This window comes from Triturus cristatus, chromosome 6 (genome assembly GCF_964204655.1).
Source record: "Triturus cristatus chromosome 6, aTriCri1.1, whole genome shotgun sequence".
Lineage (NCBI taxonomy): Eukaryota > Metazoa > Chordata > Amphibia > Caudata > Salamandridae > Triturus > Triturus cristatus.
In genome coordinates this window covers 498,011,207-499,164,639 of record NC_140589.1, presented here as the reverse complement: position 1 = coordinate 499,164,639, position 1,153,433 = coordinate 498,011,207, and the positions used below count along the sequence as shown (strand labels likewise).

The window sequence follows — 1,153,433 nt, the reverse complement described above, 5'->3', positions numbered from 1 at the left end:
GCCTGCTTGGACTTGGTCAAACGGCAGATCCCATTCGTTTTTGGACTTTACTTTAGGGAGCAGAGAATTACTGCCTTGGATTAAGAGCTATCAAATTGCCCAACAGGGAGATAGTGATCATCGGGCTCAAATAATAACATTATCCATTGGCGACTCATATCATCAGGAATTGGCTCACACCCATTTAGGTAGCCATTCAGAGGATCTTAAGCGGTTAAAGTGGTCAGACTCCATGGCTCCATCTTTGATGGAAAAAAGTAGAGCTTTGTTACATCAATCTCGAGATTCAAACACCCATGTGGTCAGTGGTTGGGCCTCCCTCATAAATCTTCTTCTCAATGAACTTCCCATAAGGAGGGGCCCGAGAAACCAAACCTCTCAATTTTTCATCTCAAAAGCCACAAGGAAATTAAGAACTAAGAGGAACCGAGCACTCCGTCTTTCAAGAAGGTTCCCTAGTAACAAAATCCACTTTAATAATTACAAGTAAACGCAAGTTTCTTTCAGAACCGCCATCCAAAAAGAAAAATTAAAGGCCTCAGATCAATTCTGGCTGAAGCTCATCCATGAAAGTAAAAATCCTAATCCGAAGCATTTCTGGTCCCTTGTGAATAGGAGTAATCAAAGTGTAACTGGGCATGGCAGCGCAAACATCAGTGAAGCAGACTGGAGCAAGTTTTTATCTCTTCATTTTGGAGACACTCATGACAACAAAGTTGGTCTCGACTCCGCCAGCCCAGTAAGCTTTGAGTTCCTTTTCTCAGGTCCAGAGAGCCAGAGGAGGGTTTGGCCCGAAAACACCTCATTAGATGACCCGCCAAAAAAGGACCCTATGGAACGGAATGACATCCTACCAGAGCCTACGGTGTTGCCAGCAGTATTAAAAAATAAGATTTCAAATTACATAAGGAAAGCAAGAGCTGATGGAGCCCCGGGTCCGAATGGCCTCCCCCAAGCAATGTTTAAATATGACATCAATTTATGGTCAGATTATTTGACCCCGCTGTTCTATTATTGCAGATTAAACAACACGGTCTCAGAATCTTGGCGAGGAGCAATCATTCACCCGATCTATAAAGGCGGAAAGAGAAACGAGCCAAAAAATTATCGAATGATTGCACTTCTTGACGTGGAGTCCAAGTATTTTGCAAACATCTTACTAGAGGAGCTACAGGCCTGGGCTGAAACAACTGCGTGTCTCCCCTTCAATCAGACGGGCTTCGTAGCCAACACCGGGACAATAACCAATTTGCTAACATTAACAGTCTTGATGGATAAAGCAGCATGCCAACACATACAGCTGCACTGCTGCTTCGTAGACTTCAAAGCAGCCTTCGACCGTGTGCCCAGAAGCCTGTTATGGCAGAAATTAAAATCATGGGGAATACCACAGTCTCTTCTACAGGCAATAATTCAGCTTCATACCGAAACATGGATTAAAATCAAGCTGGGCGAAGGCCGTCATGTCTCCAGGAAGATCAAAACTGTAACTGGTGTTAAACAGAGATGTGTAATGGCTCCACTCCTGTTTAACCTATTCATATCAGACCTTTCCCCAGCACTTGATAGAGTAAATTGTCACCCTCCTAAACTTGATGGGACCCGCATTACCAACTTACTTTATGTCGATGACCTGGTGCTACTAAGCCACACAAAAGTGGGTCTGCAGAGGTTATTGGACGAATTGTTGTCATACTCGACAAAAAACCATCCTTTGGGAAGCAAAAAAGGACAATAGAAAGGTGGTACTTTAATAAAACAAAGCTGGACTCAACTCCCAGTTATAAATATCTGGGCATCTTTCTGGAGGCAAGTGGCTCCTTTGGTAAGCACAAGGAAGCATTACAAATAATAGCACTTTCATTAGAGGTGGCCGCCGCAAAATTGACAAACCAGCTATTAGGTCCCAGCCTTACACCTATGCTGAGAGTAATGAAAGCCAAAGTAATTAACTCATTGACATATGGTCACGAGATCACCAAGGGCTCAACCAGTACATTAATAAATAAATTAATTACAAAAATCTTCAAACAAGCCTTTCGGCTGCCAAAATCGGCATCGCCAGCCCAGGTGAGACTAGAACTGGGACTTCAAGATCACCTCGGCGTGGAAGCCTACAAGTCAAAAGCACCGACAACTCTTGGATTACAGTTTACAGCTGTTAGGCGTAAAAGACCTATGGGACTCAAATCCCTCTCCATCGGTGTTAAAATCTGTTATAAAGAAATCTGTTAGGTTGTGGTCCTTCCACTCAGACAGGGCAACACTAACAAAGAGGGGACATGCCTGGGCGGTAATTGCAAATTACGAAGTGGGTGTCCAGTTGCCCTACCTGTCTAGCACATATGCACTTTATTGGAAACGTAAGTTTTTAGCCTTGAGGATGGGAGAATGGCCCTTTTTGAAGAATCTCCCGGTATGGCGCCGGTCGGGTAGTAGCATTGCATGCAGGCTGTGCGGCTATCATACTGAATCAATGGAACATATTGTTTGTGCATGCCCAGCATTACTTCAAGCCAGACGGCAGTTGCTGAGAGGCCAATGTATTATGTTGGGTGTACGCTCCTGCCGTCAAGCAATAATGACTGCCAGCAACCCTGTTAACACCAAGTTAAATATTGGGCTTGCGAAATTTGTTCATAAAGCGTCAAGACTTCTTGAAGCCAAACTTTCATTCTAGCCAGAGTAGAGATTTCGAACTAAAAGACGATTTTTCCAAATCAGAAACTACATGAAATCCAGAGGGATGTATTGTATTAGAATATTACCAGACTTTTACGATTATTGAATTTTATCTTATTGATTAATTTTTTAAAAACCTTTATCATAGCTAACTTGATTATTCAATTTTTAGCATGTTGTTGTAAATGGTTTTTTAAACCAAACAATAAAGAGTTATTATTATTATTATTATGTCCTGGCAGTGAAAAACCTCCAAAGTCATTGCTCACAGTGGCATGGCTAGCTTTCCCATAGGCTGACACATGTTTAAACTATTACATTTAAAAAATGCTACATCCAGTTTGGGACTAGTTACAAAAAGGATTCAAAGACAAATAGTTATTTAAAATCCAACTTAATGGTCATGTCAGATTTTAAATTACTATTTTAGAAATGAAACTTTCAGAAAGTTGCTAAAACCAAAAGGCTTTCTTGCCAGTGGCCAGGTGTCATCTCAATCCTGATGGCTCCCCTATGGGGAGGTGCGCACTGCTCCTAGACAGTGGGCAAAGGCCTTTGGTTATTGGGAGGGGGTTCTTCCTTGACAGGATGGCATAGGGGATGTGCCCAGCCCCTTCCGGAGCTTCAAAGAAGGCCTACCTATTTACTGTCATATGAAACTCCTACCTATGCCTGCCTTCATTTTGTCTCTCTAGTCAGGCTGACAACCGAGCCGGAAGGAGGGAAGCAACTGACCAGAACTAGTTCAGGGGCTCAACAAAGTATTGCCCTGCAACACCGGCTGGCACTGGGAATAAGGTTAACTCGTTAGTAAAAGCAAGAAATGTTTTAACAGAGAGGTAGAGGAGAAAGATGTTGGGGGCTTCGATGCTCGTTAATGAAAAATAATGATGTTGGAAATAGGAATTGTATACTTCAAAATTGCCAGAATCACCCAGGCATGAAATGTGACAGTTACAGAATGTTGTTAAGCACAAAGAAGATAAGCACATTATTAGAAACTTTGTTTTTAAAGGGACTTGAAGTGCACTAAAATTTCTATGGTGGATTGTTATATTGTTTCTGATTATGTGGTAATTGTATTCTACTAAAATATGTTTTTCATTGATATTTTTAGTTACCCCTGACGAAGGGCTGAAATTGCACGAAATGCATTGGGTTAATAAAATACTGCCATGATGAAGTTATGCGTCTGTACTTGTTCTTGGAATAAGGTCCGTATGGACAAACCTGAACATGAGAAAACATAGGAAATTAGCATGATGTCAGACGTGTGGAACTAAAACAGAAGGATTTAAGAATTGAGAGAAAAAATACGAAGAGTTTGAAAAAAGAGACGAAAATTGTATATACAGGTTGAGTAGCGCAAGCTGCATTCTGCTGTGCCACTGGTCCTGGGGCAGAACGCTGCCCCAGCAAACATGTAATAAAATTGATAGCTCCAGAACCTCTCATCAGAATACTACTGGATCTGTGAAGAATCAGAAAAAGGACTGTCCTGCTAACTAAAGAACCTGAAGGAAGACTGGAAGTGCTTGCCTTTAACCCAGGACCCCTGAAGTGACTCCAAAGTTCATTTGGCTGACCTCCTGTTTGAGCTACATAGACACAACAACACTGGGCACAACAAGCTTCCAGAGGCACCTCTCCCTGCAACTGCCTAGCGGACCAGTTGCAGCTGGACCTGCACTGGACCCTGCTGCTGGCCTCTGTTGGAGAGTCCTAACCCTCAAATAGTCCCTCCCAGGTCCTGGACCCTTAGCTGGTGTTAGACTCTTTCGGTCCCCAAATTTCAAGAAGTTGGACTGTAGGAAGCGGGCTCTGTATATACTATAACACAGTAAGGTATAGTGTGCACAGAGTCCAGGGAATCCCCGGAGGTGTAGCAGAGTTTAAATTAGGTAAGTACTAGCAGTTCTCTTTCTGGTAGTGTGAGCGAGCAGTTAGGCTAACACAGAGGGTGTGTTAAGCATTTATTGTATTGACTCACTCAAGGACTGATTACACAGACTCACAGAGAGAATCCAGACCAATTGTGTAATTATAAAAAAAGGTATACTTGTATTTTATTTCTAGAACCAAGCAGGTAGGTAAAATATACTTCCAATTGCAAACCTTTATACGGAAATGCAATTGAGGATGGATTTGTAATTGTTACAGGGTGGTATCACTTTAAAAAGCAGTTTGAATAACACCGTAATTACTTTTAGGATACTTTTCGATTACTTTCAGATAACATTGAGTACTGGGAGTGGTATGCCTAGATACTACACCTTAGAATCTTACAATACATGGTAAGTAAGACTTTTTAGACTTTTGCAGTTTAGTTATCTTTTTTCCATACGACCATCAGTTCAACACTTTAGGTCCAAAATCTCAAAACATGGTCTTGTCCATAATCATTTGTCTGGGATAGGACCACTACTATCCCTAGCTCAGACGCATCAGTCTGCACAATGAACTGCTTGGAGTAATCTGGAGCCTTGAGAATAGGTGCTGAGCACATTGCCTCCTTTAGGGTGTTAAACGTCTTTTGGCAGCCAGCTGTCCAGCTCACTTTCTTGGGCATCTTAATGGAGGTGTGTTTTGTGAGGGGATTCACAATGGACCCGTATCCCTTCACAAACTTCCTATACTACCCAGTCAAGTCAAAGAAATCTCAGGCTAGGGTCTGAGTGGTTGGAGCTTTCCAATCCAGAATGGTCTGGATTTTGTTTCGAAGGGGTGGGACTTGGCCTCCACCTACCAGGTGGCCAAAGTACACAACAGTTTCCTGCCCTATCTGGCACTTGGATGCCGTGATAGACCTGCAGCTTGCAGGGCCTGTAAACCTTCCCCATGTGAACCAGTTGATCCTGCCAGGAAGAGTTAAACACAGCAATATCTTCAAGATAAGCTGCACTAAAGCCTTCCAACTCAGTAAGGACTTGATTCACCAACCTTTGGAAGGTGGTAGGTGCATTCTTTAGACCTAAGGGCATCACAGTGAAGTGGAACTGCCCATCAGATGTGAAGAATGCTGTCTTTGCTTTTGCTCTAGAGGCCATGCCAATCTACCAGTACCCTGCATAAGGCAAAGGTACTTAGGTATTTGGCAGCTCCTAACTTATCTAGTTTATCAGCTATGGGGATGGGGTGTGCATCTGTCTTGGTGGCAGCATTGAGGCCTATGTAGTCCACACAAATCCTCATTTCTCTCTTTCCAACCTGTGGATGAGATTTGGGGACTAGGGACACTGGGCTGGCCCAGGGACTCCCAAAAGGCTCAATGACCCCCAATTCCAGCATCTTGATGACTTCAGCCTTGATGGTTTCCTTGCCTTGGTCAGACTGTCGTCAGATTTTTGTTTTGACAGGCAAGCTGTCTCCAGTGTCCACATCCTGGGTACACCAGGGAGTCTGACCAGAGTTTTGCATACTGTCGCAAAACCTGTCTGCAATCAGCTTGCTGTTGGGCAGAAAGGGTGTCCGACTAGACAACCCATTCTACTGACCCATCTTGGGGGATGTAAGAGAGGAGGTCAGGGAGAGGTGTACTCTCTGTCTCTTAATCCTCATCAGTAACCATCAACATGGTTACATCAGCCCTGTCACAATAGTGCTTGAGGCGGTTCACATGTATCACCTTTTTGGGGGACCTGCTAGTGCCCAGGTCTACCAAGTAGGTTAACTTCACTCTTTTTTTAAAATCTAGGATAGGGTAAGGGCCACTCCATGTGTCCTGGAAGGCCCTTGGTGCCACTGGCTCCAAAACTCACACCTGTTGCCCTGGCTGGAATTCTACCAGTGCAGCTTTTTGGTCATTCAGAGCTTCTGGAGCTCCTGGCTGGCCTCAAGAAGTTTGGATGCTTTCTGCATGTACTCTACCATCCTGGAATGAAGGCTTAGTACATAGTCCACCACATCTTGCTTTGGTACATGATGGGGTCCCTCTCATCCTTCCCTCACAAGAGAAATTGGACCCCATACAGGGTGACCATACAGAGGTTCAAAGGGTAAAAACCCTAATCCCTTCTCCGGCACCTCTCTGTAGGCAAAAATCAGGCAAGGCAACAGAACATCCTATCTCCTTTTGAGCTTTTCAGGGAGTCCCATTATCATGCCTTTAAATGTATTGTTAAATCTTTCAACAAGGCCATTGGTTGGTGGGTGGTAAGGTGTTGTGAACTTGTAGATCACTCAACACTCATCCCACATGTGTTTTAAGTATGCAGACATGAAGTTGGTACCTCGGTCTGACAGTACCTCCTTAGGGAACCCTACCCTGGTGTTGTGTTCTTCCTATTAATCCGTAGGATCTGTGCATTGTTTGGACAACATAAACTAGGGGTTTGGTGCCAAGGCTGATTCCAGACAGCCCCGCAGGATATGTTGACCTATGGACCACCTAGCATGACAACTCTGTCCCCTAAGGGATTGTGGAAACAGTACAGAACCTTTCGCTCAGACTCATGCTCACTTATTCTCAGAGAAACAAACAGAGAATACACAGTGGGACGTTTTCAATAAACTTATAGAACCAACATTATTCTTGCATAAAATACGTGTGCTGCAATCATTAATAGACACAAGCAGATAAACAAGCACCAAAAGCGTAAATAGTAGATATAGTTTTACCGTGGTGCTAAAGCAATGTATATATGCAAGCATATAAAACAAGGCGGTAATTGAGCATACTCCTATGATGCAAACCGTGCTCTAAGTTTTTATTTATTTATTTATTTTGAAAGTTTTATATAGCGCGAACAAGACTCTTGCGAGTATCAGAGCGCTTTACAGGAAGGAAGGAGGCAAAGTACAATATACATAGACAACAGACAATAAGAGAAAATCACAGTGAATAGATTTAGAGTTCAAGTGAATTTAGCCATGAGGATCGCTTTCGCTTCTCTTTTGAAGGAAGAAGTGGAAGGGTTCATTCTTGTTTCACTGGGTAAAGCGTTCCATATCTTCGGAGCCATACCTGAGAAGGTACGGTTATAGGTTTTTTTCTTGGCAAAGCGTTGAGGTTGAAGGAGAAACGTTTTGGCACTCCTAGAGGCTCTGTTGCCTGCCGAGAGAACCAGTTTCTGTGCAAGGTATTGTGGGGTTTTGTGGTGGAGGGCCTTGTGTGTCATGCAGGCAATTTTTAGGTGAATTCTGGCTTCAAATGGAAGCCAGTCGAGGGCTCTCAAGTCGGGGGAGATGTGAGCGTTTCTTTTTGAGCCTGTGATGAGTCTCGCTGCTGCATTGATCGTGGCTCTTAACGGTGCTGTTGAGGATCTTGGGAGGCCGCATAGCGTAACTGCTCCATATTCCACTCGGGGAATTACTAGGGCTTGAACTGCTTGTTTGAAATCATGTGCAGGCAGAAAGGGTTTCAGTTTTCTTAGGGTCTTTAGTTGGAAGTTGGCTCCTTTAGTTGCGGTGCTAATGTGTTTCTGCATCTTTAAGTTGCTGTCTAGCGTTATTCCCAAAGATTTCGCTGAGTCGACTATGTGTGTGTGACCATTTAGAGCTGTTAGGTGTTTCATCCTGTCCAGGATAGTGTGGGTTTTGTTAGGGGGGGGCGATTAAAAGGAATTCCGTTTTGAGAGAATTAAGTTTCAGTTGGTTTTCTGCCAACCATGTTTGGGTTTTTTGAAGTGTGGTGTTGAGCGATTTGATGTCCTCTAGTGAGTGTATCTTGATGTAAATTTGTGTGTCATCTGTGTACATGTGAAAGTGAATCTTGGTGAGGCGAAGAAGATCTGTGAGAGGTTCCATGAAGAGGATGAACAAGGTGGGTGAGAGAGAGGAGCCTTGAGGTACTCCTAATGTGACTGGCGTAGGGTTGGACAGGGATTGGTTGATCTTGAATCTTTGGGATCTATTTTGGAGGAAGGAGGTGAACCAGTTCAGAACCTTTCCAGAGATACCCATTCTGTGTTTTAGGAGGTCAAGTAGGTTGTCGTGTTTGACGGTGTCAAAAGCTGATGACAGGTCGAGTAGGATTAGAAGACAGGCTTCATTCTGGTCTAGGATTTTGATCGCGTCGTCTACAACATGCGCCATGGCTGATTCGGTGCTGTGACCTGCTCTGAAGCCTGATTGAAATTGGTTCAGCAAGTTGTATCGATCAATGTGACTGTTCAGCTGGACGTTAACACATTTTTCCAGGAGTTTGGCTAACATAGGTATGTTAGATATCGGGCGATAGTTGTTGGGGTCCGAGGGGTCCGCCGTGGTTTTCTTAAGGATAGGTGAGCACTGATCAATTTTCAGGATGTCGGGGATGGAGCCTTGAAGGAGGGAAGTGTTAATGATCTTAGTCCAACTGGGTAGTAAGAGAGGGATGAAGTCTTTAAGGTTATTCGCAGGGAGCGGGTCCGTGAAGTGATTGGAGGGCTTCAGAGTGTTGAGTGCTTTTAGGATGGAGTCTTCAGAGTAAGTGTCAAAATTGAACCAGTTTGCATTGTTTTTGAGTTTAAATAATGGGCGGATATTAGTTAAATCACCATCCAGGGGGGTTGGGGGGCTCTTAGTCAGATCTGTTAAGGATCTAAGGTTCTTGAGTAAGTCCGATTTAATAGATTCTGTCTTGGATGTGAAGAAGGAGGCAAACTCCTCACAAGTGGGTGGAGAGAGTGGGCTGGTGTTGAGGGCATTAGGTAGGCTTTTAGTTTGGGTTTTGATCAGGTCGAATAGCTTTTTGGGGCGGTTCTTGGCCAGGTCTAATTGAGATCTGAAGAAATCGGTTTTTGATTTTTTGATCTTTTTAAAATAGGCGTTTCTGGCTGTTCTCAGAGTTTGGACGAGGTCCGTTGTGGGAGTATCTCTCCATCGGCGTTCAATTAATCTAAGCGAGCGTCTGTCGTCATTTAGCCTCCCATCGTACCATGGTTTAGAATCTTTTGAGGAGGTTCTTTTCAATTGTAATGGGACCACTTTGTCGAGCAGGGCGTTCATGGAGTGAAAGTAGTGATTTGTCAGTCCCTGTACATCATTCATGTCTTCCGGGGGACGGAGGGGGTTTGCGTTATCTAAGGATGAGAGGTCAAATTCAATGTTTTTCAGGTTTCTCTTCCAGATCTTAGCTCTTAGGGGTTGTGTCGGGAGTCGTTTAAAGGATTCAAGGATTTGGAAGGTAATGATATGATGGTCAGACCAGTCGCATGGGAGTATCGAGTCTAGCTGAGTGGAGTCAGCTTTGGAGATAATTAGGTCGAGCGTTGCACCCTTGTCGTGTGTAGGGCTGTTGCAAATTTGAGTGAGATTGAGATCTGTGAGGAAGGCTTTGAGACTGTTAACCGCAGGGTCGTTCTGGTCGTCCCAGTGAAGGTTAAAGTCCCCTAAGAAAATTTGTTTGACCTGTTTATTGTCATTCGAGGCTAGGATGTCCATGAAGTGTTCAATGAAGTTGAGGTTATCTCCCGGTGGATGGTAGAAGGTGTGGAGAGAACCGATTTGTTTGTTGTTGTTGGCGATGTTTAAGCATAGGTATTCGCAGGATGGTGTAGCGGGGGCAAAGGAGTTGGTCACAGTTAGGTTGGTCTGGTGTATGCAGGCTATCCCACCGCCTGGCCTATCCGTTCTGTCAAGTCTGGAGATGTCATATTTAGGAGGTAACAATATGTCCAGTATGGGAGTAGAAGTTTCATTTAGCCATGTTTCTGTTAAGATCAAAATGTCAGGTTCGTTAGTGATGAGTAAGTCGGCAATATCAGCTGCGTGTCTGGAGGCGGACCTGCAGTTGAGGAGTATGCATCTTAGACGTGGCTGGGTGCTTACAGTGGTAGGTTCAACTGTGATGGGGATTCTAGTGAGGTTATTTTCATCAATGCCTCTGTAGTGGAGTCTCGGGGCTCTGTGTGTGTTGATCGGGATGGCATGAATAAGGGAGTTGGGTTGCGGGCTAGCTGGAGGTCCCGTGTCGAGAGAGGGGTGAGCTAGATCGTAGGATTGGAGGAGGGCCGTTATGTCTAAGTCAGATAGGGGGTTTAACCGCCTGACCGGGCGGGATGAGGCGTTTGGGAGTGGGACTGTGCTCCAGCGTGGAGATCCATGTGTTTGGGAGTTTGCATGGGGATGTTGGCTGTGGTAGAAGGTCGTAGGGTGTGGGGACGGGCTGTATTTTTGTTTAGTACGAGTGGATTTAGGTTGGTGTAGGATAAGGTTTTGAAGGGCTCCTATGTCTGATTTGACTTGTTGAAGGGTTGATAATATCAGGTCAAGTCTCATATCAGGCAAGAGGGGTTCGTTAATGGATGGGGGGACCAAGGGAGTGGGGGTAGTGTTGGGGTTGTTGCAATGAGGGGAGATGTTGGGGGTAGTGGTGAGGGGGCGGGGGGTGTGAAAGTGCAGGGTGAGGGGGGATGGGGAGTGAATTGGCGCGGTTAAGAAGTGGTGTGGCGGTGAGGTAGTAAGTGTCGTTAGGTGGGTTGTCTTCATTGTCTGACGATGAAGTTGTGGTGGGAAGGGTCATCTGGGAGTTCTGGTTTATATCAGATGAAGGATGAGAGTTGTAGGGGACCAGGAGATTTGCGGGGGGGGAGGGCAAGAGTGACTCTGTCCTTAATGAGCGGAAAGATATGATCAATCAGATTAAGGTTGTGGTTGGAGGATTGGATTAGGATGATACCATTATGATAGATAGTGACGGTGGCAGCAGCGTTAAAGAATAGAGAGGGAAGGATAGAGAGGGTGATGCCGTGAGCTGTTTTCTTTAAGTTAGAGACCTTAAAAAGGGCGATAAAGGCTTTCCTCCATTGAGCTCTCCTTTTCGTGTAGAATATGATATCGTTCTTAATGAGCCCGTTGTTCATACAGTAGTAGGGGTCAGAGATGGGGGTTTCAGGGTGGGATTTTAATAGGTTGTGTTTAAAGCCTTTGGCTGCTTTTTTTGAGAGGTTTGGAGGGTAGGTGATGGAGTGGGTGCATTTCCCGGTGCGTTCCATAGTGTGTGTCCTAAGGGGGGAATATTCGGGGGTTAGACGCGCGAAAGATCTAAGGGTGTCCCGGGGTGAGGGAAGTAGTCTTAACGTGGGGCGTTACCGAGGCTAGGAGAGAGCTGCGCTAAATGCGATGAAGGAATAGGGGTTGAGGTAGAAGAGGAGTGGATGAGAAGTTAGAGTGGAGAGGTTATAATGGACAAAGGCTAGTGAAGAGCTAGAGATGAAGTCCTTTGTTATAGTTCAGGCTAAGGATTCTCATGGTGGCGTATCTTTTTCAGTGTTGATTAGTGAAGTCCAAGATGGCTAAGTAGTTAGCTGTCTAGAGCAGAGCAAGAGATGTAGTCCCTTTTCTATTGTAGCTCAATAGACTCTGGGAGAAGACCTTTATCTGTTTTGGTTATGGGGTCCATTATCTGCTTCCATTACCTGTGGGAGCATCCGTGTAGTCCTATTTCACTGTCCATGAGATTGTGGGGGATCTAAGGTAAAGCCTGAGTAGTCCTGTTTCTCTGTCCGTGGACCTAAATGGCAAGATAGTCCTATTTCAGTGGTGACTGATTGAGGGCAGAGGAGGTGTGAGGTAAACAGAAAAAGACGTGACCGGTGTTTGGAGTAAGCCCATTGACAAAGTAATTTATGATCTCGGCCATTTTTAGAGAGAGGAAGCCCTGGCCGTAGCCATCTTAAAAAGTAAAAAAGATGAACATGAGAATGCCCAGCAAAAGATAGTAAAGTTAAATGTCACATAGGTATCTTTACCTTAACACGATGTCTATGCTGGAGTCGTAATTTTCATTTTGGCTTAATAAGGTTAATCTGCTGGCTTCATCCAGGTCGCGTTTGTAGGCGGGTGTGTTGTGGACGCGATGAATAATAACCAGTTCTTTTCCGTTGAGTCTTCCGATAACCATCGGAGCAGACCCGGAACAATGCACACTATCGGCGTTGATTTGTGCTGTTTTGTGAAGCTCCAGAGGGGGAGGGGCTGAGACTCGGTTTCTCCCTGAAGCCTGGGAGTCAGAGTGTCCTCTTTCTGGGGCATCCCAGGGGACTGCTGCCGCTTAGCTCTCTTTGTGTCTGGTGGGACACTTCCGTTGCATCACTGCAGTCTAGCCGCTTCGTTTTTGGGGCTCCGGGGGCCCGCCGCCACAGTGTCGGCAGAGCATTCGTACCGCCTCCTCTCGCGGTCTTGGGAAACTTGCCTTTGAAGCAAGGAATAGAGTCTGCCGTCGCGAGCCGAGGTTTCCCAGTGCCTGAGGCGTCAACACCGGCACTCGAGTGACCCAGTCCCGTGGTGGTCCAGTTGGAAAGGGATCGATCAGCGGAGCAACGGGGATCTGCAGTAAGAGCTTACCGCTTTGAAACGGGGGCTCCAGGGGCTTACCGCTCCCTCGCCTGCTGACTCGGTCGAGGCTTCTTTTCGCGGGTCGTCCAGAGAGTGTCCCGAGCAGCTGAACGTTGTTCTCCTCGATTTGGTCTCGTCGCCCTTCGGAGTTGGTTCCGGCCCGGTTGCCAGGGATGCTCCTAATACGGCACCGTCTTCTCCTCAGCACATCGATGGCCAGAACAGCCCTGCGGGTGGTATCACTACTGTTGTCGACTCCGGGGTCCGTGACTAGGTAAGAAAGGCTGTGCAGTTAAAATACAAAGTTTTCAATTTAGTCCTGTTACTCCTGTTACGCTAACAAGGTCGGATGGCAGCCGCTGATAGGGATATTCCCAAGAAGGGGATCCCAAGCGCATGGAGCTCCTTACGAGTGCTCCTACCAGGCGGCCATCATGACCCCTCGATCCCTCTGCACGTCCGTGTTGTCCCACGCCAGCTGAGCACTTCCATGAAGGATCCCGTCTTAGTTATGAACTGGCCACCCCTCACCAGATATCAGACCGCTGCGTGATAAATTCTCAGCATGCACTGATCTCTGTGTCAGCAGAAGTGCCTCCTCTGCTAATCTATCGGGATACTCATCTTTTATAATAGAAAACAGCCTTGCGATGTGCGTAAAGATTAGTGAATTTATGGATATGTAGACAGCCCTGTCGCCCCGTGGATGATGATAGTGATGAAATTTGTACATAGTGCGAAATGAGACTTTGTACATGATGTTCAGGGCGTTGTGATAATGTTGTGCAAAGCTAAATATGTAAACAAGTTTAGATTCAGGGAAACTAATCCAACATTGTCGTGCACGCAAATATGTGTAAAAGATCACAGCTGAAAATGTTATTTGTGAGAACAATGTAAGAAATAAGCTGATTCGCTACATGGGCCTAACTCGGGAATATCACGCTCACTCCTCATACTAAGGGTTGATATCTAAAAAGCTATGTATAAAGCCAGCAGACAATTTCAAAAACATTGAAAACGAATCTTAAAAGTATCTAAAAAGCGGGCTTTCCTTTAAAATAGTTATTTAAATGTCTTTATATCATTGATATCATTTGAGATCCAAAGCACTCAGAAAGCCATAGTGCCAAGAAAAAGCAAAAGCTGTTTTTGTTCATTTTGTGAATAAAAAAGCAAATTGTTCCCGCACGGAAAAGGCCAATTGTTTAGGAGTTCTGAGTAGTATACTCAACATTGCTGTTGCCCACATCTGCAGACGTTCCCAGAGGCGCACCTCGTAGCATGTTTATGGAGCAGAGGTGATTTCATCCAGTTCCCACAGCAGCTGCTAAGGGAGGCGTTGTATCCCATAAGTTTTCCGTAGAGCCGTTGTTCACTTCACTTGGAGCTGGAACATTCCAGGATGGCTCTAGGAATGTATTCATCATCAATGGAATACGCTGGGGACAACAACACCCATGGGCCTTTAAGGGGTCCATCAGTACTTCAATGTCCGGTGGCACAAACAATTCTGATCCGAGACATATGTCCAGGACATGTTCGTGGCTGCAAAGCAGACAGCAGAAGACAGGTTGTATGCAGTCAAGCCAGAAAGGCCTGAAGGATAAGTACCAATGCTTGTTTAGTTCTTGAAGCCGAATTGTGCGGAAGCAGTGTACCATGTGCTCACGGCAACACAGCACTAGCACTGCTGTCTCCATTCTAATTTGAACTGGGACATCCATTGCGGAGCAGATAAAATAAAATCAGGATTCCCGCCACAAGTAGCAAGACAAGCGGGCGCCCTCCAAAAATGCTTCCCAACACAGCTTGTATGAAAGATAGTGTAACTCTGAAAATCCTCTGAAAGGTGCTCATAAAACCAGAGCTGGTACATTTAAAGAAGTGCACTATTCTTTTCGCATCAGACATGTTAAAGATACGATGGACCAGCTCCCCAAAATGCAGCGGGAAGTTAGTGTGGAGTGGTGTCTGCATCTCAGACGAGGACCTTGCAACCTGGGAATCAAAAGTCTCTTTGGCTGAAAGCCACATCAATTTGCAAAAGCATGGTTTTCAGTTTAAGGAATCAAATTTTATGTTGGAAACATTTATCGAAGGCCATAGTGCTGCCTGCCTAACTGTGAGGCTGGTTGAAACAGTACTTGTTAACAGTGAGTGACTATGGAATTACCCGTCACCAGATAAGCAATACCTAGCTCCATTTCTCAGCAAACTTGATCATTCAGCATCGGATAGCTCCCATTCGAGAGAAGCTTGAACACAGGATGAATCACGGCAGTTGGGGAACCCTTCAGATAACAAGACAAGTTCGCTACTGAAGAATTGTATGCCCCGTGGAGAGATATGGCCTTACAAACTAAGGTGCCGGTTAAAGAATCTTCACATTCAGAGCCACTAAATAAAACATCCATGTCCTCATCCCTGCATCTAAACCTGAACAGTAATTCCCAATACAGGTACACATAGCCTTCCCCTAGCGCTTCATATCTGGCTACTTGGTATTAGAGACAATATTGGAATGGAAAGATCGTGACCAAAAGGGTGATGCAACCATGGATTATCTAGTCAGTGGATGGTGTCTCAGCCACAGTGAAAGGTAATTGGTCTAATTTTTCAATGTGCAACATGGTATGTTTTGCATCTCTATGCGCCATTGCTATCTGTCTTTCTGTTAGATCGTATGCCGAAAACAGACTTGTATTGTTGATGTAACGCAATGGCACGTGGCCAGAACATAAGGTTTGCAATGTCCAGCACAATATCAATATTGATCGTAGTTGTGACTGTCCATGTTGTAATATAGACATGTCTTGCTGTAATATGTCAATTGCAGAAGATGCTATGTTGACCAGTGAATACATTCTGAATGATAATGTGGCCCGACCGTTGTCAATCACAGCCAAAGCATTTTCTAAATCAACACTATTAATCTCGGGTAATCTCTCAGCAGCTTCCTGTTGAGCAATGTTCCATAGCTCATTGTATATTCCGTACAAAAAGCGCTTTCGACATGAATTCCGAGGGCCTAATTAAAAAAAACTGAGATTCACTTCATCAGAAAGAACGGACAAGTGTGCTTCACCTGGGAAAATGTTGAGGTATTTAGCAACTCAAGGCACAACTTCCCAACAATATATAACGTCACCAACCCGAGTGTTCCGTTTGCACATATCGCTGATCAGGACTATTGATCCGAAATCCTTCGGTGTTACCCTGGAATCTAAATTGACACCTGTTTGTGTCTATCAGCTAAACCAACTTTCCCTTCCAATTGTGGTCTGATGAATTGAAAGAATCATTAAGTATCATGATCTCTAGTATATCCTCACTAAAGTGTGTAAAATGCTGCCAATTCTCAAAGCGTGAGAATGCGGGAAAACGTGGTGTGTTCAAATCCTTTATTTTTGCTATATCAAAACATGACGTTTGTTGCACTGTTTTGTTCAGAAAAATCATTTGATGTGGTGTGAGGCATGCTCTAAACAAGACCTCTGTTCCGTTAACCTCCCAATCTTTAGTCCCCCTGACAGATTTTGTGTCTATGGTGTCTTTCCAAAGGTAAAAACCGTGTGCAGACAGTTGGGAAATAAAGAAAGCAGAGTACATCAGCGTGGTGTTTGTTAGCATATTTTTCTTTGCAGGTGTAGGTGCAAGCCTATAATAATATGAGACTGGGTCTGATGTTTCAATCAAAACCTGAAAAATAAGCAAACTACTGTTAGAAATGGGGGTCTCTAGTTGGCAATGGTTTGCACTTTTGTCCAAGTAGGGACCCTTGCTTCGAATCAGTATAAGGGAGTTAGGCCCTTGGACAACGCCTGCTCACCCCTTGGTATCTTGGCACGAGCAAACCGGCTTATCTCTGAGGCAGTGTGTAAAGCATTTGGGCTCACATACAGTAATACAGGTAAAAACACTAAAAACCAACACCACACCAGTTTAGAAAAAAAAGTAATCTTTATCTAAACCAAACAAGACCAAAACAACAACAATCCACAATATATTTATTCAGATACCACCAAAAATATGTTATTCACCCAAATAAAGCTTGTAGCAACAAATAACTCCACCTGGGACCAGAATCGCACAGACCTCAAAGAACAATATCATGGTAAATGGAAAAAAAAAGACGGTGCACGGCATTAGGGAGGTGATGTTTTATTGGCGCCGAGCAGTGCCTGTTCCTTACGACCACAGGGGAGGTGAGGTGTCAGTTCCTTACTGCAATGCACGGAAGGTGAGGCGCCGTTTCCTTACTGTTATCGGAGAGGTGACATCGCAGTGGTGTCAAGGTGTCGGTTCCTTACGATGATGGGGGGTCGATGGATTCGGGAGGTCACCCACGTCAGGTATTGGCTCCATGAGGATGAAGCACCAGTGTCGATGAAGTCGGGGCTGCGGTGCAAACTGGGGCAGTGCGTCGTGATGGCTAAGCAAAAAAATACCCACTTTCTAAAAGTGGTATTTTCAAACACACAATATAAAAATCATCTTTACTAAAAGATGCATTTTTATATCAGAGTTCAGGCATACTAAACTCCATCTTCCTACCTTGTCCCAATGGGAAGTAATACTTATAAGATGTTATAAATTAACTCCCATTCTATCCTATGGGACAGATATCCTTTCAATAGTGAGAAACGAACTACACTGTAGTTCACTATCAGGACATGTCACACACACTAGGACATGTCCTACCTTTCACATGCACTGCACCCTGCCCGCAGGAGTACCTGGGGCCTACCTTAGGGATGACTCACATGTAGTAAAAGGGAAGGTTAGGGCCTGACAAGTGGGTGCACCTGCCAGGTGGCCATGGCAGTAAAATCTTCGCACAGACACTGCAGTGGCAGGTATGAGAACCCTTTGAAAGGCTGCTTGTGTGGGTGGCACAATCAGTGCTGCAGGCCCACTAGCAACATCTGACTTACAGGCCCTGTACACACACAGTGCACACTACTAGGGACTTAGTAGTGGACCAAACAAGCCAATCATGGAAACACCAATCCATATGCACAATTTACATAGGGAGCACTTGCGCTTTGTCACTGATCAGCAGTGGCAAAGTGCCTAAAGCATCTAGACCAGCAAAAAAAATGTGCAGCACACAGCTAATATACATGAGGCAGAGGCAAAAAGACAAGGGAAAACCACACCAAGGATGCCAGGTCTAACAACTACCTTTCGGCGGTGTGGGGCAGTGTTCCCATTGTGTGTCATTATAAACAGCGTACAGGACACTAGCTTTGTGTAAAAAATTGTGACCATGATGTTAGTAACAGAACATGTCTCCATAATTACTTGTACCATCATACAATTCATCATTAGAAAATGCAGCTGATTGCACTAGATCTGCTAGCAAATTATGCACATTTTCAATGTCCCAATCATCAGAGAAAGTGCTAGAGGCGATGATATAATTTAAGGAACAAGTTCATGAGTTGTACTGCGGAGCGATCTGGGAGAAAGTGTCCTTTCAGAAGTAGGAAAAAGACAGTCACTATACCAATGCAATGTACCCCTGAAAAGTCATCTGATTGTAATCCAGAGATGTATCCAGGGAACAACAAAGTAAGTCTTTTTCAGCCAACGATAGAAAGCATACACTCGTAGCTTGGAAGGGAGAGGTGGTGTTGGCAGTTCAGGTTCCCTTGGATTCGATGAGAAATCATCATAATTCACAAAATAGCCAGACGCCGCCCGGTCTATTCTTGGCAGCTGAGCAGGTTTTTTAGAACTGGTAGATAACTCGATCTGTGGCATGTTTACATAGACGTTGTAAATTGTTTTAACTGAAATTTCTGTACTTGTTGACTGTACAGTTGTAGTTATTTCAACAGGGAGAAGTATTATTTCATTGTTATGTACAGCTTCTCTTTGGAAAGTGGAGTCTTCAGTAGTTATTAAAGCTTCTATCTGAACTTCCTGTCCAGTAGCGATAGGAGTGTGGTGTCTATCCAGGAGCCCACGTGACCTACTGTTAAGAATTTGCTACATTGTGTGGTTTGATCAGATCAATTGAGACAAACCTTTGGTCTTGGCTACCAGCAAGGGGCAGTAGAAGTACAGTTCTGATACCCTCAACAGCCAGGACATGTACAGGCGCTTTTTATGATGGCCCAAATTAATTTTTGTCCACTATCTTCTCTCTGACCAGGTCCCAAATCTTCAGGACCTCTGCCGGTCTTACCAGTACTCCCTTCGCTTCCCCAATGGCGGTGCATTTTACTTGGACGTTGCTTTATAAAGCTCTGTATTCTTTAAGGTCCTGTAAAACATCAAATTGATCATTGATGTTAAATAGGGTTTCAGCTGCCACCGTGCTGACACTATCAAGGTTGGGTACCCACATCCTCACCCAAACAGGAGTTCATAAGGTATACGACACCCACAGCGATTTTCTTGGCATGTTGTGAATTGCCCTCTGGACCCCATATAGATGATTGACCCAACTGCCACCTGAGCCAAATACTCTCGATGTCAAGGATTGCTTTTTCCTCTCAACGACTAAATTTCCCTCTGGATGGAACGAGGAGGAGTACCGCAAGTCCACACCCAAACTTCCAATGACTGCTTTGTAAGCCTGAGAGCTAAATGCCGGACCCTGGTGGGCATGTAGTGTGCAAATTGCGTATGTGCCAATAAAAATTCACAAATCCTTTATGACAGTTCGAGCGTCAGCCGAGCGCTCTGGCCAAACCCACAGGAATCTGGAACATGATTCTATTGCCACTAAGATGTACTTGTAAGCCCCATCTGAGTGTAAGGGGCTGCAGTGATCCAAATATACACACGTGAGAGGTTTGTCTGAGATCAATAAAGGTGTTTGTGGTAGACATGCTACGGTGGAGCCCTTCATTTGTTGGCAGATGTAGCATTTGAGGACAAAGCCCTTGGTCTGTTTAGTAAGACCAGGCCACCAATAGAACTGCTTTAGTAGTGAAACTGTAGCAGTAATCCCTTTGTGAGCTGAACCCAGACCCTCATGTGCAGCTAGTATCAATTCCAATTTGCGAACTCCTGGAATCTGAGCATACAGAATGTTTTCTGCATCTAACTTGTAGGAGTACTTGAGTGGAAAGCCTTTCGGCAGGGCTGAGCTGTTGCATGTGGCATTGACAGCTGTCATAGTTGTTCCATCTATCTTCGCACTGGAGCGAGTTATTGCAGCAACGGCAGCAGTACGAAGTGTTGCCTTGGCGGCTTCATCCGCCATTGAATTCTCTTCACCGTCAATGCCAACAAATTAATGGCTCAATGTATGGATGACATGAGCCCATGGCAGGCTTTCTTTCAGGTGTGCCACTTGTTCCCAAAGCAATGCTTTACTGTGCAACCTTTGGAATCTCTAAATCTATTCTGGACCTTATAGTGTAAATATTTGTTATAGAACTGGGCGCAACCAAATGAATCACACACAATTAGTGTGGGGAATTTACTATCCATATTTTGCAGGGCCAGTATCAGAGCTTTTAGTTCTAACAGCTGCACTTTACAGTCCCCTAGGCACTGAGTGAGTATTTTTCCAGGATGGACTTTCCATCATGCATTCACCCTTTTACAATTGTGCATGCCGTGAGTATTGCTGTTTCATTCCTCCGGCTGGCGGGGCAGAACCATCGGTATAAATGATGCCTTCATATCGATCTAGAGGCATCATTTCATTCGGCAGAGGATATTCTTGCTATTACTGAAGAAATGCTTGTGTTTGTAATATAGAATCAAATCTGTAATCTACATTAGTTGCAGTGCGTGAGTTAGCCCATTGAATCCATCGTGGATGTAATGCTTTAGCATTTGGGATGCTTGCTTTTGTAACGGTCTCTAGGTTTGGTACAGCGGTCACGGCAATTATGCGTTTCCCCAGTGCCTGTGCTCTCTCTCTCTCTCTCTCACTACAGCAGTCTGTACCGCTGTGAGTATCTTCTCAGTTGGTGCAAAATGCATTTCAGCGTTCATGGAAAAATGTGATTTGTATGCAATAGAGACTGTATCACCTTCATTGAAAGTGATATATGTGTACCCAGTTGGTCCAGCAACTACATGGATCACTAAGTTAGTTGTGTTAACACATATATAAATGTTTAGAAGCTATCATGTCAGCTTGTACGGAACGTAGGATTCTGTATGTTCTAGTGTTCAATGATGTACTGAAAAATCAGATTAATTAAGTATTAGAAAGGTTTCACCCCCTCTGCACAATCCAAAATATATGTCCTGTCAAAATTCAAAAGTCCTGAAATGGATTTTCAGAGTCGTTGGAGGTTGGAGTAGTGCATATTTTTCTAAAAATTGTGCTGCCAGGCTTTTCCTTTCACTTGACAACTCGTACCCTAGAAATAGGACACTGAGGTCGGCAATAGTTTATTTTTTTTAATTAAATTTGTATCCCAAGTGAGCGAACACAAAAATTATGTGGTTTACCCTAGACAAGTGTTCAATTAATTCATCATCCATCAGATAGATGTCAGCAATATAGGACAATGCCCCCTCATCACAATTTTGAAGTAACTCTGTTACCCTGGCTGAAAACAGCCCAGGGCTATTTTTATACCCCTGTGGTAATCAACAAAATTGGCCCTGGGAGCCTTGCACTGAGAATGTTGTCAAATATCTGCTCACAGGCACTATACTTTGGCAGGAAAATCCATTTCAGATATCTAGTGTTGTTTTATATTTTTTCCGCACAATGTTATTTATTCGTGCAGCACTATGTGCATTTTGAACTGCAACTGTTCTTGGGGATGCGTTTAAATGTCTATGATCTAAGACTAGATGAACAATCGGGTTTTAGTACAGGAAACACTGGATTATTCATAGGTGAGGTGCAATTCTCTACCACACACTGGTACTCAAGTTGATCTAAGATCTGTCTGACTTGCTTGTTTCTTTGCTTCATGCTTAATTGGGTATTGTCTCTGTGGTTGAGGAATCAATTTTAATGGGATTTCATGATGAGGTGTCTTATCATCCCACCCAGCATGATTGCGGTATAGTGCAGGAGCTAGCACTAAAGCTTACTCCTGCACATATTAATTTTTAACTGACTCTGGTACGAGGTTGGAAAAGCAGGTAAAATAACTTCTTCCTCCATTGGGCAATCCATTACAAAATCAGGTGTCCAATCCCTTTCGCCCAAAGGAATGTCGTAACTAAGTCTGGGCGGTGAACTCCGCTCCTCTTGCGGAGTTTGCTGGGATTTCCACACACCGCGTTATACGGAGCTCACGGCGTTCCGAAAAACTCCGCTCCGCGTAGCGGAGTACTTTCCCTGCGTTCACCAACATCAAGTTGGCAAGCGCCAGCAAGGAAAATCAACCTCACAGCTAGATTTTTCAATGCAGGCGGTCAGATTTCTCATCACGAGTGGTTGCGTATGCTCACGACCACTCGCTTTGATAAACTGTCTGCTCGTGTTGAGAAAGCTGCCACTCGAGTAAAAATCTACTTGAGTGCCAGAAAGGAAGCAGCGCCCACTTATGCTGTGCATGGTGCTGTTTGTGATGATTGCACAGTGCAGACAAGCACCTGGCACAGAAATCACTGCGAACAGCATTTATCCAACGCACTGTGCCACTTGCGGAGCTCCGCGTAGTGCGGCGGAGTTTTTTTTGCACATCTCCGTGAACTCCGTCCAGGCTTAGTCATAACCATAGGTCAGGTTCTCTCAAAAGAGACCCTTTAATTGCCTGGGTATGTACACCTCCATTTAGAGCTTTAATTCATATGAATGATGTGGGAACCTTACCCTTGTATATGGTGTTTTACAGCGATATGCTCGATCAGCACTACTACCCCCATATAATCCATCAGGTTCTGGTGAGCTATTGTGACGTCTGTCACCCTGTCCTGCATCGTCCCTGCCCATTCCCCGTTCAGAAGCAGTCCTCAGTAGCCTGGGCATTTCTAATTTTAATCCCTGCTACCTTCTTCTTTTTGAATTGTGGTTTAGACTTTTGTTTATCTTCTTGTTTAATTATGAAGTCTGAAGTGCGATGTATTTCCGTCTTTGGCTTGAGTCGCTCTTCCGATCTGTGCTCTGACTGTCCGTCTCTATCCAAAGTTTTTTTGGATGACTCCTGAAAGGAACTGATACTCGTCAGACTTTCTAATATTGTCAGTGTTTCTCAAATTGTATTTTCTCTCGGTGTGCTCCTGTTGAGGAGATCAACCCCGTGACTGTTTTTTTGTTTGTTTCTTATTTTGTTTATTATCCCATTTCTTCTTTGAAGAATCGGGTGCTTGTTTAGAGTTTTCCTTTTCAGAATTGCTCATAACTATTGGTTTCCCAGGTCTGGCTCCCAGATTATCTCTACCAAGCAAAGTAAATGTATCTTCGATAATTTTAGGTACCTCTCGCTCTTGCTGTGCGGGAGTGAATTCCCTCAGGCATTGGCGTATAGCCACCGCTGCTGCCTCCCCGTTTATGTTACTTAACATAATGGATGATACCTGGGCAAAATTGCCCATCAGTTTCATCCCCAGATCTAGGGGAGGCTCTGCCCCATACTCATTCTGCCTTTGGTTCAGGACATCAGGTATAACTGCTATTGAAGGGGTACCATGTGTTCTGGAATAAAAGGCAGCAATGATTGTACCCCAAATGACACAGTTTACAATTGGGGGGGCCATCCCCATTGGCAATCAAATTGTCAGTATTCTGTGTTTCTCCTGTGGGGCTGTACGGGGAAAAACTGCTTTAAGCTGTGCTGTTTTCTGTGCTATTCAACAAGGGATTTGCTCCTGGCTGGTGGGAATCTTTCCCATAACGGCATTTAGTGTTTGTGGGCTAATACCTGTAGTAACCATATGTGGTTGTGTAGCCTGAGCAGCCCTTGCAGTCTGAACTGTTAATGTGCTCATTATATATTGGGTAAGATTTCTGTAGATTTTTACTAAATCTCTGTAGAGTGCACATATTCCTGCTGCTGTCAAAGCATCAGTGTTTGCATGTGGTAGAAATGATGCTAAGACCGGCCAGGTTGCTCCTTCCCTGCTGAGCGGACCGAGTCTTACGTGTTCAGTGGCATGGAGTAGGGTGCCTTTAAACCAATTAATATGCTCTTGGTAAGTTAATGAGACTTCTAAGTCCACATATAGGAAATCCTCATCAGGTGGTTCAACTTCAATGTATTAGTGAAACAACCATGTTAGCATCTGCAGGTGTGAATTTAACCCAAGAGTAAAATACCTCTGTTCTGAATGCTTCGTGTGCCTCAACCACAAAGGTAACATCTCCACCAATCGCCGGGAGGCCATGTTGTAATAGTTTCATAGTAACTACCTGTCTGCAATTCCCTGTGATATTTAGGATCAAATCTGTTTTATTAAGAAACTTCAGAACAAAAGGAAGCAGAGCACATGCACAGCTAGCCACCTACAACCCTTGTTAGGGCCGGCCACGTGGAATAAGCAACATTAAAAGAACCAGATTGAGAAATTACAACTAGTACAACAATTACAACTAGTAGCATAGTTACATAGCAAGTTGTCTACAACCCAGAGTAGGCCGGCTGCGAATATGGGATAGTGAGTGTGGGAGCCACCTTACGCTTCTTGTGCATTACACCCAACAAGTAATGGCTGAGAAGGCTGTGTCTATGGTGCGGCCACTGTGCAAGAAAACATAAATGAGACTTATCAAAATGTAAAAAGAAAGAAGAAAACCAAACTCCCTGTCTCCCACCCTCAACCCTTCCGACTGAGTCACAGGTATTGTGTAGTATTTTAGAAGGAAAATCAGTGTGGGATGCCAACATTAATTCAATGAAGCCTTTTCATCCCTGTGTCCAGGCGGCAATAACTTTAAAATACATAGGTATGCGGGACATGTTAACTCCCTAAACTCTTTGGACAGGATGGTGATGAGCGGTGCCCAGATTCTCGCATAAAGCGTGGGGTCAGCGTTAGTAGCCATCGAGAGCCGCTCCATTCCTAATAGTGACCAGAGTTGGTGAAGCCATTGCCTATGGTCTGGGATGTTATTAGACCCCTAATTTGCCAGCAGCAACCAATGCATGGCGTTAAGTGCCTGATGGATCGGAGCAGATAAGTGAGAGCGTTCAGGAGTCCCAAAAGTACATAGACCAGGAATCATGGCAGCTCCGTTTTAAGCGCATTATCTATATCGTTCAGGATTGACTCTCAGTATCTTGTGGGTTTGGGACAGTTCCATAGGAGATGTATCAGGGTCCCAGGATTACCACATCCCCTCCAACACAAACCGTCACAGAGCCTATTCCATTTTTGGATACGAGCCGGAGTGTAGTACCAATAAGAGCTAATTTTATAAGCTGTTTCCGTGTGCCCAGCATTGTATGTCGTGTGGTGAGTTTTATAATGTATATACCCCATTCTTTCTAAGAGAGAGACCACCCAAGATCAACCCCCCATCGGAGCTGTCCCAGAGTCTTGTGTAGAGGAGAAGCTCTCATTAGAAAGCTGTAGATGTCTGAGGTAGTTTTCTGATTGTCAGATTTTAAGAACAGCCATTTTTCTAAAGGGGTCATGGGCCTGATTGCCTTAGGGTAAGTATCTGGGTGGAGCAACCAATGAGAGAGTTGAGTGTGTGTGTGAACCTGTCTGTCTCATCAAGAGCGTATTGTAATTTTAACTGATCAAAGGGAATGAAGACAGTGTGGTCAAAAAGGCAGCCATTTCTTTTACAGCTGCCCGCCAGACAACACATTGGCCACACCCAAAGACAGTCCTGGAGGGAAGTCCGGATCTGCGAATAGAGGGGTCATCGGGGAAGGAAACGACGAGAGCCCAGCCACGGCTGGCAGTTTGTCCCAAATTCTCAGTGTGGAGCAAGTAACCGGGGAAGAATAGAGTCCCCAGGATCTGTGTGGTTGGGAAAGCCAGGTCTCCCTCCAGATGTGGGAGCCCGTAACCATTTGGTCCATAAAGACCCAGTGCTTCTCTGTCATGGGACGATTCCATTTAACCATAAATCTCAATTGAGAAGCTTGGAAGTATCGCAAAATGTTCGGGCTCCCAACCCCCCTTCCTGTTTAGTCCGTTGCAGAAGTTGTTTCTGCAGTCTGGGTTTCAGTCCCCCCATATAAAACGGTCTATATCCCGTTGGAGTTGAGTCAGATTCCCGGAGGGTGGCGTCAAAGGGAGCATCCGGAAAATAAAAAGGGCCCCGGGCAACACGTTCATCTTGACTGCTGCAATGCTGCCTAGCCAAGACAGGGGAAAACGTCGCCACCGATCCAAGTCTTCACGGACAGAGGTCTTGAGTTTTGAGTAGTTGGCTTGAACTGTTTTCGGGAGTGTCCGGGAGAGTGCTATTCCCAGGTATGGAAGCTCGTCGTCCACCCATTGGAAGTCATACAGTGTGCGCAGGGTTTGTTCAGAATCAGTTTGGAGGGAGAGTCCTAGATTCTGCGACTTCAGTAGGTTTATCTTAAAACCCAACATGGATCCAAACTCATCCAGCTCCGAGATGATGGCGGGGAGGGAAGTGATAGGCTGTGCGACTGAGAATATAATGTCATCAGCTTATAAGCTGATCAAGTGGTGGTCAGCTCCAAATTTCATGCCTATCCCAGAGGGGTTGTCCCTCAGTTGCTGCGCCAGAGGTTCCATTTATAAGGCGAAGAGGAGCGGAGAAAGTGGGCAGCCCTGCCTTGTTCCCCGCTCCATGCAAAACCCCTCCGAACTCACCCGTTTATCCGGACAGTAGCCCTAGGCACGCTATAAATGCTGTGGATCCAGCTCATGAACCGCTTGCCCAAACCAAAGCATCCAAGGGTCAAAAAAGATAGGCTCAGTGCACCCTATTGAATGCCTTCTCCTCATCGACAGCCGGGAGGAGGGCCTCTTCACGGGAGCGGTGGAGTTTATCGATAAGATGACACACCTATTTGGTATTGTTTCCTCACTGCTGCAAGGGGATAAACTGGACCTGGTCGGGGTCGACCAGTCCTGGCATCAGAGGGCTTAGGCAGTTGGCCAGGATGCCAGCAAAGAGCTTAGCGTCCACATTAAGGAAGGAGATCGGCCTATGTGAACTGCAGTGTTGAGGGTCTTTCCCCGGTTTCGGGATTACCAAGATGGTAGCTTGTAGCATGGAATCCGTCAGTGTCCCAGCTTCTGAAAAAGAGTTAAAGAGGAGGGTCAAGAGGTGCACCAGCTCAGGGCAGAAGGTCCTATAAAAAATGGCACTGAAGCCGTCTGGGCCCGGGGATTTCAAAGGTTTCAGCCTTGCTATTGCTGATATTACTTCCTCTAGTTTGATGGGTTGATCAAGAGCCTCAGAATCCAGCTGAGGGAGCGGTGTTATTGCAGCCAACTGACTATATGGATGGGGAGGTTGAGTGAGTCAAACATCGCCCATGTATCTTCTGTATCTTCTGAGGAGAAGGCAGTGTCTCACCTTCGTGCCTGATCAGAGTGAAGCATATTCGACAGAGAAATTAGCGTTCTTGGTAGTGATTCAGAGCGCTTATGTTTCAAGTACCCAAGTGAGCACAATCCTTTGAGTAGTGTTTCCTTTCAGAGGAAAATTCCTGACTGAGAACTCGCGCCCCAGCAATGCACTGCTGATGACATCACATATTACATCATTCATGACATAGTCATTGACATCGCTGATGACATCACTGAGTTATAGTTAGCTCAACTACCTATAACAGCCGAATTTCTCTGGTTTTGTATGAGTGAAATGTCCAACTAACTAGAACATCCCTGAAACCTGTGGTTTTTTCAGTGAATTTCTAAGGTCTTTTAAATGCAAATTTCTAACTATAGCATCCCTGAAACCTATGGTTTTTTCAGTGAATTTCAAAGTTTTTTAAATTCAAATTTCTAACTATAACGTCCCTGAAGCCTATGGGTGTTTCAGTGAATTTCAAAGGTTTTTTTAAATGCTATTTTCTAAGTATAATGTTCAAAAATATTTCTTTAGTTTTTAAGTTCTTATACAAATATTATGTTTTCTCTTTTCTAAAATATAAATATACATTAATGGATTTGTGTACCGATCATAAACCTGTCTCGATGGGTGTGCAAATCTAAGTATTTCGCCGCCATATTGGTTAAGTCATGTTGGATGCGTGTTTCGTCAGCGATGGGTGCGCAGTTCTGGCCCCGTGTAACGATACATACATGGCTCTGGCAGTCACGCCGGGTGTGCGAATCAACCGCAAATCTTTACGTTTTAAAAGTATATGTATAAAACTTTATTGTATATAACATACCAAGACATGAATTAAGATAATTGTAAATATCATGTATATGTAACTGGAATAAAGATATATTATTGTTAAATGTATTTTACGAAAGTGGCGTCGGGTGAGCGCTGATTGCGCACCCGGTGTGCTAATCCAATGTGCCTTCATAAGAAAGACTTTCATTGGTTTAGAGGCTTTTGATTCTAGAACTTGAAGGACCCCACCCATTTGTTTTCATTCTTTCAGGACCATCTAAGGAGACAGACCTGTCCTCTGGTAGATCTCTTATTTTACATCTTTTTGGTGTTTTTTTGGGAGTTTCTAAAAATGGCAGGTGGACGACCACCACAGCAGCTTGCACCAGAGGATGAGGAAGACCTGGAAGAACCCAGAAAGAAGAGGTACGAGAGCATTGTCTGGGCTTTTTTTAGCATCCCACCTGGCAAAAAAAAAGAATGCCAGGAAGGTGACAGGCACGATTTGCCAGAATGTACTAGCACGCGGGTCTGAAAAAAATGCTCTTGCGGCATGTCGTCCATGCTAAAACAACTGCAGACCATGCACCCTCAACGGCTCGCAAGAGAACAACTGCAACGCCAACAAGAAAAAGAGGCTGCAGATGACAACACTGCTGGACCCAGTACCTCTTCTGGTGCCACAACAACTGTCATAATTAATGTTCACCCAGATTTGGCTCGAGTAGAGTGCAGAAAATCATTGTGTGGTGGGGAGCAATCAGTGAATGCTATCCTGATTGCAATTCAGAACCACAAGTGTTCTTTTTTTTTTTGTTTATGCAATTATTGCATAATTGTTTTAATGTTTTTCTTGTTGGTTCTGTTTTTTTGCCTTTTTTTAACAAAAAAACATCAAAAAAATGTAAAAAAGAGTTTAAAAAATACAAAAATATTATAAAACAAAAAAGAAGAAAAAAATGGCTCTTTTTATAACAATCTATTTGGTATATTTGTAAGTGTTGTATGAATTGTTTTAAGTTGGATACATGAAGATGTGTATGGTTAGTGTATATATGATTGGAGCAGTGTATGGGTAATGCCAGGGTGACTGTAAGAGTGCATAAGAAATGTTTGGTTGATTGTATGAATGTAGAGGTAATCCATGGGTGATTTTATGACTGCATGTATAATGCCTGAGTGATTGCATTAGTGCAAGGGTAGTGCTTGACTAATTGAAGGAATGCATGTGTAATGGCTGTGTGATTGTATAACTGCAATGGTAGTGTCTGGGTGATTGGAAGAGTGCATGGGTAGTGCACGGGTTATTGCATGAGTATATGGGTAGTGCCAGGGTGATTACAGGAGTGCATTGGTAGTGCCTAGGTGATTTTGTAAGTGGATAGGTATTGTGTTGATGATTTTGTTAGTGCATATGTTTTGCCTGGGTGATTGCATGAATTCACGGGTAATGCCTGGATGATTGCATGAGTGCAACATAGTGTCTGCATGATTGCATGAGTGCATGGGTACTTCCTGTGTGACTAGAGGAGTGCAAGGATAGTGCATGGTGATTTTATAAGTGCATGGGTAGTAACTGGGTGATTGGAGGACTGCATGGCTACTGGCTGGGTAAATGAAGGAGTGAATAAGTAGTGTCTGGGTGATTAGAGGAGTGAATGGGTAGTGCATAGGTGATTGGAGCAGTGAATGGCTAGTGCCTGGGTAATCGAAGGAGTGAATGAGTAGTGTCTGGATGATTAGAGGAGTGCATGCGTGATTGGAGCAGTGCATGAGTAGTGCCTGGGTGATTGCAGGAGCTATAGGTATTGGCTGGGTGATTGAAAAAGTGCATGGGTAGTGCTTGGGTGTTTAGATGAGTGCATGAGTAGTGACTGGGTGAATCCTGGAGTGCATGGGTAGTGCCTGGGTAATTGAAGGAGTGAATGAGTGCAAGGATTGTGTATGGTGATTTTATAAGTGTATGAGTAGTGACTGGGTGATTGCTGGAGTGCATGGGTAGTACCTGGGTAAGTGAAGGAGTGAATGAGTAGTGTCTAGGTGATTAGAGGAGTGCATGGGTAGTGCACAGGTGATTGGAGCACTGCATGGGTAGTACCTAGGTTATTGCATAAGTGTATGAGTAGTGCCTGGGTGATTGCAGGAGTACATGTGTAGTGCCTGGATGATTTTGTAAGTGCATGGGTATTGCTTGGGTAACTTTGTGAGTGCACAAGTAATGCCTGGGTAATTACATGAGTTTATAGGTAATGTATGGATGATTGCATGAGTGCATGGTTAGTGTCTGGGTGATTGAATGACTGCATGGGTACTGCTTGGGTGATTGGAGGAGTGCAAGGATTGTGTATGGTGGTTTTATAAGTGTATGAGTAGTGACTGGGTGATTGCTGGAGTGCATGGGTAGTGCCTGGGTAAGTGAAGGAGTGAATGAGTAGTGTCTAGGTGATTATAGGAGTGCATGGGTAGTGCACAGATGATTGTAGCTGTGCATGGGTAGTGTCTGGATTATTGCATAAGTGCATGACTAGTGCCTGGGTGATTGCAGGAGTACATGTGTAGTGCCTGGATGATCTTGTAAATGCATGGGTATTGCTTGGGTGATTTTGTAAGTGCATGGGTAATGCCTGAGTAAGTACATGAGTACTGCCTGGTTGATTGGAGGACTGCAAGGATAGTGCATGGTGATTTCATAAGTGCATGGGTATTCGCAGAGTGATTGGATAAGTGCATGGCTACTGGTTGGGTGATTAGAGGAGTGCATGGGTAGTGCCTGGGTAATCAAAGGAGTGAATGAGTAGTGTATGGATGATTAGAAAACTGCATAGGTAATGCATAGTTGATTGGAGCCTTGCATGGGTTGTACCTGGGTTATTGCATGAGTGGATAAATAGTTACTGGTTGATTGCAGGAGTACATGGGTTGTGCCTGGGTAATTTTGTAAGTGCATGGGTATTGCTTTGGGGATTTTGTAAGTGCATGGGTAATTACATGAGTTTATAGGTAATGCCTGGATAATGGCATGAGTGCATGGTTAGTGTCTGGGTGATTGGAGGTGTGCAGGGATACCACATGGTGATTTTATAAGTGCATGGGAACTGAATGGGTGATTGGAGGAGTACATAGCTACTAGCTGGGTAATCGAAGGAGTGAATGAGTAGTGTCTGGGTGATTAGAGGAGTGCATGGGTAGTGCATGGGTGAATGGAGCAGTGCATGGGTAGTGCCTGGTTTATTCCATCAGTGGATGAGTAGTGCCTGGGTGATTGCAGGAGTGCAGTTGTAATGCCTGTGTGATTTTGTAAGTCCATGGGTATTGCTTGAATGGTTTTGTAAGAGCATGGATAATGCCTGGCTGATTGCATGAGTGCATAGGTAGTGCCTGGCTGATTGCATGGGTGCATCAGTATCCCTGGGTGATTGGAGGAGTGCAAGAATACTGCATGGTGATTTTTTAAATGCATGGGTAGTGCTTGGGTGATTGGAGCAGTGCATGGGTAGTGCCTGGGTTATTCATTAGTGGATAAGTAGTGCCTCAGTGATCGGAGAAGTTTATGAGTAGTGCCTGGGTGATTTTGTAAGGGCTTGGTTACTGCCTGGGTGATTACATGAGTGCTCAGGTAATGTATGGGTGATTGAGGAGTGCATGGTTAATGCTTGACTAATTACATTAGTTTATGGGTAATGCCTGGATGATTGTATGAGTGCATCAGTAGTGGCTGGATGACAGTAAGAGTGCAAGGGTAGTGTGTGGTGATTTTAAAAGTGCTTGGGTATTGGCGGAGCGATTGGGTAAGTACATGGTACTGGCTGTGTGATTGGAGGAGTGCATGGGCAGTTCACGGGTGATTGGAACAGTACATGGGTTGTGCCTGAGTTATTGACTGAGTGGATGATTAGTGCCTGGGTGATTGGAGGAGTGCATGGGTAGTGCTTGGGTGATTTTTTATTTGCATGAGTATTGCTTGGATGATTGCATGAGTACATGGTTACTGCTCAGGTGATTCTATAAGTGGAGGATAAATGTCTGGATGATTGAAGGACTGCATAGGTAATACTTGGGTGATTGCACAATTCTAGAAGTAATGTCTGGATGATTGCAGAAGTGTATGGGTACTACCACAGTGATTAAAGGTGTGGATTGGTAATGCAGAGGTGATTTTGTATGAACATAGGTTATACTTCAGTGATTGAAGAAGGTCATGGGTTCTGCAGAGGTTATTTGATGACTGCAATAAAACTGACTGTAAACATTAATTCAAAACATTATGCTTTTTACATTATGTTATCTTACCATTTTTATTAAAGTAGTTATCAAACTCATTCAAACTATTTTGCAGTTGTTTCAGTATAATCTAAATTTAAAATATTTTCAAACTTTAGTATTACTCTCTGTAAAAGTGAAGAAAAAATACAGTTATTGCAAATAATATTATAGTATTAAGAACACAACATAATTTCACAATTAGATAACATATTCAGTTTCTCTTTTTTGCTGTTCTCAGATTTTGTTGAATTTCACCATACACAGTGATTTCAATTTAGATCATCACATAACAGCGGGGGGAAAAATACAATCAATATGATTGTAAAAAAAACAAATCTGTGTTCAACAAATTCAACTATATGTTTAACTATCTCCAGTTTGTAAATTGCTTTATTCAACTACAATAAATAATATATTACTCTAAAGTAAAATGTGTAAAATATACACTCTCATATACATCGTGTATAATATAAAGATCAAATATATCAACTACTTCTTTCAAACACAACTTTGCAAATGGAATAATAAAAAATAGTAGAAAAAATAATGCTATTACTAATTCTTCACATGTTCCCAATAGGCCGAATTATGTTTCCAAACCCATTTCTATTGAAAATATCCAAAATAAACTTGTGTATTTGTGTTTACATCTTCCCAATAGGCCGAATGATGTTTTCAAAACTTTGGCTTTAAAAATATCAGATATGAATCTCGTAATTCGAAAGGCAATCTACATTTGAATGCCAAATGTGCATCGTTGCAATGTGTCTATCCTTTATTGCACTTTAAGTATACAGTATAGTGTCCAGATATAGTAGTAGGTCCATCACGGAAAATAATAGCCACAGCTTTAAAACTTCTTTCTGAAATTGATAGTAGACTTGCCACAAGAATTCTGATTTTGGTTTCCAATTTTCTTCCATCTAACATTTCTGATTTACAATGAGAACATTTCATATCTTGATTAGCTGATTTTAGTAATTTGGTAAAAGACACTGATTTGCAATCTGGTATTGTTAAATATATGAATCGTTCAGTGTCTATTTCAGTGGTTGCAGAAAATGAACACTCTTCACATTTATGATTCCATCTGTAGCTTATTCCAAAGAAATTTTCAATTTCTATCTCTATTCCTTCATCTTCCAATACTGCAAGCATAAACATAAGAAATTCTTGTGCATCTTGTTGTATATTAAGTGTAAATTGCAAAGAACCAGTACATATATCCAAAAAAAGCCGAATGCCAGAATCAGAATGGATTTTAGTTCTATCAGTTACCAACTTTTGAAAAATATAATGCAGTAAAGAACAGAATCTTTTTTATCGATTTTGCATAATCATTTGATGAAGATCTTCTAGATAAAAGACAACATTCACAAATACATTAGCATAGCAGTTGATACCTGAACTATTTTCTGACTGATATCCTACAATATCATCAGCAGTGTCCATTTTCTTTTTCTTTGCACCTTCATCATTCTCATGAATTGTTTTCTTTTTTTGAATCCCATTAGAATGTGTATCATATTTCCATTTTGGGCATACTACACGTTTTTCATATACAGGATATTCAACTAAGTTAGGAGCATACAGTCTTCTTAACCGATTATACTCTCTCACACAGTTTTTTTTCCAAGCAAAAAATAGACAGCACAACGTCCAATCTGTTTTACCTCTTCAATCTGATCAAATTTAATCTTCAAAAATTAAATTCCATCTCTCTTCTCAAATTTAACAAAATCAACAACTTTTCCCATTGCTCCATTTACTAAACATTCTTCTACATCCAAATTACGCCATAATATTACCCGACAGTTTACACATACACATACACATAGAAAACCCTCATCCTGCGTTTTAAAACTGCATATCGTTATTTGCTGCTCGTGGTTGATCTGGGGGGAATTACTGTTGGAATCGATTCTGTTTGCAATTTGCACATTTGTCAGGTCTCGCATTTGCACTTTCCTGTTTTTAAAAAGATAAACTAAACCTTGCACTTCTCCTCTATTTTAATTGAATTGATGTGTGTTTATTGCTTTTAAAGTATTGTAATGTGGTGATTCTCGCGATTTTATTTTGAACACTTCGTGGGCTTACTGTCTCCGCTTCCTCGGTCCAACGCCGGCTTTGCTGCCGTTCGATTGGAGGGAAGCGGACACACCTTCTTACGCCTCAGCCAACCAGCGTCCGTGTTGGTAGACCCTCCAGGAAGGGCGGTGATTGGGGATTCACGCGCCGGCCAGCTACTTCAATCACGCTGGACCGGACGCGCAGCGTCTTACATGGTGAGAAAACCCTCATCCTGCGTTTTAAAACTGCATATCGTTATTTGCTGCTCGTGGTTGATCTGGGGGGAATTACTGTTGGAATCGATTCTGTTTGCAATTTGCACATTTGTCAGGTCTCGCATTTGCACTTTCCTGTTTTTAAAAAGATAAACTAAACCTTGCACTTCTCCTCTATTTTAATTGAATTGATGTGTGTTTATTGCTTTTAAAGTATTGTAATGTGGTGATTCTCGCGATTTTATTTTGAACACTTCGTGGGCTTACTGTCTCCGCTTCCTCGGTCCAACGCCGGCTTTGCTGCCGTTCGATTGGAGGGAAGCGGACACACCTTCTTACGCCTCAGCCAACCAGCGTCCGTGTTGGTAGACCCTCCAGGAAGGGCGGTGATTGGGGATTCACGCGCCGGCCAGCTACTTCAATCACGCTGGACCGGACGCGCAGCGGACGCGCGCAGCGGGCGCGCCGGCGGCGCGCCGAAGGCGCGCCTAAGGCAAGCCCGTCTGCGCCCCTCCGCGCCAAGGACGGGACAAGGATGGGATGCTTTGACCAACCTATTAGAAGGTACGAGGCTGATGTCTTAAAAAGCCTAAATTCGAAATCGCCCTGTCAACATTTTTCCCCAGACCTCATTTACGGAGCTTGTTCGTGTGGTACATGTTTGTTAGATCTTCCGTTCGTACTCGCGACAGGAGTTTCCACTCAGAAATTAATCTCCAGCTCTGGCAATGTCAAGAATGGAGGTTCACTCATAGGAGGTCTCATTAACGCACGATCCATGGGCAAACACAGTCAGGATATTAGAGATCTCATTTTAGATTCTCAATTGGATATTCTGTTCGTGACAGAGACCTGGCTGAAGGATTGGAGTAGCCCGGATGTTGCGGACGCAGTTCCACCTGGCTATCTGATACATAGGAAGGACCGTTTGGTGGGGAGGGGTGGAGGGTTGGCCATTATCCTGCGTGATTCTCTTGCCTGTACTTTTTTTGAACCAGACACGATGGTAGAAGCCGAATGTTTAGGCTTCTGCCTTTCTCTAAACGCTACCTCATGCTTCTCAGGTGCCCTTATTTACCGGCCCCCTGGTCCAAATACCAAATTTATTGACTCTCTTAGCGACTCTCTGAGTTACTTCATGCCTAAATACGCTAATTTTACTCTTTTAGGTGATTTTAACCTCCACTTAGAGGACAATACCGAGCCTGGGGCAGGTAATTTTCTTCAAGTCCCAGACTTATTCTCGCTGCAACAAATAGTGAATGGTCCTACCCATTTGGCAGGACATACTCTTGACGGGGTCTGTTCTAACTTACCCTGGCTCGTGGCAGACACTCCCTCTCCCTTAATCTGGTCTGACCATTCCTTCATTCCCCTTAGAATCACAGTGCCTCCGAAGACACAGATAGTGAAACATTTTAATAATCCTCAGCAAGGGCCTCCATGGGCACAGATTGCCAAAAATCCGAATCTACTGAGGATGGCTAATGCTCTTGCTCCCATGTTGACAGGCAATACAGAGATAGACTCTCGCCTGTTTCAGTCCTGGCTGACTAATGTCGGCAAGGCACTCATGCCCTCGGACATGAACAACAAGCCGTTAAAATCAAAAAACCTAAATACTCCCTGGTTCACGCCCCAATTGGCCCGAGCACGCCTGCATTGCAGACAACTGGAGCGACAGTGGAGAAGGGGGTATATGGAGAAACAAAAAAAAATTTGCAGGGAAGGTAGGAAAGCGTATTTTTCTCAGGTTAAATTAGCAAAAAAGGAATTTTTCACAAAAAAAATCACCATTGCCAAAGATAACCAAACATTGATTTTCAAAATCGTGGAGTCTTTCACTAAGCCTAGGGCGGAACAAAGGGATCTTTTAGCGTCTCAGTCACTCTGTGATCAGATCTCCCTGTTCTTTGAGGAAAAAATCCTCAAAATTCAGAAAGATTTCCCAGATTGTAATTCCATCTCTGAAACTCCGCTGATGGATACCTCTGCCTCCATCTCTACTTTTGAACCGGTCTCGTTGGATATGACTCTCATAGCCATCGAAAAATGTAAATCAGGGTCTCCATTGGATGCCTGCCCCCCGTCATTTCTACATCAATTATTGGAGGTAGTTAATCCGATAATAAACCAGATTGTCAACTCGTCTCTTAGGACGGGCATTGTACCAACTGATTGGAAGTTGGCTCTGGTCAAACCCTTAAAAAAGAAACAACATATTGACTCGGCAGTACTCTCAAACTTGCGCCCCATTTCACTGCTTCCAATTCTGGGCAAAATTACGGAAACCTTTGTCTTAAAGGAGTTAACTAAATGTTTTGAGGAGCAGCATACCCTCCATCCATGTCAAGCTGGTTTTCGGCCCAAACGCTCCACAGAGTCAGCCCTTATTGAGGTCTCTGAATCCTTGAAAATGATTGCGGATAGGGGCAGGAGGGCCGTTTTGATTCTCTTGGATTTATCAGCTGCATTCGACACGATCTCTCATGACATTCTTTTGAGACGTCTCGAATGCAGCGGTATCTCTGGTATGGTGCTGAGATGGATCAAATCCTTCCTGACCTTCCGGAGACAGGCGGTCACTTTAGGCCCCTTTCTCTCCTCTGAACGATCCATTTCTGCAGGAGTCCCTCAGGGATCTTCCTTGAGCCCATTACTCTTTAATGTCTATATGGCTCCCCTTATTACCCTGATTAATTCTTTTGGGATTGAGGTTATGTCATACGCGGATGACACTCAAATGATTATTTCTTTGGAGAATGATTCTACGCAAGCAGAGATGAACTTTAAATTCTGTTTGACTGCGGTTCTTCAATGGATGTCGATCAACCATTTAAATTGTAATACAGACAAAACAGAGATCCTCCCTATTGGGGTGGATACTCTCTTCCAACTGTCCAATTGGTGGCCCGACGGAGCAACCCCTCCACCAGAGGTTGTGAAAGTTGTTAGGAATCTGGGGGTCCAATTTGATAACTCCCTCTCTTTTCTCCCCCACACCAAAGCAGTTGCAGGGATGTGTTTTAGTTTAATCAAAACTCTAAAAAAAATTCTTCCGGTTTCTTCCTTTGTCTGCAAGAAAGTCTGTTGCTGTGGCCCTGATACTTTCTCGTATTGACTATTGTAATGCACTCTTGGCTGGAGTCAATAAGTCAGTCCTTAAGAAGCTTCAGGTGGTACAGCATGCCGCAGCCCGCCTGGTTCTTAAACTTCCCAGAAAGTCTTCAGCCTCCGCAGCTCTGAACAAACTGCATTGGCTCTCGGTCCCTAAAAGAATCCTCTTCAAGATTCTTCTTATTACGTTTAGGGCAAAGATGAGGGTCGGCCCCAAATTTCTGTCAGCACGCTTCACTCCATATACCACCACCAGAGTGCTCAGATCCTCCTCGGCTAATCTTCTTAAACTTCCCAACTTTAGATATAAACTAAAAGGCGCAAGAACCCTAGCTTTCTTGGGTGCCAAAGCTTGGAACAAACTCCCAGCTCAGATCAAACTGTGCAACACCGAACTTTCATTCAGGAAAGACCTTAAAACCTGGATTTATAGTACACCGGAGGATTGTTGTCTTGCACTAATTTAGTTATTCTCAGGAAACTCACTCACTGTTATCCTCTTCACTGTATGACGCTAGCGCCAAGATACTCCTTGCGGAGTGATAGTAGCGCTCTACAAGTACAATCTCAATCAATCAATGATACATATAAAGTCTTTTCTAAACCAGCAGTCTTAGATACAAACTTTTCTAAAGAATCAAATTTTGACTGTAATTTCTCTGAGCGAAGAATAGTAACTCCTTGGTGTTCCATTTTATCAATGGCTTCCATTTTCACTATTGGTTGTTTCTCCAGTTCCAAAAGTTCCTAATTGAATGTAGAACACTCTTGCAGTGTTGGCATAAGGAAAACTATATACTTCTTTTCTCCAATTTTTTTGTACATTATTTCAGGTGAAATATTTTCTTTTGGAAATAAGTTTGTTAGTAGCCGACTTTCTAAAACTTCTTTACCATGTTTTGTCAAAACACCAATTCTAATATCTTGAAGAATGTTTCCATAGTGTTCATCACTTGTTTGTCGCATATTCTTAATAAGTTCTTTATATTCAAAAAGAAACCAAATCTTCACATTTACAAAACTTCCCAAAGATTTCTTAGTGTCTTCATGGAGAAGTGTTTTCAAAACTAGTTGTCCTTTCACAGGAGTAAGTTGTAGTAGATCGCTGAATACAGTTACATGTTTTCATGTTTACATCATAATCTGTTTTTAAAATCTTTTGCATTCTTAAATGTATAAAAGCAAGCATTAAGTTTGAGACCATGCTCACCTCATCAATGATCAGAAGTTTCATTTTGTTGAGTTCTCTTGAAACTTCATAACACCATTCTCCAGATAGCTTGTGATATTCCAACTTTAATCCCTTTAAACTGTAATCCCTTTAATGTTATGTGCTGCTAACCCAGTTGGAATGGTTACAACACAAGATAAATGTGATTCAGTGTTTTTCTATCGATAACTGGTCTAAACTTAATTAAGAAACGTTTTCCCATACCAGCTTGTCCACTGATATACATTCGAATAGGTTTAAATGATGTGCATTGGCAATCTTTTTTTTCATGCATTAAACCATGCTGTATCTGTTGTTTCACTTGCTGATATATTTCTTTCTGTTCAATATTTAGTTGTTCTAACTTTTCCAGCTCAATAATATCCCGTTGTGCTTGTTGCATTGCCGTTTCTACTTCACTCATGGCTATTGCTGCTTCATTTTCAAGAATTGGTTGCCCTAGTGGATCTTGACTTAGTGGAGCAGAACTCTGACTATCTTGATAACTGTCTCTAGCTATTTCAGCTGCAATAGTAGTTTCTTGTTCAATCTCTTCATTCAAAATTTTTAGATAATTTGGAAAAATTGTACATTCAATGCTATCTTTACATGTATTAAAAGAATCTTCATAGCAGTCAAAATCTTCAATTAGTTACATTTCAGTGCGGCAAGGCTAGAAGAGTTGCAGAAGTGCTAAATAGAAAAATTCCCTTTTATCTGGAGTATCACAACTGAGTTTTCTGTGATTAATAAGATTTCTTTTGGCATGTTTTACCAAACATCCATCACATCCAATTACTGCATATTTTTCTTAGTTTATACTTTCTGTAACATTTCTCTTAAAGCAGTAATGTTGCAGTACTTCATAGAGACATATGTTTTCCATATGTGGACTTCTTTTAGGATAGTACGTATCCAACATATTTGTTTTAACAATATCTGTACTTTCTGGTTCATTCAATGCTAAGTATTCAATTTCTTGTACAGATTTCAATACTCGATTTTGTGTTCCAACAAGACATAGAGTTACCCAAATGATTCCTCTTGACTTTGAATATAAACTTGCAGAGGTCAACCGATCCGAACATTCGTAGGATCCAATTTCTCGATAGGAAAGCATCTTCAAACTAAAGCTGTACAATTTGTTACTAAGAATCTTCTCTTGTGAAATTTCTTGCAACATTTCGTTCAACTCCGTCTTCTCAGATTTGGTTATATATGAGGTAACATAGCGAGCTACAGCAATCGAATTATCTGCAACATACTGGATATCCATATTTGTATTCCACATCATCAAAATCACTTGATTATAGTCATTAATATATTTTGAATTGTCAGTTCTTTTTATGTTGAGATTTCCGAGTTATAGTATGTCTTACTGACGATATGAAACTGTTCACTCCTTCTTCTGAAATTATTGGACGTGGGAATCCAAAACGACATTTTGTATAAAATGTTCCCTTTGAATATATTTTCTTTGACAATATTTACCACATTGATGACTTTGAAACTGTAAAACTTGTTGCCTCAACTTGTTTTGTCCTCCTTCTTTTGGTATGGCACAGGTAACATATTATTCAATGAAAGACAAAACACTTTCATCAGTATCAGTTCCAAACTTTGGTGCATTCTTGATCCATTACAGCATGTGAATATGAGGTGCACCTCTGGCTTGGTACTCCTTTCTCCCCAAAAAATCAATAACTTCTCCAAGAGGTGGATTACTTTTATTGCAGATGAAAGACATCATAGCTTGAAACCCATGATTAAAATATCTGCACACATTTACAGGATCCAAGGAACATAGTTCTCCAGCTGTTTTCAAGTCAATGTTTTTTACATTTGAATTTACTTCTCAAAGAAATTTTTGTAATTCGTCCCATGCGTACTCATCACAGCTAAGCATAGCAAACCATGTAGGGGCTCCTAAGTTCCTCAACATACATTTTAGTTCTCCGTGACAACGATACCAATGCTCATTAGTATCACGTGGACACGCCATCAAATTAATTAATTGAGATTCTAAATGATCGTCTTTTTGTTCAACTTTATCCAAAAATTCTTCTGCAGAAAGATTTCTAAGATGAACTTCTGTTTTTAATATGTGGTTCACTGAATATGAAAGTCCAGACAAGTCACTTTCAAATAGAAGATGAAATAAATATGGAACACACTGTCGAAATCTTGGATCTTCTGAATACAATCTTGTTGAACAGTATTCTGAAGCGAAGACTGTACTGGTCGTTCATCATATCGTCCACCTTTTCCAGTGGGGAAGAGCTGTGGAAAACAATGGGCTTCTAAACTTCTTTCCCAAATACTCATAGGAGTTTGCATGGCTTTCTTCATTTGGAATAATTCATTAGTATATCCAATCACTTATTTTGAATGTAAAGGATTAATACTATAATGTTCATAAATTTCTTCACTCCTAGAGTTATCCACTTTTTCGATTTGGCCAGTTGAATTTTCTGTATCATCTTCTAAAGACATTTCTGTGTCTTCAAGATATACATTTTTATAATAAACATTGTTTTCTATGAGATATAACGTAGCCTTCTTAACTTTGATGGCATCTACTAACTCTTGCCAAATTTTACGACTCTTTGTAGGTACACCATTAACTAAAATAACTACAGGTTCACTTTCCTCTCTCTCTATACCTACAATTTCAATATTTCTCTTAAAATCTAAAGGTAAATACACTACTCTTCCTTTTAAACCTCTTTGTAAATCCGTTGGAGGCAGCTTATCAGTTTTAAGCTCCATATGAACTATAGCCTGAAATGGGTGCACTTATTGAATAAGAATAGATTCTTATGTATTAAATTTACTAGTTCTGGAGGAATAGGTACCCACTCTAGGTTGTTATATACAGCTCTAGCTGGCACTTTGTTCTCTTCTAGTTTGCTGTAACAATATTTACAAATACGTTGATCACTTCCCAACTCAAAACAACCTTCCACCAACAAATAAGCGCCAAATTGCTTCCACTTATCATTGTTTTCCTTTTTACTTTTTAGAAACACATCAACATTCCTAGTTTGATTTCTATAGTGAGTACGTCGACAACATATACAAATATAGCTTGGTTTTTCACAACAAATTACCCTAAACTTCGTAATTTCTTTCACAAACTTCCACCTCTTCTTCAATACCTACACTTATCATACACTCACTTTCTCTACACTCCTCTTCAGGACCAAAGAAACAAAACTGTATGTCATCACACACTTTTTTTTACATCCAACACTGAACCATGCAAAAGGGCAGTGTTTTTATTTCTCAAAAACATAATGCAGGACTTTTTACATAGTACAATCTTCTTACTAACTTGCACATTCCTGAGTGATGTACTACTAACATTCTCAAATGATGAAAACTACTTTGACACAGTTTTCTAGAAAGACAAGCCAAAGAATGACCCTGTAAACCAGTATTTTTTCTCACTTTACAAGGATCTAGTCCTTTAACATCTTAATTTTCTGTTTAATACTTTTCTTTTTACTATACTCTCGTAAGAAATTACCTAAAACATCAATAGATTCCTGTCGTATACTACAAATACTACTATAATCCCACGTATACACTGGAGCTTGTGGACGTCTACCTTGAACTTCTTCAGCTATTACTTCTTCCACATTTCTCGGAACCATCTTTTCATTTTCAATTGCACAACCATTCTCAACTTCATAAGCACGACCAATGGTATCAACTGCGTAAACTAATGTATTGTTTTGAAAGTAGCTCTCTTCATTAAAAAAAAGGTTCTGAACTAGAAGTGCGCTTCCATTTACTCCAAAATGTTTACAAAAGTTAGTTCTATTAATCAGTCTTTTCCTTTTACTTTTGTCCTTCATAGAATGCATTGGTTTATCCAATTATCACATTCTTTTCAAAGCTAATATAAACAATCTTCTTTTCAATTCAAAAGTCTTTTAGACTACATTTTCAATCTTTTCTTTTTTCTTGTAAAATGCAGATCTTCTTTTATATTTCTCACAATCTTTCAACAAATTTTGTAGTACCCTACTTTTGTACATTCGTTTCCAAATGTCCTTATATTGTTTCATCCTTCTTTCATCAGAGGTTGTTTTCCCATAACCGGATTGCCCATTAATTTGTCCTTTTTTCGTTTCACTCTCCTTGATCTTACAACTTTCCTTTCTGTTTTGCTCATTTTCATAATTCTTTCCAGTTCTTAAAAGTCTTTTAACAAATTGTTTAGTTTTCTTACCGGAAGACTTTTTCTTCAATGTCACATGTTGTACTTGATCTAATTTCTGCTCTTCTCTCTCCTTTAAATAGTACTGTTTTTTTTTCCTGTCTTTTCTTTTCAAATTTTCTTGCCATAGTAAATTTTTCTTAATAATAATGGAGAATAGCTAAAAAAAAAGTTGTACAAATTAATTTAATATTATTAAAATAATTATATACAAATATTCTTATCTATTGCGAAAGAAATACCTACTATATAAAAGGTACAAATAAATGCATATATGGTTTTCGGAATATGGTGATACTTACACCTGAAACATGTTATAGGCTTTTATTTATATTTGCCTAGTCCCAACAGTTTGAACATTACTAGAATAGTAAAGCAGAAGGACAAAAGTGATGTTTAAGTCATGTTAGAAAATGGACTGCAACAGATCTGTAGAAAGAAGCAAGAACACTGCAGTAAGAAACAATAGAGGTACAAAATAGGGGAAGGATGGTGAAAAAGGCATGATCAGAACACTACGAAGAAAACAAAGTGCTGACAGAAACAGAGGTACTGAAACAGACATGAAGGGTGCAGAAAGAGGCAAAAGAAGTGCAGAAACAGCAAATAGAGGTACAGAATGAAGGAAGAGAAGTGCAGAAAGAGGCAAAAGAATTGCTAAAAGAAGCAACAGAGGTGTAGAAAGAAGTAAGAGAAGTATTGAAAGAGACAAATGAGGTGTATAAAGAAGCAAGAGCAGTGTAGAAAGAACCAACAGAGGTGCTCCAAGATGCAAGTGAGGTGCAGAAGGAGGCAAGAGATCTGCAGAAAAAAAACAAAGGTGCTGAAAGAGGCAAGTGAGGTGCAGAAAGAAGAAAAACAGATGCAGAAAGAAGGAAAAGAAGTGCAAAAAGAAATAACAGAGATGCAGAAAGAGGCAAAAAGGCAACAGAAAGATGTAAGAGGCATACAGAAAAATGCAAGAGAGGTACAGAAACTGAAAAAAAGGGTGCACAAAGATGCAAGAGGGGTACAACAAGAAGCAAGTGAAGTGCAGAAAGAGTCAACAAACATGTATAAAGAGGGAAGAGGTGCAGAAAGTAGAAGAGATTTGCAGAAAGAGGCAACAGAAGTGCAGCAAAAGGAATGTGCACAAATAAGCAACAGAGATGCAGAAAGATGCAACAAAGATGTAGAAGGAAGTAAGAACGGTCACCTATTACTTATTGCTAAATGTGTGCACCTCTCTCACTTCTTTCTATACCTCACTTGCGTCTTTCAGGAACCTCTCTTGCTTATTTCAGCAGATGTTTTGCCTTTTTCTACACCTCACTTGCCTCTTTCTGCAACTCTGTTGGATCTTTCTACACTGCTCTTGCTTCTTTCTGCACCTCACTTGCCTCTTTCTGCACTTCTCTTGCTTCTTTCTACACCTCTGTTGCTTCTTTCAACAATTCTCTTCCCCCTTTCTGCACTTTTGTTGCTTCTTTCTGCACCCCTCCTACCCCTTTCTGTACCCCTGTTGCCTCTTTGTGCACCCCGTCCTACCTTTTTCTTCACCCCTATTAGCTCTTTTTGCACCTCGGTTGGTTCTTTCTGCACTGCTCTTGCTTGTTTTTGTACCTCCCTTGCCTCTTTCTGCACTTCTTTTGTTTTTTTCGGCACCCCTTCTGCCTCTTTCTGCACTCCTCTTCCCTATTTGTGCAAATCTCTTGCCTCTTTTTACACCTCTTTTCCCTGCATGAGTAGTGGCTACATGACCCAAACAGTGCATGGGCAATACCCTTGTGATTGCATCGGCGCATAGGTAGTGCCTAGATGGTTGCATGATTCAGCAGTAATGCCTGACTGATTACAGTAGTGCATATGTAGTGCCTGGATCATTCAAAGAAGACTGCATGGGTAGTACTTGAGTGTTTTTATAACTACATCACTGTTGGGCCTGGTCGATGGGGTTCCCAGGGAATGGTTACTAGTGCTTTTCCTGTAGAGAGGTGTGCGCCAGGGCTGTGTGATGACAGCCACACTGTTCTCCTTGTTTATCAATGGAATAGTGAATTGCATGGAATCTACTACCACTGATGCTCCGACACTAGCAGGTGAAAAACACCTATATTAATGTTCGCGGGCGACACATTGATTATTTCAAAGACCCCTAGTGGCCTTCAGCGGGCCCTGCTAATGTTTGAGGAGTTTTGTACCGAGCAGGTTCTGGAAGCACAATACCTCACTCAAAAATTAGTCCGGTGCTCCAGTTATATAACATGAAAGTAGTTAGATCAGCCCTCTACGGAGCAGAACTGTGGGGGTGTGAGAACCTGACAAAACTTACCATAGCAGAAAACAGGTTCCTACGTAAGATTACTAACCTCCTTCAAAGTACCCCAGTGTGTCCCCTTCGTTACGATCTAGGGAGAAAGCCCTTGGCTGATATTGCAAAATTACGTCCATTATTATACTGGTGCAGATTGTGGACAACACCAGAATTGATATCATATGTGGCAGGCTTTATGGATATAATAAAGGCTGATAACTTCCATCAAATTAAATGGTTACGAGAGGTTTGAGACTCCCTAATAAGTATTGGCCTGACAACACTATGGTATGATCCAGGCACTGCTCGCTTTCCCCCCAAACAATTCTTAAAAGAAAAATACAGGGAGATGGTAATGCACAAAACCCTGAGAACTAGCGAGTCATCATCGCTTACAGGAATTTTTCTGGAAAGAAAACACGTCCCAAAACTAGAATATTACTGGTACACAATAACTAAGCCACATGATCGTAAGTTATATTTCCAGCTTAGAGTGGGCTCATTGCCTCTAAGAGCTTTTACTGCCAGATGGGCTAAACAAGGCGATAATAACTGTCCAATATGCCAGGTACATGTGGAGACGGTGGCACATCTACTGTTTGCCTGTCCAGCATATACTGCCCGCGACACGCATGGCTGATGCCCATTTGTAAAAGGTTGGGTACTAGAAGGAGTGAAGAAACTGAAAGAATTTTATGTACTGATACGTCAACTCCCATTACTGTAGCAGTAGCATAAAACATAGGTTGGGCATTGGCCATAAGATCGAATTTTTTATCCATATAATAAGGGGGTATTTGGCATCACACGTTCTGCACATGTACCAGGGGATTTATAGCCATACACTACTTTGTAGCTGTTATTAGGTTTAGGGCCAAAGTTTGGTGCTCCTTCTGATGAAAACCTCATAAATGTTCTTGCTATTAACCTTATAGTAACGGTTTTAAAGTTTTTATCGATATTTAGGGCCATATGTAGGAAGCCCAATACCGGTCGGTAACGGCCGATTTTCGGTAAATATTCCGTTACCGACCGGTATTCAGGCTTTTGGTATGTAGGGGGCACATTTCAGGATTCGGTAAAATTACCGATTCGGTAATTTTACCGATTCGGTAAATACCGAATCCTGAAATGATATGTAGGGGGAGTGTGTGGTTGTTGTGGGGATTCGTTATTTACCACCAACTAAAAGTTGGTGGTAAATGACGAATGGCTGTGAAAAAGCATTTTTTTGCACTTTGAAGTGTGCAATGTGGCAGACATACATGCCCTTAGGGCATGTATGTGTGCCACATGTGCACACATGCAGGAATCAGGGGTGCAACAGGGTGTCACTGTGACACCCTGCCACCCTTGATTGTGCTCCCCCCATTACCGAATCGGTATTTACCGATTCGGTAATGGTAACTGGCTTCCCATTGATTCCTATGGGCCTCCTGGCCCATAGGAATCAATGGGAAGCCAGTTACCATTACCGAATCGGTAAATACCGATTCTAAATTACCGACCCATTCCGAATCGGTAAATATTACCGATGGATTACCTACATATCATTTACCACTTCATAAATACCGAATCGGTAAAATTCGGTATTTATGAAGTGGTAAATGTTAGGCTACCTACATATGGCCCTTAGTCTTTTATGATGATCTGATGTAAATTCCACAAGCATATTTTATAATCAAGCCTGGCATTGTGTGTAATGAAATATTTTTGTACTATGCTTTTATGACTGAACTGTCAAATAAAGCTTGTTTGGATTGGATTTGAGTAATACCCAGGTGAATACACAAATGCAAAAGAATGGCCTGGGTGATTCTATGACTGCAAAGATAGTGTGTGGGTTATTACATAACTGCATAGGTACAGACTGCATAATTGCATAACTGTAGGGGTAGTAGATAACTATATCTGATGATTACTGGAATATATAAAAAGTGGGTGATTTTAAAAGTGCATGAGTACTGCCTGGGTCATTACAGAAGTACTAAAGTACTGCCTCAGTGATTACAGGAATGCAAAGGTAGTGCCTGGGTGATTTCATAACAGCATAACTACTGGCTGAGTGATTACATAAGTACAAGGGTAGTGCCTTCATGATTGAAGGAATAGAAAGGTAATCCCTGGGTAATTTTATAAATCCATGAGCAATGGCTGAGTGATTGAAAGAGTGCATGAGTAACGCCTGGGTGATTGCATGAGTGCATAGCTGGTGCCTAGATGATTTTATAAGTGCATGAGTAGTGACTACATGATTAAAACAGTGCATGGGCAATATCTTAGTGATTGCATGAGTGCATACCTACTGCCTGGATGGTTGCATGAGTGCAGCAGTAATGCCCGAGTGATTACATTAGTGTATATGTACTGCCAGGATCATTTAAAGACTGCATGGGTAGTACTTGAGTGCTTTTATAACTACATCACTCTTGGGCCTAGTCAAATATAAAACAGAGACTATTACATAACTCAATCATATGTCTCTCCATATCGTTAAAAGCATGCATACATATGTCTCTACCTTTTCAAATCATCATCAAATCTAAAAGAAATATGTATACAATATTTCTGGAATATAGTGAAACCTAGAAATGCAATCGATTTGCCTGACTCATTGCCTAACTCCATGGGTAGTACTTGGGTGATTGTATGACTGCAAGGGTAGTCACTGGATAATTGCAGGAAAAGATAAAGAGTGACTTGATAATTGCATGACTGCACACATAAAGGTTGAATGCATGGATAAGTGAGTGCAACAGTAGGGTCTAAGGGATTCTATGACTGCAAGGGTAGAGTGTGTGTGTTATTACATGACTGAATAGATACAGCCTGCATGACTGCATGACTGTACGGGTAGTACATAACTAGTGCCTGAGTGATTGCATGCCTGAGGGGTCATATCCTGGGGATTACCGGAAAACAAAAAAAGTGAGTGGGTGATTTTAAAAGTACATGAGTACTGCTTGGGTGTTTACAGAGCTGCAAAGGTAGTGCCTGCGTGATTTTTTTACATGTATGAGCAAGTAGACACATATCTCAGTCACAACACCATACACAGCTCAAAACTTCGCAGACTACACTTCAATTTTCAAACAGACACTGAAAACTATTCAGAATATATGAAATAAAACGTTCTTCACATTATACAAATTACTCTAATAAATACCATCTCTATAAACACCTCAAACCTCACCTTCAGGCTCCTGCTTAACCATTCTACAACTACTTATAATATCACACCTACCCAAATACAAAGTAAGAACCCTTCACAAATCTTAAGTAAAACTCTCACTATATTACTAAAACCATACATGAATATAACTCTACCATAACACTATCCAAACCTTATGAATTCACAGAACAAACTTCCAGTTTCAAGCAAACATCAAAACGTATGCGGCATACTTCAACTGTACCTCTCTAAAAAAAAAATAAAAGAAGCCTAATTAATAACACCTCATGTCAGCATCTTTTACTCCACACTTTTCTGCTACATCTTCGCCACTATACTAGTACTCACACTCTTCAGCCTACCACATATAAAGCAACAACACCTCTTTCTTATATATCATGCACCTTCAAATGTATAAGACGTATGAAAATACATATACAAGTAGAAACATACTTGAGACAGAAGTCCATGCACACCTTAAAACTTGACAGACTCCATCTCCAAATTTAATGCAACAACTAAAATGACGCGGTATACTACAAATGTACATATCTACACACTAAAACAAACTACCATAATCACAACACCATATTCCAATATACACATAATAATATACAGAATCTATTTTAAACAACATTTAACTACTATAAAACATACTACATTAAACCGCTCTACATTTAATGATATATATGAAACATCAAAGTTCTTGATTAATTATTTAACTTGAAAAATAAAACTAACGCATAATACACTTCACAAATTTATAACTCACCTTCCAAATTGATTGTAGAATATGAAATATGAGAAGCTCTGAAAAGATTTTCTTATGCACACAATAAATATAATGCACTGCTCTCAGCAAGGCAAAACCAGTAATGGCAAAGTTTCCCTTTCTTTCTCCACACTAGTAAATGTAAGTAACAAATCACATTGCTTCCGTCAATTATTTCAAATTATAAAACACATTTCTATTGGTTAGACATGTTAACCCTTACCAACTGACTTCTAAAATTGCTCAAACTGATTCTAGAATTTTTGGGAATCGTGATTCCACCGTGCACCAACGCGATGGCACCACTAATCCATACAGGATTTCAAAAATATATTACAAATAAAAATACCACTTTTAAGAACACTCCACTTCTAAAGATAGTACTAAGGGGCCCATTAGGATGGCGGGCGGACTTTAGTCTGCCCGCTACCCTAGCGGTGCTGAAACCAGCCGCCAGCAGTGCAGCAGTCCCGCACTGCCAATTAGGATGCGACCGCCACCCTGGCGGTCGCATTTTGCATCTTTGACATTACGGTGGGTGCTGCTGTAAGCAGCACCCGCCGCAAGTCAAAGAGGCATGGTGTACATTACCATGCACAACGTGGCAGGCACCGCGCGGTGCCTGCCACCTTGTGCATGGCAATTAAATGCAGTCCGCCATCCCCCTGGGGGCTCGCAACAGGCCCCAAAGCATTCCCCGCTAGCCTTTCCATGGCAGCGAATACGCCATGGAAAGGCCTGTGAAACCCGCACTCATGATATGGATGGCGGTGCCCTCTAGGCACCGCCACCATATTATGCCCCAGCTCTGCCCGGCCGGCAATCGTTATGATTGCCGACTGGTGGAAAAGTGGGGGACGCACTCTGCGTGTGAAACCCGCAATCATAATGTGGATGGCGGTGCCTTCTAGGCACCGCCACCATATTATGCCCCAGCTCCACCCGGCCGGCAATCGTTATGATTGCCGACCGGTGGAAAAGTGGGGGACGCACTCTGCGTTCTCCGCAATTCCCCCACCATAATAATATGGCGGGGGTAAATCTAGTTGGGATTGGGGGCAGATCGCCACCGCCGAGCCAACGGTGGCAATCCGCCCACCATCCTAAAGGCCCCCTAAGTTGGGAAATTTCACTTTAATAACATATCACTTATATATAATTTTCTTTTTCACATTTTAAATCCACAGATAAACTTAAACCCTTCCCCCATTTGGTTTAATGCCTGTTTCCATAGTAAAAATTCATGGAACATTCAACTGAACTGACAGGTCACAAGTTCACCATATTTTCAAGTTCACCCCAAAATGTTACAAATACAAACAGCGGGGGGGGTTGACATTTCCAAAATATAACCTTATCCTATCCACTGTACCTTTCAAACATTTTTTACTAACCAATAAGAAACATGCTTTTTAAAGACACTAACAGGCACCCTATTTTTGAATATACAATGTTCTTAAACAGCCAATCAATTCTCTACTTTTTTTAAAACAGCATCTTGTCCACCATTTTACATTCCTCTCATTCTACCAACTGAATACCTCAGCTACAGACATCTTTTCATTACTTCCAGACATCCCTTCAAGATGCTTACAGTGTAGATTGTTGGACACAGCTATGTTTTCTGGTGCAAAAGGTACGCTGAACGCAGAGGTATTGACAAAGACCTAGGGCTGCAAAATGTGGATATTAAATGGATTAAAGTGGCACCAATTGATGCCTTTGGTTAAAACCTTTTTGCATCTCCAACCCCCTGACCTCTTCATTGTGCACAGTAGTCGCAATGACCTAGGCATATTGACTGGGGTAGGTCTGGAAATGCTATTGAAAGACACCTTTGCACAATTGATGTTGCTTTTACCTCAAACCCTCTTTGTATACTTTAACATATGCCAAAGTCAGAAATGGAAGTGGTCAAATCAATTCAGTCCACAGATTGAAAACGCTAGAAAGAGTGTCAATAAAGCTGTTTCTGCTTACCCCAGAGACCATAGGATGGGTTCCATATATAACAACAATCTACGTTTTGATAGGGATGGCATCTACAGAAGTGATGGAGTACATTTCACAGATCAAGGAAACAGAGTCTTTCTCAACATCCTAAAGCTCTGGATCCGCACTTACATGTAGCTACAACAAACTCATAATAAACACAAGGGCTCTTTTTAGAGCCACTCTATAACCCAACAGTGAATCTTACCTATTGAAAACATACACATTTTTTTTCTAAAATTTAGCTTGGAGTCGCAAACCCATCGCTTTTACACTGGGGGCCTCGCTGGACGCGATGGAGTCACGACTCCAAGCACGCACGAGAAAAACAAAAATGCCCCCTATTCTGAACAGTTTAATTCTGCCTCGGGGACCATCCCCTGAGGCATGCCCTTGGGGACCGTGGAGGGAGCCCCAATGCCCCCATGGTCCCTGCCGGCTCCCCACCTCCTGCGGGAGCCGGCATTGCTTTTGGAAAAGGGAAGCTGCTAATATGCAGCTCCCTTTGCCCAAAAGCAATACTGATTTGCTTCTTGAAAGCGAGAGCAGGTTTTCTGCTCTCGCTTCCAAGAACCAAACCAGTATTTGCAGTGACAGGGCGGGAGCCACGCGGCTCCCGCCCTGTCATTGCAAACAACAATGTCCCGGGTGTGGGCACCCTGGCACATTGCAGGAGCAGGTGGCAGTCCCCAGGGCCATCGAGAGCTCCAAGAGGGGGGCTGCACGGCCCCACTCCCTACATTTGAATAGCCCCGGGGAGGTGGCTTGGGGGAGCCTGTGAGGCCCCGCTTATAATTATTCTAAGCCCCGGGAGGTGGCGGTCACTGAGCTGCGGGGGCCTCCACAGGCCCCCGCAACATAATTTTGCATTGCCCCCGGGACCTGGCCCACCGAGGGCCTAAGTACAACGAAGCACTTCATTTTGTTTTATTTTCTTGCCTGGATTCGCACACCCAGAGGATGATTTTCTTTTGGAACCCCCTGACCAGGCCGAGGAGGTCGGGGTGTTTCTACCCTGCCCTCTTTTCTTGTTTTTCATCTTTTTTTCCCTTTTTCTTGTGACTCAGTTACAGACTCACAAGATGGCTGCCAACACATTCTGCTTTGGAGTGTTGGCCGCCAATCAGAATTAGGCTTGTGCTCGGGAGGAGTCAAGACTCCTCCTCGGTGCTCAGATATATACATTTTTATTTTTTGAACTTCTCAGGAACTACTAAATGGATTTACACCATTTTGAATAAAGAGTGCTTTCTGAACCAAGACCTACCTATTTGCCAAATTTGGTGTATTTCCGTTCAGCAGTTCAAGCTGTAGCCGTGTCTAAAGTCCCTATGGAAATTAACTTGGGGAAAACGCGTTTTGGGACCTCTCTTTTTTCTCGGCCCCCGCTTCACGAATCACCCCAAAACGTTCAAGACAGGAGCTGACCAGAGCGCCCTATTAGTTTTGAAAATTTTGCGAAGGTTTTGCGAAGGTTCATCAAACGGCGCCAAAGATATTGGCAAAAGAAAAAACACTTTTTGAATAGAAACGAGATCCTAACTATACCTACCTACATGCGACCGCCAGTAGGTAATATATATAATATATATATATATATATATATATATATATATATATATATATATATTCACTGAAAAAACCATAGGTTTCAGGGGCGTTATAGTTAGCTGAACTTTTCACTCGTACAAAACCATTGAAATTCCCCCGTTATAGTTAGTTCAGCTAACTATAACTCGCGCGCCCGCAATGCACTGCTGATGACGTCACATATTACATCACTCATGACATGGTCAGTGACATCAATCATGAATTCTTTAGGAGTGGGGCTGCCTTTGTTTTTTATTATTTTTGAAAAATATATATTTATAGAAACACCTAGGACATGCTGGACAAACCCTATGTACCTATCACCATGACGATTTGCGTGATATTCATTAAAAGGCGACTATGCATACAATTAATCCACGTGGAATGTATTTACAGCGCTAGTGAAGCTCTGACGTGTCTGACGCCCTACCGTGCCTAATCCCGGGGCCCTCGCCGGTGGGTACTCTCCAAGTAGACACCCTTGTCGTTTATTTATACAAACATGGGTAGCTATTGATGGGCACATTTAATACACACACACACCAAGCCATTCAAAGGGGATTCGACAAAAATTCTACCAAACTATGCAAGAAACCCCCCTCACGGTTAATAAAACACACATCCACCGCCGGATGTGTAATACTTTTTATTTTACTCTCTGGACAGGAGACGAACCTCACTTGAGAGTCACAGCATGCTCCTGGCTGAGCCCAATGCTGTGTTACACCCACCAGTGCCCGCCAATTGCCACACAACTCTGTGTTGTATTCCACCAGCTAGTGCGTATGCTATGACACTCTCTAGCCCATGTGCACTGTAACACCACCCCATGAATATGTCATGCCACACTTGCCTTCGCACGGGTTATATTGCCCCATCTAACATGGCTTCCTCGATGCCTATGTTATAACGCACAGCGCTATGCCATACATATTACAATCTGGGATCCATATCTTTGTCACAAGGCATATGCAACGTTACACTCCCCAGCACATATTTTATATTACAACTTCAGAGACTAGTTAGGTTACACAACACTGCCCTGTGCATATTACACTCCAAGGCGCATATCGCATAGCACGCGCTAGTGCCTGTGCTATCTCGCGCCCTCCAATGAATCTGTCATTGCGCACAATGTATTGCATATTATATTTCACACCCGGTTCATTTTATATCACTCTTTTTGGTGCATAGTTTATACCATATACTATATCTAGTTTTCATTTTCAATCGTGATCTCAGGACTATGTTCTATATAACACTGCGTCCACCGACCCTTTTCACGTGCATTACATTTTGCGATGGGGGTGGAGGGTCAGGGCGTGTTTCTGCCAAGTGAGCCCAGAGTCACAGTCACAAACGTCCTCTTCTTCCTGAATAAAAGTGAGATTATGCTACATACTTGTTCATATTTTAAGTAGTTCGCACAGACACACATTTTAAAAACAATAAAGTTCCTAATACCCACCTTCTCTGAACAGTTAGCTTGCTGCCCCATCCACCTCCTCCCTATCCTCTGTTGTCTGAATCCATGGAGTAGCCCCCTCCCTCCTGCCATGCATGGTCTGATGTGCTGCCACTGCCCTCCATTTAGCATGATGTACCAGTCCACTCCTCCTGCCCTCCATTGCCCAATTCTATGGCCCATCATTGACCTTCTGCTTAGCCTCTGTGCTTAGCTTGCTGCCCCTATTCTCCTTCCCCCTGCTCTCCGATGTCTTTGTGCATGCCCCTGCTCCATCCTTTTTGCCCACCATGTTCCATGGACCTGCCACTCCTAGCTACTCTGAGTGTTCTGTTGAGCTGCCACTCCCCTCCCACCTGCCTAGCATTGTCAGATGACTGTAACCTGTCCCTGCCACCTCCACCCTCCCTGTCCACATGCCATGCCCCTATCCCCTTCCTCCTGTCCTCCATGGTCCATTTTACTGCCACACCCTTCTGCCCTCCCTGGTCTGTTGTGCTGCAACTGCTCCTCCTGCCTGCCCCAAGCGGTCTGTTGTGAGGCCCCTTCCCCTGAACTCTCTTGTCTGTGCCCAGGTGCTGACCCTCCCTTCTATCCTCCATGGTCCTTTGTGCATGCCCCTGCACCCTCCTTCTTGCCCATCATAGCCATTGTGCTGCCACTAACCCTCCCACTTGCCATGCATGGTCTTCTGTGCTGTCATGGCCCCTCCCACCTTCCCTGTGTGGTCAGCTAGCTGCCCCTGACCCCCTCCCACCTTCCCTCCATGGTCTGTGTGTATGCCATCATAGTCTCACTGTTGCTCTCCATAGTATGTCTTGTTTCTAGTGCCCATCCTGCCTGACCTCCATGGTCATCTTGCTGCTCCTGCCCTGCCCCCTTGCCTCCAGCCCTCTGTTTCCATGTACAGACCCCTATTCCCTCCCTCCTGGCTTGTCTGTTCCATTGTAATGCCCCTGATCCGTCCCTCCTGCCCTTTATGGTCTGTTATGCTGCAGCTTTCTCTCCTGCCTGTCCATTATGGTCAGCTAGCTACCATTGCCTCTTCCCCCTCTGTTCTCTGTTGTCCATGTGCATGGTCCTGTCCCCTCCCTATTGCTTTCTTTGGATTGTTGTGCTGCACTCCCGTCCCGCATGCCCTGTGTGGTGTATTGTGCTGCTGCAAACCCTGATGCCTGCCCTGTAGGGTCAGTTTGGTGCACGTCTCCATGTTCCTCCTGTCCTCTGTTATCCGAGTCCATGTCCCTACCCCAATTCCTCCTGCCTACCATGATCCAATGTACCATACTTGCGAACATTTTGAACTTGGTAAGAGGGAGATTTTGAAAAAAAACTGGGGTATTGATTTTCCCCTTTGAGTTACATTGAAAAAGAGGAGATTGTAGACAGGAGACAGATCAAATAAAGCCCATTTGAGCTTAAAAACATTGGACGTTTCCTGGCTGAAACGGGTCTGTTGGCAAGTATAGTTGTACTACCACTGCCTCTTCCTTCTGCCCACAATGTTCTATTATATTGCCACAGCCTCTCTTGCCAGTCCTGTATTGTTGGTTTGTTGCCCCTGCCCCCTTTCCACTGCCCTCCATAGTCTGTTGTGCTGCCACTGCCCTTCCTGCCTGCCCAGTGTGGTGAAATTGTTGCCTCTGCACTCTCCTACCTGCCTTCAATTTTCAGAGTCTGTGCCCCTGGCCTCTGCCTCTCAACAGTATCCAAATGAACAACTAGTTTGCTAACATTCTATATTTATTACAAAAGTGTGGAACACCTGACGTCATCTTGATGTAATCAAAACTGTAACACCTAGAGCATTTCCTTTAGAAATTACATATATGAGAGGGTCTTATTTGCATCAAAATTATGGTTAGTGCTTTAAATAACTAAAATGAGGACACATTTTCTGAGTTTTCAAATAGCGACAAAGAACTTTTAAATTATTTGTAATCTTTATGTTTTTTTATCCAGTTGCCCACTTGATTAAATGTTGCACCTAGGGGAGAGGATGTGGTGTTACTTCCAGAGCTGCAGACTTTGCAACTGTGGAACCAGGTTGGAGTTTCTGCTTCAGCTCATCATTCTGTGATTCTGATCAAATCACTTAATCTCCCCATGTCTACAACCAAAATGAATTTGATCTTGTGTGATGTAACCAATGCTCATGTAAAGCACTCCAATACCTGACATGTCTGCACTATATAAAACTGCAAATACCCAAAAAATAAGTGTTTTGCACACTTCTATCATCGGGCTACATGTGGGCTACATCTGGGTGATATTTGTGCTGCATTTGGGCTCTTTTGTCTCTGGTGGCCATCTTGGGAGATTTATTTGTTATGAAGTTTCCTAATTTCCTCATTTACTGCAGGCTCCTCAGTAGGAAATGCTTTCAGTTTTTTACTTTGATTCCATCAAGAAGGTATTCAGATATGTCACACATTTGCCATAAATTCTGAATTTTAGCACTCTAGTTGCTCATTAGATCACTGTAGTAAAGCTACTGCTCACCACGGAAGTCTGCTGCTGGTATTAAAAGTGCATGTTTCAGTCTGCATATCATAATTGTTTAATGAAATAGAAGAGGATTTGAGAAGTCACTCAAAATGTGCCCTAATTTTTCTTTCTTCAGCACTAATCATAATTTCTATGGCAAAATGAACCCTCTCATTGTGTTCCTTTTTAAATTAAATGTTTTAAGTGTTACCTGTTTATTCTAAACAAGATGGCTTCAGGTGTGCCATACTTTTGTCATTAGTAAGACAGTAAGCGCTCTAGTTGTTCTTAAGAACACTCTGGGACATTCTGTCATTGGGTTATACTTGGGCTATATCTGGGTGATATTTGGGCTACATTTGGGCTCTTTTGTCTCTGGTGGCCATCTTGGGAGATTTATTTGTTATGAAGTGTCCTAATTTCCTCATTTACTGCAGTCTCCTCAGTAGGAAATACTTTCAGTTTTTTACTTTGGTTCAATCAAGAAGGCATTCAGATGTGTCACACATTTGCCATAAATTCTGAATGTGAGCACTCTGGTTGCTCATTAGATCACTGTAGTAAAGCTACTGCTCACCAGGGAAGTCTGCTGCTGGTATTAAAAGTGCATGTTTCAGTCTGCATATCAGAATTGTTTAATGAAATAGAAGAGGATTTGAGAAGTCACTCAAAATGTGCCCTAATTTTTCTTTCTTCAGCACTAATCATAATTTCTATGGCAAAATGAACCCCCTCATTGTGTTCCTTTTTAAATTAAATGTTTTAAGTGTTACCTGTTTATTCCAAACAAGATGGCTTCAGGTGTGCCATACTTTTGTCATTAGTAAGACAGTAAGCGCTCTAGTTGTTCTTAAGAACACTCTGGGACATTCTGTCATTGGGTTATACTTGGGCTACATCTGGGTGATATTTGGGCTACATTTGGGCTCTTTTGTCTCTGGTGGCCATCTTGGGAGATTTATTTGTTATGAAGTGTCCTAATTTCCTCATTTACTGCAGTCTCCTCAGTAGGAAATACTTTCAGTTTTTTACTTTGGTTCCATCAAGAAGGCATTCAGATGTGTCACACATTTGCCATAAATTCTGAATGTGAGCACTCTGGTTGCTCATTAGATCACTGTAGTAAAGCTACTGCTCACCAGGGAAGTCTGCTGCTGGTATTCAAAGTGCATGTTTCAATCTGCATGTCAGAATATTTTTATGAAATATAAGAGGATTTGAGAAGTCAAAATGTGCCCTAATTTTTCTTTCTGCAGCACTAATCATACTTTCTATGGCAAAATGAACCCCCTCATTTTGTTCCTTTTTAAATTAAATGTTTTAAGAGTTACCACTTTATTCCAATCAAGATGGCTTCAGGTGTGCAATACGTTTGTCATAAGTAGGACTGTTAGCGCTCTAGTTGTTCTTTAGAATACTCTGGGAAGCTGCAGTAGAACACAAAGGAATAAACTGACAGTCTCTGCCCTTGTTGGATGTACATGTTTTACTGAGAATTTCAGGCTTCATTCTCACATGACTGAGAAAGATAATGTGAATTTACAGAAAATATGCTCTCAGTTTAGCTTATAGATCACCTTCCAAACCTCTGTGGGAAAAGCATGAGAAAATAGTTTTCTCTCAAACATGATTCATGATATCACAGCAGAAGGCTTTTTCACATGGTAAAATCACCTTAGAACACACCACAATTCCTAAAATGAGTATGGTACCATCAACAAATGATTTATAATGTAACTAAAGTCTTAAAACCTTCTATTAACTGCAATGCTTTTTAATGAGGTGCTATCATGTATATTGGTCCCAAGATGGCTGCCAACACTTCTTGGATGAAGTACTGATAGCCAAGCAGATCTCACGATGAGATGTGTGGTTAGGCTCCGCCCAGATATATCTATCTTTTTAACTCTAATTTTCTCAGGAACTACTGAACGGATTTACACCATTTAAGCAAAAGGCACAAGTCTGAACTGTGGACTACCTCTTTGCCAAATTTGGTGTAATTCCGTTCAGCAGTTCGGGCTGTAGCTGTGTCAACAGGTCCTATGGGAAAATGCGTTTTGGGACCCCCTTTTTTCTCAGCCCCCGCTTGACGAATCACCGTGAAATTTTCAGGATAGGAGTGTACCGGAGCTGGCCAAAAGTTAGGAAAATTTCGCAAAGATTCGTTAATCGGCGCCAACGTTATACCAAATAGAATGTTGCGGATTTCGTATGGAAAATAGGTCCTAACTATAACTACCTACTGGCGACTGCCAGTAGGTAATATATACATATATATATATATATATATATATATACATATATATAATCTTTTGGCCAGCTCTGGTCCACTCCTATCCTGAAAGTCTCGGGATGATTCGTGTAGCGGGGGCCGAGAAAAAAGGGGGGTCCCCCAAAAAAATTTCCCCATGCAATTTCCCGTAGGACCTTTAGCCCAAACTGCTGAACGGAATTCCTTAGTTAGTCCTTAGTTCAGACTCGTGCCTTTTGTTTAAATGGTGTAAATCCGTTCAGTAGTTCCTGAGAAAATGACATTATATCTATGGCCTCGGAGGGTCTGTGTATCCCAAGCGCAGCCTAAGCGCACCCTGCCGTACACAAGCTGTATTCTAATTAGCTGTCAACACTCCAAATCAGGAAGTGTTGGCAGCCATCTTGTGCCTCGGTAGAACCGAGGCACAAGAAATCAGCCAAAGAAACGCGAAAAACGCAAAAAGGGGGCAGGGTAGAAACACCCTGACCCCCTACGCCTGCTCAGGGGGCCCCACAAGGACCCCCAGGGCCAAAAAAAGCATTTTTTTAAAAAACAAATCCGGCGAGATTCGCGCACCTAGCGCGAATTTCGGCCGAAAATAAAAAAAAATTGAAACGCAGGCTCCAGCGCTTCTTTGGTAATTGGCCCCCGGGGGGCCAAATCCCGGGGGCAGTAGTTAATTAAAGGGGGGCCAGAGGGGCCCCTCAGCCCCGGGTACCGCCACCCCCCGGGGCTTTATTTAATTATGTGCGGGGGCTCTCAGGCCCCCAAGACCTGGGGACCGCCACCCCCCGGGGCTTCTTAATATTGGATGGGGGGCTCTCAGGCCACCCCAGCCCCGGGGACAGCCCCCCCTGGGGCTTCTTAATATTTGTTGGAGGGGCTCTCAGGACCCCCCTGCCCCGGGGACCGCCACCCCCCGGGGCTTCAAGTTCTTGGTTGGGGGGCTCTCAGGCCCCCCCAGCCCTGGTGACCGCCACCCCCCGGGCTTAAAAAAATGAATGCCAGGGGGCTCACGGCCCCCCACGTCCCCGGGGACCGCCACCCCCGGGGCTTTATTTTTTATAAAATATACCCTGTGTGGCGAGGCTCAAGCCCCCCACACGCCCCGGGGACTGCCACCTCCCCGGGGCTCTAAATATGTAAATTGGGGGGTCCGTGATGGACCCCTAGCCCTGGGGACCACCACCCCCGGGGCTTTGAAACAGGTGGGAGGGGGCCTCACGGCCCCCCTCCTGGAGCCCTTGATGGCCCTGGGGACCGCCACCCCCCAGGACCGGCTCCTGCAGTGTCCCGGGGGGCCCACCCCCGGGACACTGCTGTTTGCAATGACAGGGTGGGAGCCTCGCGGCTCCCACCCTGTCATTGCACCCCCTGGCGCGTTTGCAGAGGGGGAACAAATTCCCCTTGAATACTGGGGGTCCTTGGGGGCCAACTAGCCCACCAGGTACTTCCAGTATGCCCCGTTGCAGAGAGGTGTTCTGAGGCCACGCCCCTTTTTACACCTCTCTGCAACGCAGCTCTGTGGCACTTACTGGAGGTAGCTGGTGGGCTAATTGCACCCCAGGAACCCTCAGTATTCAAGGGGAGTTATTCCCCCAAATTAAAATACGACACAGGGCGCATTTGCAAAGTGGTGAAGGGAAGGGGCGGGGCCTGAGTTCACATGTGTGCATACACACCCTGTGGCGTGGTTTAAGTTGGGGAATTAATTCCTTGTCAATACTGAGGGTCCCTGGGGGCCAACTAGCCCACCAGGTACCTCCAGTAAGCGTCACAGAGCTGCATTGCAAAGTGTTGTAAAAAGGGGCGTGGCCTCTAAACACCTCTCTGCAACGCAGCCTCCTGGCGCATATTAGAGGTACCTGGTGGGCTAGTTGGCCCCCAGGGACCCACAGGATTGAGGAGGAATTAATTCTCTAACTTAAAACGCGCCACAGGGTGTGTTTGCAGACATATCACCTCAGGCCACACCCCCTTCCTTCACCACTGTGCAAACGCGCCCAGTGGCACGTTTTAAGTTGGGGAATTAATTCTCTTTCAATACTGAGGGTCCCTGAGGGCCAAATAGCCCAACAGGTATCTCCAGTATGCGCCAGGGAGCTGCGTTGCAGACAGGTTTTCACAGGCCACGCCCCTTTTTACACCTCTTTGCATTGCAGCTCTGTGGAGCTTACTGGAGGTACCTAGTGGGCTAGTTTGACCCTAGGGACCTTTAGGATTGAAGGGGACTTAATCTCTCAACTTAGAACAGTGACAGGGTGCGTTTACACAGTGGTGAAGGGAGGGGACGGGGCCTGACGTGATGTGTGCAAACATGCCCTGTGGCGCGTTTTAAGTTGGGGAAAAAATTCCACTTCAAACCTGAGGGACCATGGGGGCCAAGTAGCCCACCATGTGCTTCCAGGAAGCGCCACTGCGGTGCGTTGCAGAGAGGTGGTGCCGGCCATGCCCCTTTTTACATCTCTCTGCTACGCAGCTCTGTGGCGCTTACTGGATGTACTACAAATTCCGATTTACTCACCTGTTATCAGGAGAGACCTCAGTGCTGCATCTTTGAGCCCAGTACTGATCCTGAAAAGTAATTCTAACCATACTTACCAGTAACTTGAATTTCCCTCCATAGGCTAACATTGACTGGTTTCACTTGGAAAATTGTTCTAAGTGTGGAGTTTTGGAACTTTTAAATATTCACCTAAAATCATCCAAACAACGAATTCCGATTTACTCACCTGTTATCAGGAGAGAACCCAGTGCTGCATCTTTTAGCCCAGCACTGATCCTGAAAAGTAATTCTAACCGTACTTACAAGTAACTTGTAGTTCCTTCCATAAGAATCCATTGTCTGGTTTTCACCTGAAAAGTTTCTGTGTCTATTTTCACAAACTAAAAATCTTCCTAAAGGGGGAGGAGCCTAGCGCGCAACCAAGATGGCCGCGTAGGTGCGAGGCTCCCGAGGACCTCCGCGACCTCCTACATTTATCCTGTCTTCATCCTGATTCGGTTGAGGGGACTGTGTTGGTGAACCTGAGCCGAGGTGGTACCCGTTTTCCGTATTTCAATCGGACCCCGTGTGCCGTGATGGGCATCGATTGAAGTTTGCGGCCTGCTCCTCTCCTGACCCCGGACTTGAGTTGGGGTGTGATCCAGTGGAGAAGTGAATAACAACGGCGGGACGAGCCTGGCGAGACGCGTACCCCACACTTTCACTTTCGCTTTTGAGCCCTCTTGCCATTGTTGCGAGTGGGATCACGGCCCTTCTGTGTGTGGTGGTTGCCTCGCTGGGGGACCCTGCCTGCCCTGCGGGGACCTGCTCCGCCTTTCTGAGGCGACCTCTGGGGTCTTTGGCCTCGATTGTTCGCTCTCCGCGGTAGGACTCGTGGGTGTACGGGATACAGGACGATGGCGACGAAGCAGGATGGAGAGAAGCCGAAGGCCAAATCGACCCGGCGTGGCGCTGCAACTCAAGCCAACATTATGGATCGCTACACCCTACCGAAGGGTTCTCCCGGCGGGTCGCATAAGTCTCCTGAGTGCCCCGCGGATGCCCCGGATTTGCCGACGGATCTGACTTTGCAGGACGTCATGGGCGCCATCGCGGAGATGAAGACCTCGGTGGGTCAACAATTTGATACCCTGGCGCACAAACTCGACGCGGTTCTCATCGATGTTAACCTTGTCAGGGCAGATCTTTCCAAGACAAATGACAGGGTGGACTCTTTGGCCCACACCGCGTCGGGCCTCACGACTGAGGTGGCGGCCCTCCAGACGGAGGTACGTCGGCTCCGGCAGGCCAGTGCGCTCACGGATCGGCGACTGGAGGATTCCGAGAGTCGGGCCCGGAGGAACAACGTTCGCATTATCGGGGTGCCAGAGGGACTGGAGGATTCGGCGGCGGATCTCTTTGTGGAGGATCTGATTTCTAATCGTCTGCAGCCTCGAGGTTTGAGTAAATTCTTTGCGGTGGAGAGGGCCCATAGAGTTCCTGGTGGCAAGCCGAAGGTCGGAGCTCCCCCGCGGCCTCTTATTGCCCGTATCTTCAACTTTCGGGACAGGGATGCGATTTTACAAGCTTCTAGAGTGCAGGGGCCGCTTAAGCTGGAGAACGTGGGGGTGAACTTCTATCCTGACTTTACGCAAGCGGTCCAGAAGCAGAGGCTGGGTTTCATGGGCGTCAAGCGGCGGCTCCGAGATATGAACTTGAAATACGCCATGCTTTTCCCGGCCAGGCTGCGTGTGGAGTCTGGGGGTCGCTCTCATTTCTTTGACCGTCCGGAGACGGCCGGGGACTGGTTGGACACTTTGCCTAGGGGACATGATCGAGAGGGTGTGGGGGCCGCGGGAGGAGAGTGCCCACTGGACCGGGCCAGCGGTATTGACACTGCTAATTCCTGATGATGCCACTTTTCGGCTGTGCTCAGGGTTTCTTGACTGTCGTGCTTTGCTCCCCCTCCCGTGGAGGTTGTGGTGTGTCTCGAGGGGGTTCTCTTTCCTCCTCTAGGGGGTCTTTGTAGTTAAGTTCATGCAGGGGCGACAGGCACACTGCAAGTTGGGGGGGCTGTTTGGGCTCATGCAGGGGTGCAGGGAGGGGGGAGTTTTGTTTGGAATGTTGGGTTGGGGTTGGGTATTGTTTGTTTGTACCACAAGGCAGACATATTATTGTGTTCTATTCAAGGTGCTCTCTGGGAGGGGACTGATTGGTTTTGGCTGTGATGGGGGGTAGGGGGCTGAGACTTCTTTCCTGGAATGTTAACGGACTGGGGGACAGGATAAAACGGGGGGTGGTCCTGCAGTTTTTAAAACGGATTTCACCTGATATTGTGTTCTTGCAAGAAACACACCTTATTGGTAATTCCTTCTGTGCTATGAACAGGCGGGGCTATCGCCTTGTGGCCCATTCGGGCTTTACCTCTGGTTCGAGGGGTGTGGGCATTATGGTTAAAACCTCGCTCCCGTTGGAGGTTGACGAGGTGCTCCATGATGACAGGGGGCGATATACGGCTCTGGTGGGTAGATGGGAGGGTAAAGTAGTTGTTTTGGTTTCTGTTTATGTCCCGCCGGGGTTGCAGACGACTACTTTTGCTGATTTGGGGCGCCTTCTTCTTGGGCTGCCGGAGGGGATCCTAGTGGTTGGTGGGGATTTTAATGCTGTGGTCTCCGGAACTGAGGATCGTCACCCACCCAGGGATCTCCCCCGGGCCCAAACTTGGTTGTCTGGCCTCTTAGATACCCTGGGTCTGGTGGATTACTGGCGGCTAAAACATCCTGCGCAGGTACAATACACCTTTCATTCCGGGGCTCATGGTAGTCTTTCGAGACTTGATTATGTTCTGATGCCAGCGGCACAGGCGGGGAGGGTCGGGGAGGTGCGGCATCTTGCTCGGGGTATCTCAGACCACTCCCCGCTCTTGTTGCACTTTGATATTGTCCCGGGGATGGAGGGGAGGGTGGTCCCGATCAACCCTTGGTACCTGCGTAATCCCGCAATTCGCGCAGATTTGATTAAATCCCTTGAGCAATATTTTGGAGATAATGTGGGATCAGTGTCGTCTGCTGTTTCTCTGTGGGAGGCGTTCAAAACGGTACTCCGGGGGGAAGCCCTGTCCCTCATTTCCCATTCCAAGAGGTGTGAGCGGGAGGAGGTGACCCGTATCGAGTCTGAGATAACTGAGTTGGAGGGTGACCTGGATTGTGGTGTCACGGACGACAAACTACATGCTCTGAGGATCAAACAAGCGGACTACAAGGCCCTAGTCACCGAAGCGGCCAGGGGCCTGAGTAGGGAGCAGCAGGGGCGACTGTATGATATGGGTGATAAAGCTGGAAAACTGATCGCGTGGCTGGATAAAAAGGAGAGAGCGAGTCGAGTTGTTCCGCTGGTTGAGAGAGTGGAGGGTGTGTATGTTACTGATCCGGGTGAAATTGTTGATTGCTTCGCAGAGTATTTTCGCGGGGTGTATTCCCCGGTATCTTCTCGCTCGGAAGAGGATTCCCACGACCTGCTTAAAGATATTGCGTTGCCTTCCCTTTCGGAGGAGGATAAATCGTTGATGGACGCGACTCCAACGTCTGAGGAGATCGCCCTGGCTATACGTTCAGTCGCCTCTGGCAAGGCCATGGGTCCTAATGGCCTTCCCATTGAATTGTACAAATTGCGACCGGATACATTGGCGCCGCATCTTCGTGATATGTTCCTCGCGGCCCGGGCGGCGGGTTCCCTCCCGCTAGACCAGCGTCTAGCCACTATTGTGGTTATTCACAAGGAGGGGAGGCCGCGTGATCGGGTCACTTCTTACAGGCCCATTTCGCTTTTGAACGCGGAACCGAAAATTCTGGCCAAGGTGCTGGCTAATCGGCTGGTCAGCGTGGTGTGCGATCTGATCCATCAGGACCAGTCTGGTTTTATCCCTCATCGCAACACCGCGCTTAACCTGCGGCATCTGCATGGGGTGCTCTCGAGGGTTCCGTTCATACGTGAGCCAGCCATTTTGGCGTCCCTAGACGCCACTATGGCATTCGACACACTTGAGTGGCCATATATCTGGGCGACGCTGGAGAAGTTTGGGTTTGGCCCGGGATTCATTGGCTGGGTGAAATTGTTGTATTCCGGACCGCTAGCCCAGGTGGTGGTGAATGGTAGAGTGTCGGCTCCTTTTGAATTGGGTAGGGGCACGCGACAGGGTTGCCCGCTGTCGCCTCTCCTCTTTGCGCTCGCCTTGGAGCCCCTGGCGGAGTGGCTGTGGTGGCACCCTTCGATTCGTGGTCTCCGGTGGACTCCTGAGTATGAGGATCGAGTTTCTCTCTATGCGGACAATATTCTTTTGTATCTCGCTTCCCCGCGTGAATCGTTGATTGTGTTAGTGGATGTGCTGTATTCCTTTGGCCGGAACTCAGGCCTAGTCATTAACTGGGCTAAGTCCTGTGTATATGTCCTCTCAGGGGAGGCTCCTATCCTCCCGCGGGGTTGTCCTATCCAGATTGCTCAACAGGGATTTAAGTACCTGGGTAATTTTATTACCCTGGACTCTGCAGCCCGATACACACAGAACCTACTCCCCCCCCTCCAACGTTTGAAGGCGGATGTGGCGCATTGGAGGCGCTTGCCGCTCTCGCCGCTCGGCCGGGCGGCGCTGTTTAAGATGATGTCGTTGCCACGGTTTTTATATGCCTTACAAAACACGATGGATGTCGTTCCGGCTAGTTACTTTCGGGAGGTGGAGGGGCTGCAACGCCAACTGTTTTGGGATGGGAGGCCGCGGATCGCCCTCGCGAAGCTGACGCTCCCGTGGTACGATGGGGGGGTCGCCCTCCCCGACATCAAACGTTATTACTGGGCCTCCCAGCTGGCTGCGATAAACCACGGGCTTTATGGGCCCGCCCTTAATCCGGCTTTTGAAATGGACAAATTGTTGTTGCCGGGTGGCGACTACAATCGTGCGCTCTACTCTAGATCGCTCGACGCACGTTTGACGGGTCCGACACGGGTCGCTGTACGGGTGTGGCATGCGGCAAACTCGGCGATGGGGTGGAAAGATCGGCTGACCCGGGCGACGCCACTGTATGCCTCTGAGCGACTGGGTTGTTTGTGGACGACGAAAGGCTTCGAGAAGTGGGACACGATTGGCATTAGCAGGGTGGGCGATCTTTGGACGAAGGGGGGATTCAAAACGTTTGATGTGCTGAAAGCGGAATACCAGTTGCATGACAGGGAATACTTCCGGTATGTACAGGTTCGCCACGCGTTGTCTTCCGTGTTCCCGGAGGTCGCGTCCATCCCGGAGTGCTCCCCTTTGGAAGATAGAGTGCTAGACGGGCATGTACCGGATGGCACCATCTCATTGATCTATAAAAAGCTCATCAACGATCGCTCGGGACTGCTGGCTGCCCTCCGTGAGGCATGGGTCTCTGATGGATTGGAGCTGGACGACGAGGATTGGGTATCTGCGGTGGCCTCCCCGAAAGAGGTGGCCATACCGGCCCGCCTTCGTTTCGTCCAGCTCAAAATACTCCACAGGGTTTACGTTACGGGACCGGGCCTGATGCGTATGGGATATGCGGTGGATGGGATGTGTAAGCGTGGGTGTGGCATGTTAGGGACCTTCCTCCACATTTTGTGGGAATGTCCGGAGGTGACTCGATTCTGGCGTGGTGTGCATGCGGTGTTGCAAGCGGTCACGCATGTTGCGCTGTTCCCCGAGGCTAGGAGGTGTCTGTTGAATGAGTGGGAGCCGACTGATTACACGGTGACGCAAACGTGGTGGGTGACATTGGGATATATGGTGGCCAAGCATGACATAGCACAATTATGGGGTTCCCAGAGGTCACCCACGATTTCGGTATGAAGGAAAATATGGATTGGTGTATGTTCCGAGAAAAGGTTGTGTATGTGGCGAGAGGTAAGCCTGGGAAATGGGTGAAGGTGTGGGGCCCCTGGAACTCCTATCGCGGTGGGATCTGTACCCCGCCACTGACGCCCGACTTGGCGGCGCCCCTGTCTCCCTAGTCTGCACATTCTCTTGATTCTGTGTTATCGTGACCACTTTGTTTCTGCCCCTGCCCTTCCCCCCCTCCTATTCTTGTAGATTGGTAGAGCCCTCCCGAGGGGAGCACATACTGTTGCCTAGACTTTTGCCGCCTTGTGGGTTTGTTTTTCGTTTGTCATTTAAAATGAAACCGCCATTTGGGATGTTTGGTCAATGTGGCCGCAAATGATATTTTTTGATCTGTGGGACTTTTTACTGCTTGCTGCTCGTGTTTATGAATGTGTTTCATGGTCTCACTGTCTACTAGCGGCCGGCCTGAAGGTTGTAGGCCCATACTTGTATATCTCTTGAACTCTGTAATAAAGGTTTCCCAAAAAAAAAAAACAATCTTCCTAAAAAATCATCGCCTGTATGACTTAAACGCATTCTTTCAACTATTTTCATGAGATGCACCAGTGCTGGATCCAGGATCCACCACTGAGTAAGAAAAAGTAATGATAACACTACTTACCTGCTAAGTGAATTTCCTCCCATAGGATAACATTGGTGATTCTATGTGAAAAAGTTTCTAAGTGTCAACTTTTAAAATACAATAATATTCCTTAAAAATCACTAGTGTAACCAAAACGCTTTTACTCAACTGTTTACAGGAGATGTCCCAGGACTGAATCTAGGATCCAGTCCTGTGGTTAGAAAAGTAATCCATAAAGTAACTAATTCCATTTAATTAGAAATTCACATTGAGCTCAATGTTGCATTGTGTCTGAAATTGTGTTGTGCATTGCAACAAGTGTAACTACTGTACTTAAAAGTCTATTGCCTATGTGCATAGTATTTAAACTTGAGTAATTCATTCTGAGAAAGTATATTTTGTAATGTAATGTATAATGTAATTATAATGTAATTTAAATAAAAAATCTAAAAATAAATAGTTTAAAAAAATGTGGTAAATCAGTATAAAAGAATATATATAACAATTAATACATTTAAAAATTGTCATTTACAAAACCTTTGAAATTCACTGAAAAAAACATAGGTTTCAGACATGTTATAGTTAGGAATTAGCATTTAAAAAACCTTAGAAATTCACTGAAAAAACCATAGGTTTCAGGGGTGTTTTAGTTAGCAGGACATTTCACTCGTACAAAACCATTGAAATTCCTCCGTTATAGTTAGTTCTACTAACTATAACTCGCGCGCCCGCAATCCACTGCTGATGATGTCACATATTACATCATTCATGACATGGTCAGTGACATCACTGATGACATCACTGATGACATCTCAAATGACATCACTGATGATATCATCCACGTGACAATCTGATACACCTCATCATACACTAGTATAACCTTTCAACACTCATTATAAAATATGGAGTAGCATATTTGAAACCATTGACACATCAATACAAGTTTCTAAAAATCCACTCAGTGATTCCTACATCTACACACACATCTAAACACTTACCTATAGATTCACTCGTACATGCTACCAAAGATCAATAGAACATTATTAAATATACTTATACACCTACATCAACATTACACAACAGCACACATCCTATTCACTTATGCAGTCATCCTACTCACTTATGCAAACAATTGATCATACTTACATTTACTAAGCTACACACTTATACAAACACCACTTCATTTATTCATATAGATAGTAGCTCATACTTAATGTGTTATAAAATCACTATTCAAGTATACAGTTTTCGATACAGTCACTCATACAATCCTTGAGTGTTAAGTATACTTATTTATAAACAACAACTGTCACATACACTGCCTTTTATATTTCTACTTTGTTAGACATGTATCATTGAGAAATATATTTACTCATCACCACACCCATAAAGAGATTCACTCACCCAAACAAGTGTTTCCACGTGCAGTCTTAACTCACATACCTACTAAATCAACTATTTATACGTCTTTGGACAGTCACACACCTCCCATCCAACCACACACACATTCACTATCTGATACAAATACTCACTTAAATAATTAATACTAATATAGACTTTACATAGCTAGTAACCAACTTATGTAGTAGTTTACACAACAAGAGATAAAGTGAAACAGATATTCACACAGTTTAATCACTATCCCATATATTTAGTGAGACACTTTAAATTAGTCACTTACACAATCACAGTGCTACTAAATCCTCCATCCAGACACTTATACATCTAGTCAGTCTTCAATACAGATTGCGAAATATATAATATATATTTAAATATCGAACCAAACCACATTCACTAGATGAGGTCATCAGTGATGTCATTTGAGATGTCATCAGTGATGTCATCAGTGATGTCACTGACCATGTCATGAATGATGTAATATGTGACATCATCAGCAGTGGATTGCGGGCACGCGTGTTATAGTTAGTAGAACTAACTATAACGGAGGAATTTCAATGGTTTTGTACGAGTGAAATGTCCTGCTAACTATAACACCCCTGAAACCTATGGTTTTTTCAGTGAATTTCTAAGGTTTTTAAATGCTAATTCCTAACTATAACATGTCTGAAACCTATGGTTTTTTCAGTGAATTTCAAAGGTTTTTTAAATGCTAATTCCTAACTATAACATGTCTGAAACCTATGGTTTTTTCAGTGAATTTCAAAGGTTTTTTAAATGCTAAGTCCTAACTATAACATGTCTGAAACCTATGTTTTTTTCAGTGAATATATATGTATATATATCCCAAGAAATGCAAATCAGGCTAATCAGTCACTGATGACCGGTGCGTGATTGGCCGTTTATGCAAAATGTAGGGACTAGTGCCCTTTTCCTAAGAGGGGGCTATGTGCTGTAGTGTGACTAGAGGGATGTCCCTCGTGAGTGGGATGAAAGTGGGACCTTGAGTCAAGCATTGTGCTCCATACTCGGTGGTATTGGGGTATAGTACCCACGGCATGCACTTAATAGTGACTAGGAGTAAAGGTGTAAGGTCCGCCGATTTACTCCGGTGCGCATAATCCTCTCTCAGACGTGAAGTTTAAGGTGATTTCCAGCACTGGTCCTGTACAAAATCAGAGTACAATAATGTTAGCAACATAGTATATCATAGTCAGTTTTGCAATTGTTCACGGCACTGATTCACTTTAAACAGTTACATGAGATTTCTAAAAAGTAGAGAGTTGATAATGCGCCTGTATTTGACATAGGGAAAGGTGCAATTAAAATTGAAGAAAGGAGGAAGAGGTCGGGCATGTGTAGTCCACCAAGGCCACGGTGCTTCTATGGGGGGGGGGGTGACTTTACAGCTGAGAATACAATTCCTCGTCCTGATTCAGGCCGTCAGGGAATTTGGTGCCTGCTGGGAGGATGAAACGTGTCTCAAATTTGCATAGAGCTCCTGTGCAGTTGCCCCCTCTCGGGTTGGGTGTGACTGTGTCCAGCCCAAAGAATTTGGCTTTGGTCCAGTCAGCCCCGTGTTCCCTTGAGAAGTGTCTTGCTGTACTGTAACTCTGGTCATGATTTGTGATTGCCCGCCAGTGTTCTAAGATGCGTTTTTTATATATATATAGCAACTCCTAAAGTACTAAGTGGAAAAAACAATGAAAAAAACTGTGAATTTTCTCTCACAAACGAATAAGCATTGAAAAGACTATAATCCAATGTTGGCATATCTTGGTATACTCTAAATGGTTAAATAGAGAAGCAATTCCTCAATGAGTAATAGGTAAATAGTGTTTGAAGTTTAATGTTTAGGAGAGTGAATTGTAGGAGAAGTAAGTCCCTAATAAAATGGTGCTAATTTGTTATAGGTGATTTCCGAAAACCTCCAGAGTGAGAGTAGAAGAGGTGAGCAGGAAGCACCACGAGTGAGGAGTCTCTCTATATTATTCCCCATCCCCTTTCCCCCCGTTAATACTCGAGACTGATAGGTACATATTCAGTCACGGGTAGTTGCGGTGCAGGACTGAGGAATTATCTTCTGCTCCTGAGGAAATCGTCTCCAGGTACCTTCTGACAATAAACAACAAAATACAACATTAAACAAAGAGCCCTTCACTACTTAGAGGTCTGGATACTTGGGGGATGCCAGGGCAGAGCAGACATCCATGGCGCCAGTTGTGTCGACACCTCTGCCCCCGCCCTAGAGCATCCACCCCTCGGCCCACAGACAGTACCTTATGAAAGAGGGTCGCCTTCTTGTTTGTTGACGCTAGAGAGAGAGTGCAGGACCTCTGACCTTTCCTCTGCAATAGTCGCCGGGTCCGGACAGAAGAGTGCAGACTTATATCCCCTCTGATTACCACAAATGTTCCCTTCTCGTGCCTCTCCACCCCAGGGGTATGCAAGGTGGCCAACTCAGTTGCAGTAATCTGAAGTATATTTCATGCCTCTGTGACAGAGCGCAGTAGGTAGGTTTCACCGTTCACGTGAAAGATGAGGAAAAATGGGTGGCCCCATGAGTATGAGATACCTTGGGAGTGGAGATGGCTGGTTACTAAGCGAAATTCCTTCCACTTCAGGAGGGTTGATGCTGCTAGGTCCTGAAAAAGTTGGAGGGTGTGACCGTGAAATTGTGTTTTGGGAGACTGCCTGGCCACCTTCAGGATTGCTTCCTTTTCCGTAAAGTTTGAACGCAGAATAGGATGTCCGCGGGTGGGCGAGGGGGGGCTCTGGGCAGCCCCACTATATGAAATCTGTCCATTTTGATATTACCAGGTGTACCATCTCCAAGGATAGTTTGAAATAAAGCTTGGACATAGCCCTCCAGGTCCGATCCCTCTGCACCTGTAGGAGCACCCCGGATACGAATGCTGTTTCTTCAAGATCTATTTTCAAGATCTTCGGTGTGAGCGTGGAGGTCCAGTTGCTAGTCTTGTAGTCGGAAGATTTCTTGTTGCTGGGACTCAATTTTGGCGTCCCTGGTAAGGGATCCCTCTTCTGGGGCCGCCACTCGTTCCCCCACCTCGTCTATGTCTTGGCGTGCATCTCCAAGCTCCATAGTGAGATACTTTTTAGCTGTTTGGAGGTCATCCCGCAGTGTTACAAATAAAGCTTCTAAGAACTCGCTCGTCACCACACCCTCCACTTTCCCATCCCCGTCCGGTAGTTTAGCATCTTCAGAAATCGGTTTCTCAGGCAGAGAGTCTGTTGCACCCTTGATAAGCATGTCCTTGACGGATCTGTCCTTTTTACCTTTTGGTGGAGCCCATGATTCCCCACCGGAGCGCCATTAGGTGAGGCGGAGTCACAACGTGCAAGCGGCCTCACCGAATCACTTCAAGGCACCTGTGCGGCGCGATGGGCAGCCTCCTATTTTGTGTACTGGGAGCTGTCACACTGGGCGCAACAGGGCACCTCCAAGGCAATGACCGAGTCTCATGCACCGCCTCCTTCAGATCGAACCTGTGGGAGAGGTTACCGTCCCCGCGCCAAAGCAGGCACCCTGGCGCCCAACGCAAACCACGTGGCCCTGCAGGTACTCTGATAAGTCCAAAAAGTCATCTGGGGCAAGCGTGAAGAGCTGCATACAGTGCGGGTCCCGGGTCTCAGAGGGAGTGTGGAGCCAAGGACCATGGCAACGAGTCTTCTAAGGGTTGCAAGAGCTGCAGCAAGGGCCCCTCGAAGACAGGGAACGGCCCAGGCTAGGTTACACTGCTGGCGGGAGCTGAGAGAGGTTATAGCCCACAATTCCGCCTTTCACAATCAAGCGTGGACTAGAAAACTCCAATACCCGGGCCCAAGGTGAGCAGCTGGGTCGTGACGCTGGTCGCAACCAACGACCCCACCAGAGTTCAGGGAGGCCCAGCGTGTCATTGATGGCCAGGGGGAATCCACACACCTCCCTCCTCAGGAGCCAGGAGGCACGGGGGCACTGGGTAGAGGGGCGAAAAGGAAGGCACAGAAACTAGTGGTACCTGAGGGCCAGTCCCGCCGATATCTGCATCCAGCCTGCTGGGCTGCACTCACGGAGCCAACACCCGAGCTGCGGGGGCCGATCACACCCTGTCATCGCCACAGCGTCCCCAGGAGCCGAACGGCAGCTCATGAGGCGAGTGTCGCTCTGTCCAAGACAGGCGCAATCCCACACGCCTGTGGGCTCGGCCTCTATTCACAACAGGCCCGCCCCGGCAGCTCCATCATCCCCAGGGTCGCGGCGGACGCGTACTCGGACCCAGCTAGATCAGGTACCCGCAAGTTACCGCAATCCCCAGGCCCCGGAGGTGCTCGTTCCAGCAGCTCACCAACCAGCAGCTCGCAAATATAGGGCCGGGGTGCCGCTGTGAAGAGTGCTGAAAGAAAGGCGGGGACGGAGTGCCGGTAGAGTGCGTCTGTTCACTCTGCCATCTTGGATACGCCCCCCTCTGAAATATTCTGAGCCGCTACCTGCTCTTCAACGTCCTTAGTTCGTTTGGTCATTGTTAGACAAGTAGTACTTAGTTAAAATTGTATACAGAGATATTTTATGCACAATGTGGGAACTTCTAATCCTTTAAGCTTGAATAACCTTCAGCCAATATATAGCATATGTCTATCCAGCTGAGGCGCATTTGTTTCCCTTCCCACTTCATACGTCTCCAGTTTAAATGTGAGTAGGAGACTCTGAGAAAGCTCGACTGAACTACTCAGATTTGACCGGTAAATAAGAGCCTAACCAACGCTGGTGGCACCATGTTGAGTAGTTCCTACTAATCCATAGGATCTGCGCATTGTTTGGACAACATAAACTTGGGGCTCGGTAGCAAGACTGATTCCCGACACCCTGATTCATATGTTGGCCTAAGGACAAGCTTGCTCACAGTGCCACCGTAAACCCCCCTAATCTCACCAGAAAGCGAATGGTTTCTGTCAACCACTGAACAGGATATGTCTGTCCCCTCAAGGATCATTGAAACAGTACAGAACCTTTCGCTTAGTCACTCGTGCTCACTTATTCTCAGAGAAACATACAGAGAATACACAGTGGGATGTTTTCAATAGTACAGAAAACTCCGCTTCGCAATGTGCACCAGAGTTTTTTCCCTGCTCGCTAGCGCGAACGGTAAGTTCGTGAGTGCGAACGGTAAGTTCGTGAGCGCGAGCTGCCGCTCAGGTAGAATTTCTACCCGAGCGACAGGAATACCAGCACAAACTGAAGTTCGCACTGCACTCCGCCACTCGTGGAACTTTGCAGAGTTTTTTTGTAACTTCGCAGAGTTCCTCGTAGCAAAACTCCGTGAACTACGCCCAGGCCTGCTGAGCAGGATGGAACACTCCCCACACCCACAACCATGTGGCAGCCATTGCATTGCTCTCTTCAAACTTACAGGTAGGTAGCCATCTCAACAGGGAGGGGTGTTTGTGGGTGGGAAGCCAGCACAACAATTCCCACCAGGCCCCCATATCCCACAGCTGAGCGAACTTCCCCCGGGGTCCATGGATTCCTCAATGGGCTCAGCAACCAAGGCCAGTTGGGATACGCAAAGTCACCTAGGTGTGACATGCAGGGAGAAATTTAATTACATAAACAGGAGCTGAGAACAGCATGTCATACATACAGCACACTTCTTGACTCAGCTTACTTACCAACAAGCCACGCACGTTCCGGATGCAGATTTGCCATCAGTTGTGGTATGATGCTGTTATGCAGTATGTAGGAGTCATGTGCTGATCCGGGAAATATGGCACAGACATGGGAGATTATCATATTCACTTGGAATACCACTTGCACATTAATGGAATGGAAATGCTTCCTGTTCCTGTATATGTGCGCACGTGCCTGTGGTGGAACCAAGACAACATGTGTGCAGTCAATGGCGCCCACAACATTAGGGATGTGGCCAAGGTCATAAAAATCACCCTTCACACCTGCCAATTCATGTCTCCTAGGAAAATGGATGTAGCATTCCCTGTATTTCATCATTGTGGACAGGACATCACGTAGCACCACGCTGAACATCGGTTGAGACATCCTACCGGCAATGGCCACCGTGTACTTGAACTAACCAGTTGCAGAGTAATGCAGGGCAGCCATCACCTTAACTGTTGTTGTCAAAGCAGTCGGATAGGTTCTGTGAGACCTCAGATGGGGCTCCAACTGAGCACATAGGCCTTGAAGGGTAAGGCAATCCAGACTGAATTTTCTTATGATGTCCTCATCCTCCATGTTTGCCAGCACTGGGAATGGACTGTAGTGTAGTTCCTATATCCCTGATAGGCTCTGCGCATTGGAATAACATACACTATAGAATTGACATAGGACTAAGGTCAGTATGTCTCTATCGAGTATATTAAACTTAAATACTTGTATGTGCCAGCTAACTCAGAGGTCACTAGAAACTTCTTGAATATACAAGAAGGGATTAGTCTCTGACAACCGCATAAATATGACAACTTTGTTTCCTTTTAGAATCGGAACAGTCTCAGAATCGTGGAAACAATAGATAACAGTTTCACCTAGTCAATCATGCATGCTTCGTTTCTACAGAGTTGCACAGAAATAGAGAGACGGGCGTTTCAATAAAAGGGTTTACTGAACAGTCTTATTTCTCATGGAAGAGATATGAATTGCTACAATCGTAAGACAGACTGCGAAGTACAATATGTACGAGGTTAGCAGTAAGATAAAATAATACTGCAATAGCATGGTTTGTAGCTATGACATATATTAATCAAAATACATACATGAATAACATAAGCTGAAATGTGATACTCATCTGATGTCTCTAAATTGTTCTACTCCAGTGTACCTAACCTAAGGGCAGTATGAGGTTTGAAGTAGGTGCCATTTCTAAAGTATAGCTAGCTATATTTTAGTTCAGCCAAGAGTTGCCAAAAGTTTCTCTAAGTTCTAGTCAGCTCCATACCTTAGAATGAGAGAGGTTGTAATCTCTATTCTGGACTCGATAGTCTAACCCCCCACAAGGGAAGTCAGAGAGCACTGGAGCTGGATTCTCTGCGAGGAGGATGGCAGCGTCAGGTCAGTGCATCAGGCTGGAACTCGATCTCCTTCTGAACTTGGCGTGGCGAACCGCGTAGTCTGGGGTGGATCGAATTCTCCGGGAACCACAATTTGCCAGGGCAAGTGCTGGTATATTTATACCTTGAAGTTGTCTAGGAATGCCAGTATTGACGTAAAAGTCGGGCAGAGGAACGTCATGAATGAACCCCTAAGGTATAGATGTTCATGCACACTTAATGAGTTCTTGGAGAAATCAATATTCAAGCTCAGGGAAATTCCTACAGGCTTAAGGGTCTGTTTTTCCAAAAATTTGTTGTGACGTGGATGGACGGATGTAGGTGGCCATGCCTGTATTTGGTTTGTACGGACAATGTCTAAATAAGGGCCGGATTTCTATATCCAAATAAGGGCAATGTGAATTGTACCTATATAAGGGCATAAATCAGGAAACCTATATACGGAATCTAAATCTGCACACAACACCCACTTCAGTTTCGTATGAACGATGTTACTAAATCCTAAACATTCTAAACATATCTTAAAACAGAGTATCGCATGGGTTTGCTAAAATAAGCTAAAAATATATGTCCCTAAAAATACATTACAAAACCATTGCTATGCATAAAGCATTGTACATATTAAAGACAATGTTCCATTCTAAGCATAGGATCACATTGGAATGCTAAATGAATGAACCAAAATATATACATTTGATGAAATGGCTCGCAAATACAGAAGAAAAAAGGGGCCGAAACCATTTCATATCAGGTTACACAAGTCAAATTGTTATTAATGACAAGGTGGCATACTGTCCCTGGAAGTGTTATCAAAGAATTCTGTTCTCTATGAATAGTTCTACTATAAGCAGATTACTGTGCCAAAAAATGAAAAATACAATTTTGGGACATGAAGAGAAAAAAATATATATAATCATAGAAAAAGTTCCAAAGTCAGTATCACGTTTGAAAAAGAAATTCAGAGTCTCTCCGGAACACTGTGTGCTTGAATCAAAAGTCAGTGTGTGGGGATGGAGAAAACATAACATTTTCTAATCCTGTAGACAACAAGTCGTCTACCGTTGTGGGGGAGAGTTGGAATACCTCGTGTAGAAGATCAACAGCACATAGATGCGAACTATCGCCTTTAGCATGGGAAGCATCAGCAATGTCCGGATTGGATGTTACCTGCGCGCCTGGTGTTTCTTCTCGTACCTCAGCAGTAGCATGTTGCGTCTGTGAGATCTCAATGAATGCCGCCATCTGAATTGGTAGCCGCTGGGGACAACACATAGCATGGGCCGTTATTGGGTCCAGCAGAATATCGATATCTGTAGGCATGACTGATGGGAGGGTCAGACAAATGTCCAGCACGCATTCTTCACCGCATAGCAGGCAGCGTAGAACAGGTAAGATGCAATCTTGCCAAATTGGTCTGAATGACAGAAACCAAGTGGTGTTTAATTCTCGTAGATGAGGTAAACCCAGAATTAGGCCGATGCGCTCTCGACACTTCACCTCCAATAGAGTTCTTTCCATGGTGAACTGGGTGTCGCTGGTGATTTGGCTTGCCATATCGTAGCAATAGGAGCAAAAATAGTATCCCTGCAACAAGTGCTAAAAGGAGCGGCAGTCCGCCAAACACAGAGTGCACGAAGTTTGAAAAAATTCCGAGGACTGCTTGAAAAGGTGGTAACAGTCCTGCACACACGTTCTTAAATACATGTACAATACCGCTCGTATCAGACATGTTTAAGATACGACCTAACATTTCTGAGAAATGCACAGGGCAGTTTGTATACAAAAGGGTATGTATCTCCGCAGAAGTCCTTGTGACTTGGAGATCATAGGTTTCTTTGGCAGAGGTGAAAGGCACAGTTTTTTGTAAAAGAACGGCTTTCATTCTGCTTAGAGTATCAACTCGTATAGAAGAGATATTCAGTGAAAGCCATAAAGGCAACTCCCTGACTATGTCTATCTGGGGAAACAAGACTTGCATACAGCAAGTGACCCTGGATGTAACCGTTACTAGATATGGGATACCTGGCAGCATGCCACAGCAGCTGTGATCATTCAACATAATGTAACTCCCATTTGAAAGTTGACCAAAGATTGGATTATTCACTGCTGCCGGTGAACCGTGCAGGTGGCAGGATAAGTTTGTAGTGGACTCGTCACAGGCCCCGTGTAAGTTAACACCCTGACAAAGGAGAGAACCTCTTAGTGTGTGTTCACAGTTTTCACCGCTAATAAACACTTCACGTACCCCACTCCAACATCTGTATGTGTAAGGTAAATCCTAGGATGTCTTGATGTATTCTTTACCCAACCTTTCATATTTGCCTGCTGGTATATTTTTTAGGCAATACTGAAAATGGAAAGTCGTAACAGGCAGAGTAATCTTACCATGTATAATCCACTCAGTAGCTGGTTTTTCTGCCACTGTGAATGGTAATTTCTCCAGTTTTTCAATGCTCAGCACCGTATAGTCTGCTCCCCTTTGTGCCAGTTTGATCTGTCTACCAGTGAGATTGAATTCTGCAAACAGTGACGTAGTATTGATTAAACGCCAAGGCACATAGCCAGAACGCAGGTTTTGAAGTGTCCAGCCTGAACGTAGCTGTGACTGATCATGTTGCAACATGACCAAGTCTTGTTTCATGATGTCTATGACAGAGGATACAATGCTGTCCAAAGAATATATATCCTGGACGACAAAGTTGTTAACCCATTGTCTACTACAGAGAGAGATTTCTCTAAATTAATACGATCAATTTCTCGTATTTGTTTTGCAGTCTCTGCTTGGGTGACCTTCCATGCTTCATTATAAGCAGCGTAGATACCGGCATATATGAAACGTTTTTGATGCGGTTTTCTTGGTCCTAGCAAGAATTCCCTAAGGTCTGCACCTTCTTGAAGTAAAGTTAAGTGTTGTTTTACATCCTCTAGTGTAGCTTTCCTGTAGCCAATCAAGGCAAAGTTTCCCTACACTGTATGTTGTTACTACCCCCGGATGCTGTCTTTGGACATAACGTGGGTCTGGCCTATGAAAGGTAAAACCTTGTGTTTTGTTTAGGAATCTATCTTGACAGTTGTTTGTGTCTAAGGGCCAGAGCAACCATTTTTTCCATTCAGGATCTGATCTGTTATTATTCAAAATAGTATGTACGTCGACCTTTCCCTTTGTAGCGCTTTCACTTGTAGGTGCAGGTATAGACGGAGTGTTCATGTCTTTTATCTTGGCTATTCCAAGGCATGATGTTTGTTGGAAAGTGTAGTTCAAAAACATAATTTGCTCAGGGATAATACAGCCTCTAAACAAAGCTTCTATCCCCTGTACTTGCCAATCTTTAGTACTCCAGACAGTTTTCGTCTCAATGTTGTCTTTCCAAAAGTCGTAACCCTGTCTAGACAGTTGGGCAATAAAGGCTGTAGAATAAATCTGTTTGGTATTCGTTAACATATTTTTCATTCCTGTCTTGTTGACATTCTTAAAGTAAAGTGTCTCTGAATTCGAGATATTAAGCCCTGAAAAATATGGAAATTTCATTGCAAATGTTTTCGAGCTACCCTTTGGTGGCGTAGGGCAATGTTCCCATTGGTTATACATAAATACATCTCTAGGTGTTGCAGATTTATGCAAAAAATGATGACCATAGTGGTTAAAACAATACAGTTGTTCATAGTCAGATGAACCTTGTAAATATTCATTATTAGTAATGCAGTTGACATCTCTCGGTCAGACATCATATTATTAACAGTCTCGAAGTCCCAATCATCAGAAAAGGTACTGGAGGTAATAAAGTCACTTAATGAAATTTTAAATAAATGTGGAATCTTCAAAAGCTCAGACGGGTCAAAAATGTCATATTCGGTTTTGTCCCAAACTATACCATCAGGTATAGGAATCGCTGTGATGTTCACCGCTGACATGTCTCTTGCTTCACGATGGGATGATTTTTGTGGATGGAGAAGTAAGTTCACTCTTTTACTTGCTGTGTCCATTTGAATATATCTTCCATTAATCAGCATACCCAGAGTTATTACCAGAGCTAACCAAAGTAGAAATAAGAATATTCCCAAAACAATCCATACTTCAATCCAAGGTGAAACCAGATAAGTATTTTCCAGTAGATGAAAAAAGTATGTTGCTTGTTCTTTGAAAGTTATTTGTACTGGCGTCGTTTCAGGCTCGCTGGGATCCTCAGAAAACGTATCAAAGTTAATGTAATAGCCAGAAGCAGTTCTGTCAATGGTTGGAATTGCATCCATATTTGATGAAATTGCTGGAACCAGTTGATCACTTGTTACTTCGTTGTAAATAGGTGTATCTGGACAAACTGTTATTTGGGTCTCAAGAGGTACATGGTTCATAGCATTGTTGCTCAGTCCTCTATTTCTAACTTTCGAATCTTCAAAGGTGATGAGTCTCTCAGTTTGAACCTCTTGGATTGTAGCTAGAGGAGTTTGTCTGCTACATTGGCGGAGTCCACTTGGCCTACTCTTCAGTATCGGCCACATAGTGTGGTTTGATCAGATCGATGGACACAAATCTTTTCTCCTTTTTACCAGCAATGGGCAGCAAAAGTACTGTTCTTGATCCGTGGATTGCTAGGACAGGTACTGGTTGTCTGTATGAAGGCCCAAATTCCTTCTTATCCGCCATCTTTTCTCTGACTAGATCCCCAAGCTTTGGGATCCAGACAAGCCTTGCTGGGGTGGCCGGATTTTTCTCAGTGGTGTTTGGCGTCAGGACCACGTTGCTTTGTTGCTTTCTTAGTTCATTTAAGTCCTGTAAAACAGCCAAATGATCTTTGATATCAAATTGTTTGTTTTCCACCACTGTGCCTTTCAAATCTAAGTCTGGGACCAACATTCTAGTCCCAAACAGGACCTCATATGGTGTGACATGGGGAACAACCTTTACAACGCAACTTTTACAACGCACTACCTTTACAACGCATTTTTTACAACGCATAATCCATTACAACGCATGACATTACAATGCATGACACTACAACGCATTTTTAAAAACTACCTTTACAAAGCATTCCATTACAACGCATACTACCATTACAACACATACCATTACAACGCATAATATTACACTACACTATCCAACACTTACCCTACTGTTGCACCCCCTGGAGTTAGAATAGTAATTTTTACCCCTATACTATCCAACACTTACCCTACTGTTGCACCCCCTGGAGTTAGAATAGTCATTTTTACCCCTATTCTATCCAACACTTACCCTACTGTTGCACCCCCTGGAGTTAGAATAGTAATTTTTACCCCTATACTATCCAACACTTACCCTACTGTTGCACCCCCTGGAGTTAGAATAGTAATTTTTACCCCTATACTATCCAACACTTACCCTACTGTTGCACCCCCTGGAGTTAGAATAGTAATTATTACCCCTATACTATCCAACACTTACCCTACTGTTGCACCCCCTGGAGTTAGAATAGTAATTTTTACCCCTATACTATCCAACACTTACCCTACTGTTGCACCCCCTGGAGTTAGAATAGTAATTTTTACCCCTATACTATCCAACACTTACCCTACTGATGCACCCCCTGGAGTTAGAATAGTAATTTTTACCCCTATACTATCCAACACTTACCCCACTGTTGCACCCCCTGGAGTTAGAATAGTAATTTTTACCCCTATACTATCCAACACTTACCCTACTGTTGCACCCCCTGGAGTTAGAATAGTAATTTTTACCCCTATACTATCCAACACTTACCCTACTGTTGCACCCCCTGGAGTTAGAAAAGTAACTTTTACCCCTATACTATCTAATACTTACCTTAAATGCAATTTAATATTATGCGTTGTAATGGTATGCGTTGTAAAGGTAGTATGCGTTGTAATGGAAATGCGTTGTAAAGGTAGTTTTTAAAAATGCGTTGTAGTGTCATGCGTTGTAATGTCATGCGTTGTAATGGATTATGCGTTGTAAAAAATGCGTTGTAAGTGCATGCGTTGTAAAAGTGTGCGTTGTAACGTCATACATCCTGTGACATCCCCTAGAGAACTTCTTGGCAAGTTGTTTATTGTGTGCTGGACCCCATATAAATGTTTGACCCACCCATCACCCGAACCTAATACCCTAGCTGTTATAGACTGCTTTATGTCCCAGTTTTTTCTTTCCACAACAGAATTTCACTCAGGATGGAATGGAGAAGAATACAGCACTGCTATGCCCAGACTGGCCATGGCTTCTTTGTAAGCCCTAGAACTAAACGCAAGACCCTGGTCAGAATGTAGTTTGCCTATTGCGTATGTGCCAATAAAGACTCGCAAATCTTTCATAACAGTTCGAGCGTCAGCCGAGCACTAAGGATACATCCATAGGAACCTAGAGCACAAATCCACTGCGACCATGATATATTTATAGTTCCTATCCCTTTGTAAGGGATCGCAGTGGTCCAGGTAAATACAAGCTAATGGTTTATCTGAAATTAACAGGGGCGTCTCCGCAGGACGTTTCACAGTAGAGACTTTCATTTTTCGACATATCTCACAGTCCAAAACATAATTTCTAGACTGTTTCCTAATGCCGGGCCACCAGTACCTTTGTTTTAATAAAGCCACTGTGGCTGAAACACTTGCATGGGCAGAGGCGAGCCCTTCATGTGCTGCTAGGATTAGCCCTAGTCTATGTTCCATGTTTGGAATTACTCTATCCCCCACTCCAGGGATTCGAGCAAATGAAACGCCATTCGCATCAATTATATATGAATATTTGAGTGGAAACTTTTTAGGTAATGCCGCACCGCTGCCTTTGCTTGATGCATTGACAGCCAGCATTATTTTGCTGTTTATTTTCGTTTTTGAATGAGTGATTGCAGCTACGGAAGCTGTTTGCACAGCCCCTTTAGCGGCTTCATCAGCCAATGAATTCCCTTCAACGTGAACGCCATCACGTTGGTGACTCAGTGTGTGTATCACGTGTGTGTTCTGCAGTCCGTTTGGCAACTGAACTACTTGTTCCCAAAGCAATTTGTGCTTGATTGTGCCACCTTTTGCATCTTTGAAACCATTTTGAATACAATTCTGTAAATATTCATTGTAAGATTGAACACAGTAAAAAGAATCGCATACTATCAGTGTGGGAAATCCGCGATCTGTATTTTCAAGTGCCATTTTAAATGCTTGTAGTTCAGCTTGCTACGCTGTACAATCTCTTAGAGATTGGGTTTTTGTGACCATTGGTCTGAATTTGCCATCTCACATGCGACCTTTAATGATAGCAAACGCTGCACTGTAAGCTTGTTTACTCCCTGTAGCGGGCTGTGCAGATCTGTCAGTATAAATTATAAATTCGTACTGGTCCAGAGGGAAAATTTCAGAAGGCAGAGGACAGTCGTGTTCATATTGCAGGAATGCTTGTGTTTTTAAATATGGATCAAAAACTTATTCAACATCAGTTTCAGCAAGATAATTAACCCATTGTATCCATCTCGGATGTAAAGCTTTTGCATTTGGAATGCTAGCCTTTGTAACTGCCTCTAGGGCTGGTACAGGAGTCACAACCATAATGCGTTTCCCTCGTGCTAGGGCTCTTTCTTTTGCTATAGCGGTTTGAACTGCTGTCAGATTTTTTTCTGTAGAAGTGAATTTCATTTCTGCTTGTGTATACAAGTGGGATTTGTATGCAATTGGTACTTTTTCGCCTTCGTTAAAAGTTAAGTAGGTGAATCCGCATTGACCCGGAATGATTCGGATCACTAAGTTGCGTACATTCACTCGTGTTTGCAAGTGTTTAGTTGCTAACATGTCTGTTTGGAGTGAACACAAAATTTCAGTGTGTTTTTGTGTCCAATGTGCTATTTTAAAATCAGGTTTGATTAATTCGTAGAGAGGTTTAACCTTTTCTGCGTAATTTAAAATGTAAGTTCTTCCAAAATTCAGGAAACCTAGAATCGGCTGTAAATTTTTCAGCATTTTTGGCGGTTGGAGCAGCACACACTTTTCTAAAAAGTTGGCTGCCAGGCTTTTGCCTTCACTTAATAGTTCATATCCTAGGAAAAGGATGTTGAGGTGTGCAATTCTTGACTTTTTAAAGTTGAATTTATAACCCTCTGAGGCGAAGCACAATATTATGGTGCTCACCCTGTTCAAGTGCCTATCCAGGTCATCGCCTGTCAGATTTATATCATTGACATATGACAATGCCTCGGCATCATAAGTTTGTAGTAACTCTGTTACCCTTGCTGAGAATAATCCCGGGCTGTTTTTGAATCCCTGGGGCAGTCGACAAAATTGACGCTGAGTCCCCATTATTGAGAAAGCGGTCACATATCTGCTTTCTGGTGCAATATTTTGACAAAAGAAACCATTTGAAATGTCTAATGTTGTTTTATATTTTGTATGCACAATGTTATTCATTAATGCTGTACTGTGTGCATTTTGCACTGTAAATGTTTTGCAACATGAATCTAAGTGTCTGTAATCCAAAACTAGATGATATGTATTGTCTGGTTTGGAGACAGGAAACAAAGGATTGTTCATTGATGAGGTACATTTTTCAATCACCCCCTGATATTCAAGTTGATCTAAAATCTCCCTGACCTGTTTTTTATCTTCTTGCTTAACTGGGTACTGCCTTTGTGCAGTCGGTTGATTTTTTAACTGGATTTTATGGATTTTATGGATTTTATGGTGAGGTGAGTCCTCATTCCATCCTACATGATTTTTATATCGTGCTGGGGCTTGGACTACTGCCCATTTCCTGGCTAATGTATATTTTAAATGAACTGGAATATGGTTGGAGAAGGCAGGCATAATGATGGCCTCGCCATGTGGGTACTCCCTGACAAATTCTGGTGGCCAGTCCTGTTCTGCTAGAAGTATATCATAACCCCTTGAAAGATGCTCCCAAAAGAGTGCTTTCACTTTTCTTGGTATGTCTCCCTCCATCCGGAGTGTTATTTCATATAACCTATGTGGAGAACTAACCCTGGTGTTTACAGTCTCAACTTGTATGTCTTCATTCAAGTTCACTGTCTCCAGAAGTCCCTTCAGGTTCTGGCGAGCTATTGTAACTTCTGCTGCACTGTCCAGCATGGTCTGGGCCCATTCTCTTTTCTTGAGTTGGGTTCTCAGTATTCTCGGCATGTCTGATCTCAGACCTGCTACCTTTTTCTTGGTGAATTGAGGTTTTGCTTTATTTTTCTGAACGTGTTGATCACCTTTGGACTTCAAGCGTTCTTCCTTTTTTTGTGACCGTCCTCTTCTTTCAGATGTCCGTGACGATATCTGAAAAGAACTAGAGGAACGCGTATCATTATACTATTCCTGAGGTTGTACCTCCTTTCAGAGGGCTCCGTCTGTGGAGGAGACCTGCCTCGGGAATGAGAACGCTTCTCTTTGGAATTCTGTTTACTATTTTCCCACTTCTTTTTAGAAGAGGTAGGAATGTTTTTAGGAAAGACCTTATCAGGACTTTCAGACAGTTGTGGTTTAACTGTATATTTCTATTAGCTTTTCTATGTTATTAAGTAATTCCTCATCCAACATTGATTCAATGTCAGGGTCAGGTGTGTAGCCGGCTAAAATCGGTCATGTTGCTCCTGGTCTACCTAGTGGACCGAGCCTGGTAATGTGATTGTAATGTTTTAGGGCGCCTTTAAACCAGAGCTCATGCTCCAGGTATGTGAGTGGAATTTCAATATCCTCGAAAGGAATATATTCCTCAGGTGGTCATCTTCTTTGTAGAAGTGAATCATGAGTTACTGGATTTGATTCTGGAAATACTATCCATGAATAGAATACCTCTGCCTGGTGTGATTCATGTGCCTCTATCACAAAAACTGCTCTACCACCTCTTGGTGTCAGACCATGTTTTATACATTTTAGAGTGATGCTCTCCTTAAATTTGGTAGGATTTTTATAACACCCACCTCGTCTTCATTAAGACCTGTAAGGTCAGCCGCAGCTGTACTGTTGTCGACAACATCTCCGGTGTCGGACATTGTTTAATGAAAAATTGCAGAGCAAGTTTCAAGGAAACAAAGATAAGGAGCACAATATTTTGGAACACTGTATCCTTCAACGTTGAACAAAACCAAACAGCTAATACATAGGACTTTCGTCCTACTCAGCTATGGCAGATATTATCCCTACCCACTCCAGACGTCTTATGGAGTTTTGTGAGTAGAGGGTCTCTGAGAAAAGCACGACTGAGTTACTTCAGTATCTAGTGTTAAATTAGTGCCTTACCAAACCGTTGGGCGCCATGTAGTGTAGTTCCTATAACCCCGATAGGCTCTGCGCATTGGAATAACATACACTATAGATTTGACATAGGACTAAGGTCAGTATGTCTCTATCGAGTATATTAAACTTAATTACTTGAATGTGTCAGCTTACTCAGAGGTCACTAGAAACTTCTCGAATATACAAGAAGGGATTAGACTCTGACAACCGCATAAACATGACAACTTTGTTTCCTTTTAGAATCGGAACAGTCTCAGAATCGTGGAAACAATAGATAACAGTTTCACTCAGTCAATCGTGCATGCTTTGTTTCTACAGAGTTGCACAGAAATAGAGAGACGGGCGTTTCAATAAAAGGGTTTATTGAACAGTCGTATTTCTCATGCAAGAGATATGAATTGCTACAATCGTAAGACAGACTGCGAAGTACAATATGTACGAGGTTAGCAGTAAGATAAAATAATACTACTGCAATAGCATGGTTTGAGCTATGACATATATTAATCAAAATACATACATAAATAACATAAGCTAAAATGTGATACTCATCTGATGCTTCTAAATTGTTCTACCCCAGTGTACCTAACCTAAGCGCAGTACGAGGTTTGAAGTAGGTGCCATTTCTAAAGTATAGCTAGATATATTTTAGTTTAGCCAAGAGCTGCCAACAGTTTCTCTAAGTTCTAGTCAGCTCCATGCCTTAGAATGAGAGAGGTTGGAATCTCTTTTCTGGACTCGATAGTCTAACCCCTCGCAAGGGAAGTCAGAGAGCACTGGAGCTGGATTATCTGCGAGGAGGATGGCAGCGTCAGGTCAGTGCATCGATCTCCTTTCGAACTTGCCGTGGCGAACCGCGTAGTCTGGGTTGGATCAAATCCTCCGGGAACCACAATTTGCCAGGACAAGTGCTGGTATATTTATACCTTGAAGGTGACGTTCATGCATACTTAATGAGTTCTTGGAGAAATCAATATTCAAGCTGAGGGAAATTCCTAAAGGCTTATGGGTCTGGTTTTCCAATAATTTTTTGTGACGTGGATGGACGGATGTAGGTGGCCATGCCTGTATTTGGTTTGTATGGACAATGTCTAAATAAGGGACGGATTTCTATGTCCAAATAAGGGCAATGTGAATTGTACCTATATAAGGGCATAAATCTGGAAACCTATATACGGAATCTAAATCTGCACACAACAGGACAATGCACATTTGGTCGCCTCCTACATAAAATGGAAGGGTACACATGTCAATTTCATTACCCTATGAGATGTGTCAAACATCTTACATCTTGACTGACACAGCGCCAACAATGACTGGACTGAAACAACAGCTTAATGCACAAGTCACATGCAGAGACACCTTGATCTCATGTAGTTGTACATGTGGTCAGTATGTACATACTGACTACCTCCAAAACAGAATCTGACTATGTGAATGGAAAATGGTACATTCCTACATCTTGTGTCACCAGCCCTGGGAGTAGTTGACACAGCACATGTTTGAAACAGCAACACTGCTGACTTCTATGTAGCTGCTGTACCGGCCACACCTTCCAGCTTAAGTTGCACAGAGCACAACGTTTCTACACCATGAGCACAGTGTGTGTAAGCTGATCAACTATCAAAATGAATTCAGCAATCTACACAGTGAAATAGGCGCATTATGTAGTCAGTCCATCATTACTGTGGGTTGATTAGCCATCTCACACATTGACATGTTCACAAATATGAGAGTCCATTAGACACCAAATCAGTGTACATGTACACAAATATCATATGTGACATGTGAGAAAGTAGATGCCAATGCATGTAATCATGTGCACTGACAAGGCATGAGTAATCAGTGAGTTCAATGCCACACTAGCATTGAATTTAGCAATCAGGTGGCATAATACATTGTAAGTGTCTGGTGTTCCATGATGAGAATTGGCCATTGCCATTGCTAGAGCATAATGTGTCCATAGGTCCGGTATGCGTTCTCCGCCACCGCAATCACGGTCATTGGCCACAACTGTAAAATACCAAATCGCGGTAGCGACCGCCTGGTCACCGCCAATGCCCATGCCATTGCAGCCAATGGGAATCGCAATCACGGTAGTGAATTTCACATTTGAAAACCGCGGTAGACGTGTTCCATTACCGCGAGCCCGGTCATTGGTTACAATTGAAAGATACAGGATTGCGGTAGCGACCGCCTGGATCCCGCGGTGCGCCACCGCCTGTGCCAATGCCATTGCAGCCAATGGGAACCGTGATCACGGTTGTGAGTTACAAATTTGAAACTTGCGGTAGGCGTGCACCACCACTGCGGTCCTGGTTATTGGGTACATTTGAAAAATGCTGACCAGGAACACCAATTGCAGCAGCTGAGTACAACTGAAACAACCCCAGGGGGCTATATATGTCTGTGAGAGAGCCACGCATTTCAATTGCATCCAGACACTGCTGCCTGCCATTCTTCACCACCAACTGCTACTGTTCCTGTCTCCTGGACCCAGTGATGGCGAGAACTGAGAACATCAGGGCCCGTGCCTTCACCACAGAGGAGCTGGAGGTCCTGGTAGATGAGGTCCTTTCACAGTATGGGAGGCTATACGGTGCACCAGATGTACTGGTAAGTGTTTCAGAGTGCTCACATGATGTTCCTCAGCAGTAGTATGTGCCTGTGAGTGCAAGATAATGTGCATGCATCCTCATTTTTCATATACCATGCTCTATACATGGCCTAGTAAATATTGCACTTGAGTATTTGGGGAGGATGGTAACATGGACATTTCTACAGCCCTTCTTCAGCAAGAAAAATACAAACAATGATCTGAGACTGGATAATGTAAATGAGTGATACACTGCCTAGTATGCTGACTTCATGTCAATAGGGTGTGTAGCCTTATTTCCACAGATCCATGACTGCATTGAAGGATGGGAGGGACATGCAATGTTTTTGCAGCTCTTCAGTATGAAAAAGCATTGCCTGTGCTATGTGATGTCATAGTCCATGAGGTTTTCACATACTCATTTGTGACATTACAAATGTATTTCATCCAGAGGGTACTGAAGAATGTGTGTACAGTTTTCATATTGCTCCCATGGATATGTGTGCATTATGCACAAGAGTAAAATGCCTGAGTGTAACACTCTTGGTGGCAATTCACCCATAACACATCAGATAAATATAATCTGGAGATATCACACGTCCATTGTTTTCCTTATGTGTTCTTTCTCGCATGTGTAGGCACTGTTTGCCCTCTCATATTGTACATGCATGTGAATTTTCTGATGACCCACGTTTAACCTCAATGTGAGTCCCCCTGGCCTGCACAGAAACTGCCCAATTTTAAAAGGACCCATCAGTAAATGGACTGAGTGAAACATGTGTTGTCTGCCACCCTACTTCTCAATGAGCTAGCTTAGGCCTGAGGATTGCACAAGACAGGCCTACACCTTGTGAGAAGAGTGTGAGAATATAAGATCATGGCCCTAAATGTGACCTCCATGACACAGGTAGCCATTCACTGGGCAAGGACATTGAGGGCTTCGTAGTGTTGGACACAGTGAGTCTGCCCCGACACATCATTTCAAATGTATTGTATGTATTACTCACTCAAATACTGCATCACAGATGAGGGTCTTCTTCACATTGGTTTCTGTGCTGGCACTCTGCACGTGTACGAGATGACCAGGTACTGTGTCCATCCTCAAACATGTAAACATTTATATGAGATTATTTGATTCAAGTGTACTACGTGTCATGCTGTATGGCCTCTGCTCAACATTTATGTATTTGTGTGCTATGTTTTTTTCATGCTCCTGTACTGACACACAGTGGTATGTAACACAGTGTCACTGAAACGTCCTCTTCTTGTCTCCCATGCCTGCAGTTTAAGGTCCACCAGCGTAAGGCCATATGGAGGGTCATTGCACGCAAGGTGCAGGCTCTGGGTGTCTCCAACTGACGGCACACACACTGTCAAAAGAGGTGGGATGACATCTGCCGGCTGAGCAAAAATGTGGCAGAGATGACGCTGGGGGTGCTCCCAGGTTGGCGCGCAGGAGCATGACACCACTAATGACCCGCATCTTGGCAGTGACACAGCTAGAGCAGGATGGACGCTTGAAGGCCCATCAGAAGCAAGTTGGGGGTGAGTATTCTGTGAAGTGTGACTTTGGGTGAGAGTGACTGCATGAATCCCAACCCTGAGCCAGTGCGGAGCTCTGTGATGTCTCTAGTGTGATGCAATGGCTTCTAAGTGGCCTCAGTGTTGAGTGCACCTGTTATGCATTTTTACAACATGTGGTTTCTCATGTGTTTAATACAATGACCCTTGACATTGACAGATGAGATGTGGCCTTATGAGATATGCTGCAGTATGAGTGTCATAGACATCACCTGGCAGTGAACAGCAGTGAGCATCATGCTAGTGTGCATTTATAGATGTGTGCTATGCACAGCTTAAAACTTGTGACAACTACACAGCTGACACCAATGTGCAACTGTAGTTATGCTTCAAAGCACAACATGGTGGATAGCAGGAGCTAGTGGCCATTGCAAAATGACATTTGGGAGTCTGTATCTGTGGTGTTCCCTTAAAGTGACTCCATATGTGTAGAGCCAAGGTTAGATTTGGTGTAAACGGAGAATGTACAGACACCTTCAGCGTGGAGTAGGGGTGAGACAGGGGTGCGTCCTGGCCCCCTTCCTGTTCTCCCTATATATAAACAGCGAGGGGGAGGAACTAGTGGTGGTAGTAAAAGATCTTCCGCAAATCAGTTTGCGCCCAGTCACGGCCCTGCTCTACGCTGACGACGCTGTCCTCATGGCCCGTACACCACTTGCCTTGCAATCACTGATTAACAACTTTGTGGATTATATGAAGAATCTGGGGCTTAAAGCCAACCAAGCCAAGACATTTATTATGACGTGTGGTAAAAACAGTAATAAATGTAGATCCACAGTAATAAATGGATCTAAAATAGGGTTTACGGAGATCTTGACCTATGTCAGAGTTCTGTTTGAGGAGTGGCTGTAGTGGAAGGCTATTGAAAATAGAAGGAGCCCATTTATCAAGGCCTACTGGGCCCTGAGATGTTTGCTAAACATCTAGGAACAAACCCTCCGGATATGATGATGAAGATCTACAAAGCAAAATGCACTAGTATAACACTATATGGGCCGGGCATATGGGGACACAAGACATGTGCAGAGCTGCAAGCAGTAGAAAATGAATTTCTAAGATACGTACTGGCAACTCCAAAAATTACATCAGTACATCTATTATACTCGGGGCTTGGCGTACCCTTACTTACAAACACAATTAAAGTCGAACCTATTTTACGCTGGCACAAAATCTGGACATCAGAGTACACAGCTTTTAATAGATCGCTGATAGCGGATTGTCTTAAATCAACTTCACATTTGTCCATTCCATGGATAGTGTATGTTCAACGGTTTCTCAAGGACATGGATCATCTAGAATATTTTGAGAATACGGAGTTCTTGGTGACAATCAGTAGAAAACTGTTGAAAAGGGAGGCAATGACACATTTGGAAAACATTGACCTGATATCCGAACTCCCAAAAATTCCGTTCTTCATAAACAATTGATTTTAACTTCTTTTAACATATAGCCTTATTTTAAAGCTGGCACAATTTGCGGCACAGATTTGTTCTTACACGCCTACGATTAGATATATTCCATCGATTATGCACTTTTCCCATTATGAATGATTGGTCCAGAAAAATGTCAAACTGTCCTTGTGACAGTAGGATGCCCCACAGTACCATGCACCTGGTTCTTTTATGTAAATTCTATTCACTACAAAGGAAGCGGTACATTTTACCTATCATAAAACACCAAGGGCCATATTCTCAAGGAGCTATCGCCGAGTTATCGGCACCTTAACGCAGCCAGATTTGTGATAAACTTACCACCCCATTCACAAGCAGGTGCAAACAGCCCATATCACCGTTTTTCTGGTGATAGCAGCCGCAAAAAACATCGCCATGGATGACCCCGGCAACTATCGCTAATGAAATGCAGAGAAGGCGTTCCCGAGCAAAAAGCCGCGACAACACCACACCACAACATTCGCAACGACCAGCCACATCGGCGATAAGATCACAAAACAGTCGATAAGGTGTGTTAGCACCAGGAAACTAACACCTGCTCCGACCTGGTGCAAAGTCAGACTACAAACTACACCACAAAAGCGAGCCCAGCCCAGAGCCACACCTAAAGAACAACAGATGTCATTATCCAATACAGGCCCAAAAGGACAACCATCCTACGCATCCTGACCATCATTGCCCAACAGGCTGACGGCACCAACACAGCGGACAACCAACATCCCACCCCAAACAAAGCTGCTGGCTGTGCTGCACCTGTTGGCCTCTGGCACCCCCCAACCAACACCCGCCAGAGTCGGAGGAGTCTTTCAGCCAGTCACATCCAAGTCCCTCACAACTGTCCTGGACATCACCATCAGCCTGGTACCCCGGTCCCTATATGTCCAACACAATGCGCAGGATCCGCTGGAGACCAAGCAAGGACCATGCGCCATAGTTGGATGCACGCACGTGTGACACAGCACACAATCACCGCAGCAGAAAGCACACGTCTCACATCAATGTGCAGGCAACATACAGACACCGTGGAATCTCCACCAATGTCGTTGCCAAATACCCAGCCAGTGTGCATGATTCCAACATCCTCCTACAGTCCAACTTCAACCCACAATCCCAGGATGGCACAAAGGGAAATGCACAACCCCTTGGCAAGACCCAAATGAACACCCCACACACCTCAACTCCACAACCATGCAACTCACAACTCTGGCAATGCACACGTCACAAAATCACATACAATGTGCAAATCAACATGCCCACCCACCAGACACGAGAGAACAACTTACTATGGTAACCTGGGGAAGCTGTGAACATGAGCCATCAACGGCATGGCACCTCTGCCACACAATAGCAGAATGAGGGGAGAGGTGGGAACCAGGCATGTGTGAAGGAGGCAGGAGAACCATGAATGGGAAAGCACACAATGACAAGAGTGGCGGAGATGTGCTGGACAGACCGCAGTATGCAGAACACACCCATATCCATGCCGACATACACCGGAGGTGTATGGAGTGTAGTGGACAGTGGACGCAACCATGTCATCCCAGCCAGTGGGAGAGTTCACTGAAATGTTGCCTGTTACATTCCCCCGTAAGCGTGAGCAGAGTGGGATGGCCCGGTGTATGCCAGGCCAGCATAGGGGTGTGAATAAAAAGCACAGGGCGGCACATCTCACCCTGCCAGTAGGCCGACACCGTCCTCGTGAGTGGATTTGCCTGCGATCCTGTGCGCCTGCTGTACCTCGGCCCGCTGGACCCCAAACCTGTCAGGCCCTCTCCTGCGCACACTGATCACCTGCCGACACCGGCGTGTTTTAAGGAGGGCCCAACACGTGTCGGCGCAAGCTCCAAGCCACAGGTCCGTGACCTTGGCAGCCTCCTCAGACCATCACGGCCTACACGACACAGGCCCGCTTTAGTCCTTTCTCATTGACGTACTCTACTGCTGCCTCCGGCCAACACTATGGAGAAGTAGGTCACACATTTGAAACTGAGTCTTGATCATACATTGTCCGTGTACGCACAACAATGAAGATTCTACTTCACTGTACTCCCTACGATCAGGTGACAGCAACCATGTGCATAGCATCCCAACGACAAGTGGCTGTGGGCCCTCGCTGACCGCTGCCTCTGGCCCACACTGCGGTCGAGTAGGTCACACACAATTTTGAATTCAGCCTTGATTTATTTATGGCTGACTTGATGTCATTGTACAGGCCTCATCGCAGACTGCATCCCCTTTCAGCCCTGGTGCCACTAAGTCTGTTCCCCGAGACCCATGGACTGGTTGGACTTTGGTGGCGACTGAGTCCATGGACTTGGGGTTGTCGTCACCATCATGTCGGTGATACTGACTTTGCGGCGAAAACTATGCTGTGGCATTCCACTCCTCCATTTGCTGCTTCCGGACAGCTTCCACCCTCTGCATCATGCCCTGGAGGACAGCTTCCACTGTCTCCCACAACCCTCCGCAACATACACCTCGGACATTGATGAGGACCCGCTCAGGTGGCATGGCCCATCTGACTGCACCGCAAGTCACCGTCCAGTGGCTGGGTGTCTGTGCCGGCCGCAGTGTATCCAGGGCCACTAACTCTGTGCTGGTCAGGTCCGGGACACATTCTTCTGAGATATTGGATGGCCTCTGAGGCGAAGGCCTTGGGGTCAATAACGCCATGTGTCTGTGGCCCTGCACTGTCTGCAGACTTCGGCCTCAACTGCGGCCCACCAGGGCCCACACATCAAATCGAGTCCTGACCGGCCCGGACATCGCATCAGCGCAGGAGGCACACGCCACCACCGCAAGGACCACCTCCAACCGCCATCTGCCAGAGTCGAAATGGTGGTCCAGACAAACTTACAGAGTTGCTCACACCTGTCGTGGATGCCATCATCGGCCTGATACCCTGCTCAGCACTCCAGGTGCCACTAACTCAGTGCACTGAAAGCCATCGTCCGTTACTGATTGAGTTTTGTGCTGTGGAGAGGTTGCACAGCAATGTCATCTCAAGCAGTGTGGAAAACCTGGGACGTTGATGGGTAAGATGATGCAGGTCTATCACACCCCACTGCATCTGCATCAGGAATATCTCGAAGGGACACAATCCGAGACTTTTTCGTCACATGAGCGCGCTCATCTCTAGTGTCCCAACCACGGACACTTCTGTTTGCATGTTGGGTGTCCTCTGGACTTTCTCCGGCACCCTCCATGTTGCTCAGCAGTTGACTCTGTTATGCAGGTGTTTTCAGTTTCCGTTGCACTGGTGTCCACTGTTCAAGTGGTTGCCAGCACCAAGCATTCCGTGCATGCTAGCTTACACTCACCCCACACACATCCAGCACAGGCGTCACTGTACATGTAGCCCTGCCAATAAAGGGGCCGGGCGCACGTGCCCATAGCCAGTTCAACATGATATATGCATGTGTCCCTGTGGTCTTGTTGTATGCATGAGGGTCCTGGGCCCTACTGCATTGTGTTGTGCTGTGTACAGCGGACACAGACATGTCACTGCAGGCAGAGGGTTAGAGCTTGGACATGTAGCTTTGTCATCACCCACTCAATTTGTAAGGAGAGTGGCCTGGGCCGTTGTACGCAGAGCCAACGTGGGTGTGTGGCTTCTATTTGTGTGATCCTGGGCGTGGTTCCGTACTGTGAATGTGCATCTGCAAGTGTCTATAGCAGTGTGGGTCTCCTTTGTGGGGTGTATGTGGTCCCTGAAAGGGTAATAGACACCAACGTATGTGATCTAGTTCGCCTTCCATGGGTTCGGACCCCACCCACACCTGTTCGGCCACCTCCTTTTGGAGTGCTGACACATGGCATTGGGGTGCCATGGGTGGGTGGGTGAAGTGTCATGAGCCAGCTGTGCTTGCAGGTGCTTCCTGCTGTGTGGTCTGTTGCAAGCTCTGTGTTCTCCTCGGAGTAGCTTGGCTGCCCGGGTCCTGGTGATGGGTTGCGTGAGATGTCCATGGGCTGTTTTAGGGCGTCTGTGTCAAAGGTGTGGTGGTCCTCTCCGGCATCACAGATGTGTTGTCTTCTGTGCTCTGCTGGAGGTGTCATGTGCCCCTCTACAATGTGAAGGGGAGATGCATGTTGACATTGTGTTGACATGTATGTTGGCGCTTTGTTCTGGTTTACATGCAGACTGTTTGACAATGTACATTGTGACTGTTTGGGAGGTGCTGAGTACTGCTGCGGGACAGTGTACATTTGGACTACATGGCGGATGTGAGGTTGTAAGCGTACTTTTCCATTGCACAGTTTCCTGCTCTGTCAGATGTAGTAGGCATGTTTCTGTGCATGTGCGGAGCCAGTTGTGTCCTCTGTTCTGCAGTGTCGGCATTGCACATTGTACCACATTGTCGTCAATGTGGGTGTGCTGTTCTTCCTATGTGTGTGTGCTGCTGTGTGCCAAGGGGATCAGGGACATGAGCCTGGGTAATTGTGGGTGTGCAGTGTGCTACTCCTCATCGGGCATGTGTGCCATTGTGCCCATCTCTCCCCGTCCTCCTAGTCCCTGGTTGTTACTCACCCTGTTGATGTTGTGTCCGTCCTCTCGGGCTATGTCCGTACCCCCTACTCCTTGCACCATCTCCACACTGATGACTGTGGCCTAGCTTTCCTCCAGCTCCTCCTGTGGCGCAGGACTATCACCTCCTGTCGTCATTGCAGCCTTCCTGTTTGAGGCGGGTTTGTGCCTGATTTAGGTTGTCACATCTTGCCAGTGCCTCTAGGCCTCCTTGATTGGCCTCCTCGGCACTCCGAGAGCATTCCAGGTGGTCTACTTGTGGGTCGGTTATTGGTAGTGTTCTGTCACCTCCGTGACGCTGATCTGGTTTTGCTGCGGACTGCACCCCGTCTTCCTCTCCCTCTTCTCCCTGGCCTTCCCCAACCCCATTGTACCTTGCTGGTGGTCTGTGGGGCTTGTGGGGTTCGCGTTGGCCTCTACGCTGGGTCAGGGTGCATCCATGGTGCTGCCCACTTTAGATTGTTTCGGGTGCGTTTTTCTTGTTCTGCTTTTATAGTGCATTTTCCCGCCAGACACGTGGGATTACCAGGCCTGTGGCTGGTTTTCCCAGTTTTTTGTATCGCGCTTGGCCTCATCACAGCTTTTTCGGCATTCGTGTTTTGCATTTTTGCGGCATGGCGTTGATTTTAATGCGGCCATCTTGTGCGTTATCTGGGGACTACCGGATGGTACCACCGTGTTGTGAATGCTTGGTTAACACGGCATAAATATCCCGCAATAGACTGCGATGTTGTAGGTTGCGTTAAGTAACTTTTGCGATGGTTATCACACGTTCTTGAGAATATGCCCCCAAGGCTTTACACAATGCCACCCTGCTTACCTGTTTTTACAATCTTTGTCCGCCCTCGAAATTTGCCTTCATGGAGGGGATTCATTCTGACGTGGGTGGCCTACAACTAACTGTCCAGTCTATGTTCTCCACAGTGACGGCAGCCATTCAGCAGTCACAGACTCCCAGTCCAGCTCCTGTCCCTTCAGCAACCACCCTGCCAGTGGCACCACCTGACGAGAGTGCCCACACACCACAGCCCTCAGGCACCAAGTCCTCCACATGCAGCACACAACAGCAGCACTCCAAGCGTACCAGACCGCAGACACCATCCCCACAACACAAAACAGGCACACAGGAGCGCAAAAGACAAAGCTCATCACCTGACACTCATGGGCATCAGGCCAAGAAGCAGGCATCAACACCACATTCATCAAAATCACCCCCATCCAAGGGCACTCCCATCCCCACACCTGCTTCCAAAGACAAACAAACATTTGCCCTGTCTGCTGTGAACCTGGTGCCTGCAACAACTAAGCACAAACACTTCTCTAAGGCAGATTCAACCACAACGTCAACTCTCACCCACATCCCTGTGAAGCTGGGACAGGAGAGCAAATTGGGGGGTTTACCTGGACAACAGGAGATGCAGGGGAAAAGGCAAGGCCACCCCAAGCGTACCACCAGATCCAGCAAAACCCCACAGGGAGAGCCACCTGCACCTGAAACACCTTTGGTGGAGAGTGAGGCTGTTGTGCCCACCTCACTTCCCACTTTGGCCAAGACACTTGTGGGCTACCGAATCCCCAAGAAGTTGAGACCCAGCCCTCAAAATTCACCCTCACACACTGTCTCCCGGCAGCATGTCTCCACCTCCCCGTGCCACCACACCACCTGGTCCAAGCATCCCCCAGGCTCCCACAGCCACTGATGCCTCTACCTCAGCCGGTCCTCTCTCTCCCAGGTCCGGTCCTCCAACTGGCCCCGACAATCAGCTTCTTCCCAGTTCAACTGAAAGCCAAAGTTGAAGCAAAGTCCCCCTCCCCACACCATTTCTACCACAGCGGTGCCTGGACTGCCCATTTGTATCCCCTGAGCTGGGGTGATTCCCATGGCAGTGGATGGTGTTACCCATTCCCTGTGCATTCTCTCATGCACACATGTGCATACTTTGAATTTGTACTGACCAATGGCCTTGCCGTTTGTTACTTTTGATGCCCATTCCCCGTGCAGTTTCTTATGTACACATGTGCGCCCTGGAACTATGGACTGGCCAATGCCCTTGCTCTGTGTCACTTTGGATGCCCATTCCCTGTGCAGTTTCTCATGCACACATGTGCAGACTGGAACTATGGACAGGCCAGTGGCCTTGCTGTTTGTCACTTTGAATGTCCATTCCCTGTGCAGTTTCTCATGCACAAATGTTCATACTTTGAATTTGTACTGGCCAATGGCCTTGCTGTTTTGTACTTTTGATGCCTATCTGGGTATTATGTAATTTAGACTGTTACTCCTGTTGTCTGCTTTGTCAATGTCCTTGCTAAATAAAAGGTTTTATGTATGGGTATTGGTTCATGTGACACATGCTCTGTATGCCAATTTAACATTGCCAATTGCTTGTTTTACTTTTTCAGAGCTTTCCAGAGGTAACAGGCAACAGGTTGTTCGAGCAGTAGTGGACCCCCCCCCCCCCCTAGCGCCTTGAGACCCTCCGGGTGAGTAGTGCGCTTTATAAATGCCTTTGATTGATTGATTGATTGATTGAGTCTGAGGCTTGAGGGTGCAATTATGGTTGTTTGTGATGATCTACTCTTCTCCTAATCATTCTGTGCTCAGGTTTGCAAAATTGTACACATGTCATGTTAGGATGCAATACCAGAACAGAGGTGAATGCTATCCGCAGCATTACTTGCGGGGTGGCCAGAGTTCTGCATTTCTGTGGGCTCTTTCTTGATGTGTGCACAGCAGTGTTGGTGTGTGGGCCTGTCTTCATAGTCACATGGATACAGTTGATGTGTGCTCTTGAGTAGTCATACAGTGTGATTGGCCTATCATTGTCGGTAGTGTTGATGTGTATGTGTCCCTGCACATGCCAACTACACACATGTAAGATCCAGTTAATGAGTGCCTGTTTGTTTACATTGTCAGACATGTGCTTCAGATTGTGGGCACATGTAGAAGTTATAGGTTGACGTGTGTGCAGTGTGTTGACATGTCCTTGCACTCCTGGGGGACACCTACTTGTTGTCGCTGTCAGTTGTGAGTATGCAGAGTGTGTCACTGCAAAGTTTGTGTTGTGTTTTGTTGATCAGCCATGTGTCTTGTTTAAGTTTGTGCTCACTCTGCTGACCTGCTCAGCCACACTGACATTATTTGTGAGTTTTCTCATGCATTGCTGTCACTTGACACATTTTTGGCTCCAGTATGGTATGTGGTATGAGGAGTCATACCATCCCCTATAGGTGTTTCTGATGCCTACACATTGTGAGTTACTCCTCTATGTGTGTGTGGACTGTACACTCCTCCCCTGTCCACTACTGATGTACACATCACTTCAATCACATGTCTTCCACCCAATGGCTTGCCAGTGCTTGAGCCTCCCCAACACTTCATAGTGTGACACTATACTGTGTGAGGATAATCTATGTACAGGACCAATGTGCCACTCAGGACACTTTCACAATTAGTTATTTTTAAAGACCACAGGATACATCCAGATTAGATGAAAGGTGGATTTAATGTGATATAGAGAACAACCCCCAGAAGTATCTTCTCAGCTCCACAGCCAAGCTTCACTGAGGAATCCACAATCCAGAATCCCCAGTGAAACCCGTTGCTAGGAAACCAAGTGTTTACATGCAAGAATGAATAAAGCAGTAGTTCCCAGACAAGAAATAGAACACATCTCCCCTTTTTAAACAAACAAAATTTCAGTCTTAAACAATCTTTTCTCTTTTACCAAAATGTCATAGACATCTATTATAAACCAACAGAAAAGAAATAACAATTGCACAAGATGGAATTTTTAATCACACAAATAGTCTTCCAATTTTTGCGGTTTATATCTAACACGCTCGCTAAAAGTCCTTTCGGGAACTTCACGTGTTTTAATACAATGCGAGTTCTTTTCTAACCATATTTTTTACTTCTACATCATTGCACTTTGTAATTCTGCGTGTATTCCACCATTTACCATCAGATAATTTAACTAAGTTTCCTCTAACACCTATGACTTCCTTTGGTTCAGAAAATTTTGACCCTCCTTTTTTTGACATGTTCCCTGAACAAGATCTTACAAAATCGCCCTTTTCAATAACCATTGAAACTCTGGTTATCTTGTCATTATGTCTTTTCTGGTAAGCATCCTGATGCCTCTCAACTTTGGTACGCACCTCAGTGATCTCAACATTTTTCTTACCACTCCTCCCCATCCACGCCGATACAGACATGGTGCAAGGCACTCTCCCCTTGAGTAAACTAAACGGAGTCTCTCCAGTCACCGAATGAGGAGTGGTTCTGTAATTCCAAAGCAATTTTTTTACTTCAGTTTTCCAACTCTTATTTGTGGACAAACATAATTGAATGCAATCCCCCAACACTCGGTTAAAGCACTCCACTAAACCATTACCCCTGGGATGATATACTGGAGTCGTCAAGTGCTTAATACCCAATCTACCGAGAAAACCACCAAACTCCTCTGAAGTAAATTGTGGTCCATTGTCCGACAATATCTCCGCAGGACATCCCTCTCTCCTAAATATCTCATCACAAAATGCAATTACGCTGCTAGATTTAACCTCTCTAACAAATGCCACTTCCGGCCATTTTGAATGATAATCCATCATGACTATAGCATATCTTTCAGATGCTGCCAAACAATCAAATGGGCCACATATATCTATTCCTAACCTCTTCCATGGTTTTTCTGGTAACCTGATACGAGTGATTGGAGTCTCTTTCAACCCGTGAGATTTATCACTGCATGTACAGGAAATACATTCTCTTACAAACCTCTCAATATCCCTATCCATCCCTGGCCACCAAAAATCCATCCTGGCCTTCCTTTTGACAGCCGACATCCCACCATGACCTTCATGCAATAACTCCATCAACCCTGTTCTTAACGAAGATGGAACAACTAATTTATCACATCTTCTTACAATGTCATTAACAACAGATAATTCCTCCCACACATCTTTATAACATTTTACCGACTCATCTAACTTCCAACCGAAAGAAGTAGGTAACTGTTTAACCACCTTCACCATGACAGTATCCGAAGAAATTGCATCACGCCATTCCTTCTCCGTAATGGCTTGACACACATCCTCAATGTTAGCCACCATCCATTCCTCATCAATGTTACAGTCACCCTCATCACTGGCCACCGGTAAACGGGATAAGCAATCTGCATTGACATTCCTTACACCCGGCATGTACTTCACTTCAAATGAAAACTCTTGCAAACGATATAACCATTTAGCTGTGCGTGGTGTAGCTCTTCCTGCACCAGACGTAGTAAAAATATCTATTAAGGGCTTATGATCCGTATACAGTTCGAACTTAGTTCCCCATACGTAGACCCTAAAATGTTGTACACCCCACCAGCAAGCAAGAGCTTCCTTATCGATGGTGGAATAAGAAGGTTCAGCCCCTTTGAGAATGCGTGACGCAAAAGCTACTACTCTTTCCTTACCATTATTTCTCTGCATTAATACAGCACCCAAACCATATCCACTAGCATCTGTTACAATTAATGTTTCATGTTGTGGATTGAATGAACACAACGCAGTAGCATTAGCCACAGCTCTCTTAATGCTCATGAATGCAGATTGACATTCTGAAGACCATACAAAGGGTACACCTTTTTTCATCAAACAACGCAAAGGATGTACCAGTTCGGAAAAATGATAAACAAATTTGGAATAGTACTCGGCTAAACCGAGAAATGATCTCAATTGTTCCTTATCACGAGGACAAGGAGCTTTCTCCAAATCGGCTACTAAATTTAGTTTTGGTTTAATGCCTTCAAATGATAACGTGTGTCCTAAATATTCAACTGTAGGTTGAGCAAATTTACACTTTTGCAAACTGATGGTTAAACCAGCGGATTCCAACCTTGTCAGAACTTCTAACAAAGTTGCATCATGCTGACTGTTGTCTTCTCCCCATATTAATACATCATCTTGAAACACTAATACTTTTTCTATGCCTTTTAGTATCGTTTGCATTACTCTCTGAAACACTGCAGATGCTGATGCCAATCCAAATGGCATTCTTACAAATTGATATGCGCCTTCGGGTGTTATGAATGATTTAAGATGTTTTGACTCTTTCTTCAAACGCACTTGGTGGTGAGCGCTGGATAAATCCAATGTGGTAAAACAATTTCCACCAGCAAGAATTGACAACATCTCGTTAATGTGGGGTAAGGGATGTCTGTCTACCCATATACACTCATTCAGGTCTCTCAAGTCCACACACATCCGAATATTTCCATTGGGCTTGTCTGCTATTACAATTGGACTTAATCATTCTGAAGCTTCTATAGCCTCAATTACACCCTCTTTACATAATCTTTCCAGCTCATCTTTCAACTTACCCCTCAAAGCAAGAGGTACATTACGAACCTTGTGCACCTTGGGTATGGCATTATTCTTTAAAATGATCTGATGTTCAAACTTCTTGAGACATCCTAAACTATCTTTGAATAAATTTGGAAATGTTCTTACCCACTTGTTGTCCTCAAGTCCTGTTAGCAATACCTGTAAAGGATGATTGGGATCAAGGATGATTCCCAAATTTTTCTGATCCACCCATCCTAATAGACACTTTCCAGTTTCCACAACGTAAACTTTTGCTTCCGTTTCCCTTCCCTTGAAAGACATAGAAGCATTGAAATAACCTATGACTGGTAACTTTGTCCCACAATAGCCTTGAGGTTCTACATTAGTTGCCATCAATTCTTTACCATTCATCTCCTTCCACTTTTGTTTGTCCACTAGGGAAAAAGGGGAACAAGAATCAGCCCACATGGGAACATCAACATTGTTTATACTGATTATGCACTTGGGAGGCACGTACTTATCAGATTTGTCAAGATCATGTGTCTTATTGTCACCTACCACCATCACTTCAATGTCTGAATCTATGTCACTTGATTTTTCAACAACGGGACGAACTGAGATATTATCATTTACCACGTTCACTGATTTCCTTATGTTATGGAAATCCTCCCCTTTACAAACCCTTGAGAAATGGCCAATCCTCCTACACTTATAACAACGGGTCTTTAAAGCTGGACAATGACTTGCCTCCGCTGTATGTTTGTTACTACCACACCTATAACACACCTTCCTTTTGACATTATTCTCTTGTTTCAGATATGGTGCTCTCTTGTCTTCATTGTCTGTCTTGGGATTCTTTTTAGACAAGTGTATGGCACATACTTTACTTATCTCAGGATCAGCTTTTGATTTACTATCTGCTAAATCCTTGACATATTGAGATGTGTTCTCAATGCGTTTTGCAATTTCTAAAGATTTGTCTAAAGAGGGATCTTTTAGATCTAATAGTTTTTCTTGGATCTTAGAATTGTTAGTTCTATTAATTAATTGATCCCTAATAATTTCGTCCCTTAAATCTTTGAATTTACAGGTGATTGCTAATCTCCGCAAAGAAGCAACATACTGTTCAATTTTCTCGCCTTGTTTTTGAACTCGCGAGAAAAACTTGTGTCTCTCAACAACGAGACTTAATCTTTTGCCAAAATTTTCAGACAACGCAGACATTGCGCTTTCATATACATCATGCTGATCATCATCAGAATCAGAGTTAGTATTCTCGACATGCTCAGTGAAATTTGGTAATGTGCTCAGGACTTTCCTGCCCTCAACACCCAAACTCAATTTTAAAATAGCAAACTTTCTCCTGGGCAAAAACACATCTCCACCTATGGCCTCTAAATAAGTAATAAAAGCCTCCTTCCAGTCCTCCCACTCCATACAGGTGGGACCTGGTTCTTGCAAAAAGGTAGGAGGTGGAGGAATGTTTTGTGTGGCCATTACGGAATTATACTTCAAATTTGACCGTTTTCAATTTATAAAACACTAAATCAAATCTAACAAAATAAGCAAAACGAACTACTGTGAGTTAATCTGTATCGCAATACAACAAAATGAGTTCATTCTCTTTAGAGATTCATCAGATAAAAAAAATAGCATTTTTTTCAAAAGTCAACTATTCAAATGAATTACTAGAATAGAAGTTGTAGGTTCACTCAGGACGTCTCCACGCACAGCGCTCGTGCTTGGCTATTAGTGGAAGTGATTTGCGATCCTCCGTTGTTTTCCTGTGAAGATGGCATGACATTTTTCAGTAACTAAGCAACACAGTATGAGAGACATCGATTACATTATCGTCACCTGCACCAATCCCCGAGTCCGTTTCTAACGTGACGGTGCGCGTCAATCCGCACCAATCACAATGTTCATTCCTTCCATGACGTCAGACGTCATTCCGTGTTGCAGGAAAATGAAAATAGAGGCAGAAAACGCTGGAGTTGCTCGTGATCCGGATGTACACGCTCGTGAGGAATTTTTAAAGAATGACAGCCGATGCACGCACGCTTCACAAGTGCTTCGCGGCGGTTCTTTGCGTACTTCGAATGTCAGCCAGTAAGCTCTTCAGTCTCGAGCAACAACAACAGTTTGATCAGCTTAATGTTGTTAATGGCATACTTTGTATTCCTTGAAGAATCGTTTTGATAAGAAAGCTCACATTAGTTCAAGCGTCAGAGTCAAACGTTCCCAAATTGTCCTCAGAAAAAGGTTTCTCCACGAAGAATAATAACAAGCTCAAATTCAAATTATTGTCTCCATTGCCATTCCTCAAGGTGTACAGTCACCACAACGAATCCACTTGTGATTTATGATTTATGATTTTTCCGCTGAATTGGTTTACACAATAACAGTATCTCCTTACTTTTTCAAAGTTAAGCGCGCTTCTGTCTCTCTTTCACACCAAATCCAACGAAAGATCTACTCACGAATGAAGCGGTCCTTATTTCATGAAAGTAGGATAGCAACCACGTAGTTTCCAACCTTACAGCGGTTACTCCACGTAGTTCATCTGCCTTAAGTACATTTCAATACAAACTGGGGGTTTTCTTCAAAATATTCTTCTTACATATCAATTTCCTGTGCAATCTTTTGTTGATGATTACTCCATCCCATCCTCGTAGCCAATTTTAAAGACCACAGGATACATCCAGATTAGATGAAAGGTGGATTTAATGTGATATAGAGAACAACCCCCAGAAGTATCTTCTCAGCTCCACAGCCAAACTTCACTGAGGAATACACAATCCAGAATCCCCAGTGAAACCCCGTTGCTAGGAAACCAAGTGTTTACATGCAAGAATGAATAAAGCAGTAGTTCCCAGACAAGAAATATAACACATATATTTTCTTCTATTAGTTTACAGTCATGGTTGCTCATGTACAGTGCATATGTTTGAGCAGCACAGTCCTCTAGTCATGTTGTTTGCATCTGGGTTTCCCTGTGTTGTGCATCTGTGGGTGATGGATAAGCTGTATGTATGTTTGCTGAGGCACTGCTACCCTAACTGAGTGTGATGTTATCTGTGTGCTGTAATGATATGTGTTGCGGGAGTTCATGGTGGGGCACTCAGATGTGTGTGCTGCTGGTTTGGTTGGTGTGAACACACAGCTTGGTGTGCATGCAGTGCTGTCAGTGAATGTTGCCTTGTACTTGCCTGGTGTGCATCCCCCTGATGTCCAGCTGAGTTTGCTATGTGATGGATTGGTATGTGCATCTGTTGTGTTTTTGTTGTGGATGGAGCGTTTGGCCTGTGTTGGCTCTTTCTACTGACAGGTGCAATGTGTGTGATGTTCTATTTGCATGACATTGTGTGTGAGTAGTTTGTGCATTGTGATACATTCAGATGTGTGTTGCATGTGTAGTGTGCATTTCTTGTGTGTATGTCACATGCAGTAAGGTGGATTCTTGTTCATGAGCTTGTTCATGAGCTTGTTTTGAGTGCACAATGGTGGTTTATCCTCCTATTTTTGACCTGCCACTTGTCAGGATTGTGCATGTGCATGCTTGTGGTACCATGTTCACTTGATGACTGGTGTGGTGTCTATGCCTGTGTTAGCTGATTTGTCCCCTTTATCCCAGTTAGTGTTCATGATTGGCATTTGATGATACAATTCTTATTTGTGTTGGGGTATGGTGTCTGTGCATTGGTCTGGAGTAACAATGTTGTGTATTCCTGTTCTGTATAGGGTCACATTGCCTTTACACTGTTTGGCTGCATATGGCTGGGCTTGTTAGACTTCTGTGGATGTTGTTTGTGAGATTTGTGTTTGGCTATTGTTTTTGGGTCAGCATTGGTTCAGACATCTCTGAGTGTGGGTCTGATATTTGTAGATGCACCCCAGGGTGTGTGATTGGTTGTCAGTAAACTCACAGGACCTTATTTGCACCTTTATGTGTGTTTCTCACAGGTATTGAGTGTTGCAGGTGTGAGATAGGTAGATGAGGGGTATGTGTGAAGGTCCTACTTGGGTTTCACAGTCAGGGAGTGAGACAATGAGCCATGTGTGTTGTGCTGGTGGCATACACATGTCAAGTAAGTTGACACAGATGTGTGGCTGGTCACCGTATGACTTTTAACACTTCCTATCATTCCTGTGCCTATGCATAGCTTGCATTGATGTATCCCTGAGTTGTTGCACAGAGGTCACTGTGGTTTAATTTCACTCACTGTGCTACCCATGTCTGATTTGAGGGCCTAAGGGTAGTGTGATATGTTCCTCCTCTTGCATGTGATGTACACATGCTATGTGGCTTGCTCCATGGTTTTCCAGCACTGTGCACTTCAATTTGGGCTCTCCCATTTATTGTCCTACATTGCTGCTGACCTATGGTATGTGTATGTGGCAGAGTGTCAGTGTGGGATCTTTCTGAGAGACTCGACAAGCAGTGTGAACAGTTATGGGGTTGTTCATATGCAGTGTGAGTCTTAATTTCTTAATTATACTCTGTTTGATTCACATGAGTGGAAGGTAGGTGTGAGGAGGAGGGTTGTCCAGCCCCTGACCTTCTGTGCAGGGTATTAATCTTCACCCACCTTCCCAGTCAATCTACCTTGCCCTTTGATGTGTCAGGTGCGAGGTCTAGCCACACCTGACTGATAAATTGTGCAGGGGGGCACAGGAGGGGCACACAGCCTGTACCCAAATAGGTGTGGGAGGCGTACAGTGGGTAGGGTGAAGGTAGAACCCTGGGAAGCTGCCCAGAATGCCCAGGCCTGGCGGCGGCCCTGCCTACTACATTGTGCGCAGGTTTTCCTACGTCTTCACCACTGCGGTGACTTGCCCGGGAAATTGCAGTGATTTCGTGGTTGATGGGTGACCCGGATGCGGAGGTGTGCATTTCTAGCAGGCAGGACATGTATGAGTACACTGGGGGATATGTTCCTGTCTCCACCAGAGTGTCTGATGTGGACTGGAACCGTATTTCATCACAGGAGTTGTGTGGTTGTATGCGGAGTTCTGTTTTTATGTACCTGCAGTGTTGACCGCGGCAACCTCTTGTTTGCTGGTAGTAGATGAGGTACAGCAGCGGAAGAGCTTGTTGAGCTGGACCTATAGCGGTCACGACTGCGTGGAGGTGACCGGGTTTTTAGTTTTGTTCTCCGCAGTAGTGCTTCCGCCGTCTACGGGTGGCTGGTTTCTCCACTGCGTTGTGATGGGCTGTTTAAGGCATTGTGATTTGTCCGGCAGTTGGGACGTCATTCCGTACAGCGTTGTTTCTCTATTGACTCCCTCTGTCACCGTTGCGGAAGGAAATTTCTGGTGGATCCCGAGACTATGCAGCGGACAGAAAATGGGATATCTTTGCCCATTGTAATATGGCGGACGCGAGGACCACCGATGGAGTGTGGAAAAGGACATTTCCGCCACCACCAGCACCGCGGATGTGCCTACGACCGCCATCCTAATGAGCCCCTAAGCGTAGATTTTTGATTAAAATGGTAATTGCAACCTTGTATTGCTGTGTTTTTTGGGGATAGTAATTATTAGTTTCTTGATTTACTACTGTTAAGAGTTCTACATAGGTAGTGGTTAGATTGTTTGGTAACAGGGCATATATAAAGGGGATGTTGGTATTATGAGTTGTGATACAGTTCATGGATTTTGTATAATTGGTAAAATGGTTTAGGACATATTTTAAATGTTCCGTCCATCATCGATGTCTCACAATTCTGTAGTTGAAGTACGTTTGTGGAAGTTGCATATATTGTAATCCTTTTGTTGTTTGATTTATTGTCATAATGTAGAAATTGCTCTTCATTATGAGTTACAGTAAGTTCAGGTGGTATTTGAATTTCACTGAAAGTTTTGGGGTAAGTGGGGTGATAGCAGTTGATTTTTTTGTTTTAGCTATTAGCCTTTTTACCGTTGAGACAGAGGGTAATAGGCCAGTTACATATTTTGGAACTCTGGGGACTACATCTTTCAGTATTTCAGTAGTAGGTTTTTGACAGCTAGTGCTAGCTTCTTTCAGAGTCTCTAAAGCGTCTCCCACTTCTACTTCAGCTATGTTAGGGGGTGGTTATGTTCCTTAACCTTCAATACAGTAGATTCTTTAGTTGTAGCCCTCCCATAACATGCATCTGAATAATATTTTCTGCATTTCCAATTAATTTTGTCGCCTGTCTGTTTTTCTTGGGTGTTATAGCATAATACATTTTTTATTTTCTGGGAAGTTATGAATTTTCCACCTTCAGTCATTCTTTTTAAGTTTAAATGCTTTATTTGAGGAAATAGCAAAATCACAGAAGAGCAGCATACAAAGAAAGTCATCTTAAAAATGAAATATAAACAACAAAATGGCTGGTATTAAAATCAGAAGAGAAATCTATTTAAATTTTTGAGGAATAGGGGAGTGGGAGGAAGGGAAGGAAGAAGGGGGGGAGAAAGGGAAATCTTATAAAAGGGTAAAGAATAAAATCTTTAGGTATAAAGGTAGCTGGATGTGAGAGGTAATCTTAACAAAACATTCTTTATGAATAAACCAATAAAAAATAGAAACTAAAGAGCAGAGAAGATAAGCATTCAAGGAGGTTTAAAATGTTCAGCATTTAAACAAGACTTATGTGTTAACACCAGATTATCTAAATAAGTGGTAAGAGGCAACCAAAAAATATCTCTATTAATCATTGGTTTGCAGGAGGAGGCAAAAGCAATATCAAGTCAATGAAAATGACAAAGACTATTCCACCAGTGTTGGATAGACAGTTTTGTGAGCGCTTTCCAATTAAGAGTGATATGTTGGAAAGCTAAAGCAAGCATGAGGTCAAAGAGACCATGTTCATGGGGGTAAAGACCTAAAGAATCTGATAGACTTCCAGAGAAAAGAAGAGAGATGGAGTAGGGAATGGCAAAATTAAATAGACGAGAAATATCAGACCAAACTTTTTCCCAAAAAGTAGAAACAGAAGAGCAAAGGAAGAGAAGATGCATAATATCAGCATTAGAGGAGCCACAAGTCCAACAGTTAGCATCAGTAGAAGGAGAAAAGCGAGCCAAGGTAACAGGAGTAAGATAAAGCCTGTGATATAAAAAGAACATAGATTGAGTAAGAGAGGCAGAACGAGAGATTTTGAGAGAACGGGACCAAGGTTTATTCCAAAAGGGAATATCCCACTCACATCCCAGGTCAGATTCCCACGAGAGTTCCACTTTAGTCTTAGCGCATGCTGGATTGGGAGCTGAGAAATATTTATAGATTAAAGAAGCTTTGGGTAGCAGAAGAAGAACATTAAGAAGAGAGTTTGGAAGAGAGGGGGAGGGGGAAGATGGAAGAGAGTAAAAACTATCAAGGATAACCTTCATTAAAATGGAAAATTTCTGTCGGAAGGAACGGGGACAGCCAAAAGTGGCTTGGAATTGGGTAAAGGAACAAGGAGATATGCCATCAAAAAGATGTTTAACCCAAATTATACCCTTCAGTCTCCAAGCTTTTCAGAATATGGTTCTATTAATAAGAGAATTATGCCAAATAGGCGACTCTAAAAAAGATTCCTTGGACATAGGTTTTGGAGAAACAAGAGGACTTAATAAAGAACAAGTGTGTTTAAACAAGGGGAGAGAAGTATGAGAGGACTTGGCGGAAAAAGTGAGGACTTCTTTGAAGGAGAAAGGCAATAATAAGTCGTGTTCAATGGAGAGCCATAGGTGGTAAAAGGTGAGGACTTAGAAAGAAGCCACTTTGAGGCCTGGCGAAGACAAAATGATTTGTGATAAAAGCGAAAGTCAGGAAAATTAACACCTCCAGAGGTTTTGGTCTTACGAAGAGAAGTTAAAGAAATTCTAGCCCTTTTGTTCTTCCAGAGAAAATTAGAGAGGCGGGAGTCAATTTGTTTAAAATGACAAGCAGGAATATGTACAGGGAGCATAGAAAGAGGATAAATCAAAATAGGGGTAATCATCATCTTGATTGAGTCTAATCGACCCCACCATGAAAGAAAAAGAGGATTCTAAGAGGAGTGTAATGTGTCAATCCGCAAGAGGACCACTGACATATTTAATTCAATAGTAGAAAGAATGGAGTTAGAGAACCACATGTCTAAGTATTTGATTTTGGTGCCACTCCAAGCAAAACCCGTGTAGGAAAAAGAATGTGGTAGACAAAATTTGGTAAGAGGGAGGATTTCTGTTTTATCTGAATTGATTTTATAGCCAGAAAGAACGAAAATGAAGTGAATTCACGTAATAGAGAGGGTACAGAGTTTTCAGGATCAGATATAAAAAGTAGAATATCGTCCGCATAAGCGGAAAGTTTTAAATGATGATCACCATAAGAAAAACCAGATATAGTATCATTATTACGGATCGAAGTTAAGAAGGGTTCAAGGGCAAGAACAAAAAGTAGGGGGGAAAGAGGACAGCCTTGACGAACTCCGCGTTTAAGGGAAAAATATGATGAGACAGAACCATTAATTAGTACCGAAGCTTTAGGGGCAGAGTATAGTAAAGAAATAAGTGAAATCAGCTTAGGACCAAAACCATGCCATTTCAAAGCCGCAAAAAGAAAGGAACAATCTACTCTATCGAATGCTTTTTCAGCGTCAACAGAGATGTGCGCTAAACATGAGGAAAGAGAAGGAACCTTGTTGAGGACATTAAAAAAGAGACGAGAGTTATCTGAAGTCAGTCTACCCTTGACAAAACCGCATTGCTCCTTGCCAACTAAGTGAGGCATAAGGGGATCTAAACGTAATGCAAGTGATGTGGCAAATAGCTTATAGTCTACATTGACTAAAGAGATTGGTCAATAATTCTTACAATACATGGGATCCCGTCCTTCCTTGTGAATGAGGCAGATTGTGGCCTCTTGAAAAGTGCTTTCTGTTTTTCCGGATCGGAAAAATGAATGGAAAAGATTTAAAAGTTTGGGAAGCAACAGGTTAGAAAAAATGTAAGTAAAACTCAACTGGAAAACCATCTGGGCCAGGAGATTTCCCTTTTTTTTAAGGCCTTTAGTGCAGAGGACAATTCATTAAGAGATAATTCTGTTTCAAGATCTGATAGATTGAGATGGGAAGTAGACGGAGAGGGAAGATTGTCAAGATAGGATTGGACAAGGGAACTGGAGGGAGGGGACTTTGGGGTGTACAGATCCATATAAAACATTTTGAATGCATTAAGAATATCTTGGTTTTTGTGTAGAAGAGAACCATCTGGAGAATATATAGCACCACTCACTCGTGTTGTGAGGCACTCTGGTGAACTATACAATACGATGTTGCGGTGCTCAGTGCAACGGGGAAGGTGACGTGAGGATTGTTATTAAAAATAGGAGGAGTAGGAATCAGGTTTCGGTGGTAGGGCAACCTCTCCTCCCAACCCACCCTGAGAACCTGTCCCGTACCTGTGTCAGCCACGCTTCTCCGGGAGTGTTGCTCGGCGGCGCGTGGGGACATTGCCTCCTGGCTTCTCCTCGTCTACAGTGGAACTGCTCTCTCGCTTCCCTCCGTCTTCTCCGGGCTTCTCCGCGTAGATCACCAACGTTCCGGCTCCTAACTCGGCTTCCTCCTCTCCGGTGGTGACACACACGCTGTTCCGGAATTCCTCCATTCTTATTGGTGGTGGGACCTCTATGACGTCGGATGTGGGTGGACCGTCCTCCCAGTGGAATCCCCAGTTAAAGCAGCCGTGTTCTTCTTCAGTTTCTGCGGGAGGTAATAAAGGGTCGGAAGTTCGCCAGTTACCCTGCTGAGAGGAAACAAGAGGGAGAGATGGAGGTATGGCCAACCACCATTCGCTAGTGGACTCAGGTAGCGGGTCTGCCCTGTCACATACCTCCCCCCCTGGATTCTCCCGATCAGGGAGAGGGAACACTCTGGAGAGGTAATCCGCATTCCCATTGTCTTTACCCTTTTTATGGCAGATTCGGAAGGCAAAAGGTTGCAGAGACAAGAACCAGCGGAGTACCCTGGGGTTCTAGGCTTTGTTGTGATACATCCATTGTAAGGGGGCATGGTCCATGTACAGGATGAAAGGACGCCCTTCTAGGTAATAGCGTAATTTATCAATGGCCCATTTAATGGCGAGGCATTCTCTCTCTATTGTGGGATATTTGCATTCCCGGGGAAACCCTTTCCTACTGATGTATAACACTGGGTGTTCCAGCCCATCCACCCCTGTCTGGGATAATACTGCCCCTAACCCGATGTCTGAAGCGTCAGTGGACAGCATAAAGTCTTTACTAAAGTCAGGGGACATGAGTACGGGACTTTTGGTAATGAGGTTTTTAAGTTTTCGGAATGCCTCTAGCATGTCAGGAGAGGGATGAAGGAGTTGTTGACGTACCTCTTTTTGAAGAACATCTGTTAAAGGGGCTGCCAGTTCTGAGAATTGGGGAACGAACCTTCGGTAATAGCCGATGAGCCCCAGAAATGCCTGCAGTTCTCTTTTGGTAGTGGGGAAGGGTTTTTTCACAATGGCTTTTATTTTTTCCTCTTGGGGGGCGATTACTCCATCCCCTAGCATGTAGCCGAGATATTTCACTCGCTGATAAGCGGCTCGAGATTTTTTTGAATTTATGTGGAGTCCTGCCCTTACTAGTGCTTGCAGGATGATCTTGAGATGTTGCAAATGTTCTGTCCAGGTCCTACTGAAAACAACAATGTCATCCAGGTAGGCCGAACAAAAGCTGGGGTAGGGTTGGAGAATGGTGTTCATTAGTCTTTGGAAAGTGGCAGGTGCCCCGTGTAGACCGAAAGGGAGCACATTGAACTCAAACAATCCGTCTTCGGTAGCGAATGTAGTCTTCTTTCGGTCTTCTTCTCGGAGGGGCACCTGCCAGTACCCCTTTGTCAAGTCAAATGTGGTAATATATTTGGAGTCTCCAAGTTTCTCAATGAGTTCATCAACCCAGGGAATTGGGTAGGCGTCAAAGGATGATATCTCGTTCAAGGCACGGAAGTCCAAGCAGAACCGGGTTGTTCCGTCTGGTTTTGGAATCATCACAATAGGAGAGGCCCATTCAATATTGGATGGTCGTATGACACCCAGTCTGAGCATTTCCTGTACCTCTTTTCGTACCGTGGCTCTTTTCGCTGCTGGGATCCGATATGACTTCTGTTTCACCGTTTGCCCTTTTTGGGTTTCAATCCTGTGCTCGGCTAGGGCGGTTTCTACTGGAACATCTGAAAACATGCGAGCAAATGGGAGAAATGTCTGGTATATTTCTTCTTTCATAGATGGTATAAGTTCATTGTTGATCACTAGTTGCTCCAACGTGGAATCGTTAGTCGTTGGCAGGGTTAGGTGGGCTGTTTTGGGTAAGGGGCCCAACCATTTCTTCAGCATATTGATGTGATAGCTTTGCCTGCGGTTTGCGGCTATCTGGACTCTGTATGTTGTATTGCCCAATGTTTCCACCACTTGATATGGGCCCAGCCACTTGCTTTAGAATTTCCGGGTGGAGGAGGGGAGGAGGACCAACACCCAATCGCCTACCGACAGTTTTCTCCATCTTTTCCCTCTGTCATAATATTTCTTTTGTTTCATTCTGTTTTCCTCCAAGTTGGAGTATGCCAGGTCTTTTAACTTTCCTAGTTTCGCCCTTGGTTGTTGGGTATATTCCAACAGTGATCGCTGGTCGTTCTCTTCCTCTGCTTCCCAAGCGTCTTTGGTCATCTCGAGAAGAGATCGGGGTTGTCGTCCATACAGCATTTTGAATGGGGAGCAACCCAAACTGCTTTGTACTTGGGAGCGTAGCACATATAGCGCCAAGGGTAGCAAGCGATCCCAGTCCCTCCCCTCGATCGAAAGCATTTTTTTAAGGGTGTTTTTTATGGAGTGGTTATACCTTTCCAGGTCTGTCTGAGGGTGGTACACCGAGGTGCGGAGTTGATGTACATCTAGGGTCTGGCATACCTCCTTCACGAGTCTTGACATGAAGGGTGTTCCTTGGTCTATCAATACTTCTTTGGGAAAACCCACCCTGGAGAAAAGGTCGATGAATTTCTCGGCTATGCTTTTGGAAGTTGGAGCTTGGAGTGGGAAGGTCTCGGGAAACCTAGTAGCATAATCGATGATTACCAGTGCGTAAATGTGGCCTTTATTGGTTTTCGGAAGAGGGCCTATTAAGTCCATGCCGACCCTCTCAAAGGGTGGCCCGGTTATGGGCATAGGTTGTAGGGGGACTGCCAGAGACCGCTGCAAATTTCTCTTTTGGCAGATCTCACAGGATTGACAATATCTTTGAATGCCTTTGTAGATTCCTGGCCGAAAAAAAATGTCGTAGCACGCTCTCAGTTGTTTTCTCTGTCCCCGAATGTCCGGCAGTGAGATGGGCATGGGAGAAAAAAAGTATCTGCTCTCGAAAGGGTGCAGGGACTAATAGTTGTTTGGGTTCATCAGGGGCTGCTTCACGGTACAAGAGGTCCTTATTAATCAAAAAGTGGGGAAATATTGGGGAAGGGTTATCCTGGTTAGCGTGGGCTGATTTCCAGGCGTTAAAAAGAGTGGCATCATTTGCTTGGGAAAACCGAGAACTGCGGTCTAGGAGCCATGGGTCGGGTGTGATGAAGGCTGGGAGGGTGTTTCCCTTGTTGTTTTGTTTTCCACCTAGTCGGTCTTGGAACAAGAAGAGGAAATTTGGATTGTCAACCCCTAATATTATATCCTCGGGTAATGAGTCTACCACTCCCACCCTAACAGTACAGGATTTCCTATCTAGGAGAAACATGGTGACTAGAGCAAGGGGGTAGGGGGTTACATCCCCGTGCACACAGCGAATATGTACTATTGTATGTATTGAGACTGATGGACCAGATCCCTTTGTACCACTGACTGCTTACACCCGGAATCTAACAATGCTCTCACCCACTTCCCGTTCACCTGTACACGTACGTAAAAGGATGATCCCATCTCGGCAGAGTATAGCACGGCCTTCGGGATGTACCCCACCTCCATGGGTTCCTCCGCTGGTTTCTTGCGGGGGCACAGCCGGGCTATATGGCCCCAATCACCACAGTCAAAGCATTGTGGCCCTCGGAAAGTGGGTAGTTCCGTCCTAGTATGTTTGGGTCTTGAAAAGTACATCATGGGTTTTGGTTTCTTCTCTGCTTTAGGGGGTGCACTGTTTTTGTTTTTCTCAGAGTCCCACACCAGAGTTCTGGGCTGTGCTCGTGAATAATTCGCAGCCATCTCAATGGCTTGTTCAGGAGAAAGGTTAGAATGTTGCTTCAGCCATCTCTGGGTGCCATAGGGGAGGGCTTCCATAAATTGTTCTAAATACACCCTATTCATAATTTCTTCTTTGGTGCTGGAGTCTGGCTTAAGCCATTTGTCCGCCGCCATCTTTAGGCGAAAAAACAAGGTTTTCGGGTTTTCGCCCGGCATTCCTCTTTCCTTTCGAAACCTCACTCTATAGGCTTCAGCATCCAAGCCCAAATGGTCTAGTATCACTTCTTTAATCACATGGTATGGGATGGTACCAGTGGAGTTGGCGATCTGGTATGCGAACTGTGCTTCGCCGGTCAATAGCGGTGCCAAAAAGAACGGCCACTTTTCCTCGGGCCAGCCACAGGCTCTGGCAGCCCGCTCGAAATTCAGTAAGAAGGCTTCCGGGTCCTCCCCAGAGACATATTTTTGAAGAGAAATGCCAGAGGGGGTAGGAGCGGGGGTACGTCTTTCTAGGGGCACAGGGTGACCGGGGTCCTGTACCACCTTCTGTAGGCTCTCTATTTGGGCTGCGATTGTATTCTTAAATACTTTGCGGTCTGCCTGTGCAGAGGTCATTTGTCTCTCGATAGCCCATTCCAACTTCTCTTGGCCTTTAAGAAGGTGCTGGATTACTGCCTCCATCATAACAAAAACTGATGGTTTGAGGTGCAATCCCACTTCTGACACCAGTTGTGGCGGGGTACGATTAACAGCTCGGGAAACAGATCTGCTAGAATGGGGTTTTATTTTTATCAAGACACTTTTGCGTCGAGTTGTCACTCTTCCTGAGACAGTTTGGGCGGTATCCGTCGTGGTTAGAGGGATTTGATTCAACCCGGTAGGTTCCAGCTTCACTCTTTCTCTTCTGGGGTCTACTCTCCGTTGTCCTTCCGATTCCAGTCAAAGGAGGAGGGGAGATGCGGCCAACAAAAACAAAAACAAAAGGGTATCAGGACGATGCTCAGTCTTTAAGCCACACTCACTTCGGGCCGGGGGTGAAGAAGGCACCACTCACTCGTGTTGTGAGGCACTCTGGTGAACTATACAATACGATGTTGCGGTGCTCAGTGCAACGGGGAAGGTGACGTGAGGATTGTTATTAAAAATAGGAGGAGTAGGAATCAGGTTTCGGTGGTAAGGCGACCTCTCTCCCAATCCACCCTGAGAACCTGTCCGGTACCTTTGTCAGCCACGCTCCTCCGGGAGCGTGGCTCGGCGGCGCGTGAGGACGTTGGCGTCCTGGCTTCTCCTCGGCTACAGTGGAACTGCTCTCTCGCTTCCCTCCGGGCTTCTCCGCGTAGATCACCAATGTTCCGGCTCCTAACTCGGCTTCCTCGTCTCCGGTGGTGACACACACGCTGTTCCGGAATTCCTCCATTCTTATTGGTGGTGGGACCTCTGTAACGTCGGATGGGGGTGGACCGTCCTCCCAGTGGAATCCCCAGTTAAAGGAGCCGTGTTCTTCTTCAGTTTCTGCGGGAGGTAATAAAGGGTCGGAAGTTCGCCAGTCACCCTGCTGAGAGGAAACAAGAGGGAGAGATGGAGGTATGGCCAAACACCATTCGCTAGTGGACTCGGGTAGCGGGTCCGCCCTGTCACAGACCCCCATAGTAGCGGGCACTGCTGCGAAGAAGAATAGAAGAAGCAGTGTCAGTGGACACTTTGTTAAAAGTTAGTTTGGTATGTATCAAGGCTGGGAGTACAGTATCAGTATCAGTCGATGACGTACAAAATGTATGTTCGAAGGCTTTAATGTACACCAGGGCCAATGATGAAGCCTCTTGCAGTGGATTTAAGAGAACATGGGGGGAAGTGGAGGTGACAATGTTTAGATCAAAGAATTCGTTAGCAAAGGTGATGAAAGAGGAAGAGAAAAGAGGGTCAAGGAGGAGAGAATTATTGAAACGCCAACGGGAGGACATGGGACGCGGTGGGAGTAAATCCAGATCAGTTATAATTGGGGCGTGATCCGAAATAACAATAGGTTCAATAGAGGAAGATAACAGATTTTGAGATAAAGATTGAGAAAGAAAAATATGATCTAAACGAGAAAGGGAGTTATGAGGGGGAGAAAAGAAAGAGAAGTCAAGAAAATCGGGATGAGCAAGTCTCCAAGAATCAACCAGATGAGATTGGGATATAGTGTCAAGAAAGTGTTTGTGTGATTTGTGGGGAGTGAAGCGAACCTGTGATTAGCGGTCAATAAAGGGGTCAACAACTTGATTACAGTCACCTCCTAGTATGAAATAGTCATCTCTAAATTGAATACATTTCTGAGTAATTAAAGGCCAGAAAGAACAATCAGGATGAGTAGGCCCATAAACATTAAAAACTGTTAAAGAAACATTATTAATTAATACCTTAACTAACAACCACCTCCCTTCAGTGTCAATTTCCTGTGATATAATTTTACATTTCAGTTTTTTATGACACAAAATTATGACACCATTTTTCTTGTTTGAAGGAGAGGATAAAACTGAACCCACCCAGCCACGTTTTAATTGTAATGCCTCAGCTTCTGAAAGGTGAGTTTCTTGTAAAAGGACCAGATCTGGGTTGTAAGAGGCAAGATGAGATAATATTCTCTGTCTCTTAATAGGGTTGATAAAACCTTTTACATTCCACGAAATAACTCTGAATGTAAAGTCATCAAAAATTCATACGGAATGAAATTTGTTGGGGCAAGATGGCTGCTGAATGACATCACGGAGGACAAGTGCCGGCTCTCTCTCTCCCCTTCCCTGAGGCTTCTTAAAATGTTTTGTTGGATGGAATAATATGGATGTGTGGACTTACCTGGTAATTTACACGGTAATTTTGCGGGTTGATGCTCGAGCACGGAGATCCGGGAACAGAGGTCACAGAGGTCAGCTCTTCCTGTGGTCAGAACGGATTGACGTGACCCTTCGGTTGATTCCCCTGCTACTTCGCAGGGTGTTTGTGCAGTTACAGAGCAGTATGGCCCCTAAGTCAAGCAAACCAGCTAAAGATTCAAAAGAGACTGCGAAGGATGGCACAATGGACACAGTGCAAGGCTCCAGCCACGTGCGTGGTTGGGGTCACCTGCGGAGGGGGGAAGACAGCACAACGAAGCCAACGAAGCAGAAAGAGGTTGGTGTGGCGGGCAGCACTCGTCTTCGTGCTGCTGCTGCCGTTGGGGAGGGCTCCCTGCGGCAACCAACAGTTGCGGAGGCATTCAGAGCGGTGATGGCTTCGAGTGTTGTCAGTCCCGGTATTCCAGCTGTCCCGGGTGCCCTGGAGGGTCAGAGGGATCAGAGGGGCTCCGGTCTCATCTCGGGTGATCCGGCCGGGATGCGGCTGGCATCAAAGCTATCACGGCTGACGAGATGGATTCTGGTCATTGTAGTCCTCCGCCTCAGTCTATTGCTAATACTGAGGCATGAGACTGGAGTCAGGCGGTGCTCGGGGTCAGGATCAAAATGAGAGGCAAAGGGCTGCAATTTTGTTTAAATCTTTACGCATAGATATTCTCTGTGTCCAAGAAACACATATAGAAGGTATCAGAGCCCGTATCTTGGAACAGTTAGGATATAAGCTTATGGTGAATACCACATAGGGTACCCGCACAAGAGGGGTAGCTATCCTTACTCGTAGGAGTGAAGTAAAGGCTATAAGAAAATCTGCTGATCACCAGGGCCGGTGGGCGATGGTCGAATGTTCCGTGGGAGGTGAAAAATTTACAATATGCTCAGTATATAGATCAACGTTTGACGGCCCGGACATGTTTGAATTATTGGACTCTGAACTTGCAATGTGGCCTACTCCGGTGATCGTGTGTGGGGATTTTAATATTAATAGGCTGGGGGTGCACTAGGGTATCCCAGGAAGTAAATATTCAGGTAGGAAAAGAAGGGTCTGTGTAGCTTTAACAAATCTGATTAGCAATAACAGTCTTACGGATGCATGGGCCTATATGAAACCCACAGACCCCGGCAGCACTTTTTTCTCTGCACCATATAAGGCTATCTCCCGACTTGAATTTTTTTTTTATCACACCAGTTTATTTCTAATTTTAGGATAGAGAAGTATCCTCGGATACTCTCGGATCATATTCCATTAGTTCTTACTGTTACCTTCAATGGGGGGGCAAGCAAATTCGGGGTTGGACTTTTGAACGGAGGCTTTTACATGATTCAGATTATGTGTCTCATATGAAGGAGTGGATTAAGGAATTTTGGGATTTTAATCGCGGGAGTACAAATGCAGGAATAGTCTTGGACGCTTTTAAAGCGGGGGTTAGAGGGGAAACAATGAGCTATAGAATGCACCGCCGAAGGAAGGAGGCACAGCATGAGGATGTGGTCCGAGATAAGATGACTAAATTAGAAGAGGCACTGGCCTCGGCTGTTAATATGGGTAATCCAACTGAAGATATAATGCTACAGTTGGCTGTAAATAAGGCTGAAGCTGGAGAACAGATAGCCGTTAAAGCTGTAGAAACTTTTCTGGCAAAAAGAGAGCACTGTCATGAGTATAGCGAGCAGGTGGGGCATACCCTCGCTGTGAGATTAAGACAAAAAGCTGCTGCAGGAGAGATATCTGAAATTTCTTATGCTAATAGGAGTTTAATAGCTGACTCTCCAGGGATTCAAGAGACGTTTCGTCAATTTTATCAACAGCTTTATACCAAAGAATCTTTAGAGACGCCGATGGCAATGCAAGAGTACTTATATAAGATACCCCTGCAGCGGGTTGATCCAACAGATAGGGGGGCACTCGAGATGGTTTTAACACAAGAGGAAATAATGAGTGCTCTGCAAAATCTGCCATCTTGTAAGGCTGCTGGCCCTGACCAGATCCCTTTAGAGTTCTATAAAACTTTTGTGGATATAATAGGATCTGATTTGGTCGAGGTTATTCGGCAAGCTCAAAGGAGGGGGCCAGCGCCAGATTCATGGGCCGGGGCGGATATAGTGTTTTAAAAAAAAAAAAAGACAAACTATCGAGGGAGCCAAGCTCCTACCAGCCCATAACGCTTTTAAATACGGATGTTGAAACCTTTTCAGAGGCTTTGGCCACACGGTTAAATAATATCATGTGGTAAACAATCCATCCCTGCCAGCATGGGTTTATAATCGGTCGGGGAACAACGCAGTATGTGCGCCGAGTGATAACACTTCTTGATGCAACAAAGATCTCAGGGGACCCTATTTCTGCTTAGCTACTGGATTCTGAGAAAGCATTTGATAGGGTCTCCTAGGATTTCCTGTGGGAAACAATGAAATGGTTTGACCTGGGGAGGGTTTTATTAAAGCCATTCAGGCACTATATATGGCACCCACAGCTCGCTTACCGTTAAACGGTGGCTATACCTCACCTTTTACTATCGAGCGGGGGACACGGCAGGGATGCCCATGCTCTCCCCTGTTACTTGCTATATACATTGATCCTTTAATATGATTATTTGAGGTTAATAATGGAATTCAGCCTATCGTTTGTCAGGGCCTGGAATCTAAAGTTTTGGCCTACGCAGACGATGTTGCTATCGTTACGGCAAATCCTTCTACCGCATTGAGGGTGGTGGAGTCAGTAGCACAAGAATTTGGCAGATTCTCAGGGTACGCACTAAATAGAGTTTAAACTCAAGTTATAAAGAACAGGCACGCCATTATTGTTGATCCTCGAGCAACAGAATCAGCAGTGTATTTAGGAATAACGATTACGCCAGATCTGGGGAGCTTGGTAGCGAGGAATATCGAGCCGGTAATCAGGAAGGCGAGATCTGATTTTGAGAGAATCAACAATTTACACCTATCATTAGTGGGCCGCTGTAATGTGGTGAAGATGATGTTTTTACCAAAAATTCTTTATTTGTTCAGGGCAATACCGATGGAATTTGAGAAATATTGGTTTGTAACGTTGGAGAGTATAGTAAACCGATTCATATGGGCGCATGGGAAAACTAGGAGGGCTCTCAGGTTTATGTCATTACCACGGGAGCGAGGGGGGTTTGCTGTTACTGATTTTAGAATGTATCATTGGGCAGCAGCTCTTCAATATACGAGTGTATTATTTGGTACACCTTTTGGGGACGCTGAAGGGGAAACAGGGCTCCCTGATGTATATAAGTTGTTGCTCGGGGATCATGCGGAGAATTGTTTTATGAAATTTGCTGAGCCCAGTTATTATAAAAGGACAAAATTTAAGACTCTTGCGCACGCTTTTAAAATCTGGGCTGCACTGAAAAAAAAGACTGGTCTTGAAACAAGTAATTATTACACCCAGCTTTATAAAAACCCCATGCTTCCCGAAATCTTTTCGGATGAGACCATGGCAGACTGGCCAGAAAGGGGGGTCCGGAAGTTGGGGGATTTAATACAGAACGAAGGCTTTCGCCAGTTTGGGGATATTCAGTCAGAGTTTGGACTCGATGGAGGTAATTTTTTCAAATTTTTACAGTTGCTCAGTTTTTTTTGTAAGAAGGTGGGGGGGCTTAACGGGTTTAGCAGTAATAAAGCAATAGATATTATCAGAGATAGTACGAAGGGTGTTATTAGGTTATTGTATGCTGAATTCGTTGCATTGAAGCAAGATGATCTGATTAAACATGTGGGAAAATGGATGGAATGGGTGGGTGTCGAACTAGAGAGGTTTTCTGATACTCTAGAATTAGGCCAGACAGTTCTATGCGCGACTGGGCTTCAAGCGCAGCCTTATAAGACTATCTTTGCACTCTACTATACCCCGGTGAGAATTGCACAGTGGGGTGGGTCTACAGGGACTACTTACCCACGATGTGGTGAACTTGCTGCTGATCTTGTACATATGTTCGCATCCTGCCCACGCCTTGAAAATCTGCTAGAATCCATTATGAAATACTTAGATTTGTCACTAGGGCTGAAAGTTATATTACCCCTGCTCTGGTCCTGCTTGGAGTTAGCAGCAGTGAAATACAAGACCCGGCTTATCAATTTCTTTTTCTGGCTATGGCTGCAGTGCGGATAAGTATCACTTCCGCCTGGCTTGATCCGCTGCCCCCTACGTTTCAGCAGTGGTTTTCGCGATTACTCCCATTGTTTACTATGGAAAGATCCATCTATGAGAGGAAGGGTAAAAAGGCGAGACTGTTGGGACGGCGTATCTGGGCTCCTCTAGCAAGGTGGCAGGATCTATAGAAAGTTAAATAACGTAGGCTTATAAGTCGAGTAGGACTGGAAGTAATATCTAGAGGGTCTATAGCCCAAATGTGTGTGTTTTCTTTTTTTTTTTTTTTTTAATCTGGTGGTCGCTCTACGTACGATACATGGCAGCGCCTTTTTTAAACCCAACTTCCGGATTATATTATGGTGGGGAAGTATTATTGTATAGTATTGCATGTGTTAGTATTTGATTTGTAATGGGTGCCAGAGGATAGAAGGCTCATTTTCTTTATGATGCTTTGACTACTAAGAAATTTGGTTGTAACCTCACTGTATAAATATGCCTTATGAGTTTGTGCTGATCTTTAAAAAACTAAAAAACTGAATAAAAACAGTTTTTAAAAAACCATACATACAGAACAAAGGACGCAACAGTGAAAAAGTAAAGTACACAATAAATGAGTGAAGGAGGAAGGAAATAGAAAAACCAGTCAGAAGCAGAAGAGACTGAGGACAATGAGGAGGACAGGGAATTAGAAATAGTAAAGAGGGAAGAAAGGAAGGGAGGGAAGAATAAGAATAATAGAAGACAGTACATGTCGAATGACGACTGTAATACGTACCTTAGGGGAACAAGGAAGGGATGAGAGGCGGCACGGGACAATGAAAACAGCACACCCAACAAGGGGCAACACATCACACCCGGACATCGCTAGATAAGTATAGGTGGGAGCAAGGTATACGGGTAGTGTGTGATAAAATACAATGAACCTGTAGAGAGAAACAAAGAAATATGTGAAGAGAACTAAACGACACAATGGAATCATATAATGCCAAATGAATTAGACAAGGGGGTCAAATATTACAAATAGGACGATTGGTAGAAAACAAGAGGATGAGGTGGGTACACAAAAAGATTAAAACAAAAAATAGTGTACCTGTAAAGGAAACAAGTGGTTATGTAAATTAAAACTAGAAAACACAATGGAGTCTAAATATAGGACATAAGAACAAGAGTATCAATGGAATAGTACAATAAACGAAATACGAAAGTCAAGTTCCAGAGGAAGAAGGAGTCGTCTCCATTGACGAGGAAGAGTGAGATTGGATAAATCTGCGGCGATCTGCTGGATCTTCAAAGGTAGAAGTCTTATTGAGAAAGGTGACTTTGAAGAGACATGGATGGAATAAACCATATCTTGCACCTAAGGAGCGAAGAGCGGGACGAAGATCCAGAAACTCGTTATGACGTTTAGCAGTCAGAGAAGAGACATCCTGAGAAATAAATACCTTGGTGCCATGCCAGGAGAGATTCTTTTTGGTTTTTGCAGCATTGAGTACCAGTAAAAGTTCAGTAAATTGCAGAAATGAAATAATTATTCCACGAGGATTGGAAGGCGCAGATGATGAGGAAAGACATGGAGCCAGTCTATGAGCGCGCTGTATGTTCAATTTGGTGGTAGGAGGGAGATCCAAAAATTGACGCAAAAAAAACGTAAAATATGTGATGGGATCGTCACCTTCAAGTCCCTCAGGAAGGCAATAAATGCGAAGATTATTGCGACGGTTCCTGTTTTCCAAATCCTCAGTCGCTCTTTTCAGTTGTAATACTTCTTTCTCCAATGAGGTCAATTTGGTAGAAGAAGCCTGTGCGTCATTGAGGTGATGTTCCACCACAGTAAGACGGGACTCCATAGAAGACCATTTATCGTCCAACGTTTGCAGGCGTGAATTCGTTTCCTCAATAAATGGTCAGAGGGCACGTAATTCCTCCCAAACCATGTCCAAGGAAACTGGAGAGGAAGACCTTAGGGGAGAAGGAGGATCCTGTTTAAACCTCTTGCCGGTAGTCAAGGGTAATGACCCTTTAGACGCCATGGCAGTGTGACTGACTGTGTAATTAAGACAATCTCCATGTGGAGATAACTGAAATAAACAGGAAAATTTGTTGAACGTAGAAACGTTGGTTCCAGAAGTGGCAGGAGTATTTGCGATCAATTTGGAGTGCTGTAGAAGTCGTCTGCTCCTACCCATGGGGTGAGGTAAAAAATTACTACTCAGAATAAAAGTCAAATTGTTTTGAATGTTCAATAGAAGTGAAGCCTCCCACAATATAACAAGAGTCACATAGAAAAAATGCTTTCAATGTGCTGGAGGTATTAAAAATAGTGCATTTAAAGTCATCTTGAAGAGAGTTAGGAGGAGAAATCCGGTAGAAAAGAGACAAAATGGCGGCTGTCAAACAGCAAAGAAAGTTCACCTGGAAGGTTTCAGCATTCCCTCATGTCAGCGCAGAGTAGAAAAGGCACCATCTGGAAGCCCTCACCTTCCGATTTATTGTGGTGGCACCATGATGGTAGGGAAGGCAGCAAAACCATTGTAGAAAACGTTCTGAGCCCGGTGCGATGCGGAGCTCCTACACTAGGCGGCCATTTTGGGTCGCGGTGCACGCGACTCCGCACCTTCAGTCATTCGGATGTTTCAAATGCTATGATAAATGTATATAAATATATTAAATGTATTGTAATTGTTTTTATTGTAATACAGATTTTTATATACAAAATTATGCTTACATGCTGGAATATGTTGAACTTTTTTGATGCGGTTGTGTTTCTGTTGGTGCTTGGCTTTAGTATTTCTTTTTATTTCCTGCACAAAAAAAATTATAATTTTAATAAATGTGATTAATAGCATTTTTTGTATTTGGGGGTTTGTGTGGTTAGTGGGCATTTTGGGTTGGGATATTTAGTTGTTTTAATAGTTTAATTTAGATTTATACTTACTTTTTTGGCAAGGTGGTTTTTTGATGATGTTTGTAGTCAGTTGAGTGTCTTTTGGAGTTTCTGTTGAGGACATATAATTAAAAAAATATATACATTAATTATTTAATTACTGTAAAAAGTGCTTTATGATTATTTAATACAGTTGTAACATTAAACATATATTTTACTTACTTTGTGAAGTTGAAATCAGAGCTTTTAATGAGGAAGTCCAATGTTGCAGAAGCAATCCGGCAGAGATTCCCCTTATTCTTCGTTTTGTTGTTGGAGCATAAAATAATGTAAAATATTCTTTAGTTTATATAGTGTTTGTTTAATTGTGCTTTCAATCTCATTGGGTTATTTAAGTTGTAGGTGTTTTTCATTGGTTGTTACTAATATTTTCAATTAATTTGGCAGTTGTTTCCTTATATGGGAAACGCAAATTAATGTTCAGTTAAACTTTTTTTTATTCTTACTTTATTTAGAAGTTAAATAGTATATTATTAGTAATTTATATTGTATTGAATGTATAATAAAAAATATTTCTTTTATATACTGTGTTTGTAAGGAGTAATTAATTTGGTGAATTTAATTAAGTTAAAGGTATTTTTTTAATTATAATTTATTCAACTTTTATTTTATTTATTTAATATGTTATGTGTTTTTGTGATATTGTTTATATATTTCTTTAGATATATTGTGTTAATAAAAATATTGTTAAGGTGTCGATATTTTGTTTCTGCCGATAATTGTGTAGTCTGTATTTTTGTTATCGATAATTGGGTAATTTTGTATGTTTATTTATTGGTTTCAATATTAGTTATAACGATATTTTTCTCATCAATATTAGTGATATCGATGTTCATGTTTGATGATATTTTTGTCAAAATGTGTGTAATTTTTTAAATAAGTATAGTATATTGATATTTATGTTATCGATATTTGTGCGTCGATAATTTTGTAGGTTGATATTATGAGTGTCGATGTTATGTCAGTGACCCGGAAATATAGGTATGAAAAATCCATGAGCCTTGACTGATCTCTAAAATGTCCTCTTGAGCTGAATATTTCTGCTCTTTATGATCAAACATCTTCTTAAACTCAGTTAAGAAGGTAGCAAAGATATCAAGGAGCAGACTAGCCTACAAAAACAATGGAATAGCACATATTAAGGCATTTTCATTTGTATTACGATGAACCCCACCTTTGATCTATCACTGGCTAACTGTGGGATTTGAAAGTAAAGTAGATTTGGCAAGTATCCAAAACTCATTTAATTTTCTCGAATTTCCATAGAATCTTAGTTCATCCAGGCCAGCCAAAGGAGGATCCAAGAACCCCAGTTACAAAACTGAAAGAGACTGACATAAGGCAACGTTTTCAGTGGCTAAGCTTTGGACTTGGAGAGTCAAGTTATTAGCTACTGTTCTGAGGTCCTAGTTTCATCCATTTTTGGATTTTGGTGGTGTCGTAATCTGCAAAGAATAGGTCTTCTTGGTGACAGTTGAAGGCCCTTCTTTGTATCCAGATAAGGACTTCTAAAATAATCTTCAGCTGGAAGGGAAAAAACTGGAGTCCAGAAAAAAACTCCTACATCCCAAGTCAAGCAACAAGGCAACGTGTTATTGAGGAATGCACATAAACCATGGGGAGTCTAGATAAATCTAGCAAGCAAGCAGCCAGGCAAAGTACAACGCAAACATACTCAAAATGGATAACTTTAGATAGTGCTGCGACAGGATGCAACCTAGGAGAAAAAACTGGAAATAAAAATGTTCCATCTTGCATTGGGAAGGCTTCAATTAATTAAAAAGAATGGTCTACTAAATACATTTGCAATCCTTTAATCATTTTTAGAAGCAAAAGAGATAGAATAAAAAAACTCGGAACTGCAGATTTACAGAGACGATGCAGGTCTTACCCTAAATTTACTTTTGCATGTGGCGTTACAGAAACACTGCATGCAGGGAACCAGACTGGCTCCAGAATGCTCAGTGCAAGCTTCGGCCGAGAGGCTGAGCCATGCTGGGAAGAAAGAGAACAAGGAGAGAAGATGCTGCATGCGTATGCTTTTGGTGGGAGGGGGGCTGTTGCTACTGTATACTCTGCATGCCCAAACACTGAGGAGAGACTCCTTACACATTCAATCAGAACAAAACATACATTTTCAGTTTCAGAACAGCACCAGGCTCTCGAACAAATGGTAGCCTAGGTTAGTTTAATTACAGTTAGTTATTTAGGGATCCATGGCATCTCAAATATTTCTAAGCTGAATGAACTCAATGATGCACCTTAGATCAGGCACATCAAGAAACAATGTAAATGCTAAGATTGATTGCTACTCATATTTATAAGGAGAATCAATCTCAGAAAATTACTATTTTACTGTTATACCTTTTTTGTTTGAAGCTACCCTGTGCACAACCCCTAAAAAATCCTAAAAGAATTAAATGCAATGCTAACCACTTTCATATGGTCAGATACAAGTGTCGGATTGATAGATAAAAAACTCTGCCGAAGACTGCTACAAAGATGGCTGAGCAGTTCTGGAAACAGGAACAATTCATGTAGCTACCTCGTTAGAAAACAGCCTCATGGAATCTCTGACATGTCACATTGAAATTAAAGATGTTTTAGTTTTTATCTAGTCATCCTAAAAAATAAAAAAAATTAAAGATAGAATTCTACTTACCTGTATCATAATCTTTGATGCTTTTTCCAAGCTACTAAACATTTCTAAATATAACGAGTTGACTTCACTGTACGGAGGCCAGGATTCCTGCAGTTAACCTCGAATATTAAAATTTGGCAGGCAAAAGGGATTTTATTTTGACCGCAGGAGAACTGATGGCAGGAGGAACTATGAAATCTTTTTTCGATCTCCAAGCAAGTTTTAATCGCATGAGTAGTTATTTACGGGTACGAAATTGGCATTTGCCTATCATAGATTCCTATGAATACGTATTAAACATTTAAGATTAATTAATTTATGCAGGCAGGATAAAATGTCTGCTAAATATGAGCTAGCCCAGTTAAGCTATATGGGGTAAGCCCCCTGTATTTAGATACAGGATAAAAAGGCAATTGTGGGAATTGATTTAACCATCCCAGAGATTTCAAAATTCTGTAGAAAAATGTACACTGTTTTCTCGGATCTAACCATATACTCTTTCTAAACTACTTTCCATTTACATTATAGATGGGCATTAATTCATGGAGGGTTCCCCAGTATAAACCCCAAATGCACTAGGTGAAATAACCTATATGGAAGATGGTAACATATGTTTATACACTTGCCAAATTAAATAATTTCTGCAACTGATTTAAATGAACTTGTTGGCCAAAAACGGCACTAATTGATATACCATTAACAGGCACAACGAGTTAGTCCAAAATTGATAATTATGTTGCATTGCAAAAAGTGCTATACTCTCTGCCCGACTTCACAGCTTATAGTAGATATATTTGCTTCTTTAAGGAGTGTGGGATTCTCTAAACATTTCAATGCCACCCATGATCCATCACAGCTCACCTCCTTCATCATTGATTACTCCCTTTACTGAGACTTCTGAGAAAAAAGGTTGTTGCATAAAGACGTCAATGCTCCTCCCGTTTCTTTGGATACCTCACTTACCATCATGAAGGCGCTAAAATCTGGGTCGCCTACGGATCCTTGCCCAGAGAAAATAGGGTTTTAGAACTAATTATAGCACTGAAACGGCCTTATTGGAAGTCACTGAAAGTATCAAAGCCACTGGACCTCTCGGCGGCTTTCGATACCGTGCCCCATGGACGACTCCTACAGAGACTTAGGGAATGTGGTTTCGGAGGTACGGTTCTTAGGTGGTTCTCCTCTTTCTTGAATGACCGTCAGCAATCTGTCTGGTCCCCACCTTTCTCAGCTGATATTCCTTCGCTGAATGTTGGAGTGCCTCAGGGCTCAGTTTTGAGTCCACCTCTTTTTAATATTTATATGGCACCTCTGGCACCTCTAGCGGAGAAACTTGGGGCAAAGGTTATAACCTACACCGATGATTCCCAACTTTTGTTCGCATATGAAAAGGATGAGCCGCTAAATGAAAGCTTAATCCATCAATGCCTGACTAAAGTGTTTGATTGGTTTCGACAGAACCAATTGTCATGCAATTCCGCCCAAACTGAAATTATCTTTTTTGGACACACCCCGGGTGATTGAATGGCGGAATTGGTGGCCCCAGGATCAACCTTTGCCCCCCAGTCCTGTTACCACTGTGAAAAATCTTGGAGTCATGTTGGATTCGGATCTTTCTATGAAGTTGCAGGTTCAATCTGTGGCTGGCACATGTTTCAGGCTCCTAAAAATGATGAAGAACTTTTTATCACTGCTGCCTCTGTCCCATAGGCAGACGGTAGTCCAAGCCTTGATTATGTCAAGGCTGGATTATGCCAATGTATTATATCTGGGCATCCCAAACTATTTATTGGGCCGTCTTCAGATTGTGCAAAATGCGGCAGCCAGAGCGGTCCTGTTGGTTGGGCCTAGGACTCATATGGCAAGTCATTTGAAAACCTTACACTGGCTATCAGTGAAAAATAGGATTGCTTTTAAGTCTCTTGTGCTGACCTTTAAGGCTCTTCATAACAGTGGGGCCCAGTACATTAGAAAGAGAATTATGCCCTATATTCCAACCAGGACGCTGAGGTCATCGGCCCAACGTCTGTTAGTGGTGCCCAAAAAAATTCGGACTAGGAAGGGGGAACGCTCCTTCCAGGTGGTTGTGGGCAGATTATGGAATTCGCTGCCTCTTTCCCTCAGACAAGAACTAGAGCTTCTTAGCTTCAGACGTCAACTTAAGACCTGGCTGTTCCATCAGTAATGTTGTGTAGGACTGGGAATAACCAGGGTCTCTCTTTCCAAGGGGTACTTTCTCAGCGCCAGGACACTCCTCGGAGTAGCCGTGCGTTTTACAAACCCCCATAACATAACATAACATATGTGGAGCTTAAGAAGGAAAAGTGATGATGGCACGTCTGGCCATCAAGGACAGGGATTTAATGTATCAAACATTGAGAAGGCAATTCTATGTCCTATCAAAATGTATCAGTTTGGCATATCAGACATTCAGTATTGGGCTATATTAAATTAGGTCAACAACTAAGAGTCCTGAATATGTCCCTAAGAATCAACAAGTTAAGGACCTAGTCTGGGAGGGTCACTGATGGAATTTCACCTGAGTTTATTAGGAAATATGTTAAGATGCAGGATCTGAGTCTCCTGGAGCTTTATAATAAAAGCTTTACTGCTAGTGCCCTGCTCCCATTTAATGTTTGCGGTAGCGATAACCTTAATGTTACAATCTGCTAAAGACCTCTACTTCCCCGTCCTGATGATTGTAGGTCCTATGCGCGCATTCTCTTCTATATACTGACAAGAAAACACTAAGCAGAATCATAGCTATGATGCTCCTTAGACATGACCCTTGGCTATTAGACAGTGGCCAAACTGGCTTGTCCCGACCCCCACACCACCAGTATGATTGTACAACGTGTCTCCAACAATGTGTTTTGGTCCAACCCAGAAAACTCAAAGTTGTTGTAGTCTTTCCTGACACTCTGTGGCATGGGGTTTCCTATGGGCCACATGTTTGCCAAATGATGAAAAATCGGTAAAGTTAGCCCAATGCTACATTCCTAACCAACTGGATTGTGCCAGGGACGTCTCATATGAGACGTGGCATCAGGCAAGAATGACCTAGTTGTAGACCATTTTTCGTTAAACAGTGATGAGGAGATACAGGTGAGTAGACTCAGGGGTATTCATTTGATTATATGCAGATGATATGTTTCTGTAAATACACAGTACCAGGAATAATGTCAGACACCATAGACTGTGAACAGTTATGTAGCTTTGAAGTAAACTAGAACAAGAAGAAACGACTTCCTCTTACCCGGTACAGCTTTGTCAAACTGTAGCATGTTATGTTATGTTACTGAGTATTTTATATAGTTCAGTACTCGACTCCGAAGAAGCATATTGGCGCGGAGGTTACAGAAAAGTTAGAAGCAACAATTTTAAAAAGCCAGGTTTAAGCTGATTTTTAAAGACTGCAAAATCAGTACAAGCCCTGATGGCATAGGGAGTTTGTTCCAGTGGTGCGGGCCAGATAGGTAAAGGCCAGTCCACCGTATTTAGATGTGCGGATGCCCCAAGGGCGGGGAAGGAGCGGTTTCCTTGAAATGAGGTTTCTATCCGGACAATAAGGTGTTAATTAGTCCTGTAGGTATTTGGGCCCCTTACCTGCCAAAGCTTTATGTTTCAGGCAGAGGAGTTTGAAGATTGCTCTCTTCTTTATGGGAAGCGAATGCAAGGCTCTGAGCAGAGGGACAGAGGAGGTGCTAGGTGGCTGTTTATTAACTAGCCGGCTACTGTGTTTTGAACTACCTGCATCTTTGCATGAAGAGATGCATTTGATGCTACCACAAGCACGTTTCCAAAGTCCAGGCGGCTGATAATATCACATCAGGTGCTTCTCAGGCAAAAGCAGTTTTAGGAATCCACGCAACAGATAGGTAAAATGAAAGTATCTTCTTACCCATTGTAGAAGCAATGGGCAAGAGACTGGAAAGGTGGGACAGGTTCCCATTTTCATTAGATGTGAGATTATTCACAATCACAATTATAGTTCTGCCTGCATTTGTGTATCTGTGCATCAAACATCTCAGCATACTGCATTCATCAATTAAAATATACACATTAATATCAGTCAGTCAGGGGGCACAAAAGGGTAGTGTGAAGTCCTTTGAGTGTGAGCTGAGCCAGTGCTTTTGAATTGCACGCGTAGAAGATGGCAGCTCCACCCCCTAGCAAGTCAGGGATGGCTAATCCTGCCAACTCTCAGACCCTCCTAAGTGATACTGTATAGGAGGAATACACAAAGGCCAACTGACAACTACACCTGGTCATGTGACACAGAAACAGGCTGCAGGCACCAACATTTTTAGGACAAGAAAATTCCAACTTTCTAAAATTGGTATTTTCAGAACTGACTTACAATCCGTTTTTACCATTAAAAAGGGTTTTAAATTACAATTCCTCAGATACTAAACAGGACTTTCCCACTTGCTCCCAATCAAAAGTTACCACTTCTTGAATGTGATAAGGTAATGCAATGTTATCCTAGGGAAGAGGTAGGCCGTGCAATAGTGAAAAAGAAATGTAAGAGTTTTTCACTACCAGGCCATGTAAAACATGAAAGTAAATATCCAACATTTTAAATGCAATGTACCCTGCTCTAAGGGCCGTTTAGGGCCTACCATAGGGGTGACATATGTATTCAAAAAGGAAGGTTTAGGCCTGGCTCAAGCTTAATTTTGCCATGTCGAAGTAGCAGTTTTAAACTGCACACACAGGCTGCAATGGCAGGCCTGAGACATGCTTGACAGGCTATTTCAGCGGGTGGTACAATTAGTGCCGCAGGCCCACTAATAGCATTTAATGTACAGGCCCTAGGTACATCTGGTACCATTTCACCAGGGACTTACAGGTAAAATAGATGTGCCAACTGGGTGTAAGCTAATTTCACCATGTTCAAGGGAGAGAGCACAAGCACTTTAGCACTGGTTTGCAGTGGTAAAGTGCACAAAGTCCTTAAAGCCAACAAAAATGGGCTCAGGAAACAGGAGGGTGAAGGGAAAACGTTTTGGGATGCCCCTGCAGAGAGGGCCAAGTCTAACACTGCCATATGTAAAACAATTTATAAATCGGTGCACATGAAATCTAGTAAGGGATTTATAGCTAAGGAAAGGAAAATGCAGTTGTGAGAGACAAACTACCCACAGATCTAAACAAACAGAATGTTTTTGTTCCCATAAGAAACTAAGCAACAGACCCTGAACCTCTGCTTACAAATGATAATATCCAGCTGGCAATGTCTGATAAGGGACTCAAAGGAAAAAATAGATTTAGAAATAAACATTTCTAAAATTAAGATATTCATTTGTAAGTAAAGGGTCATTCACATTATGACTAACCGAGAAGCACAACAGTTTAAAAGCAATTTACATTTAGTCTCATCTGAGCTAGTGGATAGAAACGCACATTTCAAAATTAAATGTAAACCTCATTGATGTCATTGATTAGATCCCTTGGAGGTTGACCAAAATCCCCAATTATGTATATCCTTTTGCTCTTAAGTTAGGAGCAAAGGTTGAGCAAATTCCCAACTGTCTTGTTTGGGTATAAAAAACAAAAATAGAATAGAATTCTAAAAACAATAATGTAATTATCTTTAGTAAAGGCCACATGTAAGTTTGGAAGTAAGAGCGGAAATTAATGCCAATACATTGACGGCAAACAGTATTCCTGAGGTTATCTAAGTCGTGATTTTTAAAAGTATACCATAAATATTCACAATATGATAGAAAAACTCCAACTACTTTAAAACAGTATACAATGTGACACAAAAGACACATTACTAAATATCCCTTTTACCGCTTAAGTGCAGTGAATGAACAATTTACGTGCACTCACAACCTTGATAGTGCTGTGGAGGTGAACGGTTCCTCCACCACACTGCGGGAGATAATCCTTCTGCTTCAGGCACCAGAAGGACTTTATTTTGAAAAATAATATTGGGACTTGAGAGAAAAGCTTCCCTCATATCCGAAGATTATTTTTGTTTTTCTAATCAGTGTGAAGCACAGTATGGTGGTGATGTCACACTCAATGAAACCAGTTGGTGTTATCAGGCACCTACTGGTTTCACTTTGATCAGTGTTGCGGGGAATATCTCACCCGCAGCACCGGTTCAAATTGGAGGGGCACAGAGGAAAGGGGACAGTGTCTCCTTCCCAGAGGTGTTTCGCCCTTGTTGAACCCTGCCCAAGGCCGAAATCCAAGCAAGGATCCACCCAATAGAGACCAGGATTAATGTTTTTGGGGACCTCTTGGAGAGAGACTTGCAGAACATGGAACAGGCTGTTCAGGATGTGGCCAATAATACCAGGTTTAAATTGTCACATTTGTCTTACTTATAATGTATCCACCTCACATCACTGAGATTTACAAAAATATATCCGACCAGCTCACTGGCCTGTCCGAAACAACGTAATATGGCTGCATCATTTTTACACATGGCCTGAACTTTTTGACTGGTGGCAGACTAATTTATGTTTATAGAGGCTAAACTCTTCCACAGTCAAACATTGCCTATAAAGTATCTATGGAAAAAAAAGCAACACAATCAAAAGTAGATTTTCAGCACTTGGCCTGCTCCTGGCTTGGAGAAGGATAGCCGTACATATGCCTTGCTTGCCCCCAAAGCACACAGAATCAAGATCTGAATAGGTGATTTGTCCGAGTTGGCCATCAGTGAACGCGATGTATGAGAGAAGTGCCGCAGGTGGATCCGAAAGCTGATGTGCATCTGAAAATAGAGTTGAGAATGATTAACCTATTGACAACAAACACAGTAAAGCACAGCCTTTCATAGGCAAGGAATTACACAGACAGACTGTTGGTATCTGGTGCTAACCCAAGATATGTTACTGTAGAGGAGAAATTTAGGAAAGTGAGCACTCCCGGTGATGGAAAGGGCGAAGCTGGCAAGTGGAGAGAAGATGCACATGAAAGCCAAAGGCCTTCAGGTCTCAAGAGAGGAATTCAAGTGTACAGCTCGGTGTAGAATATTATATTTCTGTATTGCTGCATTCAAATGTACTTTTGGAGATACTGTTACAACTTCCGTAAACTGACAAACACAGATGTAAAAAACATTTTATGGAGGAGAAATCCCCATGGACATGGGACAGTACTCCCCTAAAAAAAAATTCAAATAAATTAAGTCAGTATTTCTGCCACCTTAGAGAGGTGATTGGGTAGGAGGTACTGCCAATCTGGGGATTATCACCCAGTATGCTCTAACCTCTGGGGGAAAACAAGCCTACTACACACCTTGGATCATTTTCAAAAGTAAAAAAAAAGGTGAGGGCAGTCTGCACTGGCATTGAACAGTGCCCCCATTCGAAAATGACTCCAACAGTCTTTCTGTATCAGAGGAGCAGGTTGTGGGATTTACCACAATCAGCCCCCACAGGGAGGAGGTAGAAAGCCCACTAGATACTAGAGATACCTTTTTTTTGGGAGATTTATATAGCGCAAACTGGACCCGAAAGTATCAGATCACTTTACATGAGCACCAGTTGCGTTACAGATGGACACATTCATTTTTTTACGCATGGTGAGATTAAGTGATTTGACCAGAATCACACGACATTGAGGGGTGGGGGCAGACTGCCCTGGCATCAGCCTGTGCTCTTACATGAAAACAGCTCCAACAGTCTTTCTGTCCGGATGTATGACGGAACCATGATGGTGTGGTGTTGGGCCCTGGACCCCCATGACGCTAATGACTGACACAGACACTAGGTGGTAGGGTACTGTAACTGGCCACGAGCACGTGCATCCGGGCCCTTTTATTATCTGGCTCACGTCACTCAGGACGCCGGTGATGGATGGGTGTGGGGTGTATGTGTGTCCAGCCCTCGGGGGAGTGGAAGTTCCAGTGCCTGCTGAAACACTAGAACAAGTCCAGCAGGACACTACATTCCTTCCAAACGTTATTGTTGGAGTAAACAAGTCAACTTTATACCACAGGGTTCACCAGCCTCATGAGTCAGGTGGTGGGAGACAGCAGACATGGGACTAGAGACTAGGACTGCAGCAGGACCCTCTTTGTTGGCACTCATAATTTAACCTGAGTGGTTCAGGACACAGATTCTAGCTTGGAGACATCAGCTGCACTCCTGTAGCGGGCCAGTGGGAACATGTCCTTTGGTCAGAAGTTACTACACTACGCTGACGTTGATGAGGGTCTGTGGTTGGTTCTAACAGTTAATTTAGGACAGGGTGCGTCTGGATCACGGATGGAGTCCTTGGTGAAAGGTCACAAAGGTGTTGCCTTGTCGGATCATAAACATCTAATGCGATTTTTGAGTCAAAGCAATAATTATTATTGGCAATCGCTACAAGTGTTGCTACCGCGAACACTTATCTATTGTACTGTGGTCTTTGTCGAAGCCATAACTCCAGTAGGGAAAATTCCCTATTTTCTCTAAACAGAAGTCAATTACAAAAAATAGACACGGAAAACAGACTCATGGGATTTCCTTCAATGAAAGTATGTTGTCTCAGATGAATGGAAAACAGACTGGTTCAGGCATATTATATGAAAACGCAGAACGGAGCAATTCTATTCGTAGTGCTTATAATGTAGGAAATCCAACAAATATTTTTCTTCAAAAGTTAATTATTAATTAATTACTCTTGATAAAGCATTTTCAAATAAGACACTAGTACGCATTATTAATCTCGGGTCAAGTGTTCCCATGCTGCAGACACACCCATTTTCTTTTCAAACATCGGCCAGTGCCGTACTTATGGGAGGTCAAAGTAAAGACACTCACTTCAAAGGAAAGCTACTACTGATTGTGTTCTTTGAATTGGATACTCAGATCACTGTATAGTGACATAAAAAGAATGGTAATAATATTCTGCCCAGTGGCATACCCCAATCCATTAACATTCTACTGAAAGTTAACCCACGCACGACATGGTTCCACAAATCACCTCTCGCAAGAAGAGATTCAGAACGTCCTGAAGGAGAAGGACGGGTGACTTTCCAATATGAAGATTGGATTAAATAAAAAACGAGGTGGAAGTTAATTTGTGATTAGATTGATTATGCGACTGGACATATCTGTAGAGAGCCACTTGGCCTCTACACTACATTGTATACATCCATGCATGCATCCCCCACCCCTCGAGACGGGCTCGCCTCGAGGGTATAAATAAAGATACGGAAGACCGCTCGGGGTCTTTCCGGTTTAACTCACAACTAGCCTACCTGTGCCTCTGTCCGAGCTCCAACACGCGTGGCCTGCACCGGGCCACCACACTGGCGACGAGGCCGGAAGTCCCGCTGCGTGCCACCTGCGAGGTGCAGCTGTTACTGCGGCGTCAGCGGAGCCCACCCGAGACGCTCCATCGCGGCCGGCGCTTATACGGCCTGGCTGCGCATCCCACCAACGGCGCTCCAGCCGTCCTGCTCCTTCGCGCCTGCCCGCGTATCTCTCTCCCTGCCGGAGACACGCTCAGGGGCAGGGCGCATTATTTCCTGGCTCCATGGTGTGCCCGGCGCGCTGCGTCAGCGACACCGGTTGCCTTGCTGAAGCCCCGGGAACCTCGCATGAAGGAGCCTGCCTCACCACGTGGCTGCCTGGGTGCCCCGCCCCCGATGTCAGTGGCGCGGAGGCCGCGTGTTCCAGCGCACTGGGAGGTGACTGACTGGCAGGCAGCCAAGACAGCCTCAGGGAACGTGTGCAGCGTCTCCTTTCAACAAGCATTGGCGAATGCTGGAAACCCTGCTTCCGACAAGCATTGGCAACGGCAAATCCCCCGTCTGCTGCTGTGAGATCCCTCTGGTTGGCTGGACGTCACCGGCCGGGTGTGGGGGTGTTCTACCCTCCCTACCTGCTGCCAGGAGCTGACGGCGTAGAGGGGCTTCGGAACTTCCTAAGACGGAGTGAGTGCAACCAGCCTGTACGCGCCACGCTCGGAAGCCGCCCGCATCTCCTAGCCCAGCCACTCAGCACGTGCGCGGCGCTAGGCGCGCCGCGTGACCCACCAAAGAGCATGAGCAACCCACCAGCAGCGGGCAACAATGCCCCACCGCCCCAGCAAGTGGCCCAAGGAGGAGGGGGAAGGGCGCCCGACCCGCGCCATAATCATGCGACAGTCAACCCACTTCCGCCTTTCAGCGAGATGGCGGACCCAGCCACTGCTGCCCCCGATGGAGAGCGTGGGTCAGCCAGCTCAACAAATATTTCACGGGGACCCGTGAGACGGACGGCACGATGAAGCGCTCCCTGCTAATCTTCTATGGATGACCAGAGATATATGATCTCTTTGAGACTCTTCCGAACACAGGTCCCGCGGATGACTACAACGCGGCAGTGGCGGCGCTCAATCAACACTTCGATCCGCAACTCAACCTGGACTTCGAGAAATTCAAATTTCGACGTTCCCTTCAGTTGGAGGACGAGTCCGTTGATATGTTTCACGCGTGCCTGCGGAAGCTAGCGGCCACGTGCGGATTTGCCGACCAGAGGGAGGAGATAAGAAGCCAGATCATACTGGGATGCAAATCCATACTGCTCAGAAAGCTGATACTGCGTCAGCCCGGCATCACGCTGGATCAGATCCTGGTGCTGGCCAGGTCACATGAACTCTTGGACGTCAAAGCGGAAGAGATGGCCGCGGCCCTCCACAAACCGCCCCCGGCACAGAGTACCACACGGGCTCCTCAGATCAAAGAGGAACGCATCGACGTGCTCCGACGGCGACCGACGTCCGCACCAGTCAGGGCAAGACCGCCACCTGGAGGACCCTGTGGGAATTGCGGAGAAGATCACCCTCCCACGGCCACGTGCGGAGCAAAAGGGCGAGAATGCTCCCGTTGGGGGAAATTGAACCACTACGCCAAGGTGTACCGCAGTGGTCAACAACTGTTTGTCCCAAGACGACCGAGAGGGTTCACACAATGAGTCCGGCAACTGTCGATAGCCGACCCAGGTGACACAGAGAAGGGGGCGACGCACCACCCGATCCTTGACCTAGAAGAAGAAGACGACGAGGTCTACTATGTCTCTTTTGTGGGCCACTCAGGGAGCCGCCGAAGGCCGCCGCCCATGTGCTCAGTCAGGATATTGGGTACTGATCTCCGGGCCCTCATAGACACCGGGGCAACGGTGAACGTCATGGACTCCCAACAGTTCGAAGCACTGGCACACCGACCCCCCCTGCTACCAACCAAAGTGAGAATATACGCCTATGGAGGAGTCGACCCCTTCCACTAAGAGGTACCTTTGAGACAACGGTCACCAGCGGTTCTCTCACCACCGCGGACAGATTTCATGTAACAGAAGGAAGGAAGGGCACCCTCCTGAGCTGCCATACCACCGAGGACTTGGGACTTGTGTTCTTCACGAACGAAGTGCATGAAGCACATGCCGAGGACATGATGAAGGAGTTCCCCGAACTGTTCGTAGGGTTGGGGAAGCTGAAAGGAAAACAATTTCGGCTCCACATCGATCCTACAGTCAAACCGGTAGCCCTGCGGCACCGAAGGGTACCGTACAACTTAAGGCCCCAGGTCGAAGCGGAATTGGCAAAACTCAAAGCGCTGAACGTCATCGAGAAAGTCACGGGTCCCACGCCCTGGGTATCACCGCTTGTGGTCGCCCCTAAGCCAAAACAACCAGGGGCAATTCGACTGTGCGTCGATATGAGGCTACCCAATGCGGCTGTCAAGAGAGAGCGCCATGTAACGCCGACCATGGATGACATCGTAGCGGACCTGAACGGCGCTAAATGGTTTAGGAATTAGACCTTAACGCGGGGTACCACCAGCTGGAGCTGGAACCGAACAGCAGGTACATTACGACCTTCGCCACGCATGTGGGCCTCAGAAGGTATAAGCGACTCAGCTTTAGAGTATCCTCGGCGGCGGAGGTATTTCAGAACGCCATTAAGGAAACCCTGTCGGGCCTGACAGGGGTAATCAATCTAAGCGACGATATCCTGGTATTTTCGTGTACGCTAGAAGACCATCATGCCCAGCTGAGAGCAACACTCCAACGGCTCAGTGACCACGGCCTAACCCTACACAAGGAGAAGTGCGTGTTCTATCAAGAATCGATTGACTTTCTTGGTTACACGTTCACGCGAGAAGGTCTTAAGGTGGATCCGAAGAAGGCACTGGCCCTGCGGTCGGCAAGCATCCCCAAGTCACCTACCGAAGTGAGGAGTTTCCTCGGGATGGCAACTTATTGTGGGAGGTTCATCCCAATCCTAGCCGCCCTGTCTGAACCCCTTCGCGTCCTCACGAGAAGTGACCAGCCCTGGATATGGACGGTGAAAGCCAATGCAGCGTTTGCAAAGATCAAGGCGGCATTGCAAGATAAGACTGTCATGGCGTACTTCCGCCCCGGAAGGCCGACTGAGCTCGTCGTGGACGCCAGTCCGGTGGGCCTTGGAGCAGTGCTGCTACAAGAACACGAAAGAGGGACGTGGAAACCAGGTGCATATGCCAGCCGTGCGCTATCTGATACGGAGACGAGGTACGCACAAATTGAAAGGGAAGCATTAGCAATAAAGTGGGCATGCCAACATTTTCATTTGTACTTGTTTGGACAAGACTTCACTGTGATCACGGACCACAAGCCTCTGGTCCCACTGTTTGGAGGCACCACGCGTCTAGCACCGCCCCGCATTGAATGGTGGGCAGTCCAGCTGCAGCAATACCGACTCACGGTACTGTTTCGCCCGGGGGCACACAACCCTGCAGACTACCTATCCAGGCACCCAGAAGACCTTCCCGGCATGCGTCCCCACAGACGTCAGATACTCCGACGCCTACGTGCAGATGATTGGCCGGGATGCCTGCCCAGATGCGATGACCATGGAAGAAGTTGGTTAAGCCACGGACCAGGACGGGACCCTGACCAAAATCAAGAAGGCTCTGGCATCTCACGACTGGAGGTTCTTGGAAGGTAACCAGGCGCTCACGGGAGAAGAAAAACACGCGCAGCAACAGATGTGGCAAGTTTGTCATGAGCTAAGCATAGGGGAGTGTGACACAGTCCTGAGAGGCCACCTCCTGGTCGTCCCAAGAGCGCTTTAAGAGCGTTTTCTGCACCTGGCACATGAAGGCCATCAGGGCATGGTGAAAACCAAGGTGCGTCTCAGGAACAAGGTCTGGTTCCCAACCATGGACGTAAAAGTAGAAGAGCTAGTACGGCGGTGCCGAGCATGCACGATCACAGGAGGTGACCCACCATCAGCGCCGGTCATCACCGAGGAACCATGCCATCACCCGTGGTCCAATGTGAGTGTGGATTTCGGCAGTTTTCCGGATGGAAGGCAGATGCTAGTACTGGTGGATGCCTAAACAAAATTCCCGGTGGTGGAGGTGGTGGAATCCACGTCATTCCAACACATACGGATGGCTCTGGAAAAGACTTTCACCATGCTGGGGAACCCGAAGGTAATCCGATCGGATAATGGTCCACCTTTCCACGGCCAAGAGTTCAGAGAGTACATGGCGAAGCGAGCGATCAAGCACAGGCGGATAACCCCCCTGTGGCCGCAGGCAAATGGGGACGTCGAGCGGCTGATGCGCACTCTAAACAGAGCCCTGCGCATTGCAGTCGAACAAGGACAAGATGTGGAGCTAGTGTTGACCAAGTTCCTCGATGCCTATCGACACACGCCTCACTGCACGACGAAGTGTGCACCAGCCCATCTCCTTTTCAAAGAAGCCCCGCGAGACGGGATACCGACCGATCCGTCCTGGAGTCCACCGGCACACGACGATGAAGCGGTGCAAGATCGGAGGGTACAGACGAACAACAAGGCCAGTGAATACCGAAGAGCCCGAGAACACCACCTAGTGGCTGGAGACAAGGTGGTAGTAAAAGATCGGCTGGAAGTTCCGTACACCTTTCGAACCAGAGGTGTGGACAGTGCTATCAACGAAGGTTGATGGGGAACCAGCGGAAGAACAGGACAGCGAAGAAGCAGGAATGGAGTACGACGTGGCCCCAGACTGGTCGGCCGCCCCGGAGCGGGGATCCCCAAGGCGAAGCGAAGGCGGACCGCCAGGCGAACCAGAGCCAATCGCTGGCAGCCGCCAGGAAAACCGGTCTCAAGGAGAAGAGTCCGCCTCCCGAAACCTGGAGGACAGCAGAGGAGCAGGCTCCCCGTTGCGAGGTAATCCTGCTCCAAGCCAAAGACTCAGAGACTTTGTGTGCCCCTCGCCCTGAGGGAGAATTTTAATGAGTGACATTTTCTAAAATGTTGGAGGGATGTAGAGAGCCACTCGGCCTCTACACTACATTGTATACATCCATACATGCATCCCCCACCCCTCGAGGCGGGCTCGCCTCGAGGGTATAAATAAAGATACGGAAGACTGCTCGGGCTCTTTCCGGTTTAACTCACAACTAGCCTACCTGTGCCTCTGTCCGAGCTCCAACACGCTTGGCCTGCACCGGGCCACCACAATATCCTGACCGTTGGGAAGAAATATGATGTTGCAAGAAAGTATTTCAGACCACAGGTTCTCTGAGATAACAAGAACTTGCAACAGTCAGAGTCCAGTTCAGATGCCTTATCTGACATAGATGAACGACAAATAAATTCTAATTCGGCTGCAATCCACTTCACTACATTAGAAGAGTACTGTTTTTTTTTTACGTCAGAACCAGGTATCACAAAAGAAATCACCAAAAGGAAGAGGAAGAGGCAGCGAGGGAAAAAGACCAGAAGAGGGGGCACAGGTGAAAGGAAGCAACAAGCTGCATGGGAGAGGAACACGGCAGAGCAAAAGGAACAAATGATGGGTGAGAATAATCTGACAATAGTTTAACCTCTCATGACTTTACCCCTGATGAATGTTCACTCTTGGAATTGGGTGTGTCGTTTCCGTACCTGCATTGACATCTTTCTTTTCATCAGGAAACTAAAACTATTGAAAATCTATGCTCAACGTGGCTTGGCGCCGACAACAATGGCCGCCTAAACCCCCGAAATATCCTTTAAAATCCGGCTGAGCGGGGACAGAGCGGCGCTACACACGGCGGAGGTGGTACAGCACCCTAAAACCCCAGAAAAGGCCGTTAACCCCGAGCAGGGAGCCCAAGAGAGCCGGGAAAGTGCAATGCCGGCGACGCCTCTGAGTGGGCGCGCCCAGGAGGACGGCGCGTGGGCGAGAGACTCGCGCATGGGCCCGGCTGAAGAACGAGAGAGGCCGCAGAGACTGTGGGGATCGTTGGGCTCTCCCGGGTGTCCCCTCCCGCTACTTCAGGCAAGGTGAGCACTGGAGGCCGCTGTGACGGAGGATCCCGGGGAGTGCACGGGCGGCTGATTGGCTGGGTGACCGGCGTGCCCATACCGAGGAGCGGTCCCTGCGCGAGACCGATAGCGGTGCACTGGGCCTTTGAGGGACGGCTGCTGCTGCCCACGCGCTGGCCTGCAGGCCTTCTAAGAGCCGTGGGGAACAACCGGAGCTGCGCCTAAGGAATACGGCGGTGAGCGGACCGTGAGGGGCTCCGGAGATACGCGCACCCGCCCTGTGCCTGACTTGAGATTCTGGCTGCGCGGCGCAGCGGGAGCAGGGACGGTGCCTTGGCTGATTGGTGAAGCGGCGGGGACCGGATCGGGACTGGGTGGCCCACCCCATACACAACCGGGTCCGAGACAGAGGGCGCTGTTGCCGGGGGAGTTGGGGCCTGCTGTGGCGGCTGCTGATCGGTCTGGGGACGGCGCAGGAGCGAGTGGCGAGCTCCCCGCGGCTGCACTGAGGTGCCCACGGCGACTCTCCCAGGAGGGACCTTCCCAACCCGAATTACAGCTCTGGACGAACGTGCACTGTGGGTGCAACTATATGGAGTCTGGGAGGCCTTACTGGGCAAACAGGGGTCAGGATGGACAGCGCCACCTCTAATGGCAATCATTGATCACATCCGAGTCCAGGTGGGAAGCCAAGATTGTCAAAAACACGCCGACACGTGATAGAACTAAAGGGTAACCTACGGTCGTATTGCTACATACTTCTCCCGCCTGGAGCTGCGCTTAGGGACGACGGGTGCGGGCCACTGGAGGCGCAGAGACGACAGACGCACCATAAGTATGAGACCCAATACTCGTACTGGTAGCGGTGTACATTCCTACTGGCCTGCAAGTTCAATCCTACAGAGACCTTGGCGCCTTTTTACTCGGGCTCCCAGAGGGACGCCTCGTGATTGGGGGCGACTTCAATTCCGTCCTTTCGGGAGCGCTGGATAGGCACCCACCCCGAGACATAGGACCGGAACAGCAGTGGCTCCCTACCTTCCTTGATGCCTTCGGCTTTGTCGATCTCTGGAGGAAGCGACATCCTGATGGTAAAGAATATACATTCCTGTCAGGGGCCCACCACACGCTCTCGAGAATTGACTATATCCTATCTCCAGTACAGGCAGACAGGCTCACAGCCGACATCAGGCACTTGCCTAGAGGAATCTCTGATCACTCACCAATATGGGACCACCTTACGATTGGGGACAAAAGAGTCGTAGGTGTCACACCTATTAATCCATGGTATCTGAAAGGTCCAGAAACCAGAGCCGCAATGTGTAAGGTTATTGAACAATACTTCCTCGACAACGAGGGCACTGTGGATTCCCCGGCTACTTTGTGGGAGGCATTTAAGACGGTGCTCAGGGGTCAGGCCATCTCAGTGGTCGCAGGCAGACGAAAAGATAAAGAAAAACAGCTGATAGAGGTCGAACGAGAAATCGCTCGGCTAGAGGAGAGAGCAGGGTGCGGTCTAGATGACGACATCGCCCATAAATTGCAGCTAAGAGCGACGGAATACAAATCAATAGCTACAGACGCGGCAAAAACTTTGGCACGTGACAGGGATGGACGTATCTATAATCAGGGTGACAAGGCGGGCAAGCTGATAGCCTGGCTAGATAAAAAAGAGAGGACGCAGGGGGTTGTTCCCGAACTTAAAAGTGCTTCGGGTGTCGTCCTCACTGAACCACACGATATAGCAAGAGAATTCGCTATACACTTTGAGACGGTGTACCGGAGAGACTCTGAGTTCACGGAGAGCGACTCTTCCGAATTTTTGGCAAATATTAAACTGCGCACTCTCACTGAACAAGATCGCGAAATGATGGAGGAGGACCTCACTACGGAGGAACTGGCTAGGGCAATAGGAGATCTTAAGGTAGGCAAAGCGCTAGGGCCTAACGGCCTTCCTATCGAACTGTACAAGATTAAGCTGGATACAATAGTGCCTCATTTGAAAGCTATGTTGTATGATAGTAAGAAGCTAGGTAAGCTGCCAAGGTATCCGCGCATCTCAACATTGGTCACCATTCCCAAACCCGGGAAACCGAGAGACGAATGTACATCGTACAGGCCAATATCCCTTCGAAATGCAGAGCCTAAAATACTTGCTAAATTATTAGCAAACAGACTCCGACTTATCATAGCTAAGCTAGTACACCCGGACCAATCGGGATTTATACCCCATCGTAATACGGCCCTCAATCTACGGCGCCTTCATGGAGTGCTGGGGCGTTGCCCCGGAATCCGAGAGGATGCAATAGTGGTATCGCTGGACGCCACCATGGCGTTTGACACCCTCGAATGGGCATACCTCTTTGCGGTGCTTCAAAAGATGGGCTTCGGGCCCAACTTTATAGGGTGGATCCGCCTTTTATATGCCGACCCGTTAGCACAAGTAACGGTCAATAATAAGAGGTCGGACGTGTTCGCCCTGGGCAGAGGCACCAGACAAGGGTGCCCTCTATCGCCGCTATTGTTTGCCCTCTCCCTGGAACCGCTCGCGGCGTGGATACGAAGTGATGTCTTTATCCGTGGACTTCGTTGGACCGAGGATTGGGAGGATAGAATTTCGCTGTACGCTGACGATATCCTTCTCTATCTTTCTTCCCCTGCGCGTTCACTGAGAGTAGTTTTAGATATTTTTGCCAGTTTCGGACGAAACTCAGGTTTCCAAATCAACTGGAGCAAATCGACGCTCTATGTGCTCCACGGGGCCGCTCCCTCCTTTCCTAGAGACTGCACGATACAAGTTGCGGTTGATGGATTTCGATATCTGGGCATCTATATAACCGCCGATGCCAGGACTAGATACGAGAGGAATTTGATTCCTCCCCTGCAGAGGTTACGAAGGGATGTAGAAGTCTGGAGAAAGTTGCCCCTGTCCCTGCTCGGGAGAGCAGCACTGTTTAAAATTATGGCTTTGCCTAGATTCCTATATGCCCCCCTGAACTACCTGGACGTGGTACCTCATACATTCTTTCGGGAGGTCGAGTCTCTGCAGAGAGATCTACTATGGGACGGTAGGCCGCGGATAGCACACGGTAAGCTTACGCTCGGATGGTACGATGGGGGTATCGCCCTGCCGGACATTAGGAAGTACTACTGGGCAGCGCATCTGGCTGCAATCAACCAATGCCAACACGGAAATGGGGATGACCCGGCATACGGTATGGATAGGTGGTTATTGCCCGGTGGTGATTTCACAAGAGCACTCTACTCCAAACCAACCAGGTTCACACTCACAGGGCCCACGAAACATGCGGTACAGTTGTGGCACGTAGTCAATAGAGCGCTAGGATGGGCCAATAGACTCACTATGGCCACCCCCCCATGGGATACTGAACAGTTGGGAACTTTGGGGCGAACAAAGGGTTTTGACAAATGGGACCTCATAGGTATCTCACATATAAGGGACCTCTGGGGGAGGAATGGAATGGTACCGTTCCTGACACTACAACAGACATACGAAATGGCTGAATCAGAGCGCTTTCGATACACACAGATTAAACACTCCCTGCAGGCCAACATCCCCATTGGTACGGAGCTGCCTGAGGCATCCCCACTCAAGGACCGACTGCTTGACGGACATGTACCGGAAAAATGCATATCCCTCACATATAAAAAGCTTATTCATCACACCCCTGATCCCCTCACTGCACTTAGAGAGAAATGGGTAAGGGATGGTCTTGAAATGGACGATGAGGAATGGCAGGAGGCACTCTCATCGCCAAAAGAAGTGGCCATATCGGCTAAACTTAAGCTGGTGCAACTCAAGATCCATACATAGGGTTTATCTCTCAGAGAAGCAATTACTGCTTATGGGCAAAAGTGTGGATGGGCAGTGTAGGAGACGGTGTGGGATGGAGGGCGGGTTCCTGCACATTCTTTGGGAATGCCCGTTAATTCAAGACTACTGGCAAAAAATCCTGAAATGTATGAGTACAATTTGGAAAGTCCCTCTTATGCCCGAGGCCAAGAGATGCCTGTTGAACATCTGGGAGCCCACAGATCTAAATGTGAAAGGGAGGATATGGGCCACTCTGGGACAGATGATCGCTAAGCGTAATATAGCGCAGTCATGGGGAGCCGCCGTGCCACCGAAACTGAAGAAATGGAAAGAGGACATGGACTGGTGTATGGTGAGAGAGAAAACAGTCTATGTAGCTCAGGGGTGTCCCAAAAAATGGATTGAAATATGGTCTAAATGGAATGTGTATCGGGGGGACTGTGCGAACCCCCATCTATCCCATCACCCGAGGAGCATTGTATGGTGTAAATCTCACTGCATGCCTGGCAAATTTGCACGCTATGACGACGGCAATGTGCTGATGCCTCTAAAGAACGGAAGCTATTATAATGTACGATACATGTCTCTGTAATGCATAACTCTGTTGTTTAAGTTCAATAAACAGATTTAAAAAAAAAAGAAAATCTATGCTCAAAAGAAAGAAAAATTGAGGGCGTGGGGTGATCTAGACACATCTTTGGATTCGGTAGCTGATGTTCTATCTATTGTTGATATTGACACACGTGCTTTTCTCAGAGAAATGGACTTGGGTTTGAAGGACTGGGAATCTGAAATAGAGCTGCCTTGTAATATGGCTTCTGAAGTTGACAGAAAGAGCAGGAATGACTTCAAACCCAAATCCAGATTCAAACCTGTTATTCTTCATGAAAAAATTGATACCTACCATGAGATCGTCCTGTGCGTCCTCGTGGGTTTGTAGAAACGAGGCAACAATCACTTTGCATAGAATCTGACTAAAGGCCAACAAACAGCTTTAGAATATGTTTAAAAATCTGACTTATTTGTGATCAAACCATCGGATAAGGTTGGTAATATGGTGCTAGAGGGCGGAGGCCATAAGACAGCTGGAGCATACTAGTAAATATGTGAAGTCGAATGTTACCCAATATGGTCAAACCATTCTTTTATACCAAAGCATGCTTACCAACTGGCATCAAATGGGCATTTTAAGCACTGATGAGTTACAATTTTTACTTGTTAAGAAACATGTCAACGCCCTGTTTTTATATGTTTCCCAAAATACACAAGCACCCCACTGACCCCCCCCAGGTAGGCCTATCATATTGGCCAATAATAGTTTGCTGGAGAACACATCCATATACCTTGACCCTCTCTGCTCCCCTATGTTATCAATCTTCCCTCATATTGCAGGGATGGCATGGATTTCATATCCAAAATACAGGAGATACCCCGGAAGCAAACCAACATTTTAGCTACAGTGGAAGTGGTATCACTGTACACTTGCATTGAACAATCCATGGGCTTGCAAGCTTGCAGATATTTTTTCAGGTACAGACCCTTGGCAATGTATGACCACTTCATGCTATTGATTGAGATGCTGAGGTTTTGCTCGGACAAAGCAAACACAAGGAGATAATGGATGGAGTGCTGAAACTTTTCAGACACTCACCCCCGGTCACAGATCTGGGTTGAATCCATCATCGTTCTTTAGCTCACTTCGACAACCCAGTTTGAATCCAGCCATTTGCAAATCAGTCCTGATCCTGTGCCTAATGGGAACAGTCCAGCCCGAACTGCCAGGCCAGGCCCTTCCTGGACTGGAAACAAGCATCGTGGGACTGGTTTCAGGATCCCACCCCATATCAGCCAGACTAGCTTGAGTCCAGTGGCAAAGCGAGCAAGGGTCCCAAGTCTGGGCATACCCTGCCAACTTAGGGTGAACAAAGCAAACACAAGGAGATGATGGATGGAGTGCTGAAACCTTTCAGACGTTCATCCCCAGTCACAGATCCGGGTTGAATCCATCATCGTTCTTTAGCTCGCATTGCCACCCTAGTTTGGACCAACCCATATGCAAATCAGTCCTGACCCTGTGCCTCATGAGAACAGTCCAGCCCGAACTGCCAGGCCAGGTTCTTCCTGGACCGGAAACAATATGGACTGAGAGTCAAGATGAATGGGCACCACATTTGGTCCTTTGGACACCATACATAGAAGAGATCTTATTGATATGGGATGGCCCACAGTGATCTTTGGACGCTTTCCTTACCAGGATAGCCGATAATGATCTCAATCTTAAGTTTACCAGCCAAATCTGATGGTAGAAGTCAAGGGCGACACCATATATACATACCTGTATAGGAAAGCTACAGCTGGATACAGCATTTTTCATGCCCACAGTCATCACCCTCACAAGCTTAAATGGAGTATCCCCTGTGGGGAACTCCTGAGAGCATAAAGGAACTGCAGCACCAGTGACACTTACCAAGCCAAAGAAAAGAGGATGGTTGATATATTTAGAACAAGGTATTACCCAGGGAAGGTAATCAGGGCAGCTAGGAACAAGGTAGCATGCACTCACAGAGATAGCCTTCTGACACCTAAACCGAAGAGAGAGGACAACACGAAGGTGTGACTTATCGCCACCTTCAATTGTGAGTCAACAGCCGTTCACAAGATTATTAAGACATTGGCATTTAGTCAGATCAGATCTGTCTATCAGCAAGCTGGTGAGCCCTAGTCTGCATATCACATATCGAAAGGGCAGTTCACTAAATGGTATGTTGCTGCATAGCCATTTGAACCAAGGGATGGGAAACTCTGGATCCTGGTTGAGGGAATTCCCGGTGTTCTACAAGTGTGGTAAATGCAAGGCGTGTGCTAATAGCACTAATGTGAAAACATATTCTTTACCTACTGGTAGGTAAGCAAAGATACAGAAATTCATGAACTGCAATCGTGATTATGTGGTGTATGTCTTGGTATGTATATATGTGGCTTGCAATATGTGGGGAGCACCATTTTCCCGGTTAAGAAAAGGATACTAGAGCGTTTATGTGCCATTAAGAACTAGGATGTACGCTATGCCATGGCGAAACATTGCAACCTGATACATGGGCCAAGCAAAGATGATTTTTCTAAAGTCTCGGTTTTTGGCATTGACAGGATTCCAGTGCAGGAAAGATGGGAAGATGGAGAGCGAGCTCTGAGGAATTGGAGCCTGAATATATAATCCGGCTAAGTAGCAGATATCCTGGTGGCCTCAACCAGGATGAGGAGCTCCATGTGCACTTAGGGTACCCCTTCCAGGTGGCTTACAATAATCTAGATATTTTCTGTTAGGATATTATGGCCAAGTTTGATGAATATTTGTAGGCTAGCTGCACCTTAATAGTCTCAGTGCGATATATCAGGCCTGCATGCACACCTCAGTCTCTTGTCCCTCTTTGCAGGCTAAGCCGCGTTGTTTACTTGCGTTTGTTCGTGCTGGGCGGCGGATGCATGTTAAACATCCAGTCTCATAGATTGCCTTTTCTTCTGCAGAATCCGCAGCGGCTGCCTCGCATTAGGACAAGGTTCACAGCGCAGTCTTGTGGGGAGTTACGGACATGCATGGTAGCACCCCACTTCAGCAGCAAGGCCTTCTAAAGTGGCTGCAGTCTGGTGCTCGGTGATGGTAGCTGCGGCCTTCGGGCTGAGTTTGCTCTGACGATAATTGCAGAGCTCATCCCTTAGCTCAGTGCTAATTAATACTTATATGTCCCCTTTGATCTCCTCAATTGAATCCTTTGTTTTTTTTGACCACTTGTTATGTGGACGATACCCTGGTGATCTGGGGGCATATGTATCAAACTCCCGTTTAGCGAATCCTAATTTGCGATATTTTGCGATTCGCAAATTGAGATTCGCTAAACGGGATGTAAAAAATTAATCGCAAATGGATTGCGATTTCTTAAAATTTGCAAAATATTCTCAGACACCCGTTTTGCGATTTCTTAATAGCGAAATTCGCTAATTAAGAAATCGCAAAAACGGGAATCTGCTAGCCAGGTGCAGCCTGATGACATCACAAACAGGAAACTGGAGTGATTTCCTGCACCTGCTCACCTGAGCCATACCCAGAGGCTGCTTGGGGAGTGTGAGGAGGCATCCCAGGAGAGTGCAACCAGCAATGGATTCCACCAAACAACAGCAGGGCAAGGATGCAGAGAAAAGGAAGAGAAAACATAAGTTCTCTGAAAAGGAGCAGGAGGTCCTCATTGAGGAGATGGTCTGCAGCCATGAGCTCCTCTTCGGCAAGAAGGCACTGCGTGTTCCAGAGGCGAGGAAGAGGAAAATCTGGCTGGAAATACAGAATAAGGTGAATGCAGTGGGAGTCACCACACGTACCATCGAAGAGCTGCGCAAGCGGTGGTACAACATGCGCCAGAGGTCCAAGGACAGGGTGGCAGCCAGACTGAAGGACGCAAATCAGACTGGAGGAGGACCATCCACTGCAGAGCAGCCAACCCCCCATGAGGAGCTCGTGGAGTCTACTCTCCTGCCTGAGAGCGTTGGTGGTGTGGCTGACATAGACAGCTCCGACCCTGCATCCAGCAGTCAAGGTAAGATGCATGCAAAATCAATCTGCACTCCTCCCCATCCCATGCACACTGCCCCCAAATGTGCATAGTAAACTCCCAAAATGTCAATCCAGGCCAGGTCTTACAGCACACCCAGCAATGCATCATGGGACTCGTGGTACTGTGTCTGACTGTGTGTCCATGAGACTAAGGAAATTAAATGCAACATGTGGGTTGGGGATAAGTGAATGATACAGTGTCAGAGGTTAGCCAAAAAAAACTGTAGGAACTTTATTGATTGCCACATGCAGACAATAACACAAACTCATGTAGTCCCCTTTACATCCACAGCACATGGCATGGCACAGGAAGACAGCGCAGAGGGAGAGGAGCCTGCACACCCTGCGGACTCCAGCGATGACACTGAGCAGCAGCCAATCCAGCGCAGGAAGCGCGCACATGTGCCCCCACTGCCTCTATTTGAGGACGAGGTACCTGCCACAGGGGATGACACCGACAGGAGAGAGGGGAGTCAGGGTGTGTCACACATGCCCATTCGTGACACACAAACGCCAAGGAGTAGACCACAGGAGACATCCAGATCAAGGCCCAGGAGCAGCACTGCGACTGAAGCAGAAGGGTCTGTGTTCTCAGGCCAGGCCTAGAACAGAGCATGCTGCAGGAACAGCGCCTGCAAAGCAAAGCACTGCGGTCAATTAATCGGCAGCTATGCCGCATACACAAGGACCAGAAGAACATGGGGGAGGGCTTCGTGGCCATGGCAGGGGCGATCCATGAGCTATGTGACACTTTGAGGCACACCCAAGCCGCCAATGACAGGGCTGGCCGACGTGCCAATGCACGCCTAAACAATTACACAAAGGCCGTGAACCGCCTCTGCACCACCACCAGCACACTCACACGCAGAAGCGTAACAATGCAGGTCGAGATGGCACACTGCTGCCAGGATATTGCCCGAGGACTTGCGCAGGTGACCACTGCTGTGGAGCAGCTGCAGACAGCCAATGCTGGTGGCAGCGCACTCATGGCCTCTGCCGAGAGTGAGGACACCTCAAGTCGGAACAGCCTCACTCCCACCTTGCCAGGAAAAAGACGCCGCAGTGCCAGACAGGGTGCAGGCCAAGGGAACACCATGGGGGGCACTCAGCCTGGATGTCACCGAAGGAGGTGAACATGTGCGGGGACACTCACTGCAACACGGGTGCATGAACCCGAAAATGCTGTTTGCACAATTACTTGTGCCTTACCTGCACTGTGTGCACAACTTGTGCTGGGGACAGCTAGAATTTCTTCAATGTGAAGTGTGAATAAACACTTAACACATTATCAAGCTTTTTGGTCTCTTTTCATCAATACTCACCTAGAAGTAGTTTTGTGTGATCTCAGTCCGTCTCTGGCATCCAGAAGCTGCCCCAACTCCTGCTGCAGGTCTGGCAGGGGGAGCAGGGCGCTCGTCATCCGATGTGTCTGTATCGGTCACATCAATTGTGGTGCCTTTCCTCATTGCCATGTTATGTAGCATTGCACAGCTTGCCACGATTTTACAGCAGGTCTCAGGGCAGTATTGCAGTGCGCCTCCGCTTTTATGCAGGCACCTGAAGCGGCTCTTCAGGATTCCAAAGGTACGCTCAATGACGCAGCGTGTAGATCTGTGTGCCCTGTTGTAGCTCCTCTCACTCGCATTTGCAGGATCCAGATATGGGGTCAGGATGAAGTCACGCACTGCATAGGCACTGTCACCTGCATGGACAAACACAATAGGTAAGTCAATGACCCCCCCTCAAGTGATGTAGTGTATGTATTGATGTGTGCCATGTATTTACCTAGCAGGTACCCCTCCCCAAACTCTCCAGCACTCAGACGTCTGTGTATTCCGCTGTGTCTAAAGATGAAGGAGTCATGTGTACTGCCGGGGTATTTGAGTACGATGTCAGTGATGATATATTTTGCGTTGCAAACAATCTGTATGTTGAGGGAATGGTAGCATTTCCGATTTCTGTAGACATATTCAGTTGCTAATGGGGGTGTGATGGCCACATGGGTCCCATCGATGCAGCCAATGACGTGGGGGAAACGTGCAATTTGGTAGAAGTCCAGTTTTGTTTGCTGTAATGCCTGTTGGGTGGTGGGGAAGTAAATGTGATGTGAGAGCCTCTGTAGCATTGCATTTAGGAAGGCATGGAAGAAGCGCGAAAGTGCACTCTGTGACACCCCACCAACCTCCGCTATTACCTGTTGAAAACTCCCTGACGCAAGGAGGTGCAGGGAGCACAGGACCTGCACATGTGTGGGAATTGTTTGTGTCCTGCGTGTAGGGTGTTCCAAGTAGGGTTTCAGCTCCTCAATCAGGTCCATTATGGTATGTGGGTGCAGTCTGTACTTGTCATAGATATCGTCTTCAGTGTGCTGGAACAGAGTGATGCGCAGCCTGAATATACGCTCCTGTCTCATTCTCCTCTGTGCAAGAGCCCGAATACGCAGCCTCCTGGCTATCACGAACATTCCTGCCATTGTGGGTGGGTCTGTTGCATTGTGGGGTGGTTTAAGTACCTTGTACCAGTTTACCACCTGCATGCAATTGGTGTTAATAGCGATTTCTTAATTTGCGAATTTCGTGAATTCGCAATTTGCGATTTTTTCTTACATGTGTCAGCGATTTCTTATTTTGCGATATCCTTCTTGCGAATTTCGCAATGTTAGGAAATCGCAATTTAAGAAATTGCAAGGATAATCGCAGAATTTTTGTTTCGCAGACTAAGAAATCGCTAATTTAGCGATTTCTTAATTTTCTCTTAGGATGTGTGTCATACATGTGGTTTAGCGAAAAATCAGTTGCAAACGCTGCTTTTTGCGATTCGCAGCGTTTGCGAATATTTTTTGCTTTCATACATTTGGGCCCTGGTCTCTTAACAAACATTCCTCCAGTTCAGAACAAAATCTTTAGCATTGCCTCACCCGTGTTATGCTTTTGAAGGAATCTAATCATCTGAAGTGTAACACGGATAAAACCAAGATCATTTTATTCTGGAAAAATAACTAATTTCCCCCACAAAACTGGTGGCCAAAGGATCTCATGACACCTTCGAACCCAGTGGAAGTGACCAGGAACGTCGGGGTTAAGTTTGATGGGGCCTTGTCTTTTCGACTTCAGATTTTAGCAGCTTCAGAACTTATTTCTCGCTGATCAAATCTCTTTATTTTTGCCAAGTGTTTTTATTAAGGTTTTTAATGAACAATAACAGGTAGATAAACAGTTGAACGGCAACATGTATGTGTATTGGGTGTCAACATGGCCACAAAGGTGGGGAAGGCAGCAAGGCGCCTAATGTGCGGGTTGGCTGCGTGCAGAGTATATTTAGGGGAACGGTGCGGCCGTGCTTTCTGATCAAATCTCTTAAAAAGTTTTTGGATTTTCTCCCACTTGCTGCAAGGAAAACTGCAGCCCATGCACTCATTACCTCCAGGTTGGACTACTGCAATAGTCTCTATATAGGCTTTGCTAAGCAGCTACTTCCTAAGCTTCAAGTGGTCCAAAATGCAGCTAAAGACTGGTGCTTAAGTTTCCCCACAAAAGTTGTGTTTACCATGGGCGGAGGCTCTTGCAATTGTTATATGTACATAAGCTGGCACTTTTTAAATCCCTCACCATGGTTTTCAGAGTTTTTCAATTAACAGGCCCAAAATATCTTTCAGATCACTTTGTGCACTACAGTAGTCAAAGGACTCTTAGTTATTCTCTGTATTCAAAAGTTCAAGCTCAAAACGAGAGGTGGAAAGTCTTTTACCTCCTTAAGGTCTAAAGCATGGAATCAGCTTCCCTGATCTTTGAGACTAGTGGAAAATGAAGGAGTCATTAGGAAACTCCTAAAAAAAACCTAGCTATTCTCATTGTCAGAGGAGGTGTGTGGCTGATTGATCTAATTATCTTGGGTCTTTATTGGGTTTGTTCCCTATGAAGCTGGATGATTGCGTTGGTGTTTGCTGTGGCCCATTTGGTCTGAAACAGTGCTAGGATGCTCTGATTTCAGTGACAATGCAGTAAGTAATGCTTCATCCATTCATTGATTGTCGGGGAAGTTGAAACCTCTAAACTGATCAGGATTGTCTGCTATAGTTGTTATTGGGGGAAATTCTTCTTGTCAGGGGCAGCAGTAGCTGTCTAAATGCTCTGGTAACGGAGAACACTGGTTTTCTCTTCCTGGGCAATCTCTCCTCCTGCAGGGTCAGGCACACTCCTTTCCTCTCTCCGCAAGCAGGTTTATAGCCAAATTAGGTAGACCTACAGCTTCTACAGCAAAAAGTAATCACTTTAGGTGAAGTCCCCTCACCTCTGGGAGACTGGCTGTCAGACAGAAATCAGCCATGGTTACACAGCAGCTCTTCCAGGACTTCGCAGAGCGCTCCCTTTCTCTGTTGAAAATAACTTGGAAGTGGAACAAAGTTTAGTTGTTAAGGTCCCACTTGTATTCAGATTTTCAAGGCAGGGAATGTTGTTCCACTATCGAATGCTTCAGGGCTGGTTTGTGCTTGTACCCCTTGAAATGTAATTTCCAGGCTGCTCTTCAGACCCAGGTTTTGTGTAAAGTGCTGCACCTGGGCTGGCTCCAAGCAGGCATACTGAAATTATGGGCATAATGAAGTGCAAGTTCTCTGCTCCTGGCAGCCATCATCCTCCCTCAAGCAGTCATAAGAGCTAGGCCAGGATGATAAATTTCCTCGCCTTGAACAACCAAAACAGAAACCTCACTTTTCACCCCTACCATTCACCAAATATCAATGTTCAGACAGAACTAATCAGCCGGCCTTAGCTAATAAGGTCCTCATGAAATGTATAAAGGTAGCCCATTGTCCATCCTAATCACTTCAGTATCAGGGTCTCTATCCTCCAATCACAGGAAATCAGGCAATATATTTATACTGTCTGGAAAACCTATCTTCACCCACCATCTTGAGCCATATTATGACCAATTATAATGATAGTTGAGTTTTCGCAAACAGAAGGACAGTATTGCGCGTTACAGAGACTCAGAGGGGCACAGCTACATTTTGTCAGACAAGGAAACTGTGGAGCGAGGAGAGACATGGAATGCACAGTCACACATTTTGTCCATGTACAGTAGCTATGGTTCGTACTCGGGTCTACTGTCGTACAGCTTATACTTTCCCAAGTAAAACGGTGTGTTTGTTGAACAACATAAACATCAGAACTGTGTGAGACTGACTCCATGCACACCAGCCCAATATGTTGGCCTTGGTCATCCTAGCCCACAGTGCACCTTTGGTACCCTTAACCTTATAGGGTAACAAATGGATTGTGCAACCTCAGAACATGACAACCCTGACTCACCAAGGAAATCATGGTAGCAGATCTAGAAGAACTCTTTCACTTAGTTAGATATGCATACCCAAATAGATACACAAGAAATACACAGTAAAGCGTTTCAATATTTATTGAAGCATTGTGATTCTTGAGTAAAATACTTGCGCTGCAATAATGAACAGAAGCAAACAGAATAATGTGATTAGCATTACGAGAATGGAGATAAAGATAAACATTTCAATCATTTCCCTGTAGGGTGATCTAACCCCCATTACCTGTGGGTAAGTGTCACCGGGCTGCCTGCCAGACTTTGTGGAGAGCTGGACAGCATCCCTCACATGAGGCTGGAATTTTGGCAAGAGGAGGCCTCTAAGTGAGAGCGAAATGCTCCACTATCTAAACAAAAGATCAGTGCCGTACATATATCATTCTTGATATTACCATCTCGAAACCCAAGGTTCGCCGCGATTGTTTATTCTATTTTGATATCTTTGTCACCGAACAGCCAAAACAAATAACAGTTTGCGTGACGAACTTAGCCCTTATACAGAATGTTCAAGGTATTTGATAGTGTACCTATGAAGTAGAAATGTAAGCAAAGCCCAGTTCAGAGAATAATTCTGTTTTTGCATGCAAATGAATGTGTCAAATGCCATCATGTTTAAAGGAGAGAAGGCAACTTAACAAAGTGAGCATGTAAAATGGCGTTTCAAACTGGGCCTAATGTAACCGCGTGACACCCACTCATTGGACGTGAGACGACTAAAAAAGCCTCCTAAAACATTGCTAACAATGTAAGTAAAAGGCATAAAACCCTTACATCATAAAAAGGTGTGTGTTATTTTGAAAATAAAAGCATTCAGAAAGCCACATTTAAAAGAAGGTGAATTTAAAAGTAGGTTAAAAAGTGGTGCGATTTAAAAACAATTTAGGATGCTAAAAACATAGCCGAATTAAAAGTTCCCACAACTCGAGACAGCCAGATTGTTTATGTGTTCCAGGAGTAGACAAAACATTGCTGTTCCCAGCAACCACAGATGATGTTCCCTGAGGGACCCAATGCATTGGGTCCACAGAACAAACATGTTCCAGTCCATCCTCCGCAGTGTCCGCCAAGAGAGGAACAGCCAGGGCTGATTCTGTTAAAGATGAGCCAGGATCCAGGTCACCAGAAGCCAAAGCATCCCAGGAGGGCTCATAGTATGTATATGGGAGCAATGGCAAGTGTGAAGGAAAACAGTACAAGTGAGCCCTTAAAGGACCCACCAGTAGGTCAATGTCTGGAGATTGAACCAGTTGTGTTCCCAAGCATATGTCCAGAACACACTCCAAAGTGCACAGGAGACAGTGGAAAACAGGCTGCATGCAGTTTAGCCAGATAGGTGGAAAGGACAAGAACCAGTGGTAATTTAGTTCCTGAACTAAGGGTGCTACAAAGCACTGTATCATGCGCTCACAGCAAAGGAGTATATGTGGCATTGCTATCGCTATTTGGCCTCGTGATGAGACGTCCATTGCGAAACAGAAAAAATAAGTGCACAGTCCCGAGAACAAGCAACAGGACAAGCGGGAAGCCTCCAAAAATGCTTTTAAGTATGGACTGAATGAATGATGGAATAACTCCGAAGACGTCTGGAAGGTGCTAACCAACCTGGAGTCAATTGTCTTGTGTTTCCCCCGCAGTACTAGACATGTTAAAAATGTGGTACACAAGTTCCCCAAAATGGTGTGGGAAGTTACTCCAGAGTAGCGACTGTATCTCAGAAAAAGACCTTGCAACTTGAAGATCAAACGTCTCCCTTGTGGATATTAAGGCCACATCCTTCTGGAATAATAAGGATTTCAGTCTGCTTAAATCATCAAAGCCCACTTTCGTAAGTTCTATTGAAGGCAAGAGCGTTGCATCCATACCTGTGCGGGCAGGTGGAAATAGTACCTGTGTACAGGTCACAACCGCACAGAATGTTACCAGATAGACAATTCCCGGTCTCATCCCACAGCAGTCTTGATCATTCAGCATCAGGCAACTCCCATTAGAGGGTAATCTGAAAGCTGGACAGATCACAGCAGCCAGATAACCTTTTAAATTAAATGACAAGTTTGCCTTAGATGCATTACATGTGCCATGAAGTGAAACTTCCCTGCAAACTATGGGATGTTCCAAAGTACTCTTGCAGTCCGTCCCGCTAAGAAAATCCTCAGTTTCTCTATACCTACATTGGAATTTGAAAGGTAAGATCCATGGCTCGTGTATATACCTTTCTCCTCGTGCCTCATAGCTTACCACTTGATGGTGGTGTAAGCAGTACTGGAAGTGAAATGTCAAAATTAGCAGAGACAAAAACCCGTGGATTATCCAATCCACGGAAAGTATTTCTGCAGCAGTAAATGGTAGTTTTTCTAACTTCTCTATTATTAACATGGTGTATGCAGCGTCCTTTTTTGCCGTGATGGTCTGTTGTTTACTAAGATTGTATGGTAAAAACAAACTTGAGGCATATTGGTGTTTCCATGGAACGCGATCAGCACAAAGTATCCGTAAGGGCCAAGCTAGGAACATGATAGCCCGAAGCTGCGACTGCCCATGTTGTAAAGAAGACATATCACTCTGTATGATGTTGATTGCAGACAACACAATGTTACCCAGGGAGTAAATCCTGGTGGATAGAGTGGTCATACCATTATCTACTACTGCAAGAGCCCTTTCTAAATTTGCTCTGTCAATTTCGCACAGTCTCTTCAACAGCTTCATGCTGTGAATTCTTCCACACTTCATTGTATACTGCATACAGAAAGCGCTTTTGACATGGTCTTCGAGGACCAAGTAAAAAGTCCTGTACGCCCATGTCATCAGAAAGAAGGGACAAGTGTTGTTTCACCTGAGACAGGTGGATTGTTCAAGCTAATCAAGGCACAAATTCCCAACACTGTAAGTTATTACCACCCCTGACTGTTGTATCTGCACTACATGGGTTCGGCCTACTGATCCTAACCCCTTTAGTGTTGCCTGACATTCGTTAGTAGCTAACGGGCACATTAAGTATCCCTCTTGATTGGTACGAGAAGAACTGTATGTTTGGTTGCAAAGCATGGTGACTAATGTTTACTCCGTGTAATTTGTGAATTGTTGCCAGTTCGCAAATCGTGCAAAAGTGGGAATGTTTGGTGCATTCAAATCCTTTATCTTGGCCAGATCAATACAGGATGTTTGCTGCACAGTTTTGTTCAGGGAAATATTTTGGTGCTCCAAAAAAAGCCTCTTTTACCTGAACCTGCCTATCTTTTGTTCCCAATATAGATTTTTAACGCAATATTGTATTTCCAAAAGTCAAACCCTTGTACAGACAGCTGGGAAATGAAAGATGCAGATTAAATCAACTTGGTGTCAGTGAGCATAGTTTTCTTAGCTCGTGAGAGTGTGAGTATATAAAAACAAGACTCTGGGTCACCTGGATTGGGACCAGAAAAACATGCAAATTTCTGTGTAAATGCTTTTGAGCTACTACGTGTTGGTGTAGGGCAGTGTTCCCATTGTGTGTAATTAAATACTGAACGTGGAGTACTTGCTTTATGCAGGAAATGGTGACTATGATGGTAAAAAGAGAACATTTCATCATAATTAGCCGTGCAATCAGACATTTCCTCGTTGTTAAACACAGTTGAATGCTGCAGATCATCCAGCATTTCATGCACTATATCAATTAACCAATCATCAGAAATAGTACTAGGAGTGATAACATGCAAAGAAATGTTGAATACATATGGGATTTTAATTAATTCATTGGGTCAAAATATATCATGGGATACTTTCTCCCAAACAATTCCATCAGGAACTGGAACAGCAGAAATGTTCACCAGGGAAAGGTCTCTTCGCACTTTGTGTAATGAAGAATGAGACGTCAAAACCAAGTTCACCTGTTCAGCAGCAGAGCGTTCTGGAAGATAGTGTCTGTTCGTAATCAAGAAAAAGACTGTCACAAAACCCATCCAGATGAACAGGAAATAGATGTATTTGTAATCCAAATATATATTCATGGACGGATAAAGTACGTCTTTTTCACCACATGTAATATACACGCAGCCTACCGTAGGTGGTAGTGGCGGTGGTTCAGATAAATCCAACGGGAAATCATCAAAGTCGACGAAGCAGCCGGAGGCTGTTTGATCTAATTTGTCAGCTCTGGAGGCTGTGTAGAACTGGGAGTTGATTTGATTGGTGGTACGTTTCTATAGACACCATCTTTGTTTGTTTGCAGAATTGAAATCTGTGTTTCTGTGCATGTTGTTTGTAAGGAGATTATTGTTGCAACAGGAAGAAGTGAAACTTCAGGGTTAGCAGTCCCCAGCGGGGGAGAAGAAACTTTATCGCTAATCAAAGCTTCCTTCTGGATTTTTTTTATTTTTTATAAGATGCAGAACATAATGTCAGCAATAAATATTTAGTAACAACACATGCATTATTTGTTACATGTGAATACATTTCGTTACAGTCAAATTGTCCATCCTTATAAGTCAAAGATAATCTTATTTAGTCCATACCCATTCAACTGAACCGGTCTATACAAAGCCCCATTGCATTATAGCAGTCCACATTCCATAAATTAGGTACTAGCGTGAGGTGGCTATGGAAATGACGAGATTACGTATGTGCATGCTCCATTCAAGTGAGCGTTAATTTCCAGTGGGATTAGTAAAAGGCCCCTTCAAAGGTCTGCTATAAAGGGTGGCCGGTACACCCACATTTTTGTACAGAGTAGGGGAACCGCTAACTAGGTATGAATGCAATGGATCCCTTGGTCGTTGTTAGAAATGGGGTTTCTGGGGCGTGGTTTGGCCACGGAGTAAGATGGCCACCTAGACGGAGAACTCCGCTTGCTCCGTGGGAGTCTCTGAGCGGGGAAATGCGGCATTCCGGAGGCAACCAAGCATCATCACTTCAGCGGCCCTAGATGTGGGGGCACTGTGGAAAGCTCCAGTTCCACCGCTGCGGCTGAGTATTGCCAGACGGGGACGTAAGATCGACGAGCCGCTGTTTGGCCTGGAGGCGTAACAACAGCCTCGCCCTTGCATAACTGCCTGGCCCTGCCCTACGCAACAGCTCCAAGGTCCTGTCGAACCAAGTCTGTTCCCCGAGTATGGCGGAGCTCCATCGTACCCTGAGGACTGCCCCCCAGGCGTGGAGGGTAAGCGTCATCCACCTTCCCGGAGCCCCGCAGAGAACAGCCTGTATAGGCTCGCTGCAGTCCTTGGCCCCTAACTGACTCAGATCTGGGGGGACCCTCCAGGCGTGGGGTCGAAGCAGCGCGGAAGCAGTGGAGGATCGCATCCTTTGTACACGGGAGCACATCATTGAACTAAGACTGGGGTGCCACGACGGGGGGGCCAGCGGGCAGAACGGTATCACGGCGGCAGGATGGAAAGGCCTAGAGGCTTACCCAAGGCCTCGGACTTGAGTGAACACCCAGGCCGCACATCTTAACATCTGTTCCTGCTGATGCATCGCTGCCTCATTCCTGGTACAAAGCACATCACCGAGCGCCCTGCACATGCCGAGACGATAGCCCGGGTCCAGTAGAGGCCAACAATTCCGCATTTAATGGCCAGGGGCACATAATACGGAGCGTGCAACATTAGTGGGTGGCCCCCCGTCTCTCTCAACTATGGGACCGCGGAGGGTGCAACACAGATTATCCTCCTCACCATCAGGACCTTCTAGAGAGCACCTCAATAATGCAGGGGCTCGGGGTTTGTGCCCCCCACCGGTTGGTGCCGGGACCAGCACAGCAATGCGGCATAAATTACCACGGCAATAACTTGGAGCAAGACTTCCAGGCGGCTCTAATTCACAGAGGTGCCCAAACAACACCATGGCCACGAAACCCGATGGCCCCCCAGTGAGCGGACCCCCAGCATCCTCCACGACCCCGGCAGCAGGCGTCACCATGGACAGCATACTTCAAGAGATCTCCTCAGTCAGTCGTAGGCTGGAGGGGATGGATTCCAACATCTCCAAGCTTGCGGATCAAGCCAATTCAATACTGGCGGACCTAGCTGGGTTCCATAACTGTGCTGAGATGCTGGATTAGAGGCTGACGGTGGTAGAGGGCCGACTGAACACACTGCATGACAGGGAGCAAGAAATCCTCTTCCTCCGCAGCAAGCTCGTCGACTTGGAGGACGGCAGTCACAGGGACAACATCTGCTTCTTTGGATTCCTGGAGTCCATCGAGGGCCCCAACGCAGTCATGTTCCTGAAAGACACCCTCCTGAAACTTATTGGGGCCACCTTCGACCCACCCCTCGAAATCCAACAGGTCCACCGCATGGGTCCTTCACCCAAGGACTCTAATGTGTGCCCACGGCCGCTCATTGCCTGCTTTCTATGACACGACCAGACGAGGCAAATCTTAGCTACAGCGCGAGCCCAAGGATCGTTCACAAAAGATGGCCACAGCATTCGGATGTCCACAGACTTCTCCAAAGAAACAAATGAGCCCTGCAAGGCCTTTCTCTCTCTTAGGTCCAGGCTCTGACAGCTGAACATTAAATATGGCCTATTCGAACCTGAGAGACTCATTATTACTAAGGGCGGCGATTCCAGGGACTTCTACGATCCAGAGGACCTCTGCCAGTTCTTGGACAATGAAGCATAACAGGACATGGATATTCATCCAGGTGATTCAGAACTCTCTCAATCGCATGGTCCCTCTTAGTCGCCGGAGGTCAGGAGACGGATCTCCTGAGGAATGTGGCAATGCAGCAGGGACCAGGACAGAACAACACGCACTCATGAGGACAGAGCCTCTGCACTCCATGGGGTGGCTACTTTCGCTCATGACCCACAGAGGGACAAATCCTGCTCACCCCTGAAGCCTACAACGGAACCTGAACAGGGGAGTGGAGTGTCTGGAGTGGATGGCTCAGGTTGATGACCCTCCCTCTACAGTTGGATATGTGGCTGCATATGGTCGCACCCCTTGCGATCCATCCTAATTGGATACTACACATCTTTACTGCGACGATCTAGCACTCCCTCCCAACCCCTTCTCTGCTGACAGAGAAGTCCTCGCAGCAACCTCTGCTTTACAGGACCCCTTATCGTTCACTGGCAGCCCCACTGACCTAGTAGATTTTATCTTGTCCAGGACGTGGCAGAGGGTCCCCGGGCCCCCGTTCTCCTTCCCCTCCCTTCTCTTTTATTTTTATTTATACTCATTTCATTTTGTTTTCTCTAGAATATTTCTTTTTTCATTATTCCCTTTGGAACTTGGGTTTATTCTTATCCTCCCCGATCCTAGCGATCCAAGCGCCCTCCTGTCCCTCATACTTTCCTGCCACCTGGGCTGGACTTTTTTCTTTCTCTTCTTCTTTAACACACGCTCCTTCCCAGCCCCCAATACAGTCAGCTTTGTAACCCCTCAGGGAGACTGATGTCCCCCACCCCTCATTTAGCTCCACTAACACATCACAACTGTTCCTCTCAAGGCCCATTATCAATCTTACAGCGCTGGTCCCTCTAACCTACATTTGTTGCGCCACGCGTCATGACCTCCCCACGGCCTCTGAGCGTGTTGACATAGAATGTTCATGGTCACACGCATTATATTAAGCGGAAGAAAACTTTTGCATATCTGCAATCTAAACATGCAGATGTGGCTCTACTTCAGGAAACGCACCTTGATGCAGTGGAGTCAGACAAGCTGCGCCGAGACTGGGTAGAGAGGGTGATACACATCAGTGTGCAAACTGAGGTTCCTGGGACCGAGGGACCTACCAGTAAATGTGGGGTAGCAATTCCACTCCGGAAATCTCTTCCGGCGACAGTGACAAGGACCTGGACGGATACTGATGAACGCTATGTCTTTGCAAAGCTGAAAATAGGTTATCACCACATATGCGTGGGGTCGGTCTACGCTCCAATAGGGACAAAAAAATTGTTCTTCTTACAGCTTAATAGGGTCCTGACGGAAATAGGTACCTCCCAAGTCCTCATAGGCGGGGACTAGAACCTAACAAGAGACCCGATTCTGGACAGTACTGGACCCCTGGACAGGAGCAATGCAACCAACAGGGCGTCGCTGGAGGACGTGATGCAAGATAATGGTTTGGTGGATCATTGGCGTTTGAGTCACCCCACAGATACGGAATAACCTTTATCTTCCCAGGTACATAGCACGCTCTCACATCTGGATTACTTTCTCATCTCCCATAGGGTCGCACAGCTTACTCAGAAATCCCAAATACTGGAGGCCACTCCCCTGTAGTCCTCTCCCTGGAATTAGGACTATACGGCCCAGTCGCAAGCCTTGGCAGGGCAATATCCAGAGCTACTGAATACCCACTGGCAAATCCCTATTTCAGGCGCATGTTACGGAATTCCTAGCAGATAATCAGGCCTCAGTCGACTCCAGCCGAACCCTATGGGCGGCCCCAAAGGCCACCTTACGAGGCCGACTAATGAGAGATGCGACCCAGGCTAACAAGCAAAACAAAGATAAGCGAAGAGTGCTGGATGCTGATATCAGGAAGTATACCAGCCTCTACTCTCTGGAGCAGGCAAAGATGGCTTTGAATAGCCTCTTTACAACCAAAGCGGGATATCCATTGCAGAGAATGAAGGAGAGGCATTACGAGCATGGTGAAAAGTCAGGGAGGCTAGCAGCACAACTCCGCCACCGTGAAGCAACCATGGCCACCCCGGCTATTAGTTCAGCGTCAGGCTATACCCTTACCCACCCCCAAGACATAACAAATGAATTTGCCTCCTTTTACAAGACCTTGTACACCCCAGGACCGCCGATAGAGGTGGACAGACTGGCCTCATTTGTGCAGGAGGTGCAACTTCCCTGCCTTTTGGACAAAGGCAGGGAGCTCTTGGATGGGGAGATCAGCAAAGAAGAAATAGCCTCACTGATAGAAAAATTGCCCTATCATAAATCCCCCGGTGAGGATGGCTTCCCGGCAGAGTTTTACACCTGGGCTGGGGAAGAGGTGGTCGCCCCACTGCAAGCTGCATTCTGTGAAGCGGAAAAGACTGCTTCCCTGGGCCTTATCTTCAATAATGAGGTCATAGCTGTACTACCCAAACCCAGGAAGGTTGCCCTGAAGTGCGGAAATTATCGGCCCATTTCGCTTTTAAATTGCGACATAAAAATACTGGCAAGCATCCTAACCGCACACCTTCGCAAAGTTCTGCCATCCCTGGTGCACACCTCGCAGGTGGGTTTTGTGCCGGGCTGGTCCTCCAGGAATCACCTATGTTAACTCGCACATACACTGTGGGAGACACTGCGGATTCCCTTGCCCTTTCCCTTGATGCGGAAAATGCGTTTGACCGCATCGAGTGGGAATACCTATTCCGAGTGATGTAACACTATGGCCTTGTCATTTGTGTGGGGTTCTTCGAAGCCCTGCATAGCCGTGTCCAAGTTACAAGCTCGCCGCACCCATGGGGGACTGGGCCTCCCCTCGGTTGAACTTTACTGTGAGGGAGTCCCCGGGGGTGAACCCGCCAACGATGGGAGAACCCCGCAATATCCATCATCGAGCCCTTACCATAGTGAAGAGGAGAACATCCCCGGCATGACATCGCTAATGGACGCCTCTTCCCTCCTCCTGTAGAACGCCAGAAGTAACCCGGAAGTGATCGGTCATCAGGAAGGCGGGACGGGAAGCCGCATTGACCAATCAGGAATGTCGGCAGAAGGTCAAGATCAGCAGAAAAAGGGAGGAAACACAACGGTAGGCGCGTCAGCAGAGGAGACCCCGGAACCAGAGGATCGAGAGGCCGATATGCTGTCCAGGAGCAACGCCAACGCCGGAGCAGGGGAAACAGAAGAAGAAGCCTTCGAGACATGGACCGAAGAGTGGTGGATCCCGGAGGACGTACGAGCCGCCATAACTCAGAAGAGTTGTGGCTCCTAGCAGTACGTGAACGGGTGCAGGGGAGTTTAGGGAAGGGGAGGGGAGCTGTAAAAGGCGGTAGGGGGTTGACGAGGGTATTGGGGTGGACGAAGGGACACCCTGAGAGTCAAGCCTAAAGAGGTTTAAACACCTTCTGTTGTGCTCCCTGGTTTTGGTCACCAGTACCGCGCCTAGCCTGTTTACCTAATTTTTCACATTTACCCCACGCACTCCCCTTCGCCTGAACTCCTTTATGAACAACTGCACATTCCTATCCCTCCTTTTTTATCACGTGGTATGGTGACGGTATTCCCATCCTTAATAGAACCCGATACTGAACGCTACCTTTCTTTTGTTTTTCTTGGAGTCTATTCCGGGATCCCAGTGGAACTCCAGAAACCCATAATAGGTTTCTTGGCCTTCAAAGAAAAGAAAATCCTTTATCAAGTTCGTTCAAGCCCTGGGAAGACTGCCTACATCCTACCCGTCTACCATTCTGAGCCTTTCAGCTACTTACTGTTTACTCGGACTGTTTTTGTGTTTTCAAACTGTGACCTATACTTATAATAAACCCCCACTATTGAACACATATGGCCTCCTCGCTTCTGCTTCCGACCATCCCTCCGACATTTCGTGTCAGAAGTGGGATTGGAGGAAATGGAGGCCGTAGTTAAAAAGATGGCGGAAGGGCAAGATCGCCTTGAGAAAATCATGGCACGGTTCCAAGAAACCGCAGAGTCTGAGAGGGAAGCTCTACACAAGACTATTACGAGCTAAGGACAGACACAAGAAACCACCATGGGGAAACTGGCCGAGACACTCGGACAGCCCCGAGGGTATGCTGCTCCCCCATCAGTGGTAGTGCAAAAGTATGTTCAAGGAGAAGACCCCGATTTCTTTCTGGCCAATTTCGAGAGAATGGCCCGGGCCGCCCAATGGCCGGAAGATCGGTGGGGACAGTATCTGGGGCCCCTTCTGAGTGGGGATTTACAAGCTGCCTATCAAGCCGCAAACCCCCTTGGAACCACTCCCTATACAGAGATCAAGCGATGTGTTCTAGAAAGAATGGGCATAGATGAAGAAACTTACAGAATGCTCCTTTGCCAGATTAAAGGAGGACCCCAAGAGAACCCCCGGGCCCTTTGTTACCACATCAAAGATGCTGCCGACCGGTGGTTAAAGCCTTTGGTTACCTCCAAAGAGGCCATTATAGCAAAAATATACCTAGAACAGTTTCTTGCCTCCCTACATCCCCCGATTCAGAGATGGGTCCGACAGCATACCGACTTGTCCTTAGACAAAGCAGTAGAAGTCGCAGCAGCATATTTTAGAGCCCGAGAATTACAGAAAGGAAAAGACGAGGGCTCTTGGAAGCACTCCAATCATCCACTACCAAGGCCTCATCGACCATCCTTGCACCCTAAGAAAGTTGAAACTGTAACTATGATACCAAACCCTTTACCAGTCATGCCCGACCCACTGTTCCCTTGGGACCCCAATGCTTCCACTGTGGAGCTTTTGGACATATAGCAAGAGTGTGCCCTCAAAAAGAAGAACCTATGGAGGTTGGTTATACCCGGGTCCTATATTGTGGCCTAAACAATGAACCTCGGTCATTCCATCGACAAATAGCTATAAATGGGGAACCCAGAGATGCCCTAATAGACACAGGGAGTAGACAAACTCTTATGAGGCCCCAAGTTGCCCCTGGAGGAACACCCACTACCACAGGAGTAATAAACATACAATGCATTCACGGGGATTGTAAGATGTACCCCATGACTGATGTCGCTATACAACATCGGCCAGCCCAGACTCCAATAAAAATGCGCGGCGGTCTTCTTCCCCATCTCCCTGAACCCGTGATCCTTGGAACTGACTATCCCCACGTTAATACCTGACTGGTGGACACAGAGAAAGAAAAAACAGAATGGAGAGAAGAAGCGCCATTCTTTTCGGAATCTAATCCCAGCTGGGAACCAGGAAAAGATAGAAAAAGCAAACAACAAAGGAGAAGAGAATAAAAGCAGGGAAAGCCTGTCCTTCTGACAAATACTGAGTCCACTTTATGGGAACATGACAGGAACTTCCGCTCGGCACAAAGGGAGGACAGTACCTTGCAAGAGGCCTGGGAACAAGCCCAAGAACAGGAAGACCCACTTCAAGTAGGGCCCCAATTCTTTACTTCAAAGGGGTTGTTATACAGAGAAGGAGGAAAAACGCTTCCCTCACAACTGTTAGTCCCTGTACCCTTCCGGGAGAAGGTTCTATACCTGGCCCATAGTCACTTGCTGGGTGGTCATTTTGGGGGGGGAGAAAACTGAAAAAGCTATCCTAGAGAGATTTTATTGGCCAGGCATTTATCACAAAGTTAGAAAATAATGTAGAGAATGTGCAGTGTGTCAAAAAACAAGCCACTCTATTCCACCTCGAGTCCCTCTAAAACCATTGCCGGTAATCGATGTTCCTTTCTCAATGGTAGGAATGGATATTATAGGCCCTCTTCTACCCTCCCGAAGTGGGTGCCGCTATGTCCTTGTGTTAGTGGACTATGCCACAAGATTTCCAGAGGCTGTCGCCCTAAGACAACCCAACACTACCCAGGTCGCCAAAGCCATGATAAACATCTTCGCCAGAGTAGGTTTCCCAAAAGAGATCCTAACTGATCAAGGCACTCCCTTTACCTCTAGACTTATGAGACAGGTATGTCAACTGTTACACATCAAACAGATACGTACAGTAGCCTACCACCCTCAAACAGATGGGTTGGTAGAACGTTATAACTCAACCTTAAAAACCACCTTAAGGAAGTTGTTTAACCTCGAAGCCCGTAAATGGGAGGACATGCTTCCCTTAGCTCTTTTTGCTATTAGATGTAGTCAACAAAAAAGTCTGGGGTATTCCCCTTTTGAGCAATTAAATGGGAGACACCCTTAAGTACATGGCCAGGAAGGAATGGGAAGAGGAAACTGATACTTCCAAACCTCTGTTGGATTATGTGGTTGGTCTTAAGTCCCATTTGAATCAGGTGCGGGAGATTGTATGCATCAACCTAGAACAGGCACAAATCGAGCAAAAGAAACAGTATGACAAGTCCACCAAAGACAGGTCTTTAGAAATTGGGGATCAGGTCCTATTGCTATGTCCCTCCTCAGAACGTAAATTGCTCAGTCAATGGCAGGGTCCCTTTAAGGTTATAGACAAAATAACCCCCGTTACCTATAAACTTGAGATGGATCCCAAGAGTAACGCCACTCAAATTTTCCACATCAATTTATTTAAAAAATGGGAAGGAACTACCCCGGTATTGGTAGCTTATCCAACAACTTCTCTGGCAGACCAAAGCATAGATGCCGAGCTGTCAGAAGGACTGAAGCAAGACTTAAGAGAAACCTTGGCCCCGTTACAGGAAATTATTCTCCCTAACACCTGGGAAAACAACCTTAGTAGAACATGAGATACACACGGTCCCCGCAAAAACGGTATGGTTAAAACCCTACCGTGTACCCGAAGCCAGAAGAGAAGCTATTAACCAAGAAATCCTTAAAATGTTACAGATGGAGATTATTGAACCCTCTAAAAGCGAATGGTGTTCGCCAATCGTATTAGTACCCAAACCAGACGGGTCTATACGATTGTGTATAGACTGTAGGCAAGTGAATAAAATTTCGCAGTTCAATACTTATCCCCTCCCTAGAGTCGGTGAGATGGTAGAAAGACTCGGAAAAGCTCAGTATGTCAGCACGCTTGATTTATGCAAGGGATACTGGCAAGTACCATTGAGGCGTCAAGACCAGGAAAAAACTGCCTTTTGCACACCCAAAGGATTATATCACTTCAAAGTGTTACCCTTTGGGCTACATGGCGCCCCTGCGACTTTTCAACGCCTTATGAATAAAGTCCTACAACCCCACCAAAATTACGCCGCCGCCTACTTAGATGACATTATCATCTACAGTAATTCCTGGGAAGAACACCTTCACCATCTGACCCAAGTCATCCGGTCCTTAAGAGAAGCGGGACTAACCAGCAACCCAACCAAAAGTCACTTGGCAGCCAAATCTGTTAAGTACCTAGGGTTCCTCCTGGGAAGGGGTTGCATGAGACCCCAAGAAGAAAAAGTCACCACAATATCCCAATTTCCCTTCCCCAAAACCAAGAGAGACCTTAGGGCCTTTTTAGGCCTGCTCGGTTATTATAGACGGTTCATCCCTTGTTTTTCTGAAATAGCCTCTCCCTTAACAGACCTGTTGAAGAAAAGTAGTCATACTGAAAGATGTTTGAGGAATCCCTCCCCTTTAGCACTAGATGCATTCCAACAATTGAAACGTATCATCACTTCCAAACCTCTGCTTACCAATCCTAACTATGAGAAACCATTCATATTACAAATGGACGCATCTGACCATGGTATAGGCGCCGTGTTATCCCAAGAAGATGAGGCAGGACAAGAACACTCCATTCTCTTTATCAGTCGGAAGTTATTCCCGAGAGAGATCCGATATGCCGTTATTGAAAAAGAGGCCATAGCCCTCAAATGGGCTGTGGAAGCTCTTCGGTATTATTTAGACAGGAGAGAGTTCCAACTGTATACCGATCATGCTCCTCTTAAATGGCTCCGCGGAACAAAGGTCACAATCAAAGAATTCTAAAATGGTTCTTGGCCCTCCAACCTTTTAGATACACTGTGCATCACAGAAAAGGGAAACATGCCAATGCAGATTTTATGTCCAGATATCTCTATGAACCTTTTCTTATACACAAGAAAGTTAGGGAAGGGGGATGTGAGGGAGTCCTCGGGGTGAACCCGCCAACGATGGGAGAACCCCGCAATATCCATCATCGAGACCTTACCATAGTGAAGAGGAGAACATCCCTGGCACGACATCGCTAATGAACGCTTCTTCCCTCCTACCGCAGAACGCTGGAAGTAAACCGGAAGTGATCGGTCATCAGGAAGACGGGACGGGAAGCCGCATTGACCAATCAGGAACATCAGTGGAAGGTTGAGATCAGCAGAAAAAGGGAGGAAACACAACGGTAGGCACGTCAGCAGAGGAGACCCCAGAACCAGAGGATCGAGAGGCAGAGATGCTATCCAGGAGCAACGCTGACGCCGGAGCAGGGGAAACAGAAAAAGAAGCCTTCAAGACGTGGACCGAAGAGTGGTGGATCCTGGAGGACATACGAGTCGCCAAAAGTCAGGAAAGTTGTGGCTCCTAGCGGTACGTTAACGGGGCAGGGGAGCTTAGGGAAGGGGAGGGGAGCTGTAAAAGGTGGTAGGAGGTTGACGAGGGTATTGGGGGATGAAGGTACACCCTGAGAGTCAAGCCTAAAGAGGTTTAAACACCTTCTGTTGTGCTTCCCGGTTTTGGTCACCAATACCGCGCCTAGCCTGTTTTACCTCATTTTTCACGTATACCCCACGCACTCCCCTTCGCTTGAACTCCTTTTTGAACAACCGCACATTCCTATACCTCATTTTTTATCACGTGGTATGGTGACGGTATTCCCATCCTTAATAGAACCCGATACTGACCGCTACCTTTCTTTTGTTTTTCTTGGAGTCTATTCCGGGATCCCAGTGGAACTCCAGAAACCCGTAATAGGTTTCTTGACCTTCAAAGAAGAGAAAAAGCTTCATCAAGTTCGTTCAAGCCCTGGGAGACTGCCTACATCCTACCCGTCTACCATTCTGAGCCTTTCAGCTACTTACTGTTTACTCAGACTGTTTTTTTGTTTACAAACTGTGACCTATACTTATAATAAACTCCCACTATTGAACACATACGACCTCCTCACTTCTGCTTCCGACCATCCATCCGACATTTACTCTCTGGCTTTACATCTCCCCCAGATAGTGTGCTTCTTTCGAGACTCTTCTGACACGCCGCAGTGGGTGCCACTGGAGCGCCATTTGCTCTCAGCAGTTGCAGGACTATCTGTGTTATATATGACAGAGCCCAAGACCCTTAGCATTAAACACCCGATCCTATCCGCCACACGCACGGCCCGGCACAGGGCACACAAGCTACTGGGTGCACACCCCCATTCGCATGGGAAGGCTTCCCTATGGGGGAACAATACCACAACCATACGAGGGAAGGGCTTGATGTGGCACGTATGGCAGGCGGCGGGCATCCTTACAATTGACCAGATTACCTGCAATGGCGCCTTGAAACCGCTGCCGCAACTGGGGGAGGACTTCGGCCTTCCTGCCACACAGTCCTGGAGATACACCCAATTACAACACTGTCTGAGGCAGTGTTTAGGGCCCCTTCCGTGGTCCTTGCCGACATCACCGGTGCTATTATTCCTCCTCACCTGGGGGAGGTAAAAAGGGGTGATGTCCAGCCTCTACGGGGTACCCGTCGCACCGCTTCTCAACCCCTCTATCGCAGATGTTACGTACCAGATGACAAGCACGCCTGGCGATTACATATGAGGATGACGAATGGACGGACATCTTGGAAGCCTTGGACAAGGGCACGAGAGGGGCACGAACGAAATTCTGCCTTTTCAAAGTTCTGCAGGGCTGGTATTGGATACCCATGAAACTCCACAGAGCAGGCCTCCTCCCACATGCTAACTGCTGGAGATGTCCCAAATCTTGTTGCAACATAACACACATTATCTGTGAGTGCCCCTCTGTGCAGGCCTTTTGGGAGTACATGGGCCGGACCCTGAGCGCCTCTATGTCACTCCACCTACCGTTCTCACCCCACGAGGCTATTCTGCATGATTTTCAGCGGTCACCAGACCTATCAAGACCGCAAAGCCGCCTCCTTCATACAGCTTTGGCCATGGCCAAACTTTGCAAGAGTCATGGCTGGCAGCTATGATCCAAACTGCTTCCCATGAGAGGATCATATGCAACTTACAGGATCAATCAGACATCTTTCTAGAGACGTGGACACCATTTTTACGTGCAGAGGTGCCGGACACAGACACGCCATTAGTTGGCTCTGGTGACTGAATGCATGACATGCCAACCCTGCTTTGGACGCCGTCCCCACTCCCCTCAATTTCACACTTTTATTCATCCTTCTTTAGCTCAGTCAGGGCATTATTATTATTATCATTATCACTATTATTATTATTAGTACTAGGTGTTGCTCCCTCTCCCCTCTCCTCCCCCCTCTCCCGGCACACCCACATTGTCTCATCATCACATTCTCATACTGCCATATTGTCAAACTATCATAGACCTCACATATTGTTGCTGTATTCCTGCCAGGCTCCCAGACATATAGCTTTCTCCACCCCCTCGAAATTCCTGTCCTTGTTTTCTGGCTCTCTTCTTTCACAGGGAGCGAGGAACTAAAGAAATAACCCATACCCACACCCAAGCATTCTGGGGTGACGGTGGGCAACAGAGCACGAGCCAGGGTAGGGCAGTAGCCTCATGCAGCACGGTAAGGGAAGAGGCAAAACGTGGAGATATACAGGCATATTCATCCCCCCCATGTCCTTCCCATACCCTTCCTCCCCCACCCCTGCATCAAATTTGTAGTATAAGATTGTTATTCGTAGGAACTAAATGTCAATCCTATGGAGCTATATCCCATTTTGTATCTAGGGGAGACGAACATGTGAATGTAACCCATTTTTGTGTATGCACAATCCTCCTTCGTTCGTTCTCTATGTTCGCTTGTTTGACTATTCAATAAAGAAATACAACACAAAAAAGAAATGGGGTTTCTGGTTGGCTAGGGTAAGCACCTAAGCCATGCAGAACCCACCACTCTAGGGTAAGAGAGTTACACAACAAAGATAAACCCTGCTCACCCCCTTGGTAGCCTAGCAGAGCAGTCACTTATCCCAGAAGCAGTGTGCAAAGCGTTTGCGCAACATGCAAGTTACACACAACATACACCACAAAAGAGACTCCACATCAGGCTATATAAAAATATCTTGTATATTGTATATAAAATACATTAGACTGCAATCACATAAATCACTTTGCCACTAGGCAATTGTCATAACAATACATAGATCAGAAATCACTTTGCCACAAGCCAATTGTCATAACATCATAGGTAGTGCAATAAGAAAAATACTCATAGGTTTCACATGTTATAGACCACCACGAAAACACCATCACAGTGCATATCATACAGTTCCTGAACATGGGATTCGAATGACATGAATCCCAATATCAGGGCATATATTATGTAGCAGTTTGGTTACACATGAATCACCGGATATCATTGTGCACACATCGCTCCTTTGTACCTGCCGAAGCCACAACACTTCTGCGCTACTCTTATAGGCTGCACGGCAATTACAAAGTAGCAGGCGCGCAACACCCATTGGACTCACAGGGCTTCAGCCCCCCCCCCGTCGTTTGTGGCAGCCCCGGATGAGACACCTTCCCGGGCAAAAAAGCAGCCGCACCCGAGCACTTCACAGGTCTTTAAAAGACCATTTGCTTGTTAATGAGGCCTTGCTGTTGTTTCACCCCTTCTAAGAGCCCCTGCAGCTCCACTCTGCCTATTGCTTAAAGTTCAGCCCCCCCCGAAATTTTTGCTCAGCCCCCCCCCAAAATTTGGCTCTAGATGCGCCTCTGCAAAGTAGCATGAGTAGGATCGGGATCTCCGTTGCGGATTGCCACCCTGTTCTGCTATCTGGTTCTACTTATCAAGTGCCCCAAATGTATTCAATGAAGCAGTTGCCCCCGATCGTGCGGTGCAGCTGTGAGTGATCGCCGGCCTTAAGCACGCAAAGGTATGAAACTGAAGAGACCTCGCCGCACCCCCCCCCCCCAAACAGCCCTATGTGGCTTCCCACAAGACTGTAGCACAGCTGGGTCAAAGTCGGGCAGTCTGGCGCCGGGGGCTTTCACCGGCCGAGCCCTCGCAGGCCTCCCGGTCTCACCTCACTGCTGGCAGAGGAGCAGAGACTCTTCTCTGATCTCCTACTCCGCTCAGGCACTTCAACTGCCGCGCCCTCAACAGACCTCGATCTCGGGGCCTCCATGGGGTATGCGGCTGCCATCTCTCATGGCAGCTGCATTGCTGACTCCGCCCTTCTTCCTCGGCTTCGGGGCAGGCAGGGCGGGGCTGGGCTCCCTCCTCAGCCTGTGTGGCAGTTGCTTTGGCAACCCAGGGACACCTCAGGCTCTTCCAGGCACTGGGCTCTCTCTTCAGCAAGACACGGTGGGTTGCCCCAGCAACATGGGGACACCCTTCAGGGTTTTCTTTTGTTTACTCAGCAATAACTCACGCCGGGAAGGCATTTTCCACACAGCTAGTTATCTTTCTAAATAACCAGAGAATTGTGATCCTCTGCTCTACCTGCAGGTCAAAAGTGCTTCACACTCTCTGGGCTGGAAACCCCAGCGCTCCTGCAGGCTGTCTTATTTAGAAGGTCCAGTCCTTCTACTGCTCCATGCAGGGCCAGCCACTGCAGGCCATCCTACCCCACACACATCAGGGGCAGAGCTCCTCACACAGCTTCTCTAGCTCAGCTCCCAGGCAGGTCCTGTTTTAAATCCAGCAAGGATCTTTCTCTGAAGTCTTTAATCTTCCTGAGACTTCCAACAGGAAGCAAGCACACACAAGCCCTCTGCGATTCTCCAAAAGCAGGATTTAACAGCAAGGAAAAAAGAGTCAGTCCTTTCCCTCCACCACAGGGAGAAGCAGCAACTGCAGGCCAAGCCGCCCCTCACACAGAAAAGGTAGCAATCCTCACACAGCTCTTCTTCTTGGCAGAGTTCTCTTGTTTCCAGAAGTAATCTAAAGTCGTGGGGCTTTAGGTCCAATACTTATACCCCATTGTATCATTGTTCTCTTTGATTCAGGGTCCCTGAGCTCAGTCCAAACAAGTTCTGTCCTCCCTGGTCCAGCATGACCACAGGGGGTGGAGACAGCAATGTGCAAAGGAGACACAGCCTATTCAGGTGCTAGTGAAACTCCTCCCACCATTCTAAATGCAGACCAGGTCTATTCAGCCTAGCAATGAGTCACCCAAACAAGGCAGGACACCCCTCAACCTCCTTTGTGACTGTCTAGAGTAAATGCACATCCCCAGTACCTGTCCCTTCAAGACCAGACGCTAAATACACAAACAGTCAGAGGCACACAGAATGGTAAAGCAAGAAAATGCCCACCTTCTAAATGTGGCATTTTCAAACATACAATTTAAAAACCACCTTTACCAAAAGGTGTGTTATTTAATTCTGAGTTCAGAGAGCATAACCTCAATTTTTCTATCTTGTTCCAATGGAACGGTATACCTCTAAGATGTTACAAAGCAACTACCGCGTTAGCCTATAGGACTGATAGGCTTTCAATAGTGAAAAACGAAATTGCAGTATTTTAATATCAGGACATGTCACATATACCAGTGCATGTCCTACCTTTCACATACAGGGCATTCTGCCCATGGGAGTACCTTAGGCATCCCTTAGGGATGCCTTACATGCACGAAAAGGGAAGGTTTGGGCCTGGCAAGTGGGTGCTCTTGCCAGGTCAACATGGCAGTTTACAATTACATGCTCAGACACTGCAGTGGCAGGTCTGACACACATTTATAGGGCAATTCCTGTGGGTGGCACATCCAGTGCTGCAAGCCTTCTAGTAGCATTTGATTTACAAGCCCTGGCACACTCAGTGCACTTTACTAGGGACTTACCAGTAAATAAATTATGCCAATCATGGATAACCAATCATAATGACAATTTACACAGAGAGCATATGCACTTTAGCACTGATCAGCAGCGGTAAAGTGCCCAGATTCCCATAGTCAACAAAAACAGCGTCAGAAAATAGGAGGCAAAAGGCAAAATGTTTGGGGACAAACCTGCAAAAAGGGCCAGGTCTAACAGTCATGAAGACCGAGGTAACAGTTCTACATAAGTTCGCATTTAGTCTCGAAAGCAAGTCAGGTCATGAGACTACTTGTTACATTTTTAGGCTCTTCCCCATCTACACGCCACCTTACGCTTAGCCAATAGCAGCCCGAGGGAGAAACATCTCATTGATGCCTCGATGTCCTCGGTATATCCCAATAGAGCGATTAGTTAGGTGAGAACCGTGTGTAAGCCTATCATTTGTGCCAGAGCATCCGATACCAGTTTCCAGTACATGTTAACCACTTTACATTCCCAGGCCAAAAGGAGAAAGTCAGCCCCCTCTGACCCACACTGATCACATCTGTCAGTTGGTCTCAAGCTGTATTTCTGCAGTCGGGCAGGAGTATAATAGAGTTGATGCAGGAATTTGAAGTGGATGATGCGTAATCGACTACTAGTTGTAATCGGTCCCGTTTGTTGACAGCAGTAGAGTCATTGTTTATCAGTAAGCGGTAGCTCCAGTTCTTCATCCCACCCGCATCGAGCTCCCAAAGGCCGCTCAGCCTGCTCCAGCTGTGCATTGCAGTATAACATATTACAGATTTTTATATAGCGCAAACTTGACCTGAATCAGGTATCAGAGCGCTTTACATAGCAACAGTTGCCTTACATGAGGACACATTCATTTTTTTTCTTTGTTAGGCACGGGGAGATTAGGTGATTTGCCCAGAATCACAGGATGTTCAGTGTCATTGCCGAGACTCAAACCCAGTTCCTCAGATTCAAGGTTGACCGCCCTAGCCGTTAGGCCAACTCCTATCCTCTTGTTTGGAACTTGTAGCCTGTAGCAGTGCATGGAGAGTGTTCAATGTGGGAGGTTCCTGGTGAAATTTGGGGGTGATTTCCTTAACATTATGTCGCAGTCTGATATACCAATAGTAAAGTATGTATAGGCACTCCAATTTAAATCAAGGTAGGTAACTTGATTAATTAGTTAGTGGGTGCTACTGAAGAGTATCGCCCTCTGGTCCCCAGGGCGTAACTTAGAGGCATGATATTACCTTGCACTGACTGGTTTCTTCCGCCTGCTACCTGCACGATTAACATGACACGCAAGCGTGTTTTTTCGCGCACACCGTCTTGGTTAATATTGTTATTCACAGATTCCTGCTTTCACTTTGCCGTGCACATTAGCACTTAGTTCGTCTACCTTCAACGTCGCCCTTCATAAATGGCATTCTTTCACTTTACAAACTTATGGTTTCATTTGCACTAGCAATATTAGTTTATCAATGATTCAAACACATGGATCACTATTTACATGAGCATGACATTTATTTTTAGCATGCTACAAGTCACAATACTTTATTCAGCCATTCTGTGCTCCATATTACTGCCTATGGTTGTTCAACTCTGCTCTTATTTTCATTTTCACAGAATAAAATATTCCCCTGATGAAGGGCTAATTTAGCCCGAAATGCATTAGGTTATGGATTGAAAAAACATGATGTATCTACATAAAAGGAGACATGATTACGAATGCTCTGTTTACATCGAGAAACTGGACAGAATGATGCAATAAATTTTGTCTTGACCGTTCTCAGGATTAAAATCCAGCGTATTTTTATTACTACCTTGAGACCAATACCATCATTGAATACGAATATACTAAGGACCAGTCCAAACTATACGGACCATTGGTGTACACGAAGGGGACATCTCCCTAGCAGGGAGACACATCTTACTTGCCATCTGATATACAAAATGTTCTCTAACGGGGTGGGATCCTTGCAGTTGAAGATGTCTTGGTCTCAAAAGGTTTCCCCCTCGTATAAGTCCCCCCAAGTGGACACACCCAACTTGTGAAGCATATTCCGGTAAGCAGTTTTGTGTGTTATGGGAAGCTGGGGATGATAGGGTAATGAGAGAAGTGGGGAGTATCGGAGAGGTTTATTTAATCTTTTAGCTAACTCTTGCCAGGCAGAAGAAGTAGACGTCACTGTAGACGATAGTTTGTTTCTCTGATGTGATCGTAACACAAAAAGTTGTTGGGACCGGGGGCATGTATCCCTGCTTGAAAGCCAGGTGAGACACGGGGGGAGGCAGTATGCAGCGAAAGGGGCCTACAAATATAGCACCATGTCCAGAGCCTAAAACTCACCCCGGGAAAATGGCTGTGTGAGGATATCCCCGCGCAGTCTGGGCTGTCTCTCGCCCCATGCCAGCCAAATGAGCTGTGTTTTCAGAGTTGTAAAAAAAATGTCGACCATATGTGTATGAGATATTGAGGAAGAGACAGATATGTTTTGGTAATTTGATCATTTTTATTAGAGCAATGTGGACAGCCAATGAGAGGGGCATAGATATCCAACGCGTAATGGAGTCTGTCAGTGTGTCTAAAGTTCTACCATAATTGGCTCTGATTAATTTGTCCTTGTCTGTGGAAAGATATATTCCCCAAATATTTAGGCTCTGTTTCGCACCACATCAAGGGATAATCCATGATGTGCCCCTGATTTGCGGGATTAAAGGGAAAGATCTGGGATTTCTCCCAATTGATGTGAATGCCTGACGGCTCTCCATAGCTAATGAACTCACGCAAGATTGGGTTAAGGCTGGACTGGCTGTAAATCTCAGACATAGAGTGTTAGGTCATCAGCTTAGAGCAACACTAACAGATGTCTAGTAGGATATTGTATTGCATAGTCCCAGTGATGTTGTCAGAGCTTAGCCGCGAGCAGCTCTACGGCAAGCACAAATAGAAAGGGTGACAGTGGACACCCGCCTGGTGCCATGTGAGACTTCCTTCGGGAGTTCCTGTAGGGTACTGAGAGGAGACAGGTAACTACCCAGGTGCCCTCTTGGACTACTGTGTAGAACAGGCCACATAATGTGGTTTGATGAGATCTATTGACATAAATCTCTTGCAAGGGTAGGTAGAAGTACAGTTCTGGTACCTTTAACAGCCAGGACAGGAACAGGTGCTCTTTAGGATGGTCTGAATTCCTTTTTGTTCACTATCTTCCACCAGACAAAATCCCCAATCTTTGCAATCCTTCACTTCTCCAGGTGCATAACGTTTCTGTTGGACATTGCTCTGAGCTTTTCTTAAGTTGTTCAAATCCTGTAAAACCTCTAAACGGTCATATTAGAACTGGGGGTCTCTAGTTGGCTGAGGTAGGTACCTTAGGCAAAATAGGGACCCTTGCTTCTAAGTCAGGATAAGGAAGGACACCTTCTCAGATAGCCCCTGCTCACCCCTTCGGTACCTTGGCACAAGCAGCCAGGCTTATCTCCAAGGCAAATGTGTAAAATATTTGCAACCACGCTCTCAGTAACCCAATGATAACACCACAAATGGACTCCACACGAGTTTCATAAAAAAAGAATTATATGTTTATATAAAAAGATATACGATGAGACCACACGATAAAAGTCCAACATATGCGTATTTGTAATATTTCACCTGGACGGTTATTAGGTCAGCAAGCCCCTGTAGGTTTTTGCAGTATTAATGAGCAATTCTCGATGATCAAACGCAGTCCTAATGCAATGCTTTGCAGTTCGTAGTGCAAGAATCAGGCACTTCGTAGTGTAAAAAAAATGTAATTTGTTATGCAACAAACAGGCAGTTCGTAATGCCAAAATAATGCAATTCGTAATGCAACAATCAGGCAGTTCGTTATGCAAATATAATGCAATGCGTAATGCAACAATCAGGCAGTTCGCTATGCAAAAATAATGCAATGCGTAATGCAACAATCACGCAGTTCGTAATGCAAAAAGAATACAATGCATAATGCAACAATCAGGCAGTTCGTAATGCCAAAATAATGTACTCTGGCACCGATCACGGGGCTCTGGACGGTCTCTATGCCACTCTTACTGACTCGCGTTCAGCTACTGCCAAAATATGCCCCCAACACGGTTTATGATGGAAAACAAAGTGTACCTCCACACTCTGGCCCCGGTACTGCCAGTCCTCGGCAAGTACGGGCCGCAATACAGACTTCATGGGAGGCTCGTGCTGCAAAGTGGGGAAAGGCCAAGAGCGTTTCTCTCTTAGCCCGCACCCAGGACCAGGCGGCGACATATGCATGTTCACTGAGTGTTTCCTAAGGGGTCCGATCTCAGTCTCCTCTCCTCACGGCTTGGGCCTCCGATGCAACTTCGTTGATCTTGGGCAGTGGAACACGACCCGCCCCTCCTCCCCCCCAGACGGCGATGGTTTGAGGTCCTTCCTTGGCAAAGGCAGGCTCGGGCCAGCAGCACAGCTCCTCTGGGGATGCCGGTCCGGGCCGATGGCAATAACCAAGGTCTCAGGCTGCAACAGGGCACATGCACTCAGCTTCGCTGAGACTCACTTAACTCCGGGTGCACACAATCACGGGGCGCTCCTCACGAAGGTCTCAGGCTGCACAAAGCCCACACACAGCGTCGCTGAGACTCACTTGAATTCCGGGTGCCCACGATCACAGGGCAATCCTCACGAAGGTCTCAGGCTACAGGAAGCAAACGCACACCGCGTCGCTGAGACTCACTTGGACTCCGGGTGCACACGATCACAGGACAAGCCTCGCGAAGGTCTCAGGCTGCAAAAAGCACACGCACACAGCGTAGTCCCTTAGCCTCTCCTTGGTTAAATCAGCAAACTGCAGGCCAGCCCCAGAACACATAGCAAGGGTCAGTCCTTTCCTTCAGTCTCTTCAGCTGTTTCTTCCTTGGCAGAGGTTCCTCTTGACCACAAAGTAGTTTCAATCCTGTTCAGTCTTGATCAGTCCAACGTTCAGGGGTTTCAGCTCTCATAGTTATACCCCTAAATGTCTTTGAAGTCTTTGTGTTCAGGGGAGCACTGACACCTGTCCAAACCAGTTCTGGGTGTCTCCCTGCCAGTGACACCTTCTTCCTTTGATAGTGAGGGTCTGGATCCTCAATCACTCAGCAGGATGTCAGTGTTATGGTGGCAGCCCAGGCCTCTTCACCTCCAGGGGCTACTCCTCCCCCTACACTCCAGATGCAGGTCAGCCTGTTACTGTCTCACCTCCTCCCCTGGGTCAAGACATTCTCCAGATCCTATCACTTTCAAATCCAGACAGTCAATCCACAACCAGGCAGAGACACACAGAATTGTTAGAACACAAAAAAAGCCACTTCTAAAAGTGTGGTTTCTAAACACACAATGCAAAAACTACCTTCACAAAAAGATGTGTTATTAAATTGTGAGTTCAGGCACACTAAACGTCACTTCTCCATCTTAAGCCTATGTGAAGATATGTTTCCAGCCTATTACATAGCCTTCCCATTCTGTCCTATGGGCAAGATGGCTTTTCAACAGTGAAAAATGAAATGGAGAGTATTTCTCTGTTAGGACAATGTACACACCTCAGTACATGTCCTACCTTTCACATACACTGCACCCTGCCCAAGGGGTACCCTGGGCCTACCATAGGGGCGTCTGATGTGCATAAAAAGGGAAGGGTAAGGCCTGGCAAGTGGGTGCACTTGTCAGGACATCAAGGCAGTTTAACAAACTGCGCGCAGGCACTGTAGTGGCAGGCCTGAGTTCCATCTTTAAGGCTAATGGTGTGGGTGGCTGTGAGAAGTTGGCCTGGTATATGCTGTTCACTAGTTAAAGTGGACACCTTGCACCAGTACAATTCGACTCTTATGGTAGTAGGTTTAAGACAACCTTTACAGAAAGCTATCCTAGTGGTAGCTGTGGAGAGCAGCCTTCAGGCTAAGTCTTTAAAGGAATGTAAAGCAGCTTGTTTTACCTTATAATCTCTTGAATTACCAAATGAAAGGACACCACACAGGTATATATATCAAATATATATGTATTTATTACTAAACAACTCTCTACTAATCTCTTTATGAGATTAGAAGGCAGGAACATATGCACAATCAACGTTTCACAATAAGTTAAGCACAAATATGGCTGGGGCCCTAGGGGCGTACCAGACCATATACTAAAAAAAGAGACTTAAGAACAACGACTTGCAAAGGGACAAGGCCTAGGGCCTTCAGAAGCGCTGGGGCCTCACAAAACCACCAAAGGCAGGTAAGTCAGGGAAATGAAGGACACCTTCTCAGATAGCCCCCTCGGTAGCTTGGCACGAGCAGCCAGGCTTATCTCCAAGGCAAATGTGTAAAGTATTTGCAACCACGCTCTCAGTAACCCAATGATAACACCACAAATGGACTTCACACGAGTTTCATAAAAAACCAATTATGGGGCCCATTAGTATGGCGGTCCGAAAACCACCCCGACCGCCATGGTAGCGGAAATCAACCGCCCGCCGTTACCACGGAAAAACCAGAGGTACAATTATGATTAACCGCCACAAAAATCAGACCGCGGCGGAACAAGTCAATGAAAAAACGCCCAAAGCAGGCGGAGAAGGCTAAAATCCGTCCGCGGTGGTCAGATTCGCGGCGGAAAATCACCAAATCGCCACCATGACAGCGGAGACACCGCACTGAAAATTAGGATATCCCCGATGTGACCGCGGTACGTTACGCTGTTTCCGACCACCGCGGTCGCTAACAGTGATGAATGGGAGAGCCGGTGGAAGAGCTGTAGCACAGCCACCACTGCGGATGCTCCGTGACAAATATGGCAGACAGACAAAACTCAAAACAAGGCCACAAAGTGCACACAGCAATGTAGCCATGCCCCCAAAAACACATAACACACCCCAATGACACAACCACATGGCAACTACAAAAATACAAATCCCAGAACAACTTACACTACACACCTGACAGCAATACCCCATTTGGACACACCCACATAGCTGAGTATAAAACCAGCCCCTTCCCTGACCAGAATCCTTTGCAATATTCCACAACTAAAGGGCCCAATACCAGGCAAATCAACACACCATCACTACTCACACCACACACAGTACCACCACCACTTCCATACCTGCACCTCTAACCCCTCTGCACATCACACACCATACACATCACCACCACCCCTACCAATTACACCCCTGCACCTATAACCCCTTTGCACATCACACACCATGGCAACACAAGAAATGCCCAAATTCACCGAGAGTGAGTTGACAGTCATGGTAGATGACATATTCAGAGTAGAACCACAAGTGTTTGGTATACTGGTCCAACAGACACCATTAGCCACAAGAGCACAAATGTGGGCAAGGATAGTCAATAAGGTCAATGCAGTAGGTACCACCCCGCGAACAAAAAAGGAAATCATGAAGCGGTGGCATGACTTGAAGAGGGTTGTAAAAGACAAGAGGAGCAAGAACCGTGAGCTGGCTCAGAGGACCGGGTGGCCCTCCCATTGCACCCAAAACATTCACTGCATTGTAGGAGAAGGTGCTTGCCCTACAGCATCCAAAGTGTCTCACAGGAATAGCCGGGGGAGTGCAGGCTGGTAATTACAAACAAATGTATACCATCACACAGCTATGTACTGTCCAGCTAAACTACAAAGCTACATCTCAAAGGCCCAAGTATATCCATATGCACCACAATATCCAACACATGTCCCACAGATGTAATATTCACTCTATCTGAATCCCCCAAAGGGAGCCAACATTTACATGGTTGTATGTGTCCAGGCAAACAGCACTACAACTCCCACCATGCCCCCTGTCCCACCACTGAGCAGGATGGAGCACTCCCCCACCCAGAAGCATGTGCCAGCTATTGTATGGTTCACCCTCACCTAAAAGGTAGGTAGCCATCTTCCCTGGGAGGGCTGTTTGGGGGTGGGAGGCCTGCACAACAACTCCCACCAGGCCCCCTGTCCCACACCTGAGCAGGATGGAGCACTCCCCCTCCCTAAGCAGCTGGAAGCCATTGTATCACTACAAACAAACTTACAGGTAGGTAGTCATCTTCACAGATTGGGGTGTTTGGGGGTGGGAGGCCTGCACTACAACTCCCACCAGGCCCCCTGTCCCACACCTGAGCAGGATGGAGCACTCCCCCCCCCCGAAACAGTTGGAAGCCATTGTATCACTACAAACAAACTTACAGGTAGGTAGCCATCTTCACAGGTTGGCGTGTTTGGGGGTGGGAGGCCTGCACAACAACTCCCACTAGGCCCACTGTCACACACTTGAGCATGATGGAGCACTCCACACCCAGAAGCATTTGGAAGCCATTGTATCACTACAAACAAACTAACAGGTAGGTAGCCATCTTCACAGGGAGGGCTGTTTGGGGATGGGAGGCCTGCACTACTACTCCCACCATGCCCCCTTGTTCCCCAGATCATCAAGATGGAGCACTCCCTCCCACCCAGATGCATGTGGCAGCCATTGCATTGTACACTTACAAATAACAGGTAGGTAGCCATCTTCACAGGTTGGGGTGTTTGGGGTGGAGAAGACTGCACTACAACTCCCACCAGGCCCCCTGTCCCACCCCTGAGCAGGATGGAGCACTCCCCCCACCCAGAAGCATGTGCCAGCCATTGTATGGTTCACCCTTACCTAACAGGTAGGTAGCCATCTTCCCTGAGAGGGCTGTTTGGGGGTGGGAGGCTTGCACAACAACTCCCACTAGGCCCCCTGTCCCACACCTGGGCATGATGGAGCACTCCCCCCCACCCGAAGCAGTTGGAAGCCATTGCATCACTACAAACGTACAGGTAGGTAGCCATCTTCACAGGTTGGCGTGTTTGGGGTGGGAGGCCTGCACAACAACTCCCACCAGGGCCACTGTCACACACCTGAGCAAGATGGAGCACTCCACACCCAGAAGCTTTTGGAAGCCTTTGTATCACTACAAACAAACTAACCGGTAGGTAGCCATCTTCACAGGTTGGGGTGTTTGGGGGTGGGAGGCCTGCACTACAACTCCCACCAGGCCCCCTTCCCACACCTGAGCAGGATGGAGCACTCCCCCAACCCAGAAGCATGTTCCAGCCATTGTATGGTTCACCCTTACCTAACAGGTAGGTAGCCATCTTCTCTGAGAGGGCTGTTTGGGGGTGGGAGGCCTGCACAACAACTCCGATCAGGCCCCCTGTCCCACACCTGAGCAGGATGGAGCACCCCCCCTGGAGCAGTTGGAAGCCATTGTACCACTACAAACAAACTTACAGGTAGGTAGCCATCTTCCCAGGTTGGGGTGTTTGGGGGTGGGAGGCCTACACTACAACTCCCACCAGGCCCCCTGTCCCACACCTGAGCAGGATGGAGCACTCCCCCAACCCAGAAGCATTTGGAAGCCACTGTATCACTACAAACAAACTTACAGGTAGGTAGCCATCTTCACAGGGAGGGGTGTTTTGGGGTGGGAAGACTGCACTACTACTCCCACCATGCCTCCTTGTTCCCCAGATCATCAAGATGGAGCACTCCCTCCCACACAGATGCATGTGGCAGCCATTGCATTGTACACTTGCAAATAAGAGGTAGGTAGCCATCTTCACAGTTTGGGGTGGAAGACTGCACTACAACTCCCACCATGCCCCCTTGTTCCCCAGCTCATCAAGATGGAGCACTCTCCCCCCACCCTGAAGCATGTGCCAGCCATTGTATGGTTCACCCTCACCTAACAGGTAGGTAGCCATCTTCCCTGGGAGGGCTGTTTGGGGTTGGGAGGGCTGTTTGGGGTTGGGAGGCCTGCACTACAACTCCCACCAGGCCCACTGTCCAACACCTGAGCAGGATGGAGCACTCCCCTCCCACCCCCGAGGCATGTGGCAGAGATTGCATTGCTCACATCAAACTAACAGGGACGGGGGTTTGGGTGTGGAAAGACTGCAGTACTACTCCCACCATGCCCCCTTGTTCCCCAGCTCATCAGGACGGAGAACTCCCTTCCACCCAGATGCATGTGTCAGTCATTGCACTGTCCACTTCTAACTAACAGGTAGGTAGACATATTATGTTTTCTTGTACCACCCCTGGGCAGGATGGAAGCCTCCACCACACACACACACAGATGGGTCACAAATCCAAGCCAAATGTGAAAACATAACAGGTAAGTAGCCAGTACATGCACCCAGCCATTCCTCCCAAAAAGCATGGTGACATATGACAACACCAGCACTCTCATTGCACAAATATACACACCGATCCTATTGCCACTCACAGTGTGCAGACAGCTAAGCAAATGAAACTGTCACAGCAACCAAAGTGTGACACATCAATTCACAATGCGAAGAAAGTCTGTGCACAATCATGCACAGCACAGAATGCCATGTGTAAGTGCCATGGGTCCAAAGCAGCAAGGACCATAGGAAAACAAAGCAAGCATGGTCGGTAGTACAAATTGAGATTTGCACATGACCTGACAAACAATGGCCAGTTCATGCTCAGCTGTAACGTCTGCCAGGCAGAGCAATCAACAAAGAGGCTACACATATTTTCGTCGCTGCGCTAGTCGTTAGATGGCAACATGTCCTTGTAATCACAAAATATGCACGTGGCGCATGGTATGTATTAACACGTCACACCATGGACAATTAATGCATGTACCTCAACATCATGTCAGGGTACACAGAAGTGTGCATACAAACAATGTGATAACTAGTTAACTGTGCGGTGTATAAACAGTGAATTAGATACATCGAACACCAAGCTTGAGGGGTGCACCTCAATGACCATTTTCCATCTGTCCCACAGGTGACCAAGAACTGACTGCAGAGGATAACAATAGCAACCTGCAGAGCCAGTCCCCCTCATCCCCCGGAACATAGACTCTCGGATGTTGACTCCCGGGATTCTGAAGACGAGGAACTCGAAGCCAGCCCATCTGGTGCAACAGGTCCCAGGACACCCTCGTCCCCCCCACCACATCTGTAGCAATACCACCTCATCCACAGACCCCTGCTGTAACGGCCTGTGCGTCCACCACCACCACCAGTGATGCCTGCAACACCCTCCCTGTCCCAGAGGATGACCACCCCACACCACCAACTAAGGAGGGCAGGGAGAGGATACGGGTGCCTACAGTGGTGAGGCAACAGGTCCGTGGCAGCAGGGCAGGTGGGAGGGCAAGGTTAAGTCAAAGACAACCGAACACTGGGACCGAAGCCCTGGACATCACCAGAGTCCTTGGGGCCTATGAACAGGCCCAGGGACGAAGGGGCCAGGCTGAATAAGATTCACGCAAGCTCGTCCTGCTGATGAGGTCCATGGACACCCGCATGGGCCAAATTCTGGACCTCTTGGGCCAGCTAGTGGCGGTACTGAGGGACAGGCCTGCGTCACAACCTACACCTCCACCTCCCTCTGGTGGGCCGCAGGAGGACAGTTCATCCTCCCCTGCGGACACAGAGAGGGGCGAGTCCTCAGACCCCACTGCCCCTGCACCCTGCAGCAGAGGCCCCCCCCAGCCAAACATCCAAGGGGCCGTCCTAAGAACTCCCTGGGAGTATCCCGTGGCAAAGCACCTGCCAAACGCCAGTCACGGAGCCAGCCATGATGGCAACCCTCTGCAATACTGCATTGACTGTTTTGGACTGTCCTTACCCACACTGCCTTGTGTATGGCATTTGTCTGTTGGACTGGGTCACCACATCAATGTGGTGACTACTCAATTCTCTCATTTACCATAACTGTCAACTCACTGCTTCACTAATCACCTCAATGCAAATGTCCCCCCTCACATGTCACAATTGTAAATAAATACTCCTTACACACGTCGTTGTTTCTGCTCTGTGTTTATTCCAGGATGTGCAGTCTTCACCATGGTTACATTGTACCAGGAGTATTGAATGTATGTAGGCAAGGAGAGGCTGAGGGACCTAGGAAAACACAACAGAACAATATTCACTAGTCTGGGTGAGACATCGCAGACATCACACAACACTTACCATCAAGCTAATCCATCATACACACATCACAATGAGCAACAGTGCCAACATACACATCCTGTAAATGTTCAAAACTACCCTGTCCCAGAAACATTGTCAGCCACCACTGAGTCAACAACCAGCGGCAGTCACAAAGCTCACATACACCTTGACAACAAATGCAACATCCTCAGATGATGGGTCAGTTGCACATCATCACTCACCTTCAAGTGAAGTAGCGGTTGATGAGCTGTTGACGCAGGTCGACACCTCCCTCCTTTCCACTATCCTCGTCACTGGACACGGGTTGGTTTGCAGGCGGGGGCCTTGGCTGTTCATCAGCATCCAGGAGCAGGGGGGTCTCCTTGCGAATGGCCAGGTTATGGAGCATGCAGCATGCCACTACAATCTGACACACCTTCCTGGGTGAGTACATCAATGCACCTCCGATCTTGTCCAGGCAGCAAAATCGTGACTTCATGAGACCAAAAGTACGCTCCACCACACGACGTGTCTTCCCATGGGCATCATTGTAGCGGACTTCAGCTGGTGTCCTCGGATTCTGCAGTGGGCTCAGCAACCAAGGACGGTTGGGATATTCAGAGTCACCTAGGTGGGAGAAACACAGAGACACCTTGTAATGTTACTGTGACAGAGGACAGCATGTCACACACACAGCACGCTATTTGACTATGCATACTCACCCACAATTCATGCACGCTCAGGAAGCAGATTAGCCATCAGCTATGGTACAATGCTGTTATGCATGATGTATGAGTCATGAGCTGAGCCTGGAAATTTGGCACACACGTGCGAGATGATCATATCCACCTGCCACACCACCTGCACATTTATGGAGTGGAAATGTTTATGATTCCTGTAGATGTGCTCACGTGCCTGTGGTTGAACAAGCCCAACATGGGTGAAATCAATGGCACCAACAACATGGGGGATGTGTCCAAGGGCATAGAAATCTCCCCTCACAGCCGCCAATTCACACCCCCTGGGGAAATGGATAGATCTATCCTTGTAGATCATCATAGCGGACAGGGCATCACACAGCACCATGCTGAACATAGGTTGCGTCTCCCACCTACACTGGACACCATGTGCTGGAATGATCAAGTGGCAAAAAAATGCAGGGCCGCCATCACCTTAGACGTTGGGGTGAAAGCAGTTGGATATGTTCTGCGGGGCTGCAGGTGGGGCTCCAACATAGCACATAGGTTTTGTAGGGTGGCTCTATCCAGATGGAATTTCCGGATGACCCCCTCATTCTCCATGTGTGCCAGCACTGTGAAGGGACGATGCAGATTTGGTCTCCTCCTAGTCGAGATGAAAGTGGACTCATGTCAATGCAATACACCATGAGATGTGTACAACTTCTTGTGTTTTGACTGACACAACGCCAACAATGACTGTCATCACATTTGAGTTACAGACCAGCTTACATGTAGGGGCACCTTCTGCTACACTACTCGTACACTTGTCCCCTTTCACACAGCAAGTACCTCCGAAACAACATCTGACTATGAGAATGCACAAAGGATATGGCCACATCTAGCATGAGCAGGCCTGAGAGTATTTCATACAGCATATGTGTGAAACTGCAACACTACTGTCTCATACCTAGCTGCAGTACCTGCCACACCTTCAGGCGTAAGTTGAACATGGCGCACATCAACAACACAATGACCCAAGACTGTGCATTTATTGACAAGTATGTGCATGAGCCAAGAAAAGTAGACCGTCAAATATGCACATTGTTCATTAAGACGTACATCACTGTGATTTTCCCAGCACTTCACACATTGACATGAGTACACATTTGAGAGTCCATCACAACACTGTTCTGTGTACATGCCCATCAATACCACAAGTGACATATGAGGGAGTACATGCTAATGTCCAAAATCACATACACAAACATGGCATGTGTAGTCAGCATTGGGGTAAATGTTACATTGGCATTGTGTGCACAATGATGTGACATTAATCATGTGGCCACTGTGCACTGTTGATAACTGCCCATTGGCCATTGACACAGCATGATGTGTCCATAGGTGCTGTCAAAGTGCTCCGACACCCAAATCACGGTCACTCAGGTCAATGTATGGCACCCAAATCGCAGTAACTCCCGCCTGGCTCCAGCGGTGTGTCACCATCAATGCCCAAAACACAATTGCGGTAGTGATAGGCACATACACATGCTCAAATGGCGGTTGGTATGCTCCGCCACCCAAATCACGGTCACTCATGTCAATGTATGGTACCCAAATCGCGGTAGCTACCGCCTGGCCCCAGCGGTGTGTCACCATCAATGCCCAAAACACAATTGCGGTAGTGATAAGCATATACCCATGCTCAAATGGCGGTTGGTATGCTCCGCCACCCAAATCACGGTCACTCATGTCAATGTATGGCACCCAAATCGCGGTAGCTACCGCCTAGCCCCAGCGGTGTGTCACCACCAATGCCCAAAACACAATCGCGGTAGTGATAGGCATTAAAATATTGCCAAATGGCGGTGTGCATGCTCCGCCACCCAAATCATGGTCATTCATGTCAATGTATGGCACCCAAATTGCGTTAGCTACCACCTGGCCCCAGCGGTGTGTCACCACCAATGCCCACAACACAATTGCGGTAGTGATAGGCATATACACATGCTCAAATGGCGGTTGGCATGCTCCGCCACCCAAATCACGGACATTCATATCAATGTATGGCACACACATCGCAGTAGCGCCCGCCTGGCCACGGCGGTGTGTCACCGCCATAGACCATGCCCTTACAGCCAATGGGAACCGCAATCGTGGTAGCCTAATGCAATTTTGAAAATTGCGGTGGGCGTGCTCCGCCACCGTGGAGCCGGTCATTGGATGCATTTGAAAAAGGCTGACCTGGAACACCAATTGCAGCAACTAAGAACCACTAAAACTAGTAGAGGGGGCTCTATATGTGTGGTGAAGAGCCTCACATTTCCACAGATCACAGAGCCTGCTGCCTGCCACCCCTCAACACCAACTGCTGCTGCTGCTGTCTCCAGGGACTGCTGCCTGCCACCCCTCAACACCAATTGCTGCTGCTGCTGTCTCCAGGGACTGCTGCCTGCCATCCCTCAACACCAATTGCTGCTGCTGCTGTCTCCATGGACTGCTGCCTTTCCCCCCTCAACACCAACTGCTGCTGTCTCCAGGGACTGCTGCCTGCCACCCCTCAACACCAACTGCTGCTGCTGCTGTCTCCAGGGACTGCTGCCTGCCACCCCTCAACACCAATTGCTGCTGCTGCTGTCTCCAGGGACTGCTGCCTGCCACCCCTCAACACCAATTGCTGCTGCTGCTGTCTCCAGGGACTGCTGCCTGCCATCCCTCAACACCAATTGCTGCTGCTGCTGTCTCCATGGACTGCTGCCTTTTTCCCCTCAACACCAACTGCTGCTGTCTCCAGGGACTGCTGCCTGCCACTCCTCAACACCAACTGCTGCTGTTGCTGTCTCCTGGCCAAAGTGATGGTGAGGACTGAGAAGATCCGGGCCAGCCCCTTCACCAGCGAGGAGCTGGAAGTGCTGGTGGACGAGGTGCTCACACAGTATCCAAGGCTATATGGTGCCCCAAATGTCATGGTAAGTTTTCAACAGTGTGAGTGAAAGTGCAGGGGGGGCACACATGAAGTTGAGCTGCTGCAGTATGTGCCTGAGAGTGTGGGGTTTTGTCATGCACTGCCTAGCATGCTTTCTCCAGGGGAAAGGGGTGTGTAGCCTATTTCATACGTTTCCCTGCCTGCACATCAAGAATCGAGGGACATGTATTGTCTTGTCAGCCATACAGTGACGCAGCAAGTTGGTAATGCAGGAGTCAGGACAGTGATTGCTAGTGTGAATGGCTGTGTGGGTCCCTGTTGTCCTTCTCAGTGTGAGCCCACCTGGCCTGCACAGTCACCGCCCAATCTGACAAGGACGCATCACTGAATGTACAGAGTGTTACATGTGTCTTTTTTTCCTTACTCTCCATCAATGAGCCATCTCAGCCCTGTAGATTGCACACAACAGGCCTTGTGAGAAGGGTGTGGGTTTGTGAGATCATGTCCCTCAATGTGACATCCATGACACAGTGAGCCATTCACAGGGCAAGGACATTGAGGGCTGCGCAGTGTTGGACACAGTGACTCTACCCCCACACATATATTGATATGTGATGTATGTCTTGCTCTACCTAAAAATGGACAGTAGATGTGGGCAGACTACACATGGCTTTCTGTGCTGGCATCCTGCATGTGTATGAGATGTGCAGGTACTGTGTCCACCCTCACACCTGCATGCATTTACATGTGGTTCTCCCATGCTGATGTTCCATGTGAGATGCATTCTTGTCTCTGTTAGACATATCTGTGGATTTGGGATGAGTTAGTATCATGCTACTGTGCTGAGAGATATTGGTACATAACACAGTGTCACTGATGTTTACCCCCTCTTGTCTACCTTGCCTGCAGCTCAAAGTACACCAGCGTAAGGCCGTGTGGAGGGCCATTGCGTGCAAGGTGCGGGCTCTGGGTGTCTCAAACCTACGGTGCACCCACTGTCACAAGAGGTGGGATGACATCTGCCGGCTGATCAAGAACATGGCGGAGATTACGCTGGGGCTGCTCCCTTGGACTGGCAGGTTGGCGCGGCAGAGCATGACACCACTAATGGCCCGTGACACAGCCTGAGCTGGATGCACGCTTGAAGGAGTATCAGCAGCAAGCTTGTGGTGAGTATTCTTGGAAGGGTGACTTTGGCTGTGAGTGGCTACATGTGTTCACAGCCTGGGCCAGCGCTGGGCTATGTGATGTTGGTAGTGTGATGCAGTGGCTTGTAAGTGGTTTCTGTGTTGAGTGCAGCTCTCATGCATTTGCCCTACCTGTACTTTCTAATGTAATTTGAGTAATGTGGTTCAGGTATCGTCTGCATTGGGGTAGTCTGGGAAATCACATGGAAGGGAACGGCAGTGTGCATAATCTGAGTGTGCTTTCATCAATGCGTGCATTGCCTGACCTCAGATTTGTGAGGCTGAGACATCTGACACCAATGTGCAACAGTAGTTGTGCCCCAAAGTACAACATGGTGGATGGCATGAGCTCATGGCCATTGTGGACTGTTATGTTGTAGCCTGTATCTGTGTTGTCCCCTTCTGCTTCATCCAGATATGACAGTGGTAACATGTCGTGGGGTTCATCTTTGCCGCCATCTGGTCCCTAGGTGTGCTCAGAGCTATATGTGTGTCTGGTTGAACGGAGCCACCAGCAGGATATTGTGCTGTGTGGTCATCACATGGCTCACTTATGCCTGGTTTGCTTGTTGACACACAATGTTCTGGTTAAAAATTGAGGTCGCACAATGTTATTGCACAGGGTGGTGTGCAACATGTAGATTTGATTATCTTCAGTGATGCTTTGCTTGCATATGATTGTTCTGTTGATGCCAATGAACTGACCCTACATCTCTCTCTCTCATGCAGCATCTCCCGTGGGCACGGAAGGACAGGGGACGGACACCAGTGGTGAGGCATCAAGCACAAGAGCAGGACACGAGCACAGTGACACAGATGTGACCAGCGCCTCGGAATTGGGACAGGAGTCTGCTTGAGGAATCACAGCCAGAGACGCAAACCACAACATCATCTGACGCCAGCAGTGACGCATCCATGTTGGCGGGCACAGGGAACAGGGACTCTGCCTCCTCTTCCACCACACAGCGTACAGTGCCCACCCTCCCAGCTACTTCCACTAGTGCTGCCCGTGTTCGCACCAGTAAGAAGGGAAAAGTGTCCTTCACCACAGGCACCGCTGCCCCTGCCCCTGTCCCCCCTGCTGCCATCAGTGCGGAGTCTGTGGACCTTTTGCTCCAGCTGTGTGTGGGCCAGACAGCTCTCCTCAATGCCTTCCTAGACCAACGACAAAAAGTTGGCACAGGTGGTTGCTTTCATGGAGGGCATACATTCAGACGTGGGTGGGCTACACCGGACTGTCCAGTCTTTGTCCTCCACAGTGACAACTGACACAATCTCAGAGTCCAGCTCCAGTCCCTTTGTCCACCTCCCTGCCAGTGGCCACATCTGACGATAGTGACCACGCACCATAGACATCAAGGGCAAGATACAGCACACGCAGCACACAGCAGCAGCAGCCCAAGCGGTCCTGAGCGCAGACATGATCCCCACAGAAAACTAAAGCCACCCCAGAGCGCAAAGACAAAAGCCCGTCAGGCGACACCAAGGGCCACAAAGTCAAGAAGCAGACTTCAGGGTCACATGCCTCAGAGGCATCCCCAGCCAAGGACTCTTCTGTCCCAAAAGCGTCTCGCAAAGACAAGCAGACAGTTTCCATGCCTGCTGAGAAGATGGTGCCTGCTAAGAGTACAGATAAGAAGAGCTCCAAGGCAGATTCACCCACAACCTCAACTTCCATCCAAAGCCCTGTGAAGCAGGGACAGGAGGGCACTGTAGGGGGTAAACCTGGTAAACAGGGGATGGAGGGGCAAAGGCAAGGCCAGGCCAAGCGAACAGCTGGATCCAGCATGTCCCCAGAAGGAGGGCCACATCTGCACCTGATGAAGCTTTGGTGGAGAGTGTGCCTGTTGTGCCCGCCCCACTTACCACTACTCCCAAGACAGTGAAGCCATTTTGAATCCCCAAAAAGTGGTAAGGCACCCCTCCACATTCTCCCACCCACACTGTATCTCACAGCAGCATGACTCCACCTCCACGTGCCATCACACCACCCGGTCCAAGCAGCCCTCTGGCTTCCCAAGCCACTGTTGCCTCTACCTCAGCTGGGCCTTTCACTGCCCGGTCAAGTCCTCCAACTGTCCCCAACACACAGTCAGCTCCCAGTCCAACTGATAGCCAAGTCTGAGTGGTAGTCACCATCGCACACCTGTCTCGCCCACAGCGGTGCCTGTACTGCCCATTGTTACCCCCCTGACTGTGTTGCTGACCATGGCAGGGTACAGTCGCACACATTCCCTGTGCAGCTTCTCATGGACTTACTCTGCACATTGAACTGGCCACTGGCCTTGTTGTTCACTGCTGTTTGCCCCTTGCCTGTGCAGCTTCTCATGGACTTACTCTGCACTTTGTGCTGGCCACTGGCCTTGCTATTGTCTGACATTGGTGCCTATCTGTGCAATATGTGAATAAAGACAGTTGCTCCTTTTGTCTGGTGTGTCAGTGTCCTTACTGATTAAAGTGTTTTCTGTGTGGGTATGGTTTACTGTGACACATGCTCTGTATGCCACTTAAACATTGCCAATGGCTTGTCTCACTTTTTCTTTTAGTTTTTACAGGGGTGACAGGGACTTCAGTTCTTCCTGACTGCTTGTGGGTGAAATGATGGTGGTTTTCGATGAAATACCGTTATCATTATCATTCTTTGTTCATGTTAGCTATATTGTACACATGTCAGGTGAGGAGGCACTGCCAGCACAGAGTGGGATTCTATCCCCAGGATTGCAAGCAGGCTGGCCAGGAAAATAATGTATATGTGATCCTCCTTTATGTGTGCCCAGCAGAGTAGGTGTATAGTCATCTTGTGATGGGCAGTCATCAGAGTCACATGGATTACTTTCAATGTGTGCACTTGGGTGGTCAAGAAGTGTGCAGTATGAAGGGGGTGACTTCGTCGGGAGTGTTGATGTGTGTGTGCCCCTGCAATGTCAACTACACATGTGTCACCCAGGAGTAGAATGCCTGTTTGTGTGATTGTTCAGCCCTATGATTGTGATTGTGTGCACGTGTGTGTTGTATGTTGTGCACTGTGCAGTGTGTTGGTGTGTCCTTACAGTTCTGGCTGACTCCTACTTGTTGTTTGTGGCAATTCAGTGTGTGACGAGCAAGTCAGTGTTGTGTTTTGTTTATCAGCCATGTGTCTTGATACTGTTTGTAGTCACTGTGCAGACCTGCTCAGCCACACTGACATTGTGGGTGTGTTTTCTCATGCATTGGTGTCACATGGGGCTTTATTGCCTCCAGTATGGCATGTGGTGTCATACCATCCCATATCTGTGCTTCAGATGCCTACCCATTGTGAGTCTGCACTCCATCTATTTGTGTATGGTACACTCCTGCCATGTCCACTACTGACGTACACAACACTTTACTTTCATGTCAGCTGTCCTCTTGGGATGCCTGTGTGTGTGCCTCCCCATCACTTTATTTGTAACACTGTGCTTTGTGATGCAGATCTGTGCACAGGAGCAATGTGCCACTCAGGACATGTTCCCAATTGGTTGAATGTGATTTTATTGTACCGTTTAGCAGTCATGGTTGCTCATATGCAGTTCAACTGTTTGTGCTGCACAGTCCTCTGGTCATGTTGTTTCCAGTTTGGGGTCCCAGACTTGTGCAACTGTGGGTGTTGGGTTAGCTGTATTTGTGTTTGCTGAGGTACTGCTTCACTTCCTGAGTGTGATGTTGTCTGTGTGCTGTTTTGATTGTTGTAGTGGGTGCTCATGGTGTGTCACTCATATCTGTGTGGAACTGGTATGTTTGGTGTGCACACACTGCTTGGTGTGCATGCAGTGCTGTGAGTGTATGTTGCCTTGTCCTTGCCTAGTGTGCATCCCCTGATGTCCTGCTGTGTTTGCAATGTGATTTATTGACATGTGTATCTGTTGTGTATTTTATGTGGCTGTGTACAATGTTTGGGCTGTGTTGTCTCTTGCAGCTGACAGTTACTCTGTGTGTGGTGTTCTATTTGCATGTCAGTGCGTGTGTTATGTTGGTGTGGTGTGTTTCATTCAGATGTTTGTTGCCAGTGTGGTGTGCCTTACTTGTGTGTCTGTCACATGAACTTAGGTCTATTCTAGTTCCTGTGCTTGTGTTAGGTGTGTCCTTGGTGTTTTCTCCTCTCATATTTGAGCTGTCGCTTGCCATTCTTGTGCATGTGCAGGCATGTTGAACACTGTGACACCATGTTGACTTGATGGGTGGTGTGGTATGTCTGTCTGTGTGTCATTGTAGGCCCATTTCTCCCAGTTTGTGTCCGTGATTGTTTTGTGATGGTGCACTTCTTGTCTGTGTTGTTGTATGTTGTCTGTGCATTGTTCCTGACTTATGTGGTTGTGCACTTCTGTTCTGTCTGTGCTCCCATTACCTTTCCACAGTTTTGCTGCACAGGTCATGGCTGGTCTTGTTGTGGTTCTGTGTGTGTTTTTGTTGAGTTAAGTTTGGCTGTTTATTGTGCAATCATTGGTTCAGGCATCCCTGTGTGTGTGTGTGTGTGGTTTGTGGATACCCCCCCAGGGAGTGTGATTGTTTGTCAGTGTATTGACTGGACATTATTGTCACCCTTCTGTGTGTTCGACACTGCTGTTCTGTGCTGCAGGTGTGATGGGGAGGGGGGTATGTGTGAAGATTCCTACTTGTGTTTGACAGTCATGGAGTGTTGCAATGGGCCCTGTGTGTTGTGTTGTGTTGCGGACATACTCCTATAAGGTAGTTGGATACAAATGTGTGGCTGTTCACTGTTTGACTTCATACCCTTCCTTTCATCCCTGTGCCTTGCTGTCTCGCTGAGTTGTTGTACTGAGGTGACTGTGGTTTGACATCACTCACTGTGCCAGCCATGTGTGATGATTTGATGGGCTGAGGGTGTTGTTATATGTTCCTACTCTTAAATGTGATATACACAAGCTTGGTGGTTAGCTCCTTGGCCTTCCATTTGTGTGCACCTCACTTTAGCTTTCCTATATGTTGTACTCCATTGCTGCTGGCATGTGGTCTGTGTATGTGGCTGTGTGTAAGTGTGGGGGTATGTCTGTGTGACTTGGAAGGCTGTGTGTCCAGTAGAGTGAATGCTCATTATCAGTTTTCTTGCCATGAGTGTGGTGTTGTTGTGGTGTGTGGGTTGCCCTGGCCCTGTGCTTCTGTGCTGTGTGTTCCTCTGCAGCCACACCTGCTGTGGCTGTCTCCCTAGTTGTTTGGTGTGTGGTGCAGGGTGTGGATTCAGCTGGCTTGTTATTGTGCATGGGGGAGCACAGGAGGGGCACATGGCAGGTACTTTCATGTTGGGGGCCCTAGTGTGTAGAGGGTGGAGGTGTGGCCCTGTGGTGTTTGTGCACTGCCCATGCCTTCTGCATTGTACGCATGTTTTCACGCGTCTTCACCGCTGCAGTGACGTGACCGGGACATTACTTCATGATCGCGGTAGATGGGTGACCTGGATGCGGAGGAGTGATTTGGTGACAGGTAGGACATGTGTGGGTACACTTGTGGATGTGTTCCTGTCCCCACCAGGGTGTCTGGTGTGGACAGGAACCCTAGATCAGCCCATGAGCTGTGTGTTGTGGTTGGGTTTGTGTGTTTGCGTACCTGGGGCGTCGTCCGCGATGGACCATGAGTTGCTGGTAATGCATCAGGTACAGCACCGGGAAGAGGTGTAAAGATGGATCCATTGCGGTCGGGACCGGGTGGAAGGGACCGGGACTCTGGTTTTGCGCTCTGCTGTCGTGCTTCTGCCGTCTCTAGTTGGGCGGTTTCTCCCCTGCGGTGCCACTGGATGTTTGGGGCATCCTGATTTGTACAGCGGACGAGATGTCGTTCCCCACGGCGGTGAGTCTCCATAGGCTCCCACCGCCGTGGTGGCGGGTGCACTTTGATGACGGTTCACGTCGCACCGCGGTGGACGGGAAATGGGCTATGTTTGGCCATACCAATAAGAGGACCGCTGCTGGTGTGTGGAAAAAAGCATTTTCCGCCACCGCCAGCACCGCGGTTGTGCCTCCGCCCGCCATACTAATAGACCCCTATATGTTTCTATAAAAAGATATATGGTGAGACCACACAATAAAAATCCAACATATGCGTATTTGTCATATTTCACCTGGCCGGTTATTAGGCCAGCAAGCCCTTGTAGGTTCTTGCAGTATTAATGAGCAATTCTTGATGATCCAACGCAGTCCTAATGCAATGTCATGCAGTTCGTAATTCAAGAATCAGGCAGCTCATAATGCAAAAATAATGCAATTCGTAATGCAACAATCAGGCAGTTCGTTATGCAAAAAGAATGCAATTCATAATGCAACAATCAGGCAGTTCGTTATGCAAAAATAATGAAATGCGTAATAAAACAATTGGGCAGTTCATAATGCAAAAAGAATGCAATTCGTAATGCAACAATCAGGCAGTTCGTTAGGCAAAATAATGCAATGCGTAATGTAACAATCAGGCAGTTCGTAATGCCAAAATAATGTACCCCAGCACCGATCGCGGGGCTCTGGACGGTCTCTACGCCACTCTTACTGACTCGCGGTCAGCTACTGCCAAAATATGCTCCCAACGCGGTTTATGATGGAAAACAAAGTGTAGCTCCACACTCTGGCCCCGGTACTGGCACTCCTCGGCAAGTACGGGCCGCAATACGGACTTCAGCAGAGGCTCGCGCTGCAAAATGGGGAAAGGCCGAGAGAGATTCTCTCGTAGCCCGCACCCCGCCCCAGGCGGCGACACACGCACGCTCGCTGAACGTTACCTGGGGGTACGATCTCACTCTCCTCTCCTCGCGGATTGGGCCCCTGATGCGACTTCGTTGATCTTGGGCAGCGGAACACGGGCCCCTCCCGACGGGGATAGTTCGAGGTCCCTCTTTGGCAAAGGCACAGCTCCTCTGGGGATGCCGGTCCTGGCCAATGGCAATGACGAAGGTCTCAGGCTGCAACAGGGCACACGCACACAGCGTCGCTGAGACTCACTTGAGCTTCAGGTGTACACGATCACAGGGCAATCCTCACAAAGGTCTCTGGCTGCATGAAGCACACGCACACAGCTTCGCTGAGACTCACTTGGATTCCGGGTGCCCACGATCACAGGGAAATCCTCACGAAGGTCTCAGGCTGCACGAAGCACAAGCGCACAGCGTTGCTGAGACTCACTTGGACTCCGGATGCACACGATCACAGGACAATCCTCATGAAGGTCTCAGGCTGCACAAAGCACACAGCGTCACTGAGACTCACATGGACTCCGGGTGTACACAATCACAGTGCAATCCTCACAAAGGTCTCAGGATGCACAAAGCACACAGAGTCGCTGAGACTCAGTTGGATTGCGGGTGCACACGATCACAGGACAATCCTCATGGAGGTCTCAGGCTGCACAGAGCACACGCACACAGCGTAGTCCCTTAGCCTCTCCTTGGTTAAATCAGCAAACTGCAGGCCAGCCCCAGAACACACAGCAAGGGTCAGTTCTTTCCTTCAGTCTCTTCAGCTGTTTCTTCCTTGGCAGAGGTTCCTCTTGACCACAAAGTAGTTTCAATCCTTTTCAGTCTTGATCAGTCCAACGTTCAGGGGTTTCAGCTCTCCTAGTTATACCCCTAAATGTCTATGAAGTCTTTGTGTTAAGGGGGGCACTGACCCCTGTCCAAACCAGTTCTGGGTGTCTCCCTGTCAGTGACACCGTCTTCCTTTGATAGTGGGGGTCTGGATCCTCAATCACTCAGCAGGAGATGGAGCCATTGTTTTATGGCGGCAGCCCAGGCCTCTTCACCTCCAGGGGCTACTTCTCCCCCCTACACTCCAGATGCAGGTCAGCCTGTTGCTGTCTCACCTCCTCCCCTGGGTCAAGACATTCCCCAGATCCTATCACTTTCAAATCCAGACAGTCAATCCACAACCAGGCAGAGACACACAGAATTTTTAGAACACAAAAAACCAGCCACTTCTAAAAGTGTTTCTAAACGCACAATGCAAAAACCACCTCCACAAAAAGATGTGTTTTTAAATTGTGAGTTCAGGCACACTAAACTTCACCTCTCGATCTTAAGCATATGGGAAGATAGGCTGGAAACATATTACACCGCCTCCCCATTCTGTCCTATGGGCAAGATGGCCTTTCAACAGTGAAAAACAAAATAGTGAGTATTTCACTGTCAGGACAAGATACACACCTCAGTACATGTCCTACCTTTCACATACACTGCACTCTGCCCAGGGGAGTACCTTGGAACTACCATAGGGGTGTTTGATGTGCATAAAAAGGGAAGGATAAAGGTCTGGCAAGTGGGTGCACTTGTCAAAACAACAAGGCAGTTTAACAAACTGTGCGCAGGCACGGCAGTGGCAGGCTTGAGTTCCCTCTTTAAGGCTACTGGTGTGGGTGGTACAATTGGTGCTGCAGGCCCACTAGTACCATTTGTGTTACCAGCCCTGGCACACATGGTGCACTTTACTAGGGACTTTACTAATAAAACAAATATCCCAATTATGGACAACCAATTACCATTACACTTTATACAGGGAGCACTTGCACTTTGACACTGATCAGCTGTGGCAAAGTGCCCAAAGCATCGACGTTGGCAACACCATGTCAGAAAAAAGGTCTAAGGGGAAGGCAAAAGGTTTAGGGAACTTTAGCCAAAAAGGGCCAAGTCCAACAGTTCACTGATGTCAAATGGTATTCCTGCCGCCACTGTACTGGGACTGTGGAGGTCTGGAACCCACATTTTAACCCCAAACAGGATCTCGTAGGGAGTCCGGCCATCCAGGTATTTCCTAGGCAGATTATTTAGGGCTCTGAGGACCCCATACAGGTGATGAATCCAACTGCGACCTGAACTTAATACCCTAGCTATTAAAGACTGCTTGAAGTCCCGCTTCTTCTTCTCCACTACTCCCTTTCCCTTTGGATGACAGGGATAGGAGTACTGCACAGTCACACCCAATTTTCCCATGGTGTCTCTCTAAGACTAAGAGGCAAACACAAGGGCCTGGTCAGAATGGAATATGCCTAATGCGTGTGCCCAGATATAGACTTGCAAATCTTTTATAACAGTTTGGGCGTCAGCCAACCGCTGTGGCCAAACCCATAGGAATAGAGAGCAGGAATCCACTGCTACCAAGATGCATTTGTAAGCTCCATTTGATTGTAAAGGGGCGCAGTGGTCCAGATAAACATAAGTAAGAGGCTTGTCTGCGGTGGACACACTAAGATAGAAACCTTCATCTGCTGGTAGATGTCGCATTCAAGGACAAAATACTTAGTCTTTTTGTCTAGACCTAGTCACCAATAGCATTGCTGCAATAAATAAATTGTAGCTGCCACCCCTGCGCATGCAGATGCTAGGAGCTCATGTGCTGCTAGGATTAACCCTAACCTGCAATCGATTTGGTATTACTCGATCTCCCACTCTGGAAATCTGAGCAAATGGAATGTTTTGCTAACTTAATTGGTAGAAGTATTTAGTTGGAAAGCCTTTCGGCAGCTGGGCGCCGTCAAGTGCAGCGTTGACAGCCACCATGATGTCTCGATCTATCTTCGTACTTGAACGAGCAATTGCAGAGACTGTAGCAGTTTGCACTGTTGCTTTTGTGGCTTCATCCGCTATGGAATTCCCTACTATGTGTATTCCTACACGCTGATGACTCAAGGCACAACATATGGTTGCGTCGCGGTCTGCGCTAAACTAGTGATGTACACCTATCACTGTGCGTGAATTTGCAACATGAAACCATCACACAGCAATGAAACTCATAACTCATACATCACCATTTGAGAGCACATCATTCTGGTCAGCTCAACCGGGAAGCCCTTGACTGTCAGCCCAAAGTCTCAATTGGACAGAAAGACTTACTTGTGATGATGCGTCCATCTCACGAGTGAGCTTCTGATTCAGGGCCGAGAGATCCCGTCTTTAATACCTTTTACTAACATGGAGAGTGACTTCTAGAAATCGCCTCTCCTTTCATCTATTTCAAAAACCAAAGCTGATCGTACCGGTCTGCTCCAAGGTCAAGACGGAAGCTGGCCAAACCTTCGTGTTGAACTCAAAGAAAGAGAAGTACATTCCACACATTTCTCTCTCATGCTTTCAAATGCCATCCTGAAGGTTCTGTCCCAAGCAAGGCTGTTTTTCTCTGTAATGAAAATAAAGTAAACAATCCTACTCTGAAGTTGCAAGTAGACACAAAAAGAAATCACAAGTCAAAATGCTAGAGCACAAAAAAATCATGTTGTACTTTTAAAATTAAGAAAGTTAAAACACCCTATCAAAGGTCACCACAGTCTCAATATACATATGAGAGCATATAGCTTTTGGCTTCATTACATACATATATAGAGCAACTTTTTGGGTAAAAGCATGAATATAAAATGATGCACCCCTTAAAAACAGTGACATAATAAAATCAAGAGACATTACAATTACTGTTCCATCTAAAATGACTCATGTATAACTAATAATAACTCCGCTACACAAATAAATGTGTGAGGAATACACAAACAAAATGCAACATGTTAGCCTATTACTGCTCCTTGTGATATAAATGGCTAATCCTGGAACTTCTACTATAAAAGCAGCCTAACTTATATATTCGGTCTTAGACAATAAATGAATCTCAGAATAATAAAACACCATCTTCATCAAGATGACCAGTTTCTCTTGTACTCTGGGTATGCAATGCATCAGTCCTAACTGTGTGAATGTACACGGTGCTCCTGTTATATTTAAATACATTTTCTTGCACGCTTGTGATTTAAAAGTACACTGGACGTATATTTAATTTTCCAAATCAGCCTTATTTGAGCACATTTGAATGTGACCTGCAGAAAACTGTCTGTGCTATATCATTTTGTCGTTTTGGCGAAAGGGCATCAGCAAAGGTGTCAGTCTTCGCTGTTAGGTAGTCACTTCGGAGTTAGGGGCTCCCGCAACTTCACGGCCCCACCCAGACACAGCGCCCACACGCCGGGGGGAAGGACATTCAAAGCAGCAACACTTTGCAGCATTATCTAGAAAAGGAGCAAGTATAACTCTTCTTGCACATAACATTCTTCTGCACCAGCAATGGTCTCTGCTGGTTCTGGGGAATGATTTGAGGATTCTGCCCACACTTTGGTCTCTGGGTTCTTGGTAGTGATGTCAAACCCTCCTCCCTCTCACACAGACACTGGTGAATAAGTACACACGTGATCATTTGACTAAATATGTGCTGGTAATTTTCCTCTCCAACTGGCCCCTCACCTCCTGTGGGACTGGTCTGCATTGTGCATGCTGACAAATAGGAAACACAGTTCGTATTACATCTTGGGGAATATGCATCCCTTTATTCTCTGCCCACCTGTTAGTGGCTTTCTTTCCCAGGTGTCCACATTTTTTGTGTGCCCACTTAGCCATTTCCACCAAATCAGAATCCTGCATCACCACCTCTATTTCTAAGATTTTGGCTTTTGTGTCTGCTAGGAAATTAAACCAGCATTCTAGTGCATTGATGGGACCCCACCGACCTAAAAAATGACAGACCCATCTCCCAGCTCCCGTTCCCAGCGAAAGTCATCGAGAAAGCCATCAACAGACAACTTGCCACATTCATCGAAGAGCATCCTCGACTCCTCCCAATCCGGCTTCAGAAAAAACCACAATATGGAAACCACCCTCCTTGCCGCAACAGACGACATCCGCACCCTACTGGACAAAGGAGAAACAGTAGCCATCATCCTCCTTGACTTCTCAGTGGAGTTTGACACAGTCTCTCACCGCACCCTAATACGCAGACTCCACGAGGCAGGGATCCAGGACAAGGCCCTCGACTGGATCCACTCCTTCCTCTCTGGCAGAACGCAGCAGGTCAGACTCACCCCCCCCTTTCCTCACAGACCCTACACCAACCACCTGCGGAGTCCCCCAGGCCCTCCACTCTTCAATGTCAACATGGCTCCGCTCGCCCCCATCGTCAGAACCTATGGACTCAACATTGTGTCATACGCAGACGACACCAAACTCATCCTCTCCCTATCCAATGAACTCAACACCGCCAGACACAACTTTCGAGAAGGCATGGAAGCCATCGCCAAATGGATGAAAAACAGCTGCCTACAACTAAACACCAACAAAACAGAAGTAATCATCATGGGCCCAAACCACAACACCTGGTGGCCCTTCCACTCAATCTCAGACAGACAACATCGCTCCCCATCTTTGCAAGAAACCTCAAAACCTGGCTCTTCGACAGACCCCCTCCTTGATGGACTGGAACTTGCACCCCTCCCCGCCCCCCCCCCCCCCCTCCACAGCGCCTTGAAACCCTTACGGGTGAGCAGCCGCGCTCAACAAACGCCTGATGATTGATTGATACACGATACACAGTGACTGCCCTTTATGGTAACATTTCCCAAAGCTCTTGCCACAACTCCTTACTCGCTTCACAGGGGTCTCCTGTATCTCAGACACATTATGTAACATCCTTACATTTTCCACTAGGAGCTGCACTACCAGCTCATGCAATGCTGCAGTTTCTGCCTGTATGTACCACTTCCATTTGATAACATTTGCTTTTTGTGCATGCCCTGTTCTGTGTGACTTCAAGTTTCAAAATCATATTGTGCCTTATTATCATCTGCCCAGTGACTATCAGAGTACAGTGAAACACCAGTAACTGTTTTTCAAAGTGAGTAAACCACTCTCCAGCATCTGTCAATGTTTTAGTCCAAAAGCCCAGGAGAACCCTCTTCTTTCCTTGTTTTTTCCACATACTCCAATTAGCATACTGCCCCTGAACTGTCACATGTTACTCAATGTCTCCTTTCTGTACTGGCCACACATCTAAAGCATATTGTATAGCCTCTTTTGAAGATTCAAAAGCATAGTGCGACTACCCTCCCCACTCACAATCATGTTTAACAATAGCATGTTTCATCATTTCTGCCTTAAGTATCTGCATAGCGTCTCTCAATGTAAACCAAAGTTTATAATTTAATGGCCAATCTGACTTGTGACTGCACCCAGCAACCGCTAATTGTAAAAGGCTGATTTGATTATCTTCTCTATAATTCCTAAAATGTTCCTCTACAACAGAGTCAACGCAAAGTACACAAAACTGTGCTGCATTTTCTCAGTTTTACATCACTTCAGAGGCTCCTAAATCAAACAAATGCACTATACAGGTGTAAGAAGGACAGCGTCGGCGACACGGCAGACCGGAAGGAGATAGGGAATGACTCGGACTCTCTCGCACAACCAGAAGTGGGCTGCGGTCTAGTGTATCATGGAGAGTGTGGGGAGGAACACCTGGCAACAGCGGAAGGGGAGGAGAATAAAGACGACTGCGGAAAGAGACAGAAGCGAAAGCCAGAGGAGGAAAGCGAAATCAGGAGCCGGAAGGCGAGACCCGAGGAGAAGAGTGAGAAGGCGGAGGACGCAGGCGAAGAGGAGCAGAGGAGACTGACTCAGCAGAGCGTGATATAGACGGTGTCCAAACACGGTGGGCTGCAGGAGGGATGAGATGCCCCAGGTCCCTACGCCTAAAGTACCCCACTACAGAAACTCTGGTGATGGTAGCACTTATGAGACATAACTTATAGCACTATTGACCCCGGTCTGTTTTTCTGTTTGCTTCCTGCCCGTCCACCGAGAGAGAGAGGAAAACCGGAAGACCCGGACCCAACCCTGACGACTCGGAGCACTTACCGAGGGGAGGAGTTATCCCCTGCACCATGTCTATTGTCTTTTTGTTGCCCTTCGCTCAGGACTTTGAACGTTTACCAGCCCCTACCCATAAAGGAGAGAAAAGATATCCCTTAATGAAAAACACGCGATACGTAGTACGACGTCATGTGGTCCATTCTACCCTCCCAGCACCCCTCATCCCCACAAAGTGGTGTCAGAAGTGGGATGTTATCCTGAAGTGTCGCACTATAACACAGCCCGTGCCCATGGAGAGTATGATCAGTCAGCTGGCGGAGGGGCAAAGACACCTGCAACTGGTGTTTGAGCAACAGGTCCAAGCCGCCCAAATGGACAGAGAAGCCCTGCAGGACACCTTGAGGGAACAAGCCGCCCTACTCACGACAAACCAGCAGGTTCAGGACATAGCGATCCTAAGACTCGCAGACGCCGTAGTGAGTACCAGAGTATGCCCAAACGTCCCAGGGTCCGTTTTGCAAAAGTTTCAAGAAGGGGAAGACCCCGACTATTTCTTCATAAACTTCGAAAGGGTAGCAACCACCACTGCCTGGCCCCAGGAAAGATGGAGTCAATACATCGCCCCTCTCCTGTTAGGAGAACTCCAAGCAGCATACCAGGCCGCCAACCCTGACGGTACCACTGCCTATGAGGAGGTGACAAAGGCTATACTTGAGCGTTTGGGTTGCGACCAGGAGTTTTACAGAACCAAGTTCCGGAAGGAGAAGTGGACGACCGGAGACAACCCGCGCGCTCTTTACTATAGAATCAAGGATCTAGGAAAGCATTGGCTGACACCCCACACCTCCAGTATGGAAGAAGTTACAGAACGGGTGCATCTGGAACAGTTCTTAGAAGCCTTGCCAGCGAATACCCGTTCGTGGGTTAAACAACACCCCAACCTGTCTTCCGCTACAGCAGAGGAGTTGGCCTGGGCCTTTCACAGGTCCCCGGAGTTCAAGGCTGGTATACCACGAGCCCCTTTCATTGCCCTGAGAAGCACCCCCCGACCCGACCCAAAAACCCAGACAGCCACCTGTGTATCTCCCAAACCCGTTTATCCGCCTCCTGGGCCAAGCGGACAGGGGTCACGATGTTACCACTGCGCATAGTGGGGATACATAGCCCAACAGTGTCCCCACCGGGCTCCACCTGCTGAACCCATGGAGGTGGGGTATTCCAGGTGGCGGATATTTGTAACTGGGAGAGGCCCCTACCACTACAGGAAAAACATCCTGGTAAACGGGAGGAAGCAACAAGCGCTATTAGACACCGGGTGTCATGTGACAGTGATAGACCAGACCCTATACCCCGACCACAAATAAGGGACACGGAGCACGTTCATGTTACATGTGTCCACGGGGATACAAAGTCGTACCCGGTAGCAGAAGTCTTGTTGGACGTAGCCAATGACCCCCACCTGCGGAAGGTAGGAGTCATTCTCTCCTTGCCAGAGGCCGTCATCATTGGCACCGACCACCCCAGGTTTGAAGAGTACCTAGAAGAGACCAAAGGGAACCCCACGGGATGGTTACATGAAGCCCCTTTTTGTAACAGTGACTTAGACACCACGAGAGGAAAAGAAAAAAAGAGCAGGAGAGAAAGACGAAGGGAAAGAAAGGACTACAGACAGACACAAGCGACAAACCATGTTTTCCCTCTTTTCCTTGCAGACCCGGGAGGGTCGGCCCCGGTTAGCTTCCGTACAGCCCAGCGGGAAAACAACTCCCTTATCCACACTTGGGGGCAGGTCCAGGAACAAGAGCCAGATCAGGTAGGACCCTATTTTCTTTTAAAGAAGGGTTTGCTGTACAGAGCCGTGAAAGGGGGGGCGCACTCCACTACCCAGTTGATCGTTCCCCTTCTCTATTGGGAGCATGTCCTGTAGGTGGCCCACAACCCAACGGGGGAGGGCACCACGGCAAGGAAAATACCCTCAACTACCTGTTGGCTAGGTCTTACTGGCCGGGGGTTTACAGGGACGTAGCTAAACACTGTGCAGCCTGTGTGCGATGCCAATACACAAACCCCGAAGGAATAAAGAAGGCCCCCCTGTTCCCCTTGCCCATCACTGACGTCCCGTTTAAAAGGGTCGGTTATGGATTTGGTTGTTACCCTACCTCCCTCAGGCCGCGGACACAAATACATCCTGGTTATCGTCGATTATATGAGCAGGTACCCAGAGGCTTTTCCTTTGTCGAGCATGACAACTCCTGCCATAGCCCAGGCCATGATAACTCTGTTTTCCAGAGTGCATTTGGCATCCGAGATACTCACCGATCAAGGGACCCCCTTCATGTCCCATCTAATGGCACAAGCCTGTGAGATACTGGGCATCAAGCAAATCCGGACCTCGGTCTACCACCCCCAAACAGATGGCCTTGTGGAATGTTATAGCAAGACCATCAAACTTATGCTACGTAAAGTCATCTCAGAGACAGGAAGGGACTGGGACCAGAAGCTATCCCTGGTCCTCTTTGCTATAAGAACACACGAACAGAGATCCACAGGCTACTCCCCGTTCAAGCTCTTGTTTGGTAGGAAGCCCAGGACACTACTGGAAATGGCGGCAGAGCAATTGTAGGAGGAGGATGAGGAGGGACAGCCCTTGACGCAACCTGGTAAAAGCACAAAACACACAAAAGACGTACCACGATCGAACCAGCCAATTGAGGGAATTTAAAGCCCGGAGGGAGAAGGTACTCCTTCTGCTCCCATCCACAGAGAACAATTACTGACGAAATGGCAGGGCCTGTATGTTATCGATAGGAAAATAACACCAGTCACTTATAGCGTTCTGTTGCGGGCTGGAGGAAAACAGATCTACCATGTGAATCTCCTGAAAAAGTGGGAAGGGCGCGTAGCGTCTGCTGGGACAGGTACACCGGTACTCCTTGTAAGCACTGAAAAACACCTTGACATTTCCACAGCTAACACTCAGGAAACACAGACCGAAACGATCCCAACCGGGAACATCCTAACCCCAGGACAAAAAGCCCAGCTGTCTGCTCTGTTAGACAGTTTTCCTGGTCTTTTTTCTTCCACGCCCGGGTTGACCACCATGGTACAACATGATATCATATCCCTAGACCAGACTATCATAAAACAGAAGCCGTACCGCATTCCGGCGGCAAGAAGAGAGGCAGTGGAGAAAGAGGTCACTGCCATGCTAAAGGCCGGCATCATAGAACCTTCCCAAAGCAATTGGCGTGCCCTGATTGTGGTCGTGCCAAAACCAGACGGTAGTCTGCGCTTCTATATTGACTTCCGTCAAGTAAGCGGGATCACCAAGTTTGATTCCTACCCTATGCCCAGGATCGATAGGCTAGGAAAAGCCAAATACATGATCTTACCAAGGGGTATTGGCAAATTCCCCTAACCCCACAGGCTAGAGAAAAGACAGCTTTTTCGACCCCCTCGGAACTGTACCAGTTTAGAGTACTCCCTTTCGGTCTCCACAGGGCCCTGGAGACGTTCCAAAGGTTGATCGACCGCTTGTTGAGACCCCACACGGAATACGCCGCGGCCTACTTGGACGACATCGTCATTTTTAGCCCATCCTGGGGGACCATCTTCAAAACCTGGCCGCTGTGTTTTCCGCTATCAAAACAGCTGGCCTCACAATAAATCCAAAGAAATCGTTGTTAGTCACTGATTCCATCCAGTACTTGGGGTACACAATACAGACAGGTTTGATCAAGCTTCAAATGAGCAAGATAGAAGCCATCAAAGCACTCCCTGTTCCCACTACCAAACGCGACATAACCTCCTTCCTTGGGTTCATAGGGTATTATCGGAGATTCATCCTGAACTTTTCCTCCCTAGCCAGTCCCGTGACCAACCTCCGGACAAAAACATATCCCTCTTGTATAACCACCTGGGACACCAAACACGAACGCAGTTTCCAGGCCCTGAAGGATGCCATTTGTACATCCCCTGTGTTACACTGTCCTGATTTCCACAAACAGTTCGTGCTCCAGACGGATGCCTCCGGTCTTGGGCTAGATGCTGTGCTATATCAGCCTGACTCTTATGGTGACCTTAGGCCTCTGCTCTACATCAGCAGGAAACTGTTTTCCAGGGAGGTGCATTATTCCACCATAGAAAAAGAGTGCCTAGCGATTAAATTGGCCATTGAGGCGCTACAGTATTATCTATTGGGATGCCCCTTTATTGTACTCATGGATCATGCCCCCCTTACCTGGCTTGTACGTAACAAAGACACCTACCCCAGCCTCCTTAGATGGTTTTTAGCCTTGCAACCTTTTTTGTTTCAGACAATGCACATACCCGGAGCCCGTCAAGTGAGTGTGGATTATCTATCTCGGCCCCCGTCCACTTAATGACCCCAACGTCCATTCCTGGGAAGGGAGATCTGTAAGAAGGACAGCGTTGGCGACCCGGCGGACCGGATGGAGATAGGGAATGACTCGGACTCTCTCGCACAACCAGAAGCGGGCTGCAGTCTAGTGTATCACGGAGCGTGTGGGGAGGAGCAATTGACAACAGCGGAAGGGGAGGAGAATAAAGACGACTGCGGCAGGAGACAGACGCGAAAGCCGGAGGAGGAAAGCGAAATCGGAAGGAGGCGGATGGCGAGACCCGAGGAGAAGAGTGAGAAGGCGGAGCACGGAGGCGATGAGGAGCGGAGGAGACTGACTCAGCGGAGCGCAATATATACGGTGTCCAAACCCGGTGGGCTGCAGGAGGGAGGAGATGCCCCGGGTCCAGGAGACGGACCGTGGCTCAAGGAGAGTACCGCTTAAGGGAGCATTTTGGTAGGGAGGTACGGGAAGCTAAACACCCGGGTGCGAGCGCCTAAAGTACCCCACTACAGGAACTCTGGTGACGGTAGCACTTACAAGACATAACTCATAGCACTATTGACCCGGTCTGTTTTTCTGTTTGCTTCCTTCCTGCCCTCCGAGAGAGACTTCAACCAACTGCTGTTGTATTTGATTATGTTCTTTTACTAACTGGGCACATTTTTCATACATGCTATGAAAAGCACTCAAAAGAATCCAACATTTTCTCCTTGGAGTGCTAAGCTCTTTTTCCTCTTCAAAGCAAACTTTCTGCAAAATTTAAATATATGTGCTTGCCCCATGTCTGTTAAACATTCAGTGGAGGCATCTTCCCACCCCAATAGCCCAGTTGGCATCTGGGAATCTGCAACTGAAAACATTGTCTTTTTAAAACCTATTTTCCCCTTTCCTTTTTAAAATCGTGTCGTACCCCACTTCTCTAGAGGAGAGGATCTCTGTAAAACAAGAAGAAAGCACGTGAAAAGGAGGCTCAACACTCATAAAATGAGGCACATCAAAAGACCGTTCCAAAATAAAGTGTAGGGTTTTATTAATGCAACACTCTCCAACATAAAGACTTTTCAGATGCCAAATGAATCAGGTAAAACAACATGTCAATGTATATATGTGTATGCACAAGCAAGTCATAATGAAACACTCACAAAATAATCAAATGCATGGGATAAAACACAAACAGATAATAATGATAAAACACATGCAAATAATAATAATGAAACACTTGCAAGTCAGATATTAATGAAACATTCACAAGTGAAATGCAAGAGAGCAAAACCTAACCAGATAATAATGGAACATTCTCAAATAAAATGTAAGAAAATAGAACAATACTGGAATATTCACAAGTAAGATACAAGGGAGCAAATCTTAAACTGATAATAATGGACATCCTATGCAAGAAATGAGCACTGGCAAATGCTAGGAATAAACACTTAAATGAGATTATGAATTATAAATAGCACAACATAAAAACATCATAGAGTAATGAAACTCATACAACACTATTTGAGAGCACATCATTCTGGTCAGCTCAACTGCGAAGCCCTTGACGGTCAGTCAGAAGTCTCATTGGGACAGCAAGACTTTCTCGTGACTATATGTCCATCTCACAAGTGAGCTTCTGATTCACCACTAAGAGATCCTGTCTTCAATACCTTTTACAGACACGGAGAGAGACTTCAGAAATTCCCCCTCCCTTCACCTATTGCAAAAACAGGACGGAAGCCGGCCTAACCTCTGAGTTTTGACTCAGAGACAGAGAAGTACGTTCTGCACATTTCTCTCTCATGCTTTCAAACGCAGATCCCACACGTTGTGTTCCATGCAAGGCTGTTTTGCTCTGTGGTGGAAAGAAAGTAAACATTCCTACTCTGAAGCTGCAAGGAAACACGAAATGAAATCACAAGTCAAAATGCAAGAACACAAAAAATGATGTTGTACATTTAAAATTAAGTAAGTTAAAACACCTTGTCACAGGTCACCACAGTTTCACTATACATATGAGTGCATATATTACAACAATGTGACATAGTTGTACCCTGATGCACCTGCAATTATATGGATCACCAGGTTTGAGGTATTTACAAGTGTGTGTAAGTGTTCTGATGCTAGGATGGCAGATTGTACTGAACGTATCATTTGTGTGTGTTCAGATGCCCAATGTGTACTTGAAACATCTGGACGAATCATGTCGTAGAACGGTGTTACCCGCTCTGCGTAGTCTGGAATGCATGTTCTGCCAAAGTTCTGAACGCCCAATGTTGACTGGAGTTTCTTTAATGTGTTCTGTAGTTGTAGGAGCGCACACCTCTCAAGGAAATGTGTGTCTAGGCTTCTACCTTTCCTTGACAAGTTGTATTCAAAGAATAGGATATTGAGGTGGGCTATTTTTTTTTTATTGAATCTGTAGCCCAAGTGACCAAATCCCAAATATATGAGACTTACTCTAGCCTAGCTTGAACGTTCATCATCCAATATGTATAGGTCATCGACATAGGACAATGCCCAGTAATTAAATTCTTGCCAAAGTTCTGTAACCCGGGCTGAAACAACCCTGTGCATTTCTAAAACCCCTGGTGCAATCAACAGAACTGCTTTTGAGAACCTAGTGCATAGAATGCAGTCAAGTACCTGGTTTCAGGTGCTATATTTTGGCACAAAAATGCATTTGAAACGGCTAAAGTGGCTTTGCATTTTTCCACACTATGTTATTCAGTAGTGCTGCGTGTTTTGTACAGCAAATGTGCGTTTAGCGGTATTCAAGTGTCTGTAAACCAATAATAGATGATATGAATGGCCTTGTTTCATTACAGGAAACAAAGGAATATTCGTAGGGGAGGTGCAACTTTCTATTACACCTTGGTATTCAAGTTGTGTGAGTATTTTTCTAACTTGTTTTTTAGCCCAATGTTTAATGGGGTATCGTCATTGTGGTTGTGGGTTTGACCTTACGGGTATGATGTGAGAAGAGGAACCGTCATCCCACTCTACATGGTCGTGATATAACTCAGGACTGGAGCTTGCGCTAAGGCCCACTCCTTGGCAGATGAATGTTTAACTGCATCTGGGACGAGGTTGGAAAAAGGAGGTAAAATTATTGTTTCTCCCTCAGCGCAGTCCATAACAAATTCAGGTGGTCAATCCCTTTCAGCCAAGAGAATGTCATAGCTGAATTACAAGTTCTTCCAAAAGAGAACATTAATGTATCGTGGTATGTCCCTCTCCATTTCGTATATTCGATGCAAGACACTCACTCTCGTATCCAGTATTTCTACCTCGATATAGTCACTCAATTCTACTACCGCAAGACAATCCATTAGGTTTCCGCAAACTATCGCGACTTTTGCCGCTCTGTCCAGCTTGGTCAGAGGCATCTCTCCGCTCAGAATCAGTGTTCTCCATATACCAGTGGCATGCTTGATTTTAAGGCCAGCCATCTTTTTCTTTTTAAATTTGGGCTTTGACTGCTTAGGTTTATCTTTTTTTTTTATTAGAAAGTCAGAAGAGAGTTGCGAGTCCTTCTTCGGTTTCGCATACTCCTCTGATCTGCGCTCTGATTGTCCACCTCTCTCCAAGCCTTTTTCAGATGACTCCTGAAGGAACGAGATGAACATGTACCTGTCAGGCATTCTAATATTATCATGGTTACGCAGATTGTAGCGCTTTTCAGTGGACTCCTGTTTAGAGGATCCACTCTGCGACTTAGGGGCCGATTAGGATAGTCCGCCCGCCACCCTAGCGGTGCTGGGACCGGCCGCCAGTGGTGCGGCGGTCCCGCACCTGCAATTAGTATGCCACCGCCACGGTGGCGGTGGCATCCTCTAGCCCCAGCATTGTGGCGGGCAGTGCTCACAGCACCGCCCGCCACAATGCTGGGAATGCACTGTGTGTATTGTCATGCACAAGGTGACAGGCACAGCGTGGTGCCTGCCACCTTGTCCATGACAATGTAGGGGGGTATGTGCACCCCCCACCACCCAACGGGCCGCCGACAGCAAAATCCACATGCCTTTCCGTGGCGGCATCGCCGCCTCAGAAAGGCTGCTTCCCGCACCCATGCTAATATGGATGGTGGTGTCTAGCAGACACCGCCACCATATCTAGCCCCTTTTCCACCCGATCGACCGGCGGAAAACTGGCGGACGGTCTTTCCGTCTGCCGGGGTCCCCCCGTCATACTAATGGGTGGCAGGCCGAATAAATGTAGGGCCTACATCGTAATCAGCCCCTTAGTCTTTTCTTTATTTTTCTTACTATCCCACTTCTTCTTAGAAGATTCAGGTGCTTTCTTAAAGTTGGCGTTTTCAAAATTACTCTTAATTTATGTTATACTAGGTGTGGCTTCCAAATTATCTCTACCTACTATTGCATAGGTTTCCTCAATAATTTTGGGAAATTCGTGCTCTTGTTCTCCCGGAGCCAAATTAGTGAGCCACTGGCATATAGCCAAAGCTACAGCTTTCCTTGTAATGTTACTTAACATTATGACAGATACGGCCGCAAGGTTGTACATCAGTTTTATCCCCAAATCCAGGGCAGGGGCTTGCCCGTACTCATTTTGAATCTATTTAAGAACTTCTGGCACAACAGCCAATGAGGGTGTACCATGAGTTCTGTTTTATACTGCACCAAAGACTGTACCGTAAGTGGAGTAGTCGTCCATAGGGGGAGCCATACTCATTGGCAAGCACAGTGTGAGAATGCTGTGTTTTTCCTGAGGTCCCATATGGGTAAAAACTGCTTCAAGGTGTTTTTTTTGTGCAATCCAAAACGGAATTTCCACCTGTCTGATGGGAATTTTACCCATGACTACATTTATAGTGACTGTACTAGTTCCAGGCGTACTCAATAGTGAATGTGCAGCCTGAGCTGCCCTTGCAGGATTTATCTTCATTGTTGGCATGACGAATTGTGTTACATATCCATATGTTTTAACTAGATCTGTATATAGCATATGTGGGTCTGGAGCGGTCAGATTTTCTATTTTTGGGTAAGGTGTGTAACTGGCTAAGACTGGCCATGTTGCTCCCTAATTGCTAAGGGGACCTAGTCTAATGGTGTGTGTGTGTAGTCGGCGCCTTCAAACCAATTTTGGTGTTCTTGTTAAGTTAGTGGTATTTCTAGAGCTTCATAAGCTAAGTAGTTGTTTGGAACCGCAGCCTTAGTGTATGTTTGAAACTGTATGGTTTGTGTGTCTACTGCTGGGAATTTAACTCCTTCAGTGCCCATGACGAGATGGTCTCGTCATGGAGCGCGGTTGCGCTGTGCCCATGACGAGACTATCTCGTCATGAACCCCGCCCGCTAATGCAACGCCCGGCACAGGGCGGGGAAAGGGCGTGGCACTGAAGGGGTTAACCCATGAATAGAATACCTTGGCCCTAAATGCTTTGTGGGCTTTAGCCACGAAGGTAACATCACCACCCATCTGGGGTAGTCCACGTTATAACAGCATCAGTGGAGTTGACACAGGTGAGCTCTGTTAACCTGTAGCTTGCAGGGAGCCCGATCTTTAGGCCTCTTGAAAGAAGGTACATCCAAAGGGCTGTAATCCCCGATAATGCAGCCGGGCAGTCTGTCAGAATGCAGGACCTGATGGTGCAAATCAAGTTTCCAGCTTGGCGTCCCTCTTTATTCCTCTTGAAGCAAGGTACATCTAACGTGCTGTCGTTTCAAATAGAGCAGCAGGCACGGTCTTCAGAGTGCAGGGCCTAGTTGGTGCAAATCAAACTTCCAGCAAGGTTCAAGCAGCAGATCTCAGATACCTATTCAGCTTTCTTGTGGTCAAGTAGGGGGGCACTCCTGTCCAATGAGGTGCAGGAGAACACCCCCAGAGCAGGACCACTTCTTCTAAAGTGTGGCACAATGGTCTCCCAGAAAGCTCTGTTTCTCCAAAATTCAATATGTCAGAATATTTTAGTAGAGGGAGAAGAGCTGGATAAACAAACCTCCAGGATGGTTAATCTCCATTGTCTCTCCCTCTTTCATCTGCTCATTCCTTCTTTAATCCTGCCATCTGGCTGGGTTCAAAGAGTAGGGATGTAAATGAAACTGGCTATCCTGATTGTCTCCTCCTTCTATTGAAGATTATTATTTACCTACCCCCTCCTGCTCTGGCATTCCTATGTAGCAGAACCCTGACCTCCCAGAATGGCTCTCTTACTCCAGGGGCTACTTATCACCTCATCAAAGCAGCCTGGTGAACCCACTTTACTCTGTCCAATCAGGACAGACCACTGGAAGGCTGAATTTTGGCTTACAGACAAGAAAGTCTTATAACTTCTTGTCTGCACATTTATCAATACCATTCTAGGGAGTCATTGAATGATATTTTTATTACATCTTTGATGTTAGTTATTATTTGATAACTTATTGTTATGTTATGTTATGTTAGGCCGCACTTTTTGAGCGCACGGCTGCCCCAGAAGGGTGTCCCGGCGCTTTGGCAAAGAGGCCCAGAGAGCAAGAAACCAAAGGCACAAACCTACTACAGTCACAGCGGGTTACTTAGTGAACAACAGAGTCTTCAACTCCTTCCTGAAAGCCAGGAGGTTGTTCATTTTCCGAAGGGAGAGTGGGAGCTCGTTCCACAAGCAAGCTGTCACGTATTGGAAGGAACGACCTCCCATCCGAACACGTTTGACCACAGGCACCTCCATTTTAGCCCGGTCCGCCGACCTCAGCGGCCTCCGCGGCACATAGAAAACAATACGCTTCCTCAGATAGTTAGGGCCAATCGCATGAAGGGCTTTAAAAGCCAGAGTGAGGAGTTTAAATCGAATTCTCCCCGAAATTGGGAGCCAGTGCAGCCTAGCCAGAAGCGCAGAGGCACTAGCTCTCCTGGGCAGCCCATAGATAGCTCTGGCCGCCGAATTCTGAACGATCTGCAGTCTGGATAACAGATACTTAGGTAGGCCTGCAAAAAGTGCATTCGCATAGTCCAGGCGGGAGCCCACGAGCGCCTGGACTACATTCCTACGGTACTGCAGTGAAAGTAGAGGAAGGAATTTCCTGAGCATCTTAAGGATGCTGAAACATTTCCCTGCTAATCCCAGGATGTGTGGACGGAAAGATAGAACATCGTCAAACACCACTCCGAGATTTTTTACCTGAGAAGATGGCTTCTCTGGGGGGGACATGTCCTGGGGCCACCATGTCTTCCAGCCCGGATCAGGGGCACAGCCGAAAAAAAGCAGCTCAGATTTGTCTGAGTTGCATTTCAGGCTGTGCCGCTGAAACCACGCAAAGACTGCACTCAGACAGTCCTTGATTCTGCCACCGCTAAAGGCCTCTCCCTTCCTGCAGGTGAACAAGAGCTGGGTGTCATCAGCGTATGAGATGACCCGGGCCCCAAACGCCTCCGCTACCTCCGCAAGAGGGGCCATGTATATGTTGAAAATGGTGGGGCTCAGGATAGAACCCTGAGGCACCCCCACCTCCAGCGGATGCATTTCGGCCGAAAACGGCGGAGCCCAGATCACCTGTCGGCGGTCGGCAAGAAAGGATTGAAACCAATCCAACACCGTCCCACGCAGACCAATCTCCCTAAGTCTTGAGAGAAGACCTGCGTCTGGGACGGTGTCGAATGCCGCCGATAGGTCCAACATAACTAGCATAGCCTTTCCCCCATGATCGAGCGTCTCCCTGATGGCGTCGGTAACCTCTACCAGAGCCGTCTCCGTGCTATAATTCGCACGAAAGCCGGACTGGGAATCATGCAGCAGTTTGTTGTTCTCAATAAAGGTGGTCAGAGTATGCTGAACATGTTTCTCCAACACCTTCGCCAGAGCAGGGAGGAGGGAGATTGGTCTATAGTTAGCGCATTGCAGGGGGTCGAGCAGAGGCTTCTTAATCAGCGGCAGAATGAGTGCGTGTTTCCATTGACGTGGAACCACCCCTGAACTCAATGAAAGATTAAGCAGGGGGTTCAGCAAACTATTCAACGCCGAGGCCACCTTGCCCAGGCATTTCGCCGGACAAACATCCAGAGGCGAGCCAGATTGCAGCCTGGATAACAGCTCAAGCGATGTCTCACAGGACAACTGGGGAAAAACCGATAATACGGGCCCAGGTTCGGCCTGTAAGGGAGCTAAACAGGTCAACTTGTCCCCTAACACAACATCAGCCGTTTGGGAATCCACCGTTGGAAAAGTGTCCTGAATCTTTGAGATTTTAGTCACAAAAAACTCGGCGAGCTGTTTGATCCATTCTTCCGTATGAGAATGAACCGGGGTCCCTACTACAGGGTTGACAAACTCCTTCACAATCCTAAAGAGTTCCCGGCTCGTATTATCGGCTTTGTCAATTCTCTGCTCCAGATAATTCTTTTTGGCTGCGGCAATCTGCTTATAATAAGATTTTATCGCGTCCCGGTAATTCATTCGCTCCACAAGATCGTACTTGCGCCGCCACCGCCTTTCCAACTTTTTACAATCTTGTCGAATTGTACGTAAAGTGGAAGAGAACCAAGGAGCAGAATTGAGATGAGGTGCTGTTCTAACAGGCTTCAAAGGGGCCATCTCCTCGAATCTTGCCTGCATCCAGTTCTGGACCAGGATTAGGTCGGTTTCCAGAACCCCTGTCAAATGACACGGATATTGGCAGAGAGCATCGGAGAGCATGTCTGCTGTCACTAGATGGTAGGCTCTAAATTGCCGGGAGCCTTCCTCCCGAGCCCTTTGTCTAAGCTTAGATTCAAGCACTAGGTCAAAGTTTATCAGATAATGATCTGACCAAAGGACCGGGAGTGGAGGGGACACCTCAATAGGTTTGGAGGAAAAAATCACATCTAATGTGTGGCCTTTCTCGTGAGTAGGGCTGTGGATAAAAGGGGCTAGCCCTAACATCTCTGTAATCTCACGGAGTTTGGTAGCCTCAGCATCGGTAAGACAGTCCATATGCAAATTTAAGTCGCCTAATAGCAAGCAGTGCGCCGAGCGCATACAGGGTACTGATAAGGCCGACTGTAGGTCCTCAAAAAAGGACCCAATGGGTCCAGGGGGTCGATAGAGGAGAATTCCAGTACAGGTCTGAGACGCTGCTAGATGGAGTGTAAAGCCTAAAGCTTCACATCCGGCAATGTTGTCCACCACAAAAGAGGAGCAGTCAAAGACCTTGTCCACTATCAGAGCCACCCCACCGCCCCTTCCCTCAGTTCTATCCCTCCGTAAGATGGAAAAATTAGGCGGGACAGCACAGGCAATGTTGGGTTCAGAACCCGCTCCCAGCCACGTCTCAGTTAAGAATAAGCAAGAGATCTTGGAGTGCGCGAGAAGATCCCATATATCCGAGGTATGACGAGGAAGGGACCTAGTGTTAAGCAACGCGCTATGACAGTACTGAGGAGGGGTAGATGGACTATGGGAGGATGATAATGTGGGGAGCCAGTTACACACGGGGCAGCCCTTACCTAAACGGCGACCGCCGGGGAAAAGAGACAGACAGGCCGAGCGAATGGGGCGCAAGGCACACAAGGAAGCAGCGCTGTACGTAATCATCCTGAAACTGCGGGTAATCAGCCTCAGAACCAGCAGACAACAGGAGTCGTAAGCCAGAGTCCGACCTCGTCCGCCTCCGAGACGCTGACGAGCGCAGACGGGCAGGACTCTGGCGCTCGTCAGGCGCAGGGAAGGCGCTCCGCTGCGCGTTACCGCTGCGCGAGACCAGCGAGCATTAAATAGCGTCGTCTCGGCGTCCCAGGTGACCTGGACGCTCCAAGATGGCGCTCGCGCTTCCTCCCCAATGCAAAATGGCGCTGAAAGCCAGAAAAACCCACAACCTCCCGGTAACCCGGACCCGCCAAACAGCGGTGGTGATTCCAGATTATGGTGCAAGGTAGGGGCCAGGAGCGCGTTTTAAAAGCAGGGGGGAAGGCAAAAGTAAAACAAACTAAAATCCACAAAACGGGGTGTTTTAAAAAACTATGCTGAGCAAAGAGAGCGCGCGACCAGCGCGAACAGCAGCGGGGCAACCGATAATATTCTCGCCCTCAAGGGCACTAAGCAGACTCACCTTCCGCTCAGCTCGCCCTAAATAGCGTCGTCTCGGCGTCCCAGGTGACCTGGACGCTCCAAGATGGCGCTCGCGCTTCCTCCCCAATGCAAAATGGCGCTGAAAGCCAGAAAAACCCACAACCTCCCGGTAACCCGGACCCGCCAAACAGCGGTGGTGATTCCAGATTATGGTGCAAGGTAGGGGCCAGGAGCGCGTTTTAAAAGCAGGGGGGAAGGCAAAAGTAAAACAAACTAAAATCCACAAAACGGGGTGTTTTAAAAAACTATGCTGAGCAAAGAGAGCGCGCGACCAGCGCGAACAGCAGCGGGGCAACCGATAATATTCTCGCCCTCAAGGGCACTAAGCAGACTCACCTTCCGCTCAGCTCGCCCTAAATAGCGTCGTCTCGGCGTCCCAGGTGACCTGGGCGCTCCAAGATGGCGCTCGCGCTTCCTCCCCAATGCAAAATGGCGCTGAAAGCCAGAAAAACCCACAACCTCCCGGTAACCCGGACCCGCCAAACAGCGGTGGTGATTCCAGATTATGGTGCAAGGTAGGGGCCAGGAGCGCGTTTTAAAAGCAGGGGGGAAGGCAAAAGTAAAACAAACTAAAATCCACAAAACGGGGTGTTTTAAAAAACTATGCTGAGCAAAGAGAGCGCGCGACCAGCGCGAACAGCAGCGGGGCAACCGATAATATTCTCGCCCTCAAGGGCACTAAGCATTGTTAACCTACGAGTCTGGGGATCTGCAATAGGAAAAATGAACTGGGCAATTTCTCTAACACCAGGGCCTATAAAGCATCTGTTATAAGGACGCTACATAGATTGAGAGGACCTCCCACCCCTGGAACACCTAAGGGAGAATTTAGGAGTTCTGCATATATAAAAATATTGCAGATTTGTCACTTTACGGTGCTCCTAGCACAAAAGTCGATTTTGGGAGGCACTTTACTACAATGTGGGGAGTAAAATGTGCAATTTCACTAAACCTAAAGCATATAAACCTTATTTTAAAAGGGTACTCCTTTTAAATATCTGACCCCCCCCCCCACCACTGGGACACCTAGGGGAGACCATGGGGGTCCCTAATATGCCAAAAACATTGTAGTTCATCAGTTTTTAAGTGCCCCAAACACCAAAGTTGTGTTTGGGTACAATCTGCATTTTAAAAGCAGTCCTGAAACACAGGGCTACTTTAAAACTGACGTCAGGCCTCAGCAGTGCACACATGCAAGTGCAGAAAGGGATGCTTGCCTCTAAACTGCCATGCCCTATTATATACTAGGAACTTAAAGGTAGTTTTGATCCCCCTGCCTTATTATGTACTAGGGCCTTATAGGGGAGTTCATGCCAATAATAGGTGTACCCTAACCCATAGTGTACTCTAGTGTATATAGGTGTTTTCACTGTTTTCAAAGTGTCTTTTCAGCATAGCCCTGGGCCTGTTTAGGCACAGCCCAGGGACAGTCACAGTCAATTACCACAAGTACCTGTCAGCAGACAAATGGGGGTGCCCAGGGAACAAGGATGACTTTGCAAAACCTGCTAAAAAATAAATCAGGCCCAAAGTCTTCATGGAATTTCTAAAAATAGCTGCATTTCCATTCTCCTCACTTCTCTTTTTCGATGTGCCTCTTCCTGTCACCGAAATGCAGGCAATGCACTTTCAGTGTCTGGGAAGCTCGTGTCATCCTCCATCTTGTGGTATGGTAAACCAAGGGCATCCAATATAGATCCCACTGTTTCAGTACTCAGATTAATACACACAGAGTCCTAGGACTATACAGGCTAAATGAATACAGTACATGTATGTATGCATATGGTACTGCCATAACGCAAACCTACCCAAAAGGCAGCGGAGTACTGTACATGATCAAAGAGAAGCTTAAAAGCAACAAGTAAAAAGAGAGGAAGCTGAGTTGTGGGTCGTTAATGCACTGTGATGTAGTGTTATTTAAAGAGGTGAGCCTTCAACTCTTTCCTAAATAGGAGCAGCGTTGAGGCAATCCTCATGGCTACAGGGATGTTGCTACAGATTTTGGGTGAACAGATGGAAAAGGCCTGTCATTTTTTTTTTTACCTGTTAAGACTGCTGTGTGATAGTGTCCTGGCTGCATGTGTGCCGAGGACCACCAGAAATGGTAAGCCTGTCTGCAACATTAAAGACATAAGCAGTGTGCTGTTCATAATGGCTTTGTAAACGATTCAGCTAGTTTGAAGTTGATGCACGCTGGCAAGGGGTGCAGATGGAGTTCCATCAAGATAGGAGTTATGAGTATATATTTCTGCAGGACCTGGATGAGAAGAGCTGTGGCGTGGCGTGTATGATACCCCTAATGGGTGCCAGAACAGAACCTGGGAGGAAATGGAGTATAGCCTGACCAAGATAAAGATGCAAGAATACAAAGGCTTAAAAAGCAGTTCTGAAGTTGCTTTCTGGAAGATCATGCACCCCACAATATAACAGTGCAAGGTTTAGGGTTTTCATATAACAGTAGAACTTTAGACTTGAGAGTCTAATAGGTCATACTCTCACTGACACAGCTAAATAAGCCTGGACAACTAAAAGCCATCATAAAGAATGACACAATGCCACCACCACCTATGCCAAACCTAAGATAGAGACAATAGTCTGCCTGTCCACTGAAAGCATGCTTTGTGCACCCCTACTGGCCATAGGACACATCATGAACTTTGCATTGTCAGAGGCTGGAATTGGCCTCCAACCCACACCCTAGATTAGTGCGACACCAGGGCCAAAATACAAGTCTGGATACCAGATAAATATGCAGTCAGGAAGTCAGAGCAGGGGTACACGCCCTTAAACCGTGCAGGGAACACTCGTATCTCAACAGAAACAAATTCTAGTGGCAGACAGACTGTTAGACCTAGTACCATTGGCGTGAGTCTACCTTCCATTTTTTGCTGATGTCTCCTCTGTTTTTGATATGCTTTGCTGGTTTTAGATGCTTTGGGCACTGTGCCACTGCTATTCAGTGCCACAGTGCAAGTGCTCCCTATTGTAAATTATTGTAATGTATTAGTGACTCCATGATTGGCTTATTTGATTTACCTGTCAGAACCTAGTACAGTGCACCATGTGTGCCCAGGGCCTGTAGAACAAATGCTGCTAGTGGGCTTGCTGCACTGATTGTGCCACCCACAGTAGCAGCTTGTAAAGTGTGTCTCAGGCCTGCCATTGCAGATCCTGTGCAGTCTAGTACTGCCATGTCGACTTAGTAAGTGCACCACCTTACCAGTCTCTAAACCTTCCCTTTTCTACATATTAGCCACCCCTAAGGTAGGCCCAAGGGCAGGGTGCATTGTAAGTAAAAGGTAGGACATGCCCTGGTGTGTGTGGTGTGGCATGTCCTGATTGGGAATTACAGCCAATTTCGTTTTTCACTATTGCAAGGCAACCTGTCCCCATAGGCCAGAATGGGCAGTTTGAATATAACATTTTATAATCCTAACTGACCCAGGGAACATGGAAGAATTTAGTATGCCTGAACTCAGAATGATAAAATACATCTTTTAGTGAAGTTGATTTTAACATTCTGTGTTTCAAAATACCACTTTTAGAAAGTAGGCATTTTCTTACCTAACCATCCAGCATGCCTCTGCTAGGTTGTGTATTGTATGTCTGGTTTGTCAGTGACAGGTGGGCTTGGGCTCCAGCAGTCTGATTAGTCAGAGCTGGGCTGAATAGGACCTTGGCTGCATAGAGAGTGGGGGGGGGGGGGGGGCGGAGAATTCCTTTCAGTGCCCCCAGCCCTCATAGAATACAGAGTAGAGGGAGGAGATTTCTTTCAGCTACCTGGGCCAGGTCTGCTTTCAAGAATGCTGTCTCCACCTCCTGCCAGTAAGCTGCACAGAACTGGTTCTGGCTAGGTACAGGCACCTCCAGAGGACAAAGGATTTACTAGTATAAATATTGGGGCCCAGACCCCAAGACTTTAGATCACTTCTGGGAATCAAGACAGACCCTTTTGCCAAGGAGAAGAACCAGAGAATCTGCAGGAGTTTTTGACTACCCCTGTGCCAGTGTGTTATTTGTTGGGGTTGGCTTGCAGTGGTTTTTTTATTGCCAAGGAAAGGAGAAAGACTTATTGAAACTTTCATAATCTTGAAAAAGAATCTCCAAGGGCTTGAACTGTGCTTGCCTCCTGTTGAAGTCTCAGGGATACAAGACTTCACCACCAGGTCCCCGCTGAATTTCCTTGCTGGGAATTCTGTTTGCAGAAGCCTGCGTTTTGTTGGGAGATGGAAGCGTGGTTCAACGAGAAGAAGCGTGTCGCATCCGCAGCTGTCGCATCATCGGAGAAGCGTGTCGCCACCGCAAGTGTCGCCGTCGCATCACCGGAGAAGCGTGTCGCCATCGCAGCCGTTTGTCGTCGCATCACCGGAGAAGCGTGTCGCCACCGCAAGGGTCGCTGTCGCATCACCGGAGAAGCGTGTCGCAGGGCCTGTTGCGGCTCCAAAATTACAGAATTAGCCGCACGGCCGTCGGGCGTGCACGCATCGACTTCACGTCATCGCATCGCATCAATGACTCCATCTTGTCACATCGCACCGGATCGTCGCCTCGCATCGAGGTGCCATCTTGTCGCATCGCAACCGGGATGCACCACGAGATCGGCGCATCACCTCCACTCCAGCAAGAAACAAACGCATTGCCTACTTTGCGCAAGCACTGAGGAACAGACGCATTGCCTCCCCCGAAGCAAGGAACTGACACATCGTTCTCCCTGTGAACCTTTTGTATATCTTGCATAACGCATCCTAAGGTACTTTGTGAGAAACGTGTCGCATTTACCATCTAAAGTGAACTAAGCTATTTCTACCATCTAAAAGTCATTTTCTTAATACTGTATTGTGGATTTTTGTCGTTTGGGTCTTGTGTTAAGTCTATATAAAGAATACTTATTTTTATAAAACCTGTGTTGTGTCCATCTGTAGTGTTTTCACTGTATTACTGTGTTTACAAATGCTTTACACACTGCCTCTGAGATAAGCCTTCCTGCTCGTGTCAAGCTACCACTGGGTTCAGCAGGGGTTATTTAGGAGTGTAGCCCCCTTACTCTGACTAGAAGCAAGGGTCCCTATTTGGACCCTTGCTTCTAGTCAGGGTAAGGGGGCTACACTCCTAAATAGTTTTACATCTTCAGATTGCAGACTATCCTAAAAAGCCTCCTCCCACTATATGCATATTGTATAGAAATTAAAATTCTGTATGATGTGAAAATTGTTGTCGCTCGGACAAAAGCGCTGGGCATGCGCAAATAATGTGCATGATGGTTTCACTGGCTTGCTAGCACCATCTACAATCTTTATTGTTTCCTTTAATGAGCAGTTTGGGACACATTCCAAGGTTTGGAAATATTCTAAGCACTTGCATTTTATTTTCATAATAAAGGGAATAACAAGTACTGAGGCACGCCTGTTGCACTAAAGTTTCATAGGAAAGCATGATGATCCATGCATGAGCTCCCTTTGCACATGTATTTTCATCATCCAGTAATGACAGCTCCAGCGTATTTCTACTAACCAACGACCTAAATACTTGAAATGACACTGGCTGTTCCCAGAGTCCATCTATTTGCAAGGTATTTAAAATGATCAGTAGGTTATCTCTAAAGGTACAGTTCCCTGTCTCAGCAGATAGTTCTGACCAGAGCCTTTGATCTAACGAACCTTCCATGAAAGCTCTTATTTGTAGCAAAATGTATTAAGGGTACATCCTCTTGCATACGTTTGCTTCACAAGTCCAAATTCTAACCCGAATGGGACCGGCGATGCGTTGCATGGTAAATGAAAAGGCTGCCTGTATGTATTCAGGTTAAGCGCTTCCTGTTCCTGAAGGCTATTTTTGGTTGGAAAGTTGCAAATTTGGGCTGGTATTGGTCTGTGCTGGGCTGAATCACTGGTTATACTTAGATAGAGTTTGTCTTGGAACCGCTCTCAAAATCTGGCAACAATGGTGACATGTCATCTGGATGGTGGTCCTAAACAAGGAAAGTCAGGTGGCAGAGGCTGAAACTGAACAGTCTGGCCAGAGGAAGAAGGTAGAGAAACAGAAAAGCAGCACATATGTAGGATCTGAGAGCGAAGACTTGTGGGTACAGGTATTTATGTAGCCTTTCCCAGTACACATGGTCACTCAAAGGGAGTATTAATGCATGAGAGAATTCATGCAAGAGAAAACTTAAGCTTGTCCACATTTCTTTTGTCTCAGGCTACTTAACTAAGACCACGTGTGCTGAAGATAAATCTTGCACTTCTTAAAAGTGATGTGATGTGCATGTTCACCTTGCGGATGAACAGAAGAGGCTGAATATGTAGAAGTGCAGGCCCCTCTGCTACACCAGCCCGATCGATTAAAAAGTCCACTGCATTTCTAAGGGTTCCAGCTCTTAGTGATTTAGCAGCACAATTGTCCCTTCTAATTTGCCCAACACTGATATGGTGTGCTGTTCATTTGAAATGTCAAGCATTTGCTCCTCTTCAACTCCCCCAATACCCCAGCTCCCATGTCTCTCTCATAGCTGTCAACTGTACTATTGTTGCCAGGACAGTACCCGGCAAGTTGGCGACTGTCCCGGGTAATTCACTATCCCAGGACAGTCCTGGCAATTGCACTTCCAGCTCTGCCAAGCGCGACACATCTTCTTGCGTTAGTAAAAAGTACAGTTCAGAATCCTATATCAACCCTGCTGGTCTGAGGCTAATGTGAGATTAACAACAGTTTCCCATGCAACCTAGCTGCACCATCAAGCACACAAACGTTGCCTCAAACAAAACAGACAGGACGAGGGCAGGGCCCTAACTGCTGCCCACAAAAGGCTAAACCATGAATGGAAGCAGGTACTTTTCCAACCACAAGCAGAGAGTAAAGGAAGCTACGCGTCCCGCCTTCACTCCTCCCCCTGAAGAGCCCTGGGCAAATCAAAACAAGGATGGTCAGCAGCCTTCAATGCTGCAGCACACTCAGAGATCGCATCTGTTGTGATGAAACCTTCATAAAGACCCCTCAGCTGCACAACGCGCCTTGGACAAACTATTATTTGTTTAGTACCTGCTGCCACTTGGCTGTTTCACGGCAGTGCGAAAAGTAACATACAACCCAAGATGGCGACCAGCACAGGCAGTTGTTGACAAACCACACTGTCCTACAAATCCATCCTTGGTAAATTTTCAAGTAAGTAATTGATAGCTGTGCTGCACAGTGTCCCTGGATTTTTCTTTCAAATGTTGGCAAGTATGCTCTCCATTTCCGAATTTTTGACTACAGATGGACGAGTTGCTGAAAGCTGGAGCCTGAAGCCAAGCTCATCTCAAGGTCCTGTTGGAACCTCAAGCCCATAATGAGCAAAGCTTCCATATTGCTTCGCCTGCCAACCTTGCACTGTCTTTAAGCACAAAGAAGTAAAAACAAAGCATTAACATTTAAGGAAAAAAGGAGAGACAAATACATACCAATTTTGGGGATGATTTGTATCAAGTGAAACCAGAAAGCTTGCATTAATCCTGGCTTCCTTGCATACCCAAATGTTGTGACTTTAGGCAAATTTTTCTATAACAAAGTGGTGCTGACACGATGAGAATGAGGTTGAATACTTTATTTCATTTCCGAGTACTCAATTGGAAACAGCTCAGCCACCAAGCTCCTGTAGGGTCAGTCACCACTCAGCCCTTACCGTCCTCTCGTAGAACTCCCAATCCCCCGAGATTCCAGAGGCGTACACGTCTCTAACATAACCGGGCTTGTGGTGAAGCTCAGTTACCACAATATATTTTATCGATCCTCCTTTTTCTTTGCTATTGCATATGAAAGCACCTTTAAATATGTGAGTTTCTTATACCGGCAACAGAAAAACCTATTGGGTTTGATTTAATAGACTATAAGGTTGCTCTATCTATTAAAATCTGAGACACATACAGAGTTGACGCGACATCTGTCTGGTCTCCGAGTACACTAATGGCACTGTTGGCAGGGTGAGGGCGTGATTACAACAGTTCTAAGTTCATGTTTAAAAACTATTGATTATAATAAGTCAGGGCTTTATGTGGGCCAGGTCTCAACGGGTTTGAGCACCTGCAGTTTTTTAAAGGGGACCTTCGAAACGGGTCTCTATCGGGCTCTGTTTTGTGCCCTGGCACAAGCGGTCCAGTTTTTTTCCGGACTGCAGTGACAGCAGGCACATCGATGTGTGCTGCTCACACTGCTCACTTCTCACTAGTGGAGAAGTTGCAGCATGACGTCCTGCCACCTGAGCAGAATTCCCTTAATGGGAAAGGAAATCCTTGCTTCTTACATCTCCCATGTGACGAGGCTGAAGTTAGCTTCTTATTCAGCTAGCTTCTTATTCGCAGGCTGAAGTTAGCTTCTTATTCGGCTAGCATCTTATTCAGCCAGCATTTTATTTGCAGGAAACATTTTATATAAAATGCAATCATAAATAATTCAATTAACTCAATTTTATGGGACTCTGCATTGCCATACAGTGAATATGTTGTTTTTGAAATACAACACATACCACTATTACGTCTATTAAGATTTAGTCTGACACTAGCAACCTTTCCACCAAAATATGGGACAAATTTGCCACCATCACAATTTAAGCAAGGGAGTACCTGTTTGTAAGTTGTCTGAGCTGATCATAATTTGTGGCACCATATGGGTTGCCTTGACCTCAAAGCATTCCCGGGCAGTTATATTCTAATAACTAATCATACTTTCCATATAAGAAATTCACATTGGATTACAATCATTTTAAAAACAACCCATCCTCCTACAAGATCCATAAGGACTTACACTGAGCCAAGCAATGTTACCACCTGTGCCCACTGCGCCACCCTCAAGCCAATGCATTCATATGGAGTTACTGATGAATAATTAACCTACATTTCTCCCATCAAGATACACTTGGCTCATCAATTTTCATATTGATCCTAATAAAGGACGTTCCCCTCTACACTTCTGATATGTAAATTGCTTGAGCCAAGCAAAATTTCTCACAACAGGCGGCACCAAACAGGGTGCCCTCACCTCAATGTATTCCTATGCAGTTATGTCTGATTAGGCCATTGAAGTTCCTTTATAGGAACATTTTATTGGCTCACAAATATGTATTTTGTTTTTCAAGCATACCGCATCACCCTATAAGAGCAATAAGGATTTAGCCTGAGCCAGGCAACCTTTCCACAAAATATGGGACCATTGTGCCACCGACCACCCAAAACATTCCTATTGAGCTATATGCAAATAAGAAACCATCCTTTATCCCATGAAGATAAACTTGGCTCACCAATTTTCATCTTCATCCTAGCAAAGGGAGCACCCGTCTACACTACCGGTATGTGATTTGCCTGAGCCGATCAAAATTTGTCACAACAAGTGGCACCAAACTGGTTGCCCTCGCCTCAATGCATTCCTATATCGTTACATGCAAATAAGTAATTGTGGTTCTCTTATAGGAAAAACACCTTGGCTCACAAACATATATTTTGTTTTTCAACCATACCACATCCCCCTACAAGCTCCATAAGGATTTAGCCTGAGCCAAGCAACGGTTCCACTTGTGCCCACTGTGCCACTTTCAAGCCAATGCATTCCTATGGAGTTATAAACAAATACGTAACCATCCTTTCTCCCATGAAGATCAACTTGGCTCACCCATTTTCATACTGATCCTAATAAAGAGAGCAACCCTCAACACTACCTATATGTAAATTACCTGAGCCGAGCACAATTTGTCACACCAGTGGCACCAAACGGTTGCCCTCGCCTCAATGCATTCCTATACAGTTACATGCAAATACGTAATTGTGGTTCTCTTATAGGAAATACACATTGGCTCACAAATATGTATTTGGTTTTTCAACCATACCACACCCCCCTACAAGCTGCATAAGAATTTTGCCTGAGCCAAGCAATGTTTTCACCTGAGCCCACTGTGCCACTTTCAATCCAATGCGAAACAAATAAGTAACCATCCTCTCTCCCATGAAGATCAACTTGGCTCACCCATTTTCATATTGATTCTAATAAAAAGAACACCCCTTTACACTACCTATATGTCAATTCCCTGAGTCGAGCACAACTTCTCACAATAGGTGGCACCAAACGGGGTGCCTCACCTCAATGTATTCCTATCCAGATATGTCTGAATAGGCCATTGTAGTTCCATTATAGGAAAATCACATTGGTTCACAATATGTATTTTGTTTTTTAAGCAAACCGCATCACCGTATAAGATCCATAAGGATTCAGCCTGAGCCAAGCAACATTTCCACCAAACATGGGACCACTGTGCCACCCACCAGCCAAAACTTTCCTATGGAGCTATAGGTGAATAAGAAACCATTCATCCTCCCATGAAGATCAACTTGCATCACTAATTTACATCTTCAACCTAGCAAAGGGAGCGCCCATCTACATTACCGGTATGTGATTTTCCAGAGCCGATCAAAATTTGTCACAACAGGTGGCACCAAACTGGTTGCCCTCACCTCAATGCATTCCTATATAGTTACATGCTAATAAGTAATTGTGGTTCTCTTATAGGAAAAACACATTGGCTCACAAACATGTATTTTGTTTTTCACCCATACCACATCCCTCAACAAAGCTCCATAAGGATTTAGCTTGAGCCAAGCAATGGTTCCACTTGTGCCCATTGTGCCACTTTCAAGCCAATGCGTTCCTATGGATTTATAAACGAATAAGTAACCATCCTTTCTCCCATGAAGATCAACTTGCCTCACCCATTTTCATACTGATCCTAATAAAGGAAGTTCCCCTCAACACTTCCGATATGTAAACTGCCTGAGCCAAGCAAAATTTGCCACAAGAGGTGGCACCAAACTGGTGGCCCTCACCTCAATGCATTCCTATATAGTTACATGCAAATAAAGCATGTCACCCCTCATACCCATCTGAGCCCACAACATTGGCCCCACTGCACCAAACCTTGTGCGCATTCGCTGCCTCGCACTTGGTGTCCACACTCTATCATACTTTGTATATGGATGCTGCTTATCCCCCATGCGCAGCCCGTGCTAAATGGGCGGCGGAACTAAGTCAGGACCTCACTGACGAACAGTGGTTATTTTGCTGCAAACAGATGGAGCAGGTCTCCTCCAATAGCAGGCTCTGCATTATCCATTATCAATTCCTCCACCGCAGCTATTACACTCTAGTTAGGATCCACAATCTTGGTTTACAGGACACACACAGATGCGATCGATGTAAAGCAGAACATGCTGATTTCCTGCACCTTGCTTGGGGATGCCCTCAGGTACTTACCTATTGGTGATAGGTCCTCACGGCTCTGGACTCTATGACGTCCGCACTTATCTCCCGATCACCACTCATAACTCTCCTTGGGTACACTGAACATATCCCTGCCAAGCATCGGAAATTTGTGTCCTTTTGTCTTGTGCTGGCTAAGCGGCGAGTGGCTTGCAGATGGGGCCGGGGTCGGGCACCTAAATTGAAGGACTGGTTGGGAGACCTGATTTTTTGGCAGGACCAACTCTGTACATATGCTGAATTACTCCCTCACTCCTCACGTCCCCATGATATATGGGGCCCGCTACAGATATACCTGCAGGAACACCCGATCACTGCTATGGACGGGTCCTGAGACCTGCTCACACTGCCCCTCGGACACACTCACAATTGTGTACACTGTGGCCCTTGCTGGTACTGGCCCCGTGGGCTACGCCCTCTCTTCCACTGCCCCCAGGTAAAGTGTGCTCGATCCCCCTGACATCCCGCATATGCTGGGGCGTTTCCTTGAAGACTCTGTGAACTGCTTCTGTACTCTTCCATATGCCTCCTTACTGATCCCTGGCAATGTATATTTGTCCTCACTGACTGCTGTCATTTGTTCTTATTACTCAAGGTGTCTTTTGATTCTTGATATTTTATTACTGTTCGTGATATGGCTGTATATCAACTGCAACTGCTGGAATCTTGATTGTATGACATTCTAGAAAAAACTCAATAAAAAAATAGTTACATGCAAATAAGTAATTGTGGTTCTCTTACAGGAAAAACACATTGGCTCACAAACATGTATTTTATTTTTCACCCATACCACATCCCCCTACAAGCTCCATAAGTATTTAGCCTGAGCCAAGCAACAGTTGCACTTGAGCCCACCATGCCACTTTCAAGCCCATGTGTTCCTATGGAATTACAAACAAATATGTAACCATCCTTTCTCCCATGAAGATCAACTTGGCTCACCCATTTTCATACTGATCCTAATAAAGGAAGTTCCCCTCTACACTTCCGATATGAAAACTGACGGAGCCGAGCAAAATTTGCCACAGCAGGTGGCACCAAACTGTTGCCCCTCACCTCAATGCATTCCTATATAGTTACATGCAAATCAGTTATTGTGGTTCTCTTATAGGAAAAACACATTGGCTCACAAACATGTATTTTGGTCTTCATCTATACCACATCCCCCTACAAGCTGCATAAGAATTTAGCCTGAGCCAAACAATGTTTCCACCTGTGCTCACTGTGCCACTTTCAAGCCAATGAGTTCCTATGGAGTTATAAACGAATAAGTAACCATCCTTTCTCCATGAAGATCAACTTGGCTCACCCATTTTCATACGGATCCTAATAAAAAGAGCCCCCCTCTACACTACCTTTATGTAAATTCCCTGAGCCGAGCAATATTTCTCACAACAGGTGGCACCAAACGGGGTGCCCTCACCTCAATGTATTCATATGCAGTTATTTCTGCATAGGCAATAGCAGGTCCTTTATAGTAAAATCACATTGACACACAAATATGTATTTTCTTTTCGAGCATACTGTATCACCCAATAAGATCCATAAGGATTTAGCCTGAGCCAAGCAATATTTCCACTGAAACATGGGCCCACTGTGCCACCCACCGGTCAAAACATTCCTATGGAGCGATAGGCGAATAAGAAACCATCCTTTCTCCCTTGAAGATCAACTTGGATCACCAATTTTCATCTTCATCCTAGCAGCAAAGGGAGCACCCGTCTACACTACTGGTATGTGATTTGCCCGAGCTGATCAAAATTTGTCACAACAGGTGGCACCAAACTAGTTGCCCTCACGTCAATGTATTCCTATATAGTTACATGCAAATAAGTTATTGTGGTTCTCTTACAGGAAAAACACATTGGCTCACAAATATGTATTTTGTTTTTTAAGCATACCGCATCACCCTATAAGAGCAATAAGGATTTAGCCTGAGCCAGGCAACCTTTCCACAAAATATGGGACCATTGTGCCACCGACCACCCAAAACATTCCTATTGAGCTATATGCAAATAAGAAACCATCCTTTATCCCATGAAGATAAACTTGGCTCACCAATTTTCATCTTCATCCTAGCAAAGGGAGCCCCCGTCTACACTACCGGTATGTGATTTGCCTGAGCCGATCAAAATTTGTCACAACAAGTGGCACCAAACTGGTTGCCCTCGCCTCAATGCATTCCTATATAGTTACATGCAAATAAGTTATTGTGGTTCTCTTACAGGAAAAACACATTGGCTCACAAACATGTATTTTGTTTTTCAACCATACCACATCCCCCTACAAGCTCCATAAGGATTTAGCCTGAGCCAAGCAACGGTTCAACTTGTGCCCACTGTGGGACTAGATATCCTATCATTTCTTTGAAGAAGTTTGGGGGCTGGGGGTCATTGAAGTGATTAGAAGGTTTCAGCGTCGACAGTATGTTGAGGATGGCAGTGTCATTGAGAGGTGTGAATTGACTCCAAAAGGCATTGTTTTTGGGAGATAGACAGGGCGGTGTGTAAGTGGTCATGGGTAAGGAGGAGTCAGGAGATGGTGAGAGTGTGATTAGAGCAAACTTAAGATCACATTTGATCTTGCTCGCCTTTCCTAGGAAGAAGTCAGCAACAGCATCGCAGTTTGGCTGAGGGCAGGCGATGTGCGATGATAGAATAGAGGTGTTATTGGATTGTGTCCTAATTAGCTCAAAAAGCTGTTTCGGGCGATTTTTGGCTTTGTCCAGTTGGGATTTGAAGAAGTTTTCTTTTGCGGTTCTGATGAGTTTGTTGTTTCTACTTCTTTTTAGTCTTAGCGATTTTAGAAGAGCAGTGGATTGAGAGGATCTCCAGGCACGTTCTGCTAATCGCAAGATGCGTCTGTCAGCATTTAGGTTGTCATTGAACCACGGTTTGGAGTCTTTGATGGGTATTCTTTTTAGTTGTAGGGGGGCAGTTGCATTCAGGGCAGAGAACCTGGCATTATTATAATGCTCAGTGAGGTCATGGACATCAAGGATACGGAGGTTGATAAAGTGATGGTCCGACCAGTCACAGGGGAAAATAGATTCGAGATGAATGGAGTTGGGATTGTAGATGATTAGGTTGAGGGTCGAGCCTAAGTTGTACATGGGGCTGTCGCAGAATTGAGTCAAGGAGAGGTCAGTTAGGAATTTTTTGAGTGTTAACCGCCTGATCGTGTGGATCATTCTAATGGAGGTTGAAGTCACCAAGGAAGATCAGGTGGCAGTGTCGGCCAAGGTTGGAGGAGATGGTCTCCATATTTTGTTCAATGAGAGGGTGGTTGTCTCCTGGTGGATGATAAAAGATGTGCAGGGTGCATAGAGGTCTGTGTGTGATAGTGATGTCTATTTTTGTACCGCTTTGTTCGCCATAAGTTGGCAGGGTATGCTCAGACGTGAGTCCCTTGCTCACTTTGCCACTGGATTCAAGCAAGCCTGGCTGAAGACGGCTGAAATGCCAGAAACCGGTCCTAGGAAGCTTGTTTCCGGTCCAGGGAAGGCATGGCTTGGCAGTTCGGGCTGGACTGTTCCCATGAGGCACAGGGTCAGACTGATTTGCATATGGCCATGTCTGAACTGGGGTGGCAGAGTGGGCTAAAGAACGGTGATGGATCAAACCCAGATCTGTTGACTGGGTGTGAGTGTTTGATTGGTTCTGATGCTCCATCCATCACCACCCCCTTTTGTACCGCTATGGATAAATATTGACACAATAAGAGATTAGCTGAGGGGGGCTGTTTTGCTGAGAGAGAATTGTGGTAGATACAGGCTATGCCCCCAGCCGTTTTCTAAGCTCGATCGAGTCTGATAATGTTGTGGCTGGGGGGGACTAGAATGTCAAGGATGGGGCGTGAGGAGTCGGAGAGCCAACTTTCAGTGAGGATAAGGAGATCAAGATCATGAGCAGGGAGGAGATCAGCTAGGTCCGTGGTGTGTTTCACCGCTGTTCTACAGTTGAGTAACATGCATTTCAGGTGTGATTTGTTGTCAGCAATCGAGGGTTGCGTAGTGGGAATCTGCAAGAGGTTATTAATGTTTAAGGCATTGGCGTGGAGTCTGGGCGCTCTATGAGGGTTTGATGTGATGCTTTGGATACCCTCCGAGTTAGGGGCATTTAAAGGGGAGGTTAGTGACGTTCTAGGAGGGACTGGGATGGGCGTAAGAGGGGCGTTGTAGGCTTGGAGGAGGGAGAGAGTATCTGTTTTTGCTAATTGATTTTTGGCTCTTTTGGGTCTAGAAGGGCATTAGGGTAGGGAGTGGTAATCCAAGTCTGGGATGGTGGTTTTGGCCCGGGTTCATTCAGTACCGTACTGGAGGGAGGTGGAAGATTATAATGATTTTGGATCCTATGCTTGATCACCTGCGAGGGCTTGTTGGAAGAGAGATCAAGGGCCAGCTCCTCAGTGGAATTAATGAGATTTTGAATGATAGTTTTGAGATTTAGAAGTTCCTGATTTATTTCCTTGAGCTTAGTGGTGGGATCCAAATGTGGGTCTTGTGGAGGGGATGGGGAGGGTTGTTCCCTAGGGAGGGCGTATGCGAGTGCGAGGCATGTGGACTGAGGGGAGAAGGGACATCATCTGAGGAATAGGAAGAACTCCCATGCCGATGTATGGGGGAGCAAGGTGAGTGGGCGCTGGGAGGGATGTTAGGGGGAACTGAATTCCTGGTGGAGCGTGGTCGAGTCAGTTGTGTGGAGAGGGAGTTATGTAGGCTAGAGCTAGTGAGCGAGGGAGTGGGGGAGGTGATCGGAGTTAGCTCCGGCATATGAGACAAGTGGTCAGTCAGGACGGAGGACGGTGGGTGAGTCTGGGGCAACTAGGTTTGGCAGAGCCAAGGCGGTCGTGTGAGTGATGATCGAGGTGGGTGGGGCAATCATCGGGTGTTTGTGATTCTCTGGGGGAGGATCAGGGTGGGCCTGATTCGGAGTTAGGGGAAGGACGTTTTTATAGCGATTAGGGGTGTCGTTTTGGACCATCGAATTTTGAATGAAGGCGAATCTGTCATCAAAGGTGCCCAGGTTGTGATCTGTGGCCTGAATTAGTATAGTCCCATTGTTATAGATGGATATGGTAGTGTTTGCTCTAAATGTGGGTGACGCCACGGCTGAGAGTTTAAGACCGTGAGGAAAATTCTTAGTCGAGGCGATTCTGAGTAAAGAATGAAGCGCCAATCTCCATTGAACTCTTCTTTTAGTATAGAAGATCAGGTAGCTAGTAATAGCACCTTTTGTTTTGCAGAAATAAGGGTCAGAGATGAGGGTTTCTGGGCTAGCTTTGAGTAGTCTATGTTTCAAAGATTTAGTTGCGTTTTTGGAGAGGGTATTCGGATACTTAATTATGTAGCTGTTAGTCCCTGACCTCTCTAGTCTGGGGTCCATTTTGGACTGAGCGAGGAAGGGCATGATGGAGAGAGAGCAGGTCATGTGGTTAAGATGAGAGGTCATGGTGTACAGGGTTCATGAGTGTAATCCTCACCGATGGTGTGTCAAGTAAGGAAAGGCGGGATCAGAAGAAGGCCGTAGCGTTCAAGATAATGGTAGCAGTGAAGACATTAATCGCAGTAATAGGGCCTCTGAAGGGTGCAGCTATTTAAAGGAGGTGTGGGATTCCAAGAGGGCCAATGATAATCAGCTTCCACAACACCTTCAACTACAGATCTGTGGTCAAACAGGTCACACCGGGGGAGTAGGGGTGAGCTATTGACCTTTATGGCTAGCGGGTGCCTAGATCAAACTGCTTTGAGTGAGGGAGAGAGGGTTTGGGTAATGCCATTACCATGGAGGCCTGGGGGAGCCAAGAGGAGTTTCCAAGAGGCTCTATGTGCATGCGAAAGTACCTTTGATCGGGGTTCGGCCCTTTTGGAGGAATAAGGTTTAAGCGGTAACAGGGGTCATGCTACAATCATGGATCGGCCCTTATGGAGGAATAAGGCATAAGCGGTGACAGGGGTCATGCTACAAACATGTTAACGTGATGTTGGAGCTCCGGGGGAGCTCAGCGGGAGAGGAAGGACTCCCGTGAAGTCGTACAGCCTGCTGAGGCGTCGATGAACAGGGAGCGGCCATTTTTAGACCATGCAGGAAAATGAAATAACGTGGGTTCCTGCAATCCTGATATAATAGTGTTGGGAGCTCGGCAGGAGCTCTGAGGGGGAGGGAGGTCACCGGTGAGGAAATGGGAAGGCACCGTTAATCCGGATATTTCAATGCTGGGCAGGGGGCTGCCATTTTAGGAAAATCAGGGTTGAGATATTATTGTGAAGGCAATGCGCTGGCACTTACCCCATCCTTGTGGCGTGGCAATGCGATATATGTGAACCTCAAATCAGCACGCCTTGAGAGAGCGAGACCAGGCAGCTTGTTGCGTCGGATGTGTGCGCTCTCATATGCTCCCTAAGCAGTCTGAGGCAGAAGCGGCCGCGGGCAGAGTAGTAACCGAGAACGGAGACCGAGAGCTACGATGACCCTCACAGTGGTGGTGGCTGGTTCACAATAGGAGGTTGGGGGGCTCAGAGGACAACAAGAAAAGCAAAGAAGGAGGTTGGGGGGCTCAGAGGTCTGCAAGCAAGGTCCGGGCAACGATTCCGGGCAACGATTCCCATCCTCGGTATAGGGAACGTCAGAGTCCTGTTCATGACAGAGCTGTTCTTTAAAGTTGTCGGCTCGTGGTGGGAGTGAGAGGGGCTAAGAGCCAAAGTCAAAGCAAGCCCGTCGGCAAAGATCAAAAGTGGCAGCTGATGTGAGGCAGGATGGGCCGGAGTCAGTCATCCCCAGCCATCTGGAGATTGTCAGCTGTAGAGTCGAGGTGGTGTGCAGGGGGGGGGGGGGGGGGTTAGCTGGCAGGCGGGAGAGCCGAAGCATACCAAGCCCGAGTACAGCGGGCAGGGGTCAAAGCAGAAGACGGGTGCAGCTGACTACAGGGCTGCGAAGACTAGAGAGGGAGACAGTAGGTGCTAGCTCATCTCCACTCGTCAGCAGGCTAAGCACGGAGTAGTCAACGCAGGCAGGCAGTGCCGGATTTATGGCTGCCCTGTCCCAGTTGCCCCGGGTAATTCCAGTAAGCATTAGGCACCGAGGCGGTCACAGTAGCGCTGGGACGGTCCCAAAGGAAGCGGTCCCAGATGACCGTCTAGGTCAGAAGAGAAGCAAGGTAGGCAACAGAACGACATCCAGACCCCAGATCGACAATGATGGCCCAGAAGGCAGCGGACATCAGTCTTCGGGAGTCAAGTCCAACTCGTCGGGAGGCCACCAGGGGTGAGGCAGAGAGGAATGCCAAAAGCGGGCAGGCAGGCAAAGTTAGCGGTTCGGAGTCGAAGGTCTGGCAGGATAGATCGATACCATCCCTGGGGGGTGCGTCAGCTCTGTGGTGGCTGTGGTCGTCTCAGCCGTGGATCAGTCTCCACTGGGCCCTTCTCAATCTGTGGCTTGTGGATGAGCGGAAGGAGGGCACAACGGCTTTGGGTGTCGAACGTCGGCGAGGATCGTGAAAATAGGGCAGGTCCGTCCCGGACGATCCCTGCTGTCGAGATCAGTGAAGGGTAGCGTGTCGTCGATCCCGGTGGGCAGAGTTTGCCAAGAGCGTCGGAGCAGATGAGTCGTCATGGCTCTACTGATCCTGGGAGAGCAGATTCACAGCAGGTAAGTGGTTTCAAAAGTCAGTATCGCTGTGTTGAGTGTTGCATGCGGATAGTAGGTGAAAATTGCGTTCTGATGGCTGGTCATCAGAGGAATATCTACCGATAAGGTAATCCCTAACCAGGAGCTCTAGGAAAGAGCTCCTACTCAGCGGCCATCTACCTACCAGGGTCATGAATTAAATTTGATCTAGCATTATAACTTTTTAATTTATTATGGGAACTTGTGAGCTGAAATCATATATTGGACCAGTGTGTTTATAAAAGGCACACAACTATGGCCACAGCAAATGTAGATAGCTGAGCAATTTTACTCCCTCAGGGGGCTCTATGTACAAGCCTCGCTGTTGGAGAATTACTTAATTCTTCATCAAGTCCATAGTATGTTCTCCATTTCCCTCAGACCTTGTGAATCATTGCATTTTTGTCTATATTTCATATCATATGACCACAATCCACACCATGTAGCAGTGTATCATCCTTGTTTTCACTAAGATTATGTTTTTTTTCCAAAGGACATCCAATTCTCAAGCTTCTTGCACTCAGACACTTTTAAGGAGTTGACCACATCAGCATTGCCAGAGAGCATACCACTCAGGTGAATTATAAATAAACTAATTTTCCTACATCAAAGATTACCATGTGCTGGAGCACCAAACTCTGTTTCACCTGGTGTGAAATGCGTTTGGTGAAACCACTGAGGCTGAGTCAGGGACGAGAGGTTTAGTGCATCCCCTAGCCAAAGCCCTTCCACAGCATGGGTAAGCTTGTAAATGCTCCCCAGGTACACCATAGTCGGCCCTTCACCTGACACCCTGGCCAACCCACCACCTCATTCATTATTATCTACTATGGTATCTAACTCACATTTATCACATGATCAGGGCAAGTGGTAAATATGAGAGGAAGGTGCCAAAAGCTAGGAATACATTTAGGGGTATATTCACAAGAACGTGTAATAACTACCGCATGAGTAGCGTAATGCAACTTTCAAAATTGCAGCCCATCGCGGGAAAATAACCCTGTCTCAACGTGGAATTCACAACAAGGCGGTACCATGCGATAGTCACCAGATAACGCGCCAATTGGTAGCGTGAAAATCGACACCAGTCAGATAAAATGCGAAATGCGAACGCAAAAAATCCTGCGATGAGGCCAATCGTGGTATAGAAATCAGAGAAGACCAGCCACAGGCGTGCAAATTCAACGCGTCTGGTGGAAAAAATCACCATAAATAAAAGAAAAAAACAAAAAAAGCAATTCAAACTGCGTAGCAACATGGATGCACCCGGACCGAGTGCAGAGGACAAGCCGAACACCACAAGCTCCACGGAGGACCAACCAGGAACCCCGCGATCGGGGAAGGGCAAGGACAAGAGGAAGAAGGGGTTCAGCCCGCAGGAAGACCGGATCCTCGTCACGGAGGTGACCGAACACCATCAACAACTGTTCAGCACCTCCACTGCGGCACCGGCAAAACAAACCAAAATATGGCAGGCCATCGTAACCAACGTCAATGCAGTCAGGGTGTCGAGGAGGTCACTGGCATGATCTGAAAAGGTAGACCAAACATATGCTCGTCACCAACAGGGAGGCAGCAACGGCGACTGGAGGTTGGAGCCCTGCAACACAGGAGGAGCTGGATGAGCTCGAGCAAATGGTGACCCCAGTCAGCAGTGAGGAGACGGTGGCAGGAGGGGGGGCCTGGACACAGCGCGAAATGACCTGACCCAACAGCAACACGGTGAGTAACGACTGGGGGGATGGGGGAAGATGGGCACAATGGTACACATGCACAATTATGTGCAGCACACCCAAAATGACCGTGGAACATGTCCCTGACTGCTGTCACACACTGCAGCACACATAGAAATGCCAAGTAGGCCCCCATCCACAATGTGCACAGAGGGCAGCCCCATCACACATATCACAACCGACCCATGCACATGTGCTGAATCCAGCAAAGCAGCGGCTCTGTGACCCACACTGACTATGCAAGTAACACCGCATGTCCGATAGCATGGCAGCAGCCAAAATAAAATGACATGGCCCACGAATCAACATGGAGGTAGCCCAGTGCAGATCACATCCATATAGGAGCAGGTCACACTGAGATGTCCACGTGCACCCACAACCCATGCCGTACTACACATGCAGCAGACGAACAATGCACCAGGAAACAAAATCTGTCCGAGAGCACACATGACCCAAGTCAAAAGCAAATCAGGCCCCGAAAAGCACACAATTCAAAGGCACCCATCCTCTAAGAGAGATTGCTACACGAACTCAGAGCTGCAGGGGCAACTCACCCACAATGCAGCACACACACATAGCAATCACAGGACATCAGCAACAACGGCAATGTGGTACAATGTGCAACACCAGCACCACAGGACAGAGCTCACAACAGGTTCCGCTCATGCGTAGTAACTGTCCACTCACATCTGGCATTGCCTGACAGAGTGTGATGATAATGAACGGGTACCATCACACATCTGTCATATATTCGGAAAACACACAGACTGCCAGCAAATAGCCAGCTCCCCCAAAACAGTCACAATGTACATTGGCATGCAGTCTGAATGTAAACATCAGCAAATCAACAACATACATGTGTAACTCTGTTAACCTGCATCTCCCCTTCACATTGCAGAGGGACAAACATCACCGCCTGTAGAACACACCACACTTCCCATCATTGATGATGAAGAAGAGAACCTGCACATATGTCAAGACACCCTCCAACGGATAGTGGACAGCATCTTTACCCCACCCCCAGGTGCAGGGCAGGCCAGCTGCCTCAAGGTGACCCCACCACCTGCACAGACCACACAGCAGGGAACACACACCACCACGGCTGTCTCCCAGGACACCCCCCGAACAACACATGGAGTACATACAACGTGTGTGGTCTTCCCAGGTGGAGTTGGCTGAACAGCTGCGTGTGGGTTTCGAGCTAGTGGCAGCAAAATTGGATTCCATACGTGGATGTCTGAGTCCCATCAGGGACCACGTACAGTTCCTATCGGACACCCCCTGTACGCACCATGCTTTACCACAGACCTTGGCTGACCTCGCTGGTGCCATGAATCGTACACAAGAACTATGTGGGCAGACAGGCACCATTCATGACAGCACAGAGTTGGCACCGATGCGGAGGTAAATGGAGACCATGGAGCAGATGCGGGCTGGAAGGATGTCTGCCACGGATTGACACCAGTGAGTAGTAGCTGGGAACTTCAATGCCCTGCAGTACTTCATATTGCCATTGCTGCCACTGAGCCATCCCCAGATGACTACAGCGGGAACATCGACACAAACAGCTTCTACCCCTGATGTGTCCGTGGCACACAGTGATGCTGCCTCATCACCTTCGCAGTCTGATGTGTCAGTGGCACACAGTGATGCAGCCATCACTCCGCCACACACACCGGACACAGAACCCATATCAGGGGAGTAAGAAGGGGATGGGAACTACTGTGTGAGAAAGGAGGCACTAGCATCCGTCACCGCCGTATGGACTGTCCCTGCCTGGTTATGACCTATGCATCATGGCCTGGGACACACCTCCTAGAGACCCCTGGAACACTTTGCAACATCCAGCCGGACCCCGACACGGACTGCCATTTATTCACCGCTGGCCAATCACACAGCTATCCTGCTGCAGACTGCACTCTCCCTCTTCCTAATCACTGTTCACTCCCCAAACGACTCTGGTTGGCCCACCACTGGGCTTCCATGTGATGTGGGCTTGGATGGCCATGTTCAGCCCCAGCTCCGTCAATCACCTGAATGTGAATAAAACATTCTAAATCACACAGATGTGTCATCACTATGTTCACTCACGTATGGAAGTATGGCTGGATGTAGGGACAATGATTGCACATGAAGGTACACCCTGGTAACTGTCATCTATGCGCATGTGTATCCCTGAGACACACGGCCAATAGGTTGACTGTGAAGGTGAGTACTAGCTGTGTCCCCATTGCACACCCACAATCTCACAACCCCCCCAACGTACGCACACGTCCATGTGGTGAATAGGGCTGTGTGTAGGAGTGACCCAAACTGCAGCAGGCCTGGAGTGGTGTCCTTCACCACATGTGGCCACAGAACTTCACGTTCCACACCTACTCAAACACATCTGTGTGGACATTCTGTAGTGAGATATGACATTGCTCCACATGATCAGAGGTTGGACACCATACTCACATTGCTGAAGTCACGTAAGTGCACATGTCGTCCAGCACCTATCCTATTACAATGTCTGGCTCACAGAGGTGGAGCTTGCCAAACGGGCACACCCCTATTGCACATGCGTCAGTCAGTCCCTCCCTGTGTAGGGACAATGCTAATTGTGACACACGAGTGGACAATCTAAACACACCTCACAGACATCAGTGGAGTGGCATAGACTTTATTGACATGTGCGTGTCAGTTCGGACGAGGCAACGGCCACAACAGGCTAGGGACATGCTGAAGCCACTTACACACAGTATGGGTACATGTCGAGGTTCTGAAAATGTTGGGGCTAAAATGGACAACATACATCACGGATGGCAAAGCTCTCAGCCCCCCTTGCCTTGCTGGATGGGTCATGTGTTGTTTGGCGTCTGCACATTGCCCCGTGTGAGGGTGCACGACTCACTGCACATGGGAGCTGCATAGTGCTCTGCCTCCGGAGTGTGCAGATTGTTTGCTCTGCTGACAGTGATCAGGTGTGAGGGTCCGCAAGGTTCACATGTCGTGCTACATTGCCATGTGTGTGCTCTCCCCCAGCAGTGTGTCCGAATTGGCAACGTTCCCAAACGACGCTGTGTTGCTTCAACCATGGACCTGCGTCACCTTGCACAGGTGTGTGTACACACACGTTGTTTAACACACATGCATCCAGAGCGTGAACGATGGCAGACGTGTCCTCTGTTGTGGTGGGATATGTGAGCAATCCCCACGATGCACCAAGTTGTTGGGACATGTGCTGTGGTTGACAATCGGATGTGGTGCAGGAACGTAGTTACTCGTCCATGAATGCCCGTGTAGCTTCTTGTGCGATGTGTTCCAATAGTACATCGTTGTCGTGTTGAAGGAGCACCAGGGTGAGCCAATCCATTAGGTGGTCTGGGCAGGTGTGCTCAGCCCACGCCGTCTCACCAATCTGCAACACAGCCCAATAGGGGAGAGCCTCGATGTGGTCACTGCAGATGAGAAATTGTGCAATCTCCCATGCACAACTACCAATACATACGCAGTATGTCAAGGCATCCCATGCACGGCTGTCTCGGTTACACTCCTGTTCCTGATCCAACAGGGGGCGCAGACACAAGTCATAGTCGAATTCATAAACAGTTGTGTTGGATAGGCAGACATCCATGGCACACTCAAAGATGCATCTTCGCCAGTGGAACCAGGGCTGGACGCAGGTGACGTGGGCAATGCGGAAGCTGAGCCTGTAACTGATCCGCAGCACTGCCAGTGGCACTGTGCCCAGTAAATGCAGCACACATGCACGATACTGTTCCACGTGACGGGGGTTGTGCATGTGCCCGGTATAGCCTGCCATTGCGTTGGTGCGTCTCGTGAACCGACACTCTTCTGAACTGAGGCAGTTGTGTGGAGGTTAGGCCACAGCTCTGAGCACTTATTCGAATATGTGTGCAACGTTGGGGAGAATGGGTTGCTGTTTCCGTGTCAAGGACATCCCATGCGGGGGTACCACAGGCAGGGGCTTCTGTGTGTGGGGTGTGGATTAGTCGGATGGTTCATTTGCGGAATGCGTTGTGTGGGAGTCGTCCCCATCTGCCATGGCATCTCTCTCAGGATGTTCCAGGAGCATTCTGGACCAAGGTCAGAGGTGCAGGTGTCTTCCCGCCTTCTGCATTGGGACAATGGAGCTTTCATCCCTGATGTTTGTCTGACTACTCCTTGCGTTTTCGGAATGTGATGTGACTTTGGCACTGAGATTGGGACACGGCCTTGGGCTCATGGTGTACGGATGGCGATACACACACACACACGTTGGCATGTGGAGCCAAGTGCCCGAGTGGCCTTGCGCTGCTTGTGCATTCTCACTCCGTCTCTCTCCCTCGCTCTCTCCCTCTCTTTCCTTTGTTGGGCGCATGGCACACCTTCTTCTCTTGGCTTTGGTCTTCCAGGCAGTGTGCTATGGATTGTCCAGTGAGGAGCCGCTAGGACTCATCCTAAGGGTTGTTTCGGCTTTTGTTTGTATGGTGTTTTGTGTTGGTGATTGCATTGCTGTTTGACTGTGTCTCCAATTCCTGGCTGCGCATGTGTGTTGATTTTTTGGCTTGTGCAACATCAGGCAAAATTTTCGTTTTGGGATTCGTGGTGTTGGTGGTTAGACCAGCTAATCGCCACCCTCTCCCAGAACCCACCCATCGACCCCACCAACCCAGACGCCGCAGCCCGCAACCTCAGACAGTGGATCGACGACTGCGCCAACACCCTCGCACCGTTCAAGAAACCCTCCAACAGCCACGCCAGCAAGAGAGCCAGCTGGTTCACCAACGAGCACCACACCTCCAAACGCACATGCCGGAAACTGGAGAAGATTTGGCTCCACTAACGCACACTGGAAAACAACGCAGCCCACAAGGACGCCACCCGCAGACATCACCACCTCATCAGATTAGCCAAGAGATCCTCCTTCAAAGACCGCCTGGACAACAACGCATATGACAGCAAAGAGCTCTTCAGCATCGTAAAGGAACTCTCCAACCCCAGCGCCAACGACATCCTGCCCTCACAAGAACTGTGCGACTCACTCGCCATCTTCTTCCACCGCAAGATCGCTGACATCCACGACAGCTTCAACACCACGACCGCCCCAACCACACCAGACTCCACCTCCCCTGCAAACACCACCAGCACCAACCGCCTGACCTCCTGGTCCAGCGTCAATGACGACGAGACATGTAAGGTCATGAACTCCATCCTCTCAGGATCTCCGTCAGACCCGTGCCCACACCACATCTTCAACAAAGCAGACGCACCCAACTACGGAAGGTCATCAACATCACCTTCGAAACAGCGACATTCCCGGAAAGCTGGAAACACGCTGAAATCAACGCCCTCCTCAAGAAGCCCAAGGCGGACCCCAAAGACCTCAAGAACTTCCGGCCCATCTCCCTGCTCCCGTTCCCGGCGAAGGTCATTGAGAAAATCGTCAACATGCAATTGGCCCGCCACCTGGAAGACAACAACGTCCTGGACCCGTCCCAATCCGGATTCAGACGAAACCACAGCACCTTCGACACGGTCTGCCATCACACTCTAAAGACACGCCTCCTACAAGCCGGAATCCAAGAGAAGGCCCTTGACTGGTAGACATCCTTCCTCTCCGGCAGAACCCAGAGCATCCGCCTCCCACTTTTCCGATCCGAAGCCATCGACATCATCTGCGGCGTCCCCCAGGGCTTATCCCTCAGCCAGATGCTGTTCAACGTCTACATGGCCCCCCTCGCACAAGTGGCCCGCCATCACGACCTCAACATCATCTCCTTCGCCAACGACACCCAGCTCATCCTCTCCCTCATCAAGGACCCACACACCGCCAAGACCAACCTCCACGAGGGAATGAAGGCCGTCGCCGACTGGATGAGGAGCAGCCGCCTTAAGCTGAACTCGGACAAGACGGAGGTCCTCATCCTCGGACCCACCCCCTCAGCCTGGGACGACTCTCGGTGGCCGACCACAATGGGAACAGCACCAACACCCACCGACCATGCATGCAACCTAGGATTCATCCTTGACTCCTCCCTCTCCATGTCCAAGCAGATCAACGCTGTTTCCCCCTCCTGCTACAATACCCTCCGCATGCTCCGCAGGATCTACAAGTGGATCCCGACCGAAACAAGAAGAACGGTGACACAGGCCCTCGTCAGAAGTAGACTGGACTATGGCAACGCACTCTACGCAGGAATCCCAGCCAAACACCTACGACGACTACAACACATCTAAAACGCCTCAGCCCGACTAATCGTCAATGTCCCCCGCCGCAGCCACATCACGCCGCTCCTGAAAGACCTACACTGGCTCCCCGTCAACAAGAGGATCACCTTCAAGCTCCTCACCCACGCACACAAAGCACTCCACAATACCGGAGCAGCCTACCTGAACACCAGACTCAGCTTCTACACCCCCACCAGCTCCGCTCCACCAGCCTCGCCCTCGCCGCTGTACCCCGCATCCAACGAACAACCTCCGGCGGCAGATCCTTCTCCTACCTCGCCGCCAAAACCTGGAACACCCCCCCTACCCACCTACGGCAGACCCAAGACCTACTCGCCTTCAGAAGACTCCTCAAGACCTGGCTGTTCGAGCAGTAGCGGCACCCCCCCCCCCCCCCCAGCGCCTTGAGACTCTCACGGTTATGTCGCGCGCTTTACAAGTACTCTGATTGATTGGTGTGCAGTTTCTTGGTCCGGGGTAGGGGGCGGTCCCGGGGGGGGGGGGGGGGGGGGGGTAAGATTTCCGGGCCTGGGTGTGGTGTCAGTGGGTGTTGTGGCCCTCTTGGGTGTCCGTGCTGCATGTTCAGTTGCTCGTGGGCATCTGTTGTTCTTCCTGTGTGGCTCTGGGCTGCGCTCCCTTTTGTGGTGCAGGCTGTGGTCGGACTTTACACCAGGTCTGGGCAGGTGTAGATTTCCTGGTGCTAACGCACCTTATCGCCTGTTTTGTGTTTTTATTGGCGATCTGGCTGTTTGTTGAGAATGTTGAGGTGCGATGTTGTCATGGCTTTTGGCACGGGAACGCCCACTCTGCATCTCATTAGCGATAGTTGCAGGGGGACTCTGTGGCGGTGTTTTTTGCGGCTGCTATCGCGGGTAAACTGGTGCAATGGGATGTTAACACTGGCTTGTGAATGGGGTGGTAAATGTATCACGACTTTGGCTGCGATAAAATGCCGTTAATTCAGCGATGGCTCCTTGTGAATATGCCCCTTATTGTTTATCCCTGCAGCTCATGGTCAAGCAAGCTATTCCTCTTTCTGGGGACTTCAACTCAGAATGCTCAGATCTTGTTTGGCGATACCATGTGGAATTGGCAATTCCAGCCCAGGCATTTTCACGCTTGACTTTGGGCAATTTGGAATGGGACCTTCAGGATGTAAGGCCTTTAAATCTTTTTTTTATCAAATCCTCAAAGATCAGTGGCTACATAGATGGCTTCCTCAATTATTGCCCTCTTCTACCCTGTCATACGTCACTCATGTTGGTTTTTCAAGTACAGTGTTCTGTTAACAATTAAATAAAGATTTATTAATTGATGGTGAATGAGGGTTTATTAGCTGTTTGTTCTGTTAACAAGTTGGTAACACTGTCCTAAAAAATACCAACATAAAGAGTTACAGTATAGCTTACTGTCATGTCAATATCACTATTTCTAAAGGGTGTATTTATGTTTTTTTTAAACTGCGCATCATGTGCCTTAGATTGATTACAAATTTGAATGCATGTTTTCTTCTCAGGAAAGAGATAAAGTGTCCTGGTATGAGGACGTATTCCAACAGAAAGTTTGAGCACGGTCTGCCATGCATATTGATTATCACAGCTTCAGCATCACCAAAAAATAATGCCACATATCGCACCCCAATTCCTGACGATCTTCAAATTATTAGTATACAAGGCTGTAGGTAAGTCAGTTGAATTTTTAAGAGAGGCATGGACTAGCGCCCAGGAACCCACAACCAAAACCCTAAAAGACATACACCCTAAAGCCCCTAAACACATAATAGGCCAACTACCACATATACCTACTTTAAAAATGTTTAATGGCACAAGCAAAAAAAAGGCACCAGCAATACTCCTCCTGCCCCTATGAGATATCTAGACATAGTAATACCTGAACATTTCATAATGACACATAACAAGGAACTTTTCCTGTTATATGACAACATAAACAATGATAAAGGAATCCTAATATCTTCTACAGCAAATAACATACTAATACTATACCATTGTAAAACCTGGATGATGGATGGGAACTTAAGAGGTACTCCTTCAAAATGTGTCTCGATCCATTCACTCAGATATGCAACATACATGGTGAATATCACAACACAAATATTCATTTTATAGGTGCCCTACCACCAAATAAAAAAGCAGCACTTACTATGAACTCTTAGAACACACTAAACATAAAATATATGACTACTACCCACAAAAAATAATCATAGAATTTGAACAAGCAGTGATTTAAATAATTTAAAAAATGTACCCCCACACGGCCATACAAGGTTGTTACTACCATTTCAATCAAAGCATATGGAGATACCTCTAACAATCTGTGGCTAAGTGTAAAATATGTTGCAAACAGTCAATTTGTCTATGAAATAAAAAATGATAGTGCTAGCCTATGTCCCTGTCACAGAGGTAGCTAACCACAAAGGTTTGCTAATAAAAAGTCATTTCTACCGACAAAACGAAGACAAATTAAGCCCCCTAATGGATTATTTCAGAGACACTTGAGTTGACAGACTGCATTGCTCCAGACACAGATTCCAGGCAAAAAATCCAGATACTATAAAGGAATGTCCATGACAGCACATTAGCACAGGAAGCCAAACATGCAATGAAGTGGAAGGATGGCATAATGACTTCCATTCCCCACTAGGCAGAATCCAACATACACTCTATACATTTATAGAAGCATTACAAAAAGAGCAAAGCTACCAACAACAATGTATGGAGCAATCTGCAACCAAAATTGCTCCTAAACTTAGCAAACAAAATAATATACGGCATGCTACAATTTAAAGTAACCCTCTTCATAAACAACAAAGGAGTAGGTTACTAAGAAATAATAGATGAAAGCATATTATAAAATAAATACTAAACATATATCAAACATCCTACAATAAATTACATGCAAAATTTTCTTCATCGATAAACAAAAACGCCACTTAAAAAGATATTCTTACCTATGATATTCCTGTCAATGATACCAGCTTTGACTTCCAGACACAACATGGATAAAATTAGGTTTGGGATATATAAACAGTTCAATTACCTTACTCCATTTCTCTGGTTGTCCATTGTTTAGAAATATGCAAATTTGATAGAGCTTTCGTAGGATACATTCTCTTGAAATGCATACATATTTTTAAAAAAAATTGCTAAAAACTTATATCAAGTCTGTTTTTACCTAAACAAGGTTTAAACCAGTAGCCATCACATACCATGCTGCTGCACATTTTGTGTACTTTCATTGCCTGGATAGTGATAACTACTGGGTGTTTTACGATGGAATGAAAGACATGTACAATGCAGGCAATGGCCAAACAGTTTGCACAACTGAAGCTATGGAACGAGAAATAACATCATCACATACAGTGGGGCATATTGTTTTAGTTCGCTTGGATGAAGCACCATCTGATGCTACAGGGGTAATAAAGAAATGTGTTAATATAAGAGTAAAGAAATGCTAGTTCCACTGGTTTTGATCGCTTACCTAGCAAAGCACCTAACTCCGATGAACAGATTGATTCTAAAGTTGGCATTCTAAAGTTTTGCTATGGTCATTACTTTGTTAAATAACTGGACCTGAAAATGGTAATTCTTTGATGAACATGGACTTCTGCCACTACTGAATTTAGCTCATTATCTCAAATAGTTATTGTTCAGTTTTCTTTAGAATCAAAATACACTTTAGCATCATGCAAGTTATAAATATTTTAGTAACATGTCATATGTTTTTACAGAACACCAAAAGCTTGTGGTATCATGGGCATTTACGACTGCTATTTCAACTACAGAGCATGGTTGGTTTAGGTAACCCAAGATTTATTTTAGACCACTGATAATAAGGCCCTCAATGAATGTATGGTGTTTACTAAATCAGACATCTTCAGTGGAGCAGGGAGAAGGGATAATGTTATGGTGTGGAAAGCAGGATAATAAATATTTTTGGTGTCAAAAGCAACTGTGTAGTGGTACCTGGTCCATTTTGGAACGGATGAGTTATGCTTATTCACTGACATAGTAAAGTTTATGCTTGTCTAACAAAAAGAGCGTTATAATTCTGAAGAGCATGTAGAATGGTTGTAATATTGGCTATGGGTAAAAGAAGTCCTATAACGTAGTGCACTGTAAACCGAGTGATCAGCCTCTTTGTTTTGCCTATTTAATCAGGGTACTTGAGGCCTCCTTAGATGTTTGGTGGGGCCGTAACATATGCAGTTTCTCTATACAGCTAAGTCACTTGCCCTCAATACTTGTACATTGGTAAATAGTATTTTCCGTGTTATCCTTTGTCTCAATAGGACTAGTGTAGCGATTAAACCATGGCTATTATGTGTTATATCTTTTCAATGGCATATTATTTAACATTGTTCTATATTCTACACATTTCTTTCAATTTCTTTCCCCAGTACCCACAGTCACCTTTTTTATTTAGAGTCCTCTATGGCGTCTGATCTTTGTTTTGGGATCAGTGACTGAACATCAGAAACAAAAGAATCATGTGGACAGAATATGGTGTCAAAAATATCGAGGGCCTGGGCCGTGGCCAAGATGGCGTCTGGTTGAGACGGGCCTCTGTGTCTCTCCACTCGCGCATGGGCCAGCCCTGAGTAATGCCCGTAAACTCAAGGGGCCATCGGCGAACCTGCATGGCGTCTGACCACTGGGAGAGCAGTGGACGCTAGTAGGTCGACCTCCGAAGGCTGCGTTGGCAGAGAACATTGAGCTGCTGTGAGCGGCGATAGGGGCCGACTGAACATTGCTGGCGTGGGGAGGCAACAAAGAGCCCGCCGCTAACCGCTGTCTAGGCCGGGAGCGCAGTCACAGCAGGACCCCCCCTTCGGGATATCAAGGTGGTGGAGAAGGGCTGTGTATTGGTGTTGCGGCCTGCCCTGGAGCGGAGAGTGCTGCATGGACCGCGACCCACATTACTTAAGCTGACTGGGACCTAAGCGTAGGCCTTGAATAAGCAGTGCGGCCAACTCCAGACAGCTAATGAACCTGTGAGAGAGCCACCATGAAATGAGACTTTGGAGTGGAGCGGCCTGAGGGGTATCACCGCGACGTGAGATGTATGTGAGGAGAGCGGTGGCCGGGGTGGGGATGGGGATGGGTGCTCCCGGACCGGCAAAGAACATTGGTGTTTGCAGTCAGGAAAAGCTTGTAGCTGGGACTCCAACCCCCCTTCGCCTTTGACAACTGCGGCAGCCCCACAGGAACAATCACCAAGCCCGGCTGGTCGGAGGTCTCAGGTCTCAGGAGAGGCGGAGCTCGTTTCTCCATTCACCACACCAGAGAGCCATATTGGTGCCTTGCTTCAACCCGACCAAGCCTGGACCAACATTCAGACCACTGAAAGTGGTGGGGGGGTGGCACGCCCGTGCCTGAGGTGGTGACTGCTGGCAAAGGGGAGGCTTGGGGGCTCACACTCCCTCCCAGGCGAGGCACAGAGTGCTGGTTGGCAGGCCTTGGGCGAAATAAATAAAGGCCCATATTGAGACTTTAGAATACTGCCTAGAAAACTGGGCAGTCTAAGATCCCACTGGATGGTGAGAGTGGACCTCCCCGGGACTGGGGCTTTGTCCCCCCGCCTCCCTCCCCCACATAGGGCCCAGGGAAGGAGATTGGCTGGCTGAGGCCCCATTGAACTATCGCACTGGAGTTTGCCCCACGATCCATGCATTCTCGAGGATCTACCTACATGGTAGCAGTGTCTAGATGGAGCAGTCCAACCTCTTTTCAGTGCCTCGCGAGCCTTGCCCCACTCGCAAATGAGGGCCCACCCTCCTCCTCTGTTCCTGGAAAGTGCCTCAGAGCTGCTACTGAGGGCATTGGAGACCCCAGGTTCTGGAGGCACCATTTCGGAGTTGTGGGCCACGGCCTCACCTAGAATCGTGGCCCCCACCCCGACGGGCCTACAACTGCTGATCAACCTCGGAATGGGGCCCTGACATCTCACGGAGGCCTGAACACGATGACCACCAGCAAAGGGAGAATAGACAGGTCAGTGAAAGACATGCTTCTCAAAACTCCTAGCCCCTCCTCCAAGTGCCACATCCAACAACAGAACGCGGATGACCCCAGGGAAACAAGCGGACCAGAGGCCACGATCAACTGCACCTACATTGACTCATTGTTCTCGTCCCTACGGGAAGACCTGCAATCGATAAAGAAAGAGCTGTCCAGTGAATTGAGAGAGGTCCGCCGGGATATAGATTCTCTGGGTGACTAGATCAACACCCTGGAAAAACATGAGATCAGTAGAGATGAGGAAATCGAATGCCTTCAACAAGAGGTACTACGACTACGCGAGCAAAATCTGGATCTCCAAGCTCACACAGAAGATTTCGAAAATCGCTCCCGGCGCAACAACATCCACATTAGGGGCATTGTGACCGGAGCGGAGGACACAAACATAGAGGACATCGTCTCTGATCTCTTTCGTGTAATTCTGGGAGAGACACCAGACTTTGAAATTAAATTGGTATTCACACACCGGGTGGGACCCAGAAGAGCAGTCCCAGCCCCACCCGCCGATATTTTGATGTGCATTCACAACTTCCCCCTTAAGGAACGCATTCTTCGCAAAGCTAGGCAAAACCCCACATTTCAGTTCAAGGGCCAAAAACCCAAACTTTAACAGGATTTGGCTCTGTCTAATTTGCAGAAACACAAAGCTTTCTGGCCCATCGCTGTTCACTTGTGGGCCTCTGGGGTCTCCTACTCCTGGGGCCACCCAATCAGATTGTTTTTCCAGTTCCAAGGGGAGTTTCGACAAATACGCTCAGTTACCGAATCAGGGAAATTGCTAGGGGTCGACCCCACCACTACTGACAATGCACAACCAGTTAAGCCAAATCAGAACTGCTGAAGCGGCCATGGCTGGACAACAATCAGACCCTCGATCTCAAGACTATGCCCTGACCATGACAATATGGCTAAAGAAAGACAAGCGGTACTAGCATCAATAGTGGAGGACCTCCCTGGCTACCAGATGCCATGAATCAGATGGGATACAGATCAAAGACATGCTTGGCCTCTTCTTCTCCCATCCACTGCTGAGGGCAGGGAGACACGGCCATTGATATCCTCTGTCCATTTTTGCTTGGAGCACGACGCTCAGGACTTTGACTATTCGTGAGATGCTTATTAGATTGTTTGCAGTTGCCACAGTTGGGGTTTGTTTAGCTTTGTTCACCCCCCCGGAACTATACATGCTCGCCTTCCTATGTGTGTCTTTCAACCTCCCTAAGTCCACACATAAGGTGGCAAGAGTATGCGCATACACCGGGCCCCCAGGTCAACAGCGAACTTACTCCTAGCTTCTCAACCACAACTGAGTCAACATGGTGGCGGATATCAAAATCCTTACTTTAAATGTTAAAGGGCTGAACAACCAGATTAAACAAAGGGCTATCTTCTCCTATTTAGAGAATTTGGGTGCCCACATTTGCCTTCTACAGGAAACCCACCTTCTGGATGTGAATAGGCTCCGATCGAAGCCCTTCCCATTTCAGTATTTTTCCTCCAGCAGGGGTGGCGATTCTGGTCTCACATTCCTTTAGAGGAAAGTGGGTCCCAAACAGACTGAAATCAAAGGAAGACTCTTAGACCACTCTATAACCATAGATACACAAACTCTCACACTGGGCTCAATCTATGCTCCAAATGAGGGACAGGAAGCTTTCCTCGATCGGGTGGTGACAGAATTGACAAGCTCACCAGACAGTCAGGTGCTGATGGGTGGGGACATTAACATGGTCTTGGACAACAACTTGGACCGCTCGGCCCAGCGGCAGGGACAATCAGGGGCCCTCTTGAGAGACGGGCCAAGATGGTTACGGGAGATGTGGCTGGTGGACTTCAGGCGGACCCTACACCCTCATAACTCAATTTATACATTCTATTCACATGAACATAAGACGTACTTTAGACTTGATCATTTTATAGGATCCAGAGAATTGCTTCCCCTTGCCAATCCTCAGATATAGAACCTCGCCCACTCTCGAACCATGCAGCAGTGACCCTTACGTTAGATACCCCGTTCGCGGGCAGACCCTCACACTCATGTCAGCTATGCGACATTACTTCAACTGCCCGCCGTGGTACAGCAGCTCACAAAAACACTAGAAGAGTTCCTGACCCTCAATTACACCCCTATACGTCCATCACCGCCCTGTGGGATACACTCAAGGTAGTGGCACGAGGGGCCCTTATTACAATCTCCTCTGCGGATAACAAAATATGCAGGGACAAAAGAGACAATGTTACTAAACAAGTGCGCAAGCTGGTTTGCATTCACAAGAGGACGGGGGCTCCACGGGTCTGGCGTCAGCTGGAAGCGGTGCGATCACACCTAGCTGGCCTGGACATGGACAGAGCATAGTACGCTGCCTAGCCACAGAGACATTCCTTTTACGTGGGGGGGGGGGGAAACAGATGCGGCCTGCTTCTAGCGAACAAACTACAGGCGCAAAGCCAGGAGGCCACTTTTCAAACGGCGACCCTAGCCAATTGACCTCAGACCAGGCGCTCAGATTGGACAGACCGATCGGTATAGATGAGGTGATTTCTACCATTGCCCCTCTCAAACCTCTTAAAGCTCCAGGCCCAGATGTGTTTTCTGCCACATTTTACAAAACCTTTTGTAATATCATAGCACCAATATTAACTAAACTGTATAACGCAATTGGCAACTCCGCTGACGTCCCACCCATAATGCTCCTGGCTTCCATTGTTGTAATCCCAAAACCTGGCAGGGATAGAAAGCAATGTGCCTCCTACCGACCAATATCACTCCTAAATGTGGATCTGAAGCTCTTCACCAAGATCTTGGCGGCCAGTATAGACCCTATGCTGCCAGGGCTGGTGGACCCAGACCAGGAGGGCTTAGTTGCAACCCGACAAACTAGCGATAACATGCGAAGACTGATTCATCTCATAGATAAGGCCCATAATCAGGATTTGGAATGCACACTGCTATCTATCGATGCTGTGAAGGCGTTCAAAAGGGTACACTGGCGATAATTAGAAGCCACACTCAAACACTTTGGAATGGGGGACCGATTAAGAAAATGGATATTTAGCAGCTATACCCGCCTGTTGGAAACGGCCCTTTTTGCAGGGTTATCCCCAAACTTTTTGCTTCTTCCTCCTTTATTTTGTCTGACCCGTGGTTGTTGGCAATAGGACTCTGGGCACTTTACCACTGCTGATCAGTGCTAAAGTGCATATGCTCTCTGTATAAATTGTTATATTGATTGGTTATCCATGATTGGTATATTTGTTTCACCTGTTAGCCCCTAGTAAAGTGCACTGGGTGTGCCAGGGCTGGTGATTCAAATGCTACTAGTGGGCTGCAGCACTGATTGTGCTACCCACAGGAGTAGCGCTAAAATTATGTCTTAGGCCTGCTTGCAGTGCCTATGTGCAGTCCAGGACTGCCATGTCGACCTGGCCAGTGCACCCACTGACCAGGCCTTATCCTTCCCTTTCTGTACATGTAAGGCATCCCTATGGTGGCCTTAGGTACCCCCCTGGGCTGGGTGCAGTGTATCTGAAAGGTAGGGCATGTACTGAGGTGTGTAACATGCCCTGGTAGTGAATTACAGCCATTTTCGTTTTCCACTGCTGAGAGGCTATCTTGCCCATAGGATAGAATGGGGAAGGCTGTTTACATGCCTATCTTCCCATAAGGGCAAGATAGAAAATCCAAGTTTGGTATCTTTGTGTTCAGAATTTAATTATACTTCTTTTTAGCAAGATGGTTTTTAAATTCACTGTGTGAGAATAGCACTTTTTAGAAAGTAGCTATTCTCCTGTTTAACCTTCCTGTGTGCTGGTTGGCTGACTGGTGTCATGTGATGGGCTAGGTGGCTCCAGGAGCCTGGATGAGTCAGCAGCAGGGTGAATAGGGAGATCTGCTTTAGATGGGTGGGAGGAGTAGTCCCTGGGTTTGAATAGGGCTGCCCCTGCCAGCACAAAGCTGGCTCCAACCCCTGCTGGCCAGGCTGAGGACTCTGCCTCTGCTGGCACAAAGAAGGCTCCACCTCCTGCTGAGCGTCTAACGACCCTGCCCCTCACTCTGAAAGGAACCAGGTGCTCCAGAGCAGAGCACACCCAGGAACCGGTTTGAGCAGGGGAATCCCCCCACTGGAACAAAGAGAGACAAAGACTTGGAGGGGTATAAGAAGAGGACCCCAGACACCTAAACTTTAGATCACTTTGGAACTAAGAAGAAACCTCTGCCAAGGAGAAAGCTGAAAAGGACTGAAGAGGAGAAGACCGCCTGCTTGCTGTCTTGCTTTGCTGCCAAGGAGAGGGGAAGGACTTTGCTGGGTCCCCTTCTTTTGATTCTGATCTCCAAGTGCCTGAGAAGAGCTGGCTCCCTGTTAAGAAGTCCCAGGAACAAAAGGACTTCACCACCAGCTCCCCTGGAACTCTGCTGAAGGAGTTCTGACCTGCCTTGGAGTGCTTGCCCAGTCGTGGGGCCTCAGGAGGTCGTTTTGCTGTGTTTGGGAGCTGGGAAGCAGAAGCGTGAAAAAGAGTAACTGGTACCCAACGCATCATCCGATTGCGTGTCGCAAGAACGAGAGTGCGAGGAAAATTTCATCGCGGCGTCATCGCAGCACCCGGAGTCCCCGCATCGCCGAGTGCATCGAGCATCGTCCCGGTGCGAGAAGATTCCTGACGCTGCGAGGGTCGTCGCAGAACCAGTTGAGAGTCGCACCACTGCCGGTGCGTGAAAGTATCCAGTCGCTGCGTGTGTCGACGCAGAGTCCCGTCCCGTGACGCATCGAGGGTTGCGGCACCCGAAGTCCGCGCTGCGCCGCGCACCGCGCCGCGCCGCGCACCGCGCCGCACCGAAGATCGTCGCATCGTACCTGTGCGTGAAGCTTCCCCCTAAGAAACCTACGCAACGAAAGCCAAAGTCATCGCATCCTCCCCCTACAGATCAGAGCCGGCGCATCCACCTCTGCTGCGTGAAGCAGGGCTGCTGCAAAGCCTCCCCAAGATCTCAGGAGTATCGCATCGCCTTTGCCATCTTCCTTGTTATAGCTTTTGGGAACCTTATCGCAACTACAGGTACTGTTGGGCACGAGAGTGTCGCATTTTGTGCATTGAGAGTCGCATTGTGCAGGACACTGATTTTTACATCCTGGAGTACTTTCTGCAAACTCTTGAACTATCTTTAAAGTAACCTTTTTAATTGTATGTTGGTTTTTCTGTAGTATTTGGTCTTGTGAAGTTTTTAGTAAAGATACCTTATTTTTCTAAAACTGGTGTGGAGTAAATCTGTGGTGTTTTCACTGTGTTACTGTGAGTGTTGGTACAAATACTTTACACATTGCCTTTGATAGCCTAGACTGCTCAGGCCAAGCTACCTAGAGGGTGAGCAGGGGTTATCTTAACAGTGTATCCCCCTTTCCCCGACTAGAAGCAAGGGTCCCTACTTGGACAGTGGTACCTACCCTGCCAACTAGAGACCCCCAGATCTAACACCGCCCATCAGCAGTAGTGCAGGTAAATGGACACACCTCAGCCCCCTTTCCGACCACCAGAGGGATGAGGCCGAGGTGTCCATTATCACCCCTCCTATTCGCTCTTTACATGGAGCCCTCTGTCACGGTTCCAGGTTCTCCTCAGGATCTGGGCGATGCTCAAAGGGGTCCACCTCCCGACATCCCCAAACTCTGACTAAATAAACTCCAGAGTGTTGAGGCGATCAGGCGAGGGAAAGGGTAGGGTAGGTGCAGCGTGGGAAGGGAAACCTGAAATACAAAGGACATGCAATTAACATCCTATAACATGCTAACTACTCTCATATAGTCTCACTATTCCTTTCTCATACCTGCCAAAGTATCTCCCTGACGATGGTTCCTCTATCACGTAAGATCCGGCTCTCACTGACGGCTGAGCAACCATCTATACCAAAACCAAAACATAGAAGATTAACGTCTTATCGCCTGCTCATTCAGTCCCAAGGTATCACACCACTCCCTCGCCCTCATTCGTACCCATCACCACACACCCTGGAAATCATAGAAGAAACGTGAAGAAATGTTGTAAGCTTCAAGGTACTGATGAGAGAGAACCCTTATAGTCAGGGCTCCCACCTATTCTGATGCGGCCTCCCTCCTTCGGAAGATGCACTTTCCTCAAGGTATTACTTGGTCCCAAATAATAACAAACAACGATAATGTCTCGTAAGAGGTATGTTGGGCCAGGCTCCACCTACATGGCTGCCAGACGGCCTGGGAAGTCAAACTAGTAAAATAAGGTTATCGGCCGTCTCCACCCACATGGCTGCCAGATGGCCGTAGAAGTTAAGCAATTATACGAACGTTACACCAGCCAAGTTCCAGGACGCCATGCGGAACACCACGGCTTACCTGTCCTGGTTCGCAAGATTTGCAGCTTCGTTTTCCTGCAGCGGGGTTGCGGTGGCTGGACTCACCGTCTCAATCAGCACGCATGCGCCTGCAAGCTCCTCTGATGCCGGAAGAGAATTGCTCCTCCGGATTATCCCAAGGAATCCTCCCGAAAACCAACAGCAATACCGGGACCGCTCACACAGTCTCGAGGCTCACCACGAACCTCGCAGTAGTGGAGTCGAGCAGCCGCGCTGTTGCCCGGAGCTGCTCCCGAGTTCAGAATCATGAACAACGTCCTTGCGCGTTGTGCGTGCCTATATGGGCGTTAGTCCCTCCCCTCGCCTCGGGTTCCTGGGACTAGTAGTTCCGCCGGGGTTCCTGGCGCAACTACGTAGGCGCCCTGGCCCTCAAACCCGGACACCCACGGCACAAAGGGTATGGAAGAATCCCCTGATTAGAAGGGTGTAGTTTGGAGGGGAAAGGCACACAATTAGCTTATATGTAGTTGATGTCATCACAACTCTGGAAGACCCCCAGGTCTCAATATCGGCATTTGTTCTAGAGCTTGACGCCTTCTCCCAAGCAGTGGGCTTTAAGGTCAATATACAACAACATTTGCAATGCAATAGGTCTCGCATTTGCGAGAGTTTGAGCTATTGACATTGTAAATGACAATGCCTTTAATTTATGTGTTTTGAAAACCTGCAAGCGGTGCGTAAACACGCACTTTGTACTTATAGTCCTTGCTTATGAGAAGAAAGGCGGGCAGTGTTTTCAAAACACATAAGTAAAAGGCATTGCCATTTACAATGCCAATAGCTCAAACGCTCGCAATTGCGAGACCTATTGCATTGCAAATGCGGTTACCCTTAGGATGGAATAAAAAATCTTAACTCTGCAGCAGTACCACCCTTCACTGCTGTCAAGTAAATTTAAAGAGACTCACTATAGTTCTTTCACAGTCTCATAATTTCAGAGCTGAAGCAGTTTAAAAATTCTATACAATGAAGCCATAGTTATTGCTTATTAATCCGACACAACTAACAACCATTGGCAAAGCCAATAGCCCTGGCTACTGGTAGGTGTAGTGTTACTTGTTGTATCATATATCTGTATGTAATGACAGAAGCAGCAAAATCCCAGTCGAGTAGCACACTATGCCAAGCACAGATGTTTTGCTTGTGTATTTGTAAGCCACGCCCTTATTACATCGACTACGCCCCTTTGATAGGCCCTCTAGTTTTTTTCAGTTCACTTAAAGCCCTGCATACATACACGCTTTGAAAAAGACTAGGGAAAATTGTTAATCATTTTCTTGACCTTACAAGTATGGATGTATGACTGATATGGAGACATCAGTATTACAGTTATATACCAGGTTGAGTGCCTTGCCATATGAAACTACTGAAAAGGTCTACTGCTTGCAGTCCGAAATAAAAGGTGGCAGGGTAGAGAGCATAAGACAGAGAGAAACACAAATGTTAGGACAACAGTGCTCGAAGGGGTTGTGAGAAGGTGGAAATGGGATCAAAGGAGAAAGGATGAAAAGTTAAGTAGGAAAGATGCCAGAAGGGAGAAACAAAGGAGTGGAGTGTGTGGCGGAAACAGGGAAAAGCAGAAAAGAATAAAGATGGATACGAGAGGGTGCAAGTAGGTGAGAAGGAAGACTTGTTAGGAGAGTGTGATGAGGGTGATGCTAGAGAGAACAAACAAGAGGACACAAGTGTGCAGAAAAAGTGCGCGAATTAGACATGGACACGGGCATGACAGGAGGAAGAGCAAGCAGGACGTACAGGAAAGCGTGCAAGAGAGACCACACACAAAGATAAGACGTAGAGTGAGCAATGGGATGTTACAGAATAAATAGTAGAAGAGCAGTGGGTAGGGTATGAATCGAATAAAAAAATGGCAGGACTAGAGAGTGAATACCTTTGCAACAAAGGCAATCAAGAGGGAATGTAGAAGATCGAATATGCCGGCAAACAGTGAATGCGGGGCAGAAGAGAGAGACACAGGGTGTAATGGTCTACTTTTATAACAATTTAACTCCAATAAGGGATTCCAAAGTATCCTGGTCTGCGATATTTGCTATATGCCCGTAGAATCGGCCACGCAAGGTTCAACAACTGCGACATGTGCACTAATTCACTGCACTCAAAGAAGAACGCGACGCCGTGGGTTCAGGCAATCTACGTGTTTCCAATGCAGTGCTTCAGCACAGGTGTGGTGGGTCCTGGATGAAGCAGAGACCAGACCACGCAGGCTTATAACTTATAAGGAAACAATGCGCGTTTTTGAAGCTGCAGCTCGGATTGGTATAAATAACGGTTGCACATAAATAATGCGACTATTCGACAAGGAGAGCACCTCCCCAACCTCCTCCACCGCAATCACTGTCTCGTTTTTGAATGCAATAAAAACAAGCATCGCGGCACCGACGCTTTACTTTCAATGTTAAAAGTAAAGCGTGGGTGCCGCGATTATCCCAAAACTAAAGAAATAGATGTTTTTTTCTATTTCTTTACTTTTGGTATAATTGCGGCACCTGCGCTTTACTTATAACATTAAAAGTAAAGCACGGGTGCCGCGATTATACCAAAAGTAAAGAAATAGAAAAAAATATCTATTTCTTTACTTTTGGTATAATGGCGGCACCCGGGCTTTACTCATAACATCAAAAGTAAAGTGCGGGTGCCGCGATTATACCAAAAGTAAAGAAAACAAGTGGCACTGAAAGCGATCGCTATTGTCAACAACTAGTGGTGTGCGCGCACCACAGAGGAGGGGAGGAGTGAGCGCGACAGTTTAGCGAACGCGCGCTGCTGCGCGTGCTAGCCACCGTCGGGAATGGGCGTTACAAAGGCGGGACATGCGCCCGCCTTTGCCCAATCGCGTGTCTTTTTAAAAATAAAAAAAAGACGCGAAAGCCAATGTCTGATGGCGAAAGCCTGATCACACGCACGAGCGTGTGGTCAGCTTTCAAAACCCCAGACAAAAGGGCTCTCGCTCTGCGCGAGCAGTGCTACGCACTGCAACACAGGCGCGAGCCCTAAAAATCACAAGCTCTTGGAGTTTCCCTCCGCTCTTGTACTGTAGAGGCCCTGCAACAGTCATGCCCAATACAGTGAGCGGCAGAGTCAATTCCTTATTTAGGGCTCAAGCTGACAACTTCCACCCAGGACACCGCCTAACTCAATTACAAACGCATACTTCTTCAAACCTGACAGGACTTACGCCGCTAGAGGCCGAGGATTCACAGAGAACTGACTTATAGACACCTGAGGGAAGGGGGCCTGGGAATATCAAATATACACTGCTACAATCAAGCTACCCAAATTCAGGCGCTCCTCCAATGGTCCAGCAATAAAAAAGCACTGGCTTTTCATGGATAGAGCCATAGCTGGCCAGTCACTGTGGAAGATTCCTTTCCTCCACAAGACCCAGCGACCAAAAAGACTATACGGCTCCCCTGTCACAAGCGCTACATTGAAGGCCTGGGACTCGACTGATACTAGTTGCAGGCTTACTTCCTTCCCATCGCCCCTGACACCGACCGTCAACAACCCGGATTTCACTCCAGGTCTCGACACATTAACCTTCCTCCATTGGGACCGAGAGGGTTGTGGATCAATTGGCCACTTCTTTGATGAGGATGGCCATATGTCTTTTGAGAGCTTCTGCACCGACATGGCAATGCCGGAATCTGAATGCTATCATTATCAACAGGTGCGACACTGGGTCATGCATCCCACAATATGACCTAAAGTTCAAAGACCCTTTACCCCCTATGAGAAATGCTTGCTCTCCAACACCTGTAACACACTCCTCATTACCGAGCTATACAACCTCATACGCCCACCGGAATCGATAACTAATTACCCAGGACAAAGGCGCTGGGAGACAGAACAAGGGCACACACTTACTCGTAGGCAGAGGGGTGACATATTTCACCGTGTGTGGCACACAGCCTGTAACATTTCCGACAATGACCAAGATAGCAATTTATTGATACCTCACACCTCCCAGATTCCACAAAAGCAATCCAAACCGCAGCCCTGACTGTTGGCGGAAATGCGGGCCCCTAGGAACATTAACACACATATTGTGGGACTGCCCCACTGTTGTAAATTGCAACTTCGATGTGATTAAGCATTTACTAAAGACATGAATTCTCCTCACTTACACATGTTCCTTTTGTTATGTTGACTGAAGTCTGGACTCCATTTTGTATTGTCATGTCTCCTCGTGCTCAACACGAGGAGAGTCTTATCTTTGTGTTAGTTGCTCTTGTAATCTGCCTAGTAACAGTCTATAAATAGTTCCTTTGTCCGTCTGGCGCATGCCCAGACGTGACCACATCTGTTATCAGTTAGTCCTTGCTTGACCATGTTTTCGCGGGCTCAAGGAGTATGTCAGCTCCGCCCACATATCGATCTTGTATTGCAAATGTCCATAAAAGGTAACATTCCTCGTCTCATGTCGTGCCCTCCCACTTATGAGCCCCTCTGTTGTGTATAAAAGGGGACCGTGTATGCAAGTTCTGTGTGCTACTCTATGCAATACTGAAGGGTATTGTATGGATTGTAGGACCACCCTTAAGGGTTAATAAACCTTGTCTTTGTACTTTGCAGTTTCCGTGCCAACTTCCTTATAGATTCCATTGCAGGAGAGCGAACCCTTGTGTCCTGCGGGCCTAGCTGGGGCCTGTACTCATCAATTGGCGCCCATCACGTGGGGCTCATCGGCGACTCGGATGCTCGAAGGATTGGTCGCGACGAAGGTGAGGAATTTGGCCGGGGATGTGATCACTGCCAGAGGCACTTTAGTCCTGGCATCCCGAGGTTTTTCTTCCTTCCCTTCCGAGCTGACCGTCTGGGTGGCGCCGGTCCTCGACTGAGACCTCTTCTGTCGGTTCTGCCGTGACAGCCGTTTGGGCGAATTTCGGAGCTTGGCAGTTGGAATCTGGACTCTTGATTGGTAAGAACCGTTGTACGGTACTTGCTCCGAGTTTTTGAAGCCTGGGTTGGCTATTTGAGTTTGATTTGTGATGACCGGTCATATCTTGTATTGATTATTGTGAGAATATATGCGTTGCAACACATATAGGCAGGTAATGTGGAGATATTTCTCCGGAATTGTGTAACTTTGAACAGCACAACGTTTAAGTGCCATTTTTTTGATAATACTGCATATTCTGCATTATTTTTGAGCATGCCTGCTTTTAGCGCACTCCGTAAGTGGTGCTGCTGCTTTGGAAACCGGTTAAACCTCGAGGAATCTGCTCCAGCTTCCCCAGAGGGGACTCCTAATAGGGATATGTATGTGAAGCATGGTCTTTCCTCCATAATGTACAGCACAGTATGGAGGAAATATACCAGAAAGGATCCTGAGTTGCGGTGGCCGTTGTATGGGTCGTTTGATATACGTAAGATTGAGTATGTGGAACAGTGTATGTGTAAACGGCGTGCGCGGCAAGATATGTTTGAATGTGTGCGACTATGGGTGAAGGAAGTGCGTGAGCGAGAGAAACGCGAGAAAGCGCTGTTTGATAAAGAGCAACGAAAGAATGATCATGTGAGAGCGCAGGAAGCAAAGCGTCGGGAGGAAAGAGAACAGACGGAGAAACAAGAGAAAGAACATAGGTTACAAGTCTCGGGTCAATATGCTGTTCGTCAGCCACTCTATCCTGTCCTTAATAATCATGACGATGATTTTTATTTATTAGATCGTTCTCCGCCTCCTTATGTCGGCGCGTCTGCCCCGAGGCCGCAAGATTCTGGATCGGGTTCGAGTAAGGTAGACACGCGATCCATGTTATCGGCTGAGCGAATGGGTGAGCTTCGGCAGGTTTCTTATCGTGCATGTAAGGGCAAGTTATCCCTTGATGAACTGTTGGCTTCTTGGGAACCGTGGCAGGATAGAGAAAGGTTGTATTTCTTGGGACACTTTTCTGATGAAGTGATTGCCGCCTTTCGGAAATATTCCAGTGTCTTTGAACCTGCTGATGTGGTATTAGATTCTAAAGCATTGCGTAATGGTGTTTTCTCTCCCTCTAAGGCGCCTGAGGCGGTTCGGCGACTGTTTGCGTTGCGGGATGCGGCAGCAGATCTTAAAGAGAAAGCGCGCCAACATCTTGAGGAGGAAAGGCGGTCGGATTCGCGTACTGGAGGCGGCCATTCATCCATCTCTCAATCAGATAAGAGCGATCCAGTGCATGCTAAACCAATGCGCGAGGCGGCGCCTTTGTATGTTCCTCCTAAAGGAGCGGGGACTAGCTCGGATATTACCTCCGCCGATGCTAAGGGATATTTTGTGTATAATTGGGTTTATACTCCCTGGCACAGGGCTGACGTCATGGCATTAAAGAATGCGTTGCCTGATCCCCGCAAGAATCCAGCGGCCTTTTACGAAGAAGTCGAGGGGGCCTTGAATTCTTGTATTATGACCTTAGCGGATATAGATTTGTTCTTTGGGCTTATTCTACCACCAGATATGTGGCGATCCGTGCGCAAGGTAGATGATGCTGCCACTTTTAAGGCTTGATGGTCTGAACTGGAGGATGAGGATAGGGAGAGAAAGCCCGCGCAGAAACCACCTCAGATTATCTTAGATCTCCCCGCTGCTATTCTGACTAAGTTGAAGACCATCATTCCTCCTAAAAAGATTGACTGGAATATGCTAGCCTCGTGTAAGCAGAAAGCCGATGAATCAGTTGCAGATTTCTTTACGCGCTTTGAGGAGACGTTCCATGATTTTAGCGGTCAGTCCCTTACGGATGATACGGGTCGGCACCTTTTTGCTGACAAATATGTGGCGAATTTATTACCGGCAATTGCGGCTCGCCTCAAAGCGAGTGAAAGTTCTTGGTCCACTACGACCCCGACAGCCCTTCTGACTATAGCTCAGTACTATGAGCGCCAGGAGCTAGAAGCGAAGGGGCAGGAGGAAAAGAAATCGAAGGATTTAAAAACGAAGGTGATGTTAGCACAAGTATATGGTCCGCCCCGACGGGGTGTAAATAGAGGTAGGGGAGGATTTTATGGTCCTCCCTCGGGCCGATCTGATCTGAATAGGAATCAATGTGCGTATTGTAAGCAATCGGGGCACTGGGCCAGAGAGTGCCCAGCGTTGCATGCTTCACGGCAGGGGCACGGTCAGGGACACACTCAGAGTGGCCCAAGAGGTAGAGGGGGTTTCTCGAATTTTAGAGGGAATTCTAATGACCACGCTCGTTTTGACCTTGCTGGGCAGCAGCGAGATAGGTCTAATGTTTTTGATCGACAAAATCAGTATCAAGTGTTGGGGATTGACCGGTCTGGGTATCATGATTCTCAGCATGCATAGGAATGCGTTGGATGGGGGTTAGAATCAGTTGAGGTGCCAGTTGATCAGAGGGGTCCTTACGTATCAGCTGAGGTTTTGGGCTCCACTGATCAGTTTCTAGTGGACACAGGAGCGACTCGTAGTGCGCTGTCTAAACAATTGGTTCCGAGGGCTCCCCCATCTGGCTTAATGGTTACATCGGTAGGGTTTGATGGAACACTCTCCCGAAGCCCTCTTTCGCAGCCCCTTACATTTCGGGTTAATTCCTTTTCTGCACCCTGTCCGTTTTTGTTAGCTCCGAACACGCCGGATAATATTATGGGCCTTGATATGCTGAAGCACTTCAGAGCTACGATCCGGTGTTCCCCTGCTGGAGTGCGGGTGATATTGAATGACAATTACCCCTTGTCTGAACGGATGTGTGTGGCTACAGAAGATGCTGTGTTAGCTGCCCTCCCCCGTGCTCTGTGGGCCACTTCGGATACTGATGTGGGACAGATGGTGATTCCACCTGTTCACATTAGTGTCCAGGAGGGGGCGGTGTTACCACGCCTTCCACAGTATCGTATTTCGCAGGAGGGGGAAGAGGCTCTTATACAGATTGTGCAGGATTTGATTAAGGTGGGAGTGGTGGAAGAAGTTCCCTATAATGTTTGTAATAGCCCGATTCTACCCATTCTGAAAAAGGATACGGATGCCAAAGTCTATCGGTTTATCATTGATTTGAGAGAAGTAAACAAGATCGTGATACCTCAGTACCCAGTGGTTTCGGATATCACGACGTTGCTTACTTTGGTCCCGCCTACGGCGACCACGTTTTCTGTTATTGATTTGAAAAATGCCTTCTTTTCAATTCCCATTCATCCCGATAGTCGATACCTTTTTGGTTTCACTCTCAATAATAGGTCTTACCGATTTAGTAGAATTCCCCAGGGCTATACGGAAAGCCCTAGCATCTAGAGTCAAGCCTTGAAAAGACAATTGGACTCCTTTGTTCTGCCCGAGGGTGTCGCCCTCATTCAATATGTCGATGACATCTTGCTGGCGGCTGACACCCCGGAGTTGTGTGAAACGAGTACGTTGTCTTTGCTTTCCTTTTTGGCATCCCACAATCACAAAGTCTCTCGGAAAAAGTTGCAATTTTGTAGACCAAAGGTGACTTATTTAGGTCACCTTTTGTCTAAGGAGGGACGTGCACTCACACCAGACCGTGTTCAAGTGATTCTGGATACACCGACGCCGTCCACGCAGAAGGACGTGCGCGCATTTTTGGGTCTTGTTTCGTTTTGTAGGCAGTGGATATTAGGGTTTTCGTATATAGCCAAGCCATTGTTAGCCCTTTTGACAAAAGATACACCTATCCCGCTCCCCTGGACGAATGAGTGTGACACGGCCTTTCAGAAACTGCGACAGGCCCTCTGTTCAGCACCAGTATTAGGGACACCTGATTATACCAAGCCTTTTTCGTTGTATGTGCATGAGAAAGATGGATGTGCATTATCAGTTTTAGTGCAGATGCACGGCGATAAGCAGCGCCCTTGTGCATATTTTTCGGCTGTACTTGATCCTGTTGCCCGGGCATTGCCTGGTTGTTTTCGCTCGGTTGCGGCGACAGCTGTGTCAATACGCCAGAGCGAGGGAATTGTGTTTTCTCATAAGCTGTTGGTATTAGTCCCCCATGCTGTTGATGCCCTGCTTAATCAGACAAAGACGCAGCATTTGACCAGTGCCTGTTTAACGGGATATGAGCTGACGCTTTTGGCTCCTCATATCACGCTGAAGAGGTGCGTGACGTTAAATCCTGCCACATTGTTGCCATACCCCGAGACTCGGTCTGAGGCACGAGAAGCACATGATTGTATCCTCATGACCGAGGAACAAACAAAGGGTCGTATTGATCTCCAGGATACGCCCTTTTCAGATGTAGATGGAGAACTGTGGGTGGATGGGTCATGCCTGAAGCTACCAGATGGTACGACTTCGGCAGCGTATGCGATTACCACATTGCAAACAATAGTGGAGACAGCACGCATACCACAGAAATCAGCTCAAGCAGCGGAACTGATAGCATTAACACGAGCATGTGAGCTCAGTACAGGATTGTGTGTGAATGTTTATACAGATAGCCGCTATGCCTTCGGAGTAGCGCACGATTTCGGCCTGCTCTGGAAGGAAAGAGGGTTCTTAACGTCGCATGGAGTACAAATAATGCATGGGGAGTTAGTTCATAATCTTTTAACTGCATTGACATATCCGAAGAAAATTGCTATCATTAAATGTAGCGCCCATAGGAAAGTAGTCGATAAAGTTGGAGAAGGGAATGCGTTAGCAGACCGAGTGGCGCGGGAGACTGCGATGCAGCCCGGTGCTACTGCCATGTATGTAGTAAAGTCGCAAGTAGAAAGATGGCATGATGCGAAGGAAGAAGTGCGAGAAATACAGAGGACCGCTTCTGATAAAGAACGGGAGCAATGGTCCAGTGAGGGAGAATTGGATGATGAGGGTTGCTGGAGAAATAAGCAGATGGATCGATGGAAATTACCCACAGCTTTTGTACAACCTATGGTTCAGATGGCACATGGGCTAGCACATGTTGGAGCTTCCGCAATTGTAAAATTGCTTACCCAAGTCTGGGAGCATCCAGAGATTGCTAGCACGGCAAAGAGGGTGGTACAGACCTGTATGATCTGTTTGCGGTACAACCCAGGAAAGGGGACTCGGACCCCAGCAGGAGGGTTCGTAACGCCTACTGCACCCTTTGAGGTTTTACAGATGGATTACATTCAGCTCGAGCGTTGTAACAATTTGAAGTATGTTCTAGTAGTGGTGTGTGCCTTTAGCAAATGGGTTGAGGCCTACCCTACGAAAGACAATACTGCAATGACTACCGCTAAGATGCTGTTGAAGGAGTTCTTCCCTCGATATGGCGTTTGTAGACTTCTGTGGAGTGATAACGGGCCCCACTTTATAGCGGACGTTATAAAGTATGTTCTGAAGGGTCTAGGCATCACCCAGAAGTTCCATGCAGTATTCCACCCTCAATCTGCAGGACTAGTCGAGAAGTATAATGGTACACTGAAGCTCAAGATCGCTAAAATTCAAGCTTCAACGTCTTTGACTTGGCCAGACGCTTTACCGCTGGCATTGTTGTCAATTAGGTCGGTACCGCACTCTCGAATCGGTCTTACACCGTATGAGATTGTCTTTGGACGTCCAATGAATATTTGGGGTCCACCAAAACCTAAGACTGTGTATGATGTACCTTGTGTAATGATGAATGATTATCTGGCACAGTTAACGGATAACTTGGTTTCCATTCATCAACAGGTCCGGGAGGCGCTCCCTGATCGGTCCACCGGCGAAGGACATAGTCTCCGGCCTGGAGACTATGTCATGTTGAAAATCTTCGACAGGACGAACAGCCTGGAGCCGAGATGGGTGGGCCCTGAGCAAGTCTTGCTGGCAACAAGGACGGCTGTGCGAGTTTCCAACAGAAAGAATTGGATCCATTCCCTGCACTGCCGCAAAGTACCGCCCGGATTGGTGGAGCCCGCTGTACTGACCGATCAACGAGAGATTCTGACCACAGAGAAAGGCCGTGCTGTGGAATCGAACGACGCTGAGGAGCTCTTTCCGGACCACGCGACTCCTGGAGGAAGGCGATATCATCTGAGGCCAAGAAAGTGAATCCTTCAGTATCGGGACATGTTGTCAGAACGGCCCTTGGGTTAGTGAAACGGAGAGCCAGTGAGGCAAGGGGGGGAGAATCAGCCCTGCATTAGTGTAGCGACACCCGTCTTGGCCCGTTGGTGAAGAAATCGACCGCTGCCCAAGGGGAAGAGTTCTGACAAACCTTTAGTTTCAGGAAGATATTGATTTTTTTTATTTTTTGACATGGAGAAGAAGAAGATCCTCTGTGCAACAGGTTTTATGCTCACAGTAACTATTGTTGGGATAACCACATGGTTTGTGGAGAACGTGACTCCTGCCCGAGAGTTGCTTGTGTTGACCACTCCAGTGCCTGCGGAGCACTATTTCTATACCCTTCCGTATCAAGAATTGAAGCATCGTCAGTCCTATTTGAATAACACTTTCATTCAGATGTTACATCATACCCATGTTGCCACCAATGCTACGAACTGTTGGATATGTGGTATGATGCCAGCTCATCAGAAGAAGGGAGGAACGCCATTCATACCTCTTCCTTTCTCTCATAATGGCTCTTGTAGAGCATGGTACACTTTGCTTTTTGCCACTCGGAAACCCACAGTGGGACGATTACTCTTCAGACTCAATAAAGAATGTCATCAGGATAAAGATGGATATCCGCAGGCGAATGGGACAATTTGGGAATGGGAAGAGTATCGACCAGACAATGAATCGATTCCATATGTTTTAACGAACACCAGAGACACTGTGGGAAAAGATAAATTTGTGATTCAAGTGGCACAAGCTCAAGCGGACCTGTGTGTCCAAAGTGTGGGTTATATTCCCGTCGGTGTTAGCGATTGTATTACCATATTAAACATCGATGGATTGAATAACAGTACTTTCTTAGCATCCCATAATACGTACTTCGTGTGTGGAACTAAAGGTTATTATCGTTTGCCAGCCGGTTGGTCTGGAGTATGCTATGTATCATTTTTGTTACCTCCTGTATTTCTGGCACCTGCATCCTATCATAAGGATTTAAAGTTGTTAAATAATGTGACTGTAAATAGGTATAAACGTACTTTATCAATTGATGATGTGGATCAAACTGACACCAGTTTACAGCAGTATATCGACTTCAATCTAGGATTGTTTTTCTTCGTTGGAGCTGCCCTAAATAGTAGGAAAATTCGAAGATTAACACAAGTGGTAGAGGCTGTGACAAACCAAACCGCTGCTGCTCTTGGGAATCTTACGGAAGAATTACAGATTACCAGAATTGTTGCATTGCAGAATCGTATGGTGTTAGATGTTATGTTAGCTGATCGAGGTGGAGCTTGTAAAATTATCGGAAGCAGTTGCTGTGTGTTTATTCCTGACCACACACCTTCAGTCTACAATGCAATCAACAGGTTGCATAAAATTGCAGCTGAAATCCATACAGAAAATGGCACTTGGTCCTTTTCTGGATGGTTTTGGGCATTGATCACTGCTTGGGGTTGGAAGGTTTTGACTGGTCTCTGCATAATTATAGCAGTTCTGTTTTCTTGCTGTATCTGTGTTCAGTGTGGTCCCTTGCTCTGTTCTGTATGTGTATCATTTTGTATCCCCGATAAGAAAGCTATTGCCAATGTCACTTATCAGAAACGTTTAGCTAAGGAAGTAGAAGAAATGATGATAATAGATATATATGATGATTATTCTAACAAGCCGGATGTCTTCAGTAAATTCTGAAAGGGTCGTCTGTTGTAAATTGCAACTTCGATGTGATTAAGCATTTACTAAAGACATGAATTCTCCTCACTTACACATGTTCCTTTTGTTATGTTGACTGAAGTCTGGACTCCATTTTGTATTGTCATGTCTCCTCGTGCTCAACACGAGGAGAGTCTTATCTTTGTGTTAGTTGCTCTTGTAATCTGCCTAGTAACAGTCTATAAATAGTTCCTTTGTCCGTCTGGCGCATGCCCAGACGTGACCACATCTGTTATCAGTTAGTCCTTGCTTGACCATGTTTTCGCGGGCTCAAGGAGTATGTCAGCTCCGCCCACATATCGATCTTGTATTGCAAATGTCCATAAGAGCCCCTCTGTTGTGTATAAAAGGGGACCGTGTATGCAAGTTCTGTGTGCTACTCTATGCAATACTGAAGGGTATTGTATGGATTGTAGGACCACCCTTAAGGGTTAATAAACCTTGTCTTTGTACTTTGCAGTTTCCGTGCCAACTTCCTTATAGATTCCATTGCAGGAGAGCGAACCCTTGTGTCCTGCGGGCCTAGCTGGGGCCTGTACTCATCACCACTATCGCACCTTACTAAACACAAGTCCTCGATGACAGATACACACTTCAACACGCAATTACCTCGCTTTCCAGCATATGTCATCCTCCTCCCAATGCACTTACGTTCCCAATTAAATCATGCAGGGTTAGACAAATAAGCTTAGCCTTAGGCACGGCCTTGAAAAACATACTAGCCCACTGGGACAGAGACCGGATCCCTACATATCAGAGGTAGCTATATAAATTGTGGCACGTGTTGGGGATGTAACGCATATCCTTCTACAGGGTAATGGATCCACTTTCGGAGACCTATGGCACCCATTCCTTCCTTACTGAGCACAGAGCTGAGGGAGCTCACCTGTCCGAGATTCCTACGCCTTTTACTGCTCACAGACCCCCTCCCTAATACAGCATATAACTGCATCGATGAGCCCGAATCAGAACTGAAGAGAGGGCCCAGGCTTCCCCTCCTTCGTTAACAAAGGTTTACCAGGGAAGGATACAGGGAGGGTTGATTAGGGGAGAGGGGAGGGAGGGCTGGGTCTGGAGTTGGGGATGAGTGTTTTATTGTTTTTCAAAATGCACCTATTTATACAACTTATTAACAATTGCTTGGTTTGATATACTCAATAACAAGATTTAAACCTAAAAATATCAAGGGCCAAAATATCGAGAAGGTAAGTGCAAATAGGTAAGTATAAATATTCTATAATTAACTACACATATACGTACAAGCGGATACTCCAGCACCTACGAACCATTACCAATGGAGACGCCGCGTACCCAGTTGCCAGACATTTCAAAGAGGTTCATAATAGAAACCTAGCAGGCCTTAAGTATTATGCCATAGACACAGTCCCGCCGCTAAGAAGAGGTGGTAATCGAGAGTCATTACTGCGCAAATTGGAAACAAGGCATATTATTCTCATGGACTGCAAAACACCAAATGGACTGAACGCTAGTGAAGACTTTTTCACCTGTCTCTAAATAATTATAAAATTCAAACATAGAAGGCTGCCTTCTCCCATGACCTATATGGTCTTTTAATGATTAGACATTTTTATAGTATTTTTATACACACTTGGTTTGCACATATTTATGTTTTATCTTTGCATCTTTGCACATACAGCAATAGGACAGTAATGGAGGGAATGACTGGCATTTGTCTTCTATTACCGATGAAATGTTTATTAACATCTGAGATGTCTTACACAGAACATAAATACATGTAATATCCTTGAGGTAACTAATGATCAATAATTAATCTTTTCAAACAGGTATCCGAATATTTATATATCTATATTTATATAAGCATATTTCGTGTTTTTTATATATTTGAGAATTCACATATGTTTTAAATTTTAATATGTGGAGGATTCTGTAATATATCTGTTTTTATGTATTTATATATAATCTGTGTAGATACTTGTTTCTTACCCCATTTCCCGTATTTTACGGTGATTTTAAATCATGTATTTCACATTGATTTTATCCTCTGATCTATCATGCATAAACCAATACGTTGTGGTGTGATCAGGGAATGTTTTCTATGTCTATTGCTAAACTACACACCTGATGCAATTGATGAGTTGTTTGCACTTTAAATACTTCATTCACGCCCTCAAACGTTGTCATGTGATCAAGGCCCCACGAGGGCTGAAACGCGTAATGGCGGCATTGGTGTTGGGCACTAAATAAACACTGGCACAAATTCAAATTGGGTTCGCTTCGTCTTTGCCAGGGATTTGGTTACCTGAAGGCATTTTCTCTCCATATATACATATATATATATATATATATATTGGTGAGGTACATATATGTGGAGTTATACATCGTAAAACGTTGCTTGCCTATAGAAACTTACCTTCACATTTTTATCCTCTATATTTTGACACAGTATATTGTCGCACACTAGTTTTGTTTCCGATATTCTGTCTGAACTCCTTGTTTTGTTTAGCTTACTCTAAGGTGTAGGAAGCAATCCATAAGTATTTGCAATTTGGAATCCAATGTGCATCTCTAAATTGCAGGGGCCAAATGTTCCTATCATTGTTTTCAAATGACTTCACACTGCACTAATGAGCTGGGTTCATAACCTGTATAAAAGGGTTGGGTGTTGGAAAAACTGCACCCAAGACACACTTCGTTGTCCCCTGCCTTGCATAGTAGAGCTCTAGCGAATTTCTGGATTGTGAACTAGCTGAATTCATACAGCAAGAAAGTAGCTACATGGTTCCAGCATGGGCAGTCGTGCCTTTCAACTTACACACCGACTACTCTGTTGGGTCAAACAACCATCTTGTACCCTTGATACTGTGCATATGTTGATCTGGAGTCAAACGGACCTCAGGTCTAGAGAGCGACATTTTTCAAACAACTGGAAATAATAACCCATAAGTAGGAGATAAGTATATCTTGGCGATTTCCATAACTATGAACAAAGAATCAGAAACGTGTAATTTTAATGCTGTGGGATGTGTTTCGTTCCTTTACAGGTCTCCCTAATTATACTGTGCATATTTGTATTTTTTTTCGTATTTGCAATTGCAACCACAAACAATGTTTGGAAACTTGGCAGGATTGGGGAGGGAGATCAAATCTTGTGTGCTATCTTTGTTCTATGAACAAGGCAGTATTCAGATTCATATATTGCAAACAGATCACAGTGGTCCAGATTCATAAAGGTAAACTTACACATTTGTGTGAGTTTACTCTTCTTTGATATTATCAAAATTGTAATTTAATAGACTCTGCAGAGAACTTAGCACATAAAAAGATAGGCCTGTCCTAACTTTTTATGTGCGGAGTTCTCTGCCCCGATTGTGGAGCGCCCGCAGTCGTAAAGTTCCTATAACCTTCTTGCTTGTGAATACCAAAAAAAGAGTAAACTTACACCAGAATGTAAGTTTACCTTTGTGAATCAGGCCCTCCGTGTGTAAGTTAGTTGTACGGTGTGCAACTGAATTTTATTGCGTTATGTGGTTTAATTATATTTAGATCCTTTTCATCCAAGAAACATCATTTTACCTCACTTTGTCTTGATATTCCGTCATTATTGCAGATACAATCACTGTGTTGTCCTCTACCTCATGTCAACCTTTATACCACCTCCTTTAAGCTATGCATTGACTGCTCAACCAAGCTATCTGGAGAGTCAAGGATGCCTGGCAGTCTCAACCTTACATCACAAACCAAGTACCCAGTATCATAGTTAGTGCGGATCACCAGCAAGGTCAATTTTGAAATTGTAAGGTTGTCTCTATGACTACAAATATCTGTAAATAAGTTTGACAGGGGGAGTTCAGACAGGTTCTGCAGCTGTTAGCAAACTGTAGCGGTGGCCAGGAATCCTCAGGATCGTACGTTGCTCTAAGGGGTCCACCTCTCGACACCCCCACGGTCTGGTTAGATATACACAGACTCCATGGGGTGATCAAGCGGGGGAAGGAAAGGATGGGGACAGCGGGGAGGGAGACCTGTAAAGAAAAGATAACAGTTCTGCTGAGGCAGGTGCACAATGCAGCGTGGGTGGTAGCCCTCAAAACACTGAGCGACAAGAATAGGTATACAACAGGGGAGTATAGGGCTTTCGTCCACCCACTCACGGATCCCCTGTTCGGGAGGACATAATAAACACATAGATCATTCCCAGTTGCTCGCACACCCACTCAGCATACGGTATTGATGGTTCCACTCATATCCACAATACGGCTTGGGAGATGGTCGCACACATCCAGCACACATAAACCAAAATACGCTTGTTGTCCCTTTTCTCAGGGCGCAGGCCGTTTTACTGTGTTGCCTGCTTTGTATATCACGCATCAGCCTGACCGTTTACAATGTCATGCTTCTTGCAATTTAGAAAGTCAGGGTAAAGTCTATTTTTTAGGGAGGGTCCTTCCCCTCCTGTTCAAAGTGTTTCTGGTAAGTTTCTCAAGAACGATAACCCAACCCCCAGCTTACTCATTACGACGAGTGACCGCTAGGAAGTTTACACAGTTAAACGCTGGTCACAGCGTTTCTACCAAATAGAAAGCATAGATCTGACCTGCCACGAAGGAATCCTGCCTTTCTGCAGGTGAAAGGTTGCTCCGCACGGGACCACGGTAGTGGGTTCCCCCAACGGAGCAATGAAGGGGCGGGATCCTGCCCTGCCACCCAGTGCTGTCTCGAAGAACTGCCGGCTTGAGGAAAGATTACCGCCAAACACTGCCACGTCTGTCTCAGCACTGCACCGGTTTCAAAGTAATCGGCACCCGGGCGGCGTCTCTGGAAGCTCTTGAGCGCTTCCTGGGCGGCGCGTCATCACGTTCCCCGGCGTGCTTGGGTAATGTAGTTTCCTAACGTTCACAGCGCATTCTTGCGCGCCGTGGCATTGTTCCTCTGGCTCCCCTCCTATGAGTTGTTACAGGACATCCCCCTCCCGAGGAACACTGACACGGGCAGGGTTGATTAGGAAAGCGCTTGTGGAACATTTTGAGAAATCGAGGCGCGTGCACTCATTCTGCGGGCTCCCAAGAATTCTCTTCCTCCCCGTACCCCTTCCAAGCTATGAGGTACCACAATTTGGTACGATAGATCTTGGAATCGAGGATGCCCCGAACCTCATGCTCCTCTTCCCCATTCACTAGCAATGGTAGGACCCCCTTTTTTCTTGCAGCCCCAGCGGGTTTTAACAGGGAGGTGTGGAATGTGGGATGGATGCAAAGAGAGGAGGGCAGGGCCAATTTCACCACAACAGGGTTTAGAAGCTTCACTATCCTATAAGGGCCTATATACTTGGGGTTAAAGACACTATGTCTTTTGAAACGGATATTCCGAGTGGATAGCCAGACATAATCCCCGATCTTATAAACAGGACCAGGACGTCGGTGTTTATCGGCATAAGCTTTGTATCTTGTCTTTGCCTCCTCTAGCGTCTTCTGCGTGTTGGCCAGTGTTTTCTGTATGTGGAGTATCCTCTCCTTCACCTCGGGTATGTGCGTGGTGTTCTCTGGGTGTATGAACGGTAGGAATATAGGGTGAAAACCGTAGGTACAGAAGAAGGGAGAGTGTCTTGTGGAGCTGTGGGTAGCGTTATTGTATGCTATTTTGGCCAGCCATAGACTGTCAACCCATGCTTCAGTGGTCTGATTTACGTAGCATCTCAAGTATTGTTTTAAGGTTTGGTTGACCCTCTCCGTTTGGCCGTCCGTTTGCGGGTGAAAACTCGTGGACAGATTCGGGGTTATTTTCAAAGCCGCACACCAGACCCTCCAGAATTTAGCGGTAAAATGGGAACCCCGGTCCGAAACGACTCTCTGTGGCAATCCGTGGAGACGTACCACATGTATAAGCAATACATGCGCAAGCTGACCTGCTGTGGGAAGAGTTTTGCATGCGATAAAGTGGGCCACTTTTGTCAGATAATCCACGACCACTAGGATCACCGTGTGCCCTTTATCTGGTGGCATGCCTGTTTTGAAATCTATAGATATATTTTGCCATGGCTTCTCTGGGGTGGGCAAGGGTTGGAGGAGACCTGCTTGACATGAATGTGATGTTTTCATCTGAGCACATACCAAACACTCCTTGACCCATAAACGGAGGTCCCCGTTTATAGTGGGCCACCAAAACGGACGTTGTACTTTCTCCACTGTCTTTTCTACGCCGTTATGCCCGGCGCTGGGGAGGGTATGGCACCAGGAAAAGATACGTTTTCTCAACGACGGAACCGGAACCAGCAGTTGTTTTCCACGAAGGGGTAACCCGTTCTTCAGTTTCCACTCCGGGTGTTGGGTCAACCAGGTTCTCCACTTGTCTGTGTGCATGCCGAGTGCTATGCTCTTCAGGAAGGGTTCCGTGATAGTAGCACCAATGACCTGGAGCGGGCTGATGATGGATGTTTTGGTGCTTTCTATGGGTAAGGGAGCACTAGATTGGCGGGTTAGGGCATCTGCCTTTTTTGTTGTCTTTTCCGGGTCTGTACGAAACTACGAAGTTGTATTCCGCAAAGAACAGGGTCCATCGCAAATGTCGAGGTGAAAGGTGTCGTGCCGCTGTCATGAATTGTAGGTTGCGGTGATTGGTGAACACCGTCACCACATGCTTGGCCCCCATAAGGTAGTGACGCCATTCCTGCAAGGCATCCTTAATAGCCAGAGGCTCCTTTTCCGCGATGGTGTAATTGCATTCCGCGGGGTGCAGTTTATGGGAGCGAAACGCAACCGGGTGCAACTGCCCCGTATCAGGATGTCTTTGTGACAACACTGCTCCCACCGCATGATCCGAGGCGTCCGCCTCGACTACGAACGGTTGTTCGGTATTAGCATGCACCAGGACAGGGGCAGAGGTGAAGGCTTTCTTCAAGGCTTCGAATCCTTTTTGAGTCTCCGTGGTCCATTGGAAAGGGACCTTTTTCTGTAGTAAACGGGTTAGAGGAGTGACCAAGCCAGAGAACCCTCCAATGAACCGGCAGTAAAAATGGGCAAACCCAAGGAAGCACTGGATGTCCCTGACCGACTTGGGGGTGGGCCAATTCTTCACGGCCGCTACCTTTCTTTCGGTCATCTCCTGTCCCCTCGGGGTCAACATCACGCCCAAAAATTCCACTGTGGAGACCCCGAACTCACACTTGCTTATCTTGCAGTAAAGATGGTGTGTCTGCAGGGTATGTAGTATGGTGCGCACATGTGCGACGTGACTCTCTGCCGTGGGGGAGTATATCAAGATGTCATCGATATACACGATGACAAAATGATCCAGATATTGGCGTAACACATCATTAAGAAAAAATTGAAACGCCGCAGGCGCGTTGCACAGGCCAAAGGGCATGAAGAGGTACTCAAATAATCCATAACGTGTTTTAAAAGCTGTTTTCCACTCGTCGCCCTTTCGCATCCTGACTAAGTGGTAGGCCCCCTTGAGATCCAACCGGGTATATATAACGGACCTTTGCACCTGTTCCAATAACACCGGGATCAATGGCAGAGGATAACGGTTCTTGATTGTTATGGCATTTTAAGCTCGGAAGTCAATACAGGCGCGCAATTCGCCATTAGCCTTGGGGATAAAAAACAAAGGAGAAGCCGCAGGAGACATGGAATTACGGATGAACCCCAGCGCCAAGTATTTATCCAAGTAGGCTCGAAGATGGGTGTTCTCAGGTTCGGTGAGCGCGTACACCCTGCTGATGGGTACCACCGCTCCAGGCACAAGATCGATTTGGCAATCGTATTACCGATGAGGAGGAAGCATTTCGGCCTTTTCCTCGTTAAAGACTTCCGCATAATCCTGGAATTCTCTGGGTAACGTAACTGGGTGTTCGGCGGCGGTTTCTACGTGATAGACGACTGCCAAACACTGCGATGGTCGCCGATTCGGAGGTCTACAATGCATGGAGCAATAATCGGAGGTGAATAGAACGGTGTTATCCATCCAATTTGCCTGAGGATTGTATAACCTCAGCCATGGTAACCCCAATGTTATCCCATATTGGGGGGCTTGAATTACATTAAACGTGAGCTTTTCTTCGTGGTCGAGCTCATGACGGACGTCCACAGCTTTCGTCTGAAAACGGATAGGACCCGCAGCTAGACGTTTCCCATCTACTGCAAACACCGTTTCTGGGGTCTCTTTTTCTTGCAGTTCCAGACCTATCAGGGAGGCCTGTCTTTGGTCAATAAAACATCCCGTAGCCTCGGAGTCCAACATTGCCATTACTTGACACCACTTGCCGTTAATCCATAAGGAGAGGGTAAGGAAAAAATGTTGTTGGGAAGTCGGGGTTGTATCGCTCAAGGAAGGGATACAGATTATGCTTGAAGAATTCCCTTCTCCCTTCGTCAAGCATGTTCGTTTCCCGATCCTCCTTCAGAGGTAGCAGCCAGCTGCCTCCGAGTGTCAGTGCGCGGGCCCTTGGTTCGCAGTATACATGCCTTAATGTAATGTCCTTTTTTCCCGCAATAAATGCAGAGACCGTTCTTTCGTCGGAACTCTCTCTCTTCGCTGGTGAGTGTGGACCGGACAGTCCCCACTTCCATTGGCTCGGGTCGGGAAACGCTCGAAGAGGCGGTAGACCGCGGTGGTTCGAAGCGCCAAGAACTTTTGTATCTCCATTTGTTTTCCCCCTTTCTTTCATTAAGGCGATGGTCGAATCGCAGCACTAACGTGATAAGGTCTTCACACGTTGCAGGCTGGGGTTCGATTTGGGCCAACACGTCTTTCATCTCCTCCCTCAAACCATGGTGAAAAATGGCCGCTTGTTTGGCCTCAGGCCATTCAGTTTCGGTGATCAGCCTCCGAAAGTCATTGAGATAAGAGATAAGATGCCGGTTCCCCTGTCGTAGCTCTAATAAGTCTTTATCAGCCGAAAGAGGGGCCGCCCTTCGGTTGAAGGTCCTCTCCAAGTCCCTGAGAAAGGAGTCATCTCGTTTCACTAGAGGAACCGCCCATTGGTCCGCATCCCCTGCCAGATAAGATATCAGGAACGCCACTCTTGCACGATTGGTTGTGAAGGCCTTGGGTTTACAGGAAAAGTGCAGCATGACCTGGGTTAGGAAAACCTGCACCTTGCTGCCTTCCCCATGGAACCGCTCCGGGGTGGCCAAAGGAACGGGAGTGGGTATTTCTACCACCAAGGGAGCCGAGTGAGACGCGACAGGAATGCCTGCACTGAAAGGTTTCCTCTGCATTCTATCGACTGTGGCTTGTAAGGCCGCGGTCTCAGCACGGGAGGCTACTAACTCTGCCTGGACCATGTGCAAAGCAGCAAGTACGTCTTCTAAGGTCGCCATAGCTCAACGTACGACCGGGAGGATAGAATTTGTGGGCCGATTACTTTGTAGTGGTGGCCAGGAATCCTCAGGATCGTATGTTGCTCTTAGGGGTCGACCTCTCGACACCCCCACGGTCTGGTTAGATATACACAGACTCCATGGGGTGATCAAGCGGGGGAAGGAAAGGAAAGGCTGGGGACAGCGGGGAGGGAGACCTGTAAAGAAAAGATAACAGTTCTGCTGAGGAAGGTGCACAATGCAGCATGGGGAGGTAGCCCTCAAAACACTGAGCGACAAGAATAGGTATACAACAGGGGAGCGTAGGGCTTTCGTCCACCCACTCACGGATCCCCTGCTCGGGAAGACGTAAACACATAGATCATTCCCAGTTGCTCGCACACCCACTCAGCATACGGTATTGATGGTTCCACTCATATCCACAATTCGGCTTGGGAGATGGTCGCACACATCCAGCACACATAAACAAAAATACGCTTGTTGTCCCTTTTCTCAGGGCGCAGGCCGTTTTGCTGTGTTGCCTGCTTTGAATATCACGCATCAGCCTGACCGTTTACAATGTCATGCTTCTTGCAATTTAGAAAGTCGGGGTAAAGTCTATTTTTTAGGGAGGGTCCTTCCCCTCCTATTCAAAGTGTCTCTGGTAAGTTTCTCAAGAACGATAACCCAACCCCCAGCTTACTCACTACGACGAGTGACCGCTAGGAAGTTTACACAGTTAAACGCTGGTCGCAGAGTTTCTACCAAATAGAAAGCATAGATCTGACCTGCCACGAAGGAATCCTGCCTTTCTGCAGGTGAAAGGTTGCTCCGCACAGAACCACGGTAGTGGGTTCCCCCAACGGAGCAACAAAGGGGCGGGATCCTGCCCTGCCACCCAGTGCTGTCTCGACAAACTGCCGGCTTGAGGAAAGATTACCGCCAAACACCGCCACGTCTGTCTCAGCACTGCACCGGTTTCAAAGTAATCGGTACCCGGGCGGCGTCTCCGGAAGGTCTTGAACGCTTACTGGGCAGCACGTCATCACGTTCCCCGGCGTGCCGCAGGGGTGCTTGGGTAATGTAGTTTCCTAACGTTCAAAGCGCGTTCTTGCGCGCCGTGGCATTGTTCCTCTGGCTCCCCTCCTATGAGTTGTTACACACACTCAATTAAACAAATGACAAAACTATTTTTCCATAGTAGAGGTCCCAAATATCGGAATTCATCCAACAAATCTTGTGATTTCCTTCATTAATAGTGGAGATAAGGTCTGTTCACATTTGGTCTTAAATTTGCTGATTGGATTTACTCTGTAGAGACTGGCATTAAATAGTTACTCAAAACGCATTCGCAATGAAAAGACACTGAAGTAAAACATTAAATGTGGTCACTTGATATTTAAACTTTTACATAAAATTCTTCATTTTACAGGGGATGAGAATGTTTCATGATACTAAGGCGGCAAACGAGTGGTTTGAAGTGAACATGCACAAAATGAATGGAAGTATATGTACACCAAAGATACTCTGCATGGAAAAAATAGAAGTGGAGAAAACACTTGCAAAGTATGAAGACAATATAAACTCTGATGACATTTATGTTGGTAGCAGCAATCATTTAGAGCCATTTGTTTTTACTTTTTATAATATTTCAGATAGGGATTCATTTTTTATCAGAGACAAGAGACAAACAGCAACTGCGTGTACATGCAACGTATGAGGAAAATGTTTAAAATATCATCACATTTGTATATAGAAACAACACTTCGGGAGTAGCAAAGTGATTGTAAAGTACCTATATTTCATATCTTCATTCAGCACCCTAAAACCCCACATAAAGCAATTGAATACAAAAGTGATTTGTTTAATGGCATTTCTGTTTTTAAATTGTAAAATTATTCGGTTTACATGTATATTAACTAGCCATATCAGTTCAAAAGACAGCAGACACATCAAATGGCAAATTACAAGTATTGTTTCCTCAAATTGACATTTGGACAGTATCTACAAATTTCTAGAAATTCCAACGAAAGCAGCATCAATAGGAATAACTAACATCAATAAGAACATACTCATAATCAATATCTATACCACCTGGGAAAGTGAATCCTTAGTTCTGAAATGCATTTTAATGAAGTTGCTGTGGTCCATCTTTTACGTTGATGCGATGTAGAAGGTGAGTGTTATAGAAGGGCTAAGACTATTTGTATACAAATACCAAGGCAGTATCTTTCTGGATACATATTGGACTGAATTTTGTTGGTTGTTTGTCTCTAGGACAGTGAAGGTGTTAGTCCAGAAGCAGTTGCTGCATTTTAATTGCGTTGGAGTCTGCAACAGAAGTATACTTTGCATATGTACTCTAGACAAACTCTGATGGAAGCTATTCATTTCATGGATATAGCAAACCAGAGAGAAACATTTTCCAATCAACATCTTATTGCCTAATACGAATCCAAGGCTTTATGATAAGAACTTGAGCCTCCCGGTATACAAACATCTTCAGCATGGACATTGTGCATTTGCACTGCCAAGTTTGTTTTCAGGTTTCAAACACACAAGCTATCTTTCAACAATGTTTTTATTTTTTTAGTCTAATTCCTGCTGCTTCTAGATAAAGGCCAGGCTTGCAGGTACATTATTGACAGACGACAGGACATCTTAAATGCCACAGCGCAATTCATCCTTAGTATTTTGAACATATCTATATAAAAATACGTTAAAGTGTGCATGAATCATGTGCAATGCTCCATTTATTATGATCAATAAAAATATTTGTAAGTGAAGTTCATCTTCATGGAAGAAAGGATAGTTACTTATTAGTCTATAACTCCATAGGAACGTATTGGCTTGAGGGTGGCACAGAAGGTTGAGGTGAAAAGGTTGCTTGGCTCAGGCTTAATCCTTATGGGTCGTATAGGGGGTGTGGTGTGCTTGAAAACAAAATATGTATTTGTAAGCAATGTGCTTTTCCTATAAGAGAATGCAATTACCTATTCCGACATAATGCATTGAGGTGAGGGGATCCCGTTTGATGCCACCTGTTGTAACAAATTTTGCTCGGCTCAGGGAATTGACATATAGGTAGTGTCGAGGGGTGCTCTATTTATTAGGATCAGTATGAAAATGGGTGAACCAAGTTGATCTTCATGGGAGAAAGGATGGCTACTTATTTGTTTATAACTCAATAGGAACGCATTGGCTTGAAAGTGGCACAGTGGGCACAAGTGGAACTGTTGCTTGGCTCAGGCTAAATCCTTATGAAGCTTGTAGAGGGGTGTGGTATGGGTGAAAAACAAAATACTTGTTTGTGAGCCAACGTGTTTTTCGTATGAGAGAACCACAATTACTTATTAGCATGTAACTATATAGGAATGCAGTGAGGTGTGGGCAACCAGTTTGGTGCCACCTGTTGTGGCAAATTTTGCTTGGCTCAGGCAGTGTACATATCAGAAGTGTACACGGGCACTTCCTTTATTAGGATCAGTATGAAAATGGGTAAGCCAAGTTGCTCTTCATGGGAGAAAGGATGGTTACTTATTCGTTTGTAACTCCATAGGAACGCATCGGTTTGAAAGTGGCACAGTGGGCACAAGTGGAACCATTGCTTGGCTCAGGGTAAATACATATTGAGCTTGCAGGGGGATGTGGTATGGGTGAAAAACAAAATAAATACATATTTGTGAGCCAATATGCTTTTGCTATAAGAGAACCACAATAACTTATTTGCATGTAAATATATAGGAATGCATTGAGGTGAGGGCAACCAGTTTGGTGCCACCTGTTGTGACAAATTTTGCTCAGCTCAGGCAGTTTACATAACAGAAGTAAACTTCATTTATTATGATCAGTATGAAAATGGGTGAGCCAAGTTGATCTTCATGGGAGAAAGGATGGTTACTTATTCGTTTATAACTCCATAGGAACGCATTGGCTTGAAAGTGGAACAGTGAGCACAGGTGGAAACGTTGTTTGGCTCAGGCTAAATTCTTACGCAGCTTGTAGGAGGATGTGGTATGTTTGAAAAACAAAATACATGTTTCTGAGCCAATGTGTTTTTGCTATAAGAGAACCACAATAACTTATTTGCATGCAACTATATAAGATTGCATTGAGGTGAGGGCAACCAGTTTGGTGCCACCTGTTGTGGCAAATTTTGATCGACTCTGGAAAAATCACATACCGGTAATGTAGACAGGCGATCCCTTTGCTAGGATGAAGATGAAAATTGGTGATCCAAGTTGATCTTAATGGGAGAAAGGATGGTTTCTTATTCACCTATAGCTCCATTGGAATGTTTTGGCTGGTGGGTGGCACAGTGGTCCCATGTTTTTTGGAAATATTGCTTGGCTCAGGCTGAATCCTTATGGATCTTATACCGTGATGCGGTATGCTTAAAAAACAAAATACATAGTTGTGAGCCAATGTGATTTTCCTATAAAGGAACTACAATGTCCTATTCAGACATAACTGGATAGGAATACATTGATGTGAGGGCACCCCGTTTGGTGCCACCTGTTGTGAGAAGTTTTGCTCGGATCAGGGAATTGACATACAGGTAGTGTAAAGGGGTGTTCTTTTTATTAGGATCAGTATGAAAATGGGTGAGCCAAGTTGATCTTCATGGGAGAAAGGATAGTTACTTATTTGTGTAGAACTCCATAGGAACGCATTGGATTGAAAGTGGCACAGTGGGTTCAGGTGAAAACGTTGCTTGGTTCAGGCTAAATTCTCATGCAGCTTGTAGGGGGATGTGGTATGCTTGAAAAACAAAATATGTATTTGTGAGCCAATGTGTTTTTCCTATAAGGGAACCACAATTACTTGTGTGCATGTAACTATATAGGAATGCATTGAGGCAAGGGCAACCAGTTTGGTGCCACCTGTTGTGACAACTTTTGATTGGCTCAGGCGTATCACATACCTGTAGTGTAGACGGGTGCTCCCTTTGCTAGTATGAAGATGAAAATTGTTGAGCAAAGTTGATCTTCATGGGAGAAAGGATGGTTTCTTATTCGCCTATAGCTCAATAGGAATGTTTTGGGTGTTCGGAGGCACAATGGTCCCATATTTTGTGGAAAGGTTGCTTGGCTCAGGCTAAATCCTTTGGATCTTATAGGGTGATGCGGTTTGCTTAAAAAACAAAATACATATTTGTGAGCCAATAAAATGTTCCTATAAAGGAACTGCAATGGCCTAATCAGACATAAATGCATAGGAATACATTGAGGTGAGGGCACCCTGTTTGGTGCCACTTGTAAGAAATTTTGCTCGGCTCATGGAATTTGCATATCAGAAGTATTGTGGGAAACTTCCTTTATTAGGATCAGTATGAAAATGGGTGAGCCAAGTTGATCTTCATGGACGAAAGGATGGTTACTAATTTGTTTATAACTCTATAGGAATGCATTGGCTTGAAAGTGGCACAAGTGGAAACGTTATTTGGCTCAGGCTAAATCCTTATGGCGCTTGTAGGGGAATGTGGTATGTTTGAAAAACAAAATAGATATTTGTGAGCGAATGTGTTTTTCCTATAAGAGAACTGTTAGACTTGGGGGTCTCTAGTTGGCACAGGTATGCACTTGTGACAAATAGGGACCCTCGCCTCTAGTCAGGGTAAGGAGATACACTCCTAAAATAACCCCGGCTCACCCCCTTGGTAGCTTGTAACGAGCAGACAGACTTATCTCAGAGGCAGTGTGTAAAGCATTTGTGAACACATACAGTAACCAAGTGACAACACTACAGATGGACACCACACAGGTTTTATATAGATTTACCACAAGACCATTAAACGACAAAAATACACAATACTGTTACTTTAGATGGTAGAATTTTGCTTAGTTCTCTTTAGTTCTTAAATGCGACACTTTAAGTCAATGTACCTTTTAGATGCGACACTCAGGGCAACAAAAGTGTTGCAACGATGTTGATGCGATGAAGATTTTAGGCGCAAAGAAATAAAGACGTGAAGATCTTCCAGATGCGGCACGCTTCTCCGATGTTGCGAGAAGACTCGACGCTTCAGCTGCAGCGGCGACACACTTTACGCGATGCGACGACAGCTGCCTTGGCAGCGACACTCTTCTCCGACGTTGCGAGACGCTTCCGCTCGATGCGATGTTGCAGCGGCGACACCCCTTTACGCGATGCGACGACAGCAGCTCCAACGGCGGCACGCTTCTTCGTGGATGCGAGGCTCTTATCTTGATGCGGTGCAATGCGACAACTACGATGGCTGCGATGGCGACACGCTTCTTCTTCGATGCTAGACTTTTCTCTTGATGCGGTGCAATGCGTCAGCTACAATGGCTGCGATGGCGACACGCTTCTTCGGCGTTGCGAGACACTTCCTGGATGATGCAAGACACTTCCACTCGATGCGATGCTGCTGCGGCAACACACTTTACGAGATGCGACGACAACAGCTCCAACGGCGGCACGCTTCTCCTTCGTGAGTCGCGCTTCCAGCTCCTTGCGACACGCAGTCCCTCAGAAGGCCCAACAACAGCAGCAGGCACTTCCAAAGAACTCTGGGGAGCTGGGGGGTGAAGTCTGCTGTTCCTGAGACTTCAGCAGGAGGGAAGCTATTTTCCAAGCCCTTGGAGATCCTTCACAAGTTGAGCAAAAGTACACACAAAGTTCCTTTCTCCTCTCTTTGGCAGTAAGGCAACCACTGCAGGCCAATCCCCCAGGTTCAGGGATAGTTTCCTCCTCAGCTTCTTCTGGTTCTTCCCTCAGAAGAGGTTCTTCTTGTTTTCCCAAAGTGATCTAAATTCTTGGGATCAGGGTCCCAATACTTATACCCCAAAATCCTTTGTCCTCTGGAGGCAGAGGGGCCTTTGCCCAGTCCAAACCAGTTCCTGCGCACTCTGTTTACCGGACTTCTCCTTTCCTTTCACAGTGTAGGGCAGAAACATCAGACACCCCACAGGAGGTGGAGCCAGCATTGTGGAAGGCAGGCACAGCCCTATCCAGGTCCCAGGTGCAACTCCTCCCACCCATCTAGATGCCGATCTCTCTATTCACCACTGGGACACCTCACCCTGTCTCCTGTAATTCCCCAGCCCTGTCACTCAAAGAAACCAGACAAAGGAATACACAGCCTAGCAGAGGCAGGTTTGAATGGTTAGACAAGAAAATGCCTACTTTCTAAAAGTGGCATTTTCAAACACAGAATGTAAAAAAAAAGCAACTTCACTAAAAGATGCATTTTATCATCCTGAGTTCAGGCATACTAAATTCGAATTTCCACCATGTTCTCTGAGTCAGTTAAGATTATAAGATGTAATAATCAAACTGCCCATTCTGGCCTATGGAGAACAGGTAGCCTTGCAATAGTTAAAAAACGAAAATGGCTGTAATTCACTATTAGAACATGCCACACACACCATGGCATGTCCTACCTTATCCTTACAATGCACCCTGCCCTTGGGCCTACCATAGGGGTGTCTGATATGAAGAAAAGGGAAGCTTTAGGGACTGGCAAGTGGGTGCACTTGCCCAGTCAGCATGACAGTACCAGACTGCGCGCAGGCTCTGCAATGGCAGACCTTAGACACATGTTTACAGGCTGCTTCTGTGGGTGGCACAACCAGTGCCGCAAGCCCACCAGCAGTGTTTGGATTTACCAGCCCTGGGCACTCCTGGTGCACTGTACTAGGGTCTGACAAGTAAACCAAACCAACCAATCATGGAATCACAAATCATACATCAATTTACCATAGGGAGACTTGCACTGTGGCACTGGACAGCAGTGGGACAGTGCCCTGAGCAACTAACACCAGCAAAAATACATGAGGCAACAGCGAAAAATGGAAGGGAGACCCACGCTAATGTGCCAGGTCTAACAAGAACCACAAATAATTATTTGCACGTAAATATATAGGAATGCATTGAGGTGAGTGCAACCAGTTTGGTGCCACCTGTTGTGACAAGGTTTGCTCGGCTCAGGCAATTTACATATCAGAAGTGTAGAGGGGAGCTTCCTTCATTAAGACCAGTATGAAAATGGGTAAGCCAAGTTGATCTTCATGGGAGAATGGATGGTTACTTATTCGTTTATAACTCCATAGATAAACATTGGCTTGAAAGAGGCACAGATGGCACAAGTGGAACAGTTGCTTGGTGCAGGCTAAATCCTTATGGAGCTTGTAGGGGGATGCGGTATGTTTGAAAAACAAAATACATATTTGTGAGCCAATGTGTTTTTCCTATCAGAGAACCACAATTACTTATTTGTGTGCAACTATATAGGAATGCATTGAGGTGAAGGCAACCAATTTGGTGCCACCTGTTGTGAGAAATTTTGCTTGGCTTAGGCAATTTATATATCAGAAGTGTTGAGGGGAACGTCCTTTATTAGGATCAATATGAAAATTGATGAGCCAAGTTGATCTTGATGGGAGAAATGTAGGTTAATTATTCATCAATAACTCCATATGAACGCTTTGGCTTGAGGGTGGCACAGTGGTAACACAGCTTGGCTCAGTGCAAGTCCTTATGGATCTTGTAGGAGTATGGGTTGTTTTTAAAATGATTGTGATCCAATGTGAATTTCTTATAGGGAAAGTATGATTACTTATTAGAATATAACTGCCCGGGGATGCTTGGAGGTCAAGGCAACCCATATGGTGCCACAAATTATGATCAGCTCAGACAACTTACAAACAGGTACTCCATTGCTTGAATTGTATTGGTGGCCAAGTTGTCCCATATTTTGGTGGAAAGGTTGCTAGAGTCAGACTAAATCCTAATAGACGTAATAGTGGTACGTGTTGTATTTCAGAAGCAACATATTCACTGTATGGCAATGCAGAGTCCCATAAAATTGAGTTAATTGAATTATTTATGATTGCATTTTATATAAAATGATTCCTGCAAATAAAATGCTGGCTGAATAAGATGCTATCTTCAACCAGCTAATAACATGCTGGTCGAATAAGAAGCAAACTTCAGCCTGCGAATAAGAAGCTGGCCGAATAGGAAGCTAACTTAAGCCTCATCCCATGTGTCTGCTTTTTAAAACAAAAGACACTGAGCCCTGTTGCGAGTGAGGGGGTCCTATTGAATAGCACACACTACAAATTGCCACTTCTCTTTTTGAACTCAGGAGCAGCAACATTGTTGTGGTGTCAACAGGGCTTTAAGTGGAAGCTTTTTGAATATTATATACAAGCCATAGTTGCTGCTTATTTATCTTATGCAACTAACAACCATTGACGAAGCCAATAGTCCTGACTTGTAGGTATGATGTTACTTTTGTATCATATCTGGATGCAATGACTGACACAGCTAAATACAAGTAAGGCGGCACACCGTGTTAAACACAGATTTTTAGTTTATGTGTTTTAAGCCATGCCCTTAATTACACTGGCCACGCCCCTTTGAGAGACCCCCCCCACCCCCAGTTTTTTCATCCCACTTAAAGCCCTGTAATAAGTACTTCTCAGTGCAATGCTATAGCGTAATGTATTATAGTCACAGCTTTCCCATGTTGAAGAAATACACTTTTTTGAATGTTGAAGAGACTTCCCATTTTACGTAATGTTTGTTGTGGGATTTACATGGCAAATATTTTCAGGGATCGGCTCGTGCACGGTCTCTAAAAGAGTCGTCCCAGACCATTAGCTCGGCTAGTGAGCCCACTTAAGTTAAATCCTTTGACGCTTCGTCTTTACAGTTGGCTCGCCCACCTCTAGTTTTAACAACGTAACGTGAAACTAAGTTTGAAAGTACTTACCTCCGATAACATGACAAGAACAAAGGTCATCTGATGAGTTAAGATTGACATTGTTGTTTTTCTAACACTTCCGAAACCTGAAGATTCCTACGTCTTTGACCTCACTCAGATTGAGTGTGGACCGAGACATACTGAAGCAAGCTACCTTACATTTATATAGCGATGCCCCTTCTTCCTCAGCACTTAATTTTTCTTCCGTACCGTAACAATTTCCTTACCTTCCGTTTAATCTGTGCTTGAAAAGAAATTCATATCTGGCAGACAAGCAGGAAGAAAATGGCACGAAACACGCGAAGACATCCATTAGAAGCAACACTACATAAATTGTCATCAGCTCCCTCTTCACCCCACCCACCATGACATTATGCGCACGCCCGGGTGACGCATGGATCACGCGCCACCTATCAACGGCACGCAAGCTGTGTTGCAGGAAGTGAGTGAAGATGGCGGAGGCGATGGAGGCGGGCATTGTGCCCTACAATCAGGTGGTGATCGGTTGGTGTATCTTCGGGTTGCTCTTGCTGGTAAGTAGTGGTAGCGTCAGTACTTTAGTTGGGGTCGTTTTTATACGGTCACTCCATCATTCGTCCTGCTGTCGCCTCTATCCTATAGTACACGGGCCAGATAAATGGCAAGTATGTGACTATAAAGCCCTCCTACCACCCCGCCCTCAAGTCAATCTATTTAGAATTGTGGCATATGGTAAATTAAAACTCTTTAAAAGAGGTATTTTAGATTCACCGAAAAGCAGTTTGGCTCGGGTTAGCATCCCGGATAAACTTGCATATTTTCATTTATCTTGAGTCATATTTGCCAACACCAAAGAGGGATCTTAGATAACAGGTCTCGAGGGATTAACTCTCTCTTTAACTGCTGGGACATGTGCCCCAAATCTCCCATGGAGTCCTATGTAAGCGTTTCCAGTCACATTTAATATTGTTGCCGTTCGGTTCTTCCCACTTTTGTTAATTTGTAAGCCTTATGGGGGTCAGTAGGATGCGTTTATATAGTTTGGACACAGTGTGCCAAGTAGTTGTCCGATCCAGTGCTTTAAATGGAAAAAAAAAGTGCAGGTACTCATTCAATTGAGTTAGGGGCGTGGCTAGTGGGTGGGGTGAGATATGATGATAGAAACACTTCTGAGTATTCGTTTTTCCCTTGCATTGCCCGTGACAGTTGTCTCAAACTTTCCATATGTGCAGATTAACAGGTACATATGCTAATAAAGTGGTGTGAAGTACTTCTGAGAGCAATGCACGGAGCTTCTAAACCCTGAATGCAGCCAAGCCATCAACAGTACTATTAGCCCTACCAGGCTAAGAATCGATGTGCACCAGGACGAGAGAGACTGGCATAGCATCATTAATAACAAGTATTAGACGCATTTCTTTTCGAATACCTCCTGGGTGTCCTGATTCTCTCCCTCTCTGATTTAGTTTCTCTCTCACACACAAACATACACACCTCCAGGCAAACGCACATAAACAAGCAGACAAATACTCTCTATCAATCTTCACATCTCTAATCTTGCCATCTCTCCCCACTCACTTCTCTCCCATTTGTATTGATTTCTCTTGCTGCCCCACTCTCTTTACCCCTAAATTATCCTATAATCCTCTACTATCACTTTTTCTATTTCTAATCTGCCATCTCCGTGCCTCTGTTACTCTTTCCATAGCTGTCTAGATCTCTTCCCCATCTGCCTGCACTTACCCCTTCTGTCTCTTTTTTCCCCCCTTTAAACTCTCCTCTGCTCCTTCTATCTCTGGCCCCTCACTCTTTACCTTCTTTCACCCCATTCTCCTTCCTCTTCCCTCAGCAGAAGGCCACATGGACAGATAGCTTGTAGTGGCACACAGTGCGCACTGCAGGGCCGTGAGCATAAGCAGTAGGGCAGAGGTCAGGGGAAGAACAATACTGGCCTCTGATGGGTAGGTCATTAGACATCCTCCCACCTCACCTGGGCGCCAGGCAGGCCGCGTAGGCCATCTCCACCACCTCATCCCTGTCAATGTCCCAGCAGGTGGACAGGGGTGGGGGTGGAATTGCCCATTGGCCCAAAAAATGTCCCTCCACTCTTCTCTTTATCACACAACGCCCTTTATTTTCCCACATCTCCACTCCAACATCATTGATTGACCACACTCCTTAAATAGGCTGCCACACCCTCACCTTTCTCACTCTCCTCATCCCTTTCTCTGTCGCGTATATTCTCCGCTTACCCTTGCATCTAATTTTTTTCTCACACACCCCATCTTTCTCCATTTTTTGACACCCTCTAGCTTCCTTCCTCCACTTCACGGCATACGCATAACTGACTCCCTTCCTCACTATCGTCACCTTCAGACTTTTCTAAAAAATTTCTTTAAATTAATTTTCCACCATTTTTTTTTTTTTACTGCTTTTCACCTCCTTCTAAGGTTCTCCTGTAACCACATCTTCACGTATCAACTTGCTGTCTGTCTCACACATAATCTCACACTGACTTTCTCACACCAGCCCCACACAAAACTTTGCCTACAGACACCCTCTCTTAAATCCAACCTTCCCCTCGTTAATCCTTATCAGACACCTCTTCCTCCTGACTCTCTGAGGCCATAACCTCCCTCAAACTCGTCCTTCTCTCTTTCATGCATCTCTACTTCTTTTTCGCATCTCCTATTTCTCATATGAATTATCACTCCCTCAGTTTATCAGACACACTTTGTTTCTCATGCTGCCTATCACTCCGGCATGTTTTAAATGATAAATTTACAAACATACACAGGCGAAAAATCTGTGCTTCACACTTAGATAAAACTGACCCAGTGGCCTTGCGTTTGATGTCAGTTGAGTAAACCAAGCACATGGCTGAAGATTTAAGTATGTGCAGTGATGATATCAAGCTAAAAATGGCTATTTACTTGTAAAAAAAAAAAAAAGAAGCAAATAAAGATTAATGCCATTTTGAAATTGCTATACGTGTGTATTCTTCCATTTTAGGTATTAAAGGGTTTAACTTATGCAGTTGGGGCCATAGGGGGGGCAGTCTTATCTGGAGCAGCCCAGCCACCTCCTAAGTAAATACCCTCCAGTCAGGTGGACTGGGGTGGGGGTGGAATTGCAGGAGCAAGTGAGTCAGGCGTCAGTGGGAGGCCAAACGTTTAATGGGACAGTCACCAATGCAGGCTCTCTTCCCTCCCACCCATTCAGGCTGCACACCTCACTGTGCCCCTGGCAGCCGATGTTTAAAACACTAAAAAGACACCCAGAATGGAGGCCCGGCAGGGGGCGGTTGAGGACAATGAGAGCTTCGGGAGCAAGGGCCCACTTACCCCTGCGGCAGGCCTCCAGCAGGCACCAAAACGGCAAACATGCTGTCAAATAAAGGAGCCACAGCTGGCCCTCAGGCATCGGCCCAGTATCTGATCAATCCGAGTACCGGTACTCACCTTGGTACTGGAAAAGTGCCGGTACTCAGCTTGGTAAAAACAGGAAGTGCCGGTACTCAGTACCTGCGAGTACCGGCCCATTTAAAGCAATGGTCCGATCATTATGAGAAGTGAGGGACTAACAGATAGCATTGGATGCTTTGTGATCTGTATTCTAAGTTTAAAGAATTTATAAAAGTCCATTTTATCTAGACCTAATTGGGCATGTAGAGTGGACAATGACCACAGTTTACTCTCAGAAATGTCATTGATTAGATTGATGCCTTTGTTTGACCAGTGTGGCCAAATATTAGCTGACCATCAATTTTGAGTTTGTGGTTGGAGTTGTATATTGTGATCTGTGAAAGGTAGTCTATTCTTTAAAGAGATTTTTTAGTATTCTGTATGTTGTACTTTGAGTGAGGGCTGCACGCTGAGGTCGAGCTATACCCCCTGGGCTCTGCTGTCCTAGCACGCAGCTCTGTTCAGCCCGACTGCTAGTGCCCCTGCCTCCCACGCAGCAGTGCACCTTTCGAGTCCCCTGGACTCTCCTCTCTGCCTTCTGGCATCTAGCCTGGCTTCTGCCTGCTCTTCTTCTTCAATTGATTGTGTTTTGCTTTATTCAGTTGGATTTGCTTTATTCAGTTGGATTTCATTATATGCCGTTTTCAGTTGATCCTCCACTCTTCCCAATACGGATTCCACAGCACAGAGACCTCCCTCCTAGCTGCCACGGATGACCTCAGCACCCTCCTCGACCAGGGCCACACAGCAGCCCTCATCCTACTAGACCAGCCTTCGACACCGTCTCCCACCGCACACTAACTGCCAGACTCCACGATGCTGCCATCTGGGGAACTGCATTCGACTATATTCGCTCCTTCCTCACCTGCCAAACCCAAAGAATCACACCCCGTCCCTCCGCTCCAAACCCACAGGGATCAGCTGCGGAGTACCCCAAGGAACCTCACTCAGCCCAACGTTCTTCAACATCTACATGGCCCGTCTCGCCACCATCATCAGAAAACAAGGACTCATCATAGTATCCTACGCCGACGACACCCTGCTCATCCTCTTCCCTCACCAACAAACCCAACATCACCAGACGCAGTTTCCCAGAATGTATGAAAGACGTCACCTCCTGGATGACCAACAGCTGCCTAAAGCTCAACTCGGAGAACACGGAAGTCCTCCTCCTCGGATTCACCCCCTCAGCATGGGACAACTCCTGGTGGCCCAAAACCCTTGACTAACCTCCCACACCCACAGACCACACTTGCAACCTCGGCATAATACTCAATTCCTCCCTCGCCATGCACCAACAGATCAACGCCAGATCCTCCACCTGCTTCAACACCCTCCGCATCCTCCGCAAGACCTTCAAATGGATCCCTGCCGAATCCAGAAGGATTGTCACTCATGTACTCATAACCAGTAGACTGGACTACGGGAACGCCCTCTACGCTGGAATAAACAAATCTCTACTCCTCAAACTCCAGACAATCTAGAACGCCACAGCCGGACTTGTCCTCGGCATCCCACAACACCACATCACCCAACACTTAAGTGAACTCCACTTGCTCCCCGTCCAAAGGAGAGTGGCCTTCAAGCTCCTTATTCATGCCTACAAATCCCTCCACAATATCGGACCCCAGTACCTCAATGAAAGAATCTCCTTCCACAGCAGAGCCAGAGCAGCCAAGACCTGGAACGAAATCCCACTCGGGATCAGACAAACCCCCACCCTGCAAGCCTCCAGGACGAGCCTCAAGACCTGGCTCTTCGGATGAGAAGGAGCTGCGCAAAGCCCCCTCCCCCCAGCACCTTGAGACCCTAGAGGGTGATTAGTGCGCTTCACAAATCCCTGATTGATTGATTGATTGATTGATTGATTGATTGAGGGAGGGAGTTGTGAGGGGAGCATTGTCAAGATTGCAGTACGGGGTATGTGTTTTATTAGAGATTTTTCCACTGCTACCCAAACTGTTTGATATCCCGTGTCATTAACATACCTGTTGGTGCCCTGTTTAAAGAGATAGGCTGTTTGATAGTTTCTGAAGTTGGAGAGGCCTCGTCCACCTCTGTCTTTGGGCAATTTTTTAAGCGAGATTCTAGGCTTCTTCGCTTGCCAAAGAGTTTTCTCAAAGTATTGTCTATCTTTTCAAGAAGTCTTCGGAAAGGAACGTAGGTAGCATGCTGATGAGGTAGTTAACCAGGGTGTAATCATCATTTTTAATGTTTCAGCGCTTCCCCCACAATGAAAGGAATTTGGGCGACTATCCTTTCAGAAGTGTATTAATTTTAAAGTAATGAGATTTAGTTGATCTGCTGGGTGGTTGTAAGATCATTCGTGAACTCTACACTCTGCCATGCCAACCTAGATTTCCTTAGTATGTCTTTGTTACCATGGTTATTAAGAAGTTTAACTTCCGACTTGTCTTTATTAAGAGTGTACCCCGAGATCTCAGAGAATTCCTGGATTGATGATATTAAGGCAGTTATGGCGTAGGGGGCCTTTTCGGAGACAACTGAGATGTTGTCTGCCTAGGCGGCAATTTTTATTGTGGTTTTCCAAGATGTGATGCTAGTTATGTCTTGTTCCTCTCTTAGGTGTAAGAAAGGTTCTAGTGCTTATCGAAATAGAGGTGGCGAAAGTGGGCAACCTTGTCTGGTTCCCTGTTTTAACTGGAGGGAAGAGCAGATAGTGTGACCCGCTCTGACCTTAGTGGTTGGTTTATGGTAGAGCGCCATAACCATGTGAATAAGGGGTTCGCCTAGGTCTAATTTCTCCAAGGCTAGGTTTAAGTATGTCCAGTCAAGCTTACTGAACTCTTTTTCTGCGTTCAGTGTAACCACCATGGTGGGAGATTTTACTATTTTTGCTTTCTCTAGGACATGGCATAAAATTCTAGTATTATCACTGGATAATCTGTTTTTTCAAAAATCCCACTTTGGAGATGTGAATAAGTTTGGATATATATTTTTGCAGTCATGGCATATATTTTATAATCAAGATTGATTAATGAGATTGGCCTATGTTTTTTGGCAGCAGGGGTTCTCTAGCATCTTTTGGTATTAGTGTTATAATAGCCTCAATTGGGCTACCCGTAACTTGACCTGACGTAGTGAAATGTGTGTAGAATCTTGAGAGGTGGTATTAAAGATGTGGGAGAAGTCTTGAAGAGTTATGTGTTATAGCCTTCAGGGCCCAGTGCTTTGCCGGTCTTCTGCTTTTTTTTTAATAGCTCCAATCTCCTCTGGAGTGATCGGACCATTAAAGAAGTTTTATTCCTGTTCTGTCAGCGTAAGCAGCCTAGTTTCTTCTAAGTATCAGTTGCATTTTGTATAGTCTAATGTGTTTCATTTTCATATAGTTTTTCATAGAAATCTTTGAATGTATTCACAATCTTACTCGGATTGGTATGTATGGTGCCTTTTTCGTCTTGATTGTGTTGATTGCATATTTTTGTAGCTTAAATTTAGAAATGACGCTAAGGAATTTCCGGCCTAGTTGGATTTCTATAACCCGATACTTTTTTGTTTATTAATCAAATGCCTGCCCTTGTGCTTACGATTTTATTATACTCTTATTTTTTTGTTCCCGATCTTATTTAGGATAAGGTTGTCTCCACTAGTGATATGTTGTTTTTCTAGCTCTATGATTTCCTTTTCCAAATTCAGAAGTTTGCTCTTAGCTTCTTTATTCATATTTGATCTTATCCTCTTACTGTCGTCTTTTATGCTTCCTATCTCACGAGGTCGGGGAAGCCATTTTCTTTGTCTATAAGGAAGATCTTGATTGAATCCTCAATAAGGTGTTTGTTATTTTGGCATGGTAAGATTTCATCATTAGATATTCAGTGGGGTTGTTTCAGGCTTGGTGCAGGGTCAGTAATAAAGTAATACAGGAGTGGTCTGAAATCACTCTTGGTTCGATTGTAGTTTGATCTACCTTACTTAAATAATTTTGAGATATTAGTAGGTAATCAATGCATGAGTAAGAATTATGGGGGAATGAGTAGAACGTATTTTCACTTTCTGTAGGGTTCTGTGTTCCCTATGCATCAATTAGGTTAATGTTAGTGCAGAGGTTTTTGAGTTTTTATGTGATTTATTAGAGCGGAATATACACTGTGAGTTCCTATCTAGTGAAGGATCAAGGGGTAAGTTGGATTGCCTTGCCAGTATGAGTGTAGCAGAGTCTGGTATTCTCTTGATTTGTGTGGAAAGCTCCTCCCAAAAGTAGGGATTGTCTTTTGTGGGAGCATATATGTTGATCACAAAAAACTCTTATTTTTGGCTAGATTTGAAATAATCCATCTCCCCAGTGTCTCTGAGAGACTTGATACTAACTCTGTTCTGTATTTTTTGGTTACCAGTGTTACAACCTCTTTTTCTTACCAATTGCGGCGAATATGCTCTGTCTAGGAATTGGTTATTCCTGAATTAATTGATCTGTGTGGAATCAACCTTGGTTTCTTAAAGAAGAATGAAATCTCCTTTCTGTTTGTATAAATAGGCAAAGATTTTCAGTTTTTGATTGGGTGATTGATTCATTTTGCATTCTGGGAGATTATTGTAATGTTTTGTGTAGGGTATGTCATCTGAATAATTTTGTACATTGATCCACGTCTGAGTTACCCCCTGCTGACCATGTATTAAGGGTTTTATGATTCAATCTTACTTGTGGTGTCCGGTCTGACAGTAAGTGAGTTATACCATAGGTAACATCATCCCTACCACTGTGAGTATTAAGTCCGCATATGAACCACCTTTTGATTTTGCGGCGGTGAAGAACATTTTCTGTGTCCTGCACCTATATTTGTATGGGAGTACAGTCTATATGTGCTGACAAATAATATACATAGAATAGAGTTAAAAGAACAGCTGAAAATGAATATAATAAAGTAAAATATTGAAACTCACAAGCCCCCCTCCCTTTTGACCTCTCCCCTTTCCCTCCCACCCCCAAGTAAACCACAGGAATGGCAGTAGAAGGAAAAGCCGCTCCTCCAGGGAAACAGAACGCAGAGGCAATGTATATGTAATGGAGGTTGTCGGTTTTAGGAAGAGGCTACAGGCTTGGACCAGGAGCCTGGACGAAGGCGACCAATGGCTGTGCAGGTAAGTTGGATAACTGGGGGATACCTGGGCACCATCGGCTGGGCTCCCCAACGTCGGGGCGGAGGATTCAGGGGTGTCTTTTTTAGGGTCTGATTTACTCAGCTGGTTCCAGTCATGGTCCGGGGACCCTTCAAACAGAACAGAGGCTGCAGGAGTGGAGGAGGGGGTCCTGGAAAGGTCAGCCAACGATCCAGACTAGGTCAGGATCGCCGGATAGACTTCACAGGATAGGGAGGTCACTTGAACTCGAGCCGGGTGCAGAGTGGGCAGGGGTCTCTGCTCCGCGGTCCTGGGAGTTGTTTTTTTTTGTTTGACAAATCCGTGTCCACAGGAGAAAAGAGTCTTTGTTGAAGGCAGGTAAGGTCTACAGGGGTTCTTGGAGTTGGCTGGCTGTAGGTCTGGCCAATTGCTGCATGCAGTGTCTTGAAGCAGGAGACAGACCAATAGGGCTGGGGCCAAAGCAGTTGTTGTCCTTCTTTGCTGCTGCATGGCTCTTCGGTCCTTCTTCGTAGGTCGTCTAATCTGAGGAGCAATGTTCAGGGGTGCCCTTAGGGGTGTTAAAGTGGTGTGTAGGTTGGTACCAATGGGTCTCCAATCTGGTGTGGCAACACCCCCTCTTATGCCACCCTCCAGTGGGAGGGGGCATAGGCCTCGTCCTAATTCTTCAAGATGGAGGGAACTGAGACATGTGCTTCACTTCGCCTCCACCCGATGGGTGAGTTTAGCAAAGGTGGCCACACCTCCCTTTCTTTCTAGGTTTTCCTGCCAACTATCCCACCCAAAGTGGGGATCAGAACAGGAGGGAGCCAGCTGCTGATCGCAGCAGAGGCTGGGGGTAACTAATAAAGGCGGGTAAGCCTTTGAAGTTTTCCCTTTGTGGACCCTGCCCATCCTGGGGGAGGAAGCCTGACACCTCTGCCCAAAATGTGCTTTGTTTCAGGATCCAGAGAGCGGAGGGCTCTCTACCCAGGGGTCCAGAAACCTGTCTGGTGGTGGATGATGGTGGGTAGTGAGGGCTGGAGGTTTTTTCTGGGGGCATCTCTAAGATGACCTTTCAGTGCATTTTACATTAAACCCAACACTGGTATCAGTGTGGGTTTAATGTGCTGAGAAGTTCGGTACCAAACTTCCCAGTGCTCAGTGAAGCCATCATGGCTTGTGGAGTTGGTAATGACAATCTCCCAGCCCCTGTACTTAAAATGGCTTCACCTCACTTACAATGCCTGTGAACGGCACGGACACTGTAGGGGCACATTGCTCATGCAGCTATGCCCTCACCTGTGGAATGGGCTGTAAGGTCTGCTACAGGGTGACTTACCCACACCACAGGCAGTGTTGGTGGACATGGCAGCCATGTCTACTCTTCAGTTTAGTCTGCACCAAAACATGCAGCCTGCAATGGCAGTGTGTGGGTGTTAAAGTGAGGAGTCTCTGAAAGTGGCTTAATGCATGCTGCAGCCCTCAGAGGCCTGCTCTGGTCTCAAGGGCCTTGGTACCAGTTGTACCTTTTACAAGGGACTTACTTGTAGACCAGAGGTGTGCCAATTGTGGAAACAAAGTTTGAAGTTCGGTAAAGAACACAGGTACTGGGGCCTGGTTAGTAGGATCCCAGCACACATTCAGTTAAGTTGGCATCCGGTATCTGTCAAGAGGGGATAAGCATGCAGAAAGGGGCACTTTCCTACAATAATTATTTTCATTAAACAGTTGCTCAGTGCACAGAAGTTGATACAATCATTTACAAATAATGTGACAGTTTATGATTAAAAAAAGGCATAATTTCATTACAGTCTCAGTTAATAATAGGCCATAATACAGATGGTATAGGTGTAATTGAGGATGACAATACTTGTATGTATTTACAATCAGCATTTGGACCCCAAAAATAAATCACCTGATCCGCTTGTTGGCACCAGTCATTTTCCTAATCTTGGATGCTCGTCGGTCATGCCTTTGCGAGGTTGCTTTTTGCCACCCCAGTCACCTACATTAACCAGATCTTCGAGTATCTGGGCCTGGCATCGTCTCCCATTATGCACTCAAAACACAATCTGGTCTCCAATGGGATCGCAATATCTGTAACTTTGGCCATAATTTGCACCACTCCTTTCCAAAACTGCTGGATTACTGGATCTTCCCAGAGGATATGTAAAAAGGAGACCACGATACCACATCCTGTAGCACAGAAGGACATATCGTACTGACCCAGATGGTGTGGCAAAGATCTGGAATAATAGAATCTGTGTAATATCCTCAGCTGTATTAGACGGAAGCGAGTTCTTATGGCAAATTCTCTGGGGCTCTGGAGTGCCTTCACTCAGTCCTATGTCCTCCTCCCACCCTACTCGCAGGGAGCACAGAAGGTCAGGGGAATTGTTTAGTATTTTCTTATATATGATGGAGTATCCCTTGGCTGGCATGGGATCCAGTAGCAAGTGGTCTTCCAGTGGAATGGATTCCTGCAATTGTTCTCCCTCTGGAACGTGGCACCTTGATCATGTCCTAGCTGCAAATAACTAAATAGTTCCATTGCTCCATTTCCTATTCCCGCTGTAGGTCTTCGAAGGCTGGTAGTGCACCCCCTCTCCAAATGTTTCCAATGTATTCTATACCAATCAGTCCCTATTTATGGAAGCCCTTCAGGTTCCCAGCTTCCTGTAATAGCTCACTGTACCAGAGTGGGGTCCTATTTTTCAGCTTGCCTTCCTAGCTCAAATGTTTATTGGCCGCTCTCCACGCCCTAACGACCATCTGAGTATGTATCAGCAGCGATCTCACTCGTGTCCTATTATATAAGATTGACAGATAACCTCAGATTCCTATAGATTCTCGCTCAACCTGATAGGCCGGGTCCTCTGTGTCCCCGAACATATAGTCATAGATTAGGACTAGCTGCGCCACCCAGTAGCAAATGTTGGGGACCGCCAGCCCCCCTCAAACTCTCACCCTTACCGAGGGAGATTTGTGAGCTGCATTCATTCCATAAGAGTTTATGCAGTTCACTGTTCACCTTGCAGAACAAGTCAGGCAGCACCCTGTATGGGGTATGCAGAAGGACATACAGCAGACGAGGGAGAGCCATCATCTTGAAGAGCATAGCCCTTCCTATCAGGGACACCGAAAGTGCCGTCCAATGTGCCACATCATTCCTAAGACGCTCCAGTTTAGGAAACCACTTTCTCCATATAAAGTCCTCTGCATCGCTGGTCATGTAAATGCCTAGGTACTGAAAGCCACGTGCTGCGACCGGGGCCACACATGTGGGTGGAAAGACGAGATGCCCTCCGGCTAGAGGAAAAATAAGTCCCAGTTGATCTGGTAACCAGAATAACTTTCAAAGAGTTGAAAAATATGGAGAATTCTGTCTACCATGAGGCATTGCTGCATAGCATACATTTCTACTGGTAGGTCGTTAGCCCTGCTGCCTTCCAAGATTGTAGTCCTTTGATTGTCCCCTCTGTTTCCTTGATGGTCATTCCTGCTCTAATGCATCCCTATCGTCTGATGAGAGGACTCTGAGAGAGAAATCTTTCAGGAATTCAAGACAATCGTGTCTAGATCATGTAGTTTTGCCATCCATGTGCAGGGTTGAAGGTTGTTGGGGATTTTGTGTGTCTGTGTTACTCAGAAAAGGAGGCCAGCCCAATAGACCTTGGAGTCACTCCGGTAATCCTAGGTTCAAACTGCAAGGTAGGCCTTAAGCAGCAGGGCAGTCCTTTGAGGGTATAAGGCAGAATTCAAGCAGCAGGGCAGTCCTCTGGAATAGAAGGCAGTCCTTCTGAGTGTCCTCCGCAGGTCCAGGAGTGAACGGAGGGTCCAATATTTATACTTGGTACCAGCCTTTGAAGTGGGAGAAACCTCTAAACTATCCGTTCTGGAAAGCAAGAAAGGAAGGGAAGCCTGTGGGAGCTAAACAATTGATAGATTGCAAATGAGTGACTATGAAAACAACTAATGGTATGCTGTGGGTGGGTTGAAAGCCCTCTGAATTTTAAACACTACGCCTTGCAGTACAGCGCATGTGCTGTGTAGGCAAGACCTAAAAAGACGCTGACTATAACACTATCCAGAGATGCAAAAACTGCATTTGCTTTTCACAAATGAAATTAAAGTTTTACTACACTACAATATAAAACCCGGGCAAAGCCATCTCTGTGTCTTGCATGCAATTATTTTAAAAACAACTAAAAGGGGCCATGCAGTAAATGCCCAGGAGAAATGCGTGATCTCAAAGGGAGAACATTCAAAAGTGCCAGTACTCAGTACTGGTGAGCACTGTCCCATTTAAAGCACTAAATACATGTGATGTAGTGAAGAATGTATAACTTTTAAAAATTTTACCCTCTAACTCTATTTTGATTGGGTTATATACCCTGTCATTTGAAAGTCGTCAGCGTTCAGAAATTACACATCCTCCTCATGTAAGCCATAAAGTAAGTTCTCTGACATCCTCAGCCTGACTAAAAGCCTATTTCATTCCTTCGTAGTCTACTTTGCATTTTATTGGGAGGCCAATAGAAGTTACCCTTTACCATTCCAGTCTTTTTATTTCCTTCAAAAACATCTTCCAAGCGGAGACGTTTAGGCAGAGATCAGGTAAAAAGAAGAAAATGGCTGCCCTTCAACACCACTATTGCCTTATGAAACACCTAATTCAATACCTATTCTAGGGAGTGAGTTGAACTGAAGATCACCATCAGCGTTCCTCTAGTGTCTCCATTGGTACTCTTGGTGTTAAAAATACAAATATAAAAACAGTTACATTCCACTGGAATCTACATTTTTAAAAACAATTTATGCCACCCTAAAATTCATAGTAGGTACACAGTCACTTAAGAAATGTAACAATCATGTTATACACAAAACATCATGATTAAAAAGTGCCAGTGCAAAAGCGTCCTAGAACTATATATCAAGGTGCAAAACACGCTCCACTTTTTAAACTCCGTAGTAATCTAAAAAAAAAATATATATAATAGGTACACTATAGAATGACCAGTTTGTTGCCTTTATACCAGATGTGCAATAGGAAGTTGCTGACCACAAAGATAATTAAAGAAGATGTATCACTTTTTAAAATTCTCTGGGCTACATGATAGCTAGTTAACCCCAGGTTCAAACAAATTGGTCTAATCCACTTTCGACGGAACTCAAGATCCTCCAGTAAAAAAAAAACCCCTTAGTCTCCGAATCCAGACCACAAGCAGGGCACAGGCTTGAAGCCAGTACTTATTTGTTTGTAAATGATTTTAGCGGAAGAGTGCCTAGCCGAAAGCGGACATACAAACTCTTGGCTAATGGTGGAGATTTTGTGCCGAAGAATGGCTCAAAACACCGGTAAAGCTTGTTGGTCAAATGACCCAATGCCCCGTTATTTATGTATGGTTCATGGATGTACGCCCAGTAGTGAGATTTCAGACCATTAAGCTCAGCTTTGCAAAGGGAATATGGCTCATCCCACAATCTCTGTAGTCCCAACCTATACAACCAGCCAGAGACAAATTTGACCCAAGATTCTCTTGGCATTAATGATGTTTAATCTCTATAGCGGCTGAGTTTACACGTGGACCAAAGGCGACACTACACAAGAGGTTCAAGTGCAGCAAGGACAATAATTCTCTTAAGTCCTAGGTCAAAAAGGAGGGGAGCAAGAGGGGTGCTAGTCGGTACAGAGACAAGGTTCTGCACAAAAGTTCCTCGGCAGTAACCAGTTGATAAGAAGCAGTGCAACCCCAGACCTCGGCACCATGGAGTGCAGCGCTTTGTACTTTGGCCCGGTATACCTCTTACCCAGTGATGTGGAGTGTGAGCTCGTTCTTTTATACAATGTTATACTATGCTTAATTAGCAACGTGCTCTTAGTAAGTTGTGCAACCCAATTGAATTTTTCCATTAGTTTGACTCCTAAATAATCAAATCTATGTACCTTCTCTAGTGCTTCACCACCAAAACGGATGATCGATTTCTTAACATCACCTATTTACATTAGGCTCCAGACCCCTAGACTTACAAAACCCTACAAACCTGTTTATCAGGAGCTGGAGCCCCATAGGTGTTTTGGAGATAAGAAGTGACTCATCTGTGAACAAAAGAATGATAGCCTTTCTTTTGATCAAGACAGGTGGATCATTTCTGCAATACTTCCGCTACATCATTCATATAGAGGGTAAATTACGTCAGGGCAAGAACACACCCTTGACTCACACTGCACTGAGTAGGGATGCATTCTGTTAATTATCCCGCATTGCCACAACAAACTTGAGCGAAGTTCTTTGTATGAAGTTTTACCATGAGCTGAAGCAAATTCCCAGGGACACCCATGTTTGCCAAGACTCGCCACAGATTATTACGTGGAATAAGATTGAATGTGGTTCTAAAGCCAACATAAGCCACCAAGAACGTTTATTTAGATAATGAAGCATATTTTTAGTAAAGAGTGGCACATCTAAAAATCTTATCAGAGCTGCTAGTCTTTGGGCGAAAACCAGCCTGAAGTGGGACATCATTTTCACATCTTCCACCCAGTCCAAAAGTTTGTTCAGGACTTGCCTGGCAACAATCTTTTGTAGATTGTCAATGAGACTGCTTGGCCTGTAAGTTGAGGAGGCACAAGCATCATCCTTCTTGTAAATCGTGATGGTTACAGCTCCTGTCCAAGAATTGGTAATCTCCTCTCCAGCTGAGATGGCATTAGATAATTGGTTTATGTAGCTTGTCCATACTAGGGGCTCAGTTTTGTCTAAATCACTGGGGATTTTATCTGGCCCAGGGCCCTTGGCTGATTTTAGCGAGTCAATAGCTCTGTGTCTTCAAGGCTAAAAATTACTACAGCATCCTCTGCACAGAATACAAGCGGCACTTCAATAGAGGCTACCTGATCGAGACTCAAAAATGAGTCACTAAGAGTTTCTGCTGCGTATAGCTTGGAAAAATAGGAGACCAAGCTATCAGGCTGAATATGATGATGATAGGTCCCCGCATTTTCTGTACAAGCCTGCACTGCTATACACCAAAAGGTCCTGTTATCCTTCATTTTGACAGCTGTGAGCATATCTTGCCAATTTTTTTTGTTTATTCCGTTTCTTTTTGGCCTCACTCAGGGTAAAGTTGTAGTTATGCATGGCTACTATAATTGTGCCCCTGTTACATCCCTTAACAGCTAATCTTAAAGAATGCTTGGCCAATTTACACTCCTTGTCGTACCACTTACCTTCTTTGCCCTGACATGATTTTTCTGCATCTCATTAAAGAGTGGGTTGCGAATATTAAGTATAGGCATGTCTGAACTGCTGCGCCCTAAGTAGCTGGATAAGAAAGTCACAAACAGGCAATATATCTCTGAATAACAACCTTTGGTTAGGCTTCACATATGGCCAGGAAACATGATGACAATTATTCTCTAAAATTGGTTTAGAGACTGTGGTATAACAAATGTTCCTAAGCCTTCTCAGGGCTTTCCCCAACTAAAGTTAAGACCAAAGAATTATGGTCTCTATCCAAACGTGAATCAACTTTTTTGTCAGCCAGCAATGGTCATAATCTCACATCCATAAGGACATAATGGATGACACTAAAAGGAGAGCCTCTTGTAAATGTGTCCACCCTCTCAGGATCTGAGATAGTACATCAATTGCATGCTCTTAATCGTGTGCCAACCATCATGGATGCTATTTTAAGAGCAGTGGTTGAAAAATTACTCTGAGGTTTCCCTGTCAAAGGAATACTCAACATTTCATCCTCTTTATCTGTTATCTCATTGATGTATAAAGAGGGTTCATAGGAGGTATTGAAGTCTCCTGCTAAGATTATCTTTGTATTCAGGTGGATAGATTCTAGGACCTCATCCAAGAGAGGTAAAATAGGAGACTCTTTACTAACCACGGTTGATCCTATGTAGGTATTTATAAATGCCATTCGAATGCCTTAAGGAATGTAACAGTAATCCTCATTAAATCAGGGTAGTCTACCTGCATTAAAGTGTAGGAGTTAAAAAGACCATCCTTCAAAATCAAAAGCCCACTGATGGCCGTCCCAGATTTCTTTGGGGATTTGGCTTCCACGCTATATATTTAGTGAACCCATTTATGAACACTTTTTTTAGTGGCCCAAGTCTCTTGAAACAAGCAAACGTTACAACCACCAATGTTTGACGTTCACTCAGTGTCTACCAGCTTTATCTTGATGCCAGCCAAATTCCAAGATAGCATGATAATGCTAGCTTGAGGGTCTCTGCCACCCGTGAAAACCATTTTGTTTGGTGGGGCAAGGAGTTATCTCTGTAGGCATAACAACAGTGCTGTCAACTGTGCCTTGCAAATTAACCTTTAGCTGCCACAAGTGGAACTTTTAGCATCACCACCGCTGTTAATAGAGTGCATATTTTCTAGAGTTCTCCGTACCACCCATAAAATCTGCTGTATTCGTGAGGCAAAAAGCTCCCTCTAACGACATGACAACAATACTATCACATGTACCCAGCAAGTTAGTCTTAAGGCTACCACAAATGGGGGTTATAGGAGCACCACTGGTAAAAATGTGAGGTGTTTTTTCTAGGGCTTTGCATATATCAATTACATCATGAGAACTCAGTCCCTCGATTGCATTAAGATTAGAAGCATCAACAACCTCAGGGGAGGAGGAGCCTAGCTCGCAACCAAGATGGCCGCGTAGGCTTGTGGCTCCCGAGGGCCTCCGCAACCTCCCACGTCCATCCTGTCATAATCCTGATTTTTTTCGACGGGCTTTTGTCTATGATCTTGCGCTAAGGTGCCACTCGTTTTCCGAATCGAAATTGGACTCCGGGAACCGGTTTCTTGGCGATCTGAAGTTTGCGGCCTTCTCCGGCCTTGGTCCCGGACTCGGGTTGGTGAGGTGCCCGGCTGCGAAGTGAACAACAGCGGCATGCCAGGCTGGGCCTGCCCCGGACCCCGCACTTTCACTTTCGGTTTCGAGTTGGTCTACTGACACTGATGAGGAGACATTGGGAGAGCTGCGCCGAGTACGGAGTGCAAAGCCTAGTTTTGACCTGTAAACGGGCCTACTTCAGCTAGTGGCCCGGATCTCCTAGCCTTCCTCCGGGTGCTGGAGGGTGCTGACCTTACTGATCGCTGACGATGACGACAAGAGTGGATGGCGACAAACTGAAACCCAAATCTACCCGGAGGGGAGCCTATTCCCAGGCCAACAATATGGACCGCTATGCGCAGCCAAAGGGATCCCCTAGTGGATCACGTAAATCGCCTGAGCCGCCCAAGGAGGCCTTGGGCGCATCACCCGAATTGACTCTGCTGGATGTCATGGGGGCCATTGAGGAGATGAAGCTGACTGTGAACCAACAACTGGATACTCTGGCCAACAAATTGGACTCGGTGCTGATTGATGTCACCTTGGTCAGAGCGGACCTGTCGAAAACCAATGACCGGGTCGACTCGTTGGCCCAAGCGTCATCGAGCCTAGCGGTAGATGTGGCCGCTTTGCAGACGACGGTGCGGAGGTTACAGCTCACTAGTGACCTGACTGAGCGTCGCCTCGAGGACTCTGAAGGCAGGGCCAGGCAGAACAACGTCCGCATTATCGGCGTGCCCGAACGATCGGAGGAGTCTGCTGTGGATCTCTTTGTGGAGGATCTAGTGGTGACTCATCTAGCACCCACAGGGCTGAGCAAGTTCTTCGCTGTTAAACGGGCCCACAGGGTTCCAGGGGGTGTGCCTAAGGTGGGGGCCCCCCCGCGGCCGATCATTGCCCGACTTTTTAATTTTCGAGATAGAGACGCTATCCTGCAAGCGTCGAGGGTGGCTGGGCCATTACGATTTGAGAACTCTAATGTTAGCTTTTACCCAGACTTTACGCAAGCGGTTCAAAAGCAACGGATGGGTTTCTCGGCCATCAAACGGCGCTTGAGAGACACGGACTTCAAGTATGCGATGCTATTCCCGGCTAGGCTGCGGGTCGAGCTAGATGGTCGCTCACACTTCTTCGACCGGCCGGAGGCGGTGGGAGAGTGGCTGGATGCCCTGCCCAAGAGTCGGGAGCCGGAGGGTCGGATGACGGAGAGCGGAGAGGGTCTGACGGAGTAGGAATGGAACAGTGATCTTGGCGCTGGACTGCACCGGTAACGTTTTGCACCTGTGGCTGCACTGGACTCCAGTTTGTGACACTTTGCCCCGTGGTGTTTGGAGGTTGCGAGGGGCTTGCTGGGGCCCTTTCCTCTTTCTGGGGTTTTTTTTTTTGTCCTTTCTGTAGTGAATTTTATATTGGGGCGACAGGCACACTGCAGGTTGGGGGGCCTGTTCGGGCTCACGCAGGGGTGCAGGGAGGGGGGAGTTTTGTTGGGGTTGATGGGGTGGGGTTGGGGCTTCTTTGTTTGTTTCACAAGGCGGGGTAATATTTCATGTTGTGCTACTATGATTGTGCTCCCCGGGAGAGGGATGTTTTGTGTTGGGAGGGATGGGGGGTAGGGGGCTGAAACTTCTTTCCTGGAATGCGAATGGGCTGGGGGACAGGATAAAGCGGGGGGGTAGTCCTGCAGTTCTTGAAACGTATTTCGCCTGACATTGTGTTCCTGCAGGAAACGCACCTCATAGGGAACTCTTTCCATGCCATGAACAGACGAGGGTATCGCCTTCTGGCCCGTTCTGGTTTCACCTCTGGCTCGAGGGGAGTGGGCATTTTAGTCAGGACCTCTCTCCCGTTGGTGGTGGATGAGGTGCTCCACGACGACAGAGGGCGCTACACTGCGCTGGTGGGGAGGTGGGAGGGTAGGTTGATTACGCTGGTCAATGTGCCGCCGGGCCTGCAGGCGGCCACCTATGCCGATTTGGGACGCCTGCTGCTTGGGCTTCCGGGGGGGGTGTTGGTCCTGGGGGGGGACTTTAACGCTGTGGTTTCCGGAGTTGAGGATCGATACCCCCCTAGGGACCTCCCTCGGGCCCAGAACTGGCTGGGGGGCTTTCTGGATACCCTGGGACTGATAGATTGCTGGCGGTTGAAACACCCTGGACAGGCGCAGTATACCTTCCATTCCGGGGCCCATGGTAGTCTTTCGAGGCTTGACTATATGCTAGTGCCTGCGGCCCAAGCTGGGATGATCGGGGAGGTGCGACATTTGGCACGCGGTATATCAGATCACTCCCCCCTCTTGTTACACCTAGATATTCCCCTGGGGGCGGAGGGGAGGGTGGCGCCGATCAACCCCTGGTACCTACGAAACCCCATGATTCGTGCAGACCTTGTTAAGTCTCTGGAACACTACTTTAATGACAACGTGGGGTCGGTGTCTTCCGCCATCTCCCTTTGGGAGGCCTTTAAGACGATGCTCCGGGGCCAGGCCCTATCTCTCATTTCCTACACCAAAAAATGCGCTGCGCAGGAGGTTGTTCGGCTAGAAGATGAGATCACTGAGTTGGAGAGTGATTTGGAGCAAGGTGTTACGGATGATAGATTGCATGTGTTGGAGCTTAAGCAGGCCGACTATAAGGCACTGGTTACTGAATCTGCTAGGAGTATGAGCAGGGAGCAACAGGGGCGTTTGTATGATATGGGTGATAAGGCCGGGAAGTTGATTGCTTGGTTGGATAAGAAGGAGAGAGCGAGTCGAGTGGTACCGGAGGTTGAGAGGGTGGACGGTGTGTGTGTGACGGACCCCGGTGATATAGTTGATTGCTTCGCGGATTATTTTCACGGGGTCTTCTCTCCGGTCTCAGAGCGCTCGGAGGAAGACTCTCGACTGCTGCTTCGAGACATTACTCTGCCTTCCCTATCTGATGAGGATAAAGTATTGATGGATGCGGCCCTGTCGCCAGATGAGATTGCTTTGGCCATTCGCTCTATTGCCTCGGGTAAGGCCATGGGTCCTAACGGACTTCCCATCGAATTATACAAGTTGCGCCCAGATGTGATTGCGCCTTATCTCCGAGACATGTCCCTTGAGGCTAAGGTGGTGGGCTCCCTCCCCACTGACCAACGTCTTGCTACTATTGTGGTTATCCATAAGGAGGGGAAGCCGCGGGATCGGTGTACTTCTTACAGGCCCATCTCCTTGTTAAACGCGGAGCCCAAAATCCTCGCCAAGGTACTGGCCAATCGTCTGATTCGGGTTGTGGGCGACCTGATTCATCAGGATCAATCCGGCTTTATACCCCATTGCAATACCGCTTTGAACCTGCGGCGATTGCATGGCGTCCTTGCTCGCGCTCCATTCATTCGTGAGCCGGCCATTTTGGCGTCCTTGGACGCTACCATGGCGTTTGATACCTTGGAATGGCCGTACATCTGGGCAGCATTGGCGAAGTTTGGTTTTGGCCCGGGTTTTATCGGTTGGGTGAAATTGCTTTATGACAATCCACTGGCACAGGTGGTGGTCAACGGACGTGTGTCAAGAATTCCTGTCATGCGAGGGGAGGAAAACGGTAACCAGCGAAAACGGACTACATCTCCCAGGATGCTTAGCGGTTGAGAGGTTATGTAAACAGGAGAGCTGTTACATAACTCAAGGAAAACACGCCCTTATGTAAACAGGAGAGCTGTTACATAACTCAAGGAAAACACGCCCTTATGTAAACAGGAGAGCTGTTACATAACTCAAGGAAAACACGCCCTTATGTAAACAGGAGAGCTGTTACATAACTCAAGGAAAACACGCCCTTATGTAAACAGGAGAGCTGTTACATAACTCAAGGAAAACACGCCCTATAAAGGGAGGAACCGGGAGGTACAACGCTGTCGGATATTGTGTTTACACCGACGTACCTGCTTAGTGAAGAGCAGTGTTCCGGAGTGGTGCTCCAGTAAGGCAAGAACGGAGGTAGGTCGAGTCGTTACTCCCTGGGCCGTGTCTTGCCCCATCGTCACCTGTGAAGGACCCGCAAGCTCTACCGGATAACCATTGAGCTTCGCTTTTTGACTCGGCTGAGTCAAAGCGCAGTGGCGCTTTTGCTGGTTGGAGTCGTAACTCCCAGCCCGACCAGAGATACAGGGACTGCCAGCTGTAACGCACACCAGGAGGTGTTTGCCACGTTACAGACTCGGAAGTCCACGGGATCGATCGAGCGGCTGCTCTCGGTTCAGTCTTCTTTGCTTGTGATTGGGGTATCAGTGACGCATCACCAGGAGGTGACTCCGCGTCCCGGTGCAGTCTGAGGAAGAGGTTGAGCGGCTGCTCCCTTCAGGTAGAGACCCCGGCTGGGTGTTTCCCTGACTCCTCGATTCTCCCCAACACTCTTCGTGCCCCTCACAGCCTACCGATTGGCATTGTCGGCCATTTCATTTCTGCCCTCTGTTGGCATACGCCGGGATCGGCGTATATGCAGAGGACGGTTAGGACCATCCGTGCTGTGGGCTGGTAACGTACTTAGCCTGGAGGATTCCAGTGACTATAACCTTTGTTTATTCCTTGTATTATTTTTGCATTCATTAAAATAACTAAACCTTCACAAGTGGTTGCGTTCTCCTTATCGTGTCTGTTAAACGATCCTGAGACGTTCAGGGCGTTACAACGTGTCTCGGCTCCCTTTGCTTTGGGTAGGGGCACCCGACAGGGATGTCCACTGTCGCCTCTTCTTTTTGCGCTTTGTCTGGAGCCCCTTGCGGAGTGGTTGCGGTGGGAACCCTCGATGCTTGGCCTTAGATGGACGCCGGAATACGAGGATCGGGTCTCCCTATACGCGGACGATATCCTTTTGTATCTTGCATCACCGCGCAAATCGCTCATTGTGTTGGTGGATGTTTTGAGCTCCTTTGGTCGCAATTCCGGATTGGTCATCAACTGGGCTAAGTCCTGTGTATACGTTCTTTCCGGGGAGGCCCCCCCCCCTTCCGCGGGGGTGCCCTATCCAGATTGCGCCGTCGGGATTTACGTATTTGGGAATTTTTATAACACTGGACCCGGTGGCCCGCTACGAACGGAATCTCCTCCCCCCCCCCCCCCCCCCCCTTCAGCGCCTAAGGGCGGATGTGGCGGGTTGGCGGCAGTTGCCGCTCTCGCCACTTGGCCGGGCAGCACTGTTCAAAATGATGTCGCTGCCACGCTTTTTGTACGCCCTGCAGAACACCATGGACGTAGTGCCGGCCCGTTATTTTCGGGAGGTGGAGTGTCTCCAGCGTCGATTGTTTTGGGATGGGCGGCCGCGGATTGCTCTTGCCAAACTAACTCTACCGTGGTATGATGGGGGGGTCGCCCTCCCTGACATTAAGCGATACTACTGGGCCTCCCAGTTGGTTGCCGTCAATCATGGGATGTATGGCCCTGCTTTGAACCCGGCCTTTGAGATGGACAAATTGCTATTGCCGGGCGGAGACTATAATCGAGCGCTATACTCGGGGTCCCTTGATGCGCGGTTGACGGTCCCGACGCGGTACAGGTGTGGCATGCAGCAAATGCGGCGATGGGGTGGAGGGATCGTTTGACTCGGGCTACGCCATTGTATGCGTCCCAGCGTTTGGGTTACCTGTATACTACAAAAGGCTTTGATAAGTGGGATACGATTGGTATCAGCACGGTAGGGGATCTCTGGACGAAAGGGAAATTTAAGACGTTCGACATGCTGAAAACTGAATACCAGTTGAATGATAGGGAATACTATCGGTATGCTCAGGTCCATCATGCCTTGTGTTCCGTGTTTTCGGACGTGGCGGCTATTCCGGAGCATTCCCCGTTGGAGGACAGGATATTGGACGGCTATGTGCCGGATAGCACCATTTCGCTGATTTATAAGAAGCTTATTAATGATCGGATGGGTTTGCTGGCTTCATTGCGGGAGACATGGATTGCCGACGGTTTAGAACTGGACGACGAGGATTGGGTGTCGGCGGTGGCCTCCCCGAAAGAGGTGGCTATCCCGGCCCGGTTGCGGTTCGTCCAGCTTAAAATACTCCATAGAGTGTACGTCACGGGGCCTGCTCTGATGCGTATGGGGTATTCGGTGGATGGTTTGTGTAAGCGAGGCTGTGGACTCCTGGGGAGTTTCCTCCATATCCTGTGGGAGTGTCCGGAGGTGACTCGGTTTTGGTGCAGAGTGCATGCGGTGTTAGAAAAAGTCACGCATGTTGCCTTGTTGCCGGAGGCACGAAGATGTTTGCTGAATGTCTGGGAGCCGACTGATGACAATGTGACGCAGACGCAATGGGTGACTCTGGGCTATATGTTAGCGAAGCGTGACATTGCACAATTGTGGGGCTCCCAGAGGCCACCCACGGTCTCCGAGTGGAAAGAACACATGGACTGGTGTATGTTCAGAGAGAAAACGGTGTATGTGGCGAGAGGCAAGCCTGGGAAGTGGATTAAGGTGTGGGGTCCCTGGAACTCCTATCGTGGAGGTATATGCGCCCCGCCTCAGATGCGTGAGATAGATGCCGCTCTGTCTCCCTAGCCCGCGCATTCCTGTATGCTCCTGCGACATGCGAATTTGGTTTCTTCGGCCTTGCCCCCCCCCTCCCCCCTCTGTCTACCCGGGTTGGATTACTCCCTCGATACGAGGGGCACATGCTACTGCTATTAATTTCCTCTGCCTTGTGTGTTTGCTGTTTTTCGTTTCCTAAAAATATGAAACCTTTCTTGTTTGTTTATGGACTGCGGTTGCGGCCGACTGCGATGATTAACTCTCCAGTGACCCCTTTTTTGTTGCTTCATCGATGTGAATGTTCAGCTGTGCCTAGGGTTACACTGCATTTTAGCGGCCGGCCTGTTGGTTGTAGGCCCATACTTGTATTTCTCTGAAATTGTAATAAAGGTTTTAAAAAAAAAAAAAAACAACCTCAGGGGAATTCGTTCTCTGATTAATTGAATTAAAGAAGGACATATTGGAATTCACAGTTGGACTAGTAGGTGGGGGGATGCCTTTATTTGTATTACAGACTTGTGTCCCTCTTTGAGGTGGCAGGTTCTAAATTCAAAGTTAATGAGTTTTTCAGCCAACAAATTAGAGCACAACATAACCAAAATGTAATCATAAGAAGATAAATTGATAGCGTACCTCCCCAGATAAATAATGTCTGATCTAATTACAGATAACCAATTGCACTCCCTCCTAAGCCAGTATATGAGTTTGTTTATCAATGCATCCGTGTTCTCAAAAGATCCTGGTTTTTAATTTTGGCACCTCCGTCATATAAAAGGGCACTGAATCTCCAGGTGACGTAATAGAAAACTCAAGTGATTCTGTAAATGTATGTTCCTCCTACCAGCATGTTTTCCCTGAACCGAGGTATGATAAAGGAGCAGTGTATTATTACTTCGGGACAATATATAGGACCGATGATTAACCTGTGGACTGTTGAACTTACTGTTCAGTGATCGCAGAGAATGGATCCTCGGGGTGAGGGGGGGAAAGTGGCATCGAACCAGAAGCTTTTTTAAAGGAGTTGTCCTCCTCCATTTGAACTACTTACTTTGGGACTACTGCATGAAGCCTCTGATTGAAACATTTTAAGATCAGCTGAGAGGATTCTCTTGTAGTAGATTTTGTACTTGTCTGAACCTTTTGTGAAATTCTCAAAGGCACTGCACTACACAAACATCCACAACATCGGCTTTTGCTTTGTAAAATAGCGACCTGATCAATTAAGGAAGTAAATAGCCCTTGAGATAATCCAGTTTACGGTTGAGTCCTTGTGTATCATTAGCACCCAACATCACTTGTTTTGTGTATTTCCTACTAATCTGTAGGATCTGCACGTTTGATGGACAACATTAACCTTTGGGTGAGGTGCCTAGACTGATTCCGGGCACCCCCAAAGGATATGTGTGCCTAGAGACCAGCTAACTCCCAGTGCAACGACAAGCCCCCCTAACCTAACAAATGTTTTCTGGCAACCACTGAACAAGACAACTCTGACCCCTCAGGGATCGTGGCAACAGATCGGAACCTTTCGCTCAGTCGCTTGTGCTTGGTTGCGCTCAGAGAAATATACAGAATACACAGTGGGACGATTTCAATATATTTATTGAACCAGTGTTATTCTTGTATAGAATACATGCGCTGCGATAATCAGTAGACAGAAGCAGATGAAAGTGATTACAAGCACCAAAAGAGTAAATGGTAGACACAGCTCTACCATGGTGCTAAAACACTGTATATATGCAGGCATATAAAACAAGGTAGTACTTAGGCGTTCTCCTACTATGCAAACCCTACTCGGCGTATACCTAGAGAGCTGCCCCCCCCCCCCCCCCCCTTACACCCAGGTGACGATCCAACCCTATTACCTGGCGGGAGAGAATGTTTGAGCCCATCTTGTTCACGGACTGGACTACCCGTCACTGAAAAGTCAGACCTCTGCTTGGTGAAGTCTCATCATGCAGAGACCCTCACTTTCAGCTGAAGGGCCTCTTCTGCTAATCTTTTGGGATGCTCATTATTATAGAAAGCCATGTCGCCCCGTAGATGAAGACAGAACAACATTTATACATAGTGCGTAAAGAGGGCTTGTACATGGTGTTCGAGGCATCGTGATAATGTTATGCGAAACTAGCTGTGTAAACAGTTTTATTCAGACAAACTAATCCAACATAGTTGCGCAGGAACATATGTGCGAAAGGTCACAGCAGAAATGTTATTGTGTAAAATTAGGACAATGTAAGAAATGTGCAGCCTTCCGGGCTCATAACATCCACTCCTCATACTAAGGGTCGATATATAAAAGCTATCTAAAAGCCAGTAGGCCATACTGAATTTAAAACGAAAAGGCCCTAAAACAACTTCCAAAATGAACTAAAAGCAAGCTTTCTTTAAAATATTCATAAAAGCCTTAAAAAGTCATCATACTATTTGGAACCCCCAGCACTCAGAAAGCCATGGTGCCTAGAAAAAGAAAGCAAAATTGTTTTCATTAATTGTGTTTAAAAACAGGCCAAATAGTTCCCACCACACGGAAATGCCAATGGTTTATGTTCCGAGTGGTAGTCACATGCTGTTGCCCACAACAGCAGACGACATACCCAGGGGCGCATCTCGAAGCAGGTTTATGCAGCAAAGGTGATTACATCCAGTTCCCACATTAGCCGCTGAGGGAGGGATTGCACCCTGTAAGTGTATCTTAGAGCCTGTATCCGGTTCACTAGGAGCAGAAGCATCTCAGGGTGGCTCCAAGTACGCATTCATCAGTAATGGAATATGCTGGAGACAACAATACCCATGGGCCTCAGTACTTCAGTGTCCAGTGGCGCAACCGATTGTGATCCAAGGTACAAATCAAATGCGCATTCATGGCTGCAAAGCAGGCAATGGAATACAGTTTGTATGCAGTGAAGCCAAACAGGCCTTAAGTACGAGAACCAGTGCTCGTTCAGTTCTCGAAGCCGAGTTGTGCCGCACCAGTGTATCATGCTCTCACGACATCGGAGCCAGTGCTGTCCCCATTCTGGGTTGAACTGGGACGTCCCATACGGAGCCGAAAAATTGAAATCCGGATTCCAGCCACAAGTCGCAGGACAAGCGCCAGACCTCCAAAATGCTTCCCAACACGGAGTGTATGAAAGATGGTATAACTTTGAAAATCGTCTGAAAGGTGCTAACCAGTCCAGAACCAATACATTAAAAGAAGTGCACTATTCTATTCGTATCACACATATTAAAGATACGGTGGACCAGCTCCCCAAAATGCAGCAGGAAGTTAGTATGGAGTAGCATCTGTATCTCGGATGAGCACCTTGCTGCCTGGAGATCAAACGTCCCTCTGGCTGAAGTTAAGGCTACATCTTTTGGAAAAAGCATGGTTTTCAGTTTTGCTCAGAAAATCAAAGCGTATGTTGGAAACATTTATCGAAGGCCATAGCCTTGCCTCCCTAACTGTGCGGGCAGGTGGAAACAGTAGTTGTGTGCAACAAGGGACTATGGAATTAACTGTCACCAGATAAGCGATGCCCAGTTTAATTTCACAGCAACCTTGATCATTCAGCATCAAATAGCACCCGTTTGAGACCAACTTAAAAACCAGATGAATCATGGCGGCTGGAGAACCCTTCAGATAACAGGACAAGTTTGCAATGGAAGCATTACATGCCCCATGAAGTTAAATGTCTTTGCAAACTAAAGACCCGCTTAAAGCATCCTCACAATCAAAACTACTAAGGAAATCTTCTGTATCCCAATTCCTGCATCTAAACTTGAATGGTAATTCCCAGTATTCATGCATATAACCTTCCCCAGCGCTTCATATCTGCCTACTTGTTGGTACTTTAGACAATATTGTAATTGGTAAGTCGTGACCGGTAGGGTGATATAACCATGTTTTATCCAGTGTGTGGATGGTATCTCAGCCTCCGCAAAAGGTAATTGGTCTAATTTTTCAATGTGCAACATGGTTTATTTTTCAAACCTTCATGCCATTACTATCTGTATTTCCGTTCGATCATATGTGGAAAACAGACTCATGCTGTTGATCTAGCCATACCATAATGTCCAGTTTAATAACACAATGGACCGTAGTTGTGATTGTCCATGTTGTAAGATGGACATATCCTGCTCTATCATATCAATTGCAGAAGATACTATGTTGACCAGTGAATACATTCTGTATGTTAACGTGGTCATACCATTGTCAACCACAACCAAAGCCTTTTCTAAATTAACCTTATCAATCTTGCACAGTCTCTCAGCAGCTTCCTGTTGAGAAACTTTCAACAGCTCGTTACATCTTGCATACAAGAAGCGTTCTTGACGTGGGACCTAACAAAATCCCTGACAACCATGTCATCAGAAAGAAGGGACAAGTGTTATCTCATCAAAACTACCACCTGGTTAAAGGGTCTAAGGGAAAAATGTTTAAAGACCTACCCAAATTCTACTCCCCAAAACAAGACTGTATACACACAACAGAATAGGGGGTCTAATAGTCGACAGCACAAGAATAAAGAAAAGGAAAAATAGTGTGTGAAATATCAAACCCATACAAAGTCAGAGCAGAGCACGGAAAACCATCAAACCGACTCAACCACAGAGACCAATGTTGAGAGCAAAGTCACCTCTCACGATCAGTTTATATCATGTGGTCTCCACCTAGAGCCGAGGTATGCCTCTTGATCATAGACTTCCTCGTTAGTGCAAGGCTCTATTGCTCACTTGGGTTGATAAAGAGAAGTCCGGAAGGCACGTGACAGACTGTGGCCACCAGACAAAGGAAGTGCAGTGCAAAAGAAAAATGTGAATTTTTAAAAAGAGATTGTGTGAAGAGTACGATATAATTCACTCATTCCACACATCTCGATTAAAAAGGTGTGTGAACAGAAAATATACCAAGCAGTGCTAACTAGTCACTGTTGAGTGAGGGTCGACATGTTTCAGCCTTCACGGGATTAAAGCCCACGGCTTTCTTCAGGACCTATAGATTAATGCTACTGCATTCAGTTGATGGATTTCAAATAGTGCATATATAAAGTGTGAAACTTGACATAAAAAGAAGTAATAAATACAACCTTACGTTGTCCTAATCCTCTATATCACGGGGTGCTAACATCACCTGAGTAGAAAGGTCAATTAACACACATAATCAACCAATTCAGAAAAAATGTGCCGTCTACAAACAAGCGAATTTACTTAAATATGCCTGGTTAATTGCTGTGAAAAAAACTACGCAATGCTTACCCAGCGTGCTCAGGGATTTCACCTCACCTACCCTGGAACCTGGCTCAGGTTAAGGAGGCCCCGCTCTAAATCGTGGGTGAAAAAACAAAACATCTTTTTTTATTTTATTTATTTTCTGGTATTTATTTATTTCTAATTTAGAGCAACACAGAGCCAAAATTACTCCCAATTGCTCTCACGCGTTATGTTAGACGCAGAAAACTCCTAACACTCTAATAGTATGCTCTCCCCTTCAGTGCAAATAACCCCTCTCAGTAAATCAACTCTCAGAAGTAGTAGTATCATTAAAACTACAAAGGTGCATAGTTTTGGCATTTGTGAGTATCCCTGACTAGTAAGAGACCGGGTCTCTAACTTGTCATTACCTGTCTCTCTTAGTTTACAAATGCAGGAAATGACTGCCAATCTACCTAGTTATACTAGTCAGGTGTCTCTATTGGAACGAGTAAGGCTAGCTTAGTAAGCATACCAAAATCTGCTAAGAACGAGTAACAGAAAAGAAAAAGCTGAGAGTTAAGCGCTCAGTTCGCAGCGCCTCTCACCTGTCCGTCGTTGCCCCAAGCTTTCCTAAGCAGGGTGGGAGGCAGCGTGCAGGAACTGGAAGTGTGTTCAAATTCTGTCAAACCACGGAGCACGCCTTACGCTACGTAGCAGGAAACTACGGCGGGCGCCGTGTCCAGTTTGACAAGAACTACAGAAAAGTGGCATGCCTCATGGGAGATGTAGTTCGCCACTGTCAGTGCGCATCAGGGTTAACCACGCGCACAGCCGGGAAACAGACAATCCAATATAAGTACAGGGTTGCCGCTTCATTACTTCCTATGAAAACCTTCCAAACAACAGTATTACTCTGTGTCCAATCCATTAACAAACAGACCCGAGAGTCCCAAATCAAAGCCGAAAGTTGTTCGGGTGTCGTATATTATTAAGAATGACCAGGGTCAGTTGTAACGTTGCAGTGGGAAGAGGGCTCTTATGTATTTATGTGCTGTATAGGTAATGTAGTCTATACTGAATCAGCAAGTTCCTCTCTCAATTTAGAAGTGCTTGCAACCATCGCTCTGACCCATATCCAAACATCGATTCTAACTGAGCAGTTATAGATAAGGAAACAACCTTTCAGTTTTACGTTTCAGCGGGTATCAAAAATATCACAATATCCACGTTCTGTGTAATAATCAATGTAAGGACTTAGTGTATTATCAAATGCTCATTTGCATGCTGGTGTACCGCAACGATTAATAATTGGGACGCTCTTCTTTGTTAGTTTATATTTAGTTACAGTGGTTCACATCTAGTGTTCCTATTGTGCCATCTCGAAGTACTAAAAGTCAAGACAGTGGTGAAGCGAAGGGCCTAGGTTAGTTCATCATCCCTTGTCTCAATAAGCAGCAAATGTAATAAACTAAGACCCGATGCCTCAGGATTAAGCTCCGTGCAGTTATAAAAAGCCAATACTTAGTACTGGATGCTAGTCCAGGGAATATCATCATTTAATCCCTGCGTGTCACAACAGAGCCTGTGGACCCATTTTTGTTCTTTGGTGAACAAATACCTGGAGATATCACTAATGTGTTGTGGAATAATCGGTTTCTCCAGTATTGTCCAATGGAACTCATCTGCAGTGTGATTGGCTTCAGTATAGTGCCTGGTGAGTTTCGTGTTGGATTTGCGGCACCTGAAGGTGCTCTTGTGCTCTGACATGCGGAGCCTCACCTTTCGGGTGGTCATACCCACATACCTCGTCTGGCACGGGCATGTGAGTAGATAGATGACATTACTGCTATTGCAGTTTGTAAAGTGGGTCTGTATCCAAGGTCTACTGGTTCCAATATCCACTGAAGAGCTGTGGGTGGTTTGTGAACACACCGAACATCCCCCGCAAGGGTGGTGTCCTGTAACAGCTGGCAGGTCCCATAAAGTACCCAGGGGTCTACTGGGCCCAATTGGTGGTCGTGTGTGGACCAATCTGTCCTTTATATTGCCTGATCTTTTAAAAGCAAAGAGTGGCATCGCTATTCTCTCCTGGCAACTGTTTAATATCCGCCAGTGTTTTTTGATGCTTTTCTTTATATCATTGGAAAGTGTGCAGAAAGTGCTGACCATCGTCAGACGTTCCAATGGTGGCTTCGGTACTGGCGGTTCCAACAGTGCTTCCCGATTGTTATTTGAGGCCCTTTTGAGAGATCGTTTGACCAGCTTGCGGGGATAGTGTCTTTCCATCAGTTGCTCTGATAGCAAATTGGCATGTTTGGCAAAGCCATCTGTTGTAGAGCAGTTTCTACGCACCCTTAAAAACTGGCCGTAGGGTAAATTGTCCTTTAGGGCCTTTGGGTGCTGACTGTCATAACGCAAAAGAGAATTGCGTGCCATGGGCTTGCGGTATAGTTCACTTCCCAGGCCCTCAGGAGTTGCAAAAATAGACAGGTCCAGAAACGCCAAACGGCTCTTGTTCACTTCAACCGTGAACTTCAGATAGTCATTCCGTGAGTTGAGCCACTGATGGAAGAGGCCAATGGACTGTTGATCTCCTCTCCACACCACCAAGACATCATCAATATACCGCTTCCATAAGCGGATTGATGAAAAGAAGGGGTTGGTGGGAGCCAAGACATGTTCCTGCTCGAACGCATGGACATACAGATTCGCTAAGCTGGGCGCGAAAACGCTGCCCATGCTGGTCCCCGACGTTTGCAAGTAGATGGTGTTCTCAAATTTAAAAAAATTCTCTTTCATGGCCATTCTGGCTAAGGTCATGATAAAGGGTACAGGTGTAATAGACTGTAAATCGGTACCCTCAAGAATGGAGCATATTGTATCCAGTGTCTCATCTTGGGGAATGGTTGTATATAGAGATTCGACATCGAAGGAGACCAAGAAGTCTCGCTCCGGGTCGAACTCTACCGTGGGGAGCAAACGCAGGACATCCTTGGTATCCTGTAGATACGTTGGCATCTTCTGAACGATAGGTCTAAGAAAGTGGTCCACAAACATAGACAGAGGTTCCAAAAGGGAACCCTGTCCCGAGATGATTGGTCGCCCAGGTGGAGGTCTCTGGGCCTTGTGTACCTTTGGCAGTACATAGAAGTAGGGGATGACAGGAAACTTGGTCTGTAGGAACTGTGCTTCGTGGTTAGTGATCCAACCTTCACAGAGAGCTTCTTCGGTGATTTCACCGATAGATTGAAGCAGTCTAGCAGTAGGATCATGACTTAGAATCCTATATGACCGCTCATCGCCCAATTGGCGGAGGCATTCTGCTCTATAGTCCGCAGTATCCAGGATCACGATGGAACCACCCTTATCAGCAGGTTTGATGGTAATTTCTTCTGCTTTTGACAAGGAAGTGAGTGCCTGTCTTTCATGTCGTGGTAAGTTACTAAATCTCTCGTTCCTTGTGTTACACAGGGCACTGATCTCACACGTAACCGCTTTTTCGAAAGTCAGAACCTGTGGTGGAACCAGGTGTGTGGGAGGGTTAAATGTTGACTTAACTCTGAGCCCCGTGTTTTGTTCCTTCTCTTCAGGATCAGCTATTGTTTTGTCCCTGAAAAAATGATGAAGCCGAAGTTTTCTGAAAAACTGTGCCAATTCGCATTGAATTTGCAAAGAGTCCCCTGTGGAGGTGGTAACGAAGCCAAGGCCCCTGTTAAGGACAGACTGCTCGTCTGCTGACAGGACACGCTTACTCAGATTCACTACGAGGTTTGATTGGCACTGCCCGTGGGTGGAGCCGAGTTCTTCCTCGTATTGCTCCGTGTCCCAGCATGAGGACCTGAGGGTGGGCCTGACGCTAGATCCCAATGAACTTGGGCTTGCGCGTTTCTTCGCCTGCCTCGCGTTCTTGGGGGGCCATACCCTAAAAAAGACTGGTTGTCAAATTCTGTTTGGTATGCTGTCATAGGTGGTGGAAAAGCTTGTGGTGGAAAACCCCAGGGGGTGGGCGGCCACCACTGTTGAAATTGTGGTGTGCCATAACCCCTTTGGTGGTAGGGTCTCGTGTATCTACCTCTGCCTCTGGAACGTTGTTTAGGTCCTTCAGTGTCGCTAGATGTTTCATCTGAGCTGGAGCCTGAATAGGAAGAACCGTATCTTCTCCCATTACTCTTAAACTCAGGGGGTGTATAATTCTCACTGGTGTAAGGGTAAACCTTTTCATGTTTGAACTTGGCCAAATCTTTTTTAAATTTTTCAATTTTAGAAAGGAGAATAGAATCCTTAAACTCCTTGTTGTTCTTATTCGATTCGTCCAAGTTCTTTTTAAATAAAGTGGCAGTGATGGTAATTTTGATTTGGGCTTCTAGGGCCTGTATCTCTATAAGGATGGAATCAGCCACTCTCTTCGCTGTGCTGATAATTAAAATCAGGTAACAGAGTGCCTTCAAGGGATTTTTTCGAGAAGCAACTTAGTTGTATAATCTACAATTATTCAATCTGAATTCAAAATATAATCGTAGATGAGGTTATTTTCAAATTATTCGTGTCACCCTGTACTTATATTGGATTGTCTGTTTCCCGGCTGTGTGCGTGGTTAACCCTGATGCGCACTGACAGTAGCGAACTACATCTCCCATGAGGCATGCCACTTTTCTGTAGTTCTTGTCAAACTGGACACGGCGCCCGCCGTAGTTTCCTGCTACGTAGCGTAAGGCGTGCTCCGTGGTTTGACAGTATTTGAACACACTTCCAGTTCCTGCACGCTGCCTCCCACCCTGCTTAGGAAAGCTTGGGGCAACGACGGACAGGTGAGAGGCGCTGCGAACTGAGCGCTTAACTCTCGGCTTTTTCTTTTCTGTTACTCGTTCTTAGCAGATTTTGGTATGCTTACTAAGCTAGCCTTACTCGTTCCAATAGAGACACCTGACTAGTATAACTAGGTAGATTGGCAGTCATTTCCTGCATTTGTAAACTGAGAGAGACAGGTAATGACAAGTTAGAGACCCGGTCTCTTACTAGTCAGGGATACTCACAAATGCCAAAACTATGCACCTTTGTAGTTTTAATGATACTACTACTTCTGAGAGTTGATTTACTGAGAGGGGTTATTTGCACTGAAGGGGAGAGCATACTATTAGAGTGTTAGGAGTTTTCTGCGTCTAACATAACGCGTGAGAGCAATTGGGAGTAATTTTGGCTCTGTGTTGCTCTAAATTAGAAATAAATAAAAACCAGAAAATAAATAAAATAAAAAAAGATGTTTTGTTTTTTCACCCACGATTTAGAGCGGGGCCTCCTTAACCTGAGCCAGGTTCCAGGGTAGGTGAGGTGAAATCCCTGAGCATTGCGTAGTTTTTTTCACAGCAATTAACCAGGCATATTTAAGTAAATTCGCTTGTTTGTAGACGGCACATTTTTTCTGAATTGGTTGATTATGTGTGTTAATTGTCCTTTCTACTCAGGTGATGTTAGCACCCCGTGATATAGAGGATTAGGACAACGTAAGGTTGTATTTATTACTTCTTTTTATGTCAAGTTTCACACTTTATATATGCACTATTTGAAATCCATCAACTGAATGCAGTAGCATTAATCTATAGGTCCTGAAGAAAGCCGTGGGCTTTAATCCCGTGAGGGCTGAAACATGTCGACCCTCACTCAACAGTGACTAGTTAGCACTGCTTGGTATATTTTCTGTTCACACACCTTTTTAATTGAGATGTGTGGAATGAGTGAATTATATCGTACTCTTCACACAATCTCTTTTTAAAAATTCACATTTTTCTTTTGCACTGCACTTCCTTTGTCTGGTGGCCACAGTCTGTCACGTGCCTTCCGGACTTCTCTTTATCAACCCAAGTGAGCAATAGAGCCTTGCACTAACGAGGAAGTCTCTATGATCAAGAGGCATACCTCGGCTCTAGGTGGAGACCACATGATATAAACTGATCGTGAGAGGTGACTTTGCTCTCAACATTGGTCTCTGTGGTTGAGTCGGTTTGATGGTTTTCCGTGCTCTGCTCTGACTTTGTATGGGTTTGATATTTCACACACTATTTTTCCTTTTCTTTATTCTTGTGCTGTCGACTATTAGACCCCCTATTCTGTTGTGTGTATACAAGTGTTATCTCAACTGAGAAAGTGTTGAGATTTTTAGCCAATCAAGGCACAACTTCCCAACATTTTATGATGTCACCACCCAGAGTTTTCTGATATTACATATTACTGATCAGGTCTATTGATCTTAAACCCTTCGGTTTTGCTCATGAATCTAGATTGACACCCATTTGTGTCAACCGGCCAAACCAACCATCCCTTCTAATTGGGGTCTGATGAAGAACCATTTTGTATCATGGTATCTAGTGTATCCTCACTGTATTGTGTGAAATGCTGTCAGTTCTCAAAGCATGAGAATGTGGGAATACAAGGTGTGTTCAAATCCTTCATCTTGGCTATTCAGAGACAAGAAGTCTGGTGCACTGTTTTATTCAGGAAAATTATTTGATGTGGTATGAGGCATGCTCTGAACATGACCTCCGTTCCCTGAACCTGCCAGTTTTTTATTCCCCAAACAGATTTTGTGTCTACAGTGTCTTTCCGAAAGGCGAAACCCTGTACAGACAGTTGGGGAAATAAAGGAAACAGACTATATCAGCTTGGTATTTGTTAGCATATTTTTCTTTGCAGGTCTAGGTGCAGGCCTATAATAATATGAGGCTGGGTCTGCTGTGTCAAAGCTAGAAAAATAAGAAAACGTTTGTGCAAATGTTTTCGAACTACCTTTTGGCAGTTTTGGGCAGTGTTCCCATTGAGTATAATTATAAACAGCACGTGAGATACTAGCTTTGTGTAAGAAATGGTGACCATAATGTTGATACCAAAACATATCCACAAAATCAGATGTACCATCATACAGTTCATCAGAAATAAATGCAGTTGATTGCTCTAAGTCTGTAAGCAAATTGTGCACAGTTTCAATGTCCCAATCATCAGAAAAAGTACTAGATGTGATTATAGCATTTCAGGAAATATTAAACAACTATGGTATTTGTAAAAGTCAGTAGGACCATACACATCATACCATACCCTGTCCCACACTACTCATCCGGAACTGGAACTGCTGTAATGTTCACCAGGGACAGGTCCCTTAGTTCACGGTGCGATGATGCATGTGGAGTCAGAACCAAGTTCATAAGTTGTAGTGCAGAGCGTTCTGTGAGATAGTGTCCATTCAGAAGTAGGAAAAGACAGTCACCAAACCAATCCAGAGCACCTGGAATAGTAATCCAATTTTAATCCAGAGATGTAAATACTTTACATCTCCTGGATTACATCTGTTTCAGCCAAAGATAGAAAGCATACACTCGTAGCTTGAAAGTTAGAGGCAGTGATATCTCGAGTTCACTTGAATCCGATGAAAAGTTGTCATAATGCACGAAGTAGCCAGAAGCCGTCCGGTATATTTTTGGCAGCTCAGCAGGTTTTGAAGAACTGGAAGATTACTTGATCTGTGGTATATTCACTTAGACGTCGTTGATTTTCCGAATTGAAATTTGAGTTTCTGTACTTGTTGACTGTACAGGTGTAATTGTTTCATCGGGAAGAAATAATACTTCATTGATGTTTGCAGCTTCTCTTTGGAGCCGATAATCTTCTGTAATTAATAAAGCTTCCATTGCAACTTCCTGAACGGTAGTGAGAGGAGTGTGACGACTACCCAGGAGCCAACGCGGCCGTCTGTTGAGAATCGGCCACATAGTGTGGTTTGATCAGATTAATGGAGACAAACCTTTTGTCTCGGCGGCCGGCACGAGACGGAAGAAGTACAGTTCTGGTACCTTCGACAGCCAGGACAGGCCCAAATTCTTTCTTGTCCACAATTTTTTTCCCTGACCAGGACCCCAATTTTCGGGGTCCCAGACGGTTGTTGCCAGTAAAACCTTCACTTCTCCAGTGGCGGTGCGTTTTACTTGGACGTTGCTTTGAGCGCCCCGGAATTCATTGACTTCTTGTAAAACAGACACACATTCATTGATGTCAAATGGTGTTTCTGCCGCCACTGCGCTGACATTATCAAGGTCTGTGATTGTTAGGGGAAAGCAGCTCGGGCGCCCAGGCAGCAGCCCCGGAAGAGGGAGGCGGCTGAGGGGTCAAGAGGGCGCGCACACCAAGAAACGCAAAGGAAAAACGAGCTCGGTTGCACAGGGCAGCAGCGTCGCTGCATTCTCTCTGCATTCTTCTCTGCAGATCCGGCAGGCGTAGTGGGATGCCAAGCGCCCGAGGTCAAGCCCGGAAGGCATGTGATGGCCGGAGGGGTGATGATCCCCAGCCCATTTCCTCACAGCTGCCTAGGCAGCTCAACCGGGCAACGGCCGTGTCTGAATGGATCCGCAATCAGCAGACTTCCGTTGTTCATCGGAGGTGCGGGAAAGGAGACACAGCGGGGAGGTAAGAAACAGTGTCTGTGTCCGGATGGTAGGTGACAGCCGAGGGGGTGATCCACAGCCAATCTCCTCTACAGCTACTCAGGCAGCTCCACCGGGCAACGGCCATGTTGCTAGGACTCTGCTGTCGGACGACCATCAAGGCTCCTACGAAGTTGCTGTTTAGATTCGAACGCAGGAATTGGTGAGTCGTGGGCCAACAGTCCCTAAATCCCCAGGGGTGTTGAAGGTTGAGGGGGGGGGGTAGATTTCAGGGGTTAGAGCCAAAAAGGCAAACTCCAGCCAGGGAGTTCCCGGCCGGAGCTCCTCACCTGTCGGCCATCTTATGTATAACAGTTTGAGCATCAACAGAGTGCTGCGGCCGACCCCACAAGAATCTGGAGCATGAATCCACTGCCACCAAGATGTACTTGTATGCCCCATCTGAGTGTAAGGGGCTGGAGTGATCCAAATAAACACAAGCCAGAGGCTTGTCTGAGATCAATAGAGTTGTCTGAGGTAAACATGCTACGGTTGAGCCCTTCATGGGCTGGCAGATGTCACATTTGAGGACAAAGGCCATGGTCTGTTTAGTTAGACCTCGCCACCATAGCACGGCTCCATTAGCGAGGCTGTAGCAGTTACCACTGCGTGCGCTGAAAGCAGACCCTCATGTGCAGCTAGTATCAATCCCAATCTGCGACCAGTGTTTGGTATCACTGTATCCCCCACTCCTGAAAACTGAGCATACAGAATATTTTTTGCATCTAACTTGTAGGAGTACTTGAGTGGAAAGCATTTTGGCAGGTGGGTCTCGTTGTGAGCAGCATTGACAGCCAACATGATGTCTCTGTCTAATCTCGTACTAGAACAAATGATTTGAGCAGCGGCTCCGTGTGGCCTGTTGCCTTAGAGGCTTCATCAGCCATGGAATTCCCTTCAACCTGAATGCCAACACGTTGATGACTCAATGTGTGGATAACATGAGCCTGTGGCACGCATTCTTTCAGCTTTACCACCTGTTCCCAAAGCAGCTTGTGTTCGATTGTGCAACCTTTGGAATCTCTAAATCCACTTTGGCCTCAATAGTGAAGCTATTCATTATATGACTGGACACAGTAATATGATTCTCACACTAGAAGTGTTGGGAATTCTTGATCGTTCTCTGTAGTGCCAGAATTAGGGCTTGAGTTCTGCTAGCTGCGCTGTAGAATCCCCTAGGGACTGTGTGTGTTTTTTTTCAGGTCGGAACCTTCCTTCATGCATGAACCCTTTTACTATTGCGCACGCCGCTGAATATTGTTATCTTGTCCCTACGGCAGGCTGAGCAGATCCATCAGTGTAAATGATGTTATCATATCGATCTAGAGGCATTATTTAATTCGGCAGAGGATATTTTTCTTCAGACTGCAGGAATGCTAGTGTTTTTAATTTAGAAATAAATCTGTAATGTAAATCTGTTGCAGTGAGAGAGTTGGCCCATTGTATCCATCTTGGATGTAATGCTTTGGTATTTGGAATGCTTGCTCTGGTGACGGGCTCTAAGGTCGGTGATGAAAATTGTGCGTTTAACTTGAGCTAGTGATCTGTCTCTCACTACAGCAGTCTGTAACGCTGTGAGAATTTTCTCATTGGGTGCAAAACGCATTTCAGCATTTGTGCACAAATGTGAACTGTATGCAATAGGTACTGTATCACCTTTGTTGAAAGTGATATAGGTGTACTCGCTTGGTCCAGCGACTACGTAGATCACCCGGTTAGCTGTGTTTACACGTGTGTGTAAATGCTTGTAAGCTATCATAGCTGGTACGGAACCCAAAATGTTTGTATGTTCCTATGTCCAATGGTTGATTGTAAAATCAGGTCTGATTAAATCATAGAACGGTTTTACTTGTTCTGCATAATCCAAAATGTATGTTCTGCCAAAATCCTAAAATGGATTGTGGTCTTTTCTGTTGTTGGAGGTTGAAGCAATGTGCATTTTTCTAAACAATGTGCTGCCAGGCTTTTGCATTCACCAGTCAACATGTATCCCAGAAACATGACATTGAGATGGCCAATTTAAGATTTTTTTAAAATAAATTTGTAGCCCAAGTGAGAAAACGCCAGGATTATGCGGGCTTCTCTGTTGAAGTGTTCCATTAATTCATTATCCATCAGATAGATAAAATCTACATAGGACGATGCCTCCTCATCTAAATTTTGAAGTAATTCGGTCACCCTGGCTGAAAACAGCCCGGGGCTATTCTTATACCAATTAAAATTGCTGCTGTGAACCTAGCGCTTACAGTGGTGTCAAATACCTGCTTTCAGGCCCTATATGCAGGCGGAAGAATCCATTTGAGATATGTATTGTTGTTTTGTATTTCTTCCGCACAATGTTATTCATCAGAGCGGCACTATGTGCATTTTGTACTGTGAATGTGGATGTGTTTAAATGTTTGTAGTCTAAGAATAGATGGTATGAATTGTCCGGTTTCATTACAGGAAACCAGGGATTATTCATGGACGAGATGCAATTTTCTAATACACCCTGGTATTCAAGTTGTTCTCGGATTTCCCTAACTTGTTTCTCAGTTTCATGCTTTACTGGGTACTTTCCCCGGGGTACAGGAACTGATTTTAATGGAATTTCGTTATGAGGTGACTCATCATCCCACCCAGCATGATAGCGGTAAAGTGCAGGAGCTAGTGCGAACGTCCCCTCCTTTACATAATGAATGTTTAATTGATTCTGGAACTAGGCCAGAGAAAGCAGGTAAAATTACAGTTTCCTCCATTGGGCACTCCATCCGGAATGCAGGTGGCTAATCCTTTTCAGCCAAAAGAATATTGTAACCATATGATAGATTTCCCCCCAAAATTTTCTGGCTATGTCCCCTTCCAACTGAAGCGTTTTTTTTGTTAAACGATGGGGGACACTTACCCTTGTATCATGTGTTTCCACCATGATTTGCTCATTCAGCACCAATATACCACTAGATAATCCATTAGCTTCCGGTGAGCTATCGTGTCTTCTGCCACGCTGTCCAGCATTGTCACTGCCCATTCCCTGTTCAGACACAGAGTCCTCAGTAGCCTGGGCATGTCTTGTTTTAATTCCTGCTACTTTCTTCTTTTTGAATTGAGGCTTAGGAGTCTTTTGTTTGTTAAGGCTGTAGTCTGAAGTGCGATGTGTTTCCTTTTTCTGCTTCACTCGCTCTTCTGATCTGCTCTCTGACCGTCCACCTCTCTCTGAACGTGTATCAAATGAATGCTGAAAGAAACTAGTGTAACGGGTATCATTATCCTGATACCTGTCATGTTTTCTAATGTTATTACGGTTTCTTAAATTATATTTCTTGCCCACAGTTTCCTGCTGGGGAGACCAACCCCATGATTGTGTCTTGTTTAGTTTATTTTTTTTGTTTATTGTCCCATTTCTTCTTTGAAGAATTGGGTGCTTGCTTAGAGTTCTCTGTAAAGATGGTATTCAAAGTTAATTAGTCCAAGCATATTCTTTATTTGGTATGAGATAAAGTAAAACACATCCAGCTTACACTTCAGCTTCACAGCTTTAACCACCCTTCACTTTCAAAGCATAACATTCCACCCATGCAGAAAGTTCTATGTTCTATTACAAAATGAAGACATCTCTACACATCTTCCCCCCCTTATGCACAAAGGAAAACAATTAATAATAACAATTAAAATAATCACCCGCATTTCAATGTACAATGCTACATAGAAAAATAACAGTTTCAACAATTTAGAACAAGATCACATTTAATTATACATTAATCATAGAGAACTGGTTGAGGAGCATTGCATTTACAGACATTTCCTGTACTCTAAGGAGAGCCATCAGCTAAAACAAGAATTTTCTTCTTGACAGCTCTTACTTGAATAGGTTCTGAAAACTTGCTCTCACCCTTGATCACTACTCCACCCTTCCTGGTTACAACCCAATCTCCCTCTTTTATGTCTGGCACTTTAACACCTTTCCTGTCATTATAATGACTAGTGGCCGCCAATTGTATCTGACATACATTACACTCAACAGCAGTGTGATCAACCCACACACACTCTTTATCATTTAGCCTACTAGGTGCTTCCTTCACACCTGGCTTACGACCTTTAAGAGAGACAAATGGTGACAGAATGAGGTGTTACTCTAAATGACCACACCAACTTCTTCAATTATTCCAACCAAGACAATCCATTAGACAGGGATAATTGTATATTATCCATTAGCAATCGATTTATCCTTTCTATTAATCCATTGGCTTGTGGCCTGAACAATGCAACTCTTTCATGTTTGATTCCTAATTTACTCAAGAAATCCACCATCTTCCTCGACACCAACTGTACCCCATTGTCAGACACCAAAATCTTCAGAATTCCCTCTTTCATAAACACTCGCTCCAAAAATCCCACAACTTTGTAAGTGTCTATGCAATCTATTGTTTCAATAACAAACCTTGGAATGGTAGTCCATCAAAACCATCACAAACCTGTTGCGAAAACCAAGTTTGGAAATTGGACCCAAAAAATAATTTGCTACTCTCTCCCAAGGACGTTTGGGGAAAAACATTGCAACTCAAAGGAGGCTGTTTCACTACCTTTGTCTTATAACTGTTCGCACACGCATAACACTCTTTCACTACTCCCTCAATGCCAATGTCCATTCCTGACCACCAGAAAGACTGTCGGATCCTCCTCTTGGTCATGTTCCGTCCCTGGTGACCCTCATGAGCGATGTCAATAATCCTCCTTCTAATCCCCACTGGTGGCACAAATTGACTCCTCCTTAACAACCTTCCATGACACACTCAACTCGTCATGTATGTGATAACCTTTAAAACGAACATCATTCTCATGATCACCATAACCATCGGATAAAAATTTCATAATCTGTTGCAGAATATTATCCTTATACATGCCAAACGCCCATTCCTCTTTATTGAGAGCCAATTCCACCTTCTCACTCCCTACTGCATCAATATCTTCATCAACCACATCTTCATCCAACACCATTTCCACTTCATCAAGAGGCATCCTGGACAAACCTTCAGCAACTACATTTTTTAAGCCCTTCACATATTCTACTTCAAAATTGGATTCTAAGACCGATAACGTCCATCTTGAAAACCTGGGGGTTACTCTACCCTCTAAACCCCTTCCCCCTTAAAACAAATAAATAAGGGGTTTGTGGTCAGTACGGACCTTGAAAGATAGACCCCAAACAAAGTATCTAAAATGATTTATGCCCCATGAACATGCTAGAGCCTCTTTTTCAATAACAGAGTAAGATGTTTCTGCATTTCGAAGTCTACGAGACGCAAATCCTATGACTCTTTCATGGCCATCATAAATCTGAGTCAACACGGCTCCAACTCCAACAGCACTTGCATCAGTGGTAATAAACGTTTTAGCATTCACATCAAAATGACCAAGAGTCGGAGCTCGAGCAATACAACTTTTCACCTTATCAACCGCTTCATCGCAAGCTTCATTCCATTTAAGTAGAACTCCTTCTTTCATCAGTTTCCTCAAGGGTTCCACAATTTCAGTGAAATCTTTCACAAACGTGGAACAATATTCCGCTAAACCAAGAAAATATTTCAACTGATCCTTAGTTAGAGGAATAGGAGCATTCTTTACCGGAGAGACAATACTTTTTTTCGGTTTGATTCCATCTTTAGATATTTCGTGTCCCAAATAAGTCCCACATCTTTTGTTTAATTGACATTTTTCTTTCTTAATTGTCAATCCATTCTCTTCCTTCCTTCTCAACACTTCATCCAAGACATCATCATGATGCGTACCATCTCTTCCTACAATTAACACATCATCTTGAAAGCAAAGAACAATACTCAGCCCTTCAAAGATTTGTTGCATTACTCTCTGGAACACCGCTGAGGCAGATGCCAGTTCAAAAGGCATTCTACAGTAACGAAATGCCCCCAGCGGTGTTACAAAAGACGTGAGATGTCTAGATCCTTCCTGTAAATCTATTTGGTGATTAACAGCTGACATATCAATTGCGCTAAAAACATCTCCTCCGCCCATTGCAGTCAGCATCTCTGAAATGTTAGGTAACCGTTCTCCATCGACCCAAATATTTTTATTCAGGTCGCGTAAGTCCACATGTAAGCGAATTTTAACTTCCTCCTTAGGTGCCATCACAATGGGCGCCAACCACTCAGAGGCCTCAATGGGTTCTATTATCCCTTGCGCTAGACGTTTTTTAAGTTCCTCATGAAGAGGCTCTCTCATAAGATGAGGTACACTCCTCACCTTGTGAACCACTGGCTTAGAATTATTTTTCAAAATGATTTTGTGAGAATAAATGTTTACGTTTTCCTAGCTGATCAGAAACCACCTTGGAATACTTCTCCATCACTCTCCCTTCATACGTATCAATGTTGTGCACAACCCAGGTAGTAACAGGTTCAGTGGCATTAGGATTTAGAATGATGTTGAGATCCTTTTGATGACGCCACCCCAAAAGGTCAGACCCCTGCTTGGTCAAGTAAACATGTCCAAAAACGTTGTTACGATTGAAGGAAATTACCATCCATCTCATCCCCCACAATTTCAATGATTTTTCCACCATATCCAGCTGCTTTAATGTCAGGCTTGTTCCACTCCAACTTCTCCTCTGTCCTTTTTTTAGAAAACGTCTCTCTAGAGAGTAAAGTATATAAAGTCCCCAAATCCACTAGCATTTCAATCCCACATTTGTCTAAGTCTATAACACAATGAGGTTTCTCTAACTTGTTTGTGCTTTCTTTAGGAACATCATCTACCGATTAAATGTGGTTCGACATTGGAATGTTTTTCATAAACTTCTACACTCAACATTAGTTCACGCACACTTTCGCAAGTGTCCTGTACTTCCTGTACTCGAGTGAACTGAGTTTTAGTTCTACAAGCCTTAGCAAGATGACGTTTCCTACCACAAGCTCGACATGTGGCATTCCTCCCCATACACATGGTACTAAAAGCAATATGACCAGGAGCTCCACAGCGGTAACATTTAACTACTCTAGTATCAAATCTAGGAATAAAAGAAAGAGTTTTCCCAGATTCAGTAAATCTGTTAGAAGAAAGGACAGGGTTACCTTTTTTCATTTCATCAACAACAGCGTGTACTGCAGGTGTCTTTGAAGTATTTTCCTTAGCTAAGATTGAGCTATTGCATTTATCCATTTCCTTAATCCACAAATCTGTGTGCTCCAACCCCTTAGCAATTTGAATAGCTTCTTCAAGTGAGGGAACTTTGATTAAAAGTTTCTCTCTAACTCTTTTATTATTAGTGCACCTTACAATTTGGTCACGGATAAGAGAATCAGCTAATTCTCCAAATTTGCATGTTAATGAAAGTCCCCTGAGTGCAACAACATGTTGCAATATCTTCATCAACCTTTTGAGTACGACAGAAAAATGTATGTCTTTCTAAAACAGTGTTAATTTTTGTTTTGAAACAAATCTCAAGCATTTGTAATGTCATTTCATAAACATTATTTGGCTGACCATCCCCCATTCCTATAGATATTTCTGGAAGAAGATCTTCATACAAAAGCCTCCCTTCAACACATAAATGATGGAGTAATATGGTTTGTCTGCGCACAGGACCGTACTTGTCAGCTCCTGTTGCCAATACGCAAGTTAGAAATAATTTCTTCCACTTTTTCCATAGAATAGGGGGTTCAACGGGAGTAGCAAGAAAAGTACGTGGTGCAGACAGACTTTGATCAGCCATAATTACAAATAACTCCACGTAAATAGTACAGAATAACAAATGTTTTGACACAAATACACTTTTCCTTGACTAATGAACACGGTACCTGTAAGAAAATGTTGTTAAATAAAATAACTAATTAATAAAAAAAAAAGAAAATAACAATGAAAATAATAAACCAGTGGTAGTCTGATTTAGTTTTTTGTTTTTTTCTTTTCTTTTTTTTGCCCTTTTAAAGTATGTTCAAGTTCAAGAATCCTTGTGGAGAAATTTGCTTGAATCCATAAAACATTTGGAAACCAATACTGTTGAATCCAACAGATGGCCGCCAGAGAAAACAGTCATGTATTGAAGAAAAATTCCAGCCCAAAGAATTAAAATGGCCACCGCAATGCGTGATTACGTATATTTTTTTAATGGGAAGTGGAAGTCAAGCTTTGACTTGGCAGTGCGCTCGAGCAGGGGCTCGTGAAAAATGAGACCGCGCGGGGACACCACGAGAAAGTGACCGCGACCAGCGGACTCTTAATTAAGGATCTGACAGTCTTTTAAACATTTCGTCGTCAAAATCGTTCCATTCGTGCTTTCTTTCGTTGCAGGAGATGGGTGTCGCACACACTAACCCTCCGATACACACAGAAGTCAAGTGTCGCACTCTCGTACTGCCAGTGTGATTAAAATGGTAGCAGGATATGGAACCACAAGTCAATATCACATGCTCGGCTCACACCAGCAGGCGGCAAAATGATAGTGGTAGTCACTTCATCGTAGTCACTTCAAACTATATGATCACGCAGATTCTTGCGTTCCGTATGGCATTAAATCACCGCGCTCCATCACACATTCAGCGCTTGTGAAAATGTAAACCAAATAAAAGCAGTAGTTCATAAATTTACACTGCTCACTGACAGTAAAGATGCTGCAAATTTATCAGCAAGGCTCCACACGCTCAAAATTTCAAGAGGCTTTATAGGAACACTCACAGTGGTTGTAGAAATCCAATGGTGGAAGTGATGGTAGACTGCCCCCTGCGCAGTATGGGTTCGTCAAATCGTCGCCAATGTAAAGATGGTATTCAAAGTCGATTAGTCCAAGTATATTCTTTATTTGGTATGAGATAAAGTTAAACACCTCCAGCTTACACTTCAGTTTCACAGCTTTAACCACGCTTCACTTTCAAAGCATAACGGTACACCCATGCAGAAAGTTCTATGTTCTATTACAAAATGAAGACATCTCTACATTCTCCTTTTCAGAATTACTCTTAAACTGCGGTTTCCCAGGTCTGACTCCTACATTATCTCTTCCTAGCGTAGCATAGATTTCTTTGATAATTCCAGGCAATCACCTCTCCAGCTGTGCAGGAGTGAACCATCTCCGGTGTTGATGTATAGCCTCCCCCTTAACGTTACCTAACATAATGGCTGATACTGCAGCAAAATTGCCCATCAGTTTCACCCCCAGAGTCTAGGGCAGGTACTGCCCTGTACTCATTCTGTACTTGTTTCAGTAATTTGGGTCAACCTGCTTTTGAAGGGGTACCATGAGTTCTGGTGTAAACTGCAGCGAAGACAGTACCCCAAGTGGCACAATCTTCCACCGTGGAAGGCATCCCCATTGGCAAGCAAATTGTTAATATTCTGTGTTTGTCTTGCGGGCCTGTACGAGGACAAACTGCCTTAAGCTGGTTAGTAATTTCATAGTAACTGCATGTCTGCAATTTTCTGTAATATTCAAGGTAACTACTTGTCCTCCATCATTCTCTCCGTATTCGGACAATGTGTGAAGAGAAAATAAATTTTAGTAAATTTATGGAGATAGGGTTAGCAAAATGTGGGAACGTTTTATTTCACAAGCTTGATTAACCTACAGCCAATACATATACCTACTCAGCTAAGGTGGATTTCCCTTCCCACCATGGACGTCTCCGGTTTGGAGGTTAGCAGGGGTCTCTGAGAAAAGCACAACTGAACTACTCATATAGACCGTTAAATAAGAACCCAAACAACGTTGGCGGCACCATGTTATGTAATTCCTATTAATCCGTAGGATCTGCATGTTTGTTGGACAACATAAACATTGGGTAAGGTTTATTTAATTTATTTGCAGAGTTTTATATAGCTCTGGCTAGACCCGGAGGTATCAGAGCGCTTTACATGAGCATCAGCGAGTTACAAAATTGTATCAGTCACAGGAGCTTAGTCTAACATAGGGGGGAAAAAAGTGTTACACAATAACATGAGTTACTATAGGTTAGCATAACATATACACACGCCCTATGGGGTATAGAAGGTAGAGGGGGAAAAGGAAAAAGGGGAGGAAAGAAGATTGGTCCAGGCAGAACCAGCAAGGGGGGGGGGGGGGGGGGAAGTACTTCAGGGGAACCAAAAGTCAATGTTAAAGTCCAACTGGCTGGGGATCAGCAATCCTAAACATCCTGAGTCGCGGTGACTGTACAAGAAGAGAGGGGAGTAGGAGACCCAAGGGGGGGGTCAAATCGGAGTAAAGGTCAGTCAGGCGACACAGGGCGTAGTCCTGCGGCATGTGAATCGGTCGAAGCTGCCAAGATGGAGGACCCGGGTCACGGGCACTGATAGCATAGTCACAAAATGGCAGGACACGCAAAAAATCAAATCAACAAAACCATAGGGAGCTGGCTCCACGGAGCAGGGCTGAGGTGTGGGGGGCAGTCACCGGAGCAAGGAGGGAGGAGGGCTGGAGATCACCGAGCATAATCGGGTCATTAAACGAGCACCCTCTCAGGGCGGCAGGGGCAGCAGAGGCATCGTTTGGCATGCGGCAAAGTTCGATCAGGAGCGCAGGCAGTAGCCCCGGAAAAGGGAGGCAGCAGCCGGAAAACAGGAGGGCGTTCCTCCCCCGACTCGAGAAGTGAAAACAAGCTTGGGGGCATTGGTCGGTAGTGCCGCGGAACTCCCTCCACTGCACCCCTGCCGCGGGAAACAACAGTTGCGTGTCCCAGTCGCCATTTCGGAAGATGAAGCAAGAGGACAGGCAGAAGCGGTCAAGCCTGGAAGGCAGGAGACAGCCGTAGGAATTGATTCCCATCCCCTCCACAGCCACCCAGGCATCTCCACCAGGCAACGGCCGCGCTGAAATTGGTTTGGCATCGGCAAATCCTTGGTGTGTCGTCCGAAGGCGAGGAAGGAAGGAGACCCAACGGAGATACAAAGGAAAGTGTGCCCAATGTCCGGCTGGGTAGGTGACGGCCAAGGGCATGATCCACAAACATTCTCCCCTATAGCTACCTAGGTAGCTCCACCCGGCATCGGTCACAACGCTGGGTCTCCACGGTTGGCAGAACACTCACGGTTCCTCAGAAGTTGCAGAAGCAGGTCTCGAATATTCAATCACGGGAAATTGGAGAATCAGAGGACCGCAGTCCATATAAGCCCAGGTGATTAAAAAGGTCCAAGGAGGGGGTAGATTCCAGGGGATTAGAGCCAAAAAGGAAATCCCTAGCCAGGGAGCTCCCGGCCAGAGCCCCTCTCCTGTCGGCCATCTTGCACTTGCACTGCCTAGGTTGATTCTGGGCACCCCCACAGGATATGTCTGCCTAGAGATCCGCTAGCTCACTGCCCCCCTAACCTTACTAGAGAGTGAACTGTTTCTGGCAACCACTGAACATGACAACCCTGACCCCTGCGATAATCCGTAGACGGAAGCAGATGAAAGTGATTACAAGCACCAAAAGAGTACATAGTAGATACAGTTCTACCATGTTGCTAAAACAAGGCGGTAATCGGGCATCGTCCTACTATGCAAACCCTACTCTGCGTGTACCTAGAGTGTGTGTAGGTGTGAAGCCAAGAATCCCCCCAAGGGGTGATCCAACTCTATTACCTGGCGGGGGAGAATGTAGATCATAAACTGGATACCCCCTCACTGAGAAGTCAGACTGCTGCATGGTGAAGTCTGAGCATGCAGGATCCCTCGGTGTCATCTGAAGTGCCTCCTCTGCTAATCTTTTGGGATGTTCAATATTTATTATAGAAAGCATCCTTGTGATGTACGTATAGATTAGCAATGTTATGGATATGTATTTAGCCCTGATGCCCCGTGGATGAAGATAGAACGACGTGCTCGTAGTGCGTGAAGAGGCCTTGTACATGGTGTTCGAGTCATTGTGATAATGTTATGCAAAGCTAGATGTGTATACGATGTAGTTTCAGAGAAACTAACCAACATGTCGCCTACAAAAATATGTGCAAGAGGTCACTGCAGAAATGTTATTGTGCAAAATTGGGACAATGTAAGAAATGTGAAGCTTCTTTACTTGGGCCTAACCCGGGCACATAACACGTGGTTAATAACATTTGTTAGTTTGAGCAGTACTATTTGAGTGGTTGGGTTCTATATGAAAAGATGGCTGATCGCTTTCTCTAGTAGTAGCTAGAGATGCAAATCTCTTAAAACACGGTACATTTGAGACCATAGTAATTTTAGGGAATTAAGGTTGTCGCAGTATGTCGGGTAAATCGCTAGGTGTAATTGGCCTTGTTGAAGTAAGTAATCTCAAGATGTTCCGGGGCCTCGGAAGTAACAATTGCTGTTTTACTCACAACTTTGGTGTTAGTGTCAGTAATAGTTATTGTTAAAATCTTGACTTTCTTAGACATATACATATCTGGCACCTTTGTTAATTTTTCATGAAGCTTAGGGGCTTTTGCATTTAGAAGTGACTCTACCTCCTCAATTAAAGTGTCAATATCAGCGAGCTTACAGAAACTGGTGCTAGTCAGTGGAGGATCAGAGTTACTCTTAGTAGACTTTCGTGGTTTCTTTGCATGGGGCGCTAATTTTACCGGATCTCCAGATTTTCTTTCCTCATGTTTGAAAAATTACGAAATGCCAAGTATTATGATATTATGACATGGGTATCAAAAAACGTTTAATCCGAGGAACGTAGACCAGGAAGACAAAAGAAAGAAAGTAGACCCAGCCTCGTCTGGGCTCTGGCGGGCGCAGATGGGCACGCCCTTGTTATAGGCTTAGCCTGGGCATGGCCTGGGCACACCCGCATGCATCTCACGCTGTGGGAGACTCTGGCACTTATGTGGTGTCGGGAGAATTGCCCCTCCTCCGCTAGAGAAGGGCACGCTGGGGGTACAGAGTCCTGCCCCAGCAACACCACACAAGTAGCAAGTGTCTGATGCAGGCTTGAGACAGCCCGGATAGCGCATCATGCTCAGCAGGAGACTTGTGGTGCTTACGTGACGTCAGGAGGATTGCCCCTCTTTGGCTGGCGTAGGGCACGCTGGGGGACAGAGTCCCACCCCTGGGGGACAGTGTCCCAAAAGCAGGCAAGCGTCCGATGCAGGCTTGAGACAGCAATGATAGCGTGTGAACTTCTGTACGTTTGTGGGCAATACCCAGATTCACTTAATCTGGAGAACAGCTTGGAGAAGATGGTTAATATCTTAAAACAATGCCTCAATCACATCCACTGCCTGAAGAAAGGGAGTTTCCTCGATTTAAATAGCATAAAAACCAAAATTCTAAACTTGAGGAGGCAGGGAGCCCAAAAATCACTGGCATTCATGTGGCCTCAGGTCCTCCCTCTGCGTCATCACAGCAATTGAAACCTAGATTTTATGTCTCTCAGTCTCTCCTTTACCCCACAAGTCCACACATTTGACAAGCACGTCAACTTCCAGCTTTGACACTTATAGAAAATACACCCATTACTCCAAACCGATAATCAAATAGAGCTGACGGGGGCCATGATGAAGGCCCCTCTTGGCTACTGTAATGTGGCCTCCCCAAAAATTCACCGGACTGCAAGGACTACAGAACCACATGCCAAATTACTGTGCTTTGGTATCCCCACAGACAATGTAATTTTTGCCGGAGGTCTCATAAAAATCAGTTGTATACAAAGGGTTTCAAAGAAGAAAACTCAATTTCTCAGGTTTCAATGCGTGCAGACACATGACCTCACTTCTGAATTCTTTGCTACGATTGGTAGGCTAAATATAGCATCTCTAAAAAGGGACTCCATCTCCACATTTATCTTGTGTCAGTTAGGTTCCATATAGTCATTGATGCCCTTTGGTAGCTTCTTCCTTCTGAGCTGCAGCATTAAATTGTTATTGGGAATTTGCTATTTTACCATCTTTAATTTCTTCATGATACTCTGGAAAGCACTGGACAGCATCTACCTGTCCTAAAAGACTGGTATCTTGCTTTGTTAATCCAGTTGGAGGGACCATACTCTTCTACATTATTATGTGTCAATTAAGGTTATTTAGTTATTATAAACTTACCATGTTTGCTTATAGTGGTATGTTCCCTGAAGTATCTATCACATCATCTTAGATCTTCTCCTTTCACAAACGTTGCATTTACATTAGTTTTTGTCTTTACATACAACTTCTACATATTTTCTGACTACTGTTATGATATCCTTTCAGTCTTTTCCTATTGGCACAGTTTGAAAGTTGAAACTTGAAGCAGCAGACATAATTTCCGTCACTCATCATCCTCCACGACAGTATTGCCATCTAGATGTAATCAACATTGTTTTTAACATTAAAGGGATCATAACTCTATGCCTAATTGGACTGTCCATTAAAAAGAAGACACATGTAGAACCAAAATGTGCTTGTATTATATCAAGACAGCTCAGAATACTCCTTGTTTGCTTCCAGTGGAATACAGAAAGAAACTGAAGTGTATGCATTATGCACAAAACTTACTTGGGCAAAAGTACAAGCTATTCTCAAAATCAAATCCAATAGGCCGCACCCTGCTCATCACACCAGCAAGTTGACCCAAGGAACTGTGGTCAATGTAGTGGCGACGGCGAGTACGCCTGTGCCACAGTGTTTACAAAAAAGTATGTGTCGCATTAGCCATCCCTGCGCGCCATGAGAGGTACTTTACCTGTTTTAATTACATTTTGGCAGTCCACGCAGCACCCCTTTACACTGACCTGCTCCCTGCTGACGAGAGACAACTACCTCGAAACACGTGTCCAGGGATGGCTAATGCAACACATACTTTTCTACATACATCGTGGAATAGGCGTACTCGCCGTCGCCACTACATCTACCACAGTTCCTTGGGGCAACTTGCTGGTGTGACGAGCAGAGTGCGACCAACCTTTGAATCATTTATTACGGCTCCCTTGAGCCAACGGGCTGACGAGCCTTGGACCTGCACCTGCGCGCCATGAGAGGTACTTTACCTGTTTTAATTACATTTTGGCAGTCCACGCGGCACCCCTTTACACTGACCTGCTCCCTGCTGACGAGAGGCAACTACCTCGAAACACGTGTCCAGGGATGGCTAATGCAACACATACTTTTCTACATACATCGTGGCATAGGCGTACTCGCTGTCGCCACTACATCTACCACAGTTCCTTGGGGCAACTTGCTGGTGTGACGAGCAGAGTGCGACCAACCTTTGAATCATTTATTACGGCTCCCTTGAGCCTACGGGCTGACGAGCCTTGGACCTGCACCTGCGCGCCATGAGAGGTACTTTACCTGTTTTAATTACATTTTGGCAGTCCACGCGGCACCCCTTTACACTGACCTGCTCCCTGCTGACGAGAGGCAACTACCTCGAAACACGTGTCCAGGGATGGCTAATGCAACACATACTTTTCTACATACATCGTGGCATAGGCGTACTCGCCGTCGCCACTACATCTACCACAGTTCCTTGGGGCAACTTGCTGGTCTGACGAGCAGAGTGCGACCAACCTTTGAATCATTTATTACGGCTCCCTTGAGCCAACGGGCTGACGAGCCTTGGACCAGCACCTGCGCACCATGAGAGGTACTTTACCTGTTTTAATTACATTTTGGCAGTCCACGCGGCACCCCTTTACACTGACCTGCTCCCTGCTGACGAGAGGCAACTACCTCGAAACACGTGTCCAGGGATGGCTAATGCAACACATACTTTTCTACATACATCGTGGCATAGGCGTACTCGCCGTCGCCACTACATCTACCACAGTTCCTTGGGGCAACTTGCTGGTGTGACGAGCAGAGTGCGACCAACCTTTGAATCATTAATTACGGCTCCCTTGAGCCAACGGGCTGACAAGCCTTGGACCTGCACCTGCGCGCCATGAGAGGTACTTTACCTGTTTTAATTACATTTTGGCAGTCCACGCGGCACCCCTTTACCCTGACCTGCTCCCTGCTGACGAGAGGCAACTACCTCGAAACACGTGTCCAAGGATGGCTAATGCAACACCTACTTTTCTACATACATCGTGGCATAGGCGTACTCGCCGTCGCCACTACATCTACCACAGTTCCTTGGGGCAACTTGCTGGTGTGACGAGCAGAGTGCGACCAACCTTTGAATCATTTATTCTCAAAATCAGGCACTGCATCACATTTCAACCAGTGACTTAATATTAGCCTTTATTAATCAGCGATCCCTAAAGTGACACCTGTTTGGAGACTGATCTTTGGAGCTCAGACCTGGTGCTGTGGTACTCTGTTAGTTCACAGCCTCGTTCTGTATCTAATCAACTTGCGTTTTGTTAAACAGAGTTCATTCAGCATAGCCATCGACAAGATATTTATCAATCAAAGGGAGAGAAAGATGAATACTTGATTTTATAACTAGTTCCCATAACTGGCAAGACTAATCCTTTTCTTGTTTTCATTATCTTTATTATGTGCAGGTTTTTTTCTTGTGCTCATTTATCGGGTTCACATGTAGCACTACACAAGACCGTCTTTAGTATTTTTTTTTAAATAAAGGTCTAAAAATAGAGATTATTCTTTTCCAATAAAGTGCTTTGTTTCTTTTTGGTGTCTTTTGACTTGACTATCTTGTTCCATAGCCTCCATGGCATTTCCTTAAGCTCAGCCAAGCTATACCTGGTTCACTTCTGTGAGTGACTATACAAGTTGTGGATCAGAGAGGGGTCCTGCATGGTGCTTATCTGGGCAGGTTGTTTATTTCCTTGTGACACTGAAAACATTACACTAATGCAGGGAATGACCTGGTGGTAATAATGAGCAACACTCAGCTAGTCTAATTCAGTAGGCAAAAAGGTTAAAGAGATTGTGATGACAGTTATTGTCATAAAAAAACAAACAACAATCAGAAATATGTAAATGGATGGAAGGACAACATAGAAGTAACCCCTGTTATGCGAAGGATGTAACCAGCTCTATTGGGCATCGAAGTGTCTGTTAGTCACATAAATAGCTTTCCCAGAGCTTCTGTCCATTTGAGGTGGTAATGGAATGGCTTCTGCCACTGTCTGGGATCTGGCAGACAGAATGCATGCACACCAATATCATCAATCCGTGTCACATCACCTCTGTTATTATTCCTTCTGGAGCAGAACAAATCCCAATCGGGTATTTTGTCTAGAAGAACACCAATGCTTTCCCTAAAATATTGCTTTTTATGGATTGTGGCTCTTCCTCTATCCCAGGCGATTAATCCTTTTGGGTGGGAAACCATTGGAAAGGGGAGGGCTTTCTCTTCCAACTGTACTTTTCCCATAACTATTGCTCCCAGGGGTCTTTGGATCTTAGCCTCCATCATTGACGGTGTATCACATCAACGTGTTTCTTGCACCTAGTGTGCTTTCCTTTCCCCTGTGTACTAGGTTGTGTTGCAACTCGTTGACATTTGGGGTGTATTAGAGTTTGGTCCTGTGTCGGGTAGATGCATCTGCCTTTGAAAGTTCTTGTTGTCAAGTGGGAAGAAATTCTACTCCAGGATTATGGTCTTTATGTATTCTGCCTATTGGGATCTTTTTTAGTAAGGACACTGCTAGAAAAGAGAAAAGATAATAGTGCTCTTCCATCTGTCTTTGTGCCTATCCTGCTGTCATTTGGAACCATTGGGTTGCTACAGAAAGCAGCAAACCATTCCTGCAGGCAAATGTATCCCCCCCCCTCAACACACAAACAGATAGAGTGACTGGTAGTAAACCCCTGGTATTGACATTTTTGCCTGGAGAGGTTTGAGATGGGTGCCTGGAAACGATCGGTAAAGAACAGAACCCCTCTGTTAAAAAAGTCTTGAAGTCTATTAAAAAAGATTAAATCCCTGACTAGTAATCCTTTTTTGGAGGGGCATTATTGGAAGTGGTAGACTGTCCACTTCTCACTGTGAGTCATTGTACTCCTGCTTGACAAGCTCCCCTTTTGATACCGAGAATATAATAGGGGAGCACCCCCTCTTCTTGGACAATGCTTGACTGCTGTTAATAACCAATTGGGCACCACCCACTTTTCATCATCGCTGTTGAGGGCAGATGCAGCTAAATGCAGCATTGTGTGACATGCCCTTTGAATGACTGGATTTGTTTTTCTAAAATGCCCAGAAATAGAAAACTGACTGAGCGGTTGATCCCCTGACTCAGAGTGCAGTTACTGCTGACCACCAAGTGCTTTTCAGCACTCTGGTTGTAACCATTCATGGGAGATGCACCTGATTTTTCCCCCCGCCCGACACCTCCTTATGAACCTGAAATGCTTCTCGGAAACAATTAATTGTTTTTTTCTCAAATGAAATGATGAAAACGAAGAGGGGAAACAGATGTCCTGAAACAGGCTTTTCTTCCTTTGGAAGGGATAATGCATTTTTGGTATTTGAATTTTACAAGATCTGTTCCCTGGGTCTTATTGCTATTCTCTGGTACATGTGTCACCCTCCCACAGATTGCGCCGACTCAATTTCCCCCATAAAGACATTCAACACTAAAGGACCGACCAAAAGATCCAGCTGGTTCACAGATGAGCTCAAATCCACCAACGGCATCAGCCGACAGCATAGGAGTCACTGCACTCCTCCTGAAGAGACTTCTGACAATACAAAACACAGTGGCAAAGTCATCCTCGACCTTCCCAGAAGGACCCACCTCATACCCTACCTCAGGCTCCTGATACAGAAGAGATGCCAGTTCAAAATGCTGAAACACGCTTACAAATCCCTACACAACAAAGGACCAGCTTACCTCAACAAATGCCTGACTTTCCACCAGCCGACCAGACACTTACTATCAGTCTTCCCTTTTCCTCGCAGTCACCCCCCCACCCCAAATCCACTTAACCAGCAGCAGAGGATGCTTTTTTTCACTCCTGGCAGCCAGGACCTGGCTCCTTGGTACCACCACATAACTCTAGCAATTTAGGAAAGAACTCAAGACCTGGATGTTCGATTGAAGACCACCATGCACCAGCCACTCCCCCAGCGCCTCAAGACCCTCACGGGTGATTTGCAGCGTTTTATGAATGATTGATTGATTGATCGACCTGTTCCAACACAACCATTCCACGCTTCAGTCTCTGAAAATGAGACCATGTGTGTTCGTGCCTATACCACTCGTAGGAAGATAGTCTAAAAAGGCATCAAAGCAGATTTTCGATGCACGGGTTGTTATTGAAATTTAGCTTATTGTATGTCTACAGTTTTTGGCCGCTGGCTTGTCCAGTATCCGTGGACACCCCGACCCAATGCATTTTTGAAAATCAGAGACCTGAGAGAAGCTACAGAGGTAGCGATTATATCAATTTTGCAAGCACTCCTAACTGGTAATGCATTGCGAACATTAACTTTGTGGATGAAGCCCTATTTATTCATATTTGCACAGCATAATAAAACTGAATTCCTTGCCAGTGGTGAATGTCGATCCATTCCGAATTCCCACTTTGCGCCTGAAAAAAATGATAGTCCATGTGTGTGGATGAGGAAATCACACCTTGTTAAAGGAACTGTCTAGTAGTTTGCATATGTCAACAGCTGGTGAATGAACTTTTAAATAAAAATATTTACTGAAATTTGGAAAGTACAAAGTATATAGATCTTGACCTCTGATTTGTCCAGTATTGTGTAAAACCTACAATTCATGCTTTTGAAAACAGCAGACCCAGGATCTTCTAACGGTATGTGACTTGTCTGAATTAAGCTCTCCTTTCTCTTAGAGCCCAGAAGACAGGCAAACGTCCTGCCATCCTATGTTTTCTCAAAATGATGACCCTCGGTCGTGAGATTGTTTAGCTCCTACGACTCCAAATGAAATGGTGTCTAGTGCACTTCCAATCGCCTCTATATTGTCCGACCGTTTGTGTAAACTCTAGAGGCAGAACACTGTTCTCTGTCATCTGGCTTGGTGGCACCTGTCCCTTCTCACTCATGCCACTTGCTGTGAACGAGGGGAAGAATATTCTGAGGAAACATTCTCTCACCGTTCTAAGATTAGCACATTTTTTGTGTGTGTTTTGGGCTCAGCTGAAATATCTCTATATACCTCTGTTTGAAGATACTTCTGGTACACTCCATTTATTATAGATTGAACCCCGAAATGTGCCTTTTCCTTTTCAGTGTTTTTCAACCACCTGCAATTGTACTAAATAATTTGCGGCGATCACACCAACAGAAACTGCAATCGCTGCCAAGACACGGCTCCAAGTGTGAACTGTTTATTTAGTCCATGAAGTAAATTGTGGTTCCGTCATGTGACCAGTCCGTACTGATGCCGTCTAGCAAATAACATATATGCCGCTGTTGATCAATTTATCTATTTTTCATTGTAACATTTATTTATTATATATTTTAACTTTGCAACGTTGCACCTCTTGGTGATAAATTCACTACATTCGCGCTAGTCTAACATAAAATAATCCTGTGATTTTTGTTGAAGCTATGCTTCTTATATTCCTGAAATGTGTTAGATTAAAAATTGCCATTTCATCTGTTCCAATAACCTCATGGCTTTGCTTGATATGTCTATCAGGAATTTTTTTTCGTTGTAACACATCATTCTTTGTTAACTCATTGCTTCTCAGTCATCTTGGCCTGTGACCCAGAAACATCCAAATAAAATATTTGTTTTGAGGCCATAGTATTTTTGCATCTCATTGTAAAATGTGTTTTTTTTATTTTATTCTTTGTTTTGACCTTTTTCTGTTCTTGTTTTTTCTTGTTTAACAATATCAGTTTTATTTCCTTTTTGTCACGTGCTTTTAGAAATGAGGATGTGTTCATTGGTGGATTACAAATCTACTTGTAGGGTACTGAATGTTAAGAAGCCAAAAATACATATTGGTCCTTGTTTAAGCAGAAAGTTTAATCATAAAGTCTTGCATACAGAAGTAGCTGATACACAACATGCAATGTAACTACCAGGAAATGTGATTTAAATACCACATTCCACAAAGTAGTAGTGGCTGTGTAATCCCTTAAGTCAACTGAATTAAGTGAAAGTGTCCATGGGGAATAATTGTCCAGAACCAGTGTGACATGAATGGGGCTATTTATTTGGTTGTTATGTCAAAAAAGGTTCTGAGACAATCTCTGCTCAAGTCATGGTAGCTATAGCACAATCAGCAAGTAATTCCCATAGAAGTTCTAGCAGTGCCAACAATTTCAAACTAAAGAGCACAGCACAATACAGTTCTCAAACCATTCAATAGAGGAAAATGTAATAAGCAAAAGGACACCAAGATAATCAAAACAGGTTAAATGGAACATGAGATATGATTTTTGAAAAGTTTAAGGCCAAAGGTGCTGTGGTGGTCCAGGACCTAGGAACAATTTCAGGCCCTCCACCATGGAACGGAGGTTTGATACACCATGCTCATTGTTCCAGTCAAAGGTTTTATCTTCAAACTTAGTCTCCAGCTGCTTCTTCTGCTCAGTCCTTCTGCCTGCATCTCCTCGGGTCACACTTCTGCATACCAGCTCTCTCTCCGGCGAGGTCTCCTGCAGGGTCTAGCCCCCTTTAGTTAGGTAGACCCTCTTGGAGTAAGGAGTCCTTTTTAGGTCTCGCCTACGCAGCGCGTATGCGCTGCATAGGAGACCTTTAGCCGTCGTGCAGCTCTTTTTCAAAGCACACACTTGTGCTTGTGGCGGCATACAGCTTGCAGGAGTGCGCAGCAGTGCGCCACAAGCACAAGTATGTGCTTTGAAAAAGAGCTCTCCCCAGCGCGCGCGCACCACTCGCGGGTGCACCCCTCCGCCTCTCTCTCCCGCTGCAGCCAGCATGCCTTTTTTAAACCTTCAGCACGAGGCGCACGCGATTGTCTCTCTGAGCTTCCGTTTCAACCCTCTCACTCTCGTCCTCTTTCACTTTTCCTCTCTATTTCTTTTGTATCGGCGTATGTCTTCTTCATGTCTGTTTCTCTCTGTCTCTGTCTTTCCTCTTATTCTGTCGTTCTCTCCGCCTCTGTCTCTCTCACTTCCTTTTCTCTGCCTACTTTCAAATCCCTCTCTTTTTCTTTCTCTCTCTCTCTCGCTCTCTCTAGCTCACTAGCTCACTTTGCTCGCACTGCCTCTTTTCCTCTCACGCTTGCTCTACTGAAGCTGTTTCCTATGGAAAGACTGTCATGGGACTTGAGGTGTCGGGATAGTAAATCTGACACACTGTGGAAATCTCTACTTATACATTTAAAGGAGGGATCACTAGCCGTCGCTTGTCCCAGATCACTTGGCCCTTTGATAGTAGGAATAGGCAGATGCATAAATCTGAGAGGATTCTGAGTCGTAAGAGATGTATGTGGGCACAGATGGACGAGACAGGTTGTCCTCAGCTATGCACACATTTATTCTCTCGGTTTATTGTTACTGACGTATTTTGCAATCCGTGAGTGGAGGGTGGGAAGTGTCTTGTCACTATGTAGGTATATCTTTCTCCTATGTGAAATGTCATAAAAGCCAGCCACTTAATTTTATTAAATGTTGGGAAAACTTAAAGGAAATAAAACCATATGGCTTTTTTCCCAAAATATATTTGTGCTGTAAAATTCCCCTTTAGAGGTAATGACCTTTAAGCCTGTTTTAAGGCATGGGCGGGCTTCTTGGCCAATTGCCGAAGGCCCCCATCTTTTAAGGCCCACCCTGTTAAAGTGATAAAAACAGAAGACTATCTCTCGCTTTCTTGTTCTCTCTCTTTGTGTGTTACTATCTTCCCCTTACCCCTTCTGACTCGTCCTTTCTCTACCCATCCCACAATTCTCTCTATCCACCTCTTTCTCTACCTCACCTACATCTTTCTCTATCATCTATTTTCCTGTCTTGCTAACCATTCTTTACCTCTCTACTTTCTGTCTGCCTCCCATTAACTTACTCTTAGCTCCTGTTTGTTTTGCTTCTCTACCTCCCACCTCTACTTAAATTTTCCTCCTTCATCTCTCCCTCTTCCTCTCTTGTTGTGAGATAACTCTCTTTATCTGACCAGAGACTAAATCCCTACCCTTCTCTCTAACTTACTTCTCTACATACCACACTCTGTGACTAGCTGTCGCTTCTCTATACCACCCAATACATTTCTTTCTCTGTCGCACCTTTCTGTCCCATGTCTCATTCCTTTACCTAAACACTCCCTTTTTACCTGTCTATTTATACATGGCTACGTACCTACCACACTATTTCTCTACCTTTAAACTCTCTCTGTACGTCACACCTCTCTTTCAATAAACCTCAGTGCCCCACAGCACTTACCGCTCATGGCCTCAACTTGCCACCTCTCTCCGATCCTACCTCTAGATATCTAGCGCTCTCTCTCTCTCTCGCGCGCTCTCTCTCTCTCTCTCTCTCTCTCTCTCTCTCTCTCTCTCTCTCTCTCTCTCTCTCTCTCTCTCTCCCCCTCTCTCACCATTTGCATCTCATTCCCATTCATTACTTCACCTCCCTCTTAATTTCATCTCTTTATCTTACCCTTTCTATCATTTTTGCCATCTATACCTTTCCTTTCTCTACCTCTCGCATGCCTTTCTACCTCACCATTCTTTTCTCTTTCATTTCTCTCTCTGCCTCACAACTCACTGCCTCATCTCTCCCTTCCCCAACTCTCATACACTAGCTAGCCTCTCAATTTACCTCACCTATTGGCCTTCTATGTCTCTCTTTTATTGATGTCCTCTTTCCCTCACCTTTCCCATTATTGTATTTCTTTCTCTCTACAATGCTCTCCCTACCTCTTCCACTCCATCTATCACTCCCTTTGCTTTCATCTCTCTTTCTATCTCCTTCACAGTTTCCATTCACTCTCTCTGCTTCCAATGTCTTGCTCGTTTAATGCATCTGTCTTACCTCTGTCTCTCTCTCCCTGTTTCACCATTCTCTACTTCTCCCTCCCTCTGTATTCGCCTCATCTCTCTACCTCATCTGCACCTCTTTACTCTCTACTTCTCATATCTTTCTATTTTTCATCCCACCGGCTCTACCTGCCTCTCTGTCTCGCTGCTTTGTTTGCCTGATCTGTCACTCTGTGCTTCACCTTTGTATTTGTGCTATCTCATTATAACTCACCTCTCTTACTTTCTTATTTCTCTCTATTCCTTGCCCCTTGGGTTGTCACCTTTCTTACCAGCCTACATTTAAAACTTCATGCCAGGCCTCTAAAAACAAGCATTGGCATAGCCAATAGGTCTCGCCTTTGGAACCTTACAAGTTTTTTGCCATGCAATAGTTGATGGTATTGCACCAAGGATATTCTGCTGCATAACTAAATACGTATAACGTCCCAAAAGCGAGACCTATTGGCTATGCCAATGCTTGTTTTTTTGTGTGCCCCTGAAGCAGGTGAACCGGAGACCAACCACTTGACCCTTAGAGACCTGTTCCAGTTCCTGGATGCCACCAATTTTCAGGGGTCCTTGAATCTTTGTGGTACTCTTCTACTTACAGCCGAAGTCAGAAGTAAGGATTCTTCTTCCAGCAGGGCCTTATTATTCAGAAATTCTACCACTCAATCCTAACGAATATCTGCCAGTCCTCTACACTTCCTTTACCAACATGCCCTCTATGCATTACTGTAGAATAACTCTGGATCCCCTGTTTGAAGATGGTGCGCCCCAGCTGCCACCAGACAGACCTATCTTCAGCTACTTGGCCACTTCCCAGCTGATTGGGTCAAATGTCTTTGTCCCTCTTACTGTGACCGTACAGTAAATGTCTAATGGGGTCCTGAGTATGAATAGGAGAATACCTCCCTGGCATCTTCTCTCACGTCAAAAGAGTAGTGCTAAAACTGCCCTTTGTTCGTTCACCTTTTCCTGTCCACTCCCTGAAAGCTAATCCCTGCTAAATGGTCAGCAGTTAACCCCCATTGGTCTTTTCTGGACCCAGAGAACTATTGTCCTCTGAGCCAGAACTCTTGACTCTAGATGTGGAGGTGTTTTCCAGTTTTGGAGTGTGATAGGTGACAGAATTGGTTTCTCCGCTACTGTCACTGGGCAGGCTGCCTAGGAGAGTCCTGTCAATGGTATCTCAATTCCACAAGTCCATTAATGTGGTGCTAAATAAATCTGGCCTTTTTTTCGCAGTATTATAAAATGGGAACTTGGCCCAAATGCATTAAAGTGCTTTATTTACATGAGCACCAGATTACTATTTCACAAGATCAGACCTTTTTTTCACAGGATGTTAAGCCAATGGCAGAATGCAAACCTGTTTATTTTTTTTAATTGACATTTGTTTTTGTTTTTATTTCAACATGTTTTATTAATTTTATACAAGAACACATTAGCAATTCTGTTACAGGGTTTGCATCGATTAGTCCGCTCGCTTTTAGACCATATAATTCTTTGCAGGCCCTACATGTCATAACAGTGAAGAAGAGAAAGAAGAACAGAAAGGAGCAGGAAAGCAAGGGGTGAAAGAAGAGATGGGGGACAGGCACCTGAGAGTTACATTGCTTATAAAATACGTCTGACATACAGTAGGGCAGTTGTTACGCCTTATGTCATCCCTGCAGGTCCTAGCGGGCCACATTGGTTGGGACCAGTAGGGCCCATTTACATTCCTTGAAAGGGTGGAGCTTCACTTGGGGTGCCAGGATGTGTCTCCCCAGCCTACCACGTTTTCATGGGAGCTCAAAAGAGTCTAGGAATGTGTCCAGGGACTTCCACATCCTTCTGGAGAACGGTTTCCAGGGCGAGTTCTGTAGCGCCATGTTGTCTGCTCCTCTAAGGTGCGTGATCCAGTTGAACCTTCCTTTGTACGATGTCTTACTAGTGTCTTTCCAGTTAGGGAGGACCATTTTCACCGCTGCGGTCAGTAGCAAGTCCAGAAGGTCCCTGTTGTGTAGTGACCTCAGCTCTTGAGCTCATAAATGCCGTGGTGTTAGTGGAGAATTCTTTTGTTAGCGTGCAGTCAAACAGTTTATTTAAAAACATAAAGATTTCCGCCCAGAATGTTTTGAGAGCTGGGCAATAAGGGATAAGATCCCCTTTTTCTTTGTTACAGTTCCAGCATAATGCCTCTTCCCTGAGGCCTAATGAGTATAATCGTGCAGGGGTCCAGAAAGCATTGTGAAGCAACCAAAATGTTTGTGAGAGCACTGGGAAAATCTTATTACGTGAAGCCGATGACCATAGTGTGGCCCATTCTTGATCATTGAGTGTGGTTTAGTTTGATTATTCCAGTAGGCAACTGTCTTGTCGTTAAGTTTAGAGGATTTAGGGCGAAGGAGTTTGTAGAGGTGTGAGACCTGGTGCCCTAATTTATTTATGTTTGATACGAACCGGAAGATTGACGGTTGCGAGGTGGAAAATTTGGCTTTGGACAAGGCCGATCTGATTTTTAGAAAGTTATAAAATTCGATATCATTTAGTTTGTGTCTTTCTTTGAGGGCGGCGAAGGTGACGGGGTAAGCTTCGTTTTCTAATTGATGAGGATAGCAGATCCCTTTCTCGATCCATGATTCGAAGGCTAAACTTTTCCCTTTGTAAAGAATCCTGCTATTGGCCCAGAGTGATACATTTTTCGACCCTTTTATGCTATTTTCTAGCTTCTTATCTACCTTTAGTAGGGCGATTTTAGTGTTTTAAAGATCGGCTTTGAGGTGTGGGGGTATCTGTTTGCTGTTAGTAGAGCGAGAGGGCTTAGGTTGTTTAGGATGGCCTTCTCCACCTCCAGCCATGCCGGCGTGTAGCTGGTCGGTGGCGCTATCCAGTATGAGCCTTGTTTTGCCAGAAAAGCTAACTGGAAAGTTTTGAAGTCTGGTAGATTTACCCCTCCTTGGTTTTTCTCCAGTCTTAGCTTTTTAATGTTTATCCATGCTTTCTTCCCACGCCAAAGGAAATTAGAGGTCAGAATATCAACTTTGCGGTGAAAATCATCTGTGAGGAGTGGGAGCATGCTGATCAGCTAGTTAATCATTGGTGTGATCATCATTTTAATCGTTTCAATTCTTCCCCACCACGTTATGAACTTTGGTGACCATGAGTCTAGGAGTTTCTTAACCTTCTCTAGCATTTTTTTCTCGTTATGATGTAGTGTGTCAATTAGGTCATTACCAAATGTTATCCCGCTTGCCAGGTTAAGCCCGACTCCCCCCCAAGACTGTCACTTGTGCAATTAATATTTAGTGATTTGCATTCAGATTTGTCTTTGTTTAACTTATACCCTGAGAACCCGGAGTATTCTGCTATTGTATGCATCAGGCCATCAATTGAGGTCTTCAGCTGTTCTGTTACTATTAAAATATCGTCAGCATAGGCGGCTATTTTTATATCAACGCCGTTGATATCTATGTCCTTGTTTAGTTTGATATCTTGAATGAGAGGTTCTAGTGCTAGTAGGAATAGCGAGGGGGACAGTGGGCAACCTTGTCTGGTGCCCTGTTGCAAAGTGAATGGTTCAGAGAGTGACCCATTAACGACTACACAAGCTGATGGTTCCCGGTAAAGGGCCATCACCATCCGTATGTATCCTTCACCTAAGTTGAAGGTTTGCATGCAACACTCCAGGAAATCCCAGGAGACTCTGTTGAAGGCCTTCTCGGCGTCCAATGTAATGGCCACTGCTGGTTCTACTTTGGTGGACGCTTGCTCCATGATATGGCGGAGAAGTTGTGTGTTGTCATTGGACATTCGAGTACGTAAGAAGCCCACCTGAGAGTTGCTTATTAGCTTGGGAAGAGCAGAATTTAGTCTTGCTGCCAGTATTTTCGCGTATATCTTGCAGTCCATGTTAAGGGATATGGGTCTGTAGTTTTTTGGTGATAAGTGGTCTTTACCTTCCTTGGGGAAGACTATTATGTTAGCCTTTGACATGGATTGTGGCACCCCCCCTCTAGCTGCAGTGGTTAAAGACCTGTTTCAATTGGTTTAAGAAAGCCTTGTAGAAGGCGGCAGTGAACCCATCCGGCCCCGGGGCTTTGACTGCCATTTCAATTTCGGTAATATTAATTTCTTGACCTAGCCTGAGAATCTTTTCGGTGCTTAGCTGTGGTAGCCCGAGTCTATCGAGGTATCTAGAGCATTCCTCTGTATTGAGGCTCTGGTCTTTCCTGTATAGTTCCTGATAGAACTCTTGGAAGGTCTTAAGGATGTCTTTGTGTTTTGTATGGGTTTTGTTATTTGAGTCTGTGATGGAAGAGACGGCAAATTGGTCACGTTTGTGTTTTGGGTAAGAGGCAAGTAATTTCCCTGCTTTATTGGCCTCGCACAGGTTGAGGGCTTTGTATTTATTAATCCATTGTACCGCTCTCTCACTCAGTATTTTGTTGTAATCGTACTTCAACTGTGTTAATTTAGTTAGGAGCCTGTTATCCATTACGGCCTTAGCATGGGATAATTCAAGGCTTTTAACCTCCTGCTCGAGCTGCTCTAGTCTCAAATTTGTACTTTTGTTTATTTGTGATTTAATCTCAATTATTGTGCCTCTGACCGTCGCCTTCAGGGCATCCCATAGAGTGTTGGGGCTAGTGTCCGGGGAGTCCGATATAGCCTCCTCAATCCTTTTTCTGTCAGCGGGGTCTGACAGCACATCGCTGTTGAACCGCCATCTCCGGGGAATGGCTTCGTTATGACAACCGCTCAACTTTAGACTGATGCATGAGTGGTCTGATACTAGTCTTGGAGCTATGTCTGAGTGTTCGATTAGATGTGTATGGGACCCAGATATTAGTATGTAATCTATCATGGTGTAAGAGTTGTGAGGGTTAGGGTAGAAAGTGTAGTCCCTTGTGTCCGGGTGCTGGAGGAGCCATGCATCATTTAGGTTATATTTGGAGCAGATATTTTAGAGGGTTGCATGCGATTTTGTGGGGTGAAAATGACAGGAGGATTGTCTATCTGTTATGTGATGCAAAGGGATGTTAAAATCTCCAGCCACCACCATGAGGTCATTTTGGGGGAAGCTCTCTAGCGTTCGTGCCACCTCCGCCCAGAATGTTGGGTCGTCTGTGTTGGGGCCGTGTACATTTGCCACGTGGATTAGCTCTTCCCCCCCCCCCCTTCTCAGGTGCGTCACCAGAAGCCTCCCCCCCGCTATCATGGGATTGCAACTCAATTGTTATGTTGGATCTTTTGGATACCAGTGTCATCACCCCTCCTCTTTTTTTGTCGGCAGGTGAACAAGCCGTCTGTGAGATCCAATTACCTCTCACTAGTTTGGCATCCTCCAAGGATAGTTTGGTCTCTTGTAGTAAGATCATGTCTCCTTTAGTTTTAGCCTGGTAGTCTACTATCTTCCTTCGCTTTATGGGGTGGTTAAGACCCTTCATATTGAGGGACACTATGTCAAGGTCTGTTGCCAGATTGAGTGTGATGTTGCCGGCCATCATCTAGGGTGTTGCGTGGCAGATGTATTTGTTCTATCAATCTCATTAACCTTGTTGATGCGAGTCAGAATTATTTGTACAGGCTCCCTACAGCCACGGTATAGTGCATCTGCGCTTCCCCAGTGCTGTGCAAAGAATGTACCTAACCTGTCTGGGTTTGCATCTATGTCAGTTCTCCTAAGACTGTTTGCTAACAGGGCATGCCAGGTTATAGAGAAGAAAGAGGTGAAAAATGACAAGAAAGCCGAGAATATAGATAGCAAAGAGCTGAGAAGCCTTAGTACGGATTCCTCCCCCCCCCGTTCCCCTCTCGTCCCCCCCCCCCCCCCACTATCCAATCTCGTATATCAGACGTGCAACGACAGGGTCATCGTCCCGTCTCTCGGAGCATAATTGTCGTGTGGGTTATATATCTAGTCCCAAGAGAGTTTATAAGAAATCACTAGTCTCTATTCCTTGTAGTCTCCCCCCCCCCCTATGCATTATAAAAAACACATGAGTATCGTTCCCTTCTGCAAATAGCCTGAAAAATGGATACTAGTGGTTGTCTTTAGGCTGTGCACAGGAATCCCGTGTCGTTGTCTTGCCGTTGCCGTGTGCATGCTGGGCTGCGGATGGTGCCTGGATTCTCCAATGAGGTAGACAAGTGTATATAATTGAGGTAGATAGTGGTTACATTACTTATCGTGATCAAGTGGCCCACCGGGGTAGCTGGTGTGCACCGTGTGGTGTTGTCCCCTTGCGGACATCGGAAGGGTGGGTCCTGAAAGTGGTCTAGTAAGATAGCAGTGTTCACACGGCGGCCGGTTCTGGTGACGCTCTCCTTTTGCTGGACCCCACTTGTGCTGTCTCCATTTGTTGAGGTGTTGGGTCTTCCATGTAGGCAACCAGATCCTTAGGGTCGTTGAAGTAGTGTTGTCTTCCGGAGTAGATTATCCTGAATTTGGCCGGGTCTACGGATGAGAACTGTATGTTTTTGGACCTTAGCTTGTCGTGTAGGGCAAGAAACCCTTTCCTGGTGTCGACGGTGGGATTTGAGTAGTCTTGCGTAAAGATGATCTTGTTGCCTTTCCATGTTATATGGTGGTTTTTACGTGCAAAGTCAAATATGGCCTCCGTATGTTGTACCCTCAGTGGTCTGCAAATGATAGGTCGGGCCGCTTGTCTTATTGAGTATCTCAAAGTGGGGACTCTGTGCGCCCTGTCCAACCCAAATTGACGGTCCAGTTTTAGATTTGTGATTTTGGGGATCAGATCCTCAAGAAAGGCTACACACGAACCTGCTGGGTCTTCTGCCCCCTCCGGAAGGCCCAGTATATGAATGTTCCCCCGCCGATTCTGATCTTCAAGTTCAGCTGTCTGTTTCTGGAGTGATGAGGTGATTTTTGTTATTGCCTTCAGCTCCTGAGTTGAGCTGTGGGTTACATCCTCCACATCACTGATTCTCTGTTCGGCTGCGGCGAGCCTATTATTGACTGTGTGTAGGTCAGCTCTGACTGCTGTGATCTCGAGTTGTATAGCATCCGTGGTGTTCTTTGTGGATTTAGCTAGGTCGTGGACCTCTGCTAGCTTCTTTAAGGTCATATCTAGGGTGCTATTCATATCTGGCTTCTGTTTAATGGGGGACTCTGAAATTGCAGGTTCTCCTTTGTTTATTTTTAGCTGTTGCTGTAGCCTTGATTCTCTTTCTGCCATGGCTGCGTCGTATGGGTGCCCCGGATTTATACCAAGATTGTGCTGGGTCCCGGAGACTCTTGAGTTGTTGCGATTGTTGTGTTATGACCCTCCTACTGTTGCTGCACCACTAGCGTCTTCCTATTCTCAGTTTTTAGATGGCTGCTTGCTGTGTCCCCCTGTGGGGTCAGTGGGACTTGTGGTGCCTGGTCTTCTTTTGCTGTCTCTGGGGTTCTAGAGGGTTTCTGTGGCAGCAGGCCCGCCAGCCTATTATTTCTTTTCACTCAGTATTGCGGGTTTATGGCCTTTGTTCACCTCCCTGTTTAGCGGCGGTCACTGCTTTACTGGACGGTGGGTAGGCTGCGGGGACTGCACAGTTGGGGTTCGCACCGTGTACTCTCTATGTTAACAGAGTGTAGTGGCGAAGGCACACGTCACACCCTCGCTGGTGTGAGCGTTATTGTTATGCCGCTCTCTTCTCCCGCTATGGCGCGCCCCTTGTGTATGGCGGTCTCGGTTTCACTTTTGCGACCTTTAGTAAGGCTGGCGGCTCCAGTTTTGCTTTTCACCCCCGACACCCGTGTGGGTGATTCTCCTCTTGCTGCCACACTTGCCTCCCTTTCGAATCCCTTTATAGGCCCCGCACTCTGTGTCGTTTAGCGATCTTTAGTCAGGCTGACGCCATTTTGTTATGGGCGGGTATATGTCGGATTACTCCCCCTTCACTGAAAAGGCCAGCTGGATCTGAAGTACCCGTGCATGTGACCTTTTTCTAATCGCCGCACACCTTCCGATTGGAGCCTTCTCTCAGTTTAATTCACTCTGTCAGATCAGCCTCCCCCTGCTGCCGCTGCCACCTACTTACTGCTGCGCTCCGCGCGCCGCATGTCTTGCTGCTCATAGGTGCAGTTGCCGGCGCCGGGAGTTAGTTTGTTACCGGGGTGTGATCGGGGTATGATCGCTGATGTGTGACGCTGCTATTGTGCCTTCACAAACTGCTTGTAGAACGTTGGTTCCGGCGCCATTTTGGGCTTTTGCAGGTTTTGCTTTCACTCCCTTTTTTTTTTTTTCCTTTATTAGCGGACCGCTGGGCCCCCCGGGCGCTCTCTTCGCTGGTTCGTGCTCAGAATCCCTTGGTCTCGGTCGCATAAGCTCACGCGCACCCATTTTGGGGATTTACCAGACAGAGTCGGGGGTGTCTGTGGTCTCTATTGCGTCACTGCTGCCATGCACTTCCCGCATGCAATCGCTCATTTATGTCAGCATACGTCAGCAAATTCTTTATTTTTTAGGGTTAGGCTGTCTGCTATCTTGTCTTACTTGGCAGGTTATCGGCTGGCACTTTTTCCATCGCTTGCTATCAAGCCTCCCTTCCCCCGTGTTGCGGTTTCAGTTTCGGCTCTGCGTTCTTCTGTTCGCCATCTTGCCGCTCTTCCCAGTACTTCGTCCTCCCTCCGTATTATATTGATTTTCAGACCATTGGTTGTTTCCGGGCTCTTTATTTCGGTGTCTGTGTTTGCTGTTGTGGTTCCAACGCACCGAAATCCTTTAAGAGCACTTTTTCCTCACGTTGATCTCTCGGGACTGCTGTTTTAATCTCCGATCCGACGGAGCAAAGTTCTTAGGCAGCCATCTGCTCTGCCATCCAAGCCACGCCAAACCTGGTTCTAAACTCAGCAGTGACGCCACATCCTATCTCCTTTGTTCTTCCAGCCCCTTGTTCTGCCAACTGTTCCTGTTCCCTCCCAAATAACTAATGTCTGCTAAGTGGTCAGCAGTTAACATCCAGTGTCCTTTCCTGGGCCCAGACACAATCCATTGTTCTCTGAGCCACCGTTGTTAACTCTCCCAGCCCAAAATGTGCAATCCAGCTCTGGAGGTATCATGAGTGGCAAAACTGTTTTTAAGTCATATCTGACAACCAAATACAAATCTACAAAGTTGATATCCTGCTTATGTTATCAAAAATCTTATTTCACTATTAAGTCAGATTTAAAACAACAAGGCCGGAAATAACTTTCAAGTATTTTCAAGCCCTTTTGTATTCGGGAGTGGAAAACAAAGATTTTAGCTTCACCTAGGCTTTAGGGAAAAGTCTAGCCATGCCTTCAGAGTGAAATAACTTTTGGCTTTTATTTTACAGTAAGGGCACATTAACCCATGTATGGAGTGTTTCATTTTTTATATATTAATACCCTGCCCTGTGGGCCTACAATGCACGCTTTGAGGGTAACTTATTATATAAAAGTATGCGTTTTCTACGTGGCAAACAGTTTTCCCTGCCATGTACTGCTGCAGTGCATTTCCATTTTAACCTAGCCAGAGCACAGTGCTCCTGTTAGAGACATGCTTTTGTCACTTATGTGGCTGGTATAAGTATACACTGCAGCCCACATATAACATTTAGCTTTCTATCCCATAGGTGCTCTTTAGGCACTAGTTACAGTGGGCTTATAGTCAAGTTAACTAGGCCACTTAGGGAGTTCCAATGTACAGCATATATTTTAGAAGTATGGCCAAGCAAAGGGCAAAAAATCTGGTGTGTCCATTCAGAAAAGGTGACTTTGCTACACAATTTGTACAAAGTAACAATCAGCCAGCCCATGGTAATCAAACAAACCTCGAGATGAGAGTTCCTCTGACAGCGAAAAACACTTGGATGATGGTTAAAATGAGAACTTAAACCATATACCAGGTTTTCTAGAAAACTCAAACGTATATCTAGACCCACTCCTACACCAAAATTGCAACAGGAATTTTGCAAGAATCCACTAGAATCAGCAAGCATCCATAGACCCCAAAACGCCCAAGACCTAAAGATCTGAAGTAGAGGGCGAAAGGGTAGAGACAGATGATGTAAAAAGATAAACGAGTTTGGGAGAGAAGTAAAGTGAATAGACAAATGTGAGGTAACTAGAGGGAAAGATTAAGAGATGGAAAGATGTAGGTTGAGAAATATGTAAGGATTTGAGTGCAGTAGGGCTATAGAAAGAGGTAATGTAGATATAGATGAGAATCAGAGAGAGGTAAAGGCAGGTAGAAGTAGCCACAGAGACCCGAGGGGAAAAAAAGATGAAAGCGAGAGAAAAATTAAGAGGTATAGAAATGGGTCAGGTAAGGAGTAGCGAGTAAGAGAGAACGGTAAAGAGAGAGTGTTAGAACTGGAGTTTGTGGTTGTCAGAGGTGTGCACCTTGTCCAAGCAATAACCGCTACTCTAGTCACGGTACGCTAGATACTCACTAAAAGATAACCTTAGCTCACCCACTGGTAGTTTGGCATAAAGCAGTCCGGTTTATCTAAAGAGGCAACGTTTAATTTATTTGTATACACACACACACACACTCACCCACCTACACACCTAAACATGTACCCCACCCTACAAACACACATGCCCCACCCTACAGTCACGCACACACACCCCACCCTACCCTACACTCACGCACACACACCCTACCCTACACTCACGCACACACACCCCACCCTACACTCACGCACACACACCCCACCCTACCCTACCCTACACTCACTCACACACACACACCCACCACCCCACACAGGGTTAGGAAAATAGATTATATTTGTATGAGTAAAACAAGACCAGAATGCCAAAAATCCAATTGATAGAACAGGAGTTATGAATTTTTAGAGAATAAATCAAAAAGTAGTGCTTACAAGCAAATGGTGCTTAGGGGTTACTTGAGGTTGTGCTGGACTGGGGTATATCCAAAGTTTACGCCGACTGTGATGGAAGGCAGGCCGGCTACAGGACTCTCGCAAGTTGCGCTGAAAAAGTGGCTTTGACAGAACAAACGTTGACATAGAAGACTCCAGGCATCGGTTCTGATCCGCTCAGGTGATGAAGGCTTAGTCGACAAACCCCTTTACGATGCAGGCAGTGCGTCATCATCGAGCTGTGCTGTCGTTGTCAAGCTGGGCACTGCGTCGATTTTGATGGTTCTGTACAGCAGAAGTCACCTTTCAGGGGACCAGGACTGGATTGGCACCACTTGGCAGGGCAGAACTCGCAGATGGCAGAGTTCAGGTGGTGTTGCAGGGTTGGAGGAAGTTTTCGAAGACCCTGAGACTTAAGAACTGAGGGCAACCAAGTGAACCCTTGGAGTCACTCTGGGCTCAAGTGTGATGGGTCCAGTCCTTGTCCTCAGTAGGGCCGATATCAGCAGGCAGCAGGGGCAACACAGCAAAGCAGAAAAGCAGTTCTTCCAGAGCAGCAGTCAAGCTGAGTGTTAATTCTTGCAGCACAGCAGTCTTTGCTCCTGGCAGAGTTCTTCGCAGGTCCAGTAGTATGCTGTCTTGGTAGTGTCAGAAGCCAACTACTTATGCCCAGTTGTGCCTTTGAAGTAGGGTTGACTTCAAAGAAGGGTCTTTGAAGTGCACACTGGACCTTGCTTCCTAGCCCTGGCTCCAGTAGGGGGTAATCAGCCCTTTGTGTGGGAAACAGAACACTGCTTATTCATGTGTAAGTGTCCGTTGCCCCTCTGTCTTCCTGCTTAGGAAGAGCTATCAGAATGCAGATTGATGCAGATTAGTTCTCTGTCACATCCACCCTTCCTGTGTTTGTGGTAATCTAGAGGGAGTGCACAAAGTGTCGCTTGCACTCACTCCAGATATGTATTGGAGACTGGCTGCAGGCACACAGAGCAGAAAGTTAAGAGAAATGTCCACCTTCTAAAAATGGCATTTCTAAAATTGTAATGTTAAATCCAGCTTTACCATTAAAGAGCAAAATAAAAAATTGATGGACAGAATGCTGGACAATGCAAACAATCACCCCTAGTCACAAGGATCTGGGTTAAATCCATCATTCTTTTGCTCACCACCCCACCCCAGTTTGGACCCAGCCATATGCAAATCAGTCTTGACCCTGTTCCTTGTGGAAACAGTCCAGCCCGAACTGCCGAGCCAGGTCCTCGCTGGAGCGGAAACAAGCATCCTGGGACCTGTTTCAGGGCATCACCCTTCATCAGCCAGGCTAGCTTGAATCTAGTGGTGTAGTGAGCACTGGACCCACGTCTGGGCATACCTTTCCCACTTAGAGCGACATATGCAAAAGAAACAATTAATGGACGGAATGCTGGAAAATGCATGCATTCACCCCCAGTCACAAAGATCTGGGTTAAAGCCATCATTCTTTTGCTCACCACACCACCCCAGTTTTGACCCAGCCATATGCAAATCAGTCCTGACCACGTTCCGTGTGGGAACAGTCCAGCCCGAACTGTACTGGGGTGAATGTATGACATTGTTCTGCATTCCGTCCAGCAATTGTTCTTTTTGCATTTATCACCCCGAGTGGGACGGGTATGCCCATACGTGGGTCCCGTGCTCTCCATGCCCCTGGAGTCAAGCTATCCTGGCTGATGAGGGCTGAAAGCCCGAAAACAGTCCTAGGATGCTTGTTTCCAGTCCAGGGATGACCTAGCCTGACAGTTCGGGCTGGTCTGTTCCTATTGGTTGCAGGGTCAAGACTGATTTGCATATGGCTGGGTCTAAACTGGAATGGCATGGTTAGCAAAAATAATGATGGATTTAAGCCCAGATCTCTGTACTGGGGTTAATGTATGAGATTGTTCTGCATTCCGTCCATCAATTGTTCTTTTTGCATTTACCATTAAAGAGGATTTATCATTACTATTCCAAAGATATAAAACTTAATGCAGCTACTCCTTTCTGAACAGGAATTATAACTCTAAATTTTTTTAAGGAATTGCCAATGCTAGCCTATGAAAGGAATAGGCCTCACAGTAATAAAAAGTGAATTGAGGTGTTTGCCACTACTAGGACATGCAAAACTTAACAGTACATGTCCTACCTATTACTCACACAGCACCCTGCCCTATAGGCTACCTAGGGTCTATTGTAGGGGTGACATGTGGAATAAAAGGTGAGTTTAAGTTTTGCAAGTAGTTTTAAATGCCCAATCGAAGTGGCTGGAAACTACACACAAAGGCCTTGAAATGGTAGTCCTAAGACAGGTTTGAAAGGCTACTTGTGTGTGTGGCACAATGAGTGCTGCAGGCCCACTAGTAGCATTTAGGTTACTGGTCCTAAGTATCTGGTATACCACTTTACAAGGGACTTGCAAGTAAACTAAAACTGTCACTATGTTTAAGGGAGAAGCATATACACTTTAGTACTGGTCAGCAGTGGTAAAGTGCTCAGAGTCCTGAGGCCACCAAAAAGATACAGCAAAAAGAGGAGGTAAGCAAGCAAAATGTTTGGGGGAAGACCACTCTAAGTATGACCGGTCTAACACATGTCCCTCCTAGCTAAAAGTAGGGAGATCTACTCAACCTCCAGGGAGTGCTCATCACTAAGGCAGAAACATCTACATAGACCATGACCATTGACGTGGTCTACCTCTAGTCTGTGTTCTACCCTGAAGTCCATACCCTGAAGGGAAATAGACCACCTCAACATTTTTGGATTTTCATCCCTCATTTGCATGAACCATCTGGGGGGGGGGGCGGGGGGGGGGGTCTGTGGTCAGTCTGAATCAGGAAATATGTGCCAAACGGGCATAGCCTCAACCTCTTCAGTGCTCAAACCACAGCAAATACTTCTGTTTCTATAACACTCTAACTTTGCTCCCTGAGGAGAGACATCCTGGAGATGAGTGCTACAGGTTGGTCTAGGTCCTCTTCATTTAGCTGTGATAAAACTGCCCCTATGCCATTTTGTGAAACATCTGTTTGCACGATAAACTTCTGGGAGAAGTCCGGGACTCTTAGCACAGGGGCTGTGCAGATGGCCTGCATAAGGGAGTCAAATGCTTTTGGTCATGCCTCTGTCCAGATCACATTTCTGGCCTGTTTTTAGAAGTCAGCTCTCTCAAGTGGGCAGCAGTGGTGCGTTAGCCCTTGACAAACCTCCTGCAGTATCCAGTGAGGCCCAATAATTCTTTGACCTCCTTCTGGGTTTTGGGGGGCTCCCATGCTATGATACCTTTTGTCTTGGCCTGGAGGGGCTGCACCACAGACCCCTGCCCTAACTGGCACCTATAGCCATGATTGTCAGGCCTGCCTGTTGCAGAGCCTGAAGCACTTCATGGAGGTGAAAGAGGTGGTCCTTCCAGCTGCTACTATAGACAGCTATATCATCCAAATAGGTAGCAGAGAAGGCCTCCATACCAGCAAGGACCTGGCTCTGGAAGGTGGCAGGGACATTCTTGAGTCCAAAGGGCATCACTGTAAACTGATAGTGGCCCTCTGGAGTGGAGAAGGCTGACCTCTCATTTGTTCCTTCTTTTAGGGTGATCTGTCCGTACCTTTATGTAAGATCAAAGGTACTAAAGTACTGGGGAGCCTCTAACCTTTCAATAAAGCTCATCAGCCCAGGGGTTGGGATGGGTATTTGTCTTTGTCATTGAATTTAGACCTCTATCATCCACACAGAACCTCACTTAAGGTGTGGTGCCTGGTGGGGCATATTTTCGTACCAGAACAACAGGACTGGAGCAGGGGCTACTAGAGGATTCTATCAACCCGAATACCAGCATTTTAGAGACTTCACTCTTAATTCTGGCTCTCACCTTCTTGGAGTCTAAGCGGTCAGGGAGAGGTTCATTCTCTTCCTCCTCTTTTCCTTCTGTCACCGGCAGCATGGTAAGCTCAGACCTCTCAAAGTGGGGTCTGAGGCGATTGATATGGAGTACCCTTTAAGGTTACCTGGGGGCCTTTAGGTCCACCAGGTAGGTGGCCTTACCTTTCCTCTCAATTACCTCATACATCCCAGTCCAATGCTAATGGTAATGGAGGACCCTGGGTTCCACAGATTCCATAACCCATACTATCTGCTCAGGCTGCAATTTCACAGTGGTAGACGGTTGGTCATACCACTCTTTCATCTCAGCCTGACTGGCTTCTAAGTTGTCTGAAGCTGGCTTCCACAACTTAGCTATTTGGCTTCTGAAGGCCAACATTTAGCTCACTATACCCCGCGGAATTTTCCTGGGAGCTTGCTCCCATCCTTCCTTAAATACATTCAGAGGTCCTCTGACAGGGTGCCAATGCAGAATCTCAAAGGAGATGAAGCCCATTATCTTCTGGGGTACCTCCGGGTAGGCAAACAACAGGCATGGCAAAAGGATGTCCCACTTATTCCTCAGAGTCTCCGGTAGGCCTCTAAACATGCCCTTCATGGTCTTGTTGAACCTCTCAACAAACACATTTGTTTGTGGATGGTAAGGAGTGCAGAACTTGTAGGTTGCCCCATACTGCTTCCACATTGACTGCATTTATGTAGACATGAAGTTTGTGCCTCTGTCAGACACAACTACCTTGGGGAAATCCACTCGGGTAAAAATCTATATAAGGGCCTTTGCCACTGCATTTGCAGTCATGCTCCTCTAAGGGATTGCCTCTGGGAAACTAGTGGCATGATTCACTAGAACAAACCTGTTGCCTGATGCAGTCTGGGTGTCAATGTGGATGCCTACCAGCTCGAAGGGTGTGCCAATGACCGGCGTGGGATTAAGGGGAGCTTTCAGCCTCTGCCCGGTCTTCCCAATGGCCTGACAGGTCACACAAGTCCTACAGAATGCATCTGAGGGATTCTTGATCCTAGGCTAATAAAAATGGGGGACAAGCCTTGCAAAGGTCTTGTCTTGGCCCAGGTGTCCCACCAGGGGAGTTTAGTCAGTCCGTTCCAGTAGAAAGGCCCTGCAGCATTTTGGGACCACCATGGCCCTTGTTGTCTCATGCACAGAAGCCTTGGGCTCCCTGTAATGGAGGTTGTCCTCACAATAAATGTGATAACTCCCAAAGGCATCACCTGCTGCTTGGGCTTCTGTCTGTTGCCACAGGCCATCAATGGTTGAACACTCCCTTTGTGCCCTATAGTACTCCTCCTTGGTGGGTCATCCCTCTACATGCCATCCAGCAAGTGTAGGCTGGTCACCAAGGGACGCAATGCCCTCCTCAGTGGATTCCAGGGCGGCCACCAAAGGTCCCCCATCCTTCTCAATGAGAGTACATTCAGTGGCTGGTTTCCCACGCCCTCTGTCCTTCCCCCTTCTTAGCAGCTGGGTGGGCCATTATTTTAGGGTCAAGCCCTTTTTGACTCCCTTCATGGGCAGCCATTGACCGTCTAGTAGCACAGATCCAGTAAGGTAACCACAACATCTCTTCATGAACCTTGAGCTCCACTTCCTTCCAGGTAGTGTGCTGAAGGTCATTACCAAGCAAATAGTCCACAGGCACAGAATGGCTCACCGCAACCTCAAGAGGTCCTGAACTCTCCTAACCCTGCCCCCCCCCCCCACTCAAATGGAACAAGGGCCACAGTATAGTGACCCTCTCTGTTGTCCGTCACCACAACCTGGTGGAATGCATGGGGAATGACCTGCTCTGGGGGCATCAGATGACTTCTTACCATTGTGATGCTGCCACCTGTATCCATCAGAGCCTCAACACCATGCCTATTGATTATGACCCATTGACTAGAATTGATAGTATTTGAGGTTACATGGATCTTAGGAGCCATCTCACTATCACCCAGGGACACTAGGATAACTCCACTAAACTCTCCTTCCATTAACTGGGACAAACTCCTCCCTCAACAGTATGCTAACCACCCCTGGAGCCTTTCCTCCTGTGGGAGGTGGTGCTCTTTTTGGACACTTGGGGTCATCTTTGTAGTTTCCATGCGCAAAGCACTCATAGCACTTGGGAGTCTTTGTCTGCTGACTTTTGTCTGGGTAATTTTTCTTCTGGTGGCCAGATTGGGAATGAGAACCAGACCCTTACCCCTGTGAGCTGAACTGGCTTTTTATCTCCCCCCCCCCCCCCCCTCCATCTGGTGGGAACCCAGACCACCCCTTTGGGAGTTCCCTCTGGATGCCTTCTTGGGCACTCTGGTGCTGCCTCAGATGTCTGCCTCCTCAACAAGTTTCCTGGGGCAATAAGCTTTCTATCAACCAGGTTTTGGCACATCCCTGGGAAGCAAATATCAAGCATGTGCTTCTTCAAATTAGGTTGTACAGCCCTGAGTAATCATCAACCTTAATGCCCCTCACCTAGGCCTTCAGTGCCTTGTTGGCATAGTCTAGGAAATCCGCCTATGTTTGTGATGAGATCTTGTCGCTGCCCTTGAATCTGAGCCTATATCTCTCAGGGGTTAGACCACACCTACTGACTGGGATGATCTTCATAGCAGTATAGCATGTCTGGTCCTCTACCTTTAGTGTAAGGAGTGTGTCCCTTCCCACTGTGGGAATATACCTCCATAAACTACCACCCCAGAAACCCTCTGGGACCTTGTGCACTTTTAGAGCCACTTCACAGTCAGCAAACTATTTGTCTATGTCCTCCCCCATCATATAACTGGCCACCAAACCCTTGGGTATCTCCATTTTAGACTCACCAGTAAACACTGCAGGTATCCTGCCACCATTGCTATTGCTCCACCCCACTTGTAGGGCTCTAATGTCCAGCTCTTTGAGGTTGAGCTCATGGGTCCGTTTCCTATCCTCCATGGCCAGCCTTCTCTCTTCTCGAGCCTCTTCCAATTTAGCAAGCTCCAGCTTTAATTTCCTTCCCTTCCTTCTGTCTGCCGGCTCCTCTGGGGACAGGTTCTTTGAGGTGATACTGCTCCCCGCTCTGGGAATCACCACAGCTTTCAGCACATTGTTGGCCCCTTCTACAGGCAATTCCAGAGACACATCAGACTCCAGAATCAGGTCATACTCCTCCTCAGGAATTTCCTGCTCCTCCTCTGGGATGTCATTCCCTGCAACATGGGTATCTGCCCAGGCTCTCAAGGCTTTCTGCAGTTCCATCTTCCTGGTGAAGCCTCTTGTAGAAACTTGAAAATCCTTGCAGAAATCTCTCACCTAAGGCACAGTGTAGACCTCTTAATCTGGCCAGCTCAAAATCAGTCCTGCAGGTACTGCTTCTCCAGAGTGAGACATAATTTTGAAAAAAATTCGAAATGGTCTTAGTGTAGACTTGTAGTGAACAATGAGTTACAATATGATATTGCACAAACACAAGTCCTATCCTCACCACTTATTAAAAGTGTTAGATCTGGGGTTTCTGGTTGGCAGAAGTATGCACCCTGTCCAAGCAGGAGCCTCCAATCTAGTCAGGGTAAGTTAGATGCGCACTAAAAGATAACCTGTGCTTACCCTCTCGTAGCTTGGCACAGATTAGTCCGGTTTATCTAATGAGGCAATGTGTAAAGTATTTGTGCAACACACACACACACAGTAACACAATGAATACGCCACAAAAATACTCCACACGGGGTTAGAAAAATAGATTGTGAGTAAAACAAGAGCAAAATGACAAACATCTAATAAGTAGAAGCAGAGTTATGAATTTTCAATGACTAAATCAAAAAGTGCTTAGAAGCGAATAACCCTTCGGGGTTACTTGAGGTCGCGTTGGACCGGGGTGAATCGAAGGTTCAAGCCAACCGTGATTGAGGGCAGGTCAGATACAGAACTGACGCAGGTCAGGCTATAAATGTACCTTGGATGGAGCAAGCATCGATGTTGAAGTTTCGAAGCATCGGTTCCGATCCGTGATGGTGATAAAGGGTTCGTCGACTAATACCTTTACGATACAGGCACAGCGTCGTTGCCGAGCTACGTTGTCCGCCGTTGTGCCGTGCTTGGCCGCCGTTGTTCCGTGCTTGCCCGCCGACGTAATGCAAAAAGAACAATTGATGGACAGAATGCAGAACAATATCATACATTCATCCCAGTACAGGGATCTAGGCCTAAATCTATTGTTTTTGGCATTGTCGTGCCACGCTGGCCCTTGTTGTGCCACACTGGCCCTTGTCGTGCTGCGCTGGCCGCTGGCGTGCCACGCTGTCGGCATGCAGCTTTGTCCGTCAGCATGAGGGTCTGTCCGTTAGTGTGCCGTGCTGTCCCTCAGTGTGCCGCGCTGTCTGTCGGCGTGCCGCGCTGTCTGTCGGCGTGCCGCGCTGTCTGTCGGCGTGCCGCGCCGTCTGTCGGCGTGCCGCGCCGTCTGTCGGCGTGCCGCGCCGTCTGTCGGCGTGCCGCGCTGTCCGTCTGCGTGCTGTGCTGTCCGTCTGCGTGCTGTGCTGTCCGTCTGCGTGCTGTGCTGTCCGTCTGCGTGCTGTGCTGTCCGTCGGCGTGCTGTGCTGTCCGTCGGCGTGCTGTGCTGTCCGTTTGTGTTCCGCGCTGGCCGCGCTGTCCCTCGGTTGGCCGCGCTATCCCTCGGTGTGCCACGCTGTCCCTCGGTGTGCCACGCTGTCCCTCGGTGTGCCGCGCTGTCCCTCGGTGTGCCGCGCTGTCCCTCGGTGTGCCGCGCTGTCCCTCGGTGTGCCGCGCTGTCCCTCGGTGTGCCGCGCTGTCCCTCGGTGTGCCGCGCTGTCCCTCGGTGTGCCGCGCTGTCTGTCGTTCTGCCGCGCTGTCTGTCGTTCTGCCGCGCTGTCTGTCGTTCTGCCGCGCTGTCTGTCGTTGTTCCGCGCTGTCTGTTGTTCTGTCGCGCTCGTCATCATGTTGCGTTGTCTGTCATTGTGGAGCCGCACAGTCCGTCGAAGCGATGTTGTCAATAAGCCCCTGCCTCGGCGTCAAAGTGCAATGCGTTGGTTCTGATCGGTACAAAGTCGTCACTGTTCACGAATTGTGGGGGTTTTAGTGTTCTAATAAGTTTCCCGACATTCCCCAGCATGCATATCCCGACTTCTGCCATTTAGATGGTATTTGGAAATTGCCATTCATTCCCAATTCATACCGGGTTTTGTGGAAGCCAGTCTGCTCATGCTTGAACCTCCATTACCTTTAATCCCCTGCTCACTGCTTCTTCTCCACCCCTGCAGGCCAAGTATAGGTGGAGGAATTCAAAACACTTGTGGTTGTTAGCTGCTAGCCTGCTCACACCTAATGCATGTGATTACTGTGAGCTATTTTAAGCCCCAGCTCCCTTCAGTCCAGGATTGGTCATTGTAGCTGTGTTCCTGTGAGACCGATCCTTGTTTCCTGAGCTTTTGCTATCATTGTGTCTAAGAGTTCTTGAGCTATAGTTATTCCTCGAGTCCGGAGCTATAGCTATCCTTGGTCCTGAATTAGAACAGTCTTTGCTGCTACCTAGATATCTTGATTCCTGAGTGTCAGCTCTTCTTTGTTTCTGAACTAGTGCTTCCTTACTGCTACTTGGATTCCTGAGCTGCAGCTATTAGTAGAAAGAAGTCTTCTCTTTACTCGTCAAGTAAAAAGTGACAGTTGTCCCGCCCTGGGAGTGACGCCATGATTGATCGGGACTTCTGCTCCCCTTATTGTCCCTCCTCGGACCTGGTGTAGGTGTGGTGTCACGTACCCTGGAGGTGGGATCAAGTTGGTTGTGACGTCACCTGGTCACGTGTTAGTAACATGTTCATGGACCTACAGTAGGGCTGGGCCTATGAGGCAGCCCTCAGCGAACCAGAACCCTTGGAGATCAGGTGACCACACTGTGATGTAGAGATGTATCCCTCTTTTGGAGTGCTTGGAATACATATAAGGTGCTTCTAAGTAGTCTTGCAACAATCAAGAGCCGCCTAGTAGGAAGAGATCGCTCTGTCATTATAAAGAGATACAGCACCCTCATCAAAAGGATGCCCTTGGCTGACGTCCTGGGCACTATCAAGAGATATTATCATAGCCTGACACCATTGGTATTGGATGAGCACATGCAGTAAAGCGCCCCTAAGGAGGGAGGTCACAACATCACAGGTTTTAACGAAGTCGTCTGCCGTCAGATGGAAACGTTCAGCCTCGATGAACTGCCTCAACTGATATCCCCTGTTAAGGGGTCCGCCAGCTGCACCGAAGCCTTGAGTAACTAAGCAAATGTTGGAAACAATTTCTTTGACATGGAAGATATTGAAGAATCTATAGCACCTCCTTACTCACCTTTCTATGAAGATATGGGGTTTCGTGAGGAAGTGGTTCCCGAGACTGTCGTCGTGAAGCAGCCGTGCGCAAGCTTCGACAATGGTTATGCTTCGATGGACCTTTGTGACTTTCAAGATTTCACTGCTGACACAGAGTTCCTTGAAAATGCAGAAGTTAGTATAAAATCTCTACAGACCATTGACCTATGTACGGTAGTATTTAATTTGAACTAATTGTGTGTCTCTCTTTTTTTTTAACCGTAGTAAGCATCGGCAAAAAGAACCATGGTAGAGGGGTAGCCTTCAGAGATTAACCACGTATATATTCACTGCCTATGCTGTTCTAAACAGTCTGAAAATTTCACAAGTCAAAACAAAAGGCTCATAGAAAATGTGCTTGTATCTATAATAGCGCAGACTTTGAAGAGGTAACTCCAGGCATCCCCTACAATACCATATGGCCTGTTAAAGGTTTTACTGCGACTGTTGTGAACATCTGTGTCAAAAGTGACTATAATAACCTTTGTCAGGGTCATAAAATTAATGACCCGCAGCAGGAGGCTCACAAGTGTCTATAAAACTCATACACATTCAGAACAATCCGTCATGTAGTTTGTTGGACCCTAACAAGGTATATAAACTTATGGATGGTTTATAGGCTGTCCGACGAAAAGAAATATGTCCACTCTGATATGATTAAGACCTTGTCAGCAACACTCTAAGAGATCTGATACTCGGGCAAACCAAGCTTAAAACCCGGGCGTATCCAAGGGTTGTGTACCTATTTTGATAGTAGAATGATTGAAAGCGTCGTAGAAAGACATATGTGTGATATTTATTTTAAAAATAGACAAATGGACTCTTTAGCCCCACGAAGACTGTTTTAAAAATGCTGAGCCCATAGGTAGCGGGGAATCATTGTGTTATTTAACTTTACATACTTACTCACTTTTAGGGCGAGCATGAGAATGTCGCACGCAAGATGCCCGGGATACATATGTATTGCTAGATTGGTATATGGGTTGCTTAAAGAAAGAATAGCTGAAATACACCCTGTAACTCTGTGTTGTCTGAAGCTTTGTGAGCTGACCACGGAGATGCAGTGCGCCAGTCCTGTGCGTATAGCCAAGTAGTGTATCAACACGTGGCTACCTACAACTGCTGAATACTGATGTGTGTACAAATGCCATAAGCAGGAGTCAAAACTATCGCTGACGGCCAGCTTACACAGCGCATTGGAGCTTCTGACCCAAGATTATAGGTTTTGTATTGTCCTGCCTAGAACTGTACGAACGTTTGAATGCCAGCAGTATCCTGAGTGTACAAAGTTATAGGAGGGGTGAGCGGGAAGTCCTGTCTAGAGCCATTCATTGTATATCAATAAACATATCAAAACCTGTGACACTGAAGCAGATTAGCTGCCCGGCTTTTAGTAATGTGTAAAACTTGTCATATTATGTATACATAGTGAAAAGACAGGAAAATGTCCAACAATGACGATAAGACGTTTACTATGAAATTGTAAAATGTGCTGTGTTTGTGTTTCGCCATCAATCTTTATTTCTAATAAAATGTCCTTACAAAAAACAAATGTCATTCATTTCATGGGGAACATGGGATGATAACATGTTGGAGGATGTGTTAAGGAAGCTCTATTATGATACAAAAGGGCTCGGTAGCTTTGTAGTTGAAAATGACCAGATAAACAGACTTGGGGTAAAGACATGGTTATCTGGGGAAGAAGCGTATTCACTCCACAAACCAGCAAAACGTTGTAAGAGGAGACTCACCATCGTTAATGCGCAAATAGATTATCAATGGCAGGCAAACCTAATCAGTCTTCAAGATCTAGCCAGGCATAATTACGGAGCTATATATTAACGGTCATAGATCTATTGTCCAAGTACGCCTTTGCACCAATGCATTGAAAAAAAATCTTCATCAGATGTTGTGCCCCTCAAAAACTACAAACAGATGCTGGAAAAGAATTCTTCAACAAATCCTTTCTCAAATTATTAAAACAGAACGCTGCTCATCATTTTGTAACTCACACAGAAGTAAAAGCAGCTGTTACAGAGCATTTTAACAGCACTTTAAAGTCTAAGATGTGGAGATATTTGGCAGCCTACAACACCTACTGAAACATGGATGTTCCACAGCCTTTTAAAGATGTTTATAAAACCAGTTACCACAGAACCATCCAAATTTCTCCCATAGAGTTAACGCCAGATAATTCATTGTAGGTGTGGAGAACGGTGTACAGGAACCACTTCGCTGCAGGTGTAAAAAATACTGCCTTTTTTAAAAGAAGGTGACCATGTTTGGGTTTCAAAGTTGAAAAAGGGTCTTTACAAATGTTTACCAGCAGACTTTTAGCGACAAGATATTTATAGTGGGAAGTGTGGAGCTTAAGGAGGGTGTATATATTTACAGGTTAAAGGACTATGACGGAGAAACGGTGTTGGATGTCTTTTACATGAAGAGTAACAAAAGGTACCTGACAATTCGCACAGAATGTACAGGGTTGAAAAGATTCTGAAAAGGAAAGGTACTGTGGCTAACAGGCAGGCTTTTGTCAAATGGAGGGTATGCCCCCAAAAAATTAAAAGTTCGGTGCTGGCCAGCTCTCTGCAGGGTGTGTGCGAGTACGGGGAGGTCTCACTGTAGTCATCAAGATGGAGAAAAAGCCATTTTACATTACCCTGACGTCCAACACCTCTAAGGACATGTTCCCCAACAATCAAATTTCTACTGATACAGTGAAATTGGCTAAACCTGTGGACCTGAAAGGGGACTTCGAGGTCGCCTTAACAGAAATCCAATATTCCAGAACATGGAATACATTTACAATGCTCAATGCCAAATTTAGCATAAACCGCAAACGGGACCCCTTGAGTATCCACGGCGGCTTCCCTCAGGGCTATTACCCATCCGTCGCAGCAGTTGTCAAGGCCATTGCCAAATCCATAGCTAAGATCGAAACGTATACGAATATTCAGCTCGTATTAGATAACGTTAGAAGGAAGGTGTTTCTTAAAGCTCCAAATTGTAATACATTCTATAACTGTACGGGTAAATTAGGAAGGGTTTTGGGCACCGTACAACAAATAAAAAACCAGTTTGAATGGATCCTACGTGCTCCGATATTAATGGTGGGTTATATACACTCTCCGTGTATAGTGACATCATAGAGGAGCAGAGGATCGGTGACAGTTATTCACCGTTGCTAAGGTGAGTACAGGAGAGGGAGGAATACAATACAATGGTTATTATGCAATTTATCAAGCCTGCCTATGTAGTAATTTCTAAAAACCACTTTGACACTATTACAATCATGATCTTTGATGATCAGTCTGAGCCGGTGTCCTTTAAATACGTGAACGCTATTATTAAGCTTCATTTAAGGCCGCGACGCAGCATTGACCATTAAGAAGGCATCATGGTGATCATGAAAACATATGGCAACCCCTCTATGTACAGGGACTATTACAGAAACCTGGCCGCATATGAAGAGCGCCATACTTTCAAGGGGCACCTGTTATGTTCAGGGCCAGTTTTTTTGGGGGGTAGGTTTCTTTGATCATTTGTTTAGAAGAGCTATGCCTTTCTTAAGAAGAGGTTATGAAATTGCAAAACCTCATGTTAAACCGGCAGCTACGAATATTGCCCAGGATGTGGTGGGTTCAGTAACGTCTGCTGTTGCAGAGCGCATGAACAAACAACCTCAAAAAGGAGCAGGTCTAGTGTACAAACCCCGTACAAGTATTAAAAGGAAACGCAGGGGACTCTTCAAAAAGCACTCACAAAAGAAGATTCGATAGGCTGAAGAGAGCTTTGAAGTAGAAGAGAACATTCTCTAAAGTAAATATTTTTTTAAAGAGCACCAGCTTGAAACCTAGCCTTCGTACATTGCGCTTCGGGTGAATGCTCCAAATCAGAGTTAGACCGATTTTCTCTAAAACCCACTCAGACCAGCATCGAAAGTAGTTTTTTCATGGAAGTATCACCTCTAGCTGCTTTGACGCCGTTGGTGCCGATAAGTTGTATGTGTCGGGGTGCACAGATATGTATCTGGATCTCAACAACACTCTGCTACATCTTGTATGTAAAATCGAAAAAAGCAGACGGTTCCAACACAGCGAATGATGCTAAAGTAGCGACGATCGCCTACCCCATCGCAACCATGTTTAGTCAGGTGGACATTAACCTGGGCGATAGACTCATCACACAAAATTATCACATGTATGCCTACAGGGCTTACATTGAGGGTATTATAAATCACAACTGTGATGCCCTGGACACCCTGCTTTCAGTGGGGCTCTTCTACAAAGATATTTACGGCCATTTTGAGGACAAAAGAACAGGACGGTGACAATCATGGTTTTGTTAAAAGAGCAAGCTTTGCTGCAGGCAGTTTGACCTCCTAGGGCGCATACATTCAGACTTCTTTTTCCAAGATAAACTGTCTTAGGATCAAATTTAATTGCAACAAGGACTCATTCTGTCTCATCCGCAGGAATGTTGAGCAGTATAACCTGGTCATACCGTCCGCTAGCCTGTTTGTAAAGAGAGTGAAAATGTCACCAAGCATTAGACTAACTCACGCTGATGCTTTAAAACTATTGAACGCCAAGTACGCTGCTGAAAAAGTAGCTCGGAAGATATTCGGCATCCCAACAGGTACCAGATTGACCCAGCAGCAACATTTTTTGGGGGGACAACTACCCAAACTTATTATCATAGGGCTTGTTGACAATACTGCTTTTAACAGCCTCTATACCTCAAACCCTTTCAATTTCAAGCACTAAGATATCAACTACGCTGTGTTGGTCCATGAGGGATCTGTGATTCCTGCAAAACCCTACACACCTAGTTTTGAATCCTCTAAGTTTCAAGTCGTGTCAAGCGACGGATATGGTGCTGCATCTGACTCCGAATATGGAACACTGGGACCATTATACCTTGATCAAAAATGTTAATCTAAAAGCTGAAATACGTTTTAGTCAACGCTTGGCTGCGAATGTCAACATGGTTGTATTCTCTGTATTGGACAGCATCATCCAGGTCAGTCACGCCAGACAGATTTTGTTTGACTAACTCTAAAATATTGTGAAATGGATACGGTTCAGATACTCAAGTTCTTAAGCCGTCATAAACACACTAAGAAAAATGTTTTGGGTGTTTTTCCAAGCGACAAGCTGCCTGGGGGGAAAAAGGGGTAGAAAGACCCTGTACGCTCTTCTTTAATACAGATCTGCATTACAAGGGCAGAACACATTGGGTCGCCCTGTTTTTGGGTATTGATATGGTTACAGTGTTTGGCAGTTCAGCGGCGTTCCCCCGACATAGCATCTGTACAAAGCCTATATTCTAGTATGGGGAAAAAGCGGCTGCTCGGGTAAAGTATAACAATATGCAGGTACAGGATTCTCTAGCCATCACATGCGGAGTACACTGTATATATTTTATTAGTAAAATGTCAGAGGGTATAACGTTAAGAAATTTTTCTTATCGATATTCTAACGACCTTGTTAATGACAGTATTGTTGTGAAATATGTGAAAGAAAACGCCCGGTCTACAGCAAGCGTTGTTAAAACAGAATACACAGTTTGTCAAAATTGTACGGTAGTGTAACATGTATGTGTGAAAGTGACAGAAGCACATTGAAAAGTTAAGTGTTTATTAGAAGCAGCTTTCTTAGTACAAGTATGCCGCTTATAAACTGTCTAAAGAAATAAAAAAGAAGAAAAACACCAAAATGTTGAGGATGTCTAAACTATGCACATCAATCACATCCACAAATATACAGCGGCTCAAAAGTCAGAAGAAACATCAGAAGGTAAGCCAAGTGTGCTGTTTGGGCAAGATAATTTTTTTGATTCCAAAGACCAGGACAGTGTGCTCCAGGAGGGGGCTAACCGTGGAAGGATAGATGTGGCTGGCGACTGGGGGACGCGGGTTTTCAAACTTTCAAGCAAATATCTGGTCTGCATTATCGACTATTGTCGAAAGAATGCTGAGTTCTGCTGAGACACGCAGAAAGCTGGTCCTAGCCCCTAGGTGTATTCTGGGTAAGTCTGGGTGGTGAACCCCGCTCCGCTCGCGGAGTTTGCTAGGATTTCCACACTCAGAGTTTTTTTCCTCGCTCGGCATTCATCAACGTCAAGCTGGCGAGCGAAGAAAATCCACCTCCCGGCGCGATTTTTCCTCGTTTGCGATCGTCAACATTAAGTTGGCAATGGTGCGAGCATGGAAAATCAACCTCCTGGCGAGATTTCTCAATGCAGGCGATCAGATTTCTCATTGCGAGTGGTCGCTTATGCTCGCGTTGAGAAACTGTCCGTTCGCGTCAAGAAAGCTACTACTCAAGTAAAAATCTACTCGAGCAGCAGAAAGGAAGCAGTGCCCACTTGCGCTGTGCATGGAGCCGTTCGCGATGATAGCACAGTGCAGACAAGCACCTGGCACTGACAATCACCCCAAACAACATTTATCCAACGCACTCCGCCGCTTGCGGAAGCCCCACGTAGCGCAGCAGAGGTTTTCTTTGCATTTTGCGGAGTTCCGCGTAGCAGAATTATGCAAACTCCGCCCAGGCTTCATTCTGGGGCGATAGTGTTTTGGCGTGCGGAAGACCTTTGACTAGGTCGTACACGTGTGAGCCAGCAACTGGTTGCCCGTTGTAGAGGAATTCGCCTCTATCGTTCCAAGAGGCCAGATCTTTAGAAGCGGCCATTCTACTCAACAACATGTGCGCTGTCCCTCTGTACCTTTGACTTATATTTTTTAAAAGTTCTTCAACAAAAATGTCTGAGGTTGGTGTTGGTGGTGCTTGAGGCGTTGCCAGGACTGGTGTAGGTGGTTCAAAATCAGGGGTATATAGAGACAGATTTTTTTTCAGTATTCCACTGCTTATAATAATGTCAAAAGTTCAGAAGAGTGATGGAGTAAAGCCCTGCTTTGTGGTATGGTTTTAAACCAGTACAGTTCAAAATGTCTTTAACCTTAGCATCCAGGCATAGCATCTCATTTTTCCTTCTATCCCAGGCATCGCCCGTAGATGGCCCCAACTGTTCCAGCGGTTTGCGAGGAACCAAATACAGCTTTTGGGTGTGATCTATCACTGGCCAATTAGGAGGCTTGTAATTAGCGATATAGCTATGCCCAACAAAGAACCTATACAGCCATCCCACTGCTTTACCAGTTTCTTCTTAGAAATGAGGGAAGCCCTTTTATTACTTAGCTTCTTGATAAAGTGGCGCTTCTTCAGCACCCTGAACTGACGCTCCGATATAGGGACATTGTCGTTTAGGCTGTTTAGGGAGATTTCTGAAAGGGCACTCACTAAATCGTCTGAAGCAGCGCCCAGGATGGCCTTTCTTTGCGGGGGCTAGCTGTGACTGTCATTTTTAGGAGGGCTAAATTACAGCTTAGACGCGCAGGCATGGTCAGCACCTTATAGTATAAGGTTTAGAGTGTAAATGTTGCATTAGGCTTTTTAACAATTGCTTTTATAGGCTTGGGATCTGGTTTTAGGTGTGTAAGTGATGGGAAGATCAGGTGGAAAAATACCAGCATGCAGTCTGTAGTCCTCTAGAGTATTGGGTTTTAAGTCTACCAGTAAGTAGCTGTGTGGTTTCTCTGTAGCGTTGTTAAAGGAGTCAAAGTAAAACTGTGTGTTCACGGGTACATCTGTTTAGCTATAATGGATATCTGTTGTTTGTCATGGGGGTTTTAAATAAAACAAGGTATGAGGTGTTGAGAGCTATAGAGTGAGGTCTTTACCCCTGTAGAACAAGTTCTGCACAGTGTAGCTTATGCTTAGATTGCTGTGGTGGGAATATTGAGTAAAAGCTTTCTCTACCTCAGGGTGATTCCCATCTTCCTGCATAAGGTCATCTACAATAACCATGTTTACAAGTTCCTTATGTACCAAAGCATAGTCTTTTTGAGATTACCAGGTATGCCTTCTATAAATTTAATGTGTATGAGCCTTAGGGATAGTTTGGTATAAAGATAATAAAGCCATACAATATTGTTAGGGGTTTGGGATAAAACCCCTGGAGCATTTTCTAGCAGCTTTTTTATAAAATAACTTTTACCGCAATTTGAGAGACCTGCTAAAACGCAGGAGAATGGATGTTGCAATCTGGTGTCCATAGTGGTGGGGAATTGCGACTCTAATGTACTTAATAAACATACAGCAGTGTTTTGTAGTCCTCAGTCAGGTCCCTTTTATCAAACGCTACGTGTAAGGTTTTATGTAGGTGTTGGGTTGTAATTTCCCACCTTCTTTTAGACTCGACTATGCTTGGCTGATTTACGATTGTTTTATAATTTTCACAGTCGCTTGATGCAGAGTATTTGTCACCTGATCCTTCAGACTTTTAAAATTGATTTTTAGGGTGTTGTTAACATTTTAAAGTGATGCTTTTGACTCTCATACATACTTTGTTGTTCATCATTTTGTAAGACAATGTTTTGGGACCTGAAGAGGTAAATTCAACAATATACTCGTCCTTTTTGAGTTTGTTGGTCAAAGCGCCTAGATAATCACCTAATGGAGGGTCTTCATCTCCTACTTTACTCACAAAAATAACTGAGTTCATATCATGATACAGACACCTAACCTGAAGTTTATCCATCACATTGTAAAGCTCTAAATGAGTGTGAGCAGTTGTGAAACAGGCTATGAAGATGTTTATATTGTTACACGTTGAGGGGTACTCTTTTGTGTATTTCCAACACAGAGCTGTGGTCTCATCGAAAAACTCACAGCTGGACACATTGTAAAAGGGTGCAAAAAGGTACTTCAACAGTTTGTCAGGATCCACGATGATGGTTCGGTTTGACAAGTTTGTACACTGGGTGAATTTACCCTATAAGTATTTGTAACCGACTTTGGCTAACTGACGCCTGGCAGGGTTGACCTCTATGAATGTGGGTCTTGAGTTAAAACCCTCGTGAGCATGGTAATCTTTGATGTACTTTTGCCTAGAGGCCTCATTAATGCACCATTCTGGTTACCCAAATGCCTCCTGCTGGTCTCTGAGAAATAAGTTAATATACTTGGAAAAAAACAGGGTTGTAGTCCTTTCAATGTGCCACATTTCCAGTATTTTACCAAGTCGGTACCCTTTCTGCATGGCCCCTTATACCTTTATGCTACACCATGTCCCCGCCACCACCCTTTGCACGTCAGTGTGTGTTCACTCGTTAGTCTCTTTACTTTCAGTGCATGTTCAACATAGTGGGTACATTAGCTGACCATCGATTCTGTACGGTAGTACGGGGAAGTAAAGCCCCCTGGGCGGATAGATTAGGGATTTAATGAGCCCAAAGTATTCATCTATGGTCTTAAAGTCCCTATATATGATGATGGAATGGCCTAAGGGGTATAAGTTCAGCTTGTTCACAAAAACGATACAGACTCGTGAAATCATCATAATGTATTTCTTCATCCTCACCCATGGCCCTGTACAGTTGAAGAGCGTTTGTACGACCCCCAAATAAGGTATCACGGGGCTCCAAAGGTTCACGTAACTCACAGCTCTTAATGAAATAGTTGAGTTACGCATCAGATGTTAGCATTTCCATCCAATCATGCTCCCAAAGGGTTCTCATAACAAAGCCTTGGTTTTCAATATATTGAGCCTTCAACAGAGTACACCCGTGTAAGTGTTCAAATGTGGCACCCAACAGTCTGTTAAACTTGTGGGGTTTGTAACAAAGCGGACAACCGTGGTAAAAGCAACCTGTTTTATCCAAAGTCCATTGGCACGCCATTAATTATGGCATACCCATCTAGGTATTCACCATCCTGTAAGGCTTGCTGAATGAAGATGTTTTCCTTGGCAGAGACGTACATGAGCTATTGGCTAGATGGGGTTGAATAAAGTTTCTGTTTACCGTTATAGAGGTCGGGCGGTGATGGAGCTATGCTTTCAGATTTAAAAAACATGTATTTGTAGATACAAATACACATGGATGCCAGTGTAATGTGTTGAAAAGTGTGTATATCCTCTATAGATTTTGTCATCTTGGGTGTGTTGGGTTTCAGAACCTTTTCCTGTTTAGTTATCTCCACCAGAACGTCTCTGAAGAGATTGCAGGCTTTTCGCCTGACAGTAAGATTTCAACTCTGTTTGAAAATGAAACTTATTTTCATGATTTTCACCATACCATTGTTAAACGCTCTATTTCTTCGCCAGCATCATATATTCGACACCTTAGCTGTCTGGCGGCGGTATGGGGCCGCATCATTCTGATTCACCCAGGTGTTGAAAAAGTGAGGAAAATAACCTTTACACCCTGGAAAACCAAAGGCTCGAGTTCATGGGCAGAAAATTCAGGGTATCTATGAACCTTCCTGGTAAAGGTCCAGCAGTTAACAACATCAGTTTGGAGCCCTGTGTGATGAGTTCTACGGACATCTTTTCACAAATCATTTTTTTGCAAAATAGAGAACGAGTCCTAAGCTTTAGAGTTATGAGCCATCAGGGTATACCCTTTAAATTTTGCCTGAATGAAAGAACTGAGGAAATCATTCATGTATGAGCGGCCTTCAAACTCCCAGGTGTCATTGAACGTTAGATGAGATTAAATATAGTTAGGGTCGTGTACACCCGTCTCTTGTATACACTCTATATCGAACACTATGTAGTCTTCTGTTTTGGCCTGTGGCCGCACTTTAACCATGTAACACATGTATTTTGTCCCTGCCTAAAAAGACTCCTCAAGCTTGGGCCATTTCATACCTGTGCACTTGTGATCTTCGGCAATGTAGTAACTGCACCCTGCACAATCTGTTTTAAGGATATGCCATAACACCCTGTTGTGTATGCTCAATTAGTTTTGCGAGGGACAAAACCAATTACAGGTGCGACATCTCACCTTCTCATTGGGGACTACGACGCAGCCATCCCTTTGACACATTTTACAGTGCATTTCACACTGGTGATTTGACATCTTGTTGTAGATGTGGTCACAATGGGTGCACAGGTACTTGGCTCCTACAAAGATGCCATAAAAGTAATTTCACCGTAGCTGCAAAATAGTTCTCAAACGGTCCTCAAAGCCTACCAATCTGTTGTGAGGTATTTCAAAAGCAGCATGAGCTTCTGCCACTCGAGACATAATGACCGTGTTGGGGTGCTGTGATCCAACAGTAACTTGGGGATACCAGCTGCCAAACACATGTTGGACGTTCCGTTGTTAAAGTTGAGCAACCTTACGCTGTTTCCAATGATTTTACTGTACAAGATATTCTTTAAAGGTTTGGAAACACCCCCTTTGCAGCCCGAACCAAGAGGGTGATGACTAAGAAGGTCCCATATGCGACTATTTCAGCCTTGCTCTGTAAAAGACTAGAGTGGTTTTCTAAAAGTTCCACAGAGCCTAACACATCGCGGTGTGTTCGCCCAGTGAACAAGAGGCTGTTAATGCCCTGCTTCTGGACGCATAGTTGGAAGAAATCATTAGGCCCCCACCTCGTGTAACAACCGTTCTATGAGCATTTGTATGGCGCATAGCTAAAACACCTTGATCAGAGGAGTTTATGCGATCTAGGTTAACAAACCTGAATTATTTGTAATGCTCTGAACCGTTAAATCTCTCTACAGTACACTTGTACCGCTCTCTAAAAAAACGGACTCTAAATCTTCAGATTGGGGGTTGGTATTGGATGATGAGCTCTCAGGTGAATCATTTTTGGGGTGGCTGACTATGGTTCTGCGCATGTATATTTTTAAGCCTCCATGTAGCACATATTCTGGCTATCTTTAATTTACTCATTAAAAGCCAGCACCGCTTAGCACTAGGAGTCCACTTTTGTTTCTTACAAATCCACCTAGGCAACCTCCCACAGCCTATTTGAATAGTCATGGATGTATTTGTGAGTGGTGTTCTCGACACACCCCCATCTGCTGTACCTTCTGGATGTTTAGGGTATTCTAGTCTCTCAAATTTACCCCGTGACCGCTTCAAACGTCTGGAGCTCGTGAGGTTCTCTTCTAAATTTATGTTTTGAGGCCTAATAGGGTCTGATTTATAAGGTGCTATCAGTGTGTTTGAAACTTTCGGGCTTAGATTGTGGGGTTCTAGCTGCTTTTTGTTCTTGGGCACTCATAAGAACTGAAGAACTTTAGTAAGTATATCTTGGACCTTCTTTTTATATTTTGACCTCTGGGCAGCTTTATTAATAAGTGTGGAACCGCCACTGTTTAAGGAGTGGTGTAGGCCTAGTAATGCTGGTATAACCCCTATGTCTGCAACGGCTGATTCACAAGCTTGTAATAGCTCTCTTCTACATCTTTCCACCCTCTAAATTATTTCCCCCTGGGCATCCGTCATCTGCCTTTTCCACTTTCTGCCTTCCCCAGTTTTAAGGTGTTAGAGTTCATTTTGGATTTTAGCTTTCTGACAGCCTGTTGTATGTCCCTAGTACAGTTTTATGGTCCAAAATATCATATTCGGGGACATTACTAGAGGCCGTTAGGGTGGGGTGTTTATTACCACGAAAACAGGGTCCTAATGCGAGCACCTGGGTGCTCGCTTGGAGGTTTCCCCGGTAGACGTTGATTCAAAACTTTGATTTTGAGACCCACTCTATCCTGTACTACTGTCGGGCATGTTGAGGAGGGAGATGACATATTCATACTTGATGGGGGCTGGTGGGATCGTAAGCCCCAGGAAATGTAAAAGGGGACCTGGGTTATGGGGGGTTTAAATGCTGGTCGTAATAGCTCAGGGCCACAGAGGTGTAGCAAGCTCTGGGAGTGAAAACCAGATTTTTGAGCAGCTGAGTGCGTCGCCTCAGGGTCTACACTAAAGGGACCACTGTGCGCAGCTTCGGTGGTAGTTTCAGAACTCTGTCAGTGCCTTGAGAAACCCTGTACACGCAGAATAAAGGTCATCAATGGGTTGATCATTTTCAAGCCTTGAGTCTACATTAGACACCTCAGACGTTGAACATTTAGAGGCCTGCAGATTATGGGGACATGCTTGAGGTGTAACAGTATTTTTTAAAGATAGCTCTAAAGGATCTGATCGTACCTCAGGGGCCGCCGGCTTCTTCTTCAGATTCTTTAAGCAAAGGCGATTCACTTTTGTTTTTTTGCATAGCTCGAGATCCCCTTCAATGGTTTTACACAACCCCTGCTGCTGTGTGTCGTTGGTGGCAGGGATTGCACTCCCTTTGAGGGCTCCAGCCCTAGGCAGAAATTGAGCTAATGCAGGAGTGATCAATGTACTGATGGTCGGTTTTACTTGTATCACAAAAGCCAGACTGTTAATCTGAGAATAGATCTAAAGGAACTGATTGTACCTCATGGACAGACAGCTTCTTCTTCCGATTCTTCAAGGAAAGGCGATTCACTTTTGGTTTTTTGCATAGCTTGAGATCCCCTTCAATGGTTTTACATAGCTCCTGCTGATGTGTGTCGTCGGCTGGAAGTAAACAACCTTTAGGGTCTCCAACCCTAGGCAAATATAGGGTTTCTGTAGGAGTGATCAATGTACTGGTTGTAGGTTTTACTTGTAAAGCGGTGTGTGGGTTAAAGCCAGTACCTGCTCTAGTATAGTTATTTGCAGAGCGAGCGCTCGGTTTGTCCTGACGCACAGTACCGCTCTCTTCGAAAGTTGACCTCTGGCAGTTTTGAAGGGTCTTGGTTATGTCCTTTAATACCGCTCACGTACAGTTAGCCTTACGCAGGACTTCTCCAGAGATGTTTTGTGACGGCTCTACGATGTAAACATAAAAATATATATTTAAAAAAATAAATCGAAGAATGGGTACAACTGTTTACTGTCCCCCAAGCATGCCCACATGCCTGGCTAACTGCTATAGCTCATTTATACCCCTTACTATATGTTGGAGGAACTAGCTGCTTGAGAGAAAAATACATTAGGGTACTTTTGACTCTGCATTTTGTAAAACACACCTGCTTTGCTCCTTTGTGACGTCCCTTTCTTTGTGGCAGGACCGTCTTTAGAAGTTGCAGACTTCCTTTTTTGGACTGCCTTTTTTACTCGTGGTTCTTCCTTTTGCGACGGTACGCGGTCCTTGTACACCTCCATGGGAAGTGCAAAGAAAAATAATTAAATGTCAGATTTTTACATAATAGTACAAGGACTTGGCCTGCTCTCTGAGGACCCCCTCCGGTAGGCCCTCTATGAGTTTATGGACTGGCAGGGCTTAAAGATTACACAGCATTTACATCAGGGTCCTTTTTGTTTACCTGTAAGAGCAGGATTAGTTTGTATGCTGATCATGATGTCTTGAGCCTCTAGAATTTGCTGTAGCTCTACGACCGTCACTTGAACCTCGACGTCATAACCTGTAAAACAATGCACTTACACAAGAATATAGCTTGAAATACTGAGGTGGTGAGGCAGCGCTGTTAGCAAAGGGCTCTGAAGACTAAATATGTATACCTTGCTGAAAGGTGATGTTTCCTCACGACTCAAAGTTATTTGATGGAGGACCTGTAGGGTAGAACAGGCAGGTTTGCTTGAAAAAATGACTCGAATAATCAAAAGTATTACCATTTGTTACAATTACCTCAGAAAATGCTATTACACGTATAACATAGCTCAGCGTCTACAAACACATTCAGTTTGCAGTAATTGTGCATGGGTAATACATAAAGACACAGTTACAATCACCCAGAGTATCATGAAAATATACGTAATTCAACCACGCCAAATGAATCATCACAAAATAAAAAGCTTTATACAAAATGAACCCTTTTTTACAACCTTACGATAATGCAAGATGGGGGAAAATATCATAATTAGTCCTTACAGTATGCATACAGCTTTTGTGACAGTTAATAGAACCCTGTTCTATGTTAGATTGTTAACCTACAAACTACAAGTAACAAAAGGGTCTCGCTACCAAAAGCAAAACCCAGTGAACTAGCTACATTATTTGCACATTATGAGCTGCACTGTACACCTTCTTAGCAACAGAAACATTAACATCACCTGCGCTACTTTAGATGTATAAAAACTGCCCTAGACAAAAAGCTGACGCTTTACCGCAATTACTTTCACTTTTGCGGCCGTACGGCCGCTTTGATGTTATATCGTGATCACTAGTTCTATAGCGCCACTCATGGCATTGTAGAGTGTCGGAGTGCTGTGCATCACACACATTACTTAGAGAAAAACAAGCATAGGTGTTTAAATCAGCGTATAGGAAATGTTACATAAGCCAGAGGACTACAAGATGTAGTAGACACCTGTCATCCCTACTGTTAGACGTTATAATTAAAAAGTGCTTGGTCTGGAGAGGCACAAACTCAGAATTTAAAACACACCACCCAATTTGGGGGATTCTCTTTACTAATAAGAAAGGATTTGTACCCGAAAGACCCTTTTTGCAACATTAATCTATGCTCATATCTATATTATGCAGTGTGCATGCTGTTCTTTGATGCCCTTTAATAGTTCATGGTTCTATGTTAGGATTTTAACTTATAAACTGGAAGTAACAAAAGGATGTCTCTTAGAAAACAGTAACCCACGGCCCTATTTACATTGTGTGCACTTTATGGTCAGCAATGTACAGATTTTTTGTTGCTTCCATTTGATTTACAGCCTCGGGGCAGCGTTAGTAGAGCCCCCGGGTTGCTAACGCTGCCCTGGGGCTGTAATACAAACACAGCCGCCACCAAACACCATTCCCAGCCACCTGCCGGTTTAGCAGAACCACGGGGTTGCTAACGCAGCCCGAGCTGATACAATAAAATCCACAGACAATAAGGAAACACTGAAGATGCTGTGCTAGCAGAGCCCCTGGGCTGCTAACTTGACCCGGGGCTGTAATACAAGCTCAGCCTCAAGGTTTCCCCGGAGATGCTTGGAACCTCCAGTGAATGGCCTCGGAGCCAGACATCCTAGTCCTAGGCAAAAGCCGTCACAGCCCCCATGACGTCGGTGTCCCACAACACCGATGTCATGAGGGTGAGGTCTGCCATTGCAGAGTATGAGGAAGTCCGGCCTGAAGCCATTTACCCTCTAGCTTCGTCAACGCCGGGGGCCAGGAGGGTTAGATGCCACACCAGCACCCTACCACAGTCTCCAGAGCACCGCATGGCTGCAGCGGTCTCTGGGCGGTAGGTATAGGACACCTGGGTACTGCGGTTCTACATTTACAAGGTCCACAGAGCCTGGGGCTCTGGGATGGAATCGGCCTGCTGGGGACATCAGGTCCCCAACGAGGACCTGCGGTCCACAGCCTCCAAAATACCGTAAGGTTGAAGCGGCCTCTGTGGAAGAACTAGCACGCAGGGGACAGCAGTCCCAGAGGACCTGCCTTCATGCATGCAGCCCACAGCCCCCCAGAGCACCGCATGGGTTAAGCAGGCTCTGGGGGCCTTAATCAACATTTCGGGGACATAGGTCCCCACCCACGACAAGGCAACAGGCGGCCCGCAGTCCCACAGGCCACCACCAGGCTGAAGCAGGGCTCTAGGGAAGAATATCCAGGCAGAGGAAAGCGCTCCACACCCAGAAAAAGGCAGCAACAGGCCCCAACCTAGAGCACCACATGGGTGAAGAGGGTTCTAGGGGGGAGGAGTGGCCAGGCAGAGGACTGCGTTCCCCAAATAGGACAAGGAAGCACCAGGCACCCAGCGCAAGGCACTGCATGGCTGAAGAGGGCTCTAGGGAATTAATAGGATGCTTGGACATGGGGACCCCCGAGGACCTATCATCACGCTCCCTTCAACACCCCTGGGCACCACATATGTAAAGCGGGCTCTGTGGGAGGAAATGTTAAACAGAGGACAAGACCGCACCAGGCCCCCAGCCTAGACCACTGCATGGCCCAGGATCCTGAACATAAAACCACAGTGACCACACACATAGGACGCAATTTGGGTGAGTACATGAAAGCATTGTTTTTTTATTTGTAATTTGTTTAGTATATTTGTAGGATCTGACCCTTTTACAAAACCACAAATCACCTGAAAATGGATTTCTAGGAGCTGTAAAAGCCATATGGTTACAAGAGGGTGTGCCACCCAAAACCTCCAGCAATACGGTGCAGGATTAGTCGCAATTCATACAAACCCATTCTGTTTTAAATACCTATCAAAAAACATTGTAGATTTAAAACAGGCCCCCCAGTTATTTGCCTGAAACAGTTGAGCTGGTTTTCTCCATTTTGGATGATGGTGTCCCAGAGGTTTTCTCCATTTTGGATGATGGTGTCCCAGAGGTTCTCCAAATTAAGATAGAAGGTTTGTGGCTGTTTCTGCGACAGCTTGTGTGTAGACGTGGCTTGGGGAGGCATTTTTATACATGGGTTGGGGGGATATTTGCTAATTATGCATAGGCCACACTTAAATGAGGGGTGGGCGCAGAAGTAGGTGTTGGGTTTTTGGGTTTCACTTAGCATCACCTGTTTGTTACTGTGAAAGTACACACACAAAAAAGCGAATTTGTTAAGGTCATTATTTGAAGCACGCATTAACAAGCAGGACCGCAAACATAATTGGGGTGGTGGTATCAACTCCCCTAGAAAAGGCATATCTGCCTTGGGTGTGCTGTACGTACTTATCTACCTTTTACGCAGTTTTCCCACATCAAGGCCACTATGACTTGCAGTTTTTTAGATGCCTTGCTCTAGGGTGAAATACACCCTCCTTGCTCCAGACTGGTCATGTGCTTCATGAAACCCCCTTGGGCATACCGGACACACTTATTTGACCTTTACACAGGTTTCCCTAATCATGGCCCCTATGACTTGGACTTTTAGATGCCTTGCTCTAAGGCAGGAAACACCCACTCTGCTCCAGTCTGGACATGTGCTGCAAGAAGATTTATTTTCACAAAAATACATATTTGACCAAGCCCTTTGCATTAGGCAGTCGTGGGGCTGAGGACTGGTTGTGTATTTCCACTGCTCCACCCTGTGATAAACCTGACACTGGGCCATGACACATGTCTGAACAAGCCCAGGAATGCCCTCTTAGACTCAGTAGCACTGCGCACCCTGGTTGGGCTACAGTTTTATATATCCCAAACCCCTAGACACTATGGCTAGGCCCCTAGCACGTGACTAATATATGATCAGTTGATGTCACAACCCACGTGACCCACCTACACCAATGTCAGTTCCGCGGAGGGACAACCAGGGGACTGCAGTCTTGGCTTCCAAAATCCTTGTAGGTTTTGTGTCTTCCCTTCTGCCCAAGTGTGCCCTTTGTTTTCCCTTCTTTCCTGTTAAGCACTCCTCCTTGCCCTATTCTTGTCTATTGTGGCTGTGTATTTAGTTCTACACCCTTTACCGCCTTGTGTGTTTCTGTTTGATCGCCAGGATCCGTGGGCACAGCTGACAACAAGGTAGTGTTTCTTGTTCACTGCGAGCATTGTCATTGGGTTACATTTATAACTTCACCTTAGGTATCAGCACCACAGACCCTGCCTTTGCATGTATGTCCTATATGTGGTTATTTGCAGTCAGAATCTGTAACAGCAATTGCGGGTGAGGATCTTACCTTATGGCACTCCTGAGTGCTTTACCCCACATTCCCTTTATTGTTAATGTTATTATATATTTTGATTACACATCTGTCCTGGTTGTTAGTTATTCCAAATGCTAAATTGCCTCTTGAGTGCCTGACCTTTCTGAGTCTTAACTATCTTGCTCCCTTGTGCAGGTTTCCCCTTTGGATCCCTTTTCTCCTCTAACTCCCTGTGTGAACCTGGGCAGCGCTGTACTCCTCTTTCTGCTTACTTTTTCTACCCAGCCACCAGTCATTGCCCAAGTCCTTGACAGTGTCCTGGACAGTCCTGACAGATTGACCAACCCACATTTCCAGGGTCACTTGTGATGTTTCTTTGGATTCAGTTAGCTATCATCTTTTAAAGCTCACCCAGTTATTTCTTGTCAAGATTTGTAGCATCAGATCCAAAACGTCTACATATGTTGGCAGACATCCATTGCCAAGGCAGCAACGTTTCTTACAGTCTGTTAGAAAGTCCTTTGACTCTAGAGGTAGATTCATGGAACAAAACAGACTTTTACATGCTGAATATTATTCCCTCTGGTTGGCTGATCCTTCTATGTTAGATTTTCATTCCATCTGTAACCCTGACCCTCGCCTGATGTCAGCCAGTGACCAGGAAAACAGATTTCTGCAAACTTTGTTAGCGGCAGATATTCGAATGTTATAGCCCAGTCTTGTGACCCAATAAAGATCACAGTCTCTAATACTAAAGAGTCAATGTTTAATACTACATTCAAAGTGCCCAATAATCAGTTTAACAAAAGAGAGAAATGACCTACGAGAGCACGGGCAGCTAATTGCCAGTTTGAACAAGATCCAAGGTTTAGCTCTGTTGCTTGTTATGAAGTCTCCAAGCCTACCACTGATCTACAGTCGTCACAGGATATAATCAAATCTAAGATTCCGAATTGCAACAAGAAAATAAACTTTTTCAGACCCTGTTAAAAAAAACTATACCCTGGAGTTGAAGTGGTAATCTAAAGTCCCTGTACAAGACTACTTTTCTGCATCTATATATAGCCTCCTTAGAAGTGAAGAATGAAACCTTGTGCTCTCTTTTTCGGTCCCCTCAGAGCTGGTCTAGTGAATGTGTGCATAATACCCTGGCTAACCAGACAGATACCACTCAGAATAGCCATGGTACCTTGTCTCAAAGTGTACTTAATGAAAGTATTGTTTTGATTTCTGAATTTTCTAACTCCTATGATGTTTTGTCTTCTAGTGCTAAATTACATCTAGGCCGCTACATCTGGGATGTGTTCCTACATGCCAGGAAAAACTCAAAATATCTCTCTGCTTTCTTTTCCTGCTAGTGATGTCAGTTCTACCCCAGAGGTATTCCATATACAGGCCATTGACGTACAGAAAAAAGCTGAACCAGTGCCCCATATAATCCCTGATGTGACAACATCCGGTGACTCAGTCCACACTATTGATCTTACTGTTGGGACTGAAGCCAATCCCCTCGCTGAAGGGAACAAAAGCCTGACCCCTCCTTTGCTCTCTCATCTCAAGCACACCACATATTGAAAAGTCAGGAAATATCTGTATTGTATGCTCTGACGAATTTGTACCACCTTGTAATGCAGATGAATTTGAGAAAACCTTCCCTGACCCAAGTAATCTCTGACCTATTTCCTCTACCTAAGAGATCTGAACTGCCAATTGGTAAAGGAAGTCTGATCATCAGAGACTTTAAGATGATCTCTTTTCTTAGCCATCTCAAAGAAAGAGCTTCAGTGTGTTTTTATGTTCCAGTGAACTGTGAAAATGTCACTACTGACAACAGGGAATCTAGCGTTTATGAGCTACTACCATTCCCAGAGCTTAAAGTCTGTCAACCTTGTGTCTCTCTGCCTCCAACTTGCCTTCTTGCAGTGTCGTCTGAGATCTCAGCCGGTGTGATGCAGTCAGTGCCATAGTCCTCAGCCGGCCTGCCGCCTTCAGAACCAGCTGCTTTCAGAGCCCGAGTCCTCAGCCGGCCTGCTGCCTCCAGAGCCAGGGTCCCCAGCCGGCCTGCTGCCTCCGGAGCCAGAGTCCCCAGCCGGCCTGCTGCCTCCGGAGCCAGAGTCCCCAGCCGGCCTGCTGCCTCCGGAGCCAGAGTCCCCAGCCGGCCTGCTGCCTCCGGAGCCAGAGTCCCCAGCCGGCCTGCTGCCTCCGGAGCCAGAGTCCCCAGCCGGCCTGCTGCCTCCGGAGCCAGAGTCCCCAGCCGGCCTGCTGCCTCCGGAGCCAGAGTCCCCAGCCGGCCTGCTGCCTCCGGAGCCAGAGTCCCCAGCCGGCCTGCTGCCTCCGGAGCCAGAGTCCCCAGCCGGCCTGCTGCCTCCGGAGCCAGAGTCCCCAGCCGGCCTGCTGCCTCCGGAGCCAGAGTCCCCAGCCGGCCTGCTGCCTCCGGAGCCAGAGTCCCCAGCCGGCCTGCTGCCTCCGGAGCCAGAGTCCCCAGCCGGCCTGCTGCCTCCGGAGCCAGAGTCCCCAGCCGGCCTGCTGCCTCCGGAGCCAGAGTCCCCAGCCGGCCTGCTGCCTCCGGAGCCAGAGTCCCCAGCCGGCCTGCTGCCTCCGGAGCCAGAGTCCCCAGCCGGCCTGCTGCCTCCGGAGCCAGAGTCCCCAGCCGGCCTGCTGCCTCCGGAGCCAGAGTCCCCAGCCGGCCTGCTGCCTCCGGAGCCAGAGTCCCCAGCCGGCCTGCTGCCTCCGGAGCCAGAGTCCCCAGCCGGCCTGCTGCCTCCGGAGCCAGAGTCCCCAGCCGGCCTGCTGCCTCCGGAGCCAGAGTCCCCAGCCGGCCTGCTGCCTCCGGAGCCAGAGTCCCCAGCCGGCCTGCTGCCTCCGGAGCCAGAGTCCCCAGCCGGCCTGCTGCCTCCGGAGCCAGAGTCCCCAGCCGGCCTGCTGCCTCCGGAGCCAGAGTCCCCAGCCGGCCTGCTGCCTCCGGAGCCAGAGTCCCCAGCCGGCCTGCTGCCTCCGGAGCCAGAGTCCCCAGCCGGCCTGCTGCCTCCGGAGCCAGAGTCCCCAGCCGGCCTGCTGCCTCCGGAGCCAGAGTCCCCAGCCGGCCTGCTGCCTCCGGAGCCAGAGTCCCCAGCCGGCCTGCTGCCTCCGGAGCCAGAGTCCCCAGCCGGCCTGCTGCCTCCGGAGCCAGAGTCCCCAGCCGGCCTGCTGCCTCCGGAGCCAGAGTCCCCAGCCGGCCTGCTGCCTCCGGAGCCAGAGTCCCCAGCCGGCCTGCTGCCTCCGGAGCCAGAGTCCCCAGCCGGCCTGCTGCCTCCGGAGCCAGAGTCCCCAGCCGGCCTGCTGCCTCCGGAGCCAGAGTCCCCAGCCGGCCTGCTGCCTCCGGAGCCAGAGTCCCCAGCCGGCCTGCTGCCTCCGGAGCCAGAGTCCCCAGCCGGCCTGCTGCCTCCGGAGCCAGAGTCCCCAGCCGGCCTGCTGCCTCCGGAGCCAGAGTCCCCAGCCGGCCTGCTGCCTCCGGAGCCAGAGTCCCCAGCCGGCCTGCTGCCTCCGGAGCCAGAGTCCCCAGCCGGCCTGCTGCCTCCGGAGCCAGAGTCCCCAGCCGGCCTGCTGCCTCCGGAGCCAGAGTCCCCAGCCGGCCTGCTGCCTCCGGAGCCAGAGTCCCCAGCCGGCCTGCTGCCTCCGGAGCCAGAGTCCCCAGCCGGCCTGCTGCCTCCGGAGCCAGAGTCCCCAGCCGGCCTGCTGCCTCCGGAGCCAGAGTCCCCAGCCGGCCTGCTGCCTCCGGAGCCAGAGTCCCCAGCCGGCCTGCTGCCTCCGGAGCCAGAGTCCCCAGCCGGCCTGCTGCCTCCGGAGCCAGAGTCCCCAGCCGGCCTGCTGCCTCCGGAGCCAGAGTCCCCAGCCGGCCTGCTGCCTCCGGAGCCAGAGTCCCCAGCCGGCCTGCTGCCTCCGGAGCCAGAGTCCCCAGCCGGCCTGCTGCCTCCGGAGCCAGAGTCCCCAGCCGGCCTGCTGCCTCCGGAGCCAGAGTCCCCAGCCGGCCTGCTGCCTCCGGAGCCAGAGTCCCCAGCCGGCCTGCTGCCTCCGGAGCCAGAGTCCCCAGCCGGCCTGCTGCCTCCGGAGCCAGAGTCCCCAGCCGGCCTGCTGCCTCCGGAGCCAGAGTCCCCAGCCGGCCTGCTGCCTCCGGAGCCAGAGTCCCCAGCCGGCCTGCTGCCTCCGGAGCCAGAGTCCCCAGCCGGCCTGCTGCCTCCGGAGCCAGAGTCCCCAGCCGGCCTGCTGCCTCCGGAGCCAGAGTCCCCAGCCGGCCTGCTGCCTCCGGAGCCAGAGTCCCCAGCCGGCCTGCTGCCTCCGGAGCCAGAGTCCCCAGCCGGCCTGCTGCCTCCGGAGCCAGAGTCCCCAGCCGGCCTGCTGCCTCCGGAGCCAGAGTCCCCAGCCGGCCTGCTGCCTCCGGAGCCAGAGTCCCCAGCCGGCCTGCTGCCTCCGGAGCCAGAGTCCCCAGCCGGCCTGCTGCCTCCGGAGCCAGAGTCCCCAGCCGGCCTGCTGCCTCCGGAGCCAGAGTCCCCAGCCGGCCTGCTGCCTCCGGAGCCAGAGTCCCCAGCCGGCCTGCTGCCTCCGGAGCCAGAGTCCCCAGCCGGCCTGCTGCCTCCGGAGCCAGAGTCCCCAGCCGGCCTGCTGCCTCCGGAGCCAGAGTCCCCAGCCGGCCTGCTGCCTCCGGAGCCAGAGTCCCCAGCCGGCCTGCTGCCTCCGGAGCCAGAGTCCCCAGCCGGCCTGCTGCCTCCGGAGCCAGAGTCCCCAGCCGGCCTGCTGCCTCCGGAGCCAGAGTCCCCAGCCGGCCTGCTGCCTCCGGAGCCAGAGTCCCCAGCCGGCCTGCTGCCTCCGGAGCCAGAGTCCCCAGCCGGCCTGCTGCCTCCGGAGCCAGAGTCCCCAGCCGGCCTGCTGCCTCCGGAGCCAGAGTCCCCAGCCGGCCTGCTGCCTCCGGAGCCAGAGTCCCCAGCCGGCCTGCTGCCTCCGGAGCCAGAGTCCCCAGCCGGCCTGCTGCCTCCGGAGCCAGAGTCCCCAGCCGGCCTGCTGCCTCCGGAGCCAGAGTCCCCAGCCGGCCTGCTGCCTCCGGAGCCAGAGTCCCCAGCCGGCCTGCTGCCTCCGGAGCCAGAGTCCCCTGCCGGCCTGCTGCCTCCGGAGCCAGAGTCCCCTGCCGGCCTGCTGCCTCCGGAGCCAGAGTCCCCTGCCGGCCTGCTGCCTCCGGAGCCAGAGTCCCCTGCCGGCCTGCTGCCTCCGGAGCCAGAGTCCCCTGCCGGCCTGCTGCCTCCGGAGCCAGAGTCCCCTGCCGGCCTGCTGCCTCCGGAGCCAGAGTCCCCTGCCGGCCTGCTGCCTCCGGAGCCAGAGTCCCCAGCCGGCCTGCTGCCTCCGGAGCCAGAGTCCCCAGCCGGCCTGCTGCCTCCGGAGCCAGAGTCCCCAGCCGGCCTGCTGCCTCCGGAGCCAGAGTCCCCAGCCGGCCTGCTGCCTCCGGAGCCAGAGTCCCCAGCCGGCCTGCTGCCTCCGGAGCCAGAGTCCCCAGCCGGCCTGCTGCCTCCGGAGCCAGAGTCCCCAGCCGGCCTGCTGCCTCCGGAGCCAGAGTCCCCAGCCGGCCTGCTGCCTCCGGAGCCAGAGTCCCCAGCCGGCCTGCTGCCTCCGGAGCCAGAGTCCCCAGCCGGCCTGCTGCCTCCGGAGCCAGAGTCCCCAGCCGGCCTGCTGCCTCCGGAGCCAGAGTCCCCAGCCGGCCTGCTGCCTCCGGAGCCAGAGTCCCCAGCCGGCCTGCTGCCTCCGGAGCCAGAGTCCCCAGCCGGCCTGCTGCCTCCGGAGCCAGAGTCCCCAGCCGGCCTGCTGCCTCCGGAGCCAGAGTCCCCAGCCGGCCTGCTGCCTCCGGAGCCAGAGCCCCCAGCCGGCCTGCTGCCTCCGGAGCCAGAGCCCCCAGCCGGCCTGCTGCCTCCGGAGCCAGAGCCCCCAGCCGGCCTGCGGCCTCCGGAGCCAGAGCCCCCAGCCGGCCTGCGGCCTCCGGAGCCAGAGCCCCCAGCCGGCCTGCGGCCTCCGGAGCCAGAGCCCCCAGCCGGCCTGCGGCCTCCGGAGCCAGAGCCCCCAGCCGGCCTGCGGCCTCCGGAGCCAGAGCCCCCAGCCGGCCTGCGGCCTCCGGAGCCAGAGCCCCCAGCCGGCCTGCGGCCTCCGGAGCCAGAGCCCCCAGCGGGCCTGCGGCCTCCGGAGCCAGAGCCCCCAGCGGGCCTGCGGCCTCCGGAGCCAGAGCCCCCAGCGGGCCTGCGGCCTCCGGAGCCAGAGCCCCCAGCGGGCCTGCGGCCTCCGGAGCCAGAGCCCCCAGCGGGCCTGCGGCCTCCGGAGCCAGAGCCCCCAGCGGGCCTGCGGCCTCCGGAGCCAGAGCCCCCAGCCGGCCTGCGGCCTCCGGAGCCAGAGCCCCCAGCCGGCCTGCGGCCTCCGGAGCCAGAGCCCCCAGCCGGCCTGCGGCCTCCGGAGCCAGAGCCCCCAGCCGGCCTGCGGCCTCCGGAGCCAGAGCCCCCAGCCGGCCTGCGGCCTCCAGAGTCCTCAACCGGCCTGGGAACTAGCTTGGGTGGCATGTGGGAGTCGCCTCCAGTATAGAGTGGGGAAATATCAACCCCACTAGTTGGTACATAGGGTTCTGCCTTAAGAGGCTGTAGGGATTATTTTGTGCGTTGGTTCTGTGCTTTGTGTGGTCACATTAAAATATCCCTTTTTTTGTAAAATCCAGTATTTGCCTGGACACTCATCTTATTGCTGTTAGTGTGTACTTTGATTCTTGAGCCTGAGCATGCCTCACACCTACCTCACCCTTGAAAAGCCTTGAACTGCTCAAACCGCTCGACCAATGGGAGTCGAGTGAGGAAAGCGGTAGTACTTGACCCATAGTAAGTCTGCCCCCTGGGCATCAGTTGTGCCTTGAAGCTCCTGCTTGCCCTGCGGCCATCTGAAAGGGTTTCTCGCAGACAAGGAGCGAAATGGTGAGGTAAAAACAGAAGTTAGGCTGTGTGAGAAGTGAAGTAGATGGAGTAGAGATCCAGCGTGCCAGATGGAAAAAGAGCGGTGTTCAGAGAGGAATGAGGTGGGGACAGTTGAGGTAAAGGGGGATTGAGAGTGATCTAGATGTAGGCACATAGAGTAATAGAGAGACTGGCAGGGTCATGAGAGAGTGTGAGGGAGATGAGGTTGAGTCAGCGATATTGGGTATATTGAGAGCTTCGAGGTAGACAAAGGTGAGGTAGAACTGAGAGATGGGACGTAGATACACAGACCAGTAGAGACCGAGAAAGGGTGTTAAGGTAGAAGAGGTAGGATAAAGTAAGGAGAAAGACATGACCCAGAAAGATTGTTTTTTTTATTTAATTGCCACCAACTGTCCAAGAGTGCAAGGATTAAGGCTGGGCAGACCAGGTATGCATACTAGTAGATTTATTAGTTTTTAATGCAATGTAGCAAGCAGAGTTGGTGCAATGCGCAAGGGGCAGAATGCAGCATATTTATTACCATATTTATCCTGGTTTTTGCCCGCCCTTCGTTGGTGCATAAAAGGCTAATTAGTGCCACGTGCAAATTTTGAATCCAGGTACAGAGATGTGTGCATGCTGTCTAGAATAGGATTTGTACTTGAAGCATACATTTTCAGTACATAATCCTATGCCTAGACCATTCTTAAACATTCCATTCATTGTAAGTGCGCTATACAGGACAACACAGATTCATTGTGTGAAATGTTTGGAGAAATGTAAACCTCTTTGTTAGCGCCTCTGTTGATGAGGAATTTGTTTATGCAAAGCTTAGTCTGGCTATCTTATAGACCATGGGGGCATGTGCTAACCACCCATGGTACACCCATGTAATGCCCTCTTTAATGAAAATGGGGAAAAGCAGTGCAAACTGATGTTCGCGCTAAGAAAAGGGCACATTCACAGCGCAAAATAAGTTTTGCGCTTGAAAGTAAATACTCTTTCAAAAGTTTGAACTGCTTGGCGTCAATTTGTGTGACTTTGCCCCAGGCAAACCCCTTGCAAATCTGGCCCTAAATTTCTATTAAGCATGGTGGATGGACTGTCTAAGTAGAACAAGCATATGCAGTGCAATAGGTCTTGCATTTACAAGAGTTTGAGCTGTTAGCATTGTAAATGACAATGCCTTTTATTTATGTGTTTTAAAACAGATAAATAAAGGACAATGTCATTTACAATGCCAATAGCTAAAACTCTCACAAATGTGAGAACTATTGTATTGCAAAGGCGTTCGGCACCCGTGCTATAAAAATAAAGAATAAAAACGTTAGGAGTGAGCCTGTCCTGCCTGCAACAGCAGGCAGAACAAAACTATTTGAGTACTCGGAGTGTGTAATTAAAGCCTACTGAGTAACAACACACGTAACGGGATTTCGCCATGGGAAGTTACAAAATGATACATGGGGGTACTAAAGAGGGATACTAAGCCTATTGACCAATGAACAGCCACAGTTTACAGTGGACAATAACACAAGCCAATGAAAAATATGGGCGGACAGTAGGCGGAGCCTCAAGTCCTTGCCCGAATACAGCATGCCTCGCAGAGCAGCGCATGCGCTGCCCAGGCTCGACTTAAAAAAAAGCTGGTATTTATGACTAACATTATTATGGCAGTAATTTTGACTGTTCCATTTACTTTATCAAGGAGCCCCTTGGAATGTGGGTCAACTGTACTCATACCTTAATAAGCCTCGCAGTTATTTACTCAAACTATAGTGGTCTTCATGTTTCATAGGTCTATTGTCGCTACATGTTTAATAGTTTTAAGGGAGCATTAAAAGACGGGACATTTTGAGTAGCGCTTAGCTTTCAGAAGTAGCCCTGTTGGGTCCGGTACTGATTAACTGTCATTTTAAGAAGTCAACTAAGGCGTGATAGATATAACTAAAGGTCACAAACTGTTGATTCTGATTGGTACTGGCTCTTTGCTTCAGAACCAGTCGCCTGTGTAGCTTTATAGTTTTCACATTTCTTACTAGCTTTTCTGCTGTCAAAATGGAAGAAATGAATCAAACTGAAGAATTTTGCGACTGGGTGATTACAATGATGTGAGATTTGATATACTTAACAGCATTTTTGAACATTTAGTAAGTGTAGCTAAAATGACAATCTTGAGGCTACAAAGTAATGTGACAACTGTTTTCTAGCACGTATACAGTTTTGTGATGTCTTTGGAACCTACCAGTTAATGAGATGGTGATCTGCTGATCAATTTCAAAACTAAAATTAGCTTTTTCTCATTTCAGGCTATTCTGGCATTCTGTTGGGTATATATTCGCAAATACCAAAGTCAACGAGAAAGTGAAGTTATTTCTACTATTACATCAATTTCTGCTCTGGCAATTGCACTCATCACCTCCGCCCTTCTTCCAGTAGACATATTTCTGGTTTCGTTTATGAAAAATCAAAATGGCACATTTAAGGTAGGGAATTCTTAAGTCTATTCCTGACTGCCTGTTGACGAGATTGCTTCTTCTTTTTGCCTTGCTTATTTCTTGCTATAAGTGGAAGTTAATGCTCCCTGTGTTTCCCAGATGAATTTGCAAAAGCATTACAGAATTTAAGATAAGGCACAGAAGGAAATAAATATGCGTTTTATTTCACCATGAGAAGAAAAATGCATAAATATGCCTGCACAGATAGTGTTGTGCTTACTGAAAATTGTAAATCTGACTGCCCTCTGACAATGCAGTTTCCAAGAGCTTAGTAATTGTGTTTGAAAAAGGAAGTGACAAAATATTTATTTCTGAAATGTTGTTACCTTTTAGGTCTCGCCTATGGCACCATTCACTGTCTGTTACGAGACATTTTATTAAGAGGTCTCGCCAGTGCTTAATTTGAAGAATGAGTGCCGGTGCCCAAAGCCCTGCTCAGCAGCCCAAGGCCGGTGCTACAAAATAACAGTGCGCCGGATACCAAGGCTGCGTAGTTCTGAATTCAACTGAGGCCTCTTTTATCCAGTTCCAGGCACACTGTGCCCCTTTAACTCATTGTTGGAGGTTCCTGTTTGCTCCCTGGGTAACGTTTTCCCACCCTTTTCTTCCTCCTTTTTATGGTTTGTGCATTTTTCCTTCTCTTGCTCCTGATAATGAAAAGTAAGTTCCCAGTTCTCAAAAATGAATGCCGATGGCCCCCACCGGCAACCACCGGTTCAAAATAAGCAGTGGGTCTCGCCTAAGACAACGAATACGCTGTCTATTGTGAGACATTTTGTTACTTTAAAGTAGTTTAGAGCCCCGCCCATTGGTCCCATCGTCACAGTTTTTTGGGTGTTGCATTTCTTTATTAGCATATCCATAATTACAACAACAAGTACAAATACTGCACAAATCAGTATTATAAAGTGTCATCAAAACCAATCGAGTTAAATGAAGGCAAGGGGAAACCATCTTCGTTGTGATCATTGGGTAACCCCCCTTCCTCAACCAGTAGGTGATGCTGTGAAAACCTTTTCAACCCAGCAGTCTAGAAATTTCCAAGATTTTTAAGGGACAGGGATATAAGGTCTTTCCTTAAACCTCATGCACTCCTTACTATTAGAGTAAAGATGCAAGGAGTAAAAAGGAAAACGCTCATATAACATATTTTCCTATAAAACCTAGGCATCAAAGTGTGGGAAAAGTACAGGTAATAAACCTAAGGCATGGCTGTACAAAAATTGAATGAGCACCCAGTATTCAGGGTTCCACCTCGAAAAAAATATCCTCATATTTATTGAAAAATCAGCATTTCATCGTTAAGCTAGCAAAACATTTATTCAAATTCGACCACTTCGTTTATCTTCTCTAACGAAGTGTGGAATGTATAAATTGCTGTAGTCTTCCAGTGACAGTGGATACCCAATTTTGCAATGCCCCGTGCAGTAGTTAACCATTTGTTTTTATGGGGGGTAAAAGTAGGTAGTTCTGAGATATACAACAACACCAGCCGGGCAGTCTGAACGATGGGTGTGCAGTGTTCAAATTTCAAACAATCCCATACCTGGGGCCAGTATCCATCGAGCTGCTTACAATCCCGCAGGATATGCACAATAGCGCTGTCATGTTCCCTACATCTCCAGCACTGGGTGTTGATGCAAAGTTTAGCTTTAAAAAAATTCACAGGTGACCTATGCCATAGGTGAAGGATCTTCAAAAAGCTATATTTGAGGCAAAATTCCGTAAACCCTTTATTGTAGTCTGCCAATATGGTTTCCCAGTCTTCTTCATGAAATTGAGGGTCAAGTCTCGTTGTCCACCATGTTCACAGAGTGGATAATGTAACCTGCTAGTGTGGCATATAGCCCAGATATGCCCACACCATATCCTTCCCTGTGTGCAAGGAGTGCACAATAGAGCAGCATCCCACGGGGGTTCCGCGGGGCCTACTCGAGGGGTCTGCTACTGTTGCAAAATTAAATAATGTTAAAATTAATACATTGTAATTAGAAAGTATATACATTTAAGAAGCAAAATTGAAATAATGAAAACTTTTTATATATTTGATTATGAATTAAACAAAATGTTTCAATATTTGGGCATTTGTTTGGTGTATACTTGTTTTTGTATGTTTCTGTATTATTTTTATGTTCAAATCCTAGAAATTCCTTAGGCTGGGGGTCTCCAGCTTCCAATAATGACTCAGTGGGAGTACTTCCCGGATTTCAGTAATTATTCATTGGCTGTCAGAAATTGGGCCTCTATTTGGCAGGGGTATGCACCCTGTCCAAGTAGGGGCCACAATCCTAGTCAGGGTAAGTAAACTACACACTTGAATCAGCCTGTGCTCACCCTCTGGTAGCTTGGTGCAGAGCAGTCCGGCTTAACCTTTGAGGCAATGTGTAAAGTGTTTGTGCACACTAAAGGTACAGTAACACTGTGACAACATCACAAAAAGACTCCACACTGAAGTACAAAAATTATGTATTCTTTACTATATAAAACAAAACAATAAAAATTCAATTAGAACTTATTCTCAATCTTAAGGTTATTGGCGGCCACGCTAGATTGGGGGCGGGGAGTGCAACGGCTCAAATGTGAGGAGGGAATGTCAATAGTTATTTATTTGTCATGCTGGTGCCAAAACAGTGCTCAAAGAGGCACTAGACGAACATTTTGCACAGGTCCCTCAGGAACGGGGTATACAAAAAAACTCCGCCGCCTGTGAGCGTGCAGGTCAGCCACGGGGACCTCGCAGGTCCGATTCACAACACAGTACCTTTTGTTCTGGGCCAGAAGACGGTGTGGCAATGGACTGTGCTGGTCTGTCCTGGCATAGTCTAGACAGACTCGGAGGTCCGATGGCAAGAAAAGGAACACAGAGGCGGTGATCTCTGTTTCAGATGGGCCTCTCACCTCAAGGTTGTGGCAAACGGCTGTTGAGGAAACAGTGTGGGTTTCCATTTCCCAAAAGCCTGCTGAGGTGACCCTGACTTTGTCGGTGAACACCAAGTTGCCCAGGCAAAGCGTCTGCAAACAGTAATGCGAGCTTGCTCGGCACCCACTGTCTTGCAGCACGAGGTGGACATGAAGCGCCAATTCCTTAACAAAACGAAGTGCTCGGTCCCTTATAAAGCAAAGCGCTCTATCTTTCGCAAAACATGCTGGCGATCAGGCACGCGCTGATACTTAGCAAAACAGAATGCTTTGTCCTTAATAAAGCAAAGCGCTCGATCTTTCACAAAACATGCTGGTGATCAGTCACACGCTGATCCTTAGCAAAACAGAATGCTCGGTCCTTAATAAAGCAAGGCGCTCGATCCTTCACAAAACAACGCTGGCAATCAGGCACACGCAGATGTTGGTCAAAGATTTCAGCTGCCGGACTCACGGGTTGCAGATTCCTACAGCAGTGGTAGGCAGGTGCAGCCTTTGATGGCCCTGAGACTTCATGAACAGGGAGCAAGCCAGCAAGCCCTTGGTATTACTTAAGATTTGAAAGGTTGTTGAGATTAAGTTCAGTCCTTTTCAGTGGCAGGCACAAGGCAGCAGGCCAACACAGCAGAGCAAGTTACAAAATGTCAGTTCCTCCTGGCAGCACAACAATCAGCAGGCCAACACGTCAAAGCAGTTAGCAAATCTGCAGTCTCTACTAGATCCTCTTCTTGGCAGAGTCTCCTCAGGACCCACAAGCGAACCGATTACATGGTGTCAGAGGCCGAGTACTTGTACCCATTTTAATCTTTGAAGTAGGCAAACTTCAATGAGACCTTTGATCCTCACAAGGTCCCGGCCCTTCCTTCCCTGGCTCTAGATGCACTATACAGGAGTATGCAGCTCTTTGTGTGGGGGCAGTCACAGCTCTATTCAGGTGCATGTGTCAGCTCCCCCCTCTCACTATAGCTCGGGGGTATTCCTGGATCCCTTCAGCTTCCTTTGTATGCAACTGTGGAGAGAATGCACAATGCTCAGCTGTCACCCAACCCAGACGTGTATTCAGAGACCGGCAGAGGCACAGAATGGTTAACTTTTTATTTTTTTATTTTTTTCAATAAAAGACCTTTATTGACACCACACAGATCAGACACAGCTTCGTGCCCACAACCCATCGTGCCGGCACAGCGGTACGGCACATGCTTTTACTTCTGCAGGTGGGGAAAAGAACACAGCAAGCCGCCTACAACCACGTTGGGCCGGCCGCGTCAGGTGGGCAGGTGGTATGGTTGGCATTAAATGCAGGTCTTAACCATTTATAATCCAACAATTAACTCAATCTTGCACAAAGACAACTTCAGCGTACGTCCGTCACATCCAAGCATCTTATGGACGACAGTGTAAAAGTTTCACTAGTTAATTGCAGCCGCATACGAAGTACATTCTATACCCCACGAAGGAACTCTAGTCATTGCTCCCAGGTCTGTTAGGGGGTCCCCATCATTCAATTCTCATCCTCATCCCTTGTGGCTACCCCATCTTGGTGGGGATCGGAGTGATTGTCAGTGGTGGATGTATGTTCCAAGAGGTATGCCTGAAGAGGGGCCCAAATGTCTCGCGGAAAAGAGGAGGGCGGCAAAAGCTCAGCTTAATAGCGCAGCTGTTCCTGGCTGTAAATGAGATCATTCAGCCAGTCCTTAAACTTGGGAGCACGACCTCTGCACCACCTACAGGTGATTTGTCACTTTGCTAGGAGGGGGGCCAGGGAGGTGTATCTCTGTATCTTGGCTGGGAGGGGCAAACTAAATCCCAAAAGAGCAGTGAGGGGATCAGTGGGCACGCGTGTACCGGTCATTTTCTCCAGAGCATAGAGGACCTCTCTCCAATAGTCTTGGACAGGGGTACAGCTCCAGGCCAAATGGCCAAAGTCTGCACCCGCAGCTCCGCACCTATCACACCTGTTATCACGCAAGTGCAGCCGATGTAGGCGAGCCGGTGTATAGTATAATCGGTGAACATATTTGTAATGGATGAGGCGCAGTCTGCTATTGGAGGAGATATCGCCAGTCTGGCGGCAGCAGAAGGACCATTGTTCGTCAATGAGAGGGTGTCCCAGTTCCTCCTCCCATCTGGCCTTGGTTGGGATGGGGACGGTCTCTCGCTCTTTCTGGGTGGTACGATAGAGCATGGATACCACGTGCGCAGGAGCAGTCTGTTGCAAAAGAGCGTGTAAGGGAAGCATGGTGGGGGGTTCAAGTGGGAAGCTTGGGTTAAGAGACCGCATGTCTTGCCTAAGCCGCACATAATAAAATCTCTCCAGGGGGGTGGGGGAGGTGTTGCCGAAAAACTCCTCACTTGTGAGAAACTTCCTGTGAGCGTATAGCTGGCCCCAAGTGAGGCGGTAGAGTTTACGTAGCATACGGCAGCAGCCGCCCTCCTGCGTGACCCGGAGGTCGTGGTGTCCCTGCAGAGGTGCCAAAGGTGAATAGAGCAGGGGACATTGGATTCTGCGTGCCAGTTCTCGCCAGGCGCTGACTGTGCATTGTACTGTGGAGGAAGCCAGGTGCCTAGGGACCACCGGGGTGCTGAGGTACGCCGCATAAGATCTGGGGGTCATGTAGCCATGTTCTATAGCCAAGTGAGGCATATGAGGGGGGTGCATCCAATAAGCCGCGAAATGTGCCTGGGCGCATGCGAAGTATAGCTCCCGGTCAGGGACTTCAAATCCTCCGGCGCCAAAGGGTCGCGTGAGGACATCCCAGGTTAGTCTGGGTTGTTTTCCGCCCCAAACTAACCGGGCAAGCTGTGTTTTAACGCTCTTAAAAAAAAAATGGCGGCTGAGGGCTTGAGGGATGTTGGTGAAAAGATAAAGCAGTTTGGGTAACACAACCATCTTGATCAAGGATACCCTAGCAGCCATGGAGAGGGGCATCGCGATCCATTTGGAGACTTTATCAGTGAGTAGATCTAGTGCTCGACCATAGTTGGAGCGCATCAGCTCATCTCGGTCGCGAGATATGACAATGCCAAGGTATGTGATCGTGTCTGCACTCCACGTCAATGGGTAGTCGGTGTCAAATCGTGGAGTGGAATCTGTCAGCGGATAAACCTGCGACTTCCCCCCCCAGTTTATAGTGATCCCAGAGGGATGACCAAAGAGGATGAGGAGGCAGAGAATGGGATTGAGGCTCACGGCGGGGTCTCGTAGGTACAGCGTGAGGTCATTTGCATACAGTGAGATGAGTATCTGTCTCTCTGGGTAGATCAGTGCATAGTCCCGGAAGTGTTGCCTGACTTTGGCTGCGAGGGGCTCGACTGCTATTGCAAAAAGGAGAGGCGAGATGGGGCATCCCTGCCGGGTGCCCCGAGCTATCGTAAAGGGAGACGATTGGACACCGTTAATCATGACTTTAGCCTGTAACCCAGTGTACAATAAGCTAATCTAGGCCAGGAAGGGAGAGGGGAACCCCATACGTTGTAGAACAAAGGCGTGATAGTCCCATTCCAGGGAGTCGAACGCCTTGGTGGCGTCGAGGAAAATGGCCGCGCCGTTCATGTCCGGGTCGATGTCATGGAGTATGGCGAATAAGGTGCGTAGGTTGTGAGACGTACCTCTGGTAGGCACAAAACCCGATTGGTCGGGGAGGACCAGGGCAGTCATAAGAGTGCTGATGCGGTTGGCGATTAACTTAGCCAAAATTTTGGCATCCACGTTAATTAGTGAGAAGGCCTATAGGAATCAGTGTGTGGGCAGCTTACCAGGCTTAGGCAGGGAAATGATCCACGCCTCCCGCATGGTTGGGGGAGCATGCCTGTTTCACGGGCCTCCTCAAATACGTGTCTCAGTACCGGGATAAGTACGTGATTAAATGTTTTATAGAACTCGGCCGGGAGGCCATCTGGTCCTGGCGCTTTACCCGATTGCAGTTGCATAATGGCCGATATAATCTCTTCATCCTCATGGTGTTCGAAGAGAAACTCTTGTTGCCCATCTCCCAGCCAAGCAATCGCAGTGTCTTCAAAAAAGGGTGTAAAGTCTGTCGGCTGGGTTCTATGAGTCTTATATAAGAGTTTGTAGAACCTGCGGAAGGTCTCCACTATATCTGACGTGTTTGTGTGTTTGGCCGTATTCATCTTCAATTTCGAGGACTATGTTGGAAAATTGTGGGGGGTGAATCAGGGACGTCCGCACCTTCCCTGGTCTGTCTCCCTCCCCATATTGACGCGCCTTGTGGTATTTCCCTCTAAACGCAGCAACAAGTGTCCACAGTTCTATGGTCCTTGTATAGTAACATACACTTGGAGGGAGCTATGTCAGCCACTGATTGGTTCATTGACACATATAATATATCTTGTTCCAAACCATTTATTTTGGCATGCCTCAATATAGTATTAACCGAAAACATCTTTGAATTCAATGAGACCCTGTATCGCCAAACCAAAGGCGTAAGCATGGGTGCATCTGTGGCGCCCTCCATTGCGAATATTTATAGGGCTGCCTTTGAAACCAAATTCATATATAACGGGATTGCCCCATTTTTCGAATCTATGAGTGTGTACAAACTGCACGAACTTGAGAGATTTTGATCAACAAGCCATTACAATGAGAAAGAAGTTTTTAGATAGAGGATACCCTCACCGGTTGGTGAGGGATTCCTAAAAACGTGCTAGGTTTTACGACCGGGACCATTTACTGACCTCTAAAGTTAACAACAGTAATATTCCGCTGGTATGTGTCACCAGACACTCCACGATGGATACTAAAGTCAAACAAATTATCAATAGTAATTGGCACATTCTTAACAGCAATCCAGATAGTTGTAAATTGACCAAACCTTTATTCGCACATCGGCGAAACAGAAATATCAAAGATTTCATTGTTCGTTCACGGTTCACCAATAAGACCAATAGACCTATGTTGATTCAAAAATCCATTAATGGTAATTTACCCATTAAAGGTACTATGAAATGTTCTTCTTGTAAATCTTGTGAGTCGATTATTGAAGGTGAAATTCTGGTCCACAATAGGGTTTCTATTGAAGCCACTGAGATGTGGAACTGTAAAACAAACAATACTATATATTTCATTTGCTGTCCCTGTAACCTGGGCTATGTAGGTGAGACTTCAAGAGCAATTCAAACTCGCATTACTGAACACTGCTCTGCAGTCAGAACAGCCAAAATTACAGCGCCCTTAGTTAAACATTTCATTGACATGAACATTAAACCAGAAGACATCCATTGGAGAATCTTGGCAAGAATCAGGACTCCCGACAATAAAGGGGGTCTCAAAATACGTAAAAAATGAGACGTTTTGTGGATTTTTACTCTTAACACTTTTAGGAATGGCCTGAATAGTGAAATACCCTGGGAGAATGCCATAACCTGAGGGGGGATCGCATCTTATAATAGGATGTTGGATATACTGAATCTAATTCAAGTTGTTTAGGCCACTGCGTTCTTAATCAACATAAACATTTATGGAAATACCAGTCAAATCTGATAGGTTGATACCTTCAAAACATCGTCCGACATTTGATATTATTTTTGAAGCTATCTTTCGTTTAGTTGTGTTGATTTTACAACTCGGACAAAGTTTCGGTTACTATCTTCATAATTCTCAACTTATCATATATCACTCATCGTTACATAATATATATCAGGCCAGTAGGTTTTTGAAATAATACAAGGTTATTATAGTAATTGATATCTATAATACATAACAGTTTGATATGTCTTTGACATTTTTTCAGACAGAACAATAAAGTTTCCATGGTTTTCAATATAGTCTTTTTTCTCTGACCATCTTCATTCCAGTTGTCTTCTCTGACCACCACCAACTCGGTCACATGACACTTTTTAGAATCACATGATTGACATGTGACTAGCCATAGAGTATATAATGTGTAGAATGGCACCAACACATTGGATACTCTTTTCCGAAGGCGTCTTCGGCAGCCATCTGTAGCCTGATCCCACCTGAAGCCTCCTTTTATCAGGTACATACTAGTTTGTAGCTATAGGGACTTTCATTTACTTTGAAGCTGTAGTTTTACACACTCATAGATATATATTGTTACATTCCTTCTTAGATAAGTCCTTTACTGTGTATGCTTATTGAGCTACATATTTGGAACACTATCACATATCCAGTGCTTGTTCCAGTTTCTTCGTTGAATTTCTTCTATTGCAAGGTAATTACGGGGTACATTGTTACTCCGATATATAATGTATCCTTTTTTCTTTTATAAGGTCTCGTTTTTGACAATAGACTGTGTATTGCTTTTTCAGAGGCTTTCCAGAATATCATTTTACTGATTTTAACATTTAGTAGGACCAGGCCGCTTTTCCAATATACCCATACAAAGCTTGTTCGACAACCAGGTATTGACCTTTAAAATTCTCTTTAGATTAAAAGATAATAGAAACCTAGAGTTATTTAATGATAAGTATATCTCTACCTCTTTGTAATCTAATAACTATTAAAAATAGTCGTTTTTTATTCTTCTCTTTAGTAGACATCAGTCCTTTTCGTGAAACCATTGATTTTAAAATTAATAAGACATCGTTGCACATCCGGTGCATTACATTTTAATCAGGTAATCCCTTTCGTCATTGTGGTTTATCTGTTCGTAATGAACATGCATAATATCAGTGAATTAACACAAATTGTGATAGATTAATGCTAGATACTTTGATTTTCATAACCAATCTCAGTTTTCCGGTCCGCTAATATCAGTTCAAATTTTGGAGCATGATGATTGCTCACACTGTTACCGAATAGAGTACAGTCCTTATTTCTTTGTGATCTTATTGAAAGATTAACATTGATTTATTAGTTTTAATTGCATATCTTACGAGCATAAATCTCGCTAAATTTCTTTCCCAAAATGAAATCATATAGATAGCTTATACAAACAGCAGCTACCATGTACATTAATGATGATTAGACCCCATCATACAGGTCTATAATAATGGTAATACATACAAAAACAATTTCAGCCATTTATTAGAATTAAAGCCATCCACCATCTATGCAGTTGCAGGTTTTAATCACTAGGAACTCATCACATTGAAACAGGATCTGTGATATAGCACCATAAATAAATATAAAATTGTAATGTGTGATACATAGGAAGACCGCCAGATTATGTATATAGATTGTTGCTATTGATACATATTGTGCTTTTTATGTTTTATTTTAAAAAAAAGATATGTATTGTTTAAATAGATGTTTGTCATGAGAATACATAACAAGATATGGACCACCACTGATGAAATCTGAGCATGCTTTTTCTTTTTAAGACGATTGTGTGGCTTTCCTATAGAAGGCGTTGTATACGCTGAAACGCGCGTCGAGTTAATAAAGATATTGCCACTTTTTAACCTTTTATGTATACATATTGATTAAATGTAATCTGTTAAACATTGTTTCATTTTTTAAATGTTTTGTATAAATATCATTTGTTTAAATAATATGAGAAGAAATTATTAAAATAGTAACAACTTTGAACATATTTTTTCCGTCTTCCTTGGTCTTCTTATTGTCATAGATATTGTGTAATGTGTTTACTTTATTGACATTGCCTAGGAGTTTTTGTCATTACTATTCAAGTCCCTGTCTTAGTAATTGAACTATCCATTGTTCAGGGGGTCCTTTTTTTCTCATTTCTCAATCACAATAGGGTCAGTTCCTGTGGAAGGACAATACATTTACAAATTGTCTCCCTACATCAGTCATTCTGCTGATATCAGACAAAGACTTCCTATTGGCCCCATATTAGCAGGAATACCTGCATATTCTTTTCCACCTGGCTGATCAAACGTTTCTTTGCTTTGTGGTAGAAGATTTCCATTTCCAGTTCAGCGTCCTGCCATTTGGGCTAAAATCCACTTCTCTGGTCTTCCCAAAATTGTAGGCTACTTTAATAGCCATTCTTCACCAGAAGGAGATTTGTGCCAAACCCTACCTGGACACTTACCTAGTACTTTCATGATCTATGCAGCTGACAAAATCTTGTGTTGAAAGAGTCATTATGGTCCTGAAAGAACATGGAGTTCTAATAAATTTAAATAAGTCTCAGGTAGTAGCCACTTACGATCAAATCTTTATTTGAGCCAGTTTTCATACAGACTAGGGGTTGGTGACTCTGCCAGACAGGAGAGTTGTGAAGATTCAGAGCCGTATCTCAGACCTCCAAGCAATGGACTATCCATCAGCGGCAGCATGGATGTAGGTTCAGGGGTACCTAGCTGCAAAGGCGTTTCCAGTGCCATTAGTGATATTTCATCTGAACAGGCTGATCAAGCATATTCTTCAGCATTGGACTCCTATTTGCCTATTTTTCACTCAAGATTCCTATTCCTCAGGACACGAAAGAGGAACTTTTGCAGAGGATGGACTCGGAGAACGTTCTGAAAGGGGTTGCTTTATGTCTTTAGCCTCCAATAATTGTGACGTAGGATGCCAGCAAAAGAGTTTGGGGTGCGTGGATAGAATCTTATTGAATTTGGGGATTATAGGTCCCCACCCAGAGAGTGAAATCATCCAACAAGAAGGAGCCAGAAACAATCTGTCTGGCTTTTCTAACTTTCTGCACTCTACTGTTGGATAAGTCAGTCGTGGTCAGAACAGACAATGTGACAGTGAAATCTTAACTCAACCAGGAAGGAATGAAGGCTCATTTGCTGTAAATGATTTCAAGTCCGATGTGTGTTGGTTTAGGAGAAGATCAGCTTTCTAAGAGCAATGTACATCACCTGGTGTAGTAGTAGACAAATTGAGCAAGGAGATCACAACATCCCACGAGTTTTGCCTGTCTCTCCAGGTATTTCTTCAACTTTGTCAGAGGTGGGGGCTTCCAGCAATTGATTTATTCACATCAGCCCACACTTCCCTCCTTCCTCAATTTTGCTTGCGGGCATAGAAGACCAACTCTTGGGTCATCAGTGCTTTCTCATGTCCATGGCCAAATGGTCTCTGCTATACCTTCCCTTTGTTTCCTTTGATCCTCCGGTTCCTTGTCTGAGTGAGACGGGGTGGTGCCCAGGTGGTCTTGTTTGCTCCTTCCTGGCTCCCTTCATCTTGGTTTCATTTACTAGAGGAGATGAGGATAGAACAGGAAAGACTCCTGGCGATTGTGCCATCCCTGCTAAACTTTTCTCTCCTCCAGGCTGATTTGTTAGCAAGCCTGGAGATTGAAAGGGCAGGGCTGACAAAGAGGAGTTTGTCTGATTCTGTGGTGAGCTCTGTTCAAGCATCTAGGATAGTTTCATCTCTTTCCTCCTTCTTAAAACATTGGGTAACATTCAGGAGATAGTGCTTTTCTAAGCAGTTGCCTCCATACACTACAGGTTTGATCCAGATGCTGGATTTTGTATAGGATGGCTTCTTGTTTGTTCTCAGTGTTTCTCCCTTTAAAATCCATTGGGCAGCCATCCAAGCCTTCATAGTCTCCTGATATAATGCAGAGGATCATCGGGGTTTAGTGCAGTAATTATTTGAGGGTTTCAGTAATATCTGTCCTCCGGTACAGCCTTCCTGTCTGTCTTGGGATCTCTTGTTAGTCCTGCAAGCTCTGAAAAATCCTCCCTTTGAGCATCTTGAATCTGTGGAAATTAGAATCCTTAACTTGAAGGGGTTCTTTTTAGTGCCCATTTCTTTGGCCATGATTTTAGAGGAACTAGGTTATTTGTCCTGTAGACCGCTTTTCATTGCTGACTAGGAGGACAGAATCGTGCTTTGTCCCAGTTCATCTTATATCCTTAAGGTTAATTTTCCTTTTTATAGAGATCAGGAGGTAATTTTTCTATTTTTTTCCTCCAGTCTAGAGACACCGAAAGAAATTAGCCTTCATTCTTTGGGAGTTAGAAGACCTGTCATGATCTATCTGTAGAAGATGGTGGAGCTTCTTCTTCATTACTCTTTAGCTTTGGACCAGCCAAAGAGGCTGGGAACCCTCAATACAGACCCTCAGTAAATGACTTTGTTCCCTAATTGCCTTAGTTTATAAAAAATTGTGTGTCCTGTTTCCATTGTGAACCTAAGATAGATCAATCAGGGTGATATCTGCTTTGCTGGCAGAGGCACAGGGGGCATCCTTAATTGACATTTGTAGAGCCTTTGTCAAACAATACTAGATAATGCGTCAATTAATTATAGGTGATTCCATTAGTCCCAGTCCATCTCTCGCTCTGATTAATTACTCCCTCTGTCCCGATCTGTTTAACAGGCTAACTGTGCATTCTATAACTTGTTCTAATGAAACTGGCTGTGAGGAAGGGGGGCAGGATCTTTTCAAGGAAAAGTCTTCAGAAGTGGGTGTCTGGAAAGCACGATGGCCTCACTAAGTAATTAGAGATGGACTGTGAGTAATGTAAATACTGGTATTTAATTTAATCATTAAATCTTTCTTTGTCTCTATGAGCACAAATATTAGGTTAATTTACATACTTTTCTGATTTGTTTTTTTTACACCCCTGGTCCGAACGTACCCTTGCGATAACCCTTCCAAACCATGAACTTTCCTCTTATAGTTTCTTTATCATACTTGGGATTGAACAAATGCACGTTGTAGCACTTCAATGCTAGGCACACCAAAAGCTTCTACAATTACTTAATACAGTTTTCTCTAGCATTCTGTAACACAAATGATTAGTTGCATCATATGCCTAAACATTCCGTTCTAAGTTTTATTTTTCACTTGCCTAGACTGTTCTAGAACATGAGCACTTACAAACATTGTCCCAGGGGCAAAAGGTATGAGCGTCAGGGGTAAAGGAGTATATGGTAGGCTGGGGGGTTGGGGAAGAGGGGGTGAAACTGAACATGGTATGGACTTTGAGTCTGGGAGTTATTTTGAGGGTTTCATTCCATTTTGCCATCACAATTAAATCCCTGGTTTCTAAAAGAGTCCTAGATTTTACAATACCTAATTTTGTATCTAAGTGGCTATCCCTCTACTTGGACCTTTGAGTAAGCCTTATCTTCTTCCTATCACTACCACTGGTGACTCAAGTGAACAAAGGAAGTAACTTGATTATTGAATTGGAATGAAACAGAATCTTTGGCCCCACAATTTCCCCATGCCTTTAGTCTCTTATCTGTAAACATTAGGAGTGCTTAGAAATACGCTTAGTTAAATTAGGGAGTTCTTTAAAAACAATCCTTGTTAAAGACTCCCAACAAGGTGCTCAATTCATTGAGGTGGACAAACACCCAACCTCCACCTCTAGATATGTTACACTAGGAAAGTTTTGTCCAAAGCATTGGGACATTTAATGCTGACTTTACTACTTTGCCAAACTATGCTGGTTTTGAGCTCTGTATCAAATGTTTGGGCAAATTCCAAACCTCAGTGGCATTTCTTTAGTATGAGTAGTCCCTGAGTCTCTCCATCAGAACCCCTCACACCCGCCTAGTTCTGTAATGAGCATGATGGAAAATATGGAAACAGAAGACAAGGTTATTTTTTAAGCCCACTTCCGCTTGTGACAAATGTGTGGTCTTGGTCAGCCACTTTTTAACATATTACTCTGCTCCTTTTTTCACAGAGCTAGAAAGAACTTAAATCAAACTAAATATTGGTGGTAAGTATGTGGAAAAGGGACTGTAACCCAACAATCATCAAGTTTTACCCATGGGGAGAGAATACCCTGCCTCGTAGTCCACTCACTAAGATGTGGTGTGGTGAGAAAGTTATGAACCGTGAATGAGCCATGCAATGTAGTGTTGGTAGTCCTGTGTCACAAAATGTTTCGATCATGGTACACCTTCTTCGACTAATTGGGTAACTAGGTCAAACCATACCCTTTATATGCCTTTGTCCTATTATTTACTATTATGTGACGAGGTGAGCGAGCCACTGAAGACTGGAGCCTCATGTCTGGCTCTGGCTGAGGTCCTCTTGGACCGTTGAGCCCAAAATGAACCAAGCCTTTATGTTGCTTCTGTCTCACCTCATGCATCAAGAATTAAATAAAAATCATTAACTTTTGTTGTAAAATAAGAGAGTGAAAGAGATACTCATCTAGCGGCAGAATTGCACAATCTGAAACCAGAAAACCTGGGATCAGTCCCAACTTCTGCGCTTGACCAAATTGTTTAAGCCTAGTCAATTGTTTTATTTCACCTTGCCTCCTTTTTCTTCATTATCACATTTGAGAGCATCTTGAAATACATCATTTCAGGATGTGCGCTGTACAAATTATTTGCTTGTGTTTGATTTAATGGACTATAGTGTTCCATGTATAATATCAATACAGTATTCAAATGGAGACACTGTTCCTAGAGAGATAAAGAGAGATATGAAGCGAAAAAGTCTAGGCTAATATTAGGCCCAACTGCCTAAGGATAGGGGAGGGCATTCCTTAGTTTCTCATGTTGCCCTCACACACCCCGAAGGATGTCATGCTTCATCATTGGGCGTTTGCTCCTCGTCGGGCCGGCGCTGCAATGCCCTACGGGTCCCCCGAAGGGTCACTTTAGCGGAGATCTTTTTGAGAAAACGCCGTTTGGTGCATGCGGGTGTGTGGTTTGGGTCCTAATAACAAAAGAGCTGTGTGGTGGTGGAGTGTGTTAGTGAAGTGGTATCCTAAAAATGTCTAAGGGTTACTGGAATAAAGTTTAATGTGAATAGCACCCTTGACATAATAAAAGACCCGTAGGTCAGGTGTTACCTTATTGAAATTAATGTATCAATGGGTAACTTGTGTGTGGTCAAGCGGTCGACATGTTTCGCGCCCCAATGGTCCAAGAAAAGGATCCCTGGCGCTTCTTCAGGACCAAAAACGAAAAAGTGAAGGTGAATGTGCCCTAAGGGATACTACCCTCAGTTTACTATCCGGGCGAACACTATGAAGTAGCACTGCTCTCTGTATGAGAGTCAGGTCGCACCAGGATAGACAGCCTAGGAGAAAGTGGAAACAAAGAGAGAGGAGAACATCCTACCTATTAAAGATTGTTCACCTTTTCGAGATATTCAAAAACGAGTGCATCATCAAAGTATATACAAATTATATACAACAGGGATATCACCTCCACCCACGGGTGGTGGCGTAATGGGGTCTCGACGGTAAGCTAACAGGTGCCTATGCCAGGAGAAAGACAGCCCGTCGCCGACCGGAGTCACCCATATATGCATGCACTAACCGTGGTAGAGGTTGAACCAAACGTCCACAGACTGAAGTGGCATATACTCTGTAGGTCTTTCATTACGATTCTTACTTAGATATGTTCCAAGCACTCACCTAAAGGCACGGAGAATAATGCTCCATAGGTTAGGGGACGAGCGTACACACCTTCTAGTACTCTGAACAAAGGAATAAATGACAAGCAACTGCTAGTCAATCCAACTTCTATAGATTCCAAACTGGTCTGAGCTGTCTCGTACACTATGTTATAATGAATAGCCAGTTTCCTAAGTACTCATAAGAGCGTTATTACTCACAGTTTTGCTCCGGCGTGGCCTCTGTACCACCTACCCCAGTCGTCCTCCTACCTGGAATGGAGACGAAGACTACTCCGCGTTTCTTAAGTACTGCCCGTGTTAGCTTAATTAGGGCGGGCTCTGTGTCCGGTCTTCAAACGAGGGGCAGCTGTCTTCTCGCTGGTGTCTGTTAGCTGCGCATGCGCAGAGGGTAGACAGCTGAGCTAGGCGCATGCGTGTATCTAGAGAGCGTGGTGCCGGCTCACGTCTTGTTGTTGCCATGGTTATGTGTCTGTGAAGCACTGAATGTTATGTATAATCAGCTGAATAGTGCTCGTAAACTATCAAAAAACGCTTCGAAAAGACCCATCAGGTGTGGTAAACGAGCGGTAATAGTGTGAGTGACTCGTATAATAGTAAGCGCCTCATGGTGCCATCGACGTGCAGTCAGTGGTGAACTCGAGTGAGAGTCATGATTGATTACGTGAGTCTAGGGGGGATGGGGGGAAAAAATGGGGGTCAGAGGGGGGTTTCATTGTGTGGCAAGTGACCCCGGGAAGCCTACTCATAACCCTCTAATTTCATAAAGATGCTTAAAGAGGAGAGGTCTCGTGAGGATAGGGGGACCATGGACATGGATGTTGTGCCGTGGAACCTCGTAGTCAGGTAGTCATGAGTGTATACTACTGATTTCGTTGCCAAACCCTTATGTTAGGTTATAGTTCAGTCCATGGTATATCGTCGTTCAGGCCCACCTCATTGGTCCGGAGGCGATGTACCCAGCGTTGTTCTCTACGTAGAAGGGTGTTATTGTTCCAATGTTGGTTGTTTTCCAATATTGTCCACTTGATGTCGTCACATGTATGTCCTTTTTCCAAGTAGTGATTCGTAAGTCTGGTTGCTGTTCTCCCCCGTCGGATCGTGCTTCTATGTTCGCTTATCCTTAGTTTCACCTGTCTCGTGGTCATCCCCACGTAGCGCAGTGTACAGGGGCAGGTGATGAGGTACACACAGTTTTTTGTGTTGCAATTCGTGTGGCTCCGTTGGTCCCACCTGATTTTGTCCAGCTCCAACTGTGTAGTATGTTTGGTGAAGGGACATGCGCTACAATTGCCGCATGGGTAGTGGCCTCTAACAGCAGGGAGGGACCACAGGGTGGATTCCTGCCGTATGGTCTTCACGCGTGGTCTCGTGTTGATCAGTTGGTCCCGTAGGTTGGTGGTCCTCTTGAACGCAAATCTGGGGCGCTCCAGCATGAGATTACCTGTATTCAGAATTCTCCAGTTATGGTTCACGATGTTCTTAATTTGGTTTGATAGAGGCGTGAAGGTTGTGACACAGGTGATGGTATTGTCGGCTTCCTTGGTCTTACCTTCTAGGAGTGCCTGGCGGTTGTTGTTCCTGGCTCGTTTGTATGCACGTTGTATGACCCTGTTAGGGTAGTGTCTCTCTTTCAGGTTTGATGTGAGGGAGTTAGCTTGAATGTCGTATTCCTGGGTGTCGCTGCAATTCCTGCGGATCCGCAGGAACTGTCCAAAGGGCAGATTTTCCCTGAGTGCTTTGGGGTGATGACTGTGAAAATCAAGAAGGCTGTTGCAATCAGTCATTTTTTTGTAGATGGTAGTGTTGAGTTTACCCCTCTCAAGGGTGATTAGAAGATCCAGGAAAGGGATCTCCTTTACACTCTCCGTTTTGGTAAAACGTAGGTGAGGGTTCAAGTTGTTAATCCATGTGTAGAATTCTTGGCAGGTCTCCGTACCCCCCTTCCATAGGATGAGCACGTCATCGATGTATCGTTTCCACGTGATCATGTTCTCTCTGTAGGGGTTATTCTCAGTGAAGATGTTGATAGCCTCAAAATGCGCCATGTACAGCCCTGCTAAGCTCGGCGCGAATGTGCTCCCCATGCTGGTCCCTTGTATCTGATGGTAAATGGTGGTCTTATACATAAAGAAGTTGTTCTTCAGGGCCAGCATGATCAGTTCCGTGATGAAGCTCGCAGGGGTGTTGGTAGGTAAGTCTGTTTCGTGTAAGAGTTGTTCCACTACTTCGATTGTTGCATCTTGTGGGATGTTTGTGTATAATGCCTCTACGTCTAGAGTTAAGAGGAGGTCAATGGGCTCGGTATTGTTCTCGTTGATCTCTTGTATCAGGTTCAAGACGTCCCTGGTGTCTTTTAGGTATGCCGGAGTTGCTTGTACCATAGGTCGGAGGAAAAAATCACTGAATTTGCTCAGTGGTTCCAACAGCGAGCCTATCCCAGAGACGATTGGTCGTCCTGGAGGTGGAATGATACCCTTGTGATCCCACCGAGAGGCTTCTATCACGGATACGCATCCTGATTAACGAAGCTACAAATGAGGGATGGATCACTGCCCACGAGGCGGCATTCCTCATTAACGAGAACCCCAGGATGCCGTACTTTTACCTACTACCCAAAATACACAAGGGTATCATTCCACCTCCAGGACGACCAATCGTCTCTGGGATAGGCTCGCTGTTGGAACCACTGAGCAAATTCAGTGATTTTTTCCTCCGACCTATGGTACAAGCAACTCCGGCATACCTAAAAGACACCAGGGACGTCTTGAACCTGATACAAGAGATCAACGAGAACAATACCGAGCCCATTGACCTCCTCTTAACTCTAGACGTAGAGGCATTATACACAAACATCCCACAAGATGCAACAATCGAAGTAGTGGAACAACTCTTACACGAAACAGACTTACCTACCAACACCCCTGCGAGCTTCATCACGGAACTGATCATGCTGGCCCTGAAGAACAACTTCTTTATGTATAAGACCACCATTTACCATCAGATACAAGGGACCAGCATGGGGAGCACATTCGCGCCGAGCTTAGCAGGGCTGTACATGGCGCATTTTGAGGCTATCAACATCTTCACTGAGAATAACCCCTACAGAGAGAACATGATCACGTGGAAACGATACATCGATGACGTGCTCATCCTATGGAAGGGGGGTACGGAGACCTGCCAAGAATTCTACACATGGATTAACAACTTGAACCCTCACCTACGTTTTACCAAAACGGAGAGTGTAAAGGAGATCCCTTTCCTGGATCTTCTAATCACCCTTGAGAGGGGTAAACTCAACACTACCATCTACAAAAAAATGACTGATTGCAACAGCCTTCTTGATTTTCACAGTCATCACCCCAAAGCACTCAGGGAAAATCTGCCCTTTGGACAGTTCCTGCGGATCCGCAGGAATTGCAGCGACACCCAGGAATACGACATTCAAGCTAACTCCCTCACATCAAACCTGAAAGAGAGACACTACCCTAACAGGGTCATACAACGTGCATACAAACGAGCCAGGAACAACAACCGCCAGGCACTCCTAGAAGGTAAGACCAAGGAAGCCGACAATACCATCACCTGTGTCACAACCTTCACGCCTCTATCAAACCAAATTAAGAACATCGTGAACCATAACTGGAGAATTCTGAATACAGGTAATCTCATGCTGGAGCGCCCCAGATTTGCGTTCAAGAGGACCACCAACCTACGGGACCAACTGATCAACACGAGACCACGCGTGAAGACCATACGGCAGGAATCCACCCTGTGGTCCCTCCCTGCTGTTAGAGGCCACTACCCATGCGGCAATTGTAGCGCATGTCCCTTCACCAAACATACTACACAGTTGGAGCTGGACAAAATCAGGTGGGACCAACGGAGCCACACGAATTGCAACACAAAAAACTGTGTGTACCTCATCACCTGCCCCTGTACACTGCGCTACGTGGGGATGACCACGAGACAGGTGAAACTAAGGATAAGCGAACATAGAAGCACGATCCGACGGGGGAGAACAGCAACCAGACTTACGAATCACTACTTGGAAAAAGGACATACATGTGACGACATCAAGTGGACAATATTGGAAAACAACCAACATTGGAACAATAACACCCTTCTACGTAGAGAACAACGCTGGGTACATCGCCTCCGGACCAATGAGGTGGGCCTGAACGACGATATACCATGGACTGAACTATAACCTAACATAAGGGTTTGGCAACGAAATCAGTAGTATACACTCATGACTACCTGACTACGAGGTTCCACGGCACAACATCCATGTCCATGGTCCCCCTATCCTCACGAGACCTCTCCTCTTTAAGCATCTTTATGAAATTAGAGGGTTATGAGTAGGCTTCCCGGGGTCACTTGCCACACAATGAAACCCCCCTCTGACCCCCATTTTTTCCCCCCATCCCCCCTAGACTCACGTAATCAATCATGACTCTCACTCGAGTTCACCACTGACTGCACGTCGATGGCACCATGAGGCGCTTACTATTATACGAGTCACTCACACTATTACCGCTCGTTTACCACACCTGATGGGTCTTTTCGAAGCGTTTTTTGATAGTTTACGAGCACTATTCAGCTGATTATACATAACATTCAGTGCTTCACAGACACATAACCATGGCAACAACAAGACGTGAGCCGGCACCACGCTCTCTAGATACACGCATGCGCCTAGCTCAGCTGTCTACCCTCTGCGCATGCGCAGCTAACAGACACCAGCGAGAAGACAGCTGCCCCTCGTTTGAAGACCGGACACAGAGCCCGCCCTAATTAAGCTAACACGGGCAGTACTTAAGAAACGCGGAGTAGTCTTCGTCTCCATTCCAGGTAGGAGGACGACTGGGGTAGGTGGTACAGAGGCCACGCCGGAGCAAAACTGTGAGTAATAACGCTCTTATGAGTACTTAGGAAACTGGCTATTCATTATAACATAGTGTACGAGACAGCTCAGACCAGTTTGGAATCTATAGAAGTTGGATTGACTAGCAGTTGCTTGTCATTTATTCCTTTGTTCAGAGTACTAGAAGGTGTGTACGCTCGTCCCCTAACCTATGGAGCATTATTCTCCGTGCCTTTAGGTGAGTGCTTGGAACATATCTAAGTAAGAATCGTAATGAAAGACCTACAGAGTATATGCCACTTCAGTCTGTGGACGTTTGGTTCAACCTCTACCACGGTTAGTGCATGCATATATGGGTGACTCCGGTCGGCGACGGGCTGTCTTTCTCCTGGCATAGGCACCTGTTAGCTTACCGTCGAGACCCCATTACGCCACCACCCGTGGGTGGAGGTGATATCCCTGTTGTATATAATTTGTATATACTTTGATGATGCACTCGTTTTTGAATATCTCGAAAAGGTGAACAATCTTTAATAGGTAGGATGTTCTCCTCTCTCTTTGTTTCCACTTTCTCCTAGGCTGTCTATCCTGGTGCGACCTGACTCTCATACAGAGAGCAGTGCTACTTCATAGTGTTCGCCCGGATAGTAAACTGAGGGTAGTATCCCTTAGGGCACATTCACCTTCACTTTTTCGTTTTTGGTCCTGAAGAAGCGCCAGGGATCCTTTTCTTGGACCATTGGGGCGCGAAACATGTCGACCGCTTGACCACACACAAGTTACCCATTGATACATTAATTTCAATAAGGTAACACCTGACCTACGGGTCTTTTATTATGTCAAGGGTGCTATTCACATTAAACTTTATTCCAGTAACCCTTAGACATTTTTAGGATACCACTTCACTAACACACTCCACCACCACACAGCTCTTTTGTTATTAGGACCCAAACCACACACCCGCATGCACCAAACGGCGTTTTCTCAAAAAGATCTCCGCTAAAGTGACCCTTCGGGGGACCCGTAGGGCATTGCAGCGCCGGCCCGACGAGGAGCAAACGCCCAATGATGAAGCATGACATCCTTCGGGGTGTGTGAGGGCAACATGAGAAACTAAGGAATGCCCTCCCCTATCCTTAGGCAGTTGGGCCTAATATTAGCCTAGACTTTTTCGCTTCATATCTCTCTTTATCTCTCTAGGAACAGTGTCTCCATTTGAATACTATAGACATAACTCGGAGCACAGACACTGGACCATAACTAGCTCCCGGTCCCCCTCTCCCTCCTTCTTTTTGTACAGATAATATCAATACAGGCCACATAGAGTGTGCAAATGACAACTGTCTTGCTTCTTGGCTCACTAAGGGCATTGTTGTCCGAGATAGGGGAGGATATGATTGTTTTCTTTTCTCAGTATGTGGTTGAAAATTATCACTTCTAACAAAAGCCACAAAATGCGGTGATATAACCTGATTTACTAAGGTGAAACACTTACACGTGTTAGAGAAATAAACTTTTTTTGAAATTTTGAATTCTGAATAGATATCATATTTTTGCATGCTTATGGAACAGTGTCTTTAAACATGGTGTTCCTAAAGATAAGTGGTGCAGGACACCCTTGGTGCTTCTTATCTTTTTTTCCTCAGTTAACATATGCTTGCCCATTTGTTCAAATACTTACTGAATGTTGACAATCAGTCACATAAACATTAGCCCAGTGCTGCTGTTCACCAAGGGGCCACATGTAAAAGTGAGGTTGGTCGCAAGTGGTCTAGGGCCATACCATGAGTATCCCCATTTCAGAATCATATGCTCATTTCAGTCTTTCTAAACTGTTTCTATGATTGTATGCATGCCACAATATTTAGTTGCCGTTGCACTTGCAGCTTCTCTTTCCCTCTACCCCTCCATAAGTAATCTCTTGTCCAATAAGCTACCAACTCACGCTGGCCACCGAAATTGGAACAGGCAGGTAGGTCTCTTCTCTACTTTGATTGCCTAGCAGAGGCAATGGAGAAAGGATGTCCTATTTATATCTCCAACTTGATTCCGATTCTATGATGGCTACTGGGATCCCGGGTACTCTTGTGAAACTTTAGAAACATTCCACTTTTGCAAAAGCATAAGGAGCAAAGTATTGCCACAACTTCTTCTGCTGATTTCATAGTCTTTTTGTGATCAAAGGCAATCTTTCCCTGTTTTTGCTCTTCTTTTTCCATATTGTAGCTTTATATTGACAGCTCACAACACTGTTCTTGAGGTGTGATGTGGCACATTGAGGTGCATGTGAATAAGCAGGAGCAAGTAATAGTTGTTTGCAAGGTGCCTGCCAGTTATGGAAGGCCATATCCTGTCGGCTGTTAGAACAACAGTTGACACCCGTCAATCGGGATGAACCAGTATGCACACCCTCATCCTGGCACACTTTCTGGGCGTTCACGAGTGTTCAGTGCAGTCAACCCAAGAGCTGGGCTGAGCCTGCATTGGAATAAAGCCTCCAATGCAGTGAGTCCTGCACTGCGCAATACTGGTGGATGAGACCCGCCACTTAATGAATGTTTTTTTTTATTGGGAGTGAGATTCCATATGAAGGGAGGCCAGTGGTTGGAGCCCCAGTTTTCTACCCTCAGAGAACAGTAGCTTGCCCAAGTAAAGCCATGGTGTCTCTGAATTTGTTGCTGTCAAATCTTGGGACGCGCTGCAGGATGATAGTCTGCAGTAGTGGTGCTGGGCTGTAAGCATCCATGTTGATTGGTGGCTGGACCACACCCTACTGCCACTATCACTTTATAATGGAAAAGGGTGGATGACACTGCCCGATATTGGAGTTGTACAAACTGTTTGTTCCTCTGTAGAAGTTCAAGAAACAACTTGGACACAACTCTTGGACACTATCCAATGCAATCATTCTATTCAGTGTAAATACATGACGCTTATTTCCATGACATGTTCTTCACTACAGGACAGTGTCATTTGGTCTCAATGCCACCCTCTGGCCTTTTACCAAGACCCTGTTTTGGTCGGTGCCTTTCTGTGGCAGTGGAAAGTATACTGCTGTACCCACTGAGTGACTGTCTCTGACCAACTCCAAGAGAGGATTTCTGGCCCTGCCAAAACTAAAATGAACCTGTATAATCTTGAGTTCTCAATGAAGTACGCCATATGTTCCTTGATGACTTCCAAGAGACCAATCTGAAATTCAGGGTGGCGAAAGCCTTACCTTCACCAATGTGGGTAATGTCCATCAGCCACGCGGTGGACAGCTTTATAAATATGATTGTCTGGTGGTTCCAGAGGCATTTGGCATTACAGGAATCTTACATAGCGGTCATGATCTCCATGCCATTCTTCACAAGCATTCCCTGTGACTCCATCTGGCAGATCGCAAGGAACAGCCCAAGACTGTCCCAACTTAGCATCTCTGGACCCAGCTTTGCAAAGGTGGACCAATACATCCAACCCGTTGGTGAGAAATCCCTTATTCACAAAGCACAGTCTGCATTAACTTACTAGAAAGCAGTTGGTGAGTCACTGTGAGTAACTCGCCAGCAGTGTCTTGTGCGTAAGGTTACATTTATACCTTCACATAAATGTGTTGAAGCTAAAGTCCGTCTTTCTAACATTTAAAACCCTTCCTGCCAGTGGTGTCATGCAGCGTTACAGTGATCTACATGGATAATTCCACGTCCCTCTTCTAATAAGGAAGTAAGGGGTCACAGAACCTAGTATTTGTTCTGACTCACAATAGACCTGTTGGAGTATGTTTTACAGAAAGGCGCGTGTTCCATTAATCTCCTATGCTGTCGTGATTGACAGCACCAGAGGGGACAGCCTGAGCAGACACCTTGACTTCTGATCTCCAGAATCCTTCAGAAGATCAGAAACAGCCTGAGGAGAAGGCAAGATTGCCACCCAGCCAGACCCACCTAAGCACAGGCCCACCACACTGGATTGCTGCACTCGCCGAAACGCTGTCTTTGCCCTTCTTTTTTGGGGAATTGAGGTACCATTTTAAACATAAATGTATTGCAGTTTACCTTTTCATATCAACTAATAGCTGATCTTTCAATGAACCGAAAGTTGAAAAGAAAGTGAACTGGAAAGATAGTAGTTCCTTAATATTTCCTAAAGGACAGCTGATGTTCCTCTAAATGAGCTGTTTTTTCCCAACTCTCGTTGCAAGGCCTGTGGCGTTGCAAGGCCTGTGGCGAATTTATCTATGTATGACCGCGAGTACGAATAGCCCAGCTAGAATGTAGAAAAGAACTTGGGTACAATATTAAAGAACATCACAGACCTCCACACATTTTAAATATGTCCACTTCTTTGAATTGTATTCATCTGTGTATATCTATTCACGATTTACACAAATGATTTCTTTAATAATTTCGGGCACCGTAGGCTAGCAATAGTGAATGAACCTTTCTCTGCTTCTCCTTTACGTTAATCAGCATCAGCGACCAAGCTTGTAATACGCTTCTGGAGATGGTCAGGCCCGTTCCTGCTTTCATTCACAATGCAGAGTTGTCTTTTAAAGTTAAGGGAAGGCTGTGTTTATTTGACATTATTTTCTTCAGGCTGCAGATAGCAGGGCCTGATAATGAGCAGTGCTGGCCTCAGATTTATGATCCAGGGCACGGAGGTGAAGATCTGAAGCACTGATGTATTTTACACAAATAATTCGTTGTCAACTCAATATTGGAGTGTGAAAACAAAATGATGTTTCTGAATGCTTTTTAATGGTAGAAAATGAAAAGTTACCTTAACAAAGTGTCACATTTACAAACAGCAGACCTCTTGCTCCCAGTATCCAGTAGGCACTGTGCCATATCTGTAGCTGAAAAATACAGTCCCCTTTTTAGGTCTCGCCTGGAGTAGGCTGCGCGCATGCGCAGTCTCGCTGGCGAGATTTAGTGTTAATGGGTATTTTCTGTAAGGGCTTTAAGCCCCGCCCCTCTGTTCCATTGGCTGGCGTCACCGTTTATGGTAAACGGTGGCCAGCCATTGGAACAGAGCTGCGCATGATGTATTTGCTTGACTTTTTGAGACGTCCCCCTTGGACGGCCTTGCCTGAATTACGTTGCTCGCAAAAGGTTTCTTATCTTTATGGGGCCAAACACATAGCCCCATAAAGACAAGAAACCTTTTGGCAGACGAGGCCGTCCAAGTGGGACAGCAGAAAATGCCGAACAACTACGTCATGGTGAGCGCTTGTGTAGCAAGGCATGGTCGAGTTTCAGCAACCATTCCCTGATCCCCCTGGCTTTACTCACCACTAATATAACTGGTTCCTTCGCCGCGGTTGGCTGTCGGCCCTGGGTGCAGCAGCTGTGGCCCGGCTCGCCGTAGTTTGTTAATTACGGGACGAGAGCCGCCCGTTCAAGCATCAGTAACAGATAGCGGCTTCCAGTCCCTAATGACAGGGCGTGGGGGGCAGCGGTGGACCGATGGTCACCCGGGAGGGAAAGGGCCCGATATCCACATTACACCCCCCACAGAGACTCTCGCTGTGTAGCCGCCCGGATATCATTCCCGGCCTGCCGACTAGATTATTCCTGTCTCCCCTTCCCACCCCAGCCACCCCCGCCTCGTTCATTTCCAAAAGGGGCAGCGGGGGCTGCGTGTAGCAACACCCTGGGTGCCACAGGCAGCAGTGAGACGACATTTCAGCTACATTATTCTCAGTAATAGTGGGGACGGGAAAACGCCCCGAAATACACATTATTTTTCTGCTCCAGGCAGTCTTTTCCATGGACATCTTAGCGCCATCCTTGGTGGTAAGTGCCCTTTCTTGTATCTGAAATAATTTTAAATCGTTTTTTTTTTTAATTATTTGGGATACATTGATTTATAAAGGGTCGGCCGGGGCCCGAGCACGGTATTTTTTTTATTTTACTCCTGAAGTGTCTCCATATTTCAGTATTGTTAAATGCACCAGATGCCTGTTGTATCACTTTAAATTTCAAAGCTGTGTACAGGAGGCATCTTCTGCTGCCTGTGGACTCTTCCTAACCACTTGACCTCAGGAGCCAATCAGAGTGTCTCTTCATGTTGAGTTAGTTACCAGATACCTAAACTCTGTAGTTTCTTTCCACTACCCAGACCACACTCAATTAGCCTTCGTTTGTTATTAGGTTTGCACATGTTGAACTGCGGGTTGAATAAATACTACATAGCGAGATCTCGGCAGTGTGGCTAAGAATCTTTCTATTTATGTCCAGGGTCATTACCGGGTGCTTAAAGTTCTAAAACATGACGTTAGAAATGCATTTGCAAAATAATATTCCTGGAGAACAGATGCCGGGAACACCCTCTGCCATGGTGTAGGTTTCCTGTCACATATGCCTTTACAACAGATTTTGTTACTTTCAGCACAATGTTTAGGAGCTCGTTTTTTTTTGTAAGTTAGCAAGGGGTTCCTTAAATGTACCCATGCTTTTGTATGGTACGTGCAAAAGGTATGATTTCATTTGCTGTACGAAATAAACATATATTCTTTTGGACAAGGTGTATAATGTTACAGAGTTCAGTTCGGCTTTTGGTCTCTCACTAACAGTACACAAGAAACAAGCATTTGCAATGCAATAGGTCTCGCAGTTACACGAGTTAAAGCTATTGGCATTGTAAATGACAATGCCTTTTATTTATGTTTTTAAAACGAAAACAAATATAAAAGGCATTGTTATTTGCAATGTGAATAGCTCAAACTCACGTAAATGCGAGACCTATTGCATTGCAAATGCTTGTTATATTCAGGAATGCCGAAAATAAACCCCTTAAACCAGCATTTTAAAGTGATGAAATTTTGCTAGATTTTGAAAACAACATATAACATTCATATTTGAGAATGCCAAATTTTATGATTTTTTTCTTAAAGACATTTGCTTTTGTAGTGAAACCCAAAACTTCCCACGTGAGAGAAAATGATCATGTTTTGGGACTGCCTTTTAACTTTGGTTTCCTCTTTAGTTGATCTACACCAATCTTTCAGGGACACAAGAGCACGCCTAAACATTTCTTATACCCAGGGGCCTTTTTGTGGTTTTGAGTAAATAGGGGTACATATACACATTGAATAAAGTTGATCTAAGTGACGAGCCCAGGGGGACACCATATTCAATCAAGTTCTCCTTTGATCTAAAAGACCCCAAGTGATAACTTGCTTCCAGTTTTCTAAAAAAGCCAGGCCAAAGTACGACCACTAATCCTGATCGCTATGAGATGCTGAAGGAGAATATCACGATGAATCATGTCAAAGGCCGCACAGCATTATTTCCACTAACACCTTAAGGAATTTGGTTACTTCAAGGAGTGCAGACTCTGTGGAGTGTCAAGATCTGAAGCCACCTTGAAAACAGTGAAAAAAGTTAAGTGATTCTAAGAAATTGACTGCTTGGGTATTAACCAGTTTTTCTAATATTTTTACTGACTCCACAAGCAAAGAAATGGGCCATGAGTTAGACATGGCCTTTGGCTCAGCAATGGGTTTCTTAAGCAAAGGCTTAACCAAGGGTAACTTACAATTATCCAGCACAAGAGCCATGAGGAGTGATTGATTAAGAAAGGCATTCAAAATTGGATTGATAATTTCAATACCCTTCTTTTGCACCTGCGGGGGCGGGGGGGGGGGGCAGGGTTATAAAGGCAATCAATATTTACATTGAATAATAGCCGGTTAAGACTACTCCAGGGTGATGGTACTAAAATCTGTAATAGAAGCTGTTAAAGGGCATTTAGATAGAACCTAAATTGAATTGATTTTTTCTTTTTAAAACTTTGTGCTTTAAGGAACGTCAAAGCTACCAAAATTGTTGTCAGATCAGAAAATTATTTTCCTGACAGCTATTTGAATTAAGCATAACTGCATATATAATATAATCTTGCCTTTGTGGGGCAGGCGGTGTTTTATGATTAGCTTTCTCTCTTTGAGAATAGGAAAGCGTTGCAAGGATCATATGTGTGTATGAACTTGATGAAAATACCCATTCTGGGAACTGATTTTACATGTAAATAGCTTTCCCTTTTTCATGTTTGCGCTGCAATAATACTATTGTTCCTTTTTGATGATTATACCTTAAATTTGCTCACTAAATTTAATTTTCATGTTCCTATTAGGACTGGGCTGAAAACAATCTTACAAGAATTCAAATTGAGAACACAGTATTGTATGGCTATTACGGTAAGTAGTTTATGTGAATTCACTTGAAAATCAACTTTGACACTTTTCAAATCCGCAAAAATATAATTCTGCAGTTGTTTATAATATTCTCATATTGTCCAAGGGAATGCTGTGTTAGACACCAAGTAAAGAAATATATATACACCAAAGTTTAACCCCTTGCATGCGTCGGATGGCCCCAGGCCTTCCGACGTCACGGTGTGTGTGTGCGTCGGACGGCCGGGAGCCGTCCGATCTGCGCACGCGTGGAATTTTCCCGCACCACGGGAAAATTACGGCTGCGCCCGAAGGGTTAAAGTAACGTTATAGTTAGGTGAATTTCCAGTGACAACATTAATGTTTTGAACATAAAAAACACAGAAATTCACCAGTTATAGTTAGCAGAGTTAACTACAACTTGCGCTCCCACATGCACTGCTTATGATACCGTTCAGAACATGTTCTATGATCTAATTTATGAAATCACTAATGACATCTCAAATGACATTACTGACGTCATCCAAGCTTTTTTGTACAGATTGCTCTATAAACGGGTATACCATTAGAACTATGAAAGTAAGTGGAAAATAGCTCAGAATAATATGAAGTGTCATTACTGCTATTTCACATACATCCCCTATATGTACAGTAAGCCTATGTTATGTGCAACTGTGACCCTATACCATACACATCATGAGTAGCCAAGTTCATGTTGACTATTAATCACATATGAAAGGGTAACCTCCCCTGCACACGGTATTCGAGCTATTTACAACTGTTCAAGGTAAACCAAGTTCCTTCAGATACGGAAGCCCTGTTACAAGACTAATGCTGTACTACAGATAGTCTTTACCTGTATAAAACCCCTGACAGTCACTGAACCTACATTGAGAAAAGAAGTGGATATAAGTTGAAAAGTGGGTACTGTTGACACTGTTAAGTCTTCAGAGAGAGTTTACTCTGTACCAGTTTGTTTGTAGACTGTGGAACTCTCATGAGAAATACGCCAGAGTGTTAGTATCTACTAAGAACAGTATACACTCTTATGCAAAACCTGTCCAAAGCGTAACTATTCACTTAAGGTAACCAATGTTTGAAGGTGTTCAAGATCATACTACCTGCAGCTTTCACACTGTGGTGAAAGCTTTAGCCAGCCCATCTTCTGAAGCAAAACAAGCACATACACATAGGTTAGTACCTGGTGCACACAGTCTTCTACGTTGAGTAGAAATTTGAATGCTTAGAAGAATCTGTGTAATAACTCAAGGCTGCTTACAATACAATACTTAGTGTGTAGTACGTAGAATTATTGCCCTGCTGGAAACTTGTCTGCAGTACCAAAAACCTTGTGTGGGACATAATGAACACAAGTCAACTGTCACCTGCACACAGTGTTACTCTTCAATACAAAGATTTATAACATGTTCTATACCTCTTCACACCTATGGTGCATTAGGAACACATGCTTTTTGTAAACACTTATACTGTTTAGCTGGACACAGGATGTATAAAATTTGGTAGAAAAGTAATATGATAGTTACTCAACACTATGTAAACCATAAGACAAACGTACATGTCATGAGTAATGTCATATGTGATGTCAAGCAGTGCATGGTGGAGGCACTAGTTATATTTAGCTCTGCTAGCTTTAACTGGGGAATTCTTTTTTTGTTTTCTTTAGTTCAAAACGTTATTACAGATTCACCTAACTATAACGTTACTTTAACCTTCGTTCTTTTCAGTGAATTTCTTTTTTTTAACATGAAGTAATATTTAATTACCATATGTAATGCCAACTTCCTTCTTCTGTGCTCAGCGAGGGGTTGTCTGGCCTTTCTGCTAACCCACACACAGGCAGCCAACCCCACACTGTGCATCGCCTTTGGCTGTGCGCAGCAGGTGGTTGGAAACAGGGCCAGGCCTGCGGCCAGCCTTGTGGCGAACCACCCGAAGCTAGCACTGTTGAATACTACTAATGTGAAAGGGACGGAGCTAAACAGGCAGATCTAGTAGGTGATTTGGTGCTTTTGCATACCCAGCAGCAATTAAATGGACAAATGTATTATCAACAATGATGGCATTTCAGATTTGATTAGGTATGTTATGAATGTAGTCAATAAATATGTGATGAGTGATTTAATATGCAAGGGTAAAAACAGTGCATGGCGAGGGTGCAACTTACAGTTGCTTTAGGGCACGAGTTATAGTTACTTGAGATAACTATAACTGGTAAATTTCAGTGGTTTTGTTAGTTTCAAATAGTTCATTTTATGTGACATTTTCACCTAAGTATATTACCCCTTTAACCTTTGTTTTTTGTTCAGCGAATTTCTAAGGGTTTTTGCAATGTAAAGTTGCATGTTCTTACAATTCCTAACTATAACTTCACTTTAACCTTTGTTTTTATTCAGTGAATTGAATTTCTTTTTTAACATAAAGTAAGATGTCCATTGTAATGCGTGGTGGGGGGCTGGACGCAGGGTCTGGCCTGGCATTTTTCGTTGTCCTGCCACCGTCCAGGCCTCCTGCCCCATCTCCCCTCCTCCTTGCCCTCTGAAGTCCAAATCCATACCCCTGCAGCCTTGTCCAGCCCTTTGTGGCCGTTGTTCTACCACTACCCTTCCCGCCTGCCCTGCACAGTTATCTTGCTACCCCTACCCACCTCCTCCTGGCCCTCTGTTGTGCAAGTCTATGCGCCTGCCCACTTCTACCCTGCATGGTTCTATGTGCTGCCACTGCCCTCCAGTTAGCTTGCTATCCCTGCCCTCTCCTCCTGTCCTCAGTAGCCCTAGTCAATGCCCCTGTCAATGCCCTCCTGCTTAGCCTCTGCGCTTTGCTTGCCGCCCATACCCTCCTTCCCCCTGCCCTCCGATGTCAGTGTGCATGCCCCTGCTCCCTTCCTTTTGCCCACCAAGCTCTATGGACCTGACACTGACCTTCCTGTTTACTCTTAGTGTTCAGTTGAGTTGCCACTACGCCTCCCACCAGCCCAGCATGATCAGACGGCTGCCGTCTGTCCCTGCCCCCTCCACCCTGCCTTCCACTGTCAGAGTTCTATGTTCCTAAACTCTCCCTCCTGTCCTCCATGGTCCATTTTACTGCCACTTCCTTCTGCCCTCCATGCTCTGTTGTGCTGCAGCTGTTCCTTCCGCTTGCCATGCATGGTCTTTAGTGCTGCCGCTGCCCCTCCCATCTTTCCAATATAGTCAGCTTGCTGCCCTGACCCCCTCCCACGTTCCATTGTTTCTGTGTATGTAGTCTCCCTGTTGCCCACCACGGTATTGTGCTTCCATTGCCAAACCGGCCTGCCCAATAAGCATACAAAGCTATGATGGCTGGAATGCTTGATTTAATATCAACCCCCGGAAATCACTCTGGCTGCATCCTAAGCATCTTTATTTTACAAACCATGCCACCTCAGTTTGGACCCAGCTATATGCAAATCAGTCTTGACTCTGCTCCAGTAGGAACAGTCCAGCCCGAACTACCAAGCCAGGTCCTCCCTGAATCAGAATACAAGCAACCCAGGACTGGGTTCGCCCTAGTTATGAGCTCATCAGTCGGGTACAGCTTGGTTCCAGTAACATATCGTGCACAAGACCCGTGCCCTGCATGGTCAGCTTGCTGCTCCTGCATCAACCCTGACACCCTGCCCTCCTTTTTCTCCTATCCTCTCCCTCCTGCCTTTCCATGGTTCATTGGCGTGCCATTGCCCCCTCATTCCTGCCATTCATGATTTGTTGTTCAGCAACTGCCCCTCCTATCTGTCCGTTATGGTCACCTTGCTGCCCTTGCCTCTTTCCCCTCTCTTCTTGGTTTTCCATGTCCATTGCTCTGTCGTCCATTGCTTTCCATCAATCAATCAATCAGCATTTGTAGAGCACAACACTGTCACCCCAAGGGGTATCTGGGCGCTGTGTCTCAGTCGAAGAGCCAGGTCTTGAGTCTCTTTCTGAAGTCTGCCAGCGAGGGGCTGTACAGAGCTGGAGGGGAAGGTCGTTCCAAGTCTTGGTAGCGATGTAGGAGAAGAAGCGGCATCCGCTTTGCTGTGGTCGATGCGGGGGTGGTGCGGGAAGGAATAAAGAGGAGCGCAGGAAGCTAGAGGATTGGTGGAAGTTCAGTCAATGGTTGATGTAGGGAGGTCTGAGGTCATGGAGGGCTTTGTAAACCCTAAGACCAGAACCGCCCCCTGGTTTACCGACGATTAAAAACTGCCAAAAGTTTGTGCAGAAGGGCCGAAAGATTATCGCAGAAAAACAGAAGCTCTGCCAATGATGAGGGCTATAAAAAACAGCATCATTCCTACATGAATAAAATAAAACAGGCAAAAAAATCCTATCTGCTGAACCGGATAACTATGGCAGAGAATTCTTCAAGAGAACTCTTTCATATTTTAAAAGATTTCTCTACCTCTACAAATCCGCCTACCATACCCATATCCCAAGGCTGGACCGACTCGCTGTCACATTTTTTCGAGGAAAAAATTATGACTATTCATAAGACCTTTCCCCCTACACCCAATTATAGTCATCTAGTAGAACGGCCCTGTTTTTTATCAAACCCATCGGGTCTCTTAGATAAATTTATCGAATGTGACCATAAATCTGTCACTTCAGCTATGCAAAAAATAAAATCCGGTTCCCCAGCCGACCCTTTCCCCTCTAAATATTTTGCTAAAATGGCCCCCACTGTCCTTGACCGTCTGACTGCACTTTTCAATCAATCACTGTCTGATGCGGTCTTTCATTCTGTCTGGAAAGTAGCTAGTGTTAGACCAATTCTAAAGAAACCAACAGCTGACCCTAAGATGCTTCTGAATTATCGTCTAATTTCACTGCTCCCCTATTTCGGAAAAATATTGGAGTCAATTATAAATCAGCAACTGGTAGGCCATCTGGAAAGGTATGAACTCCTGGACCCCTCTCAATCCGGCTTTAGAGCAGCACACAGTACAGAAACGGCATTGGTTGAGGTTACTGATAATATCAGATTAACCCTAGATAAACACCAATCTGCTATTCTGGTCCTGCTCGACCTGTCTGCTGCTTTTGACATCATCTCCCATAAGATTCTTGAGCAAAGACTATGGGAGGTTGGTGTCAGGGGAAGCGCACTGAAATGGTTTATCAGCTACCTATCCGGACGCACCACTACTGTCCAGTTGGGAAACTTTGTTTCCTGTGCAAGATCAGTAAAAATGGGAGTTCCACAAGGCTCTATTTTGAGCCCCACTCTTTTTAACCTTTATATGACCCCTTTGGCTGAGGTGATCAGATCGCACGGTTTTGATGTCATATCCTACGCAGATGACACGCATATTCTGATCACCCTAGGTCCCGACCAAAGCGATACCAAAAAGCGTTTTAAAGACTGTCTTATTAGTGTTGACGAATGGATGAGATCTAATCATCTCCAGCTAAACGTGGCACAATCAGAGATTATGCTTTTCGGAAAAGCCAGCAACCATTGGTCACAGGACTGGTGGCCTTCTGAGCTTGGACTCTGTCCTGCTCCAAAGAACACTGTCCGAAATTTGGGCTTTCATATGGATGACTGCCTAGCTATGCGTAGCCATGTTAAGCACATCATAGGCACCTGTTTTGGTGTCATGTGTAGCCTCAAAGGTTTTTAGATGGCTCCCTATGGAGGCGCGTAAACCCCTGACACAAGGACTGATAACAAACAGATTGGATTATGGTAACGCTCTACTGTTGTCTATAAATGAAGATCTTATAGACAAACTCCAGGTTTTACAGAACACAGCTGCAAGACTGGTTCTGGACCGTCCATATAGATCTCCTTCTTCAGTCTGTTTGAATACCCTCCATTGGCTCCCGATCAAAAAACAAGCCCGCTTTAAAGTATTATGTCTTACGCATAAGTCCATACATGGAATCGGTCCAAAATACTGGCGCAAAAAGTTGCAGTGGTATCACCCGTCCAGAACACTACGTTCCGGTGATGCGGCATTGCTAACTCCGCTAAGAATCAACACCGTCAGACAAGGAGGACGTTCGTTCTCTTTTCTGGCACCATCGCTTTGGAACAAAATGCCATTCCATCTACGTAGCATAAAAGAACATGGTAAATTCCGCAAAGAGTTGAAAACCTAGCTCTATGTCAACTAGCCTGGTCTTATCCACTTGAGCAGTCTGCAAGCGCCATGAGACTCTTGCTGAGTGATATGTGCGCGATATAAACTCTCCTGATTTGATTTGATTTGATTTAGGCGTGTGTGAGGATCTGGAACTGGCATGTCTTCTGGTTGGTGGGCCAGTGGAGGTTTTTCAGGTTTGGGGGCGATGTGGGTTCGTTTGGGGAGGTCTAGGATGAGTCTGGCTGCGGCATTCTGTATGGTCTGGAGTCTTCAGAGGAACTGGGTGGAGATGCCGGTGTAGAGGATGTTGCCATAGGCGAGGCAGCTGGTGACGAGGGCCTGAGTGACTGTCTTTATGGTGTTAGTTGGATCCATCTGATGATTCTGCAGAGCATGTGAAGTGTGTGGAAGCAGAAGGAGGCAACTGTGTTGGCTTGTCGTTTCATGGTCAGTTGGCTGTTAAGGATGATGCTGAGGTTGCGTGTATGGTCTGTGTGTGTGGGTGTTGGTCCAAATTCTGCAGACTACCAGCTGTTGTCCCATTCAGAGGCGTTCTTCCTGAAGATCAGTACTTCAGTTTTGTCGGAGTTGAGTTGGAGGCAGTTGTCTCTCCTCCATTTGGCTACATTGGTCATGCCGTTGCAGACGTCAGCTTTGGCATTTGAGTTGTTCTTAAGGAGCGAGGGGATCAGTTGAGTATTGGCTGTGTAGAAGGTTATGTTGAGTCCGTGGGATCTGTTGACCTCTGTGAGGGGGGGTCATGTAGATGTTGAACATTTATGTCATTCTACTATGTGTAACTATGGTATTGTATCACGTCATGTTGCCTAAATAGATGGTTGTGTAAAATCAATAAAAAAATGTAGATGTTGAACAGGATGGGGCTGAATTAACGCTATTTCACAGAGCTAACGGCTAGATTTCAACAGTTGAAGTGCACCGATCGTATAGCGCGATCGCGCGTCATGCTGATTGTCTTCCGCACATGCAGCCTAACAACTAGAGCGCTAACTTAAATGACTCCAAGATGGCAGCCGCCATCTCAAAATCACAGGATCGAAGCCCTTGCTAGCCTGCAAGATCAATTGCCAAAGAATATTAGAAACTCTTTCACTGCCCTAATTAACCCAAAGCCTTTCTTTCTGCATGGAGTAAAACAGGCGATGTTTCTGACCTTATTGTCTGTGTAGGAGGTTATGTGGAGTTTGTGGGATTTGATGACGTCTGTGAGGCGGGGTCATGAAGATGTTTAACAGGGTGGGGCTGAGGGATGATCCTTGTGGTACGCCGCATATGATGTCTTTAGGAGCGGAGGTGAAGGGAGGCAGTCAGATGCTCTGTGTACATCCTGTAACGAAGGAGGTGATCCACTTGAGGGTGTCTTGCTATTTGCCTATGTTGCAGAGTATGTTGATGAGGATTTTGTCAAATGTTGCATAGAGTCGAGGAGGATCAGGGTCACAGTTTCTCCGCAGTCGAGGAGTGTTCTGATGTCGTCAATGGCGGCAATCAGTGTGGTCTTAGTGCTGTGGTTTGCATGGAATCCTGATTGTCAGGGATCCAGTAGGTGGTTTTGGTCCAGGAATTCAGTGAGCTGCTGGTTAATGGCTTTCTTGAATACTTTGGCCGGGTAGGAGAGCAGAGAGATCAAATGATTATTTTTCAGATCGCTGGGGTTGGTAGAGGCTTTCTTCTGGGAAGGTTGCTGTGGAGCTGGAGGTGTTGAGGATGCTGGTGAGTTGTGTTTCTGATAGGGTTAGTTGTGAGGTTGTAGTGATGGTAGGGGCAGTTGTCGGTGGGCACACTAGAATGGATCGAAGACATGATGGCTCAGGTGGTCAGGGTGGCGAGCGGAGACTAGGTGGTAATAGTTCGGCTGATGTTCGCTGGTTGGTAGAAGTTGGGTTTGAGGGGGGAGGGTTGGTGATTGAAATTGTTGTAGATGTTGGTGATCTTGCTATGGAAGTAGTCTGAAAGGGTATCACAGAGGTCGTGGGAGAGGTGGATGGTGTTCTCTGTGACTGTTAGGTTGTAGAATTCTTTGGCTATTTTGAAGAGTTCCTTTCTGTGGATGGCCACGGAGTTGATGGTGTGTACCAGCTGGCATGTTTGGAGATTTTGTTGGATTTTTTAGGTTTCAATGTGGCAATTCCGTCAGCGATGTTGGTGATCCAGGCCGAGAAGTTCTGGATGCCTGGTCAAGGTCTGTTGAGGCCTCGGGTTGGGAGATGGTGAGGGCCTGTGACCACTGAGTTTCTGTGTCTTTTCTCCAGAAGCCGAGGGGGAGTGGATCAGTCACCTGACGATGGTGTGCTGGGCGTCCATGATGGTGAAGTGTATGATGGTGTGGCCAGACCAGGTGTGTTATGAGGTGTTGCTGAATTTGAGTCTGTTGCTGGAGGTGAAAATGGGTCGAGTGCTTGTCTGGCTTTTTTGCGTGGGTTGGGTAAACAGTAGGGTGAGGCTGATGTTGTTCAAGTTCTCCAGGAGAGCGATGGAGTTGGCGTTGTCGATGTGGAAGTTGAGGTCGGCGAGTAGGGCGTGGTGTGAATCGATTGCTAGGGGAGGCGATGAGGTTGGGATGGTGTTGCCGAATGTTACTCAGGGTCCAAGGGTCTGAAGGTGAGTGTGCCTCCTATTGTGGTCTTTGTGTCAGTTTGTAGTAGGAAGTTGAGGAAGTTGGTTTGTTGTACTGCACTGCTCTCCTGCATACCCTGTGTGGTCTAGTGTGCTGCTGCAACCCATGGCACCTGTCCCGTTAGGTCAGTTTGGTGCCCCTGCTCACGTCCCTCTTGTCTTCTGTTGTCCGAATCCATATCCCTACCACATTTCTCTTGCCCTCTGTGGTCCAATGTACCATACATGGCAACATTGTTACCTTTGTAAGAGGGAGATTCTTTTTGTGAAACAATTCTGGGAAATGGATTTTTCCTGTTGACTTACATTGTAAAAGAAGAGGTTTTAGGTGGGAGAAAGCTAACATCAGCAGTCTTCTGCCAGAATCGGGTCTGTTGGCATGATTGGTTGTACTGACACTGCCTCTCCCTTCTGCCCTCAACGGTCTGTTGTATTGACACAGCATCTTCTGCTTCATCTTCTTCCCGCATGGTTGATTTGTTGCCCCTGCCCTCCATGGTCCATTTTGCTGCCACTGCCCCTCCCGCTTGCCCAGAATAGTTAACTTGCTGCCTCTACCCCCTTCTCCCTATCCTCATTTGTCCAAGTCCATGCTCCCGACCTCTGCCTCCCCACAGTATTCTAATCAACAACTAAATGGTTAGCATTCTATGTTTATTACAAAAGTGTGGCATGCCTGAAGACATCTTGATGTAATCAAAAATGTAATGCCTAAAGCATTTCCGTTTTATAAATTATAAAAGAAAGAAATTATGGTGAGTGCGCTGAAAAACTTGGGTTCTCAAATAGCGACAAAGTTCTTTTAAATTATTTGCCATCATATTTTTTTATCTAGTTGCTCACTTGATTATTTGTTGCACTGAGGGGAGAGGATGTAGGGTTACTGGCAGAGCTACCGACTTCAAAGCTGGGTAACCAAGTTTGAGTTTCCGTCATGTCTCATCTTCCTGTGATTTTGGGCACATCACTCAGTCTCCCCAAGCCTAAAACCAAAATGAATGTGTCCTTGTATAGTGTAACTGATGCGAATGTAAAGCACTCTAATACCTTCGGATCTAGTCCGCGCTATATAAAACTGCAAATAAATAAATTAATACGCGTTTGGCACACTTCTGTCATTGAGCTATACTTGGGCTACATTTTGGTGATATTTGTGCTACGTTTGTGCTCTTTTGTCTCTGGTGGCCGTCTTGGGAGACTTGTTTGTTAAGAAGCTCCCTAATTTCCTCATTTACTGCAGCATCCTCAGTAGAAAATGCTTTCATTTTTCCACTTCAGTTCCATCAAGATTGTGTTCATATGTGCCACACTTTTGTCATAAATTCAGAATGTTAGCCCACTAGTTTCTCATTAGAACACTGTGGTATAGCTGCTGATCACCAGAGAGTTAAGTGGCAGGCTGGTGTTTGTGTTGAAAGTGCATGTTTCAGTCTGCATGTCAGAATGTTTTAACGAAATAGAAAAGGAAGCCAGTCTCTTTCGGTTCCGTAAACTTCTAAAAACTTTTCTGTTTGCTGTGTAATCCCCTCTTCTTTGCGGTAGCATCATGTGCTGGCAAGCGCTGGGATGCCGATTGGTAACCAGGCGCTATATAAAACTCGGTAATAATAATAATAATAATATAGTTGTGAACCCATTTAAAATGTGTCCTAATTTTGCTTTCTACAGCACAAACAATAATTTCTATGACAAAATAAACCCCCGGCTGTGTCCACCCCAGCTCTGGAGCACAAAAGTGACCACGCCACACACGGAGCTCTGTAACACATGGCATTATTCTTCGGCATGCAACCGTTAACTGTACCCACTATGTCATAAACTTTATTGACCACACCCTTACACACCCAATACCGCTAAACCAGTTCTGTAAAAAGTAGTCCGTCAGGGACCACAAGGGGCCTACTGCGCAATCTCACAAAACACTCCATCAGCCCCTTTGTTGAAAAAAAGTATGGACATTATATATATATATATATATATATATATATTACCTACTGGCGGTCGCCAGTAGGTAGTTATAGTTAGGACCACGTTTCCATAGGAAATCCGCAACATTCTATTTTGAATAACTTTGGCGCCGGTCGACGAATCCTCGCGAATTTTTCAAAATAGGTGGGGCGCTACGCTCCGCTCCTACCCTGAAAGTCTCGGGGGGATTCGTCAAGCGGGGGCTGAGATAAAAGGGGGGTCCCAAAACGCGTTTTTCCCATGCATTTTTCCATAGGACCTTTAGACACAGCTACAGCCCGAACGGCTGAACAGAATTACTTGAAATTTGGCAGAGAGGTAGCCATAAGGTCAAGGAAGTGCCTTTTGCAGGTCTGGTGTAAATCTGTTCAGTATTTCCTGAGAAAATAGCATTTAAAAGCATATATATATGTGGGCGGAGCCTAACCACACATCTCATCCTGAGATCTGATTGGCTGTCAGCACTTCATCCAAGAAGTGTTGGCAGCCATCTTGGGACCAATATACATGATAGCACCTCATTAAAAAGCATTGCAGTTAATAGAAGGTTTTAAGACTTTAGTTACATTATAAATCATTTGTTGATGGTACCATACTCATTTTAGGAATTGTGGTATGTTCTAAGGTGATTTCACCATGTGAAAAAGCCTTCTGCTGGGATATCATGATTGAGAGAAAAATATTTTCTCATGCTTTTACCACAGAGGTTTGGAAGGTGATCTATAAACTAAACTGAGAGCCTATTTTCTGTAAATTCACATTATCTTTCTCAGTCATGTGAGAATGAAGTCTGACATTCTCAGTAAAACATGTACATCCAACAAGGGCAGAGACTGTCAGTTGATTCCTTTGTGTTCTACTGCAGCTTCCCAGAGTGTTCCAAAGAACTACTAGAGCGCTAACAGTCCTACCTATGATAAACGTATGGCACACCTAAAGCCATCTTGCTTGGAATAAAGTGGTAACTCTTAAAACATTTAATTTCAAAAGGAACAACATGAGGGGGTTCATTTTTCCATAAAAAGTATGATTAGTGCTGCAGAAAGAAAAATTAGGGCACATTTTGAGTGACTTCTCAAATCCTCTTCTATTTCGTTAAAAAATTCTGACATGCAGACTGAAACATGCACTTTCAATACCAGCAGCAGTTTTCCCTGGTGAGCAGTAGCTTTACTACAGTGATCTAATGAGCAAAAAGAGTGCTAACATTCTGAATTTATGGCAAATGTGTGACACATCTGAATGCCTTCTTGATGGAATCAAAGTAAAAAACTGAAAGTATTTCCTACTGAGGAGACTGCAGTAAATGAGGAAATTAGGAAACTTCATAACAAATAAGCCTCCCAAGATGGCCACCAGAGACAAAAGAGCCCAAATGTAGCCCAAATATCACCCAGATGTAGCCCAAGTATAGCCCAATGACAGAATGTCCCAGAATGTTCTTAAAAACAACTAGAGCGCTTACTGTCTTCATTAAGACAAAAGTATGGCACACCTGAAGCCATCTTGATTGGAATAAAGTGGTAACACTTAAAACATTTAATTTAAAAAGGAACACAATGAGGGGGTTCATTTTGCCATAGAAATTATCATTAATGCTGAAGAAAGAAAATGAGGGCACATTTTGAGTGACTTCTCAAATCCTCTTCTATTTCATTAAAAAATTCTGACATGCAGACTGAAACATGCACTTTTAATACCAGGAGCAGACTTCCATGGTGAACAGTAGTTTTACTACAGTGATCTAATGAGCAACTAGAGTGCTAACATTCAGAATTTATGGCAAATGTGTGACATATCTGAATACCTTCATGATGGAATCAACGTAAAAAACTGAAAGCATTTCCTACTGAGGAGACTGCAGTACATGAGGAAATTAGGAAACTTCATAACAAATAAATCTCCCAAGATGGCCACCGGAGACAAAAGAGCCCAAATGTAGCCCAAAATCACCCAGATGTAGCCCAAATATAGCCCAATGACAGAAGTGTGCAAAACACTTATTATTTAGTGTTTTTGCAGTGTTATATAGTGCAGACTTGTCAGGTATTGGAGTGCTTTACATGAGCATTGGTTACATCACACAAGCACAAATTCATTTTGGTTGTAGACATGGGGAGACTAAGTGATTTGACCAGAATCACAGAATGTCGAGCTGAAGCAGAAACTTCAACCTGGTTCCCCAGTTGCAAAGTCTGCAGTTCTGGAAGTAACACCACATCCTCTCCCCTAAGTGCAACATTTAATCAAGTGGTCAACCGGATAAAAAAAACATAAAGATAACAAATAATTTAAAAGTGCTTTGTCGCTATTTGAAAACTCAGACAAAATGTCCTTATTTTAGTCTTTTAGAGCACTAACCATAATTTTGATGCCAATAAGACCCTCTCATATATGTTATTTCTAAAGGAAATGCTCTAGGTATTTCAGTTTTGATTACATCAAGATGATGTCAGGCGTTCCACACTTTTGTAATAAATATAGAATGTTAGCAATCTAGTTGTTCATTGGGATACTGTTGAGAGGCAAAGGCCAGGGGCACGGACTCTGAAAATTGAAGGCAGGTAGGAGAGTGCAAAGGCAACAATTTAACCACACTGAGCAGGCAGGAAGGGCCGTGGAAGCACAACAGACTATGGAGGGCAGTGGAAAGGGGGGCAGGGGCAACAAACCAACAATACAGGACTTGCAAGAGAGGCTGTTGGAGGGAAGATCTATTACGGGTCAAGGAAGCTAGAGGCGGTCCCCAGAGCCCCGGGAGCCACCACAGAACTGAGCAGGAGAGTGAGTCAGGGACAAAAGGGGCACCTTAATTTGAGCCGGGGTGCCTAGGAACGCTTGCTCCAAAAATGAAGAAAACAGACATATGAGACATGGAATTGGTGGCAGAATACAATGGCAGTTTAATGAGAAGATACAACTTCAAAGAAACCGCAGAATAGAGACATAAAGTACAAAATACAGAATCCAGATAATCATACAGCTGTCATGATATTCTCTGTATCTTAATTAATGTACTGACAGAGAGAGAGAGAAAACACATCTATAAATGCATCATGAGAAACAAGTTACACCAAGGAAAATGTTACCTAGGAACACTCACGTTTACTCTTAGAGCAAGCATTCCTGCAATTACAAGACAAAATCTTTTAAATGCAAAAGTAAAGAGAACAATGGTTAAACATAACATGACATTTCATATAGGTAAAATAGAATAAGATACTTCAAGCAAAGCAGAGCAAGACATTTTAAGCAAAGGAAGACAAGAGCTCCCAGCTCTTGGGGAAAACCTGCACAGCCTGTTAACCTACATACAGACGGCGAGGTAGTCCGTCGATATCTGTGGGTGCTCCCTTTTTATATCATTTTGTGGGCTCCTTTGCACGCTACATCTACCTGCGTATGCTACCCAAAAGCTTCGTCTGCAGATTTTACCAGACATTTCGTCATTTACCCACTTAATGCTGACAATGGACTGGGTGAAAAGGTCAGTCTCTCAGGCCAATCGCTTATCGTAAGTTCCATAGAGCAAGCAGAAAATAATGGGTATTGTACGGGAATTCAATATATTCATGTACAAAATCTCCTCAGTTCTCCTAACTTGACGCTCTGCGGTTGCCACTTCCTTAAAAGCGGGAAACCTGCCCAGGAAGCAAGTACCAGTCCAGGATGCAGCCTACTGTATGTCGACAGCTTCAGTGGGATGTTGAACTTTGATACCGAGCACGGAGCACTCGGGTAGGGTGGGGGCTACTAGTTTGGAGCAGAAGGCCTCGCAGACCTGCCTTCAGACTGCTATACACTAAAATTGCAGAGCTATGGTCAATTTAACAAAGAGGCCTACATATTGAACAGAAGGGCCTACACAGGGGTTTTATGCTGGCTGAGTGGTAAGGATGTCTCAGGATAATTATATAGCAACACAGGACCCGCTGGTCAATTTAATACGGCCTACAAATGCGGCTGGCAGGGCAAGGACAAGGGTCTCATACTTCAGGTGTGGACAGAACGGGCCAGGGGCCCCCTGTGATACAAAATCTACCCTCCTTCAAGGCTGTGGCAATGTAATAGACCATTGTGGGCAGAAGGAAGAGGCAATGGTAGTACAACCATACATGCCAACAGACCCGATTCAGCCAGGAAACGTCCAATGTTTTTAAGCTCAAATGGGCTTTATTTGATCTGTCTCCTGTCTACAATATCCTCTTTTTCAATGTAACTCAAAGGGGAAAATCAATACCCCAGTTTTTTTTCAAAATCTCCCTCTTACCAAGTTCAAAATGTTCGCAAGTATGATACATTGGATCATGGAAGGAAATGGGATAGGGACATGGACTTGGATAACAGAGGACAAGAGGGGCATGGAGAGGTGCACCAAACTGACCCTGCAGGGCAGGCATCAGGGTTTGCAGCAGCACAATACACCACACAGGGCATGCAGGACGGGAGTGCAGCACAACAATCCATAGAAAGCAAGAGGGAGGGGACAGGACCATGCACATGGACAACAGAGAACAGAGGGGCAAGAGGCAATGGTAGCTAGCTGACCATAATGGACAGACAGGAGAGAAAGCTGCAGCATTACAGACCATAAAGGGCAGTAGGGACGGATCAGGGGCATTTCAATGGAACAGACAAGCCAGGAGGGAGGGAGTAGGGGTCTTCACATGTAAACAGAGGGCTGGGGGCAAGGGGGCAGGGCAGGAGCAGCAAGATAGCCATGGAGGTCAGGCAGGATGGGCACTAGAAGCAAGACACACCATGAAGAGCAACAGTGAGACTGTGATGGCATACACACAGACCATGGAGGGAAGGTGGGAGGGGGTCAGGGGCAGCTAACTGACCACACAGGGAAGGTGGGAGGGGCCATGGCAGCACAGAAGACCAATGGCTATGATGGGCAAGAAGGAGGGTGCAGGGGCATGCACAAAGGACGATGGAGGATAGAAGGGAGGGTCAGGACCTGTGCACAGACAAGAAAGTTCAGGGGAAGGGACCTCACAACAGACCACACGGGGCACGCAGGAGGAGCAGTTGCAGCACAACAGACCAGGGAGGGCAGAAGTGTGTGGCAGTACAATGGACCATGTAGGACAGGAGGAAGAGGATAGGGGCATGGCATGTGGACAGGCAGGGTGGAGGTGGCAGGGACAGGTTACAGTCATCTGACAATGCTAGGCAGGTGGGAGGGGAGTGGCAGCTCAACAGAACACTCAGAGTAGATAGGAGTGGCAGGTCCATGGGACATGGTGGGCAAAAAGGATGGAGCAGGGGCATGCACAAAGACATCGGAGGGCAGGGGGAAGGAGAATAGGGGCAGCAAGCTAAGCACAGAGTTTAAGCAGGAGGTCAATGATGGGGCATAGAATTGGGCAATGGAGGGCAGGAGGAGTGGACTGGTACATCATACTAAATTGAGGGCAGTGGCAGCACATCAGACCATGCATGGCAGGAGGGAGGAGGCTATTCCATGGATTCACACAACAGAGGATAGGGAGGAGGGGGATGGGGCAGCAAGCTAACTGTTCAGAGAAGGCGGGTATTAGGAACTTTATTGTTTTTAAAACATTGAGTCTGTGCGAACTACTTAAAATATGAACAAGTATGCAGCATAATCTCACTTTTATTCAGGAAGAAGAGGACGTTTGTGACTGTGACTCCGGGCTCACTTGGCAGAAACACCCCCTGACCCTCCACCCCCTATCGCAAAATGTAATGCCCGTGAAAAGGGTAGGTGAACACAGTGTTATATAGAACATAGTCCTGAGAGCACGATTGAAAATGAAAACTAGATATAGTGTATGGTATAAACTATGCACCAAAAAGTGTGATATAAGATGAACCGGGCGTGAAATATAATATGCAATACATTGTGCGCAATGACAGATTCATTGGAGAGCGCGAGATAGCACAGGCACTAGCGCGTGCTATGCGATATGCGCCTTGGAGTGTAATATGCACAGGGCAGTGTTGTGTAACCTAACTAGTCTCTAAAGTTGTAATATAAAATATGTGCTGGGGAGTGTAACGTTGCATATGCACTGTGACACAGATATGGATCGCAGATTGTAATATGTATGGCATAGCACTGTGTGTTATAACATAGGCATCGAGGAAGGCACGTTAGATGGGGCAATATAACCCGTGCGAAGACAAGTGTGGCATGACATATTCACGGGGTGGTGTTACAGTGCACATGGGCTAGAGAGTGTCATAGCATATGCACTAGCTAGTGGAATACAACACAGAGGTGTGTGGCACTCGGCAGGCAATGGTGGGTGTAACACAGCATTGGGCTCTGTCAGGAGTGCGCTGTGACTCTCAAGTGATGTTCATCCCCTTTCCAGAGAGTAAAATAAAAAGTATTACACATCCGGCAGTGGATGTGTGTTTTATTAACCGTGAGGGGGGTTTCTTGCATAGTTTTGGTCGAATTTTTGTCGAATCCCCTTTGAATGGCTTGTGTGCATGTGTAATAAATGTGCCCGTCAATAGCTACCCATGTTTGTATAAATAAACGACAAGGGTGTCTACCGGGATTAGGCACGGTAGGGCATCAGACATGTCAGAGCTTCACTAGTAGTGTAAATACATTCCACGTGGATTCATTGCATGCATAGTCGCCTTTTAATGAATATCCCGCAAATCGTCATGGTGATAGGTACGTACGGTTTGTCCAGCATGTCCTAGGTGTGTCTATAAATAAATATTTTTTTAAAATAATAAAAAACAGTGGCCGGCCCTAGGGATTGGGGTCAAAAAAATATAATTAGGAGACAGGCCCTGGGGGATGGGGTCATCAGGGCCAATAAATTAGAATAAGAAGGGGAACCACACAGCCCCCCTTCTTAAAAAATGAAAATAAATAAAGGACTGGCATCGTGCCGGAGGCCATGCCCCCTCCGTGCAGCACTCTGCAAACGCGCCCCCAACAGGCATCTCCAGTATGCGCCAGGGAGCTGCGCTGCAGACAGGTGTTCTGAGGCCAAGCCCCTTTTTACACCTCTCTGCAACGCAGCTCTGTGGCGCTTACTGGAGGTACCTAGTGGTCTAGTTTGACCCTAGGGACCCTTAGGATTCAAGGGGACTTAATCTCTCAACTTAGAACAGCCACAGGGCGCGTTTACACAGTGGTGAAGGGAGGGGACGGGGCCTGAGGTGACGTGTGCAAACACGCACTATGGCACGTTTTAAATTGGGGATATAATTTCCCTTCAATACTGAGGGCCCCTGGGGGCTAACTAGCCCACCAAGTGCTTCCAGTAAGCGCCACTGAGCTGCATTGCAAGGAGGTGGTCCAGGCCGTGCCACTTTTTACACCTCTCTGCAACACAGCTCTGTGGCATTTACTGGAGGTACCTAGTGGGCTAGTTGGACCCTAGGGACCCTCAGGATTCAAATGAACTTAATCTCCCAACTAAAAATGGACACAGGGCGTGTTTACACAGTGGTGAAGGGAGGGGACCGGGCCTGAGTTAACGTGTGCAAAAACGCCCTGTGGCCTGTTTTAAGAGGTAGTTTTAATCCCCATGCCCTATTATGTACTAGGGGCTTACAGAGGAGGTCATGCTAATCACAGGGGGACCCCAACGCATAATGTTCCCTAGTGTATGTAGGTGTTTTCACTGTATTCTAAGTGTCTTTTAACATAGCACTGGCTCTAAGACTGGCTAGTCAGACTCAGTTACCACCAGCATCCGTCTGAAAAAGTTGAGGGTACAGGATGATTTTGCAACAAGGCTTCTTTCTGCTCTTCTTTTTGTTCTTTCTGCACGTTATCCTTCTTCCTGCACTTATCTTCGTATTTGAGGACTTCTGTTGCTTCTTTCTGCACTTCTTTTGTTTCTTTCTGTGCATTTTTTCTTCTTTCTTCACATGTCCTATCTCTGTAGGCATAGTTAGAAATTAGCATTTAAAAAACCTTGCAAATTCACTGAAAAAACCATGGGTTTCACACACGTTATAGTTAGGAATTAGCATTTAAAAAACCTTAGAAATTCAATGAAAAAACCAAAGGTTTCACACATGTTATAGTTAGCTGGACATTTCACTCGTAAAAAACCATTGAAATTCCCCCGTTATAGTTAGTTCAGCTAACTATAACTCGCGCGCCCGCAATGCACTGCTGACGACGTCACATATTACATCACTCATGACATGGTCAGTGACATCACTCATGACATCACTGATGACATCTCAAATGACATCACTGATGACATCACTGATGACATCATCCTTGTGATAGAGTGGCAGACCTCCTCTCACCCTAATATAACCTTTGATACACACATTCAAAAATAGAGACTAAAATTTTCAAAACAATGGACATACCAATACCAGTTACAACAACCTCTTCAGTAATTCTAAGATCCACATACACATCCACTCATTCACCAACAGTCCTATACAGTCACTCATACATGTACTCACTCATCATATGTACTCATGCACCTATACATCCTGTTACACAATGCCACTCATCCATAGAGTTACTCACACACATAGTCACTCATGCTAATAAAGAATCAAACATACATTTACTTGCATATACAGTTATACACACACCACCACACTTACTTCTACGGAAACTTACACATACTTAGTCTTTTAAACAATCACTTATAGAAACACATACTTATTCATACAGGAACTCTTTCAATCTCTCACTCTCACATATACTCACATATATACACCAATAGTCACATATACTAGTTTAAAACATATGTAGTTACTCATAAAGACACTATTGAGACAGTCATTCACTCACTAACACACCCATACACACACTCATCCACCCATACAGTCCTGCACACATGCTGTGTTCAACACATACAAACAGTGAGTCACTCATTCATGCACCTATGCATTACGTAATACCCCCCACCGAACCATGCAGACACTCAGACTGATACTCAAAAAACCAACTAATAACCTATATAGACACCCATGTAGCTACTCACCAACCCATGCAGCCACTTATACACAAAGTGAGAGACTGATACAGATATTTACATATTTAAACATTACTCACTAAGCCATGTATGCACTATGATACACTTAATCAGTCAGTTACACAATCAATTTTTCAAAAACAAATCATCCATTTAGACACTTATATACCCATTTATTCTTCCATCGACCTTGAGATATACATATATAAAACATATTTAATTTTCAGAAAAACACACATTCACTGGATGATGTCATCAGTGATGTCATCAGTGATGTCATTTGAGATGTCATCAGTGATGTCATGAGTGATGTCACTGACCATGTCATGAGTGATGTAATATGTGACGTCATCAGCAGTGCATTGCGGGCGCGCGAGTTATAGTTAGCTGAACTAACTATAACGGGGGAATTTCAATGGTTTTTTACGAGTGAAATGTCCAGCTAACTATAACATGTGTGAAACCTTTGGTTTTTTCATTGAATTTCTAAGGTTTTTTAAATGCTAATTCCTAACTATAACGTGTGTGAAACCCATGGTTTTTTCAGTGAATATATATATATATATATATATATATATATATATATATATATATATATTAGAGTTGCTTAATGAGTCATCAAGGTGCTTGCATCAATCTTCCAGATAGTCGTACGAGGTAAAGGAGTTGCACTGTCATCTGGCATCATAGATGTTGACTCAGAAGCTTGACTTCGGCACTCAGATGACTTGTCTCACTCATGATATCTGGAGCTGACTAACATCGAGGCAGATCCTTGAAATGTGACGTGTCTCTCGTAATGGACTGTTCGAGGCATATGAGCTGCAGATTGTACACTTAGCATAGATCGCCATCTGGTGTTGGGCCCGGATGTTTGCAGTTTGTTTTTCTTCTTGGACAGTCTTTGGAAGTCACGAGTTTGGTGACTCCTCCTTCGGTCCGTACTGCGCATGGGCTTCGGCTCCATCCTCAGATTGTTTTTTTCCGCCATCGGGCTCGGATGTGATACTTCGTGCTCCGGCTTCGAACTTCTACGGTTCCAGCCTCGACGGAAAATCCTCGATTCTTCGAGTTCCTTCATCATCTTCATCTCTCGAAGCGGCACTTTCTCCATCCCGTACATCGACACCGGCCTTCGGGCCCTCCGCGACTCCGGTCCCGGCCGATGGAAAGGACTCCGTTCAAAAAGTGCCCAAAATGTGGGTCTAAATTTCCCCACACCGACCTCCATCAGGTGTGTAACCTTTGCCTCTCTCCGGAACACGAGGCCAGAGACTGCCCCGCCTGCAAGTCTTTTCGATCGAAGAAGACCATCCGAGATCGAAGAGCTCGACGCACCATGGCGCACTCATCCTCTGCAGCTCCACCGGACATCTTCGGAGACGACGCCGAAGCTTCGGGGCAAACACACACCGAGCAGGAGGAAGACGTCGTCAGCGCTTCCGAGGCCGACGACTCCGACGTGGAGGACATTACACCAGCGCAGCGGGCCGTGAGTACTATGCCCCCTCCTACCCCCACGCCGAAAACCAAAGAGACTCAGGTTACTCCCTCGCCTGCCGGCCTGGGCAAAACCAAAACCAAAACTTCGATCACCCCACCTTCGGGCCCGGTGTCGAAGCTCCCAAAGTCTCATGGCAGCTCGGGATCGAGCCAGCCGACACCCGGTGCCGAAAAACAGCATCCGGCACCGAAGACTGCAAAATCCAGCTCGACTCCGAAACCACCGGTGCCGAAGCCTGGACACTCGGTGCCTACCAAACACAAACACAAATCTGTCGGCACCGATGCTCCGGCGCCGAAACATCATTCGACGCCGAAACACCCGGAGACCTCAAAAAAGCATGGCGCACACAGACCATCGAAACCCCCGGTTCCGAAATCACCGGTGCCGACAGACGACTCGACAGCATTGGCTCTGTTTACACCAGACCCTTTACAAAAGACTTTGTCCAAAGATCCAAAGACTGGGCTTTTGACTTTAACTACCAAGAAAAGACGCCTTGATGCTCCGGCTCCTCCTCCTCCACCCAAAAGGAAGGACTCTGCTACTTCTCCCCTCAGAGTGCCCTCCCCACCACCGCCTCCCCTACCCCCTCCACCTCCTCCACCGCCTCCACCTCACAGGTCTCCGCCACCTGTACCTCACTACGATCCGACCCCATCCCCAGATCCGGATGATGGGGATCCGGACAATTACCCGGCGGACGCCCCAATGGATCCCACTCCACCAGGGACCCCAGATCCATGGGAGGATTACAATAACCCTGATATACCCAATGTACCTCAGGACGACTTATACCCATCAAGACCGTCTCCTCCAGAGGACTCCTTAGGGTTTCACCATTTAGTGCAGAGAGCAGCACACTACCATGGGGTGGACATGCACAGTGAACCAGTAGAAGAAGACTTCCTACTGGATACATTTGATATACAAGACAAATCCACTTCCATTTTACCCATGCTTAAGGGTGTCACCAAGCACGCTACAGAGGTGTTCAAAGACCCTGTCCGAGCCAGAGTACTGAACCCTAGAATAGAGAAGAAGTATAAGGCGGCACCCACAGACCCTGCTTACATCAAGGGCCCTGCTCCCCTAAATTCCCTAGTTGTCTCCACAGCTAGAAAGCAGGCTAACTCCCAATCCTCAGGAGATGCCCCACCGCCAGACAAAGAATCTAAACTTCTGGACGCGTCTGGTAAACGCACCGCCTCCCAAGCTGCAAACATGTGGCGCATTGCAAACACACAAGCACTGCTTGCGCGATATGATAGAGCACACTATGACGAACTAGAGGCTCTTATGCAGCACCTTCCAGAAAAATACAAGCACAAGGCTCATGACCTGATACAGGAGGGTAAACTAATTACAAACACCTCCATTAAGTGTGCCCTCGATGCAGCCGACACTGCTTCTAGGGCCATAAATACCAGTGTCCTGCTTCGTCGCCACGCCTGGCTCAGGATCTCAGGTTTCAAGCCTGAAGTCCAGGCATCCATACTCAATCACCCCTTTGACCAGGAAACACTCTTTGGGCCAAAGGTAGACGAAGCGCTCGAAAAGATGAAGAAAGACACAGACACAGCAAAGTCTATGGGGGCACTCCAAACACAAGCCTCCAAACGTTCCTTTCGACGCTCGTCCTTTCGTGGCACAGGCAGAGGCTCCTCCACCGATAACGCCTCTACCTCCTACAAGTCCCCTCCTCAAAATACCTTTTCAAAGGGCAATCAGAGAGGTGGTTACAGGGGTAACAACAATAAGGGCAGGGGCAAAACCAACAACACCCGTTCTGCCACCCCCCCCGCACAATGACTCCCCTCCGCTCCCCCCAGACCATTCCACTCCGGTCGGGGGCAGACTACAAAACTTTATCCACGTATGGGAGTCCATAACATCGGACAAATGGGTAACCCAAATCATTCGGTCAGGGTACTGTCTCGAACTAACATCTACCCCACCCAATATCCCACCAAGGCACCGTCCAATGTCTCAAGAACATTCCACACTGCTCAAACAAGAGGTACTCTCACTCCTCCAAAAACACGCTATAGAGCAGGTCCCCGTCAATCAACAAAATCTAGGGGTCTACTCCCTATATTTCTTAATACCAAAGAAAGACGGGACCCTCAGACCCATTCTCGACCTCCGGCCTCTAAATGCCTACATACACTCAGACCATTTTCACATGGTCACCCTACAGCAAGTCCTCCCACTCCTCTGCCAGGGAGACTTTCTCACAACCTTGGATCTGAAAGACGCATACTTTCACATTCCAATACACCCCTCTCACAGGAAATACCTCAGGTTCGTGGTGGACGGGCAACATTACCAATTCACGGTTCTCCCCTTCGGGGTCACCACCGCACCGCGGGTGTTTACCAAATGCCTAGCAGTAGTAGCAGCACACCTCAGACGTCAACACATTCACGTCTTCCCTTACCTGGACGACTGGCTGATAAAAGCCGCGTCCTACGACCAATGTGTGCAGCATACAAACAGCACCATCCAACTGCTCCACCAGCTAGGCTTCACGGTGAACTACCAAAAGTCCCACCTCATACCATCTCACACAAAGCAATATCTCGGGGCCACTATAGACACCTCCAAAGGTATTGCCTATCCAAACTCAGCCAGAATCACAAGCATTCAAGCCTTACGCAAAACATTCCTTCCTCAACACTCTCTTCCAGCAAGAGTGTTTATGAAGCTCATAGGAATGATGGCGTCTTGCATCTTCATAGTGCCCCATGCAAGACTCCACATGCGTCCACTTCAAGAGTGCCTAGCACAACAGTGGAACCAGGCCCAGGGTCAGCTGACGGATCTGGTGTTGGTGGACGGCCGCACACATCACTCTCTGCAGTGGTGGAACACCACAAACCTTTCCAAAGGGCGGCCGTTCCTGGACCCGGTTCCTCAGGTGATTCTAACAGCGGACGCATCGCTCTCCGGCTGGGGAGCGCACCTCCTACACCTCACCATGCAAGGTCTATGGACGCCACAGCAAAAATCGCTCCACATCAACCACCTGGAGCTCTTGGCGATCTTTCTAGCCCTAAAATCTTTCCAAAAACAGATTTCGGGCAAAGCAGTCCTCATTCGCACAGACAATATGACTGCGATGTATTATATACAAAAACAGGGGGGGACACACTCTCCCCAGCTCTCCCGCTTAGCCCAGAGCATATGGAGATGGGCAATTCCCCAAAACATCTTTCTCCTGGCACAGCACGTTCCAGGCGTACAAAACACCATGGCAGATCTGCTCAGCAGACAAACACAACAACTACACGAATGGGAACTGCATCCACAAGTTCTTCACCCATTCTTCCAACAGTGGGGGCATCCTCAGATAGACCTCTTCGCCACCCACGAAAACAAAAAATGCCCAAGCTTCGCCGCCAGATACCCACACCCATTGTCCAAGGGCAATGCGATATGGATGAACTGGTCAGGCAGATTTGCATACGCCTTTCCACCTCTCCCACTAATTCCATTAGTGGTCAGGAAGCTACAACAGCACTCCCTCACACTCATTCTGGTAGCTCCGACGTGGGCCAGGCAGCCGTGGTACACCACGCTACTACAACTGTCAGTGGTACCACATCAAAAATTGCATCTATCCCCATGCCTCCTAACCCAGAACCATGGAGAAATCAGGCACCCGGACCCAGCTCAGCTCAACCTGGCGATCTGGCTCCTGAAATCCTAGAATTCGGATACCTTAACCTTCCCCCTGATTGCATAAACATCATCATGGAAGCCAGACGTCCTACCACTAGAGCATGCTATGCCGCAAAGTGGAAAAGATTTGTAATTTACTGCCGTAACAATACAATCAACCCTCTAGATGCATCCATACAGCACATAATATGCTATCTGCTCCATCTTCACAGGTGTAACCTGGCATATTCATCCATACGCCTACACCTAGCAGCGATCGCTGCCTATCTACAAAACAGGCAGCATTTATCACTCTTCAGAGTGCCCGCTATTAAAGCCTTCATGGAAGGCCTTAAACGAGTAATTCCTCCCAGGGCACCACCTTCCCCTGTATGGAATCTAAATTTGGTTCTTACACGTCTAATGGGTCCGCCCTTCGAACCAATGCACAAATGTGAGCTACAGTTTCTCACCTGGAAAACAGCTTTCCTTGTAGCTATCACTTCCCTTAGAAGGGTTGGTGAAATACAAGCGTTCACCATACAGGAACCCTACATACAAATGCATCACAGCAAGGTCATACTTCGCACAAATCCGAAGTTTCTGCCCAAAGTCATTTCCCCCTTCCACCTCAATCAATCAGTGGAATTACCTGTCTTCTTTTCGCAACCCCAATCTGTTGCAGAAAGGGCCTTACACACGCTTGATGTAAAAAGGGCGTTACTATACTACATACAAAGAACGCAACCCTTCAGGAAGACTAAACAATTGTTCGTTTCCTTCTCTCCACCACATAAAGGCAACCCCATTTCAAAATCAGGGATAGCTAGGTGGATTGTAAAATGCATACAAATTTGCTATCAAAAGGCAAAGAGAACATTATCTGTTCCCCCTAAAGCCCACTCTACAAGAAAGTTAGGGGCTTCTATGGCTTTTCTAGGGAATATACCCTTAGATGACATCTGCAAGGCAGCCACATGGTCTACACCGCACACCTTCACAAAACACTACTGTGTAGATGTGCATTCCAAGCAGCAAGCTAGGGTGGGCCAGGCTGTACTAAAGACACTTTTTCAAACAGCTGCAACGGATACCGGTGGTCGCCGCTAGGGTTGGGTACTGCTATATAATCTATGCTAAGTGTACAATCTGCAGCTCATATGCCTCGAACGGAATATGCTACTTACCAGTATGCATCTGTTCTTGGCATGTAGAGCTGCAGAGTTGTACACGCCCACCCGCCTCCCCGGCTACCTGTATCCGTTCCAGTACATCTTATTTAGATACAACACATGGGTTTCTCACTGTTATTACTACGCTCCATCATTTCCCTGTTGGCGAAAAACAATCTGAGGATGGAGCCGAAGCCCATGCGCAGTACGGACCGAAGGAGGAGTCACCAAACTCGTGACTTCCAAAGACTGTCCAAGAAGAAAAACAAACTGCAAACATCCGGGCCCAACACCAGATGGCGATCTATGCTAAGTGTACAACTCTGCAGCTCTACATGCCAAGAACAGATGCATACTGGTAAGTAGCATATTCCTTCCTGGTTGTTGAGCGTCACCATATGTCCTTTACTTGTCACGACTCTCAATGGGTCAGTCTTGCATTTCCGTTTTTGTTTGTCTATTACCCGGTCTTCATCTTAGAAAAACTTCCCCCTTAGCACATCTGTGCTTATCTGTGTAGGCCTCCATCTTGCTTTTGCGAGAAGGTGTCCGTGACTCAAATCTCATCAGTGTCTATTACTCTGCTCGTGGTCCATTGTGGTAGCTTTGTCCCAATGGCTCTCCAAAACAGCAAGATGGCAGGGCTTCCACCTGTTGTAGAATGGGGAGTTGACTGATAGGCCCTAAGGGCTGGACATAAGGCTAACAGGAGATCGATTCCATCGAGCGCAGCGTGCTTAACCACTTTCTTTAGGGTGCCCATAAATCATTCAACAACGTCATTTGTGGCCAGAGTGGTGTGCTTTTTTATGCTTGACAATCAAGTGACTAAGAAAGACTTTAAACTCTCTGCTATTGAAGGGTGGACCATTGTCAGATTTGAGAATGGAAGGAACACCCCACTCTGTGTAAAATTCATCCTCTTGATGACTTTGTCATGGGAGGTCAGTGATAGATCTTCCACTAAGGAAAAACGAGAGTACTCATCAATAACTACCATGAGATGATGGCCATTGTTTAAAGGGCCAAAGAAATCAACTGCAATTTTCTCCCATGCTTGTTTAGGAAGGTCAGACATATTTGGTGGATGCTGAGCAGGCCTTAAAATCTACTCGCCCACTCGCTCTGGCGAGTCAGATTTTATCAGGTCGAGCTATATTGAGGAGCTACTCGCCCGTTCTGGCGAGTTGACAAAGAACAGGTGTTCTGTTAAGTAGGAAAGTGAAGGAGCAATAAAGATGCCTTTAAATCTTGTTTTTATCTTGTCACATTTCCAATGTATTCAGAGACAGAGGTCAGAAGTCATTTTACAATTTCTTTTCCTTCTCTGACTGCTGAGTTCCAGGATTTTGTAAAGTGAACTGTCCGACCTACTGTATGAAGTGTGAAATGAAATGATTAAGGGTATCTGGTTTTTCCTAACACACATTTAAATAGCTAATAAGTCGACTGTATAAACATTTCCAAATGTATTTCAGTATAAAATATTTTTGTACTTCTGTATGATAAAACAATATTTTAATAGGATGAAAAACAATCAAAACACTTGGTGATGTGTAAATGATAAATATGTTTTCTGAAACTCAGTTTTCACAGATTATCGTTAATACACTATATAGTTTTATCATTAAAGTTGCAATGTAGTGGAAAGGTTTTTTGCCATTTCTTGGAAAATGTACTATCTGTAAATGACAGTACACTACAATATCATGCTCCCCTCTCTGCCGCTCCCCTCTCTGCCGCTCCCCTCTCTGCTGCTCCTCTCCCTTCTACTCCGCTCCTCTCTTCGCCACTCCGCTCCTCTCTTTGCCGCTCCTCTCCCTTCTTTGTCCCTATACTCCACTCTTGACCACTCCAGTCTTACTCTACTCTTCACCATTCCAATCTACGAAGCTCTCCTCTATGACATTACCTTTATTTTTTGATAGTCAATTTTATTGATTTCAACATCAAACACATTAACAGTACAAGGCATGTGATCGATGTTACAAGCACTTACCACAGTTGTTAGTTTTGAATACATACAAATGAGTGGTGGGAAGCACCACCCTGACGTGTTTGCATTACAATTGCATGCATAAGGGAGCTTTGGTTTGATTAGTCCAATTGATTTAACCATTTGCCCCAGACCCTGTTGTACTTGATTGGGTATCCCCGGGTCGCGAATAAGGGTCTCTCGTGTGGCACACCAGTCCACTCCCCGCCACCATTTTGTGGTGTTTGGGGGTTTAGCTTGCGCCCAGGTAGCTGCAATGTCAAGTTTGGCCACCACATTTCTGTCTTGAGAAATATTCTGTCCGATCGAGAACCGTCCAGGCTGTCCATCACCCCCAGGATAAGACGCAAGGGATCCTGGGGAACAGTAAATCCCAGGACCTGTGTAAGTTCGGACTCTATTGCCGTCCAATATAGGGCAAGGCTAGGGCATGTCCAAATCATGTGATAGAAGTCTGCAGGTTCTTGTCGGCAGCATGTGCAGTTTGGGGAGGGATACAACCCTGCTCTATGTAGGCGTGCTGGGGTGAGATAGGCCGCATGCAGATAGTATAACTGAAAAAGGCGGAGTCTGGCTGAGGCCGTGATGGTTTTGGTGGCCATAAGGGCGTCACGCCAATCCTCCTCCTCCAGTGGACTCACCCTACCCTCCCAATGGGTCTGAAGTGGATCGAGTGTTGCCGGTCCATTGTTAACAAGGGTACGATATATCTGGGACACCCCTCCCCAGGTTCCCCATCATGACCTGAGCTTCTAGTGGGCTCAATTAAGGGAGCGACGTGCCTGTGGAAATGTGCATGTTGCAGATATTTATAAAATTGTGAGGCGTGGAGAGTATAATGCACCAACAGGTCCTGGAATGTCCTAATGTGGTCGCCAACCCAAATGTCACCCAGCAGTGAGACACCTATGGGGTCCCATTGTTTGAACCCCGAGAGTGCCGCCACCTCTTTCAACCATGTGCCTTGCCAGAGAGGTGTGTGTTGGCTCAGTCGTTTGTCCCAACGTGTGTGCCTCAGGGCTGTGCGCCAAGCCACCTGGACCGCTCTGGTTATCGGCGGTATCGCTTTGGGTATTGGGCTCCCGTATAAGTATGCTTGTATTTGGGGGAACTCCATGTCCCCGAGCTCCGTTTTGTAGGCCGGGTCAGACCAATCCCCGGTGAACTAATCATGAATTACAAGGAGCCGGATGGCCAGGTAGTATAGGTGGTGATCCGTCATACCTATGCTTCCGTCAAAGGGTGGGATCCTGCATCGGGCGAGAGAGATACAGATTCTCGCTCCTCCCCATAGAAACCTCGTGGTCACCCCATCTTTCTCATTAAACCAGCTGCGCGGGAAGTGAAAAGTGGTATTCTGAATGATGTATTATCAGCACGGGAGGATCATCATCTTGAACAACGCTATTCTCCCGAGTGAGTTGAGTGGCAAGGTTTGCCAGCACTTGAGTGTGGCTTTGGCTTTTTGGACCTACGGTGTAATGTTCAATGTCCATTCCAACTCTGGAAGCAGAGCGACCCATATCCCTAAATATTTGAATGACTGTCTAATGATGGCGATGGTTGACTGCCAGTCAAAGCACTCCCTAGAAATGGAGTGGCACCAGAGTTAATTTTGCCGGGTTGAGCCGTAGGCCTGAGACTTTCTCAAAGGCCTGAAGAACCTCGAGGCATCTAGGGCCAGAGCTGGCTGGGTCCGGCTTGTAGAGCAGGACATCGTCCGCATACAAGGCAATTTTTTCGGTGTGGTGGTTTCCCCAAGCCCAGCCTTGGATCCAGTGATCGGATCGAATAAGACAGGCCAAGGGCTCCATTGCCAGCGCAAATATGGGAGAAAGGGGACATCCCTCCCTCGTACCTCTCTGAATTGGGAATGCCTTGGAAATGGTTCCGTTGGTCAGCACCCAGGCTCTAGGTTTGGAGTAGAGGACATGGACAAGGCGTCGGAATTGGTATCCAAGACCCATCATCTGCAGGACGCCCTCCAATTAATGCCAGTCCACCGCGTCGAAGGCTTTTTCAAAGTCGACAAGAAGGAGCACGAGATAGGGTGTAAGGATCTGGCGGTTGGCTAGGGCCAGGTGGAGTCGTCTTAGGCAGTGTCTGGTGCTCCGTGCTGGCATGAAGCCGCATTGATCCGAGTGGACCATCTTGTGGAGAAGGGTATGAAGTCGCTGGACTAGGATTGTGGCATTTATTTTTATCTCCGTGTTGATAAGTGAAATTGGGCGGTAGTCCTCGCAAACAGGAGAGGGAGGTTGGGTCTTGGGAATCACGACAGTAGTCGCCATGTCAGTCTTGGGAGGGAAGGAACCGACCTCAGCAACGTGTTGGTAGATGTGTATGAGATGGGGAACCAGCAAGTCCTAGTAGGCCACGTAGTATTATTGTGGGAAGCTGTCGGGCCCTGGTGTTTTCCCGGCCTTCAGCAAGGAGATTGCACTGTGTGTCTCCTCGGGGGTAATGGGGAGGTCCAAGTCGGCCGCCTCATCCTAGGTGAGGCGAGGGAGCTGGACCCCTGCCTGGCAGAGCATGTCCGGGAGGGTAGCCTCCGGTGCTCGAGCAGTGTACAACTGGGCGCAGTAGTCGGCAAACGCCTGTGTGATTGCAGGTGAGGAGTGCTGGGTGTTGCCTGAGGCATCTTGGACTTCAGGGACTATCCTATTGGCTACGGGGTAGGAAATTAACCTGTGTAGCAGTCTCCCATTTTTATCGCCCCATCCGTACACTCTGGTCACGGAGGAGCGCCACAGCATTTTGGCCGACTCCAAGGAGATCTGTTTGATCTCTTCTCGAATGACTGCGAGTTGCCTGTCTTGGTGAACATTGGGGGTTCCAGTTAGGGTTGTTTCCAGCTGTGTTGCTTGTGCCTCGAGAAGGGTCAGGCAATCGTTCTGTGCCAATCGTTTTGCGTGCACTCGACCCCTGGCTACTCCACAGATGGTGGCTTTACTTGCCTCCCAGAGAGTGCTCAGGGAGAGGACGATCTCTGATTAGTAAGGGTCGTGTCTGAGGCTCCACCCAGGTGCAAAGATAGGGCCGAGTGGTCTGAGATTCCCCGGGGAAGGATAGTAATAGTAGATACCATGTGGCAGTCGGGGGCAGGCAGGAGGATCAGGTCAATACGATATAAATTATAGTATATTCTCTTTGTCTGTATCACAGTGTCGTAGTATAGCACAGCGTTTTCAACAGTCTGACCATCAGCTGTTATTTCACTATATCCAAGATTGAACTCAGTGATGCTGCTGTCCTTATTCTGAGTGAGCAGGTTTGACAGGATATTAAAGTTCATTTCATGGTATTTAAAAATGTTCACATTCCTTTTTAATATCAGTAGGTTATTGTCTGTAGTGGGGTTGGAGTGGAAAATATATGAATGAATTTCCTTCCTCTACCACACCCTGTTGTCAAAGACTTTTGTCATGAGGTCTGTAGAAAGTGATATTATGTGGATTGAGGGGTCTAGAAATCAAGCACGTACAGGAGCCTAGAATGTCTTACTCCCATTGCCCATCTGACATTCCTTGTCACCATTTTGAGGGTTCACCTGCGAAGCGCTTGCGAAATCTCATCTAATTAACAAAAAAAATCATCTTAAAAGACACTTCTATCTGCCCATTACTTACCATTCGTAGGCTTCGTGGTCACTCTAATTTTCAGGCTTCTCACTGGTCAGCAGCTTCAGGGTCAGGTCATCAGGTTTCACTTCCTCTTTCCTCAGCTGTTCCCTGGAGCTTGGACCAACTACAGTTTCTGGCTGGCAGCCAGTGTCCTTCAACTGGCTGCATACTTAATACTTTTTCCAGTGTACATTCTAGCATTCCACAAGAGTGCACATGTTTCCAGACGGTCTGCCCCTATCCCTCCCACATATTTTATCTTTTTTAGTATAATTTATTAGCATTTCAGAGAACAATACAACATCCAACAATCTGGAGCCAAATATAAATTTGCAACTCATTAATACATTTCAGTAATCAATCAACTCTCTCCCCCCTCCCCATTCAGGTCTCATAATGAGTGCAATTGACAAAATCTATACAATCTTATGGTGAGATTAGTGCATATGTACCATTTAGGCCGGGGCCCTACGCAACCCCCACCTGGGTGTTGACGGCTTTATGTATCTTTTCCTTGGGTTGCTCTAAGGTCTCACCAGGCGAGTCTGTTAGTTTAATCTATGGAGGTAATTCATCCGGCGGCGTCAATAATTCAGTGAGCATTGCTGCTCACGCCCTAGTGTCATCTTTTAGCTTCTCATCCCTACTTGTTAGTTTCATATGGCATTCCTCAGCAGTAATCCATTCGTCCACTTTTGGGCATCAGGGGAAAGCCACCCTATCTCAATTCTGCATTTAACCAATTATAACCCTATGATTAGAAATGTCCTGCTCAGCTTTTTCCTCTTACATAACGGAATGTGCCCTAAAAGGCACTGGGCAATATCCTTGGGGACCTCCTACCTCGTAACCAGATGGAGCATTTTGCTAATGGACCGCCAATATCCGTCAATATCTGGGTACCTCCAGATCATGTGCAGAGAGTTGGCCCCTTTCTCCCCACAGCTAGGGCACCCTGCTGATCTCTCAGGGTTCATGGCTTTTAGCCATTTTGGTGTCTGGTATACCTGATGGATTATGTTGTATTGAATTAACTTGAACCGTGCATTGGTAGAGTTGAACTTAACCCCTTCGTGAATAAATTCCCAGATGTGTGTGTTAAGGGGCACCTCCACTGGGACTCCCATTTATCCTCCCTGCGGGCCCTTTAGAGGTGTGATATCAGTCTCTGACCTCTGGCTAGTGATAGCAGCGTTTCGAGTGTATGGGAGGCTGGGGGCGGGTCCTCCAGGAACCCCAGCCAAATCGCCAGTGCTGTCGCTGCTATTTTTGCGTAATGCAAGAACTGCCCATGTCCCAGTTCCTCCATAGTTATAAACTGGTTGTTGGGGTAGAGGTCCCCTAGTACCTCACAACCACCTTCCCTCCACCTATGTAAAGACATGGCTTTGTCAATAATTTTGAACAGACGTAATGCCAAAATATTAATTTCTGAAGCGAATGGGGCTTTCTTTACCACCGTCATCCCTCTCGCATAGTTGTTGCTTTCACCAGCCGCTCTCATCCGGTACTTTTATTTTTTGGGGGTTTTCAGCACACACTCTTACAGAGTGCATGCCTCTGCAGTCTCTCTCTTCACCCCTGCCCCCTCCCACTTTCTGGTCTTTTTAGAACACCACCTGCCTTCCTCCTTCTCTTTTACCCACCTCCTTCCGCTACAGTCTTTGTTTCCTGCCCTCCTCCCTCTTGTGTTGTTTTTTCCACATTTATATACCACATACCTAGACAATTCTACTAGAGTGCTTTATATTGGCACTGGTTATGTTACACACGTCACGTTTTGTATGCACAGGGAGATTCAGTGATTTGCCCAAAATCACAGGGTGTTTAGCCAATGCAAAGGCTCAAATCTGGGTCTCCAGTCAGCCGATGTGGCCGATACGCCACATCCTCTCCCCAGAGGAGAGGGATGCTTTCTACTCCCCAAGTCTCCTACTCCCTTTTAAGGCTATTTGCACAGTGGCATGGCTACTATGCAACAAATCCTAAAATAAAGAAAAACAAAGCGCTATGACGGAGTCAACGCTGGCCGTGCCATAGCGCTTTCATTTTCTTTAAGACATGTTACAGAACAGCCTGTGCAGTAGCCTTAAATCAGTGCAGGAGGGTTGGTGGGTGGCAAGCAACCCTCTCCTCTGGGGAAAGGCTGTTTGCCTTATGGCCAGAGCTGCAGAGACACTGCTTTCTATGCAAAACTTTGAATCTATGGACATTTGGAAGAAGGCTGTAGTGTTACTGCAAGAGCTGCCGCGCCACTAATGCTATGCAACGCTTCTAATCTATGGACATGATTTTTATTTCTGGCAGTTTGACTCTTTCGTCAGAAGGTTTCTCCTGTCCGGTGAATCTGTTTCACTGGTATTCACTTCCTTGCCGATTTCCTGAGGATGCTTTCAGTTTTTAATTCAAGCTTAGACAGCATATGCGCTGTCTGGAAGACATGCTGTATTCACTCTGTGGGCTTAGACCACGCCTCCAGCTTTTGTTCGACTTTTATCAGTGTAATTTAAAACAAGCGTTTGCAGTGCAATAGGTCTCACAATGACAATGCCTTTTATTTGTGTTTAAAAAAACCTACAATAATAAAAGGCATTGTCATTTACGAAACCAATAGGTCAAAGTTTCTAAAATGCTTGTTGTTCACAAATGCCCCATGCTGCGCTTTAAAGTTAATAAAGGCCACACCCCTTTTTTTAGATGAGCCTTGTCTAAAGAAAGGTCCACAGCCGCTATTGAAGTAAAAGCGCGGAATGGAGCGCTTTTACCAAAAAATGCATTTATTTGTCAAGTTTTACAAACCAATGCTTTTTGGGTAAAAGTGCCCTGTGAAAGCGTGCTTAGTATGCTGAATGTTGCAGGAAAGCATATTGTGCCTTCAGTATGAGAAACTCATAAAAAAAAAAAGTAGTGCTTACATATTAAATAAGACGCACCGTGTAACAACCGAAGTTAAAAGGGCCAGTCCTCATGGGAGGTTACAAATGAAGACAAGGTGGTACTAAGGACATCAGTCTGTAGGCACAGTTTTCTTGTGTGCCAGGTACCAGAGTACAGGTGATACCTGGCCCTTTTTGGGTCTCGCCTAAGCAGCACTTGTGCTGTCTCTTCGAGACATGCTGTATTCAGGATATGGGCATTCAACATGACCAGAGCTTCTAGTTGGTTTGTTGGCCTGCCTTTCTATATTCCTTTACTCTGGTTGGTCAATACTGTCCCGCCTCAGTGTAACTGGTTCCCTCCCAGCGGACATCATCAATTTTATTTTTTGGTTGGCAGTCTGTTTCCTCTTCTGCTCACACCCTCTCACTCCCGTCATTGCTGACATCCTTCCTGCTATATGCCCTAGCCCCCTGCACAACACTGCATTGACTTTTGTGGCTATGGCGGCGCGGCACGCCACGCTTTAGTTTTAAACATCTAAAGCATGGTGTTCCGCCATTGCTACAAAAGTCAATACATAGAAAAACAAAGGCAGCCAGCTGCCGCATTTCTTTTACATTTGCAAAGCAATAGCTCAGCATTTAATGAATGCGAGACCTATCGCTTTGCATATGGTTGCACACCATTAGTACCAATTTAACTCCCACTTTTAGCAATAAGTAACAGGTGACCATTCCAGCTTTGCAAAGAGCCTTCCAGCACGCTGTAACACGTGTCGCTGCATTTCTGGTAACTTTTGAACCTTTTGAGCTAGAAACAAGTTTTTTTTTTTTTTAAATCGGCAGATTATGCGGCAGATGGATTATGTGGCAGATGCGTAAAATGTATAGTTATGTGAAAATCGGCGTGGCTGAACAGTCGCGTAATTCCAGTGGCGTACCAGATAGAAGATGTTGCCTCATTCCTTCTGAGAGAGTATACCCCCAATTCTGTCTCCCATTGCCGCTGCCGGTTCTGGAGGGCGCAAGAGGTGGTAGAGCTCAGTGATGAGGCATGTGCTTGTAGAATTTGGTGCGCAGCCATTTTTTGTATGGGGGTAAGGGGTCTGTGGGCCCCCGGGCGTACCGAGGGGTGCATGACCATGTGCTGCACTTGTTGAAAGTGGTAGCACTCTGTCTCTGGCAGCGCAAGGTCTGAGCAAAAATCGTCGAAGGTCGGTGGGCATTCCGCGTCAAAGAGATGTCCAATTGATCTGCAACCCTCTTTATCCCAATGCTTAAAAGCCACCAGGTCAAGACCCGGTGTGAAATCCGAATTTCTAGCTATAGGTTTAAGGGGTTACGGGAAGGCGGGAAGGCCACATCTTACAGCAGTTGAATCCCAAGTTTTTAATGTTGCGTGGGTGACTGGGGATCTGTATAGCCCTGTTTTGCGTTGAGTTTTGTGGAGGAAGGGGATATTCCACAGAGACTCGCCGTCAATGGCTCTTTCCATAAAAAGCCAATACTTTTCCGATTCACTAAGGGACCATTCCAGCAAAACTCGAAGCTGGGCAGCCTGGTAGGAATGGCTTATATTGGGAATTCCAAGACCACCTTCCCCCGGGGTCTGTAGCTTACTTCTCTATTCATCCTCGGTTTCTTGAATGCCCAGACAAACAAGAGGAATTCCTGTTGGAGCGATGTAGAGATACCGGGAGGGTGGGGCGGAGGACGGGGAACTTCACGGGGAGTGTCTGAAAGAGGTACAATTTTAGGTATGATATTCATTTTGAGTGCCGCCACGCGACCTAGCCAAGAGAGGCCAAATGGCCTCCAGCTGCGCAAGTCTCATCGAGTTTGGGAAAGTAGGTGATTGTAATTTAATGTGACAGTGGCCTGAGTTGATGTTGCCAATCTATTGCCAAGGTATGGAATCGATTCCATCTCCCATTGAATTGGACATAACTGTCCAAGGGCCTCCTTAGTAGAAGACTGGAGGGAAACCCCTAGGGCTTGCGATTTAGAAACATTGACCTGGAAACTTGAAGCTTTTGTGAAGCTCTTGAGCTCGGCAAAAAAAGCTGGGATGGAGGTACGTGGGTCCTCCAGTGTTGTGACAAGGCTTATGTTATAGTGCTCCCCCCCCCCCCCAAACCGAACCCCTGAGATCAGTGGGTTCTCCCACACTCCCTGGGCCATAGGCTCCATATAAAGAGCGAATACTAGCGGGTAGAGCTGGCACCCCGGTCTCGTGCTGCGGTCAATCGGGAAGGGGTCGGAAGTGTACCTGTTTTCCCATACAATGTCTGTGGGGTGACTGTAGCTCCTAAATACCCATTCGCGAAAGTGGTCCCCTATTCCGAACACCAGATCCACCTCTCGCCATGGATTCGAGGCTGTTCCAGGCCCGCCTGGGGTGCCTCCTCTCCACTCTCACCCTCGTAGCAGAGGATCCACAGGCCGCCCTAGCCCAGCAGCAGGCGCACGTCGACGCAAGCCCACCAGCTCCCTCTCGCTCACCGCTCCTGCAATCGCAGTGGCCAGCCCTCGGAGTGCCGCATCCGCTTCGCTCACCTCTGTCGGGTACAGCTGCCCCCTGTATCCACTCTAGACGTCGCCCTGGGATCACTCGGCTTGCCGCCTCTCTCATTTCGCTTTCTCCATGCCGGCTTTGGTGAGCTCCCTCCACCCAGCCAAAGGGCTCACGTCTGCTCGGCCACCTCTAGCAGCTTGCCGGCCCCGTTCTCTCTGGTCCAATCAGCTGAGCAGCTGGAACTGCTCCTCTGACTTCTCCAGCACTCGGGGGGAGGGGGGGTATTTTGCTGGGGGACGCCATCCCTGATGTCCCCTATTTCGCAGCTGCAGATTGAGGCGTAGCTGGGTGAGAGCGGGGAGACGGAAAAGTACGTCTCACTGAGTCTCCATCTTGGCCATGCCCCCTTTTTATCATTTGAAAGGGAGGGGGGCTGAGCGGCCCCCCTCAGCGGCCATTTTCAGCCCAGGAGACCCCATCCCCCTGGGCATGGCCACCCCCACATCCATGCCGGCTCCCTACCTGCTGTTGGATCCAGCATTACTTTTGGACAAACCTTTGCTCAAAGGCAATTCTGCTTCTCTTCATGGAAGCAAGAGCATTTTCCAAATTGCTGGAGCTGGCCCTGGGGGCATGGAGGGTTCCTGGGGGGGTGGCGTGTGGCCCCTCCTCCCATCATCTCTATAGCCCCGGGGAGGTGGTGGTCCCCGGGGCCGGGGGTCCGCAACGGACTAAAGGCTAGTGAATTCCTATGGGCATTTGAATGTTGAGTTTTAATGTCGAGTTTTAATACTGCTATTTTACTGTTACAGTGGGGCTTCCACCATGACGACGAGGAAAATTCAAGCATGTGAATCTAGAAAAGATAGCAATACTGGAGAACCACAATGTAAAGGTAAGTAACTTGTTTTTTATCTGTAACTAGTTTTCCAGACTTGATTCCCACAGTATTACCTAATACATTGGTTCTTTAATGAGAATATGTATTGGGCATGAGATGGTGGGACTGACCTGTAAAAGAAATCAGTTGACTCCACAACATCTGCCTGTGTGAAGGCAATTTGACGAAAGGTACATGCATGTCTTGACCACTGAAGAAGAATATAAAGTAACGGAATGTTTACAAAATACTTGTTTTTTTAAATGGCTTTTAAAATGAAATGTAATGTGTTTTTTTCCACAGTGCTATATTCCATCATCTTATTTTGCGTATTTTTGTGGATTCCCTTTGTCTACTTTTTCTATGAAGAGAAGGATGAGAATGATAGCAACAATTGCTCTGTAAGTGCAGTGCGTTTTGCTCCATGTTGTTGAATAAATGTAGGTATAGACTACTGCAAAGTGGGTTCAAGTGGATGTGTGCACTCTATCAGTTCTTTTCTCTGCATGCCTGTAGTCTTATTGACCTGTTCCATATAACCTCATTTACTTGGCAATCTTTACCGCAGCTTTTACCAGACAGCTATCTGTCAAACATACCTCCTAAAGTGTCTCTGAAAAAGTTTGTCCAAGTAATGTTATGGTTATTTATTTATAAGAGAAAAAAATGTGTGTTACAAAAACTGATTTTTTTCATAAAATCTTTTAATGAAGGCATGTTCTAAGACAGATGCAAAACCTAAAACCCGCTATATGAAACCATTTATCGTGAACAATGCAATCACAATTCCACCAGTACATTACTCTTACATATGACAAGAACAACATTGATGAGAACTCTACAGGTGTCAACAGAAATCACATCACCATTCACCTCACTGGTGACTCTTAGCGCCTCTGCAACTCAGAATCCACTGAGCTCAACCTCAAATATGCACGTTTCCCCCCCTACGTGCAATGTTACGCTTTGCTACTTCGGCCGCTAGGGCCAGCCAGAGTCCATTATGTCTGGGCCAGGTGGCCTCCCCTTTGATCATCAGTAAAAGCCACTTGACATTCACGGGCACCTCCACTTCCACCACCCTCGACATTATCCCTCCCTGCCAGAATAAGGTAATGTCTGGGCATTTCCATAGAACATGGAAAAAGAATCCCTCTATCTGGCAGCCTCTTATGCATTGTTGCGACTGCGCTTTTCCCCATTTATATAGTAACGTGCGGGGGTAGTATGAGCGGTGCAGGAGCCTGAGCTGTATCAGCCTGAATCTTGATCTGATCGCTATATCTCTCGGGCTCTGTGTCGCTTCAACCCATTCCTATTCTTCAATATTGCCCAGATCGTTGGCCCAGGCGGTCTTGAGGGAGGTCAGTGGGTCTGGCGCGTTATTTAATATTTTTTTGTATATCGTGGATGTCCCTTTTTCAAGTATATGGTCTGCCAATAGCCTGTCTTCTGGGGGGGGAGTAGTCGGGTCTCTCCCCGTTTTATGTGTCTATTTAATGCATGCATGAGCTGTGTGTAGGAGAAGATCTGGGTAGGCGCTAATTCAATTTCACTCTGCAAGCCCTCGAAGAACAGAGGCGCTGCACCTCTCCACACATCCCCCAGGTGCTCAATACCTATAGTCCCCCATCCCGAGAAACCTGCCAAGGTGGTCACTTACTTCAACTGGTCTCCCACCCATAGCGGTGTCATTGCTCTCAATCGGTCGTGCCATCTCAAATATTTATTTGCTTCGATCCAGCATTTGACCACTGTTGCCGTGTGTGCTGGCAATCTCTGATGGGGCCTGCTGGCATATATGAGATTCATGATTTCTGTTCGGCATTGCTTCTCTATCCATTTTATAAACCAGCTCGTCCCTCCCCACATAAACCCAATCATTTATTGCTAACAACTGGGTGGCCTAGTAGTACAGTCTAACATCCGGGACCGCCAGTCCACCATCGTAGACTCCCCTCTATTGTTTATTCAGGGCACCCCTCCCTGCCATACCAGAGAGCGGAGCTCCTGAGCTATCTGCTTGAAAAAGGAAGCATGGACCGGGTAAGGCGTGTATCTGAAAGAAACACATAGTGATAGATTCCTTACCTTAGAATTACCCCCAGGCGTCGGACTGGATCCAGAAAGTTTTCGTCAGCAATACCCCTTTGCGTCGGAAGGTGGCGTTGTGCGGCTCCGCGTCCGTCGTTGGCGTCGTGTTCGCTTAGATGACGTCACGGCAGCTACTTAGACGCCGCCTTCGCGCGCTGACGTCAGTTCTTTCTTTTTCCGAGCCAGCGAGCGCAGATCCAGAGAGAGCAGTACCCCCAGTCATTATTTGACTGACTTTTTTCGAGGTCTTTATGTCTCTTCTTTTCGCGTGTGTCTCTACTACCTGAGGTGCGACCATGACCCCAAGTCGTGCCCCGACTGCCGGGCCATGGCGCCGAAGACTTTGCGGGAGCGGTCCCGAAAGTTGCTTGAAGTCTGGCAGTCAGCTCCGCGCCGTTCAAGGTCCCGGTCCCGTGGGAGGTCGAGGGACCGGTCCCGGAGCCATCACCATCGTTCGCCGGGATAGAAGTCTTTGCACTCGGGGTCAGGTAAGACGAAGCATCACCAGAAGTTGAAGAAGCGTCATCGCTCACCTACTACCCCTCGCGCGACGCGGCTGAGGGTGGTGCCTCCGGCGGAGCCTACAGTGTCGCCGTTGGCCTACCCGCCCTTCCCGGGTCCGTCGGCAACTCTGGCCCAGCTGCAGGAATTTCTGGCAGCCATGGCCCACCTCTTTGGGCTGTTGGGCCCCGCCAGAGCGCCTTCGGGCCCAGCAGGCCCGACTGGTGGTCCTCGCCCTTTACTGTCTCCAGCTCTGGCATCCCTTTCGGCTTCGGCCCGGCGCCACAGGGCCCCAAGGATCCAGGCCTGGATCCCGGTTGACTTCGTGACACCTCCACCGACCTCACCGCCACCACCTCAGACGTCGCCCGTGGCACCGGACGACGTTGTCCCCGGTCTTCGCCCCGATGTGGACACGGCGCCGGGTCAGCGTCGCTCAACGCCGATTCCGACCCCGGTGGGGGATTTCTGTCCCTAAGTCCAGCCTCCCTATTTGCGGCCTATTCATCACCTTTTGGAGGAAGGGGAGGACTGGGAGGGGTCTGAGGACCCTCTCGCAGCTCAGTGAGACTATGACCTGGACTGGGCTGAGGAGCTGGGGGATGCCTGTCAGGCCGTCGATTCTCCACAGAGGCAGAAGAAGCTTATTCCCAATTCCTTCCTCTCAGAACACACTGCGTTTAGCAGCTGCTCTAAGCAGGGGGAAAGGGGAGTGGACAGAGAAGAGAAAGACACTCGAGCTGGACCTGAATTCCCTTGTCTTCTGTTTTCCTGTCTTCTGGGATTCCTAATGCACATAAGGAGAAAAGAAGCATTCAAATACACATGGCAGTCCTGCTCATTACTAAACAGTTCACTTCTTACTCTGGAGTGGAGAAGTGTGGCTCAATGATTAGAGCGGCAGACCCTGATGCAGAGGTCTAGCCTGGGACCAGGGTTCAATTCCCCGCCTCAGCGGGTCTTGGGCTCAAAATTCCACGGACCTGATAATTCTCGCCTCGGTGCCTATTCCAATCATGAAGTCCCACTCTGCAACTCTGGGCAATAGCTTGCTTAATCTCCACAACGGCCCCCACAACGCTAAGGATGCCTGGCCTCCACCTTGGGGGTGCCCAGGAGTGGATGCCTCACAGGGAAAGCCAGGATGGGTTCCACAGCGGTATTCGTACAAGCGCCTTGAGACCCTTGCGGGTGAGTAGTGCGCTATACAAGTATCAAATACTCTATCCTACCAGGTTTGGCTGGAGTATAGGCTCCTCTTCTGTATTGAGGTCTCTCAGTCCCTACTGGCCTGGAACTGCAGCTTCCTAACACATATAGAAGACACTACATTAGTATCACATCACAACTTTCAACCTTTCTTCTTACTAACTGGGAAATTAACGTCTCCTACCTAAATGGTAGCTAGACCTATCTCATATGGTTCTCATCCAATGTTCAGAATTCAAGTTTAATTCAATGAAGGTCTCACATGAAGTCTCTCTTCCTGAAGCCTTGTTCTGTTCACCTTGTGATATTGTGTGGATAAATAGCTTCTGGAAGGTTCGCGCAAAAAGGAACAAGGAAGGATAGAATGGAAGGAAAGGAAAGGGAAGTTCGCAAGAAAGGAAGGGTACAGAAGCAAACGCGCTGCTCCAAACTTGCAGTCTCCTTAGCGCAGATGCAGGATAAATTCTTGGCTTACTTGGCTGTGAAGAATCTGGGCACACCAACCTTGGACTCTCAGAATTCCTGGAAGGCTTCAACAACTGGCCTCTCACAGTGCAGAAATAGCAATGCCCCAAATAAGAATAGGACACTAGTACTCCGCCCACCTGAAAGGGAAATAATTCCCTCTGTGAAATTATATCTTTGAGAAAGCGCCGCTTCCGCTAACTACTTAAAAAGAAGCGCGCTTCGAATTCAGACTTCTCTTCCTCAGTTACGAATTGAAGTGCGCAGTTGAGCGCGCTCGCGAGCCGCATCATTCCGAAAAGCCTTCAAGGCTAGAACGTCACTTTCGGAGGCTCTGGTACTTTGTGGGTAACACGGCGGCCATCTTGAAATGGTCTTTTTAGCCGAGTTTACATTAAACCAATAATTGACAGTAGAAGGTTTGATTACTACTCTACGTCTCTTGGGATAACACTTCCCTATGGTAAGGGTATTCACCAGGTTCCTGACAGTACCCCCTCCCAATGACCGATTTATCGGTCTAGGTTTGAGAGGATTTTGCAAATGGAAGCGTTTAACTAATTGGGAAGCATGTACATTTAAGGCCGGTTCCCAAGATCTCTCTTCAGGTCCATACCCCTTCCAGTCCACCAAATATAGCTTCCTTCGAATCCTTCTTGAATCTAAGATTTCCTTGACTTCATATTCTGTTTGTCCTTTGATTCTCACTGGAGGGGGAGGAGTAACCCTGTGAAGATGGGGGGCTGCTGGCTTAAGGAGGGATAACAGGAAATCTCGGTGAATCTTTAATTGCGAGGGCAATTTTAGCTTAACTGTCACTGGCCCTAACACCTGTTCTACTGGGAAGGGACCAATATACCGTGGTTGAAATTTTCTATTCCCCTTCAATCGCAGGTGACGAGAGGATAACCACACTGAATCTCCCACCTGATACTGAGGGGCCTTGTTTCTGTGTTTATCCGCCTGTCGCTTGTAACTCTCCTTAGCCTTTAAAATATTGGACTCTGCAGATTTGTGAGCTTGGGATAATTCTTTCAAATACTGATTAGCTGCAGGAACCCCAAACTCTTCTTCACAACTGAAGGGATTCGGATGTCTTCCAAAATTGAGGTAAAATGGAGTGAACCCAGTGGAGACATTCTTCGCATTATTATGAGCGGATTCTGCCATCCACAGCAAATCCGACCACTCACCATCCCGAGCCAAAAGGAACAGGCACAGGTATTGGTCCAACTCTTGATTTACTCGTTCCGTTTGACCATCTGTCTCTGGATGATAACTGGTAGAATTCCTGACTTCTACCCCTAATCCCAGCATGAAGGCCTTCCAAAATCGAGAGATGAACTGAGGGCCCCTGTCAGATATCAAGATCTTAGGCACCCCATGAATCTTAACTATGTGTTCACTGAAGAGTTTGGCTATTTCTCTAGCTGTGGGAACCCCTTTTATTGGAATGAAGTGACTCATTTTAGTGAAGGTGTCCACTACAACTAAAACGGTATCATAACCCCTGCTTACTGGGAGGTCTACAATTAAATCTAAGGTGACTGTGTGCCAGGGTTCCGTGGGAGTAGGTAGGGGTTGTAAAAATCCTTGGGGAGCTTGCCTACTGGTTTTCCCTCGAGCACAGAGATCACAAGATTCCACATAACGTTTTACATGAGCTTTCATATCTGGCCACCAGAAGTATCGCTGGACTAAGTCAAGAGTCTTGCCCATGCCTTTATGCCCTGCTAATGGTTGATCATGACAGTCTTTCAAAGCTTGTTCTTGGATTGCCTTGGTGGGCAAATATAACGCACCTCGATGATAAGGCAAAGAGTTTACAATCTCTCGGTCTGTTTCTTGATTCGCCCATTCTGACATTTCCTCGGTAGTCATTTGTCTTCCAATTTCTTCCTTATAGTTCGTGAAACTAGGAGTGCATACAATCTTGGATTCAGGAATAATTGGATGTGGTTCCACCAGATGTTCTGTGGCCTCTGTTTGAATTCGGGACAGTGCATCCGCTTTGCCATTCTTACTGCCTGGGCGGTACGTAATGACGAAATCGAAGTCGGCAAAGTAAAGGGACCAACGTAGTTGACGGGGAGTCAAGGTTCTGGCTGATTTCAGAAACTGAAGATTTTTATGATCCGTGAAAACTGTGACCGTATGCTTGGCTCCTAATAAATAATGCCTCCATTCCACAAAAGCATCCTTTACTGCTAGCAGTTCTTTCTCCGCAATAGTATAATTTTGCTCGGCTGCATTCAACTTTCTCGACCTGAAAGCTACTGGATGTAATTGTCCAGTAGATCGGTGTCGCTGAGACAAGATTCCACCGATGGCTTGATCTGAGGCGTCCGCTTCAACAAAGAAAGGTTCAGAAGGATCTGCATGAAGGAGAATTGGGGCCGATGTAAAACTGGTCTTGAGATAGACAAAGGCCTGTTCCGCCTCTACCGTCCATTGACATTTTTCTCCTTTCTTTAACAATCTTGTGATGCGAAGAATCTTTTGAGAAAAACCTTGAATGACTCGACGATAAAAATTGGCAAATCCCAAAAATCGCTGTACCTCCTTAACATCTGTGGGTGATGGCCATTCTACCACAGCCTTCACCTTTTTTGTGTCCATGGTGATTCCGTCCGGCGACAGTAAAAACCCCAGAAACTCTACTGTGCGAACACTGAAAGCACACTTCTCTAATTTTACATAGAGCTGATGTTGTCAAAGTCTTTCGAGGACCAACTTCACATGCCTCGCATGTTCTTGTGGGTTCTTAGAAAAAATCAAGATGTCGTCCAAATAGATCACCGCTACCTTATCCAACAAATCTCCCATGGCATCATTAATAAAATGTTGAAGGGCTGCAGGAGCATTGCACAACCCGAAGGGCATCACCTGATATTCGAAGAGCCCGTACTTGGTTCTGAAGGCAGTCTTCCACTCATGGCCCTCCTTCATACGGATAAGATGGTAAGCTCCCCGAAGATCTAATTTCGTGAATATCTGAGCCTCTTTGATCTGATCCAAAGGAACGGAAATCAAAGGTAAAGGATAGCACTTTTTAATCACTGCTCTATTGATTGCTCGATAATCGATGCAAGTCCTCAGAGACCCTTTTTTCTTTGGAATGAAGAATAATGGGGAGGAGACCGGAGACTGGGATGGTCTAATGAACTCGTTAGCTAAGTAACAATCTAAATACTCCTTCAAATATAGGTTCTCGGCCTCCGTTAGTGCGTATATCCGACTGCAGGGCAAAACGGCCCCGGGTTCGAGGTCAATGGCGTAATCATAAGAGCGATGGGGGGGGCAATCGTTCCGCTTCACGTTCACTGAACACATCACCAAATTCCTTGTATTCATCCGGAACCTGAATAGACTCGACAAGCCCAATGGAATCCCCTCCGTAAGACAACAAGGTGGTCGTGGAAGGTTCAACATTCTTCTCGTCTGAAGAGAAACAATGTTCAGAACAAAACAAGGAAGTCATCTCAATGGTCCGATTCTCCCAGTCAATAGTCGGATTGTGAGTGGAGAGCCACGGAATACCCAGAATAATCTGAAACTGTGGGGCATCAATCAGGTTAAACTGGAGATATTCTCGATGTCCATTTGATTGAACCAATTCTAACAGCTCCGTGTGATGGGTGATGGGACCCGAAGAGAGGTTGGTCCCATCTACTGCTCGAACCAATTCCTTCTTTTCCTTTAACATCGCTTGGATTCCCATCCTCTTCGCGTACTTGATGTCACAGAAGTTCCCAGTAGCTCCTGAGTCAATCATGATGGCTACTCCCGTGATTTCTTGTTCACGGAACGTCAACGTCATCTGTAAAATCAAATGTGGTGCTTGAGTTTGAAGGGTGTTCATTATACAATGAGATTCTGGAAATTTCTTCTCACATTTCGCCATCTGAGCGGCTCCTCCTACAGATGGTTTTAAGAGTTTCCCGGCACAACAGGCTTGGGTCTTTTTGGACACTCTTTCACGAAATGTCCTGCTGCTCCACAGAACATACATAATTTCTTTGCTCTCCTCGACTCTTTTTCTTCTTTACTTAAGCGACCCCTCACCGTTCCTATCTGCATTGGTTCACTCTCTGATGTGGCTCCATTAGTTTTACTCCCTTCGACTCTAGGTCTATCAAAACGTGAAAAATTCCATTTGAAATCTCTAGACTTCTTTTCTCCTTTTCGCTCCGCGCAGCGAAAATCGATTTCTAACACTAAATCTACCAATTCTGTAAAATCAGTAGGTCGGTTTGGAATCTGTGCAAGCCTTAATCTCGTCTCGTAATCCTCTATAGAACAGGGCAGCCCTCTTCTCCTGTGGCCATTTAGTTTCCACCAACAGTTTGTTAAATTGAGTCAAGTATGTGAGGAGATCTTTGGATCCCTGATGCAGTTCCAAAAGTTTGTTGTCATTGGCCTGGGAAATTCTTCTCCTGTCAAAGATACGAAGAAACTCAGTCTTGAAGCGATCAAAATCATATAAGAAAGGATCATCTCGGGAAACCAGAGGCATAGCCCAATTGGCGGCATCCCCACTAAGATAAGACAAAATGAAAGCCACCCGGGATTGAGCGTCTGGAAATAGGGTTGGGCGACACATAAAATGAAGGGAACATTGTGTGAGGAACAGTTGGGCCTTTTGAGGATCCCCGCTAAACCTTTCGGGTGATGCTAATGGAATAAGAGGGGAGACCGAATGAACAACTTGGGCCACAGTTCGGGGATTAGTATCTGGCAAGGAACCCTTTAAATCTGCTATGGAAGGAGGAAAGCTGGGGACGTCATCTCACTAACTCTTTGGGATAGCATCATTGTTTCCTGCCGCGAAGCTACCATCTCTGGTTTAAGACTCTTATTATCAGCACTAAGATGTGCTAAATCCTGCTGAATTCTCTCTAACATGTCTTCTAACGCCTTCAAACTAAAACCCTCCGCCATTCTGCCTGGGTGGAGTAAAGTCGTGGTCACTTCAATCTGTCAGGCCGTCGATTCTCCACAGAGGCAGAAGAAGCTTATTCCCAATTCCTTACTCTCAGAACACACTGCGTTTAGCAGCTGCTCTAAGCAGGGGGAAAGGGGAGTGGACAGAGAAGAGAAAGACACTCGAGCTGGACCTGAATTCCCTTGTCTTCTGTTTTCCTGTCTTCTGGGATTCCTAATGCACATAAGGGGAAAAGAAGCATTCAAATACACATGACAGTCCTGCTCATTTCTAAACAGTTCACTTCTTACTCTATCCTACCAGGTTTGGCTGGAGTATAGGCTCCTCTTCTGTATTGAGGGCTCTCAGTCCCTACTGGCCTGGAACTGCAGCTTCCTAACACATATAGAAGACACTACATTAGTATCACATCACAACTTTCAACCTTTCTTCTTACTAACTGGGAAATTAACGTCTCCTACCTAAATGGTAGCTAGACCTATCTCATATGGTTCTCATCCAATGTTCAGAATTCAAGTTTAATTCAATGAAGGTCTCACATGAAGTCTCTCTTCCTGAAGCCTTGTTCTGTTCACCTTGTGATATTGTGTGGATAAATAGCTTCTGGAAGGTAAGCGCAAAACGGAACAAGGAAGGATAGAATGGAAGGAAAGGAAAGGGAAGTTCGCAAGGAAGGAAGGGTACAGAAGCAAACGCGCTGCTCTAAACTTGCAGTCTCCTTAGCGCAGATGCAGGATACATTCTTGGCTTACTTGGCTGTGAAGAATCTGGGCACACCAACCTTGGACTCTCAGAATTCCTGGAAGGCTTCAACAACTGGCCTCTCACAGTGCAGAAATAGCAATGCCCCAAATAAGAATAGGACACTAGTACTCCGCCTACCTGAAAGGGAAATAATTCCCTCTGTGAAATTATATCTTTGAGAAAGCGCCGCTTCCGCTAACTACTTAAAAAGAAGCGCGCTTCGAATTCGGACTTCTCTTCCTCAGATACGAATTGAAGTGCGCAGTTGAGCGCGCTCGCGAGCCGCATCATTCCGAAAAGCCTTCAAGGCTAGAACGTCATTTTCGGAGGCTCTGGTACTTTGTGGGCAACACGGTGGCCATCTTGAAATGGTCTTTTTAGCCGAGTTTACATTAAACCAATAATTCACAGTAGAAGGTTTGATTACTACTCTACGTCTCTTGGGAGAACACTTCCCTATGGTAAGGGTATTCACCAGGTTCCTGACAGCCAGTGGTCTTGACACCTCTCCTGACCTTGGCATGCTCACTCCTCTTTCCATGGCTTCGGAGGAGGGTGCTACTTACGCAGTGGTGTCACGTAGGGTGGCCGAGGCTCTACACCTCCAACTCCCTACTGTGGCCGTCAGGACTAACCTCCTGACAGAAGTGCTTCAGCCGGCGGCTACCTCTGCGGAGCCAATGCTGCCTTTTAATGAGGCACTTTCTGACGTTCTTTTGGGCACCTGGTCCAGGCCCAACACAGGGGCTCCTGTGGATAGGAACGTGGCCCGACGCCATCGCCCTGCCCTGGGTGACCCCCTTTTCCTCTCCCAACACCCCACCCCTGAGAGCCTGGATAGGGAATCCAAGAGACTGGAACAGTTAGGAAAGAAGATTTTTTCTTACACCAGTTCAGGGTTGTGGTCTGTGAACACCGCTTGCCTCTTGGCCCGTTATTCCCACTCTGTGTGGGATACGGTGGCGAAAGTGCTGCCTCAGTGTCCGGCGGAGGCTCGGACAGTACTCTCGCAGGCTATTGCTGAAGAGAGAGATGCAGCCAAGTTCACAATTCGATGTGACCTTGACACCGCCGACTTGCTGGGCAAAGCGATTTCCATGACAGTGGCGCTCCGTCGCCATGCCTCGCTGAGGACTACTGGCTTCTCTGGGGATGTCCAGAACACTCTCATGACCATGCCCTTTGATGGCATTCGCCTTTTTGGCAACAAGGCAGATAGTGCGTTGGAGCGTTTTAAGGACTCACGGGCTACGGCCAAGCCCTTGGGCCTTTTGGCCACTGGCCCTCCTCTGCCTTTTGCTCCTTTCGTGGCCACGGAAGGGGCGCCCCAACACATTCGCTTCAGAGCCACAGGCCTGCGCAACAACAGTCCCAGCGCGGCCGCTGACGTGGGACCCGCCGAAGTGGGTCAGGGGGCTAGCGGGTGGTTCAGTCAACCTCCACCCCGGCCACCACTGCCTAGAAACCTTCCTAGTCTGGTTTTTCAGGCCCATCAAACGCCAGTGGGCTGCAGGATTCGCCATAACCTCCCCCAATGGCGCACCATCACTACGGACAGGTGGGTTTTACAAATAGTCCAAAGGGGCTACTCCCTTCCCTTTGAAACTACCCCTCCAGCCATGCCACCCCAGTACCACCGCATGTCGGGGATCACTTGGCACTTCTTCAACAGGAAGTTGTGGACCTCTTGGCCAAGGGGGCAATCGAGCGCATTCCTGCGCCAGAAGTAGGGCGTGGTTGTTATTCCCACTACTTTGTGGTGCCCAAGAAGGAAAAGGGCCTGCGTCCTATCTTAGACCTCCGGAATATCAATCGCTTCCTCCGGAAGAAGAAGTTCAAAATCTTAACTCTGGCTCAGGTCTTGTCTGCCCTCGACCTTGGAGACTGGGTGGTAGCGTTGGATCTACAGGACACATATTTCCATATTCCTGTCTTGCTGGCCCACTGGCGTTACCTGCGGTTTACGGTAGGCCACGAGCACTTTCAATTTACAGTGCTCCCCTTTGGCCTTACCAGCGCCCCTCGGGTGGTCCCGAAAGTGATGGCGGTGGTCGCAGCTCATATGTGCAGATCAGGGGTTCCAGTCTTCCCCTATCTCGACGACTGGCTGTTGAAGGCGGGATCGCCCCAGACAGTCGTCTCCCACCTCCAGACTACGGCTGACCTCCTGCATTTGCTGGGGTTCTCCAGGATATTCAGGCTCTGATTCCGATCTTTCAGCCTCTATCCTGGGTTTCGATCATGCTGACCCTGAGGCTGCTGGGCCTAATTGCCTCCTGCATCCTGCTGGTCGATCATGCAAGATGGCATATGCAGGCTCTGCAGTCGGAGCTGAAGTTCCAGTGGGCTCAGCATCGGGGGAACCTGTCCGAGTCCGTCCAGATCTTGGAGGGCACTGCAAGACAGTTGCACTAGTGGCTCACAAACCGGGATTGGGTCAGTGGCAGATCCCTCTCCCTTCCCCAACCGGAGCACACAGTGGTGACGGATGCGTCGCTCCTGGGATGGGGCGGTCACATGGGAGAAGCGAAGATCAAAGGCCTCTGGTCTCTGGCGGAGTCCCGGCTCCATATCAACCTTCTGGAGCTTCAGGCGATCCGACTTGCACTGAAGGCAATCGTTCCCTCTGTCAAGGGGAGAGTAGTGCAGGTGTTCACGCACAACACCACCGCCATGTGGCACTGCAACAAACAGTGCGGGGTGGGGTCGTGGACCCTATGTCAGGAGGCTCTGCGCCTCTGGACATGGCTGGAACATCAGGGCATTTCCCTCGTGGTTCAACGCCCATCAGGTTCACTGAACGCCAGGGCGGACAAACTCAGCCGCAGGTGCATGATGGATCACGAATGGCGTTTTCACTCGGACGTCGCGTAAGGTCTCTTTCAACAGTGGGGAGAGCCTTGGTTAGATCTATTCGCCAACGAAGAGAACGTGCAATGTCAGCAGTTCTGTGCGTTGGAATTTCCAAGGCGGCACTCGCTCGGGGACGCTTTTCGTCACAAGTGGAGTTGCGGTCTGTTGCACGCCTTTCCGCCTATACCACTTCTGCCCAGAGTGCTGAAGAAGATCAGGCGCGACCGGGCTCAAGTCATTCTCGTGGCTCCGGACTGGGCTCGAAGAGTATGGAATCCCAAGCTACTCAGTATGACCATCAATCCCCTGATCCGACTGCCTCTTCGGGAGGATCTTCTGTCGCAGCAGCAGGGGACGGTCCTCCACCCGAACCTGTCTAGTCTCCACCTCCATGCGTGGAGATTGAGCGGCGGCAGTTGATTCCTTTTGACTTGCCTCCTGAAGTTTTAATGTCATTCCGGCGGCCAGGCGGCCCTCCACTAAGTTGGTATACGCCTCCAGGTGGAACAAGTTTGTGGCTTGGTGCACAGCAAAGGCTGTGGATCCCCTTTCTGCCCCTCTTTCTGAAGTCCTTTGGTTTCTTCTTTCTTTGGCCCAGCAGGGCTCTGCTCTGGGCACTATCAAGGGCTACCTTTCTGCTGGTGCGGCCTTTCTGAGGCTCCCTGATCACCCCTCTCTTTTCGAGTCCCCTGTTGTAAATAGATTCCTCAAAGGCATTACTCACCTTTTCCCTCCTATTCTTCTTGTGATGCTACTGTGGGACTTGAATCTGGTTCTTACATACTTGATGTGCGCTCCCTTTGAGCCTCTTCACAATTGTCCTCTTCGTCTCTTAATTCTAAAGACTGCTTTCCTGGTTGCCATCACCACCGCTAGGCGAGTGAGTGAGCTCCAGGCTCTTTCTTGTAAACCTCCTTTTCTGTCTGTCCATCCAAACAAGGTTATGCTCAGAACCCGACCATCATTTCTGACAAACGTTTTCACTGCTTTTCACATCAGGCAGACCATCACTTTGCCCACCTTCTTTCCGCCTCCGCATCCTTCTAGAGAGGAAGAGAGGCTCCACCGTCTGGACCCAAAATGTGCGCTCTCCTTTTACCTGAATTGCACAGTTCCGGTGGATGACCAGCTCTTTGTTGGCTACGTTGGCGCCAAGAAAGGTCAGGCCGTACACAAGCGGACTATCTCCCGATGGGTCGTCTTGTGTATTAAAATGAAAGCCTGTTACTCTTTGGCTAAAAAGGAGCCTCCGTTGGGGCTGCGCGCCCATTCCACCAGGGCGACGGCTGCCACTACGGCGTTGGGACGTGGTGTCTCCTTACAAGACATCTGTCAGGCAACTACATGGGCCTCGCTGCACACTTTCACTAAGCATTACTGCCTGGACAGTCCAGTCTGGAGGGATGGCTTCTTTTGCCGTTCTGTTCTCTGAGACTTCCTGTTGTGATCTTGGTTCGCAGACCCATCACCGGGGTTGGTATTGCTGGGGTGTCTATTCTAAGGTAAGGAATCTATCACTAGGTTTTTCTTTCAGATGAACAAGTTTACTTACCTTTGGTAACGATATATCTGTAAGAAACATTAGTAGTGATAGATTCCTTACCGCCCCACTCATCCTCCCCATTCTGCGAACTGATTTCTAGGGTTAAGGTCATCCCTTTCAGGGCCCTAGGTTCAAGGCACCAGTGGTCAGTATCTTGCATGGCTCTGCGTTCCTGGCGCGGAAAGTCGTGTACAGAACTGATGTCGGCGCGCGAGGGCGGCGTCTAAGTAGCTGCCGCGACGTCATCTCGGCGACCACGACGCCAACGATGGAGGCGGAGCCGCACAACGCCACATTCCGACGCCAGTACTACTGACAAAAACTTTCCTGATCCAGTCTGACACCTCGGGGTAATTCTAAGGTAAGGAATCTATCACTACTAATGTTTCTTACAGATATATCGTTACCGAAGGTAAGTAACTTGTTCTTTGTAACTCATATCGGAGGCGCGGCAGAGTCATCATTTTATATAGTGCGGCTCTGCCCCTCAAGGACAGTGGGAGAATACGCCAATGCATCGCGTCAGCACAGGATCTCTGTAGCTGGGAGAAGAGGTTTTTTTGTAGAAATGTCTGAGGGCTCCGCGTTAAGTATATGCCCAGGTACTTAAATCCTTCCTCCACTAATGTAGCTGCGCAGTTTGCTGGTAGTCTCTGGGCAGGACCCGAGGGGGGCAGCACAATTGATTTAGTCCAATTTATAGTATAGCCCGAATAGCTTCCAAACAACTCAAGAATGTGGAGTACTAGAGCTATGGAGTAGTAGGGCTGCGACAAGTACAGGAGTATGTCATCGGTTTAGAAGGAGATACGTTCTTCCCATCCACCCGGTGCTTGTATACCCTATGTCATTGGGTATCCTCTAATCCAGTATGCCAGGGGCTTCAGTTACAAAGCAAACGCAACCCTGCCTGGTTCCCCTGCCCAGCGAGAAGTGGCGTGACAGCGCCCCGTTAACTCACTCTCGCGAGTGGACCCTGGCACAGCTGTTTCACCCAGCTACAGAAATTTGGACAACACTACGAATAAATAGGGTAATTCTATGCTATCAAAGGCCATTGAGGCATGTAACGCCATCAGCGCGGACTGCACAAACAAAGGGGCTGCCGTCCTGTTCAAAACTCCGTACAGTCTTCGTAAATTGTGGGGAGTGCTTCTGTGCGACATAAAGCCCGATTGATCTATGTCGATAATGGTCGTGAGGATGGCGGTAATTCTATTCGCTAGGGCTTTGGTCAGTGCCTTCGCTTCAATATTTAATAAGGAAATTGGCCTGTACAAGCTGCAGCTCTCTGGGGGTTTTTCCTTCTGCATCACCACTATCGTGGTCGTGCGCTGGTCCGCAGGAAGCCAGCCCAGCTCCCTGGCTTCCTCAAACATCTCAAGCATTGGTCATGTAATTTTAGCAGCTAGGCCTTTAAATAGTTCAACCGGTAGACCATTAGGGCCTATGGCCTTCACGGATTTTAGAGATCCCAGAGCCGTAGACTGTTCCTTTTCATTGAGGTCTGCCTCCAGGGTGTTGCGCATCTCACTGGTTAGTGTCAGGAGCGAAAAATCAACTAGGAATTCTGCACAGTCTTGGTCTGACCTCGAGCCCGCAGTGGCATTTAGGTTTTCATAATAGGATGCAAAGGTCTCTGTGATTTGGGCACTGGTAGTATGAAGGGTGCCCCCTCCATCTCTGACTAAAGTGATCCATGAGCTTTCTTTATCCGTCTTGTCTCGACAAGCCAGTAGCTTGGAGGCTTTGTCTCCAACGTCATGCAGCTGGCTCTGTTTGGCCAGTGAATGCGCCCGTGCCGCATTGTCGGCTAGTGCTTGTAGGTCCTCCTATTGCAGATTTAGTTTGTCTCAAGTCTGTTTTCCCGCATTCAGCCACCTCCCGCTCCAGTACCGTTATTACGCGCTCCAGAGTCTGGATTTTAGATGCCTCTTCTTTCCTCTTCCCCCCCCCCCCTGTTTGAGCTCCTGCGCCTGCTGTTGTAATACAGTCTTGAACGCTTCCCATAGGGTCAGTTGAGAAGCCACCGTCCCTTCATTTTCTTTGAAATACATCCACTCCATCGTCTAGTTTCTCTCTCAGCTCAGGGTCTCGGAGGTACCAGGGGTGTATCCTAGGGAATCCTGTTCTGTTAATAGCCAGTTCCCTGAGCGTGTCACTCACGGGGGATTGATCTGAGATACCTCTTGTCAAGTGCATCAAGATTTCAAAGTTCCCCACCACGTCCTCTTGTGTGAGTAGGTAGCCTATTCTAGAAAACGACCCATGGAATGCCGAATAATATGTGAATTGTTTTGTTTGTGGGTTATGGGCCCTCCATATGTCTACTAGCCCCATTACTGTTAGAAAGTCTGGGAGAACCCGCCCACCAGCATGCCCCCCCGCAGCACTCGTTCGATCCAGTTCTTGGTCCATCACTGCATTGGCATCACCTTCCACTAAGAGAGTGCTTGGGGGCTGCTCCAGCAGCAGGGCACCGAACTTCGGGAGTATGGCCGAGTGCAGCCTGGGTGACACATACATGGAGCATAGGGACAGGGGGCAACACTCCCAACCGCCAGATCAGGGCTACCCTGTATCCTGCGTCATTGCACCAGATTCTATGAATTGTAAGTTGCAGGGAGTTGCAAACTAGGGTGCCCACCCCGAGACCCTCCCGAGTACCCCGAGTGAGCCGCCAGCCTGTAGCCGAAGCGGTCCAGGGCTTTATAATGGCTGTCTCTAAGGTGCATCTTCTGGAGTAGAACCACGTCAGGAGCATGGCATTTAATGTGCTGGATGACCAATGTGCACTTGACCTTGTTCCTCAGGACCATTTACGTTCAAGAACCACACTGGGCCATTGGCTAGTCCTCCCTTTGTGTCAGGCATACCCGGTTCTATCGCGATTGTAATCCGTTGTGTCTTGACCCTGGACCCAGCACAAGGTGTGCTCGCTCCACAGAGAAGAAGGTGGACAGTAGTGTTGGCTTGAGGGTATGGCTGATCAGATCCTCCAGGAAGAGTTCCACTGACTGCCCTCTGGCCCCCTCTGCCATTCCCACCTCCTGAATGTTATTAAGGCGGGCCCTACCTTCCTAGTCCTCCAGGCGGGCTGTGATGTCTGGTTGCTGCTTTGTCAGGACTGTGACCTGCTTTTCAAGGCGTTTGGTTTTAACCTGGAGGCCCCCTATATTCGCTTCAGCAGTAGTCGTTTTCTTGGCCAGTTTCCTTAAGTCCACCCTGAGGATGTTAACCTCCTCTGTTACGGAGTCTAGTTTTGGTTCAAGGGTGCTTTGTAGGTCTGTTATCGCCCTCATTATATCTTTCAGTGAAGGATCTGGCCCTTGTTTCTCTGGTTCATGCAGTGGCGGGGGGCCCACTGCACCCCTGTCTCGGCTTATCGCGACTGTGTATTTATCAATTTGGTTTGCTCGGCCTGGGCCCATGTTGCGCACCATCGTGGTGCTGATCGCACCATCAGTTGGGGCCTGTACTTTCTCAGTGAGTGAGGGGGGGGGGGGCTTTTAGCGACGCAATGTCGGTGGCTGGTACTTTTCTTCTTTAGATTCTGACCGCCCCCCTCAAGTGTGTAGTGTTTTTCAGAGGAACCCCTCTTCTGTTTTTGGAGGGGGGGAGCCTCTTTCCCGCTCCCTATTCTGCGGTCGTCGTATCTGGCATACCCACTCTGGGTGTCTGGTGTCTTCTTTAGGCCCCGGATCGACTCGCCCAGTTCGCGGTGCCACAAGGTCACATGCAGAGCCCTCCGGGTGTCTCTGGTAAGGGGAGCCTGATATTCGCCGCCACCATCTGGCTCTGGGCCGGCCATTCAGACTCCTGTCTGACCGCCTTGGCTTCGTACCCCCTTGCTGCTGCGTGATCGCCACTGTGGCACACTGCCTCCCTGGTGTTGCTATCTCCAGGTTCTCCTCAGGTCTGGGTATGTCGGCAGGGCCCAGATTGCCTTCATGCGTGACTGGGCCTGGTGTGCACCGCCGCAGTTTCGTTTTAGGCCAGTGCGACTACTGACAGCCTTGTATGCCGCTCCCTGCTCTTACTGGAGTTTCCAGTGCTAATTCAGGTGCCGCCTCTGCTCCGGAGTGGGCCCGCAGTCGATTTGCTGAGGAGGCTGTCCGTGAGCTCGCCCGTGACGGGCGCGTCTTCTGTCACGGTCTGCCTCAGAGCGCAGTTGACACCATGTTTCTGTGCAACCGCTACCTTCCTTTTTCTCGCGGGCACCGCCCTCCTATTACCGCTGCAGGTCTCCTTCTTGTACCGTACAGCTCTGTCTGCGGTCTCAGCACCTCGGCCTCCCTCAATTAGTCGGATGATGGCAGATTTAGTAGGGATATTAGCAGATGGCCCAAGCAAGACATATAAAAGTTAATGTTATACATGTCCATGCAGTGACGAAGGTCTTACGGCTAGTTTCACTCTAGCAAGGCTGGCTATTTAATAAGAAAGAATGCAGATGCAATATTACATTTAATAAAGTTATCTCCGCCCAGGAAAGTGTTACAAATTTAAATCTTGAACTTTTTTTTTGAAATATTTAGTAAACTCCAATTCACTGGTGAAGTCGGATTTTTACTAAATATTTTGGAAAAGGTACTTTATAAAGTTACCTTTCCTCGCCTGTGGAGCCCCATCTGTATGAGCTCCAACTGTCACCTGGTAGCTGAATAGCCCCCTTGATGAGGTGTGAAAACTGCACCCAGTGCAGCAAAAAGGTGTTTGGTGTGTGGAGGGGACCTGTTTCTCTCGCAGGATAACCATTTGGTCTGTGCCGAGGAACTTGATTCATTTCAAATATATCTACTCTGTCACTGCCAGTTGCTGGTTGATACCTTGGCTGGGCCCCTCCTTTGTTTCCCCAATCAGGCAGGCCCCAATACGAGGATTAGAGGAGCTGCCTCCAGAACTGGTTTAGAGTTACCACAGAGGAGGCGTTGCCCATTTCCCTGGTCACACCTCTGGTGTGGGCACAGGAGCTCTGCACAGCGAAAGAAACGTTCTGCCATCATGGTTTTAGGTGGGGAGGAGCACTGTGGGATTGTTTGCAGTAGGGCACAGAAGAAATGCTGCTAAGGTTAGTAGGGTTAGCCCTGGGAACTTTCCCCATTATATAGGGAGGGGATAGGAGTTTCTCCCACCCTCAAGAGGCTGGTGTCCGACATAAATGTGGCATCCCCAGTACACTCCTCAGAACAATTGAGGGACCTGTGGAAGAACAGATGAGGACTGGAACTGCTGTCTGCGACTTCAGACGAGCATAGAAGATTATCCTACTCTCCCTCTTGTACCCAGGACACAAATGTAGGCTTCAAGGGTCATACGGCTGATCTTTGGACATGCACAAGGACACAATAAGTTACAAGAGGCCATTACCTGCAACTGGTTAACTGACCAGTTCCAACTGAACCTGCCTTGCACCCTGCTGCTGGCCTTCCGCTGAAGTGATTTGTGATCCCCCAAGTCCTCCTCCCAGGTCCTGGATCCTTGACTTCTGTCAAAGTGTACTCCTCCTATATTCTCCTGAAATCTGGGACTTAGAAGCCTTTTGGGTTCCAGAAACTGAGGAGGACTGCGACCAGCCTGCCAAGCCGATCCGACAAAGGTGAGTTGCCACTGGGTCAAAAATCCAGGATGCTCCCACTTGAAGCTTTTCCACAGCAGCAAATTAGATTCAGCGGGACCTAGCAGAAAAGGTATCTGGCCTGGTGGAAAATTTGTAGTCTTTGGCTACAGTTCCGCTGGAAGAATCAGAGCTCCAAAAAGTGACTAAATCCAAAGGTAGACATCTTCTCCTGGCGAAGGCAGCAAAAGAACCTGGTTGGCGAGGGACCTACCTTGGGTGCAAGACTCAAATTTCTCCTGCTCAGAGCTTTCCCGTCAAAGTCAAACGCATCACCTGGACCTCGTTCAACAGCTGTCTGACATTGTGGAGCCCTCTTTGGCAACTGCATGCTGCCTTGCCCTGCGGAGGAATTTTGGCTTCCATTTCCAAGACTAAGACTGAAGGGAAAACTTTTGACTGGTTTTAACCTGTTTTTTGTAACTAGCCATGCTCCACCACAGTCTGCCTTAACTTGTGCCTAGGTGCCAGTCAAGCGTGGCCGATAACTGCAGTTGGTGCTTAGTGCTTTCTATTAAAAAAATTAACAACTTCAGTTTCCCTTATTGTTTTTTTGTTGTTTTGATGCCATTTTATTTATGAACACTTACAATACTTTTCAAAATTGGTTTTAGATTTTTATTACTGTCTGTTACTGCATAACTACTGTACACATTGCGTTGAAGTTAAACCTCTCTGCTCTGTGCCATAATTACCTGGTGGTTGAGCTCAGGTTTATTTACTTACTTTAGTGGTTCATCCTGACACGTTTTGTGGTTATTACTTGAGGTGGGTACTCACCCCATCAATTAACACTCCAACTTTTACAGTGGGCAATATACAGAGTGCTGTGCATTTCTGGGTATTATGGAAACTGACAGTGGGCACAACTTTGCATAATAAACTTTCAATGTAGACAGTTGAGAAAAACGGTGTATTCTTTTTCCTTTCAGTGCTTTCTGGTATCATAAAAGGGTACTGTAACACTGACTGGGCAGGAGCTGTTTTAACATCTACTCGTTCTCTAAGGTGGGTTCCCTCATTTGTATGGAGGGAATACCTAGTTCCCAGCATGCGTCTTCATGACAGAACATTGCCCTTGCATGAACCAACCACGAGTTGGGTACAGAATTTTCAGGCCACAAGATAGCCCCCCTACACTTTGTATTTCTCTGGATCTTTTGGGTGGGACAAGAGCAGTTCTGCTGACTCTCTCTAAGTTCTCACCGAATGGGAATGAATTTCGTTTCACTGGCATTTGGTTTCATGGCAGTGCAGTACTGACCTTTGCCAAGTCTCAGGTCAAGCTAGGGATACAGTCACACAAAACTAGCTCAGGTCAGATAGCAGTGCTATGTTCCAGTGAACCTTTGCACCTGTACAGTGCAGGAGGCCTTTTGCAAGGGTACTTGCAATTAAACTTGGGGTGGGGTCTGTTAGGCCTCCCTAAAAATAACAGGGAAGTCCATCTTCCAGAACATTTAGTGAGATTGTTGCTGTGTGTGCATCTCCACAGTAGATCATGCTTCAATCTCATACCGGTACCCAAGTCTAATATGTTTTGGCCTCTGCTTTCTTAGAGTCTCCTCTTCTGTTATTGAGTCTAAATACTGTCCAGTAGAGGCACTCGATAAAGTAGTCCAGAGATGAGAATAGGTTGAGAGACACCCCATAGTGTTAATTCAGTTGGGAACGTCACCGGATTCCGAAATGAACTAATTTTTTCGCCTTAAGGTTCAACGTGTTATTATGGGTTAGTTGGGCTGTGATTTGCTCTGCTGTCAAAATCTATTATTATTATACATGTCTAACTATCTACTTGCTTATCATTGTAAAAAATGGATTATTCATTCCTGCTAATGTACCTAAAGCTTGTTTGCAATAATTACTTTAGGGAAAAACATTCTATTGAACTTTTTCTTTATTTCTCCAAACAGCAAATAAAAAATGCACTAAAGTACACATTTGGATTCATGGTGGTTTGTTCGGGTCTTCTTGTGATTGGGTAAGTATACATAGACCTTATAAAAGTTTTTGTCAGTGAAACTCTCCAGAAAGTTGTTCTGCTAGGAAAATGACTTGGTAGAGACTCAAGTGGAATAAAGGGTAAGGGAAAGGCACAAAAGCCTGACATTGGCATGGAAAGGTTTACATGCATAACCCTTGAGGTATTTATCAGCACATCAAGCGAAAGTTGGCACAAGTTTAAGTATGAGTCATGAACATATTACTCAGAAAACAGGTAAGTGATCGAGATTTACTTTAGAATATTCACCAGGTGTTTGACTGGATCTGGAAATTTTCGAACAGTACCTCTGTTCATCGGTAGGAGGTGGCGATCGGCTTTGCTTCGTCGTTGGCCGGGCTGGCTGTGACATGTGGGGTACTTGTATAGGCGCCACCCCCAGTTCGCTGACATCATTTCTTTTTTTTCCACGTCATCAGTTTAGGTCCAGAGAGAGCTACCTCAGTCCAATTTGTGGACTATTTCTTTTTTACATCTTTTTGAGCTTTTGTTCCCACTGTGCATATAAAGATATACCTTAAAAGCCTGTGAGGTGGCGGCGTGGCCGGGCAAGATGGCTGAGCAGACGTAGACCGACTCGGCTCCCGGTCCACGTGCTGTCTTGGTGGGCAAGGACGCTGCTGCAGACCTTTGGAAATGCCGCAAATAGAACTGGCCAACGTGGGAAGATGTGAGGCGGCAGCGGGCGCCGTACGAGTGCTCTGATCTGCCCGAGAACTGCGCGGTTGGGCTTCGAACTGCCGGGAAGAGAGGAGTCAGCGCCAGCCAAAATGGTGGCATGAGCAGTGCGGTGCCCGGAGCCTTTCCTGATTTCCAGCGAGCGGGGAGGCGGCAGAGCCCCGTATATGAGGTGCGGACCTTTCTTTGAAGTTGCGGCGGCAGCGGGGGCGATAGTGGCGGTGATTTTTGTTTTCTGATGGGGCTGAGCTTGTATAACGCCGCGCCTCCCTGACTTCATCATGGCGGCTGTACTCCCTTTCATGGCGGTTCCCGCTGGCACCGGCGTTTTCATGCTCAGAGCTCCCCACTGTCACCATGGTGGAGAGCACATTTAAGACTGTAGCTGGAGCGGTACCTCTGCTGTTTCCACCGAGTGGGCGCCTTAATGCGACTGCCTTGATCACTTGGAACCCTACTCCTCGCTGAGATTTGTTTGGGGCTGCGCCTATGCCCCTCCCCCGTTCCACAGGGACTCCTCTCGCAGAGCTCCTCTACACTAACGGGCCCCGCTCCTGCAGATCAGATCCTGCTTTGGAGCCCAAAAGCACCCACTAAAGGTTCCTCTGCCTGATCACTTTAGGCTGGGTGAGTGTTTCTGCAAGGCTTCATCTGCTCCTTGGAGCATTTGCGCATACCTGCCCGTGCCTCGCCAACGTGGCCACATCAGTAGCGTGCATAGACATATTCCCGAGGGGTAACCCCCATCAGTCTCCTGGGATGAGCTCTCATAGTGCCGGGGTCACCATTTAAGGCACTTCTTCATGTTGCATTTTCACGGAACACCCGCATACTCACTCTACCCCTGCTCCACCTGCACGCCACAGGGGGTCTAAGCCATATGCCGCCTAAGAAGACGACAAGCAAGACACTGAGCAAGGTCTTCGGGACTTCGGACAAACTATCAACGTTGCGCGGGGACGCCAGCTCTGCAGCGATGGCCCTCACGAAAGCGGACCTCCTCGCCATGTTCAAGGACTTCAAATCGGAACTGCGCAGCGACATCAGTCAAGACATCAAATCCTCCATGGTGCAACTGCGATCGGATTTGACAGAACGCTTATCCTCCCTGCAACAAGATGTGGGCACTAGGGTCCTTGACCTCGAGACGCAACACCAGGAACAAGCGCAACTCTCCTCTGAGTGTCGAGATGAGGTTCGCTCACTTAAGGATCAACTGCATCAGGCGCAGCTTAAGACTGAGGACCTCGAGAACAGGGCACGGAGGGAGAACATTCGGGTCAGAGACCTAGAGGAGGGCGCGTAAGGGCCTGACCTGGAGGCATTTATGGTAGGTCTCTTCTCAGAAATCCTGGCCCCACAGACTCTTAAAATAAAATTAGACAGAGTGCATCGGGTGGGGACTTTGCAACATGGTGAGAAGAAACGACCCCGCGACATCCTAGCAAAATTTCATTCCTATAAAGTCAAAGAAGCAGTTGTTCAGGCCGCTAGGACAAATGACTCCATCTCATTCAAAGGCCATACTTGCACCATAAATCAGGATGTCGCACCGTCTACTCTTGCACGGAGACAATTTCTCAGGCCAATTACCACTAAGCTCCGCGACGATAAGATTAGGTACAGATGGACTTACCCATTTGGTCTCTACTTCGAATTTCAAAACAAGTGGCGCCATATTACCGATTTGCAGGAAGGACTGGATCTTCTGGGCCTCACCTCTGAGGAGGATGCCCCCTCCCAAAGTAAGACTGGAGAACCCTCCCGAGGCTCTACGTCGACTTTCGCATGGTCTGCTGGGTCGCGCAGGGGGCATCGATGATCACTTCTTAGTCTACCTCATGGTCTGAACCTTTCAACCCCCTTCCAACTGCCGCAACGACTGACGTCTTTAGAGATTCTGGTGTCTGGCGGCGGGGGCCGGCTCATTCCGGGTATGCTGAGTCTGCTCTGCTTTTGAGCCCCACTGCTGCTTCTGCCCTTGTGGCCTCTACCACTGGTGCAGGACGAGGAGAGATTGTGGACTTTATACGTAAGACTAATGTTGCCTCCTCTCTCTTTTCTCTATATTACAGTATGTTTGTTAGGAGAGGATAGTTTTGTTTCTCAGTACAGGCTGTTACTCACATTGGTGCTTCATGTTTCCTTCCATAGTAAGGCTTGCTATTTCTCACTTGTTCATGTAGCCGCACAAATATGCTTTCGATTGGACTATCCACCGGGACAGGCATGGACGGGGTCCTCGGACCTGTTGTCCTCCCTGATCCCTGAAGCATCTGTTTGACCCCACGGGGGACCAAAGGTAATGTTTGTATTGTTTACTGTTCATGTTTTTTTTCTTTTTTCTGGGGGTCATTGGGTGGGTGTGGGAGGGTAGTGGTGGCGGCTTTTTACCAATTGCACTGGGGGGGGGGCTATCTGACTTCTGGGAGGACACACTTGGCGAGAACTGGTTTGACATGTCGCCCGGCAGACGTTTTGGGGCCGATGTCCTAGGGGGGCTCTTGACGCCTGACGAACGCGGTAGTTCTTTATCCATGGCATAATGCCGGTTATTATTGGTACTTGGAATGTTAAGGGACCTAATTCTCCCAAAAACGCCACAAAGTATGGAAATATATTATCGACCACCACCTTGACATTGTGGCGTTACAAGAGACGCACTTAGCTAGAGCTGAAGACACGCGCCTCAAACTCAAACATTTCCCACTAATTTATAGGTCCTCAGCCCATACGAAACATAGGGGGTGGCTCTCATGTTTCGCTTTTCCGTACAATTTCAACCGTGGGGAGTTCAGAGTGATTAAGATGGTCGCTGGCTCATGATTAAAGGGCGCTTGAGAGGGAAAATCTGCACCTTCGAAGTAGTATACACTCCCAATACTGGGCAAACGTTTTTTTTACACATATTTCTGGGGAAATTGACAGATTTTGCAGAGGGTCCACTAATCCTTATGGGGGATTTTAATTTGATATGGCAGAAAGACCTAGACATCAGGCACGCACACCGTTCCGACATGGGCTTTTTCTCAGGGGAAACGCAACAGCGCTTACATGACCTGAGACTTTTAGACGCCTGGCGCATGCTTTTTCCGCAGACCCGAGATTATACGTTCTACTCACATGTACATCGTACATACTCTCGGCTTGACTACATCTTTATTAACCAGTCCCTGCAAGGTGCCTTACAGGATGCCAGAATCTTCCCCCTATCGGTATCGGACCATAGCTTAGTCTCTATAAGTCTCACTTGGTGTGGGAACACCCCGACTACTCCCAGATGGTACTTTCCGCCTTCACTTCTTCGAGATAGGGAGTCCTGTTCCAAATTGAGGAAAATCATTACTGATTTTTTCGCTATTAATAGACCGGAGGACACGTCTGACTTTGTCACCTGGGATACCTTTAAAGCTGTTGTCAGGGGGGAATGTATTGACCTCAACGTGGCATTGAATAGGCAGCGTGCTAGCGAAAGAGAGATATTAGAAACGGAGCTGACCTCTACTGAATGCGCCCATAAATTAAACCCCACTAGACAAACGCTACGACATCTCACTGCACTTCGAGGCAAACTCAGGGCTATATATACTAATAGAGCGGAATTCACACTTCTCAAACTACAACATCTCTCATACACCCAGGGCAATAAAATTGGTAAACACCTTGCCAGACAATTGAAAGATAAGCGAGAGAGGGACTATATAGGTGGAATCAGGGGTCCAATGGGGGAACTTATGCACAAAGATGAGGACAAAGCTGAGCTCTTTGGTTCTTTCTATAAACACCTCTATGCTGGGAACGCCTTGGACTCGGCCGCCCAGCGGGACTACCTCCAATCATTGCCTCGGCCCCGGGTGTCTGCTGTGTGGAATGACCTGATCACTGCTCCTATAACAGTGGAAGATGTCACCGCGGCCATTAAAACCTTGAAGCCCCTCAAGACTCCCGGATTGGACGGTTTCACTGCACTTTTTTATAAGACATTTGCTCCAGACCTTAGCTCTCATCTTTCACGTCTTTTTAACACTATGGCGGACGAAGGTACGACCTCCGGTACCATGTCAGAAGCCGTAATCTCGGCGATACCCAAACCGGGGAAGGACCCCCAACACTGCGCTTCTTATAGACCGATTGCCCTTTTAAATTTGGACGCCAAATTATATTCCTCGATTTTAGCCAAACGTCTGAATGACCTTATGCCCGACCTCATCCACCCCGACCAATCGGGCTTCATTAAAGGTCGTCAAACACACGATAATACCCGTCGAATTATTCTCCTGATAGAAAAGGCCAACAGACGCCAAATCCCTGCAGTGCTAGTTGGGTTGGACGCTGAGAAAGCCTTTGATAGGGTTGACTGGCCCTATCTTTTTCCACACACTTACGGCATTCGGCTTTTCACCTAAATTTCTCACCATGTTTAGAGCAAATTACCTCCACCCTCACTCCAAGGTAGTAGTGAACGGGGTGCAATCATCCTCCTTTCACCACTCTAGAGGCACCAGACGGGGTGTCCACTCTCACCCTTACTTTTTGCCCTCAGCATAGAACCCTTAGCGATAGCGATTAGGTCCAACCCCCGGAATTTTGGGATTGCCATTCACTGGTGAGTCCCATAAAATTTTCCGATTTGCGGACAATGTCCTTCTGTCCCTTTCTGAGCCTGCTACATCACTCCCTCACTTACAATCGGAACTTGAGCGTTTTGAAATGGTGTCAGGATTTAAAATAAATTTGACCAATCGTACATACTCAACCTCGCCCTTCCGCCAGCAGAGGTTCTCAAGATCCAGTCTCTTACTCCGCTGTCGTGGGCTACCTCCTCCATCCAATACTTGGGTGTCCAATTAACGCCAAGAATTGAGGGGCTCTATGCCGCCGATTTCCCCCCATTCTTGCACGTATCCAAGCGGAACTTATGAAATTGAAACCTCTTTTCCTCTCCTGGCTAGGTCGAATTCGCGCCGTTAAAATGACCCTTCTGCCTAAGCTCCTCTACTTATTTCAGGCCCTGCCTATTGAGATAGAGTGTGACTTTTTCCGGAAAGTGAAGGCCATGATCCTATGCTTTATTTGGCAGGGGGGACGTGCTCGCTTCTCATACTCTCTTCTGCGTCGCTCTCGTAAGGAAGGGGGAGATGGACTCCCAGATATTCAATTGTATTACAAAGCGGCGCAGCTGAGAGTCCTGGTAGAATGGTCGAAAGGGGAGTCCGAAAAACATTGGCTACATATGGACCGCAGCGTGACGGGGAGGACAATTTGGGATCTAGTGTGGCGCCCCAGACGGGACAGACCTAAAAATACATTAGCACTCCCACACGCACCACCTTAAAAGCGTGGGATTCTGTCTCGGGTGATGCCCGGGGGACTTCGTTCCCCTCCCGATTTACACCGCTCCACTTTAATCCGGCATTCCCCCCAGCCCTGCATGAGGGACGCTTTGACGCCTGGAGAAAGGTAGGTTGTTTAGCTCTGACACACCTGTTCCATAACTTCGACCCTCTCACTTTTGACAACTGTGAACGGGACTATGGAATAGGGCATACAGAAAAATTCCACTATACTCAACTGATGCATTGGGCCCTTATCCCTCAAGTAAGGGAGGCTGCCACTTGACCCCTCACAAAATTTGAAGCCTTCCTCACTAAGACATCCTCTATGAAAGGGGTAATTTCCTTTTTATATAGCTTCCTGCTTAAAACTGCTCTAGCCCCACGCCCGCGTTATATGTCCATGTGGGAAGACTTGATACATCGTCCCATTTCAGATGAAGAATGGACGCACGTGTGGTCTGATAACACACCTTTCCGCAGAACTCAGGGAGGCGCACTTGAAGTCCATGATGGACTGGTACCTGCACCCTTCCAAGTTGAGACTGATCTTCCACGCCACCTCTGACAGATGTTGGAGGGGATGCGGGCTACTTGGAGTCTTTCAACACATATGGTGGGATTGCCCAACTATTCGGCCCTTCTTGGAGGAAATACTAGCACACATAAAAGATATGTTGGGATACCCCATCCCCAAGACCATGGCAGGTGTCCTTTTGGGGCTTTGTGACTCTTCCCTAGAACACCAGACACGGGCTGAGGCTGATAAAATGATCATGTGGCTTTGTATTGGAGCAGCTAAGATCACCTTGGCTGCCGCCTGGAAGAGGAAGGCGGCTCCGTCTATTTCCCTTTGGCACGCTCGCCTATGGAAATTGCTTAGCTTAGAGCGCATGTCTGACATCTTCAGAGATGACTATAAGAATTTTGAATTCAAATGGGGCCCCCTAGTTTCCTTCCTCTCACGCGGCCTCCCAGCAGCTGTCTGTCCTTCCACCATAAGGTCCCTTCATCTCTTTCAATTTTGATTGGAGTTCTTGTGTCATGTGATTCCAGCATTCTATGATTGTTGCCGCCACCACAGGGAGGGTGGGGGTGGGTTTCGGTGGGGGGGTTATTTTGCTTTTAGTTTCTGTTAGTTTACATCTGAGGTACGTTTCTGTATGACTTTACGCTCATTTCACGTAACACATTTCACTCAGAGGGCATGGAGAATTTATTGTCACAATAGGAGGTTGACACCCTTATAACAGTGCTCGCTCTCGTATTGGACCAGCAAGGATTGACTCCAAGCTCCCTTACATTTTGACACTGCATCCGTTAACTGGGCCACTCTCTAAGGAAGGAGCTTGAGTGTATTGGATAATGCATCTTTTCCAATCTGTCTACTTATGCTGAATTAGTCCACTTCCCCTGCGTGGGATGTTGTGTGGCACTATCTCGAATTGTCTGTTGCAAAAATTTAATAAACATATCTTTGAGAAAAAAGCCTGTGAGGTTTCAATCCTGTGGTTCTTGTCACATACAGATGTCTGTGACAGACCTCCACCTGGTTTGCCTCTAATGCCTGGAGCCAAGCCATGACTCCAAGGCCTGACCTGACTGTCGCGCAATGAGTCCCAAGGCGGTTCAGGAGCCTTCTCTGAAGCGATTGGTAACCCAGCACCAGTGGACTTTGCGACGCTCCAGGGAGGATGAGACCATGATTAACCCTTCTACTGACCTGGATGCCTTCGATTGTTGGAAGTAGGCGCAAAGCAACTTTAGCAGGAAATGAGGTACTGTAAAATTTCATACTCATGGTAATATAACAAAGAGCTTGGCAAAGAAGCTGAAATATGAAAAGACATCTTTATTAAACTCAAATGAGTGAGACTACGTCGCACAGAAGCCTTAGCAACTGAATGAGGCAGTCTCCAGAACAAAAAACAGTCTTCTCTTTTATACAGAATATTCCGCTTTGGGCAACACCGCCCCTGTTTTACAAGTGGTTATTCACATATTTTGGCTTCAAAGAAAAGGCAGAGTCATGATGACAATCCCACATTTCAGTTCGTTCAGCCCTCAATCATTTAACCCAGCAAGGCTCAGAACCCTCATCAGATATCAGCAGACCCCAATAAAACGGGCACCTCCTGCTCGTAAAACAAGCCATAAAGTAGGAAACAGAGTCAGATGTGAAAGAGATTAGTCAGGGTTCGTGTGGGAAGAAGGAATTTATGATGCCTCGGGCCCTGATGCTTATCCCAGTTGGCCGCAGTAAAAGGAACCGGCCGGACAGGGCTGACCTCGGGCAGTGGAGTCAGTTTGCACAGGTCACAGAGAAGTCACAGAAGGTGTACGTGTCCTTTAGGCCTAGGCATGGCCTTAGCACACAGCCTATGTGAGGGCAACCACAAAAATGGCTACTGTTCTAATATGGAACCCGAGGGTTCAATATGTAGTATTATATATATATACGGTGAATTCATTGGTTAAACATGACGAAAACACTTGTACATACCGCATTTGTCATTTGTCAAAATCGGCAGGGTAGGGGCATGCGTCCAATGTGGTTCCAAATTTTTACAGTACCACAGAAACATGAATAAAGAGAGAACCTTGCTTTTCTCTAACCAGTGGAGCCGAAGGAACTGGGAGGGAAGGAAAATAATAAATTGGAGAAATGGGTGAATAACTGAGCGGCAAACATAACAGTCGTACAACTAAAAGAAATTGTTGCCAGGTAGCTTCCTACCCGAGAAGAGGTTTTTAAAAACTCAACATGTTTATGTCAAACTGTCAGTATCTAAAAGCGTGTTAGCACTCTAGTGTATTGTCCCAAACATCCACAGCCCAGTCGTTAAAAGTTTCCAATTCTTTCCCCTGCCACATCTGGCTGAGTGTGTTTGTTTTAGTAGGTAAAAGGTGCATAGTACCTGCTTCCTGTTTTGTAGTTCAGTTTTTCCCATTAGTCCTGATAGTTGGGGAGGGAATGCTCAAAAATGTGTGCTGGGCTTGCCTTCTTGATTTAACCTGCAGTCTCCGTTGTGCAGTGGAAATTGGCCCAAAAGGATAATGAATGCAGCTGAGCAAAAGGAGATGAAGATGTGCCCTCATTGGCTCCCTTGCACATTGGACCTTAGAAGGGTCACAATCCATGGTATCCCTTCTATCTGTAACTCGCCTGGCTGTCCCTTTCCTGTACTGAGAACAGGAGATTGCAACAACCAGGCTTTTGTTCTACCAGTGCCTGTTACGGCCTGGCACCTGAGCCAAAACACCAAAATAGTTACTTATATTCATGCTCCATGGACATATTTACTGATGGCCCAGCACTGTAACTGATTTGGGTGATTTCTGGCTTCAGTAAATCTGATTGTCACGTTCCAATCTTCCTGGTTTCCTCGGAGCTGTGCTGATGCTTAATGGGGTCCACCTCTTGACTTCCCCAAGTCCGGAATAGAGAATAACTCGGACTAGTGAAGTAGTCAAGCGAGGGAAGGAAAGGGTAGGGACAGCAGGGAAGGAGATCTGCAAAGAGCAAGGAACACAATCAATATTTGTTGTTGAAGAACAGTCTCTAGCAGCAGATACAGTCTAACAGGTGAGTAATAGCTCTAGTGTTTCACACTACCTGCAAAGAAGAAAAACGTAGCTGTATTGCCTGAAGAGAGAAGAGGAGGACTACACTGGTTTAGCCCGAAGACTCATATGACCCAGGAGGTAGAGCAACACTGACCTTCTATACTCCTTATATCTCTCTTTACTAGGCAAAAAGGATAGATAACGAGCAAATGATTTTGTTATTCATTCAGCAGGAATCGTGCATCACAATATGTACATAAATGCTGGGACTAGAGAATGCAATAGTTATACCACCCGATATGGAAATACGTCTTTCCTCTACCTGAGTGAGTAGCAACTAATGTGGGCGCCGGCAAGGTTTGCACTGTAATAACGTTTTTACAGAGCCCCAGTCTTCACTACAACTGAGTACCCAATACTAATGATTGATGCGTGACGTCTCCCGCTAGGAAGTACCGTACTGTATCTTGATGCGCCGGGGATCTCACCAATGACCTTCCGTGATGCCTTTCTTGCATGAAGAGTGAAGGGCAGCTTGGAAAGCCCGGAGCACGGGAGAGGCTCCTCTGCAAGAGATGCGGGACCGCACTCTCGCCAACAGAGGAGCGGAGCGGGAAGAAAACAATGAAACGCTTTGGCGTTCCTCTGCACGAGACTCGGCAATGAGGTCTCTCCAACAGAGGAACGGGACGAAAACAATGAACGTGCGTTCCTCTGTACGAGACTCGGAAATGAGATCTCACCAACAGAGGAACGGGGATGTAGACAACGAAACACTTTAGCGTTCCTCTGCACGAGACTCGGCAATGAGGTCTCCAACAGAGGAACGGGACGAAAACCATGAACGTGCGTTCCTCTGCACGAGACTCGGAAATGAGATCTCACCAACAGAGGAACGGGGATGAAGAAGGCCTCTGGAATCAGGACCGGGAACAACGAAGCTGGGTAGTACTCACGGTACTGATACTGGAATCAAGATTTGCTGGCCGTCGGGTTAATGCTTTCTCGGAACGCCGTGACTGCTCTTAGCTTGAGGGAATAACCAGCACTGAGTGTTCTTCCGGTGGCGTAGATAACGGAAATGCGCCCAGCATCAGAGTCACGTGATTTGTGCCTCGAGCTGAGCATCTTGGGAAATGTAGTTTCTCGGCGTTGTTATAGCGGGAGTAATAGGCAGTCAGTGATTACCGGGTGCTCGGCCTGACACTGATAGGCACACCAGCAGCCCAGAAATTACGATTGTCTTGATATGCGTTAAGATGATTCTGATGAGCATATTTCACACCATATGAATTCTGAAAGTATACAGCCTGGCATTGTGATTTTCTGGACACTGTAATTTGATCTACAGGTCATTAAACTAGCGTTTGACGTCCATATTACATCACTCATGACATGGTCAGTGACATCACTCATGGCATCACTGATGACATCTCAAATAACATCACTCATGACATCATCCTGTGAGTGTTTCTAAAAAGTTTAAGAATGTTATCTATATGTATACGCCAAGGTGTATTATAAGAATGAGTGGGTGTATGAGTATCTGTATGGATGATTTAGTGGGTGCGTGACTAACTGTATAAGTGAGTGATTAAACGTGTCTTAGTGAATGTATAGGTGAGTGAATAATCTGTTTAAATGTGTGTATCAGCCTATCAGTTGGCATGCAAGTGGCTGCATGGGTTGGTGAGTGGGTATATGAGTGTCTATACGGGTTATTGATTAGTTGTCTGAGATCCTGTATGGGTGCCTGAGTGTCTGTGTGACTCGGTGAGGGGCTGTGTGACTCCCTGCTTGGATGTATGAGGGGGTGAATCCCTGGGTGTATGAGTTCATGATTGCGTCGGTATGGTTGAGTGAGTATGTGTATGGCTTTGTTGGTAAGTGTATGGATGTCTGAGTTGTATATGGGTGACTAACTGCATATGTGTAAGGCAGTATATGTGGGCATTGGAGTATATATGTGACTATGCGAGAGTGAGTGTGAGATTGGCTGTATGGGTGAGTGTGTGCTAGTGTCAGTGATTGTAGAAGAGAGTTAGTATGTATTACTATCTGTATGAATAAGTGAGGTGGTGTGTATAACTGTATATGTGAGTAAATGGCAGTGTGATTGATTTTTTGGGTGACTGACTAGGTGTGTGAGTAAGTCTATGGGTGAGTGGCGGTATGTGAGTGTCTTTATGGGTGTATGAGTGCATATATCAGTGGCTGTATTGATTAGTGATTGCGTGTATGAGTGACAGTATGGGTCAGTGAGTAGATGTGTGTAGGCCTCAGTGAATGGGTATGTACTAACTGGTATTGGTGGGTCTATGGTTTCAAGAAAGGTAGTCTCTATTTTAGAGTGGGTGTATGAAAGGTCATATTAAGGTGTGAGGAGGTGCATCAGATATTAAGTGGATGATGTCATCAGTGATGTCATTTGAGATGTCATCAGTGATGTCATGAGTGATTTCACTGACCATGTCATGAGTGATGTAATATGTGACGTAATCAGCAGTGCATTGCTATGGAGCGAGTTATTATTAGCTCAGCTAACTATAACGGCTGAATTTCTCTGGTTTTGTACGAGTGAAATGTCTGCCTAACTAGAACGCCCCTGAAACCTGTGGGTTTTTTTCAGGTAATTTCTAAGGTATTTTATTTTTTTTTAATTTTTTTTTTTTTTGAAACCGTTTATTGCAATCTCAAGAATATACAAGTATGGGCCTACAACCTTACGGCCGGCCGCTAGAATGACAGGAGCATATGACATACGTACAAAAACACTTGGCGTTGCAAAGAAGCAAAATCAGGAGGTATCAGCGTCGTGGGCCACATCACTCTGACCCCACAATACGGTTTCATTTTATACAAACAACACCAAAACCACACCCGCAAGGCAACCCGCAATCGAAAGCAACAGCACGTGCTCCCCGAATGGGGGACCCCAGCTATCCACAGGAGTCTAAAGAGGGGAAGGGGAACAGATCGAGGACTGGGGGAACTCCGTGCTCGGGGCTATGGAAAGGAGTCAACTAAGGGGACGGGGCTGGTGAGGCCGCAGGCAGCAGTGGTGGCGCGCAGATACCCCCGCGGTAGGCGTTCCAGGGGCCCCATACTTTCACCCATGCCCCAGGCTTACCCCTCGCCACATACACCACCTTTTCTCGGAACATGCACCAATCCATGTGTTCTTTCCAGGCCGACACCGCAGGGGGCCTCTGGGATCCCCACAGTTGAGCGATGTCACGCTTAGCTATCATATATCCCAGAGTCACCCATCGCGTCTGCGGAACCGAGTAGTCAGTTGGTTCCCACACATTCAGCAGGCATCTCCTCGCTTCAGGCAGCAGCGCGACACGCGTAACCACTCGCAGGACCTCATGCACACCACGCCAGAATCGCTCCACCTTCGGGCATTCCCACAAAATATGCAAAAAAGTCGCCAAAGCACCACACCCACGCTTACACAACCCATCCTCAGCATAGCCCATACGCAGAAGCCTTGGCCCCGTCATGTAAACCCGATGGAGTATCTTAAGCTGGACGAAGCGAAGGCGAGCCGGTATGGCCACCTCCTTCGGAGAGGCCACCGCGGAAATCCAGTCTTCGTCGTCCAACTCCAGCCCGTCGGCAACCCAAGCCTCGCGGAGGCCAGTCAGCAAGCCCGAGCGATCATTAATCAATTTTTTGTAAATAAGGGAGATCGTGCTGTCTGGAACGTGGCCATCCAGCACTCTATCCTCCAGGGGGGGAAGACTCCGGGATGGAGGCGACGTCTGGGAAGACTGAGCCCAGCGCGTGACGGACCTGCAAGTACCGAAAGTATTCACTACCCTGCAGCTGAAACTCCGTCTGCAGCGTCTCGAATGTTTTAAATCCCCCCCTCGTCCAGAGGTCCCCCACTTTACTGATGCCGATCGTGTCCCACTTCTCGAAGCCCTTCGAGGTCCACAGGGAGCCCAATCTCTCAGACGCGTACAACGGTGATGCCCGGGTCAAACGGTCCTTCCACCCCATAGCTGCGTTAGCCGCGTGCCATACTCGTACCATGACACGCGTAGGTCCCGTCAGGCGGGGTCCGGGCGCGCCAGAGTAGAGCGCTCGATTATAGTCGCCACCAGGCAGGAGCATCTTGTCCATTTCAAATGCCGGGTTTAAGGCGGGCCCGTAAAGGCCATGATTAATTGCAGCTAGCTGGGAGGCCCAGTAATACCGTTTAATATCCGGGAGGGCAATCCCCCCATCGTACCATGGGAGCGTCAACTTCGCCAGGGCAATACGCGGCCTCCCGTCCCAGAACAGGCGGCGCTGTAGACTCTCCACCTCACGGAAGTAGCGCGCCGGGACTAAATCCATAGTATTCTGGAGAGCGTACAGGAAGCGTGGCAACGACATCATCTTAAACAATGCCGCCCGGCCGAGCGGCGAAAGCGGCAGGCGCCGCCAGCGCGCGACGTCCTCCTTCAAGCGCTGGAGGGGGGGAAGCAAATTCCGCTCGTAGCGGGCCTCCGGGTCCAGAGTAATGTAAACCCCCAGGTACCGAAACCCCTGTGAGGCAATCTGGATCGGACAGCCCCGCGGGAGGACGGGAGCCTCCCGGGAAAGCACATACACACATGATTTAGCCCAGTTGATGACAAGGCCTGAGTTGCGGCCAAATGAGCGCAAAACATCAACCAGGACAATCAGTGATTTACGCGGGGAGGCTAGGTACAAAAGGATATCGTCAGCGTATAGGGACACGCGGTCCTCATACTCGGGGGTCCAACGGAGACCACGGATGGAAGGGTGCCACCGCAGCCACTCCGCCAGGGGTTCCAAGGCCAGCGCGAACAGGAGCGGCGACAAGGGACAGCCCTGTCGCGTGCCCCGTCCCAGCTCGAATGGGACCGATACTCTTCCATTCACCACCACCTGCGCCAATGGGCCCGAATACAACAATTTGACCCAGCTGATGAACCCCGGGCCAAATCCAAACTTCGCCAGCATAGCCCAGATGTATGGCCACTCGAGCGTGTCAAACGCCATGGTGGCGTCTAAGGACGCCAATATGGCCGGCTCCCGCACAAACGGGACACGCGCGAGCACCCCGTGCAAGCGCCGCAGATTAAGGGCCGTGTTGCGATGGGGAATAAAGCCGGACTGGTCTTGGTGGACCAAATCGCCCACCACGCCGACCAGCCGGTTGGCTAGCACCTTGGTGAGGATTTTGGGCTCCGCATTCAAGAGCGAGATAGGCCGGTAGGATGTAACCCGGTCTCGAGGTCTCCCTTCCTTGTGGATCACCACAATTGTAGCCAGACGTTGGTCCGGCGGGAGGGAGCCCAGCGAGTGGGCCGCCAGGAACATCGCACGGAGGTGGGGTGCCAGTACATCCGGTCGCAGCTTATACAACTCGATAGGGATGCCGTTCGGGCCCATGGCCTTGCCGGATGCGACCGAACGTATGGCGAGGGCAATTTCGTCGGAGGTAGGAGCGGCATCTAACGACACCCTGTCTTCCACCGAAAGGGAAGGCAGCGCGATATCCCTAAGCAGGGCATGGGAATCCTCCTCCGAGCAGGGAGAAACCGGGGAATACACCTCGCGGAAATAATCCGCGAAACAAGAGACAATGTCTTCTGGCTCGGTGACACGCACACCATCCATCCTCTCAATCAGCGGGACCACACGACTCGCTCTCTCCTTTTTATCCAACCATGCAAGCAGTTTACCAGCCTTATCACCCACATCATACAGTCGCCCCTGCTGCTCTCTATAGAGGCCCCTGGCCGCCTCCGTGACGAGGGCCCTGTAGGCCGCCTGCTTAAGTTGTAGGACATGTAGTGCAGCGTCCGTCACCCCATCCTCTAGATCACCCTCCAATTCAGCGATTTCGGCCTCCACCCGGGTCACCTCCTCCTGCTCGCGCCTCCGGGCATGGGAAATAAAGGAGAGGGCCTCCCCTATAAGAACTGTTTTGAAGGCTTCCCACAGGGAGATAGCCGAAGGGACGGACCCCACATTCTCATCGAAATACCGCTGCAAGGATTTAATCAAATCAGCGCGAATAGTGGGGTCGCGCAGGTACCAGGCATTGATTGGAGCTACCCTGCCCTCCCCCCTCGGGAAGACATCAACGTGCAACAGGAGCGGGGAGTGATCCGAAATACCCCGCGCCAAATGGCGCACCTCTCCTACCCTCCCAACATAGGCCGCAGGGACAAGGACATAATCAAGCCGTGAGAGGCTACCATGGGCACCCGAGTGGAAAGTGTATTGCAGCTGCGTGGGATGTTTTAAGCGCCAGCAGTCCACCAATCCCAGTGTATCTAAGAAGCCGGACAGCCACGCCTGCGCCCGGGGGAGGTCCCTAGGGGGGTGACGATCCACGGTCCCAGAAACTACCGCATTGAAGTCCCCCCCCCAACCACCAGAAGCCCCCCCGGAAGGTCAAGGAGGAGGCGCCCTAAGTCTGCAAAAGTCGTAGACTGTAACCCCGGTGGGACGTACACTGATACAAAGACAACTACTTTACCCTCCATTCTCCCCACTAAGACAGTGTAGCGTCCCCTCTCATCATGGCGCACCTCGTCTATTTCCAACGGGAGCGAGTTCTTCACCATGATGCCCACCCCCCGTGAGCCCGACGTGAAGCCCGAGTGGGCCACCAAGCGATAGCCACGCCGATTCATGGCACAAAAGGAATTACCAATAAGGTGTGTCTCCTGCAGAAAGACCACATCTGGCGAAAGTCGTTTCAAATACTGCAGGACCACACCTCGCTTAATCCTATCCCCCAGTCCGTTAACGTTCCAGGACAATAAAGTCAGGTCCCTACCCCCCATCACATACAGAAGCCATCATTCGTCCCCCCGAGAGCACCTTAAAAACACCAATACAATAAAGGGTTTGCCTTGCGGTAAAAACGAACAATACCCCACCCCAACCCACCCATCCCAACAGAACTCCCCCCTCCCTGCACCCCTGCATGCGCCCAAACAGCCCCCCCAAAGTGCAGTGTGCCTGTCGCCCCATGAATGATTAAACTAACTAGTCCCCCAGAGGAGGAGGGAGAGCCCCCAAGAGACCCCGTACCACCTCCACAGGAGGGAGACTTAACGAACAGTCAAAAATGACGACAATGTTGTCCAGAGCGAGGCCTACTAGTAATCCCTCAGTCCTGATCCGGCGAGCCCTCCCCTCCAACCGCGCACCCCCCCGGCCCCGATCCCCGGGCAAGGAGTCCAACCAGTCCCCGGCCGCCTCGGGACGATCAAAAAGGTGCGTGCGGCCATCCACCTCCACCCGCAACTTAGCTGGAAAAAGCATCGCATACTTGAGGTTCAAGTCCCGTAGACGACGTTTGACTCCGAGAAAGCTCAGTCTCTGCTTCTGGACCGCTGGGGTGAAATCAGGATAGAAGTTTACGTCCATATTGTCAACTTGTTGCCTAGAAGTCTGAAGGATAGCGTCTCTGTCCCGAAAGTTGAAAATCCGGGCAATGAGAGGCCTCGGAGGGGCTCCGGCCTTAGGTCTTCCTCCGGGAACCCTGTGGGCACGTTCCACCGCAAAGAATTTACTCAGCCCCCGGGGCTGGAGATGGGTGAGAATCAGGTCCTCCACAAACAGGTCCGCCGCCGCCTCCTCACGTCCCTCCGGCACCCCGACAATGCGGACATTGTTCCTCCGGGCCCGACCCTCGGAATCCTCCAGTCGACGATCCATCAGGGCGCTCGCCTGGCCAAGCCGGCGCACCTCCTTTTGGAGGGCCGCCACGTCCGCTGTAAGGCCCGAGGTGGTGTGGGCCAAAGAATCGACCCGGTCATTGGTCTTGGATAAATCAGCCCTCACCAGGCCAACATCCACGTGGACCGAGTCAATCTTTTGCGCCAGTGTGTCAAAGCGCTGGTCCACCGAGGCCTTCATCTCGGCGATAGCGCCCATGACATCTCGCAGGGTCAGATCCGCGGGCAGCGCAGGAGCATCAGTCGGGTCCTCAGGGGACCTACGCGGCACCTCGGGAGATCCCTTCTGGAGGGTGTAGCGGTCCATGCTGTTGGACTGATGGGCTGCGCCACGGCGGGTCGATTTCACCTTTGCCCGGTCGCCATCTTGCTTTGTGGACATGGTTTCAGTCCCCAAATCGTGCCAATCACCTCGGAAAAGGCCGACAAACCAGTTCACGGGCTCCGGGAGGGGGCAACCACAGGTCCGCAGGACGGATCACAGCCGGCGGGCCAGCAGGGCACCCCAACGAGGCCACACCACCGCACACCGCCCCGCAACCCAACCTCGCCTACACAGCAAGGAGGGTGCAAAAGCGAAAGTGAAAGTGCGGGGTACGCGAGTCGCCCAGCCCTGCCCGCCGCTGTTGATCACTTTGTCTCCGGATCGCCCCGCAACTCCAATCCGGGGGGCCGGCGTGGAGAAGGCCGCAAACCTCAATCGGTGCTCCCGCCGGTGTCCGAGGTCCAATTTGGAAGCGGAAAACGGGTGACACCTCAGCTCGGGCTCACCAACACAGTCCCCTCATCTAGGACAGGATATTTTCAGGATTTATGTAGGAGGTCACGGAGGTCCTCGGGAGCCTCGCACCTACGCGGCCATCTTGGTTGCGCGCTAGGCTCCTCCTTTCTTCTAAGGTATTTTAAATGCTAATTCCTAACTATACCTACATAAGTAGGACATGTACTGAAAGAGGAAGAAAGGTGTAGAAAGAAGCAAAAGAAGTGCAGAAAGATACAATGGAGTTGCAGAAAGAGTAACAAATGTGTTGAAAGAGGCAAGACAAGTGCAGAAAGAGGCAAGAGAAGTGCAGAAAGAACCAAACGAGGTGCAGAAAGAGGTAAGAGGGTACATAACAAGGCAAGAGAAGTCATGAAAGAAGCACGAGAGGTGTAGAAAGAGGCAAGAGAGGTCAAAAAGAGGCAAGAGAGGTGCAGGAAGAAGCAAAAGAGATGCAGAAAGAGGCAAAAGAAGTGAAGAAAGAGGGAAGAGAGGTCAGAAAGAGGCAAGAGAGGTGCAGGAAGAAGCAAGAGAGATGCAGAAAGAGGCAAGAGAAGTGAAGAAAGAGGGAAGAAGGGTGCAGAAAGAGGGAAGACAGACGCTGAAAGAAAGCAACGGGTGCAGAAAGAAGCAAGAGAGGTGCAGAAAGAGGGAAGAGAAGTGCAGAACGAGGCAAGAGGTGCAGTAAGAGGCAAGAGTAGTGCAGAAAGAGGCAAGGGGGTGCAGAAAGAAGCAAGAAGGGTACAGAAAGAAGCTAGAGAAGTACAGAAAGAAGCAAGAGAAGTGCAGAAATAAGCAAGAGAAGTGCAGAAATAAGCAAGAGAGTTGCAGAAGGAGGCAAGAGAACTGCAGAAAAAGGCAAGAGCGTTTCAGAAACAGGCAAAAGAGGTATAGAAAGAACCAACACAGGTGCAGAAAGAGGCAAGAGGGGTATAGAAAGAGTCAAGAGGGGTGCAGAAATTTGCAAGAGAGGTGCAGAAAGAGGCAAGAGAAGTGCAGAAAGAGGCAAAATGTGCAGAAAGAGGGAAGAAGGATGCAGAAAGAGGCAAGAGGGGTACAGAAAGAAGCAAGAGAGGTGCAGAAAGAAGTAACAGAGGTGCAAGAGGGGTGCTAAATGTGGCAAGAGAAGTACAGAAAGAAATCAACAGAGGTGCACAAAGAGGCAACAGAGGTGCAGAAACAGGCAGCAGAGTTGCAGAAAAATGGAACAGGGGTACAGAAACAGGCAACGGAGGTGTAGAAAGACTGAAGAGGGGTGCACAAAGACATACAAGGGTGCAGAAAGATGCATGAGGGGTGCAGAAAGAAGAAAGTGTGGTGCAGAAAGAGGCAACAAAGGTGCAGAAACAGGCAAGAGAACTTCAGAGAATTGCTGAAAGAAGCAACAGAGGTATAGAAAGAAGCAAGAGAAGTGCAGAAACAGGCAGGTGAGGTGCAGAAAGATGCAAGTGAGGTACAAAAAGAGGCAAGAGGTGCAGACAGAGGCAAGAGAGGTGAAGAAAGAGGGAAGAAGGGTACAGAAAGAGGGAATACAGGTGCAGAAAGAAAGCAAGAAAAGTGCAGAAAGCGGCAAGAGAAGTGCAGAAAGCGGCAAGAGAAGTGCAGAAAGCGGCAAGAGAAGTGCAGAAAGCGGCAAGAGAAGTGCAGAAAGCGGCAAGAGAAGTGCAGAAAGCGGCAAGAGAAGTGCAGAAAGAGGCAAGAGAAGTGCAGAAAGAGGCAAGGAGGTGCAGAAAGAGGCAAGGAGGTGCAGAAAGAAGCAAGAAAGGTACAGAAAGTCAAGAGAGGTACAAAAAGAGGCAAGAGAAGTGCAGAAAGAGGCAAGAGTGGTGCAGAAAGAGGCAAGAGTGGTGCAGAAAGAGGCAAGAGTGGTGCAGAAAGAGGCAAGAGTGGTGCAGAAAGAGGCAAGAGTGGTGCAGAAAGAGGCAAGAGTGGTACAGAAAGAGGCAAGAGAGGTTCAGAAAGAGGCAAGAGGGGTGCAGAAAAAAGCAATAGAGAAGTGCAGAAAGAAGCAAGAAAAATGCAGAAAGAAGCAACAGAGGTGTAGAAGGAGGTAAGAGAACTGCAGAAAGATGCAAAAGAGATGCAGAAAGAGGGAACAGGGGTAAAGACAGGCAAGAGAGGTGCACAAAGAGGCAAGAAGGGTGCAGATATTTGAAAGAGATGCAGAAAGAAGCAAGAACAGTGCAGAAAGAATCAACAGAGGTGCAGAAGGATGCAAGAGAGGGGCAGAAAGAGAGAAGAAGGGTACAGAAAGAAGCAAGAGAGGCATAGGAAGAGGTGATGGAAGAGGGGTATAGAAAGAGGGAAGACGGGTGCAGAAAGAGGCAAGAGAAGTGCAGAAAGAACCAACAGAGGTGCAGAAGGAGGCAAGAGAGGGGCAGAAAGAGGGAAGAAGGGTACAGAAAGAAGCAAGAGAGGCATAGAAAGAGGTGAGGGAAGAGGGGTATAGAAATGGGAAGACTGGTGCAGAAAGAGGCAAGAGAAGTGCAGAAAGAAGCAACAGAGGTGCAGAGAGGCAAGAGGGGTGCAGAAAGAGTCAAGAGGGGTTAAGAAAGAGGGAAGATGAGTGCAGAATGCAATCCACCACACAAAGTTTTTTGCATGCATTTAATTTTGGGTAAAAAATTGTATCCGACATAGTCTTAGTTCTCCTGATAATTTCGAATTGGACACTAAAAACATCATAAACTTTATTACTTACGAGGAGGGCGTGGCTAACCGCCAAGGGAGTAGGATGCGACTCGAGGGGCTCCTGCCCGGCGATACTCCATCTACAGTCACCCATAAACTTATAAGGGGACTTGAGGATGCCAACTGGATGTGAGGGGAGTAAGATGTAGTACCGGAGCAGTTCAGAGAGTGCCAGAACGGAGAGGTGACTGCGAGCAGGACGGCAGGCAGCGCTATGAGGGAAGGTGGCACTCCCTGAGCGGGTGCGCAGTAAAGAAGTGTTCGAGCTGCAACTGCCTATGATAGACCTGCTCCGACTGCTGCAGCGGGGACTGTGGGACAGAATTGAAGACTACGGGGTGATTGTGACTGCTGTGGGAAACCCAGTCTGGTGGCGGCTGGGGCGGAGCCCCGGGCCGGCAGTAGGCCCAGTGGCGGTTACGGCTTGGACCGTCAGAGGGCACCTACCATCCCAGAGGAGGAGAGCGAGTGTGTGGTGGCGGGGGTGCACTATCCCAAGAGGGAGAACAGTAAGCAAAAGGAAAAACGAGGTATGGTGGCACGTACCTGAGCAGCGAGGTAAGGTGGAGCGCGAGCCCCTGGGTGCAAGAAAGTGCAGGCCTTGCATCGCCATACCACCCGCTGGAGGTGAGGATGAGTGCAGCTAGAGCGTGCGGGGATTTACCCGGTTTTGTAGAGTAGTGAGCACCGGTGGGCAGCGGGAGCCAGGAAGATAGAAGTGCCAGGCGAGACTGGGTGCCCCGTGCGTGGTGCGCAGAGACGGTCAGCTACTGAGGCACCGATGGTAGCTAGGACAGTGGAGAAGACGAACCTAAGCAACAGGAATGTGGGGGCTCCTAAATCAGCAAATTGGGGAGGCCTTGGGGGGAGAAAAACACCCTAAGGGTGGAGCAACGAACAGTGCAGCATCCCCAAGAGTGACTCATTCGGAACTACCGTGGACACAGTGCGCAGCAAGAGTGCTAAGCGCCCGTGAAAGGTGGCGCTAAGAAGGGCCCAGGGGTTTACATCCTGCTTTGCAACATTGTGGACGGCCTTGAGAGGAGCCCCGGGGGTTTAAAAAATAGCTGCATGTTTATGGAGACTAGTGGCACGGAGAGGGGACGCCACAGGCAAAAAGTGGACAAAGATTCCCGATTGAGATGCAGGCGAAGCAATCACAGACCCCCTAAAAATTGTTAGTGAGTTCGCCGCGCATTACAGTGCGATATATCAATCAAGCTCGTCATTCCTCGAGGAGGACTCCATGAATCTCCTCCGAGATATCCGTATCCTTGCCCTCTCTGAAGAGGATAAGAGTTTCGAACCAAACGCTGGAGTGGTGCACTACTCTGACGCAAAGTTTATTTCACAATAAGTCATATAGTCTTTGTTTGTTTTGGCTTGGTAAATCCTTTATTTTCATAAGCATCCAAACAGTTAAAGTTACCAGCCAACGCGTTTCGTTCATATACAATGAACTTCTACAGGGCATAACATGAAGTACGGTCTTTGGGGCGAAGGTCCCGAGTTCCCCCTGGTGTTTCCTGTAAGCACAGTGTGGACTTGGTCCAGAAACTGGAGTCATGGCACAGTGGAGTTGCAGGTGCACAAATTAATGTGACTGTGTGGGCCTCCTTGATAAGGGCCAAATGAATCTTCATTTGAACGGAGCCGACGGCTACTGTCAGCTACTCAGAATATCGCTTATTACTTATTAGCAGGTGATTTTTCTTCAAGAAACCCACTTGAAATCTAATTCCCCATCTTTTCGCTCCCCAAAAAATATGCTCACTCATAGTTTGCCTCATCACATTCTGCAGTCCGGGGAGGGGTTGCTATTTTACTCTCTTCCGCCCTTGAGTGATAACTTGGTAAAGCTGTTCGAGATGAAGGCGCAAGGTGGATCTGGATTGAGGTTTCAGTTAATGGGGTAGATCTGGTGCTATTGAATTACTATGGGCCGATCTTTGATGATACTGGGCCCCTGAACAAGATTTATGACTTGTTAATAAATGCCCAGTGTAGCATACTAAAGGGTGGCGACTTCAATTTCATTCAAGACCTGGGTCTGGATACATCTAACAAAGGTAACAACCAACTAAAACAAAAGACAGCTAGACTGGTATGAATTATCAAAGAAGATTTCGCCTTGGTCGACCCATGGCGTCTTGATCACCTGCGCCTTCTCCAGTTTACCTATTTCTCAGCGACACCCTCCTGCCTAGATTTCTTTTTGATAAGTAAACAATTGGAAAGTGGCGAATCCACCATTTTTTCTAATATTTTTTCAGATCACTCAGCAGTCTCTCTGGTAATATACTTACTCTCCCCGAAAACATAACCGCAGGTGGTATTTTGATAAAGCACTCCTCTCGGACCAAAATTGGATTACTGAAACCTGTGGTTTTATACAATGGTTTTATGAGGAAAATATTATTAAAGCATCAGGTTTTATGGTTTGGGAAGCGTTTAAACCAGACAGGAGAGGAAGCCGGGCCTTCAGAATGCTGCGGATCAAGCAAGGTCAGAACTTATGTCTAAGCCCTCAGGGAACTCTGAGGAAGAAATGGCATGGCAGGACTTAATGAAAGCAAAGGAGCAATTACATTTTTTTTTTTTACTCTTGAAGAGATTTTGGGAAGTAATGCTTTTAAACAGAAGGTGTACGAAGAAAGTCAGCATGTATGCAAATTCTTAGCCTGGTCGACAAAAACATATCAGAGTAAGCAAATAATTCCTTAAATACGGGACCCCCAATACTACTAATTTAATTACCAATAAAGATACTATTGCCAAGATCTTCGTGTCACACTTTGAGAAAATCTATGCGGAGACCCAGCTAGTAAGCACCCAGGCCCTTGAGGATAATTTCAGCTTAGTTTAACTACCTTTGGTTACTGAGGACGAGTGTAAGGTTCTGGGTGAACCAATTACAGCTACAGAACTCAGGGATACTATAAAAGAAATGGCCACTGCGAAGGCAAGTGGTAGTGATGGGTTGCCGACCGAGGTTTACAAAATGTTCAGGGGATAAATGTTCTCATTAAAAGGGATTCCCAATCAGTGAGGGAGAGAATGGATGGGGGGTGCAATAGGTGTCAGTTTGGGTGCGGATGAACCTGGAGGGGAGGGACCCAAGGATACAGTGTCTTGACTCCACCCCAATTACAAAAGCGCGGGTATACTGCGTGTCGATGCTATTGGTATCTGGTTTGGATGGGTACTGGACTGTCACCTGTCCTGGGGAGGGGTTGTTAGGGTGTTTTTTGTATAGGGGAATTACTAGTTGGGGTGAGGCGTGCCTGGATGGAAGCAATACAAAGACTAACAATAACACTGACCCAATGGTTTCCGCTGTAGATGTTAAAGTTGTTTCCTGGAATGTGAGAACAATGCACGCCATGACCAAGCGCCATTAGGTGCACGCATACCTGGTTAGGAGAGGGACCCAGATAGCGCTTCTTCAAGAAACCCACAATACTGCTAAAGAAGGGGAAGCCCTTCAGAGAAGATGGAGGGGTCAGGTGCATTAAACAACTTATTCAGCTGTTGCTAGAGGGGTCCTCATATGGGTGAGGGTGGGGGTCCCATTTCAAATGTATTAAACACATAATCAACACATAATCAATCCTAGTAGGACAATTAGATGGCAGAGAGATAACGATAGGGAACATATACAGTCCAAATACAGATCAGGCCTCCTTCTTCACAGCCCTGTCTAGGAAGCTGGCCCCATACCGGACTGGTTCAGTGATTCTGGGAGGTGACTTTAATTGCATTATAGATATAGAGTTAGACCAGCCTCACCCACCCCTGAGTGACTCCCCCATAGTTCGCATGGCAGAAGCACGAAGAGCATGGCAACTTCAATGGGGACTCGTAGATACTTGGAGAACGTTACATCCACGAGATAGGGATTACTCGTTCTTTTCATACCTACATGATCTACATGTTAGGCTAGATGCTATACTTTGCTCCCCTGATTTACACAAGCATGTGAGCTCCAGCGACTATCTAGCCCGGGCGATTTCTGACCATAACCCGCTACTAATAGGGCTTCACTGGACTAGAGAACAACCATGCATCCCCAACTGGAAACTCAGACCGGAAGTGTTAGAAGACCAGGTCTTTAGCGCAACATTGCAAACTGTGACAGGATAGTACTTTGAAGATAATGCAGGGACAACCGATAATCCATGGATCAAGTGGGACACATTTAAAGTGGTAATTAGGGGGAAATGCATCTCCGGGATGGTGGGGATCAGGGGAACGCGGATGAGAGACACTCTAAAAGCTAAACAAACTCTCAGGCACCTCAAACTAGAGAGGCCGGTCAATCGTGAACTCCAGGAATAACTCCTGGCCACCAAAGAGGCGGTGTAGAATGCCCCTGCTGTTTTGATTAAAAAAAACTATATGGTCCGAGCTCACGCGGAACGAGACAAATCTGGGGCGATTCTGGCTTGGGTTGCCAACCCAGCCAAAAGAGGTTCGCCTATACTTGAGATTCGAGATGAGTTAGAAGGAGTATATACGCAACGGGACATAAATACAGTGTTCTTTAAATAATATGTTGAGCTACATAAGAGCAAGATGGTGATATCAATGGCTGATATTGATCGTTTCATAGGGAGGCAGGCTTTACCTACTTTCAATGAAGAAGCAGCTGAATCATTGGGAAGGGATATAGAGTTGCACGAGGTCAGAGCAGCCATAAAGGCCATGGGCAGGAATAAGACGCCAGGGAGAGACGGGCTTCCGGTTGAGTTTTATTCGACATATGTTGACATACTGGGGCTGAGACTGGTTGAAGTATACAATAGGGCGAAAGAGGGAGGGTCTCTGCCGAGCTCCACAGGAGAAGCGTTAATCATCCCGCTACTAAAACCCGGCAAATCAGCAATAGATAAGACAGCATACATGGCACTCTCCAAGCTAAACAGATTATAAAGTCTTTAGTAAAATCATAGCTACAAGATTACTTCTCTACATGGTGGATCTCATACACATAGACCAAGCGGGGTTCATCCCAACACATAACACGGCAATAAATATCCAAAGGCTGATGAGTATTCTACAGTCTGAGGCCTATAATAGAGAGGAGCAAAACACACAAGATGATGGACGGAATGTTGCACATTGGCAAAACACTCACCCCCAGTCACAGATCTGGGTTTAATCCATCACTATTTTGCTCACCACGCCACCCCAGTTCAGACATGGCCATATGCAAATCAGTCTTGACCCTGTGCCTCATGGGAACAGTCCAGCCCGAACTGCCAAGCTATGTCTTCCCTGGACCGGAATCAAGCATCCTAGGACCGGTTTCGGGGTTTCACCCCTCTTCAGCCAGGATAATAGAGAGGAGGCGGCTGTGTTTGCGGTCGACATTGAAAAAGCCTTTGATAGCCTTGAATGGCAATATTTATTTAGGGTGATGGAGAGATTTGGGTAAGGCACAGAATTTGTAAAATGGACAGGCGTGTGATCTCCGAGGCCTCTCATGTGGGGAGGGTTACGAGACAGGGCTGCACGCTTTCCCCACTACTGTTTGCTCTGGCCATGGAGCCTCTGGCATCCGGGGTTAGAACTGGGCTACATTTTAGAGGGATGGAGGCGGTGCATCGAATACAGCATATTGCTCTATACGCTGATGACTTATTGTTGTTTCTTCGAGACACCGGTTCAGAATTAGAGGGGGCGAGAGACCTGTTAGCCACATTAGCTAGAGTGTCAGGTATTAAAGTTAATTGGCGAAAGTCAAGCCTTTTTCCCACAAAAGCATGGCGTGAGAGGCCACAACTGGAAGTGGAAGTGAATTGGGAGATTAGATGTCTCCCATACCTGGGCGTTACTATTTATCATGAATGGGCAGACTTCCTAGAAGGAAATATAGCCAAGGCAATAAGGGAAATTAAAGCTTCATTTGCCTTCTAGGGGCCCTACCCCTGTCGGTCATGGGGAGGATATCCCCGTTAAAAATGTTGACACTCCCGCGATTGCTATATCTATTTGAAACTCTGCCGGTCTAGATCCCAGCAGGAATGTTTGATTATCTTAGGTAGCTGGTGATCGCCTTTATATGGGGCTCAGGTAGACGCAGAGTAGCATGGGGTACGTTAACGAGACCAAAAAGCACAGGGGGCCTTGCACTTCCAGATTTCAAATATTATTATCTTGCAGCACAACTGCAGTGGCTCACGAAATGGGTGGCAGGGACAGTCAGAGGGATAGACCAACCATATGATGCAGTCCCCATCTTATTGACACTGTCCAATATAGTGCTTCGCCTGCCTTCCCGCAGAGGAGATGAAAGTAACGAAGTCAAGGTAATACGCAAGTGCTGGGGTATAACTCACCAGAGAGCTAAAATTCAAAAACCATATGCCCCGGAGATTCCGATTACCATCTGCATGGGACTTCCCCATGGAGGGAACTGGAGAGGGATGGAGGCTGGGCAGAGTTGGGGGTGACCACAATTGGAATTTTATATGAAGATGAAACCCTACTCCCATTTAATGACTTCAGAGAACGATATGATCTAACTGGAGGCCTTTTCTTAATATACTCCGCCCTTACGACAGCGATCAGTGGCGTAACACAGGCCCCCACAGCCCCCGCAGTGTGGGGGGCAGCCTGAGCTGCAGGGGGCCCCCTCAGCACGGTACTCTGGTCCAAGAGCTCCTGATAAAATTCGGAGCCTGGGGCCCTCCATGCAGCTTGCAGGGGGCCCCCTCAAATATTGTTATGCCACTGACAGCTATACAAAAGCACTGGGAAGGAGTGATCTCGGAACCTTCTACATCGGGAGCTTGCCAATATGTGGTGACAGCCTCTGGGACTTTTAAGGCGGTGACCAGTCTCATCGTTGTCTCAGAAATGACACATTGCCTGCGCTCACCAGACTGAGAGAAACCTGGGAAGGAGACCTAGGAATAGATATTGAGGAGAAGGCGTGGGACACACTAGTAGAGAGAACCACAAAGGTCACTAGGAACGCTCAATTCCAATTAATAAATATTTACGTGTTACACAGAGCATACCTCACACCAGCATGCATTAATAAATACTCTGGGACGGGAGCTGCTCAATGTCCAAGGTGTGGAGAGACTGACGCAACATACTTCCATATGTTTTGGGACTGCCCGAAGTTGGGATCATTCTGGAGGGAGGTGACTGCAATGCCAGCGGAAATCAAAGAGAAGGAGGTCCAAGTTACGCCAGGCTATTGTCTATTACACTGGTTCCCGCACACATCCAAAGTTAAAGTCACGAGTCGGTTTCAGGATCTGGCACTCGTACTGGCCAAAAGGGAGATCACTAGAAACTGAAAATCACAGAGAGAACCCTCGATGGGGAGATGGAAACAGAAATTCACAAAATGGGCGACATACGAGGAAGCAGTGAGACTGCGAAAAGCCAGGTGAGGCAAGGGCCCTCTGGAGGTAGCGAGAGCATGGGAGGAGTTTGTGACACTATCAAAACAACCAACAAATGCAGACGATGAAGAAGTAAGGGATGCGCAAGGGGAGGAGGGAGATAAAGGTTGATCGGGAGTACATCCACTCACATGGCATGGTGGGCAGCATGGATTTAAACATTGAAAAGCGAAACTAACTAGGGTGAAAATGACGGAAACTTGCTACATTTGGGTGCGTCCAAGTGGAGGGTGGGGGGAGGATGGGAGTTGGGTTGTTACTGTTACTCATAGTTGCATAAAGAATTGTTGACCAAGTAGGAGCTAACTGCATAAACAATCTTGAAAGAGACTATTAGTTACAGATTCCTCACCTTAGAATTACCCCCAGGCGTCAGACTGGATCTTGAGAATTTGTCTTCAGCAGTACCCCTGCGCGTCGGTAGGTGGTGTGGGTCGACTCCGTGTTTGTCGCTGGCATCGTGATCGCCGGAATTACGTCACGGTATCTATTTAGACGCCGCCCCTGCACGCTGACGTCCGTTCTTTCTTTTTCCGCGTCAGCCAGCGCAGATCCAGAGAGAGCGGTACCTCGAGTCACTTTTTGACTCTCTTTTTGAAAGTTTTGTCAACTTCTTTCGAGTTGTCATGACAGCTGATGCACAGGGATGTCATCTCGTCGGACCGGCTTCAAGCCTTGGGGCTCCAGCTACAAGCTGATGTCGGTAACGGACCCCCTTCTCGTGTATGGTGTCTGGAGCCCGACCACGACCCAAAGTCATGCGCCGACTGCTGGGCCATGGCCCCAAAGTCTTTGCCGGAGCGATATTGAAAGGTTCTGTAGGCCTGGCAGTCGGCTCCGCGGCGCTCGAGATCCCGGTCGAGAGGGAGGTTGCGGGACCGGTCGCGGAGCCATCACCACCACTCTTCATCGAAGTCTTCGTCTTTGGGTAAGTTGAAGCACAAAAAGAAGGCGAAGAAGCATCGTTGCTCTTTGCGTTCTCCCTGTCCGTCGGCCGACGCGATCCGGGTTGCGAATGGTAGTCACCCGGCTCCGACCGCGGAGCTTGTTGGTTCGGCTCAGAGCCTCCCTCCCTTTCTGGGAGCCGGGACGACCCCTCCCAAACTTCGTAGCTTTTACGAAGCCCTCAATTCCGTCTTTGGGCAGCCCGACTCCGCTGGCGCACATTCGGGCCCCGCGGACTATGCTGGGGGTTCTAGGCCTTCGATGCTGGTGAATTCGGCGCCGCAGGGATCCAGACCTGGATCCGGATCGGCGCCTGTCAACCTCACGACTCCTCCGGCGCCGAATACATTGGTGACACCTCTGCCTCCTCCGACGCCGGTTGCGTCCCCAACCAACGTCGACCCCAGCCTCCCTCTCAATGTGGACACGGAGCCGGACCGGCGTCGACCGACGTTGGTACCGGCACCGACCGGAACGTTTGTACCCCGGTTCTCTCCTGGTGTTCCCTATCGCCTTGAGTGGCTACCAGAGGAGGGTGAGGAGGTCTGTGGACCCTTTGGCAGACCAATTAGAGGAACCGGACTGGAGAGAGGAGTTGGGTGAGGCCAGTGGTCTGGACACCTCCCCAGAACTTGGCATGCTATCTCCCTCACCGTGGCTACGGAGGAGGGTGCATCATATGCAATGGTGTTGCGTAGGGCGGCTGAGGCCTTAAACCTTGAGCTTCCTACGGTGACGGTCAGGTCTAACCTCCTGACTAAGGTGCTTCAACTGGCAGCGGCCTCTTCGGAGCCCCTGCTGTCGTTCAATGTGGCCCTCACGGACATCCTTTTGGGCACTTGGTCCAAGCCCAACTCAGGGGCTCCTGTGGATAGGATGATTGCCCGACGCCACCGCCATGGCGCGGGCAACCCCATTCCTCTCCCAACACCCCACCCCCGAGAGCTTGGTGGTCCAAGCCTTGACTTCCAAGGGCTCATTCTTTACCGCACCACCTGATAGGGAATCCAAGAAGCTGGACCATCTTGGAAAGAAGATATTTTCTTCCTCCAGCTTAGGACTGCTGTCGGAGAACGCCGCATGTCTCTTGGGCCGTTATTTCTATTCTGTTTGGGACACAGTCGCGCAGGTGCTGCCACAGTGCCCGGAGGAGGCCCGGGCCATGCTCTCTCGTGCAGTTGCCGAAGGGAGAGACTCAGCGAAGTTCATCATAAGATGTGGGCTGGACACTGCCGACTCGCTGGGCAGGACGATTTCAACGTCAGTAGCCCTAAGACGTTACGCCTGGCTGAGGTCACTGGCTTTTCGGGTGATGTCGAAGCTACACCTTTGGACATGCCCTTTGATGGCCGTCGCTTGTTTGGCGACAAGCAGACCACGCACTTGAGCGCTTTAAGGACTCCAGGGCTAAGGCCAGGTCCTTGAGCCTCGCTTCTACTTCTCGCCCGCGCAGTCTGCTTTTCGCTCCTTTCGTGGCTATGGAAGGGGTGCCCAGACAAGTTCTGTCCGGAGCCATAGGCCTGCACAAGCTGTCCAGCCTCTGCACTGCCGAGGACGTGGGACCCACCGTCGTGGATCTGGGGGCCAGCGGGCGGGCCAGTCCACCAGCGCCCCCTGTGCGGCAGCCTCCTTGCCCTCCTAGTCTGACCTTTCAGGGCCACCATTCGCCAGTGGGTGGCAGGATTCACCATCCCCTCACCCACTGGCTCAACATCACATCGGACAGGTAGGTTTTGCAGATATGTCAGAAGGGGCTACTCCCTCCGCTTCGAGACTACCCCTCCATCCATACCACCTCAATACCATTGCATGTCGGAGGATCACTTTGCCCTTCTCCTAAAGGAAGTTACTACTCTCTTGGCCAAGGTAACCATTGAAAGAGTCCCTGTCCCAGAATCAGGTCGTGGTTGTTATTCCCACTACTTTCTGAAGAAGTAATTCAGAATGTTGACATTGGCTCAGGTCTTGTCTGACCTCAATCCTGGAAACTGGATGGTAGTGTTGGACTTGCAGGATGCTTATTTTCACATCCCCGTCCTGCTGGCCCACCGGCGTTACACACGGTTCACAGTAGGCCACGAGCACTTTCAGTTTACCGTGCTCCCCTTTGGCCTTACCAGCGCCCCTCGGGTGTTCACGAAGGTGATGCCGGTGGTTGCAGCTCATCTGCTCAGATCAGGGGTTCCATTGTTCCCCTATCTAGACGACTAGCTATTGAAGGCGTGCTCGCCCCAGGCTGTCTTCTCCCACCTCCAGACTACAGCCGATCTCCTGCATTCGCTGGGGTTCACCATCAATGTGCCGAAGTCACACCTGATTCCCTCTCAGAAGCTCCTTTTCATCTGAGCGGTTCTAGACACAGCACAGATTTGGGCCTATCCTTCCGAGAAACGAGTCTGGGATATTCGGGCTATGATTCTGATCTTTCAAACTCTGTCCAGGATTTCGGTCAGACTGACCCAGAGGCTACTGGGCCTCATGGCCTCCTGCATCCTGATGGTGGACTATGCCAGGTGGCATATGCGGGCTCTGCAATGGGACCTGAAGTTCCAGTAGGCACAGCATCAGGGTAATCTTTCCGATTGCGTCCAGATCTCGGAGGGCACTGCACAAATACTGCAGTGGGGGCTAACGAACCAGGACTGGGTCAACGGCAGATCACTCTCCCTTCACCAACCAGAGTTCACAGTAGTGACAGATGCATCACTTCTGGGGTGGGGCGGCCACATGGGAGAGGCGGAGATCAGAGGCCTCTGGTCTCCTGCGGAGTCTGGGCTCCACATCAACCTTCTGGAGCTTCGGGCGCTCCGTCTTGCACTGAAGGAATTCCTTCCATCTGTCAAAGGGAGAGTAGTGCAGGTGTTCACGGACAACACCACCGCCATGTGGTACTGCAACAAACAGGGCGGGGTTGGGTCGTGGACCCTATGTCAGGGGGCACTTCGTCTCTTGAAGTGGCTGGAACATCAGGGCATGTCCCTGGTGTTACAACACCTGGCAGGTTCTCTGAACGCCAGGGCGGACAAACTCAGCTGCCATTGCATGATGGATCACGAATGGCGTCTTCATTCGGAGGTGGTGCAAGGTCTCTTTCAGCGGTGGGGAGAGTTTTGGTTAGATCTATTCACCACCGAAGAGAACGTGCAATGTCAGCAGTGCGTGGTAATTTCCAAGGCGACACTCGCTAAGCAACGCTTTTCATCCCGAATGGAGTTGCGTTCTTCTATATGCCTTTCCGCCTATACCACTTCTGCCCAGAGTGCTGAAGAAGATCAAGCGCGACCTGACCCTAGTCATTCTTGTGGCTCCAGACTGTGCACGAAGAGTCTGGTATCCCGATCTTCTGCACATGGCCATCGATCCTCCGATCAAACTGCCCCTGCGGGAGGATCTTCTGTTGCAGCAGCAGGGGACGGTCCACCACCTGAACCTGTCCAGCGTCCACCTCCTTGCTTCGAGATTGAGAGGCGACAACCAGGTGTCCCTCCACCAAAATGGTATACACCTGTAGATGTAACAAATTTGTGGCATGGTGTGCAGCAAAGGCTGTGGATCCCTTTTCTGCACCCCTTTCAGAGTTTCTCCTCTTCATTCTTTCTTTGGCCCAGCAGGACTCTGCACACTTTAAAAGGCTATCTTTCAGCCATTTCGGCCTTTCTTCAGCTTCCTGATCAGCCTTCCCTTTTCAAGTCTCCTATTGTAAATCGCTTCCTTAAGGGCATCACTCACATGTATCCTCCAATTCCTTTTGTAATGCCCCAGTGGGACTTGAACCTGGTTCTGACCTACCTTATGTGCGCTCCTTTCGAGCCGCTGCATAACTGTCCTCTTAGACTTTTTACTCTTAAAACTGCCATTTTGGTTGCCATCACCTTTGCTTGCAGGGTGAGTGAGCTCCAGGCTCTTTCTTCCAAACCTCCTTTCCTGGCTGTTCATCCAGACAAAGTTATCCTTCGCACTAGGCCTTCTTTACTTGCCAAAGTGGTTACCTCTTTCCATATCGGACAGACCATCAGTTTGGCCACCTTCTTCCCGCCCCCTCATCCTTTTAAAGAGGAGGAGAGGCTCCACCATCTGGATCCAAAATGTGCGCTTTCTTTCTTCTGGATCGCACAAAGCATTTCCAGGTGGATGCTCAGCTCTGTGTTGGCTATGTGGGCGCCAAGAAAGGTTGGGCCGTGCAAAAGCGGACCATCTCTCGATGGGTTGTTCTTTGCATCAAAATCTGTTATTCCTTGGCGAAGAAGGAACCTCCTGTGGGGCTACGCGCCCATTCCACCATGGCGACGGCAGCCACTACTGCTTTGGAAAGTGGAGACATCTGCCAGGCAGCCAACTGGGCTTCATTGCACACATTCTCCAGGACTTTGTGGTGTGAACTTGGTTTGCGGACCCACCACCGGGGTTGGTGTTGCTAGGGTATCTGTTCTTAGGTGAGGAATCCATAACGAACAAGTTACTTACCTTCGGTAACGATATATCTGTAAGAGACCTATATTAGTTATGGATTCCTCACCGCGCCACCCATCCTCCCCTTTCTGCGAACTGACTTCTAGGGGAAGGGACTCCCTTTCAGCGCCCTAGTTTTTGTGCACCAGTGGTCAGTGTCTTGCATTGCTGTGCGCTTCTGGTGTGGAATGTTTTGTAAAGAACTGACGTCAGCGTGCAGGGGCGGCATCTAAGTAGATACCTCAGCGTCATTCCGGCGATCACGACACCAACAACTAACGCGGAGTCGACTGATGCCATTGACCGACACGCAGGGGTACTGCTGAAGAAAAATTCTCCGGATCCAGTCTGATGCCTGGGGGTAATTCTAAGGTGAGGAACCATAACTAATATATGTCTCTGTAACGGGCTTGTGGTGACAGAGACGCAGGACCAGGCTAGTCAGTTAACAGAAGGGCTTTATTATCACCAGTAGGCTGGGCAGTCTTTGCTTCAGACAGTATACAAAAACAACGGGGAGTCCGACTAGTCGGGACGGCAAACAAAGGTCCGGGTATGCTGTGCGGGCGTCCTCTTGCTCAGTTTGTCCGGTCAGGATTCGCAGTTCGGTTTGCCCAAAAAGAAAAGAAAAGCAACAATTAGGGGTGCCGCCTTGTAACGTAGGCAGAAGGGCCGGGAGTGAGGGACACCGTGCTTTGCTTCTTGAAACTAGCGTACTCCGGTATACGTGCCTAAGTGCTCAGGGAGGTGCAGTGCTACAGGGGTTGAAGGTGTATGTACAAAGGGCTAGCAGGGCTCACGGGGTCACAGCGAATGGGGGCTCCTCTTTCCCACCCAACCCGCGACTTTTCCCCGTACCTGCTCCAGCCACGCTCCTCCCCTGGGAACGTGGCAGGGCGCTTCGTTGAGACGTTGGCCTCCTGGCTTGATGAGCTTCGCTCCCGGTCCTCTCTCGTCCAGGGCTCCTCTCTCTCCTTCCGTCCACTCGTCTCGGACCGTCTTCCTCCTCCACTCCAGTTCTCTCTCCGCCTCCCGGGAAACGCCGTCCGCTGTCTTCCTGGTTTCTCTCTCCTTTGAGCTTCCGCCGCTTGTGACGTCATCCCGGGGCGGGGCTTCGGTCCATGGGAACTCCGCATTAAAGGCACCCAGTCCTTTTTCTTGCCTCCAGTCTGGGGGAATGTACGAGGTCCACTCGTCTGTTCGTGGGTGTTCCTCTGGTGGCTGTAAGAAAATAGAGGGGGGCACAGAAGCGTTGGATGACCATCTGTTCCACGAAGTCTGTACTGACTCGGTTATGTCCCGTGCCCCGTCACAGTCTCTTACAGATATATTGTTACTGAAGGTAAGTAACTTGTTCATTAGTTATAACTTAACTGTAACTGTCTGATGGCAGTGTTTGAACAAGTAACAGCGTAGTAACTAGCCCAATAGAAAGAGATATACAGGATGGGACTATATGAATATTTAAATGACGTAGCAAAAGAATATATTGCTGAACTATATTAAATTAATGAATGTACTACACAGCTGAAAACGTGTAACCTTGTATAAGAAGTGCTTAATAAAAGCATATGATTCTCTGAGGAGTAGTGCAGCTTCTCTCGAAAGGCCTGTGATTTCGCAGGATCTGCTGACACCTTCCAGACAAGAAGGTTCAAATTCCCTGTCTGGACTAGGGGATGTTCTCTTCCATCTATGTCCCTTAAAAGGCCTTCCTCGGCTGGCAGTAGTAAGGGAATGTTGCAAGCTCATTCCAAGGTCATCGGGAACCACGCCTGGGACGGCCAGAAGGGTGTTACTAGTACTAAGGAGCAATTGTTCCTGTCTCACTTTCTGGAGGACTCTCTGGATCATTGCAAAGGGAAGAAATGTGTAATCTTGAATTCCTTTCCAGGGTTGAAGGAAGGTATTGACTGCTCGAGCATCCGGGTCTGGCATCCAGCTGATATAGTTTTTTAGTTGGAGTGTCAGTGTGCTTGCAAGCAGATCTATTTCCAGAGGGCCCCAGAGGTGATCGAGAGTTCTGCAGAGTTTCTCGTTGTGCTTCCAGGTCAGAAATCTTGAGTTTCAATCTGCAATGATGTTGTTTTTTACTGGTAAGTATTCTGCTTTCAGGATTATCTTGTGTTCTAGACAGAACGTCCAGATACTTTTGGCTAGATTTGACAGATCTGAGGATTTTGTACCTCCTAGGCGATTTATGTATGCCACAGCCGATATATTGTCCATTTTTAGTAAGACCGATCTGCCCTGTAGGGATTGTTTGAAGGTGATCAGAGCGTACAGTCCTGCTGTCAATTCTAAATAGTTTGTGATATGAGCTCTCTGCATAGGACCATACACCCCTCTTGCTTTGGTTGTTCAGGCAAGCTCCCAGCCATGAAGGTTTGCAACTTATTCTAGGATGTATTCTGGGGAATATTCGAAAATGGCCTCTAGGACCTCTTTAGCCACCAGCTCAGTTCTGATTTGGCATCATGGTCTAGGGTTACTTTGTCTTTATACCATAATCCAACTCGTAGGGCTTTCGCCTTTATCCTCTGAAGGGCACGATAATGTAATGGTCCAGGAAAAGTAGCATGGATAGAGGATGATAGGAGACCCAGGATTCTGGCCTTAGGGTTAAAAGGTCTTGTTTTGGGGTAGTAAGAGGAGGGACTTAACTGTGTCTACAGTGAATCCCAAGAATTCCAGTGATCTGGAGGGAGTGATGATAGATTTGTCCTTGTTTATTATGAAGCCTAAAATCTATGCGATTTACTACTAAATTCAGATCCTCCAGAATCTGAGAGTGGTGTAGGGACATAGTGAGGATGCCGTTGAGATATACAATCAGTTGTATCTCCCTCTCTCTCAAGAAGGATGCATTAGCTCTCAATATTTTGTTGAAGTGCCATAGGGCTGGAGATAAGTCGAAGGGGAGAGCACAAAATTGAAAGAGGCGGCTGTTCCATATGAATTGGAGGTAGGGTTGGTATTCTATAGTCATGGGGATGGTGAAGTAGGGATCCTGCAGATCCAACTTTACTAGCCAATCTTTCTCCAGTAGCATGTCCCTCAAGAGGTGGATTCCCTCCATCTTAAAATGCCTGTAGATGAGGTATTTGTTCAATTCTTTTTTTATTTTTTATTTTCTTTATTGATTTTCAGTCAACACATTATAAGACAGTTATACATTATCGAAGTATGGGTACAGTTCAAGACATAATGATTATGTACACAGTGGTGTGCATATTTAGACCACATCAAAGTTGTTACGACCATAAGCATACCTCCAACATTTCCCAACATGTTGTACATTACAAGAGCAATGATCAGACTACGACAATCTTAAAATTAAGACCGTGTTGCTTCCCTGTCCCCATATTCTGTTTGGCTAATGTGTGCTTTCCCATCCCCTGCACCTTCAGGTTCTCCTGTTTCTTTGCCTATCGGATATTGTTGGAATAGACTCCAGAAGGTTTTACGTCTGGCCTGTGGAGGTGGAAGTTCACTGTATGCGTCTGCCGGAGTGTTGCAGTATATCATGTCTTTGGTCCATTCATCTGCTGTTGGTGTCGGGCCCCTTGCCCAATGCATCGGCACCTGTCTTTTGGCAAGTAGCGAGCCAATTGCCACCAGTCGCCGAACATCTTTATTGATTTCTTTATCGTACCCCATTAACACGAGGAAAGGGTCTGGGGAGAGCAAGAGCCTGGTGATTTTGTTAAAGATATGGAATACTTTCTCCCAGAACTTTAAAATTACCAGGGCAGTACCAGGCTACATGTAAAAAACTGGCTGCTTGCTCTGTGCAACGATTACAGGAAGCAGAGTCCCTCAAACCATATCTATGCAGCCTATCTGGAGTGTAATATATCCTATTGATCTATTTAAAATGAATGAGGTGGTGCCTGCCATTTACTGAAATTCGTCTGGTTACTCACCGCAATAGTGCCAATCTTGATCATTAATTACCAGTGTTAAATCCTTTTGCCAATCCTGTTGCACTTTCAAGTGCAGGGCCCTTCTGTTTTCTTGTGTAATGTTATCACTTCTTGAGACTAACTTAGAAGGGGAGGGAGTACGGATAATGTGTGTTAGGGCGAGGACCTCTGCTGGCTCCTGAAGGCCCTCCCCCAGATATGCTTGTAACGTGTGTTGTACTCTAAGATGCTGATATTGATCAAGAGGCTAAGGGGCATGCCCCTCAGATATTATATCCTTCCATTTGCGCAGTACCCCATCTCTAAATAAGTTGCCTATTTCAGTCATGCCTACCCTATGCAGAGCCTTTGTGACTTCCCTTTCTTTACCCGTCGGAAGCCAGGTTCACCATTGTAGGGGGATCAAAGGTGAGTACATGAGTGCACCCGCTTGTCTATCAAGTAGATTATGGCAGGTATTTATAGAGGGTGTATTAAATAATACTTGTGACAATGTGTCTGGGTCAGCCGCTACTTTCTCTATATGTAAATATGGAAGGGCCTGTGAGCCATGCATCCATGCATGGGCGTGTGAGCTCTGGGCTGCCCTATAATATAATTCAAGGTCTGGGGCGTTGAGGCCTCCCATTGAATATGGTAAAGTAAGCGTTTCCCATTTAACCTGAGGTTGTTTACCAGCCCAGGCTAGTTGGATCAAAAGTGACCTTATCTTGGCAAATATGTGCGCCGGTAGAAGCATGGGAATATTTTGAAAGAGAAATAACAATCGTGGGAGGATAACCATTTTCATTAATGATATCCGTCTTATGAGCGAAAGAGGTAATCTGATCCATCTGGTAACCTCCCCCTCCAGCCTACCAAGGGCCCTCCCATAGTTATCTGTAAGTACTACCTCTGAGTTGGTGTGCACTAGTATACCTAAATAACGGACCGAGTCCGGGGTCCAATGCAATGGGAATTCCAGATGTACCGGCTTCGTTGCCGGGGTTAATGGTAAAATCAAGGATTTAGTCCAGTTAATCTTTAAGCCAGACAACTGTCCAAAGTGGACCACCTCCGTGAGCACTGGAGTGAGGGGAGTCTCAGGGTCCCTGACATATAGTAGCATGTCATCTGTGTAGGCTAAAGCTATCAATTGATAGCCTGGGAAGCGCACTCCTCTATGGCCATGATATTTTCTCAATGCCCATTGCAGGGGCTCGGCAACTAGCGCATACAACAGTGGGGACAGAGGGCATCCTGACGAGTACCTCTAGAGATGGAGATAGGAGCTGTAACTTTACTCCCCAGCCTAACTCTGGCCACTGGAGCTTTGTACAATACCTTCACAAGTTGAAGGAATATCTCTCCCACACCAATACGCCTCAGCACCGCTTCCATAAACGACCATTCCACGGAATAAAACGCTTTATCGGTGTCTAAAAAAAACACCGCCGCTTTGACCTCTGGGTTATATGCTGAATCGCACCGAAGACGGTTCTGAGATTTAGCGGTAAATTGTGCTCAGGGAGGAAGTCAGCTTGCTCTTCACCCACTAGGTTAGAAATCAGGGGGGCCATCCGGTTGGCCAGAGTTTTAGCAAAGAGTTTTGTGTCCACGTTTAAAAGAGACGGGGTATGTAGGATGAGAAGTCGTTAGTGGGTTTTCCTGACTTGAGAAGGGTGACAATTATAGCCTCTCTCATCGAGGGGCCATCATTTTATGTTCCGCCATCTCCTCAAACATTGTGACTAAATGCATTAGAAGTAGGTCTTGGTAGGCTTTGTAAAACGTGACAGTCCATCAGAGCTTGGAGCCACCCCAGCCTGCATTGACGACAGTGCCACCCGAATCTCCCTGGGGTCCAGGGGGGCCATAAGGTGCTCTCTGTGTGAATCAGTAAGCCATGTCATCTGGATATGAACCAAGAAGTCTTGCGTTGCTTTATCGTTTTGGGTTATTCGAGACCTATACAGGTCCGTATAATACCTGCGGAATCTGTCAGCAATTCCAGTCGTGGACTAGACAGTCAACCTCTCCAGTGACCTAGACATTGGTGCTAGCTTCCCTTTTTGGGCGCTGTAGTCTGGCATGCATGGCACCAGGGCGTTCACCCTCCCCATATATCCGCGCAGTAGCATATTTACCTTGATGTTTGACCTCACTATCTAGGGTGTCTTTGTACTCTTCCAAGGTCTGTTTAATGTCATCTAGCCACTTATTGTCCCCAGTCCTTTGGTGTTCTAGCTTCAGCTGTGCTATTTCTTTCTCTAAACTTGCAAGCCTGTTCTGAATAGAGCGAAAAAAACACCTGCATGCTATGATATAGCCTCCCCCCTAATGTTCACCTTGAAGGTGTCCCAGATTGTCGAGAGTAAGGTCACTGATCCGATATTATCTTTGAAGAAACAATCTACTGATGTGGCCATTTCTGCGCGAAACACCGGGTCTAATAAGGAGAAAAGGGGAAACCTCCAAGTGAAAGGGGCAACGCGTTCTGCGGTTAACTCCAATTCTAATAGAACCAGAGAATGATCTGAGTAGGTCCTTGGGAGGAGTTCACATGAAGTGACCTGGGGTAGGAGACTTCTGGTGTCGGGTTCGGGGATAACAGAGAGTGCCACTAACCTGGAAGCCGGGTACAGCAGGAACGATGCTAGCTTATCCCTACCCCTAAGAGGTAATCCCTGTGCGTATATATATCACAAGTCACAGACAGCACCTCTTCTGGGGAAAGGGAAAAAAGGGACAAAGGAAACAAAAACAGTATTGTCTCCAGCCGAAGGAAAGGAAAGAAGCTGGTGGTGAAGACCCGTCTCTCCTGCTCTCTACTCTGTAAAGGAGACACAATAAACAGGCATCAAAATAGTAGTGAATGTAATTTCCCCACCCCCTCACTAATCTGATGTAAAGTTACTCTTACATGTATGGGAGTGATGCACGCGTGGATTTAGTAGGCAGTTGATACACAGAGAAACGAGGCAGAAATAACCAGCCAGGACAAGCAGTTGAGAAGAGAATAGGAAATGATACTTATCAATATCGTCGTATCTTCCTCTAGTCCCTTTGGCTCTGGAAACACATGAAAAGGAAATAAATCCAGGAAGCGCTCTTAACGATAATTCTCCCTTCCTTGTCACATCTTAGAAAGGAGGAACAGCGCATGGCACCGGCTCAAGTTACTCATGAAATGTCCATGCGCTTGCAATAGCGCGTAATCCAGGTACAGCCCAAGGCCACATCCTAAGTAATCAATTCAGGTTCAGAGCGCCAACAATAGCGCGTACTCCTTCCCTCTTGAATTACCCAGGAAAGGTTTTCAGCCTTGCTTTCTTTATCGATGCTTCTGCGTCGACGTCGCGGCTTCTCCAGACTCCGGTCGAAGAACGGGCGGCAGCCGTTGCAATGCGTGGTTCCACCAAGCAGGCACTTTAGTGTAAGCGCGTTCGGGAACCTCGGGGATTACAACTCTGGCTTCCACGTTGTGTGCTTCGGTAATCAGCAGCGTCTCCAGGTCTAAAACCTGTGCTTCGCGGGGATGATCGGGCGAGCCCGCGAACCAGCTCGCAACAGGTGATAGGAATTACGGGAGTCTTTAGGCCGAGTTCTTTGGGGGTTTCACAACAGATGTCTCAATTCCACTGACGAATTCGGGAACGGCTCATCCACGGGTAACTCGAATGAAAACTCGAGTGACAAGCACTGTGTAATCAGTGGGCAGGGTTTATATACCTCGTGTGTTTCTCCCCACTGCCTTATGGGAATTGTAGTGTATAGGCCCTCTATCATTCTCCGCCTCTATCTCATGGCTCTCTGGCGCCCTCTCTGTTGGGTCATGACATCTGGATATCAACCAGTAATCTATACTGGTGTGAGTGTCATGAGGTGCAGAGTAGTGTGTGAATCCTGGAGTGGTGTTAGCGCGTTGTCTCCAAACATCCATCAGTCCCAACTGATCCATCATGTCTTTGATAGCTTTTGCCACTGCCGCAGGTCGCCTAGACTGGCCCCTGGACCTGTCGCAGGTGCGATCTAATATACAATTGAAATCTCTCCCCCCTTCCCCCCACCCCCTAAGATTTGTGGATGGTCTGCAAATTTAAGCAACCAAACTGCTAGTGCATTATAAAATTGTGGGTCGTCATAGTTCACCAGCATCACACAAAATCCAACTGCACGGCATCTGGTAACTACAAACCTACCATTAGGATCTATCTACTCGTCCTGCAGTGTAAGGCCTGATTCAGGATTAACCCATGTGAGTACGCCCCTGGCGTGGGAGGTAAATCCTGCGGCGCTGAATTGTCCTTATAGCCGCCTCATGGACAACATCTTATTTTGGGGAGCTAAGTGTGTTTCTTGAATCATTGCAATGTTAACCTGGTGTCTTTTTAGGGAAGCTACTACCGTATGTAATTTCCTGTGGTCATGAAGACTTCAGACATTCCACGTCCAAAGTCTGACTTTTTTACTCATCATATTTGGAGTATCAATGTGGGACCTTCTGTGTATAAGTTTGGATCACTTGTCTCATGCACACTGTACCCTGCCAACCTTATCTCTTCGGGAGCTTACCCTTTGAAGTCCGCCCACCCTTCGCAAACCTGCCACACCACTGGGGCGTTTAAACAAATAAAAACAATAACAACAACAATACTACCAGGTGTATTACACATTGGGGCAGATGTTGGCGGCATCCTGACTTGTACAAAGCCTGCCGAGCCTATAATGGGGTATGCTTCCCTAATTTATGACATATCGTTCCCCTCACTTCATCTCATTTTTAGCTTGTCCCCCCACCCTACCATTAGTCTGTACTCAGTTGTAACTCTGTTGAGTGTTGCGGAGTGTGAATATCTAGGGGGTGACCCTGCTAAATCTATCCATTAAAATACATCTGCACTGCAATCTTTTTATCGATCAATGTCACCTTTATGGCAATGAGGAGAGGGTGCCTCAATCAGTGTCCCAGCAGCCCAGCCAAGTATAGTAAAAGTCATGATTCACTGTTCCTCAGAGCCCAGTAAGGTGTCATCCTGCGCCTTTCAGTAATTTGGGGACTCCCCAAAAAAAAGTCTTTACCTTTTTTTCAGAAATTGCAATGCTTGCTTAGGTTCAGTAGAAATAAGCGCCTTTCCATCTGCGTGCACCCTCAATTTTCCCAGATACATCATGTTGTAGGCCAGATTAAGATCACAAAACTTGCGTTTTACCGGCAACAAGTGACTTTGCGCCTCCTACACCTGCTGTGTGAAGTCTGGATAGATGGAGATGTCCATACCTTCATATCTCGGTGATTGGAGATCTCTGGCCTTCCCGAGGGCCGCGTCCCTATCCCTGTAATTGAGCACTTGCGATGGTGGGTCGAGGGGGGGTGCCTGGTATCAGCGTGGGGGCCAAGGAACGATGTGCTCTATAATGAACATGTTCGAAAACGTATCTCTACCCAATAGAGTTACCAGTAATTGTTCTATTCAGGGCTCAATGTTTTAGATATTTGTGGACTCTTCTATTCCAACTAGGCGCACATTATTTCTCCTGGAGCGCGCCTCCAAATCCTCCGCCTTGGATTTCACATTGAGCAGTAATTTGTCTAGTTTCGTGGTTGTGATCAAATTGGAATTCGGCGCATCCTCTGTGTACGAGACCCTTTTCTCCACTATATTCAGTCTCTCCGTATGTTTGTCCAGGCGTTACGACATTCTGTCCATCCGAAATGGATGGACAGAATGTCTTCCCCCCCCCCCCCCCCCTGTACAGATGATCCAGGCGCCCTCACATATAAGGAAAATGACCTCCAGTCCCTCCCAGGGCGAAAAAGTGTAATCGTGTTGCCAGCCTCCGCCCGCCAATGAGTCGCAGTAGAGCCAGCAGGGTCCGGGCAGAGGGCTGGAGTCTCTGAGGCCTCACGCCGACCCAGGGACCCCGATATCAGCCGTCTGGAGAGCTCCAAGGGTCGAAGTCTCGAGGAGGGACTCACCGCTATCTCACGCTGATTGGTAGCGCCCTATGCATCACAATTCCACGCAGCAAAGAAGACGTTCAAGTAGGGTCTCTCCAAGGCGCTGTCCGTGCATTTAACGGGTCTCCAGGATCTCTGACAGATGATCACTCAGCGTCCCCACAGTACCGCCAGTTGAATTGTCATGGGGAGGGGACCCTGTCCCCGACCACAGCCGCCTCGCGACCCAGGATGGTCCACACCACGTCTCGGCCTCTGTAGGATCTAGCGTGTGTGCACGTGCCGCAATCACGTCCAGGTGAACACCGCAGTCCAAATCAGGGACCAACCCCTCGCCGCCAGCCTCTGCGTTTTTGCTTTTCCTTGGAATTCAGGCTCACTGGAGGCTCCTGACGGGGTCAAAAAAAAGAGTTTTGATTTACGGGAAGCAGGGTCATTAAGGATTGATTTCGTGCCTCGTGGAGCTATTCTAAAGCAAGGCCATCTTTAGGCCGGGCTAGCTCTGACCCTCCGTATTTGTTCAATTCTCCAAGACTTTTAACTGGTCTCCATCCCTGGTCTGTTTTCTATTCAAGGAAGAGTGTACTTATAAATTTCATGCATTCCCACAGGACCTCTATAATTGTTCCTTTGTGTAACATAGAGACTACCTCTTCCTCCTCAATTTACTATTGTTGTGCAGTGAGTATTAGCTCTCTTGGGGTGAAATTTAATCTGGGTTTTCCCAAAAATCTATTTTGAAACCTTAGATGGTTCCTAGGACCAAGGGGGTCTTGTAATTGTTTTTCAAGCCTGTAAAAATAGTTTGTCGATCTCCCACCTTTCCCAGGGAAAAAAGGAGAATGAGGGATATTGATATTCAATCTGCATACTGTAGGTCCCTTGTCTGTGGGATCTGAATCCTCTGGAGTAGGAGAATCTTCCACTCCTTGGGTAGAATGATGGGGGTTTACTCGCTTGCTAACCTCTACCAAATCCTCTCTGTCTGTACTCACCCTGTCTCCTGGAATCCCCCAGCCCCTGTCACTCAAACTCCAGACCAGGAATACACAACCTAGCAGAGGCAGGCTTGGATGGTTAGACAAGAAAATACTTACTTTCTAAAAGTGGTATTTTCAAACACAGAATGTTAAAACCAACTTCACTAAAAGATGCATTTTATCATTCTGTGTTCAGGCATACTAAACTCGAGTTTCTACCTAGTTCCCCCAGTCAGTTAGAATGATAAGATGTAATAATCAAACTGCCCATTCGGTCCTAAGGGGAACAGGTAGCCTTGCAATAGTGAAATACGAAAATGGCTGTAATTCACTATTAGGACATGCCACACACACCAGGGCATGTCCTACCTTATACTTACAATGCACCCTGCCCTTGGGCCTACCATAGGGATGACTAATGTGCAGAAAAGGGAAGATTTAGGGACTGGAAAGTGGGGCACTTGCCCAGTCAACATGGCAGTACCAGACTGCACACTTTTAAAGGCTGCTTCTCTGGGTGGCACAACCAGTGCTGCAAGCCCACCCGCAGCTTTTGGATTACCAGCCCTGGGCACTCCTGGTGCACTGTAATAGGGTCTGATAGGTAAACCAAACCAGCCAATCATGGAGTCACTAATCCATACATCAATTTACAATAGGGAGCACTTGCACTGTGGCACTGGATGCAGTGGCACAGTGCCCAAAGCATCTAACACCAGCAAAAACGCATGAGGCAACAGCAAAAAATGGAAGGGAGACCCACGCCAAGGTGCCAGGTCTAACAAGCTGCTTGGGCGTGCCCTGTACAGGTGTTGCCTAGGCAGCCTCACAGTTGTTGAGGCGTTGCCTAGGCAGCAACATCATTGCCGTTTTGTTTTTAGACTGCAGCCTCGTTATTTGTTTGCTCAAGTGGCGTCACTCCGTCGAGGTCGTTGCCAAGGGCCATTCCTCCGATCTTCTTTTTGATGTGTCTTGTGGGAACGGACTCTCCCTGGTTTGATTATTGTTGTGCATAGGTGGCCTTGGTCGTCGGGATGGACTCTCCTCGGTTATATTATTGCCGTGAAGGCAGGCGAAGGAAAGCGTCTAGGCTTTCTTTACTTCCCAAAGTGGTTACCTCTTTCCATATCGGACAGACCATCAGTTTGGCCACCTTCTTCCCACCCCCTCATCCTTCTAAAGAGGAGGAGAGGCTCCACCATCTGGAACCAAAATGTGCGCTTTCTTTCTTCTGGATCGCACAAAGCATTTCCAAGTGGATGCTCAGCTCTGTTTTGGCTATGTGGGTGCCAAGAAATGTTGGGCCGTGCAAAAGCGTACCATCTCTCGATGGGTTGTTCTTTGCATCAAAATCTGTTATTCCTTGGCGAAGAAGGAACCTCCTGTGGGGCTACGCGCCCAGTCCACCATGGCGACGGCAGCCACTACTGCTTTGGAAAGTGGAGTCCCTCTTCCTGACATCTGCCAGGCAGCCAACTGGGCTTCATTGCACGCGTTCTCCAGGACTTCCTGGTGTGAACTTGGTTTGCAGACCCACCACCGGGGTTGGTGTTGCTGGGGTATCTGTTCTTAGGTGAGGAATCCATAACGAACAAGTTACTTACCTTCGGTAACGATATATCTGTAAGAGACATAAATTAGTTATGGATTCCGCACCGCGCCACCCATCCTCCCCTTTCTGCGAACTGACTTCTAGGGTGAGGGACTCCCTTTCAGCGCCCTAGTTTTTGTGCACCAGTGGTCAGTGTCTTGCATTGCTGTGCGCTTCTGGTGTGGAATGTTTTGTAAAGAACTGACGTCAGCGTGCAGGGGCGGCATCTAAGTAGATACCTCAGCGTCATTCCGGCGATCACGACACCAACGACTAACGCGGAGTCGACTGATGCTACTGACCGACACTCAGGGGTACTGCTGAAGAAAAATTCTCCGGATCCAGTCTGATGCCTGGGGGTAATTCTAAGGTGAGGAACCATAACTAATATATGTCTCTTACAGATATATCGTTACTGAAGGTAAGTAACTTGTTCATTAGTTATAACTTATCTGTAACTGTCTGATGGCAGTGTGTTTGAACAAATAACAGCGTAGTAACTAGCCCAATAGAACGAGATATACAGGATGGGACTATATGAATATTTAAATGACGTAGCAGAAAAATATATTGCTGAACTATATTAAATTAATGAATGTACTACACAGCTGAAAACGTGTAACCTTGTATAAGAAGTGCTTAATAAAAGCATATGATTCTCTGAAGAGTAGTGCAGCTTCTCTCGAAAGGCCTGTGATTTTACAGGATCTGCTGACACCTTCCAGACAAGAAGGTTCAAAGTCCCTGTCTGGACTAGGGGATGTTCTCTTCCATCTATGTCCCTTAAAAGGCCTTCCTCGGCTGGCAGTAGTAAGGGAATGTTGCAAGCTCATTCCAAGGTCATCGGGAACCACGCCTGGGACGGCCAGAAGGGTGTCACTAGTACTAAGGAGCATTGTTCCTGTCTCACTTTCTGGAGGACTCTCTGGATCATTGCAAAGGGAAGAAATGTGTAATCTTGAATTCCTTTCCAGGGTTGAAGGAAGGTATTGACTGCTCGAGCATCCGGGTCTGGCATCCATCTGATATAGTTTTTTAGTTGGAGTGTCAGTGTGCTTGCAAGCAGATCTATTTCCAGAGGGCCCCAGAGGTGATCGAGAGTTCTACAGAGTTTCTCGTTGTGCCTCCAGTCGCTCAGGTCAGAAATCTTGAGTTTCAATCTGCAGTGATGTTGTTTTTCCCTGGTAAGTATTCTGCTCTCAGGATTATCTTGTGTTCTAGACAGAACGTCCAGATACTTTTGACTAGATTTGACAGATCTGAGGATTTTGTACCTCCTAGGCGATTTATGTATGCCACAGCTGATATATTGTCCATTTTTAGTAAGACCGATCTGCCTTGTAGGGATTGTTTGAAGGTGATCAGAGCGTACAGTCCTGCTGTCAATTCTAAATAGTTTGTGATATGAGCTCTCTGCATAGGACCATACACCCCCCTTGCTTTGGTTGTTCAGGCAAGCTCCCAGCCATGAAGGTTTGCAACTTATTCTAGGATGTATTCTGGGGAATATTCGAAAATGGCCTCTAGGACCTCTTTAGCCGCCAGCTCAGTTCTGATTTGGCATCATGGTCTAGGGTTACTTTGTCTTTATACCATAATCCAACTCGTAGGGCTTTCGCCTTTATCCTCTGAAGGGCACGATAATGTAATGGTCCAGGAAAAGTAGCATGGATAGAGGATGATAGGAGACCCAGGATTCTGGCCTTAGGGTTAAAAGGTCTTGTTTTGGGGTAGTAAGAGGAGGGACTTAACTGTGTCTACAGTGAATCCCAAGAATTCCAGTGATCTGGAGGGAGTGATGATAGATTTGTCCTTGTTTATTATGAAGCCTAAAATCTATGCGATTTACTACTATATTCAGATCCTGCAGAATCTGAGAGTGGTGTAGGGACATAGTGAGGATGCCGTTGAAATAAACAATCAGTTGTATCTCCCTCTCTCTCAAGAAGGATGCATTAGCTCTCAATATTTTGTTGAAGTGCCATAGGGCTGGAGATAAGTCGAAGGGGAGAGCACAAAATTGAAAGAGGCGGCTGTTCCATAAGAATTGGAGGTAGGGTTGGTATTCTATAGCCATGGGGATGGTGAAGTAGGGATCCTGCAGATCCAACTTTACTAGCCAATCTTTCTCCAGTAGCATGTCCCTCAAGAGGTGGATTCCCTCCATCTTAAAATGCCTGTAGATGAGGTATTTGTTCAATTCTTTTTTTATTTTTTATTTTCTTTATTAATTTTCAGTTAACACATTATAAGACAGTTATACATTATCGAAGTATGGGTACAGTTCAAGACATAATGACTATGTACACAGTGGTGTGCATATTTAGACCACATCAAAGTTGTTACGACCATAAGCATACCTCCAACATTTCCCAATATGTTGTACATTACAAGAGCAATGATCAGACTACGACAATCTTGAAATTAAGACCGTGTTGCTTCCCTGTCCCCATATTCTGTTTGGCTAATGTGTGCTTCCCCATCCCCTGCACCTTCAGGTTCTCCTGTTTCTTTGCCTATCGGATATTGTTGGAATAGACTCCAGAAGGTTTTACGTCTGGCCTGTGGAGGTGGAAGTTCACTGTATGCGTCTGCCGGAGTGTTGCAGTATATCATGTCTTTGGTCCATTCATCTGCTGTTGGTGTCGGGCCCCTTGCCCAATGCATCAGCACCTGTCTTTTGGCAAGTAGCGAGCCAATTGCCACCAGTCGCCGAACATCTTTATTGATTTCTTTATCGTACCCCATTAACACGAGGAAAGGGTCTGGGGAGAGCAAGAGCCTGGTGATTTCGTTAAGGATATGGAATACTTTCTCCGAGAACTTCAAAATTACCAGGGCAGTACCAGGCTACATGTAAAAAACTGGCTGTTTGCTCTGTGCAACGATTACAGGAAGCAGAGTCCCTCAAACCATAACTATGCAGCCTATCTGGAGTGTAATATATCCTATTGATATATTTAAAATGAATGAGGTGGTGCCTGCCATTTACTGAAATTCGTCTGGTTACTCACAGTAATAGCGCCAATCTTGATCATTAATTACCCGTGCTAAATCGTTTTGCCATTCCTGTTGCACTTTCAAGTGCAGTGCCCTTCTGTTTTCTTGTGTAATGTTATCAATTCTTGAGACTAACTTAGAAGGGGAGGGAGTACGGATAATGTGTGTTAGGGCGAGGACTTCTGCTGGCTACTGAAGGCCCTCCCCCAGATATGCTTGTAACGTGTGTTGAACTCTAAGATGCTGATATTGATCAAGAGGCGAAGGGGCATGCCCCTCGGATATTATATCCTTCCATTTGCGCAGTACACCATCTCTAAATAAGTCGCCTATTTCAGTCATGCCTACCCTATGCAGAGCCTTTGTGACTTCCCTTTCTTTACCCGTCGGAAGCCAGGTTCATCATTGTAGGGGGATCAAAGGTGAGTACATGAGTGCACCCGCTTGTCTATCAAGTAGATTATGGCAGGCATTTATAGAGGGTGCAGTAAATAATACTTGTGTCTGGGTCAGCCGCTACTTTCTCTATATGTAAATATGGAAGGGCCTGTGAGCCATGCATCCATGCATGGGCGTGTGAGCTCTGGGCTGCCCTATAATCTAATTCAAGGTCTGGGGCGTTGAGGCCTCCCATGGAATATGGTAAAGTAAGCGTTTCCCATTTAACCTGAGGTTGTTTACCAGCCCAGGCTAATTGGATCAAAAGTGACCTTATCTTGGCAAATATGTGCGCCGGTAGAAGCATGGGAATATTTTGAAAGAGAAATAACAATCGTGGGAGGATAACCATTTTCATTAATGATATCCGTCTTATGAGCGAAAGAGGTAATCTGATCCATCTGGTAACCTCCCCCTCCAGCCTACCAAGGGCCCTCCCATAGTTATCTGTAAGTACTACCTCTGAGTTGGTGTGCACTAGTATACCTAAATAACGGACCGAGTCCGTGGTCCAATGCAATGGGAATTCCAGATGTACTGGCTTCGTTGCCGGGGTTAATGGTAAAATCAAGGATTTCGTCCAGTTAATCTTTAAGCCAGACAACTGTCCAAAATGGACCACCTCCGTGAGCACTGGAGTGAGGTGAGTCTCAGGGTCCCTGACATATAGTAGCATGTCATCTGTGTAGGCTAAAGCTATCAATTGATAGCCTGGGAAGCGCACTCCTCTATGGCCATGATATTTTCTCAATGCGCATTGCAGGGGCTCGGCAACTAGCGCATACAACAGTCGGGACAGAGGGCATCCTGACGAGTACCTCTAGAGATGGAGATAGGAGCTGTAACTTTACTCCCCAGCCTAACTCTGGCCACTGGAGCTTTGTACAATACCTTCACAAGTTGAAGGAAGATCTCTCCCACACCAATACGCCTCAGCACCGCTTCCATAAACGACCATTCCACGGAATAAAACGCTTTATAAACGGTTTATATGCTTAATCGCACCGAAGACAGTTCTGAGATTTAGCGTTAAATTGTGCTCAGGGAGGAAGTCAGCTTGCTCTTCACCCACTAGGTTAGAAATCAGGGGTGCCATCCGGTTGGCCAGAGTTTTAGCAAAGAGTTTTGTGTCCACGTTTAAAAGAGACGGGGTCTGTAGGATGAGAAGTCGTTAGTGGGTTTTCCTGACTTGAGAAGGGTGACAATTATAGCCTCTCTCATCGAGGGGCCATCATTTTATGTTCCGCCATCTCCTCAAACATTGTGACTAAATGCATTATAAGTAGGTCTTGGTAGGCTTTGTAAAACGTGACAGTCCATCAGAGCATGGAGCCACCCCAACCTGCATTGACGACAGTGCCACCCGAATCTCCCTGGGGTCCAGGGGGGCCATAAGGTGCTCTCTGTGTGAATCATTAAGCCATGTCATCTGGATATGAGCCAAGTAGTCTTGCGTTGCTTTATCGTTTTGGGTTATTCGAGACCTATACAGGTCCGCATAATACCTGCGGAATCTGTCAGCAATTCCAGTCGTGGACTAGACAGTCATCCTCTCCAGTGACCTAGACATTGGTGCTAGCTTCCCTTTTTGGGCGCTGTAGACTGGCATGCATGGCACTAGGGCGTTCACCCTCCCCATATATCTGCGCAGTAGCATATTTACCTAGATGTTTGACCTCACTATCTAGGGTGTCATGGTACTCTTACAAGATCTGTTTAATGTCATCTAGCCACTTATTGTCCCCGGTCCTTTGATGTTCTAGCTTCAGCTGTGCTATTTCTTTCTCTAAACTTGCAAGCCTGTTCTGAATAGAGCGAAAAAAACACCTGCATGCTATGATATAGCCTCCCCCCTAATGTTCACCTTGAAGGCGTCCCAGATTGTCGAGAGTGAGGTCACTGATCCGATATTATCTTTGAAGAAACAATCTACTGACGTGGCCATTTCTGCACGAAACACCGGGTCTAATAAGGAGAAAAGGTCAAACCTCCAAGTGAAAGGGGCAACGCGTTCTGCGGGTATCTCCAATTCTAATTGAACCAGAGAAAGTCATTGGGAGTAGTTCACAAGAAGTGACCTGGGGTAGGAGACTTCTGGATATCAACCAGTAATCTATCCTGGTGTGAGTGTCATGAGGTGCAGAGTAGTGTGTGAATCCTGGAGTGGTGTTAGCGCGTTGTCTCCAAACATCCATCAGTCCCAACTGATCCATCAGTCTTTGATAGCTTTTGCCACTGCCGCAGGTCGCCTAGACTGGCCCCTGGACCTGTCGCAGGTGCGATCTAATATACAATTGAAATCTCTCCCCCCCCCTCCTCCCCCCACCCCCTAAGATTTGTGGATGGTCTGCAACTTTAAGCAACCAAACTGCTAGTGCATGATAAAATTGTGGGTCGTCATAGTTCACCAGCATCACACAAAATCCAACTGCACGGCATCTGGTAACTACAAACCTACCATTAGGATCTATCTTCTCGTCCTGCAGTGTAAGGCCTGATTTAGGATTAACCCATGTGAGTACGCCCCTGGCGTGGGAGGTAAATCCTGCGGCGCTGAATTGTCCTTATAGCCGCCTCATGGACAACATCTTATTTTGGGGAGCTAAGTGTGTTTCTTGAATCATTGCAATGTTAACCTGGTGTCTTTTTAGGGAAGCTACTACCGTATGTAATTTCCTGTGGTCATGAAGACTTCAGACATTCCACGTCCAAAGTCTGACTTTTTTACTCATCGTATTTGGAGTATCAATGTGGGACCTTCTGTGTATAAGTTTGGATCACTTGTCTCATGCACACTGTACCCTGCCAACCTTATCTCTTCGGGAGCTTACCCTTTGAAGTCCGCCCACCCTTCGCAAACCTGCCACACCACTGGGGCGTTTAAACAAATAAAAACAATAACAACAACAATACTACCAGGTGTATTACACATTGGGGCAGATGTTGGCGGCATTCTGACTTGTACAAAGCCTGCCGAGCCCATAATGCAGGGAATGGGGTATGCTTCCCTAATTTATGACATATCGTTCCCCTCACTTCATCTAATTTTTAGCTTGTCCCCCCACCCTGCCATTATTCTGTACTCAGTTGTAGCTCTGTTGAGTGTTGCGGAGGGTGAATATCTAGGGGGTGACCCTGCTAAATCTATCCATTAAAATGCATCTGCACTGCAATCTTTTGATCGATCAATGTCACCTTTATGGCAATGAGGAGAGGGTGCCTCAATCAGTGTCCCAGCAGCCCAGCCAAGTATAGTAAAAGTCATGATTCACTGTTCCTCAGAGCCCAGTGAGGTGTCATCCTGCGCCTTTCAGTAATTTGGGGACCCCCCCTCGGAGTCTGTCACTTTACCTTTTTTTCAGAAATTGCAATGCTTGCTTAGGTTCAGTAGAAATAAGCGCCTTTCCATCTGCGTGCACCCTCAATTTTCCCGGATTCATCATGTTGTAGGCCAGATTAAGATCACGAAACTTGCGTTCTACCAGCAACAAGTGACTTTGCGCCTCCTACACCTGCTGTGTGAAGTCTGGATAGATGGAGATGTCCATACCTTCATATCTCAGTGATTGGAGATCTCTGGCCTTCCCGAGGGCCGCGTCCCTATCCCTGTAATTGAGCACTTGCGATGGTGGGTCGAGGGGGGGTGCCTGGTGTCAGTGTAGGGGCCAAGGAACGATGTGCTCTATAATGAACATGTTCGTAAACGTATCTCTACCCAATAGAGTTACCAGTAATTGTTCTATTCAGGGCTCCGTGTTTTAGATATTTGTGGACTCTGCTATTCCAACTAGGCGCACATTATTTCTCCTGGAGCGCGCCTCCAAAACCTCCGCCTTGGATTGCACATTGAGCAGTAATTTGTCTGGTTTCGTGGTTGTGATCAAATTGGAATTCGGCTCATCCTCTGTGTACGAGACCCTTTTCTCCACTGTATTCAGTCTCTCCGTATGTTTGTCCAGGCGTTAGGACATTCTGTCCATCCGAAATGGATGGACAGAATGTCTTCCGCCCTGTACAGATGATCCAGGCGCCCTCACATATAAGGAAAATGACCTCCAGTCCCTCCCAGGGCGAAAAAGTGTAATCGTGTTGCCAGCCTCCGCCCGCCAATGAGTCGCAGTAGAGCCAGCAGGGTCCGGGCAGACGGCTGGAATCTCTGAGGCCTCACGCCGACCCAGGGACCCCGATATCAGCCGTCTGGAGAGCTCCAAGGGTCGAAGTCTCGAGGAGGGACTCGCCGCTATCTCACGCTGATTGGTAGCGCCCTATGCATCACAATTCCACGCAGCAAAGAAGACGTTCAAGTAGGGTCTCTCCAAGGCGCTGTCCGTGCATTTAACGGGTCTCCAGGATCTCTGACAGATGATCACTCAGCGTCCCCACAGTACCGCCAGTTGAATTGTCGTGGGGAGGGGACCCTGTCCCCGACCACAGCCGCCTCGCGACCCAGGATGGTCCACACCACGTCTCGGCCTCTGTAGGATCTAGCGTGTGTGCACGTGCCGCAATCACGTCCAGGTGAACACCGCAGTCCAAATCAGGGACCAACCCCTCGCCGCCAGCCTCTGCGTTTTTGCTTTTCCTTGGAATTCAGGCTCACTGGAAGCTCCTGAGGGGGTCAAAAAAAAGAGTTTTGATTTACGGGAAGCGGGGTCATTAAGGATTGAATTCGTGCCTCGTGGAGCTATTTTAAAGCAAGGCCATCTTTAGGCCGGGCTAGCTCTGACCCTCCGTATTTGTTCAATTCTCCGAGACTTTTAACTGGTCTCCATCCCTTGTCTGTTTTCTATACAAGGAAGAGTGTACTTATAAATTTCATGCATTCCCACAGGACCTCTATAATTGTTCCTTTGTGTAACATGGAGACTACCTCTTCCTCCTCAATTTACTATTGTTGTGCAGTGAGTATTAGCTCTCTTGGGGTGAAATTTAATCTGGGTTTTCCAAAAAATCTATTTTGAAACCTTAGATGGTTCCTAGGACCAAGGGGGTCTTGTAATTGTTTTCCAAGCCTGTGAAAGTAGTTTGTCGATCTCCCACCTTTCCCAGGGAAAAAAGAAGAATGAGGGATATTGATATTCAATCTGCATACTGTTGGTCCCTTGTCTGTGGGATCTGAATCCTCTGGAGTAGGAGAATCTTCCTCTCCTGGGGTAGAATGATGGGGGGTTTACTCGCTTGCTAACCTCTACCAAATCCTCTCTGTCTGTACTCACCCTGTCTCCTGGAATCCCCCAGCCCCTGTCACTCAAACTCCAGACCAGGAATACACAACCTAGCACAGGCAGGTTTGGATGGTTAGACAAGAAAATACTTACTTTCTAAAAGTGGTATTTTCAAACACAGAATGTTAAAACCAACTTCACTAAAAGATGCATTTTATCATTCTGTGTTCAGGCATACTAAACTCGAATTTCTACCTAGTTCCCCCAGTCAGTTAGAATTATACGATGTAATAATCAAACTGTCCATTCTGTCCTAAGGGGAACAGGTAGCCTTGCAATAGTGAAAAACGAAAATGGCTGTAATTCACTATTAGGACATACCACACACACCATGGCATGTCCTACCTTATACTTACAATGCACCCTGCCCTTGGGCCTACCATAGGGGTGACTAATGTGCAGAAAAGGGAAGATTTAGGGACTGGAAAGTGGGGCACTTGCCCAGTCAACATGGCAGTACCAGACTGTACACTTTTAAAGGCTGCTTCTGTGGGTGGCACAACCAGTGCTGCAAGCCAACCCGCAGCTTTTGGATTACCAGCCCTGGGCACTCCTGGTGCACTGTACTAGGGTCTGATAGGTAAACCAAACCAGCCAATCATGGAGTCACTAATCCATACATCAATTTACAATAGGAGCACTTGCACTGTGGCACTGGATGCAGTGGCACAGTGTCCAAAGCATCTAACACCAACAAAAACGCATGAGGCAATAGCAAAAAATGGAAGGGAGACCCACGCCAAGGTGCCAGGTCTAACAAGCTGCTTGGGCGTGCCCTGTACAGGTGTTGCCTAGGCAGCCTCACAGTTGTTGAGGCGTTGCCTAGGCAGCAACATCATTGCCGTTTTGTTTTTAGACTGCAGCCTCGTTATTTGTTTGCTCAAGTGGTGTCACTCCGTCGAGGTCGTTGCCAAGGGCCATTCCTCCGATCTTCTTTTTGATGTGTCTTGTGGGAACGGACTCTCCCCGGTTCGATTTTTGTTGTGCATAGGTGGCCTTGGTCGTCGGGATGGACTCTCCTCGGTTATATTATTGTCGTGAAGGCAGGCGAAGGAAAGCGTCGGGACGACGAGGGCCGCACCGGAGGTCTAGAGTGTGCGCTTGAGCACACTTGGAAGTAAGCGGCGGCAAGGGGAGTCCCCGTTCGTCAGTCCCAAAATTGTGCTTCAGGTAGGCGCTGCAGAGCAAAGCTCCGCAATGCGGGGGGGGGGGGGGGCAGTCTATGCTCGAGTACTCAAGTGGTTGAAGTAGACCACAAACTGCACAATTCTAAGGGGAATGGTTTCTGTAAATTAGAAACCGGTAAACTATGCTACAATTATAAAGCTAGTGCCATAATGGTACACGTTAGACAAGCTCGCGAAACAACACAAGTGTACTTATCTGCATGGAGCTGCATTTAAAAGAGGCAGGCTACTCTATGTGCATGCCTATTATACATCAGGAGGGTTCTGCCCTAGAACAGTTTGTTTTATGATGTATTGCTTCTAAGTGGCTACATGGAGTTAGTCATAATGGTAGCCTCCGATCTTATAATGAAATCAACTCATCACCTCCCCTAACAGTAACAAACCAAATCATCACCTCCTCTGACAGTAAGGAACTGACACATCACCTACCCTGGGAGTAAGGAACCGACTCATCGCTTTGCTTTTGCGGCGCTTCACCTGCTTCTGTTTTAGTCTTTGATTTTGACTCATCCTAGGTACTTTGTGCTAAAAGTGGCGTAGCCATAGTTTCCTATGGACTGAACTATTTTGAACCTTTTAAAAGGATATCTTTACTTGTGTATGTTTGCGTCTTGTTTTGTTCAGATAAATACTGGGTATTTTTCTAAGCTGGTGTGGTGTCCTTTTGTAGTGTCTTCACTGTGTACTGTGTGTGTTTGTACAAATGATATACACATTGCCTCTGAGATAGGCCTGACAGCTTGTGCCAAGATACCGAGGGAGTGAGCAGGGGTTATCTTAGCTGCGTAATCCCCTTACCCTGACTAGAGTGACGGTCCCTACATGGACAGGGTGCAAACCACTGCCAAATAGAGACATCATTTCTGACAGGAACTTTGGATAGCACTTACTACCCAAAAAGTGGGGCGCGCCCTGGAATCTCAAAATAGTGCATACACTTAAGAGCCAGGCAAGTTTTCCACTGAATACTGCATTTAAATATAAGCAGGCTTAATGCCTTCCAGGCACACTCACTTAATTCTGCAAAATAATCACAAATTAGGGGACAATTTTTAAATTACTGTAAATAGAATACTTATGTAATTGTTTCAGGTTTGTTAGTTGTTAATTAAATTCTAGGTATGGACATTTTCATTTTACCTGCTATGTTAAGCTATTATTTGAAACCAAGGATTAGTGAAATTATGTTTACTGCCAATGTTTTAGAAGTTATGTAAATGAAAATCTAATCTTACAAATACTGTCTCCTTTGTTACAGTGCATTTGTCCCATTAGATATTCCCAAAAATGTAAATGATACTGAATGGGAGAAAATGAAGCATGTATTTCAGGAACTTGGAAGTAGCCGTAAGTTTTGCCATCTTTCTAATGCTACTGCTAGTAAAATCTGTTGCTTTTCCTTTATGGGGCCTTGCCAGTACTGGATTTCTTATTTCACATGTTATTTAAGTTCCTTTGTTTTGACTACAAAGACTGTTAAAATTCAGTATGTAAGATTTGAGCTTCCAATGATGATGATCTAGTGTGCTGTCTGTGCCAGAAATTGTATTTCTCTTGCCATTTGTCTTGTGTCTGGCATAATCTAGAAGTAAGTTATGTCTTTACTTTTACGGTGATTCTTTATCCAGGAGACTAACACAAAGTCGCCCCATTAAAAACAAAAATAGTCTTATTTAAAAAAGAAAAAATGTTCTGGAGAATTCAGATGTTCACTGAGAATATGCTACTGTATATTTGTTTTGAGAAAATACCAATGCTAGATACATAGGACTGCTGGTTGGTAACTTTTTCATGCATCTTTGCTACTGTAGGTTAGTCTATTCATGGAAACTCTTGATGGCCCCTTGGTCTTAACACAGTCAAGATACACTAGTCTGCTGATGACTCACTTCTTTAATAGTGAGAATGAGCTTGATTGGACCTTGATAGGCTTAAAAGATGGGCTTGTGTTCATCCAAGCTTTGATGGTGTCTTTCTTACTCACATTGAATCACAAAAGACAGATTTGAGCTTCTTCACAGAATGCCAAACTTGCCTTAAGCTTGAAATTGTCTCTCCAAGTTGAAGCTGAACAATTTCACACTTATCTTCCTGAAACTGCAAAATTACATTCCTTCATTGGCAGTGATCTCTCCTTCAGAACTCAGCTTGCCTAGAAACACAAGACTACCTGGTGCCAGTAATCCCTCAAGCACAGAATATAACCTACATGTCTTAAAGAAGTAGACTTGAGATAGTGTTCATGCACCAGTTGTTGCATATTAGGTGGTGTAACAGCCAACCTGCTGTGCTGTCGCAATTCATCTCATTACTCTGAAGGGCATTTTGCTTACTACTGCTCCACATACCTGAGGACTAAAGAGGTATGACCAAATCAATCACACCCTGATCAACCTAGACTGAGTGCTGCTGTAGGCCAGCCACATCTGTACCTGCTACTTTCCCTGCAATACATTCAAATAACAGAATCTGTTGTCATCTCCTTTGAGGAATCAGTAACATTTCAGTAGCCGCAGCTGTGCTCAGTACCCATTGATACATCTCATTGCAATACTTATTTTGTGATTTGCAAAGGGAAAGCTAGCCCAGTTGGACAGCTTCGCCTTTGGAAATCATGTCAGTGGCCTCGGAGGAAGCAGTTAGTGGTCCTCAGGATCACAGTCTCTCCCCCCAGTGTCTTCCCAAACTGGACTTTCTTTTTAAAGCAGCACTGGATACTTTAAGAAAAATGAGCTTTTAAAAAGAATCACTTTTAGGAATGCAAACACATGGATGGTAGTCTGCTGTTTCTTGCAAGCTCACTATCCATGTGTTTGTAGTTAGTCACAGGAGGTCACATGTAGCAGCCTGCCTAATTAATATTCATTAGGCATGTCGTCGTGTGACACCCTGCAACTGGAGCTTTTGCGGTACGAGCTTTTAGAACATTGGTTGCATCGCAAAATGTATCAGGTCACAAAGTAATTGTTCAATTTACAACCGCTTTTTGTGACCATTCTGTTCATACATTTGGCCCAATATTTTGAATTCTCATCTCATATTCTATTTCACTGCAAGATGTTCTTCTAAGCCCAATTTGCTTCTATCTTATCTTAGTTTATTCTTTGCATTGGTTGTGAAGAATTGGCATTTGTGCCATGCTTTTGTCCCAAGTTCCCCAGTGTTATACTTGGCATTCTTGGCGTGGTTTCCCCTGACCTTCTGCCTCTACCTCCTGTATTTTAGATGCTGTGCTGGATTTTCTTTTTTGCTGGCTTAGAGGCTTTGGACACTTTACCGATGCTGATCAGTGTCAAAGTGCAAGTGCTCCCTGTACACATTGTTATTGCAATTGGTTATCCATGATTGGCATATTTGTTTACTGGTAAGTTCCTAGTAAAGTGCGCTGAGTGTGCCAGGGCCTGTAAACCAAATGCTACTAGTGGGCCTGCAGCACTGGTTGTGACACCCACAAGTCACCCTGTTGTCTCAGGCCTGCCATTGCAGTGTCTTTGAGGGCAGTAGTAAACTGCCGTGTTGACCTGGGAAGTGCACCCACTTGCCAGGAATTAACCTTCCCTTTTCTTACACTCAGGTAGGCCTCAGGTAGGCCCAAGGTGCCCCCATGGGCAGGGTGCAGTGTATGTGAAAGATAGGACATGTACTAGTGTGTGTGACATGTCCTGATATGAAATACTGCCAATTTCGTTTTTCACTATTGAGAGCTATCTGTCCCATAGGATAGCATGGGAGATAATCTTACAAGTAAAACTTCCCCTTGGGACAAGATAGAGGATTAAAGTTTAGGCTCTCTGATCTCAGAATTTAATAACACATATTTTAGTAAAGATAGTTTTTAAATGATGTGTTTGGAAATGCCACTTTTGGAAAGTATGTATTTGCTTGTTTAACCATTCTGTGTGCCTCTACCTGTTTATGGATTGACTATCTGGTTTTGGAGTGACAGGGGCGAGGATGTGCATTTCCTGTAGATGGCTACTGGGCGGTTGAGGTGTGCCTAGCCCTTCCTGGAGGACTCAGAGCTGAGTAGACCTTGGCTGCATTTAGAGTAGTGGGAGGAGTTTTACCTGCACCTGAATAGGGCATGTCTCTCTTGCACAATGCTGCCCCACCCCCTGTGGTCATACAGAACCAGTGAGGACATAACTGGTTTGGACTGGGCTCAGAGACCATGGCCCAAAGAAGAACAAAGACAAAATGGGGAATAAGTAGTGGACCTTAAACCAGAACTTTAGATTACTTCTGGAATCAAGATGAACCTCTGCCAAGGAGAAGAGCTGGAGAGCTGTGAGGAGGAGTACTGCCCCTTTGCTGTGTGTGCTTTGCTGGGTTGGCCTGCAGTTGCTGCTTCTGCCAGGGAGAGGGAAAAGGACAGGACTTTGCTGCGTATCCTGCTTGTAAAGTATCTCCAAGGGCTTGAGTGGCTTACCTCCTATTAAGAAGTCTTAGCGACACAAATGACTTCATGCAACTGTGCTGGTGGTGCTGGACTCTGCCATCTGTGAGTCCTACCCTTGCCTGAGGTGACGCTGGGCTATACAAAGCCTCGCCGAGTCCTGCCGAACAGCTGAAAGCTTCTAGGAACCAATGCCGGATGACGCAATGCCTCACTGAGTTCTGCCAGACAGCTGCCAGCCTCTTGGAATCTGATGCCGGGCAATGTGAAGCCTCTCCGAGTCGCACCGGGCTACGTGAAGTCTCCCCACGCAGGCCCCCAGCACGGACTCCAGACAGTGAGAAGCCTCGTGACGCATCACCCCCGGTCTGTCACACATCATACCTGTGGTTCTATTTATTGATTGACCCTTGAAGTATCCACATACCATGTCTCTAAATGTTAAACCAGCAGAAGATGTTGCAGAATGGGAGTTTGATATTGGAATGTTGCTTACATACAAAGTGGATCAACCCAGACAATTTGCAAAAGCTTTGGATGCCCCATGAGTAGCGCCTCTAGGAAAGAGGAGCTGCAGAAGGCCTTGAGTGTCTGGTGGGAGGCCAGAGAAGCTGGGGAAACAGGAGATGCAGTTGTGGATGTGGATTTGCTAGAAAGGGGCTTTGTGTCCCAGATTTGCCTGTGGGAAGAGCAGTGTGGCTGGCAGTAGTGTGTCTTCCAGACATTTCTCTTCCGAGGAAATGGATGAGAGGCAAAGGGTCGGAAAGCATAAATTGGAGCTGCTGAAGTGCCGAAAGGGGCTAACTGGAAATGAAACAAGGCAAATAATCTATCATTGCCGTGGAATAAAGGAAGTTGCCTTTGGCACATGAATTGAGCATGAGAGAGCTAGACATCAAGGCCAAACAGGCGGAGTCCAGTGCAAATGGTGGCAGTATCCAGCCAGTGCAGTATTTATGTATTGTCTACTCGCCCAAAGATCTAATGCAGAATTTCCAGAAGGGGAAGAATATTTATGCTTGGTTTGCTTCTTATGAGGCAACACATGCAGTCCCTGAGAAACATTGGGGGGCGGGCCTGTGGAAAAACGTGGTGGCCAATTGGAAGAACACCCTGACAACTTTAGGGGCGGCAGGTACTCTCACCTATCCCAATATGAAGGTTTTATGCCTCCGGTATGGGCTCACACCTGAGCAGTACATAGAAAAGTTTAGATCTTTTAAAAATCTTAAATCCAATATGTGGGTTGAATGTGTACATCTTTAATGTAGAGCATTGGATGGTTGGATAAAAGGCAGCAAGGTAATTGATTAGCCGGGGTTGTACAATCTCATTGGTTGGGAGCACTTGAGTAGTCTTTGTGTTCCAGAGCTGCGCCAGCATCTGATGGATAGTAAGCTGACTGACCCCAGGAAGCTTGCTCAGGAGGCAGACCGCTGGACAAGTACCAGGGTCCTCAAGGGATATGTGGGAAACCCAGAGAAGGGTGGGCAGGTTCCCCAGCAGAAGAGGGGGGGGACAAGGGTAACCAAAAGGAGTTCATTAACGGACCCCAAAATAGTTCCCAGGGTAAAGATTCCCAGCGCCCCACTGATAAGAAGCATTGGCCCCCTAGGGGTAGGCTAGACTACAGGAGTCCCTGCACGTGTTATGCATGTGGTCAGGAGTGTTACATACAAGGGGAGCCCAAATGCCTGAAGCCACCACCAGGGCCGGACTGGGAACCAAAACCAGCCCTGGCAAAGTGCTCAGCCGGCACCCCCGGGGCTTTGGGGGTGCCTCCGAGCTCTTTGCCAGAGCCGGTTTTCGGACGATTTTGTTAAAGGACCGAATGGCCCTGTAACAAAAAAGGCACCCAGGGGCCCAAAACCGGCCCCCACCCGTGCGGCCTTCCGGGGGATTGCCCGGTGCCCGCTACGGCCAGTCCGGCCCTGGCCACCACCAGCACACACCAGTGCACCGCCAACGGGGTTAGTTAGTGTAGTGCTGGCGGAGGAGTTGGTTCCTAGTGAGGGTGGGAAGCCAGCTGTGATGACCCTTTTTTTAACACAAATTTTATTGAGTTTTATAGGTTTGACAAAAATCACAATACAGTACCTTTGTGTATACATTAGGATGGTGAGTCATACGATATATAACAAATATTGACAAAATGTTATGACAAATTATAGGACTACAATAATTATGTTTGCCCGATATCCCTTCACATACATAGGTCGTAGAAATGAGCAAGACTGAATAGTGCTATGGAATCAAACATGTAACAATGTATATAAAGATATCGGGTGCACCAGGCTAAGTGCAAAGATAAAATTACACAAAACGTGGCAACTTCAGAGATACAGAAAAAATCAATACAATGATGTAACTTAAACCATTAAAGATTTATATTTTTATTTTAATATTCCATTTTTATTTTTATAGTTTCATGACCATCTTGATATTCATGATAGATATTCAATTCAATTACAAAGACCACATACATAAGACAATCTATTTTGATACAAACGACAAATACATAGAACAGTCAAGTATTAGCAATTGGATATATTGCTAAAATATGCAAGAATGATTACGTTGATTGATAATTCACTCAATGACATAGGATCAATCAATGAATATACAAAATTAAAACGAGATAAAAACACTGAACAAAAATTTTTTGATCCTTACATATCTATATTAATCTAATGCGATACAGAAAAACACAATTTAACAGCAAAATATAGCAATATTGGTATGTATTATTTTCACTCTGAAGTTACCTAATTTTGTTGACACTAGATAAATGAGTCAGAAGACTCAATTGCGTCTTGCTCATATTTAATATTAAAAACAATATCTGCCACTGCACCCGTATGGGAACCCACACCCAAGTAGTGTTGTGAAATTTAGAACATATAAAAAGACCAAATGATGGCTGATAACACAGCAAATATCATCTAAAATGCAAAGGAAAAAGGTAAAGAGAAAAGACAGAAAGAACTGAAAAATGATGATCCTACAAAGGTGGGAAAAATTATGATTTGTCTCCTACCTATAGTATAATTAGTTGTTAATTCAAATCGCAGCTCTATAATTGATCAAGAAGCCATCTGGCGGTCAGAATTAATCTTAAAAGAAAAAGACAACAGAATACAATTATGGTTAACTCCATTGTATGACTTGGCATATTTGTGGTCCCACAAATCTCAGGCAATGGAGATAGGAAGGCGGGAGGGAAAAAATGAATGCAAGCTCTTACCAGATGATAGTAAATTGAGACAGCACTTGATGGCCATTATACGTAAAAATGGGATGGCCCCTACTCTTATCATCTAAATGTTATGCCTAGAAAAGATGAGGGAAAAACCTCATTAACGTATACTATAATCTGTTATGGAAAGACAGATACAATATTTAAATAAAGATTACTATTGGTGAGCATGACCTAACTAATCACACTTACCCCATGTATCGGTAGTGGATATTAAAGAGTTTGATAGTTTACAGATGTCGAAAACGGGATATTTCGCTCTTACACATCCCTGACATTAATCATAATATAGGTATCCTCTTTCGTAGAAATGATCAGTGAAAATATAAGTGATACCAAAGATCGATATCCTGGACTTCAAAGGGCATTCACGGGTGTATCTGTGAATAAAACAGATTCTTGTTTTAACGTGGGGCAAAGTGTAATAAAGCATCATTCATCCATAATGAAGAAAAGATTGTGTACTGGCTGATATAATCCCCTTGCAGCGGGAAACACGCAGGACCAAAATTCTATTGTAAGTTTACACACCAATGCTTAAACTAAACCCCTTGATGGCTGACTAACATGAAATCTAACGGGCCATTATCTATAGATAAGATGACTCAGTCATAATAATACACGGAGGTAGAAAACCTCCCAGAATTGACTTATCTAATCTTCAAAGGTTAAGCTGTTGATACATACCCGGATAAGGCAAAGATGCGACGTGGCTGATTCCGCTATATCGCCATACGGAGGTGAACGCTCGCAACACGAGATCTTATATATGTTGAAGCGAGCCACTGGGCTTGATTCGATGACGTGTATAAAAAGCGCATGCGTGTGAAACTCAGGTCTTTAAGGCCCTAATTACTCGGCCATCTTAGAATGGTGAATTGTACGGAGGCTAACATGAAAGTTAATGGAAGATTAAACTAATATGCCGTGAAAAGGCGCGCCTCTGCTTCAATAAAAATTAACAACCCCAACTTATTGCTCAAGTGAGGGGGGACTAGTACTAGCACGGTCTGTTCTAAAGTGACTAACGAGGCAAATATAAAAGTATGTTGCATATATAATAAGATTGCGTGAGTGGTCGCCGATTGCGCGGCCATCTTGAAATGGAATACTGTGCGTATGAAGAACGCATCCGGACGACTACAACAAATCTTAACTGTATACTACCAGGAGACGAAAGGATGAGTTCCTCGAAGAGGAAAACCAGAGATCTATCGTAATTAGATGCACTATGTTGCATGAGGGACGAATATTTACATGAGGGTCTAATCCATGTACAAATATGTCCATCCCTGACAAACCTTAAACTCGAATAGACAAATAGTACACAATATAACACAACTGACCCAGTGCAATTGGTAAAGAATACATGTATTGGTCTCTACAGATCTAGGGATCAAAACTAATTAAACAGAAAAGTCCATGTGGATTTTCTGTATGTACTTTATAGCTTGATCCCATGGAATTGACAAATTCAAACCCTTAGTGGCCGTGCCCAAAGTAAAAATCCAGTACACTTCCCTGAACTTTCTAATGCTGTCCATATTGGTTCCTACTTTCTTTATGATTTTTTCAATGATGTACCATTGCATATCATCCGGTTGGTGATTTTGTTCCAGATAGTGTGTCACCATTGGAGCTGCAGTCTTTTTAGTCCGTATTGCGGACCTGTGTTCTGTAAGTCTAATATTTATGGGTCTGCTGGTTTCACCTATGTATCCGAGACTGCATGGGCATACTATCAGATATATTACATTAGATGTTTTGCAATTGCTCATGCTAGTCGACGTAAGGGTCTGATTGTTGAATCGGTATGTTGGGCCTTCTATTGCTGATGGACAGGATTTGCAACTAGTGCATTTATATGTACCAACCACCGGTTGACCATCTGTAAGACTGGTTTGATACAATGGGACACTATCAGTATTCATGCGTGAGTTGACTATGTGATCTTTTAAATTTTTGTTTCGCCTGAACGCAAACATGGGTTTGGGTATAATATCTGTAGTCAATGTATCCACATTAAGTATTTGCCAACTGGAATAAACTGCGTGTCTAATCCTGTCATTGAGCATGGAGTGACGGGCAACGAACACTAAGGTAGGTTCTTTTCTGTCCTGCTTAGGAGTGAGCAAATGCTGGCAGTCAAAAAACCGGGCTCGCTTATATGAATCCCTGATAATCTTCTTTGGATAACCTCTATTCTGGAATTTGGTTTTCATAGCTACGGATTTAGTGTCAAAGTCTAAGATGTTGGTACAGTTGCGTCTAAGACGCAAAAATTCCCCAAAGGGAATACTATTTTTCTGGGTGACAGGGTGAAAGCTGTCATAGTGTAGCAGGGTATTCCTGGCTGTCGGCTTGATAAATAAATCAACAACCAGGGAGCCTGATTCATGCTTAATAAGTATATCCAAGTACTCTACTTGTTTAGAGCTAATAGTATATGTGAAATGAATATTCGGGTCACATACATTGATCCATTCTAGGAATTGTTTAAGATTTTCCTCAACATCAATCCAAACAAAAAAGATGTCATCAATGAACCGTGACCATTTGGTCACAGATTCAAAGAAAGGCGCAATCTCATTGCAAATAAACTTGTTTTCAAATAAGGACATATAAATATTGGCTACCGTAGGTGCGCATGAAGCGCCCATGCTTACACCTTGGCTTTGCTTATATAGTTGTCCCTTAAATTCGAAGATGTTGTCAGATAATACTATTTTAAGACATTCCAGAATAAAAATAGTTGGGCCTATGATCTTATATGCCTTGATGAACCAATGTACAGCTTCAATTGCTCCATCTATGGGGATGTTGCTGTACAAAGACTCAATGTCCATGGTGACTAGAAATTGAGTCCAAGGGCAAAAAGTGGTTCCTTCAACTAAGTTGATAATATGTCTGGTGTGACAACAATAAAGAACTTTGCCACTAAAAACTAATTGTCTGTTTCAATTTCCAGTGAGGGGGAAGGTCTAGGCAGGTGCACCAATATCGGAGTGGGTGTGGGGGAGGGGAGGAAGGAGGAGGTAGAAGGGGAGAAAGAGGGAGAGAGAGAGGAAACAGGGAGGGTGAAGAGGGGAAGAGGGGGGAGAAGAAAAAAACGGAAAAACATCGGGGAAATGGGGGGAGGAGCAGGCCGCAATTTCGCCATCACATCAATCATCAGTGACATCTACATGTATTTTAAAATTTTCTATCATTTGAGCCTATTCAAAAGATATACGTTTCTTCCACAATCCTCTGTATTCTTCACGGTGCAATGCCTCTCTCTCAACAGTGGCCCATTTTATAACTTCCTCCCGCCACTGCTCCTTGCGTGGCCCCCTGTGAGATTTCCATCGCTGTGTGATAAGCCTCTTGGCCTGCATTACGATGAGACTCGTGAAGCGGCGCAATACTTTTGCTTTCTTTGGGAGGGGGGAGAGCCCTAAAAGGCAGGCCTCAGGGATGTCCCGAGAAGGGCGCTAAGAGATACGTAAGGCACTGTAGAACCTCCATCCAAAATTCCACAAGGGAGGGGCAGGACCAAAACATGTGCATAAAACCAGCGTCCATGCCATGACTTCTGGGACACGCCGATGGGGAATCGGGGTACATGTACTGTATCACCCGAGGTGTGAGATAGGCCTTATGTAGTACAAACATCTGTATAGTTTTTAGTCGAGCATTTCGGGAAACGCGCCTGGGATATTCAAGGATCTGCACCTATTCCCTTTCAGTAAATGTTCTAGACACTTCTGCCTCCCATCTCTGACGAAGTGCCAACAAGGAAACTCCCAAATGGGGCCGTAGGCCTCGATACAACCACCGAACCAGGTGATTACCATGTCCCATTATGTGCAACGCCTGTAGCAATCGAAAGGTCGGTGGCTCCTTCTGATCCACTAACCAATACTTACGCACATATTGTGTAACCGCGGCATGCGTCAAGAACAGTGTTGGGGGGGCTGAATAGGTCTATATAAATTCTTCATGAGGCATTAAATTTCACTCTAAAAATAGGTCCCCTACAGTTGCACCACCAGACTCTACCCAACCGTGTAATCTAGTGGCAGACAATATTCCCCGCAAGATGGGTAAGCCGCACAGGGGTATATTTGGGGTATACGGTGCCGGTGCACCAGCATATCTCATCGCCAGTTTCCAATAATGGAGTGCAATATGTAAAAGAAATGGAGGGTCCTTGACTCGAGTTGCTTCAGGGCATAATAAGGATTGTAATGTCCCAGCCCGTAAGCGTTTGGGCGAATAACTTATTTCAAATAGATTATGGCCCGCTACTCAATAAGCCAACCATTGTAGTTGGGCCACTATGGAATAGGCTTTGAAATCTGGTGCTCCCATGCTACCCTCAGTAGTTGATAACTGCATTTTAGCAAGAGCCAGTCTGTGATGGCCCTGCCCCCATAGTAAGGATGCCAATAACGTATTGAGCGCTGTATAGATCCAGGCAGGAAGGACCACGGGCAGATTCGTAAGCTGTGATGACCCATTAGCAGAGGGAGAGTTGGTCCAGGAAACCTGTCTGCCGGTACATGCAGTGGGTGACCATCAATAGGAGGAGGGTGAAACTCTGAGGGACACAGGAGCCAGTGTGACAACTGTGAGGTGTCAGTGGGTGTCTGAGGAGCAGGTCATCCCCAATGTGCTTCATCCTGTAGTTGCTGCACACAACTCTGAGCGCATGTGTAAGGTGTCACAGGTCCACTTTGAGCGTGGGTGGAGGGGTCTTGGGTCCTTTGAAGGTCGTTGTCAGTCCATCCATGCCTGTTGACTGACTGCTTGGCAATGACCAGGAGAGTTCCCCTTGGAAGGAGGTGGAATGCCGTGCTCATTGGGAGATGCTGGGTCTGCCTGAGTTGGTGTGTGTGACCACTCAGTCAATGGAAGCCATTAAGGGTAATCAAGAGGACCTGAGCCTGAAACAGTGGCCCAGGTGCCTGGCAGAAAGAGGAGGGGTAGGGAGCACGGGAAACCCGCCTGAAAAGTTCCCATGTTCCAGAAGGAGGCAGAACATGAGGCGAATGCCCTGGAATCTACAGGGGAGCAAGTGGCCGAACTGGGAAACCTGCCTGAGCTGACTCATTGGCAGGAGGAAGGGGGTCCCACCAAGGAGGAATTCTGCAAGGCAGAGATGGAGTCCCCTACCCTTGTTGGTTTGCAGCAGCAGACCAGGCAGCAGGTGATCAGAGTGGATCACATTGGATTTATTGGAAGAATGATCTCCTATATAGTGAGCTTAAGGTTGCTGAACCAGGGTCAGCCCATGTGCTGGTGTTACCTGAGCGCTTCAAGGCCTTCCTACTAGGTCTAGCTCATGATGTGCCTTTGGCAGGACATTTGGGGAGCGACAAGACTTGAACAGGCTTGCCACCCACTTCTTTTGGCCCCAAATGTGAAGTCACACTGACACTCATTATAGGTCTTGTCAGACTTGCCACGCAAGTGGCAAGAGTGGGGCGAGTGCCGCACGGACGTCAGATCTTGTAAACGACTTGACTGGCCGCCTACAGAGACTCCAAGTGACGGGTGGAAGTCTATAAAAGAGAATAACTTTAAGACTCCTACCGCCCAGAGGAGAACTGAAATTTTGGAAATAAAAACCATCATTTGATTCAGAAGCTCTTCTCCGTTGTAGAGATAACTAAGTATCTACAACTTGGCTGCCCACCCCCTCTCCTGTCGAAGACCCACCGTGACGCTTTTCACACTATTGCGCATTTTGCAGGGTCGAAACGTCGATGCACCAGATATGTCTACACAACACTCATGAACACATTTTAAATCATTTATGGACTGTGTAGCGCATGTGTAACAATTATAAGGACAAAGAGAAATCTTCTCCCCTTCACATGTTTCACGTTGATTTGTCTTGTATATAGTGTACTGTTTATGTCACCAATCACCACAGTCACTTATTCATTTTTCAATTCTACTTGTAAATTGCGACAGCCTTGAATAGTTGACCTCTACTTGAATACAGCATTCAATTCTATACATCAGTGTGTGTTATGTCATTTTCTTAGCCTTCCATAAATCATTGGTTTTTACTAGAAGTAAACTTGTGCTGCTTCTGTACTCCAAAGCAATTTGTAAACCCCAATAGAACCAACTGTTTTTGTTTAACACCTGGAAGCCAGCCAGGAGGAGCTGAAACATTGATAAGACCAGAATGCCACTCTGGTGGAATTTCAGCTGGCCAAAACGTGTGGGTGATGACACCAGTGGAGCCTTGTGCGCGCCAAGACAAGTGGACTGGGCCATTTTAGGTGGTGAAGCGCAAGAATGAAGTAACCTACTTGGTGAACCTGCAGACTCCTAGGAACCCTGCACGTGAACCGCCTCAAACCTCACTTTGAGAGGTCTGAAGTGGCTATGCTCCTGGCTACAGGTGATAGAATTGAAGAGGAGAGTGAGCCTCTTCTCTTCCTGACCTCCTGTCTGCCAAGGAACATGATGGATCAGTGGATGGTGTAAACCTCTCTCCCACCCTGACCCTGACTGTCGCCAGTTGCTGGGACAGTTCGTCTCTGTGTTCTCCCTGACTCCAGGAATCACCAATGGGTGTGTCCTTGATGTTGACACTGGAGACAGTGTACCTGTAAAACACAAGATTTACTGGTTGTCTGACAAGGTCAGAGCTAGCATCAAGGAGCAAGTTTCTAAGATGTTGGCGTTGGGGGTGATTGAGCCCTCCAGCGGCCCCTGGGCTAGCTCAGTGGTCTCTGTTCCAAAAGCTGCTGCAACCGGTGCCAATCCTGAACTGCAGTTTTGTGTGGACTACCGTGGGCTTAATACCATCACAAGGACTGATGCACACCACATCCCCAGAGCTAATGAGCTCATTGATTGGTTGGGAGCTGCGCAGTACATCAGCACGTTTGATCTTATGTCTGGGTACTGGCAGATTACCTTAACTGATGGTGCAAAAGAGAGGTCTGCATCCTCAATGCTAGAGGGGCACTACCAGGTCCGTGTCATGTCCTTTAGTTTGAAGAATGCACCTGCCACATTCCAGAAACTAGTCAATCGGGTACTGTCCGGGCTGGAGGAATTCAGCACCGCTTACCTGGATGACATTGCTGTTTTCCGCTCAACCTGGGAGGAACACTTTTAACACCTATGTGAAGTGTTGAAGGCAGGCCTCACTATCAGGGCCTGTAAGATGCCTCGCCGGGTTCCGCCAGACAGCTGCCAGTCTCTTGGAATCTGACACCAGGCGACATAAAGCCTCACGACTCCCGCCGAGCCACGCAAAGCCTTGCTGTGCTGCCCCCCGCACCGACGCCAGACATGCAAAACCTCGCAAAGCGACACATCACCCCCGGTGTGTCGTCTCGCAAAGCAAAACATCACCCTGGTGTGTCACACATCATACCTGTGTGGCAAGTTTTTCCACGCATCACCCTCAGACCAGAACCGTGATTTCTATGCCTCACTTCCCCCTACAGTCCGGATTCAACGCATCACTTCTCCTGTGTGCAGCAGAACTGTTGCCTCTTGTCCCCAAGGACTCAGGAACTGACGCATTACTGTCTTTTCCAATGTGTCACTTCTCATCTGCTGTTTGGCTTTGTGAACTTTAACGCACCTACAAGTACTTTGGTGTAAAATCATGCATCCATAGTTTACTGTGGACTCAATTGCTTGAAAGCTTTTAAAGTCATATTTTGAATTGTGTATGTTGGATTTTTGGCGTTTTGGTCAACTTTGGATTACATAAAAATACTTTAATTTTCTTAACTGGTGTGGTATCCATTAGTGGTGTTTTCACTGTGTTACTGTGTGTTTGGAGTACAAATACTTTACACATTGCCTTTGTGATAGGCCTATCTTCTTGTGCCAAGGGGATGAGCAGGGGTTAGCTAAAACATGTATCCCTCATACCTTGACTAGAAGCAAGGGTCCCTACTTGGACAAAGGTACATACCTCTACCAACTTGAAACCCCCATTTTTAACACCCAGCTTTCATTATAATGTCTCCTGTCATTGGATGTTGTACATATATACCAGGGAGTGAGAGCTTAAATTGCGGTTGTCTATTCTCAAGAGAAGTTCCTATCGGAGGCCCTTCCAAACTATCCCTTATCAGAGGCATGCCTGCCCACCGTTCAGTAGACTGCACGGCTCCACACAACCCTTTCCCTAACATAAAGAATGCATCTGTCACCTTTTTCCCCACCTTTCTAGCATTGTGCAGCTTTGGTGTACTCTCTGTTTTCCACTCGAACCTGCATCTAAATTCTTGGAATAAGCACAGTGTTAGTGTTTAGGCTTGTGGGCCCCATAGACATCCTTAGCAGCTCACTGCTAGTTTCCTCGATACCACTGTATTAGTTCAACTCTGCCTCTTTGCTTCTCACTTGCTGCAGCACCACCAGTTCCCTGTGCAACCAGATTGTTCTGATGTTTCTGTTTTAAGGCAGCACCAAATGATTTGCCTGTCAAGGAGCCCGTTCAGCATGCAATCATTTGTCTTTCACATGCTCATAAAAGCACATCATGTTCTTTGTTCCCTTCAGGTTATTTAGAGTTGATTGCAGTGAGGCAAAGTGAGATAGGTGTATAAATAGTCATCTTGGTTAACTACAGCCATTTGGAAAAGGGTCTGTTTTTGTGTCTTTTAATGTTGCAACAGTGCACTCTCTCACTGTTATCACCATGAAGCTAATATTCTTCTGAATTTCCAAGCTTTTTTCCTCTTTAAATTATCCCAACAGCCCTCTTCTTTCATATAAGAAATGAAAAGTTATGTTAAGTTATTTGTTGCTATATATTTAATCAAACAGTATGTTCTCCACCTTGTATTGCAGATGGTTTAGCAGCGCTGTCATTTTCCATTAGTTCATTGACCTTAATAGGAATGTTGGCAGCTATCACATACACGGTGAGTTTTATTTTCATCTTAAACTGTATATCTTATACATTGCTTTTGTTCTGTTTGAGGTATTGCGGGATGTGGAACTCTGATCATATTTGTAAGGCAGTTTGCTTTTTGATCAAATGGGTCCGAAAAGGAAATGGAAGATTTTCTTGATTGCATTATTGTAATAAGTAGGTATGCCACAATTTTGGTTTTAATGAGTTATACATTTGTAAAAGAGTTACGCTGTCAAGTAAAACTATGGTGTACTTAAATTCTTAGGTGTGTACCAGGAGGTCTTGCATTTTTATAATTTATTTTCCTGTGTCCTTCTACTGTATCAGCTTTGTAGCCATGATTCATAGATGAACATTCTTTTGACTTTGTCACATGGGAGGACTGCATCAAATGCCCTTTCTCAGTTAATCATGGAGTGCACGTCAATTGAGTTGCTAAAATAATTCTAGAAAGATTTTGTTTTTGCATCCATACCAGTCTGATGTTCTGACCAAGTGTATCACCAACCAAACCATCTGGCTGTGCACATGCACCTGTGTGCTAACTAATATCCTGGGTGTCATGGGTTGATGAAAGAGCAAGAGAGAGTGGATGACCAATGTTGTTTTTTCCCTTAAACCCATAAAGTACAGCTTTGTTGCTACTGTGGATGGGCAAACTGGAATGTTTGGGTGCCACAGTCATAGCTTGCCTTTTGAATCTACAATTAAACATGAATATACATATTTAGGAGTATGAGGAAAATAGGGAGTATCATGTTGCCTTTGGCTGGTTGGTCAAGCCAGAAAAATTGACTAAGTAATGCTTGTCCTTGTATATTTACAGCAGCTTCCTCTAGAGCTCTCAATCTTCAATTCAAGTCTCATATAAAAACTCATGCCCTTTTCATTGCCTAGGCGCTTCACTGAGAGTAAAAAATTCTTGATTGGGTCCCGATGTCTATGAAGTTGCCAAACCATGTAAAAAGCTCCTACATATACTTAAGCTAGCATTATCTATTGAACATGCAAGTGCTTCTGTTGAAATTGAGAAGAATGGTTATCCAGTGTGTTTTTATGGGACATTGGGAAGTAGCTTAAGCATGTATCGAAGTAGACAGAGTACGAGCCGGAGGACTGTGCGGAACTGCAGGAGGCTCTAGGCCACAGAGCAAGGGAAGCCCTGCTGTAGTCTTGCCTTTTCAAAACGCTCCATGACTGGCACTGGACCTGGCGAAGACACGGGTGGCGAGGCTGCTGCCCCACTCCAACTGTTGGCTCTGCGACAATTCACATTGCAACCTGGTCCACATCCTTTGTGACTGCCACACTGGCCCTTTTAGAGGGCAGTTGGTGCTACATTGAGTGAGGCCCTGATGATCCCTGTGCCACTAGCTCGACCCGTGATCCTGCTCCACAACCTCACTGACTCTCCAACCCGGTCCCGATGTGAATGCTGACTGCTGCATGAGGAGCTTGCGACGGTATTGCTGCTTCCTCATTCTCCCCCACTCATGAGAAGTGGCTTTCGGCCATGTACCAGGCCGCCTCATATGAGCCAGTTACTTATAATCCACAGGACAAAGTAGAGACCTTTCTCTGCACCTGGGTATCCTTCTTAAAGGACGGCGGGTGCTGAGCAATCGGCGCTGGATGAAAAGTGGGTGGGTCTGCTGGGCCTTGGCAGCTCCCCCAGCTTGGGTCCTGTCTCTGTGGGCCCTTCCGTCGGCCACTGCAGCCATTGCGGGCCAGTCTATGGAATCCCCCCTCCCATCTCCTTGAGCCTCCTCCTCTCCCTTCCCCCTCTTCCTCTACCTCCCTCTCGTCTCCCCCTTTCCCTGATCTTCCCCATTCCTCCTATTTTTTTTTACAGCCCTCAATTTCTCTCCTTCCTCTTCCTTCCTCTCTCAAGCTCTTCTCCTCCCCCTGCTATTCCTTGTCACTTTCTCCCCTGGGTTTGAGGTCCCCCTTTTTTCCTCCTTGTGGCCCCCCCATCCCTCCCTTGTCCCTGGAATGCCTAAATGTCATCGGATGGTCCGGGCCAATCAATCAATCAATCAATCAATCATAACACTTGTATAGCGCGCTACTCACCCGGCAGGGTCTCAAGGCGCTTGGGGGAAGGGGTCTGCTATTGCTCGAACAGCCAGGTCTTGAGTTGTCTCCTGAAAGCGAGATGGTCCTGGGTCAGCCGAAGATGGATGGGGAGGGAGTTCCATGTCTTGGCCTCCAGGTGGGAGAAGGATCTGCCACCAGCGGTGGCTCTTCGGATGCGTGGTATGGCGGCGAAGGCGAGGCTTGTCGAACGTAGCTGGCGGGTGGGCGTGTAGAAGGTCAGGCGGTCGTTGAGGTACTTGGGTCCCAGGTTGTGGAGAGATTTGTGTGCGTGTGTGAGGAGCCTGAACGTGATCCTCTTGCTGACGGGGAGCCAGTGCAGGTCCTTCAGGTGGCCGGAGATGTGGCTGCGTCGGGGGATGTTCAGGATGAGACGGGCGGAGGCGTTCTGGATGCGTTGGTGTCTTTTCTGTATCTTGGCTGTAGTTCCGGCGTAGAGGGCGTTTCCGTAGTCCAGTCGGCTGGTGACGAGTGCCTGGGTGACCGTCTTCCTGGTCTCGGTCGGGATCCATCGGAAGATCTTGCGGAGCATGCGTAGGGTGTTGAAGCACGATGAGGAGACGGCGTTGACTTGTCTGGTCATCGAGAGGGAGGAGTCCAGGATGAAGCCCAGGTTGCGTGCGTGGTCCGTTGGTTTGGGTGCGCTGCCCAGGGCCGGGGGCCACCAGGAGTCGACCCAGGCAGAGGGTGATGATCCAAGGATGAGGACTTCCGTCTTGTCTGAGTTCAGTTTCAGGCGGCTGTTCTTCATCCACTCGGCTACTTCTTTCATCCCTTCGTGTAGGTTGGTTCCGGCGGTGGCAGGGTCGTTGGTGAGGGAAAGGATCAGCTGGGTGTCGTCGGCGTAGGAGATGATGTTGAGGTTGTGCTGGCGTGCGATGGCTGCGAGAGGTCTCATGTAGATGTTGAAGAGGGTGGGGCTGAGTGATGATCCTTGCGGTACGCTGCAGATGACTTCGGTGGCCTCGGATCGGAACGGGGGGAGGCGCACTCTCTGAGTTCTGCCAGTGAGGAATGAGATGATCCACTCCAGTGCCTTCTCTTGGATACCGATGTTGCTGAGGCGTTGAACTAGGGTGCGGTGGCAGACGGTGTCGAACGCTGCAGAGAGGTCCAGGAGGATGAGGGCCGCTGTTTCCCCGTTGTCCAGCAGGGTTCTGATGTCGTCGGTGGCTGCGATGAGGGCGGTCTCGGTGCTGTGGTTGGCTCTAAAACCAGACTGCGAGGGGTCGAGGGATCCGTTTGTCTCGAGGAAGGCGGCGAGCTGTCTGTTGACGGTCTTCTCGATGACTTTGGCAGGGAAGGGGAGGAGCGAGATGGGGCGAAAGTTCTTGAGGTCGGTGGGGTCTGCTGTTGGTTTCTTCAGTAGGGCGCTGAGCTCGGCGGGCTTCCAGCTCTCTGGGAAGGTGGCGGTGTTGAAGGAGGCGTTGATGATGTCCCGTAGTTGGGGTGCGATGATGGAGTCGGCCTTGTTGAAGACGTGGTGGGGGCAGGGGTCGGTCGGGGATCCGGAGTGGATGGTGTTCATCGTGTGGTCTGTGTCTTCGGTGGTCACCGTGGTCCAGGTGCGGAGGGTGGTGGTGGAGGGCGTTGGTTCGTCGGTTGGGTATGTTGATGGTGCGCCGAAGCTGTTGTGGATGTCGGCGATCTTGCGGTGGGAGAACGAGGCGAGAGAGTCGCAGAGGTCTTGTGAAGGAGTGATGTTGTTGTTGCCGGTGCTGGGGTTGGAGAACTCCTTGTCGATGTTGAAGAGTTCCTTGCTGTCGTGGGTGTTGTTGTCCAGTCGTTCCTTCACTGATTTCTTCTTGGTAGTGCGGATAAGCTGGTGGTGCTTGCGGGTGGCGTGTTTGAGGGTGGTCATGTTGTCTGTGGTCTGGTCTAGGAGCCAGGCTTTCTCGAGGGTGCGGCAGTTCTTCTTGGAGTCCTTGAGTTCGTCGGTGAACCAGGAGGCTTTCTTGCTTCTGGGTCTGCTGGTAGGGTTCTTAAGTGGCGCGAGGTCGTCAGCGCAGACGGACAGCCACTTCGTGAGGTTGCGTGCAGCTTCGGTGGGGTCCGTTGTGCTGGCGGGTGGGTTCTGACTGAGGGAGGTGGTGAGCTGTTCGGCGGTGATCTTGCTCGAGCTCCTGTGGGGAACCTGTTGCGGGTGGTGGTGAGTCGTGGTTCTTCTGTAGCTGAAGTGGACGCAGCTGTGGTCGGTCCAGTGGAGTGGCTGAAGGTGATGTGCTTGCTGGATGAGAAGACAGGATCAAGCGTGTGGCCGGCGTAGTGGGTGGGGGTGTTGACCAGTTGCTTGAGACCGAGGTTGGCGAGGTTGTCCAGCAGGGTGGTGGTGTTGCGGTCGTTGTTGTTCTCCAGGTGGAAGTTGAGGTCCCCGAGGAGGATGTAGTCGGCGGAGGGGAGGGCGTGTGGGCTGATGAAGTCGGCGATGTCTTCGCTGAATTGTGTGCGGGGTCCTGGGGGTCTGTAGATGAGGGTGCCTCTGAGGGTGGTCTTGGGGTCGGTGTGGATCTGGAAGTGAAGGTGTTCGGCCGGCGAGAGGGTGTCTTCGGAGTTGGTCGTGATGCGGATGGTGTTCTTGTGGACGATGGCGATGCCTCCTCCGGTCTGGTTGACGCGGTCCTTCCGGGTGATCTTGTATCCGACCGGAATGGCAATGGCGATGTCTGGCGCTGAGGAGGCGTTCATCCAGGTTTCTGTGAGGAAGGCGACGTCTGGAGATGTGGTGTCGAGGAGGTTCCAGAGTTCCACGGCGTGTCTGTAGACGGAGCGGGTGTTGAGTAGGATGCACTTCAGGTGGTTACTGCTGGTGCTCGTCTTGGCGGGTGCGGTGCAGGTCCGGATGCAGGAGAAGTTGCAGGCTCGGCAGCAGAAGGGTCCGTGAGAGCGTCTCGGGGTTGCTCGGTAGCATCCGGAGGATCGGCCGGGGTTGAGTGCGTTGAGCGTAGCGGCGTCGTAGGACCGGCGGATGGGTTGGCAGCCTCGGGGGCCAGGGGTCCTGGCGCTGGGCGCGGTCCAGGCGCGGACGGGCACAGACGGGCTTGCGTTTGGCGCGCCCGCTGTGCGTGACCGCTGCGCGTGACCGCTGCGCGTTCGCGTGGGCGTCATGAGAGAGGAGCCGGGAGGGAGGAGCAGCTGGGTGGCGGGAGCGGGGCGGCGAATGGGCAGGAGGGGGGCGGGCCGCAGGGAGTCAGCGGCGGGAAAAAGGAGGGCAGAGGGCGGCTCAGCGGCGGCTGGGTCGTCCGGGGAGCTAGAAAAACGGAGGAAAAAGGAAAATACAACGGAGGGCAAGCACAATGCAGGCAAGCAAAACGGGAAAAACAGAGGCAAAGAGAAAAAATACACGAGGCTAACACACAATGCAGGCAATCAAAACGGGAAATACAGAGGCAAAAAGTAAATATCCACGAAGGTCAGAACACAATGCAGGCAAGCAGAACGAGTCAAAAGCAGTGGTGTGTGGGGGCGACCTCGCCTGGTTATAGGCTTGGCGGTCGCTCCTTTCCCCTCAGCGCGATCCCCTTAAGAGAGGAGCCGGGAGGGAGGAGCAGCTGGGTGACGGGAGCGGGGCGGCGAATGGGCAGGAGAGGGGCGGGGCCGCAGGGAGTCAGCGGCGGGGAAAAAGGAGGGCAGAGGGCGGCTCAGCGGCGGCTGGGTCGTCCGGGGAGCTAGAAAAACGGAGGAAAAAGGAAAATACAACGGAGGGCAAGCACAATGCAGGCAAGCAAAACTGGTAAAACAGAGGCAAAGAGAAAAAATACACGAGGCGAACACACAATGCAGGCAATCAAAACGGGAAATACAGAGGCAAAAAGTAAGTATCCACGAAGGTCAGAACACAATGCAGGCAAGCAGAACGAGTCAAAAGCAGTGGTGTGTGGGGGCGACCTCGCCTGGTTATAGGCTCGGCGGTCGCTGCTGCCATGGTGCTGCTGCAATGCTGCATCTGCCAGACTAGTCCTCAACCTACTGCGTCACTGCCACATCACCCAACACTACATTGGCTCCTCATCAAGAAGAGAATCACCTTCAAGCTTCTCACCCACACAGCCCTTCACAACACTGGACCTGCATACTTGAACTACCGCCTCAAATTCCACGCACCCCAAAGATCCTTCCGATCAGCCCAGATCTTCCTTGCTATGGTGCCTCGCATCAAGAAGATCACAACAGGAGGGCATTCCTTCTCCTTCCTCGTGACCAAGGCATGGAACACCCTCCCGCTCCACCTCAGACGGTTCACGAAGGACCTCAAGACCTGGCTCTTTCGACGGATCTCCTTGAACATACTGGACCTGGGCTCCAAAGTTGTGGATTGACACTGGTGTACACACCCCAGCCTTCAGAGGCCAAGTTTAGTGTGGCTGAAGACTTTTGCCATCTTGAAAATGCCCCGGCACATTGGCTTATTGCAAACAGGGTCACAATACAAACAGGAACAACTGAAAAAGTGGATAGGATTACACATGGGAATTTTTACCTCATTGGTTAATGAGATCCCAGGAGTCAAATCCACCCACAATCTAGTGCAAGGCATACACCCTACACCTATGTCACCTCCTTAGAACATTGCTAAACTTGCGAGCGAATACCAGGTCATCTGACCTTCTGCACTTGGCATCTGTGGGCTGTGTGATTGGACCCCCTTTCACTTGAAATCCAAGTACAGAAATATCTCCAAGGATCACAAGCCCGATCCCCTGTGTGGCTCCAGGACATTCCTGTGAAGAATCGCAGCTTGCCAGTGGTAACTTAACCTGGACTAGACCTTGCTGTTGGCCTCTCCCTGACACCCTGAAGGTTTCTAAGTGCTCCCCCTGAGTTCCTGGGGGCCTTGGAAGTGTACTCCTGTGCTTGTTTCTGTACCAGAAGTTTGGGAACTTGTTCAAACCTTTTGCTCCAGAGCATCAAAGGGACCGACCGTGACAAGTGTCTGACCAGCAGCTCCATAGGATTGCATTGCATTTCAAGGTTTGTCCCACATAGAGATAGGGACTTGAAAACCTTTTCAAACTTATTTCTTCCAAGCCCTAGCAGGGTCCATCTGCTTGGTGTATCTTACCTGTGCTCCATCACGGTCAGCCTCAAATCGCACCTTGGTCCTAGTCTTCGGCGACCTTTGACTATCATTGGAGCTTTGTGCTTCTTGGCACTTTTTCTATTTTAATGTCTCTCTCTCGTTCATCTTATTAATTTCTTATTATTTTAGTGTGTTTTGTTAATTAAATTGTCTATTTTCAAACATTTGAATGAGTCATTTATTGTATCGTGTTTTCAACTTTGTAAACGTTTTGTGTAATTCTAAATGCTTTACACATTTTCTCTAAATTAAGCCTGTGTACTCTGTGCCATAGCTACCGATGGTTGAGCTCAGATTTAAATGACCAAATCCTTTCACTGGACCTAACAAGATAGCAACATTATTACTTGTGGTGGACGACACCAATTCACCGCAACTTATGAGCCATTTTCTCACAGTTACACTTCAATAGAGAATGTGGTTAGTCTGCACCTGAAAAGTTGATTAGGAGTTACTGTACGAGTTAACTGTTATTACTCTAGTCTATTAACATGATTTATTAGGAATTACTTGAACAACCCTACCAATTCTGCAAGACTAAAGGTAACGGAGCAATGTATTGTGGTGCATGGAGTTAGAGTCTGCAGAAAGATCTTGGAGAATGGATGGTAAAGGCCTGGTCCTGTAGGGTGAAATGTTTTTCCCTTCATGTTGATAGTTGCTTGTCTGTGTCAAAGGGGGAAGCTTGCTTGGAAATTACTGAGTTGATGTACATGTGGTATGGTGGTAGTTCAATCAGTCAATCAGGTGTTTGTAGAGGGCGGCTACTCACCCATGAAGATCTCAAGCGGCTGAGGGGGGGTGTGGGAGTTGCTGATCCGTTTCGGCACAGAGGTTCAGTCAGAGATAGGTCTTGAGATCCTTCCTGAATTGGGTCAAGGACGGGGATTGCCAGAGGTGGATAGGCATGGTGTTCCACATCTTGGTGGCGAGGTAGGAGAAGGATCTTCCTTTGGTTCTGGTCTTGTTAATCCGTGGGACAGTGGCCAGGGCAACTTCGGCAGAGCAAAGTTGTCTGGCAGGTACGTAGAAGGAGAGGTGTGGTTCAGATATGCTGGTCCTGCATTATGGAGAGCCTTGCAGGCATGTGTGAGGAACTTGAAGGATTCTCTTGTTGACTGGAAGCCAGTGGAGCTGTCGGAGGAGTTGTGTTATGGAGCTGCGGTGGGGGATGTCGAGCACCAGTCTGGCAGTGGCATTCTGAAGTTAACTGATCTGTTTCTAGTTGAAGTAGGCGTAAAGTGCGTTGCCATAGTCAAATCTACCGGTAATTAGTGCGTGGGTGACTGTGCTTCTGGATTCTGTGGAGATCCATCTGAAGGTCTTTCGAAGCACGCGGAGCGTGTGGAAGCAGGATGAGGACATGGCGTTGATCTGGCAGTTTATTTTGAGTGAGGAGTCTAGTATGATGCTGTACAACTAACTTTTTGCCTCTATATATAAATTTTAAATAATTTAAAATAATATTGACTTGGAACTAACAAAATGTAAGTTACAGCACAATTACCTCTCACATTAAATGTGTATTAAATAATAAAATAATTTAAAAGCATTCATTTGATGTATAAATATTACATTTTAAACTATAATTCAAACAAATCTTCCATCCTGTCTGCATGTCCATCGATCTTTCTTTTTTTAATTGATTAATTCATGTGGGGGTGTTTTTTTAATTCCTTCCCTCCTTTGAATTCTGTGGAAGCATGTTGCGGTACCAGTCGTTGACCATGTATGGTTCCTTACTCCAAGACTGGGCTGGAGTACATTTACACCTGCTTTGGCACCATGCTACAGTAACATTAGAACTGTATTTTGTGAATTGCACTGGTCTATTTCTTTTGCGTGTGCGCTTTATATAAGCATGTCACTCCCAAACCCCTAATAACGTTCTCTGGAGGTGGTGCGTGTGACGCCTTTTATTCACTTAGCATTACTAGAATGGAAAAAGTTTAACTTGATTTCCAGAATTGAATTTCAGTTCATTGCTGCATCAAAATGTCTGACAGATTGCTGTCTACCAGGGGTGGCTGGTGACATTTGAAAGTGGTGGGATGTAAAATGATTGGCATACTGCACCGTAGTGAGCGAGCGAGCGTTGCGCGCAAGCCCGAACAACCTAAGGGGGGGTTCGTGGGGGGTTCTCCCCCCAAGAACATTTTGAAAAAAGAGAGGAAAAATGGTGCATTTTCAAGCAAAATTGAGAAAGCGGGAAGGTTAATAAAGCAATTGTGAAAGTGCAGTTATTACATTAATAAATAGATGTCATATAACATAGGTAGCTGCTTATTCAGTATAACCACAGAACTATTTGCAGGTACACAGATTATGTGTACCTGCAAATAGTTGACATAACTGGCTTTTTGCATCATATTAAACTAGCAGATGACAATGCAAAACCAAATGTAATTAGATTTATGAGCTGTATTTCAAAGAATTAAGCCACAGTATTAATCTATGCTTAAATGAAAAGTGCTGACAGTAAACCTATGCAAACAGCAGAGCCCTAGGTATGAGTGGGTAGAGATGAGGTAACAGCACACTACACATCTGCAGCGCACCTGTTGTTTTCCGTTCGTTCAGCAGGCTGGATTAGTGTTTAAAACATACATTGCAATGTACACAGCTCCTTTGTTCCTCACCTTGGTGCATGCTGTAGAAATGCCAGTACATATATACTTTTACATACATTCAGCCATTCAGTTACATACGTGCACACATTTACTTTCAGTACATTATATATTTGTGCTCTATTCTTTTTAAACCACTTATTGGTTACAGGTACAACGCACAAAGCACCCCTGGCTGAAAAATCAACGTGGAGAGATATATTCAGTAGAATGTATATAACAAATACATTCCTGCAAGGTAAGAAATAATGTCCATCGGTGCCGCGCTGAAGAGCCTCACTAATGCTCATCGACTAAATTAACACCAAACTACTTGTAAAGTACACCACACCACACAACTACCAGCTCTTTGTTGACTTTGTGGGCGCCAAGAAACGTCAGGCTGTGCACAAGCGGACCATCTCTCGGTGGGTCGTTCTGTGCATAAAGACTTGTCATTCTTTGGCTAAATAAGAGCCTCCGGTGGGGCTGCGTGCCCATTCTACCAGGGCAACTGCAGCTACTACTGCTTTGGGATGGGGAGTTCCCTTGCATGACATCTGTCAGGCAGCTACGTGGGCCTTGCTGCACACGTTTACCAAGCACTACTGCCTAGACAGCCAAGTCCGGAGAGACGGCTTCTTTGGCCGTTCTGTTCTCCAGAACTTTCTGTTGTGATCTTGGTTTGCAGGCCCACCGCCGGGGTTGGTATTGCTGGGGTATCTATTCTAAGGTAAGGAATTTATCACTACGTGTTTCTTTCAGATGCACAAGTTACTTACCTTCGGTAACAATATATCTCTAAGAAACATTACTAGTGGTAGATTCCTTACCGCCCCACCCATCCTCCCTGTTCTGCGAACTAATTTCTAGGGTTAAGGTCATCCCTTTCAGCGCCCTAGTTTCATGGCACCAGTGGTCAGTTTCTTGCATGGCTCTGCGTTCCTGGCGCGGAAAGTCGTGTACAGAACTGACGTCAGCGCCCGTGGGCGTGTCCAAGTAGCTTCAGCGACGTCATCCCGGCGCCAACGACGCACGTGCAGCCGCACGACGACGCCGAACTACGAAAACTTTCCGGATCCAGTCTAATGCCTGGGGGTAATTCTAAGGTAAGGAATCTATCACTACTAATGTTTCTTACAGATATATAGTTACCAAAGGTAAGTAACTTGTGCTTTAGATGCCAAACCAGCAACTTTCCAACTTAATATATTTAAATAAAGGTCGGTAATGGGAATGACTACAGTGTGGTGGCCTGAAGGTGCGGGCATATTTGGTAAAGGGGTAGTCTTATTTAGTGTCGAGGAGGAAGCCTGCCAATCCTGGTTATCTATTTCAGACAAAGCAGAAAACCTGTTGTGCATCTTTAAAGGAAAGGCGTCGTGTGTAATTATCCCAGAAGTTGGCTTATAAAAGTAGCCAGAGGCAATGACCAAATGTGGGTAGGATTTGAGATGTTGGACCCCTGAGCCACCAGTAATGTTCTTGCCAAGGACGGATGACGGAAAGTAATAACTATACAGTCTCCCTCGATGTTCTTTAAGGAGGTACCAACCCACCATTATAATGTCGCTAGTGTTTGCCACCCACAACCCCTTGTGTTTTGCAAGCCAATCAACACTTTTTATTTCGCAGTTGGTCCCAAGTCTCTGACTGATTTATTTCTAAGAGAAGGTACCCCTGCTAGAACTAAAACATAGGGACATGCTGCCAGAGGTAAACGTAGGACTTCCCTGCTAGCCTCAATAGTTGCCATGCTCATGGGAGCTGAAGCGCCCTCACATAAGGTGTGGGTTAGCTCTTTCCAAGATGCTCCCAGGTGCAGTGCGTAAAACCGATGGCATATGTGGAGTTACAGTGGGGAGACTGATAACAATTCCAACGTTAGACGAATTGTCCCGAACAGCAAAAGGCTCAGTTGGAAAAAAATCCTTAATCCTACTGCAGGTATCACAAGCACCAATACATGAAGTGGGTGTTGGTGCCTGTGGCTGCATGGTGGAATCAAAACCACCAATAGTTTGTGAGTTAAAAGATCCCCCATGTTGAGCAGCAGGCTTGGAAATTTTAGTTTGTGAGCTTAGTCCATTAGTCAAAGTATCCAAGCGATGTAATCGTTTCCAAAGTGTGGTGAAGTTCTTATCCACTAGTTCTTTAATACGCTCACATACAGTATCCACAATAATATCAATTTAAGTGTCACCAAGTCTGCAGCAGGTTGTCATGCTGTTTTTTTTTTTTTTAACCTTTTTTTTTTTTTTATTGGCATTTGTAGATAGTAATATACACATACATAGGCGGTTTCGCCCTTATCTCAGAAACATTACATAGCATAGCAGGAGCGCCCTGTCGCAGCCCTTTCAACTTCGCAGTCTCGTGGGCGCTTAGGCCATTGGTCCCTATCCTGAGTGGGGCTGCAGGCACGTTCCCTGGACCAGCCTCTGGGTTTGCCCTATTGGAGCGCGCCCTGATCGCCTCGCCGCGGGGGTGCCGTGTAATGTGAGTAAACCCCTTTGAGGGGTGCCGCGAAGGCTAAAGAAGTGCTGCCAATGAGGAACCGTGAACAAACTGGGGGTAGCAAACCAGGGAATGGGGGTGCACTATGTCGTCTATCAGGAGTACTTGTGGCTATGCGCTTGAGAGCTGGACCATCGTGGGGGACAAGGAGAAGAGGGGATCGGGGCGGTCGTGGATGTGGAGAGAGGGAGGGGGCAGGGGGGGGTTGGACCATCGATCATAACCTATGAGGGATTTGGCAGTGGGGTCTGTGACGTCTGCCTCTGTGAGGCACCGGGCGCTGGGACCGCCTGCGCCGTTCCCAGGGTAGGCTCTGGAGTCGCTGGCACCCCCGGGGGATCAAGCAGTTGTGTACTCGCCGCATCCGCTGTTTCCTGCGTGAAGGCGTGCATTAGCATGGCCCAGGGCATGGAAATCGGGTGTTTGCGCATCCCTCGAGCCTCCTTCATTCTGAGTGTTGTTTCCTCCGCCTTGCCCCATTTCTTGACCGCTCCCACCCATGCCGCTACGGGGGGCCCCCCCGGCGTCTTCCAATGCATAGCGATGCATCATTTAGCGAGGAGCAACATTAAGAAAGCAAACCTCCTTTCCACTTTCTGCGGCTTGTGTCGGTCATGAATACCCAGCGCGCACGCCTCCCACGTGTCCAGGCAGCAGTGTGAATTGTGTGCCAGTAACTGTGGAGCGTCGGGCAGTCCTATAACATGTGCTTAAACGAGGCAGCAGGCTCCAGGCATCTGGGGCATCCAAACATGCCGTCGGGGAAATATTTCTGCAACCTTTCGGGAGTTAGATACGCCCTGTGCAAGATATGCAACTGTATGTTCTTAAACCGATAATTGCGGGACACTTTTTTTGTGTATTCCAGAGCCCGAGTCCATTCCCTATCGTGTAGAGGCCGTTGGAAGTCATCTTCCCAGTGTTCCCTGAGGGTCGCTAACGTTGGACTCCGCAGGGTTCTCACCGCTTTGTAGATCCACGTGACGAGATGGCGACCCGACCCCATCTGCAGGATCGCATGGATGACCGGGTGTGTGGGGGGCTCCGTCTCGATTCCCCTCCACTGCCTGCGGCAGTCCGTGAGAACCAAGTCTGCAGCAGGTAGAGGAGGTTATTACGACATCAGTCTGAGTGCAAATAGAACTACTTAGTGCCTTAGTTGGAGTGGGCTCAGTGAGGGTCTCCGCAGTTTCTGTATTCAGGGAAGATGGAGGACCCTGTATCCATGAACTCAGAACTGTGCGAGGACACTTAGTAAGTGATGGTTGTTTCCTCTTTGAGCAGGTGGGTTTGGCCAACTTCCTTTTCCGTTTGGCCACCAGGGCAGCAGGGCTTGTAGATGCATCCAAATTTAATATGGGATCGACAGTACTTTCCCCATTGCAAGGCGAGATGAATGAATCCTCATTATGGTGACTACGTCCTAAGGGTGGTAGAGTGCTCTAGGCCGTTACCGCCAAACTGTGAGTTATAAGGGGAGTGACTGAATCAATTGGAGTTACCCCTGCTGTGGAACCGACATGTTGTCCACAATTCCTAGGGACATACGCCTCTCTGTTCGCTCGATCTAATTAGCTACTATGTTGACCGCCTTTTCCAACATACTGTCAATGCTGGTTACGGATCGGGAACATGGTGTCTCTGTATGCTCCCCATGATGGATTATATATCAATGATTCGTTGTGTTAAATAGGTGACACTCACCTCGGTAATTTTGATAGATGGAGCTTGAAAGGGGGGTGGCCCAGCCTCCTCCGGTCTCTGACGGGCAAAGACTGGCCTGGCCTTGGCCCGGGCACAGCCCGGGCACCCCTCTCGCGCTGCGTAAGCCCTCCTCAACTTATCAAGAACCTCCTGGCGCAAGCAGATGACAACGGCTGCGTCAGCGTCGGAGACCAAACTGGGACCTGTAGTCCCCAACAGGCGGCAGTGGCAGAAATGGGCGTCCCGCGCTGCGGGAGCCCTCATCAGCTTATCACGCTCCTCCTGGCGCAAGCAGATGACAGCAGCGGCGTCCGTGGCGGAGGCCGCGCAGCAAACCGGGACCTGTAGTCCCGAACAGGCAGCAGTGGCAGAAATGGGTGCCCCGCACTGCGGGAGCTCTCCTCAGCTTATCAAGCGCCTCCTGGCCAACCGCCTTTTTTCGGGGCACGCCCTGGCCTACGGAGAGGCTGGAATCGGAGAGGGAACCAGGTCCACTGGTCAACGAAAGAAGACGACACAACAGGAGTCTCGACCAGGAGCATGATGGGCGCCCTGAGCAATCCACCATCAACCAGCAAAAGGACCACCAGGTGGTGAATTTAACTGAACACACACTGACACCTGCACAAACAAGTATTCTGGTAAAGGGTTTGGGTTTTGTACCTACTGGAAACCTGGATAAGTTTAAACTTTGTAAAGAAATCAAGGAATTCATAAGGAAACTCAAACTACAAGCATTCTTTGACGACAAGGAACAACTGGATAGAAATGAGGGTGACACAGGCTTAAAGATAAAATCTACTTTCACCCCCCCTGACACTTTACTCCCCATTGAGTTACTCACCTTTGAGAAGGCGGTTCTGAAAGAGATAGAGAATATCAACCCTACTGCTAATCACATTTTCCACAATACCACAAAAAATGAGAAAGAGGCCATCAAAGAACTAGCAACCAACAAAGACATAACTATCAAACCGGCAGACAAGGGAGGAGCGATTGTGATCCAACCACTGAAGAATACGACAATGAATGTAGACGTCTTCTACAGGATCAGAGAAACTATGAGGTATTACAACAGGACCCCACAGAATCAATGAGAATTCAGATCGCCTCCATGGTATAAGAAGCCCTTTCGCACAATTGGATCTCTAAAAAAGAAGGCAAATTTATCACGAGCAAATCTCCCAGGACCCCCTACTTCTACACCATCCCTAAGATCCACAAAGATCTGGCAAAACCACCCGGGCCACCCCATAGTGTCCGGCATAGGCTCTATTCTGGAACCCCTGTCTAAATCTGCAGACGCATTCCTTCACCCATTGGTACAAAAGACCGATACGTATCTTAAAGACACCAAAGAGGTACTTCAACTTCTACAAGATTTGGATTTTGACCCAACCAAGGAACTACTGATGGGGCTGGATGTGGAGAGCTTCTACACAAGCTTCCCCCATGAAGAGACCCTCGCTATCATAGAGGATGTCCTGTTCACCACAGCCTGGGAGTATCAGACACCGCGCAACGTCGTCATGGGATGCTGCCATCTAGCACTCAAAAAGAATTGTTCTGCATACAAGGACACACTGTACTTACATAAACATGGGACCAGCATGGGTAGCACCTTTGCCCCTAGTGTTGCTGGTCTCGATTTCTACCACCTTGAAACAAAGAAAATTCTACACAGGATGAATCTCTTCTTGAGCCACATAAAAAAAATGGAAGCGGTACATCGGTGATGTGCTAGTCATATGGGAAAGAGATGAAACAACGGTGGATGCCTTCATGACCTGGCTTAACCAGCAGAACGACTACCTCAAATTCACAAGCACCTTCTCTAGGAAAGAACTGCTGTTTCTAAATGTTAACATTTTCCCTGAAGAGGGAACTTTGAAAACCACAACACACTTCAAAGCAACTTCAAAGAACTGCCTCTTATTATATGACAGCTTCCATCAGCGTCACCTAAGGGACAATCTCCCATACGGACAATTTCTCCGCCTGAGGAGGAATTGCACAAAAATCAGTGACTTCAAGACGCAAGCAGCAGATCTCCAGGAGAAACTAAAAAAACGCAAGTACCCACCCAGAATAGTGGAGAAAGTCCTGAAAATAGCACGAAACAACAAAAGAGATGCTCTACTGGAACCAAAAATAGACAAAGGTCCAGAGCTAAGACCAATATGCATTACAACCTTCAATACAAGCGCCAACAAAGTAACCAAAATTGTTAAAAAGCGTTGGAGACTATTGAACTGTGGCAACCTGGACCACCCTAAGCCTATGTTCTCACATAAGAGAGGCAGGAGTCTCCGTGCTATGGTTGTACACACAAGACCACACAATACTCTACCAACTGAAAGGTCCAACACGTTATTACCACCTGTTAAGGGCCATCATCCTTGCGGTAATTGCAGCACATGTCACCTGACTAATAAAACCAAGAACATCAAATTCAAGAATTTTTCAGGATGGGAACAGTGCCATTTCACAAATTGTAACAGCAGAAACGTAGTTTATATGATCACGTGCCCTTGTGGAATGGATTACATAGGGATGACACACGACCAGTAAAGACCCGAATAGTGGAGCACAGGAGTAATGTGCGATGCAAAAAAGGCACCACCAAAATGGCCTCCCACGACCTGGAATTGCAACACACAATGGAGGATTTAAAGTGGACTGTAATTGAACAAGTGAACAATGAAAGCGGTCTTTTCGAAAAAGAACAACGCTGGGTGTTCCACTTGGGGACCCGCCTCACAGGAGTGAACGATGATATACCATGGGAACAGCTCAGATAGAACATGTCTATAGCCATTTAACATCTCTCAATAGTCTGTCTTGCACTGAGATGAAAGAGATGCATAAACCATAGGGATAAAAGAGGTACAACATCTTTCCTCCATCCATCATCTCAGGAGAATCTGTCTCACACTCAGACATACCTATCACATGGTATTGATACAAATAGGTGCTTACACCACCGACCCCACCCCCCCACCGTATTTGGTAATTTTGCCAAACCACAAAACGTATATAAAACACCATCCTGCATTTACATTTTGAAATACCGCAAGACAATACATTCAAGTAGAATGAGCGTCCAACTACTGTGGCACACTACCTTTGCCAGGACGTCCTGCCTATACACCTCTGCAAAGTTATGCCCACATAGTTTGTGACACTTCTGACATACTCACAGATCACTATGCAGAGTGATGCGCATCACAAGCAATATTTGACATTTGATCTTAGTCTGACCCCCTATGAGTATGTCAGAATATAGCCAACTTTATTACTTGAACCTTTTTTTACACGGAAAGACGCTGCATGAACTTTATTTACAAACAGGAAGTTTACACGGCTTTGCACTCCCACGAGCCATTTTGTTTTTGTAGCGCTCTAGCCTTTTTTAAGCCAGACCTTTGGTTCCCCGTGCACATGTGGAAATGACCGGGTATTTAACTATACCTCCATACGCTGACTCCTTGTTCAGCGGAGCCACGGCGAGGTAGTGTCCCTGGCGAGAGAGCGACCTTGATGAAGAAAGTATGGCATAGTTGGCAGCCTTCCCAAGGCAACGAGCAAAACCCTTTTGATGTCTCAAGAGAATCCGACCAAGATTTAACCCCTTACTTGACCCATTCCTCAACAGTGCTTGACTACAGATGCTCCTCCCCTACCGTCAACAGGCTCATTAGGGCACTAGATGGGTGCAAAAGATGTATGTACATAAATGCTTGATAAGTATACGATATAACACGCCTGATATACTTAACCAGGACGTAATTTTCTGATTTACGGATGCCTTTTGATCCTGCATATAGTGTGTGGTTTATGTTACATGTTGGGATGTCATGTATTGTCAATATTTCATGGACAGCACGGTACTTTTGTACCACATGCATAGTTACCTAAAGAAATATATCACTCCTCGTAAAAATATATCATGTAAAAATATATCACCCCTTTTTTTTTTTGGCAGATTGCCACCATAAGGGTATGGAGGGTAACTGCTCCCTGTCTTTGAAAACCTAACTTTGTTTTTGTTCTTCCAGACCTGGTACAAGAGTCATACCTAGTAGGGTATAGTATTGTGTGCATGTTTAATGCGATATGCACTCATATGTAATGTTTTTTGAGATTTAATAACATATCTTTAACATTTAAGAGTGGTTTAGGGATCCTCTTAGGTCCTGATGAGAAGCCAGGGGGATAGCTTTGAATAATGTCGACTGAGGAGGAAACAGCCCATTGTAGCACAGTACCTCCGTTCCTCCCCTCTTTTAACAATACCAGCTAGTAGGAATATTAAAGTTTATTTTTCCACATAGCCAGGTATTTTTTATTTAATCTATTCACTTTTCTTATTTGCACATACGACCCACTCTCACTCCTACATCACACATAGTATTTACTATTAAGTGCTCCCGCGTCTCCGTTGATTGTAACATGCCCCATCCTGCAGCAGGGCGGGTAAAACCCGATGATAAAGCATGCCACCAAGGGTCCGTTTGGTGGGTGAGGGTTATTTTAACACAGCTGTGTGCTCGCCCAGAGAATAGGAGTGATACACATTTAGGTCACTGGAAGGACACTTTTTCTTTTGGATCTCAATAAGGGTGGATCCTCTGTTTATTTCATGCTGATTGGAGGAGGATGTACCCACCTCTTATTTCTCGCTCCACCTCTTCACTCCCCCCTTTGTTTGTTATTTGGAAGAATTCAGGATGACCGCTTTAGAGTGAGGGTTAGATACAACAAGCGGGTTGTCCGAGTCAAAGATTTTACATTCTGACTATAACTCAGGGTTGCAGGCTGGATCCGACAAAATCCTCTTGAAGCAGCGTAGTCGTAGAACGAGGTCCTCCTGAAGCCTTTGGTTTTGGCAGGAAAAGCACAAAGCGGGAGAAATTCAAATTTTATGGCTGCTCTCCCTTCGGAAAATGAACAACCTCCTGGCTTTCAGGAAGGAGTTGAAGACTCTGTTGTTCACTAAGTAACCCGCTGTGACTATAGTAGGTTTGTGCCTTTGGTTTCTTGCTCTCTGGGCCTCTTTGCCAAAGCGCCGGGACACCCTTCTGGGGCAGCCGTGCGCTCAAAAAGTGCGGCCTAACATAACATAACATAACATCAGACGTATATTTTCGCGCCTTCATCCAGTCAGTTTTCTACCTTCGAACATAGTATATTTTTGAGAGTTTTTATGGAGCTCAAAATCCTTCAGTGGGGCAAGTGTAGAACAGTATTCAGTGAAGTCCTTTCAAATTAGGATACCTTTGTCGTGAGGTCTAGCTGTAGCTTCAGAGGTCTTAAAGTCCAAAAATCTTCTGAGTCCCAACGTTTCAGAGTTCTGGAGCAAATCCTTTTGGACACTGCTAAAGCTCCCAGGACCTCAGGGCCAGCACTTTCTTCACTGTTTTCAAGATGGTTGCAGACCTAGTCACTCCACTGAATCTGCACAGATATGTCGGCGGCCTTTGACATGGTTCATCATGATATTCTCCTTCAGCGTCTGGCAGAGATCAGGATTAGTGGTCGTGCTTTGGTCTGGCTCCAGTCTTTTGTAGAAAACCTGAAAGCAAGTTATCATGCTGGGGTCTTTTAGATCTAAAGAAAAATGTATTAACTATGGTGTTCCCCCGGGCTCGTCACTTAGACCAACTTTATTCAATGTGTTTATGTCCACCTTTATTACTCAAAACCACAAAAATGCACCTGGGTCTCAGAAATGTGGAGGAGTGCTGGTGTGTCTCTTTTAAAGGAAATTTTTCCCTCACCCACCTGAAGGTGGCATGTTTCATCATAGGGTAACTTCCTCGCATTGTGAACCTAATCACAATGTGTGCTACAACCCCCTCTCTGAGAGGGAGGAGCTCAGGGATGTTTTCAGTGTTAGAAAGAGGTATCCTGAAACCTCTCTGGCAGAGTGGCGTTCCACTCCAACCACCAGTTCTGTATACTATCACATTTATTTTTGGCCTAGTATGTTTTCTATATGAGCCATACTACACATTTTTCACATCGGTCCTAAAGAAAGCAGCCACACCTCTTTTTTTCACTCATTACCACACCCTGTTCTTCTACAGGTTTTAGGATTACTCTTTCTAACACGGAAAATGGGACATACAGGACTGTGCTACTTGAACTTGCATGGGGTAGGTTGTCGCTGGCGGAGGCCTGGCAGCAGCATGCGTCCAATTACGGCTATGGACAGTGGTCCAGCATTAGTGGTGGTTTCCTCCAGTGCACGCCCCACTATCCAGCGCAACAGCCATTGAAGCTGGGCTGCCAGGAAATATGCTTCAAACGAAGGGGCTCCTAATCCGCCTTGGTCTATTGGCAGCTGCATTTTTGGCTAAGGCTTCCCGTCGACGCCCGTTCCCCCATATGAGTGTGCATAGTTGGGTGTTTAGTTCCTGAAAAAATGAGCGGGTCAATGACTGGGAGGTTTGCAAAATAGTATAAAAGGCGGGGGACTAGAATCATTTTAGCTAGTGCAATCTTCCTTAGTGAGGACAATGCCAGAACCCTATAGATGTTCGGACACCTGCCAGTACTTTTACAGTGATTGCCGTCGTATATATCATGCGGAGTGCGATATAGTCAGATGCTGTGATATCGAGGTGCATGCATATTCAAAGCAAGGTTAACATTTCCTATTTGTATTGATTGTGGGGGGTAGGTTGGCATTGAGTGGGTATATAGAGGATTTCTCCCAGTTGACTTTAAGGCCTGCTATTGTTGCGAAATCTTGGAGGGTGGTGAAAATGTGTGTGAGGTCCATTGTAATGTCTCGTACATATAGTAGCAGGTGGTTGGCGTAAAGGTATACGCTGTGGGTGATACCCGATATTGGGATACCCCAGTCTAGACCTTCCCTGCGAAGGCAATTCGCCAGCGGCTCAATGGCCAGGGCAAAAAGAAGAGGAGAAAGGGGAGAGCCCTGCCAAGTTCCTCTGGATATCCGAAAAGAGGGGGAGATGTGGCGGCCGATTCAGACTCTGGAGGTGGGGTTAGGGTATATGAGTAGAATATATGCCTTTAGTGCTGGGCCTACTCTCAGGTGTCTGAGCACAGCAAAGGGATATGACCAAGATAAGGTGTTAAACGCTTTTTCCAGGTGAAGGATCAGGCACGCATCCCGGGGGAAATATCCCTGTACCCGATCCTGGACATGGAACAGCCGACTAATATTTTGCGACGTGCTCCTGCCTTGGACAAATCCAGACTGATCTGGGTGTATCAGTTCTGGAAGAACCATGGCGTAGCGGTCAGCCAATATCTTACTGAAGATTTTGTAATCTGCTGTGAGTAGTGCAATTGGTCGGTAGGATCCTAGGAGTTGCGGGTCTAGGTCTGGTTTTAGGAAAGAAACTATTGCAGATTCGCACAGTGATTTTCGGAGTACTTTGCCTTCCAGCTTGGCATTATGCAGGTCTGTGAGCATAGGCGCTAGATGAGTGGAAAAAGTGTGGTAATACTCTATTGGTAGGCCATCAAGGCCTGGGGCTTTGTTTTTTGCTCAGTCTCGTGTTGCCTGTTTCACATCTGTGGCTGTGTTGGTGGTATCAAGAGAGATTCTGTCGGGGAGGGTATATGCGGTAGAGGGAGGGCGGTGAGAAATTGTTGTATTAGTGTAGGATCTACTTGTGTGGGGTCTTCGTAGACTTCTTTGTAAAAATTGAAGTAAGATTGTATAATTTCTGCTTAGGAGCAAACCATTGTGCCTCTGGGGTTGATTATTTTGGTTATTGGGCATGTGCTAACGTTTGGTCGAATGAGCTATGCCAGCAGTGTTCCTGCTCTGCCACCCTCTCTAATTATTCGGGTTGCGTGCTCCCTGAAGTTGTAGCGTCAAAGGTCGGCGAGAGCTGTAGCATATGCGGTTTTGGCGTTCGTGATGTGTATCAGCGGTATCTCGCCTTTGTTTGCTTCTTGAGTGAGTGCTGCTAACCTGCGCTCTACCTCCTTTATATGTCGATCTAGCGTTGCACGTGTCCCTGATATTTGCCGTATGCAAGCTCTCCTTATGACTACTATAAATGCGTCCCACTCGAGCATTCTTGTAGTGGCAATATTAGTGTTGTCCGCAAAGTAATCGGTAATTGCTCTATCGTGCTCATGCTGAAATACCGGGTCCTCTAAACACTCACGTGGCAATCGCCAGGTAGGGACTGGAGAGAAGGAGGGGGAGGTCACATTTTGAATTTTAGGGACAATGGTGGATGAGCAGTGAAATGGATTAAGGCGGAACCTAAGATCATGGGGGATTGAGTGAAAGGAGTAGATTTTCATTGTTGGGTGTCTGCTATGCCAAGCGTCTATTAGGAACCAATGGTGCGTCCATATGTTGAATCGTTTTGCTTGTGCAGCTGCCATGGAGGTTGGGTGTGGAGCGTGCGATCTGTCTAAGGAAAGGTCCATGACACAATTATAATCCCCCTTAGTATACATGGCGTTGTGGTGAACTGGGCTGATACGGTGGAGAGGGTGTCTCAAAACCATCCTTGTTTTGAGTGTAGAATACCTTTTGATCCCCCCTCCCCCCTTCAGATGAGATTGCCGATCTGCATCTGCGGGTCGGGGTGGGGGCGTCAGGAAAGGCTGCGCTACTCCTGGTGTGCAGGTGTGGGGCGTACTGGAATCACACGATTATCCGACCGGAGGGCGTTCGAGAGGGCTAGTCTGGGTCTTGCAGTGCTGCTGTTGGGGGCCTGCCCCTGATTTAATAGAGTTCAGAGCGGCGTGACCTTGACCATCGGGCACAGCGCTGCTTCTATTGTAGTTTTAAGGTCAGTATTGCCCCTTCGCCATGGTGGGGTTGCTGCTGCACGAGTATGAGCCACGCAGGGCCGAACCCCCTGCACGGGGTCCTCTGCTGGGGCCTGGTATGCCATCACTCACTGTGAGATCACTTGAGTGTTAGGTACCAGCTCCACTGCTCTCCAGTGTTTGCTACAGCTTGGCTATGTCTTCACTATGCGGGGGTCGGGTTCCAGTCCGGTGGTGTTTTCCTTGGGGCTCACAGCGTGCACTAGGCCTTGGCTTCAGCAAGGATTACAGGTCTCTGTCCTGCAGTGGGGGGCTACCGCTCCGCGGGTGATGGTTGCGCCAAGTCGATCCCCACAGACCGAGCCCTCTTCTGCGCTTGCACTCGATCCACTAGACCCTCACTCACCGTGGGGTCGTTCGTGGGTATGGGATCAGCACCAGTGCCTTACTATGACCGCTGCGGCTCCGCTTCTTCCCCTCTCTATGTTGGCCAGGGTCCGTCCCGGTGGGCGCTCAAGAAGTGGGGACCCCCCGGTTCCTCTGGTACAGCGGCACAGCGGGCGGCATCTTGATCCCAGACCTGCTGGTATTGCCCGGGTACTGGTGCTCACTGGGCCTTCCCTATGTGGTTGTCTGCTGCCATGTTGTAGCGGGCGGGAGTCCCCCGGACTCGAAGCAGTGGTTAGGCAGGAACGTTAGTGACAGGGCATGGGCTTATGGCGTTGTTTGTGGCTCTTACCCATTCAGATTGCCACCGATGTTCTGGCCAGGGTGCGGAGCTCTAGATGAGCATGTCAGCCATCATGGCTGGCTTGGCCACGCCCCCCCCAATGTCTTCACTTTTTATGGTAAAAAAAAACTCTGGAAATTCAGGCAAATGCCAGAAGTCCTGCCATCCAATGTATCAATGCTTCTCCTGATGAAAGCAGTGCTCCACATGTGGGAAGACCTGTTTCACAGGAGAAGAATAGATCAAACATTCAACTTTGTGAAGATATCATCGACACTTTAGGCCCACCCACACGTGAGGTTCTTTTTTATTACTCAATGTATAGGAATGCTGGGTGGTGGGAATGTTGATATTATTGAAGCATCTGTCACAGAAGTGTAAGGTAATTCAGTTTTTTAACAAAGGTTTGACATGTACAAGGCATTTTGGGTAAGAAATATTAGTACCATCCGCACAAGCCACACCACTAAGGACCCCCCAGGTATCTAGATTGCTGAAATGTCAGGGGTTGTTAGGTTGCCCTAGATTAGAAGTCTTCAAACTGTGGGGCACCCCCTCCCCTCCCCCCCCCGGCAGGCTGTGGCTTCAGTCCCAGAGGGGTGCAGATGGCTTAACAAGTACTTGTAAATGAAGATAGCCTGGAAGCGCAGCTAGGCACGTTTCCAAGCTGTCTTCATTTTTCATGCAGTCCTTGAAATGGTTAGAAAACACATACATTCTCATAATGTTAAAGAATGTGTTTCCATCCTATTAGCTCAACTAGCAATTATTTTTCGTTCAAGGTTTCTGAATTAGTTTATATGCAGGTAACTGAAAGTGGAAAAACAAGACAAAATATTTCGTTCCTTTTAGCCACGTAGTGGCAAAAAAGAACCAAATATTCTTCAAGTGTTTTGTTTTTCACTTTCAGGTAATTGCATGTAAAATAATGGAGAAACCTTAAACGAAAAATAAATGCAGATTAAGCTAATCAGATAGAAATACTTTGCTTACGTGATGAAATTTAATTTGAGTGATATGACCACTGCAGATGTAATAGTGACCTGTGTATTTATAGTGCTACAAGGTCTCAGCCTGGAGCAGAAAGCACTGTTAATATGCAAGTCATTATTTACAAAATCTATTATACACCGTGTAAGTTAGACTGCTGCAAAATGAGTTGATGTTTTAAGATACCATAAGTGCTTTATACTTATATATTTTAGTAATAGGTAAATCATACCTAGTGCACACATTTGTCTATTAAAAGTACACTTTCTAGAACTCATCTTATAACACCCGGAAATTAAGTATCAAAAAGATGAACTCGTTGTCCCCATGTAGCGTCAGGTGATTCCATCAATGAAAGCCTAAACTGGCTTCCAAGCAGCTTTTACATTTGGTGATTGTTGGAAATGGCCCTTTTATGCAGGGTTATCCTCAAACTTTTTTGCTTCTTCCTCCTCTGTTTTTCCTGACCTGTGGTTGTTGGCTATAGGAGTCTGGGCACTCTACCACAGGTTGTTGTTGTCGAAGGCATTACAGTACACATTTTAGCCAAATCCATTTGTATACCTTCTGTGAAATTACATACCCTAGGAATTGTGCTGATAAATCATGGAAGCCACATGTTTTCATATCACAAACAGCCAATTCACATATTGAGTTTGTGGTACATGCTTTTAGAAAGAAGAATGTTGTGAAATGCAAAATATGACAAAACTGTCAATGTAATGTGTAAAAGAATATTGGAATGCCCCAGGTTTATTGCATAGATGAAATAGCAACAACTTGATAACAAACCGAAATGTGTTCCTGAATATGGCATTGCATCCATCACCAGGTAATATCAAAGATCTAGCTTCATAAAAATCTTTTATTTCAAAAATAAAATATGTGACAACCAAACTGAGAGGGAGAGGGTATCTGTTCCTGATAGTAACTAAGGTAAAAGACCTATAATTAATGCAAACTCTGAGACTTTGATTGCTGGATGAACCGTGGCGCTAAGTAATAGCTGCTATTGCTGGGGATTTAGATGTTGAGTTCCAGGTCTATCCTATTATAGTAGTACTCACTATACATGTTGCCCTCAACCTCATTCAAAACATGCACACTGTCTAACATTTTGTTGCGGTGACAATACCATCATCTGGATTTGTCTTTAAAGCAAAGTGGTTAGTTAGTCCTAGGGTGTAAATAACTGAGAATGTGGTTGTCGTTTTTGTATAACAGATGGACAGACAAGAGTTTTGAGTGTAACAGTTCTGATTTGCAAGCCCCCCAGACAAAGAGGGTGGGAGAAACGTCTCAACAAGCATGCAGTATTCACCGACTGCAATGCCAGGCTGGAGATAGAAAACAATTTCTTCCCAAATGCATCCAACCTCTTGGATTCCCTGTCCGGAGGGGCAGAATGGAACGCACCCTGGGAAGTAGAGGCCTGCACCACCAAACTCTCTGAGGTGGGGTGTTTGCTGAGTAACTTAAGATCATATGGTGCTGGGCGATGATGGCGTGCAACCGTCCTATTTACAGGAGCCCCTGTGCTAGGCTTGGACAACACGTCTAGAAGAATGCCTGTAAGTGTCATTAAAGGACCAAAGGGGTTCGGAAGTGGTAACCCCAGGTTGAAGCACTTCAGTCAGGAGATTAGTCCTGACTGCACTGAGGGTAGTTCTAGTCCGAGGACCTCAGCTGCCATTTTTACCACCATGGCATAGGATGCCCCCTCCTCCATAGCCACTGTTGGCAGAGAGAGCATGCCAGTATCTGGAGAAGTGTCCAGTTTACTGGCTTCTGCAAGTACCCCATACCAGTCCAACTGCTCGGCAGAGTCATGCTGGTGGTCCCGAGGGTCCAAAGACCCCTCCCATTCCTCTCCTGAACCTAGCACAACCTCAAAGTCCTCAGGTGACAACATAGAACACCTGGGTTCAATCGATGTCAGAATCGGCGTCGAGCCACGTTGTTCCGGCTCAGTGTCATCGGGATGAGTATGGGGCTGGCACCGCCTATGGGCTCTGCAGGCACCGACTTTGTGTCCGATGCCGGAGGAGGTCACGTTCGCACGACCGGTGTCGACCCGGTCTGTGATCGGATTCCCAAGGCCCCACCGGTACCGTGGCCGGAGGCGATAGCGTTGAACCTGATGGGACCTCTTCCGACCAGGTGGGGCCCGAGGGCTCACCAGCTGGGTTGGCCTGCTCAAATACTTAGCGCATGGCCTCGTAAAATTCTTTTAACTGAGTTGGGGTTGCTCAAGCTTCCTGAAAAGGGAGGGAGGCGCAAAGTTGAACTGTGCCTAGTGTGTCAGTGCTCCTTACCTCTCTCGTCAAGGACGACAGCCGAGATAAAGATTACGTCTGCTTTGACTTCCTCTACCCAGAGTGTCCTGAGGACCTCGAGTGGGATGAAGAGGACTTAGGACTTTGCAGAGTCTAGCTCGACTGTGTTGACTGCCGGGCCACAAATAGCTTCATCACCCACTCCCTCAAGGCTTTCGCAGCCTTGGCACGGAAATCCTAGCACGACTTCGAGTTGTGGTCCTGCTCGAGACTCCAGAGACAGACGAGGGGGGTCGGTAACCAACATCATGTGGTGGCAGGCACCTTACGCTTTGAAACCTGTCTTCCTCAAAGACATCCCTAGCACACGATGATGGAAAAAATTTCTGAATCCGAAAAAAAGAGTCAAAAAGCGACAGAGTTGTAGCTCTTACCAGATCAACGCTTAATTGGCACGGAAAGAAAAGAACTGACGCCTGCACACTTGGGTGGCGCTGATATAGGTACTGCAACGTCATAACGGACGCCAATGACATCACACGAAGCCGAATGGAACCACCCAACGGCGCGCGCAAGGGGTGCCACAGGTCCCAAAGAAGGCCCGGGCTGTGATCTCCCAAGCAGTCAAAGATGGGAGAGATGCAGCAAAATTCACAATTCGGTTTGGCCTATATACAACAGATTCACTGGGAAGATCGATTTCAACGACAGTGGTCGTCAGGCGCCATGCCTGGCTTAGGATAACTGGCTTTTTGAGAGATTTCCAGGCCAATCTCATGGCCATACCCCTTGATGGAACCCGTCTTTTTGAGGAAAAGGCAGTTTCGGCCCTGGTCTCAGGTTCAAGGACTCTCGAGCTACGGCCAAATCTTTGGGCCTCTTCTCTACTTCTTGTGGCCAATCTTTCTTTTGGGTTTCCAGCCGCGTCAGCCCTATCCCAGCCACTGTCCTGCACAGACTGCCCAAGCCGTGTGAGGACGTGGACGCGTTGCGTTCCGATCAAGGAATGGAGGCCAGAAGTCGTTGCCCACACTGCCCCAGGCAGCCGCAGCCTCCGAGCACTCCTAGTCTGACTATGAAAGACCACACTACCCCAGTTGCCGGGAAATTATGTCACCATCTCCCCCACTGGAGATCCATAACATTGGAAAAGTGGATCTTGTATATCATTCAAGAGGGCTATTCTCTGCCTTTTCTGTCTTTTCCTACTCCCATTTTGCCAAATCCAGAACGGCTGATGGAGGATCATCTGAGATTGCTCCAGGAGGAAGTTACAGCTCTCTTGGCCAAAGTAGCTATAGAAAGGGTCCCGGTTTCAGAAGTGGACTGTGGTTATTATTTCTGCTACTTTCTGATTCCGAAAAAGAACAAAGTGTTGTGGTCTATTTTAGATCTTCGGACGGTCAATAACTTGTTCAAGAAGCTCACTCTAGCTCAGGTTGTGTCTGCCCTAGACCAAGGAGACTGGATGGTAGCATTGGATCTGCAGGATGCGTATTTTCACATCCCCATCCTGCCGGGCCACAGGCATTACCTGCGGTTCAAGGGAGGCCTTGAGCACTTTTAATTTACCATGCTTCCTTTCTGCCTTACCAGTGCCCCTCGGGTGTTCACCAAGGTGATGGCGGTGGTCCCAGCTCATCTGTGCAGGTTAGGGGTTTCAGTCATCCCCTACCTCGACTACCGGCTCTTGAAGGCGTCCTTGCCCCAGGGTGTCATCTCCCCCCTTCAGGCTATGGCGGACTACCTGCATTCACTGGAGTTCTCTATAAACGTGCCGAAGTTACACCTGACTCCTTCCTAGATGCTCCCTTTTATCTGAGCTGTTCTGCACACAGTGTAGTTTTGGGCCTATCCTTCCAAGCAGCGAATCCAGGATATTCAGGTTATGACCGATGTTTCTGCCTCTATCCTGGATTTCGGCGAGACTGACTCTGAAGCTGTTGGGCCTCATGGCCTCCTGCATCCTGTTGGTAAAGCATGCTAGGTGGCATATACAGGCTCTGCAGTGGGATCTGAAGTACCAGTAGGCACAGCATAGAGGAAATGTCACCTACCTGGCCCAGATCTCGGAAGGAACTGCAAGATATCTGCAGTGGTGGTTGAAGAACCGAGGTTGGGTCAATGGCAGACCCCTCTCCCTTCTCGACCCAGAATTCACAGTGGTGACAGATGCATCACTTCTAGGACGGGTGGCCATCTGGGAGAGGTGAAAATCGAGGACACTGGTCTCCAGCGGAGTAAGGGCTCCACCGAAATCTGTTGGAGCTCTGAGTGATTCGATTGTCATTGAAAGCATTTTTTCCCGCTGTCAAGGGGAAGCTGGTGCAGGTGTTCACGGATGTTAGACCTGTCAGCCCTAGGGTGGTCTCCCCTTCTATTTTTGATCGTGCCTCATTTTTTCCACCCTCATTTTGATGTTGGACTTAGGTCTCCGGGCGCCTTTTCATTGCCAATCAGTGTTAAGGTGCAGGTGCTCCCTTCTCCCAAGATGGCTGCCACAGGCCCCTGCTACTGCAGAGTGGTCTTCATAGTAGCACCCTAGCTGCCAGGAGCTGGCTGGAACCCCACAACAATGTTGCAACACCAGCCCGCCTTTTTTGTCCCATAGGTAGAATGGGGAAGCTCCTGGAATGTGCTGAAACCTTCTAGTAGGGAGGTGTGGTTTTTACTTTTGCCGCCTTGGCTAGAGGTCACCTGACCTAGGGCTACTTAAGTGAGGGAGGGAACTTTTTGTAGTTAGTTGGCCAGTGGGGTGAAGCAGAGTTGGAGAATCCACGCAGGAGTGTAGGCGGTAGGGCCTAGCCAGGGACTTATGCCTCTGAGAGTGACAGGATTTAGGTGCTGCCTCTTAAGTGAGTGAGGGACCCTGTGAAACCCACTGATCTTGCCCAGCAGTAGGAGGACCCAGGACACCTCTGCCCAGCCTGACTAGGAAGGACCTAGTCGCCAACTCACCCCCTACCCCCCTGTAACAGAACCCCTTAAGGGCGCCAGATACATCTGCGCCTTCAAGATTTGCTAGAGCAACTTATTGCAGGAACTGACTGCGTGTCCAGACTGAACATTGACCCTAAATACCAAGCTGATGGTGGAATCGCTGAGGATCAACCAGGTCTTAGCGCGGTGACCCCTGCGCTCCCCGACCTGGCATAGGATCCCCGGCAGCGTGCCCCGTTGAGTGCGGGGCCCCACTGCTTAATTTGAGCCCCCCTGTGTTGTGGAGGCTGAAGCGCGCTCACCGCTGCGGCCCGGAGGTCGGAAGAGTGCCCCCCTGTCGTCACATGGCCTGAAGAGAAGCCCGGGGCCCCGCCGCTGCCGTCGCAGCTGTGGTAAAGGCGTGCGAGGCTGTAACCGGCCCCTCCGTCGCAACAGGATCGCCTGCGGACTGCGGAGCAGTTGAGGACGCCTCCCGACGTCGAGCAAGGTAAGCCCGGAGGCTTGGGACTGGTCCCGGTGCGCCCCCTGTTGGCTGGGAGCCACACCGCACCCTGAGCCTGGGTTCCCTCTCCGTGGGAGTCCCCCGGTCACCTCGACTGAGAGACCCCGCCGAGGGATTCGCCCCTTTTTCCCCCGTGACTGTTAAGGAGCGTGGTGCCCCACGAACTGCACCGGAGTACGAGAGACTCGCTCCGTAAGACTCGATGTGCTCCGTGGACTGCTCCAGTTTGGAATGTGCATTGCCAATTATTACGAGTAGCGCTCTATTCCAAATGCTCCGTTGTGAAGTGCTCAGTGCTATTGATTACGAGTAGCGCTTTATTCCAACTGCTCCGTTGTGAAGTGTTCAGTGCTAATGATTACGAGTAGCGCTTTATTCCAAATGTTCCGTTGTAAGTGTTCAGTGCTATTGATTACGAGTAGTGCTCTATTTCAAATGCTCCGTTGTGAAGTGCTCAGTGCTATTGATTACGAGTAGCGCTTTAGTCTAGATGCTCCATTCTGAGGTATTCACCGCTTAGCGCGTCTAACGCGGTAATCGCCACTGAGGCGCTACAGGTAAAGCGGCAGGCCCGCGAGGTCTGCCCTGGGTCCCTGCACGCCCCAGGAGTGGCGCTACGTTCCCCCGAGCCCTACCAAAGGGAGTCAGACACACGAGGGTGGCCTACAGCCTTCAGGAACCATCCTGGTAGATAATGTGTTGGTGAATAGGGTGCTGACGAGTCCAACGCCAGAATAAGTGAAGCTGGCATGTACCTATCATTGATTTGCAGTTATATCTCCTGTAGGGCATTGATATCTCAGGAATTGCATTTATAGTCCAGGAATTCCATGTATATCTCTTGACTTGCAGGTACATCTCAATGAATTGCGTTTATAGCTCATGCCTTGCACCTATGTCTCATGAACTGCATCTATCTTGAACTGCTTGGATAAACTTGAATTATTTGCATAAAATATTCCGTGTGGCGTCCCTTATTGTGTGTGTTCCCCGTTCCATGAGAGGTGCGTGTTGTATGGTTGCTTTACACACAGGCCTTTGGGTGCCCAGCCGCTCGTGTCACGTTACCGCCTTAGGGACTGGTGACCCCGGTTTCCTACAACGGACAACACCACCGCCATCTGGTACTACAGCAAGCGGGTGGTGTCGTGGACCCTTTGTCGAACGGCCCTGCGTCACTGGACATGGCTGGAACAGCAGGGCATAACCCTGATGGTTTAACACCTGGCAGGTTCTTTGAACGCCAGGGTGGACGAACTCAACCGAGAATGCCTGGCGGATCATGAATGGTGTCTTCAGTCGGAGGTGCCGCAAGTTCCCTTTCAACAGTGGGGAGAACATTGGTTAGATTTTTTCGCCTCCGAAGAGAACGCAAAGTGTCAGCAATACTGCGCGCTGGAGTTTCCAAGGCGACTTTCACTCGGCACCGCCTTTTGTCGTGAGTGGAGGTCAGGCCTGCTGTTCGCCTTTCCGCCACATACCACTCCTGCCAAGGGTTCTGAAGAAGATCAGGTGTGACCGGGCCCAAGTCATTCTTGTGGCTCCTGACTGTGCAAGGAGAGTCTGGTATCCAGAGCTTCTAATGATGAGCATCGACCCTCCGATCAGGCTGCCCCTTTCGGGAGGATGTTCTGTTGCAGCATCAGGGGAGGGTTCTGCACCCTAACCTGTCAACTCGTCACCTCCATGCGTGGAGATTGAGCGGCAACAGTTGATGGCTTTTGACCTTCTCTCGAGGTTTGTAATGTTATTTTGCCAGCCAGGCGGCCCTCCACTAAGACTATATATGCCTGCCATTGGCAGAAATTTGTATTAAACTGTACAGAAAGGTCTATTGACCCTCTTTCTGCTTCTCTTTCTACTGTCCTGCTATTCATTTTAACCCTTGCCCAACAGAGCTCTGCTTTTAGAACTCTCAAGGGTTATTTCCTCTGTTTGCTTTTTTGCGACTGCCAGACCAACCCTCTCTCTTCAAGTCTCCTATTGCACATAGATTTCTAAAAGTGCTGGCTCACTTCTTTCCACCCACGCCCTTTATTATACCACAGTGGGACTTTAATTTGGTCCTTACCTACCTGATGTGTGCTCCACCGACTGGACCCAAAAAGAGTGTTGTAATTTTACCTTCACCACACAAAAGAGTGGACGACAAACTCTTTGTGGGGTACGTGGGAGCAAAGAATGGGAGGGCAGTGCAGAAAAGGACCATTTCTCGCTAGGTCGTTCTCTGCATTAAGATATGCTATGCCCTGGCGAAGAACCAGCCCCCTGAGGGATTAAGGGCCCATTCCATCAAGGGAAAGGCTGTGACTATGGCCTTCGCTTGGGGTGTCCCAGTCCCAAGATATCCATCAGGCGCCAACGTGGGCATCGTTGCACACATTTGCATAACTCTACTGCCTGGATGACCCAGATGGCCCGGATGGCACTTTGTCCGCTCGGTCCTGCAAGGCTTTCTAGTTTAAGGTGTTGGTCCACAATCCACCGCCGGGAGAGTATGGCTTGGGTATCTAATTCAGAGGTAAGGAATCTGCGGTTAAAAGTCTCTATCAGATAAACAAGTTATTTACCTTCGGTAACTCATTATCGGATAGAGACTCTAACTAGCTGCAGATTCCTTACAGCCTCACCCATGCCTCCCCGATTTGCAGACTAATATTGTAGGGCTAGGGTTTCTCCTCCTTTCAGGGCCCTAGTGTTGCACACGACTGCTTCAGTTACTTCGGGGGTCTGTGCTTCTGTCGTGTAAAACCCGAAAAGTACTGATGTCCACGTGCCTGGGTGGTGCCTATAAAGGTACCGCAACATCATAACCGACGCTGCTGATCACGTCACGTGTAGCCGAATGGAGCCACCAGACGGCGCGCGCAAGGGTTATTGCTCAGCAAAAGTTTCCGGATCCAGCCTAATGCCTGGGAAATTCAAAGTTAAGGAATCTGCAGACCCTCTACCAGATAATGCGTTACCGGAGGTAAGTAACTTGTTTGTTAAAACAATGCCAGATATCCTGCCACTCAAAGAGCTAGGGACAGTGGGTCTTTATGCTTATTCCAGGAAGGGCAGATCAGAAAGAGATTGGGCAGACTGCATTCCAATCCACTGGTGAAAGTGAGATGTGAAAGCACATGGGCAAAGTTATGCACAAAGGATCACTGAAAACTTTCAAGCTCCTTATCTGTACCTCTGCACAGCCAGTAGGGGAACTCTGAAATATGGCCGTGGTACGCTTCTGCTGACACTCAGGCCCCTAATGGAAATAAAGGTCTCTTTCTGTTTGACAGACTCGCGTGGATGCCAACAGTATTTGAAGGTGGTGAGTAAGCAAGTGTTTGCAGAAAGAAGTGTGCTCGCCATGCAAAGCCACTGTTCACTCACCTGCCTTCTAACTGGTTCTGGCTCAATCCTCTTCTGCTCTAGGGTGAGTGCTAGCAAGACTTCTTCTCTCAGGAAGATCTGTTTACTACTTGTGCTTGTGGGTGACTTCCATGATGGCAGGAGCAACAGCATCGGCAACGGGACGCCATAATTAATTCCAGCCCATAGGAAACGGCCAGTCTTGGCTCCCCATTCAGGAAGAGAACATGCCTTTCTCCAGCGGACTGCTGGGCAGGCCACGCTTATAAATCCAGCTGGTGTATCTTTACGGTTTTATATGCCAGCTACTTGGGCAGGCCAGGTCTTATTGCTTCTGGTCATGGGCAGTTTGTCATTTTGCAATGCAGAACTGGTAACTACATGCCACCACTGTCGAAAGAAGGCTATAATATCAAGCTTTCGTCAGAGAGAGAACATGAACTTTAACGTGCTGGCCTGAAGTGTTATTTCAGGCCAAGCGTGTTGGCTTCACTCTTTATCCTTTTATTTCTCCCTTGTTTTAAATGCTCGTGATAGATTTGTTAGTTGAAAAATGTAACTCAAAATCAGAGATGATGAGAAAATATTGCATGCATATTGTACTTTCATGGTGAAAATTAATATTTAAATACAGTCACGAACATATACATTATAGTTCCTTATTTATATGGTAGTTTGTGATTTAAAAAGAAAACATCATCCCTGAGGAGGCGTCAAAGCGCTTTTCGGTGATTAGCACGCTACTCCGGAACCCAATAAGGATTAGTGGTGAATTAGTATGGGAAATATGAATTAATTTGAGTAGTGGTTAGTTGGATTGGAAAGGATAATGGAGGGCTAGAAGACGGAAGAGTCTGAAAAGTGTTTATTGGAAGATTTTAGTAGGAGGAGGTTTGGAATGAGTAATGGAGAGATGGAGTAAGGAAGAGGCTTTAGAAATGGATTGGGGAAGTCCCAGTAGTAAAATGAGGTCTCAGATGGGTCCAAGGAGGGCTATATGAGGGAGGAATTTAGAAAGGGTTGTTTGAGATTTGGGGTGATGCAAGGAGGGACAGAGGAGGGAAGAATCTAGAAAGGGTTATTATGGAGATAATAGTAGTAGAATGAGGTTTAGGATGAGTCAGAGAGTGGACGTAGAGGATATACTTAGAGAGGTATAGAGTGAAATATAGGGTTGCGCATTGGAAAGATGCAAATGTGTTTTTTTAACAGGAGTAAAGTATTAAATATATAGATACACAAGTATAAGGAAGGTAATATATAAAGATTTAAGTTTTATTTAATAAACTCAGACTTTCAAGTGTTGCTGTACTTTAAGCTAATTTATTTGTTTTTTTTCCCTTTTTCTTTTCAATAATTCACTAGTGAAGCAATTGTAGATAAAAAGTTATGATAGAATGTACATATTGTGATAGATAAACGGAGAACCATAAGTATCTGATCAAATAACTTAATTGAAAACTATGCAGTGACCTATGTACATGTTAAGCATAGAATAATATAAGCATAAGTAATATGTACATTTGTTAAGCAGACCTAAAGAATATCTATTTATAAACATAATTATTATACATATTTATATATAGACATACACATATCTAGCTACATACATATAATCAAATTAAATGCTTATATACACAGGGGTATGCTGTACATTTGTGTTTGAGTATGTTACCTGAATGTCGGATTGACTGGCACAGAATGAAGGCTCGTTTGAGTCAGAATGTAGCAGGTCAGAGAAACTGCTTCAACAGGCTGTGGTCACTGGTGAATCCCTGCCCTGAATATTCATTGCTGCTGTGAACGCCACTTGGAGCTGCGGAAAACACTCGAACCTACCGGCTGTGCCCTCGCTGCTGCGCTGATTGCAGTGTGGGTGCGGGTGACGCTCTACTTACAAGGGGACTTTTATTTGCAGAACTGACTACCCGTGACTGCGAGGTCCAGGCTGCTTTGTGCTCCAGTTATCGCCCGCACCTGGCTCCTCTTCCCGTCCCCGCCCCCAACAAGCATACAACGCCTCGCGGCCCCCGCTACGCGGGAGCCGCTTGTAGGCTGTGGTCACTGGTGAATCCCTGCCCTGAATTATCATTGCTGCTGTGAACGCCACTTGGAGCTGCGGAAAACACTCGAACCTACCGGCTGTGCCCTCGCTGCTGCGCTGATTGCAGTGTGGGTGCGGGTGACGCTCTACTTACAAGGGGACTTTTATTTGCAGAACTGACTACCCGGGACTGCGAGGTCCAGGCTGCTTTGTGCTCCAGTTATCGCCCGCACCTGGCTCCTCTTCCTGGCCCCGCCCCTCTTGCCAATTTAATACACACCCCCCCACGCGATCGCAGGACGCGCGCGGGGCGTCACCCGGGGCGAAGACCGGGCAAAGAGCGGGCCGTTTGAGGCCGTTCGAGACTGTACGAGGCTGGGCTGGACACACCCCTTGGCAAGTGTGCTCCGTCAAAGGTAACAAGCAATGGCTACCGGACTATTGAGGCTGGCCCCTAAGGGCTGTAATGTCGTAGGGACCCTAGACAATTTTAGAACACGGGCTAGCAATGTCCTTGCATATGAGATCGCTGCCACAGAACGTAGACTGTCCCTAGATCCATCGCTAGGGAAGCGTTCCTCTTTGGGAGCTATTATGACCATCCCCTCCCCCGATAACTCCGTACCTCCCATACTAGGTGGCTCTCCAGTTGAGGTTCTCCTAGATGATCCTTCCCCTCTGGTTGTTTCTACTCAACCTAACCCAACTGTTTTCGGGCACAATCAGGCTGATCACTCTTCCCCAGCTCCTATATTCACTTGTGCCACAACAAGATCCATGACGGATCGGTCTGTCAGAAGTAAATGTTCTGGGGTGAACCCCCCAGCTACAAAAGGGGAAAAAACGTGAAGGGGTTCCCGTGAGATGTCCCATTAAAAAGAAACAAAAAAAGATGCCTGTCCCCAACCAAGATAATTAAACACCCTTAACAGAAAACGACCCAGTTAATATCCCGACTCAATATTCTGTCGTACCCCCTACATCCACTGTTCCATGTTTGGAAGTTCTGGAGGGATTGAGTCCTAGTGCCTTTTGGGATAGAATGGCTGCACTAATTGATGGAAGGCTGTCCCCCTTAGTTGAGCGCCTTGCTGCTCTGGAAGGGAAACTAGCATTATTACCAAACCAAACACAGCCTAACAGTGGCACCAGCACACCCAGCTCTGAATCCATCCTGCCACCAATCGACCAATTTACCCTGTATTTCGCTTACTGAACAGGTGGCTGCCCATTCTTCCGCTCCCAATTTAGCTCAAACTGGAGGGGAACTAATCTGCAGCAAGGACTGTAGGCATGCTCGCTCTGCCATACCACGACAGGTTAGTGCAACCTGTGAAACAGGTAGCCTAGCGGGTCCTTCACCTCAAATCCCCCCCCCCCTCCCCTGACCATCTCTGTATCTAATCCCCCCCTACCACTAAGATTCTCCCAAGACTCGACTTACCACCAGAATGTAGTCCATATGTTGTGGTTTTAACAGGCGTACCCGAACTCCCACAAGACAGAGTTGAACCCTATCTGTCTTTGAAGTATAAGACAATACATTGGTTGAACGCAAATAGACCTTTGCCTTCAAATTTGAACGGGGAAATTCTGATGGTTCGAAGAGTATCTTGGGTAGGTCGGGGCGTGAAGAACATCAGGGGTGATTGCATAATTGTGAATTTTAAAGATCCAATGGTGGTAAAATATGTCGGTGAGGGGGGTTGGAATAATATGGCTGATGGAATCCACTCCCCCCTCCTTTCATACTTTTATCCGCTGGGAGCACCCAAACTTAGGAGGGACACACTTATTGCACAATCGACCACAGAGAGACCGCGCATAGGCCACAGTGGATTTCAAGAGACTGATTCACATCTTGCCTATTCTAACATACCCTGCCATAATAGGTTCAGTTCCTTGGATTGCATTGATTGACTGAAGCTAGACTCCAACCCCAGGCCCATAGCCACATTGCAGACGGAGCCAATTGAGAGCTCGGCTCCATCACCACAGCCCCAGGCACTCATGGGCTCAGACATTTGGAAACACCTGGATGATGGCTACGATCCTAGAGCACGGGGAATACTCACAAGTCTGTCTGTAGCGTCCCTTGAATGTCTAAAATCCCTAGATGACAGGAACCTTTTACTAATAGGTACCGACACGGGCATTCCACCCGCCCTGATTTCGACTCCGTATCCGGGTGGAAGCCCCAAAACAGGGCTAACTTATCAAATAGAATTGAAGTCAACGGATACACCATTTTCTGAGTTAACAGTGCTTCGTTCTGACACCCCCTTTGATAATACTCCCCTTCTTGACCCTCTCACAGAGCTAGGCCTAACACCTACCACTATCAGTGGCAACTCAAGTACACCCCCGGCCAGAACATCTACCTCCCCTAGGTCTTATTCTGCCCATCTTTCCACCTATAAGGCTACAGGGTTGAAAATTCTGTCCTGGAACGTGGCAGGTCTATCACGTTTGTTAGAACTCCCTGATTGGGGGGAATACATTGATGGTCATGATATCTGCCTCTTTCAGGAGACTTGGGCATTGAAGCCCCATTATCGTGTAGGGTTTGCTACTTTCTGGGAATCTGCAGTAAGGCCAAATGGGGGAAGGCCCTCTGGAGGGATGTCTATTTGGGTACGGACTCATTTGGGATGGGCATTCAAGAGAATTAATACCGACTCACCGGATATTATGTGTTTAGTCATGTCCTCATGGGAAAATGAGGTACTGACCCTCATAAACATATATTCCCGTCCTGTGAGTTCTGGCCAGGAGTCCATCACTTTGAGCAGTTTGGATGTATTTCTGAGAACCACTATTAACACCGATTTTCTTGTAATCGGTGGAGACTTCAACTGCCACTACGAACCTTTGTACGGGCTGATCTCCCCTGTATCCCAGGAAGAGGACCAAGTGTGGGCTATACCGCCTTCCAATACCTATCCCACGAAGGCCTGGACGCCATTGGTTCTTCAACTCACCCAACTAACACTTACTTTCTCGCTAAGGGCATGCAATGGCAGGTTCCCTGCCGATAATCCAGGTAACCCAACATTTGAAAGAAATGACCAAACTTCCATCATTGATTATATTATGCTTAGTATGGGACTGTGGCCTAGGATCTTGGACTTCCAAGTTATTAAACGCTGTGAAAGCGAATCCCATTGCTGTCACCTTGGAGGGTTTTACAAACCATCACCTTCCTCCCATTGATCCACCTAGCGTTGTTCCCCTGATCACAACTGATGGCTCCCGAAGAGTTAGATGGGAGAAGATCGCCCTATCTGATAGGAATCTCGGTGCAATGTACTCTGAGATTTAGCCTCTTTTGGAGAAATTAATGGAAGCACAAACTACACCAGAGGCTCATCTTGATTTAGACCTGATTGGAGCTACACACATAGAACTATGTGGCACCCTTGAGACCCACTTTAGCCGGGCTATTAAGAGAAACGTACCATCTACAAGGGAGAATCCTACCTGGTTTAATTAATCGTGCAGGGAAGCAAAGCTATTGCTCTTGACAACTCTTAAAAATGGCACTAAGCCAAAAATAAAGGAAGCAAGGGCCCTCTTTAAGAAAACCATCAATGAAGCAAAAAAAGAGTGGGAAATCAGCAGATGGGAGGAAATCTCCCATGCATTAAAAAACAGGGACCAAAGATCATTCTGGAACTTAGTTAAAACTGGAACGTCACGTCCGATCCAAGCGCTCCAACCCAATCTTGGGCAAGAAATATGGCGTACTTATTTTAAAGAACTCTACGCTTCTAAGACTCCACTATCGTTCATCTCCCTCCCCTACTCTAGTCCTTGCCTACCCCCAATTCAGGCCTTGACCCCGATGTGCACCCTCAGTGAGGTTAGAGTTGCCCTCAGTAAAGTCCAACCCAATAAAGCCCCAGGCTTAGATAGAATCCCAGGTGATCTTTTTAAAAGTGAGCCCGACATCTGGGTCCCATATCTATTTGGTCTCTTTAACGCAATTCTAGCAGGAATGCCGCTACCACCCACTTGGGCTGGAGCCGAGATCATACCAATACATAAAAAGGGCTCTCCACTTGATCCGGCTAATTATAGGCCTATTAGCCTAATAGATGTTGCCCAGAAGATTTTTGCTCGCATTCTCTTAGGGAGACTACAAACCTGGATGGAGGAATCTAACATTCTGACCCCCCTGCAGGTGGGTTTTAGAGCTAGAATGTCAACTGTGGACCAATTGTTCAGGCTACAAATGATCCACTGGAAAAGTATAATTTTAGAAGGGGGCAGTCTTTACCTCACTTTTGTTGACCTAAAGTCTGCCTTCGACATGGTGGACCGCAGCCAACTCTGGGAGCTGCTAAAGGGGATGGGCGTACCTCTCTACCTCTGTGACCTATTAGAACGCCTCCATAACGACACCTTTGCTAGAGTCAGGTTCGGACTCCATGGAGAACTTACAGAACCATTTCGGGTAGAAAAGGGAGTCAGACAGGGCTGCGTTTTAGCCCCAACCCTCTTTGCCCTCTTTTTGAATGGACTGGTTGAAGATATCCTGGCCCTAAGCGATATAGATGCCCCCAAGTTGGCAGGTAGGAGAATACCCGCACTTATGTTTGCGGACGATACTCTGCTTTTGTCCAGATCGCCCATGGGTATGGTTAGAGTCCTGGATGGCTTTGCCACCTTTTGCAGGAAAAGGAACCTAATCATTAACGTGAATAAGACTAAATACATGGTGTTTCACGCAGATACCACCAATCGTCCCATACCAAAACTGGATGGCCTGCCCCTAGAACGGGTGAACACTTTTGATTATCTGGGCTTGACCCTCAATAACAAAATGACCTTGGCCCCCCCAGATCTCAAAAGTAAACTTAAAACTCGTCCAGATATCAGGGGGGATTCTAAAGATGCTTAAAAATAGCCACTTAAAACTAATCAGCCCACTGGTAGAGATTTATAAAACCCAGGCAAGGGGGGTGGCAGCCTACGGCGCTGAACTATGGGGTCATAACCCATCCTTGATTCTAACTAAGTCAGAAAACCAATTTTTTAGACAATTATTTGCACTCCCAATGAGCACCCCTATCCAGCCGCTCAGGATGGACCTGGGTATTCAACCAATTGCAGACATGGTCGCCTCCAGACCGGTAATGTATTGGCGACGACTATGGAGCACTCCTGAACTTGCTACCTTTCAGGAGGAATTGAAGTCCATCTTATTGCTACCAAAGGCAGGTGCTATCCCTTGGTTAGCCTATGTTAAAAAATTACTCAGGGATATAGGGAGAGAAGACTTTTGGCTCTCACCTGAGGTCACTTGCCCCTCCCTGCCAAAAAGATCATTGGCAAAAATTCTGGAGGAATACAAGCTGACTCAAATCATTCGATCTGCTAATACTGCAAATTTGACCTCTGCTTTCCTCGAGGTCAAAATTGGCTATAGATTTGAGTTTGCAATAGATTTGATTCACCCGGTAATTGCCAAAAAATTATATTTACAATTTAGGCATGGGTCCCTCCCCCTCCTTTCGAGAACAAATAAATGGGCTGGCTTACCCAGACAATCTTGTCCTGGGTGCGGTGCCACTGATGAAACCGAGGTTCACGTTATAATCTTCTGCCCGGCATATAAAATCCCCCGTAGAAAATGGATAATTCAACTTGCTAAGAATATAGGGGCCACGAACCACAGAGATCTCTTCAGGTTGCTGAAATATGATTCTTCCCCCCTATATGTTATTGTGATAGCCAAATTTCTCTTTTCTATGTGGCTAATCAGAAGACAACTTCTACCTCATTAAGGCAATTTTACCGGTACTATTTATTGTCACTATCCTGTTTTTATTTCATGAAACGCTGAATGATGATTGTATCTACACTCAGAATCATGTTTTATCCTTTTTTATTTTTCCTGTTGATATTATATTATGCTATTTTTTGAACTTTTATGGCTTGTAGCCGAAATAAAGTTTTTCTGACTGACTGACTGCTTCAACAGTATCGTCACATGGCTGCCTGAAAGATTGGAGCTGCATTTTCTGTTGAGATGGCATGTTTTGAGATGGTATATTTTTTCCTAACTCTTTTGCGTCAGTTTAGCTGAAATTACACACTAGAGGGCAGTGTTAGCATACTTTGTTTCACTCTCTGTAGTACCATACCTTCTGCAAAAGAAAAAGACAAAAACAATTGCAGTTAAAAAGAAAAAAACCTACCATAATTGTCCGCAGGTGGAAGGTGCACGCTGTTCGCTTTCATTTGTATCTGAACAATACCTTTGAATTGAAAAGCAAATTTTCTAAATTTCATTTTTTTTTTCATAAGATGCGACTCCGTTTATGGCAAATGCAGGCACTGTCCTCGCTGTGGGCTTGATGGTGTTAGACAAACTCAGGATGACCATCATAAGTGCATTGTCCAGTCGTTCAGAATCTTTCAGTATTCGGGAATTATTCTGAGCCCTGCTTGTGACATCTGTGTTTAAGGAGAGGCATATAGCAGTTTGTCCATTTATTTCGTGTGCACATTTAAATAGTTACCTATTTAAACAATCATTTGCTAAACAAATCATCTGAATTTTATGTTAGATCTAGCCTTTGAGGCAGCTTTAGATTTTTCGTAAACTATAGTTTTTACGAAAATCTATTCAGAATATGCATACTGGTCTTCTATATTTTGCTTTCGCCCACCACGGCATAAAGCACGGAGCAGCGAGCCAGCCCACTTTACTCATTGGTTCTCTTCACTTTGAGTGACTGAATTTAACCTATGAGCATTGTTTACACTTGCCTAGAATGAGCTCCTTTCTCTTCAGTTTCAAAGCTGGTTCAAAGTGTGCTTTGATATATCGTTTCTTATATTAAATGTAAAAGCTGTTTATTTATTTTGCCTGCATTTCAGGTGCCCAGTGTGATGGTGATTTATTTCACACCTTTTATGTCGAGTGTACTAGACTGCTCATGCGATGTGGCATATTGTGGCTTACCATGAACATGGCGCCTGCCCATTGCTTGCCATTGGTTGGGTTTTCTTGTCCCATCTTTTGCCTGGTTCTTATTCTTATCCCAGCTTGTCAGTGTTTTGGTTGTCTCTTCATGGAGCGTTGTCTCTTTAGCATGTGTGTTTTTGCTGGGTGTTGGTGCTCAATGTCAGTGAACCACTGTTTTTCATGTTGTGTAAGCACTCACAGAGAAAGCTTTTTTTTTTTTTTTTTAGAATTCTCCGTTGTGTATATCTCTCTCCTCTTGTGCTGCTGCTTCTTCCTGTGTGTGCCTCCCCCTTCCCGGTTGCGCTTGCCCGTATACTTCTCCGTGTTGCTTCCATCCTCCCCTGTTGTTCTGTGCCCCCCTCCCCTGTTGTTCGGTGCCCCCCTGCCCTCCCGCATGTCGCTTCTTTGTGTCCCACCCTCCTTTTGGTGAATCCATGTCCCCCGCCTTCCCTTTGCTACTTCCGTACCACTCTGCCCTGCCCATGTTGCTTATGACCCCACTATCCCCCATATTGCGTCTGATCCCCCTGTTGCTTCACCCCATGTCTTCTGCTCCTGTTGCTTCCACTCCATTTACACACACCTAAAAAAAACTAAATACGTATTGTTTTTAGTTATTGCTTTGAATTGCTGCAGTAACTAAACCCCCTCTCCCAAAAAAAAAAAATCTGCCTCCTCTTTTTGGAGGCACATGCATACATGGTACATACAGCTGCAAAATGACGCAGACGGCTATGTAAAAGTTTTCTTGTTTTACTCCAGCCATGCTGCACAGCTTAAATGATGCTGCACAGTGTGGTGATCAACCATTGGCAAAGCCAATAAGTCACAAAGGTGAGACCTTGTGACTTTGCCAGTATTTGTCAGAGTTGCCTTTATACAATGTTTAGGTTACAGTGTAGCATTGTAACTGAAAACAATATGAGTGCTTGGTTAGGTTGTTGCATTCAAAACTCAAATACTCCCAATAAAATGTGTGCACTTTTAGTTAAAAGCATGAAAATGTAAACAGCCATAACAGTGAATGTTGTTTCAATTAGAATTTTTTATTTCAAACATTTGGCTACCACATTTAGGTCGTGGGATATTTTTTGTTTTTCTTTTCTTTTTGTGGTCTAGGCTTGCAATTAAAAATGGCCATTTAACTAGATTCCTAAGGCCATTGACTTTGCCAGTGCTTGTTTAACAAAAAAAAGAAAAAAAAATGCTTCCCGTACATAAACCCAAGTGTAAACAAGCTTTGTGTGCCTGTACCATAACAGCTGTGGCACTGCCTTTACTGAGTGGCGAGGCACTGTTCTAGAAGATAGCTTTACTGCACCAACTCTGGCACTGCAGTCACTTTGCAATGATATTTTGCGGTGAAGAGGTTTATAGTGCACCTTCCTCAGTACAATACTCCTGCACTCCTTGGGGCACAAGGTTCAAATGTGCTTGTATTGTGTAAGTTCTGGCACTACTCTCAATCTTTAAAGGGGCGTTGTGACAGAGGAAAGTTGAGTGGATCAGTTTGGGCACTGCTATCACTGTGTAATGGATCCTGCAAGGTCTATGTTTCCAGTGGAGTCATTTTAAAAAGGTTAATATGATGTTGGCACACAACAAAAAGTTCAACAAATAATGGAATTAAGGCAGCAGACCTGTTATTGTAAAAATGGTACATTTCATTCCACTAAAGACTAATTGTGTTTCATCAACAATTTTCTTTTTAGCAGCAATTAAGAAAGACATTGATTTATGTGAAGAGTGTCAACAGCACTTTGACTTATGTAAACCAACAGTACAAGTGTTTTTAAAATCAGTTTGTATCATCTTGCCATCTGTTTAGGTCTATGGCACCTCTTGCATCAGCCATTTGAGGGCATCATCAGGACAAAGGAAATAATGATGTTACAATTTATTGTATTGGTTTGGCAACCTTGATGCTTAACAATTAGGCGTGAATTACGTGAATCATAAGGAGTGAGAGTACTCCGCTATGCCTGCAAAGTTACTTGAATTACGCAGTCTGTGCTGCCCACTCCATAACTTAAAAATGAACTGCATAGGCCAGAATGAATCACTATATGTATTTGGTATGACATTCTGTAATGGGCATGTTGTTTTTATGTTCTACGTGTCTGATTTACAGTTAGTTAGGTCGTGATTTATTCCCCTTGTTTGCGTCGGTGAACTGTACAGTACAGGGTGTTTGAGAACCATAAATCCTTATATATCTGTTGTATTGTTTGATGAAGCTGGATCCTCCTGTGCAAAACGGTTTAATGCTAAGTGTGAATTGATTATTTGATGTATTTTTACAGTATTTCAATCTCCATTATATTTCAGGCTTATGGCATGTCAGCATTGCCTTTAAATCTGATTAAAGGTACCAGAAGTGCAGCATATGAACGCTTGGAGAATACGGACGATATTGAGGAAGTGGAGCAGCAGATTGAAACAATCAAGTCAAAGGTTGGCAAATGTTATAATTTAAGTTTTCATTATTTGTATTGTGCCATATGCCAGAGATAGGCTGTTTCAAGGTATAAAGAAGTGTGCCACAAGGTACGACAAGGTTTAGTATATGTGTAAGAGTTCTCAGCCACACAGCTCAAACCATTGCTAAAAGGTAATTGCTCCTCTGTTAAGTATACTATTGACTTCTTTTTTCTCCCACTGTTCTAAACAGTAGAGCCAAAATATATAAACGTCTTGTGTGGGCTGAAGTATCCTCAAATGTACATTAATATGAAGTTAATAGTCAGTAAAGAGTTCCTTTATAAACTTACTCTACTGTGGCTTGAAATATACTTTGAGGTCATGGTAAGGTGCCGCTTATAAAAATATGCTGTGGTTATTAGTATGTAAAATAAATATGGAACTGGTAATTTGAAAATAACCCAGATACCCAGCTTTGTATTGGCTGTGAAATATATTGTGATAAATGTAATATGAACACTTTAACAAATTTTATTTTCAAAAGCTGCAGTGTTTAAGGATATTAAAGTTCAACTAGATTCCTGCTTTCTAGTTCAGTGCTATAAATAAACATACTACTGTAATTGTCTTATCGTTTTCTAATGACTTTCCAGGGAATTACTCTGGTAAATAATTTTTACCTCAGATTCATCACCTTTTGAATAGCCCTACTGGTTATTCATAAGGCACCAGACTGGATGCAGACTATTTATTCCTATCAATAGCTTACATCACACACTCAATATATAAGAAAAATGGCACATATTGGGTGTCGACTGGCGTCCGTTCCTAATTTTTCACACCCCATCGACACTGGGTAAGAGACATCTCAGTGGTTCACTACTAAAGATCCTCATAATTTAAAAAGGACTGGGTCCTGTCTTCTCCTCAGGTTTCAAGGTATAAACCTTCTTGTAGAAGCTGTAAAAAGATGTCTATGGCAGATTTTTGGCAGATCCCACTATGCTCATCAACTGCTACCCCTACTCCTCAGGTCTAAAAGGCCATCAAAGAACTGGAAGCCAAATTGTTTTCGCTGAAGCCCTTAGGGACACCCAAAGCGGTCCTCTTCACCTTCATGTAAGTTGTCGTGCTTGATAAAATGTTCTCTTTTCCAGACATCATTCTCTCCTTTGTCTTTGTAGCCAGTTCCATTATTAGAGAAGATGATGCTAAAGTTGTCAACTCCATCTGCTGGCCCCTTACAGGCTGACGCCTTTCCTCCAACCGTACTTGACAAATTCAGTACAGCTATTGCTACCCTTTGGGGCCACTTGACCCATTCCTGTGTTTTTACTGATTCCATCAGTCCTGACCCTAATTTTTTCATACTCCACACCTCCACAGGTTCTGGACTCAACACCTCTTCTAAACAAAGACACCAATGCCTAACTAGACACTGCACCCTATGCTCTCAGCATAGTCTTCGATGCTCTCCATGGTACAAACCTCTTATCCAATCTCAGCCCCACTTTCATCTTTGAAATCAGCAGATATTATTCACATAGTGAGAGTTAAGGCTCATTCCTGTTTTGATGAGGAACACAGAACAGAGCACCTTCCTAGGGTCCAGGGACTTTGCACAAATGGAGGAAACTTTTTAATTGGACTCTGATGCTCCTGTTGTGCCTGAAAAGAGCTATCGCCTTTCAGAAGTTGGAGACTCTGAGCTTGATAATGTCCTACCTGCTAAAAGTACCTTTGACCTTTTTCTAAACTTAAGTGGCAATGGCCATGGCACTTCTTTAGGAGGGGACATTCCTTGCCCTTTTGCCCCCTCTTGTAGAAGTTAATTTCACTTTAGCGGTATGAATCTCTGCAGTATGCTTGGAATTGATCTTGCCCCCTGTTAAAGTTAAACGGTTTGACCATAATCCTGGAACCATCTCCTATGGTATCAGATCCACTGCTGCCTTTTAGCAAGGTATTCCTGAAGGCATTAATGGATGCCTGGGAGAAACTTGTCCCTGGGCTGGAAGCCCACAGATAAATTACTCAACGATACAGACTGGCACCTTAGGATCCAAAGTTTCTTTCATAGAACCCTTCTCTTGAAAGTCTGGTGGTTCGGCTTCTTCTACTAGACTGAACCCTAAAATCTGCCCTATGGCATCTCCAGATCTAGAGTCCAAGAGACCTGATTCAATGAGCTTAAACATCTTAGCATGTGGCAGTTTAACTCTCCAAATGGCTGTTACCACATGTTTTCTTGACCACAGCATCCATACACTCTCGGAGCTGTCATACATGACCACTAATTATCATCCTTCCCGACCACATGAAAAAGCTATTTTAAGGGCTGGTCAGTGATTGGCTAGATGTTTTCAAACAACTCATGAAGTGTCACCAGGATTCAGTGGACACAATTGCTTGGTCTATACCTATGGCTGCTACCTGTTCTGCCATTCCTGGATGCGTTCCTCAGACTTCTTGGGATATATCAAGTGACCATAATGGTCATGCTTTTTTACAGCAAGCAGCTCTGCGGAGGAAACACAAATTCTTGTCTGAAGCTATTAAAAACTAGTTGCTTAACATCAAGCTCACTGAAACATGCCTCCCCAGCACAACAGGTACTGATTTAAGCATTGTTGCCAATCCTACTTCTGTTGAGTCTTGCAGATGGCGCAGGAGAGTTGAGCTCCACCAATCCTCATTCTCCCAGATTGGGTGAGAATGATTTAGTATGCTTATCTATTGGAACTCAGCCTTCATGCCCTCCTCCCCTCTTGTACAGGTCGGGCGTGCTTTCCTAGCAGGGCTGATGGGTCCTCCACTCCAGTCCTCTAGCGCTGAATGCATTGAGATTAAGCAGTGGCTACTCAAGCCCACCTGTCAATTGTGGCTGACGCCATCTTGGCTGCCAACAAACCCATCACAAAATCCCTTTATGCTGACTACTAAGGTACATTTGTTCAGAGGTGTGAGTCATAGTTAGATTCTTTCCAATCCTGCCTTCCTTATGTTATAGCTTAATGTTTTCTCTTGCACAACAGGGCTTGGCAGTCACTATTGTAAAAAGCTATTCGGCTTCCCTGTGTCCCTGACCAGTCTGCTTCATTTTCTCTTCAAATTTGCCACTTTTGGAATGTTTTCTGAAAAGATTACTTTGTCTACTACCACTCCTTTCATTCCACGGTTTGATTTACGTTTAGGGTCAACCTTCTTCATGAGGTCTCCATTCGAGCTTGAACAGTTGCCTTATTAGTTTACTGGTACTGAAAACTGCTTTATTTTTGACTATAACTTGGGCCTGTGGCACTGGTGGACTGCTGGCCTTTCCAGCCCTGCTCCCTTTCATGGTGTTTTACTTAGGTAAAAAGGTGCTGAGCTCCTGCACTGCTAATCTGCCAAAATGTGTCTTGCTTTAACATGCGTCATTCTCCCACCTCCTCTTTCCCTCCTCCTCATCTCATCAAATGAATGACTGCATAGATTTGGTCCCAAGCGTGCTGTGTGTTGTTATATCTGCCACTCATAATAGGACAGAGTTGCTGCAGTCATGGAGGTCATCATGGTATCCAAGTGCGCTATTTCATGTTGGGGTTACAACTCACAATACGTTCTGCTATGCATTGACCCAAAAATATACTGGACTATCATTTGTGGACACTCTACGAGGGCCATGACAGCTTCCAGTGCACTCACTATAGGGCCATCCTGGTGGACAAAATTCACCCGATAGCCACAAGGTCTTCCTCACATACTTTTGCTCCCTCAAAGCTCAGACTCACAGTAACTGCTACTTTCCCAGGTTTGTGTTGTGAATTCTTTTGGGGTGATCAGAGCTACTCAATCCTGCCGAAATATGCAGGAAGAAGTATCCATCAGTTGAAAAATCTACTTGCCTGCTGTACCGTTCTTTCCGGTGTATACTATGTCTTCCTGCAAATATCTGACTGCCCTCCCTCATCCCTTATGTTATAGTGCAGTTATTAAAAAGATCCAAGTAAACGCAGTGTGTTGCCTACTAATATTAAAATTATACTAATATTGAAGTAAGAGGCAAGTAAGTTTTCACGTGGAACTTTCTGGGTGGCCTGGGTTGTTGTTGTACATTGACAACATTATAGTTTATTAAATGAAACACAAGCAGAGGGTTTGTACAGCGCATTTCATGAACTCCTGTATTTCAAGGTGCCCTTTTAGGTGATGGCAAGGAAAAAGAAGACCAAGGGAAAGAAAATAATTGCTAGGCTCTCACAATTTGGTTAAGTGGTTGGGCCGGGATTGATCCTAGGTGTTCTAGTTTCACATTGTGCAATCCTATTTCGTTCTAATTCAGTAATGAAGGTGCTTCCTGTTTTAAATTGACTCTCCCAAGGTAGCAATAGCAAAAGGGAAGGCTTACTTCATGGTGAAGTATAGGGATAGCTATTCAGATACAGCATAACACAGGATTGACAAATCTATGACTCTTCTAGAGACTAAGCGCTTAATTTAGAGGACATTATGGAATGAAACCCTCAAAATAACTCCATAACTCAATGACGGCACTATGTACATGATTTGGTTCTACTACTCCCACCTTACCCACCCCAGCAAAGCCCCACTGCTACCCTGCTGGCATCAGTGCGGCCCTCGGACACACCACAAACCAAACTATGTGGCACCTGGGAAAATGTTTGCGCGTACCCACGGTATAGACTAACAAGAAATGTTAAGATTTATAGAAGACGGAAAAGAGGCCACAATTTTGGAAACCGAACTAAGGATCTTTTGTAGAGCGTACTTTTATGGGCTTTCATATTGCAAAAAGAATGCAAAGCTTCTGGTTTGCTATGTATTTTCAAGCACTCTTCACCTCCCCAAATATTTTGTGTCTTGTCTTGTTAACAAAAATCTTTTTTTTTAAATGCAAATAAACTGTTACATTTGTTCTGCTTTCATTACAACAGTGCAAAGATGGTCGTCCGCTGCCATCAAAGGAACGGCGTTCTCTTCAGCATTTGGAAGAGAAGCTCAGAACGCTTCGGAGAAGAGGAAGGCACCTGGAAGATTTCCAGCAGAGTTGTTGGACATCATTATGCAGTGTCATGAGACCCCTGAAAGTGAGTTTTGTGCTAGCTATCATGCTTTTTTCTCTCCCTCTCCCTTTATGTTGCACTGGACCTCAAAAGGGAGTAATGTTGCAAAACATTTGAGGGTAATGGGAAGACGTACCAACTAAAATCTTGCTGTTATTACGCAGGCATTCACCTAAAAGTAGGGGTGGGCGGAATTTGCGTAGTCGCGCTATGTAAAGCTCCGCGAAACAGTAAAAAATCTCCGCCAGCACGCAGAAATTCCACGAACACGCAGAATTGCTTGTTCTGCCCGTTCGTGATGCTTTTTTCCTGTTCGCGAATACTGTTTGCGTGCTTGGGGGGAAATATCTCGCGAACAAGCAAACAATTCCGTGCAAATCTTTGGCAATTCCGCGTTCTCCGCGGACCCCGAAATTACCCAAATTCCGCGAGCAGAACGGATTTTACAGCCCAGGCCTACCTAAAAGTCTGTTGTTGATAAAGGAATATAGGCCTAGATAATTTCCTTTTGGTTAAGAGCCACTCGAGATTTGTGTGAAACTCTAACCTCTGATTTTACATATTGCTTGCAGTGTATTTGTTCTAATAGTGTTTACATTTTCCACAATACTAAAGTGGCATCTTAATTGTTCATCTAAGTTTTATGCGTCCGCGCCTGTTAGACCCTTGGGCAAAAAATTCTTTAGAGAGCTAAGTGCCAAAAATATACAATAGGTCTGTCTTAAATTTGATCAAAAGCTATTATAGTTAGCAATTCCAGTAAGTAAGGGCTTGAATTTTGAAATATTGTCAGTATTGAAACATAAGGCAGCAGAAAGTAGACTGCGTTCAGTGTTGCCATAGTAACATTAAAGCAGTTTTATATGTGACGTACTGTGGATAAAATATCACCTCCCACTTCTCTTCCATTTTCTCTATTTACAGCACTGCTTTGGCCTACATGTGAAATGTATATAAATATATTTTATGTCTTACCTTATCAATAATAGGTAACATTTGCCTTCAACAAAACCTGCCCATTCAGCCACAGTTATTTCCATTGCCACTTATCTGTTTTATCGGTCCATTGCTGGCTAGAATCCTTTTCATCTTTGAAATTAGTTTATAACTTGATGATACCCTTTCTGTGTAACCATATGTACAACAGTTCCTATTACATTTGTATTCTTTACTATATTGTTTGCTACCTAAGGAGTATTTAGTGTTGGTTACCTACACAATAGCATATCAACTCTTAGAAAATCTTTAAAACAGTGCCAGATCTGCATGTTTAGTGTAGCGAACTAAATTATTTGCTCGATCCTGGAGTAATGAGAGTTCCTTGAGTGAATATATATATATATATATATATATATATATATATATATATGTGTGTATGTATGTATATATTACCTACTGGCAGTCGCCAGTAGGTAATTATAGTTAGGACCTATTTTCCATAGGAAATCCGCAACATTCTATTTGGAATAACGTTGGCACCGATTGACGAATCTTTACGAAATTTTCCAAACTTTTGGCCAGCTCCGGTCCGCTCCTATTCTGAAAATTTCACGGTGATTCGTCAAGCGGGGACCGAGAAAAAAGGGGGTCCCGAAACGCGTTTTCCCCATGCATTTTCCCATAGGACCTGTTGACGCAGCTAGAGCCCGAACAGCTGAACGGAATTACACCAAATTTGGCAAAAAGGTAGTCCTCAGTTCAGACTCGTGCCTTTTGTTTAAATGGTGTAAATCCGTTCAGTAGTTCCTGAGAAAATTAGAGTTAAAAAGATAGATATATCTGGGCGGAGCCTAACCACACATCTCATCGTGAGATCTGATTGGCTGTCACTACTTCATCCAAGAAGTGTTGGCAGCCATCTTGGGACCAATATACATGATAGCACCTCATTAAAAAGCATTGCAGTTAATAGAAGGTTTTAAGACTTTAGTTACATTATAAATCATTTGTTGATGGTACCATACTCATTTTACCATGTGAAAAAGCTTTCTGCTGTGATATCATGAATCATGTTTGAGAGAAAACTATTTTCTCATGCTTTTCCCACAGAGGTTTGGAAGGTGATCTATAAGCTAAACTGAGAGCATATTTTCTGTAAATTCACATTATCATTCTCAGTCATGCAAGAATGAAGTCTGACATTCTCAGTAAAACATGTACATCCAACAAGGGCAGAGACTGTCGGTTGATTCCTTTGTGTTCTACTGCAGCTTCCCAGAGTGTTCTAAAGAACAACTAGTGCGCTAACAGTCCTACTTATGACAAACGTATTGCACACCTGAAGCCATCTTGATTGGAATAAAGTGGTAACTCTTAAAACATTTAATTTAAAAAGGAACAAAATGAGGGGGTTCATTTTGCCATAGAAAGTATGATTAGTGCTGCAGAAAGACAAATTAGGGCACATTTTGAGTGACTTCTCAAATCCTCTTCTATCATAAAAAATTCTGACATGCAGACTGAAACATGCACTTTGAATTCCAGCAGCAGACTTCCCTGGTGAGCAGTAGCTTTACTACAGTGATCTAATGAGCAACTAGAGTGCTAACATTCAGAATTTATGGCAAATGTGTGACACATCTGAATGTCTTCTTGATGGAACTGAAAGTATTTCCTACTGAGGAGACTGCAGTAAATGAGGAAATTAGTAAACTTCATAATCTCCCAAGATGGCCACCAGAGACAAAAGAGCCCACATGCAGCACAAATATCAGCCAGATGTAGCCCACATGTAACCCAATGACAGAAGTGTGCAAAACACTTATTTTTTGTGTATTTGCAGTCTTATATAGTGCAGACTTGTCAGGTATTGGAGTGCTTTACATGAGCATTGGTTACATCACAAGATCAAATTCATTTTGGTTGTAGACATGGGGAGATTAAGTGATTTGACCAGAATCACAGAATGTTGAGCTGAAGCAGAAACTCCAACCTGGTTCCCCAGTTGCAAAGTCTGCAGCTCTGGAAGTAACACCACATCCTCTCCCCTAAGTGCAACATTTAATCAAGTGGACAACTGGATAAAAAAACATAAAGATAACAAATAATTTAAAAGTGCTTTGTCGCTATTTGAAAACTCAGAAAATATGTCCTCATTTTAGTTTTTTAGAGCACTAACCATAATTTTGATGCAAATAAGACCCTCTCATATATGTAATTTCTAAAGGAAAAGCTCTAGGTATTACAGTTTTGATTACATCAAGATGACGTCAGGCGTTCCACACTTTTGTAATAAATATAGAATGTTAGCAATTCATTTGGATACTGTTGAGAGGCAGAGGCCAGGGGCACGGACTCTGAAAATTGAAGGCAGGTAGGTGAGTGCAGAGGCAATAATTTGACCACACTAGGGAGGCAGGAAGGGCAGTGGCAGCACAACAGACTATGGAGGGCAGTGGAAAGGGGGGTAGGGGCAACACACCAACAATACAGGACTGGCAAGAGAGGATGTGGCAATATAATAGACCATTGTGGGCAGAAGGAAGAGGCAGTGGTAGTACAACCATACATGCCAACAGACCCGTTTCAGCCAGGAAACGTCCAATGTTTTTAAGATCAAATGGGCTTTATTTGATCTGTCTACAATCTCCTCTTTTTCAATGTAGCTCAAAGGGGAAAATCAATACCCCAGTTTTCTTTCAAAATCTCCCTATTACCAAGTTTAAAATGTTCGCAAGTATGGTACATTGGATCATGGTAGGCAGGGGGAATTGGGGTAGGGACATGGACTCTGATAACAGAGGACGGGAGGGACATGGAGAGGTGCACCAAACTGACCCTACAGGGCAGACATCAGGATTTGCAGCAGCACAATACACCACACAGGGCATGCGGGATGGGAGTGCAGCACAACAATCCATAGAAAGCAAGAGGGAGGGGACAGGACCATGCACATGGACAACAGAGAACAGAGGGGAAAGAGGCAATGGTAGCTAGCTGACCATAATGGACAGAAAGGAGAGAAAGCTGCAGCATAACAGACCATAAAGGGCAGGAGGGACGGATCAGGGGCATTACAATGGAACAGACAAGCCAGGAGGGAGGGAATAGGGGTCTCCACATGGAAACAGAGGGCTGGGGGCAAGGGGGCAGGGCAGGAGCAGCAAGATGACCATGGAGGTCAGGCAGGATGGGCACTAGAAACAAGACACACCATGGAGAGCAACAGTGAGACTATGATGGCATACACACAGACCATGGAGGGAAGGTGGGAGGGGGTCAGGGGCAGCTAGCTGACCACACAGGGAAGGTGGGAGGGGCAATGGCAGCACAGAAGACCATGCATGGCAAGCGGGAGGGTTAGTGGCAGCACAATGGCTATGATGGGCAAGAAGGAGGGTGCAGGGGCATGCACAAAGGACCATGGAGGATAGAAGGGAGGGTCAGAACCTGGGCACAGACAAGAGAGTTCAGGGGAAGGGGCTGTTGCAGGGATTCTGCTTATGCACAGGAAACCAGGACCTCAGTGAATTGTGGTGTACCAAAAACTCACCTCAGAACCCAGAACCCCTTATCCGACCAGCATCAGTGTCCCATTCGTTATCCGAGGTTTATCTCGGCGGTCCCAATGTATAGACAACCCAGAACAAGCGACTTAGTGTATTCTCAGGAATGGTGGGTATCAGAAATACCTGTTTGTAATTATTCTCATATCAGTCCACAACAAGAGTAAACAGAGACACGGTAAAGTTTAAAGAGTTTATTTTATAAACCTCGTGTCCTAAGATGCAGTACTTTGGCTAACATAAGCAGGCAAATGATTAAAATCAAATCCATCAGCATAGTTACAATACCATAGAAAATGAAAGGAGTAATCATAATAAAAATGACAGTGGATGACAGCCACCTTCCTTTCGCTAGTAAACTAATATTATTATTAGACTAATAAAAGGTCTCTAGGCTTGAATGGGGAACCCCATACCGTAAAGATCAGCTCAGTGAGATCACTTCACAGGATCAGCTAGGCTCCTGGGAAAGCTCTTCTTCTGAATGTAATGAAAAACATGTAACACTCCAATATTAAAAGCACCCGACTTTCAGGTATTTGCAGCTGCGTGCGTGTTGTGGCTAAATAGTGGGCCGATCAACCTGAACCCAACAACATGCAACGTCTAGCGACCCAGACTGTTTCTTTACACGATGTACAGACCAAGGTCGCTGCTCACTGTTTGGGATGTGAACAACAGACAGTTCTCATGTGAAGCAAAGTCGAGCAAGCATTTCTCAAGTTAATAACATGTGACTACAGTGTCGTGTGCAAAAGCAGCAAAAGCGGCAAGATGGCTTTCTAACATCTAACGCGGTTGTGCTAACTTAGCATTGTACGTATATAGATAGCAATCTTCACTACACCCCCCCTTGATCGGACCACTAACCAGTAGGAGCGCACTTGCAAGAACGCAGAGTTCAAGTTTGATAGAACGGAACCAAGGGCATGAACTGTAAGTCCATATAAGGTAAGTGAAAAAGTTTGAAGAGAAACAACAAAGAAAAAATAAAAAGAATTGAAAAAAACCATTTAAAGGATAAAAAAAACATCATTGAAGGACGTATGACGAAATGAAAGTGCACAAAAGTCAATCCATCAATGTATAAGCACAATAAGTTGCAACAGCTTCCAAGAGGAAATCATTGGAATGTTCTGCAAAATTATCTGCCATCCAGTTTAGCACGGGAAAGGAACATTCATGCTCCTCGACCACCGGAGCCTCCAGCACCATTCGAGGACAACTGGCGTGCTCTTCAAGATAACTTCTCGCTAAGAATTCAGTTGCAGCCGTTCCGATGTCCCAATTCCCAAGGACTCCATGTGCTGCTCCACAGGCCATAATCCCAACGCCAGAACAGTCCAACTCATGAGCCACTATGGGGCTCATCAGCCGATCATAATCCGGGGCAGGAGACACCGAGTTCGACAGACACAAATCCAGAGCCCATTGGAATGGACAATCTAGGCAATGAAAGACGGGCTGTACACAAGTAAAGTAGGGAAACCGGAAGGACAATCCATAGGCTATGCTTAAGGTCGCGAGTGGTAAAGTGCCATAGTATTCAAGCATCCGGTAACGAAGATGTAACAGCCGGGACCTGCTGTCGTGAGACGCAAGTTGTGCATCCATAGCGTAGTGCGCAGATCAACAAAAGTACCCCAGCTACGAGGGCGAGAAGCAAAGGGAGACCTCCGAAGACGCTGGAAAAAATAGAATGGAAAAATGCCGGGATCACACCAAAAGTAGTTTGAAAGGAGGTCACGAGGCCGGAGCCCAAAATTTTTAAAAAAATGAGCCAGGCCACTTGTTGACGAGGCATTAAAGTTAGTCTGAATCAGGTTCCCAAAATGAAGTGGAAGATCAATATTCAAAAGCGCTTGCACCTCAGTGCGCGTGTTCGCTACGTGAAGGACAAATGTTTCCCGGGATGAAGACAACGCGACTTCTTTTTGAGACAATAGAGCCTTTATTCTGCTCATCTTATTGAACTCTGCTTTCAAGGTTGGAATGGAAGGCCAGATGGATACATCGAGCCGTCCATGCGGGGGTGGGAAAAGGAAGTTATTACAGCAAACCACTCTCTGTGATACAGTCACTATGTAGGGAATTCCCACTAACATCCCACAGCAAGCTTCATTATTTAATAACAAATAGCTACCGTTAGCAAGCAGCGTAAAAGACGGTGTTATAACTGGCACAGGGATCCCTTTCAGGACGCAAGCTAAATTAGGAGCGTGCACATTACATGCACCATGCAATTGAATGTGCCTACACACAACAGAGTGATCCGGAGTGGAAGTGCACTCTTCACCTTTCAAGTATACCTCTTTTCCGTCTCTCACACATCTATACGTGAATGGAAGTGACCAAACTTCGTGCAGGAAGGCAGTACCAAGTTGTTCATATCTGCCAAGGGCATAATGTTTCATGCACGAACTGAACTTAAACAGGGGGAACGGTAATGTTATCAACCCGTGAATAAGCCACACAGTGGAGTTTAATTCAGCAACAGAGAAAGGTAAAGGTTCTAACTTTTCAATGTGCAGTAATGAGTATGTAGCATCTTTCATGGACATGAACTGTTGTTTAGCAGTTAAATTAAAAGGAAGGAACAAAGATGAAGTATTCATGTAATCCCACAGGACTTTCCCTGCCTTTAACGTTTGCAACGTCCATGCAAACTGCATAATAGAACGCAATTGATTTTGACCATGATACAATACAGACAAATCATCCTGCACAATGTCCACCACAGATGAAACAATATTATCTAAGGTATTAAATTCTGGAAGACAGGGTGTTAATGCTATTATCTATTACAGCCAATACTTTCTCCATATTGGCTTGGTCAATAGCTCGTAATCTGGATGCAGCCTCAATCTGTGAAAGCTTCCAAACTTTGTTGTAAATAGCATACACCCATGTCTTGGACCTGCCAACCGCAGGACCCTTAACAAAATCATTCAAATCTATTTTGTCGTTTAATCATGATAAATGAAGTTTAATAGATGCTAAAGTGGAATGTTGCAGCCAAGATTGGCATAACTTGCAGGAAAAGACTGTGTATGTAGCGAGAGGGTGCCCCCGGAAGTGGGCGGAAGTGTGGTCCAACTGGAATGACTTCAGGGGAGGCATCTGCGAGCCTCCTTCAGTCTCGCAGGAAGGCTCAGGAGATATGTAAAATCCCAACGCTCTTGTTGTTCCGAGTGCTATAGAGTGGGATGCGGAGGTCGCATCACCGGTACGTAGGTGATTTACGGTGCTTAACGTGATGACCTTGTTTAGTTAGTTGGGGGGGGGGCAGTTCGACTGTTAGGCGCCTTTACGCCATTTTGGCAATATGCCTATGTTATATGGCTGTAATAAAGAGAAAAATGAGTCCTGCACTATCCTCCTCTAAACTGTGAGATACTCGCACCTTATAACGCCGCCGTACCCCCGGGTTGACGGCATAGGGCTGTGTGCTTCACGACGAAATGCTTGTGTACATCCTCCGCGGCCGGCCCGAGGGGTTGTAGGCTGAAAGCTGTGTAATGTGGAATTCTGCAATAATGGTCTTCAAAAAAAAAAAAAAAGATTGGCATAACTTCCCTACTGAGTAGGTAGTTACAGTGTGAGAAGATTCAAAACGGGGGTCTACACGAACTTGTGTATACCCCGGCGCTAAATCCAGAAACCGATGTTGACAGGAATCTGAACTCGTCTGCCACACCAACCACCCTTCTGGATTCAATTCAGAAATATTGAAGGATGTGTTGGAAACGTATGTCTGCAACGTAGCAAGGGACAGATCCGTATGATTACCCCAATTTGGATAAGCACCCAGACCCGGAATGGAGGGAGAATTACATTTTTTCGAAGTAGCCAATCCAAAACAGGTGGTCTGGAAAATTGACGAATTTAAAAATAACATGTGATTCGGGATAAGACAGGCACGATGCAAAGCTTCTGTTCCCTGTACCTGCCACGGTTTAGAACCCCAAACAGATTTAAGATCGATAGTAGCTTTCCACAGATCATATCCTCCAATTGCCAACTCGTCCATAAAGGACTTGGAATACAACAATTTGGTGTGTCAGTCTAACTTTAGAAGCAGACTCAGGCGCAACCTTAAAATAAAAGGAGGCCGGATTTGACACACTGAAATCAGAAAAATATGTGAATTTGTCCACTAACGTGGTGGCGCTGCCCAGCCTGGGGGTGAGACAGTGTTCCCATTGTGTAAAATTTACAAAATTTCTAAACATATTTGCTTTGTGTAGGAAATGCGTGCCATAATGTTGATAGCAGAATTGCTCATCATAATTAGCAGTATCTAAATACAAATCCTCAGCATCAAATGCAGCATAATATTTCAAATCAGAAAACAGTGCTTCTATGGCTTGAACATCCCAGTCATCCGAGTGGATGTTCTGCTTAACCACATCACCCATAGAAACACGAAATACATTTGGCACATTAATTACTTCAGTGGGCCCATGAATTTGAAATTTGACAGCATCCCAAGCGATCCCATCACGTACAGGCCAGGCAGTGATGTTCACAAAAGTCTGGTCCCTCTTCATGATGTGTGATGAGGAGTGGGGGGCCAAAGTTCCATCAATTAGTCGAATTGTAGATCTTTCTTTCAGGCAGTGTCCATTGATAACTCTAAAAAAACACTACCACAAAGCCAATGGACATAAACAAAAAAATACATATGAGCACCAGCCAAATGTAAGTCCAAGGGGGAATTAAAAAATGTCTTTTGAACCAGGCCACAAAAATCGAAACTTTGGACGGGGCAATGGAAGTCATTGAATCATTGTCAAAGGAGTATCGTGACTGGGTAACTGTGGTGGATTGTAAAACAGGCAATGGAACATCCGCAGGATAAGCATACTCAATATCTTCAGGTAGACCACCAGGCGTCGGTGGCAATAAAGGACCAGTAACTGTATGCATCTCGACGGCAACATCAGGCAAGGTGTTAGAAGCTGGGGCCACAACAGAATTTCTCAGCATCGAAGGGCAAGAAACTGCTGGTGTCATACTAAGAAGAATCGGCCACTCGCTGTAGCTTGACATTGTCAATAGAGATGTACCTGTTATCCTTGCGACCAGGAAGTGGAGGTAAAATGACTGTTAGCGTACCCTGTACTCCAAGCACTGGAACTGGTGCACGATAAGAGGGGCCGAACTCCTTCTTGTTCTCCATCTTCTCACGGACCAGATCACCAACTCGAGGTAGCCAGCCGACTACCGGAATCTGAAGCGCAGCATCAGATGTGGAGGGTACGTGTTCCTTCGCTAGACTGTCTCTGGCTTCTTGAAGATTCTGCAATACAGCACAGTGATCATCTACGTCAAAGGGTGTGGCCGTCGCCGCCATGTGTAGACCATTAAGGTCCGGGACAAACATTCGCATGCCAAAGAGCATCATGTATGGGGTCCACCCACCCAGAGACCTTCTAGGGAGATTATTAAGTGCACGTTGTACGTCATATAAGTGGGCTAGCCAGTTCCGGCCAGTACCTAAAACCCTGGCTGTCAAACATTGCTTTAAGTCACGGTTCATTCGCTCCACTACACTATTACCCTCAGGTCGGTATGGAGACAAATTTGACTTGGACCCCCAAATTTCTCATGGCATCTTTGTACGCCTTAGAGGCGAACGCAGGGTCCTGATCAGAATGAAAGGTACCACATGCAAAACTTCCATCAAAGACACGCAAATCCTTTGACAGTACGGCCATCAGCACTCCTTTGTGGCCACACCCACAGAAAACGTGTGCACGAATCCACTGCAACCAAGATGTATTTGTACGCAGTATCAGAGGTAAATGGACCGCAATGATCAAAATAAACACAACCCAGCGGTTTATTAGATATGTACAACTGAGTCTGTGGTGGGCGCGCCGCAGTTGAAGGTTTTATCTGCTGGCAAATGTCACAATTAAGAACATAAGCTCGGGCTTGTTTATATAAACCGCACCACCAGTAACGTTGTTGCAACAGAGATACAGTAGCTGCAACGCCATGCCCTCGTGAGCTGCTAATATCAAAGATGGTCTGCAGTCCGCGTTGGGAATCAATCCGTCACCAACGTCATTAATCCTCACTAATGGGACGTTATCAGGACTTAAGTGATAATGGTAACGAGAAGGGAAACCTCTCGGAAATTTAGTTCCCTTCTCTGTAGCAGCAATAGCTGCCAAGATGTCGTCATCGATCTTACTTTTGGATCTTGTAACTGCTGCTACTAAGTATGTTGCCACTGCTGTTTTTGCTGCCTCGTCAGCCAGGCTGTTGCCGACAGCATGGACACCAACTCGTTGGTGACCAAGAGTGTAAATAACATTCACGAGAGGCAGATGTTCTTTAAGTTCTGCCACTCGAACCCAAAGCGTTTTATGCTTAATCGTGCTACCTTTGGAATCATGGTAATCATTCTGAGACCAAAAATGTAGATTGTCGTTGTATGATTGGACACAATAAAAGGAGTCACTCACTATAAGGGTAGTGACTCGGGGATCAGCAAACTCGAGCGCTAGCACTAGAGCACGAAGCTCCGCCAACTGTGCGGTACAATCACCCAATGACTGCGCATGCACGACATCGGATTGGAAATCACCATTCACGAAAGTACCGACCACAATTGCGCAGGCCGCTGAATAGGCGTGCTTTGATCCAGTTGCCGGTTGCGCAGAACAGTCAGTGTAAATGACACAATGGTAATCCTCGAGCGGGCGCAAAGACAGAGGAGCTGGATGAACGAATTCATACTGCAAAAACTCCTGAGTCTGAAGTGCTGCGTCAAAGATATATGTGACGTCCGGCGATGTCAAGGAAGTGGCCCATTGTATTCACCTTGGATGCAAAGCCTTAGAATTTGGTACACTTGCTTTTGTCACCGCCTCAAGGGCAGGATATGGTGTCACCACCAACATGCGTTTACCTGGCGAATCGCCATCTGTACTGCCGTCAGAACTTTCTCGACAGCGGAAAATCGCAGTTCAGCCGAAGTGTACAAGTGAGATTTGTAGGCAATGGGGACGGTGTCGCCCTCATTGAACGTCAAGTATGTGAAACCCACTGTTCCTGGCACAATTCTTATGACCAGGTTAGTGTGGTTATCACGCGTCAGTAAGTATTTTGAAGCAAGAAGATCAGCTTGCAATGATTGCACTATAACTGAATGCTCCGGCAGCCAACATGACTTGGAAAAAGTAGGTTGTATCAAGGCATAAAGTGGCTTGATACGCTGGGCATAATCTGGAATGCAAGTTCGACCGAAATTCAGAAAACCCAGCAGAGATTGTAATTTCTGTAGTGTCGTGGGAGCACCTAGGCATGCGCATTTCTCTAGGAAGTGCGGAGCCAATCCTCGACCTTCATTGTTGAGTTTGTATCCCAAGAACAACACTGTATATTCCGCAATGTGAGACTTCGCAAAGTTGAATTTGTACCCGAAGTCTGCAAACAAAACAATAATGCGATCAACGCGACGGAGATGCGGTCCCAACTCGTCATCTGTGAGATAAATATCATCCACATACGAGTACGCATCAGGGTCTGTGCTCTCTAACAGAGACACCACGCGAGCGGCGAAGACACCAGGGCTGTTTTATAGCCCATCTGTAATCTTTTGAAATGTTTGTGTTTGCCACCCGAAGTAAATGCCGTCCACTCACTGCTAAGAGAGGACAGGTTATGGCTGTAAAAGTCATTGGGAATGTCAAGTGTGGTTTTAAATCGTTTTCTCACGAGACTATTGACGAGAGCCGAACTGTGAGTATTTTGTACTGCGCATGTCCGTCAATGAGAGTTTAAATGCCGGTAATCCAAAACTAGGCGGTATGACCCGTCAGGCTTCTTCACAGTGAATAAAGGATTATTCATTGGTGACACACATGTTTCAATTACTCCTTGATATTCCAATTGTTCAAGGATAGACGCGACGTGAGGTCTTGCTTCGCGACGCATGAGGTATTGGGGTTGTGGCTGGGGCATGGTTCGCAACGGAATCTCATGGCTGGGAGACAATTTATCCCAGCCAACCTGATTACGATATAACGCAGGTGCGAGCACCTGAGCCCACTCCTCGGCGTACTTTTTAGCTTGGTCCTTCGGCACTGTGTGCGCAAAGGACGGGAGGATCATCTCCTCCCCTCTAGGAGCATCTAAAACGAAAGCCGGGGGCCAATCTGCCTCCGCCAATAGAATATCATAGGAAGAGGTCAGATTATCCCCAAAAAAACCTTGAATTGTACGTTGTATGTCACCCTCAATTAAAAGGACTATATTATACAGTCTATCAGGGGGAGCCACTCGAGTGTCAGCAGTTTCAATATTCACGAATGTATCAGTTGCTGTCGCCACCAGATATGGACGCAGCGCTCGTCGCACTACTGTAACTTCCGCCGCGCTGTCGAGCAGCGTTAGTGCCCATGTCAGGTTCTGAAGCTGCGTCCGTACTATCTGTGGCATACCTCGCTGTTAGTGCAGCAACTTTCTTTTTCTGAAACGGGAGTCTTTGACGTGCAGACTCGTCTTGCTTGCCTTTGCCGTCAGTCTAGCGGGGTTGCTCACGACCTTGGGCACCCCTTCCTTTCCCAGGGTCTCCGCCACCGGATTGTGAAGCGGATGTTTCCTGTTAAGATCGAGGAGAGCGTGGTTCAGAAACCTGAAATCTATCAGGTGACTTAATACGAGATCGATCGCGCAGATCATATGTGCGTTCACTGGACGACTGGACGGGTGAGGCAGGACGAGACCCCTGTTTCTGTTGCTGCTTCCCCTGTTTTTTTGCTCTCCAACTTTGTTTAGGAAAATTGGGGCGTTCGTCTTTAGTGGACGAGCTCACCTTAGTTTGTTGTACTATATCAGGAATGATTACAGTTGGTTTTACACCCAAAGCACTACGGCCCACGGTCCTGTGTGCTTTCGCAATTATTTTAGCTAACTCCTTGGGCTTGTCGAGTTCATCCACGCGGTCATATTAGCAACTTGGAACTGCATGGCATCTCCTTTGAGGTTGCCCATTACCATGGAACATACCACATCAAAGCTGTCGACAAGCCTCATTCCCAATTCAATAGCAGCCTCCGCACCGTGATTCTCTTGAACCTTTTTGATGACGGACGGTAGTACAGACATAGACGGAGTGCCATAGCACTTCGAATAGGTCGCGGCAAAGACCTTGCCCCAGTTAGTGCAATCGGCCATATCCGGGACCAGGTCTTTCGGCAAACTAATGGTGAGAATCCTGTGTTTCTCCACAGGAGTGGTATGCGGAAAAACCGCCTCCAGTTGGTCAAATTTCTCAGCAAGCCAGTAAGGAAATTCATCCTTACTCTGGGGGCGCTTGCCGACCACCGAATTAACCATAACAGGACTAATAACCACCGCGTGGTGGTCCGTTGGTTGTCCCGCAACAGCAGGTACCCCCACCTGCACGTTGCGTGACACGTACTGCACCAAAGCCCTATGAACTGTAATCAGGGCTGTGTGCAACACCAGCAACTCAGCCACCGCCACCGTGAGATAACGGGGATGAGGCGTAAAACCGGCCAGCACCGGCCATGTGGCCCCTGCAATAGACAACGGGCCCATTCTTGCCGGTGCAACCGAATGGGGAAGGGCGCCATTAAACCAAATGGTATGCTGCCAGGCAGAGATTGGAATTTCTTGTGTCCTATACGGGGTATAGACCGCAGGTAGCTGTGTGGGAGTAAAGGAATGAAACGTATCATCGTCATCCACTGCCGGAAAAGTCACCCGAGAGTAAAACAACTCATATGGGTAAGACGCATCCGCGCTCACCACAAAAATAATAGCCATCCCATCATCCGGCACCCCATACGTCGTCAAATGACGGCGTGGAGCTGCACGACTATGCGCGGCTATCTCAACCGCCATTAGGACACACTAAAGAGTATCAACGATATCAACAGTATCACTGGGGTTCAGTAAAAATAACCTTTTTAATGATCAAGCTTGAAGGAACCTATTAGTCGAAACACAGGTAGGTTAAACCGTCACTCCCGTCAACCGGAAACTAGAGTGAGGGTGTTGTGGACTAATATAAGCACTACTAAGGCGTTTCAAATCAATAGACCAAACGTTAGGTGCGCCATGTTGCAGGGATTCTGCTTATACACAGAACTAAGCACAAAGGAAGTATGATAGGGTCTAAGGGAAAGTTTAATGACCTGCCTCAGTTCTAATCCCCTAATCCTATAATTGAAAAACAAATAAAGGAACTGGGGGTCTAGCAAAATCCTGCAAATTGAGCAGAAATATGAAATAGAGGGCTAATTAGTCCCACATAGCAGAGGAGGGAGTAAAAGAAAAGGAAAGAGACAACCAAATGCAATCTATGAGGACCTCAGAGCGAAATTTTGGATACCCATCAATTGTCTGTGTGATCAATCTTATCATCTGGTCATCCAATCCAAAATAAGATGCTTCTCTTGATCATAGAGAGCATCTAACTGGGAGTGATTTCACTCAAGGGTGGTCCAAGATTGTCAACGCATTGGAGCGAGAAGACCAACCATAGTCAGATGATGGAGCAATCGAAAGGAGTGCAGTGCTAACAAAAGAAAATAGAGTGGTGTGTTAAAATAGAATTGTGAGAAAACACTACTAGTTTAATATGTTTCTCACATTCTAAGTAAAACAACAGTGATGTCACTGACCATGTCATGAGTGATGTAATATGTGACGTTATCAGCAGTGCATTGCGGGCGCGCGAGTAATAGTTAGCTGAACTAACTATAACGGGGGAATTTCAATGGTTTTGTACGAGTGAAAAGTCCAGCTAACTATAACGCCACTGAAACCTTTTTTTTTTTAGTGAATAATATATATATGTTTGTATATATGTATATATTTGTGTGTGTGTGTATATATATATATATATATATATATATATATATTTATATATATTGATATCAGCCGCAGTCCATGCAGGTAAGGGTGGGGGAGGGCATTTATAGGGACAATGCCGAGGGAAAATCTATTATTTAAGTTTCCCTTGTTATCGTCTGTCGGAATCCCCCCCATATGTGTGTGTGTGTGTGTGTGTGCGTGTGCTTGTGCGTGTGTGGGTGGGTGTGTGTGTGTGTACACGTACACATTCTTTCAAATGCTGTTAATCAATCCCATAATACAGCATGTTGCGGACCCAAAATATTTGCAAAAGAACTCGTGAGGAAGGAGCGTGGACTCAGAAACGTGTTGTGTTGTGCCACCGTTGGAAGTAAATGAATTTCTTTTGCAACAATTTTGGGTCCGCGGAATGCTGTATTGTGGGATTGATTGACAGCCTTTGAAAGAATTTATTGGGACTCGCCGCCCCGCTGCGTGAACGCCGTCACTAGAATTTTCAGAATCCCTTCCTTATGAAAAGGGGCTCTTTGACTGTAACGCAGTCACCAGTTGCACATTTCTGGAACATACAGGTAAATACAGTTTTCAGACATTTCCTATCTCTGGTCAGAGTTATGATTAGCTGTAACCAAATCTCAGACAGTGGTAAACTAACTTTGCAGCAAATAGCAATAATTCAATTGGGACGAATCTCAGCACCCGCCTTCCTTCACCACTCTATTTCAAAAGGGTATTTTCCAGTGGGAACGTAAATCCAATAAGTGCACCACATGCATTGAATAGATTAACCCAGATCCAGCTTACAAAGATGGACACTTTGTATACACTCCACAATTACTTTATTAATCTTTTCAACCATGCTGTTACTTCGGGTCTTTTCCAATGGGGTCTTCAAATATTTCACACTGCAACCATCCAAAAATATGTTCAGCACCTAGGCAGTGAACTGGACCACATTATCCATGAGAAAAGCCTCAAACTCCTTCTTCATGTGAACTCACAATCCAGGAAGCACTCAGTACCCTCTGTGGTAGGTTTATGTTGAGACATAACCTCCACAAAGTGAGAAAGGTGGGCAGTAAAAACAAGCATAAATATTTAAACTGTACAGGCAAGATAAGATATGGAAAGGCTGAGGGAGATGGGAGCACACTGCTTCACCTCCCAGCACAGTTCGCCCCTTAGCATCCTGGTAGATGCAGTTCAGTTTGCTTACTTGAATCTTTGTTCAAGTGTTTCAAAAAAGTGGCTGCAGGTTAGTGCTGTGACTCTCTCCCCCATGTGTTTAAAAAGGCTCCCTTGAGCCACCGAGATGATGAGCTCTTGAAGATGCACCTGTGCACCAGGGAGAGGTACTGATACCTGATAGGATTGTGGCAGCTTTCTCAGCAACCCCAGAATTACATTTTTTATCTCTACTGATGAAGGATAATATCCAGAAACACGTGTCTAGAGATTCACAGCACTAACCTGCACCAACTTTGTTGAAACACTTTGTGGAAATCGCAAATAATCTATGTTAGCATAAACTGAAACCATCTTGTTTGTGGCATCCATTTTGTCAGCTATGTAATTCTTCCATCCTCTGCTGCTTGTCTTTTTCCTTGCCTGTGCTGTCTATTTTAGTTAACTTCCTGACTCAGCTAAAAGCAATATGCATGCTAAAGAGTTTTTGCTGACTAAGTAATTTTCCATTTCCCATGTTTGTCGGTAGTTATTCCTGTGTAGGCCTGTACCTTCTATTTGTAACTACATTCTTACCAGTGCAGAAAACTCAGTATAAAAGGCCCATGGTCTGTGTATTCAAGCCACTACCTCCTAGAACACTTGAGGGTGTTGTATGGACGTGGTCTCACTCATGAGTGAATAAACTTGTTATTTGATATTCCAGCTTCGGTGCCAATCTCTATTTCGTTGGTCTAAGTACCCGTGGACAGATAAGGGTGAACCCCTGCACCGATAGGCCCCTAAAAAGGCCCATTTCCACAGTTTAGCGCCCGACTCGTGGGCTCATCGGAGACGCGGCCGTCCGAAGGAGTGGTCTTGACGGAGGACAGGAATTTTACTGAGGAGGTACCCTGCACGAGGAGACCCTTTGTCTTTGCAGACTGAAGTGCTTTTCTGGTTTTCCCGATCTGACCCTCCAGGTGGTGGCCGGTCCCGACTGAGAACTCCTTTGAAATAAGTATTTCAGTGACCATTAGGTCGACCCAGAGCTTAGCAGGTGGAGGTTGGAGACTTTGGTTTGGTAAGGTCGCTGAAGCAACACTCTTGTTTTAGATTTGCTAGGCCAAGATTCTGGTTTTGTTTGTTTATTGCAATAAACTAAGGCAGGTAATGAGGAGATTTTTCTCTACTTTTGATATATTTGGGATAAATAATATTTTACTATAATATTTTTGGCATGCCTGCTCGTATCACACTTCGTAGAATGTGTTGCTGTCTTGGAGGTACCAATATGGATCTAGAAAGTAGTCAGCCGGCTCCCCTAGAGGGGACACCTAATAGGTTTATGTATATTAAATATGGTATTTCTTCCATACTGCATAGAACACTGTGGAACAATTATACGAAAAAGGATCCTGATCTACGATGGCCTTTAAATGGGTCATTTGATTTCATAAAAATTCAGTATATTGAGCAGTGTCTGTTTAAACGAAAGAGTCGACAAGATATGTTTGATTGTGTACGAATGTGGGAGAAAGAAGTGAATGAGAGAGTGAGGAGAGAAGAAGCTATAGCAGAAAAAGAACAGCGCAAATCGATTTATGAAAAAGCATTGGATTTGAAAAATAAAGAGATGAAGGAACTAAAAGAGAAAGAAGATAGGGAGCGTGATTTTGAGGTAAATGGCCAGTACCCTGTTAGGCGCCCCATTCATCCCATACTTAACCCTCAAGATGATTCTATTTTGTTAGACAGACCTCCGCCCCTGTATAAATTCCCTAGTGCCCCTGAGAATGAAGGTTCCGATGAGGAGCATTTTTCTTCAGAAGAGAAAGATGTGGATAACCCAGACGAGCGGACAACTCGCTCTACTGTAACTACTAAACGCAAGGCCACTCTTGGATCCGCTGCCTGTAAAGCAGCTCGTGGGAGTGACTCCGCCCCAGACCTCATAGCAATGGTTCAGCAATGGTCAGATTTAAAGCAGTTATATTTTGTAGAGATGTTTACTTGGGAAGTAATACTCAGTTTTAGAAAACATTCTGGTGCTCTTGAGCCCTCTGATATAAATTCTGATTATAAACAGTTAAGTGATGGCACCTTTCTTTTTTCACAAGTGTCCGATCTAATTAGGCGAGTGGTTAAATTGCGAGTTGACGCATTCCGTCTACGAGAAGAGAAAAAGGCAGCTGGTAAAGCTATGGCTGAACAAACAGTTCAGACCCCAGCGCGAAAAGGAGCTACAGGGACAGATAAAGACACTGGTGATATTGTAGTTACTGTGAAGTCGATGCGTTATGCTACACCTTTGTATGTTTCTCCAAAGGGAGCGGGAACAAGTGACGATAAAACTTCAGATAACGCGAAGGGATATTTTATTTATAATTGGGTCTATACCCCTTGGAGTAGAGCAGAAATTATGGCTCTTAAAGCTGCTTTGCCTGATCCGCACAAATATCCAGCCGCTTTTTCTGAAGCAGTAGAAGGAGCTATTCGCTCCTGCACTACGACGTTGCCTGATATTTACATGTCCTTTGGACTCATTTTACCCCCTGATATGTGGAGATAAATTCGAAAGGTAGATGATAATGTAGCTTATGGTGATACTTGGGTACATTTAGAGGAAATAGATGCTGATAGAGAGCCTGGGCAGAAACCGCAACAGGTGATATTACATCTTCCGAAATCCATTGTAACTAAGTTGAAAACTCTTATACCCCTAAGAAAATAGATTGGACTACATTAGCGTCTTGTAAGCAGAAAGTGGATGAGTCAGTTTCTGATTTCTTTACACGATTCGAAGAGACATTCCATGACTTTAGTGGGCAGTCGTTGACAGATGACACGGTTAAGCATCTGTTCATCGACAAATTTGTCGCTAACATGTTTCCAGAAATAGCTAGTCATCTAAAGGCCAGCGAGAGTTCATGGACTACGTCTTCCCCTGTCTCTCTTTTGACTATGGCATAGTATTATGAGCGTCAGGAATTGGAAGCAAAAGGCAAGGAGGATAAAAAGGTTAAGGATTTAAAGACGAAAGATATGTTGGCTCAAGTCTATGGTCCCTCATTTAAAGGTGGTGCTAGAGGTGGACATGCGATGTATCGCCCTCGTGTGCCCCCTTTCCCTCAAGCAACTTTGTCTTCTGATCAGTGTGCGTATTGTAAAGAGATTGGACATTGGCGTGCTGAGTGCCCCCATTTGCGAGGTCAGCAGTATCGGAGGGGTAGAGGAAGTATGAGAGGCCGCCCGGGGAACACAGGAAATAGGGGAGGCATGGATAATCGTACCAGAATTGAGGCAGTTGAACACAATCCCTAATTCTTTTAATACCTTTGTTAGGCGAAACCAATACCCAAATGTCTGATTATGCAACTGATGGTCCTAAGGATTCGGATTATGCATAGGAATGCCTATGATGGGGTAAGGAACCAGTTGAGGTCCCAGTAGATCAGAGGGGTCCCTATGTGGATGCAAACGTCTTGGGTTCTACTGAACGCTTTCTGGTTTATACAGGAACTACTCATAGTGCTCTGTCTAAACAATTAGTTCCTAGGGCTCCCCTGTCTGGCACAACGATAACATCAATAGGATTCGATGGGACACATTCCCTTAGCCCACTGTCTCAACACCTTGCATTTAGTCTTGATAAATTCACTGCCACATGTCCATTTCTGTTTTCCCCTAACACGCCGGATAACATCGTGGGTATCGATATGCTTAAACTTTTTCATTCTACAGTACGTTGTTTCCCAGAAGGTGTGCGTGTCATTTTAAACGACAACTATCCAATGGTTGAGAGGTCTTGTCTTATTAAAGAGGATATTGCTTTGGCATCACTACCAAGTACCTTGTGGGCTACATCAGACACCAATATGGGTCAAATGGTTATCCCACCAGGACATATTCAAGTGAAGGAAGGTGCTTTGTTGCCCTGATTGCCCCAATATAAAATCTCTTGAGAAGGTGAAGAAGCATTGATACATATTATTCAAAGTGGGGGTTGTGGAAGAAGTTCCTTACAATACCTGTAATAGCCCTATTCTTCCCATTTTGAAGAAAGACACTGATTCTAAAATGTATAGATTTATCATTGACTTGAGAGAAGTCAACAAGATAGTAGTGCCCCAATATTGGTAGTCTCTGACATCACAACACTTCTTACTATGGTTCCTCCTACTGCAACTACATTCAGTGTGATCGTTTTGAAGAATGCTTTCTTCTTGATACCTATTCCTCCTGACAGCTGTTATTTGTTCGGCTTCACTTTGAATAATCGCTCATTCAGATTTTGTAGAGCTCTACAACGGTATACAGAGAGTCCTAGCATTTATAGCCAGGCATTGAAAAGGCAGCTTGATTCTTTCCCTGTGCCAAAAGGGGTGGCTCTTATTCAATATGTCGATGACATCTTGTTGGCTGCTGATACCCCTGAACAGTGTGAAGAAGGAACACTGTTATTGCTATCATTTCTTGCATCTCATCATCACAAAGTCTCTGGGAAGAAATTGCAATATTGTAGACAGCAGGTTACCTACTTAGGTCGCCTCCTGTCTAAGGAGGGACGTGCACTCACACCAGACCGCATTCAAGCTATTTTAGACATGCCTGTGCCCCGTACTCAGAAGGATTTTCGTGCACTGATTGGTCTTACTTCTTTCTGTAGGCAGTGGATACTTAGTTTTTCCTACATTGTTAAACCTTTGTTAGCTCCTTTGACTAAAGACACTCCGAAGCCCCTCCCATGGACTACTGAATGTCAGAATGCTTTTCAACAGTTACGTCAAGCTCTTTGTTCTGCACCAGTATTAGGAACTCCAAACTACACTAAGGCCTTCACACTCTATGTACACGAGAGGGACGGTTGCGCTCTCTCGGTTTTAACCCAGATACACAGTGATAGGCAGCGCCCTTGTGCATATTTCTTAGCTGTCCTTGATCCAGTCGCTTGTGCGTTGCCTGGGTGTTTTCGAGCGGTAGCGGCGACAGCTGTGTCCATACGTCAAAGTGTGTGGGAATAGTCTTGTCACATAGATGGCTTGTGCTAGTGCTCCTTTCAGTTGACACCCTTTTAAATCAAATGAAAACACAACATTTGACTAGTGCTCGCTTGACAGGATATGAATTGACACTTTTGGCCCCTCATGTCACACTGAAAAGATGTTCAACTCTGAATCCTGCTACACTATTGCCTTTTCCAGCTAGTCAGTCCCAGCCACAAGAGTCACATGATTGTATATCCCTTACTGAAGAACAAACAAAGGATCTTGTTGACCTACAAGATAGGCCCCTTTCTAGTGTTGATGGTTAATTGTGGGTCAACGGGTCTTGCTTGAAATTGCCCGATGGCATGACATCTGCTGCCTAAGCAATTACAACACTTCAGACAGTAGTTGAGACAGCTCATATTCCACAGAAGTCAGCTCAGGCAGCTGAGTTGATAGAGCTAACAAGAGCATGTGAGCTTAGTACTGATCTGCTTGTTAACATTTATACCGATAGCCGATATGCTTTTGGAGTGGCTCACGATTTTGGGCAACTCTGGAAGGAAAGAGGCTTTCTTACTTCACATGGGACACAAATAGTGCATGGGAAATTAGTACACAATCTCCTTACTACCTTGACATATCCTAAGAAAGTGGCAATTGTCAAGTGTAGCGCATACAAGAAAGTGACTGATAAAATAGGGCAAGGCAATGCCTTTGCGGATCACACCGCCGCTGAGGCTGCAATGCAACGAAGTACTACATCTATGTATGTGGTCAAGTCACAAGCTGAACGTTGGTATAATGCCAGGCAAGAAATACTGGACATGCAACGATCTGCTTCTGTTGATGAAATAGACCAATGGTCTAAGGAGGAAACATTGGATGATGTAAAGAAATGACAAAATGGAAGTTACCCACAGCTTATTTACATCCTATGATTCACATGGCACATGGGCCGGCACATGTTGGAGCATCCTCAATGACGAAGCAACTTATGCAAGTTTGGGATCATTCAGATATTGCCTGCACAGCTAAAAAGATAGTCCAGTCTTGTCTGATTTGTCTCCAGTGTAATCCTGGAAAGGGAACACAAACTCCAACAGGAGGGTTTGCCATACCTACTGCACCTTTTGAGGTTCTGCAAATGGATTATATCCAGCATGAACGCTGTAATAATCTGAAATATGTTCTAGTGGTGGTCTGTGCCTTCAGTAAGTGGATAGAGGCATACCCCACGAAAGATAATACAGCTCTAACTACAGCAAAGGTGCTCCTAAAAGAGTTTTTCCCTAGATTTGGCATTTTTCGAGTTTTGTGGAATGACAACGGACCCCATTTCTTTGGGCAAGTTGTGGATTACCTCATGAAAGGATTGGGAACCAAGCAGAAGTTCCATGCTGCCTTTTGACCCACAATCAGCGGGGCTAGTGGAATGATACAACTCTACCCATAAGCTAAAGTTGGTCAAAATACAGGCTTCCACATCTTTGAAATGGCCTGATGCACTGCCCCTAGCTTTGCTATCTATTAGATCGATTCCACATACACGATGTGGCCTCACACCGTATCAGGTGGTTTTTGGGAGGCCAATAAATATTTGGGGAATTCCTAAGCCACGCCTTATACATGATGTACCCTATGTATTGATGAATTACTATTTTTCTCAGTTGACTGACAGTTTTACTTTAATTTATCAACAGGTTCGGGAAATGCTTCCAGACAGGTCGCAGGGTGAGGGCCATGATCTACGGCCCAAGGACTTTGTGGTGACGAAGTCCTTCCAGAGAGCCAGCTCCCTAGCACCGAGGTGGCGTGGGCCGGAACAAGTGCTTTTGGCTACTAGGACTGCAGTGTGAGTGACTAACCGGAAGAACTGGGTCCATGCAACCCACTGTCGGAAGGTTCCGCATGACCTAGTTGGCCCAGCTGTGTTTTGGCAGATCATCACGACTACCTGGACACAGAGAAAGGACAAGCTACATCACCTGAAGAGCCTGCGGAAGTCTTCCCGGACCACACGATCCCTGGTACATCGCGATATCAGCTGCGACCCCGGAAGAGAGACACGTCGTTGCTGAAAAAGACTGTTTGAGCCACTGTCCTGGGTTAGTGAAAGACTGAATTTCAAAGAGGAGTATTCTCTTAGTGGCTCCTCGTCTCAACCTCAGCGAAGAAAACAACGTCTGCCCAGGACCTTAGGGCACCATCTGTTCTGTTGTTCAACAACGAGATGAACTTGCCTGCGGAGAAGCAATCGACTGCCGCAAGACTTTGTGATCGAAAGAGTATGTTCATTATTGGACTCACTTCAATTATTGTTCTGATTGCTACAATGACATGGGTTGTAGAGGGAGTAACTATTGCTCGAAGTCTACTGACTGCTACTACTCCTGTCCCCATTGAGCACCACTATTTCACTCTTCCCTATCATGAGCAAAAACACAGGATGTCCTAACACAACAATACGTTCATTCAAATGTTGGACCACACCGACAATGCTACGAACATCACTAACTGTTGGGTGTGTGGAATGATGCTAGCTCATCAGAAAAAGGGAGGAACGCCTTTCATTCATCTGCCGTTTTCACACAATGGTTCTTGTATGGCCTGGTTTGCGCTGCTATGAGCTACTCATCTTGCTAACATTCCTAAGTTTAACGTAGGTGGACTGAATGCCCAGCTGAATAGAGCCTGTTACCCTGATGAGGAAGGAGATCCACAAGCTAAAGGAACTGTATGGGAAATGGAGGAGTATCGCCGAGGAAATTCCTCCACGCACTGTGTTTTCCCAAACACTCGAACTGTCATGGGTAATGGACCTCATGTTATAGCTGTTACTAGAGCTCGAGCAGACCTTTGTGTTAACAGTATTGGTAGCATCCCTGTGGGAAAAAGTGACTGCACTAGAACTCTGAACATTACTGGAATAAACAATAGCAGTTTTTTGTCATCCCACAACACCTATTTCATTTGTGGAAGTAAAGGCTATTACCACCTACCTATTGGGTGGTCTGGAAGCTGCTACGTGTCCTTTTTGCTACCACCTGTGATTTTATCACCTGCATCCTACCACAAAGACTATAAACTGTACAATGACATTTCTAAGAGCCGATATAAGAGAACAATAAATCATGATGAGGTGGATCAGACTGATACTCCACTGCAGCAATATGTTGACTTTAATTTGGGTCTGTTCTTCTTCGTTGGTGCAGCCTTAAACAGCAGAAAGATCAGGTGTTTGACACGTGTTGTAGAGGCTGTAACCAATCAGATAGCCATGGCACTGGAAATATCACAGAAGAACTGCAAATGGCGAGAATTGTGGCGCTCCAAAACCGGATGGTCCTCGACGTAGTCCTTGCGGACCGTGGTGGAGCATGCCCATCATCGGGAGCAGTTGCAGAATCTACATCCCTGACCACGCCCCTTCAGTTTTTCAGGCAATTTCTAAGCTGCACAAAATAGCCACTGAAATCCATCAGGATTCAGGAACATGGACTTTAACTGGATGGCTATGGACTATGTTTACGGTCTGGGGCTGGAAGCTATTATCAGCCCTATGTATATTTGTTGCAATTCTTTTTACCTGCTGCTTATGTATCCAATGTGGCCCGATGTTCTGTTCCCTTTGTGCTTCTACCTGTACCTTATGTAAACCAGCTAAACGAAATGTTAAGAAAATAAATGCCCGACTAGTAACTGACCAAGAAATAAGAAAGTTGATGTTAATTGATATCCGTGATAACTTTCATGCTCCCTCTACTGCAAAACTATGTCTTCAGCTAATGCTAAAAGGGACGTCTGTGGAAATCGCAAATAATCTGTGTTAGCATAAGCTGAAACCATCTTGTTTGTGGCATCCATTTTGTCAGCCATGTAAATCTTCAATCCTCTGCTGCTTGTCTTTTTTTCCTGCCTGTGCTGTCTATTTTAGTTAACTTCCTGACTCAGCTACAACCAATATGCATGCTAAAGAGCTTGTAGCTGCCAGAACACCTGGTCTCAGACTCAACTGTCAATCTCTTAGTGCTGCCATAAGCACTCCTGCTCCCCCTCCCACTTTGGTGACTAGGTGATTTCCCATTTGCCCATGTTTGTTGGTAGTTATTCCTGTGTAGGCCTGTACCTTCTATTTGTAACTACATGCTTACAAGTGCAGAAAACTCAGTATAAAAGGCCCATGGTCTGTGTTTCCAAGCCACTACCTCCTGGAACACTTGAAGGTGTTGTATGGACATGGTCTCACTCATGAGTGAATAAACATGTTATTTGATATTCCAGCTTCCATGCCAATCTCTATTTTGTTGGTCTAAGGACCCATGGAGAGATAAGGGTGAACCCCTGCACCGGTGGGCCCCTAAAAAGGCTCATTTGCAAAACTTCAACAAAAATTCAAGTAAGCATTTAAACTGAACTGCATTTACCAGGATGCTGAGGGGCAAACTGTGTTGGGAGGTGAAGCAGTGTTCTCCCATCCCCCCTCCAAGATATGGAATGGCTCCCAAAATTCTAGTCTGGCCTTTTACAAAGCTCTTTACAGAGCCAACACTTTTTTCAGCAGGAGACTCCGTGCTTAAATGCTTATCGCCTCCAGCACACTTCTTACATTCATCAGTTAACTTTTCTACATCACAGTCCATATGCTGCCACCCATAATCCTCCCTCATTTTTCTGTTGGCAAAGGTGCAGCCCAAATGCTTTCAGTGAGCGATCTGAATGATCTTATTTCACAGAAAAAACTGATGTCAGCACGTCGGGGAAGGGCTTATATTGACTCAGTTGATGTCACATTCGGGAGATGACGTCACTACGGAGTCGCGTGACGCCCTCGTAAGACGCGCAGAGGTACTGCTGAAACAATTTGCAGATCCATTCAGGCACCTGGGGAGGATTCTAAGATAAGGAATCTGCTGCCAGATCTTGTCTCTACTAGATAAGGCCTTACCGGGGTAAGTAACATGTTCTTTAGGCGCAGGCAGGAGTGCATCAGTCCAGCTGGCAGCAGTCCTGCAGGGCAGCAGTCTTTTCAGGAACACAGCAGTCCTTCCTCCTGGTAGTCGCCACAGGTTTACTGAAGTTATTGTTTGAAGTCCAATATTTATATCCGTTACCTCCTTTGAAGTGGGAGAAACTTCTAGAGGTTTCCCTTTGAAGTGCACAAGTTTCCTGCCTTCCCTGACCTGTCTCCAAACTTAACTACAAGTTGTATGCACCCCTTTATGTGAAGGTAGGGCACAGCCTATTCAAGTGTAAGTAGGGCTTTGCCCAGCTCCGCCCTCCCATCCTGCCAGTGATGGCCCATCCAGGCACACCTAAGCTCTCTATAGTGTATGGCTGCCTAGGAAGACTGCACTAATCCCACCTGTCAGCTACACCCAGTCATGTGACCCAGAGACGGGCTACAGGCACTAAATGGCTACGGTAGAAAAATGTAAACTTTCTAAAAGTGACATTTTCAAAATAGTAATTTAAATCTGACTTTACAATCAGATGATTTTTCATTACAATTCCAAGGACACTAAACATGAACTAGTTTCTTGTTCCCATTTGAAAGTTACAGGTTAATAAATGTAACAAGGTACTGCCAGTGTTATCCTATGGGAGGGATAGGCATTGAAGTAGTGAAAAATTAATTTGAGTTTTTCACTACCAACACATGTTAAACTTAAAAGTTCATGTCCACCATTTTAAATACACTGTGCTCTGCTCTTTGGGCTTTCTAGGACCTATCCTAGGGAAGACTTATATGCATTAAAAAGGAAGGGTTTCATTAGGGGGGGGGAAGTGGTCTCTTTGATAGCGGGAAAAAAGAGGGAGAGACCCGCGGATCTGGTGCGAGCGAAGGAGGATGTGTTGCAGTTGGAGGAGGAGATAGCCCGGGGGGGTGACCACGGAGGGCCTCCACAGGCTGAAGCTGCGGCAGGAGGAGTTTAATAGGGTTGCCAGAGATTGTGCGTGGACGCAGTGTAGGGAGGTTCAGAGCAGAGTGTACGAACTGGGTGATAAGGCCGGGAAATTGATAGCGTGGCTAGATAGGAGGGAGTGGGCCTCGCGTTTGGTACCCGAGATACAGGGAGACGACTCGCTCCCTATCACTGATCCGCAGGCCATAGCAGACGCATTTGCCAACTACTACCAATCGGTCTATAGATCCTCCGGGGTCTACTCGGAGGAAGAGAATAGCGCCATGATTACGGACATACGTCTCCCTGCACTCTCGGAGGAACTCGGGGCATATCTGGAGTCCCCGCTGACGGATGACGAGGTGGCGCAAGCTATCAGAGGGGTGCGGTCCGGGAAAGCCACGGGTCCCAACGGGATTCCCGTGGAGCTATATAAGCTTTCGGTAAATAAGCTTGCCTCCGGGCGATGCTGGAGGAGAGTAGGGAGCTCGGAATGCTACCGTATGATCAGCGAGTGGCCAATATAGTAGTCATCCATAAAGAGGGCAAGCCCAGAACGAATTGTGCATCGTACAGACCGATTTCGCTCCTCAACGCGGAGCCTAAGATCCTGGCAAAACTGCTGGCCACCCGGTTGATTAAAGTACTTAATACCCTGGTCCACCCAGATCAATCAGGTTTCATGCCACGTCGCAACACAGCCCTCAACTTGCGCCGCCTTCATGGCGTGCTGGGTAGAGTCTCCTCTTTACGGGAGCCGGCGGCCCTAGTTTCATTGGATGCCACCATGGCATTTGACATGGTTGAATGGCCCTATCTGTTTGCGGTGTTGGGTAAATTCGGGTTCGGTCCGAAATTCCTCGGCTGGATCCGTCTCCTGTACGCCGGCCCGATGGCTCGGGTAATTGTGAATAATCGAAAGTCCGGGGACTTCCCGCTGAGCAGGGGCACCCGTCAGGGATGCCCCCTGTCACCGCTTCTATTCGCGTTGGCATTAGAGCCGCTGGCAGCTTGGGTCAGGCAGGACCGCTCTATCGGGGGGCTGCGGTGGACCAATGACTGGGAGGATAAAATCTCCCTCTACGCTGACGATATCCTACTCTATTTCGCAGCCCCAAGGGCGTCTCTGATCTGCCTCTTGGACATACTAACCATTTTCGGTAGATACTTGGGTTTTACAGTTAATTGGTCCAAGTCGTCGATCTTTGTCCTGGCGGACGATCCGCCAGAGATAACGCAGAGTTGCCCAATAATGATTGCTTCGGAGGGCTTCCGATATCACTGGATTTATGTGACCCTGGATCCCAAATTGCGCTTTACTCGGAATTTGTTCCCGCCCCTGCAGCACCTTAAGACTGATGTGGCGCGTTGGAGATCCCTCCCTCTCTCCATGCTGGGGCGGGCGGTCCTCTTCAAGATGATGGCCCTCCCGCGTTTCCTGTACGCTCTCCAGAACACCCTGGATCCAGTTCCGATGTCCTACTTTAAGGAAATTGAAAGTCTCCAACGGAGCCTTCTCTGGGATGGTAGACCCCGGATCGCATACACAAAGCTGACCCTGCACTGGTATGATGGGGGTATTGGTCTCCCCGACCTTAAAAAGTACTACTGGGCATCCCAGCTGGCGGCGATCAACCACGGGATCTACTGCAGCCCGGAGGATCCCGGGTACGCCATGGATAGGTGGTTGCTTCCGGGGGGCGACTATACTAGGGCTCTCTATGCCAAGCCCGGCAGGTTCACACTGACTGGCCCCACTGCACATGCAGTCCAGGTGTGGCACGTCGTCAATAAACATTTGGGTTGGGACGGTAAGCTTACGCTGGCCACGCCGCTATGGAGCTCAGAGAAGCTGGGGAGCCTCTGGAAATCCAAAGGCTTTGATAAGTGGGATCTCATCGGGATCACACGGATCAAAGATGTGTGGGAGAGGGACACGATCTTACCATTTGCATCCCTTAAAAAACAGTACAGCATGACGGACACTGAATATTATTGGTATCTCCCTGTTTCGTCACGCGTTGCTGGCGCAGGTCCCTAGCGATGATGCACTGCCTGAGGCCTCCCCGCTTGAGACCAGGGTGTTGGACGGGCACATCCCAGAGAGGACTATCTCCCTAATCTATAGGAAGTTAATCAATAATATGGAGGACCCCCTGCAGTTGCTTAAGAGCAAGTGGAATAGTGAAGGCCTGGAATTGGACGATGAAGACTGGCAGGAAGCGGTCTCCTCCCCGCGGGTGGTGGCAGCCCCAGCCAGGCTTAGATTAGTGCAGCTAAAAATATTGCATAGGACTTATGTAACGGGCCCCGGGTTGGTACGCATGGGACAGGCGGAGAGTGGAGAGTGTAGGAGGGGATGTGGGGACACTGGGACCTTCATGCACATACTGTGGAACTGTCAGCGGATAGAGGCGTATTGGAGGGATATACATTATACCATGCGTACAGTATTAGGGGTGGAGATGCAGCCAGAGGCGCGACGGTGCTTGCTGAATGTCTGGGAGCCGACTGACCTCAACGCATGCACTAAGCAGTGGGCTACACTGGCGTTCATGATTGCTAAGAGAAACATTGCGCAATTGTGGGGTGCAGTCCAGCCGCCCCTCCTGGAAAGATGGAAGGAGGATTTAGATTGGTGCATGTTTAGGGAAAAGTCGGTGTTTATTGCCAGGGGATGTCCTGGGAAGTGGAAAAGGGTGTGGGGAGCCTGGAACAAATACAGAGGGGATGTGTGTTCCCCACCCAGCCAGCAGGCGGAGGACGAGGCTTGTGTGACTCCCTAGCCGCAGAAAAACATTGCTTGTACGATATACTGTAATAAGAATTTATTGCCGGAAATCGTGAATGAAGTCGCCTGCTAAGATGTACTTGATGTATCTCATTCGAATTGGTTTAATAAAAAGAATTTACAAAAAAAAAAAGGAAGGGTTGGGCCTGGCAAATGGTTCATTTTGCCTGGCCGTAATAGAAGTTTAAAACTGCACACAGGCTACAATGGCGGGCCCGAGACACGTTTACAGGGCTACGTAAGTAGATGGCACAATCAGTGTTGCTGGCCCACTAGTAGCATTTCATTTACAGTCCCTGTGTACAGGCAATGCCACTTTACCAGGGACGTACAAGTAAAATAAATATGACAATTGACTATATCCCAATTCTGCCATGTTCTAAGGAGACAGCACTAGCACTTTAGCACTGGTTGATAGGGGTAAAGTGTGCAGAATTCGAAGGCCAGCAAAAACGAAGCCAGCAAAACAGGAGAGTTGAAGACCAAATGGGTAAAACATGCTAAGTATGCCAGGTCTTAATCATCTGAATTACATATGGAACCAGTGCATTTCATTAAAAGGTCCAACTACGATTCAATTTTGTTTAATCACTGCACTCATGGCTGCTAAAAAGTAATACTTTGCTACATTGAAAAACTCTTGATAAAAATTAGTAATTCAATGCTTAGCAATTAATTAGTGAATGTTTAACCTCAAGATGAGCAATCTTAGTTTATCCAAACATCAAGCAAAATTGAAACATTGCCCAAAATACTGTGTTCTTGTGTAGGGATCTCCACTTCCAAATGGGCCATGGCCATGATAGAAAGAGCATCACATTTGCTACCTTATCGCATAATAGAAATTTTTCTTGTAGCAGAAAATACCTTTTTTCACATTAACTAACTTATCCACAAGAAACATTGATGGCAAGAGGAAGATAACACGTTCAGTGTTATATAGTAAAAGCCATTGGGGAGAGCCTGGATTTTCTTTGTGACAGTAGAAAGGGCATAGAGCTTTCTGGTGTGTGTAATTTGCTAGCTATAGTTACATGTGAATCAGCACACAGTAAAAGTATCAGAAACCTAGTGTTTGATTCAGTAAGAAATTAGAATTATGACTTTAACATATGAAAGTAAAGAGATACATTTTTAACTTGGTAAAAAATTAGAGCATGTCAAGAATTCCCGCCTAAGTGGAAAACACTTTAGTAGCCATTTTGACTTTATCATCAAGTTTACTGTTTGCCCTTGCTCCGTGTCATCCTTCAGAGTACAAGAGATTACTTTGGCAGACTGAAAGCTATCTTTCATAGCAAGCGATCTATCCTAAAATGGCTCTTTTAAGGAGGATGTTGTCAGGTCTGTTAGAGCCAGTGATCTGCAATCCTTTTTGAATAATTTTGTCGGAAACTGAGAAATACAGGTACAGTCGGAGAGAGACATTGGTGTTTTGTCGCCCGCTTTCAACTCCAGACGATATCCAAGTTTTGTACCGACAGGAAACACTTAAACAGGCCACTTAGTATTCTTTCCTTGATAAGCAATTAGTTGGGTCCAGTGAGTGGTCTCAAAGCACCTTAACCAAATGGAAAGAAGTCAGCTGTGTTATATGGAAAATAAAACTAGGCTGGTGAACTATTGCCCAAAGAGCACCCTAATTAGTTACTACTCCATCTAATTCAGTAACGTTCACCAGTATAAAATTCAAAGCCCGTCCTTTGTCTTCATCCTTCTCTTCAAACATCTTTCCAGTATCTGCAAATTTGGCTTAAATCTATAGTTACCAACGTTCCTTTCCTAAAACTGTTGTAAACAGTTTAACGTGTGTTCTAGTGTACAATACACTTTTCTTAATAGAGCATCTGTTTTTGTCACAAGCCAGTTTTATTGAAATTGTAAAAAAGCTCTTTCTTATTAATTTTGGTCCCTATGGTCTGTTTAAACATAAGTTTGTCTCTTTGTTTGGTGTTCAGCTTAATTTTCCAGTAGGCCTTGTCTCATTTTGTGCATTGTGTTTTGTTGAAAGTTGATATTCTCTATTTGTAAATGTGGTACGTTTTGATTTTAAATTTGGACATCTTTTCTGAGTGACAACCCCAATTTATTTTATTGTGTTTTGTGTGAGAAATCCAGGTCAGAGCATCATAGGAAAATATGAAGGTGCTATGTTTTAATTATGGCCTTACGCTGCCGGTGTACTTGGCCCCATACTGCAGACTTCTAAACTGATACTCAAGGGCCCATTTCTAGCACTTGACCACCAGGGTAGTGAGCCAGAGATGTCCAAAGCTTACTCAGCGGAAATACAGTAAGTCAGTAACTTGTGAGCCACTAACTCACAGTATTTCCCCGGAGCATTACAGCAAATTACACTTTATAAATTTCTGACCACACTGTTCTTTTTCTTATGAAAAGAAAAAGTACTTTGCTTTACACAGTACTAAATACAATGCACTCCTGCAAGCCCTAATCCCTAAAAACAATGTATGCTGCCCCACTCCATGTGCCCAGCAAGTATGGGAGGTCTTCTGGCTTTGTCAGGGTGTTACTGTAATAGTAATAGTGATCTGCAAAACAAGCCCATCAACCACAATGCAGTTCAACATTAAAACACTTTTAGGATGCTACCAACTTTTTTTGTTCTCTCAAAAAAAGTAGTTATTTAGCTTTAATTTCAGCATGTCTATAAAGGAGTCACATGTGAAGTATTTCTTTGTCAGAGTTGTATTTCTATTTTTTATCACAGTACTCAAGCAACCACAAGACCTAGCTACAAAGGCCCATTCTCCCTAGAGACTCCCAAGAACAGGAGCAGCTTCAGGGCTGGTTGTTAGCTAGTCAAACCCACTAATGAGAGGCTTACGGTAGCACTTTGTAAAGAAATGCAGGGCTCTGGGAGGGGGCCTGATGGCCCTGCCCTTTGTGGGGTACAATGAAATGATTATTTCAAATTTTAGCATTGACCCTTTGCACTATGGTCCGTGACTTCTGGGCCCACGACTGTCCTTTTGATGCAGCTGCTAAAGGTTGTTTTTCCTTTTGTTTTAAAACAATAATGTTCTCACTGAAATTCTTTCTCTTTGAAGCAGGTGCCGTTGCCATGACATATGGGACACTGAGCAGTTTTTTGATGACTGCTTGAGAGTCCTGGGCCACGTGGTCCCCACCCGGCTTTTCTCCTGCCAGTGCCATGGGAATTTCAAAAGAGTCACTAGTTGTGGTAACATTTTTCTTGGTCCTATGGCCTACGTGACGCTCTAGGCAGCTCCCCACGCATTGGAGAAGCAAATGCAGTTACCCCGGGCCACGTTGAGATTTTTTTAATGCAGGGTGTTGCCTTTCACTCCTGGTGGCATGATCTAGTCAAACACAAGGAGATGATTACGTAGCTCTGAAACTTTTCAGGCACTCATCCGCCAGTCACAGATCTGGTTTGAATCCATCATCTGTCCTGGGTCCCTTGCTCACTTTGCCACTAGATGCAAGCAAGTCTGGCCGATGATGGGTGTTACCAGTAAATCAGTTCCAGAATGCTTGTTTCCGGTTAAGGGAAGACCTGGCTTGGCCGTTCGGGCTGGCCTGTTCCTATGAAGAACAGGGTTAAGACTGATTTGCATATGGCTGGGTCTGAACTGGGGTGGCGAAGTGAGCTAAAAAACAATGATGGTTTCAACCCAGATCTGTGACTGACTGGGGGGGGGGGGGAGGGGCGTGAGTGTCTGAAAAGATTACGCGCTCCGCCCATCATCTCTTTGTGTTTGGTATGGTCTAGTCACCAGGAGTATCAGTTTAGGGCTTCCTGTCCTCTACATTTTCAGGGTTATTCCTGGATTTCATTTTTACTGTCCTCTGTTGAAGGGAGCCTCAGTGATGTGCACTCCTGTCCCAAAACCCTTAGTAGTTTATTGGACTGGGGTCTCTCAGTAGCAAGATCCCATGGCACTGAAGGCAGTTTACACTACCAGCTTGTGCGTCCTGTTACCACATTCTCCTACCCAGTTGAATGGCACATGTTTGTCTAGCAGCAGTCTTGGGTACCACACCCAGTGGCACACTCAGCCGTAACCTACAAGGAATGCTCTCTTTCATGATCCTCCGCAATTCCACCCTCTTCTGTCCTGCGAATACAGTGTAGAGGCCAGTGCCACTGGCCACGGAAACAGGTTCTAGTAGAGCCCCAGAAGGTATTAGTTTGAAGTCTTCTCCAGGCGGGATTCGTCCACAAAGTGGGTTCTTTTTTCTTCTTCAGTAGCCACCTCCTCTTTTCCAGTCTCTGCCCTTGTGTAGATATTTTAGTATGGAGGTCGAGAGTTCTAATAAGTGGGCATCTCTGCCAATCCAAAGATATTCCAAATAAAGTCTTGAACCCTGGCAGGATCTTTCTAGGATCAGCTCCAGGCTGACCCAACCCTCTGTACAGCTTGTTTTCAAGATGGCAGAATCAAGATTTAGTCTGCAAGAGCTCTTCCTGTGGCTTACCTCCGTCCCTAACTGATACTGCAAAACTGCTTTCATTCCTCCAGGACTTCAGTGGGAACCTCTGGTGTGTATGGAGCTGGAGGTTTCCCTGGGAGAGGAGCATGCCCTGGCTTGTGTGTAATGTCAGATAACCACTACATGCAGGCCAGTGGAGCCATTAACCTGGCCCAGCAGTGTGATTTAGAGCCAGACCCTTCTCAGGATATTATTGCAAAGCCCAAAGTTCATGAAGGAGATAAAATATGAAGAAATGAATATTACCCCCAGGTACCTCCTGTCCTCGTCACATTCCGTAACTAAGTGGAGATGACCATCTCCGTGACAGAAAAAAAGAACAGGAGCATCCTGGGACACCCAACTAACTCCCTCCCACTGGGAGTACATAAGCGGTACCAGCCCAGCATGCAGCCTGTTCTTTTTTTCTGGCTTCCGACAGAATGGGATGTGTTTGGACTTACCTAATGGATTCTTCACTGGACATCTTGTCGGGCTGCTGGGCTGTCCTCGTCGTCCTCTTTCTGCATTCTCCTGGTCTGTCGGGCTTGCCAGGTGCCGTGTTGATTGCCGCCCGGTCCTTTGCGGCTGGGGCTCGGGTTGCGGTGCGCGTCTCCCTGTGGTTTAGCCAGTCTGGGGGACGCGCTGCTGCGGCTGTTTGGCAGGTCCTGGGGCTCTGCTGGCTTATGCTCCTGGACCCACTGCCTGGCTTTTGGTGTTCTGCCGGCCTCTTCTTCTTCCTGGCGCCCCTGATGCTCGGTTGGGTCGATCCAGGGGCTGGTCTTGCTGTGGCCTCGGAGGCCGTTTCTGGCAGGCTTCTCCACCCGGCGCTGGTTTCCTGGTGCACGCCTGGGCTGGCTGATGGGGTCGGGAGGGAGGGAGTGGGGGGAAGGGGGACAGTGGGCTTGTGGTGCGCTCTTCCTCCCCCTTTGTGAGTACCGCATAGTGGTTCCCTTTTTTTCTCCATTGTGGGCGACTGTGGCCATGCCTCCCTGTGTCGCCCATATCTTGTCTACTTTTGATGGTTGGCGGGGTCGGGTCTGGTTCTTTCCTGGTTGGGTGTTCGTCTGGATGTTCCTGGTTCGGTGGGCTTTTCAGCTTTCAGTGGGGTTCACTTGCGGCCCTGGCTGGTGTCTTCCCCCTTGCCCTCTTTGGGTGTTTGGGTTGATGCCTGGTGGTCCTTCTGGTCGCAGCCGTGCCGTGCACCTGGTCCTCTAGGGGATGCCGGGGTTTAGTCCCGGGGCCTCCTACTTGCGCTTCTTGTGCTCTGCCGTTGTGCTGGGTTCGGCTGGTCTCCCTGAGACCTTGCCATGTGGGTTCCTTGCTTTCTTTCCAGCGCTGGTGGGTCCCGTCATCCTCAGGTCTCTCCAGGTGCTGGTGGATTCCTGTTGGGGCTTCCCTTTGCTGGCTCCTGTTCCTGTGTGCTGGCCCTCTGTGCTTTCTAGTTGCGTGAGGCATGGGTCCGTTTGCTGTTTCGGTCCGGGGCCCTTGGTGACTCCGGCCTGGTTCTCTACCTCCGCTGCCTCCTGCTCCCCGGTTCCTGATGGTCCTTCGATATCTTCGGCTGCCCGCCACTTCTGCTCCCCTGCCTTCGCTGTTCTGTCTTGGGCCGTGGTTTCCTCTGGGTCGCTGCCATTTTTTGGTTCTGCCAGGGGGAGGGGTGTTGTCCTTCGGGCTGTCCTCCATTGGTTGTGTGTTCCCTGGCCTTCTGGCTTTTCGCTTCCTCTGCGCTTGTTGCTGGTTGGCGTCTGGGCTGGGGGTCGGTCCCTGTGGGACTGCTGTTGGTCTGTCCCCTTGGTGCATGCCGGTTTCTAGCTTGCTATGCTCTCCTGCTGTGCTGGTCTGCGGCCTTGACTTCTTTTGCTCCTGCTGCCTGCCCTGTGGTTTGGCCGGGTCAGCCCTGGTTCCTCCCTGGGCGGTGTCTCCTTTCTGGGCCGTGGCTTGCTTTGGACAGGCTCTCCCGGGGATTGTTGGCTTCTTCTTGTTGCCTCTTTGCTCTGTCCTCTGGGTCTCCGTCCGTCCTGCCCTGCGGGCTTCTGTTGTCCCTGGTCGGCCCTGGTTGGTGCCTGGTTTGGGGTGCGCCTGCATTTGCCTGTTGCTGTGGCCTGTTCTGGTCGTTCCTGGCTGCTTGTCAGGCATTTTGCCCTTTTTCGGATCCTGGAGCCTTGCAGTTCTTGGGCTTCCTTCGGCTGCCTGCAGCCCTTCCGCCCGTTGGTTCCTGCCCTTCTGTGGGTTCGGGCATGGTGCGTGCCAATGTGGGTGTCTGCCTGCTTCTTGCGTCCTTCCGGGTGCTTTTGCTTGCCCCGTGCTTGGGGTGTCTGCCTTTCGCGGGTACGCTGGGTTCTCCCCCTTGTTTTCTATGGGTGGGAGGGGGCTGTTGTGCCCTCCCTCTGTCCTGGTGGGCCCTTGGCCTTGTTGGGCTGTTGGCTCCGGTGCAGTGCTGGTTGTGGCCCTGGTGGGTTCTGGCTGGAGTTGGGTTTGCTTCTCGTCTGCTGCCGGGTTGCTGGGGTTTGGTTTCTGGTTGTCGTTTCCTTCCCCCCCTCTTGTGTTTCCCTTGATGGCTTGTTGAGGTTTGGGCTTGCCTTCTCGCCTGCCGCTCCATTTGCCTCCTGTGGTGACTGGGTATCGTTGGTCTTCCTTGGCCCCTGCCTTGGGTGGCCCCTTGTTCTTCGGGCACCCGGCTCCTGTGCCCTGCCCTGTTTGCTGTGCCCTTTCCCTGCTTGTGGGTGTTGGGGTGTCTGTCTCCCCTGGTGTGTGGGACGCTTTGCTGCTTCCCGCTCCTCTCATTCCGCTTTGGGTTGCGGTTGGCTTTGCCTCGGGTCTGGGGCTCTGTCCTTTTCCCTTTGGGGGCCTGTCGATGGGCCTGTGCTCCCGCGCAGGCTGTTTTTGGCCTGTGGTGTCTGTGACCCTTGCTCTCTTGTTGGCTCTGGGGTGTTCCTTCTCCCCTTGTTTGGGTCTGTTCCCGATCCCCTGTTGGGTGGTGCGCCTTTGGCTTCTCCGGGCTCCTCTCCATTGGTTTCTGGTTTCTGGTTTGTTCCGGTGTGCTGTTGGGGCCTGGGCTCTGCCCCTGTTGGGTTTGCCCTTGCGTTCCCTGTGTTTGGCCTCCCGTTCGCTTGTGCATGTGGGTCACTGGTGCGCCTCTTGGCTTGGAGGTGTCGAGCTTTGTTCTGAGGGGCACTTGTTTGATTGGGGTCCTCTTCTGGTCCCTGCTTGGGTCCTTTCCTGGCCGCTCGTTCTCTTGGGCTTTGGCGCAGTCCTGGGCTGGTCTTCTGTCCTTTCCTGTGCCACTCCTTTGCGGCTGGCTGTCGCGCTGGGTCCATTGTGTGGGCTGCTGGGCTCCGTCCCTCTGCTTCTCCACTCTCTGGGTGGCCTGGCTGTGGTTGGCTGCTGTGCCTTTCCCTGTGCCCCTTCTTGGTTTTGCCTCTCATTCCGGGTCCTGGTGGCGCCGTGTTGGGTGCCTCCTGGCTGGCTGACATGCCGGTTTCTCCGGCTGGCTTCTTGGGCGTTTGTGGGTCCTGCGGGGTTGGGCTGTTGACCTCCTTGTTGGTCTTTCCTGTTTTGCCCTTCTGCAGCTCCTTTTAGGGTTCACTTTCGGTTGTTCCTCGGTGTCCTCCTTTGTCCTCCTGACAGGTGGTCGGCTCTTGATTGGAGGTGTTTCCTCCTTGCCGGTTCTGGGGTTTGGTTTCCCCGTGTTCGGCCTCAGTTGTGTTCTTTCTTGGTTGTGCCCTGTTTTTTTTACCGGGTCTGCTTCGGGTTGCGCTTCTTTACTCTCCCTGGCCTCCGTTGGGCGGGTTGCTGGGCTTCGTGTCCCGGTGTCTCCTGCTTTGGGGGTGGACCTCAGGCCTGGCCGTTTCTTGTGCCCCGGGTTCTTCTCCCGGTGGGCGGCCTTTTTGTTCCTGCGGCTCTTCGGTGTCTCGGCTGGGGTTGGCTGTTGGTCGGTCCTGCCGTGTGGCCTGGTCCTTCTGTGGGTTTCTGGCCTCTGGGTTCCCTGTTGCTGCTGTTGTCGGCTGGAGGGGGGGGGGGGGCTTGCTTGGGTTCCCTGGCCCCTTTTCTTCCTGGCTGTCCCTCTGGGTCAGTGCCTGTTTTCTTATCTGGTTCTGCCCTCTTTGGTCTTTGTGGCTCTGCGGGTGGCTTCCCCTGGTGTGTTGGGGTGGTCCTGTGGTTGGTCGTGTCTTTCCTTGCTCTCTTGCTTTGGCCTGCCTCGTCGGTTTCGTCTTCCTTCCCCTCGCTTTTGGTGTGGTCCTTTGTGGGTTCCTGTGCCTGTGGTTCGCCTTCTTCCCTGTTTTGGGGGGGTTCGCTTTCTGGATTGCCTCTGCTGTCTTCTTTCCTGGGCCTTCGACCCTGCCGCCCTGTGCGGCCTGTCCTCCTCTGCTTGTGGCCATTGGGCTGGGTTGGCCTGTTTGGTCCCTGGTTGAGTGGCTGCCTGGGGCCGTGGGCTTCTCCTTTAGGGTTTCTTCCTGGTCGGTTGCCCTTTCTGGCTCTTTTTCTCTGTTGGGGCGCGTCCGCTTCTCCTGGACTTCTTTTGGTGGTTTGGGGAGGGTGGGGCTTTGTTTTGGCCCCTCTGTTTGTTCCATTGGGGCTTGGCTCTGCGTGTGGGGCCCCCTTCTGGCTTGCCTGGGGAGTTCTTGTGTTTTTTTCTGGTCGTCCCTGTGTATTTTTCTGGTCGTCCCTGTGTTTTTTTTCTGGTCGTCCCCTGATGGTTTTGGGGTCTCGGCTCTGTCCGCTTGCTTGGGGGCGTGGTTGTTTGTCTGCTCCTACCTGCGTTTTTCCTCTTTCTTGTGGGCTTCTTTTGCTCCCGTGGGGTGTTGTTTTTTGGTCTGGTGCCCCTGAAGTTGGTGGGGTTCCGGAAGGCCGGGTTCTCTGCTTTGGTATTCTCCACTTAGTTACGGAATGGGATGAGGACAGGAGGGACCTGGGGGTAATGTCCTATAACTTACCGGTAAGCTTCATTACTCCTGGTCCCGTTGTCCTCGTCCCATTCCTTAAGCCCCGTTGTCCTCGTCCCATTCCTTAAGCCCCTACCTCTCTCCCTCCCTGGCAGCCAGCCTTCCGGCTGTTGGCTTGGTATTTTCAGGCTGCATGCTGGGCTGGTACCGCTTATTTACTCCCAGTGGGAGGGAGTGGGTTGGGTATCCCAGCATGCTCCTGGTCTTTTTTTCTGTCGCGAAGATGGTCAGCTCCACTTAGTTACGGAATGGGACGAGGACAACGGGACCAGGAGTAATGAAGATTACCAATAAGTAATAGGACCTTTTTTTGCGTCTAGGAACATCCTAAACAAAGGTAACGTTTTGTTAATTTTTCCTCTATATTGAGCCAATCAAAATTGCAGATTTTACGCAGTATTTACCCAGATTGTAAACAGAGTGAAGTACTACAGATTTACTATCAGAATAAGGGATATTTTCTTTTGTATGTCTCCTCAGTGGCTGAGACTCCAATAGTGAGGCTCACCCCACAGGTCGAAATAAAAGAGGAATAAAAATCAAATATTCTGTTGGAATATGCTATATCACTCCAGTTATTTTGCAATAATACATACCCTCTTCTAAACAAATTGAGCACTGATTAACTGAATTCTAAAATATATTGATAAAACTTTATAGCAACTGAAGTCTCTTATCAGTGTCTATCTGTGTGTATGTGCGCAAAGTTAGATCAGAGCATTTGTACAGTTAGGACAATGAACCTTCACTGTTGCATCCCTCACTATCGCATCCTTTCTTTGTTTCAGATTCTTTGGGGCATATTTTTTATCCTTGTGGCAATACTGTTCATAGTTTCGCTCTTCCTGTCAAAGTAAGTACAATGTATTATCAGTTTTCCAAACCATTGACACAAACCATGTATTAACACTTTTCTTAGTAAAACAACAGTACTGTGATATCAGACTGAATATTATTTGAATATTGATCTGAGAAGTTATTCATCTTTTGTCATTTTCTGCAATTTAATAATCATACATTCTGTGTTATAGCCTGGTTACATAATACATTTTACTGTATGTTTCTTCATAGAGTGGTATACCTATATGTGTTGAACTGTACTATAATCTTTTGTGCTATTATCTTACATTAACTGAACCATTTATATTTGTTCTTATGACACGATTTTAAACTTGATTTATTGTAGTTGGAAACCTTGTAAACATACTTTAAAACCATAGCCATATTTTAATAATCCTATTGATTATATGTTTATCTTAAACAGCTGTTATGAATCTGCAAGGAATTAGAGTGAAAGTAGGGTCTGTTTGACACCTTCTGGTGTTCTTCCAGTCAACATGTAGTGACCACACTGAATATTGAAGCATTTCTTGTTATTAAAGTGAATAATATTTGCTTTACATGGTTCCGTATTGTGTTAATTATCTTTTTAGGAAAATGTCCTTCTTAGTGTTTAATCTAATTGAAGTATGTATATAGTGTCTTCACTCATCTTCTCTTTTAGGGCTAATCATTTTACGTTATTTTTTTTGCCTTTAGGTTCCCTTATGTTTGTAAATTGCAAATCGTTTTTTAATTAGACCAGCAAGAGATCTTTATGGTAGGAGACAGATGATGTATTTGAAGTGTAGGGATAGTCCTTGCTTCCTGCTGTAGTCGTTCAGAGAGTTTCTACCCCCAACAGGTTGAGAGTGGCTGAGTGAGGAAGCCTCTTCTTTTGCCTTTGTTTTACGTCTCCTTGACAGAAAGCTCCAACCCCTCTTTCCTGCGGAAAATAGAGGACAAAGACTTTGGCTTGATCAGTTTGGGAGAAACACAAAAAAGTCAAGAACTAGCTTCCACTGGTCCCAGAGCTGGACCTATGGATTACAAAACCTCTGTCTGTAATCTTGTATGAAGCAGAGTCCTCCAGTCATTGTAGCAGTATTTCCCATTTATCCGTAAAAGTGGAGACCGAGAAAGACATCAGAGCTGCAAGGTTGGGATGGCTGACTGCAAACTCCCCGTTGCCAGGTTCAGGAGCATAAACCTGGAACCTGTGCATCCTACTAGCATAAGCTGCCTTGAACGTCTTGTGTGTTGGAGCCCACTAATTGTTGCGGAAGGATACCATGTATATAGGAAAGGCTACTTAGAAAAAGAGAGCATCGAGACCTGCACTTGCAGAATTAGACTATGACTGTAGCCAGACTAAGAAGCACAATGATACCTTGGTGCAAAAAAACTTGTAATCAAGTTTGCAGGTTTGATTTCATGAGGGGAAAACCCATGTGATAGCTATGCACTACAAGGAAATGTCAACTGCATTTCAGCAATTGCAACCTCTACAAGATAGCCATTACAACCCAGGATGTGCTCTTTTATTTGGCTGGCAGCTTTGAGCCCGAGGAACAACTAGTGAAGACGATTCCTCCACAATCCCCCAACAGGCAGAGCAAAGATGACTTATGTTACCATAGCCCAGATCGCATTTCATCCTCTGCATTGGACGTGCACATTAGTGTACAATCGAGCCGCCAGAGGACCATGGCAGGAAACAGCCTGGCTGGGACCGCATTAGACTTTTCCTCTCCACAGAAAGTGTGGCCTGACTTACTCATCAACTACTATCATAATGACCACACCCAACAACATACTGTGGGAGCTTCCAGCACAATAAAGATTTAAAGGCACAGGTGTAACAAAGGTTGCAGGAGAACACAATAATCTTGGCACTGGGTCAGCAAGACTAGGAACTTAGCAGCAAGCATATATTACAAGTCTGATTTCTTTTTGTGTGTAGCTAATGCCTTATGAGAAACGCAAAAGGAAATGAAACCCTTCTGGACCTTGCGGCACCTCATTGTGTTCTCACAATTTTACTTTGGTGGTACGTGTGAGAATATGGTGGTAATCTCAAAGTAACACTGACTCCTCCAGTCATAACTGTTTTAATGTTTATGCCCTCTAAATTTTGCTTGTAGTGTTTGGCTGTGTGCTGTGAACGAAGAACATTTTGTTTCAAGTAACTGCACTGACTGGACAATGCATTATTAGTGGATGGTATTTGTTTAACTGAATCCTTAGTCTCTATCCCACACCACCTCCTAGAGTAACTCTAGGACTGCTTAACTTTGATACCTTGAGGGTGTAGAGCTGGTTAAGGTCCATCAGTACAGTAAAGATACATTGGCAAACCAGAGGTTCACGTCTCTCATTGTTACAATCAGAGCCAACTAAACGGGATTGGCCTGGGACTATTGAAAATATTCACATAGCATGTCTCCATTTAATACATTAAGCAACCAGGTTTTTTGGGCTTGAAGACACCACTTAAGAGTCCATGGCACTGTTGAAGAACCACATCTTCTTGACAAAGATCTCAAAGGTGAAGGACTTAATCTCTTTTTGAGCAAAGTCGAGGTTGAGAGATGTTTTCATTAGACCTATGACGATACGCCCTCTCCCATCACTGACTTTGGTATTGGTATTGGTAGAGGAGTAAACTCCCTAGTCATTTCAGGTGTTGTACCCTAGGGGAGTATCAACAATGAGGATGCAAAAGGCTTCCAGTTTAGGCACACTGTTGATAAGTAGAAGCAGTAAAAGTTCCATCTAATATCCACTAGACTCATTCTAATAGTGTAGGCATATTAAAATGTTCCCACAAAGGTGCAGTACTTACTTCCAAACATATTCTTCACTGGTTGCAGAAACCTTCCCTCAGCCTCTTCATTTTAACCTACCATAAATACAGCTCTCTGGAGGAGGGTGGGGGGGGGGACAGCTATTTAGTTTTCAACAACAAAAAGATTGTGTTCTGAAAAGCAAATACAATTGCACATCAGCATCTTTAGTTTAGGGCGGTCAAGTTATCCCCTGCATTCTGTGCTTCCTTCAGACCAAATAATACGAGTCTAAATAATCAATGACTCTGACTCTTTCATCTCAGCTGGTTGACGTTACAGTGAATAAGCGGTACATCCAATGCAAATCCAGGATATTTACAAACAAAGAAGCAGGCCAGAGATAGATCTCTTTACCGCAAGACAAAATGCAAAATTCATAGACGTTTCATCCAGTCATTACTGCGAAGAATCCCTGGTGAAGGTTTTTTGATTCCCTGGTGTAGCACATATCTTTATACTCTTTTCTCAAATGCACTTTGATGTGACTATTTAATTTCTATGGTACCTATACATGCTGCACTTGTGAGTTCATGACGATTCATCCTTAACCCCACAGCTAGTTATGGAGTACTAGATTATGTCAAGTTGGATATTAATTAAGATTGTATGTAGTTTTTTAGTCCTGCAAGAGATTTTTCAACAAGGGGGAACGTAAACCAAGAAAAGGAAATTTTTTGGCTTTGGCCATCTTCATTGAATTTCTTATGTCTTAAAAAAACCATTCAAAGATGGCTGCCAAAACTGCACTCAGTAACATCTTGGAATGCTTAAAACACAATTTTAAGGGCATCACTCAGAGTGGAAGTGAGCTGGGGCAAGTGGGCATTAGTAGTGAGGAGTTTGCTTTTAATAAAGCAAAGGTGGTATGAAGGAGTGGGGAAAGCATGAAGAGAGACAGGGAGAGAAAATAAACCCTCATTTTACACTGCAATTTAAGGTCTTCTGGGTAAGAATACATACTAATGAACCAAAATATAGTGATTTTGAAATTCTTACGGACTGGACAAACACATGAATGGACATGAAAGCCATCAAACAGAATTAAGGAACTTGTAGACAAGAAGGCCATTCAGTCATGAACAAGGTTCTGAACTATAGCCCACTGTGCATAGGAGAGCCCTAGAAATAGAATCTAGAGGGTACAGAGACGCGATGAAAAGTGCAAGTAATAGGGCAGAACGTGGACACACAAGGAAAATATAATCTAGCAAGTGTTTTTCTAAAGAAAATTGTCAAAAAAGGACCGATGGTATAAATATTAAATAGCTAAAATTCACATGTGCCGCCAACAGAGAAAATGTGGCCACAAAGGAAAAGCCTTTGAAGTAGGTAAAAATAAAGTAACTTTTGCTAAAACCTAAATGTAGCTAAGGAGAGACCTTTAAATGTTTGGACTTGGGGTAAACAGGAAGAAATAAAATCATATCTGAAGAGGAAAAAAGTGAAAGAAAGATCTGGGGATGGAGTAATCAGGATGAAAATGACAGGAGAGATTAGACGAAGACCTGATGGAATCAAGAGGAATGGTGTGGATTAAAAGCAGAAGGGAAGCACTAACCATATCTTGAGCAGCCACAAAACGAAAAAGAAAGGAGTAGGGAGCACCCCATGAAACCAGAGAAGTGTCAATGAGTTTTGTTTCAACAAGTATATTAGCAGATATAGAATAGCAAGAAAATAAATCATGATATTAAAAACAGCAGATAGACTGAGGTGAATAAGAAGGCAGAAAAATTTAAGTAATGAGATGAATTGAGAGAATTAGTAACTTGCGAAGGTTGTTGTCTTTGAAGGAGTTGGGTGAAAGCAAGACTGCAGAGAAGAGGATTTAAGGCATCATATATGGAGAAATGTGCCTGCGACACGTTGTAGAAATGTAGATAAGGCATGAAAAAGGATGAAATTTACCAATAGGATAATAATGAACGGTAGACATTATAAGAATAGGTGTAATTTTAGTGTGCTTCGGAGAGTCATCCAAAGTGCCATTTGAGAAAAACTTGTTATGGAGTCTTGAAGTTAATAGAAATTGATACATAAATGGTAATAAGAGAGTAATGAACTTGAGTATATGTGGGTAGTTATCAAAATTAAAATCTTCTAAGAGAAAAACACAATTTTAGGAGCATAAAATTAAGTCAGGTAAGGAGTTTCTAGATTACGGTGAAAAGATGTCAGAAAGGGAAGTGGGTATGGTTTGGTAAGAGAGATAACGATATACAAAGTAAGAAAACTGCGAAAGTGAGGGGTGGAGGGAATGGTGTCAGGAGGGGAAAATAGTTAAAGTTCTGTTGCTGTGTGCAGAGGTAGATGGAATATAAGTAAAAGAAGCTTATGGGAAGGTGAGAGCAGCAGATGTCCTTGTGTAAAGAGGTAATTCAGGTTCCATTGAGACAAGTAATGTGTAAATTGTTTAATAAATAGATCAAGAGTAGAGGAGACTTTCATATCTAGAGATTGCTTCAAAGTAAATTGATCTTAACAGAGGGAGTAGTTGCTCAAGAGCAAGTAAATGAGCCGAGGAGAGAAAATAGTAGAAGTAAACAGAAGGGATAGATATGGATACATGTGGCCATGGGTAAGAAGCTAGTTTATAACCAACGGATTAAAATATAGCTTATGATGTTGGAGAAATTGTTAAAGAGTGTAAGAATAAAGAGCATAATTCTTGCATCTAGCCTGCCCGATTATCCAGACAAATTCTGACTGGGGTTGCCTTTAACTCAGTTTCCTTAAGTAATGCTTATGGTTAAGTTATTACTCTGTGATTTATAGTTAAATCTCCCCTTCCATTGAGATGAACAGACAGATGGTAGGGAGGGAGAATCTGGGTTGAGCAGCAGGCTGACCTTCGGTGGCCCTGGTAGAAAAGCGGGATTACTAAAACAGGTGTGACCATGGGCCACAGTCATTTCCAGCCACCTTCAGGTATTACTTTAGTGCAAAAATAAAAAACCTGATTTTTAGTATGCTTCAGTTGTTGCATATTCACATGTCTATAAAGCAACACATCCTGTACTCTGCACCTTTCTGTTCGTGTTAGTGGTAATCAAACTATACTATATGGTGCTAGCAGTATAAGTGGGTAGAGAAAAGGATGGTGGGAGGCTGCTGAGTATTGGCAGCAAGATGGTTAGGGGAGGACATTGTCCTGGCTGGGTGGTAGTGCTGGCCACATTCGTTTTTAGGTCTCGCCTACGCAGCGCGCATGTGCTGCATAGGGAAGAGACCTCTTGAAATTGGTTCGGTTTTTCGCTTAAAAACGTGCATGCGCATTGCCTTCAGTGGCAACGCGTGCACGTTTGGCGATTGCCTTGCGGGAGCGAGTGGCGCCATGTGTTACCAATTAGTGCGCTTGCTCCCGCAAGGTAAACGCTGTGTGTCCCTGCTCTCGGCTGCACTCCCCCCACCCCTCCCACTTGTTTACCCAGCGTCAGCGGGCTACGCCGAAAGTGCCGAGAGTGAGATGCATTTTTTTTAAATCTTTCTTATGCCTATTTCTTAAGGCAGTGCTCTGTCTCGTCACCGCGTGATAAATATCTGAATGAGAAAGATAATAATAGTAAAGACAATAGTCATTATTAGTATTATTGTTATGTTTTTTAATTATTATAGCGATAATTATAATAATAATATAATAATATCAATAGGCATTATTATTAGTATTATTGTTGTTATTATAGTATAAGAATCGTGCTGCTCCACTCATAATAGTTCTTATTTGCATTATAATGTTTGTTTTAGGTGTTGTTGTTTTTGGTGTATTGTTGTTATTATTCCACTGCCATTTAAACGACTCTTTTGCGAATGATCAGTAGCGTTATCTGTAGTCTTCGGTTTTTATCAGTAAAAGTGCGGTGATACAAGTACGGGTTCAGAATGCCAGGAATGTATGAATCCAGCCCTTGGCGAAAACGTCAGAACATGTGTGTCTGTTACATGTTGAGCCTCGAACATACTTTAACATACGAATCAAACCCTTATTTTCGTCCGGTTTCACAGGCAGGCACTTGTATGAGTCAGTTGTGTATTGTGCAGTGTGCACCAGGACAACTGCCTCTCTGGAAACCTTCCTTCCGCCTGTATGGCACTGGTGCTGGTTATCTTGGGCCGGTGGTATGTACCACCGCACCCCATGGCGACGAATCTGTAGGCACAACTCTTACGTGCTCCATATGTGTGCATGCCTTTTCGCCTCTGCTGTGTGCCCCCTGTGCCCTTATGTGTGCACCTGTACCCCTCTCTCTCTCTTTCCCTCTGTGTGCGCCAATCTGCACCCCCATGCCCCGTGTGGCACCTATCAGCCTCTCTTGCGTGCGTTTCTCTGTGCCTCCGCTGTGCCACCTATGTGTCTCCCTATACCCTCCTCCTGGACCTCCTGTGTGCATCTGTACATCCCCCCCACCTCGTCTCCATCCCTCTGTGTGCGCCAATCTGCTCCCCCGTGCCAGTGTGGCGCCCCTCAGCCTCTCTTGTGTGAGTTCCTCTCTGCCTCCGCTGTGCGACTTCTGTGCATCCCTATGCCCTCCTGGGCACTCTTGTGTGCACCTGTACACCCCCCGCCCACGTCTCCGTCCCTATGTGCGTGCCAATCTGCCACATCCCTCGTGTTGATCCTCTCAGCCTCTCTTGCGTGCGTTCCTCTCTGCCTCCACTGTGTGACCTGTGCCTCCCTTGCCTCCCTAGCCTCCCTATGCCCTCCAGTGTGCACCCGTACCCGAGCCCTTACCTTTATGTCCAAGAATCTGCCCCTCCTTTTGCACCTCCCAGCCTCTCTTGTGCGTGTTCCTCTCTGCCTCCGCTGGGCCACCTCTGTGCCTCCCTATGCCCTCCTGTATCCTCATGTGTGCTCCTGTACACTCCCTGTCTTCGTCCCTCTGTGTGCATGAATCTGCGCTATCCCTCGTGTTGACCCTCTTGGCCTCTCTTGTGTGCACGTCTCTCTGCCTCCCGCTGTGCGCATCTATGTGTCTCCCTATGTCCTCCAGTGTGCACCCCTACACCCCTCAATGTGCACCAATCTACCCCTCCTGTTGCACCACTCAGCCTCGCTTGCCTCCCTGCCTCCCGCTGTGTGCACCTATGTGCCTCCGGTGACCTCCTGTGTTCACCCGTAAACCTCTGTGTCCTTCCCTCTCTGTACTCAAATATGTCCCCACCTCCAGTTTGCACCTCACAGCCTCTCTTGCATGCATACCTCTATGCCACCGTCTGTGTGTCCTCTTTGCCTCCAGGTGGTCTCCTGTGTGCACCTTTACGCCCCTCCCCCCGTTTCACCTCTTGGCCTCTCTTTTGTGCACTCCTCTATGCCGCCCTGTCTGTGCACCTATGTCCCTCCCTGTGTCTACCCGCACACCCCTTTGTCCTTACCTCTATTTGCAAGAATCTGCCCCTCCTGTTGCACCTATCAGCCTCGCTTGTGCGCACTTGTCACTCCCTCTCACTCTGTGACTTCCTGTGCATTCCTCTGTGCACCTTTACACCCCGTCTCCTTTGTGCTATGCGCAACTATGTGCCTCACAACCCCCGCTTGCACCTTTCAGCTTCTCTTGTGTGCATCTCTCTGCCTCCCCGTGCCCCGCGTGTATGCGTACCTCTGCGCTTACATTGTTTCATGTGTGCACTTCTCTGCTTCCTTGTGTACGCACACATCTGCCCCCTTCCCTCTTTGTGCATGCTTCTGCCTCCTGTCCTCTCTGAGCTCACGTCTGCCACACCCAAACGGTGCACATCGTTTTGCCGCCCGAGTATATATGTATACCTCTACACACCTGGCCCTCTCCCAGGCATTGTGCGGGCATCGTGGCAGTGTCGGCAACAACCTAATAAACAAGCATTGGCATAGCCAATAGGTCTCGCCTTTGGGACCTTATAAGTGTTTAGCCAAGCAACAGTTGATGCTGTTGCACCAAGGATATAGTACTGCATAACTGAATACTCATAAGGTCCCAAAGGCGAGACCTATTGGCTATGCCAATGCTTGTTAGCTTTAGCCATTTTGTAAACCGCCTATTTGGGAGAATGAGTTGGGACTGGACCTTTGAGCAGGTACTATTATTTCTTGAAGTCATAGACTACGGCCTACTGGTCGGAATTATGGCCTCAAACCCTAAAACGAATGCACTATGCTGTATTGCACTTCTTTCTTTAGTTCATTGAAAGTTAGCCCAGCTTCCAATATTAAAGAAGAAGGTATATAAGTGAAGAAAATGAGCATGCCCATTTTCAAAATTCCCCCAAAATGCCTACTTTGAATAAATGTGTAGCATTCAAGGATATGTCAACGGTCCCACACTTTTTGAAAAGGTGCAGGTTTAAGCCACTCGCAATAAGTATGGTTGGGAGGTTTATGTGGTAAACATTTACGCTGAAAATTCAGGGAAGCCTCAGAGTCCTTGACATTTGTTACTCTGAAACAAGTTTTCAACTTATAGTAGTGTAGCTGTATATAGGGGAATTTGGAATGCACCACTGCTTTTCTGCTGTGTTGAGCATGGGAAAAAGACTCTTTACTGCCTCAGAAAGTGTTCTCTGCGAAAACAGCAGGTTGGTAAATAAAATTTCTCCATGGGTCATGGTTAGCAGCCATCTTAACACAAAGCCGGTCCAGGAAGGACACTGGCTAGAACCACTGTCCTTTTTAGTCAGTTACATAGGCTGCCCAGTCAGATTGGCCTAAACACAGCTGCCAATCTGCTTGGTTTTATGGGATGTCCATCAAATAGTGACAGATATATTTTAACCAATTTGGAGGCCTTACGACAAATCAGAATTCCCTTTCTTTTTTGTGTCAGTCTGGTTCCACAGAGTGTTTTATCTGTCCCTGTATGACAGTATCTGTTCTTTGCAAGCTACACTATGGACTGAAAATTCTTCCTAGAAGTCGTCAATCCACTGCTCCTTGTTTCATCCTGAATGTTTAACTTCTGGAATTGAATTATGTGCAGAATACAGAATACCCGATGTTATGATTTCCATCTTGCTGTCTAATTTGAGATTTTGCTACCAGTGAATGTCAATTTGCAGAGTGCACAAGCCAAAGAATCCCATTTGTATCTTGAAAAATCTTGCCTTCTAATCTGGATAAAAAGGTTGACTATTCTGCATTAAAATACATTGCCTGTTCATTATCAGCCGTTGCTATTGTACAATATTTACTCACTAACTCTTTAGATTAGCTGATCGCACTAAAGGCAGTATGCACAGTTTCTAGGACCCATAATCCAAAATGGTTCACACAGATTTGACAGTACTTGCGTTACGCCTCGATCATTCTAGAACTCTTGGAGGAATGGAATTGACAAGACATGCTACTTAAACCTCTCTGTATTCAAAATGTGCTCATTAGGAAAATTAAAAAGCCACTATTTGTATTTTGAAAATGCACAAAAGATGTAAGGATTTTTTTTAATTGTCCTATTTGTGGGGTTCAGCAGCTTGGACAGCAGAGACAGTTACTTCTCAAAATCTCTGTGACTTACTAGTATTTCATTCCTTAATGAAACACGAATTTCATTACTTTGATAAAACGTCCTAGTGCAATTGACAAAACTAATGGAACAAGCGGCTTACCAGCAGCTAACCCCATCCTATGAGCAAAAGAGCATTTTTTCAGACTACCAAGTTGGTTACATTTTGTGGCAAATTACTGAGTTTCACTGATTTATACAATTGTCGCTATTGTTCCACAGACAGCTAGTCAACTTACAATTGAATGAACTGTAGCCATCTTCACTTGGAAAAATACGTTCTGACATGCATGAACTGGGTCTCACATCAGTAATATTCTTATTGGCTTGTGGAACCGGGTGCTTCACCTTTTGATGGTGTGTTCTAAAAAATGTGGAAGGTATGCATAACATATCCTTAACTCCACAGCTGAAAGCAGTAATTAAGACTTTCTCCTCATACTGAGACTACTATAAAAAAGATTGCCATTCTTGGAAATTCATTCATCGTGTAAAGGAGACATTTGCTTTTCTGCTCTTTTGCCTGGACTATGCCAATAGACTATAATGTGGGAGCAAACATAGACCCCAAATGATTTAAGACAGCACAATTGTTCCTTCATTTACCCCTTCAAACCACATCTTGCCAGATTTGCAGGCTATACAGTAGATATGAAATTCCAGGCTTATATTCTTCTAGCTTTCTGCATCACTTTAAATGGCTTAGGACCTCACGTTCTGCTACAAAATAATCAGCTGTGCTTCTCAGCCGCTACACAAATCATCAAACATCAAGTCCAACTTTACTCCAATTTTCTATTGGAGTCTTGTCATCTTCTCTCATCAGCAATCCTTTGCCTCTCCATTGTAGTTAACATGAGCTGTTAAAGAATCAAGTTATGGGGAAATGTTTCCTTATCAAATTGAGAAATTAAATATATTCAGTTCAATGTGAATCTAAGCAGGGTGGAACCTGTTCAGTGCATTAGTCTAACAATAGCCATCTGCCCTACTAACAGAAGCATTAGTTAAAAAGAAAAAAGAACAATTCCTCATTACCAAAACCTCTTATTTCCTTGAGAGGTCTTGTTGAACACATGGTCATGGAAATAAAGGAACAACTTCACCATGTATGTGTTTTAGTAGTGTTTCTGTTGGGGATTTCTAGCTGCAGATTCTTCACCTTTAACATATCCTATATTCCAGCCTGGGTCCACAAGATTCTCCCAGCATTGATTCCTGCATGCCGACAGATGGTACTGTGTGGCTCTTTGGCAATCTTGTGGGTTATGGTCACAACTCTTACCATTTGAGAAGTTTGCCCTCATGCACCTAAAGATGATTAAAGAGCGGAAGAAGAAACAACACTTTGCTGGGCATAAGAAGAGGTCTCATTTGAAACATGAGCCTCACTCCTGATCCAGCTGCCATGCTTGCGTGCAGTCTTCTGGTATGTCAAAGTGAGAAATGCACTAGAAGTACAAGAAGGGCAAGTGGGGTTCATACCTATTCCTGCCTTCCAAAATCAGGTGAGCTGTCACAAGGGCAACACTCAAAGAGGTTCTCGCCTCCAGCGTCTTCTGAATCCAATCCAGTGCCACAGTTAGTCCCGGCATGGCCTGTATTCCTCAGGCTGTCATCGACCCCACAGCAAATAGCGACCAACAAGAAACCATGCTGCAATTCTTTCAGAGGTTGCTGTTTCTGTCAATACACCGGGCTCAAACCCTGAACCAACGTCAGCCTGTGGTAAACATGTATCTGGAGTTGGTTGAAAGTTTCTGCTTTACAATCATTTCCCCCCAAATCTGAAAAACGTTGGTTTCCCAAAAGCTTTTCATGAATCTGGGGAACACAGCTACACTGCTGATGGGTTAGGAAGATTATGCAAATTGACTGTGTTCTACATTAAATTTTTTCTGCGCCTCATTTTCCCCCCACACCCAGACAAATTTTGGCAGCCCACACCTGAATCTTAATACAGGAAGTCCACTTCCTGCTGGCCTGGGGTGCCATTGAATGAGTGCTGAACTCGAAGAAGGTGTGAGAGGTGCTACTCTCACTACTTCCTCAAGCCGAAGGACAGAGACCTCAATTGTCCTGTTTTTGTCTTTTTTGTGGATATCAGTGGTGTTTTCTCATTGTTTTTCAAACCTTTAGAAATCAGTGTTTATTTGGCTGCTTAACCCCCCAAACAGACAACGACTGTGTTTTTTCATTGTTTACAAAACAAGTTGTTTTTTTGCAGAGATTGTTATAAAGCATATATTTAATTTAGAGTAGTAAAGCAGGGTATTTACCATCTCCCCTTTAGCAGTGTATTCAATTGCCTTATGTTAGACTTTTTTAAGCATAGAAAGTCTGTGTTGCACTCCCCACTCCATACCCTCTCTCACATCTCCTTGCCTCCCACCCTTACTGTCAGGACTCTGGGCCTGATTTAGATCTTGGCTGATGGGTTATTCCTTCACAACGGTGATAGAACATCCCATCGCCAAAGTATAAAACCCATTATACGGATATATAGGGATTTATATTTTGGCGGATGGGATATCCATCAATTTTGTGATGGGGTAATCCGTCCGCCAAGATCTAAATCGGGCCATCTGTTTGGTTTACAGGGTTATTAATGGGTTAAAAAAGTAAGTGCTGTATTCAAATGTTTTAATAAACACATTTCTGGACACAGTTGTGGGTCATTCACCTACTCCTTACTGAATGTTATGACATTGTAGAAGTGGTCAACCCTTCCAACAGCATGGTGCCTTGTGAAAGCTTTAGAATGTTGAATTATACCACATTAATTTGTCGCCATACAGTCTAAGGCACCTGAAACTTGATGATTTAAGCATGCTTCCCACTGCTTTTCTGCACGCTTTGCCTGACTACATAATGGTTGTGTCCACATGGGAAATGTCTCACTTTAGGTGAGACCTCCTTGCCTATTAGCAGACATCAAATTGCATTCTGGGACTTGAAAATTTGCTGTTAACATTGTAACTGTGCCTCAAAGATCACAGCAGTAAAGTGTGGTTGGTTAAAAAGCCAGAATTAGCTGAAGGGATCCCACATAATAATGAGAAACCTTGCAGCTATGAATTGTGTTGGTATGTGGAAAGTCTTGTCAGGTTTTCACCACAATCCCACCTGCATGGACACAGCACTGTTTTCACAGGTACCTGTCACTACACCTTGCATTGAATGTTTACAGCCTGGGGTGTTTGGAGAGTGACCTGCTATCAAAAGTGACTTGTTAGAAAAGGGGACTGATGTACCAAAGGGTTTTAACGATGTGTCTGTGGCCACTTATGATAGTACATATTGGCCAAGATTCTTAGGAATCAGCCATAACAGTACCATGTTCTATGGCCTAAGCAGGAAAGCCTATCAAGGTTTTCATTAGTCCATTGTGGCTTTTGGCTGGGCGGGGTGGTCATGGTGGACTTGGCCCTTTCTATAGAGTCGTCCACAAACTTTTTGCCTTTGCCCTACTATTTTCTGAACCCAATTTGGTTGGCTTTTAGGACTCTGTGCACTTTACCACTGCTAACCAGTGCTAAAATGCTTGTGCTCTCGCCTTTAAACATGATAACATTGACTTATATCCAATTGGCACCATTAATTGACCTGCAACTCCTGGGTAAAGTGGTACTACATGTACCTAGGGCCTATAAATTAAATGCTACTTATGGGCCTGCAGCAGCAATTGTGCCAACCACTAAAGTGCCCTTTTAAACATGTCTCAGGCATGTCATTGCTACCTGTGTGTGCAGTTTTAAACTGCCATTTTGCCCTGGAAATATAAACATATTGCCAGACCTAAACCTTCTACCTAATACATATAATCCACCCCTTGAGTAGGCCCGCCATAGCCCATAGGGCAGGGTGCATTGTATTTAAAAAGTTGGAAATGTAAGTTTAAGTTTTACATCTCCTGGTAGTGAAAAACTCTTAAAGTTGATTGTATCGACTGCAAGGCCTTCCTCTCCTATAGGATAACATTGGGTTAACTTGTTACATTTGTTAACTTTCAATTAGGAGCAGGTGGGAATGTTAAGTTTCGTGGTGTAAGAATTGTAATTTAAAACCCTCTTTAATGGTAAAGCTGGATTTTAAGACACAGTTCTGAAATGCCACTTTTAGAAAGTTGTCATTTTCTTGTCCTAACCACTTGGTGCCTGTATTCTGGGTACATGACTAGGTTTAGCGGGCAGATTGTCTTTGTGTGTTACTCCCAGTCAGTGCGACAAAGGGGTAATTAGTGTTGGCAGTAGGGGCCATCTCTGGCTTGATAGGGGAAGCAGAGCTGTCACCTACCACACTTGCACAGTACAAAGCCTCTGACTCATTCCCAAGGAGTTTTGATGTCCCCAGACAAGCAGGGGCTAGGACAGGAAGGCAGCAAATTCCAAACACCTCTGGGGTGGAAATACCCTGAACCTTCTCCTACTTCAAAGTGAGGAGTAGGTATAAATAGTGGACCCTCGAACACAACTCTTTAGTACACCTCTAGACCAGTGGAACACTCAGAAGGACTGTTGTTCTACTGTGCTGTAAGAAGGACTGCTACTCTGCTGCCTGGATGAGAAGGCCTGGACCAGCATCTTGAACCAAAGACCATCAAAGTGACTTCAACGGCTAGTTGGCTGGCCTCCTGTTTAGGGCCTCGGGGACAGAAAAGGCTCCCAACTCTCTTGCACCCACCACCTGGACTCTGCCTGTTGTGAGTCCTAATCCCAAAAGTGGTGCCCCTCCAGTAGTGGACCCTTGGAATTGGGGATAGAGGCGCCTTGTCAGCCCAGCCGTGGTCCTTACCAAATCCAATGCGAAGCCTTGCTGCACAGGTACAAGTTTCATTGGAACCAACGCCAAGCAGCATAGAGCCCCGCAGAACTTTACCGCACAGCTACCAGCCTCAACAAAATTGACGCCCAGCAACACAAAGCCTTGCCAAGCCTCGCCGGCCAGTTGCCAGCCAACCGGAACCGACTTGACTCAATTTCTTCACTGGAACTGACGCAGCATGACACAACCCGACGCAGGACCTCGCAGCTTCTTGGAAACGATGCTTACGTCATTAAGTGGCGCCCCGAGACCGCTCATCAAGAATTAACGTACTTTATACAGCGGGCCTAACTTGGTCCCTGTATCCGGCATGCACTCTATCGTGGTCAGCCTGAAATTTTTAATTTTGTCCCGGTCCGGTGTAACCAGATACCCACAGTTGGCTCTTTGTTGTTTTTAGCACTGTTTTCACTTAAATTTTTTAAAATTTCATAACTCCGGGTTTACTACTTCGATTTTTGTCATGTTAGTCTCAATTAATTTATTACAGTTTGCTCAATTTGTCTACATTGGTGTGAGATTTTTCTAGTGTAGTTTTTTCAATTTATTACTGTTTGAAGTGTTGCATAAATAGTTTACACATTGTCTCTAAGTTATGCCTGACTGGTTTAAGCACAGGTTAATTTGTGGTTTGCTTATTATGAGAAATTGGGTTGTTTGTTGGGGGGGTGACCCCTATTTCAGTAGCAGCCACAATCCCCGTCAAGGTGAAACACAAAACTCACTAAAATTAACCTGTGCTTAACTCTGGCTAAACTGTCAAAAAAAGCAGGGAGGCAATGTGTAAATTATTTTCACAGCACACAAACTGTAATACAATGATAACACAGCATATGAAAACTCCCACGCAAATTTAGAGAAATAGAGTAAATTGTAATCAATTATTTTAAATCAAAACTAGAAATATCCAATCAGTAGAACCAGCATTGTGATTTAAAAAAAAAAGTTTTTAGTAAAAACTAGCACAAACCACAGAAATCTGGTTGCTTGAGACCGGGGCCAAGTAATAAAAATATGGTCTACGGCAATGGTTTGTGGTTTGAATACAATGATTGGACATGGTCTGCGCTTACCTTGGGATTTGAAAGAAATTTTGAAGAAAATGTTATGAGAAGTTGAAGTTCAGCAGGGCATGGCTGTAGGCAATGTCCAAAGAGGGAATGTCATCATCTGGGAGCCGCTGGAGGCTGTAGCTGAAGGAAGTTCCTGGAAGCCAGTTACCCCTTTCGCCAAGGGACTGCTGAGCAGGATTTGCTGCTGTGGAGAAGAACATAGCGGGAGCTATCACGAAGTCAGGCCAATCGGCGATGCACCTTGGGTGGATAGACAAGAAGGTTTGCCCTGGTCTTCCCTCGGTTCTCAGAGCAGTTTTTAGCCAAAAGTACACCAAGGATCTAGGACTGGAGGAGTACCACTTGGGGGGAGGGGGGGGGGGGGTTAGGACTCACTCATGCTTGGTCCAGGTGTGGATTCAGGATGGTAGGAGCCTTCTATGCCCTGAGGCTCTGATCAGGAGGCCAGCAAACTAGCCCTTGAAGTCCCTCCTGGTCAGAGACCTGCTCTCTTCCCCAGCAGCTCTGCAGTTGTGCTGCTGCCGCTGCCCCTGTGCAGGTAGGTGTTTGAGGCCCTCCTCCACCCACAGGCTCCTTCCTGCACCTCATCCCTGGTGGTCCAGTGGGAGAGACCTGCTCTTCTGCTGGCTGCTGTTGTCTGTCTCTGTGCTGTTTTCTGTCTTCCTTCTAGCCTCTTCACTGTCTTGTTATTGTGCCTGCGCCTGTGCCGTTTTTCTGCCTTTCTGTGCACTTTGGTCTCCGTGCCCTTTTCCCACCGCTGCTGCCCCCGTGGCCCCTCCCCCAGTTTCTGCTCCCGTCCCCCAACTGCGCTTCCCTCCCCCTCCCTTACTTAATGGCGGCCGCGCTGATGGCATGCCAAAGGCAAGCCCATCTGCGCCCGTCTAAAACCCGACCATGGCCAGCGCCAGGAACCCTGGTTCTGCGACCTCCCACCGCTACATCTCCACAGCCCTCCTCGTACTTAACCTCGGAAGGAACAACAAATGCCAGCAGTCAACACCGAACACCACTCACGGCCAGTTAATCACAAGGGTGGATTGCACCACCAGTTCCAAGAGTAATTGGGTCCATTCATTATTTGTATCACAAAATGTTCTTTATTCTTTTTTTGAAAAAAACAGCTAACAGCCAATGCATTTCGTCCAACTTCTGTGGACTTCCTCAGGGCTGTAGAACATATAAAACATATAGTGTATAATACAACAAAAATCAACACAGATGGACGATAATACAAAAAAAGCACAATATTTACACTTAGATTTCCACACGGGCGATCTACGTAAAAAACTAGCATTTAAGTGTTCACGTATAAAAAGTCCACATATAAACAATCACAGATAACCAAATACATGTAAGAACATTCATGTGAAAATTCCCATCTAAAACCTACACATATAAAAAGTCACATATAAACAGTCTCATATAAAAGACAGGGACAGTCTCAACACGCAACAAGTCAATAAGGAATATTGTTGTATAGCTGGGTGACACACTGACATAATATAAGAAGAAAGTGAACAAGAGACAAAGAATACAGAGAGATACACATAAAAGGATGAAGTATAGTGCACCATGACTGATCAGAGAAATGTGGACCCCATAAGAGTGTAGGTAATCCAGAGTGAAGTAAGAATGTTAGCGCAGTAATGTCCTCAATGGCAATAATGCCCAGAAGTAAATGTCGCCAAGGCGACATACCTTAGTATCTAAGTATGGTCTTCTGTGGTTGTTGGTCTTTACAACAACGTTCTCAGGGACAGTATGTGTCATCCTTTAGAATTGTTCCCTCCTCGATCTTGGGTCAGTCCGATATTGCTCGGCTCCTATGCCTACAAAGTTGAGAAATGAGGAAATAGGCCCTCTTCTTGACTGTTGACCCTCGAGGAATAAGGGGGACTTGATACTATGTGCTTGACAAAATGCAGTTAAAAACAGTTGTAATTGGAATGATGTCCTTTCCAAACAGGAAAATGAATTGGGGCTCCTAAACTACCTGTGGTGTTATGCCTTGTGATTCATAATGGGGTCTTGGATGTAGGTCCAGTGTCATCCCGATGGGTGTCTAGTCCAATAAGGGAAACCTCCCCATAGCAAGTAATAGTGACTGCGCTAACCTCACGTATAATGTGTGCAGGTATCCATCATCTTTGTGCCACCATAACAGAAAGAAGTGCGAGTAGATCTGGCTAAATTGTACTCCAATATTAGATTGCTGCCGTATCAGAAAGTACTAGGACACACCTTAGCGGCACTCGTTGGAATGCCCCAAGTGTCGTAACCCTGGAATCTGTGCCCATCATGCCAGTTCGAAAAAGTGCCGCCCAATGAGTAGTTGTGGTGCCTCCTAGAGAACAAGCTGAGTGCGTTTAAAAGAGTGAAGGAACGGAGAGTTCCGAGCAGAGTATCCATAGCTCCCGTTTTTATGCCCTCATTATAAACAGTAGTGCGAGGGGTGGTAGCAAGAATACCCCAATATTATATCATATGTTATGTCTAAAGATATCTGGACATTATTAAGGAGGCACTTGTTGGGGTGCCCCATGTATCGTGTTTTGGTAATTAAACTCGCCTGGCCGGTTTGGCCAATGGGGTTTAGTAAACTCATATGAAGCTCATTAAGAATCTAAAAAATATGCGCATTCCATGCGAAAGGCCCTGGGTAGTGTTATAAAACAAAATTTGTAAATGATGTGCTTCACCCCAAACAGAAAACCGAACTGGCCCGAGCAAGTCAACGTATTGATGTTGCTACACAAGTGTGTATCTGGGTCTGTGAGGCTTGAAATAACCGTACCCCCGGGCACCCGTTGTAGTTGAAAAATGGGTCAGAGCGCCCCGGTTGCTACACACCATGCTGTGCATCCGTTCAGGCCGCCGTAGTACGCGTCCTCTGCTCTGCAGTTAAACGCGCGAGTTCTTAAGGGAATGCCTATATACTATCGTTCAATTGGCTTTGATATGTCAAAGGCAAAACGCCTCTCGGCGTGCACTTAGCCCATCCGAGTTCTCAAGGGAGTATCTAAACATTGTAATAAGGTGGCATATGTGAACCAGAGACATGACTGTAATTCAGTAGAAACACATTTACATCTTCACCTGTATTGGGTAAAGGTCATATCATGTACAAAAAGGAATGATTAGAGAGCCAGAAAGGGGGGTCCCGTTGGGGTGCTGAATCCAATAAAAATTTTGGGATGTGTGCCCAGGTAATGGAGCAAGGCCTGTGTTTCATAATTGGCCTGTGATAACCCTATTTCTTGTAAAGAGCATAGTATATTGTACAGTTTATGACATAGTCTAGTGTGGACAAAGGGGACTATGTTTGTGTCAACTTGACTATGGACTAGTCACCACTGCATTGGTCCTGCAGAGCCAACACGGAGTCAGGAAATTCCAAGCATTTCAAAGAGAAATCTCTAGAAACTTCTGCTACTTCAAAGAAGGCACCAGAGATACATATATATCTCTGGTGCCTTCTTTGAAGTAGCAGAGGTTTCTAGAGATTTCTCTTTGAACAGCTTGGAATTTCCTGACTCCTTGCTGGCTGCAGGACCAATACAGTGGTGACTAGTGCTTTGTGTGAAGGCAGAGGACAGCCTATTCAGTTGCAAGTACCCAACTCCGCCCCCCCCTCCCATCCTGCCAGCAGATGGCCCATTCAGGCACACCTAATCCCTCTATTGTGTGATTGTCTGAGAGCAATTCACACATTCTAACTGCCAACTACACCCAGTCATGATACCTAGGATAGGCTGCAGGCACCACATGGCAGAAGGCAGGAAAAAGCCAACTTTCTAACAGCAAAAACAGCAAGGTGATAGATGAAATACTTGAATTATTCATAGCCACATCCCAAACCATCATATTTTGCTCACCATGCTACCCAAGTTTGGACTAAGCCATGTGTAAATCAGCCTTGACCCTGTTCTTCATGGGAACAGTTCATCCCAAACAGAACTGTAGCACAATCATCCCAGGACTGTTTCTTAAATATGATTTCATAGATACCAAACATGAAATGCTGATCTCGCTCTAATAATAGGTAGCACTTATTAAATGTAATAAAGCAACACAATGTTATCCAGTATAACAGGTAGGCCTCTCAGTGGTGAAAAACTAATTTAGGAGTTTTTTTTACTTCCAGGACATGTAAAACATAATAGTATATGTCCAGCATTTTAATTACAATGCACCCTGCCCTATGGGCTACCAAGGTCCTACCTTAGGCGTGACCTATATGTAATAAAAGGGAAGTTTAAGGCTTGGCAAGTGTGTTCTATTGCCAAGTTGAATTTGTAGTTTAAAAAGGCATTCCGGCTGCAATAGCAGGCCTGGGACATGTTTTAGGGGCTACTTAAGTTGCTGCCACAATAAGTGTTGAATGTCCACTAGTAGCATTTAATTTACAGTCCGTGGGTATTGGTATACCACTCTACAAGGTACCTATAAGTACATTTATTATGCCAGTTAGGTGTAAGCCAATCTTACCATGTTTAGTGGAGTGAGCACAAGCACCTTAGCATTGGTTAGCAGTAGTAAAGTGCAGAGTCATAAAACAAACAAAAACGAATTCCAGCAACAATGGAGGGAAAAAGGCTAAATGTATGGGGGATGGCCACCCTAAGGTTGACCGGTCTAATGTGTCTTTTCCTCCCTTCCCTCTTTCTAGCAGAAAGTAGGGAGAACTACTCAACCTCCTGGGAGTTCTCATTGCTAAAGCAGAAGTACTAGATAAACCCACCGTCCCTATTGGAATGGTCTGGCCCAGCATGGTGTTTCACCTTGAAGTCCATTCCCTGTAAGCAAATGAGCCACCTCAACAGCATCTGTCTGTACAATTAATTATTTGGAAAAGTCAGGGGCCTTGAGTACAGGGACTGTGCACATGGTCTGTTTGAGGGTGTCAAAGGATTTCTGATAGGCGTCTGTTCAAATCCCCTTCTTGGGCTGCTTCTTGGAAGTCAGCTCAGTCAAAGGGTCAACAATGGTGTCATATCCCTTGACAAATCTCCTGTTGTAACCAGTCAGACCCAGGTAGCCCCTCATATCTGTCTGAGTAGGGGACTCCCAGGTCAGTATAGTCTCTATTTTGGCCTGGAGGGGCTGCACCTTAACCCCGCCTACAAGGTGTCCTACGTACACCACAGAACCCTGCCCTATCTGGCACTATTGGCCTTGATTGTAAGACCTGCCTGTTGGAAAGTCTGAAGAGATGGTCCACTGAGCTTCTACTGAAGACAGCTATATCATCCAGGTAAGAAGCAGTAAAGCCTCCTAGCCAGGTCTTGGTTCACCAGCCTCTGGAATGTGGCAGGGACATTCTTCAGACCATGGGGCATTAACTTAAATTGGAAGTGGCCCGCTGGTGTGGAAAAGGCTGACCTCACAAAAACTCTTTAGTGTGTCCTTTACGGCACAGAACCACCCTGGGGCTGGATCCCTCATTTCCTCCACAGATGGCAAGCCATTATGTCAAACAACTGGATCCTCCAAATTGTCAATCGGGGCTATGCCCTCCTGTTTCTTTCTACCCGACCGCACCTTCCACCACCATCAGAATAACTGACGGAGGGCCACATGTTGACTTGCAACAGCAAGTGCAGGCCCTTCTGACCAAAAGGGCCATCAAGAGGTTTCTGGCCTTGGAAGTGGGGGGGGGCTGGGTGTTACTCATAATACTCCCTTTTTCTGGAAAAGGACGAAGGCCTTTGTCCTATTTTAGATCTTCATCCTTCAAACGCCTTCCTGCAGAAAGACACATTTAAGATGCTCATGCTGGCCCAGTTTTTGTCTGCTCTAGATGCTGGAGACTGAATGGTGACATTGGACCTGCTAGACTCTTATTTCCATGCTCCTGTTCTGTAGGCCCTCTGGTGTTGTCAGTCGTTCACAACAGGCTTGGAGAATTGTCAGTTTGCAGTGCTCCCTGTTGGCCTCAACAGTGTCCCTCAGGTGTTCACAAAATTGATGGTGGTGGTAGCAGCACACTTTAGAATGTCAGGGGCCTTTCCCCTAGCTTGATGACTGACTGTTGAAGGTGGGCTCGTCTCAGGCAGTCGTTCACCACCTCCAGGTGGAAGCGAACCGCCTACCACCATGGAGTTCACTATCAATGAGTCAAAGTCACACCTGACTTCAGATAGGAGATGCTCCTGTTCATCTGAGCTGCTTTGAATATGGTACAGTTTTTCACTTTTCCCCCATGGCAGAGAGTCTAGGACATTTGAGCTATGATCTTGATGTTTCAGCTTCCATCCTGGATCTCGGTGCGGATGACTCTGAGGCTGCTGGGATTGTTGGATCCAGCATCCCATTGTTGAAATATGCCAGCTGGCATATGCCGACTCTGCAGTTGAACCTGAAGTCCTAGTGGGCACAGGACCAGAGGAATCTGCCTAATTGTATCCAAATTTTGGATTTATTGCTGGCCCAGCAAGGACTAGCTTTTGGCAGGATTTAAGGCTACTTGTCAGCTGTTGTTTCTTTTTACTGTTACCAGATCAGCCTCCATTTAAATCACCTGTTGTGATGAGATTTTTGAAATGTTTGGAACATTTATACCACCGAAGCTCTCTGTGATGCCATAGTATGATTTAAAGTTGGTTCATACTTTTTTACTGTTTACTCCTTTGAGCAGGTGTACAATTGCTACCATGTTTCGTGACCCTCAAAATGGCCTTTGCCATACAGTCGGCTTGATGTGTGAGGGAGTGTCAGGCTCTTTCTGTCTCCCTCCTTTGCCAATAAGTTGGAGTTAATGACCTAAGCTTCTTTTCTACCAAAAGTAGTCACATTGTTTCAAGTCCGACCGGCTGTCGCCCTTCTTGCTTTCTTTGCTCTAACTCATCCCTCAAAATAGGAAGAGAGGCTCCACTGTTTGGTCCCCAAGAGACCACTTATTTTATATTGATTGCTCCAAGCAACATTGAGTAAACGATCAGCTCTTTGTTGGGTTTGTTGGTGCAAAGAAGGATAGTCAATTTAGAAGCAGACAATAGCTCGATGGATTGTGCTCTGCATCAAGATCTGCCATGCAAAGGCTAGGAGTCAGCCTTTGGAAGGCCTTTGGGTTAATTCCTCCAGAGTCAGAGGTGCCACCACTGTGTTGGCAAGCAGAGTACCTGTCCTGGAGAATTGTCTGGCGGTTACATGGGCTTCAGTACACAGGTTCACTAAGCACTAGTGCCTTGATAGTCATTTCTGTAGAGATTTGCATTTTCCTTGCTCGGTCCTTCAGGACTTTTTTTATGAGTCAGTTCACAGACCGACTTCCTTAGGAGCTACTGCTCACAAGGTGAGGAATCTGCAGTTTGAAGTATCCATCTGAAGAACAACTTAGTTACCTTGAGTAACACTTTCTGATGTATTCTCTGTCCAAGTTCAGATTCTTCACAAACCCTCCCATCTCCTCTTTATGTGAATTGGACTCTTTGCCTTCCAAAAACGTTCCAATATTGAGATCTGCATACTCGTTATGTCAATCTGCTGATGGACTCTGAAGCAGTGAGCAGCCTAAAAAAGCAACTGATGTCTGTTCCCATGGGTGGTGCTGATCTGCGGCCCTGCTTGTCTCTTCGAGAGCAGAATGGCATTGTTGTGGAGCTACACAACACCACCACCTACCAGCAAACAGGAGTATTGCTCTTAAAGATTTGGTTCCAGTCTGACGCCAGGGGAATATTCCCAAGGTAAGTAATCTGTGGTTATATAGAGTATCCACCAGAAAAAGCATTACCAAAAGTTAGTATCTTGTTCATCTCTATTTTTAGTGATTATAGAAAAAGTCTTTGCGGTCCTAGTGGTGTAGGTTAATGATGAAAAGTATTTGTGGTAGGAATTAATCATTTCATTAAAGTAACATTCTTTTTTTTTTTTGTTTCTGAACAGCCTTGATAAAGCCCTTCATTCATCTGGCATAAATTCTGGCTTCCTGATTCTTGGAACTAATCTCACAAACCCATTGAATATGCTTCTACCAGTTCTTCAGACGGTTAGTTGAAACACTGCTGTTTGTGTTCATTCGCCTACATCTTGCATCAATTGGTTCAATAATAGCAGAGATCGAAGACTAAGATTTCAGAAAATAAAATTGTGATTTCTCTTATTGCTAATTATAGAAAATCAAAATACACCGTAAACACATGCTCTATTGGGACTATGATATTTATATCTTACAAATGCACACAACCGTTTTATAGTAGGGTGTAGCATATGAGTTAAGAAAAATTGGGAGATCAAATAAAGTTGTAGTAAACCTTTTTATAACACTTTAGTATTGTCTCGCAATTTATAAACAATTGGTAAGGAGGAAAGGATACATAAATGTTTTTGAACACGGATACCTTTAATTATCCTGTCATCTGCGTCTGAATTCGCATATTCTTATTTAACCATTTAGACGTTGAGCATATACAATAAACATATATTTACAATTGACACCTCTAAAACACAAACAAAATATGGCTACTGTCCGCCAGAAAATATTTCTTGTTGAGGAGCCACCTTTAAATAGTGTGGACTACCCAGAAGGTTCAAACTAGAGGGTTTAACGCACAGAATCAGCTGGTCCTAAAGGGTTGAACGCTGCTGTTGCTTTTGTCCTGAAGAAGCCATAAGAAATAGACCGGCTGAAACGCGACCGCGTCGACAGTTGTTTAACAGAAGGACTACAAATTTATTGAATTGTTTGTGGATGTTACAACCTCACATTGCCTCTTATGAATAATTCGGAAAATGATGTCCCTATATGCATTGTTTGAACCTTCTGGGTAGTCCACACTATTTAAAGGTGGCTCCTCAACAAGAAATATTTTCTGGCGGACAGTAGCCATATTATGTTTGTGTTTTAGAGGTGTCAATTGTAAATATATGTTTATTGTATATGCTCAACGTCTAAATGGTTAAATAAGAATATGCGAATTCAGATGCAGATGACAGGATAATTAAAGGTATCCGTGTTCAAAAACATTTATGTATCCTTTCCTCCTTACCAATTGTTTATAAATTGCGTTTCAGATACCCAGGCAAATAGGAGGGTTATTGATGGGTATACCCCTAACCAATAGAACTTTAGTATTGTCTGACATAAAAATAAACTCAAAGGTTATCACTTGCTTGCTCTTTACATTTTGGCAAATGTTTATCTGCAGCTGTTGATATTCTTCTCCCATTCCTCTATTTTGACCTTCTCTTTATCTCACTGTATTTCAATTCTATCTCATTCCCCTTACTTTTCTTCCATCATTCTTTGTTTCTCCATTCTTATCTCTTTAAGTTTCCCCTCTCCTCTTTTACTTATCTCCTATTTTCTTTATCCTTTGTCTTTCACCCTTGTTTTTTCTTTTCCAATTTAACCCCATACTTTACCATTTTCCCCCTTATTATGCCTTGTCTCCTGCTCTTCTTTTCTCTGCCTTCTTCTCTCCTTCATTCACTTACCTCCCCTTTTTTCATCATCTGTAACCCTCTCCCTCCCTCCATTCTCCTTTCTTTACCTTTTCCATCTCTTCACCTCCCTGCGGCCAACCCCACACCATGCACCGCTGAAGGCGGAGCACGGCTTGGAGGTTAGCTGCCCTCAAGTTTTGGACTCACAGCCTGGCTGCAGGCCCCACGCTGTGCACGGCCAGTGGCTGTGCGTGACAGGCGTTTAGCATGCTGCTCATGGCCGGAGTCAGTGTGATGTGCGGGGTGGCCGCCCGCAGGATGTTGGCATAGTTAAGTATGGAAATAAAATATTTTTCTTCATGTTAAAACTCCCTAGAAATCCACTGAAAAAAACAAAAGGGATGTTCTCATAAGGTGAAAATGTCAATTTAAACTTAACATCAGAAATTCTCCACATGTAATTATTTCAAGTAACTATGTCTCGCGTTCTCGCCATGCGCTGCTTATTACCTCCCATATGGCATGTTCTATTACAAGATTGATAACATCAATGATGATATCTGAAATTACATCATTGATGACAACACTATTTGGCGGGGATGCAAGTTATAGTTATAGAAATAACTATAACTGGTGAGTTATATGTGTGAAATATATATATATATATATATATATATATATATATATATATATATATATATATATATATATATTCACTTAAAAAACCATAGGTTTCACACATGTTATAGTTAGCTGTACATTTCACTCGTAAAAAACCAATGAAATTCCACGTTATAGTTAGATCAGGTAACTATAACTTGCGCGCCCACAATAAACTGCTGATGACGTCACATATTACATCACTCATGACATGGTCAGTGACATCACTCATGACATCAATGTTGACATCTGAAATTACACATTGTGGATTGCGGTCGCGCAAGTTATAGTTACCTGATCTAACTGTAACGTGGAATTTCATTGGTTTTTTACGAGTGAAATGTACAGCTAATTATAACATGTGTGAAACCTATGGTTTTTTAAGTGAATTTGCAAGGTTTTGTAAATGATAATTCCTAACTATAACGTGTGTGAAACCTATGGTTTTTTCAGTGAATTTGTACGGTTTTTTAAATGCTAAGTTATGTATTTATTTATTTTTCTGGTTTTTTACTATGCGCACACCGAGCGCCCACGTTGCGCAGTCCATGCCGTGCGCGCCGCTTTTTTTACACAGTAACATTTGTTTTTTTGTCCCTTGTGGGTCCTTTAATTTATTTAATAAATGTGATTGTTACTTCTTTATTTCTTTTTGTATTTTTTGTTGCCGTGCGCGTACGGTAAGCTTACCGTACGCGCACTCCGCTATTTTTTTTTAAATTATTAAATGTATTTTTCGTACTTTTGGGTCCTTCTTGGACCCCCTGACAAACACTAGGGGGTCTGCAACTCTCTTCGTTGCCCCCTTTTCACGTTCCCCACCTTTGCTTCTCAGTGCGAGAGACAGAAAATGGCAGCCGACACTTCCTGATTTCGCCCGATTCGAATGTTTACAGTCATGTAACCACCAATCAGAATTGAGCTCGCGCACGGCACCGTACGCGTACGGTAAGCTTACGGTAAGCGCACGGAGCGCGCTTACAGATGTATATATTGATTTAAATGCTATTTTCTCAGGACCCACTGAACAGATTTACACCAGACCTACAAAAGGCACATCCTTGACCTGAGGACTACCTCTCTGCCAAATTTCAAGTAATTCTGTTCAGCCGTTCGGGCTGTAGCTCGGACTAAAGGTCCTATGGGAAAATGCATGGGGAAAACGCGTTTTGGGACCCCCCTTTTTTCTCAGCCCCCGCTTGACGAATCCCCCCGAGACTTTCAGGGTAGGAGCGGAGCGTAGCGCCCCATTAGTTTTGAAAATTTCGCGAGGATTCGTCGACCGGCGCCAAAGTTATTCCAAATAGAATGTTGCGGATTTCCTATGGAAACACGGTCCTAACTATAACTATCTACTGGCGACCGCCAGTAGATAATATATATATATATATATATATTGCCACAATGTGATCCAAGGAGATCTTTGCGCGCTCAAACGCGGGTGCTCTGCGTAGGGGTCGGATCCAGACCCGATTATTAATTTTACTCCAAAAGACGCGGCACACAGGAACATTAATTAAGGCTTTTTATTTTGAAACACTCAGACCAACGCGTTTCAGCCCTCCTGGCTTTGTTCACGGTCAGTGAGCCCTCTTCTATTTCTACAATTTATACCATTTTTGCCGTCATGTGGCATTATGGGATTTGCAGTTTAAACAACCAAATGTTATATTTTTATAGGAAGAAAGTCTTATGTAGGCAAACGTTATTATATATCATAACTGTTTGGTGCATTCTAGGTAATGCTCTTGGCATTTGCAGTATTATCGTACTTGTGATTTAAATAATTCATAGAATGGCAACTTAGCAGTTTCTAAATATACATTGTATAGTACCTTATTATATTCATGCAATTATTATTCACTTTAAGTTGCATTTCCTTAAGCTTAGTCAATTGCCATTGTCTACAAGTTTGGGTATAGTACCCTGGTTTACAAACTGAGTGGGTCTCACATGTGATCAATTTCTTACTTCCTTAATGTCTGATTAATTTAACATTGTATATTCAGTTCAGATGAACATAAAGTTCTTCATCATTGTTCATCCCTTTCGGGGTCTTAGTCCTCAGTCGAATTATGCACTTTGATTCTATTTGACGAAGTTTTTTCATTCGATTCCCTCCACGCTCATTTGGTGGTACCATGTGTATTCCAAAGAAACTCATCGCTTTCCAGTCGCTTTTTTGACACAATGCCATATGTTTTGCTGTTGCGTATGCCATATCCTTGTTCTTCACTGCTCTTATGTGCTCCAGGATTCGCTTTTTTAACATGCAAATGGTGCTGCCGATGTATTGCATCCCGCATCTGCATTCCACTATGTAAACAACATAAGTAGAAGTGCATGTGATTTTCTGGTCTATATCAAACATTTTGCCATCGGGTTCCTTAAATGAACTTACATTTTTTCCAATTTTGCATGCCTTGCACGTATTGCATTTTCTGAAGCCTTTCTGTTGTTTATCTAGCCAGTTTTCTTGTTCTTTTTCTTTAAAGTGACTAGGTACTAATGCATCTCTCAAAGATCTCGTTTTCCTGTATGATATCAATGGTCTGTCTCCCAGTAGTTTCCCTATATCTGGATCCCCAGATATCAGGTGCCAATATTTATTGATTTTTCGCATAATTTGGCTGCTTTCCTTGCTGTAAGTCGTGACAAATCGTGGTACTTGATCTTTTTCTTGACATTTACTCTTAGTCGCTACTTAACAAAGGATTGTCTTTCTGTCCTGAAAACCACTTCAATTACACTCAAGTCAGGATTGATCTATACAAATATGTCCGCAAATTGAAATTAGCGAAAATACATGCGAATAAACCAGCAGCAAAGCTAACGGAAAAAACAACATCAATAAAGCAGAACCAATCGGAATGGACAATAGAGGAAATACCAGACCTGCAAAACATGTTTGATCTAATGTATAATCAAAATGATGAAGAAGTTTCAGAAACACAGTTAATAAACCATCTTGAAGTGAACACTGACAAAAGAGTAGATAGTGGCCTAAAAAGAAAATCAAAATACTGTCCATCATTATCCCCGGGAAACAAATTTGATTTATTTTCAGACGCCATCATTGAAGAGCTCGACAAAATGCCGAAAAAGAGGAATGAAAAACAAAGAGAGAATCTAACAAAAAAGGAAAGGGCAGCAATAAATAATTTGGTGGAGAACAATAAACTTACAATCAAACCCGCTGATAAAGGGGGAAACATTGTCCTCTTGAACACACAGGACTATGTGAATGAAGCCTTACGTCAGTTAAATGACACAACCAACTATTGTAAAATCAATATAAATCCAATCAACAAAATGACTATTGAACTGAATGAGTTTTTACAATCATGTCATGGAAGAAATGTATTAAGCGAGGATGAATTCAAATTTCTCACCAATGATTTCCCAGTAATACCCACAATTTATTTCCTACCCAAAATTCACAAGACTTTAATCAACCCACCAGGGAGACCAATAGTCTCATCTTGTGAATCACTATATGAGAACGTTTCACAATATGTGGACAGTGTTTTTGGCACCAATCGCAAAATCAATGAGCTCGTATATTAAGGATACGGGCGACTTTCTTCGAATTCTGGAGGGAATCACTTGGGGCGAAGAATACCTTTTAATCACAATTGATGTGGTATCTCTCTACACCTCCATAAGACACGAGGTAGGACTCAATGCTTGCGGCTATTTCCTAAGACAAAGGAACATTTCGGAATTGCAACATACGAAGATGCTACTCCAAATGATCGAAATGTGTCTGACCAATAACGTGTTTTTCTTCAATAAACAGCTGTACAAACAACAGTGCGGCACTGCCATGGGCATATCTTTTTCACCAAACTATGCCAATATAACGATGGGGTGGTGGGAAAAGACGATAGCATGGAACTCTGAAAACCAAGAAGATCTGGATAGGATAATACTATGGGTCCGATACATTGATGACTTATTTATAATATGGAATGGACCATCACAAAGCTTCAATGAGTACTATTTGAAACTAAGTAACAACGACATTGGTTTATCCTTTACATGCACTTCAAGCAAGAAGGAAATCGATTTTCTAGACACTAAGATCTACATTGAAGGTAACAGAATTCACTCCACACTGTTTCGCAAAAAAACGGCGACGAACAGCATACTTCATGGGACAAGCTTCCACCCAACGAGCTTGATCACAAGTATCCCATATGGGGAATTTACCCGGCTAAAACGTAACTGTTCCGAACCTACAGATGCAGAAAATCAAATTCTGGAATCAATGAGCAGATTAAAAGCGAGAGGCTACCATGAGAGAAACCTGCAGAAAAGCAAAAACAGAATTGATAAAAAAACAAGAGCAGAAATCCTCACACCTAAGAGTAAATGTCAAGAAAAAGATCAAGTACCACGATTTGTCACAACTTACAGCAAGGAAAGCAGCCAAATTATGCGAAAAATCAATAAATATTGGCACCTGATATCTGGGGATCCAGATATAGGGAAACTACTGGGAGACAGACCATTGATATCATACAGGAAAACGAGATCTTTGAGAGATGCATTGGTACCTAGTCACTTTAAAGAAAAAGAACAAGAAAACTGGCTAGATAAACAACAGAAAGGCTTCAGAAAATGCAATACGTGCAAGGCATGCAAAATTGGAAAAAATGTAAGTTCATTTAAGGAACCCGATGGCAAAATGTTTGATATAGACCAGAAAATCACATGCACTTCTACTTATGTTGTTTACATAGTGGAATGCAGATGCGGGATGCAATACATCGGCAGCACCATTTGCATGTTAAAAAAGCGAATCCTGGAGCACATAAGAGCAGTGAAGAACAAGGATATGGCATACGCAACAGCAAAACATATGGCATTGTGTCAAAAAAGCGACTGGAAAGCGATGAGTTTCTTTGGAATACACATGGTACCACCAAATGAGCGTGGAGGGAATCGAATGAAAAAACTTCGTCAAATAGAATCAAAGTGCATAATTCGACTGAGGACTAAGACCCCGAAAGGGATGAACAATGATGAAGAACTTTATGTTCATCTGAACTGAATATACAATGTTAAATTAATCAGACATTAAAGAAGTAAGAAATTGATCACATGTGAGACCCACTCAGTTTGTAAACCAGGGTACTATACCCAAACTTGTAGACAATGGCAATTGACTAAGCTTAAGGAAATGCAACTTAAAGTGAATAATAATTGCATGAATATAATAAGGTACTATACAATGTATATTTAGAAACTGCTAAGTTGCCATTCTATGAATTATTTAAATCACAAGTACGATAATACTGCAAATGCCAAGAGCATTACCTAGAATGCACCAAACAGTTATGATATATAATAACGTTTGCCTACATAAGACTTTCTTCCTATAAAAATATAACATTTGGTTGTTTAAACTGCAAATCCCATAATGCAACATGACGGCAAAAATGGTATAAATTGTAGAAATAGAAGAGGGCTCACTGACCGTGAACAAAGCCAGGAGGGCTGAAACGCGTTGGTCTGAGTGTTTCAAAATAAAAAGCCTTAATTAATGTTCCTGTGTGCCGCGTCTTTTGGAGTAAAAAAAAAAAAAAAAAAAATATATATATATATAAAAAACAAGAGGTTGCCCAAAATGAAGAAGCCACACAGGATGAGTTTACCCATTTAATCCACGGGTACAGTCCATCAATGCTCCCAGCACAAATACAGAGCCAAACGCGTTTCGGGCGTAACCACCGCCCTTGATCACTGGCAAATGGAAGAGGCCGTGAGTGAACCACCTGTGTACATTCAAATATCCCGCCCCAGTGGGCGTGTACACGGTTGCATGTTGGTCTCTGCAGTCCACTTTGAATAAAACCACTGTGGGTTCCGCCGTTTCCATAAAATGTTAAATCTTACCCCAGTGGGTATGTCAGGAGCAGTCAGGCAGACCAAATAAACATCAACACACTAATACAACCTGGGTCAGAAATAGAGCCAAAGAGTTACACAAAGACGTCTAAATAAACCCCATACTCAAAATGACAACTCTATTAGAGAGCACTCCCTTCACCAGGACCCATCAATCACTTAAGGTGGTTAATTGTTTTTATCATCTGGGTCTGTATACTCCATCCAGCCGGACCAGTTCATAAAGCAGTGATCCGGTCACTGGCATAGAAGGAGCACTAAAGGAGGATTGTCACCTGATCTCTCACAAATATTGTCTTGGATGAGGTACTACCCATAGAACGAGGTGAGAAATCCTAATAGTCAGCAGTAAAATCATATGTGTGAGTTAAAAATGGCTAAGGGTACCCAAAAGTTCTTTAATAGTAGGGAACCCCTGTCATATTTAAAAAGCAAGATGGCAATATTGCATAAATTAAATTGACATTATGCTATTGTCCAAAGCAAGTATGGTCAACATGTTTCTGCCCTTAGGCGATCGATAGTATCTGGGCTTTCATCAGGACCTAAATTACTGCTGTGGTTTTCAGTGAGAAAAACGTGTGTGTAAATTATACAAAAGTGGGGTGCAGATAAAAAATTCCTACCGCACCGGTCAAGTTGATACAGCAATCAAAACCGGATACCTGTGGAGAAATTTAGAAAAAGGACAGAGACCCAATGTGTAAAACAGGCTCAAATACAGGCCAAAATAAATTTCTATGACCAAAAAATAAGCATTCACTAATGCTGTATAGGCATTCAGTACTGTTCGTTTCGAATTGCACTTACCCATAGATAGTGGGTACAGCCCTCACCTCAACCTGGTCTCAACTCAGGGAAAGGGGCCCCGCTCTAAAAAGAAAGAAATAGTAGGAGAAAGCAAAACAGGTAATACCTGAAAAAACCCTCCTCTTCCAAAGCTTAGTTAAAAAACCTGAGAGTGAATTCATCCAATCCCAAATTGCAAAGACATATATGGTATATAAGACATTGTTACAGGAATCATTCAAAATGTACCTCAACTGTAGACACTTTGTAACAATTGCTGCCACCCAGGGTGGAATTTACGCCATCCCAATAGGTGAAAAAAATGGAAAATTGTAGAAAACACACACTCCCAACATCTGGTAAGTGACTCTAATGGAAATTGTCACAACAAATTAGAAAGTCACATACACTAATATAAGCAAGTTCAAAAGACAAAATAGCCATTGTAAGAGTGTCTCAGCTCCCATGAACCCAGGAATTCAAATTTAAGAACAAAAATTAAAGAGAAGACCTTGTCATAATACAAGGTAAAAAAGTACTGAATATCCTAATACATAAAGCATAGAAAATAAAGTAATCACCTAGAACTCCTAAGAATACCATAGAATCAGTTATTCAGAATAGTAATAGTGTCTATGGAGCAGACAAAAATGAAGTCAAGTCATTACCTAGTAGACTGAGAAAACAAACAGAGCACTCACCTATCCGTCGGTACCCCAGGGCGGTCATTGAGGTAAGACCGGAGGTACCGACGGACGCACTCGTGAGGTTTAAATAGATTGTCTCGATGTAAATGCCTGCAGGTGCAGCGCGCCGATTGAGCTGTCCAGGGCACTGCCTGTCAATGCATAACCCGCATGCGCGGTAAAGGAACACTAGAAAGCCAAAGCGAATGTGTGTTAGTTGTAGCCACGCATGCGCGGAGAATACAATGTACGCGAATGCGTGTGAGTTGTTAACGCGCATGCGCGGAGAATACAATGCACTCGAACTTGCATAGAGCGTGCGTGAGGGAGAAGACACGCATTGGTCCTCCCGTGTCAGTTACGAGTGCAAGCAAATGATCATGAAGGAACCCTATCGTGTTCCAAATGCACGAGCATAAATGCAATACTAACATGGTTAAGTTCAATGGCCGTAAATTCTCATCAACAGCCATAATATAACACATTAGGATACAGGACTTATACCAAATGCACATATATTAAAAATCTAGCGCACACGCTCATTCAGAGAGGTGCTACAAGTCAAATTCAATTCGAAAAGGAAACTCTTTGCCAGGGAGGGTCTCTCGTGTGTGTATATCCATGAGGGCCATCAGTAAGAAAAACCACATCCCAGGATGAGTTTACCCATTTAATCCACGGGTACAGTCCATCAATGCTCCCAGCACAAATACATAGCCAAACGCGTTTCGGGCGTAACCACCGCCCTTGATCACTGGCAAATGGAAGAGGCCGTGAGTGAACCACCTGTGTACATTCAAATATCCCGCCCCAGTGGGCGTGTACACGGTTGCATGTTGGTCTCTGCAGTCCACTTTGAATAAAACCACTGTGGGTTCCGCCGTTTCCATAAAATGTTAAATCTTACCCCAGTGGGTATGTCAGGAGCAGTCAGGCAGACCAAATAAACACCCATGGATCGGACTCATCCTTCGTGCAGTGTCTCTTTATCTCTGCCACTGCAGACCCGCTGAATGCGCGGTGGGGCTCCTTCGCGGCTCGGCAGGCCGCTATACAAAAAACAAGAGGTTGCCCAAAATGAAGAAGCCACACAGCATGAGTTTACCCATTTAATCCATGGGTGCAGTCCATCAATGCTCCCAGCACAAATACATAGCCAAACGCGTTTTGGGCGTAACCACCGCCCTTGATCACTGGCAAATGGAAGAGGCCGTGAGTGAACCACCTGTGTACATTCAAATATCCCGCCCCAGTGGGCGTGTACACGGTTGCATGTTGATGGACTGTACCCGTGGATTAAATGGGTAAACTCATCCTGTGTGGCTTCTTCATTTTGGGCAACCTCTTGTTTTATATATATGTGTGTATATATATATTCACTGAAAAAACCATAGGTTTCACACATGTTATAGTTAGCGGAAATTTTACTGATAAAAAACCAGTGAAATTCCCCCGTTATAGTTAGTGCAGGCAACTATAACTCACGCGACTGCAATCCTCTGCTGATGCTAATACTGTATTTAGACACTTATTTGCCCATGTCTTCTTCCATACATTTTTAGCTATACATATATTACAAATATATTTTTTTCATAAAGACACATATGTCATCAGCAGAAGATTGCAGTCGCGTGAGTTATAGTTGCCTGCACTAACTATAACGGGGGAATTTCACTGGTTTTTTATCAGTAAAATTTCCGCTAACTATAACATGTGTGAAACCTATGGTTTTTTCAGTGAATTTGCAAGGTTTTTTAAATGCTAATTCCTAACTATAACGTGTGTGAAACCTATGGTTTTTTCAGTGAATTAGTACGGTTTTTTAAATGCTAAGTTTTTTTCCCTTATAATAAGCCCTGTACATTTGGTGGCCTTCGGCCACCAAAAGCACAGGGGGTGGGGTAAGTGTGGATAGTGTTTTTTGCCCTTAACATAAGCCCTGTGCTTTTGGTGGCCTTCGGCCACCAAAAGCACAGGGGGTGGGGTAAGTGTGGATAGTGTTTTTTTTATTTTTATTTTTTTACCGTACGCTTACGGTAAGCGTACGGTAAGCGTACCCCGCGAAATTGCCGAAAAAAAAATAAAACCGTTTTTGCACTTGGGGGATGTTTGGGGACTCCCTCAACATGACTATGTGGGAGGGAGTTGTCAAAACAGCCCCTTTACATGTTTTTGGGCTTGATATTTTAAAAATCACTCTCAGTGCGAGAGACAAAATGGCGGCCGCCGCTGGCTGGTTTCGAACGATTCGAATGTTTACTAAGATCTAAGAGCCAATCAGAATCGCGCTCGCGCACGCCACCGTACGCTTACCGTAAGCGTACGGTAAGCGTACCGTAAGCTGGCTCAGATATATATATTGATTTAAAGGCTATTTTCTCAGAATCTACTGAACAGATTTACACCAAACCTACAAAAGGCACTTCCTTGACCTAGGGACTACCTCTCTGCCAAATTTTGAGTAATTCTGTTCAGCCGTTCGGGCTGTAGCTCGTTCTAAAGGTCCTATGGAAAAATGCATGGGAAAAACGCGTTTTGGGACCCCCCTTTTATCTCAGCCCCCGCTTGACGGATCCCCCCGAGACTTTCAGGGTAGGAGCGGAGCGTAGCGCCCCACCTATTTTGAAAAATTTGCGAGGATTCGTCGACCGGCGCCAAAGTTATTCAAAATAGAATGTTGAGGTTTTCCTATGGAAACGTGGTCCTAACTATAACTACCTACTGGCTATCGCCAGTAGGTAATATATATATATATATATATATATATATATATATATATATATATATATATATATATATATATATATATATATATCCAAACTCCGTTTCAAAATTACAGGATTGTCCTCAAAGAACGGAAGCAGACCCAGAATGCGGTGAAGAATCCAATAATTTATTTAAATATAACAAGCACCAACGCCGCCTTTACGCGTTTCAGCCCGTCACAGGCCTTGGTCACATGATGCACAACACAGCGAGTTTATCCAATTATATCTACCTTAGTGAGTCACATGGTCAGCAAGTGGTCAGGCATAGAAATAGACATACAGGTAACTTGTCCACTGATAGTCTGTCTTCACAAGACTATATTACAACTAGTTGCAATCACTGTCTAAATACATTGTGATAACGGACTAATGCTTGTGTCAACTACATGATTAAACAGAGAAGGTATTTTATAAATAAGCAATTACTCATTATAAAAAACAATGGCGTATAAAAAATCAATAGATTTTTCACATGACTTGCATAATGCATCCAACTGTCACCAAGATAATAGTTGAAAACCCTCCTGTTTGGAAGAAAGAAAGATTTTATCATTCTTGCTTTGTTTTCAAAAAATAGAAAAGACAAGTTATCCTTGCGTTATGCCGCCCCATTGGGGTACTTCAATTCAGACCCTTGCTAAAATAAAGTGACTGTGCAAAAGTGCAAAAATGCATATTTGTAACTAGAGGTCACATCCGTGACAACCTTCGTTAATAAATATACAGTACATTATTTTATTAAAAAGAGAAAACCCTATGTGCAAAAAAGTGTGTAAAAAATTGACTAAACTTCAATAGTATTTACATATAAAAAACAGGGAAATAGCAGCATATGTTTGAAACTTGTTAAAATTATACAGTATATTATCTGATCTCAAAAGAATTGATGACTAGCGTATTGATGGGTAAAGAAGTCCTCACTTGAATTTAACCCCCGGGGGCCTTTACTGTGTAGCTCCAAGATATAATCAGTTTCCAATCTCCTAAGAGCCTCCCCTTCTCAATGTAGGAATTGAGTCCACCACCCAGTAACTGAAAGCCTCCAGTTTACTAGCGTGGTGCTCTTTGAAGTGGCGTGCCACCGGGTAAGCTAGATCATTATTGGTGATCGCTTGCATGTGCTGAAGTACCCGCTTGTGAACCTGCAGCTTGGTGCTACCAACATAACGCAGGCCACAGGAGCACTCCAGCACATACACCGCAAAATCCGTCTTGCAATTGAGATACTTGGAGATTGGAACAGGTTCTGGGAGAAAAGGTGACATGTATGTCCTAGAACTCACTCCATATCTGCATGCCTTGCATGAATTGCAACGAAAAAACCCTTTCCTTGCTGTTAACCAAGATGTAGAATGTCTCAGTTCAGGACTGCTGCTCACTAACAAATTACTCATTGAGCGTGCTTTCCTGAATGCAATCTTGGGCTTTTTCGGCAGTTGACTACCTAATACCGAGTCCGCACGTATTAGTGACCAATCGTCATTGATAATTTTGCGCACCAATTTATGCTGTGCGCTGAATGTCAGTATAATGCGTGTCTCCTCAGTGGTGTCAACTGTTGGACTGTGCTCAGGGGTTATTTTTGGTGCCAGTGCCATGGTTCTAGTTATATTATTAGTTCTCCGCACTGCTCTGGAGAGTATAGAATCAGAATACCCCCTTTCCCTGAAACGATCCCTGCAATCAGTCTGTGCTTTGAAGAAGTCTGCATCCATGCTGCAAATGCGTCGCATTCTTAGCATTTCTCCAAAGGGAATACTGTTAATTAGATGTTGTGGATGATGACTGAATGCATGTAACACCGTATTCCCCGCGGTGTCCTTTCTATGGAGTCTAGTTTGGAGTTGATTGAGGACAAATATTTCAACGTCTAAAAAGTAAACTGATTGTCTACTAATCTCAAACGTAAATTGTAAATTCAAGTCATTGGTGTTAATTGCCTGAAGGAAACTGCGTGCACTGCATTCATTACCAAAAACAGATTATCGATGAACCTATACCAACAGATAATATTAGACTCCATGATCATGTGATATTTGGCCATGAGGACGCGCTCCTCCCAGTAACTCATGTGCAAACATGCGTAACTGGGAGAAAAGCAAGCCCCCATGGCCACCCCACGTGTCTGTTGGTATACCTGATGTTGGAAAAGAAAAAAGTTCTCTAAACACATAGAAATCATAGTAAGTAACATCTTGTTGTGTGAAAAATATATATATATATATATATATATTTAGTTGTCTGTGTAAATATATATATATTTATATATATATATGCATACTAGGACTTGCAGTCTGCCAACGCAACTGCAAATCCGTTTTGAACTATGGTTCAGCCCATCTGGATGGCCACCAATGGCGGAGCGACTAAGATTATTTTAAAGAACTGGTGGGAGTGTCCTGTTGAAGCCGGCATCTGAGGAAGATATTGTTCGAAACGAGTCATGCCACGGCTTTTTAGTGAAAATAAATTCTCTCCTGAACTCCCCGCTGTGTCCCTCCCATCTTTTTGCAGCTCATTCATTGTTGTTACAGTTTTGGAGGAACAGGCTGTTCTGGAGAATGCACCAACATTGACAGCTCCATGTTACAGTCTAAATTGGTTGGCAATATGAATATATTCTTTTCACAAAAACTTTTTATGTAGAAAACTCAATTTTTTAAATAAAAATAAAAAACAATTACTTCGTAGACTATATGTTGTCCAAATTAGTAATTTTTAAAAAAATAAGCCAATTAAATTTAAAAATGTGTGTGCGTTCCTGCCTTAAGAACTAGTGATGAGGAGAATCTTTCACAAGCATTTTAAAAAAAAGAAGAAAGGCTGTCACAATCACAGACTGAAAAATGCCACTTTAAGGAATCACACTCCACCATTACCTCTACATGCCCTGTCAATACCAGTTAACCCAGGTCATATTCTCTGGATCCTAAAAGTAGGATCTTAGAACACTGAGGTTGTGTTACTTTGCCTGTTTTGACATTTGAAAGATTTGTTTACACTCAACTTTTGTCGTGTTTCCCAAGTATTTCATGACAGGAATTTATTAGCAGTTTTCACAAAATGGCTTTGTGTTTTATGAAATGCTCCTTAAGTAGTAGGGAGAAGGCTCAATCTTATTCCCAAAAGCTGCCCCCAACTGCTTCTTGAGCAACATTGCCCTGAAGACGATTGTCACTGCCAGTTGTGCACATGGATTACATTCAAAACATGAAGCTCATCGGGCGGGAGGAGCGTCAAAGCAAGTTTAAAGGTTCTACATAAGGGAGATAAGAAGAGTGTAGAAAAAGGGCATCTTTTGCCGTAGGTCCATCTTCGGTCTCTAGAGACTCCCCGAGATAAAGAACAACAGCAACCAGAAAAACTTGTGTCTCAGACTCGACACCTAGATCCATGATGTCAAAGACTGGTATAATATAGGTTTAGTTCTTCCTCACCAGAAATCATAGATCAGGTATTTCTAGTACTCCCCTGCGGGTTTATGTAACACCTCAGTGAGCCATCCTTATATATTTTTTTAACTTGCGATCTGAGGACACGTACTACCCAAGATTATCCAGAAATTCCTTGACTTAGACCTCAGAGGGAAAAATATATCCTGTCTTGAGAGATGACTTTCAATTTTGCAGAACTCAACAAGAATGTTGTGCCCTCTGTATCTCCAAATCCCAACTCCAGTCAGTCAATTCAGGGAAAGCATTCCTAAATAGGCCAACAATGAAACTCTTGCGTGTCATCCTTCTCAGCGCCTTCCCTGACCCCTAAAACCCTGAGATTATTGCGCCTTAGTCTGTTTTAAAACTCCTTGAGTTTCCACAAAGTATCAGTGAGGCACTCTTCATCCTCCATTCTGGCCTTACTGTTAGCTAACAAATCAGACTCCAGGGTTGCAACCCAACTTTCCATCTCAGTCATTCTGGCTGAAAACTCTGAGCAGGTCTTTATCACCTTTCGCATGGCCCCTTGCCTCTTCCAGTTAGCTGCCTGCACTCTACGGCTGTCTGACCTAGTTTCATCACGGTGGGCCATAACCCCTTGGAATATGGCCTCCAGGGTTATTGCATCGGGTTGATTGGGTAATCTGGCAATCGTAAGTGCATTGCGGTAGACTGATAGACGCATATGGAATGATCAGCATAAAATATAGTAACCAGAGACTGATTGCATAAGGCCCTACTAAGCAAAAATGACCCTTACTTATTATATTCAGAGAAATGTGTTAATCTTGAAAGGTATTCGGATGTATAAGCTGTTTTCCTCCCTTCTTCCTTCATCCATCTTTAGGTGAGAGGAGGCAACTTGGAGAACCTCATTTTATTATTATAAATCCGAGACTTAATATTGAAAGATGTTTTCTCTGAAATTGGGGTAATAATTGTCTATGGTCTGGAGGGGTTTAGAACAGTTTTTGTCTAATGCAACATAGTCTACATCCGGCAGGCGAAGACTCTCATTGCTAGGCTGCAGAGACTTTAAAATCTGGCAGCAAGTATATACTTGAATCTGTGAACATACGAAAGCTCTTAAAACAATACCTCCCATTAGATGCAAAAACACTTTTTAAAGCACTGTCCACTAGGCCCACAGGAGAAATAGTCCAGGATACCCTCAAACACTTGTAACCAAGTATTCTTCCAATAGATAGCAGTGCTCATCAACAATAAATTACTCAACTGACCTTCAAATACCTGAAACATGCAGGAAGGTCAATGCGAGTCCAGGGTCCCAGGTTATAAAACACACTGAATCCCAATCTGGGGGTAAAGCCATACTAAAAGTTTTAGAAAATGTCTGAAAACTGAATTGTACATCACCTATCACTGAACATCCCAGCAAATGGCAGTGGTGATTGACAAAAATCTGAATAGACACACCCATGCCGATTTCACTTCAATTTCAACATCCTCACTTCATCTAGATTCTCAATCTTGAGTAGTGCCCTATAGTATCTAAACGGCAACGTGCAGCTCTACATAAAATTCCAAAGTAAACAATAATGATTTGCAATGTTTTGCGTTAGCCATAAAAGGTGGAAGTAGAAGTATCTTCCCATATACCCTTCAGTAGCTTTCCATAAAACCACAGACATCCTTCATTCACCGCTTTATCTGACTTTTTCTCAGACTGCAGAGAAGCTGCAGTACCTTACATGTTATATCCTAATAAAACCTGCCCAAATTCCAGAAAAAAATATGAAAGAAAAGCGCTGTTAAACAACTCCATTAAAAAATAAATTTGAAGTTTGTCTGACGACAGTTGCCGAACCTTAGCCGTAAAATGAGTTTGCAATGCAGAGACATATTCTTACAAGAACTACAGTTCACAAACAAGAATGTAAAAAGTGGATTGAGCCAAGCCATCATCGTTAGAAGATGCATGTTACTCTACTCTGATATCTAATGCCATATCAACAAAATTGTGTAGTGGATGTTCTCACAGAATTTGGTATTTAGCATTGCTAAGTACAAAGGTTACAAAGGTTACTGCTATCAGGTTCAGTGATTATCACTTTATAGACCTCAGAGAAATGTATAGTAGGCCTTTCTGAAATTCAACTCTAGCTTTCAGGATGCACCCAGATATTTGCTATTTTTTCAGCCAAGACATTCATATGTTTGAAAGGAAGGCAGATGCAAATGGAAAGTATGAGATTACATACACTAAAAAGTTCAATATATATATCAGGTTAATTACATTATCATTGTATACTTCATTTTTTTTAAATCACTTCAGAAGGTACTGAATTTTTCAGAGCCATTTATTATAGCTAGAGAATTGAACTTTCATTTTGGTAAGGGTGTTAATAAAACGGTGCTGTATTATATTTACGTACTTTACCTTTTACTTCAGTAATCCATGTATTTGTTAATTTTGTAGGTGTTTCCACTTGATTACATACTTATTACAACTATTATGATGTACTTCATCTTCACATCAATGTCTGGTATTCGAAATATGGGCATCTGGTTCTTTTGGATAAGGGTAAGTTCAAAATTGTATCATAAATATTTCAGCGAGGAGTTCTTTTTTATTGTTTGTTTCAAAGAAAATTATGATTGTAGAATGTGTGGTTGTAGATGCACATGCTTTGCATACTCTTACCATTTAGTGTTGGGCTCATACTGCTGTAGCTTTTTTTCTTTGAAGAAGTCTTTTGAGCCATGAGGTCTCGGTGACTCCTCCTCTGGTAGTGAACGCACATGGGCAACCGACCCCATTGCTAAAAAAAAAAATCTCCACCATCGGGTTTGCACGTGTATGAATGCTGCAATCTGTCTCAACACGTTCCACACTAACTGTCATGGCCCCAGGGCTTTCTGCCTTTCCTTCTCTCATCGTTGCTGATAAGACGTTTTAATGGGCTTAACTTTTCTTCCACCTTCTTCACTCAAACTGCCCTGCTCATCATCGCCGAAGAATTGGGTCTCTGGCATGCCTACCCTTAGGGGCTACTCATCCTCCTTACGATGTCGGAGAAGAAGAACACACAGAAGATAATGGATCGGACGCCTTTCAATAGATGTTCTCAGTATCACTCAAAGTACCCTTGCGCTGTCCTCCATGCTGTCTTTAACCTGTGTGTCTCTCCAGAGCATGATGAGACCCACTGCATCACTTGCTCAATCCTTCAGGAGCATAAAGACACTTTGGTAGCAGAGAGGCAGGTGGTGGGCCCACAGCAAAAATTACTGATCATCTTTAGAGATGGTGCATATGTTTGTTCGAGGCAGACCAACTTGGTGCCAAAGAGGAATTTGACGAGTCTCCACCAGACGTTCAGACCCACCAACCCAGAACCAAAATCATTGGCTCAGACTCCGGGTAACACAGAGAAGAAGTTCAAGAGGAGTAAGAGAAGCCAGAGGACGGTCTATCAACCTCCGTCGAACCCTGGACTTGTGTGAAGATCATGTCAGGGCATGTGAAAATGGTCAAACCCAGATCTCTTCTAAGACACATAAGTGGCTGTATGTTCAAGCCAAGCACCGCCGCTCCAGGGTGCAGGCATCAAGCGCCATGCATAAGCCATCGCCACTCTCAGGTATGCCACCACCCTCCGGCTCTGGTCAGCTCTGAAGCAAGGTGTTGAGCTGAGATGGGATCCTGCTAGCAGCCTCGACCTCCCTCTCCCCTTTCCCCTCACCCATGCAGCCCATGAGTCCGAGACCACATGTTGGTATCAAAGTCTCAAAGACAATGCTTCCATCGATGCCAAAACCACAGTTGGTGCTAAAAACACAGTCCGCTCCGAGGTCCTCGCCAGCAGACACTGAGGAAAGGCCAACCCTCGAAAAGCTCCAACAGTAGCTGGATGAAAGTCAGTGCTGCATTATCTTCCACCCACTCACAGGCATTATCTCTGCTTCAGAAAAGACTTTGCCTTAATTGCATAGACACACCTTGGAGGACACTCTTGCTCGAGTCATTCCTCTGCAACCACTAACCCACAAAAGGCCTAAGGACAAGGCTGCCCTTCGACAGTGAACACCTGTTAACCTGCAGGTTGATGAGATTTTGAAAAAAAAATAAAGAAAGACACCGACATTGCTAAGGTCATGGTTATCCTTCAAGTTTCCCCCACCAGGGGCTCCTTTCGGAGAGAACAAACAAGGGGTCAGTCCAAGGCCACTTCTCTAGAGCCAACTAAGTCCTATCAATGACAGCAGCAGGGTTACTATCAACAGGGAGGTGGAGGTTACACACGGGACACCTTCAGAGGTACCAGCTCCAAGGGTTGGGGCAGAAGCCCTCCCCAAAGGGTGACTCTACCTCCTAGAACTGGCTTGCCCTGAAACCCACCTGATCACACAACACCCGTCAGGGGGGAGACTAGTTATTTCTTCCCCGCTGGGAGGAGATCACCACCGGCCAGTGGGTTGTATCCATCATTTAGCAGGGCTACTGCCTCATGTTCATCTGCACTGCACCAAAAATCCCACCGAACACACACCCTCAGCCCAAAACACCTTGCAACAACTGCATGAGGAGGTTCAGATGCTCCTTCTCAAGGGGGCCATAGAGCTAGTGCCCCTTCAACACTGGGGAAACGGTGTTTACTCTCTGTACTTCCTCATCCCAATCTCAGGCCTCTCAACAGATACATCCTGTCAGAACTTTTCCATATTGTCACTGTACATGATGTTGTTCCCCCTGCTGCGGCAAGACGACTTCATGTTTTCAAATCCCAATCCAGCTGGCTCATCGGGGCTAGCTGTGCTTTATAGTAAGTGGTCAGCATTGCCAATTCAAAGTGTTACTCTTTGGAGTTACCACAGCCTCAAGGATTTCACCAAATCTCTAGCAGTGGTAGCCTCCCATCTCAGAAGGGGAGGATTCAATGTCTTTACTTACCTAGAAGACTGGCTTATGAATATTGCAAGCCAACCAGACTGTCTAGTTCACACCCATGCTGCAATCTCCCTTCTACACAGCTTAGGGTTTACCATCAATACCATCAAGTCCCACCTCGAGCCACTTCAGTTCTCTTCCAGGGGATCCTCATCAGTAGTCATAAGCACTGAATATTCCCGCCCATGTGCGAGGACCCCGGAAATAATAAAAATTATATATGAAAAACACACATATATATATATATATATATATATATATATACAGCTCTGTGTATGTATAAACATATATTATTTTTTCCAAGCCAATGCAGCCCCCATAGTATGCTAGACAATGTAGATATAAATATCCAATAAAACATCACAGGTATAATAATACACCTGAATCTCTCCTTTTCTTTCTTTTTTTTTTTTTTTTTTTAATGAGGTAAAAACTCATGAGAAAGAAAAGAAAACACTGTGCCAAACACAGATCCACAAAAACATTTTTAGCCTGCAGGCTGCATTGCAATACAATACCATAGAGACTGAAAAGCCTTGTACAGGTAAAAACTGGCACCGTGCCTTTAAGACAGCCCTGATTCCAATATTCCATCATGCCTCAGGGGTGACAGTTGGGTCAGTTGTTCTTTCCGGCTCCTTCTGTCAGGACCCTGGAATTCAGCTCTCTTCATTTTTGACTTCTAGTCAAGCATTTGCTAGTTTTCTAGTGAATTTTTTGCTTCATCTTATTATTCTCCTGTTTGGTGAAGCATTTCTGGATATTCCTGACAGAGTTTTAAACTTTTTTCTGTCAGAAAATGCCTTCCTTGTTCATGCCCTGTCCATCCTGTGGCAAAAAGAAGGCTTCTTCGGATACTCATGAAGTGTGTATCATCTGTCTACCGGACACACACTCTCCTGCTTCCTGTCGACATTGTAAGGACCTTTCAAAGAGGACTTTGAAGGAAAGGGAGAGGATTAGGCTTTATGGGCTTTCTGAAATGTGGTCGACGTCGAAGCAGTTGATTCTTGTGTGTTCTCCATCGGCGTCAGGCTCGGCGTCGAAGACTCCAGCGGCGGGATCGTCGTTGAGAGGTGAGGAGACCAGGGAGAGTCATGCTTCCAAGAGAAAATCAACAAACATCGCCGTCGAGGAAACATTGATCGGCGTCAAAGGAGAAACATCACCGTTCGACGTCGAAGTCAACATCTAGACAAAAGTCGACGTCGAGGGAAAGGTGCAGACGGTCGACGTCGAAATCTACAGGAAGGGCGATCGTCGTCAAAGACGATGCCGACGTCGAGACGAAGGTTGTCGTCGGAGCATGGATCGATGTCGAGGCGGACGCCTCCGTCGGGATCGACGTCGACATTGTCGTCCAAAGTTTCCATGACGTCAGCGAAGATACAGACGTCGAGGCGAAGTTCCCCGTTGGGTTCTAGGCCTCCGTCCAGGATAAGCCCTCCGTCGACGACAAGACTCTCGATGTCGAGGCATGACTCATCGCCGGTTGTCCACTCGGCGTCGAAGTCCAGATCTCCGGCGATAGGCTTATCGCCGTCGAGACAGTCCTCCGCTGTGGGGCATCAGGTAACGTCAAGACTTAAATCCAGGTCAGCGTCGAGGCGCAAGTCTCCGCATAGAGTGAAATATACACCGGAGGTGATATCAGAGCAAGGTTCTGCCTTTGGATCTCCGCCTATTTCCATTTCACCATCGGCCTCAGCAGGATCAGGATCTCCTCTGTCTCCTTCAAGATCCAGATCACCAGAAGTGATAAATTCGTCTCCAGCTCCTATTTCACCAGTAGAGCATCCTTGTCCAACAAGTCCTCAATTGAGAGCATCACTGACACTCCTAAGGCAGGAAGAGGGTCATCTTCCGGGACAAAGCCCCACCAGAGTGCTGCCTCAGTCCATACCACCATGTATACCTTCCATGGCACATGCAGTAAGCATTTCCTTAACCAGATTGAGGAACCTTGCCCAGCCTAGGAGACCAGCAAGTTCCCGCTCTCGCGAAAGAGAGTATGAACGGTGTTCACGTTCGCCCAGGAGAAGATCGAGGTCCACCTCTCGCAGAAGAGAGTCGGTGCGATCTGAGAGAAGACGGCGTAGGTCTCCTACATCCTCTCCTTCAAGTCGTTCTTCCAAGAGAGATTACTCTCCCACACTATCAGATACGCCTCCATCTCGAGTTTCTCCAGTGGATGACATCAGCACATTTCAAAATGTTTTGTGCAGAGGAGCGGCAAAGTTGAACATCCCAATGCCTGTCCAAGAAACAACTTCATCAGTCATCTTCGAGACCCTTCACGAAAGAACGATGTCTCGTCCACTGTTGCCTCTGGTCCCTGGTTTGCTTAAACCAGTGATGGACGTCTTCCTCACGCCCACTACCATCAAGTCAGCTCCGGCGCGAATCCTTAAGAAATATCGTCCCGCTCCGGAGGATCCTCTGTTTCTCAAGGCGGCTCCTCCACCTGACTCGGCGGCCGCCAGGAAAACCCACTCAGTGGCATTGTCGTCCACAGTTCCTCCGGACAAAGAGAGCAAGACGCAAGACTCTTGGGGAAGACGAGTATGCGGATTGGCCGCCTCCAGTTTGAAGGTTGCCAGTGCCTCAGCGCTCTTGGGGCGCTACAACAGATCACTTTGGGATTCTCTTCAAAGATTCATAGAGAAACTTCCACAGGAGGACAGAAAGGATTTTGAGGAGATCTTACAGGAGGGCAGTCTGGTCTCTAATCAGGTGATAAGTGCGGCAGCAGATGGAGCGACTCTGGCAGCTCACTCCTACGCCCATGGTATTTCAGCCAGAAGATCCTCTTGGCTAAGATTAACGGCTCTTAAACCTGAGGCACAAGCCAGGATTATCAATATGCCTTTTTCTGGGACTTCGCTTTTTGGTTCACATACCGATGACGAGATGGCTCGTATGAAGTCAGAACTCGAGACCATGAAAGCTGTGGGTCTAGAGAAAAGAAAGGAGTTCCGTCGTCGTAGGGGATCTGACAGGCGTACCTTCCAGCAGAGGGTTCAAACCCCTCACTGGCAGAAGAACCAAGACCAGCAAGTGCAGAAAAAGCAACAATTCCAGTCCCGAAGATCAACGAGAGGACAAGGGAATAACTGCCAGTCCAACAGCGGAAACAAAGCTCAAGGCAAGCAATGAGCAATCACTTCCTCCAATACCGTCCACCGCTCCAGTGGGGGGGGAAGTATTTCGCGACATCTTCAAGAGTGGCAAAACATCATCAGAGACAAGTGGGTTCTGACTATACTGCGACATGGATACTCTCTTCGTTTCCGGAGTCCTCCTCCACCGATCCACCCAGTACATTCGACTCATCAGCTCAAGATGCTAAGAGAAGAGGTGGCAACCCTTCTACTCAAATCGGCATAGCAAGGGTTCTGAGAGTGCAGAGAGGGAGAGGAGTCTACTCCAGCGAGCAGCTATATCACATCAACATGCTGGAGCTCAGGGCAGTCCATCTCGCCCTCAAGGCTTTCCTGCCCTCAATCAGGACGAGTTCCATTTTAGTACAAACGGACAACACCACCACGATGTACTACCTGAACAAGCAGGGAGGTACTCGTTCCAGGACTCTCTCGCTGGAGGCTCAATCCCTGTGGCACTGGATCCTGGCAAGGAACATTTCCATAACGGCAGTACACCTGCCAGGCGAGCTCAACGTTCAAGCGGACTCACTCAGTCAGCACTTTCAAGATACAGAGGACTGGGTCCTCAATGACGAGGTGCTAGAGGACATTTTCGAGGAGTGGGGCCGTCCACAAATAGACCTCTTCGCGGACGAAAGCAACACAAAATGCCGAGGCTTCGCCTCAAGGTACTATCGACCAGGGTCAGTGGGGAATGCCCTTTTGATCGACTGGTCAATGACATTTGCGTACGCCTTTCCTCCTCCCTCCGCTAATCCCGAAAGTGGTGACCAAACTGCAACACTCGGCCACCAAGATGATCTTGATAGCACCGGACTGGCCAAGGCAGTGATGGTACCCAGATCTCCTTCACCTATCGATCCGCCCGCACAAGCGTCTGCCGTGCAGGCCGGACTTGCTAACCAAGATGCAGGGGAGGATTCACCATCCCAACCTTCCCTCACTGAGCTTAACAGCATGGCTCCTGAAGTCCTCCAGTATGGCCATTTAAACCTTCCCCAGGAATGTATGACCATATTGAAGGAAGCTAGGAGGCCTTCTACAAGACACTCATATTTCTGTAAGTGGAAGAGATTTTGCATATGGTGTATTCAAAATCAATATAACCCTACGAAATGTCAAGAGGAAGTGATTTTACCTTATCTTCTTCACTTAGCCAGGGTGGGATTGAAATTTTCCTCCATCAAAGTGCACCTGGCGGCCATTACGGCCTATAGGTGCTCTCCATCTCAGCATTCATTCTTTAAACTTCAAGTGGTGAAAGATTTTTTGCAGGGACTCAAAAAGGTTTACCCCCCAGTGGGCCTCCCTCTCCTTCTTGGGAGCTCAACCTGGTTCTTTCAAAGCTTATGAGTCCACCTTTCGAACCCATACATAAGGCTACATTACAGCACCTTACGTGGAAAGCAGCCTTCTTGGTAGCTATCACCTCAGCACGTAGGGTGAGTGAAATACAGGCCCTCTGCTCGAAAGAACCCTACACGGTTTTTCACCTTAATAGAGTGGTGATGAGGACTCATCCTTCTTTTTTACCTAAGGTAGTGTCCGATTTTCATGTAAATCAGACTATTTCGCTACCAACTTTCTTTCCCAACCCTTCCTCGCCAGCTGAGAGGGCGTTGCATTCTTTGGATATCAAGCAAGTTCTCAAATTCTACCTAGATAGAACTAAGGCTGTCAGAAAGTCTGACCAATTGTTTGTAAACTATGGTGCTGTCCGTACAGGTTTTGCAGCATCTAAACGTTCTATTGCCAGATGGATTGTGTCAAGCATTAAATTGGCTTATCAACTAGCTCAAAAACCGTTGTGGCCTCTACCTAAGGCACATTCCACAAGAGGGAAAGCGGCTACTGCTGCGTTTCTCAATAATGTCCCACTCTCCTAGATCTGTAAAGCAGCTACTTGGAGATCTGTCCATACATTCACGAGACATTATTGTCTGGACTCTGACACCAGAGCAGACACTCAAGTAGGGCAAGCCTCCTTGAGAAATCTGTTCAACAACTGATTATTTCGGTTGTTGTCTTCAATTTTTAGCGCAGTTCTCATTTGCCTGCAGGTGGAAGGTGGGCTTGCTATTCTATTCAGTGCTATGCCTATTGATGAGGATCCCCTGGAAGAGAAGGATAAGTTACTTACCTGTAATCCTAGTTCTCTTCCAGGGGTATCCTCATCAAAGTCATAAGCAACCAACCCGCCTCCCCAGGCAAATGAGAAGAATCTTTGTGTTTAGGACTACGGGTCCCGCAAAGAACAACTGACCCAACTGTCACCCCTGAGGCATGATGCGATATTGGAATCAGGGCTGCCTTGAAGGCACGGTGCCAGTTTTTACCTGTACAAGGCTTTTTAGTCTCTATGGTATTGTATTGCAATGCAGCCTGCAGGCTAACAATGTTTTTGTGGATCTGTGTTTGGCACAGTGTTTTCTTTTCTTTCTCATGAGTTTTTACCTCATTAAAAAATTTTTACAAAAAAAAGAGAGATTCAGGTGTATTATTATACCTATGATGTTTTATTGGATATTTATATCTACATTGTCTAGCCTACTATGGGGGCTGCATTGGTTTGGAAAAAATAATATATGTTTATACATATACAGAGCTGTATATATATATGTGTTTTTCATATATAATTTTTATTATTTCCGGGGACCCCGCATATGGGCGGGAATATTCAGTGCTTATGACTTTGATGGGGATACCCCTGGAAGAGAACTAGGATTACAGGTAAGTAACTTATCCTTACGACCCTTCCTGGGGTCAGTCCTAAATGTGGTCTTGAGCAAACCTTACCCGTCTGACCAAAGGGTGGCAGCATTGCTACAGCTTCTGCCTCTGTCATCCTCTCCGTCCCCTCACAGTTTGAACAAGAATGTAACTCCTAGGTGTAGTGGCCTTATGCATAGCCATAGTCCGTCAAGCAAGGCTCCATTTGTGTTAACTCCAAGAGTGTCTTTCAGATCAGCGGCTGCAAGCGGAGGGTCACTGGGACGTTCTAGTGCTGATAAGGGCCAGCACTTATCGCTCCCTGCAGTGGTGGAACAGCAACAATGTGTTGCAGGGTAGGTCCTTCCCAGACCAAGTTCCTCAGGTGACCATCACTACGGATGCATCATTCGCTAGGTGTAGGGCACATCTGAATGACATGACTGTCCAGGGTCTGTGGCCACCTCATCAACCAGGCCTCCAAATTAACCATCTGAAACTTTTAGCAACACACCTGGCTCTCAAAGCTTCAGGACATTCAGGGCGAGACAACCCTTGTGCAGACCGACAACATGAGCCATGTTCTACCTACAAAAACGAGGCAGCACACACTCTCTGCAATTGTCTGCACCAGCGCAACAAATTTGTCATTAGGCAGTCCTCAACCAAGGACACCTCCTGGTGGAGTATTCCCTTGGAGTGGACAACAACTTTGCAGACCTGCTAAGTAAGACACAGCAGCAAGTCCACGATCGGAAACACCACTTGTATGTGCTATTCCTTTACTTTTCTTAGTGAGGCAACTCAGACAGACCTTTTTGCCACTTGCAAAAAATGCAAAATGTCCAAACTTCTCCTCCAGGTTTCCACACCCCCAGTTCATGAGCAGTGGTCTGTGGATAAACTGAGAAGGGATTTTTGCATACTCTTCCTCCTCTCCCACTTGTAAAGTATGTGGCGAAGAAACTGCAGCAAGCCACCCCCCTCATCTAGTGGCTTCCACTTGAGACACACACCCGTGGTTCTCGACCCTTATAGAGATGGCCATCACCCAATAGGAGAAGCTCCCCAACAGACCAGACCTTGTTACACAAAATCAAGCCAGGGTCAGACACCTAGATCCCAGTTAGCTCAACCCAGCGTTCTGGCTTCTGAGGTCCTAAAGTTTGATTACCTTAACGTACCTCAAGAGTGCATGGACATACTGAAGGAAGTCCGTAGACCTACCACACAAACCTGCTATACTGCTAAGTGGGAACGGTATGTCTACTACTCTACTGCGAGCCACATAAACCCTCGCAAGCCTACAGTGCAAAACATTATTTGCTACTGCCTACATCTGCAAAAGGCAGGATTACCTTACACCTCAGTTCGGCAGCACCAAACACTCCTCACTCTTGAAGATCTATGTTATTAAGGCTTTTATGGAGGTCCTTAAACATGTCATCCCACCCTGGGTACCACCTGCCCCAGTTTGGAATCTGAATATTGTCCTCTTCATACTCCTGGAACTTCCCTCGAACCACTGCATTCTTGTCCTTTGCAGATTCTCTCCTGGAAGGTCGCCTTTCTGTTTGCCATAAAATACCTTGGGCATATTTGTGAGCTTCAGGCTCTCACAATATAGGAAGCTTTCTTGTAGGTCCATAATGGTGGTTCTTAGGACCAACCCCAAGTGGTCTCCCCATTCTACCTTAGCCAATACAGTTGGGCTGCTGGTCTTCTTTCCACAGCCTGACTCAGTAGCTGAGAGAGCACTTCACAAACTTGACATCAAGCATGCTCTCATTTAATATATAGCCATGGCCAAATCCTTCCGTAAAACGCAACAGAGCTTTGCTTTGTTGCCATTACACAGCCTAATACATGACACCCCATATCTAAGGCAGGTATTTAGTACCAGGTGGATTGTTACATGCACCCAGACCTGCTACCTTAAAGCCAAAAGGACAATACGTACCTACCCCAAGCCACACTCCACCCGCAAGCAGGCCACCACTGTGGCCTTTCTTCGGATCTTACCCATAGCTGACATTTGTAAAGCTGCAACATGGTCTACTCCACACACCTTCACAAAGCATTTTTGTGTGTATATTCCTTCAATGCAAAACATTAGAGTTGGTCTGACTGTTTCAGACCTCTTCACTGTCCATTGGCGAGCCACTGATTAGGGGACTACTTCTTTACAGTTGATGCAGAGCATTTGTATGTACAGCCACCCATTCTACGAACAAATTTTGTGAGTTACCCTAAGCATCTGTTCATTGTATGTAGTGCTATAGATTCACACATGCCCATCCTCTTCCCCGTAAGCTAGTATATGCTACATATATCGGATGCCTACAGAATTATTTATACTACACACTTGGACACACTCCTATTTTACTCCCTACTTCATACCTACTCTCACACTGTGTGGATGACAGCCTTAATAATGAAGTCAATCTCCATGTGTGTTCACTTCTAGAGGAGGAGTCACTGAGTCCTGGTGACTCAAGAGACTTAGATGAAAAACAAGTAGCAACAGTTCGAGCCCAACACTACATGGCAGGAGTATTCAAGGCATATGAATCTATAGCACTACATGCAATGAACAGATGCTTACTTTCAGTGTGTGGCATAGCTAGTGAGCAAACTTTTTTTTTGCTGACCCATGGCACCTTATTGTGAAGGCGATTTTATCCCTGTATTGTAATCAAATATTATTAATCTCTGTGTTATGTAGTTACAGGCTTTACATATCTATGCAGGGGGCTTACATTCTAACTTCCCTGAGAGTATCTTGATCTATGGATCATAAAGCAGACGTGTCTCGACCCATGTGTCCTTGCTTGCTACTTCTTCAAATGATCATAGTTCCTTTACTAACTGATATTAGTATGGAACTGGCAGCGATAATGACTAAACCTGTTGTCCATGGTTATATACTGTCTTATTAACTTTTCATTGTGTATCGTCCACATCCTGGTGAGTAGTGAATCTATAAAGTAGTGCCAGGACCTTTTGTATTTGACTCTTGTCTCAGGTTTTTTATTTCTGCTCTTAGTTGTGGGAGAGTCCTGTTTCAAGAGCCAGTCTGATGGGGTCTAGTGTGGGAGGATTTTAATTTCCATATAGCATGCCCTGGGGGGAGTTTGGGAGTTCTGGTTTCTGGAACTAGGGTCCTAACATCCTAAACAAATTCATCTGAGGTACTTTGCAAACAGGAAATTTTGCAAATGTGTGATGGCTGCTCTGTGAAATTACATCATATATTTAATTAATTTTTTAAGTTTATATAGCGTGAACTTGACCTGAGGGCATGAGCCCTCTTTACAAGAGCACCAGTTTACATCATACAAGGTCAGATTTATGTTTTTTTAAGGCCCAATGAGATTGAGTGATGTGCCCAGAATCACAAGATGTTGATCCAATGCCGGGTCTTGAGCCTGGTTCCCCAATTCCAAAGTTTGCCACCCTGGCTTTTAGGTCACATCTCTCCCCTATTAGGATTAGGTCAGAAGTAATCCCGGCAGACTATTGTGAATGATAAAGATAGTACCTTTCCACCAGCTCAAGAGAACACAACTGGACCTGGTGAAAACTTAGATGAAAAACATTCTCTCTATACCTGCCAGTGAGAGGCACTAGAGGTCCCCTGCTCTTCACTTGTATCCAGAAACTTGATGTGCTGTTGAAGAGTCTTTTATCTCGGGGACTCAAAATACTGAAGACGGGCTCCATCCTGTGTGAAAGAACCAACTGAGAGGTTGAAGTGAGCTGTGCCGCACCCTGCGGGAGTCCTGGCTGGAAAGAGAACTAGACCCTAAGAGCTGTCCATGGAAGGCTTAGGGTTGTAGGAGAGACCAGGAGTAGTTTTTCTAGCACATGCTAGAAAGTGGAAGTTGTGTTTTGTTCTTATAGAGGATCAGGGCAGTGTTTGGCAACCCCAAGTTTGGCATGACCTCACCATTTACAAAGTGCTGGTGTTTCCAGCTCAGAGCTTTTTAACCAAAGTTTTTGGCTACTTTGAGACCACCAAAAAGAAGTATCTGCCTTCATGAAGCCCTCATCGGCTATATCAGAGTTGAAAATGTCATTATGAGAAACACAATCTAAATGTTTTCAAGCAAAATGGGAAGTATAAATAAATGGTGCAAAAGTGCAAGTGCTCATTGAAAGCTGGTCTCCACATGTTTCAGAAACACAGGTCTTATATAGAGAATGCATGTACACCTAAAGAGTATGTTGTCAAAGGCACGTCAACTAGTGGCTCCTTTCTAGTCTATGTAGAGCAAATGTTTCAAGGACAAAGCTCCTAGTAGATATTATGCCAAGCTCTTTCAGCTACAACTAGAAGTGATAAATGCAGCAGCTGAAATATGATTAATTGAGTATGCTAATGATAGTCATTAAGATTGGTGATGCATCTTTGGGTTCTACCAACTTCGGAAAGCTTTACATAAATAAACCAAAATCTTGTATCCCTTTAGGATACTATATATGCACCTCATAGCTATTAGTCCGCATCTGCTTTGCTAAAAACAATTTTATATTATTTTTCCTGTAATTCGCAAGAGATGAGACAGAGATCAGAAGCGCTCAAAATATGTAAGTACTTTAGTTGCGATTTGTGAACGTGATTGTTTAAACTTAAACTAGGAAATTAATGTAGTTAAAAATAACATAAAAATATGTAGGAAGAATAAACTAAACATCTAGTATTCGGCCTTTGCCGATGGTGTTTTGTTATGGGTAAGACCCGAGGTACACTTCCAGAAAACAGCTGACCTTGTAGTTCCGGAGGGTAGGTACCTGGTCATCTCTGGGAGGTTGGCTGGCCACAACCTTGGTACTGTCAAAATTTATGCTCCAAACTCAGACCCGGGGGAGTTTCTCGCGGACCTGTCCAGGTCTTTGGCACCTTTCCTGACTCAGACCATATTATTGGGGAGGAAGGGTTAATTGTGTTGCAGATCCTGCACTGGATCTTTCATATCCACCCCAAGGAGATTCCCCAGTGTCCCAGACGGCTCCTTTTTTCTCTGCATTGAAGTGGGGTCTGGTAGACTCTTGGTCATTGGTCGCTGTATTGTGGAGGTGTTTGGGTGGTAGGTGAGGTAGAATCTCAGGAAAAGATACTCCGGGATCTTGAGCAACAGAGGCCAGGTAATCCTGCACTTAAGTATCCACTGCTGGAGACTAGGGAGTAACTGGCAGCCTGAGTTAAGAGTCTCCATTGTTTTGATTAAAAGGAATATCTGACTCTGGTGCTTGCTGAGCATGATAAAACAGGTTCCCTTTTGACGTGGCTTACTAAACTGAATGTCAGGGACTCCTTGGTCTAGGAGCTTGACTCAGATTTAGATGAACCCTTATATAGCAAAGCTACCATAAATGCAAGATTTCCGAAGTACTACACTTCTTGCTATGCCCCTGTGCCCAGGTTACCTTCTCAGGCCATTCAGGATTTCCGGGTCCTTGACCGCCTGTGAGTACTTTCCTGGGAAGATGCAGAGGATTTGGGGGAAGATATCACTATACATGAAGTAAGAACTGCAGTGAAAAGCATTTTGGGAAAAGGGGGTGGTGATGGACAGAGTTTCTGAATGATGCAGAATACTCTTACCAAGTCAAGAGATCATGGTTTTAATCCATCACCATTTTTCAGCTCACTACACCATCCCAGCTTAGAACCTGGCTACATGCAAATTAGTCTGTTCCTGTCCCAGTGCATGATGGGAACAGGGAAAACCAAACTACCAAGCCAATTCTTATACTGGGAAGGAAACAAGCTTCCGGGGACCGGTTTCTGGCATCACAGCCTTCGTCGGCCCGGCTTGCTTGAATCCTGATGGTGCAATGAGCAAGGGACTCACGTCTGAGTATACCCTCCCACACTGCGTGTGGATAAAATCAATTTGGGGAAAGGGGGTGGTGAAGGACAGAGTTTCTGAATGATGCAGAATACTCTTACCAAGTCAAGAGATCATGGTTTTAATCCATCACCATTTTTCAGCTCACTACACCATCCCAGCTTAGAACCTGGCTACATGCAAATTAGTCTGTTCCTGTCCCAGTGCATGATGGGAACAGGGAAAACCAAACTACCTAGCCAATTCTTATACTGGGAAGGAAACAAGCTTCCGGGGACCGGTTTCTGGCATCACAGCCTTCGTCGGCCCGGCTTGCTTGAATCCTGATGGTGCAATGAGCAAGGGACTCACGTCTGAGTATACCCTCCCACACTGCGTGTGGATAAAATCAATTTGGGAAAAGGGGGTGGTGATGGACAGAGTTTCTGAATGATGCAGAATACTCTTACCAAGTCAAGAGATCATGGTTTTAATCCATCACCATTTTTCAGCTCACTACACCATCCCAGCTTAGAACCTGGCTACATGCAAATTAGTCTGTTCCTGTCCCAGTGCATGATGGGAACAGGGAAAACCAAACTACCAAGCCAATTCTTATACTGGGAAGGAAACAAGCTTCCGGGGACCGGTTTCTGGCATCACAGCCTTCGTCGGTCCGGCTTGCTTGAATCCTGATGGTGCAATGAGCAAGGGACTCACGTTTGAGTATACCCTCCCACACTGCGTGTGGATAAAATCAATTTGGGAAAAGGGGGTGGTGAAGGACAGAGTTTCTGAATGATGCAGAATACTCTTACCAAGTCAAGAGATCATGGTTTTAATCCATCACCATTTTTCAGCTCACTACACCATCCCAGCTTAGAACCTGGCTACATGCAAATTAGTCTGTTCCTGTCCCAGTGCATGATGGGAACAGGGAAAACCAAACTACCAAGCCAATTCTTATACTGGGAAGGAAACAAGCTTCCGGGGACCGGTTTCTGGCATCACAGCCTTCGTCGGCCCGGCTTGCTTGAATCCTGATGGTGCAATGAGCAAGGGACTCACGTCTGAGTATACCCTCCCACACTGCTTTCCCAAAGCAGTGAAAAGCATGGCATGCTGGAAGGAAGGTTCCTGGAGCAGATAGCCTTCCTGTGGAGTTTGTTGCCGCTTATGGGGACTGTCTGGCTCCAAAGCTTGTAGAACCTTACTCTGCTGCTCAGAAATTAGGTAATCTGCTGTTGTCTACATGCATGGCCCTGGTCATCCTGCTTCTTAAGCCTGGGCACACTCCCATGGATATGAGAGTTTACTGGCAATTGTCCATGCTCAATGTGGACTATAAAATTCTTAGTCAAATCCTGGTGAGCCAACTTCAGCCTCATATGCCCTCTTCAATTCATATAGATCAAGTAGGTTTTATTCCTGGGCGTAATATGGCACTAAATATACGGAGAGTCATCTCACTTCTAAGTGATGAGTTCCTGGAAAAACGGTTGCCAGCTGTTATGGCAGTAGACATCGAGAAAGCCTTTGACAGCCTACGTTGGGTCTGCCTGTATCAAGTAATGGCTTGAATGGGGCTGGGTCCTGGATTCTCTACACGGGTTCCATGGAACGGGTTCGCTCTGGTAGAACTGTATATGAACCTTACGATGTGGGGTGTGGTACCAGGCAGGCGTGTCCATTTTTCCCCTTATTATTCGCCGTTGCAATTGAGCACCTGGCCTGCTGGTCTTGCAGTTGGGGGGAGGAGGGCGGTATCGAAGATTACTCTTTCTCTGGGATGTTGGAGTGGACTTGACAAGTGCAATAGACTTGTTGGAGTGCTTTGGGGCTCTTGCTGACCTGCACATTAACTGGCAGGAATCCCATTTGGTTACACTCAGTGGAGTTGCCGCCCCACCGCTAAATATTTATGAGTTACAATATACCAAGGGAGCAAGACTTACTGCATGGTAAAATTGGGGCAGCTGTCATAGCTCTTCAAACTAGGAAAAGCTTTTGGACGACATTGCCATTATTTGTGACGTATAGCGGTGGATCCAGTCCGTTTTGAGGAGAGTGGTGCCTGTTACTAGTTTTTAGCGATCTTTTAAATCACGTATATTGTTAAAACTTTTGTAACCTTTTTTAGCTTGGTAAACCTGTCACTGCCAACTGTTGGGGGGGAGAACGTTGGTGGGTGCTCCCCTGGTTCTCTGGTCCACCACCAGGTTTTCCGGATTCTGTGGAGAGTGCCAGGGGGAGGTTGGCTATGTCTTCCGCAGTTAGCCCCCTTTCGGTCCGACAGGGCCGATTGCCATCTTTTGGGTTAGCTCTCTAGTCCCTCTCCTTTCCCTGCCATAAATGCTGGAGTGGGACTGGGCCGGCAGCGGCAAGCCCGTCTGTGCCCATCCACGCCTGGACAGGGCCAGGACCCCTGTCCGGCCAATCCTCTACACGGGAGAGGAACTCTTTGCCCTTTGCTACACTGAACCTAACAGCCTCTGTCTTCCCCATGATTTGTGTGGTGGATTAAAGGAGTATAGTTGTCATACGTGTAATTTCTCCCCCTATGTGGGAATGGGGCTAGTGCTTAGTGCCCCCAGAGCCCCCATTAGTAAAAAAGCAAATGGGCAGAGGGGGGCCAAGACACACAACTGTTTGCTCCCTAATACCTGGTCACTCATCAAGAATAAATACGAATTTGCAGATATTTTGAGCCAGCATAATCCTGACATTTCCATTCTTACGGAGACTTGGGCTAATAGCTGGTCTGACCCAGACATCAAGACTGCTATCCCGGAGGACATCAACATTGAAAGGGAGGACAGAACAGGGAAGAGGGGTGGGGGTGGTGGTGCAGGGCTGGCAATTGTGTATCTCAACTCGCGCAGCGGAGTTTTACCCCAATCTTTCATCTAGACTGTGAAGCGCTCAAGTTTAGCATTAAAGTGAATGAATCATATATGTTTCATGGAATGCTAATCTATCGACGCCCAGACCCAGGTTTCATTGACAAAATCCAGTCCTTTATGGAATCATGCGTGGCGCATACCAACTTTACGCTGGTAGGGGACTTCAGCTTTCTTTTAGAACTGTCCTCCAATACGGATACGGTGCATATGGTTAACATGCTTAATAGTTTTAACCTACGCCAACTAATAGATGCTCCTACCCACACGGCAAGTCATATGTTGGATGTAGTCTTCACCAACAAAGCAGACCTAGTCATAGACAAGATCCTCCCACTCCTATGGTCAGATCACCAGGCCATTCTCTTCTCAGTTACAGCCCCATGTAACAAAGCGGATAGAACTAGTGCAATCAGAACCATTAAACACAGGCCCTGGAAGCATACCAAGGTGGCAGCCTTATGTGCGGCTCTTTCTCAATCCGCTCCAACGCCTGAGAGCAACTTAGATTGCGCAACTATCAGCTTCACGTGCTAGCTGGATGACGACTGTACCAAAGTGGTGCCTGAAAAAATGCTAACAGCAGCAGGAAAAATCCAGCGGCCCCTTGGTTCTCACCAGCATTAAAAGCAGTACAGCTTAGATGTAGGCTGCAGGAGCACATTTGGAGGAGAGAATACGGCTCGGAGGAAAAAATTAAATATAAAAAATGTCTTCTGGAGCATAAACAGCTAATTAAAGCAGAAAAAAAAATATTTCTCAGAAAAAAATAGCTTAGATGCAAACTCCTCTAGGGAACTATTATAAAACGGTCTAAAACCTGTCCAATTGGAAGAACAGTAATATCTTTGTACCCGATATATCGTTCTGCAACAAGTTGGCGGAGTTCTTTCAATCTAAGCTTAATTCTATCTCTCAAGCTTTTTCTTTAAATGCTTGTAGCTCTGACCTCTCTCTTCATCAGGGTGAGGCTGTGACCAGGTGGAATCCTCAGGGGACGGAGCGCCTCCGTTATTTGTGGAGTTCTCTCCTCTCTCACAGGATAAAACAATCAGTCTCATGAGCTCCATCAAATCAGGTGCCCCATCGGACCCTTGTCCCCCTTTGATTTTCAGTAAGGTGGCCAGCATGGTGGAAGGACCACTGAGAGTTCTATTAAATGTGGTGCTTAGCTCCGGGCACCATCCAAATACCTGGAAAAAAGCTTCCATTCTTCCCTTGGTGAAGAAACCCTCCTTGAACCCCAAGCTTGTGGAAAGCTACAGACCAATCTCTTGACTACCTTTCCCTGCCAAGTTGCTAGAAAAGGCCATGAACAAAAATATTGTAGCGTTTCTGGACATGTATCAACTGCTAGATTCTGCCCAATATGGTTTTAGATCAGGCCATCATACAGAATCAGCTCTGGTAGCTTCAGGGGAGGAAGTAAGAATCAGGGTGTAGAGCGGCACTAATCCATCTGTATCTCTCCGTCGCTTTTGATATGGTCCACCATGCGTTATTGAGGGTCTGCGTGCATTAGGTTTTAGGTATACTGCACTAACATTGCTGAGGTCCTTTCTAGCAGACAGAACACAGTGGGTGGAGATGGGAGACGCAAAGTCAAACCCTTTCTCGGTCCCCTGTGGGGTGCCGCAGGGCTCTGCACTCAGTCCCACTCTTTTTAACGTGTATGTTACCCACCTGGTGGATCCACAGTTTTGGTCTGACCGTACTGTCCTATGCGGACGATACACAGATAGTGGGATCCCTCTCATCACAGGTTGAAAAAGATGCAATTTCTGCAGATGTATGACGGCAGTGGCGTGTTGGATGCGGAGCAACTGCCTCAAATTGAACTTGGATAAAACTGAGGTATTACTCTTTGGGAAAGAGTCCTCCTTTTGGAATGCGTCCTGGTGGCCAGCAGAGCTGGGCAACCTTCCTGAGCCTATGGAGAAGGCAAGAAACCTGGGAATCATTTTTGACACTAAATTGTGCTTCTCTGCTCAAATTAATGCAATAACTTGAGGGGACTTTTTCATGTTGCGAGTTCTAAAAAGTCCTCCCATACATTCCATTTGACTTGCAGAAAATTGTGAGGATGGCCCTCATCTCATCTAAGATGGATTGCTGCAACTCACTATATCTCGCCACCCCTAAATACCTGCAAAAAAAATGCAGTCTCTTCAGAACACCGTAGCTCGCACACTTTGAAAAATTCCCAAGTTCAAGCCAGTGTCTCACTCACTGCATGGACTGCACTGGCTGCCAGTGGAGAAGAGGGTCTCGTCTTACTTTCAAGAACGGTTCTCATGGTACAGGCCCAGCAGAAGTCTTAGATCTAGTTCTGCATTCATGGTCCCAAGAATCAAAAGAGTAAACTGGGGAGGTAGAACGCTAGCATATCAGGGGGGGGAGTTATGGAACTCTCTTCCCCTGGCTCTCCGTTCACAGCCAGCACTGCAGCTGTTTAGGAAGCAGCTTAAGACTTGTCTGTTTCCACTTTAAGTTGCGGGATCACCCAGGTTTCGAGTTTCCTCTAAACCTGTGGCACCTTCTCTCGGCCTGGATCTGCTCAGCACTAAGACACCCTCGGGTGATGCGCGCTTTATAAAACTTTCTCATTCAAGAGTGTGGTGCTCCTGAGATTGCTTTATTTCTTCTCCGCGCTGCCGCTGCTGGTGCCTCGCCGGCTGTTCCGGGATCTGGAAACTCTACTGTTGGAGCTAATCTAGGGGGCAGGTAGGCGTAGGGTGGCACTGACTAAATTAAGTGGATAACGGTGGCTCACGTAGGTGCGTTGGCGGGAATTGAGGGTGGGATGGCTATCTAATATACAGAAAAAGACACACAATGAAGTTCTTTCTTTTATTAAGGTGGAGAGGGCATATCCTTACCGAGTGCATTAATATCTGAAAGAAACACGTTAGTTATAGGTTCCTTACCTTAGAATTACCCCCAGGCGTCAGATTTTTCATCAGTAGTACCTCTGCGCATCGGAAGGTGGCGTCGGTCGGTTCTGCATTCGGCATAGTCATTGCCGTAATGACGTCGCGACAGCTACTTAGACGTCACCCTCGTGCGCTGACGTCAGTTCTTTCTTTTTCCGCGCCAGCCAGCGCAGATCCGGGAAGAGCGGTACCTCAGTCATTTTTTAACTAGCTTTTTCTCCACTTTTGTTGACGTCTTTTCTCGAGTCTTCGACTCCGTAAGGTCCACGAGGGATGCCCGGTTTTAAGGCCTGCGGTTCCGGTCATCGCATGATGATGGTGACTGATCCGCACCACGTGTGTCTTTTTTGCCTGGTGCACGACCACGACCCCAAGTTGTGCTCCGACTGCCAGTTGCTGATGCCGAAGGCTTTGCGGGAGCAGTCCCGAAAGCTGCTTGAACACCGGCAGTCGGCTCCGCGCCGTTCGAGGTCCCAGTCGAGAGGGAGGTCGAGGGACTGGTCGCGGAGCCATCACCATTCCGGCTCGAAGTCATCGCACTCTGGGTCGAGTAAGTTGAAGCATAAGAAGGAGTCGAAGAAGCATCGTCGCTCTTCAATTTCTCCTCGTCGGTCGGCCAATCCGACGAGGCGTACAGGTGATGCCACCCCAGCAGCTCCGCGCGCGGAGCCTGAAGGGTCGACTACGGGCTTCCCACCATTTCCGGGACCCGGAGCAACCCCCACCCAGCTTCGTACGTTCTACGATGCAATGCATGCCATCTTTGGGCAGACCGACCCGCCGGCGCGCCTTCGTGCCCGCGGACTCGGTTGGGGGGCCTAGGTCTTCGCTGCCTGTGGCTCCGGCCCCGGCGCCGCAGGCCCCCCTCGGATCCAGGCCTGGATCCGAATCGGCGCCGGTTGACCTTATTACACCTCCACCGGCGCCGCTTCTGACAGCACCGCTACCATGCCCGACGCCGGTTGGCCCCCCGGCCGGCGTCGACCCCAGCCGCCTTCCCGACGTGGACACGGAGCTGGACCGGTGTTGCCCGACGCCTGATCCGGCGCTGGCTGGGGTTTTCAGGACCCTGTTCACTCCTGGGGCCCCTTTCCAACCACAGTGGCACCCAGAGGAAGATGAGGACGACTGGGAGTGGTCATGTGACCCTTTAACTGACCAGCTTGAGCCTGAGCAGGACTGGAGAGAGGAACTGGGGGATGCCAGGAGAGATGCTGCCAAGTTTACGATCCGTTGTGGGCTGGACACCACCGACTCTCTGGGCAGGACCATTTCAACGTCGGTAGCGCTTCGCCGCTATGCCTGGATGAGGTCCACTGGCTTTTCAAGGGATGTCCAGAACACATTGATGAACATGGCCTTTGATGGCCGTCGCCTTTTTGGCGACAAAGCAGTCAACGCCCTAGAGCGCTTCAAGGACTCCCAGGCTACGGCCAAGTCCTTGGGCCTCGCCTCCCGTCCGTCGCAGTCTGCTTTTCGCCCCTTTCGTGCCCCGCTACGTCCCACCTAGGGCCACAGGCCGCAGCAAGTTACCCAACCTTCGCGCGACCGGGTACGATGGAACCAATGTCGAGGTTCTGGGGGCCAGTGGACGGGCCAGTCCACCAACCCCCCCCCCCCCAAGCACTCCTAGTCCGATCAAACACCAGTGGGCGGCAGGAATCGCTATCACCTCCCCCACTAACGCACCATCACTTCAGACAGGTGGGTTTGCAAATAGTTCGAAGGGGCTACTCCCTCCCCTTCGAGACTACCCCTCCAGCCATGCCACCGCGATACCACCGCATGTCGGAGGATCATCTGGACCTTCTCCAACAGGAAGTTACGGCTCTCTTGGCCAAGGGAGCCATCGAGCGCGTTCCTGTCCCAGAAGTAGGTTGTGGTTGCTACTCCCACTACTTTCTGGTTCCCTAGAAGGACAAAGGCCTGTGTCCTATCTTGGACCTCAGGGACGTCAATCGCTTCCTCCGGAAGGAGGAGTTCAAGATGTTGACGTTTGCTCAGGGTTTATCTGCCCTCGACCCGCAAGACTGGATGGTAGTGTTGGACTTGCAGGACGCTTATTTTCACATCCCCGTCCTGTCGGCCCACCGACGTTACCTTCGGTTCACGGTAGGCCACAAGCACTTTCAGTTCACCGTGCTCCCCTTTGGCCTTACCAGCGCCCCTCGGGTGTTCACGAAAGTGATGGCGGTGGTCGCAGCTCTTCTGCGCAGATCAGGGGTTTCAGTCTTCCCCTATCTCGACGACTGGTTGTTGAAGGCGGGCTCACCCAAGGCAATCGTCTCCCACCTCCAGACTACGGCCGACCTCCTTCATATGCTGGGGTTCTCCATCAATGTACCGAAGTCGCACCTGATTCCCTCTCAGAAGCTCCTCTTCATCGTAGCAGTTCTGGACACGACGCAGTTTAGGGTCTATCCTCCCGAATAGCGAGTCCGGGATATTCGGGCTATGATTTCGATCTTTCAGCCTCTGTCCCGGGTTTCGGTCAGGATGACCCTGAGGCTGCCTGGCCTCATGGCCTTCTGCATCCTGCTGATTGATCATGCCAGGTGGCATATGCAGGCTCTGCAGTGGGACCTGAAGTTCCAGTGGGCGCAGCATCAGGGGAATCTGTCCGATTGCACCTAGATCTCTAAGGGTACTGCTCGACAACTGCAGTGGTGGCTTACAAACCAGGATTGGGTCAATGGCAGATCCCTCTCCCTCCCCAACCAGTCCACACTGTGGTGACAGATGCCTCCCTTCTGGGATGGGGCGGCCACATGGGAGAGGTGGATATCAGAGGCCTCTGGTCTCCGGCGGAGTCCGAGCTTCACATCAACCTTCTGGAGCTCTGGGTGATTTGTCTTGCACGGAAGGCATTGCTTCCCTCTGTCCGGGGAAGAGTAGTGCAGGAGTTCACAGACAACACCACCACCATGTGGTATTGCAACAAACAGGGCGGGGTGGGGTCGTGGACCCTATGTCAGGAGGCCCTTTGCCTCTGGAAATGGCTGGAACATCAAGGCATTTCCTTGGTGGTTCAACGCCTGGTAGGTTCTCTGAATGCCAGGGCGGACAAACTCAGCCTCAGGTGCATGATGGATCACGAATGGCGTCTTCACTCGGAGGTGGTGCAAGGTCTCTTTCAACAGTGGGGAGAGCGTTGGTTAGATCTATTCGCCACCGAAGAGAACGCGCAATGTCAGCAATTCTGCGCGATTTGGAATTTCCAAGGCGGCACTCGCTCGGCGACGCTTTTTGTCGCGAGTGGAGTTGTGGTCTGTTGTACGCCTTTCCGCCTATACCACTTCTGCCCAGAGTGCTGAAGAAGATCAGGCGCGACCGGGCCCAGGTAATTCTTGTGGCTCTGGATTGGGCACGAAGAGTCTGGTATCCCGAGCTGGTCAACATGGCCATCGATCCTCCGATCCGACTGCCTCTTCAGGAGGATCTTCTGTCGCAGCAGCAGGGGAAGTTCTTCCACCCGAACCTGTCCAGTCTCCACCTCCTTGCGTGGAAATTGAGCTGCAGCAGTTGACATCTTTCGACCTGCCTCCTGAAGGTTGTGATGTAATCTTGGCAGCTAGGCGTCTCTCCACAAAGACAGTATACACCTGCAGATGGAACAAATTTGTGACATGATGCACAGCAAAGGCTGTGGATCCCCTTTCTGCCCCTCTTTCTGAAGTACTCTTGTTTCTTCTCTCTTTAGCTCTACAGGGCTCTGCTCTGGGCACTATCAAGGGCTACCTTTCTGCCATCTGCCAGGCTGAGGACCTGGACCTTAGCTTGCCCACGGTGGCAGTCAAGACTAATGTCGTGACAGACGTGCTTCAGCCGGGAGTGTCCCCTTCAGAACCACTTCTGCCATTTAAAAAAACACTTACTGATGTCCTGCTTGGGACCTGGTGCAAGCCCAACACAGAGACTTCTGTGAACAGGACGATTGCCTGCTGCCACTGCCCTGCTTCAGGGGGCCCAAATTCCTCACAGAATAGCCTATCAAGGGGAGCTTGGTCATCCTATGCTCTAGTTTTCTCGTAAATCCCAACACCGCAGGATTGGGAATCCAAGAGCTGGACAACTTAGGCAAGACCATCTCTCTTCCACCAGCATGGCATTTCGGTCTGCGAACACCACTTGCCTTTTGGGCTGATATTGCCAAGCTCTGTGGGATATGGTTGTGCAGGTGCTGTCAATGGTTCCAGATGAGGCCTGGGCTCTGCTCTTCCAGGCTATTGGCGATGGGAGGGAAGCATCGAAGTTCACCTTTCTATTTGGACTGGACACCACAAACTCACTGGGAAGAGCGATTTTGTCCACAGTGGCCCTACAGTGCCACACCTGGTTGCTTTTGTGTGGACCGCCAAACATCACTTATGGACATGCTCTTTGATGGCTTTGTCTCTTTTGAGACAAAGCGGATTCTGCACTGAAGCGCTTTGAGGGCAGCAGGGGTACATACAGGACCTTGGGCATTTTCACGGACCCTTGTCATCCCCATTCTGCCTTTTGTGGTCATGGAATGGGCTTCCAGTCGAGTCTTTACCCGCCCAGCCACCGCGGCTGTCAAGCTTCTCACCCTCTGCATGACCAAGTACGTGGTACCCACAGACCCCAGGGTCAGGGAGCCAGAGGTCGGGCTAGTCCACTGCTCCTCTGGAAGCCGTGGTTCCAAACCCTTATAGTCTGCCCTCTTACCAACATGGGCACCCAGTAGGGGGCAGGATCTGCCATCACCTCCCCCACTAGTGGTGTATAACATCGAACCAGTGGGTTTTGCAGATCGTCCGAAAGGGCTACACCCTCCCCTTCAAGACTTCTCCTCTCTCTATGCTACCTACTTATGACAGACTGACGGAGCACCACCTATCCCTTCTCTGCCAGGACTTGTCGGCTCTCTTGGCCAAGGATGCCATAGAGAGAGTGCTGATGCCAGAAGTGGGTCATGGTTGGTATTCCTGCTACTTTCTGGTGCCCAAAAAGGACAGAGGCCTTTGTCCTATCCTCAACCTGCGCTCTCTCAATGTCTTCCTCAAGAAGGAGAAGTTCAAGATGCTTACTCTTGCTCAGGTTCTGTCTGCTCTGGACCCAAGAGACTTGATGGTAGCATTGGACATATTTTCACATCCCCTGAACTGTTCTGTACACAGTGCAGTTTCAGGCCTATCCTCCCGAACGGCCAGTCCAGGATATTCTGGCTATGATACTGATGTTTCAGCATCTATCCTGAATTTAGTTGAGACTGACTCTGAGGTTGCTCGGCCTCCTGCATTCTGCTGGTGACGCTTGCCTGTTGCCATATGCGGGCTCTGCAGTAAGACCTGAAGTGCCAGTGGGCGCAGCATAAGTGGAATCTCTCTGACATGGCCCAGATCTCTGAGATAACTGGAAAAGATCTACAGTGGTGGTTAACAAACTGAGATTGGGTCAGCGGCAGACTCCTCTCCCTCCCCCCAACCACAACTGACAGTAGTGATAAAAGTGTCACTCCTGGAATGGGGTGGCCATCTGGGAGAGGTGGAGATCAGAGGCCTCTGGTCTCTGGCGGAATCCGGTCTCCACATCAACCTGTTGGAGCTCCGGGCGATCCGGCTACCATTGAAAGCCGTTCTACCCTCCACCAAAGAAAGGCTAGTCCAGGTGTACACAGACAACACCACCGTCATGAGGTACTGCAACAAACATGGCAGGGTGGGGTCGTGGACCCTTTGTCAAGAGGCCCTGCTTCTCTGGACATGGCTGGAACATCAAGGCATATCCCTGGTGGTTCAACATGTGACAGACTTGCTGAACGCCAGAACGGACAACCTCAGCCGAAGATTCCTAGTGGATCACAAATGGAGTCTCCATCCGTAGGTGGTGCAAGTTCTCTTTCAACAGTGGAGAGAGCCTTGCTTAGATCTGTTCTCCACCATGAGAAGGCGCAATCTAAGCAGTTCTGCACTCAGGAGTTTCCAAGGCGTCTTTCGCTCAAGACGATTTTTCTCGAGTGGAGCTCAAGCCTCCTGTATGCCTTTCCGACTATACCGCTCTTGTCCAGAGTACTCAAGAAGATGAGATATGACTGGGCCCAAGTCATCCTTGTGGCTCTGAAATGGGCTCGGAGAGTCTGTTATTCCGAGCTGTTCAGCATGTCCATTGGTCCTCCGATCAGGCTGCCCCTTCGGGAGGATCTGTCACAGCAAGGGTTCTCACCCAAACCTTTCAATGCTCCACCTTCTTGCGTGGAGATTGAGCGGCGACAGTTGACAGCTTTCGACCTTCCGCCCAAAGTCTGCAATGTTATTCTGGTAGCCAGATTTCCCTCCACCAAAACTGTATATGCATGTCGTTGGGGTAAGTTTGTGGCATGGTGTGCAGAAAAACACATTTCTGTTCCCTTTTCTCAGGTTCTTCTGTTTATTCTTTCCCTTGGCCAGCAGGGCTCTGCTCTGAGTACTGTTAAGGGATACTTTTCTGCTATTTCTGCTTTTCTGTAGTTGCCTGACCAACCTTCCATCTTCCAATCTCTTATTGTACGTAGGTTCTTGAAATGATTGCAACATATGGTTCCTCCTTCTCCCGTCATTAAGCCTCAGTGGGAACTTAATCTGGTTCTGAAATTCCTGGTGTGATTCCCTTTTAGCCCTTGAACAACTGTCCTCTCAGGGGCCTTACCATCAAGACAGCCTTCCTGGTGGCAATAACATCTGCCCGGATGGTCAGAGAGCTTCAGGCCTTGTCATCCAATCCTCCTTATCTGATCATTTACATCAGACAAAGTGGTGCTTCATACAAGGGTTTCCTTTACCCCTGAAAGTGGTCACCACTTTCACCTAGGCCAATCCATAACTCACTCTGCCGCATCCCTCTAAGGAAGAGAAGCCACTTCACTGTCTAGACCCAAAAAAGCATTGTTGTTCTACAATGACCGCAAACAAGACTTCCAAAAGGACTACCCAACTCTTTGTGGGGTATGTCAGAGTGAAGAAAGGACAAGCCGTACAGAAGAGGACCATCTCATGATAGATCATGTTCTGTATCAAAATCTGCTACGCATTGGCTAAGGAGCAGCCCCTAAGGGTATGCGTTTTCATTCCACCAGAGCTAAAGCTGTAGCCACTGCGTTAGCACGTAGTGTTCCAGTCCTGGACATCTGCCAGGCTGCAACATGGGCTTCCCTACACACGTTTACCTAGCACTGCTGCCTGGATAGTCGGGTCCATAGGGATGGGCATTTTGCCTGTTCGGTCCTGCAGGACTTACTCATCTGAAATTGGTCCACAGACCCTCCTCCTGGAAGGTATTGCTTGGGTATCTTTTATAAGGTAAGGAATCTGCAGCTAGAAGTCTCTGTCAGATGAACAAGTTACTTACCTTCAGTAATGCCTTATCTAGTGAAGAGTCTGTATAGCTGTAGATTCCTCACTTATCCACCCATCCTTCATGCTCTGTGAACGGATTTCTAGGGAAAGGTATTTCCCCTTTTAAGACCCTAGTATTCCACACCAGTGGTCAGTGTACTTCATGGCTACGTGCTTCTGGTGTGGAAAGCCTTGAAAAGTAGCTAACATCAGTGCGCTGGGGTGGCACCTCTATAGGTCCCACGCCAGTAACTTCCAGTGGGACGATACTAACAACGCCACGTGGTGCCGAACACGCCATGTACCGGCATAGGGGTGCTGCTCAAGAAAATTTCCAGATCCAGTCTAAAGCCGGGGGATAATTCTAAGGTAAGGAATCTGTAACTAGATAGCCTCTACCAGATAAGGCATTACTGAAGGTAAGTAACTTGTTCCATGTTGTCCTGGCAAGTGCACCCACTTGCCAGGCCTGAACCTTCCCTTTCCTTACGTGTAAGGCACCCCTAAGGTAGACCCAAGGTAACCCCATGGGCAGGGTGCAGTGTAGTGAAAGGAAAGACGCACTGGTGTGTGTGACATGTCTTGATAGTGAAATACGGTGAATGCCGTTTTTTCACTGTTGAAAGGCTATGTCTCATAGGCTTGTCATTGGGGTTGCACTGTAACTTGTACATGTGTAACGTTCAATAGGGACAAGATGGAAAAATGAAGTTTAGGCCCTCGGAAGTCAGAATTTAATAACGCACCTTTTGGTAAAGGTGGTTTTCAACTTCAGTGTTTGAAAATACGCATTTTCTTACTTTACCATTGTGTGTGCCTGGGCTGTTAGTGTAATAAACGTCTGGTGTTTGAGTGACAGGAGCTGGGATGTGCATTCACTCTAGACAGTCACTGGAGGGGGTTGAGGTGTGTCCTGCCTTGCCTGGGTGACTCATCATGCTGCTGAATAAACCTGTTATGCATTTAGAGTGGTTGGAGGAGTTTTCCTTGCACCTGAATAGGCTGCGTCTTTTTTTTCACAATGCTATCTCCGAGGACATGTATGTATGTATGTATGTATGTATAAAATATTTATAAAGCGCACTGCAACCCTACGGGCATCCTGGCGCTGACGACAAAGTGAAGGGAAGGAGGACGAGAGTTTATGCTCTAGGAAAGAGCCAGGTCTTGAGCTGCCTACGGAATGATGACACTTCTTGGACCTGTCTGAGCTCCAAAGGGAGACTGTTCCAGAGACGAGCTGCCGCAGCACTAAAGGCACGTCCCCCCAAAGTAGATCTCTTTGTCTTAGGAATTTTTGCCAGCCTGGCTGCCGAAGAGCGCAGGCTGCGCATGGGAGTATACCAACCGAACAGATTTTGTAGCGGCCCGGGGCCAAGGCCATGAAGAGCTGTGAAGACTATGCACAGAGATTTAAACAGAATTCTCTGTTGTACCGGGAGCCAGTGGAGATCAGAAAGTGCCCTAGTGCTAGAAGAAATGCGAGGTCTCAAAAGGGCAAGTTTTGCAGCAGCTGACTGAATACGTTGGAGTCGTTGGATCAAATATCCTGGGGATTCGAGCATCAGAGCGTTACAATAATCCAGCCGGCTGAGAATTGTACACCGAACCACTGTTCCTCTAACATGGGGAGGGAGCAGTGGTAGGAGTCTACGTAGGCCTCTCATAATCATGTGGCAATGCGAGGCCACCTTATTGACGTGTGACTCCAGACTCAGCTTCTCATTGAAGCAGACCCCCAGATTACGCACGGATTTCACAGGGACCAAGGGTGTGTCCAAGGGGAGGGGCCAGAAATTAGAAGGTAGGACTTGTGGCACTTTACCTACCGAGCAATGTAAAATCTCGGTCTTGGCACTATTGAACTGTAAGGTATTAGTTCTCAACCACAAAGTCATTTCCCGCATGCAGTTGTGGAAGGAAGTTAAAGAGTCCACCTGGTCACCATCCAGGGAAACAATCAGCTGCGTGTCATCAGCATAGTTGACAGCCATGATGTTGCTAGAATTGATAAGTTTAACTAGTGGTTGCATATAAACGTTAAACAAAATCGGGCTGATTGAAGAACCCTGAGGGACACCATGTTTATTAGGCAGAAAATCTGATTGGTACGGAGGCAGAGTTACTGCCTGCCGTCTGTCCATGATTGGTTTGGACTGGATTCATAGACCCTTACAGCAAAGAGAACAATGACAAGTTGGGGTATAAGTAGTACACCTAAAACCCCAAGACTAGATTACTTCAATGAACAAGAGGACCCTGCTAAGAAGAAGAGTGAAAGGACTGTGTGTGGATCTCTGCACTTTCTGAGTGAGGGGTGGGTTGGCCTGCAGTTGCTGCTTCTGTGTGTGGTGGAGAAAAAGGACTGGCTCTTTTTGTCCTGCTGTGGTATCCTGCTTGTGAAGAATCTCCAAGGGCTTGTGTGTGCTTGCCTTCTGTCGGAGGTCTCAGGGAAATCAAGCACTTAAAAGAAAAAGATCCTTGCTGGATCTTCAAGTGACCTGTCTGGGAGGAGAGCTGGTGAAACTGTGTGAGGAGCGCTTCCCCTGATGTGTGTGGGGTAGGATTGGCCGGCAGGGGCTGCTGCTGTCTGGAGCAGGAGAAGGGCTAGATTTTTCTTCACCCTGTGCATGGAGTGCGCTGTTAAGTTGCCAGAAGAGCACTTCTCCCTTCATTTATTCTGGTCAAAAAGGAAACCTGACAATAGTGCTTTCTGTCTGCAGAAAGAGTGTGAAGATAGCTTTATGGTTCTGGGAGTTTGTGTGCTCACTTTCAGAAAGTCCCCGGTGTTTTCCTGGCCATACGAAGTTTCAGTGAGTGTCAGACTCACTGCCCATCTCTGGGCTTAACCCCCCTGCTGGTGCAAGACCTGTGATCAGGGATTTACTATCACATGCGCCGCCCCAGCAGGTTGCGGCAGCAGCGAGGGAGACGCAAAGGGTACTGGCCCTACCCTCGGGTTGCCGGCGGAACCCAAGTGTTCCAAAAGGCTAAGCATCGACAGTGAGGGAGCTGCATGTCCACGTGGAGCTGCCAGCAGATGCTCCCGGGCCGAGCTGTGAGTATTCCCCTCCCCTGCCGTCTTGCCCAGGGAGAGAAGTCACCGCAGAGGGCGGGCTTACCTGCAGGGCCAGCGTGCTCAGCTGACAAGCATTGGGTGGGGCAAGTGCATCACGTGTTCACAGGTAGCTCCATCTGTTAATTTGGCCTGCTGGGGACTCAGCGGGGTCTCCCCGCCTAAGGGAGCAGTAAGTGCCTGCCCCCTCCAGTCCTGACAAATACCTTGGGGGTACTTCTTTTACATCATGGCATCCCTTGTGTCGGCAGCAGCTGCATTACACGTTTGCGGGCAGCTGCACTTCACAAAGTTTGCACATGTGGAGGACCAAGTGAGGTCTCCCGTCCTCCCTGCAGCGTGTGCACCTTCCTCCTACCCTTGCAACATACCAGGAGGGGGTACCGAAGGGTCGCATATTACCTCCCCGGACTGAGGGGCCATAGTTGAAATGTAAGGGAGTGCTGTTTCAGCACAAAGGCAACCACCGTAATGCCTGAGGTAATAATCCACATTTGTAATAATCCTCATTTGTAAAGCGCAAACAATCACCCATAAGGGTCTCCAGGCGCTGGGGGCCGTCGGGAAGATTAAGCAAGCTATTGCCCAGAGTCACATGGTGCTGGGCTAATCTGCCGCCGTCGCCGGGGATCGAACCGTGATCCCCAGATTCCGGAGTCAGTCGCCCGCGGCGCCACACCTCTTCCTAAAGTGTGGTGTAGGTGTGGAGGTGTTCCTGTCACTTGAGTGTTGTTGAAATGTACCCCCTGTTAGCTAATAAGAGCACAGAAGGGATGTGCCCTCTAACCTGGGTTGAAGATATTAATATGTGAATGGTGATGTTTTGGCATATATGTGTTCAAAGGCATCTAACAACTGCATTGTTATGCCTTGATGCCAGCGCATAGGGGGTCTTGCCTTCAGTAGTTCTGGGTTTACCTTGATATGTACAGTAATGATGTTCTTTGTGACATGTGCAAGTGATGAGTATTTGCCTCAGTGCACTAAATGTGATGTTATGACCATTGCCTTATGTCTGAGTGATTTATGATCTATGTGATATCATGACAATTGCCTGGTTGGCGAAATGATTATGTGATTTGTGGTCTAGTTTGATTTATTAATAATTCAGAGAATATTTTTATATAACCTTGTTTGGGTTCTCTTTTTGTGGTGTGCCTAGTGTGTCAATGGTGTGTGTGTGCTGCTCAAAAGCTTCACACATTGCGTCTGAAATAAGCCTGACTGCTCTGCCAAGCTACCAACGGGGTGAGCAGGCATTATCATGTGTGTGTGTAACTCCCTTACTCTGACTAGAGTGGTAGGTTCTGCCTGGCTTAGGTGCATACCATAGCCAACCAGAAACCTCATGTATAACACTCAATCAAATTTGAATGGCTTAGTTGAAAGATTTAAGGGGTTTGCTGTGGAATGGGTTCAATCTGCTTTCAAGTCTGAATGTAATGTTCGAGCACACTCCAAATCTAATTTGCTCTCCACACAACTCTACATGTTTTACTTCTGTTAAATCACTCAAAGGTAGGAAGCCTGACACTGTACTGGACCCTGAATGATTCATAGGGCACCTGAAGATGAACGCCCTTAATAGTACATACACTGGTAAAAGATAATGTCTTTTTGCCAGAAGAATAAAAATGTCTGTCGAATGTACGAGTCACAACTCACAGGTTGGGTTTTTGGTTTGAATGTGTAACCCCAATCTTGTGAAAAATTGGAAACAAATTATTCATGGCATGTTCAGCTACACATGGTCTGTGTACTCCTGCCTTCTAGTGTTGGGCTCAGACATGTGTAACTTTTTTCTTCAAAGAGGTCTTTCGAGTCACGAGGTATAGTGAATCCTCCTATGACTGGTTATGTGCATCAATTGTGTGTCTTTTGCTTTCTCGCCCTAAGTGCACCAGGTATGCCCAGACATGGGTCCTGGGCTCACTGTGCCACTGGAATCAAGCTATCCTGGCTGATGAGGGATGAAACCCCGAAACCGGTTCTAGGATGCTTGTTTCCGGTCCAGGGAGGACCTGGCTTGGCAGTTCGGGCTGGACTGTTCCCATGAGGTACAGGGTCAAGACTGATTTGCATATGGCCAGGTCTAAACTGGGGTGGCATGGTGAGCAAAATAATGATGGATTTAACCCAGATCTCTTGACTAGGGGTGAATGTTTTGATTTGTTCTGCATTCCGTCCATCAATTGTGTGTCTTTTGGTTATGTGCATGGGTATAACCTCCATTGTTATATTGTTTTCCTTCCGCTGTCAGGCTTAGGCGTTTATCCCCTGTGACCTGGGTCGGTGCCTTATGATGCTCTTTGTCAGATGCTTTTGGTTCTTCCACTTCCATTGGCACAAACCTCATTAATTGCATTCGGTTTCTCCCTCGTTGTGATGTTCATCGGGCTCCAAGACTGGGCTTCCCCTCGATGCCTCGTTTTCGGGCCCTGCCCCTCCGGACCTTGTCTTCGTCTCCCTCTCCAACTGTTCAGACTCCATGATGGAAAAGGTTCCCTTTCAGTATTGTGCTCAGTATCACTCCTAATACCCTTTGACTGGCCACCACCATTTCTGCAACCTTTGTCTTCAGCTGGAGCAGGATGTGACCACCTGTTCCACCTGCCTCACGTTCCACTGGAAAAAGACCTTGACATACTGATGCCATTGGTGCCTCGCTTGATGCACCAGGGAGCACCGATAGGAGAACGACACACCCGATATCTATGGGGACCACATCATCAAGGAGGAGCCTGGGCCCCTCTAGTTCAGTCCAGAGCCGAACTGCAACTTGGAGTCAGAGATAGAGGAACAGCAAGTCCAGGAGGTACACCAAAATGGCAAAACTTCAACTGTGAGTATGCCTTCTGTCCCACTTCTGTATCGCACCATCGGACACAGGCTAAGCACCACCCCACCGGGTATGGGCATCGAGCCCCGAAGCCCATCAAAAGGCTACATGTCTGCCACTGCTTGCAGGCCATTGTCTGCACCTGCAGAATGCCTTGAGGCCAATTCCAAACCAAACCCTCACACAGAAACAGCTGCACAAGTCCCAGATTCCTCCAGTGCCAACAGCTCCTCTGATCCCTGCACCAAAAGCACCTTCAAAGTCCTCTACGACTCAGGAGCATGACTTTGTGGCAAAAGCTTCTTCGGAGTCTATGGCCCAAAAGACCCCCATGGTGTCAAGTCAACTTGTGACTAAAGTTCCATTGTCCTCGTGGTCCAAGGAACTAGAATAGTCCATCTTCCAGCATCTCATGGAGGAGCTTGAATGAAGAGGCTTGTATATCCACCCACAGACTAAGGTGAAGGGCTCTCTTCCTCCTCAAAGGTTTACTTCCTTTTGCAAAGAACTCTCATTTTAGCCTTCACCTCCATCTGGGCTGAAGAAACACCAGGACAGGGACCCCCTTGCTTCGCGTCCTCTACCGCCATCTCCTCCACCTTTCTAACTTCCACCAGCACTACATGGACATCCGCCTCCCTCACCAGAGTGTTCCACATTCTTCTATGGATCGGGCAGCCCCTCGTACCCTTTAGGAGCGTACAAGACTCCATACGATCCCTGGCCTAGGGATGACCCATTGGATGACTACAATGTCTGTTCGCATGGTGGACATGGATTGAGATCTCTCTCCCATCAAACTTTCTCCTCCTGATTACACCACCTCTTACCATGAGTTCATCCTCAGGACTAACACATTCCTTAAGGTCAACTTACACAGCAGTCAGGAAGAAAGGGACCTCCTTGTTGAAGTGCTGTCAACCATGCAACCAGCAATCTGGTTACTGCCCGTGCTCAGGGGCATGCTCAAGACTTCAGAGTGATGACATCCAGAGTAGATAAGAAGTACAGTCACCCTTCCAGCCCACCCTTTATCCGGGCCTAACATCCACCCGACTCATTGGTAATCCACTCTGCAAGTAAGCGCGCTAATTACCCAGTGAATTGACAGTGAGCCTCTGCCAGATAAGGAGAATAAGAAGATTAATGCGGCAGGCAAGATGGTCACTGCGCAATCAGTGACTCACTGAAATAGCGATTCAGGAGTCGGATCTATCATTTCCCTTTACACTCCTGGAAGGAACTTGCGTTCCGCCGGGAAATTGCTTCTTATAGCTCCCCGTATACGAAGAGCTAAATGGGGTGGCAGGGCCTTTTCCACTCTGGCCCCCAAATGGTGGAATGATCTACCTCTTGACCTCAGATCCTTGCCCTCCCTGCAGAAGTTCCGTAGTGCCCTTAAAACTTGCCTCTTTCGGCAGGCCTATATGTAAGGATGTTTGCTTCAATTTTTGATCGTATTCTTAGGCGCCTTGATACCTGCGGGTTATTGTTTTGCGCGATATAAATTTTTATCAATCAATCAATCAATCACTGGAAAATCGCCAGCTCATTTGGCGTACTCTCTCGTTCTGATTGGGTTCACTGGGACAAGATAGAGGAGCTCCTCCTGTTTCTCCCAGAGCGATATAAACAGCTTGGCCACATGCTGTTTTCGGAAGGTAAAATAATTTCTAACCCCACAATCAGGTGCTTCTTTGATGCAGCTGATACGGCAGACAGAAGCATTAATTCTAATGTCCTCATTAGGCGCCATGCTTGGCTGAGCATCTTTGGCTTCAAGCCAAAGGTTCATCTGCGTCTAATCAACCTGCCCTTCAATGAGGAATACTCTTCGACCTGCAGGATAATCCGGTGCTGGAAAAGATCAAAAAAGACACTGATATGGCTAAGGCTGTGGGGACACAGCAGATGCCTTCTCCCTGGTGTTCGTTATGTAGGTTCCATTTCAGAGGGGGTGCCAAAGCTACCTCCCCCAAAGCCCCATCCTCCTACCAAAGGCAGCAACAATTGCAGCAACTTACACATGACTACTCCAGCTAAGCCCATAAAGGCAATAGCTCAAAGCGCAGAGCTAGAGGGGGTGCAAACGCTGGTGCAGTTAAGGGAAGAGCCCTCGCTAAACAGTTACTCTCTCTCCCTTCCCCCCTGATCACACTACACCTGTCGGGGGAGCACTGTAGGGGTTACCCCCAGAGTGGAAAAGCATCACCTCTGACCAGTTGGTCCTTTCCATCATCTGGCAGGATTACTGCTCAGAATTCACTGCAACCCCACCAAACATCCCCCCTCCTCCCCAGAACACCAGTGCCTCCTTCAGCATGAGGTACAAGTGCTCATTTTCAAAGGGAGCATAGAACCTGTGACGCTACTTTAGCATGGTTAAAGGGGTACTCCCTGTTCTTCCTCATCCCCATGACGGATAGAACACTTAAGCCTATACTAGACCTCAGGCCATTCAATGAGTACATCCTACTAGAGCACTTCCACATGATTGTGCTAAAGGATGTCATACCTCTTCTTCAGCAAGGCGACTTCATGACCACTCTTGACCTGAAGGAAGCCTGTTTCCACATCCCAATCCACCCTGCTCACCTCCAGTACCTGCGGTTTGTGGTAAGTAGTCTGCATTTTCACTTCACTGTACAGCCCTTCGGGGTCCCTACTGTACCCAGAGTGATCACAAAATGCCTTTCTGTGGAAGACTCTCATTTCAGGAGAGCTTATGCAACATAGCTCTACGTCGACCAAGAGAAACCACTGGATAACCCCATGAAGGCAGAGGGCATTCATCCAGGCGAACGCGATGTAGCCCGCATGGTGATAACAGAATAAGAAACCCTGTTTATCCTAAAGGGCATCCAAAAGGATGGGGCAGCAGGGCCTAATGGCTTACCGGGTAGTATCTTCGATAAAGATCTAGAATTCTGGGCCCCCCACATGCACAGATTGTTCAACATTGCTACCTCTCTTTTACAGTACCGGAATCCTGGAAATGCTCCATTCTGCACCCCATCCACAAAAAGCGGTACACATCACAACCAGCTAACTATAGACTGATTGCCCTGCTGGACGTGGATGGGAAGGCATTTGCTAAAGCGCTCTTGAAAGAACTAGAGGGTTGGATAAAAGAAAACCATAGAATAGCTCAATATCAGACAGGATTCCGGCCCAAATCATCTATGCTGGACAACGCCATCTCCCTGTCTCACCTGGCAACATGGGCAACAGAAGCCGCCTCTCCACGGCTTTACACCTGCTTTGTTGACTATAGTGCAGCCTTTGATGGCTTTGACCGCAACATTCTCGGGGCCAAGCTTGTAAAATGGGCCATCCCCAGGAAGCTCTTGGCCGTCATATGATGCTCCACACAGGCACATGGGTTCGCACCAAGCTCTCGCAGACTCATGTGATGGCCAAAATATACACCAACAAAGGGTTAAAACATGCCTGCGTGATTGCTCCCACCTTGTTCAATTTATACACGGCGGACTTGGGCGAGGCGCTACTGAAAGCTAACATCTTCCCACCAAAATGAAACCATCTCGAACTCCCCATTATGCAATAGGCTGACTATATGGTATTATTAGACCATACTAGAATTGGCATAAAAAGGGCATTGGAGGCACAACATCTGTACAACATAGACAAAAAACTCCATGCCAACGCCTCAAAAAGAAGGTCCTGGTATTCGGCCACAAACCCAAAAGGCACCTGCTGGAGTGGCATCTTGGACCATTAAGGATCACCACCACCAACAATTACAAGTACTTGGGAATACTATTTACAGTTAATGGGAGGTCAAACTTGCAGCTTAAGGCGGTTGAAGCAAAGGCGGCCAAGGTCACATATGGGCTATGTAAATTAAATCACAAGCTTCAAAGTCACTCTGCAGAAGGTATCCGACGGGTCATGCAAGCCAAACTGATATCTACCCTGAGCTACGGCCACCTTGTCTTCCCGGGCCAACTAACTGAGAAAATGAAGTGATTACAGATAAAGGCATACTGAAAGGTATTCAACCTCCCCTACTCAACCAGGCACACACTAATTCGGTTGGAGTTCAACATCACAACAATGGATATAGAATGTAAAAAAGACATCATTAAACTGCACCACCGTGTGACCAAGGCGGACCCTGACACAATTAGGGAAGCACTAAAAGTAGTCTTCCAGGAAAACAACAGTGCCTGAACCATGTTCCTCTTAAAGGCTAATGAGACCCTGAGCTGGCCACCGGAGCCCATAACCGATACAATGCTCACAATGGCCAGCCTGAAAAGCCTGTTAAAGAAACAGGGCAAATGTATTTCGAGGCTACGGGATCTCAAACGAATCAGCCACATCCCTGGCGCCGAGGACCTCACCCAGTCATACAAAATCACAGTAAGTCAACTTTATTTGAAAGCAAGGCTGGGGGGGACAGCCCTACAGAACATACTGAAAACTAGGCTCCTCACATTGCCAATTAAGGATTACAGGTCCCATTGGAAACTCAGTGTGTCCAGAAATAAGGGATGATGCCTCTGTCAATTATATACAGAATCAGCAGAGCACATAATTCTTGGTCTTGCAAAACAGCGTGAGAACGTGCAAAGAGGCCCTAAGGCTTATTTTTACCATCACGGAGCTGACAGCCCTCGCACGAATTGGCAAGTTCCACGCAGAAGGAGCAAGTACCCTAAGAATTACCCAAGCAATGGAGACATATGTCCCTAATTCACAAGCAGTAGCCCATTAAGGGACATGGGAACATTAAGTGGAGGAGCACCCACACGAACTGCTTACAACGACCTTAGCTATGCACCATGCACTTCTGACTCCTATGGTGTACATTGGCCTGCATGTAGGACCGATTACCCTAAGGGCCCGCACATGGTTGAGAATTTCTATCAAGCTCCCCACACTATCTTTGGCGAGGCCCTTTCTCACCAAATAAGTCCAACACCTCAGAGGGCGCGCTCTGGCACACACCTGCACAGATAAAGGTCTTACCCCCTTAGGGGCCCGCACACAGTTCTGCTCCCACCCAGCACCCTTACATAATCTCTTGGAGGGGCCTTCTGCATTACCATGCACCAAACAGACCGACACTCCACTGAGCACAGAACTGGCGATTTTACCACCTTAGGGGCCCGTTCACATTTCTGTTCACACCTAGCAACCTCACATAATCTCTTGGTGGGGCTTTCCGCACAACCATGCGCCAAACAGATTGACACTCCACTGAGCATGGAATTGACGATTTTACCATTCTTTTTAATTAATCTGGGTGGAGCACTGCTTTTTACTGGTCGAACTAATCGCGACTCCTGATCTGTATATCTCAACCATATGCATGTTTGCACACTTTAATATTGCATGATCGTGCACCTCATAGTTTGGGCTTTGCACAAGCATCGTTTCACCTCACACTTGCCATACAAACCACCTTTGACCATGTACCTGGGAGGTTGCTAATTTTGCCTGGCAACAAACTCAATGAAATTGTTCTTTTTAAAAAATGTTATTTCACACTATTTTATTGCATAGTTAACGCTATCTATTAGCTTTTATATTTACAGTGCTTTTATGTTATCGTTCTTGTATAATATTTAAAGTAATCATACAGTAAAGATTCATTCATTCATTCCATTGCTGTCTGCAGTGGTGGAAGAGCAACACTCTGTTGCTGGGCCAGTTCTTTCTCAACCCAGTCTCGTAGGTGACCATCACGATGGGCGCCTTCCTAACGGTACGGAGGGTGCATCTCCACGATATGATGGTTCATGGCGTGTGACTCATCAACTGGGCTTCCTCGACAACTACCTGTAGCTACTGGCTATCCAGCCAGCTCGCAAGGCTTTCTTCTGTGGGTAGAACACAAGGTTGCCCTCATCAGGACAGACAATGACTGCCATGTGCCACCTTCAGAAACAAGGAGGCACAGTGTTTGAGCAGCTGTCCAGGCTAGCGCAGGGCATTTGAATTTGGGCACTTTACCAGAAAATATATCTACCTTCAGAGTACCCACCGGGAATGGACAACGGATTAGCAGACCTGCTCAGCAGGATGCGATCACAAGTGCATGATTGGGAAATCCACCAGATAGTCTTACTCCAGTTCTTTCGTTGTTATGTATTCCCCAACTTGAACCTCTTTGCAACCCCTGAAAACACCAAATGCTCAGGCTTTGCCTACAGGTTTTCATACCACAATTTATGGGCAATGCACTATGAATAAACTGGCCAGGGATATTTGGCCATACTTTTCCTCTTCTCATTTGCTCTGTACATGGTTCAGAAGCTTTGGCAAACATCTCTCATCCTCTTCCTGGTGGCTCCCATGTGGGCCAGGCGAACCTGGTTCATGACCCTTCTCAACTTGTCTGTAGTCCCCCCCAAGAGAAACTGCCCAACAGGCCAAACCATCTAATGCAGAATCAGGGCACCGTCCGTGACCTAAATGCCAGGCAAATCCGTCTTGTAATTTGGCTCCCGAGATCTTAGTTTGGTTACCTATACAATGCATGTCCATCCTTAGAGAGGTCTGAAGGCTCACTAGATGTGCTTTCCTTTCAGCCAAATGTAAAAGGTGTGTCCAATACTGCCTTCTCAACCAAACTGATCAATTGAAACCAGCAGTCAATGATATAGTCTGTTACTTACTTCATCTACAAATTTGAGGCCTTACCTACACTTTTAGCCGCTTACATTTAGTTGCAGTGGCAGGTTACCTACAAAATGGACAATATTCTTGTTTATTCAGAGTCTTGGTCATCAAAGCCTTCATTAAAGGACTTAAATGAGCTATCCCGCCCAGGGTGCCCTCAGCCCCTGTCTGCAACCTCCATGTGGTCTTAACTCGCCTCATGGGCATTCCTTTTGAACCTCTTCACTCATTCCCTGATTGCCATAGCATCTCGAAGGTAAGTAAGCAAGCGTGCAGCTTTTACACCAGAGAATCCTATCTTCCAAGTACCCAACAAAAGAGTCATCCTCAGGACTAACCCAAAGTTTCTGCCTAAGGTTATATTTCCTTTCCACCTTAATCTGACTGTTGAACTACCGGTGTTCTTCCCACACCCAGAGTCAGTGGCAGAGTGGGCCCTCCACACATTAGATGTCTAAAAGTCCCCCATGCACAACATTGTTAGAACAAAGGAATTTCTAAGACACACTAACTCTTTATTTATTTATTTATTTATTTATTGGGTTTATTAAGCGCGACAGATGCCAAAAAAGGGCTTCCCGGCGCTAGAGCAGAATACTGAATCCAAGAGGCAGGAAAAGGCAGATCACTGATTAAAAAGCCAGGTCTTAATGGCTTTACGGAAGTGAGTGTACCTTGTTTCTAGGCGGAGAGGTAACGGAAGGGAGTTCCAAAGCTTCGGGCCTAGGAGGGAGAAAGATCTACCTCCCATCCTTGCACGGAAGGGTTTGGGGACACAAAACAGACCTTGTGTAGTAGATCTCAGGCATCGGGCAGGAGTGTAGGTGTATACAAGGGTTTGGAGATATCTGGGAGCATTGCCCCATTTTATCCTGTGCATGAGGCTCAGAGTTTTGAATTTGACCCGGTTGTCAATTTTTAGCCAGTGGAGTGCCTTTAAGTGACTGGACATACGCTCTCTCCTGTTGCACTTGCAAAGCAATCTAGCTGCTGCGTTCTGTACCAGTTGAAGGCGCCTTATGATTGCCTGAGATGCCCCTAAATAAAGGACATTCCCGTAGTCCAAACGGGAGGTGATTAATGCATTAATCACTGTCTTTTGAGTGTCTGCAGGGAGCATCCATATGATTTTCCTGAGCCATCTCAGGATAATGAAGCAGGTGGCTGTGAGATTGTTCACCTGGGGCTCCATGGTAAGGCCACTATCAATGATAAAGCCCAGATTGCGTACTTGGTGCAATGGAGTAGGCAGGGTGCCCATTTCGGATGGCCAATGTCTGGAATTCCAGAGATTATGATTGGGACCTACTATCAGAACTTCGGTTTTACTTCCATTGAGTTTAAGCATATTTTCATTCATCCAGAAGAAAATATTCCTAAGGCCAGTCTGAAGGCGTGAAGGAAAATCTTGGTTTTCGTTTGATAGTGAGAAAACGATTTGGGAATCGTCCGCGTATGTGAACATGTTGAGACCAGCTGATTCAGCGATCTGGGCCAGTGGGGCTGCATAAAGGTTAAATAGCAGGGGGCTTAATACTGATCCTTGTGGAACTCCATATGGAGAAAAGTGGACCTTAGATGCCGCATTACTGGAAGAGATTTGGAATGTCCTACGAGTCAGAAAAGATGCAATCCAATCTAGTGCAATTCCTCTTATGCCTATGTTGAAAAGGGAAGCGAGCAGTGTGTGCCTGCAGCAGCATTGTGCCACCCACTTCAGTATCCCTTTAAACATCTCTCGTGCCTGCCACTGAAGAAACTGTGTGTGCAGTTTGAAAAACTGCCATTTCGACCTGGCAAGTTGACCTACCTGCCAGGACCAAACCTGCCTTTTTAGGTTTCTCTTGCACAGCACTTCCATTGTGCGTGAGAAAATCCATTATTTTTAATATGAACTTAAAAGGGGCTTACATTCCGCCACCTCTCTTTCCTGGCTTCTCATTGGCTCCTGTGAGTGACACTTGCTTTTCCACCTTTTCTATTGGCTGTAGCATATTTTCTAGCATTTAGTACTGCTTGTTCCTTATTTGCTTCTCTTATCAGTTTCCCTTTGCCGAAATACTGTAAACATCCGCGTTGGTTGAGCTATTTTTTCCATAAAGTTTTGCCTCTTAATGCTTTTTCGTCTTGCAGCAGATTTATATAGCGCAACGTATCACCAGGAGAAATTAAGTGATTTGCCTAGAATCAGGGATGTTGCACCGCCAAGACTCGAACCAGGATCCCAAGATCTTGAGTCAGCAGCTCTGGCCACTGCCCACACTCTCTCAATTCCTGTGATGCTTGTAAGGGAGCTCTTTCATTAGTACCGGACGATGATTGATTTATTATCCATCATATAGGCAAAACAGATGCATCACCAAAGCTTGGTTGTAGTTCTTTAGCTTCTTTTGCTTCCCGCCGCTGAGAAACACTCCTTACATTTGGCCATGTTAGAGAATAGACCGAAAAAACACAACCTTCTCTTCTCACTAGTACTTCACTGTGGTTTGATCCTCGTGCCACAATGACTCACACTCATTTTGTTGTGTTCGGTATATTATTCTTTACCTTGATACTAATTACTATGCAATAACATTTATTTTTTCTGTGGTACATTTTGTTGCAGTATGCCTTTATATCTGCTAGACCATTGTCAAATTTGCTGTGCCATACCATAGTCTGACATAGCATGCTATGAGATATTTTGTTCTGATGTCTTATGTAATAGTATTTTATATGGTTGTACATTTTACGTCCTGCTTTGTGAAAATTTTATTGCATCACAATACTTTACTTGAGGGTCTGTGCCCATTCAGACCATGGCTACTTTGCTCAGACTCTTGCGTTTCCCATTGCAATGCTGCCAGTTCATTTCTCGAGGGTGAAACAGCCACTAGGTGGCCTCGATAACCAATGCTGGCACCCTGGGCTGCTCGAAACGCACATATGTAGATCACCGAGTATTGAGAAACTCTGGCGTCGGGAATCACCTGCCCTGTATTTCCCATGAGGGTTTATGAACCATGTTATTGTGTCAATGTCTTTGGCGTTTGAAACCTCCAATAAACAGATTTAAAACAGACAAAAAACTCCTCTGGCAAATAACAGTGTCCAATGGTATCTGTACAAAAGAAGGGAACCCTCTGAAGTCTAGGGACAGAGAAGGGAGAAGAAGAGAGTACGAGAATGTTTCTCATCAGCCATTTGCTTGTAATAAGCCGCGCTAGTGGAAGGAGTGATTTTCCCTCAAAATTACAGCCGGCAGCACCACGCAGCAGACTAAACAACGTAGAACCTTTCATGCTGTTAGTAGCCATACCAACGCCAGGCACAATGTATTACATTTCTTCCCAACCCACATTCAGCCCCATCTTCCCATGTTCATAGACTAGAGCGAGTTGACTGACCCCAACGTGGCCTCTCTTCCCGATCGCGGTCTTCGATGATTTTGCACAAGCTCCGAAATTAATTGTTAGGCTCAGTCCTTTGTCACTGTTTATGACTGTCTTCTTTACAGATTGCACTTTAAAGTTGTTGCAGTACTACAACCATGTCTGAGTGCCTTGCGTGTCCTATCCTGTGAGCCTGCTAGACACTGGTGTGTTACATGCAGTGTGAGCACACACAGAATGGAGTCCTGCCTGCATCTACTGTTTATACTACACGTGATGCCTCCTCTTGCTCACTAGGAAGTGGATATGCACCTACAAATGTGAAGCATGCACACCTTTCAACCTATTCTACCTCATTCTGATCACTTCTTTCCCTCAACCTACTCTCAGACACCACTCACCCTGCACACTCACCCACCATTTACTATGCAAAGTCACCCTGACATTAAACTGACAGTCATGTAATGCTCGCCCACCACTCACACAGTGCTGACTCTGCACTCACACATCACTGACATACTATTCACCCAGCACTCACATTCCTCTCACCCTCCACCCACACCTCTCACTCTGAGCTCAAACCGCTGATTCTGCACCTATAGTATTGACATACCACTCACCCTAAACTCGCATACCTCTTACCTCATACAGGGTAATACGTCTCTCCCCGTACACTCCCACAATTCTAATTTTGCACTGAAAACACATCACTTTCCATGCTTTGAAGCACTTTCACCCTGCACTCAAACACTTATCAACCTTCATCCATGCACCACTCACCCTGCACAAAGAGCACTCACCATTCTTTCTGCTCTCATCCACTGCTCCCACACCTCTTAACTTGTTGATAACCCCATAGGTGACACCTAATGCATTTACCAGTGCTTGTTATTACATGTGAGTCATGCCTAAGGTAGACCCTAGACAGCCCTAAGGGCAGGGGTGACAGTGCATTTAAATGGTAGGACATGAACTTCTCAGTTTTACATGCCCGGATAGTGAAATACTCTTAGATTTGTTTTTCACTACTGCAAGAACCTATCTCTCCCGTATATTGTCATTGGGATTACCTTATTACATTTTGTACGTGTAATTTCCAATTGGGGAAAATATAGGCATTTGAAGTTTGGTGTCACTGGACTTGCAATTTACAATCCCAACTTATGGTGCAGTATTATTTTAAGTTGCAAGTCTGAAAATGCCACATTTTGTAAAGGGTAATTTTCTTACTTAAAATGTTCTGTGCCTCTGCCTGTCTCTGAATACATGTCTGGGGTGGGTGACAGCTGGGCCTTGTGCATTCCCTGTAGACAGTAACACAGAAAAGAAGCTGAGGTATGCCTGATGGGCTGTTCACAACCTGATGGGCCATTAACATCCTGATGGGTCCTCCTGGGCGGGATGGGAGAGAGGCGCTTACACTTGCACCTGAACAGGGTTGTGCCTGTCACCTCACAAAGAGCTTCATATCCCCTCTGTAGATAGACTGGAGCCAGGGCAGGGAAGAAAGGGACTTTATGTACTTCAAAGGCCTCTCTTTGAAGTCTCCCCCATTTCAGAGTCTCAAATTGGTATAAGTACTGGACATCTGACACCATGACTTTAGTACACTTCTTGATCTGATGACATTCTGCCAAGAAGGACTGCTGTGCTGCCAGGAGGGACTGCGTCTCTGCTGAACTGCTTTGTTGTGTTGGTCTGCTGTCTCTTGCCTGCTAGTGAGAAGGATTAGACCTGCATCTCTACATCCTTCAAGAATCTAAGTGACTTCAAGGGCTTGCTGGCATGTCTCCTGTTTGGAAGTCTCAGGGCCATCAAAGACTTCCTTCAACTCTGCATCAGCTGCTGATGGACTGTCGCAACTGCCTTACCAAGAGGTGTAAATCCATCCCTGGGACTTGTAAGTGGGTTCTGCAGCTGTTTCTCTTTAAAACAAACCACATTGTCGACTATGTGTCGATCAGAACCGGAGCATCCCCTTCGCTGTCAACACAGCACCACTTGCAGGACACCCCTGCGCAGCTCAACAGCGACTTAGTGCCTTCATCTTAAGTAATACAACAATGATGCAGGACCCAACTGCGAAGCTCGACGATGACGCATTGCCGTTTGCACAAAGGGGTTCAACTATGACGCAAGACACATCTGTGAGGCCCGATAACAACGCATCTGCCCAACTGCGAGAATCGAAACAGACGCATTGTGCTCTCGCCGTCGATGCATCCTCCCGAAAGGTACTGTTTTCAGCAGAGCCTGCGTGGCTCCTATATCTGACCCCTGCTCCATCGGGGTCGGCATGAACTTTTAAATTTACCCTGGTCAAGCGCGGCCCGATGTCCCCGCTTGGTGCTTTATGTTTTTAACACGATATTGCAGTTTAATCTTTAAACAATCCTATCTCAAGTTTTCGTTTTAGTTATAAAAAATATTCATTATTTTTCTAAACTTGTGTGGAGTCTTTTTTTGGTGTTTTCACTGGTACTGTACTTAGTGTTGCACAAATACTTTCCACATTGTCTCTTAGTTTAAGCTTGACTGCTCTATGCCCAGCTACCAGAGGGTGAGCACAGATTAATTTAGGGTGTATTTGACTTACCCTGACTAGGATTGCGGTCTCTTCTTGGACAGGGTGCAAACCTCTGCCAACTAGAGACCCAATTTCTAGCACCAATCCTTATAATTCAAGCATCAATGCTGACCGTTATCATAAACTTGGAGCATTTTCTTTTAGTGGGAAGTTGAGCCGAAATATGTTGTCTTGAGCTTCATCTGGACTCGAATTATCCACTTTTCCGTGAATCTCTTCTATCCGTCCTACACATTGTTGTTCGAATATGAATTTACCTTGAAAAAATGAAAGACGAGGCATTTGGCAAACGAGGAAAAGTTAGTTTAATTAAACACAGTGGTCAGGAGAGCAGGCAACAAAGTTGGGGTCTGAAGACTGTCTCAAAGTATTTTGGTTTTGGCCCTCATTTTATACATTTGACATGGTGTAATAAATCAGTTGTGCATTGTTTTTAGAACAGGAAACTGGGCCTAGTCAAAGAGTCATAAATCTGGTCAGTTGAGAAGAAGCGGCATGGGCACAATGCGGAGCTAGTAGGTACCTGTCCAGATGTCAAACATGGGGAGCGTGGGATCACTGAGTGTAGTGTGCATGCTGTGTTCTGATTGACAGAGTGTTCCTAACTTAGTGTGACATCTGATTTTATGGTGTTTTGGGAACGCACACCCCTTCAGCCCAATGTGTTTTATTTGGGGCCAATTTCCTGAGACCACTGTGGCGTCGGTGCCTATCTGTAGGATCGAGATGGGTTTTCCTGTTTGCGCTTTTATCTAAGGGTTACGTGTCACCCCCTGTGATCTGTCTATCAGTTGCTTCGGGCCTAGGTCGCAGGGCCTGCCTGACCACGTACTTCTGACTTGGAGTTGAGGGAAAGGTCACATTGGGTGATTTTAACAACTGTGATGTGAGTTCTTCAATATACATACATATATTGGGACGTGCATTGATATAGTATTTTCCAATATTAACATTCCCCCCTCTAGTTGAATTTTCAACTACATCATTTACCCCATACTTCGTGACAGTCACAATATTCAAGTTTTGCTCTGATTCTGGTGTGTCTACTACTAATTCCCTAGTTACCTGCATTGTACCTAACTCAAGGGCTGCATTTTTACAGCAGGAAACCTCCACTTGTACGAAAACACAAAAAAATTGCATGAAAAGAACAATGGGAAGCAATGACGGGCACAGTCTCCTCACCCATCGGGGATCCAGGAAAAATCAGTTCTGCTCAAGGGCACCTCCCTCCTTCATGTCCGCTTGTAGACAATACAGTTTGTTGATGGCAAGAGTCAGTGTCTCGTTTTCTAGGTTGTATCCGGGGATGAAAGTACAGCAGGATGCGTCGATTTTTGGCACACTTCCCATCCTCCATTGCAGTCATCAAGTCCAACACATATCGATGTTGCATCACCATGAGGCGGATGGCTCTTAGTTCTACCTTGATAGCATTTGGGCCGAGCTCAGATCTTTTCCAGGGATGGCCAGGGTCGGGTTGTGTATGGTTACAAGGATGCAGAGGCCCCGCCATCCAATGAGCTGGGTGTAGGCAAATTTCCCACATTGTCAGTAAATATCCATCAACATGGAGGTGCCCCATTGCATACCTGGTACGTGCAGTATTGCTTCACAATGTTCATTGGTGTCAAGTGGTATCGTTCTTTGTCTCTGAAACACAAGGAAAACAGTGTATGTTTTTGTACAATTAAGAGTTGTCCCTTCCCTTCTAGCCACGCGTACCTATCTGTTTCAGTGTCCCCGTATTTCTGACATGGGGTATTTATGCTGGCATTAAACCCTTCCCCTCGAGACTAATTTCCCCAAGTTTTATCAAGGTGAATCGCCCATATCTGGGGTCCATTTGTTATTAAAGATATTGCCCCAGATATGCTAAGGGCCATACTGGGAACACAGATCAAGGTGGGAGCGTACATGTTTATGCACTGGCTTTGCTACCTTCAAGAACCGCTTTGGAAAATCCTTGGTCCAAACAGTGTCCTGCACTAGAGAGCCCCTCCTGTGCATCCTGCCTAGTTCTGATAGAATGTCACCTGGCTTGGAAAAGAGATGTTGTGCTGTGGGCTTGGTTTCATACTGCAAAATATTTACCACTGCTCTCTGGGGCTCTACTCTACCTGTTTGTATATTTGCCTTTATCCTACATAGGAACTTGTGGATGAAACATTCTGCTTTCTCTGGGGCTATTTCTTGGGATAAGTAAACTCTGTCTGTGCCCACGGCGTGGGGTATCATCGAGCAGATATAGCATGATTCAGCCAACGTCTGGACGCCCACAGCAGTCATGTGCTGGTTTCAGGTGCTGTGTAGGACTGCACTGTGTAGTGTGTGTGGAGTACTAATTTTTAGGTCTCGCCTGGCGTTGCAGCACGCATGCGCTGCTTGCTTTGCAAGGGCTTCTTGGAATCAGAAGTGGTGTTTCGGCTCCGCCCGTTATTTTGGTTGGTTTGCATCATAAGTTATGCTAAATGGTGTCTTTTGGTTGTAACTGAGACTTTTTAGTCCCTCCTGGTTACCGCCCTGTTCTCTTTTAGCCCTGCTCACCTGGACTGGATCCTTTACTAGTGGTGTGATACTGTCTCCTTTAATTAGGGGGTGAGCACTTTCTTTTTGTCATTCCGGCTGCGAACACTGGTGCGCAGCAGCGTGCCCCGGCGGACATGTTGTTTCGTGGACTTGGGAAAGTCTACATTATTTTCTGCAAACACCCACCCTCTTTTAAAGTAAGGCCTGCCTTCCTCCCTCTCACCGGTGACACGGACGGCTCCTACCCGCACCGAAGTCTCGGCTCTGAGCCCCGCTGGGCCTCACACACTCCGGCTTCTCTCTACTCACCTGACACTACTTTCATTTTCTTGTGATCTGTACGTGGCCCTTTCTCCTATTTCTGCAAATACCTCCTTCCCACTCACCCATCCTCCCCCACCCCTTCTCACACACACACACACTGCACCCTCCCTCCTCCGCACCATTCTCTATGGCCCTCTCCGCCGTCTGCAAACACCATTCAGGCTGCGCTCTCATGTATACAGAGTGACGCACGCAACTTGGGCATCATACTGGACTCCTCCCTATCGATGACCAGACAAGTCAACGCCGTCTCCTCAGCTTGCTTCCACAACCTCCGCATGCTCCGAAAGATCTTCCGATGGATCCCGACCGAGACCAGGAAGACGGTCACCCACGCTCTCGTCACCAGCAGACTAGACTACGGAAACACCCTCTACGCCGGTACTACAGCCAAGCTTCAGAAAAGACTTCAGCGTATCCAGAACGCCTCCGCCCGACTCATCCTGAGCCTCCCCCGATGCAGCCACATCTCGTGCCACCTGAGAGACCTGCACTGGCTCCCTTTCAACAAGAGGATCACGTTCAGACTCCTCACCCACGCACACAAGTCCCTCCACGACCTAGGCCCAGGGTACCTCAACAGCCGCCTCACCTTCTACACGCCCACCCGCCGGCTACGTTCCGCTAACCTCGCCCTCGCCGTCGTCCCTCGCATCCAGAGAGCCACCGCTGGAGGAAGGTCATTCTCCTACCTGGCAGCTAAGACTTGGAACTCCCTACCCGTCCACCTGCGGATGACCCAGGACCACCTGGCCTTCAGGAAACAGCTCAAGACCTGGCTGTTCGAGCAGTAGCAGACCCCCTTCCCCAAGCGCCTTGAGACCCTTACGGGTGAGTAGTGCGCGATATAAGTTCCATGATTGATTGATTGAGTGAAACTCCAAGCGTTTTGGTTCCCAGCTACCCCCTCTCACCACAAAAGCGCTGAAGGGGGAGGGGCTCGGCATTCTGTATGGGGGGGGTCACTGCATAGCTGAGTGCACCCTTCTGCACCCCAGCCGTCACAAAAGCTGCAGCACTTCACGAAAGCCACAAGTGCTCTAAACAGACACACACTTTCCATATGTAAAGACGGGGCACACTGAGGGCTGCCTGGGTGGCAGAGAGAGCCCCAGTCAGCCTCTGCACGACCCCAGAGTCTGAGAGCTCTATTTATGTTGCCCCCTCACCAGGCAGGGGTGGGAGGTGGGGGAGTAAGCGACAGGGTTGCATAACAAACTGTGCTAGGCAAAATTACCCCTCTCGCACACAAATATTTTACGCCTTCCAGAATCTGATGCAAATAGTGCCCATTTCTCCCTATATTGAGATTCGGTCCATGCTGGAAATAAAATGGTGTAAAAAAAAAGTATTGATCAGGCTGGGGTGTTAACCATAGCGAATACCCCACTCCACAATGATGGTGGCGAGGGCGTGTAATAAGCACCCCATATATCATGCCCACTGCCCCTGCCTGCTTCCCATCTTCGCTGAACTCATCCCGCGAAGCACTGCAGTAGTCAGAGTCCACCCTCTTATTCACCGCTCCATGTGAACACTCCATACAGTTCGCCATTAACGTCACAAATCTTCCATAATGTTAGCACCCGGTATAGACTTTTGGGAGCTGCGCAGCCAATCGGAATCCTTCCTTTGCATTGCAGGGTTTACCTACCATTAAGAGGCCTGCGGCTTGGGCCTATAACTCGACAAAAGGGCTTCCATTGTAGTCCCTCGGCAGCAGGCTATGTATATGACTTATGGAGTGCGCACCATCACCCAGTGTAGCCATAGAATAAAACATGAGCACCTGCACGCACTGTTAGTTTCCAATGAGTGTTATAATGAATAGTCATAAATGAGAATGCCTTTTATTGATGTTTTACAAACAAAAACATAAATAAAAGGCATTGTCATTTACAATACCAATAGCTCAAACTCGCGTAATTGCGAGACCTATTACATTGCAAATGCTTGTTGGTTCAGTGTAGGTTAGGTGAGAGATGTCCCTATGTAAGTGCTGTAAAAATGTTGTTAGGCTCCATGTGACTAGTCAGATTTCTCGCTACGGATGGATGTGGCCACACCCATGCTAAGCAGATGCTGTACAAAGATGCAATAATAGATAACGTTTGGTTGGCACAGTATAAATAGTCTGTTTGTAAAAAAAATGTGTAAAAATTGTTTCTGGGCCCCAGTAAAGGTGGTGCACTTGTGGCTTTATTGCAGACCTGCTGGATTATAGCTGTGGGTTGTAATTTAGCTTGTTAGAGAAACGTGTATCATTACTTGGCCTTGGAAATTCCTGTGCCTGTCACTTTTGGGGTTTTTCCGTGCATCCTTTTTGCGTAACCTTTGTTGAGGTACTGAATGGGGTTCCCCAGTTTGGGTATCATTTTAGGAATCAGTGAGTTTTTGTACATAGGTCTCCTCAATTTTCTTTCGTGTCATTTGAGCCTTCCCCCTCAGCATGACGGAGGTAACTGTTTCAGTGAGGATATCTTTGTGGTTGTATGGATGTTTTTTATTTACCTAACTATAATTTTATGGGCGTTGTCGGCCCTCTAATACCATACTTTTCCTAATGTATGTGTGTAATTTCATTCATGCGGATGGTACCTTTAACCTAAACATGTGCAATGTGCTGTGAAAGGAAGGGGGCATGACGCAGTTTTGGGAGATGTGGGTAATTGCAATGTATCCCGAGGACACATGTATGCACCTCTGGTCTCTGCACATTGCTTGTAACTGTGTTTCCCTAATGGAGTTGGGTGCCTTGACCAAGCCCTGTTTCTGAAAGCATCAGTTTTAGGCTACTTCTGGGATGCTTCCTGCTGGTCATTGGGCAGCTTCCTAAGATCTCATGTAGTGTTGGTTTTATTGTGGCAATACCGGTGGGAGTTGAGAATCTGCTTTGCTGCCCCGTGTGGTTCAGATGTGCCAATGACTAGGATCGGACCTATTGCTCTCTTGGACGATGTTTATGAGGCCCTGTGTAATTTGCTTCGACAAGCTGGGTGCAGTGATGAGCTTATCTATGCACCTTGTGTGGTGGCTGCGATGGCCATCTACAGAACCCCTTTCCCTCCCTGGCCTCTCTCTCCCTTGGATCCAGGATGCTTTGAGTCTGTTGCCCTCAGTGGGGATCAGGGACCTCTTACCCGATGAACACTACTCTCGCTGTTATGGAGGGACATGATCCCATGATCAGACTTTTGAATGTTTGGAAGCAGTAGGTGAGAGGAGGCCAAATATCTTGCTTTTGATTTGAGTCAGGTGCGCGGCTGGGACTTGTCATACTGTGAATAACGAACTGAGATGGCTGATTGCCCTGGTGAATCTTTCTACTAACTTGGTGCCAAATTGTTGCTTATTTGTGCGTGGATTATGGAGTTCTATGGGGGACACCATCATCCCAAGTGCACAGAAAACCTGGCTTCAGGCACAGGCCTGCTGCCTTTTTTTTGGAACTGAAAAGGGAGTCCTTTCCATTTCATAATAGGAACCTGTCCCAATTGGACTTGGATGAAGGCACCTGGGTGCCTGTTTTTAAGTGTTGGTCGGGGGCCGCCCCACACCCTTGTCAGACTGCCCTCCACCCCGGGGCGTGGCTAGCAGCAGAGTGGGGTCTAAGGTCCTGCGGGCACCCAAATGGTGGATTTTTGCAGATTTCTGATCAACCGACATACAGCAACTGTAAGTTTTTCCTGAACGCTAGTAAAGGCTTGAGTTTTCTCCTAATGCTGTGTCACTTGTCTTTATTGTTGTGGTGAGTTTCCTGGAGTTGGTGTGAAGTGGATGGGTCATATTGGGGGTTTGGATTTACTGCGTATTTGGATTGGGCGATTGTGAAAAGGCATTGCCTCCCCAGACACTCACCCCTCCCTGCCGTGGCCCCGGTGCTTGCTGGGCTGGGTTTCCTGTCTTCTTCAGTTGCCATGTGATTGACCAACCACCTGGTCCTTGTTGCGGTAGTGTGTTTGCTGACTGATTTCCTTATGGCTGAATGTGCTGTGTGCTCGGCTTGATATGGGCTTGGTTTTGTGGATTTGGATTTTGTGAGGACTGGCCCAGGCCTATCTATTTTTGCTCATGGTACACCTTCAAGCAGCACCGGTCGGCCATGTGACCCATTCAATGACAGTGTAACACTCTCTGAGGTCTGGCTGCTGCCACCACCCCTGACCTCTGCCACAAAGACTGGGTCGAAACCCACTGGGGTTCGGAGATGGAGCTCCCTTCAAGACTGGTGCTACTTGCACGCTTGCAGCCAACGCAGGCCCCTCAAGGGCGGTCTTCTAAAATTTTTGTTGGACCAACTTAGCAGTGTCTCTTTGGGCTTGCGCCTGTTTTTGTCTGTCTTTTGCTGCTTCTTTCTGTAGTAATATAATATGTGGGCCTGTATTTCCCACCAAGATTTGGTGTCCAATCCTATTGTACTTTCTCCAGTATTGGATCTTTCATAGATTCACATGCTTGAATCATCTCCGTCGTCGTAGTGGGGAGTCCCACGGTCTACATATAAAAGCAGTAGATAAAATGACCATAGGCTACCATGCAATGAAAAGTCAGTGACATAGCCTTTCTACCTTCTTTTGTAAAAAAGAACCAAATCCAACCAACGGCCAATCAGGCGACGGCACCCTCTAGAACAATCCCAAGAGGGGCTAGGTTCCTCAGATTTTCTACCGCACATCGTGTGAAAGGGAGTCTCCCTGAGCTCTGCTCACTTTTTCTCTATTTCCTCAAGATACTGCTCTTGTGGAATGCGCCTTGGTTTTGGTGGTAAGTGGTTTACCCGCCTTCAAATTACACAGTTGAATAGTAGCAGCAGTCCAACGAGCGACAGTTCTTTTCGTAACAGCAGATCCTAGCTTAACAGGTCCATAGGACACTAGGAGTTGATCTGTCCAGTGCAGGTGCTTTGTTCTTTGCAAATAGAACTTAAGGCGTCTTTTTGTATCTAGAGTGAAGAGATTTCTCCGCTGGAGATGAAGGACACTGGAAAAAAGTGCGCAGAATTACTGGTTTAAGATGACTTATAAGGCACGCTGGAACATCATCCGAAGCCTTGTATTTTTTGTCAATTCTTGGTAAAATCGGAATAACAGTGGCAGGTGTTCTCATCACTTTTCCCATATGTGGTCAACAATAGGGATAGACCTAAATGATTTCCTAGATGTGTCTTTAAAATCATAAAGAAAGCAGTCTGATTGCTTTACTGTTAGAGTTAGTTGGAGAGAGATTACGAGGAGATTGCCACCAAAGAAGTGCCTCCTTCATGATCAGAGTTATCCGAACTATGTCTTCGAATGATCCTGATATTTGAAGCCATTGGGTATCTAACTCCTCTTGAAATGGTCAATCCTCCTATATCTAGGCGGCAGGGATCATTTCCCTCACGGCCGTCTATAACTGGTGTCCAGGGGCCAGATGTATGAAGCCTTTTTCCCATTCACAAATGGGCCGATTCTCAGAATCGACCTGTTTGCAAACGGGAAAAAGCCCTTTGGGATGTATCATCCCAAAAGGCCATCGCAAATTAAGGAATCAGAAAATGTGCGATTCCCTATTTTGCGATTTTTCCTTAAGGAATCGCAAATTACCAACAACTTCAAGTGGATGTTAATTTGTGAGTTCCTAGAAAAATGCATGATTTTGCATTTTTCAAAGTTCCATGTGGCGCACATACATGTCCTTAGGGCATGTATGTGTGCCACATGTGCGCACACGTATATTTCAGGGGTGCAAAAGGGTGTCCTTTTGGCACCCTTTTAATTGCATTCGCAAATTGCGAGTACCTATTGGGTACTCGCAAATTGCGAATGTCTTCCCATTCATTCCTATGGGCCTCTAGGCCCATAGGAATGAATGGGAAGGTATTCCTTAATTGTGAATCGCAATTTGCGATTCGCAATTGAGGAATATGTAGGAATCGCAATTATTATTGCGAAACCTACATACATCATACATTGCATTTTTGCGAGTCCTTAATAGCGAATCGGTCAAATTCGCTATCAAGGACTCGCAATCTGCAGTGTTGATACATCTGCCCCTAAATGAATTGAATGTGGCCTTGCTGGATGTGGGCTCGGTCAAACATTGTGTTAGTCAGCTCTCTGATGAGGCTGCTGACCGGGCTCTTGACATTGCCTATTGCTAGGTTTATCCACTCTGTGTTTTTCTCAAACATGAAATCCATTTTCCCGCCTCGTACATCAATGAGGGCAGTTTGGTCTTCAGCCCTTCTTTGCCCATCTTGGCTCATGCTACATAGATGCTCCATGACATGCCTTTGTGTACCGAGGAGCATTGGAGCCGCTCCGCTGGCTTTCCTCCAACATAGCTCTCCCATCTTATCAGGCATTCCTGTATGTAGGGGAGGTTCCATCTGGCATCTCCCCCTGCATGACTGATGCAGTCTTCTGCTATGGCCATGTCCTCTGGTTCAAAGGATCCCTCCTCTGGCCAGGGTCTATCGTACTTGGTGAGCCTTTCGGCCCAGCGGGCTAATAGGTGGCGGAATGGTCACACAAAGACCTCAACACTATCTTTCTAGGTGTCAGCTTATGTGACCAGCACGCTTGCGCGGACCGGCTGACATACTGGCCACTGCTCTCCTCATGGACACACAGAGGTGCCATTCTGATTTTCCTATGTCTAAAATGAGTTTGGGCTAGGCTACCCTGTTCTCTTTTCTTGATCGTCCCCTATCCTGCACTGACGATTTGATGGTGTTTCTATTCCCAGTGGAGGCCTCCCTTCCGGTTCTGTTTCGGGTTTCTCGTCACGTGTAACCCTGGAGTATACCTCTGCTCCTCTCCGGGGGAAGGTAGCGTCACTCTGCTCTCCCTCTGTTTCTCCCCGGCGAGAGCTCCTACTCTATCCATTATCAACCCATGCCTCTCCTCTGACTCCTGCCTAGGCTGTCTCCTTCGCTCTGTGCTGCACACTGTTCTCCTTGGTAGGAACTTGTCCTCCAGCTCACTTCTGTTGTTTCTTCCGCTGCCTGAGCGTACCCTGGGGGAGTATACCTTGCTAGGCCCTCTCCTCCTCCCCCTCACTGGTGGTGACGCTATCCAGAACCTCCCGCTGTGTACCTCCCAGTTAGCTGAAAGCACTCCACTGGACAGGTTGGAGGGTATGGTCCTTTTGCCGCTGGAGCCTGATAGGTTGTGTGCAATGGATTTGGGGGGAGGAGGTTTTGGGGGGGGGGGGGGGGTTTGAACTTGGTGGAATTCTAGCACCGCTCTCGGACAAGACTGGACTCTCCTTGGTTTGCAGATTTGGCAACCTCCCTGCCCTGGATGTAGTGGCTCACTGCCTGAGAGGGTGCCTTTTGGAACTCCTCGACCGTCAGATTGGTGTAACCCTGTGCAGGAAAGGCAGGGATTGCAAGCTTTGGAAAGAGCACATCAGTTCCGATGTGTGGTGGAGGAGGTGCGGACACCTTGCTTGCGGGCTGTGGGGCAGACTTGTAGGTCGGGCCACTTTGAAGATGGCCCAAAGTTCTAATAGTGCCTCTGTTCTAACTTTCTTCTGTCCTATATGCTTGGTCCGAATATGTCTCCTTGTGTGTTCTATTATGTTGGTTTTGAAGGTTCCCCCCTCTGACCAGGGGAACCCTTCCGTCCTGGTGTGTGCGTGCCATGCATGGCAGAATATATCTAACTTTTTAGCCTACATGGGGAACCTAGTTTGCATGTGGTTTAACGGCGATTCCATAATGGGTTGGGAACTTTTTAAGGGACATTTACATTTCTAGCTTCTCAGGCTTTTTATACAATCCTAAATTCTACTCTGATCGTGGGGAAAATATGTACAAGGGTTTATGCCGGCAAAGACTATTTTACTACGACTTCAGCTTTAGGGCAACAATACATAAAACAACGCATATGAAGGCCAACAACCTATAAGAAAGTGCAGTGATTATTTAAAAGTTTTGTGAATTGTATTTTTAGCAGCGGAATAGCAAATAATAAAAGTGGCAATTTCTTCATACGCACATAGAAACGTTAAGAAGACATAACTTTCAACATAGTTGCCAATAATTTATTAGCACCACAACATCAAGGAAAAATGCATCAATTAAAACCCACAATGAAAGTAGAAGAGAAAAAAGTGACAGAGGAAAAAAATGATGACTTTGTCCAAAAAACCTGGGCCTGCTCCTAGCACCTGCCGCTCAATGAAGACGGGAGGCTCTGCGCGATACACAGAACTAAGTGAGCCTGATAGTTGTCAAGATCCGCCTAGGGGACAAAGATAGCAACAATTTATGCGGAGAAGAACAAGCGACTCAATAACTACAGGCCCTTTCTGTCTAAGCACAAGCTGCATCTTACTCTTCAAGTTCCACATTTTTCCCTAACATCTGAATTACACCCTATGTCAACCCCAGGGGTCATGTGTACCGCCGTGTCACACCCAGTGATCCAAGCAAATAACACATCTCACTTCTGTCAGATGCTACCAGTAAAAAACAGTAGTACTAAGAAGGCTCCTTTAGACTAAAAACTTAAGATTGAGAGGCTGTTCTATATCACACCCAGAGCCTATGTGTACCGTCTGTCTCTTGCCCAGTGGTCCAAGCCACCGTGTATCACACCCAGAGACCAGCATACCCTCTGTTTCTCGCCCAGTGGTCCAAGCGGTTCCGGTATCACACCCAGAGACAAGTGTTCCATCTGTGTCATGCCCAGTGGTCCAAGTGACTAATACAGCTTTCACCTTTTCTAGCGTGCTGACCATCAAAGAAGCATGATCTCCTTCCTAGTTTGTCATACGCTAAATGCTGGGACTAAGGATCAGATGTAGTCTCTTACCCACTGATGGCTGCTTCAGGATTGACCGCCACCCTGTCCAATCAGTTGTGACGTCTGCTCACCGCTCTTTCTGTGCAAATGTGAGTCCGTACAGGTGAGATCCTGTCCCTTTGGCTGCAGTCTGGCTCGAAGAACCAATTTCTCCTGGCTGGCCCTCCAAAATGTTGATCAAATATGAATTTACCATGAAAAAATGAAAGACGAGGCGTTTGACAAAACAGGAACAGTTGGTTTAATTAAATACAGCAGCCAGGAGAGCAGGCAACAGATTCGGGATCTGAAGACTGTCTCCAAATACATTGGATGTGGCAGTTATTTTATACATTTGAAAAGGAGTAATAAAGTGATTTGTGCATTATTTTTAGAACAGAAATCTGGACCTCGTCACAGAGTCATAAATCTAGTCATTTGAAAAGAGACGCAGGTGGGCACTATGCAAAGCTAGTGGGTATGTGTCCAGATATCCGACATGGGGAACATGTGATCACTACATGTAGTGTCATGCTGTGTTCTGATTGGCTGAGTGTTCCTAACCTAGTGTGGCATCTAACTTTATAGTGTTTTGGGAATATGCGCCCCTCCGGACCAATGTGTTTTATTAGGGGGCAATCTCCTGATACCATTGTGGTGTTGCTGCCTATCAGTGGGATCGATCTGGGTTTTCCTATTAGGTTTACGTGTCACTCTACCTGTGATCTGTTAATTATTGTCTTTGGGCCTAGGTTGCGGGGCCAGCCTGACCACGTACTTCTGACTCAGGTTGAGGAGGAGGTCACATCGGGTGATTTCAACAATGGTGGTGCAAGTTCATCATTATACATACATATATTGTGATGTACAGTTATATCATATTTTCCAATATTAACAACACAGAGGAGAGTTTCTTCGAAGATTTAAAGACTGTTGTGTGGAGGCTGCTTCTGTTTAATTATTTTGTTCTGCATGTTTTCTACTTAGCTTTTATTTCTGTGTTTTTTTTTTATCTTTACAGTGTAAGAGAGAATTTGTGTGCAAATCGTCACCACATCTGTTCTTCCGATAAGTTTTCTGAGCTGGGCTATTCCATGTGCTGGGGTTCTATATTTTAAATGAATGCTTGTTATTTATATGCATTCTAAATTTCATGTCAGTTGAGTAGGGTCTTGTAAAAAATCCAACTCAAGCAGCAACCACAATTGTCGTCCAAATTAACCTATGCTCTACCCTCTGGTAGCTTGGCACAGAGTAGTCAGGCTTAACTTAGAGGCAATGTGTAAAGTATTTATGCAGCACTTCAAACAGTAAAAGTGAAAACACAACACAAGGAAATCCCAGGCCAATTTAGAAACATAGAGTACATTTTAATAAATAAATCAAGACTAAAACAACAAAGATCCAGTCAGTAGAACCGAGATATGCTATTTAAGTGAAAATAGTGCCCAAAATAGCAAAGCACTAACTTTGGTTATCTGGTCGTTCTGGACCGGGACAAAGTCACAAGCTCAGGTCAACTGCGATGGAGCATAAGACAGATACAGGAACCCACCAAGGCACGCTGAACACAGTTCCCTAATCCTTTTTTGGAAAAGATGTGGAGTCCTGTGTCAAGGATGCGTCGCGCAGCCTAGGCGATGCAAAGTCTGGGTGAGGAGATGCGTCATTCAGCAGCGATTCCAGGGAGCTGCTAAGTGTGAGGCAATGTACTTGCGGGAAATTCGCACAGCAGCTGTTCCAATGGGCTGCGTTGTACGAGGTTCCTTGTTCAGAGATGAGTCAGCTGCGATGGGTGATGTGAAGTCCTTGCATTGGGGACGTCCGCGCAGGAACAGTGTCCTTTTGTGTTTTGATTGTATTTTATACACCCCTAAATGCTAATTCTTTTTTCTGATACTGTATTGGGTCATTGATATGACGCACGATTTAGAACACTGGCACTTAATGAGGAATGGTTGAAGCCCTTGTAATGGTGACCAGCTCCTCTGCACTTTGGATGCTACCAACTTGACTAAGAGTGCGAGATATTTTTATAAATGATCATATATTGAATTGATATCCATACAATATATTTGTATATGTCTGACATCTCCGTGGGGGGCATATTTATATAATCAGATGTACCATAACCATACACCCACGAGTGAGCTATATGGAGCACCGGCTGGTAACCCACTGTGTATGCAGCTTGTTCTAACCAGAACCCAACATTTGTTTTTAAAGTGTATGGCAATGGAGGTTGGAGGTAGGGACAAGGAAGTAATGATTCTACAAACTGGCTACACATTGATTGCACTTTACTGCTTATGTGAGAAAAATTGTGTGTGACTACAGCTGTCTTTCCTGTTTTTTGTATCGTATATGTTCAGAACACAGCAACAATTTTTCAACCTTCACACTCCTAAAGGATGCTGTGAAATTCACATGTTGATCAACCCATATTGCAGCTGTAGACAGTTATAACTGTCAATCTGATAGGGACATCTAGCTGCAGATTCCTTAACTGTTGAGTTCTCCCCAGGCGCCAATCTGGATCCCGAAATTTTTCAGCAGTACCTCTGCGCACCGGGGACGGTGTTGCACGGCTCCGCCATGACATCGACTCTGGCCATGACATCAGTGGAGCCATATAAATCCCCTCTGGCTTGTGGACGTCAGTTTCTTCTTTTCCGTGCTGTGGTGCGGATCCGAAGGAGTGATTATTCAGGTCGATTTTTTTGCCGTGCTTTGATACTTTGTGTCAGTGGAACAGCGTGCCTTTGTCTAATGTGTACAGGTTTCAAACATTGTGGGTCTTGTAGCTGCCATATGTCGGTGATTGACCTGCATGCCGAAGCTTGTGGCTCCTGCCAGAAAGTAAAAAGTCGCTAAAGGAGCGGCATTTGAAGTTGATGGTGGCGCATGTGCCACGGTCCTTGGAGGCTTCCCCTCCTCCGTCTTCATCGTCTAGGGAAGAGCATGTGCGGGGTCGATCCAGGAGCCAAAGCCGGTCTGGAGAACGTTGTTCTCCGGGGAAGTCAAAAGGTAAGGTACGGTTGAAGTTACGGCATTCTCGGACTTCCATGGCTCCTCCTGTTCGATGGTTGAGGAGGCCGTACGCGACGCCGCACTGCATCTCCCTGTGTTTCCGGGAGCCGGGGTGTCGATGGCTCAGATGAGGGAATATTATAATACGTCATCTTTGCTAACCCATGTCCCTTTGGAGCACCATTAGGCTCAAGGAGGTGAGTGGGGCGCCGTTGGAGTGTTCGCCCTCGGTGACGGTTGAGCCGTTGGAGTCCAGGATCGGCGCCAATCAACATTGGCTGGCGCCGCTTTAGCATAGGTCCACAGTCCTTCGGGATCTCGACCTACGATGCTGGACTTCGATCAGCCGACTTCGACACTGACGTTGGCAGAGTCCGTCGAAGTTGCTTTACCTCCGTGTAGGTGTTGTACGATGTTGGATGCGGAGTCAACTATTCTAATTGAGGGGAATATGCAGGTTTTGATTCCTTCTCAGGAAGAGGTTGTGGAAAGACAGCCTGTGTTGATTGAGGCAGGGCCCTTTTAGCCCATTTCTGACATTAATGTGCCTCAGATGGAGGAGAGCTGGTTGTCTGCTCTGGGAGAGGCTTGTGGCATAGTTTCCAATCCAGCTTCAGGGTTGCTTTCTTCCCCTGTGCAATTTCTTCCTTTGCAGAAATGCTAAGGAAAGTTGATACGGTTTTAAACTTATCACTTCCTACGGTGCAAAGGTCCGCAGACCTTTTGATGGAGGTCTTTTTTCAGGGACAGACAGGGAAAGAAGCTGTTCATCCATTTGGGGAGGCCCTTTTTAATATTTTATTAGGTACTTGGGCTAATCCTGAGTCAGGGACATCAGTGGATCGGGATATTGCACGTAGATACCTGCCTGTGCCTGGGGACCCAGTTTGTCTTCATAGCCATCCTTCCACACGTAGCTTGGAGACTCAGGTTGGGACTTCTTCAAGGATGTAGATTCTGTACCCAAGTCTCCAGTGGGTGGTAAGGAGACTGGGAGTTGTGATGTATGTGGTAAGCACATCTTTGCGTCAGCAAGCTCAGCCTTGAGATCCTCAAATACAGCTTGTGTGCTGGGGCGATATTCCCATGCTTTATGGGATTCACTACATAATATGTTGCCATCTCTTCCGGATAACCTCTGCTCGGGATTTAATGATTTAATTAGAGATGGTCAGCAGGCTCCTAGGCTTACCATATGGCCACTGCAGACTCTGTAGGTCGTTCCATGACATCGACAGCTGCATTAAGGCGTCTCGCTTGGTTGGCAACTTCAAGTTTCTCGGAGGCTGTCCGATCGACATGTCATTTGAGGGTGCCCATCTTTTTGGAGTCCAGCTGATGCAGCATTAAGACACTTCAGTGATACAGGTCTTCAGAGTCATAGCTTTTCGTTGTTAGTTGTGTAACTTGTCCTTATACTTGAGATGCAGGCTATTTCTTTATATGCGAGTAAGCTTTGATAGGGCATTTTACATGTCCGTTGTTGGTTTGACCACTTGATCTTCCTGCAAGAGTAGATGTTTAATTCTCAGTACCATTTTTGCCCTTTTTCAGATTGGTATTTACTTAGATGACGGAGGGAGGGGAGGTTCCGTTTGTCCCTTGACCTCCGAGGATGAGCTTTGTGCTCAAGAGGTTATTGTCAAGAGACATGTCTTCTTGTATGTAAAGATTTTGACGCAAGCTTCTTTGAAGAAGTTCAGTAAGCTAAAATGAGCATGGTTTTGACCTTTCGTTATCTCTCATAGGGGCACGTTGGTATCCCAGTGGTAATTTTGGTCTCTTTCACACTGGATTTTACACCAGTGGGCTGTATTGATTTATTTGCTCTTTCTTTGAAAGTTTTTGTTTGGTATCTACATTCATTGTATTGGCACTTTTAATGTGTCACGTTTTGTTATGATTCAACAAACAGCTTGGTGTTGTTTTTATAGTTTTTTTTTTTTTTGCTAATACCTTGCCATTTATTACCATTGATGAATGGACAATAGAGTGTAAGGTTTTCTTCCCTTACTTGAGGGTTATTCACCAAGGCACAGGGTTTCATGCAGCCCTGTGTTTTGTTGATTCTTTTGGGGTTTTTCTTTAAAAACCAGGTCTGTATTAACATACCATTTGATGTTTCTTCTTCATTAATGTTTCAAACATTGTTGATTTTTTTGGCACACTGCTTCCACAATCAGTTTTTGTAGTGGCTCCGCTTTCTGGCGCGGAAGGTTTCACAGAAGAAACTGACATCAGCGCACCGGTGGCTACTACATGGCTTTGCTAACGTTATGACCAGAGTTGGCATCACCGCGGAGACATACAACGCCTTCCCCTGGTGCGCAGAGGTACTGCTGAAACATTTCCGGGTTCAAACTGACGCCTGGGGAGAATGCAAAAGTTAATGAATCTGCGGATAGAATGTGTCTCTGCCAGATATTACGTTACCAAAGGTAAATCACCTTTACTTCATGACCAATAGAGTATGGCTTTTGAGCCATCTTTAGCCCTATTTGTTTTAAAACACTGCTGTATGGAAAAGATCAGGATGGGTTAGCCGGCGGTGTGTGGAATAAGTCCTCTGAGGCCAGAGGGACAAAGCTGTATGTGCCAGCCAAAGTGAGGTCAGTTGCTCATCAGACTAATACACTGCAATTGATGTAGGTTCTCAAAACCGGAGTCAACAGCGTGGCTGAAGTTCTATCATCTGCCCTGGCAAGGTGCCATGATCGGTGGCGAGCATCTTAATTTTGCCCTTGCAAAGAGCCATGATCAGTAGCGAAGTTGGGAAACATCTGTCTGGACATGGCCTGGTAGCTCGAGTGGACTGTTTCTGTTGGAGTAGGACCAAGCCAGATTTTCTTATAGCTGGTCTCTTTCTTGGGTGACATAGTGGGCAAGAAAATGATGGATCAGCTTGCGGCCGCTTGCAATTACCAGCATCTGAGATTATTTCAAGCATTCTTTTCATCACTTTTTTGTTTCTCCTTTTGAAGATGATGCTATGGATGTGACCATGTGCAATGATGGATGTTGTCCTATTTCTGTATTTATGGGTGTCTGGCGTGACATTAGTCCTTGTGGCACCATGAAGCATTAATCATAGTTCCAGGAAAGTGGTTTTAGCAGTGCACCGTTTGCCCTCACACCTAATGGGGTGCTGTCTGAGCCAAAGCATTCTGCCCCGGCTTTGCTGCAAGGGAGAGGCTGTTCATTGAGAGTTCTAAAGAAGTAGAAGAGCAACTTTGTGTTTGTGGAAGTCTTGCCTGCAGGTCTGTTTTGCAGGAAGTTGGGAATACGGTCTTCCTGTTACTCACAAGCCCTCCCTCCTCAGTATATTCCTTACAATGCATTCATCAGCCCTCTGGCAGTAATGACTGGTACAGCACACAGTGGTCAAGTGGTTCTCATTTGGACCATCCCACTCATTTTACCGTTTTTGTCGTAACCACCCAACTTATACATCTAGCCGAGGAAAGGTTATCCGGATAAAAATATAAGGTTGGATCAGTACATCCGTTTCAATTCAATTAAAAAGTTATTGTGTTAGCCTGCCGTTGACAGGCCATACTATATACATATCAAAATATACACACTTCAAGATTGAATACCATACTTCAATAATCAAAACGTAGCATTGCAATAAAACATACTGATGTACGGCAAGCAGCCGACTCTAAAAGTACCAATACATTAAAAAGTTCATTCATTGGGACTAATCAAAGTGAGAACATAGTGAAGCCGCATAGCTTAAAACAAATCACCAAATCTGAAAAAATGATTAATAAAGTGCTTTTCGAGATAGTCCTGTTACTCTAAAAGTGCTTGTGCCTGGCCAATAGCCAGTTTGTGATGGCCTTGTTACAAATAAAAGACTAGTGCCTAGCCAATTGCCATCCGTGGGCTAATCAAAGTAACAAAAAATGTAGAGCCGTATAGGCTATTACAAATCACCAAATCCGGGATAAATCACTAATAAAGTGCTTTTCGAGATGGCCCTGTTACTATAAAAGCGCTATGCCACTGAGCAACTCTAGAACGTTGGTTCTTATACAGACTTACTATTACAGTTTGCCAAAGAGACATCAGTTGCTAGGCCGCATGGATGATTTTAAGACCGACCAAAACAAACTGGCTCACTATTAAAGTGTGTCCCTGACTTGCCCTGGCACTATAATAAAATGCGTGTGCGTAGCCATCAACACACTCTAACATGGTGATACCTGTAAAAATAGATTAATTTCACCTGATCGGAAGGGAGTCTAGTTGGAAAATCACAGAAGTATTTTAAAATTCATTCATAATAAATCCCATCAGTCAAATGACCAGTTAGTATTCCACAAGAAATATGAACAGCTGTAAATCAATCAACAATATGCGCAGATAAAATAATTATGTAAAAAGAAACTTCTTAGATAACAGTGTTGGTACAGTTGTCTAGTACTTACTTTCCAGGCAGCATATATGTATGAAGATACTTGATTAAATAATTTGGTCAGGCAGTGCTCATATCCGGTTCGGATACGCAGCTGCGCTGGTAAAGTTGTTTATGTGTCACTGTCTTGGATCCTGAACAACCTCCACCATCTTGAAACCTAAGCTGATCCCCAAACTTGTGCTCCTACCTCCCCACCTGTGCATGTGCTGCTCACCTCACTATATTGCTCTGCTCCCCTTCTATTTTGACCCTGCAGTGTGCACTTGTGTGTGCTGCTGCGCCCCCTTGTGCCCTGTACTGCTTTGCCCGTGTGCCTTGCACTGCTCTTTCTCCCGTCCCTGTAATAAGTCATTGTGTGAGGGCTGGCAGGTCACAGTGCTGAGGCCCCATGCTCTGCCTTTTCTGTGAGCAGGGGAAGTTTGCACTCTTGTGCTCCTGTAGTATATGTCCTGTTTTAGTGTATTCAGCCATCTATCCACGTGCTCCCTTTCTTCGATTCTTCTTTCCACACATTGTCACCGTTCCATCATTTTATGTATACATTCACTCCTGAATTCACAAAGTCACTTGTCCACCCTTTCAAGTGATCATGGACTTATTTTCATACCAACCCACTAAGCCTTCCATAGATCCACAAACTAACAAGCCTGCTGATGGCTTTGTGATTACGTTTTTCTTCTGTCTGTCGATCCTTCCTAGCAAACCCGAACCCTGGAACAGGTTGCTCACTTTAACAGTGGCGTAGCTAGTGTGCCAAGTGTTCAAATGCAAGGTAGGATATAGGACCCCTGGCCGCTGTTTCAATTGTGAAATTCAGCAATAATAAGGGTTTAGTGACACCCCTCCTCCCCGCATTTGGACCCCGGTGCCGCTGCACCAATTGAAGGTGCACTCCTGCACTATAATAACTATATTTGGTCTATTTCGTGTGTTGTCCGAGATCACCCACACCCTCGTGATCTTGTAGTGAATGTTTTTTTTCTTTCCTAAATAGTATTGTTTATTGATGCATGTAAATAAAGATTAAACTACCTCTGTTCTGTCTTTCATTTTACAGCTGTACAAGATTAGACGAGGTCGAACACGTCCCCAAGCACTTTTATTTCTCTGTATGATACTATTGTTGATAGTTCTCCATACCAGCTATATGATATATAGCCTCGCCCCTCAATATGTTATGTATGGAAGTCAAAAATACCTGTTGCAGGTAAGAAGCATTTATTTTACTAAGAATCACTGTTACTAACCGTTGCATAAGGTATATTCACATATTCTGCATTGTGTTCACAATCATGTTTAAAACATTATATGTTTCACAATTAGAAATGGTTGCATTGTTTATGACTATAATATAAGCATAGTGGTCTGACTTATTCATTTGTTTCCGAAAATTTAAAATCTGCGATCATATATTTAGATGACTGATTTGCAAAGTTTTCGGCTTTTTTATGAAATCGAAAAATCATAGGTTGGAATATTATTCAGGTTGTGTATGTCCATGTTTGCTCGTCCTCTACATTTCAACATGCAGATTAACCAGGAGAAATATATTTCCTGTTGGAATCTTTTCCCACTATGAACTTCCATGAAATATGGATTGTTTGATTTTGTGCATGCAGTTGGCACACTTAACGCCAATCTTTCTTTGTCTTTTAAGCTTGGTGTACAAACTGGGTATAGAAAAACTTTGGACAGGTTTGTGAATATGCATTGTGATGTGATGTCTTCCACTCGCCTAGAATACCCATGTTTCAGTCTACCCATGTACTGGCAGCGTAGCCATAATTATAAATACTTATCATCTTGAATATATGGCATCAGATTCTGATTTGGGGAATTAGCACATGCCATTATGAATTACAGATGTTTTTTTGGTCGCAGCCAAGGTGGAATTAAAATCGCACAAAAAAGGTGTGATTTGGGCCTGTTGTGTCTTTTCTCACAATATTTTAGAACACTTTTCGCCTTCCCTTCTCACTCCTCCATTGGTTTTAACAGTACAAGTTGGAAATTATAACATATACCGACATTATAACGACATCACCAGTATAGCTGTCCCATAATACTGCAAGTTTATGAATGAAATGTGGTAGTCATTTAATGAAAGGGCATTCTAAGCAAGTTGTTAACAACATGCTAATGATTAAGACGGGCATTGGTATTTAACAAATACATGTTTGAATTCACTTGTTAATTTTGCCAGCCAACTATTTGCCTCAGATTAACAAGAGCCTATTTCATTGCTCATCATACATGTATGTTTGAATACCACACCATAAGTACTGGAGTAGAGACACCCTAGTCAGTCTTAACAAAAATACCTACTTTCTTCAGGTTTTTTTAATGCTTTTTTACTTTTCTTGATCTCAATCTAGCCAAATGCCGATTACCCTCTTGATAGGACCGATGTAGAGTTGTATTTGTCATGCCTAAACATTTGAATGAGTCCTGTGTGTTTTTCAATAGCAACGTATTAACTGAAGTTACGTTTTCCAATCACGGGTTACCCTTTTTCTGCAAAGCCTATCCTCATTGTTTTAAACTGGGAAACACATGGCGTTCCGCTAAAGCACATTTATTATAATGTATAGGTAGAAATTTGCCTTTACTGCATTGTCATCACGAAGGGCAGGGATTGGCTAAGTGGGAGTGGAAAGTCACACTTGGCAGGACAAAAGGCCTCTTTAGCAGTGCTTCTTTTGACTTGAAGATATCAGGGAGGGATTCTCCTGTTTATCATCGGGACTCTGCTAGATAGTCAGGTTATAGCCGCAGTCCGAGGGAAAACAAGTTCTCTAGCATTGGACCTTTCATATATTCATATGGTTGAATCATTCCCTGTTGTCAGGCTGGGAATCCCCGGTAATCTCAAATTGCAGTAGACCATGTTAGAATGGCCAAATTCCGCAATAAACACATCATTTGAAGCAATCAAACGTCAGCCAAGAGATGGAAGTGCTAGCTGTCCTACTCCTCCTAGAGGTTACCAAATATTAGATCTCTACTGCACACCATGTGTGAGAGAGTTCCCCAGAAGAACTCTGCTCTGTACTTTCATAAACATTATTTCTTGTACTTTCTGGTCTACCCTGGAGCTTAGCTAGCCTCCTCTTCAGTTTTCAGTTAATTATGGAAGCATAGAATATACTTCCGCAGTGCAGCACTTCCAATGCATGGCATTACCATTTGGCCTCAGGTCTGCACCTCGGATATTTATCAAGTGCTTAATGCAGGTTGCTTCCTACCTCACACAAGAGGGTCACCAAGTATACCCGTGCTTTGAAGACTGACTTGTCAAATCTCTATCAAAGGAAGAGGCGAAGGCTTATACTGTTGCCTGAAACACTCTTATTCCTCATACTAGGACTAACACAGAACCTGGACAAGTCTTGCACTGGAAAAACAGCTGGGAAAAGCTTTTCCTTTCTACATAAACACTAATAAAAAATCAATCCATGGCAAAGACCTTCTCTGTCAAACAGTTGATGACAGTCAGGCAGTACACATTACTGCTGCCCCTGATGTCCTCGTGTATAGTTCTTATACTCTATTGCAAGCTCTAGATGAGATCCATTAAACAAGAACTGGACAGCATTTAGAAACCAGTTCATGGCACATGGGACAACACAGTCCAAGTCACAAGATGTCTGACGCAAGCACTGGTATGGGGGCTTATCCCTACACATCTTGATGCAGGGCTTTCATTCCACACTTCATCTGACAGAGTGCTGCTTATTACAGATCCCTCCATGTAGGGCTAGGGAGCACACCTGCGGGAACTGTCGACCTGAGGTCTGTGGTCAGACTCAGAAAAGAAGCTCCACATCAACATCCAAGAGCTCCATGCCATAAGACTGGGTTCCATCCAGTGTCCATAACACTCTGCCAAAACATCCATATTTCCGGAGCCTACGCAAAAGTGTTCTGAAATACTCAGCAGTTTGAGTCCATCTGGCAGCATTCTCACTATTCCGGAGAACGGAAGACAATTTGATCACTCTATTCTCACTGAGGATCATAAATCAGTTTATTAAAAGACTTTGCTGAGCATTTACCTCTGTACGACACCCATCAGAGCGCTGGGAGCTTAATATTCTCCTGAGCCAGCTCATGTTGCCTGCATTTGGAGCAACCCATAAGGCACATCTAAAGTTCCTTTCCTGAAAAACAGCAATTCTCTTGGCTCTTACATTGGCACGTGCATGGATTTACAGTTAAAAAAACACTTCTCTGTTTTACTATGGACAAGGTCATCTTATGAACCAATCTGTATTATATACCTAAGATTATTCCACTTGTTGATGGACGGAGCTGCATCACGTTTTACATGGCCAAAGGAGAAAGACATTTTCTCTTTGAGTGACTGTATCCTTTGGCCACTCAAGAATAGGCTGACCCCCTATTCAAACACCTTTTGTCACAACAAAGTGAAGCCTCCACTCCTGGAAGAAGTCAGGGTGCAACAGCTTCAGCACTCTACATTGGTGTCTCCCTGGAGAAACTGGCACATGTTCACAAAACCCTACTGCCTTGAAAGCAAAAGCAAACTTAGCAGTGGGAAAGGCGATCCTCCGTAACCTTTTTAAATGAAGTTGAACCTGCTTCCCTCTTCACTATATTTATTGTAATTATTATGTACTGAATACTATTTGATTCAAGCATGCAGATATATGAAAGCTCCAATGCTGCGAATGGAATTAGTTATTTATCAGTAATTCCAGTTCTCCAACATTAATATCTTTCAGATATTCTCAAGCGACCCTCTCTCCTCCCTGGTCAGAGACTCATTTATTATATACTCTTCTCAAACTGTTTGCTATGAAATCGAAATCTGAGCTATGGTGGTCTGTAGAAGGAGTAGGGGAGCTAGTACTTCTACCTCATTTGCTGAAATTTGAGTTGTTTAAAATGAGGTGGGTTTGCTTTTTAATATAGATATCGATGCATTTATCAACAAAAATCAACTGTTGTCCTTATTAATTGAATCACCCATTCCAAACTCCAAGCAAGTATGTAGTCATGCAGGCCCTATAACCTAGGCCGGCATTAGTGATTGATGGGTCACAGGTGGAAGGGTGCATAGCTGGCAGGCAGACACATGGGCAGGAAACTCTTGATCAATTCCACAGATAGGCACAGTGACATCACACTGGTAAGGGGAGATTGCTCCCAAATAAAGGACACGTCACAGGGAGGTACACACACTTCAAAAAACACCATAAAGTCAGATGCCACATGAGTTAGGAACACATAGACAATCAGGACCTAGCACAGTAGTGATCACGTGTTCCGTATGCCAGACATCTGGACACATTCACAACTGGCCACACTGTGTCCATTCCAATTTGAGACCCACCTGTAGTAACCATTAACCATTAATTTATGATTCTTAAGGCAGCAACAACCAAAGTGTGGTATGCTGGATAAGTTTATGACTTGTAAATTGAGACAGTCCTCAGACCTCGTGCCTGTAACTGTCTCCTGGTCGAATTGTTTAATTAAACGAAACGGCTCCTGTTTTGCCAAACGCCTCTTGTCTTCTGTTTTTTGAGGAATTTGAACCTGAGCAACCTGCTATTGAGCAAACACCGTTGTTGAGGCCTTTGGTCATTGTAGCATTGTTTACTGCTAATTAAAATTATCAGGAATTTCCAGACTCATGACTGGTTATAATTCAACCATGTGAATATATGAAAGATACCAATGCCAGAAAACTGGAGTATCTGAAAGAGACAGTTAGTTATAGATTCCTTACCTTAGAATTACCCCCAGGCGTCAGAATGGATCAGGAGAATTTTCTTAGGAATATCCCTGCGCATTGGTGGGTGGTTTTAGTCAACTCCGCGTCTAGCGTCGTGGTCACCTGGATGACATTGTGGTGCCTACTTAGACGCCGCCCCTGCGCGCTGTCAGTTCTTTCTTTTTTCATGCCAGCCTAGTGCAGATCCAGAGAGAGCTACCCCTTTAGTCAATTTTTGACTAAACTTTTTTGATGTTTTGTCGATTTTTTTTTTTGAGTCTTCGACTCCTGGTGCGTGAGGGATGTCCCATCGTTGGACTGGCTTCAAGCCTTGCGAGGGTTGTCTCAGGCTGATGTCCGTGACTGGACCAGCACCTCATGTGTCTTTGGTGTCTGGTGCGCGACCATGACCCGAAGTCGTGCTTCGACTGCTGGGCTATGAATCCAAAGTCTTTGCGGGAGTGGTCCCGAAAGCTCTTGGAGGCCCAGCGGTCAGCTCCACGTCGCTCCCGGTCTCGTCGAGAGGAAGGTCTCGAGGCCGCTCTTAGAGCCCCCACACCTCATCCCATTCCAAGCCTTCGTATTCCTTGGGTAAGTCAAAGCACAAGAAGAAGGCAATGAAGCACCAGCGCTCTTCGCCTTCTCCCCGTCGAAAGGCTGACGTCATGCGCAACCCGGAGCTTTGTTGCTCTAAGGCTCCGTCTCTGGTACCTTCTTCGGGGACTACTCCACACCTCCCACCCTTTTCCCACCTTTTTCCCACCTCCCATCCTTGCAAGGAGGAGAAGAGACTCCACCGCCTGAACCCGAAACGTGCGCTGTCCTACCTAGATCGCAGGAAAGATTTTTGGGTGGATGATCAACTCTTCGTTCGCTATGTGGGTGCCAAGAAAGGTCAGGCTGTCCAAAAGCGTACCATCTCTTGATGGATTGTCCTTTGTAGTAAACTCTGTTACGCTTGAGCGAAAAAGGAACCTCCAGTGGGGCTACTTGCTCATTCCACCAGGGCTGCAGCAGCAACTACTGCGTCGGCATGTGGAGTCACACTTCTTGACATATGCCAGGCGGCCACGTGGGCATCCTTGCACACATTCACCAGACATTACTGCCTGGACAGCCAAGTCCAGAGGGACGGCTATTTTGCCCGTTCTGTCCTCCAGGACTTTCTGGTGTGAACTTAGTTCACAGTCCCTCCTCCGGGGATGGTATTGCTGGGGTATCTATTCTAAGGTAAGGAATCTATAGCGAACTGTTTCTTTCAGATGAATAAGTTACTTACCTTCAGTAGCAATGTATCTGTGAGAGACATAGGGTAGTTATAGGTTCCTTACCGCCCCACCCATCCTCCACACTCTGCAAACTGATTTTTAGGAATAGCGACTCCCTTACAAGGCCCTAGTTGTGGCGCACCAGTGGTCAGTGTCTTTCATGGCTCTGTGCTTCTGGCGTGTAAAGTCATGTCAGAACTGACGTCAGTGCGCAGGGGCGGCGTCTGAGTAGGCACTGTGACGTCATCCCGGCAACCACGACGCCAACGATTGACATGGAGTCGACCGACACCACCCACCGACACGCAGGGGTAATGCTAAGAAAAAATTCACAGGATCCAGTCTGATGCCTATTGGTAATTCTAAGGTAAGGAGTTGTGTAGTTCCTATAAACCTTATATTGGATCTGCGCTTTTAGACAACACAAACTGTGGGATTGGTGTACAGACTGATTCAAGGCACCCCCACTGGTTATGTTTGCTTGTATACCAGCTAGCACACAGTGCCACTAGAAACCCCTCTTACCAAAAAGACAATAGTTATTGGCAACTATCCAACATGACAACCCTGTCCCATCAGGGATCTTGGAAACAATACAATACTTTTAGCTCAGTCACTCGTGCTCACACTGTCTCAGAGAGATACACAGAATAAACGGTGGGGACGTTTTCAATAAGCATTTATTGAACCAGCGTCATTCTAGTGTAAAATAGGTGTGCTGAAACAACCATTCGACAGAAACAGATATAATTGATTATAAGCACCAACAGACTAAAAGCATGGTAGATTTCTACCATAGTGCTAAAACAATGAATATAGGCAGTTATACAAATACATGACAGTAATAATGCGTAATCCTACGATGCAACCCTAACTAGATGTACCTGAGTGTACCTAGCTTGTATGTAGGTGTAAAGCCAAGAATCCCTCTAGGATAATGTCAACCCCATTACCTGAAATTAGATAATGTGGGACCCTGTCTTGTAGTCGAGATGGACACCCCGCGAGGGATGTCAGACCACTGCAAGCTGGAGTGTCTGTGTGCAGGAACCTCGGTGTCTTGCGTCAGTGTGTCAGCATAAAAGTGCTTTTTCTCCTCTCCCTGCCTCAGCAAAGATATGGTGTGTGCCAACCAATTCATCTATGTAGGGCAGTGGAAACATATCAACAACTACCTCTTTATTGAGTGAGCGTAAGTCAATGCAGAGACGTATCTCACCACTGGCCTTCTTAGCAACAACTATTGGAGCCAACCACTCTGTTGCCTCAACAGGCACAATGACTCCCATGTTGACCAAACGTTCAATCTCTTTCAGTACACCAGCTTGCTCATTCAAAGGCACTCTCCTGACCTTAGCAACAACCGGGACAGCACCCTCTCTCAATTTTATATGATGTTTATACCCTTTCAGACACCCTAATTTGTCTTCCAAAACATCAGCGAAGCATTCTGTCAAATTTGCAATAGAATCATCCACCACCTGAACTTGGACTTGGGGGACAGCATTCGGGTTGAGGGAAACACTTAGCATATGTTGATGAGGTCATCCTAAAAGTGCATCCCCTTTCTTGGCCACATATACTTTACCAGTAGTCAAACGCCCACTCACTTCGATACATGCTAAAAAATACCCAAGTATGTTTATTGGTAGACCACCGTAACCAACAGGAGAAACATCATTTTTTAGAAGTGTAACTTTTCCTCTAAAATGTGTATCATAAATGTCTTTGGAAATCACAGTGAGATGCGAGCAGGAATCAAACTTCATTTCTAGTTCAACACCTTCAATGGTGACAACATGGGAGGGATGTTTTGTTTTATTATCATCTACCTGATACATAATCTCTTTTACCTGTGGTTGTACCTTGTTTTGAGACTGTTCCATCCTTTTTACCTTGCTTTTGCAACACTTGGCAAAACGACCCTTCCTCCCACACGTGTGTCATATCGGACTTAGGATGACAGAAGAAATGAACCTTATACATAGTTATTATGCAGGAGATGGTAGTCCTGCTGAGTTTCCAAGAATCCTCATGCATAATGAATGAGGCTAGTTTTCAGAGAAAACAACCACGTCCTATTAGCAGTACCGTAACTAGGTAAAAGGTCAGTCCCAAGAAACGTTATGTAGTGTAATGGCAGGGGAAATAGAGGTGAGAGGTCAGGTTGCTACCTGAGCCTATATTGTGGTGCCTATATGAAACATAACACCCACTCCTCATCCGACTGGACGACATATTAAAATTTTAAAGAACTACTAGGCATTTGTACGCAAACAACTCTTTAGTCCAAACAATGGTGCTTTAAAAATATATATTTTTTTTAAATGCTAAAAAATGCCAAAATCTTATTTTAAGCGGTAGAAGTCTTATTAATATATGTTTGTATATATAGTTCGAACAGCTATGAGTGTCTGAAAGCCATGCAGTTCAGTAAAAAGTGTCTATTGCTTACATTTCCAAATTTGGTTGGTTTGAAAAAGGTGAATTTTTCCCAGCACGCGATCAGCCAAATGTTTGTGTCCTGGCTGGGAGACGCAACATCACTGTTGCTTGCCATTGCAGACGACGATCCCTGCAACACCTCACAGATCAGGTCAATCGAGCACAGATGATCTTCTGTATTACCCACAAGCGATGCTGGGGAAGCCTGTGTGACATCCAAGGCTGGAGTATTTGTAGCGGAGCCGGTATCAGTTCCATCACGAGCTGAAGCATCCTGTGGTGGCTCGAATGCAGACATCAACATGGGAATACGCTGAGGATATAGCAGAACATGGGCTGTTATTGGGTCCAGTAAGCATCCACGTCCGGTGGCGCAAATGATGGAATTGTTAGACAGAGATCCAACACACATTCTTGTCCGCAGATGAGGCATTGGAGGACAGGCAGAACACAGTCGATCCAGACATGTCTAAATGACAGGAACCAAGACTCGCTCAGTTCGCGAAGGGGATGTGTGCCCAGATGGAGTACAATGCGATCACAGTGTCTGCACTCCCGGAGTGTTTTTTCCATCGCCTTGGTGACTGGGATGTCCATTGCGGAGCAGAAAATTTACAATCAGGATTCCTGCTATTAGGAAATGGATCAGTGGAAGTGCTCCAAAAATGCTTCAGAATACGGAGTGTATGAAGTTTGGAATCACTCCGAAAACTGTCTGAAAGGTGCTTAACAGTCTAGAACCTATGGTCTTAAATAGGTGTACTATACCCGTCGTATCAGACATGTTAAAGATACATTGTAACATTTCTGTAAAATGGAAAGGGCAGTTTGTTCGTACAAGTACATATATCTCAGCTGAGGACCTTGCGACCTAGAGATCAAAAGTCTCTCGGGTGGAGGTTAAGGGCACAGTTTTCTGTAAAAGCATGGCTTTCATTTGGCTCAGAGTATCAAACCGTATAAAGGAAACATTCAACTAAGGCCATAACGGCGCCTCCCTGACTGTCTGGGTCAGTGGAAACAAGACTTGCCTACAACTAGTAGCCCTGGAGTCTACAATGACAAGATATGCGATGCCTGGAAACATCCCACAACAACCTTGATCATTCAGCATCAAGTAACTCCCATTCGAGAGCAACTTGAACACCGGATTAATTACGGTAACTGGGGACCCTTTCAGATGACAGGATAAGTTTGCAACTGAACTGTTACAGGCCCCGTGAAGCATGATATCCTGGCATATGAGAGATCCACTTAAAGAGTTCTCGCAGTTTGTACCACTAAGAAACACTTCCATGTCCCCACTCCTGCATTGAAATCTGTATAGCAATTCCCAAGATTCCTTGATGAATTCCCTACCCATCGCTTCATATCTGCCTGTCTGTTGTTCTGAAACTGGCAAGTTGTGACCGATAATGTTATATGGCCATGAATTAATCATTCTGTGGATGATGGCAGTGAAAGGTAACTGGTGCAGTTTTTCAATACGCAACATTGTTTATTTTGCTCCGCTTTGTGTCATTGTTATCTTTTTTTAGTTAGATTTTATGCAGAGAATAAGGATGTATTGTTGATAAATAGCCAAGACTTGTTACCAGCGCGCAATGATTGCAGCGTCAAGCTTAATAACATAATAGAACGTAGCTGAGACTGTTGGTGCTGTAATATGGACAAAACCTGTTCTAGCATATCTATAGCAGAAGATACAATGTTACCCAGTGAATGCATCGTGGATGTTAAAGTAGTCATACCATTATTGACAACAGTTAATGCTTTTTCTAGGTAATTCTATCGTTTTCACTGAGTTTCTCTGCGGCTTCTTGTTGAGAGATTTTCCAGATTTCATTTTAAACAGTGTATAAGAAACGTTTCTGACGTGGCTTTCAGGAGTCTAATAAAAAGTCCCTTAGATCCACTTCTTCTACTAGTAAGGATATGTTGTTTCACCTGTGATAGTGTTGAGGTTTTTAGCCAATCGAGGCATACCTTCGCAACACTGTATGATGTCACCACCCCCAGATGTTCTTGTTGTACATAGCGTTGGTTCGGCCAATGGATACCAAACCCTTTGGTGGTACCCCTGAATCTTGTTTGACACATATTTGTGTCCTTGGGCCAAACTAACCATCCCATTCAATTGGGGTCTGATGAATTGTACTGTAAGCTGTCATGTACAATATCCCCACCATGTGTTGTAAAGTTTTGCCACCCATCAAAGTGTGTTGGTGAGGGTATCCGAGGTGTGTTCAAATCCTTGTTCTTGGCTAATACAAGACAGGAAGTCTGTTGCACAGTGTAATTCAGAAATATTGTCTGCTGTGGAATGAGGCACGCTCGAAATAGTGCTTCTGTTCCTCGAACCTGCCATTCCTTTGCACCCCAGACTGATTTCATGTCTATAGTGCCCTTCCATAAGTCGAAACACTGTTCAGATATTTGGGAAATAAAGGATGCAGAGTAAATCTGTTTGGTGTTAGTTAGCATATTTTTCTGTGCAGTTGTAGGTGCAACTTTATAGTAATATGAGGTCGGGTCAAAAGTGTTAAACCCTGAAAAATAAGAACATTTCTGTGCAAACGTTTTAGAACTACCTTTTGGGGGTGTTGGGCAATGTTCCCATCGGTGGTATGTAAAAATATTACGTGGGATACTGGATTTGTGTAAAAAGTGATGACCATAATGTTGGTAACAGTACATAGACAAGAATTCTGATATGGCTACCCAGTTGGAGGAAAGTGTGGATAGTGGGCTACGTAAGAAATCTACTTTCTTACCACCAGCTAGCTCTGTACCCCCTCTGGTTTTAGCATTTGAGGAAGCTGTTTCTACAGAGGTTGCTAAGATTGACACAGCTATAAACAATCATTATCACAACCTTTCCAACATCGACAAAAAGGCTGTGGAGTCATTATCTAAAAATTCCACAATTATCATCAAGCCCGCCGATAAAGGCGGTGCTATTGTCATCCTGAATACTACAGACTACCGGGCAGAATGTCTACGTCAGCTCAATAATGAAAAGTTTTATAGACTGCTAGGTTCTGACCCCACTGAGAGACTCCAGAAAGAAATTGGAGAGTTGGTTTTTGAAGCCAAACTCGAAGGTTGGATCACCACTCGAGAGGCTGACTACCTGGTGACGACTCACCCGGTCACTCCTTATTTTTACATCTTGCCTAAGGTGCACAAAGAGCAGCGCCCACCTCCTGGTAGACCCATCATTTCGGGTATCGGTTCATTGTTGGAGCCGTTATCCTCCTTTGTTGATGTGTTCCTGAGACCTCTGGTGAGAACTATGCCCACTTTTGTACAGGACACCAAGGACATTTTGAATATTCTCCCCGGGATTGATTTCAACATCGAGACTGATTATTTGGTCAGTTTCAATGTGGAATCATTATATACATGCATTCCGCAAGGAGACACTCTTGAAGCTATTAGAGTGTTGTTAGACAACATCGATGAGCCATTGAGCGCCCCAGTTCCCTTCATATTGGATTGTGCCAGGCTGGCGATGACGGAGAACTTTTTTAAGTTCGAAGATCAGTTCTACTTGCAGATATCCGGAACTTCGATGGGCAGTGTCTTTGCCCCCAGCCTGGCGAACCTCTATGTCCATTTGTTTGAACAGAATCATGTCTTTTCACCTGCCAACCCTTTTTTTACATTCCATCAAGGTATGGAAACGATATATCGACGACGTTTTGGTCATATGGAGGGGAGACGATGTCTCCCTCACAGCTTTTTATAACTGGCTTAATGACCAAAACGTCTTCCTGAATTTCACTATAGAATTCAGCAAAATGGGTTTGTCCTTCCTGGATTTATGGATTTTTCCTACAGGAGTTGGCTTAGGCAGCGAACTTTACACCAAGCCTATGGCTAGGAACTCTTTATTGAAGTTCGATAGCTTCCATCCAAAGGGACTGAAGGCTGGCCTGCCGTTCGGCCAGTTCCTGCGATTGAGACGTAATTGCTCCACCAAGGAAGCTTTCATTAAACATGCTAATGTCTTGTCGCAGAACCTCAAGTCTAGGAATTATCCTTCCAGACTGATCAAACACTCGTACAAACGAGCGGCCAACAACAATCGCGATGCCCTACTGGAGGTTTCTGTCCCCAGAACATCTCAAGACAGATTGACATTTGTCAATACTTTCAGCACATCATCAAATCGCATCCAGAAGATTGTGCGGAAGCATTGGCGGATTTTGAACAGCGGTGAGGAAAAGCTCCCCCTCCCTCTGTTTTCATTCAAGAGAGGCACAAATTTGCGTGATGCGGTCGTCCATACGAGACCACGCTGTGCTCCACTCAAGGTGTTAGGACCCCTATGGGGCCTTCCACCGGTCAGGGGTCACTATCCGTGTGGTGGATGTGTGGTGTGTGCTCAAACCAAGCATACCAGTGAGATCGATATTGGTCTTTCGCGACCATGGAAGCAGCTCCGGCACACTAACTGTAATAGTGAGAAAGTGGTATATTTGATCACGTGCCCTTGCAATAAACAGTACGTGGGCATGACAACACGCAAAGTCAAACAGCGTATTATGGAACATAAGAGCACCATTCGCTGTAAGAAAGCCTCTACGAGGTTAACTAACCATTTTTTGGACAGTAACCATGGACCCGAACAGCTTTCCTGGACTGTTCTTGAACAACCCTTCATCCCCACGCACGTTGCAGATGTGGCCCAGTTTCTTTTCAGGAAAGAGCAACGATGGGTGTTTAAGCTTCAGTCGGATCGCCATGGTCTCAATGACCTTATACCCTGGTCTACTCTCTAATATGCGACATACTCTGTCTTCTTACTTATGTCTCGTACTGCTTATCAGCTCTGTCTCTTCACTGTGATACCTTGTGGTATCTCTGGGGTCCTACTCATATCTTCTAGAATGGTGAGTTACCAGCCCCTTGTTGTTCCCATGGCTATACAGTCTCAAGTCTTTCCATGGTGGTGAAGTCTTTCCTTCCATGTATTTTTAACATGATGTACATCTTTTCATGTTTGTCTTGGGCTCTATACATCTACATTTATGGGTAAAGCCTTACAACACCTCTGGTGTTGAGCCATGAATTTGCAGAATGGTGTCACTCGAGCCGTTTGTTGCCATATGCCTCCACAGTCTATTCCTTTGACCTTTTTTTGTTGGATTGCGATCCATTACGCACATCTCTCCAAACAATTTGGATTATGCTATAATATTGTGTGTAGTCCTGGTTTCAGCTTTTTAGCTCCTTCTGGTGGTGTGTAGGCACGTTTTTTCCTCCATATGCTGCTTGCGAGGTGGGTTTGGATCTCGCGGTCTGTGTGAAGAATACTACATTTCCCAGGCTGCTTGTTCACTCAGTGACGTCACTTTTCCTGGACACGTAGTACACACGTGAGGGCGCGCTCTAACGCGCTGAGCCAGGGCTTCCGGGTTTTTAAACAACGAAGCTGCTGCCTTTCTTGGCCGTTACTATCATTCAGGAAGGAGGCCCGGGGCAACGCCGGACAGGTAGGGTGATAGCTTACCGATTCTGGCCTTTACATGTACGGCTGGGGCTTCGGGTAGCACTTTACGGGACTTCAGTGGTTTGGGGTTAACTCCCCATTAGTTTTGGCTCATTGTGGGCTCAGCAAGTCTCATGCCCCTGCTTACGTTATGTTAGTCTCTCTAGTTGCGACTGTCATCTCTCTACCTCAGAATTTTTGACCCAGTGTGTTGGTAATTAATTATACACACCCTCTCTTTTATTGAAGTACAGGCTTACATGGTCTTGGGTTATGCTCGTTCATAGTGATTTTCACGTGTTCATCAGTACCTGAACTAAGTATTTGACTCGGGACTATGGCCCCCACTGTGTCGTTTGAGTACTCTAGCACCTTTTGCACCCGGACTTGTCATATTGTGATTTGGTTCGTTTTTTGCTACCCTTGTGCATTAACGTCGTTAGCCTCATGTTAGGTCTACGGCTATCGAGCGTTCTTTGGGGCTCTCACTTGAGATGTGATATGGTAGCCGTTGACTCTGATTTCTAAGTGTCACAGCATCTATCTCTTTTGAGTAAACCCCTGTGGACTTAATGCTTTGCCTAAATGAATGTAGTTGAGATGTGTGCTATATACACCGCTATCTACACCGTTACCATTTATTCACTGTGCCTGTGACTGCAACTGGCCTATACACTTGGTATATGTCTGCTTTTCACTACATTAGATGCTTTTTATTTGTTCTTTCTCACAGAGCGTTGTCTTACGCCCTGAGTGGTTACCAGGAGCGGCAGACTTAGCCCCGATATTTATACGGGTAAGACAGACACAGTACATTTTGACTGCTTTAGCCCTTTTCGGACTATTGCCCTGTTTGTACTCCATAGCCTAGCTTTTTACCTATTTGTTTTTTCTGTTTTTTTTCGCAGGCACCTACCTTCTTTGCGTGACAGGACATTGGCAACTACTCCACTTGATCCTGCGATATAAGGTTGGTGTATCGGCCTGCCAACACTGAGACTTTAGTTTAGGTCTTTCTGTTTGGTGCACTTTGCTTAAGTGCAGTAGTTCTTGTTTTTTCGGTCCTGATGAAAGCCTAGATCTCTAAAAATTTCTTGATCGTTATAGGCTGAAACATGTTGACCCTTGGTTTTGGGTGTTGTTAGTGCGTTCGGTTATTAGGCCAGTCCGCGCTACCACCTTGTTCTTAATATTGACACAGGGACACTCTCTATTAAAGTTGTGTTATGTTCCTGTAGTCAATTTTAATACACTTCTTTTACACTGCACTTTCATTTTTCACCCAACTTAGGACATCTTCATCGATCTTTAGGAGATCACTGTCCATCAGCGTAGAATAAAAACATCCGCGAGCTCCTCCTGTAGGTTCACACACGGAGTAGCAGCTCCTCATCCGAACTAGGTTCGGGTGAGAGGAGATCCCATATGATGAAGCATGCCACCTCGGTGGGTGATGGGATTCCGTCCTCCTTTTGAGGACTTTTCTAGCTCGGCTTGAGTTTAGGTACATTCAGGTTTTTCTAGTCCTTTTGTTTTGTGTTTTTGTAGCTCTTTGACCTCTGGACTTCTGGTTTGTGAGCATTATTAGTAGGGGGACTTGTCCAGGTGGTTGTGTGATCCCTCAGACCCTTCCCTATCCTGATTTTGTGAACAGTACATAGTGTCAAAATCAGATGTGTCCTGTAACATTTCAGTGCTTGAAAATGCATTGAATTGTTCCAAATCAGACAACATAATATTTACGGTTTCAAAATCTCAATCGTCGGAAAATGTACTGGAGGTAATGATATCATTTAGAGAAATTTTAAATTCATGAGGTATTTTCAAAAGTTCTGTAGGACCAAATACATCATATGAAACTCTGTCCCAAACTATACCATAACGAATTGGAACAGCTGTAATTTTCACGAAGGACAGGTCTCTTTGTTCACGATGAGGAGATGTTTGAGGTTTCTGGACCAAGTTCACATTTGATACTGCAGAGTGTTCTGGGAGATAGTTTCCATTCATGAGTAAGCAAAAGACAGTCACTAGGCCAATCTAGAATAGAAAAAACAGTATGCCAGTTATTAACAAGAGCTGTAGCCAAGTCATGAAGTTGTTGTTTATGGGAAACTTGAACTGGCATTGTTTCAGGTTCACTGGGCTCCAGAGAGAAAGTATCAAAGTCAATGAAGTAGCCAGATGCAGTTCGATCTATTTTTGGTATCTCAGCAGGTTTCGTTAAACTAGCAGACGTCTCTTGGAGAGGCATATTGATGTAGATATCGGTGGTAGTCCGAATTGATATTTGTCTTTAATTTGTGTTTTTATGTTCCGTTTCAACAGGAACTAGATCCATTTCATTGTTGGAAAGTCCATTATTTTGTATTGATGACTTTTTAAATGTTATGAGTCTTTCTGTCTGAACTTCCTGTATGGTAGCAAGAGGAGAACCCAGCCCATCCTGGGGGAGGTGGCATGACACCTCTGCCCAGGATGGGCTTTGTTTCTGGACCCAGAGAGTGGAGGCTCTCTACCCAGGTGTCCAGAAACCTATCTGGTGGTGGCAAATGGTGGGCAGCCATTCAGGAACCACACCAGGGCTGGTCGATATTTAGGGGGAATCTCTAAGATGCCTTCTGTGCGCATTTTACATGAAATACCACACTGGCATTAGTGTGGGTTTAATGTGCTGAGAGGTTTGCTACTAAACTTCCCTGTCTTTAGTAAAGCCATTATGGAGCTGTGGAGTTCGTTATGACCAACTCCCAGACCCTATACACTTTATTGCTATCCTACATTTACAGTGTCTAAGAATGGACTTGGACACGGTAGGGGCACAGGGTTCATGCCACTGTACCCTCACCTGGGGGCTAGTGCACCCTGCTAAAGGGGTGACTTAACTAGTCCTCAGGCAGTAGGTTGCAGTCATGGCACACAACTCTTCACTTTTCTCTGCACCAAAACACGTAGCCCGCAATGGCAGTGTGTGGGTGTTAAAGTACAGGGCCCCCAAGGGTGGCACAATAGGTCCTGCAGCCCTTAGAGGCCTTCCCTGGTCGCAGCACCCTTAGTACCTTTGACAAGGGACTCACCTGTGGCCAGGGATGTGCTAATGGTGGATGCAAAGGTACAGTTTTGGGAAAAACACAGGCCCTGGGAACCTGATTGGCAGGGACCCAAGGCACATCATGTCAGGATGCATCAGATGTCAGGCAAAAAGTGGGGTAGCCATGCAAAAAAGGGGCACTTTCCTACAGTTGTTCTTTTGCATTGACTATTTCCTGCAGGTTAATGTCCATGGAAATCTTCTTTAGAGTGCTCTTTAATGTGCCTTAATATTCTAACCTTCAGGTGTTGTTTTTGCGACAATGTGTTATTTTATTATTGATTTCAGAGAATGTCCCCGTATATCATGGGTTGCACTTCTTTCTGGGAGATGCTGTTTTCACCTGTATATCTGGGTATACTAAGGACTGTCAATTTACTGCCTTTCTACTTGCTGTGATTTAGAGGTTTATTTTTCTATACATTTTTTCCTCTATTGAGACATTCTGACTCTTGTTGAGCTTGCATTTTATCAGTTGATTGGCTTTTCGTTGTTATGTTTTGTTCCTCTGTGAATATAGTCCACCTATTGTAGTCAAGTAGGGGACGCAGCTTGGTGGAGTACAATCTTTGCATGTTATGGGCCGGGTTCAATATCTTACATCTCCACTGTTTTATTTCTTTCCTCTAATCCTCAGTCAGCTTATGCTCTTTCTAGTCGTTAAATAAACAGAATGGATATATTTCTCTAAGATTTCCAATATTGTTTATTTCTTCACCTTGTCCTCTTTAGGGCAAGTGATATCCTTATTTTCTTTGTTTCCTTTTCCTTTTATTATAGTCTTGCAGCCTCATTTGCGGCTTTTGGTTGGCTTACATTGTTTTTAATGCTTCACCATCCAGGTTTTTGTTAGGGGGCACCAATTGCTTTGGAACTCTGTTCCTAAGTATTCAGTTTCATGCTACTTGTTCTTTTTGTACATCAGCTTGATGGTGACTTCTGCCTGTTATTGAGATGTTTACAGGTGCTATATACTTGTGTACATTTTTATATAAGATGTTGTACCTTTTTTTGCACATGTATGTGTATGATTGTCAATCTTGGGTAGATTTGTGCCCTCTCTCTCTCTGTTGCAGTTCTACCTTCATTTAGTTATTGTGTAGGCACTCGCTCTTCTTTTCCACTTTTTGTAGTCCACACTTAGTGTGATCGTGCTGGTCTTCACTTTGGCGTTGAGTGTTTTTTCTAGGATGAGTGTTCCATTTTATCATGTACTTGTTCTTGCATTGTGTTCCCAAATTTCTTGTGCATGCATTAATCAATGCTGGCTTCAGTGTGGATGTGTTCTGGGTTTCCTTCCTCTGTTTTCTCAGAATAGGTTTCTCTCACATATGATTCAGTTGGCAAAAAGAGCTGTAACTCAGTGACATTTGCTTTTGCACCTGGCCTTCCAGCTTCCAGCTTCCATAGGTCATCACATTAGGGGTTATATAATGTTGACTATAAGTTTTACTGTTGTCCTCTGACACAGTTTTGTTTTATATCCTTAATCAAGTTTTTCCATGACTTGCAAGGCTTTTCCCCCTTATGTAACCGGTGATTCTTGCCACACTGGTTATGGGGTGATACTGTTTCTTCTCATGTAACATCCTACGCAAGTCGCGTCTTCTATCTTAATTTAGAGCGGCTGGTTCTCTTTGACAACTTTTGATTGGAACAGCTCACAGACCCTCCTCTGGGTGGGATATAGCTATGGCATTTGAAGTAAAGGAATCTGTGGCTAGAAGTCTCCATCAGATTAATAAGTTACTTACCTTTGGTAACATATTATCTGGTAGAGACAGTCTAGCCGCAGATTCCTTAACGCCTGCCTATCCTCCCCGCTCTGTGCACGGATTGTAGTATTACGGTTTCGCACCTTCAAGGACCCTGGTTTCTCTCACCAGTGGTCACTGTCCTTATTCAGTTTGCTTTATGATATGGTTTGATTTTCCAAATCAGCCCTTTTTCAGGGTATTGCCATGTGTTTCTTTAAGAATTTGTAACTATTGCTAACAAAAATATTTCTACAATTTTTCGCATACTGTTTCCACAGCCAGTTTCTATGGTGGCTCCGCGTGTTGGTGTGGAACCTGGTCACAGTTGAAACTGATGTCAGAGCATCGAAGGGTGTATTATATGGACTCAGGTGACATCACAGGCGTAGATAACGTTGATACCGTGATGTGCAATGCCATCTACTGACACGCAGAAGTGCTGCTGCTGAAAAGCTTCAGGATCCAGTCTTGTGCCTGGAGTGAATTCAAAAGTTAATGATTCTGCAGCTAAACTGTGTCTCTACCAGATAATGTGTTAACAAAGGTAAGTAACTTGTTCTATAGGAGGTAACAGGAGGGGTTCTTGGCCTCCAAGGACCCTCAACATACAAAGGGACTTCATCCCTCAACCAGTAATGCGCCATGAGGCATTATTGCAGAGTGGTGGAGAAAGGGGGCGAGGCTGCGACATTCTCTCAGCAATCCCACAGTGTGGGACTTACTGGAGTTATCAGGAGGGGTTCTTGGCCCCCAAGGATCATCAGCATCCAAGGGGACTTCATTCCCAACCAATAGAACGCCAGGATACACATTTGCAGAGTGGTGGAAAAAGTGGATGTGGCCTCCGACAACCTCTCAGCAATCCAGCTGTGTGGGACTTACTGGAGGTAACAAGAGGGGTTCTTAGCCCCCAAGGACCCTCAGCTTCTAAGGGGACTTCATCCCCCAACCAGTAGTAACGCCAGGAGGTGCGTTTGCATAGTGGTGGACAAAGGGGGCGGGGCCTCTGAGCTGCGTCTGGATCCATGTTTCCACAGGGAATGGAGGTCGCGCTGAGCACTGTGGGGGATCCTCAGATTCCCGTGCTTTGAGATAAACTTTTCTAAGGCAATCTATTAGCCTTTATGGGTCCCTCAAGGACCCCCTCTAACACACCTATATCGCTATTCTGATCTCTTTATTCACTTTTCACAGACATTTTCATCCCTGAGGACTGTTTCCTGACAATCAAAATGGCGGCCGCAGCGCTTCTGTGAAGTTGCGGCCAACCAGTCGGGACTTGGCACGTGAATCTGCGGATCCACTACCCGATATATACATCTTTTTTTACGGTTGATATCTCTAAAACTTCTCAACGAATATACTCCAAGTCACAAAAAGCATGATCTGTGGAACAAAATCTACCTTTCTGCTAAATTTGGTGTAATTCCGTCCAGCAGTTCAGACTGTAGGTGTGTTGAAAGGTCCTATTAGAGTTAACATGGTGAAAATGCATTTTGGGACCCCCTCCTTTTTCTTGGTCCCCACTTGATGGGCCACAAGCTGAAAGTATTGTTGGATTGTTTGAGAAATTTTCATGAAGATTCATCACCCGTCACCAAAGATATAGGCAGCTTTTCAATAGAATTCAAGTCCTGACTATAACTACCAGTGATCAAGGCATGTTCTATGCCGTAACGTGTTGGGTTAATCGACCATTATGGCAATAAACTCATGAATTTAAATTTGGATCACTCCTTTCTTTAAATCGAGTGCGCGTCACCGAACGTTTCCTTTGTTTGCTTGTGGATTTGTATATGTTCAGGGTTTCTCATACCCTGACATACACCGGTGCTGCTCCTTGGTCCCGGCTTGTGGGAGGATTCTGTAGTTTGTACACTGTGTGTCTGTCTGTCTGTCTCACAGTTACTATCCTTGTGGGGACTTGGGTGTGATAACACACTCACGCTGTGGGGACTTGATTGCACTGTGGGGACCTGAACCAAGGTCCCCACAAGGCAGTGTCCTTTAAATGAAAAAAAAATTGCTTCAGGAACATCTGTGCCAATTTTTACAACTTTTTTAAAAATTGCCTTGTGGGGACCTGTGTTTCAATAAGTGTGTTTATATTTTGCTCAGCTCTGTCCCTTTAGACAGGAGGCGGTACTGCAGTCTTAAACACACACAGCATTTAAACACACTTTGCTCACCAGATACACACACTAGCAGCAGAAAGGACAGACATTTCAAAGTAAAAGCTGCATATTCCTATGTTTTTCCAACTAGTTTAAATTTAAATGATCCTTTTCTCTATGTATTAATATAAAACTTTATTGACAGTTTGACAAGAAGCTATTGAATTTAGACTTTTTGGGTCAACAAATTGTTAGTGGTTAGATAACATTGTTAAAAGAAATGTGGGTCACTTTTGAATCCCTAGATACTTTGCTATTTCCATCTGATCCATATTTGCATTTAAAGAATGATGGTGCAATACAATGCGCTACAATATAAACTAGTTTGATCATTTTAGACAGGTAACCTAGAGGCATCAATGGAAATTGTTACAGTTCAATGCTTGTGCCAGAAATGCATTGCCTTCATATTGCTTTGCCTTTGTTTAAATATTGATATGCACCATGGAATATGTTATATTAGATGATTGAGACTAGCATTGTTTTGCCGTAAGGGCTACATTCTCTCAGGCAGTTAACTAAACCAATATTATGCCCACAGCATGGGGAAATTTATTTTTAACAGAAAAGACATGTGCTTATAATAATAGTGAACTTCTATGAATATATATTTAAATATCACTATAATATATAAGTACATTTAAAATATTTGACCTGCTTAAACTGTTCCTGAAGCTTTCCAAATTAAAACAGTTTGTTGCCATTCTCAAGGGTAGGTAACAAGCATTGGCAAGCCAATAGGTCTTGCCTATGCAAGAGCTATTGAGTTTGCCAATGTGTTTCAGCCATTTTGTACACGAGCATGACTGCTGTTAAACATGGCTAAAAGTTAGTGGCATAGAGGAGAGTGGCATGGAGTGGAGTGTCGTAGAGTTGAGTGCCATACAGTTCAGTAGAGTGTGGTAGAGTAGAGTGGGGTGGAGCAGTGTAGAGTACAGTCGAGGGCTGTGGAGTGTCATAGAGTGGAGTGGAGTGTGGTGAGGTAGAGTGGAAAGTTGTGGAGTTTCATAGAGAGCTATGGAGTAGAGTGAAGTAGAGTGGAGTTGCATTGTGTAGAGTGTAGTAGAGTGGTGTAGAGTGTAGGGGAGGAGAGTGGAAGTTTGTGGAGTGGCAGAAAGTAGAGAGGAGTGTCATGGAGTGTTGTGGAGTAGGGTGGACTGATGTGAAATGAAGGAGCATATGGTGAAGTGGAGAGTTCTGGAGTGGCATAGAGAGGAGGGGAGTGTTGTGGAGTGTCATGGAGTGGAGTGGAGTAGCATGTCATGGAGTAGAGTGGTGTGGACAAGACTAGAGGGTCAGGGAGTAGAGTGAAGTGTGGTGGAGAAGAGTGGAGTAGGGTGTAGTGGAGTAGAGTAGAGCAAAGTGTTGTAGAGAGGAGTGGCACTGAGTGTCCTAGAATAGGGTGGCTTAGAGTTGGGTGTAGAGAGTAGTGGAGTAGATTTCAGTAGTGTCTCATAGAGTAGAGTGGAGTGACATAAAGTAAAGTAAAGTGGAGTACATAGAGCGAGTTGCTTAGAGCGTAGAAGAGTGTCCTACGGTGTTGTGGAGGGGCATAGAGTGGAGTGTCATAGAGTGGCGAGTTGTAGAGTGGAGGGACAAGAGTGAAGGGGCGTAGAGTGTCATGATTAGAGTGTCATAAAGTGGAGTGATGTTGAGTAGCGTGGAGTAGAGTGGCATAGAGTGGAGTGTCGTGGAGTATCATAGAGTGGAGGAGAATGGAATAAAGTTCTGTAGGGTGGAGCAAAGTGTCCAAAGTGGAGTGGCATAGAGTTCAGTAGAGTGGTGTACAGTAGAGTGGCGTAGAGTGGAGTGGTGCAGGGTGGATTAGACTGGAGCAGCGTAGAGTGAAGGGGCATACTGTAGAGTGGAGTAAAGTGTCCTAGAGTGGGGTGATGTAGAGTGGAGGAGAGTGTTGTAGAGTGAGTGGAATATCATAGTGTTGTGGAGTTTCGTAGAGTGGAGTAGGATGCAGTGGAGTGGGACAGAGTGGAGTGTTGTAGAGTGGAGTGATGGGGAGGGTTGTAGAATGTAATGTCGTAGAGTGGAGGAAAGAGGAGTGGCAGAGAGTGAAGTTGCTTAGCGTATGGTGGAGTAAAGTGTTGTGGAGTGGAATAGAGTAGAGTGGTGTAGCGTGACATAGAGTGGTGTAGAGTGGCGTAAAGTGCAGGTTCATTGAGTGGAGGGGCATAGAGTGTCATAGAGTAGGGTGGTGTGGCGTGTCACAGAGTGGCGTGTCACAGAGTGGCGTGTCACAGAGTGGCGTGTCACAGAGTGGAGTGTCACAGGGTATACTGGCGTAGATTGGAGCAAAGTGTCGTAGATTGGAGCAAAGTGTCGTAGATTGGAGCAAAGTGTCGTAGAGTGGAGCAAAGTGTCGTAGAGTGGAGCAAAGTGTCGTAGAGTGGAGCAAAGTGTCGTAGAGTGGAGCAAAGTGTCGTAGAGTGGAGCAAAGTGTCGTAGAGTGGAGCAAAGTGTCGTAGAGTGGAGCAAAGTGTCGTAGAGTGGAGCAAAGTGTCGTAGAGTGGAGCAAAGTGTCGTAGAGTGGAGCAAAGTGTCGTAGAGTGGAGCAAAGTGTCGTAGAGTGGAGCAAAGTGTCGTAGAGTGGAGCAAAGTGTCGTAGAGTGGAGCAAAGTGTCGTAGAGTGGAGCAAAGTGTCGTAGAGTGGAGCATAGTGTTTTAGATTGAAGCAAAGTGTTGTAGATTGGAGTAAAGTGTCATATAGTGGAGTAAAATGTCTTACATTGGAGTAGAGTGTCATAGAGTGGTGTAAAGTGTTGTCGAGTGGAGTCTCGTAGAGTGCAGTAGAGTGGTGAACAGCTGAGTCGAGTGGCAAACAGTTGAGAACAGTGGCATACAGTATAGTAGAGTAGGTTGGTGAAGAGTAGCATAGAGTAGCGTAGAGTGGAGGGGTGCACAGTGGATTGGCCTAGAGTAGAGTGGAGCAAAGTGTTGTAGAGAAGGGGGCACAGAGTGGCATAGAGTGGGGTGGCATGGAGTGGAGTATTGTATAGTGGAGTATTGTATAGTGTGGAGTGGGATAGAGTGGAGTGTCATGCAGAGGGATGGAGTGGAGTGTCATAGAGTGCAGTGTCGTAGAATGGCGTGTCATAGAGCAGAGTGGCCATAAAGAGTAGTGGTATAACATAGAAGGGAGTAAAGTGTTGTAGAGTGGAGTAGAATATAGTGATGTAGAGTGGCTTAAAGTGGTGTAGAGCAGCATACAGTGCAGGGATGTAGAGTGGAGGGGCTTAGAGTGGAGTGAGGTAAAATCAAATAGATTGGAGGGGAGTAGAGTGTCATACAGTGAAGTCTCATAGAGGGGCACTGAGTAAAAGGGTGTAGAGTGGAGGGCCATAGAGTGGCATGGAGAGTTATAGAGTGGAGCGTCATAGAGCAGGGTGTTGTAGAGTGGAGAGTTGTAGAGTGGAGGGATATAGAGTGGGGGCATAGAGTGGAGGGTCGTACAGTGTAGGGTCGCAGAGTGGAGTAAAGCACCTTAGACCTGAATCGATTGGAGTGAATTGGCCAAGAGTGAAGTCACATAGAGTTACACAAAGTGTTGTAGAGTGGAGTGTCTTAGAATGGGGTGGTGTAGAGTGAAGTTGAGTGACCTAGAGTTAAGTTGCTTGGATTAGCATAGAGGGGTGTTGAGTGTTCTAGAGTTGAGTGGCATAGAGTATAGTGTCTTGGTGTGGAGTGACATAGAAGAGGGGTTGTAGAGTGGAGGGGCTAGGAGTGTCGTAGAGTGTTGTGGCATAGAATGAAGTTACACAGACTGTCGTCGAGTGTAGTGTTATAGAGTGAATTATCATGGAGTGGAATGTCGTGGAGTGCAGTGGTATAGAGAAGGAGTGGAACAGAGTGGTGTATCGTGGAGTGTCGTGGAGTGTCGTAGAGTAGAGTGGCATAGCATTAAGTTGATTAAAGTGTCATGCAGTGAGTAAAATGTTGTGGAGTAGAGTAGAGTAAACTGAAGTATCTTAGCATGGAGTACAGAGTGGAATGGAATAGAGTAGTGCAGAGTGGCATGGAATGGCATTGAGTGGAGTGCCGCTGAGCAGAGGGGCATAGTGTGGAGGGACGTAGAGTGGAGTGGCATAGAGTGGATTAGAGTGGAGTGGAGTGGAATGGAGTAGAGTGACACATGGAGTGGTGTGGAGTAGAGTGTCGTGGAGTATAGTAGAGTAGTGTGGAGTGCCATGGCGTGAAGGGTTGTAGAATGGAGGGTCGTAGAGCAGAAGGGTGCAGAGTGGAGGAGAGTGGCTGGGCAAAGAGTGAGGTAGAGTAGAGTGGAGTGTTGCAGAGCGGAGAGGCGTAGGGAGGAAGGGTGTACAGTGGAGGGGCATAGTTGTATAGAGTCGTATAGTGGCTAAGAGTGGAGTGGTATAGAGTGGCCTCGAGTGAAGTGTCATAGAGTGGTTTAGCATAGAGTGGAGTTGTGTTGTAGAGTGGAGTGGCGAAGAGTGGCATGGAGTGGAGTACAGTGCCATAGAGTGGAATAATATAGAATGAAGTAGCATAGAGTGGTGTAGCATAGAGTTTTGTAAAGTGTAGTAGAATTGAGTAAAGTGTTATTGAGTTGAGTAGAGTGTAGTGCCATAAAGTGGAGTGAAGTGGAGTAGAGTTGAGTGGAGGGGAGTGGCATAGCAAAGAGTGGAGTAAAGTGTCATAGAAAGGAGTGGCGTAGCGTGGAGTATCACAGAGTGGAGTAAACTGGCATGGAGTGTAGTAGAGTGGAGTGGCATTGAGTGGCGTACAGTGGCATAGAGTGTCACAGAGTGAAGTGTCATAGAGCGACATAGAGTGGAATGGTGTAGAGTGGTGTCACATAGTGGAGGGGGCATAGAGTAGAGTGGAGTGTAGTAGAGTGGAGGGTTGTAGAGTGTCATAGAGGAGTGGCATAAAGTGGAGTGGTGTGGAGTAGTATACAGTGGAGTGGTGTAGAGTGTATTGTAGTAGAGTAGAAGGCAGAGAGTGTAGCAGAATGGCATAGAGTGTTGTAGAGAGGAGTGTCGTAGAGTGGCATGGAGTGGCGTAGAGTGGAGTGTCTTAGAGTGGCATCGAGTGTTGAAGATTGAAGTGTTGTAGCGTAGACTGGAGTAAAGTGTCAGAGTAGAGTGGTGCAGCAAGGGTGGAGTGGCATAGAGTGTCAAAGTAGCATCAGGTGGCATAGAGTGGAGGGTCTTAGAGTGGCATGGAGTTTTGTGCAGTCGTAGAGTGGAGTGTCATAGAGTGGATTGGTGGAGCATAGAGGGGAGTAAAGTGTCAGAGTGGAGTGGTCTAGAGTGGAGTGCTGTAGAGTGGCCTAGAGTTAAGTGACATGGAGTGGACTAGTGTGTCATAGACTGGAGTGATGTAGAGTGGAGGGGCAAAGAGCAGTGTCGTAGAGCGGTGTAGCGTAGAGTGTTGCAAAGTAATGTAGAGTGGAGTAAAGTGTTGGGGAGTGGAGTAATGTGCTGTACAGTGGATGACGACACCAACCCAATCATGGGTCTCCTTAATCTCAAGCTCCAAACTGATGGCAAATCCACCATCAGAGGCATCCTCGCCTACAGACCTCCAGGACCACGCCCCAGCTTCTGCAACGCCATTCCCAACTTCATCTCCCTGCTCGCTATAGACTCTAGTGACTACATCTTCCTCTGAGACCTACATTTCCATCTCGATGACCTCAACAACACCAACATGGCCATCCTCCTCGAAAGCATGAACAACATTGGCTTCACCCAACTAGTTACCAGCCCCACTCACAACGCAGTACACATGCTTGACCCCATCTTCACGGCCAGTGACAAAGTCAAGTACAGTCATGTCACCGAGCTCACCTACACAGACCACACCATTGTCCACTTCATCATCACATGACCCTCCCGGCACTTCCATCATGCCTTCCAGTGCCCCCGTACCCTAGCTGGATCAAAGTGTCAGACAGCCAGTGGACCGATGCCCTCAACACTTCCCACCCTGATACCACAGCAAACATAGAACAGGCTGTCAAGAACGTCTTGGTCTGGATCACTGACTGCACCAACAGAGTCCACCCCACTAATCCCAGCATACACAAAAGATCCACCATACAGGCCAGTTGGTACACCATGGAACTAAGAACCATGAAACGCAACTGCAAGCGATTAGAAAAGAAATGGTGCACTAGCAAGGATTCCACATAGAGAGCCACCTTCCAGTCAGCCCTCAACCACTACCACCAGCACCTGGAGGAGACAAAAAAGAACGCCCTGGAGGACTGCAGCAAAGCCAGCCCAAACCACAGCAAAGAACTCTTCAAAATCATCAGAGTTCTCCAACCCCTCAGCCACCGAAATCATCATCACCACTTGACAGGAACTTTGCAACACCCTGCAAACATCTTCCATGACAGCATCTCCACCATCTACAAAAACTTCGGACTCCAACCCGCTCCCTCTGACCTCCTCTGCCATCTCGTTCCTACAAATGAGAGCCCTGACCACCTACTCACCTCCTGGGATCAGCTTACCACACAGAACACAACAGCTTCCACGAACCCCTGACCCACCACATCTTCAATCTTAGGAGCAAGAAAATCAGCAGCAAGCTTACTGCCATTTTTAATGCATTCATCACCTTGGCCACCTTCCCCGAATAATGGAAGCATGCAGAAGTCAAACCCCTTCTCAAGAAACCATCCATTGACCCCACCGAACTCAAGAACTACCATCCCATTTCTCTACTACACTTCCCCACCAGAGTCCTCGAAAAAAGCCATCAACTGCCAATTTGCAGAACACCTGGAGAACAACAATCTTCGGGACACCTCCCAATCTGGATAACACACCAACCACAGCACCGAAACTGCCCTGATCGCTGCCTCCAATGACTTCAAAACTCTCCTTGACCGGGGAGAAATGGCAGCCCTGATCTTCCTCGACCTCTCTGCAGCATTCAACACTATATTCCACCACACCCTAATCAAAAGCCATCATCTCATTAGAATCCAAGGAGATGCCCTCAAATGGATCACCTCCTTCCTCACTGGAAGAATCTAGAGAATCTGCCTACCTCTGTTCACTTTGGAACCCAAGAACATCATCTGCGGCATCCCTTGAGGCTTGTTCCTCAGCCTCACACAGCTCAACACTTACAGGACCCCTTTGGCCAACATCATTAGAGCTCATGAACTAAACATCATACTCTACGCAGACGACACCCAGCTCATCCTCTCACTCTCAGAAGACCTCACCACCACGAGGGCCAACTTCCGCAGGTGTATGATGAGTGTCACCGACTGGATGAAAAACAACTGCCAGAAATTCAGCACAGACTAAACAGAAGTGATGATCTTCAACAACACCTCCCCATGGAACGACTCCTCATGACCCCCCAAATTAGGACCCTCACCCACTCCGACAGACCACTGCTTGCAACCTCGGCATCACCCTGGACAGCAAACTCACCATTAAAAGCCAGATCAACGCAGTTTCATCAGCCTGCTTCCTCACTCTTTTCATGCTCCAGAACATCTTCAAATGGCTCCCCGTCAATACAAGAGGAACCGTCACTTAAACCCTAGTCATCGGTCGCCTTGACTACGGCAACACACTCCATGCAGAAATCACCACTAACGTCCTGAAGAGACTGCAAATCATACAGAACTTAGTGGTCAGACTCCTCCTCGACCTCCCCAAACAGACGCACATCACCTCTCACCTCAAGAAACTCCTCTGGCTCCCCATACAGAAGAGAAGTCGATTCAAGATGCTCATCCACACCTACAAAGCCCTACACAGCCAAGGACCAGAATACATCAACCACCGACTGAATGTACACCAACTCTCCAGACACCTACGCTCCTCCTCCCTCTCCCCAACACACAACCCCTGCATCCACCGAAGCAATAGTGAAGGGTGCTCCTTCTCCTACCTTGCTCCTAAATCCTGAGAAAACCTCTCCCTTCACCTCCTGTCCTCAATCTCTCTCCTAGAATTCCGGAAAGCACTTAAGACCTGGCTGTTCAACTGAAATCACCCGAAGCAGCAAGTCCCTTAGCACCCTCACAGATGATTAGCCACGCTTTCTAAATCCTGCTTGATTGAGTGATTAATTGGCAGTGATAACCTAGAGATGTTATCAGTAACCTTAAACACCTCAGAAAAGTGTGTAGGAAATGGGAGCCACTTTAAAGTATTGACTAATTCACCTCTGTATCAAAAGACAAAACCTGATTTTGAAAAATATGATTATTCACAAGAAATGAAATACAGTTACAAGGAACTGGAACACTATAGCGAACATGTTCAAGACTATAGGGGCACTAAAAGAAAATAGGGATTAATCTGAAAAGACATATTTGTGGACCGATCTACTCTATTAAAGGAAGAGATCCCTCAAGCCTTTTGGGTAGGATATATAAATAAACGTTTTGGTGTTCATAACAGCATAGCTCCTGTGCTCATATTTGACTGTTCAGTTCTTATTGCAATTAAGGTGAGAAATTAAAAAGTGAGAGTGACTACGCTAATTGGTTAATGGAATGTTTCTATAGCCGTAGGACCAGATGGCCTAAATAAAAAACAATATGAAGCAAGCTCCTATTTGGTGCACTATGGTATTAGTCTCACTTTTTCATGTCATATTCGTAGGGCTTCCATACACTTCAAGAGTGGAAGGGAGCACTATTGGTGCCTATATGTAGGAGGCTCAATAGGTTAATGCTTTGTATCACAGACTGCTTGTCCTGCTATGTCCACCTACAAAATATTCTCCAAGATACTCTATTATGAATTACATACTTGGATAGCCATGAAGGAAATATTATCTGATAAATAGAAGAGCATGTTCACAATGTACAGTGAAGTGGCAATAGCACTCGTCGTTATCCAGAGCTTTATAAGAAGGTTTTTCCGTTGCATAGTGTGTTTGTCAATTTTTTTAGTGCTTTTCAGTGCGATGGCCAAAATAATTCCCTACTTGTGGCGTGTCCGCAAGAACTAAAAGGTTCCCTACTCGGTCTTAAAAATTACAAGGATGTGTGACTTTGATATGGTCGCACATAGCCTATGTCCTGAAAGGTGCCAACGGTTGTTTGCATTCGGAGGTTTGTAGTCGTGCATTTGCAATCAGAAAAGTTATGCACTACTAATTCTTTAATCTAAAGAATAAAGCCATGATTTTATAGTCTGCTCTTAATGAGCCCAGAGTTTTTGCACTAAGGAGAAGCTTGCGACGATCCAGTGCAGAAAAATCGTAGCACTTAATGGAACGTCTTTAAAGCAAGGTCAGACATTTTGCACATAAAATTCACATTAGGGTAGAAGCGCAAGCACATTCTAGACAGTTCCAGGTGTGCATGTTGAAGATAATCTTTCGCAGTAAGCATGAGTACAGTTTGTTTTTTGAATATCAACAGATTTAATGTAGCTTGTTTTTTGTTTTCACTATTTTAATTATTCTCCGTTTCTTCCACAAATTGACTTGCAGACTATGTTTAAAACAATTTCCAGATCAGTCTTTCATGTGCTTAAATGCACCTTCTCCCAGGCCTAAGAATAGAACCTCCCATGGCCGTCAGTACAGCTCTATCCGTCTGATCCCTGCTCCATCCTCTGTGGCAACCCCTTCCCCTCCTGTTGATGTGCACGGTGAGGGCTTCCTTTGTCATTCTTGAGGCCCAGGAAGAGGTGCGAAGGAGCGCTGTCCCGCGCAGCTCTGAATGACAAAGAGCCTAGACCTTGACACTGCCAGCTCCAGCCGAGTAGCTTTGACTTCTGACGCCAGTGTCTGTAGATTTCTACAGACTATAGTAACATCCCAAACTGGAGTCCACTAACATTAGTGCATAACACAATTTTAAAAGCAAAACATACTTTACTGTGAAAAGGAAATAACCAAGTAACATTCTTTACCTTATGTGATGAGGCTGGGCCCCACATCTGCAAATCCTCCCAAAAACAAATGCATCATGCAATTCGTTGTGAGAATTTTTTTCCTCAAGCAGAGCAAAGATAGCTCGGATTTTAATATTAATTTACGACAAATGTTGACAATATGCCAATGTTTGTGTGTGTGTTTTTTAAATGGTCATTTTTCCATATAATATACCTTTTACAAGTACACCATATGAGTAGCATTTCTTTAAATTAAAAATCTTTCATATCGCGTGATGCTCTGCTCCAAGGTCAATTACATAACTGTACATTAGTAGGTAGAATCTCTGCCTATAATAAAAAGCTGCATGACTACTGCTCATATCAATAACTTCTATTCTGCCCAATCTGGCATAATGTTTAGGCCTGGGCAAAACTGAAATCACACCATAGTAATTCGTGTAATTTTGGGAATTTCTTGTTAAGCGAAAGTCCTGAAATTATGCCATTTCCTTACGTTGCGTAAATATATGCTGTTGACAGCAAAACGTTACCGCAAACACATGGGGAGAACGCATATATATGGCCAGAACGAAAGCTGCTGTTGCTCACTCCACCTGTGTTTTTTGTGTGATATTTTTTACCTCGAAATGTGTCCTCACATCAAAATTGACATGAGGACACATTTCACGCTCCAATATAGCATTAAATGATGGATTCGCATTTTGCATCATTATGCGTTATTGCTCATAATTTTCCTAAAATTCCATGTAATTACACAAAAGCAAATTTCACATACCCTCACATTTTTCTCATTTGGCAGGATCTTTGCCCAGTGCATGCTGCCAATTAGAATTCTAGGCCTTCTCTGATTCTTCCCCATTTTGGAGTACATGAACACAGAACGCCACTGCGCCTCTGATTAGGCTAGAACCATGTTGCTGACTATAGATATGTTGTATTCCTAACAACATTATAATTTGCGTGCCTATTACTCACAGCTCATGCTCCATCCATAGGCACTGCTCCCCAAAACCAAATAAAAGCACCTCTCTGGTAAATCGCGCATGACAAAACATTTCCCACATAGGGTGATAAATGCAACACTCTGCGAGCCACGAACTCACTGATGGTGTATCATGCTACCCATCTAAAAATGTGCTTTGGCACCCCACATAGGAGTATGAAGCGCTGTGTAAGTGCTATAGTACAATACAATGATAGCAGCACCCCGTCCTTACTACTGGGAGCAGGCTGCTGTTGGCTCTTAACCCAGCCTATGCCTGATACCACTGCTGTGCTTGTGCTGTATGCTTGGCTAGAATTTGGCTGCAGTGATCTCTTCTTCTCCTTTAGTCTGGTGCCACTGTACCTGCTTCACTAATGATAGATGTGCCCTTGTGCTTTAACCTGGGAGCAGTTTGCACTGTGATCCTCAGCGATCTGGGCCATAGGAGTATGTTGTACTGGGCTCCTTACCTTATTATCCCTGGATTGACTCTACCTGCAGCACTAATGTTAGTTGCATTCCTGTGCTGGAAGAGGGCTCCACAAACATCTAAGCCCCAGTGCCACTGCACCTGCTCAGTCCCCATCTCTGGGTTTTCCTATCAGTTCTCTCAGAAAAACAAACTTTAATAAAAGTGATGATTGGTTATCTCATTTACATCAGCCAATCGTATAGATCTCTGTTGAATGCTTTCATGGAAAATCCTTAGGTAGCTCCACTAGGAAGCTTGGCTTTGTAGAGCGGAGTGGTATAGCGTGGCCTAGAGTGTCTAAGAGTGGGGTGGCATAGAGTGGTGTGGATTAGAGTGTCATAGAGTGGTGTGGAGTAGAGTGGAGTGTAATAGAGTGGAGTGTTGTAGAGTGGGATGGAGTGAATTGGCATTGTGCAGAGCAGAGTGTCGTAGAGTGAAGTGTCGTAGAGTGTCGTAGAGTGTCGTAGAGTGTCGTCGAGTGTCGTAGAGTGTCGTAGAGTGTCGTCGAGTGTTGTAGAGTCTAGTAGACTAGTGTGGAGTAGAGTGCAGAGGCATCGAGTGGAGAGGCTTCGACTGGGGTACCATAGAGTCGGGTGCCATAGAGTGGAGTGCCATAGAGTGGAGTAGAGTGGGGTAGGATGGCCTAAAGTGGAGTGGCATAGAGTGCAGTAGATTGACATGTGGTAGAGTGGAGTGTCTTACAGTGGTGTAGAGTGCCCTGTAGTGAAGCGGCACAGAATGTCGTAGAGCAGAGTGGCGTGGAGCAACCTAGAGTGTTGTAGAGTGGCGAACAATGGAGTGATGTAGAGTGGCGATTTCCGTTTCTGTGCAAACTGTAATGTAGATGAAAGACTAATTTTAAACGTTTTCATTTCAAAATATTTAGGTTTTGATTGTAGAAATGCCACTTGACCAGCCACACGTGGAGTTTATTCTAATCATATGGGGCATACGCATTTTTAGGAGTTTGGGAAATGGTAAACATTTTATTTGCCTGGCATAACAAATCAAGATAATTAGTTTTTACAGTCCAGCTGGACTTAACATACATATTCTTTATATCAATTAAGTGGATGTGCTGAAATCATTTTGTTTAACAGGATTTCGTGTAAGTTAGTTTGACTGTATTACGAAAATGCTGTTAATGGGGATATACCAAAACAGTATTTCACAACTTGTTTCCAAAGTAAATATCACTCTTGAACTTGCCATATATATTTAATCAACACACTACAACAAAACATCTAAGCTGAACTATCAGCAGCCAAACCACTGGTTCCAAATTCAAAGTTTTAAAACTGCCTCTTCTACACTGTAGTGTACAAAAAAATGTAGGAGATGCACATGTGGCAGCTTGGCAAATGTCCTGAAGAAAAGCTGCTCACACCTCTGTCACCGAATGCTGTGCTTAATTTGTAATATAATAAGTGCTAATATAATAAGTGCTGTTTCCAACATTTTGTCCCCGGCTGGCCCCATCAAAGGTCGAGGAGCCGAATACCAAGGCATAGCTCTGCCTTTCATTACTTTGTGTCAGTTGGGCGTTACAGTGGATGACAACTCATGAGTTTTTAGAAAGGAACTGAAAACGTATCTGTTCCCCTAATCACCTTTAATTACCCTCACTCCAGTCAGCACTGATAGTGCTGGGAAGCCTGTTGTCGGGTAGGCATGCGCTTAATAAAACTGGTGAGCAGAATAGAACATGTGTGGCACTTGGACGTTCCCATGAATCCACCCATGTATTTTGCCGAAAACCTAGATTTATAAGGACTTGTAAACCTGGGTTTGCACCAAATTGGTGTATTTACCTGAAAGAGACGTAAAGAGGAGAAATATCTTTATTGCTCCTTGTTACTTTCTCTATTCATTTGTGGTGCATTCTGTAGTGCACATAGAAAGAGGAATATGTCTCTAAGGAATGTTTTTGTAAAGGGATGTGTCCCTTGCTTCACAAAAACAATCCTGCCCGTAATGCAGGCACCATTTCATCATGTTGCAAAGGAGCCTGTATTGGCGATAGGTCTTGGGGCCTTGACATATACTTCATGCTACTGGTTAAGTATATCCTAAGGGGGCCCCATATATGTTTTGTGTATGTTTACATGGTTGCATGGATGACATTAGGTGAGTTGAGTTGGCAAGTCTATTTCTCACACAGAAGACACTGGCCCAAGCTGACTCTGTTATTAATGTAGTACAAAAAGTGAAATTAGAATTGGTTAAAGAGTCCATTCAGAAAACAAAGGTGTTCACAACAGCTGGGCTCTGAGGCCTATTGTAGTAATCCCTAGATGGCTAAAAATTAGCTAGTTATATTAAGTTAATTCCTGACTTTCAGTACCAGAAGTACCATCCAGCTGGAAACATTTCCCTTTTCAAATCAGAAGTCCAACAGCGTTGTGCCAAGCCCAACCTGCACTTAGCCCTATGCCTATCTCATAGCCCTAGGAGTGTGCCCGTCTCATATGCGTGCACTGAAGAACTAAGCATCACTTGCAAACATATTAAGAACTATGTGATGGATTCTTGGATCTGTGGGCAGTAAGTATTAGTCACATATGCATCTCATCATACAGAGAAGGATCCGGACTGGATTGGCTACGTCAACCTGGTATGGGACTGCTTGAGACCTTAATGAAGAGGTTGGTAAAACTGGCTTAATCCCCGATTAATGGTGTGCATTATTCCAAATGCAGGCTTGGAGTTGCCATGCATATTGTAATTCCAAGTCAAGACATAATTAATCAACCTAGGGGGTGCTTTAATTTTTAGAGCTGCTAAGGACCACAACACTTAGCAAACACAGATAAAGTGACTCCCTTACTGCCAGTCAGTCAATGTGATGGAATAATAAAAAAGCCATAGACTCTTCAAACTTAGAACCACAACACCAAGAAACCCTGTATGACGCTAACCACTTTCCAAATATCAGGTACTGCAAAGGACTACTAAAGAAGTTCCAAGCCCAAGCTACAAATCTTTAAGTCCCAGAAACCCAACATCAAGTGATCACTTCCCGCCAGTCAGTCACCTTGAAGTACTACTTATAGAAGCCCAAGCCCAATCGCAGAATATGAACCACAATTCTTAACCACACTCAATCACGCGACACGCTTCTTTCCAACTAGGTAATGCGAATTACTATAAAAGAAACCATAGCTGGCTCTCAAGCTTAAGACTAAAACAACCAGCAACCTTGCATCCCGTGACCCATCTTTTGCCAATTTCGACATTATAATGGACTAAAAAAGAAGTGACAGCCCTCTGTTTAGGTTCAGATGCGCAACTCTCAGTAAACCTGCATCCTGTGGCCTGTTTCCTACAAATTGGACAGAGTGAAACTTTAGTACAGACCACTCCCCAAGCTGACAGGGGGCCAGAACCACTGATCTCATCTTGACAAAACAAGCACCTCCAAAGTAATGCTAGTTCATGTGTCTTGCACAACACCTTAGATTACACAGACCATGATAACACACACTCCACACCCTCACATCACACAGTTCCAGCTTCATACACATCCAACTAACTACCAGACATCTATAAACTACCAAACACGCCTCAACTCTTGCTCATTAAAGAATGTTGTGCTGTAATCCACACACCAGACAGCACATTTGTAATCATAAGCAATAATCACGATGCACTTTTCATCACAGAAACCTCTCACCCCCAACCTCGCATATCCTAGACATTCCTTTATCCACTGGGCATATCAGTCAGCATTCAGACCAAACACAAGTTTTGTAATCTCGTTTTTTTCACGAATCATGCCTGACCTTGCATCTTAGGTGAAGAAGCGACAGTCAAGTCTGTGGAGCTTCTGACATGCCTCTGCCACTCACTGCAACCCAATCTTCAACCTTTCAACACCTCATTTACATGTTTTCTCGAAAGGACATAACATTCATAAACAAATTCTATGATCTTCTCACCACCTCATCCATCCCTCATACCAACAATATCTTCTTTGGAGAATTCAAACTCAATCATAGCAAACAACTCAGACAACATGTTCAACCTCATCAACACACTCCAGATGGTACAACTTGTCCCTGAACCAAGTCATTCCAATGTCCACATCCTCAAATTTGTCAACTCAGCATCACCAACCACTCAAAACAAAACCACCTGTACCCTTGGAATGGCCCATCCATTTTCTCATCTCCATCAGCTTGATTGACAGCCAATTTATAGATTGAGGTCACTCAAATAAGAGTAAAAAACCTTTAGATCTTTCAAGGACATTGCCATTGACAATCTATAACGCAAACATATTCCTGTCCATCAACACCCCTCTCCTCCAGCTTCATACATTGATACTCTTCTCAATAACTTCAACATATTACTTGAAAACGAGGCAAACATTCAAGCAATTATGAAAACGCCCAGGTGTATTCCTAAACCATAGGCATCCTGGTATTCCCTAGCACACACTAACAACAAGCCATTGATGAGAAGAAATAAAATGAAAGAAAAACAGATCCACCAACGATTCTAAAGTGCTATACACCATGCTATAGTCCATTTGTGCTACACCAATACAATCTATGAGGCAGCCAACAAAAGCAAAATGCTTTTTAGGACAATTTTACCAGACCAATCAATCCGACACTGAATCAATAAGTGCAATGCTATCAGCATCTTCTTTGCTGGAAAAAATAAAACAGATCTGACAGCGCATCAATTACACTACATGGCTTAGAAATTCCCCTTTCTCTCTATGAACACAGATCTCCACCCTATGATCCTATAAACAATCTATGATTATATTTGCCTTCGCCCTTGTACTTTGTTCCAATCACTGTAGCTTGGTTTGTGCTTATTTAAATACCAGGAGTGACGTAGCTCGTGTAATTCCCTGTAGCAATTACCTAAGATTTCTACAAGATTATGATTGAATTATGGGAGAAGAATAATTGAGATTGAGCGTCAGTGAGTATGAGTGAATCCAAGTGAGTAAGACAAAGGGCCTCATGTAGGTAGCGAAATACCGGTCGGTAACGGCCGATTTTCGGGAAATATGCCGTTACCGACCGGTATTCAGACAAGTGAGATGTAGGAGTCCAAAAACCACTTTTCGGTAAATATGAGGCGGTAAATACCGAATCCTAGTTACCGAATTCTAAAATACCGATTCATATTTACCGAATACATAATTAACGAATCGGTAAATATGAAGTGGTAAATATGAAGTGGTAAAAATTTAAAATGACATGTAGGAGCAGTCGGTAATTAAGAAATCCAGGAAAATCGGTAAATAAGAGTCGGTAATTAACACGGATTGAAAGCAGGTGGTAACCATCAACAATGCACATAAGCAATCCCAAAATGCAACAGCGTGGACAACATGGCCGCCATGTACGTCATTGCAAGGCGCCTACGTCTACAGGCAGCAGGACTGAGGGTGTGGCGACGGGAGGAACAAATCTACAGACAGCGCATCACACTATTACAGCTGACTGATGCAGAGATACATGAGAGGTACAGGCTACACCCCGAAACCATCATGGACCTGATAAGGGACCTGCACCCACTTCTGGACCAGCCAACAAGAAGGGCGCACGCCATACCACCACATGTGCAGGTGCTCTGCAGCCTACATCTACTGGCATCCGGCAGTTATCAGGTGGTGATAGCTGCGGTGGGTGGTGTATCCCAGAGTTGCCTGTCCCGTTTCTTCAGGAAGTTCCTGGATGCCATGATGCAGAGAATGCACCACTACATAAGCTTCCCAAACACACAGGCTGCACTGCAGAAAACAAAAACAGACTTTTATCACATGGCACAGTTCCCCCATGTCATCGGCTGTATTGATGGTACACACATCCCAATCTGTCCACCAGCTGATACAGAGCACATCTACAGGAACAGGAAGTCCACCCACTCCATCAATGTGCAGGTGATCTGTGATGCAGGGAACATCATCACAGATATTGTTGCAAAGTTTCCTGGGAGCACCCACGACTCTTACATCTTCCAGAATAGTGGGATCTACACACGACTGAGTGCCGGCGAATTCGGAGAGGGATACCTGCTGGGTAAGTAACAGTGACGCCCCTTGAAACCTGCAAATCAGAGTGTATAGAGGCATGTAACTGATGGTTCCCTTTTACTCATCCAGGCGACAGTGCATATGCATGCCGTTCATTCATCCTCACTCCCTACCTACACCCAGCAACCCAGAGTGAGAGACGATACAACGTGGCCCACAAAACAACACGCAATGTGGTGGAGCGCACGTTTGGACTACTGAAGAGCAGGTTCCGCTGCCTCCACAAGAGCGGAGGCGCACGCCAGTACAAACCCATCACCTGCTGCAAGATTATTGCCACTTGTGCAATGCTGCACAACCTTGCCACGAAAAAAGGTACAGATGTGGAACTAACATATTTTGAGGACAACGAGGATGAGTCAGGCCAGCCAGAGGGCAGCGCAGCTAGAGTGCCAACTGCAATCGATGGGAGAGAGAGACGGGCAGTGATCACATGCAACTATTTCTGAGTAAGTGAGGGGACACAGCGAGTTGTGAGAAGTCATGACGTAGTTTAATGTGGCACCACGCCATGAACACATGAACAGGCCAATCTGGCAATATACCATCTATACAAGGAGTATGTCCAGGGTTACGTCACCCAATGGGAAGTGGCTAAGCAGGGCCACATCAATGTTTGCGCATACGCGCTGCAGTGGTGGATTGCACGGCCTGTGCATCCTCACTAGAGCCAACCCCAAGCCGCCTGCTGCTCCTGCGTGCTTCGGGGACGGGGGGTGTGATGCTGCTGCTGGTGTCGATGCTCTCCGCAGCATCCCCTGCAGCAGTTGTCGACGCCTGACTAGTCAATAGCACCCCTAGTGCACTTGTCACCTGCACCATCCCCCGAGACAGGTCGCTGCAGCACTGTGTTAGGCCCTCCTGCATCGTCACAGAGCGCCGGCAAAGTAGGGAAGTCGCAGTTGCCAGACGGTTGAGTGCCCTGCTGGTAGTGTCCCTTCTCTGGCGTTCCCGGCGCCGTGCTTCGATGTCAGCATCTAATTTGCTGCACAACTGCTGGATTGACTGGGACATGTCCCGAATGCCCGCAGCCATGCCGCCAATGTTTGTGTCCATGTTGACTAAGCTTGTCTTCATCACCCGCATGTGCCTCTGGACTGACATAACTGCCTTTGATTGCAGGCGCTGTTGCTTCAACATTTGGCCCTCGAGCCCCAAGAAGACACCATGGCCGTCAGTGGGTGCTGGTGGACTCTGGACACGCGACCTGCGGCGCCCTCTTGCTCCCGTCTGTGCTGCCTGTGAGGTGTGGGGCACAGTGGGATGGCTCCCTTCCTGGGGCCCGGTGCGGTCTTCTGGGCCCATGCTGTCGTCTGACGAGGTGTCGAAGGCTCGTAGCCTGGCTGCTGGACGCCTCCTCATTCTCACACCTGCAAGCGGAGATGTGGCCGGTGATTCGAACATGAGTGGCGATGCTGGCTGTGGTTGTGGTGATGCTGGCTCTCGGTGAGGTGATGCTGGCTCTGTGTGCGGCGAGGCTGGCTGTGTTGGTGGTGCGGCTGCAAGTGGGCCTGCTCCCTGGTCTGAACTCGTGCTGGCTGGAGGTGATTTTTGTGGCCGGTGTGCCGTCTCCCCTGCAGCATGCCCTGTACTGCATGATGTCACATCTGTGGACAGAAAAACAACATTGGCTCAGTGTCCCCGAAGGGCTGCATTGCAAGCGTCACAATAAATCATTTCACATTCCAATCTGTCCTCTGTCTCCTTGTGCCTCGAGTGCGTGACATGCCTTGTTGCCCTGTGACATTTACGTCATGGTTAGTGTTGCCCTGACTACATCTCCCGGAATGCATTGCCTGTCTGCACTGACACGAGTGGACTGCAGTGTGATTCTCGTTTCACAATGGGGGATGTGGGGTAGGGGTAGGGGAGGCTACATTGCTGTGCTTTCGTCTTACCTTGGTGTGTTGCGGCTCTGGCAGAGCTGTCGGCGTCCCCAAGACCCACGACGCTCTCTTGCTCGATTGTGGCCGCCACCAGCTCCTCCAGTTCGGTGAGGGCAGGTGCCCTGTTGGTTCCACCTCCGGTCTGGCTGGCCTCCTTCTGGATGTCGCCCATCTTCCTCTTGGTCACAATCCTCAGGTCATACCAGCGCTTTTTGAGGACCTCAATGTCCCTGTGGGTCACTCCCACAGCATTGACCTGCGCCTGGATGGCCAGCCATATGTTGCGCTTTTCGGCCTCAGGCACTTGCAGGGATTGCCTCCCAAACAGCTTCTGGTGCTGCTTCACCACCTCCTCCACCAGCACCTGGAGTTCCTTGGGGCTGAATTTGAGCTTCCTCCTCCTTTCCCCTCCGTCTTTCTGTGTTCTCTGGCTGGACATGCTGTTCGTTTCCCGCTCGCACATGCAACTGCTCCCTGCCTCTCCTCTGCACTCCAAGCCTCTCCAGGGTCGGCTAATTATGTACACCTGCCTGGGTGTGGCCACTTCGGCTAATTGTGTACACCTGCCTGGGTGTGGGCAGTTCCTGGGTGGGTGGGCTGTCGTTGCACAGGATTAGCTGTTTCGTCAAGTCATGTGATGTTATTTACCGAATCCGTACATACCGATTCGGTATTTTCCGATTCGGTAGATACCACCTCGGTATTTTCCGATTCGGTAGATACCACCTCGGTATTTTCCGAATCGGTAATTATCACCTCGGTATTTACCGAATCGGTGAATTCCGATTCGTATTTACCGACTGTTACCGAATCGGTAACTGTTACCGAATTTTTACCTACATATAACTTACCGATTCTAATTTACCGATTCGGTACGGCTCGGTATTTAAGAACCGGTAAAATTTATTTACCTACATGAGGCCCTAAGAGTGAATGTAAGTGACAGTGTGGGTGACTGAGAATGAATAAGCATGTGCATGAAGGAGTGTTAGAATGAGTGTGAGTGACAGTAAGGTAAAGTGAATGACAGTGTTTGAGCATATCTGTAAGAGTGGGTGAGTGAGTGTGAATAAATTAGTGAGTCGGAGTGAAAGGGGGTTTGACAATAGGAGTATGTGTAATTAAGTGTGAGTGAAAGAGTATGAGCGAGTCAGTATATGAATGAGTGATTGATTAAAAATGAGCTAGAGTAAAAGTTGGAGCCAGAGTGATTGAGAATGAATTGTTGCTAGTGAGTGAAAATGTAAGAGTGACAGTGAGTGAGAATGAATGTTTATGAATAAATGTAAGGTGGTGTGTGAATGTATTCTGCTTGCAAGTCTACCACTGGCCCTGAAATACCAAACTTAATTATTGGCTTATAAATGCCCCCCAGGCAAAATACTAGTGCTCGGATACTGGATGCAATTCTTACCATGGCAGGTGGCAGGCATCTGTGAAACAACATAGGTACTGGGAAAGTATAGGCAATTATTGGATTAATGAGATCCATCATAAAATACTGGCACCCATGGAAAATGCAGAACCTGGCACAGTTGAGGAACTTTTTGACTTGAAGGCAACCATTTCAAAAGGCTGACACTAGCTAGCTGGAGGTAGTTCTTCACCTAAGGGAGGACAACTGTGGCATAAAGGCATGACAATCACGAAAAAATGCTGTCACTGACACACTAGAGGTATTATTTCAAAACAGATGTTCCCCCCCCACTTCCCCCCGCCATGGTTCATGGATGGCCTTAATGGCAAAACTTTGTCACTGCCATTATGTATGTAATTATTGGCATACCGGCATCCATGGTGTATAGGGGGTAGCCATCCACACTTTGAAAAAATGGGAAGCATCAAGATTCATTGATTAGGATCACTATCAAGGATTTTAATATTTAATGAGTGTCCCTATAGTGCCTATGGCTTTTGAGCAAATTAATGTGAAAATTGTGCTTCAAATGCAGCATTTGATCCCATTTTATTTAAAATGTTCTCAAGGAGAGACACCATAAACCACACCTGAAGGCTTATATAAGAGGTCTGACTCACTTACTAAGCTCGCTACAATTCAGGGCAAATATTGCTCCCCATCACTCTCAAAGATCCCGCCAGCATCCTAATATTGGGCATGTGAAGTCTTTGTCGCAAGTGTAGCACTAAGTGCATGTTTAATGCTGAAGCCACATTGTAATCACATTTAGGCCTGGGCCAAAATTCCGTTCCGTTTGCGGAAATTGCGATAATTTGGCATTTTCGCGTTCTGAGGAAAGTGCGAAAATGTCAAAATTTCCGCATTCCACAGCTTAGCGATAATTTGTTTCTTGCTCGCGCTGTAAAATAATACATTCTCGCGGTCGCCTTACCTGAAACCCCGCGTTCGCCGACAAGTTTTCCCGATCCAGTCGCGTTCTCCACGAGATGTTGGATTGTTGGTAGCCATTTGCGCTTTCTCCCGACAGTTCGCGCCCCCAGTAACGTCATGCGTCGCGCAATCACGTCTTTCTTCTCGCGATCATGCACCGCGAGACAAGTGAAAACAAGATGGCCGCGCCCGCGAGCAACCGCATGGGTAAGTTGGCAAGCCGCGACCATGCAGAAAATACCGCAAACGGGCGGGAAAAAAACTTCCGCATCTTCGCGATATTTCCACGTGTTTGCGGAGATCTTTAACATTTTTGCGAAAGTGAATTTCGCAAATTCCGCCCACCCCTAATCACATTACTGCACACACAATGTACAGTAAACACAAGCTAGACATATGCACATATGCAGGAGCCACATGCCTGAGAAGGCATCTATGCAAACAATGCACAGAAAGCACACTATGGTGTTTGTTGCTATGAACATGGCACTCCATGGAACTTCTGTTATGGAGGGATGTGCACTCAGTACTGAAGCTGAGCATGAGGAGCAGGTGCCACTAAAACTATGCATGAGGCACATCTTTACACGCTGTCTGGGAATGTTAGACGCTGCAGATGAGGTTAGCAACTAAAATTTCAAGGCAATCTTTTGCCAAAGGTATAATGAAGATAATAGTAAAACAAAAAATGAAAACAAATAATGGTGTACGGAATGTGTGTCTATAAAACGGGCGACTCAGTGAGTAAGAAAGAATCACTATTGAAAAAGAAATAGTACAATATTAAAACTAGAACAGAAAACGGGGGATGGCAATTGGTAAATTATGCACAGGTCACTGTACCCCCAAGCCGTCGTGTGACTGAATGGAAAGAAACATTTATGAAATTTGGATGTTGCCAAACAGTAACAGAAAAATGTTGGATGCATGCACGTGCACTGTAGGTGCTTTCGCAGGTTCCTGACTTTCCCTACTTTACCAGCTGTAGGTAATGTAGGATTGTGGATGAGAATTTGACGGTAACATTGCCGCAACCTTTCTTCCTCTGAATATAAGAAACCCTTCCGTGCCCAGTTATTTGAGGCAACCCTCCCCCACACTCCTGTTGAGCTGTGGGTGAGTCTCTTTTGTCAGCCTCTGCTGTCAAACTGTGGCAGAGAATCAGGTGTGAATGTGCTCTAATCCGAGTTCAGCATAACAAAGGGTCGTGCGCTTGACGCTCCCAGCTCCCTTCAGACCTGTTCCACTCCCTGGCACCAGCGGCCACAGAGCAGCAAGCAATCGAAGAGAAGCCCGGCAGCACAGGGCTGCAGCTGTGGGGAGGGAATCCGCTTGGGCTGTATGTATTGATGTCTGCACCCCTTAATAAAGCCATATGCAGACAAGATTAGCAACTTAAATTCCGGGATATATTAAACTGTAACCTGAAGGAGATATTTCTTACTAGTTTACTAGTATATGTTCTCAAGTAGGGGAAAAAAAGATTTTCAAAACCGCATTTATTTACCTCTTTCAACCTTTTACCATGCAATACGACTAAGCCTAGTTTAGAGGCAGGTGTCCAACAAAAGAATGGCAAATGCACGTAATCATATAACTCAATCTAAAGACTATTTTCTGTTTTACGACAACATATAGTTCTCATATCAGGCCCTCTTTCGCCACATATGCAATGCTGTGATGCTGCAAGTTATCTACATTTTAATGCTACACTAATTTGTTTACAATTATAAAATGTTTAGGGCTCAGGTAATGAGCACAGCAGCAATCTGAATTTGACAAATCTAAATCAGTGCTCCAAGAAGGATGAATATTCACACGAATAGCATAATTAATGGATTAGCATAAAGCTAGGTTATTTGTATTTCCATGTCTGTTAAATGCCTGTGTACAAATAAGCATCCAAAGTCTGTAATGTAGATTGTGAACTGTGAATAATTAATCTTGACAGGATAATGTAAAATGCTAGATTTCGCACCTTGTCATCTGGGTTGCAACTGAGTGTTCTGTACTAGACAAAAAACATTTTGCAGATTGTGCACGTCGCTTTATCTGCACTCTTCACTATTACTCTCCAAGTTCCTATCACATCCTGGTTTCTGCATTACCGTCACCACGGATGCTGAACATACTTTTCTGAGTAAAGCTCCCCCTTTTTGAGAAGCTCCTGCTACAATGAAAGTGTTTTCAGTACAACGTCTAGGTATTCCTGGAAATTACAGGTCTAAGCTTCATTGAACAGATGATTTGCTGATGGGTTGCAGTCAGCCACTGTGGATTGAGGGAAGAGGAATTATGGGCAGAGGTAGACAATGACAACTAGAAGGGGGAGGCTGACGTGGGCATACATAAACATAGAGTGGTGAATGGAGAACACATGGACACAGGGAAAATTAGACAATAAAACATGGACCAGATAGACACAAGGGCATCCATTAAAACAGGGAGACATAGATGCGAAAACAGACACAGGAAGTCAAAAGAACATTGAGCTGCACAGACGGTGATATGGTGAGATGGACATGGATAAATATTAACATGGGGAGACATAGACATAGAAAGACGTGCATATGGGAGGCATGGGGACAGCAGGAAAACACTTTTGGACAGAGAGAGACAATTGCAATGAGACAGGGTTGCATTGATTCCAGTACTTTGAGGCACTGGCCCTGGCGAAGAGATACTGCAACAGGGAGTCACAAATTCCAAGACATGTCCTTAGACCAGGGCAATGGTAGAGAGACGGTACAGATAGCAAGGCAAACATATTTCACACTGGGACATTGTAACTTTGACACTAGTTTAGGGAATCAAAAACCTTTAAGATAGCAAGAGAGGAACACTAAGAAGATGTACAAGGGCCTGATTCACAAAGATAACTTTCACTTTTGAAAAAAATGTAGAATTTTGAGAAAGTCTACTTTTTGGCTAATCACAAAATTTGAGTGTAAGTTACACTTTTGAGTACACTTACACTTAGATTTTCTGAATAGCCAAAAATCATTAAACTTATTCAGAAGTGTAAATTACTCACAAGTGTTCACTACCCAGCCCTTCGGCTTGGAGGAGACATGTATTGGGAAGTGCCAGAAAGTAGTAAGCATATTAATTACTCAAAATTGTGAACAGCCAAAAAGTAGTAAACTTACTCCATAGTTTAATTGTAAGTTACTTTTGTAAAATAAGCTGATACACTTGGGCGCAAAGACATGGGAATTAGGACCAGGGGCCACATGTATGAACATTTTTAATGGTCACAAACGGAGATAAGGGGCTTCTGTGACTGCTAAAAAGGGTTGTTGCATATATCAACCCTAGTTTGCAAGTCGGTAGCCTGTCACCGATGAGCAAAATAAGATTTGCGAGTTGGTATTAGGAAGGGGTGTACGATTGTATTGTGAACCGAATGCAGTTGCAAAACAATCACGGTTTACTGCCTACTTTGAGTAGGTAGTGATCCGCTCGCAAACAGGAAGAGGTCACCAAGGGACCCCTTCCCAATTGGTACTGGCAGCAAAAATGTTTTTTAGAGCAGGCAGTGGTCCCACAGACCATTGCCTACTCTTAAAAAATGAAACAAACATTTCATCTTTGTTTTTGAAAAGCATCACATTTTCCTTTGCGTAAAACCGGCTGCATTTTTTTAAAACGTTGCTCTATTTCAAAAGCAAACAAAGACATGGGGGTCTGCTGTCCCTAGCAAGCTACCATCCTTGTGTTATTGCCCATTCCCAATGGGTCGCAAATTGCAACGTGCCTCATAAATATTGATGAGGTAGGTCAGTTGCGACCCCATTGGGAATTGCAAAACGCGTCTGAGACACATTACTACATTTTCTTTTACGACTCACTAATTGAAAGTCGTTAAAATTGACAAATTTCGAGTCACAAATGAAAATGGTTGTACATGTGGCCGAAAGTGGCATAAATAGCACTTTTGATCACCCTGCAGCATAACTCAAACAACCTTCAGGTTTCAACAGTATTGAACAATGTAAGTGCAGCAGCCATGCTGATAAGTGTTGGTAATGTACAATACAAGTGCAGCAGTCCTCTGATGTGTTAGAAATGTGCAATGAAAGTATTGCCCTACTTGCTAGTCTTGGCACACACTGCTAAGAAGTGTTGGTAGTATCCAATAAACATATGGGAGTCTCACTGAAAAAGGTGTCCCTGGCAGTTCTGAACTGGAAACAATACATTAAACTGTCCACTCAAAATAGGTTGGATTGTCTGATGCACCGAATTCAAAGTATCCAACTCAGTCGGGCTGTCGATATAGCGTTTCCTCTGGTACATCCTGCGCAAACACTGCTATCGGAAACATAATGGCCGTCCTGACTATAAATAGAGCATCAGTTTGGCAGGCAGGGTACAATGCTACTTTTGGGTCAGGGTGCCCTCTCTGTCAAAATCGGCTGATGGTCTTCCAGCTAACCTGCAGACTTACACAATTCTGCTACTCCTATTCAATGCTGTCACGCTAACTGCAAAATACTTTAGTTGCAGCTCATTTGTGGGGACACTCCTAGTTTCACATTTTCCTTAAAATCATAACAGCTAGGAATCATGATATAATATGTGCTTTACAAATGTAGTCAGTGACAGTATGTGTAGTAGTAAATTCCAAAAAGGTAGCTCCAATGTTTGAGTGTCAGTCTCAGAAATATGTTTTTAATCTATCTATCACAGGTATCAAATGAATAAGACAGCTTGTGAGGTTAATGTGTCTGCTGTAACTGTGCATAACGTACCTGCTGTTGATATACAAGAAAAGATTTGACTAAATATCATACCACTCAGTAGTTAAAATGGTAGAAATCAATAGTCAATAGAAGCTGGGTAATTTGTCATGTTTTAGAGTTGCTTCAATTAACACACCTAATATTCCTCAACATTTTTATGCAGAAGTTCAAAAAGTACAAAAAGTTCATAAGTATTGCAGTTTTAAGGACAATTGACAACTCCTCATTTTTACATATGATAAAATATTTCAGCCTACTGACTGTTTAAGATCATCTCAAGAGAATCTAGAGGTCATAATTGTAATTCTCCCACACAACTATTTTCTTGACCATTTACTGATTAATGTTCTCTGGGGGATATTCTCAAGAACGTGTGATAATCATTGCAAAATTAGCTTACCGCAACTTTGCATATCGCATTCTATCACAGGAAAACAATGCCGTGTTAACGTAGTATTCTCAACTCTGCGGCACCATGCAATAGTCCCATGATAACGCGTCAAATGACCGGGTTAAAATCAGCGCGACTCCGAAAAAATGCGAAACACGAATGAGGAAAAACCTGCGATGCCCCAAATCGTGATACAAAAATCTGCGAAAACCAGCCACAAGCCTGAAATTCCCACGCGTCATGCGGGGAAATGCACTATAAAAGTAGAAAAAAAACATACAAACAAAAGCCAAACAACAGCAAAGCACAGTGGAGGTAGCCATAGCAAGTACAGAGGACAAAGAAGAACCCCACAAGCCCCCCGGAGGACTAGCCTGGGACCTCGGGGTCCGGGAAGGGCAAGGTCAAGAAGAGTAGGACGAAGCGGTTCAGTCCGCAGGAAAACCGGATCCTGATAACGGAGGTGGTGGAACACCATCAACTACTGTTCGTAACCTCCACTGTGTCACTGGCAACTAAAAATGGAATATGGCAGACCATCGTGGAGAAGGTGAATGCAGTCGGAGTGCCGAAGAGGACAATGTAAGTGGTCTAGAGACGCTGGAAGGATGTGAAGCGCAAAACCAAGCAGAAACTCGCAAACAACCGGAAGGCAGCAATGCAGACTGGAGGTGGGAGATGGGAGTCCAGCGCCACAGGAGGAGCTGGATGTGATGGAGGAAATGGTGTCCACAGTCATCAGTGGGGAGACAGTGGCAGGAGTTTGGGCTCGAACACTGCTCAACTTGACCGGACACAACAGCAACAGGGTGAGTAACGACCAGGGACTGGGGGGACGGGGAAGATGGGCACAATGGCACTCATGCACAATTAACCATTAGCACATCTGCGGACAAACCATGCCCTAGACCCCCAACTCCCACCAAGAGACCAATGCACACAAGTATGCAACATCGCAGCACTTTTTAAGCAAAGAAGCCAGAGGCACACCACATGTATGGGATAAGGGGCAGCTAAATCAGAGCTGCAGGGGCGACTAACCAAATTGCGGCACACACACATTACATGCAGAGCACATCAACATTGACAACGATGTGGTACAAACCGCAACACTGGCCTGAAAGGTTAGGTTGGGTATTTTTATTGGGTGGACAGTGAATTTTTATGGGGTTAGGGTGGGTTTGGGTTTTTGGGCGGTGTGGGATTTTTTAATGGTAGGGTTTTTGGGTGGTAAGGGAATTTTTGGGGTTGGGGTTGCAAGGAACTTTAGAGTTGTAGCATGGGTATCGTTTTTTTGGGTGGTAAGGGAATGTTTAGGGCTTAGGGTGGGTATAGGTATTTAGATGGCAAGGGATATTTTAGGGTTTAGGATGGCAAGGGAATTTTTATTTTTAGGGTGGGTATGGGTTTTTGATTGGCAAGGGATTTTTTAGGGTTTAGGGTGGGTATGGCGTTTTGGGTAGCAAGGAAAATTTTAAGGTTTAGGGTGGGTGTGGATTTTTCGGGCAAAGGAAGTGTTATGGTTTTGGATGAGTATGGGTTTTTGGGTGAGAAGGGAATTTTTAGGATTTAGGGTGCGTATAGATTTTTGGGTAGTAAGGGATTTCTTAGGGTTTAGGCTGGGTATGGGTTTTTGGGTGGTAATGAATCGTTTGGGTGGTGTTTGTATGGGGTTTTGGGTGGCAAGCGATTTTTTTAGGGTGGGTATGGGTTTTTGGGAGGCAAGTGAATTTTTAGGGTTTAGGCTGGGTGTAGGTTTTTGAGTGGCAAGGGATTTTTCAGTATTTGGGATGGGTGTGGGTTTTTTAGTGGCAAAGGAATTTTTAAGGTTTAGAATGGGTGTGGATTTTTGGGGGAAGGGACATGTATGGTTTTGTTTGGGTATGGGTTTTTGTATGATAAGGGAATTTTTAGGGATTAGAGTGGATGTGTGTTTTTGGGTGGTAAGGTACTTTTTCGGGTTTAGGTTGGGTAGAATTTTTTGGATGGCCAGTGAATTTTTATGGGTTTAGGCTATGTGTGGGTTTTTGAGAGGTGAGGGATTTTTTAGGGTTAGGGTAGGTATGGGTTTTTGGGTGGTAAGGGATTTTTGGGGGTAGGGTCGCAATGAATTTTTAGGGTTTAGCGTGAGTTTTTTTTTTTTTTTAGGTTGGTAAGGTAATGTTTCGGGCTTAGAGTGGGTATGGGTTTTTGGGTGACAAGGGATTTGTTAAGGTTTAGGGTGGCAAGGTAATTTTGATATCTAGGGTGGTTATGGGCTTCTGATTGACAAGGGATTTTTTAGTGTTTAGGGTGGGTATGGTTTTTTGGTGGCAAGGGAATTTTTAAGGTTTAGGGTGGGTGTGAATATTTGGGGGCAAGGGAAATGTTATGCTTTCAGTTGGGTATGGATTTTTGGGTGGTAAGGATTTTTTGGGGGTTTAGGCTGGGTATGTTTTTTTTGGGGGGTAATGGATCATTTAGGTGTAGTGTTTGTATGGGTTTGTAGGTAGCAAGGATTATTCAGGCTGTGCATGGGTTTTTGGGAGGCAAGTGAATTTTTAGGGTTTAGGGTGGTTGTAGGTTTTTGAGCAGTAAGAGATTTTTTTTAGGGTTTAGGGTGGTATAGATTTTATGGGTGGCAAGGGAATTTTTAGTGTTTAGGGTGGGTGTGAAGTTTTTGGCGGCAAGGGATATTGTATATTTTACAGTGTGTATGAGTTTTTGGATCGCAAGGGTTTTTAAGGTTTAGGGTGGGTATTTGGGTGGAAAGAGATTTTTTAGGATTTAGGGTGAGCATGGGTTTTTGATGGCAAGCGAACATTTAGTGGTTAGGGCTGTTATGGGTGTTTTAGGTGGCAATGAATCATTTAAGTTTAGTGTTTGTAAGGATATTTTTTATGGTGGGTGTGGGTTTTTGGGTGGCAAGTGAATTTTTGGGGTTTAGGTGGGTGTAGGTTTTTGAGGGGACTTGGGGGTGTCTATGATCTCACACATTCTCTTTGGCATCAGTGGCAATATTATAGTCGCACACCATCTCTGTAGGGACCTCGACATCTCTATAATCACACACTATCTCTGAGAGGACCTGGGCATGTCTGTAATCACACACTATCTCTGTGAGGACCTAGACATTATTAAAATCACACACTATATCTGTGAGGGCCTGGGCATGTCTATAGTCACACACTATCTCTGTGGGGACCTCGACTTCTCTATAATCACACACTATCTTTGTGGGGACTTGGGTGTGTCTATAATCACACACTATCTCTGTGGGGACCTGGGCATGTCTATAATCATACTCATTCTCTTTGGTGACAATGGTAATACTATAGTCACACACCATCTCTGTGGGGACTTGAACATTCTTGTTTTGGCTTGAGCATCATCAGCTTTGCTACCTCTGTATGGGGCTTTGTGAATACTGAAAAGTAGTAAAGTTATACTTTTGGGCTAAGCTTACATTTGTGAAACTGAAAAGTACAAAAGTTAGATTTTTTTTTGTCTAAGTTTACCTTTGTGAACCAGGCCCTATTTTAATGAGGACTTGCACGCAATCATCTTCATGCACTATCTCTGTGGGGACTTTTAACTTCTCTACGATAGCTCCCTATCTCTGTGGGGACTTAAACATCGCTATAATAACATATCATCTCTGTGGGGTCTTGAGCATTCCTATAATTACACGCAACCTCTGTGTAGACTTGAACATCATTAGCTTCACACTCTTTATAGTGGGATTCAAGCTTTGAATGTACACACTATTTCTATGGAGACTTAAATACAATGATCTACACCCACTATCTCTGTAGGGACTTGAACACCTATTTTGGCAAAAATGTAAGCAGCTAATCATGCTCTGGGTTCCACCTGACCATATTCCTTAATTCCGTATGTTAATTTCTTTGTGTTAGTTCCCTTATCTCTTAAGATTTTAAGCACTGATAAATAGGTTAAATACAGCTTTAAGGGTCTTTCTTTAAGCATGATATGATATTTTCTGGCACATTAACATACTCTGTCTATAATGTATACCCCTAGTACATATGCAGCAATTCATATATGACTAGATTATAATGTTTGTGTATTTTGTTGATAAAATAAACATTTAGCCATGTGCCTTCGACTGTATTCATTCACAAATAGTGTTAGGGACTAGGTCCCCACAAGGATAGTAGCACGTGTTCAAGTCCCCACAAGTATGGTGGTTTGTGCTTGATTAAATGACAATATATTTGCAAATTTGAAGCAGGATCCTGTATCATGAATTTTTACTTAACGTTTTTCTGTTAGTAGTGTATTTTAAAAACATTGGGAAAGGTTAGTCACCACAAGGCAGGTATTCACACATAGTCCCCACAGGGAGGGGGGGAGGGAGAGGGAGAGAACACACATATACTCACTGGAAAAAACAAAGGTTAAAGTAGTGTTATATTTGAAAAAACAAAAGTTAAAGTATTGTTATAGTTAGGTGAGAATTTCAGTTACAATGTAACATTTTAAACATACAAACCACTGCCCTGCACTGTTTTCGCTTCAATGTTTCATGCAAGATGTCATGAGTGATGTAAAATGTGAAGTAATTAGCAGTGCATGGAAAGGCCACGAGTTATTACCTAAGGGCAAAAATTAGTTATGGGAGCTAACTATAACTGTATATTTCAGTGGTATTGTACCTTTAAAACGTTACATTGTCACTGAAATGCTCATCTAACTATAATGTACTTTAACCTTTGTTTTTTTCATTAAATTTCAGTGTACTTTTTTCTTTAACATAAAGTAATATTTTGCTACTATTTGTAAAGCTAACCATGCAACTCTGCATCCAGGCCCTGCTTCCAGCATCACACTGTGCATGGCCTTTGATCATGTGTGGTTAGATGTTGGCTGTAGGGCCTGTCTTGCAGCCAGGCTCTGTGGTCAACCCCCCTGCAGGCAGCCAACCCCACAGTGTGCACAGACTTTGGCCGTGCATGGCAAGAGTTTGGCTGCAGTGCCAGGCCCTGTGGCCAACCAACCCAAAGGCAGCCAGTCCCACTGCAGGCCTCCAACGCCGCACCGAGCACAGCCTTTAGCATGCTTGGCCTAGGGTTGGCCTTTGTGCTCCAGGGGACCCCATCCCTCAGGGCCAAAATATATATATGTCTGAAAGAGACTATTAGTTATAGATTCCTTACCTTCAAATTATCGCTAGGCGTCAGTTTGGATTCGAAGAATGTTTTCTCAGCAGTACCCCTACGTGTTGGTAGGTGGCGTTGGTCGACTCCACGTTCGTTGTTGGCGTTGTGATCGCCAGAATAATGTCATGGTATCTACTTAAACGCCGCCCCTGCGCGCTGACTTCAGTTCTTTCTTTTTCCATGCCACCCAGCGCAAATCCGGAGAGAGCGGTACCTCTAGTCACTTTTGTCTGTTCTGCCCTTTTCCGACTTTTGTCGAAATGTTTTCCTGGTGCACAGGGATGTCACAACGGCGGACCGGCTTCAAACTTTGTGACTCTTGTCACAAATTGATGTCCGTTACGGATCCGCACCATGTGTGCTTGTGGCGTTTGGAGTGCGACCACGACCCGAAGTTGGGCTCCAACTGTCGGGCCATAAATCCGAAGTCTTTGCGTGAGCAGTCCTGAAAGCTTCTGGAGGCCCGGCAGTCGGCTCTGCGCCACTCGAGGTCGCTGTCAAGAGGGAAGTTGGGGACTGGTCGCGGAGTCACCACCATCACTCCTCTTCGAAGTCTTTGTCTTCAGGTAAGGCGAAGCTCAAAAAGAAGGCGAAAAAGCACCATTGCTCTTAGCGTTCCCCCCCATCCATCAGCCGACGCAACGTGGGATGCGGAAGGTCGTCGTCCTTTGGCTCCGCCCGCGGAGCTAATTGGGTCGTCCCTGAGTCTCCCTCCCTTTCCGGGAGCTGGAGTGACCCCTGCGCAACTTCGTAGTTTTTACGAAGCCCTCCACTCCATCTTTGGGCAGCCCGACTCCGCCGGCGCGCCTTCGGGCCCCGTGGATTCGACTGGGGGTTCTAGGCCTTCAATGACGGTGGCTTCAGTGGGGGTGCCGCAGGGCCACCAGGGTTCCAGGCCTGCATCCGGATCGGCATCGGTCAACCTCACGACATCTTCTCTGGCACCGGATTCATTGGTGACACCTCCGCCCCTCCGATGCCGGTTGTGTCCCTAACCGACATCGACCTCGGCCTCCCCCTCGCATGGACAAAGATCTGGACTGGCATCGACCGATGTCAGTACCGGCACTGGCCGGTACTTTTGTACCTCTGTTCTGCCCTGGTGTTCCCTATCACCCTGAGTGGCAAGCAAAGGAGGGTGAGGAGGACTGGGAGGGGTCTGTGGACCCTTTGGCAGACCAGTTGGAAGAACCGGACTGGAGAGAGGATTTGGGTGAGGCCAGTGGTCTGGACACTTCTCCAGACCTTGACATGCTTTCTTCCCCTACAGTGACTATGGAGGAGGGAGCTTCTTACATTGTGTTGTTGCGTAGGGCGGCTGAGGCCTTGAGCTTCCTACGTTGGCGGTCAGGACTAACCTCCTGATCGAGGTGCTTCATTCGGCTGCGGCTTCTTCGGCGCCTCTGCTGCCATTCAATGAGGCCCTATCGGACATCCTTTTGAGCTCTTGGTCCAAGCCCAGCTCAGGGGCTACTGTTGATAGGATGATTGCCCAACGCCACTGCCCCACCTTGGGCGACCCCATTTTCCTCTCCACACACCGTACCCTGAGAGCTTGGCGGTCCAAGCCTCAACTTCCAAAGGCGCGTTCCCTACTGCTCCACCTGACCGGGAATCCAAGAAGCTGGATCACCTTGGGAAGAAGATGTTTTCTTCCGCCAGCTTAGGACTGCTGCATGTTTCTTGGGCCGTCACACCCACTATGTGTGGAACTCAGTCGCGCAGGTGCTGCCACAGTGCTCGGAGGAGGTCTGGGCCGTTCTCTCCCGTGCAGTGGCTGAGGGTAGAGATGCAGCAAAGTTCGCCATACGATGTGGGCTGGACACAGCCGACTAGCTAGGCAAGATGATTTCAAGGTCGGTAGCCCTGCGACGCTACACCTGGCTAAGGTCCACTGGCTTTTTGGGTGATGTCCAATTGACTCTTTTGGACATGCCCTTTGATGGCCGTCGCTTGTTTGGCGACAAAGCGGACAACGCGCTCGAGCGCTGTAAGGATTCTAGGGCTACGGCCAGATCATTGGGCCTCGCTACCACCTCTCACTCCGCGCAGCCCACTTTTCGCCCCTTTCATGGCAATGGAAGGGGCACCCCACCACGTTCCGCCCAGAGCCACAGGCCTGTGCAAGCTGTCCAGCCCCTGCTAGGCTGGGGACGTGGGACCCAGTGTAGTGGGTCTGAGGGCCAGCGGGTGGGCCAGTCCACAAGTGCCCACTCTGCAGCAGCCTCCAAACCTTCCTAGTCTGACTTTTCAAGGCCACCAGTTGCCAGTGGGCGGCAGGATTCGCCATCACCTCCCCCATTAGCACCACATCACGTCGTACAGGTGGGCTTTGCAGATAGTCCGAAGGGGCTACACCCTTCCCTTCGAAACTATCCCTCCCTCCATGCGACCAACACTCCATCACATGTCGGAGGATCACTTGGCCAAGGGGGCCATCGAGGGAGTCCCTGTGCCAGAAGTAATTTGTGGTTGTTATTCCCACTACTTCCTAGTGCCCAAGAAGGACAAAGGCCTGCATCCTATCTTGGATCTCAAGGATGTCAACCGCTTCCTCCGGAAGGAGTTCAAAATGTTGACACTGGCTCAGGTCCTGTCTACCCTGGAGACCGGATGGTAGCGTTGGATTTGCAGGACGCCTATTTTCACATCCCCGGCCTGCCGGCCCACCAGCGTTACCTACACTTCACGGTAGGCCACGGCATTTTCAGTTCACCATGCTCTCCTTCGGCCTTACCAACGCCCCTCGGGTGTTCACGGAAGTGATGGTTGTGGTCGCAGCTCATCTGCCCAGATCAGGGGTTCCAGTCTTCCCCTATCTCGACGACTGGCTGTTGAAGGCGAGTTCTCCCCCAGGCTGTCGTCTCCCACCTTCAGACTCCGCCGGACCTCTTGCATTCGTTGGCGATCACTATCAATGTGCTGAAGGCACACCTGATTCCCTCTGAGAAGCTCCTTTTCATCGGGCGGTTCTGGACACAGCGCAGTTTCGGGCCTATCCTCCAGAGCAGTGAGTCCAGGATATTCGGGCTATGATTCGGATCTTTCAGCCTTTATGCTGGTTTCGGACAGAATGACTCTGAGTTTGCTGGGCTTCATTGCCTCCTGCATCCTGCTGATGGATCATTCCAGCTGGCACATCTGGGCTCTGCAGTGGGACCTGCAGTTCCAGTGGGCACAGCATCAGGGAAATCTTTCTGATTGCGTCCAGATCCTAGAGGGCACTGCACACCAATTGCAGCGGTGGCTAACGGACCAGGATTGGGTCAGCGGCTGGTCCCTCTCCCTTCACAGTGGTGACAAATGCATCACATCTGCGGTGGGGTGGCCACATGAGTTAAGTGGAGATCAGAGGCCTCTGGTCTCCGGCGGAGTCCGGGCTCCACATCAACCTTCTTGAGCTTTGGGCGATTCGTCTTGCACTGAAGGCATTCCTTCCTTCTGTCAAAGGGAGAGTAGTGCGGGTGTTCACGGACTACATCACCGCCATGTGGTATTGCAACAAACAGGGCGGTTGGGCTCGGGACCCACTGCCAGGAGGCCCTTCGTCTCTGGCAGTGGCTGGAACATCAGGGGATGTCCCTGGTGGTTTAACACCTGGTGGGTTCCTTGAAAGCCAGGGCGGACGAACTCAGCTGCCAGTGCATGATAGATCACGAAATGCGTCTTGACTCCGAGGTGGTGCAAGGTCTCTTTCAGCAGTGGGGAGAGCCTTGGTTAAATCTATTCGTCACGAAGACAACGTGCAATGTCAGCAGTTCTACACATTGGAATTTCGAAGGCGGCACTTGCTAGACGGTTTTCGTTGCAAGTGGAGTTGCGGTCTTCTATACGCCTTTCCGCCTATACCACTTCTGCCCAGAGTGCTGAAGAAGATCAAGCGCGACCGGGTCTAAGTAATTCATGTGGTTTACTGGGCACAAAGAGTCTGGTATCCCGAGCTCTTGAACATGGCCATCTATCTTCCGATCAGACTGACTCTTTGGGAGGATCTTCTGTCGCAGCAGCAGGGGTCGGTCCTTCACCCGAACCTGTCCAGCCTCCACCTCCTTGCATGGAGATTGAGCTGTGACAGTTGACACCTTCCTCCCGAAGTCTGTAACGTTATCTTTGCTGGCAGGCGTCCTTCCACCAAAACGGAATACGTCTGTAGATGGAAATAATTTGTGGCATGGTGTGCAGCAAAGGCTATGTATCCCCTGTCTGCCCCTCTTTCAGAGGTTCTCCTCTTCATTCCCTCTTTGGCCCAGCAGGGCTCTGCTCTGGGCACTTTTAAAGGCTATCTTTCGGCCATTTCGACCTTTCCTAGCCTTCCTGATCAGCCTTATCTTTTCATGTCCTCTTTTGTAAATCGTTTCCTTAAGGGCATTACTCATCTGTTTCCTCCTGTTTCTTTCGTAATGCCCCAGTGGGACTTGAACCTTGTTTTCACTCACCTTATGTGCGCTCCTTTCGAGCCGTTACATATTTGTCCTCTCAGATTACTGACTCTTAAAACTGCCTTTTTGGTTGCCATCACCTCTGCTCCTAGGGTGAGTGAGCTGCAGGCTCTTTCTTCTAAACCTCTTTTCCTGGCTGTTCATCTGGACAAGGTTGTCCTTCGCACTACAACTTCTTTTCTTCCCAAAGTGGTTACCTCTTTCCACATAGGACAGACCATCACTTTGCTCACCTTCTTCCCACCCCCGCATACTTCTAAAGAGTAGGCGAGGCTCCACCATCTGGATCCAAAACGTGTGCTTTCATTTTATTTGGATCACACAAAGCAATTCCAGGTGGATGATCAGCTCTTTGTTAGCTATGTGGGCGCCCAGTAAGTGCGCCGTGCAATAACGAACAATCTCTCGATGGGTCCTTCTTTGCATTAAAATCTTCTATTCCTTTACCAAAAAGGAACCTCCAGTAGGGTTGCGGGCCCATTCTACCAGGGCGACGGCAGCCACTACTGCTTTGAGACGTGGAGTCCCGCTTCATGACCTCTACCAGGCAGTCATGTGGGCATGATTGCACATCTTCACTAAACACTACTGCCTGGATAGCCAAGTCCGGAGAGACAACTTCTTTGGCCGTTCAGTTCTCCAGGACTTTCTGGTGTGGACTTGGTTCGCAGACCCACCTCTGGGGTTGGTATTGCTGGGGTATCTATTCTGAGGTAAGGAATCTATAACTAATAGTCTCTTTCAGATGAACAAGTTAATTGCCTTCTGTAACAATATATCTGTAAGAGACTTATATTAGTTATAGATTCCTTACCACCCCACCTATCCTCCCCGTTCTGCTAACTGACTTCTAGAGTAAGGGACTCCCTTTCAGGGCCCTAGTTTAGTGCACCAGTGGTCAGTGTCTTGCATGGCTCTGCGCTTCTGGCGTGGAATGTTGTGTAGAGAACAGACGTCAGCGCACAGGGGCGGCGTCTAAGTAGATGCTGTCATTCCGGCGATCACTATGCCAACGACGAATGCGGAGTCGACCGACGCCATCTACCTACGCGCAGGGGTACTGCTGAAGAAAAATTCTCTGGATCCAGTCCGACACCTGGGGGTAATTCTAAGATGAGGAATCTATAACTAATATATGTCTATTACAGATATATCATTACCGAAGGTAAGTAACATGTTCATTAAAGGGAGGGGGCATGCAGCCCTCCCCTGACCCTTAATTGGCTACAGGAACCCCCATCCTCCAGGGCCAAATTCCAGTAAGAAGGAGAGGAGGGCCAAGGGGATTGCAGATTTACGGTTCCTCTGAAAATTCACAGAAGTTTAAAAAAGAAATATGCCCCCGGCCTAGAGAGTTAGGGTATCCCTACCCTGCCTCCTTATGTTTTTTTTTTAAGGACTCCGGACTGAGTTCCGCGTCCTAAGATGGCCACCCTTTTCCTGGTCGATGGGGTGGCAGCCAATCAAATCTCAGCAGAAGATCTCTGGTCCGCTAAGCCTCTGCAGCGGGAAATATGCAATGTTTGTTTAGCAGTAATTGCTCAAAATCTATCAAACTGATTTACACCAAATCCCAAAAAGCACTCTTTCTGGGCCAAGACCTAGCTGTCTGCCAAACATTGTATAAACCTGTTCAGGGGTTTTGTCTGTAGCTGGGTCTAAAATTCCTAGGGCTAAGGGGAAAATGTTTTTTGGGGCCCCCTCCTTTTCTCGACCCCCCCCCCCCCACCCCCACCAGCTTGACGGATCCCCCTTAAACTTTCCATGTGCAAACTGGAAATTGTAAAGTTCCGCGAAGATTCACCAAACAACCCTAAAGATACAAGTAAAGCAAAAAAGCATTTCCTGTGGAAACACAGTCCTAAATATAACTACAAAATAGAAGTGCCACTGACATTTTACTTTAGATATAAATTTCAGTAAAGCATGCAAGATTAGGAGGGGGGTCTAGTGTCTCACTTGGTTGTGACTGCCCTAAAGTTTTCAGTTCCACAACTAAAAAATATTCACACAATTCACTTTTCTCTTTCCATGCACTACCCTTCACCTTCTAAGTAGGCATCATTAAGTGGTCATGATCCTGATGAATGCCTCTGAGCAGTTAACTTTCTTATGTGCAGAAACATGTTGACTAACTCAAGACCATGAAGGGTTGCTAATGGTTTTCCAGTGGGCCGAAACATGTTGGCTAATACAAGGTAATGAACGGTTGCTAATAATCCCTCTTTTTATTGTTGTAGGTTGGTGACAAAATTGTATATAACCAACTGATAGATAGTTTTTAACTGTTGAATGTCGTCCTCTCCCTCAGTAAATAATCAGCTGATCTACTCTAAATGAATGGCTCACAAGTGCTCAAGAATAGTCCACCTCAGGCAAAAAAATCATGTCTTTAGTGAGGACCATCACAGTGATTAAACCTGTCCATCACTTGTGGGTAGGTCCCTCATGACATCCCTTCAGCCATGACACATTTTTCAATTGTTAGTCTATATGTTGTAAAAAAGTTTGGTTATGAAATTAGTCTTGGGAGAACTTAACACAGCTTGCAAGTGAGTTGCCACTTTCTCCTCCTCTTTGTTTTAGAAAACGATTCAGTCTATGACATATAGATTTGTGGTAAAAGTCTCTGGTCACTGATGGGCAGTCCTGCAGCAGATCGACAAACACTAGTCCTTCAGGTCTCTGTGTTCTCTCCTTGCATTGACCTCACATGCATCATGGAGGGCACAGTGCAACGTAGTAATAAAAACTGAATGCTAAAGGTGCAAGCTTGAAGCTAGTTCTCATTTGCTTCAACGTCCTGAAAACATGGAACTGTAGTGTCTGCTTAGCTTATGTGTAGGAAATAGCATTCAAAAGCAGCTTCTGGCCCTGTCACACATTATCTACTGTGTTCCTCAAATGGGAGTAGACAAAGCATAATGCATACAAGGTTGGCTGATGCTGCAGACTGAATTGTTAGTTGTTCAACTATTTCTAACAGTTCAGTTGTTTGAAGGTTAGTTCAGTGACTTGTGGTCTTCTGAGCTGGTGAGTTACTCATTATGATTCAAAAACACTTAATTATTCCTTGTTGTTGTAAGATGGATTTGAAAAATGTGTTACCATATTTTGGACTAATTAAGAATATTCTGTTGATTAAATTTAATTTATCTTTACTGTTATTTAGGGAAACACAACTTACACTGATGCGCAGCTGGGGAACTCCACAACATATGTGTCTACAGACTGCGATGCAAATGCTCCTGAAGGTGAATTGATCTCAGATCTCATATGCTAACGTTTTCTTGGATGCAGTCTGCACCTGTATTTGGCAGTGGATGAAATTGCTAACTCACCTATCATATTTGTCCTCAAGCTGTTAATTCACTGATACCACACACATTTATGTTTGTCGTGCAATAATCAAACATCAGAAATTTAAAATGTATCAACATTGTTGTACTTGAAAATCGGTATCCATTCTATCTAATTGGGTATCTAGAAAAACTGGTCAGTTTTAGCAGTCGTCTACATGGGATATGCCATTGAATCAAAATATTTTTGACCTGTGTGACATGCCACAAAATCAATCAATCATTTATTTGATTAAATTAAATGGTCAGCACTGGTGAATGTATAATGAAGAACAATTAAAACAATGAGGTATTGTATCCCAAATCAACCTTGGTTTTATCATTAATGGTAGCACTATACTTTTTTCAAAGTACTTTAATTTTTGTGAGCCTTCCTTTTTATACGTGGATTTCTCATGATATGGCACATCTCGGAACTCCAGAAGCAAGTCATTGGGACGGCCGGATGAGGCATGGTACCTACAGCATTTTTGAAAGAAAGATTATGGCAGTCATTTGTAACTAAACTCATCTCCCTATAGAGTTTCCTCTGCTGCTCATCACACTATCTCTAGAGTTAAGATGTGCAAATTTTGTGTGAGAACCACTGGTTAAAATGCACTTGATAATTCTTAAGGGGCATTAATAAAATGGGTGCCAGTGCAAAACAGGTGCCACCCTTGTTTCCATGTTTTTAAGTCCAAAGAAATGGAATGCTCTCTTTTAGATGTACTAGTTATAAAGCACTATTAAACCTAATGCACAAAGTAAAGAGGTTTCAGTCAAACCATGTGATTTGGGTTTACCTAGCAATGTAGAATCTCAAAAGATTCTATCTTTCAAAAATCCTTATGTTAAACATAAACCATCTTCTAGTGAAAAAAACAATCATAGGAGCAGTCCTACCTTCTACAACAACTCCCTTCAAAAGAAAAATCTGTTCTTTTTTAATCTTGGTGCTGATTAATGTTCTGGTTTTCAGAGATCCATTCTTCTATCCAGAGGTCTTGTATCATACAATGAGTGTGTCTGTTCTTAAAGTCAAATGAGCTGTGGAGCTCTCTGGTGCATACACCTGCTTGTCGTTTGTAGCCTCATCAATATGAGGTCTAGAGGAACCAAATTTTAATATTTTGACCAGGAAAGCCACTCTGACTCCATATTCATCTAGTGTTTCCTGCCCCAGCATATGTGGACCCTGCTAATCTTCCATCCTGATGCCATTGCCTAGGCGGCATTTATTCCTTATTCTCGGTCCCATTATTTCATGCATATTATGCTGGCAGTTGAATGTTTTTTTTAATGCATATTTAAACAACATTAACCTAGATGCATGGGGAAGGGAGTGCATAGTATGAAAGAACACCTTAGAAGCTTCAAAAGGACATAACCAATACCTGACCCATTAACCAATAGCACTGAAAAGATAGGTTTCTATTTTTACATTAATACTGGCGACATAGAGACCTTGTAAGCTATTTAATGCACTAAAGGCAGCCATTTCTCACAGGAATGTGGAATAAAAAAAGATTTCATCCTCTTAAGCTGAAAGCAGTGATGGAAGGTAAAACCCATTTTTACTGACCCCAGACCTGCAATAGCTTATTTGGAGTTATGCACTGCAAGGCCATATTTCACAAACTAAGCAGTACTTTTCAGGTTGGACTTTCAGTGTTATGCTTTATGTATGCAGCTGCATTTGTACAATATAGCCATAGCAATGTTTTTGTTTACTTAGTTTGAATGCTATAGTGATGGGTTCATAACATTCATAGAGTTGCTGCTGAGGAAAGCTAAATTATATATGAACATGATTTTATATTGCATTTGTGGAGATTGGTCGAAGTATCATTATTGGCATTTATATAATATGTATAAAGTGATGAGCATAGGCATACATCTGAAGCATCTTGATATTGAGTAAACAATCCAGGTTTTATCCATATCTCTAACAAGCAGATTGCTTTCACCTCGCTCATTAATCCATTACATATATAATGCACCATCCTAGGATAATTATTCTTCAGCCAAAAAAGGGAATAACTTTTAACCTCCTCAACTATCCCCCCCCCCCCCCTCCGTGTCGGTGTGCTAGTGCTACGTCCTCCTTGTTTTCCATCTTGATGCCTATCGTATATTGTCACATTCCTGTCCTACTCCTGGTCCTCTTCCCCCACGGGATTCATGCGTTTGTCCAAGTTATCTGGGTCTGGATCAGTGAGTGCTGTGGGTGTTGGTGAACCTCTCATATCGGTTATCATTATTGCCTAAGCTCGTAGATCCTCCTCTAACTTTTCATCTTGTCTGAGATGTTTCATTCGGACTGCCTTTGCAGTTGCCCATTTGCAGACATCTCTTATCCATGGCAGCATTGCAAATTTACTGCTTCGTTTTCTTTTCTTGGGAGTAGGTAGTAAGCCTAATAACATTGTGCGGATATCTTTAGGTACCTCCTAACCTGTGGCTTCTTTTAGCTTGTTTAGAATTTCAGTCCAATAGGGGCAGGGCAGGACCATACCATATGTAAAAAAAATCTGCATCTGAGGCTCTACATCGGGGACACTCACTCGAGCTGTTCAGATATAGTCTGCTTAATATTTTGGGGGTAAGATAAGTTTAATGTATGAAACTATACTAAAGTAATTTGAACCAAACGTAAAACTATACTGAAGTCATTTGAACCGTGCGTTCGAACTCACGCCTTTAACCACTTCATGTACTCTAATCCATTCCTATGTCGTTAGGTGGTCTCCTATAGCTGAATCCCATCGTGGTTGGATGGGAAGTACTTTAACTGTCAAGTCGCCCCAGATCGCTTGGTATAAATGTGAGATGAAGCAACGACCCTGTGCCATATAGGACATCACTTGGAGAATGTTCGTTGTAGGGGGCTGTTCTGGAAAAGAGGTAGCCATTATAAAAAATGCAGTAACCCAACAAAAAGTCCTTGAACCTGGGTGTTGGTAGTACAAAAAACAATGGTCCTGCACCTTTCTTTTTTTCACACAAGTTTCTTCTGTAAACAATTAATATTCAAATAAGACTTAGAGCATGCATAAAGTCAGCTCACAGTAACCTAGGTCAAAAAATAGTTAAAGTACTTGGATGTGCAACAACCAATACATTTCAGAAAAAAAGCATGTATTTATTAATCACAAAATTGAAATCAACAGACAGTAGATATTTTACTTAAAAATGAGAAGAAAAGTGGTTACGCCAAGGGAGCGTGCAAAAAAGTGGGTACTCTAATGTGAAGAGAGTTAAGATGAGAAGGGGAAGAATTCCCAGCGGAATCAAAAGGCAAATATGAAAAAATATAATGTGATTGATAACAAAAATCAATCTCGGTGGCCTGGCCAGTAATGGTTAGTTATACAGTTAATTAATTGGTTCAACAATATTTATAAGCAATGGAGAGATATATCATCTTTGGCAGGATCGGGGAAGGGGAATGTGGTCCAGGGTTGCTGGGGGTAGACATCAACGTTTGGGGGTGAATGTTTTGATTTGTTCGGCATTCCGTCCATCAACTGTGTGCCTTTTGCTTTCTCACCCTAAGTGCGCTGGGTATGCCCAGATGTGGGTCCCAGGCTTACTGTGCCAATGGATTCAAGCTATCCTGGCTGATGTGGGGTGAAACCCCGAAACCGGTCCTAGGATGCTTATTTCTGGTCCAGGGAGGACCTGGCTTGGCAGTTCGGGCTGGACTGTTCTCATGAGGCACAGGGTCAAGACTGATTTGCATATGGCCAGGTCTAAACTGGAGTGGCATGGTGAGCACAAGAATGATGGATGTAACCCAGATCTCTTGACTAGGGGTGAATGTATCTTGCTCCTCCTAGGCCCTATATCCCTGCAGCCCGGACCCCCACCGCGCTGAACTCATTTTTCTTTTCCTCCTAGTCCTCGGGCATTCGTAGCTTCCTCCGCACCTCCTCGGCACGGAGGGCGGTCGCTTTCACCGCTGGTTGTCACCACCAGGCACCGCACGGGTCCCGCTGTCCTTCGGATGCCCTCCACACTCTCAGCGGCATCTCTGAATCTCTACCCTGGGACTTGTCCTTGCGCACATTCCTCCTCAGGATCGCCCTCAAAATGGTGAAATTCTCACCTTCACGGCCGCCATCCAGGGTTCCCTATTCCCTATTCTTCTGGGGCCTCACCGTACAAAATCTCCTATGGCATTCTCCAGTGGACCGAGTCGTTCACCCCCGCTGGCCATCAGTAGTCGTCCTGGTTTTTTTGTTTCTCTGCCCGTACTCTGGAGGAATGCTTTGTTCTCACCGTATTCCCCCGTAGTGGGCCTCAGCTTTCCCTTCTCGGTCCATTCAAGATGGCGCCAGCATCCCACATGCTTCGCTACAATTTCTCTTCTGCTACTGATATAAGGGGTGTGTACCTCATTTCCAATTGTTCCAGTAGGGATCAACGGTTCATGGTTATAATCATGGGGTCGGTGTTTGTATTACACCGCAGGATTCCGGCGGATTTCCCTGCAACCAGCGAGAGCGATGAAAGACGTATCTACAAAGCCATTTTACCAGGCCACGCTCCCCGTTTGTGGAGATTGGTGACAATAAGTGATGAGGACTTATCCCCCCCTTTTGTTTGGAACATATAGTGGACTTACATTTCCTACAGCTAATTAATCGTGCAGTGAGATGCCATGGGGCTTTACATGGAGAATCTAGAATTTGATCTTTGCAATCAGAAAAATCCAGTTGAGTGTTTGACAAATGGGATTCATATCATTGAGTTCTAAGCAAAATCTAACAGCATTCTAAACACTAAGTATTTGGTGATACATTTCTTGAGAAGACCAGTATGTATGATGTAGGAGTCTGGCTTAGTATATGATGCACATTTATTTAGGTGAAGCACCCTGCACTAATCCAGACAACCTTATGGTAATTTGAGTTGTCTTAGACAACCTTAGAAAGCTCTCTAAGTGATACCTGTGAAGAGCAGCCTTCAGGCTTAGTCCAGAAGGAGTTTTAAGCAGCTTGTTTCACCAGGTCTAATGATATAGTGTAGGTTAAACGAAAAAGAACCACACAGTGTAGTTATAAAAATAGTCATATTTATTAAACAAACTTACTGACACGTTGGTATAGCTCTCATCCGGAGATATAAATCACAATACACACAATATTTCAAAAGGAGAATGGGTAAGTGGCATAAATACGCAGTGGTCTCTAGGGGGAGACTAAACCATATACTAATAAATTGGAAGGTGTACCATGACCGAAGTCGAGACCTGACCCAGAAGACTTCGAAGTTGCGGCTTCAGTTTTTCAGAAGACTGACCCTTCCCAGGGGACCCTTAAGAAACCCAGTGGAAGATGGAAGGTTGGAAAGTCACCCCACCCGTGGATACCCCAGGAACCAGGATACCTACACCAGGGAAGCCGGGTGCTTAGGTGTGAAGTGACACCGGACACCGCCGTAGACCACAATGGAGGACTTAAGTGAAGATGCTGCTGACGAAGAAGGTAAATGAGTCTGGTGGAATCCAAGGGTGGATTCTTCAAGAGGAGTACCTGCAAGCAGAGGGGACAGCGTCTATGCCACTCTGGAGTGACCAGGAGGCACGGATGACCAATGACCACCGATAACGGAAGATGCAGGAGGGTTGACAGTGACCTTGTCACTGTAGCTGTGAGGACCAGGTGATGCTGTAGAAGACCAGGATCCGTTCACAAGCTGTCCCACGTCGAAAGTCGACAACCAGGGAGGAAGATCTAACAAGCCTTGGCAGCAGCATTAAACGTGGAACACGGATAAGGAGCAGTGTCGGGACCAACAAGGTCCAAGGGACTCACCAAGTGCAGGAGAGTTAGAGCAGGCCCCGATCAAGCAGCGAAACCCACTGGAGCCATAGAAGACCCTCAAGAGGACCCGCAGGCTGAAGGCACAGGAGTTGCAAGAGGACCTTGTGCAGATCACAAAAGATGCAGGGCCACGATGCAGATAATGTGGTGAGGACAAAGATCTTGTCAGGAGAGATGCTGAAGGCTGGAGCTTCTTGGAGCCCGAAGATCTCTGGAGAAGATTGTTAACAAGCCTTGGCAACGACAAGTCAATGCGGTGTTCTAGTGGTTCCAACAAGGGATACTGTCCTCAAACTCGGTGAGAAGACAGAGCAGGCCTTGAGCGAGTTGCAGAAACACCACGTGTGTTGCTGGACCTTTTGAAGTCTGGAGCACGTCAGGAGCGGCAGACCGGTCAGCTTAGTTGCGGTGCCTGCAGATGCAGGGGAGTGACTACTTCACTCCAAGGGAGATTCCTTCGGTGTCTTTGATGCCCACAGGCCTGGAGAAGAACCTGGATGAAGACAGGCACTGATGAGACAGAAGATGCAAAAGACTGGCAGGACGACGAGACCAGGAGCAGCAGGAGTCTTCCCAGATGCAGTCTTGGTTCCCAAAGCAAAGCCCAACGAAGTCCAGAGTGCTCAGACGGTAGAAGTAGAAGTGGTTTCAGATCTGATTCTTGTCCCACGACGAATCTGAAGAGCAACCCACAGGAAAGCCCTTGAGTACCCAAAGGAGAAGGTTAGGAAGTTTCAGGGTTCCCTCCCAGAGTAGGGGCAGGACAGAGGGGAGGATACTCCCATGTCCTTTGTCCAGTTTCGTGCCAGAGTGGGAGCCAACAGCTACCTGAACAGGTCTCAACTGGAGTATGCAAGGAGGGCACCAAGTGTGCCATTCAAAGCAGTCTGGTGACGCTGGCAAGCTTCCCCCATCCCAGCCCAATACACTAAGTCCTGGGAGATAGTCGCACCTCCCTGTGACAGGAAACCTATTGTTCTACCTTCCCCTGCTGGAGCCTGGCTCAGCAGCAGGAGGGCAGAATCATGTCTGTGATCTGCAGCAGCACTAGCTTGATGTTAGACCCTGAAAAGGTGACTAGAGGCCAATTCGGAAGATGCCAAAGTACTTACTATAGTCCAATTTATGGAGAGCACACATTAAATGGGGCCCAGATTAGCAGTATCCCAGTCAGGCTAGTCAGAAAACAGAATGACACAAGTAAAAAGTGGCACCTCCAAGCAGGGTTCAGGCAAAAGGTGGGCACGATGGACCAGGTCTTTCGCTTTTCCGCGATCTATTGGAAGTCGGTTACCATCAATAAAGGTAGTTTATACCTGGCTTTCATAGATCTTCGGATGGCCTTTGACCTGGTACCACGTGAGAGGCTGTGGGAGGTTTTGAAGAATATGGGATTTCCTGGCCCCCTCCTAAGTTTAATTGTGCATCTTCATGAAGGGAATTATGCCAGGATCAGGTGGGGTACCCAAGGGGAACTAACCGAAAAGATCCCCGTGAAGAGGGGTGTACGCCAGGGATGTGTCATGGCTCCCACTCTGTTCTCTCTTTTTGTGAATGGAGTGGTGGATTATTTAAGAGAAGAACCGGCTGATGCCCCATCCCTGGCAGGAGTTAAAATCCCCACACTCCTCTTCGCCGATGACACTATTTTAATTTCTAAGTCGCCGTCTGGCTTACAAAAGCTCCTGAACCGATTTAGCGCATTTTGCCTTGATAGAGGTCTTACAATCAATACTCTAAAAACTAAGCTCATGGCTCTAGCACCTTCACCTAGATTTAGAAATAATCTCTTACTTAATGGAGAGCCCTTGGAGCAGGTAGAATCATATGATTATCTGGGCATCAGGGTTAATAGTCGCATGGGCTGGAAGGATCACCTGGCTAAAATGGTGTTAAATTATAAAAGAACATCTGGGGCGGTTATGAGTGAATATCGTAAATCCAAAAGCAAGCCCCTCTCACCGCTCCTAACAATTTACGAAGGCCAAGTTCTCCCGTCCGCTTTATATGGCTCAGAACTGTGGGGGTTTGAAAACACTGTAGAGCTGGACAGGGCTGAAAACAAGTTTCTGAGAGACGCAGTAGCCCTCCCAGTCTCCACTCCCCTATTTCCTCTAAGGGCTGACATGGGCAGGCGCCCCCTTAAGGATATAGTGCGCTTACGCCCATTACTTTTCTGGGTTCGTCTGCGCAGGACAAGGGAGCTCCTGGATTATGCTGCCGCCCTAGATGAATTAATCCAGCTAAACACCAATAATAGGGTTAAGTGGCTGAGCAACTTGAAGCGGCTGGTGGTGCTCCTGGGTTTGAGCGACTCATGGGCAAACCAATCACCTCCGCCTAAGATGGTGATTAAAAAGCTCTACTGGAATCTAGTTCAGCAGGAAACACTTTCTAGTAGTTCTGTGGGCTCACTTACTGAGCGCTTTTTGTCCTTTAAGTGGTCATGGCGCTTCGAACCCTTTTTGGATTACATCGAGCAGCCCCTAGATCGATCTCTTTACCTGAAGGTTAGACTCGGGATCCTCCCAGTAAATGCTTATATCTCGGGGTGGAAAAATAATGTCGGCAAAAGGAGCTCATGCCCTGGCTGTGCAGCCCCTACTGAGTCAGTGGCACATTTCTTTTTTGCTTGCCCGGCATATAGGGTTGCTAGGAGGATCTGGCTAAAACCATTATGTAAGAATATGGGTGTTAGATGCCATGCATCGGCTTTGCGGATACTTACCACCGATACCTCTTCAATTACTATGGTTTGTGGAGTTGCAAAATTTTTGGGCTCTGCTTGGCGCTCCCGCATGAGGTGTTACAAAACCCATTCTGAATCATTTATTAGTTCTGAAGCACTTGTTAGTTAAGAGTACTTGGTTAGGATGCTCATCATCCTGTCTTGTGACTGTACTTATTTTTAATGGTCTAATGCCAACTGTGTTTTATGAACCCTTGTTTTGAAATTTTTTAATTGTATTATGTTACTAATTGCTCTTTTATGATGAATTTCATCGAATAAAGAATTTGATTTGATTTGAGTAAAAAGTGGTAGTAACCATGAAAGCAGATCCTACTTTCCTACAGATGTTATCACAATAGTCAAGGTATTCCATGACAAGGGCTTGATTCAGTTCATTTAGACCAATGCATACCTATTAAAAGAAAACCTTCAATGAGGAGAAAATCTTATTCACAGATGCTTGGCTGAAATAGTTTCAGTGAAGCCACCTTGCTAGCACAGTAAATTAATAGAGCTGATAGTCCCCATACTGAAGTTGTTTGAAGTCCTTTTGTTCTTGATACTGGTTGACCAACCAAATAATTGACTTAAATAGAAAATAGATCTAGTGATCCAGTGTCCTTTCTTCTCTCTGATCAATATCCCTGTGTCTCAAATGCAGTGGCAGGAAGGTGCCGGTCACGATCTAGATCGGCTCTGTGCTGCACGGCCCCTATTGACCATCATCCTGCCTCCTCTCCCCTCCCTCCCCCCCACAATGTGCGGGAAAGCACGGCAGACCCCATTGAGCTCTAAGTCATTTTGTGGCTGGGTGTGTGATCCCTGGTCAACGGAGGTGAGAATGGCGGGCTGCATCAAAGCGGGCCTGGAGCTCCTGCTGCCTTTATGGAGATTGACGCCCGGCTTGATCAGCAGGTGAGTCCGACCTTCGGCCAGGTGAAGAACCAGGCTGAATTAGGCCTGGCGGCTCAGGGTACGCCTTAATCTCCTGAGTTCACCTGCTTTGTTGAACAGAGACACAGGACACTCTGTTGAGCGTAGAAGATCAGGTTTATTAGCTGCAGCTAAGTACAGTTGTCCCAGAAGTACACCTGGTATGTTCTTAGGAGACTTCCACTTTACTCCATGGCGCACAATCTTTTATAGCACATATATTCACCAAGAACACTCCCAATGCATACATGATTAGCCAATGAGAAGAGTTTGAAAACAAGGTATAACCAATGAAAAAAGTTTGAAAACAAGATATCAAGTAACCCAAATAAACCTCTCTTCCAACTGTTTTTGTCACCCCTCCCCACAAGTTAATTAGTGGTAGTGTCCACAACTCAACTTGCAGGTAGCAGGACACATTTGTATGCTTTGAGGGCAGTTGTGAAATGAGAGAATACAAGTAGAGAATAGCGAAGGCCAGAAGATAAGATAAAGTCAGGAAAGAATGGTGCGAACCAACAGACTGTCGAGACAGGGTTTAGTCAAACCAGATGAGGATTAGTGGACTCAGCCAGTCCCTGACATTAGTTTCGTAAACAGAGGCAGGAGGTTATTTTGACACGTTGCAGTGAGATCAGCAGAAAAACTTTGTTTATTGTGCTGCCTGAGTGAGGGCAACACAAAATGGCGGTGGAACACAAAATGGTGGCTAAATACAAGCAAGATCGAAAATCGAATTTCCTCAGACCCTCCTTTTGCCATTACTCAGGCAAATCCTAATTCATTGCTAGGTGAGCATTTTCCATTCTACCCATCTCATTTAAGCAGGTATATGTAAGATATCAACAGGGATATAAAGAGAACAAAGCATCGGGTCATAATTAACATTCAGATAGCAGAAGAAAGTAATGACCACTATTACAAACAGGAAATATCATTTTTTCACAACCCTAGGCAAAAGCAAATCCTAAAATTATTTAGCGAACCTTTTCAGGGCTCCTATGCATTTCAGTGACTATTGTATACTCAGGTGAAACAGTGGCGATCCTTATCAATGCTCTCAGGTGAAATGGGGATACTCTTCAACAGAGGATAGACTTCATTCTGATTTTACTAAACAGAATACTATTCTAAAACAATGCCAGCAAAGCAATAAGAATCAGTCTCCTAACACCCATTCTATGCAATTGCACAGGAACCCCTTGTGCAACCATAACTATGCCAAAGTCCGTTCTAAGCCTCTCTGGTAGGCTTCTATCATCCATCAAATCTGCTTCTGTTGTTTTCTTCCGCATTGGGCCTCTTCATTCAGGCCTTCCATGAAAATAGTGCTTCTCAGTATCCGTTGGGTGTGCCCTCCTAGCAAACACTCACAGCTCACTCGAAAGTCTCAATGTCTCAAGGCAGTGCACCAATATATTTCCTCTGCGGCAGGCACTACAGATATTGTGCTGTTCGTTGGTCATGGGCATAAATCATCTCGTGCAGATCCAAGTACTATTAATTGGAAAGAGCAACAGACTTTCACGCTCAGCAACACTTTCAGGCTCCAACACTCGCTATTCAGTGTCAGAGGATGTTCGGGCTGCTCTTTCTTTCATTTTCCTTTCATCATGTAGTGCCTTAGATCCTCCGGTGCACTGCCCTTCCGTTGGAGCAAAGAAAAGAGGGGGGTTGACCAAAACTCAGGCCAAGGGGCTCAAGGGACTGCACACTGTCAGAGGTTACCAGCACATGACAGGTAGAAAACTGAAGCCTCAAACCAGCCCTGCTATCAACAACAGGGATCCTTCTCTTTCGGTCTTTTACACTGAAACTCTGGTTTTGTGATGTCCAGTGCCGTCTGATGGAGCAAGTACGATGCTTTGGAGATACCATTGATGGCGCGCTGGCGATCGCTGTCCAGCCTTGCTACTTTCTGGGTGCTGGGACTGTAGGGCCAAGACGTCCACCTTTCATCTGTAGCTGTCACTGATGGGAATTAGGCTTAAATCAGTGTTCTGCAGGTTATTATGACTTAATTCCCGCAGAATCTAGTGACATAGGAAATGTGACACAGTTGTTAGTTTCCTTCAGTTTAGTATAAAAACAGTTCACTGTATTTAACAATGGGACTGCAAGCAGGTGGCCTGCAATCTGCGAGGGAGTGACCATATGCCATGGGACAACTCTGATCTAGAATACACTGTCATTCTCAAAGGCAGTACTTCTAGTCTCTTCAATTGGGTACCCTTCATTATCCTCTGCCATCTAAGGGTAGATAGTTACATGGGAATTCTATCATGTTCAAAAAAATAAATGTAAGGTATCTCCTATTGAGGTGGAAATCTTGTCTTACTATAGTATTGAATCAGTTAACCAGTCCATCACTACCCTGACAGTCAGACTGGAAAACATCGCAGTAGGCCTTAAGAAAATTCTTGAAAACCAGTCTGGTCATACAAAAGGGAATTATACATAATATGGGGGTCCCTGGTACATTACTGCAGTCTGGAAGTGTAAACCTGAACAATACTCCAACAATAATAAAAGGGCTGACTGGTGAAAGGAATCCGGAAAAGGGAAATGGGACTAGGACACAGCTAAAATCCCCAATAACTAGGCACAATGCAACATCAATCAGGGGAGAAGTGGCAAAAGAAAAAATCTATAGGAAGAACAAGAAATTACTCGGGTGATAGTAAAGTTTGTGACACAATACCAAGAGTATGGGTGATACACAAAAGTCAAAATAGTACACAAATTTTAACTCTACCGCTGGCCGCTACACCATATACGGTAATCTCAGCTAATGCTCCAGTTCCTTCTTCAGGGAAACATGAAACCTGGTTTCCTTTAAGGAACAAAGCCATACACTACTTAGGTAGCAGAACAAAACTGACTAATGTAATATAGAAATTAGGTCACCATGTACAAGAGTCACAGATCTATAATTTATCCTTGCGTCCAATCAGGATACATAAATCTAGGGCTGCCTGTTCCTTAAGGGAAGGGGGCAGTAACGTGACTAACTGCAGGTGACACACTTTGATCCTGTATATCTCTGTTTATTTTCCTTCAATAGCATTATAGCCAAATAGACATGCACTGGTGAAGTGTTGTCTGTCACATTCACAGCATGAAATATCATATCTGTGAAATTTAGTAACCAGAACAAGTCCAACCAACTGTTGCGTAGCGATGGGCATCGTCATGACCATCCCCTCACAACACAGGGGAGCTTGTAACAGTATTAAGCAAAAGCGTAAACACAAGGCAAAAACAAAAAAAAGTGCATAAAATAAAAACACACATGCCAAGCCATCAGGTATACTTGCTGTATACCAAGCACAGAAAGCATAGACAAATTTCAATATCATATGTAAATGAACGATGACGCACAACACTATGTCATGTACTTTATACACAATGAACCTGCAACTCAACAACTAATATTCTGGCCTGCTTAATTTGTCAGGCTGCACAAAAATAAACACAAACATTTATTTCCAAAGAAGTTATGCAAAAACACATCTGTTTCAACACACAGCTGACAGCACCCTCCTTTTTGCAATTTGCACATTGATTAGGTCCCACAGGGACATATGGAACACTCGTTCCACCACCTTATGATATGGACCATTGCTGTTTCGTTGGCTGTTAACCCCTGCTTTTTTCACTACTCTTCACCTACTGCAACATTCTTAGTCCTTTCTAGTCTTCTCTCACCCTGATTTCCTGCCTATAGCCATTCAGGGCGCTTGTTTCACCATTATTCCTTCACAACTGACATCTTCGTCAAACCAACTCACGTGTCCAACTGTAGTCTTGTCAGCCCTCGAACCACCCAGAACAATCCATGAATGATCTGTGGACAGAAGCAAAAAAAATACACAACACACAAAAGAAAAATACTTCCTTCTACTTCTTTTCTTCTTCCCTTTTTTCCCTCCTTTTATTAGAGTGATACTTAAATCTCCTACCCTGTTATCCAACCCAATGCTTTACCCCGTTACTATAACGGAAGAGAAAAAAAAACAGCAAAAAACAAAACAGTAGAGAGTAGTCCCAAACATTTTTAAGAGCCCCCTTTTGAGCTCTCTCCCATATTTCCTAGAAATTCTTCTACTTCGATGGGGGATCGAAAGTTGTACATCTTGTTGTTATACATAACCCGCAAAAAAGCGGGAAATCGCATCTGGACTGTGGCACCTGCCGCCCTGAGCTTATCCATCCTCTGGCCCAGCTCCCATTGCCGATCTAATGTCGCTTTAGAGAGGTCTGACCTGATTTCACACAAAAAATCGGGACCCTTGAGTGTCTTTGATTTTAAGGCAAGATTCAAGATTTTTTCTTTCAACGAGTATGTAAAAAAGTTCACCAAAATCTTGCGTGGTTTGGATCTCCCTGGGTTAAGGCGAAAGGGGTCGCGATGGATCCGCTATATATCTCTGTCTAGTACCTCTGCTGTTTCATCTAGTTTAAGTGAGTCCCTCAAGAGTGACACCACAAATGCTTTTAAGTTCTCCCCCTCTCTTCCCTCAGGGACTTTCAAGATCCGCAAGTTGTTCCTTCGTGAGAAATTCTCAAGCGATTCGAGCCTCTCCTTCATGACTTCCCCTTCCCTCCGCAATGTCTGAATCCTGCCCTCAGCAACCTCCAACTTCGATTTTATAACCCCCATCGCTCCCTCCAAACACTCCGTTCTATCACACAGCATGTCCACTTTCTTTTCCAATATTTCACAGGCCGCTCTTATTTCAACTTGATTTGCCTTAGCTATGGCAAAGTCACTCCTGATCTCCTCCCTCATAGCTGTCATAGCAGTCAAAATGGTGTCAACTGAATTGTCTGACTTGTCTGACTCTCTGGCTTTCTGGCTTGTCTGACTCAAAAAGGGAAGAAGAAAAGAAGTAGCAGTAAAAGCAAGGGAAAGGGGAGGGAAAGAAAACAGAAAGGGGGGAAAAAAAGGACAAAAATGAAATAAAAAATAGAAAAGAGAGAGAAAAAGAAAAACCAAAATAAATATATAATAATCCATTCAACTTTTCATCTTTTGTTTTTAGGGGCTATCCCCTTATGGATCCCCCTTTTTCTGTTTTTCTTTCTTTTTTTTCATTAATCTCTGAAGTAGGAGGGGGATCTAAGAAAGAAGAAGGTGGTCTTGTAGGAAATCATCTTCTATAATTACCAGCAGTTTAATAAAGAGGAGTAGGAGCAGGATGGGGGGGGGGGGGGTGAGACGAAAATCTTGCCATACACTCGGCAAGAGTTAGGAAGGAAGGGTTTTCCAGGGGAGGGGGGAGGGTCGTAGGGGGGGTACAGGGGGAAGGGGGGAGAAGTAATGACATTTCTCAGGAGTCAGACCTCACAAAGGTTAGAAATTCAGTCTGCTTTATAATTTTTATTTTTTATTTTTCATTATCAGAGAACAGGTTTACCTTTCCTAGTGGTTACACTGCCTTCATAGGAGTGGAAAACAACATCGGGGGACGGCTCAAAATGAGAAAGGAAGGTGAAAGAGAGGGAGAAGGAAAAAAAAACAATACAGATAACTCCTATTAGGTTTTTATCCTGTAATGTCAATGGCCTGCAGGTAAAGAGTCGAAGATACAAAATTCTACAATACTTGAGAGATTCCCCTGCGCAAGCCATCGTCATCCAGGAGACTCATTTACTAAAGGCAGAAGTCTCCGAGATGTTAAGGAAACAAACTTGGGTAGAGACATTTCTATGTACGGATCAAACCGCCAACATAAGTGGCATACTAATAATTTAAAAAAAATCAGTTAAAGTCCAAATTTTGGATTGTAAGGAAGACGGTAGCGGGAGATGGTTAATTTCGAGAATTGTACTGGAGGATACTCCGTTAATATTGATAGGATACTATGGGCCGAATCAAGATGATCCCTCCCACTTGAAAGTAATCCAGAACCACCTCATACTCTCACAGGACCCAGTTATCTGGGTCGGGTACTTTAATATTGTGCTCAATCCTCTCTTAGACAAATCTTCTAAGTCAAGAGCACTCGTTCCATCTAAATCAAGGGCGGCTTTGTTGGACATTATGGAAAATCTCGGTTTAGCTGATGTATGGAGGGAAAGGTCAGGTAATAAGTTGGGGATTTCTTTTCAAAACCTCAAATATAAACACAAATCGAAAATTGACTACGCCTTTTTTAGCTACAACCTAAAAGACTCCCTAAAAGGGCTCACTTACCTACCCTTACACATGTCAGATCACATGGCTATCATAATTGATCTCCAAGGGATTACCCAGAAGAAAGAGTTCTCTTGGTCTTTCGATCGCACGATACTATTAGAAGAGGAAGAGGTTAATTTTTTGTTATCTGAGGTAAAGTCTTTTTTAGATATAAACTTGAATTCTGTAGATCTTAATATAGCTTGGGATGCCTTGAAGGCTTATATAAGGGGCTGCATAATTAATAGAGCTACTCACAGACGGAAAGCTTATCGGGAGAAAATACAAAACATTCAATTGGAGTTGGCTAAATTAGATCTGCAGCTGGGTTCTAATATGGCATCCCCGGGGGTGGCAGAAAAACAGGGCATCCTGAGAAGTCAGCTTGAAATCATACTACAAGAAAGGTTAACTAAAAGATGGGAGGCGAGTAAAACTTCCCACTTTGAATTTGGGGAAGCAGCAGGAAAAGTTCTGGCATGGAAGGTTAAAACAGAACAGGCGAGAAAGAATATTAAAGAGATTAAACGAGAAGGAGAGACTATTACTAGGATTTCCGATAGAGAAATAGGGACTGCCTTTCAACAATTTTTTCAGGAAATTTACAAAGAAGAGGTTAGAGAAGACCCAGAAGCAAGGGAGAGGTGGTTAAATAATATTGCTCTACCATCTCTGCAAATATCACAAAGGGTTAGTCTAGAGAGGGAGATTTCAGAGGAGGAGGTGGGAAAAGTGATAGGTCATCTGAAGAAGGGGAAAGCCGCGGGTCCGGACGGATTACCCGGAGAACTATATCGAGAGATAAGTTCTGCCATTATCTCGACATTAACGAGCCTTTTTAACGATATTCTTTTGAGAGGGGTGAATCCGCCTGACTCATGGAATGATGCTACTATCGTCCTTATCCCAAAGCCAGGAAAAAACCTTTCGCAGTGTGGGTCTTACAGGCCGATTTCCCTTCTAAACAATGACTACAAAATGTTTACATCTATTTTGGCATTAAGATTAGGGGAGGTAATCGGATCGATAATACACCAAGATCAAAGGGGCTTTATAAAGGGACGTCAGTTGGCCGATCACACTCGAGATCTGGTAGGGGCGATTGATATTGCAACAACATTTTCTCTTCCACTGTCTATTTTGACCTTAGATGTCTCAAAAGCCTTTGATAGGGTCAACTGGCCATATTTGGTGGAGGTGATGAGAAGGTTTGGGTTGGGGGAAGTTTTTTGTCGGGTAATTGAGAAACTGTATTGGGCTCCCACAGCCAGATTACTAGTCAATGACACGTTAACAGACTCGATAAATATAACCAGAGGTACCAGACAGGGTTGCCCGCTGTCCCCGCTCTTATTCAACCTTTATATAGAGCCGTTTGCTCAAGTTCTAAGGGAGGAAGTGGACATTCCTCCCTTCGTATTTGGTGAATGGGAGAAGCGGACAGCGCTTTATGCGGACGATATCCTGGTTTATACGTCAGACCCGCAGAGAGCTTTTCTGATTGTAATTAAAAAGGCAGGAGAATTTGGCCAAATTTCTGGTTATGATATCAATGCCAGCAAAACAGAGATCATGTGTTGGAATGTCCCAAACGTACAGTTTAATGTCGTAACATCCATGAGATACTTGGGAACACGTATTACTCAAGAAATAGGAAGTCTGGCACAGACCAATTTAGACCGTGTTGCCTTGGAATGTAGGAAACGTTTGAATTCTTGGTCGTTCCTGCCACTCTCGATTTTTGGGAGAACAAATTTAGTTAAAATGTCCATCCTTCCAAAGTTCACCTTTATTTTTAATTCTATTCACTTGTCTTTTGAACGGAAAAAACTGGAAAAAAGTCAGCGAGAAATAAATTCGTTTATTTGGAATTTCAAAACAGCTAGGCTGACTTGGAAGAAGTTGATAAGAAGGAGGGAAAAGGGAGGGCTGGCTCTCCCAGACTTGTTATACTATGCTTGGGCATTTCAGCTGACCTATTCCAGGATGCTTCTCAAAACCCCCGCAATATCATCTTTGGGGGTTATGTTTAGGGCTATGTTAGGGGGAGTAGATATTCTTCCGGATGGATTTCTTTTCAAGTTTGGAGACATGAAATACTTTAAAAAAGTCAGATTAAAGATCTTGCAGTCAGCCATATTAAATTGGGTCCAGATAAAAAAAAAAGTCAGGTTACACTACTACTCTAGCTTTGCCCCGGTGTGGGATTCCCCTGGGCTTCCACCTTGTATGCAAGATAGCTTAGCAATCCCGTTAAGACGCCGGGATTCTAAGATGGGGAGAGCTTTTGGTGGATGGAAGGTTACAAGACTGTGAGGTGCTGAGGGCAAAGGTGGGTATGGCCTTTTCTAGGTTCAAATACATACAGTTGGATAGTTGGGCTCGAGCAGTTAACAGGAAAGGATCTCAACTGGGAACATGTAGCCAGTTCTAACAACAACTGGTGGAAAAGCAACAAGAGGGTAAAGAAGTGGCTATCTGGTATTGATGCATGGTGGAGGAGGCAGATGGAGACTTTGCCTTACCAGATAAGTTATGAGGAAATGAGTTGGGCCTCCAATGTGAGGATTTATGGATGAGATCCTTTTCTTTTCTTTATAAAACAGTCAAACCAGCTTGGTTAAGACGCAACCATTTGTTTACCTTGCATCGGGCCTACCTTTCACCCCAAAGGCTTTCCAAGTTCCTGTCAGGGAAGAAATGTAATAAGTGTAATCTGGTTGCAGCTACAGACACCCACATGTTTAGGGATTGTCCTGCCATTAGGCTGTTTTGGGAAGAAGTAAAGGTTACTTTGGATTCGATTTTAAATATTTCATTGAATTTTACTCTTCCGGTAATAATTTTTGGATTAGAGGAAAACGTAAGTGGACAGGCAAAGTCTTTTCTTTTTTACTCCATTATTTTGGCAAGATGACAAATATGCAAATTTTGGGTGGAAGCTAAAGCCCCATCACATGCAGCTTGGCTAACATCAATGTATGAAACCTCCAAAACTGACTTGGCCAGATCATGCAGTAAAAGAAATCTGTCCTTTTGGGATTTGTTAACAAATTGGAGATAGGACGACCGTGATTTTTTTTTATTGATTTTTTTTCCCCCCGGGTCCTATTATTATGCTAATTAGCCTCCAGAAGACCCTGGGAATTGGTCTCTCCCGTTTGTATTTCCGGGTCAGTCAGGTTGAATACCATTGACTGGAGCTCCCTCTTTTCCTACTCAAGAGGTTAATCTCCCGCCTATTAAGTCAACTCTGCTTGGAAAAGGTCATCAAGGAGGACATTTCGTTAAAACACCTTAAGGCAGACTTGGTTGGTGGTTGGCGTCTCTTTTGTGGTTGGAGGTAATGGCAAATGAGGACAAAAAAAGAAAAAAAAAACACACAAAAGAAAAACACTTCATATAACACACAAAAATATCAACTATAACTTTTAACCAGGAGACAAAACATAACACACATTAACAAAACACAAAAAAATAAAAAAATACAAACCTAGTGGTACTTAACTGTAACCATCTTGTCAACTTTGCAATGACTAAAACATGTAAGCATGTTAAGCCACCTTAATTTTAACTGTCTTAAAGGAAAACATTTTCACAGACACTCTGTGTTCCCTTGCGCCACAATTCCTCCTGTGAAAAATGAATCTTAATTTGCTGATCGTTTTTACCTAGGCATGTAGCCCACAAAATTCTAAGAAAGAGCTTCATCTTACTTTTTGTCTGAGGCTAATGCCACATTTGTTAAATGAAGGCAACTACGTGGACATTATTTTTCAAAAGCAGAAATACCAATGTATTACTTCCTTTGAGGCCCTGCTTTGAGCGAGGCCGGGCAGGAATGCACTTCTCGACCTTGCACAGTCCTCCAAGAGCTAAGAATAACACCTAAGCAGAACTTTCTGGGCTGCTATCCAGCCTCTGCCAGCATTCCTGGTCCCCGCCACTTTTCAAGGTTCCTATAGTGTACAAGCATTAATGTCTTCTTGTCAGAGAAGCTTTTCCAAGCAATGGTTGTTCATCTGTTTACACTCACTCCTAACTCCCACCTTACTGACCTCGAGGTCAAAATCTGCCTCGCGTGTCTCTCTTTCCTCACCCTGAAGCTGTCAAAGACAAAAAGCCTTCCTAACTCTTTTTAACCTGCAATAATTAACCCTATTTAAAAACACATGTTATATATATTACTTCTGTTAGAGGCTACAATTTGTTTCTATTCTTAGATTATTAAAACAGTTAATGTGAATAATGCGCAGAACATAATAACATATCATACTAGCTTTGGAAAAAATGTTAGTTACTACCCTATGCAACGGTACTTAGTTCATCAACCTTAAAAGGATGAACGTCTCAGTAGTTCTAGCTTGAGTTAGAACCTTCAATCTTGATATTAAACTCAAACCTCTGCACTGGGCACATTGGCTCACTAAGACATTAAAAGCAACCCCAAATGGGAGCAACCTGCAAATTTGTATTGTACCTAAATATATGCATTTACTGAAGCCTAAGGCACTTTAAAGCTATTGTAAAGGGAAAGAATGGTGTTAAAATAGTCTATTTTACCCAATTTCGACTTTGATATTTGGGGCACTTAAAAATAAATATCCTATAATTGTGTTACATATTATTCATCCTCAGAATGTACTTTACAGATTGCAGATATTGGATATTAGACATATCACATGCAAATTCTTTAAAAAAATGAGTTTTTTAAAGCCTGCAACAAGTGAAATTCCATATACAAATGTCCTCATTATGCAGTACAACACAACTTATAGAAATGCTTAAAGAGAGGAAACCCTTAATTGAAATGTCTTCCTGTAATACAAAATAATGAATATTAGTTTTGGAACCTTTTTAAAACAACATTTTGAAATGCAAAGTTTCACCCGTGTTAAGCTGAGGGCGAAGTCCTGGCCGAGTAAACATTCTTGTCTATTAGAGCTGCTTGCTTAGCGACAATAAAAGCTTGTCTCTCAGTGTTGTAGCATGAGCACGTGGCAGTTTTTTTTTTCAAACGAAGACATATCAATGCGTGTTGCATTTGAGTAGAGCAAAAATTTACTTCAGCTGAAGTGTTTGCCTGTTAATATCTAATACAATGTATGTAAGTAAAAAATACTATAAGTTTATTTTTCTACAAAACACAATTTCGTTTTTGAGGCCATTGTATTCCTAGTGAATGTGAATTTTAATTTTATTTTTTAAGCATTTAACAGTTTGTACATGTGCATAATTGCTTACTCTATAAATTATATAGCAACATATAGCTATTTAGCATATCACATGGTTCATTTCTGGATTTTTATTTAATTTCTACTGACATTTTGCTTAACAGACTGAAAACATCAAGAAAAACCACAAACACACATTGAGCTCATTTCAGACATAAACAGAAAGGGGTCAAACACTCAGGACACATACATTTAACCCACAGATCAACACTTAGGACAGAAACAAAGGACAGCCCACAGACTGTACTTAAACCAAACTATTTCTAAATACTAGTTGCAAGTCATATTTACAAGAAACGCTTCTTAATAGTGTTCCAAAAGACTGCAAAAAAAAAACCAGCCCAACAGACTGCTATATGTCCAAGGAGCCAAAATACACTTCATTCATAAGATTGCGCAGAACAAAGGATCCTTGTATGTATTATGTCCATATTTTAATTCCCTGGGGATACAGAATCACCAAGGAAGAAATATGTTTTTATACCTAAACCTATTTAGGTATTCCCTCAAGGGAGCCGGCTAATTTAGTTCCAACCGGAGGAATTGGACAAGAGTCCTCCAGCCGGGAATCCCTATCACAACCAAAACAACAAAACCAGGCATCGTTATTTCACTGGACTGTTCACAAACATCAAGGGGTTAAATCAAATAACACAGCACAAATGTACTCACCCCTCTGCTTCGGCTTTTGCAATAGCCGAATCAAAGACCCAAATCAAACAAAATTGTGGGAGCTGCCCACCAATACTTAACTAAGTGTCTTCTTACGCCAACAGAAGCCCGTCTAACATCTCGCATTACCATACATCACCAAAAAGGGCCAAAGCAAGGCGGCAGTCAGGGCAGCAGTCGGCAGCCGTCAGGAAGGAGAAACCGCGCTGAAAAAGACCTTCGGACCACTTTGACATACAGGGGTCGCTTGACGTGGTTCGCGATTCCTCCCGAATTTTCTTGCGGGGTTCCTCACGACCTTCAGGCAAAACCGCTACCTCTGAAGCCGCCTCACAGAGGGCACCATTTGAAAAACCAGGCTTAATTAGGCCTGGCGGCGCAGGGTACGCCTTAATCTCCTGAGTTCACCTGCTTTGTTGAACTGAGACACAGGACACTCTGTTGAGCGTAGAAGATCAGGTTTATTAGCTGCAGCTAAGTACAGTTGTCCCAGAAGTACACCTGGTATGTTCTTAGGAGACTGCCACTTTACTCCATGGCGCACAATCTTTTATAGCACATAGATTCACCAAGAACACTCCCAATGCATACATGATTAGCCAATGAGAAGAGTTTGAAAACAAGGTATAACCAATGAAAACAGTTTGAAAACAAGATATCAAGTAACCCAAATAAACCTCTCTTCCAACTGTTTTTGTCACCCCTCCCCACAAGTTAATTAGTGGTGGTGTCCACAACTCAACTTGCAGGTGGCAGGACACATTTGTATGCTTTGGAGGACAGTTGTGAAATTAGAGAATACAAGTAGAGAATAGCGAAGGCCAGAAGATAAGGTAAAGTCAGGAAAGAATGGTGCGAACCAACAGACTGTCGAGACAGGGTTTGGTCAAACCAGACGAGGATTAGTGGACTCAGCCAGTCCCTGACATTAGTTTCGTAAACAGAGGCAGGAGGTTATTTTGACACTTTGCAGTAAGATCAGCAGAAAAACTTTGTTTATTGTGCTGCCTGAGTGAGGGCCTCTAGACTAACTGTTGTCTCAATTGTTTATAATTTTGTTTCCATCTGGATATTTGATGGGAGATATTTGGTTGTTTTTATATTTGGGGATTAATTGTTTTTTGTTTTCTGCACCAGTAATAGAAGAGATAGATGCCCCGCCTCGACGATACATGTCACTAGGCCTACCTACTCTTTTCCATCCCACTCAGAGCATAAACCTCGCTGCAGCCCTAACACTCCCTACGACAACATGGGCAAAGATCTCAAGATTGTAAGCCTCAATGCACGTGGTCTTAATCACCCAGTAAAACGCACAGCAATTCTCTCCCTGCTAGAGAACTCTGGCAGTGATATTTTTCAGCTACAAGAGACTCCTCTTTTGTCAAGGGACACAGAGCACATGCCCTTGCCACGATTCCCCCACCAGTACTGGGTCTCAAGCACTGCTTAGAAGAATGGTATCGCTATCCTTTTTGCAGAGAAATTCGAAGGCAAAGTAGTGTAAACACTCTATGAAGTAAAGGGTCGCATTTCAGTCTAGTTAACATACACAACCCAAACACACAAGAACCCTTCATTGTTAGGACCCTCACAGAAGTTCTGGCATCTCCCAATGCAGCAATACTGGTGGGGGGAGAATTTAATCTGGTGCTGGACAATGCATTAGACCCCTCTTGCCAGCGTACCACACAAACTGGGACATTCTCGCCTGAGGGCAGGCGCTGGCTTGAGGAGAACGGTATACGGGATATCTGGCGTCAGCTGCATCCGGAGACACAAGACAATGCATACTATTCGGCCGTGCACAAATTACATGCATGATTAGACCATTTCCTGGCATCAACAGCACTGATCTCTAGGTTGAGGAACGCATCTATCGAGCCCAGGTCCCTCTCAGACCACGCAATGATCACGGTTTCAGTCCAGCCCGACGGTGACTGTCCTATTTCTTCCACATGGCGCCTAAGGGACAGCTTCCAACAATCCCCCAAAATTTTACTAGATATGCGTGAGATGAGCATAGATTACCTGCTACGCAAAGACACATCCGTGGCAGCGATCTGGGAAACGCGGAAGCTAGTAATGAGATGAGAATTTATTGCAGTGTCAGCGGCCCAAAACTGAGAACGCCAGGAAAAACGACAAAGCATAGAGTGAGAGATCAGGGAGATGGAGTCTATCCACAAGTGCACAGGAGACCCGAGGGTGTGGAGGGAGTTGGAAAAGAAACGGCTCCTTCTAAAATGCTTAGACCTGGATAAGGCAGAATATGCCCTGCTAAGACTTCGACATAAAGTCTTCCTGAGCAGCGACAGATGTGGGAAAATGTTCATCCAAAAGGCTTAGGGCAAAGACCCCTTGATCAAGCAGCCATCAGGCGAGGAAGTATATACAGATCTTGAAATAGTCGAGTCCTTCAAAACCTTTTATCGGACTTTAAACGCCAACGCCGAATATGACTCAGAGCACCAGGAAGCTCCTGCTTACCTGGAATTGAGCATGGTCACCCGCTTCCCAGATGCTCTTGCGAGTCAACTTGATAACCCAATCCGACCCGAGTAAGTCATCACAGCTATTGCCCGCCTGAAGGTGACAAGGCCCCGGGCCCAGAAGGGTTCCCAGCACAGTTTTATAAAGCCTTCTGCAAAGAGTTGGCGCCACTGCTGACACGTCTATTCAATTCCTTCCTTGAAAGTGGGGCAATCACTGACTCCATGGCAGAGGCATCGACATCTGTGATCCTTAAGCCCCTTAAAGACCCCTGCGAATGTGGATCGTATCACCCTATATCTTTGCTTAATAGAGACGCAAAAATCTTTGCTGGGATCTTAGCAGCCTTACTGCACCCACTAATGGCGGGCCTCATTGATCCTGACCAGGCAGGATTTATTCCCACACGCCAGCGAGGAGATAATGCTAAGCAACTCCTTCATCTAAAGGATAGTGTTCACAGATCCCACAAAGAAGTTTTGTTTCTGTCAATAGACGCAGAGAAAGCGTTTGACAGAGTACGCTGGAGATATCTTTTTGATATGCTCTGCTGCTTTTGATTCGGAGAGCGATATAAAATGGGTTGGATGCATTTACACGTGTATTTGTTAGAGTGAATGGGTTATCTTCAGAAACGTTCCCAATGGCACGCAGCATGAGACCGGGTTGTCCGCTACCCTCCCTCTCTTTGCTCAGTATATGAAGCCACTAGCCTAAAGGATTCAGGACCACCCGCAGATTGGGGGTCTTCGATTTGTAGGAGATGTCCATAAAATCAGTCTGTATGCTGATTTCGAACCCATCCACATCCTTACCAGCACTCCTGGGTGAATTGGAGGGCTTCGGGAAAGTCTTAAGCTTTAAAGTGAACCTGACCAAATCACAGGTTCTAAATCTATCTGACCCCCCCCATGTGTGTGAAGAGAACTTACGGAACAGATTCAGATTACAATGGGCAAAGCTGTTGATAACAAATCTGGGCATCCGTCTAGCCTCGACACTGCCTAAGACACTTGCGTTAAACTATTCAGCGCTCGTTGAGCAAACAACGAAGGCGTTGGATGGGTGGTCACGTCTAAAGCTGGCATGGTTTGGTCGTATCGCAGCAGTAAAAATGACGGTGCTACCGCATATTCTATATATTTTGCAGACACTACCACTTTTCCCACCACCAAAGGCCATGCGCACTCTGCAACTAGCCATCAATACGTTTATTTAGGGAGGAAAAGAGGCGATATACTTCTGTAGCCCAACTGTCGCAGTCCAAGCGGGGGGGGGGCTAGGGGGGAGGGCTACCGTTGATCCACAGGTACTTGCAAGCTTCACACCTCTGCTATATAGTGGAATGAAACCTCCCGCTTTCCAAAAAGCACTGGAACTTTATGAAATCAAGCGGTGGCTAGGGTAAATATCTGGCCGGAGGTTTGGCTCCCATGCAAGCGTAGAGCTTGGGGTCTATACTCCTCCCCTGTTACCACCGCTACTTTGAAGGTATGGGAGGGTGTTTAACGACTTTTCCCTCCCCGATGTCCCTCATAGTGGATAATCCTGACTTTCCCCCGGGCTGCAAGTCCGAGGTCTTCCAGAGATGGAGAGAAGCAGGATGCAAGCGGGTGGGATCATTGGTTGATATAGAGGGGATCATCCCATTTGAGCAATTGAGACTAGACTATGACCTTCCCCAGTCAGACGACTTTCGCTATCTACAGTTAGAACACTGGGTCGCATCCCCAACTTATCAAGCAGAGGCCTCTCGGCCGCTCACGATCTTCGAGAAGTGGCTCGTCTGCAAAAAAAGATAAGAACTTAATATCAGAACTCTACACCATGCTTGCCACAAGGAAGGAGGGTGGGCGTACCAAGGGACAACTGTGATGGGAGGAGGAATCGGACACGGCCCTCTTGGACAAAGAGTGGGAAGACATCCATTTTAGGGTCTATCTCACAGCACACAGCACTGCCGGGACCGAGTCAGCCTACAAAGTCATAACATATTGGTATCTCACACCGGCCTGCATCCATAGCAGGGATACAAATCACTCTGAGAGGTGTTGGAAGGGGTGTGGTCTTTCGGGCTCCCTAGTTCACTTACTGTGGCACTGCCCAAACCTGGGTCACGTCTGGGAGGTGGTCTTGAATGACATCCATAAGGCTTTTGATACTGAGGTGCTACGCTTCCCCGCATATATATTACTAGGGCTGCCTAATTCATTGTCTTTTCCCCTACGCTCCCTTAGGGGGAGACAAATGGCATTGGCGCCACTCGCGGCACGACAAGCGATCGTAGCTCAGTGAGGCACCACAAATGTCCCAGATCACACAACATGGCTGCACGGATTATGGCTAACTCTCGCTATGGAACGCCTCTCCTTGATTACGGAGTACAAAGGAGAGGAACATGCCGATTTGTGGACCCCTTTTATACAGATTCTCTCAACAGACCTGCGGGAGGTAACATGCCCAAAATTTCTACAAATATTACGCTTGCTCCCTAGGGAAGAGGAAGAAACGTTAGGGCCCGCACAAAACCCCGAGCTCTGATGATGTCATAAATACTTAATATGAGTCATATGCTTTCGCTAGATCATGACGGGTGCAGGACTTTAGGGGGTTGTAGGGAGGGGGCTTTCTTTCACTAAACATTACGTTTATTGATTAGGTTATTTTATGTTTTGTCTCTATAACACGATCCGAATAACGCTGCCAGTCTCCGGGTTGTAGGCATAGAAGCCATGTTGACTTGCTCGTTGTCCATTGCGCTGTGCTGCTAGCCAAGTGGTTGTAGGCACACAGCTGTGTATTGTTTTCTTAATAAAAAAGAATAGTTCCATTAAATACTCAAGACTGCATACTCTTTGGCAGCTGGGGAAAAAATACACCAGAATTGTCTCATTCACTATAAAGATATAAATACATACCCAGATTTCAGACAGCCCCACCCATAGTAGAAAAAGTAATAAAATTCAACCCTTTTACACGCTCATGAAGAAGCACCCTTGTAAAACGAGTCAGCTAGTCTGCTTGAGGGGCTTAGCGGCCTGGAACTAAGCTAGACGTTGCCTGGTGTATGGTTCTTTGTTGTGTCTTTTGCTGCCCTTCAAGCTGCAGACCTAGGCCTCGAGCCCTTGTGCCACTCTGTGGATTTCCGTGGAGGGTCCTTGTGGGGGAGTCCCTGGCTCCTGGATTGCCTTGCCTGCCCCACTTTCTTTGATCATCGGTTGGTGGCCATGTATCCCGTGGTTCAGTACCTCATAGCTAGACTGAAGGATTTGATTCCATTTTTCTTTGCGGGCAGGTCCATCCAGGCAGACTTTGGACAGTATTTGAGTGATGTTTGTCAGACTGTTTGTGCCGCCATGCTGGTTGTGGGGGACTAGCAGGTCTGACATGGTTGGACGCAGGCCTTTTGGATGAGCAGTGAACGTCCGGCTTCTATCATGGTAAAATAAGAGGTGCCCCCTGTAGGAAGCTGACTCTATGCACACTATACCTCTTTTGGTATAGAATGTATAGTCCAGTGGATCCCCATAGGCTTTACAGAGCCTAAAGTAGATAACACTAATGCGATCTTTTCTGGTAGTGTGGTCGAGCAGTTAGGCTCATCTTAGAGTAGTGCTAAGCATTTGTCATACTCACAGAGGCACTACATGAGACACACATTAAATTAATTAAGTTGGGATCAATTTAATTAATACTTGGTTATAATTATTTTGTAGAACCACAGAATTTCGTCCCAGGTAAATACGTTTTTCAATAGAAATACTCTTTAATACAAAAAGTAGACATTAAGTGCAATTCTTAGATTTTGCAATGTTAACCTAGTGAAGGAAGAAAACATTCAGCATACAGGTAGGTTACTTCAACCTACAGTTCCATGTCTATGGAGGTTAAAGCAAGTACGGGGCAAGGTTCAAATCAGCATCCCCAGTACACCACAAGTGGCAAAAGGGTGGCTGGGTGTAGGGTGCAAATACTGGGTCGGGCACCCGATACAAATGAATGGAGATTGCTGAAATCAGATTGAGGCTGCTTACAGTTAAGTAACAGCGGCTTGGGAGATCAGTCTCCAGGGGCTGAGACAAGCACTGGGCAAGGTCCAAACCAGTACCAACAGTTCATGACCAGCTGCACAGGGGCGATCGTGTGCAGGGTGCTAACACAGCACGGGAGTCTAATGCATGTCAATGGAGAAAGGCCAAATAGGAAAAGGGCTGCAGGCTCAGGCCAGGAAGCCAGTTGGGGAAACGAACAGCTGGAGAGGTAAGTTACGATGCTAGGGGTTGTAGTAACTTCACCAAAGCCCAGGGCGGATGGGCGCAGGGGAGCCTTTTGGTGTCAGGAACGGCTTACCTGGGCAGTTTGCAGGTGAGGGGGTCTCCGTGCAGAGGCTATAGGCGACATTGAGGTGTCCAGGAGGAGTCAGACAACAGTGGACTCGGGCTCAGGAGTGCTGAGGAACCTTGTTGGTTCCGGTGGGCGTCTTCCACTCAGGCCGGGGGCATTTGGTACAGAGGTGAAACTGGGTGTCAGGTTTCACGGTTCTTCAGCTCACAGAAGCCTTGCTTGGAGATTGTTGTTTTTGAACAGTTCCTCTGTTTTTGGGAGGTCTTGATCTATGTTTAAGGCAGGCAGTCCTCCCTGGGTTATAGAGGTCGCTCAACTGCAGGACGAGTCGACTTCGGCACAGTTTTCGTCGAGGGCTGAAGACATGCCATCGGGGCTGGGGCCAAGTCAGCTGCTCTCTACAGTCTTCCCTGTTCTTGTGGGACTGTGGTGTCCGGTTTTTCTTAGGTCGTCAGGAGATGGAGTTTCAGGGCTCAGTGGGGCCACCTAAATACAACATTTAGGGATGTTTAAAGGGAGTGCCAGGTAGCAACCAATGGGCTGCTTACCATGTGGGGGGTGGGCATTTCCCCGATCCTGGTTGGCTAGCTTCCCTCAATTCAAGATGGAGGGAAGTGAAATAGGGAAGGGGGGGGGGTGTACTTCAGCACAGAGCACCTTAGGGGTGGCACTGGTTGGGAGTGGATTATTTTTCCCTCCTGTCTTACCACCAGAAAGTGGGACATGGACAGGTGGCGGGATACTCCCATTAGTTGGATTTGCCAGTGGTCGCTTAACAAAGGACAGGACGCCGATGAGGCTCGCCGAGCTCCTATGCTGTACCTGCAGGGCGTAGGTGTGAAGCACCTCTGTTTAGAGCAGGCTTTGTTTCTGACTCACACCTCGGGGGTTCAGCAACATGTCTAGAGGTGGCAGGCTGTTGAGGACCAGTCAGGCACACACTAGTGAGGTAGTAGGCTTTAGGGGACCCATCTAAAGGGTCCTCTGAGTACAATATTTAACAAATCCGACAGTGGAATCAGTGCAGGTTTATTACATCAAGATGTTTGGTACCAAACATACCATAATTCAGTGAAGCTATCATGGAGCAGGGGGGCTGTTATGACGAGTGTCCAGCCTATGTACTCACTATGGCTTCCTTGTTTACTTGCAATATCCAGGAATCAACATAGATATTGCAGGGGCATATCTGCTCATGCTTATATGCCCTAACAGGAGATATTGTGCACCCTGCCTTGGGACTACAGGGCCTGCTTTAGGGTGACTTACCTATATCCCATGCAGAGTCTGTGGGCATGGCACACAGGGATGTGTATGAACGATGAGTCGAGTTGCGCACACCTGGTTTGTTACTGATCAACCTTATTTCCAAAAACCTTTTTCTGTTTAAACATGCTGCGCAGTGCTGGGGTACTGCCTGTTCCCCTGTATAAGTTGTGTGTGTGTCAGGAACACACATACCTGAATTCTTATGCGCACTGTAAGTGGTTTTTACCTATCACAATTCACAATATATATACAAATACTTTAAACAGTTTCACACATTGTTTTGTTTTGTTTCTTTTATCTCTTTTGAATGTTCTATATGTTTTTTTTCTGAAGTTTTTATTGAACTTTGGGTATATTACAATGACCACGTGGTTTGGCACGTTTCAACATACAGAGTTTACAGTATACATTGCGACAACAGTATAACTCGGTAACACAATGAGCAGTACATGAAGTGGCTATGTGGACATAAACGTGACATTGCAAGACTATATAGCGTACAGTCTCACAGGGTGTGGGCCTATGCCTAGAGTAGCTTGGCTGCTACACGCGGCCTTTCAGTGTAGTGCACGTTTAGAGTTCTCATTAGGGGAGCGAATATGTTCGTCAGGGTTGCCCAGTTGGTGAAGATATGCCACCAGGGGGTGCCCATATGTCATTTAGGCGACTCGCAAGGGGCATGAGGTTCCAGTACTCGGACAGGTGTTTTTGGCAGTGTGCTGCATCAGCAATCCACTTCTTAGTCAATGGTGCTGGGTTTACGACCCCAATGTATCGCCACCCTGCTCTTTGCCAAAAGCAGCAACATTGCCACTAATCGGCGACTGGCATCGGGGATTGCTTTAACATACCCTAATAGGCATATGAGTGGGTCTGGCATAATGTGGTCAAGGGTGATGGCACTAGTGATCTCACACACCGCTCGCCAGAAGTCAGCCACTTTTGGACATGTCCAAGCTAGGTGTATGAACGTGTCCTCTGGCACAGAGCATCTCACACAGTTTGCGTCAGAAGCTAAGCCCATTTTGCAGAGGGCCGAGGGGGTGCGGTATAATCTGTGTAAAAATTTGAGATGTATCTGTCTCAGTCTGTAGTTGGGAAAGAGTCTTTTGGTCCTCTTGCAGCAGTATTGCCATTGGTCCCCAGACAGCCCAGTGGTCAGGTATGCCACCCAGGCCCTATGGGCATGTTCGGTGTTTGTCGGGGAGGCTGTTAGTGTGAGCAAGTAGAGCCTAGTGATGAGTTTGCGGGGCGATGTGGTTATGTGAGTATACTCAAGTACCCTGTTGACTGGTGAGGCATGCAGGAAGTCATGTTAATGTTTCTGCAGGCTGCCCGCATTTGATAGTAAAGTAGGGTGTCCAGCGGGAAGGACCTGGTTTCAGCCGTTCATGTGGGGGGAGAATTGCCATCTGGGTAGAGATCTGCATGGGTGCGTATGCCCAGTGATGCAGCGCGACTCTCCATCCCTTTGTTGTGTAGTGGAGGAAAGGAGAGGTTTTCTGCTAGCTTAATTGATAGCACGTATAGTGTATCAGTGCCAGTCTGTTTGCCGGATACCCTCCAATGCCCAGCGCATGCACTTCCCTGTATTGATCAGCTCTCGGTGCTTTATATGGCAAGAATAACACCTTTTGGATTGGCCATGGGGAAGCCTGGTATGTTTCCACTGCCAAGTGTGGCTGGAAGAGTGGTGGGTGCAGCCCGAAGTGCTTTAACCCCTTCGATGCTGCGCAGATTCCGCCGCTGTGCTGACGGAATCTTGCGCGGGTGTGGTCATGACGGAATGGTTCCGTCATGGGCACAGCTCAACCGTGGGTCATGACGGAACCATTCCGTCATGAGCACCGAAGGGGTTAAGCTGTCCTGGGTACAATAAATGTATAAATTAAGGTCCAGAGCCCCCAGCCCGCTGCGCTTGAAGGATAGTGTCAAAGTTTCATAGGCAACCCCCGAATGCCTGCCAGCCCACACATGTGTGATTGTGTCTGACCACAGTCGATTTCAAAATTTCATCGTGAGGGGGAGCGAAATGTTCAGAAAAATGTATTAGAATTTCAGCAAAACCACCATTTTCATAACCTCAAATCGACCTGACAAAGAGAGGGGGAGTTTATTCCATGTTGGAATTTTAGTTTCGAGCCATTCTATTACCCGGCCATAATTTGCTTTCCAGAGTTCATCCGGGTCCCTGCTCAGCCATATACCAAGGTATTTGGTTGGTTTGGTGGCCCATTTTAACAGAAACTCAGTTGGATGAGGGAGTGTTGTGTCAGTGAGGGGGAACAAAGTCGATTTGCTCAAGTTTATTTGCATGCCCGAGTAGCCACCAAAACGGATTAACTCCCTCGTCATGGGCGCAAGGTTTTTGCGCGGTTCATGGATGTATAGCGTAATCTCGTCCGCGTACATAGAAGTAACTAGGTTGCGGTTTGAGAATCCAATACCACGTTCTGTGTGGTATTGGCATATGCTGGCCTCCGGCGGTTCCATCGCAATTGCGAATAGCATCAGAGAGAGGCGGCATCCCTGCCGTGTGCCTCTGGGGATCACGATGGGGTTGGTTATCAATTCATCATTCATTTTAATGTGTGCCGAGGGTAATGTGTATAGTAAGTGGATCTTTTGGATGAAATGTGGGCTAAAACCCAGACAGCCAAGGAGCTAAAAAAAGAATTGCCCATTTTGCTGAGTCAAATGCCTTGGTGGCATCTAGAAGAACCGCCACTGCAGGTAGCGAGGGGTTAATTAGGTGCAGTACGGAAAAAATCGTACATACGTTATGTGATTTGGCGCGTCCCGGAAATAAGCCAGACTGATCGGGACGTATAATTAGCGGCAGGAGACGATTCGCTAATAGTTTAGCAAATATTTTATTGTCAGTGTTAATTAATGAGAGGGGCCAGTATGAATCACAGCACTTAAGCTCCTTGTCTGGTTTTTGTATAAGCATCATTAGTGCCTCCCGGAGAGTAGGGGGGAGATGGCCCAGTGTGACAGACTCGCTATACATCTTAGCGAGGTAGGGCATCAAAATGGACGTGTACTCTTTATAAAATGCAGGGGTTAGTGCGTCCAAACCCGGCGCCTTGTCACCCGGGAGGGCGGCAATGACGTGAGCAATTTCCTCTGTCATAAATGGGGCATCCAGGTATTCTCGATGTCCAGGGTGGAGCCAGAGCACCTCAATAGAATTGAAGTACTGCAGTAGAGTGTAATGAGGGCATGCTACCCCGGCCGTGTATAATTGAAAGTAGAAGGAAGTAATAGTAGCTGCTATCTCAGCACGGAAAGTGATCCTCGCGCCACTATCATCGAGCAGTTCAGTCACATATGTAGAGGCATGGGGGGGTTCTCAGCAGGTTAGCCAGTGTTTTATCAGGGCGATCGCCTTCACCATATTGACAGGCCCGAGCCGTCCTGCCAAGGTGGCTCACCTCACGTAACGCCTCAATTTGATATTCAGATAGCTTTGCTCTAATGTTTGCCAGTGTGGCAGGGGCAGGGTTGGGGTTGGCGCTATGCAGCTGGTCCAGTGCTTTGATTCCCAATTCTAGCCTCTCCAGAGAGCAGTGGATGGCCCGAAGTACCCCCAACTGCTTGTTGATGCAAACTTCGCATATTACTACTTTAAACGTCTCCCACAGAGTAGAAGGGGATTCGACTTACCCCTTGTTTAATTCAAAGAATTCTATCATGAAACTACACAGTTCTTCTTTGAAAGCCGTGTCTCTCAGAGCAAAGGGGGGGTAACCTCCATGAGAACATACATGGCAAGGTTTGTGGGACTTTGAGGGTCAGACGTACAGGAGAGTGATTGGATAGAGTGCGCTGCTTGTGCTCAACAGAAGAGATGCAGCCAGCAACATTTCGGCTCACTAGACATACGTCTATATGGGACCAGGAGTTGTGTGTGGTAGAGATACAAGTGCCCTCATATCTGTTGGGATGTGCATGTCGCCAAGCATTTATGAGCTTGTTGTCTAGCATCAATGAGTGGAACGCGGTGGTGGCTTGAGGGTGTTGCAATCTAGCGCCTGAGCGGTCGAGCGTGTGTTCTGGCAGGCGATGTTGAAGTCGCCTCCCAGACGATTGGGCAGGGTCCGTGTGAGGAAAGTATTGGCCAGATGTGGAGGAAGAAGTCTGGGCCGTCCAGATTCGGTTCATATATGACTGCCATGACTAATGGTTTAGAGTATAGTGTACCTGTCAATATAACATATCTACGTGCGGTGTCAACGTGTAAGTGCGTGGTGTGCCAGGAAAGGTCTTTTTTAAGTAGAATGGCAACACCCCTTGCATAGTTAGAATATACCAAGGAGTGAGAAGGGCCCCACCAGCGGGCCCGTAAGTGTGCGGTATTAGTGGTGGAGAAGTGCGTCTCTTGCAAGAAGCATATGACCACGTTGTGTCGAGCGAGATAGGCGTGCATGAGTCGGTATTTACGATGGTCATTAATGCCTCTTATATTCTATTTTAGGAATGTCACTTCAGTCATATCTGAGCTCTTGCATGTGTTCACTATCTCGCACTATTGTGCTGTCGTTCAGTGTAGGAAAACTCATAGCTTGGCATGCAGTGGTACTGTCGATTGGCGTAAAAGGTAACAGATTCAAATCAGTAAACCAAACAAGGAGATGTCAGCTCCGGGAATGATGGGCCCGGCTCCCAATATCCCCACATAACTGCCCATGCCCACCCCCTCCCACTCCAACACCCCAATCAGGTTGAGGCACAGTTCCCTCCCTACCCATTAACCCCCAACTTGAAGAATAGTAGAAGTTCGTGGGACTCATCCCGTTGGGGCTGGGCCATTCCCGGCCACAGGGCAGGGTAGTCGAGCGGAGTAGTGCATAAGGAGGCGCTGCTTAAAGAGTTAGTCTGTTATCTCACAAGGCCTAGGGGAGATATTGTTTGCTGATGCACTGAGGAACCAATGTTTTTGAATGCGACTCCGAGCCACAGGGAGGCCCAGCTAGACGAGCAGTGCGATGCAAAGAGTGCTAATCTCTTTCTCTGGATTAGCCTCCCGCAGCAGACGTGGCAGGGCTGCGTGAGTGAGTTTTTTACAGCTGTTTAACATATGCCATTACCGCTTTAGGGTCTGTGAAATGGCGCACTTTCTCATCAGTGCCAATGCGCAATTTTGCAGGATGCATGAGAGCATATTTGATATTCAGTTCTTGAAGCAGTCGAATGACTGGTAGAAAATCTCGTCTAGCCAGTCAGGATAGAATGAGAGGATGTTGCCCTGATGCCTGACTTCCCCCACCTCTCTGGCCCTCTGCAGAATGGCATTGGGGTCTCGGTAATTTAAGACACAGGCTATTATAGGCCGCGGGGGGCAGCAGGTTGGCGCGCGGGCCAAAAGATCGATGTGCCCTTTCAACGATGAAGACATTAGATAGGGCCATGCCGAACAATTCTCGTAGCAGCAATTCTGCATAGTTCTCCATTTTGGATATGGCTATGGATTCAGGGACTCCAGTCATACGAAGGTTGTTCCTGCGGGAGCGGGATTCTAGACCTTCATTTTTGGCCCAGATAAGCTCTAGTACTTTATCCATTTTGAGCAGGCGCTGGCAGTTGTCCTCACGTCCGCCAGAGTGACTGCTTCCGACACTCTGGTTTCCAATTGATGATACAGAACCGGAGCCATGTTGACTGACATTGATTCCGGTGCCAACAAAACCCCCTGGTCCTAGGTCGGAGCCTGAGCCATATTCTGAAGGGGTAGCCCATTAGGGAGCAATGGGATGGGTCACTGGACCCTCTAGAATACCAGTATCAACAGGATTTCAACTGGTGTGAGGATCTGGGTGATGCTAGCAGATTGGATACGTCTCCAGAAACTGGCATGCCCTCCCCCCCTACTGTGGCTGCGGAGGAGGGAGCTACATATGCAATGGTGGTGCAGAAGGCGGCTGAGGTCCTCAACCTTCAGTTTCCCTCTGTGGCAGTCAAGACTAACATTTTGACAGAGGTGTTGCAACCGGGTATCTCCTTTGAATGGCTAATTCTGGGGCACAGGGGCTCCTTTGAACAGGATGATTACTCACCTCCCCGCTCCAGGGGACCCAAATTTCCTCACCCAACACCCTACCGCGAAGAGTTTGGTGGCCCAAGCCTCTTGTTCCCGTGGCGTGTTCCCTGCTGTACCCTTCGGATTGGGAATCCAAGAGGCTGGACAGCTTGGGCAAGAAAATGTTTTCTTCCTCCAGCCTTGCATTGCGGCAGTGAACATTGCATGCTTATTGGGCTGTTGATCCCACACACAGTAGGGCATAATTGTGCAAGTTCTGCCACAGGTCCCGGAGGAGACCCAGGCTGTCTCTCCAGGAGTTACAAACGGTAGAGGTGCAGCGAAGTTCATTATAAGCTGTGGTTTGGACACCACTGGCTCGCTGGGCAGAGCGGTTTCCTTAGATGCCATGCCTGGCTGAGAATATTTGACTTCTCAGGGGGATTTCCAGGCTTCCCTCATGGACATGCTCTTGGCTGCACCAGTCTCTTCGAATACAAGGCAGACTTGGTGCTAGAGTGCTTTAAGGACTTGCGGGCTACAGCCAAGTACTTAGGCCTCTCAGCTGCCTAACGTCCCAGTCTGGCTTTTGTGACCACGGAAGGGGCTTTCAACCTTGCCAACCTTATCCCAACCACTTAGCCGCACAAGGTTCCCAGCCTTTGCGTGGGCGAGGGAGCGGTTCTTACCAGCCTTGTGGGTCGGGTACCCAGCATGCAGGTCCAGCCACCACCCCCCTGGTAACTGCAGCCTTTAAACCCTTTTAATATTGCCCTTTTAGATCACAGGTGTACATATGGTGGCGAGTTTTGCCATCACCTACACCACTGGCAGTCCCTAATATCGAACAGGTGAGTTCTACAGATCATCCGAAGGAGCTACTCCATCCCTTTTAAGACTACCCCTCACTCCATGCCACCATCTTGCAATTGGCTGACAGAGGATCATATGCCCCTGATCCTGAGAGGAAGTCATGGTTCTGTTGGCCAGGGGAGCCATAGAGAGGGTTCCTGTGCCAGAATTAGCCATGGATTCTATTCCTGCTACTTTTTGGTCCCGGAAAAAGGCAAGGGCCTCCGTCCTATCCTAGATCTCTAAGCTCTCAACTACTCCCTTCTGGCCTTACTAGTGACCCTCGAGTTTTCACCAAGGCAATGATGATCGCCTGATGAGCTGCCATAGTGAGGTATAGTGTGCAAAGAGTTCAGTGGATCCTCAGAGGAATAGCAGAGGCTAAATTACATAATCACTTAAAGCTCTATTTATGGTAGTGTGGTTGAGCAGTTAGACTTATCAGGAGGTGTGTTAAGCATTTAATGTATTCACTCAGACAAGAACTGATGGCAAACACTCAGACAGCATCCAGACCAATTCTTATTTTTTATTTTGAGAATAAAAGCAGAACTTGGCACAGTTAGGTGAACTATGCATTCAAATGCCAGGCTGTACACAGAAATGCAATTGAGATGCAATTGGAATCATTACAGGTTGGTATTGGCTTTCAAAACAGTTCAGAATACATTGAAATTACTCTGGATTACTTTTCAGTTACTCTTAGTACGCGGGTGATATATCTAGATATCACACTGTGGAGCTCACAAAACACAGGTAAGTAAGACAGTTTTGGGTTCAAAGCATAAGTTACTTTGGTTTGAATACAAAACATGGGTACCTTTAGAAGATTTTTTTTTTCCATTGTTCTGCATGTACCTAAACGACCTACAAGAATAGTGTTTGAGGTTAAAGCCAAAGTTCCTCAAGGCTCAAGAAGGCACTCAAATCGCGCCACTGGGGCAACCGGTTACAGAGTGTTAGTCAAGGAGGCTAGGGGGCCTTCGGTTAGGGCCTGCTTACGGGCAGGCCACTTTGTTGTGGGAGCAAATATCCTGGGGTTAAGATCAGCACTGCAGCGGCCAACAATCAGCACAAGAGCTGCACCACCAGTGGCACGGAGGCAGCCGATGCAGGGTGCCAAGAAGTCGTCAGGAGCCCTGTTGTTTCCAATGGGGATCTCTGGGTCGGAGGAAATGCTGTAGGCTCGGTCAAGGAGGTTTCCTGAGGGAACCACCAGCCAGAGAGGAAAGTTTGATTGTTGAGGAATGCCTGGACACCGTCTGTTGGGCCACTCAAGGCCGTAGGGTGTCGGGTGCAGGGGTGTCTTTGGGCGTCTGGTTTCCTTACCAGCTCCGGTCGCGGTCGGGTGACCCCTCAGGGTGAGGCTGCAGGCGCCTGGTAGAAGGTTGAGGCAGGTCGGGATCATCAGATCCCAGGTCAGGATCGCTGGGGAGACCCCCTCGTGGTATTGGGCCACTCGAACTAGGGCCGTGGGCGTCGGGTGCAGAGTGGTGCAGAACTGTGGATTTTACTGGATCCGGAGTCTATGTTGGAGTCTTTGATTGGAGCAAATCAACTGCTCATGGGAGACAGTCTGTTTGGTGAAGGCAGGGCAGGTCCTCCGGGTGGTTCTGTATTCCTGCTGACTGCTGGGCACGCCGGGGTTTTGCTGGGAGTAGCTCCATGTCAGGGCTGGGGCCAAAGCAGTTGTTGTCCTCTACTTCCTCGTTCAGCACAGCTCCTCAAGGTTCAAGGTCACCCCTAAATTCTAGATTTAAGAGTGTTTACAGGGATGTGCAGTTTGTGACCAATAGGTCCCTTGCTGGGGGTAGGTGCACCCCCTATTATGCCACCCTCCAGTGGGAGGGGGGCACAAGCCTCTCACTGATTGGTGGGGTCCCCTCATCTTCAACATGTAGGGGACTGAGATGTGTTCCGCACCTCGCCTCCCACACCTGAGGGGTGGGTTGGCAAAGGTGGGCACACCTCTCTCTAACTCGGTTTTCCTGCCGATTTTCACTCCCAGAGTGGGAGTCAGAACTGGTGGGAGCCAGTTGCTAGGGGCAGCAAAAGGCAGCATTAGCTAACAAAGCCTTTGAAGCTTCCCCTTGGTGGACCCAGCCCATCCTGGGGGGAGGAGGCATGTCACCTCTGCCCAGGATGGGCTTTGTTTCTGGACCCAGAGAGTGGAGGCTCTCTAACCAGGGCACCTTTCAGGAACCACACCAAGGCTGGTTGATTTTCAGGGGGAATCTCTAAGCTTCCCTCTGAGTTCCTTTTATATCAAATCCTGCACTGGCATCAGTGTGGGTTTAATCTGCTGAGATGTTTGCTGCCAAACTTCCCAGGTTTCGGTAAAGCCATTATGAAGCTGAGGAGTTCGTAATGACCAACTCTCAGACCATATACTCTTTATAGCTTTACTACACTAACAATGTTGAAAAATGCACTGTAGGGGTGCAGCGCTCATCCAACTGTACCCTTACTTGTGGTCTAGTGCACCCTGCTGGAGGGGGGACTTACCCAGGCCACAGGCAGTGAGTTGCAGGCATAGCACACAGGGATGTGGGCCATGCCGACTATTAACTTTTCTCTGCATCAAAACACGCAGCCTGCAATGGCAGGGTGGCACAATAGGTGTTGCAGCCCTTAGAGGTCTTCTTTAGTTACATTGTCCTTGGTACCCATGGTACCTTTTACAAGGGGCTTAACTGTGAGCAGGGATGTGCCAAAGGTACCGTTTTGGGAAGGAACTCAGGTGCTGGGGCCTGGTTAGCAGGATCCCTGCACACACTCAGTTAATTTGGCATCTAGTATCTGGCAAAAAGTTAGGGGGTAACCATGCAAAAAAGGGTCACTTTCCTACAGGGTGAAATTGCAACACAAAAAGATGATGGACAGAATGCTGAACATTGTCAAACATTCACCCCAGTCTCAGATCTGGGTTAAATCCATTATTACTTTGCTCGCTACACCATTCCAATTTGGACCCAGCCATCTGCAAATCAACCTTGACCCTGCTCATTATGGGAGCGGGAGGCCGCTGGGCCTCATGGCCTCCAGCATCCTGCTAGTGACAAATACCAGATGGCATATGCGGTCTCTGCAGTGGGACCTGAAGTTCTAGTGGGTGCAGCATCAGTGGAATCTCTCCAACATGGTCCAAATTTCAGAGGTAACTCCAAAGGGCCTGCAGTGGTGGTGAACGAGTCTGTCAGAGGCAGACCCCTTTCCCTTCCCCAACCAGACCTCACAGTGGTGGCAGATGCGTCACTTCTGGGATGGGGCTGCCACTTGGTAGAGTTTCAGATCAGAGAACTCTGGTCTCCTACCTAATCCAGACTCCACATCAACCTGTTGGAGCTTCGAGTAATTCAACTGGCATAGCCTTTCTATCCTCCATCAATGGAAGGCTAGTACAAGTGTTTACAGTCAACATGACTGCCATGTGATACTGCAACAAACTGGATGGGGTGTGGACCCTTTGTCAAGAGACCCTGTGTCTCTGGACATGGCTGGAACAGTAGGTCATTTCCCTGGTGGTTCAACACCTGGCAGGTTCCGTGAACGCCAGGACAGGTGACCTCAGCCTTCGATACCTAGCGGATCTCAAATGGAATGTCCACCCGGAGGTCATGCAAGGTCTCTTTCAACAGTGGGGGAAAGCCTTGGTTAGATCTATTTGCCTTCGATGAGAACGCGCAATGTCAGCTTTTCGCGCGCTGTAGTTTCCAAAGCAGCTCTCATTCAGAGACGCTTTTCATCTCAAGTGAAGCTCAGGCTTCAGGCTGTTGCTACCTGGATGAAAGACAGATGCCTCAAGCTCAACTCGGACAAGACCAAAGTAATCATCCTGGGACCAACCCCCTTCAGCTTGGGATGACTCCTGGTGGCCAGCCACTCTGAGATCTGCCCCCACCCTGATGGACAGCGCACACAACCTTGGCATCATACTGGACTCATCACTCACCATGAACCGACAAACCAACGCAGTTTCCTCAGCCTGCTTCTATACGCTCCCCCTGATTTGAAAGACATTCAGATGGATCCCTGCAGAATCTAGAAAGACGGCCACTTACACACTCATCACCAGCAGACTCGACTATGGCAGTGCGCTCTACGCCTGCGTCACCCAGAAACAGCTGAAGAAAGTACAGAACATCCAAAATACTGCAGCCAGACTGGTACTCGACATCCCTTGCCGCAGCCACATCACACAACACCTCCGACAGCCTTTCAAGCACCTCACTCATGCCTACAAAGCTCTACAAAACCAAGGACCAGCATACCTGAACCACCACCTCACATTCCACGTACCCGCCAGATAACTCTGATCTTGCCCTTGCCTCCGTCCCCAGGATCTACAAGACCAGAACTGGAAGGTGATTCTCCTACCACGCTGCCAAGACCTGGAACACCCTGCCTCTCTAGCTCAGGCAATCCTGCGTTCCTGACACGATTAAGGAAGGACCTCAAGACCTGGCTCTTTGAATGATCCTCCTCCCCAGCACCTTGAAACCCTCATGGGTGAGTAGCCATGCTATACAAAACCCTGATTTATTGATTGATTGAGGCTTTCTGTACGCCTTTCTGCCCAGTTTTCCCTGACAAACTGGTGCTTCGCACTAGGGCCTCTTTCTTGCCAAAAGTGGTAACACCATTTTATGTGGGCCAATTGGTCACCTTGCCCACTCTCTACTCTCCCCACATCCCTCTACAGAAGAGAAGCTACTCCACCAGCCGGATCCAAAAAGAAAATTGTAATTCTACTTTGACTTCATACAATAGTTCTGGGTTGACGAACAACTCTTCGTGGGATATGTGGGTGCCAAGAAAGGTCGGGCGGTGCAGAAATGGACCATCTCCCAATGGGTTGTTCTCTGCATCAAGATCTGCTACGCACTGGCCAAGAGGCCGCCTCCTGAAGGATTACGAGCTCATTGCACCAGAACTAAGGCTGCGACTACTGCGTTAGACTCTGTATAATGGCAGTCCTGGACATCCATCGGGAAGTAACGTGTGCTTCCCTGCACACGTTTACCAAGCATTACTGCCAGACAGTCAGGTTTTCAGGGACGGGCACTTTGCCCATTTGATCCTGCAGGCCATATTAGTCTGAGTTTGTCCACAGAACCAACACCAGGAATGGTATTCCTTGGGTATCTATTCAGAGGTAAGGAATATGCAGCTAGATGTCTGTATCAGATTAACGAGTTACTTACCTTCAGTAATACCTTTTCTGGTAGAGACAATATCTAGCCGTAGATTACTTACTGACTGTTAGAATTGGGGGTCGCTAGTTGGCAGAGGTAGTTACCTTTGACCGAATAGGGACCCTTGCTTCTAAGTCAGATAAAGGGGATTACACTACTGGATAACCCCTGCTTACCCCCTTGGTAGCTTGGCACGAGCAGACAGGCTTATCTCAGAGGCAGTGTGTTAAGCATTTGTGAACACATACAGTAATACAGTGAAAACACTACAGATGGACACCACACAGGGTTTATAAAAATAAGTATTCTTTTATAGACTTAACACAAGACCACAAATTACAAAAATCCACAATACTGTACTCAAAATTGACTTAAAGATGGTAGAATTAACTTAGCTGAAGTTGATGGTAAATGCAACACAGTTCCCACAAAAGTACCTGGATGCGTAACGCAAAATAAACAAAAGGTTAGCAGCGTTGGCGATGCGTCGGTTCCTTGCTTCGGGGGAGACGATGCGTCGCGCCTCAATGTTTGCGCAGAGTAGGGGATGCGTCTTGATCCTTACCGGAGAGGAGGTGATGCGTAGATTCTCATGCTGCAGCCCGGTTGCGATGCGGAAAGATGACGCCTCGATGCGATGAGACAATCCGGTGCAATGCGATAAGGTGGTGCCCTTGATGCGACGATGTTGAGACGATGCTGGCACGCCCTGGCAGCCTTGCGGCGACTCTGTAAGATGGCGCCTCGATGCGATGCGACAATCCGGTGCGATGCGATAAGATGGCACCCTTGATGCGACGATGTTGGAACGCCCTGGCAGCCTTGCGGCGACTCTGTACTTTGGAGTCGCGACAGGCCCTGCAACACGCTTCATCGATGATGCAATGTCGACCCTCACGGTTGCGACGCGATTCTCCGGTGATGCGACATGCTTTTGGGAGATGCGGGGCGGCACGCTTCTCCGGCGATGCGACGGCTACAGCTGCGGCGGCGACACGCTCCTTCTTGTTGCGTCGCACTTCCAGCTCCCAGCGACACGCAGGCTGTTGCAGATAGAATTCCCAGGAAGGAAATTCAGAGGGGAGCTGGTGGTGAAGTCTGTTGTCCCCGAGACTTCAGCAGGAGACAAGCACAAGTTCAAGCCCTTGGAGAAATATTCTGCAAGATGATGAAGTACACACAAAAGTTCCTTCTCCTCTCCTTGGCACTGAAAAAACCATTGTAGGCCAACCCAGCACACTGGCAGGGGTGCAGTCCACTCCTACAGCTTCCATTGGTTCTTCTCCTTGGCAGAGGTTTCTTCTTGTTGTTCCAGAAGTGATCTAAAGTCTTGGGGTCTTGGTCCCCATATTTATACTACTTTTCTCTTTGTTCTCTGAAGGCAGAGAGGTCTTTGCCTATTCCAAATCAGTTCTGGTCAGTCCTGGAGCACTTTGTTGACAAGACTCCTTCTTTCCTTTCACGGTGCATGCCAGGGACATCAGACGCACCACAGGAGGTGGAGCCAGTATTGTGGAGGGAAGGCACAGCCCTATTCAGGTCCCAGGTGCAGCTCCTCCCACCCATCTACATGCAGATCTCTCTATTCAGCCCTGTGCTGACTCACCCTCTCTCCTGGAATCCCCCAGCCCCTGTCACTCACAGAACCAGACACACAATACACAACCTAGCAGAGGCAGGCTTGGACAGTTAAGCAAGAAAATACCTTCTTTCTAAACGTATTTTTTTCCAACACAGTATGTTAAAACCAACTTCACTAAAAGATGTATTTTATCATTCTGAGTTCAGGCATACTAAACTCGAATTTCTACCATGTTCCCTGAGTCAGTTAGGATTATAAGATTTAATAATCAAACTGCCCGTTCTCGCCTATGGGGAACAGGTAGCCTTGCAATAGTGAAAAACGAAAATGGCTGTAATTCACTACTAGGACATGCCACACACACCAGGGCATGTCCTACCTTATACTTACAATGCGCCCTGCCCTAGGGCCTACCATAGAGTTGTCTGATATGAAGAAAAGGGAAGGTTTAGGGATTGGCAAGAGGGTGCACTTGGCCAGTCAACATGGCAGTACCAGACTGCACATATGCTCTGCAGTGGCAGACCTGAGACACACTTTACATGCTGCTTCTGTGGGTGGCACAACCAGTGCTGCAAGCCCACCAGCAGCATTTGATTTACAAGCCCTGGGCACACCTGGTGCACTGTACTAGGGTCTGACAAGTAAGTCAAATAACCCAATCATGGAGTCACTAATCAATACATCAATTTACAACAGAGAGCATATGCACTTTAGCACTGATCAGCAGTGGCAAAGTGCCCAGAGTCATAAAACAGCCAGCAACAGGTCAGAAAAAATACAGGAGGAAGGCAAAAAGTTCAGGGATGACCCTGCAAAAGGGCCAAGTCCAACACTGACCCACCCATCCTCCCAGCTCTGCAGACAGATTTCAATTGTTAGGGATGATCCCTTTTAGGGCCCTAATTTGGACACACCAGTGTATTGCACTTCATGGCTCCACGCTTGTGGTGTGGAAAGTCATGAAAACTAAATGATGTCAGCGAACCAAGGTGGCGCCTACATAGGTGACGTGGAGGTAATTTCTTGTGCGGAAACCGCGGACACCACGCAGAGCCGACCAACAACACCCACCGCCGTGCAGGGGTACTGCCTGCAATAAATCTTCCGGATCTAGTCTGACATCTGGGGAAATTCAAAGGTAAGGAGTCTGCGGCTAGATATTATCTCTACCAGATAAGGTTTTACAGAAGGTAAGTAACTTGTTCAACATTTCCAGCAGCAAACGCTCAATCAAGACATTTTCATAATTATTTCATAGCTGTAGTTCCCAACAACTACACAGATTATGAAGAACTAGAAATACCGTTAACATTTCATATACACACAAATTGGTTACAAGGCACCCTACCACATACATCAGACTAAGATAGACTCTGTCCCCTCAGCAATGAGGTAGCCACATGGCCAGTCTTAGCTGGTTACACACCTTATCCAAGCTTAGCAAACCGTACTGGACCAGAGCTATGTACACTATACACAAGTATAGTTAGGTTACACAGGCGGATGACACAGTACATTAATGGAAAAATGACAACAAATCCAGCGATAAATGCTCAAGCTGCGCAACCGCATTCAACAATACCGGCAATTAGTCCATTGACTGTTAATTCAATAATTGGGAAAAGTTCCCATCAGACGAGAGGAAATTACATTCCGGATTGCACACAAAACAGACCCGCTTGTAGCAGTATTTCCCCTTATGGGACCGTCATATAAACATAGGATTCTCACAATGTGCCTGCCGTTGGGGATGGTTCCCTCGGTAGATGACTGAGCCATTTGGGGCACAGGATTTGCTGCTGTCTATACCATGCAGATGGTAGACCATCCATTGCTGTTTTTTCAGACGTGCTAAAACAGATCCAGAATGAATACTGGGCAGTCCATGATTTGGGGATGAAACTTAACTCCTCAATTTATTTTAAGTAATATTAAAGGGGAAGCAGCAGCATTGGTGGTACGCCAGCATCTCGCACAAACTACAGTAGTGGATCAGCTACAAGAATTACCAAAATGTTTGCTGACACCTATAAATCAGTTGTTCAAGATAATTTGGAAGCCAGACAAAATAAATCACAACTGGACGGTAATTCTAAACAGGATAACTCGAAGCAGGCACCAGAGTGTTCTAAAAAATGCTGGGATAATAAGAAAAGTGAAGAAAAAGCTAAAGTACGGGTTGGATCTCCTCCTCAGGAGTCCCCCCAAAACACTATAATTTGAGTAGTTTTGAATCAATTAAACAGCCTAATAAGTATCAGTACACTTCTACACACCCCTCTCGTTCCTTTCAGGAGTCATCCAAAAACGCTCAGACAGAGGTGAACGAACAGAGCGCAGATCGGAGTAGTAGGTGAAACCCAATTACTCACTACACTTTTTTGACGACATAATAAAAAAGGAAGAAAAGCTTTCATAGCAAAAGCCTTAATTTAAAAATATGAAAATGGCTGAGATCTCACTTAAGCATGCCACATATATTGAGGACTCTGCTTCTGAACAGGGAGTGGGCTCTGACTCTGCTAAGCAGTACGGCAGAAGTCACAATAGTTTTCCAGAATCTTCAAGAGTGTCTGGCGACAACAGCAACAGGTGAGTTTGTCAAGGTGGAAACACCAGACCAGACACTTAGTGTCCCAAATAGGCTGTATGAACTACAACTGCAATTGGAGAGGGAATATACCTCATACTGTTAGCAGTCTCTTCTGGTAGAAAATATGATCTGGTTATGACTCTCTCTTGGCTGAAAGAGATTGGCCACCTGAATTTGTTTCACATTCCCACAAGGGAAAATTGTGATATTATCATCTTTCTCTAACCTTGTCCAGGAATCAATTAAACATACATATGCCAAGGAGTGGGCCCTTTCACAAGCTCTGGCGTTATACCGCACTCGCATGGGCTGGGATTAAGATTACCCTTATTTTATTATACCCATGAGGTCCAGCCCATAAATCCATCAAATATGAGGCTAAACAACAGGTTAGAGAAATTCTAACACATCTTGAATATCAAGATGTAATTAAGTATTGCTTCTTACCAATGGACTGTCATTTGTTTGCATGTTATAACCAGATCATTCTGATCGATTGGTCTTCAAATATAGACAATTAAACAGCCACAATCACACGTTTGCAGTACAAAATATGCATGCTTGCAGCACTAATGAACAATATATTGCATGAACAATACAAAACCACATTAGACAATTCAAATGGCTTTTTCTACCAAAACATAGTGCCTCTAAAGCCGGGACTTGACCGCATTTACCGCCCTCAAGTCACAAAAACAATTCTGTCAATTACCACAAGACTATAAGAACAGCCCAGGTATGTTTTCTGCCCGGACAACAGGACTGTTGCAGTGCTTTGACAATGAAGCATTATCCTATGTCGATGACAAATGTCTCATAGATGATGAGAAGAGTAGATCGCATAATTCTAGGATTTGCTCACATTGGATAAAAATTCAATTTCTAAAAAATGAAAAAATGCCTATCTCAGTATCCTGTTCCTGGGATACGAGTTGCCAAATGAAGACGAGAGTTTAGCAATGCACTTCTTAGATAGGTGTGCAGTCATATCACCACCAAACACATTAAAAAGACCCTAATCATTATTGCGTGTTCTAAATTTTGGTAGAACATCCATACTATATTTGTGCACAAAGCTCACCCTTATTTGTGTTGAGCCCAGCAGGAATAAGGGATTCACGGGTTCTTGGTCTATGCTGCTAGTGCTTAGAGACCTCTTGGTGATTTGGCGCTCTATAAATCCAAACTAAAATAACATAACATAACAAAGGGAAAACCGTTTTATGGCCTGATCTGTCCCGACTTCTCTTGCATACATTGGACACCAGAACGCACACTAATCTTGCACTTAATACAAACAGACATGCTAGCTACAAAACACTTACACACACGTGTTAACACATCGAGTTTGGTGATGAGTGTAATTGCGGGAACAATAAGCTTAACATATGTCACGTTTCTTGACGATGACACTGTACCAACTGCATATCAATCACATTTAGATTCCAATGCGAAAATGCGTTTTGCACCAACAGAAACAATCCTGACAGCTGTCTTTACCGCTGCGAAAGAAAGATCGTTGTCTCAGGGGAAATGCATAATTTTCGTTACTCTCTAGCCTTAGAGGCTGTCACCAAAGCTGGCATTCCCAACGCGAAAGCCTTCCATCCTAGATGGATACAATCGGCCAACTCACTAACAGCAGCAAATGTAGTCTACATATTTGACTCTACCCTACAAAATACAGGTTTGCCTTCAATATGAACAAGTATACTCTCTGCCCAGTGAAATTCATGCCTCTAGATCAGTACGACTTTATAGTTTACACTGATGGTTCTGCTCAGCCTGCAGTCGGAACATAACACCAATACTTGCCCACTTGCGCAGTGTTAAAGGGTAAAATGAGGGATGGAGAGTTTCAACCTCTAAAAACATTCACACTGTCACTAGGGGGATTGCTCTGCACAGCTGGCTGAACTGAAAGCTCTAATTCTGGCACTTGATAATACGGATCCAGAATTCCCTATACTTATAGTGTGTGATTCATATTATTGTATCCAGTCTTACAATGAGTCTTACAATGAGTACTAGCACTAATTGCAGCCAGAAAAGGTTCAGTGACTCAAAAGGTTATTCTATCAAGCATAAATTGCTTTGGGGACAAGTGGCAAATCTTAAATCAAGTTTGCCATTGGCTCATGTTATCCACACACTAAGCCACCAGTATGTAGGCATACACGTTGTACGGAATTCATTGGCTGATGAAGCCGCAAAGTCCGAAGCGCACACTGCTGTCACAGCTACAGTACTCGTTTCAACACGAGGATAGATGGAAAGATCATGATGGCTGTCACAGCTTCACACTGTGGCAACCCCTTACCAAAATAATTTCCAGCAAAATACTTCTAACTTCTAAGTTTGGACAACATTACTTTTGCTTGTCTCCCCGAAGTGGGGAATATAGTAATACCAAAGTTGGGCTGCAGGTCAGAATCATAGCGGCTCATGAGGGGTTAGCTTCTGCACGCACTGATGTGGCGGCTACAGTTTCACTGCTACAACAAGAATACTGGTGGCCAGGTCTATACAAATAGTCCAAAGATTATGTCCTATCATCGATCAGCCAACAACAGTTTCAGCAGTGCTGATCAAAGCCATTTCTCCTCCTCTCGACGTCGAGGCGTCGTCTCCTCAGCATCGGTCGACATCAGGTGCAGAGTCGATAGTCATCTCTGGGGAATGTTGTTCTTCTGCTTTCCCCTCATGGTGGCACTTTTGAGGGCCATCTTTTGGAGATGATATGGAGGAGTTAAGGCTATTGCATCCCATATCTGAGGCTATTCCACCTCTTATGGAGGAGAATTGGCTGTCTGCACTCCGGGAAGCAAGTGGGTTGAAGTCTTCCCCAGCTTTGGGACTTCTTTCCCTTCCTATCCTTGCTACTGAGGAGAGTTCCTCTTTTGCGGACATGTTAAGGAGAGTGTCTATGGTCTTTTAGTTCTCTTCTTTCTGAGGAAAAGTCTACTGATCCTGTGATTGATATCCTCTGTCAAGGTCAGACAGGGTAGGAGCCTGTTCTCCTGTATAGTGAGGCCCTGTATGACATTTTGTGGGGTACTTGGAATAAGCCTAATATGGTGTTCTCTGTTGATTGTGATACATCTCGCAGGCACCAGCCTACTCCTGGATATCAGTCTTGTCCCCTCAGATATCCTGCTTCTCGTAGTATGGTGGTACAGGAAGTTTCAGCCTCACTGACTATGGATTCTCTACCTATTGTCGCATCGGACAGGGATTTGAGGAGACCAGGTGCGTGTGGCAAACATTTTTTCCTCTAGTTCTGCTTTAAGGTCCATTAACACGTCTTGTGTTCTTAGCCGGTTTTCTCACACATTCTGGTATTCATTACAAACTATATTGGCGTAATTTTTTTTTTTTTATATTAAGCTTGTATAGCGCCCGAATCACCCCGTAAGGGGATATCTCTGCGCTTAGGACAGCAGGAAACGTAAGACAATAGGGTCTAATAAAGATAAGTTTTTAACAATTTTCTAAAGAGGGGAAGGCTTTGGCAGTCGCGTAATTGGCAGGGGAGTTTGTTCCAGAGGGTAGGGGCAAGGTAAGTAAATGCTTTGCCCCCTGACCGGGCCTTTTTGATTCTAGGGATACAGAGAAGTTGCTTGGAGCCTGATCGGAGGGACTGGGTTGGGGAGTGTTTTTGCAATTTATCCGAGAGGTAGGAGGGCCCCAGGCCATTAAGGGCTTTAAAGACTGTGCAGCATATCTTGAATTTCACCTGTTTTCTCACGGATAGCCAATGCAGTTTGTTGAGGAGTGGCGCGGAGGCCATTCTATGGGGGTGTTTTCTACCAGTCGAGCTGCCGTATTCTTGACCACCTGCAGTTTGTTCAGAGAAAACTCGCTGGCCGAGGCTAGCAGTGCATTGCAGTAGTCCCAATGGCTTAACACTAGAGCTTGCATTAGTGTTTTCCTGGTAGAGGGAGGTAAACACTTTTCTGGGAAGACTGAGAGTGTGATAACAGGAGCCGGCAGTGGTAGTGGCATGTGCTTCAAGTGTGAGATTCTGATCGATCCTGATTCCAAGGTTCTTGACCACTGTCTTTGGGGGAGGAGCAGGTCCCAGCTCCTCCGGCCACCAGTTGGGAGACCAGCTTAATGCTGCACCCCCAAACAGCATGACCTCCGACTTTTCGGCATTAAGTTGCAGGAGGTTAGCTCTCATCCAGGCAGCGAAGGTTTTAATACCCTCAGAGAAGGTAAGTTGAGTGTTTGGGTTAGACTTATCAAAGATAAGGAGCTGCGTGTTGTCCGCGTAAGAGATGGGACTGAACCCCAGATTCCTCATTAATTTTGCCAAGGGAGTAACATAAGTGTTAAAGATAGTAGGGCTTAAGCAGGAGCCCTTGATAACTTTGGTGGTCTTAGATCTAAAGGGGCCCAGAGTGACCGTTTGGGTTCTATCTGTTAGGAAGTCTGTCAACCATTTCAGAGCTACTCCTTGGACCCCGATATCCTGGAGTCTCTCCAGAAGGATCTGGTGAAAGATGGTGTCAAACGCTGCAGATAGGTCAAGCAACACTAACAGTGCTGCCTGACCTTGGTCAAGGGCCATTCTGATGTTGTCAGTTACCTCTATCAGTGCGGACTCGGTACTGTGCTTGGCCCTGAAACCAGACTGGGAGACATCCAGGCAGTGCGAGGATTCCACAAAGTTAGACAGGTGTCTGTTTATATGTGTTTCAAGGAGTTTGCTCTGAAGGGGGAGCTGAGAAATGGGGCGGTAGTTAGATAACTCAGAAGCGGAGGTTTTGGGGTTTTTTCGAATGGGGATGACTTGTGCTGCTTTCCATTCAATGGGAGGTCTACCAGCTCTCAGAGAGCTGTTGAGGATGGAGCAGATGGGTGTGGCCAGCTGTTGCGCGAGTCGGGAGGATATTTTTGCAGGGATAACATCTAGAGGGGACCCAGATTTAACTTTAATAAGGAGAGATTTTACCTCTTTCGGTGTTAGTGAAGGGAAGACGAGCAACTGTGCAGTGTCGAAAGCAGTAGTATGACTCTCTGGGGGGAGGTTCATGGAAGTTCCGTTGGAAGTAATAATTTTATGGTAAATGGTGTCAATTTTCGGGGTTAGAAAAGACGCTATATTATCACTCAGCAACTGTGAGGGGGTCTTCAAGGTTTCACATGCCTTGGGGTTTGTGAAAGTTTTCAGAATTTGAAATAGGGTTTTAGAATAGTTTCCCGCTAATTTGAGTTGATTAGCAATATGTTTTTTCTGTGCAGACTTTGTTTTTATGATAAGCAGATAGCTCGGTTTTAAATCTTGCTTTATCCTGTTTATTGTGTGATTGTCGCCATTTCTGTTCCAACTTTTTACATTGGCTCTTTTCCTCCCGGAGACTGGAAGAGTACCAGCTAGTTGGAGAGTGTTTGGGAGGGTGGGTCTGCAGTTTCCTCGGAGCTATGTGATCTATAGTGGATTGAACAATAGTATTGTAGTGTGTTAGGTGTTCTTCTACACTATATGTGGCAGTATCGGTGTTCCAGGAATTAAAAGGGATCATGAATTAATCAGGAATAAGTTTATGCCATGGTCTGTACCAGTATGTGGCGAGAGATTTAGAGGTGGGATGGACTCAGGGACATGTGAGTTGGAATTCCACCAAAGAATGGTCTGACCAAGTCAAAGGATGAGTTTTCCTGCAGATGTTGGGGGAGTTATTTAAGACAAGGTCTTAGGTGTGCTCTGCATAGTGGGTTGGTGCTTTGTTTGTGGCAAGATCTGTCAGGCAGGCTGTGGCATCGGCATTGGCAGTATTTTCGCTGTGGATGTTAAAATCCCCTAAAAGTACAAAGTTCTGGGTAGAAATGACATGAGGGGAAATGAGCTCCATTAATTGGTTAGTAAAGTCTGACAGAGGGCCAGGGGGTCTATATACAAGAGCCCCTTTCCAGCTATGCTGTGGGTGCAGATCGAGTCTAAATACTAGGCATTCAATAGAGTCCTTGCACAAGTGGTCTTGAATGGTGATTGACACAGATTCCTTGTGTATAATGGCTATGCCTCCCCCGGCCCGTTCTAGTCTATCGAGATTTTGGATTCGATAGTCGTCCGGGAGAGCTGTCGCAATGGCGGGGTTGGAAGAGGGTTTGATCCAGGTTTCTGTGAGAAACCCGATGTGGGGGTCTGTGTCTGTCAGAAGGTCCCAGATATTAGCGGCGTGTTTAGGGAGTGATCTGGCATTGGCCAGAAAACAGTTCCAGCCAAGGTTTGTGGGTTGGGGCTGGATATAACTTTGAGGGTTGCTCCTGCGAGGCCTCACTCCCATTACCTGGTTGGGGGGTGCCCGGTAAGATGGAGTATAATGGGGGGCAAAGCTCTGAAATTTACAGAATCTACAGGAGAAAGGTCCTTCGAGCAAAGTGAGGGAGTGTGCTGTGTGTTCACTGGGGTTATGGTTAGTCTTTAATAATGCGTCCCTTGTGTAGGAGTGACGGTGGCGAGTGGGATTGGCAATAACTGGAGCAAAACTGGCAGGGGTCCTAGCTCCTGGCGACGTCCGGGCGCGTCGGTTTAGGCATCAGTTTAAGTAGTCGGGTATGCGGCGTTTGGAAATTTGGAGAAAATTTCCAAACGCCGCAGACGAAGACAACGCGAACTCCAAGAGGAGGAAAACTCGAATAAACAGCTTTACAAAGATCAAGAGAATTAAGCCGTCTCAAGTAGGAACCGAGCACACGAAAACACCTTCTCCTCATGAACAACCAGAGCAGATAAAAAAGAAGGTGACATCTACGTAAACCTCTTGAAACGCGATACGAGAAAGATGTCCTATCTGAACGCTTGATAAGCCCTGACGAAGACCTTACTACTAAGACATAGGTCCACCAATTTATAGGTCGAAACGCGTTGGCAATACACAAGCAGTGATTCAGACCACTTTGGGATAAAACTGTTGACACTTTCGTGTCTCCCAGAGAGCAGAAACAACAATATATTCATCGCTCCTTCGAAAAGCATCTAGAAAAACAACTTCTGACCCTTCTTAGGCCCCAAAAATAGCTCACGTTGAGGACCTAATAATTTAAGGTCCGTATAACTTAAGCAATTGGATATCTATATACTGTAATGTAAGAATTTTCTCATTTGTTGAAAGTATTTCATTTTTGTATGATATGCTATAAGGTTATATGTTATAACCCAAAAAAAAAGTGTATGACAAGTTTGCACGTTTTATGTAAAGGACATGTGTTTGTCGTAATGAAGAAGTGTTTTCAATGTTTAAACTAATTTTAAAAAAAAGTAAAAATCGAATTGCAACTCGCAGTCAATAAATAGGATTGTTGAGTAAAAAAACATTGTTATCAACGGTGTCAGAGGTATTATTGTATATATAAGGTCATTTCAGGTAGGTGGTGCCTCCCTCCAAACAAGCGGAACAATCCGCGCTGGACCCGGGGGGAGCGCCGTTACTGAATGCAGTTTTAAAATTCCAATTCTGCGATTTGTTAAAAATATATACAAGTGCTGGAATATCATTAAAACATGTTGGCTAACAGTTTGAAGCGCAAGTGCCCTTTCCCAGGCGCTCAACAGCTGCCTTATGCAGCGTGCTAGCATCGTGGTTTAAAAGCAGTAATCAAGGAAATTTAAGCAAAGGAGAGATAAGCAAAGGAGCCCTTTACCAGGCGCTCCACAGGTTACAAGTTGGAGTGCTGACTTTGGTTGCGACCTCCAATCCAGTCTTGATCAGTTGATATGGGATGGCCAGCAGGTAGCTAAATTGATTATTAGATGTGGCATGGATACCACTGATTCAGTGTGTCGGGCCATGGCGTCCTCTGCACTACATCGTCATCCCTGGTTACGTACCTCAAGCTTTTCAGAGCCTGTCCAAGCTGATTTGGTTGATATGCCCTTTGATGGCACCCATCTTTCTGGTGTCCAGGCTGACTCCGCTTTACGGCCTTTCCATGATAGAAGAGGTACAACAGAGTCCAAATTTTTCTCTTTCTTATTATATCCCTCTTTAATTTTTTTCCTATACTAGGCTTGTATGGGGGATGTTGATATTTTGTTTCTTACACGGCTGGCCATGTGGCAGTTCCATAGTTATGTAAATTCAGCCTATTTGTGTCACCCAGTGTGGTGCTTTTGCAGTAAGCAGATATTCTTTCAATACTGTCTTTGACAGGTTGTGTTCTACAAGGACTTATTTCCAGCGATGTTAGTTTCATGAGTGAAAACCTTTACCATGGTATGTTCCCAGGAACACAAAAACACGCAGTTTCAACATCGCTGGTAAAACATTAGACGGGGTTAGTTCCTTCCCTTACTTGGGTTTGGACTTCGATGATGGCTGCACTTGGTCTACCTGTATTAAAAAGAGGATAATGTGTTTTACACAAGCTGTTGGCACTACTTCCGTGCTTGCTATGTCCATTGGCAAAAAACCTGTTCGCTCATCGTAGAGATCTATATTCTGAAGTGTTTGCCATTTTTGACATACCGAACGGGTATCTGGAGTTATAGGGATGCCCTTGTTATGCAGACAGAAGAGGACAGATTTTGTCGCCGGCTACTAGGTGTCCTTCCATCAACCCTGCATTTTCCACTGCATCTGGAGCTAGGTTTGGGATATATTCAAGACGCTATTAATGTCGCACCCTTGGCTCTTTAATGTTCTATCTGGTCCAAGAAAGAAGCTGAGATCAATCAGGCAGCCACCAGAGATTGTTTATCTTGCGACCGTGGTGCGGCCATCCCATGGTTAACATTTATCAAAGAGAGTTTCTCGGTGCTGAGATGTGCACACCTGTTCGATCATCCCAAGACAATTGTGAAGAAAGATAGAAACTGGTTCCAGGTCTGATTTTTTTCAAGCATAAACAGGCAACCAGGGAACAAACGGAAGTGGCCAAACCTGCAGTCCGAGACTTCTGCATTATCCAAACGGTCCCAACTACTGCTCCATACCTATTATATGTGTTCAATGTGTATGAGAGAACCCTGCTTGCAAGGTTCAGGTTAGGCTCCTTCCGTTGGTTAATCTGTTTTCCCCTAGGTAGGATTCCATTTGCATTTGTCCCTGTGACAACCACTCTTACCAAACAATTTTACACTTCGTCTTCTTTTGTCAATTTTATTTGCCATTCACAAGGAAATTTTTACTACCCCTGTTACGCAGTCATACATTTTCTAAGTGTGAAGCCACCCTATTTTACCTGTTGCAACTTAATGACCCCTGTGTATGTCATGCAGTCGCCAGGTTCTTGAAGTGTCTTTAGCCAAAAGAAGGAGTATGCTGTTTTGATGAAATAGTTTTTATATTCTTTTTAAATAGTGTTGTGGGTCCTGTACTGTAAAGTAAAAGTTTGTCCCTGGCATTTTACCTTACTTATTTTATTAGATTTGACATCCTCGGACTTAAAACGGATGCACTGTCACTTTACATATTGCAAATTATCATATTTTTAGGTCGAGCGTAAGCGTACGACCTCTTGTATACTTTAGTATACATATATATCTGTGGGCCAAATGTCATTCCTTTCTTCTCGTTGGTTTGTTTCAATGTCCTTTAAAAATCCTTGCTTATTAGTGGCCAGTCTTGCCTCTTCATCCCTCCTTTTTCCTCCAAGGAGCAGGGACTTAGTACAATATAATCACGCTTTGTTCTGTTGATCTGCCTGTGGGGGGTTTATTTTATTATGTTTTCAATCTCGAGTTACACTGTGGGTGCTCAGAAGTAGCTGCTTACATTTTATTGCAGCATTCACCTTCCTAGTTCCTTCAACGAGGCTGGCATTCTTTTGTATTCTTCCCCATCTTCCAGGCTGGCTTGGAATGCAAGCACTTAAGTATTTATTGCAGGACTCGCGCTTTAGCTGTAAACATCGCAAGCTAAAGCGCAGGTGCGCGATTGCGTAGTAAGTAAAGAAATGGAAAGAACATTTTTTTTTTCTATTTATTTACTTTTTAAGCAATCGTGGCACCCGCGCTTTAGCTTGTGATGTTTAAAGCTAAAGCCCAAGTGCCACAATAGCTTGTTTGTATACTTTAGTTGAGTGACTAAGTGCTTCATTTAGACTTCATTGGGCAGCGGCACTAAGCATTTACTGCCGAGCTGCTGGGATGTATTCACAAGAACTGCTTTCGCCTACATACTGGAAGCCTGTCTACAAAAACAAACAGTGCTGGACGGTTAATCATGCCACGTCAGCTTAGCAGACCGGCCGTCCCTTTTTACGTCCCCCAAAAGCAGACCCCTTAGTAGAATCTGCCCTTGGAGAATGTAAAACGAATATCCCTGGCGAGCAAGAGTTGTCTGCTAGCAGGGGCGGGGCATGTTAGGATTTTCTGTGATCAGGGTCACCATGCACCGCATGACAGGCACAAAGATGGCACGAATGCCATGGGATTGGCCACCGTAAATAGTGCAGACGCTTTGGCATTATTGTCGCCGGCGGTTGTGATCCTGACAGACTCTCATGTAGTTACAGAGGATGAGCGTTTGTAACATGCTGGCTTCAGGCAACATATTTACAGTGAGAAAAGCCCAATTTACTGAATGGGAATATGTTTTTGCTGCTAGTATCGCTGTACTTCGAAGAGGTTTTCTATTTACTTAGAGCTATGGGCATCATCTTTAAATGGTTTGTTGGTCCTCGGCAAACTGATATCAACCACTAACTGTATTCAAGGGAGGCATTATTATCTATTTTTTCAATCCACGAAACATTTTGTACACCAATATTAATTTGGCACATGATATTGCACAATAGCTATTTGGTTTAAATTAAAGCGCCCAGTTGACGAGCTGGCACAAATAAGCGCTTTGTGCCGCTGCAGGGCAGCCCCGAGCTGCGCGCTCACAGTTGCATCTGGCCAGTCCTGGAGATGTGACAAGCACCTGCCTGTCTAGAAGGCAACCCTGGCCTCTCGCTCTGATTGATGGGTGGCAAGCGTGGCATGAAAGCTGCCCATTTCATGTGCATGTGCTTTGTGAAATCATGCCCACAATGATTGCTTTTGAAAGGGTAGAAAGATCTGCGCTACCGCAAGTTATTTATAGACTCTACATCAACGGAGTCCGCTGCACACCTGCAATGATCAGGACTTAATTGACATGCGATTTTAATTTATAACAGTGCTAAAGTAGCTTGTTTCTTTTATTCATAATAGAAATTATGTCACTGCCCTTCTTGTTGATCTTTGTTGTTAATACAGTTGTATTTGTGCCCACTTTGTATTAACACATCATACGTCAAGCCTTGGTCTGGCTTAGAGGCAACCTTTGCTGCCTTATCAGCCTCATGTTTTCATAACAATGCTTAATATGTATGCTTAGAGGTGTTAAAAGTGAGCCTTCATGTAATGTTTTATTTCTATATGTGATTGGCCATTATTTGTTTACTTAAAAAAAAGCATATTTGCACCTTCTTTAGGTGGTGGCATTTTTTATTTTTAAAATTACTTTTTCACTTTTGAAATCCTTTTGCTTATGTTTGCATACATGAATAAAAAAATCAAGTCCAAACCAGTTGGTTTTGTCAAATGCATGTTTTTGGGACAAAGAATCCTGCTTTTTAGGTCGAACCTACTACATAGCGCATGCGCTGTCTATTGTGAAGCATATTGTGGCATAACAAGAACACAGAGGGGCTTGGAGCGTGCCCGTTGCTTACTATTGGTTGGCTTTCCATGTCACTCTCTTTTGCCTGCTTCTTATTCGAGCTCCAGCTTTTCAGTCTTGTGTTTATTCCTCACAAGGAGCATTTCTTCTTTACAAACTCTTTGATTGGCTGGTAGCTGCTTCCACTTCCCATTCAACCACTACTTTTTAGGTCGAGCCTGGGCAGGGTATGCGATGCTGCGAGGCATGCAGTAGTGGAGTATGGCTTTGAAGCCCCGCCCACTCTCCGCCTGTTATTAGCCTTGTAAGTCCCTCTTTGGTACCGCCTTGTCTGCATTTGTAACCTCCAATGGCAACAGGCCCTTTTACTTCTGTTGCAACACGGTATGTCTGTTTTAGTCTGTAAGCACTCTTTTTTTAGTGGGTTTCTCCTACAGCAGACACTACATGCTTTCCTTGCCATGAGCGCTTTCACTTTCAAGCATCCCCGGACAATGAGGCTGCTTCTTTGAAGTGAAATATGTCTCGCATTTACAAGAGTTTGAGCTATTGCCATTGTAAATGACAATAGCTTAAACTCTTGTAAATGCGAGACCTATTGCATTGCAAATGCTTGTTATCTTTTTTTTCTTTTAACATACATGTTTTAAATTGCATGTTTTTTTTCCTATTGTATGTACCTTTTATGATCTGCCCTTTGGGAGATCGAATAAAGAGGACGATGATCAAATTCCGCCTGTTAGTGTCACCCAATGTGGTGCTCCTGCGATTAGCAGATAATATTCTTTCAATACTGTCTTTGACAGGTTGTGTTCTACAAGGATACCTATTGCATAAGGTTTTCCCTTCCCCTTTTTTCCTCTGATGGTGGGCTTCATGCTCAAGCGGTCGTTTGGTTGTGATATTTTCTTCTGGTTAGGAAGTTTACCTATATCACTTGCTCCTTTGGAAGCATTTTGGTATACTGCTATGTCATTTCATGAGTGATGTAATATGTGAGGTCATAAGCAGTGTATTGTGGGGATTTGAGTTATAGTTAGCTCAGCTAACTATAACTGCTGAATTTCTCTGGTTTTGTTCGAGTGAAATATCAGACTAAATATAACGGCCCTGTAAGCTTTGTTTTTCCACTAAGTTTCTAAGGTTTTTTTTAATTCTATTTCCTAACTATAGCGCTCCTGTGACCTTTAGTGTTTTCAGTGAATTTCTTAGATGCTAAATCCTCACTATAACGCCCCTGTGACCTTTGGTTTTTTCAGTGAATTTCTAAGGTTTTTCAAATATTTCCCTACAATAACGTCCATGTAACCTATGATTTTTTTTAATTGAATTTTTAAAGTGCTTAAATTGTATTTTCTATCTAAAATGGCTTTACAATGGGTATTTTTATACGCTTATATTTTCAGTGGATTACTAAGCATTGTTTTTTTTTCTTTTTACATTATTTACATTTGCATCGACATTGTGATTCCCGTGGACACGTCGCAAAAATGGAAAACAAAAGCAGACATTCAGTAATCACGAACACATCGAAAACTAATATGTAAAACATCCATTCTGAACATTGCCCTACACATATAACTATATACATACTTCAAAGCATGTTTAAACTAAGTCTGGGCAGTGAACTCTGCCCTGCCCACAGAGTTTGCGGAGTTTTCCTCACTCCGCGTTACGCGGGGCTTGCAGAGTTCTGAAAAACTTCACTCTGCCTAGCGTAGCAGAGTTTTTTCCCTTGCTCACATTCGTCAATGTCATGTTGGGGAGCGCGAGCAAGGAAAATCACCCTCCCGGCGGGATTTTTCTCGTTTGCGATTGTCAAGTTGACAAGCAAGAGCGTGGAAAAATCAGCCTTCCATTGCGATTTCTCAACGCGAGAGGTCAGATTTCTCATTGCGATTGGTTGTGTTGAGAAACCGTCCGTTCGTGTTGATAAAGCCGCCGCTTGTGGAGCTCCGCATAGTGCGGCTGAGTTTTTTTTGCACTTAGCTGAGTTCTGCATAGCGGCACTGCACCGAAAACCCCACTACCTCTGCCCAAGCTTAGTTTAAACTGATATTTTTTACTAAGTTTTTTTGAAAACCATCTTTCAGACCTATTTTCCGTTTTTGCAGTTATTCGGGCTGCCGCTGTGACGTCGTTAACCCTGACAATCGCGCCTTTTCCATAAAGTCTAAAACACATATAACCACACATACTGCAGTATTTTACACACAAGGTGTGTCTTACAGTATTCTCTAAAGTCATGTTTTTCAAGAGAGTTTCTATAAAACCATCTCCAAAACCTATTTTAGGTTTGCGCGATGACGTCGCTAATTGAAATGGCAGTGGACACGTCGTGAAAGCGGAAAACAAAATCAGACATTACCTCCCTTGCCTTCCTCTTTAAAGTGTGAGGCTGCCGCCTCCCCCCAGACCCATCCCCAGCCTATAAAAACTCCGCCCGCCCCACCTCCTCCTGTTCTTTTTTTGTCTCCCTAACTGAGACTTACCTTAGGTCTTCCTCTCTGTGGCGGCGCCGGGGATACTTCGTTTTCAATGTCTCCAGCTCGGCAGAGTGGCGTGGAGTGGAGTAAAGCAGAGTGGCGTGGAGTGGAGTAAAGCAGAGTGGCGTTGAGTGGAGTAAAGCAGAGTGCGGTGGAGTGGAGTAAAGCAGAGTGGTGTTGCGTGGAGTGGAGTAAAGCAGAGTGGTGTTGCGTGGAGTAGAGTAAAGCAGAGTGGTGTTGCGTGGAGTGGAGTAAAGCAGAGTGAAGTTGTGTGGAGTGGTGGTGCATAAAATAGACTGGCGTTGAGCAGAGTGGAATGGCATTGCAAGGAGTGACATTGTACTGAGTTGTGTTGCTTGGAGTGGCATTGCGTGGATTAGAGTGGTATGGTGTAGTGTCATTGCATGGATTAGAGTGGTGCAGCTTAGAGTACAGTTGTGTAGAGGGTAGTGGGGTTGCAGTTGTGTGGAGTGCAGTTGTGTGGAGTGCAGTTGTGTGGAGTGGCGTGGAAGATTGGTGTTGCCTGGAGTGGCGTGTGGCATGCAGTTTTGTGGAGTGCAGCGACGTGGAATAGTGTTGCTTGGAATGGAGTGGCTTTGCATAGAGCAGGGTGGTGTGGCTTTGGATTGAGTGACATTGAACTGAGTGGTGTTGTGTGGAGTGCCATTGCGTAGAGTAGAGTGATGTGGCGTAGACTGCAGTTGTGTAGAGTGGAGTGGGCTTGCAGTTGCGTGGAGTGGCGTTGCGTGGAGCAAAGTGGTGTTGCTTTGAGTGTCAGTGCTTGGAGTGGCATTGCATAGAGTGGAGTGGGTTGGGTACAGTGAAGTCAAGTTGTATGGACTGCAGCTGCATATAGTGAATTTGTGTTGCGTGGAGTGTTAGTGAAACAATTGGCTTGAAAGGAATTATGTGCATAAACAGTATTAGCAGTAACTCAAAGCAGTGAAATTGGTTTCCTGGTTAAACCTTCGTAGTTATTCAGCTATCATTCAGCCTGTTAGATGGACAACAATTGGTTTATATTAATATCGTTCAGGAAACCTCTCAGCCAGTCATCTTACAAACAATCCTAATAAAAGTCTGGTTTGTTAACTATCCCTTTTAGATCAGACTTGCGAACGATGATCAATAAAATGTTTTTTTCGGCACCTTTTTATTTGTCCTTAAAACACCAACTGCAAAACATTCTAGAGAGGTTGAATGGATGACCTTTTTACCTGCTATTTATGCAGTGAAATGTTATTTGATGTCATTTAAAAGCACTTATCAAAGTGTGTGAAATGCCTAGTTTTCACTCTCAAGGGAACTGTCAGAGTTAGTTATTTGTGCCAGAGCTTGTGCTACGGTTTGGGGCAGACATCTGCAGTACTTTAAGAACCAGCTTCAATCTTTAAGAATAAGCTTCAGTGTTTAAGCTATTATTTTTCAACAGTCTTTGTGCCAAAGATTTTTGGGGACTTGTCTCGATATCACTTCTCACTGTCAGGGTGTTTCTACCACTTTGTTTGGATAAAGAAAACGGTTGAGAAGCATATTTTAAAAGAGATTTAAGACCCACTCTAGCGCTTCCACGCCTTGTCAGGGGGAGTAAGCGCTATATAAATACAATTACAGCTACAAATGAAGCATTCAGATGTGAGAGCCATCTGGCTAGTTTGTGATGGGGCGGGTTGGAGAATGTGGGTAGAGGGTACAGGAGAGAGAGCGAGTGTAGAGCCATATATTTTAAACATTGGCCACAGCATCCACAAGACTTCACTGACCTATCAATCAGTTTAACATAAGGACGGAGGAAGCATCAACTGCATCTAGCACAAGGGGAAAACAAGCTCAAGATGCAGTCCAAACATGCAAATTGTATTTGTTAAACTTAATGAACACCACAAAGTTGGTAACAACCCACAGAATCATGGAAAAGCAGACCGACCACCACTGAATTCCCCAGCAAAATTAAAATCTCAAAACAAATGCATGAAACCTCCAGTGTGCGCAGGCTTCTACTTATAGCTGTGATTTATGAAAAACATGACGTATGTGCCGAGGTACAACCAGTTAGATGCTTTAGGACAGCAATAAATCTTAAGTGCAAGTAGTGAACATTATGCCCAGGGTCTTTATTTGCTCTAAAAGACAAGAACACAACTTGTGCACAGCCCTCCCTCTCCATCCCGCTGTTCTGCTGTGAGGCAGGCCAGAGCGGAGCCCTGTGACTGATTGAAAGGGAGGGGTAGGGGAGGGAGAGCAGAGAGAGTGGGGTGGATGAGACAGGAGAATGAAAGCAAAACCAGCGCTGCGCTAGTGAAACAGGCACAACGCTGATAAAGTATGTCCACAATTATTACAAAAACAAGCAATGGGGCAGGAGATAGCAGTAACCCAAATGTGGCATTAAGAGGAGGTGGTAGGGAGGAATGTCATATTTAAATATAAACAGCTAGGGTGCTGAAGCTCAACACAGGCAAACCGTAACAGAGCAGGAAACCAAGAAAAAAAACTTTCCCCCAAAGAATATATAAAGAACCATAGCGTAATGAGACAGTACTAAGTCCCTGCTCTGTGGGAGGCACAGAAGAGAGAAAGGAGGGACAAAGAGGCAGGCCTGACCATTAGCAAGCAGGGATTATTAAAGAACACTGACATGGACAAATTAAAAGCAATGCCAATAAATGGGATTGACTTGAAGTCGACAGCATGCCCTGTCTAGCTCGAGCTAAAAATAGAACTGTCTTTAATAAATAAAGCAATATCAAAATGACAAAAATCCAACCAGTAGAACCAGAGATCTGCAGTTTAGATTTTTCTGAAAATAGTTCCAAAAAGTGCCAACTCTGGATATCTGGTCACACCAGACTGTGACAGAGTCACAAGTTCAGGCCAACCACGAAGGAGCATGGGCCAGCTACAGGGGCCCAGTTAGGCCCGCTTTGCAAAGTACCTTCAAGCCTAGTTTATGGAGCGGTGTGGGAAGATGCATTGTGAATGCAAAGCAAAGCGTCGGTTCTGAGATGCGGTGAGGCTGCCATGCAAAAGCCTGCTTCAGTGGAGCTTGTGATGCAAGGTCCAGCGTTGAGGATGCAGCGCGCAGTCATGATGCGTTGGTTCCGAAGAGCTGCAAGGCTGCGATGCGGAGTTTGGGGTCATCTTTGAGGCTGCCTTCGACTAGGAATGTGAGGGCCAGTGTCAAGGATGTGTCTCGCAGCTGTGGTTCCAACGGTGCTGCAGCAGCGATACAGGTCCTTTAGACGGGTCCAATCCACACAGCAGCTTTGATGCATCTGTTCTGCTTGGGTTCACACCGCCCACCAGAGTGGATGCATCAGTTCCGCTGGATCCACAGAGGCTTGCAGAGCACCTTGAGCCCACTTCCAAGTGTCCAGGACTGGGGAGGCACCACTTGGTAGTGTAGATTCACAGATGGCAGAGTCCAGGTACGCGTGCAAGGCTTTAGGAAGCATGTTGTGTCTCTGAGTCTTCAGAGCTAGAGGTCAGCCAACTAGCCCTTGAGTCACTCTGGGTTCAAGAGATATAGGTTTAGTCCTTCTCATCCAGGTAAGAGGGCAGCATGTCAGCACAGCAGGGCAGCAGTCCAGCAGAGTGGTAGCCTTTTCAGCACCACAGCAGTCCTCCTTCGTGGCAGAGTATCCTGAGGTACAGAAGTGTAATGAAGTGGTGGTGTCTGAGGTCCAGTATTTATACCCACCTGTGTCTTTGAAGTGGGAAGAAGCTTATAGAGGCATGTCTTTGTGGCGCATAGGTGCCCTACCTACCTGGTCCAGACTCCAGATTAACTACAGGGGGTATGCAACTCTTTGAGTGGAGACAGCACAACCTATTCAAGTGTAAGTAGAGATGAGTCCAGCTCCTCCTTCTCATGCTGCCAGTGATGGCCCATCTAATCACACCTAAGCACCCCATTGTGTGTGGTTGTCTAGGAGGAATACACAAAACCCAACTGTCAATCACACTCAGTCATGTGACCCAGAGACAGACTGCAGGTACCAAATAGCTAAGGCAAGAAAATGCCAACTTTCTAAAAATTTCTATTTTCAGAATTGTTATTTAAAATCTGACTTCACCATAAGTTAGGATTTTTCATTACAATTCCAGAGACCCCAAACAAGATCTGGCCACCTGGTCCCATTTGGAAATAAAAGTTATAAAGGATAATAAGGTAACTCCAATGTTATTCTATGGCAGAGATAGGTCTTGCAGTAGTGAAAAATAAATGGAAGAGTTTTTCACTGCTATGACATATAGAACTTAAAAGCAAATGTCCTAATTTTAAAATACATTTCAGCCAGCCCTTTCAGCTGTCTAGGGCCTACCCTAGGGGTGATTTATATGTATTAAAAAGGAAGGTTTGAGCCTGGTAAAAATATTTTCTTTTGCCGGTCAAAATGGCAGTCTAAAACTTCACACTGAGGCTCAATGGCACGTCTGAGGCATGTTTAAGGGGCTACTTAAGTGGGTGGCACACTCAGTGCTGCAGACCCACTAGTAGCATTCAATTTATAGGCTGTGGGTACAGATAGTGCCACTTTATTAGGGACTTAAAAGTAAATTAAATATGCCAATTGGGTTTAAGCTAATCTAACATCTTTTAAGGAGAGAGCACAAGCACTTTAGGACTGGTTAGCAGTGGTAAAATGGACAGACTCCTACTGCCAACAAAACCGAAGTCAGCAAAAACATGAGGGCTGAAGGCAGAAAGGTAGAGGGACAGCCACACTAAGGGTGCCGGTTTTAACAAGAATGCAAACATTTGGTCAACTTATTAACTGTACTCCTTTCCTATGACACTATGGCATACTAAAGCTGGCAGCATTTGGTCAATATTGCAGTAAAAAGTATCCTTAACTGAACTCATTAAAGGTTATACATTTTTTCGAGTGTAATAGGTCAATTTTACTAAAGTGCTGGTGTTTGGGTTAGCCAATACATCATAGTAATGGTTTTGTTCTTTTACATTCATGATGTAAAACATGACTTTTGTTTACATTTAATTAGTTTTGATTGAAATACTCTTTATGTGAGAAGTTGGCCTGGTACATGTTGTCCACTAGTTATAGTGGGCACCTTGCACCAGTCCAAACAACCCCTTATTGATGATAGGTTAAAGACAACCTTTATTGAAAGCTATCCTAGTGGTACCTATGGAGAGCAGCCTTCAGGCTAAGTCTTGAAGGAATGTAAAGCAGCTTGTTTTACCAGTCTATAATCTCCTGAATGGCTAAATGAAAGGCAACCACACCAGGTATATATATATATAAAATATATGTATTTATTTCTAAACACACCCTACTAGTCATGTTATGAGGCTAGAGGTCAAAACACATAAGTTGCACTTCAAATATTACAGTAAAATTGCACAAATACACGTTAGGCCCTAGGGGCGGGCCAAACCATATGCTAAAATAGTGGTATAAGAACCACGACTTAACTATACACAAGGCCTAGAGCCTGTAGAATCACTCGGACACCAAGGAACCACCCAAGGTAGTGACACAGGAGACCCACGGGGACCGTGTGCAGTGTGAGAACACAGCCTCGAGCTCCCGTTAGCTTCTATGGGCAAAGTTGCGGTTAGATTTTTAAAGATTAGGGACACTTAGAGATGAGCTAGGACAAAACCCTTTTGGACTTATGAAGGTCTAGGGTCAACACCCACGGGAGCACCGGAGTACTCGAGTTACCTCACCCAGGGAAGCCGGGTGCATAGGTGTCAAATGGTGTCGGGTCGCGTCGTCGTTTTCAGTGGAAGCTGGTGAAGAAGTGCTGCTGCCGGGAAGATGCGAAGTGTACGAAGAGATTCAATCCTGGATCAAAGATGAGAAGAACCTGAAAGCAGAGGGGACAGAGTCTGGGTCACTAGCCAGTGACCAGGGGCACAATAGACAAATGCTCACCGATGTCGGGTGATTTCAGGTGAAGGAGGTGAAGCTTGACTCTACAGCCACGAGGACCAGGAGGCGTCGAGGACGACCAGGAGCTGGATTCGAGCTGTCCCACGGAGGATGTCGTGTGCTGCAGCGCCGGTGCCTGGATTGGACACAACAAGCCTTGGCAACAGCAACCCACACAGAAAGGAGAAAGATGCTTTGGTGCAGACCAACAAGGTCTGAGGGACGCACCACGCGGTCGGGAGTTAGGCCACGTCTGGAGCACACAGGGAAGCCCAAGGAAAATCAGATTTGCCTTCACAGGGACACACCAGTCGACAGACCAGAGCTCGCGAAGGAACCTCGAGCTGAAATGCAAGAAGCGGGCTCATGGAACACTCGTGGAGTGTAGGCCCACAATCTTCGGTGCAAAAAAATGCTCGAGGCTTGGGCTACACGAAACCCAAAGCACAACTTTGAGATGTCGAGAAGTCAATGCACTTGCAAATGTGCACTGTGACCAGGAGTTCTGGTTCCACGTTACTCACGAGGGCTGCGGGTCTCAGCTTTGCTGGGGACTCTGGTCGGCTTCTAAGAAGTCTGGAAATCCTCTTTCTGGACTGCAGATACTTTGGAGTCCGTCGGGAGCTTCGGAGATGCAGACCGGCAATTGCTTCGTTGGTGCCTGCCAAGCAGGGGAGTCACTCCTTGACCCCAAGGGAGATTTCTTCCGTCCTCTAATCTTGAGTAGAGCGTCGAAGTTCCAGGATTTAGTTGCAGAGTTTCGTCCAGGGAAATCTAAAGTCCTGTAGCCAGGGGCTCCTTACTTCTACTTAAGAAAGGGGTTGGACTAACTCAGGGGACCCACCTATGGAAGGGTTTGGAAAGAGGGGTGGCTACACCCATTTCCTTTGCCCAGTTTCGCCCCAGAGCAGTGACTGGTAGCCCCTGAACCGGTTTGAGCTGGACTATGCACAGGGACACCAAATGTGCCCCCAGTGCAGGACTTCAAAGCACTCTGAGAGTGCTCCCACCCAGCCCCAATACACATCAGCCTGTCTGGGAGGTGGTTACACCTCCCTGTGACAGGAAACCTATTGTCAAGGCCTCTCCTGCCGGAGTTTCGGTCAGCAGCAGGACGCCAGACCCGTGTCTGTGGCTGCAGCATCCATTTTGTGATGCCAGGGCTCTGTTAAGTTGGTACCGGGTATACCGGTGCTGTCATGTCTCTCCCTCTAGAAGGGTGGAATCATACTCCCACACCAGTTACTGGTTTGGGGGTATGATTCCAAGGTGTTTGACACCAAACCCGACATGTTTCCGTGCAGCCAGTCCAAAGTTAGCATTTACCGTTGGTTATAATGCACTTAAGAGTATATGGTCAGGCTGTACTACTGACAACCCCGGAGGATGGATTCTGAAGGCTTCAGAGGGGCTCAGCTCATGCCTGGGCAACTTCTCGCGTATAACCAAGCACCCTGCCTTCAGGATTGATAAGCCCTGCCATAGGGGTGACTGATAGGTTTCTGTGTGCAGTGATAGGTGAGATATAGTGAACCTATATCTCTGTAAGGGGTGCATGCATCACCTTACCCAGGCTGCAGTAGCAGACCTGTGGTGTCATTTTGGAGGGCTTCCCAGGGGTGGCATAATACATGCTTCAGTCCCTGGTTGGCCTCTGGGGTACCTATACCCTGGGTACATAGTATGCCATATACTAGGGACTTATAAGGGAACCCCAGAATCCAATCTGTTGTGTACATAAGGTACTAGGAATCCATTTGTAAGAGAAAGCAGATAGGCTGGGGACCTGATTAGCAGGTTCCCAGCCAAACGAAGTCAAAACACCAGGAAAAAAGTGGGGGCAACCATGTAGTCAGATTCCACCTTCCGACACTTTAGAACAAGGTCTGGGCCTTAATTTGTCCAAGTCCTTCGGCATGAACTGCCGATTTTCGTGTCTATGGGTGGATGTGAAAGCAAAATGGGTGAATGGATGGGTAAGAGAAGGCATTTATAAAATAATATGTTGACTCATTCACGACCCCTATCTGCCCAGGCACTTGTTGGAGTAATGTCCTAAGTACATGAATAATTTTATGAGTATATGTGTATTAATGTTGAGTACATACATGAATTCGCGTTCAGGGGTGTATGAATACTGCTGTGATGAAGTTAGTACAGAAAGGAAAGAGGGCACTAATATGAGTGAAAGTGCACAACAGTTAACGGCACAGGTGTGGCGCAGTGGCCAGACCAGCTGACTCCGGAGCACGGGGCTCACGGATCGATCGCTGGCGGCAGCTAAGCTCAGCATCACGTGATTCTGGGCATTAGCTCACTTAATCTCTCCGACGGCCCCCAGCGCCTTGAAACCTTAAAGGGTGATATGTTCTCGCTTTACAAATATGGATGTATTTAGTGACAAACAAAAGTCAATGTGTGTAACAGGTATGAAATGCTGAACTGGGTTCAGTAATTAGTGCTTCAGTGTCCAGTAGTGAATGATTGAGTACCTGAAATAATGCATAAATGTACAAAACTGAAAGAGTGTAAGTAGTGAGAATGTGAGTAGAACAGTGGATGCACGAGGGTCCAGGAGTGAATAAATGGAATAGTGAGTGACTGAGGAAATGAGACAGTGAATGAGGGACTGAAAGCGTAATTGTGAATAAGTGGATGACTACTGCAACTAATGAGTGAGTATAGGAATATATGTATGAATAAGTGAGTATACATAAGTGAAAGAGTGCAGTCTTGAAAAATTAACTACATAAGAGGGTGCATGCATCAGTGAGTGGGAAGTAAAGCAGTGAGTGCTGAAAGCGAAGTGCAGTAGTAAGCAGGTGTGAAATGAGATTTTGAAAGTGATCCTTCTGGCTGATTGTTGCCAGAACTGTAAAAATAGATGCAACAAATCAGAAATTTGAATCGCAATGTATGGAGCAGATCTAGGTGCAACTGCGAGAAGCCAAGCACTGCACTAAGAATTTTCTCCATTCCATTAGACGGAGTCAGAATTTTCTCCACATTTCTGTTCCTCTGCGTTATCCCTCTTCTCCTCTTTCTATGAGTATACTTCTCTTTTTAGACTGTGACTCATGATTGGTTGAGTAAGAGAAATGAGAGGAAGCAGGAGACAGGAGAAGGGCACAGAGCTTAAGAGAGCAGTATAGAGAGAGATGAAGTAGAATGAGAAGGCAGGTTGAGACAAAGCTGAAGTAAAGAGACAAGTGAGAGTGGAGAGATGTAAGGTAAGGAGGAAAACGTGAAGTGGCCAGAAAGAAAGAAAGCTACAGAGAGGAAGAATGAGTAATAGGCTGTTCGAGAAAAAGAGGTACACAAATGAGGCTTGTTGGAATGGGCACGTTCTTGTTGGCTGAGGCGAGGCTCTAGCCAGACAGAACCTATCACTCCCATAAGGGGTGGATGATTACACTCACAGTATAACCTGCGATCATCCTTAGGTAGCTTGGCACTGAGCAGTCAGGCTGGTCACAGAGGCAATGTGTAAAGCATCAGCACAATAAATACATTGAGCATCACAAAAAAGACTTCAAACGTGGTGTATGTAATAAAGTCTGTATTCAACACACACAGTAATTAACACAACATGAACTCATGTATTTCTGGGCTTAAATCCCATTTAGAATTATCACTAGCAGTACTAGACCAAATCGTGTTAACATAGCATCGGTATTATGTACACTTGGTTAAGATCCTACTTTACCCCTCAGCACCTTGAAGCAGTGCAAAACGTTGTCATAACGAGGCCCACCCTGGCAATTATTATAATTCAATGCCACACAGTCATAGGGTGCACTCCAGAGCACAATGATATCAGAAATGTGTACATACAGATGATTACAACACTTTTGAACAGCACCCTGGGTCAAGGTTGCACTGGTAAAAACCAATATCAAACATAGTATTCTTTTGGCAGGGAATCAACTTGTAAAACAACACCGCTGGACGGTGTAATTAATAACAGGCAGTCACTCCCACACACTTACTCAGCACCGATAAGTGGTGCCACGGATATCAGGCAGGTTCATGTGGAGTGCGCACAAACAGCACCGTAAGACGGTGCAACTGAAATTCAGCAGGCCAGTTGATAATTCACATGCAGAAATCCGTGGCTCAAGCCCTCCTCCACTATTCAACTAATCCCAACTTTCCTACACCCACAAGCTAGAGATAACCCCCCACCTCCCCGATACTAGGCCAATCGCGGCCAGGGTAACATTTACCGGGGTCCCAGGGAAGAAGGTGGCGGTAGGTAGCAGGGCTAGGTAGGCAGCAGTGAACATATGGGGGTTTGGCCACTACACGGAGCAAAAGAGGGGCGGAGGGTGATAGTCGTTGAATCAAAGGAGTCCACCCTTTGCCTTCCAGTACCAGCCCACTTCTGCAGAGCACAGGGAGGGGGGTTACACAGTCTCTTGATCCACTTCCATTTGCTCTCGAAAGCGTTACTTTGCCCAGTCAATTACTCTCACCACCTAGGCCCGATCCGGGCAATACTACCTGGCAACACAAAGTCGTCAGGGCCAGGTGAGGAGAGAGAAGTTGGTCCACTGCACTGAGGGCACAAAAGGAACACTCGATGAATGAGGGGTAAATCAGGGGAGCCTCTCAGAAGAAGGAGGTGCCCCATCAAACACATGTCAATCAAAGTAACACCCAGGCAATCCGGGCACAACAGAACACAAATCTGCTCCTCTGCAACTCCCCGAAAATAAGCACAACGTCTAGTGCACATTGATCTGAGTCGCACCAGACAATTCCTGTCACACACAACGAAGAGTTGCAAGTTCTGTACCTCCCTGGAAATAAGGCACAATATCTGATGTGCGTTGATGTCACACCACACAATTCTGGGCGCGCACACAGGCATAGGTTCAGAAGTGCTGCACAAGGTAGAATGAGGCACTACTATGGGTACCCCTTCACCAGCGAAGGTCACACCCTGGGAATTGCACACCGCATGCAATGAACATGCAGCCGGCATGTCTCAAGAGAGTGATGTGGCACGATCGACAGAGCGGGCCACGCGGGGTCCCGCAACCTGTGAATCCACTCACCACAAACAAGATGCTTATGCATTGAGGCCCCACGATGCAGGGGTCACACTTCTTAAATGCTGGCAGTACTTTTGGGGCTCTGTACAAGGCAATCCGGTCCCCAGGCACAATAATTAGTGCCACGCTACCAGCTGGGATCCAGCAGATGATGTGGGCACTTAGGAGGGCATCGCTCTCGAGGTGGCACAAGTAGACGCTGTGGGTCCCTCGTGGGAAGTCTTTGGTGTCACTGAGACCTCCACAAGAGAAAAAGGGGCAAGCCGACACGCCCTTGGAGAGCACACTTCAGGGTTCCACACAGCAGCAGGTACTCCGCACAGGCCAGCCACTATTCACAAAGGGTTCCCAGTCCTTTCCACTGGCAGTAATCAACCTTGTGCACAACAGATTCCTCAGGCAATTGCACCACGCAGTTCCAGGATCTCCGGTCCCACATCCCCAAAAGTGTATCTCTCTCCTGCTGAAGTATGACACCAGTAGTTATACTATAGTGTGCCTTTAAAGTTGGGGGTGGTTCTGAGGGTTTCCCTTTGAACCACAAATGTCTCCCTTACATTTCAGTCCTGTCTGCCATGGGGCCTTGGAATGCATATCTTAATATTTATTGGGGCCATGATCTGGCTTCCTGGAGGCCAAGTGTCAAAGCCTCTCACTCCAGTCTTTCCAGCCAGGCCCTCAAATGGCAGACGTCTGTCATTTCAACTGCATGCCCAATGTTTATAGCTGTGTCTGGGGAATGCACAGATGTGCTCCCCCAGCCTCCAGGGTGGACTAGTGCCAAACTAAAAGGCACACAAAGAGTTATTTTATGCAGAGAAATGCACACTTTCTAGAAGTAGCATTTCTGAGCTAATTATGACAAATACCTCTTTACCCCAGGAGAGGGCTTTTCATTGTGAATCCAATGATAGGAAACATTAAGAGGCTGCTCCAATTAAGCCACTATTGCAGCTTGAAGTAATTTGACCCATTCCCCCCTTTTAACCTATGGAAAGAGCAAACCTCATAGTTAGTGAAAACATTCATGGGTATTCTTCAGTACCTGGGCACGGAACACACTTGTGCCTGCCCTGCCTTTCGCCAACCACTTGCTTTACCCCTTAAGACCTACCCTAGAGATGCCCTAGTGGTAGTGAAAGGTCCCCTCAGGATTGGCCAGTGGTTTAGACAGGCCAACCTGAGCATCTAAGTGCAATTGCTTACACAGAGGCCTGCAATGACAGGCTTAACACTTGTTTAAAAACCTCAAAGGTGCAAGTGCGCACCCACAAGCCTGCATTGGCAGGCTTGAGCCATGTTTAAAAATATTAGGTGAGCTTCACTTCCTAACGTGTGTAGGAAGGGCGCGTGCACTTTCACACTGCATTTTCAGTGGAAAAGTGCCCAGAGCCCTAAAGCCACTAAAAGAGAATCAGCAAAACCCTGATGTCCCATGAGAAAAGCCGACCTCCTAGGTAGGGAAAACCCACATAGGAGTTCTTCACTACCTGGGCAGGGAACACCAATGTGCACCTGCCCTGCCTTTCGCCTAACACTTGCTCTTTCCCTTAGGGCCTACCTTAGGGGTGCTCTAGTGATAGCGGAAGGCCCACCAAGGGTTGGCTAATGAGTTAGAAATGCCAACCTGAGCATAGTTGCAACTGGGCACCCACACGCCTGCAACAGCTGGCTTGATACATGTTTAAAGGCTATTCTGGTGGGTAGCATGATCAGTGCTCAGTCCCACCATTAGGCAGTGCAGTACCTGCCCTGGGTGTGGGGTGTATCTTTATACAGGGCACTCACACGTACACCACCTAAACCAATCAAGTAAGGACTACTTCCTAGCTTGGGTAGGAAGGGGGCATGCGCTTTCATTCTGCATTACAGTGGGAATGCGTCCAGAGTCCTAAGGCCACACAAAGAGAACACTGAAAAACCAGGAGGAGAAGAAGAAAAAGGTTTTAGAGAAATCCCCTAGAAGGGCCATGTCCAACAATGCATTAGGGTGTGGTAGAGACAGCTAGAGATAGGGGGAAGGAGGGTAAAATAGAGAGACAGCTTGTAGAAAGGAAGAAGTTAGTGTGATAGAAAATTAAAAGAAAGAGGATGTAGAGAAGAAAAGTGAAGTAGAGCGGCAGTTGAGGTAGAGAGAAGTGAGATTGATACAAAGGAAAACAGAGGGTGAGGTAGAGAAAGAGATGAAGTCAGACGTGTAGGGTAATATGGTATACTGGGGAGGTAGAAGAAGAGGTAAAGTGTGTCAGCTGATAGAGAAAGGTAGAGACTGATTAGAGAAATATATACAAAGTAATTATTAAGAAAAAGAGGTGGTTGTAGAGTAAGAGAGGTAACGACAAAGGTAGTGAGAAAAGGGGTACAGTGAAGGGACAGTTGGAGAGGTGAATAAATAATAAAGTGAACTGGTAGGTCTGGTAGCAAGGGAAATTGGTTGGGTGAAGATATCTGAAATGGAGTGAAAATTGAGCTAGAGATAGAGGTGAACTAATGAGTGGAAAGCTAAAGAGAAAGATACAGAGTAATGAGAGGTATGTAAGAGACAATGTTGAGAGAGGTGTGGTATAGAAATGTGAGTGAGAGAGAAAGAGAGAGGCGAGACATGAGGTAAAAAGAGAGATGAGTATGAGAGAAAGGTGAAGTCGAAGAAGTAGAAATACCTTGAAGATGAAAATGGCAGTCAAATGCAGAGAGAGAGGGGTGTGGTAGAGAAACGTTTGGAGTACACGGAAGGATGTCGAGAAATGGCGTGTAGAGGTAGGTGGAGGGAGTTCTACAATAACTTTCTCAAGGGACTTCTTGGAAGGTGGGGCCATCTGCAGCTGCCCACAGCTTAAAACAACTCTCTGTCACAGGGTGCTCCATGCTGAGAAGACCTCTTTAAAAATGCTTCTCCAGCCAGCAGGCTGCACATGGGGTGACCTTCCCACCTGACACACAAACACACTAGGACAAAAAACAAACACAGAAATCACACAGACAGGCTTGGGATGAGAGGGAGCCAGTGCACTGGACATAGGGGGATTTCTAGTGGCAAGAAAGATGTGAAAGTGCAGCCTTGATGTAGGTAACTACCTCATACATGTCCTACACATGCACATACTCGCTCATATACATTACTTTTCTCATCTGGTAATCAAACCGATTACTGCCCACAGTGTGTCATAAGAGAAGGCAAACACGCTATCTAAAAGGGAATGTAGTGCTTGCACTTCACAACCTCACAAAACCACGTTATAATGCATATTTATATTAAGTGCAGAAATATTGCCCTGTCTGCCCCAGTGAGGAAAAATGTTTCAAGGCTATCCATGTTCTAAAATGCAGATGATTGAAATGCAACTTACTTAACAACATTACAATTGCCAATAAAGCAATCACTTGTGCAAACAAAGTTTATTCTCTGACTGGTAAGGCAACAAGGGACAGAAAAGAGCAGCATCTGGGGTGGAATTAAATAGGCTAGAGGATGTGTTTTCTTTCTCTACAGTCAGCCTTCAAAAAGTCTCAGCTCACTGCGAAATCTAGTAGCTTGAAGTAATGGTGACGTCAACTGAGTAACAATTATATTTAGTGACTCACATTTCCTAAGTAAAGGAACTTTTAAGGCTGGTATGCACATCACCCAAAAATAAAATGACGTCATTCAAAGGGAGGAGCATCAATGAACTAAGTGGTCTGACCGGTTGTAACGTGCTGTAGTCTGTGGTGGACGGAAGCAACATATGAATGATCGTTGAACAGACCAACGAATGTGGAGAGTAAGCCCCTCTATGTATGTTTACTATGTATGAATATTTGGGAAAAACAGTAGTCTGGCCAGATAACTCGAGCTGTCTCTTCAGCTTTAGTGTATTATGTTCACAACTTGCACATTGGGTACAGGCATTTCATGTACTGCAAATTATTCTAAAATAGTTTGAGTTCAAAATATTTCATCTCGCTATTGAGGAATTGGTAGTTGTTTTTTAAATCATCCTCTAGTATTTCAATTTTGAGATTTGAGACTGTAGCAGTTTGTGAGAAATTGGCTTGTTGGTTGAGGGGGACGAAACCCTTCTCAAGCAACAACCAGAGTCCTTGTCAGGGTCAACCACAAAAGTCATTAAATTAACTTGTGGCTAACCCTTTGGTAGCTTGGGACAAAAGCAATCAGGCTTAACTGTATTTACGCAGCACCCAAACATTAATACACCGAAAACATAACACAAGAAAAATCCCTCATCAATTTAGAAATATAGAGTAAATATTAATAAATAAAATGAGACCAGAACAAAAACATACAATCAATGGAGTCGAGTTATGCAGTTTCAAAGATTTAGTTAAGTATAGCGTCCAAACGCACAAAGAGCCACTCGCGGTTATCTGGTCATGCTAGACTGCCATAGAGTTACAGGGAGCACGTTAGTCCTGCTGTAAAGGTTACCTTCTCAAAGTCCGGCGTGAAAACTCCAGTTTGTGGTGGAGGAGGGCACAAGGAGCAGGAAGAGCATTGCAGATGGCCGTCGCTGTAGTTCAGAGAGCAGGCCGGACGTCATAGAGGGTCATCTCTATAGGAAGACGATCCTGTCCGGTGTCATGGGTGGTTGTTACGGAGCTTCACTTTAGTGGTCACTGTGGGCTGTCAATTCTGTAGCGTGAAAAGTTGTGTCCGCTGGAGCTTTGTGTTGGTGGTCGTCGCTGGCAACAAGATCTTAGTGCAAATGAACCAGTTTGTGGTCAAAACTTCAGGATGCCTCCTTTTTCTAAAGAAGAATGCACTCTGATGCCATCCAAGGGCCCAGGACCTGGGAATGTTCCTCCTGGGGCACAGGGACTCACTTTAGCAGAGGCCAGCAGGGCTCGGGCAGGTCGAGTTGGAGCATAATATAACCCCAACGAGAGAGAAAAAGATGTAATAAAGGGCTCTCGGTTGCCTCTCAAAAACACTACAAACACAGAAATAGTGTGACACCATCTTAGTGCACTTGAGGAAATTTCCCCACATCTTGATTAGTGTCAGCCTACCTACTGCTACTCTTCCTTCCTCCCTGCAACTGCCCAGCTGATATGCTCCAACTCGTTACTCTCCCTCCAAGGAAATGGACGATTCCAAGAATCCTCATTTTATAACTGGTGCCAGCTTTGTAGTGAAATATCCTTCTGGTGTTTTCCCAACACCGATAGTTCTGTAATTTCCTTCCTCTCTGCCCTGATGCTAGGGTGTCTGTGGTGACAAAAGGCAAAAGTTTGTTGTGAATGTACTGAGGCAGCTCATTTGAAATGTATTTGGGGCTGTGCCCAACTCTGCTCCGCTCTTTTCTTCGTGGCAGGATGGCCCACCCTGCCAATATTTAGTCCCCCTTTGTGTCACTGTTTGGGAGGAATACACAGAGGCCAACTACACCCTGTCATGTGACTCAGGATACAGGCAACAAGCACCAAATGGTTAGGACAAGAAAATGCCAGCTTTCTGAAAGTAGAATTTTCATAATTGTGTCTCACAATGTGACTTTACCATTAAAGAGGACTTTAAATTACAATACTCTAGAGACTAAATATGATATTTCTACTTGTTCCCAAGCAAAAGCTTTAACTTACTGAATGTAATAAGGTAACCAAATGTTATCCTTTGGGAGAGGCAGGCTTCACAATAGTGAAACATAAATGTATGATTTTTCACAAGCAGTACATGTAAAACTTAGAAGGACATGTCCAGTGTTTTAAATATAATGCACTCTGCCCTATGGGCTGTTTAGGGCCTACACTAGGGGTGACTTATATGTATTAAAAAGGAAGGTTTAGGCCTGGCAAAACGTTTTTTTTGCCAGGTCTTAATTTCAGCTTAAAATTGCACACAGACTGCAATTGCAGGCCTGAGTAATGTTTTAAAATATGGGACACAATAAGTGCTGCAGGTCCACTAGTAACATTTAATTTACAGGTCTTGGGTACTTGTAGTACCACTTTACTAGGGACGTTTAAGTAAACTAAATCCTGCCAATTGTGTTTTAACACAATTTTACCATGTTTGAAGGAGTGAGCACACGCACTTTAACACTAGTTAGCAGTTCTGAAGCCAACAGAAACAAATTCCAGCAAAACAGGAGGAGTGAAGGCAAAAAGTTTGAAGGTGAGTCTGAAGAGAGGGCCAAGTCCCACGCAATGCTAGACATCAACACTAACCCATGTTTTTTTGTGGATTAAAGAAGAGTTATTGTCAATTATTTTCTTGGATTTGGAATATCTTTTTCATGTTCTTGTAGTCTGTACAAAGAAAAAACCTGCAGCAGCGAAGTTGCTATAGCAACACTACATCTAAAATTACCATGTATATTTATGGAACTCTTTTTCTTTAACTGGGCAGTATAATTATATCAAATCGTTTGACCTTTTTTGTTATCAAGAATATAAGCTGTTTACATACATCACCTTCGCATAGTTGTAAAATATGAAGGTTGAACTTTAGACTATATAGCCAAAAGCTTGTGCACAAAAGAATCCTGGATAACTGATTTACATGCTCGTGATTGTGTCAATAGGTGCTGTTTATATCGTAGCATAATAGGGCGACTGGAAAGAAATCTGATTAAAATCATCACCACTTTTCAACACTGGGCACAAAAAGCAAGGTCTGAAACATTTCCCATACATAAAGTGTTTTTTGTGTTTTATTGTGTGCATCTGTAGTCATGGCTTTATCATGAAAGAGTGTATTTAATTTTATGATTAAATCAACTTTATTAAGAATGAGAAACCCAAATCAATTGTATTACGCCATGAAAGGTATTGGGGAGTGCATCTCACAAACAGGAGTTTTGCCAAACCATCTGAAAAATCAGCACTTTAAAAAATCAGATTTCATATCCCTGTATCAGCAGTCGCCATTAGGGAGGGAATAAAAAAGGGAAAAAGTAGAAGAATAATAGAGAAAAATCGGCGGGTGTGCATACTCCGAATGGGTCACTAGGTTCAGTATAAAATATACTGTATTGGTGTTGGCCAAGCACGACGTGCCAAGATACTGGGGGTTCTTGAGGCCCCGTCGTTGACGGAGTGGAAAAGAGGGATGAATCTGTACATGGCAGCTGAGAGGGTCACATATACATATAGGGGAATGCCCATGCAAATTCTAGATGATGTGGTGGATGGTTGAGGCACTATGATATTCCTGTTTCGTAGGGCACTGCAACTCCCTGGCATTGACTGCAACATTGTGAAAGGTTTGACAGCCATTGTAACTATAACTGTGATATTTTTTATATTTGAGCATGTGGTGCAATTGCCCTTCTGTGACAGTTTGGGGTGGGTGTGGGTGAGGAACTCCTGTTTTAGTTAATTTTTTGTTGTAAGGTGCATGTTTGGCACCTTAAGTAAAGTTTGCTGCACTTTGTATGAAACCCTGTTAACCACAAAATCAATAAAGATATTAAAAAACATTACAAAAATATCTTGGATTGGCCTTTAGGATTAATCAGCCTCAGTTTTTCTTAAGACTATTTAGGGAGAGTCAAGCAATATCTTTTTGAGTAAATATGAATGACTTCCACTCTGGCTGCACTTATAGTATCATAGGAGTCTCATAGGGCGGCTCACCAACTCCAAAATCTCCATATACAGTATCTCAGTCCTAAGCCCTTGGAAAGCTTGCTTTAAAAACAGGGTTACAAGATATACACCAAGAAACAAATATACCCATCATTCAGCATACTATATGTACCGTAGCTGTGCTGCTATCAAAATTAGTCTGAGTCCATCTACTGCATATATGAAAATCAGTAGGACTGTGCCACCACCTTGTTGTCTACCAGGTGGAACCTTTAAGGAGCATCCTAAAAGCCATTTGTAATTAGACACCTCCCAGTATCTACCCAATCCTTCAGCAAGTCATTTAGTAGATGGCAACCATGTCCTGCACCTCATACTTTCACTGTACCGAAAGCTGACCCCCTATGGGCACCTGGGCTTTTCTGTTGTCTGTTTCTTCAGCCTTCTATTCAGCAGGGTGTACTCTACACACTTCCACAAGTCAAACATGCTCCCCATTGACTACTTCAATGTAGCACAGGAGTGCTCCAGAATGTTCACACACTTTTTGTATATGCTGCTCCTAGTGAGAATTTGTCATGTTTGCACCTCCAATGTTGACTCTTTATTTTGGAGTTAATGGATCTCATCCGTAGCTGCTCACCTTTCAACAGTTGCTATTCATCTGATTAATCTTCAGAGCTCTGACTCTTACAGGACTCTCCTTGTGTATGAAAGGAGGGTTGAAAGAACTTCTCTTACCCCACACCTTCCCAGCTCTATTTCTCTGACAACTTCCTCTTTCTACTTCTACCAGGAAGCAGTTGGTCACACTGATAGCTGTCCTTCTCCAAAGAATATGACCCCTAATTGCCCTTACATAAAACAGCTAAGGAACCCACCGGTGCACTATTCAATCTGCTCCTGCCACCACACCTTCAAAGGACAGGAGCCCATAAACACGCTTGGATTCAGTCTGCCATCTCACTTCGATCAGTTGCAGTCTTTCTACTTGGGCACCTTTACACTGTGCCTCCTCCCCATGGGACTTGGGTGCATGTCTGTGACTTTGGCTACACTGTGGAACCTTTCTACCAGCTCCACCATTCTCCTTTGTCCTCTGCGTCACCTCCTTAGCCGCTCCCCTTCTGTAGTGAGAAGCTTGACTGGAATTTACGTTCTGTGGGCATCCTACTATCATTGCTGTGTTGGATGGAAAGGAACTAAAACAGAGGCAATTTGAATCCTGCTACAGCCTTTCCATCCCAACAAGACATATTCGCCGAATTCAAGCTCCAAATTAAATTTTCAAGCAAAATACGCCGCACTCTGCAATCCTATATTCAAGTTTAATTACATTTGTAATGCTCCACCAATGCGTTTCAGCCTCGAAGGGCCTTTGTCAGTTTGAGTCTTTTTTCATTTGCACTATTTATACATGCCACATTAACCTGTTATGTGGCATTGTGTGTAATGTAGTGCAACTCGTCTTTGCAACTTTATTTACAAATATTTACAACAATAGACGTATTGACTGTTATTGGTATTATACGTTTGGCAATGTGCTAGTTCAACCTAGAGCGTGAGCAGTTTAGTACTGTGCTTTCAATGTCCCATTGTACGGGTAAACCGCTTATCGTTAAGCCGCAGTCATGTATTCCACTTAGACAGTTTATTGTATTTAGTATACATTTTTAACTATCATTACTGATCATTGTATCATCATCTAATTTATTAGTATGGCATTGTTTCTTTTCCGTTGTGTTGACTCTGTTTTTAGATACATGGATATATAAAGAGGACGATCAGATCCATTCAACGTGGATTCACTCCTGGCAGACTGACTGTGTCCTCATGCGACTCCCTGTATGAGAGCACTCTTTTCACGTTTCTCTCTTATATATTAGGTCTGGCATCAGTGGCAAAAATATCTCTATATTTTGGGTATTATGGACCTATTCTATACTTCATTCTAGGGTGTGCACACGCCTTACGGCCCCCTCACCCCTCCCCCGCCCCTCTCCTCCCCACCCATTCTGTCTATTGATCTAAACTATTGGTTACTTTTATAAGGTCCTTGAGCTCAAGGTTTAATTTAATGTGAATACTGTGCAATGAGTCACAATGATGTGCGTTTGGTGCACCCATTTGTCCGTTTTCTTTCTCTCATTTTGAAGCTACACACCTTTAGTGGGTGATGGTTTTTTATTAGTCTTGGTCGTGATGTTATTATTTATAATGTTTACAGCCCTGAAGAAGTCTAGGTATTTTTCACTTAACGACAAAACACGTGTTGACTGAACTGCACTATTGGCTGAACTTTGTATTGTGGATGTACAATCCTACTATTGTGGAATTTACATTGGCTGTGTGGAACGCTGCTAGCCTTGTTTTGAGAAGACCCATGGACTACACCTGTTTGACGCGAATATTTGAATTGTATTAAAGTGGACTTTACATCATGTATTGTCGGATTGGACAGTGACTCATTATTACAACTTGAGTGCTCGTATTATTTGTTTGAGATTGCTTCTCCACCGCTTGTGGAGGGAAATATTCAGGGTTGTTTGGTAACCAACTCTTTTTTCTTGGATCAACAACTAATGATTTGCATATTGTTTCTACTATCCCTATATGTAGCATAGAGCGCCCAGTGTTGCTTTCTTGGACCTGGTTTCCAATTGTGTAAAAGTCAATAAAATGACTACCATTGAATTGGGTAACAATAAGCATCTGTTATTCAGCACCAAGAAACCCTTCTGGCAGAACATGCCTTGACAAATACACGTTATGTTATTTAGATCTCTGCGGACGGGTTACTCCTTCGCAGTGATGAAGGATATCCCGTCCACCGAAATATAAATCCGATAGGATATAATGGGATCTAAATCGGACCCTGAGTTTTGAATGTCCCAGGTTTTACCCTGGAAACCGCCTTAGTCTCCTGGTTTAGGGGTAAGATGTTGCAATACACTAGAAGGTTCAGAAATGAAGTCAAAATGCAAAACAATAAAGTTCCTAAACTGAAATAGAAAAGCAGAGTCAATTCTAATAAACAAAATGACACCTAAATGACAAAAATCTAATATGGGGAACTGGCGAGAGGAATTTTAAAAGTATTAAGTGTGAATGAATGAGTTTATTTATGATTGATTACTTAAATCATTACATTTAAGCAATAAAACACAGCATATTCCTAAGATCACATATAGGGACCATGTTAAGAGAAGCTGTAGAGAGTACTTTTTTTTAAAGATATGACATTATAAAAAGACAATAAAAGTTTCAAAAGAAATGGCATAGAGCGTGCATATTTTCTCTTCTTAAATAAGATCCAGGTTGTTCTGTGATAGAGTGTGATTAAATAAACCAACAAGCGAAAGAGTGCAAGAAGCTTTTAGTGCAATGTCTCTCGGACCAAAGGGCAGACGGACTTTGCAGATCTCCTTTGACAGCAAAGATTTAAGGTAAATGTCGAGAAAGTGTAAGTGCTCATAGTGCAACGTGTCTGGACGCAAGGGCAGGACTCTCTTTGTAAAGGTCTTTTTAAGAATTTCAAGGTGCGGGTGCACTGAGATGGCAGGGTATTTAAACCCCAAGTGGGGAGAAGAAATTGTTCTAAGGCCACGCTAGAACTGAATCGGGATCATCCTGTTGTGACTTCAGGAGTGATGATCGAATAACATCTGTGACTTTAATTGGAGGGTTGTTGGAGAAAAATAACTCTGAGGCTTTTCTGCATGTTCTTATTCTGTTGGACCGGAATAAGGGGACTAACAAGGTATGAAAGTCACTAGATAGTTCAGGCAACAACGCAAGAGATGGAGCCAGGATTCTCTGCGATAGTTACAAAGTCTGCAGGATTTTGCCCCATCCCGCCTTGCCCAGGAGGGGTTATAGTCCATAATTGGTAGGGTGAGGAACCTCATAAATATGATTTTCCTGTGTGTGTGGCCTGTGAGGGCTTGATGAAAGTTGGCCTGAGCTTTCCCTGACGTGTAAGAGGCCTCTAGTTCCTTGTGCATGGAGCTGTGACAGAAACTTTCAGTATCCTGTGGAAATGAAGTGTTCGAGGCATATGAGCTGCAGATTACGCCTCCACCTCCAAAGAGGAAAGACTGTGCTACCTCCCCTTTCAGAGTGCCTTCCCCACCTCCTCCACCTCCTCCACCCCCGCCGCCCCCTCCGCCTTCACAACCCCTGCCTCATCGCTCTCCGACCCCGTCTCCAGACCCTGGTGATCAGGGGGACCCATATTACGATCCAGGGGATGAGCCACAAGACCCCACCCCTACAGGATCCCCAGACCCATGGGACAATTATAATAATCCAGACATTCCAGATGTCCCACAAGATGACCTTTATCCATCCAGGCCATCTCCACCAGAAGACTCATTAGGTTTTCACCACCTACTTCAGAGGGCGGCACATTATCACGGGGTAGAGCTACACACTGACCCGGTAGAGGAAGATTTCCTCCTCGACACCTTAGATACCGCATATAGGTCTACTTCCATACTACCTATGCTCAAGGGGGTAATAAAACATGCGCAAGAGGTTTTTAAGGACTCAGTCAGGGCTAGGGTCATTAACCCACGCATAGAGAAAAAGTATAAAGCTGCCCCCACAGATCCTGCCTATATCAAAGGGCCAGCGCCACTAGATTCCCTAGTGGTCTCCACTGCACGGAAGAGGTCAAACTCCCAGGCGTCGGGCGAAGCACCACCACCTGACAAAGAGTCAAAGCTACTGGACGCGTCAGGAAAGCGCACTGCGTCACAGGCAGCCAATATATGGCGTATCGCCAACACTCAAGCGCTATTGGCCAGATACGACAGAGCACATTATGATGAACTAGAAACCATCATGCACCATCTCCCAGAAAAATACAAAAATAGGGCCAATGAATTAATTCAAGAGGGTAAGACCATAACTAACACCTCTATACGCTGTGCCTTAGACGCAGCAGACACAACCTCCAGGGCCATTAACACTAGCGTCCTCTTCCGTCGCCATGCTTGGCTGAGAGTTTCAGGTTTTAAACCTGAGGTACAGGCCTCCATATTAAATCATCCATTTGATCAAGAACATCTATTCGGCCCAAAGGTAGATGAGGCCCTCGAGAAGATGAAGAAGGACACAGATACGGCGAAATCTATGGGAGCCCTGCAGTCACACCCTCCTAGGCGCTCCTTTCGCCGCTCTTCCTTTCGGGGCATGGCCAGAGGCTACTCCTCAGATAGCGCGTCCACTTCCTACAAATCCCCTGCTCAATCCACCTTCACAAGGGGCTATCAAAGAGGCGGCTATAGGGGCAATAACAATAAAGGCAAAACAAATACCGCCCGCTCTGCCACACCGCCTACCCAATGACTTCCCCCTGCTCCCTCCAGACCATCCCACCACGGTCGGGGGCAGGCTACAAAATTTCCTTCACTTCTGGGAGACCATCACCTCAGACAGATGGGTGACTCAAATTATTCGTTCAGGGTACTGCCTAGAATTGACATCTACCTCCCCCCAACATTCCACCCAGGCAACGCCCAATGTCACAAGAACATTCCACGTTAGTAAAACAGGAGGTAATATCCCTCCTACAAAAACATGCAATAGAACAAGTCTCCACCAGTCAGCAAAATTTAGGGGTCTACTCCCTATATTTTCTGATACCAAAAAGAGACGAGATTCTACGACCTATTTTAGATCTCCGGCCTCTAAACACATACATACATTCGGACCATTTTCACATGGTAACACTTCAGCAGGTACTTCCGCTCCTCTCCCAGAACGACTTTCTCACCACACTGGACTTGAAAGACGCATACTTTCACATTCCGGTACACCATGCTCACAGAAAGTACCTCAGATTTGTAGTGGACGGACAACACTACCAGTTCAAGGTGCTCCCATTCGGGGTCACAACAGCACCAAGGGTATTCACCAAGTGCCTAGCGGTAGTGGCGGCACACCTCAGAAGACAGCACATTCACGTCTTCCCATATTTGGACGACTGGTTAATAAAAGCCACGTCCTACAACCAATGTGCACATCACACCGCCACTACAATCCAACTACTGCACCAGCTAGGTTTCACGGTGAACCACCAAAAGTCCCAGCTAATACCATCCCACACAAAGCAATACCTCGGTGCCACCATAGACACCTCAAAAGCCATAGCCTACCCCAATCCTGCCAGGATTGCAAGCATTCAGGCTTTTTGTCAAAGATTCATACCTCAACACTCTCTCCCAGCAAGAGTGTTCATACAACTAATAGGGATGATGGCCTCTTGCATTTTCCGCGTGCCTCATGCAAGACTCCAGATGCGTCCACTCCAAGAGTGCTTAGCGCGCCAATGGAACCAGGCCATGGGGCAACTGACAGATCTGGTGTTGGTAGACGGTCGCACCCATCGCTCTCTGCAGTGGTGGAACACCACAAATCTTTCCAGAGGTCGACCGTTCCTGGACTCGGTTCCACAAATAATCCTAACAACAGACGCATCGCTCTCCGGCTGGGGAGCTCATCTACTACACCTCACAGTGCAGGGCACATGGACGCCGCAACAAAAGTTACTCCACATCAACCATCTGGAGTTACTGGCAATCTTTCTAGCCCTAAAATCCTCTCAGATACAGATTTTAGGCAAGGCCGTCCTTATTCGCACAGACAACATGACGGCCATGTACTACATTCGAAAACAAGGCGGCACACACTCTCCACAGCTCTCTCAACTAGCACAGAGCATATGGAGATGGGCAATTCCACACAAAATCTTTCTCCTAGCCCAACATGTCCCAGGAGTCCAAAACACCATGGCCGGTCCAGGGAAGACATGGCTTGGCAGTTCGGGCTGGACTGTTCCCATGAGGCACAGGGTCAAGACTGATTTGCATATGGCCATGTCTAAACTGGGGTGGTGTAGTGGGCAAAAGAATGATGGATTTAACCCAGATCTCTTGACTGGGGGAGGATGTCAGCATTGTCAGCATTCCGTCCATCATTTGTTTGTTGTAACGCTTTTCGCCCTAAGTGGGATGGGTATTCCCAGACGTGGGACCCGTGCTCACTACGCCACTGGAGTCAAGCTATCCTGGCTGATGATGGCTGATAGCCAGAAACCGGTCCTAGGATGCTTGATTCCGGTCCAGGGAAGACATGGCTTGGCAGTTCGGGCTGGACTGTTCCCATGAGGCACAGGGTCAAGACTGATTTGCATATGGCCATGTCTAAACTGGGGTGGTGTAGTGGGCAAAAGAACGATGGATTTAACCCAGATCTCTTGACTGGGGGAGGATGTCAGCATTGTCAGCATTCCGTCCATCATTTGTTTGTTGTAACGCTTTTCGCCCTAAGTGGGATGGGTATTCCCAGACGTGGGACCCGTGCTCACTACGCCACTGGAGTCAAGCTATCCTGGCTGATGATGGCTGATAGCCAGAAACCGGTCCTAGGATGCTTGATTCCGGTCCAGGGAAGACATGGCTTGGCAGTTCGGGCTGGACTGTTCCCATGAGGCACAGGGTCAAGACTTATTTGCATATGGCCATGTCTAAACTGGGGTGGTGTAGTGGGCAAAAGAACGATGGATTTAACCCAGATCTCTTGACTGGGGGAGGATGTCAGCATTGTCAGCATTCCGTCCATCATTTGTTTGTTGTAACGCTTTTCGCCCTAAGTGGGATGGGTATTCCCAGACGTGGGACCCGTGCTCACTACGCCACTGGAGTCAAGCTATCCTGGCTGATGATGGCTGATAGCCAGAAACCGGTCCTAGGATGCTTGATTCCGGTCCAGGGAAGACATGGCTTGGCAGTTCGGGCTGGACTGTTCCCATGAGGCACAGGGTCAAGACTGATTTGCATATGGCCATGTCTAAACTGGGGTGGTGTAGTGGGCAAAAGAACGATGGATTTAACCCAGATCTCTTGACTGGGGGAGGATGTCAGCATTGTCAGCATTCCGTCCATCATTTGTTTGTTGTAACGCTTTTCGCCCTAAGTGGGATGGGTATTCCCAGACGTGGGACCCGTGCTCACTACGCCACTGGAGTCAAGCTATCCTGGCTGATGATGGCTGATAGCCAGAAACCGGTCCTAGGATGCTTGTTTCCGGTCCAGGGAAGACATTGCTTGGCAGTTCGGGCTGGACTGTTCCCATGAGGCACAGGGTCAAGACTGATTTGCATATGGCCATGTCTAAACTGGGGTGGTGTAGTGGGCAAAAGAACGATGGATTTAACCCAGATCTCTTGACTGGGGGAGGATGTCAGCATTGTCAGCATTCCGTCCATCATTTGTTTGTTGTAACGCTTTTCGCCCTAAGTGGGATGGGTATTCCCAGACGTGGGACCCGTGCTCACTACGCCACTGGAGTCAAGCTATCCTGGCTGATGATGGCTGATAGCCAGAAACCGGTCCTAGGATGCTTGATTCCGGTCCAGGGAAGACATGGCTTGGCAGTTCGGGCTGGACTGTTCCCATGAGGCACAGGGTCAAGACTGATTTGCATATGGCCATGTCTAAACTGGGGTGGTGTAGTGGGCAAAAGAACGATGGATTTAACCCAGATCTCTTGACTGGGGGAGGATGTCCGCATTGTCAGCATTCCGTCCATCATTTGTTTGTTGTAACGCTTTTCGCCCTAAGTGGGATGGGTATTCCCAGACGTGGGACCCGTGCTCACTACGCCACTGGAGTCAAGCTATCCTGGCTGATGATGGCTGATAGCCAGAAACCGGTCCTAGGATGCTTGATTCCGGTCCAGGGAAGACATGGCTTGGCAGTTCGGGCTGGACTGTTCCCATGAGGCACAGGGTCAAGACTGATTTGCATATGGCCATGTCTAAACTGGGGTGGTGTAGTGGGCAAAAGAACGATGGATTTAACCCAGATCTCTTGACTGGGGGAGGATGTCAGCATTGTCAGCATTCCGTCCATCATTTGTTTGTTGTAACGCTTTTCGCCCTAAGTGGGATGGGTATTCCCAGACGTGGGACCCGTGCTCACTACGCCACTGGAGTCAAGCTATCCTGGCTGATGATGGCTGATAGCCAGAAACCGGTCCTAGGATGCTTGATTCCGGTCCAGGGAAGACATGGCTTGGCAGTTCGGGCTGGACTGTTCCCATGAGGCACAGGGTCAAGACTGATTTGCATATGGCCATGTCTAAACTGGGGTGGTGTAGTGGGCAAAAGAACGATGGATTTAACCCAGATCTCTTGACTGGGGGAGGATGTCAGCATTGTCAGCATTCCGTCCATCATTTGTTTGTTGTAACGCTTTTCGCCCTAAGTGGGATGGGTATTCCCAGACGTGGGACCCGTGCTCACTACGCCACTGGAGTCAAGCTATCCTGGCTGATGATGGCTGATAGCCAGAAACCGGTCCTAGGATGCTTGATTCCGGTCCAGGGAAGACATGGCTTGGAAGTTCGGGCTGGACTGTTCCCATGAGGCACAGGGTCAAGACTGATTTGCATATGGTCATGTCTAAACTGGGGTGGTGTAGTGGGCAAAAGAACGATGGATTTAACCCAGATCTCTTGACTGGGGGAGGATGTCAGCATTGTCAGCATTCCGTCCATCATTTGTTTGTTGTAACGCTTTTCGCCCTAAGTGGGATGGGTATTCCCAGACGTGGGACCCGTGCTCACTACGCCACTGGAGTCAAGCTATCCTGGCTGATGATGGCTGATAGCCAGAAACCGGTCCTAGGATGCTTGATTCCGGTCCAGGGAAGACATGGCTTGGCAGTTCGGGCTGGACTGTTCCCATGAGGCACAGGGTCAAGACTGATTTGCATATGGCCATGTCTAAACTGGGGTGGTGTAGTGGGCAAAAGAACGATGGATTTAACCCAGATCTCTTGACTGGGGGAGGATGTCAGCATTGTCAGCATTCCGTCCATCATTTGTTTGTTGTAACGCTTTTCGCCCTAAGTGGGATGGGTATTCCCAGACGTGGGACCCGTGCTCACTACGCCACTGGAGTCAAGCTATCCTGGCTGATGATGGCTGATAGCCAGAAACCGGTCCTAGGATGCTTGATTCCGGTCCAGGGAAGACATGGCTTGGCAGTTCGGGCTGGACTGTTCCCATGAGGCACAGGGTCAAGACTGATTTGCATATGGCCATGTCTAAACTGGGGTGGTGTAGTGGGCAAAAGAACGATGGATTTAACCCAGATCTCTTGACTGGGGGAGGATGTCAGCATTGTCAGCATTCCGTCCATCATTTGTTTGTTGTACAGCAGACAGACGCAGCACATCCACGAGTGGGAACTTCACCCGCAGGTTCTTCACCCGTTCTTTCAGATGTGGGGGCATCCACACATAGACCTCTTGGCCACCCACGAAAACGAAAAATGCCCAAGCTTCGCCGCCAGATACCCACACCCATTGTCCAAAGGCAATGCGATATGGATGAACTGGTCAGGCAAATTTGCGTACGCCTTTCCACCTCTCCCACTAATTCCATTAGTGGTGCGAAAGCTACAACAGCACTCCCTCACACTGATTCTAGTAGCTCCAACATGGGCCAGACAACCATGGTACACCACACTGCTGGAACTCTCGGTAGTGCCACACCAAAAGTTACACCTCTCACAATGCCTCCTAACCCAGAACCATGGAGAGATCAGACACCCGGACCCAGCTCAGCTCAACCTTGCGATCTGGCTCCTGAGATCCTAGAATTTGGCTACCTTAACCTTCTCCCTGACTGTATGAACGTCATCAGAGAAGCTAGACGCCCTACCACTAGAGCCTGCTACGCTGCAAAGTGGAAAATATGTGTTGTTTATTGCCATGACAACACAATCAACCCTCTAGACGTATCTATACAGCACATCATATGCTACTTACTCCATCTACAAAGGTGTAACCTAGCATATACATCCATACGGCTACACCTCGCAGCAATTGCCGCTTACCTACAAAACAGACAGCACCTATCACTTTTCAGAGTGCCTGCCATTAAAGCCTTCATGGAAGGCCTCAAACAAATAATTCCCCCCTAGAGTACCACCCTCACCTGTGTGGAACTTAAATATAGTTCTCACAAGGCTAATGGGACTGCCTTTCGACTACCCAAAGTCATTTCCCCCTTTCATCTAAGCCAATCGGTAGAATTACCGGTTTTTTTCTCGCAACCTCAAACTGTTGCAGAAAGGGCTCTACACACACTGGATGTTAAAAGGGCCTTACTTTACTATATCCAGAGAACACAACCTTTCAGAAAGACAAAACAACTGTTTGTCTCTTTCTCTCCACCACATAAAGGCAACCCCATCTCTAAATCAGGGATAGGTAGGTGGATTGTAAAATGCATACAGATTTGCTACCACAAGGCAAAACACACGCTATCTGTTCCCCCTAAAGCCCACTCTACACGAAAGATAGGGGCTTCTATGGCTTTTCTAGGGAATATCCCATTAGATGATATCTGCAAAGCAGCTACATGGTCAACACCGCACACTTTCACTAAACATTATTGTGTAGATGTGCAAACCAAGCAACAAGCTAGTGTGGGCCAGGCTGTACTAAAAACACTTTTTCAAACCACTGCAACAGATACCGGTGGTCGCCGCTAAGGTTGGGGAACTGCTATATAGTCTATGCAAAAGTGTGTAATCTACAGCTCGTATGCCTCGAACGGAATATGCTACTTACCAGTATGCATCTGTTCTTGGCATGTAGAGCTGCAGATCTACACACGCCCACCCGCCTCCCCGGCTACCTGTATCTGTTCCAGTCTTTCTTATTTAGATACAACACACATGGGTTTCTTCACTATTATTACTACGCTCCATCTTTCCCTGTTGGCGAAAAACAATCTGAGGATGGAGCCAAAGCCCATGGTCAATACGAACCAAGGGAGGAGTCACCGACCTCGTGACTTCCAAGGACTTTCCAAGAGGAAAAACAAACTGCAAACATCCGGGCCCAACACCAGATGGCGATCTATGCAAAAGTGTGTAGATCTGCAGCTCTACATGCCAAGAACAGATGCATACTGGTAAGTAGCATATTCCTTTCTAGACCTGCGCATTCACTGCCCTTTTCCAGGCTGAGAATGGTATGTCTGGGCAGTGTATGTTGGCAGCCTCGATTTTCAAGCTGCTGATTGCCTCTGTTAAATAAGCTTGCCATGAGGAGTCCTCTCTCTTGAAGATTGTTTAGAGTTGTGCTTTCAGTGTATTCTCAGGGGCCTGCGTGGTCCTGATGTAATATGTTAGTAGGTCCCCTTGACATTTGGGATATGTTCTTCCAAAGCCCAGCTCCAATGTCACCCTCACTGTTATGGCTTGCCGGGGTGCATGAATTTTTTTTAACATGCTGATAATAAGGTGTTCCTAGGTTACGTTTCCAGAGCGCCAGCGAAGGCTAGATGGTCATAATTGCTCTCTGGACTTTTAGCATTGGTTCGGCTGTTGGATTTTGCAGGCGACTGTTTAAGCATTCCAGGCTGTGACTCCCACACCCTTGCTTCTGAGGTGCTTTTGCTGGCCCATGAGTTTAGCCCATTTGGGGAACCGAATCCCTAGATAGTTGTAGTTTGGGACCATTGTTATTTGTAGATCCCCAGGCCACCAATGTGCTTGTTTCTAGTGAGGGTATTTTCCAAAGATAACAATTTTGGTCTTTCCCTGGTTCACCTGAAGTTTTTTTGCCTGGTGGATCCTGTGGAGTGCTTCAAGGGCTCTCTGAAGGCCTGTTTTTTGTTTGGTCCATAATCACGATGTCGTCTACGTACTGCAGCATTAAGAAGCACACCATTCCCAGCCTTGGTGTAACTAGGTTAGTGCCTTCCATTACTTTGCCCAGGTCGGCTGTAAAAAGATTGAAAAGTAGAGGGCTCAACACGCAGCCCTGTTTGAGTCCGTTGTTGGTGGGGACCTTTGTGATTGCTGTGTTGGGGCCTGTTTTTATCCGGACCCATGTCCCTTGTTATAAGGATGTTATGGTCTTGAGGAGCAGGGAAGGGATCTCTCATGTTAATTTTTCCCATAGCTTACCCCGATTCACCCTGTGAAAGACTGCACTGTAGTCGACAAAGCATCAAAACAAGGGTGGTTGTTTGCTTCGTGTGGCCCGGTGCGACAGGTATGCTAGAGCTGTGACATTCTCCATTGTAGAGCTGCAGGAATGTAGGATCTGCTTTCATGGTTCCCCCCCCCAATTTTTGCTGGTGTCAGTATGTGTTTTTGACTAGTCTGGCTGGGATCCTGCTAATCAGGACCACAGCCACTTTGCTTCCTCCCTAAATTTGTCATCGTAAGTACTTTGGTACCTCCACAATTGACTACTGGTGTACCCATGTCATACCCTAGTATATGGTGCTAAGATACCCAGGGCATAGATATACCAGGGGTCTCCCATGGGCTGCAGCAAGTATTATGCCATCCATGAGCGACCACTCAACCTGTGGCCTTCCATGGCAACCTGTGTAAGCTGGGGATAGCTCCACTTATGACAGATATAAGTTGACTTATCTGAGGTCACTGCACTTAAAACCTACAAGTCACCCCTAATGCAGGCCTTTCAATCCTGAGGGCAGGGTGCTAGGTTATAAGTGTGAGGGTGCCCTGCATGAGCAGGACACCCCTACAAACCCCAGAGTTGATTCTCCAGGCATTGAAAGTGCAGTCAGCAATTTTGATACATATAGAGGCCATGCATCATTACACGATGGCTAACTATATATTGGCTGTGCTGAACCTGGGCATGTTTGGTATCAAACATGTTGGAATCATACCCCAATACCGTTACTGGTGTTGAAGGTTTGATTTCATGCACTGGGGGCTCCTCCAGGAAGCCCCCAGTACTCCTGGTAAAACTCTTCCAGGGTCTGCGTGCAAGCTAGTGCTGCTGCCGACCCTAGACACGACTCTGCCCTCTTGCTGCTGAGCTCGAGCAGGGCAAAGTAGAACAATAGGTTTCCTGTCACAGGGAGGTTTGACCACCTCCCAGACAGGACTTAGTGCAGTGGGCTGGGGTGGGGTCACTTGCCAGCACCACCAGACTGCTTTGAAGGGCACGTACGGTGCCTTCTGTGCATACTCTAGTTAGAACCTGTTCCAGGAGCCCTTGGCTCCAGCTCTGGGGCAAAACTGGACAAAGAACATAGGAGTATCCTCCCCTTTGTCCTGCCCCTACTGTGGGAGGGACCCCTGAGTCATCCTACCCCCTTTCCTAGGGTATAAAAGAGCTTACCTGTGGGTGGGTCCTCAGACAAGACTCAAGCCTGAAACCACATCACTCTTCGACTGTCTGCACACTTGGACTTTGCCTGGAACTGAGACTGCATCAAGGAAGACTTCTCCTGGTCTCACTGCTCTGCAAGTCTACTTTTGTGCCGGTGCTTCATCCAGGATCTTTAATAGACCGGCGGGCATCAAGGACACCCGAAGTAATCTCCCTTGGATATGCATATGCAGGCACCGCAACAAAGCTGACTGGTCTGCTGCTCCTGACATTCCACGGACAGCGCAAGGCTCAGCAATACAGGTGGTGGTTCTGCAACGCCTGACCTGTCCTATCTGCAATTTTGAGGCCAGTATCCTGTGTCAGAACTGCTGGGTTCTAACCCCTGTGCACCGCGTTGACTTGCTGTTGCCAAGGCTTGTTAGCTGTGTACTCCAGAGATCTTCAGGCTACGAGAAGCTCCAGCCTCCAGCATCTCTTCCTGCCAAGATCTTCATCCTCACCACATTCTCTGCACCTTGGGCCTTCATCTTTGGTGAGCTGCTCGAGGTCCTCTTGCAACTCCTGTGCCTTAGGCCTGTGGGTCTTCTCGAGGGTCTTATTTTGCTTCAGTGGGATCCCCTGCTTGCTTGGGCCCCTGCCCTGACTGTCCTGCACTTGGTGAGGCCCTTGGATTTTGCTGGTCCTAACGTTGCTCCTTATTCGTTTTCCACATCTGTTGCTGCTGCTAAGGCTTGTTGGTATTCCCTCAGAACACCGACCCCCTGGTTCTCGACTTCCGACGTGGGACAGCTCATGAATGGCTCTTGTTATTCCAAACAGTCTCCTGGTCCGAACAGCTGCAGCAACAAGGTCACCGTCTTCACTCTTGCATCTTCCATCATCGGTGGTCATTCCTCTTCCGTGCCTCCTGGTCACCTCTGAGTTGCATAGCATCTGTCCCCTCTGCATGCAGGTTCTTCTCTTCAAGAATCGACCCTTGGATTCCACTGGACTCTTGCACAGTATTCGCCAGCGGCATCTTTTCAGAAGTCCTCCATTGTGGTCTACGGTGGTTTCCGACGTCACTTTGCACCTATGCACCCGTCTTCCCTGGTGTAGGTATCCTGGCTCCTGTGGTATCCACGGGTGGGGTGACTCTCCAACCTTCTGTCTTCCATGGGGTCCACTGACAATGGTCCTTCTTCATAACTGCAACCGCGCCTTTCCTGTTAACTTCTATTGAATATGCAGCTGTGTTCCCACAATGCACACAGCCTCCGTGGGGATTCTGGGTACTTGCCTTGGGTGGTTCCCTGTGTCCCCAGCTCTTCTGAGTCTCCTGGTCCTTCAGTCACAGTTCGCATTCCACTTTCTTAGTATATGGTGTCGTCTTGTGTATTGTGCTTACTTACCCGTTTACAATTGTGTTTTTTTGTGTTGATACCTCTGAGTGGAAGATATACCAATGTGTTAGTGAGTGTTTAATAAAGAGACCTATTTTTATAAATACACTGTGTGGTTCATTTTCATTAACTGTAGACTATATGATTAGATATGGTAAAACAAGCTGCTAAACACTCCTTCTGGACTACTCCTGAAGGCTGCTCTTTACATCTACCACTTAGAGAGCTTTCTATGGGTGTCTAAAACCACTAAAATCACCATAAAGGTTGTCTGGATTAGTGCAAGATGCTTCACTATAATAAGTGTGCATCATATACTAAGCCAGCCTCCTACAAGAATGTTTTTGCCGAAGCCAGATTGAAAATGGAGAAGAATGTTTTTTTCTGTTAACCAGCCTTCCAGCTCTTCCAGTAGTATGCGTGCGTAGGCTTTTGCTTCCAGATCTAAAAGGGCAATGAGCCGGTAGTTGGCTGGGCTTGGGTGATCTTCCCTTTTATACAGAATTGGATCTGTCATAGACTCACATGCTTGAATCGTCCCTGCCGTCGAGATGGGAGTCTCACCGTAATTTTATGATAGCAGTAAATAACATTATCATGCAGTGAGACATCACTGCAGTAGCCCATCATATTATTTTGTAAAAAGAACCAAAGTTAAAATATAACTAATCAGACGACAGCTCCCTCTAGAGGCAAGTCCCTTACATTTTCTACCTCAAGATGTGACAGGGAGTCTCCCTGAGCTCTGTTCAGTTTTCTTCACTTCTTGGATATGTTGTCTTTCAACAGCACTCTTCTGGCCTCGTGAGTCATATGGTAAGAAAAGACTGCATGCTGAAGATCCCTACAAGGATTATGTCTACTGTTTATACCCTGTGCATAAAGTCAAAGACTGTAGGATCTGCAAGACCTTTTCTACTAAGATATAAAAAGATTGAGAGGGCAGGTTGCTTATTTGGTTGGAGAGACTTAAAACTAAATCTCCTGTGCACTCTGATGAGGAAGGCAGTTTCAGTTGTCAGACATCCTTTGAGCATACAAAAAAGAGGGATAGATCTCTGAAATCTGCTGAGAGCCTTAAAAAAGCACTTAAAAAGACCCATCATGAGCGTGCGCATAATTCCCCAAAAAAGGGAAGTGTCCATTCTTTTCTGAGGGAAAATCTGCCTCAAAAACTGCTTCTTAGCACAAAACAAAAATCAACTCAGAAGAGGTCTTCAAGTCATAGTCGAAAAAGACCATGTCAACTCTTAAAACGCCGGTGGAATTCATTCCCCTTCAGTCGCCGTTGGCTACTTCTTTGACTAAGAATAGGCCTATGGAGGCTTTATCGTCGTCAACCTCATCCAAACCAAAGTTGATATCCACCTCTTCATAGGCGCTTCCGTCGCTGGCAGCTCCACTGTTGACGGCACCTCCACCGTCGGCAACGACAACTCAATCGACTGCACCGACGATGACAACACCGTCACTGACCACCGTCTTTTCTACAACGACGGGAACTTCATCACCATCGGCGAAGGCTTCATTGAGGCCTCATAACCCTCAATTAAAAAGACGTTCTACCTTGCAAATAACACCTATTTTGTGTTTGACGTTCTCAATGAGAGGTTTTTTCACTCTCCCTCTCACATTTCTCCTTTGCCTCCCAGTCAGTTTTTAGAGGAATCTGATGATGAGGGAATGTTCAGTGTGGCTCACAGTCCTTCTCAACACCATGTCAAGTTTCATGAAGAAGAGGACGAGAATGAATATTATGGGCCTCTATACCGCCAATGTATGGAGAAAACGGTTTATGATGCCACGCCGAGAACCAATGACACAGCTACCTGTTGCATTGGTGCAATATTTGACAGCTTTGTTGCATGACTATCATACTCGTTTCTCTGTGGCAGTGGGATCAGCACAAATAACTTCTTCTCCTCCTGCTGCAGATTCTCAACCATTGGCAACGCCTCCTCTGGAATTACAGGTTTCTATACCTTTGCAACAAGACCCAGTCCCTCCGGACGACTAGAAAGAAGAAGGTGAAATTCTAAATACTCCACCTGTTAGCGACAAGTTGGATGATTATTTAATTCCTACGACTTCTCCTCCAGTTCCTCAAGCAATTGACTCTCTGCCTGAGGGTCTTACGGTTTCCACGCCTTGATGGAAGGAGCAGCAAATCGTTTCCACCTGCTTATGCCTCTCAAACAATCTGACTGTTTTTTTATATAATTTTAAAGATCAGTCCAGGAAAACAGTACTAGCAATTCCTATTATTGACTACATTTGGTAGGAAGGTATACAAATTATGAAAACACCGTATTCAGTCCCAGCAGTCCTTGCCAGGACTGATAAAAATATATATATAAGGCTCCTGATGATGCACCAGCCTGCTTAGTGGGACATCCGAGACTGGATTCAGTAATTGCTCATGATGCACAGCGCAGGTCACAAAATCCTTTAGTGCATATCACTTCTCCTCCTGATGAAGATGAGCGGCGCCTGGACAATATTGAGAAGAGGTTTACCACCATTGCAGGTGCGGCTGTACGAGCTACCAATTCCCTAGCACTTTTAGGATGATATGACCACTGGATGTGCTCAGATGTGGCACCATGTCTTGAATTTTTATCAGATGACAAGAAGCAAGAGGCATGAAAGATTCTTCTTGAAGGTGAAAGATCAGGCTCGGAGATGTATACATTGACATTATCGGCTACCAATAACGTCAACGCTGCTGGCAATGAGCAAAGGTCAGATTCTCGATCCACATCCTGCATCTCTCCAACGGCATGCATTGCTTCCTGAATTCCTTGAATTCAAGGATATAGATCAGCCTCAGGATTGTAAGGACATTCTGTCTAGAGCAAGAGCTGTGTCTACTAATAAGACCTACAGTCTAAACTGGAAACGCTTCTGTGCATGCTGCTTTCAGAATTATACACATTCACGTTCAATTCACCTCCAGAGAAAAGTTTGCCCTACCTTCTCTCCCTGGCTAGATCAGGACTCCTGTATACCTCTATTAAGGCACATCTTGCTACCATTTCTAGTTATAGACGTTCCTCCAGCAGCCCTTCTCTTTGTTAATTTCAACTTGTGAAACAATTCATGAAAGGACTGTTTAGGCATTTTCCTACTATTCGAGCTCCTCCACCTTAATGGAGACTTAATATTGCCCTTTCCCGGCTTATGAAGTCACCTTTTTAGGCTATGCGCAGGGCTGATTTCAAATATATTTTCTGCAAAATAGCATTACTTTTGGCTCTCACATCCGCCTGGAGCGTCAGCAAAATTCAAGCGTTTAAGATTAAAGAACCCTATCTTCGCATCACTAATGACTATGTCCTACTTAGACCTAATCCACCATTCATTCCTAAGGTGCCTTCTACTTTCCATCTTAATGAACCGGTTATTCTCCAAACATTTTTTCCAAACCCAGCTTCTCCGGCTGAAAAAGCTCTTCATACCTTGGATATCAAGAGATGTCTTAAGTTTTATCTACAACGTACGAAGCAAATTCGAAAATCTGATCAGATTTTCCTATAGCTTGCAAAGATCAGGTGCTTCATTGACCAAGGCAACTATTGCTTGGTGGATTGCGGCGGCCATCTATTTCTGACATTCTAAAGTGGGCAAGCTGCTCACTATCAAGCCTAAAGCTCATTCCATGAGAGCAGTATCATCCTCTGCAGCTTTGTTTGTGGGAGTGCCATTGGACAAAATATGCTGTGCAGCGACATGGAAAAGTGTGCATACATTTATGCTGCATTACTGCTTGGATTTGGCTACCCATACAGATGCAGCAGTGGGACAATCAGTTTTACGAAATCTTTTTCAATAAGGTAAGCCTCTATTTTGGTGGTGTTTGTTTACTTTGTTTCATTTGCATTATGTTGACATTTTATTGCTAAGCTTTGCATGTTTGTATTATAAATATGGTCAGGCATATATCCTCTATAGGGTTGCCCACCATCCTCTAAAGTTAGTATTTGAATAGTTGTTCTGTTATAATCCCTTGCAATTCCAATTTAAGCATGTGAATCTATGAAAGATCCAATACTGGATAAGAAAGCGAGTTACTTACCTGTAACTTTATCTATCCAGTATACGTATCTTTCATAGAATCACATGTGAACCAGCCTCCTCCCCTGAGAGGCTTCCCTTATTTACTGATACATACGCTTGTCACTTGTGCTAGAAAATCTGAGGGACTGTCCTCTCTTGGGAATGTTCTAGAGGGTGCTCTCTTCTGATTGGTTATGTTTCAACTTTGGTTCTTTATACAAAATAAAATGGATGGGCTACTGCAGTGATGGCTCAGTGCATGATAGCCGATGGAGGGGATGATTCAAACATGTGAATCTATGAAAGATACCAATACTGAATAACTGAAGTTACTGGTAAGTAAATCATTTTCTTATGGCTAGGGAAAAGAATTGACCCTCTCCATGAGAGCTGGATTGTTACAGTGGCAAGGGTGTAGTTGAAGAGCGGGGTAAATATCCCAGTCCAGAAGTCTTGTGCTGTTTTGAAGACTGAGGCAAGGAGACTGTTAGGACCGGGGGCACCGCCTCTCCTCTTTTTACATATGGTGGCTATGACTGAGGCCTCTGTGATTTGGAATGCTTGTAGAGCGTGGCAGTCTGGGGCGGGGGGTAGCTGGGTAAGTATTATTTCTTGAGCCTGGTTGTCTGTGTATAAGAGCGATCCACTCCCTTTCTGCCACACCATTGTCATTGGTGTGGCTGAAGTAACTGAGACTGTTTGTGCTTCCAAAGGTGAGAATGGTAAAGATCAGTAACCATCCCTCTTAATTTTTTCAGTTTTTGGTGCCTGTGAGCTGCTCTTTATGCTTAAATCTTTTGTTTAGAATAGTTTTTGTCGCCTCGTACTTTGGCCACTAAGGCCTTTCAGAGGTTATGCTTACTTATGACCATGTCCTTGGTTGTGGGGCGAGGAGCAATTTGTCGAACGGGGGGATTTCTTCTCGGAGTGAGCCTGGATCTGCTCCCCAGAACTATGTGAAGGTCTGCAGCAAGTTCCTCCCAGTTTGCCAGAGGTGTGTGGGTGCTTGTTACTTAGCAGCTAACTCTTTATTTGCAATCCAGTTGTTTCGTTTTTCACCAAGGTAACTACCTATTTGATTCTGGGGAGAACCTTGTGGCGTTCTTCCCCATTTGGTTCCCAAGTGGCAGAAGTTGTAGTAAAGCCTTGATGACTAAAGGCAGGGTTGTGCACAAGGGTCTTTGGTCAGTTTCGCCCCTGTATTCAGCTTCAAAGGTGCGGAGCTTTGATGCCAGTGATTCACTAATGAAGATGTAATGAATGGTGGTAATCTTCCTGAAAGTGGGAAGAATTTTACATTGTGGATCTTTAGCTTCTTTTAGGAGTTACGCAGAGATTAGCATGCAGTTATTAAGGAGGCTCAAATGGGGCAGCATCTGAAGGCAGTCTAGTTAAATCAGTATGACGGCCCAAGGCCCTGGTGTTAAAGTCTACAGCCATAATTGGCATAAGAGAGTCATAGTTGTTTAAAAGCTCTTCGATTGCGGTTTCAAGAGAGTTTGTGTGCTGTGTATTTTAGGTGCTGTGCAGGGTTGACAAGAAATTAATTAGCTGCATACGGAGGGGTTGTAGGTCGCACTTTTGGCCTTTGATAAGCAAAGCTTGGAGTGTGTGTAAATTGGTACGTATTGCAGTGGCCTCTATTTTTCGGGGGTGCTTGACAAAAATGGAGAGTCCACTGGATAGTCAGCCAAAGATGTTATGCGTTATTGCTGGAGTATGAGATTTGTGAAAGCCTTGGAGCACTCTTGTAACGGTGGCCTAGGTCTCCTGAAAGCATAAAATGTCACCTTTATGGAGGTACTCAAGAACTGAATTGACCTCAGTGATTTTCTTGAGGCCTGCCACATTCCCAAAAATGATTGTCAGATGTGGGCTACAAATGGCCACCCTGGGTTGTGTGCCTTGAGGCCAAATGTAGGTGGCGTCAGGGATGCAATTGGTAGTGACTTGAGCAAGGGGGGCCCACTGGACATATTCGTGATCCGTTGTGGCTTCCTAGGGGTACATGACCCTTTTATTGTGCATGATATTTTGAACATGTTGTGCTTTTTAAGCATGGCTTGATATTTGATGGCTTGTACCCTGCTTTTTAATCCCATGCAGAACGGAGTAAGCCCCCTTCTACTGTGATTGGGCCTGAAGCACATATGGATATTTCTTTAGTTGATTTTGTTTAATGGCTATCCCCCATTCCGCGAACAGGGACTCTTCCTTGAGCAGAGTGTCATGGTGTGGTTGTTGACGGAGGCCTACCACCATTGACTCACTGCGGGTATCGCCAGGGAGTTTATGAAACCTAACCCAGACGAGATTGTCCAAGCCGATGTGAACCAAGGTTGGTATATATTTGAGTAGGCCAAGTATATTGCCATTGTTTAAAATGCCATGTTGGCCTTTAATGTGTTTTCTGGGGGTTAGCACTGTCTCCAGTGTGCCCTTGCTCACCTTTATGCCCATTGGTTCTACTGCTGGAACCCAGTGTGCCGGAGGAACAGTAGTTGGTTCTGTACCCTGGCCTTCAGCTGTTGAAGACCCAATTTGAGCAGGGCTTAACATTGGAGAAACAATGTTCGGGACATGTGGCAATGTAGTCGCATTGATGGAGGCCCAAGCAGGGTGCCCACTAGCATCTGTGCTTGGCTCATTGAATAAAGTGGCTCGATTGTTTGCATCCGTCCTCTCCTTGTTTATCGGTTGGGAATATAGAGCTTTTGGGACCGAGCTTGCCATGCCAGGATTTTGCCCTTGAGGTTGTGGGGTGTCTTTTTTTTTTTTTTTTTAAACAATTTTTATTAGTTTGTCCCCAACAACAGCATCGTGAGGTCAGAGTTACATACAGTAGGCCCGTGTAGGAGAACTAGGCAATTAACGACAATACAGGAGAAAGTAGTTCCGCAACAGTGTCATTCCTAACACCCCACCCCGCTCCATCTCTACCCACACCCCCCCCTGTCAGTGTGCGAGGTTGTGGGGTGTCTTAGTGTCAGACCATTTGACTGCGGGTCTTTTGTGTTCTTCATGTTGTTGATGCCGATTCTGAGTGGTTATTAAGGACGCCAGTCTTTTGGTCTTTGTGGCCCTTTTATGCATTTTTTATGGGGTTTTTTGCCCTTCTGGAGTGAGGCGCACCTAACTGGTGCCTCCTTATTGTCCCCTTCAGTTGGCTAAGCGCTGGTGTTGAGACTACTATCCGAGGTGGTAGAGGGTTGGTTTTGCCTGTGGGGGAAGGGGGGGACTCAAAGTGTCAGGATTTGATTAAGGAGTATTTGTTAAATTCATTATTGGAATGAAGTGCGGCCCTTCTACGTCTTCAGATTTTGACTGCAGTGAACAGTTGACCTACTAGCCATGGGGAGATCATCTTTGCTTCTGACCATGACAACGAGTTTGGTTAGGTCCTCTGGAAGAATGGCCATTTTGTTAATGATAGCTGCTCATGAACGGGAGCATGGTCTGTATTCCAGACCGCCTTGAAGTTTGCTTCCAATGAGGTCCATCTTAGTGCTGAGGTCTGCGAGGGGCTGTGCAGTCAACTGTAGGAGATCTATCTGGATTAACTGCGGGAGCGGCCGACTTTAAAGCTGGGGAACCAGGCTTGAGTTTGGTCGGAGGCTCAAGCATCATGTGATTCGGGGCAAATCACTTAATCTCCTTGTGCTGAAAAATTAAATGAATGTGCCAGTCTGTAATGCAACTGGTGCTCATGTAAACCGCTCCAATACCTTCGGATCGAGTTTGTGCAATATAAAACTACAAAAAAAATGGTAATTCCATTTTAGTGGACTGCCATATCAGTGCTCTGGCCATAGTTTTGTGCAGCACTGGTAGAGGTCAGTTGCAGGTCCGCCTTCCCGTTGATATCTTGGGTGTCTGAGATGATTGACTTGTTGCATCCAGAGTTCTAAACAACTTCAGAGTAAGCTCTATCTTTTTTTTTCTATTTTGGACTCCAGGTTGTGGTGAAAAGATGCTGAGAGATCTCCCAAATTCGTAGCTGTGTTCTGTTGTGGAGGTCATGGTGTTCTGTTGTTGAGGTCATGAGTGTGCTTGGTATGAAAGGATCAGGAGAAGTTGCCTGAGTTGAGATCTGAAAAGTAGGTGGCTTTTGTTAATGGATTTGTGCAGTGATCACTTGGACTTGTTTTGATAGCCTTCGGGGTCACCACTTTCTCAGGTGATGTTTGTTTGTTTCTGCTCCAGAGATTGACTGAGGAGTTGGAAAATGTGTTTGCGGCAGTTGTGTTGAGCATTACCTGGTGCTCTGCTTGGCCTTGAGCAGGATTGGGGCCTGCATTTCCCAATTGGAGCGTGCTGTGGGCGTGGAGGATTTACTTACACAGACCTCAAGCGGTGCCGCCTCTTTTCCTCCAGTGTTGTTCGTAGAGTTTGCAGCAGATAAATCCCCATGGGCATGCAAGGCTTGAAAATACTGCATGATGGGGCCTTTTGGTGAATTATTGAGGGGGGACTTGGGGGCTAGGCGCCCCTGAACTGTACTCCGCGTGCTCCGGATGATCACTGGGGCAGGGGATGCTTTTGTCTCAAATAGACAACTTGGACCATATGGCAAGTTTCCTTCTATGCATACTGTTGTTATTGAGTTTTAAAGCTGTGGTTTGCCAACTATCACACTTGCAGAGTCGCAGGCACCACACCTAGGAAGTGAGGAGGCTGGGCAAGAGGAAGATCGGGGGGAGCTTGCCTGAGCCGGTCCCTGATCTAGCTGGACTGCCTCTGCAGCTACAGTGCTCACCCACCAAACGGCAGTAACTAAACCACCGCTCCCCTCTTTGTACTTCCTCCTGTCATTTACCAAGCACCCCTTGCGCCTCTTTGCCTGCTCCAATAGTTTTCAGGGATGATGATAACAGCAAGTGTGGCCCTGGCGACTTTTAAACTATTCCTGAGTCTTTATGAGGCTGGTGGCCTGATGCTCTGATATGCCTGGTAGTGCAGTTGGTTAGTGCAGCAATTGAAGTAGTTAGGAGTCCTGGAACCTGCAGGTAGTTCTTGTAGGGGTCAAGTGGAGGGAACACATTCTCCTGTTCTTGTTTTTAATTCTGGACCCTTACATGTGTCTCTGGGCCACACCCACTACTTCCTGCTACCTCTTACCGCTGCTGCAGGATGTCTAGCTGTTTGTCAGGCCCCCCGGCACCCAGGAGGAGAGAGCCAGGGCTCTGGATGGTCTGAAGACGGCCAAGGTTCCACAACCAAATGTTACTGATAGTTTCTGTATCGCCACAGCAACGGGTGCGGTGAGGACAGCTAAGGCGGCTATGCTCTGCAGCAGCTCAGCAACAGCTGACTCCTGGGTAGAGGCGTGTGCCGCAGAGCAAGGTGTTAGTGCTGGCGTCCCCTTCCTGCAAGCGGAAGAGAGTAGCGTGTGGCTGCTGAAACCACTAGACTGCGCAGTTGAAGAAAGCAATTCTGTCTTTTAAGTAGAAATAGCACCGGAATGCACAACCCAGTAATGATAGTCAATTGTCTCTGTAGACCAGCACCGAAGCACAATTAGAGTCTGAGCTCGATGGAGAGTGTATCAAACACTCAAACCACTTTCATTCTGGTCAAAAATGTTACCTTCTAACTTAGCCATGCAAGTCTTAATCCACAATAGGAGTGCACTCCTAATGCTCCCCACGACCTCAGGGGAGACGCTTTGAGATTCAGCAGGGTGCAGGCCAGGTCTAGTTGCCACTGGTCAGCTGGGTATTTTCAGGAAAAGGCCTCTTGCAGCTTTTTGCATCCCTTTACTCAGGAGGACCACCAACTGACCCTTGCGGCCTGCTGTCTGTGTCCTGGGTCCAAGAGGGAGCATGTCCAGTCATTCAGAGCTCCTCATAAAACCAACAAAAACAGGTCAGAAACAGGAGGCCAAAAAGCAACAAGTTTGGGGATAAACCCGCTGAAAAAGCCAGGTCTAACAACAATCAACTCTTGGTTGGCTATGTGGGCGCCAAGAAAGGTCGGGCTGTGCAAACACGGACCATCTCTCGATGGGTCGTCCTTTGCATTAAGATCTGTTACTCCTTGGCGAAAACGGAGCCTCCGTTAGGACTGTGTCTACCAGGGCGACGGCAGCCACTACTGCTTTGGAACGTGGAGTCCCCCTCGGTGATATCTGACAGGCACTTGGGCATCACTGAACACGTTCACTAATCATTACTGCTTGGATAGTCAAGTCTGGAGAGATGGCTTCTTTGGTTGTTCAGTTCTCCAGGACTTTCTGGTGTGAACTTAGTTTGCAGACCCACCAACGGGGTTTGTTTTTCTGGGATATCTATTCAGAGGTAAGGAATATAGAACTAATCGACTCTTTCAGATGAACAAGTTACTTGCCTTCGGTACCGATATATCTGTGAGAGACATATATTAGTATAGATTCCTTACGCCCCACCCATCCTCCCCGTTCTGCGAACTGACTTCTAGAGTAAGGGACTACCTTTCAGGGCCCTAATTTTGTGCACCTGTGGTCAGTGTCTTGCACGGCTCTGCACCTCTGCCGTGGAATGTCATGTAAAAGAACTGACGTCAGCGCGCAGGTGCGGCGTCTAAGTAGATACCACAACGTCATCCCGGCGATCACGACGCCGACGACCAACGCCAACTACGGACAAGCAGGAGTACTGCTGAGAAAAAATTCTCCGGATCCAGTCTGACGCCTGGGAGTGGTTCTATGGTAAGGAATCTATAACTAATATATGCCTCTTACAGATATATCGTTTCCATAGGTAAGTAACTTTTAGAATCAGTTTCACTAAAATCAAATGGTTTCAGGCCTCCCAAATAGCATCGGGCATTCCCTATGTCATCTCTAACGAGGGAGTAACAGTGACACTAATTTCTAAGCCAATGGATCACTTGTTTTTTTAAAAAGCTCTGTGTACTCCCTCACTTGTACTCCTAACTTAGAGACGGTAAACATAAGTATGGGTACATCCATTTCTGGCTTGACTCTCCACCAGGTTCTGCCAGCCCTTGGGAGTTGAAAGTATTCTCCCACCAGATTATCCTTTTTCTTGACACAACCATGATTGCCTAAAAAGCTTTAGCAATTTCTCTCATTAATTGTTGCGGGCAGGCAATGTAGAAAGTTGCTCAACTTCCGTTACGCCCATCCTTTTCACAAAATGCAGAGGCCCCAGAATAGATTGATTTGATTGTATTAAGAGTATGAGAGGACTTTCTGCAATCAACCCTTTGGGTGGGGGGGTGGTCTTCCATTGCAGTTCTGGCAAATTAAATTATTATTTAAAGCAACCCCGCTCAAAGCTATGTTTCTAGAACCGCAACTCGCTGTTCCCTGACTGAAGCCATATGATTGTAACACTGGCATTGCTTAATAGACTGCTTTGCTGTTCCAGTGAGAACCTGTATCATGTGTTTAACCTCCTTCATTTCATTCACTATAAGACCTAATTTTGATTAATCAAGTTTTTTAAGCCCTCCCCCCTAGTTAGTGCATCAGCTGCATCAGTCTGGGTTTCCGACTTTAATTTCAGCAGTGGTGCACATCTATTAGAACAAACAATAATTGGTTCAGTCAATCAATTAGGGGTTTGTAAATCAAAGCTACTCACCCGAAAGGGTCCCAAGGTGCTGAGGGGGGAAGGGGTGCAGCTCCTGGGAGATCACAGTGATTCGTCGAAGAGCCAGGACTTGAGGTCCTTCAGGAACTTGGAGAGTGATGGTGTTTGTCGAAGGTGGAGAGCGAGGGTGTTCCATGCCTTGGCCGCGAGGAAGGGGAGGAGCGTCCTCCTGTTCTGGTCTTCTTGATGCGTAGTACCGTCGCGAGAGAGAGCTGTGCTAAGCAGAGGAATCTTTGATGAGCATGGAATGAGAGGCTGTGGTTCATGTAGGTGGGTCTGGTGTTGTGGAGGGCTTTGTGGGCGTGGGTGAGAAGCTTGAAGGTTATTCTCTTCTCGACGGGGAGCCTATGCAATGTTCGCAGGTGTTGGCTGATGTGGTAGTGGTGTAGTAGGTTGAGGACTAGTCTGGTGGAGGCGGTCTGGAGTTTGCGGTTGAGGTTCGTGTCGATCCTGGCGTAGAGTGCATTGCAGTAGTCCAGTCTGCAGCTGATGAGGACGTGAGTGACGCTTTTCCTGTGTTCAAGGGGAAATCAGTTGAAGGTTTTACGGAGGAGGCGGAGGGTGTGGTAGCAGGAGGAGGTGAGAGCGTTCATCTGGCAGTCCATTTTGAGTTCGGAATCCAGGATGATTCCGAGGTTGCTAGCATGGTCGTGGGGGAGGGAGAGTTCCCGCGGGCAGGGTGCCACCAGGTGTCGTTCCAGACGTCGGGGTGTGGTTCCATGAAGAGTTTTTCAGTTTTTGTCCGTGTTGAGTTGTAGACAGCTGTTCTTCATCCACTTAGCGACTGCTTTCATTCTTTCCTGAAAGTTGTGCTTGGAGATGTTTGGTTCGTTGGATAGGGAGGGGATGAGTTGGGTGTCGTCTGCGTACAATAGGATCTTGAGTCCATGTGATCTGACGATGGATGCGAGCGTGGCCATGTAGACATTGAACAGGGTGGGGCTTATGGAGGATTCTAGGGGGACTCTGCAGGTGTTCGGTGTGGGTTCCGAGAGGAAAGGAGGGAGTCTGACCCACTGCGTTCTGCCGGAGAGGTATGAGCGGATCCAGTCGAGGGCCTTGTTCTGGATTCCTGCATCGTGGAGTCTGCAGGCTAGGGTGCGGTGTGAGACTTTGTCGAAGGCAGCAGAGAGGTCTAGGAGGATGATGGCCACGATCTCTCATCTGCCGAGGAGGGAGCGGATGTTGTCTGTTGCGGCAAGGAGGGTGGTTTCAGTGCTGTGATTCCTCTTGAAGCCTGATTGGGAGGAGTCGAGAATGTTGTTTTCTTCTATGAAGGAGGCACGTTGACTGTTAATGGCTTTTTCAATTACTTTCGCCTGGATACGGGAGTAGGCAGATCAAGCTGAAGTTCTTGAAGTCGGTGGGGTCCGCCGAGGGCTTTTACAGGAGGGGGTTGATCTCTGCGTATTTCCAGTCGTCTGGGAAGGAGGCGGTCTCGAAGGAACGGTTGATGATTTCTTAGGGGCAATGATGTCTGCGGCTCTGTGGTAGATGTGATAGGGGGTGGGGTCCGTGGGGACTTTATAGTCTTCAGGGTCTCTTCCATGCCGAGGGCGGTCCAGCTGTCAAGTGTCAGCTGCGCGATGTGGGGAATGGTGGGTGAGGGTTCCCCGTGTAGATTGTTGTCTTCGAAGTTGTCGTAGATGGTCTTGATTTTGTGATGGAAGAAGGCGCTGAGTCTGTCACAGAGGTCCTGGGAGGGTGGGATGTCAGCAGTCTTACTGTTGGGTTGGGCGAACTCTTTGATGATGCCGAAGAAATCAGTCACAGTGTGTTTGCCAATTTAAGGAATTCAAGTCAATCATCCATATTCTAAAAGAATCCTTCAAGACATTTCACCAGTATGAAGGTTGCAGTAGCCACATTCAACCAAACTAGAAATAGTTTAAAGCACTTCAGACCATAACTGTCTTAATTACCTTTGTGTGGCAATTAACAAGGGGGGCCCAGCCCAGCCTCTTCCGTGCAAAGACGGGCCTTGGCCACAGCTTCATCCAGGCGTGGCCTTCCCGCATCACGCTCAGGGGGATGATGATGGTGCTTATGGAGCTGGCTGCACAGTGGGCTGTCCTCCTTTCTCACTGCAATCTCTTGGGACTTTGAGTCTCTAGTCAAACAAACAAGTGTCCCGCGCAGGAGCAATAGTCATTGTGCTTTATTGCACAGGTTTCACAGTGGGCTCTTCTCCACCGCCTCTCCTCCTTCCTCAGTGCAGTCTGGTGGGACTTAGAGTCCCCAGACAAACAAACAGGTGTCCCAATTATCTATCATCTAAACCTAGTCTTCTTGATCTGTTATTTTTTACACTGATGCTCACCTTTTCTAAATATACTTTTTTTTGCCCCTAGACATTACCAGCTTTTTTCTCAAATTGCCCTCTTTTTATCCTCTGTTCACTATCTGTCCTGCAGGCCTCTAGGCTGTATACACCCACTTCATCTGAAGTAAATGTCTCCAAAGCTCAGTCATAGGTTTTCTCTTTTTTTCTCCACTTTCCTTAGTGACAGTATTCTTTCATTTGTAACTGTTGCCCTAACTAACTCAGTCTACTTCTTTCCAATACCCTCCCTTTCAACTCTTTAGCTAGAAACCTTAATGTTCTATTAAGGTTGTCTCTGCAAATGGAATCATTCATTACCATCGCAATCCGATAGATATCCTCAGATTCCTTAACTTGTGAAAAATACCCATGCATCAGTCTAGAGCCGTACATTTTTCAGCAGTACCTCTGCGCACAGGAGGACAGCTTCGTACGGCTCCGTGATGATGTCGGCTCCAGATGTGACATCAATGGATCCATATTAGTCCCTTCCGGCACATGGACATCAGTCTCTTCTTTTCCGCACTGTAGCGCGGATCCAGAGAAACGGATCTCTGCCCATTCTTTGGCCTGCTGTGATGATTTTTTCATCTGAAACAGTGTGCCAGCTCTCTAGCTCTTCTGGGTTTAAATCCTATGCGTCTTGTGCTTGACAGATGTCTGTTATGGATCCTCATTCCATGTGTGTGTGGTGCTTGGGCGAGCACCACAATGCTGAAGAATGCGACGCTTGCTGACGGCTAAAACCTTTGACATTGCAAGAGTGACGGATGAAGCCCCTGACGGCGTGGTTTTCATGTCATTTTTGGGCCCTCATTTTCCCCTGGAGGGCTTTCTGGCCTCAAGTAGGTTATGGTGCAATGACTGCGTCCTCGCTGATGGGTCCATCCTCAACAGTAGTTAGGCCCTTGGACACAGTGTTGCAGGTATACAGCCCTTTGGGGCTCAGACCTGTGGCGTCAACTGACCCCGGAGTGACTTTGGTTGTTTCTCCAGGATATATTTTGAAGGCGCCGAAGGCTCCGAACTGGAGTCGGTGCATAATCCTGCTGAGAGCCATGAGGCATCGACATCCCCTCAGCTTGTTTTTTTGGTGCTGATACCCTTCCACTTCCTCATCCTGAAGGTCGATACGTTACCATGTTGGCATCGATTGATGGCATTTACAGGGCTGATAATTCATGGTTCTGTGGGTGAACAGTTTGTGGAGGGAAATGAGGAAGGGGTTCCTTTTGTGCATACAGATCTTCCTATAATGGATAGCTGGATTTCTGAGTTAGGCGAAGCAAGCAGGTTAGAATCATCCCCAGCTTTAACCTTCTATCCCCTCCTGGTCTTGCCTAGGGAGCCAGCTTTTCCTTGGCAGATATGTTAAGAAGGGTGGCTGATCTTCTACATTTGACTCTGCCTTCGGTGGAGAAATCTACCGACCTGCTTATTGAGGTTCTTGATCTGGGTCAGTCAGGGACTGAGCCAGTGCTACTCTTTTGTGAGGCATATATGATACTTTACTGGGGGCATGGGCTAGACTTGGAACTGGTGTGCCTGTGGACCGTACTATAGCCCACAAGCACCGCTCTGCCCCTGACTATCCTGCTTGCCCTCTTCAGCAACTGACACACCACAGTTTTATGGTTCAGGTCACTACAGCCTCCCAAGATGTGGATTTTATTCCTCATATTCTGATGGAAAAAGATTCCCGACAGCAAGACTCTTGTGTAAAATGTATGTTCTCTTCCACCAATGCGGTGTTAACGTTCCATCAACACAAGTAGCAAGCATCCTTGGATGTTTTTCTCATTCCTTATGGGATTCATTTCCGCAATTATTGCCATTGCTTCTGGAGGCTAATAGGAATAAACTGAGTCAGTTGATTTTGAATCGGCAACAGATGGCTAGGTTGATTATTCGTTGTGGAATGTACACCACTGATTTGATTGATCTGAAAGAAATAGTTAGTTATAGATTTCTTACCTTAGAATTGCTCCCGGGCGTCAGACTGGATCCGGAATGTTTTTTCCTCAGCAGTAACTCTGCGCGTCGGAAGGTGACGTCGACCGGCTCCACGTACGTCGTTGGCGTCGTGTCGCCGGGATGAGGTCGCGGTAGCTACTTAGACGCCGCCCTCGTGTGCTGACGTCAGTTATTTCTTTTTCGGCACCAGCCAGTGCAGATCCAGAGAAAGAGGTACCTCCAGTCACTTTTTGACTAAACTTTTTGAGCGACTTTTGTCAACGTCTTTTTGAGTCTATGGCTCCTGGTACACGTAGGGATGCCCAGCTTCAAGGCTTGCGGATCCTGTTCGCAACTGATGTTGGTTACGGTTCTGCACCGCATGTGCTTCTTTTGCCTGGAGCACGACTGCGACCCCAAGTTGTGCTCCGACTGCTGGTCCAAGGCTCCGAAGACTTTGTGGGAGCTGTCCCGAAAGCTTCTTTAGCGTCGGCAGTCGGCTCCACGCCGTTTGAGGTCTTGGTTGCGAGGGAGGTCGAGGGACCGGTCGCGGAGCCATCACCGTTCTTCGAAGTCTTCGCACTCGGGTCAGGTAAGTCGAAGCACAAGAAGACGCATCATCGCTCTTGGACTTCTCCCCATCGGTCGGCAGATGCTACAAGAAGATTTGACTACAAGTTTCCCTCCCTTCATGGGACCCGGAGCAACTCCTGCCCAGCTTCGTAAGTTTTACAAGGCGATGCACGCTATCTTTGGGCAGCCCGAATCCACCAGCGCATCTTTGGTTGGGGGGCCTAGGCCTTCTCCGGCGCCGCAGGCCCCCCTTGGATCCAGGCCTGGATCCAGATCGGCGCCGGTTGACCTTATTACGTCTCCACCAGCGCTGCTTCCTCCGGCACCGCTACCGCATTCGACGCCGGTCAGCCCCCGGCTGGCATCGACTCCGGCCTCCATTCTGATGTGGACCCGTAGCCAGACCGGCGTGATTAAGCGCCGAGAGGGGTTTTTGTGCCCTTGTTCACTCCTGGGGTCCCTTTTAGGCCAGATTGGCACCCAGAGGATGGGAAGGAGGACTGGGAGGGGTCAAGTGACCCTCTGACTGGACAGTGAACAGGACTGGATAGAGGAACTGGGGGATGCCAGTGGTCAGGACACCTCTACTGACCTTGGCATGTTGTCTCCTCCTACTGGGGCTACGGCGGATGAGCGTCATACGCAGTGGTGTTGCGTAGGGCAGCCGAGGCTCTCAACCTCGAACTCCCTACAGTGGCGGTCAGGACTAACCTCCTGACGGAGGTGCTTCAACCGCAAGCGAGCTCTTCGGAGCCCCTGTTGCTGTTTAATGAAGACCTCACCAATGTCCTTTCAGGCACCTGGTCGAGACCCAACACGGGGACTCCCGTGGATAGGATGATTGCCCGACGCCACCGCCCAGCTCCGGGCGACCCCACTTTCCTCTCCCAACACCCCACCCCTGAGAGCTTGGTGGTCGAATCCTCTACCTCCAAGAGCGCATTCCCTACCGCTCCACCGGAGAGGGAATCCAAGAAGCTAGATCATCTTGGGAAGAAGATTTTCTCTTCCGCCAGCTTTGGACTGCCGTCGGTAAACACCGCATGTCTATCAATAGCACAAAGAGAGGCAACACTCAAACGTATAGAAACTATACAGTAAGCACTCGAGTCCAAATTCTTCATTAATACAAAAGAATTATTTTCTTTAATGTTGCATGACGATCATGTATAGCAGCACAAGACAGCCAACGCGTTTCGCCCGACAACGGGCTTCCTCCGGGCACAATTCGTAACTAGTCCACTCATAAGTCAGTTATTGGTAAGGCATGTTCCCAATTGTATACAACGTGTATTCCTGTAACCCACTGGAGGGTATTGAACATTTTTCTTAAAACTTTTGAAGTGACAATTTGTATCGAAGGAACAGTGTGCTGCACTGCAAGAACCAACATGCTGCAGTATTTCTCACTGGAGAGAAAGCCCATTGGAGGGCAGTAAACCAATTAAAACGCAAGCAGCACCTTGTACCTTGATGAACAGCCTATGAATAAGGGGCAGGCGCCCTGAAACGCGTAAGGCCATGTAATTTAAACTGAATGCAAATCGGTTTTAAATAAAGGCTTTGGAAGAAGTTACCTGTCTGCCGAGTGCCTCCTCAAGCTCAGGACAAATTTTGGTTATATATAGATATATATATATATATATATATATCTCCCTGTATGGGCAATGGGTGTCATCTATTTTGCTGATCCTATATTTGCATGGATTGAAGTGTTGCTGTTTCAGTTATCATGCCCTGAATGGGCTATCTCCAATAGTTCTTCAATCAGAATTACAATTCACCACCACCCTTCAATATTTCAGTGTGCGCCTCCTTTGCGGCCCGTGGAGAAGGGTCATCGAAGAGGAATATATATATATGGAGCAAAACCTTCGTAAAGTAAGGATGACGACGCCGTGTCTCCTCTGCAAAATACTTTATGTGCCGGTTACTGCTGAACTCGTTTCGCCTGCACAGCAGGCTTGTTCACCAACAATATTAGTGAACAAGCCTGCTGTGCAGGCGAAACGCGTTCAGCAGTAACCAGCATATAAAGTATTTTGCAGAGGTGACACGGCGTCGTCATCCTTACTTTACGAAGGTTTTGCTCCATTATTTCGGACCAGACCCAGTAGGGTCCGTAGGACGACGCGCCCTTCATTCAGGTGCAGCGGCAGGCCATACCCGAGTATTGGAATCTCCCATATATATATATATATATATATATATATTACCTACTGGCAGTCGCCAGTAGGTAGTTATAGTTAGGACCTATTTTCCATAGGAAATCAGCAACATTCTATTTGGAATAACGTTGGCCTCGATTGATGAATCTTCGCGAAAGTTTCCAAACTTTTGGCCAGCTCCGGTCCGCTCCTATCCTGAAAATGTCATGGTGATTCGTCAAGCGGGACCGAGAAAAAAGGGGGGTTCCAAAACCCGTTTTCCCCATGCATTTTCCCATAGGACCTGTTGACGCAGCTACAGCCCGAAGTGCTGAACGGAATTACACCAAATTTGGGAAAGATGTAGTGCTCAGTTCAGACTCGTGCCTTTTGCTTAAATGGTATAAATCCGTTCAGTAGTTCCTGAGAAAATCACATATATATCTGGGCGGAGCCTAACCACACATCTCATCGTGAGATCTGATTGGCTGTCAGCATTTCATCCAAGAAGTGTTGGCAGCCATCTTGGGAACAATATACATGATAGCACCTCATTAAAAAGCATTGCAGTTTATAGAAGGTTTTAAGGCTTTAGTTACATTATAAATCATTTGTTGATGGTACCATACTCATTTTAGGAATTGTGGTATGGTCGAAGGTGATTTTACCATGTGAAAAAGCCTTCTGCTGTGATATCATGAATCATGTTTGAGAGAAAACTATTTTCTCACGCTTTTCCCACAGAGGTTTGGAAGGTGATCTATAAGCTAAACTGAGAGCATATTTTCTGTAAATTCACATTATCTTTCTCAGTCATGTGAGAATGAAGTCTGACATTCTCAGTAAAACATGTACATCCAACAAGGGCAGAGACTGTCAGTTGATTCCTTTGTGTTCAACTAGAGCGCTAACAGTCCTACTTATGACAAACGTATGGCACACCTGAAGCCATCTTGGTTGGAATAAAGTGGTAACTCTTAAAACATTTAATTTAAAAAGTAACAAAATGAGGGGGTTCATTTTGCCATAGAAAGTATGATTAGTGCTGCAGAAAGAAAAATTAGGGCACATTTTGAGTGACTTCTCAAATCCTCTTCTATTTCATAAAAAAATTCTGACATGCAGACTGAAACATGCACTTTCAATACCAGCAGCAGACTTCCCTGGTGAACAGTAGCTTTACTACAGTGATCTAATAAGCAACGAGAGTGCGAACATTCTGAATTTATGGCATATGTGTGACACATCTGAATGCCTTCTTGATGGAACCAAAGTAAAAAAACTGAAAGTATTTCCTACTGAGGCGACTGCAGTAAATGAGGAAATTAGGAAACTTCATAACAATTAAATCTCCCAAGATGGTCACCAGACACAAAAATATCACCCAGATGTAGCCCACATGTAGCCCAATGACACAAGTGTGCAAAACACTTGTTTGTGTATTTGCAGTTTAATATAGTGCAGACTTGTCAGGTATTGGAGGGCTTTACATGAGCATTGGTTACATCACACAAGATCAAATTCATTTTGGTTGTAGACATGGGGAGATTAAGTGATTTGACCAGAATCACAGAATGTTGAGCTGAAGCAGAAACTCCAACCTGGTTCCCCAGTTGCAAAGTCTGCAGCTCTGGAAGTACACACATCCTCTCCCCTAGGTGCAACATTTAATCAAGTGGTCAACTGGATAAAAAAACATAACGATTACAAATAATTTAAAAGTTCTTTGTCGCTATTTGAAAACTCAGAAAATATGTCCTCAATTTAGTTTTTTAGAGCACTAACCATTATTTTGATGCAAATTAGACCCTCTCATATATGTAATTTCTAAAGGAAATACTCTAGGTATTACAGTTTTGATTACATCACGATGACGTCAGGCGTTCCACACTTTTGTAATAAATATAGAATGTTAGCAATCTAGTTGTTCATTGGGATACTGTTGAGAGGCAGAGGCCAGGGGCACGGACTCTGAAAATTGAAGGCAGGTAGGAGAGTGCAGAGGCAACAATTTGACCACACTGGGCAGGCAGGAAGGGCAGTGGCAGCACAACAGACTATGGAGGGCAGTGGAAAGGGGGGCAGGGGCAACAAACCAACAATACAGGACTGGCAAGAGAGGCTGTGGCAATATAATAGACCATTGTGAGCAGAAGGAAGAGGCAGTGGTAGTACAACCATACATGCCAACAGACCCGTTTCAGCCAGGAAACGTCCAATGTTTTTAAGCTCAATGGGCTTTATTTGATCTGTCTCCTGTCTACAATCTCCTCTTTTTCAATGTAACTCAAAGGGAAAATCAATACCACCGTTTTTTTCAAAATCTCCCTCTTACCAAGTTCAAAATGTTCGCAAGTATGGTACATTGGATCACGGTAGGTAGGAGGAATTGGGGTAGGGACATGGACTCGAATAACAGAGGACAGGAGGCACATGAAGAGGTGCACCAAACTGACCCTACAGGGCAGGCATCAGGGTTTGCAGCAGCACAATACACCACACAGCAAATGCGGGACGGGAGTGCAGCACAACAATCCATAGAAAGCAATATGGAGGGGACAGGACCATGCACATGGACAACAGAGAACAGAGGGGAAAGAGGCAATGGTAGCTAGCTGACCATAATGGACAGACAGGAGAGAAAGCTGCAGCATAACAGACCATAAAGGGCAGGAGGGACGGATCAGGGGCATTACAATGGAACAGACAAGCCAGGAGGGAGGGAATAGGGGTCTGTACATGGAAACAGAGGGCTGGGGGCAAGGGGGCAGGGCAGGAGCAGCAAGATGACCATGGAGGTCAGGCAGGATGGGCACTAGAAACAAGACACACTATGGAGAGCAACAGTGAGACTATGATGGCATACACACAGACCATGGAGGGAAGGTGGGAGGGGTCAGGGGCAGCTAGCTGACCACACAGGGAAGGTGGGAGGGGCCATGGCAGCACAGAAGACCATATATGGCAAGCTGGAGGGTTAGTGGCAGCACAATGGCTATGATGGGCAAGAAGGAGGGCGCAGGGGCATGCACAAAGGACCATGGAGGATAGAAGGGAGGGTCAGGACCTGGGCACAGACAAGAGAGTTCAGGGGAAGGGGCCTCACAACAGACTGCGCGGGACAGGCAGGAGGAGCAGTTGCAACACAACAGACCAGGGAGGGCAGAAGGGTGTGGCAGTAAAATGGATCATGGAGGACAGGAGGAAGGGGATAGGGGCATGGCATGTGGACAGGCAGGGTGGAGGTGACAGGGACAGGTTACAGTCATCTGACAATGCTAGGCAGGTGGGAGGGGAGTGGCAGCTCAACAGAACACTCAGAGTAGATAGGAGTGGCAGGTCCATGGAACATGGTGGGCAAAAAGGATGGAGCAGGGGCATGCACAAAGACATCAGAGAGCAGGGGGAAGGAGAATAGGGGCAGCAAGCTAAGCAGAGAGGCTAAGCAGGAGGTCAATGATGGGCCATAGAATTGGGCAATGGAGGGCAGGAGGAGTGGACTGGTACATCATGCTAAATGGAGGGCAGTGGCAGCACATCAGACCATGCATGGCAGGAGGGAGGAGGCTAGTCCATGGATTCAGACAACAGAGGATAGGGAGGAGGTGGATGGGGAAGCAAGCTAACTGTTCAGAGAAGGTGGGTATTAGGAACTTTATTGTTTTTAAAATGTGTGTCTGTGCGAACTACTTATAATATGAACAAGTATGCAGCAGAATCTCACTTTTATTCAGGACGAAGAGGACGTTTGTGACTGTGACTCCGGGCTCACTTGGCAGAAACACCCCCTGACCCTCCACCACCCATCGCAAAATGTAATGCCCATGAAAAGGGTAGGTGGACGCAGTATTATATAGAACATAGTCCTGAGAGCACGATTGAAAATGAAAACTAGATATAGTATATGGTATAAACTATGAACCAAAAAGTGTGATATAAGATGAACCGGGGCGTGAAATATAATATGCAATACATTGTGCGCAATGACAGATTCATTGGAGAGCGCGAGATTGCACAGGCACTAGCGCGTGCTATTAGATATGCGCCTTGGAGTGTAATATGCACAGGGCAGTGTTGTGTAACCTAACTAGTCTCTAAAGTTGTAATATAAAATATGTGCTGGGGAGTGTAACGTTGCATATGCACTGTGACAAAGATATGTATCCCAGATTGTAATATGTATGGCATAGCACTGTGCGGTATAACATAGGCATCGAGGAAGGCACATTAGATGGGGCAATATAACCCGTGCGAAGGCAAGTGTGGCATGACATATTCACGGGGTGGTGTTACAGTGCACATGGGCTAGAGAGTGTCATAGCATACGCACTAGCTGGTGGAATACAACACAGAGGTGTGAGGCACTCGGCGGGCACTGGTGGGTGTAACACAGCGTTGGGCTCAGCCAGGAGCACGCTGTGACTCTCAAGTGAGGTTCGTCTCCTTTCCAGAGAGTAAAATAAAAATTATTACACATCTGGCGGTGGATGTGTATTTTATTAACCGTGAGGGGGGTTTCTTGCATAGTTTGGTCGAATTTTTGTCGAATCCCCTTTGAATGGCTTGGTGTGCGTGTATATTAAATGTGCCCGTCAATAGCTACCCATGTTTGTATAAATAATCGAGAAGGGTGTCTACTTGGAGAGTACCCACCGGCGGGGGCGCCGGGATTAGGCACAGTAGGGCGTCAGACACGTCAGAGCTTCACTAGTGGTGTAAATACATTCCATGTGGATTCATTCTATGCATAGTCGCATTTTAATGAATATCACGCAAATCGTCATGGTGATAGGTACGTACGGTTTGTCCAGCATGTCCTAGGTGTTTCTATAAATATATATATTTTTTAAATAATAAAAAACAAAGGCCATGACCCGGGGGTTGGGGTCCCCGGGGCCGATTAAGGCCTTGGGAGGGCCAAATTAATTTTTTTCAACAAAAAAAATTAGGGTGCAGGCCCTGGGGGATGAGGTCCCCAGGGCCAGTAAATTAGAAAAAGAAGGGGGGCCACACTGCCCTCCTTCTTAAAAAAAAATTAAATAAATAAAAGACCGGCATCGCGCCGGAGGCCACGCCCCCTCCTTGCAGCACTCTGCAAACGCGTCCCCTGGCCAGTTGTAAGTTGGGGAATTAATTCCCCTTCAATACTGAGGGTCCCTGAGGGCCAACTAGCCCCACAGGTATCTCCAGTATGCGCCAGGGAGCTGCGTTGCAGACAGGTGTTCTGAGGCCACGCCCCTTTTTACACCTCTATGCAACGCAGCTCTGTGGCGCTTACTGGAGGTACCTAGTGGGCTAGGTTGACCCTAGGGTCCCTTAGGATTCAAGGGGACTTAATCTCTCAACTTAGAACGGCCACAGGGCGCCTTTACACAGTGGTGAAGGGAGGGGATGGGGCCTGAGGTGACGTGTGCAAACACGCCCTGTGGCGCGTTTTAAGTTGGGGAAATAATTCCCTTTCTATCCTGAGGGCCCCTGGGGCCAACTAGCCCACCAGGTGCTTCCAGTAAGCGCCACTGCTCTGCGTTGCAGAGAGGTGGTGCAGGCCGTGCCCCTTTTTACATCTCTCTGCAATGGCGCTTACTGGACGTACCTAGTGGTCTATTTTGCCCCTAGGGATCCTCAGGATTCAAGGGGACTTAATCTCCCAACTTAAAAAACTGCCACAGGTCGTGTTTACACAGTGGGGAAGGGAGGGGACGGGGCCTGAGGTGACGTGTGCAAACACGCCCTATGGTGCGTTTTAAGTTGGGGAAATAATTCCCCTTCAATCCTGAGGGCCCCTGGGGGCTAACTAGCCCACCAGGTGCTTCCAGTAAGCGCCACTGAGCTGCGTTGCAGAGAGGTGGTCTAGGCCATGCCCCTTTTTACCTCTCTCTGCAACGCAGCTCTGTGGCGCTTACTGGAGGTACCTAGTGGTCTAGTTGGACCCTAGGGACCCTCAGGATTCAAGGGGACTTAATCGCCCAACTGAAAACGGCCACAGGGCGTGTTTACACAGTGGGGAAGTGAGGGGACGGGGCCTGAGGTGACGTGTGCAAACACGCCCTGTGGCACATTTTAAGAGGTAGTTTTAACCCCCTGCCCTATTATATAGTAGGGGCTTACAGAGGAGGTCATGCTGATCACAGGGGGACCCCAACGCATAGTGTTCCCTAGTGTATGTAGGTGTTTTTACTGTATTCTGAGTGTCTTTTAACATAGCACTGGCTCTAGGACTGGTTAGTCAGACTCCGTTACCACCAGTATCCGTCTGAAAAAGTTGAGGGTACAGGATGATTTTGCAACAAGGCTTCTTTCTGCTCTTCTGTTTGTACTTTCTGCACGTTATCCTTCTTCCTGCACTTTTCTTCGTCTTTGAGGACTTCTGTTGCTTCTTTCTGCATTTCTTTTTTTTCTTTCTGTACGTTTTTTCTTCTTTCTTCACATGTCCTATCTCTGTAGGCATAGTTAGAAATTAGCATTTAAAAAACCTTAGAAATTCACTGAAAAAACCATAGGTTTCAGGGGAGTTGCAGTTAGCTGGACTTTCCACTCGTACAACCCCATTGAAATTCCCCTTTCTGATGGATACATCTGCCAGTGGATTCCTCACCTTGTGAATATCCCCTGCGCCAGCATTCCACGGAATTTTTCTTCCCCAGCACTCCACGTCGATGACGTCATAATACATCGGCTCCGCTTGCGACTCCGTATGACGTCACCGGAGCCATAAGAGGCCAACGTCGGCGTGATGACGTCAGTTCCCTTTTTTCCGCGCCGTCGACGCGCAACGCTTTTTCCAGTACTCCTGCTACTTTGTAGTTGTAGGGTGTTTCTGTTGCAAAATTCTGCGATGTCTTCGACTAGGAAGTCGGGCTTTAACCCCTGTAGGGAATGTGGCGGATATATGTCCATGACGGATCCACATGAGGACTGTTTGTGGTGCCTTTCGTTGGACCACGATGTCGAAGACTGTGCATGCTGTAGGAGGATGAATCCTAAAGCATTAAAGGAAAGAAAGGCCAAGCTGTTTATGGCGAAGATCGGTAAGGAGAAGAGAGGGAGAGAGAAATCGAGGGCGGCGTCGTCGACTTCGAGGTCGTCGAAGTCAAGGAGACATCATAAGAAAAGAAAACATTATTCACGACGCCGGTCCTCGAAGAGCAGGAAGTCGAGGTCGACTTCACCTCGGCGTCATCGGAGTAAGGACATTTCACCTCCTCCTTCTCCCTCTATGACTCCGGGAGGTTCTCCGTCTCCGAAGCGGGCTCCAGAGCGTTCACCGGCGCAGTCCCCGGCGCCGTCTCCGGCGTCGTCTCCAGATCGGGTGGAGTCGCATGTTTCGGATCAGGAACGGGAGGAAGAACCGACTCCGGCGCTTGAAGAATCTATGGCTCCGGTGGAGGACACTACGGCGCCACAGCCAAATACTCCGCAGAGGGATGCAGGTTCAGTGCCTTATCCTCAGTTTCCTGCTCCAGGTACTGATTCTACTCAGTTCTTAAATGCCATGTATGGTATTTTTAATAGGGCGGCCTTCCCATCTGGAGCACCAACTGGTCCCGTGGGTCCCATGGCTTATACGTTGGGGGTGCCGCAGCATTATGCTCAGGCCCCCTTCATGCCCTTTCTGCCGATGGCACGTTCGTGGTAGTTTCCGGCGCCGTCTGGGGATCCGACACGACTTCGGATGGATCGGCCTGCTTCAGAGCCTTCCTCGACGCCGCTGCCGACTCCATCGGCGCCGCGTCTGGCGCCGCCGATGCCGTCTATGGTGCCGCCGACTCCAACACCTCTGGCTCCACCGACGCCGCGTACGACGTCGTCGACGCCGGCTCCCCGGATTCGATCGAGAAGGGAGGCCCAAAGGGTGTTGGAAGAAGGAAGGTACAGAGAAGAGGTGGAGGAAGGTGAGGTGGACACATCCTCTGATGATTTTGAGGGCATTCAAGAGGCTAGTGGCCTAGACACCACCCCAGAATGGGAGCACACAATGGCAAGATCCTCTCCACCACAGGAACTGGCTCCCTACCATACTGTTATCAAAAAGGCTGCAGAGCTGTTGGATTTACAGTTGCCATCAGCAGAGTATAAATCGAACTTGTTGACAGAGGTTCTGCACTCTCCTGCTTCCACTTCAGAGCCTTTGCTGCCCTTTAATGAGGCCATCTTGGAGCCTGTTTTGGAGGTATGACGGAAACCACTTTCTTCTCCGGCGGTTTCCAGACAGGTGGCGAGAAGGTATAGGGTGGTGCCTGGAGATCCGGATTTTCTATCTATACACCCGTCTCCCGAGAGCCTAGTTGTGCAGGCATCCTGCTCGAAGCATGCTTCGGGGGCTTTCCCTCAGTCTCCCGCAGATAGGGAGTCTAAGAAGGTGGACCAGGCTGCTAAAAAGACTTTCTCTTCGGGGAGTATGGCATTAAAGTCTTCTAATGCCACGCGCTTGCTGGGGCGTTACGTACACGCATTGATGGACTCAATGAAGACTTTGGCCCCTAAGCTGCCGGAGGGCGATAAGTCGTCCTTCTTGGAGGTGGTTACAGACACTCAGGCCACTGCCAGACAGGTAATCCTGTCGGGATTGGATACGGCGGATTCGGTGGCAAGGATTATGGGCTCATCCATAGCTGCGAGGAGGCAGGCATGGCTCCGTTCGTCGGGATTCTCCGCGGATGTTCAAGCCACATTAGTGGATTTGCCATTTGATGGGCAGAAGTTGTTTGGTGAAAAGGCAGATTCTGCTCTGCAAAGATTTAAAGACAGCAGATTAATATCAAAGTCTTTGGGTCTGCAAGCTCCTGCGAAGGGTTCTGTTTTTAGGAAATTTAGGGGCTTTGGAAGGTCATCTTTTCGCTCCTACCGACAGCCTCAGCAGCAGCAGCAGCATCAGCAGAATCCCCTCTATAAATCCTATAGAGGGAGACAAAGGGGTCGGAGAGGTTCTGGACGCAACCCCTCTTCATCTTCCTCTTCCTCTGCTCCCAATGAGGCATCAGGGAAGCAGCCCTAGATCCCCCATCCCGGATCATGTAAGACCTGTGGGGGGGTCGGGTGTCCTACTTTCTACGGGGTTGGAAATCTGTTACGACAGACCTTTGGGTCTTGAACATCGTAGAGACTGGGTACGCCCTTCCCTTTCGGGAGTTTCCTCCCCCTTACCCTCCTTATCAAGGTTACTGCTCAGAGGACCATCTGCTTCTCCTTCAGAAAGAGGTTCTAGCCTTGCTTCAAAAGGGTGCAATAGAGGTGGTTCCGGAGCAGGAAAAGGGTCAGGGATGCTACTCCCGGTATTTCCTGATTCCCAAAAAGGACGGCAGATTGCGTCCAATCCTGGACCTCAGAATCTTGAACTTTTACCTGAAACAGGAGAAATTCAAGATGCTGACCCTTGCGCAGGTTCTTCAAGCGTTGCAGCAAGGAGACTGGATGGTGTCGCTCGACTTGCAGGTCTCGTACTTCCATGTCAAAATCCTGAAGTCGCACAGGAAGTATCTCCGTTTTACGGTTGGGTCGCAACATTACCAGTTTGCGGTCCTCCCGTTTGGTCTTACTACCGCGCCTCGAGTCTTCACAAAGGTGATGGCAGTGGTAGCTGCTCATCTCAGGAGGTCGGGGATACCAGTTTTCCCCTACCTGGACGACTGGCTTCTGAAGGCAGAGTCCTCAGAGATGGTGCAGCATCATCTGCAAGTAACATCTCAGCTGTTATTCGACTTGGGTTTTTCGATCAATGTGCCCAAATCTCACCTGGTGCCCTCTCAACGCAACCTGTTTATAGGGGCGGTACTGGACACTACTGTGTGTCGAGCATTTCCTCCTCCACAAATAAATCTCGACATTCAGGAGATGATCCCTTTATTCCACAATGAAGCGGTTGTTCCAGTTCTGAAGGTCCTTCGCCTGCTTGGTCTGTTCGCTTCCTGCATTCTGTGGGTCAACCATGCACGCTGGCACATGAGGGCGCTCCAGTGGTGCCTCCGCAAGCAGTGGTATCAGCACAACGGGGATCTCAGGGAGTCGATCAAGATCTCCAGAGAAGCTGCAGCGGATCTATCTTGGTGGAGCGTGGAGGGCAATCTGTCCCAAGGAAAGCCCTTCCATCTACCTCCATCGGTGGCCACAGTGATAACGGATGCATCCACCTTAGGGTGGGGTGCTCATCTGGGGGATCTGGAGATCAAGGTTCTTTGGTTTCCAGAGGAAAGGTTGCTTCACATCAACCTTCTGGAGTTACAGGCGATACGTTTGGCGCTCAAGGCCTTCCTCCCTTCCCTTCGTGGTCAGTCGGTTCAAGTCCTGACGGACAACACTACCGCGATGTGGTATGTCAACAAGCAGGGAGGAGTGGGGTCGCATTGTCTATGCAGAGAGGCTCTGTGTCTATGGTCCTGGGCTCAGGAACATTAGATTTGTCTGCCGACCACGAGTGGAGGCTCCATCTGGAGGTGGTTCGTCACGTCTTTCGGACGTGGGGGACACCTCGGGTGGACCTGTTTGCCACCCGCGAGAACGCGCACTGCCCGTCATTCTGCAGTCTCCAGTTTCCGATGCAGGGAGCGTTGGGGGACGCGTTTCAGTTGAATTGGGGCTCACAACTCCTTTACGCGTTTCCTCCCATACCCTTGATTCCTCGGGTTCTGAGGAAGATTCGCCAAGACCGGGCCCAAGTCGTATTGGTCGCCCCGGATTGGCCAAGAAGGGTCTGGTATACGGATCTTCTCCACCTCTTCTCGTGCCCTCCGCTCCGTCTCCCTCTGAGGGCAGACCTCCTCTCGCAGTCGGAGGGGCAGGTTCTACACCCCCACCTCCAGAGCTTACACCTTCATGCCTGGAGATTGGACGGGGCAACCTGAGTTCTTTCTCTCTCCCACCTGATGTGGTGGACGTTATTTTATCGGCCAGGCGACACTCCACCATGTCCATTTACTCCTACAGGTGGTCTAAATTTGTAAAATGGTGTGGAGAGAGGTCCATTGACCCTTTAAAGGCCCATCTTTCTAATGTACTCCAGTTTGCTCTTTCCTTGGCTCAGCAGGGCTGTGCTGTGGCCACGGTCAAGGGCTATCTTTCGGCCTTATCGGCTTTTCTTTGCCTTCCGGATCAACCGTCACTGTTTAAATCTCCGGTTGTTCTGGGGTTTATCAAGGGCCTTAAAAACATGTTTCCTGCCACTCCTTTTGTAATGCCACAGTGGGACCTTAATCTTGTTTTAACCTTTCTGATGGGGTCCCCATTTGAGCCTCTACATAGCTGTCCTTTGAAGCTGTTGTCCTTTAAGGTGGTCTCTTTTGTAGCCATAACCTCGGCAAGGAGGGTGAGTGAGCTTCAAGCTCTTAGTTCTAAACCCCCTTTTCTTACATTATATGCTGAAAGGATGGTTCTTAGGACCAGGGCTGCCTTCCTGACAAAAGTTGTTACTCCGTTCCATTTGGGGCAGTCTATTACTCTCCCTGTTTTTTATCCACCTCCTCATCCTTCCAAAGAGGAGGAAAGACTCCATCGCCTGGACCCGAAGAGGGCTGTGAGTTTTTATCTGGACAGGACTAAAGACTTTCGTCTAGATGATCAACTCTTCATTGGCTATGTTGGTCATTCAAAAGGAAGAGCAGTGCACAAGCGCACTTTGTCGAGATGGATTATTCTTGCCATCAAGATCTGCAACGCCCTGGCTGGCAAGACCCCTCCAGAGGGTATTAGAGCTCATTCGACTAGAGCGAAGTCGTCTACATCTGCTTTGGCCCGGGGTGTTCCTGTGGCAGATATTTGTAAAGCCGCGACTTGGGCCTCCCTCCATACTTTCGCAAAGCATTATTGCTTGGACTCCGAAATGAGGAGGGACGGCCACTTTGCGTGCTCTGTGTTTCAAGACTTTCTGGTATAGGAAGGTGGACACCCTCCTCCGGGAGTGGGGACTGCTGTGGGAATCTATTCACAAGGTGAGGAATCTACTGGCAGATGTATCCATCAGAAGAACAAGTTACTTACCTTCGGTAACGCTTTTTCTGGTGGATACAGTATCTGCCTGTGGATTCCTCACTGGCCCACCCGCCTCCCCGTTGTCCACCTTTGTATACCATGAGATAGGTCTTGTTTGAAATGCTTGTACATTTGTTGGAAATGCTTGTTTATTTAGCATCCTTTTCCTTTGTATACTGTGTATATGTGTTGGTATACTGTATACTGTGTATACTTTGAGTTTGTCGTTGGTTCACCTGTTCGCCTCAAAGGCACGGAAAAAATGGGTGGAACTGACGTCATCACGCCGACGTGGGCCTCTTATGGCTCCGGTGACGTCATACGGAATCGCGAGCGGAGCCGATGTATTATGACGTCGCCCACGTCGACGTGGAGTGCTGGGGAAGAAAAATTCCGTGGAATGCTGGCGCAGGGGATATTCACAAGGTGAGGAATCCACAGGCAGATACTGTATCCACCAGAAATAGCGTTACCGAAGGTAAGTAACTTGTTCGTTATAGTTAGTTCAGCTAACAATAACTCGCCCGCCCGCAATGCACTTCTGATGACATCACATATTACACCACTCATGACATGGTCAGTGACATCACTCATGACATCACTGATAACATCTCAAATGACATCACTGATGACATTATCCTTGTGATAGAGTGGCAGACCTCCTCTCCCCCTAATATAACCTTTGATACACACATTCAAAAATAGAAACTAAAATTTTCAAAACAATGGACATACCAATATCAGATACAACAACCTATTGAGTAATTCTAAGATCCACATATACATCCGCTCATTCACCAACAGTCCTATACAGTCACTCATACATGTACTCACTCATCATATGTACTCATACACCTATAAATCCTGTTACACAACGCCACTCATCCATAGAGTTACTCACACACATAGTCACTCATGCTAATAAAGAATCAAACATCCATTTACTTGCATATTCAGCTATACACACACCACCACACTTACTTCTACAGAAACTTACACATACTTAGGGCCATATGTAGGTAGCCTAACATTTACCGATTCATAAATACCGAATTTTACCGATTCGGTATTTATGAATCGGTAAATGTGATGTAGGTAATGATTCTTTAATGTTTACCGAATCGGTAAAAATCGGAAATTATGAATCGGTATTTACCGATTCGGTAATGAGGCATACCTTCCCATTGATTCCTATGGGCCTGGAGGCCCATAGGAATCAATAGGAAGGTATGCCTCATTACCGATTAGGTAAATACCGATTCGGTAATGGGGGGAGCATTTACAAGGGTGGCAGGGTGTCACATTGACACCCTGTTGCACCCCTGAATCTTGCATGTGTGCACATGTGGCGCACATACATGCCCTAAGGGCATGTATGTCTGCCACATGTCACTCTTAAATCAGCAAAATATTGCTTTTTGCAAGGTATTCGTTATTTATCACCAACCTGTATTTGGTGGTAAATAACAAATTCTTAATACTGATTTGCACTCTTTAGAATGCTCCCTACATTGCATTTCTGGATTCGGTATTTACCGAATCGATATTTTACCGATTTCTTAATTTCCGATTCGGTAAATACCGAATCCAGAAATGAGCCCCCTACATAGCAAATGCCTAAATACCGGTCGGTAACGGGATATTTACCGAAATTCGGCCGTTACCGACCGGTATTTGGCTTCCTACATATGGCCCTTAGTCTTTTAAACAATCACTTATAGAAACACATACTTATTCATACAGGAACTCTTTCAATCTCTCACTTTCACATATACTCATTAATATACACCAATAGTCACATATACTAGTTTAAAACATATGTAGTTACTCATAAAGACACTATTGAGACAGTCATTCACTCACTAACACACCCATGCACACACTCATCCACCCATACAGTCCTGCACACATCTTCCACACATACAAACAGTGAGTCACTCATTCATGCACCTATGCACTACGTAATACCCCCCACCGAACCATTCAGACACTCATACTGATACTCAAAAAACCAACTAATAACCTATATAGACACTCATGTAGCTACTCACCAACCCATGCAGCCACTTATACACAGTGTGAGAGAATGATACAGATATTTACATATTTGAACATTACTCACTAAGCCATGTATTCACTAAGATACACTTAATCAGTCAGTTATACAATCAATTTTTCAAAAACAAATCATCCATTTAGACACTTATATACCCATTTATTCTTCCATCGACCTTGAGATATACATATATAAAACAAATAAATATTATTGATGCACACGCTATAAATGTATACAAATGTTGATTGTAAGGAAATAAAACGTATCCAGTAAAGACTTCAATTCTTCTTTCTTTATTCACAAGATTCCTCCACTCCCCAACTCGTTTCGTCGTTTCAAAGGGATTAACCCACACGACTTTCTCAGGGCTGGAAGTAACAAAAATAACAAATGTATAGAGTCGTAATGGTAAATAATATTAAACACAAAATATACCCCACAGTTTGTGGACTGGTACAAAGAAATCTCCGGTGCAATTACAGGCAGGTGCTCAGTAGAAACGTATCTGCAAAGCCATGAACAAATCAGAGTAAAAAATAATTAATTACCCGAATAATCATAATGTCAAAGAGCAGAATTCAAAGTATGGTGACAACACAAGTTTATAGCAATACTTGATTTACTCACCAACCCATGTGAGTCACATGCTTCATATAGCTAATACACAAAAATATTTCTGTACCTTAGTTTCTGGAGAACTGCAAACCTATAATGGTACAAGTAATCCTAATTTAGTAGTTGCGTCACATTTGAGACACGATAAACCAATACGCCCATGAAATAATTAAAGCAATGTCAATACCTTATTGAGGTCGAATGCAACTGCAAATCCTATTCTCCAATTTCGAAATGTATGAATGTTCTTAAAGACAGCCAAAATATGTAAGGCCCGAATTCTCTACCACCTGAAACAACATTATACATGTTCTGTATCACTGAACTACTGAAACGCCAAAAACGGACACCAAAAAAATACATATCCCGTGCTTACCCTGTTAATACGTTCAAATCACATTGTATATGCCTTAGAACAACAACGAGTTTGTTGCAGCAGGTCGTCCCTAATATGGATAACCTACAAACAAAAAGAATCTAGAATTACCAATATTCTTAAAGTGTTATTAAGATCCAGAACAAGAGAATAAAATTCTGTTGTAACTAACTGTAACCCAACCCAACTCGCCACAAAACAGTTCAAAGACAAGCATGGTCACTTGTATAACATTCTTTCCAATATTACTTGCAGCATTAAATATGTTGTATATGTTATCTTATGCAAGTGTGAAAAGATCTACATAGGTAGCACGATCAGAGCTTTGAAGGATCGTGTTAGTGAATGCATGAGAGCCATAAAAAATTGTGATATGAGATACCCTATAGCTGAACATGTCTATGAGTGTAAAGCACAGAGTTTGACCAAATCCTTTCAATTTTATGGCATAGAACATGTGAGACTTGATCCACGAGGTGGAAACAGAGAGTTGAAGTTGCGCAGACATGAGGCACGATGGATCATGCGTATGCATGCTGTAGAGGATGGTCCTAATTATGATCAAGAGTTACAGTACTTTCTAGGGGATTGATGCTATTAGATATCTGAATCATCCTTTATTACATCTGGTAATGTGGATACATGTACTTATTATTTTTATGTGTTCATTGATATGATAATGATATTTGGATCTGCTTGTGGGCATAGTTTGCTTTGGACTTTTTTTCATTGCGACAAAAAATCCTTTTGGGGTACCAATAATAATTACAATGAACACACTTTGGATTGTGTGACACGGCCTAGGTATTTCTGTATCTATGTTTTTATTAATCAGTCACACATGAGCATATCGTCTGGTTATATTTTACCGTATGGGCTCGGATTAATTTCTGATGCTCACTGTGATCTAGCATTATATCTGCAATTTTAGGTTAGGATACAAGTCATTGATATTTGAGTATGACTATTCATACCTTTTGTTGAGGCCATTTTATCCCACAGCTAATTTTGGGTTTGGCGCTCTTTTTGTAATATTAATGTGAGACATATAACCAATGTCTGGTATTATACGGGCCGTGTTATGACTCGAACATGGCGCCCATGATTTTAGTCGGGAGCATCATATGGTTTCAAGAATAGCCAAAGATTTTTGTTTCAATTTTGTGGAAAAATCCATACCTGTGTTGTATTATCTTTATTTTATTTTTTCATTTTCATTTTGGCGCATTATTGATAATACTGTCACGATTAGTATAATAGTCGATCGTTTCTATAGGGACTGTAATGCTATTTAGACATGGCATTCACGTTCGTAGTTAGAGGATAGTCACCTCTTCTACCTTTACACCCCTCCTCCTTTTTTTTACTTATGCGGAAGTAGTTTGACGGCGGCAGCGCTCGTTACCTGTACTCGGGTCACATACCGTCTTCGAGGTGAGTTGGGTTGGGTTACAGTTAGTTACAACAGAATTTTATTCTCTTGTTCTGGATCTTAATAACACTTTAAGAATATTGGTAATTCTAGATTCTTTTTGTTTGTAGGTTATCCATATTAGGGACGCCCTGCTGCAACAAACTCGTTGTTTTTCTAAGGCATATACAATGTGATTTGGACGTATTAACAGGGTAAGCACGGGATATATGTATTTTTTTGGTGTCCGTTTTTGGCGTTTCAGTAGTTCAGTGATACAGAACATGTATAATGTTGTTTCAGGTGGTAGAGAATTCGGGCCTTACATATTTTGGCTGTCTTTAAGAACATTCATATATTTCGAAATTGGAGAATAGGATTTGCAGTTGCATTCGACCTCAATAATGTATTGACATTGCTTTAATTATTTCATGGGCGTATTGGTTTATCGTGTCTCATGTGTGACGCAACTACTAAATTAGGATTACTTGTACCATTATAGGTTTGCAGTTCTCCAGAAACTAAGGTACAGAAATATTTTTGTGTATTAGCTATATAAAGCATGTGACTCACATGGGTTGGTGAGTAAATCAAGTATTGCTATAAACTTGTGTTGTCACCATACTTTGAATTCTGCTCTTTGACATTATGATTATTCGGGTAATTAATTATTTTGTACTCTGATTTGTTCATGGCTTTGCATATACGTTTCTACTGAGCACCTGCCTGTAATTGCACCAGAGATTTCTTTGCACCAGTCCACAAACTGTGGGGTATATTTTGTGTTTAATATTATTTACCATTACGACTCTATACATTTGTTATTTTTGTTACTTCCAGCCCTGAGGAAGTCGTGTGGGTTAATCCCTTTGAAACGACGAAACGCGTTGGGGAGTGGAGGAACCTTGTGAATAAAGAAAGAAGAATTGAAGTCTTTACTGGATACGTTTTATTTCCTTACAATCAACATTTGTATACATTTATAGCGTGTGCATCAATAATATTTAATTGTCTTTATCAATCTAAGATTGAGCTTTTTTGGGCTCTTGGGTGTTGCTCCCAATATTGATGACACCGCTGCTGATTTTGTATCTTCATCATTGTAATTGTGCAATTTTGTTGGTAGCGCTACACAGCCTTTTTTACACCCATCCAGCATTTAATATATAAAACATATGTAATTTTCAGAAAAACACACATTCACTGGATGATGTCATCAGTGATGTCATCAGTGATGTCATCAGTGATGTCATTTGAGATGTCATCAGTGATGTCATGAGTGATGTCACTGACCATGTCATGAGTGATGTAATATGTGACGTCATCAGCAGTGCATTGCGGGCGCGCGAGTTATAGTTAGCTGAACTAACTATAACGGGGGAATTTCAATGGTTTTGTACGAGTGAAAAGTCCAGCTAACTGTAACTCCCCTGAAACCTATGGTTTTTTCAGTGAATATATATATATATATATAAATCTTCAGATAGAGGATTGTTTCATTCAAACCCTAAACTGTATCTTATGTCTGCAACACAAATGATTTTTTTATAACACATTGTAAATCCAGTTTTAGGTGGCGTTGATTACAAGAAACTGGCTGTATATATAGTAGTTGGAGGGTAATTAGTAAACTTTTCTTGAAACATTTTTTAAAGGTTGGGGTCAGAAGTCTCTTGTGTAATTCATTTAGTCAGATAACTGTAGCTCACCATCTGCAGGTCTCTGAGTATTTCTGTAGTTCAGGTGAGCAGCTGGAGTGTTACAGATGGCGATTGTTAATCTATCCCTCTTAGTTTTGTATTGCATTTTGCCCTAAGAAAAACAAATGATTAACTCTTGATGCACCACAGTTAATGGTACTGGGATCTGCCAAAGAAAACTGAACAAAAGATAAATATGCATGATTCTATTTACTAAGAGTGTATATGTTCTTCGAAGGAATATTTAAAGCTTACATTAGTAAGTATAATGTTCCAAACCAAATTCACGGTTGTTTAATAGTGGTCTGTTATGCAATATGCAGTGAATACTGAGAGCTATGGAAAGCCACATAGTTCTACGATCTTGTTGTTCACACCCTGGACAGAGAGCTAAAGAAACACTTGGGACATTTAGGCCTTTTTTTTCACTTGAAGATTATTTAGTATATAAATAAACATTTACAGATGTTGGCAATGGAGTTTCATTTTTGTATGATACTTATTTATTCTGAGCTTATCCCAGGCAGGTTCAAGGATGGAGGGGCCGGAGCTGAAATGGAATTATTTCTAGGGCAGAGTACTAGTACACGATAGCCAGGCCTGGTAAAGCTGAGCACAGGTGGTGTAGTTAGGTATCATTTTAAAATTGTATCCCTTTACTCCTACTTTTTGTCAACATTTTAAAATACCTCCTCCAAAACAAGTCTTAAACCTTCACTTTATGAACCACTGCAGTATGCATGACAGAACCACTGGCCTAGGAAGGAGTGTTTCCAGTATCTTAAAACTGCGTAGATGTAAGTGAAACTGCCAAAGGTAAAACACGTCTTGAGCAACTCAGCATCAGTTATGTGCTAGTTTGCATTTATATTGATAAAGCCAATATTTGGCAGTGGGGGAATATATTTCTTTCTAGGGTTGCCGGAGTGATATACAATATTCACTGGTCTTACCCGTTATTTATATATGATATGTGATGCATAGACTGCAAAGCATTGAAAGGCTAGTTACCACCACCATTTACCTCGCCATCTTAGCAGCTTTGCTGAGTCCTCTCTCGGCCAGCATCCCTATTGTTTAAGTTAACAGTTCCAAGGGAGGCAGAAAGACTTAAAAAAAATACACTAGTTTCTTCCTCACTTGATTGACAATTGCACTGCACCTTTATTGCTAGTGACCCAGTGACTTGGATCCCATAGGATTACTGCTGCACCAAAGAAATGACAGTGCAATGGTGAAACTCCATTTGTCATGAATGGGAGTTACAATCAGTGTGCCCATGGCAAAATAAACAATGGCTGATATATTGGCCCTCTTCTTGAATAAATCGTACTTGATCTACGAAACACCTGAAGCTGTCTGTAAGGCAGAGCAAAAAAAGATTATTTTGTATTACAGTGATATTTTTGTTGGTGCCCCTCTCCCCTTAGCCCCTCATTGCAATACCCAATGTATGTTTCGGTTTGGTCAAATAGATAGGTACTTCATTTGTTGTGCAAGGTTGTAAGATGTTTTGTTTGGAGATTAGGGTTGTTGTGTTTTTGTGTTGTGCATGTGATCAAAGATGTTGTCTGAAAATGTCTTGGGACGCATGTCACAGTGCTCGGTTTTCGATCTGAGAGGCAAAAAAGGTGGAAAACATGATTACATTATGCAGTAAATACGACTGGGGTATTATGAGTTTAAAAGTCTGTTTAATCATGTTTTAGAGATTTTCATAATTCTAGATGATTGCTGATTATCCGTATTTGGTAGCATGTTCTATAGATTGCAAGTGTGTACGAAAAGGAGCTTCAACTAATGTCTCTTGAAAGGGGGAATGATCAGGAATGGTGTGCTATTCTTATATCTCTTATTTGGGTTCAGATGCTGAGTTTGACTGTAGAAAAACTGGGTTAGTACTTTAAGGCAGTAGTAATGTGGTTGTGTTGGTTCAGGCTTTAAACTTGCCTGGCAGTGGCATTTTGTATTATTTGAAGGTTGTTGAATACGCAGTATACGAGCCTGATATGAAGCCCATTGTCAAAAAGCATGACAACACTAGAGCTATTGAGGCCTGGCCACTATGGGGGAAACCCAGATTAGGTAAGATTTTCATGTTGAAAGCACGTTCTGTCACATTATTAACCTGAATTTGAAGTGGGAGTCTGCATTCTTTAACCATACCAAAATGGTTTACTTCTACATAAACGATTGAGGGGGCGGGTTCAATCTCATGAGGCCCGGCCATGATGATGTAGTAGCATACGATTGCCAATTTCTTGTAGGCAGTGCTTAATTTGTAAAGAAAAAAAAATAGGTGCCTGGGCTCTCATCAGGAGGCCACTGCAGCTCGCCCCACTCATGCCCCTGCTATGCTTCCTGTTATAGGAACAACACTACAACTAACCCTCACGCTCCTACAAGAGTGACAATTTGGACTATTTCGGACAGCCAAAGCTATAAGAATGGCTTTGGCGACAGTTCATAGTCATTTTTAATGACTATGGCATTAATAATTAACTACTGTTGTGGTCATTTCTAAATTAGCTAAGCAGCGCCACCTTGTGGCAGGCTATCACAAGCTTCGGCGTCGAGCACCGGAAACCACTGGCTCAAATTAAGTACTGCTTGTAGGCTTTAGAAGAATCCGGCTATGTCAAAGTCTGAAGGCATTACCAATTTTAGAATAATATGGGTATCGTCTGCATACCTGTAATAAGTATGCTTGAAAGAATTGACTAGCTCAGGAATTTTATTATTTTTTATAAAGTGTGATAGAGCACAAACATGACCTGTGAGGGTATCAGAATGCTTTACAAAAGGGGGAGGTAAGAGATCAGTGAAACAAGAGCTAACACCCACATATACGAGAGGGATGCAAACAGAGAAGATTAACCAGATGATAAATTAGACCTCCATAGTAAGTCAGCAATATAGTAGTCCTGATCAACAAATGAGAATAAACACAGAAAAGATCAAGAGCCAAAAAGAGTGCTCTTAAGGCATTAGCACAGGAATACATTGAAGAGAAGAGGATCAATCATTGAGCCTTTGCGGGATGCTTATTCATTGTGAAAATGGTACTGAGCGAAGGGTCACAGCCAGTTGCTGGTTTTCTTTTTCCTTTTATTTAAACTGGCTAGAAACAAAAGGACTGACCACATCCATAAAAGAAGTTGGAGTAAGCCTACCTGCCCTAATGTGAAATTATGCTGCAGAGCCAATCCAGGTTTAGCTACTCTAATAAGGTTTACTTGATGCAGACGCTATTTAGCTTACCAAGGAAACTGTACAAAAGAGTGAGCAGTTGAGACTTTGCTCCCTGCTGTTTCTTTTATGTTCTGTGAGTCACTGTTTATCCTTCAAGATGGTCGGCATTGGAATGTTTTGCAGCCCCTGCGTCCACACTCTTCTGACCGTTCTATAGGTCGAGAAAGCTAAGCAGAGAATTACCTTGCTCATGGTGGGGTATGTCTTACCATGTAATCTATTTATTTTGGAGCTTTATGTTTGGCACATTGAAATCATTTAGTTCTCCAGCCAGGCTTACAAGATTGAATCTATCTTTCTTCAGCCAGTCAATAGCAGAACTATAGATTAATTATCATTCGACTGGGGAGAATATGGTATCCTGAGGCATACCTCAAGAATTCCTGCTGTCTATGACCCTGTTTTAGCTCTTCATTGAGCCTCTGGCCATACTGATGCAGAGCAATTCAGCAATCACTCCACCTATATATTATAAGTCCAGTCATCAACCTGTGCCCTTCTGTTTCTTTAGGTAAATAAGTGACAATCAATGGCACGTTTGCATTCATCCAACAATTTTCAGAGTTGGCTGGGTGTCGGATTTGTGTGCAATAAATCATTCCCCTTTGTTGTTTAAAATTCTGGGAGCTGTTTCTAAGGTAGCATTGCCACCTGCTCTCTATTGTTGGAGTGGAGTGGAACTAATCAAAATGTCATTGTTACCCTTATTTTGTTTCTTGCCCACCAACCCATGCTTCTAGTCAACCACATTTGTTCCAGAAGTGTGCTCAAATGTTAATACAATTTATCTAGCTAGGAACAAAAATAATTAAAGCCAATAGCAAATGTTCCATGTCTTGGAAAACTGATTTAGAGATCCACATTCAAACAAATATCTGCATATGTTGAAGATAACAACCTGCTCTTATACGATCAAAATGGAGACCATTCTGGATGGGCTTATAGGCATCCCTGATTGCAGTTTCGGTAAATGTCAAAACAATGTAGATTCGAATGGAGTAGCCACTCTCCTTCTACTTTACCGGTTTAGGCCTTCAACATCGTTCACTAACCCACTCTTCTACAGAGACGTCATGACTCAGAGATTCAAGCAGCTGCAGTGAAATGGATTAGATCATACCTTGCAGACATGTACCGCAGAGCACCAAAACTGCAGCCCTCCTGTTCAACATCTGCCATACACAAGTTGCTATAGTTCACCTGATCTTGACTCCTAAGGAAATGCCTGCAAGTATTTTGACCATTAGATGCACGCCAATCACCTCAAGCTCAACACTTTAACAACATGATTCTCACCTGCAGTGACTGAACCAGTCATCACTCTTCAACCCTTGGAAATTTGTACCTCCACCACCAAACACAGATCAAGTGAAATTAGGAGTGACCATGGACTTCTATCTATTGCTCATTCCACATATACATAAAATAGATAAATGGATACATCTGCCAGTGGATTCCTCACCTTGTGAATATCCCCTGCGCCAGCAACATTCGGAAACTTTTGTAGCAGTCCACGCCGATGAGGTCGACGATGACGTCACAGAGACATAACTCCGCTCGCGACTCCGCTGACGTCACCGGCTCCATAAGAAGACCTCGGCGGCGTGATGACGTCAGTTCCCTTTTTTCCGCGCCGTCGACGCCAACGGATTTCGGGAATCTCTCTCTGTAGCTATACTGGTTACTTTGTTTTCTGCTGGATTCTCTTTGTCTTCTTCTGCAGAAATGTCGACTAAGAAGTCAGGATTTAAACCCTGTCGTGAATGTGGGAAACACATGTCCATAACGGATCCGCACGACAACTGCAAGTGGTGCCTGTCATCGGACCATGATGTCGAGGGATGTTCTTGCTGCCGCAAGATGAGTTCCAAGGCTCTTAAGGAGAGGGAAGCAAAGCTTTTCATCGCGAGGATGAAGAAAGAAAAAAAGAGGCTGTAGAAAATCGAGGTCGAGATCGAGATCGAGGTCGGCGTCGAAGTCGACTTCGGGGCATGCTTCCAAATCCAGGAAGCACAAGAAGAAGAGGAGGCATTCATCTCGACGTCACTCGGATAAGGATGCGGCTCCGAGATCGACATCGCCCTCCCGACGCCGTAAGGACTTTGTGTCTCCCTCGCCCGCTCCGGATTCACCAATTGGCCTGTCGTCAGCTGTGGCTTCACCGGAATATTCTCCGGCTCCGGGTCGGGCTCCTTCTCCGACGCCGGCTCCATCTCCGGTTTCGTCCCCGGTTCCGTGTGAAGAGCCTCCGGCCCCGGGTGAGCCTTCAGCTCCGCTGATTCCACTGTCGGCACCGGTCGGCCCGAGTCCGGTGATGCCTGAGCAATATCCTGCGTTTCCAGGACCAGGTCAGGACCCCACACATTATCTTAATGCGATGTATGGAGTATTCTCCAGAGCCATGTACCCCTCTGGTGCACCTTCGGGTCCTATGGCCTTCAGTTTGGGAGTTCCTCAAGCCTATCCTCAGGCTCCCTTTATGCCATTTTTTCTGGCGACGCCGTCTTGTCATCTACCGGCGCCGAGGAAATCGACGCCGCTCCCTTCTTCACCGGCGCCGACTCGACCTCGTTCAACGCCGGCTGTCCCTTTGGATCCACGTTCGACGCCGGCTCCGTCGGATTCGGTCACGGCGCCGCCGACACCAGTTGTGACAATCAGGTCTAGGAGGGAGGCTCAGAGGGTGCTGGATTAGCAAAGATACCTGATGGAGGAGGTAGAGGAAGGGGAACTCATGGAATCGTACGATGTTTTTGAAGAGTTAAAGGAGGCTAGTGGCCTGGACTTGTCACCTGAATGGGAGATTACTCCTCCTTCTGATGCACCTACAAAGGATGTGGCTCCATACCATGCTGTTATAAGAAAAGCAGCTGAACTTTTAGATCTGCAATTGCCTTCTGCAGAGTTCAAACCAAACATCTTAACGGAAGTTCTGCACTCTCCCTCTGCTGTTTCTGAGCCTCTGCTCCCTTTTAACGACTCCATCATAGAGCCAGTGATGGAGGTGTGGCGTAAGCCCTTTTCTGCTCCGGCAGTTTCTAAAGTCATTGCCATGAGGTATAGGGCAGCTCCGGGGGACCCAGAATTTTTAACGTCTCACCCGTCTCCTGAAAGTCTGGTTGTTCAGGCTGCATGTTAAAGAAAATCGTCAGGCTCGTTTCCCCAGGTCCCGAGTGAGAGGGAAGCAAAGAAACTGGATCAGTCGGCCAAAAACGTCTTTTGTTCGGACAGCATGGCCCTTAAATCAACAAATGCCACCTGTCTCTTGGGAGGTTATATACATGCTCTCATGGACTCAGGAAAGCAGCTAGCCCCAAAACTATCAGAGGAGGATAGGGTTGGTTATAATGAGATCCTTTCGGATGCCCAGGCTGCGGCGCGTCAGGTGATCCAGAGTGGATTGGACACTGCTGAATCGGTAGCAAGAGTCATGGGATCTTCTGTTGCCACTAGGAGGAGTGCGTGGCGTAAGTCATCAGAATTTCCCCCTGATGTCCAGTCAACACTCTTGGACTTGCCTTTTGATGGCTCTGGTCTTTTTGGCAAAAAAGCGGATGCTGCGCAGGAAAGATTTAAGGAGAGTAAGGCCACGGCTAAGTCTTTGGGCCTTCAAATCAGCCAAGAGGCTCATTCAAGAGGTACAGGGGCTTCGGAAGGTCTACCTTTCGTACATACAGACAGCCACAGCAGCAGCAAAGCGCTCTAAGGGTTACAGAGGTAGAACCATGGGTCGCACTCGTGGCCGACAGCTCTCCTCCTCCTCCTCCTCCTCCTCCTCCTCTTCCTCAGCCCCTCCCACCACTGCAAAGCAGCCCTAGATCCTCCATTCTGGATCATGTTGGTCCTGTGGGGGGCCGGCTTACCCATTTTCTACAAAATTGGGAATTGGTTACTACAGACCTTTGGGTTCTAGATCTTGTAGAAAATGGGTACGCCCTTCCCTTTTGGGAATTTCCTCCAAATTACCCTCCTTGTCAAGGTGCTTGCTCGGAGGACCACCGTCTTCTCCTGCAGGAGGAAGTTCTGACGTTACTAAGAAAAGGTGCGATAGAGGTGGGTCCAGAGCAGGAGAGGGGTCAGGGATGCTACTCCCGGTATTTCCTGATTCCGAAAAAGGACGGCAGATTGTGTCCGATATTGGACCTCAGGATCTTGAATCTTTATCTGAAGCAAGAGAAGTTCAAGATGCTCACCCTTGTGCAGGTTCTTCAGGCGCTGAATCAGGAGGACTGGATGGTGTTGATCGACTTGCAGGATGCTTATTTCTACATCCCCATCCTGAAGTCGCACAGGAAGTATCTCCAGTTTACGGTAGGGTCGCAACATTATCAGTTTGCGGTCCTTCCCTTTGGTCTTACTACTGCACCTCGAGTCTTCACCATGGTGATGGCAGTGGTGGCAGCCCATCACAGAAGGTCGGGGATTTCAGTCTTTCCCTATCTGGACAACTGGCTGATCAAAGCGGAGTCGCCAGAGAAGGTGCTTCATCATCTGCAGGTTGCAACTCAGCTGTTGTACAAATTGGGTTTTTCGATAAACGTGCCCAAATCTCACCTGGTGCCCTCTCAGCACAACCTGTTAATAGGGGCAGTACTGGACACTACTGTGTGTCGGGCATTCCCACCTCCACAAAGGATTCACGACATACAGGAAATGATTCCCTTGTTTTACAATGGAGCATTCGTTCCAGTCCTGAAGGTCCTTCGCCTGCTCGGTCTGTTTGCTTCCTGTATTCTGTTGGTCAATCATGCACGCTGGCACATGAGGGCCCTCCAGTGGTGCCTCCGCAGGCAGTGTTATCAGCACAAAGGAGATCTCAGGGAGTCTGTGAGGATCTCGGGAGAAGCTGCAGCGGATCTGTCTTGGTGGAGCGTGGAGGGCAATCTGTCTCAAGGAAAGCCCTTTCATCTACCTCCATCGATGGCCACAATAATAACGGATGCATCCACTTTAGGGTGAGGTGCGCATCTGGGGGATCTGGAGATCAAGGGTCTTTGGTCTCCAGAGGAAAGGTTGCTTCACATCAACCTTCTGGAATTGCGGGCGATACGTTTGGCGCTCAAGGCCTTCCTCCCTTCCCTTCGCGGTCAGCCGGTTCAAGTCCTGACGGACAACACTACTGCAATGTGGTATCTCAACAAGCAGGGAGGAGTGGGGTCTCTTTGTCTCTGCAGAGAGGCTCTGCGTCTCTGGTCCTGGGCTCAGGATCATCGGATTTGTCTGATGGCAAATCATCTGGCCGGGCGTTCTGAACGTACGTGCAGACAGTCTCAGTCGGCAGTTTTCCGCCAACCACGAGTGGAGGCTTCATCCAGAGGTGGTTCGTCACGTCTTTCGGACGTGGGGAACTCCTCGGGTGGACCTGTTTGCCACTCACGAGAACGCTCACTGCCCGTCTTTCTGCAGTCTCCAGTATCCGATGCAGGGAGCGTTGGGGGACGCGTTTCAGTTGAGTTGGGGCTCACAACTCCTTTACGCTTTTCCTCCCGTACCCTTGATTCCTCTGGTTCTGAGGAAGATTTGCCAAGACCGGGCCCAAGTCATATTGATCGCCCCGGATTGGCCAAGAAGGGTGTGGTATACAGATCTTCTCCACCTCTCCTCGTGCCCTCCGCTCCGTCTCCCTCTCAGGGCAGACCTCCTCTCGCAGTCGGAGGGGCAGGTTCTACACCCCCACCTCCAGAGCTTACACCTTCATGCCTGGAGATTGAACGGGGCAACCTGAATTCTTTTTCTCTCCCACCAGATGTTGTGGATGTCATTTTGTCTGCCAGACGTCATTCCACCAAATCTATCTATTCCTAAAGGTGGTCTAAATTTGTGCTCTGGTGTGGGGAGAAGTCAATTGATCCTTTGAGGGCTTGTTTATCTGACATTCTGCAGTTTGCCCTTTCTCTTGCTCAGCAAGGTTTTGCTGTAGCCACTGTAAAGGGTTACTTATCGGCTTTGTTGGCATTCCTTTGCTTGCCGGATCAGCCATCCTTGTTTAAATCGTCTATTGTTTTACGATTTCTAAAGGGCCTTACAAACAAGTTTCCTCCTTCTCCTTTTATTGTGCCTCAATGGGACTTAAATCTTGTCTTAACTTATCTGATGGGTTCTCCCTTCGAGCCCTTACACAAGTGTCTCTTGAGACTGTTGTCTTTCAAGACGGTTTTTCTCATTGCAATAACCTCAGCAAGGTAAGTGAGCGTCAAGCTCTAAGTTCAAAACCCCCGTTTTTGACCATTCATGCTGAAAGGATGGTACTCAGGACCAGGGCTGCTTTTCTACCTAAGGTGGTAACTCCTTTCCATCTGGGGCAATCCATTACCCTCCCTACCTTCTATCCTCCCCCTCACCCTTCCAAGGAGGAGGAGCGGCTTCACCGCTTGGACCCTAAGAGGGTGGTGAGCTTCTACCTTGACAGGACAAAAGACCTTTTGAGTTGATGACCAGCTCTTCGTGAGCTTTGTTGGCTGCAGGAAAGGCAGAGCGGTGCAAGAGCGCACCCTTTTCAGATGGATTGTCTTGTGCATCAAGATATGCTACTCTTTGGCTGGTAAGGAACCCCCAGAGGGTTTAAGGGCTCATTCTACTAGAGCTAAGTCTTCCACTTCTGCTTTGTCTAGAGGTGTTCCTATGGGGGACATTTGTAGGGCGACAACTTGGGCCTCCCTTCACACTTTCGCGAAGCATTACTGCTTGGATTCCGAGGTGAGGTGGGACGGACATTTTGCTCGTTCCGTCCTTCAGGACTTTCTGGTATAGAAGGGTGGACACCCTCCTCTGGGAGTGGGACTGCTGTGGGAATCTTTTCACTAGGTGAGGAATCCACTGGCAGATGTATCCATCAGAAGAACAAGTTACTTACCTTCGGTAACGCTTTTTCTGGTGGATACAGTATCTGCCCGTGGATTCCTCACTGATCCACCCGCCTCCCCGTTGTCCACCCTTGTATACCTACAATTCTGATGATGACGTTTTCAAAATGTATTTGTTACTGTCAAAGGCAGTGTGTTATTTCTTTTGCCTTTCTATTTATTCTTCACACTGTGTGTGTTGCATTGTATATTATGTACTGTGTATATATTGCTGTCAGTCCGTCCATGTGCCTCGAAGGCACGGAAAAAAGAGCGGAACTGACGTCATCACGCTGACGAGGTCTTCTTATGGAGCCGGTGACGTCAGCGGAGTCGCGAGCGGAGCCGTGTCTCTGTGACGTCGTCTTCGACCTCATCGGCGTGGACTGCTACAAAAGTTTCCGAATGTTGCTGGCACAGGGGATATTCACAAGGTGAGGAATCCACAGGCAGATACTGTATCCACCAGAAAAAGCATTACTGAAGTTAAGTAACTTGTTCATTAGTCTATATTTGCCATCCCTTGTGTTTCCACAGAAGGTTCGTCATCATAGCCCATGTTCTGACCCACCTTGATTATGCCAATGAAATATTCCTTGGACCATACCAACTAATACTGTGAAAGTTACAGAGAATCCAAAATACAGCAGACAGACAGCTAGCTGCTCAACCTTCCACGTATCAACCATATAATGCCAGCTCTTGTTTCTCGATACTGGTTGCCAGTGTCCAAACAAATTGCATTTAAAATGATGTGTTTAGTTCATGGGGCAATTCATGGGACCAGCCCACTCTTTCTTCAATAACTTCTCCATACATATCAATCTAGACCTCTGCAATCAACAGTATCCCAATTACTGCCTGTTTCTCCTTTCAAAAAGTCACAAACCAAGAGAACCTCTTTCTCTGTCCAATCAGCCAAAGTATGAAATGCATACCAGCTCAAATATAGATGATTGACAACAAATCAAGTTCAAGAAAGTGCTAAACACCTTGCTTTTGAAACAACTATAGATCTGAAGAGCAAAATGTGAGCATTTTTTATTACGAAAGAAGTAGCCATGGCCAGCTGTATCTATAATCTATGCTATACCACATTCTGCGCTTCTTGGTGTCTCTTATGTAAAGCGGGTCACTGAACCTCGTGCCCCTTACCCAGTATTTTCCATACAGGACATTTTTACATCCAACACCCTTCAAACTACTCACTTCAAATATGAATCACTGGCACTTTTGCAAATCAGAGTGCCTAGTGGCCTCATTAGTGGTATGAAGAGCTAAACAAATATGACAATATAGTACAATACAAATAGCTTGTGCTTTCTTGATTTACCAAAATAGAAAGGTTGCCTAGCTCTGCCAGATTTTAGATTGTAATATTTAATCACCATGGCAGTCCAGCTAGTCTGTATCTCCCCAGACTGCACTGGTACCTGTTTTTATAATACTTGTCTTCAGACAAATTTTCAGTTAGAATATGTTGCGATCCACCTTGTATGCCACATATACCGGAGTTTTCCCAAGCTATCAAGATTTATTCTTATTGCAAATCTAATCATAGGACATACTGGCTTTTTGCACAGTAAATTCCCAAGCATGCACTGTGAGTGTACACTTTTAGATTGCATGAGGAGCCACTTGTGTATACATTACCCAGTGACTGCCAGATGGAAATCTATTGATGTGATTAAGGTTAGAGTTTCTACGTACAAAATTTGTTCAAATGATTTAACTTGTGATTTGTTGATTTTTCATCTCTTTGCAATTGTTTTCTTTCCTTCATATTTTCAGTTGTCTAGCAGTCTTAAAACTACCCCGATGCCATTATTTTTCATTCTGAAAAATTGGTGAAAACACTTTTCTGATTATGGTTGCAAAAGATAGGTGAGATCATGGTACAAACTGCTACCAAAAATGTAAACCTTATCTGATGGAGATTTCTAGCCTCCGATTACTTACCTTTGAATATCCCTATGAGATAGACTGGATCCGCGGCATTTTCGAGCAGTACCCCTTCGTGCCAGTAGGTGGCGTTGTTCGACTCCATGTCATATGCGCCAGAAGTGACATGTGCTGCACTATCTTGGATGTACTATTATAGGCGCCACTTCGGCATGCTGACATCTATTCTTTCCTTTCTGTGCCAGGTTGCGCTCATCCAGATAAAGCTACTGCTCGGACAATTTTCAACTGGTCTTTTTTGACTTTCTGTCGACCCTTTTGAGATTTTATTTCCTGGTGTGCGGATGTCACTCAAGAAACCGACTGGTTTCAAACCATGTGGGGTCATTCACAGGCAAATGTCAGTAACAGACTCTCACTTGGTGTGTTTGTACAACCTGAAGCGGTAAACGGCTTCAAGGCGTGTGAAGATTGCCTCTCCGTGCACCCCAAGGCACAGAAGGAGCGATCCCTCAAGCTCCTCAACACCTGACGTCAGTGTTCTCCACAACGCTCAAAGTACTGTTCATGTGGGAGGTCCCAGGACCATTTGCAGAGCTCCTCCCGAAGTTCTTTGTCACACTTGAAGTCATCTGGGAATTCAGGAAAGTCCCACAAGTAGTCAAGATGCCCAAATGCTCTTGGACTTCCCTGTCTCTCAAAGTCATCCAACGAGACGAGGGAGCGTCTGCACTCCAGGCCCCGTGAGTCAGGGGGGGGCCTGATCCTGGGTCAGCTCCTCTCATCCCTGTTTTTTCCACAGCCGGAGCGCCCCCACCCACCTAAAAGAATTTTATGGAGACATGCGCCTCATCTTTGGGTGGCCCCGCCCATTTGGAGCACTTTCGGGCGTGGAGGGGCCCCTACGTGGACCACACAAGCAGGTTCACTCTCAACACCAGTCGGGCCCACAAAATTACTCACTGGATCGGGAGCAGAGCCGCTGGCGAGACTGAGACCTTTATCGGTGCCTGCTCCACTGTCAGTTCCGCTAACGCCCCTATGTAGCACCATCCCCATCGTTATTTCAGACTCTGACAGGGAAACGGATAGGCGTTGTCCGATGTCGCATCTGGCACTGACCAAGGACATCCTTCCGGGAGCGGAGCCAATGCCTTATTTCATGGCTAGGGGTGGTGAGGGAAATGTTTGGGATGTGTCTATGGACCCTTATAGTGAAGACCTTGTGGAGGACGACAGCTAGTATGAGGAACTGCATGAGGTCAATGGGTTAGACACCTGTTAGAAATGGGGGTCTCTAGTTGGCAGAGGTAGGTACCTTTGTCCAAATAGGGACCCTTGCTTCTAGTCCGGGTAAGGGGATTACACTTCTAAAATAACCCCTGCTCGACCCCTTGGTAGCTTGGCGTGAGCAGACAAGCTTATCTCAGAGGCAGTGTCTGAAGCATTTGTGAACACATACATTAATACAGTGAAAACACTACAAATGGACACCACACCAGTTTAGAAAAATAAGACCTCTTTATCTAAACCAAAACAAGACCAAACAACAATACTGTATTAAAAATAAGGCTTTCAAATTGTAGAAATAGTTCAGTTCAATGCAAGTTGTAAATGCGACACTTTTCTCACAAAGAACCTAGGATGCGTCGCGCAAAACAGACAAAATGGCTGCAGGGTAGGTGATGCGTCGGATCTTTACACGCAGGAAAGGTGATGCGTTGGTTCCTTGCTTCGGGGAGGTGATGCGTCGGTTCCTTACTGCAGCGCAGGGGAGATGATTCGTCGGTTCCTTAACAGAGAGGAGGTAATGCATCGTTTTCTTACTGCGCGGGGAGGTGATGAGTCGGTTTCTTACTGCGTCCCCCAACACTGCGATAGTCATGTCACCGTGATGCCTTGATCCGGTACGTTGCGTGGCTCCATGCAGCCGCACAGCAGGCTTGCGTCTGGATCGGTGCGGGGATCTCGGACTTCGGAGATCGTTGCACCCGATGCGTCGGGTGGCGATTTCTCCAGTCACGGCAGGCGCTGCAACGGTTTCTTCAGCGATGCCTTAGAAACAGGTGCGGATGCAACACGCTTCTTCGATGTTGCATCGATTTTCCAGCTCCCAGCGACAAACAGTCTCTAGACATCCTAAACAGCGGCAGGCACCTCTTTGCAGGTTGGAATTCCCAGCAAGGAAATTCAGGGGAGCTGGTGGTAAAGTCTTTGTGTCCCTGAGACTTCAGGATAGGAGGCAAGCTCAGTTTCAAGCCCTTGGTGATCTTTTCTTCAAGCAGGTGGCAAAGCAAACAACTAAGTCCTTTTTCGCCTTTCCTTGGCAGCAAGCAGCCACTGCAGGCCAACCACAGACAGCAAACAGCACAGGGGCAGTATTCCTCCTCCTCCTCAGCCTATCCGGCTCTTCTCCTTGGTAAAGGTTCCTCTTGATTTCCCAGAAGTGATCTTAAAGTCTAGGGTCTGGGCCCCTCTTTTTATACTATAGAACAAGATATAAGAATATATCAAAGGAGGGTCAAAGGGAGAAATTTTTACCGACCACTAGAAGACTAATCCCTTTAATTCTAAGACTAATACCACAACACAGAAATCTAGGGTCCACTCAAAAAGAAGAAGATCAAGCAATTCAAACATGTAAATTGTCTAAACATGAAACGTGAATCCCATCAGCCACCAAAATAGCAGCCCACATCATTTGGGATCCGATAGCCCTGTCTGAGCCATCAGAAAAGTCAAGACTGCAGATAGTTCGGGCACCTCTCTATACATCTTGAGATGAGGTGTCTATCAAGTGATAGTGTGGCTGACAAACATACGTAATGATGACAGAAGCAGTGCAAAAAAACAATACATTTTTAAGGAAAGTGATGTTAAAAAATGCCCAATGGAAGAAAAAACTATTTATTAATGTCTATCCATGTGGCAACAGTTAAAAACAGTGTAGACGCAGTTTTGACAAAAAAACTGCACAAGTCCAAAAATTTGGTCAACATGTTTCAGCCGATGGTGACTATTAATCCGGCTTTCGTCAGGACCAAACAGAACCTTTGCTACTGCTGTATAATGATGTGAAATCAAACTTAAACTAAATTTAACCCCAGTGCAAACCAATTAGTTTGTTATAAATTTTCAAACCTCTCCTTACGATTTGTTAGGGGAGCATCTTTATTTTAATCCCATCTATAGTACGGGAGACCGCCTCACCTCACCTGGCATCCTGCTCAGATAAAAGTGGCCCCGCTCTGTCCGTCGGTACCACGGAGCATTGTAGAGTAGGACGGGAAGGTGCTACTCCTCCCACCACTCCAAATGCATACCAGCCCTATTCAGCCCAGCCCTGACTCGTCAGACTTCTGGAGCCGCTGCCCTTCTCCAGCCACTCTCATCGAAAAGCCAGACATGCAATACACAAACCTAGCAGAGGCACACTGAATGGTTAGGCAAGAAAATACCCTCTTTCTAAAAGTGGCATTTTCAAACACAGAATGTAAAAATCACCCTTACTAAAAGATGCACTTTAACATTGAGTTCAGGCATACTAAACTTTACTTTTCTATCTTGTTGAAAGGGTCAGTTACGTTTATAAGATGTTATTAACAAACTCCCCATTCTGGCCTATGGGAACAGATAGCCTTGCAATAGTGAAAAATTAAATTGACACTATTTCACAATCAGGACATGCCACACACATGCATGTCCTACCTTTCACATACAATGCACCCTGCCCACAGGGGTACCTTGGACCTACCATAGGGGTGACTAATATGTAGAGAAGGGAAGGGTTAGGGACTGTCAAGTGTGTGCACTTGCCAAGTCGACATGGCAGTCCCAGACTGCACACAGGCTCTGCAATGGCAGGCCTGAGTCACATTGTACATGCTGTTTCTGTGGGTGGCACAATCAGTGCTGCAAGCCCACCAGCAGCATTTGATTTACAGGCCTCGGGCACACATAGTGCACTGCACTGTACTGTACTAATCCATAACATCAATTTACAAAGGCAGCACTTGCACTTTGGCACTGAACAGCGGTGGCAAAGTGCCCAAAGCATCTAGACCAGCAAAAATGGAGTCCGACACATAAAAAAAACACACGAGGTAAAGGCAAAAAATCGAAGGGAGACCAACACCAAGAGTGACAGGTCTAACAACACTAGGCCTGGGCAGGAAGTTCTGTTCCACTTGCGGAATTTGCAGAATTTTGGTAATTTTCATTCCGCAGAGAACGCGGAATTGCCAGAAATTGGGCGATCCATGGCTTTGCGGAATTTTTTGCTTGTTTGTGCTTTCAAAATGCGTGTTTGCGAGATATTTTCCCCCGAGCACGCAAAGAGCGTTCGAGAACAGGAAAAAAGCATTGCGAACGGGCGGGATAAGCAATTTGGCGAGTTCGCGGAACGCTGCGTGCTCGCGGATATTTTTTACCGTGTCGCGGAACTTTGCGTAGCGCGACTACGCAAATTCCTCCCACCCCTAAACAACACCTCATCTACCACTGTCCTGGTTTCCATTCCTACTGTGGCAAAGTAAGAGGGATCCTCATTTACAGTGGTGGTGTGCAGGGGGACAGAGGTCCTGAACCATAACCTAGCCTCATTGGCTGTCAAGCCTAACGTCTTGACAGACGTACTTCAGTTGGCACTCACCGCCTTACAACCCTTACTTCCATTTAATGAAGCCCTTATTGACGTCTTACTTTGGGCCTGCCCCAAGCCCTGCTCAGGGGCTCCTGTGAATGTGACAATTGCTCGCTGCCATAGCCCCTCTCCTGGGGATCCCAGTTTCCCTACCCAGTACCACACACCGGAGATCTTGGTGGTCCAAGCCATCTCCTCCCGCATCCACCCTGGCACGTCCCCTCCCGCTCCACTAGATAGGGAATCTAAGAGGCTGAACACCTTTGGTAAGAGAATGTTCTATGCCTCCAGGCTGACACTGCGGCTGGTGAACACTTTGTGCCTATTTGGCTGTTATTCCCATGCACTGTGGGATTCGGTTGCATGAGTGCTGCTTATAGTCCTGGAAGAGGCCTGGGCCATACTCTCTCAGGCTGTTAATGGGAGAGATGTGGCTAAGTTCACCATCCGATGTGGACTTGAAACGACCTACTCGAACGGCCAAGCGATTTTATCATTGGTGCCTTGCAATACCATGCCTGGTTGAGACCATCTGGCTTTCCAGTCGAGGTCTAGACCTTCCCTCATGGACATACCCTTTAATGGCTCTTGCCTCTTTGGCGACAAGGCGGATTCAGCACTGGAATGCTTCAAGGATAGCAGGGCAACAGCCAGGTCCTTGGGCTTTATTCATAACATCTAACTACCTTGACAAATCCGTTGCGCTGATGTGTGACATATGATTTTCTACAGAATCGATGTGCATACCAATCCCCTTATTATACGTACCTCATAATTAACTGTAATAACGTTTTGGGGCACCTATACCCACATGCCTGTTTTACTAATCCCGACTACCTCACCATTGGTTTTAACACTATTCACAAGCCTTCATATCATCTCAGAATGCGTCTGGCTGCCTTTCGGAGGCCAGGAATATAAACATGGTCCACATATAAGGGACAATCCGGTTGTATCAGGATTTATACACCAAAGACAAGACTAAATATTATTGTTTGAATCATATGAGCTGTAGATCATATACGTTAGCATAGATCGCCATCTAGTGTTGTGCCCGGATGTTTGCACTTTGTTTTTCTTCGAAGAAGTCTTTGTAGTCACGAGGTAGGTGACTCCTCCTTTTGGTGATAGTGCGCATGGGCATCAACTCCATCCTTAGATTGTTTTTTTCTGCCATCGGGTTCGGCTGTGTATTGCGGCTCTCCGGTTCGGTATCGTTTTCGAACCCCTTCGACACGCATCCACTACCCTCGACGGTATTGTTTTTCTATCGCGGTTTTCCCACTGGACGTGCATCGCAAATTTATAAAACCTTCAATCAATCGAGAACTTCGAGGCAGGCCGTCGGGCCTACCCGTGTTGACCACGCCAGCAGTCGATGGAACGAACTCCATTTAAACTATGTCCCGGGTGTTGTGCTAAGTTTCCACGCACCGACCTGCACCAGGTCTGCAGCCTGTGCTTATCCCCAGAACATGAAGAGAAGGACAGTGAAGCATGTTGATCGTTCCGATCGAAAAAGACTCTTCGTGACCGTCTGACTCGCACCACGAAATGCAAAGAAACAGCGGCTCCTTACCGAACATCTTTGCAGAAGATTCAGAGGCTCCCCATACAGACGTATAGGCCGAAGAAGAACTGGTCTCCGTCTCCGAAGCCGACTCCGGCATGGAGGAAGACCTGAACATCACTCCAGGTCAACGTACCGTGAGTACAAATCCCCATGTGACTACACACCCCAAAAAGACTAAGGCTCCAGCATCACCCCTGCTCTCGAGCTCGGGTTCACACAGACAAAAGGTTTCCTATGCCCCGCCCTCAGGCCCGGCTACGAAACATAAGGACAAGCCTTCCTGTACCGAAACACCACCTTCGGCACCGAAACATAAGCCGCCTCTTGTGCCACTCCCTACATCGCTGGCACAGAAGACACCTTCGGAAGACTACAGAGCCGAAAAAAGCTTCAAGCCAAAATCGTCCACACCGAAATCTTCGGCACCTAAAAGCTCGGAGCAGTCATCCTCCGCACCGAAATACTCAGAGCCGAAACATCCTGCTCTGAAAGATTCAGGTCCTAAACACACCAAAAGTAAGCAGTCGGATTCAGAACCTTCAGCGCACAAGGACCCTCATAAAGCTTCCACGCCGAAACCCATTCCTAAGGGAAAGGACACTCCTTCCAAAGAACTTCCATCCAAAGATACAGTTTTTCGACCCAAAACAGAAAAGACCAGTATCGACACCAAAACTGGACAACTTACAGCCACTGTTCCAAGAAAACAGAAGCTAAATCTCTCACAGGACTGTACTATTCCTCTGAAAAAGGAGGACATGGGTACTAACCCTTCTACCCCTTACATACCTCCTTCTCCACCTAATCCACATTTACTAATCACACCATCAAATTCACCACCACCCCCTTTTTCACATGAACCACAGGATGATGATTATGGAGATGAGAATCAGCCACAAGACATTCCACATGACACTGATCCATGGGAAGATTACAATAAAGATACGGATCGCACTAATGACCCTGCCCTGTATCCTTCCAGACCCTCCCCACCTGATGATGTTATAGGCTTTACACAGCTTATTAACAGGGCTGCTCAATACCATGGGGTGGAGTTACACTCCGACCCTCGAGAGGAGGATTTTCTTTTGGAGACATTCACCCAGTCTCAGAAATTCACTAATACTTTGCCCATGCTCAAAAGCATGGTAAAACATGTAGAAGAGGTTTTTAAGGAGCCAGTCAGGGCCAGAATACTGACCCTGAGAGTAGACAAAAAATACAAACCAGCTCCTACAGACCCTGTATATATTGGGGGACAATTGCCCTCAGACTCTCTTGTCGTATCCAACGCCCGCAAGAGAGCTAATTCCGAAACTGCAGGCGGCGCCCCTCCTCCTAATAGTCTAAATTAATAGATGCAACAGGCAAATGAGTCGCCTCACAGGCTGCTAACAACTGGTGAATCGCCAATGCTCAGGCCCTGTTAGCATGCTACAACAGAGCTCACTATGATGAGTTAGAAAAACTCATCCAACACTTGCCTGATGAATGCAGAACAAAGGATAACAACCTCATTCAGGAAGGGAAGCTTATCACTAATACTTCATTAAAATGCTCATTGGATGCAGCAGACACAGCATCTCGTGCCATCAACACAAGCCTACTACTACACAGGCACGCTTGGCTTCGAATCTCTGGATTTAAGCAGGAGGTCCAGTCCTCCATACTCAATCAGCACAGGACGACTCTCACAGTTCCTACCTGTCTGGAATTCAATCACCACAGACAAGTGGGTATAACAAATGATCCAGTATGGTTATTGCCTGGAGCTTACATGTACCCCCCCACCAACTCTCCTTCCCAAAGAAAGTGCAATGTCAGCAGATCACCTCACACTCTTAAAACAAGAGATTCTCTCCCTGTTACCAAAACATGCAATAGAACCAGTCCCATTACATCAGCGGGGGATGGGGGTGTACTCCCTATACTTTTTAATTCCAAAAAAGGATGGCTCTCTCAGGCCTATATTAGACCTCAGACAGCTAAACCTCTATATTCAGTCAGATCATTTACACATGGTCACACTACAACAAGTGCTCCCACTGCTTCACGAAGGTGACTTCCTTTCCACCACTCTAGATTTAAAGGACACCTACTTTCATATTCCCCTTCACCCAGCTCACAGGAAATATCTCACGTTTGTGGTGGACGGGCAACACTACCAATTCAAGGTTCTCCCGTTCGGGGTAACTGCAGCACAGTGTTTGGCAGTAGTCGCAGCACACTTGAGAAGACAACACATTCATGTCTTCCCTTACTTGGACGACTGGCTAATAAAAGCCAACTCACAACACAGCTGCATACAACACACTCACAAAACAGTTCAGCTGCTTCACAACTTGGGATTCACTGTAAACCTCACCAAGTCTCATCTCCAACCCTCCAACACGCAACAATACCTGGGAGCCACAATAGACACTTGCAAGGCTCTAGCACACCCCAACCCTGTCAGAATACAAAACATACAAACTCTGATATCACAATTTCAGCCTCAACACTCATTACCAGCTCGAGTGTTCATGAAACTCATCGGAATGATAGCATCTTACATTCTAATCGTTCCTTATGCAAGACTCCAAATGCGTCCCCTACAGGAATGCTCAGCACGTCAGTGGAACCAGGCTCAAGGTCAGTTAACCGATCTGGTGTTGGTGGACGGCCTCACTCATCGCTCTCTGCAGTGGTGGAATACACAAAACCTTTCCAAAGGGCGGCCTTCATCGACCCTGTTCCACAGATAGTGCTCACAGCAGACGCATCCCTCACCGGTTGGGGAGCTCATCTTCAAAAACATACAATTCAGGGCATGTGGACTCTACAACAAAAATGACTCCACATAAACCATCTGGAACTGCTAGCAATTTTTCTAGCACTGAAAGCTTTTCAGATACATCTACAAGGCAGAGTTGTCCTAGTTCGTACAGACAACATGACAGCGATGTACTACATACAAAAACAGGAAGGGACACACTCTCTACAGCTCTCACACCTAGCTCAAAGCATATGGAGATGGGCCATACCTCAAAAAATATATCTCGTTACAGAACATCTCCCAGGAGTAAACAATCAAATTGCAGATCTCCTCAGTCATCAAAAACAACAGATCCACAAATGGGAACTACAACCTCAAGTTCTTCTCCCATTTTTCCAAATGTGAGGGTACCCAGAAATAGATCTGTTCGCCACACACCTCAATGCAAAATGCCCAAACTTCGCATCCAGGTATCCACTCCCATTGTCCAAAGGCAATGCGCTATGGATCAATTGGTCAGGGATATTTGCTTATGCTTTTCCACCTCTCTCGCTAATTCCATTAGTGGTTCGGAAGCTCAAACAACACTCCCTCACAATGATCCTAGTTGCTCCACATGGGCTCGACCATGGTTCAGAACACTGTTGGAACTATCAGTAGTTCCTCATCAAAAACTACACCTCTCCCCCAAGCTTCTCACTCAGAATCATGGAGAGATAAGGCATCCAGATCCCAGTCAACTCAACCTTGCGATCTGGCACCTGAAATCATAGAGTTTGTCTATCTTAATCTTCCACCAGTCTACATGAACCTCATTAAAGAGGCTAGATGCTCTACCACAAGAGCATGCTATGCAGCAAAATGGAAACGATTTGTAATTTATTGCAATAACAATCAAATCAATCCGCTTGATGCTTCAATTCAAAACATCATTTGTTATCTGTTACACCTACAACGGGTAACTTAGCATATACATCAATAAGACTGCATTTTGCTGCAATAGCAGCTTACCTACAAAACAGACAACACTTGTCCTTGTTTCATATACCTACTATTAAAGCCTTTATGGAAGAACTTAAAAGAATCATTCCTTCTAGACTTCCACCTTCTCCTGTGTGGAATCTTAATATAGTCCTTACAAGACTCATGGGCCCGCCATTTGAGCCTTTGCACAAATGCGAACTACAGTTTCTGATTTGGAAGGTAGCCTCCCTTATAGCCATCAAATCTCTTGGAAGAGTTGGTGAGCTACAGGCACTAACCATACAAGAACCATTTTTACAAATTCACCACAATAAAGTGGTTCTTAGAACTAACCCAAAATTTCTACCCAAAGTCATTTCTGCTTTCCACCTCAACCAGTCTGTTAAGTTACCCGTGTTTTTTTCTCAACCAGACTCAGTAGCAGAACGTGCTCTTCACACATTAAATGTGAAAAGGGCGCTACTTTATTAAATTGAAAGAACCAAGTCTTTTAGGAAGACTAAACAACTCTTTGTTGCTTTCTCACCACCACATAAAGGAAATCCCATTTCAAAAGCAGGTATTGCACGGTGGATAGTTAAGTGCATTCAAATATGCTACCTTAAAGCTAAACGCACCTTAACAATTCCCCCTAGAGCACACTCGACACACAAGCTAGGGGCTTCTATGTCATTCTTAGGGAACATACCCTTAGATGACATCTGCAAAGCTGCAACATGGTCTACACCACACACATTGACAAATCACTATTGTGTAGATGTGTTTGTAAAAGAACAAGCTAGTGTGGGCCAGGCAGTTTTAAAAACATTATTTCAAACCACTGCTACAGATACAGGTTAGCCACCGCTTGGAAAATAACTGATGCATAGTCTATGCTATGATCTACAACTCATATGCCTCGAACGGAAAATGCTACTTACCCAGTATGCATCTGTTCTTGGCATATAGAGTTGTAGATTCATATGCAGCCACGATGCAGATCGTATTCTGAGCTGCAAACACAGCGCCACGCAACAGTTCTTTCCTGGCTCCTGGGCTGGGGGACAGAGAGTCGCAGGTAGTCTCCCTCGCCGCCTCCCACTACACCGAGGCCGCTGTGGAGGAGGACTACAGTCCCCAGCAGCCCTCCAGTGACCCGCCCACATCCGCCGGAAAGCGCGCCCGGAGGCGCTACTTCAGCAGAGGTTCCCCCGGTGGAGCGGGGGGATCGTATTCTGAGCTGCAAACACAGCGCCACGCAACAGTTCTTTCCTGGCTCCTGGGCTGGGGGACAGAGAGTCGCAGGTAGTCTCCCTCGCCGCCTCCCACTACACCGAGGCCGCTGTGGAGGAGGACTACAGTCCCCAGCAGCCCTCCAGTGACCCGCCCACATCCACCGGAAAGCGCGCCCGGAGGCGCTACTTCAGCAGAGGTTCCCCCGGTGGAGCGGGGGGATCGTATTCTGAGCTGCAAACACAGCGCCACGCAACAGTTCTTTCCTGGCTCCTGGGCTGGGGGACAGAGAGTCGCAGGTAGTCTCCCTCGCCGCCTCCCACTACACCGAGGCCGCTGTGGAGGAGGACTACAGTCCCCAGCAGCCCTCCAGTGACCCGCCCACATCCGCCGGAAAGCGCGCCCGGAGGCGCTACTTCAGCAGAGGTTCCCCCCGCGTCGCGGGACGCGCGCGGGCGTCGCCGGGCTGAGCCCGGGCAGAGGGCGGGCCGTCTGTGGCCGTCAGGGGACGACGAGGGACGGGACGGGCAACCCCCCTTGGCCCCAGCGCCTGCATCGGTGAATAGACCCAGGTATTGTATTACCTGTTTGCGCAGGGAAGCTGGACAGGGTACTGAATCCCTTTGAAAAACAGCAGTTTTACCCTTGACATCAGGGGAATTATGTCCACTCATCCCAACACTCGCTCTGCTGGGAATAAATCAAACAAAAAACCCACCCCTAAACCAACTCGGGGGGAAACTATGAAGGAGGGCGCCCTTGCAAATGGGAAGAAACCAACTGCAATCGACTTAATGCTAAAGAAAGTGACTGGCGAAATTGAACGCATGGAAAGGAGTTTATCCTCCTCTCCTAACCTTAACGCCATCATTCAAACACCCTATAGAGATGTCTTATTAGTAAATAGCCCAAATACTCAGGGCAGTGCATCCCAAACAACCAATGATATAGAGGACGTCTCCTGTGCACAAATCACAGGCGTAGAAATCTCTGAGCTTAATGACATGCCCAGTAGGAAAAAAAGGAAGCGCTTGGGGAGAAATAAGGGACATCAGAGACAGCGGAAAGAACTACCAAGAGACAACTCTCTATCATGCACCCAAGAGCACACAATAGCAGCAAATGACTCTCAAGTAGAATCCGCACCACCAGGGTGGATTGACACGGTAGTTTTGGATTTGAAAATACAGCTAGAATCTTTCATCACGACACAATTAAAGCCTATTATAAGTAAGGTGGATAAAATAATGTGTGAGCTCACCAAACTATCTAAAGCCCTAGAGCACACACTTACAAAAACTCCACTTGCTCCACCCCATTCAACTGAGGTAACCACAAATGATAAGGCAGACTCAAAGAGAGCACAAAATAGCAATTGTGTCAGTCACTCCCACCAAGAAATAGTCCAGGTTCATGAGGCCCCCAAAATTGCCCAAAACCCTAAAGGGGGTACTAACGATAACTCCAGAGGAAGACACAATCAAGGTGTAAGTAATACACAAAGAGAGAAACCGATCCCTCAACCTTTAATGCAATGGAGACAGGACGATCGTACCCAGAGGGAAGGGAATTATAATAACTGTTATACAGACCCTGAGCCCTTTTATAACAACAATGCTCCACACATAGATCTCCCCCCCGAGGAGTGTCCTTTTGTAGTTATTTTTGCAGGGGTCCCGGAAATTAGGCCTAATGAGAGAGAAACCCATTATCAACTGCTCACCAAAATTTCCAAGTGGCTGAATATCCATAGACCCTTAAGCATGGGGGAGAGAGGAGAGATAGCAAGTGTAAGAAGGGCAAGCTGGATTGGGGGAAGGAATAAAGACATTAGAGGTGATTGCATAGTTGCACACTTCACGGACACTAGTCTGGCTGAGTACATTCTGAAGAACTCCAATAGGAACCAAACAAGTACCATTTGTGCACTCCCACTCGGGTATTTTTACCCTAGATCCAGGAATAATAATAATAATTATGGGGGTGACGAGGGAGGGTGGACGCGGGTTAGAGCGCAGCGCCCACACAGACCGAGACTAGCAAGCCGCCCTGAACAGCCCTATCCCCCCAGAGATTGCGCACAATGGACAAATAGATTTGCCCCATTTCAATCATTAGAAGATATTGATTGACTCACACCCACAGAAATCACTAGCGCAGTAAGCCTGGCTACCAGTGGTTGCTCTGGCCTAGACTCATGGGGCACAGGTGGGACTGAGGAAAGTACCCAATCTGGGAGATTGGACTTACCACGGAGGTAGAGGGGAGCCAATTCATCCAATTTCGATCTACCTATAGCTGGGGAGGACAGTTTAACTTTGACTCCCACAACAAAAGGCAAGGACAAGATGGAGGGTTTGACCATCCTTTCTTGGAATATTGCAGGGTTAGAAGTCAAATTTAAAAGTAAGGAATGGGTAGAATTTATAAAATCCTTCCATGTCATAGCACTCCAAGAAACTTGGGCAAAGGATTCAGGCCCATGTCAATTGGAGGGCTACAAGTGTTTTTTCAGACCCGCACAAGGAACAAACTCGGGTAGGGCAAAAGGAGGCCTAGTAGTCTATGTGGACTTAGATCTGAAAGGTACCTGGTCTTACCCAGATTGTTCCTCAGACAACATACAAACAGTTAGACTTCTCCACAAGGGGGAGAGTCTACTGTTAGTAAACTTTTATAACTCCGGCCCAGTGGAAGGGAAATTTCCAATATTAGCGGAGCTGGAAGGCAGACTAAATGAGGAACTAGAGCAAAGGACAAAGGGGCCAGAACCAACTGTTCTGTTAATGGGTGATTTTAATTGTCATTTATGCCCCAAATTACTCCCTCCAACTCCTGACTGGTCAGCTTGCCCATTAGAAACGGGCCCCCACTTTTCGCATTGCAAAGAGGGAACAACTCTGATGAAGTTATTAGAAGACTTTGCCCTCAGTCATGTCATGGACTTAGCTGCTCTCAATGTAGGCGAATCCCTAACACCAACATTTAAGGGCAGAGGGGGGGGGTCTATAATAGATTACATAATGATCTCAACTAGAGCAAGAGATCAGATCTTAAATACCTGGACAGAGTGGAGCCCCCACAGTGATCATAATCCCATTATAATAGAACTCAAAGGGAATGATTTAACCAAAAAAGACCCAGGGTTGATTCATCAATCTGAAATTCAACCAGTAGACCAAGGAAGACGCTTAAGGTGGTCAGTGATCAACCCCCAGGAATTTTATGTCAAATTAGTGGATGAAGGGAAAGCCCACATAGAGACCTGTTTAGAACACACCTCAGAGGACAAAGGAGTAGTAGAGGCGTTTGAGAACTTGACTAAAATAATCGAGAGACTCCTAACAACCAAGAAGCCCCCAACGCAGTCATCTTCACCAAGATGGTTTGATTCTATCTGTTCCAAAGCGCTAAGAGATCTAAAACTGAGCCTGAAAAAAACCCCAAGGGACAAGGTAGAAATTGCTCGCTGCAGAAAAAACTACAAAAATCAATTAAAGATCAGGAAAGGGACCCTTCAAAAAGAAGTATGGGCAGACCTTAGGGAGGCTGGTGAGAACAAAGACTATGCCCAGTTCTGGAAAATTATAAATAGACCTTGCTTCCACGACTCAAACTCTCCAGTCATCAGCTCTAACATCTTACCAGAACACTGGATTGCTCATTTCAAATCCCTGTATAATCAACAGGAGATGGACACTGGTGACGGAATATGGAGGGGACCAAGGGCAGATAAATTTGAACTATCGTTGGATGAAGTTCGCAAAGCAATTTTAGGCCTAACACGCAACAAAGCCCCGGGCCCGGATGGGACCCCCCCGGATCTTTTTCTTAGCAACACTGAGCTATGGGTTCCAATGGTAACAAGAGTTTTGAATGCAGCAATTAAAACGGGTCTGCCGAGATCATGGTCCACTGCGGTGATTGTCCCTATTTACAAGAAACGGCTGTAGGGACAGCCCGCAGTGTTATCGACCAATCTCGCTCATTGACGTCTCCGCCAAGGTATTAGGAAGGGCACTCCTCAATCGACTAATAGATTGGACTGACACCAATAACACCCTGGTGGACACCCAGTATGGGTTCAGAACAGGCAGGTCAACCACCGACCAATGCCTTAACCTATACCTGATCACTGCTAAGTATACCAAGACGTCTGAAGGCACCATGTATATGGGGTTTATGGACTTAGCAGCAGCTTTTGACAATGTCAACAGAGCCAAACTCTGGATACTTATGTCTAACCTAGGCATTGACCCGGATCTCATTAACATTTTAAGGGAGCTACATTGGAACACCACTGCCAAGGTCCGCTACAGTGCGGGGGGGGTGAGCACTGATCCCTTCCCGTGCTCGGGCGGGGTGAGACAGGGGTGTATCCTGGCGCCATTCTTGTTCTCCCTCTACATAAATGGCCTGGAGAATGACCTCGTTGCACTGGGAACTGACTGTCCTAAGGTGGGCACGCGTCATCTGCCAGTGCTTTTGTATGCCGATGACGCGGTGCTCCTAGCCCGAACAGCTGTTGGTCTGCAACTTTTAATCAAGGGTTTCGCGGATTTCATGAGGAATTTGGATCTCTCCGTCAACATGAAAAAATCATTCATTATGATAGCGGGGAAGAAACCACGAAAGAAATTTGTATTCAAACTGGGGGATCAGGTCCTGGACACTGTCAAAACATTCCCATACCTGGGCCTTCTATTTGACGATAAGTTAAACTTTGTCCCGCTGATTGAGGAGAGGGCAAGGAGACTAGTGTCAGCTAATGGGGCTATACTGAGCTTTGCACGTCGAATGGGTCGTTGGTCACCAGAACAGGTGATGACTTTGTATAGATCAGTTAGTATTTCCAAGACCATCTATGGAGCAGAAGTGTGGGGCTGCAGAGAGGCACAACTAATTCAAAGTGAGGAAGACAAATTTTTAAAAAAACTGCTAAAACTTCCGCCGAGCATCACTGCAGCAATTACTCATGAAGAGCTGGGAATCACATATATTGCTGACATTATCAGACTGAGACCTATACTGGCCTGGCTCAAAATTTGGACAAATCCAAATGCAGGACTATCCAGACAGATCATCCAGGATTGTTTGTCGAAAGAGAAATGTCTTCAAATCCCATGGCTGAAATATGTTAAAGACACTCTGGGGGATATTGATGAACAAATGCTATTCCTGGACCCCTCCAGGGTGGACATATACTCCAGACACTATGTTCAAAGCTCATTGTTGGACAAATTTAATGGCAGGAGGAAGGAGTTGGATTTAGCTAAATCCTCGGCAGTTGCCCACTCCCTTGTCTCTAATCAAGCTGGCATGGAACCATACCTCTTTTTATTGTACAGTCACCACGAGAGGTTTAGGCTCAATTTGTTGCATCATATTTTAGCTTATCCATCAGGTTTCACTCAAACAATTGAGCAGAAGGGTGCCTGCGGCTGCGACAATAGGTCTCCGCAGGACACCCTTCATTTTGTATTATTGTGTCCTTTTTATAAAACACCGCGCCAAAGATTTTTAGTAGATGTCTTAAAGGTCTCAAATATTATCCATGCTAAACCTGCCTTATTGTTCTTGCAAAGAGCCGCTGAAACGCGAACCTTATTCGCTGTTATAAGTTTCCTCAAAATTGCTTTTAAATTGAGAAACACAAGGGAATGATGAAGGGTGGGTTAGGGAGGTACGGGAAATATTATTATAATACGGGGTCTCGTATCACTGTTGATCACAGGTTTTTATCTTTTACAAAAACCTAACTTTTTTATTTGGATAAACTTTCTCTCTGTCTACTTTTTTAACAATTGTGACGTTGCTCAGAATGTTCTTTTTGTGATTACATATTATGATTATTATGTATTTTCATGATGGTTTTTAACCTTCGAAACAAATAAATGAACTGAACTGAACTGAACATATGCAGCCACCCACCTCCCCGGGTACCTCTATCTGTTGCAGTAATATCTTACTTCGATACATTTTACATGGACATCTCTTTACTACTCTTACTAACTCCATCATCACCTGTTATGGCAAAACAATCTAAGGATGGAGTCGATGCCCATGCGCACTATCACCAAAAGGAGGAGTCACCTACCTTGTGACTACAAAGACTTCTTCGAAGAAAAACAAAGTGCAAACATCCGGGCCCAACACCAGATGGCGATCTATGCGAACGCATATGAATCTACAGCTCTATATGCCAAGAACAGGTGCATACTGGGTAAGTAGCATTTTCCTTTCTATGTACTGTTTGTCTGTACCCTCTCCCCCTTCCCTTTTGTCTTTCTAGATTGGATCACTACCAGTTTTCTTTTCCCTTTGGTCCTGAGGAAGCGCCAGGGATCTCCTTCCGAGACCATCAAAGGCGCAAAAAATTTCGACCTACCCTATATATAGTTTCATTCACACACTTGTATGTCATAGCTACTTAGGGTCATCATAACCCTTCAGCAGCCACAGCCGTTTTAGTTTTTTTATGACAGAGGAATCTTTTCTTTAAATTCGATTAGCAAAGGTATCCTGTAGCCATTTTTAAACTCACTCCCCACTGCACGAGCACTACCTCACACTCCTCATACCATGTACAAAAAAAAAATCTCCGCAAAAGCAACCCTTCGGGCATTGCAGCGCCGGCCCGATGAGGAGCACCACCCTAAGATGAAGCATGACATCCCTTAGGATGTGTTAGGGCACCAAGTAAAAGTCACTTTGACTTTCCTTCTCATTTCTCCAGAACAACATCCTCGGTCTTCTTCTAGGAACAGTGACCCATTATTTTGGTTTATTCAGTACTTGGGAGCACAGGCACTGGACCTTCATTAAGCTCCTTCTCCCCAGCTCTTGTTTAGAGTACATGTTTGGTATCAAACATGTTGGAATCATACCCCAACACCGTTACTTTTTGGTGGAGGTATGATTCCATGCACTGGGGTCCTTCTCCGGGAAGCCCCCAGTACTACTGGTAACAACCTTCCATGGTCTACCAGCAAGCTAGTGCTGCTGCTGACCCCAGACACGATTCTACACTCATGCTGCTAAGCTGAGCTTGAGCAGGGGAAGGTAGACAGTAAGTTTCCTGTCACAGGGAGGTGTTGCCACCTCCCAGACAGGACTTAGTGTTTTGGTCTGGGGTGGGGGTGCTTGCCAACTCCACCAGACTGCTTCGAAGGGCAACTCCAGTTGGAACCAGTTCTGTGAGCCGTTGGCACCTGCTCTGGTGTGAAACTGGGCAAAGGCCATCGAAGGATCCTCCCCTCTGTCTAGCCCCTCCTCTGGGAGGGATCCCAGAGTCGTCCTTTCCCCTTTCTTAGGGTATAAAAGGGCTTACCTGTGCGTAGGTCCTCAGATTCGTCATGGTACAAGACTCATGCCTGAAACCATGTCACTCTTCGACTGTCTGGACACTTGGTCTTCACTGGACCTGAAATTGCATCAAGGAAGACTCCTGCTGCTCCTGGTCACGCTGTTCAGCAAGTCTTCTTCGTTTGTGTCTGTGCTTCTTGCAGGATCTTCAACAGACCTGTGGGCATCAAAGACACACAAAGTAATCTCCCTTGGAGTGAAGGAGTCACTACCCTGCATCTGCAAGCACGGCAACAAAGCTGACCGGGCTGCTGCTCCTGATGTCCCATGGACTTCTAAAGGCTCAGCAACGCAGGTGGTTTTTCGGCCTGACCTGTCCTCCCAACAAGTTTGAAGCCAGTATCCCTCGTCGGAACCACTGGGAGTGAACCCATGTGCTCCACGACGACTTGCCATTGTCGAGGCTTGTTGGCTCTGCACTTGGACTAAAAGAAGCTCCAGCATCTCTTCCTGCCAAGATCAGCATCCTAACTGCATTCTCTGCACTGTGGACCATCTTTCGTGAGTTGCTCGAGGTCCTCTTGCGACTCCTGTGCCTTTGGCCTGTGGGTGCTCTTGAGGGTCTTGACCTTCCTCAGTGGGCTCCCCTGCTTGCTCGGGGCCTTCTCTGACTCTCCTACACTTGGTGAGTCCCTTGCTGGTCCCAACGTTGCTCCTTTAATGTTTTCCACATCTTTTCCGGCTGCCAAGGCTTATTGGTGCTCCCACTGGACACCAACCCCTGGTTCTCGACTTACTACCTGGGACAGCTTGTGAACGGCTCCTGGTCTTCCTCAGCATCGCCTGGTCCTCACACCTACAATGACAAGGTCACAATCATCGCTCCTGCATCTTCCGTCATCCGTGGGCATTGCTCTTCCATGCCTCCTGGTCGCCTCCGGGTGGCATAGACTCTGTCTCTTCTGCTTGCATGTTCTTCTCTTCAAAAATCCACCCTTGGATTCCACGGGACTTTTGCACAGTCTTTACCAGCGGTATCTTTACTGAAGTTCTCCATTGTGGTCTAAGGCGGTTTCCACCGTCACTTCGCACCTATGCACCCGGCTTCCCTGGTGTAGGTATCCTGGTTCCTGAGGAATCCCCGGGTGGGGTGACACTCTAACCTTCTGTCTTCCACAAGCTTTCTTCAGGGTCCACTGAGAGGGGTCCTTCTTCTTCAAAACTGCAACAGTAACTTTCCTGTTGACTTCAATTGAGTACGTGGCTGTGTTTCCACTCTGCACACAGCCTCCGTGGGGTTCCTGGGTACTTACCTTGCATGGTTTCTTGGGTCCCCCAACTCTTCAGAGTCTCCTGGTCCAAGTCCCGACTTCACTCGCAGTTTGCATTCCACTTTCTTAGTATATGGTTTGTTCTCCCCTGGAGACCAATGTGTATTGTTGTTACCTCTTGCAATTGAAGTATTTTTGTGTACTTGTGTTGATATCTCCGGGTAGGAGATATACCAATGTGTTAATAAGTGTAATACAATAAGTAGGCATATTTTTATAACTACACTGTGTGACTCTTTTTCCTTTAACCTACATTACATGATTAGATCTGATAAAGCAAGCTGCTTAACACTCCTTCTCGGCTAAGCCTGAAGGCAGCTCTCCACAGCTACCACTTAGAGAGCTTTCTAAGGTCGTCTAAGATCACTAAAACCACCATAAGGGAAGTCTAGATTAGTGCAAGGTGCTTCACTTAAAAAAGGGTGCACCGTATACTAAGCCAACTTTCTGCACCACACAAAAGAGTTCTGTGTGGATGATCAACTCTTCGTGGGCTATGTGGGACTCAAGAAAGAGAAGGCTGTTAAGCGGACGATCTCACAATGAATCGTTCTGTGCGTTAAGATCTGCTACACACTGGCCAAGAGATAGCTCCTTGAAGGATTGCGGGCTCACTCCACTAGAGCAAATCTGCAACCACTGCACTAGCTTGCATTGTTCCTCTTGTGGGCATCTGTCAGATGGCGAAATGGGCATCAGTGACCCCAGTTCAAAAACATTACTGCCTGGACAGTCAGGTCCATTGTGACGGGCACTTTTTCCGTTCTGACCTGCAGGAGTTTTTGGTTTAATCGGGTTCGCAGACCCACCTCCGGAGAGGTATTGCTTGGATATATATTCCAAGGTAAGAATCAGCGGCTAGAAGTCGCTATCAGATGAACAAGTAACTTACCTTAGTTAATGCCTTATCTGGTAGAGACTATCTAGCCGTAGATTCCTAACAGACCCTCCCATCCTCCCCACTCTGCAAACCTGTTCAGGTGTAAGGGGACACCCTTTCAGGGCCTTAGTCGTTTCCACACCAGTGGTCAGTTCTCATTGTGGAAAGTCTCTAAAGTAACTGATGTCAGCTTGCTGAGGTGGTGCCTCTATAGGTACTGTGCACGTCACTTCTGATGCAGACGACGCTGACGCGGTACTGAGCGATTCCAGCGCACAGGGGTACTGCTCGAAAATCTTACGGATCCAGTCTGATGCCTAGGGATATTCAAGGTAAGCAATCTGCGGCTAGAGTGAGTCTCTATCAGATAAGGCGTTAATGAAGTAAGTAACTTGTTCGTTGAGGTTAATACCATTACATTGAAATGGAGGTGGTGTTGGAAATTTACCTAACATACACAGATTGAAGAAAGAGCCACTATCTGTCTTGTTCCTTGACTTGGACTAGTAACTGGAGACGGGTGCGATTTTACTGCTCCTTTCTTTTATACTATAGTACAGTCACTTCGAGTAAATTCAGCACAAGCGTTTTATCTCCCCGGCTGCCCGTACAGTGCTGGATCACAAATAGGTGATTGACATCATATACCTTGATGTTGACCTCTTGGATTCCACAATGAAAGCTGAAATTAATATTGCAGCAAGTAGCCCAGTTTATCAGCTGTAAATGACTAAGACCTAAATTTTAACCCAGATAGGGGATTGTAGACGTACCCATTCTGAGAAAATGCCCCCGTGCTCTGATCCATTTGGTTGCATTCATGTTCAGTCTTTTTCCAAGAGTGAAGGGGTATTTTAATTCCTGCCTTCACTGTACTGAAGATCAGAATTATTGATATTTTTCTGACAACTGTTATGAAGTGTGAGAATATACCCTTGTATTTTAGATTTTGTACATTTTTGGAAACTGTTAATGCGAAGATAGAAAAAATGTGTGCTATTGAAGGACCAGTTGTAAAAAATATAATCATTTATAAGATTCTGCAAAGCAATAAACATAATTTGCTGCTATACATTTAATGCACTTTATACTAGGTATTATCCTGAGGAAAACCTTTTGATAAAATCACGGGCTCAGTTTTAATCACATCATGAATGTGATGTACTAGACATAATCCTTTACGCTGCTGGGGATATAATGTATTTATATTATGTATAGCCTCCGTGATAAGCTAGCGCCCCAAGTATAGGTCCTAGAAAGGTTTGGGAACAGTAGTAGATAATGTAACTATATGGTAGGCCTCTATCTAAGATTCTGCAAAGCACTTTACACAGGTTTTCGCTGTTATGAATTTAATGCACGTTGTCCTAATTACTGTTCTTGGGAAAACCTTTTTGACAGCATTTTTATATATTATTGATCGCCTTAGTGAAAAGTTAGTACCCAATGTAAAAGCCTTATTAGTAATGTTGGGGGATGAAAGGCAGTCAGATAGGAATTTTCATAGAGTAATTTCCTAGTATTTATAAATGATGGGGGAGTGTTAGGAGTGATGTGTTGTTGTATTAAGGAAATCAGTGTGAATTGATGTATATTGTGTGGTTTTTGAAGAGTTGGGATAATATGGGGGTCGGTGAAGCGTTGGTAGATGTTTTTTGTGATGGGAGATTATCCTAAATGTGGGTTTTGTTGTGTGGAATGTATACAAGCATGGACGCTGTCGTGGTATAAGGTGGTACTATCTATTGATGGCTGGCCTTCTTGCAAACGAGGTAATATCATAGTGTTGCATAGTAAATATCTAGTTTTCATAAGACCCACTCTGCCTGTACTATTCCGTTCCTTGGTATGTACTGCCTACGCTTTACAGTGAAGCATAACGTTGCAGCTAGTTATGTGCTTTATAGGTTCCCATGCATATTTTCTCCAATACCAATAATTTTCAATCATATGCTATTCTTGCTGAATTAATCATAAAATGTGTAGGAAAGTGCCCCTTTTTGCTTGGTTAACCCTCACTTTTTGCCTGACACTTGATGCACTTTGGCTTGATGTGCCCTGGGTCCCTGCCAATCAGGTTCCCAGGGCCTGTGTTCTTTCCCAAAACGGTACCACAATTGCACATCTCTGGCCACAGGTAAGACCTTGTAAAAGGTACCTTGCGTACCAAGGGCACTGTTATTTTATGTTATTTGTAGAGCGCATGGTTAGCCTAGGGTGTCTTCTCGCTAAGTACTGGTTACCTGGAGAAGCTGAGGGCATACTACTGAGAAAAGAGCCATGTCTTCAGGCCCCTACGGAAGGAAAGAAGGTCTGGGGCATTTCTAAGCTGAAAAGGGAGTTTGTTCCAGGCTCTGGAAGCGCAGAGAATAAAACTTCTACCTCCCTAATTAGTTTTTTTGAATGAGGCGACTTGCACTTGTGTGGCCCCAGTTGACCGTAATAGTCTACCTGGAACATACCATTGAAGTTTACGTTTAAGAAACTCAGGTCCTATTTCATTAACGGCCTTAAAGACAATACACAATGCCTTAAAGCGTATTCTTTGCTTTACTGGGAGCCAGTGCAATTTCTTGAGTTCTCCCTTGACAGAGGCAAACTTAGATGTTCCGGACAGCATTCTAGCCACCGCGTTCTGGACCAGTTGCAACCTGTTCATATGTTGTTTTTGAACATTACTGTATAAGCTATTGCAATAGTCCAGACGTGACATTATAAGTGCCCTCACCGCGGTCTTAAGGTTGCTCTCAGTAAGGAAGATCTTAATTTTCCTGATTATTCTAAGAACCATAAAGCATGCTGAGGTCACCATAATACTTGGTCCCCCATAGTAAGTTTGTCATCCACCAGAATTCCGAGATTTTGGGCTTTTCTTGTGGCCAGGGAGGGCCTCTAAGGGCAGCAACACCTGTTGTGCAAACCTTAGAGACCCTGAACCTTAACACCCACACACTGCCATTGCAGACTACGTGTTTTGGTGCAGAGAAAAGTGAAGAGTCTACATGGCACACATCCTTGTGTGCCATGCCTGCAATCCACTGCCTATGGCCTAGGTAAGTCACCCCTCTAGCAGGGTGCACTAGACCACAGGTGTAAGTAGTGTCTAAGTCCATTCTTGGACATTGTATGCAGTAAGGCCATAAAGAGTATATGATCTGGGACTTGGTCATTACGAACTCCATAGCTCCATAATGGCTTTTCTGAAACCTGGGACGTTTGGTAGCAAACTTCTCGGCACATTAAGCCCACACTGATGTCAGTGGGATTGAATGTAAAAAGCACTCAGATGGCATCTGGGAGATGCCCGCTGAAATATAGCTAGCACTGGTGTGGTTCCTGAATGGCTACACGCCATTTGTCACCACCAGACAGGTTTCTGGACCCTTGGGTAGAGGGCCCCCTCTCTCTGGGTCCAGAAACATAGCTTATCCTGGTCAGAGGTGTCATGCCTCCTCCTCCAGGATGGGCTGGGTTCACGAAGGGGAAGTTTCAAAGACCTGCCGCCTTTGTTAGCTGACCCTGCCTTTTGCTGCCCCCATTAATTGGCGCCCACCGGTTCTGACCCCGACTTTGGGTGGGAGAACCAGTGGGAAAACCAAGTCAGGAAGAGAGGTGTGCCCACCTCTGCCAACCCCACTCCTCAGGCGGGGAAGGCGAGATGAATCATACATCTCAATCCCCTCTATCTTGAAGATGAGGGGACATAGCCAATAAGAGAGGCTTATGCCCCCTCCTACTGGAGGGTGGCATAATAGGGGGTGTACTCACCCCAAGGAAGGGACCCATAGGTCTCAACCTGCGAACCCCTGTAAGGCCTCTAAATTTAGTATTAAGGTGCAACCCTGAACCTTGCCTCCTCAGATTCGAGAAGAAGAAAGAAGGACCGACGAGTTGTGCTAAACGAGGAAGAAGGGGACACCAACTGCTCTGGCCCCAGCCCTACTGGCTTGTCCTGACTTCAACCTGCAACCAGCTAAACGCCCGGCATGTTAAGCAGCGAGCAGACATCCAGGACCCAGAGGACCTGCCCTGCCTTCACCAAACAGACATTCTCCCGTGAACAGTGGATTTGCTCAACCAAATACTCTCATCACAGACCCCGGATCCAGCCAGCTCAGCGGTTCTGCACCACTCTGCACCTGACACCCTGGCCTAAGTTCGACTCCCAACATCACACGGAGGTCTTCACAGTGATCGTTACCTGGGATCCGGTGATCATCGGCCTTATACCCCATGCCTGCAGCCTCAACCTAAGGGGTCCCCCCCGACCTCAACCAGAGCTGGTAAGAAAACCTGATTCCCAAAGACACCCCTGCACCGATGTTCCCAACCCTCAACACTCCAACTTACCTTTCTTGACGGTGGTCGCCCTCAGAAAAAACTCCTTGACCGAGCCTGCAGCATCTCTTCAGAACCGAAGATCTCCTCAGAAACAACAGGGCTCCCAAAGCCTCCTTGACATCCTGCATCTGGTCGCCTCCGTGCCGCTGGTGGTGCAGCTCCTGTGCTGATTGTTGGCCCTTGCAGTGCTGGTCTCAACCACAGAAGCTTTGCTCCCACAACCCAGTGGCCTGCTTGTGAGCAGCCCCTGACCGAAGGCCCCCTAACCGCATTGGCGAACATTGGGCCTCTGCACTCTGCACCCGGCCGCCCTAGTGCCAATGGTGGTGTAACTCGAGTGCCTCCTTGAACCTTGGTTATCCTTGGTTTTAACCCCAAACACCCAGAAAGCTGCAATTTGTGTACTTACCTACAAACCAATAACATTCCTCCATAGGAACCCATGTTGTGATTTTTCCTATGAAATATTCTCTGTCAACCTGTTTTCTGTTGGAAACAAAAGTAACTGTACTTTGAATCGTACATTTTCTTACTTACCTCTGTATTGTAAGACCCACAGGGTGATATGTTGGCATATCACCCGAGTCGTCGATGTAACTAAAAAGTAATGCAAAAGTAATCCAAAGTAATTTCAAAGTATTCTGATCTGTTTTTAAAGCAAATACAAACCTTTGACAATACCAACTTCATCTACAATTGCATTTCTGTGTACAGCCTTTCATTTTAAAGTATAATTTACCTACCTGTGGCAAGTTCTGCTTGGTTCAGAAATAAAACCGAAGTATACCTTTTTGATACTTACCTAATTGGTCTGGGTTCAGTCTCTGAGTGTGTGCCATCAGTTCTTACCTGAGTGAATACAATAAACGATTAAGACAACTCCTGATAACCCTAACTGCTTGACCACACTACCACAAATAGAGCTGTTAGAGATGATCTATTTTAGCATCTGTTATACCTTTGGGGATCCACTGGACTCTGTGCCCTCTATACCTTACTTTGGTATAGTATATACAAAGCCAGCTCCCTGTAATGTGCTATGAATTTTTTGTTGGTACGTAGTGCCTTTTTTGTTGAACTGTTTTATAGTCTCTGAGAAAACAATGGTGCCCATAAGGATTTCCATGAATTCAATTTCGATTTGCAATATGCTTAACCATATTTTTATTTACATTTCAGATCAGTGCACCATTACACGAACATATTTGTTCCTTCACAAGTTTTGGTTCTTCAGTTCCGCCTATTATTTTGGAAACTGGGCGTTTATTGCTGTGAGTACATTGTTCAATTGATTACCATATTATAGACTTGACATTGAACTTGTAAACTACTTTTATTTAAGCCAAAGTAACATAAATACGTATTTATTTTCCCAGGTCTTCTTAATTGGATTGATTGTGTCATGTTGCAAAGGAAAGAAGTCTGTAATTGAAGGAGAAGTGGATGAAGAAGATTCAGATTTAAGTGACGAGGAGCTCCCTTATGTGTGAAGTGATCATTTTTGGTGCCCGTATTCGATCATAAAGAATATAAAGCATTACTAAAATTATGTTTGTTTGCAATGCTCATGTTTTGGAAGCAATGCACTGTTTAAAATATGTTTGCCGTAAATTATGATTGAAAATATTGATATGTGAAGCATATTTGCTTTCTGGAAAACTGTACTCTTAGTATGAAATTACTTTTCTATATTTTTGGTAAAATGAAATGTTTTTCAGATTTTAAGGTAGATTATTCGGTAAAATATGCTAGAAACAATTGTATAGAATCTACTGCTAGAATGGCCATTAAATATATATATAAATTAAGAATACAATCCTTGGCACTAAATTAGGATCCCTAAACTATTTACTCACTGAATTATTTTTTTTTAACAGAAATGGTGATGATAAATTCAGTTAATAGTTATTTGGCAAACTTGGCTGATCTTATAAGTTACTGTTAGCTAATGTTAAACAACATTAATTGATGGAGTTTTCCATTATAAACAGTTGGCAGTTCTACCATTTGTTACTATATATTTAAGTAAATGTCGACCTTGTCTATGATTATCTCTTTAATCAGTAGTTATGTTAATATAAGGAAATCCCTCCTTTTGTCATGTTACACAGTGTTTGCTCTGATTACTTAATATTGTGGCCGCTTTAGTGGCTGCTACTGTCTGAACAGGCCCAGCCATTCATGATTGGTTAATATCTGTTCAACAATGTAGCTGTCTGCCTGCAGGCTTCCACACAGATGCATAGAATACAGACATGGGAAACAGGAAACTAGGAAAGGGGAAAACAAAAACCTTCCCATTTGCTATTAGAAGAATTCTTGCTGTAGACCATCGTAGAGGGTTCTCTGCCTAAATCTTAGCTTCGAAGACTTTGCTCAAGGCAGGAGGTACGTTTCCTGCAGATTCACATACCTAAAAAAGGTCAGGGATGTGACCGTAATCTTTGCTTGTCCCTGTTGAACTTCTCATGATTATAAAAAGTGCAGATGCTCCTGAGAAAAAAGAAGCCATTATCTGCCTGTAAGAAGGCAGCTGACTGGTTGATACTCGTCATTTCATGTGCTGCTCAAATCTGTGTTCTCTGGACTTGCTGCAACTGAAAGAATGAAAGAACTGGACCATAGACTGTCTGGAAGAGTTGAGGGGTTTTGGTCAAAGTAGCAGTACTACCAGAACATGAGGTAAAATAATTATACTGGAGGATCTAAAGTAAGCTGTTGGGAATAACTATGGCCTTTTGGGGTGAACTTTGATATTTTTCTGCTCAGGACATTTTGTGTGGTGAGTTTTAGGTTCACATTGACCCATCTTCTCATTGTATTTAACCTCATATAGCCCTTGTCAGGTACAGCCTTCACGATTGGCCTGCTGAGTATGCCTTTCCTCTAGAAAAGTATCTAAGTCTGGTGGGAAATTAAGCGACCCAACCACCAACTGATACCAGACTGATCTATTGCATTGATGAGTTTGTCATTTTTTAAAAATGTTTGCATTACAGGTACTAGACAATTAATAATGCTTTCTTTTTTATAAACTTTGATCTCTGCTTCCCATTTGCTTTGATTTTGTGATTTGTTTCCCATTGCATTTTTATCCAACTATTACCACATTTGTTAAGATAATTTTTCCTTTCAGAAACAGGGTACATACTTTCTGAACACCTAAATAAAATATAGGTAATATGGGTGGACCAGTGATACAGCTGGTTACATTAGACTTCAATTGGTGAGTAGAAAATCAATCAAGCCATAAAAGCTGTGTGTGAGAAATTGGGTTGTGGGTTCTGGGATGTCTGATAAAGACTTCCAGCCGAGGATTCCTTCCTTATATTCATTAGCTTAGAATTAATCCAGATGTCAGACGAGATCCGGAAATGTGTCTTGAGCAATACTCTTGCGTGCAGATAGGTGGCATTTTTTGGCTCACAGTGGCTTCCTCTGCACCAGAAGTGATGTCCACGGTGCCTATGTATGCGCCACCCACACTGTTTAACTGACGTCAGTTCTTGTCTTTCCACACGAGTGAGCTCAAATTCAGAGAGAGTTACCCCATGTCACCATTTAACTAGCCTTTTTACGAATGTTGTCCGTTTTTTTGGAGAAAATCTTTTTTGGTGTGGCTGGAATGTCATCTAGGAAGGCGGGCTTCAAGCCCTGTGGTGCCAGTCACCGATCAGTGTCCGTGACGAGCCCGCACCTTGTTTGCTCCTGGTGCCTCAAGCGCAACCACGGCGTGAAGACCTGCGTTGAGTGATGTGTGATGAATTCGAACTCCTCAAGCTACCAGCAACTCGACGTGTGATGCCACAACTGTCTCGATCCCGTTGAGGGAAGAGTCTGGGATGGGTCCCGGAGCCATACCCGCTAATTTCTGGGGCCTTAGAAGGTCTGAGGGCTTTGTCCTATCCTGGACTTGCGCCATCTCAATTTCATCCTCAAGAAGGAGAAGCTCAAAAGCCTCATGCTCCCTCAAGTCCTATCTGCCCTGGACCTGGGAGACTGGATGTAGCTGTAGGAAAGTGCCCCTTTTTGACATGGTCACCCCCCACTTTTTGTCTGGTATTTGATGCAATTTTGACAGAAGTGTACTGGGGTCCTTCTAACCAGGTATCCAGTGCCAGTGCTTCCCAAAAATAAGGGATTCCCCAATCGGCATGACCTTTAGCACCTCTGTAAGTCCCTAGTATATGGTACCCCTGGTACCTAGTGCATGAGCACTAAAGGGGTCCCTAATGGCTGCAGCATTTATTGTGCCACCCGAAGGGACCCACCACAAACTCATGCAGACTGCCATTGCAAGCTGTGTGAAACGGTGCAGACAAATGTGAAATCACAGCATGGCACACAGCTTGTGTACCATGTCCAGAGACACTGCATGCAATATATATAGGTCACTCCTACAACAGGCCTTATATCCCCATGGCAGGGAGCATTTATTACATTTGAGGACATATCTGCATGAGCAGATATGCTCCTATGCTGTCTTGTTCAGTTGCTAGATAGTACAAGTGAATAGGAAAGCCAACTTAAGTATATGTACTGGGCACTGATCATTATGAGTTATCCAGCTGCATGATGGCATCTGAAAGAAACACGTTAGTTAGATTCCTCACCTTAGAATATCCCCAGGCGTCAGACTGGATCCGGAAGATTTTTCGTCAGCAATACCCCTTGCGCGTCGCTAGGCGTCATCTGCGGCTCCGCGTCCGTCGTCGGCGTCGTGTGCCGGAATGACGTCGTCGGAGTACTTAGACGCCGCCCTCGCGCGCTGACGCCAGTAAGCGCAGATCCGGGAGAGATACCCCTTTTAGTCTTTTTTGACTACTTTTTTTGATCCTTTTTGATCTTGTCTCGACTCCGGTAGGATCATCACCGCCGGTGCCTTTACTGTTTGGGCCTCGACCACGACGCAGAGTCGTGCTCGGACTGCAAGGCCCTGACCTCGAAGGCTAGACGGGAGCGGTCCCGTAAGCTCCTCGAGATTCGCCACTCGGCTCCGCGCCCCTCTCGATCCCGGTCCAGGAGGAGGTCCAAGGATCGGTCGCGGAGCCGCAACTGACGTCATCATCGCTCGTCTGGCTCCAAGTCTTCGGGTAAGTCGAAGCACTCCAAGAAGTCCAAGAGGCGACACCGCTCTTCGGACTCCCCTCGCCGGTCTCGCGACTCGGCCGAGGGTCAGGGTGGTTCCACCCCCGCGGCTCCAGCGGAGCCGCAGGCGCTGCGCAAGTCCCCATACCCGCCGGTCCCTGGGACTGACGCGACGCCGGCGAAAGTCAGTGCCTTCCTCTCGGCCATGAGGAGCCTGGCTCCGCCGTCGACGCCCGCTGGCGCGCCTTCGGGCCCTGCGGACCCGACTGGGCAACCTTGCATGCCGGCGGCTCCGGCGCCGTCACCGGCTTCGGCCCGGACGCCGCAGGTTCCCGAGGGACTCGTCCCCGCCGACGCCGGTCGACCTCGTCACGCCTCCTCCGCCGGCGTCGACACCGGTTCCACCTCCGACGCCGGCTCCGCTCGGCGTCGAGCCCCAGTTCAGCCCCGCTCCGGATCCGGCGCCGTTACGGCGTCGATGGACGCCGCGTACGGCGCCGTTAGAGACACATTATGTCTATCGTCCGGCTCCGATCCTTCCTCTGTTTACCAGGAATCGGATGACGGGGGCGACTGGGAGGGGTCCGATGACCCTATGGCAGTTCAGGCTCAGCTGTCACAGGACTGGGCAGATGAACTGGGGGAGGCCAGTGGTCTGGATACCTCACCAGACACTGGATTCATCTCTCCTCCGACTGTGGCTTCGGAGGAGGGTGCTGCTTTCTCTATGGTGCTGCGCAAGGCGGCCGCAGCCCTTGGGCTCGAGCGGCCTGCCGTGGCTGTGAGGACTAACGTCCTCACTGAGGTGCTTCAGTCTGCAGCAAGCTCCACTGAGCCTCTGCTGCAATTCAATGAGGCCCTCATTGACGTTCTGCAGGGCACCTGGTCCAAGCCCTCCACAGTCCCTCCTGTGGACAGGAACATCGCCAGGCACCACCGCCCTGCTCCGGGCGACCCCAGTTTTCTGTCCCAACACCCCACCCCCGAGAGCCTGGTTATCCAGGCTTCTACCTCCCAATCCTCCTTCCCGACCGCTCCGCCGGACCGGGATTCCAAGAGACTGGAACAGTTTGGCAAAAAGCTGTTCTCTTCCCTTAGTTTGGGTCTGCGGTCCTTGAACACCGCCTGTCTTTTGGACCGTTATTCCCACTCTCTGTGGGATACGGTGGAGGACGTGCTGCCCCTGTGCCCGGAGGAGGCCCAGACACGACTTACCCAGGCTCTGGCCGATGGGAGCGGTAATGCACGACATGCAATCCGATGTGGGCTTGACACTACGGACTCGCTGGGTAGGGCGATTTCTACCACGGTGGCGCTTAGACGTCACGCCTGGCTGCGGTCCACGTCCTTTTCGGGGGATGCCCAGAGCACTCTCATGGACATGCCCTTTGATGGCACTCGCCTTTTTGGTGAGAAAGTGGACAGTGCGCTGAATCGCTTTAAGGACTCCCGGGCTACGGCCAAGTCCTTGGGCCTCTCGGCCCCGCGGTCGCAAACTTCCACCTTTCGCCCCTTTCGTGGCCAAGGAAGGGGTGCCTCCTCACGTCAGCCTAGCCACCAGCCGCAGAACCAACCTGCGCGCGGACGTGGTTTCTGCCGAGGCGGTTCTGGAGGACGACGCGGTCAGCCCACATCCACCCCGGCAGCATCCGCCTCAAAGCCTTCCTAGTCCGAGCTTTCAGGCCCATTCCACGCCAGTGGGCGGCAGAGTTCGCCATCACCTGCTCCACTGGCGGTCCATCACATCGGACAGGTGGGTGCTGCAAATCGTCCGAAGGGGCTACTCCCTCCCCTTCGAGACGACCCCTCCAGCCATGCCACCGCAGCACCACCGCATCTCGGGGGATCATTTGAATCTTCTCCACGAGGAAGTTTCGGCCCTCTTGGCCAAGGGGGCCGTCGAGCGCGTTCCGAGCCCAGAAGTAGGTCATGGTTGTTATTCCCACTACTTTCTGGTGGCCAAGAAGGGCAAAGGGGGCCTGCGCCCTATCTTGGACCTCCGGCACGTCAATGCCTTCCTCCGGAAGGAAAGGTTCAAAATGTTAACTTTGGCTCAGGTTCTAGCTGCCCTAGACCCTGGAGACTGGATGGTAGTGTTGGACTTGCAGGACGCATATTTCCACATCCCCGTCCTGCCGGCCCACCAGCGTTACCTGCGGTTCATGGTGGGTCAGGAGCACTTTCAGTTTACCGTGCTCCCCTTCGGCCTCACCAGTGCCCCTTGTGTGTTCACGAAAGTGATGGCGGTGGTCGCAGCTCATCTGCGCAGATCAGGGGTTCCGGTCTTCCCCTATCTCGACGACTGGTTGTTGAAGGCGGGCTCGCCCCAGGCAGTCGTCTCCCACCTCCAGACTACGGCGGATCTCCTGCATTTGCTGGGGTTTTCCATCAACGTGCCGAAGTCACACCTGAGTCCCTCTCAGAAGCTCCTCTTCATCGGAGCGGTTCTCGATTCGGCGCAGTTCCGGGTCTATCCGCCGGAACAGCGGGTCTGGGATATTCAGGCCCTGATTCCCATCTTTCGGCCTCTATCCTGGGTTTCGGTCAGGCTAGTGTTGCGGCTTCTGGGGCTGATGGCCTCCTGCATCCTACTAGTGCATCACGCCAGGCGGCGCATGCGGGCTCTGCAGTGGGACCTGAAGTTTCAGTGGGCCCAGCATCACGGCAACCTGTCCGACCATGTCTTGATCTCGGAGGGCACTGCACAGCAGTTGCAGTGGTGGCTCACGGACCGCGATTGGGTCACGGGCAGGAGCCTCTCCCTTCCCCAACCGGAGCATGTCGTGGTGACGGATGCGTCCCTCCTGGGATGGGGTGGCCATATGGGAGAGGCGGAGATCAGAGGCCTCTGGTCTCCGGCGGAGTCTTGCCTCCACATCAACCTGTTGGAGTTGAGAGCGATCCGACTTGCACTGAAAGCCTTCCTTCCCTCTGTCAGGGGAAGTGTCGTGCAGGTGTTCACGGACAACACCACCGCCATGTGGTATTGCAACAAACAGGGCGGGGTGGGGTCGTGGACCCTTTGTCAGGAGGCTCTGCGCCTCTGGACGTGGCTGGAACACCAGGGCGTCACCCTAGTGGTTCAACATCTGGCGGGCTCTCTGAACGCCAGAGCAGACGAACTCAGCCGCCGGTGCATGATAGATCACGAATGGCGTCTGAACTCCGAAGTGGCGCAAGGTCTCTTTCAGCAGTGGGGAGAGCCTTGGTTAGATCTATTCGCCACCGAAGAGAACGCGCAATGTCAGCAGTTCTGCGCGTTGGAATTTCCAAGGTGGCACTCGCTCGGCGACGCTTTTCGTCACGAGTGGAGTTGCGGTCTGTTGTACACCTTTCCGCCTATACCACTTCTGCCCAGAGTGCTGAAGAAGATCAGACACGACCGGGCCCAAGTCATCTTGGTGGCTCCGGATTGGGCACGAAGGTACTGGTATCCCGAGCTACTCAGTATGTTGACCGATCCTCCGATACGTCTGCCCCTTCGGGAGGATCTTCTGTCACAGCAGCAGGGGACGGTCCTCCACCCGAACCTGTCCAGCCTCCACCTCCATGCGTGGAGATTGAGCGGCGGCAGTTGATGCCATTTGACTTGCCTCCTGAAGTCTGTGATATCATTCTGGCAGCCAGGCGTCCCTCCACAAAGACGGTATACGCCTGCCGGTGGAACAAATTTGTGGCATGGTGCACAGCAAAGGCTGTGGATCCCCTTTCCGCCCCTCTTTCTGAGGTTCTCCTCTTTCTTCTTTCTTTGGCCCAGCAGGGCTCTGCCCTGGGCACCTTGAAAGGTTATCTTGCTGCCATCTCTGCCTTCTTGCGGCTTCCTGATCAGCCTTCTCTTTTCAAGTCCCCTGTAGTTACACGCTTTCTAAAAGGCATTACTCACACGTTCCCTCCTGTCCCTTTTGCAATGCCTCAGTGGGACTTGAATCTTGTTCTCACATTTCTAATGTGCGCTCCCTTTGAGCCTCTTCATAATTGTCCTCTTCGTCTGCTGACGCTTAAGACTGCTTTTCTGGTAGCCATCACCTTGGCTAGATGGGTGAGTGAGCTCCAGGCTTTATCATCAAAGCCTCCTTTTCTATCTGTTCATCCGGACAAGGTTGTCCTTCTGCCTCGTCCTTCCTTTCTACCGAAAGTGGTGACCCCCTTTCATCTTGGGCAGTCTGTCACCTTGCCCACCTTCTTTCCGCCTCCGCATCCTTCCAAAGAGGAAGAGAGGCTCCACCGTCTGGACCCAAAACGTGCGCTCTCCTTTTATCTGGACCGCACAAAGCAGTTCCGGGTGGACGACCAACTTTTCGTTGGATACGTGGGTGCTAAGAAGGGGAAAGCTGTCCAGCCTCCACCTCCATGCGTGGAGATTGAGCGGCGGCAGTTGATGCCATTTGACTTGCCTCCTGAAGTCTGTGATATCATTCTGGCAGCCAGGCGTCCCTCCACAAAGACGGTATACGCCTGCCGGTGGAACAAATTTGTGGCATGGTGCACAGCAAAGGCTGTGGATCCCCTTTCCGCCCCTCTTTCTGAGGTTCTCCTCTTTCTTCTTTCATTGGCCCAGCAGGGCTCTGCCCTGGGCACCTTGAAAGGTTATCTTGCTGCCATCTCTGCCTTCTTGCGGCTTCCTGATCAGCCTTCTCTTTTCAAGTCCCCTGTAGTTACACGCTTTCTAAAAGGCATTACTCACACGTTCCCTCCTGTCCCTTTTGCAATGCCTCAGTGGGACTTGAATCTTGTTCTCACATTTCTAATGTGCGCTCCCTTTGAGCCTCTTCATAATTGTCCTCTTCGTCTGCTGACGCTTAAGACTGCTTTTCTGGTAGCCATCACCTTGGCTAGATGGGTGAGTGAGCTCCAGGCTTTATCATCAAAGCCTCCTTTTCTATCTGTTCATCCGGACAAGGTTGTCCTTCGGCCTCGTCCTTCCTTTCTACCGAAAGTGGTGACCCCCTTTCATCTTGGGCAGTCTGTCACCTTGCCCACCTTCTTTCCGCCTCCTCATCCTTCCAAAGAGGAAGAGAGGCTCCACCGTCTGGACCCAAAACGTGCGCTCTCCTTTTATCTGGACCGCACAAAGCAGTTCCGGGTGGACGACCAACTTTTCGTTGGATACGTGGGTGCTAAGAAGGGGAAAGCTGTGCACAAACGGACCATCTCTCGGTGGGTCATTTTGTGCATCAAAATTTGTTATTCCTTGGCAAAAAAGGACCCTCCTGTTGGGCTGCGCGCCCATTCTACTCGGGCCACAGCGGCTACTACTGCTTTGGGACGGGGTGTCCCTTTGCAGGACATCTGTCAGGCGGCAACGTGGGCTTCGCTACACACGTTTGCCAGGCATTATTGCCTTGACAGCCAAGTCCGGAGGGATGGCTTCTTTGGACGTTCTGTCCTCCAGGACTTTCTGGTGTGATCTTGGTTCGCAGACCCACCACCGGGGATGGTATTGCTTGGGTATCTATTCTAAGGTGAGGAATCTAACTAACGTGTTTCTTTCAGATGAACAAGTTACTTACCTTCGGTAACGATGTATCTGTAAGAAACATTAGTTAGATTCCTCACCGACCCACCCATCCTCCCCGTTCTGCGAACTGACATCTAGGGTTAAGGCTATCCCTTTCAGGGCCCTAGAATTTTTTGGCACCAGTGTCGGTATCTTGCATGGCTCTAAGTTCCTGGCGCGGAAGGCTATGTACAAGAACTGACGTCAGCGCGCGAGGGCGGCGTCTAAGTACTCCGACGTCATTCCGGCGCACGACGCCGACGACGGACGCGGAGCCGCAGACGACGCCTAGCGACGCGCAAGGGGTATTGCTGACGAAAAATCTTCCGGATCCAGTCTGACGCCTGGGGATATTCTAAGGTGAGGAATCTAACTAACTAATGTTTCTTACAGATACATCGTTACCGAAGGTAAGTAACTTGTTCTTCACTGAAGTCTATGGTGCTTGGTATCAAACACCTTGTCTTAATAAATCCATACTGATGCCAGTAGTGGATTTGTGAAGAGGGCACCTTAGAGCTACCTCCTAAAAACCTACCAGCCCCTTAATGTGGAGGCTGACTGGTATCATCCAGCCTGCCACCACAGACATATTTCTGAGCCCCTGCAGGTGAGAGCCCGCACTCTCTGAGGACCAAAACAATGCCTGCTCTGGAGAAAGGTGTTCACACCTCCTCCAGTAGGATGCCTAGTGAATCTGCTTACCAAGGCCAGGGGTCCTAAAGCCCCTGCCACCTTTGAGATGCGATCCCGGTTTCCTCAGACCTGGGAGATACCACCCCATACGCCCATTTGGCACCTGGACAGGCAGGAATTTAGATATTCTAGTACGCGTGTTGCACTGTGAGGTCAGACACACCCTAAGGTGGGCTGCCTGATGTGCTCCACGAAAGAAGGGTTCCACCAGTTTTATTTTGGTGGAATTGGGAACTCTGGGACAGGGTTATGCTCACTCCTCACAGAAAGTGGTCATAAAGGGGGTGTAGAGACCCTAAGGGTAAGTAGCCCATTGGCTTCTACCATTCGCTTCCCTTAATTCCCTTAAATTCAGTGTTTAGTTGGCCCCCCTGTATTTAGGTAGCCCCCTGACACCAGGAACCTAGATTTGACTGACTGAAGAAAGCGGAGAACAAAGAATTGCTGAAGAAGCAAGAACTGCGGACTACCTACATGCTCTTGTCCCGACAGTTGTGTCAACTCGACACGTCCTGCAGCTGTGCATCCCCCAAAAGTCTCAGACAGCCTCCAGCACTTCGCCAAGCCATCAGCATCTCCCTTGAAGTGGAGGAGCCACTTGCCTGCAGGCACCGACAGGCAATATCCTGTTCACCGTTCTGCTGTTCACCGGGTCCACTGATGCATCAGGCACTCAGGAAGGAGTCACTGTATTCGTAGAGGTGAGATCCATCTCCCCACCAAGTGAGAAGACGCAAGGATCAACCAGAGCTGTTCTACACCAATACACGGGTACCAGACCCCTTGCAACAACCAAAGTTTATTGGAGTCAGATCCGGACTCCACTACCCCAAAGACCAATTACCCGACAAGGGACGAAAGCACTGCAGAGGCCAGCACTGAGAGTTGTACAGCTTTCCTGTTTTGTCCCCCTTTGCAGGTCTAACTGAGACCCCTGGGTGCCTTTGACACACAAGCACCCACTGTCCAAAACCCTCTGCACCCAATCTCCCCAGGCCCGTGTCCATGACAACCAACGGTGTTCCCCTGCTCCCGGCATCCCCAAAAACCGAGCCCTCAGTTGGGAGCTCAGATGACTGTTTCTAGGTGGACCCACTCTTTTCCTACAGTGTAGCGTGCAAAGCTACCACCAGTCCAGCACCTCTGCATCTGGACACATCGGGGCATGAAAACTTGAACTGCTGATGATATTTTGGACCTTGGCCCCCTAGCACCCTAAGGCCTTTTTTTTATTTTTATTTGCCAAACAAAAGATTACAATACAAAAAACTTCAATTCCAGACCAAAAGGACCCCCCACCCCAAGTCCAGGAAAACCTTGGCAATATGTATTTACAAGCAGTGGAATCAATTAACCAAATTGACCGATAATCAATGAACAGAGAGACGATGCGACACAGGAAAAATCATGACGAAAGATAAAACAGAAAGGAGAAGGATAGTGAATCCAGGTAGATGGGGGAAAGGGCAGGAGCTGAGAGAGGGGGGGGGGCAGGAGAGTAGGGGGACGGAAGGCAGAGAGAAAAAACAAATAAGTAAATACATAGATGACGGAAACATTGCTACACATTACCAAGCGTGACTACGCCTCCTGTGCGTTTAATGTACTGAGCCACTTTGTTAGAGGTGCCCAGATGTCTAATCCCTGCCTTGTCTAGCATATATAGTTGTCTCAAGTTTGTGAGTAGAGAGCAGTCGAGCCTGCCATTGAGCGAAAGAGGGAGGGTTCGGGTCGTTCCAATAAGCGTCAATACAAATCCGAAGGATAGTCATGGCCAGAAACAGGAAGGCACCCCCAGATTTTATATTAAGCGTGTTATTTAGTCCTAACATTACAGTGACAGGCAACAGTTGTATATCTTGCAGAAGCACTCTACTGATAAATAGTTGCACCCTTTCAAATAATGGGGCCAATTTTGAACATGTGGCAAACATGTGTATTGAGTCGGCACTATACACAGCGCATCTCGAGCAAGTTGCTCCGCTGCCAGTAGCCCATTTGGCCACTCTGCTTGATGTAATGTATAAGAAGAAGCCAGTTTTAAAGAATTGAGCTTGCAACTTTGATGACAGTAAGTGCGTTTGTGCAAGGCTTAGGGCACTGCAAAAGGTGTTCGGGGGTGCATTCAGTTTCTGCTGCCACTTTTCATCAATTTTACTAATATCATCGGGCCTACGCTCATTTAACATTATGTAAACGCTTCCGATCCGTGGTATACTGGGCTCCAGAATTTAACTATGAGGACCAGCTTAGCAAAGCCGGCTGGGCCACCGGTTTTATAAGCTAAATATCTTGTAATTGCATTATACTGAAATAGCTGGCTATTGTCTACCAGGTTTTCAGAATACTAAAAGGCCAAATGCCTTCTGAAGTAATCAGGTCTCCCAGTTTGGAGAAACCCGCTAGATACCACTGTGGAAGATATGCATTTTGAAAAATAATTGGTAAATTGCTATTATTCCGAGTAGGGGTATAGTAATTTAATTTGGAAAGTCCCAAAAAATGTACTTATATTAAAAAATACACTATAGGCATTCATGAGAGTCTTAAATCTGACCCGTTTGAAATAGCCATGATCCAACTGACGCCAAAGGCATCCCCTTACCCTTTCCCCTAATAATATAGTATAGGGAGACGGAAGGCCTGAGGGGTTCTCTATGGGAGAATCTTACAATAGCTCAGAACTATATTGCAGAACAGTAGCCCAGTAGTAAAGTTTTAAATTAGGGAGAGCCCACCCTCCTCTCTCTCTGGGTAATGAAAGAAGTTTGAAAGCTCTTCTTGGCTGTGCATACGCCCAGATAAACTTAGAAAATATTCGGTTGAATGTATGTAGCATTATAATATTGAATTCTAGCGGGATGGTCCTAAAGAAATATAGAAGTTTGGGGAAAAGAATCATCTTTAAAACATTGCACCTCCTCACTATTGTCAAATGCATGTTGTCAATCCTTTTAAGTGACTTTTTCATATCCACTGCAAGCGGTGTCAAATTTTCTTTAACAATTATATCTAAATTAGCGACTATATTGACCCCAAGGTATTTAGCCTTCTGTGTTACTCTATCGTCATTCCAGCTTATATATTCGTTTAACACAATCTGAGTTTTGGTTTTGTTAATGGCATAACCAGATATCTTCCCAAATTCTTGGGCCTCCTGTTCAATAGCCCTAATGGCTCTTTCGGGTTCTGCGGTTACTAAGGCTAGATCATCGGCATACGCCATAATCTTCGTATCGGTTCCAAACCTGCTCACCGCTACTATTTCAGAATTAAATTCAATTTTTTTGATCAGAGGATCAATATATAAAGCAAATAGCAGCGGTGAGCAGGGACATCCTTGTCTTGTTCCGCGAGTTATCCCTATCTGCCTTGTCAGATGTCCATTGATAGAAATTCTAGCAGTGGGGCCCTGATATAGAGCCTGTAATGCCTGCAGGATCCTGGGACCGAATCCTATCCACCTCATGACCCCCCCCATAAGTATTGCCAGGAGACCCGATCGTATGCTTTTTCAGCATCTAAGAGTATTAGTGCGATCGGGTCTCCTGTTACCTTAGCGGCATCAAATAGAGTGATGGTCCGGCGAACATGTTCAGTAGTGCCCTTTTTCGGTATAAATCCGTGTTGCCAATTTGAGACCAGAGACTCAATTTTTGAGGACAGTCTAGATGCAAGAATTTTAGAAAAGATCTTAGAGTCAGTATTGATGAGAGTTATTGGTCTGTATGAGGACATTTCCAATGCAGGTTTATTTTTTTTTTAGAAATATTACTATTTTTGCAGAGGACCAAGACTGCGGTGGGGATGACCCATTAAAAATGGAAGAAATTACATTAGTAAATAGATCTTTATTTGTAACAAGAATATTTTATAAAATTCCACTGGAATGTTGTCATCTCCGGAGGCCTTGCAATCAGGGAGGCTTGCCAGAGCAATTGCAATTTCCTCCCAGGCTGGGGAGATTTCCATTTGATTGCTACTCTCTCTATCAATTTCCGCTACCGGAATAGCGTCTAGGTAGATATTAATCTCTGATTCTCTAAGTTCTCTAGATTTAGTAATTTCTTCTGTGTATAATTTCTCGTAAAATACTCTGAAAGCCTCCTCTATTTTTACGGGTTCATTAGTTATCACTTCAGAGTTCGTTTGAATTGAAGAAATTAAATTAGCGGTAGCCTGTTGCCTGGTGGAAATTGCCAATTGATGGCCGATAAGTTCGCTGCATTCATAGAGCCTTTCGTGGGCCGAGGCCCATTTTGCAGCAATTCTTTCAGCTAATATGGTCCCCATTTCTGCCTTAGCAACCGCCACATTGGTCTGTGCTTCTTCGATTCTAGTGCCCAACTGGACAGCCCTTATTAATTTTCTTTCAGCTTCTATCATTTGATTAGAGAGTCAGCCTGTATTTTCTCTTTTTTATTCCTTCTGAGGGAAAATCTAAGCGTCTCCCCCCTTATACCTGCCTTTAGTGTGTCCCAGACAGCCATTACCGAGGCTGACCCAGAGTTAATCTCGAAGAATTCTTGTATCCACTTTCTCATATATTCTCGGTATTCATTATCGTACAGGAGGGCTTTTTCAAAGGTCCAATTAGAGCTTGGCCTACTGTTTACCAGTCCCTCTATGTTAATAATAAGAGGGTTATGATCTGATAGAAGAAGAGGAGCGGTATCAATAACACAGTCATGCACCAGAGATGAAGAAACTAGAAAATAGTCCAACCGAGCAAATGACAGATGGGGAGTAGAGAAGATGGTATAACCGTCCTGGCTGGGTTTCAGCTTAGCCCACACGTCTTTCAGGCCATGAGTTTGGATCAAATTTAATACGGCCTGAAAAACCTTAGGTTTTCTGCCCCTATAGGCCCAGGACTCATCTGAAAGCCAAGTGCTAGACAAATTTAAGTTTAAATCGCCGCACAGTATAATTGGCAATGGCCAATGTGCCAGTTCCTTGTTTACACCATAAATTACCCCTGGATCGTCGAGGTTACTTCCATAGACGGAACAAATTGTAAAAACAAAATTAGTGGGAGGAGAAGGAATAGAGCATCCTGCTGTCACCCACCGCCCTAAAGAGTCAGATTTTACCTAGTTAACAACTAGGGGTAATCTTTTTGAGACCAAAATCCCGACTCCTTTGACCCTGGCACCTTGAGAGGTCGCTCCAATAACCTTATAACCCAAAGTATTCAGCAAGGATTTCTGGGCTCCTTCTACATGCATCTCCTGAAGGCAGACAAAGTCCGCTCCCATTGTTTGCAAAATTTGAGCAGTTTTAAGCCTTTTCGTGGGATCATTTAAACCGCAAATATTGAGCGAGACAATTCTAAGTTTGTTTAACATATTAGTTGTTAGAGTTTAAATGCATTAACCCTGTGGCTTCATCAATAAGCATCATCATCCTACCAACATCTACCAACATCCAAACAATAAATACAAATTAAATAGCCTTTTCCCATCCCCCCGCCCGTCCCCTCCCCCTCACCCCCCCTCCCTGCCCCAGTGCTCCCCATGCAATCACCTTATTATTCCCATCCTTTTTCATTCCTGACAGTTTTCCTGTGACCTTTCCAAGAATAGCCAACAATAAAAGAATGTAAGCCAGTCCAACAATTCTCCTACCACTGCTTGCAATCCAGACCCCCTACCCCCCAAAATAAGCAGTCAGGAAAGGCCTGAATGATGGTTAGCATGTGTGAGCTCCTGTCGCCAGACCGCACCTAGTTACAACAATTGGACGACAATCTCTTTCACCCCCCTTTTTTTTTTCTTCCTATTTCCCCTTCTCCCCCCTCTCTCTTTTTTTTTTTCCCTCTTTTATTTCCCTTTTTCTCTCTTCCCTTCCCACCCCTCTTTAGCTTTCCCCTCGCCCCTCTTTTTCCCCTACTGTTTTCATCCATTTTCACCCTTATAAAACAAACAGCGAGACCAACCAAAAACATAATCCTCAACAAACAAAAAAAAAAAGGCGGGTTTGTGGCATTTAGTGTAAAACATAAAGTGTCTATATCAGTTATGAGAAACAATTAGAACCTGTACAGGGATGGTTCAAATAATACACTTGGGTCAAAATAAGCTTAGTTCATTTTCTTTCTTCCCACGATGTCCTTCAAATATTCCCCAGCTTTAATCTCGGACAAAAAAATCCTTGTGGTGTCTTCAAAAATTACTTTTAGCCTGGCCGGGTTCATGAGGTATACTTGGGCACCTTGCTGTTGGAAGGGTGTGATCAGTTGACGTAACCTCCACCTGCGTTCAACTGTTGCGTGGCCAAAGTCAGGCTTAGAGAAGAATTTTATTCCGTTAACTTCCTTTTGAGAATTTGGTCTGGCTTGATCGTATACCAGCTGCCTCAGGAGGAAGTTTCCAAAAAAAACAAGAACACCCTAGGTTTCTCGGTTCCGAGACAGCTGCCATCTCTTCAAGGTTTTAAGTTAAACGGAAAGCGGTGCGCCCTCTGGATCTCTTGATCCCAGTTCCAGCTGGACTCTGATGGAAAGGCGGCACGTAGTAACTTAACAATATACCCTCTGGGATCATCACCCTCGAACCCTTCCGGGATCCCCAAAAGCCTTAGATTGTTTCTCCGCATTCTATTTTCCTGCTCCTCCAGTTTGGTCATAAGGTCAGTAAGGCAGGCTGCATGAGATGAGCCTTGTTTCTTCACATTAGTCATGTCAGAATCCAGAGGCTCTGTCTGGGCTTCAACCATTGCAACTTGATCACCGATATCCGTGCAAATCTTATTTAATTTCCTAATCCCTCCCTGGAGCTTTTTCGAGGCCCCCTTAGCGGCAAGGCTGTCAGATCTTGCTTCATCTCGAAATTGTTTAATGGACTCTAGTATAGAGCCCAGGGAAGGTTCGGCCAGACTTCCAGTGATTGTATGTGGGGTCTCCTCAGTTTCCTCAGACTGTAGATTGGGGGAGTCCCCCAAAGGGAATGACCCGTGAGAAACTGAGTAGTCCCATTTCAGCTGACTCCATGCTCTCTTAGCATGGAGTCTCTCTCCTAGCTTTCTTTTTTTGTTGAATCGTTCTGGATGTTGGGTCAGATTCATTGCCCTCTTGTTTGCTGTTCTCGGAGGAACTGACCAGAACATCTTCATTCTCAGTATCGGACAGTGACCCATCTGAGACAGAAAAAAAAATTTCAGTAGCTAAATCCGGATTTTGCCGACCAGGGCGGCTTCTTTCCTTGAGAGTAGGGATTTTTACTGTGCTGATGACTGAGTCTGGAATGATGTGACTTAGTGTCTCTGTACCGACTGGGACACATTTTGAAGCCTCAAGAGCTGATGTAGGCATTAACAAACTCTCCCCAGACCCCGTGTTGCTGGCATTCCTGATATTATCTAAGACATTGTCTGGGGCATTTAGCTGGATTTGTGGCATGGAGTCCAACTCCTGGGTCTCCTTGCCCATCCGATTAGTGCAATTTGTGTCAATGTGCCCCCCCATCAGATGTATTAGGTATAAGTATGTGGGGGGGTTTAGTTATTACGGGGAAGTGTTTGGAGATGGAGGGTGAGATCGCTGATCCTGCCACTGAACTGTCTTTGAGCAGATTATGCCCTGCTGTCTTCCCAGCATTCTTTTTAACGTTCCCCCATTCCGTTTACCTTTAGGGAGGGGATCAATTCTTTCAGGCAGTCTCTCAGGAGGTCTCTCTGTCTTATCTCTATCCGCCCCTCCTTGGTTCAGGGCCATTCTCAGCTTCGTAGTTTTCTGCCCCCGCGTTGTCATGCTGCTCTTCCTCCAGTAATAGTGTGTTGCAAATAAGGTGACAGCCCCCAGGCTAAAACTCCTTCCAGACAAACCGGTTCGAGCCCGGTTTGCTACAATATCCGCTGTTCGCCCCTTGAAAATGACATTAAGGTTGCAGCTTAAGTGTAGCAAAACAGGAACTCCAGCCCGTGACTTCTTGCTGCTTAGAAATGAAATAAAGCAGCCGGGCGGTTTGTTTCAGCGTTCGGCAGCCGACGCCAACGCGGCTCGTGGTGTTTCTGCTGGCTCGCAAGAAGTTCACACTAGCGCCATCTGCTGCCTCAGCACCCTAAGGTCTTAAGGGGGCCCATGAGAATAGTTTTCAAATACCTCTATGCAGTGTATACTTTTTTCTCTATCTCCATAGGAAAGCATAACCTTAGTAAAGATGCATTTGAGTGAACATTTTTACTTATCTGCAAAAATTGATAATCTGAAAAGTACTTACTCCATAACAAAGTTCTTGTTGTTTAAATTAAATATAAAAATACTTATTTTTCTAAAATGTTCTCGAGTTTTGTCTCATTTATTGACTCTGTGTGTTTTCAGCAAATGCATTAACATTACACTCTGATACGCCTAAACTGCTTGCCCAAACAACCACAAAAGAGAGCATTTGGGATTATTAATGTAAGACCTGTAAGAAAATAAAGGTTGTCTGAGCTTTCTACATAGTATACCTCATTTTGGTATACTACATAAAAAGCAAGCTTCCCACAGTAGCATTGGACAAATGTAAAAAGAGTGGATGTGGTGGAAACTTTAGTGAATTGCAAGTGACAGAATGTTTTGTTGATGCAATTTAGTTGTTAAATGTTCCATCATTTACTCCTAAAATTCTCCCTTTCTTCTATTTTGTAGCAGATGTTCCCCACTATCCTGTCACTTACACTTTTATATCTAAAACCTACTACTATATGTGTGTAGTTCTGTGCAAGCTCACAGGAGAATTCTGCACAGGCGATAGGACTGACATAGGCTTAGATCGACGTTTGTTGATCTAAGGCTGTGTGCATGAAGCAGCAGAGGCCCGTCAGTTTCTCTTACCATTTGTGGAGCCATAATACAGCATCCACATGGAAATCTGATACTCCTCTTCCGCGCCCCGAAAACTTCTTCCGCCTTTTGATGAAGCACTACTATAATAAGTGTTGGTTGCTTGAGAGAAACCCTCGTCAGGCCCGGCAGTCCACAGGTAATTGCTCAGCACTTTCGGTCCATGCCATTTGATCTGAAATTTGGATGGACAAACCCCTCTCAAGGGAGTTTGGTGGTACAAGCATCACCAGAAAACCTGAACAAAAAAAGTGCTTCCCCTACATTACCATTGGACAGTGGGTAAAAATGATTTGGCGCCATGTGGCTCAAAGTTTTCTGTTCTGACTCTCCATCTCTGCTCACTGCCAGTGGTACATGCCGACTTGGACAATACGTCCATGCCCTGTAGCAAATTATGAATCTGGCTTTCATTAGGCTACCAAATCACATGAAATGCCTGGACTCACAATTGATGAAAGATGGCCTAAGCACCTCTGAACAGATTCTGAAATGTTGCCTAGACTCAGCTGGCACAATGGCCTATTTCGTGGCTACGGCTATTAGCCAATGCATGCATGCCTGTATGTGTTTAATAGGCTTTTCTGGGGACATTCAGGCTGTCCTATAGGCTTTGCAATTTGGTGGGGGGGAGAATCTTTGGTGAGAAAGCAGATTCATCAGCAAAATGCTTTAAACTGAGTCATGCTAGGGCATGTTTGCTGAGACTTACCTCCTCAACCAAGCAGTTCGAATAACATTTTAAAGGTTCTTCAGTGACCAACTGTTGGACTTGCTCCTCTCTGCAGTGTCACCCCCAGACTTTTTTACCTTCACCCTTCCTGTTTTCTGAACTGGTTTTTGTTTGATTTTAGAGCTCTGTGCACGTTTCCACTGCTAATCAGTGCTAAAGTGCGCATGCTCTCTCCTTGAAGCATGGTAAAATTAGCTTACACCCAATTGGCACATTCTGTTTACTTATAAATCCCTAGTAAAGTGGCCTGTAAATTAAATGCTGCTAGTGGGCCTGCAGCACTTATTATGCCACCCACTTAATTAGCCCTCTAAATCATCTCAGGCCTGCCGTTGCACTCTTTGTGCAGTTTTAAACTGCCATTTCGACCAGGCAAAATAAACCTTTTGCAAGGCCTAAACCTCCCTTTTAATACATATCCCACACCTTGGGTAGGCCATAAACAGCCTACAGGGTAGGGTTCATTATATTTAGAAAATGGGACATGTACTCTATAGTTTTTCATTTCCTAGTTATGAAAAACTCTTAAATTCTATTTCTCTCTGCAAGGCCTATCTCTCCCATAGGATAACATTGGGTTACGCTATTACATTTAATAAGTGATAACTTTTGTTTGGGAACAGGTGGGAATATCTTGTTAGATCCCAAATGAAAATCCTCTTTAATGATGTCAGAATTTAAGTCACAATTCTTAAAATGCCAATTTTAGAAAGTTGTCATTTTCTTGTCCTAGCCATTTGGTGCCTGAATACTAGGTCACAAGAGTAGATGTTGTTGATCCTCCCAGACAGTGATAAAAAGGGGTAACTAGATGTCAGGATGGGTGGGGTTGTCACCTACCACTCTTGCACTTCATAGGGGCTGCCTCAGCACCCTTGCAAAGGACTTTACACTTATCATTTGTCACCCCAGACCCCTTGGAACAAGGCAGTGGAGGAAGGAAATTCCAGAACGAGGTGTATGGGTTGGGTCGAGTTGAGAACTTTATTCCATCTCAAAAGCTGGCACCTGGTATTGTAACTCTTGATCGGTGGCTACACCAGCCCAGACCCAGTGTGTCGCATCTCAACACAAGTCTATGCAACGCACGTTCAGTGGCTTCATCGACCCAATGCAGTGCGACACATCTCGATGCCTGCCTCGCAGCTTCTGATCGGTGGCTTCGATAGCATTGACCAAGCATGATGCATCTCGACTCAGGCCACGCATTGTAGCTTCTGTTTTAGGGCTTTTTGACACAACACAGCACAGCGCAGATGGATGCAGACTTTGTATCTTGATTCGAAGAACACTAGGTACTGTCTCAACAGACCAAACTCAGTTCTGTACCTGGCCTGCGTTCCTTCGCGGTGAGGCTGAAATTGTGACTTGGTTCTGGTCCAGCGAGACCAGATATCCATAATTGCTGCTATTTACTTCTAGACACTATTTCCGCCTAAGTGCCAGATGTATGACTGTGAAAATAGCGCCTTGCAAATTGCAAGTGTTTTGCGGCTCGCAATTTGCGAGGCGCTATTTTCAATGTACAACAGTGTTTTTCACACTGTTAGCGATTCCCAGTGCGGTCTCAAATTTAGAGGTTCAGGAATATTAATGAGCCTCTCGCAATTTGCAACCCCATTGGGAATGGCAGACCCTCCCAGGTATGGTGGCCTGCTGGGCTCAGCAGACCACCATGTCTGGGACTGCTTTTAAATAAAGCAGTTTTTTTTTAATGCAGCCCGTTTTTCTTAACGGGATGCATTTAAAAAATTGAAACGTTTTTGTTTCATTTTTTAAGGGCAAGCAGTGGCCCCTGTGACCACTGCCTGCCCTTACAAAATATTTTCCCCTGCATTCGCAAAGGGAAAGGAGTCCCCTGGGAACCCCTTCCCTTTTGTGAGTGCATTACCACCCTCTTGAAGAGGGTGGTAATTTGCAAGTGTTTTGCTTCTCCAATTGCGGATGCAAAACATTCTTACATAGGGTTGTGCTCGCTATTAGGAAGGGAATGCTCCTTCCTAATAGCGAGTCTCAAAACCCTATTTTGCTAGTCGCAAAAAATTGCAACTCGCAAAATAGGGTTTGTACATTCCCCATGCTGTTTTTGCATGCGCAAACGGGTTTGCAAACCCGTTTGCGCATGCAAAAATTGTCATACATCTGGCCCTAAATCTTTGAAATTCACTATTTCAGATTCTACTGATTGTATTTTTGTCATTTTGTTGTCATTTTATTTATTAGATTTTACTCTATTTTTCTAAATTGGTGTGGGAGTTTTCTTGTGTTGTATTCCCACTTTATTACAGCTTGAGAGATGCATACAAGCCTGACTGCTTTTGTGCCAGGCTACTAGAGGGTTAAGCACAGTTTAACTTAGTGACTTTTTGTGGTTCAACCTGATGAGGATTTTGGTTGTTACTTGAGTAGAGTTCCTCCACCACCACCAATACCCCAATTTCTCACACCAACTCTCCTGGCAGGGTAATCCTCTATGCCGATTCAGACACTGCAGTAGTTCTGCTTTCACAGAGAAGTGGTTCTTGGGGATGCCAGCAGCAGCCCCAGGCCCTTCCTTCTTTCACTGTTTCTACTACTTGTCAGCCACATTGAATTGTCTTCCTTGGCCATCAGCATCCGGTCGGTAATCTCTCAAATTTTTGGTTCTATTGGGAGTCCATCACATTAGATCTTGGAGGCTGGGGATTGAAAGATGCGTCAGAAACAGAGCAGAAGGAAGATGGCGTCAGCGTGAGCGGTCGCAGCAGCAGTGCTCTGTGACACTGGGCTAACCTTTTTTCTTTGCGGAGAAATGCTTCCAAACAACTTAACCAAAACGATTTCTACATGATTCCTACATCCCCTGTATCCATTCTACGCTCATTACGCCCTGGTTGCTAAAACATCAAGGAACATCAAGAAAAAGCATGATGAGCTGCAGAGGGGAAATTGGAGTGCCGGAAAAGCTGTGCTGAGAATAAGCAGCGTTTTATTTGAACGTCGCATTGTGGATGATACAAAATCCTGGCCTATTCTGATCTGATCTCAACCTGGCCTCGGCCTCTAAAATCTCTGCTGTAAGCTCCAAATCGTAAATCACAAGCCACAAGCCACAAGACGCAAGTAACTTTACCTTACGTACTTTTTCTTTTGTTTTTTTTACTCAGTAACTGGCATTAGGCACTTGAGTTTCTGGTATTCAGATGGTTTTTACAGCGAGTCACGCAGTCATGCAGTCATCCGTGATATCGTGATACCCGTGATATCTGATAATACGACCACCTCGCTGCTGCTGTTGACTACAGAGCTATAGTGCTACAGTATTACAGTGTCTGCTTGTCCTTTGTGGCTTCGACCCCTGTTAAAAGCCCTGTAAAAAGCATCTACCTGACTTGCTTGCCTGATATCGACTTTCTTGTGCCTATTCCTCTGGCCGGTGCCGGCGCCCTTTTGTGCCCCCACGCCTGGGGGGAAAAATTCAAGCATCCTCATGCTCACGTTCATGCTCACGTTCATGCTCATGCACAATCTGCTACTCGTAATATTTTCTACACTGCTCCCTCTCATTCGTCTGTTCTCCTCTGCTCCCGGATGTCATCTGCAGACAGGAGAGTGCTGATTTTTCAGCATCTCACGTCCCACGCGTCTCACGTGATCTGTTGCCTGGAGACACTCGGAGCTGGGTGATAAAGAAAAAAAGGGAGCTAGGAAGTAAATGCAGATGAAGCCTAGACGTAACAGCAGCAGTTGCAGTTGCAGTAGCAGCATCAGACACAATCTAAAAACGAGGGAGAGGCAGTGCTTTTTTCGGCTGCTCTGCACAGTTGTAACTAGTGCTGGAGCTGGAGCTGGAGCTGGAACTCGGGGCTCCCCATTAGTTTCGTCCGTCCCATATGTTTCATCGTCAGTATTGGGGATTGGAACAGCAATCAATACTGTTTCGCTATTGGTGTGGGTGTCTACATCTTTACCTGGCATATTAAAACAGGGAAAGCTTCAGTGAGGAGATCGGTGGGGTGTACTGACGCCTGCAATATATCAGGCAATATATCAGGCACGGATAGTTACGCCTCTTAAGCTCTCTAAAGCCTATAAAGCCCATAAAGCCTCAGAAATGGGGGAAAAAAATACTGGAGAGAACTTGAAGGACAAAGAATTTAGAAGAGACGGAGTGGAAGGACACACCCTGGCAAAAGAACAAGTAGCAAATAAAGACACCCTTAACAATGAAAAGGGGGACGAAACAGGTGAAGCAGGTGAACCCTTACAGGGAGAGACATCGTGCTCATCGAACTCACAAGATTTTGAGGACACAGTAATTGAGCTGACATCAGCTCAATATACAACTAACAGACACAAGGGTCCTGAAACCAGATTAATTAAAGCAAAGGAGAAAGAACTGGCAAAGGACCCAGTTAATGACCCGTCAAGAAAGGAAGCTCAGGAAAAAAGCAAACTTAAAGATAAAAATATGGAAAAGAAACTGGAAAAAGAAAGAGAAAAGATCAAATGAAAGGAGAGAGAAAAGGAGAAAGAGAAAGAAAAGGAGAAAGAGGCTGCCAACACGAAGGTGAAAGGGATTGATACAGTGGAAGATGCTAAATTGGAACTAATGGCTAAAAAAGCGCAGAGATTGCAAACGATAAAAAATCTAAAAGCAATAGCAAAAAATACTGGCTTAAGTGAACCTTCACAACCAAGAATCTCTAACATATTTAGCCCCTTGCATAAGGATTGCCAGCGCGATATAACTATGAATGACCAGGAAATGAAGAAATTGATCCCCTTCTCCAACTTCTCTAATCTACAAAATCCTTCAGCGGGGGAAGAAGTACACTCTCCCCTGGATGAAGACTCTGACTCCGAACTATACGAAACAGGGATGTCTATCTCTAGCGGCTCCAGTCAACTAAGCAATTCAAGAGAATCAAGCCCAAGTGCACGAAGGGGAGCCGTATATCTCTGGAGATCACTGGTCCCAATGATTCAAGAGTATCTAGTGAAATCAACATCAGGAAAAAAAAAAGTGGGCAAGGGAAAAAAAGGTCAAAACACAAAAGAGAACGAAACGTGCTGAACGAGGAAACTACAGACCCTGGTAATAACACGGATTACGTCAGCAGTAGACCTAATCCCCCTCGGAGAAGCCCAAAGATTAAATTACCAGAAGAAATACCATGTCAAAACCCGGGTGCACAGGGAAATCAAGAAAAAAACACCGAACCCTCGTTGTCCCAAGTGCTCTCCTCTATAAAAGACTTCCATGAGGATGTCAAAAAAGAGAGCCAAAAGAACCGCATGGCTATTGAAAAATTACAAGGCGCTGTGAAGAAAGTGGGCAGTATCTGCTCCGAGATTTCAGAAAGAATGGCCAGCGTAGAAACTCGTACTGAGAACCTTGAAACCGATGTTGCGACGCATCAAAAAAAAGAAACAGAACAAGATGGAATAATAAGGGATCTCATGGCCAAAGTGGAGGATCATGAAAATAGATCCAGAAGGAATAATTTAAGGTTTCTTGGTATCCCGGAGAATTTTGAGGGAAGCGATGTCCGGGGTGCAATGATCAACATACTCAAAACATCATTTCCGGAACTGGATGCTTGGGACATGGAAAGGGAAGTCCAGCGGGCTCATCGTTTTCCCCTAATACCATCAAAAAACTTTAACAAGAAAAATCAATATCCAAGGGCAATGCTGGTCTGCTTTGGGAACTTTCTCCTTCGTGAAAAAATCTATGATCTGGCTAGACCTACCACCCAGAGAGAGCACAAGGGGTTTAAATGTTTCGCCAGGCCAGATTTTGCTCATACCACTGTGGAGCGAAGATGGAAAATGCGTCAGCTAATTGAACCATTTGAAAAAATCGGAGCAAAAGTATTCCTATGTAGCCAAGGCCGCATGGGCATAATATCAGGTAAATAACATTTGAGCTCCTGCAGTTGGTCATTTGTTGTAGTTTACCCGATTTTTCGCCATATGTCCAAGTTTGTGAAACTATGGCGTGTTCGCATGCATGGCAGTTGCCACATCTGTGATTACCCAATGGTAGTGGTTTGCCATCCAAGGTGGTTTGTCTGGTCTTGTTTTGTGGTTGAAACCTACTATGCACCAATTTATCTTTAAGGTTGGAATTCCTCCTGAAGGCTACTATAGGTTTGTGTATGGTGTCGGTATCTTCGTTGGTATTCAGGATTTTCCAATTTTTATCCAAGATCTGTTTGATTTTGTGGTTGATATTCGAATGGTCTACCACGCATACAAGTTTGTCTATTTTCTCTTTGGGTTCATTACTGATAAGGGCATCTCTGTTATAGTATTTAGCCCGTTTGAGTGACTGACGTATCAGTCTTCTCGGGTAGCCTCTGAGAAGGAGGCGTTCTTGGAGAGATTTGGCATGTTCCATGAACTCTGTGATGTTGGTACAGTTTCTCCTAATTCTAAGAAACTCCCCAAAGGGAATGGAATCTTTTTGGCATGGTGGATGGTAGCTCGTATGCTCTAAGATGGTATTTTTGGCTGTTGGTTTCCTGTATAGGCTGACTTCTAAATGCCCTTGGTTACCTGTAATCCATATATCTAGGAATTCAACTTTGTCAGCGGAGTATTTGCCAGTAAATTTCAAGTTGTGATCATTTAGATTTAGCCAAGATATGAAATCCAGAAGATCAGATTCTGGACCTGTCCAAATAAAAAAGATGTCATCTATAAAACGATGCCACTGTGTGATATTCTCAAAAAAAGGTGCAATCTCATTGAAGATATGTTAGCGCTCAAATTCCCCCATAAAAATGTTCGCTACACTATATAAGACTATTTGAAATATAACTTACCCCCAGTTGCAAGTTTGACTCTCATACATGCAAAACTTTTTTTCTGTACTCCCACATAGAGAGAACCCCTATTTTTTTTCGCCGTTCAGATATTAAAAGATATCTGTAAGAACATACTGGTCCTGAAGAAGGAGACGTGGTACTTATAGTCAGTCTCCGAAACGTACGTCGACCAGAAACACCAACCACACTCTGGGAGATCCTCAGAAGAATTCGACTTAAAACGTCATGACTTCAGAATTCTAGGACATAATAAGAACTGTCATAAATTTATGGATACACACTAATTTTGTTTGTATTAGAATTGAAGTAGGATCTCTCTCAAGAGATGGTTTGTTGGTTTTTAATGAAAATTTACCTATGGAGAATGTTTGTTAGTATGCAGGAGTGAATGATAGGTGAGAATGTTGATGTGACGGTTTCTTTGATTTTCTTTTTGGGGTCTCTAAACAAAAGTCTTTTTATATAGTTTTGATCCATGTTCACAAGCACTTATGAAATTTAATTTATGAGGAAACACAGTGTATGCTCTATATATGAATTAGATGCCTACCTAACAATCATGAATACTCTGTTATGTATATCTTTGTCTCTTTTATAAAAAAAAGTAAATAATAAATATCTTATATAAAAAATGAAAATGTTTTCTGAGTAACTTTGCACCTTTGGGGGTTTGTGTAGTATACAAGAGATTAATTCTATAAGAATAAGACAGGTCAGATAAGAGGTTCCCTTTCTTCATTTGTCGTTCTCCCCTCCTCTTGGACCTAAAAGCACTTAGGGGAAACCTTTCGCCTATATGTATTTTTGGAAATACATACATGACAGCTACCATAAAAAAGTCAAATTTAAGACTCTCTACAGTTGTTTTAAGGTATGGAAGGCTGTCAAAAAAGTATTAGGAATCGGACGATTTTCATACTACACCCCAGTATTAAATAACCCAATACTTCCAGCAACTATCTTTAAAGATAACTGTGTTAATAAATGGTCTAATTTGGGAATAATACAACTAGGTGATTTTTATACTAACCAGGGTATTAAATCTTTCGAAGTTTTGAAGGGAGAATTTGGCTTAGATTGGCGGGACTTTTTAAAATATCTTCAGATTAGGGCCTTCCTAACTCATAAATCTGGACTAAAAACATTATGGGAATAATCTACTGTAGTAGAGACAGTTATACATTCCAGGAAACACTCGATTGGTGGAGTTTATGAGTTATTGTTGGACAAGCTCCCTGACGATCTAGATAAAATGGCAATAAGGTGGCAAAGTAAACTTGATATATCTAAAGAAGGATTTTTTGGCTCTTACCAATTAGCACAAACGCTTCTTATTTCTACCAAACTTCTGCCACAATTTTATAAAACCTGTTTTTTTCTCTACTATACACCTAACAAGATTGCAAAATGGGGAACTGGTATTGGGACTTGCTGTCCGAGATGCAATCTATTTAAAGCAAACTCAATCCATATCTTCGCCTCTTGCCCAGTGCTAATGCCTCTGGTACAAGATATAGAGAGGTTTTTAACCGCTGTTCTTCATAGAAAAGTTGTCTTGTCACCAGAGGTAATGGTACTTGGGGTGGAAGACTCAGATAAACCTGAAAACGGTTATGATTTTATTTTTGTTGCCATGGCCGTCTGGCGTTTATGCCTAGCCTCGGCTTGGCTAGACCCGTTACCACCCACTTTTCAACAGTGGCTAGCTAGACTATTAGCGGTGCATAACATCGAGATAGCTATATACAAGCGGAAAGGGAAAAGGCGACGTGAAAGGGGCATGAACATCTGGTCTCCTCTCACATCCTGGCGAGAGCAACAAATCTGATTTATTATCAATGCTACAAGTTATTTATGTTATTGGTTGGATTGGGGGTTTTTTCTTTCCCTGTGAAGCATTGAATATGTCTTGCAAAATTTCCTTTAATGCTTATTTAAGTTTGACATACATAAAGTATATGATATTAATGTACAGAATGATTACCTGTCCGGGGGGGGGGAACAAATATGTTAAAACCAATAAAAAATATTTTTAAAAAAGATCTTGGAGGCTGGAGTTCTTGTCCTGTTACAAAAAATGGGCCACAGAAGTAGGGATCACTGAGGAAATGGACAAGAAATTCTGCTCCCTTTACTTCTTGATCCCCAGGAAGGACAGTTCCTCAGACCTATTCTGGAGCCGCGGCTCATGATAGTCTCTGTTCAGCAGAACAAGTCCAAAATGCTGTTCCTACTTCAGGGCCTCCTGGCTCTGAATGCGCATTATTGAACGGTGCCCATGGATGTCGAGGACACATCCACCTGCTGATCTTTCCTGCTTACAATTAATACTTCAGCTTCTCTGTGTGGTTGCATCACTACCAAATTGTGGTACTCCCATTTGGTCTCACAAGTGCTCTGTGAGTCCGCTGAATGAGCTAGCGGTTGTGATGGCTTTTCTCAGAATGTCAAGAGTCCATATAGTTGCATGCTTTGATGATTGGCTAGTAAAAGTGGGGGTCCCATGCACTGGTTTCGGACCCAATAGAGTACATAATGGCCCTTCTTCATCAGCTGGGCTTCTCCATCAACCAGTATTTCACTTCATTCCTACTCGAAGATTGTCATTCCTTGGAGCAATCGTGGACACAACCTGTAAGAAGGCTTTTCATCTGCTCAAATGGCCTCAGATATTCAAGATATGATTCCTGTGTTTCAGGTTCCAAACTCTGACAATTCTACAGGTTCTTTGCCCACTGGGCTTGATGCCCTCTTGCCTCCTGTAAGTGTTGTACACCAAGTAGCGGATGATGTCCCTTCTAAGGTGTCTCTGAAGACAGTGGCTTCAATATCAAGGGAACATCTCTAAGCATGTGGCGGTCTTAGGCTCTGTTCTTCCAGATTTTGAGTAGCTGATGTGTCCCTCCAACTACACAGTGGCTTGGTCTTTCAGTTCGCTGCAGTCGCAGGCTTCCTTGGTTATGGATGCATCCTTGTTGCATAGGGGTGCTCATCTGAGGCCGATAGCGGTGTGAAGTCTTTGGCTTTTGTTTGAAAAATGAAAGAATATGTGTCCTGAATTTGAAGGCCTTTTTCCTAGCTCGGAAGGCATTTTATATTTACATTTGTAACTATTTTGTGCAGAGCCTTGTGCACAACTCTACTGCTGCACATCACCTCAATTGGCAGGGTAGAGTGTGTTTTTGGGCCTAGTGTCGGGAGGCAATGCACTTGGGCTCGGGCTAGGGGTCCAATAGCGAGATATGTTCCTAGTGGTGGATTATCTGGCAGTCAGTTTGAATGTAGTTTGAATGTGAAGGCGGATGCCTTGAGTCAGTTGTCTCTGAAGGATCACAAATGAGAGCTATGCCTCGATGTTACAAACTATTTTCTCATAACTTGGGCTTCTCTGTATCAGCCTCTTAGCCAGGGCTCTAAATAGGAAATGCCCTCTGTTTTGTGCTCTGCACTTAGAAAAGTGTGGTTCACTGGGGTACAGCTTTTATTATGTCAAGCCTCGCGGCAGCGCGCATGCACTGCTCGCTCTGCGAGGCATGCTGTCTTTCCTTCTGAGGCGTTCTTCCCCCCCTTCAAACTCCCCTGCCAATGTGGCTGCCTGCCGCCCACCTGAACCATGTTCACTGCATACCTTTGGAGTAGAACAGCTTTGTGTACCTCCCGCTAACATGCTATCCTTTCTGTCTTACCCATGCGCTGTAATTTTGTCCTCGCCCTGAACTCCTATCCGTACTCCCTGTTTTGCCAGACTATGGATGCCGTGATATTTTGTCCCCTCTTTAACCCACCTTTTCTGATCAAACTATACTCTATGACCATGATTTCCAAAGATCAGCACACTATCTCTCTGAGAAGTTTTTCTTTCTCTCACCTGTATATTTATAAATGCATATAACTATATAATTTTCTCTTATGTCATGTTGTGCACCCAAAGCCTAGTGCAGTTTACGCCCTAGTTGCCTTAATTTCCCCAATTTCGACCTTTCCTTGTCCCCACTCGCTAATCCCTATTCACTCCCACCCCACGGAGAAGAGTAACTCTTCTATTCCCTTTCCGTAACCGATGACACAACGGCACGGTTACGAAGTTTCTTTGACTTTTCCATCATCATAAGTAGCCCAGGAGACGTGCGGTCTGACGCTCAGTCAGCAGGACCGCAGAGACTGCATCGGATAAATTTCGATCATGTAAGTAGAGGGGAGAGGAGTTGGTCTAACGGCAAGGGCGGTCAATCTCGAATCTGGGTTGAGTCTCGGCAATGACCCTGAACATCCTGTGATTCTGAGCAAATCACTTTAATCTTCCTGTGCCTAACAAAAATGAATGTGTCGTCATGTAACGCAACTGGTGCTATGTAAAGCGCTCTGATACTCGATTTGGGTCAAGTTCGTGCTATATAAAACTCTGTAAAAAAAGAAAAAACAAGTATCACATATTAAGCTGATCGAGTACGCGCCTCCACTTTACACCGATTTGCCACCCTTCAAAGCCTTGGATTAAGCCAGTGTTCACCAGCGCGTACCCTTAACTTTATATTTTTTTCAACCCTCTGAGCTCGCGACCACCTACTTAGCGCGTTGCTCTTCTGCCACTTTGCTTTTATTATCTTGAATAATTACCATTAGAAAACCTAGATAACACAAATCTTGCTCCCTTTTCGACTAACCTGTGGTCTCAGTGTTTCCGGGACATGTACACATGGGACTCTAATGGGAACTGTACACCAATAATATCTGACATATAACCTTCAACCGTCTAACTCAGTGGGTTTCTTTTAATTACATTTAACTTTTTGTCCGTTAAGGCTACATGGTATTTAACAAAGACTAAGTGGCGAGTGCCTAAATGTAACCTTTTTGTACTGCACTCTCCTGACTAAGTGGGCATCAATACAATTTATATTCTAATTGTATCCAGTTGCCTGTATTCTTAATCATTTGCCTCCTTACTGTTTTTCTGGATATTAACTATGCATTTGAACTGAGCTCTCTCCCTCCCCACTTATCAAATATGTAACCCACACTATACATAAGAATTTGTCTGTTTTTTGGAATACATTTGCTATAACATAATTAGTTCTATTTATAGAATTGGGAAGTAAGTGAACACACCATAAGTGTGAAACGTGACCAATTGAATGTCTCATGTAATTTATGAAGTGAATGATTACAATGTCTAAATAGATGTTGTGACTTAATAACTTCTCTCCACTTCTTTCTTCCCCTTTTTCTTTTTCTTCTCTTTTCCTTTTCGTACTCTTCCTTTTTTCTTTCCATCTTTCCTGTTCCTGTCACCTGTATATAATCCTCACTGCACATGGCTTGCTCAAACACCTATTCTCGATCTCTCCACTCCATTATGGTTTCTTTATTGACTATCTAGCTGTCTATACATCACGCACCCAATAACTTTTACCTTGCACAACTTTTTTATACTCTTGATGTGGGTAATGTTGTATGTCACAGCCTTGAGAAAGCCCTTGGACATCTGGCCGTACAGGCGAAACACCTGTCGGCTGTTCTTGTCCCTTTCTGTTTTGTCACACTGGACCTACACCAGATAAATGAATAAGATACCAAAAGACTTGTATTGGACTAGGTGATTATGGAACACTACATTTACAAGCGCGACTTCCTTCCTCTAAAAACTTCAGCAAGCATTCTATAACTAGGGGCTCTTGGGTGTAGCTCTTTGAGGTGCTAGTGCAAATCATCAATTGGGTCCTGACCCCAGAGGTTGCCGGGTCTCCAGACAGTGTCCACCCATTTGCTTACAACTACCATGCTGTAGTAGGGTATGCTGTGGAAGCCTTTTCCACTCTCCGCCCATGTTTGTCATTGGCTGTGTGTCATTGTCCTTTGAAAATTCTGGCTTTTAATTGACTATGAGGCTTGTTAGTCCCGCCTTGGTACCCCCTTGTCTCCATTTGTTAACGTCCTTAAGGACAGGACCTTTTACTTGGCTTGTTACACTGTAGGCTTTATCTGGTGGGTGAGCACTATTTTGAAAATAGACATTGATGAGGACAATGGCGGCTGCAGCGCTATGCGCTCTAAATTGTATGTTTTTTTACTTTAATGAGCGCGGCACCTGCTTTAGGGACACCAGGCCCACGTTATTTATTTATTTATATTGCACATTCATGTTGAGCGCGGCGTCCACTTCTGGGACACCGCGCTCTGTTTGTTTTTTCTTCTTTTTTTTACTTTAAAACTGAGCGCGGCGCCGCTTCAAGGAAACCGCGCTCGGTTTCTTTCTTTTTTTATTTTACTTTCTTTTATTTATTTATTTATTTATTTATTTTGAACGTTTTATACAGCGCAAACAAGACCCTTGCTGGTATCAGAGCACTTTACAGGGTAAGTGTCTTAGTTAACATAGTACAGGTAGTTGAACATGGGGTTCAATGCGAGTCAATTATAGTATACACATCGTCTCGTAGATAAAAAGTTGTGGCACATAACAAAATGTTCCCAGTATATCAGGCAAAGGGTAGATACACTATCTGGGATATCTGGATAGAACGTAGGCATTATAAAGTTCAGTAGTGAAGATACGTTTGGTCTCATTGTTTATTTAATCCAAGCTCATGTGAATTTAGTCATGAGAAGCGATTTCACTTCTTTTTTGAAAGATGCAGTGGAGGGATTAAGTCTAGTTTCTGGGGGTAGAGCATTCCAGATTCTGGGCGCCATCCCTGAAAAGGTTCGGTTATGTGTTTTCTTCTTGTTGAATCTTTGCGGTTTCAATAGCAGATTTTTAGCACTTCTTGAAGATCTGACCCCACAAGAGGGCGTCAGTTTCTGAGCCAAATAGCTGGGTGCCTTGTGATGAATGGCTTTATGTGTCATACATGCTATCTTCAAATTAAATCTGGCTCCAAAAGGCAGCCAATTAAGGGATCTTTGGTCCAGGGATATGTGGGAGCTTCTTTTTGAGCCTGTGATAAGTCTCTCTGCGGTGTTGATTGATGCTCTTAGAGGGGCCGTTGCAGCTTTGGACAGGCCGCAAAGAGAGACACTCCCGTAATCCACTCAAAGGGATGACTAGAGCTTGTACTGCCAGCTTAAAGTCCTTTTCCGGCAGGAAAGGTTTCAGCTTTCTCAGCGTATTTATTTGAAAGTTTGCTCCTTTAGTTGCGTTGCTGATGTGTTTTTGCATATTGAGGTTTCTGTCAAGTGTTATTCCCAGTGATTTCACTTGAGTCCACGATGATTGGTTGTCAGTTGAGTGCAGTAAGGTGTTTGATCCAGTCTTGCATTATGGGTACTTGTGGGGGAGGAGCGGTTAGGAGGAATACGGTTTTGAGGGCATTCAATTTGAGATGGTTTTCTGCCAGCCAGGTCTGAGTTTTTCCGAGAGTTGTGCTAAGCAATTTGATGTCTTCTAGGGTTTGGATCTTTACGTATAGTTGTGTGTCATCCACATACATGTGATACTGCACGTTAGACGCGTAGAGAATTTTGGTGGGTGGTTCCGTGAAAAGATTGAACAGTGTCGGAGATAGTGAAGACCCTTGTGGGACTTCTAAAGTGACTGGGACGGGTTTGGACAGGGAATGGTTGACCTTGAATCGTTGTGATCTGTTTTGGAGGAACGATGTAAACCAATTTAGCACTGATCCCGATAATCCCATTCTGTGTTTCAGAAGATCTATCAGGTTCTCGTGTTTGATGGTATCAAAGGCTGAGGAGAGGTCTAGTAAGATGAGTAAGCAGGCTCCATTCTGATCTAGGATTTGTAGAGCATCGTCAATTATAATGGTCATGGCTGATTCTGTGCTGTGACCTGCTCGGAAGCCTGATTGGTATTTGTTAAGTCATGTTGATCATTTTGACCTACTTATCAGCTGGAGGTGTACACATTTTTCCAGGAGTTTGGCCAAGGTAGGGATGTTGGATATAGGGCGGTAATTGTTTAGGTCTGCATGGTCAACAGTCGGTTTCTTTAGAATGGGGGATACCTGCCCGGCTTTGTCTGGGATGCATCCTTGTCGTAAATAGTTATTTATGATCTTGGTCCAAAGAGGTAGCAGCAGTGGGGTGAAGTCTTTTACGGCGTTTGCAGGGAGAGGGTCGGTGAAGTGATTGGCAGGGTTCAGGGCAATAAGCATTTTGCGAATAGATTCTTCATTGTAAGTAACAAAGGCTGACCAAGATGCATTATTTTTTAGGTTGAACTTTGATGAGATTTGATGTGGAACAGTTGAGGGGATGGGGAAGTGTTCATATATGAGACAGAATGTGAGATTAGATAGTTGAGAAGGTCCTTCTTAATGCTCTGTCTTCTGAGTGAAGAAGGAAGCAAATTCTTCACAATTTGGTTGTGACTCTCTTTAGTTGAAGGGGGGCTACCTCATTTAGTATCAAGTTCATGGAGTTGAAGTAGTGATTGGTGAGATCATGAACTTCGAATATCCCTTCAGGGTGAAGAAGTAGGTTATAGCTGAAAGATGTGATTATGTTGGGGTTAATGATTTTCAAATCCCTCTTCCATACTTTAGGTCTTGTGGGTTGAACCAAGTTAAGTTTCACTGTTTCATTGATGAAGAAGGTGATAATATGATGATCGGGCCAGTCGCAAGGATGGATCGTATCTAACTGGATGGAGTCGACTTTAGAAATTACTACATTAAGGATTGATCCTTTATCGTGTGTAGAGCTGTTACAAATTTGGGTGAGGTCGAGGTCAAAGAGGAAGTTTTTGAGACTATTGACCACTGCATCATTGGGGTCATTCCAGTGGAGATTGAGGTCTCCGAGAAATATTTGGGAATTTTCAAGTCCGGTATTAGAAGAGACAATATCCATGAAGTGTTCGGTAAAGGTGAGGTTGTCACCTGGTGGATGATAGAGGGTGTGTAAAGAGCATACTGGTTTGCCATTACTAGTGATGTCAAGGCATATGTATTCGCAGGCAGGGAATACAGGGGATAAGGATCTGTTTACTGAAATATTATTACGGTGTATGAGGGCAATACCACCCCCTGTCTTATCAATTCTATCCAGTCTGATGATGTCATAATTTGGGGGTGCTAGTATGTCAATGATGGGTGCAGAGGATTCATTTAGCCAAGTTTCGGTTAAAATGATCAAGTCTGGTTCTTGTGTGAGAATGAGGTCCGTCATGTCGGCTGCGTGTCTTGAGGCCGATCTACAGTTTAGGAGTATGCTCTTAAGACGGGGCGTGATGAGGGATGTACTAGGTTCCTGAATGAGGGGAACTCGTCTAAGGTTGTTTTCAATGATGCCTCTAGGGTTGTGTTTAGTGGGTCTGTGCGTGTTAGGGGGGTATAGTTGGGATTGGTGCCATAGTGGGCGGGTAATCTGGAGACATAGTGTTGTGATTCCGTTGAGAGGGTTCATTGGATTGTAGTAGAGAGAGTAACTCTATCTCTGAGAGCGGAGTAGTGCTGTGGATTGGGTGGGTAGATTTAGTGTGAAAAGGAACTGATTTCCAGCTGGGGGACAAAAATGTCGAAGTGACTACTGGGTGGGTCAGGTGCCGGTTAGGTTTAGTATGTCTTGTAGATCTAGTGTACCAAGGTTGGCTCAGAAGAGCCTCTGATAATGTTAGTAAATCTTCTTTGATTTGCCGATGAGAGTATGATCTCGTCAAGTCTAGGGTCTGGTGAGGGTGGGAGCAGGATTGGAGGATGTATTATGGGTGTGGGAGGTGTGCTTAGGTCAAGTGGGTGATCAGAAGGAGGCACGTCTTCTATGTTGTTGTGGGAAGTCCGATCTTGTTCCCTCTCCAGATCGGGAAGGGGTGAACTGGAATGGGGAGTGTACGTGTGAGGCGTAGAGGTGTGCGGTGGGGATGTGGTCATGGGAATGTTGGTATTGCAAGGGGTAGTGTTGACAAGGGGGGAGATGTGTTCTTTAAAGGGGGGGATGCTGAATCTGTTAAGGGTGTGTATGCTGGCACAGTAGTGAGGGGGGAGTCTTATGGGGGAGTTTAGTGGGGCGGGGAGCTTAGTTGTAGCTAATTGTCGTGATATCAATGTAGTGGTGTGTGAGTGTGATGGGTGTACATACTGGAGCAGTAGGAATGGGGGAGTGTCTTGAGGGTGAGTCTATCAGGGACGGCGGTAGCATAGGTCTCGGATGTAGATAATGGTCGGGATAGTAGAGGAGCGTGGTTAGAGGTAGGATTTGGCAATGTGATAGGTTGTGTACTGGTGGTAGGAGTAGCCTGGTTGTGGGTTTGGGGTTTTATCACTTGTTCTTTGATCATGGGGAAGATGTTATCCAATAAGTTTAAGCTGCGGTCTGTGGATTGCATGAGAATGGTTCTGTTATTATAGATGGTGATGGTTGCTGTCGCTTGGAAAAGAAGGGAGGGGGAGATAGAGATAATGAGACCATGAGCGGTTTTCCTGGTGGTGGAGATCGCAAATATAGCTAGGAATGCTTTCCTCCATTGTGCACTTCGTTTAGCGTAAAAGATTATATCCATGGTTGTATGTCCATTATTTGTTGAGAAATAGGGATCAGAGATGGGTGTTTCAGGGTGAAGTTTTATCAAATTGGGTTTAAAGGGTTTGTCTGATTTTCTTGAGAGGTTGGGGGGTAGATGATGGTGTAGGTATGAGCGCCTGTGAGCTCCATAGTGGATCAGGCACTGTTAATATGTGATATGGCGTTATGGGGCGGTATGTGTGTATGTGGCTCATAGGGGGGTCAGTGCTATGCGGGGGTGATGGGCTAGGGGAGGGGGCGAGGGAGGGTGAGGGAGGGAGAAGGAGCAACTGAAGTGGTGGCTAGGGTTTGGGAGGGGGAGAAAAGGTGATGGGCTTGGGGAGGGGGGGAGAGGGAGGGAGAAGGAGCAACTGTGGTGGTGGCTAGGGCTTGGGGAGAAAAGGGGGTTGGTTCTAGTACTGTAGTGTGTGCACCGTGGTAGGCGACTGAAGGGTTTGGGGTGGGGCAAGAGAAGTAAGGAATGAGATGGAGAAGAATAAAGGTAGAGTAGTTATAGTTTAAATCGAGATTCTGACCTGAGTAAGTAGATAGGGAGATATGGGCTGGTCCATAGTCCACTTTAACACTGAGCGCGGCGCCTGCTTCAAGGACACCGCACTCAGTGTAGCAAGTAAAAAAAAAAAGAAAAAGGAAACCAAGAGGGGTGTCCTTGAAGTGGCACCGCGCTCAGTTTTAAAAACGTAACCATTTCCAATACAAATGGTGTCGCATTTATGTGAGTTTAAGTAGGTTAAACTGGCGTAAATGTGAGACCTTTTGCATTGCAAACGCTTGTCTGAGTTGGTTGCAGGGTCTGCTTTATGCATTCCCTTTCATACCGATACTCTCAAATGCTCTGCAAAAAGTAAGAGAGGATGATGTGTCTCACCACTTCCAGTGATTATGTCATGATAGAATAGGGTTGTTAAGAGTCGTACAAACCTGTGAGAGAATCTCTTACGTCTGCAGGTTATAAAGCAGAGCCCCACCTCGAACTTCAGAATTAGTACACACACAAATATTGGTATTTTAGAATGTATTACATCCTATTCCCGTATAATCCAGTGAAAATCACCACTATTATGAACATTTCAGCAGCAAAAAAAGAAAGGGTAAATCTTTTATTAGCTGGCTCACAGCTTGACACCTTAATCTAAACTATCCCAATTTTTGCCAAGTCTTGCAAGAACCTGAGTTCTCTCCCCAGCAACTAGCCTATCTGCTTTCCCTGCCCCATTTGCTATGGTATTGTATTGCCTTTTCAGGGCATGTGGCATCTATGGAGTAAGTGAGAGCCCCTATTACTTGAAACCTCATTTGTTATCAAAGAGAGTAGACAATGTTTCTGTTAGTTTATTAGGAAGTATATGGAATCAACTTGTATAGCATATTTTTAATTTTACCAGCATTGAACCTGCCAGTCTGAGCAAGCTGATTTCTAGCTGAAATGTTATAGCGAATTGAAAAACGCCTCTCTGGCTAATATAACATGAGCAATATAAAATAGATAACAGTTTGGCACATACCGTTTCAGTTAGGAAAAATGAACCCAGGTTAATAACAGCCTGAAATGTAGGACTAGCACTTCTGTCGTGTTAAGATCCATTCAGTGTCCAAACAGCCATATTAACATGCATCAAAGGACTGTAACACATGTAACGTTCCTCACCACCCTTACTCCTGACCTTAGTAAATAAAACTGTTAATAATAAGATTCAAGGTATACAATTTGTTACTTTTTATTGTCTCCTGTCATTTTGGTTGCTCTCTGCACACCGTGGTTGAGTATGGAAAAAGTAAGGAACTGACACCGGAGATTGCCGGTTGTAAATCAGTGTCATCACTTTTTGAATGGGCGGAGCTGTGACTGAATATGCATCATGACACCCATGGAGCTGGAGGCCTATTGTTTGAAGAAAGTTTTTTGAATCTAGTCTGGCACCTAGGGATATTCATGAGGTGATGAATCTGCAAAAAGATATACTATACATCAACATTATGGCTACCGAAGTAAAAAACATTTTTTGACGACACTTTAAAAAATATTATTGCCACCATCGTTATGTGAAAGTACAATTGCTTTAACCACCATTTTTGAGTTCTTGTCGAGGATAATTCGTTTTTGCATGTTCATGTAAAAAGACTATGGGAAATCTTAGAGATTTGAGATTGCAGCATTAGGTGTTTATTCACACGTTGTGTTAATCTGGCAAGTGTTTTAAAATATAAATTGTGTTCATAAGTTAAAATATATATAGAGTGCCAAAATAATACTGATACCATTGTCTTAGCATTAAAACAATTTAGAGTTGCAGTGTATCTTACATTAAATATTTGTCATCAACAATGGAACAGAGTGGTAAAGCACAGTCTGTCAGATAGCATCATGAAAACTGGACATGGCCTATCAGCATATCCTTGATAAAATATGTGGCTAAAATAATTAGTCTGACTGTGGCAGCAAATATGGCACGGTTTTAAACGTACGAACTGTCAGACATTCCCTTTAGGGTATCGGGTCCTCCGTGAACTGGAACACAAACAATCTATGAACGGTTTTGCTTTAGTTAGGGCTCTTCAGCCAGGTAAAAACTATGGATTGGGTTGCGGCCAATGCGATCGCCAGTGGCTGGGATTAATTCAAACATACCATCTATAACTTTGTTTTTTGGTGCCCTGGGTGTGATGGGTATGCCCAGATGTGGGACCCTTGCTCACTGTGCCACAGGAATCGAGCTGTATCTAGCTAATGAGCCCATAACAATTGCTAATCTGTTCCTGGGTTGCTGGTGTTCCAATTAAAGGAGGACCTAGCCTGGCAGTTCAGACTGGATTGTTCCCATTGTTGCAGGGTCTAGGCTGATTATCATATGGCTGGGTCCAAACTGAGGTGGCATGGTGGGCAAAAAACAATGGATACGAATGCAGCCTGAGCCATCGCCAGTTTTTTAATACTTTTAGAAAGTTGGCATTTTTTTGTCTTAACCATTTAGTGCCTGCCGCCTGTGTTCTAGGTCACATTACTTTACTTAGTTGTCAGTTGGCCTTTGTGCATTCCTCGCAGACAGTGAGATGAAGGGGAATAAAGTGCTGGCAGAGTGGCCATCCTCCCAGGATGGGAAGGCAGATCTGTTCCCTGCCCCACTTACATTTCAAAAGCGCTGCCTCAGCACGCTCACAAAGAACTTGACACCAATCCATTGTCACCCCAGACCCATACAGCCTGGGCAGGGGAGGAAGGAAGTTACAGAACTAGATGTGGGGGGTAGTCTGGAAGTTCCTTCCACTTCAGAGCTGTCACCAGATAAAGAAATGGGACCCACTCAAGTTTACTCCTGCACCTGCTGAGGACCCATAGAAATGCTGCTTGTACTTCAAAGGACTGCACTACTGCTTGAGGCCTTTGTACCTCAGAGGACTGCCCTGCTGCTTGAAGCTTGCCTTGCTGCTTGATCACAGGACTACTAGAGTGACACCCAGGGTTGGGTGACGGATCTCTTTTTCTGAGTTACGGACACACAACAAGTTCCAGAGGCCTCCATGCAACTGCCTAGCTGACCTGCTGCCCCGTACCTGCTACTGGACCTGCCTGTGCCTGTTGGCCTAAGCTGGAGTCAGTTTTTGATCATCAAGAAGACGTGCCTCCCAGGTCCTGGACCCTTGGCTGGCTACTCCTGTTAGGAATGGGAGAAATCTAGAAGTTTTGGGCTCTTTGTGATGTCGTGAGCATGAATGGGCCTGGTTGCACCGAGATTTTGCTACCAGTGGCGACCCCCAACATTTTGCTCTACATCGACCGCCAGTGATGATTGGCAATGTGAGATCTCCACTTTGCGCTACTGCGGCAATAGACCCCCCCGTGATCGCCAACGTGAGGCTCCAGCAATAGACGTCTGCGACACCCGACAGGATCTTTGCGTTACATCGACGACCATCCACAATGCTCTTCTTGCAGCCTCCTTCACTGGGAACTAGACTCTTTGCACCAGACTTTGAGAATGTAATTTTTCAGCAAGAGTAACCTGATCCCTGTACCTGGCCTGCGCTCCATCGCAGTCGGTTTGAACTTGTGACTTTCCCTCGGTCTAGCATGACCAGGTGACTGCGAGTGGCGCTTTGTACTTTTAAGCGCTATTCTTATCTAGGTTGATTTAGTGGCTTATGTGGTTCACCCTGACAGGGATTGTGGTTCTTGCTTGAGGTGAGTTACCACACTTTCTCCCAAAAACCCACTTTTTAACAGGATCCTATCAGAATGCTGAGCTGAACATCTGTCAATCAGCTCCTATTGATAGACATATCATGGGTACTGATCACATTCCGTTACCTTGGACAAATTGCTTGAGCTAAACCCCAGCAGATTTCTGGCCGATACACAAACCAAAATTGATTACTTGTTCTTGCTACCTTTGTCACACTGCAATGTACGTATGAATGAGACCGGCTATGAACAAGGCAGACTATATGTCCCTCACCTGGAAGCTTACTGTCAAGCAGCTCAAATCCAATTTATGGCGGAACGGAACTGTGAAATTGAGGCAGTAGACAGGCGCTTGCTGAAAGGAGGGAAATCGTAAAGTGACTTGATGGAAACACTATATGAATGGAAAAGGCTACAGGGTTGCAGTGAACCTGTACTACAATTGACTGCACTAGCATGGGTCCTATATAAGAGCAGCTGGGACAAGGGCTGACCTACGCCCCAGACCAATCGTTAAGGGAAATAGAGAGCTTAATATGGAACACCAGAGGCGGGGGGGGATGCTGTGAGTCAGGAGATGGACATTGGTAGAATGGGGGCCAGAGAAGATGAACCCCGGACCTCCAACACACTGGCACTGATAATATGGACAAACAAGGGTGAAGGGGTCATGAAACATATCTAGCAGGCGATACGGGCAGACATAAATCTTCCATTTAGTGGAAGGCAGAAATGGGAAAAAGGCTGTTGGGAACATTTCTGCAATAAACAATGGCAGAAAGCACTTATGTTCGTAAGAGAAGCCTCTAGTATCAGCTGGTTAAGACTGCTAGTTTTCAGTTATGTGCATTGAAGGTATATTCCACCCGCCATGCTATATAAGCTAGACGGTGCTAAAAGTCTGCCATGCCCCAATTGTGCACAAGACAAAGTGACATACTATCTATCACCTTACCTAGACCTGCCCCAGGGTTCAACAATACTGGGAACATTTGGTGACTATGTATGTGGACAGGCTACAAATTGAAGTTCCACTAAGGCCTCAGATTCATTTTCTGTGTATAGGGGCTCGCTGCACAAAACGTAAAAGAAAGAATTTGTGAATGTTACATTACTGTTAGCCAGGTGTTGCTTGGAAATGCCCTGGTTTAATTCTAAAGCTCCGGAGATGTCTAACTGGTTATGAGACCTGGGTGAATGGTGTGTGGCTGAGGAAGTCAGGATGAAACTTATAAGGAAGGATGACAAGCTGCCTGAAGACTTAGGACTCTGTCAAGAATGAACTAAGACACTGATATTCCCACTGCATTACCATCCACCGTGAACACTGGCAGAAAGTAGGGTCAATGTGGCATGAAATAATAATGTGGGTACTGTTTATGATAATAAAGCAGTGCAAATATGCTCCCCTCTCTTATGCTAGGGTGAAAGGTAACTGGAAATGTTTTACCCCCACAGCCAGGCTGCAGCGTGCACTATATGAGAACACAGAGGATAGAAAAACTTTAATTTAACTCCCTGGCACACAGTTGATGTTTTTGTGATATGTGACTTTGCACAAAAAAAAAATCTGGTGTGACTGGGACAAAGTAACAAGTTTAGACCAACTGCGATGGAGCGTGGCCTGGCTACAGGGGCCAAGTTAAGCCCGCTAAACTAAAGTACCTTAAATCCTGGTTTGCAGAGCATTGCGAGAACTTGCGCCGAGAATGCATTGCGCAGTGGCAATTCTGAGGGGCTGTGATGCAGAGCCCTGCTTCATTGCCGATGATGCCACTGATGAGGGGCTTGCGATGTGAAGTCCTGCGTCATCGTCGACGATGTCATTGACAAGAGCTTTGCGATGGGTAGGCCTGCATTTAGGATGTGTCACTTAGCGGCGATTCCGAAGAGACTGAGTTGTGATGCAAGGTCCAGCATCAGGGATGCGTCACACCACAGCAGCTTGTTTTGGATCATAAAAGACATGTCCAAATCTTTGTGAGTGTGCTCAGGCAGAGCCTTTGTGATGTGCAAGTGTGGTAGGTGATAGCTCCTCCCCCGCATCAAGTTAGAGATGTCCCATCCTGCGAACACCTATTGCACTTTGTCTCACTGTCTGGAAGCAGTGAACAAATACCAACTGCCAGCTGCACATAGTCATGTGATCTAGGATGCAGGCTGAAAGCACTAATGGTTAGGACAACAAGAAAATGGCAACTTACTAAAAGTAGCATTTTCAGAATGGTGATTTAAAATCTGACTTTATCAATAAAGATAGTTTAAATTACAATTCCATTGTCACCAAATCAGATCTTCCTATCTGCCCACAGTTGAAAGTTATCACTTATTAAATGTAATAAGGGAATCCTATGTTACTGTATGGGCGAGTTTGCCCTCACTGTATTGAAAACTAATTTAGGAGTTTTTCACTACCAGGACATGTAAAACTAAAAAATACATGACTAGCTTTTCAAATACACTGCACCCTGCCCTCTGTGCTGCTTAGGGCCTACCCTAGGGGTGATTTAAGTGTATTAAAAAGGGAGGGTTGTGCCTGGCAAAAGGTGTTTCTTAAAAAGAGTGAGCTACAGTGCACTCTTGGTATAGAACAAACACTATTAATCAAGTAAACCTGGATAGTGTGCAGTTCTGGAACAGAACCTGCCTGTGTTCATTAGAAATTGGGTACAATTAGAAAACCAGAGTCTTGATTAAGACCAGGACGCAAAAGAATGAGCCCATGGGCTACATTTTTGTCCAAATCTTCTCACAGTATTGATGCCTCTACAACAATTGAACAAAGTGTGTCAGGAATGTTAATGCACATGATTTATTGCTGACAATGACAGTTATATCAATGAAACAATACATATACTTCAAACTATCATATAAATATTGCTTCTCATTTGTTATTCAGTTATTGCATACCACAAACCAAGATGCAAACTTCTAGCGCGATTTCGCTGGAGTGACCCAATGCGTTTCGGGTGTGAGCACCCTTCGTCTGGGGTAGCTGTGAAAAAGATAACGTGAACAAAGTTAACTAAAATGACTTGCCCATCAATTTGTTTCTTGTATGGTCAGAAGATAAGAAAAACAGTATTTCAAAGAGTACCCAAAATTGAGAATAGAAAGTGTAATCCATGAGAAAGGTGAGATTTCATGCATGTGCGTAATACCATAAAGGAACTAGGTTGGTTCAACACATGCGACGTAGAGGTTGTACAGCAACTACCGTAAAACTCAAAAACTACAATAACCAAAATGCACCATGTCCAAAAAGGTGAAGCATTGTACATTTGTGCTCCTTGAAAATGTGACACAAAGGGCTGTGGGTAGACTTGTTTAATCCATCAACCACCGAAGAGCAACAAAGTGAGCATGCAGAGTGCCATTTCCCAAATAGTAACCAAGTTCCCCATGTCGCCTCCTGTATGAAAAACAAATAAACCTGGCTTATATCATCAATGCGTGTAAATCAGTAGTATACTTGCATACGCCGTGCTCTGTGAGAAACAAACATTGTGTTCCAATTCCCTTGGTACGACTGTGTGGACCATGAGAGAAACAGCAGCTCGCCTAACCAAAATAGTAGACCTGGAATACAACCCCAGTAAATGTGGGGGGTTATACTGTGCTGTTGTGGGCCCTGGGCCCACATACTACTGAAGTATACTTGGTTAACTGGCCCAGGGCAAGTGCGCCCAGCCCCTTTTTTTTACAGGGTCACCTGGCCGGTGACACCTGTTATGGGTGGGTGGAAAGTGTGGGGATACAGCACAAGGCTGAACACTAGAATGTGTCCACTAGGACACGACATCCCTCCAAACTTTATTGGAAATTAAATAAACAAAAGTCCAACCTACGGGAAAAACAAACAACAATACACAGCACCATTGAGTCCCTTCAGGCCATCTGCCGGGCAGTGCTGGATCTCTGGCCCGCACTCTCAGGAAGCTTTAGTCCACCGTGGTGATGTAGTTCGGACTGGCCTGGTCTCACGGTGTAGGAGACTATTTACACAGTCGAATAGGGGTGCATCTGGAGCGGTTGTGGAGTCTATTTCGGAGATCTTTTTGAAGGCACTCAGGCTCCGGTGGAAGGCAAGCCTGTAAAGATTGAGGATGACCTTGATGGATGAGGGCCTTCCTTGAAGTAGATGATGCTTCCCAGTGCCCGCTGGTAGAGCAGCTTCAGACTTCCCTCTCCTGCCTGGACTCCTCTCTCACAGGATTCTCTTTGAGGCCCTTTCCACTGGGCTGCTACAGGACTGCCTGGACTGTGTGGGGCCTCTCGCAGGCTGTGTGAAGGCATCACTGAGGAACTTTCAACAGGACCTACACCAAGTCACTCTGGCAACAGCAAAGGGTGATGTCTCAGGGTCTGTGTGCTCTGGCCGTTAGGACTCGGGTTCACATCCCTTTCTCAGATAGTGTAGGAGAGTAGGATCTGCCTCTTATGTTGCCCCCACTTTTTTTCTGGTGTTAACACTGGTTTGTGGCTATAGTCTGGCTGGGACCCTGCTAATCACGGCCCCAGCCTCTCTGTTCTCTCTAAACAACATGGAGTGCATATTAGATGCACTAGTGATTGGATACTGTAGTACCTTATTGAGCCCCTAGTATATGGTACCTTAGGTACCAAGGGCATAGGTACTTCACAGGCCTACCAGGGACTGAAGCATGTATTATGCCACCCCTGGGAAGCAGACTAAATCTGACACCACAGGCCTGCTACTGCAGCCTGGGTGAGGTAGTGTTAGCACTCCTCACTGAGATATAGGTTACTATATCTCTCCCTGTGCACACACATAAACCTATCAGTCACCCCTAAGGCAGGCCCTATCAATCCTGAGGGCAGGGTGCTTGGTTTCCATGTGAGGGGGTGCCTGTGCCTAAGCAGGGCCCCTCTGCAGCTCTCAGAGTCCATTCTCTGGGGCTGTTTGTGAATGCGGTCAAACCATATACTCTTAAGTGCATTATAACCTCGCTGTAAATGCTAACTCTGAGATGGCTGCATCAAAACATGTCGTGTTTGGTGTCAAGCGCTTTGGAATCATACCCCCACACCAGTGACTGGTGTGGGAGTATGATCCCACCCTTCTAGAGGGATAGACATGTACCCACTAGGGAAACACTGTAGAAACACTGTAGAATCCTGAAGAGCCCTGGCATCACAAAATGGATGCCACCAGTCACAGACACTGGCCTGCCCTCCTGCTGCTGACCGAAACTTGCAGTGGAGGAGCCCCAACAATAGGCATCCTGTCACAGGGAGGTGTAACCACCTCCCAGGCAGGGTTTAGTGTATTGGGGCTGGGTGGGTGCACTCGTAGAGTGCTGTGAAGTCCTGCACTGGGGGAGCAGTAGGCTCCTCTGTGCATACACCAGTTCACACCGGCTCAGGGGCCACCTGCCCCTGCTCTGGCGCGAAACTGGACATAGGGAAGTGAGTGTAGCCACCCACTCCCCTGACCCTCCCGTAGGTGGGGTCATAAAGCTAGTCCCTCCCTTCCTTGTAGTATAAGTTAGGGAACCCTTGCCATTGCAAACTAGATATCCCTGGACGACGCTCTGAAGAAGAATCCTGGACCTTCGACGTTCCACTACCTCTGGAAGACGGAAGAATCTCCCTTGGAGTCAAGGAGTGACTCCCCTGCTTGGCAGGCACCAAATCTTGTAATCAGCGGTCGCAAACTTTCCCGCTCCCGCCGGAGTCCGAAGTCCCTGCTGCCCAGAAGTGGATTTCCTGACTTCTCCAAGGCCATCATGAGTCCCCAGCGACGCTGAGGCAAGTGGACCCCACGAGTGATGAAGAACCGTAATACCTGGGTACCGGGCACTATTTTCGAGAGCAACTCCTTCACGACGTTCTACGAACTTGTGCATTGGACCACGTGTGGTCCAAGCCTCCAGCAGGATTCCATCCGAAGATCAGAGGCCTACCTCGTCCCGAGTGACCGTGGGCTCCTACTGAGTGACTCCTCCCGAGGCGTCTTCGCGATCCCTTGCCGGCTGGCTTGTGGGTCCCCTGAAGACTTTACTACAGTTCCAAAGGGCTCCCCTAGTTGCTCCAGGCCTGCCCTGACTTACCCTCGCTGGGTGAGTCCCTCAGACCTTGCTGGTCTGTACCGCTGACTTTTTATCCTTTCCACGAGACTTGCTGTTACCAAGGCTTGTTGGCTCCAATCTGGTCACCGACACCACAGCAAGCTGCAGACTTCGTGGGACATGCTGAATCCAGCTCCTGGTTGTTGTCGACGCCTCCTGGACCTCGTGACTGAAGAGTCAAGACACCCGTGATCACCTGAAATCACCCGACGACTGTGGGCATCCATCTTCCTTGCCCCGGGTCACTGCCAAGTGACTTTGAACACTGTCCCTTCTGCTTTCAGGTCTTCCTTCTTCTGAATCCAGCCTTGGATTCCACCGGACACTTCTCCTGTCATTGAAAATGACGCCGCGATCTGACACCAAAAGACACCTATGCACCCGGCTTCCCTGGGTGAGGTAACTCCAGCACTACGGTGCTCCTGTGGGTGTTGGCTCTAGAACTACTTACCCTGTAAGTGACTTGCTTGTAGACTCTCCCGAAGTATCCTTAAACTCTAAATTTCCAATCGCGACTTGCTCCATTGAAGTCAATTGGGATCCGCAGCTGTGTTCTCACACTGCATGCGTCTCCCGTGGGTCCTTTACTTACCTGCCTTGGGTGGATTAGTGAGGCCCTAGCGCTTCTGAAGGCCCTAGGCCTTGTCCCTTTGCACGTCGTTATTCTTAAGTCGCTTTTTTAATATATATTTGTGCTTAACTTGTTGTGAAATGTTGATTTGTGCATATGTTCCTGACTTCTAATCTCATAAAGAGATTAGCAGAGAGTTGTTAGTAATAAATACATATATATTTTATATATATACCTGTGTGGTGTCCTTTCATTTAGTAATTCAAGAGATTATAAGGTAAAACAAGCTGCTTTACATTCCTCTAAAAATTTAGCCTGAAGGCTGCTCTCCACAGCTACCACTAGGATAGCTTTCTTTAAAAGGTTGTCTTAAACCTATCTACCATAAGAGTCGAATTGTACTGGTGCAAGGTGGCCACTTTAATTAGTGACCAGCATATACCACGCCAACTTCTCACAGATAGTCTTTGGGTGAACAGTCTCCATCCACGACCTCCATGCTTCCTAGTGCCTGTCATGGAGCTGCTGCACATGCATCTCTCTTGTTGACATTCCACTCTCACTGGAATTCCCTTGAGGTCCTTGCCCCTGGATTGCCACATGGCTGCGTGGGCTGTGCGGGGCCTCTCGTAGGCCGCGCTGAGGAGTCACTGCGAAACTCCACAGATGACCACGGCCAAGCCTCGTGCAGCCCCAATAGTGGATAGTCCAGATGTTCGAGTACACTCTCTTCTGCATGCCTCCGGTTCACAGGGGAACACAGAGGTTTTCTGGGTGGCTAGCCTCCCACGGCGCCAGTTATGTCATGTTGGTCTCCAGATGTTTCAGGAATTCTGATCCACTCTGGTGGTGCGATGCTCCTTAGGTGTTTCTGGTCATGCACCTGGGTCATGAGTACGATTCCAATTCACAAAAGAGGACCAGAGGAATATTTAAAGACCGGCAAGGGCTGATTCCCCACTATCCAACTAGAAAACACAATAGTAGGCCCCTGGTTCTAATTCCATGCAAAGTTGTTGGGGTATCTCTTAGAACGATTACCCTCACCCACCCAAAGGTGGCATGCTTTATCATAGGTGATCTCCCCGCACTACGAACCAAGTCGTAGTGCGTGCTACAATCCCCTCTCTGATAGGGAGGAACTCAGGGATGTTTTATTAGAGACGATGAAGTACACTAAACCTCCAGATGAGCAGGGTGTGAGGAGGGGTGTGAGTGAGCAGGTGTAAGTGATTAAAACTGACTCTATGATATGCTTTCACAATTTTAATATTGCATTCATAGGCCAGGAATAAAAGAAAGGCAACCCCGACAGAGGGAGAGATAATCTGTCAGAAAATTGGAAAGGTCGACATGTTTCAGCCTAGCACTGCGCGTAGGGCTGCAGCAGCTTTCATCAGGACCAAACGGGGTGTGCAAAAGTGAGGTTACAGAAACCGCTTGTAATGCCTTGAGACAGTGATAAAGTATTTATACAAAACCAGTTGGCAGAGTGATAAATCACTCAAATGTGGAGCATACTGATCAGCATACTCCCTAGAAAGATAAACACAATGAGTGCGTTTAACAAAAATAACAAAACACACAACCCCTACTATACATGGCTCTAAGTAAAGTGCATGTAAATAAGTTAGATAAATGTGAAAATAAAATGTAGCACCTACCCGAATTGTTGGGTGAGCGCATAGATACCTGAAACCTTGGTAGAACAGACTCAAGGCGGCATCCATTACCTATAAAAACATATAGAGGTGGTGATAGAAGATGACTATGAAGTACTAGTCAAGAAACCACAGAGAATACAGTTGACTAGGCAAGTGGCAATCACTAATGCCAACCACTTTAGAAGGTGAGGAAAAAAACCTTTCAGTAATCAGTTAAAATGCGTACCCTTAACTAGCAAACAAGCACCCAATCTGTTATGCAGCAGGTCGAGGAAGCTCTGTTGGCAATGAAGAACCCCCTTTAATTAGTATGCCTGCAGTGCAAAAAGGAACGCTAGACAAGGATATTCAAAGTCAAGTGTGTCCAATGTTACGTCCTGTATTACGACAAGGCATACGTGTCATCGTAAGATGGACAAACATACAAAGTGGATACGGGGCATCATACAATTATTGTGCATGCCACGCAGATATTCGCAGAGTCGTGGTGCCAAGAGTGACAAGGCGTAGTATCAGACTAACAAGCAACAGCCCAATGAGCTGTAGCGACGTCTCATACCCAGGTTAAGAGAATGAATGTACATGTACCTTGCTATTGAGAAGACACAGTCTCAATGTAGCCCCGTCCCTGGTATTTGGTCAAACCTGGAATCCTCAGCTATACTTTTGTGCCCAATGACAGATCCCCTCCCCACCACATGTTCCCCCGTCACAGCTCTAACCTGGCGCGGTCAGTAAGTATGCTTTCAGTGGTTCCCAGATGTCTCTGGGCTTCGATGTGGGTGGCAACAGATCTGCATATATAAGCGACTGTTCGTGCCAGAATATGAGATTCTTTATCCAATCTTTAAATTTCGGTGCTCTTCCTCTTCCGCGTCTGCAGGCAACCCTGTGTTTAGCTATTAGTAGCCCCAACGCTGTATATTTTCTACACGCTGTCTCCACCTCGCCTGTGTATCCCAATAAAGCTGTAACTGGGGACGTGCACAGTGGGGCAACTTTCATTCGTGCCATTGCATCAAATACCTGGTGCCAGTACCTATTTATTCCTGGGCATTCCCATGCTAGATGCAGGCAATCTGCAGTTTTTTCCCCGCATCGGTCACAGTTGTCGTTTTCACGTAGCTTAAATTCATACTTCTTAGCCGGGGTGTTATATAGCCAATGCAGGAATTTATAATGAATCATATGGAGCCTGCTGTAGCTGTATTGCTTCCTGTCTACTCACAGCAGTATTCCCACAGTTTGTCTGTTAGTGTCACCCCCAGTTCAATCTCCCAATGTGAGCGCGAGTTTATCTGTTGTAGCTCACGTGATATCTGCACACTACGATATATAAGGGAAGTTACATGTTGTGGCGGGTCAGATTGCAACATCGCATGCAATGGAGGCATGACCTGCGGTTCCTGCGGGAACGTTGGGGTTGCCGCCTTAACACTTTGACAAAGCCTACACATACATAAATAATTCCAATACGGCGGGCGTATTCCCACTGAAGCACTCCTCCCTTGTTCGGAATTGCCCGTTTACATACAGGCCTCCCCATTTCCGCACCTTTATTTTCTCCAGCATTTGCCTACATACTAGTTCAATAGTGACTTTTAGGTACGCGTGATACATAAGGGGCAGTTGGGACGAGTATAGCATAGTTATATCCAATTTCGCGGCTAGCTTTTGTCACGCCAGCACAGTACATGCCACCGTGGTGAGATCAGTGTCTTTGCCTTTGGGATGTGCTGCAATGGCTCCCTCCAGTCGTATCGGTTCCATGTATTCCGACTCCACTGCTAGGTGCGGCATATATGGGGTGGATGAAACCAATATGTAGCACAGTGCCTCTGCGCTCTGTATTAGTATATTCCCAAATTGGGTATTTAAAACCCCCTAATGTGAATGGAAGAGTCAATGTTTCCCATTTTATGCTGGGTTGTTTACCACCCCCACACTAATCGGATCAGCTATGTTTTCATGGCTGCGGAGAATACACTCCCAGTATTATATGGGATGTTTGTGAACAAATATAGTAGCTTGGGCAGCACCACCATTTTAATTAACGAGGCCCTCCCTGCCATAGATAGGGTCATCTCTATCTATCGTGTGATAGTCAGTCAGAGTCGTCAGTACTGTCCCATAGTTGGCGCGCATTAACTCAGTTTTGTCACGGGTGATCGTGATACCAAGGTATTTCACCTCCGATGTACACCACTCTAGTGGGAAGTGAAGCGGGAAGTGGGTGATTGCATCCATAAGGGGATAGATGTGTGATTTGCCCCAATTATTGTGTATTCCGGAATATTGTCCAAATGTGATAAATTTGCGCAATACGGGATTGAGATTTTCATGTGGGTCTCTAAGATACAGTGTGACATTGTCCGCATAAAGAGATATTAATATGTGCCTAATGGGGTATCAGAGGGCTCGCGCTTTATGAAACTTGGCCTCAAGGATTGTTCAGACCATGGCCTCGGGAGCTCTCCTGCAGTCCTCTCACTTTCTCAGGGGACGTTCAGTTACTCACTTCTTATGCCGCAAAATAGATGGGGCACACATGCGGTCTTCACCAGGTAGTTTCTCCTGTTGTCATCCTGCTAGTCCTGAGTTGACATGGGCGATGGCGATCTCAAAGTGACACGGGGTGGGCTTGATCCGAACATTCTTTGCTAATTCAGTTTCAGGAAATCCTCTGCTTGTTGTGGATCATTGAGAAAATGTTGTTTTCCCTGGTGGGTGACCCTGAGGTGCGCAGGGTACATCATGGCGTAGTCTATCTGTGCTTGCTGCACCTTCCTTTTTACCGGCATGAATTTCCTCCTTGTGTCCTGCACTGCAGTGGTGAAGTCAGGGTAGAATGCGTGCGTGGTCCCCTCGTACTCAATTTATTTCTTTTCCTTGGCATGTCGGAGAACTGTATCCCTATCTCGGTAACTCAGAAGTCTGGCAAATATAGGCCGTGGCCGCGCACCCGGCAGGGGCCGCGTTCCCAGCGAGTTGCGGGCCCGCTCGATAGCCAGCTGCAGGGAGAAGACCTCAGCGCCAAACACCGTCTGGAGCATGCGTCCAATGTATTCCTCCATGCGACCCGTGTTCGTGCCCTCCGGTATCCCTAAAATGCGGATATTTTTGCACTGGGAACGCGCCTCTAAATCTTCGTTCCTGGACGTGATGATTTTCAACAGTCGTTCCATTTGCAGCAATTGTTCCGCCCTGCCTTTCGTGCCATCTTCCACTGTCGATATCCTGCTTTCCACTTCTGTTATACAGAGATCATGTTTTTCTATTTTATGCACTATGGTGTCAATTTGAGTTGTCATTGTGTCCCTTTTAGTCACAATGGAGGGGAGGCTACTTGTCATTGATAACACAAGGAGATTATGGACGTAGTGACGAAACTCCTCAGACACTCACCCCCAGTCACATCTGGGTTGCATCCATCATCGTTCTTTAGCTCAATTTGCCACCCCAGTTCAGACACAGCTATATGCAAATCAGTCTTGACCCTTTGCCTCAAGGGAACAGTCCAGCCCGAACTGCCAAGCCATTTCTTCACTGGACCCGAAACAAGCATCCTGGGACCGGTTTCTGGGTAACACCTTTCATCAGCCAGGCTAGCTTGAATCCAGTGGGAAAGTGAGCAAGGGACCCACTTCTGGGTATATCCTGCCAACTTAGGGTAAACAAAGCAAACACAAGGAGATGATGGCCGGAGTGCTGAAACTTTTCAGACACTCACCCCCAGTCACATATCTGGGTTGAATCCATCCTCATTCTTTAGCTCACTTTGCCACCCCAGTTCAGATACAGCTATATGCACATCAGTCTTGACCCTGTGCCTCAATGGAACAGTCCAGCTCGAACTGCCAAGCCACGTCTTCACTGGACCCGAAACAAGCATCCTGTGACCGGTTTCTGGGTAACACCCTTCATCAGCCAGGCTAGCTTGAATCCAGTGTCAAAGTGAGCAAGGGACCCACGTCTGGGCATACTCTACCAACTTAGGGCAAACAAAGCAAACACAAGGAGATGATGGACGGAGTGCTGAAACCTTTCACTCACCCCAGTCACAGCTCTAGGTTGAATCCATCATCATTCTTTAGCTCACTTTGCCACCCCAGTTCAGACACAGCTATATGCAAATCATTCTTGGCCCTGTGCTTCATGGGAACAGTCCAGCCCGAACTGCCAAGCCAGGCTAGCTTGAATCCAGTGGCAAAGTGCCACAGCAATTGGCAGTATTCTCTGTTGGCGCAGGAGCAGCATTTGGTGGTAGCAGAAGCACTCCATGTCAGGAGAGGCCCATGGTTGAGCACGGTTTTCTGAGGGTGAGGCTGAAGCCAGCAGGTGGGCGCCAGTGGGGCTATGGAATTCTGCCAACAGGACCAGGGGGCCGGATGGCATCCTTGCAGTCAGTGCTGAAGGGTATATGCCCCAAAATTACAGATGCTGGACAGGGCAAAGGTAGGCCAGCAAGCAGAAGAGTCCCGAGGATGGTATCAGATGGGCTCCACGAGGGGGAGTCACTGGTCAAGATTCCCAGGGTCCCCGGTCAAGATTCCCAGGGTCCCCAATATAAATGGCAAATCCTGGTTCTCCAGATGGCATCAGCCAGGGCAGCCGCAATACCAGCGGCATGCGGCAAGTGGGGACATGAGGTTAGAGAGGGACCGGGGGGTACAAAGTACTCGTAAGTCAGATGCTCGTCAGGTCCAAACAGCTGTCCCCAGGCCGGAGATCAGGCATGCAATACAGAGGGAGTTTCACAGACCTCAACCCCAGAGGCAATAAGTGTATCCCCTGTGCAGTACAACCTTTAGCATCCTCCCAATGCCCGGGTCCAACGAGGCAAGCAGGTCCACACGGTGCGTAGCATAGTTCAGAGGGCCGGGCCAAGCTGTCAAAGTGGCCAGCTCCACGTGACTGCATAGTCACCTGGAGTATTCTACGGAGGGGGCCGCCGGAGTAAGACCATCACCCCCAGGCCACGAGGTCTCGAGGCATCCCTCAAATGCCCCACCGGTATTGCACACCTGTGACATTGCATTCAAAGGTGGGTGGGAGCCAGGATGGAGTGTGCTCCCGCAGATTGGGGGTGGGGGGGCGCAGACAGCAGGCTCTGCAGCCTCAGGCTCGCCCATGGCACCTGTAGCCTCGGGTACTCCGAAGCAATGTTAGGCGTCACCTGCTTAGTCCCATATTCTCTGCCTCGTAGCATGGCATCGGGGCCAGAGATGGCAAGGATCAGCTCCATTGGCCACATTGATGTGACACTTCGTCACTCTGATGGAGATGAATCGCATACATTATAGTAACCTAAAACTGTAGGGCTGGCGGCGCCGGAGCCTCACTGCCGTATGGCCATTGTGGTCGATTGCGTGGCCAACCCGACTTGTTTTTAAGGAGAAACAGAGGTTCAAAGTGGCCAGACAATGGAAGGGGTTTTTAGGGCGGCTACTGCAGGGAGAGTGATCTAAAATGAGATGAAGCCTGTAGTTACTGACGTCCTCTTGTATTTACGTCTTTCTGTGTCCCACTATGTATACCAGTATTACTGCATTTAATGAGTACTTGTTTACCAAGGGAGCAGGAGAGCGCCATATCTTCAGAGATATGGCTCTCTCTATCCCCTTTCCCTTGCACCAGCGCTGATTTCAACTGCCGAGCGCCATGCACACACCTTAGCGCCGCAGCGCTTGGGTGTGTGCATGAGTGTAGCATAGGTTTTTTACAGGAGGGGTACCCTTCCTGTACAAAATACTATGCTAGGCACAATGCAAAACTTTTCCCACTTTGCATACGTGCTGCACAGTGCAGCACGCATGAAATGTGGGAAAAAGCACGGAGAAATTAATGCATTTCTCCTGTTAGCGCCTCCTTTGAAGGGGTGTTATCTTTTGGAGCAAAACCATGTTTACAAATCTTTGTACATATGGTTTTGCGTCAAAAGGCATGGGTGGTTGCATGGGAACGCCCATGTACCAGCCATGTAACGCCCCTCGGCGTAAAGTAACACAAAGCAGGGTACTTTCCAGCGCAAAACAATTTTTTGGCTGGAAAGAAAATAAAAAAATAATAATTTGCGCTCGTTTGTAGCTATTCCCACTACCAATGCCTTTTCTAGCCTTTGGAGACAATGGTATAAAATAATGCCAGACGCTTTTGTGAAACAATTCAGGAGCCGAGAAACATTGATGCTTGTTTAGATGACTATCATAGCTCGTTAAAACGGGCCTTAGACAGTATTGCCCCTCTGAAATGTCATTTCAATGTCACACAGCTACCACAGGCAGTCTGATACTCTTCCGAACTACGTAAGGAGAAGGCCCTTTGTAAAAAAATTGGAAAGACGTTGGCGTCACTCACACAATCTGAATGATAAAGTGACCTATAAGACTTCTCTAGCACTCTACCACAAGAACCTAAAAAATGCTTTACCCCCCTCAAGGTGGACATAGTAGAGACAATGCTGAAAGCAGCCAAATCCGGATCACCTTTGGATCTAATTCCTGCTAGTGTTTCCTCACTGCCACACAAACAGCTTGCTCCCTCCATTTGTTCCATACTTAACTTATCTATGAGGGGAGCCCAACTCCACCTAGAATAGAAAGCTTCACAGATAATTCCTATTCGCAAAAAGGCGAATGCCTCGGCTACAGATCTATCTAATTTTCGCCCTATCTCCCTTCAGCCCCTAATGAGCAAATTCTTAGAAAAGCATTTCAATAAACAACTTACTGAATACACAGAGTCTAGGGTGTCTGGACCCTTCACAGTCTGGTTGCAGACCGATGTGTAGCACAGAGTCCGCATTGATAGCACTGACAGATACTATAAGATATTTTCTGGAAAATAGCCAGGCGTTCCTGACGGTGCTGTTGGATTTATCAGCAGCTTTTGACGTAGTATCCTATTGGATTCTTCTTCAGAGCCATGAAGAGATTGGGATCTATGGATGAGCTCTATCATGGTTCTTGAGCTTTCGATCTCAGAGCTCGCAGACCATCAATCAGACACTACCACTCCCAAACTCTGGATCTTATCAAGGGAGTGCCACAGGCCTCCCGTCTTAGCCCCACATTGTTTAATTTCTATGTGGCACCCCTTGCAAAAGTAATCAGAGAGTTTGGCTTTACTCCAATCTCATATGCAGATGATGTGTAACTTCTCCTATCATTTGACAAGAGCTCTACTAACACTCATTCCCACTTTTCTGAGGATATGATAGCAATCTCATCTTGGATGACGGAGAACTTTCTCCAGCTGAACACTCGACAGATGGAGATTATGCTCTTTGGTAATGCCCTATTGCTCTGGGCCCCAGAGTGGCAGTCCCCCTGAGCTGGGTAAAGCTCCTGTTTCTAAGACTGTGGTGAAGAATCCGGGTGTTCGGTTAGATCAGAATATCACCATGAAAGACCAGGTAGTGGCCACCTCTGGTTCCTGTTTCCACATGTTGAGCCCTCTGCGCAGAGTTTTTCCTTTCCTTCCACACTCCGTAATCAGTCGCTTGGATTACTGCAATGCTCTTCTGACTGTGGCTAGTGATTCCTGTTTAAATAGACTCCAGGTAGTTTAGAATACAGCTGCCTGACTTGTTAAGAACTTTCCAGCAAGAACGGCCTTTCTTCACCCTTCTGGGACAATTGCATTGGTTCCCTATACACAAGAGAGTCAAGTTGAAGATCTGCTGTATTGTACACAAAGCTCTGAATGGTAGAGCACCCAACTTGTTAACTGAAAGACTTATTTCCTACCGACCAAGTAAATCTTTACGTTCGAAAATAAATCACTGCTCATAATTCCCTGCTTTAGGAAAGCTCGGACTGGCAGCAAATCCTTCTTCTCAGATTACCTTCCTTTAAGGAAACTCCTCAAAACTAGGCTCTTTTCGAATTAATCCTCTTAGACTGTGTTAGTCTTCTATCCCTCGCTTACCGCAGAGATACCCCTTCGGGGGCGATTTAGGCTCTTTACAAATCAAATAAATGACTAAATTAATAAATGTACATCAAGGGTTGTATCTCTAAGGCAGTATCACCATATAGGTTATGTAGATTGTACAATTTTCTTCTCCAATGTATGATTCAGATACTTATGTTGGTAATATATTTTAACTGACACATCTACCAGGGGTTCCCATGCAGCCCATTGCGTAATGTCCATGATTATCTCATGTACATCTATGGTTCGCTTCCTCTCCTTTACTTCCCTTCATATTCAGTATGATTGTACCATTGTCCTCTTTAATTTAGTCATGTGTGATATTATGTGCATTTCTATTGGCAATATATTTAAATAGACACACCCAACAGCATCTCATGTAAGTTTAGTGTAATGCAGCCTACTTGGTTTGTCCAAGACTCGCCTATGTACATCTACTTTCTTTAATCTAAATGTATTTCACAGTAGTACTTTTATTTTAGCCACTGACAATCGCACTTAATGTGCTTCATGTCGTCTCTGTTTTGCATCTATCTATCTGACATGCACATTTCCTCAATTCGAAACATTGGCCTTCCTTGGCCCACATCACTTTGGTACAACATGCATCACCACCTATCAACCATTAATCCCCAAGGCTTGATTCTCAGGTACCATCTGTTAACCCTCCATTCTATTGTTTTCGTTCTTTTATTGTATTTCATTTTCGAATTACATCTGTGACGGTCGAGCCCTTAACGTTGTGCCGAGGCTCTGTATTTCTCCCAGATGTCTCTCGAGACCCGGACTCACTTTGCCTATTGAGGCTTGAATCTTTGTTTGGCTTTTTAATGTTCTGCACTATATTTTGTCCATTACTCGTTATACGTTTACCACCACAAGATAGTGTTGATACATAGCCTTCACTACTTATCCCTACCATATCTCCTAACAACATGGCTGTTTATTGTCACACTCCAGCTGTCAGTGAGTGTCATTTACTGTGGCAGCCCTTTTGACTTTTCAACCCCAGCGTCTGTAATAATGAGGGCCCTGATATGGGGGGTGTGAGGTACAAAGTCGATTGTCTTTGCTAATAATCAACACACAAACATTACTGTACAGTGTACACAGGCAGAGATTGAGCGTCTAAATCTCACTTGACCTGGGCTGATTCCCAGCCCAGAGGAGAGGCAGAGCCCACCCTCGTGTGCTGCTCCTTGTTTCCACCACTGACCCGCTCCCCATGACGGAGTTTCTCACTGACTTGACTGGTGAGTGACAGATTGAGAAGATTGGAGTTCTCTTATCGGGAACACCTTTTGAGCTATTGCCTGCTTAGGGCCTTACCATTGACCCAAGGCTCCTGCAGGGCCTGGAGGATATAGGTGGAGTTATGCAAGCTTGCTGCTACACACGTTTTGGTCAGGAGGAAGTATTCGTTGTGGTGGGGCTGGGAGGTGACTGACAGCTGTTCTCCCCACCCCCTCCAACTGCTGTATAATGCCACCCCAAGAATCATGCGAGGCAGGAGAGAAGGACTGTGTAGGGGCAATGGGGTAGAGAGAAGGGAGACTCCGGAGAAGAGGACACGATCCTGGGAGTGTCAGCCATGGACGTCACCACAGGGGTTGTCATTGTGCTATCTTTGCTGCAGCTCAGTCTCACTCGACCAAAAATGAGTTAGTACTGAGGCAACCAAAAAAAAGCTTGCAGCTGTTGCGCGACACTGTGACTAACCGTGCTGAGAACTGTTGAGCAGACAGACATGGCAGATGAAGAATGATCACATTCATGGCCTCGCCTGCCACTGCGCTAAAAGCTACATTTTAAAAAACATTTTTATAACAGCATAAGCAATTAGGATTAATAACCAGTCACTAACTTTTGCAGCAGCTGTTGGAAACCCGCTCCTAAGCTTGGTAGCCACAATGATTCGGACTAATGGGCCAGCCGGCTGCAATGACTTTCCCCTGAAGCAGCGCCGAGCGTGGTCCAGGCCTCGAGTCGAGGACCTCCGCTGGCGCGGCATTTTGATAATGGCCTCAGTGCTGCAGGCTGCAGTGCCTGTTGGGCATCTTCTCTTTGGCAGAGGGCGGATCTGTGCTGATGACGTTGTCACATTATGCTAGTCCGAATCAAATGAACAGTTCTGCGTGGTGGGAGCAGAAACTGTTTGCTCAACCCCACCAGCGCGGGTGAATTAGAAACATTGTAATCTCACCTGTCTGAGCGGGATGTGTGCTGCCAGCTTTCTGTCTGTCACTGTGTTAATTTAGCAGCGCTGATGCTCCAGCTTTGTTTGAGAGCCCATGAGGCACTATAGATGCGTGATTATCCATTTCAGTGCGGTGATGAGGACCACTACGCTGATGCGTTTTACTTGGCAGGACTGCAGAGAACCTTAGCGACATAGCCTACGACAAAGTCCCCTTTTAATGACAGTTCCAAGATCCCAGATTCAAGTGGATCTAAAAATCAGGTTGCAAGTATCCTTCTTTGGATTAGCAGGAATTCGAAACTGGAACTTCCTACTATGATTGTGAAAAGATTTGGTGAAAAAACTGGTCTCTCATCTAGGAAAATGGCTCCCACAACAAGAAAAGAGCTGGAATGCTGCTGAGCAGGAGAAATTCGCCTGAAAGCTGCCACATCACACAACGATGTGAAAAACAAGTACAGAGTACAGCTTCCTTATATAGCTGTGGTAACAAAAATGGCGGCCAAGACTTTGAATATTTTGCGAGATCTCGCTATATTATATGCTTGCGAGATCTCAGTTTGGAAAACAAAAAAGGAACATAAACAAAAAGCAAGAGATGATTTGGTACATAATAAGGTCTTGTTTTCCCATTACGATTTTGCAGTATTTATGCAGCACTAAAACAGTAAAACAAATGTAAAGTTTAATGAATAAAATGACCCCAAAACAACTAAAATCTAATAAGTTGAACAGAAAGTGTGAATTTGTAAAGTTTCAGGTGAAAATAGCACCCAAAAAAAGAAGGCGCCTCTTCCGGTTATCTGGTTGTGCTGGACCTGGTCAAAGTAACAAGTTCATGCAACCCACTATGAACCTCGGGTCTGATACAAGGACCAGGTTTGTTCTGGGAAAGAGTTTAACTTCTCAACATCCAAGTTCATGCGAGGATCTTCAGCTGGTGCTTCGCTTTGGTGGGAGCTGCAAGGAGATCATTTTCTGCGTGAAGAGCAGGCTGCCACTGTAGGTTTGCATTGCTGGGCGACATGTGTGGTCACTGTTTGGTTCGAAGAGCAGGTTGCCGTTGGAAGTTGGCAGGGGTAGCAGTGATCGTTGCTGACACAAGGAGCCCACTCGCGAAGAGCTCCAAATATTTGGATTTTAACGTGTAGCTCCGTTTTGAAGCAGGAGTAGTATACTCTGATGCTAGGATCTGGGAGTACCTCTTGGAGATCAGAACTCACTCTAGCAGAGGCCAGCCGGTTGGCTCAGGCAGGCCGAGTTCAAATCAAATCAATACTTTGTTTTAGTTAGTTAAAACCGTAACAATATACTTCAAATAATTATAATAAATTTGAAAGAGTTATACAAAGGAGATTTCTTTTTCTTTTTTAAAACATCAATTGCTTCACAATGCTTTAGATTCATTGCACATGTAAATGTGAAAGGTGACAATTGCAATACAATCAAGACACAGTAATCTTTTTTATAAAACACAGTCTCCAAGGGGGCCTGCTAGGGTTACAACCTTAATTCATGGTGCTTTTTAGCATATTAGTGTAAATCCGTAAGCAGTAAAAAGCTTGTCATTGTAAAATATATGTCCTCTAATTTGCTAATCTGTTTCTCCACTTGGAACTGTCTTGACTAATTTACCATACAGAGTTAACATTTTTACCAGGTTACAATTCAGCTGTGGGTCATTTGGATTAAGGCATTTTAATATTGCTGCTCTGCCGGTGCGAATTCCAATTATATTAAAATGTTTATTCAATAAGCAAATGCAATGTGATTTTAAGTTAGGGCAGACGCAGATTAGATGAATTAGATCCTGCTTTGGTGCACCGCAAAGACTGCATGCTTTAGAGCCTTTATATTGCCAGCTTGGTTGATCAGCATTTAATGGAATTCTACCACGACGTAGTGCTAAAAACTTTGTTTTCAAATGCGGTGCATACATCTGGCCAAGATATGTTGCCGGTTTCAATTTTGTGTATGATTACAGGACAATCTATGCGTGAGATCGCTTACTCAGGCTTATTTTGTCCTCCATTAGCGAGTGCTTTATAGAAGCTTTCTTTAGCGCTAGCTGGATGGAAGAAAATGGGAGATTCAGTTGCCAGAGACTTGTAGTATTGATGATTTTTAATGATGATCGTAAGTATTTGGTGTAGACGGATTCCAGGTCTTTATCGAGGGCCCTCCACAACTCTTTGTTGATTGGATTTTCCCTGTTAGTCCAGATTTTCAACAGGCAGGTCTAGTTGGTCCTGGCCAGCTGGGCAGGTGCAAGGAAGGCCTCTGGATGCTTTGTGTACCCCTCTAGTTCAAATAGATCAAATAGAATTAGCTAACAGACCCATGGAGTCACTTCTGGAGATCCTGGGTCAAAGGCAAGCACGTTCAGTTCTCCTCTTTCTCCAGACAGCTAGCCAACCCTTCTTCTGACTCTTTTGAAAGTCCAGGACTGTTCTGATGGGAGGTTCTGTAGATACCATTTTTATACCCAGTGCCAACCTGTGGATGGAGATGCTTCCTTTGTCTTACCTTCTCCATTTCTTGGGTTTGGCTCCTATCTGTCTAGGGTTACAAAGGCAAGCAGCCCTATGCATGAGCTGTATTGTCTGTCGCAGGACAGGCAGCTATGGCAGTCAGCAAGGGAGTGGGCAGAGACCCCTGGCTACCTTTTGAAGAATAGGAAGGGCGGAGTACAACATCTGAGTCCATCCTGCTTATAGTGCCTTTAATATTATGCAAGTCAGGACCCTCGCGGTTCTAGGCAGACTCTAAACAGGAATTACGTAGCCTGCTGGGAAGTATTAAGGTGTAGTTATGAAAGTTATGACGGAATGTGTGGAGTGTGTGATATATGCTGAGGAATTAAGACATCTGTTGCAGAGCTGTGTGTTTGGTGTGTTCATTTGCATGCTTCTGGGCTGGGGAAGATGCTACACTGCTCAGATGAGGAACACTGCCCCACACCCAAGGCCCTTTTATCTCCATGTCTGGAAGCAATATACAACACATCACAGGAGAGCCATTCACAATCATGTGACCCTGGACTCTGGCAGAAAGGCTCATTTGGTTTAGGCAATCTCAGCCACTGGAAATTACTCGTGCAGCATCCCGGTGCATTGTGCCTTACCTCCTCGGTTTGGATCCAGCTATATGCAAATCAGTCTTTACCCTGCTCCAAGACTAACTGCCAATCGAGGTCCTCCCTGAACCAGAACACAAGCAACCTGGAACGGTTTTGCCCTAGTTAGGGCTCATCAGCCAGCTATAACTTGGTTCCAGTGACAGTGTGCATGAAACCCACTTCAGGCGACACACTAAAGTATACAATAAAGTGATGGATGGAGTGCTTGAATTAATCTCGGCCACTCAGTTCCGCATCTCAGTCCATCATTATTTTGCACACCATACCACCTCAGTTTGGATCAGTTATATGCAAATCAGTCTTGACCCTGCTCCAATTACATCAGTCCAGCCCAAACTGCCAAGCCCTCTCTGAAGTGGAACACAAGCAACCAATGACCAGCTTCCCCTTGTTAGGGCTCATCAGCCTGGCATAGCTTGGTACCAGTGACACAGTGTGCATGGTACCCAAGTCTGGCTGGCAGTTTGGGCTGGACTGTTCCAATGAGAAGCAGGGTCAGACTGATTTGCACATGGTTGTGCCCTCACTGAGGTGTCATGGTGGGCAAAAAGCATGGATTACAATGCAGCCCAAGTGATTTCCAGTGACGGAGATTAATTCCATCATTCCAGCCATCTCCTCGTTGTATGTGCATTTTCTTTTTACTTTCTAAAACTGGCATTTTCAGAAGAGTTGCTTAAAACCCAAGTTTACCATTAATTCATATTAATGGAAGAAATATTTCTCTATCTGTTCCCCAACTGAAGTTATCAAGTATTAAGTGTAATTGAGTAACCCACTGTTGCTATATGTACACAGGGCCAGATGGTGTTAGCCGTTCCCCCCGATGCTCCACTTGGGCCAACAGTACTGGCACAATGGCAGCCGGTCAGTATAAGTTGCAGCTATCTGTGCCGTCTGATCAAGCAAGAGCGAACATGGGCCAGGTGGGCTGGTATCACCAACCCCGAAGTAGCACGCAGCAAGGAGGAGCGGTCCAATGGTGCAGCGTGACCAACGGGTTGGGAAAGCGAACTCCGGACTCACAGGAGCCCTGTAATGGCTGGCTGATGGTGACTTGGCTATATCCTCTGATAATGTAGTAATAAGCACTGTGTTTCTGAGCATGGAAAAGGGTGCGATCTACAACAAAGATGTGACACAAGGCTACAGTTTTATCATGCCAATTAAATAAACAATATTTGCATTTTTGCAATCAGTGTCACTATTATGAGCCTATTGCAAAGGTGGGGTGATATGTGTGAATAGCTTTATGATACCATCCTTCAGTTATAAATGCAGTCGTGTTGTGAGATAGATATGTTATAACAATGCCGCTTTTGCCCTCTTTTCGTGGTAACCCTGCCTTTTGCTATATTTTATTGCTGATATTTGGACTCTGTACACTGGGACACTACTATCCAATGCCCAGTGTGTGTGATGTGACCCCTAACACATGTTGAAATTGGCTATATTCCAAATTGCCATATTTAATTTACCTATAGTTCCCTAGTATACTGTACAACGTGTTCTCAGGGCCTGTAAGTTAAATGTCACTAGCGTACTGCAGCACACATAGTATGGCCACCAGAGTTACTGTACAAAACATGACTGCAGGCCTACTACCGTAGCCTCTCTGTGCAGTTTTAAAACTGCAAATTCAACCCGTCAATATAACCCCTTTTGACAAGCCTAAACCCTCCTTTTAAATTTTAATAAGTGGGCCTTGATACCCAGTAAGGTAAGGTGCATGGTATGTAAAAGTAGGACTTATAAAATTTTATGTAATACGGACTTACTATTTTCACTGCAGCGGGGTTAGCTGTTCCATAGGGAAGCATTGGTATAGAATGTTAAAATTAAATAATGTTATTTCTGTTTAGTAACAGCTACAAAGTTCTTTCTTTGACTTTTTAAAATATTTACTACAAGCCCAATGCATTGGTAAAGTCTGATTTGTACTAAACATTTTACAAAATGTTCTTTTAAAAAGTAACCTCTTGCCTGCATAAAGTCTTCAGAAGCACATTTTCACGAGCTTCCATGTTTCACCCAGGAGCTTAATAAACCCATTTGATGAGGTGTGTACTTTCTCCCAAAGTTGAGACAAAAGCTTTGGGTGTGGGTAGGTGTTCTGTTCCTATGACAGGACCATCTGGGCAGTGCCCTGGAATGTAATTATTTTCAAAGAGGCCTACCCTGTCATGGTCAGATGTAGCTAATACCTCGGTCTGCCCACACCCTTGTTAATCTAGTCAGCCAGGCACCAAATCCCAGTGGTAGAGGGGCTGCCCCCAGAATAGGTTATGAGTGACTACAGTGGAGGAGTTACTCATTTTCCTGGCCATACCTTTAGGGTGGGGACAGGGGAAGGAAGGTTCTGCTCTGTTGGATTAAGTAGAGATGGGCACTGTAGGATTGTTAGTATTAGGACAGACAGGAACTGCTGCAAAAAATGATAGGGCTACCCCTGGATACTTTTTCCCTATTGATTAGGGAGTGGGCAGAGGTCACTGCACCTCCAGAGGCTAGTGCCAGGCATAAATGGGCACCCTTGGGAACCCTCTTTATAATACTACTGGACCTGTGGAAGACAGAAGAAGGATGGCACCTGTGAGGAGACCTGAGAGACTGGATCTGCTTACACCTAGTAAGAAATTGAGGTATTAATTAAAGGGGGGGGGGGGGTGAGAACACACCTCAAACAATAATCACAATCTTTGTCATGGTAAATTACAATTGTCAATAAATAAACTTGATCTTAACCCTCTGGCAGCTTGCCACAAAACAGTCAGACTTAACCTAGATCCAATGTGTAAAGCATTTATCATCTGTGGACTAAAACATCCCATCCCAATGGCAAGCTAGAGGAGATTTGCATCTTTTGGGTTTCGTTTTTACAAATGGGCCAGTAGAAAGGGGCCAAATCGCAATATCGTCCTACTTGCCATGATGAATGGCTGCACTTTTTGGGCTTGGGTAGGCCTCCACTTGAAGAAAAGAACCAGACCCACACATTTCTTAAAACTAGACATCGTGGGGAGTCCGCAGTGGTATACCTTGCATGGATCATATGACTTTTCTTACCCACAATGCTCTTTATACCTTAAACTCTGCCAAAATCATGCATTTTCTTTGTATTTCTGTGATGTAAACTTCCGGAATACACAGGGTTCCACAAAATTCCTACTACCCAGCATTCCCCCACTTGTTCTAATAAAAACACAACTCTTATTTTACGGGTCGGCCTAGCGTTTAGAACAGGAAAATCCTCAAAATAAAACGTGAAGACATCAACTTTTCCTGGAAAATAAAAACTTGATTTAGCAATGGAGTAGTTGCGTTAACTGGACTCGGGCTTGACAGCAACCTAGCGAAACCTACCACTCCCACATATTTCGAAAAATTAAACACCCTGGGGAGTCCATGGCGCTGTGCTTTGTTTGAATCCCATGAGGTTTCCTTACCCACAAAGCCCTGCAAACCTCAAACTTTGCCTAAAATCACACCTTTTCCTTGCATTCCTGTGACATTCTTCTGAAATCCACAGTGATCAAGAAAATTCCTACTTCCCAGTGTTTCCCCACTTGTCCCGATTAAAACAATACCCAACTTGTGTGACTGGGCCTAGTGACTGCAACAAGAACTGATCAAACCAGGGTCAATGGAAACTCCAACAGTGGAACTCCCATTGACCTTAGTTTGATATTTTTCTTTTGCATGCACTAGGCCCAGCCACACAAGTGGGGCAGCTGTTTTATTGGGACAAGTGGAGGAAGGCTGGATGTATGGATTGTCTGGATTCCTCCTGATTCTGGAAGTTTCTGTGGGGCAGCTGTTTTATTGGGACAAGTGGAGAAAGGCTGGATGTATGGAGTGTCTGGATTCCTCCTGATTCTGAAAGTTTCTATCACAGCAATACAAAGAAAATGTGTAATTTTAACCAAAGTTTGAGATTTTTAGAGCATTGTGGGGTAGAAATCCTCTTGGGAGTCATGCAAAACACAACACCGTGGAGTCCTCTCTGTGTCTAGTTTTCATAAATGTCTGTGGTTGTTAGGTTTCCAGGGGTGGTGGCCCAGCACAGCCCCATATATCGAAGCTACCCCTATTGCTGAACTCTCCACTTAACGCTTTAGGGCCTGTTGTGTGTTGGTCTCTTGGCCCACCCACACAAGTGGTGTACCGTGATTATCAGGAGACACATAGGAACTCTGGGTGATATGAAATTTGTGGACCCCCATAGATTTCTGAACTTTCCTGCATGGGTATGAGTAGAATCTGTGTTTTTACCTATATTTTAAGGTTTGCAAGGGCTACTGGGTAACGAAACCTGGTGAGAGCCATGCATGTCATCCCACCCTGGATTCCCCCAGTGTGTCTAGTTTAAAGAAATGTACATTTTTGCTAGGTTTCCCTAGCTGCTGGCGGAGCCAGGGCTGAAAATGCACATCTTCCGGCATTACAAAAAAGGGTCCGTTTTCAGGGGAAAATGTGCATTGTGGGTCATTTCCTGTCATGGGCACTGGTCTTTACTCACACAAGTGAGGACAATTTTGCTCAGGAGACTTGGGGGAATGCTAGATGGTAGGACGTTTATGGCGCCCCATAACATCCATAACTTTCCATGACAGAGATTTGAGGAAAATGTGTAATTTGAGGTCTGCATGGAATTCTGTGCAAAAAAAATCTGGTAAGAGCCATGGAACTCAACCCGCCCCTTGCTTCCCCTAGGTGTCTAGTTTTCAAAAATGTAGAAGTTGGCTAGGTTTCCCTAGGTGCCGGCTTAGCCGGGGCCCAAAACCCACAGCAAACGTCAATTGTTATTTTTCTTTCTTTTTTTTTAGTTTTATATAGCGCAAACTAGACCCGAGACATCGGGTATCAGAGCGCTTTACATGAGCACCAGTTTGGTTACAGATGGACACATTCATTTTTGTTAGGTACAGGGAGATTTAGTGATTTTCCCAGAATCAGGCTGTTGAGCTTCGTTGCCGAGACTCAAACCTGGTTCCCCAGCTTTGAGGTCTACTGCTCTAGCTGTATGGCCACATCCTCATCCCCAAAATTGAGGGGGGAAAAAAAGGGTCAATTTTCTGTGGAAAACTCTTGTGTCTGTGTAGTGTTTTGGGCCTTTGCCTGTCACGTGCTCTAGGCCTACCCACACAAATGAGGTACCATGTTTATCAGAAGACATGTGAAAATGTAGATTAGTAGAACATTTGTTATTACCAATTGGATTTCTCCACACTGGGGCCTTCCAAATGTAAGCCAGTGTGTAAGAAAGAAGATATTTTGAGAAATGCCCTCTGAATCACATGCTAGTATGTGTACTCACAAATTAAATGTACAAATAACCACTGCTTGTGAATTCCATATCTGGTGCCCATTTCAGAAATACATAAGTTTCTTTGATACCCATTTTTCACTCTACATATTTCACCATATGAATTGTTCTTTATTCGGTACCTAATAAAAAAAAACATTGTAAACTCATTGTGGAGCTCAGTTGTTGGATTTGGATACTTCGGGATCTTGGACAACCTACAAACCTTATATATCCCTGCAATAAGAATCGTATAGCAGACATAGTGGGATATTGCTTTTGTAAGTTGCCCATCTTGACAAAAAGTTACCAATGAAAATGTTGTAACAAAAGGTTGATTTTTCCTACTCAATTTCAATATTTGTTTATTTCAACAGTTACTTTCTTTGGGAAAACCTTGTAGGATCTACCCATATGACTCCTTGCTGAAGTTAGAATTGTGTCTACTTTCCAGAATTCTATAGCTTTCCTGGATCAACCGTCGGTTTCTCACCAGTTTCCACCAATAGTAGGTTAAAAACACAAAATATAAGGAAAAAAGGCCACCTTTTGAAAAACGCAAAAACAGTGGTAAAAATGTTTTGGATTTAGCTCTGCATGTTTCTGAAAGCTGGGAAGATGGTGACTTTAGACAGTACATTTTCGTGGATGCCAATTTAAGGAGAAAAAAAACCCAGACACTTTTTTTGCAGAACACTTTTTCTATTTTTTCCAATAAAACTCCACATTTATCTATATTACTACCATTTTCCTGGTCTCCTACAGAGGAATCCACAAACCCTGGGTGCCTTTGGAATCTCCAGTATGTTGGAGAAAAACATTAAAAAAATTGGCGTGGATACCTTATCTGTAAAAAAGCGTTATGGAGCCCTAAGTGCAAACTGCCTCAAATAGCCATAAAAGTACTGGGCACTTTTGGGAAAAGCCTCAGCAATTAAGGGGTTAAGCCCCCATCACAAGAGGGGGCAAGAGGGACGGAGGTCAGAGCCAGAGGTTGAAGGGGACAACAGCCCATCATGATGCATCAAGGAGGTGGGGGCCCCTAGATGTCCGTCAACAAATGCTCCTGGTCATTCAATTGGTAGATAAGCCGTTCATGTGTTGCCACACTTTCAAGCCAGTCAACCTGGGGAGAAACAGCCGGAGTGGACCACCAAGGGAGGATGCACAGCTTAGTTGCAGTCAGTAGGGAGGACACCTGGTGAACTTTGAGGGAGGTAAGTGCCGCGAGATCCTGTGTGTCATGAAGTATCGTCCGAGGGGCCTGGAGGGGAGGAGAGTGGAGTGATGTGGTCAAGCATATTGTGAAGGAGGCATTCAATCCCAGCCCAAAAGGGCGTGAGCATCCAGCAGGACCAAAGAATGCGGAGAATGTTGCAGTTTGGGGCCTGACAGCGGCAGCAGTTTGACATAGATGTCAGCCCTGCCCTTTGCAGCCTAGCTGGTCACCGCACCAGTCTTGCAGGATTTGGAAGTCAAAACACTTCATTCTGGCCGCCGAGAAGCCCCTACTATGGAAGGCAAGGAGGAGTGACCAATGTTCCAGAGAATAGCCAAGGTGAAAACAGTTGTGATAACGAATCTGAAGCAGGCGTTCCAGTGATGTAAAAAATAATTTTGACACAAACAGACTGTAAAGTCCGGAGACTTGTATTTTTCTAAATCCTACTGCACCAGATAAGTGAGGAGAGGGGGGCAGGCCCCCTCTTGCAGACAAGGATGGAGCTGGAGGTAGCGTCAATGGTGGGAGTGAGGAATATGAGAATCTGCAAAAAGGCTCTCATAAGAACGAAGGGTATCATCAGTTAGGAAGTGATGAATCTCCAAGATTCCTTCTTGGAAACACTTGGGCCACCATAACAACAAGTGCTTGATAATGATGGATCCATTGTGCTACAGAGGTGCTTTCAGGTGCAAGAAGCTGTTTTCCTTCAGGAGAGCGTGAGTCGATTTCCAGGCCGCATTCATTTCTAACATGTGGTTATGCAGATCCAGTGACACCAGTGGACCCACATAAAGGACCAAGAGGCCAGGGGTGGCATTGTGAAAGCTCTGCTCAATCCTGACCCACAAAGGAAGTTCGCTGTGCGGAAGAAGGTGATACGCCATCTGAAGCATATGATGGGCCCTGTAGTAGGACGGAAAATGAAGGAGCCCGAGCCCCCCTGAAGAAGTGGTGGCATAGCGTTTGGCAGGAGCCTAACTCCGGTGCAGAGAGCCCCAGACATATTTACATACCAAAGAGTCAATTTGCAGTAGTCCAGCTGGTACATGTAGTGGTAGCATGCCAAACAAATAACTAAACCTCTCGGCTGTCACAATTTTGGCTGTCTATACTCTGCTCCAGAGGAATAGGTGGAGGGCTGACCATTTGGCAAAGTCCTCTTTCATCGAGTCCAGGAGCTGACGAAGATTATCCTGCACCATAGTGCGAAAGTTCCTGTATAGAGAGATGCCCAGGGAGCAGAATACATTCTGGAGCAAGGTTGCCGGCAATTAATAATAGAATGTTAAATGGTGCGGGAGGTCAAAGGAACTGCCTCCTTCTTGGCCCAATCAATCTTAAAGCCAGAGAAGTAGGAAAAGGATCCACAAGAAACATGAGACTGGAATCGACACTCCCGGGTTGCCAACATTAAGAGGACATCATCCGCATACAGCAGAGGTTTACGTTTCCCCACTTCCATGTGGACCCCCGAAATGTGCGCTGCAGATCCAATAGCTGTCATGGGCTGCTGTGCCAGGGGAGAGAGGAGGGGTGACAGGGGGCAGCCCTGCTTGGTGCCCTTGGTGATGGAGACGGGGTTGGTTAGCATGCTGTTACAGATGATCAAAGCCACAGGGGATTAGTAAAGGCAGCAAACCATTTGGATGAACTTGGGACCAATTCCAATTTTAGCCATGGTGCTAAAATGATAGGGCCATTCGACCAGGCTAAAATGATAGGGCCATTCGACCCAGCTAAAATGATAGGGCCATTCAACCCGGCTAAAGGCCTTCTCAACAAGGGAATGCAGCAAACGTTCATCCTGAGCTGCCGCAGCTGGTTGCAGGATGAGCGGTAGGGGGCCAAAACCCACCATGTATCAGTGAACTTATCTCTTGGACCAATCTGGTGGCCAAGACATTGGCCAGTATTTTCTCATCGCAGTTCAGAAATGAAATAGGGCAATAGTTAGCACAGTGAAGGTAGTCTTTCCCCAGTTTTGGAATGAGGGAGATGTGTACCCAATTAAATTCAGGACGGGGGAACGTATAGATGCAGCTTCCTGGACCATGGCAGTAAGAAGGGGGATGGTCAGATCACTCATTCCCCTATAGATTTTCAGGGTAAAGCCATCCTACTCGGGAGCTTTGGCTATGTTCATGGACTTGCTGTCTTCAGGAACCACCTCCTTCAATTTGAGCAAGTCCTTATCAGTCCTGGGGAGGGTGCTGAGTCACACAGCTGACAAGAAAGCCTGTTCCTACGTGGTATCAACCAGGCAGAACATTAAATAAAGTGCTGGGTAAAAGGTAGAGAGTTCCTGCCCAGTGTCCAGGGGTTCAGTGAGGAGAGCCCTGGTATTCATCCAAAGCCCTGGAATTGCCAACTGCACTTCACGTTGTCTCAGTTGCATTACCAGGAAGCACCCTGCCTTCTCACCATGCTCTTATGTGGTCTTCCATATGTGGGACAACACATTCTCCACTCCTAGCATGTATATCTAATGAGTTAAAACTTTTTTGCCATCTGAGTTCACAGACCCAGGGGGGTGGGGCAGGCTCAATATGACTCCCGAAGGATTTGTACATCCTCTTCCTCAACCCTATTAGTAAAAGGTTCCGAGTATGCAATGCCGGCCTTCCTTTTGTTTTTTTTAAAAATATTTTTATTAAACTTTTTTGGGAAACAGCACAAAAAAAATAAGAAGCTTTTTCAGATGAGCTATATTCACAAACTATAAAGTTCGGGCATTTTTACCAAAACTTCTGATCTATGTACACAAATAATATTAGAAAAAGCATAGAAGACCCTTTTTCCGGATTAATCCTACCAAATTATACAAATTGAAGACATCATTCTCAATAATAACAGATTTCTATACTAGGATCAGATTCAGTCAACCTACCAAAGTAAAGATTACACCCAAAGAGTTTAACAGTTCATGAGTCACTAGGGGCCCGATTCATAGAACTAACTTAAGACAAAATCCTAAACTTACTACCATTTTCGTATTCACAGAAGGCACTTACTCATTTTGGTATTCACAGCAGACACTTACTCACTTCGGTATTCACAGAAGTTAGGACTCCTAACTTTAGGACTCCTAAATGCCTTCTGTGAATACCGAAAGCCTTAAAATTAAGATTTTTCTCAGTTTAGGAGTCCTAAAGTTAGGACTCCTAACTTTACTACTACTAAATTGAGAAAAATCCTAATTTTAAGACTTTCGGTATTCACAGAAGGCATTTAGGAGTCCTAAAGTTAGGACTCCTAACTTCTGTGAATACCGAAATGAGTAAGTGCCTTCTGTGAATACCAAAATGAGTAAGTGCCTTCTGTGAATACCAAAATGGTAGTAAGTTTAGGATTTTGTCTTAAGTTAGTTCTGTGAATCAGGCCCAAATTTCCTGAGCCTCCTTCCATCTGAGGATGGGAGCTCATATACGCCTTCTAGAGAGTTTCTGTTTTTTACCCTTTCTCTCATAAATACCTCTTTCTAATTTTAACATAGCCATCAGTCTGGCAAACCACTGCTGAAATGTTGGAGCTACCGCATCAAGCCAAGCCGAGGCTATGCATATCCTGACCACCGCCACAGCCAAAAATAAAAATTGGTAATCCGTATCTCGTTCCCCATTGTTACCAAGCCCCAAATGTATTACCGTCGGAGTTAGTGTGGCTTTCACTTCTAATGTTTGGTTAAAAAATTTCTCTATGGCTTTTGCTTTTTTTTAAAACAAATTTTATTCGTCAAATAGCACATAAACAGCAGGGCCCTGTAACCCAGGAGCATCTGCATAATCAAAGCATAATCAAAGCATGTAATGTTGAACTTGACATTTTTCATAATAGTACCCAAAGATAAAGAAACTTGAGGGAAATACAATAAAATCAAACAACCCCCCCCCCCCCCATCCCCTCCCCACTGATCGCACCATACACCCACACTCAGACAAAACCATTTGAATATTGCAGTAATGCTATCCACCGGAGTTCTCCTCCCACCCCCCTCCCTGAATCTTCCCCAGGAAACCCTGAGCTCTATAAGTGCGTGTCCTGCGCTGCTGGAACTGGCTCCAGGAATAGTCCCCGATAATCTGCCCACCTTTTCCAAATTTTAAAATGTTTTTGGGGGCATACCCTGGCAACAAAAATGGGCTTCTCCAGACCCATGCAGAAATCCAAACCATTCTTCTATGCTGCTACTGCAGGGGGCCTTGGTGCTTTCAATATCCCATTTTGTTAAGGTAAGACCCAACAATAATAAATGGCGTTTGTAAACATTGCTGCCTATCCCCTCCATGACGTGTAATAAGTCAAGCTTCGGTGAACGGGGGAGGTCCCACCCCAGAACCTCCAATTAAACAAGTATAAACTCCCCTCCAAAAACGATCTAGGAAGAGACACTGCCAAATCGTATGCACCAGCGTACACTCCTCCCGATTACATCTAAGACGCACCGGAGAGGCATCCGACCCTGCCTTCCACAGACGCTTCCGTGTGTAGTAGGCCCTATGAAGGTATTTAAACTGAACTAGACGCAGACGCACTGCTGTAGCCACCCCGCGCGGATAGGCCAGTGCCTCCACCCAGTCCTCCTCCTCCAAGGGACCTACATCCCCTTCCCAATCCTGCCGAAGCTTCTGCAATTTGGGGGAGCAATGGATAACTAAAGTTTGGTATATTCTGGAGATCTTACGATCCTAGAGCTCGCCCATAAAAACTTTGGCCTCCAGGGGACTAAACTCTGTCACGGACTCCAAGCCTTCCAGGCTGGGAGACAGGGCATGTCGAAACTGAAGATACTTAAAAAATTGGGATTTTGGCATACAATATTCCGTCTGAAGATCCTGGAAGGACTTCAAAACTGGACCTCTCAGATCATTCCCCCAATACCGATATCCCTATATGATCCCAGCCCCAGAACCCCTGCCGTGCAACCAGTTGTGGAAAGCGCCCATTATCCCAGAGGGGAGTCTCCCGCGTTAGCTTGTTCCACCACACCATCCTACGTAATGCCTGTCTCCAGACCTGAAATACGATCTTTGTAGCCAAAGGCAACAATCCCCGCAATGGTGCCGAATATAGTATCCTATGCAGCAAATGATCCCCCATAAGCCGGATCCTCCCTATTGCCATACCACCATTCATTCAATACCAGCAGATGGGATGGTTGATAGTAAGACAGAATATCCGACGATGCTAGCCCCCCACAATATGTAGATAAGAAGCACGTATGCAGAGCCACATGCACCTTGCCCCCTTCCCACAAGAACTGCCCAAGGACCACACCTACCTGGCGGAACCATCGAGGGGGGGATCGGAAATGGGTGGTTCTGCATCTGATAAAGCAGCCGGGGAAGTGCCACCATCTTAAATATAGCCGATCTGCCATAGATGGTCAGAGGCATGCGAGACCAGATCTTAATGTCTTCACGTACGCGTTCCCACACTAGTACCAGATTACTCTCCCATGACACCCCGGGCACGTCCATTATAAAGACCCCTAAATATTTCAATCCTCCTGCCGCCAATTGAAGCGACGATGCCCAGGCGCCCAACTCCTCCCGCCCGAGCTTCCACGGCGTTGATTTGCGGGGGTTCATATACAATCCAGATGTCTCCCCAAAGATTTGCATAATGCTCAGGAGCCAAGGCCCCGTTCGATCAACATCCGGGAGGAAGAAAAGGACATCGTCCGCGTAGAGTGCCATCCTATCTGACAATCCCTGAGCCCATTCGAATCCCTGCACCTGCGCATCCATCCGCACCCACGCAGTCAGCGGCTCCATGGCAAGGGCAAATAAATAAGGGGACAGGGGGCAGCCCTGCCTTGTTCCCCGACCAATAGAGAATTTGTAGGAGGCTGCGCCAGCCACTCGCACTGATGCACTGAGGTCCGTGTATAGAAGGGCCAAGTAGGATATGAATCGCGGATCAAAGTTCAGCCTATGAAGTAGGGCGAAGAGATACACCCAACTAAGGGAGTCAAACGCCCATCCATGTCTGCTAGTAGCAAAGCCGCCGGTGTTCTCAGATGCTGTATGGCCGCCACAGCTACATGTGCACGCCGAATGTTGTGCCTAGTCGCCCTTTGAGGCATGAAACCAGCCTGGTCAGGGTGGACCAAGGCGGCCATATGGGGCAGCAGGCGATTCGCTAGGGCCTTGACCAAGATTTTGGTCTCCACATTTAAAAGAGATATGGGTCTATATGATGCGTGTTGATCCGGTGCCCTACCCGGCTTGTGAAATACAACCACATCTGCATGCCTCCAGTCCGGGGGGAGAAAGCTGCAGTCCCGTGCCTCCTCTACCACCGCGCGATAGTGAGGTCCCAGCTGTAAAAAAAAAAAGTTAAAAAATTCACTAGGAAACCCATTGGGCCCTGGGGCCTTCCCAGAGTTAAGCTCCCCCAGTGCAGCTCCCAGCTCCTCATCCGTCAGCGGGAGCTCCAGCTCCTCCCTCACCTCATCCGATAGAGCCCTGGGCGGGAGGTCGGCCAAAAACTGATCAATCGTTTCCGCTGGCAAGCATTCTTTAGGGGCATAATATGTAGCAAAACTCTCTGCCAGGGCCCGTGGGTCAGTGAGCGGCTCACCGGCCGAGCCCAATATGCCTCGAAGGGTCTGGGTGTGAAATACCCCCTGACAGAATAGGTGGAGCATCTTGCTAGACTTGTCCCCCCACTGGTACACTCTGCTGCACGTCGCTAGCTAGGCTTGCCGGGTCTCATCCAGCAGTAATGCGGCATCGTTTTGTTGGGCAAACAGCAATTGTCGCCTGGCCTGGCCACCGCCAGCTTCCCGACCCCGACGTTCAAGATCCACCATGCCTGCCCCCGTCTGCAATAAGGCCTCCCTGCGTGTTCTGCGAACCGCCATGCACCAGGATATGTCTGCCCTCCCCCCCCCCCCCCAGGGTAGGCTTCAGAACCTCCCATACTGAGTCGGTCCCCGAAACTGACCCCACATTTACTCTCAAATACTCATCCATAGCGTCACACACGTGTGCTCTGTAATCGTCATTTTGCAGGTGCCACACCGACAGGCGCCACCTAAACGGCTGCCTCCCCCACCCCATCTGTATTGTAAGGGCCACTGGGGAATGGTCCGATAAACCCCTTGGGAGAATCTCTGCCTGCTCCACTCTGCTCACATTCACTCGGCGGACAAAGAGATAGTCGATCCTGGAATAGGAGTCGTGAACCGCCGAGAGATACGTGAACTCTTGGCCATCCCGATGTAAGTGGTGCCACGTATCCACCCAGTCAAGCCCTGTCACTAAGGAATACAGCTTCCTATGGCAGCTACTCCCTGGAGCCCCCCCCCTTCCCTCCATCGGTCTGTGGCCGTGTTCATCACGTCATTCCAGTCCCCCCCAACCACCGATACCCCGTCGGGCATATCCACCCAAACAGTCATGAGATGCTCCACTAGGTTCCACTACAGCGGAGGAGGGGTGTATAAGCAGCCAAGTACCAGGGATTCGTCCCCCACTTTGCCCTGCAAAAAAACATAGCGCCCCTGAGTGTCAGTCCAGTGTTTTATATGTATATATGGGACTCTGCAGTGAATCAAGATGGCCAACCCTCGTGACCCCCTCACAAAGTCCGAGTGGAATACCTGCTGAAACCCAAACTGTTGAAAGCAGGGGGTCTTTGTCCCAAGGAGGTGTCTCCTGTAACATGAGGACATCCGCCCCAGCCCGTTTGGCCTGTCGGAGTATGGACCCTCGTTTAATCTTATCAAGGTCTCCCCTCACATTCCAGCTAATGATGCGAAGCGTACCTGGGGATACGTGCTCCCTACGGGGATACCTGTCATGCTGGGCTCTGTCCGTAACTGCAAGGGTGTGAGTTCCAACCTGATGTGCATATACCAGTCTATTGTCAGTGAGGAAATGTGCAATCAACAAACAGAACAACCCCATGCCCAACAAACCCCCCGCCCCATACCTCAAAAACGCTGAAGTATCTGTCGCGGTGGGAGCGGCCCACGCCCCCAAACAGGAGGGCTCGGCCCACCCCGACCAATGGATCCCCAACTTACAGCCCATCCATCGTTGGCCCCTTCTCTGTCAACCCAGGTGCACCTAGGGACCCGGCCCATATTTGGGCCTCTCCGTACATGTAAATATAGACTGCTTCACCTCACAAGCATACCAGTCAATGTCCCAAAGTCTGCCGGCCCGAGTCTGGGCCAGTCCGGGCCGAAGTGTCGCAGGACACTGAGCGCCTCCTGGAGCGTGATCTTCTGGCTTCTTTCGATTTCAACAGAGGCCCCCTCCGGGCCACCACCGACGAGGAGGAATCAGATTCTCTTCCAGGCAGTGTATGCGGGCGCACCCGCACTGTTTCATCAGTCCATTTAAACACCTCTTCTGGCGAGTCAAAAAAATGGGTGCGGGAGCCATAAGCCACTCTCAGGCGACCGGGTACAGAAAGGCATACGGGAGCTTAAGATCCTTCAGGCGGGCCTTGGCTGCCAGGAACGATTGGCGCTGTTGCTGAACCAGCCTTGTGTAATCCGGGAAAATTAGAATGCGAGCAATCTCGTATTGTAGAGGTTTCTTAAGCCGCACCTGCTTTAAAATGGCATCCCGGTCATGATAGTTCAAGAGTTTTGTGATGACGGGCCTCGGACGGGCCCCAGGCGGGTGTTTTGCATAAGCGCTTGATGGGCTCGCTCAACCACAAAGTAACGGGACATAGATTCCGGGGGAAGCCAACTCTCCAGCCAGTGTGTGAGGAACTGTTCCGTGCTGCCCCCTTCACAGCCCTCCGGGAACCCAACAAAGCGGAGGTTATTGCGAAGCGCCCGCCCTTCCGCGTCCTCCACCCGCATCGCGAGGCCCTGCTGAGTTGTCTCCATGACTGCCATCCGTTTTTTCAGCGTGGTGACATCATCCTCCACCCCCGATATCTCTATGGCTTTTAATAAAATTTCTAAACGTGGACAGGACGCAAACATATGTTTCTAAGTCGGCTTCTGTTGAATCACGCCAAGGACATCTAACTCCCACCTGCCCTCCCACCCCCCATTGGGCGATCTTAGCTGCTGTATAATAGAGAGAGAAATCGTCTTATAATGCTGGACTTGAAGCCCCGCAGAATGACAGCCTTCCTTATCAACATGCTTCAGATGTACACCTTCCCTGTCGCCCAAAGGAGTTGGGTGGGCTCCACCGTTGGTTCATTAAGCTAAAGGTAGTCCCGGAGCAAAGCCTGGAGGTGTGATTTCTCCTCTTGAGATTTGAGTCGCAGGGTATTCAGACATCAGGTGTGGGACAGAGACCACTTTCAAAGGAAGGTCCAGAGTGAGGACAACGGGAGCTGAAACCGATCTGACATTGATGTGGCACATGCAGGTCAGTGACAGGAATGTAGTGGACACCAGGAATAAGTCTTGCTGTGATTCTCAACCGTGGGTTGGGGAAAGGTAAGTATATTCCCTGTCCGTGGGATGAAGGACAAACCCACATCATGTAAGTAGTGGTCATCCATGAGGTCATGAAGCCCAGCCCGGTCATTGTCCTGTCACATTTCAGGCCTCCCCGATTTATCTAGAGGAGGATCCAGTATCAAATTCCAATCATCACCATGATGAGCTTATGTGAGCTAAATTTCACAAGTGATCTGTGGAGCTGGTAGACCCAAGGGCGGTTTGGCCTCGACAGGAGCATATATGGAGCCAACAATATGTTTTTCCTGGGGGTGGGGGGACCATTCAGACCCCATAGAAGGTAAGCCCATGAAAAAGAGAACTCTGCCCACCCAGTCATGTTTGAGTTTTGCCAATTTCTCTGCTATAAAATGAATTTCCTGCATGAGGACAATATCCGGGTGTTTGGAACCTAAAGGGGAGAGAGTCTTCATGAGATGGTTCATGCCGTTCATTGTAAAAAAACATATAGAGAGATTTGCCTCACAATGAATAGGCATGTTGAAACAAACAGGGGAAGGAAAAGAACAAAGAACAAGAAAAGTTCAATCTTACTTTTGGTGGGGGTGATAGATCACCACAAGTGGCCACCACTCCATGAAGAGGCAAGGAGAAAAACCATGCAGGCCAGGGGTTTAAATAGGGTATACAACAGTGAATGGCCGAACGAAGACGAGTGAATTTCATGGCATATGGGGAGACCTGGATTTATCCCTGTTGTGGTGATAATGATCTGACTGGGGAACTCTGTCCAAGTATCTGTTCCTGATAGTTGCCTCCTTCTGTGTTGCCGCCACTAAGAGAGGGGGAAGTGGGGAGGTATCCTTCGAGGAGTGCTGTTGGGCTACCACATTCTCTAGCCAGAGCTCCAGGTCAGCGTGGCCTCAGAACTCTTTAATAATCTTTATTTGTGCCATTGACATTCACAAGCATGACAGCCGGTTCCAGCAGTCTAAATCGTAGGTCCAGTTTTCGGAGCGCTGGCTGAAGGGCCAAAAACATTTTCCATAAGACATAGGTCTCATAAGAATAATGCCCTGGGAAAGTAATCCAGTTACCATTGTAGGAATACAGGCCATGTTTGCATGCTTCAGAGAGAACCAGTCGCACCTGTTGATGGTGGAGAAAAACATGTCCCCTGGTGAGAAGAGATGGAATGGGAGGCAGTGCTATAGACCTGTTTGAACTTCAGTGGAAAGGTGAAGGACAAACCCTTCAGTTGCGGGAGTAAAGACTGGAGGAATTCGGGGACATCTCAAGACTCAGCCAATTCTGGGACCACAAAGATGGGGACATTTTTCCAGCGGCTGTGATCCTCCAAGTCCGTTAACTTTTTCTTGGTGTTCCAGAGTTCAGTGCTCCAAGTCATGATCTCAGTCACCTGTAGATCAAGATCGTCCATCTTGTGTTCTGTAGTATCCATGCGGTGCCGCAATTGAACAAAATCGCCTTTCAAAAGCTTGAGTTCTGTATTAATTTGCTGTAGTGGGGGCTTCAGCTATAGCAATGGAGGTCTGTATAGCCTTCAGGGTGCTCTGGGTGGACTCCAGGGTAATGGTTGATGGGGCCAGAGGAGGTTTGGTGGCCCTGGTAGCCTCCGCATAGGTCAGTTGACATGTCTCTTTGCCCAAAGTCATCGGTGTCCCTAGGAAGCTTGAAGGGAGAGAATCACTTCAACGTCTGCCAGGAGCCTTGCTGAGACAGCACACAATTGGCCACCAATTGCAAAAGCACAATCAAATTCCAGAAGGAAACACCTGCAGAACAGCAGTAGAGGCAAGGCAAATCCAGGGGATAGGTAGTCTAAGGTAGAGAGACCCCTGAGGAGTGGCTTGCCATCAGGAAGTGCACTGGCAGAACCAGCACCCGGCGGGGACGGCCAGGCTGGGTCGTTACAGTGAGTGCCCTCCTGGCAGTTGGGCATAGCAGCAAAAAGTGCCCCAGGGAAGAGCGGGGGCCAAATACATCAGTGGCCCCAGGCCGGTGGGACTCCAGTACAATCTGGCGGCAGTATGATGGGCCCCACACCACGGCAGCAACAGCACCGCACTCCAGGAGACAGCTAAGGTACCTGAGGGAGGCTACCAGTGGTAGCTTGCTAGGCCGTCACGCTGGCTGCACCAGCACCACCAGAAGAGAGGAGGACAGGAACTATAAGTATCAAGCAGAGTTGCCCTAGGCCATTTTGCCTGGGGGGAATGCACCATAGAGGCTGCCCCGGTCTCAGCACACAGAGGCAGGCTGGATGTCAGGCACCACTAAGGGTTCACCCCTGTGCTGCAGGAGGAGGCAGGGAACCAGCACCGCTCCAATGGCAAGGAGGCTGAGCGAAAGAGCACACCTGGGTAAAGTTAGTTGGAAGAAGGCCACCCACAGCACTAGCACTAGCACCAACACCAGCACCACCCGGACTGTCAGGTAGGAGGAGGCCCAGACAACAGGTTGCAGTCTGGCTACATGCGGTAGCGGGGAGCAGCCTAGGCCCTATAGATCATAAGGTGTACTCTGTCGTGCACCACAACTCCCAGGTGAACCGTGGGGGCCATCAAAGTTTGGAAGGGAGGTGGCCACATCAGGAAGAGAAACAAGCCAGGAGACCCCCCTGGCCCGAGGTAGGTCGCCGTAAGGAGTGGGATTCTCTGAAGCTTCACGCAGGAGCTGCCATCTTTGCTCATGATGTAGCTCCACCCCTCTGTAAAACCCCTTTTGTTCTTGACTTCTCTGATTTGGCTTGAGCACAGATAGCACAGGTATTAATGTACTTTGACATCTGTGGACATATTTTCCCACAAATAGGAACTCTGAATCAATTCTAAGGTTTCTCATACACCATAATGCCCAGCAATGTGAGAATCATGTGCGTCTTCTAACACTTTAGTTCATAATTGAGTTGAAAGAACATATAAACTATTTCTAAAAAAATGGAAACCCATTTCTAATTTGTCTGTCACTGACTTTACAAATCCACTCTTGTTCTTCTACTGACATTTCCTTTTGTGTCTGCGTACAACGGTCATAATTATCAACGGTAGCAATAATTTAATTTGTTTAGACTAATGATTGACCACTCATGTACTCATGCATTATCCTTTCTGGTTTACATAAACTTGATAAAATATCTGCTTAAAACAAAATCATATTCTGAAAAGAAAAGTGACCAGCACATCAGCCTAGGTTACATTTCTTTGGCTGATGTTAAACAAAATCAGATTTTTATGATCTGTGTATATGGTAACTGGTAAGCCTGGGCGAAGTTCGTGGAGTTTCACTCTGCGGAACTCCGCAAAGTGGCAGAAAAACTCTGCTGGGCTCTGTGGAGCTACGCCAGCGGCAAAGTCTGTTAAGTCACGCTGCTTGCACTGATTTTTAGGGCTGGGAGTTTGTCCCATGCTTTCAAATCAGCGCAAATGGCACTGCACGTCACGACAGAAGGCGCTGCTGCTTTCTTCCGCTCGAGTAGACATTCTACTTGAGCGTTAGCTTCCTTGACGCGAATGGCAGATTTCAGAACGCAAGCGGTTGCGACCTGCCATGAATGCCCGAGATGAGAAATCTCGCCGGGAGGTGGTCTAGCACATGATTTTGTCTCACAAGCGCTAAACCAACTTACCGATGGTGAGTCGCTCTAGAGAAAAACCTGCGCTCTGTGTCACTTCGCGGGGTTTTTTGGAACTCCACACTCCATGAGAAGTGGGAAAAACTCTGTAAACACCGCCGGCAGAGCTGAATTCTTCGTCCACCCGTAATAACTGGTTCCACAGTACTTAGGAGATGATGTCTCCATTCTTCAAATGCCATCTTTAAGGCACACACTTTCTTCTCAGTAATTGTGTAATGCAACTCAGCCGAAGTAAATTCTTTGAAAAATAGCCAGTGGGATGAAGCTGCCCTGTATTAGGGTGCCTGTGTGATAAAATAGCTCCTGCTGCCATATCAGAAGAATGTGCTTCCACAAAAAAGGCTGGTGAAACATCTGGATGCCTGAGTATGGATACTGTAGCAAATTTCACTTTTAATACTTGGAAAGCCTTCTCTGCTTCTGATGTTCATGCAAATGACATGTATTCTAGTGGTTTGAGTGATGGAATGCACAATTCTAGAAAAAGCCTGTATAAATTGCCCATAAAAATTGTTGAATCCAATTAAACTTTGTACTTCCTTGATAGACTTAGGGGATAACCAGGATAAAATAGTTTTCCCCCTTTCACTGGATACCTTGTTTATAAATACTAGGGGTGGGTGGAATTTACGAAATTCACTTTCGCAAATTATCGCGAAAATGTTAAAAATCTCCGCAAACACGCGGAAATATCGCGAAGATGCGGATGTTTTTTTCCCGCCCGTTCGCGGTATTTTCTGCGTGGTCGCGGCTCGCCAACTTACCCATGCGGTTCCTCGCGGGCGCGGCCATCTTGTTTTCACTTGTCTCATGGTGCATGATCGCGAGAAGAAAGATGTGATCGCGCGACGAATGACGTTACTGCGGGCGCGAACTGTCATGAGACAGCGCAAATGGCTACCAACAATCCAACATCTGTTGGAGAAAGCGACCGGATCGGGAAAACTTGTCGGTGAACGCGGGGATTCAGGTAAGGCGATCGCGCGCACGCGAGAATGTATTATTTTACAGCGCGAGCAAGCAAAACATTTCCTGTAAAATGCGGATTGCGGAAATTTTTACATTTTCGCGCTCTCCGCGGAACGCGAAAATGCAAATTATCGCAATTTCCGCGAGCGGAACATAATTTTAGCCCAGGCCTAATAAATACCAGATCCCAAATATGTAATAGAGTCCTGATGAAAGGAATTCCTTTCTGCTTTAACAAACAGTCCGTGTTTTATCAATAAGACTGTGTCAACAAGAGATGTGTAGTTCCTGCAGGACAGGAAGTCGACAGGGAATAAAGTATTCCAATTCAGACTTCAACCTAACGAAAGAAAGTGCACAAGGGAAGGGAATCCCTTCAGGGTGGAACTAAAACCCTCACACACCCAGCAAGCTAGGTGTCATGCTTCATCATCTGGGTTCTGCTCCTCGTCGGGTCGGCGGTGCAATACCCGACGGGCACCCATACAGGGGCTCTTTGTCGGAGATCTTTTGTTCCCTGCCGTATGGTGCATGCGTGTGAGGGCCCGGGAGTGTAGATGTAGGTGATTAAAAAGGTTGGTTAATCTGAAATTGAAGTTTATTGGCTCAGTCAACCACCTAGTTAAAAAGGGGAGTGAGTGGCGTAAAAGCTATATGTGCTCACAACGGATGAGTGGCTAGCTACGCTCAACTCTTATGGTCAACATGTTTCGCGCGCATTGAGTCAGGAGGATCTCGTGGCGCTTCGTCAGGACCTATAGTGAAGTGAAGTGTGCTCGAAAAAAACTATCTACAGTGTGGTGAGAAAAACAAGGGTGAGAACAAAAATGTTGGTCAACCCTTAATAGGCGCCCCTACCTTATGTATTTGATTTAAGAGGGGGTCACCTAGGGAAAGGAAACAATCAATAAAAATATATATGAGAACCCAAAGCCACCCTCGGCATTATAGGCATTATAACACAAAAGTTGAGTCGAACACCACTCGTGTAGTAAAGTGGTGATCAAATTCATATAATCCAGAATATCAATACTGGATGCCTACCAGTTATCTGGTCAGTTAATCATTACATGACATGAGACAAGGTAGGGCAAAGTAAAAAACGGTAAAAACAAGTAGCACAGTCAGGTTCTGGTTGGAAGCACAGCCCTTTAAAAAAGGAAAGAAGTCATGATTATGTAAGGACTCACCAATTTATGTTAAAAAGAGCTCCTCATCAGGTGCATGGCGCGTCCACAGGGGGAGAAACACATTCGTTCCCTAAAGTATAATGGTGTTATGGGGAAAAGTAGAGGCACAGGAAGATATCAAAAACATGAAGTCATTGGAGAGAGATCTCCACTAAGTAACACGAGAACATATTAAAAAGAGCGTGTGGCACCTCTCGTGTGCACTGGTACTCTGATATTAAATGTGGTTACCCAGGTGCAGTTAACCGGGGATGGGACTGAGATGTGCAAGTCCCAAATGGTAAAAGGTCTGTGTTCAAAAGTAATGAATCGGAGTGACCGATTCTAACTTATTGTGAGCTTAAGTTAGGAATCAGCATTTCTTCGCTGCTAAGCCCAGTGTAATTTGGGCGTGTCGAAGTGCTCACATGCAAGCTATACAAGCGTGTACCGATGGTGGGCAGTGAATCGGAATCCTGCGTTTGTTTTACAAGTGTCTAAAGCGCCCATGGTCTACCTAGGTATTCGGAATCCACCCTCCAAAACGCGCGCTGGTATGTACTTACTACACAGACATCCCCTGGAGGTTATTCAACCTGCCCGCGTCGCCGAACCCGGAAGCTGGATAGTGGGTCGGTTACGCATACATTTATTCAGGCCAGGATTGGATGTTAGCCCGACACGTGACTGCAAGCGGACCAATCACGGTCTTAGTGACAGATCTCGGTGGCCAATTGTGTGGGTTGGTATGGCGTTGATGTGTCTTAAGCAATCAATGGTGAGATGGAGGCATTGACATAATAGCGGCTATAGAGAGGTTTAGTGTGGTGGGCGCCATGTTGGCACGGGCAAAATGTGGAGCGTACCATGTGTTTGAAACGTAATGTTGCCCCATGGAGGGGATACGTCTAAATAATCTCTACAAAAAATGAAATACATAATACTGGGATCGAGGCGTCGCTCTTCACGATCGCCATGTTACGGGCAGACAAGGAGTGGTCCTCTAATACTTTATGGGATTGAAAGATGTTAGTCACGTGTGTTTGCTATGGATGACTAACGTATCACACATCCCACAGTTACTATTCTTAGTAAGTGGTTCTTCACTCACGTGCTGAGTAGGGGTAGCAAACTCGGGTGCCATGATGTAATGGTGTTGGTCTATAAAACCAAGATGGTTAATAATAAGAGAACTCATGGGCTGAAATGATAATGTATATAAGGAATATATACGGTAAAAAAGGGGGTCACTGAAGATTATACCCCTGGTATGTCATATAGAGGTGGGTTAAGGTCGAAGACCAAGTATCAATCGGTACCTAGGGTAGTGTGAGTATTATCCTGCCCCCTCAGCTATATCGGAAGACCCGTATCCTATCGGTTAGATATCATTGACCAGGGTATATCGTCGTTGAGGCCAAGTCTGTCCAATGAAAGGCGATGTACCCAGCGTTGTTCGAGCCTGAGTAGGGCATGTTGAGACATAACAGGTTGGCTCTCAAGGACAATCCAACGTAGATCAGTCGGGCTGTGTTTGCATGCAAGACAATGGCTGTAGAGTTTTGTGGTGGTTTTACCACATCTAATGTTGCTCTTATGTTCGGTGATGCGTGTTTTCACAGCTCGTGTCGTCATCCCTATATACTGGAGGTCACAAGGGCAAATTAGTAGATAGACACAGTTCGTAGAATTACAATTAGTGTGTCTTTTGAGGGTCCATTCGAAAGAGTCAGTAAGGCGAATAGATTTGGCCACAATTGTTTGCCCACAGCAGGAGCACCCTCCACAAGTGTAATGCCCCTGTACAGGTGGAAGGTTCCAGAGGGTGTTGTGTGTTGGATTTGTTTGTTTTTTCGGTCTCGTGTGTATCAGGGTGTCCTTCAAATTGTTAGTCCTTTTGAAAGCGAAACGTGGAGGGGGAATCGTGAGTGTGCCTGCAGATAGTATTCCCCAGTGTTTCTTTATCACTTTCTTAAGGTTGTTGGACTCTGGTGTGAAGGATGTGACACATGTGATAATCTCTCTGGTGTCTTTTGGTCTTACTTCCAGAAGCGCCTCACGGTTGTTATTTCTTGCTCGTTTCATTGAGTTGTAAACCACTCGGGGAGGATAGCCTCTTTGAGTCAAGTTCCCTGACAAGATGTTGGCCTCAATTTTGTAGTCTGTGATGGAACTACAATTTCTCCTAAGTCGAAGGAATTGGCCGAACGGCAAATTGTCGCGCAGGGCTTTGGGGTGATGGCTGTTATAGAGGAGTAAACTGTTCTTATCAGTGGGTTTCCTGTAGAGAGTAGTGCTTAACCCTGTGGGTGTCAATCTGATGTTCAAGTCCAGGAAGGGGATATCTGAGTTAGAGATATGACTAGTGAATTTTAAAAACTGATTTTTGGTGTTGATCCATTCACAGAATTCGTGACAGGTTGTTAAATCACCTTTCCATAGGATCATGACATCATCGATGTATCTTTTCCACAGGGTTAGATTAGGTCCAAAGGGGTTGTCCTCGTTCATTATTACTGTCTCTTCAAATGCTGCCATATACAGGCAGGCCACACTAGGGGCAAAGGTACTCCCCATCGATGTACCTTGGGACTGATGGTAAAGGTTGTCTTTGAATGCAAAATAGTTCTCGGTGAGAGCTAATGTTGCCAGATCCATGATAAATGTTATAGGAGTGGGAGATGTCCATTCCTTTTTCCGTAGGGCCGCCTCTATCACCGTCAGAGTAGCTTGTTGCGGGATGTTGGTGTAGAGGGCCTCTACATCAAGGGTCACTAGGAAGTCAACATTCTCGGTGTTCTCTATTCCCTCAATAATATTCAAAATGTCAGTTGTGTCCCTGACATAAGAAGGTGTCTCTTTTACCAAGGGTTGTAGGAAGCAATCACAGAACTTGGAAAGAGGTTCCAAGAGGGAACCTATTCCGGAGACAATTGGTCTGCCGGGAACAGGGGTAACGCCTTTATGTACCTTAGGTAATGTATAGAAATATGGTACGACAGGTTTGGTGGTGCTAAGGAAGTCTGCTTCTTTTTTCGTGATCCAGCCATTGGCTTCGGCCTCCAAGATCTTACTAGCTATTGTTGAACTTAATCTAGGCGTGGGATCGGTGTCAATAGGTGTATAATATTTCCTATCGCCAAGTTGGCGAAGACATTCCGTTTCATAATCGCTAGTGGACTGGATAACAGTCGCACCTCCCTTGTCTGCCTGTTTGATGGTGATGGACATATCAGTTGCTAGTGTTCTGGCCGCATCTCTTTCTTTTGCAGTAAAGTTGTTGTACACAGTGGTTCTACTCTGTATTTTGTCCAGGTCTTTTAACACAGCCTTCTCGAAGGTAAGGACCTCCGAGGGAATCATGCTGTTTGTCGGAGTAAAGGTGGAAGCTTTATGCAGGCCTGTATCACTAGGTTCAGAAGTCAATTCGTCCTGAAAAAATGCTTTTAGGCGTATTTTCCGAAAGAAATTCTGGACCTCGCAGATTAATTCGAATTTATCTACTCTAGGAGTAGGTACGAAGCCCAGACCTTTCTTCAGTACATCCTCCTCTGTGTTGCTGAGGGGTCTATGGGAAAGGTTGATAACTAATCCCTCTGGCCCCTCCTTCTGCTCCGAGTTTCCATTTGTGGCTGCGGTTGCGGTTGATCTTGCCACTGGACATGGGTGGTAGTTTGTTGTTGTCCTCGCCTTCGCCCTCTTCCTCTGCCCCAGCCTCTGCCTAAAAAAGGTTTCGGGTTGTTACCAGGATAGAATTGTGGCGGGTACTGAGGAAACATGGGATATTGCCAAAAAGGAGGTTGAGGGGGGACAGGAAACATCGGACCACCTTGGTTCTGGTATGACCGTGTGTTGGTCTTCCTCTGATTTTTATTGTTCCAACTCCCTGTACTGGATCCACTAGACGACCCTCTTCTGCTGTGATTAGATTCTTCATCACTTGAATAGTCTGTCTTGTTGGACGTGTAGTCTGCTTTTAGGTAAGGAAATACTCTCTCTTTGTCGAATCTGGTGATGTCTTTCTGTAGTTTCGTTATTTTTTGTTTAAGCAAAAACTCCCTACTTTCAGCAATCTCCTGATTAATCTCTGCTAGTTTAGTTTTAAAAACAGCAGATTGAGTGACAGGTTTCATTGTGCTTTCAAGATCTTGAATGCGTGTAAGGATGCAATCGGCCAACCTCTTGGCTGTCCCTATGATAAGTACTAGTAAGTCCCTGGTGCATTTCCACGACACCAGGGACCACTCTTTCTTGAATAGTGGGTCATCCAGAAATAGACGGGGTACTAAATTAACGATGAGACCATTAGGGGCGATGTTGGCCCTAAGGTACTCAGTCATCATAGCCCCATGTATGGTTATTTTTAACCATTCTTTTTTCAAAGCTGTTAAATTCGTCCAGTCGTCCGACTGGGAACCTGAGGCTATGTTGCTGTCCGTAACCAAAAGTGATGGTGCTCTTAGAATGTCAGATACGGCGTCTTCACCATAGCTGATGCCTAGTTCACCTTCCATAATTACTTGGAGGGGCAGATGGTCCTCTTAGAGCCAGATGGCACTATAGGTAACCTTGAAAACAATCTCCTGCGGGGGACTCCCGCGCTAAATACGTTCAACAAAAGGAAGGAGAGTAAAAAGTGGTGGGCTATTTTTAACGAGGTCCTACACATAGGCCCTAAGTAACTGTGTCAACAAGAGATGTGTAGTTCCTGCAGGACAGGAAGTCGACAGGGAATAAAGTATTCCAATTCAGACTTCAACCTAACGAAAGAAAGTGCACAAGGGAAGGGAATCCCTTCAGGGTGGAACTAAAACCCTCACACACCCAGCAAGCTAGGTGTCATGCTTCATCATCTGGGTTCTGCTCCTCGTCGGGTCGGCGGTGCAATACCCGACGGGCACCCATACAGGGGCTCTTTGTCGGAGATCTTTTGTTCCCTGCCGTATGGTGCATGCGTGTGAGGGCCCGGGAGTGTAGATGTAGGTGATTAAAAAGGTTGGTTAATCTGAAATTGAAGTTTATTGGCTCAGTCAACCACCTAGTTAAAAAGGGGAGTGAGTGGCGTAAAAGCTATATGTGCTCACAACGGATGAGTGGCTAGCTACGCTCAACTCTTATGGTCAACATGTTTCGCGCGCATTGAGTCAGGAGGATCTCGTGGCGCTTCGTCAGGACCTATAGTGAAGTGAAGTGTGCTCGAAAAAAACTATCTACAGTGTGGTGAGAAAAACAAGGGTGAGAACAAAAATGTTGGTCAACCCTTAATAGGCGCCCCTACCTTATGTATTTGATTTAAGAGGGGGTCACCTAGGGAAAGGAAACAATCAATAAAAATATATATGAGAACCCAAAGCCACCCTCGGCATTATAGGCATTATAACACAAAAGTTGAGTCGAACACCACTCGTGTAGTAAAGTGGTGATCAAATTCATATAATCCAGAATATCAATACTGGATGCCTACCAGTTATCTGGTCAGTTAATCATTACATGACATGAGACAAGGTAGGGCAAAGTAAAAAACGGTAAAAACAAGTAGCACAGTCAGGTTCTGGTTGGAAGCACAGCCCTTTAAAAAAGGAAAGAAGTCATGATTATGTAAGGACTCACCAATTTATGTTAAAAAGAGCTCCTCATCAGGTGCATGGCGCGTCCACAGGGGGAGAAACACATTCGTTCCCTAAAGTATAATGGTGTTATGGGGAAAAGTAGAGGCACAGGAAGATATCAAAAACATGAAGTCATTGGAGAGAGATCTCCACTAAGTAACACGAGAACATATTAAAAAGAGCGTGTGGCACCTCTCGTGTGCACTGGTACTCTGATATTAAATGTGGTTACCCAGGTGCAGTTAACCGGGGATGGGACTGAGATGTGCAAGTCCCAAATGGTAAAAGGTCTGTGTTCAAAAGTAATGAATCGGAGTGACCGATTCTAACTTATTGTGAGCTTAAGTTAGGAATCAGCATTTCTTCGCTGCTAAGCCCAGTGTAATTTGGGCGTGTCGAAGTGCTCACATGCAAGCTATACAAGCGTGTACCGATGGTGGGCAGTGAATCGGAATCCTGCGTTTGTTTTACAAGTGTCTAAAGCGCCCATGGTCTACCTAGGTATTCGGAATCCACCCTCCAAAACGCGCGCTGGTATGTACTTACTACACAGACATCCCCTGGAGGTTATTCAACCTGCCCGCGTCGCCGAACCCGGAAGCTGGATAGTGGGTCGGTTACGCATACATTTATTCAGGCCAGGATTGGATGTTAGCCCGACACGTGACTGCAAGCGGACCAATCACGGTCTTAGTGACAGATCTCGGTGGCCAATTGTGTGGGTTGGTATGGCGTTGATGTGTCTTAAGCAATCAATGTTGAGATGGAGGCATTGACATAATAGCGGCTATAGAGAGGTTTAGTGTGGTGGGCGCCATGTTGGCACGGGCAAAATGTGGAGCGTACCATGTGTTTGAAACGTAATGTTGCCCCATGGAGGGGATACGTCTAAATAATCTCTACAAAAAATGAAATACATAATACTGGGATCGAGGCGTCGCTCTTCACGATCGCCATGTTACGGGCAGACAAGGAGTGGTCCTCTAATACTTTATGGGATTGAAAGATGTTAGTCACGTGTGTTTGCTATGGATGACTAACGTATCACACATCCCACAGTTACTATTCTTAGTAAGTGGTTCTTCACTCACGTGCTGAGGACCATCTGCCCCTCCAAGTAATTATGGAAGGTGAACTAGGCATCAGCTATGGTGAAGACGCCGTATCTGACATTCTAAGAGCACCATCACTTTTGGTTACGGACAGCAACATAGCCTCAGGTTCCCAGTCGGACGACTGGACGAATTTAACAGCTTTGAAAAAAGAATGGTTAAAAATAACCATACATGGGGCTATGATGACTGAGTACCTTAGGGCCAACATCGCCCCTAATGGTCTCATCGTTAATTTAGTACCCCGTCTATTTCTGGATGACCCACTATTCAAGAAAGAGTGGTCCCTGGTGTCGTGGAAATGCACCAGGGACTTACTAGTACTTATCATAGGGACAGCCAAGAGGTTGGCCGATTGCATCCTTACACGCATTCAAGATCTTGAAAGCACAATGAAACCTGTCACTCAATCTGCTGTTTTTAAAACTAAACTAGCAGAGATTAATCAGGAGATTGCTGAAAGTAGGGAGTTTTTGCTTAAACAAAAAACAAAAAATAACGAAACTACAGAAAGACATCACCAGATTCGACAAAGAGAGAGTATTTCCTTACCTAAAAGCAGACTACACGTCCAACAAGACAGACTATTCAAGTGATGAAGAATCTAATCACAGCAGAAGAGGGTCGTCTAGTGGATCCAGTACAGGGAGTTGGAACAATAAAAATCAGAGGAAGACCAACACACGGTCATACCAGAACCAAGGTGGTCCGATGTTTCCTGTCCCCCCTCAACCTCCTTTTTGGCAATATCCCATGTTTCCTCAGTACCCGCCACAATTCTATCCTGGTAACAACCCGAAACCTTTTTTAGGCAGAGGCTGGGGCAGAGGCTGGGGCAGAGGAAGAGGGCGAAGGCGAGGACAACAACAAACTACCACCCATGTCCAGTGGCAAGATCAACCGCAACCGCAGCCACAAATGGAAACTCGGAGCAGAAGGAGGGGCCAGAGGGATTAGTTATCAACCTTTCCCATAGACCCCTCAGCAACACAGAGGAGGATGTACTAAAGAAAGGTCTGGGCTTCGTACCTACTCCTAGAGTAGATAAATTCGAATTAATCTGCGAGGTCCAGAATTTCTTTCGGAAAATACGCCTAAAAGCATTTTTTCAGGACGAATTGACTTCTGAACCTAGTGATACAGGCCTGCATAAAGCTTCCACCTTTACTCCGACAAACAGCATGATTCCCTCGGAGGTCCTTACCTTCGAGAAGGCTGTGTTAAAAGACCTGGACAAAATACAGAGTAGAACCACTGTGTACAACAACTTTACTGCAAAAGAAAGAGATGCGGCCAGAACACTAGCAACTGATATGTCCATCACCATCAAACAGGCAGACAAGGGAGGTGCGACTGTTATCCAGTCCACTAGCGATTATGAAACGGAATGTCTTCGCCAACTTGGCGATAGGAAATATTATACACCTATTGACACCGATCCCACGCCTAGATTAAGTTCAACAATAGCTAGTAAGATCTTGGAGGCCGAAGCCAATGGCTGGATCACGAAAAAAGAAGCAGACTTCCTTAGCACCACCAAACCTGTCGTACCATATTTCTATACATTACCTAAGGTACATAAAGGCGTTACCCCTGTTCCCGGCAGACCAATTGTCTCCGGAATAGGTTCCCTCTTGGAACCTCTTTCCAAGTTCTGTGATTGCTTCCTACAACCCTTGGTAAAAGAGACACCTTCTTATGTCAGGGACACAACTGACATTTTGAATATTATTGAGGGAATAGAGAACACCGAGAATGTTGACTTCCTAGTGACCCTTGATGTAGAGGCCCTCTACACCAACATCCCGCAACAAGCTACTCTGACGGTGATAGAGGCGGCCCTACGGAAAAAGGAATGGACATCTCCCACTCCTATAACATTTATCATGGATCTGGCAACATTAGCTCTCACCGAGAACTATTTTGCATTCAAAGACAACCTTTACCATCAGTCCCAAGGTACATCGATGGGGAGTACCTTTGCCCCTAGTGTGGCCTGCCTGTATATGGCAGCATTTGAAGAGACAGTAATAATGAACGAGGACAACCCCTTTGGACCTAATCTAACCCTGTGGAAAAGATACATCGATGATGTCATGATCCTATGGAAAGGTGATTTAACAACCTGTCACGAATTCTGTGAATGGATCAACACCAAAAATCAGTTTTTAAAATTCACTAGTCATATCTCTAACTCAGATATCCCCTTCCTGGACTTGAACATCAGATTGACACCCACAGGGTTAAGCACTACTCTCTACAGGAAACCCACTGATAAGAACAGTTTACTCCTCTATAACAGCCATCACCCCAAAGCCCTGCGCGACAATTTGCCGTTCGGCCAATTCCTTCGACTTAGGAGAAATTGTAGTTCCATCACAGACTACAAAATTGAGGCCAACATCTTGTCAGGGAACTTGACTCAAAGAGGCTATCCTCCCCGAGTGGTTTACAACTCAATGAAACGAGCAAGAAATAACAACCGTGAGGCGCTTCTGGAAGTAAGACCAAAAGACACCAGAGAGATTATCACATGTGTCACATCCTTCACACCAGAGTCCAACAACCTTAAGAAAGTGATAAAGAAACACTGGGGAATACTATCTGCAGGCACACTCACGATTCCCCCTCCACGTTTCGCTTTCAAAAGGACTAACAATTTGAAGGACACCCTGATACACACGAGACCGAAAAAACAAACAAATCCAACACACAACACCCTCTGGAACCTTCCACCTGTACAGGGGCATTACACTTGTGGAGGGTGCTCCTGCTGTGGGCAAACAATTGTGGCCAAATCTATTCGCCTTACTGACTCTTTCGAATGGACCCTCAAAAGACACACTAATTGTAATTCTACGAACTGTGTCTATCTACTAATTTGCCCTTGTGACCTCCAGTATATAGGGATGACGACACGAGCTGTGAAAACACGCATCACCGAACATAAGAGCAACATTAGATGTGGTAAAACCACCACAAAACTCTACAGCCATTGTCTTGCATGCAAACACAGCCCGACTGATCTACGTTGGATTGTCCTTGAGAGCCAACCTGTTATGTCTCAACATGCCCTACTCAGGCTCGAACAACGCTGGGTACATCGCCTTTCATTGGACAGACTTGGCCTCAACGACGATATACCCTGGTCAATGATATCTAACCGATAGGATACGGGTCTTCCGATATAGCTGAGGGGGCAGGATAATACTCACACTACCCTAGGTACCGATTGATACTTGGTCTTCGACCTTAACCCACCTCTATATGACATACCAGGGGTATAATCTTCAGTGACCCCCTTTTTTACCGTATATATTCCTTATATACATTATCATTTCAGCCCATGAGTTCTCTTATTATTAACCATCTTGGTTTTATAGACCAACACCATTACATCATGGCACCCGAGTTTGCTACCCCTACTCAGCACGTGAGTGAAGAACCACTTACTAAGAATAGTAACTGTGGGATGTGTGATACGTTAGTCATCCATAGCAAACACACGTGACTAACATCTTTCAATCCCATAAAGTATTAGAGGACCACTCCTTGTCTGCCCGTAACATGGCGATCGTGAAGAGCGACGCCTCGATCCCAGTATTATGTATTTCATTTTTTGTAGAGATTATTTAGACGTATCCCCTCCATGGGGCAACATTACGTTTCAAACACATGGTACGCTCCACATTTTGCCCGTGCCAACATGGCGCCCACCACACTAAACCTCTCTATAGCCGCTATTATGTCAATGCCTCCATCTCACCATTGATTGCTTAAGACACATCAACGCCATACCAACCCACACAATTGGCCACCGAGATCTGTCACTAAGACCGTGATTGGTCCGCTTGCAGTCACGTGTCGGGCTAACATCCAATCCTGGCCTGAATAAATGTATGCGTAACCGACCCACTATCCAGCTTCCGGGTTCGGCGACGCGGGCAGGTTGAATAACCTCCAGGGGATGTCTGTGTAGTAAGTACATACCAGCGCGCGTTTTGGAGGGTGGATTCCGAATACCTAGGTAGACCATGGGCGCTTTAGACACTTGTAAAACAAACGCAGGATTCCGATTCACTGCCCACCATCGGTACACGCTTGTATAGCTTGCATGTGAGCACTTCGACACGCCCAAATTACACTGGGCTTAGCAGCGAAGAAATGCTGATTCCTAACTTAAGCTCACAATAAGTTAGAATCGGTCACTCCGATTCATTACTTTTGAACACAGACCTTTTACCATTTGGGACTTGCACATCTCAGTCCCATCCCCGGTTAACTGCACCTGGGTAACCACATTTAATATCAGAGTACCAGTGCACACGAGAGGTGCCACACGCTCTTTTTAATATGTTCTCGTGTTACTTAGTGGAGATCTCTCTCCAATGACTTCATGTTTTTGATATCTTCCTGTGCCTCTACTTTTCCCCATAACACCATTATACTTTAGGGAACGAATGTGTTTCTCCCCCTGTGGACGCGCCATGCACCTGATGAGGAGCTCTTTTTAACATAAATTGGTGAGTCCTTACATAATCATGACTTCTTTCCTTTTTTAAAGGGCTGTGCTTCCAACCAGAACCTGACTGTGCTACTTGTTTTTACCGTTTTTTACTTTGCCCTACCTTGTCTCATGTCATGTAATGATTAACTGACCAGATAACTGGTAGGCATCCAGTATTGATATTCTGGATTATATGAATTTGATCACCACTTTACTACACGAGTGGTGTTCGACTCAACTTTTGTGTTATAATGCCTATAATGCCGAGGGTGGCTTTGGGTTCTCATATATATTTTTATTGATTGTTTCCTTTCCCTAGGTGACCCCCTCTTAAATCAAATACATAAGGTAGGGGCGCCTATTAAGGGTTGACCAACATTTTTGTTCTCACCCTTGTTTTTCTCACCACACTGTAGATAGTTTTTTTCGAGCACACTTCACTTCACTATAGGTCCTGACGAAGCGCCACGAGATCCTCCTGACTCAATGCGCGCGAAACATGTTGACCATAAGAGTTGAGCGTAGCTAGCCACTCATCCGTTGTGAGCACATATAGCTTTTACGCCACTCACTCCCCTTTTTAACTAGGTGGTTGACTGAGCCAATAAACTTCAATTTCAGATTAACCAACCTTTTTAATCACCTACATCTACACTCCCGGGCCCTCACACGCATGCACCATACGGCAGGGAACAAAAGATCTCCGACAAAGAGCCCCTGTATGGGTGCCCGTCGGGTATTGCACCGCCGACCCGACGAGGAGCAGAACCCAGATGATGAAGCATGACACCTAGCTTGCTGGGTGTGTGAGGGTTTTAGTTCCACCCTGAAGGGATTCCCTTCCCTTGTGCACTTTCTTTCGTTAGGTTGAAGTCTGAATTGGAATACTTTATTCCCTGTCGACTTCCTGTCCTGCAGGAACTACACATCTCTTGTTGACACAGTTACTTAGGGCCTATGTGTAGGACCTCGTTAAAAATAGCCCACCACTTTTTACTCTCCTTCCTTTTGTTGAACTTATCAATAAGACTAACACTTTTCTTACTTGTGAAATATGCTCATTTAAAGACTTGAGAGAAAATTGAAATATCATCAAGGTAAATATTAGCAAACCAGTCAAACATCTCATGTAATGTGTCAGTGATAAAAAACTGAAATGCTTCTGGGGTATTGCATAACCCAAGGGGCATTACCTGATATTCAAATAACCCAAATTTGGTCTTGAATGCAGTCTTCCACTTATCACTGTGACAAATCCTAACCAGGTGGTATGCCCCTCTCAGATCTATCTGTGTGAAATGTGTTGCTCCTTTCACTTGATCTAACAATACTTGAATTAATGGAATGGGATATTTGTTATTAATGGCGATAGCATTCTGGGTGCGGTACTCAATACACATTCTTACACAACCATCTTCCTTTGAAATGAAAAACAAAGCTGAAGCCCCTGGAGAATTAGAGTGTTGTCTAATGCCATTTGCTAAGTAGTCAGCAAGATATTTACGTAGATACTCAGGCTCTTTGTCAGTCAAAGCATACATTCAGCAATAATGTATATTTATCCCCAGGAATCGGGTCAATACGATAATCTTATTAATAACGTGGCGGTAGTATTTCAGCCCCCTACTTACTAAAATCATCAATATAGTCATGGTGTTGAGCAGGAATTATATCTTAATAATTCACATCTTTCTGGCTAACATATTACTGCTAATACTCGTTCCTTGTCTTGAGCTTCCTGTACACTATTTGCTTTACAATCACAAGGGAAACATATTTCTTCTGTGCTCCAATTATTTATTGGATCAATTTCTCTAACCAGGGTAACCCTAATATGATTTCATATACTGGAGCATTGATTAAATCAAAAGTGATTGTTTCAGAATATTCCTTACCACTTTACATGATGAATGGAAGGGTGCAGTGAGTAATGGGACAATTATGTCCCATCAAGAGCGCTGACTGGATATTCTTTTTCCTTTTTTAGTATAGGCAATTTCAACCATGAGCTATTACCCAGTCAGCAAATACATCAGTAGAGTCTGAATCAAGCAAGGCTTTTACTTTATATATAATTCCATGTTTACACATTAAGGATACTTTTAAATGCAGATAGGAAACAGTTGAAGAAATGGATGGAATCTCTAGTTACTGCCAGCACTGGGATTCCTGTCAGCGCTGGACTGCTCCATTTCCCATCCACTGTTTGACTGTTTTTTTGGGCAGGTCCAGTACAAAATGCCTGTTGGACCCACAATACAGACATAAGTGATTTTTTCTTCTCCTTTCTCTTTCATCTCTAATTAGAGAGGGCCTAACTGTGCCAATTTGCAAAGGGTCAGGGAAATTAGAGCAAACCTTATTCTCAACCTCTTCTGAATTCCATAAATACGTTCTGACATCACTTTGCTTTTTCTCCCCTTTTCTCTTGGGCTGCCTATGATCTCTCTGTATAAACAGACCTATGTTTTCATTCAAAAGAGGCTGAAACATAAAAGATGTCCTGGTGCACACCCTATCTAAACAATCAGAAAAAAGAATGCTCAATCTACTATCTAGAACCTACTATCCCCGGTAGATCACTCCCCTTGTGGAAATTATAGCATATGTCCTTTCACAAAGGAGGAAACTGAGATTGACCTGAAAACCCCTTATGGTTAACATCTGTTTATTGTATTTTCAGAACAAAAATCACCACCTAGAGCCAACCAGCCGGTGGGAGAACATCATAGAGTAAGAAATTAAAGCGAGAGGATAGACTAGGAAGGAAAGAGAGAGGAAGAAAGGGGGGGGCAAGGGGACCAGCACCATCTATTATCGTATGTCTCTAATGGGCATCTTCTTGTGGCTTGTGTTGCTGCTGCGGGGATGTTTTCGAGTCTTGGGTGGGATCTCGGGGAGGTCCGAGCACACAGAGATACATGGGGCATATAAGCTCATTAAATTCAGTGGATAAGAATTTCAATGTGGATTTCCAGGTTTTATCAAAGTGGGGGAGTCTTTGTGATATGTTGCCCTTTGTCTTTTCCATTCCCACCACCTCCCATAACTTATGTAGCCAAGGTAACCTGGTTGGGACGTATTGTTTACCCCACCTGCTCAGCAGCACTGCTTAGTCGCCCCCAAAGCCAGTGTAATAGCTCGTCCCCTTCATGATCGAATGGGATATGTTAAGGCATTCGGAAGGCCTAGTAATATGTAACTTGGGAGTCGTGGCAGGTCGGTGTCATATGTAGCGTTGATGTCAAGTAGTGTCAAGAATTCCTGTCATACAAGGGAAACACGCCCTTATGTAAACAGGAGAGCTGTTACATAACTCAAGGGAAACACGCCCTTATGTAAACAGGAGAGCTGTTACATAACTCAAGGGAAACACGCCCTTATGTAAACAGGAGAGCTGTTACATAACTCAAGGGAAACACGCCCTTATGTAAACAGGAGAGCTGTTACATAACTCAAGGGAAACACGCCCTTATGTAAACAGGAGAGCTGTTACATAACTCAAGGAAAACACGCCCTATAAAGGGAGGAACCGGGAGGTACAAGGCTGTCGGATATTGTGTTTACACCGACGTACCTGCTTCGTGAAGAGCAGTGTTCCGGAGTGGTGCTCCAGTAAGGCAAGAACGGAGGTAGGTCGAGTCGTTACTCCCTGGGCCGTGTCTTGCCCCATCGTCACCTGTGAAGGACCCGGAAGCTCTACCGGTCAACCATTGAGCTTCGCTTTTTGACTCGGCTGAGTCCAAGCGCAGTGGCGCTTTTGCTGGTTGGAGTCGTAACTCCCAGCCCGACCAGAGACACAGGGACTGCCAGCTGTAACGCACACCAGGAGGTGTTTGCCGCGTTACAGACTCGGAAGTCCACAGGATCGATCGAGCGGCTGCTCTCGGCTCAGTCTTCTTGCTTGTGATTGGGGTATCGGTGACGCATCACCAGGAGGTGACTCCGCGTCCCGGTGCAGTCTGAGGAAGAGGTTGAGCGGCTGCTCCCTTCAGGTAGAGACCCCGGCTGGGTGTTTCCCTGACTCCTCGATTCTCCCCAACACTCTTCGTGCCCCTCACAGCCTACCGATTGGCATTGTCGGCCATTTCATTTCTGCCCTCTGTTGGCATACGCCGGGATCGGCGTATATGCAGAGGACGGTTAGGACCATACGTGCTGTGGGCTGGTAACGTACTTAGCCTGGAGGATTCCAGTGACTATAACTTTTGTTTGTTCTTTGTATTTTATTTGCCTTCATTAAAAGAACTAACCCTTCACAAGTGGTTGCATCCTCATTGTCGTGTCTGTTAAACGATCCTGAGACGTTCAGGGCGTTACAAAATATCCGACCTTAATAACACTAACTGTCTCCCGGTCGATAACAGACATGGCAACACTTGATGATGTGCTGGCTGCTTTAGCAGCCATGCAAGTTGAAGTGGCTGCCTCTAGGCAAGAAACAGCCGATGTAAAATCCAGACTGGATGCTATCCAATTGGACCCGCTCACGCCCAGCACCTCCCTCACGAACCAGACCCCTGCGGTAGTAGTGGAAATGCCGGTAGCCATCCCCTTGGCAACACCAGAGAGGTACAGTGGGGATCCTAACACAGTGCAGGTATTCCTCACACAAGTGGCGCTACATTTATCGTGCAAACCAAAGGCGTTCCCCACGAGTCAGGCTCGTGTGGCTTTCCTTATATCCTATTTGGCTGGAAACGCGGCACAATGGGCCGTACCTCTGGTGAGCAGGGACGACCCCCTCTTATGTGATTGGGGTGCTTTTCGCGAGGAATTCCTGAAGGTATTCGACAGAAGGGCTGACTCGTACACGGCGGACCGTGAAATGCTTGAGTTGAGACAGGGATCCAACGACCTGGTGCAGTATCTCAACGCGTTCCGAAGGCTGGTTGCGGAAACCAAGTGGCCTGTTGCTAAACAGACGGCGCTCTTCCATCAAGGGCTGTGCGATGAGCTCAAGGACGCCGTGGCTCATATTGACCCTCAACCCAAGACATGTGAGGGCCTTATCAACCTGGTATTACGGCTGGAACATAGGCTAAGTGAAAGAAAGGGGGATCATGGGAGAAAAGGAAAATCCCTTCCATCCTATGTGACGGTGGGAAGTCCTGAAACTTCCACCGCATCCAAGGGAGAACCCATGGACATCAGCGCAATACGAGCGAGCCTCACAGCCACGGAGAAAGAGTCACGCCGTAAACAAGGATTGTGCCTATATTGTGGCAAAAAAGGCCACTACGTACGTGAATGCCCTGCCAAACCGAAGACGTCACGTTATCGGGCCAACCGGTCGGTAACAGCCGTGGTGGACATACCGGCGGAAAACTAGAGGACTCCAAGACCAGAGAAGGGGCATCTCGGAGTCACTCATCCATCCCTTCACTTTCCAACTCGGTCACTAAGGGACAACGACACCTGTTTATCACGGTGCACGTGGGAGTGCATGACCAGTGGATACCCGTTGTGGCCATGGTGGATTCAGGGGCCACTGGCATGTTTATGGACCACAACGAGGCATGCAGGCTAGGGCTAGTGCTTCTTCCCAAAGCAGTACCCGAAGACGTCTATGCGGTAGACGGAAGGCGATTGGTGACGGGGCCCATCGGACAGCACACGGGGGTCCTTCCGATGAGATATGGGAGGAACCATTTGGAACAAATCGATTTTAACATCATCCGAGCGCCCCAATATGGCGTCATATTGGGATTGCCGTGGCTACAGAAACACAACCCCTTTGTGGATTGGCCAACACATCGCATCGAAATGACGTCACCGTATTGCATCCTGCATTGTGGAATAAGAACGGAATCCCTTGACGCAGATGAGAGCGGGAGTCAGACGGTGGCTACAGCGGCAGAAAAAGATGTGGCTCTCCCCCAGGCTTATCACAGTTTTGAGGATGTATTTGATGAGGTGAAGGCGGAAGTGCTACCACCACATAGACAGTTTGACTGCCAGATCGACCTGGTGCCAGGGGCCAGCGTTCCCAGCGGCAGGCTGTATGCCCTGACGGAGCCTGAAAACGTGCATCTCCGGGGGTACCTGGATAAACTCCTCAAGCTAGGATTCATCCGCCCGTCCAAGTCTCCGGCCGCCTCGCCACTCTTCTTCATCCCGAAGGCTAATGGGGAGCTGAGAGCCTGTGTGGACTTTAGGGCATTGAATGCGATAACCATAAAAAATCGGTACCCCTTGCCTCTCATCAGTGTACTTCTGGAACAGGTCAAGAAAGCTCGTATCTACACCAAGTTGGATTTGAAAGGGGCATACCATCTGGTGCGCATGAGGGACGGAGACGAGTGGAAGACCGCCTTTAAGACCAGGTTCGGCCTTTTTGAGTACCTCGTCATGCCGTTCGGTCTGTGCAACGCCCCGGCAGCCTTTCAGTACTTTTTGAATGAGGTATTCAGAGAGGAGTTGGATATCTACGTGGTCGTATATATCGACGACATCCTCATCTATTCGTCCAGTGTGGAGGAGCACGTACACCACGTCAAAGCTGTGCTCCAAAAGCTGAGGGAAAACATGCTGTTTTGTAAACTCAGCAAGTGTGACTTCCACGTCACATCCGTGGAATTCCTCGGAGTGATGCTGAGTCCAGAGGGACAGGAGATGGCAGAACGAAAGATCAAGGCGGTGAAAGAATGGCCGGTGCCCCAAAGCGTGAAAGACGTCCAAAGTTTCATTGGCTTCGCCAACTTTTACAGGCGGTTTATAGATGGATTTTCAGGAGTGGTGGCCCCAATCACACAGCTACTGAGGAAGTCCAAGGAGTTTGTCTGGTCCCCTGAAGCGAACAAAGCCTTTGAGGCCCTGAAAAGCGCCTTTGGTAAGGCGCCGGTGTTGGCTCACCCCGATCCGGATCTCCCCTACGTGGTGGAAGCGGACGCGTCGGATGTGGCGCTGGGGGCTATCTTGTACCAACGCAACCACGACACAGGGGTGCTTCATCCCATTGCGTACATGTCCCGCAAACTCAACGACGCCGAACGCAACTACCATATTGCGGAGAAGGAGCTTCTCGCAATCAAGGACGCCTTCACCGAATGGAGGCATTGGTTGATGGGGGCAAGACATGTGGTATCGGTGTACACGGACCATCGGAACCTACAGTTCATGACGGCCACTAGACACCTTTCTCCCAGGCAGCTGCGGTGGATGATCTTCTTTGCGGGGTTCAACTTCCGCATCACATATCGGCCGGGGACGGAAAACCGGAAGGCGGACGCCCTGTCCCGTCAATCTGCAGTTAAGGAACCATTGCCTGCAACCGAGCGTTCCATCATTTCCCCGAGGATGGTATTGGGGGTTATCCAACCGGATACTTTCCTGAGGGGAATAAAGAGAGGGATCAGGTCATTCGCATGGCGGAGGTGGCTCCTCAGTCACAGAGAATGGCAGCTGAAGGACGGGATACCCCTGAAGGGCAGGTGCCTATTGATACCCACGCCTAGGCTAAGGAAACAAGCATTCATCTGGTGCCATGACTCTCCATGCGCAGGTCATTTGGGCTTTGAAAAAACGGTGGCTAGCATGGGACGGCATTTCTGGTGGCCAACCATGAGAGTGGATGTCAGGAGGTGGGGACAGGAGTGTCCTACGTGTGCTACCATGAAGGCCGACCATGGCCGAACCCAAGGGCTCTTACATCCACTTCCGACCCCGGATAGACCATGGGATAGCATATCACTGGACTTCGTGGTGGGCCTACCGGTAGACCAGGGGATGACGGCAATACTGGTGGTGGTGGATTACTTGACGAAAATGGGGCACTTCATCCCCTGCAAGAGAGTCCCTACGGCCGGGGAATTGGCGTCACTACTCCTAAAGAATGTGGTACGACTGCATGGATTACCTGGGGTGATCGTGTCGGACCGGGGGTCGCAGTTTACTGCGCAATTCTGGAAGACTTGGTGCACTGCGCTGCATGTTAAGACCGCCCTGTCCACCAGCTACCACCCTCAAACTGACGGCCAAACCGAGCGCCTGAACCAAACGCTCAAACAGTATCTGCGATGTTTTGTGGACCAGGGCAGGGAAGAATGGGTCGACTTGCTATGGGTTGCAGAGATAGCCTATAACAACGCCACTCACAGCTCCACACAGTCATCTCCGTTCTATAGCAACTATGGCCAACATCCCAGGTTCTTGCCATTTCTACATCCGTTCAGAGAGGACAGGATTCCCGCCACAGCGGACAGGGTGGCACACATAAAAGACACGTTGATGCGCTCAAGGGCTGTCCTAATAGAGGCCAAGAGAAGATACAAGGCTGCGGCAGATAGGAAGAGAAGGCCCGGGCCACTGTACCGCACTGGAGACTACGTCTGGATATCCACAAGAAACATGAGGTTTCGAAAGAACAGTGTGTTCCATCCCAAGTACATGGGCCCCTATCGAATTACCAAGTGTATGGGTCCCGTGAACGTGAAGGTGTGCTTGCCCCAGTCATTGCGGATACACCCTGTCTTTCATGTATCATTGCTCAAACCAGCACCCTCCAAGCCGTCTGGGACACCTAGGCCGGTATGCGTGGAGTCGGAGGTGGAGTATGAAGTGTCGGGCATACGGGCGTCCAAATGGCGCAGGGGGAAGCTGTGGTACCTGGTTGCGTGGAAAGGCTATGGCCCGGAGGAGCATTCATGGGAACCGGCTGAAGGGGTTCATGCTCCGCGCTTGGTCTCCTTGTTCCATCGGCGTTTTCCTGCCAGCGCTGGACCCGTGGGGAGCCGCTGAGAGGGAGGATGTACTGTCAAGAATTCCTGTCATACAAGGGAAACACGCCCTTATGTAAACAGGAGAGCTGTTACATAACTCAAGGGAAACACGCCCTTATGTAAACAGGAGAGCTGTTACATAACTCAAGGGAAACACGCCCTTATGTAAACAGGAGAGCTGTTACATAACTCAAGGGAAACACGCCCTTATGTAAACAGGAGAGCTGTTACATAACTCAAGGAAAACACGCCCTATAAAGGGAGGAACCGGGAGGTACAAGGCTGTCGGATATTGTGTTTACACCGACGTACCTGCTTCGTGAAGAGCAGTGTTCCGGAGTGGTGCTCCAGTAAGGCAAGAACGGAGGTAGGTCGAGTCGTTACTCCCTGGGCCGTGTCTTGCCCCATCGTCACCTGTGAAGGACCCGGAAGCTCTACCGGTCAACCATTGAGCTTCGCTTTTTGACTCGGCTGAGTCCAAGCGCAGTGGCGCTTTTGCTGGTTGGAGTCGTAACTTCCAGCCCGACCAGAGACACAGGGACTGCCAGCTGTAACGCACACCAGGAGGTGTTTGCCGCGTTACAGACTCGGAAGTCCACAGGATCGATCGAGCGGCTGCTCTCGGCTCAGTCTTCTTGCTTGTGATTGGGGTATCGGTGACGCATCACCAGGAGGTGACTCCGCGTCCCGGTGCAGTCTGAGGAAGAGGTTGAGCGGCTGCTCCCTTCAGGTAGAGACCCCGGCTGGGTGTTTCCCTGACTCCTCGATTCTCCCCAACACTCTTCGTGCCCCTCACAGCCTACCGATTGGCATTGTCGGCCATTTCATTTCTGCCCTCTGTTGGCATACGCCGGGATCGGCGTATATGCAGAGGACGGTTAGGACCATACGTGCTGTGGGCTGGTAACGTACTTAGCCTGGAGGATTCCAGTGACTATAACTTTTGTTTGTTCTTTGTATTTTATTTGCCTTCATTAAAAGAACTAACCCTTCACAAGTGGTTGCGTCCTCATTGTCGTGTCTGTTAAACGATCCTGAGACGTTCAGGGCGTTACAAGTAGTATGGCGTCCCAAAAGGGCTGTATCTTAAGGCATTCCCGCAGCAAATGGGTCAAGGTGCCTATTTGGCCACAGTGGCGCCAGCAATGAGCGCCCGCCCCCGGTTTGCAACGCGCCACCCTTTCCCGGGTTATAGTACCAATATTGTGCAGTTTTGAGGAACATCTCCTTGCTTCCCGTGCTACAGGAGGAGGCTCTGGCTCTGTGTACGATGTGTTGCCATTCTTTTGGGGAAAATTCCCGCACGCATTCTATCTCCCACCTGCACTGCGCTGGTGTCTTACTTCACTGTGTGGTTGTAATTAATATGGCATTTATGTCTGATCGCAAGCATTTGTCCGAGGTCGTAGTTTTCAGCCATTTCTCAAATTTCTTTAAGGGTCGCCCTGAATGTGTACTAATATTCGCGTGTGTAACCCAGTGTCTTAGGGCACGGTATTGCCAATATGTTGTTTTAGGGAGGCCATTTCCCGCTAACAGCTGGCAAAAATCTAATATCCCATTCTCATCAAAGAGATCTTCCACCTTCTTACAGTTGGCCTCCTGCCATGGGAGGTAGCTTTGCCCGTGTTGCGCCGGGGGAAACTCTGCGTGGCCTATGAAAGGGGGCAATGGGGATGTGGGAGTGGAGAGACCCTGTGCCACCTGAACCCTGTCCCAAGCAGTCATCGTGGCTCTCAACACTGGTACCCCAGTCGGGCGGTAGCGTCTGGGCAACCATAGGACCTTCCACATGTGTATGCCCACTATTGCCATATCTATGAAGCACCAGTGCTTCTCGGACATTGGCCTGTACCACTTGACCATATACCGTAACTGGGCCGCTTGATAGTAACGCTCTAAGTGGGGAAACCCCAGGCCCCCAACCGCCTGTTTCAAATAGGTTTGTTGGTGCGCCATGCGAGCTTTCTTACCACCCCAGACAAGTCCACTAAGAGGTGCTGCAGTTTGGCAAAAGCCTGGGGAGTGGGGTTGCAGCGGGAGGGTTTGCATAACATACAGTATGTGGGGCAATATACTCATCTTGACGGCGGCTAGCCGGCCCAGCTATGACAGTGTGAGTGATCTCCAACGTTGAAGAGTGGCCCGAGTGTTGATCAGTAGGGTGTCATAGTTCTCACGCACCGTGTGCTCAAGTGTAGAAAATATTTGGAGGCCCAAATAAGGAACACACGAGTCTGCCCATCAAAAAGAAAAGTCCGCTTTTAATCTCTCTAGGTCATCTCAGGGTATGGTGAGGCTGAGAGCTTGTGTTTTGTGGATGTTTATTTTACAGCCTGAGACCCGGCCAAAATCAGCAAATTCTCGCATGAGTGGGGGTATGGAGGTGTCTGGTTGGGTTAGAAAGAGCACCACATCATCTGCATAGAGGGAGATCTTGTGTTCCCTGTCCCCCATATAAATTCCAGTGATTGCTGCGTGCTGATGGATGCGCTCCGCAAAAGGCTACATGTATAGAGCAAATAAGAGAGGTGATAGAGGACACCCCTTGCGGTTGCCTCTCCCGATTTTAAAGGGTTGAGACCTAATCCCATTCACATGAATTCTTGCTTCAGGAGCCTTATATGTGCAGTTGACCCCCCGCAGGAACCTTGATCCGAGGCCGAATCTTACCAAGACCAGGCGCAGATAGGGCCACTGGACCCGGTCAAAGGCCTTCTCGGCATCTACTGATAGAAGGAAGGTCAGCTTTTGAGAACGTTTGGTCTTGTCAATAAGGTGGCGTAATCGTCTGGAGTCGTCGCTACAGCCTCTTTCAGGTATAAATCCCGACTGATCAGGGTCCACCAGTCCCTGCATGTGTGGTGCCCAGCTAGCTGCTGATATACTGGTGAAAATTTTGAGATCCGCATTCAGCAGCTAGGTGGGGGGGTATGATGTGCATTTCTTCGGGTCCTTACCTGTCTTAGGCAAGATCACCACTGTAGCCATGGGCATAGAAGCGGGTATCGCTTCGTCAGTACTGAAGGAATTGAAGAGTTGCGTAAGTATCGGAAGTAAGCTCGGGCCAGGATCTTATAAAAGTCTGAGGAAAACCTGTCTTCCCCCAGGGCCTAGCCTGATGCCAGGCCTTGAATCGCCCACAGCTCCTTTTCTGGCGTGATATCCGCATCTAGTTTGTCTGCATCTATGGTCGGGAGAGAAGCGACCCGCGCCTGAGCAACATATGCTGCCGCCACTGCTTCGTCAGAGGGGTCCGCCATGTAGAGTGCTGTGTACAAGTTTTCAAATCCAAGGACTATTAGGTCATCCCATTGGAGTGCTTGGGATAATATCTGGAACGCCAGCAGCTTCCCGGCCTTATTCCGTCCTTCATAGAAGTGTTGCCTAGTGCAGAGGAGATAGTATTCAGCCCTATCGAGGTCCAGTGCCTTCAGCTGCTTGCGAGCAGTGGTAAGCTGGCGGCACACCCATACTGCTGCAGTATTACGATGCTCAATCTCCAGTTCTTTAACCTGCCCCTCTAGTCAGTCCCTTTTTTATCTCCTGTCTCTATTCAGTTTGGCCGCTATCACGAGAAAGCGTCCCAGGATGACCGCTTTCAGTGTGTCCCATAGTAAGTGTATGTGCTCTGTGACCGTCATCATTAGATTCTAAAAAGGTTTGTGTGGCCTCTTGAAACTCTATAATGTTAACCTCATACGTAAGTAATTTGTGGTTAAGTCTCCATACCCTATGTCTCTGATGGTACCCCTCAGGGAGCCATGAAAGGCTAATGGGTGCATGGTCTGAAAGTGAAGTTGTGCCTATAGTGGTGTCCAATATCACCAGAGTAACTCGTGGTGTAGATAAAAAGAAATCCAGCAGGGCGTAAGACTGACACGCTGCCGAAAAGAAGGTGTAAGCACGGGCCGTAGGGTTACATCGCCGCCAGGCTATCTATAAGCCCCACATCCATCAGCCAATGCTGCATGGATGCCGATAACGCACCCAGGTGGCCCGGCCATTGCGTGGTTCTGTCAAGAGCAGGGTCTTGTACTATGTTATAGTCTTCCCCTATAATGAGATACTCACCTGAGTCCTTCAGAATCAAGCCAATTGCGTCCCTAAGGAACCCCTCCTGTCCATCGTTGGGCCCATAGAGTGATGCCAGTGTATGTGTGTCCTCCCAAACCCACCCGAAGTGCCAGGACTCGCCCCGGTATGTCTGTTTGCACCCCTAGTATGTTGCCAGGGAAGTGTGTTGCAAATAGCAATGCTACCCCTGCCTTCTTCCCTGGCATGGATGAAAATAATTGGCGTTCAAACCAGCGTGACCGGAGGTGCGTCCAATCTGCGTGCCTCAAGTGAGTCTATTGGAGAAGGCAGACATCACATTTAATTCTTTAAGGTATAACAGGAGTGCCTTCCGTTTTGCTGGGGAGTTAAGGCCCCGTACATTGAGACTTACTATTAAAGTGCTAGCAGGCACCATGGAGGTTTTGTAAGCGCATGTGCTACAGGTCAGGTGTCCCCTCCCTCCCGACATTCTTTAGTCCTTTCCGCCTGGTGGCCTCTTTGTAGAGCATGTAGCCTGAATCTTTCCAGTTGGGTGGATCCCAGCTATAGGACAGAGTTATATTCTCCCCTCCCCTCTGGGTGCATGAGGAGTAATAAGCCCCCGTCCCTGGATGTATTAGCCCCTCCATGGTAAAATAGCCTTTCCTCGCCCAGTCCCCCCAGTCTCCTAACTGGTAGGACTTTAAGGGGGGCCCTGAATACTATGTAGCCAGAGATCCCCGTGTACCATCGGACTTGTTCTCCCCGCGCACTTGCAGCAGACCCGGGTATGAGGTACCCATTCATTCTCAATTCCTGGCTGGAGAAGAGTTGAGCCAAAGAGACGCCAAAGAGAGAGGAAAAGAAGGAAATGACTACAATGGAGAAATTTAGAACGTGATATCAACCAAAGAACTGCCCCGCCTTGGCCAATGGCAGTGCAGCACCATGCAATTTTACATGGGGGAGAGCGGGCAACACCCGCGACGGCCATTCCACTCCTTTATCCCGGGTCCACCGCCAACCGGCGCACTTATGAGAGCTGGTAGACATCCCGTCGGCTACTTCATTCTGCTGCTTGATCTCCTCCGCCGTCTTCGGCTGCAGTTGTTTGATAAGTGCAGCTCGTTTCTTCTGGCTTTCTTTTTCTGAGGTCCTTGTGTGGGAGACCCTCCCAAAACGGATTCCTCCTTTCTGTTTCACTGCTTGCTCAGCTCCGTCTGCACTCTGTTGTTGGTCCTCTGACTGGCCTGCCACAAAATCCACTCCCAGTGCATTCTGCACCTCTTGAAGGGATCTCACTGCGTGGGTTTCTTTGTCCCACACAAAGGGATTTGAAAGCATGTTCCAACCTCTAGCATATATCATGATCGCGCAGGAAAGTAGTGACGGGTCGCGGGGCCCTGCGATGTTGGAGCATTAACTGGGAGAAATCCTGGTAAATGCCCACCTGCAAGCCTTCAAATTGGATGGTTGCCTTTTCCCGGTTGGCCGCCATAATAATTTCTTTTTGGCGATAGGAGTGGAGGTACCTGAAAATGTCATGGGGCTGGTCTGGGTTCTTTGCCGGACGGCCTGCCCTGTGCGTGCGATCCAAAACAATCTCTTGATCTCCCAATGTCGGTGCTGCATATCGAAAAAGCAGGGTCACAAACTCCTCCTGTTTCCCTGCATCTGCGTGGAGAGGGACTCCCTTAATAGGTATATTCGAGCGCCGGGATCTATATTCCAAGTCTTCGAGGCATAGGCATAGCTCTTTGTTACGATCTCGCAAGTCTATTAACTTCTGTGCATGTGTGTGAAGTTCTTCCTCTCTACCGTTGCCTGCTCTTTCCAAGGTATCCACACGGTCGCCCAGCTCTGTGATATCTGTTCTGACTTGTTTCAGATCCGTGGAAACCTCCTGGTGCCATGCCGCAAAGTCGTCCCGCAGCGAGTTGAACATTTGTTCCATGAAGCGCTGCTTAATCGTCTCTTCTTTTCCCTGTTCAGCGTGACCCAGGTCCCCATCTTGGGACTGAGATGATGGCAACTCCGTGGCTTATCCATCGAACCTCTTGCCCCCCGGTTTCTGCATGAGATCCTAAATGTTGGTCTCTTAGGGCGGGTGGACGTCATTTTGGTGGCTGCGACCGGTATAGACCATGGAACACCCAGATCACTCCCAGGAGGCGGAATATGTTAGCTCTCAAGTGTAGTCGATTAGGTAGCCCTAGTAAGCATCACTACTTATCGATCCCACTGCAGGCCTGGTCCCGCTGACCTGGCTCCTCTTATGATCTCCTCCGGTTTTCCCATGCCTAGGTGTTCTTAGCTGGCCCCTGTTGTCAATAGGGCCCCCGGCTCCGACAGGCTCCCGGCCCCTCCGTGTCCCCCCAGATGCTCCTGCAGCTGCACTCTGGTGGGGCGCTATCACTTCCACTGCGCTAAGCGTGTGCTCTCGCCTCTGCACTTCTGCAGACCACGGGACCTAAAAATGGCGGGCGCCTCTTACCAGCTCAATCAGGACCCTTACGCGACCTGTCCCGCTTCACCAATCCGGCGCGGGTATTCCCTGGAGGGCTTAATTCAGGGGGCTCACCTCTTTGCCCCAGATCAGCTGTCACTGAGGAGTCAGGTGTGTGAAGGGTCGGGGTTGAACCCACAGTTTGCTCCTCTCGCGGCTAAATGCGTAGGCTAAAGCCGTTTGCCTTGTGGGCCTCCTGTGGATAGTGCGCTTCGCACCTCCCCCGCGCGGCCTCCCATGAGAACCTTCACAATGGCAGTCTCTAGTGCCTGGGGCCCAGCAATCCCCACGGCCCGGGCTCTTCGAAGCTGTGAGGGCCTGTTACAGCACCTCCCACCGCCTCGGCTCCTCCCCAGCTTAGATGCTGGTATTGCGGCGTCGTAGTAACCGCCAGCCAGCTTCGAGAGAGCTTCACTCCCTTCCGGACAGCTAGGAGGCGCCGAAGCCGCTAGCAGCCGATCGCCCAGTCTGTCACCCAGCACGTCGCAGGAACCACGTACGCAGCACCATCCAGACTCCTGTGTGCTTGAATGATGGTACAGGGTGTTTTTTAGGCTGGTTTGGTGGTCCCGGGGTGCCCCAGTATATGCTTTATTTGGCTGCGGTGAGCGGAGCTCCAGGGATTCACTGCCACCATCTTGGCCACGCCCCCTGCAAACCCCTTATAACTCAAGGGTTTGATGAATTGCAATGTTATCTATGTTATCATATGCCCCTGCCACCTTCTGTATTTTTGAATGACAACAAAAAGCGTGCAAACAAGAATAATGGAACACGTAGCACCGTTAGGTTCCGACATGACGCTACTAGATTAACTAGACACAATTTTGAAAAAGAACATACAAGTACAGAGTGGTATGTCATTAAAAGATTAAGACCTTCTTGAAGTGACATGGAAAACCTCTGCTGACCAGTGAACAGCACTGGATGTACCGGCCCCTTACTGATGGAGCACGACCCCTTTGATCAGGCCCTCGTGCCAGCTCCCCCTGCAACAGTTCTGCTATCCAGCTTACCTGAAGTCTGCTACCCTCTGCTGCCTGTCTACCTGCTGCCCTCTGTTTGTGCCTCCTCTGCTCATTTCTTGCTGTTTTGCTTTTCTGCTCACTTTTCTGTCCTCTGTTTTGCCTTTTTCTGCTTGTTTTTCTGACCTCTGTTTTGCTTTTTTGGTTAATTTCTCTGCCCTCTGTTTTGTCTTTTCTGCTTGTTTCTTCCCTTTTCCTGCCGTTTCCTCAAGACCTGGCTTTTCGACTGAGACCACGCACACCAGCGCCTAGATGGCCCCAGGGGTGAAAGTGTTGTGCTCTACAAATGCTGACTGATTGCTGTTCAAGGATTGAATGACGAGATCCCCTGGGGCAGATCCTCTGGGGTTTTCTAAATTCTCAAGTACACTACTGAAAGCCCCCCCACCCCCTTTTTTTTTCCACCTAAACTGGTATAATTCATATTCTTGAAGAACCAGCGGCCTGATAGGTGATTACAGGTAGGAATAGTAGATACATGGCTAATCCGAGTTGGGAGACCTCTTAGTCACAAGGGATTAGGCACTCTTGCGAAACATGAAAAATGAACCTTCTAACTGCTACATTCCTATTAAGTACTGGCAAAATTGCATATTAGTTTGTCATTTCATCACAAATAAGTTCACTATGTGATCAACATGCACATGAGCAAAAAATGATATCCATAGAAGGTAACCCATAATTCTGTAACAAATGAGTATGTTTCTATATGAAGTCAAGCTTTTTTTTACTATATCTCAGCATGTTGTGCAAACTGACAAGTCATACCAATACACAAATGGTTTAGAAAAATAAATGTTGAGGAGCTAAGTGGGACAACATTATCCCCATAAGAACGAATCAAATACATTAGAAAAAGAATAGAAAATATCTGTACTATGCCGCCACTATGTATAGGAACAACTATAACTCCCATAAGTCTGATATCAACGCCGGTAATACACTGACGTCACGCACATCGATGACGCACGGAGTGTCCTGACGTCTCAGTCAAGGTAACGTCATGTGTATCGGCAACACAAGGGAAACTGCGTCTCCTCCACAGCCAGTGGATGGGTTAGGAGCAGGGACAGGTTTCTCACAGTCTGCCTCTTGGTGAAGTAAGTGGAGGCTCCGGGCGGGGGTGGAAAGAGACTGCATTTTCAGCGGTGCGCGTTCTCCTGAAGGGGGAACAGTACCCACACAGGACACCTTGTGAAAGCTCCCACTTCCACCAAAGAATATGAACCCGAAAAAAATATCCACTGCTACCAATCATTACAAGGCATAAGGCTAAAACTAAATAACCTGACCCTGATGGCAATCCTTGAGAATCTTTACGATATTATAGAACTCCTGTAGGGACCTCTTTGAACTGGAGCTTGAAATCCCAAATCACTAGTTTACAAAGTAACGACTCTAACCAGCATGCCCTCGAACAACCATATATTTCCTGAAACAGACAACTTTTGATCTATTACAGCAACCAAACAAAAGTAAGACTTGTATATCGCCTTAATAGAGTATCTGAGTAAGACTATGGATCCAACTGATACAGGACCCTACTACTGTGACCATGGGCCCTTATACAAACCATTGGATATTTCGGTCCTAAATGAAAGCAGTAGGCACATGTGGTTCCTTCTTCTGTCTCATATGTGTGTCATAATCAAGAGAATCTTTACATTTACTCCTTTTAGTGTGTGACTACAGAAGACATCATCTCCTCCCAGAGCAAGAAAGATAGTATCCCCTAAATTATGCTAAGAGACAGACCCTCACATGCCTGTATATATTTCACTCGACGCGCATGTTTTTTTATTTGGTGAAGTGCTTGCCACTTGTTCTCAAGGCATTATGTCCCTGCATGAATTTTCTTTTAGCAATACCAATTTTTACATTTTAACCTTTGTTTTATATTTGTTTAGGAAAAGTTAATTACATACAAGGTAGAACCTTGACATTACTTATTTTACACTTTAATCACTGATGGTAGATAGGTCAGTTCATTAGCGATCCCTTGGCCCTGATGAATCCCTATGACCTGAATTTACTATTATTAGGGCAGAAACACTTTGGGGTAAAGTGAATGGATCGGGCCATTTAGCCTATATTCCATCTCAATATTGTTAGGTCTCGCCTGACCCAGCGCACCTCTCCTCTAGGTATTTGTAGTTGTCTGGATCCCTCACTGTCCAGTGGAACTTTAACTCCCTCCCCCCTTTTTCCATAGGTTGAGTCTGCCCTGGTGGAATCATTCAACCAGGGTGGGGAGAGGTTGCCTATGATGAAGCATGCCACAAAAAGTGGGCAAGGCCTCCTCTTTCAATTAGATTAGTATCTATTTTGTGCATTTCTTAATGCCTAATTGGGGCAATTACCAGGACAAAAAACACATTGGTTCAGCCTGTTTGAGCCACCAAAGTTTTAGTCACTTTCAAACAAATAATGCCATGCTTTTGAATAATTCGCGGAGCAAAGGATATGCTCCAGAATTGTTTCCATTGGACACAGAATAAAACAACGCTTTAAAAGTTATTTTTCCTATTCAAATTGCCAGCTCCTGAATAACTCTGTTGGAAGTCTTCAAGCTCCACTTTTGTGAACTGCTCAAGTCAAGCAGCAGAAAACTCATAAATGCATAGGTGACCTTTGCGAACTCACTTTTAGTTAAGCAAATGAAAACTTGTAAACCAAAGGAAAAAATAAAACCATGTTGGACATCTTCTTACCTTTGTGAACTGGTCAAGTCAAGCAGCTGAAATTAATCACCCTTACTGTCTTCAGAGGAGTGTTGTATGCATGTTCCCAAGAGCCTTTAGTGTAACAGATCACTGCATAAGCAAAGACTAAATTTACAGTGCCAAAAATAGCATCAATATGGCTCTTGAACCTGCACAGTAGTTCAGTGCTGCAATTCCTTTTCATTCAAATTTGTCTACCCTCCGAAGGCAATCCCTGAACTGGTGTTTGAGAATGAATTTTCTTGCTGAAACGTTTAATTAAAGCAATAATCTCAACTAAAACAACAGATGAGTTTTAGTAAACATTTTCAAAACATAATTCCTTAAAACAACCAATATAGAATCTTTATTAATGACACTTTTCATTTTCTAAAGAAAAAGCACTGACAGGAAAATCATTTATGGAGCGTTATAATTGTGTGTCAGTAAATGATAATTACTAGCCCACACCACCTGTCCTGAGTAGGCCTCGGACTGCCTTGTTTCACTACCCTGAGTGTTGAATTGGGTGATTTCATTCGGAATCACTGTGAAAGTATGTTCCACCAGATCCTCATTATGGGGGACTTCAATGTGCACCCTTGTGGGAACCTCATGAATACTGCAATGGGAACTTTAGGTTGCCATAGGATGGGGGGTCTTCACTTTGAACACTCTGGCCGGGGAGACACGCTGAACCAATTATTAAATGAATTTTATTTAATTTCAGCTATGTCTTTGGTTGATGTTTGTAATTACCAGCCTGTTCCCACTTTTAAAGGACATTCAGGTTTTTTTTTTATCATATCCTTCTCTCCAACGGCCTACAATCAATTATTTCAGGCTTTAAATTCCAGGAAAACGCATATAGTGATCATAACCCTGTATGTATCTCAATGGTTGGCAACCTCTTAAATTTATGGGAAAAGACGCCAACCTGTGGTGTCCTGAAATGCACGGATGGAAGGCGTCGCCTAAAATGGTCTAAGGTGAATTCGGATCAACTATATGATAATATCCATAAAACCTGTGCCCCCGAGTTATCATTATGTGTGTCTTCTGTATCCCTTCCCCCAGATATTCTCTTAGCATTTGACGGGATTGTTTTAAAAGTAGGTGAAATGTTAACTGCCACTGGATTCAAGCAAGCCTGGCTGAAGACGGCTGAAATGCCAGAAACCGGTCCTAGGAAGCTTGTTTCCGGTCCAGGGAAGGCGTGGCTTGGCAGTTCGGGCTGGACTGTTCCCATGAGGCACAGGGTCAGACTGATTTGCATATGGCCATGTCTGAACTGGGGTGGCAGAGTGGGCTAAAGAACGGTGATGGATCAAACCCAGATCTGTAGACTGGGTGTGAGTGTTTGATTAGTTCTGATGCTCCGTCCATCACCACCCCCTTTTGTACCGCTTTGTTCGCCATAAGTTGGCAGGGTATGCTCAGACGTGAGTCCCTTGCTCACTTTGCCACTGGATTCAAGCAAGCCTGGCTGAAGACGGCTGAAATGCCAGAAACCGGTCCTAGGAAGATTGTTTCCGGTCCAGGGAAGGCGTGGCTTGGCAGTTCGGGCTGGACTGTTCCCATGAGGCACAGGGTCAGACTGATTTGCATATGGCCATGTCTGAACTGGGGTGGCAGAGTGGGCTAAAGAACGGTGATGGATCAAACCCAGATCTGTAGACTGGGTGTGAGTGTTTGATTGGTTCTGATGCTCCGTCCATCACCACCCCCTTTTGTACCGAAATGTTAACTGTACCATCGTCGGGCGCTCCTTGCAGGGACCCCAAATGGTTTGACCATTCCTGTTCAAAAGTTGGTCGAGAGCTAAAGGCGGCTTTGAAGATTAGCCCTAGGGATCCCACATTGATCAGGTCGTTACGCCTGTCGTACAAAAAGGCCTTGGCAAAGCGCAAGGCAGAAATAAAGGACAAAATTTGGCAAGATCTGTTAGTCCCAAATACCCTTTGTAACAGCGAAAGATTCTGGGGTATTATTAACAAACCCGTGTTTGATATGGTAGGGGACAACTCAGTTGGCACCAATATCACTGAAGATGAGTGGGTATCCCACTTTAGTTTCATCTTCAACAGCAATATTCCTCAGATAGAGGTAGACAGAGGTGATCAAAGTGTAACTCTACCACTTTTTACAATTAGCGAGGTTGCGAAGGGTATCATGGGGTTAACAAGTAACAAAGCACCTGGCCCAGACGGTATGCCCCCGGATTTATTTAAATCCAAAGTACCTCTTTGGGCGCCAGTTCTTACTGCTGTGTTTAACGCAGCTGCAGAACATGGCTGCCCCAGGTCTTGGGGGACATCAACGATAGTGCCAGTATTTAGGAAAGGTGACCGTAATCGAACTACCTGTTACAGGCCGATCTCGCTTATCGACTCTGTGGTCAAGGTAGTGGGTGGAGTAATCCTGAACAGGTTAACAGCCTGGGCCAATGAGCACGGGATCATCTCCAGAATCCGATATGGGTTTCGGCCTGGCCACTCAACAATAGCGCAATGCCTTAACCTGTACACGGTCCTAGGGAAATATACCATGGCTCGGCAAGGCACCATCCACATGGCGTTCATGGACTTTTCCTCCGCGTTTGACTGTGTCAACCGGGGGAAGCTCTGGGAGGCCATGGGCGCTATGGGGGTGGAGCCTAATTTGGTTAACCTTCTGAGGGACCTGCATCAGGATACCAAGGCCAACGTGAGGTATTCACAGGATCTAAGGGTGTCGAGGGATTTTAGTGTTCATAGGGGTGTTAGTTGAAATGGGGTCCACTACTCCAAAGGAAAAGGGGGGAGATAACTCGGGTTAATGCTGCAATATTTAATTTTGCCAGGAAAATGGGTAATCGACCTATTGCTGCACTATTAAAGGTCTACAAGGCAAAGAGTGTCGCAATAGGGAGTTACGGCAGTGAACTTTGGGGGTATGCTGCAGTTAATGACACCGTGGTGGCAGAAAATATCTTCCTGAAACAACTGTTGGGGGTTCCAAAGGTGACTCCCAACCAAATAGTGCATGAAGAAACTGGTACACCTTTTATTAGTGACATTCTAGCACTACGGCCACTAACTTTTTGGTGAAAATGTTGGCTAAATAAAGATCTGATTTTAAATCACCTACTCCTAAGGGAAGCAATATCTATGGATAATATGCTTAAAATCCCTTGGCTAAAATATCTGAAAGACTGCTTTTCTGTTATGGGGCGCTCAGAACTTTTTTTTAATCCTGAGTCGATTAAACTTGCTGATGTAGAGTTTGTGAGGAAAACCTTTTTCTTATCACGACAAATGAATCGTGAAGAGGTGGAATTAAACAAACCGAGTGTTCGAAAACATGCCATGTTGAAAACTACACTTTTTATGGAGCCTTATTTATCATGGCCCTTGTCGGGCTTTAAGCGATACCTGTTAATTAGGTTTCGGCTGGACTATTTTCATCTTCTTTTAACTGTTCCAAGGGGTTGTCATCATGGTCAAGTGTTACCAAACTGCGGCTGCGACAATGAGTCTCCGCAGGATTTGGTGCACTTTTTATTTATTTGTCCTTTTTACGATTTACCCAGGAGGTTCTACCTAAAGCCCCTTTTAAAAAAACAGAATTTTACCCAAGTTAGACCAGCCCTTTGTTATTTACAAATGTTAAACCCCGAAAGTACATTATCTTTGACTGGTTTTCTAAAAACTGCCTTAAAACTCAGAAACAGCAGGGTGAGTTAACTGTCTAGAATTGCTGCTATTATGATATATGCTTAATTGTGTCTGTTGTTTTTAATACTTATTTTAACACTTGGGTATTTTATCTCTGTACATCAAGTTTTTCTTTTGTGCATTATTTTTTATCTGTCATTGTGCTTTTATGGTTCTTTCTGTCTGAAAAACCGAATAAAGATTTCTATCTATCTATCTATCTACCCTGAGTGAGGCAAGCACAACAATAGGGTGCTTGGTTACCAGTAGGAGGAAATTGTGGACCTGTTATTTGCACAAGCCTCATAACCTGAACAACTAATAACCCATTCTCCCTTTTTATGTGTAGTGTATCTTGGTGCTAACTTGTGTAGGAAGTACCAAAATAGCCAACTTTATGACATATCTGTACTAGATGTTAGTTCACAATGCCTCTAAATTGTGCACTTAGATAAAAAGGTCATTTTATTGCAGCATGTGTTTTGGACTTCTCCTGTTAGATACATCTGTATAAATTAAACCTAACCAGAAAGACAATGTTACACAGTGTGGATTTACAATAAATGAAAGTATTCGGAGTAGGCTAATCTTCGCAATCAAGAATAGGTCAGAGCCCTTTATAACCTTTTAAAGGATGGGACGCTGACTACTAGTAAAGGAATGGGTGGTTCTTTTGGGCTAATTTGGGGGTACTTCAAAAGATCAAAAAGAAAGAAGAGGTGCCAAAACTAAAAACGTATACCACAGTCATATTTGTTAAAACTAAATCAACATTTTGAATGTGCTAAATATGTGATGCACGGTGCTCAAGTGTCAGATGTGAAGTCAAAAATGAACAATTCAGCACAAAGAAAAACATGAAGTAAATCGGACTCGGACCAGCCTTTAACCTGATGTGTCACAAGGTTTCCTCACTGGAGTCAAAAAGACAATCCAGAAGATAAAAAAAGTTGATGCTTCCACCCTTGGAATACATTTTCTAATGTTTTCAACAGGACGAGTGAAAAAAGATTTCTCAAATCAAAACAGAGGATGGATTTTCATCAGGATGATAGGTTTATCAAGCAGTAGCGGCTGCAACGCTTGGGGAATTAAATGAAAACAAATCAAAACCCCTGGGCCAGCCGGTTGCTGCCTCTCCTACGTCCTCTTCGTCCTGTCTTCACCGGCAGCAGGATGCAGCAGTAAGCACCCGAGCTACTAGGCGCCCCTTAGCCAATCACAACACTGCAATGCAGCATTGTGATTGGTCTGAGTGGCATGGTTCGGCGCTCAGACGGGGATTAGGAGGCTTTGCATGCTGCTTACCAGGCTGTGTAAAGCAAGCCTGGTGGGGAAGATACAAAGTGCACAGGACTGTTTGGCCATCTCGAGAAGTCCGGCTAAGCAGTAATGCACACTTAAGGTGTGCAAACCACTCCTCTCCCTGCTGTGGCCTTAGCGGAGGAGCTGCCACTGTAATCAAGAGAAATACTCATCAAAAGTTTCAGGTTTCATATATGAAAATGGGCTACTTTATTCATAGATTGATAAGGAAGCTAAGGTACTAATCTTTGAGACAACACAAGTGATTTTCACATCATTCAGTCAAATTATTAGGTGTAAAAGGTTAGTGCAAAACATCTCTGAAAGGGTTTCAATAACAAGCAAGAAAAAGTCAATAAAACATGTAAGCACTGAGAGGGGGTGGGAGGTGTTGGCCTATAGACAATGGAGCAGGAAGAGCTCTGAATGAACTCTCTTCCAGCTTCACACTGCGGCACATTAATCCTGCTCCTGTGTCCTATCCCTTCACATTGTCAGATACTGCTGTGATTGCTGGGATCCTATGGCAGGGAAAACAACTAAGAGCTGTCTGGATTATAGGGATCTTCATTGCCTGGGTAACACTGGGTGGAAGGCACAGTGGCACTGCAGCTCCAAGATGGCGGCTACATGCTGCAAGACTGCGACTATACCCATGGGAACACCAGATGAAGTCCTGAGTTGGCCGTAAATAGATCTTTGCCACATCTCACCCTAAACTACTTACTGAATGTTGATTGCCCTGCAGGTGAAGCTTGAGCAGAAGAGGGCCCTTCCGGCCGGGCACTGGGGAGAGCAGCGGTCACTTGTTGAAGCACTCTGCTTGTGCCCATCAGGGCTTCTTCTAAGGGGACCTTGTGGTGGCAGAAGTAGAGATCCCGGCACCCTATTTCCTTGGCTGTTTGCTGGTTGCTGCTCACCTTGTTGGCAAGGTGGGAGTGGGGGAGGGTTCATGGGCCTAGATGGCAATCACTGAGTTTGTGCAGCCTGGAGAGGCCACCCATACTGGACAGAGCAGCCTGGACATGCATGATCTGCACTCTCAAATACTGCTCCCCTGTGCCCTCACATAGACATTCCTATCAGTAGAAACATTTCACACAATATTAATTTTGGTAAGGAGGTAAATTGTTTTCTAATGTGGCTGTAAGAAATTGTGTCATTGGTTGAGGCGGATTGACTTTACTGAAGCAACATCCACCAAAATGTTTGTCAGGGTGAACTACAAAAGTCACAAATGAACCTGTGCTTAACCCTTTGGTATCGTGGCACAAAAGCAATCAGGCTTAGCTTAAAGGCACTGTGTTAAGTATTGTTGCAGCAAACAAACAATAGTAAAGTGAAAACACAAGACAAATCCCAAACCAATTTATAAAAAAGAGAATATTTTAATAATCAAAACAAATTATATCCAATCAGTAGAACTGGAGGTATGAATTTTGAAAATTTGTAGTAAAAAATAGGGCCTAAAAGATCAAAGCATCAACCGCAGGTATCTGGTTGTGCAAGACTAGGGCAAAGTTAAAAGTTGAGGCCGACCTCGATGGAGTGCGTTTCGGCTACACATGGTAGATTGGGCCCGGTCTCGGCTTACCTTCGGACTTGAAGAAATATCAAAGAAAAATTCCTGAGAAGATAAAGTTCAGCGGGGCAAGGTAGCCGACAGTGTCTGAGGAGTAGGCGTCATTGTCAGGGAGCCACTGGACAGATTTACATTCGGACTTTGTCACTGTTTTGGAATTCAAACATTTCCAGCAAGATGAAGCTGCAGGCTGTAGCGACGACATCTCCACCAAGGTCTGATACTTTCAGTGAGAGATCCCTCTGAACAGGATTTGCCGCTTGTTGGACATGGACCTTCTTAGGGTATTTCCCCAAAACCTTTTGCTTTTTTTCCTCCTGGTTTTTGCTGACTCTATTTTCGTGGCCTTAAGACTCTGGGCGCTTTCCCACTGTAATACAGTGTGAGAGCATGCACGCCCTTCCCACACATGATGAGAAGTTGTGCTTACTTGATTGATTTAAAAGTGCCACCCACCAGAATAGCCTTTCAAACATTTATCAAGCCTGCTATTGTAGGCCTGGCGGTGCGCGGTTGTGCTTATGCTCAGGTTGGCATTTCTAACTCAATAGCCAACCCCGAGTGGGACTTCCACTACCACCAGCGCATCCCTAGGGTAAGCCTTGAGGGATGGGGCAAGTATAGGCAAAAGGCAGGGCAGGGGTGTTCCATGCCCAGGTAGTAAAGAACCCCCATGTGGGTTTTCCCTACCAAGGAGGTACAAAACTGGGTTTTTGCTGATTTTCTTTTTGAGCAAGGACAGGACTCTAACATGGCCCGAGCCAGGAAGGAGGAAAGCGTTCCAGCCTTCAAGGAGGATAGGACGTGTTATTGTCCACACCCCCTTTTCGGATATACAGAGTGTGAGAAGGAGGAGCGGTGGGCAAGGCAGGAAGTGTGCGAAGACGGCTTCGTACCGGATGCCAGGACTGAAGGAGACGCGAGGAAGAAGAAGGCAGCCGTGCATTTGTCGGACACTAAATGGAAGAGTTCCCTTCGGAGTCTAACTCCGCACTGAGAACTCAGCTGAGGAAGTGTCGGAGTTTTCAGAGGAGACTGAAACAGAGGACCCGAAGGAGGAGCTGGTCTATGACTTCAACTATGGCACAAATGAACTGAGGAGTGGAACCAACACCTTAGTTCCTATCACCACAACGCAGGAGACAGGTCATGGTCAAAGGCAAGTACTGCGGCATACCCGGTGTTTTTTAGTGGGGCTCATGGGGCACCACAAAATGGAGAGCACATTATGTCAGGTGGCACATGTGGGAGCTGCATGAAAGGTCGGGGTAGCCTGCTCACCAAACCTTCCACCCCGAATCCCTCACTGCACACTTGCTACCCTGCCTGGTGATGGTGGCACATAAGTGAAGCACCCCATAAGGAATAACCCATTTCTAATTCCTTGTTTCGAATTGTTACTTCTCTTTCTTACCTTACTCCTTCTTTCTTTGATGACCTGAGAGAAGTGAAGTTTCCTGAAGGAAAAAAAAAGGAGACCCCTCACCTCCTGCCTGATGACCTCAGAGACTACTCTGGACCTATCCCTATTTTTGTTTCTTTTCCTGATTGGTTATCCAATAAACAAAAATTATACTTACCCTAAGAATCATTTTGTGTGTGCCCCTGCTATGTACACTACTACCTCTGGCCACTTTCTCACTGTAAATGCAGTATGAAAGTGTGCGTTCCCTTCCTGCTTATGTTAGGAAGTGTTGCTTACTTGATATTTTTAAACATGTCTTAAGCCTGACTTTGCAGGCCTGTGTGTGCGCACTTCTACCTATGTTGTATTTAAACATGTCTCAAGCCTGCCGCTGCAGACCTGTGTGTGCACACTTGCACTTATGCTCAGGTTGGCCTTTCTAAACCTCTGGCACTCCTGAGGGGATCTTTCAATACCACTAGAGCACTGCAAGGGTTAGTCTTGAGGGGCAAAGCAAGTGGTTTGTGAAAGGCAGGGCAGGTACAAATGTGTGTTCCCTGCCCAAGTACTGAAGAATACCCATGTGTTGTTTTCACTACCTATGAGGTCTGCTCTTCCCATAGGTTAACATGGGGGAACGGTTGAAATTACTTTAAGCTGCAATAGTCGACTGCAGTGGAGCAGCCTCATATGTTTGCTATTATTGGATTTACAATGACAACCCCCCTCCTGTGGTAAAGGTGAATTTGTCATTAATAGTTTAGAAATGCAACTTCTAGAAAATGGACATTTCTCTGCTCTAACACTCTTGGTGTGCCGTTTAGCTTGACTACAGTCCACACTGGAAGCAGAGGAAGCATATCTGTGCATTCCCCAGCAAGAGTCATGGACATTGGGCATGCAACTGGAATGACAGACCTCTACCATTTGAGGGCCTGGCTGGATAGATTGGAGGGAGAGGTTTTGACACTTGGCCTCTGGAAAGTCAGATCATGGCCCCACTAAAGATTGAGATCTGCATTCTACAGCCTCATGGCATACAGGACTGAAATTGTTCCTATTGTGCCGGAATCAACTGCCCTCTCCGCACCAGGCCCGACTACTTCTGGTTGCCAGGTAGTATTGCCTGGATCGGGCCTGGGCGGCAAGAGTACTTAACTGGGCTGAGGAACAAATCTGAGGGCGATCAGAAGCAGGTCAAGAGACTGCGTTATCCCCCTTGTGCTTTGCAGAACTGGGCTGGTGTTGGAAGGCCAATTGTAGAACCCTTTGATTGAATGACTATCGTCCTCAGCCCTCTTCTGCTTCACATTCCGTGGGTGAACTTTCCGAGTAGTGGCCAAACCCCCATTTGTCAACTGCCACCTAATTAGCCCTGCTACCTACCCCCACCTTCTTCTTTGGGACCCTGACTAAGTGTGACTTCAGCCGCAATCGGCCTGGTATCAGGGGAAGATTCTTTTTTCTCCAACGTTGCACTGCATTACGGTGCTGTTTGCATGTCTGTGTGAATGAGTTCCATACTGACCTGCCTGATATCTGTGGCACTGCATATTCATGCCGAGTGAGTGTTTGGGAGTGATTACATGAGGACCGCCTGTTATGAATTACACCGCCTGGCGGTATTGCTTTACACGTTGATTACTTGGCAGAAGAATACTGCATTTGACATTGGTGTTTACCCATGTGGCCTTGGTGTTGTGTTTAAAAGTGCTGCAATTATGTGTGTGTACACATCTCGGATATTGATGTGATCTGGGGTGCACCCTACAACTGTGTGGTATTGAACTGTAATAATTGGCTGGGTGAGTCTAGTTCTGACAATGTTTCACACCGTATAAGGGTGCTGGAGGGATAAAGTAGGATCTTTCCCAAGTGTGCATACTACTGATGTAATTTTAACACAGTTGGGCCTAGTACTGATAGTAATATTTCCAAATGTGATTTATGCCCAGAAATAAATGATGTTTATGTTGTGTTAATGAATGTGTGGTGAGTACAAACTTCATTTACTTACACCATGACCGCAGAAATACACGCCTGAATGAGATGTTTGATCCAACAGGTGCTGGCACTTCCAGACAGACTATTACTATGAATCCACACTCAGCGAAAAGTACCTTTCAAGCTCTGGAAAAAGCAATTAAAAAAGAAATGGCAAAATGGTGGGAAGGAGCATCTCTCAAAAAATATCTGGAGCATGACCTAATTACGAGAGGACTACGTATATTAATTTACACCACTATAAGATGGCGGTCGTATATCGACGCTAGTGAAGTCACATTACATAGTAAGACCAATACAAATATGGCGCCCGTGTAGAACGCGGAAACACCACTTGTGGACAAACTGATCAGACCGCAGAGAAGTAAGTGTTCCGTCACTGATTTTTAGAATCTCTTCTTATTAATTCGCCTTTTGAAATGAGAGATGGCTCCATTATAAGTTGATATTTAACAATATCAAAGCCATAAATGAGTGTCATGTTTTTCTACAACTATCTGCGTACATGACTACCATCGTAGATATTCTGGTCGAAGACTGACTTACACTCGTGAAATTTTCAAATACAACGCTGGGCGAGTGTATTTAATCTAGTAAATTGTCTCGTTCCCACTGTCCGCTTAGTAATAAAATGACGCATTTAATGAGGTACAAATACAACTCATATCCCTGCCATAGTTTTTCAACAATGTAACGATTGACTGAGTAAAGTTTTTTTTAAACAAACTTTCACTGCAGAATGACTATATGATGATGAATTTTTCCACTGAGCTTAAGAAATTTGGTTTCAAACTTTCATGTTATAGATTTTTATTGCCGAATATCGCGGAATTTGGACCTAAGTGATTTGATATAAATGATAACAGGAATATTAAAGGTATATGATGAAAATTTGAAATTTATTGGGATATATGGAATCTGATTCACTTTCTACTTCTCGTGTTACACTAAAAGGTGATTCCTTTAAAGAAATTACCTTTTAAAAAAACGGCATGACATTATTACAGACTGACTACTTAATGTCAGCACCTGTAAGTGAATAAATATATAATTCAACTATAAGATGAAAGATCTTTTCATATTTTCATGAACACTTCTTTTCACTATCTCACTATAGTGGACAGATTATTAACATGGAAAGCATGTTCTATGTTTTCATCGGATTAACCTATCACACTATGGCCCAACTTTCGTAAGGGTTTCTCCTTTTTGACTTTTTTAGTGTTTCTCTTGTGCTATTCACCTAGATCTTCCTGTGTTATAATCACTTTGTTTCTACTATACATTCTTTTCATTTCTCCGTTTTCCATCCTTTTACTTTCTTTAAAAAAACATCCTGAATATTTCGACCTGATCCTTCTTTTCAGCCTTGAAAAAGCTCAAGTCTGATAGACACTGAAGGGCGAAACACGTGTCGGCTGTTCGGCTCCTTTGGGGAAAAGAACAAATTGTCAATGTGGATTATTCCTTTTTTTTCTGCATGTGCACAAATAAAGGCTCATGTTGAAAAATATTTCTAAGAATTCTGCAATCACTAAGAAAGAATACTACAAATTTGGAGGAGGAGTATGTCTCACACTTAAGTAATATATAAATATAATGAGGTAAGAAAGGTTCAACACCTCAAGAGAAGTCTCCTCATCATCCGAACAAAGGCATTAGGACTCAGGCTGGGACCTTCTTTGAACCTTCCAATGTAAACTCTACTTGAAAAAAATAGGTCACATTCACCTGGGACGCCAAAGACTTTTAACTAAAAACGTTCTCAGAAAAGAAAAAAACAGAAAATTGAAACACTAGACCAGGAACACAAATATGAGAAAAAGATTTGTCTAATCTCGATAATGGCTGACTATGCAAACCGCAGAGACCGCAGAAATACACGCCTGAATGAGATGTTTGATCCAACAGGTGCTGGCACTTCCAGACAGACTATTACTATGAATCCACACTCAGCGGAAAGTACCTTTCAATCTCTTTAAAAAGCAATTAAAAAAGAAACGGCAAAATGGTGGGAAGGAGCATCTCTCAAAAAATATCTGGAGCATGACCTAATTCCGAGAGGACTACGTATATTAATTTTACACCACTATAAGATGGCAGTCGTATATCGACGCTAGTGAAGTCACGTTACATAGTAAGACCAATACAAATATGGCGCCCGTGTAGAATGCGGAAATACCACTTGTGGACAAACTGATGTGAAACTCAGAACAGACCGCAGAGAAGTAAGTGTTCCGTCACTGATTTTTAGAATCTCTTCTTATTAATTCGCCTTTTGAAATGAGAGATGGCTCCGTTATAAGTTGATATTTAACAATATCAAAGCCAAAAATGAGTGTCATGTTTTTCTACAACTATCTGCGTACATGACTACCATCGTAGATATTCTGGTCGAAGACTGACTTACACTCGTGAAATTTTCAAATACAACGCTGGGCGAGTGTATTTAATCTAGTAAGTTGTCTCGTTCCCACTGTCCGCTTAGTAATAAAATGACGCATTTAATGAGGTACAAATACAACTCATATCCCTGCCATAGTTTTTCAACAATGTAACGAATGACTGAGTAAAGTTTTTTTTTTTAAACAAACTTTCACTGCAGAATGACTATATGATGATGAATTTTTCCACTGAGCTTAAGAAATTTGGTTTCAAACTTTCATGTTATAGATTTTTATTGCCGAATATCGCGGAATTTGGACCTAAGTGATTTGATATAAATGATAACAGGAATATTAAAGGTATATGATGAAAATTTGAAATTTATTGGGATATATGGAATCTGATTCACTTTCTACTTCTCGTGTTACACTAAAAGGTGATTCCTTTAAAGAAATTAACTTTTAAAAAACACGGCATGACATTATTACAGACTGACTACTTAATGTCAGCACCTGTAAGTGAATAAATATATAATTCAACTATAAAATGAAAGATCTATTCATATTTTCATGAACACTTCTTTTCACTATCTCACTATAGTGGACAGATTATTAACATGGAAAGCATGTTCTATGTTTTCATCGGATTAACCTATCACACTATGGCACAACTTTCGTAAGGGTTTCTCCTTTTTGACTTTTTTAGTGTTCCTCTTGTGCTATTCACCTAGATCTTCCTGTGTTATAATCACTTTGTTTCTACTATACATTCTTTTCATTTCTCCGTTTTCCTTCCTTTTACTTTCTTTAAAAAAACATCCTGAATATTTCGACCTGATCCTTCTTTTCAGCCTTGAAAAAGCTCAAGTCTGATAGACACTGAAGGGCGAAACACGTGTCGCCTGTTCGGCTCCTTTGGGGAAAAGAACAAATTGTCAATGTGGATTATTCCTTTTTTTTCTGCATGTGCACAAATAAAGGCTCATGTTGAAAAATATTTCTAAGCATTCTGCAATCACTAAGAAAGAATACTACAAATTTGGAGGAGGAGTATGTCTCACACTTAAGTAATATATAAATAATGAGGTAAGAAAGGTTCAACACCTCGAGAGAAGTCTCCTCATCATCCGAACAAAGGCATTAGGACTCAGGCTGGGACCTTCTTTGAACCTTCCAATGTAAACTCTACTTACACCATGTGTGAAGTCTCTTTTGTGACGCTCAGTGTATTTATTGTGTGAGATGCTTTATACATTGCCTCTGTGACAAGCCTGACTGCTCAGTGACAAGCTACACAAGGGTGAGCGCTGGTTATACAGTGAGTGTAATCACCCACCCTTGATGGGAGTGGTAGGTCTGCCTGGCTAGGACACTGTCTTAGACAACCAGAAGGTTCCAGTTCCAACACTGCTTTAGAAAAGGTCGTAGCGGAAGCAACCATGGAGTTAGGCAGACTTGCGATGCACCTTGGGAGGATTCGCGAGCAGCTAGGTCTTGGTCTTCAGTTGGTTATCAGGCGATGTTTTGCAGAAAAATCTTCTAAGTCAAAATTTGTTAGGGTTAGTTAGGAACAACACCTTCAGCACTACCACCAAGGGTCCAAGGCTGGATAGGCACCATTTGTGGGGTCAGGACTCACTTCAGCAGAGGCCAGGTGCAGGGTTCAAGGTATCTGGAGCTTGTTATGGCCTGTAGCTCACATAAGAGGCCAGGCAACTGAAGTCACACTGGAAGTCCTAGGTTCAAGCAACAAGGCAGGCCTCAAGCAACAGGGCAGTCCTCTAAGGGTCCAAGACAGTTATTCGGATGTCCTATGCAGGTCAAGGAAGGAGTGTACTGAAGAGTTGATCTGAGGGTCTGATATTTATACTTGGTGCCTGCATTTGAAGTGGGAGCCATTTCTAGGCTACCCTTACTCTGGTTCTGGAAAGATAGTTCCTTCAAGTGCCCAGGCTCCAAGTAGTCCAGGATGATAAAAGACTGTTGTCAAGTTCCTTTTTGAGTGTGCTTTAGGCAGTCTACTGAAATGTAAGTGTGGCAGGGAGCAGCTCTGCCCCACCCATCCTCCTGCCAACATCCAGTCCCCCTTTGTCTCACTGCCTGGGAGGAATAACAAAGGCCAGCTGTCATGCTATTGACATAGGACAAAGGGTGCAAGCACTAAATGGTTAGGAGAATAACATGCCAACTTTAAAAAAAATGCATTTTTGGAATTGGAACTTAAAATCCGACTTTAACATTAAAAATGATTTAAAATCACAATTTTGTAGGTCAAACATGATACTTCTACCAGTACCCAATCAAAAGGTAGCACTTACTACATGGAATAAGGTTACCCAATGCTATCCTATGGTAGAGGTAGGCTTACAGTACTGAAACATGTATTAAGGAGTTTTCCAATACAAAGACATGTAAAACATTTTCTACGTTTTGAATAACTGCACCCTACCCTGTAGGCTGTTTAGGGCCTAACTCAGAGGTGACTTATATGTATTAAAAGGAAGGTTTAGGCCTGATAAAAGGATCATTCTGCCAGATCGAATAGACAGTTTACAACTTCACTACAGGATGCAATAGCTGGCCTAAGACATGTTTCAAAGGGCTCCTTTAGTGGGTGGCACAATAATTGCTACTGGCCCACTAGTAGAATTCAATTTACAGGCCCTTGGTACATGTAGTACCACTTCACTAGGGACTTAAAAGTAAATGAAATATGCCAAGTGGGTGCATTTTACCATATTTAAAGGTGAGAGCACAAGCATTTGAGCATTGGTTAACAGTGGTAAATTGCACACAGTCCTAATGCCAACAAAAATGAAATTCAGAAAACAGGAGGGGAGAAGGTGAAAGCGTTTGGGGGAATACCACAACAAATATGACAGGAAGAATTGAGACTTGTTTGTTACTCCTCCACCTTAGCCTCGTTACTGGGGGCAAGTTATGCTATTGGGACAGTGTCTTGAATGCTCTCTTTTATGTCACTTCATTGGATACTTCCACACCACAATAACAGTAATTGACAGTGCTGCCAATTAGGCTCCCTTGATACCGCACCATTGGATTTCCAGGGCACTTCCTCAAAGCCTGGTGTCCCTCAGACGAGGGAGGCCCACCAGGCACATCCTTTTCAAAAACTGAAGTAGTGGTGGATGCAAATACCCCAGATGCTATTTTGGCTGCAATCAGACATTAGAGGAAAGCATTGGAAACTATGATTGAGGTGGATGCGATGGACCTTAAATTGTTGCTTGCAGCTCAACAGAAGACAGCAGAGAGAGTCACAGTTGTACAAAAGACCCTGGATGAGCTACAGCATGAAAGAACTGCATCACTTCGAGTTCGCTTTCCCTCTCCATTCCATGGCCCCATTCTTTACACTGCCTTCTATTCACACATTTGAAGGACACAAGCTTATGGTGTAAAATGAGTACAATTTTATTTCATAAAACACACAAAAATCATGGATCATACATTTCACAACGATATGGTCGGTCATTTGCGACCTTAATCTTTTGCCATAATTAACATCTCTTAGTAATATTGTCCCAGGTGTTTTGTTTCCTTTCTAGCTGACAGCACTAATCTTGCGTGGTGGTCCATCCTGCAGGTACCCCAGTGTTTACGGTTCTAGGCTTCTCTTGCTACTGACCTCATTGGCAGCCATCAGGCCTGGCCCGGTCTGCAAGTGCCGTTCCACTTGGCCTGTACCTTTGCTGACCACTCACCTGCTACTCCGTGCCCCTGCCTTGTGGCAACCCAAGGACACTGTCTGAGCAGCCCTTCTAGTCTACCTGACTTTTGTCGTACTTTAATATTCGGGACCGCGTAGGGGACAGGGCCCTACCCCTGTCTATCTTGGTATTAGCGAACCGCAAATGGTAAATGCGGCATGTACGAGTGCTTTATATATCGTTCTAGCTCTGAATGCACTGTGTACACGTTATTCTGCTCCACTACGCGGGTTCCATTTTGGAAGCAGTGGCCATCTTGTCATTGCCCTCACATAGGCTATAATGGAGTAAATACGGGTCTCACAGTACATGGGCTTTCCCTCTGACTTCTCTGTGACCTGGGCAGCTGGCTTTGCTGCCCCCGGGTCAAACCGGTCTCACGAGCTCCCCTTCCTCCGTCCACCTGTGATTAGCATCAGGGCTTGACCCGTCATAAACCCTTTCATTCTACACAGTCCCCCGGCTAATCTCTTCCACACCTGCTTGTTCCTGCTTTATGACTTGTTTCCCAAAACAGGAGATGCTCATGTTTATTGGGGGGTCTCTTTACATCAAACGTGGGATCTGAATCTTACTGTGTAAATCATTGTGGGCTGGCCGAACTGGAATGTGGGATGGTCATCATGACTCTGCTTTTTCGTTTGTAATGTATACCTTTATATGGCCATATCGTAAACCAAGGAATGTGTGCCTGGAGCATGATATTTTGTATTTAAGATGAAGTCCGTTCCTATGATTTTCAGCAGTCTCCTGAGAACATACACGCTGTTGTACTTCTAGGATACCTGTCATTGGTCTGCAGCCAATAAACGAATCTTTGACTTCACCCAGAAGACTCTGTGTTTCTGTAGGTCCGGAACAGGGTGAACCCAGAAGTCATAGGGTGTGTGCCCCTGCACCGCTGGGTCTAAAATACCCAGTACTTCAGTTTGGCGCCCAACTCGGGACGATTTCAGCGGTACCAGTCCAAGCCAGAGGTTCGTGAGGAGCTTCGTGTGGAAATTCCGGAGGAAGGCCGCCACTTCATCGACCCCTGCATGTCGACGTGGTCCGAAAGTCTTTTCTGCGAGGTTCTCCGCGTCCCGACGGCTACGAAGGACTGCTGCTCTGATTAATCGACCTGTTTTGGACCCTTGACGAGTTTTGAGAGAGCGAAACAATCGAGAGAGTCTTCTGGTGACGCCATCGAACAGCAATATTCAGTTAAGTATAAGTGGAGCGTCTCCTATTTGTTTTTGGTATCCTTCGGGATCGTTTGACTTGGTAAATTGGTACTTTGGAGTTTGCAAACGCCAAAACCAGAGGACTCGTGTATTCACGAGGCTATCGTAATCGATAATCCTTTGACGTTTGGATCTAGACTAGTGAGCGAAGATGCCTGGTTCTGGACTATTTGGTAGAATATTCTGTTTGGGTTGTGGAAAAGATTTCCAGCTAGAGGAATCATGTCCGGTTCCTCCGGTTGGAACTCCAACTTATGAGCTCTATGTAAAACATGGCGTAGGCCCCATTGCATATAACGAAGTGTGGATCCACTACACCAGGAAAGACGGTGTTTTAAAATGGCCCCAAAATGGTAGTTTTGATACCGATATTTTAGATAATTTAGAAATTAAATTGTTTAAGAAGAAAGCCCGGCCGGCGATGTTTGACTCTTTCCGCTTATGGCGAAAGGAAGCCAAACAGAAGGAAATTAAGTTAGCGAAAAAGAATAAGAGAGAGAGAGGTATGTCAGTAATGCAAGCAGCTGTACAATTTAAAGACAATGAAGAGGAGCAGATGAGTGAGCAATTGCACAGGCAGCGTAAGTTAGGGATTGACAAATGTTACCCAGCTTTGCCACATTCTAAGCAGAATGAGTCCGAAGAAAAGGAGAAAGATCCCCTGATGTCACATTTGTTGAGTTCGCCACCCCCGTATGCTCAAACTGCCACGGCGCCTCCCTAGCTTGTAAATATGCCGCCTCCAGTGCATGTACTGCAAGCCTTGCCGCAACCGCCAGTTGCTTTGCAGCCAGTTCTTATCCCTGTAGCGCAGCCCTCTCAAGCGCCTCCAGTTGTGCTTCCAACTGCCCCCGCACTTCCTGCGACTTTGCCTAATCCAGTAACTGCCTCCCCTAACACTCTTCCTTCCACCACTCCAGTACCTGTCTCTACATCCTCTTTTCTTCCCTCTGTTTTTCCCCCTGTTCTCGCCTCAGCTTCTCCTTCAGCGCGACAGCGCTTAGCTAATGTGGTTACTACATTAATGTCTCCTCTCTTTGGGTCATCTGGTGCGACTCCTGGTTTACAGCGAAAGCAGTTGCGCAGCCAATTGCCTAACCTCGATGAGAAAAAGGTAATAGATCACATGGCGCGTAGATGGATCGTTTTCCCTTCACTGTATGATGTGGAATCAGTTGTCAACACTTTCCATCAATGGGATGCCCCGAAACAGAGATATGTGTTTGAGAAAATGTGCGAAATTCTCTGTGAAGAATTGGAGGATAGTGGTAGAAATCCGAACCCGCAGGAGTTGTGTAGAGTGAGGTTCGATTTTGGAACTGGTATAATTGTGGACCGCGAAGTAGATAAAGCAGTTGCGGTTGTATTGTCCTTAAGGAATGACGATTGCCAACAGTCATTGTTTGAACAAGAGGTCCTTGTGGGAAAAAGGCAAAAGCGCGACAATACCCTATGAGAGAAGTTCCCCCGGTATGGAAGGAAGCGGTTGCAGCTGTCGGTGGTAACCCCGCTGTGGCAGCGCATTTCCAGCGTGTTTGGGTGCATGTTCCATGGAAGCGCTCTGAGGTATTAGGGCTTAAGCAGTCCTTGCCTGATCCCCGTAAAAACCCAGCAGGTTATTATAAAGAGTTGTCACAGACGGCAGGGTCATGCATTATGAATCTGGCCGACATAGACATGTTGTTCGGTAATGTTGTTCCACAGCCTCTATGGGGATCAATTCGTAATGTAGACCACAATGCAGAACTAGGGGATACATGGGCTAACATTGTTGCTGCTGATGCTAGACAAACTGGTGGTGCGAAACCAGAACCTTTAGTAGCTGAATTGCCTGGTAGAATCATCACGTATATGAAGACAATAATGCCTGCGATGCGCGTAAATTGGGACAAGTTATCTGCATGCAAGCAGAAGAAAGATGAGACAGTGTCAGACTTCTTTACTAGGTTTGAAGAAACATTTATTGATCACAGTGGGCAAGATATGAGTACTGAGGGTGGCCAACGGCTGTTTGTGGATAAGTTTGTGCAGAATTTACTTCCTGACCTGTGTAAAAAGTTAAAAGATTCAGAAAGTTCTTGGGCTGTTTCTTCTTCAGCGCAAATACTGGCTACTGCACAGTATTATGAAAACAGAGATAAAGACGAGAAAGATAGAACAGAAAAGAAAACGAAGGAACTAAAGACAAAGGTCCTTTTACAGCAGGCCTATCCGCCACGTGGAGGTCAGAATAATTATAGACAACCCCAAGGTGTCTATCACCAACCCCAACAGTTTCAGAACAGTCAGCAAATGAGTGGGTATTATCAACCACGTGTCCCTGTAGGTCCCAACCAATGTTCATACTGTAAAGAGGAAGGTCATTTTAAATACAGTTGCCCTAAATTAATGCAGCGGAACGGTAATGCGTATGGCGCAAGAGGTAGGGGTGGTCAGCAAGCTCCTAGAGGCCGAGGGCGTGGAAGTGTTTCCCAGAACGCGCGTCCTCTGCCGCCTCAAAGTACCATTAATAGCTTTGATCAGCAAGCTAACGCGACTAGTAATACGGCTCAGTATTATAATAATGATTATTATGCAGAAGACGGTGATGCAGAAAGTAATGATTACTAGGACAGCCGTAGACAGAGAGAGGGAGTTGTTTCAGTGCCAGTGGATCAGAGTGGACCGTATGTTGAGGTGACTACAGCAAATGTAACGGAGCCTTTTCTGCTAGACACTGGTGCTGCAAAGAGTTCAATCATGCATTCAAAACTCCCTGGCGCACCTTTGTCTGGCGATATAAATGTTTCAGTAGGTTTTTCTGGCGCCCCGGTTAGGAACCCGATTTCTAGTCCCATGTCACTTTCTGTTGGACCTTGCGAGCTGAAAGCACCCCTGATTCTGACAACAGGTTGTGGTGAGAATTTGCTGGGATTAGATTTGTTGAAAAGATTGCACGCTACACTGTACTGTTCTCCTTCAGGAGTACAACTTACATTAGGCAAGAAAGTGATTTCCCCAATGTATTTGTCTAAAAACACGATGCCACCTGAATTGTCATCCCTTCCGGATGCCCTTTGGGCTACTGGTCCCAATGATGTGGGCCTCTTGGAGATACCGCCATATGTGGTGACTTTAAAGGCTAATGTCAGACTGCCACGTATTCCCCAGTACAAGATCTCTAATGAAGGGCAGAAAGCATTGTTAGACATTGTCAGCGACTTGATTAATAAGGGTGTGATTGAAGAGACAAGAGGCAACGTTTGCAATAGTCCGATTTTACCTGTCTTAAAACGAACGGACCCTTCACAGCCACCTGTTTACAGGTTTGTGATTGATCTCAGAGAGGTTAATAAGATTGTTGTGCCACAGTTTCCGGTTGTCCCCGATATAACTGCCTTGTTAACGATGATTCCAGCCTCTGCTGCATGGTTTTCAGTGATTGATTTAAAGAATGCTTTCTTTAGTATCCCAATTGCAGAAGAGAGCAGAGATATTTTTGGTTTTAGTCTGGGAGGCCGAAGCTTCCGCTTCAAACGCGCTCCCCAGGGCTACTGTGAGAGTCCATCCATATACAGTCAAGCTTTGAAAGCGCAGCTTGATGCACTTGTTTTACCTAGTGGCGCTATCCTGATTCAGTACGTGGACGATTTACTGATCGCTGCGGATACTGAAAAGATTTGTAAAGAAGCCACATTGTCACTGTTGCGCCATTTATCCGCATTCCATCACAAAGTGTCTCTCTCTAAGCTGCAATATTGTCGACAAGAAGTGACCTACTTAGGTCATCTCTTATCGAAGGAGGGAAGGAAACTGACCCCAGAAAGAATTCAAGCCATTGCACAGTTGAGTGTGCCGAAAACACAGAGAGAAGTACGTGCTTTCTTGGGCATTACCTCATACTGTAGGCATTGGATCCCTAGTTTTTCCTTGTTGGCAAAACCTTTGTTAGCCTTAACATGCAAAGACACACCGAATCCTATCCCATGGTCTGAAGAGTGCCAGAAAAGTTTTGTGGAATTGCGCAATGCATTATGTTCAGCACCTGTGTTGGGTACCCCCGACTACAGTAAGCCTTTTACATTGTATGTTCACGAGAAAGATGGATGTGCGTTGTCAGTGTTAACACAGCCTTTTGGCGACAGACCGCGCCCATGCGCATATTTTTCATCTACCTTGGACCCTGTAGCGAGGGCATTGCCTAGCTGTCTGAGAGCGACAGCTGCTGCAGCGATGTCTATCCGACAATCTGCTGGTTTGGTAATGGACAACACATTGATTGTCATGGTTCCACATGCTGTAGACACATTATTAAATAGAACTAAGACACAACACTTGACTAGTGCACGATTATCGGGCTACGAACTTACACTGTTAGCTAATCACATACACATAAAAAGATGCAATACGCTGAATCCAGCTACATTGTTGCCAATTCCAGCAGACTCAGATGAGATTGAGCAACATGACTGTCTGTTCAGAACAGAAGAAGAGACGAAAGGGAGAGTAGATCTAAAAGATACTCCCCTGACTGAGTGTGATGGCACTTTATGGGTAGATGGGTCATGTTTTAAGCTCCCTAATGGTGACACGACTGCTGCCTATGCTATCACGACTTTGCACACGGTCGTGGAAACTGCACGAGTGCCACATAATTCGGCCCAAGCAGCAGAATTAATCGCCCTCACGAGAGCATGTGTGTTGTCTGAAGGAATGAGAGTGAATATATACACAGATAGCCAGTACGCCTTTGGCGTGGCTCATAATTTTGGGCGTTTGTGGAAAGAGCGTGGGTTCCTGACGTCGCATGGAGCTAAAATTCAGAATGGCAAGTTGGTGAATGATCTCCTTGAGTCACTGACCCTACCGTTGCAAGTTGCGATCATGAAATGCAGTGCGCACAGGAAAGTCACAGATGATGTTGGACGTGGGAATGCGTTTGCTGATGAGACCGCGAAAGAGACAGCACAGAATGTGAAGACTAGAATGTATGTTGCAGGCCCCGCAAGATGGATTAATGATGTGGGAATGTGTGAAAACACAATAGAGAGTGTGAGGTTGCTTCAAGCTGAAGCCACAGAGGAAGAGTTAAGCAAGTGGAGAGAAAGTATGGGTAAGTTGGATGAGAATGGTTGTTGGATTGATCTGACAGAACATAGGCGATGGTTGTTGCCTGATGCATATGTGCTTCCAGTGGTTACTATGGCACATGGAATGGCACATATCAGTACGAAAGGTATATGCAAGTTGTTGGCTCCAGTATGGCAGAATGCTGGGATTCCCAAGTGTGCAGAGAATGTGGTCAAGAATTGCATAGTATGCTTGAAGTACAACCCTGGTAGGGGAACCCCAACTCCGGCTGGTCACTTTGCACCCCCATCATGTCCATTTGAAGTTTTGCAGCTGGACTTCATTCACATGGAAAGATGCAACAACCTGAAATATGTATTGGTGGTTGTTTGTGCTTTCTCAAAATGGATTGAGGCTTATCCTCTGAAAGATAACACTGCCCTATCCACAGCCAAAGCCCTTGTGAAGGAGTTTTTCCCTAGGTTTGGGATGCCAAGAATGGTGTGGTGTGATAACGAAAGTGAGTTTGTGGGTAAAGTGATGAAGAATGTATGTGAAGGGCTAGGGATAAAGCAGAAGTTCCACGCTGCAAATCACCCCCAATCAGCTGGACTAGTAGAACGCTACAATGGAGCATTAAAGCTCAAACTGGCCAAAATCCAGGCGAGCAACGGTCTTAAATGGCCTGACGCTCTGCCTTTAGCACTCCTGTCCACCAGAATGACCATACACTCACGAGTGGGACTTAGCCCTTATGAGGTCGTCTTTGGCCGCCCGGCTAATGTATGGGGCGTGCCAAGACCGGCGAAATTTAGCGAAATAGAACATCCAGTACTGCTCGATTACCTGTATGATTTGACTGTTAAACTGCGTGTTTTGCACCAACAGGTACATGATACTCTTCCCCAAGCCTCTGAACCTCCTGGACACCCTATCAACCCTGGTACGTGGGTGCTAGTCCGAAATTTTCAGCGCAAGAGCAACGACGAGCCTCGCTGGATCGGCCCTCATCTTGTTCTTCTTTCAACAAGATCAGCAGTGCGAGTGAAAGGGAAGAAGCACTGGATTCATGGTACCCACTGCAAAGTAGTCCCCTTGCCTCTGCCATATGACCAGTGGGTCAAGGAGGGTATCGCCGACTCAGAGACAGACATTGTACCTCGCTTTGTACCATTCAGCGACGCACGCATAAGAGGCACAGTTTCAGACCAAGAGAGTGACAATATTCTGCAGGAAGCTGTGCCGCCATCAAGTCGACTGGACACCACTGAGCCTGAACTTTTGTTTCAAGACCAAACAGCACCTGGCCGTCTCCGCTATAATTTGAGACCAAGGCCCATGGACAAATAAAGATTTCCTCACTATTTTCCTTTTGACGTTTTTTGCTCTCCCATCTGAAGGACTTTCTTGATTTTTGTTTTTCGAACCACCATCCGGGTTCTGCCGCAGGGTCGCGGTGCCAAGAATTTGGGGTACAGGCCGAAGACGCTAGGTCGACGGTTCTGGTTGGTCTAGGGCGTTTCCCTGGACTGACAGGCGTACTCCTTAGCAGAAGAAACTCATCCACCGCGAGCGGCCCGAGTAGAGGATGGAGTTTTTTAAGATGGAGAGACCAATTGAGGAAATGAACTTTAACGCAAGGATGTGTAGAATTGTAAAAAGTAAATGTTTTGTCTTTTTGTGCCTTTTTACACTGTGTAGCATAATAATGTTTATTGTAGGATTTGTGTTTTTCTCCGCTCAAAAGCCCATTGAACCCACTCAACAGCCTATACTTCCTTCTACTGCCTCCTCTCACTCCTTTCACCCTTTGCCTGAGCACGAACAGACCAGACGATCCGAGTTCGTAAATAACTTGTTTATCCAACTCTTGCACCAGCACCAACTGGTAATGAATACGACCAATTGCTGGGTGTGTGGGTTAATGCCACATACCATTAACAAGGGTATTCCCTACCTGGTGCTGCCGTACAGTTATAATGGATCGTCATGGGCATTCCAAACCATGTTTCTCTATGCTCTAGATACATACTCCCCTCGCCAACCGCGTTCCATCAGACCTATCACCAATAATAAGGCTCTGATGAAAGGAGTTGCCGATATGAGTAGGGATATCAATGCATACTCCTCTATTCCCAAAGAAGAGTTGAGACCTTACGTAGGATGGAACGCGACGGGGTATAGTATTAGTCTGGGTGAAAGACAGCGAAAAATCTCATCTCCAATCTGGGTCGTACCCCACATGGGTCGGTTCTGCTTACAGGGTAATGGTCAGAATCCTAGAGCTCAACTGGGAAGAAGTGACTGTACTGAAACGTACACTTTCCCGTCACAGTTTTCCCCTGCGTTTTTGGCTGCCAAGGGCACCTATTTCATCTGTCATGACCGAGCATATACATGGCTGCCCCCTGATTTCTCGGGCACATGTTATATTGCGAACTTGCTACCGCCGACATTTACTGCTGCCTCTGACTATCACAAGACCAGAGTTGTGAGAGGTGTGATTAGTAAGGAGGATACTGCCGGTCAGGAAGCAGGAGACTTCTTCTTGGGTTTCCTGCCGTTTTGGGGACCTATGGTCAATAGTAGGAACCTGAGACAGCTGACACGTGTGGTTGAATCCACTGTCAATGTAACGGCTGGTGCCCTTAGTAATCTGACAGCTGAGCTCCAAGCGGATCGCCTTATGACTCTGCAGAACCGCATGGTTCTAGACGTTATTCTTGCAGACCGCGGTGGGGTATGCAAGGTCATCCAATCCAGTTGCTGCATTTTCATACCAGATAATGCTCCAACAGTGTATCAAGCCATCTCCAAGCTCCATAAAATATCTGAAGCCATACACGTGGATAAGGGAGATTGGTCACTGGTGGGGTGGTTCTGGGAATTGATATCTGCCTGGGGTTGGAAAGTTCTGATGGTCATTGGAATGATCTTAGCCATTCTTTTCCTGTTCTGCCTGTGTATACAGTGTGTTCCCGCGATATGTGGTCTCTGTACTACCTTATGTGTAAGGAAACCTGTATCGAGGGACGAGCTAAGTAGTAGGATGATGCTACAGCAACATCTCCATGACTTCGTGAACATTGACCTAGACTCGGATTAAGATGAGTATAGTGATTGCCTATGTAAGGGCAAAAGGAGGGTCTGTCGTACTTTAATATTCGGGACCGCGTAGGGGACAGGGCCCTACCCCTGTCTATCTTGGTATTAGCGAACCGCAAATGGTAAATGCGGCATGTACGAGTGCTTTATATATCGTTCTAGCTATGAATGCACTGTGTACACGTTATTCTGCTCCACTACGCGGGTTCCATTTTGGAAGCAGTGGCCATCTTGTCATTGCCCTCACATAGGCTATAATGGAGTAAATACGGGTCTCACAGTACATGGGCTTTCCCTCTGACTTCTCTGTGACCTGGGCAGCTGGCTCTGCTGCCCCCGGGTCAAACCGGTCTCACGAGCTCCCCTTCCTCCGTCCACCTGTGATTAGCATCAGGGCTTGACCCGTCATAAACCCTTTCATTCTACACAGTCCCCCGGCTAATCTCTTCCACACCTGCTTGTTCCTGCTTTATGACTTGTTTCCCAAAACAGGAGATGCTCATGTTTATTGGGGGGTCTCTTTACATCAAACGTGGGATCTGAATCTTACTGTGTAAATCATTGTGGGCTGGCCGAACTGGAATGTGGGATGGTCATCATGACTCTGCTTTTTCGTTTGTAATGTATACCTTTATATGGCCATATCGTAAACCAAGGAATGTGTGCCTGGAGCATGATATTTTGTATTTAAGATGAAGTCCGTTCCTATGATTTTCAGCAGTCTCCTGAGAACATACACGCTGTTGTACTTCTCGGATACCTGTCATTGGTCTGCAGCCAATAAACGAATCTTTGACTTCACCCAGAAGACTCTGTGTTTCTGTAGGTCCGGAACAGGGTGAACCCAGAAGTCATAGGGTGTGTGCCCCTGCACCGCTGGGTCTAAAATACCCAGTACTTCACTTTGTGTGCTGTCGCTTGCTCACTTGTGTCCCTGCCATGAAGCACCCCAAGGACACTGTTTGAGCGACTCTTCTCTGTGGGTACCTTTCTGTGCTGCCTCCGCCACACTACCAGCTGTTTTCCGATCGGTGGCAACTCTCCTTTTCTGACCTGCTCCCTCATGCAAAACCTAGCTGCTCCATAACCCCAACATTATTTAATATGAAAATATCCATGCCCACCCTGGTTAAGTGTACCTCATTCTCAGTGTGGTAACCTCGAGCCCTATGGTTGATCAGCCCATGTCTCAGGAACCCACAGCCAATCACCATACATATTTTTGCCATTGTGATGTTAAGCTTCCGTCTGGACCTGTCTACTGCCCACGGCTCAATGGCCTCTCTCCATACCCGCCTTGCTATCAACTCTGACCAAACCAGTTCTGCCGGGGTGTATCATCCTGGCCAGTGCCGCCATCCTTGATGTCATAGTGTCCAGCAGTTCCCTTCTCCCATTGCTCGCCAGGTCATACCTTCCTAGATGTATGACAACCGCATCTGGGCCCCTTCCGTTCTGTAATTCCCTTTGCATCACTGGGAGCAGCTGCTCCCACCTCATGCCCAGTTGCCCCATCTATGCCACCTCCGCTTTTCTCAGCCATATTCCTCGGAAGTCCTTGCGTGCCACTGCACATAGTTGCATCCATGTGATGTATGAATGCCCCACGATTCATACCACGCGCCGGCCCCCTTATAGACCTGCTGAGATTAGGGACATTTTATAGATGCCTGTCAGCCGTATGTGTCCTTTGTAAGCACCCGATGCCCACCGCCCCAGCTTTTTGATCCGCTCGGCACTGAACCCCCAACTGGGCCGCGGTAGTGGCAGCCCCTATACGAAATGAGTGGGACCCGAATTCCTTGGAAGAGCAACTTGCCTTCTCTAGGGCCTTCCTCAGTACTGCTGTGAATTGGAACTGGCTGAGATATCTACCACCTAGATGTAAAAATAGGGGGCCGTTGGTGTGTTACTCCCACCTCACATATTCACATATTCCAGGCACACCGGGCAGCATTCCTTTTCTTCAATACCGTTGATCCGCATATCTTTCCCATTGCCGTTTTGGTCGGTCTTTGACTGCCTCAAGTAAACTATCATATGTTCATCCCCCATGTGTAGGTCCCCTACTTGTATCCATGTGGACCCTGGTGTCCCTCTGGCCAGAGCCACCAGCTTGCTGATCCTGTAAATTCCCAAAAATCTCAGGCCAAAAGCTGCTCTGAACAGCTTTCTTTCTGGTGGAAATGTGCATATCCTCTCCAATGCCAGCAGGACCACCTTCATGACTTTAAAGTCAATTGGTCTCCTCCAGACCCTTTTCCTTGGCTGCAACTTCCCCCAGCCCTTCATTGCTGATCTAATGTAAAAGGAACCTGGCGGGTCTCTTCCGTTCACTAATCTGGCATAGAATGATACTGCATTCAGGTGTGTCTGTGCCCAGGCCCTGGACTTCCCACCCCAGAATGCTCCTGCCAGAAACCTTTACACTTCTGTTTGTGTGACCAAACCCAGAGCCCCTGACCCAGTGGCATTCTGGAAAGTCTCCCAGCACTTACAGTAGCTGCTCAAAGTTTTGGGGGCCACCAGTGCTCTCAGCTCAATTCCATGATTCTCTATATTCGCCCAGGCATCGGTGTCATGCTCTTTTCCACTTCTGGCCTCCCTGAAACTGTCCCACTGGAAACAAGAGATTGCATCCGCTATTGAGTTGTCCATCCGGTAGTGTCACCTCGAGGTGAGACACTCGAGGTGAGACTACTGAGTGTGCGCTTTGAAATGTAATGTTGTTTTACCTGTAGCCTTTTTAAAAAACCTAAACAACTCTTAATCCGCACTGTTTTAACTGTGTTTTTAAAAAAAACTGTATTAGCCCATGCGTACTTTGCACAATAGAATATTTATCGTGTATTTGGCAAGCTTACCGCTTTCTGCTCGTCCCGGTCCATCCCGGCTGTGTGCCGTTTGTGTGGAGGGCGGGGCAGAGTGTGTCAGAGAACATCACTTCCGGTCTAGCGGGGAGAGGCGTGACTTCCGCCTGACTGCCTACTAGAGACCGAAGTGAGCGCGACCGCACAGAGACACTAGAGGTGAGACTACCGAGTGTGCGCTTTGAAATATGTAATGTTGTTTTACCTGTAGCCTTTTTTAAAAAAACTAAACAACTCTCAATCCGTACTGTTTTAACTATGTTTTTTTTAAAAAACGTATTAGCCCTTGCGTACTTTGCACAATAGAATATTTATTGTGTATTTGGCAAGCTTACTGCTTTCTGCCCGCCCCGGTCCATCCCGGCTGTGTGCCGTTTGTGTAGAGGGCGGGGCAGAGTGTGTCAGGGAACATCACTTCCGGTCTAGCGGGCAGAGGCGTGACTTCCGCCTGACTGCCTACTAAAAACTAATGTGCTCGCGACCGCGCAGCAGGCGCGCCGCTGGCACGAAGAAGGCGCGCCTAAGGCAAGCCCGTCTGCGCCCGAACGAGACCAGGGGCCAGAAACCCTGGGGCAATAAGGAGTGACACAAGGATTAGATACTCTAAAGAGGAATTACTCGGATTGTGTACAGATGCCAGCACTGTATGCAAACATAGCATGAATGTTAATAACATGGAATCAACATGTATACAATGTGAAGCAACTCTTCTACACAGGACATCTACTAGTAAGGAATCTAAAAGACAACTAGCTCTATTAAACTGTAGGTCATTGGCCAAACACAAGCATGGGATCTATGATCTCCTCTAGGAAAAACGAATTGATGCTTTGTTTTTGACCGAGACATGGCTTAACGAAAGCTCACCACCTGATGTAATGGACACAATCCTGACTGACTATTGCATAGTAAGGCAGGACAGAGAGGGCCAAAGAGGCGGGGGGATCGCTATAATCTATAAAGATGATATGAAATGCGAGGTAAAACAAGCAGGTCTAGACAAGTGTGAGGCTTTCTTTTTTACTCTGTCTACTGTAGAGGGTAATACTATGACTGGATTCCTTATCTATCGCCCACCTGGCCAGACAGCACAGTTTGTGGCTAGTCTGGAGGACAAGATAGTACACCCAGCCCTGAGACACAATACATTCCTGATACTGGGGGATCTAAATATACACTTCGATGATACTGACAACCAAGAAATAGGTGCAATTTGTAAGGATATGCTCACACTAAACCTAACGCAGAGAGTAGAAACACAAACACACCTAGGAGGCCATATTTTAGATCCTATTTTTACAAACTCCGAGGAGGTTGAAATAGGAACTCCCTGGCCAGTCCCATGGTCAGACCACTATGTAGTCCCATTCACAGTGCCATCGCATAGAAGAAGGGCTCAACTTTCTAAGGAGGTAATCACCTCTAGTGTTTCTCTTGTGCTATTCACCTAGATCTTCCTGTGTTATAATTACTTTGTTTCTACTATACATTCTTTTCATTTCTCCGTTTTCCTTCCTTTTACTTTCTTTAAAAAAACATCCTGAATATTTCGACCTGATCCTTCTTTTCAGCCTTGAAAAAGCTCAAGTCTGATAGACACTGAAGGGCGAAACACGTGTCGGCTGTTCGGCTCCTTTGGGGAAAAGAACAAATTGTCAATGTGGATTATTCCTTTTTTTTCTGCATGTGCACAAATAAAGGCTCATGTTGAAAAATATTTCTAAGCATTCTGCAATCATTAAGAAAGAATACTACAAATTTGGAGGAGGAGTATGTCTCACACTTAAGTAATATATAAATAATGAGGTAAGAAAGGTTCAACACCTCGAGAGAAGTCTACTCATCATCCGAACAAAGGCATTAGGACTCAGGCTGGGACCTTCTTTGAACCTTCCAATGTAAACTCTACTTGAAAAAAATAGGTCACATTCACCTGGGACGCCAAAGACTTTTTACTAAAAACGTTCTCAGAAAAGAAAAAAACAGAAAATTGAAACACTAGACCAGGAACACAAATATAAGAAAAAGATTTGACTAATCTCGATAATGGCTGACTATGCAAACCGCAGAGACCGCAGAATGAGATGTTTGATCCAACAGGTGCTGGCACTTCCAGACAGACTATTACTATGAATCCACACTCAGCGAAAAGTACCTTTCAATCTCTGGAGAAAGCAATTAAAAAAGAAACGGCAAAATGGTGGGAAGGAGCATCTCTCAAAAAATATCTGGAGCATGACCTAATTCCGAGAGGACTACGTATATTAATTTTACACCACTATAAGATGGCAGTCGTATATCGACGCTAGTGAAGTCACGTTACATAGTAAGACCAATACAAATATGGCGCCCGTGTAGTACGCTGAAATACAACTTGTGGACAAACTGATGTGAAACTCAGAACAGACCGCAGAGAAGTAAGTGTTCCGTCACTGATTTTTAGAATCTCTTCTTATTAATTCACCTTTTGAAATGAGAGATGGCTCCATTATAAGTTGATATTTAACAATATCAAAGCCATAAATGAGTGTCATGTTTTTCTACAACTATCTGCGTACATGACTACCATCGTAGATATTCTGGTCGAAGACTGACTTACACTCGTGAAATTTTCAAATACAACACTGGGCGAGTGTATTTAATCTAGTAAGTTGTCTCGTTCCCACTGTCCGCTTAGTAATAAAATGACGCATTTAATGAGGTACAAATACAACTCATATCCCTGCCATAATTTTTCAAAAATGTAACGAATGACTGAGTAAAGTTTTTTTTAAAAACGAACTTTCACTGCAGAATGACTATATGATGATGAATTTTTCCACTGAGCTTAAGAAATTTGGTTTCAAACTTTCATGTTATAGATTTTTATTGCCGAAATTCGGACCTAAGTGATTTGATATAAATGATAACAGGAATATTAAAGGTATATGACGAAATTTGAAAATTATTGGGATATATGGAATCTGGTTCACTTTCTACTTCTCATGTTACACTAAAAGGTGATTCCTTTAAAGAAATTAACTTTTTAAAAAAACGGCATGACATTAATACAGACTGACTACTTAATGTCAGCACCTGTAAGTGAATAAATATATAATTCAACTATATGCTGAAGGATCTATTCATATTTTTATGAACACTTCTTTTCACTATCTCACTATAGTGGACAGATTATTAACATGGAAAGCATGTTCAATGTTTTCATTGGATTAACCTATCACACTATGGCACAACTTTCGTAAGGGTTTCTCCTTTTTGACTTTTTTAGTTTTTCTCTTGTGCTATTCACATAGATCTTCCTGCGTTATAATTACTTTGTTTCTACTATACATTCTTTTCATTTCTCTTTTTTCCTTCCTTTTACTTTCTTTAAAAAAACATCCTGAATATTTCGACCTGATCCTTCTTTTCAGCCTTGAAAAAGCTCAAGTCTGATAGACACTGAAGGGCGAAACACGTGTCGGCTGTTCGGCTCCTTTGGGGAAAAGAACAAATTGTCAATGTGGATTATTCCTTTTTTTTCTGCTTGTGCACAAATAAAGGCTCATGTTGAAAAATATTTCTAAGCATTCTGCAATCACTAAGAAAGAATACTACAAATTTGGAGGAGGAGTATGTCTCACACTTAAGTAATATATAAATAATGAGGTAAGAAAGGTTCAACACCTCGAGAGAAGTCTCCTCATCACCCGAACAAAGGCATTAGGACTCAGACTGGGACCTTCTTTGAACCTTCCAATGTAAACTCTACTTACACCATGTGTGAAGTCTCTTTTGTGACGCTCAGTGTATTTATTGTGTGAGATGCTTTATACATTGCCTCTGTGACAAGCCTGACTGCTCAGTGACAAGCTACACAAGGGTGAGCGCAGGTTATACAGTGAGTGTAATCACCCACCCTTGATGGGAGTGGTAGGTCTGCCTGGCTAGGACACTGTCTTAGACAACCAGAAGGTGCCAGTTCCAACACTGCTTTAGAAAAGGTCGTAGCGGAAGCAACCATGGAGTTAGGCAGACTTGCGATGCACCTTGGGAGGATTCGCGAGCAGCTAGGTCTTGGTCTTCAGTTGGTTATCAGGCGATGTTTTGCAGAAAAATCTTCTAAGTCAAAATTTGTTAGGGTTAGTTAGGAACAACACCTTCAGCACTACCACCAAGGGTCCAAGGCTGGATAGGCACCATTTGTGGGGTCAGGACTCACTTCAGCAGAGGCCAGGTGCAGGGTTCAAGGTATCTGGAGCTTGTTATGGCCTGTAGCTCACATAAGAGGCCAGGCAACTGAAGTCACTCTGGAAGTCCTAGGTTCAAGCAACAAGGCAGGCCTCAAGCAACAGGGCAGTCCTCTAAGGGTCCAAGACAGTTATTCGGATGTCCTAAGCAGGTCAAGGAAGGAGTGTACTGAAGAGTTTATCTGAGGGTCTGATATTTATACTTGGTGCCTGCATTTGAAGTGGGAGCCATTTCTAGGCTACCCTTACTCTGGTTCTGGAAAGATAGTTCCTTCAAGTGCCCAGGCTTCAAGTAGTGCAGGATGACAAAAGACTGTTGTCAAGTTCCTTTTTGAGTGTGCTTTAGGCAGTCTACTGAAATGTAAGTGTGGCAGGGAGCAGCTCTGCCCCACCCATCCTCCTGCCAACGTCCAGTCCCCCTTTGTCTCACTGCCTGGGAGGAATAACAAAGGCCAGCTGTCATGCTATTGACATAGGACAAAGGGTGCAAGCACTAAATGGTTAGGAGAATAACATGCCAACTTTAAAAAAAATGCATTTTTGGAATTGGAACTTAAAATCCGACTTTAACATTAAAAATGATTTAAAATCACAATTTTGTAGGTCAAACATGAAACTTCTACCAGTACCCAATCAAAAGGTAGCACTTACTACATGGAATAAGGTTACCCAATGCTATCCTATGGTAGAGGTAGGCTTACAGTACTGAAACATGTATTAAGGAGTTTTCCAATACAAAGACATGTAAAACATTTTCTACGTTTTGAATAACTGCACCCTACCCTGTAGGCTGTTTAGGGCCTAACTCAGAGGTGACTTATATGTTTTAAAAGGAAGGTTTAGGCCTGATAAAAGGATCATTCTGCCAGATCGAATAGACAGTTTACAACTTCACTACAGGATGCAATAGCTGGCCTGAGACATGTTTCAAAGGGCTCCTTTAGTGGGTGGCACAATAATTGCTACTGGCCCACTAGTAGAATTCAATTTACAGGCCCTTGGTACATGTAGTACCACTTCACTAGGGACTTAAAAGTAAATGAAATATGCCAAGTGGGTGCATTTTACCATATTTAAAGGTGAGAGCACAAGCATTTGAGCATTGGTTAACAGTGGTAAATTGCACACAGTCCTAATGCCAACAAAAATGAAATTCAGAAAACAGGAGGGGAGAAGGTGAAAGCGTTTGGGGGAATACCCCAACAAATATGACAGGAAGAATTGAGACTTGTTTGTTACTCCTCCACCTTAGCCTCGTTACTGGGGGCAAGTTATGCTATTGGGACAGTGTCTTGAATGCTCTCTTTTACGTCACTTCATTGGATACTTCCACACCACAATAACAGTAATTGACAGTGCTGCCAATTAGGCTCCCTTGATACCGCACCATTGGATTTCCAGGGCACTTCCTCAAAGCCTGGTGTCCCTCAGACAAGGGAGGCCCACCAGGCACATCCTTTTCAAAAACTGAAGTAGTGGTGGATGCAAATACCCCAGATGCTATTTTGGCTGCAATCAGACATTAGAGGAAAGCATTGGAAACTATGATTGAGGTGGATGCGATGGACCTTAAATTGTTGCTTGCAGCTCAACAGAAGACAGCAGAGAGAGTCACAGTTGTACAAAAGACCCTGGATGAGCTACAGCATGAAAGAACTGCATCACTTCGAGTTCGCTTTCCCCCTCCATTCCATGGCCCCATTCTTTACACTGCCTTCTATTCACACATTTGAAGGACACAAGCTTATGGTGTAAAATGAGTACAATTTTATTTCATGAAACACACAAAAATCATGGATCATACATTTCACAACGATATGGTCGGTCATTTGCGACCTTAATCTTTTGCCATAATTAACATCTCTTAGTAATATTGTCCCAGGTGTTTTGTTTCCTTTCTAGCTGACAGCACTAATCTTGCGTGGTGGTCCATCCTGCAGGTACCCCAGTGTTTACGGTTCTAGGCTTCTCTTGCTACTGACCTCATTGGCAGCCATCAGGCCTGGCCCGGTCTGCAAGTGCCGTTCCACTTGGCCTGTACCTTTGCTGACCACTCACCTGCTACTCCGTGCCCCTGCCTTGTGGCAACCCAAGGACACTGTCTGAGCAGCCCTTCTAGTCTACCTGACTTTGTGTGCTGTCGCTTGCTCACTTGTGTCCCTGCCATGAAGCACCCCAAGGACACTGTTTGAGCGACTCTTTTCTGTGGGTACCTTTCTGTGCTGCCTCCGCCACGCTACCAGCTGTTTTCCGATCGGTGGCAGCTCTCCTTTTCTGACCTGCTCCCTCATGCAAAACCTAGCTGCTCCATAACCCCAACATTATTTAATATGAAAATATCCATGCCCACCCTGGTTAAGTGTACCTCATTCTCAGTGTGGTAACCTCGAGCCCTATGGTTGATCAGCCCATGTCTCAGGAACCCACAGCCAATCACCATACATATTTTTGCCATTGTGATGTTAAGCTTCCGCCTGGACCTGTCTACTGCCCCCGGCTCAATGGCCTCTCTCCATACCCGCCTTGCTATCAACTCTGACCAAACCAGTTCTGCCGGGGTGTATCATCCTGGCCAGTGCCCCCATCCTTGATGTCATAGTGTCCAGCAGTTCCCTTCTCCCATTGCTCGCCAGGTCATACCTTCCTAGATGTATGACAACCGCATCTGGGCCCCTTCCGTTCTGTAATTCCCTTTGCATCACTGGGAGCAGCTGCTCCCACCTCATGCCCAGTTGCCCCATCTATGCCACCTCCGCTTTTCTCAGCCATATTCCTCGGAAGTCCTTGCGTGCCACTGCACATAGTTGCATCCATGTGATGTATGAATGCCCCACGATTCATACCACGCGCCGGCCCCCTTATAGACCTGCTGAGATTAGGGACATTTTATAGATGCCTGTCAGCCGTATGTGTCCTTTGTAAGCACCCGATGCCCACCGCCCCAGCTTTTTGATCCGCTCGGCACTGAACCCCCAACTGGGCCGCGGTAGTGGCAGCCCCTATACGAAATGAGTGGGACCCGAATTCCTTGGAAGAGCAACTTGCCTTCTCTAGGGCCTTCCTCAGTACTGCTGTGAATTGGAACTGGCTGAGATATCTACCACCTAGATGTAAAAATAGGGGGCCGTTGGTGTGTTACTCCCACCTCACATATTCACATATTCCAGGCACACCGGGCAGCATTCCTTTTCTTCAATACCGTTGATCCGCATATCTTTCCCATTGCCGTTTTGGTCGGTCTTTGACTGCCTCAAGTAAACTATCATATGTTCATCCCCCATGTGTAGGTCCCCTACTTGTATCCATGTGGACCCTGGTGTCCCTCTGGCCAGAGCCACCAGCTTGCTGATCCTGTAAATTCCCAAAAATCTCAGGCCAAAAGCTGCTCTGAACAGCTTTCTTTCTGGTGGAAATGTGCATATCCTCTCCAATGCCAGCAGGACCACCTTCAAGACTTTAAAGTCAATTGGTCTCCTCCAGACCCTTTTCCTTGGCTGCAACTTCCCCCAGCCCTTCATTGCTGATCTAATGTAAAAGGAACCTGGCGGGTCTCTTCCGTTCACTAATCTGGCATAGAATGATACTGCATTCAGGTGTGTCTGTGCCCAGGCCCTGGACTTCCCACCCCAGAATGCTCCTGCCAGAAACCTTTACACTTCTGTTTGTGTGACCAAACCCAGAGCCCCTGACCCAGTGGCATTCTGGAAAGTCTCCCAGCACTTACAGTAGCTGCTCAAAGTTTTGGGGGCCACCAGTGCTCTCAGCTCAATTCCATGATTCTCTATATTCGCCCAGGCATCGGTGTCATGCTCTTTTCCGCTTCTGGCCTCCCTGAAACTGTCCCACTGGAAACAAGAGATTGCATCCGCTATTGAGTTGTCCATCCGGTAGTGTCACCTCGAGGTGAGACACTCGAGGTGAGACTACTGAGTGTGCGCTTTGAAATGTAATGTTGTTTTACCTGTAGCCTTTTAAAAAAACCTAAACAACTCTTAATCCGTACTGTTTTAACTGTGTTTTTAAAAAAAACTGTATTAGCCCTTGCGTACTTTGCACAATAGAATATTTATCGTGTATTTGGCAAGCTTACCGCTTTCTGCTCGTCCCGGTCCATCCCGGCTGTGTGCCGTTTGTGTGGAGGGCGGGGCAGAGTGTGTCAGGGAACATCACTTCCGGTCTAGCGGGGAGAGGCGTGACTTCCGCCTGACTGCCTACTAGAGACCGAAGTGAGCGCGACCGCACAGAGACACTAGAGGTGAGACTACCGAGTGTGCGCTTTGAAATATGTAATGTTGTTTTACCTGTAGCCTTTTTTTAAAAAACTAAACAACTCTCAATCCGTACTGTTTTAACTGTGTTTTTTTTAAAAAACGTATTAGCTCTTGCGTACTTTGCACAATAGAATATTTATTGTGTATTTGGCAAGCTTACTGCTTTCTGCCCGCCCCGGTCCATCCCGGCTGTGTGCCGTTTGTGTGGAGGGCGGGGCAGAGTGTGTCAGGGAACATCACTTCCGGTCTAGCGGGCAGAGGCGTGACTTCCGCCTGACTGCCTACTAAAAACTAATGTGCTCGCGACCGCGCAGCAGGCACGCCGCTGGCACGACGAAGGCGTGCCTAAGGCAAGCCCGTCTGCGCCCGAACGAGACCAGGGGCCAGAAACCCTGGGGCAATAAGGAGTGACACAAGGATTAGATACTCTAAAGAGGAATTACTCGGATTGTGTACAGATGCCAGCACTGTATGCAAACATAGCATGAATGTTGATAACATGGAATCAACATGTATACAATGTGAAGCAACTCTTCTACACAGGACATCTACTAGTAAGGAATCTAAAAGACAACTAGCTCTATTAAACTGTAGGTCATTGGCCAAACACAAGCATGGGATCTATGATCTCCTCTAGGAAAAACGAATTGATGCTTTGTTTTTGACCGAGACATGGCTTAACGAAAGCTCACCACCTGATGTAATGGACACAATCCTGACTGACTATTGCATAGTAAGGCAGGACAGAGAGGGCCAAAGAGGTGGGGGGATCGCTATAGTCTATAAAGATGATATGAAATGCGAGGTCAAACAAGCAGGTCTAGACAAGTGTGAGGCTTTCTTTTTTACTTTGTCTACTGTAGAGGGTAATACTATGACTGGATTCCTTATCTATCGCCCACCTGGCCAGACAGCACAGTTTGTGGCTAGTCTGGAGGACAAGATAGTACACCCAGCCCTGAGACACAATACATTCCTGATAGTGGGGGATCTAAATATACACTTCGATGATACTGACAACCAAGAAATAGGTGCAATTTGTAAGGATATGCTCACACTAAACCTAACGCAGAGAGTAGAAACACAAACACACCTAGGAGGCCATATTTTAGATCCTATTTTTACAAACTCCGAGGAGGTTGAAATAGGAACTCCCTGGCCAGTCCCATGGTCAGACCACTATGTAGTCCCATTCACAGTGCCATCGCATAGAAGGAGGGCTCAACTTTCTAAGGAGGTAATCACCTCTAGTGTTTCTCTTGTGCTATTCACCTAGATCTTCCTGTGTTATAATTACTTTGTTTCTACTATACATTCTTTTCATTTCTCCGTTTTCCTTCCTTTTACTTTCTTTAAAAAAACATCCTGAATATTTCGACCTGATCCTTCTTTTCAGCCTTGAAAAAGCTCAAGTCTGATAGACACTGAAGGGCGAAACGCCTGTCGGCTGTTCGGCTCCTTTGGGGAAAAGAACAAATTGTCAATGTGGATTATTCCTTTTTTTGCTGCATGTGCACAAATAAAGGCTCATGTTGAAAAATATTTCTAAGCATTCTGCAATCACTAAGAAAGAATACTACAAATTTGGAGGAGGAGTATGTCTCACACTTAAGTAATATATAAATAATGAGGTAAGAAAGGTTCAACACCTCGAGAGAAGTCTCCTCATCATCCAAACAAAGGCATTAGGACTCAGGCTGGGACCTTCTTTGAACCTTCCAATGTAAACTCTACTTGAAAAAAATAGGTCACATTCACCTGGGACGCCAAAGACTTTTTACTAAAAACGTTCTCAGAAAAGAAAAAAACAGAAAATTGAAACACTAGACCAGGAACACAAATATAAGAAAAAGATTTGTCTAATCTCGATAATGGCTGACTATGCAAACCGCAGAGACCGCAGAAATACACGCCTGAATGAGATGTTTGATCCAACAGGTGCTGGCACTTCCAGACAGACTATTACTATGAATCCACACTCAGCGAAAAGTACCTTTCAATCTCTGGAAAAAGCAATTAAAAAAGAAACGGCAAAATGGTGGGAAGGAGCATCTCTCAAAAAATATCTGGAGCATGACCTAATTCCGAGAGGACTACGTATATTAATTTTACACCACTATAAGATGGCAGTCGTATATCGACGCTAGTGAAGTCACGTTACATAGTAAGACCAATACAAATATGGCGCCCGTGTAGAACGCTGAAATACCACTTGTGGACAAACTGATGTGAAACTCAGAACAGACCGCAGAGAAGTAAGTGTTCCGTCACTGATTTTTAGAATCTCTTCTTATTAATTCACCTTTTGAAATGAGAGATGGCTCCGTTATAAGTTGATATTTAACAATATCAAAGCCATAAATGAGTGTCATGTTTTTCTACAACTATCTGCGTACATGACTACCATCGTAGATATTCTGGTCGAAGACTGACTTACACTCGTGAAATTTTCAAATACAACGCTGGGCGAGTGTATTTAATCTAGTAAATTGTCTCGTTCCCACTGTCCGCTTAGTAATAAAATGACGCATTTAATGAGGTACAAATACAACTCATATCCCTGCCATAATTTTTCAAAAATGTAACGAATGACTGAGTAAAGTTTTTTTGAAAAACGAACTTTCACTGCAGAATGACTATATGATGATGAATTTTTCCACTGAGCTTAAGAAATTTGGTTTCAAACTTTCATGTTATAGATTTTTATTGCCGAAATTCGCAGAATATGGACCTAAGTGATTTGATATAAATGATAACAGGAATATTAAAGGTATATGACGAAATTTGAAAATTATTGGGATATATGGAATCTGGTTCACTTTCTACTTCTCATGTTACACTAAAAGGTGATTCCTTTAAAGAAATTAACTTTTTTTAAAAACGGCATGACATTAATACAGACTGACTACTTAATGTCTCTTCAAAAAAGGGGGGAACCCAAATAACCCTCCGGCATCTGGGAATGTAAATGATATATAGAAAAAGATAATGCCTCGGGACTGATACTCTCACATAAGTTTAGGCGAAGAGATAGATGAATTATCTCTCCCCTGGAGTAATATTTATTTCTCCAACAAAACCTGTATTATTAAATTTTGTGACCAAGTCAACGGCGATTCCAATGAAAACCAAAAATGTATCAATTACTTTTTATAAGTGTGAGGATATTTATTTTCTACCACACTTTTTTTGAAATTCTTTTGTTTTTAGACATATATATACAAACAAATACAATATTTACAATACTTACATATAGCACAATCACTGAACATATACATATCATCAAACGCCCTTTTTAATGTACCAGGATGCTTATGGGCTTTTTTTGAAACAGCATTCCTATATATAGAAGATCACTACTAAAGACGCACTACGAGATTTTGTCGTTTACAATCTCCTAATTATTTTGAGTGCTCTTTCCCAAATAAGTCAAAACATAAATCATAATCCAGTGAGTGTCTTCAAAATAAATGTCGACGCGTTTCAGCCAAATAACTCTTTTGGCCTCATCAGGACTAGGGCATCCGAACCAATAATTTACAACCTGTAAGAACAAATTAATTGTCCCTATTAATATCCATCTTATCTCTATTTAGATTATATACACAGAAACACAGGAATAATATTAAAAGACACTATATTACAGTTATATTACAACAGTTCAAAACTGAAGTGGCGGCTCATACAACAAAACGTAGAACTTCAAATAAAACACCCAGAGTGTATAACAACCTTACAACCCAATCTAATATATCACCGACAGTGAATGTAAAGCAATTAGGTGTATTAATATGTGGTATGTTGAATAAACTTAAAATACCTTATATTGAAAACTGCATATTACCTATTGTCCAATTAGGGTATGGTCGGAACAAATAATCGTCTTTTCTTTCTTTCTTTTTTCTATAAATTATTTTGGCGGGCTAAAAGCAATCAAAACCAAAAATTATCTCAATGGAAAATCACTCCACCTATAATCAATGTATCTATTTCCAAGTCACTGACTCCCACATCCGTTACCCTTTATCTTAAAGTCAGTATAATCTCAAAGTGCATCGATTGTATCGTTATTTAAAACGAGAAAACCCAAAGTAATTGACACCGTAGGTTACACCCATTAGGGGAAATTAGATAATAGAACCTGCCTATTATTGAAAAGGATATGTGGTACATACCTTGTGTATAATTATTCGACCCTTCCAAAACCACTCGTTATACGGTTCAAGTATTCTGCATATGTTTGTGCATATACACTGTTTTAGCACTGCTTGAGGTCGCCTCGCTCTCAACTCTGTCAATAGAACCAATAAAAAAAACCAAATCTAAGTATCAATTCTCTTTAGCCTTGGTGTAACGGTAGGTATATTTACACTTTTGCCGAATCGTACGTCTCCTTACCTCGAAGTTTATACACAGGACCCACTTCTAACGTTCCTTCTCCCTCCAGTCTACACGGATCGCGTCCGATGTCACGTGATGCGGAAGTCTATTTAAACCCGGCAAATATTGCCGTAAACATAATAAAAGGACCACTCTCTCTATGTTGATGGTAGACAACGACATTGCCAACCATAGACCTAGTAAAAGGACTACTATTCAACTGAACGGAGAACAGTAAGTTTATACATACGGAAACGAATAAATACCCAAATTCACCAAAATGCACATATATGTTATTGCCGCCATCATGGAAAGTCCTAATCAGGTCCTAATGGATTCAATTCAGAGTGGGGATAATTGAATAATATTAAATGCCCTAAACTAGCGTTATATGCTCTTCTTTTCTTTTACTCATTAAATACCTGCTTAAACAAGATTGAAAATAAAATACAAAAAAATGTAGAAAAGTTACCTTATATCCCAGTATATTACCGCCACTCCTTACATTCTAGCTATCCACAATACATTAGTGTAGATAAGTACGAACCGACTATTGCAAGCAACAACGTCTGAAGAACATGTGAACCCTTTTTACGCTCCATTATTGTATAAGAGCCCAGATCTCATCTTTATCATTAAGGCCTAGCGTTGTGGTATGATATTTCGCTATTAGTCTGGCCTCTAATCTGTTAAGTTTTGTTTGTAACTCAGTTTTTTCGAAATTACCGACTAAACACATTACTGACCATTTTAAGTCATTTTCTGAATGCAGATGGTTCTGAAAATGCTGCACCAATGGGGCCCCCTGAACTTTACATTTAATTCTTGATTTGTGTTGCAATATACGTTTCTTTACATGCTGTGTTGTCTGGCCTATGTAATATTTATTACAAGGACACTTTATGCAATAAATTGCATTTTTTGAATTGCAATTGGAAAATGTTTTTTGGTAGTGCGTAAGGCCATTAATCTCCAACTGTTTGGAGTCTTCTGTTAGATTACATGCCACACAGTTTTGGCATCGGAAGTGACCAACTACCGGTGGTAATTGCAGGAGGTTCCGCAGATCTTTTCTTGGTATTTCTGTCTGTCTTGTAGCCCTCACGAGTTGTTGTCGGATATTTTTACCTTTTTTAAAAGCAAACAAAGGTTTCGAAATTCCCAAAGGCTCAATTATTTTCCAGTTATTTTGGACAATTTTTTTGACTTTATTAGCTTTTGGATCAAAAGTCAACACACATGTCAATGGAGTGATTTTATCCTTTGCTTTTGGAACTAATAAGACTTCCCTCGGGGTGTACCACGCTCTTTTGAGTGCACCTTTCACTAATTTTTTCGGGTATCCTCGAGTTATTAATTTGTCTTTTAATATCTCTGCATTAGTGAAAAAGTCTTTTTTGTTTGTACAATTTCTTCTTACACGGAGAAATTGTCCGTACGGCAAATTTTCCTTTAAAGTACGTGGGTGGCTACTTGTAAAATGTAAAAGAGTGTTACGGTCTGTCGGTTTAGTGTATAGACAAACCCCCAGTACTTCATTTTCCTGTTGGATAAAGACATCCAGAAAGTTTATTTTGTCATGGTCAGCACTTTTAGTGAAGTTAAATTCAGCTGTTCTTGAGTTTAGCCAGTTGTGAAAGTCTTGTAGACATGTATCATCTCCATCCCAAATCATAAAAATATCATCTATATAGCGACACCAAAACCCAATATTGGTTAAAAATGGGTTGGTGTCACTATATATCCATCTTTTTTCGAATTCAGCCATAACTAGGTTAGCTATTTCAGGTGAAAAACTGCAGCCCATTGCGACTCCCGATACTTGCAAGTACAAATTTTCTTTGAAATTAAAAAAATTATTTTTTAAGCATAAAGTAGCTAGGGCTATTATGAATTCGGTAGGAACTTGATGGGGGCGATCTCTTTCATCCAGTTTATATTGCATGACAGCCAATGCCTCATCTTGTGGAATGTTGGTATACAAGGATTCGATATCGAAGGACACCAGAAGTTGTTTTTCTCTGTTATAAGGTAATCCTTCTACCTTCGATATCAAATCCATTGTATCTCTCACATAGGATGGAGTCTTTTTCACCAAAGGAATCAGAAAAGTATCAATGTATTTGGCCAATGGTTCCAAAATAGAACCACATGCAGACACAATGGGTCTACCTGGTGGATCTATCAATGTTTTGTGCACCTTTGGTAAAACATATATACTTGGTGTCTTAGTTTTGTCACTATTGAGATAATCAAACTCGTTCTTACATAACCAACCTCCCTCTAAACCATCTTTGGTAATCTCAAAGATCTCTGATTTTAACTCGAGTGTAGGGTTAGTTCCCAGTAATCTGTAATGCATTGGATTAGACAATTGTCGAATAACTTCATGATCATATTTGTCTGTATCCCAAAGCACGATTCCACCCCCTTTATCAGCCGGCTTAATTATTATTGTAGGGTTATTGGCTAAATCTTTAAGGGCTTGAAATTCCTGTTTACTGCAGTTAGCATTGAAAAAAACTTTCTTGTTTTGACTACTTAATGTCAGCACCTGTAAGTGAATAAATATATAATTCAACTATAAGCTGAAGGATCTATTCATATTTTTATGAACACTTCTTTTCACTATCTCACTATAGTGGACAGATTATTAACATGGAAAGCATGTTCAATGTTTTCATTGGATTAACCTATCACACTATGGCACAACTTTCGTAAGGGTTTCTCCTTTTTGACTTTTTTAGTTTTTCTCTTGTGCTATTCACATAGATCTTCCTGTGTTATAATTACTTTGTTTCTACTATACATTCTTTTCATTTCTCTTTTTTCCTTCCTTTTACTTTCTTTAAAAAAACATCCTGAATATTTCGACCTGATCCTTCTTTTCAGCCTTGAAAAAGCTCAAGTCTGATAGACACTGAAGGGCGAAACACGTGTCGGCTGTTCGGCTCCTTTGGGGAAAAGAACAAATTGTCAATGTGGATTATTCCTTTTTTTTCTGCTTGTGCACAAATAAAGGCTCATGTTGAAAAATATTTCTAAGCATTCTGCAATCACTAAGAAAGAATACTACAAATTTGGAGGAGGAGTATGTCTCACACTTAAGTAATATATAAATAATGAGGTAAGAAAGGTTCAACACCT

At 46.1% G+C, this 1,153,433-nt stretch overlaps 1 protein-coding gene and 1 long non-coding RNA gene across 2 annotated transcripts; one reads left to right on the top strand and one right to left on the bottom strand.

Moving 5' to 3' along the window:
• The first annotated feature begins 294,657 nt into the window (after positions 1-294,657).
• LMBRD1 (LMBR1 domain containing 1) lies at positions 294,658-996,261 on the top strand. Its single transcript, XM_085610906.1, has 16 exons — positions 294,658-294,832; positions 404,296-404,472; positions 433,630-433,693; positions 471,861-471,958; positions 493,445-493,512; positions 550,645-550,733; positions 565,862-565,935; positions 610,842-610,967; positions 615,872-616,024; positions 656,407-656,471; positions 680,540-680,642; positions 698,733-698,837; positions 764,743-764,892; positions 825,184-825,265; positions 994,387-994,478; positions 994,584-996,261. The coding sequence occupies exons 1-16, from the start codon at positions 294,752-294,754 to the stop codon at positions 994,695-994,697; spliced, it is 1,641 nt and encodes a 546-aa protein (XP_085467032.1). The 5' UTR covers positions 294,658-294,751; the 3' UTR covers positions 994,698-996,261.
• Positions 996,262-1,149,353: 153,092 nt separating this feature from the next.
• Positions 1,149,354-1,150,178, bottom strand: LOC146817325 (uncharacterized). Its single transcript, XR_014962535.1, has 3 exons — positions 1,150,082-1,150,178; positions 1,149,751-1,149,829; positions 1,149,354-1,149,450 (listed from the first exon to the last, which is right to left on the bottom strand). It is a non-coding gene; the product is annotated as an uncharacterized LOC146817325 (long non-coding RNA).
• Between the last annotated feature and the right edge of the window lie 3,255 nt (positions 1,150,179-1,153,433).

Coding starts and splice junctions, on each gene's coding strand:
- LMBRD1 (XM_085610906.1), top strand. CDS start 294,752: ATGGCGGAGGCGATGGAGGCGGGCATTGTGCCCTACAATCAGGTGGTG. Junction 294,833..404,295: donor TCTTCGGGTTGCTCTTGCTG/GTAAGTAGTGGT, acceptor TTCTCATTTCAG/GCTATTCTGGCATTCTGTTG. Junction 764,893..825,183: donor GTCAAAAATACCTGTTGCAG/GTAAGAAGCATT, acceptor ACTGTTATTTAG/GGAAACACAACTTACACTGA.